Below are 1153433 nucleotides of genomic sequence, written 5' to 3'. Positions count from 1 at the left end.
TGGACAGCAAAGGGACTCAGCCATTAATATTCATATATCCATTCTCCCCCAAAATCCCCTCCCACCCAGGCTGGCACATAACACTAAGCAGAGTTCTCCGTGCTACATAGAAGGTCCTTTTCAGTTATCCATTTTAAACATAGCAGTGAGGACATGTCGATCCCAAACTCCCTAACTATCCATTACTTACCTATGCTGTATTGGTTTTGAATCTTAAATTTGTTAAGATTATGGAAAACATCAACCTTCCCTAAATGACAGGTAAGAAAGGGAAGAATTAAGCGTATTAACTGTATTCTCCTGTTAGACTGTTTCCTCCAAACATTGAGGATGGGAGGCTTCAGGGATATGGAGGAAAGCAAGAGAGTTAGTGCTGGAGCTTGGAGCCCCAGAAGAGGTGCCATGTAAGCTGAAGTAGAAGGTACCATAGACAGACAGGCAGACAGCTGCAAGAATGCTTCAGGAAGCATTTTGCTCAGTCTAATTTGGTCTTTTTATTAATTAGGCAGCCACCTACTTGAGCATTTATTTCATATTTCAAACATAACATGAGCTTTTCAGAAACAATCCTTTTAATCCTCTCCAAAATTCCATCAATGGGTCTTTTGTCTATATGCACCACCTGAGTCTTGGAGAGGCAAAGCAATTTACCCACTGTCACAGAACGAATGAGATACAGAGCTGAGATTTGGACTCAAACTTTTCTGACCCTGGAGTAGATATTTTTAACCACTCAGCTGCACAGTTTCCCTCTCCAAGCCTCAAGCCTGAAGCAGTTTGAAAAATAAGTTTTAGTGTTTATTAATCTAGTTAAGGAGTAGTTGTAGAATTATATGATGATCATAAAATTGTAGCAGTGCTAGGAATATAAGAAAGCACTTAATTTTGTGGTTTTCAAACTAGTTTCCAGATTGCTCAGAGGTGCTCAGTGGCTGCCCAAGGGGAGGCAGAGGTGGAGGAGATGGGAAGGCCAAGGGCCAGAGATCCAGATTTTCAGTCCCTTTTTCCAAAGACGAAAACTTCCCTCTACTTTTTTCACATTGGAGTTCTAAGCAAGATTTCCTTTAGGGGAAAAGAGAAGATTCAATACCATTCTGAAAAAAAATGAGTGACAATCACTGAGCTAGTGATTGAGACAACCTTTCATTTTACAGGTGAACAAACAAGAGAGCTAAACAGTCATTTAGCCAAAGCCACTCTGTTAAAATTATAGTGTCTCTGAGATGGAAGCACCCTTGAGGGTCATCAAGTCCAAATTTCCTCCACCATCAGCCTCCTCTAACCTGTGTTCACCCACACTGGGCCCCAAATCCTCTGTTTCTGGGAGCTCATAGTCTACAGAATCTCCCCTATCTTCCTGGTCCTTAGAAAACATGTCCTCATAATAAGCAAACATCTGCCCTTCTATAGTTGTGGGAGCCAAATAGAAGAATTAAAGTCATTCTTCCCACCTGACAACACTTCAGATATTTGAAGACACCTAACATGTCCCATGAATTGTGGTGTTGGAGAAGACTCTTGAGAGTCCCTTGGACTGCAAGGAGATCCAACCAGTCCATCCTAAAGGAGATCAGTCCTGGGTGTTTGTTGGAAGGACTGATGTTGAAGCTGAAACTCCAATACTTTGGCCACCTCATGCGAAGAGTTGACTCATTGGAAAAGACCCTGATGCTGGGAGGGATTGGGGGCAGGAGGAGAAGGGGACGACAGAGGATGAGATGGCTGGATGGCATCACCAACTTGATGGACATGAGTTTGAGTAAACTCCGGGAGTTGGTGATGGACAGGGAAGCCTGGCGTGCTGCGAGTCATGGGGTCGCAAAGAGGCGGACACGACTGAGCGACTGAACTGAACTGAACATGTCCCAGGGCTTCCCTGTGTGACAAGGGGAAAAAGTGATAAAGGACCCTTCTGACAATGCAGGAGACACAGGTTTGATCCCTGGGTTGGGAAGATCGTCTGGAAAAGGAAATGGCAACCCATTCCAGGATTCTTGCTGGGAAGTCCCATGGACAGAGGAGCTTGATGGGCTAGAGTCCATGGGGTCGCAAAGAGTTGGGCTTGACTGAGCAACTAAACAACAAACGCATGTCCCCACTGGATCTGTCATCGCCATGTACAAACTTTTGCTGTACATGGAGCCCCATTTTCACAACTATTCCTCAGACAACACAAATTCTTTCAGTCTGCTTGTCCCCTTTCAAAAAGGTGTCAGTTTGTTTATATCCCCTTTAAAGAGTCAAGTGGGGAATTGCACATGATGCTTCAATAAAATTTTAATTTGTTCATTAAGTCTTCTTTTAAGCTTCCACTCTTTACACAATATTGCCCACCCCTCCCTCAGGGTGGGCAAGTATTGATAAGCAAGAGAAATAATGTGGAGATACTATTACTTACAGGCTGTTGCTTACACTGTCTGAGCCACAGAGGATGAGATGGTTAGAGATCATCACCAACTCAATTGATATGAATCTGAGCAAACTCCAGGAGATAGTGAAGGACAGCGAAACCTGGCATGCTACAGTACTTGGGATTGCAAAGAGTCGGACACAAGTTAGCGACTGAACAAAAATCGTGCACACAGACAAAAATGCATGCCCACCCTTTCTTTCTCTCCATTTCTTTTCTTTATTTTTTATTTTTGGCATTTTTGGAGATACTGAAGAGATTCACATGAACCTGTAAAAAATAATGCAGGGGACAATTCATGTGCCTATTACCAATTTCTCCCAATGACAGCATCTTTCAGAACTATAGTACAGCATCACAACCACAATATTGACATTGATACAGTCAAGGCACAGAGCAGATTCATCACCAAAGATCCCTCATGTTGCCCTTTGACAGCCGCACTCACATTTCTCTTCGTTCAGTTCACTCCTTAACATCTGACAACCACTGATGTGTTATCCATTTCTGTAATTTTGTTATTTCAAAAATAACATATAAATAGAATCATGCTGTGTGTAACCTTTAAAATTTTTCTTTTATTGGAGTTTAGTTGATTTATAGTGCTATGTTAGTTTCAGGTGTACTCCCCTCTGTTTCTTAAAAGGAATTCCCGACAGCAAAGTCACGCCAATGGCTTTGTGTGTTCCTTCCTACGGCAAGACTTCACTCTTTGCCATTAGCTATATGCAGAAGGCTTTACACATTCGAAACAAATAATCAGCTGACTCAGGGCTATGTTGAGTCAGCTTTAGATTACTCTGCTCAAGCCACGTCCACAAAGGCAGCAGTCCTATCTATGCAATGGATACCAAGATCAAGCCACGGTAGGTTCATTCAAGAGCATGAATCAGTTTTAAGTATCTTGGCAGAATACCCTTGCAAGTAAGATGATAAAGGAGAAAATAATTATAATACATGAAAAACATGTTCTAAATTTATAAAAGGCATTATAATTGGCCCTCACATAGCTTTCCTAATGGAGGAAACATATATAAATAGTCTCAAATGGCAAGCAAAATGCCATTAAACCCTCGTTCTGGACTGCATTGGAATTTACATTTTCAAGGCAATAGCAAATTATCTTTCTAATAATAGATGGTTTTATTAAATATTAAAAGTGGCTAGCGTTTCCTTGAGTTCATCCTGACTAGTCCTGATACATCCTGAGTAGCAGGGGAGTCAACCTGAAATGGAACATTTGCTAAAAATAATCTTCCAAACAAATAATAATCCATATATGCTTCATCCAGAGATGATTATATTCTACAGTTACTGCTATTTTTGAGCAGCTCTAAGTGGTTTACTGTTCATTGCTTTTCATTCAAGGAATTAAATGTGCTTTATGTGTATCATCTTGTTTACTGTCACCACTGCCCTGGTAAATATAATTAGCTCTGCTTTGCATTTGAGGAAATTGAAGGTTTAGGATTGTTATATTTCAGGAGAGGAAAAAGGCAAACCTCACAGAGAATATTCAGCAAGGTTTAGAATTCTTGAGTATTTCAGTTGCAGAAGAATGTAAGGATCAGCTACTCAACCCAGTCATTTTACAGATGAAGACAAGGAATTCCTGGATGGTCCAGTGGTTAGGATTATGTGCCTTTACTGATGAGAACATGTGCTCAATCCCTGGTTGAGAAACTAAGATCTTACTACCTGTGCAGTTTGGCAAAAATATATATATATACATATATATATAAATGAGGGTAGGGCTGGTAGAATGATTTCAGTGTTCTATGCAATGAACTTCAATACTTCTCAGTATCATTTCCATCTTCTGAGTTTGAAATAAGAATACTTATATTAGTTATTTTTCCTAATAATAGAATTGTCATAATCACTAATGGCACTGTGCCAAGATGAATGGAAATGTGTGTCTATCTGACATCTCATTAATGGGCAGTGTAGCCCCCAAAATGTTGGGCTGAGGGTAGGAACCAAGGCCCCACACCATCTATGACACCCTGCTTTCAGTAAATAGCTCTCAGACATGCATCTTCATCTCTAAAATTAGGAGTTGGACTAAATCTTTTAAATGTTCTTAGAGTTCTAATGCACCACGGTTCTCACTTTCTTTATATAATTTTTTTGAATGCATAATATATACATTTGTCAAAAGAGATGTAAAATCAGACACTATAAAGAGAGGAGGGAAACAGAAATTAAAAATAGAAGATTACATTCTATTTGACTATATTTCAAAACTAAGTGATCTCTAAAGAGAAAGATGTTGATTTGATATTTTTTAATGTTGTACTTGCTAGTAGACAATAAATTCTGAAGCGACTGGTTCCACTTAAGGTATGTTTATTTTCTGTTCTCTTCATCAGGTTTTGGGAGTCTGTGTTTCAAATAGGCATCAAATTCTCTTAGTTTAATATGTTGTGGCTCTCCTTGTTCACGAGAGTGTCTCAACAAATCAACTCTTGCAAGTCAGGGAAGAAAAGGGCGGGGGAGAATCTCTCCGGATGAGTCTCTTTTGGTTTGCTTAGAGCCTGTCTGTAGCTGTAATTCTTGGCTGGCAGTAGCACCTCATTCCTCTCGTAACTGATTATGTCATCACAAACAGAGATTTATGAGCCCCGACTCTAAAGAAACAGAAGGCAGGATGAATTATGAGAAGTTCCAGGTCTGCAAACAGTTTCTTCAATAATTAGCCTAAGGTGGGGAGGAGGGAGAAATTAACCTCACTAAACTCCCATTTTCCACAAACCAAATAACACACTGCTAGCATCTGACTGAGCACAGAAATTCATCTTGAGGTGATCCAGTTTAAAACCCATTTGTAAATTCAGTGTGAAAGGCTTAGAGTGAAAAGGATGAAGGTCTGGAAAATGGACAGTGGGGACCAGTCAGCCCCTCCGCAGGACAGCCTGGATGGCTTAATAGGGCATCTCCAGCCCTGATGGATGGATCTCTGAGATGGCCCACAGGTAAACGGGAAATGGTTTTGTGTTCCAAGAGGGAAAGAGTGAGTTCATCATCATGAACACAAGCTTTTGCATTTTCCTCATGCAAACAGGGAAACCAATATGGAGAGGAAGTGGTGTCCTCTTAAGCCCCAGCTATGGCATTGTGACTTTGTAGGTTACCAAAGGCAAGGACTACATCCTTCACTTACTGTGCTATTACTCAGGGACATTCCATTAGCTATAAAGAGGCAACCTAATATTCAACCCATGCTATATTTGTCTCCTCTCATAGAGAAGAGGGTATCTTGGGGGCAAGGTGATAGGGATCCATTAATCTACCAATGAATATTTATTTGGTATCCATCACATGAGAGAGATAACTATGAGACCTGGTAAGAAATAATAACTAAAAAATACATAAAATAGGTCTAGCTCTCAAGAAACTTACAGTTTTTCATGGAAGTAGAATAAACAATCCTAAATTTTGTTTGGTACCATAAAAGACCTTAAACAGCCAAAGCAATCTTCAGAAAGAAGAACAAAGCTAGCATCATCATGCTTCTTGATTCCAAATGATGTTACAAAGCCATAGTAATCAAAACAGTATAGTGTTGGCATAGAAATAGACAGTAGATTAATGGAACAGAGTGGAGAGCTCAGAAATAAGCCCATACATGTGTGGTCAATTAATTTATGACAAAGCAGCCTAGAACATACAATGGGAAAAGGACATTTTCTTCAATAAATGGTGCTGGGAAAACTGAACAGCTACCTGCAAAAGAAACTGGACCACAGTCTTACACCACACAGAAAAACTCACTCAAAATAAAGACTTGAATAGAAGACCTGAAACCACAAAACTCTTAGATGAAAACAGGCAGTAAATGGCTTGACATTGGTTCAGGGGTGATTTTTTGGATTTGATATCAAAACAAAAGCAAAGAAAGCAAAAATAAATAAGTGGTACTATGTCAAACTAAGAAGCTTTTTCACAGCAAAGGAAATCATCAACAAAATGAAAAGGCAACCTACTGAAAGATGGAGAAAATACTTGCAAATCATATATTTGATGAGGAGTTAATATCCAAAATATGCAACTCAGTAACAACTGACCAAACAATTCTATTAAAAATGGGTAGAGTATCTAACATACCATGTGCTTTTCCAAAAGAGACATACTGATGGCTAGCTGATCTGTGAAAATATGCTCAGCATCACTAATCATCAGGAAAATGCAACTCAAAGTCCCATAAAGTATTACCTCACACCCATCAGAATGGCTATTATCAAAAAGACAAGAAATAACTAGTGTTTGTGAAGATGTGGAGAAAAGGGCAGCTTCATTTACTGTTGGAAGGAATTGGTGCAGCCACTATGGAGAACATTATGGTGTTTCCTCAACAAAACAAACAAACAAAACAGAACCACTGCATAATCTAGTAATTACACTCCTGGGTATTTGCTCAAAGAAAATGAAAGCACTAACTCCAAATATATATATATATATATATATATATATACACCCCATGGTTTTGTCTGCATAGACTTTTTCTGTTGTCCTGAGGAACTTCCGGCCACTGGAGCAAAAAGAACTGCAAAATTTCCTCTGTAGCCCAGGGTGATTCTCCACTCCACTTGTCAAGTGCATGATTTTGGGGGAGATATCTGGATTCTATGGAGACAGAAACCTAAAAATTCCAGGAATGTAAGCTGCTCAAGGCTCTTATTCTCATGGCCCTGAGTTGGAGCACTCAAGTCTCTGAAAAAGGTGCATCAAAATATTGAGACTAATCAATCACGATGAAGGATGAATCCATAATTTATCCTCTAAATGCCTTAAATTGCTGGACCAAAGAAAGTGGAGACCACAGTTCTTCACCTGGCAGGGGCTCAGGTCTATATTTACTTCCTCGTCTCTCTCTAGTAGCTTTGAAAGTTGGGTGATAATGGCTGAGTTTGCAGTAAGGTGGAAATATTCACCAGGATCCTCCTGAATATAACAAACTCTTTGAGGATATGACCTCGATTCATCAGTGTGAATATATCCAGGAAATGCCCTGGTGCAAATTTCTTTCTCTTCTTTTTTTTCTCTTTTTCCTTAATGGGCATTTGCTTTGTCAGACTTGCATTTCAGTGGAGTTATATATATAGAAATGAAATATTGATGACTTGTTTCAACTCATGTACAACTTGTGCGATATCACACACTGTAGAACTGTGGAAACTGAGGGGATGGGGGTTTGCCAGGGCTTTCAGGAACTGAACTCTCTTGAATGGCTCATTGGTTGAAATTCATTTTCAAAAAGCACTTTTTTGGTAGACTATTTCAAGAACCAGAAGTAAGGCTTAGGATAGACATTTTTCCCATGAAAATTAGGGCCTTGTCGTCTTGCGAATCTTTTCCTTCCCACCCACAGAGCTGGTCAACCTCCATTCATTTGGGTACCACAGGCATGCACAATAATGGTGGTTGCCCAGACGGTGGCTGGGAGAGGCCCACTGCCACCCAGGCATTGACACAGCTCTCAGCCCGGAATAGCAAGCAAGCAGCAAAAGAATAACTCAGGCTTGTTTTGATTCCAGGCAGAATGCAAATAATGCATTCCCTAGATGTTAGGTCAAAACAATCACCAACCTAAACTAAGCAAGAGAAAGAAGTTTTGCAAGAGTAAGCAGCTTGATTTCCCTAAACTTATTCTTGGGCAGAGGCTCTATTAGTTTTGCATGGGTAAGCCTGGTGGATGCAACTATAATTGAGTTATCAAAAAAAAAAAAAATTGAAAAAACTGACATTAAGAGCTTCCTGATATGGTTCCTTGAGAAGGACAGAACATTACTTTTGTAGTATTCCTGCCAAGAATTCACAAGCAGAATCCAGGCATGAGGAAATATCAGTAAACCCATATTGGAGGATGTTCAAAATAATGTACTTGCCTTGTTCAAATGGTGATGGTCAAGGGCAACAAAGAAAGGATCAAGGAGCTATTACCAATGAAAGATATTAAAGAGACACAAAAAAATACATGAAATGCATAATCTTGAATCAAAGATTTGAATATGGACTGGAATAGACAATGACATTATGTCAGTATTAAATTACTTGACTTTGATAATTGTACTACGGTTATATAGAATGGTCTCCATTTGTAGGAAACATAATGAAGTAGTTATAAAACAAACATGATGTTAACTTAGTTTTTAATGATTCCGGAAAGAAAGCTATCTACCTAGAGAGTGAGAAGAAAAGAGAGAAAATAATATAGCAGATGGGACAAAATGTAAACAAATTAGGAAGTTTGGGGCCTTCCCTGGTGGTCCAGTGGTTAAAACTCTGCACTTCCAGTGCAGGGGGTGAGGTTTTGATTCCTGGTCAGGGAACAAAGATTCCACATGCCATGTGGAATGTGGCAGGATGCGCAGAGCAGCTGTTTGCAGACTCTAAAAAGTCAATTTGTTGTTGTTTAGTTGCTAAGTTGCGTCCAATTCTTTGCAACCCCATGGACCACAGCCCACCAGGCTCCTCTGTCCATTGGATTTCCCAGGCAAGAATACAGGAACGGGTTGCCATTTAGTAGCTGACAGATTGGAGAACACATCTAAAATTGAAGTACCGCCGAACTAGTGGAGTGTTCACTATTTTGTCCATCCTTTTTCGTGTTCTCTGACCTAAACCCAATGCAGCCTGAAATCTAGAAGTGGGCCTCATGACCAGACACAGAGAGCTCCTGAAAAAGACCTCCAGTTCTGTCTCTAGGAGCCGGAAAGGGAGTGCTACGCTCTCTCTGAGGGTGGGGGAATCATGCATCATGGTTCAGAATACGGACCCTCACACGTTTGGAGTCAGAGACCTGTTCATTGTCTCCGAGATGACTGGATGCAGATGGTGTAGTGAAGATCCTTCACAGTCTCTTTGTACACTTATAATTGTGAGCTGACCCCCTTTCTTAGAACCATCCAACTCTTTTTTGCTGGATTTATGCTCAACAAGCAGTCTTCTGGTAGTTAGCTCATTTATTCGTTCATTCACTATACATTTCTTGAGCACCATCACTGTGACAAACATCACACTTGGTGCTGGGCATCCGAAGATAAATAATGCATATGCAGTGCTCCGAGCAGCTCACAGATTTTGCTGCAGGGTAGAGACTGTGATGGCCAGCTGACAGGTATTCCAGACCCTGTGGCAATGATTTTCCATGCTGTGATTTAACAAGATAAGGTTAGGTGCAGTCAGTCATTCTCTTGTGAATTTGCTTGACAAAAATGATTTTCCTTGAATTTTACTACACCAAGAAAAAAAAATTACAAAACCTCAAGATGGGAGCCTGAACTGACTATTCCAATGAGGAATTGCCTACGTGTGAGATTTCAACCTATGTCACAACGCTAATGATCCACCTTAGAACCTAAAGTTACTTTCATACCCAACCCACACTCAGCAATTTTACTCCAACTCCTAATTCTTCTTGTTTACTACCTTATACCATCTGTCAGACAACACACCATCCTCACCAGGCTGCAAAGTGAGGGTAGGAACTGAGTTTCCGTCATGCTGACATTCTATCGCTCCACCTCATCCTCAGCAGCTAGTTCAGTGCTTTGAAAATGATACTGCAAATGAATTGCAATTTATGTTTATGTGAAAGAGGAGAGTGAGAGAGGAAGAAAGAGAGAGAGACAGAACGGGAAGAGAGAGAGGCTTAAGCCACTTGGAATTTGAAGTTTAAGTGCTGCTTAAGCAAAGCATATTTTTAATAGACACGTACAAAAAATACATTTTTCAATGGGAAAAAAATGGGCTCTAATTTTGCTGCCACTCGTTAGCTATGTTATCTTTATAAGGTAATTATCATCTCCAGCCTTCGTTTTCTCAACCATAAAATGAAATGATTGGGCTAAAGGATTTCTAAATTATTGCAGTACCCGCTGATTCCAGTATTTCTAAAAACAAAATCCTCTCTTCAGATCCTTATCTGTTTTTGTTTCATAATTTGTTTCACCATTTCTGCTTGACACTTAAAAGGACTTTGTGAAAATGACAAGTTTTCCTAGTAGATTTCCAATAAACATCATATCATATATGTTTCCTATTAGGGCTTCTGACATTCCACATGTTTTTCAAAGGTAATTGGAAATACTGGAGACAATTTAAGGGTCATTATTGGGTTAGCCAAGAAAATAGCTAATGATGACTTTAGCTACCGGACTATTCAGCTGATCATAGAACCCATTAGCTCAATTAAGTAAATCAAATAGGAAAAAACATTTAGACTTAAAAAGCCACCCACCATTACCTACTATTTGCCTCTGAGCTACTATTTTATGGTGAATTCACATTGTTCCTTCTATGAAAAAGACCAGATCATCTGATTTAGCAGATTCAAGATCACTCAGCAATACAATTATAAACCAAAAATTACACCACATAGCAGTTTTAAGAAAGCAGGTAAGACTAGACCTTCTGTGTAAACAGGGCGAGAACCTGTCTTGAGAGGCTTATTTCCCCGTACCGGGGCAGGTGTGTGTGGGAAGCAGTTTGTGGTCTTTCCTTCCCTTAAGGAACTTGTTTCAATTCTGGCACAGTCTGTAGGTTCAGATTTTCAGGAAGGCAGGGGACTAGCTTTGAGATGAAGATTTATGATTGTAAACATCCTAATTCTAGCAGTTTATAGCATTTAGAAACTGAGTAGGCATGTAAGCTTTTAAAGACCAAGACGTCCAGATAATGCTGACTTGAACTTGTAGCTTTTTACGATGCAAGTGGTAAGGTCACCGGATGCTCAAAGTGACTCACAGGGAGAAAAGAATACGATGGCTCATATTATTTAATATTTATTAAGTGTGGTAATTATATTCAGGCTATTATGCTGTTGCTGGAGAGAGTTGGTCTATCGAGTGAATGTTTGAAATTGATGTAGCACATATTTTATCCAATTATAGATTCAGCAACTGATGTAACCAGTGATGCGCTGGCAAGTGCTTGACAACCGGCTTCTCAGCATGGATGTCATGGTGTAGACCCTGGTGAAGACCCTCCCCCCAGGGTGGGCGGATATCAAGCTTCTGATATGACATCATCTGACTTGCACAGCTGCTGGAAATTCAGCAATCTGCTCTAGCGAGTAGGAACAAACAGATTCAGCACACTTCCGGATGCGACCTAAGCTAAGGAATAAGCAAAAGGGTGGTCTACATATATCGGGACTCCAAGACAATTATTTCTTAAATGACACAACTAAATGCTTACATTTTTGCCAAACTTAATCCCAAATTGGCAGGGGGTGTTGAGTCACTTAGTTCAGAAGACCCTTGTGAAGGAGCCTTTTGGAAAAAAAGCCTAGTCTGTGAGAAATCTGCATTCTAAATATTAGCTATTCCTCATCTGCTCTGTGAACATGGGCAAGTTATCCCATTTCCCCAGGTGTCATATTTACGATAAACAGATTGCATATCAAGAAGGCTTAAGTTCTCTTCCATTTCTGCTGCTCTGTATGCAGATCAGTCCAAACTCAAGTCTAGTGCAGATCATCAAAATGGATGTAAACAGTCAAGTAGGTCCTGAACCATGAATGGTCACTATCCACTCCAGGTACGAGCTGGGAAGTCTCTAGTGCTTCCCCAAGGACCTCCTGGGGCCTTCCTCTCTCCCTGAGATGGGCCATTTAATGACCTCACAAACAGATAGCAGCAAGTCTACTTTCTCCAAGGCTGTGTCTTTCCTTCTGCCAACGATCGCTCGTCATCTCAGCCTACCCAGTACCGTGCTTCATCCCACTTAGGTGCTATGGGCTAAGAAACGTGACCTTTCTTTCCTATTCCCATTTCACCTTTCGCCCCTATGTCATCAGATAGTGATGCATGACATTATTTCTTATTCATGCTGAAATACTCGTCATTGAAAGCAAGGAAAAGATCAAATCTGCAAAACCAAGACGTGATTTCAGCCCTTAAGTACAATATGGTAATATAATAAAACTCGTCATTTATTGCTGCCTATTCAACTGTACTTTAATATTCATTATTTCTATTGAGACCTATCTATTTAAACATCAGCTCTGCACAGTCAAGCCTGTAAGTAGCTGTTGAATGTGTGAATGAATGTCTGATATTCCGTCTGAACTGGTAAGGTAGCCGCGGGTTCCGTTTTCAGGTTTTCTGGTCTATGATATACTTTTCCTATATCGATATTCTTTAGGTGCTGTGTTCATTTCTAAAGAATGGCAAAGAGCTTCATGCACTGCGGGAGGTGAATTTTGGCGAATTTCATTTCTGGGTGAATTTCCTTCTCTTTACCTGTCAGCTAACTTCCAGAAATGCATGAACAGGGAAACGGGGAGAGGAGAAAACACACCACACGATCGCTGACAGTTGGTGGAGCAGCAAGTGCCCCAGAGTGGGTGGCAGTAGCCCCTGCTTGCAGGCTCTGATCTGAAGCTTGTACAACAGATGTACTGGGGGTTGGAGAACATGGTGCTCATTTGCGGAGGTGAAAGAGCGGGGGAAACGCGCCGGCCACGATGGCTGGGGAGGGTGGGGGAGCCGAGACAGTGCCGCGGGCTGGCGACCCCGCTGCTTCTGCTGGGTGTTTTTCCTTCAGAAATATTTTTAACCATTTGCAAGGCTGGACGCTACAGAAAACATTGCTAATTTACCCTTTCTTTCAAAGGCCAGAGCAGTGGGACTGGATTGCATGGAGCTTCTTGTTTATTTCATGTTTATTTCTGAGTAGGATTTAATCTCCCACTTGACAAACATAACATCCCAGAAGGCTTTTATGTAGCTGCTGTTAATCACAAAATATTGCATGAGTGTAATATAATTCTGGTGTAAAAAACTGAGGTTTTTTTTTTCCCCTGTAATTAACCGGGAGTCTTTTTTATACTTGAGTACTGAATACTTATTAGCCCTGTTTTTATTTTTAATCTCTTCTTTTATTTTTCTTTTGGTCCTCTTGTCTCTCACATAAGCCCACAATTTACATTCTCATTTCCATATTTCTCCAAGTAAAAGAAGATTCCTAGGAAGTTGGAGCAATAACCTATCTATTTGACATGCCAAATACATTCTTCCTATGATCTAATGGTATATTTCCACAATAAAGATGGTTTGGAAAAAAAAAAGTCTCTGACAAAGGGGCAGTTAACTCACAGTTATCATTTCAGAGTTAATCCGTAACTTCATATTTTAATTAATATATATATTTTACTAAATGGCTTTTCTGTCTTTGACCAAAAAAAAGTTGAAATTGCATAAATTTTTCTGCTCCTCAGAATGTAAAAAATGGGAAGCTATAGAAGATGCAGAACATTCTGACTTTTGAAAAAGCTGGTAGAGGGAGAGACCATGTCTGCTCCTAATTACACAAACTAGTTAAGGAAAAGAATTTTAAGCCAGCCAATATTTTTCCTTTCATTATTTATGATTTAAACCAGCTCATCTTTTTCCTTTCATTATTTTCATGACATCTAATAACTGGTCTGATTGAACTGGAACATTTGCAATGGGTTTGTGTATGTTAGAACCAGAGTCTAAAAGAGTCACATATTTCACTAACAGTTTTATACTTTTCATGAAATACAGAACTGAAAAAGGTTATTTCTCTATTCCCTCCATTCTGATCCTCTGCAATGCAAATTAGGTCATTAGTTATTAACAATACTGTCAATTAAGAGAGTAAAATCAGTATCAACCACACATGCCTGACCTCCAATTTTGTATTTCATTTTAGAGGAACGTTGCATCAGTGACAAACCCAATATTTCTGCTCATCACTTCGATTCTAAAGCCACTGAAAGGATCATGGTATAGAATCTTTGTGAAAGTGAAAGTGTTAGCCTCTCAGTCTGTCTGACTCTTTTCGACCCTATGGACTGTAGCCCTCCAGGCTCCTCTGTCCATGGAATTTTCCAGGCAACAATATTGGAGTTGGTTACCATTCCCTTCTTCAGGGGATCTTCCTGACTCAGGGATTAAACCCAGGTGTCCTGCATTGCAGGCGGATTCTTTACTGTCTGAGCTACCATGGAAAAGAACTTTTAAAAAATTGTCATCATCATACCTAATATCTGCTGTAGCTTAAATGGTCTCAGGCCCTAGCACTGCAGTGAGTGGAGATGGAATCATGAAAGACATTGACTGCCCTTGTACCTGCAAGCAGTCCATGCCCCCTTCACACAGTGAGTTCCCTTAGAAGAGAATAATGAGATAGAGTTGTTAGAAAATGCTTCATGATCATGAAACTGAGAAGAAATTAGCCTGGTAACAATCAGAAACAGCTTTTGTGCGTTTGGCCTAAGAACCTGGCCTTCTCTCTCATCTGCACACAAATTTATTAACTGCAGAGGTAGGGGGCTGGGGTTTCCTCTACCTTGCATTCCTCTGTAGCCATGAATTAATTCCCAAATGCCAATGTGAGTCTGTTTTCCTTTTCATGCATCATATGTGGGGAGGCAGCTGGAAATACTACTCTGAGCCCCCTGCACCCACTCATCTCAGCCTCTCTTGTTCACACAGCGGGGTAAAGCAGTTAAAAGAAATTATTCATCCTTTTCCTTATCTCCATGTGTGCACAATAATTGTCTCAAAATTGGTACAGCTTACTTTGTTAATGAAAACATCCAAAAAATGGACAGAAAATAATAAAGTGTGTGTCTGTTAAAAAAAAAAAAGCCCTAACTTTTATATTCCATCAGTCGACAATCATAGAATTTTAAAGCAAAAAGAATTTTATAGATCTTGAAAAAAGCACAAGAGTAAAGATGAGTTTCCTTGGTCTGAAGAGAAAACAACAACAATACTGAATTTGGAATCAGAAAATCCAGGGAGGTCAAATGGTGTATGAACAAGGGAAGTTTCACTGTAGCTTATATGACTTTTATTTTTATGATTTATTTTATATTGGAGTATAGCCAATGAAATGACAGAAAGTGAAGAGGAACTAAAGAGGGCATCAAAAGATGAGAGAGCTGGACCTCATCACCGATGCAATGAACATGAACTTGGGCAATCTCCAGGAGATGATGAGGGACAGAGAGGCCTGGAGAGCTGTGGTCCATGGGGTCACAAAGAGTTGAACATGACTGGGTGACTGGAAACAATGAAATAGCCAATGAACAATGTTGTGGTAGTTTCAGATGAACAGTGAGGGGACTCAGCCATACATATACGTGTATCCATTCTCCCTCAGTCTCCCCTCTCATCCAGCCTGCCACATAACGCTGAGCAAGAGTTCCCTGTGCTATGTAGCAGGTCCTTGTTGGTTATCCATTTAAAATGTAGCAGACTTTTCTATGTCATTCTTATGAATGTCAACATGATACCTTTTAAGGAGTTTGCAACAGAGACCAAGCACAGAGAATACAGCATGCTTCTTTTCAAAAGACATCAGATAAGAAGACAGTGGTCTGGCCAGTTTAGTACTGAAGGAGACTTTCAACCCAGAATTCTATATCCAGAGAAAATAACCTTCAGAATAAACTCAAAAAAACAAAAAAACTTTTTCAAACAAACGAAAACTGAGGGATTGAATGCACTGGTAGCTGAGCTTCTTCAGATCAGAGACTTAGATCTACGCAGAGAAATGAAGAGCATTAGAGATGGGGTGAACAGCAGTAAAATACATTTTTTCACATTAATTGCTTTAAAAACTAGCTGTTTAAAGCATAAATAGTGCAAATGTCTTAAATGTTTACAGAATGTGCAGAAGTAAAGTTTATGACAATACTGCAAAGAATTGGAATGAGGAATTGGACATACACCATAACAAGGTGCTTCTCCAACAAGAAGCAATGAAATTTATTTGAACTTGAACACAAATTATAGAAAAATTATATTGCAAATCTTAAGACAACCACTAGCAATTATCTTAAAAAAGTTAAACAGTTCAATAGAGGAGATGAAATTGAATTATAATTGCTTAATTAAACCTAGACAAGTCAAAAAAAGAAGAAGAATAAACAAAGAACAAATGGAATAAATAGAAATCAGACAGCAATATAGTTGATTTCAACCCAACCATTTCAAAAAATCACTAACTGTGAAGGGAGGAACTGGATGTTCAGGCCAGATTCGTGCTTCAAATCTTCAGGTAAAATTTTTTAGAGTTACCTATTTTATTCCCCAAGCTCACCTTTCCAGAAAAGAACTGGATCCATATGTGAAGCTGGGGTCCCTGTGTGCCATCTCCTGGGAAACACTGCCAAGTTCAGTGAGAGTTACCAGACTCTTGTGGGCCAGTGCTCAGTGGTGCAGTGAAGATTATATCAGAGGCCTCTTGAACAGGAAGAGAGCTGCCTGTAGAACAGAAGAGTCCAAGAGGGTTTTGCAGAGCAGCAGGACTTGAGTTGGGCCTTCCCCAGTGGCTCAGAGGTAAAGAATCTGCCTGCAATGCAGGAGACTTGGGTTTGATCCCTGGTCCAGTAAGATCCCCTAGAGAAAGAAATGGCAACCCATTCCAGTATTCTTGCCTGAAGAATCCCATGGACAAAGGAGCCTGGCAGGCTACAGTCCATGAGATCACAAAGAGTTGGACATGACTTATCAACTAAACAACAATAGGACTTAAGTTGCACCCAGAAGTTGCTCAGTGGCAAACAGCTTGGAATGAAGGGAAGATTGCAGGGTGTTGGAATGGGGCCCAGAGGTATTTGATTTTGCCTAAGATTTCTGCTCTACTAAATATTTCAGTGGTTGCTGACCTGAAAAGTGTCTGTCAGCTTTGCAGACTTCTTATTTGCTGCTTCAGAGGTAGAATCTGAATATAGCTATTAAAACATCTTCAGTGGCTGTTTGATCTCTTGTCTGAAGCCTTTGAAATGATTTTCCATCAATTTCATTCGTGGTGATTTTGGAGGGAGGTAGGGCCTTTGAGTTACGCTCATTTTTACCTGAAGGTACAGCCTATCCTTTTGTTAAATGTATTTTACTGGTATTTATGGAACAATTTATGCTGTCTAATCAAACAAATTAGAACACTTATTTTTGCTTTCCTCAATTCAGTCAATTGTTAATAATCATGTTGTCATTTTTTCTCAGACTTGGCACCGAAACTTTATTCATTTTCCTTAGAAATTCTGTCACCAACCTACTATAAAAACTGTCATTATCTCTCAAAGTCACAGTCCTGACATCTGTTAAGTAAAGGTTTATTTTACACTTCAAAAGTCAATCTGCACAGCTGACTAAACTCCTTCAGAATTTTACAGCTTGCTCTTGTCAAATATTTGGGAAAATAAAATTTGCTTGTAGAAAAATATTTGGTTTTCATAGAAAAGAAAATACTCTTTGTTTATCAAAATATTCTTTTGTTTCTTCCCCCCCGCCAAAAGAAAAGAGCTTTGCTTATCAATTGGTTTTTAGAAAAAGAAATAAGAAAGTTGAATTAATGTCTGTGTGTTTTATTTCAAGTGACACACCGATTTCTTTCTTTTAACATCCCTGAAGGTTGAATAGGTCGTCTAAATTCCACAGAACTTATTAGAAAGCAAAGCGCAACAACCTTCTCCGGTTGGCCTGGAGAAGGAGGGGAGAGACTGCTTGCTGTCCCTCTGGCTGCCCCTCCAGTCTCACCCCGATACACTTGGATTTGACCATGGCTCTCTGTGCTAATGAGCCTCTGTGACTCATTGTATCAATCCAGGGCTAACCTCTGGGCCTCGGACTGGTATCTCCCATCAGATCAGCAGCAGCATTAGATTAGAAATAAAGTGCATGACAAATGTAATGCATTTGAATTGTCCTAAAACTACCCCCCCTACCCCAAGTCCACAAAAAAACTGTCTTCCACAAAACTGGTCCCTGGAGCCAAAAAGTTGGGGACCGCTGTTCTGGGGACAAATTCCTACTAGTCCTCTAATGTCTCTGGAAGCAAAGGAAGGTAATGAAGATCTAATAGAGTATTTTCTCTATATTGAACTTTATGCTAAGAATATTCCACAGGCTACTTTGTTTAATCCTTGCAACAGTCCTACAAGATAGGTATTGTCTCCATGTCTCAAGTCAAAGCTTATGATTGAAGTCTCGATCTTTGCTGCTTCCCATCAGCCTCCCTGATACCCTGCTTGATCCTTTTACTAATATACCTTTTGTTGTTTTTTGGCATCTTGTGATTCCAAGCTTCCAATTTTTCTTTAGTGAGAGTGCGTGACTTGGTAGCTACACAAAATTGTGAGCCTGTAAATTCTTACCTGTCCTTTTGTGCTTTAGAATTATTTACAGACTCTGTTCTTGGACTGCTACCTACTTTCTCATGTGAATTTAGTATCTAATATAAATAGTGATGGGGATGAGCATGGAGTGTACGAGTTTCTATAGGTGAGTTTAGGTACCAAGCTTAAATGATTCACTACTGCTTCTGACGTGGAAGCCATGAAACAGAAGATGCAATGTACCAGAAGTCAGAAGACCTGATCTCTGACATTTGTTCTGTAATTAACAGTTTCACTTTGGATTTTTCCAACGACATTATTATTTTGATGCCAAATGGAGAGATGATAGTAACTATCTCTGGTTTCTGTAAAAACCAAGTAAGTCATGTGGAGGTAGTTTGAAAACTAAAGGACTTTCAGAGATGTTCATAATCAACTTCATTCTTGTTACACCTTCAATGGAGTCTTTTAAGGCTTCTGTTGTCCTTAAGTTAGAAACCAACCTCCTGATCACTGTTCACGGATCAAGGTTCTAGGTTCTGATGGACTTAGACAGACAGGGAGGTTTTGTGAAGATGGTAGCAGTCTCACAGAATCCCTGTTTGGCTTGGGAAATGAGAAGAATGGAGGGGACTCTAGAGGCCAGATGGAAGGACCAGCCCCTGGATAGATCTGCTGCTACTGCTGGATGCCACAGGCACCAGTGCCATGAATAAATGTCACATCCTTCCCTCGACTTTGCAACTCCTGCCCAGATCCAGAGACCAGGGTGATCCAGGGTGTGTGAGTGGACAAACACAGGTCCTGTGACTATGCCTTGGATGCCAGGAGATGGGAGGTGAAGGGTCTCTCTGCCTCATTCTCCATAGCAGGAGACTATAGCTGTGGATACAGCTGATGTCATGGAGAGTGGGAGATGCCCGCCAACAAAAGAGTGGGTGCATGCTAGATGGTGAAACTGAAACAAAAACAGTTCAAACCTCCTGTGTGACCTAGCCGTACTTCACTCATCAGCTCCATCTGGCACCAACACCCTCACACCCATGCTCTACTGACTAATGTTATTTCATTTCCTCTTTTGTGCCAAGCTCTTTATCACCTCCAAGCCACCCAACTGGGACGTTTCACCATTTCATACTTTCTCCTTTGGTGAACCCTTCCTCAGCCTTTAAGTTTCAGTTTCGGTGAAACGTCTATGGGAAATACTTTTTGGACCGCTACTACTTTGGGCCAAATTGAGGTTAGCCCCTTCCCCACACACCCATTGTATACTTCCACATAAACTCACGCTTCTTTCTCATTGCATTTACAATTAAACAATCATTGGTATTAGTTTGTAAATGTCTCATTCACTAGACTATGAGCTTCATGAGTATAATGTATCTACCTTATTCACATGTATATCTCAGTTTCCAGTAAAGATTCAATAAATATTTATTGGGCGAATAACTGAGTTAATAGACAAGGATGTGAGGATATGTTTACCAGCAACCTGAGACCCTCAGGTAGTCCCACGTTCCTAAATATTAGCGGCCATGGCCCTCTTTTCCTGCCTATGGTGCTGTGAGGTCCTGAAGGACACGCCCACATGATTGTTCCTTTTTGTACCCCACTCGTTGGTATAATTTTAGGAATATGGAATAAATGGATTACCAGATGAATGGATGGAGAGATGCATGCATGAAGCATCTGGAGTTGCGATGAAAAAGGTCTTCCTCTGAGCTTTTTCTTCCTCCCCTTCTTCGTCTGGGCTCAGAAGGGCTCTGAGCCCCTCCAGTATGTCTTAGATTAAATTTCTTTTGTTACTTCAAACTGGGAGAAAAAAATGAGCACGAGCATCTTCTTTTATCAGTTGATCGATATGTACTAGATGTTCTGTTAGGTACAACAGGGGTTAAAAATAATTTTAAAACTTCATTTTCCCCTCTCTAGGAGCTTATCAACAGGCAGGGAGACAGGTCAATAATACATGAGGAAGTAAACAATAAAGGTTGAAGCCAATAACACAAGACAGTAGTAAGAGAGACGTAACAGAATGGTGTATCATTAATTGCCAATAGAGTGCAGACCAAAGGCTATTCATTCTGAGGAGAGTGAGGTTTTAGCTTTTAGATTGGCCCTGCTTTCTACACCTGACTACCGTTCATTCACAAGGTGGATATGCAAATTCTTCCCAAAGGAATTGCATCGTCTAAAAAACATGTTCTCCACTCTCCCATGGTGTCCCCTCCCTGGCCTCTCCACTTTCCCAAGCACCCTTTGAATTGTGCATCCTGGAAACAAGTACCATCCTGAGCTCTAGGCTTGGGGCAGCTGTAATTCTGTGTCTTTCCCAAGAAACTCCAAATGTGAACCCTTGTCAGCCCAGAGGCACCATAGGAACTGTTCCACAGAAGATCATCATGAAGGAGAAGATTGGTTAGGAGTTGCCCATTATCTGTTTTGGCTAGACAACACATTCATAACAAATTCTAGAAGTTGCCATGTTTCATCTAGTTTTGTTAACTGGAAATGTGTCTGTCCTTAAGAATCTTGGATTTTCTCTGTGTCAATTGGACACTCAGCTTGTTCAGGAGTTTGGGCCAAGTCTGAAACCAGACTAATGAGTTTGAATTCTGGCCCTGCCACTTTCCATGTGTCTTTAACCTCTTTAAGCCTCAGCTTTCTCATCTGTAAAATGGGCACCATAAAAGACCTGATGTGAAGAGCTGACTCATTTGAAAAGACCCTGATGCTGGGAAAGATTGAGGGCAGGAGGAGAAGGGGACGACACAGGGTGAGATGGTTGGCTGGCATCACTGACTCGATGGACATGGGTTTGGGTAGACTCTGGGAATTGATGATGGACAGGGAGGCCTGGCGTGCTGCTGTTCATGGAGTTGCAAAGAATCGGACATGACTGAGCGACTGAACTGAACTGAACTGATAAGATTTAGTATGAATGTTAAAAAAGAGCATGCAAATGAAGACAGTACAGTCCCTGCTACAGAAGTAGCGCCTGGTCAACTTTACCATCATCCTGGTGTGTGTATGCTCAGTTATTCATTTGTGTCTGACTCTTTGCTACCCCATAGACTGTAGCCTGCCAGGTTCCTCTGTCCAAGAGATTTCCCAGTCAAGAATATTGTGTTGTCATTTCCTTCTTCAGGGGATCTTCCTGACCCAGGGATCAAACCTGTGTCTCTTGCATCCCTTGCATTGCAAGCAATTCTTAACCCACTGTGCTATCCAGGAAGGCCACCTCCAACTGTCATTCTTAGGTAGCCAAAACCTCTTGGTCTGCCTTCTCTTTTTCCTCTGTGGATTTATTTTCCCCAGTTCCTTTATGTTCTTTCACTCTTTCCCAGAACTGGTTTCATAGGGAATTTTTCTGATTGGACAGAAGAGTGCTGTGAACTTGCCCCTTTGCATGGAAGTCTCAGGGGAACAAGCCAATGTGAGTCCTTCACAGCCAACAGCAGTGTGACTCCCTCCTGGAAAGTGTGTGCTCTTAGGAGTGATCTTGGGGACAGGAACCACACTAGGAGTCAGAGTAAGAAGTGTGAATATTGTGGCGTGAACACCAGGCAGGAGCAAACAGCTTCAAGATTGCTGCTGGGGCCCTTACAGCCAGATGACAGAAAGCGGGCCTCCCTAACCCGGCCCGGGCTCATCTCCGGGTCTCTGGGTAGGGAGATGCCTTTCCATCTCATCAGGGCTCTTGCCAATCCAGGGTCAGAGCAATTGCCAGGACCGATTGATTGCTCTGGTGTGTCAGTAATCTGCAGCCTAAATTGTGCTCATCTCTGTGAGATTAGAAAAAAAATTCCCAACTGCACGCTGGACCTTGCAGAGTCTGTCCAAGCACGCTAATCAGAAAAACAATTTCCACCTGGGCAACTCTGCATCCAGGACAACAAACACGATGTCATTTTCGGGCAATTAGAGATGGTGTCTTCCCTCTCACCAAGGACGTTAAATTGTGTGCATACATCGTAAAGCAGAAACACTGCACAGAAAGGGGAGAAAGAGACCTGTGATCACACTTTCAATTAGCTTCTTCTCTGACATTAGTCAGTTCTCCCTCTGTCCACCCGTCCTAGGTCCTGTAATCATCTCTTACCACGGGCAATGAACATATGTCCCTCCTGTTCTAACAGGTACCTGTCTGCACAAGGAAGCAGACCAAGGCCCGCCCCTCCCTCCCTGCCGATGGAGATGTTTAAGCTTTCAATTTCATTCCAGGCCCCTGGGTCCGAGGCCCAATTTTGAACAAGTTGGCATGGGGTGGGTTCTGGTGGTGTACTTTTTAATTGCATTATCCTGAGTGATGAAAATCCTTTCATTCTTCACGCATAAAAGCTCAGGCTGCACGGGGTACACGCTCCCCACCGTGACTTTGAGCTAGGGCCCAGTTCCCTCCCAGGGCCACTTTGTCAGCTGTTCCAAGATCTTTTGTCATCTCGGTGCTATTAATTGCCCTTGAGCAGCACCAGGCTTTTTAATTCAGATTTTCCTAGAACAGCAGGAGGGAAAATGGAATGATTGTAAACGGGAGTTAATGATAATTGCTAATGTAGGTAGAGGTTTTTGTTGTTGTTTAAGATGGTCCTTTAAATTTTGTAATCTTGAAATAAAGAAGCAGAGATTGGGTAAAGAATCGCAGTGCAAGGACCTTCTTGATAAGCTGGAGGAGAGGGAATGAATATGCTTTCTTTTCTGTCCTTGTTTTATGGAATCAAATTGTCCTACAACCAGAGCATCCAAAAGATCTTGCTCAAGTCAGAAACACAGGAGATTCCTGTGAGGGCTACCAGGGTATGTCCTAATTTCAGAGACTTGAAGGGGAAAAGAAAGAAACGTTCAACCTGAGAAATATAAAGGAAAATGTACATAGACATCTTAGGAGACTTTAAACACCATCCATATTGGGATTTCCCTGGGGGTCCAGGGGTTAAGAATCTGCCTTCCAATGCAGGGAACTTGGGTTCAATCCCTGGTCAGGGAACTAAGATCCCACATGCTGTGGGGCAGTTAAGCCCATGTTCCATATCGACTGAGCCCGTGTGACACAATGAAGATTCTGAGCGATGCAGCTAAGACCAGACACAGCCAATACACACACACACACACACACCAACTACAGTTCTGATGGCAGGTGAAATAATAAAGTCTTAAAGAAAAGCTCCCAGGGCTTCCCTGGTGGCTCAGTTTGTAAAGAATCCATCTGCAATGCTAGGAGACCTAGTTTCGATCCCTGGGTCTGGAGGATCCCCTGGAGAAGGAAATGGCAACCCACTCTAGTATTCTTGCCTGGAGAATCCCACAGACAGAGGAGACTGGCAGACTACAACCAGTGGAGTCGCAAAGAGTTGGACACGACTAAGTGACTAATCCATCACCACCACCAAAGAAAATCTCCTAACCTTTGAGGAGTTTGGAATAAATACTTGAAGGATCAGGCCCTTGACATAGACTTTAAAAGAATCCAGAGAGATTTTTAGCATTAACAGGTAAGTTAACCCACCATCTTGATACCACGTAAAGGAAGCTGTCTTTTTTTTTTTTAGACAGAATTATTAACCATTTCCATGGCAACCCCTTCCAGTATTCTTGCCTGGAGAATCCCATGGACAGAGGAGCCTGGTGTGCTACAATCTATGGGGTCACAAAGAGTTGGACGTGACTAAGTGACTAAACAGCAATAGCCATTAAAATTGTGTTTTAATTCTGCTCAAAATGTATCCTTACATAATTTCTTGGTATAAAACATCAATTATTGTATTGTGATAGATGAATATTCCTCTTTCCTTAAATAGTAGTCATCAAAAATCCAAAGAAGTGTGTCTTTTTGTCCTCACTGAGCTCCCATTCCAGTCTCTTCTGGGTCAGTCCTTCCCCTGCCTCATGCACCAGATGGGAAGACCCAGCCCCTCAAAACCCAGTGGCTTCTTGCCAGCATTTTGGAGGCCACAGTAGTTTTCTTGAGAAACCACTCACGATCTCTACCCTGGATCTGCTGTAAGCTCTGTGGAAGGTCAGTCTCCCTGCATGGAGACCTTGAAAATGATGAACCATCTCCCTGCCCTTGGGCTTTGAAGCCTTTCAGGATGGTTTCAAATGGTGAAAAAGGCAAGTTGATTTCAAGGCCACTCTGGGTTTTTTGCTTCAGCCTCTCTGAGTTTGCTCACATCTAAATTCCAGGAAGGGAATGCACACCTCCCAAGTGGCAGCGACTCCTTTGGGGCAGATGCAGACTTATGTTTACAAACCTGGGTTGAAAGAGCCAACATCTCACAGAGGACAAAGGGCTGTAAGATGGAATCCTCTAAGTGAAGGGTTTCTGATGCGGGTGAAAGCACCCCACACACCAACCTCTATTGGCAACAAATATCCTCACTGAGGTCAGATTCAATGGCTAACACTTAATCAAAAATATTGCCATCTTCAAGTCTTGTTATCTTCTTCCAGGATGTGATTAAAGACCCATTTACATGATAGTTGCTTAGAACTGGCAAGAACTGGGCACCCCAAAGTGCTGTTAGTATTATTTTACAATTCTCTGGTCCTGTTAAAAACTCACTCTTCGTCACACACATTGGGTCCCTACTCTGCAAAGGCACAGTTCTGTGGCACTATGAGAAATAAGAGTCTATAAGTACAGGTATCACTTGATACCTTTCCCATTCAGAGTTGGAGAAATTTGCACTTTGTTATCCAGCCCAGCATCGCACTTGAAGGCAAGTGATTTCTGCTTATTGTATTCCCTTTTCAAACTAGGCAGGAAGATAGACCTTAAGGTTCATCTTATGCCTGAAAACCCTGGGAAACTTGTTTCTGGGAGTCAGCCAACAACCTGAGAAGGACAGTGGACTCGGATTCTGTCTTGTACTTAAGAACCCTGTGAAGAGCTGTAACAGGCCCCAGACCCAGGCGGCCCCTCGGGGTGGAGCTGCGTTGGGGTTCGGACAGTGCCACTTCCCCTCTGGGTGGCTCTAGGCCAGTGATAGAGTCACTCTGAGCCCGTGTCCTCAGCCGCGTCCTGGGGAGAAGGACACCTGGGTAGAAGGGCTCATGGGGATACTAAAGAACAATCAGAGCCCTGAGCAGACGTAGAGAAAGGACATCTGGACAGGGGGAGGAAGGGGAGGGTGGGACAGATTGGGAGGGTAGCATTGACGTGCATACACTGCCCTGTTGGCTCAGAGAGTAAAGAAGCCGCCTGCAATGTGGGAGACCCGGCTTTGGTCCCTGGGTCGGGAATGCTCCCTGGAGAAGGAACTGGCAACCCACTCCAGTTTTCTCGCCTGGAGAATCCCATGGACAGAGGAGCCTGGCAGGCTACAGTCCACAGGGTCACAAAGAGTCAGACACGATGGAGTGACTAACACACATACACACGCACGTGTGTAAATAGATAGCTAGTGAGAAGCTGCTCTATGGCACAGCGAGCTTGTATAGCTTGGTGCTCTGTGATGACCTAGAGGGGTGCGGGGGCGGAGATGGGATGGAGGCTAGTGAGGGAGGGGATACATGTGTACATATAGTTGATTCACTCTGTGGTACAGCGGAAACCGACATGACGTTGTAAAACAAGTATACTCCAATAGTAAAAGTTTTTTTTTTTTAAAGAGTATTTAGAATTACGCCTGGCACATGACAAGTACTGGGTAAATGTCAGCCTGCACTGTGTCCTTGGGCACCTGGGTTACATCGTAGGCACACACCTAAGATGAGAGGGACACTTGGGAGGAGTGTTGTTTATAATCACACTAGGATGAAAGCAGGAGCTAGGACAGCCCCAGACTTAGGTCATCCTCAAGAAAATCATGTCCTACTTCCCCAGCAGAGGTTTTGCCTAAAGCTTTTGGTAGTTCCTGCCTTTGCTTTACTTCCAGCGTGGCATCCCCTCTCCTGGCTCAGATGTGCCTGATGGAGATCCAGCCACTCTTTATCCCTCTCCCCTGGACCCCAGCCTAAGCAAGCCCAGACACTCTGGAGAGTGGGCAGGCCCCAAGCTCTAATGCCACCAGGCTTTGTAGCTAATGCAAAGTGCAAAGCCCCTTCGCAGTGTCTGGCCGCTGGCTCCTTTCATCAAGATAAGGCCCTCTCCAGCAGGGAATTCTAGCCCTCATCTCACTTCTGGCCGCCCAAACACACCAGCCCCACTCCATCAGCCTGCAGCCGCTGCAGCACTTAGAGCTACAAATGACAAAGACACTTCGCAGAGGGGATCGATGGCGGTGTGAGCAGAGCCACTTGAGCGTGGGCAGGAGCAAAGATGCTCGGGTGCTCAGGCACTGCCCTGCCCTCCGGGGAAACGTGAGTCAACATTTTGTTCTCAGAAGTTGCCACTCCTGCACACCTGCCTATCCTGAACACACGTCCTTTTTTTTTTTGAAGATGATCTCTACTGGAAAAATAAAAACCCAGCCATTTGATTTAGCTCTTCTTTGTTCTCACGGGTAGCCATACCAAATTTGCTGTTTGTAAAGTGAAGATTGAAAGGAGAAACACCTCTTTCTGACTATTCTCCCAGAGGAACTCTTAGAGACTTAGAAGAAGTAAAATGAAATCAAACCATATTATTTAAACTTGAAATTGTTGTATGAGAAAAGAGTTTGTAAAATCTACCATTTTATTTCCTTTCTTCCGGAACAGTAAGCAGCCACAGCTTTTCTGAGTCCGTGAACTGCATATTCTTCCTCTTCCTCTGTGTTCCGTCAACTCAAAAATGTGAGTTAATAATGCCTGCCTCCCAGCCTCTTGAGATTTTCTGTGTGGATTGATGATAGTAAAATAACAGGAATAATCTGTGTTTATATGGTGCTGTACAGTTTATAGAGAAAGCAGTTTCACTTAATCCTCACAACGACCCAGTGAGGTGGGTAATATGAGATTCTACACATAACTGGGGGTTAAAAGCATCACGCTACAGAAAGCTGGGCATTGTGCTTATTGATGGTGTAACTTAACAAATGATGACAAATTGTGTCCATGTGCTTGGCTGTTTCTGGAGGAGGGTTGGAGCCCCCTTCAGCAGCCAGAGTAAATCTCAGCCTCAGTTATTTTGGCTTCCCAAGCAGCTGGGTGAGCCGAGAACCAGGGTGGGGTTGGTGGAAGAAGGGCTAGGACTAGGTCTCCCCTGCTCATGGCCACCGTCTCCCCGGGATGCCCTTTCTGGATCATGACTCCCATAGAGAGCCCGTGAATGGTCTAGTATCATCTTCCCCTTCTCAACTCCAGTTTGGCCTCACTCTTGCCCCTTGTCCTGCTCACTGCCTCCCACAGAAAACCTACTTGCCAGGTGTGCTCAACATCAATGGCACAGTAGAGAAACCTACTTCCACATCAGCCCAGAAAGCCAACAGGGATGCAGTCTCTTTTTTCCAGGAGGACCAGCACCATCATTTGGGTGGCACAAACATCATCTCTTCCATCCCTGACTAAACTTCAGAGATTAGACTTCTGGAAGTAAATGGATTTTGCAAACAGTCGCTTGAAATTATTAAATTTCCAATCTGGATTTCTGCTCCATAACAGCCCCTCCACCCTGGAATATTTTTCTCTTTGGTCTTGGATGTCACTTCTTGGACACTTCTGTGTCCTTCTCCAGGTTGGTTGTTCTTCCTGGGTCTCCCCTGGTTTCCTTAGGGGTCACCCTACTGAAAGTGTAAGACTTTATGTTCCCTTTTCCTTCTCCCAGGAGACTATGAGTTACTTGAAGGCAAGGACTGTAATCCCTTATCTTTCTACTTCAGGCATCTAGTACCTGGATGAAAAATAATTTTCAAGTGAGTCAGTGAGTCTAACGCATTCATCAAAGCAGCCTAGAGAGGAGAGGAAGGTGAACTCAGCACATTCCTGGATTGCACGTCATGAGTGACTCATCGGTGCCCATTGGATGACCATATTCGCCAGAATCAAAGTGGCTCAAATGAATCTCTCACCCTCAAGGTTATCCCCACTTTGCCCTATTTTTAGACTACAAACCCATCATCCTTCAACCAACAAGCTCAAAAGATTATTACAATACGGAGTTGGGGGGGTACATGTGAATTTTTTTTCTAAAATGCTTAAAAAGAAAAAGGTTAAAATGATTAATAAAAAAGATGAACTAACTTTGTCTAAGGCTCACTACCCTGATTTCTTTGGGCTCATGAGCAGAGAAACGACTCACCATCTTTGCTGGCTAAATCTTCCAGCTCACACGGACAAATGGTCCGCTCAAGCTAATGTGGCTGTTGAAGAGCGTAAGTGGACACCATGCTGTCAGGAAACAGTGCAGGGGCTCTGGGGATGACCCCCTATCAATCTGGGCCAAATATTAGTGGGTAATCTCCTGGCTTGATAGCCAGTGTCTGCTGCTGTGCATTCTTAGCACTCATCTTCTATCGCACTTCAGTTATTTTAGACAAGTACCACTCTGGGTGATTGATCATTATTTTTACTTTCTTGAGGTTTAGGTGGCTGGGAAGAAAACCACAGCAAAAAGAGCATGGCAGGAAGTTTCTCTGCAAAAGATTCACGTATTACTCCTGGGTTATGGCTTCTTAAAACCCAAATTCTTAAGTGTTCTGAGGTTAAAAGCTTCCTATTTGCCACAAAGTTGAAAGATGATGATTTAGCTGGTATTATTTTACAAGCACAATTTTACATTCAGCCATCTCTAGATGAATGAGTCTTTAATTTTGACTTGGGAAGGTCATTATTAGAGAAGGAGATTCTGGATCCCGACAGAGCTCATCGGGGAAATGAAATGAAGGGGTTACACTTACAGTGTACAGCCTACTTCTTCCCTGGAAATGTTTTTGGCTACGAGTAGGAAGGAGACTGGCTGAGTCATCCAGATATGGAAGTTGTATTAGGCTGCTTCTCAATTACTTGAGAAAAATGGAGGGAAAAGTAAAGAGTATGGTCACAACTTGTAAACTTTCCCCTTTATCTCATGTTTCTCTCTTGATACATAGATTGACTAGAAAGGAGCACTCAATTCAATGAATCTATTCACAATATAGTATTAATTTTATAATTATAGCTACCATTGACTGGAACATAATAGGTGTAATCCAGTGAGCTGAGTACTGTCACTATCTCTGAATTTCTGATGAGGAAACTACAACTCTGAAATGGGGAAAGTTACCTCCTTAGGGTCACACTGCTGTAAACATGCAGAGCCAGGATGAACACAGAGGTCTGTCAGATGCCACAGGCCAGGCTGTGCACTCCTCCTCTCCGATTCCTCTCTTCCTTAGAGCACGAGACGAGGATCTCTGCAGGTACTGAAGGACTCGGTCTGCGTCTCACCATATTACTGGCACCGCTGTGATGACAGCAAAGGTCTCAGACCCGAGGCTCTCATTTTGTCATAGCTCTGCAGCCCTATGTCCTGCCATGGCAACCATACAGACATGTGCCTGCCATACCCTGAGAAATGTCCAATTGCCTATAATTTCTTGCTTTCTAATAAGAATTCTTTTTGTTTTAACAACGTGTTTTGGTGGATTTCTCTTTGTTCTACCAATAAATTTACAGCTAAGAAGTCCTTTTTCTTCGCTCATGTATCTTAATTTCTGACGGGAAAGCATGACCACTCTGAAGAGCTGCCCTTTACGTATAGGTTTGGAACAAAAAGTGCGCGTGAGGGATGACTCAGCTACCCTAAGGCTGGTCTGAGTAGGCGGCACTGAGGAAGCAAGTGGGAGCTGAGGGGTTCTGAAAAGACTGACCTGATGTATTTGGACCCATCCACCCACTGTCCTCCTGAGAGTCTCAAATTCCTGGTATTGCAGTCCCTGCTTTGGATTAAGGTCTCACGTCACCAATTAAAGCAGGTCCACGCTGTTCTTTATTGTCTCTAGAATCTTACTGCATTGCATTGAACCAGACAGCTGGCTGACTGGGAACACGTAGGTTGATGGGATAGGATACAGAGGAGTTAGATTTCAGTGTAAGAAGCAGATTCAGGAAAGAATTGAGGCAGGGGAATGCACCATCTGGTCAGGGTCAGTCAGATAGATCAATGCTCACTAGGGCACTTTGAGTTGAGGCAGGTAAATACTGAAGAAACAGTTTGCCAGGGAGTAAAAGTAATGATGCTCGTGTTGGCTAAGAGGCTTTTAGGAAATATTGATGAATAGTTTGTGTAGCTGGTGGATGACACAGCACCAAGAGTTAAAGGTGGAGAAGCTGAGGAAGGAGAGAGGGTGTAAATGGGCAACAAGGGGCTGAAGAAGGTAAGTCTATGAAATCCTGATGGACCCAGTGTCAGGGCTCCTAACTGAGAGGCCCCAGAAGAATTCAGACCACGTGGCTTCTGGTGTGAGAACAGCAAGGAGCCATTGAGACCCGTTGAGTCTGTAGAGGACACTCAGCTCTGGGGGTCCCAGCTTGCTCCCTTATCTGCAAAGCAGGAGCAGCCGCCTCAGCCTCCTGCAGCCCTGAGTCCACTGCGAATCCTCGCATTGCCGCCCGGGTGGTTCCCTGTTTCCCCCTGAGGTCTGGCGGGCACTCACTCCATGGACACCCCTGAACGCCAGCGTCTCTCTCTGCCACCACCGCATCCATCCTGCACCCGAGACTTAACCAGCCCCGCAACAACTAAACCCCCGCATTCCCATCAGGTCAGTCTTCATTTATTCTAAGACGCGGATGAACATGATGCAAACCAGAAATTAGGCCCCAAGAGTGCCTTGCTGCTAAATTGGCTGGATAAGTGGCAAGTGTGGCGGATGAGCCCTTAGCGAATTTAGAATTTGAGAATCTTGATGATTATCCCTGGATGGGAGAGGAGGCGGTGGGGAGTCGGGTATCCCATCCCTGACCTCCCGTTGTCGAGTAATCAAAGCCAATCATAGTCTCGGGCTGAGAGGAGAGGGCTCTGCCAATCATGTGCGCAGAAAATGCTATTTAGGCAAAGGAAAGCCTCTTGAGCACGCATCTTGCCTATTGTGCAGGTTCGCTGAGGAAATTATGTAAAGAGAGGTGTGCTCACAGGAAGTGAAGTGCAGCCTCCAGGGGGCGGCCCCTCCCTCTCGGATTCCCAGGACCAGCCTCCCTTTTCCTAGCTCTACTCAGGGAACTGGACCCCTTCTGCCATCAGTGACTAGCTAGCCCGCCCCCCGGCCTTCTGGCGTTGGCGTTTGCCCCTTGGCAACCATCTAGGTCGATTGCTCCTATTTCATCTGGTAGAAGTTTATTCTGAAGCGTTCTCCTGAGCCCTGGCTTCACTGTCAATCCAGAGGCTCTCTCTAAGGTTCAGAGGGCACGTGCCTCTCTTGAGAGTCAAACAGAGAACGTGGTTGGCTTAGTCAACAGGTGCCAGCGAAACACACCGCTCCTCATTCCCTGGGAAGGACTCAACCCAGAGGGTGGCAGATCCTAGGGAGCCTCTTCTCCCAACACGCGGTTCACTCCGGTGGTCCTCCTCCGCACAGACTCAGGAAATCTCAACCATGTTTAACAGCAGCTTGAGTTCAGCAAAGATGGTTCCAGAAGCATTTTTCCTTGTCCTATTTGTTTTTGGGTTTTTCGTTTTTTTTTTTTTTGTTTTGTTAAAGAGAATCGCAATAAAACTAAACATATATACAATGGCATTTTGAAGTCAGGCATCTTAGGAAAGTAATACCATCGTTGTTTTTCAGGCAGCCTAGGCTGTGGTCACATGATTTCATTTCTTTATTTAACACATAATTATTAAACACATGCTACATGCTGAGAATTGTGCTGGGCACTCAGGATATGACTGAGCTTGGGAGAGATGACAGGTTTTTTTTTTTGTCCAGGGGAAAGAAACACTGGCTGTCTAGAGAGACCATCAGAATAAAGAGATCTTTAAATAAGATCCTCTCCTGTGCTGGGTAAGATAGTGTCTCCTGCTTAGATATGCACCTTAATAGCTCAACGTTTCTATAGCTCTACCTCCCTGATAAAACTGTTTTTATTCCTTAGAATAAGGAATTAAAAAAACCCTTTATTTCTTAGAATAACTGGTGATTCCTTAGTGATTCCTTAGAATCACTGGTTTGAAGCTATTATTAATGACCTCTTTTTTCTGCCCTAGGATGAAATCTGGACTCTAGCTCAATCAAGTATTGGCCTGAATATTTGTTTAGTAATGTCTGTGAGTCAAAAACATCATTACAAAGCCATTCCTCGAGGTAATGGAAGAAACAGGTAGATTATGAAGACTTTATCACTGTGCAGGTTTTCTAGCCCCCATTATAAAACTGATGGACCCAGCACATAGTAGAAATTACAAATATGTCACTCTGATAATTGGTACAAGAGGAAATGCAAATAAGAAACACAGGGAAATAATTTATATTTTCACAAGTATAACCAAAGAAGTGCATACCAAAGCAAGTTTGGGGAATTGTTTTCTTCTGAATTAGCAAAAAAACCCTTCTATCCAAACTTTATGAAAAGAATGATCTTATACATTTACTGCAGTTTGTTTACTGTTGGCATTGTTCAGTTCAGTTCAGTTGCTCAGTCGTGTCTGGCTGTTAGCAACCCCATGAACTGCAGCATGCCAGGCTTCCCTGTCCATCAACAACTCCCAGAGCTTGCTCAAACTCATGTCCCTCAAGTTGGTGATGCCATCCAACCATCTCATCCTCTGTCATCCCCTTCTCCTCCTGCCTTCAGACTTTCCCAGCGTTAGGGTCTTTTCCAAGGAGTCAGTTCTTCACATCAGGTGGCCAAAGTATTGGCGTTTCAGCTTCAATATCAGTCCTACCAATGAACACTCAGGACTGATCTCCTTTAGGATGGACTTGTTGGATCTCCTTGCAGTCCAAGGGACTCTCAAGAGTCTTCTCCAACACCACAGTTCAAAAGCATCAATTCTTCGGCGCTCAGCTTTCTTTATGGTCCAGCTCTCACATCCATACATGACCACTGGAAAGACCATAGCTTTGACTAGATGCACATTTGTCAGTAAAGTAATGTCTCTGCTTTTTAATATGCTGTTTAGGTTGGTCATAATTTTCTTTCCAAGGAGCGATTGTCTTTTAATTTCATTGCAGCAGTCACCATCTTCAGTGATTTTGGAGTACCCCAAAATAAAGTCTGTCACTGTTTCCCCATCTATTTGCCGTGAAGTGATGGGACGGGATGCCATGATCTTCATTTTATGAATGTTGAGCTTTAAGCCAACTTTTCCTCTTTCACTTTCATCAAGAGGCTTTTTAGTTCTTCTTCACTTTCTTCCATAAGGATGGTGTCATCTGCATATCTGAGGTTACTGATATTTCTCCCAGAAATCTTGATTCCAGCTTGTGCTTCACCTAGCCCAGCATTTTTTATGGTGCACTCTGCATATAAGTTAAATAAACAGGTGACAATATACAGCCTTGATGCACTCCTTTTCCTATTTGGAACTAGTCTGTTGTTCTGTGCTGGGTTCTAACTGTTGCTTCTTGACCTGCATACAGATTTCTCAGGAGGCAGGTCAGGTGGTCTGGTATTCCCATCTCTTTAAGAATGTAACACAGTTTGTTATGATCCACACAGTCAAAGCCTTTGTTGTAGTCAATAAAGCAGAAGTAGATGTTTTTCTGAAACTCTCCTGCTTTTTCAGTGATCCAGTGGATGCTGGCAATTTGATCTCTGTTTCCTCTGCCTTTTCTAAATCCAGCTTGAACACCTGAAAGTTCACAGTTCACATACTGCTGAAGCCTGGCTTGGAGAATTTTGAGTATTACTTTTCTCGCGTGTGAGATGAGTGCAATTGTGCAGTAGTTTGAACATTCTTTGTCATTGCCTTTCTTTGGGATTGGAATGAAAACTGACCTTTTCCAGTCCTGTGGCCACTGCTGAGTTTTTCAGATATGCTGGCATATTAGTGCAGCACTTTCACGGCATCATCTTTTAGGATTTGAAATAGCTCAACTGGAATTCCATCACCTTCACTAGCTTTGTAGTGATGCTTCCTAAGGCCCCCTTGACTTCGTATTCTAGGATGTCTGTCTCTAGGTGAGTGATCGTACCATCATGGTTATCTGGGTCGTGAAGATCTTTTTTGTACAGTTCTTCTGTGTATTCTTGCCACCTCTTCTTAATATCTTCTGCTTCTATTAAGGCCACATTATTTCTGTCCTTTATTGTGCCTACCTTTGCATAAAATGTTCACTTGGTAGCTCTAATTTTCTTGAAGAGATCTCTAGTCTTTCTGATTCTATTATTTCTTTGCATTGATTACTGAGGCAGGCTTTCTTATCTCTCCTTGCTATTCTTTGGAACTCTGCATTCAGATGAATATATCTTTCATTTTCTCCTTTGCCTTTAGCTTCTCTTCTCAGCTATTTGTAAGGCCTCCTCAGAAACCATTTTGCCTTTTTGCATTTATTTTTCTTTGGGATGGTCTTGATCACTGCCTCATGTACAATTTCACGAATCTCCATCCATAGTTTTCCAAGCACTATATCAGATCTAATCCCTTGAATCTATTTGTAACTTCCACTGTATAATCATAAGGGATTTGATTTAAGTCATACCTGAATGGTCTAGTGGTTTTCCCTACTTTCTTCAATTTAAGTCTGAATTTTGCAGTAAGGAGTTCATGGTCTGAGCCACAGTCAGCTCCTGGTCTTTTTTTGCTGACTGTATAGAGCTTCTCCATCTTTGGCTGCATAGAGTATAATCAATCTGATTTCAGTATTGACCATCTGGTGATGTCCATGTGTAGAGTCTTCTCTTGTGTTGTTGGAAGAGAGTGTTTGCTATGACCAGTGCATTCTCTTGGCAAAATTCTGTTAGCCTTTGCCCTGCTTCATTTTGTACTTCAAAGACAAATTTGCCTGTTATTCCAGGATTCTCTTGACTTCCTACTTTTGCATTCCAGTTTCCTATGATGAAAAGAAGATCTTTTGGAGGTGTTAGTTCTAGAAGGTCTTCACAGAACTGTTCAACTTCAGCTTCTTCAGCATCACTGGTTGGGGCATAGACTTGGATTACCGTGATATTGAATGGTTTGCCTTGGAAACAAACAGAGATCATTCTGTCGTTTTTGAGATTGGACCCAAGTACTGCATTTTGGATTCTTTTGTTGACTATGATAGCTACTGCATTTCTTCTAAGGGATTCTTGTCCACAGTAGTAGATATAATGGTCATCTGAACTAAATTCGCCCATTCCAGTCCATTTTAGTTCAGTGATTCCTAAAATGTTGATGTTCACTCTTGCCATCTCCTGTTTGACCACTTCCAATTTACCTTGATTCATGAACCTAACATTCCAGGTTGCTGTGCAGTATTGTTTTTTACAGCATTGGACTTTACTTCCATCACCAGTCACATCCACAACTGAGTGTTGTTTTTGCTTTGGCTCTGGCTCTTCATTCTTTCTGGAGTTTTTTCTCCACTCTTCTCCAGTAGTATATTAGGCACCTACTGACCTGGGGAGTTCATCTTTCAGTGTCATATCTTTTTGCCTTTTCGTACTGTTCATGGGGTTCTCAAGGCAAGAATACTGAAGTGGTTTGCCATTCCCTTCTCCAGTGGACCACGTTTTGTCAGAACTCTCTACCAAGATTCGTCCGTTTGGGGTGGCCCTACATGGCATGGCTCATAGTTTCATTGAGTTAGACAAGGCTGTTATCCATGTGATCAGTTTGATTAGTTTTATGTGATTGTGGTTTTCATTCTGTTTGCCCTCTGATAGATAAGGATAAGAGTTGGCATTGTAAATTGGTATAAACTTTTGGGGGAAAGTAATTTGACACAGAATAGGGCAACAATGAAGTTTGTCATAAAGTTTGACTTAGTAATTTCTTTCCTAAGACTTTATCTTAAGAAAATAATTTAGTAGAAGCAAAAGCTCTATAAAGAGTATTCTCTAAAACATTATGAACATGAAGGGGATAGGACAAACTCTAAATGTCCAACCATAGGGTCATATGGGTACAGTATACAATGAATTAACATGCAGTCACCAAGAGAAATAGCTTGAGAAGAATATATGAACACTGTGAAAAATGTGATGAAACATTATTTAAAAAATATTAAGACCCTACTATATAGCGTGGGGAACTCTACTCAATACTCTCTAATGGCCTATAAGGGAAAAGAATGTAAAAAAAGAGTGGATATATGTATATGTGTAACTGACTCACTTTGCTGTATACCTGAAACTAACAACATTGTAAATCAACTACACGCCAATAAAGTTATTTTTAAAATCAGAATTAAAAATGATACTATGATTGCCACTATGTAAAATATGCACAATAAGGAAATGGTGGCCATTGTGTTCAGATGACATTTTTCAATACCTTTCTCACATTTTTATGACTCATTTTTAATGAAAAAGTATTCACAAATGAAATCTAAGGCCTCTGTCAAATACATGATCATCATGCACCATCTCATAACAGTCTCATGAGTTACAATTGCACTTTGGGGACTGGGAAATGACTTTTAACCAAGATCTATCCCAAGGATGCTGGGGCTTCCCAGGTGGCTCAGTGGTAAAGAACCTGCCTGCCAGTGCAAGAGATGCAGGTTCGATCCCTGGGTCAGGAAGATCCCCTGGAGAAGGAAATGGCAACCCACTCCGGTATTCTTGTCTGGGAAATCCCATGGACAGAGCAGCCTGGTGGGCTACAGTGCATGGGATTGCTAAGAGTTGGACATGACTGAGTGACTAAACAACAAGAACAAGGCTGCTGAGTGGTGTGAGGTGTGTTGGAGTAGCAGCAGCAAGGAGAAGATGGTCATACTGGTTCTGGCACCAAATATCCAGCTCCTATTGCAGCGCACATTGGACTCACTGGCAGGCTTCCCAGAACTTCAGCATCCTGTTGGAAATACCCTCCAGAAAGCATGGAAAAGCAAACCCATGGAGCTAAGCTGAAAGGTTTTTAATTAGATAAGAAGGACTGACTGTGGCCTAGGTTTCACATGGCACATATATTTTTTTCATCTATTTTCTCAGGCAAATACTATTGTTGTTAGTGTCTCTAGGATACAGTCAGCCTAGATTTAATATAATATTATTTGGTTACCTTTTTAGATATATGATAAAATTCTGACTCTTCATAAGTCTTATAGATTCTTTTCTGGACCTTTGAAAAGGAGTCTGTCCTTCACCTAAGTGTACTCTCCAAAAAGTCCCCATCTTTTTATTCAAGTAAAGAAAGACAAAGACTTGAGAGCTGCCAGGAAGCTGGGCTGCCCTTTTGTCTGCACTTAGCACTTTTGATCCAAGACTTCCTGAGAGGAGAGACAGCACAAACCACCCATGCAGGGGGCCAGAGGGCAGCAAGTTTTATATTGCTCTCATTTCCTCTGGAGGACCCCCTGGGTGTGACCTCTTGGCTTTCCACAAGAAACATGGGGACCCTGACGCCACCTATTTTAATAAATAGATGGTACCCAAAGCTGTCTGATGACACTTTATAAACCCCCCTCCATGAGAGGACCTCTGAGCCTCCAGGCCCCAGGTGACTTCTGAGCCCAGGGTCACCCAGCTTCACCTCCTGCAAAGACTTGGTCCCCTCAGGAGGACTTGTGAGCAGAGAAGAAACACAGTTGCTTCCTTTGAGCTGTAACTCATTATTCAAAAGGAATAGCTCCCTCTCTAAGAGCGTTTCTCTGCTTCTTTGTTACTAAATAATAAGCACAGAATATAATGAAGTTATCACTGTTGATGTATTAATGAGGACATTGAAATTTGACTAAAAATTCATAACCACTGAACTTACATCATCTTCTATATTTTGCCTTCTGACAGTCATGTGAAAATCCCAAGAATGTCAGATTTTATGCCTCTATTATTGGCCCGGGCATGATTCTTTCTGTGGAATCACACCCTACTTTGAAGAGGGGTGCCAGTAAAACAGTTTCAAAGCTGCTTAGCAAGATGCAAAGGGAAAGACTGTATCAAACCTATTTGCTATAAAACAAGCATCACGTGGGGTGAGCAAGTCTTGAGTTTTGGAATCCGGCCAATGTTGCTCTCATGGAGAAAAATTCAGAAACTTAGAAAACCATCACCCTCTTCAGGGCAATTTCTAGAGCAAATTCCATCAGTATATATTTCCACTCTGTTCCTTATAAATTAGCACCATCTGTTTCCCCAACAATTTTAAAAATGTAAACTATCTAGTAAGCTATTGTAAAATTTCAATTTAATTCATATACATCAGAATAAAAGTGCTGGAAGTTTTTAAGGGGCATGAGGTTGTATGTACATGTGCTTAGTCATGTCCAACTCTTTGCAACCCCATGGATGATAGCCCATCAGGCTCCTCTGTTCATGGGATTTCCCAGGTGAGAATGCTGGAGTGGGTTGCCATTTCCACTTCCAGAGGATCTTCCTGACTCAAGGATGAACCCACATCTCTTATGTCTCTTGCATTGGCAGGTGGATTCTTTAATGCTCAGCCGTTGGGGAAGCCCAGCATAAGGTTGATAGGTATGATGACAAGGATGAAAAGTTAGCATCCTAGTCCTTTCTGTACAGTACTACTTAGACTGGCTTGTAAGTGCCTCCCTTGGAGCCTGGATTACTAAGTTAGCCCCAAGACGGTATCATACAGAGCATCCTGAGAAACTTTGCTCTTTACAAAGCATTTCCTTCTCAAATTTCCAGCTACAGGACTTCCCTAGCAGTCCAGTGCTTAAGACTCCAGGATCCCAATGCAGGGTTCAATCCCTGGTCAGGGATCTAGATCCTGCATGTTTCAACTAAGACACGGCACTGTCAAATAAATTAAAAAAAAAAAATCACAGCTACTTATCCACAGCTACTATCCCTTGGTGACTGAGCAGAGTTTTTACCACTTGAGCTGTTTTGTATCAAAACCAAATAAAATGAACGAGTACAGCATTTTCAGCCTGAGTCCCTTGTGATTATTTTATTGTGATCCTACTTCATGACTTCATGACTACATTCAGAAAGAAGTTCTTATACAGTCCTCAGTAGCATTCTGAATCTGTAAGAGAAGTAATCATAAGGCTGTTATATTATCCGTGTGCCAGACAACCGACAGAGCAGTGGGAGTCTTTCTTCTCTCCTCCATCTGTGGACCCAGAATTTCAAAAGTAACAGTGGTGGTTGGCAAGGGATTTTATTGGGTATGATTTCACCATCAAAGTTCAAATACAACTTTTCACATTTCCTATGCATTTACGTCCTTCTCTAAACATAAAACCCCACAATTTTCTCTCCACATCCTTTATTGTCTCCTAAGGAATTGATAAGCCACTCTCTTCCAGCTTCATCTCTAAGGTCTCTCTCCTAGTTTCAGTCTCTTTAGATGTTCAACAAAGCAGAATCAACAGAATTCTCTAAGGAGACACGTTAGAGTTACTGTGAGAATGGAGGGCAGCCTTTCTCCTAGCGTTGTTTGCTTTTATGACTGCATACATTAAAATACTCAACACTGTAACTCTGAGTAAAATAGGATTTTGAGAAAAGTCAGTTCTCTGGTGGGAGGGGAGTGAAGAAGGGGAGGAGGGAGGAAACGTCTCATCAGAACTTACAGATGTTGGGGAGGAAAACCTTCCCCTTCTTCTAGGTTCTTTGGCTGCTCTCATAATTAAATTGACACAAGACAGATTAACCAGAGAAAAACAAATTTAATTGTGTACACTAGGGCACCTATAAAATGTGATTCTCCAATGTGGCCCAAGCAGGAAACCTTAATATCTTTTGGACAAGGAAACAGTACATTTGTGAAGAATTGACAAAGCGGAAGGGTTGATCTTGGGGTAGTAAATTTGTGAAGAAAATAACAAAGTTTGTTTATGCAGCCTTCCTGGCACTGAATTCCCTATTTCTGGTGATAAGGATGCCTTTTATCCTCATGGTATAGGGAGCAGACCTCTGCATGTGAAACTTATTTCCTGCTTTAAAAGGGACAAAATGTCCTTCTTGCACTTGTACTTTTGGGGTGGCTTATTTTGCTCCTTTTCAGCTCTGCCTTTGAAACTGAGTCCATAGATTGCTCTATTGAACTAGTCTCCCAGTCTGGGAAGTAAGTCAGTTTAGTTAAACAACTGTGTCTCATTTAGGAGGTGTGGTAGGGGGGAATCCCAAAGTTAGTCCTACATGGTGTGAGTATTTCCACCAGGTTTAAAAAAATTAATGAATCTATTTACTTGGCCATACCAGGTCTTAGTTGCAGCACCCTAGATCTTTAGTGGCATGAGAACACTTACTTTTGGCATGTGGGATCTAATTCCCCAACCAGGAATTGAACCTGGGCCCCCTGCATTGGGAGCACAGAGTCTTAGCCTCTGGACCACCAGGGAGGTCTGTCCATCAGGTATTTAATAAGAGACAGTTCTGTGAAAACAAAAGAAAAGCAATGGTTAATGGTCAGAGCAAACCATAATCCCAGTTTCTGAGTTTTGAAGGCAGTCAGTCCAGATGATGATCTCTATGTCAGTCTGGAAGTATCTTCAGATGGCTTAAGACCAGCAGTGGCAGTTTGACAAATTTTCCTGGTTTGTGGACTGAAGGTCTTGTCTGTCTTTCCCAGTGGCCGTACAGCAAGAGGCATGAAGGTTGTCCATATGTGGGCTACTGTAGTGATCTCTTCAAAACTGATATCAAGTTGTCCAATGTTACCTTATGTGGCTTTGAGAAAAAAAACCACTTTAGTTCTCAATGATTCTGAGTCAGAAGAGTGAGAGAAAAACTGGAAACTTCAGTTCGGAGAGTTGCTGCCAAATATTGGAGGAGTTGAGAACAATTCAGTTTCTTGTTCAGTTTACAGATAGAAAACAACCTCAAAAAAAAAAAAAAAAAAGCTAACAACTAGAATCTAATATCCGCAAGTGTGTATTATAGTTTCTACTAAACTACAATTTTTCTTCCTACACAGAAGATGCTATAACTGGAAACTCAGGCTAGAAATAGGGAACAGGGAGCAGTCCAACAAGATGATCAAACTTCCAACTAAATGCGAAGTCTTCTGCTAGTTATGACAAGAAAAATGCATGTGCTGTGCCCCAGGGAAGACACAACCGCTATTAAAACCGCATTATTAAGGGGGAAGAAGCCACATCTTGATGAATAGAATCAGGCTCCCATGCTCTCAGAAACTGGTAAAGCAGTACAGCTTCTCGAAAATTCTAACGTAATTATTCATAAGAGAAGATGGTAAATATTGTACCTGTCAAAGGTCCTTGGGGGTAGCACCTGAAATTACCTTCTATAAACCAGAAATTTTTTTATAATTTCTTATTTTCACTTTAAAAAGTTATGTAAATTGTGTTTTCTACCCCTTCACATACTAGTGTTGATTTTAATATAAAAATAAAGTTTTAAATTGTCATTTATGTGTGCCTGGCACACTACAGGGTGTACATGCTTCAATTTAATAAGCACCCAAGTGGAGGTGCTTGTGACCTGCAAGATGCATTTGGAAACCTTATTGAGATTCAGATTCCATACATCCAGGATGGGATCCCAGATACTGCATCTCTAAAGAACACCCAGGTTGTCCCTTATGCAGATGGTCCAAGAGCTACATTTTAAATGTCAAGACTGTGGACCAACAGATTGCACAGAGTAGTCTCTGACAAGCAGCTTTAGCATCTTTTGGGAACTTAATACTGACGCAGACTCTTGGCTGCCTGTTAAGATCTACTGAATCCAAAACTCTGGCGGGGTGGGGGGGGTGGTGGTGCAGAAACCTGTGATTTTTTTAAAGAAGCCCCCCGTGAGGGCTTCTGATTTAGACTACTTAACCAGGTCAGTAAGCGTTAGATCAGCCAAGAGTACAGGTTATGGAGGAAACCTGTGATATATGGATGGCTTGAAGATCCATGCAGACAACTTCTAACTAAGAAAAGGAATTTCCTGGACCTGATTCAGGAGTCAAGAATCAGAGCTGAACTCATTGTGACCAGGCAACCTAAACAGTTTGCACATAAAGATCCATAGGAGATCACCTGGAGGTAAAGCTACAGAGGAGATTAGGTGGAAGGTTCCAAGAGGAAACAAAAGTCCAGTAGGACCACGTTATCCTCTTGAGGTTTGGACTTTAGATACCTGACGTCAGCATTCGAGCCTGATGAGTGGGCAGAGGGGGTTGGGAAAGGGATGGGGACTATTCCTGCATAGCCAATGTGCCATCCGATTGTAATGAACCTGGTATGTGGAACATTGATTTCTCCATGATAACAGTTACTCTTTTGGGAAACTTTGTTTTAGGTATTTTAGAGTCTTCATCAGTTTCCTAAGGGAAGTTCCCAGCTATGTTCTTTATTGTCTTCTATAGAATCTGTATAAACTTTTGCTTCTAATGGAGAGAGAAATATGTCCAAATCCATATAGAATTAACTATAGAAAGAGTACAAGGGGTCACGTCTGGGATTACTGCAGCCCCAAGGAAGGTAGTAGGAGCTTCTGGTGAAATGATCAAGCCTCTCAGCTTCCCTGGTGGCCCAGGTGGTAAAGAATCTGCCTGCAATGCAAGAGACCCAGGTTTTACCTCTGGGTTGGAAAGATCCCCTGGAGAAGGAAACAGCACCCTACTCCAGCATTCTTGCCTGGAAAACCCCATGGACAGAGGAGCCTGGAGGGCTGCAGTCCATGGGGTCCCAAAGAGTTGGACATGACTGAGCAACTAACACACATCCTTTGGCTGCCCAAAGGTGCTCTCACTATGTCACCAGGTTGCTAAAGCTGGACTGCCTCATTGCAAAAAACCCTGGCATTTCCTTCAATTTGGACTGAAGCCAAGACTGCAGTCCCCAAATATTTGATATTAGTTCTCAGAAATGAGGTGTTTAGAGATATGAAGTGCAGCTTGTGATTTTATCATCATGTTTCTACCAAAGAGTAAGTGGCAGAGTCATAGCTTCAGCAAAGGATGTCATTTTGCTCTGTTCGCTTTGGGTGTTTTATTTCCTAAACTTTTAGAGCCAGCCTTTAGTTCATAAGCAGTCTTGGTACAGCAGGAGCCTTGATGAGTCCCTGGGCTGCCAGCTTTCCCCAAGGTCCCCCAGTGGCCTGCTGCAACTCTGACCCTTCCTCTGGCCTGTCTGGAGGTTATCCTCACCTCTCCTCCGGGTGATGGAGGCCAGGCCTGGTGGACCAGCAGGTCCAGAGGATGTGATACCTTGTGTGAACAGCCCTGGCCTTAGGTGGGGTTCTTGAGTGGGTCAGGATATAGGAACCAGGTCATGGGCTGACACAGACTCCCATAAACTGTAAGAATCTGTCCTGGTGGTCAATTGGTTAAGAATCTGCCTGTAAATGCAGGGGACGTGGGTTCGATTGCTGGTCTGGGAATATTCCACATGCTGTGGAGTAACTAAGCCTGGGTACCACAACTACTGATGCCCACACACTCAAGAGCCTCTACCCTGGGACAGAGAAGCCTCCCCAGTGAGAGGCCTTGCACTGCATCTATAGAGCAACTCCCCTTCACCTTAACTAGAGACAGGCACGCACAGCAACACAGATCTAGCACAGACAAAAATAAATAAAATAAATAAATCTACAATAGCATTCATGAAACAATAAGATGTTCACTTTAAAAAAAAATATGAGGCTTTCTTCTTGTCCTGGCCCCATTTATTCTCTTCATCCTCTATCTAATGCCTTTGATCTTTTTCACCAACTTTCCCTGCACCCTATAATGAATAATTTAGGAAAAAGAAAGGTAATGGTCTGGATGGTTGCTCTGAGAGAATTTGGACAAAATACATTTATATAGAAGCCTACATATAAACAGATTGTGTGATCACCCTGCCCCATGAAATGCTGCATTCAAAGAACATAAAGATTTAAGTCAAAGATGTTAACCCTAAGACCTAACAGGATATTCAGAACAAGAACATTAAATAATTAAACATAGCTATCAAATTGTTAGCAGGCGCTAGGTACTATAATCTATAAGGAGACAAGCAGCCTGTGTGCCCAGTCAGTTCCTAAACAGCTGTTTTTAGTTATGCTGTTTTTCTACATTGTATCCACTTGGTTTTCAGAGAGACAAGGTTTACAGTCTGAATGAAGATCCTGAAGCATAAATCAGACACCCAAACACAGATATTATGAAGATAAAAATTGAACTATACCATTTGTTTTATTGTATTTTCAAAAGAAAACTTCATTAACCAGCATAGAATATATCTTCTTCATAATCACAGTGTGATGCCCAACATTTACTGAACAATTACTAAGGGGAAGTGATATGCTAGTTACTATAGCTACTGAACATGATTTAATCCTTACCAGATCCAACACTGGGGTTTCCCAGTTTGCTTTAGTGGTAAAGAACCCACCTGCCAATGCAGGAGACCTGGGTTTGATCCCTGGGTCAGGAAGATCCCCTGGAGTAGGACACGGCTACCCCCTCCAGTATTCTTGCCTGGAGAATCCCATGGACAGAGGAGCCTGGTGGGCTACAGGCCATAGAGTCACAAACAGTTGGACACGACAGAAGTGACTTAGCAGCAGCAGATCCTACATGGCAGAGGTGGAAAGAGGACAGGAATTACTTGAATGTCAGTCAGTTTCACTGGAATGGATGAACTGAAACCAGTTAATCTTCAGTTTTGCATCGTCACCCCATTGAATCACCAGGATAAGTTTGTAGTTAGCTGAGCCCAGGATATGTGCCTGGTCTTTGGTTCTGCTGTGATGGGTGAAGAAGGAGTTGGAAGAAGGAGTCTCCAGGGACACAGATGTCTTCTTGACTGGAAGGCATGCTCCTGATCTGTGCCACCAAGGTTGTGCCCCACGGAAAGAGGAAAGTCTCCCCAAAAAAAAAAAAAAAAAAAATCAGAGCGTTGTTAAAAAGGCTAAATGTTGGGTAATCAGAAAAGGGAGAAATTCTACTTCAGAAACACCGAAGTATACTCAATATAAGTTTTACTTTAAAAAACTAACAAACTTTCTTCCAACAATGTTATACTATCCAGAATGACATCTGTGAATAAAACTTACTAATAAATCTATTGAAATTCTGTGTCCACTGATGCTATGTCCTAAGGCCTAGTCTCTAAGGTCTTACGTATCAAGAATTAGTTTTCAATTTAATTCCTGGGAACTAAGAATTTACTAATGTTGTTGACTTTCCAGTTTCCTCTCTACCCCAAAGGGAGCATTAGAAATGTTCTCCAATTTGGAGAACAACAAAAGCTGTCCTTCCTATCGTTAATGTGTCCTCAGAGCCTGGCTCTAAGACCTGAGGCTGAAAAATGAGGAGCAGAAGGAGGAGAAATAAAATGGAGGAAAGGTGGGGAAATGGGCCAAATTTGAAGGAAAGAAAATAGATAACAAAGTGTGGTGGGATGAATGTGTGTGTGTGTTTGATTGAAATCAGAACAAATTGGAGGAGGATTATGGAAACAAGGATGGAAGAAGGAGATGATAAGATGAGCAATGAAAGGAGAGAGGGCAGAGGAAGAGACCTGAGACATTTCTGAGCCATGTGTTGAAATCTCAAATCTGCTGTCCTGCTGATCTCACCATGCAGAACACCTGTCTTGATCTGCTTCTTCAGGTTTGGAAAGCACAGTCCTGGCTGAAGAACTCCAAACTAGTCAATGTTAAATAATTTGCATATTAAAAATGTTCATGGAAAAAATAAAGCCATGTAAGTCTTTGATAAAACTTTTCTCCCCTCATGAAAAGGTAAGGGTGGTATAAAGGGATGTGACAGCAAAAATTTGGCCACATGCAGCATTTTTATGGCTTCATAGAACTCCAGGATTAGGAAGAGACCTTAAAATTTGTGCAGCCTTACCCCAAAGTTGAATCATAAATTCCTCTTTCATAACCTCCAAACGGAAGAATCATGGTGGAGAAACAGTACAAGTGGCCAGCTGGATAAATTCACACATCCGTGATAGGACCTTGATTAACTGTAACCACTACCTCTTTCTCTAACACAATGTGAAGCTGATTTTTCCATGAAATTTTGCCATAGGGTAGAACAAATCTGACTCCATATTGGATCTGTCTCTTTAACCTTTGTATTCTATTGCTTTTGCTTCAATTACTATTGTCTAATTCTATTGCTATTGCCTATCACCTCAAATGGACAGGATAGCCCATTCTCAAGGCTCTGACCTTTAAAGGTATAACACTTTTCCCTTCCTATAAAGATAAAAAGTTGAAGAACAGAGAATAACACTTGTCCTGTTGGAGGTTTACAGGAACATCATGACATGACCTCCATAGACAGCTGCACAGTGAAGGATTCCAATACCAAGAAGTCTGCGACAACCAACCACACCCTCTCCCTCACCTTGCCTTTAAAAATGCTTTGCTGAAAGTCTTCAAGGAGTTCAAGGTTTTGAAGGGTATGGATCACCCATTCTTTTTCATGGCCCTGCAATAAATCTCTGCTCCCAACGTTGATATGTCGGTGTTGTATGGACTCAGTGTAGGTCAGGTACATGAACTTCTATTTGGTAACAGTTGGAGAGACCATGTTCTTCTATGACGTCCACACATGCAGAGTGAATAGCTGCATTCTGTACTTTAAGGGTTGTAAATATTTTTGCTTTTAGGAAACTTCATGTCATAATTATTGATAAATAAGCATCCCATTGGCCAACCCAGGAAAGCTGATACTCTTTTAGAAGTAAATTTACAAAAAATGGCCTTCCTTCAGCCAATATCCTTGCCTGCCTCCTGCCCTCCCTTTCATCATGTTTATTCCCAGTTTCCAAACTGTGGTCACAGAAAACTGATGGGGTGAGGAGGCAGACTCTTATCTTTATTTTTGTTCTCCTTTTCTCAACTTAGAAATTCTGTTCAAAATGGATGTTTTCTGCATGCATCTAACAAAAAAAAAAAAAAATGCTGAAAAATCCACTGTATACATGGCTGTCTGTGAGAGGTATCTGCTTTTGTTTAAAGTTTTAAATCATTAGTTTTAAATTAAAATTAACATTTGATGCCAAAGGATAGGCATTCATGGCAAAAAGTTAACATCTTGGGGGAAAAATTAACTGGTGAGATAAATACACACATACTATGGGGTATGTCCTGTACACTACTTATAGTACATCTCATGCATGTTTCCTGGGAATTGTACATACATGGTTAAAAGCAATAGTTTTTCCATAAACTATCTTGCGCCAATGACTTGCTTCGTACAGATGTAAAAGGTGTACATGGATGAATGCTATCTTTGAATGTAAACCTCCTGGACTCATACATTTTGCTGGTCACAGCAGTAGATTCAGGAAATATTCGGTTGGTTGGACCTTTCTAGTAGTTTCCTTTTTTTAAAATCAAAAGCAAAAATCAAAGCTATTTTCAGTGCAAAACCAAACTCTAAACAACACCCACCAGAATTAGCCAAGCAACATTTCACCTGAAAATCACCTCTGGAATTTAGAAGGCAATTTAGAATTAGTAATTGGTGTGTTAAATGGATATATTGAGAAAATGCTGTGGCGATGAGTCAACATTTCGGAAAGAAACTTCATTTCAGGATTTCCTGAGTGAGGGCTCCAAATTTTAACCCTACCTACACATTAGCACATGGGTGAGAGAAGTCAGTTCACCCAGACATTGGGCGTATGTGTAACTTCGAAAAGAATAAATACTACTTTGGAAATTGCTCTGGTTCATTCTGCCAAAAGGAACACCCTTTCTGGGCACATAGCCACTAGATAGTTGCCCTGCTTTCTTTGTGACTATGGAACCCTGAAACACTGTTTGCAATTTTATGAAAGGATTCACTGACTCAGGGTAATCAGGGAGAACTATTGGTGATTAAAACATAAAAAGGCGGGCCTGAGGTTCCTTCAAAGAAATTTAGCCTTTATCTTAATACACTGTTGACCTTTTAGGTATTTATTTAAACTTGAATCCTGTCATCTATCTCTATTGCCACACAACCAACATTTCTTATCAACTCCTTTTAAAATTATTTAAATGTATTTTTTGACGTATAGTTGATTTACAATATTGTCTTAGTTTTAGGTGTATAGCAAAGTGATTCAATTTATATATATGTAACTTTTTCAGATTCTTTTCCATTAAAGGGTTATTACAAGATACTAATAGAGTTCCCTCTGCTATATAGTAGGTCTTAGTTGGTTATCTATTTTATATATAGTCATGTATATCTGCTAATTCCAAATGCCTAATTTATCCTTCTCCCCCACCACTTTCCCTTTTGATAGCCATAAGTTTGTTTTCTATATATGTGAGTCTATCTCTGTTTTGTAAATAAATACAGCAGGAGGTCTATAAGACACATTTTCAGGTCTGCCACATGGGTCCCCTATAATTTCAATCAAAATTCCTTTGGTATTTTTTCCCCACAAGGTGATGAGCTAGTTCTAAAGGAACATGGAAGTGTAAAGGAATACCTAAAATAATTTGGAAAAAAAATAGCAAAATTTGAAAACACACATCACCTAATTTCAAGACTAACTATAAAGCTGCACAGCCACACATACATCTAAATCAATGAAACAGCATAGAATCTAGAAGTAAATGCATGCATATATGGTCTGTTGGGTTTTTTTAAAATACAAAGATAATGAAGAAATGATATTCTTTCAATAAATGATGCTGGAAAAATTGAATATTGACATGCAAAAAAATGAACTTGGACTCTCACCTCACACCGCATATCAAAATTAACTTGAAATAGCTCATAGATGTAAATGTAAAACCAAAACCCAAAACCTCTAGAAGAAAATATACTAAGATAATATTTATAATTCTTATTTAGGCAGACATTTCTTAGGACATGAAAATCAAGAACTATAAAATAAAAAATTTATAAATTAGAATTTATCATAATTAAAACTTTTGCTTTTGAAAATACATCATTAAGAAAATAAAAAGCAAGAAACAGACTGGAAGAAAATGTTTTCAAAAATATACAGATGGCTGCCAACTTACAATGGTTCGATTTACAATATTTTCAAATTACAATGGGTTTATTGGGAGATAACCTCATGATAAGTTAAGGAAGATCTGTATCCAGAATATATAAGCAGAGCATGTAAAGAGCTCTTACAACCCAGAAATAAGAGAAACAACTCAATTTTAAAAAGATAGGAGAGTCAAAACTTTTGACCAGCTGACCAGACAAAAGAAGATATATATATATTTATATCTATATATACATGACAAATAACATAAAGATATGTCTAATATAAAAAACTGTTGGAAAAATGCAAATTAAAGCCACAATAATATACCCCTACATATGCACTAGAATATATAAGATGAAAAAGACTGACAATGCCATGCGTTGCTAAGGATATGCAAACACTGGAATGCTCGCATATTGCTTGTAAAATGGAAATGGTACAACCAATTTGGACACCACTTTGGCAGTTTGTTATACAGTTAAACAGGCACTTAACATATGATCCAATAACTCCATGTTTTTGTATTAATATTTACCCAAGATAATGAAAAATATATGTCTACACAAATACTTGTAAATTAAAGTTCATTGCAGCTTTATTTATAATAGCCCCAAATTGGAATCAATCTGTATCTTAGAATATCCATATATTCACGTAATGAAATTACTATTTAGCAATAGAAAGGAATGCTCTGCTGGTACACACAACAACATAGATAAATCTCAAAAGGACCATGCTAAGTGGAAAAGGCCAGATATAAAAAGCTGAATGATTCTATTTATATGAAACTCTAGAAAAGGCAAAACTATAGTGGCTTCTATAGTTTCAAAAAGATCAGTGGCTTCTAAAACCTGGAGATGGTAAGTGGAGACTGATGGAAAATGAGCACTAGGGAACATTATTTGGGTGATGAGGTTGTTCTTTATACCATCAGCATAGTGGTCGTTACAGAACTCTGCATGTTTGTCAACATTCATGGACTTTTACACTTAACATTGGCGAATTTCACTGCACATAAATCATAGCTCAATAAGGTTGATTTTAAAATTTAAGAGAAAACAAACATAAAGTGCAGGGACATAAAGTACAGCTGGAATAAGATTAAGAAAAATGACGCTTATTCATTAAAGGACCATGGATTCGGTTCTAAGATTTCTCACTGCCATCCTGAAAATGGTAATCTAATTATTTACAAAAGTCACTGTTCTTGGATTTAAGTCCAGATAGAAATTCCCCTATTATAAAGCAGACACCATTTGAAATCAGAACAATATTATTATAATATAATCAGCAGTGAATTTCACTGTACTGTTTCTCACATTGACCCCATTTTACAGGCAGCGCAGTGAAGCAGTTGGGGAGATAGTCCTTAAAATATTTTAAATAAACAGTTCTTTACTGAGTTGTCTTAATTCATGGTGAGATTTCAGAGCATCTGAGGGTATTCTGAACTCTGTAATCTTCAATTCTTTTTTCTGAAACGTTATTTCTTTCAACAGAACATCTAACAAACATTGGCAATGAGCTCAAGGTTGCATTTCTTGGCACGAGCAGAGGTATAAGCTATTCTGTGGTGCCACCAACACCCATCCCAAACATTCTACTCTGGGTAGAAGTCAAGAGTTCTAACAAGAAAGGACTGTGTTAGCTTAACCCTTTGAGCAATATTCTTTTTTTGTACTTTTGCATGAGAAATACACAGGGGTTAATGCCTTTTAGCTATTAACCTTCTCTAAAGCTTCTCAGAGATTAAGAAATTCAAGCCAATTGTATGTTTTTATGAGGTTCAAGTTTATTAAAAATGAAGATATGCCAAAACAAGCCCCTAAATATTATAATAAAAACAATGCTAAGAATTAATAACTTAGTATGAATTAATAGTAGTTCATAAACCTTGTCAGTGTATCTGTATGACTGCATGTTTACCTTTATTTGGAGATAATGTCAAAAATTTACATTGAAGCCCTCAGAAGTCTGCATTCTTATTCATCACATTATAAGGCTGAGCTGTACAAAGATGCCAATTGTTCATCATTTGCTACCTACAAAATTAGCAATTTCATGTGGTTCCACTTAATAGAATGCTGAAGTTGACTCCAGCCGTGTTCATATGAGTCTGCATATATGGGACACGCTGGTTTACTGCCACTCAAGAATACACATCCACCTTTTATCTGACTTTGGCAAATGCAGTATTTATATGAGTGCTTTTTTGCTCCGGGGCAAAGACATTTTAAAATTCATGTCTCCTTTGTGAAGAGATGGGAAGCATAGAAAAGTTGATGAGGGCTTAACCAAAAGAAAAGCTTCCTAATGATTAGAGCTGTCAAAGGTGGGCTGAAGGCCACTGTGGACCATGGTGGGGGCCTCTTGCCTGAAAGGCATCCTCGGAGGTGGGACCTGCTATTATCCAAAGCGTTTATTAAGGTTCATTCTCTCAAGGTGACTCACCTGGGGCAGGAGGTGGGCACTCATCTGCTTGCCCACGGAGTGGTAAGCTTGCTCTGCTGCCCCCTCTACTGTGGCTGCTCTGATTTTTATGCTAGATGCCAACATTTAGAAATCAAAAGCAGGGGCTTCCCTGGTAGTCCAATGGTTAAGGAGCCTGCCTTGCAATGCAGGGGTCACAGGTTTGATCCCTGGTCGGGAAGCTGAGATTCCACATGCTGAGAAGCAATTAAGCCTTTGCTCCACAGCTACCGAGGCCACGAGCCACAGCTAGAGAGTCTGTGTGCCGCAAGATCGACACAAACTAATAAATAAACATTTTTAAGATTATTAAAAAAAAATCAAAAGCAAGGAAATTCTACTGAAAAATAGGAAACATTCCTTTTGTTTCAGCTGAACTCTGCTGACAAACATGCAGAGTTCTTTTGTAATTTACAAAAGATTTAGAGAGAAATAATGCTGTGTCTTTAAGAAGTCAAAGTTGAGAGTCCTAAAACTGTATAGTTAATTCTCCTAAAGATAAATTCCTTTCCTGCCTCTAACAGCTTACTAAACCATCCATTCTTTCTTTTGGACGGATCCCACAGGGCTCTTTAGATATTCAGCACTGGGATTTAATAGCATTGAATTGGCTATAAATTGACTCTGAAGAGTAATTTGATCATGGCCACTGCCCTCATCTTCATTTTATTGGTATATGATGCTTACCTGTGTTCACCTTGATAACAGAACCACTCAGAGACCTGCTCTAAACAGTGGCCAGATCCCTAGGTCCTGACTAGAGCTGGAAACCAAAAACTGCAGCTCACATTCCACCAACCAGCTCCTCCTGACCAGCAGGACCACCAATGCAAACAACATCCAATAAACAAAATCCAGGTGTCCTTGAGGCTGCACAGAACTAGATGGAACATTTCTGCAGGCTAGAATGTTTCTTTTTCCTTCCACACCATGTCCACACAGGGCTCACCTGAGCTAGAGGAGGACAAGCAGAGTCCTATTATCTGTGAAGTGTGGTTTCCCTGATTACAGATGGTCATGATCATTGGGCTCAGTTAATTCAATCTTTATTTTCCCAAAAGGCATTTTACATGGAGACTAATGTTTGTCTCTCGATCATCCTCATCAGCTGAGCGTTCAGTGGTAAGGATCAGATTAGAAATCATTTCTTTGATTTTCCTCTGATGTCTCCAAAGGGAAGAGGGGCTCTACCTCCCCTTGAGTGTTCTCTGATGGTGCAGAGAGCCCTGGGACAGTTGGGATGGGAGTGTCCTGTTTGTGACTCCTAGTCACTCATTGTCACTGGCCAGTCTTTTGACATGTGACTCAGCCATGAGACAAGTGGTTTACCCCTCAAGACCACATCCTGTTTTGCAGCTGTTCTTGGATCCCTGGAGCCAAGAGCAGGGTGAGATACCCATCACTGCCTCCCTGCTTCTATCAGAGGCTGATTCAAGCTTCACTTTCTGCTCATTAGTTTTCCCTGGCTTATAGATCTTCACTGTTGGCACAAGTGGTAAAGAATCCACCTGCAATGCAGGAGACACAGGAGACGTGGGTTTGATCTCCAGGTCAGAAAGATCCCCTGGAGGAGGAAATGGCAACCCACTCCAGTATTCTTGCCTGGAATATTTGATGACAGAGGAGCCTGGGGGGCTACAGTCCATAGCGTTGCAAAGAGTCGGACACGACTGAGCACACATGAACTTGTAGATCTTAAACAAAATCAGCAGCCAAGAGTCTCCTACCCAGCAAAAGTGACCAAGAGCAGGACAGCTGCGCCATGCCCCCAGGGTCTCCTCTCCCTGGAGGTCTGTGCTGTTTCATGCTGGCCTTGTCTCTTTCCCCACTCCCTATGCCTGCCAGACAGCCCCCAGGCATATGCAAAGTGCCTCCATTTTCCTGTATCACTTTACTCCTCTGCTCCCAGGCCTTGGAATAATAAATTCTAGTTCCCTGGATTGGTTCCCCTTTACATTATATTATTCAATCCTTTCTCCTCCAAGTTTTCGCTTAACATAGTGCATGCTCAAGGCTGCTGTCTGGGTCTTTATCAGAGGAGAATTTTAAGGTTTTGGCAATTAAGAGAAAGAACCATGGAAAATTCCTTCCACTGCTCCCAGCCAGGTCAAACAGAGGAGAGGAGAAGACAGCAAATATTAAACTAAAGCCAGCCATCATCTTCGAATAAAGGCCAGGAAGCAGAAATTATTGCTCTGTGTCAGTGCACATGTGTGTTTTAGTCAGCAAAAGAAACTGCTGTGGACCCAACACCCCACTCTTGTGTGTAGGTGGCTGGCCCAGACTGGAGGATGGATCTGATATTACATTCTGTGATGTCGCACCAGTGACTTCAATAACCACATTTTCTTTTCACATCCAGATCACATTAGGAACCCATTTGCTTTACTCAAAAAAAGTGTAAGCTGTTTAGTCCTGAGTCCTGGGTTATTGTTGGCATTTGTACATGACTGAGCACAGTGACTAAAGCCTCTGCTCTTGTCACCAAACATTCAGAAACATTTAGAACTGTGATTTTTATGTTTTAACCTTGGGCTCTTCAGTCTTCCTAAAGGAAGAAATCCAGATGATAACATCAGACGTTATGCTATCAGATTAGCTATTAAAAAAAAAAAAAAAGAAAACAATAGGGAGCAAGAATAAATGAAATGACACCAGTCAGGTGAGATAATTAAACCCATCTTCAGCTCTTCACACTGAGAGAGGAATGTCAGCCCATTCCTTCTTTTTTTTAACTGTGTAAGCTTTAGCTCTTATTTCATTTCAAACAGCTCTCCACATCACTGCTTGTTTTACAGATATGAATTGGCAGAATGAATTAAGTTTTGCTCACATTAGTTTAGTGATAATCTGCTTCTCAGAGGAGGGAAAACGTATTGGGAAAAAATTAGCAAAGTGCATCCACCCTACAATGCCAGGTCTACAAAGAGATCTAAAGAGACTGAGAGAAAAGCACTGTCTAACCAAAGCAGGAGTATTACAGCCAGGTTTTGACATTATTACTGAACCCTACTGGAAAAATCACTGTCAAGACTCATCTGAAGTGTAAATGTGAAATGAAAGTTATTCTTTAATGTGGATGAGGAGTGGAAGGATAAAGGGCAGTCATTAAGGGAGGCCAGTAGGTCATGTCCCCAAAGAGGGTGAGATCCCGGTCACAGAGCACTGTGGAAAGAAGCCACAAAGCTCAGAAGCCCAGGTGGACAAGAGTTAGTTTCTCTGTAGCAGTCCTGTGGTATTGTGGAAGGAGCAGCCAAAAGGAGAATATATCTGCTTGAGCCTGGGCTCTACCACCTTGGGGCAGTCTGTTTGATGCAGGCAAGCAACGATGACTTTTCATTGTCTGGACCATCTTTTTTGGCACACTCTTTTAAGAGCAAAAACTTAGAGGGTAGTAGAAGGATATGAAAAGAAAAAAAAAACTTTTTTTTTGGCTCCCACCAATTTTAGAACACTTTGATAGATTTGTTTGTTTTTACTTTTCAAATGCAAAGTTCATAGAAAAACAGCCATTTTTAAGAGGCTATTTGACTACATTATTCCTCTGTTTAAAATCTCATGGTGGTTTCTCCAGGAGAAAATTCAAATTTCTCAGAATGGCATGCCTGGCATAAAGTGGATATTCTATTTCATTTAAGTGAATAAGTGAAAAACTAGTATCATTGACCACTAATCTGTGGTGACAACAATAATAAGTATGAAAAATGGAGTATTGATAATACTTTGATAACACTAAGCCCAGAGTCTAAGAAAACTTTCTTGGCTTCAGTGGAAGATTCACACAGGTGACAAAGGTGTTAAGAACTTTCCAGAACTAAAATGAGAAATTATCTTTAATTAAAAAGATTGAAAGAGAATTAAAGAGACCAGCTTCCACTCAGTGGCTCAACATTGTCTTATACAAAATCACTGGAAAACCATTGGATGCCTGTACTACAGATCTCTCCCTTGATCTGAGAAACATCATCCTACATCATCCCTTTAAGTTCTTACTGTTTTTGTACAAAAGTTGACCATCTCTGAGTTCCAGCCTATTAGGAGACTAAAACTAATTTGATAAACTGGCTTAAATGGAGGCATTCATGGATGATAATGGCTAAATTGGTGGGTAAATCCCAAAGGGGATCATCCCTGTGTGTATGAATCAAGTCTCAGGGCACAAAACAAAAAATAGCCCAGAGGCACCTTGACAGCCAAGAAGGAAGGAATTGGCACGATTTTCTTCTTTAGGTTGGGATGAAGGAAAGATTCTGGGTGGCCCACCCTCAGAAGTACAAGCCCAGCCCTATCATTTATGTAGTATAATTTACATCCGTGTGTTGTTAATCCACAAATACTATTGTCGTTCTTCATTCTTCCTACAGTTTTGTGCTTCCTTCTGGAATCATTTTCCTTCAGCTTGAAGAAATTTCTTCAATGTTTCTAAGAGAATTCCGAGAGAAAATTTTTCTCAACTTTTGCTTGTCTGAAAATGCCTTTGTTTTTGCCTTCAGTTTTGATCTCCATTTTGCTGCCCTTTTCTCATAGAATTTTCGCTTTTTTTCTTTTACTTTAGCATTTTACAGGTGTCATTCTATTGTCTTCTGGCTTTCATGATTCCTGTTGAAATGTCAGCCATCAATTTTACTGTCCCTTATTTAAATGTAATGTGCTTTTTCCTCAGGCTAAAGATGTTTTCCTTTGTTTTTGGTTTATAGAAGTTTGACTCTGATATACATAGGGGTAGTTTCTCTGAATTTATTCTACTTAAGGCTCACTGAATTTTGTGAATCTATTGGTTTGTGTCTTCAATCAGTTTGAAAACCTCAGCAATTATCACTTCAAATATTTCTTTGAACCTCTTCTCTATCTCCTCCTGGGATTCCATTCACACATATGTTAGACCTTTTATTGAGCCCCACATTTCTCTTGTGCTTTATCTGTTTCCTCCATTCTCTCACACTCCCCTGAAATGTGTGTTTCACTTTGTTTCTTATTGATCCATCTTTGAGTTCATTAATCTGGGTTTTATTGTCTTAGTTTTAACATCCAAAGAGAACTTAATTTTGAATACTGTATTTTCCATTCTTAAACCATCCATTTGATTCTTTTCTCTGTATTACGATCCCCTTTGATATTCTTCATTGTCATCCTTTTTTGTACATCTTTTGCTGTATTTTCTTTAACATATTAATAATGACTTTAAAACCCTTATCTCTATGTTTGAGTCAGGAGGTAGATGGGACCCCTGGGTAAAACAATTGGAGATTCACTCTCTATTGACCAAAACTCCAAGACAAGAATAGCAGGGCAATTAAGGGAGAGGGCTGGATCCTGCACAAATCACATATTTCTTGTTCCTGAAGTCAGGAGACCTCCTTGACCACACATGTGCAGAGAAGGCTCTTGGGAAGCCAAAGGGGCATCATGTCAAGGGAAGTTCTACCCATAGGCCTTTGCAGTAGAATCCATCTTGGCTAAGAGATGCATGTGCACACATGGGAGGATCCTAAGATGTACCAAATATGGACTGTGAACCAGACAACTCAAAATGATTGCCCAAAGGAAACCCAGAAGAAATGCCCCATAAAAGTACTTCAAACTACATTGAGGGCATGACTCAGCAATCCAGGAACTCTCCCTCTGAGTCTGCCTGTGTATCTATCTACACTTCAGTTCAGTTCAGTTCAGTTCAGTCGCTCAGTCATGCCTGACTCTTTGCGACCCTATGTGCCGCAGCACGCCAGGCCTCCCTGTCCATCACCAACTCCCGGAGTCTACCCAAACCCATGCCCATCGAGCCGGTGATGCCATCCAGCCATCTCATCCTCTGTTGTCCCCTTCTCCTCCTGCCCCCAATCCCTCCCAGCATCAGGGTCTTTTCCAATGAGTCAACTCTTCGCATGAGGTTGCCAAAGTATTGGAGTTTCAGCTTCAGCATCAGTCCTTCCAATGAACACCTAGGACTGATCTCCTTTAGGATGGACTGGTTGGATCTCCTTGCAGTCCAAGGGACTCTCAAGAGTCTTCTCCAACACCACAGTTCAAAAGCATCAATTCTTCAGTGCTCAGCTTTCTTCACAGTCCAACTCTCACATCCATACATGACCACTGGAAAAACCATAGCCTTGACCAGACGGACCTTTGTTGGCAGAATAATGCCTCTGTTTTTAATATGCTACCTAGGTTGGTCATAACTTTCCTTCCAAGGAGTAAGCGTCTTTTAATTTCATGGCTGCAATAGCCATCTGCAGTGATTTTGGAGCCCCCAAAAATAAAGTCTGACACTGTTTCCACTGTCTCCCCATCTATTTCCCATGAGGTGATGGGACCAGATCCCATGATCTTAGTTTTCTGAATATTAAGCTTTAAGCCAACTTTTTCACTCTCCTCTTTCACTTTCATCAAGAGGCTTTTTAGCTCCTCTTCAGTTTCTGCCATAAGGGTGGTGTCATCTGCATATCTGAGGTTATTGGTATTTCTCCTGGCAATCTTGATTCCAGCTTGTGCTTCATCCAGCCCAGCATTTCTCATGATGTACTCTGCATATAAGTTGAACAATCTGGGTGACAATCTACAGCCTTGATGTACTCCTTTTCCTATTTGGAACCAGTCTGTTGTTCCATGTTCAGTTCTAACTGTTGCTTCCTGACCTGCATACAGGTTTCTCAAGAGGCAGGTCAGGGGGTCTGGTATGCCCATCTCTTTCAGAATTTCCCATAGTTTATTGTGATCTACACAGTTGAAGGCTTTGGCATAGTCAATAAAGCAGAAATAGATGTTTTTCTGGAACTCTCTTGCTTTTTCAATGATCCAGCAGATGTTGGCAATTTGATCTCTGGTTCCTCTGCCTTTTCTAAAACCACCTTGAACATCTGGAAGTTCACAGTTCACGTATTGCTGAAGCCTGGCTTGGAGAATTTTGAGCATTACTTTGCTAGCGTGGGAGATGAGTGCAATTATGCGGTAGTTTGAGCATTCTTTGGGATTGCCTTTCTTAGGGACTGGAATGAAAACTGACCTTTTCCAGCCCTGTGGCCACTGCTGAGTTTTCCAAATTTGCTGGCATATTGAGTGTAGAACTTTCACAGCATCATCTTTCGGGATTTGAAATAGCTCAACTGGAATTCCATCACCTCCACTAGCCTTGTTCGTAGTGATGCTTTCTAAGGCCCACTTGACTTCACATTCCAGGGTGTCTGGCTCTAGGTGAGTGATCACACCATTGTGATTATCTGGGTCGTGAAGATCTTATTTGTACAGTTCTTCTGTGTATTCTTGCCACCTCTTCTTAATATCTTCTGCTTCTGTTAGGTCCATACCATTTCTGTCCTTTATAGAACCCATCTTTGCCTGAAATATTCCCTTGGTATCTCTAATTTTCTTGAAGAGATCTCTAGTCTTTCCCATTCTGTTGTTTTCCTCTATTTCTTTGCATTGATCACTGAGGAAGGCTTTCTTATCTCTCCTGGCTATTCTTTGGAACTCTGCATTCAAATGGGAATTTTTTTCCTTTGCTTTTCACTTCTCTTCTTTTCACAGCTATTTGTAAGGCCTCCTCAGACAACCATTTTGCCTTTTTGCATTTCTTTTCCATGGGGATGGTCTTGATCCCTGTCTCCTGTACAATGTCACAAACCTCTGTCCGTAGTTCATCAGGCTCTCTGTCTATCAGATCTAGTCCCTTAAATCTATTTCTCACTTCCACTGTATAGTCATAAGGGATTTGATTTAGGTCATACCTGAATGGTCTAGTGGTTTTCCCTACTTTCTTCAGTTTAAGTCTGGATTTGGCAATAAGGAGTTCATGATCTGAGCCACAGTCAGCTCTTGGTCTTGTTTTTGCTGACTGTATAGAGCTTCTCCATCTTTGGCTGCAAAGAATATAATCAATCTGATTTCAGTATTGACCATCTGGTGATGTCCATGTGTAGAGTCTTCTCTTGTGTTGTTGGAAGAGGGTGTTAGCTATGACCAGTGCATTCTCTTGGTGAAACTCTACTCTTTTTCATCCTAATAAATACTTTACTTGCTACGCTACTTTCTGTCTTTGTGGAATTTCTTTTCTACAAAGCTGAAGGGCCAGGGCCCTTGTCACTGACCACTAGTCTAGTGTCTAGGATCTGGTGTTTTCACCACTGTGACCCAGTCCAATTTCTGGCTGGGAACCTAAACCCCACTTCAAGCCATTGTAGGCTGAGGCCATCTGAGATCATGTTCATATCTATGGGTCTCCTATTGCCTCTTATTTTCTCCTGAGTATAGGTGACATACCTACAAAGGTCCATATAGTCAAAACGATGGTTTTTCCAGTAGTCATGTATGGATGTGAGAGCTGGACAATAAAAAAGGCTGAGCGCCGAAGAATTGATGATTTTGAACTGTGGTGCTGGAGAAAACTCTTGAGAGTCCCTTGGGCTTCAAAGCGATAAAGCCAGTCAATTCTAAAGGAAATCAGTCTTGAGTATTCATTGGAAGGACTGATGCTGAAGCTCCAATACTTTGGCACCTGATGTGGAGAGCCAACTCATTGGAAAAGACCCTGATGCTGGGAAAGATTGAAGGCAGGAGGAGAAGGGGATGACAGAGGATGAGATGGTTGGATGGCATCACCAACTCAATGGACATGAGTCTGAACAAACTCAAAAAGAGTGAAAGACAGGGAAGCCTGGTGTGATGCAATCTATAGTGTCTCAAAGAGTTAGACATGATTGAGTGGCTGAACAACAATAGGTCACATATTTTTGCTCTTCACTAGTCTAGTAAGTTTTTATAACATTCTGGACAGTATCCATTTAAAAAGTCATGAAAACTCCAGAAGACATCTTTCACCAATAAGTATTTACTCTGTTTTCCTGTCAGGTAGCTAAGGTAATGGAGTAATCACTGTGATCCACTTACAGATTGAGCTCACACAGGAGTGGTTAGTAGTTTTAGTGTGACTAACTTCATTTTTTATCCAGCTTTTTTTTGAGGAAGAAGAGGGGAATGGCCCTTCTGAGATTTCTGATTAAGAGCCTGATGGATATCTGTCTACTCAGTCCTGGAAGACTGCAGGGAATTAAATTTTGTATTTCAAAAGTATTAGACTTGGTTATTATATTACTTATTTTCCTCTCCAGCACCCTTCAACTCTTCTCCAACTCTTCCCAATGGCTCTGAAAACTTGTACATCGGTACGTATCTTGAGATGGGAACAATCAGGGTGTCTGAGGCAGGCCATCTCTCTCTAGTAGAATTTTCTTCTGTAAACCTCCTAAGACTGTGGAAAATTTCACTGTGTTTTTGAGAAGCACTTGGCATTGTTTTCAAACCATCTATCTCATTCCATTTATCTACTGCTGCTTTGCAAACCAGTCCCAAAGGTAGTTGCTTAAAAGAGCAACAATCATTTCTTTTGATCATGAGTAAGTCCTGATAGGAACACCTCAACTCTGTTTCATAGGGCATCTGCTGGTGTGCCTCACCTGGAATGATTTGATCCTGTGTTTTAAAGGATCTGGTTCCATGATAACTTAACATACGTCTGGCTATTTGGTGATATCTGTCAGCTGGGAGCTTATCTGGAGCTATTGGCTGAGATTCCTTTCCACATGGACCTCTCCATGGAGCTGTTTGGATAGTCTCACAGCATGGAGTCTAGGTTCTAACAGGCAGGAAATGGAAACTGCAAATCTCTTAAAACCTGGACTTAGGATTTGTTACAGCATCACTTCTGCAGCATTTCGCTTGTCAAAGCAGTCACTTAGCTTGCCCAGATTCAAGAGTAGGGGACATAGAGCCTGTGATCAATTGCAGAAATGTCTAAGAAGCTGTAAGTCACCTTACTCATGCCTTCCCATCACTAAATAAATGTCCTATGAGACAAACAGACCTCAATTTTAGACCCCCTAAGTTTCTAATATATCATTTCAGCCTTTCATAATCACCAAAAGCCTCCTTAGTTTCTCTTTCCTTTAGGAGAGTGCCTCTGAGTGGGTCACTCAAAGTATAGCCCTCTGTCTGGGCCCAGAGTCTAAGAATGTTCTCAGAGCTGAAATTACTCACCTCTGAATGGCATCCCCTGGCTAGGATTCAAGTCCATCTTTGCTATTTCCAAAGTTCTTCAGCACTTGAAACCATGGTTGTTGTTGAGACTGCCTTGTACAATATATTAAAGTAAGAAGAGAAGAGGGCCCAAGAGAGAATCCCAAGAACCTCCAAATTTAAAGAAATAGAAGTTAGATTCGACTGAGAAGTACCAGCCAGAGAAGTAGGAAGGAAACCAGGAGAGAGCAGACCACAGAAATGGTCTCATGCCACAGACGGATCATTAAGGATTGAAGACTGCCTTAGATCTAGGGACAAAGAGACAGGTGCAAGCAGTGTTCTGGTACAAGGATGGGTGTAGAAGTCCGAAGTACATGGGTTAAGGAGTAAATGGGAGGTAATTGATCAAGTGAAGACACAGTGAGTACACAGTTCTTCCAATTGATCTAGTTGTAAAGAGGAGGAGAAAGATAGGGTGAAAGCTAAAAAGGAACATGAGATTGAGTCGAAGATTTTTTAAATTTAAATATAGGATTAACTTGAATGTGCTTGAATGCTAATGGAAGGAGGCCAATAGGAAGAAAGGTGTTGAGACTTTTGAAGACAAGGGGGTAACAGACAAACATCAACATCTCTTGAGAGGCAGCGAGAGGGCTGATCCAGGGCAGACGTGGAGAAATCAGCCCTAGGCTAGGATTTGCATGGTGTGACTGAGGAGGAACTGGGTAAACTCTTCTCTTCTATTAAATCAGGAAACAAAAAGGAAAGAATGGGATGCCTGAGCAGTTCAGTTTTAGGTAGGGTAGCAGAAAATGGTAGGGGTTTCTAGAAAATTATTCCATTTTCTGAGTGAAATAGGACCATCAGTTCAGTTCAGTTCAGTCGCTCAGCTGTGTCCAACTCTTTGCGACCCCATGAATAGTAGCACGCCAGGCCTCCCTGTCCATCACCAACTCCCGGAGTTTACTCAAACTCGTGTCCATCGAGTCGGTGACACCATCCAGCCATGTCATCCTCTGTCGTCCCCTTCTCCTCCTGCCTTCAAACTTTCCCAGCGTCAAAGTCTTTTCCAAGGAGTCAGTTCTTCGCATTAGGTGGCCAAAGTATTGGAGTTTCAGCTTCAGCATCAGTCCTTCCAATGAACACCCAGAGCTGATCTCCTTTAGGATGGACTGGTTGGATCTCCTTGTGGTCCAAGGGACTCTCAAGAGTCTTCTCCAACACCACAGTTCAAAAGCATCCATTTTTTGGTACTCAGCTTTCTTCACAGTCCAACTCTCACATCCATACATGACCACTGGAAAAACCATAGCTCTGACTAGAAAGACCTTTGTTGGCAAAGTAATGTCTCTGCTTTTTAATATGCTGTCTAAGTTGGTCATAACTTTCCTTCTAAGGAGTAAGCGTCTTTTAATTTCATGGCTGCAATCGCCATCTGCAATGATTTTGGAGCCTCCAAAAATAAAGTCTGACACTGTCTCCACTGTTTCCCCATCTATTTGCCATGAAGTGATGGGACCAGATGCCATGATCTTAGTTTTCTGAGTGTTGAGCTTTAAGCCAACTTTTTCACTCTCCTCTTTCGCTTTCATCAAGAGGCTTTTTAGTTCCTCTTCACTTTCTGCCATAGCTCCCTTCTAAAAGTATGAGAAGACATGCAGGGGTAGAAGATTTGAGAAGAGATTAGCTTTGAAATAAGCACTGTGGGGAATAAGAAAGATAGATAAAGATTACTGGGCACCTTTAAGCCTAATTGAGGTTATAAATCAGCATTACCAGTCTGAGAGGTTTTTGATACAAGGAAACATAGGAGTCAAACAGTTAAGCTAACTTGGTGTTGGAATTTTATGGAGCATGTGTCTCTGAAGAATAATAGATCAAGGAAACTGAGAATTTTGGCAACCAAGTGCTTAAAGCAATGGTCCAAGTAGTGTAGGCTGGAAGGATGGAAAGATAAGATAAAGCATTAGAACAAATAAATTAAAGCATTCAGAGATGTGTGCTTGTGGTCAAGGATCGGGGTGAGAGTGAAGGTAAAAGTTTACAACTAGAGAGTACGATATAGAAAGTTAAACTTTCAGAGGCAAGAGAGTTCTGAGCCATGGCAAAGCAAGCAGCAGACACCTGAGCAGTTGGCTAAAGTGAGGGAATGATAAAAGACCATTGATGCTGAGGGAGTCTGACAGCTTCAAGGCCTGGTTGCTGAAATAATAAAAATTGCTGACTGGATTAGAGGTGTTGATGGGGATTCTGAAGTATGTGACTGAGTGACTCAGCCCCAAGGCGTGGGTAAGTGTTGAGTGTTGAGTGTGGGCATAGAGGAGGCAGAGGAGAGGACCCAAGCTGTAGAGGGGAGGACCAGTGCAGAGTCGGCAGTGGTACTGGGCTTCCAGAAGGATGAGAATTCCATCTTCCAAGACTGTGGATCATGGAGTTACCAAGGGTCAGTGGGCATCATTCTTTTACGGGGACCATAGGCACTAATGGTCTTCAGGGGTAACCCAGGGGTCATCTGCAGCAGAGAAGCTACTCTGGTAGTGCCATCTGCCTTCTGCTGTCACGGGGAACAGACGGGGCTCCACCAATACAACGGGCTGTTTTCAGTTGTGTCCTTGGGACTGCTGCCCTGACCAAGAGGGAGCAAGTCTGCCACCAGTCCCTCCAAACCCCTCACCCTTCTGAAGATACCAAGGAGCCCCCAGAACCCAAAGCTCTCAGCATGTTCACTCAGGCAGGGCTACCTTCCCAGGGAGTTGTCCTTGGCCTGGGCAACCAACAGAGTCTCCCTCCCCTGATCTCATTCTCTGCTGGAGCATCATGATATTAACTGTCACGGGTCATCACAGGAGGAACAGAGGCAGATGTCATACATAAATAGACACTCACTTCATGAAAGACCAATGACTCAGAGTGCCAACAAATTAAAAATTCACTTTGATTCCAGTGCAGGAAAGCGAGGCAAGGACTGTGTCATCACATGCTCCCTTTGTAGCTTTGGATGCATGAGCAGAACATGGCAGTTGTGCTTCCGACTGAGACATAGCTGATGTGGTTTCTGCAGAACAAGATCAGTCATCACTTTGAATTAAAGCTGACCATTGGGATGTCACTGACTTTATAGGTTTGCTTCTATTTTGTTTGTAGATTTTTTTTTTCAAAGCAAAGTGTTTTACTATTTAAGTAACATTATAAAAGAACACTGAAATCTACAGATTATTTTTCTGGAAAGAGGGTCTCTCTGTACATGATTGTGAGAAACAAGTGACGAAAACCCGAAAGTTCAAGAGTACAGAAGTCTCACCTGAAGTCCAATAACAAACAGTTACGCTGGGCCAAGCCTTGTAGGTCCTCCATGTTTGCCTGGGAAGCTTGAGGATGAGATCGATGAGATCGGAGGTTTTCAGTCTTCACTGCAAGTCCCTGGGAAAGAAGAACTCAGTTTTGCAAACACTGTCTTGTTCACGCTCTGCTTTCATTTACTGAAGACGGGATGGGAGGAGAGAGAGAAGAGATCCTTTCATCTATGTCTGGGGGTACCCTGGGGAACATGTGTATAGAATTACACTGCCTCTTACAAGCACTTTTCATTTGCTATGCCGGCAATTCAAGGATGGCAGAATGTAAGATACCCTAGACTGTCAAGATGGCCTCCACTCAAAGTGCTTGGAAATGCCACTTGTAATCTTAAAACAAAACCCACCTTCCCTCTCCAAGAATAGTCAGCAGTTTAATTATGCTAAGTACTTTTCACCCCAGGAGGCTTCAGGTTGCTGTATTAAGCAACAGAGAAGCATTCTTTTAAGGCTTAAGGCTATACATTTAGAAAGCTAGTAAGTGTCTCACATCAGAAAGCCTAAAGTCTTTTAGGTAATTTCCAAGGATCGTATTTTACAAATGCACTTTGCAGTTCATGCAAAGAGAAGCCCTATTACCCCTAGCTCTTTACAAAGCCTCCTTGGCCTTGCTAAGCTTTCTTAGATAAATATGGATGGAGACTTTTACCAACAAAGACAAAAACATTTGGTTGAACATGTAAATGCAATTGTTCAAGCTGTAAATTAAATTCAATTACATACAGAGAGTAGTATCTTAAGCCTCGTGCTAATTATACTGGTGAGTTTCAACTCATTAAACTTGGATAATGCTCAGAAAGAAGAAATCTGGCGGCAGCCAGCCATGCATCTGACCGGCCCGTTCCCTTTTGTCACTGGAGTTCTATGTGTTGGCAAAACCATCTGACATTCAAAGAGTCTAAGGAAAGTAGAGAGAGATATCTAGGGTGTGACGATGGAAAGTGTAGACAAGAGTAGGGTTGATGTGCACCCCATGAGGGTATCGAAGAAAAAGAAAGCTGCTTCAAGATACAAAGAAGCAGAGGAGGCCTTTTGAGGGAATGTACTAGAAGGTGATGGATCTGTCCTTGCATCCAACCACCCTGCCCCCAGGGCAACAGTCCAAAGCCAGGCAGATTCCATCGCTCCTCTGTTTGGAGGAGCCATTCCACTCTTGGCTGGGAGTCTCCCCAGGAAGCATAGCTGACTCATCACTCTGTTGGTCGCTGGAGACTTGTCCCCTCTTTCAGCATTGCCCCTCCTTTTTGCTGTTTACTTTCACTCCGACTTTGACCCCTTGGTGACCAAGTTATCTGATAAGTGCATTCCAGGGAAGGAGATGACAGTATAGCTAACCAAGCCAGAAATGTTTATTCGTAAAAAGGCCTCATGGGGAGTACAACTTCAGCCCAATTGCTGAGGTTGAGATTTCAAGCATTCATCAAGGAGATGTGTCGAGAGGGGCCACCCCCATCCCTGCAACCCCGCAATGCTTCAAATCACACTCTGGGTCATTCCTGCTGCTAGGCTGGACTGACTCCCAGGCATTGGATTTGTTCAGAAGATGCTGATCCTAAAATCCAGGCATTGCCCTGGGCTCCTGTTCTGGAGAAGATCTTATTGAAAGAGAAAGAGAAGAGGTGAGTACCTGTTGAAGAACACAGATCTGAGAGTCCAAATTCACTTTTAGCCAAAAGATGTTGTCATATCCAATACATCCAAGATAATCTCAGATATCTTTCACAATGTTTGAAAGACTTGACACTGCACCCTTGTGTCAGTTTTCTACCGCCATGTGACAAACTGCCCCCAAACACAGTGGCTTGAATAACAAGTCAGCCCTTAATTAGCTCAGTGTTCTGCTGAGCCGTTCCTGCCTGGCCCTGGTGGTCTCTGCTAGGCTGTGTCTCATGTCTGTGCTGGTTCATTCCACTAGCCCCATCCACTAGCCCCAACAACTAGCAGTTGGCTGGACATGGACAATGGTGAACATTAGGCCATGTGCCTCTGATCATCCATCAGGCTAGCCTAGGCACCTTAACCTGGAAGAGGCAGGGCCCCAACGGTAGCTACAGGGCAAGTCCAATGTGCAAGCACTTTTCCACTGGTTGTGTGTGTCAGCTTCATTGCTGTTCCACCAGGACAAGCAAATCACACAGCCCAGCCCAACCCATTGTCAGAAGGGGCTACCCAGAGTTGTAGATCCTGTTGACTTCTACTTACTGGACTCAGATAATACTCAGAAAGAAGGAATCTGGCAGCAGCAAGAGGGACCATTACTGGAAAAATCAACCCAAGCTACATATGATATACACATGATTTCAAACAAAGAAGCAAAATTCAGGAGTCCTGCCCTCTAAAGCAGGGCTTCCCAGGCTTTTGAGTTTCACAGACAAATAAAATTTAGTTATTTGACGTGGGAGTAAAGCATAGGATTGTTGAGACTCTTATTTTGTGGAAAAAGAATATTAAATAACACGCAGGTAGTTACCATCGACCATCCGGATTATTTTGATAAAAGAAAGGACATTTCAATACCAGAGTAGGAACGAGGCATCATTTTAGAATATGCTAGTCCTCTAAACAGAATAAATTTGATTTTATGAAAAGCTATCTATGTTGTCTTCATTTTTCTCATTTCACTGAAGATCAATGGAAACCTCAATTAGAGTGGCCCCAGAGAGGTGACTGACATCTCGGAGTCATTGAGCTAGAGAAAGATAATAGGATAAGGCAGCCTTTGCTGATGAGTAGTCATTAGTGTGTATTGAGTGTGCATGAGAGCACCATCTCTGTGCTCGAAGGAGTGAGAGGAAGGGAAGACAGCAATTTTCCTCAAGACATTTATAGTCTCGACTAGAAGTAAATACTAGGCATTCGTATGTGTATGTGTGCTTAGTTGCTCAGTCGTGTCTGGCTATTTGTGACCCCATGGATTGTAGCCTGCCAGGCTCCTCTGTCTATGGGATTCTCCAGATAAGAGTACTGAAATGGGTAGCCATTCCTTTCTCCAGGTGATCTTTCCAACCCAGGGATTGAACCTGGGTCTCCTACATTTTTGCTTCTTTGTTTAAAACCATGTGTATATCATATGTAGCTTGGGTTGATTTTTCCAGTAATGGTCCCTCTTGCTGCTGCCAGATTCCTTCTTTCTGAGTATTATCTGAGTCCAGTAAGTAGAAGTCAACAGGATCTACAACTCTGGGTAGCCCCTTCTGACAATGGGTTGGGCTGGGCTGTGTGATTTGCTTGTCCTGGTGGAACAGCAATGAAGCCGACACACACAACCAGTGGAAAAGTGCTTGCACATTGGGCTTGCCCTGTAGCTACCGTTGGGGCCCTGCCTCTTCCAGGTTAAGGTGCCTAGGCTAGCCTGATGGCTGCTAAGAGACAAGTGGCCTACTCTTTACTGCAACGTAGGATCGAACCTGGGTCTCCTACATTACATTACTCCTACTCTTTTCTATCTGAGCCTACCAGGGAAGCCCTGGCATTCATATAAATGGTCAAAAATCTGCAAAACAAAAATTCCAAGTGCAGAAAAGAATTGCAAAATTAATAGAGATGAACCTGGCATATGGCTGTAGTACCAGCTCAAAGGCAAGAGAGAAGAATCATGTTGTTAATTAATTTTCCATTTAGTTCATTAATCCCAGCTTACATAGAAGCTTCCAAGAAGGACCTTGAGACTGATTTTCTTACTTATCTCCAGTGTTCTGACTTGTCAGCTTAGATTCCAGCTCTGCTGGGCAAGAATGCGTCTACACCTAAGCTGTGAGCATCAGTAGACTGACTGAGCTGTACTGGTTGCATTCACTCTGCAGTCCTCCAAACAGGTATCATTTTTACCAATCTGCCTGAGCTGATTACACTGAGATGAAGAATGAGAAAATAGAATTTCCGAGTCCATTGTTTTTTAAGATTCTTGGAATCTTTTTGCAGAAGAAATTCCTGTTGAGACAGCATATGCCTGCAAGGATGACAGTCATTCTTTCTCTTTCTGAGAACCTGTCCACATTTTCTCTAGTGACATAGAAAGCACCATTTGGGTGCACCCAGAATGGTTTTGCTTGACTTGGGAGGTTTTTCCTAATTTCTTGTCTGTATTCCTTCTACTCAGCACAGCAGATGGGGGAGATTCTCACTTGAAGATTAGCCCACCAGAAGCTGAAGAGGAACCACTGCCAAAATCTCGCCACTTCATTCTTATTCAATGTGATCCTCCATTCAGAGAAGATGCCTTCTGTAGGAAACCACCTTTGGGGAGAAACCTAATTTTAGAATGGCTATAATACAAACATACTGAATGCAGAAGTAAAACCTCAGATCCCGTTATTTTGTACATTTTCATAAATAGCATTCCCTTTCATGGCTTGTCTCTTCGCCAAAAGAATGGCACAGCAGCTAACCTCCTCCGCTATTTCTAAGCAAATGGTTCTTTGCTATTTAGCATGCTTTTGAAGGTGTGGTGAAAGATCTTACAAGTTCCAAATCATGCCGCCTTCATTCACATCACTGAGAGAAACATATGCCCATTTGCACTGGAATGATCTAGTCCAATTTTTCCCTTTTCAGATTAGGAAACTGAGATCCTAGTATCGAATACAAGGTTTAGAATCTAGGTCTTTGAGATGTCGATGCTTTATTCTCTGAAATCTCCCCACTAAACTAGGTTCTGCCTGAGGAAAAAGCCCTGGCAGAAATGACGTGATGTGTTACCACTTGTTCTGAAAGGCTCAGAAAACACTACCCCTAGAACAGAGCTGCCTTCCTCCAGAAACAACTTCTTTTTGTTCATTTCTTCTAGTCCATTCACACAGAAGCAAGATTTTTTTTTTTTCCACTGCAATCACAGTTTATCATAGCCTGACTCCTGGGAGCATTATTTCCATTCATAAACTCAGGTTTCTATAAGGAAGAGAGTCAGAATTTAACTAAGAGGTGACCTCAGTAATTTGAAAACCTAATCAAAGGGACTTTCCTTCCAGTTCCAGCTTTACTCTAAGTCATTCTCCTTTAACATAAGGCATCTGTCACTCCTATGTGCAAAGTCACTCACCTGTGCAGCTCTTTTAAATCACCACCAGATACCATTTTCAGATAAGCACAGAATCGCGCTGCGCGGGGCTTGAATTAAACATCAAAAGCTCACTTCGTCCCCGCCAGCCTTTAGCAGAAACACAGTAAACGCTAACAGATGGCCTCTGCGGCTCTCCAGAAATGACTCACTTTTTGCGGAGGTCACCAGGATCAGAGGGTACAGGAGTGGTCTCCCCTCCCGCAGTTACTAACTTTCACCCACCACTGAGCTCCTGTGGTTCTCAGCTTCAGTTTTCATGCTTAGAAAAATTATTCAAAATTCATTCTTTGCATGAACACTTTTTTTTTCATGTGGATGTAGGATCCGAATCCAAATTTCTCATTATGCACAATCTTCAGAATGGTGACCAAGCAAAAATGTTACTCTCCATTCTGGACCATGTCCAGTTTTCCCACTTTTCTATCATGATTGCACCAAGACATGAGTGTGTAGAAAACCATGTCTAGATCAGCGGGACTCAGGGGCAACCTAAGGAGTCGTTGTGTGTTAAAAGAGAGTGAGAGAGTGGTAATGTGGGTTGTCTTTCTAACACTTGTAAGAAACATTCATCTCAGTTCAGTTCAGTCTCTCAGTCAAACAACCCCATGGACTGCAGCACTTCAGGCTTCACTGTCCATCGCCAACTCCTGGAGCTTGCTCAAACTCATGTCCATCAAGTCGGTGATGCCATCCAAGGTGATGTTGTCCCCTTCTCCTCCTGCCTTCAATCTTTCCCAGCATCAGGGTCTTTTTCAATGAGTCAGTTCTTCGCATCAGGTGGACAAAGTATTGGAGCTTCAGCTTCAGCATCAATCCCTCCAACGAATATTCAGGACTGACCTCCTTTAGGATTGACTAGTTGGATCTCCTTGCAGTCCAAGGGACTCTCAACCATACAAGACTACTGGAAAAACCATAGTTCTGACTATATGGACCTTTGTCAGTAAAGTAATGTCTCTGATTTTTAGTATGCTGTCTAGGTTTGTCATAGCTTTTCTTCCAAGGAACAAGTGTCTTTTAATTTCATGTTCAAGTGTGGAGGGTACTATGAGCTCTTTGCTGTGATCGCCCACGTGGGGAATGCTGACTACGGTCACTACTGTGCCTACATCCGGAGTTCTGCAGATGGAGAATGGTTCTACTTCAACGATTCCGATGTTTGTTGGGTGTCCTGGGAAGACGTCCAGTGTACCTATGGGAATCGCAGCTCCCGTGGGGGGAGACTGCCTATCTCCTGTTTTACATGAAGACTGAGTCCTAATGGATGTTCCCTAAACCTTCAGAGACCTACAGAGTATCATCTTCCTCTTCTGTTCCTGTCTCTGCAGACTCTTGTAAGAGATTCTGCAGTGAGGAGAGGCACCATTTTCAAACTGTTTACATTTTATTTATAGTCAGTGGTGATTATTAGAATATTTAGCAGTGACACTACACAGGTCTGGATCGGTCAGAATGGGTGCCACTGGTGGACTCATGGCTGGGTCAGGTCTGGATTGCTTCTGCTGCACACGGTGATCCTTTAGCTGGGAGCTGCAAGGTCCGGGTGCTCCCAGGGGAGGAGAGACCAGGCCAGTGCTGGTAGCAGGAGGCAGTTGGGTAACAAAGGGCTGTGGTCAGGAATTATTTCAATATTCTACAGCTAATGTGACTGTACTGGTAGGTACTGACTTTATATCATTTCTGTTTATAATTTTTTTTTTTAATATTTATTTATTTTATTTATTTATTTGGCTGTTCCCAGCCTTAGCTGCAGCATGTGGGATCAAGTTCCCTGACCAGGGATTGAACCCTGGCCCCCTGCATTGGGAGCACAGAGTCTTAGCCTCTAGACCACCAGGGAAGTCCCATCATTTCTGTTTATAATTTTAAAAACTTTTAGGGCTTCTCTAGTGGCTCAGTGGTAAAGAATCCACCTGCCAATGCAGGAGACATGGGTTTGATCCTTGATCTGGGAAGATCCCACATGCCGTGGAGCAGCTAAGCCTGTGCACCACGACTACTGATCCTATGTTCTAGAGCCCAGGAGCCACAAGGACAGAGCTCACATGCTTTAGAGCCTGTGCTCCGAAACAAGAGAAGCCACTGCAATGAGAAGCCTGTGCACCACAACTAGATAGTAACCCCCGCTAGCCACAACAAGAAAAAAGCTCTCGCAGCAACAAAGACCCAGCACACCCAAAAATTAAAAAAAAGAAAGAAATTTTAAAATGCGTATCAATTACGTGAAACTCAAGTGCTTTGTAATTGTTATTCATTTATTTGATAAATATGTGTTGATCACCTACTCTGTGAAATGGTATGCCAGACACAATAATGAATACAATTCTTTCTCTCAAAAAGAACTTTTTAATTTAATGAAGGTTGATTAAAATACATACAATAAAAAAAAAAAAAAAAGAAAAGGCAGAGGAACCAGAGATCGAATTACCAACAACCATTGGATCATAGAAAAAGCAAGAGATTTCCAGAAAAACATCTGCCTCATTGACTACACTAAAGCCTTTGACTGTATGGATCACAACAAACTGTGTGGAATTCTTAAAGGGATGGGAATACCAGATCACCTTACCTGCCACTTGAGAAATCTGTATGCAGGTCAAGAGGCAATAGTTAGAACCAGACATGGAACAAAGGACTGGTTTCAAATTGGGAAAGGAGTGAATCAAGGCTGTGTATTGCTACCTTGCTTATTTAACTTACATGCAGAGTACATCATGCAAAATGCCATACTGGATGAAGCACAAACTGGAATCAAGATTGCCAGGAGAAATATCAATAACCTCGGATATACAGATGACACCACCCTTATGGCAGAAAGTGAAGATGAACTAAAGAGCCTTTTGATAAAAGTGAAAGAGGAGAGTGAAAAAGCTGGCTTAAAATTCAACATTCAAAAAACTAAGATCATGGCATCTGGTCCCATCATTTCTTGGCAAGTAAATGGGGGAAACAATGGAGTCATTGTGTGTTGAAAGAGAGTGATATTGTGTGTTGAAAGAGAGTGATAATGTGTGTTGTCTTTCTAATACTTGTAAGAAACTTTTGTTTCAGCTTCCCACAAAGCCATCACCACTCTCTAGCTTGTGTCACATTTGGCAGTAGTTCAAGGGAATTTCAAGTTTCCACTTGATTTGCCTATCAGTTTAAAACTCAGAACAATCTAAAGATTCTCCTTTAAAAGCTAATCCAGGCTCCTCTGTCCATGGAATTTTCCAGGTAAGAATACTGGAGTGGGTTGCCATTTCCTCCTCCAGGGGATCTTCCCAACCCAGGGATCAAACCTGCATCCCCAGCATCTACTACTTGGGCAGGCAGTTTCTTTACCACTAGTGCCACCTGGGAAGCCCATTATCCTTCAATTTAAAAATAAATAAATTTAAAATGAAAAAAAAGTAAAAACAAAACAAAATTACCATGTATAAAACAAGCTACAAAGATATATTGTACAGCACAGGAAATACAGCCAATATTTCATAATAAATAGAAAAATACTTTCCTTAGTGCCATCTTAGGCAATAATGTCCTTTAAAAAATATAAAAGCTAGTCCAAGTTCATTGTATTCTGAAGTAGAGTAACTCATGGAACAAAATTGCACAGTTGCAGAGTTCCTGGTCTCTTTGTTAGGGGGGTGACTTTCAGTGGCACTGGTGAATCTTCTATGTGATCAGGGAAGATGGAGGGAGGAGAATAATTTCTCCCCTGCAGTTATTCTTAAAACCTTGTAGTTCCTTTGTATTTTGTTGCCCAAGGAGACGTTTGTCCAGGTGCAAGCATTGCAGCAAAGCGTCCTGTGTCCCAGTCTGTGTCAGTATGGATCCGAGGAAAAACTTTCCAAAGAAGGGAATTCCTATTGGGTTAAGTAATACGAATAGAAACTTGGTCTTGAAAGAGGTGCTGTTTGCAATTCTACGTTTCTTATGCTTTGTTAGTAGAAAAAGAATTTATTGAATAAGTAAAAATTAGGCAAACACATTTTTGTCAGCAAAAAAATACATGTCTCAGTCAGCAAGACACACAGAGACACGGGAATAGTAAAGAGGAAGAAACTCTTCAGTTTGGGCATTTTTCGAAGAGGAACTAGAGTGGGGTTTGGCAGATTTGTGCAGTGGGCATGTAGTGATGATAAATGGATGGGTGTCAACAGTGGACCTCAGGCCTCACTGAGCCTGTGTGCTTGGAGACACTTTGACTAGATACCTCTTCAGGGGTCCTTGAGGGCCTGCTGGTCATTTCTACAAATAAACCAAATCTTTGAAGATACTCGATGACTCCATTATCTGTCTGATGCTCACTGAATGAGGGACAGCAAAGCTCATTTCCAGGAGGCCTCCAGAGTTGGCTGGAGATGCTGAAGAGCCAGAGAAGGCAGCCTTTAATCTGGCTAATTGTTTTTCCTCCCCATAGAGATCTTCCCAGGTGGCTCAGATGGTAAAGAACCTGCCTGCAATGCAGGAGACGCCAGGTTTGGTCCATGGGTTGGAAAGATCCCCTGGAGAAAGCATGGCAATCCACTCCAATATTCTTGCCTGGAGAATTTCATGGACAGAGGGACCTTATGGGCTATAGTCCATGGGGTTGCAAAGGGTGACTAATGACTGAGCAACTAACCACTTTCCTCCACAGAGGCTTGGAGCTTGCCTTGCATGAGACGGCATCAGCAACAGGAATCATCCTTATTTAAAAAAAAAAAATTATTGAAGTATGGTTGATGTACAATATTATATGTGACTGGTGTAAAACACAGTGAGTCACAATATTTAAAAATTATACTTTATTTATAGTTACTATGGGCTTCCCTGGTGGCTCAGTGGTAAAGAATCCACCTACAATATAGAAGACATGGGTCTGATACCTGGGTTGGGAAGATTCCCTGGAGAAGGAAATTGCAACCCACTCCAGCATTCTTGCTTTGGAAATCCCATGGACAGGGGAGACAGGTGGGCTACATTTCATGGGGTTTCAAAAGAGTTAGGCATGACTTAGTGACTAAGCAACAGCAACAACATAGTTACTATAAAAACATAGCTATATTCCCTGTGTTGTAAGTATATCCTTATAGCTTATTTATTTTATACATAGTAGTTTATAGCTTTTAGTCCCCTGCCCCATCTTGGTTTTTGAACCAAGACTCTTTGCTCTATCAACCTATCTCTCTTAATCTAACCAAGTAAGGAAATAAAATAGCAAACCCAGCTGCGCCAGAGAATAAAGACCTTATAAGTGATTTAACTCTCAGATGTATTTTCTCACAGATTGTGAGAGCCTCTTTATACATTGGCCATGTTCTTGGCTAGTGAGGGATCTGTCTTTGAGGCAATACTTGGAGCAACAGAATTTTCAGGCACCTGTAATTGCTAAGCCTGGAGATGAAAAGGGTACCTGGTCCCACATCTCATGTGTCGCATGACCAATTATGGCTCCACCTCTGTCGTTTGCAGTGATCACATCTTTACTTTACGAAAATTCTCTCCTCCTCTGGAATGTGAATCTTCAAGCTAATGTCTTTCTCCCTTTTTGTTTCTCTTATGGCAACACCTACCTTAAGTATGGTGGAATAAAAGGGCTCAAGATGGAACTTTCCAGAGCTTAGAATCATTGCATGGAACATTATCTCCTCAAGTCCTGCACCAATGCCTGCCATACCTCAGTTAGAGTCACTCACTGAGCAGGCACTTTCCTTCAGACGATGCTTCCAGGGCAAACTCATCAGTCAGGAGGGATAAAACCTGATCCACTCACACCTATTATCTTGTGTTAGTTTCTCACATTAGCTGGCCAGGCTATGTTTCGGGTATTTCTTAGTTTCCATATATTTTCATAAACATTATTTGAGCTGATCTTCCCAACAACCCAAGAGATAAGTGTATGTGATTTCCCCATTGCAGGTGAAAAATGTCATAAGCAAAGGGTATTCAAGTTAGAATGTGGCAGCCAGGGTTAGCACCGGGTCTTATACACCCTTCCATGTGTGTTACATACAGCTAAGTGTAGACAAATGTAGAAGGAAAGAGGAAGAAGTGAAAGGATCTGTTGGGGAGGGGAAACTCCTAGCCAGGATGCTGAGAGAGTGGTGTGGGGTAGGCGGGAGGATACATAGGTCTGAGCCTGCAGGTGGGGGATGTGGAGGGAGGACAAGAGAAGCTGAGCCAGGGATGGGAAGGAACAGTGGTCAACATTAGGAGCCCCATGAAAGGACCGCTATGGACCACTGTGTGAGTCACCAAGAGAACTGGGGAGAAACCTGTGGTATTTGGAGCTTGGAGGGAGGCAGCATCAGAAAGAGGGCGCTGGACTGAGCATAAAAGAACTCCCACTGGCCGGGTTCTGCCAGAAACAAGCACAGGTGATTTAACCACCTGTGTCCTCAAGTATGAAACAAAGGACTTAACTCAGATCCCCTCCAATGTCCTGGTAGGTCTTGAGCAGTTGAGACCTGGATGCATGAATGAGGTGAGAAGGAGGGAGGTGGGGGCTGAGAGCAGTGGAGGGTGACATGGGCCCCAGGTCCGTCTACACCAACTCCTCATTTCCTATTTCCTGGCCTATCTTGAAGCAGCCTGGTCAGAACTAGATGCTGGTCTTTGCCACCTGTGGACAGGATCCCAGTGACAGCGCTTGAGTGGTATCTCTGATGAGAAAGGACACTTTGATCAAATGGGACTAAATTTAAACCATTTTCTCAAAGTGGAGTATCTTTATTGGCCACTTCCAGATGCCTTCAGGAGCAGGACAAGGATTAAGAGAATTCTAAGCCCATAAATTAGGAGCAGCCCTGAAGCCCTGGGGAATTTGTCTGTCTGGGGCTGTGCCTTGGGGCCAAGACACTTCAACATCCATCCAGCCTTCCATCAGCCACCTTTGACCAACACTAAAAGCCCGTTACCAAGCAGGGAGTGAGAATAATTTTCCTTCTATTATCCTCCCTTCTCCCCAAATGTGGCACTAGCCACTGGGACTTGTAATTGCAGACATCACCCAAGGACTATGGATATAAATTTCACAAAGGGCAAGACATTCCATTATGAGTGGGAAGATAGCTTTAATTAAAAAAAAAAAATCAATATATTGTTTCCAATCATTAGAATCCCGTGTCAGTGGCAAAAATCAATCCTTTTCATATGAAAATGCTTACATTCACACTCGGATGTTATATTACATGTGAGTCATTGAGGCGGGTGGCAAGTGGGTCAACCCGGAGGCCTAGCATGGCCTTTGCAGAGAGTCAGGGGGGTTTGGGGGACCACTGGGAACGAAGAGATTCTACATGACACCTCTGAGATCTGAAATTCTGTGAGTTGGAAAGGGCATCTATCTCACCTTGATAGATTCTCTCCTCACTCTTCCAAATCCTCAAATGAAAGCAAAAAGAAAAAGAAAAGTTGAAATCCCATTTTAAAGAGTGAGAGGGGGATTCTCTGGTGGCTCAGTGGTAGAGAATCCTGCCAATTCAGGAGACATGGGTTTGATCCTTGGTCCAGGAAGATCCCACATGCCTCGGGGCAGCTAAGCCGATGTGCCACAACTACTGAGCCGGTGAGCTGCAACTACTGAAACCCACACATGCTAGAGCCCCTGCTCTGCAACAAGAGAAGCCATGGCAACGAGACACCCACGCAACTCCAATCAGAGGGTAGCTCCCGCTCTCCACAAAGAGAGGAAAAAGCCCACGAACCAACAAAGACCCAACATGGACAAAAACAAATAAATACATAAAATTATTTTTTTCAAACAGAGTGGGAGGTTTTTTGTTTTGGGAGTGATGTCTTTCCCTCCACCGTGATGGCCGATTTTGACCACTGGGTTCAACCAACAAGCACCAGGAGATTCTAATGTTCAAAAAGGGCTCCATTTTTTTTAAAAGATAATTTATCTGTTCATGCAAGAAGATGCCTTTGATTTTAATCATCGGCAGGATTGGATGATCTCCTCTGATTTCCTGCGACATAGCTGCAAACCGAGACAGGGTGAACTGACTGGAGAGCATCACATGTTACCGAAATAGACTCTTGACAGCATCCAATTCCCAGAGGGGCTATTCCATTTCCCATACAACATAATAGTAATGATCTTATGAAGAAATTTTGTTTTTATGGAAACTGTTTATTTCTGAGAACATTCGAATGTCAGGCTAAGTGTAGAACTTCCCTAATAAAGAAGTAAGAAGAAAACAAGGGTTCTAATTAAAAACATTGTTTAAGGAGACACTTGTGAGATAAAAGAAAATCTCACTTTACAAGGAAAACTTAATCATGTATATTGCTGAAATGCACTGCAGATTATTCAAGCCGATTTCCCCAGACTCCGCGCCTTGTCATTATTTATGCTCTTCTAGCCCAATTCTTCTGGGTTCGGTTTTGCTTCACTCCAGTTCAGCAGTTGCTTCCTTTGAAGTCAGTGTGAACCCAATGCCCAGAGGGGAGAGGGATGCCTGAAGAATATCTAGTCTATTTGCTGCTTCTTCACATTTCGCTGGCTTAGAAAATGATGGAACGGTCTTGCTATCTGTCAAGGGCTGCCCAGTTTGGTTTCCCGCCTGTGTGGACCAAGCAGACATGCCTGGCTAAGCCTGAGTGCTCATCAGTTAGGGCCAGGATAATGTTTTCATTAGCATTTGAGGACATCATGGGATTGATTTCAAAAGCTCGTCTATTTACCACTTCTTGATTTTTTTCCTCCCTCTGCAAACTAGATGCTACCCAAGTTATTCCTTGTTGCTGATATGAACGTGGACTCAGCCTGGCTGGATCCGAAAGCCCTTGTTTTCCCATTCTGTAACTGTGGGAAGAGACTTCACCTTCCTGTGCTTCATTGCTTCTTATACCACTTGGGGATAATTCTAGTACCCATATGATAAGGGCTTTTTTGTATTAGGTCATTGAATTTATACAAAAAGCCCTTCTCAGCTCAGTACTAATATTATCCCCATGTTACAGAGAAGGAAATCGTAACTAGGGGAGCTGAGTTGCCCATTGCAGAGCCTTTGGGAGGGTCTGTGAATCTGATGACATCAAGTATAGCACCATCTATATAGGGAGGGCACAGTGCATGTTAACATGCCTTATAATAGTTTACATCATCCCTAGTGATATTTAAAAATATTGAACAGTGGGAACTTCCCTGGCATTCCAATGGTTAGGACTCCCCACTTTCACTGCCAAGGGTCCCTGGTTAGGGAACTAAGATCCTGCAAGTTGCATGGACTGGCAAATATAAAATAAAACAAAGTAAAATACAATGGATACAGATAGGACTCTGGGGAACACCAAGAATCAGGGAGCAGGTCATAAAAGAGAGAAGACAGTTTTCGGTCATAAGGGCTCAAGGAGCAGTACCTAGGGTCTGACTGTGCCCCCAAGCGCTGTGCTAAGGTTTCGCCTGTTTTGACCCATTGCATCTTGATAACAACACTTGGAGGCAGGAAAGCATTGTACCCATCATCCATTGATGAAAAGACTGAGGCATGAAAGTTTGGGAAATTTCCCAAGGGAACCCATTTCCTTAAGTATCGCACTCTGTGGTCCGAAGGGGACTAATCAGAAGAGCTAGAGATTGAGGGGAGAACAAGAGACAGCCTAAGAACAGCTTAAGGCCACATTGATTCCTGCCTCCTTCTACTAACTTTGGGTTCTGTTTGCTCTCCTTTTATATGATACTTCTTATATGTAGAATCTAAAAACATGGCACAAATGACCTTGTTTACAAAACAGAAATAGAGTCACAGATGTAGAACATAGACAGTCTATAGAACACAGACTAGGGGAAGAAGGAAAGGGATGGATAAATTGGGAGATTGGTATTAACATATATACACTACAATATATAAAATCAGTCCTGAATATTCATTGGAAGGACTGATGCTAAATCTGAAGCTCCAATACTTTGGCTACCTGATGCAAAGAGCTGACTTATTGGAAAAGACCCTGGTGCTGGCAAAGACTGAAGGCAAAAGAAGAAGAGGGTGGCAGAGAATGAGATGGTTAAATAGCATCACCAACTTAATGGACATGAACTTGACCGAACTCTGGGAGATAGTGGAGCACAGAGGAGCCTGGTATGCTGCAGTCCATGGGATTGCAGAGTCAGACATGACTCCGCACAGCAACAGCAAATACATAAAATATAACTAATAAGGACCTACTGTATAGCACAGGGAACTCTACTCAATACTCTGTAATGGCCTATACGGGAAAAGAATCTAAAAGAGACTGGAGATATGTCTATAGATAACATTCTCTTTGCTGTGCAGAAGAAACTAACACAATGTTATAAATCAACTATACTCAAACAATTAAAAAAAAGACCACAGAGAGAGGGACCCAGTGATTGCAGGACCTGAGCATTTTAGGAAGCTGTTCAACAACTTCAATCTGAAAAATTAAAAGACTTATAAAAGACTTTTGCATGATACTAGGATAGGATTTGACCCTCTTTCAACTCTGAGCTCACCAAGGGGAATTTATTTCAGAATATTTGGACGTCACCCCTTATTTTAAACTCTCCTTTTCTTTTGAGGGGTTGGTGGATAGGGAGAGTAATCAAAACATTTCTTTAATTAGAAGAAGTCTAAAATGAAGGAGGGGATCAAGATTTCATTGCTTTCTTCTTTTTTTTTTTTTGGTTTTGCAAGAAGTGTACCCAATTAAATGCTGTCAGGCAGTTCTGGGAAGAAGTTAATAAACGGAGTGGAGGAGATGCGGACACAGAGGGAAGAGAGTGTTCCCAAGTTGAGGTTTTGTTTGCCAAGTTTCATCACAGAGCAAAACTTAGCTCTGAAGGAGAACCTCTTGGGAGACAGAGTTTAGAATAGCAATGCAAAGAGAAACCCCAAACAGGAGAGCTGGGGAGATGTTTCTCAAAGGCAGCTCATCCTCAACAGGTGCTGGCAACATCTGTAACAAGACTATCCATGATAAAAAGCTTCTCATACCTTAATCCATGTTATATTACATTCACAAACACACCGCTGTCCTCCTTCCCCTGAGAAGCAGGAATAAATAATGTACTCTTAAACTCACATCTCTGCTTTCTGCCTAAGAACATTCAAAGTAAAAAGAAAAAAAAAAGTAGTTCCCACCACTACCTTTTCCCCAGGAGAATGCAGATTGTAAACATGAAGATACATCTGGGGTGAGCCAATAGAAGAATCCCTGGTATAAACAATCCATCTATTAAAAAACCTGAACATGATGCACTCAGTTGACTCTAAGAAAGAAGCAAATAATGGCGAGATCTTAATTTAATTCTAATGCTGTTACTATGATATAAGTGCTCATGTCTGGAAAGTAGAATCAAGTTCCTCCTGACAGATGCATGATAACATCAGGGTCTTCATCCATTCATGCATGTATCTTTGCATCCATCCATGCATCCATCCATTCATCCACTCATTTGTTCTCTGACAAATACACGTTAACTATTTACAATATGCAAGACCCAGAAGTACAGAAATCCAAAGTCTAGAAAAAACTCAAGGAAGCACTGCGTATCACTTAGGTTTTGTGGTGTGTGGCAAAGTTAGCTGGTAATTGGATATATTCCCAGTATTCTTGCCACCCACTCCGGTATTCTTGCCTGGAAAATCCTATGGACAGAGAAGCCTGACGGGCTACAGTCCATGGAGTCGCAAGAGTCAGACACGACTTAGCGACTAAACCACCACCACCTGTCTTCCCACCTCAGTTACCCACCTTTAAAATGGGTCTGCTGTAAAATTCAGTTAACCCAGTTCACCATGTAGCTGAAGGTAGAGCTTGGTAACTTGGTACATAGCCACTCTTCATAGAAATAACATGAGACGATTGGATTTCATGGTGCTGCTCCTTTTGGACTGTAGAAGACAAGCATAGCTTTGGCTTCCTCATCCATACCTCACTTTTGACTCACTCATTCCTGCATCCATCAGGACTCTCGCACTGAGCCTGAATGACAAGCAGCCCTGTGGGATGAGAAAGAAGAAAGCTGTCATAGGTGAAGGGAGTGGTGGGAACCATGGCATAGATTGGTGAAGGCACATTTCCCTGGCATGCTTGGGAAACGCTGTTCGGTCAAAGCCTGATGCAGAGGTCCAGAGTGGGTGGAGGAGGACTGGAGAAGTGTAAGGAGAAGATCCACTGGCTGGTAGCCCTGGGGTTGCTTCCTGCTCCACAGAAGTTTTTCTCTTCTATGACAGCTAGAGAATCCTTTACCTATGACATAATTCAAGCCTACCTTTCTTGAGGATTTTTAAAAAACTAATACAGACTGAGAAAGAAATACAGAGGACCTGAGAGGTAAATCCGGGAGTTGGTGATGGACAGGGAGGTCTGGCGTGCTGTGGTTTATGGGGTCTCAAAGAGTTGGACACGACTGAGTGACTGAACTGAACTGAACTGAGAGGTAAATCTGAGAATGCTAAAGTGATTCTATAGTTTATTGACTGAATACATGGGAACATGTCAAGAAATTGCTAAAAATAAAAAGCCTATAATTTCAAAATAGCTGACTATAGCAGTTTTATTCTACAAAAGAGAGCTTATTGTAATTTACCAAATCAACATGGATTTTTTTTTAAAATTAGGGAATGATTACCCTGCAACAAGCCATATAGAAAATACTTCTTGAACTTTGAAATAAAGAATATCAGTAAATGCCCACAGAAGAATAAACAGAGCAATATAAACCTCACGAACTCTGTGAGAGAGTGTACTGTGTATATACACATATTCACTTGTCTATTTTTATCTTCACTGGTATCCTTTTAAGATTAATAATACCACTGAAACTGACAAAACAAATAGGTTATATAATTCAATGCCAATTTACAGAAAAAATATCTTGGATCAAACAGGAGTCAGTAAAGTTTTGTTATGTGTTATACACAGAGCACTTGAAGTCCCATCCCCGATACACACACACACACAGACACATGTACACACACATGTATGCACACACATATATATACATATACAAGATGCACATGTACATACAGAGACTTGTAAATGCATACACAATGTACACACACAGATACACATAGTTACATACACATAAACACATACACATACAGTATACACACATACATGCAGACTCACATACACACACATAAAGAGACATGTACACACAATGTACACACATATACACACAGAGATACACATACACACATGACATGCATACAAATACATGCATACACAGAGATACACACACACGTTCAATGATGTGATGCACCAAGCATCAACTTGTGTGTTTTCATATTCAAATGGACTTGAACCATCTAATCTGGGTCTATCCCATAAATAAACATTCACAAGAGGGCTGTGAAAAGAAATTCAGATTTGATTGGCCATCTTGTTTTTTACTTTGCTTCATACATGAGTCTCTGCCAAGCAAGGGGCAGAAGGGGCCTTTTGGACACAGGTCACCAGATTTTGTGGGACGTACACTTTCTTGCATCTCCATTCCTTAAATGCCCCCTTTGTCTTTTAAACAAAGAGGAGAGTGAAAAAGTTGGCTTAAAGCTCAACATTCAGAAAACTAAGATCATGGCATCTGGTTCCATCATTTCATGGCAAATAGATGGGGAAACAGTGGAAACAGTGGCTGACTTTATTTTTCTGGGCTCCAAAATCACTGCAGATGGTGATTGTAGCCATGAAATTAAAAGACGCTTACTCCTTGGAAGGAAAGTTATGACCAACCTAGGTAGCATATTAAAAACAGAGGCATTATTCTGCCAGCAAAGGTCCATCTAGTCAAGGCTATGGTTTTTCCAGTGGTCATGTGTGGATGTGATAGTTGGACTTAAAGAAAGCTGAGTGTCGAAGAATTGATGCTTTTGAACTGTGGTGTTGGAGAAGACTCTTGAGAGTCCCTTGGACCACAAGGAGATCCAACCAGTCCGTCTTAAAGGAGATCAGTCCTGGGTGTTCACTGGAAGGACTAATGTTGAAGCTGAAACTCCAATACTTTGGCCACCTGATGCAAAGAGCTGACTCACTGGAAAAGACCCTGATGCTGGGAAAGATTGAAGGCAGGAGTAGAAGGGGTCGACAGAGGATGAGATGGTTGGATGGCATCATCGACTCGATGGGCATGAGTTTGGGTGAACTCGGGGAGTTGGTGATGGACAGGGAGGCCTGGCGTGCTGCGATACATAGGGTCGCAAAGAGTCAGACACGACTGAGCGACTGAACTGAACTGAAACTGAAATTGCTGCTGATGGCAGACCTTTTCCAAAGCACTGGACAGCATCTTCCAGAGGATCAGCTTAGGGGACAAAACGGGACATTTTGATCAACCTCAGACCTACCACAGATGAAAACTCTGGCTCTTCATCACAAAGGTGAAAGGTCAGAGATACCAGCTTAAAACTTCAAAGTGACAATCACATTTGCTTACTTTCGGGGTCACTTGTATTAGGCTTATCAGGGTGTTTGTTTTTAAAAAAAATGCAACATCCCAGGCTCAAGCCTCAACTCCCCAAATATTCTCTCTAAAGGCAGAGGTCCAGAATATGGATATATAGAACGTTTCCAGGTTTATTCATTCACTGAAGTTTGAGGACAACTATTTATGCCTCATGGCCTCAAGAGAATGCTGTTCTAGACAGAAGGACAGATCTATTTTGGAGAGAATGGCATCCTCAGAGAAGCATCCACTTTTCCCAGATAGTCACCATCAATCTTGTAGATCACAAAGTTGAACTTTTCCATCCTCTGACCATTTTGAAAATGCATTCCATTGTTTCTCTCTCATCCAAATGATCTTTCCTCAACTTTCCAGTGCATGTCCAAGGAGCCTCTTAATGAAAGTAAAAGAGGAGAGTGAAAAAGCTGGCTTAAAACTCACCATTCAGAAAACTAAGAACATGGCATCCGGTCCCATTACTTCACAACAAATAGATGGGGAAACAACGGAAACAGTGACAGACTTTATTTTCTTGGGCTCCAAAATCACTGCAGATGCTGACTGCAGCCATGAAATTAAAAGACTCTTGCTCCTTGGAAGAAAAGCTATGACCAACGGAATCGGGTGGAGAGGGAGGTGGGAGGGGGGATCGGGATTGGGAATACATGTAAATCCATGGCTGATTCATATCAATGTATGACAAAACCCACTGGAAAAAAAAAAAAACAACAAGTCAAAAAAAAAAAAAAACTATAGTCCACCTAGAGGGATGGGATGGGGGAGGGGGAAGCTTCAGAGGCTTGGGATATATGTAGACATGTCTGATATATGTTGTACAGCTGAACTTAACATTGTAAAGCAATTATACTCCAATAAAAAAAATACTTAAAAAAAAAAAAAAATAAAAAGTAGAGACATTACTTTGTGAACAAAGGTACATCTAGTCAAAGCTATGGTTTTTCTAGTAGTCATGAATGGATGTGAGAGTTGGACCATAAAGAAAGCTGAGTGCCAAAAAATTGATGTTTTGAAATGTGGTGTTGAAGAAGACTCTTGAGAGTCCCTTGGATTGCAGGGAGATCAAAGCAGTCAATCCTAAAGGAAATCAGTCCTGATTATTCATTGGAAAGACTGATGCTGAAGCTCCAATACTTTGGCCACCTGATGCAAAGAACTGACTCATTGGAAAAGACTCTGATGCTGGGAAAGAGTGAAGGTGGGAGGAGAAGGGGACGACAGAGGATGAGATGATTGGATGGCATCACTGACTCAATGGACATGAGTTTGAGCAAGCTCCAGGAGTTGGTGATGGACAGGGAAGCCTGGCATGCTGTAGTCAATAGAGTCGCAAAGAGTCAGACATGATTGAGTGACTGAACTGAACTGAACTGAACTTCCAAGGTGACAAGATGTTTGTGAGGTTTAATTCATTAAGGCTTGGAGAGTGACTGAGTTTTGTATCAGCATCAATATTATTATATATTTGTCATGTAGTTTGAGAATTTTCTCTCCATCATGGGCAAAAATGACAAACATCCATTTCATTCCTCAGGGTATTTGAGTAAAAACCTGGCTATTGGAAAGCAGGAAATTAGCCCAGTCTTTGCTATAATAACCACCAGTGTGGAGATGAAATAAGAATCTATTAGCTGCAGGTGGAAGGTTATCTGAAGCCCCTAAACGGGGCTGCTGCTGATACACTCAGAGCTGGTATAAGCAGAGAATCAGACATCCCAGTCCCTCTCCTGTTTCCCTTTAAGAGGTCAGCAGAAAAGCCCAGAAACACCCAGTGTGTGAAGATGTCAGTGACAATAAATATTTTTTTTTCAGTTAATGGACTTCATGGATATGGAGATTTTTAAGTTAAGGCAATTATCTAATTTCAACTCACCACTTGCTAATTTACTAATTCATTAACTCGAGGAAACAGCCATGCTGTGAGATGCTGGCCTCCCGACAACGGAGCTGGGTCTTGGCGGGGATTTATTTCCAACAACGCCAGGGACAAAAAGCATGAGATATTTTTGAAGAATAATAAAAAATGGATTAAAGGGAATAGAAATAATTTATCATGTGCAGATGTGCAGAAACAAAAGATGGCGGCTCTGCAGTCTGGTTTTATAAAAACAAAATTACAGTGAAGGCATATCACCCAATCACCCGTTTGTGAACACAGGGCTCTGGGCATCTGATGAACTATCAGGTGTATTAGCTTTCATAAAAATTACATCATCAAAGGAACAGTCAGTAAATTTCCCCTCTTCTGACTAACCCACCCCAGATCTTGCAACCTTGATGAGAAGAGAAATAAAAAATATATATATATATAGCAGATTCTCTGTTGAACTCCAAAGACTGTGTGCATGTCAGTGCCTCTCTAAGGAGGTATACAGCTGCCGAAGGACTTGAAAGTCCTCTGCCATTCTGCTCTGTAAGAAAAGATGAAAGAGATAAATAGAAGAAAGGAAGAAAACATAGATTGAGGTATGATTTGCAGCTTCTAGAATCTTCCAAGGAGGAAAGCACTTCCAGAAAATACTTAGGGAAATCTTAGAAGTATATGAATTATGAAAGAATCCTACTTTCATAGAGGGCTGAAATATTTTATCCAGGACATTTACTTTAAAAAACACAAGAAAAACTGTCATGGTTTCCAGAAAGATTAACAACCAAAATACTTACAATTTTTTCCTATTTTTTGTGCTTTTCACACTCCTAAATGTGCCCTTTGATGAGTAATTTATTAATCCTTTTCTTTCAAATTAGTGCTTTTCCTGTATTATTCAAAAAATAATTTCATACCTTAAGATCATAAAAGTATACTTCCATATAACCTCTGAAGATAGCATCTGAAAATTCTACTGTTCTGGCTTTTACACTTTTGTCGAGACTCCATGTGGGACTGATTTTTTTCCAATAGAGATATTTGTTTCAGAGTATTTTAATTAAGAAGACTACCTTTTCTCCAGAGATCAAATTGCCAACATCTGTTGGATCATTGAAAAAGCAAGAAAGTTTCAGGAAAACATCTACTTCTGCTTTATTGACTATGCCAAAGCCTTTTATATGGATCACAACAAGCTGTGGAAAATTCTGAAAGAGATGGGAATACCAGATCACCTGACCTGTCTCCTGAGAAATCTGTAGGCAGGTCAAGAAGCAATAGTTAGAACTGGACAAGGAACAACAGACTGGTTCCAAATTGGGAAAGGAGTACATCAAGGCTGTATATTGTCACCCTGCTTACTTAACTTATATGCAGAGTACATCATGAGAAACACTGGGATGGATGAAGCACAAGCTGGAATCAAGATTTCCAGGAGATATATCAATAGCCTTACATATATTGATGATTTCACTCTTATGGCAGAAAGCGAAGAAGAGCTAAAGAGCCTTTTGAAAGTGAGAGAGGAGAGTGAAAAAGTTGGCTTAAAACTCATCTTTCAGAAAAACTAAGATCATGGCATCCGGTCCCATCACTTCATGGCAAATAGATGGGGAAACAATGGAAACATTGGCTGACTTTATTTTTCTGGGCTCAAAATCACTGCAGATGGTGACTGCAGCCATGAAATTAAAAGACGCTTGCTCCTTGGAAGAAATGTTATGACCAACCTAGGCAGCATATTAAATAGCAGAGACATTACTTTACCAACAAAGGTCCATCTAGTCAAAGTTATGGTTTTTCCAGTAGCCATGTATGGATGTGAGAGCTGGACTATAAAGAAAGCTGAGCACTGAAGAATTGATGTTTTTGAACTGTAGTGTCGGAGAAGACTCTTGAGAGTTCCTTGGACCGAAAGGAGATCCAGCCAGTCCATCCTAAAGGAAATCAGTCCTGAATATTCATTGGAAGGACTGATGCTGAAGCTGAAACTCCAGTACTTGACCACCTGATGCAAAGAACTGACTCATTGGAAAAGACTCTGATGCTGGGAAAGATTGAAGGCAGGAGGAGAAGGGGATGACAGAGGATGAGGTGGTTGGATGGCATCACCAACTCAATGGACATGAGTTTGAATAAACTTTGGGTGTTGTTGATGGACAGAGAGGCCTGGCGTGCTGCAGTCTATGGGGTCACAAAAAGTTGGACATGACTGAGCGACTGAACTGAACTGAACTGAACCCTTACTCCATGACTGTGCAGGGTCACCTCTGCTATACAGCAAGTCTCTCTGTGTATAAGGGGCTATCTCTGGATTTTCTTTTCTATTCCACTAATCTACATTCTTATCTTTGCACCAATACCATGATGCCCTGAGCTTGAGTTTCCAAGGAGCCTTGATACAGCAAGTCCTCTTTCTCCTCCTCCTTCATCATCATCTTCCTCAAGAATACCTTGACTATACCTGCTTGCCTTTGCTTTTCTACATAAATTCCACAAAAAAAGAGGAAAAAAAAACTATTGATATTTCAACTAGAGTTATATTTACACTATAGAACAATTTTGGAAAGAATTTAAGTCTGTAATATTTATCTTTTAATACATTACTTCTTTGTGTCTACTTATTTAGGCTTTCTCTAATTACTGACAAAAAATTAGATTTTCACAATTTAATTTTAAAAGCTTAGAAAATCACACACTCACACAGACATCGTACCTGATTCTTTAAAGTTTGTGGATTGTATCTGTAGGCGTGTAATGCAATGTGGACGTGGTGTGCTGGTGCATATGTATTTAAAACCTTCAGTTGCTAGTTTACCAATTCAATAACTTGAATAACCTTTATTATATAAGCCTGTTGATCAAAATGCTCAGCTCTGAAGAAATTTGTTTTCAGCACTGTATTATATATATCAACATGTATTTAATTATAAATATATGCCCACAAAAATATTTAGGGATTCATACTTTTTGCACGAAGCTTAGTAAATAGGTACTTTTGATAATGAGCCTTTCTCCTGGGAGAAAGCATGAGTCCAATTATATTCTACTTTGCATTTTCTGTTGGGTACTCATCTGGTTTTTGAATTTATAAACATTTAGATGATATGAGTATAATTTCCCATAAAGCTGTTGAATTATTTTTATATGGCTTAGGAACCACCAGAAATAATTTCATTTCCTCATTGGCTAACATGAGACTTCTTATGACCTTCATAAATAACGAAAAATGATTAAACAGAGTGGTTCTCTATTAGAAAGACATGATGCTACTCGAATACAGAACATTTATTTGACCCATTTATAGTGTGTGGGAACCACCCTGTATATACCCTCACATACCTCTTGTAATGTGTCACAGAAGCAATTACATGAGGAGTTATTTTAAATAATGATAGATCACTGACTGGTTCTCTAGTAGATTCTCAGTAACCAATAGTTGAAGAAAAGAAGGGAGAACTAAGAAGAAAGAGATAAAGAAGGAAAGAAAGGTACAAGGGCAGGAGAGTAAAATAAACTTTAAAACAAAGTTACAGTCTAAAGAATCAATGCATGAAGCACTAGATGAATAAATGGATTAAAAAATTAATGAATGGATGAAAATGAATAGAGGAATAAAATTGCGATGCTTTCAAATCAATGGATGAATGAGTAAATAATTAAAGAAATATATAAGAAGAGGAGAAGGAAATGAATGAAAAAAAATGGGTGGATGGATTAATAAAAGTGAGTGAATGACAGAAACAGTAGATGGATAGATGAAGGAAGAATAAAAATGAGTGAATGAAAGAAGACATGACTGTGTGAATGAAAAATGAGTGAATAACCGAATTTGTGAAAGAATGAGAACCAAAGCGATTAGTCTGAAGCCTTCATTTTACAGACATGGAAACAAGAGCTCCATGGGATTAAGGGACTTTCTTGTGATAGTGATGGAGCAGCTAGACCCTAGGTCTGCTGAATATGAATGAGTCTTGTACATTTTTCACAGTGTGATTCAGCTTGATTCTCTTGAGAGCAGAGCCTAAGACAAGGACTTTGTCCAGACAGATTATTTTGGAGGTTATCAAGGAGCAAGAGGAAAGCTACAGAAGTAGGGAGTGGAAAAAAAAAAGTGCACACGCTACAAGTTGAGAATTATGTTTTATTTAGTGGATTTTCTGAGAACTCAAGACTGCTCTGAGGGACTGCTCTGAAGAGGTAAGGGAGGAATCAGGATATATAGGAGTTTTTGCAACAAAAACCAGTGAACACCATGGACTGTAGCCTGCCAGGCTCCTCTGTCCATGGAATTCTCCAGGCAAGAATACTGGAATGAGTTGCCATTTCCTTCTCCAGGGGATCTTCCCAAACCAGGGATGGAATGTGGGGCTCCTGCATTGCAGACAGATTCTTACCATCTGAGCCACCAGGGAAGCCCCCAATCAAAAGATTACTGTTAATTAAAAAAAAATAGAAATCTCAATACTGTTAGCACTTTTCTGTATATAGGAAGATGCAAGAGTCTGGGCTCATTGAAATCATTCCTTTGATAGACACCTTAGCTATCTAAGTTCAGCATCCTGCTTTTTTCCATCCTGAGTCCCCTCAGGATGCATAGTCAGGGGTGGCTACAGCATCTGATGACTTGATGACCACAACAGTTTTTGTTTACTGATATGGTAGGCAATATTTTTCATCCACTTCTGCAGTGGTGTTGAATCCTTGAGAACTCATCTCCCAGAACTGTCCACTCAAAGGGCCAGTGGAGTGAAGTGAAAGTGGCTCAGTCCTGTCCAACTTTTTGCAGCCCCATGGACTATACAGTCCATGGAATTCTCCAGGCCAGAATACTGGAGTGGGTAGCCTATCCCTTCTCTGTTGGATCTTCCCAACCCAGGAATTGAACTGGGGTCTCCTGCATTGCAGGGGATTCTTTACCAACTGAGCTATCAGGGAAGTGCCAAAGGTCCGGAGGCAGCAGCATACATCTGTCACTGCCCACTCACCTCTGGTTGAGGATGAGGGCAGGGTATGTGAACCCCAGGCTATAGGTGTGTACCAGCAGAGACTCCCAGCAGGCATTGGAGGAGCCCAGGGGACAGAAAGGAGGAAGGAAGCTTATGCTTGAAGTGAAGTTTGCTGGCAGGAAGTGAGTGAAAGCCTTACTGCCTGTCCATCCAGGTGGCTAAAATCAGAGGTGAACTTGTGAGCATGTGAGTCATAGAGCCAGAAGAACCAGGAGCACTCGAGCAAATGGATTTGTTCTAGAAAAGTTCTAGAAGATACTAGAAAAATGTTATAGAGAAAAGAAGATGAGTAAGCATTCATGATTTAGTGGTGTGGCTAATTATTATCTACTCAGCCACAAAAATCAACTCAGGTTTAAGTTTCTGTTTTCTTCAGGTTCCAGACATTTTATAATCCTGTGATAAATCATAGTACTACTAATAAATTGTTAGAATCTTGAGTTACTTTTGTTTTTCTCTCAACTCAAAGCAAATTATTAAATTTGAAATAAAAAAAGAGAAGGCTTTTTACAAACTCAACTGATAGAAACATGAAGAAAATCGGGTATTTCTCCTGTTGAAATGCCCTTTGCATTTGTGCTCAGTCTCTTCAGTCACGTCCAAGTCGTTGTGACCCTGTGGACTATAGGCCACTAGGTCCCCCTGTCCATGGGAGTCTCCAGCAAGAATACTGGAGTGGGTGGCCATGCCCTCCTCCAGGGGATCTTCCCGACCCAGGGGTCGAACCTCATCTCTTACGTCTCCTTCACTGACAGAAGGGTTCTTTACCACAGTGTTCTTTAGCTCAACAATGTGTAGATCTTATAAGTGTAGGGGAGGGCAAAAACTTTTCCTTCATCCTCTTACATTTAGTGCCTAGGGCCCACAAATTAAACTTACAAAAGATAGAGTCACAGGAGAAAAGGCATAAAAATTTGATGTTAATATTTTAATGTCACATGCATGGAAACCATCATAAAACAGAAGTGAAGCTCCTAAGAAGGAGTTAGACATAGGGGCTTATATGTCATTTTCACAGAGGGCAATAAATTCGTGGAGAAGTGACAGGGGAAAGGAAAAGGGGATTGGATTCTAGGAGCAGTAAATTGCGGGAAAGTAAATATATGGGAAGCTAAAGGAAGATAAGGATTTTGTTAATGCGGTTCTTTGGTGTAGACCCATCTATGTGCTGACTTTATGATAGTGAAGCATTCTTGTGATAGAGGTAGTCTTTCCTCCTTCTAGGGTAGGGTGGGGGATTGGAGGGAAGGAGACCTTCTCAAAGAGAAATTTATGTCCCACTTTTAGGCAGAGGTCAGAGAGCAGAGTGCTTGCTACTTCTTCAGGTCAAAACCATCCTTGCATCAGAGTGGTAGATTTACGGGTGACGTATTCTCGCGCTCTTCATAGGGGAAGCCCACTCTCCATGCATTGCTTCTTGCTTTTCCTCTTATCACAAGTTAGGGCAACTTTGTCAGAGAACACTTTAAACTGTGAGAGTGGCTATTTTTTAAATCTCTGCGCCGATAACGCCCAGCTCAGGGCCCTGTCCTCTTCCATAGGCTGAGCAGGAGAGAAATAAAGCATTCACTGTTTAGGGAATGCTTTCCTTCAAGCTCGTGCTTGGCAGGTTCTCCCAGCCAGGCCTCTCTAATACCCCCTCAGCCTCCTGATGTGTTCTTACCTGCCTTCACCAGCAAGACCCATGACCTCTGGATATCACCCGCCTTCCTTCCAGTGCCAAGGGTTCCAATGCCAGAGGGCCAAGCTGATAACCTAGTTCAAACTAACTCATTTAAGGTTGGTCATGGCAAAGCAGGTCTCCTTCCAAAGGAGTGTTTCTATTTTAACCTGAATGTTGGTGGTGTAATCCCTCAGAAGAAATAATACAGAAATTGCTGGAACTGTGGCAGGGTCCAAAGAGAGAGATTGTGAAGGTCCTGAAAGACTGTCTCCACTGCTCAACCCTGCGATTAGCCTTCCCTAGGCCAGGAGTTTGCCTCCCAAACCTCCCTCCCAACTGGGAACCTTACTGTCCTTCTTTAATCTTCATCTCAGCAACGATCATCATCGCCAATCCAGTTCTCAGTCCAGGAACCTGGACGTCAATCTCCACTCATCTCCTGCTCTAAATCTTCCCCATGCCAATCCTGCCAGCTCTCCTGCCTAATCACCTGGCCCAGTCATATTTTTCTCTCTTTCAACTGCTCGAATTCAGGCTTCCGGAGAGGTCTTCAGGTAACATGAACTCGATCAGGACGCCGTCTGCTTACAATCCTTCAGTGCCCCTTGTTGCCCTTAAAGTCTGTGTTCCCTTTCACATGACCCTCTGCCTGGCCATGCCATCTTTGCCCACCCTCTCCTCACCTTGGAGGTTACATCATGCTCTCAGTTTCAGAATTTCACACAATGTGTTTTTTTTAAAAAAAAGGATAGGAACAGATTTACATTTTCTTCTCATCAAAGTGAGACTTCTCAACAAAAAGATCCCCGCACAAACCTCCCCTCCCCTCACCTACCAGCAGCCATCACATCGTCTCCTTTCACTCTCAGACCCCAAAGACTTCCTCTAACTGCTCCTTTGTTGTTGTTTAGTCACTGAGTCGTGTCCGACTCTTTGTGACCTCATGAACTGTAGCCCGCCAGGCTCCTCTGTCCATGGGATTTCCCAGGCAAGAACACTGGAGTGGATGGCCATTTCCTTCTCCAGCATATCTTCCTGACCCAGGAATTGAACCTGTGTGTCCCGTGTCTCCTGCATTGGCAGACCAATTCTTTACCACTCAACCTTCCTTCTCCCCAAATTCCAGGCAGTCCCTGGTTAAACCGACACTGTTTAAAAGCCAGGTTCTCTGTGGGCAAGGAAAACCTAGCCCTTCCTCTCAACTTAACTCTTAAGACATGGACACACAACAAGGAAATTGGATGATAAATGCAGTGCACAGAGTTATCACTTCTTCATGCCTGTACTCCTGAACACCAATCTTAAATCATTCTTTTATTTCCATCCAAACAAAAGCATTTATTTCTGGAGAGCAGGACGAGCCGGGAGAGACAAATCTAGTTGAATGGGGAGAAAGATCAGAGTGGCCCAGCAAAAAAGGCAGGGCTATGTTTGTCCTTGGAATTGCAGACCTAAGGACTCTCTCCAACGCAAACTACTGCATAATCCCCTGTGGGGCTAATGTCTGCAAAGTGCCATTGGCATTTTATGAATTGTATTAATTACACTCTTAAGCCCCATGCAAATTGCAAAATCATTTTTTCCAATTGAGTTAATAAAGCCAGTTTAGTACAGGCATGCTGCCTTTCAGCAGAAAATTAGCCCTGTGCACTGTTTGCAGACAACCAAAATTTGGTCGAGGGTGTTTCTGGGTTATGAGTGCAGTACATGCCAGGGTGTCTGCTCTGTGATTTTTTTCTTCTGTGTGAGTGTGATCCATTTCCCTCTGACAGAGTTGGACGAGCAGGGCACGGTCACACTTTCTGATGGTGTTTTATCCATCACTGGGGAGCTGCAAATTCATTCTCGAAGTCTCAATCCTGAGAGATGCTTATTATCACTTGGAGACTTTCAGAGAAAGCAAGATGATTTTTGAAAGTGGCTGTCTGATCTCACCTCTGACAACCTTAGTATCCTTTCCTCAAGAAATCCAGGCAGCAAAAGATAAAGAATTTTCTCTCCTAATCCTGACTGTCTGCAGAGGGACCCTGGAAGAAGCAGAATTCCTCCAAGTTTTCTTATCTTGCAGTCAAAGCAGCTGGTCTGAGCCATTCAATAGAGCCCATGACCATCTTGCTTCATGACTATTATCAAGCTCGTAGGATGCCTTTGGGAGGTTTAGAAAAAGATGTCACCTCCAGGCAGAGCTTTTACAATTAGCTGCCCCTCTGGGAAGTACCCTATTTTATGTATTATGGTCCCTGGTAGGCAGCCATTTCCTGTCTACTGATGGCTTGTGTGGGACACGCCTGTTCCCGGTGGCCTTTCCCATAAGACAAGTCATGAGATGTAAACAGGTGGTTTGTCATCAGTGTTTTGTAAGCTCCCTATCCTTTATTTTGGCTTCCCCAATGGCCCAGTGGTAAAGAATCTGCCTGCAATGCAGGAGACATGGGTTCAGTCTCCCCTGGGTAGGGGACATCTCCTGGAGAAAGAAATGGTAACCCACTCCGGTATTCTCACCTGGGAAATCCCACGGACAGAGGAGCCTGGCAGGCTATAGTCCATGGGGTCGCAAAAGAGTCAGACATGGCTGAAGTGACTAAGCAATAACATCCTTTCTTTCATATTCTCACGGGTATAGCCATGGCAGAAATGAACCCAATGAAGTAAAATCAGAAAAAAGCAAGAATGGCTATTAATAGTTTAATGTGCTCTCTCCCAGGAGATTTATCTTTAATTCAATGTTTTCTGACAAAAAAAGAAGACTAAAAATGTTGAAATATTCCATATGAGGGTCAAGCAGTGCTGGAATTGTATTTGGGTGAGGAGAGTTCAGCTCAGGCCTCCCAGGCAAGACGGCCCTGGACCCTCCAGTCAAAGCAGGAAGCTGTCGGTTGCCTCCGATCACCAGGGGACGGGATTTGAAACTGGTTTTGCTGTGGTACAGTCCTGGGCACCAGGATGAGTCACTATCTAGTTTCCCTGTTTCCCTGCTTTCTGCCACGTTGGGCCCTCCTCTTCCCTTGCCTGGAGTAAGGAACCTCCATCAGAATTGCTCACTTCACTTTGGTTTAATGCTGGGCCTCGTCCTGACTCTGAAGGTGGAGTTCTTAGCTCTCAACACGGGGCTCCTCTGGGAGGGAGTGGTTCTGCTCCCATCCAGACACTGACCCACTGAGAATGACCTGTGTTCGTGGAGCATGAGACTGACTTCTCTGGGGGGTCCAGCCTGCATCTGGGCTGACTTTCCAGCCCTGGCTCTGTGTACTCATATTTATTCCTGCCCCACATAGGTGGTCCCTGGAGGTCCCAGCATATCATCCCAAATTAATATCAAACAAGGTCTTTCTATATGGTTCCTCAGATCCAATATCGTTGGTCCCTGGACTTTTGTGTAATTCCAATTATTGCACAAAAATTTATGATTACCATCTCATTTTACCCTGGCAATGATTTGAGTGAGGTAGATAAATTAGGCATGACTATTCCAGGTTAAGAAACAGGGAGAGATGAGCAAACAGAGGTTCAACAGTGAACAATTCAGATTCACACGGCAAACCCACAATGGAGCATTTGCCCCAGTGTTTCAGCTCCACCTCTTGTCACAATGCCAGGCTTTCCTCACTGTCAATCAAGGTCGATTTTAATCTAGAGATAGTTCCCATGGGAGAACATGGTGTGCTGAAGTCCAAACTCCACCAGCTAAAGAACACTTTAAACTTCAGTTCTTCCAATTTTTCAAAATGGAACAGTTCTCTAGGCTGCAAGTGAAGGCAGCAGTTTTCGGGAAACGCAAGAGGTGCCCTGCTGGGAGGTAATTGAGATTTGGGAAACAGAAATAGGAAAGACTTCATGATTCTACCTCCAGCAGAGAACCCACAGGGTTCCATGTTCTTGGTTCCCGGTGACCCGTCCCACCCACACTGGGGTCCAGCAGGCTGTGTACCCTCTTCAATCTGCACGGATGACTCCGGGGTTCTAAGGGAAGTGAAACGATGAATGTGGGCTGGCTCATGCAGGCATGTTGAATACGAATTTTAAAAGGGGAACAGCTGTCCCACAATTGTGGGCAGAATTCTGAATGTGGTGGAGACACAGTTTTTAAACTCCATTTCTTTTCCAAGTCCCAAAATAAAAGTGATTTATTTACTTTTTATTTTTGTGGTTGACCTTGATCTTATTTTACCCAGTGCAATTTAGCCCAGGTGTCAGCAAATGTTTTTCCTAAAGGATCTGTTAGTAAATATTTTTAGTCTTTGAGGGCATTATTTATGTAACTGAAGGGTGTGGCTGTGTTCCGATAAAACTTTATTTACAGAAACAAGTGGTGGGGACACAGTGTGCCAAGCCCAGGTTTAGACTGATGTTGTCTGTGTGTTTCTGAAACTTAAAAAAAAGTTACAACAGTCATTATCAGCAAGTGGCATTCCTATAAACTCCTTCCATACTTACTCAAAAACATTATTCCAAGCATAAGGGTCTCACTAGAAATCAAAATCCACTGAGACTCAGTAAGAAAATCTTGTTATTGAATTCAGGAGTAAATTCTGTTTACCATTCCATATCCAAAGTCAACTTACTGCTTGTGTAAGATTTGTTGTTCAGTCACTAAGTTGTGTCGGACTTTTTTGTCACCCCATGGACTGCAGCATTCCAGGCTTCCCTGTCCTTCACTGTCTCCCAGAGTTTGCTCAGACTCATGTCTATTGAGTCGGTGATGCCATCTAACCATCTCATCCTCTGTTGTCCCCTTCACCTCTTGCCCTCAATCTTTCCAGCATCAGGGTCTTTTCTAATGAGTCGGCTCTTTGTATCAGGTGGCCAAAGTATTGGAGCTTCAGCTTCAGCATCAGTCCTTAGTACACCTCTATTAACCATGGGATTAATAGAGACAGTTTGCATTATATAAGAATTTTGGAGTGTGAGACATTTCACCTTTTACAGGAAAGATTAGGTGATTTTCATTCTTTGACAGAGGTAGATGCTTTATCTAAACAACCTGGTAGGTAAAGCCAACCATTACAAAAAAAAAAAGCGCAAACAATAAAGTATGAATAATTCTGAATGTTATGGAAATATATATGTCAATATATAAGGATATATAATGTTCCTTTAACACTCAGATTTATTCATATTTTATTTATGACAGCATATTTGTGATATAGAAGGAATTTCAGCTAATATTTATAACATGAATTAAAAGTATGTCTGTTATACATTATCATAGAGTATGTGTAATTAGGATATTCTATCTCTCTAATCTCTTTAGATCTCTGTGGAAATGTTGCTTACAGGACAATATTTAGTTGATTAGAGTTTGAGCATCTGAACAGTCCTCTGCATCTTCATCTCCAGGCTGGCAGGGCCCTGGCTCCTAACCTCTTTGTCATCCTGCCTCCCAGAAGTGAGAGATGCTATTAGTGGGAATTTGCTGTTCGGGTAAATGGTGTTAGACATGAAAAAAACCTCATTAGAGCTTCTACACTAAGGCAATCAACTTCTGTGCATCGTGATAATGGGTTGACTTTCCAGGGGCTTCGGTTTCTTCCAAAGGCTCAGCGTCAGCACCATCAGGTCCAGTGGCTCTCTTGTCACACCACAGTCCTAGCGGCCATGTCTTCATGCACATGATGTGAAAGAACACATTAAAGCAGCACAAGGACCACGCTCGATGCCCTCTCCAGTGTCAGACTCCAGTAAAGATGCTGAAGCAAGATACACCAAGGCTGAAGGTCCATAATGTACAAGATTTTACGAAGCACCTGGTGAACCTGGTGAACCCTAAAGAAAATGAAAAGGGGCTGGATGTGAGGAGACCCAAAGGGACATCTCTACCATTCCTTAAGCTCATCATCACAGAGGAAACAGAATTCAGAATCCAGAGGGGGCAAATTCTTCAGCCTTCACTCTGGAGGGGCATCCGTCGAGCATCCTTACCCCTGACCACCTTACTAAATCTATACATGGACCTGAAGGTAAGCTCTTCCCAAGATCAGATTTAATCTAAACCCCAGTTCAGTGTCTTTAATGAAATAGTTCTGTAAAAATCTGAAGCTCCTAAATGGGTTGCATACACTTGGCACTTTCTGCCAATGTATGAAATGCATACTTTAAGCATAGAATGGCCCCTTCAAGGTTTCAGCTGGTCATCCAAGCAAGTTCGTTAAGTAAATACACATCCTGAAGCATGAGGAAAAAGGCCAGCCTCTCCAATTCCTTTAGAGGCTTTTCAGCCACCCTCATTGAAATAAATGTACTGGAAACAGCAGAAGTAGAAAATAGCACAAAGACGATAACGTTTGCATAAAGAAGCCATTAGGAAGGTGTGCCGATGGAACGGTTGTGTGATGTCGCATAACAAATGCACGCTATCGTTTAGTTATCTTAAAGATTTCGTTTATCTAGTAGTTTTTAGCAGTTAAAGAGCATGATGCTGAATGATTCTGCTGAGATGCCAGCAGTTCTTGAAAAAGCATTCACAGAATGATTAAAAACCTAATAAAAGAGTAAATCCCAATGTAATATTTATCCAGCCTGAATTTTCGGCTTAATACATCCAAACTCATCCCATCCCCCCATCTGTGCAATCACAGCTTAATAAAGGACATATTTTAAAATGTAGGCTGTTAGAAAACAGTGAGAGGAGCCAGAAACAGAACCACAAAACTCTTCCAAATGCTTCCAACATGGAGACTTACACACACTCAAAACCGGATGGAGATTTCTGGGTGCTGTCTTGAAGTCCCTGTCAAAGGCAGGAGGTGATACGTTCCGGATAGCCCAGCAGGAGTAGTCCTGCAGGAAGGTGAAGTTCAAGAAAGCTAAATGTAGATGCTCAAAAGGAATACAGAAAAGGCGGCCTCACAAGTTATGCAGATTAAAAGAAGAAATATTTTCTCATCTATCAAATTAGCACCAAGTAGGTTGGGTTTCCCAGGTGGTGCCAGTGGTAAAGAACCCAGATGCCAATGTGGGTTCCTGCCAACGCAGGAGATGTAAGAGACGTGGGTTTGATCCCTAGGTGGTGGAAGATCCCCTGGAGGAAGGCATGGCAACCCACTCCAGGATTCTTGCCTGGAGAATCCCATGGACAGAGGAGCCTGGAGGGCTACAGTCCATAGGTTTGCAAAAAGTCAGGCACGACTAAAGAGACTTAGCACACACGTACAGGTGATGCCTTAACTGGGGGCCCTTTAGTCTCATCTAAGATACATCTAGCAGGATAGGCTGAGTGAGCCTCACCAGCCTGGAGTCTCTCCCCTGCTTAGAAATTTCCAGGCTCCCTTCCCACTAGGAACAGCAGTCTATCACCTGCTGCCCACCATCTGCAATCCCAAGCACACACTGCCCCCAACCCCTCTCACCGCCCTGCTCACACCAGCCACCTCACCAGCCCTCAAAATGATGGGGGGCAAGGCCAACCTCAGGGCCCCTGTGCCTGGTCCCCTGCTGCCTGGATGTGGTTCCCTTGCATCTTCACAAGGCTTCTTTTCACCCTGTTCCAGGCTCAGGTGTCATTTCCTATCTAAGCTAGATAGATAGATCCAGTCCAAAGTAACGTCAGCCTGGGACTTCCCTGGCAGGCCAGTGGTTAAGAATCCGCACTTCCATTGTTGGGAGCGCAGGTTTAATCCCTGGTCAGGGAACTAAGATCCCACATGCCTTGTGATGCAGACAAAAAATAAATAAAAATAAAATTTTTAAATAGCATCAGCCAGCAAGCCCTTAGCCTGCTTTACTTTCTTCATAGGGTTAATGGTTTCACCAACAATATACTGTGAATGTATTTATTTATTTTTGCCCATCTTCCCACAGGATCTGAGTGCCTTGAAGACAGGAAACTCTGTTGTTGTTCATGGCTATTATCTCAAGGGCCCAGAAGCATACCCAACACACAGTAAACAAGTGCTGATGGAATGGACTTAAATGGCATGACATGGGATCATCAAGGTTGTTCCACCTGCATTCCTATTCCAGGACAGCGGGGAAAGGTGTGGGTACAATCAGGGTGGGAAATCATCTGACACATGTTATCAAACACCTCTGAAAAGTTTCTATCCTTTGACTTCATTTACTGCCTTTAGAAATTTACACTAGAGAGATAATCAGAGATCCAGACAGGAGTTTACATATGAAGACATTCACTGCAGGGTTATTTATAACAAAGGAAAAGGGAAATGATTGGAATACATAGTAATACTGGTAATAAAACAGAATGGCTACACTGATTGAGGGCAGTTATTAAGTGTCGAGTAAGGTGCTAAGTGATTTAAATGTTCTGTAAACAAGCTGCCTCGAATTTGCAGATGAGGACACAGAGGTAACTAGTCCAGAGCATTATTCAGAGGCTTTGGGGAAAATTGGGACTCAATTTCTTGCTGCCCAGCCTGAGCTAAGAAATTATAGACTGTGCCTGAATTACAAAGCGATGCTAAGCATCATCTAATATTGGGGAGAGGCTGACTAGGAGAAGGGAGGATCAGGGGTGTACAGGGGAGGCCGGAATCTAGGGGTCCTTTCAGCTCTGAGCATTCCCAGCTCCCCCTTGTTCTCTGAAGTTCCTTGTATGCAAAGGACTTTGCAAATATTTCTCAGTGACCTTTAGTAGATCAACATTCAGCAAACAAACTTTTCCTCTACCCCCACCCTCCCGTCTTCCTATTGTTGCCAGGGTCCATGGCTTCCTCTCAAATCCCTGAACTATCCTCCATGGAGTCTCACTCATTTCCTGTCCAGGGAGTCTTGGCATCCAATCTGTGGGTCGGAAGCAGACTGAGGAGCCAGCAACCCCAGGGCCGGTGTCTCCTCATTGTCCTTGGGCAACCTACAGCCTGTTCTGCTGACCTCCCAGCCCTGGGTGCTGCCACCTGCAGAAGGTCACTGGCCTGGCCCCCAGACCTGTGGACGGGTCCCCTTCCAGCCCTGCACCCCCTCCCCTAGAAGGACACTTAGCATCCCAGACGCTTGCAGCTCCATTGACTTCCTCTTCAGCTCCAGATGGTCTGGATTCACTTTTCCAAATGGCTCTGCCTCTATTTCCTGTGCTCATTTTAAGATTGTGTCCCATCCATGTTTTCTCCTGCTACGTTTGAAATTGTTTTAAAGTTGATGCTGCTCAGCGAACTAATCAAATTTCTGCCAGCCACACCACCCTCCATGGGCATTTCAGTGTATGTGAGTGCATGTGTGAGTGTGTGTGTATAAAGGGAAAATTCCTTTCACATGGCCTCTTGTCTCCAGAAATCTGAAAGTGTCTTTGTCTTGGCAGTTGTCCCAGCAACACCACCCTCTGCCCTTTCTTTGGCTTATTCTTAGGGTATTTTGAGAAAAGCCCAAGGGTTTTGCAACAGCTACAAGTAACAAGACCAGTTTAACCCAGTTAGGGAAATCCAAATTTACCCAACAGAGGATTTGCTGGAGCCGAACTGTGACTGTTCGCCTTGGACCTTGGACCCCTTTCCTGGCTCCCTTTGGCACATCCTCTCCCCGTGCCCCTGATTTCAGTCAGCAGAGGAACCCTAACTACAAGCAGAGGTTCCAGACCATTTCTCTTTTACCTGCCTTGTGTCAATTCCGTGGGGACTTTCTGGGGCAAATAAAGACCTGGTGTGATCAGTTCATTAAACAGGCATTCAGAGTCGATGGACAATGGTAACCTCAGATGGTAACTCAACCATTTAACATTTTCCTGTAGTATCAACAACATCTGAATCCAGAGGGGTCCTTCCTGTGGGAACTTCAACCCCACAGAGTGGACAAATACTCTCAGTCACCCCATTTCTCAAGTTGCTGTGTTTTTGGCCTCTTTCCTTTCACTCTAGACCGCTAGGCCATGCCTCTCCATAAGAGCAGCTCTGACCTCAGCCCTGAGAGGGGTGTATTCTTGGAGGCAAAGCCCTGAAGCTACTCAGGGCTCCTCCGCTCACCGTGGACCTTACCCTGGGAACATGAATGTTCAAAGCAACAGAGCCCATGAGAATCCGAGTATGGATTGGATTTCTAGCAGTGAGAATCAAAAGTGAACTTCCTTCCTCTTTGACTTACACTTGGTTTTTCGCTTCTCTTTGCTTTTCTCGAAGCAGGATGAAGCAGGATAGGGGAGGAACTGGCCAGAGGACAGGGCCTTCTTTCTAATACTGTTTTTATTGATGAATAGCCATCTCACCCCATTTCCTGGCGCTCTCCACGGCTGCAGTGCAGTCAATTATACTCTCAGGGTTGTCTGCTACAGAGATCATTCTGCCTTATTCTTTTAGAAATTGGTTGGAATTTCAAACAAAGAGGAATGTGTTTTTAAGGAGGAAGAAGAGAGGGGGAAGACTGCTCTGTCTTTCTGGCTGCAGACAGATGACTGTTTGGTGAGCCTGCAAAATCTACCAGGCTGATGCCTTTGTGCCTGGGTTCACTTCTCCAGTTCCAAAGGACGCCCCGAGTCTCTGCCAAAAGGCCCTACCCCAAGGTATGGCACCCCCAGTCACTGGAAATACGGAGGCTGCATGTGGACCAGTGTGCAGGGCAGACCAGGCCTCCCTGGATCTTCTACACCAGAACGACCAGTCAACTCAGACAGAAAAAAAACATCAAACCAATCCACCTGTGTCAACAGGCAAGAAGTAAGTTGATTGAAGTCATCTTCCAGTGGTAGAATGGGTCAGTGGTCAAGAGAGCTACGTGTGATTTTTAGCTCTGCCACTCCGCCAACTGTAGGTCACGAAACACGCCTTTCGCACCCCTCCAGGTCCTAGTCTGCCACTCGGTGGGAAAAAGCTCGGAACGTTGGAGCTATAGGGAGGATAAGACAAAATGTCATTGGTGAAATATGCATCTTAGCTGTGAGTGTTAAGGATACATAAAGGGAATTCCCTGGTGGTTCAGTGGTAAAGAATCTGCCTGACAATGCAGGAGATGCAAGAGATGTGGGTTTGAACCCTGGGTCAGGAATATCCCCAGAAGGAGGGCCTGACAGCCCACTCCAGTTTTCTTGCCATGGACAAGGAACTGTCCATGGACAGAGGAACCTGGTGGGTTACAGTCCTTGGGGTCGCAAAGAGTCAGACACAACTGAACATGACGACAATGACAAGGATACATAGCCTGTTGATCTGTGTAACGGGAAGTAGTTTGGTCTCAAGAGAGTGTCTACCATGCCCATCCCATAAAAGGGAAGGCACCCTGTCTGGCCCCCACTCTGAAGCGGAAGAGAAGATCATGCAGGAAACTGGATTGCTCAGAGGAGTGTGTGGCCCTTTCTAGGACTAAAGGAAACTATGCACTTCCTGTATAGTTTTGTAGACCCTGCAGAGTCACGGTGGGGTCCATCCTGAGTTGGAGATGCTGTCTCTCTTTCTCAAGGATGCAGCATTTCTGCAAAGGACCAGCTCTCTTACTCATACATAGCTGCCCACAGGGCCTCCGTACATGGGCCCCATCAGGCCACTCCTTTCTGGTGAAGAGGAAGGAGATGCATGATTTATGGTAACGTGGGGGCATGATTCACTTGCTGGTGTATCAGCCTCTGCAAAAGAGTATTAGCTGTGATAACTACCAGCTAAGCATTTCTCAACTAAACTTCACAGGCCTGTGAACCTGAGGGATTAGCTCCCAGCACAAGGCTGAGCGGCCGCATCCAAAATTAGTTACAAAGACATACCTTGGAGATTTCCAGTGGCAGTTTCTTAAATTTTAAAAGAAAGCCCTGGTTTTCTGTAGTTGAGTCCTTTTATGTTTTCTTGTTCCTAAATGCTCCTTTGAAACCAAAGGTATTGATATATTCTACCCTGCAGGGAAATCAATAAAAACTTTAATCACAAAATTAAATAAAAACCAAAGCTACTGACATTACACGGTAATACTCACTGAAGCAACAACTTGAAGTTTTATGGTTCTCCTGCGGCTGGACTTATTATTTGCAGGAAAATCAATATCATCTTTAGAGTAATTTGCGACACATCTTGTCGTCACAGAAAACAAGTTCCTAGTAGGCTTTACTAAAAAAAGGTACAGATGAGGTATCAGAATGTGTCTGCCCATCCAGAAATGGATTATTCCTTGACTGCAGGAAAAAAAATACGAGTGGCCCCAGATGTCGTGGCCAACTGTGTGCCAACGCTCGTCAGCATCCAGGGCTCTGGGCCGCTTTCTACAAGCAGACTCTGCTGCTCTTGTCAATGGGTCACAGGCCTTTCCTGGAATGATGAAAAGCTGGAGGGAGTACATGAGTTAAAACGTCCCCGGAAATGCTGCCCACGCTTCAGAGAACTTGCAGTAATAGCACCCATTTGTCTTATGACCTTAGTGTTGTTAGGTAATGAAAGGTCCTATTTCATGTTTCGGGGGAGGGAAAAAACGGCTTTTGCAAGTCACGGTATCATGGAATCAGATGTAACCTTAAGAGGCCTTAAGCTCAGTTAAGGCTAGTCTCTCTGGAGCACGGGGAGCAGCCATAGCTACCCCGAGGGATGTGATTCCTCTGAACTGTCCTATTTCCGGCCTCATCATTCAGCAGCGATGCAAATCCAGAAACATGTGTCTGTGTACAAACTTTTATCTTCATGAGCCACACACTTTCCAGTTCTAATGAATTATTAGGCTGCAAGCTTGTTCTTCTCCCCATAACACTGTCTGTGTGGTAAGCCGCAGAGCGTAAAGTGAAACCACTGGCAGTCTGTACCATCCGGAGTCTCCCAGACAGGGATATGGTAACACACTTTCAGTGAACTTTTGGAGAACCCTGAGTTGCTACAAAGGTTTATTGGAGTCTAACTCAATATGCTCAGTACGCTTCAGTCCCCCGTGCTCTTGTGTTAGAACTTCAAAACACCGGGTTTTCAGGATCTGAGCCTGCTCGCTCAGAATCAAAAGCAGACCAGAGAAGGCGGCCTGCTTCATAAATGGCAGGAGCCCAGTGGAGCAGGAGTGGACATTTTGAAATTCAGGAAATGAAAACCAAGAAATTTTGCAAGGGTGAGAACAATCAGAAACCCAGCCAAGGTCAGTACTCATGGGCCTGGAGTCGCCAACCTTGAATCAGCGGAGCTGGGCTTAGAATCCAGACATTGAGCTTGAGGACTGTTTCCCAAGGCAAGAGTCAGAAATCCTTGGCTGGATGACACCATCCTTGGGAAGCAGGAGGTCTCTACATATGAGATGACTGTGAATCAGTAGGATGCTCAAGGTCTAATACCAGGGTATCATCTTTTACAGGGATTACTGGTCAGGAAGCCCACTCTAGGGACTGTGGTGGGAGGCAGGCAGATAGAAGGTGTGGGACTTTCTGGGTCAGTAAAAGCAAAGAAATCAAGGGTCATTCAGATACTTGCTGGCTTCTATGTCAGTTACCTAGGTCATAGCCCTTCAATTCTAATATGCTCTTTTGGAACAATTCCCCTGATTAAACAAATAATTGGCTCATCAAGATAATTTCCTAAAGGTAGTCTGTTCCAGAAAGTTCTTCTCACGTGCACAGTCCACACCTTCCTCTTTTGTGACCAGGGCTCCCCAGCAAATGCACCGAGTCACCTCTGCCCCTTCTCCAATCCATGCTCCCTCAGCTGAACAGCCCTTTCTTAAGTTAAATGCAAACAACAAACAACGACCACGCATGTTTCTATCACTGGGCAACAAATTGCATCTGAAAGGTTACACCATATGAAATGGTCAACAGCCATCATTTTGGACATAAAAATGGGCATTTCATACGGTTCAAATGATCCATTCTCCCTCTCTGTGTCCGTATCCTCAGCCAGACCATGAGGAAAGGCTTTGTTTGGTTTTCTGCTTGTATAATCAGACTTTAATATGTCCTGGCACACCACTGGTCTTGGTCAACAGCCGATGGATGAGTGATGGAGTTGATCCTGGGCTTTGGGAGCCAGGCCATCTTCTTGGGGAGACTGTTGGGGCTGAGGATCTTCTGATAATAAAGAAGTTATGTGACCTAGAAACAACCCTTCCATCTGACAGAACTATAAACAGTACACTTTTCTCTGGATAATCTATTTCCTCAATAAAACCATGACCACACTGACAGATAAACACACTATTTTATGCCCTGGCCCAGTGGTTTTTCTCTCAGGTTAGCATGTCCTCAGCACCTCATGGGATGGGAGCCAGGGCCTGGGTCTTACTTTTCTTTTTCCTGCTATTTACATGTGGTAGGCTGACAGCAAAGGTCGAGCCACATTGGCTGAAGACACTGTCTTTAAACATTTCTGTGCAGCATCACGCAGGGCCAGTCTAGTTCCTGGTTAGGTGCTGACACCCACAGAGTGTTCATTGCCTTCTCTAAAGTGTTGGCTGTTGTGAACTCACGACCCTGCTGTTTCTTATGCCATATCTGCTTCAAGGAGCCGTGACTAATTTGCCAATTTGTGATCAGGCTGCCTTAATCACTAATTTGTGAAATTTCTGAGAGATCTTGCAGAAGCGTCTTTAAATCAAGATATTTTCTTCATGATTATCTTTGGACTTTTCCCAAAATCAAATGAAGACATCCTTCCAACTAAACATAGGATAATTTCTAGCATAAAAACTTCTTGAGAGCTAAGTGACATCACTTAAAGACCAGGAACTTCTAGGAAAAAGATGGAGGAGGACAAGGAAAAACATTCTGCTAAGAAACATTTGAAGAAGATTTTGGCTAAAAACGATGCTCATTTCAAAATACATATGTCACTGGCTTTAACAACTCTTCAATGAATCTCTGGGTAAAATTAGCACATTTGTTTTTTTGTTCTGCTTTCACCATTTATTTTCTCTTTTTGGTGGGTGTTGTTGGGGGCAGGTTGAAAATTTCAGTGACTTCAGAAAAATAAAGTTTTTGATCTTAACATTGAAATTTCATTCCTAAAGTCAGTGGAGCAATTGCTCTAATGAGTAGGCTTCTTTAAGATCTTCTCAGAGTTTAAGAGTCAGATACTGTTCAGAGGGAGGGTCAAGGCAACCGACCATGTGTGGGGAGGGGATGCTGCTGAGCTGGGGTGGTCATCGACATTTCAGATTGAATTTCAGTGTCCACACTGCTTTGGCTCATGAGGTGAAAGACAGAAGCTGTTGGAGAGATCAATCCACAGGGTTGTAAAGGCATGTTTTACACCAGTGAGTTGATCTGCACTTGACCTTCTGATGTCAGCACCTATCCAGGAGGAATCAAATCAGATTAGCAGTTTCTTGGTCCTGAGAGTGGTGGGTGGGTTGAGTGATAAACTATAAAGCCCACTTTAAAGTTTCAAGCAGACAGTGAAAAGCAGAGTTATGCTTATGGATGGTGGAATTTTGTTTCCCACTGCCCCTCTGGGTTTGGCTGATTTAGGGGATCAAGAGGAACAGGTGGCGAGATCTGCCATAATGTAACGTGTAGCTGAAGTCAAACGTGTTCTATTTCTGTTTGAATTTAGATGACGTGGTACAACATCTGACTCTTGGTTTCCCAGACTCTGTCTGCCAGGGATCATCCAGGGCTTAGGTGACAGTCGCAGTGGTGTTTAGTGCTGGGGTCCCACACTGCTTCATCGCTGAATTCCACATCTCTCGACCAAGGGGCGCAGGAGGCCGAGGCGGCTTTGTCCTCCCAGGCGGTGGTCACTGTACCCCGTTCACCTGGCAGGGGCCGCTGCCACATCTGGCATCATGCTGGATCAGCCCCGAAAGTTTCCCCGCCTGTCACCTGCTGATGAACAGGGGACACTCCAATCTCTGTGCAGAACACACGCTCAGCTTTCTGAGGACTTAGTCCAGTTGGACCTTCTGTACTTCTCTCTTTGTTCCAGAGTCTTCAGAGTCTTTTTTTTTAAATAGCATAGTTGATTTATAATGTGTTAATTACCGCTGTATGGTAAAGTGATTCGGTTACACACACACACACACACACACATATGTGCTCAGTCGTGTCTGACTCTTCGCAATGCCGTGGACTGTAGCCCACCAGGTTCCTCTATCCATGGGATTTCCCAGGCAAGAATACTAGAGTGGGTTGCCATTTCCCACTCCAGGGGATCTTCTTGACAGAAGGATTGATTGAAACTGTGTCTCCTGCATTGGCAGGCAGATTCTTTATCACTCAGCCACCTGGGAAGCCCATACATATATACACACACACACATTTTTTTAAAATATTCTTTTCCCCTGTGGTTCATCATAGGATATTGAATATAGTTCTCTGTGCTATGCAGTAGGACATTATTGTGTATCTATTTATGTAAAAGTTTAGATTTGCTAATGCCAACCTCCTACTCCTTCCCTCTCCCAACCCCCTCTGCCTTGGCAGCCACCAGTCTGTTCTCTGTGTCTTTGAGTCTGTTTCTGTGTCATGGTGGTTTAGTTGCTAAGTCATGTCTGACTCATGCAATCCCATGGATTGTAGCCTGCCAGGCTCCACTGTCCATGGGCTTCTCCAGGCAAGAATTCTGGAGTGGGTTGCTATTTCCCTTTCCAGAGGATCTTCCTGACCCAGGAATCGAACCCTGGTCTCCTGCACTGCAGGCAGATTCTGAGCTCATACCAACTGAGCTATGAGGGACACCCCTTTCTGTTTGATAGGTAGGTTCATCTGTGCCATATTTTAGCTTCCACATATAAGTGATGTTGCTGTTGTTCAGTCACTAAGTTGTGTCCGACTCTTTACGACCCCACGGACTGCAGCACACCAGGTCTCCCTGTCCTTCACCATCTCCCGGAGCTTGCTCAAACTCATGTCCATTGAGTCAGTGATGCCATCCAACCATCTCATCCTCTGTCACCCCTTTCTCCTCCTCCTGCCCTCAATCTTTCCACCACATATAAGTGATATCACACGGTATTTGTCTTTCTCTTTCTGGAGACTCTTTAATTGTCTTCATTGTGTGTCCTTAGGACTTGATTATTGTTGTTTACTTGCTAAGTCATGCCTGACTCTTTTGTGACCCCATGGGCTGTAGCCGGCCAGACCCCCTGTCCATGGGATTTCCCAGGCAAGAATGTTGGAGTGGGTTGCCATTTTCTTCTCCAGGGGATCTTCCTGACCCAGGGGTCAAACCCACCTCTCCTGCATTGGCAGGTGGATTTTTCACCACTGGCCCACCAGTGAGGACCTGATTAGCAGTCCCCAAATTCCTTTCACTATTTCACTGCAGGATGCATGGAGAGCATAGGATTTTATGCATTAAAAAAATCTGCACTGATACACCAGAGTTCTCAAATAAAGATTACATTCCCCTATCCACATTTCAGGCATGACCCTCAAAATAATCACAGATCTTCAAGCAGCTAGTAGAAACCTCCTAGGAATAAAGTTTAACAGCTCTGAAAAGTAAATGGAAAAGTAAATGGGAAAAAAGTGGTCATCATTTAAATAGTGAACAATTTGTAGGGACTGGTCATTCATAGAACTGGTCCACTTAGAAAAGAAGGCAGTGAGTTACTTGTCATTGGCCTGACACAGAGCTGCCTGGTGGGACAGAGACCTCTTCCAGAATTGAACAATAACACCTGTGATGGAAGAAAAGACAAGATTCTCACGTACTTTCTCCAAGGAAAAATGGTATTTCCTTTAAAAGAAGTTCTAATTTTTTCTTTTAAATGGAAAAAAAAAATGACTGGTCAATAGGCAACTAAGCTTTAAAACATCCACTTGGATGTGTTTTCATATGGTTTTTAGTAGATACATCCCCTCGGGCTAAAATAACATTTAAAAGAAAATCTTTGGACAATGTGTAAATGTTCAGTAGGTCATATAAATGCATGGATTTTTTATGTATTTGACTTCTCAGCATGTGAAATGTTAGGGTTGCTGACTGTATTTCACGATATCCCAGAACTACTTTGCCTGGGCTTGAATTTTAATTTTGGAAAGCTTTCTCACAGAAGTGGGGAGATTTATGCAGAAGTGAGAACCATACTTGATCAGAGGTGATAAAGCTCCTCTCCAGAGAACATACAGATGTTTCAGGCAAGCACTCAGGATTTTAAAGGACTTGCGAGGAACCAGAAGAAGCCTTACAGAAGGGATTGGCCTGGGGCTTCAGCCTTGAGAGAGCAAAACCCCAGGAGTTTAGAAATCACATCCCAGAGACAATGAAGCTAAACCAGCATTTTGGAGCCAAGACTGGCCCTCAGCATAATTACAAGTTTGTTCTGCACTTGATCTTAACCAAAAGGCCGAGAAGTGATACAAGTTTGTTCTGAATACTTCTTTTCCTCATCTTCCCCATCCACCTGACACCATTATGCTCTTGAGATTTACATCTGAGAATGAAGGCCCCGAGGTTCAGACTTTCCCTCCACCACATTGTTCTCTGTCTGAGCCCCCGGCCCTGAACCCTGCCTGCCTTGATGTTCGTGAACCCATCCAGGCTCATGGATTGCCCTCCACTTGGAAAAGATGTTCATTTAAACAGGGGCACCTTGAAAAAGCTATTTGCCTTCATCCAAATGAATTCAATCATAGAAATGTTAAATGCCAGAGACTCAAGTGGGGACCTATTCGGGGGGCAAGAGGGGCCCCTTAAATTACATCATGTAAATGGCTCTTCTGTCACATGTAAGTGTGACATGCTCTTACACTCCGAGGAGGTCCTTTCTACATCCCCCAGACATCAGAGATCAATGTCAGCATTATCACTAAGAGCTGTTCTCGCTCCAAGAGCAAGCGGAAACCTTTCTCCCTCAGACTGTCAAAAAGGACAATCTGAATTAGCAGAGGGTGAACTGTGGAATGTGTTCCTTTTTTCAAATGTATACAATTTATAGATCTCAATTTTTTTAAAAGTTTAGCAGAGGTCCTTGGGGAGCTTGCTTTAATGAACTGATAAGAATGATTTGTAATTCAGGCATTAATTGCTTATATGTAAATAGCTACTTCTGAGATGTTGAAGGTTCTGTTTGAAACCAGTTGTTCTCTTTAAACTTTGGCCTGCCATTTAATTTGCATTTGCAGTTTACTCCCAGACACTTTATTTTATAGCTCATGCAAAGGTAAATTTCAGCAAACTAATCCACATATGAGTCCAAATTTCTGTGGCTTTTACCAGAGTTGCTGATTTTTGAAACCTGGGGTATCTGATGTTTTATTATGATGGATGCTCAGTTTTAAGGCACATTTAAAACATGCAGGTTTGCTCTCTTTGCTTTGTGATGCTAATTTTAGCCAAGGCTGCAGTTATAAAAAAAATCTACATAAATAAATACATAAATAAATAAAATCTACAAGGCTTCCTGGAACTACCCCTTTCCTGAAACAATAGTTTCCAGAAATGATTCTAATTAGTGAGCATTCCATTGGCTCCAGTGGGCAGCTTTATAGATGGTTTCCATTTGCAGGAACTTGTTCACAGCACACATCTCCTTTCATAAACACACACAATACATATGTGCGTTTTCTGTTAGTTTGTTGGCTTCGATTATGTACCATCCACAGTTCAAATCATCCTGCAGCTAAATATTAAACATGGACGTGTAGGGTTCAGCTGACACTCTGAGCACATAGCATGATGGAAATAACACAGAGCTCTCGTTCGGAGATCTGGTTGCTGATAAATCTGTAATCCCTTTTCTAACATTTCTGTACATTGAAAAATAGGGATTCGAGATCCCAGAAATACACACAATGGAAATCCCAATGGCAACGAAAGGGATATTGTGCAGGTGGCCCCCTTCAGTCTTGGGAAAGAGTTGACTTCCCATGTAGCTCTTCCAAACAGCTGGAGAAATCCAACCCCAGTGTCAATCAGATTCCAGCGAGTGGGGGTCAGCGCTCACATCTGGCTAGCCCAGTTTCCTGCAGCATATCCTCACACCCTGCTCCTTCCCGCACGTGTTCACTCTTCAGGAAATATTTTATTTATTCCACCATCTGCAAAACAAGATGGCCTCTGGAGCATAGACGAGCATTGGACCTCTTCTTCCAATTCGTCTTAGGTCAGGGAACAACTGTGCAGCAGAAAGGAATCTTTCCACACTGACAGAGTGATTAACAGTGCTCACCTCTCTTTTGGGGGAGCTGGAGCTTTTATTACGTCTCCTATGAGCAGAGATGAAGCCATGAACTTATAGCGATTTTCTTTTACAGGGTGAGAGAACGACAGCATCATATCAATTAGTGTTGGCAGAAGAGAAGTGAAACTCAATAGTTTTCTATGTCCAAGCCCCAGGAAAGCACTTGCTGTCAGAGTTACCCACGAGGCTTGTGACAAGTCGCAGCCTCACCAAAGGCCCACACCCCTGACTTTCCTCTTCTGATCCAGGGGGAGGGGCTGCCAGGGCACCGCGGGCAGTGGACTGGCTCCAGACTTGGGGACTCTAAAGATGTAAATTTCTGTTTGTGTTGGAGGAGCACCTTCAAAATGTTGGCGGACCATGTAAGGGATTTTTCCTTTGTTTTGGAACTTGCTTGAATGGAACCAAGCTCTGCTGGAATTCTCGTCAGAACAGGCTCTCTCATGGTTTCTACTATTTCCTGTCTCTGGCCAGCTTGTAGCGATCCCAACAAAGCTTCTCATGGTATTTTATCCTGTTTGAACTCAGTTCCAGTACAAACCTAAGATTAAGTTGAGGCAATGGAAAATGGAAGAGAAACATTGTTGAGGAAAAGCTTGGCCTGGCCCCTCCATCCCAGCTAAAAGACCGTGAAAGTTTATTATTGTTGTTTATTTTAGTGGCAGGTCGGTGGAGAGGAAAGTTCACCATATTAAAGCCAAGGACCTGAGCTCCACCTCTTATTCTGCTGCTGCCTAAGATTGAATTTTCAAAGATATTTGGCCTGATCTATAAAGGAGACTGGAATTTCTGTAAAAGTTCATCCAGCTTTCTCAGAGCCTACGCATATTCCGGGGGCTAATGCATTTCATTCTGAAAAGGCTTCAACACTTGGAAAGGATATTTTTCTGACTGAGTTCTTGACAACTTAGGTCACAGCACTGATCATCCGTGGAGAGTCTATAACTCGGCATTTTTACTTCACCACTGATAGTAACATTTCAAGCAGGTACTCCGGGAATTAGTCACAAACACCTTAACTCTAGTTGACGGTTTTGCTGATCCAGGAAAATGCAAAGCTTTTTGTCCTTTTGAAAATGGGAACATCTGGACTTCCCTGGTAGTCCAGTCATTAAGAACCCGTCTATCAGTGCGGGGGACATGGGTTCGATAGCTGGTCTGGGAAGATTCTGCATGCCGCGGGACAGCCAAGCCCATGTGCTTACTGAGCACTGGCTCTAGAGCCCACGCTCTCCAACAAGAGAAGCCCCTGCAGTGAGAAGCCACGCACTGCAGCTGGGTTAGCCCCTGATCTCTGCAAGGAGACAGAGCCCTCACGCAGCAACGAAGACCCAGCATATCCAAACATAAATAAAAATTAAAAGAAAAATTTTAATGGGAATATCTGATGTCATTTCTTCCTCCCAATCTTTCCCTATATAACAAGAGAAAAGGAGAGAAGGGGTCCCCTTCCCAAGCTTACCCAGGGCCTCCCTGTCCAGCTTCTCAGGTCATGCATTGGGCAACACCAGAAGGCTCTATTCCCCTGGGAGATGGTGAACAAACACCGCTGGAATCACGCAGAGTGGTGGCCTCGCCCGTCACACCTTCCTGCTCTAAACGCAATGGATGAACTGCCTTTTCTGCAACAAGTCAGACACGGTCCTGCTTCTTCTATCTTTGTTCACAGATTCCCCTGCTGGAGACCTCCACTACTGCATTAAAAGTATTGCTTTTGGTCTATTTCCTCAAACACAATAAAATCCCCAAAGGGGGGCACGCTGCACCGTGCCTCCCTGCACAGGTAAACAGAAGTTCTTCAGAAAGCAGCCCGCCTTGCTGTGTTTTGCCTAGTTTACATTTTCCAGAAAGACAACTATTAAGAAGAGGGAGTGATCACACGTTACATTTTAAGTGACACACAATTAAAAATGCCTCGTGGGAATCTATGCAAACCAATTTTAACCTGTCTTCTCTTGCACCTGACTGAACACCCCCCACTCACTCAGGGTCTGTCTCCCTTCATCGTTATTCTCTGTTCTGGCTTGTCCTTGAGGCCCCCAGTGTTCAGAACATTCGAGAGCGGCAATAACAAGCTTCCATATTTCTTTGAGTTTGATCTTTCTTCCGTTATTCTGCTTACTGCCATTTTTAACTGCATTATAATACCAAAAGAAAAAAACATAAATGAAGGCCCACAGAACATTAAAATTCAGGAAACTGGGATAAGATATACCATGTAAAGGGGTCAGCAAATATAAATGCATAGATGGAACTGTAATGTTAGCGGAGTCCTCACAGGGATGCAGCACAGGGCAGCAGTTAGGAGCCCTGGACCCTGACCCTGCAGGCTGAATCAGAGCCCTAACTCCGGCTTACCTTCTCTGTGCCTCAGAGTTCTCGCCTTTGAAATGGAAATAATAGCGTCGTCCTAGGACTAAACACATTAACATACAGCTGAACCGTATTATCTTCAGTTATATGCAGTATTTATGTTCTGTAAAGTTGTCAAGAACTCTAAATTAGTGAATACTGAACCATGATTCTAGAAGAAACATGGGCTTAGCTTCCCTGAGTCTCTGGTCCCAACATTTTTGTCAAATGACCAATATATTACCTTACTTTGTGTGTGTGTGCGTGTTTATGAGACTTTTTAACTGAAGTAGAGCTGATTTACAATTCTGCGTTAGTTTCAGAAGTACAGCAAGGTGCGTTGGTTATATACATTCTCTTTCAGATTCTTTTCCATTGAAGGTTATTGCGCTGCAGCTGCTAAGTCGCTTCAGTTGTGTCTGACTCTGTGCGACCCCAGAAATGGCAGCCCACCAGACTCCCCTGTCCCTGGGATTCTCCAGACAAGAACACTGGATTGGGTTGCCATTTCCTTCTTCAATGCATGAAAGGGAAAAGTGAAAGTCAAGTCGCTCAGTCGTGTCTGACTCTTAGCGACCCCATGGACAGCAGCCTACCAGGCTCCTCCATCCATGGGAGTTTTCAGGCAAGAGTACTGGAGTGGGTTATTGAAGGTTATTAGAAGATACTAAATATATAATTCTCTGAATTATAAAGCAGATCCTCATTGTTAATCTATTTTATATATAGTAGTGTGTATCTGTTAATCCCAGACTCCTTATTTGTCTACCACCCCCTTTCCCTTTGGTAACCACAAGTTTGTTTTCTGTGGCTATTAGTCTATTTATGATTTGTAAATAATTTCATTTGTATCACTTCCTTTAGATTTGCACATCTAAAGCAATATCATATGATATTTGTCTTTCTCTATATGGCTTCCTTCACTTAGTGTGAAAATCTCTAGGTTTATCCGTGTTGCTGCAAATGGCTTTATTTCATTCTTTTCTATGACTGAGAGATAGTCCATTTGTGTGTGTGTGTGTGTGTGTATGTGCGTGTGTGTGCTACATCTTTTTTCATTCATCTGTCAATGGACATTTAGGTTGCTTCCACGCCTTGGCTGTTGTAAATAGTGTTGTTGTGAACACTGGGGTGCATGTAACTTTCCAAGTTAGAGTTTCCCTCTTTTCTGGATAAATGCCCAGTTATATGTGTTTCTTTAAATCCACTTTATTTACTATACATTGTTGACTCATTGGCACTGTATAGCCCATGACTGAACGAAGCTCATCTGACACCCATATTTTCTTCGTAAAGCACCTCTCAGCCTTCTTGGGCTTAGGACATTGGACAGCATTTCAGCACATGTCAGGGAGCCACTTTAAACAGCAAAGCCACCACCAAAACACACAAAGATGCAAAGCCACGGCACTCAATAGACAGCAGAAAGGACGTTTACAGTCGGAGCTGAAACAAGCAGGCAGAATGTTGCTCTGCTCAGCCTCAGACGGAAATATGCATGTGTAGTGACAACAATCTTTCATCCGTGTCTACGAAGGACAGTGAAGTGACCATATTAATTTATTTGGAGATTATAAATAGTTTTTAGTGTGTAGATGAATTTACATATACAGAATCCACAAATGATGAGGATCAATCATTTAAGAACTAAGGATTTTTTCTGGCACACGGTAAGTCCTGTATACAGTGTTTGTTATTATCACACAAGATATTATTATACCAGGTTTTATATCCATGTGATGGCTCATTTCTTTGCTGTGGTGGTTAATTTTATGTGCCAACTAGGTTACACAGGTATTTAACAAAATAGTCCAAATGCTGCTGTGAAGATACTTCGTTGACGTGATTAACATCTACAATTAGTTGAATAAGTAAGGGAGATTACCCTCAACAATGTGGGTGGGCCTCACCCAATTAGGTGAAGTCTCCAAGAGCAAATATGGAGGTTTCCTGGGGAAAAAAAAATTCTGCCTCAATCTGGCAGCATCAACTCTTATCTATTCAGCCGGTTAGCTTGTTACTCCCCACAGTCACATGAGCAAATTCCTTAAAGTAAATCTCTCTCTCATACACACAAACACACACGCACACCCCTCCTATTGGTTCCTATGGAGAGACCTAATTGATAAATTCACTTTTGATGCTTTTCTCTCTTGTGATGACAGTCAAGTGGGAGGGGTGCTGGATTGAAAATCAGGAAGACCAGATCTTGTCTCATGTGCAGTTCCCCATCCTGTGTCTAGATTGGCCATTCTCTGTGGTTTTTCCCAGCTCCCAGATTCCCCAGATGGTGGAAATACCTGAGCACAGGCCTTCCCCTCCCCACCCCGCCCCCCTTAGGATTCTTTCCATAGAATCATGGAGTGTGAGAGTTGGATAGAACCTTGGAGATTATATCATCCAGGCTCTTTGTTTCTTTCTTTCTTCAAGTACAAATGTCTTACACTCCCTTTCTCCTTCCTGATACGGGGCATCAACTCTCGTAAGACCTACTTGGTGTGCTGCCAGATTCTCTGAACCTTAGGGAAGTCCTGCCAAGTGCGGCCCCAATGACAGAAAATTAGGAGAAATTAGTGGTGGGGGTGGAAGGGGTAGGCGAGATGGGATTCTTTGAAAGCCCTGAAATGCTAGCAGAAAATTGATCAAAGCCGAGATGAATTTCGCCCATCTCTCCTAACGAGCTGCTAATATTGGAGTGGCAGTCCCTGTCAGGATAATTTGTCACACTTGTCCCCGTGTGGGCTGGAGCCCCTTCAGAGTCATCTTCCCAACCCACTGCCACAGGCAACTTGTCTGAAACAAAGCTCAAAGACATAATGGAAAGGGAAATGTGGGCGGTGGAGGGAGAGGGATGGCCACCCACTCCCCAGGTCTCCCAGCCTCCAGCATCCACCAACATTAGTCTGGAAGAACCTGATGGGACTTCCACTACATTTGCGCTCCTGCCAAGGCTGCAATGTCCACTGCTGCAAATATGCTGTCCAGAAAAGAACACCACCTCCTGAAAAATAACACAGTGTCAACACTAGTTAGCAGACCCATTAAGCTCTGTGATAAGCGAGACTCCTCGCCGAGGCAGGCTGGCAGGAATTTCTCTGCCAGGGCAAAGTTCTCTTGGGCAGAATGACTGCCTGTGACCCCAGAGGGGCCAGGGTCCGAGCACCCGCTGTGGGATGCTGCTTACACAGCTTGTCCATCCATCAGAGGGGACCCTGGAACTTGCCTAAGTGGCTCTCAGGCAAACCATCAATTGTAGACTCTGTTGTCACCACTGAGCCTTACAAAGGTCCCATTCTTTCTCTCTGCTTTAACATACAAACAGCAACAAAACATCTGTTGTGGGTTGACCAGAGAACAAAAAGATGGAACAGAATTCAAGGTGCAGTGGGTATTGGGGTTAAAAATAATGCCGATGTCGGAGGCCAGTTTATAGACAGTCTCTTCTGGACTGAGCTGTTCAGTGTGGAGAAAAGAAGGTGAAATCTCCCTTTATTTTTCCTTAGCTTTAACAATATGCCAAATATTTTAAAAACTGTATTGTGTTTCTTCAAGGAAGACTTCTGAATTATCTCTATGTTTATAGACCTATTTACACATACCCTGCTCCAAGTAAGGGCTTCCCTGGTGGCTCAGATGGTAAAGAATTTGCCTGCAATGTGGGAGGCACAGGTTTGATTCCTGGGTAGGGAAGATGTCCTAGAGAAGGGAAAGGCTACACACATCAGTATTCTTGCCTGGAGAATCCCACGGACAGAGGAGCCTGGCAAGCTATAGTCCAAGCAAAGAGTCAGACATGACTGAGAGATTAACACTTTCACTTTCACTTCTCCAACCAAAGTAGGTTTGAGGGTGCATCATTTCTGAAACAACGTTAATTGCATAATCTCTTTATATGGAAGCTACTTGACTAAGTCATGTTAAAGAAAGACCTGTCACAAGTATCCAAGGATGCTGTAGCCTGAGGCATCTTCCACACCGCCCAGCCAGGCCAAATCCATCGTTTATCAGAAAAGTGTTTTGTCCAGATTAGTGAAGTGACTTTTCAAAACTCATATTAACACATATGTGTGGAATCTAGAAAAATGGTACTTGTTTGCTGGGCAGGAATAGAGATGCAGACACATGTGGACACTGGGTGCAAGGGGTTAATTGGGAGGTTGGGACTTACACATACATACTACCTTGTGTAAAATAGTGGGAAGCTGCTGTATAATACTGGAATCTCAACTTGGTGCTCTGTGATGACCTAGAGGGATGGAATGAGGGATGGAAGAGAGGTCCAAGAGGGAGGGGCTACATGTATACATACACCAGATGCACTTCACTGTACAGCAAAAATTAACACAAAAGTGTGAACAACTATAGCCTAATAAATTTTTTAAAAAGCCACTCATAAGGAAGAATGTTTCAAACCTAGATGTCCTCAAAACCCAATGCTTCTCCTATGTGTTAGCGGTATGTTGCTCAGCCGTGTCCAACTCCTTGTGACCCACTGGACTGTAGCCCACCTGGCTCCTCTGTCCATGGGATTCCCCAGGCAAGAATACTGGAGTGGGTTGCCATTTCCTTCTCCAGGGGATCTTCCTGACCCAGGGATTGAACCCAGTCTCCCGTATTGTGGGCAGATTCTTTACCATCTGAACTACCCCACCATGTTAATTTTATAGGCGTGAGAAAAGAGTGAAAGTCTAGGAGAGCTCTCTGTGGACAGAGAGGAGCATCTCAAATCCAAATCATCAATCAGGGCTCAAAATTCAAGCCATCTGGACTGGACAGGCAGCTAGAAAGTCAGGCTTAATGCCAGACAGCAAGGAAAGAGTATCCTAGCTGGGGAAGGACATGAGAATGCAGGCAACCAGGAGATAAGACCAACTTGAATAGCTGAGCAGAGAAAGAGTTAGGTTAATATAGCATAGACTTGAAAATCTTAGGAAAAAATTACTCTGACTATGAAACCATTAAATCCAACTTAAATTTTACACTAGGAAAAGTAGAGTCTATAACCTTGTTGCAAGACTCTTCTGAGTAATGTACAGGATCACTTACCCATCAATCAAGGAGTTCCTTAGCATGCAGATGTGAAATTGCCAACATTGTTGATGACTGGCAACCTAGGTAATGTCGAGTTAGAGAACACAGCATAGGTACGTCCCCACACTCCATCCAAAGGTGGGCGATGACAGTGTAGGGGAAGAAAGGGAAGCAAAGTTCTGATAAAGTTTTAATTAATCTTCCAGGAGGAACAGCAAAGGAGTATCATGCTATAGAAATAGCAAAGGAGAGTGAACAAATGTCTTCTTGTACCTTTACTCTGCTCTCTGCCTTTTCCTCTGCTGTATTTCATGCCTTTTTTCCATTTCGGTTTTATATAGAAGGATAAATATAGCAAGTTAATTTGGTAGGCATTTTGGGGGGGGCATAAGTCCAGAAAGAAATATTCCTCTAGCTTAATGTTAGAACTCAACTTTACTCCTCTTTGTTCTGTTGTTCTTGTTTGCCCATGTTCTTCTTCCCCAGTCAGCCAAAGTCAACAGAATCTAGATGTTAATGATCTCCATGAGGCAGAGTTTTAAAAAGACCCATTTATCATCCAGCATAAAAGCAAATGGGAAGCAGAGAAGTAAAAGGGCTCCAATACATGACCCCAGCAACTGGGAGTCTCCATGTCTGACAACTTTTCCCAACAAATTGTTGCAGTTTCTCCTCCTTGCTTAAATCTGTTGCTGAATTGTTGAATTCACCTGCCTCATCCTTTGACAGATGAATGATCCAAATCCTCAACTGCAAAGCCCAGAGAGGCTCCAAACAGGTGAAAAAGACAATGTTTGTACAGCACAGAGCAAAGAGTCTGGCATGTATGAGCATGTTGTAGCCACTCTCGTCATACATTCTATCCTATGCCTCCTCTTCTCTTGCCCCTTCTCCTCATCATCTCTATCGTCACCTCCAAGCACTGATCTGACTGATAGGTCACATTTTGTTTTCTGAGTTTGCTAACAAGGATGAATGAATGCGAAATATTATTATAGCCTTTCAGATATCTCTAGGGTCTTTGATGGGTAAGTATACAGAGTTGGGAGAGTAGCTCAGGGTTTAGCAAATACAGAGTTTTCTTCTCTTTCTCTCTCTCCCTCCCTCTTTTTCTCTTCCATTCTCCCTCTCTCGTTTCCATCAGTATCTCTCCTTAACTTATTTCCTGGGAAGATAGAATGTATTAAATATTTTGAACCAATATAAGACTGTATGAGATCACATGATTTTGAATTGTAAAATTTCACTCTCATGGTATATATAATTGAAAAATCATTTAAAGGTTTAGTGATCAAGTTTGACAAGTAAAACTATGAATCACCTGGCATTTAATATCACTTTGTACTATTATAACTTTTTTAACATTATGTAAGTAATGCAACTGCTTTCTCCATTGCGTCTCATTATTTCCCTGAAAAAAAAAATTTTTTTTATTGTAGTCTGTCTTTAAATGATAGTTTAGATAGGTAGAGAGGACTAGCTTCTATAAGTTAGGAATTGCATCCAGCTGCATGAATAGGCATGTGATCAATGAGGCTGGTTTGGGAGACTTGTCAAAATGGAGATCTTTTTAATGTAGTAAGAAGTTGGAGATTGGAAGTCTTTTGCTTTTGCAATTGCTCAGAGAAGTCATCAAAAGCTTCTTCTACTTTACAAATCTGCAACCCTCACCATGTGGTTTTAGTCCTCAGTGTCATAAATAGTTCACATATCTTAATCAATAAACTTTAAGTCTATGTTCCAGGCAGAAAAAAGGATAAGGAAAACATGTACAAGGTAATTTTGTCCTTTTTATTGGGAAAATAACTTATTTCCAGGAACCATAGCCCAAATAACTTTCTGCTTCTATTTCTGTGTCACATGGCCAATCCTCATCCTGAGGGAGTTTGGAGAAGTGAGTATTTTTAAGTGCATATGTTGCTGTTCTAAGTAATGCTAGAATTTTATTAGTCAGCAAGAGATGAGACTAAAATAGATACTATGTAGAAAACCAACAGTGTTGGCCACACAGATTTATAATTATTTCTTTTCCATACAAGAAATTGCTCAATATTTGTTTTAATCTAGTCGGTGGGAAACCTGATGCTAGTCTGTTTTTTAAGTCCTCTTCTAATTATTCCATTGTTTCTGTAGTCTTCATGTAAGTTCTTCCATTTGTTGATGGCATTGCGTCTCTTTCATTCTGTTGAATTTCATCAAATATTAGAGCATCCCCAGGCACCTGTTTCTGAAGTTGAGATTCTAGGTTAGTCCACTGGCTGCCTTTATTGTTCTGTTGCTTGACTTGACCTGCCAGGGTAATTTGGGGTAATGATGTGGGGGACAACTGGAGCATAGGATATCTCAGCATCTATTTCTCCATATGGTACAACTCCGTACTTTCTGGGAGCTGCAAGCCAGCCCAGATTCTGCCAGTTCTCTCTTTCATAAGATCTGACAGTCACTCTTTTTTTGTGAGTCAGATGCATCTACAACTGTTGCTCGTAGGGTGGGGAGAGCAAAGTTCAGGGGTAAACCCACCTGACCGCTCCCTTTGAGGTATCACAACGAATCACCCTCCTGGTTGCTTTCTTGCCTCCAGCTCCCACCACCCCCAGGCAGGAAGTTCATTTAGTGCTTCTCCCATCTGTATGTTATAGCTTCCTCCTAGGCCTGTCCTGGTCTCCAGTCTTGTTCCTTGGCTGATGGTCCCTCTGCAGATTTTCATTTACATTCTTTTAAGATTTCTCATAGTTCCTGTTCTCTCTTTTTTCCAAGTAAGACAGTGCATACGCATTCATTTCCATGGTTATGATGGATTTGATGTGAGAAAAGGAAGTCTGCAGTCAATGTTTTTCTCCAACTAAAAAATTAAAGCCTTCTTCAAATATATTGTGAAACACATTTATATCCTTTCTTTCATGAGATTATCTCTGTTGCCCAATAAAGTAGCTTGCGTGGTTATTATGACACACAATTCGCAGATGAGGAAATAGAGAGTAGGGTTAATCATGCTTATCTCCTACATCTAAGAAATACCTTACTCTTTGTACAGTATTGTTTTTATAGTTTCTTTTGTTATATGTCCTTCTGCTTATGTTTTCATTTCTGAAAGCTTCTTATTGCACCACTGGGGAAATTTGAAAGACAAAACTTAACTCTTTCTTTTCTGAGTGATAAAGCTCCGATTCCAAAACAGAGCCCTAACCCACATGGCATCCCAGATCACAGCTCTCTCCTACCTTCTCTTGGGCCTGATGTTCTTGCTTCCACAGGGAGGTTTCTGCTTGATCTCTCCAGTGCCTTCTAAAACTTCTGAATCTTTCTCTTTTTGTGTCTTCAGCTCCTTACCCGCTAACCTAGAAAGAAGCCAGTAAAGTAACTGACCCCAAGCTTTGGTGCTTAGCTTAAAATTCACGTCCCAAAAATCCAAGGTAGGGAGAGTCCAAAAGGAATCTAATTGTGTCCTTTACAGAGTTAAAAGGAAGAAACTCAGGGAAATGAATAACTGTTGTTAATCTCAAGAGATAAATGTGGCATTAGGATCAGAGCCAAAGAGTAACAAATACAGAAGAATAAGAAATAACAAAGAGGAACAATATAAGAAGGAAGAGAAAGAGAAGAGGAGGAAGAACAGGAGGAAGAGGAGGAGAAGGAAGCAAGGGAGAGGAGGAGGCGGGGAAGAAGAGAAGCAAAAGAACAATAATTACCACTACTATCACCATCACTGTGGAGTAAGGGCCTTAAGCAATTTTCTCAAATTGAATTATGGTACATGAGGCTCAGTGTTCTAGCTCCCGGTAATCTGGTCCATTGGTGGGTATTGTTGGTGTAAACACATAGGGCTGGAGTCAGCATCCCTCATCTTTTCTCTCAGGCCCTGTCTCTCCATCAGACAAATTAGCTGTTCTGATGAATTTAAGAGAAGACTAATATGTTATTTTCTTCTATGTAGTATATTTAGAACTAATTTCAGGTCCTATAAACATCTCTTTAATTTACTAATGAGATTTTGGGGCTTCATAAGAATACTAGAGTGGGTCATTTGGGAGATGTGATCATCTATATTCTGTGGAAATTTGGAATTATCTTATTGTCCAATAAGGCAAGCCTTCCCAAGAACAACAGTAATTATTTTCAGCTACTCTAAATGGTCCGCAACTGAGTGAAGATGAGGTGTGTTTATGCCTATCGTATATTAATGGAAGATACACCCATTTTGCTATCAATACCTCTTTTAAGTTAGAGCAACCAATAACAGATTTGATAATGATTAGTAGAAAGAGAAATATTAGCTTTGGAAAGCTTTGATACACTCACAAAGTAGATATTAACGGGCAAAGTATGTTTGCCCAGTTTCAATTTAGAGCTCTTTCCCCTTGACTGTTACAGACAAAAGCCTAATGAAACCGATGGGTAGAAGATAACAGAGCATGCTGTATTTCTAGCATATTCTCTACGAATGATGCCTCCTTATAGATTTTGCCATCTTTCCTGGTACACATGACTCCTTTTCTTTCTACCAGATCTAGCAAGAAAGCTGGCCTCCTGAGAGTTTGTTTTTGTAACTTCCAGAATCTTGATATTCCTGTGGCATCCTGAGCTGCAGAGCAAGCAAGAAGAATGCAAGGTGACAAAAACAAACTGCAAAGTACAAAGCTTAGTTCTCAGATCCCTGCAAAACCTTGCAGCTGTGATCCGGAGAGATGCCCGTTTGCATATTTCTCCACTAAACTCTCTCAGGTGTACCCTCACACCACCAGCTTTGTTATGAAATAACCCCATTCTTCCTGTGGGTTCTGGAGGAAAGAGCCTGGAATGACCCGAGGGATAGACTAATGGTCCCAGAAAGAATGTTTAACGGGGATGAAGGTTGCTCCAAGCTTACTTAAATTTCATTTCCTTCATAAAAATTTATCTGACTACCCAACTGAGGATGCTTTTCCAGTTCTCTGAATTCCTAAAACTCCCAGAATATATCACAGAAATAGTAACACGAGGCGATAGATAAGTTTATTAATTTGATAGTGGTAACATTCCACACAGTACACTTATGTCAACCAAGGTACACTTTAAATACACACAATTGTGTTTGTGAATAATACCTCAGTAAAGTTGATAAATAAATAGATACCTACTTACGTAAATGCACAAATATATACATAAAATAGGGCTTCCCTGGTGGTTTGGTGATAAAGAATCTGCAATACAGGAGATGCAGTTTCAATCACTGGGTCAGGGAAATCTCCTGGAGAAGGGAATGGCTCCCCACTCCAGTATTCTTGCCTGGGAAATCCCATGGACAGAGGAGCCTGGTGGGATACAGTCCATGGGGTTGCAAAAGAGCTGGACGTGATTTAGTGACTAAACAGCAACATACATACATACATTTTTAAAATAAACTCCTTTCCACATTGAATTACCTTGACACCTCTTTCAAAATTAGCGAGCCACGTAAGAGCAAGGGTATTTCTGGAGTCTCTATTTTCCATTGACATACGTATTATTTTTATGCCAGTATTCAACTTTCCTGATTACTATATCTTTATAGTAATGTTTGAAATCTTGTAACGTAGGTTTTTCAGCTTTATTCTAGTTCTCTTCTCTTTTTCTCAAAACTGCTTTGCTTTTTTTGAAGCCCCTTGCTCTTACATCAACAGAACCCACTTGCTTACCGGGATTTGTATTGTGATAGCACTGATTCTATTGACCAACATAGGGAGAACTCTCACTTTAATAATATTAAATCTGCCAATTCGTGAAAATAATATTTTTCTCCATTTGTTTACAGTTTGCTTCCTTTCTCTCAGATTTGTCATATGCTATTTAGTCTACAGGCATTAAGTATATTTTGTTAAATTTGTCTCTAAGTATTATACATTTTGGTTACTAATAACAGTATTCTTTTATTTAGATTTTCAGGTTTTCAATCATCTCCCTTCCTATTGAGGTGGCCTGCACATGGTGAAGCTAGGGTTCCACTCCTGCTTCTCGTACCAGCTCTCACAATTCTTCACATGAGCTCTGGGTGTCTATAACTTGGCTGTGAGAACAAGATGCTAAATAAAGATGTGTCTTCAGACACTCAGCTGCCTGACCATCCTCCCCTTTGAACTTTGGTCCACAGGCTTCTTCCTCTGCCTAAGGTTTTCAATTGTTCAGAAAATTAAGACGATATTTATTAAAGAGGTCTGCAGTGTCTAGATTCCAGTTGTTGTTTTCTAAACAGTGGCTACTAGGAACTGTGCTTGCTGGATTCTGATTGCTACACACACTTCCTATTCTGTTCATTAAGGGCTGAATCATGTGTTTATTAGTTGAAGCACACCCCCTCTGAAGAGTGCTCATATTATTAGTCCCATCTGAGAGCAAAGGAAACAATTTCAGTAAAAGCACATCATAAAAACGCCTCCTCCTCGCACATCACGCTATACCTTCACTTGCATGAGCTCATCTGCTTTTCAGAGAGACCCTCCTGGCTGGGCGAGTTACTTGTTATGACCTCTGTTGCAGCCGATAAAGAGACAAGAATGGTTTGGGGCTAAGTATTGGGCCCAAGGTCCCATGGAAGGTCGGCGGTGGAGCATAAAACAGAACATTGGCCTCCTGCTTCCTTGGCTCAACTCTCTCTCCACCCCCACATCCTCTTAAATTATAGTGACTCAGTGGGATGGCAGGATGGGGTTTGGACAGAAGACAAGGCGGCACTGACATCAGTTAACTGAAAGGAAGCCAAGTCAAGGACATGTCCTAATTGCCCAGAAGAGGATGAGGACTCTGGTGAAGGTCCTTGCTGACTGAAGGCACTTCTTTCACTGCTTGGGCACAGCTCCCAGCCCCGAGGCTCCTCCAGCCTAGAGAGATCAGGGACTAGAGCCTTGAGCTCAAGGTCTCCACACACTACTAGCTTAGAAGCTTCTCCTGCATCACTTCTGCTTCTCCACTTCTTCCAGCCTATTGGAGCTCATCAGGAGACGCTCTCACCAGAATGCAAGATGACTTCAGAGGGGAGGTACCCCCAGGAAAAAGGATGCTCTCCTCTTGCCTTGGTACTGACCAGGGTTTTCACTGCGGCTGATGTCCTTTGCTCAAGAGAAGGGAGCTGGATTTTTCTTTTTTCCTAATGCATTTTCAAGCACTTAGAGAGGACTATTTCTCTAGAGAGGAAAAGGGTAATTATTAGTAGGAAGAAAGAGGTGACAGAGGAGCAAGTCCAAACAAGTTCTGCAGGAAAGTGGTTCAGTATTTCCCTTTATTTGCTCTAGTGAAAAGAAAATGCCAAAGGTGACTCCAAGGTCAGCAACGGACAGCCTCTTCTCCTCTACTTTGAATGAGATTTTTGCAGCAATTCTACTTGTTTTTGGATCAGAGGTAGAAAAAGGAACTACATTTAGAACTGACATGGGAAGAATAATATTTGGGGAGAAGCCCACTGAATATTACAGTTTCAGGGTTAAGATACAAACAACAAGGTAATCCCAAAGGTAACTGCAATATTTGTAGGGATAATTATTATTAAAGTAGCCACTATGTACTGGGTATACTAGCATATCTCTTTATCTATGTATATGCATGTGTATATGCATACAACTCGTTAAGTAGGCATGACTATTCCTATTGTATAAATTAAAACAGAAAAACAGAAACAATTGCTCAAGCTCATCAAGGCCAAATGATTTTCCCAAGGCCTGAAGTTTGTAAATAGTGTAAATAGAGTTTGGAATTAATTCTGTTTGGGTCCCCAGACCACAATCTTTGGTAAATGTTTACATGTTTAGTGCTGTGATAGAAATGCTTATTTCTCTAAAATTGGCAATATCAGGGACTGGTGTCCCAGACTGAGGCCATTGCACCTCAGTGGGGTTACCGTATATGTCAAACGTTAAGGGTTCAGAAACTCAGCTATATGCATCCATCCAATGGTGGCAAACATTAATGAATTGATTGGATTGAAGGCAAAAGGAGAAAGGGATGGCAGAGGATGAAATGGTTAGATAGCATCATTGACTTAATGAACATGAATTTGAGCAAACTCTAGGAGATAATGAAGAATAGGAAAGCATGGTGTGCTGCAGTGCATGGGGTCACAAAGAGACACAACTTACTCACTCAACAACAACAAATAAAGCTAACTTTATAAAAGTGTGTTTTTCATATCAGTAAAATTGTCCACTTTTAGCAGAGTGACTTTTCCTTTTTGAGCATATTTAGTCAATTCCTTATAAAGATTAATCTAGCACTTAGAGGTAGATAGAATTGGATCAAATCAAAGAGGAAGATGGAGAGAGCAGTTTGAATAAAAGTAATAAGTAGGATAATGGAACTGGAAATAGACAAAGAGATATTGAAACTAGACACCTCCAGACTTGGCAGATGCCTGAACTTAGGTGGAGAGAGGGAGAGGTATTAAAGATGTTTCTGGTTTTTCCTTCATGATGAACAGACAGGGGATCCCATCTTAGGGAGGTAATTGATTACAACATGAGATGCCTTTAAACTTGAACATGGGGACTTTAAAGTTCAAGTAAGTTCAACAGAAGATGCCAATTTAGCACCTAACATTGCAGGATCAATTAGGATAAAACAAAGCTTTGGGGTTTTCAGGGAGCACTGCAGCTACAGAGGATACCTAGATTGAAATTTTATTGGGGGCAGGAATTATGACTATTTATTATTTGCATCCCCTGTAACACATCCCATCTACCATCCAGCCACAATGCCAACCCCTTTCTCAGCACCCTAGATTCTTCTATAACATCGTGTCGTGGGCTATGAACAAGCTTTGGTTCCTTGATGGAGTAAAGGATATATACTGGGATGCCTTTGTTTTCAGCACTAGAGAAGCACTACCGGCTTTCAGGAAGGTGGCTTATTCTGGGGAGGATGTTTCCCTACTCAGTTTAGATCCTGAGTATTTCTATAGGGCCACCTATAGGCTTTTCCCTTCCCCACCTGTGGAGAAAAGAAATCCTAGGAGAGGAGGATGTAGCCAGCTAATGTATTTGGTGGGTATCCCAGGGCCTATCACTTTAGGCACAGCTGGAAGACGGAAAGAGTTTTAAATACTGTGGGAAGGAGAACTGACTCCTTTCCCACATGGAGCCTCCAAACGACCTGGAAATGTCCGCGGACCAGGCATCTTGCCATAGACGGTATGAGTCAGGTTCCCTGAGGCTCTCAGACGTGTCCAAAAGCCTCATTTGGCTCCTTCTCCTCTCTGAGACACTCAAGACTCAGAGCAAAATCTCACCATAGTGGAGAACAGCAAGGGCTGAGTAGAAGCATCCAGCCAGAGGGTAACTAGGAAGTCTTCCTTGTGACCATCATTTGTGAAAGAAAAAAAAAATTGCTTAGTCAGAAATGCTCCCAGAACCCCCCAAACTATTATTCTTTCTCCTTGTAAAAAGCTATTGTAATAATAAAATAATTGTATCTATATATTATAATATGTATTATGTATTAGATAATATTAGCTCAGTTGGTAAAGAATCAGCCTGCAATGCAGGAGACCCTGGTTTGACTCCTGGGTTGGGAAGATCCGCTGGAGAAGGGATGGGCTACCCACTCCAGTATTCTTGGGCTTCCCTTGTGGCTCAGCTGATAAAGAATTTATCTGCAATGTGGGAGACCTGGGTTCAATCCTGGGTTGGGAAGATCCTTTGGAGAAGGGAAAGGCTACCCACTTCAGTATTCTAGCCTAGAAAATTCCATGGACTGTATAGTCCACGGGATCACGAAGCGTCGGACACGACTGAACGACTTTCACTTCACTTCAACATATCATGTATATTAATATAATTAGCATTTATATAGTAATATATAATATACATAATATATAATTATAGAATATAGAATATATTTGTTGTAGTTGTTTAGTCACTAGTTGTGTCTGACTCTTTGCAACCCCATGGACTGCAACATGCCAGGCTTCTCTGTCCTTCACTATCTCCTGGAGTTTGCTCAAACTCTTGTCCATTGAGTTGGTGATACTATGTAACCATCTCATCCTCTGTTGCCCCTTTATCCTCCTGCCCTCAATCTTTTCCAGCCTCAGGGTCTTTTCCAATAAGTCGGCTCTTCACATCAGGTGGCCAAAATATTGGAGCTTCAGCATTAGTCCTTCCAATGAATATTCAGGTGTTGATTTCCTTTAGAACTGACTGGTTGATTTACTTGCAGAACAAGGGACTCTCAAGAGTCTTCTTCAGCACCACAGTTCAAAAGCATCAGTTCTTTAGTGCGCAGCCTTCTTTATGGCCCAACCATCACATCTCTACATGACTACTGGAAAAACCATAGCTTTGACTATACAAGCCTTTGTTGACAAAGTGATATCTCTGCTTTTCAATATGCTGTCTAGGTTTGCCATAGGTTTCCTTCCAAGGAGCAGGCGTCTTTTAATTTCATGGCTTCCGTCTTTAGACTATATTAACAGAATGGCTTTATCTTATCTGATTTCCCTGTTGGCTCAGTTGGTACAGAGTCTGCCTGTAATACGAGAGACCTAGGTTCGATCCCTGGGTTGGGAAAAGTCCCTGGAGAAAGAAATGGCAACCCACTCAAGTATTCTTGCCTGGAGAATTCCATGGACAGAGAAGCCTAGTGGGCTACAGTCCATAGGGTCACAAAGAGTCAGAGTCAGTCACGACTGAGTGACTAATTTTCACTTTATCTTATTAATAATCATCTAACAATAGCAATAGTTCACACTTATTTTGTGTCAAGCATTGTATGATGCACTTCACACTCATCAAATTTAATCCTGTCAGCAATTTTGTAAACTTTTTTCTGTTGAGTAATTTTTAATCCCTATTTTGTTACCTATTTTTGTAATCCTAGACTCTCAGAAGGAAGAGCTTTTTCAAGACCATGCAGGCTAGACTGAGTCATGGACCTGGCAGTGCCTGTTATCTAAGAATAAGCTTATCTGATTCCCACTTGTTTTAGGCTTCTTGAACCAACCCACCAGTTATATCTTGGATTCTATATCTCTTGGAGTGTTTGCCTCAGTTTTCATCCCCCTGACTACCAATGGACACCTAATCCTGATTCCTTAAGCCCACAAGACTCTGAGAGGTTCTTTTGTCCATGTAAAAATACTAAATTCATTTATTCCCATTAATCTCACCCAGTATGTGGCAGAAACCACTTCTTTACTCTGAAGTTATAGGAAGCATCTGTGAATGAATGACATGCCCTGTGCAAAGCAAGTGAGGAGCCCTGCTCTGCAGTTCTGCGGTGACCTTAAATGGCTTATGGCAGAAACCCTGTCAGGGATTTATACCGACCTGCCAAAGGACTTCCCTGGTGGCTTAGATGGTAAAGTGTCTGCCTACAATGTGGGAGACCCAGGTTCAATCCCTGGGTCAGGAAGATCTCCTGGAGAAGGAAATGGCAACCTGCTCCAGTGTTCTTGCCTGGAAAATCCCATGGACGGAGGAGTCTGGTAGGCTGCAGTCCATGGGGTAGCAAAGAGTCAGACACTACTGAGCGACTTCACTTTCTTTCGATGTGAAGCACTGATGATTCTTCTAGATTGTTTTAAATCAAAAATAACCTTGTATACTCATAGGAGCACCCTTTTCTCCCCTACCTGCATGTCAATATTGAGTTATTTGTTGTTCAGTTGCTCAGTCGCGTCCGACTCTTTGCAACCCCATGGACTGCGGCACACCAGGCTTCGCAGCCCTTCACCATCTCCCAGAGTTTGCCCAAACTCATGTCATTAAGTCAGTGATGCCATTAAACTATCTCATCCTCTGTCATACCCTTCTCCTCCTCCCTTCACTCTTTTCCAGCATCAGGTCTTTTTCAATGAGTTGGCTCTTTGCATCAGGTGGACAAAGTATTGGGGCTTCCATTTCAGCAATAATCCTTCCAATGAATATTGAGGATTGATTAATTTTAGGATTGACTGGTTTGATCTCCTTTCTGTAAAAGGAACCGTCCAAACAACTCTCAAGTCTTCTCCAACACCAGTTTGAAGACATCATTTCTTCAGGTCTCAGCTGTTTTTTATTGTCCAGCTCTCACATCCATACATGACTATTAGAAAACCATATCTTTGACTATAAGAACCTTTGTCGGCAAAGTAATATCTCTGCTTTTTAATGTGCTGTCTAGATTTGCTATTTCTTTCCTTCTAAGGAGAAAGCGTCTTTTAATTTCATGGCTGCAGTCACTGTCCACAGTAATTTTGGAGTCCAAGAAAATAAAGTCAGTCACTGTTTCCATTGCTTCCCCATCTATTTGCCATGAAGCGATGGCACCTGATTCCATGATCTTCATTTTTTGAATGCTGAGATTTAAATCAGTTTTTTCACTCTTCTCTTTCACTTTCATCAAGAGACTCTTTAGTTTCTCTTTGCTTTCTGCCATAAGGGTGGTGTCATCTGCATATCTGAGGTTATTGATATCTCTCCTGACAATCTTGATTCCAGCTTGTGCTTCATCCAGCCTGGCGTTTCTTATGATGTACTCAGCATATAAGTTAAATAAGCAGAGTGACAATACACAGCCTTGATGTACTCCTTTCCCGATTTGGAACCAGTCTGTTGTTCCATGTCTAGTTCTGACTGCTGCTTCTTGATCTGCATACAGGTTTCTCAGGAGGCAGATAAGATGGTCTGGTATTCCCATCTCTTGAAGAATTTCCCACAGTTTGTTGTGATCCACACAGTCAAAGGCTTTAGCATAGTCATAATGTAGAAGTGAATGTTTGCCTGAAATTCTCTAGTTTTTTCTATGATACAACTGATGTTGGCAATTGGATGTGGGCAAATTGAGTTATTGGGAAGTGCTTATTCAACTCCATCAATCTCTACTTTAACAAAGTCACTAACAATCTAGCCACTCACCAAACAGCAAATGATGGCTTTGAAAAATGCCCCGGGACTTCCCTGGTGACATATTGCATAAGAATCAGCCTACCAGTGCAGAGGACATGACTACCATCCCTGGCCTGGGAAGATCCCATATGCCACAGAGCAACTAAGCCCATGGGCCACAACTACTGAGGCCTGAATTCCTAGAGCCTGTGTTCCACAACAAGAGAAACCACTGCAATGAGAAACCCATGAACCACAACAGGAGAGTAGCCGCCGCTCGCCACAACTGGGGAAAAGCCCAGGCACAGCCAAAAATAAATAAATAAAAGAAAAAATATGTATATTTAATAAAATATTATGAAGAAAATAATTTTTTAAAAAAGCATACCCATGAAAAAACTCCAAATCTTGACTCAGAATCGCCTCTAGGGACTACCCTGATGGTTTAGGGGTTAAGAATCTGCCTGCCACACGCTGTGGCGCAGCTAAGTCCACACGCTGCAACCAGTGAAGCTGTGTGCTCTAGAGCCCATGTGCCACAACTAGGACCTGACCCAGCCAAATAAAATAAATAAATATTTTTAAAGAATCATCTGCCCTAGACGGTTAAGTCATCCACTAAATAATATAAGACAAAAGAATTTGAAATTTCACATCACAAATGTTTGCTTAGAACAGATTGGTGAGTCTGTTAACACACATGGAGTGGCCCATCCGAGAATGTGAATTTGACGTCATCCAGATGGACTTTGACCCACCAACGCCTTGCCTATAGGGAGCTGGGTCTTGGCTGATGTAAAGTGAGTTGGTAACCTGTGTGGAGGATCTAGTTGGCAGGGGGCATAAGCACCCCCCCCCCACAGTGGGCACCGTTGTAGGAATTCTCCAGATGGAATGCACAGGGCAAATCAACAGGAGCATGAGTTAAGTGGCCTCCCTCGCTGGTCAACACAGGGAGGCTGCTGAGTCATGATTCACGTGTTAGCAGTGCACCTGTGCTGAGTGGATCAAGAACAGCCAATACCACAGTCTCAGTGAATTCCCACTTCTAGAACACTAGAGCTCAAAAGAATCTGATAGGCATTTCTTTTATCTCCCAAATTCCTTGCCAACATAGGTCCACTGAGCCAGATCATTCTGTTCAGTCTTTTTTCTACAAAGATAGCAGGGACTTGGAATGACAGACAGATGAAGACAGCTGAAGAGTGCCAGGACTGGTTTCCTGTTGGTTCAGGTATATTTTAATTGAAGAAACACTTTGTTCCACTGCAGATTTGATCTTCTGTGCTTCAAAATCAGAATGGGGTGCCCTAATATGCAAACAGTGATGGCTAACTTTGTGTCCTGGCACCTTATGGCCTGCAGGAAGAATGGCCAGCTCCCCAGGCCGGATTTACTAGGAGACATTAACTCTACGGCATCACATACCCAAGGGTTGGGAGCAACACGGAGTGTGTCCAGCTTTCTGCGAAAAACTAGTCCTTGTCTTGAAACCAGATCCACTCGTGCTTAGCTTAATTGCATCTGAATTTTATTTTTCCAAGAATCCCAAATTAAACCACTTTTAAGGGCATGATTCAAATATTTTTCAATCTATGGTGGTTTCTGTGTTTTTCATCTCCATTTTGCGCATTTCTTTTTTTCTGCTGCAAAACAAAGGCAGACTTGAAGGGAGACAGATGGGGCAAACATGTGTAAGGTGGGGCTGCTTTAAATGACAGCTCTGGGGAAGGACAGAAATGGGCTCTCCTCATTATGTTCATGGAACACTAAATATAAAGGAATCAAGCTGCTTTAGGACTCAAACGCTTATGGTAGCTCATATTGCATTGGGAGAAAATGTTAACATTAATAAGTTATGTAAAAATAGTCTCCAAGATCAACACATTCAAGGCCAGTATAAACACCAGCATATACATTCAGATATGCAACTCCACCAGCTTCATGAACTCACAGGAAAAGAAAATTCCAGTTTGCGTGGCTGTGAGGTTTCTTTCAGCTGCCAGCAATTTCAAGGGTCTATTGGAATTTTTCAAATTAACTGAGGACGTTTTTACTCAATTTTATCCCTGTGCCTTTGTGTCACTTTTTCTTCAAGCTTTGTGCATTCTACTGATTGAAGTGCTCATAAGTTGATTCCTTGCAAAGGAACAGATCATCATTATGAGATTTTTTTTTTTTTTTAAAGAAGAGTGTCAGAACTTTCTAAAATTCCCTTCTGTGTCTTCTCTCCATTTCGTTGCTGTTGTTCGGTTGCTAAGTCTTGTCTGACTCTTTGCAACCCCATGAACTGCAGTACGCCAAGCTCCTCTGTCCTCCACTATCTCCTGGAGTTTGCTCAAATTCATGCCCATTGAATTGGTGATGCTATCTAACCATCTCATCCTCTGCCGCCCTTTTCTCCTTTTGCCTTCAATCTTTCCCAGTATCAGAGTCTTTTCTCTCCATTTACTTTCCCTCTTTCTAACTCTTCCCTCTATCTCCATCACTTCGCCGTAAGTCATTTCCTATTGCTTCTCCGAGAAGCTTTTGCAACATCTGGCCTTTAAAAAGGATCCTTTCTTAATCCTAAAGCATTCTGTGAAGAATCAGCTTCCAAAAGTCAGAAGAAGATCCCCTGTGCCTGCCTGCATCTGGGACAGGGTACAGGAGACCTGGAAATGCTGGTGTATTAATATAATCTTAAATTTCAAATGCTGCTCACTGGAGCCCTACTATCTGAGCTCGCTGTAAATGGTAAATAAACCCAGCTTGTAACTTAATGATCCTTGTGTTTGTGTGTCTGTGAATACATTAAGGGCTCTCAAAGCAAAAATTGTGTCATCATAAATAAAAGATAGAAGTGAATCACAGGCAGTCACATAGAAACAGGTCTCAACCCTCCCGCTCTGTCAGTGGGGTTATGAATACAGGATTCTTTCCCTGTTCAGCTCACAATGGCAGCTTGAATCCCACTCTGGGATGCAGTGGCTTGGGCCGTGAGGTTTGAGGGTCTTCATTTCATATCATCTGTACTGCAAAAATCATCCACTTTACTTGGAATTGATTTCAAAACCAGATTCATGTGGTGCCTGCTATACCACAATAAACAAATAAATTAGCTGCTGAGATACGGAAATTTACATGATTCAGTGTACTTAAAAACTGTTAACTGTGAACTTATTAATTGAAAAACCGCAGGACAATAATCAGCATGTCCTTCAGTGGGGAAATAAAAAACAAATCTCTTGTTTAAAGTGAATTTGTAAGGCAATAAAGATGTATTTCTTCCAACAAACCTATGCCTCCAGCCACTTGATGTGATATTTTTAACTTTATCTTTGGACACCCATGCTTTGTTTGTGGACTCCATATTGATTTCCTTCTGAAAATATGTAGTAGAACTCTACCTCTCCACATGGGCTTTTTTTCCCCACTGCTCCATGCAGGTTATATTCATTTCAGTCAATCTTGTTTTTCTGCCTCCTGTCTAGAGAACTTTAATTAAAATGATCTGTTAAAGCTTGAATCTCTTAAAGGGAGCACTTGGAATCTTAAGTGACGTTTTCATCACGGAACTCTTCAGGAACATACGCCTTCCCCCTCAAACATATGCTCCAAGGGGAATGTTTGTCTAGAAGCTACTAGGTGGCCCTGTGGATCGATATATAACAAACTGTAGGGGGAAAATGACAATAATTTTTACATCCAGGCATTCAAGCAGGCACATTTCTGAGGTCTGGCTGGTCGAGCTGGCCAACGCACAGCTCATCATGATCCTCATTCAATCTCAAAGAGGAGGTCAGTAGAAGATGAGGCTGTCTGTTCACTGTCCCAACAGGCAGATCCTGTGGCCTCTGGGACGTTGTCTTCTAAAACCGACCAGCTGTTGCTGATATTCACAAACTCCCTTGAGAAGGTTCTTGAATGGTACTTTCATGTAATGATTAAAAACATAAAATCTGGTGGTGGTGGTGGTGGTTTAGTAGCTAAGTCAGCTAAATGCCTGACTCTTGTGACCCCATGGACTGTAGCCCACCAGGTTCCTCTGGGATTTTTCCAGGCAAGAATACTGGAGTGGGTTGCCATATCCTTTTCCAGGGGATCTTACAGACCCAGGGATTGAACCTGTGCCTGCTGCATTGTAAGCATATTTTTTTACCATTTGAGCTACCAGGGAAGCCCTTATGTAATGATTCAAAAAAAAAAAAAAAAATGAAACCTGGTTTAGACCATTTAGGTTAAAATATAGTTTAAATTTGTTTCCAATGTCTTTATCATGTTACTTTACCAATGCTACTGTTCCCTCTAATAATTGTATGGAAACCATCCCCTTCACTCTTCATCTTTTTCCCTTGTATTTTCCTTTTCTGGTTGACTTATCATGAGCTACTTGTGAAGTGGAAAAAACACAACAAAGCAAAACACCTGTTGCTCTTGAGCGTTTCCTTCCCACAGAATTGAATTCTGAGGGTTGAGAGAGTTTCAGGAAGGGCTGGTGCCATGAGCCGTCAGCTCTCCTGGGGCAGACAGGACACCCCCACCTGCGGTGAGCGGGAGTTCCTGGCTTCGACAGCAGCTTGGCACCAGTGGCCATGTTTAGGATTGAGCATCAGGCCACTTATGAAGATGGCATTGATGAACTGCGGAAATTACATGCATAGTTCATTAGAACCTTGACTATCACACGTCACTGTAATGTACTCAACCCACCAAGTGTCTGTTAGTCATTCAGTCATGTCTCTTTGTGACCCCATGGACTATAGCCTGTCAGGCTCCTCTGTCCATGGAGTTCTCCAGACAAGAATACTTGAGTGGGTTGCCTTTCCCTTCTCCAGGGGATCTTCCTGACTCAGGGATAGAACCCAGGTCTCCAGCATTGCAGGCAGACTTTTTTACCTTCTGAACCACCAGCAAATGCAATGCTTTTAAGTATTCTACTGATCTTTAGACATGTCTCCAAAGCTGACACGTGAAAACAAACAGAAGCTCCATATGAGTCAAGCATTACAAATGCATAGCCTTTTTATGGGCTCATCCTTCCTTTCTCTCTCTGAAGAAAGCCTTAACAAAAATGTATTCTCATTTTATAAGACCTGATAGATTTGGCAAGTTGTTAATCAGATGCCAGTTAGATGTGGTTTTTTAAAATATGACTTCAACTTCTTTGACATTATTCCACTGATAGATGGGGCCTCTTTCCTTACATCTGGACAGGCTGGTAACTGCTTCAACCAACACAGTGAAAGATGCTTTGTGACATGTGAGACTAGGTCAGTGAAGACTAGGCAGCTTCTCCTCTGGTTCTCTCGGAGCGCTCTCTCCAGATGCTTCTTCTTGGACCCAGTCCCGTGCTGTGAGAAGCCTGAGCCACGTGGACATGCCACATGTCACTGCTCACGGGACGGCCCCAGCTTAGCCCATGTGCCTGGCGTGTGAGTGAAGAAGCCTCCAGATGATTCTGGCTCCCAGCTTTTTGAGTCACTGGCGGCCATTCACATCTTCCCAGCTGAGACTCCAAACATCACAGAGCGGAGACAAGGCACCCTGCTGTGCCCTGTCCAAATTCCTGAGCCATCATCTGCAAACATCTATAAAGCGGTGATTGTTTCAGGTCACTACATCTACAAATAACTGGGACATACAAAATAACAGCTGGCAAGGAAGGTAAGTACAGAATAAAAATAAAGATGCCTTCATATATTCCAGCCAAATGCTTTTAAAGGGGAAAAGAGATTCAAAAGCCACTGTCATGTCCTTTGTGGTAGACTTAGATGAAGTCATGGAAGGTGGGTTTATTTGCTTTGCGGCTCACACAAGGTTTAGAGGGATAGGAAAAAAGTTGGATTATGGAACCAGCTCAATAAGTGCTTGTCAGAATGATATAATAAATCAAATCTCACAAGATGAAATATAACAGAGATACATGCAAAATGCTCCATCTGTGTTAAAAAATGAATAACCCTGAACAATATGGTATGAAGAAGATGTGACTTAACTAACCAGGAACAGGATAAAAGGCTTAGATGTTGAGAGTGAGCTTTACATAAACCAAGAGCCCATGGAAGTTGCCTTGAGAAAGAACGTGGTCTGAGGTCACATTAAGAGAAAGGAAGTAGCCAGAATAAAAGTTAGATGGTGTGTTGGAGGTCCCCCTCTGCTCTCTGGTATCTGGGAGTTCGTTCTGGCCATTTCTCTTCAAAACCAACTCAAGTATCCCACATGGTCTAGACCAGTGGTCCCCAAGATTTTTGGCACCAGGGACCAGTTTTGTGGAAGATAATTTTTTCATGAATCAGGGCAGGGGATTGTTTGGGGATGATTAAAATGTATTAGTGTACTTTATTTCTGTTATTATTACATCAGCTGCACCTCAGATCATCAGGCATTAGATCAGGCATTAGCTAAAAGATCTTGAAGGTTTGGGGACCCCTGGCCTAGAGGGTATTTGTGAAAGATCTCTTATGGGGAATGGATGGAGAACCTGGGATATTTACTCGGAAAATGGAAGCATATGGGTTTCACAAAAACTGCTTTCAATTATATGGAAGGAAGTAAAGTTACAGTGGATGGGAATTCTCAAGCACAGATCCAAGGATGGGGCCATGAACATTCTGAGTGAAAACTCAAGGGAGCCACAGGCGTGCATGCATGCTAAGTGGCTTCAGTTGTGTCCAACTCTTTGTGACGCTATGGACTGTAGCCCACCAGGCTCCTCTGTCCATGGGGATTCTCCAGGCAAGAACATTAGAGTGGGTTGCCTCACCCTCCTCCAGGGGCTCTTTCTAACCCAAGGATCAAACCCACATCTTCTGAGGCTCCTGCATTGCAGGTGGATTCTTTACCACTGGAGAAACCCCAGGGAACCACATAGAACCAACATAAAGAAGAGTTTAACACAAAGTCATCCATTCCAACAAAAGCTGGAAATTAAGTGCCAACAGTGGCAGTGAGTATCTCAAAAGAAAAGTGTTTGGTAGAGATGGTGCAGAGGGGATTAAAGAAACAAAATCTTTAACATTTAGCCACTGAGTTTCTCTAATTCTTTTGGAGATCGCTTATAGTTCAATTTGTTTGAATAAAATGTCATTTATCCACTCTTTTGTCCGTGTATTCAACAAATAATTAAGTGCCTATGAGCTAGGTACTCTGCCAGGCCATGTAGGGGATAGAAAAATAAGTAAAAATTCATCCTTACCCTCTAGGATCTCTCGTTATGGTCAATGACTTGAGGTGAATAACAGAGTTACAAGTGTAAAAGAAAAACCTGTAAAGAAGAAGAGTCAAAATGATTTTTTTAAGAAACTTTTTTATTTTATATTGGAGTATAGCCAATAAACAATAGTGATAATTTTAGGTGAGCAGAGAAGGAACTAGCCATACATACATATGTATCCATCCTCCCCAAACTGCCCTCGCATCAGGCTGCCACATAACATTGAGCAGAGTTCCCTGTGCTAAACAGTAGGACCTTGGTTATCCATTTTACATAGAGCAGTGTGTGCATGTCCATCCCAGACTCCCAGCTATCTCTTAGTTACATGGAGAGTGCAGTGCAATGATCCTGAAATGTTTCACTGTTGCCTTTTAATGGTATGCTGAAATAGACTCTGATCCATGGTACCAGTAAGAATCTCACATCACTACTTTATTTGCATCAGATCAGCTTCAGGCTCAATGTTGGACCTCTGTGTGAGCAATCTATGAAATCAATATTGACATTTTGTTCTAGAAACACTCATTCAGAGCTCCCCAGTTCCCAAATTTTCTGATTTTGGTCACCTAAAAAAAAAAAAAAACACTTTAGCAATAGGAGATAGTGATGAATGAGGAAGGTTATTTGTGTGTGTGTGTGTGTGGTTAAAGAGAAATAAATAGAAGAGTAGGATATCCCCTGGGTGTTCAAACCAAACACAAAGATAACAATATTCATCACTATGCTAATGATGTACCATTCGTCGTAAGTATCACCTTAACGGTAATTATATCAGCTTGCCCAGGAGAACTCTCAGTATCAAATAGATTTAAGGGACTCACTTCAGTTCGGTTTAGTGTCGAACATGTTGTCTGCTCTCTTATTGCTGCAATGAAATCTCATTCCCTCCCCATGCTCTCAAGCATAGACTACTGGGTGCTTTGACAGTTGACATCAGGGCTCTTCGTTGGCCAGCTGTCAGGGGTGTCTCTCCCCGAGGGGTGGCATGCCTTACGGAAGGGACACATGCGTGCTGCTCCTCCCAGCCCGGCAGCCAAGGCAGGCAGAGCTTCAGGCCGGCAGTCCTGGCTTCTGAGTACCTGCTGTTGCTGCACATGGAGCACCTCAGTTCTCCATCGGGAAGCAGGACAAAGAGCCAGAGAGGGGCCTACAGCCATCTTGGCTTTGGGTTTGAGAAGTTTTGGGGTCCATCCTAAAGGAAATCAACCCTGAATGTTCATTGGAAGGACTGATGCTGAAGCTGAAGCTCCAATACTTTGACCACCTGATGCGAAGTGCTGTCTCACTGGAAAAGACCCTGATGCTGGGAAAGATTGATGGCAGGAGGAGAAGGGGATGACAGAGGATGAGATGGTTGGATGGCATCACCGACTCAATGGATGAGTTTGAGTAAGCTCCAGGAAATAGCGAAGGACAGGGAAGCCTGATGTGCTGCAGTCCATGTGGTCACAAAGAGTTGGACCCAACTAAGTGACTAAACAACAACATCATCTATTAAATATCATTGAAAGATGGCTGTTCTGAGTAGTGGGAGATCACTACCTTGGGGCGATCACTCATTCTTTCCATCTTTAAAGTCTTTTATTGAATCTGTTAAAATATTGCTTTTGTTGTTTATGTTTTGGTTTTTTAGCCACGAGGCATGTGGGATCTTAACTCCCCAACCAGGGATTGAATCTGCCCCTGCTGCATTGGAAGGCGAAGTCTTAACCACTGGATCAGCAGGGAAGTCCCTCCTCATCCTTTTATAAGTTCTCTCTGTATTGAAATAAGACTGGAATCCCTCTGATAGCTGATGTGGCCATCATGATCCTGCCCTCCTCCATCTTTAGAACATATAGAAAGTAGCATATGTCCATGGCCAACCTCCAATCTTCTCCATCCAGACTAAACAAACCTCATCCCTCTTATCATTTCTTCTGTGACCCGATTTCTTTCCTCTCATCTTCACTGTTACCTACTTGGACACTTTCTAGTTTACTCCTTGCTATGTGGTTTCCAGGCTTTGATTTAATACTGCAGCTGAATTAACCTCTGCAGAGAACCATGTAGCTACCACTTCCTTAAATTGGGCACATCCTTCCTAGATTTGACATATTTATATTCTGTGTCTTCATTTCATGTCCGTTCCAAGGCCAAGACCAGGCCATACAGAGCTCAGACAGAAACCCTCATAAAGACCTTTCTCCATGTAAATATAGATCCATTGTTCAAACTGCACAAGTCCACCTTACTTCGGAATCCAAATCACTGTTTCTTTCTCTTCCTGAGGATCTTGTTCATGTTTTAATTCACCAAGATTAATTGAGCACCTATTCTGTGCTAAGTGCCATACTAACGTTGTTAAGTTCTTTGCTGAAATAAATTTATGTTAAAATTAAGACTGTTTCACATTTCCCCCTCCAAGGGGGAGGGAGATGGGTTTGATGTGGTGAAACCATGCTGTTTCCCAGCTGTTGTTTAATCTCTCTGTTGTGTCCGATTCTTTGTGACCTCCTAGACTGTAATCCACCAGGCTCCTCTGTCCATGATATTTCCTAGGCAAAAAATACTGGAGTGGGTTGCCATTTCCTTCTCCAGGGGATCTTCTCCAGCCCATATCTCCTGTATTGCAGGTGGATTCTTTACCACTTTGCCACCAGGAAAACCCACTATTTCCCAGACATTCCTCTTATTTTCAAAGTACTTGCAAGCCTTCACATAAATCATCTATTTCAGGGGTTCCTGTGGATCTCTATTAAGCTTATCAGACTGGGGTTGCCATCACCTCCTTTTCTCAGCTTTTTGAAAATCAGAACGTCAGCCCATCTTTAGGATACTGATTCTCAATCTATACATTCTCAGAAGCCCTGGGGTAAACTTCACTGAAGCCTGGAGGTCTGGACCCATTTTAAAGGTTAGATGATCTCCTCGCCCAGCTCGATGTCCATCCTTTCCAATTCTTGAAGAAGAACAAGAAAGCAAAGCGGGACTAGGAGGCTCTCTTTCCTCTGATAGCCGTGAACTTCACACTGTTGTTCTGGTCAGGATCTGGTTCCTTTCTGCCTCTCCTCTCAACAGAAGGAGAGGTTGTTTCTGTTGCCTCAGGTTCCAGCTTTTCCTGACACGTGAAGCTCCTTGATAATTTCATGAAGTATATGCCATATCTTGAACATACCCTTTTATAAGAGAACACTGTGAGCAGCAGTAAAGTTTCCTCTGGCCTCTGCGTTGCTTTTTCTTCCTCAATGTAATCATGAATGATTGTGCTGTTAGGGTTTGCTTTTCCCTTAGATCCTTCCCTCTTTAATGAACCACATTCGCATTTATGGTCTATAACCAGGAGGCTATAACATATTTCCTTTGAAGTCTTTGAAATCTGCTTTGCTAAAATCCCATGTTTATGCCTAACTGCTGCATATTTAATTTCCTTGCTCATCTGGACTCCTGGGTGAGATTTTCACGTCATTCCAACATCTCCATTCTATCTTCATCCTTAGGAAGATCAGGACAAGTCTTAAGTAGACTGTATCTTCTGGACCAGAGAGTTATCAGCTAGGAAAAGCAAACTTTTACGAGCCCGTGCATTGCAGTAAAAACAGTGGTTAGGTAACTTCATTCTAGCAGCCACCTGAGGCTGCTCATATAATTATTCTCCTTTACCAATGGGGACATGGAAGTTGGCAAGGATAAGCTCCTCGTGTGAACTTGGGCAGGTGGCTTCTTTCTGGGACTGAACACGCTTCCCAGCTTCCCTTGAAGTTCAAGCCAGTGGAACGTGAGTGGAAGCAATTCACTCCATTCTAGTCCAACTCATTTAAAAATAAATCCCATTTACCCAATGCACGCACTTTCTTCTTCCACTGGTGCAATGCAGATGCAGGCAGGTCCTGGAAGCCAAATGTGGAATGTGGCAGAGCTAAAAAGATAAAGGAAACTGGGTTGCTGAAACTGTGCTTAAGAAAAGTCTCCCATTAATCAGGAACACCCTTCTGAACATAAGAATGAATTTTTCATAAACCATTGAGAGTTGAGATTTTACCCACTACTGCCACCAATGTTACCCTCATTAAAACAGCAGAGCAATTAAAGGTACCTGGAATGAAAGTCTACATTTAATTTTAACCTTCCATCTTCAAGTTTCTCCCTTATAAAAGAGGGATGGTAACCGTACTATCTCACTGCTTGCTGTGGGTGTTGTGTGAAATAACACTGGTCAAATACTTGGTGATAAGCAGTATGCCGAACAGTTAGGATCTGCTCAGCAAAAAGTCTGAGGTGACTTAGTGACTAAACCACCACCACCAGAGCAAACGCATGGCAGGACTAATGTTATCACTATGTTGCACTTCCATGGAGCCATATCTGCCTCTAGAGCTACTGGGTAATCTCTTTACAGAGACTTTATCTGTGTCATTTCCTTGACTGTGCTGTCTGGTATATCAGAATACCAGCATATTTGTTCTAATTAGCCTTCCTTTGCATATACATGCATGTTTTTCTCTGTGATTCCATCCTTAGGTTAGTGCAATCCTACATAGAAGAATGAAAACCTTTTTTTATTGATTATTATGTGTGTGATCCATTTATTGCAGATTAACTATACCTTTTCTCTTTTGTCATCATAAAGCTCATGTTGTCAACTATCTTTCGGTATTCATGGGCGATTCGTGGATACCAAAATCCAGGGATGCTCAAGTCTCATAAAAAATGGCATGTGTGTGTGCATACGTGCATGGGCGCTGTCACTTCAGTCACGTCTGACTCTTGAGACCCTATGGAGTCCCTAGCCCTCCAGGCTACGCTGGCCATGTGATTCTCCAGGCAAGAATACCAGAGTGGGTTCCCACATCCTCTTCCAGGGGATCTTCTAGACCCAGGGATTGAACCACATCTCTTACATCTCCTGCATTGTCAGGTGAGATATTTACCACTAGCACCACCTAGGAAGCCCATAAAATGGCATAGTATTTCCATACAACCAATGTACATACTATAATACACTTTAAACCATCTCTAGATGACTTATAATACCTAATAAAATGTAAGTGCTATGTAAATAGTTGCCAGCATGTGGCAAATTCAAGTTTTGCTTTCTGGAACTTTCTGGAATTAATTTTTCTGAATATTTTCAGAAAATATTCTATCAGTATTTTCTATCTGTGGTGGTTTGAATATCCAGATTCAGAACCCACAGATATGGAGGACCAATTGAATTACCTTGGAGATAAAATCTGACTGCTTGGCTAAAAGTTTCAAGTGACTTTATTCCAACTTCTGAAACAATTATCCCATTGAAGGTCTAATATAGTCTTTTAGAGCCGTGCATCACAAACTTTAATTTGTAGACAAATGACCTGGAGATCTTAGTAGAATACAGAATCTGATTCGGTGGCGCTGGGGCGGAGACAGATTTTGCAGAATCAATCAGCCTGGAGCAACAAGACTCTAGAGTTTTATAAAAAAAAAAATTCATCAACCACCAATTTGGTTGCATTTCATTTAATTCATGCCAGATGATAAACTTATTCTTTGCCAAAGCCCAATAAAGAGGAAACTAAGCCATTCAATAAAGAAGAGAAATTAATAGGTCCTTTACAGCCAAAATAAGAAAAACCCATGTAGAAAATAGAATTCTATTTTCAAAAGATTTAGAAAAACAATCTCATAGTCTTTTAGTGTGTTATATAAGAAAGTAGAGAAATACATTAAGAATCAGAAGGGTAAGAGAAAATGTTGTCTTTTATTAGCAAGAATTCTTCAATTCTCAGATTTAGCACACATCAGAATCACCTTAAGGCTGTTCAAAACTTGGACTGGACTTGCCTGGTGCTCCTGTGTTAAGACTCCGAAGGGCATGGGTTTGATCCCTGGGTCAGGAAGATCCCTGGAGAAGAAAATGGGAACCCACTCCTGGAGAATCCCATGGACAGAGAAATCTGGTGGGATATAGTCTGATGGGGTTGCCAAGAGTTTGACACAATTTAGCAATTAAACCACCACCACTGGGAACTAAGATTCCACATGCCCGCTACATGGTGCAGCCAAAAAAGGACTAAAGCATGAACTGATTATTCTGTGGTCAGATTGCCTGATACTTTGCATTTCTTCCAAGTGCCCACATAATGCAGATGCTGCTGGTCAGAGGACCATGCACTAAGAACCTCTGGATGAAAGGATGGGGAAAATTGCTGGCAAATTTCCCCAAAGTCAAGCTATTCTATTTTAGTCTAGACACAGAGAAACCTGGGGATAGAAGAAAGAAAAATGTAGCAAAGTAAGAGAAACAGTTAAAATCCATTGCAGTCCCTGACAGCTTGAACTACAAACACTTAAGAACATGCCCAGAGTAATTTCAGCATCATTAGCTATCCTTTTAAAGACTTTTTTTTCTTTTGACCAAGGCAAGGATGGAGCAATTCAGATTCCTCTTCAAAATGGCGAAAGAAAATGACCCCGAAAAAGCCTGGACTTCTAACTTCTCTATGTAGGAAGTTAGAGAAAAAGACAGAAAAAATAATCACAAAATCTATCTGTCAAGCACCTTGAAAAGAACAGGGCAATGAGTAATAACAAGGATTGCTTTCCAAAGAAAGTGTTCTTTCACATGGTTTTATATTTGGAAAGGACCTTAAAATCACATGGCTCCAGCAACTTATTTTAAAGATAAGAAAACTGATGTACAAAGACACTTTTGGCACCCAGGTTCATGCAGCAGATAGAGGTAAGGGTCTTAGTCTCCTGGGTCATTCCTAAAGCAGTTTCGAGTTCTGCTGCTGTCAACTGGAAAGCTCAACTATACCTAGAACTTGAGCCAGTCTGATGATGGAAGACATCTATTGGGAGCCCCAGCGTGCATCATGGTCAAGTTCAACCCATGTGCAGCATCCTGGGTTCTATTCCCAAGCCCTCTCCTGTTATGTTTCATGGCCACTCAGACTCTTCCAGTCATATAGGGCGGGGGAGGCAGACAGTGAGCAGGCTGGGTGTCCGGGGGAAGCCTTGCATCACACTGTCCTATGACAAGACCTCTAATTTCATGTGTGAAATAGACTCATCAATACCCCGAATAAGACTAAAGTTCACAGTCATTCATCTGGCACTAATAAGTGCCTGCAACACACAGGGAAGCGTCGCTCCACTCCCAGGAGTATGAAAGGAGCAAAGGTTTCCTTATCCTTAAGTGCTTACTGAGTCCACAGCTGTATCATCAAAGGTCCATCATCTCCACATTCATGCATAGTACCATCTTTAGCACAAAGTGTGCAATGTGAGGTGGGTTAGAACTCTTAAAGTCCGACACCTCCAGATTACAGTGCCCACAGGCGAGGCTTGGTGCATCAGGTCATGATTCTTTGGTGAAAAACATGGACTGAGGGCCCTCCATGCCCTTCCCCCGAGTGTCATTTCCCTTTAGGGATCTCTTTTACTAACATCACCACCACCATCACCATCACCATCAGCTTGTGATTGTTGTCATTTTGTTGCTAAGTCATGTCTGACTCTGTGACACCATGGACTGTAGCCGGCCAGGCTCCTCTGTCCATGAAATTCTCCAGGCAAGAATACTGGAGTGGGTTGCCATTCCCTTCTCCAGGGGCTCTTCCCCTGGAGAATCAGGTCTCCTGCTTGGCAGGCAGATTCTTTACCACTGAGCCACCTGGGAAGCCCTATCACCATCAGCATCACCTCTAAATGTTGGATCAGCTGTTCCCCCACAGCCTTTTCCTTGGCTCCTGTTGTGCGGTTGATAAAGGCTCTAACATCAGTCACTTTGCCCAGAACAAGAGGACAGAAGCAGAAACAGAGCATGGGATAGACATAGGCTGCTTTCCAAAGCACAGCTTCTGGAGTCCACCTGAGCCAGCTAGCCCTCTGAGACTTATACATGCCTTGCCATTCCAGTCATAAGTCCAGTAAATAGGGCCCCTTTCAGGGAAGAGTCCTCACAGCCCCCTTTTAATGCTTGGCCTCTTTTTCCCAATTGAGATCAGGTCCTGTGTGGCTCTCCAAAAGTGGCTTCTATGACAAGAAGAACATTCTGCACGGCCCTGTCCAATGCAGCAGGCCCCAGTCAACAGCCAATGAGCCACTGAGCATTCCAAAGGTGGCTTGTGTAACCGATGAAATGAATTCTTGCTGTATTTAATTTTAATCACTTTAAGTTTAAATTGTGATATGTGGTCAGTGGTACTACACAATAATGCCATTTAAGGCGTATTCTATTTTGCATAAGAGTTGGACCTTAAAGAAGGCTGAGTGCCGATGAATTGATGCCTTTGGATTGTGGTACTGGAGAAGACTCTTGAGAGTCCCTTAGACTGCAAGGAGATCAAACCTGTCAATCCTAATCAACCTTGAATATTCATTGCAAGGGCTGATGCTGAAACTGAAGCTCCAATAATTTGGCCACCTGATGTGAAGAGCTGACTCATTGGAAAAGACCCTGATGTCTGGAAAGATTGAGGGCAAGAGGAGAAGAGGGCGGCAGAGGATGAGATGATTGGAAGGCATCATTGACTCAATGGGCATGAGCTTGAGCAAACTCCGGGAGATAGTGAAAGACAGAGGAGCCTGACGTGCTGCAGTCCCTGGGGTCACAAAGAGTGAGACATGACTGAGTGAAAACCAGCAAAATTCTGCAATATCTTGCAGCCTCACTCAAGTAAAAGTGAGTTCTTAGTTCTGAAAGGAAAAAATAAGTAAATAAATAGTGCTCTTTTGTGGAGTTGCTTCAGAAAGAAGGGCAGTGAAATATAGTCCATGACCTCAACATGAGCTGGACGACTCTGCCATTCAGCTGAGCCACAGCCTGGGTAAAAATTAAATGAACCACTAGCTTCATCATTACAAAAACCTCTAACACACCAACACTTGATTTGGACTGGGGGAAAAAGTCAAGATGAAATGTTGCAACAGCCACCTTTTTTCAAGTTTCCAGCACTTCCTGATTTCTTTGGTATCAAATGACTCTGCCTGTCACATTCCTGTGACATTAGCACTTCCTGGTTCCATAAATACTGGACACCGACATTTTGGGATCCCCAAACCAAACAAAGCAAAGCACCAAGGTTTTTGTTTTTAGTAACTTAACCTTTTGAACCTCCTTGTTGTTCATTCCAGTGGGTAACAAGGGCTGGACTTAGATCCCCAGATAATCTGAAAAGCAAGGAAGCAACATTTAATTCTGAGAGTTAGAAAGTAAACGATTGGTTAAGATCTGTAATTAACATCTGAGCTCTTTAAACCCTTAGTGGTTCAGATAGTTAAGAATCTGCCTGCAACGCAGGAGACCCGGGTTTGTTTCCTGGGTCAGGAAGATCCCTTGGAGTAGGGCATGGGAACCCACTCCAGTATTCTTTGCCTGGAGAATTCAGATCACGGAGCATTGAAAAACGGAAAAGGGAAGAGAGTAGGCCAGCGCCTCGTGGATCTCTGGAAGCAATCCAGACCTTCACAAGTAGGGGCCACTGCATGGAGGCAGGAGATGGGACAGGACAGCCTGTGCATTCACCCCAGCCCCTCCAAGCCCCAGGTTCATTGGCATAGACATGACTGAGTGACTAACATTTTCACTTTCCTTACACCCTTAATAAGACTTCCCTGGTGGCTCAGACGGTAAAGCGTCTGCTTACAATGTGGGAGACCAGGGTTCAATCTTTGGGTCGGGAAGATCTCCTGGAGAAGGAAATGGCAACCCACTCCAGTATTCTTGGCCTGGAAAATCCCATGGACAGAGGAGCCTGGTAGGCTACAGTCCATGGGGTCACAAAAAGTCGGACTCGACTGAGCGACTTCACTTTCACTTTACACCCTTAACAGTGGTCTTGACCTGAATTGACTTGCCCCTCCCACCCTCTCCCTTCCCTGTGTCTGGCCCCTTGAGCTCCATGCACAAATGTTTAAGAGCTGGTCTTTGGACTCAGACTGCCTGGAGTTGAAAATTCACCTGAGTAGCTAGGTGACCTTGGGCCAGCTACTTAATACTCTGGCTATATTCTCCTCACATGCTAAATGGGGATGATAACAGCCTCATTCACAGAGTTAAGAAATAGATGAGTTAATGTTCATAAAACACTTAGAAGAAGGTCTAGTGCCTTTGCTATTGTTTACTCGCTAAGTCGTGTCTGACTCTTGCGACTCATTTCTTAACACACTTAAGCAGTCATGATTAGTGACATGAAATTTTTGCTCTGCAGCCCACAGGTTATGAAAACTTCATCTATGTGCTTCCCTTCTAGGACCTTCTGTTTGTTTTCTTTGAAAAAGAACAATACACTCACCCTAAGAGGGCTGTCATGAAGAGTGCAGGAGAGGGTGCTTGTGGAAGTGACATCAGACAGGAAGCTGGTGGACGTTCTCAAAGGTTCAAGGATAATGGCAGCTGGGCTCCCCCCCAGAGCCTCGGGAGTGTCCACCTCCACATCCAAGTCCACTTTGCAGACTGGAAATCTGATGGGCAGCTTGAGAGGCAGACATCCCGCAGCAGCAAGGTAGAGTGGGGTACTGACCACAGCCACGCCATCATGCCCTCCAGAAAAGGCATTTCCTGGGTGGAGGAGGTACGTCCCAGGTACGTCCCTCTCTGCAACAGGCTGAGGGTCCACATTGGGTCAGGCTGGTTCCTTCCTCTGGCCTGAGCACTCTCTCCCAATGCTGAAATAAGCATTGCCAAAATCTTGCCTCCCAGGCCCACCCACACGGATTGCTGACCAGCACATTGCTTCATAGATGCACACGGGCTCACTGGTTATTTCCTGGTCCTGCAGACCAGGAAGTCCTCTGGTCCTTTTTTACCTTTAGATGTCGATATCATCATTTGATGCTCACAGGGTAATCTTTTTCCTTCCTTTTCTCAGGGACTGCCTCCCAAGTAGCCTATAACAAAGAAGCTAAAACAAATATGTGATTGTTTCCGTGCAGCTAATGATGAAAGGTTGTAGTTACCTTCTGAAAGCGTCTGAAGCCATTTTGTCCTTAGGGCGTGTTTATTTGTTTTCTTTGTATGCCATGCCTTCTCTTTGATCTTCCAGATCTACACTATGTCTTCTCCACCCTCCTTCCTGCCCCAGAAGGCTGGTGGATATGGATTCCATCAATGGACTCCCTGACTCCAGGCTTGGTGGAAGGCAGAGAGGGCAGGGAGGAGCTCGGGTTATTTACTATCCTTGGCCCCTTTCTGAGATATTCCCGTGGCCTATTTGCATTGCTCCAGCAAACGTCCCTGCCCCTCTCCAGAAGGTCTCCTCTTTTAGTGGCTTAAGAATTCCAGACACCACTGGCCCCCTCCCTCCCGTTGTCTCCCCAGTCCTAGTCATGGTGACTTCTCTGCTGCTATTAACCCCAGGTTACTACCATATTCCTTTGTGCTTCCCCCCATTTTCATAAAGGGCCTCTTTGTGAGCCAACCTTTGAAATGTCCTAATCCCAGTGAGCCATCTGTTCCTTGTTGCTGTCCTGAATGATGCACTTTGTTTCAGGTCTTAGTGTTCACAATTTTCCACGTAGATGTATGGAATGTTAACATGTTAAGTAGTGAGCAAATGACCTCACGGCAGAAATACTTCAATGGTGTGGGAGGCAAGGACGCTGGATTCCCGGGCTCAGACCCTGATGGCATCATCCACCCGCCAAAATCGCCACCCACAGCCTCATGCCCCGAGCCACAGCTGCTGGGACACAGGAAATGAATGTCTCACGAGTGCACACGGCCCCTCCAACATCCAAAAGGATCAATCACAGCCACGAACAGCAGCAGTAGGAAAATTCACATTCAGTGTATTTTTATTAATTACAGACTCAAAAAGTTTAGTGGTAAAGAGCCTGCCTGCCAATGCAGGAGACATAAGAGACTCGGGTTCAATCCTTAGGTCAGGAAGATCCCCTGGAGGAGGGCGTGGCAACCCACTCCAGTATTCTTGCTTGGAGAATCCCATGGACAGAGGAGCTTAGTGGGCTACAAGTCCATGGGGTCACAAAGAGTCAGACACAGCTGAAGCGACTTAGCACACATACACACAAAAGTTTTAGAGCTAGAAATTTCATTAAAGACCCCCACCTTTCATTTCCCATGTAAAGAAACAAGCCCAGTCCTACCAAGCCATTGAGCCTAGATGTTTCACAGAACCTGGTCAGGGACCCAGCTTCTATATTTCCAGCCCAGTAACTTCTAAAAGAAGACAGCTACTCCTTAAAATTTAAGAAGCCAGTCTTCCATCAGAGGTTTTTAAACATTTAAGACATTTCATTTGCTTAATACAGAAATTGTACCAACTTGCTTTCAATTTAGAGTTCCACTAAAACTCATCAAAAAGAAAAAAAATAAAGCATGGGAATAAAAAGATATTTTTTCAGATATATCTATTCTATTAGCACAAATGTGTGTGAAGGTATGTGTATGCCCACATGTGTGTATGTGCCTATGTGCTAACTCGTGTGTATATTTCCTTTTCAGCCTGATCTTGGCTGTCATTAGTTTAGCTTGCTGTAGCCCTAGGCATGTGCCGCTCTTTATGGCTGGTTTAGCATTCACACTTGGGAATCGTGACAGGCTTTTCCAAACCATGAGGAGCAAGTTGGATATTGGATAGAAAAATTACCCATCAAATCACATTTTCTTGATGTGAGTTAACTTACAAAAAAATTAAGAAGAGCCTTTTCTTAAACATGCTCTCTGAAGGTAAAAAGGAACTTAAGGCAATGCCAGAATATTGAAATGTAGGCAAAATGGGGAGGATTGGGTTCACTAAAGGCTTGTCTTAAGTACTTTGACTTTTTATTCAAGTTTTGATTTAGGTGATTTTTAGGAATTGGAAGTTTCATTTTGTCGCTTGAGAATGCCAAAAGCAAACATTTTCCATTTTGATGTAATTTTCTTGTTTGGACAAAATCAAGAAAATTTTTAAAAGCCAGATGGCATCTACAAAATAGATGGCATATATTGTACTTCGAGGAGAAGGCAATGGCACCCCACTCCAGCACTCTTGCCTGGAAAATCCCATGGATGGAGGAGCCTGGTAGGCTGCGGTCCATGGGGTCGCTAAGAGTCGGACACAACTGAGAGACTCCACTTTCACTTTTCACTTTCATGCATTGGAGAAGGAAATGGCAACTCACTCCAGTGTTCTTGCCTGGAGAATCCCAGGGACGGCGGAGCCTGGTGGGCTGCCGTCTATGGGGTCGCACAGAGTCGGACACAACTGAAGTGACTTAGCAGCAGCAGCAGCATTGTACTTCGAAACCTAGGACTTTAGCTAAGCCCGAACTCTGGAGGCACAAACCCCAAGAATCAAGGAGTGAGATTTCCTTCTGGGCTGTGTCTTGACTCTGGTGACCTGGAAGACACAGTACCACATGGACAAAAAGACTGACTCTATGTTCTGCAACAGAAAAAGTGACTCTTAAGAAGAAAAGCCAGGAGGAGATCCAGTTGAAGGGTCTGGAGGCCCCTGTGCAATTTTTCAACTTCCCTCTCAGAGCAGCAGCTGCTGGACTGGGGTCCCAAGGCCTGGGGGAGTCAGTGGGTAGATGTCAGGGTTGAGCCAGAGACAGCATCCAGGAGGAAGCTGTGCCCCAAAGCCCACCGGACTGTCCAGAAGGGCTCTGCAGCGGCTGTTCAAGGCAAGTCCAGGTGCGAAGCTGCGGGACCCAAGGCAGGAGTGAAAGTGGTCATCATGGGGACAGAGTGGCATCTGGATGAAACGCCTGAGTCACAGGAGCACAGAAACCCGGAGCCTTTACCAGGACCTCAGAGGGGCTGTTGGGACGCCTCGCTGCCCCAGAGACAGAGGGCCTCGCTTGGCAAAGCAGTTTTCCTTTGTCTGACAACTTGTATTTGAAAATGGATCTACTTAGAAAGCCACACTAAAAGAAACTAAGGCACAAAGGCAAAGTCTAACGCTTTCTTTTATGTTGGTTTGCAAATGTCTGGGCGGCATCTGAGAGGCAGGAGTGGAACATACTCTGGGGATGTGCCCCAGCCTTCACTCTTCAGCTCAGCCTTGTGGAAGATTCCATGATCTTCTCCTCTTGGGTCAGGGCAGCCCACCTGGGTGCAGTGGTTTTGCAGCATTAGAAAGAGTTCACATGGTCTGTAACCCTTAAAAGTCTGAGGGACCCTTCAGTGCAAGAAGCATAGATGCCTATGGAAGTCTCATCAAATAGACATTCCTGCCATCACATACCACAGGGAGCCATGTGGCACTCACTGAGGAAGACCCACCCTGCAGGGACTCTGGGGCATAAGAATGGATGAAAGTGCAGCTGTTGTTGGTTTCATTCCTGCCTTCACGACTCCCTTGCCTTTATCTACCCTCTAGTCACATCCGCAAATGAAGCATTTAAACATCTGCTGATGCCAAGACCCCGGTGAGCCTCACACACGTAAACATGGCTATAATCAGACATCTAGTCCTCAGTGCTGACCACAGCCTGCCATCTGCTATTTTTCCACTTTCCTTGTTTATGTATATTTACTATGCAGCCACCATATTATCTCACTTAAAACATAGATTTAAAAGGTCTGGTGGGCTTGAGATTTTTTCCCTCCAAAATTATTGATTTGGGGAGAGGACAAATGACAGGAGAAACTGTCAAGTTGAGCTCCTCAAGGGACAAGGCTCTGATATGTTAAAACAGCCCAAGGTGCCTGCCTCCCACTCTCAGATGCTGGTTTTGAAAGCCAGCCAACTGGTTTTGTGTCTTGTCTCCACCATGGACTGGCTGTGAGAACATCTTCCACAAGCTATTAGACGTTACCCAGCCTCGGCTTCCTCCTCCAGCCACTGGGGATAATGAGAAGGTCTAGCTGAGTTTGTTGGGAAGGTTAAACGTGTTTGCATCTGTAGACGTGCAGAATGGAGTGGGGCTCAGAGTAAGCACTGGGTGTGGGTGTGGGTGTTGGTGGTGACTGCACCCTGTATTGGTGTGGGAAATTTCCTGGGTTCCAGGAGCTGAGTTACAAAACCAAACAGGCCTGGAATAAAGGGAACATTTTCCCTAACACTGGGAAAGCCCTGTGACGCATATTTAGCTTGAAAACTTGTGCCCCAGCAGTAATGCATGCAGACATAAAGAAGAGACTTGGGGACACAGTGGGGGAAGGAGAGGGTGGGGTGCACTTAGAGAGTAGCATTGAAACATATCTATTACCATATGTAAAATAGAGAGCCAGTGAGAATTTGCCGTATGATTCAGGGAGTTCAAACCTGGTGTTCTGTGACAACCTAGAGGGGTGGGATGGTCCCCTCTAGGAAGGTCCAAGAGAGGGGGGGCATATGTATCCCTATGGCTGATTCATGTTGACGTATGGCAGAAGCCAACGCAATATTGCAAATAAGTTATCCTCCAATTAAAAATAAGTAAATTAAAAAAAAATACTGATAGTTTTCAGGGCTCTGCAAGTGACTGTTAAACAACCCTCTCCACTTCCCAGTGTCATTGTCAAGTATCAGTGCCTTGTCCTCACTTGCGTGCTGACATTTTTCCTTGAGATGTTGAGCCCTCTCTCTAAATAGATCGGCAATTAATCACCAAGGATTCTTTCAGAAATCTGTGTTTATTAATGTGCTTTCATCTTCTGATCCAAATGTTCTTAATCTTGTAAATTAGTAACCAATGAAGGTGACCACTGCTGATTTTAAGTACTTCATGTTGTTTTTAATGGGTTTTACAGAGCTGGGGTTTGATGAGCATACACGTAATAAAAATACATCCTCCTTTTTTTTTTTTTTCCTTAAACACATTTTCCTCATACGATTTGGCAAAAAGGCAGATACTTATAGAGTAAGTTCTTTTGCTGTTTATATTTCTCCTGGCAGAGGTCCAAAGAGCATTTAGCAGTGTATCAATCAGCCAGAATGGGAGCGCAACAGACCACTGCATTTTCCCTACTGCACCTGAGAACTCCAGCTGAATACTCAGCACTCTTGTTGAGCCAAAAATATCTTTTCAGGGTGTATTGAATTCATGGATTGCCTATTCTCACCTTTCCCTTCCAGGTGAAGGCAGAGATTGCTAGCGGGACCTCCTAGCCCTGGGATTGTGGCAAATGGGAACCATTCACTCCTCTAGACGTCGGGAGAAAAATGGTGGCTTGGCTCTTACTCACGTTACAACTTGGACATGTTCAGCCGAATTGCCAATAAGGGTGTAAGATGAACATAGCCATGAAAATGGAACAGAGTGATTAGTTTATCCTCTCCTTCGTGATGAATTTGAACAGGGGTGGCAGGAGCAAGCTAGACTTGAATGAAACTCAGCTGTTAGGTTTTAAGTTAAAATGGAATAAAAGGATGAAATGGATTTTTGATATTTTAGTACAAGAAAATCCAAAAAGTCAATTTATCTTCCTTTATTAGATTTGTGCAAATCTAGGAAATATCATACATTTCAAGTAATAATAGCAGCTTTTCTCTCTGCAAAGATGCTGTGCTTCTAGGTCTTCCCAGGCAAGAACTGCTTCTTGCCTTGTCAGTTCTTCTTGGAGACTCTTTATATAATAAGCTAAAAGTGTGAATTGCCAGCTCTCAATTACACAAGAGAAAGGAACGCTGATCTCAGAGGCATTGAGAACTGGAGTAATTGCCTCAAGGAAGATGAAGTCAACAGTGTGCCCAACGCTGGCAGAAATAGTCTAGAAGGAATAACCACCTTTTGACAGTGTTGACATATCAGCAAAATTAAACCTCTGGACATGAGCATTTTTTAAATCGGCCTCATTGCCTCTGCTTGTGAAGAGCGTGTGGGTGTGTGGGTGTGTGCCTGGATGTGGGTGTGGGTGTGGGTGGGCGGGTGTGTAATGACATTTGCATGCAAAGCTATGCTGTGAAAACATAGCTTGGCTTACAAACTACCCCTAAACAAACTTCTGAGCATAGTATTTCTTTAAAGGTATATCTTGCATACAAGGAAGGCTCCCATATTTGTATATTTTCTCTGACTTTGTTTTATTCTCGGAAATCTGAGGAGTCGATTCCCTGGAGCCTGTTTATAACGATGCTTCAAGTTCAGCTGCGTGTCCCCTCTGGCTTTCCTCCTAGAGCGGAGACGCATTTGTACAGAGCATACCAGGTGTTACTTTCATATTCTCAGACAAACTAGAATACATCAACACAAACACTAAATCAAAACATAGCGAAATTAATGATCATTGCCGGGATACCGAGACCAAACTCCTTATTACCGCGCAGGATCTGTGTGCTTTGCATCTCGGTTCTCATTTGATACTGAGATTGGACAATTTGACACTGATACTAATCAGTATTTTTAACTGTAAGTGGATGTTCACATAAATTACAGACCAGAATTCATCATCTCTTTCAGTCAGCATCATGTCATCCAGTTCCTTTGGCTTGTTAGATAATGACATATCCAAAGCCTGGGTTCTTGGGGTTTCATTTTGCTGGCCTGGACCCAAAGAAAACTCACCCTGCTGGCTTGAGCCCCAATTTCATGCCTGGGAGCTAAAGCACATGACAACCGTTCGTCATCCCCGTTTCTTTATTTTTCCCCCTACTATTTGGAAACCAGTTCACCAAAGGAAACTAGTAAAAAGTCTCTTGTAAAACATTAAAGAAACTGAAGCATGTGGGTGTAGCTTTCCTAAAGATGCTAAAGGGCTCAGAGATCCTGGACATTCCTTAGAGCTTTCTGATTGTATCCATGCCAGGCAGCTGTATATGTTCCTCGTCCTTTCAGAGATAAACCATATCCTATTAGCTCCTGGTGGTTCAGACTGTAAAGAATTTTCCTGCAATGAAGAAGACCTGGGTTTGATCCCCTGGTCAGGAAGATCCCCTGGAGAAGGGAATGACTACCCACTCCAGTATTCTTGCCTGGAGAATTCCATGGACAGAGGAACCTGGGGGGCTATAGTCCATGCGGTCGCAAAGAGTCGGACATGACTGAACAACTAACACTTCTACTTTCTTTCATTCAGTTAAAGCAAAAGCATAATTATCTGTCACGTCCTCTATTATCTGCACATTCTTTTATTAAGCACTAATACAAATGTTTCTATATAAAATATCATCTTATTGTATTTCTAATTATACTTTTAGCCATAGTAACCCAGAAAAAGGAAATGTAGACTTTTCTCAAAACCTATAGGTTAGGAAAATAAAATTACTATCAGGTACGTCTATTCTTCCAGCTTACAAAAATTGCAGAAGAGAACAGAATCGGTTGCCATGAAGAAAAGAATGAAAACAAATACTTCTCATTCAAATTTCTCAGTCACTGGGTGTTTCCCATTTCCCACAAAGGAATGACCAATTTTCTGCTTACAGTAGTAATGGAGGATTGAGGAGGATTCTGTTGATCCACTGGGAAAAATACCAGGGAAGGATCTGATTCAGAGGATCCCTCAGAGACCACGTTTCCAGACTCTAGGTCCATCTTTCTGTCCCAGATAAATCTGAATGACAGTCCTGAGAAAGTTCCTAAAAGGCCAGGAATGTGTATTGAATAATAGGTGACCAAAGGAGATAACAGAATTCCCTGAAGAAAGCAGAAAAAGATTTACTCATCAACAAGGCAGGTAGATATTGCTAAAATTATTGAGTCAAAACTTTGCCCTTTTGTTCACAGAGGAAGCTGGGGAGAGCTCACAGAAGCAGATGGTAATTTCCAAGTTGTGGATGGAGGAAACCCTATGTAAAAGAATAACAAATATTCTGGTCTTCCAATGAGTCGAGGATTCAGAATTTTCAGGAGCTTGTGCAATTTCATTGCCCCATAAATCTGCCACTAATTTCTGAGGATGAAATGAAAAGAATTAACCCGTCTAAGACTCCACGAGTAACTGTAAATTAGAGGAACTATTTTAAAACTGAGTGAGGACAAAGAATGAGAGAGTGACAGGGCAGGGGGTTATTTTAGGGTCCATCCGTGGTGATTCTCTGTACCTGCTTCCTCAACCTCCCCAATTTTCTCTCTGTTCAATATCTACTCCTAGGCACTAACCGGCAAAGGAGTTAATGTTTGATGCATTTTCTGAGTTCCCAGGATCCTGACAAAAAGAAGACGCCTACAACAAACCTGTTTGCCTCAGAAATTGCTGCAGGTGTTTCTTCCTACTCTTTTTTTTTTTTTTTTCAGTTTGATTTACTTCAGTTCGAACCAAAAAGTGACTGGTATGCACTTACTGTGTGCTAAGTTCTGTGCTGGACCCAGTGATACAAAGATGTGCAAGACCAAATCCTGACCACGAGATGCTCAGAATGTAGTGGGAGGGGCAGATGGAGAAACCAGCCAGAGACAGTGCTGGGTGTGAAGCGGTGATGAGGAGGAGGAAGTACAGAGGAAAAGATGACTCTAACTCTGCACCAGGGGATCTGGGAAGGCTTCCCAGAGGACATCAGAGACATGTCTTAAAAAAGGAGGTGCAAGGTGCAGAGAGGCAAGGTGAAGAGGCATCCAGAGACGAGAGCGTGGGGAAGGGTGCTAAGGAGGTGCCAGGAACGTGCGGGCTGTAGAAGCTACCAGGAGTTGGATGCGGGTAGATTTTTGTCTGTGGGAGATGAAAGGGAGAGAAGAGGCTGGAGAGGAGGGCAGAGTCCAGAGCCTCACCTCACATGACAGACCAAGGAGCTCACAGCGGTCTGGAGAGGACACGGTGCCACTAAAGGACTGTAAGCAGGAAGAAGTGACACCATCAGCTCTGGGGACCAGCGTAGGGTACGAGCTGGAATCAGGCAAAACTAGAGAGTTAGGGTGCTGTTAATTTAGTCACTGGGTTGTATTCGACTCTTTCGCAAAGCCATGAACTATAGCCTGCCAGGCTCCTCTGTCCACGCCCACGCAGGAGACAAGGGTTTGATTCCTCAGTGGGGAAGATCCCCTGGAGAAGGAAATGGCCACCCATTCCAGTATTCTTGCCTGGGAAATCCCATGGAAAGAGGAGAATGGCAGACTACAGTCCATAGGGTGACAAAAGAGTCAGACGTGACTTAACAACTACACAACAACAACAAAAAGATAGTCCAGTAGACATGAGGTCCCTGCAGTATTCCAGGTGAGGAGGAAGAACATCCAACTGACCAGTCACCAAAAGTCCTTCTGCTGAGCGGAACAGGCTGAAGCAAAGGCTCTGCCTTCTATCTGGTCCTGCTTTCCTTCTTGGAGCAGTGCTGTGATCCTCTAAGCTCCCACAGATTATGCAGGCAGGAAAGGAATCTCCGACGGTATGGAAAGAATAAAAATGGGCTGATTCTCTGGGCTGCAAGTGCTCCCAAAGGTACATGATGGAATATGTCCACAGGAATGGGACTTGCCACAGAGTTCCATGCGTGGTGACCCTGGAGGCGACCAGGGGAGCAGCCCCCGTCACAAAATGGCACTCGAGTCCACATCCCACCTCAAGACAAGCCAGAGTACACTCACCTTCCTGGGTCACCTTAGCAAGTGGACTGTTTTGCACACTGGCCAATTTAAATCTATAATTTAACTAAAAAGTGAAAATAAAAAGTTTTTTTTTTTAATTTTCTCTTAATATGATTTTCCCAAGGTTTAGAATCTCTTCATCCACCAACCTCACCAGCAAAGCCAAGACCTGAAGCAACATAAAAAGATGCTTTCCTGATTGCTTTAATAATATTTTATTATACCAGAATTTTCTGCCTCTACTGGTCAACATTTAGAGCTTTAATTCACCAATATGACATGGATTAAGGCAGGTTTCATCTGTCAGCAAGTGAACAAACATTTATGGCATGCCTCTTGGGTCTGGATGTTTTCAGTTATGGAAGATCAAGACCTAGTCAGGAGCGGCTTAAGCAACCACAGATATGCCTTATCTCACATAAGAAGTCTGAATGTGGGCTGGTTCCAACTTTGGTTAATTGGTAGTAGCTTGACAATGTTGTTCAAGTCCCAGAGTCTCTCTCCTTCCCACTCCGCCACCAGTGGATCTTAGCTTGTGTTCTCGAGTTGGGTCCCCTCATAATGCCAAGATGGTTGCCACAGATCAAGGCACCACATTGCCCTTTTCAAGGGCAAGGATAACAGTCACAAAAGCATAGAACAGGTCCATTTCTAAACCAACCACTAGCAACAAGAATAGGAAAACCTAAAATTGACTTAAAATGATTAAAGCGCACCCTCTGGGCCAGGCTGAGGACTAGCTTTTCTGAAGCAGTGAAAATTAAGGATTGTGTTGGCAAGGAAGGAAGTGTAGCGGCTGATAGATAATCAATGAACAATGTTGTTTAGTTGCCAAGTTCTGCCCGACCCTTTTATGACCCCAAGGACTGTAGTCTACCATGCTCCTCTGTCCATGGGATTCTCCAGGCAAGAATGTAGTGGGTTGCCTTTTCTTGTCCAGGGGATCTACCTCACCCAGGGATTGAACTCACATTTCCTGAATTGGCAGGTGGATTCCTTACCACTGAGTCACTTGGGAAGCCCAGTCAATTAAAAAGAGTTGCTCCTTTATTCTTAGTACAGGAGACCCATTAGCACACAAGCCCCAGGAGATTCTGGCTGTCAAGAAGCTTGCCTTCTAGTTGAGGGGTGAGGATGCTAGTGGCCAACTTAGAAGAAGGGGGGACCTTAACTGTAGAGCTACCATCCCCAAGAAGTGAAGGACATGAGGCATCTATCTCTCAGTGGATGGGTTTTAGTTTATCAAGTGTATACTAAACGTATTAAGTATATTTAACAGACACTTAAGCAAGACGTCCCCAGCTCCTACCCAATGCTTAGCCTGCTTATGCTTGCCAGACCGGCTCCCCTTGGTGGCCGCCCCAGGCTTGTCTTTCGGCATCAAGGTTGCCAGTTCCTGCAGCTCCCAGCTTGTCGTGTGTCTCATAAAAAGGCCCCCACTGGGTTCCCTCACAGCTACTCCCCAGCTACTCCACGGCTGGGAACTGGGGCCCTTGGCCATCCTACAGATGTTGAAAACTACGAAACAAAAGAACTGAAATTGTCCCCAGCCTAGCAGAGGTCCCTCGGCCTTGCCCACTTGGAGATTACCTGCATGGTAAGAATACTGAATCAGGCTGCAGCAAGCCTGGAGCACCAACTCTCAGGGCAATTTCAGACACATTACATAAATTGCACAGCCTGTTTAATACCTCAGTTTCACCAGCTATAGAACAGCAATAAAACACTCTGATGCCTGCAAAGGATCATAAAGGTATTATGAGACCCAAATGAAACGTCATGCATGAAAGCCGTCTGAGAGGGACGAGTCAGAGGACAATAGCATGGGGTTATGCTTCCTTTAGTCCTGCGGCCACAAGCCTGTCATGAGGAGGTGCACACCCTTGTCAGGGGGCCCAGCCTACCCCCGCCCCCACCCATCCATCACCACATGAGCAGCAAGGCTTGAGGGTCCCTTTCAAGACACCATAGCATGGAGGCTTACACAGTACAGACCTACTTTCTCAAGGCTCTGAACACTTGGAGTTCAAGGTCAAGGTGTCAGCAGGGTTGGGGTCTGATGAGACCTCTCCTCCTGACTTGAGGGCGACTGCCCTGTCCACCCACACAGCTTGTGTGCAAACAGGAGAATGATCTCTGGCATCTCTTCCTCTCCTCATGAGGACACCAATCCTATTCGATCAGGGCCCCACCCTTACGACTTCACAGAGCCTTAATTATCCCCTCAATGGGCCCATCTCTGAGGACAGTCACATTAGGGGTTGGGTCTTCAAACCTGGATTTTAGGGGAGCCCAAGTCTTCCCTGGTGGCTCAGATGGTAAAGAATCTGCCTGCAATGCAGGGGACCTGGGTTTGATGCCTGGGTAGGGAAGACCCCCTAGGTAAAGAAATGGTAACCCACTCCAGTATTTTTGCCTGGAGAATTCCACGGACAGAGGAGCCTGGCGGGCTACAGTTCATGGCGTCACATAGAGCCGGACATGACTGAGTCACTAACACTAATGCTTTCAGTTCAGTTCATAACAGATGCCCAGAGAAAGGACCAGGCTGATTGAGTCTTTTTAAGGAGCCAGGTGATCTCTGCCCTGTGCTGTGGGTGTTGTCTGTTACAGAGTCCTAGTCAAGCCCGTGGGGCTTCTATTTTGACTGATTCTAGAACAGGAGGACTGCTGACCAGTGAGTATCCATGAACGTAAGTCAACCATCAGGAGGGTGCTGTGTTTTTAAATGGAAGGAGAGATGTTTTGTTAATGTCGTTGCTGTTTTATTAATTTGAATAGAACCACCTGAGAACATGGAGCAGGAAATGGCAACCCACTCCAGTATTCTTGCCTGGAGAATTTCATGGACAGAGGAGATTGGCAGCCTACAGTCCACGGGGTCGCATAGAGTTGGTCATGACTGAGTGACTAAACAAGAACCTGAGAACAGGGCGGTTAATTCCACCCCAAGGCACAATTCACAGGGCTGGGGAAGGGGGGGTGGTGCAGGGCTTGGAGTCCTCTGCAGGGAAGTTAGTGACAGAAGCTGAAGGGAGCTTAGAGCCCATCATTCCTGGTATGAGGTAGATCTAAAAAGTGGCAGCCTAGGACATCACAACTCTTCAGTCAGGCTCCTGCCAGCAGGACTGGATGGACAGGTGCAGAGGGAGAGTCAGGTGAGGGAGGTGGAAGAGAGATTGGTTTCACAAAGAGGAGGGCAAGAATATTTAAATACCACATTTCCATTTCTTCTTTGTCTTTACAAGCTGGTAAGGCCTGGGGCATTTGGGTTAGATGATCACGGTGCTGGATTTCAAGACCCAGATTGAGGCAAGGGACAAGAAAAAGCAGAGAGGAGGAATTTCTGAAGATGACTGAGTCTTACCTCTCCAGTATAGGTGAAGATCAGTCTTTCAGATATTGACGCAGAGAGATTTGAGGTGAACTCTACTGGCCCCACGTCTCTTGGGAAAGGACACTTATGGTGTCTAATCAAAGCATAAGGGATTAACGAGATCAACCAGTTCAAGGATTGTGGCCAAATAAAGGATACAAGGGGCAAGGCTCTCTTCTCCCCTGGAGCAAGGTCAGCAGACTCAGAAGACCCCCCTCTAATCTTGACCTTGTTTGTCTGACCAGGGAGGATAACCAGTACCTATCAGAGCAAAGATTTAGCAGCTGTATCGACACCCCAATAGAGGTCAGGTGTGGGGACCTTAAACTTTACTGGTGCTTTAACGAGGGTGACAGTTTCCTTGGATGGCTCACCTGCTCATGTGAACACCATCTGAAAAAGCCCGTGGGCTCACAGCAAGGGCAGGATGCCAGGAGCAGAGCAGCCCGGTGCCAGGGATGGGGTCTCAGGAACACACTGCCATAGGCTCAGAAATCTCCCTAGGCATGGCTCTGTCACCAGAGGAGACAGCCGGAGTGTGCGATGACTTAATCAGAATCGGGCACTCCAGCCAACAGGGCAGGTGGGACGATGTTTGGAAGTTGATCTTGGAAAAGCCAGAGAGAATAAGCATCCGCCTCTAGTTCGCTGGAGGATCTTCAGCAAGCAGGCAGGGAGGCTGGACTCTGAATAAAGCTCACGATTTCGAAAGAAAGAAAAAAAAAAATCTCCATTAAGATCTCCTGCTCACAATCTCTGAATGAGTTCCGATTTATTTCAAGAACACATTTCCCCCCTCCCCCAGCCCTGAAATAAGTGTGAACCGAACTGTGAAAAACAGACCGTGACCATATTGTTGTCACTAGCAATTCACAGCAACAATCTTCAGTTTCGAATTCTCACCCTCTTTTTCTTTTTTGCATGGAAGGATTTGGAGATCCAAAGAAATCTCCAGCCAAGATGACTCAAAAGATTTCCATGTTGGAAATCGTGATCCTTCTCCCAGCCTGCAGCTCTGCAGAGTATCACACAGGGGTGCTCCCTGCAACATGCCTTGGGAGCAGAGGCCTTCCTTGCCCTGGCCTCTGGAGAGGTCCCTCCAACATAACTGAGTCCTTCTCTGCAAAGAGAGGGAACTCCCCAGGGAAGTCAGACCTCAGCAAACCTGCACAAACCAAGCCTGTTCTTTTCCATCACGTCCTCAGCCCATCTGAATGCATTACAAACCACAGAGCTGCAAATTGTACTTGATTATTTATAACCATGAAATAAATGGAATAATGTAGGTCTTCTGAATCTTTTTTTCAATGACAGATAAGACAAGGAATAGAAAACCCCCTGGTGGGGCTAAATGATTAATGCATGATGAATTCATAGCCTTCTTGCCTTTGACGACCTTTCTGGAACGAGTGGGAACCAGTTTCCAGGATGCAAAGCCTATATGTAGTTTCCACAACTTTCAGATTTCCTAGCCCTGAGTTCTTTCATAAAACACTGGGGTTCAGAGAAATACATAAATTTTGAAGAAGAACACATATTCTGCTCCTGCCACCCACCTCCCCCAACCAGAGGCAGCTCATCTTCTTGTGGCAAAGGCCACAAAATAGCATCCTCTCACCTGATTCTAATTTGGGATAAAGGCAAAAATAATATGCCTAGATATTTACTTCCGAAATCATGCTAGAAGAATACTCTGAGATGAAAGGAAGCCTTGTGAGTTGCTATCTGTCATTGGTTTTCCATGATTAAAGGTAGGGTACCTATACAACCTGGACAAGCCACATCAAAGCCTTCATTAGGCCAACAGGTACAGTCCCTAGCATCTGACTACAGTGAGGCTCAAAGCTAATATGCTTTCATTTGATAAAAGTCCAGATTCCTGACGAAACAGCAATATGGAGACAGTGATGCTGCCCCTCTGCACTCCTTTCTTTGGATGGACAAAGAGCTTCCTTGGTGAAGCTCTGGGTACCTGGATCACAAAATTCCCATTGTTGGTGGTGGTGTTAGTTTGATGAGAGCCAACATTTGTTGACTCACACACTCAGCATTGTGTCAAATACTCCAGCCATGTTAGCTCACGTCATCTTCCCACTGAGAGTGTGAGATGGGTTTTATAGGTAAGGAAGGTGTCTAATATCTCACAGCAAGGAAGGTGCACTGCCAGAGCTCCCAGGCGTCCCCACTTACCTAGACTGCTTCCCCATTTCAACTTCCTACTTTCCACAAGGGGAGAGGAAAGGAAAAACCTGGAGCAGATTGGCCTGTGAATTTATTCAGGGTTCTCGCAAAGGGCCCCTAATCAGTGAGGAGTTGTGGAAAAGGCAGGTGAGCCTGACTGGAGGCCACTCTATTTTGGAGCCAAGGCTAGGGGAAAAAAATCACCCATTTGATTCTATCTGTTTCTAAACCTCATAATCTCTGCAAAGAAATCCAATGAGCTCAAGAACTACTCTGCCTCCCTAAAGCATTCATAATCTCACATGCTGTGTTGTGCTCTGTTCAGTCGCTTCAGTCATGTCCAACTCTTTGCAACCCCATGGACTGTAGCCCACCAGGCGCCTCTGTCCATGGGATTCTCCAGGCAAGAATACTGGACTGGGTAGTCATGCCCTCCTCCAGGGGATCTCTCTGACCCAGGGATCGAACCTGGGTCTCCTGTATTGCTGGAGGAGTTTTACCCACTGAGCCACCGGGGAAGCCCTCGTAATCCTATCCTGGTCCCCAAAGGGTTACTATGGGCTTCCCTGCTGGCTCAGTGGTAAAGAATCTGTCTGCCAATTCAGCAGATGCAGGTTTGATCCTTGGGTTGAAGAGATGCCCTGGAGAAGGAAATGGCAGCCCACTCCAGTATTCTTGCCTGGGAAATCCCATGGACAGAAGAGCCTGGTGGGCCATGGGGTCACAAAAGAGTCAGACACGACTTAGCGACTGAGCACGCAAAGGTTACAGCAGGGAAAATCTTATGTTCCAGCAGAGGGAAAGGGAGAAGCAGTAAATACAAGAAGCTTCCACTCCCACAGCGCAAGAACCCTCTTTGAGAACACCTGCTTTCCATGGGCAGACATGCAAGCTGAAAGCAATCACCTATAAAGTGGACATCAAGGCTGTGAGCCCTGCCAACGCTCCCGTCCAACGTGAGCTGACTGGTTACACATACAATGCATGGACCTACCCACTGGGAGAACTTGGTCTCCTGAGCCGTGCAAGTACAGCTGGCACAGCTCCCCTGAGTGTGTGTGTGTGTGTGTGTGTGTGTGTGTGTGTGTGTGTGTGTGTTTAGTCGCTCAGTCATGTCCAGCTCTTTGCAATCCCATGGATTGTAGCCACCTGGCTCCTCTGTCCATGGGATTTTCCAGGCAAGAACACTCGAGTGGGTTCCCATTTCCTTCTCCAGGGGACCTTCCTGACCCGGGGATGGAACTTGAGTCTCCTGCACTGGCAGGTGGATTCTTGACCAGGCTTCATGGTGAAAACCACTCCCACCTCGAAAAGAGACTGTGCTAGAAATTTGGCACCTCTTCTACACCTAGGTGTAGGGACAGAGTATCCACCAGGCCTCTGCAAACAGCTGTGAAGTCTAAACCCATACAGTAAATTGATGCTGCTGCTGAAACAAGCACGCTTAGCACAGGTAACCACTGTGCTTATGACACTCTTTTTTTAAGCTATTTAAAGCTATAATATAATTGCTTTGCATCGTTGTGTCAGCTTCTGCCTGACAACATTGTGAATCAGCCATATGTATACATATATCCCCTCCCTCTAGAACCCCCCTCCCAGCCTCCCACCCCACCTGTCTTGGTCATCACAGAGCTCCGAGCTGAGCTCCCTGGGTTATGCAGCAGCTTCCCACTTGCTATCTAATTTTACACACAGAAGTGTATCTAAGTCAATGGTACTCTCTCAATTCACCCCCCTTCTCCCCTCATTGTGTCCACAAGTCCCTTCTCTAAGTCAGTGCCTCTATTCCTGCCCTGCAAATAGGTTCATCGGTACCATTTTTCTAGATTCCATTTATATGCGTTGCTCTTAAGTGGTAACAAATTCCATGGCTGCACAATTGGACACGCATCATCTGTACACATCGACACCATCGAGCTTCCTGGCATTCCCAAAAGTTCATCTAGAGAAAAACGGTCCACATCTTAATATCTTTCCATACATTTTATTTTCCAGAATCAGGGAAAGATAAAGAAATGTTTGCTAATACAGAATTAAATTGTCAGGTGCCAAAATGCTCCAGTGCTTTCCTCGGCCTGACACTTTGCGAGGTGGGAAGACAGAAAGGTCCACAGGAAGCAGCCAGCACTGCAAGGATGCGGATGTCTCTGAAATCTGGACTTTTTTTCCCTGTCTTTTATGGCTAACTTTCAGAAGTAATTAGGGCACTCATTTCTAAGCTAATGCCTTCTAATGGTCACTTAATTCTGGACAAACTGCAGAGTAGAATGCTTTTGAAACTAGAATTAATTGTTTAAAAGACATTATTGGGATTAGTCTGGTAAATGTAGAGAGAGAGAAAAAAGATGTTTTACTGAGACATTAAAAATAATGAAGTCCCCTCCAGTCCCAGACCTCATACGTTTTGTGGGTTTCTTTCTTTCTCTCTCTCTCTGAAAGTAATCAGCCCAGAGAATGAGGCAATACCAGAGACCTTTACACCTGTTTATGAGAGTTCAATGATGTCTCCTATCATTGCATCAAATCAGTCAGGCTAAGAAAGGGAACATACAGAGCAGGAATGGGCTTTGCTGCAATTATTTTTCTCTCCTCTCTCATTTCAAAACATCCATCTAATCACTGCTGTGTTCAGAGTCTCAGAAAAGCCAGTATAAAGCACAAAGGGAATAAGTTGCAATCTTCTACAGCTGCAGGCTACTGAGGGACTAAGGCGTGGAAACAGCAAAGAACATTGAGGCAAAGGCTACAACCAAAGTGAAGGGAGAATTCTGTAACAGTGGATAAAGTGAGAGAATTTTGAGTGGGAAAAAACTGGGCAGGTTTCAAAGCCTTGACATGTATGTGGAGAAGGAAAAGAAGGAAATGCTGGCTTCACGGAACAGCTGGAGCAGAGATCCCCAGGTAGGAAAATCGACAAGGAGCTTAGGCATATCTGACTGTCCTGGGGGTAAGGTAAGAGGGTGGCCACAATGGGGGAATCACCAAATGCTACAGAAAGAGTCAGGACATTGGTGTAGGAGAAACCATGAACCATGAATGGTTTTTGAGTAGAAAACTACATTAATCAAGGTTGTAAGTTCAAGTTGTCATGGTGGGTTTCTTTTCTCCCCATAGGAAAGATGAAACAGCTATAATTGAAAGGGAAAGGAAAAAAGAGGGAGACTTCCTTGGTGGTCCAGTGGTAAAGAATCCACCTTTCAGCGCAGGGGACCTGGGTTCAATCCCTGATTGGGGAACTAAGATTCTGTATATCTCGGGGCAACTAAGACCGAGTGCCATAACTAAAGAAATCCACACACCACAACTAGAGAGCCTGCGTGCCACAACTATTAAGCCCTTACCTACACAACACAACTAGAGAGAAGCCCACACACTGCAATTAGAGATGCTTGTACACTGTAATGAAGACCCAGCAGAGCCCATAAAATAAAATAAAAACAAATTTGAAAAAAGAAAGAAACTTGATTTTAAAAAAGAAAAAAAAATGACGAAGAATCATGGGGGAAAAGGTAGAAAACAGGACTGGGAGCCTCAGTGATACATATTTCTACTTTGTCATGCTGTTTGGGGAAAACATTCATTTTCTTTATCTACCTTTGCATTTCCTGTTTGTTGTTAAGTGTTGACAGTCTTCTCTCTTTAACTTCTTTGTAATATTTAAATATCACTTCAAAAACTACATCACTGTACTGGACTTCCACCCTGAGCTTTTGTCCCAAATTTTCAAATGCAAACTTGGCATATGAAGATAAATACACCATTGATCTTCAAATGCAAGTTTGGCATATGAAGATAGATATGCAATTGATCTTCAGACTGGACAGAGCCAAATTTCTCTTCCAAAAGCTCCCTGATTTATTCTGTCTTCCCATCACTTGACATCACCTCCATCCTCCAAATCACCCAGACAGGAACTACAGAAGTTATTTTAGGCTATGCTTCCTTTCAACCCATCAACATAAAACATCTGGTCAAATCCTGTAACAAATCCTCTCTTAATATCTCTGCATCCACCTCATTCACTTAATCCTCTCTGCTGTGGGCCTGTTTCGAGTCCACTAGCTTCTTATCACCCCTGGACCATCAGATGAAGCTCCTGATTGGTGTCCTTGTCTCCAGTCTCTTCCCTCACTAATCTGTCCTTCAGTGTGTGGCCAAAGTCACAGGTCAGAAGGTGTTAGACCTTTTTCTCACAAACCTTTGTTGATCTCTCCACACTGCTACACAGTAAAGGCCACCACCTGAATATGGCATCCAGCATCTTGAAGGGATCCACCCAAACCTCCATTAAGCCCTCTGTGATTTCTGGATCCCTAGTTCTCCAAGCCTGGACCTTTTCCTCCAGATTTACCTGTTGAACTCCTGAGGATTTTTCAAATCCTAGCTCATAGGTTGTTCTTGTTTTTTAGATGCTAAGTTGTATCTGACTCTTTTGCAACCCCATGGATTATAGCCTTCCAGACTCCTCTGTCCATGGATTTCCCAGGCAAGAATATTGGAGTGGGTTGCCATTTCCTTGTCCAAGGGATCTCTCTGAACCAGGGATTGAACCTGCGTCTCCTGCATTGGCAGGCGGATTCTTTACCACCGGCCCACTGGGGAAGCCCAGCTCTTAGGTTACTGCTGCCACAAAACCTTTCTGATTTCCCCAGCATAGCTGAATAAATGGCTACTTCCTCTTCATGTGCATACACGCATGCATGCACTCACACACACATGCAAACACACACACACATATACAAACACACACACAGAGTTCCTCAAGTGTCCTACTTCTGTCCGTTATTTATTATTTTCTGTGTTTTCCCAATTTTAAACTCCTTGAGTATAGGGTCACGTTACATCCATCAGTATGTTCCCTACGATCTAGCATAATGGCTTGCAAGTAATGGACTCTCAGAGAATGAATGTAGATTTGATTTATCCTTGAATTTCTTCCCAAGCATTTAAAATTTCTATAATTATAAGATTCCTGACCAGGAACCAAATCAGCCAATTAAAATGGAAATTGTATCCTTACCTGTTTATTAAGTAATTTGGGCCTTAAGTTCTTAATGGTTAATCAAATATGCCTTGGGTCTTAACTATGCATTCTAATAAATAATTTATTCATATACTAATTAAACAAATATTATTAAACATTGGCTTTGCTCCTAAGACTGTTCTAGGTGCTACAGATATTGTAATGAACAAATGAACTAGTTCAATTGCGTATAGTTTAATTTCTAATGGGAAACTGATGTTTAAAACTGGGTAGAAATACATTGGGGGATAAAGATAAAACAGAAGAATAAGATACTTGGGTATCTTACTGGGTAGTCAGTTACTTGGGTAGTCAGTGAAGTCTCTCCAAGGAGATGACATTTCATCCTACAAACCCAGATGCCTGCAGCAATAAGGGTACATATTGGAGACTGCAAGGAACACCAGGCTTTTATTTTGTATATAGGTGAATTCCTGGACCAGAAGCAACACTGTGTATTAGACCTTAATGATACTTTCCTTTCCAAGATGGAAAGTCTGCCACTGGATTACTACTGTCTACCTATACCCTCACCCTAAAGAATATACTATATCAGGGTTTCAAGGCTACTTACTGATGCTAAGTCTCTTAGGGAAGGCAGTATCAGATCAACTCTACTGACAAAATGTCCAAGTTGTCGAAGCTATGCTGAGTCTCACCTCTGCCACCACGGTCACTTTGGTCATACACCCATGGAGGAGTCTAAAATAGCTGGACAATGAGGTTGGCGAATATCCACAAGGATTGTTGTTGTTTAGTCGCTCAGTTGCATCTGACTCTTCATGAACCCAGGGACTGTAGCCCATCAGGCTCCTCTGTTTATGGGATTTTCCAGACAAGAATGCTGGAGTTGGTTGCCATTTTCCTCTCCAGGGGATCTTCCCGACCCAGAGATCAAACCCACATCTCCTGCTGTAGCAGGCAGGTTCTCTACCATTGAGCCCGCTGGGAAGCCCCCATCCACAGAGATAACTCATCTTGAAAATCTAACAGCCAAGACATATTTCTGTCATGGAATCCTTTTGGTGAGCATTTGTGTGAATCAAGAATATCTCAGTCTGGACCCATTCCAGTAGGTCCATCCACATGACACCTTCCCTTCCTCATCATCCGGCGAGTCCTTCAACCCCTTTCCTCCATGTACCCAACTATAGAGCCACATCATTAACTATCCCCAGAGCATAAGCTGGTATAGATTCTGATCTCAGGCTCTCTCTCCTTTCTGACAGTGTGGGGCTCTGAGATATTTCTATTCAGTTATTTGTGCTGGAAAAATCTCCTTCCTCCCCTCCCCTCAGGACCACCTGTGATAAAAGCAGCTGTAACAACACAGCAGTCCCTTCCCAGTGGGACCAGCACACTTGCACTTAGCAGAGCCATCTGGAAACTGGGCTTAAAAACGATGCCTCCGTAGCCACCTTTTCACAGGACCTCGTAGGAGGCTGCAGGGCAGATTCAGGAGGGTGTGGCAGATGAGAGGGGCAGTCACCCTGGGAATGTGAGCTGCATGCTTATGAAACTGACTCGTACCCTCACAACCTGCTGATTCCTGCCTCATAGACATTGCTTCCATGTGATGAAGGCCCGCTGGGGATGTCTGATTTTCTGGCAACAGGAATCAGATAATCCTTACTCCATCATGGGCAACGTGAGTCACATGGTGCCTTGGAGCTTGTGATACCAAAGCTGGATATAGAAAAGCTTTCTTTCAAAAGAAGAGTATGTTCTCCAAAATATGTTTTGCTCCAAAATTCTGGTGACATCCCATTAGATGCTTTCGTGTTTCATTCATTGTTTCATGTGGGCATTTTGTATTTTTTAAGATGCTTAAAGCACCAGAATTCTGCTAGGCCAGGAGAATTGAATAAATGGCTCATCCTCAGCTTGCACTGACCAGAGACCAATATTTTTCTGTAGCTTCCCCCCAATCTTTTAATTCATGTTGTATTAATAAATGGATCAAAGTGGGGCATGCACACCTTGTATATATTACCTCTCAAACCCAAAGAGGCTCCCACTTAGTGATACGAAGTCCAAGTATGGTTTTTCTGGAGCACCTAGAAGTTAGCATTCACCATGTCACCAAAGTGGTTGTGCCTATATTTTCAAGAGATTTACCTTAGATCTTCTGGTTTGCACATGTCTTACAGGAACATCATGACCTGACCTGCAGTGGACAGCTGCAGAAAGAAAGGATTCTGACCCCACCTGGCTGTGTAAGTTCAGACTTAGAGGTGGAGAAATGACAGGCACCATGTTGGAACAGGAAATGAGCCAGCATAGCCCACAGCAAAGAGTAGTGCTAAGGAAGCTTAGTGGAATTAAGACATTAAATGAATCCACGATTCGGCCATTGGAGGGTTCATCTTTAGGTGTATTTGAATAATCTTAACTCCACAGAGTCCGACAGGAACGGGAAATGTTAGTAGGCCTTCTAGTCGCCCCAATTCCCTAGTAACTCATTATCAAATACTAGCTCATCCAAACTCCAGGAGCAGAGGGACCATAAACATCTTTTATGAGAAGCTTTTTCTTTGATCCGTTCAGGTGAGACAGATGAATCTTCGAGTCCTTGTTCCAAGAAAGCTCTCTAACTGCTGAGACTAGACTTAGTTTCATCAATAAATGAGCTGTTAAAATCGATTTCTCCTCATTGAAAGGCACTTCATTCACAAACATCCTCTGCCACACGGAGACCGTTTTAGTCCACAATCTGGGCTGTTCCACATGGAACTCTTTCATGACAAGCATGCCTTTCAGAACTCTTATTGGTGGTGTCAGTGTGTAAAATCCTATTTTTCCACAGATTCACAGTACCTCCAACTTGAATGTCAGTCAGAGTTTCAGCGCTCTTTCATCCTTAGAAACAAAACTTGTGAGTATAGAAACACTTTTATTCCTATTGCAGCCCTCACCAGTGAACTATTTGGGAAAGATGTGTGTGTGTGTCGGGGGGGTGGGTGTAGGGGTGTGTGTGTAGGGTAGTTGCTCAGTTGTGTTTGACTCTTTGCTACCCTATAAAGTACAGCCTGGTAAGCTCCTCGGTCCATGGGATTCTCCAGGCCTGAATACTGGAGTGAGTTGCCATTCCCTTCTCCAGGGGATTTTCTCAACCCAGGGATCAAACTCAGATCTCCCACATTGCAGGCGGACACCTTACTGTCTGAGCTACAGAGAAGACCTCTATTTGGGAAGGATTAATAGAAATGGACATGGAACAACAGACTGGTTCCAAATAGGAAAAGGAGTACATCAAGGCTGTAGATTGTCACCCTGCTTACTTGACTTCTATGCAGAGTACGTCATGAGAAATGCTGGGCTGGAAGAAGCACAAGCTGGAATCAAGATTGCCAGGAGAAATATCAATAACCTCAGATATGCAGATGACACCACCTTTATGGCAGAAAGTGAAGAGGAACTAAAAAGCCTCTTGATGAAAGTGAAAGAGGAGAGTGAAAAAGTTGGCTTAAAGCTCAACATTCAGAAAACTAAGATCATGGCATCTGGTCCCATCACTTTATGGGAAATAGATGGGGAAACAGTGGAAACAGTGTCAGACTTTATTTTTGGGGGCTCCAAAATCATTGCAGATGGTGACTGCAGCTATGAAATTAGAAGATGCTTACTCCTTGGAAGGAAAGTTATGACCAACCTAGATAGCATATTAAAAAGCAGAGACATTACTTTGCCAACAAAGGTCCGTCTGGTCAAGGCTATGGTTTTTCCAGTGGTCATGTATGGATGTGAGAGTTGGACTGTGTAGAAAGCTGAGCACCGAAAAATTGATGCTTTTGAACTATGGTGTTGGAGAAGACTCTTGAGAGTCCCTTGGACCACAAGGAGATCCAACCAGTCCATCCTAAAGGAGATCAGTCCTGGGTGTTCATTGGAATGACTGGTGCTGAAGCTGAAACTCCAATACTCTGGCCACCTCATGCGAAGAGTTGACTCATTGGAAAAGACCCTGATGCTGGGAGGGATTGGGGGCAGGAGGAGAAGGGGACGACAGAGGATGAGATGGCTGGATGGCATCACCAGCTCGATGGGCATGAGTTTGAGTAAATTCCGCGAGTTTGTGATGGACAGGGAGGCCTGGCATGCTGTGATTCATGGGGTTGCAAAGAGTCGGACACGACTGAGCGACTGAACTGAACTGAACTGAATATCACTTAAGGAAAGATGACTTGTGATTGTCTTCTCGGTATCTTATGATAGCATGATTCAGTGTAGCACATGAGTGAGAGAACATTTACTCTGTTATCGCCATTCTCGGGGAGTAAAACACCTCTGCCAGAATAACATTGGTCATATTTTTGGAAATCAGGGAAATGTATAAAAATACAGCTTTAAAAAATGTGTGGGCTGTCAAATACCATCTCCATTCTTTTGACAGACAGGCAAGAGCAAGAAATTAACAAGCTGGCACAGGGTTAGGAGACCTCTTCAGGGGGAACTGCCGATGGACACCGTCTCCCTGTCCCAATTTTGCTGCCTGTCTCTTTTGTTTCACTCTGAAATGCAAAGAGGGAACCTATAACAACGTGCAAATTCAATGGTGAGCACATTTGAAAAGATGTCTGGGATCAACCTATTGTGAAATAAATATAACTATGGATAGCGTCCTAAAAGTGCTTGACAAGAAATGTTTAAATTTCCAAGATGGTTAATACTGTTCAGACTCAGCAAGCTCCTTGCTGAACTCCTAGTCCACTATCCCCCTCCTCCATAGTCCAGGGTGGATGCTCCCTCTTCTCTACTCCACACCCCCAAAGCGTTCTGTATTTGTCTGTGCCTAGTTCTATACGTTTCTTGTGACATCTGCAGGTATTTCCATTTAAAATAAGATCATTGTAATTTCCAACCATGTCTCTTCTCATTTGGAGATGTGAGCCATTTTACAGTGCCTTATCCACAAAGGCTAGGATTTGTTTGGCTTCCATGTGAAACATCTTGGTTTAGGAAAATGCCTCTTGGTTTTTTTTTTTTGCAGAAATACTTGAAAACAGTCCAGGGTAGGGAGCTCAGCACTGGGGTAGGCATGGGACAGTGAGGCATTCTTATTTACTTCACCTTTTGCTTTTTCTCAAACTGTTTACAATAAGAAAGGGAGGGAAGGTTTTGTTCCTTAGAAACTGAGAAGGAAAGAAGAAAAATGATTATCCTCTACAGATAATGGGTGGTCAGCAATTATATAAAAATGGAACAAACATTCGGAAGGGCCAAGCTATTCTATCAGCACAGCTGCACAATGACAACCATATGCTCTGGCCTGAGGGGTTAAGTATTACACTGAAACTGATTAGGGTAGTTTATCTTCATGGAAAACAGCTCCATCTGAACAGATCATTACCCGCAATAGGTAAACATCAATGGGTTAAGAGCTTGCTTTATGTACCTCCAACTATGCTCAGAATATTATCCAGGTTACAAGAACTGATTATCCAATCAGACTTGAATTCACACACTAATGTTAAGGAAATGTTTTAATAACATGAGGTTCTAAACAGCTGAAAGGATTAGAAAAAAGGCAGTAGACTGTCCAATAAAGATTCCCATTTTGTTGAAACCCCATGTTAGAGAGATAGAGCCCTAAAAATGTTAGACAGTGGTTCTCAGTGAATGGGAGAGATGGACAGAGCTTTTTCAGTCTGTCCACCAACCTCACACTTGCTCTTTTCAATTCTGTTGTGTTTCCATAACATTAAGCTAGTGTATGTGAGTGTGTGTGTGTGTGTGTGCACATGTGTTCACAGGCCAGTCTTCTTTCCACTGTCTTTACTCTTTATCCAGAATTAGAAAATACCATGTGTGGATTCAGATGGAAAGTGGCTTCTTTTCTCCTGCATTGATTAACTGATTCATCCATTCATTCAATGACATTTATTGAGATATTGTCTTAGGTGTTGGGATATATTGGTAAATGAGACATAGAAAGGCACTAAATAAATAGTATATATAAATGTAAACTCATCTCAAACCTAAACTAGGATGTAAAGAAGGACAGAGACAATCCCTAAAGTAATCTGCATGATGAGAAAGTGGTAAAGATGATGATTATGCTCATTATTAATACTAGCATGATGCTTATGCACCAATTTTATATGCATAGTATTTCAATTGTTTAAAACTATTATCATGTGGTATGCCATCTGTCTACATTATATATATATCAGTTTATAATGACTTATGAGACTAATTATTTTACACATATATATATGTGATCTTCCTGAGTAGGTTGTAAATTCCACAAAGGCAGGTCTTGTGCTTTTCATTTATTTATTAGCTGATTTTTTAAATTTATTTTTTAATTGGAGGAAAATTGCTTTACAATGTTGTGTTGGCCTCTGCCTTACAGCAATGCAAATCAGCTATAATTATCCATATATCACCTCCCTCTCATCCTCCCAACCCAGCCCTTTAGGTCATCACAGAGCGTCAAGCTGGGCCCACTGTTTTATGTAGTAACTTTTTTCCAACTATCTATTTTACACATGGTAGTGTATATATGTTGATGCTACTTTCTCCATTCATTCCACTCTTTCCTTTCCCCACTGTGTCCACAAGTCTGTTCTCTGTATCTGCGTCTCTGTTCCTTCCTACAACTAGGTTCATCAATACCAATTTCTAGATTCCATATATATCCATTAATGTAGGATATTTGTTTTTCTCATTCTGATTTTCTTCACTCTGTATAACAGGCTCAAAGTTCATCCACCTCTTTTCATTTCTTGATCTTTCCTAATGACTATCAATGTGCTGGGGTTAAAGTATGTAGTAAAATATTGCCTCCCATTTATACAAATCTTAATAGTTTTCAAATACTTTTATAGATTATCTCATTTGATTTTTATAATATCTTGTTAGTGAATTCCAATGATGAGAAACAAGAGGTTCGATGAGAATACATTATTTATTTATTCAAGATCACATAATTAGTTAGAAGCAAAGTCCTTTGTCTTGTGGCTTTCTCTTTCGTTTAATGCCTTTTTTTTTTTTTCCATTGTACCATGTGGCTTCTCATGTGGCTGTGTATATCGGATTTTTCAGGCACATGTCAGATATATATCAAATATCTATTTATATACTGTGAGGAATGAACTCATTTTGGGAAATTAGGGATGCAAGCAGAGAAGATTAGATTGCCTGATAACTCAAATCAAGCTGCTTATCTTCGGGTAGCCAAGATGGTCTGAGAATTATGTGAGCAAAGGCAGAGATGTGAGTGCACCACAGCTGTGGTTCGGGGGGACTGATGAGCTGAGGCCATTCACAGAATAAGTCATGAACACCCAGAGTCAAATGGAGATGAGTCTCTGTCATTAAAGAACGCACTTGAGGGCGTGGCAGGAAACAAAGGGATATGGAAATGATAACAGGGCCAAAGTGAAGGAGTTACCCAGCTTGCATCCCAGCCTTACTCTTCATGCCTTCTCCCTGATTTTCTGAAAAATGAATGTCAATGCCATTCCAAGGCTTTCTTCATTCATACTGGAATCCCCCAGGTCTTAACATAGACTATATTAGTCTGTCCACAGAAATATGTAGTTTATGTCTGACATCAAGCAAAAGATATAAAAACAATTAAAGCCACCACCAGCCCTAGAACTCGATGGGGGTACGGGACACAAACTGTGTTTTTACTGTTTCTGAACATCACACGGTTCCAGCCAGACTCAGCCTCGTTTGTTGCAAATGAATGTCCAGAAAAATCAATCAGGGATTCATGTTCTGCTTTTCTACAATTTAGCAGCAAGCATCAAACAGCAGCAATGTCAGCCATGAGACATAGCTTTTATACTAGTTTCAGCTATGTCCTATAAAGTTTTTTTTTTCTCTCAAATCCATAAGGTCACAAAGACCTTCTCCTTCAATATCATAACTTAGATGTACAAATTAAAATTCCATTTCCTGCATCCTTTCCATTCATAAGATGCAATTAAAATAGAGGATCTAATATACTCTGTGATGTTGGCAAGGACCTTAATCTTTATTTGCCTCAATGGGTGCTGCCAAAATACCTCTTTCATTTATTAAAACCATTTGTGATCACTACCAACTTTGAGCTGAATGGCATCCCAAGGCCAATATGTTCATTCATCCACTTGTTTCAAGAAGCAAAAACCACTAGGTAAGCCACCTACTGATTGCATGCTAAGTCACTTTAGTCGTGTCTGACTCTTTGTGAACTCATTGACTGCAGCCCACCAGGCTCCTCTTTCCAAAGGGATTCTTCAGGCAAGAGTATTGGAGTGGGTTGCCCTGCCCTCCTCCAGGGGATCTTCCTAACCAGGGATCGAACCCTCATCTCTTACATCTCCTACATTGACAGGCGGGTTCTTCACCACTAGCACCACATGGGAAGCCTGTGCCAGTTTTTTATATTAGCATCTTTATCTCCATATTGGAACAAAATACACAATAATGAAAACTTTTCTTTTTTGGCAGGAAACTGCCCTCAGCCAGAAACCCCTTTTCTTGTCAGTTCAGCAAAGGTACGTTGTAACTAACTTTTAAATAAGGCACCCCCAAGCTCTGGCCCTAGCACATTTTTCTAATCTTTGATCGCACAATACCTTGCCTAACATGTTGGCTCTTTCTGTAGATCAAAGAAGTAGAAATGAAGAATAAGTGTTTAACAGAGGACCAGATCTCTTCCGTAGCTTCCTCTTCAGTCATCTCATGAACAAACTGTGTGAACTGTGTGAACAAGATAACATCTGAAGATAGATCACAAGAAGCCGACAAGCTTGCACGCAGCGGGAGGATGCTGACGGTGCTGACCCCCTATCTCAATGAGTAACTGTGGGTACATCCCTGTTTCTCTTTAACAACTGTCATGGGTGAGCAGAATCTTCAGAGCTGGTTTTGAGGGACATGAGTCCACCTCCTCCCCATATTGCCAGCTTTCTGATCAAAAGCAACTTTCCTTGCTACAAACACTTGCCTCTCTATGTTGATTTTTGAGCAGCGAGAAGCCGGACCTGAGTTTAGTAACAGTAAGCCTCTATGGAACATGCAAAACTGCCAGCAGTGACAGGGAGATTGTTCTGCAGTTTGAGCCTTTTGTTTGGGATAGTCAGAGTTTGACTACCTGTGGCAATACACCCTCAGAAATCAAACTGGACTTGATTTACTCTTGGGAGTAGCAGAAGCCCACCTGGCCACCCCGCCTTGGACTGCTGGTCATTGCAGGCTAGGAATCACAGAAGGCAGTTACTGTGGTAGGAAGCAGGCCCAGGGAAGAAAGCTCATGGTTTCACTTTGTGGGAGGTGAGAAAATGCACATTGATTTTCCTCTATTTGTCAGGCCCCTCCACACAAACTGGGCTTCCCTTGTGGCTCAGACAGTAAAGAATCCGCCTGCAATGCTGGAGACCTGGGTTCAATCCCTGGGTTGGGAAGATCCCCTGGAGAAGGGAACAGCTACCCACTCCAGTATTCTGGACTGGAGAATTCCATGGGGTCGCAAAGAGTTGGACGTGACTGAGCAACTTTCACTTGCACGCAAATTATCTCATTTATTTCCCACAAGCATGTGAACTAGTGTGAACTTGTTTCCCACTGTGTAGATGAAACAACCAAGGATCCGAAAATAGCTTGACCCAAGTTCAGAGAGCTACTAAGCTATGAAACCAGGCTTTCCACCCAAGTCTGGCTTACTCTGGAGTCTCTTTCTGCTTCAACAGTTTTCATGTAAACTCAGTAAGATCTCTGAGTCATAGAAGTGCACTTATATACATAATACAGAAGCAGCATAACAACTCTCAAATAGCCTGAATAAGTACAGTGTGAAAATACAAATAACAAAGTGGAGAAATACACAGTCTTCCAACCATATCTTAGATCGTTAGAGGGGGAAAAAAAACCGTTTTGTGATTATTTTATATATAGGCTTCCCAGGTGGAACTAATGGTAAAGAACCTACCTGCCAATGCAGGTTAGATGAAAGAGACCTGGATTTGATCCCTGGGTAGGGAAGGTCCCAGGAGGAAGGCATGGCAACCTGCGCCAGTATTCTTGCCTGAAGAGCCCCATCGTGTCTGACTCTTGGCGATCCTGTGGACTGTAGCCTGCCAGACTTCTCAGTCCTTGGGATTCTCCAGGCAAGAGTACCAGAGGGGTTGCCATTCCCTTCTCCAGAGGATCTTCCTAACCCAGAAATCGAACCTGGTTCTCCTGAATTGCAGGCAGATCCTTTACCATCTGAGCCGTTAGGGAAGCACATAGATAGATAGACAGATACATAGATAGAGATAAACATATCTATAGATATAGATACAGGCTCCGAATGGCAGGTTTGGTGAATGATAACAAAAATACTATGTTAAGGGTGGAAGCTGGAAAAAACAGTCCATTGGAATCCCATCCTTGATGGCAAAATCCTTGCCTTGATGGCAATTCCACATTTGCCTAAAGTGGAACCCACGTGATAACCCAAGTAGAAACGGCCCAGCTTCTGTGTATGTGCATGTGTGCTCAGTTGTGTCTGACTTTTTGTGACCCCATGGGCTGTAGCCCACCAGGCTCCTCTCCCATGGGATTTTCCCAGGCAGGTATACTGGAGTGGCTTGCCATTTCCTTCTCCAGGAGAGTTTCCTGATTCAAGAACTGAACCCACATCTCCTGTGTCTCCTGCATTGGCAGGCAGCTTCTTTACCACTAAGCTACCTGGGGAGACCTGCCCAGCTTCTGAGAACCCTCCAAATGGGTCTGTTAATGATTTGTTTAAAGTATTTGTTAAAAAAAATAAATAAATAAATAAAGTATTTGTTGATTCAATTCCCTCCTAAAAATTAATCATACAGAAAATCTATTAGATTCTGTCTTAACAACAGAGGTCATGTCTAATTTATCTTTATTTTTTATTTACTTTTTAAAAAAATTTGTGGGAAAAGTCACATAATATAAAATATACTCTTTGAGCCATTTTTGACTGTATATTTCAGTGTCACTAAGTACATTCACATTGTTGTGAAACTCTCACCATCATCCATCTCCTGAATTCTTCACTTTCCTAAAAGGGAACTCTGTGCCCATTAAACACTAAGTCCTCATTCCTCCTCCCTTCCCCTCCTTCCACTCCCCCGCCCCCCAACCCTGAAGGTATCTTGGTATGGTGACTGTTTATTAAGTGTCAGGTTTAGAAAGGAACATCAGCCATGTGAAACCTACCCTTCAAGAATTGGCATCATGTTAGCTGACTTGGCCAGTCAGGCCTTCACTGGGAGCTCGCCAGTTGATTGGGACGAGAGCAAGGACACAGCCCATTTCCAGAACCAAGGGCTTAACTGTCTGGCTCAGGGAAAATAACATATTTTTTAAAATGTATACTACACAGAAGCCCCAGTGGCTCAGGGGTAAGGAATCTGCCTGCCAATGCAGGAGATTCGGGTTCAATCCCTGGGTCAGGAAGATCTCCTAGAGAAGGAAATGGCAACCCACTCTAGTATTTTTGTCTGGAAAATCCCATGAATAGAGGAACCTGGCAGGCTACAGTCCACAGGGTCGCAAAGAGTCGGACATGAATGAGCACTCACACACACAGTGATACTATACTGTGATACCAAAAAAGTGTGACTGAGATCTCACTCTACTGAGAACTTATTATGCTTGGGACATCTTCTTAGTTCACAAGGATTCCTCTTTCTGATGTCCAGATCTTTCTCCAGAGAAAGTAGATATGTCTCTACAAAACACCCGTCCTCTTGGCTCTAAGCCTTTCATGCAGGACTGGACCATTGGGCAACCAAAGCTGAACTGGCTCTATCAGATTCTTCTCTGTGGGAAGTCAGAATTTCCCATCAAATGTCTCCTGGGTAGGAGTCCTTGCAGCTGAATACTGTTGGTATTGATACTTAAGAGCGGAAGTTTATGCTGTTTGGTCCCTGAAGTCACTAGCGCTGCCCTTCTTTCTTCCCTTCTGAAGTTTTATTTGTTCATTTTTTCCTGGAATTCTATTATATCTTTTCAATGAATTCCTTCTCTTGATTTTCTCAGAGGTGGTTTCTACTAAGTGCAACCAAAAGAAATTTCAACACTTCAGAAGGGCAGCTAGATGACTCTAAGAATCAGTGTAGCCAGAACTAAGTGAGCTGAAACTGGAAAGAAAGCAAATATGCAAAGTTGGATATAGAAAGAAACATTTTTTGTAGTACAATAGAGTGAAACAAAGAGACTCAAAGTGAAGGAGTGGACTAAATGACATGGAAAACATAGCATGGAGTCAATTGGGAGACTGCAAGTGAGGAGGAGAGTTCTGTTGCCAGGGGAACCATGGGCTCCATGCCAACAGTCAAGAGGAGATAATTGTGATGGAGGAGGCTGGCCAGATACCTAGGTAAAATTTAAGGGTTTCTTTTTTTATTGTTGTTCCTTTGATCTGGGACTTTATGAAGTAACATTCCATCTTACAGGTGCATGTCACAGTAACTTTGTGTGGTGGCTCGGCATATCATAATACTGATGGTTTTGCTATATGAAAGGACATTTAACAAGGAACATCTTAAATAGAACTTCAAATCTGATGGATTTCGAGGGATGAGTGACCCTAGTGGCTGTCACAGGACAGCTAAACCCCACCTGCAACATGGGATTACCTGGGGCTTGGCCAAGGTCTTCCATGCCATGGTGGCTAGACCTGCCAGAGGACTGGTTGAGGCAGTCATGATCAAATGCAACATCTCATTGGCAGGAGAGATCTCCTGGAGCCATACACTGACAAAATTGGGGAAGATTACTTGATTTGAGTCTTTTATTTTGGAAGATGCAGACCAAGCTCTTTGCTGGCCCTTGGGGGTGGGTGGGTCCAGCCCATCTCAGTGTCAGCATGAGGAAGAGGTCCACGCAGGAACAGCAATTGTGACTTCACAGCCCATCCTGAGTCTGGTTTCCTCAGAGCCTTATCCACTGCTGCAGCTTTTGGACTCAGTTCCCTAGCCCTGTCAGCCCAGAGAAGCGTGTGAGGCTTTTATTAATTTTACTTATTTAACATAGTGAAAGCAAAGTTAGGTATATTTTGCTTTAAAATTTTAGTTCCAAGGTCCAGTTTTCCTGAACCAAGTTCATACATATCAAAAGCCCAAGAAATCAGAATGCCATGTGTTTTGTTGGCTAAATCTGTTTCTGTCACATCTTCTATTCAATGTCTTCCAATATGTCCTCTGAACCCTTCCAGTAAATTTTCTTAGCGTGAGGTATCAGAGACTAAAAGGTACTTTTGAGAGGGATGACTGAATGTATTTGACCAATTAGATCTTCTTCAATTAAAAGTTAAGGCTGATGTAGTAAATCAGTACAGTTTACTGCGGAGAACAGTGTAGAGGGCAGTATGGAGGTTACTTAAAAAACTAAGAATGGAGTTACCATATGACCCAGCAACACCACTCCTGGCTAAAAATCCAGAGAAAGCATAATTAAGAAAGACACATGCACCCCAATGCTCATTGTAGCTATATTTATAATAGCCAGGGCAGAGAAACAACCTAAATGTTCATCAACAGAGGAACGGATAAAGATGTGGTACATATATACAATTAGCTATTACTCAGTCATAAAAAGGAATGAAATAGTGCCTTTAACAGAGATGTGGATAGAGCTAGAGACTGTCACATAGGGTGAAATAAGTCAGAAAGAGAAAAACAAATATTAATATCATATAAAATTGCTTAAATGGAGAACTTAGAAAATGGTACAAATGAATTTACTTGTGAAGCAGAGATAGAAACACAGATGTAGAGAACAAATGTATGAATACCAAGGGGGTAAGGAGTGTGGGATGAATTGGGAGATTGGGATTGACATATATCTACCACTATATATAAAACAGATAACTAATGAGAACCGACTGTATATAGCACAGGGAACTCTACGCAATGCTCTGTGGTGATCTAAATGGGAAGGAAGTCCAAAGAAGAGGGATATATGTATACATACAGCTGATCCAATTTGCCGTGCAGCAAAAACTAACATAACATTGTAAAGCAACTATAGTTCAATGAAAATTTCTTTAAAAGCCCATGACCTCCCAAATTTTACCATATGAGAACAAATTATGCCTCCAAAAAACTTGACATTGGCTATCAAAATCTAATAGTATTAGTAATTTGCTTCAGGGCTCACTGACCCAGTAAGTAAATGCTTTCCTTAAAAAATCATTTCTCACCATGCTAAAAGCATTTAGAGAAATGGTTAATTCTTAAAATGATAAGCAACTATTTTCATTTCAGTAGGTTTCTATAATTATAATTTTCACTGAGGACTATGATTTAGTTCTAAAAATTTAAGTGCTAAATAAACAGCATACCTGAAAGTTCAGTCCAGACTCTGTCCTGGTCCAAAGGAAACTGATGAACAATTTTTCATTTGCACAACTTTTTCTTTTTGTCAGAGTCCTAAGTGAAGCACAGAAATATCCCCAGAAAATCCATCCTCTTGGTATTTGCAATGAGGCAGGAAGTTCTGAAAGTCTTCTGAGAGCAGGTTAGGGAAGTTCTATGACATTTCCTGCCTACCGTAGGATATTTATCCCAACCCAAACCTTGTTTTTTAAAAAGATTCATTTATTCCTAGTTTTGGGTTTCACACTGGGCTTTTCCACTGACCACAGAAATGCAGCAACAATCTTTGCTTGAGCCTCTGCAGAAAATATTAGACATCTGAAGCAGAATCTTGAATTATAACAGCTCTTAAGTAACCAGTTCATCTTAATAACAAATCTCCCCCACAAACTTTCTAAAACCATTCCAAGGCATTTGGAACCTGTCTTTTCACATTGTTGCTTTGAGAACAAAATGAGTTTCTCTTGCAAGATTAATTAAAATGGACATGTTGTGGAAGCACAAACAAAACTAGAATTTCTTCACTATAAATGCTTATCATGACATCATTTGCTATAATGTCAGTCTGACATCTTGCTTTATTTCTTTAAATATGAAGAAACAAATAAGGGAGGAAGACTTGCAGTAAAAGGAAGAAAAAATTATGTCAACCCCATTCCTTATCACAAACATAAACGAATGAAGGTTTAAGAGTTCTCACTTCTCTCCAGCTGGATAAAAGTTGCACTAGAAAAAAACAAAGAGACAAATTTGGCATTAATAAGAAGATTATTAGCAATAATTAATACAGAGAGAAATGCTTTCTGAAGACCAGTGTTTGGCAAATTTGTTATTTTTCAGTTGTTAAGCCTTGTCTGACTCTTTGCAACCCCATGGTTACATCACGACAGACTTCCCTGTCCCTCACTATCTCCTGGAGTTTGCTCAAACTCATGTCAATTGAGTTGGTAATGCTATCTAAACATCTCATCCTCTGCTGCTCTCTTCCCCTTTTGCCTTCTATCTTTCCCAGCATCAGGGTCTTTTTCAGTGAATTAACTCTTCACATCAAGGAGCCAAGTATTGGAGCTTCAGCTTTAGCATCAGTCCTTCCAATGAATATTCAGGGTTGATTTCCTTTAGGATTGACTGGTTTGATCTCCTTACTGTCCAAGGGACTCTCAAGAGTCTTCTTCAACACTATGATTCAAAATCATCAGTTCTTCAGCCCTCAGCCTGTTTTACAGTCCAACTTTCACATCCATACATGACTACTGGAAAAACCATAGCTTTGCCTATAGTGACATTTGTTGGCAAAGTGATGTCTTTGCTTTTTAATATGCCATCTAGGTTTGTCATAGCTCTCCTTCCAAGAAGCAGGCATCATCTAATTTTATGGCTGCAGTCACCACCTGCAGTGATTTTGCAGAGACGAAAATCTGTCACTGCTTCTACTTTTTCCCCTTCTATTATGCTGTCAAGTGATGGGACCTGATGCCATGATCTTAGCTTTTTTAATGTTGAGTTTTATGCCAGCTTATTCACTCTCCTCTTTCACCCCCATCAAGAGACTCTTCAGTTCCTCTTCACTTCTGCCATAAGGGTGGTATCATCAGCGTATCTGAGACTCCAACCTGTGACTCATCCAGCCTGGCATTTTGCATGATGTACTCTGCATTTAAGGTAAATAAACAGGGTGACAATATACAGCCTTATCATACTCATTTGGCAAATAATCACAAACAGTACAAAATAAGTGCATGTATAACTAAAACACATTGTTGTACACCTGAAATTAACACAACATTGTTAATCAACTAGACTCCAATGTAGAATAAAAATTTAAAAGTAAGTCCTTCTAATAACTTACCTGCAGAGTAAGAGATAAGAATATGAGGCACTTTATAAAAGAAATAAGGTGTAAGTTCTTTATGAAAATGGACTTGATTTTTGAGGTTAGGATGATTGAAAAAGACTTAGGGAAGGAAAGAAGAAAGTCTTCAAATTTGAGTATTATATGCAAAGTCAAGGAGAAACTGACTTGAGGAGGAAGATGATACGTTCCTTGGGAATGGAAATGTTGCGAGGGGTTCAGCCTCTCCCCCATGCAGAGTCTGATAGAGATGGAGACATGGAACTGGAAACTCAGGGGGCCTTCTGGGCTGACAATGGAGGCAGCAGAGGTCAGGGTGGGGGCATTAAAGGAAGTCGTGGTCAGAGTTGAGCCCATTCAGGTAACTGAAGGATGGGCTTGCTATAGACATGTAACTGCAATATTGCAGAGTGGAACAGGGGAAGCATTTCATGAAAAACATAAAGAAAAGAAGAAAGAAAAACAAGGAGAGAGTGGTATCGTGAAAGACAAAAGAAGGACCTATGTACAATGAGAGTGTAGACAGCAGTGACAAATGTTCTGGGGGAGTAAGGATCTGAGTGTGTGGGGTGTTCGGACCCTGTGGCCTTATGCCTGCAGTGCTCTTATAAGGCAGAGAAGGCAATGGCACCCACTCCAGTACTCTTGCCTGGAAAATCCCATGGGAGGAGGAGCCTGGTAGGCTGCTGCAGTCCATGGGGTCTCTAGGAGTCGGACACGACTGAGTGACTTCACTTTCATGTTTCACTTTCATGCATTGGAGAAGGAAATGGTAACCCATTCCAGTATTCTTGCCTGGAGAGTCCCAGGGATGGGGGAGTCTGGTGGGCTGCCGTCTATGGGGTCGCACAAAGTCAGACACGACCGAAGCGATTTAGCAGCAGCACCAGCAGCTTTTTTTTTTTTTTCCATTTATTTTTATTAGTTGGAGGCTAATTACTTTACAATATTGTAGTGGTTTTTGTCATACATTGACATGAATCATCCATGGATTTACATGTATTTCCCATCTCGATCCCCCCTCCCACCTCCCTCTCCACCCAATTCCTCTGGGTCTTCCCAGTGCACCAGGCCTGAGCACTTGTCTCATGCATCCAGCCTGGGCTGGTGATCTGTTTCACCCTAGATAATATACATGTTTCGATGCTGTTCTCTCGAAACATCCCACCCTCGCCTTCTCCCACAGCGTCCAAAATTCTGTTCTGTACATCTGTGTCTTTTTTTCTGTTTTGCATATAGGGTTATCATTGCCATATTTCTAAATTCCATATCTATGCGTTAGTATCTCTATCTTTCTGGCTTACTTCACTCTGTATAATGGGCTCCAGTTTCATCCATCTCATTAGAACTGATTCAAATGAATTCTTCTTAATGGCTGAGTAATATTCCATTGTGTATATGTACCACAGCTTCCTTATCCATTTGTCTGCTGATGGGCATCTAGGTTGCTTCCATGTCCTGGCTATTATAAACAGTGCTGTGGTGAACATTGGGGTGCACGTGTCTCTTTCAGATCTGGTTTCTTTGGTGTGTATGCCCAGAAGTGGGATTGCTGGGTCATATGGCAGTTCTAATTCCAGTTTTTTAAGAAATCTCCACACTGTTCTCCATAGCAGCTGTATTAGTTTTCATTTCCACCAACAGTGTAAGAGGATTCCCTTTTCTCCACACCCTCTCCAGCATTAATTGCTTGTAGACTTTTGGATAGCAGCCATCCTGACTGGCGTGTAATGGTACCTCATTGTGGTTTTGATTTGCATTTCTCTGAATTTCTTTGGCCCATTTTTTGATTGGGTCATTTATTTTTCTGGAATTGAGCTTCAGGAGTTGCTTGTATATTTTTGAGATTAATTCTTTGTCAGTTGCTTCATTTGCTATTATTTTCTCCTAATCTGAGAGCTGTCTTTTCACCTTGCTTATAGTTTCCTTTGCTGTGCAAAAGCTTTTAAGTTTAATTAGATCACATTTGTTTATTTTTGCTTTTATTTCCAATATTCTGGGAGGTGGGTCATAGAGGATCCTGCTGTGATTTATGTTGGAGAGTGTTTTGCCTATGTTCTCCTCTAGGAGTTTTATAGTTTCTGGTCTTACATTTAGATCCTTAATCCATTTTGAGTTTATTTTTGTGTATGGTGTTAGAAAGTGTTCTAGTTTCATTCTTTTACAAGTAGTTGACCAGTTTTCCCAGCACCACTTGTTAAAGAGGTTGTCTTTTTTCCATTGTATATTCTTGCCTCCTTTGTCAAAGATAAAGTGTTCATAGATGTGTGGATTTATCTCTGGGCTTTCTATTCTGTTCCACTGATCTATATTTCTGTCTTTGTGCCAGTACCATACTGTCTTGATGACTGTGGCTTTGTAGTAGAGCCTGAAGTCAGGCAGGTTGATTCCTCCAGTTCCATTCTTCTTTCTCAAGATTACATTGGCTATTTGAGCTTTTTTGTATTTCCATACAAATTGTGAAATTATTTGTTCTAGTTCTGTGAAAAATACCGTTGGTAGCTTGATAGGAATTGCATTGAATCTATAGATTGCTTTGGGTAGTATAGCAATTTTGACAATATTGATTCTTCTAATCCATGAACACGGTATATTTCTCCATCTGTTTGTGTCCTCTTTGATTTCTTTCATCAGTGTTTTATAGTTTTCTATGTATAGGTCTTTTGTTTCTTTAGGTAGCTATACTCCTAAGTATTTTGTTCTTTTTGTTGCAATGGTGAAAGGTATTGTTTCCTTAATTTCTCTTTCTGTTTTCTCATTGTTAGTATATAGGAATGCAAGGGATTTCTGTGTGTTAATTTTATATCCTGCAACTTTACTATATTCGTTGATTAGCACCAGCAGCTCTTATAAGGAAACAAACACCAAGGAAAATTAAAGCACTTGTTAATCATACAGCCAGTTAGGAGGGAGCCAAGACCAGAACTTAGATCCTGGACTTCTTGCTATGCGTCTCTGCTCTGTCAGCCTGCACCTTGGGTTAATGGAACCCAGTTTTGCCAAAGGAAAAATGTAGGAGATCGGGTTTAGCAAGATAAGTCCAGGTGATGCTGAAAAGATACTAAAGTAGGGGTTTTAAATGTTATTCTAAGGAATGAGGATTCACTAAAGAACTTTGAGCAGGAGAGTCTTCCTAACTAAAGAGGTATTGGGGAAATATTTATGTGGTAGTTTTCAGATGAACTGTCAATATTTTGCTCAGATCAGTCTTAGATTAAATAATTATGAATTAATTGCTTCCCCAAATGATTGTGTTTACTGAATAAAATGCCTTAATTTTATCAGAAATTAATAATGATAAAAAGGGAAAATCTCAGTTATAAATAAAGTCATCTATTGCTTAGCTCTATCATACCACCTAAGAAATATCTAGAAATAAAACGAAAGGTCCAGTGATATTTGGAATCACCTCAGTCTTTAGGTAGAAGCCTGATTTGGCCTGAGTCCACTATAGCCCACCCCTATATACATCCATAACTCTCTTAAAACTAATGATTAGTGCCATATGGTGATAGCTTATTTTACACGATCCCTCCCTCTTTCTTCTGTACATGTGCATCCATTAGAAAGAAGAATAAAAGCATTCTTCTAGCTTCGGAAGAATGCCTTAGGAAAAACGCCCTGCACGCATGGCAGACTTTGTCTAAAGGAGCTGCCCTCCATGAGTGGGTTGCTCTGGTTCCAGCCAAAGCCCTGGATGAGCTCTGCTGAGTCCTCCTCTCTCCACTCAAATATTTACAGCTTTGAGATTCTCCAAAGTCAAGATAATGGTCTGCCTCATTGAGGGGCAATGCACTGATGGGTAGAAATTGACCTGACACTAAGAAAACCCCAAGGTCCCATGGTTACCGAAGTCTGATTAGCTGGTTCATTGCAAGACGCACATCAAGCACTGGAACACAGGGAAAAAATGCCACAAATAGTGCTTCAAATTGATTTTAGGGTCACGGCCATCTGCACTTTTGACCCTGACTTTGACCCTCCTCACATCTCATTTTCCATCTCTGCTGCTATCCTGACTATACACGCTCTGAGCAGAGAGGACGCCCGCTTTACATGTGCTTGGACTGAACACCGCCGTGGGATTGTTGCCGGGCAACAGCAGCCAGAACAATTTGTTTGGGGAGCATTTTGAGAATGATTGCACTTGCGGGTTGGGGTGGGTTGGTAGTGTGTCGTCGTTCTTTTTTTTTCTTCCTGTGGTACCTATTCCTGGATGTTGTAAATATTCATCTGAATTTTGCATATATGAGGGGAAAACGTTATTTAAATGAGCTTGGGAGGGTAATTTGCTCGGGTGCATCACCACACTCTTTTATGTTTTGCAGGCAGTCTGCTGCAGAAGGAGGAAAAGCCATTTTGTGACCGTTATTGACACAGATGACAATGCTATGCTGGCTTGTTTCAGTTCCGTAGAACAATGGGAGCAGAAGAAGATGCAGTTTAATGAAGGCATTTAGCAAATTGTTGGTAAATGGTGGGGATACAACGGCCCCAGCGAAGTCATCAGGCACATTTCCTCTCTAATGTGGCTGCAGTTACTCTCCTGGCCTCGCCGCTCCTCCTCTCTGAGAGGCAGACTTCCTCTTCCTCTCCGTTCCACGCTGGGTTACAGCTCTTGGCTAAACCCAGGAGAGCTGATTTGAAAGGTAGTGGGAGGAAGCAGTTCCTTTCCAAAGGAATCTGCAGGCTTAAAGGTCTGCAGCGCGCCGATTTCAGATGAATCCGGGGTGGAGGAATCACAAATAACTTAGAAAATCATCAGTGTCAATATTGCCCACACCCCTGGAATATTAATATGTACACACACCCACGCACCCCCCTGGAGATGCGTTTATTTCACAATTCACAAACGGTGAAGAAACCTTTCCTGAAATTTTTTTCCTTAGGGACTTGAGAAGCCAGGAGTAAAATTGTGATTCTTCCAAATGCTTCCCCATATGACTGAAATACTCCCATTAAAGTGAATTTCCTTGGTCTACACACATTCTGTGGGTCTTAGTGACCACCTTCCCGACTCATGAAAGAGAAACTCTCCTTGAGGCTGCTCTGTCCCCTCCCTCGGCTGTGACTTAGTCAGGAGCCTCTGACCCTATGTGACAGAATTCGAGGTTGGAACACCAGCCAAACACAACAGTTGTGTTTAGGGCTCAGTCAGTTACAAACTCCATCTCTCCATCCCCAGGGACATGTCTGTGGATGTAACACATGCCTCTGGGCCTTCTGACCATGTGAGCCCCCAAGCTGTGGGCTTCTGGTCCAAATTGTGTTCAAGTAGATATTCCTTCTAAAGGAGTTCCATCCCAGGGCTATAATCCCAGATCTTTGAGCTTATTTTTTAAGCTCTCTTGTATAGGAGGCAGCTTTTGGCCAAGAATTCAGTAAAACTCTTTCTGGTTCATGGTTACCTCAAGAACAAGTCAAAGATGAAGTTTCATTTTGGGTAAGAGCACTCAAATAACCAGGATTCAAATTGGAGTGGAAGGAGCCTCCACATGCTCTCCATAGAGTTACCGTATGGTGTTCAGTTGTTCAGTCATGTCTGACTCTTTATGAGCCCATGGACTGCCATATGGTCCAGTAATCCAACTCGAGGCATATATCCAGAGAAAACTCTAATTCAAGAAGATACACGCATCCCAATGTTCATAACAGCACTGTTTACAATAGCCAAGACATGGAAGCAACCTAAGTGTTCATTGACAGATGAATAGATAAAGAAGATGTGGTAAATATATATACAATGGAATATTACCCAGCCATCAAAAAAGAATGAAATAATACCATTTGCAGCTACCTGGATGGACCTAGAGATTATCATACTAAGTGAAGTAAGTCAGACTGAGAAAGACAAATATCATATGATATTGCTTATATGTGGAATCTGCAAAAAAAGATACAAATGAGCTCATTTATAAAACAGAAATAGACACACAGACATAGAAAGCAAACTCATGGTTAGCAAAGGAGAAAGGTGGAGTGGGATATAAATTGGGGGGATTAACATACACACTACTAAATATAAAATAAATATCAAGTACCTACTGTATTCAGTTTAGTTCAGTTGCTCAGTCGTGTCTGACTCTTTGCAACCCCAGGAATTGCAGCACGCCAGGCCACAAAGAATTATACTCAAATTTAGTAATAACCTATAAGGGAAAAGAATCTGAAAAAGAATACATATATTCTTATATAAATATATATGGCTGAAATGTATATAAATAAATATATGTATATATATGACTGAATCACTTTGGTGTACCCCTTGAAACTAACACGATATATAAATCAACTATATTTCAATTTAAAAGAAACACAAACTGGGGTGAAAGGTCAACAGTAAAGAGGATAGAGATGTAGGGGGAAATGAATTCAAAAGTGAATACATTGTTTACCGTTCATCAAGGCATCCAGTGCTGGATTAGAATACCAGGTCCCTCAAAAGTTTCCACCTGGACACTGGCTTCAAGACCGCCTTGAAAGCCCACAACTTCCATGGAAGTGAAAGTGAATGTCGCTCAGTCCTATCCGACTCTGACTCTGCACAACCCCATGGACTATAGAGTCCATGGAATTTTCCAGGGCTGAATACTGGAGTGAGTAAGTAGCCTTTCCCTTCTCCAGTGGATCTTCCCAACTCAGGAATTGAACCAGGGTCTCCTGCATTGCAGGTGGATTCTTTACCAACTGAGCTATCAGGCAAGCCCCTGCAGCTTCCATATTTCCACTAAACCTTCTGTTTGTTGAGCACGTGTTACGTTCAAGCCATGTTCATAGGTCTTGCATAGGTTATTTGACAGTAAAATGCAGACTCTCCCCTCAAGATTGCAGGCACAGGCTTTCTCTTGGCTTTAGCGGGAGAGATTCAGCCTCAGGCAACAGCACCTGCATCAATCCAGCACTGCGATACAGCATCCAGCCCCTCAGAGAGGACGTCTGACTCCAACGATGACCCACAGCCCCCTTTGCTTCTACTTCCCTTTGAAAAATATCCTTTATCTCCTGATTCAAAGTTTACCTCCAGGAACAACCCTTCTCTTTTGCTCACACCTCTAGGTGAAGAGCATATGTCACAAATGCCACAGCCATATTTAGACGTGTCTGTTGTTCAGCTCCACTGAGCCCGCCCCCAAGTTACCTTCTCCATGGCAATTACTCATGAAATCTGAACACGCCTGCAAATTAGTGTTAGGTTGCTTTCATTTCCCAATTAAATGCCCACCTGCTAGTATACGATTCTGGTTTGGTGTTGTCTGCCTTTTCCCCTTCAGCTTTTAGGAAGAATGAAAAAGGTACCTACCTTCTTTACACAGAGAATAATTACTGTGCAGAGCTGTCCACCTAAGGCAACAATGCAACATGCACTGTGAGTGTATTTGAAGAAGAGCTGGACAAGGATGAAGAAAGTTCCATGGTATAAACATTAGACAGACAGGTGGATGGGTTTGGATAGACCATATGGCCCCCTTCTGCCTTGAAACACACAGAATTATATTTTGCGAAAATCCCTTCAAGAACTATGTCGAAACAGTAAATTATGGCAAAGAAAATTCTCATAATGCCTTAGCCGTGTCCATTATTATGATGTTGATCTTGTAATCCTGGGGAATTGTTTTCAAGATAGAGCTAACACACTTGTCGTAGCAAAAATGAGGTGGCGGAGGGTAAGGGAGAGAGACAGGGAAGAGGCATTCAGTCTTGTTTTCTCAAGAGAAATGGATATATACTTGACTAACTCGTAGCCGAGGAAAACGCTGGTACCCCAGCACAGCCCCTGGGAGCAACCACTGTGATGCGAATCCAACGTTCCGAGCTGAACGACAGACCCAAAATGCACCAGGTAATGAGAAACAGTGTCATTTCTGGAAAACATTAGAGAATATTTTTCTCCCCCTCAGGAAGGCAGAGCATATGATTCCCATTCTCACATTATGACAGAAACGCTGCATGCACGCTATGTGGAGGATGCCGCCTGAAATTCCGAGAGCCCATACTTGATGAGGAGCTTCAAACATGCTTCTTCAAGCCCAGTTTAATTGACACCCTGGTTGACAAGATAACACAGTTTTGACAGCAACTCTGCACTAAAAGCATTTCTCTTCTGATTTTCAAGAAGTTCTTCTTGCCCAGAGGTTGGGATATGAGAAATCCGTAGCCTTTCCGAGCAACTTAGTCTGAGCCAGTGGCCAGTGTGTGGTGAGACCACTCCAGCCTAAAAACAGCAGTAAGGTCCTTTGCATTGCAACAAAATGGTACTTCTCTGTCTGTCTCACCTCTGGCCACACATGGGCAGAATGGCCTGCCCCTCTAATCCTCATGCTTCCTCCCAGGAGACTCTGGAGGTTACTCCTTTGTGCCTGAGGCCTCTCAGGTACCCGGTGGCCCCTTCCATGGTCCTTTGATCTGGCTTCTTGCTGAGATGCCTCCAGTTGCTACTGACTCTCAACTTGTCACAGTGATGCTAGCGGCCTGATCCTTCCACTAGCACCTTAAGTGTCCAGGGCCACCGTGGTCCTTCTGAGGAGGTACCAGAGCCTGCACTGCTTATGGAAATGCACCAACCCGGAAGTACCTGTGTGGCTAGTGGGGCAAAGGTCCTTGCTGGAGCTGTGTCACGGCCCAGCAACAAGCTGGAAGGGAGAGCATTCCCTCCATCCACACTGGCGCTGTGCTCTCATGCTGGCCAGGATGCTGCGGTTCCTCGCATGTGATACAGGGCTCCCAGGGAAACAGCGCTTGTCTGTGACATTGAGGTCTTTATTATTACTTCCTCTTCCTAGGGTTGCCGTTTGAATCCTTGGGGGTTTGGGTGAAAGATATTAGAGACACAGATGTTACAGTGCCCTTAATCATGTTCTTCCACGCGCCTCAATACATACTCAGGCCGAGACCTTCCCCAGGAGGATTCCCTGGCGTCATGCAACTAGACATCTAGCAGAGTGACATCAGCACCCTCAGGACACTGTCACCAAACTGGGCCCCATGTCACAGTGCTAAGAATTGAACAGAACAGCATTTCTATATACCCTTGAATTTCACTTTTATATAAACCAATACCAAATCTCCAGCGAGAAAGTCTAGCAGGTGTTAGATGATTCTACTGCAAGTAAAAAGAGAATCCATGAATCTGTAAAGAGGAATAATTTCACTTTTCCCTCTGTTCTCTTGTCATGGATGAGACTATGGGAGAGTGTCAGGAGGTAGCTCGTCCCTCCGAAGTTTTGAGAGAATCACATTGTCTACAACAAAGAGAAGAGCAAGTAAAATATAGTAATACTAAACATCCAAAAAGCGAAGGAGCTAATCAGATAGTCTTTTCAATCTTTTGTCTACTCTGCCTCCAAAACTAATTTAGGTGATAACTACAAGACATCATACTAACCTATTGGCCAACAAAAAATAATTAGGCATTTAACCAACCCTTTTAGCTATATAGGGCCAAGTAATTGGTTTGATTCACTTTTCCCCACCAACATGACTGATTCATAGATTGCCTTGGTTGGTTGGCATTTGATAAACACACCAACAGAAGACTCCAGAAGGAAGTCATCACCAGCCTCCATTTTAAAATATCCTTTCATTTTTAATGCATCAAATACAGTAAAAGTAATTTTGTAGGCAATGTTATATGTTTTCTCAGTTCGTTTAATCATGCAATCCATATGGCTTAAGAAATAAGGAACATGTTTATAACCTTTAAAGGAATGTGATATCCTTCTAAACTTCTTAAAAACTTCTTCTAAGCTTCTTTCTAAAAGTTCAAGTCTGGGTAAAAGATAATGCTTTTCAACTATTTCTCATTATGAAAATGCCAACAGTACAAACCTCCTTGTTATATTTTATAGCTTAGACTTACTGAAGCTACGCAAGATGACTGCAATCGATACAAAGTGAGAAATCCATCTTTCAGACCCTGGAAACTGAAAAAGGGTCCTGTGGCCCTTTCCATAAACAACCTAAAATGCTACCCATCAGAGTTCATCCTGAGGTTAGAAATCTGCCAGTTTCAGAGGGAGATAAGCATCTTCTTCAAGAATTTACATCCTTGTATCACTTAAAAAAGCAAATACAGTCAGCCGATACACCCCCGAGAAGGGTATCAGTGTATTGCCTTTGCAGTTTCTTGTGAATTTGAAGCTGTCAAAGACATAATTAAAACACGTCCACAAAAATAAAAAAGCCCAACCTGAGACAGCTTCAGTCCACAATCCCTGTCTCTTCAGAACCTGTAATTACTCCATGTACTCAGTACACAAAATAAGGTTTGCTTATAATTTGGGGACCATGCTTTCTCTTATATGTATAAAGAAACACTTGTGTCAAATGATACCCCATTTTACAGAATGGCAGCTCTTGGTGGCTCAGTGGTAAAGAATCTGCCCGCCATGCAGGAGACACAGGAGACGCGGGTTCAACTCCTGGGTCGGGAAGGTCCCCTGGAGAAGGAAATGGCAGACCACTCCAGCATTCTTGCCTGGAGAATCCCATGGACGGAGGAGCCTGGCGGGCTAGAGTCTGTGGGATCACAAAGAGTTGGACACGGCTGAGAGACAAGACAACAACAAAGGTCTTGCTCTAAAAGGTGACAGCACTTGGCTACCTTGATGTGGTCCTGGGATGGGACGATTATAGTGAATGTAACAGAAACTCACACCCTTTTATAAACTACCTCAAGAGATAACAATAATTTTAATTTCCCTGACACCCTAGCTCATGGGTCTAAAATATACGCTTTTAGAAGATAAGGACAGCAGAACCCCAGTGACAAAGTGTGGTAGTTATCCAAAGGTTGGGAATTCCCCGGATAACTCATCTATCAGAAAAGGAGCATCAAGACTTTCCTAGCAGTCCAGTGGTTAAGACTTTGCCTTCCAAGGCCGGGGCTGTGGGGTGGATCCCTGGTTGGGGAACTAAAATCCCACGTGCCTCAACAGCCAGTAAACCAAAACCTAAAACAGAAGCAATACTGTAACAAATTCAATAAAGACTTTTAAAATGGTACATATAAAAAAATTTTTTTTAATAAGGATCATCATTTGTATTTGGGAAATCTGCACCAAACAATGACTTCTCAGATTTCTCACCATTTCCAATTTACCCTGAATTATGGGCTATACTTTAGGGTCAGGGGAGGTAGTAGTTCACTTGTCTCTGAGGGGGTCTGGTGAAGCACAGAGGTGGAGAGGATGGATTTCTTGTAAAGATCCCTCTGTGTATATCCTGATAGAGTGAAGGGGTTGAAGAAGGAGGGAAAAAAAAAACACAAGCATTTGTGCTCCTCCACTCCCCTTAAGACATACAAAGCACCAACCAGAGCGCTCGTTTTGTGCTAAATACTGTGATAGATGCTTGAGACGAGAAGCCTTCAAATGCGCTTTACAACCAGGGGCTGGCACACATCCATCATTGGTTGAATCTCTCATTTCTCAGCTACTCTCTGATGCCTAAGTGTGAAAAAGTCAGTATGCCTGAATTGAATTTTTAGATCGCTTTCCGTCAATACACATTTGTTTGTTTTCTAAATCAACAACAAATGCAACAGTAAATACTGGGGCTGCTCAGTTGTGCGGCCTTGCCTGCTGCCTGGTGCTGAAACGGGGTTCAGCTTGTTCCGTTCTGGATTAAGCCTCATTCCACGAAGGGGAGAAAATGATTTCCTTATAGAAAACCAGCGTGGTGGTTTGTGCACACCTCTGTGTGTGTGTCTGTGCGTGTGACATATGCGCATGCATGTACACACGCTGGCAGTTGTTTCCACATAGTTCAGAAATAGCTCAGGAACAGTCTTAAAGAGGTGGATGCAAAGGCAGTGTACTCAGTTTTGTCTGGGGCTGACAGAGCCCATTGGAACCCGATATTTAGTTCTAATTTTAAAGTGAAGTTGCAGTTTGCACTGCCCACAAGCTGGAGAAAGCTCTACTCCCTCTGAAGAAGCAAGCATGTGGGGAAAGGCTGACTGGATTAAATATCAGAAATTTTGTTTCCAATTAGTCCCACAAATCCCATGGATATAGCCTTGAGTTTAAAAAAAAAATGCAAATGTGAAAAAAAATCCGTAATTTAATAAAGGCAAACCCTTCATGATTTCTGAAAAGAATTTCTGCCTCACCAAGCAGGGGAAGATGGACCAGCTGTTCTTGCTGAGTGAGGGAGCAATGCTGTTCCTCTCAGATCCCAGAGGGCATGCCCACTCTCTAGGGAAGCACCACCCGCCCGAGCATCTTCTCTCCTGCTCTTTCACCCTGCAAAAGAAACCAGATTGAGAAGCTTCAGCATGGTAATTTAGGGTTTGAAAGACTTCTGTTCACTTATTCATTCATTCAGTTCTATATTAGCTCTTTCCATCTAAGTCAGTAGATGCCTCCTTGCTACCAAGTTCAAGCTTATACTGCTTATCTCATGACAGGTTGATAAATCAAGAGATCGGGTGTTGAGGGAAGGAATAGTACAACTATTTGGAAAGTCAGCAGACAGAGAAGATGGTGGACTAGTGTCCCAGAGAACAATCTTACCAGAGTTAGAATTCAGACTTCTTTTATACTAAAAGGGAGGGGTTGTGGCTGGTTATTGCAAACTTCTTGATGCAGGAATCCTGCAACAAAACAATTGCTATTCTCTGTTCTGCAACTTTTTATGTCTATGCGAATGGGAAAATGTTACCCTTTAAAGGGCAGAGCCTTGAGAATGGGCTCTACTATGTATTTCAGGGTATAGGCAACATTCTTTTACAAAAGGTACAGAACCAGCATGGCAAAGCTCAGACAACAGAGCACAGGGTTAGAGATAAAGGAATGCATTCAATATGCAAGTCTGTTCTTCTCTCAGATTTCTTCTTCTCTCTTACATCCTCAGTGCCACTTGCACTACAAAGGTGATGGGGGGAAAAGACTTAAACTTCACAGATGTCCTTGAACTGAAGTCAGAGAAAGTATCTATGGATAAGGAGAGCAAAAGCAAGAAACTAAAAGAAATGGAAATGTATTCACATCTCCTATAGTTCCCCTGCAGCTAGTAGAGTCTGACCTTCAAGATTAAAGCCATGTTTGACCATGGACTTGGTCTGGTGCACACAACAGAGCTATGAGCAGTTTATCTACTGTGAGGGTTTCCTCCAGCTGGGGTATCAGTGAGTCCACTCCTAGGTAACCTGATCAGGGATAGGCTTCCTCTGAGGATGTCTTTCCTCTGGGGCTCCCGGTCTTATTACACGCATACCCTCTGATTCCCCTGCATTCATTCATAGGGAAGGAGGTGAGGTGATGCATTAGTTTCCTAGGGCTGCTTTAAGAAATTACTACAAACTGGGTGATGTAAAACAACAGGAATGTACTGTTTTGTGGTTCTGGAAATCAGAAGTCCAAATCAACGTGCTGACAGGACTGGCTCTTCTGGAGGCTCTGAGGAAAAGTCTGATCCATGCTCCTGTCTTAGCTCTGCCAGCTCCCCTTGCCTTGTGCTTGTATCACCTGTCTCTGTAGTTACATGGCTTTCCTCTGTCTGCATGAATGTCCCTGTCTTTTTTTCCCTCTTCGTACGAGTCATGTTCGATTAGAGACCCACCCTACTATCCAGGATGACCTCAGTCAGTTCAGTTCAGTTCAGTCACTCAGTCGTGTCTGACTCTGCAACCCCATGGACTGCAGCACGCCAGGTTTCTCTGTCCATCACCAACTCCGAGAGCTTAATCAAAACTCACGTTCACCAAATCGGTGATGCCATCTGACCATCTTATCCTCTGTTTTCCCCTTCTCCTGCCTTCAATCTTTCCCAGCATCAGGGTCTTTTCCAGTGAGTCAGTTCTTCGCATCAGATGGCCAAAGTATTGGAGCTTCAGCTTCAGTATCAGTCCTTCCAATGAATATTCAGGACTGATTTCCTTTAAGATGGACTGGTTGGATCTCCTTGCAGTCCAAGAGACTCTCAAGAGTCTTCTCCAACACCAGAGTTCAAAAGCATTAATTTTTCAGCATTCAGTTTTCTTTTTGGTCCACCTCTCACATCCATACATGACCACTGGAAAAAACACAGCTTTGACTAGACAGACCTTTGTCGGTGGCTTCATTTGAACTAATCGTATCTGCAAAGACCCTGTTTCCAAAAAGAGTCACATTCGCAGGTATCAAAAATAGGATTTGAATCTCACCGTGGGACACAGTTCAGCCCACAATAGATGGCAAGGCATGTCGTACTCAAGGGCCTCTCTATACTAAAATCAAGTATAATGCTTTTTCATTAGAGTATAGTTACTTTACACTACTGGTGTTGATTTCTGCTGTACAGTGAAGTGAATCAGCTGTATGTATTACTCAGGTATTAAAAGAAATGGAATCGGGTCATTTGTAGAGACATGGATGGACCGAGACTGTCATACAGAATGAAATGTCAGAAAGAGAAAAACAAATATCATATATTAACATATATATGTAGAATCCAGGAAAATGAGCAGGTGAACATATTTGCAGGGCAGGAATAGAGATGCAGACAGAGAGAGCAGAAACGTGGATGTGGCAAGGGTGGGGGATAAAATGAACTGGATATTTACATACAGTTTTCATATTGTTCGGTAGGCAGCACAAGGGAATGGAGGAAAGACTTGGGAGATATAACAAGAGAGGATAATCCTAGAGACCTAGACAGAGGCCATTGCGGCAGCTCAGACAGCGGAAGTGTGGCAGGAGCAGTGGTCCAGCATGAAGAGGGGAGGAGAAGCCACAAACCCCTTCTGTCTGCCTGCTCTGCGAACAGGACATCCCACACACAGCCAAGGTCCAGGGCTTGGACCTAACAGACTGTTTCTGCCGCATCAAATCTACACTTGGCTGCATGTTTATAGTGCAGTATCTTGAAAGACACAGGCAAAATTACAGGGATATTTCCAACTGATAGGGGGAGGAATTTACTTGTAAGTAACTCTACAACCCTGAAAAACTCACAGGCAGAAGGAGTCCTTCAGTGTTCTGATGACCCTGACTTGGGAAGAGGTGGGCATGTGTCTTCTCAAGACTCCCTTGGGATGGAGGAAAGCATGCAAATGAAAGTGAAAGTCACTCAGCCGTGTCCGACTCTTTGCAACTCCATGGACTATACAGTCCATGGAATTCTCCAGTCCAAAATACCGGAGTGGATAGCTGTTTCCTTCTCCAGGGGATCTTCCCAACCCAGGGGTTGAACCCAGGTCTCCTGCATGGCAGGCAGATTCTTTACCAGCTGAGCCAGCAGGCATGAGAGAGAAGGAGCCGATTCCATTTAGGAATCCCTCTGTCGGGACCTGAAAGGGAAGGAATGATGCAGATCCCAGGCTGCAGGTGGCTCTTCTCTCACTATACCCAGCCACCCACTCAGGGGGTAGAGCGCCCATGGGGACTCAGGAGGCTGGTAGATGGGCCGATGGGCTAGAAGTCCATCCAGAATTTCAGAGGCAGGAGCACCAAATGATTGATGCTTTGTTCACAAGATCTGCATTCTCTGACGCTGTGTTCTGTTCAGCATATGCTTTTCATCAATTTGTGTGGATGGAAACCACCTATGAAAGACATTTTTTAAAAATATTCAGAAACTACTGAAGAAGGGAAAGCTTCTAGAACTTGTCAGTGCTGGCTTTCACTTTAACATCACGCTGGGGTTCAGTTGGCAAGGATGGGGTGAGACCAACATCATTATTTGATGTGAGAAATCTAATAGGTCCTAGGAGTGAAATTAAAGACTGGGGCACACCACCTTCTCTGTGAATGGTTGTACCATTTCCCATAGATTCAATCTGCTGCCCCTGACCTCTTGCCACCAACCAAAGATGGAATTTTCTATTTGTCTCTCATCATAAAGCCCATCACTTAAAAAAAAGAAAATTGTGTTAAATTTGACTCAGGTAATAGAATTCTACAGGTTGCTGACTTGTGAGGAAAGTAAGACAGCTGTTTTCATGTGTTAAGAAGAACTTGAATCGACAGTTCACATAATCTTCTGTGAACATTTTTCCCACTGTGTGTAGATAACTATGTTTGGCTTGAGTTGTTAAATCTCTGAATTTGCACATATGTATTGATATGCGACGAGCCGCAGAGAACTAATCGTCCACAGCATAGTCTGACAGCTCATGTTCCAAACGAGCACTCTTTCCTGGAGTCAATCACCTTCAAAAAGAAAAATAAATCTTAACATTTTCCTCTCAACCAACAGGGACCTTTCCTGCGTGCCGTTGGCAAGACGTGGACAGACCTGGTCCAAGAGTCCCGAGGCTAAGACTGCACGGGTGTCCATGCTCGTGTTCAAGCAAGCAGAGTCAGTGAGAAGAGCAGCTGTCCAGCAGCCCCGAGAGTGGGGCTGAGAACTGCCCCCTCAAGGGAGAAGGGGAAGCTGGCTTAGTTGAAGGCAGGCCAGTTGGAGGCCTTGCAACAGGCGGAAAGCGCTGACTGCATTCTCTGAATTTTCAAAATGCCCAACAGGAAGGGAAACCCAGAAAAATAAGCATCAGCTCAATCAAAAAGGGGAAGACCTCAACTTACCAGAAGGAAGAAGGTCTGTGCTGCAGGATATGAGATGCTTAAATACCACATTTGGCTATCTCTAGGACAACATGGGGCTTCCCAGGTGATGCTAGTGGTAAAGAATTCACCTGCCAATGCAGGAAACTTTAGAGATGCAGCTTCAATCCCTGGGTCAGGAAGATCGCCTGGAGAAGAGCATGGCAACCCACTCCAGTATTCTTGCCTAAAGAATCCCCACAGAGAGAGAGGCCTAGCAGGCTACCCTGGCTTGTCCGTAGGGTATCAAAGAGTCGTACACGACTCAAGTGACTTAGCAAGGATGCATGTGTGACCACCATCTATCTTGCTCTCAGGAGATTTTCCCCTACTTTTTTAAAAATAAGGGGTAGGAATGGGCGGGAAGTGGGAGGGGGATTTAAGAAGGAGGGGATTTGTGTCCATCTGTGGTTAATTCATTTTAACATATGACAGAAATCAAATCAATATTGTAAAGCAATCATCAACCAATTAAAAATAAAGAAAACAATACTTAATAAAGAAATGTATAATATGTAAATCCTACAATGAAGCAATAGTGTAATATCAAGAGTAAAATAATAAATACATGAATAAAGTACATAAGTAATAAACACTAGTTATGCAAATTATAAACATTGCAAATAAAGCTGAGCTTCCCCCGGACCATGCTCTTCCCCAGACCTGATTTCTGTCTCAAAATACATGTTATGCAATAGGCAATCTTCTCTGTCCTTTTCCAGATCTTTTTCTTACATGCACGCACATGCACATACCCAGTACATATTCTTGTATGGAGTATTCTATTTACACATGATAGATACTGTCCTACTACACATGTTATTCCATATTTTTCATTTCAAAAATATTCATTTTTCTTATCTTTCCATGCCAGTATACACTGAGCCACCTTTTGCAAAGTATTCCATGATATGGATCTAAAGAGTTTATTCCCTTATTATAGATTTTAAGCTATTCTTAATTTTTTTTGCAGACAATGGTGAAAGTATCAACTTACAGGCACCAATGTATAGAGAACACATTTCCTCCCGCAGTTGCCAACACTTGGTATCATTATGAGGTCCTTTAAAAAGAAAGTGTAAGCCTGGTCTGTCCTGGGTGACTTGGTCATTTCACTTACTGAAAGACGGAAAGTCAGAGAGAAGATCCCTCAAGGTCCACAGCAACTCCTTGATTCAATGATGAGTAGGATTCTGTGTGATGTTCTACAGGAAGATTACCTGGAATGGGCATATTTTTTTAAAGGTTTTGTGTGTGTGTACCCCAAATTAATATTCCTTCATTGTATGCCACTTAAGAGTTTCTAATTTTTAGTTATTATAAAGGGTTACCTCAATGGACAATTGCATATGTGTTTGTGTGTAGATAGCTGGATAAATAGATCATTTTCTTAGAATAAGGCCTAATAGAAGATTGACTAGGTCAAAGATGATGAGCATTTCTGCAATCCAAGTTTGGATCCCAGGTCAGCTTTTCAAAGTCATCTGTGCCAGGAGCTGCTGACTTGGGGCCAGTTTCCTTTGGCGAGGGGTGGACCATCCTAAAGGACAGTCTTAATTTATCATGGGTATCATCCCAGTTGGCAGACTCAAGCCTCTGTGAGCTTGGCAGCAATGGGTTCCATCCAAGGCTGATTGTTACCTCCACCTGCCCAGAGTTCATTATGGACCCTGGAGGAAGGCCCATCCATCCACAATGAGCTCCTCATGGGCAGAGAGAACAATGGTGGCCATTGAGATGCTGGCAGGAGATGTCAACTTTGTGCAGACAGCTGCATCTCCCCTTCAGCTCACCAGCCGCCTCTGGAGAGCTAAGTGAACTGCTCCCCCTGCAAACGTCCTTCCTCTCTGTATGAGGGAGAAGGATAACGAATGTCTACTACATGAAGCAATTAATCTTTAGAAAAAATAAGAACTAACGTGGGAAGAGCATCTGTAGAAGACGCTGTATTCTATTTTCGGCAAAACGTGAGCATCTATAGATAAATTGCTCTGTCTACAGCACATTCAGATTTTACCACCTGTGAATTTAATTGAGTCAGTACCTAAGTACTGGTTTAAGTAATATGCTCACTTATAAAGTTGGTGCCTGTGATGTATCCTTGCAACAAAGAGGAGTCGGTTTTCTTTGGATTTTCAAAGTTAAAAACATGGTTATCTTACCTTAGGTTAGCTTAAAGTTTAAAGGAGGGCAGTGAGCCGGGGTCATCGGTCACTTTGTGCAAACATCTGTTTTCCTCTGGGTCACAAAGACACATAGCCTCCCTGTTTTCAATTATTGTATCATTCTCAGGGCTTCAGGGAGTCCCCGTCCAGCCACTGTGGGTTCCCCAGGCTGCCCTCAAACAGCAGCTCTGAAATGGCAGCCAGCGCAGAATCCAGGTTTATTGGCAACACATGGACTAGGAAAAGGATGTGTTTGGGAGTGAAGCAGTTGATGCATCTGTATAAAGAATGTGCGGGTGTTTGATAATTATGATCAACCTCGGATTGCTCCCGGGAGGCCCCTACACTGTGCAGGCAGCGCAGCTTTGCCTCAGCAAGTCAGTCTCTCTGTGGTTTGAACTGGAAGCTGATGGATTCTGGATGTGCATTCTTTGCAAGGAGAGGTGGCCGGAGTGTCCTCCATGTCCATTTCCAAAGCCCAGCACTTGACTGAGCGCAGACTGTGGCCGGAAATGGGCCTTAATGTAACAGACGCTTCTCATGGCATCCGGATTCGTTCTAGGGATAAACCTGGCAAGAGAGGTCTCCACTGATCCCGCGGCCAATACTGTTCCCTCCAGTGAGTTTATATGTATGTATTGTTCCTTTGTGTGCATAGGTGTGTATCTCCCTGCCAGACTCCCAAAGTATTTAAATGTGGTAGGATTATGAGTAGTTCTATGGAAAGGCTCTTTATAGTCTTCTGCATTTCCCATTTCTACCATAAACATTTATTAGTTAGAAAATAAGTATGTATTTAAAATTCTTAGGTTTGCAGCTAAAATTTGTCTTTATCATTCAGAATCTCCTGAAGACATTTGCTGGATTCATAACTGTGTTGTTTTAAGACGTGCTAACCCCATTGTCTCAAACCACCCCAAGTCTTTCTAGATACTTCTAGACCTATGGACTTTGAAATTCCAGTCTATTAATCCCTTGATACTGTCTTTGAGATATTTAGCAGTTTCAAATATTCCTCTACTGGAAGGAGGTGGGTGGGGGCTAAAGGGAAAATTTTTTTAAAAAATGAAGAGTAGATATTTAAGGGATTTCCCTGGCTGTCCAGTGATTAATACTTTCTTCCAGTACAAGGGCTACAGGTTCAATCCCTGGTTGGGGAACTAAGATCCCACATGCCTCAGGGCCAAAAAATTAAAACATGAAACAGAAGCAATATTGTAAGAAATTCAATAAAGACTAAAAATGGTCCAAATATTAAAAAGAGAGAGAGAGAGAAGATGTTTAACATCTCGTATGTTCTCAGTTACAGATCTTTAAATAAGCTTTCTGGTTGTTGGAACCTAAAAAGATGCTAGAGGTACTGACAACCCTGAATTTTATTCACCTACTAGGTACAACCAGGATCCTCCAATGGTTTTATTCCATTCCCTTCTCACTTGGACCTTCCAGAAGCAAAGGAGTTAGGCATCGGGCAAATGCACTGAGAAAACTCTTCTCTGGATTGGCTTGATTCTCTGGGAACCCCTCGACTCAAGCCCTGCATCCCGGAGCCACGACTGATGGTCTCATGTCCGACAAGCACTTTACTCTGGGGTTAACACAGCATTTGTAGCAACTCAGGACATTTACCATGGGCTGGAGGCCTTCGTGTAAAGCACCTTGTCATTTTTATTGCCTTTCTTTGAAGAAATATTTGCCCAAGAATTTTTTTTTATTAATAGATATATTTTTCTTGTAGCAAGAAGGGATTATTTGCAGACACTAAAGTATTTATTTTTCCCATAACCTTTCAAAGTATTGGCCTCGGGTTTGGAATTCACTTTCCCTATCAGGAGACTAGGATAGAAAGAATTCCTCAAACGTGACCCGTGAAGATAAACAGGCCAGTTGAGGAGCCTGCTTTCAGCAACGCCAGTCATGCGAACATCTTTGTCTTGCCAGAGCAGAAAGGGCATGTTCTGACCTTCTCCCTACCATGTTCCCTTCTGAAGGAGCCCAGGGACTCAGCTGTGAAAAAGAATGAAATAATACCTTTTGCAGCAACACAGATGGACCTAGAGATTATCTCACTAACTGAAGTAAAGCAGAGAGAAAAAGACAAATATCATACGATGTCACTTGTATGTGAAATTTTTAAAAAATGATGCAAATGAACTTACAAAACAGAAACAGACTCACAGACATAGACAAGAAACTTATAGCTACCAAAGTGGAAAGGGGGTCAGAGGGATAAGTTAGGATTTGGGGGTTAACATGTGTGCATGCATGATAAGTGGCTTCAGTCATGTCCGACTCCTTGTGGCCCACTGGACTGCAGCCCTCCAGGCTCCTCTGTCTATGGGGATTCTCCAGGCAAGAATACTAGAGTGAGTTGCCATGTTCTGCTCCAGGGGATCTTCCTGACCCAGGGATTGAACCTGCATCTCCTGAATTGGCAGGCAGGTTCTTTACCACCAGCACCACCTGGAAGCCACTGGGGAGTTAACAGATACACACTGCTATATATAAAATAGATAAGCAACAATGACCTACTGTATAGCACAGGGAACTACACTTAATATTTTATAGTAACCTATAAGGGAAAAGATTCTGAAAAAGAATAAATTTATGTGTGTATGTATATATGAAGAATTTTATGCATATATATATATATATATATATATATATATATATATAATTGAATCACTTTTCTGTACACCTGAAGCTAACATAACATTGTAAATCAGCTATACTTCAATTTTATAAAATCTTAAAAAAAAAAAAAATGAATGAAGGAGCCCAGGGCACTCACACACCCTGAGAGTCAAAAAGGTTCCAAAAAGACTGTAGCTGAAAAATCTCCTAAGTGCATGAAAAAAGATAAGGCAAATCAAAAGGAATCAAAACGCCAAGTATGTTACTGTTAAATTAGACTTTTAAATATGCCACTGATATCAGAGGGGTTTGAGTGCAATTGTCTCCTTAAATTTGGCAGGGAAATCATTAATCATTTGATGTTAAAATTATACAGATTGTTGAATAAATGAGTGGCAGTAGGCCCACATGGTGGTGAACCAAAAGGAAGAAAAAAAAAAGAAAAGAGGGAGAAATAAAAAATTTCCTCTTTGCAGGTAACTGAAAAAGCAAACCCAATCTTCATGGTCATTTCAAGCCCCAGTCTTTGGACACTTGCCTTCCTAAATGGCAAGTTGTTTTAAAAGTTTGGAAAAGCTTCCCAGGTCCAAAGATAGAGCTTACTCTAGTATCAGGCAGCTTTTAATAGATGTGAACTCAGCACAGATCCGAGTGTTGCATAACTTCGGGGCTTATGGCGTCCACTCGCTTGTCATCTGATGAGCTGCCAGGGCTCCTGTCATCACTGGGCACCAACATGTACAGTCCAGATGCTGAACAGCGTTCAGGGGACAAAACGCTTCTGCTTTAATGGGGCCTCGTGAGTGTGACTTTACAACTTTCAATCCATGTGGCTCCCAGATGACACAGGGTCCCCCCTGCCTCCTAACACAGCTGTAACAAACCAGGTTTAGGGACCCTGAGTTCTACTTTTGCTGTTTGCCTAACAGAGTGGTGAGGGAAAGCCCGCGACCTAACACATACAGATGGCAGATCGAGGAAGCCAGAGAATTAAAATTTACCAGATTTCTGGAACAAGCTCTTTTAGCGTATCTTCTACTAACTGGACATCTTATCCAGTGAAAATTGTCAGTTGTGTAAACTTCAGTAGAACAGTCATCCTGGACTTGCTTTGTCTTGTGACTGTATTATTCAAAGCTTCACAGATCACTCAGTCAGTTATCCATCAGAGTTTTTAATTGAACATCTATGCACTCAGGTCATAACTCTGAATAAACACTACAGAGATCATGGGAATGGAGATGAGGTCCCTGCCATCAAAGACCATGTTTGTACCAAGCTTGCTATCTGTTTCCTAGCAGGAATTCCCAAATCACCTCCCCTTCCAGTCAAAGACATTTATTATTTTCTTGAACAACTTGAGACTCTGAGTCATCTCATTCGGTGAGAATATTTGCCATCGCCAACCTTCTGTATCCACCCTCCACCCATCAGATGTGTTTCCCACACCCCAGGTCATGGTTCCCAGCCTACCTGGCCTCACTGGTGATGGTCTTCTCCTATGTCTCCAGACCTCAGGATCTGCCAATCACCCTGCACAGGTGAACGGATTCATTTTGAAAAAATTCCAGTTCCATTATATCACCTTCCTGAAGAACCCACTGAAGCTCCCCACCAAGACCCAATCTGGATTCCTCCCTGGGTACTCAGGACAGAACCCCATTATGGCACCGATTCAAGATTAGGAGATGTGCTAAGCTGCTCAGTCATTTCTGACTCTTTACAACTTTATGGACTCTAGCCCAGCAGGCTCTTCAGTCCATGGGATTCTCTAGGCAAGAATACTGGAGTGGGTTGCCATTTCCTCATCTAACAGATCTTCCTGATCCAGGGATTGAACCTGAGTTTCCTGCATTAGCAGGCAGATTTTTTACCTCTGAGCCACCGGGGAAGTCCAGTAGGAGATGTGGCAAAACTAAAATAATCTAGCCAGTGGTGTTCCCTGCCCACTCTGAATACATTAAGTGAGAATCACATTTGAATTGGCCTTACCTGTGGTATTTTGGGCTGCATTAATTTTTGTGAGTGGCACCCACCTTTATGCATATCAATTGGGTAATTATACTAGTAAATTGGAACTTTTGCATTTAGAATCAGCACCTGTAAATAACAGGAGGCGAGAGAAAGAAGGCCAATTGAAACTTTGGCCCTTAATATTTGAAAGCAGCACTTTGTAGACAGCTTGAAGACTGAAAGGTTTTGAAGAGACCTCACAGAAAAAGAGAGGAAACAAAAAAAGAGTACCTAACCATTTTGTTTGTACATTATTTTCAATTTAAAGATAATAAGGTGGTAGAGAAAAGTTGAAACACGAAAATTATATATTTGGTCATCTCATCTCAATCCCCGCAGAGTAACAGTTGTCACAAAATTACCATACTTGTGTTGGACATAATTTGTTACAACTTGATGGCCTGAAAGCTCACATCTACCCTGATACTGTGAATCCTGCTCTCTCCTCTCTGCCTTTCCAGAAAAAGCAGGGATGATAAATGGAGTTTGTTGAGGATTAACTTTGTCAATTGGCCATCATTGATAATATTCTGTCAGTGCTGATCTGGAGTAAATCTGTATTAAATCAAAGCCTCATTTCTGCCACAAGGAAATTGACCATTCGGGAAGTGAAATTAGCATTGTAGGTAAGCCTGCAATGTATCCGGCCATTTACCTGTGTTATGTCAACTCATCTCAGTGACACTGTGAATTAGGTAGTATTGTCCCTGTCTTATAAATTTAGGAAACTAAGAAAGGTTCAGTAACCTATCCAAACTCGCTCGGCTGGTGAGTGGCAGAACTAGGACTCAACACTGTCTGGTTTAGGTGTGGGTCAGTTCTTAACCAGAGATGGAGAAGCTGGCAGAAGACCCAGTATCTTTTCAAGCTACTCCCCTAGCAAGATGCCCCAGGGTTCTGAGGGGCAAGAGAGCTCAGTCACTGTGGCCACTAGAATCTTCTTCAGTAATGTTAACATACAAAGCTTTCAAAACTCTACCACTGTGTGTCTCCCTGACATCTTAAAGTCCTCTTCCAACAATAAACATTAAAAATTTTAAATCACTAGTCGTGAAGCATCAGGACCTTTGGATTTGGCCTCTGTATCATTTTATCTCTAATATTATTTTCAAAGCCAACATAATATTCAGGCTACTCACAGCAGGACCTGAGAGACAGAGGAATCGACTTTCTTGGACAACCTTCCCTACTGGTCCAGACTCCGTGCCCCTTCCCAGGACTCTTGTTTTTGGCGTTAGTGCATCACCAGTGTTTGCTAAAATTTAAACTGAATCTGGGTGTTTAACAAGCTCAACCACTAACATCTTTTGCAAGCCTGCGCTTGTGCTTCTATGCATACACACACACACACCCATACATGGACACACCCACACACACACAGACACAGAGAAAAAGACACACGCACGCACACACACACACACATACACACTTGTGCTCAGGCAGTTCATGGCAACTAGATCGAGTTTATCAGGTTATTCTTAGCCAAGTGCAGAGTCCTAAGAAGGGGGGCAAGAAAGGAAATCTATTTAGATGGAAAAGGAGATCAGAGCAGATGCAGAGCCTGGGCACTTGCTGGGTGGCCATCAGGCGGGGCACCGGGCAGCGCGGAGAGCCGAAGGAGCTGATCCAGGGCCCTGGGAGGCCAAAGCAAGCCCTCGGCTTTCCAGACGCTCCCAGAGCTGCCTCCAGGGTGCTCCTGTCCCCAGCACCCTGACTTGACTGTGCTGACTTTCAGGACCTGGGCTGTCATAATCCACTCTACATAAAGCTGTTTCGTGGCCGAGAAAGAATGGACCGAGGTTCCCACAGTGCCTGCATGAGGCCTGAGACGGGAGGACACAGATGCTCTCCCAGGGGCTGCTCTAGAAAGTTTACGTGGACGCTCTTGCAGCACTCAGAAGCCATCTTTACATACGAGTGGGGCCAAGTGTGTTTATGCAAATATCCACTTTCTGACTTAGCCAGGGTTTATCTGTGAAATCCTCATTCATGATACTGAAGAGCAAAGTTTGGCCTGGATGGGGGAACTGTAATTGTTTGTTGAAACAGTTGATGCTACGTATTAAACAAGCAGCTGTTTTTAGGCTCTGAAGTTCTCTTTTATTTCCACAGCAGCACTTACATTCTGCACAACACACACTCCCAAGGAAAATAAAAAGACCCATAGCCCAAAAAGGTGCTCAGAGCTCCAGAAAGCTACAAGAAGAGATGCCATAAATAGGAAAGTTAAGTGAGACACTAATTTACTTAAAATGATGGCAGTGATAGCAGCCATCTCCGACCTCTATATTGGTGCACTTGTTAACCCATGAACTCTCCCAACAACAACCACAGGAGGTGGATACTCATATTACCCCTGTTTTATGGATAGAGACACCGAGGTACAGGAAGACTAAGTTGTCCAGGGTCATTGAGATATAAACCCAGGCAGCTGCGTCCTTACCTTCTTGAGATCTGAGGGACACACTTGGACCAAGTCATCCTGGAGGTCTTATAGCCCTGCCTTTCTGCAGAAGAGCATCTATCCCAGTCGGGGCGGGGACAGAGGTGTAAAATCAGAAGTTAATGCGAATGACCCACATCTGTGCTGTATCATATGCCAAGTCAAAGTGTGGAAAACTGGAAGTTTTCACTTTCTTGGAAAACTCCAAGTTTTCACTTTTCTTCCACTCTGGCGTTTCGAGGTGATAGAATCTCTGTTTGTCATAAACAGACTAAAACAACAACAGTAGCAACAAAAGGGACCAAAAACACAGAAAAACTTAGGAACAGCTTCAAGGTTCCTCTCTGGGAACTAAATACATGCAGGATTTCTGTTATCTCTGGCATATTTTTGCAATAATCAGCAAAAGATTTTCTCCCCAGGGAGAAAATGAGGCCTGAAAATACCAGCTGTATTAGGCGATGTTGTTTTCTTTCTTTTTTCTATTTTTTAACCTATGGATCTATTTTCCTAGAAAAAATGAGCTACGTCACCTCAAACAAGAAGCTTTGCCCCTGAGTGTCTTTGACAGGCCTTCTGAGATAAGTCAAACATGTAGTCCCTTTAGACAGGTCTCAGCATCTGTTGTTTGGGTAGAATTGTAGGTAGGACAGAAGCTAGGAAGGCTGAAAGGAAGCTGTTTAAAAAGAGAAGCCTAAACAATATCTAAAAACAAATTTAGAATGATGGAAATGCTATCTTCTTTTCTCATCAGGCAGCACTTTTTTCTAACGAGGTTTGGGGATAATGATCTGGCCTTTGAATGTAGGTAAAGTTTATGGTCAAAAACAACTACAGCATTTAGTTACTGTGTTACTGCAGAACTGAACCCAATTTTGACCACAGCCGATACTAGCAACTTGGCCTTCCTGTAACCGATCAGCTCTGCCCTAGGCTTCTGTGGCCTAAGAGGCATCATTTGTTCTTTTAAGTACTTGCACTCGGCCATCTTTTCTCTCACACATTCCACGTTCCCATGTCTGTCTGGTGATAGGCTTTCCACTTTTCTCTCCTTACTCCACGAACGTGCCCTGTCCTATGGCAGGGTTTTTTTAATTGACTCTGAAATGATCTTGAAGGTAGCTCATAAAATCAGAATCTCAGGCTCTCCTCATGGCTGCCAGCTCTGTGTGATCTTTTAAACATTTTTGAAGAAAGGTGTCTGTGTGTACTAATCCTAGCAGCCCCCAGGGACCCTTTAGTCCCCAGACCCCAGTGGCCTCAGGCTGCATTTCCCATTAAGGATTTATTTTCTGCTAAGAAGTGATGTTTCTGCCCCCTTGCAAGAGGTTCTATCCCCCTTTAGTGCCTGTTAGAAGCTCCCTGAGACTGAATTGAGCAGGCGGTCTCAGTGTACAGGTTTCCGTGCACATTATTCATACAGAAAATAAAATCAGGGCTGAGAAAGCCCAGTTTTGCAATAGGTGGGAGGGAGGCAAGCCGTCATTCTTGCTTGATCCTGGGCGATGCGCTGAGCCTGTGTCTTCACCCCTCCGGAGATCAGAGGGAACCAAACTAGTTCCCCTCCACACTTTGTGAGAGCCTCGTGTGGGCAGTGACATGATGCTTTTGGAGTTCTTCGGTGTCCTTGCCTGGGGGCTGGAAGAATGATGGATACTACACTTACCAATGGTCCCATGTGAGATGGGCATTGTTTGGCTGACACGCCATCAGAATGGATCTGAATTGTTTTCGATGCACCAAAGCACAGCCTGTTGATAAATAGGAATCCAGGACTCACACGCGGGCTGGCCTCAGGTAAACCACAGCTCATGCTCTATTTTTAGTTAATAGAGCTGTGCTGAGATATGGCCCTGAGTACAAGCCTCCTCATCCGTGGTTCGTCTGGGTCCCATGTAATAGCTGAATAGAGTAAGGAGGTCACGCTGAGCCCTGTTAAGGTATACAATAAAAACCGAACCTGGTGTGGGGTCAGTGGCCATACACAGCCCAGTGTCACCGTCTCCCTCTAGGCAGTGACCTTCATGCCGTGCCCCACTGTTCTCCCCAGGAGCCTGGCCAGGGGCTCAGAGCTCACCCTGCTTTCTGCTGAGCACCCCACGCCCCCACCGCGGGTGTCCATTCGGATTGAGACAATTATGACTGTCTCACTTTCTGCAGCAAATTGTCTCCACTCAGTGGTTTCATCCCTCCCGCCACAGCCAAGCCCCTGCCTGTTGACTCTGATGCATCTTTCACAGAATCTCATTTTCATCCCTGTCACCCTAGTCCAAATGCCAACGTCCTGATTATTCTCGCTGTGACAAATACACTATCTCTTCAGCAGTCTCTTCAGATCTCGGTCTCCTGGGAAAACAATTCCCTCCTCTCTGAGCCTTCTCATAATACCACACCCTCAGATCACCACCATCCTCCTGCCCCCCGAATCCTTCACAAACTCATCTTGCCCATTTTTCATGTCTATTCTGAGATGGCATCTTTGCCCAAGTTCCGCTTCACCTGCTTCCTGCCTGTCAGTGTGGCTTTGGGCAGCTCCTTGGTCCACGAGACATATCCTGCTGCCCCTGTAGGTAGCTGCCAGGCTTAATTTTAGCACTCCACCAATTACAGTAAGTCCTGTCATCAGATCAAAGCATCTGCTTGCCAGCCAGAATGGGGATAATTCTTCAGACACAGCAAACAACCTCGAGAATTTCTTCTGAGTCAGCTGTGGGGTGCTCAGGCATGCAAAATCACAGGGCAAGTTCACACGTTCAAACCTAATGATGGGGAGGATCATTTGCTATGAAAGTCAGTCTCCAAAAAAAAAAAAAGAAAGTCAGACTCCTATGCTAGCTGCCCCATAGGCCAGGCTGAAGGACGTGCTTCTGTGGAAATGGTTCTTTGGAGTTTAGAATGTCTCAAAATACCCCCACTCAGGCAAATGTGTCCTAGGAGTAAATTTGATGTCCTTTCAATGAAGAAGCCCAGAATGCCCAGTCAGTCCCTCCCATCTGTGACCACAGAGAGGTCTTCCTTAAGCTTTAGGATTGAAAAACAGTGGAATGACTGTTTCTATAAATATTTTACAATGTTGATAAGTTATCAGTAAAAATTATCAAATGAATTATCAACCTTGCTTCTTTCTGTTTTATATATACCCACTAAACTTTTCAGCAAGGAAACCACCATTCAGTTTCACAAATAGCAGGTCAAGGACATTCAGATCATTACTCATCTGGTCCACCAAGAATATCCAGGTCAGTAGACAAGGCTCAATATGCCCATGAGGAGAGGTGGAACTGAGATTATAAAACCAGATACTGCCTACCATTGCCTCAGCTCTAGAACCGCCCCCCTCCTCCTGCGTGTTCTCAGCAAATGCCTCCCTACATAGAAATGATGTGTTCCAAAGAATCTCTCTCCTGATCAGGGGTTCCAGGTTTGTAGAATCTTTTTATTAGCCTATTTTGCTATTAAAAAAACAGTTGAGAAGACCTCTCCTCGGCTCTTACCAGTGGTGTTGGGGAGAATGGTGTGTGCCCACAGCCGACTCCGGACTGTTCTCTCTGAGTATCTCTGGTATCCCAGGAATTCAAACCTTAGGGATGTTGACAGGAGGGCTGACATTTCCCATCTGAAGTCTGGAAGGAGATCAGTCCTGTGAAACAGATAGGCTGCTCTTGAAATAAAGTTCATTGGAGTATGATTAAGGGAAAATCTCAGAAGCCAAGGATTATCAGGTAACAGAGGTGACTGCAAGGGCTACTGCGAGCAGTTAAAAAATCAGAGAAGTTGTTATATATGTGAAATGTATTTTGTTTCAGAAAATGAGTAAAATTTTAAAGATAAATCAGGGAAGTGGGTTTTTGTTCTTTTGTCCACATTCCCTTCCTTCGTCATATAAAAACATGGAGAAAACAGATCATTTGCTCTTCTTCTTCCACCCTACTTGCTACATATTTTTATTGTCTTCCTATATATTAATATACTACAAAACATTTAATCACCAAGTTAAATTAAAAATTGATTCAAGTCATATAAATGAAGAAATACACAATATTAGAAGATCCTAGAAGGCTGAGTTCCAGCACTTTTCGCAATGCCCAGCACATATAAGAACTCACTAAACACTTCAATTAATGGATGAATGAAGGAATTTAAGAAATTTACTTTACAGGCATGGGTTAAGAATTAAATGAGAAGACTGTTCCTAGTAGAGAGTAGATATTCTTTTCCTTCCACCACAAAATAGAGAAATTTATTTCAGACAGAAATTTATTTTCAGATTGAAAATTTATTTCAATCAGTATTCACAAACAGCAGGTCAAGGACATTCAGGTCTTTACTTGACTGGTCCACCAAGACTATCCAGATCAACAGGAAAAGGCCAATATGTCCATGAGGAGAGGTAGAACTCAGATTATAAACTCAAATACTACTCTATATTGTCTGAGTGCTAGAATCCCCTGGATGGTCTCAGCAAATGCCTCCCTATAGAAGAGATGTATTTCAGAGAATCTTTTCCCCATCAGTGAGTTGCCAAGGCCGAGTCCAGCTCTGTTTCCCTGCCCGCGGCTGCCCTTGGCCAGAGAGAAGTTTGAAGAAGGAATCCAGTTCTTCGTTACTTGGTCAGCAACAAGAGCTGAGCAGCAAAGGGATGGTGAGTAATTCTAGATTGCCCCACACTTTTTATTTTAGGGATAAGCTGGGATCTTCCTCAGATGATTTGAGTATAATCCTTACCTAAAATATGGCAACAAGCTTCAGACCTCTTGAGTGCTTTCCATCCCTAGAAATCTTGGAATGATTTAAAATACTCACATATTAAGCTAAAAGAAAAAAATCTTGTATGGAAGGGCCCCCTTCATTCCTCCACTGGGAAACTCCATCAGGTGGTGGGACACACATTATTACCTAAGCATGCATGAGTACAATCTGGCCAAAGGAAACCACAGTTGAATAAACTTAAACATCAAACTCCTTGGAACAATTCCTTCCAACTCATCATTTTTCTCAAATAAAATGGCAATACCAACTGTACATTTTGTTTAAGTTAATGTTTGAAAAGTCATTATAAAGTAACCATGGAAGATCAGAATGTTTTTATTATAACCTTAGATCACTATTTGCACTAAAGAATTAAAGAGAAATGGAACCATTATGCAACAATTTTATTTTTTTCATGTAAAGTTTCAATCCTGTTTGGTGTCAATTTCATTTTAAAATTGTAAAATGTAAATTTTACATTCGGTAATTAAGACTCCTGGGAAACAACAAGTAGAGACCTGGCAGCCATCTCCATGACCAAGCAACCCAAGTTAACATCACCAAGCATGGGATACATGTCTCCCCGTGTGATGCACTAAGAAGGATATGGCTTCATTTTTGTAGTATTACCAAAAATTCATAACTTGAATCTATTCACAAGGAAACATCACATAAACACACACTGAGAGTGGTTTACAAAATAAACCGGTACTTTCCAAAAATGGCAAGGTGTGGATGACTTAACACTGAAAGGAAGTTTCATAATCATTTCCTCTTCTACTTGTCCTCCTATGCTCTCCTCCCCTCTTCATCTCCTGGTGTCTTGGATAGGGTGAATTCATGCCTACTTATTCAATCGACAGCCAGTGGCAAGAATTGGAATTTAGCTTTGACCTCTGATGAGTCTGGGAAGCACAACAATCCAGGTTTCAGTTTGGCCAGAATCATAAGCAAAGATCAGCAAATTCTGGCACAGATAAGAGGGAAATTTGATTAACGATCATTTGATGGAATGGACAGAAGGTGAGTCTTGACTGTTTTGGTTGCAGGAATTTTCACACACTACATGTGAACACCACCTGCTATCTTTCCTTGTACCTAAACAGAGACACTGGAAATGAACTGAGATATCAGAATAATTCTTGATGTATAAGGTTTAATGTACAAAAATCTGACCCATAGAAAAATGTTGCATTAGTTCTATCAAGTTTAGATAGGAGATTCCAAGTGGATTCCTGTAATATATAGTTTACAAATCCTCTCTAATCCTCACACTTCCTCTCTTTTAGAGACCACAGAGAAGCAATAAATGTCAGTGATGTATCCAAAGAGCCCTTGTTCATTCTAAGAGCTTGAGGTGGGGGGTGGTCCACACATTTTTCAACAGTATGTGAGACCATTAGAAATCATGGCGCCACTGCATGTTTTTTTTCACACCCCTATAGATAGTGCTGACCAACTGAAATAGATTACTTCAAAAAACATAAAAGAAGTAGACGTAGCACCTTTATTTTGTCAAGATGGATGAAATCAGACTCCTTGCATTTGGTACTATCATGACAAAAGGAACAATTTCAGCTTCACTGTACAGTAGAAAGATTTATGGCTGGAAAACATTCTTCCCTCCCTTGGGCAGGAACATTTGGAATTATTAACAAAAATGCTGTGACTATTTCTTGGCTGGACTTTTTTATACTACTGGTGTGGTCCAATCAACTGGAGAAAAAACTTGGTTTACATTTATATATATATAGACATAGTGAGAGAGAGGGGAGAAAATATTTTTATAATTTAATTCATGAGTTTGGGGCTTTTCATGTACAGGACTATGCTTTTAGCCATCATATTCTTAGAGTAGTTAAAAATGACAGTTTCTCAATGTAAATATTTGCAAAATTCCAGTTTAGTTCAAGGCACTTGAAAAATAGTGTATTTACAATCCTCCAATAAAGACCTCTAAAATTACTATGGGCAGTGGGACTCTGTTTATTTGTAGTTTATTTGTAGTTGGGATGACCAAGAAAATTGAGGTGAGATATTAATCACAGGACAAGTTTACTTATAATGTATTCAAACATTCAAGAGATGAAACCGGCTAGTTGTAGGCCTAAATATGTTCTTTATCATGGGCAGCTTCAAAAGATACTCATGATCTGCACTTGGAACTGCCTCTTTTACTGCCCTGACTTAATTTTCCTCTGTATGAAGCCAAATGGAAAAGGGAGATGAAGGAAGTTAAGAACATTAATCCACTTTAGAGGTCCTGTGAGCAATGGATGAAATTATTCAGCAAAAAGCAAAGTCTTTGGGGGCACATCAGAGGTGCTACTTAGATATATAATATGGCTAAGAACTCGGGCCTCTGGTTTACATCCCCATCTAAACCCCCATGCAGATCCCCAGCTTCCTGTTGCCTTCAGGTTTGGACCACCTGGTTCCCATGTGACAGCTTAGATACCTCACCATCCCACCCAACACGAGGTCCCCTCCCTCCTCACATTCAAAGTTTGATGAATCCTTCTCATTATTCTGGACATTAACCATTGATTTATTTTGACCAAACTTCATCTCTGATTTAAGAGTCTCCCTTTTTCGTTTTTCTCACCAATTAATGCTTGGCCTTTTCAAAACCCTGTATAAAAAGACGTATCACCTCCGATACTTGAACTTTCTTAGTTCACTCTCCTGCAACGAACTTCACAGTTCTTTTGTTGTCTTTTTTGCTCAGCTTCAGCTATAATTATTTACTTGTCGGTGTTTCCCTTCTCTGTTACCTATTTTCCATTAAAAAAAATTTTTTTTACTGGAGTATAGTTGATTTCCAGTGTTGAGTAACTTTCAGATGTACAACAGAGCAAATCAGTCATACATATGGTGGCTCAGATAGAAAAGAATCTGCCTGAAATGCAGGAGACCTGAGTTTAACCCATGGGTCTGGAAGACCCCTGGAGAAGAGAATGGCTACCCACTCCAGTATTCTTGCCTGAAAAATTCCATGGACAGAGGAGCATAGCTATGGTCCATGGGGTTGCAAAGTGTTGGACATGACTGAGAAACTAACCCTCTCACTTTCACATACATATATCCATTCTTTTTCAGAGTCTTTCCCATGTAGGTGAATACTGAATAGGGTTCCCTGTGCTATAAGTGGGTCTTTATTAGTTATCTATTCTATACATATAGTATAGAGCGTCTCCATCTTTGACTGCAAAGAATATAATCAATCTGATTTCATTATTGACCATATGGTAATGTCCACCTGTAGAGTCTTCTCTTATGTTGTTGGAAGAGAGTGTTTGCTATGATCAGTGTATTCTCTTGGAAAAACTCTATTAGCCTTTGCCCTGCTTCATTCTGTACTCCAAGGCCAAATTTGCCTGTTATTCCAGGATTCTCTTGACTTCCTACTTTTGCATTCCAGTCCCCTATAGTGAAAATGGCATCTTTTTTGTGTGTTAGTTCTAGAAGGTCTTGTAAGTCTTCATAGAACCATTCAACTTCAGCTTCTTCAGCATTACTGGTCAGGGCATAGACTTGGATTACTGTGATATTGAATGGTTTGCCTTGGAAACAAACAGAGATCATTCTGTCATTTTTGAGATTGCATCCAAGTACTGCATTTTGGACTCTTTCGTTGACTATGATGGCTACTTCATTTCTTCTAAGGGATTCTTGCCCACAGTAGTAGATATAATGATCATCTGAGTTAAACTCACCCATTCCAGTCCATTTTAGTTTGTTGATTCTTAAAATGCCAAAACTTTTGATTGTGTGGATCACCACAAACTGTGGAAAATTCTTCAAGAGATGGGAATACCAGGCTACCTGCCCTGCCTTTTGAGAAATCTGTATGCAGGTCAGGAAGCAACAGTTAGAACTGGACATGGAACAACAGACTGGTTCCAAATCAGGAAAGGAATACATCAGGCTGTATATTGTCACCCTGCTTATTTAACTTATTTTTTATTTTCTTTTTATTTAACTTATAAACAGAGAACATCATGAGAAATGCTGGGTTGGATGAAGCACAAGCTGGAATCAAGATTTCTGGGAGAAATATCAATAACCTCAGATATGTAGATGACACCACCCTTATGGCAGAAAGTGAAGAAGAACTAAAGAGCCTCTTGATGAAAGTGAAAGAGGAGAGTGAAAAAGTTGGCTTAAAACTCACCATTCAGAAAACTAAGATCATGGCATCTGGTCCCATCACTTCATGGCAAATAGATGGGGAAACAGTGGAAATAGTGACATTATTTTTCTGGGCTCCAAAACCACTGCAGATGGTGACTGCAGCCATTAAATTAAAAGGCGCTTGCTCCTTGGAAGGAAAGTTATGACCAACCTAGACAGCATATTAAAAAACAGAGATATTACTTTGCAACAAAGGTTCATCTAGTCAAAGTGATGGTTTTTCCAGTAGTCACATATGGATGTGAGAGCTGGACTATAAAGAAAGCTGAGCACCGAAGAATTGATGTTTTTGAACTGTGGTGTTGGAGAAGACTCTTGAGAGTCCTTCGGACAGCAAGGAGATACAACCAGTCCATCCTAAAGGAAATCAATCCTGAATATTCATTGGAAGGACTGAAGCTGAAGCTGAAACTCCAATACTTTGGCTACCTGATGTGAATAACTGACTCATTTGAAAAGACCTTGATGTTGGGAATGATTGAAGGCAGGAGGAGAAGGAGATGACAGAGGTTGAGATGGTGGGATGGCATCACTGACTCAATGGACATGGGTTTGAGTAAACTCCAGGAGTTGGTGATGGACAGGGAAGCCTGGCGTGCTGCAGTCCATGGGGTCACAGAGTCGGATGCGACTGAGTGACTGAACTGAACTGGACTGAATAGATATAGTAGTGCATATTTTCCATGTTTTTTCTCATCTGCTGGGATCTTTAACTCTAGAACTACATTGAAAACCATGATGCACTTGGATACAGGTTGTGTGAAGAGAATTGTTTCAAAGAAAATTGCCCAACTGTGTGGCAAAGGCTTCAACCTCCAGGCTTGCTCTTCCCAAAGGATTGTTTTGAAAAGAATCTGGTTTCTACTATTTTACCTGATTTCATTAGTTTATTCTCAGTCCCAAACCACAAAGTTGGTTAGACATCCACTTAAGAGAAAATTTTAAGTTACTAGAATGAAAAAAATTCACAATTTTTTTGTGTTTTTTAAAACAACATAGTGAAAGATATAAGTAAGAACATAATAAACCATTAACTGAAGACCATTGACAAGGGATCCTTCTAATCTGGCAAATTGTTTAGTATTTATTCCTGTTAAAATAACTTTTTAGGTCCCTACTTGAACCGTATTCCATGAGCCAGAAAGATGGAGAAGAACGTTTTCTTTCCCCTCTCAAGCTGAGAGCAGCAAGAATGCATTTTGTTAGTTGAACTTGTTGTAAATCATTGCCAAAGGGAGAAACTTTTTTGGAAGTCTGTCACGGTAAATCAATGTATTTGTCATGGGTTAAAGAATGGCAGAAGATACATGAAAACCTGATGCTGATCGCTTGGTTACAAATGACTTGCAGATGTTAAAATGTGTTTCCCAATAAAAAGGGGAAAAAAGACAAAATGCCAGGCTGCCTGGCAAGAAGGGGCCAGACACCTGCCTAAAAAAAATGAGAATCAAAATAAGCGGCAACCACTGAGATAGTCTGGAAACTTCCTTTCTAAAAGCTAAGAATAGCCCCTTCCATATTCTTTTTTTCATGTGAACCACAGATTTCTAGACTAAATACATACCAAGTGCATCATGATCATTTCTTTCTCAGCACAAATGAGACTTACTTACTTTTGCAACTTTGGTGACATTGTGATTTAGCAAGGGTCTGGTTCTAATCCCCTCATTGCTCTATCTAGTGATAGTAAAACACTCCTTCAGATATTCTGGCAAAGTTCAGCATTGGGCTCTAAGGTAATACCACCTGCCTGCTTGCTCATCATGTTCATCATAGAAGTTCAAGGAAATGTTTATACCGTGACAAGCACCATTGCAATAAACCCTCTGATTCTCTTACCAGTATGAGATAGAGATCAACTCTTAAGTTGGATCATTTCTCAAAAACAGGTCAATCAAATTCCTGGAAGGCATTCTAGCCTGAGACGAAGGAGCTACAGGTCACCCATCACCAAAAGCAAGTGTGTTTCTCAGGTCAAGAGGCAAATACCCAATTATCTTCTAGAATAATCAGACCTCACTGAGACCCAACTTTCACATTTATAGGCAAGTCTGATGAGTGGATTAAAGGATTTGCAGGCTCAGGAAGCACATACAGAAAACGGATTATGATAGTCCTCAAGGATTAATCAAACATTCTGAACTTCTTATTTTACTGTAAACATTCTGAACTTCTTATTTTACTTATTTTACTGTTATCATTTACATTATCATTGTGATATCGTTGAAGATACACTGCAGTTAGACTCTGTGACTATAAAATTTTGATTCAAAGACCAAACAAAGAATCCTTTTCAAAGTCCTTTTAAAATAAATTTAGGAAAACATAAAATCAGTAAGCTCTCCAGATAAGACAGTAGGCATCACTTTTGAAAGAAATCGCTTTCTCTCCATAAATAGTAGAAAATGTTATCTCTTTATTCACACACAAGGGCTCTTCCTTAATGGCTCAGTGGGTAAATAAGCCGCCTGCCAAAGCAGGAGGTGCAATGGATGCGGGTTTGATCCCTGGGTCAGGAAAATCCCCTGGAGGAGGAAATGGCAACCCACTCCAATATTCTTGCCTGAAACATTCCATGGACAAAGGAGCCTGGTGGGCTACAGTCCATGGGGTTGCAAAGAGTCAGGCGCGACTGAGTGACTAAGCAAACAAGCATTTTATTTGTGCTTTGGGAGGATTTTCATTTCCAGTAGGAATTGGTATGGGGACTTTCAGAGTTTGAGTTAATGTTTATTCTTTAAATATTTGTTTTGGTCAAATGTGAGCTAACTGCATCTAAACCTATTTAAAAGGTATAATTAAAAATAGGATGTTGAGGCCAAACATTTTTAGAGTCTATTGCTGTGGCAGTTTAATTTTATGCAAACACCCCCCCACCCCCCGCAAAACAATGAAGCCCACTTAAATGAACACCTGCTCAAAGAATAGCCTTGTGGAAAAGATCATTTCTGAAATCAAACAAATATAAATTTTAAAAAGCCGCACTATAAAATGATACATCATTACGCTTGGTAAGCCTATAATGAAATAATGAACATTTATACAATACAATGATGAAACAGAATATAGACAACCACGTAGTCATTTTTCACTTCCAGTCTCAATTAATCACAATCATTCTTGGTAAAGCAATTCTCAGGTGAAAATATAAACAGATATAAAAGCTATTAAAATGAAGATATTCATAAATTTATTCATAGTTTTGCATGGCACACAATGCATGATAAAAGTACACATGCAAATATCAAACCAGCAGCTGAAAAATGTCCAGAGATCTGCCCTATTAAAGTAATCTTCATTTCTAACATTTCTATAGTTTAATTAAAGGATAAGTTATCTATTTTTGATATATCATTCCTATGGAATTTTGTAAATGTCATTTACTTTTATAAATTCAAAAACTCAGAAAAGACATGGCTTATCTTAGATATTACTTAGATATTGTCCCTCCAATTCCATCCTCTAATAGCTATTCAGAAAATTTGTACTCTAAGATTATTGTATTTTACATTATTTTTACATAAGATAAGGCTATAAATTACATTTAGGGCCCTGAGATAAGATTTCAGCTTCTCCTTAAGCATAATGAGCAGATCGTGCTTCAAACATTTCTCCAAACAGTGTCAAAATCCTTTGGACAGAATCCATGCAAGAAAAGTAATATTTATTTCATTACAGAATTTTTTTTTTCTGATGTAGAACATGTAAGCAAGATCACTGTTTGTAGTACTTGACTCATTCTGTATTTAATTAGTCATAGAAGATTCCTGAGTCTGCCTCTGAGATGGCAGCCACCTCACATGAAAACTCTAAAAACTTTCTGACCAGCATTTCAGGAGTCCTATCTGGTGGGATTTCTACAGAGTAACACTTTCGGGGAGCTGGCATGACTCCTGAGGTGGTTTAGAGTTCGTATCCCAAACTTACAGAAGAGGAAGTCTTGATAAGATATTGATATTAGGGGAATAAGGAGCAAAACAGGCTTTTCCTGTGATTAGCCCAATGGAAACATATGACCATTCTATTTTTATTTACCCCATGTTATTAGCAGAGATTTTGTACACTCTAATTCCCCCAGAAAAAGTAGGAGATTGTTAAGAATTTCCATTAAGTTTTGTAAATGCTGAAATGGAGTGAAGTCCATTTAGGTCTAGGGGATCCAGTCATGTTTAAGAGATTCCCATGAATAGAACTGCAGCCCCTGATATGTGCACAAACCCTGGGAGCCACATTGTCACAGGAACACACCAAGCAGAAGGAAGGGCAGCTTGAGAGCCAGAGGCAATGGCTTCTCATGTAATCTGTGCAATTACTTGCTGCCTTGAAGGATGCAAATTGGCCTAGAGAAGGAGCTGGCTCCTGCAAAGTGGAGGAAAATAATAGAGGAAACCCATAAACAGCAAAGAGCAATGTCTTTCTTAGCTCCTCATCCCCACTCCTGGTTCCATGATGCATCTTCTTCCTAGTTACTCAAGACTAATCCTGGCCAAGGTGCCAACCAAGGTTCAAGCACTGATCTCTCTTCAACTTTGGCCTTTATGGACCAAATTGTCATCATAATTCAAGGCAATGAATTAATAACAACAGTATCAATATGGAGTGTCTACCATGGGTCAGGGGCTTCACACATGCTGTTGCTTAAACTTCATAATAACCCTACTGAAGAGGAATTATTCTCAGATGTTCCAAATGAAGGCTTGGAGAGGTAAGGAATTTGTCCAATGGCAATCTCTCATCAGTGGCAATTCCAGGATTTGGAATCAGGTAGGTTGAATGCCAAATCCAGTGCTCATGCCACTTTACCACACTGCTTAGGTATGAACATTCAGAGTTTGTGACAAAAGATAAGGGAGAGACTGTTTTATAAAGGCGCCCTTCTAGTCCACCTGGCTAACTTCAAGACCATATTTCTTCAAAGTGTTGCTCAGTCTATTTTATATTGCTTTACCAAATCCAAGTACAGTCTCTTAACACATGACTCTTAACTACATGACTTAGTATCCTGGATAAAAACTTTATAAATCATCACTAGATTAGAGTGAGAGTTTAGGTTAATTGAGTGGCCCCAAATAGGGGATTTATTTCATGTTGGGGATAATTTGGTAATGCAGGGAACTGCTGCATCAAGACCGCCTCTGAATCCTCTGGCCTGGATTGGCTAAGACAAGGGAAGCCTGTTAAGGCTCCTCCCACCCCTGCTCCACACTGTAGAGTGTAACTGCCCAAGGGAGATGAACTTTGTCTCATCTTCCAGTTTCTTGCTTTCAATGCACTGCACGAGCCTCTGTTCCCCTATCTGTTCTGTCCTTCCCCGCCACAGCCTTCATCTGGTGTATCAAACTTCCTGGGTCTGTAATACTCCTATGTGTTCACTGATTCATTAATAAATATTTATTTTCTACTATGTGTTCAGCATCATGAACACAGACAGTGAGGAAGACATAGACTTCCCAAGGGTTCTTATCTCTTACTCCTGATTGCCTTGGTTGGTACAGATCAGACATAGAGCATGTTACCCAGAACTAGCTCAATAGGTCTCTGCTAGTCATAGTGCAACAGAGAAGAGCAAACCTGACTCCATATTGGATGTATTCCTTTAGCTCTAACTCTGTGCTCTGTTGCCTGAGCTTAGCCATGCTGGCTCTGCACCTTTCCTAAAAGAATGTTGCCTACAACCAGGAAAGACATGAGAGACATGATTGTGATAAGGCTGAGGCTGACTTTGGAATCAATGATGTTAATTTTAGAGCTAGGCATGATTGCAGACATAGATCATCTAGTCTTTTCAAACTCTACTTCTCAAGGTTCTGGCCTTTAAAGGTACAACACTTCTCCATTCATATAGAAAATAAAAAATTGTAGAACAGAGAATAACTATTGCTTTCTTGGAGGTTTACAGAAACATGTGACCAGATCTATCTGGACAGGTGCAAGAACAACGGATTCTATCATTGAGAAGTTTGCGAGAACCAGTCACAGGCCCTCCCCTTTGACTATAAAAGAAGCCCGAATTCTAGCTCAGGTAAAATAGTAATTTGTGGTGCTAGTCCACCATTTTCTATGTCTGCTGGCTTTTCAAATAAAGTCACTATTCCTTGCCCAAACTTCTCATCTGTCAATTTATCAGCCTGTTGTGTGGCAATCACTATGGGCTTGGACTAGGTAACAGTAAGCATGGATGAAGTTGATAAAGAGTTAGTGGTCATTTCCAGAGCTGCAAAGAGTGCTACAGAAAGTACTGCTTCCTCTGTTGCCAGAAAGGCTGGTGTTTCTTGAAGAGTGTGGATTCTTCTAAGCATCTGGATTTGGATGATTAAAGAACATTCCTAATCTTGATAAATTGTCCCTTGGTCTTTGTTATTTTATATGCAGGTTTGATAACATCTTTTTATCTGGCAGCAGAGGGGCTTCTGAACCAGAATGGGTGGATGATTTTCTCTGGAAAATGGAGAAAGGTGATCTGGTTGGTTTCCTTTGATGTTTTTGAACAAGACAGATGATTATCCTGGGTCCAGTGATTCGCATGTGTGGGAGACCCTCCTTTGTAGTAGGGAGTTTCTTTCTTCCCAGACCTTCCCTAAATGAAGTTTTATCTTACAGACCCATCTCTAATTTGAAATTCCTTGTGAATGACGTGAATAAACCTTTGGCTCTTGAACTGTATGATCCTCTTGGCTTCTTCAATATTGAAATGAATTCTTGAGCAAGATCTGTAGGAGGACAATTTGCATTAATTATGATCACATCTGAAATTCTTGTCTTGACCGTTCACTAATCTAATTATTCTCATTTTTGTCGTCAACCTAAAACAGAAGGAAATGATAGAGTAGTTAGAAGGATTTGTCTGGGAGGTATTTAGGTCAGATAACTGATTTTAAAATCGCATCCTCTTTTTTTTTTTTTTTTTTTGCAGTAGTGTGCTTTCTTCCAACAGTATTATAAATTCATATATAAAAAGATAAAAGAATTGTTCTTATTGAAGCAGAGTACAGAACCTTCTTCCATCTTGCCCCTGCTTTCCTTTCCTCTGTCTACACTCTTTCCCATCATGTGGGACTTTGGGAAGGGTCTATGTGAACATCTAGAAGTAGAGTTTGAAAAGACAAGATTATCTATGTCTGCAATCATGCCTAGCTCTAAAATTAACATCGTTGATTCCAAGGTCAGCCTCAGCCTTATCACGATCATGTCTCTCCAACATGACTGTTTCAGGGTATCTGGAATCTGAACTTTGGTGCAGATTATAGTTACTGTTCCCGTCACAATGTTAGCTGTTCTTTCACTGTATCATATAAGGTGTCCATTCCCTGAGTTGCCCTAGTAAAACTGTATCTTCCGTAGCACCAGGTGTAGAAAGAGATACATTATATGTTTTTCAGTTTATAGATATTTGGCCCCCTACAGATCAAATGTTCTTTTAAAATGTCCATTGCTTTATGGAATTCTCTTAACAAGCCCAAGAATTAAAAACACTATGCGGGACAAGGTCTATGAGGGCAGGAGCCATGTCTTCCTCACCTTTGCAGTGCCAACGGCACAGAGCAGGTGATCAATAAATGCTCGTTGAATGAATGACACTAATTAATTTTCATTAATCTACTAAATGTTCATTTTATCTTGCTTTTCTAATTTATATCACTCTATGCTTCTGTATTTTCAGCTGCAAAACAGTATCTGGCCCATAGGGGCTGTTGAAGAAATTAAATGCATTTAGTAGGCTGAAACTCCAGTACTTTGGCCACCTCATGCGAAGAGTTGACTCATTGGAAAAGACCCTGATGCTGGGAGGGATTGGGGGCAGGAGGAGAAGGGGACGACAGAGGATGAGATGGCTGGATGGCATCACCGACTTGATGGGCATGAGTTTGAGTGAACTCCGGGAGTTTGTGATGGACAGGGAGGCCTGGCATGCTGCAATTCATGGGGTCACAAAGAGTCAGACACGACTGAGCGACTGAACTAAGTCCAAAGTAGGCACTTAGTTAATATTTGTTAATTATTAACAATAATTAACAGAGGAGAATGCTGCCTTTTTAACATAAGCCAAGTGTTTGAATTCACTGAATTAATCATTTGGTTTATTATCTTACTTAGGTAGGATTGTTTTGCTTTTTTTAACCTGGAAATCAGACTGACCAACAAATAGTAATAAATCTGCCTTTTATATAACTCTTAGAGTGTTATGAGGATTTCTGTTCAGATAACTTTCTTTGTTGAGTTTTGCAGAGATTATAAAACAAAGTATGTTACAATGGAAACAGCCATTTTGATTTAATTCACCAATAACTCAGAAGCAGCTGCAGGCAATCTTTCTCTTATGTTTCAAAAAGAAAAAAAAAAAAAAAAAATGGCCAGAAAAAAGAAGCAAGGAAGAATTTAACCCCAAAGGATAATGTTTTGGAAAGTTTCAATGGACTGAAACTTGGGGTTACAATAGAAATTTCTTACAAACCTAACTACAGCTTCCACTAGAGTGAAGAGCATAATGCATATTGTGGTACCCAACTTAATTTACTCTGTAATTGTACCAGACGGCAAACAGGACACAAACAAAGAGAACAGCAACGCCTTGTAAAATGAATAGCTGGTCAGAGAATATTGACAAAGGGTATTTGTCAGCAAAAAAAAAAAAAAAAACAGAAATGGGGCCTATATGGACATAGTTCTTCCCTCTATTCCTTGACAAGGTATTCATTTAAAAGGAATTCGCTATTCTCTCATGTAGTTTACTTGTCAGATGGTACAATTACAGTTATTTTGCAGAGTCAATTTTCTGTTATATAATCACACAGACTTGTGTCTAATGCAACAGAAAATTGCCTGGGTGGAATAACTTTCAGGTGTTGGTTTGACTCTTGGGGGTTTCCGTTTGCTTTTTGGTCCCAAAGTTTCCTTTCTGTTCAAATCCATCCCAGAGAAATCTGAGTCCCAACCCCACTCAGAAGAAGTACTGTGTGTAGCTGTTAAGGGAATGAGTGTTCAAATCAGACAACACCAGTGTGAAATTCTGGTCCTGCCGCCTATCTGCCATTTATTTGTGAGTCTATCCAGTTGCCAACACATCTTATGAGACAAAGATGAGTTTAGTACTTACTGCCTTGATGGACAGTACCACCTTCAAACAGTTCTGGAAGCATCTTGGGAAGAAAAAGAGAAGATTGGATCCTACTGAGGATTTGAAGTTTAGTTCAAAGGTAAGTTTTTCAAAAGGTGAACCCTGATTCAAATCGAGTTAGGATCACAGTATGACAGTCCAAATGAACGAAAAGAGTGAGGTGAGGGTTTTCAGACAAAGGATTCAAAGAATGTTAGGACATCAACCATCCGTTGATACTTTCCATTGAAGGGGGTGATGGATCTTGCAGTTAAAATCTGACATGAACATTCCAACCATTTGGCTGGCAGCTCACTTCCCGGAACAATAAAGCAAGGCTAATTCTACCCGGTGACAAACTTCTTGAAAATAAGTATCATACCTCTATGTTGTCTGTGCCATGGAACCAAATACATGGCCTGAACTCAAGAAACAGCTGCTGATCAGAACAGTCTCCCCACTCCATGCCCCCCTTACCCCCCAACCCCTTTAATCCCAGACAGAGGGTTAGCGTCCTGGGCTCAGAAGATACCGTGTTTCCAAGGTCACAATGGAGCTGTATCTGCTTGACAGTTTAACAGTGTAGTCAAATTCAATCTAAAAATCAAAGCACTCCAGATGTCTTTAATGGGGGAGACAATGCCTGAGGCTTTGGGAAACATGCTTCAAGACTTACTGTCTTCCCTTTAGTCTACTGGAGTCGTTGGGAGAGGGAGCATTAGAGGTTGCAAACAGAAGCTGAGGTTTTCGTGCTCAGGAGCAGACCTTCCTGTGGATCTTGGGACTCAGCAGCATGGAAGGCTTGCCTATGCAACTTCTTCGCGGAAGATTTCCTGCCATTGCACGTTCTCCCTGGCAGTTGTGTTCCTGACCGAACTGTGCTGTGAGCCGGATGGACTTGTTTTCCTCATTAGAATCTCAAATGTCCCAGAGGAAGAAAAGGACCATTGTGTCTGGCCCACCTTGGCTCTATCTGGTCTCAGTTCAGTTCTACCTATTTATTTCTCATGCTTGCTCTTTCTCTGAAGCCCTTTGGTATTATTCCAGCTCTTAATAGCCTATGTTCTGATGTTTTTTCCCAAACAAAGCATCCTTGTGTCAGCTGTCAAACACTTACATTCGACTTTGCTTTTTTTGGACCAATAGGAGGAGAAATGTTTTAGTTCTCTTCATTACTCTAAAACAGCAATTAAGACACTGACCAGAACTCTCTTGCGCCCTATTGGAAACAAAGCCATCCCACTCAGCCTTCCCTAGAATTGAATTATGGAAGCTTGATGTCATTTTGGTTTCCATGCAGTACAACCCCTTAAGAGCAATTTCATCCTTTCTTAGGCCTGATAACCAGTCCGAGTGCCAATTCTCTGAGGTACCGGGGATCGAATCTTACACCACCATAATTTCATTTTCCTTATCTGTATTATATCATTTCTTGCCACATAACGGCTCTTAACATTGTTTGTATTGCCTTTATTATATCTGTGAATGAAGTTAATAAAACTTAGGCCGTTTAAAATACATGGAAGATTTTAAAATCATTTTGGTAAAATAATTTTAGCATGCCTGGTGGAGCTGGCTTGCCTCTTCCAAATGATACTGCAATCACACCATTCCAACACATCATAATAATTTTTTAATATTTTTCTTACAAATTAAAGTCTTCTGATCAATTTTGTTATATACTTTATACATTTCTGCTCAGTTTAAGACTATCAGTGACCAAGTTCTTTACATGTGTTTTGTACCAACCCCTTGTAATAGGCTTCAGAGTTGAAAGATCAGTCTCTTTTCTTATAGGTAACCAATTTTCATTTTAATGGAAAAATAATAATTATTTTAGTTGTACTATTTCTTTAATGGAAATAACAATCAATGACTCTGGAACTAGTCTAACCATCTTGCCTGCACTTTGAAATAACAGTCTTATTATTTCAGGAAAGAACTGAATTTGAACTATCATTTTAACTTAATCTAAAAAAACAGAGAAATGTTCTACAAATTATTGTGATGGAATTGAGGATTATATTACCTTGTGACTAGTTTCCAGGAAACCAAGATGCCCATCTCTTCCTAAGGCTTGTTCCCTACCTTTTGCTAAAATCCCTTGAGTCCCTTGGAAGAGGACAGGGCAGGATCCCCTAAATATGCGTGGGCTGCCTCTGTCATCTGCTACTGTATTAGCATCTCAGGAGCCAGGGAAGTGACCTGGTGAGCTATGGCAAACTATTTAATAAACTCTGCTGTAGCCATGGCTTCCCTGGAAGCTCAGTTGGTAAAGAATCCACCTGCAAAGCAGGCCACCCCATTTGATTCCTGGGTCAGGAAGACCTGCTGGAGAAGGGATAAGCTACCCACTCGAGTATTCTTGGGCTTCCCTTGTGGTTCAGCTGGTAAAGAATCCACCTGCAATGCAGGAGACCTGGGTTTGATCCCTGGGTTGGGAAGATCCCCTGGAGAAGGGAAAGGCTATTCACTCCAGTATTCTGGCCTGGAGAATTCCATGGACTGTGTAGTCCGTGGGGTCGCAAAGAATCAAACACGACTGTAGCCATGAGTGTTTTATGAATTCAGTTCTGATCCAAGTTTGTGAGGGATAAGCTATACTAAGTTTTCAAATGAATTGTCTACTAGCAGAATTATTATCTCACAGAACATTTAAAGTCCTGCAAATCAAAACACAGCACTCCATCTCTATTTGGCATCTAATGAAAATTCTAGTCCTTTCTGCTAATACACAAGTGATCATTTCTGAGACAAATTCATTTCAAATATTTTAAGACTTGTCTCCTGACAGAAAGGAATACTCCAGACCCCATGTGTGGGTGTTTTCCCCACATCAGGCATCTCTGAGACACCAGCAGCGTGTCCTAGAATTTGATTCAATGTGTGCTCAATGCTTATTTGTGTCCGACTCTCTGCACCCCATGGACTGCAACCTGCCAGGCTCCTCTGTCTGTGGGGTTCTCCAGGCAAGAATATTGGAGTGGAACGCCATTTCCTCCTCCAGGAGATCTTCCCGACCCAGGGATCCAACCCTCATCTCCTGTGTCTCCTGCATTGGCAGGTGGATTCTTTACAATTTAACTCAATTCTACCACTATTTACCTGGAGGTAGCACCACATCTCACAGGTTAAGGGCTCAGTCCCACTTGGGATGCCAGTCACAAAGAGTAGGTCCCCAGATTACCTGTAGCTTCCATCTGATTTGGCTATAATTCAGAGGTTCCCACAATGTCCTCCTCTGGTTCTATTAACTTGCCAGAGTGGGTCACAGAACTCAGGGAAACAGAACTTATATTCACAGTTTATTAAAGGATAGAGTGGGCTTCCCTGCTGGCTCAGTGGTAAAGAATCCTCCTGCCAATGCAGGAAATGCGAGTTCGATCCCTGGAGTGGGAAGATCCCCTGGAGAAGGAAATTACAACCCACTTCAGCATTCTTGCCTGGGAAATCCCATCAAGAGGGGAAGCTGGTGGACTACAACCCATGGGGTCACAGAGTTGGACACGACTTAGTAACTAAACAACAACAACAAAAAGGATAGCGTAAAGGATGCAGAAGAATAGCCAGATGAGCAGATTCACGGGGCAGCTCTGGGAGGGTCCTGAGCGCAGGCTCCTCTGCTCCGTGGAGTTGGGGTGTGTCACCTCCCCATCCGTGGATGTGTTCATCAACCTAGAGACTCCCAGAATTCCATACCATTGGGATTTTGTGGAGGTTTCATCACATACAGATCAATATGCTCTCCCTCTCCAGCTTCTCTCCCCTCTGGCGGACAGGGGTAGGGCTAAAAATTCCAAGCCTCTCATCATGATTTGGTCTTTTTGGTGACTGCCCCCTGAGTCAGAAGTCTACCTAGAATAGCCTCAGTGGAACAAAAAACACTCCTATCACCCAGGAAATCTCCAGGGATTTAGGAACTTAGTGTCAGGAACTGGTGTCAAGGACCAAACGTTAGAACAAAGGGTGATCCTGGTGCTCTTATCACTTAGGAAATTACAAGGGTTTTAAAACCTCTGTCCCAGGAATCAGGGGCTGAAGCCAAACTAAAAAATGTATTTTCTATGATAAGACACAATATCTTCATAGTGAAAAACAGAAGCTCAGATCCTCTCAGAGAACTAAGCTGGAGTTAACATTGGTGCAAGCAGGGTTGCTGTGTACATTTGTACATGTTCTACACTGCACAACAAATTGAGTGGTGTTCCCTGGAGCTGTACGGAGATCCTGTTGTCCTTCAAGTGACATGGTATAGATGCTTCCATTTAGCCGTAGACTCACCACAAAAGGAACACACATTTTGCTTTCCTAGCAGGGCTGTTAGATGCCAACTCACTGATCTCCATTCCGTTCGTCACTGTGAAATTTGGCTGCCTGGCTCCGTCAACATCTTCTGTATGCAGTGCTCATGTGAAGAAGAGACTTTTATGTTATATTAATTTTTTCTCATAGTTTCATTGATACACTTCACACATCAGTTTTAAGCCAATGTGTCTCAAGACTTGTGAATTATGAGTAGATAAGGATGAGGTCTCTGAGTTCTCGAGAGGGTGATCAGAATTCTTTGTGGGATGGGGAATTATGTGTCATTGCAAAAAGCTATAAAATAGCCTTTTATATTAGGGAGAAACAATTTTTAGCAACATGGTCTGAAGAAAGCAAAAGTTGACAAGATCTTCCCTGGGCTGATAGTCAGGTGACTTTCAGGCAGGTGAGATGTTCTCATTCAGGGAACATATTGGGACCCTTATGGGAGGGGGAGTAAGGGGACAGTGGTTTCATTTTTCAAAGCAACACGAAGCATGGGTTATAAAAGGAACACCCCACAAGCTACCACACGTAGATTAACCTCTAGTTTGACTAAAGGTCATATGTGCAAATGTGTTGAGATTCTATCAGAAAACAGCAGTAAAAGCAGACTTGCAACCAGACAGACCCTTGGCTCTACCATCTTCTAGCTCTGTGATCTTGAACAAAGTATTTAACCTCTCTGAGCCTCAGTTTTATTATCATAAATTGGGGTTACTTACTAGTCATTATCTCTTAGGAAAAACCATATGAAAAAATAATGCACACAAAAAGCAAGTTGCAGAAAACCCTCACTAGATGATTTAAATTTAAATTTAGACCATCTTTTGATTTCATAACCATTACCCAAACTCTCCCTTTTCTTAAAGCAATCAGAGATCCCGAATCTATTTGTGTGTATTTAGAAGTTTTAGTGTGAAATGCAAGTGACATTTGCCTCTATCCACTGTCAGAGAAAGTCACCAGAGGCTTAGCTTACCACCAAACCAGTCACAAGAGACAAGGGAGAATGTCTGTGCCTCCAGGAAGTTCTCCTGTCTTTGGAGGCAAAAGAGTCAATTTCCGGGAGAGAGAATTTCCTGTGAGCCCTGGAGCAGAGAAAAATTACCAGGCAGAAGAACACATCGGGGTGCAGTTACTTCCGTAGTCAAGGGTGCTACTTGCTTGCAGGACACAGCTCTGGACAATTTTCCAAATCCAGATAAAACAGAGAGATATTGAACCACCTCAGGCTCTCTCTCTTTGACTCTCCACTCCCACCCATATTCAAAGACAGTAAAAAAATCTGGCTGTGTAGATAAAATACTCATTTTTAACTTGAATATTTCATATTTTTATTTGGATGTTTGACAGCATGTATTTATGTGCTTATGTATGCCCTACATACCACCCCCGAGGGTTCGAGATGGCAACATCACAAAGACAGCCTTAGGTTATAATTTGCTCTAAAAACCCTCCAACACATGCCTTACAAAAACAGTGTTTGAAGAGGAGTTCTAGGCCTACATAAACATAATACCACTAATTTTGGTAGTAAATGAAATTAATAAACAATGTATTAGGCATAAAATCAAATCCACAAATGTATCTTAAAATGCCAGCATGTATGCAATCATTTTAACCAGATGAGAATACTCATCATTATTATAAAATTAATCTGCAAACCCATTTATATTTATCTTCCTATCTGACACTAACACACAATTTAAAAAGCAAACTTCCTAAAGCTAACGTTATTCCCATACCACTCTGGTCAAATGTGACCAGAGCACAGATTCAGTGGGTCCTTAAATGAAAAAGGAAAGAACATATTAGGGAATTCCCTGGTGGCCCAGTGGAATTGAGACTCTGCTTTCTGTGCCAGGGCCCAGGTTCAATCCCTGGCAGGGGACTTGAGATCTCATAAGCTGGTAGTGCGTAGTGCGGCCAAAAAAAAAAAGAGAAAGAACACACATTATATCACACCAGGATAAGGGCTTCATTTCTTCACATCCATCACATAATACAGCCAGTAAAGGAACTCATCAAATAATAAATAGTGACCGCAAGAGTGACAGCCACCATCTCTAGCTGAGAGTTACATTTTGCTTTAAATACACAAAATATACTGGTGCTGAATGAAAGCCTGCCCCTAGTTTGGGTTGGGTACTTCGCATCACTAGATCTTCATTGTCATCATTATATTTTATTAATAACAAATTAAAAATAAGGAAAGGGGTTAGTTTATAAATGGTACAAACATTCAGTTCTGGCCTATAGAAGTCCAGCAGCATTTGGTAAAGGATGCGTTTTTTTCAGGCCAGTAGATAGAAACATTCCCCCGAGTGTGAAACTGCGCCCATGGCTGCCTCACCAAGATCCCATCAGGCTCCATCCAGGCTCACTTATTTGTAGCTGTCTTCAGAGCGCACATCTCTCTACACGCCAGACACAAGATGACCTCCTTGGGCTTCACATAAGTCCATGAGAAAGGTGTGTGTTAGTGTGCTTGCCTTACCGTAGAAGGAACAGAAGCCCAGAGACCTCAGACCACAAGTAGGACAACAGGGTCCTGTCTGCTGGGTCCCAACGGCCCTGCCTAGAAGCTCCACACTGTCTACCCTGCCCCCAGACTCTTGTTGGTAATGTTATTGTTCAGTCACTAAGCTGTGTCCCACTCTTTTGTGACCCCATGGACTGTAGCCTGCCAGGCTCCTCTGTCCATGGGATCTCCCAGGCAAGAGTACTGGAGTGGGTGGCCATTTCCTTCTCCACAGGATCTTCTCAACCCGGGGGTTGAATTCATGTCCCCTGCATCGGCAGGAGGATTATTTACCACCATGCCTCAAGGAAGCCCGTTCCCATAGTCTTACCTCATGTTTAATTCTTACTGTTACTTCACATGGCTTCTCATCCCCAGTACCAAGAGTATGCGTGAAATGAAGCTCATGGTCAGATTTCTATCATTTTCTTTATTTGTCTGTGAGTAAAATCACAACACTAAAATTATGGGCTTTGGGGACTTTTCTGGTGGCCCAGTGGTTAAGACTTTGCCTTCCAAGGCAGGGGGTGTGGGTTTGATCCCTGGCTGGGGAGTAAAGATCTCACATGCCTCATGGCCAAAAAACCAAAACATAAAACAGAAGCAATATTGTAACAAATTCAATAAAGACTTTAAAAATGGTCCACGTTAAAAAAAAAATCCTTCTAAGAAATTAAAAAGATAAAATAAAATTATGGGCTTACAGTTCAAGGCCCTGGCATATAGACCTTGGCGTATGGCCACACCTGAAGGTCAATCGAGTCAACGACAAAGGAGGATAATCCGATGACCATCATGCTGACTCTGGGTGACCAAAGTATAAACTTCTCTTTCACTCACAGCATGGGTCTCAGTTTGCTGCCCAGAGAGACTGTCAGTTAATTGAGAACAAGGACAAAACCTTACACGGTAACTCTCCTCATGGAGGTTAAAACATGCAGCATAGTCCTATGCTTTGATATAGTGAGTGTATATTTTTATGTGATGTGTTCAGTAAATATAACTTGCTTGCATCAAGATGGTGAGCTCAGGTTCCCAGCCTGCCTCTCCACCCCTCGCCGCTCCAGCCCTCTGGAAATGCTGAGCAGATGACAACAGATATAAGCCTCACGGGTACTTGAACTTAACCTCCATGACACTTTAGAAGCTCACAGTCATCACCTAAAACCCAGGCTTTTTAATAACCACAAAGAAAAGCTCAGTGCTAAACCACCTCCTAATCTTACTGTTGTCTCTCTAAATTCCTCCGTATTAATCTAGTCAATCATTCAGCAAAACCTTAAGGATCTAATTCGGAGCAGAAGGAAAGAGAGATGAAAGACGACTGTGCCCACCTTCAGGGATCACACCATCCAGTGGAGAAAAGATGAGAAAAACATCCATTGCAATCCAATGAGGTTTGGGCAGGTGCCTTGGGGCCACCGTGAGGGAGTGCTTTCCTGAAAAAGTCAGTGTGGACCCTCCCCAGCCCTCTACCTGGCCAAGCTGTCAGTCCAAGCATCCTTCTCCTCCCCTCTCCATCCTGCATGTTCTTAGCAAAACCAAGGGGAGCGGGGCCCCCACACTTAGAGCATCTGCAACCCCATCTGCCCCCTCACCCTTAGCTCTTGGCTCAGCCCTGTCAATGACAGAGGAGTCTAGCCACCAGACAAAAATCCCTGAACATCTGACATCCTGCAAATGTGTTTATCACAGTGCATACTCTTTTCCTGGGTGCATGCATGGAGCTTTGGGCTGGCACTCTCTCCTGCCTCCTCAGGGTGCTGGTTGCCTTAACGACACCTCATCCAGTTGCCCCAGCCATAAACCAGCCCATCAAGATCCTCACTTGCACAGCCTCCCATTGAATCAATTATAGTGTTTGGCTACATCAGTGTCTTTCAAAAGATTTCTCCTGAATTACCTCTCGAAAGTGCCCCTTCATCTCCAAAGCAGTAGTAAGGTGAGCAGTGCAAGTCAGGTCACGTGACTCCTGTTGCTTTTCCGGGGCATTCAAAGCCTTTCATCATTTCACTCTTGCTTACTTCCCAGGATTCAAGTATTTCAAGGCGGACCACTTTCATTCAAGGCTTTTTGATCATGTGATCCAGCCTTCTTTCTCACCAAATGCTGAGTTCCAGAAACCCGGAAGCTACTTATGCTTCCTTGGAAATGCTATGCTTTTTCACATCCTTGAGGCTTTCTTAAAGTTTGCATCTGAATTACCCTGGACCCCTTCTTTTCCTTCACTGTCATGTCCCCATGGTCACTCTGTCTAGCTACTTCTACCTCTTCAATGGCTGTTTAACATGGCATTTCTATATCCGACTAAGTCTTGTTTGCCAGCAAAATTTCCCTTCAAGGAAAATTCCTCCTGCTCCTCCAGGAACTCTTCCCTGGGACCTTTCCTCCAAAGGCTGCCTCAGGTGCTTCTTCCCATCCTTGTTTCACTAGGGATAATATAGCCTGGCTTTCTGGCTTGTATGTGGGTGATGGGCCCCTTGGGGTTAAGGGCGACCTTGCTTCTCTGTAATCTCAGTGCTTGCTAGGATGGCCAGGACATATCGAATATTCAAATTGTTGCAGAATGCATGAGTATGGTAGAATTAGGAGAAAAAATTAGAATGAAATGGGAGATTTGGTCCTTCTTTCTATCCACGGCTGTCTAAGCTTTGGGTTCTTAATGCCTGTTCTCATGTAAAAAGTATAAACGGCCAATATTTGCCCCCGTTTCAGCCAACCCCTCCCTGACCATTGAAATACTACTCAACTCAAAGATAAGAATCGGGGGAGGGAGACAAACTGCAGATGGTGGAGAGAAATTGACACGGTTTTATGGTTTCGTTATGAGAAGGCCAGTTTACATAGCTAAGACACGCTCTTCCCTGGTGGTCCAGCGGCTAGCTCGCCTCACTCCCAGTGCTGGGGACCCGTGTTCTATCCCTAGTAGGGGAGATGGATCCCACACGCTGCAATTCAGAGTCCACATGGCTCAGGGAAGATTGGGGATCCTAGAGTGCCAGAACTAAGACCTGGCACACCAGATAAATAAATCCAATAGAGTCCTTCTTTCTCTCATCTTCCATCAGCCAGCCCACCCTTTAAAGCTGAGGGTAAGAGGTGAGCCAGGGTCTCCTACAAACGAGGGGGCCAGGCAGTTGGTTCCACTCACACAGGCTGATGTGTGCTATTACATATGGTGACATTGCTTGCTTTCCATTCAGGGAACACGGACTTCTTTCAAGCATTTGTCTTTCTCTGTGGATTTTTCTTTGAGAATCTTGAAAAGACAATACAAAGCTGCTGTTAAACTGTGGGAACATGTAGATCACCCAGTACAAATATGTGCCACTTCCTTCCTGACATTTTCTCCCCCTTCTAAAGAATAGCAGGGTTTTTCACTGGTGTTTTTGAACATGATCAAAAGGGCTACCTTGCAGCACCGTTGATGGAGGCCTCCCAGCCGAAAGCTTGTAGTAACCACCATTCTTGCAAGCCATATCCTGCCATTGATTTTTACATAGAACTCCCCATTGATTGCAATAGGGAGTTTTTCCCCTAGATCGATGGCAGGATATAGCTAGTGACATTAAGCATAGATAAAGGATCCTGGCGTTAACTGTCAACAGAAGGAAAATTTAGATGTAAACTCATTTAACAAAAATTGACTTTCAAAGGGTCATCAGAAAAGAAGGCATTTCAAAATGCCTCCCCTCTGCTCCTTAATTTCAATGTAAATAAGATTTCTTATTCCCAAATCATGATTTCCTTAGATATGTCTTCTTGCTTTTTATGTTTATCAAAATCCAATCTTCATTGGTACTTCCAATAGCTTTAAAGATTTTTATTTAAAGAAATGAAGATTTTGCCCTCAAATAACAATAATATCTAGAGGGGAAGAGAGATGGGTGCAGGTATAACTCTAGTACAAAATGGGAGGGAAAAAGAAAGCAAACAAAGAAGGAGAGGGTGTTTCAAATTCTGGAGTGTTAAAAAAGATGTGTGTGGAGTATTTATATGGGTTCTCAAGTACTAGAAGAAAAAAATTAAAAGATTTAACCATCCAAATTTTTCATTTTATATGATGTACACATTTATCAATCCTAATAGAACACCAATAGGTATACCTATATTCCAAACCAAAAAAGGGAAATTACCTGTAGGCAGAATGGGAAGGAAAGCTATGACAAACTTAGATAGCATATTAAAAAGCAGAGACATCACTTTGTCAACAAAGGTCCACATATTCAAAGCTGTGGTTTTTCCAGTAGTCATGTATGAATAAGAGAGTTGGACCATAAAGAAGGCTGAGCACTGAAGGGTTGATGCTTTCAAATTGTGGTGCTAAAGAAGGCTCTTGAGAGTCCCCTGGACTGCAAGGAGATCAAACCAGGCAATCCTAAAGGAAATCAACCTTGAATATTCTTTGGAAGGACTGATGCTGAAGCTGAAGCTCCAATACTTTGGCCACCTGATGCAAAGAACCACCTCATTGGAAAAGACCCTAATGCTGGGAAAGATTGGGGGCATGAGGAGAAAGGGGCAACAGAGGATGAGATGGTTGGATGGCATCACTGACTGAACGGACATGAGTCTGAGCAAACTCTGGGAGATAGTGGAGAATAGGGGAACCTGGCGTGCTGCAGTCCACGAGGTCACAAAGAGTAGGACATGACTTAGCAACTGAACAAGAACAAGAAGAACGGGCTGTTAATAGGATCACCTTACCTCCCAGGATTTCCAGGAAGTCCCAGTTGCCCTGATGTAATAATTGATTATTAAGAGTGCCGCTTATACCCTCAAAGGTAACTCAGCTAAGCTGATAAGACTCCACGCCCACACTGTTAGCAATGCTGATATCACAATCTTAGTTGTGGGAAGTGGATAAATGAGAATAGAATAGAGGGCTGTCGAGAACAATGATGTGCCAGTTGGGAGTTCAGAGTCCAGGGGCCTGAGTGCTAAGTCGGTGAGGCTGGAGGGTGGGGGCGCTGCTGAGAGTGTTGCCCCCAAGCCACCTGCGGCAGTGGAGATGGGAACCTTGCTGTGATACTAGATTCTTCTCCATCTTGTCTCTCCTTTTCCTCTTTTTTTCATTTTGTCCATTGTTCTCTCTCCTTTCCCCATTCTCTGCTTTCCCTTGCCTCCTAGAGTCACCAGTTGGTTTGGTTGGTTTAGTCACTAAGTCATGTCCGACTCTTGTTACCCCATGGACTGTAGCCTGCCAGGCTCCTCTATCCATAAGATTTTCCAGGCAAGAACACTGGAGTGGGTTCCCATTTCCTTCTCCAGACTCACCAGTTGCTGGATGGCTGTTCCCAACATCACCTGCTCCTCTGGCCAGAATCTCTTGTTGGGAAGCCATCCTTTCTGATCTGCCAGCTGGTCTGTCAACAAACGTTGACTCGACAACTGTTTGACGCTGGGCAGAGTGTACTATGGATCTCATGGGGGAAAAGTCATCAAGAGCTGTGATTGTTTATAGATGTGGATTTTAACATGGGTCCACCTTGCAGGATTGGCTTCCCTGGTGGCTCAGCGGTAAAGAATCTGCCTGGAATGCAGACACGGGAGACACAGGAGAAGCAGGTTCAATCTCTAAGTCAGGAAGATCCCATGGAGGAGGGCACAACAACCCACTCCAATATTCTTGCCTGAGAAATCCCATGGCCAGAGGAGACTGGCAGGCTACAGTCCATGAGGTCGCAAAGGGTTGGACAAGACTGAATCGACTGAGTACGCAAGTATGTACCATGCAAGACAGGCATATAAACATGATTTCAAATTTGTAGACAAATTTGTGGTTTCCAGTCTAGCAGATAAAGAGCTTAGAAGTCATCGCCCCATCTTAACAGCAAGTAAAACCTTAACAAACTGAAAGTCAACAACAGTCCTTTGAGCCAGCCTAGAGGTGAGGTCCAGAGAAGGCAATGGCAACCCACTCCAGTAATCTTGCCTGGAAAATCCCATGGAAGGAGGAGCCTGGTGGGCTGCAGTCCACGGGGTAGCCAAGAGTCAGACATGACTGGGCGACTTCACTTTCACTTTTCACTTTCCTGCATTGGAGAAGGAAATGGCAACCCACTCCAGTGTTCTTGCCTGGAGAGTCCCAGGAATGGGGGAGCCTGGTGGGCTGCCGTCTATGGGGTCGCACGGGGTCAGACACGACTGAAGCGACTTAGCAGCAGCAGCAGAGGTGAGGTCACAGGACAGACTGCTGCTTCCCAAATTGGAGACACTGAGGCGAATACAGAAAATCATGACTTACTGGAGCAGAAACCCACAAGCCACAACCCTCCTGGGAACGAGTGCCGGGGCAGGGAAACCTCAACTGTCATGGACCGAAACTGAACTGAATTCCTGGAGCCTCAGTGTGGACAAGTCTAAGAGTTAGGAACTCCAGGGAGGCCCAGTCATGGAGAGGATGAGGGAGGGCGTTCCTAGCCTTGGGTGAGTTTTTGCCTTCTGGAGATCTACCTGGTTCTCATAGGGAAGAGCAGAGCAAACTCTCTGAGTGCTTCAGTCTGGGAGGGAAAAGCAACCATTGTGAAATATTCCAGACACTCCGTCCATTAACCAGGGCTGCCCTCAGGAGAGACTAGCTAACCTCAGCCTCACCTGCTGGGGTTTCATCAGACCCTGCTTACCAGCAGGGGGAAATACCCAGCTCCAGCCCACTATCCTGTGCCATCTAACGGACAGACTGTGGAGCCAAGAAGCACGTTTGAAGTTCACCGTCCAGAGTCACAGGATCACCAAGGCTGAGACCTCTTCCTAGGACCCCAGCACACTCCTCACCAACCACCACCCAACCTCACCATCACAGCCCTAAAGACCTCCTTACAACAGTGCCTTCTACCCAGCTCAGCAAGTCCACTACCAAGAAAAAATTCCGAATTTGCTGATAAATTTGTGAACATAACCATATAAAATTGTCTTGAAGGTTTCATCAGTCTGGACAACTTAAGTTAGAGCCAGGAACTCTGAAACATTTTTCTAATTAGTGGGGGAATCAGATGAGGTTGATTCATGTATATTTGAAATTGACATTCATCTCATTCAAACATGTTTAATGAATAATCATTAAAATTTGATACAAGTAGACTTCACAAATTATTCCATTTATAACAGGAATTGTGTGGGTAAAATGAAGCACAGTAGAGCTTTGCTCTCTGGACATAACACCATCTGACCGGCAGATTAAAAAGATTCTGTAAGGCTCATGTGTCAAAAAATACTTTTATATTTTTAGGTGCTTTCTTTCTTTTCCCACCTGTTCATACAGGTGATGTATGATCTCAGTAATGAATCTGAGATTTTACACAAAATAAGCTGCTTATGTTGACATCCCGCAAGTGAAATCTTAAATTTGAGGAAATGGCTATGAACCCTGACAAACTTACAGTTTGTACATCTTAGACATTTGGCTTCCAGAAATTTCAGTTCACAAAGGGAAGTTTATATAGCTCTTGAAATTATTTTACAGGAAGCTGAATTGTGTGGCTCTCCCATCCCAGGAGACCTGCCTTCTTTGTCCACTGATTACCCCCTCATTGCACCCAGCAATTCAGAATGGGCTTGGATCTGGATATTCATATGTGAGTGTGGCATTTGGATTTAGCCTGATTTGTAAATAGCATGATTCCCAAAAACCCATGTGAGTAACAAAAGAAAGAGGACCGGGTGGTGGGAAACTGTAATTAACATGAACCCGAGGATTCGAAAGCTGTCCACTTCTTCCAGGCTGCATGGGAGGCAGCAGCTCCCGTGTTGACCTGGATTCCAGAAGAGTTTGCCACATCCATAAAGCACTAATCATGCAAAAGATAGGTTAGAGCCGAGAAGATGGATCAAAAGAGATCACCCTCTTCTTAAGGCTTACCCTCTGGGTGAAGAGGGAAGAAAAGATGTGCATGACCCCCAATTTCTTCTGTGACAGATAAAATCATTACACAAAATTAGAAACCCAGAGGGTGGGAATTGCTTCCCTACCAGAAAAACCTTTCTTTTTTTCTCCAAACCACCAGGCTTTCTGCTGGTGTCCTGAGCGGACGGCCGGCTTTCGGCCTCTTGTTTGAGACAGTTCAATTCCTCTCTCCTCTCCGGGGCAGAGATGCTCTTCAACCATACTCAGCTATCCCAGCTTGTTTCTAGCTCAGCAGACAGGGTTTTTTTTTTATTATTATTAATAATTTTTACTGGAATATAATTGCTTTACAAAGTCGTGTTAGTTTCTACTCTACAGCAAAGTGAATTAGGTATCCATAAACGTGTATTCTCTCTTTTTTGGATTTCCTTCTCATTTAGGTCACCACGGAGCGTTGAGTGGAGTTCCCTGAGCTATACAGTAGGTTTTCATTAGTTATCTATTTTATACATAGTAGCAATAGTGTATATATATTGATCACAATCTTCAATTTCCTCCCACCTCCTCCCTTTCCCCCTTGGTGTCCATGCGTTTGTTCTATACATCTGTGTCTCTATCTCTGCCTTGCAAATAAAATCATCTATACCATTTTTCCACACATATGCATTTGTATACAATATTTTTCTCTTTCTTACTTACTTCACCCTGCAAAAAGTCTCTAGGTCCACCCATGTCTCTACAAGTGACCTAATTTCGTTTATTTTTATGACCGAGTAATATTCCATTGTACATGTGTGCACCATATCTTCTTTATCCATTCCTCTGTCAATGGACATTTAGGTGGCTTCTGTGTCCTGGCTACTGTAGACAGGGGTTCCTAGAGCATAAATGAAGCAGTTCTATTGTAGTTAAACACCTGGATGCAGAAGAGATTGACGGGGGCTGGGGCTAGGGCGAGCATGATTTGTATTTCTATAAGGTTGTTTATAGTCAGTCTTAGTTCTTCACTTTTGCATGTATACACACACGCATGCACACACACACTCACTGGAAGTTAGGAAGGGTTCTCTGGAGTTTTGCATCCCCCAGCCGGCTATCTGGGGTTGGCTCGAATGCAGTGTGCGGTGTTTACAGCTGTGAACATCATCAGAGCTGTCCAGAACATCTTCCTGGACTTTCTTCTGAGCACATAGTAGGATTGCAATTCCTTGCCCTCCTAGACAAGTATGGGCCTGTGATCAGCTCTGGCAAGAAAAGGAATAGGAGTGACACATTCCCTTCCAGGGCAAGCTTGAAAAGCCTGCATATGACTCGCGTTCTTCTTCCTCTCTGTTGAGTTGACTGGCAGTTTTTTAGCTGATATTCTATCAGACTAGATCCCAGAGATGGGACAAGGCACAAAATGGACAAGTGCACAGACAGAAAGTATACCCTGTTTTTTCACACTGCTGAGATTTAGAAGTTGCTTGTCACTCCAGTTTAACCTTGAAAATTTCCTGGACTTCTGAGAAATTCTTGTGTTTACACAGCCTGTCTTAGAGCAGAGTCTCAGAGACCAACACTTTCTCTGTGTGCTGTCTTTGAACCCCGATGGAAGCCCGTCCTGCCAAGGCCAGCACAGACGCCTGCTGGTTTCCATATCAGCCAAGTACTTCATAAAACCTCCCCAAAGCTCTTGACATCAGATTCAGGCTGTGTACCTCTTCAAAGAAGAAAGGTTCACTTTAAGAGTCTGGGCCTTTAGTTGTTGAAACGAGCTCTTGGTCTTTATTCCTTTCCTACCTGAACTCACTCTCTCATAAAATTCTAACAAAGACAACTAGTCCATTAGACAATAATAAAGACATAGGGCCGCCAATCCATTTTGGGAAATACACACTGAGTCATCCATTTCTCCACCTAACTATCCATCTGCCCCCACTTCCAGGAATTATTTCTGTCGAGAACAGCAGTTATTCATTCTCCAGTCCCCAGTCTTCCTTGGCTCAGCCATCTCTCAACCCATAATAGGGCAATTTGAAACACAAACCAACTCGGGAAGCGGTCTGTCTCTGAGCACGTGTGTTGCTGTCTCGGTCTCCTCCAGGAGCCCCTCTGCTGGGGTTGCCCTGTCAGCAGCCTGTAAGATTAGCCGCTGCTCTAAGATTCTCACCTTCCATCAGCTCACAAATAATGACAGACTCTCCGCATGCAGCTCTCGCCAAACTCTAGATTCATTAGCCTGCATTTTAAAAAAATCAATTGATAATATCAGAACCTACTCACTCCCACAGATCTGAAAGGAAAGAAACTTAGGTGGAAAAAAACACAGTGATGCTGGAATATTCAAATATGGGATTTACATGATAATGGAGGAATAGATTCCATTCTTCACCTCCAAATGATCACAGCTCCCTTGGCACAGCAAAAGCAGATCGTTAGATTAAACCTGGAAGTTCAAAAGATTGATGGACATCTTTTGCTCATTTCCAAAACAAAGGCAGCAAGAGACTCCTGACCATACCCTGGATAACTGGTCTTTCTTTCCAATCTACATAACTGAGCTTTTTATCTCATGTCAAAATCCTCTCTGCTGAGACGATCTGTAAAGTGGATTCCATTATGCCACGTTGTTCCAAAGTCATTTCTGTTTCTGGAAAGTGAGGCCTCTCTCTGGGCTGGGTGCCCCTTCTCTATGCTGCCCCAGTGGCCCTGGCACCCTGCTTGTGTGTGCTATTCACGCTGATGGGAAACTAACTCCCTTATGTGACTGCATTCCTTCAGGGAGGGACCACATCTGATTTCATTGCTGCATCCTTGGCAGTGAGCATCATGCCTGGCACAGAGCAGACACTTGATAAATACTGAATGTTGAGGGCTTTCAATGATGCCACTTTTGAGTATCCCAGACTCTCCTGCTGCCAGGATGGCAGTCAGGGGAGAGCCGGGGTCCTCCTTACCAGCTCTCTTCCCAGGAGACTCCAAGGAGCTCTCCTTACCAAGAGGATGGCTCAGTTGCCAGGAGCATTGTGGATCTGCTGAGAAATCAGATTCAGCAGAGGGCATGACGTCTGTGATTACCAAATGGGAGTGAATTCCCCTCCTGAGCCGACTGACAGCTTGATTTGGGCTCAGAGGTTACTGAAGAAGGATGTGCCATCTCTTTCCACGCATGATTCATACAACAGGAAAAGCTTAAGAGAAGTGCGTTTCTTTTGGCTCAATACCGCACTCTCCCAAAATAAAACACATTTCCACATGAAGTCACAGGTGCCTAATTTTTGCAAATATACAAGCAGCAACCACCTAGAATACTATAAAATGAATTTCTGCAAAATTGTGCAAAATTGAGCACTCTCTCGTGCTCCTTCCAACTCTAAAAATTGTATAACTTTGGAGATTTATTTCACTCGCAGAAGATTTCAAATATGCAGATATTTCTAGTTCAGTGAAAGAGAGATCAGAAAAGAATAACATTATAAATGATACAGAAGGAATTTAATCATGGCCACAGCACACATAAAGAGCAGCCGAGACTCCACTTTGAAGCAAATGTCTCAGAAAATCAGGAATGGTGGTTTCATCTTCAGAGGCCGATTTGTCCAAACAGGAAGGACCAGGGCCATGGAGCCATTTCAGAGGGTGGCCGTAGGACAGGCGATCAGAGAAATCAAGTCGTCCTCCTGAAACAGTCTTAAGTAGCTAATCTTTCTTCAAGAATTTAGGACTTCCCTGGTGGCTCTGATGGTAAAGAATCTGCCTGCAATGCAGGAGACCCAGGTTCAATTTCTGGGTTTGGAAGATCCCCTGGAGGAGGGCATGGTAACCCACTCTATTATTCTTGCCTGGAGAATCTCATGGACAGAGGAGCCTGGCAGGCTACAGTCACTGGGGTCACAAACAGTCGGACACCCTTCAAGAATTTCTTTTTGTAGCACTGGTTCTAAAATTGAGGGAGAGGGTAGGGCAGAGACACCATATTAGAATTAACCCAGGAGTCTTTCTGAATTACATGTCCTTTCATCAGTTCAGTTCACTCAGTCGTGTCTGACTCTTTGCGACCCCATGAATTACAGCACGCCAGGCCTCCCTGTCCATCAGCAACTCCCGGAGTTTACTCAAACTCACGTCCATCGAGTTGGTGACGCCATCCAGCCATCTCATCCTCTGTCATCCCCTTCTCCTCCTGCCCCCAAACAGCTGACTAAAAAAAGTTTACTTTCAATTAGTAATCAAAGAAAATAAAATAATTAGACTACGGGGAAATATTTTCTTCCTTCTCAAAATTTTCGAGGATTGTTGAAAAAAGAATACTTGCAATATAAATTGATGCATACTATTTTGAACTCCAATTGGGCAATATATCAAGAGCTTTGAAACTTTCTTTAACCAAATGATTCCATTTCATGGAGTTTGTTTCAACAAAATAGTTTGAAATATGCACCCTGGTTTAGCTATTCAACTTATCATTACTTGTAATCATGATAATTATATACTCCATATCCCAAATAAATAGAGAAACCTGGAAAAAAATAAAATAAAAATTAAGAAATAAAAATGTCCTTGTGGAGAGGCTGAGAGAGTGGGTGGGGGAGGGGTGATAAGGCAAGAGTGTGTTTGAAAGGTTCCTCAGGTGATTCTCTGCTTCAGAATCATTTCACAGAAAATAGAATAAAAAGAATTTTCCTTCCTTTCCATCTATTTTGTTAACCATTTTTCTTCCAAAGTTGGCTTCACTTCTCACATGGCCTAACTTTCCTTCTGCTGGGTAGGCTGTTAAGGAAATGACTATAACAATTTATTCAATAAAACTGTCTTAGCCAAGTCTAAAAGGTTCTCTTTTTTTTCTCTCAATTTCAAAAACCCTATTAATTTGTGGTGATAAAAATCTTTCTCATCTTGAGAGTTCAGCGAAAAAAATTCGAAAAATACGTGATTGCCAAAAGCTGTGGTAAATTCCCTTTTGTGTTGCTGCACAAGTAAAAATTTACCCCAACCAGACCTCCCATGTTTAGGGACCTTCCTCAAACCCCTTGACTTTTTAAGATTATGAAACATACTCTTGGTCCAAGCCTCTCTGAGTCCACACCCTCCCACTCCAGGAGGAGATGGAACATCTGTTCCTCAGCTCTGTGGGAAAGTATATTAAATTATTGGATGCTTTCCTTTTCAAAATGGTGCTGGCTTTTTTCTTTCCTTTTTTCCCCCCAAAGTCTCCAGGGCACAAACAAAATAAAATAATCCCTTCGAAGTTTAAATCAGATAACGGCATCCGCATGGACAAAAATAACAGTTAATAGCACAAAATCAGGTCTTCTAGACCTGCAAAGAATCAAGAGTCAAGATCAGGCATTGCTCTTCTCAGCATCTAAGAAATAAATTTACCTCAGGAGAGTTATGGACTTCCTTGGTGGCTCAGACTATAAAGAATACGCCTACAATGCAGGATACCCGGGTTTGATCCCTGATTTGGGAAGTTCCCCTGGAGGAGGCATGGCAACCCACTCCAGTATTCTTGCCTGGAGAATCCCATGGACAGTGGAGTCTGGTGAACTACTATCCACGGGGTTGCAATGGACCGGACTAAGGGACTAACAGTATTAGGAGACTTGTAGATGCGTGGGTGTGCTGAAAACTGGACAGTGGGGGAGCAGGGGAAGATGATAGAATTCTGCAAATTTAAGAATCCCACAAGATTCAACTTGTGTGTTTCAATCCTGGCAGGAGCTATGGAGAACTGTGTAGCTGCATGTGCATGAAAGAGAGAGAGAGAAGGGATACATTGGAGGAGGATGGAAACAAAGTACATAAGTTTTCTTCCTGAGAAAACATGATATCTTCCACATCATGTTATGAAAGACTGAAAAAAATCAGAAAAGGGATTCAAGCTTAAATGGAGTCAAGCTTAAAAAAAATATATTAAAAAGTTTAAGTAAGTGTGAGCCTGGCATTATTCACATTTAAACACCAACCAAGGGCCAGTATCACCAGCCTTTGTAAGACCTTTGTTGTTGCAGATTTGTAATGTGTGGACCCTCTTCTTTTGTAAGTCATGCTTTTCTAAAAAAACAACAAAACCTGCCAAAAAGAACTTTGCTTTTGTTTTAGCAAGAGCAGAGAGGAATAAAGGAATCACACCCCAGTTTTGATTCAGTTCGTTGGTTATTTTTGAACACTTCTAAGCCTGAGTCCCTGCTCTCATGAAGTGGATGTTTATCATAGACACACAATCAAAGACACTGTAGTTCAGCTTGGAAAGAAAGGTTCCCAGAGAAGTGTGTCCACACTTGGCTCCCAAACTTCCAGAATTTCCAGGGGGAGCCTTTGAGACTGCTCAAGCCTGGATGTCTCTCTCTGGATCTTTGGAATCAGAATCTCAAGGAAAGGATTGTCTGTTCAAACTTCCCCGGGAGAAGTGGAAGCAGTGGTCCAACCCTGGGTTCTGGGAGGAGGAAAACGATAAAAGATGTCTAGGAGGCTGCAGGTGAGACAAGCTTATTGGGGGGAGAGCTGAGAACTGGATGGGAGTGCCTGGCTCTTGGAAGCAGCTCAAGCTTAGCTGAGTGATCAAACTGGAGAAGTGAAGTGGACAGATCAGAAAGGGCTTTGTGTGTACTGTCAAGCTGGTTGGACTTCACCCCGGGACAGTACAGTGGGATGAATGGAAGGTGACAACCTAACAGGAGCAGCGGAAGTGCTGGGGGCTGCGGGGGAAAAAAGCTGAGAGGTGTCAGGAGCCACTCCAGATCCACACTCCTCCCCACTCCATGAGTTAGTGCACTGTTTATCCCTCCACCCTTCCCCTTCTGTCTACACTCTACACAATTCACCGTCAGGGAAAAAAGACGAGGTGGAAACATCCACGTTGTTTAGGATGGACTGGTCCAGCTCCCCCTTCTCACATGAACTAATAGAAATGCACACAGCTTCACCCAGAGAGAAAAGACACAGCCCTCCATCCTTTGTACCAAACCTCTCCAGCCTGCCTGGTATGCCTTCTTGTTCTACCTAAGGCTACTTCAGATGCTCGTTTTAGCAGATCTCACTCGAAAATAAATGGTTGATTTCAGTCTCTCTCTGACGCTGGTGCTCACCCACTATAGGATGACACACATCCTGTCGTCCTGGTCACATGACCATGGCCTTGGAGTGTGGATCTCCTCTCTGGCTTCATTAGAGAGTCTTGATGTGCTAAGCATCTGAGTGCACGCAGCAGGGAGGGGCGGATCTATCACAGAGGAAAGGCTGAGGTTTGTCTTCAGGTGTATTGATGCAGCTCAACCAGCGAAACCAGAAAATGGGGACAGACATTGGTGGGAAGATTTAATGAAAACATCTTGTGGTAACAACAGGTCAAGAGGTGGATCTTTGAAAACCACACATTTCTCTTCTGTTTAAGTAAATACACTTGTACTAATAAGAAGTGAGGTTTCCCTACATAGAGGAAGTGAGAGATAAGTGAGAGGAAAAGAACCCCTAGATAACAGAGGTTTTTTATCTTTGGCAGTAACCACATAGAAAACAAACTGTATTGGGGAGGATTTAAAGTCATCACATACTGCTATATTTTAAATGGCTAATCAACAAGGACCTACTGTATATCATAGGGAACTTTGCTCAATGTTGGGTGGCAGCCTGGAAGGGAGAGGGACTTTGGGGGAGAAATGGATACATGCATATGTGTGGCTAGTCCCTTTGCGGTTCACTGAAACTATCACAACATTGTTTGCTAGTATGCAATACTCCAACACAGAATAAAATATTTTTTTGAAAAATAAAAGCAGCCCTCCTTCATCAAGAAGGTTTGTAAACAGTGCTGTTGTTGAAAGCATCAACCCTTGTGGAGAATCCCGGTTTAACGTAACTGCAGACATTTTCTAACAGGCCATTACCTTCTCCCCGCAGCTGCCAGTGGCTGGGTTTCAATGTTCTCAACTTTACTACACCTTCATACGTTGCTGTGGGGAAAGCAAGGGGCCAAGATGAAGAGGATTTATCAAAGAATGATTGACCCAAAACTTTGTCTTCTATGCTATCTGACCCAAACAAACAATTTGAACCCTTATTCAAAAGAAAACTCAGAAATCTCCATCTTCCTCACTCAGAAAATTTTTCTCTTAAAGCTCTGTTAGTACATTGGAAAGAATATTTGGAGGTTGAAACTAATAAAAGCCCTTATGAAGATCTAGAAATTAATTTGGGTGAAAGGAAGCTTTAACCAACACATGATTTTATGGCATAGGGAGAAGTGTCTTTGCATTAGATTCTTGTTTGGTAAAAAAAAAAAAAAAAACCTAAATGTGAATTGAGTTACTATTCAAATGCTATGTTTTAATTCATTTGTTGAATGAAGCCAAGATACAGATTAAAAGAAAAGCAATTTAAAATACAAATCTAAAAGATGAGCTCATAAGCTAACTCTTGAAAAAAAAAGAGAGAAAATCTTTCACAACAGAAGCATCCCAGTTTTGAGCTATTCTCTCTTCCCAGAAGAAAAGAGAAATGAAGTAATAAGCAGAAACATAAAGACACAGGGGGAGAGGGAAGCCAGAATATTCTGTTTTCCATGGGTAGGTAACTTGTCTGCGTCTCATACCCCATGAGTGTGCATGCCTGCTAAGTCACTTCCATCGTGACCGACTCTTTGCGACTCTGTGGGCTGTAGCCCACCAGGATCCTCCGTCAATGGGATTCTTCAGGCAAGAATACTGGAGTGGGTTGCCATTCCCTCCGAGGGATGCTCCCAGCCCAGGGATTGAACCCACATCTCCTATGGCTCCAGCATTACAGGCGAATTCTTTACTGTTGAGCCATCAGGGAAGGCCATCTCACACCCCACCTGAACCCACATGCTGAATGTATAAGTAAGACAGAATAATAACCCTTTTAGCAGGCGTTTGACATAGTCTAATAAAACTTTTGACTAGTTTCAGAAACATCTGTCTCCTGCATCCATCATTTGTCTTTGGTCTGCCTTAGACTACAGTCTTGGGTGGAAATAATAGCTTAATTCTGCAAGCTCATGCCTCCAGGAGAAGGAGGTGAGGACACAGAAATATTAGGTCACCATCAGAGAAACGACTTGAAAGCCAGCAGCTGACAGCGTTTAGTTTCATCGACTTAACACGGACTATGTAGCTTTTAAAAGTGAATTATGAAAGCAGTCAGGGGCTTGCTTAAGGCAAATGTTGGCAGGTATCACAATCAGACTGCTTGTGGCTACTTCTTAAGCTTCCAGCGGACAGGAGTTTGTGGTCAAGATGGCACAGAGGAGTCTTCACGACCTGGAGTTCAGCTTTTCTTAGTCTGATGCCAGACCCAAGAAGGGCATGAAAACCGATTTTTATAGAGTCCAAGGCTCCGACAGTATATAAAGTTTTATAATCTGATTTCTACAACATGATCCTTGCGGTGTAAATTCTCATCCTGCTGAGAAGGCAGAATGGAAGACATGGGTTGTGAGGGGCAAGTCTAGACCTGCTCAAAGCCCAGGGGTTAAAAAGTTGATACCGGTAATTGCTTAGGCGGTAAGCCTGAAAAATTCAATATCGAAATCAGGGTTGGTTCGACAGAGATAACCCTGGGCGCTGGGAGGGTGGACAGAGAGACGGGTGTGTGGCAACTGCCTGGCCTCCAACACTTTGGAGCTGTGGGATCTTGTTAAGTTTTCTTATGAAATCAAAGGCAAGGCAAATTTCTTCGTGCAGCCCCTTCACGCTGTCCTGACAGCAAACAGTATGCTATATCAAGGCAACTGTCTTCCTTTTTGGCTTAAAAAACAGATTAAGTACATGCGACTGAAATTTAAAAATTTAGCCTCACTAATGGCCATTCCCCCCACCCCAAAAAAGATCTGTGATATAAGCAAGTAAACAAGGTATTAATTCTAGACCTGCACAAGTGATCAACCCCCCTCTAGATGTATCTGCTGATATCAATAAATCAGGTATTCATTCTGACTCTGCACTGAAGACATGCTCAGCATTAGCACTCTGCTTTTCACTTATTGTATTCATAATTATTCAAAATCATCCACTGAGGCATAGAATGATTTCTACGGCAATTTCATGGTCCTGACTTCAAAGAAGTCACATTATTTTCTGAGATTCACCCAACAGTCTGAATGACAAAATCGGAGAAGTGCTTATTTCTAGCTTTCTGCTTGGCAGGTGACCCAGATGGGTGATGGTGTGACATAGGCAAACACTTCGTTTCGGGTCCTGGGACCTGGTTCGGGGCCCCAGCTCCAGCCCATCCTGGCCCAGTGGTGTCAGACAAATCTTCAGTGAGGTGTCTTTCTGACTCGCTTTATTTCTGTTTCCTTTAAAACCATGGAGCACTGACATATATACACTACCGTGTGTAAAATAGCTAGTGGGGAGCTGCTTCGTAGCATAGGGAGCTCAGCTGGGTGCTCTATGATGATCTAGAGAGGTGGGATGGGGGTGGGGTGAGAGAGAGGTTCAAGAGGAAAGGGACATGCATACACTTAGAGCGGATTCGCATTATTATACACAGAAATCAACACAATATTGTAAAGCAGTTATCCTCCAGTTTAAAAAGAGAGAGAAAATATGGGGGGAAGGAGAAGGAGGGGGAGCCATGTTCCCATTGTTTCCCTCCCTTCTGAAATTCTTCAGGCTTGCCATTAAGCATTTTTACTATGCTCACTAGAATCATGCTTTTATGAAACATTGATATGCTAAAGAATACAATTTCAAGCTACCTAACCACTGCATAAATACAGCCTGGAAGGAGATACCATTGTGACTCACACAATGTTAATGAAAAAGAACGACTAATGCATAGCAGAGTGTTAGATGGTCTGTTTTTATGAAATCAATATTTGTGCATAATTTACAGAGTAAAATGTACTACAAAGTTTATCATGGATAACTAGAGTCACTCCCTTCCCCATACCTCTTTCCACCAAAGTCCTGCTGCCCGGTGGCAAGAGATTCAGCTTTTTAGCTGACTCTTTCAATGTTTGCTTTCATGTTGCTAAATATTGTAATTAAATTCAGACCAGATATATCAATTCTCTGTTGAAATAGGGGAGGATTTAACTCTCTTATACCAATAAATACACACACACACACACACACACACACATACACACACACAGAGGTCTCTGTTACCCATTATCCTCCCGTAACATTATATAACAAATTTGTTACCCTGTGCAATTATTGTTTCCAGCTGAATCACAGAGTGAACTGTGACAACATTTCCTTCTTCATATAATTTTTTTTTCAGTTCACAATTGCCTCAGTTTGGTTGGATGATTTGATTGGTTTTATATGCCCCATCACTCAATCATTCTTTGATAGAGATGAGGCCTCCTAATATGCCCACATGCGTCATAAATCCTGACCCTTTTTTTGATTCATGTTTCTGGAGCCTTCTGTCTCTTGCTCTAATCTGTTCTGTTTCCAGTGAATGACTGCAGTTCTATGCCTTCTCTTCACCATCAACCCAGGAACATTTTTTTTCCTCCCTTTTGTACCAAATCCAGTTTCCTGGTCTCCTATCTTTCTCTTTACTCCTTTGTCTTCCTAGAGCAATGTTCTAGTGGCTTCCATAAACAAGACCTAGGGATGCTCACTGTTTTGAGATTTTAATATGCCTTTGAAAAATCTTCACTTTGATTTGCTAATTTGATTTGCTCAAGAATTTCAAGTTGGAAACCAATTTTAATGGCATTGTAATACTGCTTTTCCAGCTTCCACTGTTGTTACTAAATCTGGTATAATTCTAAAACTCAATCCTTTGTGTATGTGTGTGTGTGCCTGTGTGTGTGTATGTATGTGTTTGGTTTGTATTTTTTTTTTAATCTGTAGAAACTTCTCAGGTTTTTTCTTTATTTTTGTTGCTCTGGAATTTCATATTAATGAGTCTTGGGTGCTTTTCTTTGTATTTTTCTGTTTTTAGCATTTTGGAATCAGTGTAGAAATGCAGGTCCTTCAGTTTTGAAATTTTTTCTTGGATTATATCTTTGATAATTTTCTCCCTTCTTTTTTCTCTGTTTGTCTTTCTGGAATTCCTATTAATTAGATATTTTACTTACTGGATTGTAAGTAAAATACTTATGTATTACTTACTGTACTTTTTTTCTTTTTCTCCTTTGATGAGGATAAAAGTCATCTTCATTTTTCTACTTTTTGAACAATTTTTAATTTTTCCCCTCTATTAAATATTTTTTACTCTTATTAATTTCTAAAAGCTCTTTCTAGTTTTCCCATTGCATATTGTTCTTATTGAACTATATGTGTTCAGTCCACCTCGATGTTGAATAAGGACAATTTTACTATTGTCATTATTATCAATGATAATAAGGTTATCCATTAATATTTTTATTACTAACAATTGCTCATGTCCTCTGGCCACTGTGAATAAGAGGTAGTTTAAAAAAGAAGTGCTATTGGTGAGAACTCAGAACCTGGAAATTTCACGTGTTTTCTGCCCGACTCTGAATAACTCTTTCTTTTCCCTCTCAACTTGATTGCACCTCTTCATTGGCTTTCCCCAAACTTTCTGGGCTCCTTTCCTCCAGTCCCTTTCTAATCAGCCCCTGACTACACCATGACCTCACTGTGAACCCTCTGGCTCCTGGCAAGTCTTTCTCTCACAAACCCATCTTCGTGTTTCCACATTTCCTTCACCTCTTCCTGGTTCCAATTGCCCTGGTTGGCTTTCTCCTTGTCAGGTCATCAGCAGGATCTCGATAATTTGGCTCACAGATCACTGACCCAGCAAGGCATAATTGAACTTCAAATTAAGTCCTTTAATTGTGGCATGTGGCCCTGAGCTCCTCAGAGAAAAGGCTTCGTGTGGAGCGGAAAATAATCAAGGAAATAAGAACAAACAATGGCTTCTCAGAACACATCCCACAACTCCACACACAAGCAGTGAAGGGAAGCTGCGTATATCCAAGTCAGAGGGGTGTATTCTCTGACCTAAGCTCTTACAGAAAACACAGGAAGGAGGCTGCTCCGAGGTCTGCGAAGACTTCACCTCTGCCCCGGATGACACAGATGGAGAAATATTGGGGTATTTTTCCCCTTTCTTAACCTGGAGTTGTTCACTGAGACAAGCCAAAATCCTTTCTTTGCCTGGAATATGAATTATTGCAACCCTTCCCCATTGACCTTTCAATACAGCGACTCAGATTTCTGAAGAAAGTGTCCGTTTCCATTCCTGGGTCTTTCTGTCTTTCTCCCTAAGTACCGCATCATCTTCCTGCAGAGAATTGGAATTGTGGTTGCAAATGAGATCTCTGCTCTTTTGAATATTTCTCATGCCCTTGGGATTCTCCAGCTTACTTATTTATGTATATACATAACAGAGATGGGAGTGCCCCAAAAAAGACCTTTATGCACTGAAACTTCTTGGTTTTTACAAGAGCTTTCAACTCTGGAGTGAAAGGGCAGAGGGGAAAAAAATGTGAGGAAATATCAAAGGCACAACAGCAAGACTAACAGCATCTGCAGGTAACATGAGCGAAGGGTAATTGTTCGCCAACTTTCTACTTGAGATCACAGTGCAGAGCAACCTAGGAAAAGATACACAGTGATGCAAGCATGTGAGTATGGTTTAATAACAATACTGTTGTCTGGCTGAAAGCTCCTGCATTGTCAACTTGTTAATACAAAGAAATGCTGGCAATACCTCAAGTTAGACACCCCTGGTTGAGTTAACTGCCACTTCCACCCTCCCTCAGTAAACCTCCCAGTGAGTTCAGGAGGTTTGCCAGTCCCACAAAATATTTTGGTTTAGAATAGAAGATTGTTTGTCTTGGCTGCTAAAATTTCACATGTCATCTCCGACCTTTTCTTGGGTTGAAAAATACTGAATTCGCAGAAGAGATAAGAAACCTCACCCTTCAGAATAAAATAAAGAAAATACGTTTTGATTCATCGAATACTTCATAGGAAGATTAAGTCATGCATGTTCTTTAAATGATCCCCCACCCTCTGTTGCCTTCCCAGACTATACTCCCTGCAGACAGACATTAGTAAGGCTGAAAAGGGGGACTTTATACCAGCCTCAGACCATAATAAAGCCCAAATTTTAAAATTTTGCCCAATCACAACAGTAGGTAATTAGTTCTCACCATCAATATCCAATTGTGAATAAAGTAATAAAAATAACACTGTAATTTATCCCAGAAGTGACTTTCAAATAATTCTTTCACTGACATTGTTTTCCTGGTAAATATGGGATCTTTGTAATTTCCGTAGGAAAATTGAAGTAATTTATGTAAAAGAAAGTTTGGGTGCTTTTTAATCAATTGAGAGAACTATAGCCAGTGGAACAAAATGGAAGACAAAAGTGATAATTTGGGGGGAGGGGAAGTATTTCACTAACCAGCCCTTAAAAATACCAATATGGCTAAAGTTTCTTTATCTTCCCCAAAGCAGGGACTTTAAGATTAATATTATAAAGCCTGCCCTGTGAAAGCAAGGATGCAGCTGCTGGCCTGTTTTTCTTGGCAGGCACTGGGACCCTTTGTGGGTACTGAATAAATCCAACATTTGGGGCTGAGCAACTCTAGAACGAGGTTGCTGGATGGTTCTCCTGAGAGTTCAAACACTTGAGTGAAAAGATATGTATAAAACTCACGTCTCGTTGGGATGCCAGGAAATATGGACACTTAACCAGGTGTGAAAACATGGCTGAGCTTCTGTAAGCGTGGAGTCGGATGTCACCGGTCTCAGGAGGGGATGGGAAATGCGCCTTCTCATGCTGCAGACTCTTGGTAAAAAAAACCCCTCAGCTCCCCAACCTGCACCAAGAAGTGACCATCTATGCTTTGTGGACCATCTCTACTTTGCAGTTTCCTTGAGGCTTTCAATTATGAAAACATTCCTTTTCTCTTTTGACTATTTTCAAGTTTGGTCCAGGTCAGTAAGCACCTGAAGTTTTTCTCTTTTATTTTGGACAGCAAATAACAAGCTTCATCAACTTCCTGATGAGAGAAAATGCTTTTGGAGTCTCAGCACTCGAGCCTTTGGCATTTTCCTATGCTAGCTAAGGCTAGATAATATCTTAGATCAAATGCACTTGATGAGGTTTGAAGTTCCCCAAAGCTTACTCCATTTTTTTTTTAAAGAGAACTTAGTCCAATTACACTCATATAAAAGTGGACCACTTAGTTTCCTCACCAGAAAGATACCATTTTTAAATATGTTTTTTTTTTTTTTTGGAGCCAGTATCTAAATACATCAAGAAATTTTTACAGCAAATGAGTTGCCCCTGGGATGCTAAGAAGCCCAGGAAGAGAATGCTGCCACTTGGAAGACAGCCGAAAAACACAATCTTAACATCTATAGAAGTTACTGAAGTATTTCATTTAAGGAGGGCTGAGAGAAATTGAAAGAATAGTTTTATAGAAATAAATAATCCTTAAGGAAATCCTGGTGGCTCTTGCACAAGCACAGCAACTGTGACTTTCCTTTGGGCAATTTACTTAGTTCAAGTTACTATTCAAAACCAAAAGAAGACATTCACCATTTTATTTTTACCTTTTGTTGCTAGGATTAAATCCATAATTCTTGGATATTCTTCTTGATCTGTGTAAATCATTGGATGACCAAGACACTCCGTACATTTCTTCACGCAGCTCGCTTACAGAAGACGATCACTGTTCCTGATGACCAGAGCATCTTTCAGAGCAGCTGAATCAGTCCCTTCAAGATGTATTTTACCTCATTACTCATGATTAACTGATAGGCGGAAACACACACACTGCAATTACACTCCTCGTTAAAGAGCCGAGAGTCTCCTTTTTCTAGATGTGGGCTCTAAGCCCCTGGATGGAACTGGAAGGGAAGATCTGAGTCATCCCATTAAGAGGGAGACTTGTCTCAGTCAACATATCCACAAAGCTCATCTGCCCAGAAGACATCTATCCAGTGGTACCTGACTTGTGCGGTCCCTGTCTGGCTCTCCCTTTTCACTTCTACTTAAAGTCTCCCAGACACAGCTTCCTCCTGATTCTGCCTCCTCTGGCTCACCCCAACCCCCTCCTTCCCTGCCGAGCCCCAAGGTCTCCTCTGCACAGGAGGCTCCCGGCAGTGTACCAGGCAATGGTCGCCTCATCCCCGCTTCATAATGTCAGAGAAAGCACGTTGCCATGGTGTTGTGGGTAATCATGACAAAGCGAACACCATCTCTGTGACCCAGTGGAGGAAGCTAAAGGATGACACCTGTCCTGGTCGAAATCAGCCTGTGAAGAGAGATGGGATGGAAATGAGAAGTGAAGCTTGTATTTTAGACAAAGCTAGGGCACATTGGTTTGAAAACAATACCATGTTACTAGATCTCCAGCAAATAATAATGTTTCAAATAGATTCAGCTTATTGCATATGCTGGATTACAAGATAGTTGAGAAGAGCTGTACAAAGAAGCAAGCCTTGAGCAAGATTTTGAAGAAGAGGCAGAATAAGGACTCATCATGCAGAGGCACCTGACTTGTGTGGTCCCTTGTCTTCTTACAAGAAGAAATAGTAGCAGCAAAGGCGGGAAGGCAACAGGGGAGGGGGGAGGTAAGACACTGGGAAGGCAGCTAGAAGGTCTCTGGTTGGCTGGTCTGATTTCCACATGGAAGTAGGTAGACTTTTCTGCAGACAAAGGGGAGCCCCTCATGGCTTCTGAGCAGAAGATTGTCATAATCAGAGCGGTATTCTCAAGGAAGATGAATCTGACCATTCAAGTGGGTTGGAGGCAGAAGAGAAAAGCAGACAGTACCTGGGAGGCTGGGGCACTCATCTTCAAGGGAGATGAAGGTCTGAGTCACTGGTGAAAGTGGGGCTGGAAGTAGGGGACAGAGGATGCATCAAAGACTTGGATATGAGTTGGACCCGAGGAGTGAGAAAGGAACTGCAGTTACTCTGAGGTTCACAGCCCAAGTGACCTGGAAGGCTGTGTCACCAAAGAGGGACCCAAGGAACCCATCCTAGATGTTTCAGTGAGGGGACAACCAGATGTCCAAGTCCAGCCTTGAAAACACAGTCCTGCAGGAAAGAAATGAGAGAAGAGCCAGAAATGGGGATGGGTGTGTGGTGTGGGGGGAAGGGATGGGGTCTGCATAATGTAACATCCCAGGGTGACTGGTAAGGTGCTACTCAACTCCTAAGTATCAGTTTCTAAAATGAATGAGAAAGGGAGAAAAATATGAATATATATTCATTAGCTGCCCCCCACCCTACTTACAGCAAAAATGGAATCAATGAAATTCAGATACAGATAAATGCTGGAAAGTACAAAAGACCCAAGGAAGCAAGTGCTCTGAAAAAACTTAGTTAAATTGAAACCATTCCTGCCATCTAGAAATTACTTAATAGAATAGGCATAACATGATGTAATTATATCACAGAGCATAACTTGCACTAATGAACGATAACAACCACTCACAAAATCCAAGAATATTTCTTAAAGTACCAAGAGTACTGCTCTGTTCAATAAATCACGTAATCAAATAGACCTACGGCATTCTTCTGAAACAGTAGGTATTTCTAGATTTGAGAATCTGAGCATCCTGCTTGCCAAAAGTGGCTTATTACATGGGATGTCCAATCTTTGGAATCTCTCACTGAGAACAATGTTTCAGGTCATCAACTGTTGTAAATAATTTACTTTGTTTGTTTATTCCCTCCTGAAACTAGCAACATGTTTAGCAGTGAAGTTACAGACAATAGTTATTCCTTTAAACAATTGTTTTCTCATTTCTTGAGAAGTTGGTTGTTAGCGGAAAATCTGAGTGTACTTGTCCAAAAAATTGTCAGGGGCAGAGAAGAAATGGGGACATGTAATAATATTAACAATTTGTATTTCCACAGCATCCTCACTTGAAACAGTTGAGGATGGTTTTAGAGCTATTTTGTAACACCAGTGTAGATGGAAAATGTGATGGTCTTCATGCTAGTGATTTTTTAACTTGGTCAATAAAATTTTCTGTACTGTGTGTGTGATCAGTCACTGAATCACGTTAGACTCTTTGAGACCCCATGGACTGTGGCCCGTCAGGCTTCTCTGTCCTTGGGATTTCCCAGGCAAGAATACTGGAGTGGGTTGCCATTTTCTCCTCCAGGGGATCCTCTCAACCCAGGGATAGAATCCACATCTCCAGCATCACCTGCGCTGCAGGCGGATTTTTTTACCACTGAGACATGGGGAGGCCTTTCTGTACTCCACCAATAGAGTGTTATTAAGATGTCAATTCTTAGATTTGAGTCCTCTTTGAATCAAAGGTCAGTCCTTTCTAAACCTTCATGGTGAATATCTCATCTGAAATGACTTGCACTAAAGTTCCCCTAGCTGTAGGACTAAGAAGAATTAATAATGGGAAGAATCATAGCCTTTCATTTTGAAAGAAATAACTTTTTCATTTTTTCATTTTGAAAGAAATAACTTTGCTACAGGAGTGATAGTGGGGGATAGAGGTCAAAAGGAGGGCCTTTGCTGGGAGATGGGAGTTGTATAGGGAAGCCACCATATGCAAAACTTAACTTCTATCAATATGTAAATAAATAAATAGGCAGATGGACATTCCAACTCTGTTAGTGAAGTCCAGGATGTCTGTCTCCACATTTTCTCAACCCAGCTGCCAAAGATAAGGTAAAATGTATTCCAGCTATTGGAATTCATAAATAATTTGTACAAAGTCCAGGCATCTTTCAACTTTCACATCCTTTTGTGTGGTTCTCAAACAAGTTGGCAGCTAAGGGATCTAAAATTGCTCTCAGCCACCATCCTTCCCCCACTGCGACGAACCCTCAAAGGAGGAGAGGATGAAGTCCTCACGATTCTGCCTTCCTGGCCCATCAGGTGGTTTCCCTGAGGACAGAGGGGAGCAGAGGAATGATCTTTTCCAGTTATGAGAGAATTAGCAAAGGTGTAGAAGCCCAGCCCAGACACCCTTGCACCGAGTCCACAGACACTCATGGAGAGCCAGTCTCGTGAGGGATTCCAACTCCTGCCCTTGGGGCTTCCCAGGTGGCACTAGTGGTAAAGAACCCACCTGCCAACGCATGAGACTTAAGAGATGAGGGTTTGATCCCTGGGTTGGGAAGATCCCCTGGAGGACTGCACGGCAATCCACTCCAGGCTGGAGAATCCCATGAACGAAGGAGCTTGACAGGTTACAGTCCATGGGGTAGCAGAGTCAGACACGACTGAAGTGACTGAGCACGCATGTGGGCATGCACTTGCCCTTAAAAAATGTATCAGCGGGGAAACTATGAAGCTCCCCATTTGCTGTCACTGTTGGAGATGGCTGGGCCCAGGGGCCCTTGCTCGAGGGCCCCCTTGGGCTGTGTGTATTCCTCCCACCACCGCCTCTTCTCAGCCCAGGGAATGGAGAGGGCAAAAGTGTGAATTGCTTCCTTTGTCTTGGCCCCCACTCTTTTCTCTCTGTCACCATGCTGCATCCCGTCTCCCTCACCAGCTATCTCAGAAACACCAGCCTCCAGCTCCCACCTCCCTCCTGTCTCTCAGGAAAGGGTCTGAGGTCCGTGGTTGAAGAAGAAATGCCAGCCTTAAGATCTCAGGCTTTCAGGGAGCAGTGTCAGGACAAAGCCAATTGGTTGGGAGTAACCCAAGTTACTTTTTTGTCTTCAGGCTGGATGAGAAGACTGCATTGAAACAGATAAACAGGGCTGAGCCTGTTTCAAAGCTTACAAGGAAAGGGAAGTAAAACTGGCTTCTAAGCTGCTCTGTGACGCCACCAAGACCACAGTTTTCATTGTACTTGGCGGATGAGCTAATTGTGGTCAGAGAAAGTGCTGGGGCTTGCAATAAACTGACACACTTTTGTTTTTTCCTAGGAAACACAGCACACAGGTGACATCCTCATGCAATTCAAGTGTTTCTTCAAGGGTTTGGAATGATATTTAAACCAAAAGAGTTCAAGATAAAGGGGAAGGGGCAGAAAAGAGGATCTGTGTGTGATTGTGAAGGTTGAGTGGTGAGCAGGAAGAGAAGTTCAAAAGAGATAGAATAATGGCTCACAAAAGAGTGATACGTGGGAAGGAGCAATTAATTGAATCAGTCTGTTAAGGCTCAAAACAGTCTGATAGAGAGACGACGTAATATCCTGATTCCCAAGCTAGGAGCCCAAGTCTTCCATATGATTAGTAATTAAAGCCAGCTCTGGGGAAATGCATTCTTTAATTTGTATATTCAAAAAGGGCAATGCAGTTAGCTCTCTGACCTCAGTCCAAACTTTCTTTTTGGGAAGGTAAATTCTTCAAGATCCTTGAAAAAAAAAAAAAAGTTTGGAAGCATTCTATGTAACCATGACGAACTTGAGGTCCTAATGAAAGAACCAGGAAACAGCCTTCACTTCCTAATGTGCAGCCAACCACATCCTACCCCAAACCCCAAAGTCTGCCTTTGAAGACTCAACCACTAGCCTTCATGAACTTGAAGGAATCTTACTGGCAATGATATCGCTAGCTTTTCTATTTCTTCCTCCATCTTGTTAGCTGACACGCATACTCTCTGAACCCAATGCGTGCTAATTTGCGTCTGACTCTTTGCGACTTTATGGATTGCAGTCCGCCAGGTTTCTCTGTCCCTGGGATTCTCCAAATAAGAATACTGGAGTGGATTGCCATGCCCTCCTCCAGGGAATCTTCCATGACCCAGGGATCAAATCCGTGTCCCTGCATCTCCTGCATTGGCAGGCGGGTTCTTTACCACTAGTGACATCTGGGAAGCCCCAGGTACCCATATCCATTCGCTAAAGTCACCAGGACCCCACGGCCAATCTGACCACAAATAGAATCATATCAGCCCTGGCTTGGGTAGAGCCATGGGTACCATAGGAATGGTGCTCCTGATCTCTGTCAAACAAGTCACTAGCACAGTCAAGCTGAGTGTGGAAGAATATTTGATTTTCTTATGCTGTTTTCAAACTGGATAAGGCTCCTCCTCCAACTCTGGGAAGGTGAGTTATTCAAGCTTTATGACCTAGATCACGATAAGCACGAGAAAGCCACTTAAGTGCATGGTATTGGAGAGAAAGATATAAAAAGGAACAATTTATTTTCTTGCAGGGGGATTTTATTCTCTGTTTCCACGAATAGACAAGGGTTCTCTCCACACAATAGGGAGAAGCTAAGCATAAAGTGGCTGCAGGGTTAGGAAGAAACAACGGGGGATGCACTGCACTGTCCTGTTGGTGGGCCAGTGGGGCTGCGGGATACACCAGCAGGGAGGAAGCAGTCGAAGAGTGTGCCAGGGAGTCTCTGAATGAAGGTCCCATGTTGAGGATGGCTGAGAGCAGGGCCAACACCAAGGCTTAAAGAGCCCAGGGAGCAGAAGGTACCTCTGATCAGAGTTCAGCATCCACAGAATCACCTGTCATCATGCCGGGAGGGAGGGGGAAGGAGGGGTAGGGCCTCCAACCCCAGAGATTCTGGTTTGGCAGGTCTGGGATGGGGCCAAAACATTTGCATGTCTGACAAACTCACAGGTGGTGCCAGGACTGCTGGCACTGTTGATAGATACATTTCTGCAAGGGAGCTTGGTTACCATGCAGGACTATGACAGGAAACGAGGTGTCCACGTGCCTTTAATGGGCAGTGTGACAGTCTGTTCTAGCTCATCCCTGAGATGTATGAGTGTCCAGTGGGGCCCGCACTCTCAGGAACCAGAGACAGGGCTCATCGCTAAGTGTCATTTCTCTGCCTCAGGCAAAAGTTTGGTTCAAATATATACACAGCTTTTCGAGCCCTTCTCTAAACTAATGGAAAGTCTCAGTATTCCGTGGTTCCACTTCTTTTGTGTTCTCTGTTTCAAGACAACTCAAGAAATCCATATATTTTAGGCTAGGATGTTTTTTTCTCTCTTTCTTCAGAAGCAATGGTTTGTATCCAGGCCTATTTAAAGTCCTTGGAGATGTATGAACACCTGTTCAGAAAACTGAGAATCACAGTAGCTCTGGAAAAAGCTAATATGGCTCAATATGGCTCAACACATTGGCTGTTTGGTGTTGAGTCGCTCTCCATGGGAAATTACGGTAATACACACCACACTTTTAACTGAAAAAGTCAGTGACTCCCAGACAGATATATTCCATTTGGCCATCCAGAAATTGTGTCCCCAGGTGATCAGAGTGGGACAGTCACTTTAATTCTTGGTTCAAAAGCCTCGCTTCCACTGTAAAACCATTTCAGCCCTTGTTCATTGAATTTAAAACATCAAAGAGGATTTGCAAATCTGGAAAACATTTATGAAAAATTTAAATGGGGTGTCACTTTGGCAGTGTAAGTGGCACAACTGTTTGATTTTCAACTATTTACAGATGTATCTGACTCTGGGATTAATGCCTATATTTTTCCTGGAGAAATGGTGTTGGCAAAATTTTGACCAAATTGGCCTGAAAGAAAATTGGTCTAAATATATGGAAGGTGGAACGATTCTCCTGGCTACAGTCTGTCTCTTTGTGTACGAGAAAAGAGAAGCATCTTTTTTCAAATTCATGTTGTTTTATAGCTCTTGATACCAGAAATTCTGCATCAGAAAATTGAAGGACTTCATGTCCTATCCTCATTTTTGTTTGGAAATCCTGAGTCCCAAAGTTGCCAAATCCTTTCTTTCCTAATTCATATTTATGTCTGAGAACTTTCTTTAAATAACTATTTGGGAACTGGTCACATAAGATAGCGCCAAAAGACAATATGAATTGGGAACATGTCTGGCCGTCCACAAGTCTAGAAGTTTTCTCTGATATTGTTTTTCTACTGTAGATTCCAGGAAATGAATGATGCTATGACTCATAGCTTCAACCCTTAGGGATAAAGAAGAGAAAGTTCAAGTCTTAGCCTAGAATATATTTGAAAGATTAAACATTTTCTGTAACTCATATTTTAGTTATTATTTATGTCACTTCTTACTCTTAAAATGATTTGCTGTGACTTACGTAAGCACATACAATACTTTTAAAAGCAAGCCAAGGAAACAAGGAAAAAAAGATATAATAATCGCTATAAGTACACTTCACTAAAAGTCTGCTGTATATTGGGATCTGCAATTTCTAGCAGCCAGAGCAAAGAAGGAAACACTCTTTTTGAAACTATTAGGAAAGAAAGCAATTGCTCAAGAGAAATATAATTGGTTTTGGTTCCAAGACCCAAGTGAAGAGTTTAACCTGGGTCAGTTTAGAAAGAATTCTCTGTATTCTCAACAGCTTTCCTACTTGATATAATAATGATTTTTAAAAGACTTGGATTCTATACATCCCTGAATGCATGCCAGTGGTTCAACCCCAGAGGAGAGCTCAATCAGAGAATGCCATGATGTGGTCCAGAGAATTTCATAACATTCCAGAGAATCCGCTGTACCCTGGTCTGGCTTAATCCAAGACAGTGTGGTCTATTTAGAAAAAAATGGATGGACTGCACATCTTTAAGGCAATTGTCCCTTTCAATTATCTTGAAAACAAGCCTTTGAACAATATTAAGCACTAACTCATAACCCACCTCCTGCATTTCACTTGTGGAGCTTTAAAAATGCAGTCATCTTCATAGTCTTCCTGAAATCTCCTCTCTGCTCCTGCCCTAGGTCTGGTCACTGCACCTTCCCTGGAATTACTGAACTCAAAGATCCTCCAGTCTCCACACTTTGGGAAGAGTTAGAATAGTTCAGATGAAATTATTAATAAGTTTTAGATTTCTAAAGTACACTTCTGATTTTAGAAGTCTTATTTTCTTTTACTTACAAAATTAGCTATATCATCTTTGGATCTCATCCTGTCTTTCCAAGCATTTTTATCCCACACAGATTCTGCCCTTCCATCTCTTTGCCAATGCTCACATTGTTTCTTCCAGGGGAAATACCTCTCTGATCCCAGCAGAAATGAAACCCTATACCCATCCGGCACTCAAAGTCTGTTAGCTGTGTATCCCACAGATCAAACAGAACAATGTCTTTCCCAAGTTTGGTGTCCAATTAATATTGAATGAGTAAGTAAATGCATGAATGTTTACCTCAGAAGTTTCTCTTGGCTGTGTTAGGCAGTAAAGTCAGAATTCTCCCACTCTTGAAATGGCAACCCACTCCAGTACTCTTGCCTGGAGAATCCCATAGACGGAGGAGCCTGGTAGGCCACAGTCCATGGGGTCGCAAAGAGTCGGACACGACTGAGCGACTTCACTTTCTTACTTTATTTAACACAATCCTTTTGGGAGAAAATAGTCATTGGGGCCTGCTTTGGCATTTCTTAAAAACCAAAGAGAAAAGCTTTCGTATGTGTTCCCTTCAAGAATCCCTTCAAGCAAGCCACGTGTGGTACCCTCTTAAGGAGACCTTGTTTCATGCTATGAGTCAGAGCCTTTGTGAGTGGTGAGTCCAGGCATGGCACAGGGAAACAAACCCACAGGATGGGAATTTGCTCAAGACCTTGACACTGGGCGCCTCTGCTGCTGAGCAATGGCTCAGTTAGGAAACAAGCGTGGAGGTTTGCTCCTCACCTGCCTGCCATTACAGGTGCTGGGACACTAAGGACACTGTGATTTAGCAAAAGAAAATTGCCTGGTATTAGGAACAGAACCTCATTAAGATGAAACAGTGTCTGATATCCTCGAGTCAGACAAAAGAGAATATGAAATCGATGTGGTCAGCATTATTGCCAAGCTGCATTTGAGAAGAATCAAACCAAGTGCAGTTGACAGCTCTTGAGGAAGAAAATACCCACAAATGAAACAGAAGCATGCTGAATGTAAACCTCGAGTCTTAACTGCAGTAAAATATGACTTTGTGTTTGATTTCTGTCCACAGTGAGATCATTCAGAGCAAATCTGAAAAAGGAACAAGGTGTGTACATGCAGCAAAGCCCTCCAGCAGAGGGTGGTGGGAGGGTTAATTTAATTACCCAACTCTCATAATCTTGGAATAAGTGTGGGCTTGTTTCTCAGGCTGGAAAGACCAAAAGTGCTCAGGAAAAAGGTGGCAGAGAATAACTGGTCTTGCTGGGTGACGCCTGATTTGGAGGGTCCTGCTGTCATCGGCCACCACCCTCAAAAGACCCTTCACCATGAGATGAAGGCCATGTCAGTGACCTGATCTTGTTTCCAGCCACCTCCCAAAATTTGTAGGTGGCATGGAGACATTTGTCTATAGTGCCCTTTGCTTGTGAGCCCTACAGTATCTATGTATGAACAGCCTTCATTCACAGGAAGGGAAGGTTGTCGTCACACTTCTATCCGAGAAAAAGTGACAATTAGTGGCAGCCTTTGTGTCTAGCTTGATGATATTGTTGTTGCTTAGTGTTATTTATTATTAATATAAGAAAACTTGGTGATCCTTTTTTTCCCAACAGAAGTACTGTTATGCATGATTTTCATACAAATTCTCCCAAGATATGACCCCTTCTCTCCCACCAAGGAGACCATGCTGTTGCTGCTGCTTATTCGCTCAGGTGTGTCTGACTCTGTGCAGCCTCACGGACTGTAGCCCGTCAGGCTCCCATGTCCATGGGATTCTTAGGCAAGAATACTGGAGTGAGCTGCCATGCTCTCCTCCAGAGGAGCTTCCCAACCCAGGGATCAAACTGGAGTCTCCTGCATTGCAGGCAGATCCTTTACCCCTGAGTAACAGGGAAGCCCACAAGGGAACAATGTCCAACCTTTTATCCCCAGCCTTTGATGTCCCTCCCATCCTGAACACATTTCCAATACAGACAAAGAGCAACAGCAGGCAAAAGAAAGGTGAGTCAAACATCTTTTAGAAACCCAACCTTGAGGGCGGCTCAAGGAATGAGTAGATTCCACTGCTCCCTCCTGGCTAAGACCCCTCTTCTTCCTTCTGTTTATTCTTTTCCAAGTGAAAAAATTATTATTTTTGAAATAATGTGAAGCCATATTTTACAAAGCATGGACACTTAACATAGTTTGCTCTTTTTATGTTTATTTATTTATTTTTGGCTGCATCAGAGCTGCTTCTCTCTAGATGTGGTGCAAGGGCTCAGTAGTTGTGGTCCCAGGGGCTTAATTTGCCCTGAGGCATGTGCAGAATCTTAATTCCCTGACCAGGGATCAAACCTGAGACCCCTGTATTGGAAGGTGGATTCTTAACCACTGGACTAGTAGGGAAATTCCTATAGCCTACTTCTTAATTTTAAACACTTCAATGAAAATGCACTTATATCTGGTCAATATTACAGTTTTAAAGAATAAATGTCCTGTTGTTAAACTGTTTCTCTAGAACAGAATGTTTGCAGAGAATAAACCTGCAGAAAACATCATCTTACCGGACACACAAACCTTTTCAGCCAGCTGTGATGGCAATAATCAGTCAATTCTGTTCAGTTGCTCAATCGTGTCCAACTCTTTGCGACCCCATGGACTGCAGCACGCCAGGTCTCCCTGACCATCACCAACTCCCAGAGTTTACTCAAATTCATGTCCATTGAGTTGGTGATGTCATTCAACCATCTCATCCTCTGTCATCCCCTTCTCCTCCCACCTTCAGTCTTTCCCAGCATCAGGGTCTTTTCCAATGAATCAGTTCTTCACATCAGGTGGCCAAAGTATTGGAGTTTCAGCTTCAGCATCAGTCCTTCCAATGAATATTCAGGACTGATTTCCTTTAGGATGGACTGGTTGGATCTCCTTGCAGTCCAAGGGACTCTCAAGAGTCTTCTCCAACACCACCATTCAAAAGCATCAATTCTTCAGTGCTCAGCTTTCTTTATAGTCAAACTCTCACATCTGTACATAACTACTGGAAAAACCATAACTTTGACTAGATGGACTTTTGCTGGCAATGTAATGTCTCTGCTTTTTAATATGCTGTTTAGGTTGGTCACAACTTTTCTTCCAAGGAGCAAGAGTCTTTTAATTTCATGGCTGTAGTCACCATCTGCAGTGATTAAATGGAGCCCCCCAAAATAAAGTATGTCACTGTTTCCATTGTTTCCCCATCTATTTGCCATGAAGTGATGGGACCAGATGCCATGATCTTAGTTTTCTGAATGTTGAACTTTAAGCCAACATTTTCACTCTCCTCCTTCACATTTATCAAGAGGCTCTTTAGTACCTCTTCACTTTCTGCCATAAGGGTGGTGTCATCTGCATATCTGAGGTTAGTGATATTTCTCCCAGCAATCTTGATTCCAGCTTGTGCTTCATCTAGCCCAGCATTTCACGTGATGTACTCTACATATAAGTTAAATAAGCGAGGTGACAATATACAGCCTTGACGTACTCCTTTTAACTGTTGACTCCTGACCTGCATACAGATTTCTCAGGAGGCAGATCAGGTGATCCAGTATTCCCATCTCTTGAAGAACTTTCCGCAGTTTGTTGTGATCCACACAGTCAAAGACTTTGGCATAGTCAATAAAGTAGAGATAGATGTCTTTCTGGAATTCTCCTGCTTTTTTGATGATCCAGCAGATGTTGGCAATTTGATCTCTGGTTCCTCTGCCTTTTCTTAACTCAGCTCAAACATCTGGAAGTTCATGGTTCATGTATTGGTGAAGGCTGGCTTGGAGAATTTTGAGCATTACTTTGCTCGCATATGAGATGAGTGCAATTGTGCGGTAGTTTGAGCATTCTTTGGCATTTCCTTTCTCTGGGATTGGAATGAAAACTGACCTTTTCCAGTCCTGTGGCCACTGCTGAGTTTTCCAAATGTGCTGGCATATTGAGTGCAGCACTTTCACAACATCATCTTTTAGGATTTGAAATAGGTCAGCTGCAATTCCATCACCTCCACTAGTTCTTGTATAATTTTTGTGTAGTTTTTCTATAGACGGCAATAATAAAGGGTGGGAAAAGGCAGAATAAACAAAAAAAGTGCAATATTTGCCTTACAGGGATTTACCTGGAAATGTGACCCATAATAATTGCAAAAGAGAGAAACACTTTCCCGTCATTTTTTAGAAACCCACCTCATCTGAACAAGTTGATCTAAAATGAGGGAACAATGGACTTTGCTCAGTTCAATCTCATTTCCTAAAGTAAATAAAAGGGCAAAGAGACAATGTGGTGACAGACAAAGCAATGGCCTGGCAATGCCGAGTTTCAGCTCTGCCTCTGGGTGACAAGGACCCCAGGAGTCAATTACTGAAATTGATCCAACTTTCTCCACTTGTGAGGTGAGATTCAATAACTGACTTCTCATAGATTGAAAAGCTGTCTTAATAATAATAATAATTAATAAATAAGATGGAGGAGAAGAAAGCTGCTTTTGAAAAATTCTGAACTTCATGAATCAAATCACAGTATTTACATTATTCAAGACATTTTCTTAAAAGACTCACCTTCTAGCTTTGACTTTCCTGGAAGATTTTTTTCCTAAGGAGCATTGCAATGAGAAACAGAGTTTAATTTTTTTTCTACTACAAGATAAAGATGGTGCATGTTATCCATGGATGGATGAGAGGGAAGGTGAGAAACTTCATGATGACTTGCCCCAGGAACCTGTGCCAACAACCCTACGAAGTCATTTTGCCAGTTAAGGGGAGATGGCAGAGCCCACTCCAAAAGTGATGCTGGGGTCAGAAAACAAGCAAGCACTACAAAAAAATTATAACCCTTTAATTCTTACTGTGAAATGTGAACATTTTATTTTCTCTGCGTTTATCATACAGCAAAGACTTATTTGTTAATGAGTTCTGTGTTTAGGAAGGAGTTTTTGTGATTTAGGAAAAAAAAAAGTGAAAACCCCAGAAATAGAAGAGCCATCATTTCAACATTAATATAATTCCTTTTCCCACCCATTTCTCACAATCATGTATACTCTTGATATATTTAATCTTTTGCAATGGTTCCCATAGCAACTCCTCCTGGTAGTGGCAGAGCTGAAGGCTACTAGAATCTTGAAACTCAGCCTGCCCTGGGCAGGTCTCTCTCTCTCTCTCTCTCTTTCTCCATTTACTTGTTTATATGAAATCTTGGGTATTTTAGAACTCCCTTGTATTTGCCTTCAAAATCCTGCCAGAGATGAGAACATGAGAGCATGAGATCCTTTTAAGGACAAAAAGATGTATTATTTTTGTTTTGTTTCATTTGGGGGTTTCCAAGCAGAGGTCCTGACTCATTTAAATCTGAACTCTCCATCACCATTTACATATTCCTTAACAGCACTTAACCGACAGGAGGAGGTACTACTTAAGTGATAGGTAGTCATTAGAATTTGTCCCTAAAGAGTAAAATCATCACCTCTGCTCTGCCTCAGTTCTGGGGTGACCAGGAAATCAAGGTGCTGAAAATCTGTAAAAATTCCTGGGTGACACAGGCAGGGTTTGCAAAGGCAGCTTTGGGACCATGTAATGCTTATACATTCAAATGGTAGAACATTCTTCTCATTTCCTTCCTGCAATTTGTTTCTCTGCCTCCAGATAATACCAGCTCTGAGGAGTGGGCTTGGGGACCAGAAAATCAAATATTATTATTAATCACTGTAATTACTTTTCTTGGCCAAACTGTAGAGCTGGGAAGCAAATCAAATTCTCTTGAGTTCAGTCTTAACTAAAACACGTTACTGAGCCACGATTACTTCATCCTTAGTCATCTTAAACTAGGACTATTACTGCAAAAATATGGTTTCTAAAATATAATCGATCTTGTTTATTTACATATATTCAACTCATAAATGACAGGGTTTAGAGCACTTCTTCCTAAAGATGGAGAAGGGTCTTGTCTAATTCCCAAACGTCCTGAAAACTTCAAGAGAAACAATATTAGTTTAAAAGTTACTTACAAATACTGGTATGAGAATACACTTCTGTTTACTAGTTGTGGAAGATTAAAATTTCAGAGTTAATAATACTTAAATGTATTGGTTGAAATTATAGCAGTTATATTTCTAACAAATTTGTGGTACATTCTCTTTTTAAAAAACTTTATTTTTATTTATTTTATTCTTATTCCTTTTTGCACCATGCCACATGGCTTGTGCAATCTTAGCTTCCCAACCAAGGATTGAACTTGTGCCTCTCACAATGGGAGCATAACTCCCACTCTCTCTTGCAGTCTTAACCGCTGGACCACCAGGGAAGTCCTTGCATTCCCTTTTTCTGATAAAAATACATCTAGGGCCTCCGTTGTTGCCAGACTCTATAGAGTGCCATTCACATTGAAAAAAAGTCATAGGTTTATGTATTTATTACAACAATTCTCCAGCAAATGAGATTAAACTCCTTTGATCTTAAACAAACTGAGAAGAGCATATTGTGACAATTTTCTGAGAGCAGAAAGCAAAACTACCCTGAGGAAAGTATACCTTTTTCTAATTTGCACAGAAGCAAATACTAAATATATTAAATGCATTCCATTTAAAGCCACTGATATGGTCTATAGAATATACCAAAATATTTTGATTGGGATTTATGGTTAGATGAAACTCGTGGATATTTTGTGCTACATTCAACAATGATTCAAAAGATTGCTTGAATGTTTCAGACAGTAGATTTCACCATCAGGAAGTCAGGTTTGAGACTACATGAGTATGACATTCTAGCCATTTGTTAAAATGTCACAGTGACTTAGCTTTATTGGTGACAGGAAACCAAAACTTTCATTTCTGTGAGCTAGTTTAGACACACTGCATTGTTATGTGATTCAGGGCACATCAATTTACCCCATCCAGGCTAGCTTCTTCACCTAAAAAAATATCAATGCTGAAACCCTAAAGTCTTTTGATTGTATATTTTATAAGATTATAAATTTGATCCATAACCTTCAGAAATTCACAACTGCATTGTAGTCGAAGAGATATAGCCTTAAAAAAAAAAAAGCTGGTTTTTCATAGGTCAAATGGCAGCATGAGACATTCAAATAGGTCAGCTTCTATTTCCTTTTTGAAAAACATATATTGAGCTAAAAATGATATATAATAAACTGTACATAATTAAAGAATGCAATTTGATAAGTTTTGATTCATGCATGTACCCATCATCACCACAATCAGGATAATGACCATCTCCATCACCCAGACAAATTCCTTATGTTCCCCTGTAATCCCCCTTTCCTGTCCCTCCCTTCCCCTCAACCCCATTCCAATCCCCAGGCAACCACAGATCTGCTTCATTCACTACAGATTAGGGTTTTTTTTTGGAATTTTATATAAAATTTTTACATTTAAAAATACACAGTAGGAATTATTTTTTGGTTTGACTTCTTTCACTCAGCGTAATTATTTTGAGATTCATTTCTATTCTTGCAAATATTGATAATCTATTCCTCTTTATTGTTTAGCAGTATTCGATTGTATGGAGATACCAGAATTTATTCATTCATTAACCAGTTAATGGACATTACAGTTGTTTCCAGTTTGGGATTATTACACATAAAGCTGCTAAGAACATTTGTGCATAAATCTTTGGACATGTATTTTTATTTCTAAGAACAGAGTGGCTGGATCATATAGTAAGTGTATCTTTAACTTCTTAAGAAGCGGACACACTGTTTCGACAGGGATTATGTGCATATACATTCCCACCTGCAGAATATGAGAGTTCCAGTTTCTCCACATCCTTGCCAAATTTGGTATCATCAGTGTTTCTAATTTTACACATTCTAATCGGTGTGCATCAAGATGTAACCGAGTCTTTAATTTGCATTTTCCAGTGTTCATCATGGGCTTCCCTGGTGGCTCAGCTGGTAAAGAATCCACCTGCAATGAAGGAGACCTGGGTTCGATCCCTGGGTTGGGAAGGTCCCCTGGAGAAGGGAATGGCAACCCACTCCAGGTTTCTTGCCCAAAGAATCCCCATGGACAGAGGAGCCTGGTGGGCCACAGTCCGTGGGGTTGCAGAGTCAGGCGCAACTGAGCGACTAAGCACAGCATAGCATGTTCAGCATTTTTCCATGAGTTTATTTGCCACCCGTATGTCTTCTCTGATGAAATATCTGTTCAAATAATTTTCTCATTTTGGTTTTGGCTGTTTATCTTATTTGTGGTTATTCAGTCACTCAGTTGTGTCCAACTCTTTGCAACCCCACGGACTGCAGCATGCCTGGCCTTGCCAGGCCTTATTACTGAGTCTTAAAACTTCTTTCTGTATTTTGAATTCTAAGTTCCTTAGCTGACATGTGATTTGCAAATATTTTGTTCCCATTAGTGGCTGAGTTTCTGCCTTTTAATTGAAGTGTTAGGCCATTGTGATTTAATGTAATTATAGAAATGATAGGGTTATATCCACCATTGTGTTTATTTTTTTTTGTCCCATCTATTTCTTGTTAAATGGTTGAATTATATATATCTTTTCACTATTTTCTTCCAAGGAGTAAGCGTCTTTTAATTTCATGGCTGCAGTCACCATCTGCAGTGGTTTTGGAGCCCAGAAAAATAAAGTCAGCCACTGTTTCCCCATCTATTTGCCATGAAGTGATGGGACCGGATGCCATGATCTTAGTTTTCTGAATGTTGAGCTTTAAGCCAACTTTTTCACTCTCCTCTTTCACTTTCATCAAGAGGCTCTTTAGTTCTTCTTCACTTTCTGCCATAAGGGTGGTATCGTCTGCATATCTGAGGTTATTGATATTTCTCCCAGCAATCTTGATTCCAGCTTGTGCTTCTTCCAGTCCAGCGTTTCTCATGATGTACTCTGCATATAAGTTAAATAAACAGGGTGACAATATACAGCCTTGACATAATCTTTTTCCTATTTGGAACCAGTCTGTTTTTCCAGGTCCAGTTCTAACTGTTGCTTCCTGACCTGCATACAGGGTTTTCAAGAGGCAGGTCAGGTGGATTGGTATTCCCAGCTCTTTCAGAATTTTCCATAGTTTGTGGTGATCCACACAGTCAAAGGCTTTGGCATAGTCAATAAAGCAGAAATAGGTGTTTCTCTGGAACTCTCTTGCTTTTTCGATGATCCAACAGATGTTGGCAATTTGATCTCTGGTTCCTCTGCCTTTTCTAAAACCAGCTTGAACATCTGGAAGTTCACGGTTCACATATTGATGAAGCCTGGCTTGGAGAATTTTGAGCATTCCTTTACTAGCATGTGAGATGAGTGCAATTGTGCGGTAGTTTGAGCATTCTTTGGCATTTCCTTTCTCTGGGATTGGAATGAAAACTGACCTTTTCCAGTCCTGTGGCCACTGCTGAGTTTTCCAAATGTGCTGGCATATTGAGTGCAGCACTTTCACAGCATCATCTTTTAGGGTTTGAAATAGCTCAGCTGGAATTCCATAACCTCCACTAGATTTGTTGAGGGCCGGAGAAGAAGGGGACGACAGAGGATGAGATGGTTGAATGGCATCACCGACTCAATGGACATGGGTTTGGGTGGACTCTGGGTGTTAGCGATGGACAGGGAGGCCTGGTGTGAGGCGGTTCATGGGGTTGCAAAGAGTCGGACACGACTGAGCAACTGAATTGATTGATTGATGATTGATTTTCACTATTTATTTGTATTTGTCCTGTCTATTTCTCCCTCTCTGTTTTCTTCTTTCTCTGCTTTCCTCTGGATACATTGTTGTTATGTGTGTGCGCTCAGTCACTCAGTCAAGTCCAACTCTATGCAACTCCATGGACTGTAGCCTTCCAGCCTCCTCTGTCCATGGTATTTTCCAGGCAAGAATACTGGAGTGGGTGGCCATTTCCTTCTCCAGGGGATCTTCCCTACCCAGGGATGCAACCGTGTTTCTTGCATTGGCAGGTGGATTCTTTTTCACTGTGCCACTTGGGAAGCGACTTTAAGATACAGTATCCCTGGTGGCTCAGACAGTGAAGAATCCACTTGCAATACGGGAAACCTGGGTTCAATCCCTGGGTTGGGAAGATCCCCTGGAGGAGGGCATGGCAACTCACTCCAGTATTCTTGCCTGGAAAATCCCATGGACAGAGGAGTCTGGTGGGCTACATCACATGGTGTCACAAAGAGTCGGACACAACTGAGTGACTAAGCACAGCAAAATTTTTAAATTGCTTATTTATTTCAGAGCTATTCATTTTCATCTACTTGATGACAGGCATTATTCCAGACACTGGAAATACAATAGTGAGTAAAGCAGACAAGATCTCTGTTACTCCCTAAAGATGTAACCTCTAGCTGGGGAGAGAGAAGGGGACCAGAATGACTGGAGCAGGGTATGCAAGGAGAAGATGGGAGGAAGCTGAAGTAAGAGGTTCAGCTGGGACTCAGATCACATAAGATCTTGTAGATCATGTGAGGGTGTTTGCCTTTTATTCTCGGTGTCATGAGAAGCTACTGACAGGTTTTGAGCATGAAAGACACATAATCTGGTTTACATTTTAAAAGAATGACTCTGGTTACCGCATGGCAAACCTAGAAGCAGAAAGTGCAATTAGGAGGCTGTTGCATTTTTCCAAGGGCGAGAGGGTGGTGGTGTAGAGTAGAATGAAGCAGTTCAGATGTTAAATGGTTGGATTCTAGCTATATTTTTAAGGCAGGATGGACAGAACCTACTAATTGGTCAGATTTGGGGGAGGAAAAAAAGAGAAATCAGGGATGATTCCAAGGCTTTTATCTGAGCAGCTACATGAAAGCTAGTGCCATTTGCTGTGGAAGATTAGGTTTTGCTTCGGACATATGAAACTTGATGCGTTTATTAGATATTCAAATGGAGACGTCAATTAGAATGATGGACAGGAGTCTCAAAGATGAGGGGAAAGGTCATGTTGTAGCAAAATATTTCAGAGTCACCAGGGGGCTGTGTAAACTTTTAAGAAAATATTTCAATTGGTACATCCCAGGAGGAGAAGCACTTATTTTCTTGTGAAGTATATATGCTATGTTTCTCTCCACTCCAAGTCCAATGCACAGCCTATACTTAGTGTATTAGTGGAGGTTCTTTCGATCACATACAACAGAAGCTAATTCTGGATAACTAAAGCAAAAAAAAAAAAAAGGGAAGAGATTAGCTGAAAGGAATTTTCCAATACAGTCACAGAATTGAAGGAATATTAGAAACCGTGACACAGGAAGGGCAGCATGAAGGGCCAGCTCAGAGACCTCTGTGATAAGAGTTTGAGGAAATGCTATGAATAAAACTCAGGTCATTGGTGCTAAGTCCTCCGTAGTCATTGCAATGCTCTAAAAAGCCAGGAGAAGGACCACCTATCCCTCATCTGTTAGAGAAAGAGATTGAAAGAAATCCTTGCTATTAAAGTGTAGTCTTCTGCCAAATGTTGCAGCCAGTATTTACTTGAATACTCTTTCAGTCCCACTTTCTTTCTCTTCCTCTGAGAATGTTAGGTCTCCTGATATTGTCCCTTAGGTCCCCGTCATTCTTTTTATTTTTTCTATTTCCTTCTGTTTTTCAGATTATATAAATTCTATCGATCTGTCCTCAATTTCACTGCTGCTATTCTCTGCTATACTCACTCTACTATTGAGCCATCCACCTAGATTTTGTTTCTTTTATTTATTTAGTTGTATAATTTCCATTTGGATCTTTCTTAAATCACTTTAATTTCTTTGCTGAGATTTTCTATTTTTTTTTCATTTGTTTCAAGAGAATTTGTAATACCTTGGTGAGGCATTTTTATGATCACTTTTATTTTTTTTTTAATTTTTTAAAATTTATATTTGGTTGTGATGGGTCTTCATTGCTGCATGCAGGCTTTCTCTAATTGCAAGAAGGGGCTACTCTTCATGGGGGTGCACGTGCTTCTCATTGCAGGGACTTCTCTTGTTGTGGAGGAGCACAGGCCTCTGGGCGCACAGACTTCAGTAGTTGCAACTCAGTACTTGTGGCATACTGGCTTAGTTGCTCCACAGTAAGTGGAATCTTCCTAAACCAGGGATTGAACCCATGTCCCTTGCACAGGCAGTCAGATTCTTATCCACTGTACCACCAGGGAACTCCTGATCAGTGCTTTAAAATTCTGGGTTTTGGTGTACAGATGGCTTTTTAAAATTATTTCCTGGACTTTTTTTTTTCCTTAGCAGACTCTAGGTCCTATTTACTAAAGGCTCTTTTATAATACCAGGCAGTCACCACATTTGGGTTTAGCCCACAGGTCCTTGCTTAATTTTGAGACCATGGTTCCAGTGCAACTTAGTTTTTAGGGCCATGTGATATTATTTTGTCTGTTTTCTTTGGTGCCACTGGGGCTCCCGCTGGTCCCTGATGGTACTTCTTGGGGTGATGGGATGTAGTTTTCTCGAAGTATCTGGTGCCTTTAGGTGGAGGAAGGGGTTCTCTGCCCAAGAGGACCAAGAGCCAACCTGGACCAGGTTCTCATTGTGGTGGGTTCCCTTCACTTGTGCCACCCAGCCATGCTGGGTAGAGGATGCGAATCTCAGGCCTGGAGGGAATTAGAGCACTTCCCTGGCCAGGTGCTGTTTTGCAGTGGGATCACCCTTGACGGTGCCTCCCGGTGAGGAGAGAGAGTTCTTCTCCTGGTCGTTCACCATGACAGGGCTCTCAGTCAGACCCCCTGCTGGTGCCCTGAGCTTCTTGTGTTGCTGGCAGGACTCTCGTTCAATCGAGCGGAAGTTCAGCTTCTCCAGCCAGCATCATGACCTGGAAACCTTCTCCACGTCTCACCCTGGGTCATTCATGGGACTCAGCCCGGCTTGTTTCCTTGCCTCATGTCTCTGTCTTTTATTACCTGGTGGCCTGATGTCCAATGACTTGAGGACTTCTGTTTCACCTATTTTTCCTAGTCTTTTAGCTTTTCGAGTGAAAGGGTAAGTCTGGTCCATTTTAATTTGTCTTGGCTTACAATACAAATATTACCCTTATGCCCTTCTATGTAGAAAAGTGACTTAGAATTAACGAGTCAATGTGGGATTTCATTTAGGAGGCTGTGTCCAGTAAGCCTAAAGAGGGAGAGAAGTGGATGGGTTTGAGAGGTATTAGGAGGACTCAATAGTATTTGGTGACTGACGGGCAGAGGAGGGAGGAGAAGATGCTAATATGGCATGGATGCACGGTGACGCTGCTCGCTGACACAGGGAACTCTTGAGGAGGAGCTGGTATGGAGTGGCATAAGTTTGGTTTGGAATACGTCCAGTTTGACTTGGATAAGCAGGATGTTTATGGAGTGGGGGGTGAAAACTCATTAAAAGGTAAGGTTACGGGATGAAATAGAAAGAAAGTAGATTATAAAGAATAGAAATAGAAGAAGATGAGAATTGTGACCATGGGACTTCCTTGCTGTTGCAGTGATTAAGACTTTGCACTTCCACTGCATGGGATGTGGGTTCAATCCCTGGCTGGGAAACTTAGATCCTGCATTCTGCATGATATGGTCAAAAAAAAAAAAAAAAAGAATTGCAATCATGCCTTTTTGTAGTATTTTATGGATCACTGCTACTCTCCTTTGTGAGAGGCATTTATTTAACACTTAGAAACAGACATTTCACTGATGAATAGTGGCCACTTTCAACACATCAATAAAAAGTAAAGTTGGCTTCAGCTTCTGATTTTAGAATTAGCAAAGTTAAAGCTTTATATAATGGAATAGGTATTTCATAACGAATTCCTTGCTAGTTGCTTTACTTTTACAAGAGTGAAAAGGCTGTTGTTATAAGCTTACATCCTATTAAGAAAACACTGATCCCAAATGTAGATGGCAGGCTGATGTCCAGAGATATCAGGGCATTGAGCTGAATTGACAAAGCAAGGTATGAGGATTCACACAAGGTAATGGGTTTGGTTGTAACACATCACAGAGAAAAAAAGGAACCTCCTGCTGTCAACTAAGAATTTCCAAAAATGAAAAAATAATTACTTACAAGAAATTTTCATTATAAAATATTTATTCCAGCAGTAATAATAGTAAAACTAACAGTCCTAATTCTAAAGTTGAAGGTGGAAACTATTTCTATTTTTATTGACATGTGAAAAGCAGAATTGTTTCAGGCTGACTCTGAACGATCTGATTATGAGCCAACATCAAATGTGCAGACAGTTTTCAGCAAGGAGAGCAAACACCTGCTGATCTTCCCATCATGGTTAATACTGTGCTGAATTTTGAGATATAAGATCAGAGTTTAAATACTTGTCTAACAAAACAGCATCTGGATGAAGACATTGATCTTTATTTGTCTAAAACACACAGAACACTCTCTCTCCTGTCAGTGAGCATCGCTGTCAAATGCTCTGGGTGCAGCCATGAATGCTGGCGGGATTGCAAGTTGAGGTGTGGATGCTAAGCATGCGTTTAATCAGCTGCAGAAGGTGAGATGGAGCATCACACCGACTAATTTCAGTAGTAACTGTAATGGGCTCTTAATTACATGTAGTGTCTGCTAGATTCATTTAGTTGCTGATTGCAAGATATAGTGGCAAATATTGAGCAGGTTATAGATGGTACACATTTTAAAAAGAAACCCATATTCTTAAGCCACGTTATTGTGAATCTAAATTGGGGGAACGTCTTTGGAGAGCAATTTGACAACACCTATGGAAACTGAAATGTTCTTCTATTCCCTTCAACCAAATAATGTGGATATAAACTCCACCCTACAGATAGTTTTATAAGTGTGCACAAAGACGTATGGACAAGGATGGTTATTGCAGAGTGAAGGGTAATAGCAAAATATTGGAAACAACTTAGGTGTTCATCAGTATGGAATTGGTTGAATAAATTATGGTATCTCCACACACGGGAATAAAGTGCAGCGAGGTGGCTCAGTGGTAAAGAATCTGCCTGCCAATGAAGGAGACACGGGTTCAGTCTCTTGGTTGGGAAGATCCCCTGGAGAAGGAAACGGCAACCTGCCTCAGTATTCCTGCCTGGGAAATCCCATGGACAGAAGAGCCTGGCAGGTTGCAGTCTATGGGGTTGCAAAAGAGTTGGACACAACTTAGTGACTAAATAACAGCAATAAAAATAATGAGATGGTATTTCAATAAATATCAATTTGGAACATTTTCTGAGATATGTAGATATGTGAGGAAAACAACATTCAGAACAGTGTGTAATATACTCCCTATTTGTCCAAAGAAGGAGGGGCAAGTATAAATACTCTACATACGTAAGTGTATGTTTGGAAGATACATAAGAAATGAGTAATCTAGCCTGTTCCTGAAAAATAGGGAACTGCAGGCAGGGAATGTGGAAAGGTTTACTTTTCATATATAACCTTTATAGGCTTTGAATATTTTACTATGTCATATATAAGCTATTCAAATATTAAAAATTAAAAATCCATCAAATGTTTAAAATTATATCAAATTCCATTATGAATTTTGACATGGCTTCATGAAAAAATACTTGCTAAGAGATGGAGTAGAGGTATTTAAGAATGTACCAAATCCTGTTAAAACTGCATATTTCAAGGAAATGAGAAGTTTCTGATAAAACAGATGATGATTAACACAGTCGGAAATATAGAAACAAAAGATTTCCGGTGTTTTCCTTGCTGGGCACATTAGCTTCACAAGCTGAGGAAAAAAAATTGTGACAGCCTTTCTGAACAGAATATACTTAGTTCTTCACCATCCCTCCTCTTCCTCTCAGAAGCTCAGACTCAGGAGTTGCATAGCATTCATTGGGCTTCTATTAATATATAGGTTGGCCTGACCAACAAGGGAATCAGGAAAGTAAGAAAAGAAAACATTTGAAATTGTACACACATGAACAAGCATGTTTACTGGGATAAAACATTTTACTGGAATAAAAATACTAGGATAAAAATATGTATCAGATTTCTAGGTAATGAACTGTAACTATCAAAATGACCTTTATTTGCATGACTTGACCTCCAAGTTTGTAGAAGAATACAGGCCAGAAACAAATGCACATGATAAAACAGGATAAGGGTCAGCTCCTGAACAGCCAGATAGCCCAGAGAAAGAACATCCAGGCAATGGTGAGTGAAAGTGAAAGTCGCTCAGTCGTGTCTGACTCTTTGAGACCATGGACTACACAGTCCATGGAATTCTCCAGGCCAGAATACTGGAGTGGGTAACCTTTCCCTTCTCCAGGGGATCTTCCCAACCCAGGGGTCGAATCCAGATCTTCCGCATTGCAGGCAGATTCTTTACCAGTTGAGCTGCAAGGGAAGCCCAAGATTACTGGAATGAATATCCTATCCTTCCCAACCCAGGAATCGAACCAGGGTCTCCTGCATTGCAGGCGGATTCTTTACCAACTGAGCCACCAGGAAAGTTCAAGAATACTGGAGTGGTGAGTACTTCTTGGCAAATTTTGCTTGGAGATATAAACTCTAAACTTAAAGTCATTATTTTGCATTTATAAATATTAGAAGATTTGTTAACTCCTTACTTTCATATTGAAAAGAATTTTCTTTGAATGGACATGGTTCAAGACCTTAATGCATTAAGGGAGTTTTTTTAATTAGACATTTTTTAAAAAGGTGTTTTGTTTTCTCTTTTTGGCCAGTTTTAACAATTATAAACTGATGTTAAGGACAGTAGCCACCAGTTAGAGAAGCGTGTCACCAGGTGGAGGACGTGCTTCAAAAATCCAATTGGCCTGGTCATGAACTGTCAGTGAGAAAAGTCACTTTTTAGCTTAAGAATTGCCCTCATCACTCATGAGAGATGCTCATCACTAATCCTCAGGGAAATGCAAATCAAAACAGCAATGAGTTATCACCCCACACCTGTCAGAACTGCTGTCATCAAAAGAGAACACAAATAACAAATGTTGATGAGGATCTGGAGAAGAGGGAACCCTCATACACTGTTGGTAGGAATGTGAATTGGTGCAGCCACTGTAGATAATGGTCCAAAAACTTCTCAAAAACTAAAAATAGAACTATCATATGACCCAGCAATTTCTCTCCTGGGTATATATCTTAAAAAAAAAAAAAAGAAACCAAAACACTAATTCAAAAAGATACATGCACTGCTGTGTTTATAGCAGTATTATTTATGGTTTGCCAAGATACAGAAGCAACCTAAGTATCCATCCTAAGTAGATGGATGGATAAAAAAAGATATGGTGTATATATACAATGGAATACCACTCAGCCATAAAGAACAAAATTTGCCATTTGCCTGGATGGACTTGGAGGACATTATGCTAAGTGAAATAAGTCAAAGAAAAAGACTGCATGACATCACTTACATGTGGAATCTAAAAAAATACAAGAAACCAGTGAATATAACAAAAAAGCAGCAGACTCACAGATACAGAGAACAAACTAGTGGTTACCAATGGGACAAGGGAAGAAGGGAGGGGCAATTTTGTAGGACTAGGGGATAAGAGGTACAGGCTATTAGGTTTAAAATAAGCTACAAGGATATATTGTACAACACAGGAAACTCAACCAATATTTTATAATAGCTATAAATGGAATATAACCTTTAAAAATTCTGAATCACTGTATCATACACCTATAATTGATATCATAATCATCAACTATACTTCAATCTAAAAATAAAAGAATTGTCTTTATCAAAGTTTAATCACATTCCACAAGTTGTTGGACGTTTTCTTGGGCATAGTCCACGCTGGTAGAACTTAACCAACTCTAAAGGCAACTTAGCAGAAGATGAAAAGCATATGCTCCCCAGCACACACAGGTGGCTGCATTTTAAAGAACTGAACTGTTGCCAGAGACAGACAGCAATTTCTACGGGAGAAACACAAGGAGAGAAGAAAAGGAAAAGCAAGAGATAATGAAAAAAGGATACATCAGAGGATAAAAAAAAATTAATTTCCTCTAGAGAAGCCATCTCCTCCCCTTCCTTCCTGCCTCATAGCTCCTCCAGACACCAGACTCAAGTCTCACCTCCATTCACCTAATAAAAACCATTTCCACCCCCTCCTCTCCACTTGAATCTGTCTCAGGCGTTCTACCCTAAACTTGAATGGTTCTTCTCCCTTCTCTACCTTGCAGACGTTCACTGAACGTCTCTTCACACATGGGTTGCAAGATGGCAGATGAGTAACTCATGATTCATCATCAAGCTCACAGCTGAGTAAGTGTTTCATGGCCCTTGACTCTGAAGCTGAACTCAAAATAAAACAGAACAGACTTCAACATGATCTATCGTGACACAAAGGTCCTACCTGTTGTACTGACTAGAACTTAGGCTAATGGCTGAACGGAAGTATCTCCTCCCACTTTGGTTATTATTATTTCTGTTCACGGATTTTCTGCAGCTCCAAACACTACATATTTGGTATTTGCATTGCTTCCTGTGATTCAACTAAAACATGTGTCATCTATAACACGGAGGGTTAGAAATGGTCTTATAAATTCCCTCATGCCTCCAGTTTTATCAATCTATGATTCTGTACATGGGATAACACAAAATCAGAGTAGCTTGAGTAAGTTAATCATTCATTGATTCTATAACATATTTATTGAATGTTTAGTATGTGTCAGATGCTATATAAGGCCCTTAGGATAAAAAATGTGAACAAGACATAGATCTTGCTTTAAAATTGCAAGACACTGACCATGGGTGCTGAACTGAAGGAAGGGCTGGAGAAAGCAGGTCACAGAAGGAAACAACTGGTCAAAATAAGGGTGATCCTTGCTATGGCAGAAACATACCTTCCATGGTGGAAGAGCACAAAGGAAGGAAACTTAAGACTCAGGGTCAGAGAAGATCTCTGGGAGCAAGAGGGTTGTAAGAGAAATCACTAAGTTGTAAATGCTGTCTATCAGAGAAGGGTGAGCAAGTAACAGAGCATCCAGAAGGGATGAGCCTGCTCTGGAGAGAACTGACCAGCGGGACCCATTTGTCCGCTGATTTTCTCCAGGTGTTTTTTTTGTTTTGTTTGTTTTTTGCCACAATGTGCAGCATGCATGGGTCTTAGTTCCACAACCAGGGATGGAACCTGTGCCTCCTGCAGTGAAGCCCAGGTTCTTAACCACTGGACTGCCGGGGAAGCCCTTGCCCCAGCTCTAACACAGACCTGCTTTACCACATGCCATCAGTGGATGCTTGTTGAATGAATAAATGTTGATGACTAATGTTGTTGTTCTACACATCTGTAACATAAAGTGGGGGGTGGGGGAGAGGAATGTTAAAGAACAAGGTTTTAGGAGTAATACGGTCATAAAGAGATATATGCCTTCTGGAAAGGAGTCTGCAGTTTATTCTACAGGTGGCTTTCCCAGGTGGCACAGTGGTAGAGAATCTGCCTGCCAATGCAGGAGATGCAAGAGACATCGGCTCAACCCCTGGGTCAGGAAAATCCCCAGAGTAGGAAATAGCAACACGCTCCAGGACTCTTGCCTGGAACATTCCATAGTGAAGCCTGGAGGGCTACAATTCCTAAGGTCGCAAAGAGTCGGACATGGCACACACACTACAGGTAACACAAAGCAGAGAAGAATTATCCCCAGAAACAGACTTGGAAACATTCATCATTTTTCCCAAGAGTGAAATGCTATGTGTCTGTGCTCGTCCTGCCTCAGTCCCCAAGAGCACCTGTGACAGTACCTGGAAGCATCCTTTGAGCACAGCTCTGCTGGTACATCCTTCTTTGATGGAATCTTTCTGTAAGGAAGTTCAGAAGGATGAGGAGCAGACTGTGTGGGTTGGTACAAAATACGGCCATATCCTTGATATAATCCTAACACCTTGGGGAAGGGGAGGGTCTGTCATCTTTATCAAAGTGAAAATCCTTGGAGGCTCTATCATACTGAGTGAAGTAAGTCAGACAGAGACAAGTATCATGCACCACTTACATATGGAATCTAAACAAATGATACAAATGAACTTATTTACAAAACAGACCCATAGACTTCAGAAACAAATTTATCATTACCAAAAGGGAAATATGGGGGAAGGGATAAATTAGGATTTTGGAATTAGCATGTATGCACTACCGTAAAAAAATACTCAACAAGGACATACTGTACAGCACAGGAAACTTTATGAAGCAATGTATATGGGAAAGAAGCTAAAAAAGAATGGATACATGTATGTGCATAACTGAATTACTACCGTACACTTAAAACTAACACAACATTGTAAATCAACTATACTCTAGTATAAAATAAAAACTAAATTTAAAAAATGTAAATTAATAAGTAAAACTGAAAAAAAAAGAAAATAGTTGGAGATTAATTTCAAGGAATCTATTGAGTCTACCTTTCCAACAAGGACGTGCCTGGGCCAGCACCATGACCAGCCTGTTGCTGTGGCTCAGCTGCTAAGCCGTGTCTGACGCTCTGTGACCTCATGGACTGTAGCCCGTGAGTGGGGTCTGGCCCGAGTCTCTGGGCTGCTCATGAGGGGAGTCCCAGGCGGGGTGGATCTACCACTGTGAGTCAGGAGGCATTCCGCAAATGACTGTCCGTGGAGTCACCTAGGCTGGTATCCAGATTAACTCTCAGTAAATGGGGTTGGTCAAGGCAGGAAAGTGGTGGCTAGGTGCTTCCGAAGAAGAGGGGTAAAGTGGGGGTGTCATCAGAGCTGCTCTGGGACAAGAGTGAGACGGTGAAAGATGTACCTTGTGAGGGTTGGGAATCTGAGTGCGTACTCTAGGGCAGCCTTGCAAGGGTTGAGCTGCTCTCCTCCCGGCGTGGGTTCCTGAAAACCAGAAACACCAGACCTGGCAAAATAGAAAGACCCCGAATAGGAGCACACTCAAAGAACAGAGAACCCTAGGGAGACAGAGTTCTAAAAGACTGAGACCACTTGCCAAGCCTCTTAGTTCCCGTACCCAATTCCCAGATGCATCATGCCATACATCTTTGTTTCATAAAACTCTGTACCACTGTATGGAGGGGGATGTACAAGGTTTGTGCCCTGGAGGGGGATGACTGACACTGTCCACACACCTAAAGTACTTACAGAGGCTATGGTCAGAGACAAGGACATGATTCTAACCAAAGATGCTCTAGAAGGAAGCGTGTAAATACCAAATGCACACGAGTACACATTCAGGCATTGAGACACATGAAAGGCAAAAGTGACATGTGTATCTACTGACATCCAATCCTTCCAAGTTTCTAGAAAGAACGTCCTCATCTTGGGTTAAATCTCCATGCTTGCCTGTCATTTCTTCACCACCACCCTCCAAACCTCAAGATGATTTCTTGTCTGGATGTTTCGTTCAATCAGCTTTATGGTTCTCTGATACCTTAGAGACAACATTCAACCTGAAATCTACCTATTACGGTGAACAAAGCTAGAGAGTGAAGTCATAAAGATCTTTGGAGAAATTTTTAGTTGATATTTCCTTTCTTTTTTACATCTTATAACATGAGAAATAACTTAGGTTCTTAGTTTCAAGTATTCCAAACCAAAATAGCAGATAAGTATCTCTTCTCACCTTTATTTTGAGATGTTGCCATTTGTGGATAATATTTTAAGGTTAAGAATCAGGAAATTATATAATTAACACCCTAGAAAAGCTCATTTATGGTTGAGAGGAGTTTCCATGTAGGTTATAGCACATTCTCAACAGCTCCATTTTCACATGCATATGTCAATGAAAAAAAAAAACAAAAAACCAACAATGACTGGGTAACAGACCAGAGGACAGCTCAAGGGCAAATCATAAACAGTATCAGGGGCAAAGGAATTTACAACCAGGGCATGTCGCTTTATTATTAGTCATACATGTTGCTGCCTACTGTAGTATCTGCTTAAAAGACTTTATTCCAGATTCCAAATTATAATTATCCAATTATATATCACCTGGTTGAAGGATTATAGGTAAAGAGACTTTGGATAATTAAATAATGCCTAAGACGCTTGTCTTAAAATTTGACTCTTTTGTTTAAAAAGGGAGAAAACCCCTTATTTTTGAAGGGGAGAAAACCCAGAAGATGTTAATAACAGTAGCATTCAAGTTGAATCACTTTATTTGGTGTCACGTGCTACGTTCATTTCAGTTTTCCTACAGAAGAGGAAGGCTCACTGAAGGTCGATCTGATATTTCCTTTCTCAGGGCTGTGGGCTCTTTTCTTTGCCATGTCTCTCTGACAAATAGATGTACACTGTTACTTTCTGAGCATGCTCGGAGGCAGCAGCTTCAGCAGAAGTTTCCTTTTCTGAACTCCACAGATTGAACCAGGGGCCCATTAGAGAAGACAGCTTTGGCATGGGATTCAGGAGCTGGGCTGCTGGTCCTGGCTCCTCCGCCAGCTTCCACGTGAGCTTGAAGATGCCATCACCACTCTGGGGCCTGAGTCTTCATATCAGATTGAGAGGTGGCTGCACGGGATGATCTCAAGGATCCCCCCGTCACCACCCCTCATATCATCATCTCTGGTTATGGAAAAGAACAGTCATGGAGAGAACAGAGAACAAAGGTAAGAGACAGTGGTCTGGAAGAAAATTAGTTCAAGCTGAAAATCAGGCCAGCAATGTAATCCAAAAAAAATGGCAGGTGGTGGAATTGCAAGAGCCTGTTTTTCAGTTTCGCAGTTTCCATCTCAGATCTTGGAACGCCAGCATCTCCAGTCTTTTCTCCATATTGGCATCTCTGACTCCAAGTTAGCCCTGAGCCCAACCATTGGCTCCCAAAGTCCCTAGCAAGGGCCGCTCCTGGTCCCCGCGCATCTCTCTTCCCACGCTCCCTTTCTCTCACACCGACTCATCAACAGTACACGGAGTGAAAGGGCTGAGAAAAAATGAAGGGAATGTGCAGACACGCAGCAATGACACAGTGAAGGGGGGAGGAAAGCTTACGTCGCAAAGGAATCCACAGCAAACAGAGAGGAGCAAACGGATGACTACGAATTGGAGGTCGGAGACAACCCTCATCTCCCTTGGTGGGTAAATATCAGAAAATACCCAGAGGAGGAGGAAGAGGAGGAAGGAAGCCCTAAAGAGAGTCAGCTTCCCAGGAACGATTGAAAAAACTCAAGAAATGGGGAAAAAAAATTTGAATCCAGAAGAAAATACATTATCCATTCCCAAGGGAAGACACTGACGACCCACTCTTGGCATCACTCAAATCCAAGCAAGTCCAGGCATCAGAGAGACACACCAGAGGGATCAGGTGATAGGGCTGCGTGACCTAACAAGTCTTTCCTCGCGCGTCTATGCTGGTCCCTGGGTGGGAGCCGCAGCAAGGGCCCGAGGGCTCCTCAAATAAGAACAAAACCGTAGCAATCAATTGGACCTTGGCTGATGGGGCAGGGTATTAAATTGCTAGTCTGGGCCAAGGGTATAGCAATATACAAGTATGTTTTCTCTGCGAGTTCTCCATCGCCATAAAAGCAAACTGCTTCTTGACAATAAACATCCACGGTTCTTAGGAACATTTGGGTCCTTATGGGATTTTCAGGTGGCTGATGGGGTATGTTTGGGGAAGGGAGGCATTTTACATTTCATCCATCTAATTAAACATAAGGATGTAAACACATATTTTTCTGACCTAGATAATGTCAGGAGAAGATTCTGACAAAGACCCACACAGCACTTCAGCCCAAATGGAAGTGGTGACTGTCTGCAGACAGTGTAGCCCGTGTCCCCTTCGCCACAAACAGCTCCTGTGAGTGCCCTGCTAAAAAAAATGAGACGGGTGGCCTCATCTGTGATATCAAAGAACAGCCAGGCGTGCTGGAGCCCATCCAAATGTATTCCTGTTCCTCCCAGAGGACGGTACCCCGTGACAGGACAGTCTCTGTTTTTAGAGACAGGGAACTCCCAGGGCGAGATAAAACAGGTTTGCGAGTGACTTCTGCTCTGACATGGAAGCAACAAAGAAACTAGCTACCGAAGCAAAACAGCTCAGGCAGCAACCCAGAGCCCAGGTCCCCGGCTCCCCACTCCCTGGGATGGGTTCTTCTGTTGCTGTTGTGGAGCAGGTCAGTTCCCAGTTAATAAGTATTCCAGGTTCATTTTCCTTGCAGGTTCTAACCAAGCTCCACCTGACTGACGAGTTCTTAGATGGTGTGTCTTTCTGCAAGAATGGTGTGTCTTCCAGGATGAAACCTGACCACCTTCTTAAATAGCTTGGATCCTAATGAAAGGCTATAAGAGACAATACAAGAAGTTTCCTCCCTAAAAATCCAAATTTAGGGCCCGATAATTTACTCCAAAGAAATCAGACCAACTCAAAGCTATCCCTGGGTTCATTAGAGCTTCAGTATCATACCTACTGCTGAGCTGATGACAGGCGGGGATTTTACAGAAAATCAGTGAATCCAATTAGCTCCAGGGGTCCCCAAGTCAAGTGCTCCCAGGCTACAAATTATTGGTGAACTTTCTAGACACAGATTGACAGCTGGTGCCAGGACAGCCTTCTCCTCACCTTCAGAACATGATTAGGGAGCACGTACCCTAGCCAACTTTTCTAATCTACAATAGAAAAAAAAGTGCATCCTAGGAATTTTGTCACCTCACGGACTCATGCTCAGGGGACTGGCATATGCTTACACTAATGAACCCCAAACAAACTTGTCAGAGATGTTCACATTATGCACTTGTAGGAACATACATATCCAGGCGCCCAGATTGTATAAAAATCATTATCGTGGTACAAGTATATTGTTATTGGTTGATGATGGAGTCACTTGGAGATTCTCTCCCTGGAAAATTTCAGGCACCAGTCTTGCAATAAAGGACTTAAGGGTTCACTTGTGTTTTAGACTATTCATTCTCAAACCGTTTCCTTAAAATAACAGGGCTCCAGAAGGTGGGCCAAAATATTCCACAAATAGTGTCCAACAACGTCAGGCAGAGACAATTGCTAGGAAAAAGATGGAGTTATGATTGTCAAGTGGGTCTCCTCACACATATCTTTCCTAAATCCTTGATGCTTGTTCCCCACAAGGCCGTTACAATACACTGGCAGATGACAACGTGGGTGAACAAATAGCAAATAGCCAAGGAAACTCAGTAACAGAGGACCCTGCTGATTCAACAGCTTGTTTCTCTTTCCCTGTAGGTATCTGCTCATGGTGGTGGTTTTATATCACTAACATGTCACACACCTGTGTTCAGTTTTTCAAGTTTCAGAGGAGGGGCAGTGTCTCTACCCCCAGCTCGACTGACTTTAAAAATATCTGTCTTGGGACTTCCCTGGTGGTCCAGTGGTTAAGACTCCATGCTGCCACTGCAGGGGGTGCAGACTCGGTCCCCAGCTGGGGAACGAAGATCCCACACGCTGCATGGTGCAGCCAAGAAAAATAATAAAAAAAACTTTAAAAAAGTCTATCCTACCTTAATAGGAGGAAAAAGAGCACACACACACACCCGCTACCTACTCATCAGGGACTTCTACTTCATTCCTTGTCTTTCTCGGTAAGAAAAACAAGATGGAAGGAGATTCAGTCCGTCCCCTTCTGCATAATCTGAAGCAGGGGTAAGCTTTCTCTGTAAAGGCCCAGCTAGTAAATATTTCAGACTTTGTGAGCAGCATGTTCTGTTCCAAATATGTAACTGCTGTTGTAGTACAAACGCAGGCATAAAAAATATGTGACTGAGAATTACGTGTTCTGATAAGGTTTTAATTATTGATACTGTAATTGGAATTTTATATAATTTTCATGCCATAAAATATTTTTTGCAACCACTCCTAAATACAAAAAAAAAATCATATTTGACCCACAGTCTATAATTTACTACCTTACCCTAAGGTCTAGCTGCTTTCAAATGCATCCTTGATCACTGGAGAACAGTGTGTCTGACTCTCTGATTTTGGTCCTTGACTAGATTACATCCACTGAATTGGCTTTGCTGCAGTTCCATCAAACTATTAATACACAAAGAAAACTGTAGAAATGGTAGATGAACTTCCTTCTTGAAGGAAATGTTAGATAGAAGCCCAGTAATGCATCCGACACAACAAGGAGTTGATTTGAGTGAAGTGGAACTGTTAGGGGAAGCACACTGATTGAAACCGCCCACCCTGGCCAGGCACCATAGTAACCATTTGCATGAGTTGTTTTATGACAGGAGATCCTGATAAGGAATACAGAATTAATAAGCCACCACCAACTGGAAGAGCTCGGGAAAGGTCAAAAGGGGACACCGCGTGTCCGTCCACTTCCCAGAATCCCTCTTGCTGGCATCCATCTTGGCTGAGCAATGCATGCGCCACCAGGAAAGACTCTGAATTAGAATGATTGGCCAGAAACTAATCCCATCACCATAAAACCCGAGACTGTGAGCCAGTCTCCTGGCAGAGCAGTTCTCCTGGGTTCCCTTACCCTACGGCTCTCCACCCGGGTGCCCTTTCCCAATAAAATCTCTTGCTTTGTCAGCACGTGTCTCCTTGGACAATTCTTTTCCAAGTGTTAGACAAGAGCCCGCTCTTGGGGCCCTGTAGGGGGCCTCCCCCTTCCTACAACAGAACCACGGGCCCAGGGAAAGAGGGTATGGGGTCACCTTACGGACAGTCACTGGGAGTGCTTATTAGAATGACAGTTTTTCAGGCTTCACTTAGAACCTCTGGATCTTCTTCTTTCAGGCGTGGAGAATGGTCATCTGAGTTTTAAATGAGATCCTTGGACAACTCTTTGAAACAGTAAAAGTTGAATAACATCACCCAAAGAGCTCTGCTAAGGATAATTGGAAAAACATTATTCCAGGTTATAACACCAACTACTGAAGAATTTGGAGAGAATGGGCCTAGAGAGAGGGAGCCACCTGGAAAACAGGGCAGGTTCTTGGCATACATGATGATGAGATCAGCCCCAAGACTCATCTGTCTGTGTTCAGATCATGGCTCTGCAGGTTACTAGATGGGTAACCTTGGGCAAGTCACTTAACCTCTCGGTAAGCACCTCCATTCTAACTGATATCACCCATTGTAGAGGGAGGATGTTGATAAGCAAACATTTGCTGGGAAGATTCTGTGAGTGCCTGTGAGCTTTTAGAATAACTCCCACTTTCCATAATCCTTCCCTGTCCAATCAGACACTTTCTAATGCCTTTCCCAATGTCTCCTCCTGTAGTTGTTCTTTCTTTTCCTCTCCTAGTCTGCTATTTTACCCTCTTGGAAATCAAAACACGACATTATAGAACCAAAGTGGAGAAAGCGAAGCTGTTCCTAGCTGAAGGTGTCAGGGTCAGATTGAAGAGATTGGGAGGAGGCTTGGAGGGAGATAAACTTTGTTACCTTGAAGCCACAAATGGTGAAAACCCCACAATATAATACGAAGTGTCCTGACCAGGTGTGGCTGAAGGCACTTTCGCTGCCTTAATGGACTGGGCTGAATTCTGATGACACACCTGTAGACCAAGACCAGTTTTTGGATGTCCAGCTTGAGTCCGGCTGAGTCCTCACTGCTTATGGCCCAGCAGCAGCAGTGTCGACATTAACCAAGAGGATGTGTACACTCAATGAGTATCATCTTTTACTACAAGTATACATTAAGTGTAATAAGTACTTTTCAAAGGACTTCCCTGGTAGTCCAGTTGCTAAGACTCTGCACTCCCAAAGCAGGGAACTGGGGTTCGATCCCTGGTCAAGGAACTAGAGCCCACATGTCACAACTAAGAGTTCTCGAGCTACAACCAAAGATCCCGCAAGCTGAAACTGAAACCCAGTGTAGCCAAATGACTAATAAGTACTTTTCAATCAGTAGCAATCATTTCAGTAGGTTTTTGGCATATACAATGCCTTAAGGAAACAAAATGTAAGAGTGACTTGATAGAAGTATTGTGTGTATATTTCAGTATATGTAGGGAGTGGGAATACTGCTCCAAGGTGATAACATCCATTCTTTGGAGGCAAAAGAATCTCACATTATACAATAGTTTATGGTCATCTGGGGGCTCAGGGGTAAAGAATCCACTTGCAATGCTGGAGACCCAAGTTCAACCCCAGGGTAAGGAAGATCCCCTGGAGGAGGAAAGAGCAACCCACTCCAGTATTCATGCCTGGGAAATCTCATGGACAGAAGAGACTGGCAGGCTACAGTCAGTCCATGGGGTCACAAAACAGTCAGACACAACTTAGCGCCTAAACAACAATGGTCATCTGGAGGGCCACAGCACATTGACAGGCATAAAGTATATTTGAAGCACTAAAATGTCATGGGGAAAAGAAGCAATTGAGAAAAAAGGTGTCTAAAAATCTTGGCAGGGTGGTGTAGGAAAAGATTAATGAAAAAAGGTTGAGAAATACTATTTCAGTGAATGAGGCTGATGCAAATTTGGTGGCAGAAAAAACTCAGGATGCTCAGATAAAAGAACCACTAAAATAAACCCGATGCCTGCTGAAGATTCCAAGGGGGGCCTCAGAGTTTCTGGAAGACATCGTCATTGGCAAAAGTTTTAAGACAGGCCATGATGGGGTGAAATTAAAGCAATGCATCGTAAAGTACATTCCATTGTGTTGTCAGTTAGCTCTGAGACTGATTCTAAAGAGCCTTATCGCTGGAAACTGAGAAATCATTTTTTTTTTTCCAAGAGAAAAATCCACTCTGTATTCTTGAATTAAAAATTATGCCCCATGAATTCTGAACGATAACAATAGCTACAATAAAATGATTGAGATGCCCAAATTCATCTAATCACACATTCTGTCTGGCCTATTCAAGCACAAAAGAATGAGACCCAGCCTTTCTTCTCACTGCTATCTGTAAATAGGAAAGAATGTATGAAAGATTGTGATCAAGTTCTGTCGGAAACGCTCATATTTCCACAAAATGTCGCTTGCCTTCTAGAGAAGAAATCGGCTGAAAATTTAGTTTATTAAACCAGGATACGAACACAGGGGTTTAAAAGAGCAGTATTAATATTCTGTTCGAATCATCTCCTGATTTCTATTTTGAAGGGCACCCTCCGACAGCTTGATTTTTATTACAGTGAAGAAAAGAAAAACGGCTCCTTGCCATTAATCAAAAGAACCAAAAAAAAAAAAAAAAAAATAGGTCTCACTAAAAGCTGACTCTGACAAGTCCAAATGGAAAGTTTGATTTTTGTGAAGAGGTAAAGAATATCTTTCGAAATATTGCAATCAATTCTGAAAAACTTAATTTTTTTTTTCTCCATAGATTTGCAGCTATGGGGATGGTCCATCCCGAAGGCTTCCCTGAGTGATATCCTTCTGTCTCATGGCAGAAAATGAACTATTTAGCTCCACACATAATGGCAAACTCCATTTCAGCACAGCATTAGGCCCAGACTCGCTCAGACCCGGATCGATACATTTGGTTATGAAGCATCAGTCCTTCCCGCAGTGGAGATGCTCACTGGAGATAAAGACCGGACAGCATCCCTGATTTATGCCCTCTCAGCAGCACACTGACAGGCCAGGCCCCAGGAAGCAGAGTGGGAAACCAGATGAGGGTGACCAAAGGGTCCTTGGGGAAAATGCTGACCAGCAGGGACCCAGGATCACACCTCAAGATGAACAGAACACAGCCCTGTTGCAGCACAACCTGCCCCGTGGAAAACCTGGACTCTACATCTGGCTGAAGCAGGTCTGTGATCCCCAGGGCTCTCCTGAAGCAGCTGAGGAGCCTGTCCCCGAGGCGGGCTCACGGGTCCCTCATCAGGGGGCGCTGCTCTTACCCCTCTGTGCTCACTCCTTACAGCCTGCTTTGACCAACAGCTAGGATCGAAGCATCATTGCAGCTACAGCGCCCCAGGTGTTGGGGCTCAGCCTAAGACACCCCGCAGATCAAACACCTTGCGGGTCCAGTGGCAACAGAGAATTATTGATAGAGTCCTGGTCACAGGCAGCACCCCCATGTTGAGCAGCCCCTTCTGTTTGAGGATGCGGTACACCTCGGTCGGAATCTGAGGTCCTTGCAGTTTCTGCCCATTCAGCATCTCCTTCTCCAGTTCTCTATCAGTTTTCCAGTCCTGGCGAAGGCCTGGTTAAGACTTAGATTTATTTCACAGGACAGGTCTGTAAAAAGGCATAAACTGTTCCCTCTTCTGAATGGCACAGAGAGAAAACTTTGCAAATATTGTGCAGTTTTGCTGGAGAACTCTGAAACTCTTTGAACGTTTTGAGGGTAGCAGTGCTAGATCAACGTGTTTTCGTAAAGACCAAAGAGTAAGAGAAAAGTAGCCATCAGGAACATTCTAGCAGCCAAGCACGGATGACCCACCGAGGTCCATAGAGAGAAGGTATATATGTTCCTGGATTTATGCTTTCATATCTTCTCATGTAAAAGTAAGTGTTAGTCACTCAGTTGTGTCCAGCTCTTTGCAATCCCATGGACTGTAGCCCACTAGGCTCTTCTGCCCATGGGATTCTCCAGGCAAGAACACTGGAGTGGATTGCCATGCCCTGCTCTAGGGGATATTACCCACCCAGGGATTGAAACTCTATCTATTATGTCTCCTGTATTGACAGGCAGGTTCTTTACCACTAATCCACCTGGGAAGCCTGTAAGACAAACCACAAATAGCTTTTTGCTGCTGTTGTTTAATCTGCATGTATGTGTAATACTTCATAGAGATGATTGGAACGAAAGAGTCAAACATCCAAAACCTTTAAATTCATGCTTGGCTGTTAAACAGAAAGAAAATAATTAAGGGGCAAAACAGGTTCCTAGAAAAAAGTGACATCAAAAACCGACATTGAAGTTCAAAAGGATCCATTTGGACAAACTCACACATCGAGCACAGGAGATGAAATGATTACTCAACTCCCTCTAAGGCATCTGCCCATCAGCTGTTAATACAAGCACAGAGGATCCATATTTTCTGTCAGCAGTTTCAGACAGTATGAATGCTCTGAGGAAAATCATTGTCTAAATCAGATAACCCACGTGAGGGGTCCTGCACACAGTAGGCAACTGATGGAGGCTAGGCTCCTTCCCATGACTTGATAAGTTATTGTTGTTCAGTCGCTAAGTGGTGTTCGACTCTTTGTGACCCCAAGGACTGCAGCACACCAGGCTTCCCTGCCCTTCACCATCTCCCGGAGTTTGTTCAAACTCACTTCCATTGAGTCGGTGATGCCATCCAACTATCTCATCCTCTGTCGTCCCCTTCTCCTCCTGCCTTCAATCTTTCCCAGCCTCAGAGTCTTTTCCAATGAGTCAGCTCTTTGCATCAGGTGGCCAAGTTCTGGAGTTTCAGCTTCAGAATCAGTCCTTCTAATGAACATTCAGGGTTGATTTCCTTTAGAATTAACTGCTTTGATCTCCTTGCTGTCCAAGGGACTCTCCAGAGTATTCTCCAACACCACAGTTTGAAAGCATCAATTCTTGGGCGCTCAGGCTTCTTTGATAGGTTAGCTTGCTATTTTAGAGGATATCCACCTACACAGGGAAAAGACCAATAACAAAATCCCCCTACGCACTCCCAGAAGACCTGTATTTATTCCAACACAGTGGCCCAAACATTCCTCTTCTGGTTTCGAGGTGAATTCTGATGAGAAATATCATTTGTGGCTGTTTCAGGTAATCCATTTGAGACAATATTTTGCCAAGTCTCTCTTTTCCTTTTCTTATTTTGGTTTGGGTTTTCATAACAACAGCTGGGCTCTGAATCAGCTTCTTTTTGTTCCTTCTAAAGTGGCTGGAATCTGAGGGGGCTTTGAAAGATGCTTCTCCATACCATTGATCAAAGATTCTTTTCTCTGAGAACGGGTTCCCTCCCTATCTGTACATTCATCAAATCCTCCCCTTTTTCTCAAGCTCCAAGAGTGTTTTCTTTCCCTCCCTCTAGCCTGAAGTCCGAGTCCATATTAGGAAAGTTGATGAAGCGATTCTGTTGTGAGGGAGACCCCGAGGGGCTTTCATCTCCAAGACCACAGATTCCATCTCCCGGTTAGCAAACTCGTCAGGCTGTGCCTTATCTGTCCCCTCGGAGCCCCTCCATTGCGGGGTCAGGGTCCACACCTGAGAACTAGCAGCGACCAATCTGGCATGTTTGTGAAGCGATGACCTACAAGGGACAGCTCCCCCCTCCCCAGGGGGGACTTGACCCTTGAACACACATCCGGGATCCTTTTCCAAATGACGATTTCTCACTTTCTTTGCTGTCAGCCACTCAGCCATTTGTCTTCCATGAGTCATTTTATCTTTTGTAATAAATTTTTATTGGGCAACTATAATTCTCTGAGACTTGAAGTTCTAATTAGGAATCATCTTAGTCATGTAAAACTTTGGTTTTTCCGTCAGAATAGCATTAGGTAGCCACTCTTTCACTCCACAGAGCAAATGCTTTATTTATTCCATACACAGTGTTGCCTTCCTAATCGTATTCTAATTGCCTGCATTTGGACTCTTTCTGGCTTAGCCAGTCTTGTTCTGAGACTAGCCCCTCTAATTCACAATGAAGAAGTAAATAAATGGCTAGTATTTACAGAACTAAAGCATTGCACCCGTCCTTTAAGAAAGGAAGAGAACTCAGCTTGGGAATCTGTTGCCTAGCAACATGGCACTAACTTTTCTCTCCATTTCCCAAACCAGTTGATAGCCTCCTGTTGGTTTGTCAGCATTCCAATGCAAAACTTTCCCCCTCACCACCACCTTTTTAAAATTAGGAATGAATGTTTGGTTTTTTAGTTTCAGAAAATTGACTTAAACTGTCACTTTTTTTTTTTTTCCTGAATTTCAAAGTCCTCTTGATTCCCTCATTCTCACTAGGCCCCAGTTTGTTTTCCTTCCCTGATAAAAACTGCTCTTATCCTCCAATTAAGTACTACATCTAAGAACAATTTGCATATTTCTCAGAAAAGGACATCAGCCTCAAATAGAAGTTGAATAGATTTTAATTAATAATAATAACACCAGGCAATTAGATGGCAATTTATACTTTGCAAAATCCTTTCATGTCCACTCATTCATTGAATTCAACTTTTAGAAGCTCATCCAAGCTTCTTTCTTGGCTTATGACACCATGCTGAAACATTTCTGAACTTTGGTAAAGAGGTTGGTGGTACTGTTTTTGGTGATTTTGCTCTAAGTTAGGAGACGCTGTCCAGAGGCTAGGCTTTCGCATGGTAATGTTGGGATTCCCATCCTCAGCCTGGTCAGAAAACCAGAGGAAAATCACAATCTTTCCTCTGCTCCTTTTTTTCTTCCTCCCACATGAAGCTTGATTTTATAGGTGGTGAGCCAGGGAAAAGCCCCATTTTTCTTGCTTCTTCCATTTCCAGCCCCTCTGGGTCTTTGATGGAAAGCAGTGTCACTGAGCACCCGGGACAATGGCTGAACTGAGAAGGCTCCCAGGCTCACCCTTATCTTGATGCCTTTTTCTGACTATTCAAGGCCTTTGAAATATTCTCCAGACAGAAAGTAAAGAGATGCTCTGACAAAGCACCTCCTTATATCTTATAGCGCATTTGCTGTCAATGCCACTGTGAACCACATTAGCTGTATTCAGTGGTTCATGAGCTTTCATTTTGACTCTGGTCCTTCTCAGCAGTTCGCTTCAAGTGGGCTTCCACTTGACTCCCAAATCCTGGGCTAGTGTAAGGGGCTACAAAGCACAGTGATTCCTAGTCTTCATTCATTCAGCCAGGAGCAGTTTCCTGGGAGGCTGGGCCCAGGTTCAGCACAAAGAATAGACGAGTTTATGAAAACCACCCGTGTCTCCTCTGCTCAGTGAAAATACTCCGAGAGGTTTTGGTGTTTGCTTTCAGAGGTTGGAAACAAAACTTCAGCACAACTGGTCTCAAAACCGCTCAGGGAGTCAATGTAAAGATGTGAATAAATTTAACTAGATGAGGGAATTTTCACTTCGAAGGCCTGTGTTTAGACATCAACAAAATGCAAGAGAAATAAACGTGTCCTAAAATATCGAAATCCTTTGGCAGCTGTATTATTTGGTTTGTGTTTTATTATTTGTGAATATGTATATTTTAAGGCTCCAAATATATAATGTTAAAAAAAAAGAGAGAGAGACAATATACTTAAATATTCACCCTGACATCACACAATGCTTCCACTGACCAAGTAAACCTTAGTAGAAATTATGCCTCTTTCATTCCTTTTTTTTTTTTCTTTAATTCTTTCACACCAGGAAAAGGATCTCCGGAGAGTCTTTCTCATCGTTCTCCGTCATTTCCCCACATCCGGCAGCTTATCTAGTCATCGCCTGGAAGGGGCGCATCTTAGAATGTGGAGTAACAGTGCGCATGCGTGCCTGAAGGACCGGGCCAAGCACCGAGGAAGCATCCTTTACCAGGACGTAACGTTGGAGAAGGAAATGGCACCCCACTCCAGTATTCTTGCCTAGAGAATCCCGTGGACAGAGGAGCCTGGTGGGCTGCCGTCCATAGGGTCGCACAGAGTCGGACAGGACTGAAGCAACTTAGCATGCATGCATGCATTGGAGAAGGAAATGGCAGCCCCCTCCAGTATCCTTGCCTGGAGAATCCCAGGGACAGGGGAGCCTGGTGGGCTGCCGTCTATATGGGGTCGCACAGAGTCGGACACGACTGAAGCGTCTTAGCAGCAGCAGCAGCAATGTCCTGGTGAAGGATGAGATCCGAACCCAAGTGAAACATCAACCCCTATTTCAAAAATGATTAAGGATTTCCAGGTGGCAATAGTGGACCATGAAATCAAGTCCAGCCTCTCTCTTAGCTCTAGTCCCACTCACCAGACGCTCACCTCCCTCTCAGAGAGTAAGCCCTCTCAAACGGGGCTAGAACTAGCGCCCAGGAGAGGTCTCAGAGGGAACAGGAGACAGAAGAGTGAGGCCGCTGTTCTCCCTTCATCTCACATCCTGCTGGGGTAGTAGGAAAGTAGTTTGGGTCCAGAGGACAAGAAGAGCATCCATCAGTGTCACGCATGACACCAGACAGTTGTATTTAATACCTGCTTTTACAGGGAACACCAGTAAAAGCGTTTTGAGGAAGGTATGTCAGTTTAATCGATGAAAAGAAACTCAAAGAATGGAGCACCCTTCTCAGCTTTTACAACTTAAAAATGTTGGAGACTGGATTTTGAATCTCGATCTGGCTTCTCAAAACTTGCCCCCACTGTTGTGTTCTGTAGGTTCAGAAACGCCTACTCATAGTGACCCTTCTTTTCTGTTCAATTTTTTTTTCATTGTGATAAAAACACATAATATAAAACATACTACGTTACCATATTAACTATACAGCTCCGTGCCACTAAGTACGTTCACGTTGTTTTGCAACTTTCATCATTTCCCAAATTTTTCACCTTCCTAAACTGAAAGTCTCTTCCCATTAAACATGAACTCTCCCTCTCCCCTTTCTCCCCCTCTCCCCACTCTCCGCTCCCTCTTTGCAATCTCCCTCCATCTACCAGTATATTTTCTGACTCTATGAATTTGACTATTCTAGGTACCTCCTATAAGTGGAATCAGTATTGGTATCTAATGTATTAATATATTGGAATGGATTTTTAATACTGGAGACAAGTCTATTCAGTTGAGTGAAAGAAGAAAACTAGCGTAGATGAGTATGTTGGTTTAAATAACACACTTGGTGCCTCCCTAATAACCCCGCCTGTGCCCTCCTCTCTTTGGGGTTCACCCTCTTTCCAGGAGCCCCGTGTGCTCACTGTCCTCTGGTCCCCCACTGTCACTTTGATGCTTACAGCATGCCTTCCACACAACATCCCAAACCCTAGATCTTTCCAAACTTTCTTTCCATCAAATGTCCCCAATCTATACGTCACCCCAGCCCCGAGGTGGGGGTGAGCAGGGAATGTTCTCTGCCAAGATAGCTAATCAGATCAACTTATTCAGAAGCCAATACCTTAACTTAACCCCACAAAAATGTGAATAATGTGTGAATCTCAAGGCTATCTAGTGAGGTCATTTAGGTAAACTTTTTCACTTTCTGAACCCCTTAAATCATACCTCCTAGTCAAATTCAGTCTGTGGTTCAACAGCATCTTTATCCATATAAAACAAATGATTTAGCCATGGTTATCAGGTTTACAGATCAGTTAGAGACTGCAGAAAATAGCCTTAAGTACCAGCAAACTTTCCTAGGGAACAGTGATAAAACACTTTACATCTGATCTGTAATATCCTGTACCCTGGGAGCGCTAGCCCTGCAGTGAACAAAATTGCCATTTCTGCCAGATTTCATGGTCAGTGATTCTATGATATGGAGAAATGGCCAGTATGAATTAAAATGAAATCATCAACAGCCCCACACTGACAACCTATGACAGACTTGAACCATCTCTCCCAAAAGTGCGTTCATAACTCACCCCACTTCACCATGGAGCCCACTAAAACAATATCAAGTATATGGGGAAGTGTCCATATAAAAACATAACATAGGACACTCAAATGCTCCATATTATTCTTACTGGATACACTGTGCTATCTCAGGATTCCTTGAGTTCAATAGTCAAAAGTCCATCTTTGACCAAAAAAGAAGCTATACTATGTGTTCCAATACAACACACTAGAAAAACATACAACTCAAGGCCTGCTGCCTCTCCTTGGTTCCCACTCAGCTCCTTTGTATTCAGAGACGGTGCTGGCCTCCACAATGTCCCTGGGTCAATGGAGTCTTCCTCCCAGCTCTGATTCCACAAATTCACTTCCACTCTCCCCAAAAGCCCCCAATCTCCATCTCTCACTTACTACCCTAAACTTCTTACATATTACTGTCATTGTTGTTCAGCCACTAAGTGACCACTTTGTGACCTCATGGACTGCAGCCCGCCAGACTCCCATGGGATTCTCCAGGCAAGAATACTGGAGTGGGTTGCCATTCCCTTTTCCGGGGGATCTTTCCAACCCAGGGATTGAACCCGCATCTCCTGCATGGGCAGGTAGATTCTTTATCACTGAGCCACTAGGGAAGCCCTCTTGCATATTTAACCAGACTCAAATTCTGTTCTCATTAGACAAAAAATAACGTCTCCTATTGTACTTGGGAGTCTCATAGTCCCCCTTAGGTTCATTTTCACTCACCATCTCACCAGACTGTTTATCTCATTTTAAGATCTGCAACCACCTTCCAGTCTCCTGAAATCCTTACCCATTTCACACCCTGGTACCAAATGAATCATCACAGGATATCAATTTGTTTGTGTTAATTTCCTACTCAGAGGTGCTCAGTGAATGATTTCTCTTTACCCGTTGAACAGAGTCCAATCTTAAGCCTCATGGTTAAATCTCTCCCAAATGTCTTCAACTATACTTCCCCATCAAATCTTTCACCTACTCGTCATGGTCCCTGATGACCAGTATATTTCGCTCATTCTAACTCTCCACCATCCATTTCCATCTAGGGTTGAGGACCTCCTGCTACTTCTAGCTATCAAAATTCTATGCATTCTTAAAGACCCAACCAACTATATCTTTATTGACTAAGCTTCTCCCCCAATTTCAGTCAGAAATATGTAGTCTCTTCCTTTTCACATGTTTATTCTCTGATTATATGTCAAGTAGGTGATGGTGTCTCATGTCCAGAGTATTATAAAATCCATATTTGTGTTTAATTTTTTCACATAGCCCAGCTTTTCCACATAGTTCACCTCTTGGATGTCTAATACTTCTGTATAAATATCACAATATTAAATATGATGTCTCTCATGCAATAGACATTTGAAAAGTTTTCATCAGCCAACTAAATGAATGAATGAATAAGTCATCCTTGGCAACACCTTTGCTAATAATAGACTGTTCTTTCTTAAACAGTTAAATTTTGCTCTCTCAATATTTTTTGTGGGAGGCAAGTAGTTTGGCTTCAAAAAATGTCTATACAAAAAAAAATTGAGTTGAGAAGTGAACGAGGCTATAATTAATTAGTTACTATCAATGATGCATGCACAAGTTTTTGTTTTTCTAAGTATAGTACTTAGCATGGGTGAAAGCAGAGTTTTCCTCAGATAAATTAATCCACAATTATCAAGCATCACTAGGGGTACGTGTGGCTACTCCTATTCCATTATAGCTAGATGCAATTGGCCAACTTCCCTGGAACAAAATTAGTATATGACCACTAAGTTTAAAATGCCAACTTAAGTCCAGATAAAACAATAGATACAAAAACTCATAAAATATAAATGAGACAAGACCTCCACAGTCAATTATAATAAACGTTCATGTAAGATTTACAGCACTCTCAAAATATTTCCTCTTTTTGCTCTAGCATACTGATAAAGGGAGGTCATTGCTAGTAGAAATGACTAGTTTCCTGTTTCAAAAGCATGGACGTCTATCCATGGTGAGAATATCCACTTGAAAGGAGATTTTTTGAGATGCTGCTTGTGCTCTATGAGTGAAGAACCATCTGTCTGGCATCAGAGTTGCTATGCTCAAATTACCAGTATGTTTCATACATTTAAAACCCAAAAGGATGTGGAGACCAATGACATGATTTGAGTTTTTAAAACAACCATGAGGGTAATGCCTCTCCAGCAGTGTTCAGCAAAGTCTGCACACTTCTAGTGTCTATAGCTTTGACACTAGTTATTCATCCAAGCAGTTGACAACTGTCAGGTGCTGCGTTAAGTTTCAGGGATAAAAAGATGGACAAGACATGACTCTCAAGGAACTCTGAGCCTAGGCTGAGAAACTGACAGGTAACTAGCATTTAGCATGAGGTGAGAGCTTTACAGGGGCCTCCCAAGTGGTGCTAATGGTAAAGAACCCATCTGCCGATGCAGGAGATGTAAGAGATGTGGGTTTGATCCCTGAGTTGGGAAGATCCCCTGGAGGAGATCATGGTAACCCATCCAGGATTCTTGCCTGGAGAATCCCATGGATAGAGGAGCCTGGCGGACTTCAGTCCGTGGGGTCGTAAAGAGTTGCAGACAACTGAAGCGACTGAACACAGTGCAGCTCAGGAGTTTACCAGAGGCATGGTCCACGTGATGGAGAGACACAAAGAAGTAGCCCCCAAATCTGCTAGGAAAATAGAGAGAGAGAGATTCTTATAATACCTAATACAATGTAAATGCCATGCAAATTGCTGCTGCCCTGTGGCAAATTCAAGTTTAATAGCATTTTGGAACTTTTTGGACTCTTTTTCCTGAATACTTTTCAATTTACCATTGCTTGAATCCATGGATATGGAACCTGCAGACACAGGGGGCTGACTGCATACCAAACTAACAAGCTTTTCTCTGGGCAGTAACATAAAATATAATGTTCTATTGTATTTACATAAATATTTTTCCTATTTCCTACAATTGGCATCTAAAGAATTTTTAAACAAAAACACTTTAAATTTAGCTAACAACAGTCACAATTTTCAGCATCTTTCTCTGTGAACCCACAGGCATATTAAAAGAAATCATAATTTAGAGAAGAAAACTAGATGATAATTAGAACAAGTCCTACAGAGGCTGTGTTTTCTTTGTTCGAAACTATATCATATCTGAATGAAATATCATATCTCACTCTTCTGTATGCCTCAGTCAGATCAAATCTCACGAATCATTTTGAGGAGACACAATTCATAGTGTTCATCTAACACTTTCTAAACATTCCTCTTGATCTTTTTTATTTTCTGCAATTCAACTCCTCCCAACTGTGAGTCGGAAAGTACACTACGGCCCTTCTCTTTCAAACCCCAGTTCAGTATTTATTAAGAGATTTGGATCTCAACTCAAGGCAGGGAAATCTGCATCTCAGCCTTGATGATGAAATTGGTTGATTACTGTGATAAGCAAGGCTAGATCTCTCTGCATTTTGCTGGTATTCATCGAACTTACACCATTTTGGAAAGCAGGAAAACTTGGAATGGCACTTACTTATTTGTTTACTTACTTAATTTCATTATTTATTATACTAAAAACAAGTCAGTTAAGTTTCAATCATATTGTTGGCCAGCAAGTGAGAATCAAAAAATCAAAAAGAGTAAGTGCAGGTGGGAGGGGGTTCAGGATGGGGAACACATATACACCCATGGCTGATTCATGTCAATGCATGGCAAAAACCACTACAATATTGTAAAGTAATTAGCCCCCAACTAAAATAAATTAATTAATTTATTAAAAAAAAAAGTAAATGCAGACACGTTGTGCATAGTTTCTTCACACCTTGTAAGCAGCCACTGTGAGGAAGTATAGTATCCATCACTTGTAACCCTTTTCCTTGGCCCCTTCCACATCTTCAGATAATAACTTCATCACAATATCCATATTCTTGGGTTCTTGAGAACAGACTGGTTGAGAGGGTGGGCTGTACTGTAAAGTACGATTTGCCTGAAAAGGAGATTGCCATCTCACTCATTAATTTTACATTACCATACTGTGCTTCTATTGATGTTTATCACAATGCTTTTTACAGCTACTTACAACGATGGCAAAAATACACAGATTGCTCTGTCGTTAAGCAGAGTAAACAATTTTTTTTTGAGTGATGCAAGGAAAAGAAAAACTTATATGATCATTTTCTATGACTCTAGCAAACTATTCTACAATCACAAGTGTGTGTTTGTGTGTAAACAGTTGTGGGCAACATACATCGATGTGATAGAATTACTTCATTCCCCTTGGACTGTTGAACTGTTGGAGATCTTTGGCTCTTCTGCAGAATGTTGGGTTAATGGCACATAAACAAAAGAGGCTATTGACATTGTTATAAAGATGTGACTCAATCTCAATTTTCTCTTTTATTCCTACATCATTGGAAAATGGATGAGACGCAATAGTCATAGAACTTCTAGCCTAGTTGTTTGCTTAAGATTTAGTGTATCTGTGCATGTCAATTCCTCTCCTCCCAAAAGATAAAACCATCATAGAAAACACTTTGGAAGCAAAAATAGTAATTTTATGTAGAGAAAGCACTGGACTGGGAATCAGAAAAAGGATTTCAGATGCCCATTGGTCACTTAAGCACATTCATTTGTCAAGAGTCTGGAACTGATAAATGAGACAGACCTCGGTTTACATTGAAACTCTACCACATATATCTGTGTGACCTTCAGCAAATTACTGCCTGAGCCTCAGTTTTCTGCATCTATAAAAGGGACACAATAATGGTAACCAACTCATGAAGCTGTTGTAAACATTGCGTGCAGTAAAGCATATGAAGCATTTAGCAGAGCATCTGGTACATAAATAACATACAATAAATAATGTGTATCATTATTACTCCTAAGACATTATTTCTAGGCCACAAATTCTTCAGCCCTATAACACAACTTAGTAACTAAACAACAATAATGTAAATGTTCATATCTGAGGGTTCATCCAGTTGTAAGAGACTATGTTTGAACTAGACGATGATTACATTTTACAAAAGAATTCTTCACAAAACAATTTAAATGACAAAAATAGCAAGTCAACTCATTCACAGAAATATGAACTGCTATTTTATTATAGAAATCTTATATGAGGTAAAGATCTGATATAAATGATAGTGTGAGGGAATTAAGACTGTGTTTCTCTGTATTTGCTTATCTTTCCCAATAGACTATAAACTTTTTGAGGCAGGGATTATGTCTTATTCACATATATCCCAATATAAATGAATGAATCACTTAATGATAGGAGCAAGCAACCTAACATCACTGATTTTGTGAAGAATATAGTCAAGCGATAGACACATTAAAAAAAGTATGCACTAGTATACTGTATTGGTATTTTTCTTTCTGGCTTACTTCACTCTGTATAATAGGCTCCAGTTTCATCCACCTCATTAGAACTGATTCAAATGAATTCTTTTTAACGGCTGAGTAATATTCCATGGTGTATATGTACCACAGCTTTCTTATCCATTCATCTGCTGATGGGCCTCTAGGTTGCTTACATGTTCTGGCTATTATAAATAGTGCTGTGATGAACATTGGGGTGCATGTGTCTCTTTCAATTCTGGTTTCCTTGGTGTGTATGCCCAGCAGTGGGATTACTGGGTCATATGGCAGTTCTATCTCCAGTTTTTTAAGGAATCTCCACACTGTTCTCCATAGTGGCTGTACTAGTTTGATTCCCACCAACAGTGTAAGAGGGTTCCCTTTTCTCCACCCCCTCTCCAGCATTTATTGCTTGTAGACTTTTGGATAGCAGCCATTCTGACTGGCGTGAAATGGTACCTCATTGTGGTTTTGATTTGCATTTCTCTGATAATGAGTGATGTTGAGCATCTTTTCATGTGTTTATTAGCCATCTGTATGTCTTCTTTGGAGAAATGTCTGTTTAGATCTTTGGCCCACTTTTTGATTGGGTCATTTACTTTTCTGGAATTGAGCTTCAGGAGTTGCTTGCATATTTTTGAGATTAATTCTTTGTCAGTTGCTTCATTTGCTATTATTTTCTCCCATTCTGAAGGTTGTCTTTTCACCTTGCTCATAGTTTCCTTTGTTGTGCAAAAGCTTTTAATTTTAATTAGGTCCCATTTGTTTATTTTTGCTTTTATTTCAATATTCTGGGAGGTGGGTCATAGAGGATCCTGCTGTGATTTATGTCAGAGAGTGTTTTGCCTATGTTTTCCTCTAGGAGTTTTATAAATTCTAGTCTTATGTTTAGATCTTTAATCCATTTTGAGTTTATTTTTGTGTATGGTGTTAGAAAGTGTTTAAGTGGTTGACCAGTTTTCCCAGCACCACTTGTTAAAGAGATTGTCTTTTCTCCATTGTATATTCTTGCCTCCTTTGTTGAAAATAAGGTGTCCTTAAACACCAATACAGTATACTAATGCATATATATGGAATTTAGAAAGATGGTAATGATAACCCTGTATCAATTCAGTTCAGTTCAGTCACTCAGTCGTGTCCAACTCTTTGCAACCACATGAATCGTAGCATGCCAGGCCTCCCTGTCCATCACCAACTCCCGGAGTTTACTCAAACTCAAGTCCATCGAGTCGATGATGCTATCCAGCCATCTCATCCTCTGTCGTCCCCTTCTCCTCCTGCCCCCAATCCCTCCCAGGATCAGGGTCTTTTCCAGTGAGTCAACTCTTCGCATAGGTGGCCAAAATATTGGAGTTCAGCTTCAGCATCACTCCTTCCAATGAACACCCAGGACTGATCTCCTTTAGGATGGACTGTATACGAGGCAGCAAAAGAGACACAGATGTATAGAACAGTCTTTTGGACTCTATGGGAGAGGGCAAGGGTGGGATGATTTGGGAGAATGGCATTGAAGCATGTATATTATCACATGTGAAATGAATCACTGGTCCAGGTTCGATGCATGATACAGCATGCTCGAGGCTGGTGCACTGGGATGACCCAGAGGGATGGGATGGAGAGGGAGGTGGGAGGGGGGTTCAGGATGGGGAGCACATGTACACCCATGGCGGATTCATGTCAATGTATGGCAAAACCAATACAATATTGTAAAGTACTTAGCAACCAATTAAAATAAATTTTTTTTAAAAATGAAGGAAATCAAGACCAAAAAAAAGTATGCACAACATTGCTAATTATTAGAGAAATGCAAGTCAAAATTACAATGGGGTATCACCTCACACTGGTCACAATGGTCATCATCAAAAAGTCTACAAATAATAAATACTGAAGAGCATGTGAAAGAAACGGAACCATCCTACACTGTTGGCAGGAGTAAAAATTGGTGCAGCCACTATGGAGAACAGTATGGCGGTCTCTTAAACATCTAAAAACAGAGCTACCAGATGATCTAGCAATCCCACTCCTGGGCATATATCCAGAAACTATGAAAATAAATTTAAAAAGACACGTGCACCCCTATGTTCATAGCAGCTCTACTTAAAGTAGCCAAGACATGGAAGCAATCTAAATGTCCACTGACAGATGAATGGATAAAGAAGATATGGTGTATACATCTATATCTATATATATAGTATAAATGCATATATATTATATAAATATATATATAAATGTATGTGTGTGCTTGTACGTCAGGTAAAATAATGACCAAGAACTGACCACTGGGATTAGCAACATGAAGGTCGTCTATGGCCTTGAAGATGGAGGTTTGGAGAGGTGGTGAGGCAGAAGTACAATGGAGAGGATGCAAGAGAGAATGACTAGAGGGAAATTACAGAGAACGTATGTAAGAAACTTTCAGTTTTTATAAAAAGATGAACAGAGTAGTAGCAATAGGGCAAGTGCACTCTAGAAAGATTTTTTGTTTGTTGCATTTTTTCTAAAATGAGAAATAATTGCATATTCATGTGCTGATGGGAATAATCCACTGGAAATGGAGAATGAAGGCGTAGGAGAGAAAAAAACTGTTAGAACAATGTCCTAGTTTGAGACAGGATAAGATCTAGTGGACCAAGGGAGCAGTTGGCTTAAGCTAAAGATCAAGGATGGCTCTGTCGCAATCCGCAGCAGTGAAGGTGAAGGAGAAGTGAGCCGGTTTAATCATGTGGTTCTTTATATTCATTCTGTTCTAATGATGAAAATAGATTGGCTTCTTTCTTAAATTCACATGTGATTAGTAGAACAGCCCTGGAGTTATTATTCCAAATTGCAGATGTTATGGAAATAATTTTAATTCAGCAAATAACAGTTTCACCTGGCTTTTCAGGAATGCATCTATTGCCTGAAGCAAACTACCACCTGACAATATAGCTCACTTCTGGAACCAGCCACGGAACAGTGATTTTTTTGAGAATAGACATTTAAATTTAGATTTACTACATAGCTTATTATCTCAGTATAACAGCAATCTGCAATAATATTTCATATCTGAATTATCATTCTGTATTATGAAGCAATAGTCTTTAAAGTTCTTTTTGATTACTCTCCATCTGCTCAGAATGCTCAAAGTCCTTATCAGATATGTCATTTATTTAACATTTTATCAGCTGGAACATTGTGCACTTTATTTCCTGGATGTGAGATACATGTGTGTTCACACATGTCAATAAGCATAATATAACTAATTGGAGAATATGGGCCACATTTTCTTGTATTTCTGTATTACTGATGATGACTGAAGTGCTGACCGAAAAACAAGCAAAACCAGGAAATCTCTGGAAAAACATCCATTGTCATATAGCCATAAAAACAGAGGTAGAAAATAAATTTAGCCATGAGTCCATGGAGAAATTATTCTGGACTACCAGAAATAAATGGCAAGCTTATATGTATTCTTCAAAGAAGAAGGCAAATTACCAAAATGAAGATCCAATCATTTTTAAAAACAGTATCTTTCTTTTAAAAATTGGAGAAAAAGTTTCCTGAGAGAGTACCTGAAAATAGAGTTGCTAGAATTAAAGATCTTTCATATAGACCTCCCATAGAGAAGTTGGCTGCTCATATATACAGATAATGAAAGGTAAAATATAATCCCACATTGGGAGTTGGCATTCTGAAGGTCTCCAATGGTATGCTATCAAGTGAAACTTGTATGCTTCTTCTTTCCTGTCTGAGGTTGATCCCCTTCTGTGTGGTAGACCATATCTACGTGCTGTGTGTTTCTCAAGGGAATATCTTATACCATCCTATGTCATGGTATTAAGTACATAAAAGCACTTGACATATACCTGTTAAATTTAATTTTCACAGAGAAATCTTCGAGGGATGACAAATATTTCTGTAGACCACAGTTTCTAATTAGTGGAGAGTACATGTCAAAGGAAAATTCAGACTTAAATTGAAGAAAGTAGGGAAAACCACTAGCCCATTCAGGTGTGACCTAAATCAAATCCATTAAAATTATATGGTGGAAATGACAAATAGATTTAAGGAACTAGATCTGATTGACAGAATGTCTGAAGAACTATGAACAGAGGTTCATAACATCATACAGGAGGTGGTGAACAAAACCAACTCCAGGAGAAAGAAATGCAAAAAGGCAAAATGATTGTCTGAGGAGGCCTTACAGATAGTTGAGAAAAGAGAAGCAAAAGGCAAAGGAGAAAAGGGAAGATAGTTCCATCTGACTGCAGAGTTCCAAAGAATAGCAAGGAAGATAAGAAAGCGTTCCTAAGTTGATCAATGCAAAGAAATAGAGGGAAAAAATAGAAAGGGAAAGACTAGAGATCTCTTCAAGAAAATTAGAGATACCAAGGGAACATTTCAGGCAAAGATGGGTCAATAAAGGACAGAAATGGTATGGACCTAACAGAAACAGAAGATATGAAGAAGAGGTGTCAAGAATACACTGAAGAACAATACAAAAAAATCTTCATGACCCAGATAATCACGATGGTGTGATCACTCACCTACAGCCAGATATCCTAGAATGTGAAGTGAAGTGGACCTTAGGAAGCATCACTATGAACAAAGCTAGTGGAGGTGATGGAATTCCAGCTGAGCTATTTCAGATCCTAAAAGATGATGCTGTGAAAGTGCTGCACTCAATATGCCAGCAAATTTGGAAAACTCAGGAGTGGCCACAGGACTGGAAAAGGTCAGTTTTCATTCCAATCCCAAAGAAAGTCAATGCCAAAGAATGTTCCAACTACCCCACAATTGCACTCATCTCACATGCTAGCAAAGTAATGCTCAAAATTCTCCAAGCCAGGCTACAACAGTACATGAACCAAGAACTTCCAGATGTTCAAGCTGGATTTTAAAAGGCAGAGGAACCAGAGATCAAATTTCCAACATCTATCTGTTGGATCATCGAAAAAGCAAGAGAATTCCAGAAGAACATCTACTTCTGCTTTATTGACTACACCAAAGCCTTTAACTGTGTGGATCACAACAAACTGTGGAAAATTCTTCAAGAGATGGGAATACCAGACCACCTTACATGTCTCCTGAGAAATCTGTTTGCAGGTCAAGAAACAACCTTTAGAACGGGACATGGGACAACGGACTGGTTTCAAATTGGGAAAAGAGTATGTCAAGGCTGTCTATCGTCACCTTGCTTATTTAACTTATATGCAGTGTACATCAAAATGTACATCAAATTGTACACCACAGAATGGTGGGTTGGATGAAGCACAAGCTGAAATCAAGATTTCAGGGAAAAATGTCAATAACTTCAGATATGCAGATGATACCACCCTTATGGCAGAAAGTGAAGAGGTACTAAAGAGCCTCTTGATAAATGTGAAAGAGGAGAGTGAAAAAGCTTGCTTAAAAAGATCATGGCATCTGTTCCCATCACTTCATGGCAAATAGATGGGAAAACAATGGAAACAGTGACAGACTTATTTTCTTGGGCTCCAAAATCACTGCAGGGGGTGACTGCAGCCATGGAATTAAAAGATGCTTGCTCCTTGGAAGAAAAGCCATGGCAAAACTAGACAACATATTAAAAAACAGAGACATTACTTTTCTGAGAAAGGTCATCTAGTCATAGCTATGGTTTTTCCAGTAGTCATGTATGGATGTGAGAGTTGGACTATAAAGAAAGCTGAGCACTGAAGAATTGATGCTTTTGAACTATGATGTTGGAGAAGACTCTTGAGAGTCCCTTGGACTGCAAGGAGATCCAACCAGTCCATCCTGAATATTCATTGGAAGAACTGATGCTGAGGCTGAAACTCCAATACTTTGGCCACCTGATGTGAAGAACTGACTCATTTGAAAAGACCTTGATGCTGGGAAAGATTGAAGGTGGGAGGAGAGGGGGACGACAGACGGTGAGATGGTTGGATGGCATCACTGACTCAATGGACATGAGTTTGAGCAAATTCCAGAAGTTGGTTATGAACAGGGAACCTGGGGTGCTGCAGTCCATGGGGTCACAAGGAGTCAGACATGACTGAGCGACTGAACTGAACATGTCAAATCAAAATTCTGGTGCTTATTATTTGTATTAATAAACTATAAAGTGCAAATTACTGTGTTAATCAATAGCTTCCTAAAAGGTGATTAAAGTGATATATTTTGTTAACATTTATTAATTAGGCTTTGTTAGAAAATGATACAATTCATTATAGAACAATTAGGAAATATGGAAATACACAAGGAAAAAGAAAAGTACAAAGAAGTAATTTTATATTATCATTCCAAAACCATGTCCCAAATTCACTAATGTTTTGCTATATCTTCCCAGTAAATATTTTTCTAGCTAGTTGGCATTTTATGATACCTGTTTATAACATGGCTTTCTTTGACATAATTAATAATATCAATATAACATAAATGATCTTCCATGTCATTAGTAGTTTTCTAGAATACCATTTCTACTGGCTGTATCAGTTTACAAATGCACTATACCATAATTTATTTAACAAATTTTCTGTCATTGGTCATTAATGTTTTTTCCTAATTTTTCATTATTATAAAAGAAGCTAAAATAAATATTTCTATTAATGAATCTCCAAAATCTGAGGCTATTTCCTTAGGTTAAATTCATCAAAGTGGAATTACTTAGTTAAAAGTTGTAAGTATTATTGAGACTAAATATGTACTGCCAAATGACCCTGTAGAGAAACTGAGTAATTTACATTCACCACAAAGTTAAGAGAAAAATAGTTTTCTCTGCAACATGATATTAGTTTGGGGTAATTTCTCCATTCTTTAAAATGAAAGGGTAGTGTCTATTTTGAAAATTCTGACATGAAAAATATCTCATTAAAAAAATTTTTCATTTTATTGAATGCTGGTGACTTGAAATTTTTAATAAATTTCCTGGCTGTTTACTCTTCATATTTTGGAAATTTTTGCTTATGTCTTTTGCATTGGGATAATCTTCTACTGATGTCATCTTCTTTTGCTTTTCATTTGTGCATTTATATATTTAAGATAGTAGCCTTTTGCTCTCACATGTTACAAATATTTTTTGTTCATTTTCCTTTAATTGCATTAAAAGGTGTTTTCGATGGACTGAACTTTTTAGTGGGGAAATCTACTAGCTTTTTGGTACTAAATGTTTGTATGCTGGCTTCCCAGTATCCATATCTTCCTTAGTCAAAGTGTTAGTTGCTCAGTCACATCTGCTTATTTGCAACCTCATGGACTGTAGCCTGCCAGGCTCCTCTGTCCATGGAATTCTCCAGGCAAGAATATTGGAGTGGGTAGCCATTCCCTTCTCCAGGGCATCTTCTCAACCCAGGGATTGAACCTTGGGTCTCCTGCATTGCAAGCAGATTCTTCACCTTCCGAACCATCAAGGATATCCTCCTTAACAGCACTCCCTTTGGATATCCTCTAGAGCAGTGGTCCCCAACCTTCTTGGCCCCAGAGACTGGTTTCATTGAAGACAATATTTTCACTGACCAGGGTGGGGGGAATTGTTTCAGGATGATTCAAGAGCATTACTTTTATTGTGCACTTTATTTCTATTATTATTACATTAGCTCCATCTCAGATTGTCAGGCATTAGATCCTGGAGGTTGAGGACTCCTGCTCTAGGGGGACTGTAATTAGAAGCTTCACGTCTCTTAGCCAGAGCATGGATACATGATAAAAATTAGTCCTTTAGTGCATGCTGTCTTTGAAATTTAAAGTTTTGGCTGGGAAACAAAAGATACTGAAAAAGATTTGAGTTACTCCAACTCCAGTTGAAATGCCCTGTTTCCTGCTACAAAATCATTCTTAGGATTTTAATTTCCTAGTCTCCAAAGCTCTTAGGATAACTGCCTGCGTGCTCAGGCACTAAGTCATGTCTGACACCTTTGCAACCCATGAACTGTAGCCCATCAGGCTCCTCTGTCCATGGGATTTCCCAGGCAAGAATACTGGAGTGGGTTGCCATTTCCTTCCCGCCCAGAAGTGGCATACCATTGTTTCTGCTTACTCTTCTTTGATCAGAGTAGGTCATGTGACCAAGCCAGATATTACAGAGGCAGAAAGGTATAACTTTTACCCAGTGAGCAAATGTGAGTATTTGGAAGCAATATTAGTATAATATTGACTATGCTTAATTCATCAGAGAGGTTTCCGGCTGCTTAGAACCAAAAATCTTTTATAATACAGTTTTTCTTTTGGAGATCTACCTTCAGTACTATGTCTAGAAAGTCCTTCCAAACACCAAAATTATGAAATTGTTTCTTGGAACTTCCCTCTAGGGTTTTTTTTTTTTTTTTAATCCAAATTTCCCAAATTGGTACTATACTTTGAAAATAAAAATAGTTCTACATAATCATACCAAGTGCTGCAGTCTAATGCAGCTCCTGAATTCACAATGCACATTAACTTCATTTTTAGAGTTTTTTGCTGTAAAGAAACCAGCTTAATTTAGTTTAATTTGGCACTTCCCAAACTTATGCATCCATAGAACTAGTTTTCATGTTAATTCTATTAACAGCCTACAAGTTAATGTTCCTCTGAACACGTTTAGAAATTGCTATTTTCTCTCCTACTTGGGATTTATGCTGTTATTCAGGAGGTAGAGTTCTGTATCTGTAATCCAAAGAGCTAGCGAATTGTTCTAGCACCATATGTTAAATAGGTTTTAGTTTATGCAGTAATCCCATGGACTTTGGTATCCACTGGGGGTCCTAGAACCAATCTCCCACAGATACCTAGAGATGATTGTTTCCTATTTCAATGATCTTTCTTTTAGTTCTGGTACAAGCAATACTTGTTTTAAACACTACGGCTTTGCTGTTATCCATTACTACAGGTCCTCTGCTACTCTTTTAATATTTTCCTTCCTGGTTTCCATTCAATATTCCACAAAACTGCTAACACCGGGAATTGTGACCGGCAAAAGAATACACAGGTGAATAATATATAAGAGGGTCTGCAGACATGAGACTTATATTCTTGCAGGATATGCAACCATTAAGCAGTTAATTACACAAACTATTCTTTAGAATTTTCATGCACGTGAGGAAGTATGGGCTACAGTGAAACGAGGGGATGAACTGAAGTCTGCCTTGAAATACATGATGTTGAACTGGTTCTTAGAGGACAAGGAAGACACAACCAGGGAAGAGGAAGAGAAAGAGAGTCAAACAGAAGGAATAGTAAAGACCTTGGGGTGCAAATATACTAGCAATTTGTAGACTAAAGTTACATGCCCAGAGCATCCATGTGTCAGACCAGAAAGCCAAGATGCAGTGAGTGAGGTCAGAGGGGGCTGTGTGATGCAGGACTCTGTGGACCACAGTGGGACAGAGCTTGTCTTTGAACAGCAATAAGAAGCTATGAATGCAGAAGACCCCAGTTTGATTCCTGGGTCGGGGAGATCCCCTGGAGAAGGGATAGACTACCCACTCCAGTATTCTTGGGCTTCCCTGGTGGCTCAGATGGTAAAGAATGCTACAGCAATGTGGGAGACATGGGTTTGATCCCAGAGTTGGGAAGATCCCCTGGAGAAGGGCATGGGAACCTACTCCAGTATTCTTGCTGGGAGAATCCCCATGGACAGAGGAGCCTGGTGAGTTATAGTCCATGGGATTGCAAAGAGTCCAACACACCTAGTGACTAAGCACAGCACAGCAAGAAGCTATGGAAGGATTTGAAGCAGTGGGGTTATAAGATCAAACACGTTCCTTATCATTACTGTTTAAGAAAAAATAAAGAATGGAGGTTGCCAAGGGCAATGATTGAAAAGGAAGACTACTTAGGAGGCAATCCAAGAAATGATAGCTGCCTGGATGGTAGGAGAGATGACATGATGTGGAGAAATGGAAAATATTTAGGGGATTTGATAATCTATGAGATTTTTGCAGATCAGTTCAGAATCTAAAACCCACTGTGATTTAATTAAGATTAAGTTCAATCTATGGATAGCTTTGTGGACAGTGGATGGTTTTGTACCATATTTATCCTCTAACCAGGAACATAGTTTGCTCTTCCATTTATTCACATCCTCCTTTATCCCCCTTTGGCAATATTTCCTTCTCTTCTTCATGTAAATCACATGTACTTCTTGCAAGGCCCACTTTAAGAAGGTGTGTTTTCTTGTTATGAATTAGAATCCTTTTTCCAAATGTATTTTTCACCTGATTGCCACTTTATCTGATATACAAGAAATCTTCCAGCTTTGGTAATGATTTTGTGACTCATTACTTTACAATAGTATTCACAATTACATCTAATTGGAGAAGGAAGTGGCAACCCACTCCAGTATTCTTGCCTGGAAAATTCCATGGACAGAGGAACCTGGCAGGCTCCAGTCCATGGGGTCGCAAAGAGTCGGCCACGACTGAGCACATCAACACATTACATCTAATTTTTTTCCAATTGATTATCTTGGGGTTTCTATAGATTACAGCTACTTAATTTCTCCTTTCCAGTGGCTATACTTCTCTGCCAAACCTCTTCTCCAACTTACTACGTTGCCAAAAGTTCTAGAGATGATATCAAATATTCTTGTCTTGCTCCTGACTTTACAGGAGATACAAGGTACAGTACTTTTTAAAGAACATTCCATAGGATTCTGATACATGGTTATACAAATAAGAGATTGCTGGGTCAAATAAGCTTGGAAAACACCATCTTGAGCAAAGTAAAACTGATTTCTTGATTGCATTTGATTCTCAGAAAACTTACATGTTAACGTTCTTTTTTCTTTTTTTTTTGGTTGCATTCATTTTGAACATCAAAAAAGAACCTGGCATAGAGTATTTCCCAAATTTACATGAACATACATACCCCTTTCCTTTTCTCTTCTCTGCAGTATCTCTTAGGCTTCATGAAACACAAATTTGGAAAATGTTGCCTGACTATTTCACCACTCTTTTTCTCTATATCGCCTCAGTTGTAGGCAAGGGCTTCTCAAAGTAACTAGCTTTCGGCCCCAAACTTCTGAGATGGGGACTTTGTTGATCCCCAGCTACGGCCAGGGAATCACTTCACCTCCAGGCCTGGGACAAGTCCTGCACCCATGTCCCCTGGGGCCAGTCCAAGACTGAGAAGGGACAATTCTCAATTCTCCAAGTTCTGTGAAGTCAGGCTAATGGGAAAATCATCTGTGTCCTCCCACTGTGGATACAGGAGGATTACTCAAGAAAAATCCCCTGTGGATTTCCTGATGCATCCCTGGTTGGCACCAAACCACTAGACTCACTTAAAAATGAAGGACTGAGTCATTTACCCTCCGTCCATTTTATTCAGTGATCTAGGATTCTAACATTATCTAACTACTTGATATCTGTCTATGAAGGCATGAAGACTGCATAAGTGCTGATAATAAATATTAGTCTTTTTAGACTAATATTTTAGTGATGGCATAATTCCATGGTGATCCTTGTCCACAGCTTCCCAAAATTCAACCTACTTAAAAAAAAAATTTATTATATGGACCATTTTTCATCTTTATTGAGTTTGTTGCAATATTGCTTCTGTTAAATGTTTTGGTTTTGTGACAGCAATGCCTGTGGGATCTTAGGTCCCCAACCAGGGATTAACTCACATCCTCTGTTTTGGAAGGCGAAGTCTTAGCCATTGGACCACAAGGTAAGTCCCAACTCTTTATTTTAGAATTAAAAACACTCTATCGCCCTTCACTTAACATTGCTTCTTTTTTTTTAATCTCATATCAAACCAATCCATTCATAGTACAAACTGTAACACAAGTTGAATGGATGTGTTAGAAGAAAAAAAGTCACCTCTGTTGCTGCCTGATGAGGGAACCTAACAGGTGAGTTGTCTGGACTGGCACTGCGGTGCCTCAAAGATGCAACCTTTCTATACAAACACATTAACCATCTGCAGCAATGTTATAGCACTGGCTGTTCTCTTTGCCCAGCAACTCCCCCACAGCGCATGTACCCACAGTTACACTCAGAGCTCAAATTGTTTCATACCCAGAAAGCCCCAAAATATGAATGTGTAGCTATACTACACACATAACCAAAGACGCCACTTGAATAAAGATATTTTTATTGCCACTCATTAAATTGCTATGTTTGAAATGTCTCAAACAAATGCTGTGGAACAGCATCATGCCAAACTACCCACACAAACAGAAAGGCAACTCAGCTTAAAAAAACGAAGTGCTAACAGCCACTGCGTTCTGATTGGAGCCAGATGGGACCCTGGGCTGCCACGTGCTGCTTTTTCCACCCAAATTCCCTGGGAACATTCCCTCCCGAGGGCCCCCCTCTCCCATTTCCTCCTCACTCCCTGGTTTAGAGCACATTGCATGAAAATTGAATGCTCTTTATCTTTTACCGAAGGAGAGAGGACAACGCAAATTGATTATGATCAAATAAAGAGACCTGTTTATTTTGATCCATGAGCCACTGAGACTCCATTTTATGTGTTTCAAGAAGGACTCACCCAAGTACCAGCCATAAGCAGGATGCAGTTCATTTTCAGGAGGACTGTTGGCCCACCTGAGGTGTAGCCCGTGATGTGAATGTTCCCGGCTGCGTTCTCAATGGAGACACTGCCTGCTTACAGCACAGGCCAGGCCCCCAGGGGAGAAAAGATGAGACGATGAAAACACCATTTACTGAGGAAGAAACAGAGATGTGAAGTTTCCTTCACTTGTCCAAGATCCCCAAACTCCTCACAGATAGAAGAAGGACAGAGATTGAGGGTAACCGACACCGAAGCCCCAGATGTGTCTGCCCTGTGGTTTGGACTCTGGAGGTCAGCTTGCAGCAAGGTTTCCCTTTTACCTAAGGAAACAATGGTGGTGATGGTTTAGTCACTAAGTCGTGTCCAACTATAGCCTGCCAGGCTCCCTTGTCCATGGGATTTCCCAGACAAGAATACTGGACTGGGTTGCCATTTCCTTCTCCAGGGGATCTTCCTGACCCAGGGATCGAACTGTGGACTGGCATCTCCTGCATTGCAGGCAAATTCTTTCCCCACTGAGCCACCAGGGAAGCCTCAGCCTAACAAAATAGCATATTTTAATCATGAAAGAGTCAGACATTTATTTCATTGAATATTCAATTTGCCATATTTAGGACTATTGAAAAGCAGAGTTTTACTTTTAAAAAAAAACCAACTTTTCTTTTGCCTTGACTTGAGCAAAGCAACCGAATCTGTTTCTTTACTGCAGGGTCTCCTAAGTGCCACTATGTGGACTATCACGACAGCACTGTAGGGTATTTCCCCACATAATGGATGGAAGAAGTGTCTCAGGATAAGCACAACATCCAGTTGAATGCCCTGTGTTTTGCCAGTACTTGATGCAGATGGGCGTTCTGCAAACACGGTACCCTCCCCTGCAGCTCATGAGGGCAGATTCCAAAGCCTCACACCTGCTCAGGTGCACTAAGTCAGCACATCCTCGGAGCACTGTCAGGAGCAGGCTCAGCACTTGCACCTATGCTCCCTGTCCCTTGGCCTCCTATAAATGCCTGGACCTTTCCTGCACTTCAAGGAAAGTTAGAAGCCACTCATTTGTTGTAAAAGAGAAGTTGGGGAGAGCTCCTCCAAGCCAAGAAGACATATGGTCTAACTTCCTGGAAGAAAGAATGGAAGGAAAGGATTCTAAAAGAGTTCTATTTTTAGAGGGAAAAGGTATTGAACAAGGTAGTGCATTGGCAAGATTATTTTCAAGAATAATTTTGAAAGACAGATGCATTGGACCAGGTGTGATGTTTCCTGAAACCAGATCATCTTTAAAAAAAAAAAAAACTAAAAAGGAAGTGCAGGTCAATGTTTCACTCCCTGGACACTAGAAGTGATAAGGTTAACCATCCATGCCACCACCTCCTTGCCACCAGCAGCCTCAGTTCCTAGCTCGACAACCAGGCAGGATGGAGACAAAGGTCTACAAAGTGACCGTCTCTCCCCACGAGTAGAACTCTTTCCACTCTGACCTAGCCAGGAACTTAATTATCCACCCAAAAGAATGAGATTTCCAACTCCTCCCGTTACTAAAATCACAACACAAAAACACCACAGCCCCGGGCAAAAACCTAGAAAACACCCAGAAGGAGAAACCTGCAGGACCATGCAGGTAGAGAAAAGGTCATTTGTAGACATCACTGTGACACAGGATTGATGAGTGCAGGGGAGAAGCAAAGCCCCCTAGTATATGTTTGTTAAATTTTCGTCCTCTTGGTGAAGCCAGAACACAAGCAGAGGGTGAGGTTCTCTTCCAGCTGGTTCTGGGGACCCTGATACAAGAAGCTCTCATACTAGGGCTAAAGGCAGAATTCAGAGAGCCCCACTGAGAAGCAAATCTGATGGGTTCAAAGCAAGAGAAATACTGCCCGATTCTAAAAGCTTTCTCATCCCCAAATGAGACTCAGCATTCTCACCAGTTGAAACTAGGAAGAAATTGGATTTTTTCCTCCAAATCCTGATAAACAGTGGGACCAGGATTCAAGTACAGACCAGGTCACTTGTTGCATAGTGATGCTTTATTAACCACATAGAAACCACACAGAAAGCTCGTCCCATTCCTGAGTTCACTTGTTTGTTGATTATTGTTGCTGTGTTACTGTTGTCTGGAGCGAGATGTTGTCTGGACCTCCTCTTCCTTAGGAGGGTTGGCTGGGTGAGTCTCTCCTTCAAGGGTCTTGGGTCCCTGTGGGGAGACCAGGTGAGTAAGCTGTGCTGATGAGTAGCCCAAGCTGACTTCAGTCTGCATGGACTACGCCTGACAGAGAGAAAGGGGAACTAGGCATATAGTGAGATGAGGTGGTCCAGTACTTTAAGAGCCTGCACTTCCAATGCAGAGGGCACAGGTTTGATCCCTGGTCAGGGAACTAAGATCCCACATGCCGTGCAGTATGGCCAAAAAATTTAAAAAATAATTAATTAAAAATAATGAGATGACATATTTACTGCATTCTTCAAACACAGTCTCAGATCATGTCTTTCTGCCTCAGTGTCACCCCACAATGGCCTGAGGCCCTACACGATGACCATCACCTTCCAAGAAGTGTCCTCAGAGACTTCTCTGGAGGGCAGGGAGCTTGGCTTGTTCATCTTTGTAGTTTGTACCCTGTGTTCTGTCACGCCCACAATTCTCAGAACAGCAGCTCCCATACCATCAGAGCTCAATAAATATTTATTGGAGTCAATCTGCTGCAACCTTCTTCATGCTAGCACTTTGACGATGCTATACATCTTAGCCAGTCAACTTGAGAATAACAAAACTGTTTTTCTAAGGAGGAAGCATATTTCCAAATGACACGTGTGAGCTTTTTCTGATTACAAAAGTAATACATATTCATGGTAGAAATTTGGGAAATTCAGAAAAGCATAAATAAAAAGTAAAATAATTAATATTCCCATCATTTACAAAAGAACCACTGTGAACATGCTTATTCTTCCAGGTTTCTTCCTATGCCTCTATTCACATATCTTACAAAACTGGGATCATAGCGATTACTATTTTTAATCTTTTTAACATAACTTATGAGCTCTATCATGCATGTCCTTAAATATTCTTGAAGAACATGATTTCTAATGGTTGCAATGTGTTCTACCATATGGATGTTTCAGCATTCTGTAATTTAACCAATTTCCTTTGTTGGGTATTTTGGTTGTTTTTAATTTCCCACTATTATAAATAAAGTTTCAGTGAACATCCTAGCACATAAATCTTTGCACCCATTTTAATTATTTCCATATGTGAAGTTCATAGAAATGGAATGGCTCAAGTACTAAAAAGCAAGAGTATATTGAAGATGAAAAATGATACACAGGCCAGAGTCTAACTTCATCCATTTAGGGCGGTGAGGATGAAGTAACCATCTCTCGGCCTCAAGACACAACCCTGAATTTTTTGGTTCATCTTCCACTCCACGAGTAGACTATTCTGTTGAGCGTTGGTGCCACTTGACAAAAGGAAGCTGTGGAGCCAGACAGACCTGTGTTCTAATCCTGACACCTCCACTTGTCAGCCGTGTGACCTTGGGTAATGCCCTGAGCCCTACTTTCTCCAAAGACACAGTGAAGATAAGAGAAAGAAGCGTCCAAAAATGCTAGCTTGTTCTCCTCTCTTTCTTACTATCAGAACCCTGTTTCTCATTTGAGGAAACATTGTACTGAGTGAAGTTATGACTAAGTCAGGTTCCCTGGACAGTTAAATGTGGCTAGAGGTGGCCTTAAGTATTAAAACTTAACCCTAAGATGTAGGGTGAAATTGTGGAACTCCTAGAAAGACTTTTTTCCTAGCTTTTTCTAAGATTGGAATATAATTGCTTTATAGTGTCGTGTTAGTTCCTGCTATACAACAATATGAATTATACATACAGACATATGTACATACATAGCCCCCATTTTTGAGCTTCCCTCCCACCTCCCACAACACCACCGTCCCCACCACCCAGGTCATCACAGGGCACAGAGCTGAGATCCCTGTGCTATATAGCAGCTTCCCACTAGCTCTCTGTTTTATACATGGTAGTGTATGCATGTCAATGCTACTCTCTCAACTTCTCCCACCTCCTCCGAACCCCACTGTGTCCCCAAGTCCATTCTCTATATCTGTGTCTCTATCCCTGCCCTGCAAATAGGTTCATCAGTACCATTTTTCTACACTCCACATCTATGTGTTCAGTTCAGTTCAGTTCAGTCGCTCAGTCGTGTCCCAACTCTTTGCGACCCCATGGACTACAGCACGCCAGGCCTCCCTGTCCATCACCAACTCCTGGAGCTTACTCAAACTCATTGAGTCGGTGATGCCATCCAACCATCTCATCCTGTGTTGTTCCCTTCTCCTCCTGCCTTCATTCTTTCCCAGCATCAGCGTCTTTTCCAGTGAGTCAGTTCTTCACATCAGGTGGCTGAAGCATTGAAGTTTCAGCTGCAACATCAGTCCTTCCAATGAATACTCAGGACTGATCTTCTTTAGGATGGACTGGTTGAATCTCCTTGCAGTCCACAGGACTCTCAAGAGTCTTCTCCAACACCAAAGTTCAAAAGCATCAATTCTTCTGCGCTCAACTTTCTTGATAGTCCAACTCTCATATCCATACATGACTACTGGAAAAACCATAGCCTTGACTAGACAGAACTTTGTCAACAAAGCAATGTCTCTGCTTTTTAATATGCTGTCTAGGTTGGTCAAAACCTTCCTTGCAGGGAGCAAACGTCTTTTAATTTCATGGCTGCAGTCACCATCTGCAGTGATTTTGGAGCCCAAAAAAATAAAGTCAGACACTGTTTCCACTGTTTCCCCATCTATTTGCCATAAAGTGATGGGATGAGATGCCACGATCTTAGTTTTCTGAATGTTGAGCTTTAAGCCAACTTTTTCACTCTCCTTTTTCACTTTCATCAAGAGGCTCTTTAGTTCCTTTTCACTTTCTGCCATAAGGGTTGTGTCATCTGCATATCTGAGGTTACTGATATTTCTCCCGGCAATCTTGATTCCAGCTTGAGATTCCTCCAGCCCAGTGCTTCTCATGATGTACTCTGCATACAAGTTAAGTAAGCAGGGTAACAATATAGATGGCTGGATGGCATCATCGACTCGATGGATATGAGTTTGAGTAAACTCCGGGAGTTGGTGATGGACAGGGAGGCCTGGCGTGCTGCGATTCATGGGGTCACAAAGAGTCGGACACGACTGAGCAACTGAACTGAACTGAACTGAACAATATACAGCCTTGACGTACTCCTTTTCCTATTTGGAACCAGTCTGCTGTTCCATGTCCAGTTCTAACTGTTGCTTCCTGACCTGCATACAGGTTTCTCAAGAGGCAGGTCAGGTGGTCTGGTATTCCCATCTCTTTCAGAATTTTCCACAGTTTGTGGTGATCCACACAGTCAAAGGATTTGGCATAGTCAATAAAGCAGAAATAGGTGTTTCTCTGGAACTCTCTTGCTTTTTCGATGATCCATGGGATGTTGGCAATTTAATCTCTGGTTCCTCTGCCTTTTCGAAAACCACCTTGAACATCTGGAAGTTCATGGTTCATGTATTGCTGAAGCCTGGCTTGGAGAATTTTGAGCATTACTTTACTAGCGTGTGAGATGAGTGCAATTGTACGGTAGTTTGAGCATTTTTTGGCATTGCCTTTCTTTGGGATTGGAATGAAAACTGACTTTTTCCAGTCCTGTGGCCACTGCTGAGTTTTCCAAATGTGCTGGCATATTGAGTGCAGCACTTTCACAGCATCATCTTTTAGGATTTGAAATAGCTCAGCTGGAATTCCATAACCTCCACTAGATTTGTTCATAGTGATGCTTCCTAAGGCCTACTTCACTTCACATTCCTGGATGACTGGCTGTAGGTGAGTGATCACACCATCGTGATTATCTGGGTCCTTAAGATCTGTTTTGTACAGTTCTTCTGTGTAGTCTTGCCATCTCTTCTTCATATCTTCTGTTTCTGTTAGGTCCACACCATTTCTGTCCTTTATTGAGCCCATCTTTGCATGAAATGTCACCTTGGTATCTCTAATTTTCTTTTTTTAAAATTTATTTATTTTAATTGGAGGCTAATTACCTTACAATATTGTGATGGTTTTGCCATACATCAGCCATAGGTATACATGTGTTCCCCATCCTGAACTCCCCTCCCACCTCCCTCCCCATCCCATCCCTCTGGGTAATCCCAGGGCACCAACCCTGAACACCCTGTCTCATGCATTGAACCTAGACTATCTCTAATTTTTTTGAGGAGATCTCTAATCTTTCCATTCTATTGTTTTCCTCTATTTCTTTGCACTGATCCCTGAGGAAGGCTTTCTTATCTCTCCTTACTATTTTTTGGAACTCTGCATTCAAATGGATATATCTTTCCTTTTCTCTTTTGCTTTTCACTTCTCTTCTTTTCACAGCTATTTGTAAGGCCTCCTCAGACAGCTATTTTGCTTTTTTGCATTTCTTTTTCCTGGGAATTGTCTTGATCCCTGTCTCCTATACAATGTCACAAACCGTCCATAGTTCATCAGGCACTCTGTCTATCAGATCTAGTCCCTTAAATCTATTTCTCACTTCCACTGTATAATTGTAAGGGATTTGATTTAGGTCATACCTGAATGGTCTAGTGGTTTTCTCCACTTTCTTCAATTTAAGTCTGAATTTGACAATAAGGAGTTCATGATCTGAGCCACAGTCCGCTCCAGGTCTTGTTTTTGCTGACTATATAGAGCTTCTCCATCTTTGGCTGCAGAGAATATAATCAATCTGATTTCTCAGTGTTGACCATCTGATGATGTCCATGTGTAGAATCTTCTCTTGTGTTGTTGGAAGAGGGTGTTTGCTATGACCAGTGCGTTCTCTTGGCAAAACTCTATCAGCCTTTGCCCTGCTTCATTCCGTACTCCAAGACCAAATTTGCCTGTTACTCCAGGTGTTTCTTGACTTCCTGCTTTTGCATTCCAGTCCCCTGTAATGAAAAGGACATCTTTTTGGGGTGTTAGTTCTAGGAGGTCTTGTAGGTCTTCATAGAACTGTTCAACTTCAGTTTCCTCAGCATTACTGGTTGGGGCATGTGTTAATATACTATATTTCTTTTTCTCTTTCTGACTTCACTCTGTGTGACAAACTGTAGGGTCATACACTTTACACAAATGAGTCAGTTGTGTTCCTTTTTATGGCTGAGTAATATTCCATTGTGTGCATATATGTATTGTGCTGTGCTGTGCTTAGTCTCTCAGCTGTGTCTGACTCTTTGTGACCCCATGGACTATAGCCCGCCAGGCTCCCCTGTCCATGGGGATTCTCCAGGCAAGAATACTGGAGTGGGTTGCCATACCCAGGGAATCTTCCCAACCCAGGGATCAAACCCAGGTCTCCCACATTGCAGGCGGATTCTTCACTGACTGAGCCACCAGCGTAGCCCATATATATACTGCCTAGACACAATTGTCTTACAACAGTATGTAAGTTTAAGGTGTACAACATGATGATGTAATACACATATGTATTGCAAAATGATCACCTCATTAAGATTGGTTAACACACCCATCACCTCATGTACTTCTCTTGTTTTGTATGTGTGGTGAGAACATTTAAGATCTACCCTCTTAGAAACTTTCAAGTATAAGATACAATCTTATTAACTGTAGTCACCATGCCGTACACGATTTTCCAGGACTCATTCATCCTCTGACTCAAGTTTGTACTTTTGACCAATATCCATTTCCCCCTCACCCCTGTAAACAACCAATCTGTTCCCTAGTTCTATGAGTTTTTTTTTTTCAGATTCCACATATAAGTGAGATCCTATAGCATCCATCATCCTCTGACTTATTTCACTTAGCATAAGACCTTTAAGGTCCATTCATGTTGTTGCAAACAGCAGGATTTCCTTCTTTTTAATGACTAAACAACATTTCTGCATATATGTGTATATGGCGTTTGTAACATTTGTATAATGTGTAATATAAAAATATAATATAAACATCATTTTCTTTATCCATTCCTCTGCGGATATACACTTGAGCTGTTTTCATGTCTTGGATGTTGTAATGCTGCAATGAACCTGGGCGAAAAGCTATCTCTTTTTTACTTCTTTCTTTTTTTATTAAGGCATAATTGACATACAATATTGTGTCAGTTTCAGGTATACGGCATATAATGATTCAATATTCCTATACACTATGAGATGATCAGCACAATAAGCCTAGTTAACATCTGTCACAATATATAGCACTCTTTTCTTGAAATAAGAACTTATAAGACTTACTCTCCCAGCAACTTTAAAATATGCAATACAGTATTATTAACTATAGTTGCATGCTGGAAATTATATTTCCAAGACTTGTTTATTTCATAACTGGATGTTTGCACATTTTGACTCCCTTCACCCACTTTGCCCACTCCCCACCTCTAGATAGCTGTTTGAGATAATGATTTATTTCCTTCAGATATATATCCAGAAGTGGGATTGTTGGATCATGGTAGTTCTACTTTTATTTTTTAAAAAACATCTACACTGTTTTCGATAGTGGCTGGCCATATTTACATTTGGGGAAGACATCTTAAAAGCAGGACTACTTGAGAAAAAACTCTTTCACATTCCCTCCTTCCTGATGCTTGGAACTCAGATGTGATGGCTGGAGCTCTAGCAGTCATCTTGTGATCTTAATGAAGCCATTCTTTAAGACTATTAGAAAAGAAAAGCTAGTGTCCAAGTCCCTTGGGATACCATGGAGCTGTCACTTTTGCCCTGAACTGACTCATTCACTATCTTATAACTGCACCAAGAAACGCTGTTTGATTAAGCCAGCCTTGTTTAGAATGTTCTCTTATCAGCAGCCAAATCTAATTCTAGCTGATGATAATACCTCTATTATATAATCATTGTGAGGATAAAATAGAGTAATTTGTTAATATGCCTGGCATAGAGCTGGCTCTCAGTGAAGGTTTAGTCCTTTGCTGTTCTAATTGTATCCAGTTTTTATTCCCAGCACATGCTAACCTCCTCCTGACCCTCTCCCCTTTCCCCTTTTTCCTCCCAATATGAAACCACAAAAAGACCTACTCCTCCAACTTCCAGTGGAGACTTTCTTTCTGTAGTCTTAGCAGTCTACCTGCTGACACAAATTTTTCCATTTTTCACCATTTTCTGCTTCTTCCCTTGAAGCCTAGGTTTGCACTGATTTGCTGGAATTTCTGGACTTATATACCTCTCTTAGGGATTCAGAACCATTTCTGATTTTCCAACAATTAACCCAGAAATTCACTTTCTATTTCTCATCAAGACGTAGTCATTAACCACTCCAAATAGTTTCAAACAGCTATCACACACTCAGACATATTTGTGCCTGAAGTTCTAACTTACAGTTTAGATTACCTCACAGATCAGATCTGACAAATTCCCTGGTCAGAAGAAACTCAGAATACTTTATTCTCAATTTAGAAACCAGAAAAATACCTAACTATTCATCTAAAGTACTGAGCATGCTCTACCTATCTATCTTCTACATTCTCTTGGTGGGCTGGGGATCTGAAATGATAACCAGGGCAGGGCCAACTTCTTGAATGGTGGGAATAAAATGAGCTTAACCAGTCAACAAAGTGACATTATGAAATTTGACCACAGTTGTTAAAAGGCAAAACCATTGTTTGAACTGAAAGTTGTCTTCACTTTTGGTTGGAAATATACACAGAATTAAAGAGACTAAATGATATTTACTACAGGTTTAATATTGAAAAATTGGAAACACCTGAAATGTAGCAAGAGATTCACAAATATGTTATAACCATAGATATAATCATCAGTTACAAAAGTATAACTGTACATAAAGTAGATTGCAACAAGGAAAACATTTGTAGTATTAGGAAAATGAACTACACAGATGGCATAAACAACAAGGCCATTCTGTCCGTCTTAGTCACTGTTAGCTGCTGATTTTTCAGTTTCTCCCACACATTCATGGAGCATTTTGGCACCTGCTACACAATGTTGCTCTCTACCCTAGTTTTATTCAACCCTCCTGATGGCATGGTTATCTGATATAATATACATCCACCAACCTGGGGTATGGCTCTTCAGTATCTGGAATTTCAGTGTTCCACTGTCCTAAGGTTCATGGCTTTATTTATTTGGAGCTAATTTTTGTATATGGTGTGAGATGGGAGTCGATCTTGATGCTCTCAGTCCTTGAAATTCTCTCTCTTCTTGACCTTCAATCTGGCTTCCCTCCAGTTTTCACCCAATCTCACTTCACTTTCATTCTGGTTTTATAAAAAGTGTTGTTTTCTTTTCTACAGGTCTCCATTGTCATTGTTGATTTAATTTTGACTCCTTTTCTTGACTGCAAGTTTGTGAACAGAAACTTCCATATTTGATTTTATATTCACCAAAGCCTCTGATAAAGCCTGGAACTCTGTGGGTATTAATCCATGTTTATGTAAAAAACAAAGATGATGTCAGGAAAAAGGTTTCAAAGTAAAATACAGAATATATATGTTTGTGTGTTTTATGTGTGTGTGTGTGTGTACATACACACAGACAGATATAGATCTTGCCTTTTTCTTGTATTTTTTATGGTAAAGAAACATGGAAATAACAGGAAAACATCTGTATTTAAGGAGGAGGGGGAGAAGAACTAAAATTCTGACAAACAGGAAAAATAACTTACTATGCTGACAACCTCATGTGGTTGTAAGATCAAATGAAACCATGTAATTGAAAGCAACCTTTATTCGTAGCTCTCTACAAACACAACGTAAAGCTCTAACTAAACAAGCCTCAGATGTTTATGCCCTTGTCATCATCCAGTAAAGTCTGAATTCCTTTAGGGAAAGACCCATTTCATGTGGCTCTCCTGCACCCCGCACTATGTCTGGCATGGAGAAATCCAAATTCTTTTGCTTATTCAACTAATATGTCTTGAGTAGCTACCACGTGCCAGACTATGCATTGTTCTGGAGACTGTAAACATCTGCCATCGTGACCTACTGTGCAGCTGAAACAGAGAATAGGTTTATATGAACAAAATCAAATCTGCTGGTGTTCTTGACATGCTGTCTTTTCATAATCTCAGTGATGATGACTATGCAACATATTTCAAATGATTTTTAAGAAAGTGGGATTTCCCTGGTAGTACAATGGTTGAGAAACTGCCAGAGCAGGGGACACAGGTTTGATCCCTGGTCTGGGAAGTTTCCATGTGCCACAGAGCAACGAACCCCGTGTGCACAACTATGAAGCCTGTGCCCTAGAGCCCTTGCTCTGCGACAAGAGAAGCCACAGCAGTGAGAAGCCCACACACCGCACCTAGAGAGTAGCCCCCACTCGCCACAACCAGGGAAAGACAATGAGCAGCAAGGGGACTCAGTGCAGCCAAAAATCAAAAGTTGCCAATTACTTTAAAGAAAGAAAGAAAGGTGAAGAGCAACTAATACTAGCAAAACCAAAACCTCTTAGGCATTTCTGGAGTACCTGTTTTGGGTAAATTGCCCTAGAATCTGTGAGGATTAAGGGGATATCTGAGACTTGCCTCCTGCCTAGGAAAGTGCAAAGACCAGTGGAGAGAAGAGTAGAAGGGTAGGCTCTGAGGCATGCTGGAAAGGAGGCTTGAACAAAATGCCAAGACCGTTCAGGGTAGGACAGGATGACAAGGAGAACATCATGTTATCTTAGGCACATTTCTGCTCATGCCTACCTGTTGGGCCACTTAAGCGGGCTAGCTTTACAAAGAGATTGGGGTATCTGTGTGGTCATCTCCCTGCCCACACTGATGGGAAGATGGCTTCTGCAAGAGTCATCACTGATCACTGGGCTCCCGTGAATGTACTGGTGGGCTTTCCATTTCTTCCAGAACAAGTAAGTGGGCAGGACGGGAAGCTGGGGACCATCTAATCCAATCTCCCACTCTGCACTTCATTAATTGTTTGTTTTTTCTATCTTTGAGTCTGTGACCTCACTCAAGGATGAATGTCTTTCAACCCCACCTTTCAGGAGACCCTTGGATTTTTTTGATGGTGCCCATTTCTAAAGCAAAAGTTGGAGAAATGAGCATTCAATTAAATATAACTCAGACAATCTGTTTTATCAAGGCAGATTGATCATAAATCAGAAGAAGAGGTGCATTCTGAATCACACATACGAAACAGGAACTTGGCTACGGCCCCATCCCGGAGTGCCATCCTCCCTGGCCTACACAAGGTCAATATGGTAATTCATTTCCAGAAATTACTTAATTCTAGTGTCTGTAACCGAGTGGTGATTTATCTTCAAGTACAGAAGCATGTCATGTCAGGTAAAACTGTTCCTTGAAAATCCAAGTTTACATCCAGGTGAATTGTTACCATATCATAAAACTGACTCTTTCATAGAAGGACCATTCCTTAAACACGCTAAGATTGGACTCCACTGACAAAAACTAAAAGTCATCTCTCACTATCTTTCCTGGAACACAGTGCCTACCCAGAGCTGGGCATATCTCTACAGAAACCTTCCGCCGTGGTCAGCAGATAATGTCTGTGCTCGGGCAAGTTCCAAAAGTCTGAGTGGTAAAAGTCTTTATGCTGCCAAGCCAGGCTGCTGGAGGTCAGTTGTAACTTCCTTTCAAATTATAGTAATTAATAACAGATTTTCTTCCTGTTATTGACCCAGGCATAAATGCAGGCTTGAAAAATAGCCAAGACAGATTTCCATGATGCCCTACAAGAAAGTTTCCCTCTATGGCACCAACATAAGCCTTACTCCAGATTTCTGGCAGAGCGCATCTCCGTCGCCTTGCTCCAACAAAGTGGGCCTACGCACACTGCAAAATAAACTCGGAGAATGCTCAGCAATCTGCTGGCGGAGGTGCTTGCTAAGTGAGCAGCTCTCCCCTCCGCCAGCCAAAGCATGATCATTTCTCTGTTCACCTCGTTTGCATTATCTAGTGAAAAATGCACAACCTTGGACCATATTTGAAGCCAGGAATTTACTAGAACTTGACAATGAGAAGTCAAACCCAGTATGGAGGACTTCTCTGAATGCCTGTTCGATGACACAGGACAGCAGACACACTTTATGATGATGTGGGTAACATGCTTTATCTATCTGTAAAAGTTTCATGCATTTATTTAATAAACATTTAACAAACATTAAGAAGACAAGGTAAGAACCTTACCCTTTGGTAAAAAGAGATAAACTTGGGGTAGGTTGGAGGGCTGGCTGGACGTGACACAGTCTGAGAGAAATGGATGGACTCTCTGGAGACAGGTTGATTCTATCTTGGGCTGGAGAATGGTTGGACTCTTTGTACATTTAATGTGAAATTTGGGGAGATAATCTACTCTGGTGACCCTATAAACATCCTGCCTTCCTTGTGCAAATATGAAAGCTTTCAAATGATGATCTCCTTAGCAGAGCTACAAATCTGTTGTTGCTGTCTTTTCTTAGACTTGAAAGTGTGTTTGGAAGAATCCAGGCGATGAGTTACAATGAAAACTCTCGGTTTTCTTTTTTTTCCCCAAAAAAGAAAAGGCAATCTTCTTTTGTGCAGATGTAGGACATTTCACAGCCTTTCTTACTCTACCGAGTGTTCACTTTCCTACTGGAAGTTCGGGGCTGCACGTGAGCTGATGATACCCTACTTTCCCCTCTACCCTTTAAAGGAAGGAAATGACAGCCGAACCCGGCACAAGGCATTGCCATCTGTAGGCATTAGAAAAAACCAATTTAATTTTTAGGACTTTCCAAGCCTTCGAAGCTAAAGGCAAAGAAGGGTGGCGGGGGTGGGGGGGGACCAGCATAGATTTGCTGGGATTCTGGAAGTGATTTTTCTCTCTTATGTAGACTATTAAGATGATGGAAACTGACATCATTGTATTTACTCCATAAGATCCTGTTTTGTAATTGCATTTGAATATATTAATACATTACAGCAAAGGGAATAAGGAAAAGTAAGATGGGATGCTCTGTCAGTGTGGGAGCTGAGAGACACATCCCCAGCAACCTGGACTTCTGTGTGGGGAGTTGTGGATGTCAGAACATATCAGGGAATCAGAAGCCATCAGCAAATCCAACATGTTGTCAATGTACAAAGTTGTTCTGTGCTCCCTACAGAAAGGCACAAGTAGAATCAATCAAACATGTTTAATGAGGACACAAGTCAATCATTAGAATGAGCCAGGGCTAATTCTAGCACTGTCCAAAACCAAAACCAAAAAAAAAAAAAAGAATTCAATATATTGTCTTCTGGTCCTCCTCTAAAATGGAAGTATCTGCTTAATTAGAAAAAGACTTCAACCATCCAAGACAAATGAGGAGACTCATCGCTGATGTGAGGAGGGGTAAGAATTTCTATAACTCCCAAGAACATGTTTACAGAATTACACAGCCTCTGATGAAATTCTCATTGCATCCCACTTGTGGAGGTAGAGGGAAGGGAGTTATCCTCATCTTTAAATGCCAAGAATATCCCACCCAATAGCCTCTCTCCACAGGGCAAGGAAATGTGTAATTTTGGGGACTGAATGCACATTTAGCTTCCTCTTTCTGTGTTGATTATATTTCTCAAATTCATTTTTATTGAACTGGCCCAGCTTAAAATGTAATTGGCTTCAGAGAAGACAAAAATAGGTCTCCTAACAGTTGTACTGAATTTTTAAAATGTAAAATAGAGAAATTAAATGATGCGAGCACATTGATTCAAGGATGCCAGTTCCAGCCCACATTATATCTCACACATGTGCGGTTCCATCCAGATGGTATATCTTTCCTTTTAAGATGCCCAGAAAATGATTACATGTGTAACCATATTAAGCAATTTATCATTTGGCTTGGAGGGAGCAATTTTACCTACATTACAGTTCTGCATTTTGTTTTTTTTTAATTTTTATTGAAATATAGTTGATTTACAATGTTGTGTTAGTCTTAGGTGTACAGCAAAGTAATGCAGTTATACAAAAAATGTTCTTTTTTACATCCTCTTCCTTTGTAAGTTATTACAAGATATTGAAATAGTTCCCTGTGCTTTAGAGCAGGTCCTTGTTGGTTATCTATTTTGGGTATAGTACTGTGTATATGTTTATCCTTAACTCCTAATTTATCCCTCTTCTCCACTTTAACGTAAGGAAAGCCAATACATGTAGTTGCACATTTAGCAAGAGTTCCTACCAGGGAACATCTATTAAGAATTCACTTGCAGGTATGGCTGTAGTGAGTGTTCAGTAGAGCTCACATGTGTCTGAGAAAGCCAAAATGCCTTCCCGTAAATCACGTATGAAACATCTTATTTTGTCCTCAGGATTCAGTTTTCAGGTACAGACTAAATTTTTAATGATGATCTCTTTATGTTTCCCCACCAAAATATCATTCCCAGAATATTCTTAAGAGGCAAAAAGGCATATAGTTATTTAGACTCATCCATTTTTTTTTTCAGTTCAACTTGCATTTTTATATTAAGATCATAGTGTTTTATATTAATAAAATGACTCTGTGTGCAGTGATGGCTCTAGTTACCTGATGGGCTGTAAAAGCTCTTGTGTTTCTTCATTCAGATTTTTTTTTCCTCATTTGAAAGCAAGTCAGGGCAGTTGGTATGAATCAAGTCCCCAACCCAGAAAAGAGCCCCACAGGTAAAAGGTCATGGGAATGACTCAATTGCAACACAAAGGAAAATGATCAAAATGGTCCACTCAAAATATTTCTCCTTACCCTTTCCTAATCTCCTTTGTAGAATGCAGCCCACATCCTTGAGATGCTTGGAAGGGAAAATACCTTCTCTCCAATATTTCTGTGGAAGATTGTTACAGGGCCACAAACCACTTGCCCTTGTAGGAACTCCTGGCAGAGAACTGAGTGTAGACAGGCTTCTCCAAAGAGAAGGAGGAAAAATTGTTCATCGTTCTCTGTTCCTTGTCTCCAAGCCTCTTTCTGCTCTAAGCGCCTCTCTCTCTTTTTTTTTTTTTAACCTCTAACACACACTTCAAATACCTTTCCCCAGTGTGGTCTAAACTCCCCTTTCTTTAATCTTGGAGAAGGAAATGGCAATCCACTCCAGTATTCTTAACCTGGAGAATTCCACGGACAGAGGAGCCTGGCAGGCTACAGTCCATGGGGTTGCAATAAGTCGGACATGACTGAGCGACTACACTTTCTTTAATCTAGAATGTGATTCAACTATTCTGTCCAGTCTTCCTTACTTCTTCCATAGTAAGCTTCTAGAGGATCCCTCACCTCTTTCACTTCCATTTGCTCCTTTGACAAAAGCACCATAATTCCTGGGTTCTCTGCACATCCAAGCTGAATTGGATGGTGTTGAGATGTCCATGGAGCCACCAGCAGTCCCTGCCCTCCGAGACTGCCCAGCGGGGACCTCCCACAGCATCAGGGCTCAGCTTTGTGACATGAATAGCCCTCTCCAACAGCATCCAAGGTAGAGAACCAAGCAGAATGGGGATTTGGGCTAGACATGCAAGGAATGGTCAGTTGATATCATAAGAATGGAACAAAAAGAAAGACACGTCATGACAAAAGATTGTGCTAATCTTAAGGGAGCACCTGTGCTGTGCTTAGCTGCTCAGTCGTGTCCGACTTTTGCGACCCCAAGGACTGTAGTTCATGGGGATTCTCCAGGCAAGAATACTGAAGTAGGTTGCCATCCCTCCTCCAGTAGATTTTCCCAACCCAGGGATCGAACTCAGGTCTCCCACATGGTAGGCGGATTCTTTACCGTCTGACTACCAGGGAAGTCCAAGAGAGCACCTGACCTATCTCTATTTCCATGGCTTCATACTAGCCCACATCTATCTTGAGTGAGTGTTGCTTAAGATAGAAAATGCCTAATTAAATATGTACTAGGCCATCCATTTTCTCTTGACACTCAACCTCCTTCTCCCCTCCTCCTACATCCAGGAATCCCAATACTGTTGCTGATTGTTCTAGAACTTTCTTTCCACCCCTTAACCCTTGCTCCATCAGCAATGCATCTCCACTCACCAACCATGGAGGTTGTTAGACACAGCTAAAGGGCACAGACAGACACAGCTAAAGGGCACACTCCTATTCCATCTCTTGAATTCACAAGAATGTCCTAAAGACACTTTAGTTAAATCCACTGGCTAGCTGAGTGCATATGAGAACAGCTGGGAAAGACATGTATGAAATATAGAAGGCAAGCAGTTTTTGGAGCTGGTATTTAGGATCTGGTGGAGGTCAGAACAAGTAAACATGTAATAGCTTAACTAGTTCCAGAAGGCAGTTTAAGCAAATGAGGAAGATTGGGGGTCAGAACCAGTGATTAAAATATGGTTCAGAGTAGTGTGGAGTGATAATTCGTGGACCATTTGGGAAATGCAATAGGTGCCTGAAAGAAGGTGGTTTTGCATGATGACCATTTTCATCTCCTGGAGTTTAATTGGCAGTAGTCTTTTCCCTGGAAATTTTGTTTTTGATGTTTATTTCTGGTTCCTGATATTGAATTAAAAGCAAAGAAATCAACCCATCTTAAATTGTACTAAGTAGTGTTGAGCCCTCTGCTAGTCTGCAATTTATTATCTGGGCCATCGTTACCACACCAGTGATGGCTTGCTTTGCAATAATGTTGCAGTTTAATGCATTTTGATAAAAGGTAGATAGAGTCTATTCAGAAGGAATGAAATTTGTGTTTCTACAATAAAAAAAAATGTCATTTTATCTTTTAAAGCCAAAGAGACTCTCTCCTCCAACCCCTTTAATTTGATTCCACTCTGAAAAACTATCTCCTTTCCTTTGCTTCACTGGAAGATGATATTTTTATGTAAAAGCTGATGTAGACACTTTTATTTCTTAACCCAAATTTTTGTGTCCTGTGTCCCAGCAAGCGATCAAGTCTACTTACAATGGTTGTCAGCATCTCAAGTGACCCACTGCCCCCTCTTTCCAAACAACTCATTGTCAACAAAACTCATGGACACCAGGGAGATCCCATAGATTAAAATTTCATTCGCTATAGAATGCAAGTACTTGAACTAACGGAAAGCAGTCAAAGTTAATTTGGCCTTAAAATCCCCATTGAGGAGAAAAACCTATCTTTGATATTTACTTTGTGGCAGAAAATATTCCTTCAATCAATCAAAAACAACAAGGAAACTTCTTGGAGATGCATGAAGTAAAACATCATTGGCTCTACTCAAACTTTGTAATTATCTGTAATTCCTCTGGACAAAATTAATTTTAGTTTAGGTATGTATGTGAGCAGGCTTCCCAGGTGGCGCTAGTGGTAAGAACCCACCTGACAATACAGGAGACATAAGAGACGTGGGTTTGATCCCTGGGTTGAGAAGAGCCCTGGAGGATAGCATGGCCACCCGCTCCAGTACTCTTGCCTGGAGGATCCCACAGATGGAGAAGCCTGGTGGGCTACAGTCCATGGAGTCACAAACAGTCAGACACAACTAAAGTGACCTAGCATGCACGCACCCACATGAGTGTGAGCACGTACACACAACCATTGGTTTCACAAAGCACCTGCAGAAAAAAACAGGGACTTGAAGAGCGAGGTGAAGCCAACAATATTAGAAACAAACAAAAATCAGGAATTACTGGACTAGAAAATGTACACAGATTTTTGTCCTTTGTCTTGGACTGCAAGGAGGTCAAACCAGTCCATCCTATTGGAAATCAGTTCTGAATAATCATTGGAAGGATTGATGCTCAAGCTGAAGTTCCAATACTTCGGCCACCTGATACAAAGAACTGCCTTATTGGAAAAGACTGGGATGCTGGGAAAGATTGAAGGCAGGAGGATAAGGGGGTGACAGAGGATGAGATGGTTGGATGGTATCACCGACTAAATGGACATGAGTTTGAGCAAACTCCAGGAACTGGTGATGGACAGGGAAGCCTGGTGTGCTGCAATTCATGGGGTCGCAAGGAGTCGGATACGACTGAGCGACTGAACTGATACCTTTCAACATGCCATTGGAACTGCGTGATGACTGGTTCTCTTCTTTCTCTGCTTCTCACATGATCTCTGTCTGCTTAGCAGAGCACAACTTCAATACTAAATAGAACAAAACAAGATGCAGATCATCCTGGCCCTGGGTCATGGCTGTAAGCCCAGGACTTCAGGTCAATGCCTGGCTAAGAGGGAGCGGTCTTGTCAGACCCAGACATCAGGCCACAGGGGGCCGGCGGCCCTGCTGCCTCCTTGCCTCTGAAATAGAGTTATCCTGGAGAGTGACAGATGACCAACCCTGGAGGCAACAGTCCGTTGCTGCCTCCAACAGACAGAGAGCCTGCAGAGGGAAGGAGAGCCACATCACCTATTTCAACTGGGTCTGTAGCTGGTCTTTGTTTTCAAAACTGCCCTCAGGCTACCAGGGTTTTACTCCTCCAGGCTCTTGGCTGAGCTTTTTGGAAAACCAACCACGCCCATTTCCTACAAACTGGCTTAAAGCAGCAGACAATTTCCAACCATCTCAGCTCACGTGAGATGAATAACTCTTTCTCTGATAAAAGACTTGTGCCTTCCCACTCCAGACCAGGAGTCGTGTTCCATTTAGAATGTTATCTCTTTGGGTTTCCCTGGTGGCTCAGAGGTTAAAGCATCTTCCTCCAATGCGGAAGACCAGGGTGAGATCCCTGGGTTGGGAAGATCTCCTGGAGAAGGAAATGGTAACCCACTCCAGTATTCTTGCCTGGAGAATCCCATGGATGGAGGAGCCAGGTAGGCTACAGTCCACAGGGTCGCAAAGAGTTGGACACGACTGAGCGACTTCACTTTCTTCTTTCTTTCTCTTTTAAGAAGGACACTGCCTCTTCTTGGCTTCATTTCATTTCAGTTCAGTTCAGTTCAGTTGAGTCGCTCAGTCATCTCCAACTCTTGCAACCCCATGGACTACTGTACACCAGGCTTCCCTGTCCATCACCAACTCCCGGAGCTTACTCAAACTCATGCCCATTGAGTTGGTGATGCCATCCAACCATCTCATCCTCTGTCGTCCCCTTCTCCTCCTGCCTTCAATCATTCCCACATAATAGAGAAATGTTAATAAATATTTAAAATGGGTAACCGGCAAGGACCCATTGTATAGTACAGGAAAAACTGTGCTATATCCAAGTATTTAGCGCAGGGAACTCTGCTCAATATTATTTAACAACCTAAATGGGGAAAGGATTTGGAAAAGAATAGCTACGTGTATATGTATGGATGAATCACTTTGCTCTACACCTGAAACTAACAACATGTAGTTAATCAACTCTACTCCCATATAAAACAAAAAGTAAAAGCAAAGGAAGAGATGTTATCCTTCTCCGCTCATGTTTTTGGGTCCCTTAAGTATGAAATGTTCTGATATCTGAGAGATTATAATGATGATTCACAGGGAGAACAGAAGCTGGCTCTTGGGTGCAAATGGCACATACAAAATTAGTTGACTTTATCAGCTATTTGCATCTAGAATCAACAGCTCTCCCGGTTGGTGCCTCCCAACCTGTTGGCCTGTTGATTTACAAACACTCTCAGCATCCCCTTGCTAACATCTTGCCTTCAACACATGAAGTGAGACAAGGTGGCCTCGTCTAATTCTCACTGCTTTAAGGCAATCTGTGCACTCACGTCTTTGCTAAAATGTCTCCCGAAAGGTCCATCTAAAGAATCTACTCCCCACTTACATTCTATTAAATTAAAAAAAAAATCAAATCTTTGCATGCAATATTTACCTGAGCTTCTATGTTGAATCACTGAGACATAACACCATATACTGATCATCTATTACCCAAAACTTGGGAAGGGTCTGCATGACAAAGACATGTACACAACAAAGACAAATTGTTAGCGTTATTTGGAAGAAAAAAAAAGTGATACTCTACCTAAATGTTTAGGACATAAAAAGTACTTCACAAAATGTTCCTCTGTGTTATGATTTCTGTCCTGATTTTTCCAGGTAAAGTTGATTTATTGAATAAAGGACAGAGTAGGCTGCCACTTTCCTCCCCGACATGGTACACTAGCCTAGAGACAATTGTTCTATGGTTTTCAAGTTTTGTATATTTTGGCAAATGGATCAGAGAAGAACCTTACTCATGCCATTTCACAGTTCTCTCATCGGTTTTCTATATGGAATGAAGATTGATGTGTTGCTTTGTAACCTACATTGAGTAGCAAAATGATACTAAATTTTTCCCTCCTGATTTTAATAGATGTACCTTTAAAAAAAAAACAACCTTGAGAATTTATCACATGTTGGACTTTTAAGAATTCAATTATCAGATTAATTATTCATTTAGAAAATGTTAAGGACCTACCACCTACTAGACCCCAAAAAAGTAAAAAGAAAAGCTATGGTCTTTGTTCCACAAAATTCCCATACTACAATTGCCTAAAACTAACCTTTCTTTTTCCATTATCTGGTTAGGTAATGCTGAGTCCTTTTAGCAAAGGAAATGTTGAGAGAGAAGTCATAGAAAATGGGCCCCAGAAGGCTATTGGTCATCTATCTGTTAAACTGCACTGCACTTGAACTTTAGAAAAAGGAGAAAAAGCATACCTTTGAATGAAGTAAGCTACTTGCAATATGTCAGACAAACATAATGCGTTTTGTTCACACCTTTTCTTATAACAGGTTTCTTTCAAAGGTAAGGTATATTTTTACACTAGCAATTCTTTTTAAGATCAGTAAATGCTGAGTTAAAAAAAAAAAATCTGCAAAGTGCCTAATTCACATATGGACATTTTAGGAGGGAAAGAGTTGGTTAGATTCAAGAAGATGTTCAGCATTTTCTAACTGCATACTAGTTCATCACTTTCCTCAGGAGGAAAGGTGAAGGCTGGCTTGCATTTTTCCCTTGCTGGAAACATCGGTGTATTCATTTTCTGAACATAAAATAATAATGATTTATAATAGCATCCCCTCCTAGGGTAGAATCTATTGGGTAGAATCATATTACTAATGGAATTTAAGCTATTTTCACTTATTATTCATAGTTAGACTGAGGTTCAGCTCTAGGCAAAATTGTTAAATAGGCAAAACTTATCGCTGGTGCTGTCCCCTTTGGTAGAAATTTCCCCTGCTGGGGAAATCTAGACCCATACTTACTAAGGTGTTTATAGCAAATGTAGCAAAACATTCAAATTACCTCTTCCAGGGATATTGTGCACCAACAAGGAATTGTTAACATTCCAGAAAAAGGTAACACTTAATTTGAGATTTCAGGTCCTTATGGTCAGCCAGAGAAGAACTATTTGGTTCAGAATTGCTCCAAGGAGTGCCCTTCACGGTCTTCCATGCTTCTCTGTCTATGTCAAGCCTTACTTTTATTAAAAAAGAAAGAAAGAGAGAAAAAAACAGCAAATGGTTCCATTTTAAGCATAAATCTTGCTATTACTCACAAGTATGTATTAGATGAGGTATTTCAATTTGACATTACAGAATAGCACTTTGCAAAATGTTGCACAATCTGATTATACATGTAGCATTCCTATTCTCCATGCTTTTTCAAAATACTGAAGGCAAGACACTCAACACATTTTCTTTGTTTATCTGAAGGAAATTTCCCTGAACTGAGGAAGAGGAGAAATTGTAGAATACAGACAACATCAGTGGTCTCCTTATCTACAGATATCTTATGCATGAGAAAGAACAACAGAATTTCCGTTGACCTGATAGCCGAATCAACTCTTCATTTTTAGTCACTCCCAGAGGAAGAAGCGAGTAGAATGAAATGAATTTTGGACTAAGAACCAAAGTTATAAGTTCAAATCATGGACTTCCTGCTGTGAGATCTTGAACAAACCATATCTTCCTGGGTTAGGATCTAAAATTCTCACCCAGATGGAGAGCTTGATTTCAAAAATCCCCACCAGCAATAAAGCTTCTTGAATTTTGGAACACAATATTAGACAAAAATGAGTAACAGTCCAATAAAAAACCTCAACGTGGAATGACAAAGTATGGCTTTAAATCTTTGAACTACTTGGAATAATGAATGGAATCCTTTCCCAAGTTCACATTCACACCTCTTATAGCCTTCCAATTTATGATTCATTAAAGGAAAAAAAAACCTTTCTTCCTGATTTAGTGAAAAGCTCATTTTAAATGCAATTCAGGTCAAAGTTTCCTTTTCTATGTCGGGTGAAATTACATAACTAACTCCAGAAACAGGATTACAGAATGGGTAGGATAATAGCATTTCCAATAATTAATGAGTCTGGTTGTCTTGGTAGACGCAGTGAACATTTCAAGCAGATCTGTATTTATTCTGTAGTCAAATATAGGCCAAAATGAGACAGATAGCATTTGCTTTGTACATCATAGTGGGGGGAAAGCCTTGCCCATTGCCTTGCTCCTTTCTGTGAATTGCTTAATATCACTTAAGTGGCTTTCGAGAAATTGGATTTCCCCCACTTTTCCTCAGGCAGGAACCAGAAACAGGAAAAGCTCTAAATACAGTTAACGGTACCCTTTCCTCCAGACTATTTCCTGAAGCTGAATACAGATCAGAGCCCAGATTGGTCCCTTTATTTTCATTTAACATCATCTTCAGAGGAACACTTTTAAACAATAATAAACTACTCTTTCTCTGATTTAAGTAGTGACTATTGATTGGCTGGTTAGAACTTCCGTGCTTTATGAATTGTTCTCTGGAGGTGATGAAATGAGGAAATCAATGCTCCTATGTGCGTTTATAGTCAGTCTAGAGAGTGAATTGGATTTTCAAACACCAGAGACAAAAGGATATTTTAGAATGCCATTACTTAAGGAATACAGCTTTAAAAGGGCTAAGCACATCAAGGCCAATATTGCTCAAAATATCCCTAAATGTTCTGAAATGAGTCGTTAATGTGGAGAGTCCATCCTCAACCACTTTCTATAAAAGAGAAATTGTCATATGCGTCTTTGTTCCCTGGCTGTTTAATCTGTGCAAAGCAACATCGTCAGATGACTCAGAGCATGACTTGGAGTCACATGGACCCGGGTTGGTCCCAGCTATGGGGCCTTAAGCACGTGGCTTAGCTCATCTAAGCGTTCATGCCTTATCTATCAAAGGGAATCATAATAGCCCTTCCTCCAAGGACTGCAAGGAGGATTAAATAATGTGAACTGTTTGTAACAAGTCTATGGGAGGTAACATCACAGATGGTGACTACGTGCTTAGTCGTGTCCAACTCTTTGCGACCCTTTGGATTGTAACCCACCAGGCTCCTCTGTCCATGGGGTTTTCCAGGCAAGATTACTGGAGGGGGTTGTCATTTCCTGCTCCAGGGGATCTTCCTGACCCAGGGATCGAGCCTGTGTCTCCTATGTCTCCTGCATTGCAGGCAGATTCTTACCCCCTGAGCCATCGGGGAAGCCCGATGGCAGCTGTCATATTACTATTATCGTTACTACATAGTAAGTAGATATTCAGTAACTGTTGATGGAGGGACCTTTGGGAAAAAGTTTTCAGAGGTCTATGCTCCCTGGTCTGCCCCAGTGTCTCTCCCATGATCCACCCTCAAGCCCACTGACTTAGGGTATCTATTTAGAATTTGGTGGTCCAAAACAAGACCTCTGTCTCTTCCGTTTGGACCTTTGGGTGGGTGTTCATTAACTGTACACACTCCTCCAACCATACTCAACCTGCTGAGCCCACCTCCATACTCATCCCGTAAAACTAACCCTTCACAGCTGGCCTTGTTTCGGTAGTCCCCAACCATGGAGCACTAGATTTAAATCCTCCTTTGATGTGGGATTTGGTGCTTGAATCCGAGTTGCGCTCCATCTTTTCCCCTGCAGGGTGGAAAAGGCTGGATTTCCCCGAGGAAGGGAAATGGGTACTGGGGAGAAAAGCAATAACTGTCCACCAGTTTACTTGTCCAGAAAAAAGCAATCGGAACCATGTATGTCAGATATTAACCAGACTTAGCGTGGTGGTGATGTGCAATATATGCAAATATCGAACCAGTAGGCAGTACATCTGAAACTATTATCAGTATAATTGATATATATGTCAGTAAAAATAACCCAGCTCAAATCTTGCTTCTTTAATGTAAATTCAATTCATCTCCATTGACAGTAATTCATCTCTCCTCTAAACTCCAATCAGGGTTTGTGCCTACCTTTCTCTCTCTCCCTGTGGTTTCGTTTTTGGCTGTGCTGCAAAACTTGTGGGATCTTAATTCCCAGACCAGGAATTGAACCTGTACCCTCAGGAGTGAAAGCATGGAGTCCTAACTACTGGACCACCAGGGAATTCCCCCTGTCTACCTTTCTGATATCAATTGATCACATTGTGACTAATAGACCATCATTTCTGCAAACTCCAAGGCCTGAGTCACACTACATGATTCTTTGTAGTTGCTATCCAGTGCCCCACTATAAATAGTGTTTTATAAATGTTTATCAAAGGAATAAATTAATAAACTCCTTAATGGAAGTTTTACAATCAATAATAATTTTCATTATAATAACTGGTTATTACATTTTCTTCCCTATCATTTTTACCGGTTATTCAATCTTTCTATCAACCCGCTTTCTCTAGGGAAAGGATAACTTTAAATAATCACTTGTAAAAGCTTGAATGGTTATACTAAAGTGCAGGTGAGATTTATAATACTCTCACTTAAGGGTATATATCAAACAAGAGGTTGTTTTCTTTCTCTCTCTCATTGTATTCTCCAAAGGAAAATGGAGTCATTTGAATGTGTTTATTATTAAGTAAAGGGAGGTGTCTATAGGTTTACAAATAACAGGAACTGCAACTACACTCCTAAAAATGCTCTAGGTCGGTACTTCCCCGGTGGTCCAGTGGGTAAAACTTCGCGCTCCCAAGGCAGGGGGCCTGGATTCAATCCCTGGTCAGGGAAGTAGATCCCACGTTCCGCAACTAAGTGTTTACATACCACAGCTAAGACCCGGTGCAGCCTAATTAATTAATTAATTTAAAAAATTCTCCAGGTCACCTCATCTTAGCGGAAATTGAAAAAGAAATTGTCTGTATAGTGCTTCTAGGAGACAAAATTTTTTCCTGGGAACGAGACTCTCTCCCACACTCAAAGTTCACTGACTATTGGACAGAGCAAGGAGACAAGTGACCACAGATGGATGGAGGCAAAGACTAGCAGAGCACCCAGGACTGAAGCTAGATGTACTGTCCCCTAAATGGGCTACTATCCTCCCCCATCATGAACAGAAATGGTTGGGACAGTGAGAACTAATGTGGGAAAAAACGCAGGATATGCGAAGGAGAGAAGTCCAAAGGAAACACGTTTGTGCAACTAAAGGTTATCTTCCTTAATTATCATTATAATTAAAGGTATAAAACACGCCAAACTTAACCATTAAATGTCCAAAAGATCTAGGAAGTCATTTGTCTATCTCCCTACCCAGTGCTGAAAACATCAATGAACCTTTATTTTTCCCTTTAAAATAAACATCATCAACTGGATCTTTTAAAGGCCTTGAGGTTAGCATTTAATCACATAGGTGTAATTTCCAACCCATCTCGCCTTACAATAATTTGAGCAGAGTCCCAGCCCCCCAAAAATGTGTTTGAATGGACGCACTTGAGAATTTGCACACTCTAATGTATTTCCTGAGTTGCACTGCAAATCGTTACAAACAGTTTAAATGACTTTTCTGCGCAGCTGAAAACTCTGTATATTTTACAGGTTCTTCCCTTACTCTGATAGCCTGGGAGCTTGCGGTAAACTCTGTGAGCAACAAATGTTGTTGTTGTTTAGTTGCTAAGTCACGTTTTACTCTTTTGAGACCCCATGGACTGTAGCAGGCCAGGCTTCTCTGCCCATGGGATGTTCCCGGCAAGAATCCTGGAGTGGGTTGCCATTTCCTTCTCCAGGGGATCTTCCTGACCCAGAGGTTGCACCCACATCACCTTCATTGGCAGGCAGATTCTTTACCTCTGAGCCACCTAGAAAGCCTGAGTGATAAATAGATAAATCAAATTCTAGAAAAGTGACTGTTTCTGAATCATCACAGCAACACCTGTTAATGTAGGTTACTTCTGGATCCAGATCTTTCAGATCTCTGGAATGATACTTTTTATTCTTTATATTACTGGGAGTATAAGATACATTCTATAAATATTCTCAGTGTTACCTATTTCAGTATCGTAAATGTTATCAGTTTAATTGATGCCATAAATTCCAGGGTGGAGAAGAGAGAATGAGAATTTTATGGGAAGTTTTGTGTTGTTATTCTTTTTAAATTATTTACAAGGCTAGTAAGATATATGTCCAGTGTTTTGATTTCACTCAGAAACAGAAGTTTCCTTTCGTCGCTGCTTGTCAGTATTTCTTAGTGCAGTCAGCTTTACAGAATTTCATTCCATTTAAAATTATCTTATCTTACAAGTAAAAGTGACAGTTCTGAGTGAAATAAAGATATTTTCTTGAGTAGAAGCAGTAATTATTTCCATTTTTCATTAAGGTAACCCATTCAGTAGTGAAGATTAGAGAAAATTTAAATTATGAAATAAAATTGCCATGAAAGCAGAAATGAGCTAATGGAAGAAAACACATAAACAAGATATTAAAATATGAATATGTTTGAAAATTAAAAATGCAAGTAATGATAAACATTAACAGCAAATACCTTGCATTTCCAAAATACCTTATATCTAAAAATGTAAGGCAAATGAGCAAACAACTGCAGTGCAAAAGAAGAAAGGTGAAAGAAGACAGGATCCTCTTTCATCTTTAGCAAAAAGAAATAGAAGTCAAAAGAAAAACAAAGATTTAAGGAATTTTTTTTCTGCCTCACTCTTCATCTTTTAACATTCTTCTGAGAAATGAATTTTCTGTGAAGATATTTGTCTCTCCATGGGTTTTCTATACTCCATAGGTCCACTGGATCATAGAGTGAGACGGTGTTGGTGTACAGGGCCAAGATGGTAATGTGTGTGTATTTTGGAAGGAATACATTCCTTTCTTGCCTTACCTCATTTTTTCTCTTTGGTGTTTCTGAGTGGAGGGCAAAGACAGAATGCAAAGGTGGGAACTAAAAATCCCTCCACTCCAGCTCTGAGGCTTCTGGAAACTTCCTGCAGGTAACGTAAACCCATGCCCAGCTCATCAGAAAATGGACCCAAGATCTGGAAACTACAGCATTTGCTGGTTGTACCAAGTGGCAGCTCTAATACCTCAGTCTTCGGTGGCATTTTCTCTGCCATGCAAAGCCATACCATTATTACTAGAATAAACTGTGGCTATGCTTTTCTCCACCAACTAGAAATTCCAGAAACATCTTAATCCCAGCTTAATTAAGAAAAGAAAAAACAGGCATCTGTTTTTTTTTAATCTCAAAATTCTCATCAAGATTATAGAAATTTTATCCATTCTTCCGGGTATAGTCAAGGGAAAGAAAAATATGTTAAAAGAAACAGTTCTCAGGACAAAGAGCAATGCTGTTTTGGAGCACTCTATCACCTATTACACCCACCCAGCAGCCATCACAAAGCACGCCCAGCATCTGGTTCTGTTCTCTGGTCCCCCAAACCCACGGTGACAGAGACCTGCTCAGAGGCACTGTGACAGGCCCTGTGTCCGACATGAGTCGGATTTCTCACATTCAGGTTTGGGTAAGTCACTTAATTTCTTTAGGCTTAAATTCTTTCATCTAATAAGATGGAAACGATATTAGATGGAGGGGGAGGTGGTTTCCCTTGTGGCTCAGCTGGTAAAGAATCTGCCTGCAATGCAGGAGACCTGGGTTTGATCCCTGGGTTGGGAAGATCCCCTGGAGAAGGGAACGGCTACCCATTCCAGTATTCTGGCCTGGAGAAGTCCATGGACTATATAGTCCATGGGGTCACAAAGAGTTGGACACGACTGACCAATTTTCAGTTCAGTGTGACCTGGCATTGCTAGCGCTCAGCAACTATTCCATATTTCTTATTAATTCTAGTCAGTGATCATTAAGAAAGAGTCAAGTCTGCTTTAGAAATATATTTTTAGCAGTTGATATCCCTGAGCTCAAAAGGGAACTAAACATAACCATTCTACTGCAGAATTGGGTAGGAGGTGACTTGAGAATATAGACAGATCAGGACTTGAACTCATTGTGAATTTTCCCTACGTTCTCAAAAACCTCTAAGTCTTCCACACAGCAAAAGAAACAGCCAACAGACGAAAAGGCAACCTGTGGAGTGGGAAAAACATACTTGCAAATCACAAAACTGATAAGGGGTTAATATCAGAAACATGTAAAGAACTTACAGCTCAATAGCAAACGAACAATCCAACTAAGATATGGGCAGCAAATATTTTTCTAAAGAAGACACACAAATGGCCAACAGGTACATGAAAAGATGCTCAATATGATTAATCATCAGAGAAATGCAAATCAAAACCACAGTGAGATAACAGCTCACAGCTGTTAGAATGTCTGTTGTCAGAAAGACACGAGATATTAAGTGTTGATGAGGATGTGGAGTAAAGGGAACCCTTGTGCACTGTTGGTGAGAATGTAAAATGGTGTAGCCACTACGGAAGAGCTTGGATATGCCTCAAAAAATTAGAAATAGAACTACGATATGACCCAGCAATCTCACCTTTGGGTACATATCCAAAGAAAATGAAAACAGGATGTCAAAGAGATACTGTATTCCCATATTCATTGCAGCATTATTCACAATAACCCAAATATGGAAACAGCCTAAGTGTCTATCAATAGATGGATGGATAAAAAGATGTGGTATTTTTATACAATGGAATATTATTCAGTCATTAGAAAGAGGGAAATACTCTCATTTGAGATAACATATGGGCCTTAAAGGCACTATGTTAAGTGAAAGAAGTTGGGCAGAAAAAAACAAATGTTGTATGATATACGGAATCTGAAAAAGCCAAACTTATAGAAACAGAGTAGAATGGTGGTTAACCAGGGGCTGGGGAGAGGAGGGAGGGGAATAAGAAGACAGTAGTCAAAGGGTAGACTCATTTCCAGTTAGAAAATGAGTAAGTTCTGGGACTGTAATGTAGAGTATGGTGATTATAGTTGATAAAACTGTATTATTCACTTGAAAGAGGCTAAGACAGTAGATCTTAAATGTTCCCACCAGAAAAAGAAATTATAATCATGAGATGCAATGTGGGTGTTAGCTAAGCTATGGTGGTAACCATTTTGTAATATAAAAGTGTATCAAATCAACTCGTACAACTTAAATTTAATAAATGTAGTGGGGGGGATGGGGGAAACCTAGGTATCATTCCTCCGATGCCTGTGGAAGGCGGCACTTAGAAGTGACATTGTATCTTTTAGATGCAGTGGGTACCATGAGAGATACTCTATGAGAAAAGTGTAAGGATTACCTGCATTCAGCTCCTCTCCCCTCTCACATCTATGCAACCTTGGGCAGGTCACTTAATCTTTTTAAGCAAGTGCCTGCACATCTGTAAAATGGTGGATTTACCAGAATCTCCTCCATTGGTGGTTTTCAAGAATCAAGTAAGTTCAAATGCTTGGCAAGTGGTAGGCTTAAAATAAAGATTGGCTGTTATTTATTAATATGATTCTCTTCTAAATTAACAAGGTGAGGTAGACTGAGAAAATAAGCCCATAACAAGGTCAGTTCGAGGATGCTGCCCTCGACCCTGGGAGCAACCACGGCAGCGCTAAGGTCCACACAGCAATGTTCTCAAATGAGAGCGATGAAATGCCTGCTCTGAAATCTGAACAAGCAGTGAGCTCTTGGCTTTTGGTTATAAAACCAGCACTCACCCCATCCATTCTAGTCCTATGCTGACCTCTCCCTTTCTTGCTCAGACAGCGACTAGGGTGTCCCACTGGCCTGTATAGGCGGAGCCACCAATACTTCAAAGTGATGGGGGAGGTCTTGCAGCCAGCTGCCATGTTATCTTTGGGCAGGTGACCAGCGTCCAGAGGTGATCGTCATTTCCAACCAGCTAGGAGAGGAAGGAGGAGAGAACTATAATAATGTTAGTCAGGTAGCCACTTCTACCTTATCAGCTCCAGCAGATGCAAACACACACAAATACGATACCAGAGGGTAGGATAAAAGTGGAATTAGAAAATAGCTACCTTCAGGAGATCCTGAGCTTCCGAACTTGATATGCAATTGTCATATAGATAACATGGAAAAACAGATAATAAACACAACTTTTAATTCAAACATGACCTTCAAAGAGCTTTTCCCTTAGAAACACAAATGAAAGGCCCCCAGACATTTGAAAGAGCAGTTTCAAAGAGTAAGCCTCACCCCAGGGGTTCCCCACACCCCAAGCACAGGGCACACCCCAGACAGCTCTTCCCAAGAACAGCATTGGACCATACTTTTTAATCACATTTTATCACAAATTCTAAAGTTCCTTATCACATGGGAAAGCTTCCTCTACCACGTTTTTATCTCATTCCAAATGTATCTTATCAATATTCACTGGGCGAGTGCGTGAGTATTTCTAAGGGACAGCACAGAACAGTGTATGATAAACGGAACATTGCTGCCATTCTGATCGGTGGGAGAGATCAAGAGAAAGTGGCCAGCTGGAAAAATCAGCTGGGCTCGGCTGAAGTGCCAGGATCATCTATAATGTGGCAGGAGTGATGCATCGCTGAGCCCAGGGACCTTTCCGAAGAGGCAGGGGACCAAGAAACCCAAATTCGGAGTGGCCCGGGATTTCCTGCAGAAGTGGCTTCTAATTCCAGCCAAGTGGAAGCCACTTAGTGTCCTTGAGAGGCAAGCAAGGCTCTGCATTAAAACTGTCCTCTCCTCAAGCCATATTTTATGGGTGCCAGAGCAGAGCATTTTAAAATGAGCTGTACTATGCATGCAATCCTCTTAAGGATCAGGCAGGCCCTTCCCACCGTGACATTGAACCAGAGACTGTTCCCGCTCCTTAGCAGCTTGTAAATCACACAGGAAATTCTGAAAGGACCAAGTCCCCGCCCACATCCTTGTTGTCTGCCTTTGTTCTCGCCCATCTCTTTGGTTTCCATTCTGAAATGGATGGTTAGTGTCTAGTGTAGAAAACTTTCCAGAGGATAGAATGGGTAAACACACAGCTTGCTCTCTCAAAACAAGCATTCAAAATGCTTTACTTCTTCCCAAGAGAACTGTAAAATATGATTTTCTTAACGAGCTTGTATGAATGGTCTGGTTAAGAAAGATGATTACACAACGGAATTAAATTCCACCAAATATAACAAGACACACACATACTTGATCTTGATATGAAGACCTAGAAGCATTCTCGGGTGAATCAAATAAAAAGGCACAAAGTTGATCTGTAAGAAGTAAGAGGAATTTGATCCTAATAATGAATATATTGTTGGATCAAAAAGTAGATGAAGTGATACCTTTCAGAAAACTTCCTAACTCTTATCAGTCCAGCCCCTGGACACCAGGTGCAAAGCCAAGCCTGAAAGTTGTCATTTACAGATGACCTAGGAGGCAAGTCAGTGACCCCGATAGACACCAGGGCCCTTTTACTGGACAGAGGAGCTGCAATTCACAAGCAATTGAGCGGAAATGATTTCCTCTCTGGGGCAGTTGAGCTGGCATAACAAAGTCACCAAAGCCGTGACTGGGTTAGCTGAGTTCTTTCAAAAACAATGCTAACGGTGTCAGGGTGGCAGGGTCAAACCCCATATGGGCTCATTGTCCTTGGAGAGGGAGAAGTGATAAACACAGTCAGGGAGGCTTCACGAGCAAACATCTCAGGCCACATGGGGACCCAGTACCAAGACTTCACCAAACCCCATCAGTACTTTTGGAAAAGCGATCCAAAGAGCAAACTCTCTAGCTAATTTTGCCCAATATGTGTGACCCTTTGAAAGGAAGACATGAGGTTATGATAGCATTGTGTCAGCCAAGAATTCTGGACAAGGCAATGACCCGATTTCATCGGATGTTGTCAAGGAGATCAGAGGAAAGAAAACTGGGAATCAGGGCCAGAAGTATGATGGTTTTAAGAATAGAGAGTGGTGTCTCCCAAATAAAATCTAATAGGACAATCATAAACAACCCCACAGGGGAGAACAAAATGAATGATCTTAAAAGGTACAAGGAGCCCCAAAGAAAGACTCCCTATGGCTATTCTTAACAGTCAACAAAACTCTCACTTCAGGGGGCCCCTCCCCAACCCCAAAACCTAACACAGCCTCCCTGCTCCATCATTGAACCACACTGCTGCTTTACAGGGTAAAACAGTCTTAAGACACATGGCTCTTTCTTTTTTGATCTGTGTTCTCAGTGTGAAGTAAAATTGCTATTCAACATGTCAGTGGATACTTGTGAATAAACACCACATTCTCAAGTAACTTGGATTTTTCCCAGTTTAAGTTTTGCACCATTATGAATTAAAGATAAACTACCACCTCTAAATAGAAATTTGGTGACTCAGCTCCTGGAAAACAAATTATTTCAACAGCTTCAGCATCAAAGAGCTGACAGGTAAGCATCACCACCAGTTCAGAATTCAGCCCTGTTCTATAAATATGTTTAGATCCTGCCTTCCAGCCAGGCTGTTGTATGTGCCAAACATAAGCCTCAACTCCGTTTGAAAACTGAGAAGATAGAAAGGGACCATCTTTTTTAATGATTGGCTGACCAATCATTCAGAAAGTTAGACTGGATCCTGATGCTAAGCATTTCCCCAATAAACACTTACAGGAAGAAGACCATTCTTAAGAATGTAAGGGACAACTCACCAGTGGCAAGGTTAGAAAACAAGCAGAGGCTGAAGGACTCAGGATTGAGATCTGACAGCTGAGCACGAGAGATGTGTTAATTATGACTTTGAGAAGGTCAGTATTCCACATCTCAGTTTCTCAGAAGGATTATCCCCTCTTCAGCCCTACCAATAAACTCCTTGATGTTTTTCATAGCTTCTACAATGAAGATTGCAACCAACAAAATTACATCTCTTCATCCTGGGCCATTTAATGTTACCACTCTCAGGCTGGGCTTCCAAATTCCACAGACCTTTGTTTTTTTTTATTATTAATTTCTATTAGAGCACAGTTGCTTTACAATGGTGTGTTAGTTTCTGCCATACAGAAAAATGACTCACCTATATGTTTACATATATCCCCTCTTTTTTGGGCTTCCTTTTCATTTAGGTCACCACAGAGCACTGTGCTATACACAGGTTCTCATTAGATATCTCTTTTATACATAGTATCAACAGTGTATATGGGTCAATCTCAGTATCCCAGTTCTTCCCACCCCTTTTCCCCCCTCAGTTTCCATATGCTTGCTCTGTATTGCAGATAAGATCTTCTACACCAGTTTTCTAGATTCCACATATATGTGTTAATATACAGTGTTTGTTTTTCTCTTTCTGATTTACTTCACTCTGTATGACAGGATCTAGGTCCATCCGTGTCTCTCCACCGATCTTTAGGACGAAGTCTCAGAGATCCACACTGACAGAAAAGTCTAGATATGGACACCTCTATCATTTTTACATTATTGTTGAAGTATAGTTGATTTAGAATCTTGTGTTAGTTTCAGGGGTACAGCAAAGTGACTTAGTTACATTTCTTTTGCAGATTGTTTTCCATTATAAGTCATTACAAGATGTTGAACGTAATGCTCCATGCCATGCAGTAGGTCCTTGTTGTTTATGTATACCAGTTTGTATCTGTTAATCCCATCAGTTTCGGTTCAGTCACTAAGTCATGTCCGACTCTGTGCAACCCCATGGACTGCAGCATGCCACGTTTCCCTGTCCATCACCAACTCCTAGAGCTTTCTCAGACTCATGTCCATTCAGTCGGTGATGCCATCCAACCATCTCATCCTCTGTCGTCCCCTTCTCCTCCTGCCTTATTAATATGCCTAATTTATCCCTCCTCTCTCTCCCTCTCCTCTTTGGTTATTTTCTCCCTAAGTTTGTTTTCTATGTCTGTGACAGACACATACACTTATAAGTGGAATCTATGATTTGATGAATTTGCTGCAAACCATTTTCCTTGAGAACATATTTCTAGCTCTCATTGAAGAGGAGAAAGTAGGAGAGAAAAGGTCAACAGCCAAAGAGATAATGCTGACATGTTAGATGATCCAAATCATCAACTTAAGAAAAAGAAAAAACTTGAGTAATAAGGAAAATGAGAAATGTAATTAAGCTCTGCCGGTTCTATTATAAACAGAAGAATGATTTACTGTCTCAGCATCCTAATGATTGCTGCTCACACACCTTAACAGAGTGAAGCTTTCCACAAAGGATTCAGCCTGGGGAATTTCATTGTTCACACTGAACCATCTCGTTTGTCAGGCCCTCGCCCTGGACTCAAGATGTCATATCTAAATTCTCCCTCAGCGTGACTGCAGTCCCTCCTGGGAACATGGGATTGTCTCCTTGATGTTCAGGGAAAACAGACAAGGAGCAGAAGGATTGACTGTGCTTGGTGATGACCTAAATGGAAAGGAGATCCAAAAGAGAGGGGATACGTGTATATGCACAGATAATTCACTTTGCTGTGTAGCAGAAACTAACACAATATTCTAAAGCAACTATACACCAACAAAAACTACTTTAAAAAAATAAGAAGGGTCGACACTGGGATTGACATCCTCTACAATGATGTCTTGTATTTTCAGGCCTTTTCCTGACCAGCCCAGCCCAAAGTCCCTGTCTCTCTCTTCCTCTCCACAAGCTCTTATCTTGAACATTCACTAGGTACTTGCCCTAACTGGTAGAGTCAGTTGTCTGTTTATGTAAACTTATGCTGTCAGAGTAGCCGGTAAACTAATTGACACAGAAGCCATTGGAAATGAGATAATCTGATAAGGTCATATATTTTTATAACTCTCCCCAACTTCACTTAACACAATAGCTTGTATAGTAAATAATTAATAAATCTGTTAATTAAACATATGTATGTAAAGCATTTTGTTGGAGGGCCAAAACTTCATTACTCAACAACCCAGTCAGGCATTTAACTTAGATGATCTTTAAATTCCTTCTAAGCTTTAATAGTCTGTGGTTCTTATTCATTAATTTGCAATCAAGTGTTATACTAAGGTTTATCTTTGCTCGGTATAACAGTATAATGAAAAAAAAAAGATGTTTGCTGAAAAACTAATAGAGTCTGACATACAAGACTCAGGGAAAATGAGCAAAAGCTTTCTTTTCTCTCTCTCTCTCTTTTTCCCCCCTGCACTTCAAGTATACCTATTTTTTTTCAAACTGATTATATAATTATACATCCTTATTCATTTTGATAACAGTTTCATTTGGTGCTCTAAATCAAATTATATTAAATATATACGTACATATAATCTGTGATTCTGTGCCTGGATCACTGAAATGGATTTCACTCCAGCTAATTAGTGGCAAATTCAGGCTTCAGTCACTGATCTATTTCCCCAAGACCCACAACCTTTTGAAAATCTTGCAAAGTGGAAAACATCCAAATCATCTTATTGAATTGGCTATTCAAGTCACCATCTATCCTTTCTCTGCCACATCTATTAATAACAGCTCATTCACAGCCAATTCAATAAATATTTACTAAGGGGCTATTATATTTCAGGCAATGTACTCCCCACTAGAGTCAAGAAAAACATATAAACTAGGTTACAGCTCAGGAGAGGTAGGCAGAATTATACAAGCAGCCATTACTCTGCAGTCACATGATAGAGAAGAGCTGCAGACTCTCCTGGCTTCAGGAGTGGTTCCCAAAGGAAGAGCTTCTTCCCAAAGGAAGAGATCCCAGCTGAAATCTGAGGGCTTAGTAGCATCCGGCAAGATGTGATAGTTCTGTCAAGGGATACTCTGTAGTCATGAATACCCTTTGGAAGGACTGATGCTCCAATACTTTGATCATCTGATGTGAAGACCTGACTCATTGGAAAAGACCCAGATGCTGGGAAAGACTGAAGGCAAAGGGAGAAGAGGACAGCAGAGGATGAGGTGCTTGGATAGCATCATCAAGTCTATGGGCATGAACTTGGGCAAACTCCAGGAGATGGTGAGGGACAGGGAGGAGGCCTGGAGTGCTGCAGTCCATGGGGTCACAAAGAGCTGGGCGTGACTTAGCAATTGAAAAACAACAGCAACAAACTGTCTAGTCAGGAGGAACTGTTCATATGGAAGAGAGGAGGTGAGAAAGAGCATGTTGTTAGGGGAGCAATTTTAAGCTGGACTGGAGCTCAAGGGTGTAGAGGTGGAAGGAAGGAAGGGAGGGAGGGAAGAAGGAGGGCAGGAGGAAGCGAGGAAAGGGGAAACCAGAAAAACAAGTGTGAGCAGTGGTAAGATCAGCCAGGATCTTGTGTGCCATATTAAGAAGTTTGGACTTTATCTTCTGGATGATGGCAAAGCCCACTGAAGTGGCCTAAAATACGGGGATAGTGACTTCCCAGGCGGCTCCGTGGTGAAGAATCCACCTACAAAAGATGAGACACAGGGGATACGGGCTCCATCCCTGGGTCGGGAAGATCCCCTGGAGGAGGACACAGCAACCCACTCCAGTATCCTTGCCTGAAGAATCCCATGGAGAGAGAAGCCTCATGGGCTACAGTACATTGGGTCGCAAAGAGTCAGACCCAACTGAAGCTACAGAGCACACACACATGCAAGATAGAGGAATAAGATGATACAATGATATGAAACTGTAGTGTAGATAATTAATGAAAGATGGTCAAGATGTGCCCGAGGAGAGCAGTTAGGAGAAGGTGGTGTGACCTAGGTCAGGGCAGTTGCTATGGAGACAGAGAGAAGTGGTTGGTCTTTTCAGATGTCAAGGTAACATCTAGAGGAGTCAGTGATTGGTTGAATTTGGGATGAGCAGATGGAGAAGTCAAGGATGAGACCATGGGTTCTGCCTTGGGTACCTGGGCAAATCGCATCATTCACTGCGACAGAGAACACAGGATGGGGAATGGGGACTGCAAGGAGACAGTAAGTGGAGTTTCTGTGGTACTGAGTTTGAGGTACTAGTTGGAAACACCCAGTTGGAAGTGACTGGTTGGCAACTGACTGTGTGAGTCTGCAGACCAGACAAAGGCTCCGTCTTGGATCAGATGAGCTCTGACTTGGAGATGGGATCTGGGAATCATTAACATACAAATGGCAACAGAAGTCATTAGTGGCAGAAAGAGGGAATTAAGAGGAGAAAAGAACAGGGACAAAAACCTAATTAGCAGTAACATTAACAAGGTTTGGGAAAGAAAAAGTGAAAAAGCTGAGTGGGAAGACCTGGAGAAGTAGAAGGAAAACTAAGTGAGTATGTTCTTATAAACACGAAGAAAGAGGTGAGTTCGAGAAGGAAAAAGAGACAGTGCTGAGTGCTACCGAAAGATGAAGGTCAAATCGCAGCCATTGAGTTCAAGGGCAAAGAGGTCACTGGAGGCCTTGTTGAGAACAATTTAGTAAAGGGATGATTAAAAGTCCAGTTGTAAAGCTCACCTAGCAGACCTCTCAGCAGGACTAGCAACAGCCACCCCCTGTCTCTCCCACAAGTTTTCACTGGCATCTGGGTTTCAGCTTCTCTTCCATCCCAGACGGTTCATTTCCTGGATCCTTTTCCTCCTGCCCAAGCCCACTGGGCACAGGCACTCCCCAAGGTCCAGGCCGGAGACTTTCCTGCTCCCTCCTTGCTCTTGCCTGCCCTCCCTAACCCTCATTCTCTATCTTCATCACTTCCATGGCCAAAACATACCTCCTACAGCTGTTCATCCAAGCCTTTTGCTCCCTCTGTCTCTGTCCGTCTCTTCCTCCCCATCCTTCCCTCTCCAGCTCTGACAGAAATTCCTGTGACTCCCACCACAACCACATTAAGACCTGTGTACTTTGCTTCCATAACTTCATCAACAGAAAACACCTTAAACTCAAGACAATCCACCTGAACTCTGCACTGACACTCCATCCTTCCACCTCCCAACTCCTCTGTTCCTTCATTTCCCTATTTCTCACTTGACTTTGGGTCCTGGCATCCAGTCTGTGGAGAGATCCCATCTACCTCATGCCTAAAGTTTTGCTCACCTCCTCACCTCCTTCCCTGCCTTCCATTACACACCCACCATTCTGGTTTAGGCCATTCTTCCTCTTTGCCAACAGATCTTTCATTGGCTGTCTTAACATTCTGTCTCTTCAGCAGGCTGTACATTTTGGTGGAAGGTCCAGCTCCACTCATGTTTCTGCTGCTTAGGAGTTTTCATGTCTCCCCATTGCCTGTTGAATTAAGTAAAGCTTCTCCTATAGGCCTTCAGAGCCCTCCATAACTTGACACTTCATAGCCCACCTTTCTGGTTTACTGTTCCTCTGCCTGCTCTCTGAATCCTAAGCAAGTGAGACTGTTAACCTTTCAACAAATTAAATCCACATTTCTCACCTTGTTTCCTCTCTGGAAGTCCTTCTACTCCATGAGGATCATCTCCAACATCATATCCACCATCAACTCCTCTCCATCAACATGTCCCTTCCAAGTCCCTCAAAAATTCCTCATAACATTTCTATTGTACTTCTGTTGTGACACTCACTTTTTTTTCTTAATTATAATCATTTGTGTCTTGGAATTAATCACCCTCTGCTGCAGTCCAAGATTTCTCTAGGCCAAATCCATGTCTGTTAACCCAGGAGCTTTGGGTGGGTAGTAATTGTCTGTTGGCCTGAATTAATGAGATTCCATTGCACATGTGTAAGCATTTGTTAATAAGAGTTAATTTTTTTCTTTTCTAGTGGCATCTAGAACAGAGGTCCAAAATTGGCAGTTAGAAGCTGAATCTGGCCCACAGATGTGTTTTGTTGAATCCACAGTTATTTTTTTAATTGAGTCAACATTTTTCAATGGAATATTTTATGTAAAATGCCAGATTTTCAGCTTCTCTAAAAGTAGAGTGTTCTGGCAACAGCGAGCCCATATTCATTTCCGAGAGAAAACGACTAAAGTAGGAGCCAGCCTGCTCCCTTTGGATGGAGCATGTACACCTCACTTCACCCTACTCCCCATTCCTCCCTGGCCCACTGCCTCCTTGCTGTAACCTATGCCTCCACTGTGGGCATTAGAGTTTGCAACCCCTGCTCTCAAGCCCTTGCAAGGGCAATCCATAGAACCTACATTGACCGATGTTGCTAGCCCAGGACTGTCCTTCAAATCAAATTTAAGGGGTACATGAATTGGACGGTGGTGTTCCTTTCCCTCATGCCCTCCACAACATCTCCCCTACAATGCCAAAAGTTCTCTGAGGAAAGAGCTACAGTCTTTGCTCCTCAAAACGCACCTGCCTTCTAATGCAAGTTAGATGATTAATATATGTTCAATGTTAATGAATTAATAATGATAATATTTCCTGCATGGGTATAGTATAAGTATGATAAATCTGTGTCAAGAACAATGTAACACACACACACACATGAACACACATAGACACCATGGCTGACATCAGAAATAAACCACAGGTCTCTTTCCAGCTAGGTCCTCAGAAATCATCTCTATACAGCCCTTCAGGAAGCCACCACCAATGGCTCGGAGCTGGATGAGGCAGGCACCCCGCATCCTTCATGTACATCACCTCTTTATTCACACAGCAGGGAGCTGGGTGGACAGAACAGGCAACATTATCATCATTTTGGTGAGAAAACTGATTCCAAACAAAATCTGCCACTTGTTCCACATTAAGGAAGATAAAGATATCTGAGATAAATTTTAAATCCTACCCTCAGGGTCAAAAATCCATTCCCCTATAGGAAGGGGGGAGGAGTGACTTAACTATTCAACAGGAAAAGATTTAGAAGCTCTGGTTGATTTTAACTGAAAAGAAATGAAAATATGATGTGGCTCACCCACAGTTAATGTGAACAGAGGCGCTCCCTGCTCCAGGCTTCCTAGGGCACCTATGACCTCTGATGAGTGTCTGATACCCCAGTGGCTTCCATTTAACAGAAATAAGCTCAGATGGGCAGTCCAGCATGAGAACAAAGGCTGACTCTGCTGGAAGAGGGACGAGGTGGCGATTACCTGCACCACACGAGAAAACTGCCCTGGACTCGAGAAAGAGGAGATGCCAGTGCATAATGTTGCTCACTTTGTGACCCACCCATGTCACTGGAAACGAGGAGGAGGTTTTAGGAGGATTTTTTCACACACTGGGTGGGGAGAATCACTTCATGTCTTCCAGACGCCTTCTGTGATTAATATTCTGTGCTTCCACACAAAGCCCACTTAGCTAGGAAGGGTGGAAGTCCAACTTTGCTGATGCCCACTCTGGCAGGCTTTCTTTCAGATAGTATATGTGCATTTTAACAGAGGACATCGATGCCTTAGATAACATGATACATCCATACAACACAATGTACTGGAGATACACAGTTCCTCTATGTCTATGCAGGAGACAAAGGTTTGATCCCTGGGTCAGGAAGATCCCCTGGAGAAGGAAATGGAAACCCACTCCAGTGTTCTTGCCTGAGAAATCCCATGGACCCCAGTCCATGGGGTCGCAAAGAATCAGACACAACTTATCAATTCAACAACAAAAAATCCTATCTTGTATGTTATCTTGTATCCTGAAACTTTACTGAATTTGTTCATTAGTTCTAACAGTTTTTGATGGAATATTTGGGGGTTTCTCTATGTAATATAATGTCATCCGCAAATACAGAAATTTTACTTTTTCCTTTCCTTCCCAATTTAGATGTTTTTTTCTGTTCTTTTCCTTGCCTGATTGTTCTGGCTACAACTTCCAGGACTATGTGGAAGAAAAATGATGATGGTGGGCATCCTTGTCTTGTCCTGATCCTAGAAGAAAAGATTTTTTTATACGATATTAGCTGTGGGACTTGTTATATATGGCCATTATTGCATTGAGGTATGTTAATTCAATACTCTTAGTTGAGCATTTTTATCATGAAAGGATGTTGAATTTTTTCGAGTGGTTTTTCTGCATCTATTGAGATAAATGTATGATTTTATCCTTCATATTGTTAATGTGGTACATCACCTTGATTTGTAGGTGTTGTTCAACACCCTTGTGTCCCTTAAATAAATCCCACTTGATCATGGTGTATAATCCTTGTAACGTATTATTGAATTCAGTTTGCTAATATTTTGCTGAGGATTTTTGCATGTGTGTCCATCAGGGATATGACAAGTCATTTGAGTTGCCCCTGACAGTCCATCCCTGTCCTTGTATTGCTTAGTCCTTCCTCATAGCCAACATATTTACATGATGGGATGTAAATGATGAAACTGGGGACTTGGGAGGCTCAGGAGGCCGGAAAGATGGATTATCACTCAGCCTAGAGTGATACTCCAAGAAATCAAGACCCTAAATAATGGGATGTGCCACTCAGGAAGTTTTCATAGCAAAAGATACTCCAAAAAAACAATGTTAACTGTAGTACAAGAGGGAGCATAACCGGGGCAGGAGAGAAAGGATGTCTCATCGCAGCATGGCAGTCAAAAAGGCAACACTGTGTATTACAGCCTTTCTGTGAATGTTGGGAGGAAGTGAGGAGATGGTCCAGAGCACAGAGTTTTCTGAGTTTAAGAGATGGCCGTTAGTGAGTGAAGTAAGTCAGAAAGAGACAACAAATATTGTATGTTCATGTACACATATATATAGTGTAGAAAAATGGTACTGATGAACCTACTTGCAGGGCAGGAATAGAGACACAGACGTAAAGAACAGACGTGTGGCCACAGCAGGGGGAAGAGACAAATTGAGAGAGTAGTGCTGGAACAGATACATCACCATATGGAAAATAGCTGGCTAATGGGCAGTGGCTGCATAACATGGGGAGCTCAGCCTGGTGCTCTGTGACAAGCTAGAGGGGTGGGATGCAAGAGGGAGGGGACATAGGTACCCGTAGCTAAATCATGTTGTTGTATGGCGGAAACAACCCAACATCGTAAAGCAATTATCCTCCAATTAAACGTTTTTAAAAAGGACACAACCGTGAGCCTGGGCAGTAGACAGCCCTGACAATCACTCTCAGACACCAACAGCCAGAGGATGCTGGATCCGCTTGTGGAAGCAGAGCTCTGGGTCAGCCAGGAGCTTCAGGGAGGCTTCCCCTGAGGTCAGGACCTGAACCCACGGCAACTACAGCCCAAAGTGTAAACGGGCAGTGAGAGAGTGTGCTGCCGAGAAAGGAAACAACGTGACCGCTCAAGGGCTATTCGAGCCCATTGTACCGAAGCCATCTCTCAGACTCAGGGACCTGCTTTACAGATTCCTCTTCATACCACGTGTTGACTAAGATCTCCAGAAGTAGTGTAGAAGAATGACTGTTACTTTCTACCTTTCCAGAGCCCAGAATCAGTAAGTACACCACTGCTAGTATATGTTTATATGGTCCTGTAGGTCTCTGTACATGCACGCATGTGTACGTGCACACACACATACACACACACATTTTTACATACACACATTTTACTTCCTCATGTTCTGAGCCAAAATATAGCTCATCTACATAGCTTGACAAGAACACAAGTGGAGTGAAATAGAAACAGTATTCCAGCACGTCATGATCTGGCAACACTCATCTTACTGCAGTCTACTCCCCAGTGGGGTACAACCTCTGGATTTTCTGCTGGATTTTCAAAAGTGGTAAAACCAGGCGTACATTCCCAGAGAGCAAATATTCCTCTGCTTCCTATGTGGCCGTGTCCTAGACAGCACTGCACACAGCTGGCTGCCGAGTGAATGCCTTTTCGTGATTCTGGTGGGACACCAAAACTCATAGGATCAACGTGGAATTTTCTAGCAGTCCCCAACCTTTTTGGTCCCAGGGACCCATTTCATGGACGATAATCTTTCCATGGATCAGGGTCGAGGAGGGGTGGTTTCAGGATGATTCAAGTGCATTATGTGTATTTCTATTATTATTACATCAGCTCCACCTCAGATCATCAGGCATGAGATCCTGGAGATGGGGACCCCTGTTTTAGACTGTGTAGCTACAGTGGGTTGAATTCCTTGAACACTCTAGGCCAATTCCATGGGGAAGAAAGCGTTAAAAGCATCAAGTCTCACTTAAACAGTTGACTGAATAGCTCTGTTGGATGGCAAACTAAAACTAAAAAATAACAGAAAAAAATTTGCTTGTTAAAAAAATTCCCAAAATAGTGATTAATGGATATACTTAACAGGGTATTGCTTACATTCATCTCTGTCATAAGTTGCCTTGATAGCTTTTGGAGACCTTTATCTGTGTTAATTTTGAAAGAGATTATCATGAAAAGTATGTTCCGAGATGTCATCTTTCATTTCTTAGGACTGGGTGGTAGGCTCGCCAGGGGTACAGCCTGGAGCTTAATGACGAGGCCACTTCTATGCCACCACAGTACAAGGGACTAGAGAACACTGCCCACTCTTCTCTGAACAGAAAATACTACTGGTTTCTTCCTGGGCCACGTTCAGGGGTAGAATCAATATCTATTTCTCAGAGTCAGGCTTGGGTGATAACTCAATATTAAATGCTTGACTGAATGGGGTTCCTTCTAATCAGCTAGAGGAGATAATCTAAACCCACTTTCTGGGCACACAGAGGCAGAGAAAAGGGGCTGCAAACTATCTACATACTGCATAAAGAAGGATGCGAGGTCTGCTGTGAATGAGGGAGTTGGATTAGCTCAGCAGGAACCTGGGACCCTGTGACTCTAATGAAACTCTGTTGCGATTTGTGGAAACAGCTAGCCGGTGATTGAGGGACTATTAGTTCCAGAAGCTGGAAAGTCTAATCTAGAAAAACAGTGCTGATGACCCTATTTGCAGGGTAGAAATAGAGACACAGAAAAAGAGAATGGACTTGTGGACACAGAGGAAGAAGGAGAGGGTGAGACGAATGGAGAGAGTAGCCTTGACATAGATACACTATGATTTGTAAGATATTAGTAGATAACTAGTAGGAAGCTGCTATAAAAGCACAGGGAACTCAGCTGGGTGCTCTGTGATGACCTGAGGGGTGGGATGGGGGGAGTGGGAGGGAAGCTCAGAAGGGAGGGGATATATGTGTGCACATAGATGATTCACTTGTTGTACCACAGAAACAAACACAATATTGTAAAGCAATTATAGCCCAATAAAAAGAAAAAGAAAGTTGAAATATTTGGTCTTCTTTCTGAATGTCTCCTAAAGTAATGGAGACTTTTATAAACACCCATATTCACTCAACCTCTCTTATAGAAGCAATCTAAACGAATAAAGTGTTCACTCGAGATCCATTGGCCTATTTGCAACCCATAAGGAAGTTATAGGAAACAAGATACAACTTGAAAGAAAGAACTCAAGAGAAAAGGAGAGGCCAAGCGTGGCCAACCCCTTCCCGAGGCTTGGCCTCACCGTCCATCTGCTTCTGCTGGGCTCCGTGGCTCGTGGCAAACCCCCAGGAGGCCTGTCCACACTTTCCTGTGGTCACCACACAGATGTCACCATGCCACGCAACCCCGAGTCCTGGGTCATAGCCTCAGGCTGGCTTCGTAGACACAGGACACAGACTCTTTCAGTGAATGGGACACATAGGGAATCGTGGCATTTCCATCCATACAGCTAGTGGCTATGGTACAAATTTTGATATAATATGGACAAATCACAGTGCTCTTTTCACTGCAGATTTGGGTCTGCATTGAAGGTGACACAGAAGATGAGACGGTTGGATGGCATCACCGGCTCAATGGACATGAATGTGAGCAAACTCCAAGAGACGATGAAGGACAGGGAAGCCTGAAGTGCTGCAGTCCATGGGGTCATAAAGAGTCAGACACAACTTAGCGACTGAAAATCAACAAATAACATTTCATCAATGATTGAGCCAGTCCCCTGATGGAGAGGCACGGTTGTAGTGCTCACCACATGCAAAGGATACCTGTGAGCCTGGTGGCAATGCTACGGTTGCTGTGACTTTACCTGTGAAAGAAATCGGGCTCACGGACGTTGAGGAGCTCCCCCAGCGCCCAGGGCGAGAAAGTGGCTGAGCTGGAATTCAAACTCGGGTCTGCACGGTTGCAAAGGTCTCTCTGCACGTGATCCTTGTCATCTCTCACTGATTCCCTTGAACTTGGTGTCTCTGAGGGGGGAAAGGGCTGGGGAAAGAGCACAGAAAGGGGAACCAAACAGTGATGTGCTCTGAGACCCCATGAGTCAACAGTGCTCAAGAGGGCAGCTCAGAAAGTCAGGGCAAGGCAAGAAACCCAGAGTCCAAGCAAAGAGCGTCCTCAATGGCAGCCCAGAGCAGGGACGGTGCTAGAGAAACAGACCAAGGGTCCACATGCTGGGACCGGGCCCCAGGATGCTCTGGGACCCGGGCACCAGCAGATGGGGGAGACAGAGCCTGCTGCTCAGACAGCGGACGCCCCCACAACCATTTGTTCTTCCTCTGTCTCTGCTGGCCTGGCCCTGAGGGTCCTCAGACAGTCTGGCCTCGAGCCCCACAGGTGAGGAGAATGAGAAGCAGCTGCCGGGCGGCGTGCCGGGGGAACGGGAAGCAGACCCTCTTCTCTGGCAAAGGCGGTCCCCGGACAGGTGGCGGGAGGAGAAGCTGTTCCCACTCACACGGAGTTGGATGGAGGAAGTGAAGATGAAAACCAAACGCGATGCCATCCCTCGGGAAGCTCCACATGCCCAGGGAAGCGGCTGCTGGCTGGACCCTGGTCGGGGAGGAGGAAGCCTCCTGGCCGAGAACTGCCACCCAGACGAGGGTCAGCAGAGACCCCCACCCAGATGAGGTCCTGACTCACGGGAACAGTCGTGATCCGAGTAGCAGCAGCACTCACTGAAAACTCTTTATGACCTAACATGTGTACGCCTTTCCCTGTGTGATCACCCCAACCATCCTGGGGCGTCCCATTTCACAGGCAAGGAGCCGGTGGTCCCCAGGGGCTGAGGGACTCGCCCACGGCGAGGAGAAACACACTGCTGTAGAAGAATGTGCCACAGTCTGCAAAGGATGTCGGCTCCTGCTGCAGCCCATGGACATGTTCTGCCCCCAGCAAGCAGCTCAGCCTGGAATTCACCGGGAAGAAACTCACACAGACACACACTGGAACAGACACGTACAGATACATAGACACACAAACATTCAAACACACATAGACACAGGTACACTAACGTACACACAGACACACACACACACACACAGAGACACTGAAACAGACACACAGATTCTCAGACACACACAGACACACAAACACACGCAGATACACACACACGCTCCCTGTATCACATCTGGCAGGATTCAAAGTAATCCCCAATCTTTTGATTTTTGAAATTAGCATACACATCCCTTTTTCTCCCAGAAGACATATCTTAAAATATATTTAAATGGAAACATACATTTTAAACAGGAATATAAAATCCTTTCTTCACATCCCTCTTAAGAGCAATTTACTTGTTAATCTTTTCCCCCAATTTAACTTTTTTCAGAACGGTAATCATATTTCTCCATTTAAAAAAATTAGAAAACATTATTTTAACTTCCTAGATCCAATTTCTTTCATCCAATATTTCTTAATTATTCCAGTTGAATTCGATAATAGTTAAGGGACTTGGATAAAATTCTCGGAACTATTCCCAGCTAGCCTATTAAATTCCCTTCTTTTAGGCCAGGAGTTATGGGATCTACAAGTCAAAATATAAGTACCCTCCACATGAGAAGCCATTTTAAATGACATTTTTCCCATACCATTCACTAAAATGTGTATTTAGCACTTTGGGCCTATCAAGATGACAAGAATGAGAAAGCTTCACCGGAAAAAATAAGTGTATTTCACTCGTTCATAGCAAGCTCTGTTTTTAATTTTAAACACATTGTGTCTTTAGAAAATCAGTTTTGTGGAAGCTGGTTTAAGGGCACGTAGACATTAATAGTGGGTTGTTCTTATCTGTCGTTTTACTAACAAGAGCAGCAAGCCCCTTCAAAGGAACTTCCCAGGACTGTTGTGCGTCTAAGGGGTTCCTTTACTCAGTCCCACTGTCCTTCTTCCCAAAAGGACTCTTCCTAACAAGCACAGAAGCTGCAAACAACCCCGGAAAAAAATATCCTGGAAAATGGTAAGCAGCCTTCTAATGGATTACAGATGGGCTGGGAACCTTCCTGCTATTTTTTATTGTTTGCTAGCTTCCTTTCTTCTGTCTGCTGTTTTATTGTTTGCTTTCCTTGTTAGCCTCCTGGACGCTTGAATCAACCCACTGAATCTTTCCATTCCAGAGAGGAGGATTGGCTGTGGGAGGCAGAGGCAGCGTGGACAGTGCTTGGCCGTGACCACATCCAGGATGGATGGAGCGGGTCCTTAGGCTGTGGACTGTGTTTCCACAGAAGGTGCTCAGGTGCGTCAGACCCAGCAAGGAGGCTGTAAAGTGTATTCCCGTAAAGACATTAAACTGACTTTAACAAAAAAATTCTTTTTGTTTTACTCTTCACAGGGAGAAGCATGTCCTTGGAGACCAGGAAGCTTATCCAGGTCAGCTTTATTAGGTCGAATATCAATCAGTAAAGCTCAGGCTGCCGGAGGACGATTATGTTAGAAGAGTAAGTTGCCATGTTAATGGTTCTGCCTGTTTGCAGCATTAACTGGTTCGCAAGACTGAGAAGGATTATGTCCTGACACTTGTGTATCCTTGCTGAATGTGGAATGTGACGGTTCAGACGCAGCCAACATCAGCTGTGTTCAATACACGGAAATAACAATCCACAGAGCCAGACAACAGAAGCTAAGGAGAAACTCGGGAAGTGCCCTGGATGACGAATCAGAAAACTCGAATCCAGTTCTCAGGGGCCACCTCAGGTCTATGAAGGCACCTCCAAGGTGGTTGCCTACTTCCTCCTCCACTGTTTCTTCTGGGAGATGGTCTCCCTCCCAGACATCAAGTGCCTCTTCTAATGGGGATGTGGGTCAGGGCGCTTCCTGAATGAGACCTGAGCTGCCCTGGGAATTTCTGACCTTTAGCTAAGAGAGGGTGGTGCCCTGTGCTCTGCGGGGGAACTGGGAGCCACCAGTGACCACTGGTCTTCAAGCCCATATCCTAGCACCCTGTCACCTTCTTGCAAATTTCCTTCCTCTCTGGGGCTGATTGGGTCCTGCCACGAAGGGAGGAGACTCTTAATGCCATTTCCCCACCTTCCTTCTATGGCCATGCAGAGCCCATCACATAGCTGATCGATCAATCCATAAATAGATAGATAGATGTCATATATCACTGACACCTACCTAACCACTCTCGGGACTGTGGTGAGGATTGTAGTTTGAAGCTCTGGATTCAGGACACCTGGGTGCAAACCGTACTTCCATCAAAGTCTTGGGCAAGTTATCCTTTCTAAGTTCAGCAGCTTAATCTTCAAAATAAAGAGGATAATATTTACCTCATGGTTTAGTTATGAGTTGGATGGTACATAATAAGTAGTAGATAAAGTGTAGCTGATCTGTGCCACTAAACCTGAGCTTCCTACCCGCTTGGCCATCGCTCCGGGGCCATTAGCATCGGCCGCCACGGCTCAGACGTTCTCCCCTCCGTCCAGTCCCGGCTTCGTCCTTGTTCACCTGTCACTGTTGCTGACTCGCTGCTGCGTGTGCTCTGTCCCACACAAAGCAGGACACCTCCTTGGTGGTAGACCCTCAGGAGGCATTTACAGAATCAGTGAGAAAATGAGCTCGGGAATTAAATATGGTGCCAGCACCCACTGTTCTCTAAATACCAGTCATCTACTCGAAGCAAAATCCTGTTCAGTTGCTGTGTCGACAAGCATGGTGGCCTTCCCCGTGGGATCCATCCTCTGTCCTTCAGTGTTGCTGTCAGATAGGAGCCAGTTGACACACCATGCCTTCATCTCCTAGGACTTACAGGGAGAGAACTACCATGTAGGAAGTTCATACTTGCTTCTGCTGCTGCTGCTAAGTCACTTCAGTCGTGTCCGACTCTGTGCAACCCCATCGATGGCAGCCCACCAGGCTCCTCTGTCCCTGGGATTCTCCAGGCAAGGATACTGGAGTGCGTTGCCATTTCCTTCTCCAATGCATGCATGCATGCTAAGTCGCTTCAGTTGTGTCCGACTTTGTGCGACCCCCATAGATGGCAGCCCACCAGGTTCCGCTGTCCACAGGATTCTCTAGGCAAGAATACCAGAATGGGTTGCCATTTCCTTCTCCAGCTTGGTTCTGAGTTCCTGGGATTTACCCAGCTCTAACACTCTGGTGGCCTCCGTGTAGACCTGAGTCAGTCAACACAATCTGTGCTCTGATTCCTGTGGTGGGCCTGCCCCGCTGTGAGGGTTAGTCATCAGGGGCCGAGGGAGGTAACAAGGCTGTGAATGCCACCCAGAGCTCCCCACTGGGAATGAATTCTCAGGCGCTGGCACCGTAGCTGGGAGCAGCTGCTCCTGCCCTGGGAATTGCACTGGCCTCTGATAGAGAGAAGAGTAAAAAAAAGGTCACAAAGGGAAAACTTCCCTATTCAGCTTACAGATACCTGTTCCATGAACTCAGGTTCCCTCTGTCACCCCAGAGCATCACCCCTGAGCAAGACCCTAGGGTTTAGAGCCAAGAGCAATGTCCACGTGGCTTTGCTCCACTGATCATCTCAACCTTGTAGATGGCAGGACCCATCTACATAGACTAAAAATACATCTCTTTTCCTCTCGTTCTCTATTCTCAAGTGTATCAGGCCCTGGAAAAATTTAGAAAGCAGTAGGAAGCAAAATGGTGTTAGGAAGAGCTAGAGTAACAAAGGAGAAGAAGGAGGCAATTTGATGAAAAGAGCATGAAGATCAAGACAGATGGAAGAAAGGTGAGAATGAATCCTGAAGAATCAGTCGGGGGTTTTACATAACCAGGAACACACGGGCCAAGGAAGCTCTGCCTGGCTTATGCCTGCAGGAACCCATCCACCTGCAGACCTGCAAGAGACACCGGTGATTGAACTCGGAGTCTGAGTGCATCACGGCCAAGTGAGAAACATCATTAAAATACTTCACAACCTTTTCCCCTTTGCAGTCCGTCCTGTCACATCAGTGTCATAAGCCCAGGCAGTGTCCCCAGAGAGGTTCCGCCCTCAAGAGGCATGTGGCTGCTAAGCTGCAGGCTTGGCCATGGACACCTTCTCCCCACTTCCCTCTCTCATGGCTTCCATCCACTGGGCATTGCTCCAGGACCATGTCCAGCAACGTGGCCCTGGAGGGCAGGCATGGCTGCGGGGCTGGTGGGACATTAGCTGTCACTAAGGAATCAGGACTCCCCGGGGCTCTGCACATCTTAGGGCCAGCCCTGCAGTTCAGGGTACAGGTTTCCCCTACTGTCCGCAAAGAGAGCTCCTTGTGAAGCCTTTCATAAGTGGAGATGGCATACAGTGAAGAAGAAATGACCTCTTTTACCATAAAAGTGAAAATCCTCTTTAGATTTGTTTTGACTGGTGAAAACAGAGGCTCGTGTAAGTTTTTCATCAAAGTAAAGTGGTGGAAAGGGAGCTTTCAAAAACTGGGGGATACCTGTATCCTGCAAGCCGAAGGGAGAGCTATTTATTTTGGCACTTGACTTGATTCACTGTCATGGCTGATTAATGGCTGGTACACGTCAGCCTTTTCTGCTGCATCGGTTACATAGGCTCTTTAAGGATGAGGACGGTATCCAGGGGGAGTGACTTCCCACACGGTGTAGAGCTGGGGGCCAACTATGTCCTGGAACAGAGTATGTGAAGGTGGACACGTGGAAGTCGGGACTGGGCGCTTCAGCCTTGTTTCCTGTCCTGACTGTCCTCTACGTATGGAAATATGACTTCCATCTGTGGCAAAGGAGCGTGGGAGTTTGCCAAAATTCTCCCCGCCGCCGAGCTTTTCTCCCGCCAAAGATGACTCATCCGGGTTTTAAGCGAAAGACCTGGAAGGCCTGTCATTTGCCGGGGCCACGTGCCAAGCGCGGGATGGAAGAGCTCACGTCTTTCTCTCTGCCCACGTCCCACTCTGCACAGCATCAATCTCCCCTCCAGCCTCAGTTGACCTTTCTTTTGGGAGCACAAAGGCACCAGCCCGCTCCAGGCACAGCTTTGCCAGCAGTCACAGATTTCTGCACCGTGGTGTCTCCCCTCTTTCCCTGGAGAGCATCCCAAACCTCCTCTCACCTTGGAACATGTGGGGCAGTGGGGGCCGGTGGGAATGGCAGCGTGAGGGATGAAAGCAGCTGACTTTCCCCATTCCCTTCTCTACTCCAGCCTTCCCTTCTCTCAGTGGAAGTAGAGAAAGGGGGGTAATTGTTAATAGCACATAGAAGACACTCTATAAATGGTGTTGAAATATTTGGGCCCCAAACACAAACTGTGATAGATTCTCAAACATCACTAAAAAGACTGATCCTTACAGGATTCGTCCTGGGATCGTTAGAGAACTCTTGAACCATGGGAAAGAATACAGTATCTGGTATGTAACGTGTGTCCATATCCCTGCATGTGTGTGTGCATGCGTGCTTAGTCGCTTCAGCTGTGTCTGACTCTTTGCAACTCTGTGGGCCGTAGCCTGCCAGGCTCCCCTGTCCATGGGATTCTCCAGGCAAGGGTGCTGGAGTGGGTTGCCATTTCCTCCTCCAGGGGATCTTTCCGATCCAGGGATGGAACCCGGGTCTCTTATGTCTCCTGCATTGGCAGGCGGGTTCTTTACCACTGGGAAGACCCCACATCATTGGGTAATCAACAGAGAATTATTTCCCTATCATTTCTTTTAAACTCAGCAAACGTTAAGTGACTGGTCTCTGCAAACCTCTGTGCCACATTCCAGACCAGAATGAGAAGGACGCAATGTCTGTTTTCAGGCAGCACAACTGTATCGGGAGAAGGAAGGGTTCACAATTCATAGAGATGTGTTGAGACCCAAGTATGGTGACACTCACTAGCGTGAGTCTTCCTTGAGGTGGGGCTGGTGGATGGAGGCCAGGAGAGGTTGATTTACAAAGCAATGTTTCACTGGGCTCTGAGGAAGGGCTAAGAGTTTCCTAAATATTGACATTGAGTGTTGCATGATGTGCTTGGGTGGGGCTGAGAGTGAGGATGGACCAGGGTTCCTGGAAAAGAAAAGTCACAAGCAAAGGCAGGGAAGAGTGAAGACACACCGGTTCTTGGGGAGCCTGGCTGATCCGATGCGCCTTCAGTTGAGGGTGTACAGAGATGTGGAGAGCCACAGGGTCTGACTGTAAGTGCCATTGCCCTCTGTGCTTGAGAGACATCCTGGAGGCCCCCATACAATCTTCTCCAGGAAAGCACCTGATTACATCTGCATTTTATAAAATGGATTACTTTCACCTGTTAAGGAACCACAAGACCCTCCCTCACCTCCATTACCAATGTATTGATACAAAAATGGCACCCTGACAAGGAAAATTAAAGTGCCACTGGTGTGCTATGTAAAGAGGTGTGTATCACATCGTCCTGGCTCCAGGTGGCTCCTGAGTCCACCTGCATACCGAGAGAGGCGTGTCCTTTTCCTTTCGATTGTACTGCTGGGTGTTCAGAGTCCCACATCTTTTTTTTATTTTGAACATTTTTATGTGGACCATTTTTAAAGTCTTTATATGGAATCTATTACAATATGGCTTCTGTTTTATGTTTTGGTTTTTGGCCTCAAGGCATATGGGATTTTAACTCCCCAACCAGGGATGGAACCTGCACCCCCTGCGTTGGAAGGCAGAGTCTTAAACGCTGGACCACCAGGGAGGTCCCCTCCATAGCTTTCTCTTGAACATTTTCAAGGATATTTTCAGGGAGCTCCCCGCCCACAGTTAATCAGACTGGAAAGGTGTTGGTGAGGACCCACACAATCCTCACCAGCTGAGCAGCTGGGCGGGATGCTGGCTCAGCCTCCCCCCAGGGAGGAAAGGCAACCTGCACCCCAGTTCTCTCCTGTCTCTCCAATCTCTTCCCATGGCCTCCATCCTCTTGCTCCATCTGCTCCCACTCCTGGGCCTGGACATCCATCCTGGTGCAGGGGCAGAGGGAGGAGGATCAGGTAGGAGCCTTGTTTTTACTCATGAGGTTTTCTTCTCCCTAATTTTGTCGAGGTTGAGTCCTTGCCTTTTCCATTAAAAGGAAAAATGATCCAGGAAGACCTTTCTTTTTTTCTGGTTTCTACTCTCATTTCCCCTTTAAGAGTCAAGAGTTACAGACCAGTCCAGATCTTGAATGGGAAACAGGAAAAAAATAAAAAAGGAAATATTGAGGCACAGGAAATATTGCCAATATTTTGTAATAGCTATAAGTGGAGTATAAACTTAAAAAGTTGTGAATCATTGTATTGTACACCTGTAACTTATATAATATTGTACGTCAACTATACTTCAATAAAAAAAAATCTGATATTTTTCCCACAAAAAGGAAAGAAAGACTGGGGGACAGATGATTCATATCTCAAAAATATTCTACAGCAAAGAGATTCTTTTAAGTTTACTGGGTTTTATTAATATACATATTATATACATAAAATGCATAAAATGCAAAATTCTTGAAATTGATCAAATACTTCCCTACAGGCATTTAAACATATTCAAGTCACCAGAGTACAGGTATTCATAGACCAGCAAATACTAGTAAATCCATCTGGATGCTAATTAATATAGTTATATTTCCACAAAGATAAAACTTGAATGCTTATTACAATCATTCAACCAGCTGGCTGGTTCCACCCCAACGACATCACTACTCTGAGTGATTGTGCATAAGAAATATCTCAGCAAATCACTTTTTGTATGAAAAAGGAATTCAGAGATAATTCATTCCATCCCTCATCTGTAAATCCTAATCCAGTCTAAGTATATTCATATCTCTCAAATAGTCTCCTTAGGCTCCTTAAGCTTTTGAGTCTCTTTCCAAAAATTGCTCAGTTCTGAAAAATGTCTCTTACCTGGTTCCGTGAAGTCTGCTCTGGACTCTAACCAGCTTTGGAGACCCTGCCTCTGAGGTCCCAACTCTGTTGGTAAAGTCTCCTGGTGCTGTAATACTGTTCTCATGTCATATTTCACCCTTTGGAAAAGTGCCAGAAGGTTTTCTTTCTGTTCTGGTAGATGACATGGCCCAAAACGTTTGAGTGAGATCACCCTCAATGTGGTCCACCCAGGAATGTCCCAGTGACCCCAAGGCTGTTGTATTTCAAGATGTACCCACACCCAAGATCCTTAGATAGGTCATGTTAGATAGATTCTGGATCTTTGTTAAGCCTAGAGGAAGCTCTTCCAAGAGTAAGTGGGAGCCACTGATGCAGTCTATTGAAGATTCTTGCCCTTGCCTCTTAAACTCTTCCTTCTGTCTGGTCATCCAATCCAGACATTTTTCTGATGGCTAGGAAAGTATGGTCTGGGAAAGCTGCCCTTGACTTGGGTTCTTTATATTCTGCTTTACATTAACTGAAATTAAAGGAAGTCATAGTTCTGATTATTTTTAGGGTGCTTAATTTTCATCTGACATTGCTCTTTCCAAAATTATATGTAAGTGGGATTACTATTCACATGGTGTGGTGACAGGTAGGAAAACCCTTCATCACTTCTAAACATTATCTTTGCACCAGTGAGTGAGTGCCTGTGCATGTGTGTGTGTGTGTGTGTGTGTGTGTGAGCAATTTTTGCCTAGAAGCCCATCATTAGGGAATCACTCACTTGGAATTAAAAAAATGTATATGCTTGACCATGCAGGAATTTTTGAAGTGTATCTCTAACAAGCCTAACTTATTAAGTCATTATTTCTTCAAGTATGAGAGTCCACAGGAATGTCCTTTGAAGCTACAACTTTCTAGGTCCTACTCCCATGAAGTCAGGATCTTTGGTGGGAGAGGCTAAGCATCTGTGCTTTTAATGTTATATGAGCTTTAAAAATTTTTTATTTATTCATTTTTTTCGGTTGCTCAGAGTGTCTGACCCTTAGAGATCCCATGGATTGCAGCACACCAGGCTTCCCCATCCATCACCAACTCTCAGAACTTGCTCAAACTCATGACCGTCGAGTTGGTGATACCATCCAACCATCTCATCCTCTGTCGTCCCCTTCTCATCCTGTCTTTAATCTTTCCCAGAATCAGGGGCTTTTCTAAGGAGTCAGTTCTTCACATCAGGTGGCCAAAGTAATGGAGTTTCAGCTTCAGCATCAGTCCTTTCAACAAATATTCAGGATTGATTTCCTTTAGGATTGACTGGTTTGATCTCCTTGCAGTCCAAGGGATTCTCGAGTCTTCTCCAACGCCACAGTTCTAAAGCACCAATTCTTCGGCACTCACCTTTCTTTATAGTTCAACTCTCACATCCATACATGACTACTGGAAAAACCATCACCTTGACTAGATGGACCTTTGTTGGCAAAGTAATATCTCTGCTTTTTAATACATTCTAATTCATTTTTTTGGCTGTACTCAATTTCAGCACATGGGCTCTTCATTGCCACATGCTGAAGCTGAAACTCCAATACTCTAGCCACCTGATGCAAAGGGCTGACTCATTTGAAAAGACCCTGATGCTGGGAAAGACTGAGGGCAGGAGGAGAAGGACAGAGGATGAGATGGCTGGATGGCATCACTGGCTCAACGGACATGACTTTGAGGAAACTCTGGGACATAGCTTTTTTTCCTGTTGCAACATGCTGGATCCTTAGTTCTGGCATGCAAACTCTTAGTTGCAGCATGTGGGATCTAGTTTCCTGACCAGGGGTTGCACTCAGGTGCCCGGGGTTGGAAGAGTGGAATCTTAGCCACTGGAATACCAGGGAAGTCCTTCTAAGAGTTTCTTAAGGAACAGAAAGTCTGGAACCATCAACAAAACGAAAGGAAAATCTACCGTACAAGAAATATTTGCAAATGAAATGACAAATATGGGGTTAATATACAAGATATATAAATGCTCATACAACTTAATTTCAAAAAACCCAATTGAAAAATGGGCAGAAGACCAGGATAGGTGTTTTTCCAAAGAAAATATACAGATGGCTAACAGGCACTTGAAAAGATGTTCAACATCACTAATCACCAGAGAAAGGCAAATCAAACTACAAGGAGACATTATCTCACACGTGTCAAAAAGACTATTATCAAAACATCTACAAATAACAAACTTCAGGGAGGATGAAGAGAAAAGGGACCCCTTGTACACTGTTAGTGGGAATGCAAATGGGTGCAGCCACTACAGAAAACAGTGTGGAAGTTCTTCAAAAAATTAAAGAGAACTACCACGGTTGTCATTCAGTTGCTAAGTCGTGTCGAACTCTTTGAGACTCCACGGACTCCGCAGGCACGCCAGGCCCCCCTGTCCTTCACTCTCTCCCTGAGTTTGTTCAAACTCAAGTCCGTTGAGTCAGTGATGCCATCCAACCATTTCTTCCTCCGTTGAGTCAGTGATGCCATCCAACCATTTCTTCCTCCGTCATCCCCTTCTCCTCCTGCCCTCAATCTTTCTCAGCATCAGGGTCTTTTCCAATGAGTTGGCTCTTCACATCAGGTGGCCAGAGTATTGGAGCTTTAGTTTCAACATCAGTCCTTCCAATGAATATCCAGGGTTGATTTCCTTTTGGATTGACTGGTTTGATCTCCTTGCTGTCCAAGGGACTCTCAAGAGCCTTCTTCAGCACCATAATTCGAAACCACCAATCCTTCAGCACTCTGATCCAGAAATTCTACTCCTTGATAAATATCTAAGTAAAACAAAAACACTAATTTGAAAATATATGTTCAATGCAGCATTATTTACAATAGCCAAGATACGGAAGCAAACTAAATATCCATCAACAGATGAATAAGTAAGAAAAATGTGGTATGTATATATATGTGCATATATATATATATATATATATACACACACACACATACAATGGAATATTACTCAGGCACAAAAAAGAATGAAATTCTGCCATTTGAAGCAACATGAATGGACTTCTCGGGTATTATGATTATACTTACTGAAAGAAGTCAGATAGAGAAAGACAATTACTGTATTTTAACACTTACATGTGGAATAGAAAAAAATAAAACAAATGAACAATTATAACAAAACAGAAACAAACTCACAGATATAGAAAACAAACTAGTGGTTTGTGTTTCCCTCTCCAGTGGGGAGATGGAAGGGCAGAGGGTAAGATAGGGGTAGGGGGTTAAGAGACACAAACTACTATGAGTAAAATAAGTAAGCTGCAAGCATATACTGTACAGCCCAGGGAGATATAGCCATTATTTTATAATAACACTTTATAGTATTGTGTATAAAAATATTGAATTATGTTGTACACCTGAAACTAGTATAATACTGTAAAACAACTATACTTCAATTTTAAAAAGAAAATAAATTAGCTGAAATTAAGAATTTGATAGCTGAGTTATGTCTCAGATTAGGCAGAGGAGGAGAATGAATTTTTCTCCTCACCCAAAAGAGAGGAAAAAGCAAAAAGCTTTAAGTCTGAGAACCACTAGATCAAATACTGGCTTATACCACACACTGGAGAGATACATGTGGTTGAGCCAAACCAGGGTCCTTCCTCAAGGAAGTTCTAGTCCAGGGCTTCTGGATGAGAACAGAAAGACACTCATGGTGTCAAGCAAGTGGAGAGCTAAGGAGGGGGGCGGGATGCGGAGCGAGGCACCACGGCCAGTTCAGAGGCAGATGGAAGGCTTCAGCGAGGTTCCCCAAAGAGGGCTGTGATTTACACGGGCCCTGGAGATGGGCAGGGCTGTGACAGATGGCAGAGGGGCAGGAACAGCTGGGACCTGCTCACATAAGGGCCAGAAGCCCGCCGTGGGTGGCGCTCAATGGACACGCTTACATCCATTCACTCCAAATGCAAAGGCCGTTCCTCAGCCAGGAGGCTCTGCTTGCTCCTTTAGGGTCAGTACAAGGTACAGAGAAGGGCAGAGTGTTTAAACCAAGGCCCAGCACTGCTTCCGCCCGAGAAAGAGAAGGCGACTAGTCCCTTTGGAGCTAATCTTCACTCTCACGAGAGGAGTCACTTGGGTTGCTTTACTTAGTTAAAGGCTTGCAGAGCCAGCAGGTGCCACAAGCCTAAGGGAAACCCAGAGAGACACTCAAGGCTGGAGGAATGCATCCCCCGGAGCCCTTGGTGGAAGGTTCTGCAGAGAGGGCATGGCCAATGGCCAGAATTGCTTCTGGATTCTGAAAATCGATCAGGCCAGCCAATATGGCTGGGGACTCTGGCTGTGGACTGTGGCAGAAAAGAAGCCCAGGAGCCCAAATAGGAAGTTCCTGAGGGAAGTGGGTCTGCGTTGGTGACCTGAGCTCAGCCAAGGGTGAAGTCATAGGATGGACTAGTCTAGGCCCCTGCAGACCCACGAGGCTAGGGCAGTGCAGTGTTCTGGAACACACGCCTGGGGACGTGAACAGGAGCTAAAGAGACCATAATACTGGAGCCTAATCAGTGTGGGTTGTGGAGTTTCCCTGGTGACTCAGGGGTAAAGAACCCACCTCCCAAATCAGGAGAGGTGGGTTCAGTTCCTGGGTCAGGAAGATGCCCTGGAGAAGGAAATGCCCACCCACTCCAGCATTGTTGCCTGGGAAATCCCATGAACAGAGGAGCCTGGTGGGCTACAGCAGTCATGGAGTCGCAGAGTCAGACACGACTTAGTGACTAAGCAACAACAACGACAATCGCTAGGGGATCAACCATTGAGCATAATCTGCAATCCAAGCTGGGGAGCCCCTCCTCCCCCTATCCCTTCCCAACAGAGAAGCACCCCCCAGACAGCGCAGGACCTCTCCTCCAGGTAACAACTACCTCATTCTCAGCATAGAAACAGCTGTGCTGGGCAACTTGGAGAAAGAGAAGAGTGTTTATCACCTTAGTACCAGCTGGCCAGAAAACTCCCGCCATTTCCACACTGTTTTGTTCACTGTTCAACATGGATTTTGGTGTATGCCAATATTGATATGCACACCGGTATCCATGCCATCACTTCCACGCGGTGAATTCCTAGCTGAGACTGTGGCTATGTAACATGAAGTTTCATCCCAGAGAGGGGAGGCACCCAGACCACAGAATGATTTTTGATGAGGACATTGATGAACAAGTACTTGTTAAACATCTTAAAAATCTTTTCTGTAGCAGGTTACATGTAGATTATATTAAATTCATGAGTACAAGCCTTGTCAATTTGTCTCATTTATATTCAATCCTAGATAAAAGTCCCTTTTCTCCATGGTTTCCTGTCACCTATTATTTTTTAATCAGATAATTTAACATCAAACTACACTGGTGTGGAAGAAAGCAGAAGAATGGAAGGGACGCCGGGTCATTTTGACTGATCCTCTTAGGTTTAAATCAAGGTGCTGGACAGAGCAACTGGTTACATTCTTGGGAGTCTCAAATTCACCGAGATCAATAACTATACTTGCTCACTAGCTCGCCTTATCTCCTATCTATCTCTCCAACTGCACCATTTTATGTGATCACACAGTGAAGGACGGCTCCCCGGACCCTCAGGGGACAGTCCTTGTGGGACTTGTACCTTGAACGTGCTGTCAGAAGGAACTGCGGGGGAGCAGTGACAATGGCTCGGGGCTGCTGACCTGGGGACCCTGTCTCTGGTTTCACCAGAGACACAGGGACAGACAGCTGCTGCAGGCATGTTTGTGTATATGTAAATATCCATATACTCCCTCTGAACCCTGAGAGCAGTCTGGCCATCTGCCACAAATTCAGTGTATGTCTCATCCATACAGCAGCATCACAGATGGAGCTGGGGTACCCACTGGGCATCGCTGCCCCAGTCTCAAGCATGCAGACCATCCCAGAGCTGCAGTTCTCAGCCTTTGAGAGCTTCCCATCCTATGATTATGAAAAATAGAGAGGACAATTCAAATGAAATGTTGTCCTATTGTTCCACTCTTCCTAACGGGGCGGGAAAACGCCAAAGCGTTATTAACAAGACAAGGTTGAAAACGATCAGACAATAGGACATCCATACCCCCTTCCTTCTTGTTCAAAGCTGTTCTCGAAATACCACCAATAACTCTCTCTCTCTCAGATCCAAGTCAGCAGTGCATTGAGAAAGTTCCTTATTTCAGATCTCAGACAAAAGTGAACAGCTGAGCAGAATCCCCAGTAAATTCTATCGTGCCTCGTCCCGCCCTCCCCTCGCCCCCACCCCAGGCTTCGCTGCCTCAGCTCTTTCTTTCCCCAGATTCTCACCACTGCTGCCTTGTTTCCATAGAGCCACAGAAGCCAAAGCTAAAAAAGATTTTGCGTGATTTTCCGCTTCACACAAACCCCAAGGGCAAAATGTTACCAAACTCCAACACTTAGAGCCAATGCAGATTTTCCTGTGGGGCGTCGGGTCTGAGCAGAGTCACACGTGATCAGTCCTGTCATCCGCTCGGAGAACAACACTGGGCTTGGCAGGTCTAAGACGGCTACGGGAACACTCTCTCCTTCCAAAAGTGCTTTCATCCGTCACCTCAGTTCTCATTTCCTGCTCAGGATTCGATGCCTCGAGTTCATGTGTATTTCTAAAGCACTCTCATGGCAAAATCTACCCATCACTAATGCACAGTGTGTACCCCAAGCCAAGAAACACTCAGGGAGATGGGTGGAGCAGGAGACGGGGGTGGGGGGGGGGGGGCAGGTCAACTCCACAAAGCTTTCTCCAGTCTGTTGCCACAGGGTGACCTAGGGAGCTGCCCAGCCCACAGCAGGCCAGCAGGAAGCCAACTGTTCCAGAGATGGCGATATTTTATAACATCTGTCTTGGAGGCTGGTTTCCTGTGACCCACTTATACGCCTTCCCTTCCTTCCCCCAGACCAAAAACTGTCTCCCGTACTGTCGTTCTGGGGCCCGCCTTGTCTGGCTTTGGGCTCAGACAGTAAAGCGTCTGCCTGCAATGCAAGAGACCCAGGTTCCGTGCCCGGATCTGGAGAAGGGACTGGCCACTCACTCCAGTATTCTTGCCTGGGAAATCCCACGGACACAGGAGCCTGGCAGGCTACATACAGTCCGTGGGGTCACAAAGCATTGCACGTGACTGAGCAACTGACACTTTCACTTTTGACTGACTTCAAGGGATCAGCAAAGTATCAAGATTGGTCACATGACCTAGGTAGTACCTTCACTATCTTAACACTGAAAGTATTGTCTAATGACAGAAAGGTCGAGTTTTGAGAGCTGGCCAGAACCCAAATTAGTGATGGTAGATGGCCATCAGCTGTTTGGTGGGTTTCTGTGTTTATTCTTAAGCAATAGAACAGAATACATGAAGTTGATTTTCCAGTCTTCCCATTACATGATCTTTCCATCATAGATAAGTCTCCAGGTGGTGCATCAAATATTCAGACCATAAGGACAAGAAAACATCCCCGGATTTTCAAGTCTATAAGTCTGGCAATGTGGGCATGTGCCATGGCCCAGGGCAAGTCCTTCCTGCTGGACCAGCTCACTCGGGCACCTGTGCCCACTGACCAACCCTGTCCATCTGTGGAGAGCTAGTTCACAAGCAGCACAAACGCTTGATCATGAGCTGTCCAACTTCACAACTGTCAGGGTCTGCTCTCCACACCAGTCTGAAAATCAGCTCTGTTAAGAATCTTCATCAGACCTTATCAGCCACTTCTCTCAGCATCTCTTTGAGGGACTCTCTAGATACATTTGACTGAGCTGGATTTAATTTAAACACTTGGCTATCTATAGATCCTATCAGGTTAGCTTTGTGAAAATTATGACATGAAGGTCCCAGCTTCTCTAAGGGAGCCTTGAGTCCCAGTGTTCTCAGTGTCTTGCGTTTCCCCAGCTTGAGAAAGGATTTGGGTACATCTGCTCCTCTTTTCCACATGAACTCTGAGCTACCATCACCTGCTTCATCTCACCATACCTTCTTGTCCCCTAATCCCCTAGATTTCTCTCTCTGATGAGCAATGATTTCAGAGCAGTCTCTCTCCCGAGACCACATGCCCACCACTCTCAACATTCCACTCCACTCCAAGAAGCAACTTTCCTGCCCATGTAGAAAAATAAAGCAATGTGAAGGAGCCACATCCCCTTCCTACTGTGTTTTTTAAAAAATCATCTTTGACACCTCTGGAGAAGGTTGTCCTAGCCAGCGTCCGCTGGCCTGATTCTTTGATTCGTTGACAGTGGGGCAGAGTGGGAATTATGGGTGCGCAGAGGAGATGGATTTTTCAACCCCTTCATTTTCTCGAAAATATTTCCTCTGATCGTGTGAATGGAATTTTAAAAATGATATCTAAAGCACAGCAGGAAAATAATGTAAATCTAGTGCTAGGAAATTCTTCCCTCCAGGCATCATTCAAAAGACAAACTCATCTGAGAGAAGGTGCAGGGGTTCAGAACAGTTGAGAGGGCACTTGCTTTGCATGGCCCAATTACATCAAAGAAAGAGAGGCCGGTACGGAGGGGATGAGCTTGGAGACCCTGGGAGCTGGGAGCATGGAGCCGTGAGTCAGCCCCGGAGGCACCCACCGAAGTCAGGCATTCAGACTTGTCGAGATGATCATCTGGAGGCGTGTGTAGGTGGAGCTCCTGTTGCAGATGCTTTCAGAGTATTTTGTCATGTCATTTGTTCCATTAAGATTTGTTTAAAAGAAGAAAAATAATTGCAGGAAGCTAATGTCAACAGCTAAGAGGATTTTTTTTTTTAATACCATCCCTCCCACTTCAAGTGGCATTGCCTACATCAACACTTAGCCATACATCAGGAAAGCTTTTGAAAGGAATTATGTGAAAACAGCAGTCAAAAGTTCCTATTATTTCAGGAAGCTTTTCCCAAAACACCTACTTTGATTTCACACTTCCGAACACGAGTAGCCAAGGCTATCCTTTTAAGTGGAAGCCTGTTCTGAAATGGATGAGTGGTGTTGCCATGAAACAGGAAGCTGGCAAACAGCAAAACACAGGTGTGACCTGGGGCAGTGGCGGCCCTAGTAAGCAGCCCTCGCTCTAGTCAAGCGTGAGGTGGGGCTAGCCTCGGTGAAATCCATCCCCAAGGGATGAAGATCTGAATGGTAATGGGTGCTGCAAGTCTCCTCCCAGTGGGATGGTTGCAGTAAGACACCAAAATCACCAGAGATGAAAGTGAGGTTGAGTGAATTCCTAGTCTTTGGGGTAACACTTGGATTGTAAAGGACTTATGTTTTGCTCTGTATGTTTTTTTTTATTTTCATTTTCTCACCTAAGACCATAATCTTGTAAACTTTTCCCACTGCATCAGTGGAAGGCATCAGTGGTTGTGAACGTTGTGTTTGTTTGCTGGATTTGGGAAGCATATGCCAAGAACTGAGAACAGTAACAAGAGGAGTAGAAATACAACTGGCAAACAGTGTGAGGCTGGGGATGGAAACCTTGGCTCCCAGTGATCTTATCAGAGAACATGGAGAGAGGATCGCCTGCTAGTACTAGACGAGAACATCCTACCTTAGCTGCGGGGTTTCTGTCCCATCCCAGGGAGGGGTCTGACACCAGCCCAAGTTTCAGGGTGATTTGATCTAACTAGGACGGTCTTTCAAACTAAGGAAAGATTTATATTCCAAATCATAAAAACCTGGTGTGGTCCTTTCTATTCCGACCATTTTCTGAACTGCCCAGTCTTAGAGCTGTTAGGTGAGGCAGAGCAAGGGCTGGATGGAGGGGGCCACAGTGGACCAGAGTGCGCTGAAGATGCCACAGAGGATAAGGAGGATATTTGCATAGAAGGGTCAGCGACTAGGGCTGGGAACCCTAGCTGGGTGAGGGGGTATCTATGTAGAGTTGGCTTCACTGGGGACTGAACTCACAGACAAACCTAGACTGAGTGATGCTCTACATTGCTACTAGGCTGTAATCTTTAAAAATGTCAACATCCTGATCATCAAGCAGAAACTGAGAAAATTTCCAGACTGAGACTAAAACGGCATGGTAACTAAATGCAGGGCATGTTATTGGACTGGATCCCTTTGCTATACAGGATTGGGACAATGGGTGAAACTGGAAGGAAGTCAGAGGATTAGATTATAGAAATGTGCTGCTGCTGCTGCTCCTAAGTCACTTCAGTCATGCCCGGCTCTTAGATGGCAGCCCCCCAGGCTCCCCTGTCCCTGGGATTCTCCAGGCAAGAACACTGGGGTGGGTTGCCATTTCCTTCCCCAATGCATGAAAGTGAAAAGTGAAAGGGAAGTTGCTCAGTCGTGTCTGACTCTTAGCGACCCCATGGACTGCAGCCTACCAGGCTCCTCCGTCCATGGGATTTTCCAGGCAAGAGTACTGGAGTGGGGTGCCATTGCCTTCTCCATTATAGAAATGTACCCTTTTCAATATCCTAATTTTGATAGTTGCTCTGTGCTTAGACAGAGAAATGTTCTTGCTTACAAGAAATATACACTGAAGTATTCAGAAATGATGAACTATCAGGTTGCCCTTGATCTCAAGCAGTTCCATTAAAAATAATTGATGTATTTTTAACTTGAAAACTGAATTTTTTCAAAAAAATGTTTTCAAAGAATCTCATAAGATAGGTAAATTCTGCAAGGATTTTGCATAAGTTAATACAGCAGTGCAGCTTTCTGAATAGTGATTCTAAGCCAACAAGCATAACAGAAATGCTTCAAAAATTTTCAAAATACACACACACCTACACACACACACACACACACACATACAGAAGTATCCAAATTTAGCTGCTAATACAAGCAGAGTGAGCTTTAGAAAGGAGATGCTGATACTAAACCACAGAATTGGCCTGTGGTTATGTGCACCTATTAATATAACACAAGTGAAGTTCAAAAGAAAAGTGAGCTAGTGCAAAGAAGCATTTGTTATCTCTCCTCTTAATGATATGGTACCCAGATTATCACACAAGACTGATAACTCCTTCTGTAATCTGTATGATTAATTCTCAAAGTTTAGGTCAGAATAATAGCAGGTACTCAATAAATGGCAGCGAGTATCATTACTGTATGCCAGCAAGGCATTTATCAAGGGAAATATAATTACCCCCTAAGTGGTAAGTTGTTGTTGTTGAGTCGCTCAGCCACGTCCGACTCTTTGTGACCCCACAGATGGTAGCCCGCCAGGCTCCCTGGTCATGAGATTTCCTAGGCAAGAATACTGGAGTGAGTGGTCATCCCCTTCTCCAGAGGATCTTCCTGACCCAGGGGCCGAACCCAGGTCTCCTGCATTGGCAGGCAGATTCTTTACCACTGAGCAACCAGGAGTGGCTGCTGCGGGGCACAGGAGGGCTAAGAGGAGCTACTCCACGTTCAAGGTCAGGAGGGGCGGCCGTGAGAAGATACCCCTCGTCCAAGGTAAGGAGCAGCGGCTGTGCTTTGCTGGAGCAGCCGTGAAGAGATGCCCCACGTCCAAGGTAAGAGAAACCCAAGTAAGACGGTAGGTGTTGCGAGAGGGCATCAGAGGGCAGACACACTAAAACCATAATCACAGAAAACTAGCCAATCTGACCACAGGACCACAGTCTTGTCTAACTCAATGAAACTAAGCCATGCTGTGTGGGGCCACCCAAGGCGGTCGGGTCATGGTGGAGAGTTCTGACAGAATGTGGTCCACTGGAGAAGGGAATGGCAAGCCACTCAGTATTCTTGCCTTGAGAACCCCATGAACAATATGAGAAGGCAAAATGATAGGATACTGAAAGAGAAACTCCCCAGGTCAGTAGGTGCCCCAATATGCTACTGGAGATCAGTGGAGAAATAACTCCAGAAAGAATGAAGGGATGGAGCCAAAGCAAAAACAATACCCAGTTGTGGATGGGACTGGTGATAGAAGCAAGGTCCGATGTTGTAAAGAGCAATATTGCATAGGAACCTGGAATGTTAGGTCCATGAATCAAGGCAAATTGGAAGTGGTCAAACAGGAGATGGCAAGAGTGAATGTCGACATTCTAGGAATCAGCAAACTAAAATGGATTGGAATGGGTGAGTTTAACTCAGATGACCATTATATCTACTACTGTGGGCAGGAATCCCTTAGAAGAAATGGAATAGCCTTCATGGTCAACAAAAGAGTCTGAAATGCAGTACTTGGATGCAATCTCAAAAATGACAGAATGGTCTTTGTTCATTTCCAAGGCAAACCATTCAACATCATGGTAATCCAAGCCTATGCCCCAACCAGTAATGCTGAAGAAGCCAAAGTTGAACGGTTCTATGAAGACCTACAAGACCTTTTAGAACTAACACCCAAAAAAGATGTCCTTTTCATTATAGGGGACTGGAATGCAAAAGTAGGAAGTCAAGAAACACCTGGAGTAACAGGCAAATTTGGCCTTGGAGTATGGAATGAAGCAAGGCAAAGGCTAATAGAGTTTTGCCAAGAGAACGCACTGGTCATGGCAAACACCCTCTTCCAACAACACAAGAGAAGACTCTACACATGGACATAACCCGATGGCCAACACCAAAATCAGATTGATTATATTCTTTGCAGCCAAAGATGGAGAAGTTCTATACAGTCAGCAAAAACAAGACCTGGAGCTGACTGTGGCTCAGATCATGAACTCTTTATTGCCAAATTCAGACCTAAACTGAAGAGAGTAGGGATAAGCACTTGACCATTCAGGCAACAGTTAGAACTGGACATGGAACAAGAGACTGGTTCCAAACAGGAAAAGGAGTACGTCAAGGCTGTATATTGTCACCCTGCTTATTTAACTTGTATGCAGAGTACATCATGAGAAACGCTGGACTGGAAGAAGCACAAGCTGGAATTAAGATTGCCAGGAGAAATACCAATAACCTCAGATATGCAGATGACACCACCCTTATGGCAGAAAGTGAAGACGAACTAAAAACCCTCTTGATGAAAGTGAAAGAGGAGAGTGAAAAAGTTGGCTTAAAGCTCAACATTCAGAAAACTAAGATCATGGCATCTGGTCCCATCACCTCATGGGAAATAGATGGGGAGACAGTGGAAACAGTGTCAGACTTTATTTCTTTGGGCTCCAAAATCACTGCAGATGGTGACTGCAGTCATGAAATTAAAAGACGCTTACTCCTTAGAAGGAAAGTTATGACCAACCTAGATAGCATATTAAAAAGCAGAGACATTACTTTGCCAACAAAGGTCCATCTGGTCAAGGCTATGGTTTTTCCAGTGGTCATGTATGGATGTGAGAGTTGGACTGTGAAGAAAGCTGAGTGCCAAAAAATTGATGCTTTTGAACTGTGGTGTTGGAGAAGACTCTTGAGAGTCCCTTGGACTGCAAGGAGATCCAACCAGTCCATCCTAAAGGAGATCAGTCCTGGGTGTCCATTGGAAGGACTATGCTGAAGCTGAAACTCCAGTACTTTGGCCACCTCATGCGAAGAGTTGACTCATTGGAAAAGACCCTGATGCTTGGAGGGATTGAGGGCAGGAGGAGAAGGGGACAACAGAGGATGAGATGGCTGGATGGCATCACCAACTCGATGGGCATGAGTTTGAGTAAACTCCAGGAGTTGGTGATGGACAGGGAGGCCTGGCGTGCTGCGATTCATGGGGTAGCAAAGATTTGGACACGACTGAGCGACTGAACTGAACTGACCGAAATGGTAAGTGGCTTCTCTGGTGGCTCAGACAGTAAAGAATCTGCCTGCAATGCAGGAGATTTGGGTTCGATCCCTGGATCAGGAAGATCCCCTGGAGAAGGGAATGGCAACCAGTATTCTTGCCTGGAGAATCCCCATGGACAGAGAAGCCTGGGAGGCTACATTCCATGGGGTCGAAAAGAGTCGGACACAGCTAAGTGACTAGCACACACAAGTGGTAATAACCTGTCTACCTGAGGCTCAGAGAGACTCAAGTTCTTGCTCAAGTTCACACAGCTCGAAATGTCGTTAGTACTTTCTCTTCCTGACCCTGGGCGGAGGCCAGATAGCCCAGCCTCCAAGGTACGCTTCACTCAGTTGGACGAGCCCCACATCCTTGGTAGGAAAGACCTAGAAGAAAAATATGTAGGGGCTTTGGAAAAGCAACACTTTCTCCTGTCAGAGCACCTTGGAATTGAGCAAAGTCACTTTGCTGTCAAGACATACCATCACATCCCACCTGGGGAGGAGACGGAGGCCGCAGCTCTGCCCTTCCCCTCTGATGGAATCACCGCAGCACCCGGTGGGAGACTGAGTCCTCCCCGCCTGCCAGCCTACTGCTCCGGAGGAGACAGGCTTGTCCCCACTGCCCATGCTGGATGGTGCTACCGCCTCCCTGACTCCCGAAGTCAGCCCTCTCACTGCCTCAGCTTCAAAGAAAATGTTATGGGACAGAATCTGGAGGTCTTGCCCTCACACGGCTTATCTATCCAAGCCATTCTAAAGCCTAAACACAACAGGTCTTTATATGATGCCTGAGCAGGGCCCACTAGCTAGGGAAATGGCAATTTGGTGAGACGTACTTAGATCTGACATTAAGATCTACTCACACCTCACATCATCTCTTGTGAACTTCCAAAAGGAAATACCTACAGATGTTGTTTTTAAGAAGTCTGTAAACTGGATACTGGATTTCAGGCCCTATCTTCATGTCCCACATTGATAAACAGGCAGTTTGCATTAGCCGCAGCCATAGTTTTTGGATCAGCTCAGGTATTGGAGGACCCCCAACAAGGAAGCGAGAGAAATAAGTATGGGGACCCTGAAGGCAGTGAGAAATGGGCAGAAATGCATACGATTAAGTGATACAGAAATGGACCCAGTTTCAAGAGTTACCTTCCAGAGGTGAATGGTCCAATCCATTCACACATTCAACAAAGATTTATCGAGAGTCTGCTGCTTATCAGGCACTGTTCTCGCCTCTGAGAATACAGAGATGAGCACAACAAATAAAATCTCTGTCCCTGTGGAGAATCAATTGCTCAGTCATTCTCTCCACACCTGCTTATTTGCTCATACAATATTCAAAGCCCTGGGCTGGCATGGCTGGTGCCTTTCTGGCTCTTCCAGCCCCAGCTTCATCCAGTTACTTAGCTTGACGGCTGCGTTGGCCACCCATGATCCTCCCCCTCCAGTCTATGAAGAAAAGAATATGGAACGCTTCCTTTCTTTCAACTAACCATACAGAAGTCAGGAGTTGACAATCGTTATTTCTTTTCTTTTTCTAAAAATATTTACTTCTTTGGCTACATAAGGTCTTGGTTGCAGCATGTAGGATCCAGTTCTTTGAGCAGGGATCAAATCCAGGCCCCCTACATTGGGAGTGTGGAGTCTTAGCCACTGAGCCACCAGGGAAATCCCAGACAATACAAAGATTTCTGTCTCAAAGATGAGGACAGTGATACCAGCTATCAGCTGAGTAAATTTTTTTTAAGAAGAACAGCTACAGAGGAGTTCTACAGGGTCATTAATGAAAATCAGGCACTTCGTACTCTACCTGGATACTAGTATCATCTAACTGCAAAGCTTTCAATACTCCAGAAAGCAAAGCTAAAAGAGGGGCCTCCCCTCTGCAGTCTGATCAGAGTGAAACCCACAGCCAGCCTGTTCCCAGCGACAATTAGCCAGCCAGCCCGTATCCTGTCTGGGTGATGTGAGATAGCTTTCAATGAATTCCACTATTTTTATGGCAAAGACAAACTCCTCAAGTTGTCTGGGATTTATTTCAGGCCCTCCTTATGATGGGAAAGAAAAGCCTCCCTATTTGTACAAGCCGCTGCGTGTTTACAGAGGGATGCTAAACATACTGCCAACTGGATGGCATGGAGCTGGCCTAGTTTTGACAAGAATCTTAATTAGTAACACCAGCAAAAAAAAAATCCCATTTGGACCAAAATTCCATGTACCAAAACTTTTCATCTCAACTCCCCTAAGGCTTACAGATGATTATTTCTGGAACAGTCTAGAGAAGAGAGAGTAAGATAAACCAACACCATATATTTATCTCATTATATCAAAGCAAAAACCTCAGGTGACTCCAAACTCACAAGTTGGAGCATGAGAATGAGCCCACACGAACACCGATGATCCAGAACCTTGGGTTCGGTTGAAAGGTCCTTCTGTCTCAGAAGTTTACCGAGAGGCCCCATCTCCTTTCCCCGCCAGGCCACAGGGTCAGTTCCCCAAACTTGGTTAAGGAAGGGCATTTTCAGTTAAAACAATGTATCTGTTTTCTAAATTGGCATTTCTCAATCATTAATAGCTATGTGAAACTACCAGGGGATCTTGTTAAAAATCAGGGTTTGATTCAGGAGGTCTGGGGTGAGACCTGAAAACCCACATTCCTCAGAAGCCCCCATAGCATGCTGATGCCACTGGTCCCTGGATCACAGCTTTGAGGGGCAAGGTTCTAGGCGATGACCAGGTGTGAGAAGTCGGTGCCACCTTATGCAGAAGTGGCCCCCAACAAGTTGGAGGAGGGAAGTGGTGCTGCAGAGAAGAGCCTAGAGGAGGAATGGTCACTGGTTCTTGGACCACTTAACCCAGCCATCCTCAATATTTTTGGCACCAGGTACCCATTTTGTGAAAGAAAATTTTTCTACAAAGAGTCCAGGGAGGGGATGGCTCAGGCGGTAACACCAGTGATGGAGAACACTGGGGAGCAGCAGATGAAGCTTCACTCGCTTGCCCGCCACATACCTCCTGCTCTGCAGCCTGGTTCCTAACAGCCCATGGAAAAAGTACCGGGTCCACAGCCTGGGGGTTCGGGATCCCTGGTAACCCATGTATATCCCAGTCCAACCTCTCATGAGAGAGGTTCCCCAATAACAAACCACTTAATGCCCAGCAAAATACTTTCAATGCTTTTCCACACACCCATCCAGGGATGTGCAAATCTTTTGCTACTGGAAAAAGGAGAATTCCACTGGTGATTTAGCTTTACCATTTAGGGTCTTACTTTGGGAACTTTGTTCATTAGTATAAACTGACTGACTGCCATCCTCCCCATCTGAGCGGGTCTTTGAAGACCTTTGGTTTATTCCTTGCTCAACAAGTCAAGCACATTGGTCCTCCCTTGGATATGCAGCAAGGCTAGATCACTATACAAGTTTTAGATTCTCACTTTTCTGTACTCTGTGGTGGTAACTGACAGTTTGAAGACTGGCAGTCTTTCTGGGGACCACACTTCCAGTAGCACAGTTTTAAAGAATGCACTTTAGGCAGAAGGAAAGTGATCCCATATGGGTTGTCTGCGATATAAGAAAGAAGACAGAGCCAAGAAAGTGACTGATCTTGTTGAGGACACACTGGTAAGGAATCTGAATGTCAAGTTTTACATGGGAGCAATTTCACATTTCTTTTTAAATTAAGTGAAGCTGAGTTCTCTGTGGTGGCTCATTAAAGCAGTTTTGCAACCCGGCTTTTGGTACGTGGCAGGAAAGAGTGAATCTCACTGCAGACAGAGAGAGACTTATCCTCCTCTTTACAAAATCAAATACATTGTATACTGATGCACAGTCTTTTAGGGATTATCACCTCTCCCTGATGATATAGGTAATTGTGAAAAACCACTTGAGAAAATTGCCCCAGAAAAATCGACTAAAACAAATTTTTAAATCAACTATATTTTCTCTCTCATAGTATCACAAATAACAAGCTAAAACAAACTGTGGCTGGGTGATTTAAGTTATGGAGTTCTCAGGTAGAGCGCTGGTTGGGACCCAGCAGTATCAAAAGTGTTTCTCTTTTGATTGGCTTAATAAATAATAATGTCACAGCATAAAAGAAACATTTACAACCCAAGTCTAGTATTCTTCAAAATAATGAGAGCTTAACAATAAGATTCCGATTGCTGACTACTGAGGAGTTTATTCTACCAACTAAATCAGAAACTGGCATTCCACTATTTTATGTCTTTTATATGAGCACCCAAAATATATATTTGGATCTCATCTTTATCCTTCCCCGCTTCAACTAATCAATTAATTAATTCCCTTTGTCTTCACATACCACTTCTTTGTTGTTCAGTTGTTAAACTGTGTCCAACTCTTTGCGACCCATGGACTGCAGCAACCAGGCTTCCCTGTCCTTCACTATCTCCCGGAGTTTGCTCAGACTCGTATCTATTGAGTCGGTGGTGCCATCCATCCATCTTGTCCTCTGTCATCCCCTTCTGCTTTTGCCCTCATCACCACTTCTGCTCCCCACTAAATGTGATTCAATTGTGTTTAATGTGTATGTAATCTTACAAAATAAATATTCTTCTAAAATGCATATTGTTTATCATACGGGTATCTTTATTACATGCAAATACATGCAGATAGTGTTGTCTTATATTTTGTAACAATCTGGATGGCTTCTTATTTCATTGACTCATAGATTCACAGAAGTTAAATTGACCTTTGAAGTCAAATTCATCTTTCCTCCCAAGATCATCCCGAGGGGATGGATGTCCAGGTTGGCTCAAATACTCTCAGTAATGGTAGCCTCAGCCTTTGTCAGGGGGCCAATTTCATGGTGGGTCAAATTCCTTCTCCTCACTACCTCCCAACCCTAAATGCCACCCTTTAGGACACACAGGACCCACAGTGGCATCATCATGACATAGTGGATGCCTCACCAAGTACCACTCTACCATCTCACTTCCCAGGCTCAGACTTAGGAACTGGGTTTTTTTAAGACCTACTCTCTGACTTCTAATAACTTTGCTTCCCTCAGGTCATTCCCCTATTTAGAATCCTTCCTCCTTCCCTCTGTTTCTACCACACCACGATGCCAGGGCTCTCCCAGCCCCTTACACACCAGTCTGTCCCTCCCTGGTGCCTCCCTTGCACACCTGCGTTACAACAGGCACCCATCCCTGGCTCCCATGTTCACTTTGCTGGTTCCTGCCCCCATGGATTTGTTCAACACTCTTTTCTCCTGACACCTTTTCCGTGCTCTCTTCCAAGACCCAGGGTAATGTCCACTTCCTCACCAAGAGTTGGAGTCCCTCCTACATTGGAATTTTGGAGCTGTCCCTTAGAGCAATTGAACAAATTACTCTCTCCTGACATTTGAATCTCAAAGTAATAAAAATACAGGAAATGGTAGAAGCCACTGTGTTCTGATTTCAGTGTCCTTTACGTACCCTCTTCTGGACCCCTGGCTGTTCAAATGGTTCTTTAAGATATATTTGCCACTCAATATCATTTTAATAAACTCCTTTTCAGATGAAGGTCAGCAGCACTGCTGTTGCTTGCACTTAAAGAACGCTGGCTGTCACAGATGGAATACCACCTGCTAGTAGGGGAGCAGGAAGGGGGAATGATTTCTTGAAAAAAAAAAAAAACTCTAATTCTATCCACTAAGAGATGTTTAAAAACCAACTCTTGAACTACTTTGATGTTATTCAGGCCACGTTTTAAACACTGAAACAACTCTCAGCCCATTGCGGTGAGCAGCAGAGCATCTACTCAAGTCCTCATACTCATCAGCACCCTTAACCCCATCAGTACTTGTATCTGATTTCTTAGCAAACAGATATGAACCCACCTTGGGCCTACGGTATCCGTGTGCTAGGAAAGTGCCCGGAGAAGAGTGTATGACCGTCCTCTGGCTCTAAAGTCAAAGAACACATTGATTTTATCAGGGCTTTCAGAGCTAGGGGTATTCATCTGCTTCTCTCACCTCCCCCTAGAGATTCAGCCAAACACTGTCTCTCAGCTGTGAAAAACAAAACAGAAAGCAATTACTATTAGGAATATTAAACTTTAATCTTTGCTTTTTTCAGTGACACTAAAGACCTTTTGCCAAAGGGATCTTCTCTCAGGTTCCTATTCTTCACTACAGAAGAAATCGAGACCTCCATGAAGCAAGGATTATGAGATCAGGTCCACAGGAGACAGCCAGCCCGATGCAGGTAAAGGTATTTCATTGCCCTGCATCACGTGCGTACACCATTATAGTGATCTGATCATTAGGAGAGTGGTTCAGTCAGACTAATAGCCTGCAAGATGTTGTTTGTTGTTTGGTCACTAAGTTGTGTCCGACTCTGCAGTCCCACAGACTGCAGCCCGCTGGGCTCCTCCATCCATGGCATTTCCCAGGCCAGAATCCTGGAGTGGGTTACCATTTCCTTCTTCAAGCCTGCAAAATATCATCAGCCTATAAAACCAAGCTGAGTTGGGTTCTAGGCACAGATCACTCAATGATGGACCATGCCTTAGAACTAGGCAGGGACTCCTGCGTTTGCAATCACAAATGAGCACCTTGGCACCTGGTGAGGAAAACCTGGGAAGACACTCGTATGGTATGACACATCTGTCCCAAGAAATGGTCCACTGTCACCTGGGCACCATGCTGTTCTCCCAACTTCTGCACAGCGCATCACCGTACTGAACCATTCAGCCCCTTGTTCAATTAAAAGAAGGTTTCTTAGCAACCAAAACAATATTATTTTGCAGCCAGAAGAAAAGCATCTAATTAGCACAAAACTCCAATTCCAAGTTCTGAATCGGGGCTTCTCCCCAAACACAGGGTCCGCCCTGGATGCAAAGAGGTGTCCAAGGTGAGCACCCCAAATGGGGCTCTCCTTCCCATCCATGGTCTGGCTGGCACCCCTCGGGGGCTGGAGACCAGGTGGGACAGCAGCCCCAGTGCTGGAAAAGGGCGGTGGGGGTGCTGGGGTGGCTCAGGAGGCCCCGTCCCAGAAGGACCTGAGGACAGATGCTCTGTGACAGATTGTTCCCACACAGTCCCAGGCCTCCTTGTACTTTGTTCCTGGAGCCACCTCCCTCTTGGGCCTCCTGACACCATTTTAGTGGGTGTAACACAATGTCCTTGGAGCTCGGCTCTTCCCACGGCTTGAATCCCTCCCCTGGGGACCTGGGAGCCATCCTTCTCCTGACGTGAACTCGGGAGTGTCTGGGAGGAGAGACAGAGCAGACTAGGGTTCTGGGTGTGGCCAAAGACTGCAAAGACTGTTTCTTGAGAAAAAAGGAAGAATTGAGTGAAAATTTGAGCAATGTTTAGGAACCAAAAAGAAGCTAGCCAACAGATTAAAACATTAGATTTTACCAGCCACAATGGATACATCCAAGCTCTGATTGGTCCCCCTGTCCAGAAGTGACCAGATCATTTGTTTGCAAACATGTTGGGCATTTTGTAAATCTGGAGAAGACATTGTATGTACTGTCCTGCCGTCCCGTGCACAGGATGGGGCTGGAGTTACTGTTCCCAAACCTGGCCCATCCGTAGCACCTTGTGAGCGCATGCTAAGTCACTTCAGTCGTGTCCGACTCTTTGTGACACTGTGGACTCTACATAGCCCACCAGGCTCCTTTCTCCATGCAATTTTCCAGGCAAGAATCCTGGAGTGGGTTGTCATGCTCTCCTCCAGGGGATCTTCCTGACCCAGGGATCTAACCCACGTCTCTTACGTCTCCTGCGTTGGCTGGTGGGTTCTTTACCACTAATGCCACCTGGGAAGCCCCCACCTTTGACAATCTCATTGAAGGCAACACAGCCCCTCTTCACAAACAGATCATATTGGATCACTGACAGACAGATGACCCATAGGCAAGCCAGTGTTTCTACTGGTCAGTGATATTGTCCTCAAAAAATTTGGGACATGCTTATCAGAAATCTGAACTGTGAAACCAAATCAAGCCAACAGCAAGAACAGTACCTGAAAAGATGGAAAGAGAACGTTCCCAGAACAGCAGGAGCTCCACATGTTTACGGATAAGATAGAGGAGCTGGGAGGTGGAGTTGGGGTCTTGGCAAGCCAAGTGCTGAAGAAGCAGACACTGAGAGATACAGGACTGGTGGACAACACGGCGGCTGCTTTTCAAAGTCAGCTCAGAACATCAGACTTTCACGAAGACGCTGTTGAATCTTCAGAGCTTCACTTTAGGGCTGTGTGCTCTGTTGGGAAGCCCTCAGCATGTCATGATTTTTTTTTTTTTTTTTTGGATGGTGGATTTGCTCTTACCTCAGAGTGCATTTTGGCCCCATCTTAAACACACAGTTTGACCACCAACCAGCTTGAGAGAATCACTGAGCCTCTCCCTGGGCTTCAGTTGATGAGGAATTTTGATGAGGGTCACCAAGGTCTTTTCCAGTGCTAACATTTTCAGCACAGCTAATGTTTTGTCAGCATGATTTTCACCAATGCCCTCTCCTCCTCACTGCATCTAGACATGAAAAAATACTGGTACATTATTGAGGAGGGTGAGGATCCCTTGAATTGGCAGATTTGGTGGAATTTGACCCCCCAAAATCCACAAAATTTAGAAACACACAGCTGCTGCAGGCAATATCAGCCAATTTGGTCACTTGGCTTCCCTGTGTCTCCCCTGACCATCTGCTCTTGAGCCAGGATCGCAGATCTCCCTTCTCTCAGGTCCCAGGCTCGCTTCCAGGCAGGGGATGGTTGGAGTCACTTTTACCAACATCTCCAACTTCAGCTGCAGGACCTACATACAATTTCCAAAGGCTACGTCACCAAGGGAATATGTGATTGCAAACATCGACTTTCAATTTTCTGATTTCCTCTGTTAGCATAATTCCATAAATGTAATCCCCGGAGACCCTGGGGTACAAACACAGAAACACACATTGAGTCCAAGTTCCCAGGAAGAAGGAAGCCAGGGGACTGTGGACAGGAGGCCAAAGACAGTGATGCGCGCTGCCTCAGGCAGTTGTAAAAAGAGGAAGAATACTGCTCCCGGCTCTGGGCTCGGAAAACTCATGCCCACGCATTTGGCAGATCAGACCGCCACATTTCCTGGACACATACACATCCGGCCTTCCAGCGTTTGCTTCTTAATCTTCTTAGCTGTTTGCTGCCCAGAAGGTTCAGGTCCAAGGCAGAAGGTGGAGATTAGATGTAATAACGCCCCCTACTCAGGAGCATGTTATGGAGCACATGTTTGCTCTTTCAGTCACTGCATTTTCAAAGGCCTGTTGGAAATGTCAGGAAAAATTAGCTTAAAAGGGTTTCTGAAGTAAAGGCTGGTCAAAGGGACCTAGCAGGAGTCCTTTATGTGCCTGTCCACCCTGCGGGGCCTGGAGCAGAGATTATGCAGCAGCTTCAGGACAAAGCGAGGTGGGTGGCGGAGCAGTGCCTGCCCCAGGAACGATGCTGTGGGAAGTCATGGAGCTGTTTTCCCTAATCCTCCTCGCATCCATTTGGGAAGGATTTGGGTCCTGAGAGGTAGATAGCATTGAAACCTCTCATGAGGAAAAAACCACAACGGACCAGTGTCTGGAGTTCACCAGCTTTACTAGGAAGGGCTGTTTAACAAAAGCGCCAGCCTGGACTTGACTTTGTGTGACTGCGTCACCAGCAGTGCCCTCAGCCAGGAGTCCAGCACGGCCACAAGGCTGCTCTTATTCCAGACTGAGCCCAGAGCAAAGTCAGGCAGCGCCCTGATGGGCCAGCAGCCGAGGATGCGCCAGGCCTTCTGTGACTGACAGCCCCAGCACTCAGGCCTGGAAGCCTCAAGACCCTTTGCACTCAGTGACAGACAACACACTTTTTGCATGCGTTCGTGCTCGGTCACGTCCGACTCTTTGTAACGTCCTGGACTGTAGCCCACCAGGTCCCTCTGTCCATGGAATTCACCAGGCATGGATACTGGAGTGGGTTGCCATTTCCTTCTCCAGGGGATCTTCCCGACCCAGGGATCGAACCTGCACCTCTTGCATCTCCGGCAATGGCAGGCAGATTCTTTACCACTGAGCCACCAGGGAAGCCCATATATGTCTTTTATGAGGGTGCAAAACACCCCACACTGTTGGTGGGGGGTGTAAAATGGTACAAATTACTACATAATTTCACTTATTTAAAAGTCTAGGAAATTCGTACTAATCTGTATTGACAGCTTCAGTGGTTTCCTATGGATGAAGTGGCCAGCAGGAAGAGGTCACAGAATGGCACGAGAAAATTTGGGGCTAATGAGTATATTCCTTATCTTCACTGTGATGGTGATTTTGCAGGTGTAAACACAGAACAAAGTTTATCAATTACATCCTTTCAACGTGTGTAGTTTATTGTATGGTAATTAGGCCTCATTAAAGCTGTTTGAAAACACCCATGTCTTTTAGTCTTCTGCCTTTCCTTATCCTTTGAGCATTGAGCACCTTCTCTAGGAAGGTTTCTTGGCCACCACCCCTCCCCATTTCTGCCCCACGGCCTCTGTTTAGGCCCACACCATGCCCCCCTTCCATCCCTCTATGATAACACTCTTTAGGGTATTTTGTAAGGATTGATCGTCCTGTGTGGTACTGAAAGTTGGGCTCCAGCTTTCATTTTTTCATCTTTGGCACCTACTGTGGCACCAGGAATGTTACGTTCAGTGAATGTTTGTTGAATGAATGACTAAATGAAAGAATTTTAAATATTTACTTTGCATCTTCTAAAACACTAGATACCAAAGAATGAAGATAATATATGCTTAATATTCAACAAAAGATGGATGGAAGGCTAGATGGATGTATGGATGGATGAGTGGATGGGTAGACGGGTGGAAGGATGGATGGGTACATGGGTAGATGAACTGGTGGATGTGTGGATGGACGGATAGGTGGATGGATGAATGGATGGATGGATGGACAGGTGGATTGATGGACGGACAGTTAGATGGATGGGTGGATGGATGAATGGGTGATTGGATGGATGGATGGATGCCCCCCACATCCCATGTATTAGCATGCAGGAGGCACAATAATAACCTACCCTTGCAGCTGATGTAAGCTTCCAAGTTACACACAAAATGGCCTCATTCACATCTGATCCTGCAGCATTTGAGGTTATAATTCCTCACGACTTGGAGTAAGCTTCTGAACTCTCCCTTTGAAACTTTACCAATAGCCACAGTGCCCCCAGGCCAGCAGCTCAGACCCCATGCTCCCTACATGCCAGGCATCATGAGATTCAGTCCAACCCAGAGCCCTGTTGTGATGTCAAGAATTTTTTTAGGCCTTTCCAAATCAAACTGGAAATGTTCTATTTTGTCATGGCATTGAGTGGGGAAAAATAGAATAAATTGTTCCAGTCCAATACCTTCTTTTTTTCTAATAAACCCCAATTTCCCAAATTATAATTAAAAGAAAAATATTAGAGCACAAACAGCATTATAATTTTGAATTGCTATGTTCGGTGGAGTTTCCTCTCTAAATCCACATCAATAGGTAATTTAACAAAAGACGAAATCGCAATGGGACTTCAACAGATGAAATTAACACAGCACACAGCTCTGGACTAAAATATTTCTTTGCCCATGTAATTGCTTGCAGCCACCCTTGTGTAAAAGCCCCCATCAGATTACAGGATTTGTTGTATGTAAATTGAAGACTAAATGGTTGGTAGCACCTTTCAGCTCTGCGATGCTGGAAATGAGTTTTTTAATAGGAAATTAGATTAGTAATATTTTAGTCAACAAAAATGTGGAAAAATTCTGCATAAAGATGAGAAAATCATTCATGCAAAGAGACTTCAGACTCAAGAACGAACAATTGTTGAAATTTGTGAATGGTTATTCACAAAAGAATTTCTCCACATTTCTCCTGGCCAAAGTCCAAGGCAGAAAAAATGATTTTCTTTATACCTTTATCACAAGAGTCCACCACAATGAGTATTCTAGATAACAATAGTGGAGTCCCTTCCTCCAACTCCCAGTGTTTTGTGTGTAACCTGAAGCTTAAATCAGCTGCAAGGTTAGGTAATTACTGTGCCTCCTGCAGGCTAATACACGTGATATGGGCTGCATCCTAAGAACATTAGCTCATGGTCCCTGGAAGGCTGGAGATGGGAACTCATTGAGAGGGGGAGGGCATCAGGGGGAGGGAGGTGAAATCTGGTGTCTGGTTCTTCGATCCAGCAAATGGATCTGGCTGGGTTCTAGGAACCAGGGTCAGGCACCTGTTGTTCTAGGCTAGAAGAAAAAGGAACTCTGATAACTAGGTCTCACTCTAAACCCAGGAAACTTGGAAGCCAGGACAGAGACCAAGACAGAGAGAACCGTCCTTAGGAGCTGGTCCCTGAGCGCTGGAGAGGCAGATTGAGGGTGAGCTGATGCTGGCAGCATCCCTTCCTCACATGCTGGACTGAGGGGGCCCTCGGTTCCTGGCCACATGGGCCCCTCTGGACCGCAACTTGTCTTATCACAGGGAACAGGAGAGGGAAGTCAGAGAGAGAAAGTGCCAGCAGGACTAAGGTCACCGTCTGTTACAACCCAGTCATGGAAAAGCCCACCACTTTTGCTGTAATTGACATGCTAGAAACATGTCACCAGGGGCAGCCCGCATACGTGCGGGGCTGGGGGCGCGCTTCATGCAGGGGGAGAACAGCAGGAGGTAGGGATCATGGGGAGCCATTGTAGAGGTGGCTGAGAATGGGTTTCTTCCCTAAATTGAACAATTCCTCCCTTCTGAACTGCATCTGAGAAGAGAGAGCAGGTCCTAAAGAAGGGGTGCTGCTCCAGCGAGGGCGTTCCCTCCCTCGACTCCGCCCCTCCCTTAGGACGGAGTGGGCGGAGCCACACTGGTCATTGGGCAGCCGGTTCTGCCTCTGTGTTGGGCAAGTTACTCAGCCTCTTGCAGTGATTCTTCTCGTGTGATCGGAATGTAAGGAGAGCCTTGCAGGGACTCGGGGAATAAATGAGTTGGCATCTACATAATGCCTGCTGCGTAAGGAGCACTCAGTCACTTTCTTTTCCTCACTCCGTGTTTTGAGCTATTTGTTGTCCCTCTGACCAAAAGCATCCCCCATCCTGTCTTCTCCCCTGAAACTTCTGATTCTTCTCTGGAGCCCCCTGAGGTCTCCTCTCGGCTCCCCCACATCTTGGAACCCACACCTCTTACTGCTTGTCCTACAACATATGGACTTGGGAATTTGATCAATTTAAAACTTGAATGGATATGACCTCTTACTTTGGGGCAAGCATTTCCTAATTTCATATTGGAAATGATGTCTCCTAAACAGCGAGCTGTTTGAAGGGAGAAGCTGTGCCCAATATATCATCTCGTATATTCTTTTTCAGATTCTTTTAGGTTATTACAAGATATTGAGTGAGTTTCCTGTGCTGTACAGTAGGTTCTTGCTGGTTATCTCGTTTACATATTGTAGTGTCTATATGTTAATCCCAAACTCTTAATTTATTCCTTCTCCTCCTTTCCCCTTTAGTAACCACAAATTTGTTTTCTGTGTCTGCAAGTTTATTTCTATTCTGTAAATAAGTTCCTTTGTATAATTTTTTTTTTGATTCCACATATAAATGGTATCACGTGATAGTTGTCTTTCTCTGTCTGGCTTACTACACTTAGCATGATAATCTCTAGGCCCATCCGTGTTGCTGCAAATGACCTTTCATCCTTTATTTTACACACACACACACACAAACACACACACACACACACACACACACATGCTCAGCCAATGTATATTCTTTTAAAAAAAATATCTGGGGCTTCCCTCATGGTCCAGTGGCCAAGATCCTCCCTCCCCCTGCAGTGGGCACAGGTTTTATCCCTGGTTGCAGACGATTTTACATGCCGTGTGGCACAGCCAAAAAAAGAAAAAAATATCTGGCACAGGGTGCAGCCCACAGCACCCGCTGGACTGATTTGAACTAGTTCTCCTTCCTAAATCAGAGTGAAATGGATTCCATCATACTGCCTTTCTGCACTGCTGTTAGGCAGGGATTATAGGATTGACGAGCTGACAGTTTCCCAAAGAGTCTGGACTTGCTTTAAGTTAATCAATGAATCCAAAACGTGGCAGGGCTGCTTCCAGGAGAGAAGGCCCACTGAGAAAACACAGAAACACAGAACACGGGCTTTGCCCCAGGGAAGCTAACAGACCAGGGAGACCAGTAAGACGTGAGCACAAAGAAGCATGACCAGCAATGAGATGCCAAGCAGGAGGGGGGCTCGGTGGGTGGTGTATGCAGTCTAAGAGCTGGATGTGGAGGGGAATCACAGAGCAGCTGGGCAGAGCTTTAAAGGAAGGAGACAGGAATCGAGTTGGATGTTGAAAGGTGAGCAGGATCCAGGCGGGCAGGATGGTTGGTGGCAAGGGCAGGGCTGAGGGAGATCTTTCAGTCCAGGGAATGTCATGGACCCAAATCAGATAGGAAGGTGGGATGCAGTTTGACAGGAGGGAAAGTTAGAGATGCAACCTAGAGGAAAAAGGGTCAGAAAGGCACATCTGGGTCACAGAAAGCCTTGAAGTCAAGCTAAGAAAGTTGGACATCGTGTCACAGACCATGAGGTTCCACGGATCCCTTAAGCTGCAGAGTGACTTGATAATGTTGATTAAGGAAGGTTGGTCTTGCCTCAGGATCTAGCCCCAACCAGAAGCTCCCAGTGCAGATGGCACTGAATAATCTAGCAAGTCATCCTCTGGCCGTGGGACAGCCTGGTCCTGACCACCAGGAACTATTCCCTGCGCCCCTCACCCTGGTGTGTCCGCCTGCGCTGGGCGCTCCTTGCTCACTGTTGAGTGTTCCTTCTACAGGCTTCTATGTTCTCAGAGGGGCCATTCTTACTGCAAGAGAAACAAAACCAAATCAAAAGCAAGAGGGAGCCGTTTGAGAATCATTGCAACAGCTGTGCAAGCTGAGTAATGGACAAATATTCTCTCACCTGGTACTGAGCAGAATTAGGGAAAAGAATGAATAGACTTAACGGATTTTTTTAGTGCGTCCCTTCCCAAGACAATATCCAAGTGTTCCCTGCAGTAGAAAATTGCTCTAAAACACAACTACCTCCAGAGAAAGCAGATCATCATAATCATTTAAGGAACTTAAGCAGAATAACAAGCTTCAAAAACAAATTATGGAGTTACTTAAACGACTACCCTATCAACATGTTAGGAAATTCCCTCTGAAGCATAACAGACCCCAAAAAGGAGTTAAATATCCTGATGATGCCCCCAGCCCTCAGGAAGCAAGGGTCTGTCACTTGCCAGCAGGCTGGGCAAGTGAGCTGGCTCTTTTGGGGACAGGAGTGGGGTGGCCTCTGCTCCTGGGGTTACTGTTGAATCCTTAATGCTGGGAAGATTGTTGAGGGTTCCAGCACAAGCTCTGAGCATGTGATGAATCAGAGCCTGAAGCTTCCAACAGTCAATTTCTATAAAACGCATCTGCTGGAGGGGAGGAGGGAACAGGAGAGGGATCAGTGGGTAGAGGATGAAGAGCTCAGTGACTGTCTAAGGTCCAGTTTTCTGAACGTCCCTGAAAACTCCCTTCTGAGCTGCGTGGATAAAAGGGGACTGCCAGGAAAAACTGAAGGAGACACCCTTATAAAGAGATCTGTGAAGAAAAACAGCATTTGGTGGGGGCGGGGAGCATTTAGGTTTTAAGCGCGGGACTAAGCAGTTGCATTATTGATGACTCCTTTTAACAGCTCTGTGAGGTAGGTACTGAAATGGGGTACTGTCCCCATTTCACAGATGGGAACACTGAGGCTTCCAGAGGTAAAAATGCAAGATTATTCAGTTAAGTGGCAAAGCTAGGATCCAAACTCAGGCCAGTTGACTCAAGCCTCTGCTATGTAATATTGCACAAAATTGTGTCACAAGCAAGGCTGGGGACAATACTACGCAGAACAGGAGGCAATCGGGGGAACAATGAGCCCCAGTGATGGGTGGAGGGTCCCCAGAGACCAGGGCCTCAGGCCCAGGCACTGTTGAGTCATAGAGGGCACCACCATCAGAGGGAGTGGCTCCTTCGGGTTGCAGACAGGAGCAAAGCAGAGTGAAGACCATGGGCAAGATGGGGGTCCCAGGGACATGGTGGCTGGGTGTCCTCTGTGTGTGTATAGCAGTGGAAGGGGTGAGCAAGAAGGGGACAAAGAAGAGAAGAGAAAAGAGCTCAGTACAAATCCCAGAGGAATAGCAACATTTCAGGGATGAAGAGCGGGGTCACTATTCCAATATTCCAATTGCCCCACTGCATATGGAATCTTCCCAACCCAGGGAGCAAACCTGAGTCTCCAGCACTGGCAGGCAGACTCTTTACCACTGAGTGACCAGTGAGCCCCTCGGTAGGAATAACTCCCTAACAGTCACTCAAGAGTCTAGGGGTATTTGCCTTCTTTAAGTTTTTCCACTTCAACTGTATTTACATCTTTTTCCTTTTTTTTTAATAAAGTATTTTTTATGTGGAGCATTTTTAAAGTCTTTGTTGATCTTGTTATAATATTGCTTTTGTTGTTTATGTGCTGGTCTGTAGGCTGTGAAGCCTGTGGGAGCTCAGTTCCCCAACCAGCAATCAAACCTGCACCCCCTGCATTGGAAGGTGATGTCTTAACCACTGGACCACCAGGAAAGTCTCTACATCTCTTTTCTCGAACCTTGCTCTGCCTCTTTCTGTCTCTCTCTCTTACTGTTTATAGAAACACTACACACTTGCTGTAAGTGCAAAGAAAGAAATCAAAAGGATGCTGCCACCAAAACTTAAAGTCCTTTAAATAAAGTTTCAGGCAAAGCATTCACTCAACAAACATTTATTGAGTGTCTACTACAGAAAAAGAAGCCAGGAGAAGCCAGGTTAATTTCATGGTCAATTAATTTCACCAAGTTAACCTCTCAGAGGTGATGGATGCAGTGTCCCGGGTGCCATCTGGGGACAGCAAACGTGGTCCAAGGCTGGAGCATGTTTGAAGAGATGCAGCTGAGCAGCTTGGTCAAATGAAAGGACAGTGAAGGCTGAGCCCCGAAAGAAGGACTTGCACAGGGGAGATGTGAACCAAAGCCAGAAATAAGCCTGAAATACAGCACTGGGATTAAACAAGTCCTTGAGGTTATGGGGTGAAAAGATCATTTGGAGATTTAATCATCAGTATCAGTTTTCAGGGACTTCCCTGGTTGCTCAGTTGGTAAAGAATCTGCCTGCAGTGCAGGAGACTCGGGTTCTGTCCCTTGGGTTGGGAAGATCCTCTGGAGGAGGGCATGGCCAGCCTCTCCAGTATTCTTGCCTGGAGAAACCCATGGACAGAGGAGCCTGTCGGGCTACAGTCCATAGAGTCACAAAGAGTCAGACACAACTGAAGTGACTTAGCATGCACACATGCATCGGGGCCTCAGAGCTTACCTGAAATGCAGGATTCAGGTGCACCTCTGGGGTCTCCAAGGGCTTCAGCTGTTTCTAAAACAATGAACCAAAGTCTCATCTGGATTTGAATGGACCCAAGGCCTGCAACCTGCAGATGGATCACTTTGCATGGTGTGGTGATATCTTACCTTCATATTCACCAAAATGGGATTGAACATGCATGTCCCTAAAAATCTTAGCATTCATGGGTTTTTTTTTTTTAATCCAACTGATGGTCATATTTTCACAGGAAAAACCATAGATCTTCACAAAGAAAGGTTTATAAAGAAAATGGATAGAGCTTGCCTGGTGGCTCAGTGGTAAACAATGCATCTGCCATTGCAGGAGACACAGGTTCAATCCCTGATCCAGGAAAATCCCACAGGCCATGGAGCAACTAAGTCTGTGCAGCACAACTATTGAGCCTGTGCTCTAGAGCCTGGGAACCACGGCTACTGAGCCTGCATGCCCAGGAGTCTGTGCTCTGCAACAAGAGAAGCCACCTAAACAAGAAGACCATGTCCTGTAACTAGAGAACAAGCCCCTCTTGCTGCAACTAGAGAAAGCCTGTATAACAGCAACAAAGACCCAGAGCAGCCAAAAAGAAAATAAATAAATTAAATTAAAAATTTTAAAAGAATATGGGTAAAGAGAAGATGCACGATGATTGAGTCAGAAAGACACAGCCTCTGAGAGGGAAAAGGAAGACTGTCAGATCCATTAAAATTACATGGTGGCAACAATTGGGATGGACACTCTGGCAGCAGACACTCCTTAATGTAGAGATTTCTTTAATGTAGGCTATTAACCATGCTGACCACCTTAGGCTTGTGCTTGTCTTGGTAAGAAACTTTTAATCAGAGAGAGAGTAGCATTTCCTGCCCTGCAAGGGTGATCAATACTCCCACTCATGCCAAGAGCCCATCTGCCAAAGCCAGCATTTTTGCCAGTCTCTCCAAGTTTCAAAAGGAAAGTTGGCACTCCTGAGCAGAGCATGAATCTTTGACAGTCTCCTAATGGCCAACATTATTAAATAGTAATCAGACGGCTCTAGACTCCTCTGCATCTTGTCATCTCAGGATTTGAAGGCCTGCCTATGTGCCAAGCACCTGCTCCTCATCCCAGCTCCTTCATCTCCCCAAGGATGAGCTGGAAAACTTGCACCTCAACTTTCCAGTATGTTACCTGACTTCTCTGTGTCTCTGGCTCACCCTGAGTTTGAGTTCTAGCAAAAAAAAAAAAATTGTCATTGCTTGAACTCATTCTGGAAAAACAGTGATTTGGGTCATAAATGAGAGGAGGGAGGTCCTAGGGAGGCCCTCACCCTCTAGAGAATGTCCAGTGCTCTTCCCCCCCTAGAATTGGACTCTCCATCCGGAAGATCAACCTGTAGCTAAGTGACAGCTCTTACTTCTAGCATTTATAAAAGCAAAGCTTTTAAACAATGCTTTTTTCTTACTAAACTTTAAAATCTTTTGATAAAGGTCAGTCAGAAAAGACCAGGCCAAGAGTTCATCATGGTAAGCGATGTAAACTTGTTCCAGGTACTGAACCGATGATTAAGAAAACAGGCAAATGGCGTGTAAGGCTTTTGCTGCTGAACCAAACTGAGGGTTTAGAAAACTTCTCAGGCTCCTCTTTACTGCACCCAGCTTTTTTTTTTTTTTTAAGGAAAAAATAAAACTCTTCCAAAGCCCTGAACCAACTCATCAGAAAAGACCCTGATGCTGGGATAGATTGAGAGCAGGAGGAGAAGGGGACGACAGAGGATGAGGTGGTCGGGTGGCATCACCAACTCAATGGACATGGGTTTGAGCAAACTCTGGGAGACGGTGAAGGACTGGGAAGCCTGGCATGCTGCAGTTCTTTGGGTCTCAAAGAGTTAACCATGACTCAGTGACTGAACAACAACAAACCTCTCTCACATGTGCTCAATGGAAAATAGTCCCTCTTAATTTTTTTAGCTGAAGTCACTGGTTAATACCAATGAATTCCCATAGAGCAAGCAGATTTGAAGAGAAGTCAAAATAATTTTGATCAATGTCAATTACCCAGAGAACATGGGATGGGTACTAGTTAAGAAGTTGAGGCAAGAGAAATTGGAACATTTCAAGGACTTTAGATTTAAATAACTTGAGGACTTGTGAGGGGAGCTGTTTCAGGTACAGTGGCCATAAGACTCCACTATCCTCAGTCCATAAATAAGAAAACTCAAAGTTTCGTCAAAAGTCACCCAGTTCAAGACCTCTTTCTGTGGGCTTCTTGTAACATAATATGGAACAGACTTTGGCCACCTCATGCGAAGAGTTGACTCACTGGAAAAGACCCTGATGCTGGGACGGATTGGGGCCAGGAGGAGAAGGGGACGAGAGAGGATGAGATGGTTGGACGGCATCACCCACTCGATGGACATGGAATTCAGTAAACTCCGGGAGCTGGTGATGGACAGGGAGGCCTGGCATGCTGCGATTCATGGGGTTGCAAAGAGTCGGACACGACTGAGCGACTGAATTGAATTGAACTGAAGAACCTTAGGGAAAGGAAAGGAACTGATTATAAACTGTGGCATATTTGTATTATTGCACATCAACAATATTTCTGATTTTGGTTATTACTCTTCATACTAAGTGATGTAGTAAAATATATCAGCAATCTTCACATGTTAAAGCTTTCATGATCTGCATGGAGTCTTCCTGAGTAAAAGTTAACCTCCTACACATACATGCTACATTTAAAGCTCATTTATTGAACTTTTGAGGGCTTCCCTGATAGCTCAGTTGGTAAAGAATCTACCTGCAATGCAGGAGACCCCGGTTCAATTCCTGGGCCTGGAAGGTCCACCGGGGAACAGATAGACTACCCATTCCAGTATTCTTGGGCTTCCTTTGTGGCTCAGCTGGTAGAGAATCCACCTGCAATGTGGGAGACCTGGGTTTGATCCCTGGGTTGGGAAGATCCCCTGGAGAAGGGAAAGGCTACCCACTCCAGTATTCTGGCCTGGAGAATTTCATGCACTATATAGTCCAGGGGGTCACAAAGAGTCGGACATGACTAAGCGACTTTCATTATTGGACTTTTGAGATCTTATTGTACCTCTGCGCAGTTGCAATCCCCATCTGCTCCCCCTGAAAGAGCAGACCCCTGGCTTCCCTTGCTTCTCTATTTGCTAATCTTCCTTCATTTTCCTCATGCCAGCATCACCCTCTGACTATTATCAGAGATTCCTCCTTAGAATAAGACCTGTGTTAGTCACTGGAGTGTTTCTAGTATTTAACCCAACACTCAAGGCACAACAGCAGCTACAAACAAATGAGTGACTGAGTGAGTGAAGGAACGAATAAATGATTTTTCCTAAACTGACTCCACATTACACATTGTGCATTTCAGGCCCTATACAGTGGCACCTTCTTTAAAAATCAATATTGGCCTCTTCATGGGCTTACAATTACCTTGAATAGATCACACATACAGGATATCCGTGACTTTCAATTAATCCAGAGGGAACCCTAAAAGGACTTAAGATGAGCAGCAGAAGATACTCGTAGAGTGTATGAAGTAGCCAATCAGAAATTAGAAATCCCTGGTGAGCCATCCCCTAACGAACAGAGAGAGCATTTCCTGGCTTACGGGAAGGAGAGCGGAGCCCAGGGAAGTGCCTCATACAGCTGGATTAGTTATTGGAAACTCGTTTCCTTGGGCCAGCCAGTCCTTCCAGACGCTGAGTCTGTGGCTGTCTGCGTCTCTCCTTCAGGGGCACAGATCAGGGGAACGGAGCGGGCCCTGTAGCATCAGCTGCTGGCTTCTGCCTCACAACCCCACAGTCCATTTAAAGGCGCAGACGGGGGGTGTGTGGTGAAGCAGCAGACAAGCCCCAGAGAGCCTCCTGGAAGAGGTGTCCCATCCGAACCACCCAGCCCTGCTCATCGCCTGGAAAGACACCCAGTAACCGCCTGCGTTTCTCTCCAGATGCTGTGACTGTGTTTGATTAGGATCTTGAGTGAAATAAGCTGGGAATGTCTTCAGAGCTAAAAGTTCCTTTCTATGCATAATTAATATTCCACCTCTTTGGAGATAAATTTTATCTATCCAACTCTGTAAATGGATCGTTTCCCCTTGGCTATTAGTATGTCGTCTCTTTACCAAAAATACAATAAAACACAAAGAAAAATGATAGGTAAAGAAGAACGCCTCGCTAAAAATGATTTACATTTTTCTTCCAACGTGAAACGCTTAAGAATGTTTTTAATGCCTGTCCAGCTTGAAACCCGCCACAAATGTCTTACAACATTTTGTTACAGGCTTTACCCATCTGTGCTGAAAACAGCTGATGATTTAATGCAAATTGTTATTGTGTTTTTGCACAATCTCCCGGCGATCTTTTCTATTTTGTATTAGCATTTGGGGGTCTCCTTTGCATCTGCTTCAGAAACTTGCCTGCTAGGGTTGGCTTTCTGTTGAGGCCACTCTCTTCGAATGCACACTGCCTTCCCCATGGTGCAGACCCTACTCTTTTTTTTTTTTTTTAATTTCACTGTCTCTAATCTCATAGGACTCTTTCTTTTCTCAGCATTAAAACCTGGCTGAGAAATGCATACTTTCAGGTCTAAGAGGTTTAAATAGTGAAGTGATGGATCCAAAGCATGGAACAGTGGTTTCCAACAAGGGACCCAGTGGGGTCTGCAGGTCCACACAGAGGCTTGGCTGGTTGTCTATTTCAAAAGGCAATCTGGGGGCTAAAGTAAACCGTTATAGAACCATTATATTTATCTCACACAATGTGTGTAATATATGTACATATGTAATTTTCAAGTGTATGCAAATAGTATTATGATTAATAAAATTTATTTTGAGGGTATTGTTAATTCTCTCTTACTGCATACCTTTGTGTTTGTTTTGCCAATCGATGAATTACCATCAAGTAAGGAATTTTAAATTGGTTCGAAACAAAAACCTTTTCTTTTGCTAAAACCCTCATAACACCACAGGCTCAGGACAATGGGTTCCACCTTCCAATCGGGCTGTTCGCCAACCGGCAAGTCACAAACTCTCCCGGTTTCCTCATGCGTAAAATTGGACTCTCGTTGCTCTAACGTGCTTCACAGGGTTTGGGATACAAAAAGAAGCGAACGCCGTACAAATTGTAAAGCCCTGCACGCTTAAGTCCACCCAGGAATATGGGAGCCAGGGGCCTCTCTGCACTCTTGACAGCGGCTTCAGATTTTGTGTTAATACTTTGGTTGCTTGGACCAGAGGATGAGTGCCTTAGGCTCCGAGGGGAGGCCAGTCACACAGAAAACATTAAAAGAGGCTAGGAAATGGAGTTGCAAGTCAAGGGCACGTGCAGAACAAACTTACGTGGAGGCCCTGCAAGCCAAGTTCAGAGGTTTACATTATTCCAAAATACCTGGCCTCCGGGGTGAGTCCTCCTTCCAGCCCTCTCTGGGTTGTCAGGCTGGTGTTTGCTCCCATTTCCTCCCAAGGTAAACAACCCTGGTAAGTTTGCTGCCGCTGACAGCAAGAGATAGGAACTGAATGAACCCTGAAGCCAGATGGGTCACCAAGGTCACGACTGATTTAGACATGTGGGGCCGTTTCCTTCCTGTCACTTGCCAGCAATTTATGGCACGTCCCCCTTCTAGTTTGCAGTCGGCTGGGCCCGGAGCCACATGAGACTGTTTTTAATGGCAAAATCTTCAAAGTTGTACTTAAAATATTTGCATCATAAAATCCCACATGGAAGCCAAACTTGAGCTTCAGGAGTCTCCTAGCAAGTACAACTCGCCTTCAGAGAGGGGAGAAGGATTCCTCCTGGGCGCCGCCTTCCAGAACTGACGGCGCCCCAGGAGGAGATGCAGCTCCACGGGAGACACGGTAGAGATGGGAACAAACTCCACACGGCTCTCCTAAGCCAACAACGGAGCGAGGCCACTCAGCAGTCAGCTGAGCAACTCAAAAAAAAGCGTGTTTTTCACACATTTAATTGAGCCTGCGAGGAAATAAGTGTTAAGGATGAAGGATGAGTAATTGTTCAAACTCACGGTGGGAAACCTTACTCCCGGTTTCTTGCACTTTTCTCCCAAGTCCAGAGTAAAATAGACACACCTGGGGAGTGACAGGCTGATGCACAGGTAACTCGCTTTAAAAAATTAAAAATGAAGAAATAAAAATTGATCAGTGGGATTTAAACTCAGAAAGGAAAAGAAAACTCATGAAGGAACATGATTATCCTCTTTAGCAAAAACATTTGATCTTATCCGGCTCATAGTGGAATCTTTTATAAAAATGAAATTCACCACTATAGGTTTTCCTCTAAAACTAAATTATGGACAAAGGACACCCATTGATTTTTCCTTTGCTGAATATGAAAGCTGAGGGAAAAGAAAAAAGCGGCAGAGGAAGATGTGTGCTGACTGGGGAGATGATGAATTTTGGAGGGAACAACAAGCCTCTAACAGGAAAATAAGTTCCTTCCACGGGGAGTGTAATGATAACCCCACCTTTTCTCCATGAAATCTGAAGTCAAATGTCAGTTTCTTGTTTAAAAAAAAAAAAAAAGCTTATGCTCAGAATTACAACCTTCATCCTCCACGCATTAAAAAAACAGAAGTCAATTTAATTCAACCAGCTTCGTGATCTAATCATTAGTCAGAGATGAAGGTGGTTTTCCATTAAAGTGTCTCCATCACTCTCACTTTCTGACCTGCAAACGTTCTTATTAGCTGCCTTATTAAGATGATATCCTGTCTCTGAAGTAAGAAAAGAAGATTATCTCTTTACCTGACATGTCATTGTCGAAGTAATCTTTGTTAAAAAAAAAAAAGAGAGAGAACCGTTAAATAGACATTTAAATTTATAGCCCTTGGTGTCATAGGAGGACATTTATGATGGGATGAACGTGATGGAACCTCAGTCACTTCCTCCACTAGGATCAGCAAAGCAAGCTAGAAACAAATTGCTGTCTGCTTAAGCTTAGGTTGGTATTAACTGGAGTCAAGACTTTTTTGTTTCCTGATTCAACAACTTTAGTATGTTTTTAAGTTAGTGTTCCACTGCTTTTATAGTGACCCCTTTATGCTTTAAAATTTAGTAAAACAAAATATATCCTGTGTTGTGAGTCAGCAATCATTGTGTTAAAACAAAACTCTGGCATTCTTGTTATTATACCAGAGGAACTGCTGTCTTCATTGGTTGGGGACTTTAACTAACTGAGGCTATTTTTTTTTCTTTTTTGAAATAGCAGTTTATTTCACTTCTGTTGGCTAAATAGCTAGTGGGCTTCCATGGTGGCTCAGATGGTAAAGAATCTGCCTGCAATGCAGGAGCTACAGGAGATGCAGGTTCAATCCCTGGTTCGGGCAGATCCCCTGGAGAAGGGCTTGGTAACCCACTCCAGTATTCTTGCCTGGAGAATCCCATGGACATAGGAGCCTGGTGGGCTACAGTCCATGGGGTCACAAAGAGCTGGACACAACTGAAGCGACTAAGCACGCATGCACTGCCTGCAATGCAGGAGACCCAGGTTCAATCCCTGAGTCGGGAAGATTCCCCTGGAGATGAAAATGGCAAACCACTCCAGTATTCTTGTCTTGGAGAATCCCATGGACAGAGGACCCTATAGGCCATGGGTTCACAAGAGTCGGACACGACTGAGCGACTAAACCTAACCTAAACTAACCTAACCTAAATAGCTAGAAATGGGATTTCTGGATCGTATGGTAGTTCTATTCCTTTTAACTTTTTATTTTATATTAAAGTATAGTTGATGAAGACTGGGTTTTAAGGACATAAGCGACACATGAAAATAAGCAGTTAAATATAGAATTCCGTATGCATTTCACACTTACTGCATGTACCTCTCATGTGTATACGCAAACACTCTACTTCCTAACGGCAGCTCTAGGAGGAGGGAAGCAGCCCAGGAGATGCAAGCCTTTTGGGATAAGTCACAGCCTCTGGGGCCTGGCCTCTTCTTCCCTCTGGCCTCTTGTTCAGACTTATGCTGGTGACTCATGGTTCAGACAAGTGGTGGTCAGCAAGCTTTGCTTATTTTCTGCTCATTTTCAGAAAGGGTTTGCAGTAGAACCAAAGGCTCTCACTCAACAAACAAAATTCATTTGGCTTACTGACTCAGAATTGATAGATTAAAAAAAGAATTGATAGATCTGACTTCCTTGACAGAAAACCTGAGAAGCCTGGGTTGATATCTCTTTCCTTTTAGTGAGGCAGCCTGACAGTAATGGGGTGCATGCACCCCTGAGCTGTTGTTGGTCTACCTGACCCCAGGGAGAGGAGGTAGGTATGATGACTAGGTTATATAGACTATCCATACATTACATAATGTTGTTTTTATAATGGATAATTACACATACATATTTATAGACTTTCTATAGACTTAATGGGCTTAGATAGGTGGTAACATTGGGACCATCTTTTTTGAAGAACTGTTGAGTGACTGCACCTTGATCTTCAGCTTTGTGGGTGCCTTGAGGTTGACACTCACCCCCATTCAAGACTCAGGACTTCTTGTGAACATGTTCTTCCACTGGTCCCAGCAAGTCCTTGTGGGATGGCCTGGAGTAGAGGCCAGTTCATTTTTAGACAAGATGGCATCATAGGCATATTCTCATTTCTGTGCTGACCCATATCCATTCCTCCTCCTCTTCTCCATGCAGCTCCAATTGTCAGTGCTAATCTACAAATCTTCTGTGATTTGGGCCCCCGTAACATTCACTAGTGCCTCTCCTGTTCTGCTTCTCACTGTCAGTTGAGATAAATAACCTGCGAGTTTTGGCATTTGCAGCGGGCCTCCTGGTCAGTGAGAAAATTAACAAATCTGTCCATCTTTCTCTCTCCTCCTTTCCCACACCTTGTAGGCATATAAGAACCAAAGACGTGTTATCTATCACCTTGGCTTGCTATACACCTCTCGTCACTAATCCTGAGGTGACAGAATTTGGATTTAGTGTCAAGATGAGGGTAGCTATGACAACCAGCTGATGCTTGGCCCTCCATGGGAGGGTATTTTGAACAGGTCTTTGCAAAGCCTGCCTTTTGAACAGGGACCCACTCAGGGCTCTAGTACCCTTCGTGCCTTCAAAGCACCATACAAATATTAACTAGTGTCCTTCTGGAAGAAAGAGCAAAGTCTCATTGTGTAATTTGGGAAATAAGAACTGGATCAGTTGAAAGTGGGCTTGAATTTGGACTTCTCTCTGAGCTCCACGTATACATGGCTAGGACTCAGTCAGAACATTCAGCCTGTCTAAATGGTCCATAGAGCAAAGGCCAGTGGTGGAACTCTTACTAACACATTGCTCTCTACAATTATTCTTTTATTTATTCTAGTGTATCATCAGCTCCTTCCATTCAGAATTTCCCAGCTACTCTGGGCAGCCCAGGCCTTCCAGTGGACTCATTAATTATGTCCTTCTCTCTTCCCGGTCCCCTCTCTCCTCAGGTGTTCAAATAAACAATCAATCATCCATTTCCATGTTTGCACAGATAGAGACGAGGAAACTTTCAACTTTCTCTAAATATAGGGGGAAAAAAATCACAACTGCTAATAGACTTTTAAAAAACCCAGCTAGGAGAATTTTCACAGGAATACTAAAGAAACACAGAGAACAGGAAGAAATATGCCTTTTATTAGAAGTCTCGTATGTACAGGAAAGCTGTTCCTCACAGCACAGGGGAGGCTGTGAGGAAGAGCCGCTGTCATCAGAGGTCACCACGCTTGCACCGGTCACATCATTTCATCATCGCCACGCTCCGTGAACAAACAGAACCATTACACAGAGATGCAAAAAAGAGACGCAGGTACAGGGACGGACCCCTCACATATTTTCTAAAAACAAGTGGACACAAAAATACAATGTGCCAGTAAAAAAAAAATAGGCATATCAGTACGTCTTTTTTTTTTTCTTTTTGTTAACACACGATATGCTGAGCTTTCATCTCAAGCTTTTTTCACGTCGGGATTCGCAGGCACTTTAGCAATCCAGCCATGGTTTACAACAGGATGTTCAGACCAACAGATGAGAAGATGGAAAGACGGGAGCAACCCAGGTCCTCATGACCCACACGTATGTTAATGTAGTGACACAAGGGCGATCTTTCGTTGTCACTGTTTGGGGACACCAGAACGTCCTGGGGGATGTGGGACGACTCTCCTCTTATTTGCCTTTTCTGTTTCATGGTAGAACTCTCTAGAAGCCTGATGGCATCACCAGGCAGGGGGAGAGCAGGTGGATGAAGAGACAAACATCGATTCCAATCGACTTTAAAAGCCGGAGATAGCAGGTGAGATTTTGGAATCCCAAAATGAGTGTCTGCCTGATCTTTGTCCCATGCTATGCCCTTCTTGCCAACTCATCAAATAAAAACTAATTAAAAGGATGACTGGAAGGTACTGGGCCAGACGCTCATCCTGGGAGAATTCTTCCTCCAGCTATCGCCCCTCCACGTCGTGACACACACCGGGCCGGTAGGCGAGCGGCCCCCTGCCCCACCGGGGCTGATGCCCGTCTCCCGTGTTCTCCCCGCAGAGCTGTGATGACTCAACACATGCATGAGGGAACAGGACTGACTACACGAGGGTATTTATAAATGCAGACAGAATGATCACATCACTGGTAACACTGAGTTATAAGGCCGTTACAAAAGGACCCCCCTGATAACCAGACAGTGTTGGAATATGGCTTAGCTTCTTTTAGATGAAGGAAATTCCTGTTACAAGGAGCTGAGAAAGAAAAGGGAAACCATACTGGTCACAAAGGGTTAAAAATGACTGTGCGGGGAAGTACCACAGAGCCCCGATTTCTGGTGTATGTCACCCACTTTCATCCACCAGAGGTGGAGATGTCACCTCATCTGAGAAGCTCAAAGGGGAAAAAAAAAAGAGGGATCAGCATCACCTGTGACTTCAGGATGATCTGTTGCCACAAGCTGCACAGGGCGGTAACACAAAGCCACGGGGTCTCCAAGGCTGGGCCAGGTTCCCAGCGCCCAAGAGATGAGGAGCGTAGGATGCCTTGAACAGGTGATTGTCACATGGCGGGAAATTCTTCCATGAAATAGACAAGTGAGACACAGTGGCAAAGACATTAAGGCCTTCCATCAAACTGCCCACACTGCTTAAAGGCACTGATACCAGCAACAGAAATACTCCATAGTACCACCAGGGTGTTAAAAAAAAAAACTCCCGAATACAAGTCTTCGTAGGAAAGTGTCCTTTATTGCATGACACGAAGCGTCCGCTCTGCTCCTGCTCAGGAATAGAAGGGCCTCCCTTTCTCGGGGGTCTGGAGTCTGTTCAGCCTGGCGACCTGAGACGGCGAGGGGGGCACGTCCTGCCGGAATGGCCCCTTGGCGGGGATGTGACTGGGGTCCTGGACTTTCTTATATGAATCATAGTTGTTGAGCCCCTCGGGGGCCGGAGGTTGCTTCTTCATCTGCTGCTCCTTTCGCCTCTGCTCCTGGCGGAGCAGCTCCTGGGTCTCCAGCATGACCCTGGCGTTGAAGCCGTGCCCGCCCAGATAGCCGTTTCGGGAACCTTGGTAGCTCGAGTACCTGGGGTTCTCCTTGGCACTCTGGAAGCCTTCCCCGGGAGGGTAGTTCTGTTCCCAAGAATCCTGGGAGACAGAGCTGGCGTTCTTCCTGCTTTGCCTAGGAAGCAAAGCCCAAGGTGAGTGTGAGTGTTGGGAAAAGGGGAGGGAGGGAGACGAAGGGGAAGAATGAGGGGGTGGTGGTGTGGGAGCCAGAATAGCATTGCTACATCTCAACAAACATCACAGTGAGTCCTCTATATATGAACCCTAAGTCATGAACTTTCAGACATGCAAGCGCGCATTCGTGGGTCCAATCACGTAAGTTAGTTCCCATGTTCCGCGTACATTGTCATGCGCTTGCGCCCTCTGTAAGTGGTTGCGCTTTTATGCACTTTACTGAGCAGTACTGTAGCGAGTACGGTAGTGCAGTATCTTTACTCCGAGTCCAGGACGTACGCAGACACCACTGGATCATTTTGTCAAGAGAGTAGATAGAACTGAATGGAGCAAGGAACCAGAGCCTGTGCCGTCAATGTCAGGCATGAGTGAAACTGCAGCTGGCCCTCCGTCTCCTGTTGCCGATGACCCTTCAGCTCCACCATCTCCCACCTCGTCTCCCTCCCAGTCACTAACTCTTCTTGCTTGTTCATTCCATGCCAGCCCCTGTATGCCAGCTGTCGTACTGGACTAATATAGTTTTCAAGGTACTGCACTCTTAAGAGTAAAAATGTTTTCTTTATTTTCTGTGTTTGTTGTTTATGTATTATTTGTATGAAAAGTATTATAAACTTATTCCAGTATGGTACTATATAGCCAATTGTGTTAGTCAGGTACCTGGGCTAACTTTGTTGGACTTACGAACAAACGGGACTTTCAAATGCACTCTTAGAATGGAACTCATTCATGTGTTCCCAGTAAGGGGACTTACTGTATTTGGCTTCAGCTGATTCTCAGACATTGTGATAGGAGCTGAAGGATGAAAACGTGACTGACTCCGGCAAGCTCGAGTCTGAGACAAGTCTGCGTGGACAATGGCTGCACAAGAGAGACAGCAAACAGAGTCCACAGCTACTCAGAAACAGGGTCTTCCTTCTGTGTCTGGGCGGGTGTGATCTGTTCTGCTTAGGGTAACAACATATCCTGCAATTTAGACTCATTGGCAGGATGCTCTATAGGGGTATTAGAGATTTGGCAGCTTCTGTACCAGCAATAATTGCTCGCTTTACAACATTACAATTCAATTCTAAACAAGCCAAACAAATATTTTACACAGCTGCCACCCTCATGCCAGAGATGCTAGCTAATATGAAGTACATGGAATGGATTACAATATGACTTCAGTTATGAAAGATTTAAGTCTAGACTTCTCTATGATTAAAAATGCAACAGGCAGTCCCTTAAAGCCCCGGCTTTCGAGTTATATATGTCAGCAACTGACAACCTCTGGAATACACGCTCATCAAGATTGCAGAACCTGGGTGTGTGAGGAGTAAGCACTATTTTCTGCCCACAGTATCCTCATCCAAGACCAGGGTAACTCACTCATATTCTGTCACCCCGAGATGGGGAAATAAATCAGAGACCTATAGAAATTTCAACTTCTTATACTTTCTGCAATAAAGTTGCACATCATTTTCAGGAAACATTATTGTTTTGAAACATCTTTAATTTACTATCAGGTCTCTAGATGCTTTTATGAATTTACAATAAGATTGGCTATGATAAAGTAAAACAATTTTGTGCCAGAAAGACAGACATGCCCTAATTTTTTTGCCTTGAAAATGGAAGAGAGGGAGTGAGAATTGAGTCATAAAACAAAATATATTGCTCCATTTATCAATAAAAAAATGATTCGGTGACAGTATGTATTGTTCAGCCTTTCACATCAACACACACTACATGACAGAGTGTTCAAAAAGACTCGGGTAGGGGAAAAGTAAGGCCTATGCAGCATTGGGTCCCCCATAGGAATGAAGCCATTTGCATTTCTGAACATTCAGACGTGCTATCAATATGGTTTGGGATGAAATCTGCCCATTTTCCATATGACCTAAAATGTAGTCAAGGGTATTCCCAATAAGGAAGATGAACTACTGTTCAGACTCATCTCTGGCAATGACTGTTTAATGATGAATTAAACAGTCTAAAGTATATTCATCCTTGTAATGGGAATCAGGCCATGGGTACAATCAGCTCAGGCAAGAATCCTTAGATTTGATGGAATAGTTTATTTGCCTAAAGCACTGATTATCTCCACTTAAAGAGTCATAAATTAATCTGCTCAGAGCCGTGAATGATGGAAAGTGCCAGCATGAAACCAAGGGATTTGATATTAATCATGAAACTTTAATTAAAACAACAAACTTGTTACTGATGTTACAGCAACAACATGGGATTCTTTCATGGGTTAGCTATCAATTTAAGGATAACTGGAGATAAGCTTCTTCAACCTTGGTCCACGGGGATCCACTAGCCCTGTTCATCCTGGTCCCCAGCTGCACGAAGCCTGAGGCTTTGCTCCACATGGTCATGGACCAGAAGTTGAATCAGTCCAGGAAGGCAGAGTTTTTTTGTACTAGGACACATTGAAAATTCATTAACAGTTTGTTTGGGATGGAAATTATGAACGTGGGAAAAAGAATTTCTTGTAGCTAAAATTTTCTTCAGATTAAGCAGTTTGGAGAGAAGGAAGAAAACCTCCCAGAGGTTTGAAGTAAGACATGTGGGGAAAGTTCATACACACAGATGTGTACGTGTGGACACATGTACATACATACACACACTACCTTGGAAAGGAAGCTAATGTATCAGCAAGCTCCTGATTAAAGAACAGGACAAGAAATGAGCAGGTTGTAGAGAAACACGAGAAAGCAGCAGACAGTAAGTTTCCTCCACGTACTGGAAGATGAGGCACGAGGCACCGTGGGAGACCGGCTGGGTGCCCCAAGGGCATAGATCCAGCCCTGGGTCTGCACGTGCAGCTATGAGCCTGGGAGGGTTCTCAGGTTCTCTAAGAACCTCAGGGTTCTCAGGGTCTCAGGCGGGCTACTCTGGGCTCAGGTGGCTTCATCAATGCAACAGGCAGAATCTCTAATCTCATAGGATTATGGGGAGAAATAAAAAAAAATCACATCTGTAAAATGCTCACAAAAGTGTAGCATATGCAGGTCATGGGTGATCAATCAGTGACTTTGCCTCCAATGATTAGGCTCTGAGTTTTGGGGGAGCATCTTTCTGACCAAGGAAAAAAAATAAACAAAAAGATTACCATTTTGTCCTTTGGGATGGAAGGGTTGGTAGAGATAAAGGAACAAAGAAAGGCACCAAAGACAAACTGAAGAACGTTCACTCGGAGAAGCAACTCACAAACACGTCCCAGAGTGAGAATCAGAAGCAAGCCTTCCACTGTCCCAGGGTTGCTCAAAGGCTACCAATAACACGGGAGCAACAAAGCATCATTCCTCCCAGTGAATCTCTTTACAACCAATACACAGGTTTGTTGGGTCCTGGAATGAGCTCGCTGGAGATGCCTGAGGCCACCCAAAGCCCACACCCTGGTTTGGCAATAATTGCCTCTTAGTGATTATGTCTGAAGACCACCCTCACTTAAAGGACACCCAGAAAAGCTCCTGCACCTGAGGAAAGCTGTCAGGCATCACGTTGAGGAGGACACAGAAGGATGAAGACAGACAGACCTGGGCTGGCAAGGTGACAAACAGTGGAGGCACGTAATAAATGGGCCTGGTGGGAGATTGAGTCAGGGCGTGGAGACATAACCAGGAAGCAAGGTGGATGATCAAGAAGCCACCAATGGCAGGAGGAAACATGGAGAGGAAACAGACGGTGGGACAAAGGAATAAAGTAACACATCCCCAAAGGGTCTTGAACACACTTTTTTATCAGTGACTATGACCCAACCTACTTCTACTGCTCAGATTTAGAACTGCCTTTTGGATACTAGAACTTCTATGGTAGCTCAGACTGTAAAGAACCTGCCTGCAATGCAGGAGACCTGGGTTCAATCCTTGGGTTAGGAAGATCCCCTGGAGAAGGAAATGGCAATCCCCTCCAGTATTCTCAACCTGGAGAATTTCATGGACAGAGGAGCCTGGTGGCCTATAGTACAGGGGGTTGCATAGAGTCGGACATGACTGAGCGACTAACACTTTATAACACTTTAGATACTAAGGAATAAAGCTAGAAATTTTAAAAAGGATTTGTAAAAAGAGAGTAAAACAGAAAAAACAAAACTAATTTAGGAATTAAAAAAAAAAAATCCGCTTCCAGTTAAGAATTGAGTGTTGGGCCGCTCAGGTCTCCTTTCCCCACTGATCTCACGTTACCACCTGGCTAGCGTCTCACTGACATTTCACAGCGGAACCTGAATTCAGCCTATAGGTTTCCCTAATCACGGCAAGACTTTACAAACCCCTCTGGTGCGTATATAGCCCTCTAATTCAAACCACCTCATCTAGCGTGCCTGATCCCAAGTCCTGACCATTTGTTTTCTTTTATGCTCCACTTTGCAACTGAACTCTGTGTGTGTGTGAAATCTTTTTGGTATCAAATGCCACGGCGACTTGTTTAGACCAAACTCTGTCAATTGTCCATATCCAAAGAGCAGAGGTCAAGTGTCTTTGAAAAATATCACATGTCAGAAACTGGGATTTGCTTCTAGTTCATGAAGGTCACAGCCCCCCTCAACCTCCCTCCAGCCTCTAGCTGAGTGAGGTGGCTCTGTAAGGAACCAAGCTGCCTGCAAGACCCCGAGTTTCTAATTTCCTCAATCAGAGGTGCACATGGAGGAGTTACGGTTGACCTTTGAACTGTGTGTGTTCGACTGCATTAGTCCACTTATACGTGGATATTTTCCAATAATGGATACCTAAGGACAACATGTCTGTGGTTGGTTGAATCTGAGGATACAGAGTAGCCACGGATGGAACCATGGATATGGAGGGCCGACTACAGTAAGTCCCCTACATACAAACGGGTTCCGTTCTGAGAGCGTGTTCACAAGTCTGATTTGTTCATAAGTCCAACAAAGTAAGCCTAGGTACTCAGCTAACACAATTGGCCCTATAGTGCTGTACTGGAATAGGTTTATATTACTTTTCACATAAATAATATATAAAAAACCAACACACAAAATAAAGAAATCATTTTAAATCTTACGGTACAGTACCTTGAAAAGTGCAGTAGCTTAGTACAACAGCTGGTACACAGGGGCTGGCATGGAGTGAACAGGCAAGAAGTTATTGACGGGAGGAGGGAGAGGAGGTGGGAGATGGTAGAGCTGAAGGGTCATCAGCAACAGGAGACGGAGGGCAAGCTGCAGTTTCACTCAAGCCTATCGTTGATGGAACACATGTTTGCATCTTTGCACAACTTGAAGATTTGTATGTAGAGGACTTACTGTAAAAGTTATATGCAAATTACCACCCCCACCCCCACACACCTGTACTCTCTAAAAGGAGTGAAGCGGGTGTAGAAGTTGACCAGCCCCTCACACCTAAACTCACAGCATTCTTTCTTTTTAAGGTGTCTACTTTTCTCCTATCCGCACAGAGTAAAATGGCTAAACAGAAGGGAGCTGCAGTTCATCAAAGGGCAAGTTCTGGCTCTTAGGGGATCGTTCACTGACGGCAGTGGTCCCGCGGCAGCAAGCCTCAGGGCTATGGAATCACAGGTGCTTCAGAGGAGACATGGGAGGGAGGCAAGGGGTGGGGTGCAGGAGAGGGTTAGCAGCGGACATGCAGAGGGGTGCACCAGCACAAAAGGATCGGTTTGGAGGACCGAACAGCTTTGGGAGGTGAGCAGGAGAAACCCGGTGGATGTACTTGCTTCTCTCTTGTCCTCTTCCCAAGGACGGAGCCCCAGGTCTCCTCCCATCTTCCCGCCAGGCCCTCCCACCCCCGTCCCTCCTCCTACCCTTCCCGAGTCCTCTGGACATTTCTCTTCTCACTTCTTCTCACACACTTTATGAGAGCTCTCCCCCATCCCTTAAAAAATAATCTCAAACACAACTAAAATACAGGAAGCCAAACATTTGGCCAAGAAGACCACAGCCCCTTGAGCTTTTATGCTAGTTACACCTGTCCTTTTGGAGAACTCTAGATTTACGGGGTCCATTTATGCTAGTTACCCCTGAGCCGTGCAAAGTAAAAGTTCTCTTTCCGTTTCTCAGCGGAGGAATCTGTCTCCGGCCCCACGGGAGGTCGCAGAACAAACACCAGATCCCAGGTCTGACCCCCTAAGCCCCGTCCTTGCGGGGAGCAGGTCACTTCACTTCCCAGGAGGGAGCTGTCAGCTGGGGATGCTGGCATCTCCTGAAACACCTTCCTGCCTGGTCCCCCGGCCAGGTAAGCCACGGTTCCCACCATTGAAGAGCGGCTCCTCGGAGGTGGAAGCGGGGAGTTCCCAGGGGACAGGGACGGGGCGTGGGGGCCGGGGTGGGGCGCGTACCGGGGCAGCGAGCTGTACTGGCGCTGGGCCTGCTGGAAGCTCTCGCGCTCCTCCTGCCGCTGCCGCTGCATCTGCACCTCCACCGACACCGAGTGCCGCCCGCTCTGCGCTGCCGGCCTGGAGTTGGGCTGCGGGAGGGAACACAGCACAGGTCACGGGAAAGGAGCTCCGAGCAGCACGGACTCGGTGACTGTTTCAGTTCTCAGAGACTGACGTGGAAGCAACATGTGACTTCCGTGAGTTTTTTAAAAATCAGCTGCAGCTTTCTCAAGAGGCACCTTTTTTTGGTCTTGTGAGCCCCAAATACCCCATCACCCTAAATTTTAATTACGGCCTTAGGATGGTTTAAAATCGAGAGATCCACCTTTCTAGTCTGCCTAGTGAGGCTTGGTAAATACAGACATTAGACACTAGTTTACATCCCTTGCATAGACAGCAAACACAGGGGAGCAACCCTGCTCGGAAGACTAGGATAGTTTGTGGGAAGCTGCCGTACCGCACAAGGGGCACAGCTCGATGCCCTGTGATGACCTGGAGGGGCAGGATGAGGCGGGGAAGGGAGCCAGGAGGGAGGGGACATATGTATACACATGGCTGACTCACTGCCTGTACCACAGAAACTAATACAGCACTGTAGAGCAACTATAGCCCGATTTTAAAGGAGCCAAAAATATAAACATTTGCTTCAATAACTCACAACAGTGGGAAAGTCCCTGGCTGTACCCTGGAAGGTTGGCCATGCTGGTGAAGCTTTCAGTAGTTAGGCATCTTAGTCTAGCAGTAGGATGCACTGTGGCTGATTTTCCTTTTGTTAAAGAACGACAGTTAAATTTTGAACAGAGATTAGCTGAAACTAGGCACAGTTCACCATATACAGGTCTTCTAATCCACCGTGGTAGCCACATGTGAACAGAATAGCTTGTCCAAAGAATAAACCTGCAAGCTAATAGCTCCTGGGATTGGTTGTGAAATAATACACTTTGCCTTAGTTATTAAGAAATGGCATTGTTACCCAGGTTAATTATATGCTACAGAGAAACAGTCAATCCTTCTGGCTAAACACTTCATGCAGCAGGTCGTCTGCTGATAGCTGCCGCTGACTGGAACCAGATACTGGGGGAGTGTATGGTGCTGGGCCATTGCACATGCTTTAGCTTCTAACCAATGGCTCTGAGCTCACCTTTACGATCTAGCATTTTGAAAGCAGCTCCACTCACAATAGGCAACGATGCCTCTAGCTTTACAAACACCCGACAAAGGTTGATCATAGCCATCAATGGCACACACTCTTAAGTAACCCTTTTTGGCACTCACCAACCTCAGTTCCCTTTGAGTTATGCAACATTGTGCAACAGGCTTATTCCAAACAAAGAATTTCTGTGATAAACAAGTTATTGATTTTTTTTTTTTTTTTTTTTTAGAGCTGAAAGCCAATAGCAGACTTGGACTCGATAATCACTTTCTAAAATAATATGAGTCTCAGCACTCATTTGGAGCCTAGAAAGATAACACGTAGGCTTGTTCCTTAAAGAGTGGTTCCTCTGGTGGCTTTTGTGCAAAGAGAAAGGCAGTAACCTCTATTGTCCCCTTTCTGCCTGGCCAGCATATCCCATTTGTTGGTAACCAATAATGAAGCAATATGCAGGACAAAATTTCAAAGCATATGGGCACCGTCAGCGAGCATATTAAAAATATCCCGATACAAAAATAATATGTGAAGAGATTAGACTTTACGATACCCCAGTCTCTCCTAGTGGATGTTTATAACCACACACATTGGAACAAATGTGTGTTCAGAGACCCACTCCATAACACGGTTCAAATAACATCCGTGGTGCCTTCAGTAAAGAAAACATGTTGCTGAATGAGTTCTGCTTATGCAAACAAAGCATGAAGCAATTGTTCGTCAACAACATTAAGGAGACAAACAGTTCCTTCCATGACCCTGGACAAGGCTGGCCCAGAACAGTGCTGGGGTGATCTGTTGTTGGTAGGGAGCCCGGGAAAGCGCCAATGGACAGGAAAAGTGAAGCAAGAAAATATGCCTTCAAAAAGAACCCCATTTTCGTTTCCTTTACACTCAGTCTAAGCTACACACAAGTGTCAAATAGTCTTGAAAGACCTGGCATTCTGCTGCAAGATTTACTAACCAGCTTTTCAAGCTCATGCTGTTCCGTGACATGCTGCTTGTGGAGTTGTGAAAAGAAAATGCAAGGTCTTGTAGAAATTTCAGGTGTATTTTTAAGTTGCTTCTCCCAGAGGCCTGAAAATTTGATACTGATGGAGGGAAGAAAAAAAGTTGAAGGGCTTTGTGTTTTCTGGAAAACACTCTGTGTTTTCTGGGACTGTTCACCTCCAACCTTATCAGTGGCATATCTCAGTGCATCTGGATGAATCCCAGTAATGAAATTATCATCGGGTGGGACCTGAAAACTTAGAATGAGGGAAGGAGTCTGGAATCAGCAAACTGACAGATTTCATTGTTTGCTTCACTCTGATGAAATACACACCCCAGCCTTGCTATTAATATTTTACTCTCTCTCTTCAGGTTATTAGAAAGAATCACCCTTATCTTTAGGATGAAAGTTGACTGGGCCACAGATTTCCAGGGAGATTGTGTGCATGATGGACCCAGAGCAACAGCGAAAGAAGTTCGTCCTGGCCAGTTCTCTACTTGGGCTGCATCAAAAATAATTGGATTCATGATTTCAATGAAGATCTCATAAAAATGTGAATTGTGGAAACGGATTACCACCAGGAACCCTGACTTTAAGACACTGGAGTTTTGTGGTTTCCATCCCAATGGCAGAAATAGAATGAAACAGCAGAAATAGAAATATCTAGAGTCCAAAATCACAAAAATAAAGACAGAAATGAAGGAAGAGATCATGTGTAACCCCAGCGAGAAGGGCATGTTTTCAGATAAAACAGTAACAGCGACTACAATGACAAAGCAGCGTCTGTATGGGGAAACATACAGGCAAAGCATAATTGTGATGATTCTAGAGATTCACCAGATAACAAGACAGCAGCTCTGTTTTAAGACAGCAAATTATAAATAACCCTGGCCTTGTTTGTTATGAAACTGGTGACAAGCAATGACCTTTTAAGGAAAAAAATAGCCAAGGTTGCCACAGCCATAATAATGATAGAGGTTGTAAGACAGAAGTAAATACATGATTATCTCTTACACAATACGGTGGAGAACCACAGATACGTGACTCTCTTCATGTTTAAAAACCACCAGTCAAGACTATGCAGGTTGCTTTTGTAAATGAGCTGTAAAGTACTGGTGTTTATCAGGATTATGAAGAGATACTATTTATATTACATTAAAAAATTACATAAAACTTTGAAAGCTGCACAATTTCGGTATTACTTACTAGCGTAGAACAGAATGTGAAAGTCTCTTCTGTGTACTATTTCAGTAAATTAAGAAATGCTTCAGCAGTTCTCTCCATTAAGTAAAACCATCCTTATTTTTCCAAATTAAAAAAGACAATACAGAAAAATAAAAATACAAAGCCCAAACTGTTAATATACTAAAGAAAGAACAAAAATAAATATACACCTTACAAGTTTCAGAACTGATCAGAACTAGGTGATATCATAAGACTTTTAGAGCTTCATGTAAAAAATGTGCCTCATGAATAAAATTCATTAGTTCTATTAACATGTACATAAAGCTTTTAATAATTTTTAAATACACTAATTTTTCTTCTTATAGATAAGAAAAAGCATGTAAGGATATGTGCATGTGCTTTTGTATGTGTTCATGCATACACATAAATGTAATAGTCTTATAAGTGATTATTTGGGGGAGGGTTTTCTACTTAAATTATGAATAACAAAAATTTTCAGTTCTGTAGTGACCTAGAAGGGATAGCTGTGGGGAGTGGGAGAGGGTATGTGTGTACATAGAGCTGATTTATGTTGTTGTATGGCAGAAACTAACACAATATTGTAAAGCAGTTATTAAAAAACTTTTTTTTTTTCAAATTTTCACATATGTCCAGGGCATGGAGAGAAAGCAAAAATAAAATACAAAAAGTCTGTGTGCTTTGGATGAAAACCTGTGATGAAGATGATGAGGACAATGAAGATGACAATGATAACACAAAGAACAATGATATCCCTTGAGATTTAAAGTTCTCATTTTAGCATTCAAATATACTGTGATCCTAGTATGAATTCCATGTTCTGATAACAAAAGGTTACCGAATCATGTTAAGGGTGTAAGTTTTTGACTCTGTTTAAAAGTGGCCATTGCTAACATTGGTAAATGATTTTCTATTGTGGACTTAATTGCCAACTTCTAATCCAAACAAAGTTAACTTTTGTCTCTGGATCCTATCTTCCCAGCCCTCCTCCCCTCTACCCATCACACACTGTACTGACACAGCTATCGATTGAACTCTGTGGGTTCTGAATGTTGAAAAGCTTAATTGCTACTAATGATGTGAGTAATGGCTGAAAAATGGCAGTGCATACCAATTTCCCTCATCAAGATTTTATAAATATGTGTTTTGGTCTTAACACACTATTTGTCTTCTTCTCATCTTTCCCAACCAGGGCTGGGGGTCTGGTTTCCCGTCTGAATCAGCAGATAGGTTGAAAATAAAGGAGCAGCCCTCCAGCGTTGCTGATGGGAGGCAGGCAGCCTCACGCACTTCTCCACCAGAGGGCTCTTTGGGTATTACAGCCCTTGGGTCATGGGACTCCAAGAAAGAGGGCTGCTCTGCAGCAGCGCAGGGACACCCTTCCACGGCTCCAGGGCACCCCTTTGCTGCAAGAATGGCTCCCTCCAGGTGGATTTCCAAGGGAGGTGATGTGAACTGGAGTCAAACTCCACACAGTAAGACTGTCAACTAAGAAGGAATTTCCTGAGTCCAGGCGTGGAGGCCCACTAGAAGGGGATGACAGCAGACGCCTTTAAAGTCTTAAGAAAGAGGAAGACAAAAAAGAACCATCATTTCCTCAAACTCCTCTGGTCCAGGGAAGGCAGTCTAGGGGTGTAGGATGGCTGTGCAGTCTGACCAGCCCTCTAATTAAAGCAGGTGAGACACTAAAATGTTAAGAGGAGCCAATAAAAGTCCAAGGTAGGGACTGCCCTGATGGTCTGGTGACTAAAACTCTGTGCACCCAATACAGGGGTCCTGGATTGAATCTCTGGTCAGGGAACTAGATCCCACAGGCCGCAACTAATGACCCTGCATGCTGCAACAAAGATGGAAGATCCCAAGTGCTGCAACTAAGACCCGGCACGGCCAAATGAATAAATAAACACTTAAAATAGAAGTTTCTTTAAAATCAAAAGTCCAAAGTAGGAAAATGAAGAAAGGAGCAGCTTTTGTTTTATTTAAGGACAGACAGCTAGGAAGAAAGCTTGGGGGAGAAGAGGATTTTCACATTGTGGAGGATCAATTTTCTATCTGAAGGACTAAACTACTTTCAGCCCCTACCCACCCAGGATGGAAAGGATTTAGCAATAGAGCTATTAAAGGCTCCATTATCCCATCCATCACCCGTCTCAGTCAGTGAGTCTGCTTGTGGGCAACAGTCAGGTATCTGCAAAGTTTTAACAGCATACTGTACTTAGGTCTGCAGCCTGCAATTTAATTCTTTTAAAAGCAACACACTAAGTCCTGTCCATATCTGAGCTCTGTGATAATAACCCTAACCTCAGCTATTGTTCCATTATCTTAAGAAAGATTTAAAGCAACTTGCTGCTTTATTTATGCTGCACCTGGCACTACGTGGGGAAGAAGTTGCTTTTCCTGCTTCTTCTTCTTTTACTCAACTTGGGAGATAACTCACTTCAATTATGGAGCTAAGGAAATTTTCTAGGCCTCTGCTCATCTAAAGACCTTTTGTGCCAAAAATCAGTGCCCTCCAGCCCAAATGTTATTTTGAACAAAAGCCCGGGAACAGGTGCACTCTGTGCTGCTAGAGTCAAGAGAACATTTTGAAAAATGGAAGAGTTAAAAAGGACCACTTGGAGGAATTTTCTGTAGCATCTCTCTCTGTATGTGAAGTCTTTGGCTTGGGTATTTTTTCTGTATGATACATCTGACTGCACTGCACGTGTGGGCATTTCCAACAAGCAGAACAATTTCAGCTAATATGGTCTAAGTTGTACCCACAGTTTGAAGATGTGCTTATGGTTCCTTAACACTAAAATGATTACAAACAGTTCCAATAGGTGAGATCATGGTTTCATCTTTTCCAAATACAGTGATCTTTCAAGGTCGGAATATATATGAGAAGAGAATAAACAGTCCAAAATACTCAAAACTCTTTTTGTAAAACAGATAATAAACACCATAGACCAAGCTACATTCTGAACAACTGAGCAGCTCTTCCTAAGGCAACAACGAGAATTGGTATGAAAATTAACACACTACATAGAATTACAGTCACTTCAAGCTCATTTACCTGATCTATAGAATGGGGAATACCCAGCAAGATCCCAACTGTTTGAAAATGAAAAATAAATAAATAAATAAAAAGTCAACTTTTGACCCACAATTTAGGAAATTATTCCATTCCCAAGGTAATCAGCCTGTCATCCAAATAATTCCCTGCTCAATAGGAAAAGACCCTATTGAGCCAAGCCAAGTGGTCCATCTGAAGTTGCTATGGCACTTTTGATACACAATAATTTGGTCTATGAACTTCAGTAGTTGAGTTTCCTAATGTATAAGATAGTCTCAGATTTCTAACATGATTGCTTATATTCAATAGGCAACATAGAAATATATGCCAAAATGTTCATGTCCTACATTAAAAAGAAAACTTACAAAGATATCAAATGGGTACCAAATTGTTGCCACATCTCTCAGTACAAAACTTCTAGAGCTAAGGAGTAGGAAATGCTTATTTCGCTTCCAACAAACATGTAGAGCTTGCATGTGGACATGATGTTACTATCCAGAAATAATTCCAATTAATTTTAGGTCCCAAAGATGGGCTCCTCTGTTTCTCAAAGTTATATATTTGAAATATCTTCCAACTTCAAAGATGTGTTCCTTCAAGCTTTTTGTGCACAGCCACAACTAATTTGGGTGTGGTTTCCTTGTGTTCAAATGTCCCTGCTTTTCCCTACCAAGACTGCATGCAGCATTCCTTTTTTTGTATCAACTCGATTCTAGGAGTCTAAGGGCTTTCTTTCTTTGTTTTCCTGAGCCAAACATGATAATAAACAGAACATAATGAACACTCAAGAAATTTGATGAGTTAAATAATTAATTTTAGAATAAAACATGCTGCTTGGAAATTCACATGCCCAGGTAAAGTAAAATGGCTCAACGCTGCCCCTGCTGGGCTACAGCTCTATAGAGCTGGGGGTGTGAGAACCATTTCCACATGCCTATCCCTTCAGGTTGCACTGGCCTCATTCTTCCTTTCAGCACATTTGTGAAAACATACATAGTTAAGGATGTTTATCCCACAACACAAAGAGGTCTGCTTTAAGAAGCCTAACAGGACTAGGTTGAGTCATTAAGCCCAACAATAGAAGTAAATGAACATAATTCCATCCTGTTGCTACATGGGAATGACTCATTTTACTCACCATCTAGGAAAATAAACTACATATTATTAATAGTGATATTGTTGCAGAGGACAATTAGATTTTCATAGGTATTTACATGTTTTATAACCTCTTATATCAGCTACCATTGATTTCTTCCAGGATGCAGTTCACATATTGTCTCTTCTAAGGCCCTCATCTTCCTCACCTGTACCAAGGTAAGGTCCTTCAAACTGGGATGACTTCTCCAATTTTCCCTTCTTTCATGTACAAAACGAACCATCTACAAACTCCAACTTGATCACCAAATTCCAGATCATAATGTCTAGGGTTTCTGGGTTTCTGGCTTTGTGTGGAGTGTACTAACCATGCTGGATTTTAGGTCCAAAGAGGACCTCAGCAATGATCTAAACTCTGGAGCAGTGCTTCTCACAGATGGTCCATGGATCACACTTGGAGAAGCTCTGAACCATGGCTGCAGTCACCTGGGTCCATGGAGACCTCTGTATGCAACCTGAGGAGCTCTACTGATATCTGCTTTACACACCCAGCTTCCTTTTAAATGTTTATTCTAACAAAAGGTTTAGTAAGTGACACTCAATCAGCTACTCTAATCCCCTTGGTTTACAAATAAGAAAACTGATGCCTGGAGAAAAACATTAAAATTATTTTCTGACCTGGCTAGTGGGCCAGCGTTCTGTTCGATACCATCCACGTTCAGACTTTCCAACTAGCGTGGAAAGCTCCTACCATCTTCCCTCTTCATCTCTCCTTCCCTACGATGTGACCACACTCAGCTCTATGCCAGCCTTTTCTCATTCTCCCAAATATTGAGTGTAATCATATTCCCGACAGTGAACTGAACTCATTCACTTTTGGGACCCTAATCACTGCTGTGCTTTAGGAGTTTACATGCATGGATGGGACACCTTTGATCCCAACACCCTCCAGATGTTCCAAGACTCCAAAAACACACTCTTTGGACCACAGCCTCCTAGGCTTCATAATCCTAGACTACTGATACCCCACCCCAACTCCAGAATCCTCCCGGGCTATCAGGGTAACACCTCCCTGAGCTTCACTGACCACCTGTCCAGATGGGGCAGCGCTTCACCAGCATCCTCCCCAGGCTCGCCTTCCTTGACTTTCTGCCATGTCTGTCTTGCCATTCCTCATCATGGAATTAATCTAAAAAATTATTTTTCTAAATAACAAGGTCCTACTACATTGAACTCTATTCAATATCCTGTGATAAGCCATAATGGAAAAGAACGTTAAAAGAATGTATAACTGAATAATTTGCTGTAGAGCAGAAATGAACATAACACTGTAAATCAACTCTACTTCAATAAAATAAATTAAAAATAATTATTTTCCTATTCCCAGCCCTTTAAGGGTTGTTGGCTATGATCCCACCACCATGTGGACTAGACTTAACTAATACGTTACTTCAGCTAGATTTTCCTGCCTCCAGCAGCCTATTTACTCATTTCTAATTGATTCTCTCCCTCAAGTTTTCAAGGAGTCTTCACAATTCCCATCAACCTTGAACCCCCAAATCTGCTTCAACACCTCCCATCTGCACATGGGCTATCATCTCTAAGACAAAACACAAGATCAGAGCTCAAGTCTGGGGCTGGATTGGGGAGGATTAATTAGCCTGCCACACTGTGGAATCTGGACTTATCTTGGGGGCATTGAGAAGCCCATTCAAAAACTTTGCTGTAGAAAGACCACTCTGGAGGCTTTGGGAAGAAGAAATGGAATTGAGCTACAGGCAGATACACAGTGGGGGTTCAACAAATACACATAGGGGATGGGGGCGAATCAACAATCTCTAAATACTGTACTTTGTGCAGAGTAGATACACCATAGATACAGAGAACTAATTTATTTAGGCTCTGATTCTCAGAAAAATGTATACAGAAAATATTTAGTAAACTTTAAAAAAGGCATAGTTGCGAGTCAGAATATTCCTGCTGTCTTGTCATCAGGCAAAAGAAACCCATTATGCAATGGACAGATGGTGCAACAAGATATAAAATGAAATTAGCAATGATGAAACCCAGAAGGAAATGAGGAAAAAGGTCAATATGCTAAAGGTCAAAGGAATTTGGCTCCATCTCGTCTCGTTTTGTAAAGGTCTCAGGTCACAGCTATTAATGGCTTTTACCGCAGGGAAGTTGTAGGACTTCCTACAACTGTGTAGAGGCACCAGACACTCACCCAGGGTTGTTCAAAGCTATAGGTACGTCGCCGATCCTCCACGTCTTCATCCTGTTTCGCTTGCTGAAATTCTTGCCGGAGACGCTGTATCCGATCATGGTTGCTAGGAGTTGATCTGTTGCTGAAAGACAAAATGGGCAACAATGAACACTCTTCAGAAATACAATCTGTGGATGGCAGTTACTAGGGGAAAAATGGCAGCTTGCTGTGAAATGGTGCTGTTTGGGAGGAAGTGAAATTTTAAGACCATATCTAGGCATTTCAAATATGTGTGTTCATTTTGTTCTTATGATTAAGACTTATGGAGGTGATTTCAGGCAGATATTCAAGACGGTGAGCAGTATTTTTAGACATTCCTTTTTTACGCAGCTCTTTAAAAGCCTCATTTCCTCTTTGTAATCTGGTAAGGTGTTGGCAACAACAATAGTTTAGAAAGGACACTGCGTGAAAAATCATAAATACCAAGGTCCTCTGCCTTCTTGGAATAAGACACAGTGCCTCTGGGCTGTGGCTTCTGTGTTTACAGAAAGTGCACATAAGAATTCCTTCTGCTCCAAATATCACAGTTGTAACAATCAAGTGAGACAATCCCATACCTTATAGCCTCACAAACATACAGTATTATTTACATAATGCCATTATATGACATTCTTATTTATGAGTTATCAGAGGTCTAAACACAAAAGCTCACACTCACAGCATAAACAAAAGACAGTTTAAAAACGTCAGGTGGTAGTTGAACTGAATCAATAAGTTAATAATGTTGTTGCCTTCATTTTGATAACTTTGAATTCTGTTTTATCCTCACAGAATGCTTATAAGATAGGTGCAGAAGGTAGTATTACACACACACATGCACACACACACACACAGATATAAACTGCCATTCAGAGAAGATAAGTAACTTGTTTCCAGTCTTTCCCTGGCCAGTAGGGAAAGCTGAGACTAGAATTCAGAATTTCCTAGCCCTCTCAGACAGTGAAGAGTCTGCCTGCAGTGCAGGAGAACCAGGTTCGATCCCTAGGTCAGGAAGATCCCCTGGAGCGGAGCATGACAACCCACTCCAGCATTCTTGCCTGGAGAATCCCTCGGACAGTGGAGCCTGTCGGGGACCCTACAGTCCATTCAGTTCACTTGCTCAGTCGTGTCCGACTCTTTGCGACCCCATGAACTGCATCACGCCAGGCCTCCCTGTCCATCACCAACTCCCAGAGTCCACCCAAACCCATGTCCATTGAGTCAGTGATGCCATCCAACCATCTCATCCTCTGTCGTCCCCTTCTCCTCCTGCCCCCAATCTTTCCCAGCATCAGGGTCTTTTCCAATGAGTCAGCTCTTCGCATCAGGTGGCCAAATTATTGGAGTTCAGGGTTGCAAAAAATTGAACATGGCTGAAGTGACTGAGTATGCACAAATCAATCTTAAATCTCACTGTGCTTTTGGTCGATTCCATTCCCTTAGCACAAAATCACATCCAATCCGAACTGCTACTCAAGCACATTTGGTACACAGTTTTCCAATGAAACTTTAGATTTCTTGAGGACAAGAACCAAGTCTTATATTTATCACATATACCCTCCAAGTTGCTGGCAGAATGGGAAGCTGTCGGCCAACAGAAGGATGGGTCCCTTCATGGAACACACATTGCCCTGGTTACTTAGAGCAGATCTGACTTCTCTTGGCCACACAGCTCCTGGGTAATGGCATTTGTGAGGGGTGGCCTGGAAAGAGAACGTGTCAGAGAAGAGACTACAAAATTCTCAAACTAACATATGTCTTTGTATTATTTCACAAATTTTGAGGGACTCTAAAGGTTTGAAAATCTCAAACTGAAATGATCACATTGAGGACCATAACATGAACACCTTCTAAGAAGACAGGATTGTCTCTCTTCACTTCATCTCCTGGGTGGGTTCCTACCACCTTCACGTTTCTATTAATTTCATGAGAGTTTTTGAAATAGCCGGTTGACACATTCAATTTGATGATTTTCCCATCAATGAAAACTCATTTTCCCTTTGTTTCTCTTCTGACAAATCTTTGGGATTGATCAGCTGGAGGACATAGAAAGTTAATGCATCTGTAGGATGTACGACTTGACACATGAGGCATCCTTCCACTGCTTCAGACTTCCCCTCCACACTCTTGAGCCTGGCAGCCTGGCAGGCTTTTAAGTCACATATACAGCATCTTATCTTGTCCCAGCAGACACATTTTCGCAGTGTAATGCCCCAACCACAGAGCTCCTCACTCTCCATGGGAAACAGTGATGGTATAGGCATGTGTGTACATTCCTCAGACAACGGCTAGGAGAGTCAACATTCATTCATCTCACTCCCTCTTTCCAGCTGTGACTCTCTTTTGTTCCTGGCTAACTTTACAGCTTTTTTTTTTTTTTTTTTTTTGACCAGGTAGCTCAGTTTGTAGAATCTTCGTTCCCCAAACAGGGATCGAACACAGTTCCCCTGCCATGGAAAGGGGGAGTCCTAACTACTGGACTGCCAGAGAATTCCCTAAGTGTTCCTCTAATGTCCTTTCTTTTTTTTTTTTTTTTTTCATTTATTTTTATTAGTTGGAGGCTAATTACTTCACAACATTTCAGTGGGTTTTGCCATACATTGACATGAATCAGCCATGGAGTTACATGTATTCCCCATCCCGATCCCCCCTCCCACCTCCCTCTCCACCCGATTCCCCTGGGTCTTCCCAGTGCACCAGGCCCGAGCACTTGTCTCATGCATCCCACCCGGGCTGGTGACCTGTTTCACCATAGATAGTATACATGCTGCTCTCTCATGTCCTTTCGTTCTTTCTTTTTGACTGTACTGGGTCTTCAATGCTGTGCACGGGCTTTCTTTAGTTGCGGTTAGTGGGGGCTACTCTTTGTTGTGGGTGTGCAGGCTTTTCTCTTGTTGTGGAGCAGAGGCTCGAGGCACATGGGCTTCAGTAATTGCAGCACAGGGCCTCAGTAGTTGCGGTTCGCAGTCCCTAGTGTGGGCTTAGAAGTTCCGGCACATGGGCTTAAGTGGCCTGCAGGATGTGGAATCTTCCTGGATTAGCGATCAAACCCATGTCCCCTTTATTGGCTGGTGGATTCCCATCCACTGTACTGTCAGAGAAGTCCAACTTCACAGTTTTTAGTAGAGGGATTTAGGAGGCTTGACTGATGAAGTACTTTACAAGTCCAAGTAGAAATATTTTCCTATTATTTATTTTCATGTAGCACAGTTTTAACCTCATAATTATTAGGTCCATGAAGTCCAAGCCATTGGTGAAAACAGACCTCTTCTTACTATTTGTGATTACTTGAACATACAGTCTCCCAACAAGGGAAGTGGACCCAGGGTCCTTAATGTTCAATTCTAGTGACCTCCATGTTTCTCGTAGGATAAGACAAGTCCTGGAAGTCATTTCCAACCTTATTTCCAAATCTGAGCTGCTGGCGAGACCACTGTTTCACTCTCTTTTCCTCGCTTCCTTTCTTCTTATGCTCTAGAAGAAGTGGACTGACCTGTCCGAGACTAGCAAAGCACCTGAGGGTTGAAGGCTGCCGCAGTTTCCTGATGGATGGAGGTTCTCAAAGACTGGGAGCCCATTAAGCAGCCTTGGGCGATAGCAGCAGGCAACCTGCAGGTGAGACCCTGGCTTCCAGAGATGTAACACCGCAACTGCTCAGCTCTGCCTCTTGGGGCAGTTATAAGCGTCAATAGCTCACATCTGGATTTCTAAAGTTTTTGGTTACCTCTTCTGCCAAGAAGGCCAAAGGAAATTTGAAATGCTTATTAGCATTAGTGATGAGTTCCTGAAGACCCCAATCAACTTACATTTGGGTTCATTGCCAACTTAAAGTTGCTCATTATTATTACTTTTTGGTGAGGAATATAATAAAGATATCACCTAAGTCAATCAGGTGGGTGAGTATAACAATAAAACTCTTTATGAGGAGTCAATCAGTCAATCAATTATAATTGATTCCCCCTCATAAGGAGAGGAATCAAAGATGCTTTTTGTGCAAAAAAATCCACATAGTTTACATTCAACACTAGCATTTAGCATGTTGGTGTTTATACACGTGCACACACACGTGTGTGTGTGTGTGTGTGTGTGTGTGTGTGTGTGTGTGTGAGGGAATGGGCATGTGTATCTTAAACTAAATGAAGATTCTAACAGAATCAAGAAAGCGTACATTGGATCAGACACTATAGAGATTCCTAAACCACATGTACAACCTAACCTTGACTTAGACGTAACTCAGATCTTTCCCATTCAATTACCATGGGGATGTACCCTTTCCTATCAGAGGTAGATCACAGAGTGCTAAGCCTTAAAACCTTCAGATTGGACTCCTGCAATGTGCTTCACAAATGAAAGTAGCTGAAAACACCAATCCATGCCAAATGCAGCCACAATCCCATTTGGAGATAAGCATCAGAGCCCATCCTCCACCCATGCCGCACAGGCGTGTGTACTCCAGCCGTCTTCTTACGTGCCCTGAATGAGGAAAAAACTTCATAACCGTGGCTCTCACCACTACACATGTCTTGTATATGAATCTCATCATCCAGAATGCTTGTTTAAAAATGCTGATTAAGACTCACCTTGAGATATTCTGAGCCAATCAATCCATCCACTGCAGGCCCAGGAATCTGCATACATTTGAAAGCACTGCAAGTGCTTTGAAGACTATGCCTGCAGGCTTCATTTGTTGTTGTTCAGTTACTAAGTTGTGTCCGATTCTGTGACCCCATGGACAGCAGCATGCCAGGCTTCCCCGTCCTTCTGTATCTCCCGGAGTTTGCTTAAACTCAAGTCCGTTGAGTCGATGATGTTATCCAACCATGTCATCCTCTACCACTCTCTTCTCCTTTTGCCTTCAATTTTCCCAGCATCAGGGTCTTCTCATGTCAGATGACCAAAGTTTTGGAGCTTCAGCTTCAGCGTCAGTCATTCCAATGAATATTCAGGGTTGACTTCCTTTAGGATGGACTGGTTTGATCTCCTTGCTGTCCAAGGGACTCTGAAGAGTCTTCTCCAGCACCACAGTTCGAAAGCATCAATTCTTCAGCACTCAGCCTTTTGGTCCAACTCTCATATCTGTATATGACTACTAGAAAAGTCATAGCTTTGACTATATGGACCTTTGTCAGCAAAGCGATGTCTTTGCTTTTTAATATGCTAAAGGAGGAAATGGCTACCCACTCCAGGATTGTTGTCTCAAGAAGCCCATGAACAGTATGAAAAGGCAGGCCTCATAGTTGGGACAAATTCCAGTGCCTGCAGGGCAATTAACTAAAGAGTGAAGGAGACCCACGGTGCTGTGACAATTGGGGGAAATATGCTTGGTCTACAAAGGGAGGCCCTTACTTGGTTCCAGTAGATTATTGTCCTGAAAGAGTACAGGTCTGATGTTGCCTTCTAAGATTTTTTTGAGAGAGAAGTCAGAGTTACAGTCTTCCCACCTCCTAATTTTAAATATTGGCTTGTTTTATTTTTTCAGTCCTAGGTGAGACAAAAAATGTTTGTTGCCTGCTAGCTTGTAATCTCTACTTTATATTCTGCAGCTGCTGCTTATCTTGTATGTTGCCTTTCTAGTCTATTTCCTTTCACTGCACTGGATAAGGCTACTGGATCCCTAGTAAGAGGCCCAAGAAACAAATATTAAAACAAAAACAAAAACAAAAAAGACCACTGAGCATTGTCCATGGAGCCTTGCCTCTGCTCCTGAGTTGTCTAACCCATGGCACACTGGCCTTCAAGCTTGAGTTCTGACCTGTCTTTTCAGATCAGCATTTGCTGAGATAGAAGCGTTTGTGACGTAACTGATGAATTCTTTATGGACTAAAAATACTTTACCATTTCCATGTTTAATTATGCAGAGGAAATCCAGAAAGCTGGAATAGAGGGCAAGGGAGAAAAACCACTCATGGTTCTGGACAAGGAGGTACCTCCTTGGGAAACACTTCCCTTTCTATGGAAGGAAGGAGAGCGTGAAAGGAAAGAGAGGAGCTAGACAGAGGGAGGGCATGGATCCAGGGGCTCAGGAAGGGGAGAAGATTCTAGTTTCTAAGAGAAGAGAGGCTCCCAAGGAAGAGAGGAGATAAATTTGCTCATATCTTTCTTTCTTAGATAACCTCTCCTTTTCTTTCCATCTTTCCATTTCTACTAGGAAGTCGAAGAATTAAAATTCCACCTCCTTGAAGCCTTTCTTTATATTGCAACCCCTGTTCATTTTTTTCCTTTCAACTCCTCAATAATCCTTGTTCTCTGGCTTGTATATATTTTGTAAGTCACATCCCCATGGCGGGTAAATTGTTAGCAAATATTTACAATAGATAGACTTTTCAGGTGTCCCATAATCCCTGTTTCTGGGATTTACAACTTTGTGAGTAAGTCACACTCAAACAATTGAGTGTGGGCAGGGCCCATGACTTGCTGCTATCCATAGAAGCATGGCAAAGGTTATGAAATAGATATGATTATATGTATGTGGTTATGTAAGAATGCATGGTCCATCTTGCTGGTCCACCTCTCTCCTTTCTGGCACTGAAGAAGAAAGCCACCACGAATCCTACAGCTTCCAAGAACTGAATGCTGCCGACGACTCTAAAAGCGGGAAGTGGCGCTTCCCTAGAAGAGGAGCCTCTGGGTGAGAACACAGGCTGGCTGACATCTTGGTTGCACCAGGATGAGGCCCTGAGCAGGGGATTCTGCTAAGCTGTTGTCACACCCCAGACCCAGGAAAACTGATACAGTGTGTTGTTTGAAGCTGCTGAGTCTGTGTTAACTTGTTCTCCAGCAAGAAAACAAATACCCATTAATGATGGCCTTGGCCATGTGTCTGGATCTGGCCAGGAGGATGTTAGAGGATGTGACGCAAACAGGGATTTGCAATGCGATTGCATGGTGGGTCTCCCCCTGGTGACCACAAAAGATAACACATAAATTCCCTACACCTTCCTGTCTTCCACACAAACACATATCCCCACCACCATCACCACCACATCACCCTTTGACAATGTGAAGGGGATGTACACACTAACTAAATATCAAGCAGCCTAGTTGCGCACACAGAACTATGCCTTGCTGACACTTGCAACCTAATAAATATTGCCTTTTGCAAAGCCTGTTTGATAAAAGAGGAAGAGAGAGGAAACTTACTTGATGAATGAGTTTCACCGCTACCATTTATAGAGTTAGTCACTCCAAAGTTTTGGTCTTTGAGAAAAATTGCCCAAAGTAAATATAATTGCACAAGATGTCAGTGAAAGATGGTAACTGCCAGATCTTAATGCATGCAACCAACAGAGCATGCTTTCCTCTCGATACCAGTTACAGCCAAAATGCCCCATGGAAGTCTATCCAATGGCTTAGGATGACTCCTCTTGTCAAACTCCCCACCACTTCACCAAAACACCCCACTCTGACTCTGTGCTCGCAATCAGCCCTCATAAGGTCAAAGCAGCATTGCGAGGGTTTTCCCAGAGTGTAGTGAGAACAGACCCCTCAACCAGGTTGTCTGGTAAAACTAAACTCAAGGACTCATTCTAGTTTTCTCTTTCTGGCAGAGACTGGTAACCAGCTAGGATATGGGTCACACACAACCCACAAGGAGATATTCCTGGTTAAAATGGGTTTTACTTAGTTTGCCAAGGATTCAGTTCATAACAAGTGGTGCAGTGGTAAAGAATCCACCTGCCAATGCAGGAGATGTAGGAGATGTGGATTTGATCCCTGGGTTGCGAAGATCCCCTGGAGAAGGGAATGGCAGCCCACTCCAGTATTTATGCCTAGGAAATCCCATGAACAGAGGAGCCTGGGGTCACAAAGAGATGGACACGACTGAGCAACCGAGCATGCATGTACTACGTAACAGATTTCCTTCAAATCCCCAATTTACAAAAGAATAGGCACATAGTAAAAAATTTTGGTTAACCATATCAGCTCATACCTTCAGCTTCTTCATTTTTGTTATATACTTCTCAGCTCTACCCATTTACTTTTTTGGCCTAAGTACAAAATTCTATTCTAAATGCTAGTAAATTTCACACCTGTACTTGGCATTGGGATGCAAGAGGATATTATTCTTTTTCTCAATTAAAAAAAATGCAAAAGCCAATTTCCAAATTATATCTGAGATGGTGGAAATAACACAGCTTCACACTGAAAGCATTTTCCTGGTGTATATCTATCCCTCCCCGCAGGTATTCCATGGGCACACCAGAGGGGAAAACTGCCCACTTTTCTGCTGAAGGTACTCTTTCTCCTCCACCTGCTGGGACTTCAAAGACCTATCCTCTCCAGATCCTAGGATTCCGCAGTTAAGATGCTGAACCCTCATTATGGTCTGCGTCACAGCACATAGAAAGGAGAGAGTAAATTAAAGCTCCCAGGACTCCATTCATGTACACTCAGATCCTGTTCTGCTGACGTCTGTCTTCTCCAAGACTTGGCAGTGTCTTCAGGTAACAACTCAGCCTTCATGTGAGGTTCCTCGGTTTTAGTCGGCCTATTTAAGGGCGGTGTATCTTTTTATTGATTTCCTCAGTATTTACACAGATGGAAAGACTAATGGGAACAACCCATCCTGCAAGATTACTTGTTATTTTTGGAAACATTTTCACTGAAGAAAAATTAAAGCCTATTTCCCTCCCTTGTTCCGTTAATTCTTCTAACATCCTAGGAAAGGGAAATCTTTTAGTCCCTTTATTCATACCAATGGCAAGTCTAAAATTCAACTATTTCTAGGATGTCACTTAAATCAGACACCAGGACTGGAGCAGGCCAAAACTGGCACTGGGAACAACATATGTAGGGCAGACCTGTCACATAGCTACGGAAACAGGCAGCCAGCGATGACCACAAGCGTCTCAGATCATTAAGCAACGTCTGACTGTGATGTCACGCGTGGATGTACAGAGTTGTAATCCTTTCAAAACAGACAGATTGTCAGCATGATGAAGTGGATATAAACACGTTCTTGAGCAGGGATGACTAAAGTGTTGGGGGTGGGGATGTTACTGAACTAATAACGGATGCTGGCTCGGGGACCAGGAACCAACGCTGTTCAGAGGCTGCAGATAAACTGCACTATTCTCACTCAGATATTTTTCCATACTGATTAGCAACTCCATCAAATATTCCTGATCTTGTAATCGCCAGACAAGTAGTTATAATCTACAGATGTCAGATCTGAGTTCTTAATTGCTGTAAATTAGTGAGCAAACACAGGTTTCTCATTAAACCCATTACACCCCGTATGGTAAAACGGAGCACGTGTCACGCGTTCTCTTTCCTGGCATCCTCTGTGAAATCCTGGGGGCAGACAGAGCAGCAGAGAGAGATGGTAGGGTACGTGTGGCAGGTTCCTATCCCTGAAGGTAAGTTTATTCTAGGGGGTTAAAAAAAAAACCTCTAAGTGGCAATGAATGTGTTGCCTATATTTTAACAACGAGCATCCCATCCTTGCTTCTTTAAGGCACAGTGGTGTCACCCCTCTGTAAACTTCCGTTCTCTCAGAGCGGTGGTCCCCACCCCAACCTTTTCGGCACCAGGGATCAGTTTTGTGAAGACAATTTTTCCACAGACCCGGATAGGGTATGGTTTGGGGATGATTCAAGCACATTACATGGAGAAGACAACGGCACCCCACTCCAGTACTCTTGCCTGGGAAATCCCATGGACGGAGGAGCCTGGTGGGCTGCAGTCCATGGGGTCGCGAAGAGTCGGACATGACTGAGCGACTTCACTTTCACTTTTCACTTTCACACATTGGAGAAGGAAAAGGCAACCCACTCCAGTGTTCTTGCCTTGAGAATCCCAGGGACGAGGGAGCCTGGTGGGCTGCCGTCTACGGGGTTGCACAGAGTCGGACACGACTGAAGCGACTTAGCAGCAAGCACATGACATTTATTGTGTACTTCCTTTCTTTCTGTTTTAAATTTATTTTTAGTTGGAGGATAATTGCTTTACAATATTGTGTTGGCTTCTGCCATACAACAACATGAGTCAACCATAAGTAATCATACATCCTCTGCCTCTTGAACTCCCTCCTATTCCATCCTATCCCTCTAGATTGTCACAAAGCACCAGGTTGACCTCCCAGTGTTATATAGAAACTTCCCTTTAGCTATCTATTTTACATATGGTAATGTACATGTTTATTTCTATTATTATTACGTCAGCTGCACCTCAGATCATCAGGCATTAGATCCCAGAGTTTGGGGACCCTGTATTAGAGGAACCTGGAGACACTTCTTTCCAAGGCCCTGTCTCCGGTCCCCTGTGTAGGCGAAGAAGCATAAATTGCTAAATTAAAAGGGAAGGAAGGAACAGGCTAAAATGCCATGACAAAACCAACTCTGAACTTTAGCTTAGCTACATGCCTTAGCGCAACCTGGCTGAGAAAACTAGCTTTCTGCTGTGGCTTTACCTCTCAGACTGGAAGATTTATGAGGAATGGGGGAAAGGGTGGGAGGGTTAAACCAAGAAATGTATCAATTACCAAACTACAAATAAAAATAGCTCCTCTGCACAAGCTTCATTAAGTTTTATCAGCAAGTATCTTGGGGTTTTACACTCAAACCACAGGTCATAAATTCACAGTAAATTCTCCATATGTTCACCAAACACCTGAATTCAATTTCTCTTCTGGTTGTGAAGTAGGAATGTGGTGCTCAAATTAATTATGCATGCAAAGTTAGTTTCTAACAAGGGCATTTTTTTGTGTGATGCTGAAAGGTATTTATAACATCTGAAATTTGAGGATAGGTCTTTCTTCAGTCTTAGTATTTTCATACTGGCATAAATTCTCTCTTCCAAGTTTGTATAGTGAAAAAACAAAGTTGGTGAATACCTTGTTATAATGTTCGCATTTTTCTGTAGATAATCCCAGATATTTATGAGATGTAACAGTCTTAAGGTTTACTCTAAGGATTTTAGACAAATATTTCTATGAGTAGGTACAAATCACCTTGAATTACAGGGAAAGTCTACAGTGAGACTAAATGGCTATATTTATATATGTCTGTGTGTACATGTGAAATTAGCTACCTGGGAAATATCGTGTCATTTTTGGTTTATTTTCACAGTTTTACTCATCATCTGTAATATGAAAAGAATTATGAGAAACTTATGCAAATCCCAAAGGCACTTACTTTCCTCAGCTGATAAAATTCATTTTCAGATTCTGACAGCCATGATTTGTTGTCCATTTCACACCAATTTCAGTGTAATAAATCATAACAAATTAAAAACATACAGCTCTGTTCTCTGGGTTGAAAAGGTGGTCACCAAAGCTGTTAATACTGCATCTGCTTCTGATGTGATGCATCAGAGGGAGGGTCACCTCTCCATCAGAAAGACCTGGGACTGGGGCTCTAGTCCGAGTTCCTCTGTGGTCATTCGGTAAAAGGGCTATCATTTTATCAGCAGCAGAATCTCAGGAATGTACCCCTCGCCCCCTTTTATTACTATCATCATTCTTCCTTATTAGCCTGTCAGTGGGTTCAGGCAGGAGAGAGAAAAATTTAGCTTTACTTTTTTCGAGGGGAATTCCTCCAGTTGCAAAGAATACACACACGCATAAACATACATAATTTCAGGACCCCACAATAAATACACGAAAAAAGATGTTCGACGTGAGCCTGACGTGGCTCCTCCTAACTAGTAAATTTCACAGAAATAATCCAAGTTGGTTGCTACCCAAAAGGGTTGCTCAGTCTTCTAGTTACACCTCCAGCGAGGCAAATGGTAAAACTCCATATCAAAAGTAATATTATTTAGCAAGCTTTAAAAAATTATCAATGTAAAATTATCAGAGATCATATTCTAATAAATCTTGCTAAACAGTCTTTGAATATTGTGAGGGTGAATGTTAGAATCTAAAACCCCAGGGATGGTGGAGAAATTCCTACTGAACCTACACAAGCCCCTCTGAGAGAAGAGCGCTGAGCCGTAGACGGAAGCAGAATCCTGCAGGCGTGAGTCTTCCTAGCAGGCAACTCTGTGTGGCTTTAAACGAATAAATGATGGGAGAGAAAATGTTTTCCAGGTACACCGATGAATTTAAATGCACTCTTGAAAATAAAATGTTACTGCCTATAAGAAACCACATATGTCATTTTTCTTTGCACAATGCAAGAAGCAGTTATAATTTGGGGTTAATGCCCAAAGTGCATTTACTTTTCATAAATCGTGTGATTTTCTTGAACTGTCTATTAAATGGCAAGGACATGTAAGGTTATTCTAATGGGTTACAGAGTTGAGGAAAGTTTATAGATTATACTATTCATTCAATAAAACCACTGAGAATACAAAGGTTAGTGAGTTGTGACCTACAGTTAAAGTCTATGCTTCAAACTAAAATATACATTTGAGTGTCTGAATAAAGAGTGAATGGACTTTTAAAATTACAGGTGAAAACCTTGAAGAACTAAAAGAAGAGTGAAAATGAGGAATACATTATGGAAATTTGAAATAAAAAAGCAATGGAGATTAAATTACAAAACCTGATGGGTTTTGATGACAAAATAAAACAATTATCATGTTCTTTTTCACATTACAGAGGTTTTATCATACAAGCATAGAAACTAATTATAGAACCATTATTGTAATTATTTAATCATGAAATGATTACATAGAATTTAAGACTAACATTGTCTTTGTTTTTGCATTCTCCGTCTTTAATGACAGCATAAATGCAAAATACTATAAAAAACTAAGATTTTTTTAAAGATAAAAATTCTAATGCAATGCAGTGCTCAATGCTCATAATTCTAAATAATGGTTAAATTCTATATGGCTTTTCTGAAATGACTCAAAGTGGAAAATAACATAACAGAAGATGTAATGCCTGTAGGTTTCATGAGTGCCTAACTCTAAAAGGTTTTGCTATCTAAAATAAAAGTAGAAACATAAATTTATTCATTTTCTAAAAAACAGAACACTGGATGGACCCAAATAGCGAGTCTTCATCTATTATTTTCAAACATTTTAAAGAGTATCAGAATATTTTTTTGACTGGTAATTATTTTTTTTTTTTTACTTCTTTTTGTGCTCTGAACTAAATTCATAGTTATTAGTTAACAAATTACTCTTCTTCTATTCATGATTTGACCATGACCTAATTTACGAATTATTTATCTGGAAATAAATGAGACAAAAATGTCAATCTATTGAACTTCTCATTCCATGCTTAGCTGAATTATTGTGAGAAAGCACAAAATGTGTGACCATATTGATTTGGAATTAATGGTGAACATCATTAATGATGCTTTTATGTTTTAAGCTTATATTTTTATTTGTGTTATACATGTTTCAATCCTTATGTTCAAAAATCCTTACAGAAAGCACTAAAGTCTCTTTCATCTTTGAAAGAAGGAAAAATGAATATCATTTAACTTTTTAAAAAGTTTTAAGATTCTCATGGCCTTTAGTTCTGATTACTGACTACTCTAAGTAGAAAAAGGGGAAGAAATTGAGCTGAATCTTACTCTATTGACTATAGGTATTACCCCCAAGCCCTTTCACCTTTCTAACTTTTTTCTTCTTTTTTAAACAAACTCCCCATAATGGCACTTCTTATGCACATACTTCTTTCTCCTAAAAAGGGCAATTTGCATGCTCATTGGCTAATTGTGAATCTGCTTAATTGGCTTCTAGTTACTGGAAACTCCGTTGTATCATTTTGCTTAAATATTTATACATTTTAGAATTATACTGTAGCTGAATGAGAAAAAAATATTTCTTTTGTTGCCATAGTATTCATAGAAGTTTCTTTTCTTTCATTTGATTTTTTCTTTCTCAACTTCAGGGGTTTTTTAAATTACAAAAAAAAAAAAAAAATCAATAATATTGAATTCCAGACAAATCATTTAAAATGTGGAAAAGAACGTTTTGACCTATATCAGTTCAGTTCAGTTCAGTTCAGTTGCTCAGTCATGTCCGACTCTTTGTGACCCCATGGACTGCAGCACGCCAGGCCTCCCTGTCCATCACCAACCCCAGAGTTTACTCAAAAGTGAAAATGAAGTCACTCAGTCGTGTCCGACTCTTTGCGACCGCATGGACTGTAGCCCACCAGGCTTCTCCGTCCATGGGATTCTCCAGGCAAGAACACTAGAGTGGGTTGCCAGTTCCTTCTCCAGGGGATCTTCCGATCCAGGGATCAAACCCAGGTCTCCCGCATTGCAGGCAGACGCTTTAACCTCTGAGCCACCATTGAGTCGGTGATGCCATCCAACTATCTCATCCTCTGTCGTCCCCTTCTCTTCCCGCCTTCAGTCTTTCCAAGCATCAGGGTCTTTTCAAATGAGTCAGCTCTTCGCATCAGGTGGCCAAAGTACTGGAGTTTCAGCTTCAATATCAGTTCTTCCAACGAATATTCAGGATGATTTCCTTTAGGATGGACTGGTTGGATATCCTTGCAGTCCAAGGGACTCTCAAGAGTCTTCTCCAACACCACAGTTCAAAAGCATCAATTTTTCGGTGCTCAGCTTTCTTTATGGTCCAACTCTCACATCCATACATGATTACTGGAAAAACCATAGCCTTCATTAGATGGACCTTTGTTCTCAAAGTAATGTCTCTGCTTTTTAATATGCTGTCTAGGTGGGTCGTAACTTTCCTTCCAAGGAGTAAACGTCTTTTAATTTCATGGCTGCAGTTACCATCTGCAATGATTTTGGAGCCCAGAAGAATAAAGTCTGCCACTGTTTCCACTGTTTCCCCATCTATTTGCCATGAAGTGATGGGATTGGATGCCATGATCTTAGTTTTCTGAATGTTGAGTTTTAAGCCAACTTTTTCCCGCTCCTCTTTCACTTTCATCAAGAGGCCTTTAAGTCTTTTTCACTTTCGGCCATAAGGGTGGTATCATCTGCATATCTGAGGTTACTGATATTTCTCCCGGCAATCTTGATTCCAGCTTGTGCTTCTTCCAGCCCAGTGTTTCTCATGATGTACTCTGCATACAAGTTAAATAAGCAGAGTGACAATATACAGCCTTGACGTACTCCTTTTCCTATTTGGAACCAGTCTCTTGTTCCATGTCCAATTCTAACTGTTGCTTCCTGACCTGCATACAGGTTTCTTAAGAGGCAGATCAGGTGGTCTAGTATTCCCATCTCTTTCAGAATTTTCCACAGTTTATTGTGATCCACACAGTCAAAGGCATTGGCATAGTTAATAAAGCAGATATAGATGTTTCTCTTGCTCTTTCAATGATCCAGCAGATGTTGGCAATTTGATCTCTGGTTCCGCTGCCTTTTCTAAAACCAGCTTGAACATCTGGAAGTTCTCAGTTCACGTATTGCTGAAGCCTGGCTTGGAGAATTTTGAGCATTACTTTACTAGCGTGTGAGATGAGTGTAATTGTGCGGTAGTTTGGGCATTCTTTGGGATTGCCTTTTTGGAACTGGAATGAAAACTGACCTTTTCCAGTCCTGTGGCCACTGCTGAGTGTTCCAAATTTGCAGGCATATTGAGTGCAACACTTTCACAGCATCATCTTTTAGGGTTTGAAATAGCTCAACTGGAATTCCATCACCTCCACTAGCTTTGTTTGTAGTGATGCTTCCTAAGGCCCACTTGACTTCACATTCCAGGATATTTGGCTCTAGGTGAGTGATCACACCATCATGATTATCTGGGTCATGAAGATTTTTTTTGTACAGTTCTTCTGTGTATTCTTGCCACCTCTTCTTAATATCTTCTGCTTCTGTAAGGTCCATACCATTTCTGTCCTTTATTGAGCCCCCTCTTTGCATGAAATGTTCCCTTGGTATCTCTAATTTTCTTGAAGAGATCTCTAGTCTTTCCCATTCTGTTGTTTTCCTCTATTTCTTTGCATTGATCACTGAGGAAGGCTTTCTTAGCTCTCCTTGCTATTCTTCGGAACTCTGCATTCAAATGGATATATCTTTCCTTTTCTCCTTTGCTTTTTGCTTCTCTTCTTTTCACAGCTATTTGTAAGGCCTCCTCAGACAGCCATTTTGCCTTTTTGTATTTTTTTTCCTTGGGGATGGTCTTGATCCCTGTCTCCTGTACAGTGTCATGAACCTTTCGTCCATAGTTCATTAGGCACTCTATTAGGTCTAGCCTCTTAAATCTATTTCTCACTTCCAGTGTATAATTGTAAGGGATTTGATTTAGGTCATACCTGAATGGTCTAGTGGTTTTCCCTACTTTCTTCAATTTAAGTCTGAATTTGACAACAAGGAGTTAATGATCTGACCCACAGTCAGCTCTTGGTCTTGTTTTTGCTGACTATATAGAGCTTCTCCATCTTTGGCTGCAAAGAATATGATCAATCTGATTTTGGTGTTGACCATCTGGTGATGTCCATGTGTAGAGTCTTCTCTTGTGTTGTTGGAAGAGGGTGTTTGCCATGACCAGTACATTCTCTTGGCAAAACTCTATTAGCCTTTGCCTTGCTTTATTCTGTACTCCAAGGCCAAATTTGCCTGTTACTCCAGGTGTTTCTTGACTTCCTACTTTTGTATTCTATTCCCCTATAATGAAAAGGACATCTTTTTTGGGTGTTAGTTCTAGAAGGTCTTGTAGGTCTTCAAAGAACTGTTCAACTTCAGCTTCTTCAGCATTACTGGTTGGGGCACAGACTTGGATTACCGTGATATTGAACAGTTTGCCTTGGAAATGAACAGAGATCATTCTGTCGTTTTTGAGATTGCACCCAAGTACTGCATTTTGGACTCTTTTGTTGACTATGATGGCCACTCCATTTCTTCTAAGGGATTCCTGCCCACAGTAGTAGATATAATGGTCATCTGAGTTAAATTCACCCATTCCAGTCCATTTTAGTTCACTGATTCCTAAAATGTCAATCTTTATAAGGTGATTTATGTGGTGAAATTTTCACTTCTCTATGTCTAATATGGTATTCAAAGAATTTAAACTGACAGTATACTCATTTAAATAACTTTCTTTAGGGGAAAAAACCCTAATTTAACAAGATTACAGATTTTAATAAAGATTTGTTTTACTGCCATAAACACAGAATTTTTTTAATCTTTCAATTAATATTGAAGAGCTGGAAAACAGAATAACTACCCAGCCAAGGTGCTATTGAACCATGAGTGGGAGAGGCAAAGGTCATGAGAATTCAGGTATACATTTCAAAACCAGCCTTGATGCCTGAAGGCTCCTCAAGGCAGCAGTACTGCCAGTTACACCTGAGGACAGAGGAGAAAGAAATGGGACAAAGCAGCTGCTAAAGCCCAGTATGGTCCCTTACAAGCAGATTGTAACACCGCCTGTCCCATATTTTTATGTTCAACTGATGTCCAAGTACTGGTGTGCAGAGAAGCTAAGCCAAGACCAAACAGAACTAATTATGTGTATAGTAGAACAGAAGGCCAGAATGAACGTAGACATAGACTCTGACATAGATTTAGATGTAAACATGAGCAATTTTCTAACACAGTCATTTATACTGAAGAACTAGTTTGGGATATTTTCTTGAGTGGCAAAAGAAGGATTTAAAAAATATATACCAAAATATTACCCATGTTTGTCAGAAACCACTTAACCTGACATGAAGCTTCATTGAGTCTCAGGAGTCACAGATCTCAACGATATTGTTTTGTCTTTTCTCATATTGTAATGTCTCTACAGACTGGCACTGATATTGTTTCATTTTGATATCACAATAGTGTCTCCATGGATTTTGGCTGACATTTTGTTTTGACATTATGCTACAATAGACCTCTACTGACATTTCATTTTGTCACTGCGACATTGTTTCTATAGGTTTCTGTTACATTATTTTGTTTTGACATCAAAATGTCATCTCCATGGTCTTGGCAGGACATTATCTACAGAACTTTGTGAAGATGTATGGAGTCCTTGGAACAGATAGGTAAACTGCAGAACATTTAATAAATTTGAAGGTGCTTTTTGATAAACACAAATTTATATGAAACTTACTGCAAATTTTGCAAAATTGTTTCTATCAAGTCACTAGAGTTTATTACAACATGGATTCAGTTAAGGAGTTGATTTTCTATCTTTCCAATAACATGTCAAAAACTTGGAGAAGTAATCCACTACTCTTCTGTTGCCAGAATCTAGATTTTTTTTTCTTTTAATCAATATAGTCTGTTTTTCTGTGTGCTGCAAACTGAATTAAAATGTAAGAGGTATGCATGAAGTATACAATTATAACTATATTTTGCTGAATTTAAGACATCATTAAATTGCCATTTGTAGCAACATGGATGGACCTGGAGATTATCATACTAAGCAAAGCAAGTCAGAAAGAGAAAGACAAATATTATATGATATCACTTATATGTGGAATCTAAAATATGACACAAACGAACTTATTTAGAAGACAGAAACAGACTCAGAGATATACAAAACAAATTTATGGTTAGCAAAGGGTAAAGGAGGTGGGGGATGGATAAATTAAGAGTTTGGAATTAGTAGATACAAACTACTGTTTATAATATAGATAAACAACAAGGCCCTACTGTATAGCACAGGGAAGTGTATTCAACTTCCTATAAAAAACCACAATGAAAAAGAATATGTATATATATGTGTGGGCTTCCCAGGTGGCTCAGTGGTAAAGAATCTGCCTGCCTGTATTTATAAACCCTATACAAACATAATCCAATTCGTCATACAATTTTAATTTTAGAAAGTATATATGTGAGAAATTACTCCTAATAGATAACACTGGAGAAGGTATTCCTATATATGACCTCATATCTTTCCATTTATTGCACAATTGATCATAATAAAAACATTAATAAATCTCATACAACCCTTGCATTGAAAATAGTCATTTTGTTATGCAATTTCCTTTTTACAAGTATGTATGTTAAAAATGACTCCTGGAACTTAGTGCTAATGAGAGCATTTCTCCAAATAAACTCATACATTTCCTTTTGTCATAGAGGATGGTTTTCATGTTGTCCTGTTTGCCTTAGCTACCAATAAACTCTGAGATATATTTAACGTCCAATTAAAATTACTCACTGAATTTTCTAATATACCTTTTACTTTTGGGAGTCCTTTTAAACTTCATCTTAATAACCATTTTGAAGAACTGCTTCCAATAATTTTTAGAAATTTGGTGGTCAATTCTCCTATAAGAATAAATTTTGTTTTGCTAATGACAGTGAGTAGAGGTCCACAATGACCACTCTATTGAGTATGGACTATAAAGCCTAGAATTTCTTTCCCTAGTTTGAGTAGTTATTTATTCCAACTCTTCTAATAGACATAACACTTGGCTAATAATAAGTGTATGCAAATAATGTGAGATGATGTCTAAGAAAGCCTGTAACCCAGGCACTTGATAAACACTGAAAACAGTGACTTCTGAGATGGGAAGGAAGTAGGTTATACATCTGGTCCTGTAGCTCAGGAAAGAAGTGATTTCGAAGGGAATATCAGCTGCCATCAACACATGCCATGCATATTTAAGCCATGACAGTGGATTGGATGCAGAAAGAACATGTTGAAAGAGAAGAGGGATGAATATATATGATAAATCCAACAAATATTGTTAGGAAAGGAGTAAGTTTACTTTCTGCAGCAATAGAGAAGCAAAAAGGAAGGCTGGATTGTGCTTATGAAGGGGGGGATCTCATGGTATAAAAATGTGCCCAGTCTGAGCAGCACCTTAAGTAACCTGGCAGGCTCTGCTGCTAAAGGCTCGTTGCAGGGAATCCCCACGGGTGGAAACACTAGCCTCTCTGCTCCCTTCAGGCTGGGCCTCGGGCTTGTGATACGTGGACTGCTGGCCGGTGGTATCTGCTGCTGCGCTGGTGACGAAGTAGAGTGTCCTCAGGGGTTGTCAATCTCCTTCCTTTCATGAGAGCTAAGCTTTCACTAATTGAAAGAAATGTTAGAGTAACTTAAAATTTTGTTTGAATGAACTAAACATGACAACTCTGATAGACTGTTGTCTTGAGTATCCTAAGTCCAAATCTCTAACCTTCTCATTTCCTTGATGTTAGGTGAATATCTGCTATCAAGTATGTTCCACCAAGAGTTTGGTTAATGCTTCTCAAGGAAAGAGTATAAGAAAGAGTCTAGTATGTGTGCTCTCCCAATGAAGGCTACCATTCACTATATTCTCAGTATTTCTTTAGAGATGAGTTACTCAGTTTGTGTAACTTCCAAGTCCCAAGGGATATTATTATGAAGGAGACTTAAAAAAGACCCCCCAAACTTAATTAGCTTTATGTTTTGTCCTTTTAATCTTGCAACTAAGATCTCAGGATTTTAGAAGCAATTAAAATATCATTTTAAAGATTTTTACCAATAATGTAAGTCTAATTAATGAACAAAAGGAGCACAAAAGGACAGCAAGGTTTTGAATTTTTAAGAGAAAAGCCAGGATTTATCAGTAACGATGACCATAATCTGTGTATGGAAGATCAAGATGGTTAGCATTCCAGAAATCTTTTATTTGATAACATTTTAAGTAAAACTCTCATTCAAAACATGGGTGTATATGGACTATAGCCGCCTAGGCTCCTCTGTCCATGTAATTTTTCAGGCAAGACTACTGGAGTGGGTTGCCATTTCCTCTTCTAGGGGATCTTCCTGACCCAGGGATTAAACCCATAACTCTTGAGTCTCCTGCATTGGCAGGTAGATTCTTTACCACTGAGTCACCTGGGAAAACCAAACTTTCCAACTAAAGCTTAAGTTTGACATATGCATTTGTTACCCCTTTTGTATCCATTTGTTGGGGGTGTGCTCTGAGACTTTAGTCAAATTCAACCCATGAATAACCTCCAACCCTAGGCATATCACATCTTGCCAAGTTGTAACTGATGGTATAAAGGATTGAAAAGCTCATATTTTTAAAAAGGCAGGCATTCTCAACTTTTTGCCACAGTGTGTTTCTAAAAACCACATCGTAAAGTGAATCACATTTTCCCATAGGAGCAATCTTATAATTGGAGGTTATGTTTCTGACCAAGGAGTTGGCGCCAGACAAGGCCATGATACAGTAACAACGGCTCATATAAGCAAAGATATAATAATTCTAAATCTTTATAGTTAGCTTAATAGTAAAAGTAGGCTGCAAATACTGTAAAATGAGTTTAACTGTGATCTATGTATTACTTATACAAGAAAACACAAGATTCTAGAGAATATATATATATAGGTATCTATATCTATATCTATATACACACATATATATAGGTATCTATATAGATACATCTATCTATAGGCTTTCCTTGTGACTCGGATGGTAAAGTGTCTGCCTGCAATGCAGGCGACCCAGGTTCAATCCCTGGGTTGGGAAGATCCTCTGGAGAAGGAAATGACAACCCACTCCAGTAGTCTTGCCTGGAGAGTCCCATGGACAGAGGAGTCTGGTGGGTTACAGTCCATGGGGTCACAAAGAGTTGGACATGACTGAGCGACTTCACTATCTATAGTACTAAGAAATTTTTAGAAATTTGGCACCAAATGAATATGCCAACTAAATATCGTAATCGGTTTTTTTTTTTTTAACCGAAAATGGCTTTACAGAGGATCAAGATCAGATTTTGTTTTGGAAGATGAAGAAAGATATCTAGTTAAATCCTTTAATTTTACCCTGTAGACCCAACATGCTTTTTATGTGATTTTTTACAGGATCATTCAGTTACTTTGAAAAAATTTCCCTGTAGTTAACAGAGACTTTGGAATAAAATAAAGTCATCAACTTCAGAACTCTTCCAAAATGCTAGAGCCAGGACAACACAGATTGTCCAATTAAGTGTTTGGGTGTGTGTTGATCTCCATCATGGCATTTAACATTTATTCAAATGCCATTCAAAAAACAAACCCAGCTTTAAAAAAAGCAATATTCAATCATTTCCTAGATAATTGGTAGAACTGGCATAGAACAACATCCAGGCTGTCCTTGGACTGTCTGGCTTTCCTGTCTTCTAGCTCAGACACCGGCTGGGAAGGTTAAGGCAAAGAAAAGGAAACCGTAAGTGTTTCTTACACAGTGTGGAATGAACAGCCGACACTCAAATAAATTTTATACTGCAGACTCTAGTCTACCATCACAGGACCACTTTAAAAGAAGAACTGAAGAACACTCAAATCATAAGGTAGCTTTGAGATCCTTCTCTTTATCAAAGAAGAAATTGAGGCCCAGAGATAAAATGGCCTGCCAAAGTTATTAACAAACTAGGAGACAGCGGATTCAAGACGATGCAAATATACAGATTCTTAGCCCAGGGCCATGCCAGGTTGGCCCATGTCTTAACATTCTGTTGTTGCTGTTGTCTTCCTGATGCATAGAAATTGGAGAAAAAGCTTTCTCATCTGTGCCAGACTCAAAGGGGATCTCTCTCTCTCACACACACAGACACACATGTATATATAATAAACTTTCAGATCATAATATGAATTTAAAGCAAACATATGTATCCGCAGGGCTCTCACCCTTCAGGCATTGAGACCTCCACACACCACCCACCATCGACTGTGGCAGAAGCAGCCCTCAGTGTGATCTGGAAACAATCTGTCAGATCCAGGGAAAAGGGGGCTTTTTAGAGGTGAGTGTAGCCTAGGGTTTGAAAGCAGAGAGCCGGGTTCCATCAGGGTTCCTCTACCTCTGATTAGTCGTGTAAATTGAATCAGATGACAAACTGTCTAAACCTCTTCTGTGAAGTGGGAATCTCCTTGCAGGTTCACTGTGGGGATTAAATAAAGAAAAATAGAAAGAACAGCCCAACCTTGGTAAACCCTGCCTTAACAGCTTCTCCCCTCTGCAGAAATCCATCCTAAAGAGGTTGGGATTAGCAAATACACACTGCTATATATAAATTAAACAACAAGGACCTACTGTATATCAGGGAACTCTACTCAATATTCTGTAATAATAAAATAATAAAAAAATAATATTCTTTTCCTACAGGGAAAAGGACTCTGAAAAAGAATATATATATATATATATATATATAACTGAATCAGTTTACTGTACATATGAAACTAATATATTGTAAATCAACTATATTTCAATTTAAGAAAAGCCACTGTAAAGAGTTGAATTTAAAAAATAAATAAACATAAAACTACTTCTTATTTATTCCACATGGGATCAACCAAGTAAAGTCTTTAATGTATATTATTCCTAAAAGAGCACCATATTTGAGGTATAACAAACACAAAAATAAGAAGAACACCAGCCTCTGGCCATTTTAATGTGAATCCTCTGAAAGTCAGTCAAATTTATAGGAGTCCTTTGTCTAAGCTCTTTTATTAGTAGTCGGTTGGATTCAAAGTCTGGTAGAAAAGATGAATTAAATATTAATCAAAGTCCAGTGAATTTTAAGCATCTATCCCATTATCTTAAATGCAACTGCAGACAAACCACCAAAGCAAATCTCTTTCCTTCCCCCTAACCCTTCAACATAAATAAGCCTTTTAGTCTTTTCCCTGATGGTGTAACTCATACCAAATGATGACACTATTTACAGTATCTGCTTTAAAAGGGCATAGCTTCCATTCCTATTTCAATTAAAGCCATTGTGCAATTATGCTTTCAAGAAACAATTAACAGAGGAAAAAACCATTTCCCTGGCTCCAGCCTTTTTAGAGCTGGGTAGTGCGGGCCCTTTCTTACCACGAGTGGCATTGAAGTAATTATTTAATGTTAAGGTTCACTTCCTCGGGTGTAAATTTTGGTTTTAGTTGACACTAAAAAGAAACATCAATTTATTAGGAGATAAAACTTGTTCTGCAGTAATGGAGCAGCTGTGTACATAAATTTATCGTAGTTTAATGTTCTCACACATAAAGCAATTAGAGTTTTCTGACAAACAGACTTGCCACTGACATGACAGCGTGTCTGGTGGTGGGGATGGTGGCGGGACAGGAAGGAGAGTATGAGGCTTCAGCGGAAAGCTCTCCAAGGAAACATAAAATGATAATAATATGTGTTGGGCAAATACCAGTGAAGCTCTCTCTTCAGTGAGTGTGAATGCAAAGAATACTGCAAATTTTACAGCCGTGGGTGAATCCTCTCAGCACCCACAGCTTTCCTGGCAATGGCTTGACTTCAGAATGCCTGGAACTGAGCCCGCCTGAATTCTGAGCAAAGGACGACACAGACAGTCCCAGTCAGGCATCACCTGATTCTCTCCATCAATAAGGAACGACCGCAGACAGAAGAGCAGCCGCAAAGATTTCCAATCTCTGAATGCCTGGGCCACACTCACTGGGTAGGAAAACTAAGGCACATTTCCCCAAGAGTGTGCCTCTCCCTCCACTGTCCCTGTCTTCGGCACACCACCCCTCCTTTCCAAAAAAAAATTTTTGTATTTTTAAAATTTTTTATTTTATATTGGAGTACAGTTGATGAATGATGTTATGATAGTTTCAGATGTACAGCAGAGTGATTCGGTTACACATACACATGTATCTATTCTTTTTCCAATTCTTTTCCCATTTAGGTTGTTATATAATACTGAGCAGCATAATACACAGTAGGATCTTGTTGGTTATGTATTTTAAACATAGCAGTGTGTACATGTTGATCCCAAACTCCCTAACCATCCCCTTTCTTCATCCTTACCCCCCTGGTAACCATAAGTTCATTCCTTGCCTGTGAGTCTGTTTCTGTTTTGTAAATAAGTTCATTTGTATAATGTTTTTAGATTCCACATATAAGCACTATCATACAATATTTCTTTCTCTGACTGACTTACTTCATTCAGTGTGACAATCTCAAGGTTCATTCATGTTGCGGTAAATGGCATTATTTCATTCTTTTTATGGCTGAGAAATATTCCACTGTATAAATATGTACCGCATCTTCTTCATTTGTTCCTCTATCAATGGACATGTAGGTCGTTTCTATGTCTCGGCTGTTGTAAACAGAGCTGCAATGAACACTGGGTGCATGTGTCCTTTCAGATCATGTTTTTCTCCGGATATTATGTCCAGAGAGGAGTGGGGCTGCAAGATCATATGGTATCTGTTCTTAGTTTTTAAGGAACCTCCATACTATTCCAATTGGTACAGTGGCGTACCAATTTACATTCCCACCAACAGTGTAGGAGGGTCCTCCTTTTTAATACAAGAGAGAGAAGTGGCAGGAACATGCGTTTTATTTCTTTGCACCCCCGTCCCTCTCCCAAACACCATGCCTACAGGGTCGTAGCTGTCTCACTGCTTTTGGTGGAGAATGTTTTCCCCAGTTCCTATGGGAAGATTAGCTGAGACATAAAACTGCTATAACATATTTCTGTAATTTGTAATCCATGAAAACAATCACCATTGTAATTTACTAATCATCTATTAGATGCCAGGTATCCTGCCAATTGTGGAGAATACCAAAGTGTGAAAAACGGTGGTAAAGAATCCGCCTGCCAATGCAGGAGATACAGGTTCAATCCATGCATCAGGAAGATCCCCTGGAGTAGAAAATGACAACTTGCTCCAGTATTTTTGCCTGGAAATTTCCACGGGCGTTGGAGCCTGGCGGGCCACATTCCGTGGGACCACTAAGGGTTGTATATGACTGAGTGACTAAGCACAGCACAGCACACTCAACAGTCAAGTAACCACAAAAAATGAGGGCTTAAGTCAGAAAATAAATGTGTACTTTTTCTATGACCATAAGAGGAGAAGGCAACCAACTCTTCAGGGAAGGCAGAGACCCAGCCAGGTGCATTTTCACGGGCTCCCTGGATTTGGGATGGGCTTGGAGTAAGGAACAGCAGAGAGATGGACCACAGGTGATACAGGATTGAAAAGCAAGTGGCTCAGGGGTGTCTGACTAGATGCTGAAAGTTACTAGGGAGAGGCTGTTGAGATACCAACTGAACAGGACAGGCAGCTCGGCTCTCTTCCAAAACTCCTCTAGAATAACAACAGAGGAATAAAAAGTCTTAAAACCAAAAGGATAAAAAGATTGACAATAGAGGAAAGTGAAGTGGAAGTTGCTCAGCCATGTCCAACTCTTTGTGATCCCAAGGACTGTAGCCCACCAGGCTCCTCTGTCCATGGAATTCTCCAGGCCAGAATACTAGAGTGGGTAACTGTTCCCTTCTCCAGAGGATCTTCTCCCACGTTGCAGGCAAATTCTTTACTGTCTGCACCACCAGGGAAGCCCAACAATAGAGGAGACTGAAATAAATAAATAAAAGATAAGATATTAGAAGCTGGAAGGCTAAGGGATGGGACTTAGCACATCTGAGAAGGTGAAAAGCTGAGCCTTCATGGAAGAAAAACCAAGAGGCAAAGTGTCAGTTCTGCAGGACCCCAAAGGGACTTGAGAATTGAAGCCCAGGAACCTCTGAAGATCAGCCAGGGATTTACACAGTTTCCCCCTTTCTCCATCCTCAGAAACCACAAGCACTTAAAAGATACGTGTGTGAGTACACATGTGTGTACATGGTATGTACACAAACGTGTGTATTTATATCAACATTTTCGGTTCCCATGGCAGCAGCAGTGGTGCCGGTGAAAGGAAGCTCAGTGGAGAAGTGTGGCCACTGGTGGACAGACAGTTCCTCTGGGAATGGGGCATCTGTGTGGGGACCATCTGCACGGACCATCTCGCTCAGAGGTAGGAGGTGGAAGCAACACCACCTGTGTACAGCTTGAGGCTCTACCCCAGCAGGGCAACACTCAGCACAGTCCAAAGGTCACCCCCGTGACCCTGTGACCCGGGCAGCTGCCCCCTCTGATGACAGTCCTTGAGCAAGAAGAGGGGAAGGAGACATAGCCACGTGGTCCGCAGGCAGGGGGTCAGTATTACACCACACAGTTCAACTTCCTATTTTTATAGAGCAGCTACAAGTCCTAGGTATTGTTGGAAAGCCACAATTTCAAATACTCTGTCCACAAACAGAATGCTCAGCGTCAAACTGCATGCCCTGATTTTTCAGTTGGTCCTAGCTGGTCAGCCTGGCCTAAGGCAAGTGCTCCCTCAAGAGAATTCAGGAGGGACAGGTGAGTTGCACTCAAGGTTCTGCATGAGGAGGTCTTGCTTCCTCGAAGCCCGGAATTGAGCATAGCTGCTCAATTCCACTTCTGGAGGGAGCAGCACCCCCGGAGCTGCGGGGGTTGAGCTCAGCTGCTCCAAGTCTCCAGGCTGCCGGGGGATGCTCTTCTCATTAGACCAAACCACCGCCCAGGCACTCATGAAACTCCTCGTCTCTTTGGTTTACATGAATGGGAAGAACAGCTTCGGCACATTTAATCTTCTTACTATAAATACCTCGGTGAAGAAAAACGGCGACAATGAAGGCTCATCCACTCAATTTATTCTTGTTAGCATTCTTTCAGTGGAAAAAAGGAGGGGGAAAAAAAACCCAGCCCTTGAGTATGAATGCAACATGAAAAAACCCTCTGCTGAATCACAAGCGTGATTATGATATGAAAAGATTCAAGCTGAATTTTAAAAATCTCATTTATAGCTACTTATAAATCCTTGGAATGGCTGTGCATGGAACCCAGTGAACTTCACACTCTAGTGAAGGGCGGATATTCTCAAACTCGGGATGATGAAGGTGACATGGGGCAGGAGATCCTACTTGCACCAGGCAAGGCCCCAGGGATGATGATAACACCCTTTCACGCCTCCAGCCCCCACGCTCAGCTGTCTTAGTGTTTTGGCTCTCCCTGGAAACAGGCAGCAAGCTTTCTGAGTGGAGGGGCCTTGCCATTTTCATGTTTGTTCCTGTAGCCCTGATCCCTATGCCAGGGAAATGCATGCTCCCTGAATTTGCTGAATGAATGAGAACCTGTGATCTATGCTTTCCGGGGATATGCTCCCTTCTCTCCCATTTTCTTTGATAAGTAGTTATATTCCATGCCCATACCTCCCAATATAGAATATCATGAGTACATTACAGTGTTTCCCCCGTGAAAACAAACAGAAAGCATCCCCTCTACTCAAATCTGCAAATTTCACAACAAAACTCTCTTCATCCTATATTTCCAAGATTTCCAAACTTGTGACTTATGTGTTTTGAGATCTCAGACCATCATGTGCTTCCTGGACAGGGTCCCCCACTCCAACCACACACCCCCAGAATGAGGCACTTATTTTTCATGGTTGTGATACCCAGAAATAGATGACATAAACCTCGACAGAGCAGATCTAACACTATTACAGACATGGACAATGGAAAATGAGAAAAAGAATCCTATCTATTGCATTAACTACGATTCTAACTCAGGATTATTCAGACTTTGACCACAACCCACAATAAAAAGCACGTTTTACATAGCAACTGGTACAGTGTGTATACATAAATCTATAACTGAAATAGAAATTATGAAACAAAACAAAATGTTTTCTACTCTATTCCTGCTCTTTCTCTTTAAAAACCCTTGATGCTAACCTACTAAAATGATTTTATGAACTGACAATGGGAAGTGACCCATGGCTTAAAATCTAAGAGTTTTCTATCTCTTATTTCATCTCAAGAGAGAAGTTCTGATATGAATCAAAGGACATAGGGTAATCTGAATAAAAATTTCCCAGTTTACAATCTACACTATCAGCCAGTGCCCAAAGCTGAAATGCAGCTGGCCAAAATCAGTTCTCTGCGCTATGTGTGTGCTCAGTTGCTCAGCTGTGTCTGACACTTTGCGACCCCATGGACTGTAGCCCACCAGGCTCCATGCTCTGTCATTCATGAGTGTATCCACAGCAAAAGCAGCTAACATAGCCATGCAACTCTTTCCACGTGGGAGGCCTGTCCTAGGCATCCAATTTCCAAAGTTCTAGGAAGTGAGAACAATTATGCACATTCAACGGATGAGACACCGAGGAAAGAAGTGGAAAAATTAAGTAACTTGTCCAAGATCAACAGCTAACTGAAAGCAGAACAGGGATTAAAATGTAGGGTGCACACTTTTAATCATTATACAAACCTCCCTTTATATGAGAAGTGGGTTTTTTTTTTTTACAGAGTATAGGCATCTTAACATATTCACCCAGGAACTCGTATTTAAAATAAGATAGTAACTGAAAAGCATCAAGGGCACAATAGCAGAAGTGAGAAATGGTAGATGACTCTGGAAGAAGTCTTATAAAAGCAGACTAAAATATTTCAACAATCTGCAGTGATTTAATATAGGAGCCATCAGTTCTTTATATCTTAGGAACCCAATAATTAACGCAAATAGATAACCTAGAATCATTAAGTAAGGTTCAATTATTATTTGAATAACTGCTGGGGCAAGTTAGGGAGTCACCACATTTACTGAAAGAGAATTTTCATTCAGTACTGCAGATAATACAGGAAACTGTTTTAGTTTTGAAAAGCAGTAAGTCTTAGTAAATTCAAAGATTCACTATACATATGAAACCCAGGAACACATGAAATAGCTATGCAGAACTAATAGGACTTCAATAAACAAAATGGACTGGGGGGCCTCCCTGGTGGTCCAGTGGCTACGACTCCAAGCGCCCAAAGCAGGGGCTTGGGTCCCTGGTCAGTTTGATCCCTGGTCGACCCCAGATCCCACATGCTGCAACTAAGGCCCAGCACAGCTAGATAAATAAATAAGTATTTAAAACAAACAAACAAAATCAAAATGGACTGGATTCAGTGTCCTCTAAGTGCTTACGTTCAAAAGAGAGTCTATAGTCCGTGGCGATCAGTAGGCACAACAGCCTTCAAGAGACTTGCAGCGTCAACACTGCTATTGGGTACATTGAAAAAATGTGCTAAAATATTGGGCCAAGGAGGCATTCTGAAATTAGATCTAACAAGGGGAGTAACTGCTGTGCTAGTCACACTCCATCTTGCCGGCTGTGTTCTCACACTGAGTGAGGTGCAGAGATTGTCTTTCAAAGGCATCATCTTCCGTCATCGTACTTCAGTGTTCCACACCCTTGTTTGCCGGTGGAGGAAGAAAGCAAGAGAACAGTGGTGTGCATTCCCCAGATGGCAGATACGGACGCTCTGGCCTTTCAGCGTGAAGTGACTGGTCAGCTGGAGAGAAGGACTGCAACGCTCCTGGGTAAAGAAATGCTGTGCCTTTGGGACCTGTACATACAGAAGGCTTATCACCCCACATGACGTTCCTCTTTAGGCCCATGCAAACTAGGGAGAGGCATCATAAAAGAAAATAAAGGTAGTATGACTTGGGGTGTGGTACTCACCAGAAATTCAATGCCGAGAGGCTAACAAATGGATTCTTTCCCACATTTCTCTGGTGTATGGTGAGTGAAAGGCACAGTGTTATACCCATAGGGAATAAAAAGATGAATAAGACACAGTCTCAAGAGCAGGAAAGATACGCACCTGGGTGTGTGGACCTATTCGTGTCATTCCATGCCTCTCGGCAGAGTCCACTGTGCTACGTGCTGGGCACAAGTGATGCCTAGAATAGGTAAGTGTCCTGTCCTTTTAGAGTGACTGCACCCATAAAAATTTTTAACTAGGATTGTGTTATGTGTCAGGAAGGAGAAAAACAAGGCACACCTGGACTGAATCCACCCGAATTCTGACTTCATGAAATGGGTTGAAATGAGTAAATGTTGACCTGATAGGCTAGGAGGACCCACAGTGATGAAAGTGCCTTCAGATGAGTATCTAAAGCCCAGTCACACACTTGTGACAGGACTGTGAGAATTCAGACTCGTCCCCTTAGCCCTGGGGTGAGCTGCTATGATGGAGGTCACCCCCTTGTGGGAATTTGAAACCCCGTAATTTCAGAGCTGGAAATGCTTTCTGAAACTGACAAGTTGAGTTTTAAGGGGATAAGGGCATATATAGCTAAAAGCCAGCTAAGACTCCATCAGAGTGGAAACAAGCCCAGGTTCTTACTGATGCCCATGAAGGGTAGCTTTTCATATCACTATAAACTAATTTAAATGCTTCTGTGATTGTCAGGTGATCAAATCTGCTACTTTTGACTTTAGAAACAAGTGACTGTCACCCACTAGACTATGGATGATGGGGATGTAAGCCCAGCACTCAGGCTGGGACTCTCAGCAGCCACACCCGGGGAGGGCTGAGCCCTTATCTTAGAAGTTAAGTCTGGGGGAGACACCTGAGCTCCTGGACACTCTGTGGGCTGGGTTAGGATGTACCATAAGGTGCCACACAGACAGATCGAAAGTGGAGTAATCCTTGCTGGTACAATCAAAGAAGACTTCTTAGGTGAGGTAGCATGTATGTTGGATCTTAGAAGTAGAAATTGAAAAGACTAGGAAAACATAATGTAGGCATGACGATGTGGTTGGATTTTTTTAAAAAAAGGAATGTTAGTCAAAAATAAGGCTGAGACACATGATACTCAACTGGTGAGAGAGGAAAGTGAAAGATAGAAGTGGGAAGACACAGGGGACAGATCGTTTACAGTGGGATTGAGAATTCCTAGCAAAGTTTTTCTATAAAGGGCCATATAGCAAATATTTTTTGCCAAACAGTTTGTTTTAACCACTCAGCTCTGCCCTTGCAGGAGACAAAGTACCATAGACAAATAGACGATATCTCCAAAGATGGCTCGTGGGACATTTGGTCTGATCCTGTGTTAGAAGACTTCAGAAAGAGAAGATCTGCTCAAGAACAGCTGTGGGGGTCCATTGGCACAGCAGAGGGCAAATCAGGGGTGTCCTGCAGGAGGACCCGGATGAGAGGGGGTCCAGTGAGCAATGCCAACACTCGGAAGTAAGGATTCTTGCTATTCATACCATGTGGTTCCCCAAGCAATACACACCAAACACAAAGAGGTAATAAGGAGCAAAGGAACCCAACTGGGGTATTACTCCATGTTGTACTTTCCCTAGTTATTACAGTCTTAATATATAAAGAGTAAACACAGACCCAAAAATGGTTACATGAAATACCACGCACCTTGACTGACTTGTGGAAAGCAGTGAACAAAAACCACTAAGATAGACTTTCCCTAAAGCAGAGAAGAAGCTTGTGAAAGGCTTTGTATTTCCAACAAAGGGCTACCAAACAATGAAGAAAATGAGACAGCCATAAAAACCATTTCTTCTCTTTTTGACTAACTTGTGAGAGATGAGTGGAAAGGTTTCTGTTTATCTCAGATGGGCAGTTTTTCCACTGAGCCATTCAGATTGGGGAACACGCTGAAGCACGATCATGGTTTACTGCTGCCGTTACTGAGTGCAAACAGCTTCTGTGTGAACTGCCATAATGTTTGCAATTTCCAAGAATTAACCCAAAAGAGATACCTTCAGGTTATTCAATACCTTAAGACTACTGTCCTGCAGTTGCTAAGTCATGCCCAACTCTTTGTGACCCCATGGACTGCAGCATGCCAGATTCCTCTATCCTCCACTATCTCCTGGAGTTTGCTCAAATTCATGTCCATAGTGTCAGTGAGGTTACCTAACCATCTCATCCTCTGCCGCCCCCTTTTCCTTTTGCCTTTCCTAGCATCAGAGTCTTTTCCAATGAGTTGGCTCTTTGCATCAGGTTGCCAAAGTATTGGAGCTTCAGCATCGGTCCTTTCAATGACTATTCAGGGTTGCTTTCCTCTAGAATTGACTGGTTTGATCTCCTGGCTGTCCAAGGGACTCTCAACAATCTTCTAGAGCACCACAATTCTAAAGCATCAATTCTTCAGCACTCAACCTTCTTCATGGACCAACTCTCACATACATACATGATTACTGGAAAAGTCATGGACTACACTTATCATAAATATATTCTGTAGTATATCGGAATGCTCTAAAAAGGAATATGCCAAAGCTTTCAATGAGGAATAGCAGCTGTTGAATTATTCTTGCCAAAATACAGGACAATGCAAGACAAAGAATCCCAGTCTGAAGCAGAGAGAACAGACCAGTCCTTTTTCTTTTAACTTTGAGAAACATTTAAGTAAATTTCAACAACAAGTTTTGCAGACGTTTTACAGTCACTGCTGAACACATCTTGTAGCTTTACTATGAGCAAACAATCAAAAGCTGACTTACATATAAAGAAATTGTTCTTTTCCCACCTGGATGGGAGGGGAGTTTAGGGAAGAATGGGCACATGTATATGTATAACTGAGTTTCTTTACTGCCTACCAGAAACTATCACTGCATTGTTAATCAGCTATACTCCAATATAGAATAATAAAAAGGTTTTTTTTAAAAAAGAAACTGTTCTTTTTTAAAATTTACAAAGTAATACTTCTAGTTTCTCTCCTCATTGGATAGACACACACAGTACTTCAATTTCATAGTCCTTTGTTTTTTAAAGGCACATGGTAGCGTTTCTGAAACAAACTGGCTGAAAACATCCACAGACGTTATCAAGTCATTAAATGGAAAGTTTTCAAGAAATCACCTGGCTTTGACCCTTGACTTCAGTCAATCAAGTATCAGTTATTTAAAACAGATAAGTCTTTCTTTTTCCTTACAAAAGAGGGGGCTTTTCTCTACAGACCCTGATAGAATCTAACCCTACCATTTCCTCAAATTCTAAGACACAGACAAAAAGAAAATCTTTAAACTCATGTCACCCTTATTTTAGCTTTCAGAAGAGTAGGAAAATACTGGTCAGATTCAGCCTCATAACACCTCTTGAGAATAAGAACTAGGTCTCCATCCAGTTTTCTCTTTCATAAGCTGAGTAAATCTCAGTTCTCTAGCTTTGACATGAAGCCTCCCCTCCATCCCTTCAGTCCCGTCCGTGAAGCCCGCCAGGTCCTCCGCGGCCGTTTTGATAAGCAGACATCAAATTTCACTCTGGCCTTCCATCACATCTCCAGCACACTAGAACCTTCTTCTATTAAAAATCAGGAAAATAAGAAATGTAAGAAGCCAGAGTCTGTGTTTCCTGAAACCGTACTGAGTATCTAGCATGTTCTGAGGCTCTGTCTTGGGGACAAACTTCATCATGGCTCAAAAGGAAAAAAGGTCCATGTTATTTTTCCCAAGGCTAACTTGAGCTTTTGTGTCTCTATTTTATACTCTCCTCCACCCACCTGCCAGCACACCGCCCTCTCTACCCCTGCTCATTCTGGATGAGTAACTAGGACGTCCCTACCTGAGTTATTTTTCTCTTACATCATCAGTGCCTCTTTCATCACTGGTTGATTTAATTCAGCTTCATAACATTTCCTTGACCTTCCTTCCTCTTCAGTTGAGTTATAGATGCTCAGTTCCATCTCTGCCTTCCGTGTCCAATGCTGCCTGAGAACCACTGTATCCCCAATGCCCACACTTCACACTGTCTTCTCAGCACCCAGCAGGTGGGCACCAACTCCACCCACTGCACCCTCACAGGACATTCTGACAGCTACATCAGTGGATGACCTCTTTAGGGGCTCATTTCCAGGGCAAATTGACGCTGCTGCCTCCCTTCCCTTGGCAAAAGCATGAATCCCCCATATTTGTTAAAGAGTACCCCAGATTACAACACATCTCTTATCTTTGCTGCAGCCCTAGGCTGGCACATTCCTTTTACTGCAACTCTGACTTCTCTCCTAAAACCCACATCCATTATTCTAATGGCCTGCCTGCCTGCTGGGTATCTCACCTGCATATGCTGATGACATCTCTAACCTGGTATACACAGTTGGCCCTCTGCATCTGCGAGTTCTCCATCTCTGAACTCAACAAACTAAGCATAAAAGAAAAAAATTGGAAAAAAAAAATTCCAGAAAGGTCCAAAAAACAAAACTTGAATTTGTCACGCACAGGCAACTATTGACATAGTATCAGTGCTGTCTTAGGCATTGTAAGCCATCTGTGCTGGGCCGTGCTTACTCGCTCAATCATGTCTGGCTCTTTGCGCCCCCGTGCACTGTTACCCGCCAGGTTCCTCTGTCCATGGGGTTCTCCAGGCAAGAATATTGGAGAGGGTTGCCATACCCTTCTCCAGGGGATCTTCCCAACCCAGGGATCAAGCCCAGTCATCTAGAGATGATCTAAAGTACGTGGGGATTGTGTGCAGGTTCTATGCAAACACTATGCCATTTTACAGTAGTGGATTTTGGTATCTGTAAGTCGGGGGTCCTGGAACCAACCCCCCATGAATACAGAGGGACAACCAAACAAAAATGAAGTTTTTCTACCTAGAGCGTCCCCTCTTTCTCTCATCCCTATATCAGTTAATATGACCATCATTTTGTCTTTAAAATCAGCCACTTCTTTCTCCCTAATTTTCCTCTCAAACTCAATGAGCTGGACTCGAAGATATAAAGAAGGAATAAGGGATTTTACTTTAATGCTGATAAAACAATAAACTATGTAAAATAGTTCTGTTCTATAATTTAGTAATAATTTTATTACTAAAATTAAATTTAGTAATAAAGCATGGTGTGTTCCAAAGTATGGATGATACTCTTTCTTAAGAAGTACTGGTGGATGTTAATTCTCCTCCTGAGTCTCAAAGAAAATTCTATTTTGACTTTGACAAATGGAAACCAGAAATTTCACTTGCATTAAAAAGAGCTCAGAAAAATCTCAAAGACTCTGAACCCCCGTATGGCTGTCTGAGGCCCTTTCACCCCTCTAGAAGAGAGAACGGTCACAAAACACTGGGTAAACACCCTCCACAACACACACACACAACATCTAATCTATAATCCTGAAACACTTCTTTTAATTTTTTCCCCAGATTTATTGAGAAACGATTGACATACGTCACTGTATAAGTCTAAGGCACACAGCATGATGGTTTGATTTATATTTATTAAGAAATGATAGATTTCTTAATAGTAGTAGATTAAGATAGTAGATTCGGCAAACATCCATCTCCTCTTATAGACATAATGAAAAGAAAGAAAGAACAAAAAAAGATTTTTCCTTGTAATGAGAACTCTTAGGATTTACTCCCTAAAGAACTTTTCTACAGATCATATTGTACATTACCTCCCAAGTACTTATTTTTCTCATAACTGGAAGTTTAAAAATAAACTAAACCTTGCCCCTCTTTGTGACTTATGTTTTGCTCCATTTCTAGTTAAGGATGGACAGCTGCTATTATTCGGTATCCACATTCTGAATACTCCATCTGAAACAATGCACTGTGTTGGGGCCACTATTTGAGAAAAATCAAAAAATAAAACTATGGCGCCAACTAAGAGAGTGATTTGTGAGAACAAATAAAGCATGGCCAATTTGTCTGGGCAGTAACGATACAAACCTGGCGCACCACGGAAGATTCACACCTGCTGTGGCGTCAGCTCAAGCTCTGCACTGCCTTCCCCTTGGCTGCTGGCATGCTGCGTCTGTGTGTCTGTCTGAGGCAGTGACCTCAGGCAGGGGAGTAGCTGAGTTTGGCTACCGAAATCTCCCACTTATCCACAGCAGCATATTAAATATTGTTGACTAACAATTATTCATCCAGATCTTACTTCCCCAAAGATATCCAGTATCCTTACTTCCCCTATGACTGAGTATCCTTAGCCCAAATTATACTGAGCACCTGAGGGTCACTGAGACGGTCCACCATCACTGTCAGCTTCCTCCAGCATTTGCGTGTTGGTGTGATGGGCTTGTAGCGCCTGAAGGCGTGCCTTGCCAGGCACAGTTAGGCTCCCAGGAAAGCCTTTTCATTACACATTCCACACTACAAACAGTACTGAGTGTGTTTCAAGAAAGGGTGCTCCATAAGTGACAAGAGTTCTTCATTCTCTAAAGAAAAAGAAAAAACAACAACAACAACAAAAAAAACCCTCTCAAGTCAAGAAATTACTCCTCTGTTTAGTAGGAGAAAATTGAAAAAAGCAATATTCAGGTAAATGGAAAAAAGAACATCTTCTGAAATGAAAAAAAGAAAGCACACAAAGGAGCAGAACTGAGGAAAATAGAAAAATGTCTTCCTTAAGGGTAATTTATCTGTGATATAGTCTAAACTTATTCTACCAATTTCAAACAGAATAACATGTTTATGCTTGGACGTGTCTCTACTGTAGTAATGGAAGATAGTTTTATAAGACATGAATTTCTCATTTGTTTTCTAATGTAATTATTTTCATAGCTACACATGTGTGTCCTTGGGAACAATAATAGACTCTTGGTGCTAACTGAAGCACACACTGACCCTGTCCTAAAATCTTGTACCACCATCAACAGAAAGGGCCACCCTCTGGCCTTCACTGATCCCAGGGGTGCAAGGGTATTATGTTGAAACATGGATCTTTTGGAGCAAAGGTCATGTCACTAGTAATGGTTTCAGGTTCAGTTCTTCTTTTCTCCTTAATCAAAAGGCTGAATATTTGACAGAACTGTAACATGTGAGCTATCCTCATTTTATAGCTTTAGTATCAGTTGCTGAAATAGAGTTCTGAGACCCTTAGCTTAAATATTTCATGAAAAATGTCTCCTCCAACAGAAATGTTAATAATTTACTACATGATGGGCTATACTCTATGATTCAGAAGTATTTAGTAACAGTTTTGTATTTGGTAGGAAAGCTTAGTAGATAATTCTTTTGATGTACACTTTTATCTGAAATGGTGAGTTTTTTCTGCAAAACTATGTTAGCATAAAAAGGTGTATGAATGAATACTCATTTTAAAATGAGTTTCTAATTTTTTATTTTTTTTTTCTTTAATCCAGAGAACCGAGAGCATGTTTTTGGGCTATGCCAACATGTCTTGCCAAAGCCTGGTTTTGATGTTAAATGTTCAAAGCCCACACATTGCTATGTGGTTCCATTTAGCCAAGAACTTTCCTGAGACATCGAGGGAAATCTGGACAGGCATGGGAATGGTAAGTCGTCAGGAGGGTGATGTGCTTTGCTTTGATTGTCCTGGCGGGATCTCCCTGTGCAGGGTTTACTGGCTCCGAGGTAGTCACTAAAGAGGGCATCTATAATCAACAGATGTGCCCTGATGTTTTGCCAATCTGAGCTCATAAAACATGGCATTGGTAACATATTTTAAACATGGTTTGCCTTTGTCTTTTCAACACCAAAACTCCCACTTCTGCATTTTCTTTCATCCAAGGCTTTCTAATAGTTTAAGGGCATTAATTATGCCACACAAAACCCTTCCAGAGTAATTATTGGTGTTACTGTTATCCTAATTATCCATAATACCAACAAATCCACTTTCTATATTGGATTACATCATAGAAATACCTTCATGGAATATGCTCTAATGTTACCTAGAAACGCCTGCTGCCTTGTTGACAAAGAATTCTGAAGTGCACACCACAGACTCTTCCCTGTTTCACATTGTGCTTTCCACGTTACATTTTGGTGCTCAACTTCTTTTTCTAAAATGCCTCTTCCCTACACAGACATTTCCCTGTGAGTGGGAATTAAGTTCACCAGCTTAATTCACCAGGAATTAAGTTCACCAGTTCGTAATTAATTTCAGACAGGCTGATGCTATGCACATCAAAGAAAGAAACAGCTGCTGAAAACCCAACTTTGACTTACTACCCATTGCAGGAAATACAAACAGGAGTGCAATCTTTCTAGAAGCTTCCAACTGGAGGCGCAGATCAGAAGCAGAACAGAGCACCGGAGTAAGTCTGGTGTCCCATGATGGTGACAAAAGGAGATGGGAAAACAGTCTGGGAGGAAGACACGTAGGGGAGCTGGAGATGACAAAGCAAGCTGGATATTCTGGTGATAAACTTGAAGCTGAAAGTTCAAGTTTGTTTTTATAAATATAATGAGAAACTTTTGGAAACCCTAAGGAGATGATAACGTGATCCAAGGGGTGGCCAAGGAAGACCCCTTGGAGGTGGCCAGCTGTTTCCCCCCCTCTCCTGGAGACTGAATGGAGGAAAACGGGCATTGAGGGATTTAGATTACAGCAAAAGAATACATTCCCAACAGTGAGACTTTATTAAACAAATAATGGAAGAGGTTAGAGAAGGAAACTGTGAAATGTCATCTGTGCAAGTCTTTAAAATTGGGATATATTTTCAACAACCTAAAGAATGGAGCAGGCTCCCCAGGTGCCTCAGTGGGAAAGAATCTGCCTGCCAGTGCAGGAGATGCGGGTTCGATCCCTGAGTCGCTAAGATCCCCTGGAGAAGGAAATGGCAACCCGCTCCAGCGTTCTTGCCTAGGAAATCCCATGGACAGAGAAGCCTGATGGGCTACAGTCCATGGGGTCACAAAGAGTCGGACACGACTGAGTGACTCAACAACAGCAACAACAGAACGGAGCAGTGAGGCGTGGAGTGTACCGAGTCGCAACCACAACCGTTAACCTCCAGGGATTAACAAAGGCTCCTTGTCTCCCTCTGCTGGATTCCTCCTCCAGCTTTGATGGTCCTTCACATAGCAACCCCTGACCCAGAGAGAGCGTCTGCAAGGTAACCAGCACAGCGGAGCCCGGGTCGGAATCAAGATTCAGCCGCTATATGACATGAACCCACAGCATTAGATTCGTTTGCAGAATCCTTCACAAACTCAGTCCACCCACTCAGATTTTAAGTCTGGCGTCCTCAGATGTTTAGCCTTTGGTTTAAGATACTATTGAAGTCACAGGTTTATCCATCCAACAACTCAGATGCTTACTGTGTGTGTAGGTGGTAGACACAGGATAACAGAGAGTCACCACCACCCTGGGAAAGACAGGCATGTAAACAGTTAATTATGCACCAGAGTGACCCATGTTAGGACAGAGGGAAGCTCAGAATGTGGGGGAAGCACAGATGGCAGACATTGACCCTAGACAGAGGGCAGAGGGACACAGGAGGACACAGAGTGATCCTGGGAGAAAGAGTCAGGCAGCTGACCACAGAGCAGAAAAGGTTTCTTCCCAGATAAAGGGCAAGGCATGTTGGAAGGCATTAGGTGCCATCACAAAAGAGGATGGTGAGAAAGCCTGTGGCACGGGGAAATCTGGCAAAATCACCATTACAATCTCAACTGGCATTCCCTCTGCCTTCCAGAGATGACGGTGCTTTTTACAATATTTAAGTAAGACCTTCAGCCTTGATTAGAGCATCTGTCATATGAATATGTATTTGCTGGCTCCTAAGAAGAATGTGTTAGACATGGAATTCGAATGCCCTTTTGTTTATCAATGGCCACTAAGAACTGTAATCAAGCCAAGTCCTCTTATCTAAACAAAACTCACTAAATGTAAGGGTAGATGTCTAAACAGAAAACATGATTTACTGATCACTGATTTCTCCCCCGGTAAACATTCACTCTTCATTCGTGACATATATTCTCATATGTGGACATATGTGTTTATGCATAATATCCATCAATCAGGGGGGAAAAAAGGGTGTCACATGGAATATATGATTTGGCAAGCTAGAACTCAAGCTTTACCAAGAGGCAAAAAGAAGCTTTAATGCATTTTTTAAGTTTTTCCAGTTATATATCAGCTCAAACTATAAAACTCAAGAGTAAAGATAACTGAAGTTGTGTTTGTAGGCTCATCACCCACTGGGGCTTCTTCCCAGCCTTTGTCCACTTCGTCAGCATGGCTAAGAGGTCGCTAATAGGAAATATGGATAAGGTCTCTGCTGGGGGTCAAATCATAGAAATCTCACAAAGGGATATAAATTCAATTTGTACAAGAAAAGGGAGAGGATTGTCAATGTATGATTAGTAGAAATATGGGTTTGGGCTAGGCTGCCTGACCTACACACGTCCTGTTTCTTTTCAGCACGTAAACCTGTACCATTCTCCAACCCCACCCCCATCAAAGGTGTGTAAAACAGAAACTGTCCACACGAGGAGGCTGCGCAAATCTGCCTCCAGGTTCAGAAGCAGGAACCCGAACCCCAATTTCTCTGGGGTCTTTCCAGTGATTTCCCCCCATTTCCTCCTCCCCATCTCTTTGCCCTTATGAAGGATTTACTCAAAGACTGAGATTTTTTTGGACAGGCAATTGCTGTTGTAACACAACCTTCTCAAGGGTTAAGTGTAAATGAATCAGAAACATGTGGCTTAAATTTCCCACAAAAATTGAATTCATATGGACTCAGATATGAAAGGGAAAACAGTGTTTTCCAAAGAATGGTTTGAGTTTTGAAAAACTTCAAGTGCTGGGAAAATGGTTTAGGTATTCACTTTGACTTTTAACTATGGCCAGAAATCAGTCATCCATAAAACTCCACACCTTCTTTCTCTTCCATAATGCGTCATGCTCAGGGAAAGCTACATATATAGTGATTATCTATACTGATATATAGACAAGCACCCATCTTCAAAATTTTGTAAAGACCTCCCACAGAATCAGATGAGAATGAAACCAAGAAAAGTGCATGTGTATTGTCTGGGAATCATGAAAATTCACTCTGATTCGGCAAGTCTCAGGTGGGGCCTGAAATTCTGTACTGACAGCAAGCTCCCAGGTAATGCTGATGCCGATGGTCCATGGACCCCACCAGGGCAGCAAGTCCTGACGCTGAGCGTCATGTAAGTCATTTAACACCTTGTTTACAGATCTCTGGGCTGCCTGAGATTCCTATTTGTTTGATGACAAAAAAAAAAAAAAAATCCAAGCAAAATTACATAAATGAAAATTAAAATATCCTGCTAAAAAGGTATAGATAATTGCTCTGAAATTTACATGACAATATTCACTGATTAGTAGTAATGAGTAATGTATTCATTATGACACATGAACAATGAGAAAACAAATAAGAAACAGTAAATATTCATCATTACCAGCTCTGCTACCACTTTACATCCTCATCCAACAGGGAATTCTCTCACAAAATCTTCCAAATCATTCCGGACATCAGAGAGACAGCCCATTTTGAATTCAAGCACTTTGTGTTTACCACATGACTGATTAGTAAGACATCTGCTAGTCTTTTGCACGCATGGGCTTTGCACATACAGATGTCTTATTTTCACAACTAGATTTTAACCTCTGTGAGGGTGGGGACTGCCTTCTTCCTTCCTGAATTCCCCAGAACCCGCAGTGTGCTTTCTCAGTTGACTATGAAACCACCCGCAGGGCCTGTATAACCATACAGGGTCCTGGTAAACCTCAGATGGCGATTTTTCATGGCTGTCCAACAGCCATAGCCTTTTCTACAATGTCAGAATTCATGCTGCTCAGCACGCAATAAAGCGGGTTCTATTTGTCACCTGGAGGGAGGGGATGAGGGCAGGGGCTGAAGCTGGAGCTGGATAAGGAAATACGCATGCTCTGAGAAAACATTCACTCTTTACCCACAAGGCTTGTTGAAAAATGTGTGCCTTCTTTCCTCCCTGAGGGGTTGAATGGGCCCATTTTTCATACGTGAAGCTTTAGAGGAACCTTGTTAAGATGAAGAATGCTACCTTTCTCCTGCTGGGTAAATGAAATCAGAGAAGCAGCATTCCTAGCATCCCACCACAGTGGCAACATGAGCAAAGAGATGAGCAAGCCCCTCAACTTCCAAACCATGACCTCTGACTGCATCTCCAAGAGCAAAGTAATCCCAGCTTCTGAAAACCCACGCGCAAACCTGCCACTGAAAGAGCCACTGGATACTTCCCTTCCTTTTCCACACAAGAGCACCCGGGCTGCGCGAACACAAGATCCTCCCAGGAACTGAAGCAGGGCAACCAGCCAGTGTGGCCCCAGAATTCGAGCTGTGGGTTCCCATCCCTACTCTGGGTTTTTCTGCAGCTGAGACCCCAAGGCCACAACCCCTATCACCAAGGCAGCCACACAGTCTGCTGCCACCCTCAAGCAGAAACAGGAAACATTTCCACCTTGCAGCATGTTACATGGCTGGCCACATGGTCATGGATGTGATGTCCTATGTGCTGGTTGGCTGGTTGAGCCAAGCATGGGTCACGAAACCTAATGATGCGCTCCAGGAAAATGTACCCCAATGTACACAGGGCCAAACCGAAATAATAGTGCTATCTATTTGAGTCGGACTGTTCAAAATGGACTTTTCAAAGAAACGATGTCAAATTCACCCTTCAAGTGTTAGTTGAACAGCTACAATATGCAGAGCATGATGCTAGACTGAGGTTTTGAACAATGCTGACTTTTCTTCTTATCTTTTAACTGCAGGGGGTTGCCTTCTAGGTGGGAAGACAAGAGACACACAGGTAAGCAGCTAAGCTGTGTTACAGAGCCAAGGATGTTCGTGTCATGAAATGGTAAGAACTACAAGGAAGAAAGAGGGTCCTGAGCTATGTCTTCAAAGTCAGGAAAAATGAGGGAAGAAGGAGAAAGGGAAAGCATTCCAGATTGAAGGTGTACAGCCCTGAAACCCTGAGGCTCACCTGTCTGACTGGTGCAACAGGGGCAAATCAGGTAGGAATTTAGGTTGTGGTGAAAGTAAGAGAACCATCAAATCAAAGTCTGGATGCCAGCCAGAGTGTGGACACTTTCCAAATAATGCCTCAGAATTCTAAGATGCCTCACAGACGACTCAAAATTCTCAAGGACTTGTATTAAAGTATATAAATGTAATACATTAAACCTTAAAAATAAGTTCATACTAATAAAATAAGGCTGTTTTGATTAGTTCTATGTACTGAGTTTCTACATAGCTTCATTGCAAAAAAGAATAAATGGTAAGGGAGAGCTATTTTTTTTAGTTACTACAGGGAGGAATAGCATTAGTTAATTTCAAGCATTTTTCTTTTCATTACAATACAAATTTGCGTCAAGACTAACTTAAAATTCATTATACTTTAAAAATAATACAAATGCTTCATTTGACACTTGGAGGTCCTAGTACCTATGATGGCAAAGTTATTACAGCATCATATTATTAATTATATCAATCTGGCCACATCACATGACATGATGAGAACTAATTAAGTCGGAACATGTACTGTTGTGGGATTTAACTGCACATGGTCAAAAAGAACTGCCTCCTGCTTCCTTAAATATACAACATCCACATTAACTTCACGGTGAGTTAAGCATCAGGCAGGGCTGGCCGATGATGGGCTTTTGTCCTTGATGACTAAAGAAAGATATTAATTTCAGTTTTGCAACTCATTCAGAAAATTGCCTTGATAACTTGGAAAAGCCCTGTTTATGCTTTCTGCCTGTGTGTGTGTGTGTGTGTGTGTGTGTGTGTGTGTATGTGCAAACACATGTGAGTAAATGTGCTTGTGTCTGAACCCAAAGAAACCATGCCAGCCGTAAAGGAAATTAAAAATAAACTTAAATATGCTTCCATATGCCAGTGCAGGGGCCCCAGAGACTCAATCATAAACTCGCACATTTAAATTGTCTCCATGAATTTTTGATTCAAAAAGTGTACCAAGCAATTTCATCATCACCATCACATAAAACAAAATATATTTCCACTTGGGGAAAAATGTTCCTCGGGCAAGCAATGGGATATTTTATTTAGACGTTCAAGTATCAGACAATTTATAGTAAATGAACATTCTGGATTTTAAAAAGCCTAATAAAGCTACTACTTTGTCTTGTATTAGAAGGTAATATAGAGTGACGAATATAGGAGATATAAGAAAGGGAATTTAAAACAATCAAATTTATGGGATGATTGAGAGTTTTAAAGTAAAATTATATTAACAATTTAAGTGTTAAATCCCCATGTGTCAGCTCATTCCAATCCCCTTATATTGCTAAACAGAAAACAGGTGCTTAATCTTACACTACATTTTTCATACTTCCACCACTGTTTTCCGCTAGCTGTATCAAGGTAATTTTCAAATAGTGACTTTAGTTACTGAGCATCTGTCATACAAGGATGACTGAAAACAACCCATCAGTAGAGAAAGAGGTAATTCTCTTAGTCAAATGTCCAACAAACACATCCCTCTAAAATTTTATTTCAGATTTTTGGATTAAAAGTTATCTCTTTGACATGATTTTTAAAATAAGAGGTTATTATAAAACTGGAGGGTGTCACCATGCTCCTACAATGACTGGCACTTGTCTGCATGTGGACTGCTGGCACTTGATTTATTAGATTTAAGAAAATAAAAAAAGAATGGAATCAATTTAATTTTAATTCCAATTAAAAAAATGTGTCTGGCAATTAAATGACAGTCACAGACTTTTAAGCCATGAGGATGCAAAAATAGGGACAGTGAGTCTCACTAATGTGTAACGTTATTAAGAAAAATTTCAGCAAGCATCAATTAAATGGGGGAAAGGCAACAGAGTGTTGGCGATTAAATTCGTAAAACTGCTTGTTAGCAGAAAATCCACTTGTTTATTGAGACACAGCCTCAATTAGCTGATGGTGGAAGTAGATAATTTGTTTATTGTTTCCACTTTGAGGAAAGGTTTTCTTACGTATTTCCAACCAAAATAATGGCCCCAGTGGTGTTGTATTTTGTCTCTGGGGCAGCTCCTGCCACCTGTACCAGCCGCCTTGGTCCCCATCCCCACCTCCCCCCTAGGCTTGCCAATCACTCTCTACACCATCACACACCTTGGAAGAGGCCTGGATTTCTTGGGTTAAGGGACTTAGGTGTTGCCAAGGCTGGTGCAATCAGATCCGAAAATGACTACAATTAAATAAAAAAAAAAAAGTTTGCAAGGGGTAAGCCCCGCCATAGGGATGAAAGAGAGCCAAGGATAAAACCTTAAATAACAAAAGCGCCTGAAGTCTCAGTGCTTCCATTGGTACAAGATTGTCAGTGGGAAGTGATTTGCAGTTATGCACAATGAAGGTTTTTTTTTCTTTAAAAATCCTTCCTAGGGTCTTCCCTGGGGATCCAGTGGTTAAGACCCTGGGTTTCCACTGCAGTGGGCATGGGTTTGATCCCTAGTCAAGGAACTAAGATCCCGCACGCCATGCAGCATGGATGAAAAAATAAAATTTAAAAAACAAATTAAAATAACATTAAAAAATGCTTCCTAAGAGGAATGCAGTTGGAGGAATCTGTGCCATTATTTGTTTTTATTATAAATGTCTTGATCTTCGAATCTAAGGCTAGTATGGATATACATATACAGAGACATTATGTGTATTCATATGTATAAAAAGACACAACATATATATAGACATTATATACATGCATATGGAAGGCAAGAAAGTAGTGAAAGGACATGCAGTCTTCTAAAAATATACCAAATATTGAACACTGCACTCAGGCACAGCAAATGCTAAAAATGGGAGCAGAAAATAACCAAGAGCTGGGCACTGCTCTGACCAGTGCTCTGCCCACTGCCCTCCCCACCCCCTACACAGCTCCTGGGCTGCTATTCTTGTGGACACATCTTGGTCTATACCTCTTTTAGAGATGAGATTTGCATTCCTGAGTTGATGGAAGAAGATAAAAGATAAGACAAAGACCTCCCAAATCAATTTGACAAATATTCATCAAGCAGATCTCAAAATGTTTGAGAAAGAAAACCTCTATCTTAGACAAAATAAAGTTTAAAAAAATGTCATCCTTTCTTCTCTCCAATTTGGTCTGCTCACTGAGCTGCCAGCTTTCAAGCCTGACCCTTCCTTGATATCCACTTATTGTCGCCAAACCTCAACCCACTGGGCAATTAGAACACAAGAACTGCTCTCCAGCCGCCGCGGTTTAGTCGAATGCCTGATCAAGGAGTTCCCTTGAAAGGGCAGGAAGCCTGCGCCAGGCTGGGGGAACATCACAGCCGCTTTCAAGATGCTGCGACGTCCGCCCTCACAGTTAACAGAACGACACCAGGAAGAGGGAGTCCTTGCTTCCCTGGCTCTCGCCTCTTCATCTGCTGCGGCAGCTCTGCCCTGATAGGGACTCGCAGCCCTTGGCCACTCTGATTTCTTCAAGTGCTTCCGACCTTATAAAGCTGTTTACGCAAATTACTGTCACTGGGCCTGAGAATGTACTGCAATAGCACATAACCTAAAGCAGTGGTCCCCAACCTTCTCGGCACCAGGGACCAGGTTCATGGAAGACAATTTTTCCATGGACCAGAGGTTTTGGAATGATTCAAGCACATCACATTTATTGTGCACTTTATTTCTGTTATTATTGTATCAGCTCCACTTCAGATCATCAGGCATCAGATCTGAGGTTGGGGACCCCTGATCTTAAGGATACAGAAAAATACTTCTGCAGAAGTATCTTCTAATGTCTTTGCTATAAAAACTAACATATATAAAATTTTTACATTTGATCAAAGTGGTTTCATTAGAACAATATATTTTGGGTTGCAGATCTCGTAAATTGTACATTTATAGAGACAAGGAGGATAAAAGATGTATCGTGAATAGACTGAGATTTTTCTAACAAAATAACCAATCAACTTTCCTCTAACATAATTACCTGCAGCAAAGTTGGTTTCTTTTATTCATACATCCAAGTACAGAAAATGGAAAAACCTAAGATTTCAGCAGCAAAAGGGAAGATTATGAAAGTTGAGGCATCCCAGCGATGGGTTAACGCACAGCCCACTTTCCACCAGACCACAGAGACGCACGTGCATGTGTGCTAAGTTGATTCAGTCTTATCCGACTCTTTGTGACCCTATGGACTGTAGCCCACCAGGTTCCTCTGTCCATGGGATTCTCCAGGCAAGAATACTGGAGTAGGTTGCCCGTTTCCTCCTCCAGGGGATCTTCCTTACCCAGGGATTGAACCCACGTCTCATGTCTCCTGCATTGGCAGGCAGGTTCTTTACCACTAGCACCACCTGGGAAGCCCCACAGAGATGTGGGTGCAAACATAATTTTTTTCTTTTTAAGACAAGACAATGAGTTTTCATGTTTCTGTGAAAAAAAAAAAGAAACCCATGAGCGAGAATGCTTCACAAACACTGACCTTTAATGTAAGAATTTCTCCTAAGGAAAATCAGGGATAAGAAAGTAATCCTCATGGATCCTCCTTACTGAGTGGTTTCTATGGAATCATCTGCAATCACCATGAGGAAATGGACAGAACTGCCTCCATCTAAACGCTCCCCTGGTGGCTCAGAGGGTAAAGCGTCTGCCTGCAATGCAGGAGAAATGCTGGACCTTGACGCATAGGGGTTGGCGTTTCTAGAGGGATGAACACAACTCCAAAGAAGAATGCTTTGGGATAGAAGGAATGGAAAAAACAATTTGGTGATCACAGATATATATGATCATTTTCACTTCTCATAGTCTGCATGGCGTGCTGCAGTCCATGGGGTCTCAAAGAGTCAGACAAGACTGAGCAACTGAACTGAACTGAGTCTACGGTGGTTAGCTAACACAGTGCTTTCATAATTTTTAGATGATTATAACTGTTTCACTAATGGTGCAGTTGAGGTTCAAAGAGGATACATGATTTGGTTAGAATGTGATATGAAAGAAGCACTGGAATGAAGACTGGATACCAGGGTCCTGGAGCTGTCAGTGACTGGTGGCCTCTGCCAGGTCACCCAGCCAGCCAGGAAGAACACTGCCGCCGCCCCTAAGCCCCCCTCCCATGGGAAGTGAGGGAGAGGAAAGCCAGGAATACACCAGGGTGGGGGGAAGAAAAGATACCGATATTTTTCTCTGCCCTTCTAACACAGATATAACACACAGGTGATTCATTTAGAGCACCCGCACATACACACCAAGTTAGAGAGTGTATTTTTAAATTTACTGCAGGTCACAGAGGCCCTGTGTGGAGGCATCTATAAATAGCATGGGGATTGGAAGGGTAGCCCTCTGGTGGAACATTTCAGCTGTGTGACTGCTGCTGCTTGGAACAATCCTCGAGGACACATGGCATCCTTCAGCTGGAGGCAGCCTGTGAGTGTGGCAGGCATGGAACCGAGAGGTGGTTTCTATCACTTGGTAACACGAGAAACCTGGGTGTTTCCGTGGAGGAAAAGCAAAGCTTCACATAAATCAACTCAAAATGTAAACATACCACTTAAAGATTAATCAAGGTGATTACAGAAAAATAGTGCAGAAAATCTCTGGAACAATCCAAGATAAATAAATGTCCCCAGACTCAAAAGAAATTCAGAACTCATTTGTTCATAACGTGACTTGACTTTCTTCACATAACTCATGCTGAATACCACATGTCTGACTACATCTGTCCTAAATGAAATTACCTTCCAGTTACTATCTGATTCTCATCCAGCAAACCTACACAAAGCACATATGCAGGTTTATGAATGAGGAAAACGAAGTCCAGGGTAAAAAACAAACAAACAAAAATCAACAAAGATAATCACAATATCCATCAAAGAGAACCATGCTATATTTTTAATAAAGCAAGTTTCTCAACTGCTTCCTTTGGGAAGATGTGAAAAACAAGAATGAGCATGTATGCAGGGGGCAGGCATACTTAGGTCAGCCTGTGGCTAAAACTCCTTACTAGGATAGAACGCCAGTAACCTAGGCAGGCAGAGAAATAGGAGAGGCCAGTTCTTAGCATCCACCAGGAAAGCAATCTCTAGAGGGGTCTGAGTTGTAGTTTTGTTGTGGCAGTGGGGTTCGATGGACTCCCCAAGAAGGAGAAAACCACATCTATGGTACATGGTGATCTGGGGAAACAGGGTTGCAGACAGAAGAAACAGCAAGTGCAAAGGCCCTGGGGCAACAAAAAAATTGTACTTTTGAACAAGAAAAGCCTCATTAGCAGGGGTACGAGTGCTCAGCTCAGGGCGCAATACTCACCATGCATGCTCGAGAGTGTTACGTTCCTTTTCATCCTCTGAGCTCTTTCAAATCGGAGAAGGGGCTAGGTTAAGTAATCCAAGATGATTACCTAAGCTGCAACATAGCTTTGGTCACCAGGGAGGCAACTGACACAGGAACTTACTAGCTGGATGACCTGGGGCCAGCTGCTTCACCTCTCTGAGCCTCAGTGTAAAATGAGGATAATTACTACCATCTTGATGTGATTATCATGAAGATACATGCCTGGCACACAATAGGTGTGCTAAACTACTGTTGACATAAGTACTCCTGGCTTGACCAGTCTCTTTTAAGAAGGTTCTCTTGTGGATTTTCTTTTAACAAGTCATTAACTTCTCGAGACACTTCAAGCTAATGCCCCAAGACCAATGACAAGAGCAGACCGATTATAAACATGGATCCGTCAGCTCTGAAGCCTTAACGCGGTGGGAAGCCACGATCCAATTAAGCAATGTTCGGTTTGGGGATTGCTGTTCAAAAATACCAATCTGTACAATGTCCACTTTGCAAGTTAAAACATATTCACAGGCCAAAATTCAGACACAGATTTACAGGAAGCTTCAGTTTCAACATCTCCGGACCACTTCTGTAAAGTGATGAAGAAGAAAAGATCCACCAAACCAGAAAGGATGCTTTCAGAAGGTAAATGCAACCAAGAGTACCATCACCATAATTTGTAGTTGTTTATCAGTATGTGTCTAGTAGATACATACAAACCTCTCCAGTTTACAAGTTCGGTTTTTTTTTCCCTCACAAATCAGTTCACACCAGAAGTCTTAATGGCCACAGGCAACAAGCCATCTTTCTGGAACCTGCTGACATCTGCTTACATGGGATTGCTCTGCAGCTTCATAATTCAGGAGGTCCCTACAGGAAACATTGTGTTTGACCTCTATGCAAATAACATGGGTACTTTCAGACATGGCTGCTGGTGCTGCATTTGAAAATGTTAAAATCTAGACTCTTCCAAAGGCAAGGGAAGGATAGAACAGTCACACAGCTGGAAACAGGATTCATCCCCAGAAATTGCCCCAACTTATCATATCAGGGTCAACTAAATGTGTCAGATAAGAATTCGGTGAATTTACTTTGGCCAGTGCAGCTCTCCTTCTGAGTACACACGGCTGGTGAAAAGCCAGATGTTTTCAATCTGCAAAGCTTAACACCACCACACAGCAAAACCAGCTGGCAACAGCCTGAAAGCAAGCGTGTGTCTTGCTGGGAGGAGTCCCAGCCCCGGCGTGTTTGATCTTTTACACGCACCAAACAGAGCTCCCCTCTTCCTGAAGCCCATGCCTGTGTCGCTGTCCTGGCAGCCGGCTCAGCAAGGACTTTGGAAGCAATAGCATCACCTCATTTTTTTTTTGTCCTAGAGCTCAAAAGTACTTGAAAAAATACACATCCCCCCACAAGTAGATCTCTCCTTATATACTAGTTAACCTGAAAGTAACATAAAAATGATTTAACTCCCCCCTCTGATAATTTAACTGCTTCATCTGGTTTGCCATAGGACAGACATACATGTGCATGAATACAGGATAAATCTCAGCAAGTCATATTCCGTTTATTCTTATAACTTCAGAAAAGCCAGATTGAAGTTGTCTTGTGCACTTGTGCACTATGAAGGGTTGTTGTGTAATTACTTGTAATTTTAAAAAATCTAACACAATGGGGGAATCTATCATAGCAAACAACTGCTATAACCAGCTCTCCAGCACTTCGAAATTACCCATCCATCCAGGTGATACAAGGGCCCAGGTTCAATCCCTGGTCAGGAAATGAAGATCCCACAAGCCACGCAGTGTGGCAATAGATAAATAAAACATCTAGGGAAATACTGACTTCCTGTATGGTCCAGCTGCTGCCCGTCCTCCTATACTGAGCCAAGGTGAGCTGAGCCCAGATCCCTGCTCTTAGGTTTTAAACCAAGTACAAGCAGAGCTTGGATAACGAAGAAGGAACAGCAAGAGGTGAAACAATCACACAGCACACTTCCTGACAAATGCCTGGAATCACAGGAGAGAAGTTGAATTGTTAGTGGACAGGCCTTCACTCAACCCAGTCATAAAATCCAGGTTTATTCCCCACTCAGGCTGACCCACATTCTACCTTTGTGGTTCTTTCTCCTAAAAATTCCACACAACCTCCCTGGGTCCCATGCCCGCAGAGCTGGACTGACCTGGATCTTGACTCTGGCGCGAATCTCTGGCCCCCCTTCGTGATAGGTTACTGAAGGCACCCTCTGGCTCATAGGGGCTTTAGAGGATTAATTAATGTTTGCAAAGTGCTTGTAGATCCACAAGCCGAGGGGTATTATATAAATGCAAATTACTAGCATTATTCTGTTTTCTACAGGGGCAGATTGCCCAGAGCACTCATTCACGCCTTAGAAGAAAACCAAGTCTCCCTATCTAGGTCTTCCTCTGTGAAGTGGGTTGTGGATTTACAACCCAGATCACCAACTTCTGCACATCACCCTGAGCAGGTCTTTGTGGAGTTTTAATTTTTTTTTTTTCCCCTTGGGGACCTATTTTGGGACTCTTGGTTCTCAGGCTTGAAGCCTGCAAAAAAGATCAGAACTCATCATGGAGAGCAAATCCCACCTCCAGAAAGGAATTTCAGCTCTCCCCTTCTCTTCAATGGGAGGAGATAAGATGGAGGTCTTGGTTTTCTGGAAAGTTCGCAGTGTCCCCTGGTTGACTCGGGAGGCCCTGGCCGAATTCCACTTTGAGTGATTACGTTCTGCTCACCTCAAGGTCTCCAGCCACTCCAACCGCGGGAAGTATTTATTGCCACTTTCTGCCCTTGAATGTTTTGCAGTCTCTCTCAGTTCTGTTTAAACAAGTGCTGCTTGTACCTGCCGCAGCCCATCCCCTGGAATAAGGGGAGCAGGCTACCACCACCACGGCATTGCTTTTAGGGTCTAGACCTCTGGTTTATTTTGCTATGTAGATTGGAGGAGCCATTCATATATCGTGTTTACACATGTACTCTCTGCTTTATCTCTGCTATTTTCACTTTAGACCTAGGAAAACAGTTGGGAGGTTATGTAAGCATTACCCTGGGTCTCGATCCTCAAATACCTTTGGCAACTTTTATTGGTCTCTGAGAATTCCATTCCTTAGTATACTGAAATACACTCCTTTCTATCATGTCATTTTAATACAACTTTAGGGCATGCTGCGTAGAGGTCTCCAAACATGCTAGAGGACGGAGAAAAGGATTTACATGAGTCTATTTGTATGTTAAAAAACAGAAACAGGAACAAAGGGAAAGAAAGGAATCACTGTAAGGAATGCTTCATTTGCAGGATATTTATTGAACTCTCCTATGGAACTCAGCCATGGAAGAAGGTGACAGGGCAAGCAGGGGCCACAACACCCACTCAGGGCTTCATCTCAGAACCAGAACAGCTCATGGGAACATCGACAGGTTCCAGAGTAGGTAAGGAGGGACAGTTAAGATTGAAAAAGTAAAATAACTCCTTACCTAGCATACTACATCCACACGTGTGTACATATCATATATTCTATGGTTTTGAAAGTGCTTAACGATGTGCTCATTTAACTCTCACAACAAACCCACAAGGACCACACCCACTCAACAGATAGGGAAACTCTGCCTCCAAGGAGTGGGTGACATGCCTAAGAGCACAGAGCTGGTCAAGGTGCATGTCCCAAACTTGGACCCGGGAGCTTATTCTCTAGGGAGCAGTAGAGAGGGGTCAGCCTCTCACACTCTTAACTCCACTGATGTGGAGGAAGAGGACACAGGAGAGAAGAAATGCAGGTGGAGCGGGTCAGGGATGTTCACGGAAACGGGTGACAGCTTTCTCAGACACCAGCTTCTCACCAGCACTTCTGTCAGAAAGACTTTCCCACATGGGTCTGCTTATCCAAGTTGGGATATGAGGTCTGACCCTCAGTCACAGCTCAGTGTGGTCCCCTGGCCTCCACTGGCGAGTCTGAGAGGCTTTCTGGAAGAAGTCATCCAAGAGACCGCGGCTGGCCCCAGATTTTATGCCTCGGCTTCCCTCTGATCAGCCTAGAGTGAGTTACTATCCCCAGGGAACGCTGAGTGGGACTGCTGGGCAGGGAGTGGGGAAGGGGAAACACATAAGCAATGTCCACCTCAAAGGCCACGTGACTCACTGCCTCTCCTTCGCTGGGTGTTGGGGGTTCAGCCATCTGCCTCCCCACCAGCCTTGCCCTTCTGGGGTCAGCTCCTGTCTCCTGTGTCCTTCACGTTTGATGTCTCCCCTCTCTGCTCCAACCCTTCCCAACAGGACTGTGACTTCCTGCAGCCAGAAGCAGGTCATTGTTTTTCTTGGTATTCCACGTAATACTAACTCCAAGCCAGACATTCCAAAGCTGTCTACTGAATTAGCTCCTGAAAAATCCCGAGTCCTTTCAGAACCCAGCTTTGCTCTCTCCCACTGTTCAGTTGATAGTATGGACTCTGTTCAATGTGTAAGAACATTTCCTTCTGGAGATAGGACCCTGTGCCAGCTGCTACCAATAGGTTGGATTTCAGATTATTGGTGTGTGGGGTCTTGGTTCCGGGAGGTCATGAGGGGTGGGAGTGGAGACTTCAAGGACTGGCCCTGAAGACTGCTGGACACCTTCACAGCCGGCCGTTTACAGCCACCATGGCAGCAGCAAGAGGCACGGTACTGAGCGAGAACTGTAACAGAACATCTCGATGCTTCTATTAATACAAGGATAATGACAGAATTGTGGTTGAAAATTCCCATCTGTTAGAATCACGTCTGAAAGCTCCTGGCCGAGGCCCAGACACTCCCGGACCCTCCACTAGAACAACCCCAACAGGTGCTTGGAAGCTCTTCCCAGGGACGAAGGCAGGCTCGACCCTGGTGCGGATCATTCGCTTCTGCATCTCACCTCACGGAAAAAAGTAGCAAACCGCAACCTTCATCAGGACATTGTCTGAAAGGGCAAAGCAATGAATTCCAGATTGGAAAGTCTCAGCATAAGGAAGTCACAAAGCATCTTCAGTGACAGCAGCCATGTGGGGGGTTATATAAACCCAGCCCCAAATGCTTTCCACCTGAATCTCCTTCTGTGACCCCAGGATCCCCGTGTTTTCAGGATAAACTAACATGACATTTATTAATATACCCACAATATTAAACTGCTTTCCAACTGGAAGGAAATTAGCAATATGTTCCTTCTTTTTCTAGGGCAGTGTTAACTATGCTCTTGAAAGTGAAGCCACCAGGCTTTGTTTCTAAGGCATTTAACTAAATCACTTTAATCAACCTAGTCAATCAAAAGTGAGCTATATATTCTCTCTCATGGCAATGAAAACCTTCCTGTCACCCTTGCCAGGGCTGGACAGCAAACCACGAGGTGGGTAAGGCTGGAAAAGGAGGATGGAGCAGCAGATAATTAAAGTGCCCAGGACCACTTGCCCATTGATTTTCCTCTTGTAAAGGTAGCTCAATTGAAATGTTCAGAATAAATCATGTGTTCAAATTATCTTCTGAAGTAACAGCTGAGAGCATATTGATTAATAATTATTTGCACTAACAGACTCAACTAAGGCAATATCATCAATTACCTTAAAAATTGTCTCAGATCAATCACAATGGAATCAGCCAAGTTTGTAGATTCATTGTCTTCTGCTTAGTATCTTTACAGAGATCCACAGAGAAGCTGGGCTTAAGAATGGAATCCTAGACAAGCACTGCTGGCCCGGGCGGATGACGCGATCACTTCTGCACATACATTGACTTGGACCTTTTAACTGAGGAATGAGTCTCCCACAGTTCCCGTGAGTGGGAGGTCTCCATGGTAAACAAATATTTTCCACATACGATACAGGATAAATGTGTATCGTCCAAGGAATGTACTGCTGATGATAAAGCACAAAGTAACAGGCTGGGAGGCCAACCAGTTAACGGTGCCCAAACATCCACGCTTACACACATGGATACATGTGTATATGCCTAGGATTCATCCACCAAGTAACACCCTCGTAGTACATACGAGAACACCCAGAAGTACCTCCAATCTAATTTATCTGTGCAACTGAATATGACTTGAGTGGACACCACTCCAAAGTTTTGAAAAATGAAGACCATACTCCACTTGTACATCCACTTGGCCACTCAAAAAAACATGGCTAATTTTGGCAGTGATGCCCAGTGCCAATTTCCCAAGTCCCCAGAAGATGTTCCACCTGCAGCCACCACATTCCCTCTAAAGTACAAATCTGACCATGTGGCTCCTCCGGTCCTGTCCTTCCCGGCACAGCACTGACTAACTCTGCACCCCGGCCAAGGACCTCATCCTGACCCTCTGGTCCGATGGTACTCAAAGTGTAATCTGTGCACTCCTGGGTCTCCAAGACCCTTTCCAAGGGTCCAGAACTATTTCATAACAATACCAAGGCACTGTTTGCCTTCTGTGCTGGATTAACATTTGCCGTGATGGTGCAAAAAAGTGCACCAGGGAGCTGGTGAAACAGCTGGTGATTTGGCAGAAATCAATCATCAGTATTCGGCACCAAACAATGGTGGTGGTTGTTTTGCTCTTCAGCTCCAAGCACTTGAAGGAAAATGAGTGCCATTTTCACTCAGGCACAAACTTGATGAAGTGGTAAATATTAACGTTAGCAAATTTGACTCCAAGTATACCTCTTTTTAATCTTCTCTCCTGAGAAAGCACGCATGCATAAAGCCGCTGTGTTACATACAGACTGTAGTATGATGTTTGTCTCAAGAAAAAGCACTTGTGGGATTGAGTTGCAAGCTGAACTAGCCTTGCCCCTCTCCCCACAAAACACCATTTTTAATTAAAAAGAACAAGTAACAAAAATCTGCTATTCAGACAACTATTTAAAAGGAACTTTCTTGAAAATAAACAAAGTGCATAATTGTCCCTTTGAGGAAAATTAACTGGCAATATTTGTGCCAATGATAAAATCTGGGCTTTTTAGTAATAATTCAAACTTTGGAAAATTCACCATGAGTTTGATAACTCACTAATACTTTCAGCTTTCTGTTCTGTTTTCTCTTACTGTATAAAACACAAATTTGGAAGATCTTTAGAATTTAGTGGACACATATTTTCCAAGTGACCAATGCCTAGTGTAAGTAAATCATTCAGGGCTCAACAAAACAAAACAAAACAAAAAACGGGTTTTGAGAGCAGGAGAGATCAATAGTTTCAAGGTAACAGAGAAAAGTTCATCCCTGTGGTTTCAGGTTTCACATTAGAATTGAATGAAAGAAATTACCTCAAGTCAGCTTTGGTGTAGAAAACTACCCACAATCAGGTGAACTGTTTTCATAAACTTTAAACAAAACCACCCACTGAACCAGATTGAATGTAGAGGCAGTTATGAGAATCCAGCTGTCTTCTCTTAATAAGCCAGACATTCTAAAAACACGAAGAGCTTTGAAAAAATATAAAACAATGTCCATCTTCTTAGTACATTTTATTTTGAAGAATAGCTATCTTAAATAAAAATGTACTTTATAATACCACATAATGAATTATTGTTGATTTTAAAGGAATGAATAAATAAATGTCTCAGTTTAAATTTCAAATATGGCAAATATCAATCTGTTTACCACACAATAAACTAAAGGTTCTTTGAAGGCCTCAGTAGCACTATGCAATGAGCGTGTGACCAGAGGCCCAGCATGCAACAGAAGAGAACGCAAAAAAGAATGAAATAATGTCACACACACCAACATGGATGGACCTAGAGATTATCATACTAACTGAACTAAGTCAGACAAAGACAAACATCATATGATACCACTTATACATGAAATCTTAAAAAAAAAAAAAAGATACAAATGAACTTATTTGCAAAACAGAAATAGACTCACAAACATAGAAAGCAAACTTACCAAAGGGGAAAGGGGGATAAATTAGGAGGTTAGGATTAAAATATACATACTGCTGCTGCTGCTGCTAAGTTGCTTCAGTTGTGTCCAACTCTGTGCAACCCCATAGATGGCAGCCCACCAGGCTCCCCCGTCCCTGGGATTCTCCAGGCAAAATATACACACTACTACATATAAAACAGATAATCAACAAGGACCTACTGTATAGCACAGGGAACTATACTCAATATCTTGTAATAACCTATAATGGAAAAGAACTTGAAAAAAAAATAGATACTACATATATATGTAGTATACTACATGTTTACATATACATATATATATAACTGATTCTCTTTGCTGTATATCTAAAACTAACACAACATTGTAAATCAACTGTACTTCAATAAAAATATTTTTACTTAAAAAAATTTAAAAAAAAGAAAAGAAAGCACAACATGCCCAGCCCAGGCGGGTGACAGAAGGACCACAAAGAGGAGTAGCAGGTTCCCAGGCAGATTATGGAAGATGCTGCTGGGGAAGGAGCATTTTAGGCAGAGAAAACAGCATATGCAAAGGCTTAAAAATATGAATGACATGGCATTTTACAAGTCCCAATTTGCAACAGTGAGGTGGAGCACAGAATGTGGGGAAGAACAGAGAGAGAGGACAGGTTGAATTCCAAGCCCAAAAGGTGAGAACGGGTACCAGAAAGTCTTTCATCGGGGATGTGACAGATGATTTGTGTTTTAAGATAAATCTGTTTGGTCAGTAGCGTGAAAAGAACAAAGGGGCATCGGATGAGAGTGGGAGAGAGCAGTTAGGAGGCTATAGCAGTAAATTTAGGTAAGAAATAAAGCAGCCTAGGTAGTGGCATGGACAATTTGGAGGGAGAGGAGAGCAAATGGAGCATCATTATTCAGAGGGACGGGTAGGGAAGAGGCCAGTTTGGAGCAAAGTTACCAAGTTGAATTGGGATAGGTTGATTGTGTTGAATGTGGGACCTGCAGGAAAGGGACTCCAGGTGGGCAGCTAGATGGGCTCTGGGCTATGACTGTAGCAATCACTAAAACCAACTAACCGATGGAGAGGCAGTCACTGAAAGTACTAAGGAATCGGAGTGAAAGAAAGAGGAAGGTAAACAGACAGGAAAGCACACTCTCAGCTCCATATCACAAACATCCCCTGGTCCAAGGAGGGAACATCAACAACCATGACCCTTCTGATCAGACCTAAATCGACTTGTTGGATCAAAAGTGGATATCACCAACCAGATGTTCTCCAATTCACAATCCCAAAGGCTTGGTATAGTAGGAGCTTCAGCCCCGGGGGTGGGTGGGGGTGAGGATGGGTCTAGGGAAGAAGAGGGAGGAAGGATCAAGGAGGCTGGCATTGAGTCAGAAGGGTTTCTGTGACTGCTGAAAAGAGGGAACAGAGTCAACGCCCCAAATGGACAACGACAGTATCACCATCACCCTTTAATTCCTCATGACAGACATGGAGGTATTCCAGAGGAGGGAACCCAAGTCCAAGAGAGTTTTGTACATGACATGTGATCAAAACTGTTTCAAAACAAGGAACTATTTTCGTCTCTGAGTCCAGGAATTAGATTCTCTGGGCTAACACATGGGCTCCATTTCAATCAGAGGACTTGGTCTGAATACATAATCTGGTAGAAAGGCAGAACTTCACCATGGGAAGTGGAACTTTGTGGAATGCTTCAAAATCAAGCATCAACCACTCTCCTGCCTACTTCTCGGGTGGATGTGTCTGAGGAGGAAGCAGCATCAATCTTAGAAGACAGTTCATAACTTCTCAACACAAATCTTACATTTTTCGATTATTTGCTTGTTTCATGTGTTGCAAATAAGTCTGTCACTTATTTAAAAAGCTTCCAAGTGGAGATCAGTTTCTTCTCCTTTTCTTCTGGCCCTGGCAAGGTTGGAAGATGCCTGTGAATGGATGGCTTAGGCTACCGTCCTTCCTGTTTTGCTTAAAAAAAAAAACCTTCTTAGGATCTAGGGTGGTGGCTGGCTGTGGTCTGTGTTTCAAGGCTTTTCTTGAACTCAGAGCACAAAAGTGTCATGGGAGCTTCATGTGAAATGGGTAGAAACAGTGATAACCAAACCTCCACCCTCACTCTCCTGTCTGTTAGGGGGAAAGGCATGAAAAGCAGAATACATTTTGATGGCATTCTCACTCTTAGGTTAAACTCAATTTAAAAGTTTGGCTGAGCCAGTGACATCTCCTAAAACTGATTTTTGAAGGAAATGGGAAGACTGCTAAGAAGTCTTCCCTGAATTATACATCCTTTGAATTAAACAAGTAATTCTTCCCACTGAAGTATCTAATTTGAATTTAAACATTTCTTTACATGCTACCTTAATTAGATGCACGTTTCTCTCAGCATCTTAATTTTATGCATTTTACACTTCTAAGCAGCTTGCGAGTGAGGATTGCTTATTTGCATTCATTTACATACAATTTGCAAAAAATGTTGAAAAACCTAGAAAGGGAGAGATTGTAAATTCGTGGATTTTTTTTTCCCCCTAAATAAAAATGTCAACTCTATGAGGAAACAAACAGTGCATTTCTTCCTTGCTTGTCTATAGTACTTTCAAGACTACTTTTAATATTTGTACACACAAAGAGATTCATTTAATGACTACTGCAGTAAGAAGATTTTCCCCTGCAAGTTAATCAGAACGATGAAAAAGTCTCCAAACTTCTAATCGCCTTCTTAATAAGAACATGAAACATCCTCAAGCAGATAATGTCTCCTCAAAAATATTATTTGCCAAGTGCATCCTCTCAGACAATAAGGACATAGTTTATCAATTCTCCTCTAAAGATTCATCCAATTTAAAAACTATTTCTACTAGCTCAGGGTGTTTATTCTATATGACTTTCACTCCAGTTAATTGGATTTTTCTCCACATCCCTCTCTCCTCTTGAGCTTAAATTTATCTTCACAATAACTGCGCCATCCTTACGTGAAGCTGGGGAAACAGCTCTGGCCACTCTTTACACAAGAAAATTCAAGTTGGTTATTTTGCAGAGATGGAAGCTGTTGATACTTCCCTGGTTTTCAAGGCCTTGCATTTCCACTGACATTATAAATATGGGGTGCCCCTCTCCCTGTGACCTTGAGCATGGGGTCTGATGGGGCGCTGGGATGAGATTTCCTGAGGCAGCCATTTCTGCAAGGCTGCAGAGGGAGCAAAATGGCAGCACACACTTAAAATATAAGTGCCTTCCACATTAAAATTTTATCTCTCTAATTTCACTGGAACATGGCAGGGAGTGCTCCCACCCAAGCTTCATAAATAACCACTGCACTTCCAGAAGGCGCTCCCCTCTCCATATTGGGAGTAATTCTGGGTTACTGGTCTGAGCTTCGGGAAAGAAAGCTGCCTGTCCTAAAGAAGACGTACCTAAGCAGAATGAGAGTTTTGACAATCTTCTGGATGTAAAATAATGTTAACTGGCAGATGGAGTTTGAAAGACAGTGGAAAAGGCAGGGTGGAAGCTGCCTTCACAGAGCAGTCGGGGGGGGTGGGGGGGCTGGGGCCCCCAGGGGCTGGAGGAGGCTCCAGCAGCTTCCTGTGTGGGCTCCGAGGGTCATGTGATTCCACTGCCTCAGTCCCCCTAATGTAAAACCAAGATCTCGCAGAGAAAGCAAAAACAGATGCTGCACTTGAGATGATCTCTCTAAAGTAAACAAATTAGGGAATTTATACGTCAGCTGTGGTCTCTGGAAATGAGCGAGAACTGAGTTTCCTAAAATAATTCAAGAAATCACTATGAATATCCTGCAACATGCCAAAGCCATGTTGTTGTTGTTCTTTTTTTTTTTTTTTTAATGCTTTTCTCCCTCCATTCTCAAGGAGAATGGGACGTTAGGTGGATGATGGGAGACAGATTGTGAATGAAAGGTCTAAGGTCTCACCCTAGCCCCTGAGGGGTACCACGAAAAAAAAACCACCATTTTTATCTTAGGGCTTTAAGAAAACTTTGTAAACTTAAATTATACGGCAGGTGTGATTACATACATTAAAGAAAGTAAAATCTGATGAACCTAATCCATTAAGTTAAAATGTCAGCATATGCTTGTTTATAAAACAGATTTGCTACTTTCGAACTAGAAGAATAATTCCTAGTACTGATTTTGCAACTTCCTGAATTGTCTTCAAATACTTCAAGATGCTCCAAAAGTGACTTCTCTATGCTCAGTAAATGGGAGAATCCAAGTTGTTTTATTTTACAAATAAATAATGTCAAACGATGTCTAAGGAAAAGCATATTGATAATCAAATAGAATAAGCTGCAAAATTGAACACAACCCAATGTTTGTGGCTTCTTCCTTCAATTTTCATCTTATCTAATCCCAACCTTAAAATAAAATTTATTTTTTATGTCATTTTCAGACTTAGACAAATAATAGGATCCTTAGTGCTGACAGTGAACTTTCTTCACCACGCCGAGCAAGGTGTCTGCTCCTTTCTGAGCTGTTCTAGCAATGACTGGCACTTAGAACAGACATTCTGTGAATATAATGTATAATATGCATGTTTGCAGAAAGCCTGCTATGAATACACACACACACACACGCAGTTCGAAGTACTAAAATGTATATTAACTGATGGTACACACTAGGTGCCTGTCAGAGGAAATTTCTTTAAAAGAGACAGATCATAAGTTTACACATCATAAACAAACATTTATGGAGTGTTTATGTACTGGGGCAGGAGACACATTTACCATCCTCAAGAAACCAGTTCCAGTTTGGAAGACAAGCTCTATTTATACAACTAACAATATAAGGCATCATATGTTACATGCGAAAGAGAAGGGACAGAAGGTGCCAGAAGCAGCAACGCTTAGAAATGTATTTAGAGTCATATATATGGGCACAAATATCCCAAACAGAATCTTAGGAAGAGGTGTGTGATGTCAGCAAACAGAACAGGACAAGCTCTATGTGTATACACAAACACATCCTCACACCCTCACAAACAGAAAAGCTTGCCACTCTCCGGCTATGAAAACTTGGGCAAGCTCATAGCCATCTCTCTAAATCTTAGTTTCCCGATCCAGTCACCGTGGATCATAGCAGTCACGCACAGAGCTGTTGTGAAAGCAAAATGTACAAATGCCACCTGAATCCATGCAAAGCACTTATATGGTGCCTGGTACACGGATCACGCTTTCAAGAAATATTAGCTTTAATGGAACTGATTGACGTTAAACTTACCTCACCTCTCTTAGCCCAATTATTCATTCTCGTGTCATTTGATTTGCTCTCATCATCAGCCTTGCAGCTGGCCTGGGAGCCTCTTTTCTACACTTTCTAGAAATAAGTGACCCAAGTAGAGTTTGGTGTTGGTTACACAGGATGACTGAGCTGAGTGACACGCAGCTTGTAGACAAAGGGCATGGATGCAATCACACCCACCCATCTGTGATCAAATCTCATGAAAGAACACCCTAAGGCAAGAGTCTTTTTTTTTTCTTTTTAAATCACGTTACTCTTAAGATCTCTGCATGTCTTTGCATCGTGGACTGGTTCCTGTGTCTGTGATTATTTTTGACACACTATAGGGATGATCCTCACTCCCATTATAAGTGGAACAATGTGTGAAATAAACAGGGGGAGTGGATTTCCCTGGTGGTCCAGTGGTTAAAAATTCACCTGCCAATGCAGAGGACAGGGGTTTGATCCCTGGTCTGGAAAGATCCCACATGCCGAGGAGCAACAAAGCCCATGCCCCAGAACTACGGAGCCCACGCTCTCGAGCCGGGGAGCCACAACAGGAGAAACCACCACACTGAGAAGCCCACACACTGAAAGGATGAGGAGACCCGTCACTGCACCTAGGAAGACCTCTGGGAGCAACAAAGACCCAGTGCAGCCAAAAATAATAATAAATAAATAATTTTAAATAAAGAAACAAGGGAAGCCTGGAACTCATTCTGTCACATAGATTTTCACGACAGTGGCATTTTGTGTTACTTATTTTTGACCTGTATTACCTTCTAAGTCACAAATACTTCGTACACTTTCTGCCGATTACTACAGGCTTTAAGCGGAAGGCCAGAACTAAAACCGGTATTTGTGGGGCATCCCCTGAGGGCCCCCCTCAGCTCCTTCTTTTGTTCCTGATGTAACTTGGCAGAGCAAGCGTGTGTGTCCTTCTCAGGAAATGGCTGGTTGTGCCTGGACACAGGTAGCCATCATCCTTCATCATCCTTTCCCACCTGTACTCAACAGATGAGAAGTGTGTGTACACACTTACACACACACACAGATGCACAAACATCTAGCACACCATCTTGAACAACTCCTTGCAGTGACCAAACACCACGCATGTATTCTTAGGAAAACACTTGCTTTGAGGATCCAGTTGGCTTCTGAGTACACACAGATGGTCTTCATGTTTTAATTATTCAGTCTGAGGAATTGATTGGACCAGAACTGGAATGAAACCTTCAACCTCCTGTTTTGTGTCCCATTGGCACTCTGTTCAGACAACTCTTAGGACGATATATTGTTTTCCTCTAAGAAAAAATGCAGACCACCTGCCCACCTCTAACAAATTTAAAACAAAAAAACAAACATAAAAAACACCCCACCACCAACTGCCAAGTTCCTGGCATGGATTCCTTCAACAATGTAAATATAGTTAGTTTTTGTTTAATTCCTTTGGGACAAAAAAAAAAAAAAAAAAAAATTGCTCAGTTCTACTCTCCTGCTTAGACCAGGTGCATACAGAACTAGCAAATTTAGGACTCCAGGTTAACACATAAGAGATTTTTTCTTTTCTTATACGTAAATTAACTAGTTATTAGCTTGAATTCTCCACTATTGTTTACTGTACAAACCTTAGTTCCTACTACAGAACAATGTAAATCTGTTATTATTTTATGAAAAGAATGAGAAATTCTTAGACCCTGATGTTCACAATATAATTTTTAACACCAATGATAGCAGCAAGATTTTAGAAGATAGTGCAGTAATTAAAATTGTGGGGGGAAAAATCTAGAAGCCAAGCATAAGCAAAATTTCTAGCCAACTTACATTTAAAATTATGTTTTGATTATCAAAGAACCACAATAAATTCAGATAATACAGCCATATAAAAAAGAAGAAATCATTTGTTATCTCAGCAATTATGAGTTTAATGTTTTGGTCTTTTTTCCTTCTACAGACAGACCTCATTTTATTGCACTTACAAATAACTGCGGTTTTTTTCCTTTTTTTACAAACTGAATATGTGCAGCAACCCTTCGTGGAGCAAGTGTATTGGCACCCATTTTCCACAGCGTTTGCTCACTTTATGTCTCTGTGTCACATTTTGGTAATTTTCATACTCTTTCAAACTTTTACATTACAATTTTATTTGTTTGATGATCTCTGATCAGGGATCTCTGATGTTACTGCTACCATTGCTGAAGGTTCCAATCATGGTTAGCAATTTTTAGCAACAGTATTAATATTTTTAATCAAGGTATGCACATTTTTAGACACAGTGCTACTGCACACTTAATAGACTACAATATAGTGTAAACATAACTTTCATAGACACTGGGGAACCAAAAAATTCTGGCGTGTCGCTTTATTGCAATATTCGTTGTATTGCTGTGGTCCAGAACCCAACCCACACTTTCTCCAAGGAATGCCCACAGTCAACATTCAATTAGTGACCCAATGAAGATTTATCATATTTCAATACATTCCACCTGGGTATTGATTTTAACTAAAATTAATTTAGAATCTAGAAGAATGCTCATTTGAAATCATTGATTGGCATGTGTACACACATAAAGAGACTTCTGGAAGGATAATCCTAGAAGGATGTTGATAGGATATGGGATCACCTTAATTTTTTTCTTTATGCTTTTCTGCATTTTAAAATTTTTATAATGAATAATATCTTTTATTTTTAAAAATTATTCCATTTGTTGGGAAGTTTTCACTGTCATTTTGTTTTAAGATTGTCCACTGAACACCAGAAGCTCCCCGATATCCCTTTACAGCCGACAAAATTGTCATAAGCAGTTAATTTCTTCAAAAGGTGTCACCAAATAGGCAAACACAAAGGGAAAGACAAATTGCTAGGTTGAACCCCAGACCCTGAATGTACTGGGGCAATCCTTGAGGCTGTGGGTTTGAGTGATGCCCTGCTCCCCAAGGGGGGCTGTTTAAAGAGAGTACCAGCCCCAGCCTGGAGAAACCACAGGCATAGAGGCTGGCTCCATGGAGCTGTAGACATACCACACGTAGCCTTGAGGGAGGACCTTCCCAGAAGCACGGATGTGAGGACCACGAGATAACCATGAGTGCTCCCGGTGGCTGGTTAACACAGTCAGAGCCCAGAGTTAATCAGGCCACAGTCACAGCTTCAAGCTGATGACCAAGGAGCCTGCTAGGCTGACAGCCATTGATGTGCACATGTGTGCTCAGTCATGTCCAATTCTTTGCAACTCCATAGATTGTGGCCCGTCAGGCTCGTCTGTCCATGGAATTTTCCAGGAGTGGGTTGTCATTTCCTCCTCCTGGGGATCTTCTTGACCCAGGGATCTAATCTTTGTCTCCAACCACTGAGGATGCCCCCAACTCCAGTTACCTGTGAGCAAAGGTGCCTGTCGTGTTGAGGAAGCTCAAATAAGGACAGGAGAATAAAGCACTCAGGGTACTAAAAATTCACCTTCCTAAGAGGTTCTTTCTATTGTGAGCAGATTCTTCTGATTACAGAACAGGAGACTCAGTAGATGGTCAAAAGGAAGGTGTGAGTTCTTAGTTACAGCCCAGTTCTTTTTCCCTGGCATTCTCCTAGGTTCTTTAACCACAAAGACCAACCTTCAAATATTAGTAGCAACACTGGAGCCCAACAGAAAGCTGAATATTACACCCATGAAAAATGGGCTAGTGATTCCTGAACCTCATGCATATATCCTGCATTTCACTGAGGCAAGGAAATCATCAAGATAGCCATGAAATGGGATTTGGAAGTAAAGACCTGCTCAAAAAAGTGCAATTTTATAAAAGAACTATCTTTGAGACTATGATCATGTGGATCTTTGTCACAAATAGCGAAAACAGTGAAAATTCACTGACCTCTGGCTATGCTAAACAGTTATACATTGTCTCACTTAATCTCCAAGTCAACCTCAGGAGACGGGAGAACCATGATTCTTCTTTCATGGAGTACAGCTTAAGACAGGCTGAGTCACTGGTCTCATGTCACCTATCAAAGTTAGGGTCAGGAAGAGTGAGCTCCCAAGAGTATTGACTCTCAAACCTCTTAACAACAGGAAAAGGAAACCATAGATTTCCTGTGGACAGTTAACTTACTGAGGGATGTGTGATATTTTCACAGGTTGGGAGGGGAGGTTAAAAGAACATGTCTGCTGAACATGGACGGACTCAGAGATTATCACACTAAATGAAGTAAGAAAGAGAAAGACAAATACCATATGATATTGCTTATATGTGGAATCTAAAATATGAGACAAAAGGACTCATCTACGAAATAGACCTACAGACATAGAGAACAGACTTGTAGTTGCTAGGGGGAGGAAGGTTGGGGAGGGCCGGACTGGGAGTTTGAGATTAGCAGATGCAAACTACTATATAGAGAGTGGATCAGTTCCTACTGAGAGCACAGGGAACTATATTCAATATTCTGTGATAAACCACAATGGAAAAGAATATGAAAAAGAATATATATATATACGTATAACTGAATTACTGTGCTGTATAGTAGATTTACACATCATTGTAAATCAACTACACTTCAATAAAATAAATCAGAAAAAAACAGCTGCAGCTCTGTAGAAATTTGCCCAAAATGGAGGGAGTTAAAACCTCACTTTAGAGAAGAAACACATCAGGAAAGGAATTTGTGTCAGTACATGGGACCTATCTGCTATTTGCTCATCTCTAGTTGAGGAGTCTCAGCCTGTCTGAGGAAAAAAGGAAACCGTTAGCTGCCTTCCATTCATCCATCATATGACTTGCTACCAACCGAATTCCAATAAGGCATCAATAGCTCATTGGGGTTGGTCCAACCGCTCAGCTAGATATGCAATAAAGAACGGGCTTGCTGGGGGACTGAGCATCAGTAGACCCCAAGCAGCGACAACAGGAAGGCAGAGACAAAGCATCAGTTATTAGGCCACTGCCTCTGTCCGACCCGGGGCTCCTGCTGCCCTATGGAACCACAGCCCCGGACCACCAGCAGGGCTACGACAGCAAGTGATTTTCAGCGGCTGTGAGGCCCACCCAGGCACCTGGACCAGTGTGGCCGACTTGGCATCAGTCTTCGCTATTTCATGAACAGGGCAGATGTCAAACAAACTCTTTGGCAGCTTCTTGGCAAACCTCCGCTTTTCTCTCTGCAATAGATGTGTAAGTGCCTGTGTGCTCAACTGACACATGCACCGGCCAAGTTATCTAATCCCTGTGTCTGCTCGTGAGGAGGCAGCCTGGGACAGGAAAGGTGTGGGCTTGGAGACAGAGGGAGAACTGGGTTCCAGTCCGGTCTCTGTCCCCAGAGAAGATTATGCTTTACACCTCCCACCTGTCAATGAAGGATGTGCTCACCTACTTGCAAGGAGCTCTGAGGATGAAGTCAAGTCCAATGTGCACAGTATACTCAGTGAACGCGACTCACTAAAGCTATTGTTAGGAGCCACTGTGCAGGAAATGCTGATAAATCACATTGTATTTCCACTGTGAGAAACTTCTGGGAAGAAAACAGGTAGTCTCTCATTGTTTAAAAACAATATTTTATATAACAAAGGAAGATCTTTATCTCAGCATAAGTAAAATGTTAAATAAATTATTAGAAAACCAAAGGGAAATATAAACTTAAAATTAGAAAGAAACAAAAAGCCACAGATATTAAGAAGGCTGACATATTTTGGAGAGAGAAATTCCAACTGCTGGTTCATCTCTTCAGAGTGCTGACAGTGACTCTTTCACGAGGGGAGATTTTGTTTTTTAAATTTTAAATCAACATAGAGTAAAATTGACTTTTTGTGGTTCTCTGCATTAAAGTCCATAGAGTTGTACACCAAAAATGTTAACTCACTCTCAGAAAATTAATTTTTTACACATCAAGAGGTTAAATAAAAATAAAATTTAAAAAGGAAACAAAGGATAAAATATATTTTAAATTAATTTTAAAATATTATTCATTAAAATAATTTTTAAAATAAAATGTCTTTTTGTACACCAAAAATATATTTAAAATAAAATGGATCCATTTTCAAAGTAAAATGAATTCATTTTGAAACTGAGCTTTACCCATTAGGACACTTGTGTAAGTACTCTACAGTCAGGCTCCAAAGTCCATCACCCTAAAAATCTAAAGAGGAGAAGTAAGGTCTGTTTAGCAGACACCCCCCCAAATGCTCACTCATGCTGAGTATGCCAGGTACTCACTAGAGAGGTGAAGCTGAAGGACAGCGATCCCCACCCTAGAGCATTGCTGCTGTGGGTGCGAATGACTAGAAGGCTTCCAAAGTAGTTTAAAGACTTTTCAAGCATATTCAATACACATTCCTTTACCATTGTACAGATGAGATGTGAGAAAGCATCATCTCTGTCTAAACATCACATTGTATAAATGAAGAATAAAACAGAGGTTCAGAGAAACTAAGTGACTTCATACAGTGGACGGAGAACCAGGGCCCCGGCAAGAAACTAAAACTCCTTCCAGTTTATCTGAAAACTCAGTAAGACAAACTTTCTCTTCCTTTTATTTCAAAGAATGTTTTTGCATATGGTGGCATTCCTTATATGTGTCAATATAATTGTATTGACAATTATATTCCTTTTATATAATCATTCCTTTTATGAGTTTATCTCCAATTTGTGAGTTTATGAGTTTATCTCCAATTGTATTGACAATTATATTCCTTTTATATAATCATTCCTTTTATGAGTTTATCTCCAATTTAATGATAGAAGAAAAGAAGGAAAATAGGTCTAAATATGTGTTTAATACGTTACTTTCCTGGCAACATCTAAGCCACAAAACGTGAATCGATTTCTCTTATTGTGATACATACACAAAGACAAGTGGCTCAGATCCAGAAAAAATAAAAAGGTCCTCTCAGTGACAGTGGCCATCCTGACCCGGCTGTAACAGCATGTCTGAGGGGCCAGAGCCGGAATGCACCCAGGTCTGCACTTGAAGACAACCATGCCAGGGATTGCTCACATCGCCTTCCCCACTGCCCTGGCCCTTCCACCATCTGCAAACCCACGGGACACATCTTCATTTCTCCTGTGCCAAGACATCAGGACAGTTTAAATTTGAAGGTCACTGGGGGGTGGTTGCAGTGTAAAAAGGAGCTCTGTCCGCTTCGGACTCTACCAAGAGACAGAAGAGTAAAAGCCTTCGGTGTATGAGCTGAGCACCTGAAGAACGAAGACAGAAGGGACTAATCGCCAACATCTCCTCCAGACTCTCCACTCAGATCAAATGAATGGCGGTCCTGAGGCTGGTACAACTCCCCCAGACTCCTAGCCTAGCAAAGCTTCTGAAGTTAACCCCCCGAATAACATCAGAGTCATCACCACCTGGAATCCACAAATCTGAGTTCTGTTGATCTACCAAAGACTAGTTTTGCTACAGTAGAAAATATACTCAAGTTATGAAATAGGAATGATGTGAAAATGTTTTGTTCATAGGCAAGAGAATTTGGGGAGACGTCAAATCTATTTTGAAGAATGTTCTGAATGAGTCAGAGATACTTCTCATGTTATGATTAAAAATCAGTGGCAGCTAGATTGTAATTAGAATATTCAGTTAGAGTTCTATGCCTTGATTAAAGGTTTCTGAATAGTAAATGTATTGACTAAGCCTAGATCTTAAGTAGAAAGTAGAAGGAGTATGGAAAGTAAAATTTAGTATATCAACATTTATTGATGGTATTGATTTCAATGATGATAATATGTTACCTTTTCAATGAAAAGTTATATGGATTAGTTTTCAAATTATCTTTCTTGATGTGAATTTAGCCAGCATAAAATAAGCCAACTCATGCCACCTATATTTCTGGCATATAGTCAGAAATACATAACTTAATACATAGAACAATTGCTTGTTTGGCAAATTTTGGATCTGCTTCTCTTATATCTAGGTACAAGTTTGTTAATTTTTACAATCATATTAAAGAACTCCAATAAAACTTTCAATGACTCAAGGGAAAGGCAGTTTTAGACACTCATCCATAATTAAGCATAATGATTGTACCAGCTTTATTAAGGCAAATGTAAGGCATAATTTGAGTCTGGGGACAATCATCTTCAAAAAAATTGGAAAACAACATACTGTAAACCTTTGCATCATAAGCACATTTCGTCAACAGCAGCCTCAGGGCTCCAGTGAAATCAATTAGGTGTGTTACATATTTAACAATGGAAAAAAACTTTGATTTTGTATTTCTCAACTAAGACACATCTGATGCTGAAGTCATTGGAACTTTCAGGTGAATATCAGCAGGAGCCGAGAACTTTAACACCTTTGTGTTGAACTTGCCTAATCTGACTATATTTATTCTGTTATATTGATATCTGAACTCAAGTTTAAAATATTCCTATGCTGGCCTAAATTCTCTTGAATTGCTTCATAGGCCAGGTGTAAATGAGGAAAAACTTTTCAATGTATTAGAAAACAGTTAATAGTGCATTCAAATCTTTCTGTAGTTTTTTTTTTTAAGGAAAAAAACTCTTCCAGCTCTATTCCCTAGATCAGTTTTCAGAAGCCAGTTCATGAACATTCATCACGTAGGCCTCTGGTGAAGTGTCACATGCAAGGGTCTGGATTTTGGAGAAGGATGCCAAGTCCTAAGGAAGCAAGGGGACAGGCAGGGAAAGAGGGTACCAGACAGAGAAGGCAAAGTCAAGGTAAAGCCATAAAGGAAGCAGAGACTGGGTCCTGGAGAAATGCAAGGACTCACCTCCTGATACTGTTCTTCCAGGCTCCCTACTTTTTAAACCTCATCTGGGGTCCAGGAAAAGCAGCAGATCGCAAGGACTCCCTGCCTGGTTTCTGCTGTGGCTGCCTGGACTGGAAGGAGGCAGCACCCTGGGGCACTTGCTCTGGATAGAGTTCCCCACCCCTTGGGCTGGGTGAGCTGCTGTCATCAAAGCCCAGGGGGCGGTGGCTGAGGACTGATGCTGAGCGTGGGAGGAAGAGCAGTCGTGGTGGAGGATGGGGTGATAGGGAGGGCAAGATGATGGAGAGACGCGTGCACGGATGCACAACTTGACCTTCAACCCCGCGCAGCATCTCACCGGACACTTATTTCAGTCTCATGGGAGAGAGAAGTAGGGGGTGGTCCACAAGCAAGTGTGAGAGGTGGCTGTACCTGAGAAGGTCCAGGTGTACCTGAGGCGTGCCTACCTGACGGCCCAGAGACAGCGAGGGAATTGCAGGCTGGCTGGTCAAGCGCTCTAGCGCCCCCTGGCTGCAACTCGCAGACCTTTAGTATATAGAAGTGAAGTGAAAGGCGCTCAGTCCTGGCCGCCTCTTTGCGACCCCATGGACTGGTCCGTGGAATTCTCCAGGCCCGAATACTGGAGTGGGTAGCTATTCCCTTCTCCAAGGGATCTTGCCAACCCAGGGATCGAACCCAGGTCTCCTGTATTGCAGGCGGATTCTTTACCAGCTGAGCCACAAGGGAAGTCCTTAGTACATGGGGCGTGAAACTAGTCTAGCGCTTGCAATTGGCAAGATCCTGACAGATTAGCAGATACAGCAGTGTCAGAAAGCAGAAGACAGGTGACATTTTCCTTGAGTGAGACCCTAATGCCCTGGTTATGCCTCTCCCTCTGCTACTGAGAAGCTGTTGAGGTCCAGGCCTGTCCCATTTGTATGATACTGGAGGAAGTTCCCCTGAGATCAGAGAAAACTTGAGATATCTCTGTGTAATTCAGGAGCAGCAATGCAGGAGGCTACGCAGATTAACCAACCAACAGGCATCAGCCCTCCCTCGCCCTGCACCCAGTCTGAAGCCACCATCTGCTGTGGTGTATGAGTGCCCGCAGGTGTGCTTGCTGGTCTGTGTGCCGGAGACTTTGGGCAGGTAGGTTCCCTCTGTTTACAATTTAACTGGAGGAACAAGACTGATGAAGCGCACATCAGCAATTTGCTCCTGTATATTCCCCCTTTATCTTATAGAGGGATTTATACTTCATTAAGATTCAGTCTTCTGATTATTTCTCATTCAGATGGCTGTTTGTTTTGCAATTCTTGGGCAAAAAAAAAAAAAAAAGTAATAAAATAAATAAAAATAAGCAGAGCAGTGAGTGTTTTCAGTAAGTAATCTTCACACTAACTGCTGAGCAGTGGAGCCCATTTTCTGCAAGCTAATTTAATGTAAACAAGTCAGGACATAGAAAAAGTGAAATCCCAACCATACTGAGTGGGTGGAGAGCACCCCCCCCCCGACCCGCCCCCACCCCCATCCTCAGAGGGAGACAGTGTCAGAGGCCATGTCAGGCTGGGACACCATGGATTGAGTTTCACTCTCAGGACAAAGCTGGTTACATAAATAAAGCCAGAGGCACCAAAGGGTTAAATGCATGTTCCACCTTTTCTTTTACCAAGAAAAGATGATTCTTCCCCCCTTTTATACAAATCCCCCAAAGCATACTCTATTAGAGATACACAGTAAACCTTACGGGAATTCCCAATTGATATTTATCAAAAGGGTTTCATTTCAGATTTCTCAATTCCAACTTTAAATAAAAATAGCCAGTATGATCTTAGTTTTTAAGATGATATCAATTCCCTTCAGAGTGGACACTGAGGATTTAGGAGAAAAGTTCAAATATCTGATTTTTTTAAAAAAACTCCTTTTTCCAGAAAATAGATATTTGATGTCAAAAGAGGCAGTGATCTAACTTTTTAAAAAGGAAAAAAGTAATGAGCTCTCTCTGGACAAATTATGCCTGGGATTCTCATGCAAAGAATGTACTACTCTGATTTTTCAAAGCTTGAATATTCTCTATGGTGTAAAATAGTTGTAAGTACCTTTGCTAATTAATAAACTGCTTTTAGCTGTAAATCAGCAGAATTGCATCTTTTTTTTAGAAACACATAGCCATGAATGTAAGATTTACTTTTTTTTTTCCTTCTCTGTATGTGTCGTTTTTTAAAAATTCGATCTTTGTCACGGACACAAGTCAAATCAGGACTAATGAGCCATTCTCTAAAATGCAAGTAATAGCGTTCATTAAAGAAGTATTTTAGCAAAAAGTAACTGACAATAAGGATGACGTGTAAGTGAAGATTGCCTGCAGGTGGCCTGAATGTGAGATGCTGAACCGAATTACAGAGGTTTTACATGACTATTTATTCAATTGTTCAAGATGAGAAGAGTAATATTTCTGAGTTCTCTTCTAACATTACTAACAATATTCCTTTTGTCTTCCATCTTCAGAATCCTTGCCAACACCACCAGGGGATGCCAGGCCTTTCAGTACATCTTTAACAAGGCATTTTACTAATATATCACACCTCATGGCATAGGTTCACCTATGGCTGATTTCTTGTGTCTCATTTTATACCAAGTTACCCCTTGAAAGGAAAGCTATGACAAACCTAGACAGCATATTAAAAAGCAGAGACATCACTTTGCTGACAAAGGTCTGTATAGTCAAACCTATGGTTTTTCCAGAGTCATGTATGGACATGAGTCAGTCCATAAAGAAGGCTGAGTGCTGAAGAATTGATGCTTTCAAACTGTGGTGCTGGAGAGGACGCTTAGAGTCCCTTGGACATTAAGGAGACCAAACCAGTCAATCCTAAAGGAAATCAACCTTGAATGTTCTTTGGAAGGACTAATACTGAAGCTGAAGTTCAAGTACTTTGGCCACCCGCTTCAAAGAGCCCACTCACTGGAAAAGACCCTGATGCTGGGAAAGATTGAAGGCAAAAGGAGAAGGGGACGACAGAGGATGAGATGGTTAGATACCATCACTGACTCAATGGACATGAATTCGAGTAAACTCTGGGAGATAGTGGAAGACAGAGGAGCCTGGCGTGCTGCAGCCCATGGGATTACAAAGAGTCAGACATGACTTAGTGACTGAACAACAACAGATAACAGACAAAGCAGAAAAGATCCAGCAAAGATGGCAGGATGTGATGGCTCCCAGGTACCCCTCTCAGGACAGTTTGGTAGTGAGCAGGAGCTGTGTACTCAGCAATCAGTCCTTTACCTGTTGTATTCCAGAAATATACTTGTTTGATACATTTGAATATTTTTACTAAAGGGGAAAAGTAATATTTGAGGACAACCATTTTAATGCAAACTAGATGTTCACATATGATATTTTGACACTCCCCACCCCCAGAAAAAGAGAGGTGAAACAAAGCAAACTCATCCTGTCATTTAAAATTAACTAGAAGGGGGTGGAAAATGACTTAAGATTTTCTTTCTACTTTGGTAACCTAAGAATCCCTGATTCCTTTAAATTCTATTTCTTGGGTCAAGAGAGGAAGAATATATGAATGCACTGGTTGTTTTAATGAGAAACAAACTTCATTTTGCAGGAAACATCTTCTCATCAAAAGTCTAGCAGAATATTTAGTTGGAGGATTATTTGGTTATCAGGAGCCCAAAGGATCCAATCTTACTTAGCTGCTTTTAATATTAAGTAGTCTAGAGGTGAAGGAGGGGTGGAATTTACATGGAGATGTTGTTGGTACAAAGAGTAGAGTCTGGACCTGGGAGACAAGTGTTTTGAGAAGCAAAGCTTGGCTGATTCTTTTCTTTGTGAGATAACTGATATTAATGTTTAACATTAATGTACTGGGGAAGACCCACCATGGGAGTAAACATCTAGCATCTTTTATAAATAGGAAAAAGAGTTCTTAACTCAGTTTTCTTAACCAAGAGCAAAGAAACCTGGGTCAGAGAGACCCGGGTTCAAATGCTGCCTCAACTGTTTAGTGGTGGCTGGAACTTGGCTGAGTCACCCCACTAAGTCTTCTGTGTACTGTTAAATGGCTTTAAAAAGTGCCCACCTCACAGAGGTGGTGCAGAAAACAAAATGGGAAAATGCATGCAAATTCTTGCATGAGAAAGCACTTAATAAATGTTAGCTATTATTAGTTATCATTAACATCCTTATTTTTATCACAAAGTTGTGGTAATGATGAAACTATATTAGGTGAGATATTCATGGACAGAAATCCAAAATAGGTACCGGGTTTGATTATCATACACATGTAACCTTCATCCTCAGTTACCAAAAATCCTCCTTAGTGGCGATGAGATTCACTGAAGTTTTAATATGTTGCTTTTTAAAATTATGCACATATTATAAGGATAGAAAGATTTTATAGGATTCACACCAAACTGTGAACCTTTGCATGATACTTTATCTGTGATGTTGTCAGTACAAGACCAGGACTAAGGATTTCCCAACATGTAACATAAGAAAATATCTCACACATCACTTCTGTTACCATGATAAATGTAAAGATGGGTTGTGTGTGTGAGTTCACATGTGTTGTGTGTGTGTGTGTTTGGAGGTGGTGGAAAGGAGAGAAACTGGAACAATATTAAATGTATTTATTTGGTTTTTCCTTCTTTACTCTGTTAGGAGTGTTGTTTAATTCCTCGGTGACAAGTTAATAGAAATCTAAACTGCTCTTTCACGGGTGGATTGCCCCCACATGTCTCGCTTGTGAATGTTGGAGGAGGCGTTTGATGAGACCAGAGGAGACAGAAAGTATTTCAGGTAGGTACCACCTACCAGAAAGGGAGTCCAGGGGTCAGCAGCAACTGAAACAGCTCAACTTGTTATGGCTCCTCCATATACAACAAGGAAAGATCTAGCCAGTGGTACAACATGGAAATAGTCTATCCTTGTCTTGTGACTGAAGGAATAAATATTAATTATCACAAACTTGCAACCTGAGACGACGTCATGACTGTGAAGCAGGAGTGACTCACCTCTGCCACAGCAGCCACATTCTGGCCTCCTTTCCCAGGGCCTGTGATGGTCTGGGAGGACCCCCACCCCCTGATTCCCAAGAAAGCTAGAATTCAGCGCACAATGGCCATTCACAAGCTGACAATTTCCTCTTGACTGAGATTTGCAACACAGGAAGGGAGTGAGGGGTCGTGCCAGACCCGCCATGATCCCCTCCCCCCAATACCAGGAGAAGGTGTCCTGCTTCCTACTTTCTGTGTCATGGTGGTCACATGAACGCCTGCTCCATGGGGCTGTCAGGAGGATTGAGAATGCATGCACACACATCCCTACGTTCATTCCCGCACTATTCACAACAGCCAAGACATGGAAACAATCTAAATGTCCATCAGCAGGTGAATGAATAAACAAGATGTGGTGTGCAAACACACACACACAGAAAACAGAATATTACTCAGCCATAAAAAGGATGCGACAATGCCGTCTGCAGCAACACAAATACAACCAGAGATTATCCTACTAAGTGATGTAAGAAAGAGGAAGAGGAAGACAAATATATAATATCACTTATATGTGGAATCTAAAATGTGATACAAGTGAACCCTCTGTGGAACAGAAACAAATTCATGGACAAAGAAAGCAAACCTGTGGTTGCCAAGGGGGAGGGAGCTGGGGAAGGGATGGAGGGGAAGGCTGGGGTTAGCAGATGTAAATCACTGTATATGGAATGGGTAAACAACAAGGTCCTACTGTGTAGCACAGGGAACTATATTTAAATTATATGATAAGCCATAATGGAAAAGAATATTTTTAAAAAGAATATATGTGAATCATACACATTAATGAATCACTTTGCTCTACAGCAGAAATTAACACAGCATTGTAAATCAACTCTACAGCAATTAATAAAAAGAGACAGAGAACATATGTATAGCCCTTTGGCCTCCACCTAGCACATTATAAGCACTAGTAAACATTCCTTCTCTGCCCTTGACCCTTAATGCGTACCCTTCTATAACATCAGTGTAATCACCCCCCAACCCAGAGATTCAGAAACATGCCTCAAGTCCTCAAGACAGGAAGTCACTGAGTAAGGATTTATGCCCAGTTTTGGCCCATCTGACCCCAAAGTCTGGGCAGACCCTTTCCTCTCTGAAAAGTCACCTCCTCAAGTATATGCTTCCTCTTTAAGATCAGAGCCCTGACATTGGGAAATGACTACACACTTAGAAATGCTTAGAATCTGGTGGGGGCAGGGGCGTGAAGAAAAAGACAAAGCAAGAGGAGGTGGAGGGAGAAAGAAGGACGAGGAGCAGGAAACAAAGTTCCAGTTGGAAAACTGAGTAGAGATGTGGGTTTCTTTCCCACAAGTCCCCCTGGTCAAAGAGCATCCCCCCCCCCACCACTTACCCTAAAGCCCCTTCCCTACCCCTGCTGTCAGGAATCTGGGAGACTGTATTTCCTCCTTTCCATCACTACAAAAGGTGACTTTTTGGTGTTCCATGTAAGATGTTCTTCCTTTAGAATCTGTCAGTGCCCTGGACCAGGGACCCCCAACATCCGGGATCTCATGCCTGATGATCTGAGGTGGAGCTGATGTAATAATAAAGTGAAATAAAATGCACAATAATTGTAATGCACTTGAATCTTCCCCCAGACCACCCCCCACACTTAGTCTATGGAAAAATTGTCTTCCATGAAACCAGTTCCTGGTGCCAAAAAGGTTGGGGACAGTTGCCCTAGACCACTTTTTTTTGGCCGAGGGGCAGGGGGAGTGGGGAGGGCTTCAGTGTAGATTTCTGCCCACTGTTCCCATTTTCATGTCTCCCTATTGCAGTGTGCTCAAATCACCCTCGTGCCAGCTGAGTTTAGGACACTATTAGATGAGCCAGGTTGGGGAATCCAATGCTCATAATTATTATTCTCCCCCCATGTTTTTATTTCCCTAGATTCCCACAACTTGGCCAACATATACTTTGAAAACTTCTTTAATGAACTCATGTCAGAATGTGAAGTCCTGCTATCTAGGCCCATTCCTCTGGACCTTGTGGCTGCTTTCCTATGAGACCCTGCATCTTCCACATTGTTCTAGCCTGACACTTAACAGCAATCTCCTCTAGCCCAAATTAGCTTCATTATTTTGTCCTCTGCCTTCTGTTTTCCAAGCTTTTTGTTTCCATCATTAAAAGTCGGAATATTCTTCTAGGCAGTGAGAGCTAGAAAGTTATTCGGAAAAGGACCTCAATTAGGCAGGGAAATAACTCCCAAGGTGAAACCATAAAATGTTGAATATGAGGGAGACAAGAAATAGGTGAGGGAGATTAAGAGGTAAAAACTCCCAGTTGCCAAAGAAAGGAGTCACAGGTATAGAATGTATGCTGTGGGGAATATAGTCAATAATTATGTAGTATCTTTGTATGGTGACAGATGGTAACTAAACTTACTGCGGTGATCATTTTGAAATGTATAGAAATTTTGAATCAGTATGTTGTGAAAGAGGAACTATCAGTGTTGCAGGTCAATTATACTTCCAAAATAAACAAACTCATAGAAAAAGAGATAATATTTATGGTTACCAGAGGCAGGGGTTGAGGGCGGGGAAATTGGATGAGCTAGTCAAAAGGTAAAAACTCCTAGTTATAAATAAGCATTAGGGATGCAATGTGTATGTGGGCTTAGTTGCTCAGTCATATTGGACTCTTTTGTGACCCTGTGGACTATAGCCTTCCAGGCTCCTCTTTCCATGGGAATTTCCAGCCACGAATATTGGAGTGTGTTGCCATTTCCTTCTCCAGGGGATCTTCCTAACCCAGGGATCAAACCCGCGTCTCCTGTATTGGCAGGCAGGTTCTTTACCAATGAGCCACTGGGGAGCCTCAGGGATGCAACATGATAAATACAATTAAACGCTGCTGCATGTTATGTATTAGGGAGGAAATCCTCAGAGTTCTCATTGCAAGGAAATTTTTTTTCCTATTTCTTTTATTTTATATCCATATGAGATGAGGGATGTTCACTGAACTTATTGTAATAATCATCTCATGATGTATGTAAGTCATATCATTATGCTGTACATCTTAAACTCATACAGTGCTGTATGTCATTTATATCTCAGTAAATCTGGAAGAAAAAAAATTATATATATACACGTATACATATATAAGGGAAACAAGACCAAGACATATCTTATATGTCTTCAGCCCTCGTGGAGAAGGGAACAATGGGAAGGTGGGTGGAAGATTCACAGGGGAGGCAGGGTATGACCATGGGAGAAGAGGACGATGGATGGGCCTCAGTTCATTGTAAGATGCTGAGATGCCTGGATATGACCCTTTAGCTAATGCAGGGCATGGGGTGGGGGAGGAGGAGAGAGGGAGGAGCAGTGAGAAAGGCTATTCATGAATCAGCAAACCTATATTCAGGATTGATTTGGAGAGACCAGAAACTCATGAATAAATCAGATAGGTAGCACTTGCTAGAGTCCAGGAAAGAGATATACCCCCATCAACACTTGTTCCAGCCCTCAGGCTCATCAGACCCACTGGGACATTTTTCTTGAAAGCCCTTTCATCTCCAATGTTCCTCTTCTATCCTGCTCCTAAAATCATCTTAAATCAACCTAAAATTTTCCTGCTTCTCCTTGTTCTTCACACGATCTCAGGCCTTTAGAAAACTCCCCCAGGTCTTTTATCAGATGAAGCCAACTATAATTTTATCCCCACTTCTTGTGCTCCATCCAGATGGAGAAAACCTATTGGCCTAACTTGATTCAAGTCAATGACCAAGTAAGTGTTTACTGAGGATGCTGAGCGCAGACCTGCTGCTCATCTGGTTGTGGGGGGACGTCAGGAGAGGCTCTCTGAGACTCACAGCCAGAGGTGGAGATTGGATGTAAACAACTGGAGGAGGGCAAAGTACAACCCAGCAGCTCAGAGGACGGGAGGGGAAGCAGTCACTGCTGCTCCACACCCCAGAACCTTCCATTCGATGATGACTAACGGCTGACTTTTTCTGTGACACATTTTTTTAACTTTTTGAGATTTCTTATGCAGTAACTTCTCATCATGGTTTCTGTACGTGGAGTCTTTTGATTAAGTAGAGTGCTTTCATTTATAGCTTTCTTCAGGGTCTGCAAATTGGGAGCAGGGTGGGTGTTTGTGATTTCAGAAGCCATAGAGAAGCCACTGGCATTATTAATATGGCCACACGTGCAATTTGCATGAAAGAATTCGGCAATTCTCCCTTCCCCACTGTCAGTGACAAGTTAAACTGACCACAAACGACCCTAAGGTTTCAAGCACAGTGGGGTGGGGTGGGGGTGCCTGGTCTGTACACACACGAGACCAGCCCATGGGTCTCCCACCAGCCCTCCTTCTCATTGCCACCACCATTACACAAACAGGAAGAAACTGTGGTTCTCATGGCAAAAACCACTACAATATTGTAAAGTAATTAGCCTACAATTAAAATAAATAAATTAAGTTAAAAAAACCAAAAAGAAACTGTGGTTCTCTTCATTGTGTCTCATGTAATGAATGCCTGCAAATAGAATATATGAAGGGGCCTTGAATAACTCTTCCTCAGGAGAAATCTAATATCAGAAAATGACATTCTGAAGATAATTAAAAACTTGACAAAGTCAGGACTTTGCAGGAAGGGAAAACTACAAGATGAACTTTCAGCAAGTCAAAGAGTCTATGCTCCTTTTTGAAAAATCTAAAGTCATCAGGCTTGGGTTCCCTTAGTGACCAGCCCTGTCAGGAAGTTAACACATAAGCTTTGCTGAGGGACATCATATTAGCATTAATGGCCCATTGACTTATTGGGTCCCCCTTGCCTATCGGCATTCCAGGCACCTTGCATAAATCCTGCAATAAAACCAATTAAAAACTCATTAAAAGATAAAACCTAAAACTATGCCAATAAATGCTAAACACACTTGAAGTACATTCATTTGCATCATTCTTAGAGGGCATAAAATGGAAAAGAATAGCGTGAATGTTGCAAAGCCTTCTTGCGGACAGTGCCGGACTCAGGAGATCAAAACAGAAAATGCAATTAAGTTAGTAAAATGTGTCCAGACTTGTTAGATTTCCAGGTCTGGTTTTCATCAGCACCATATTTAAGGGATTTCCTAAGTTTTATATGAAACCGTTTCTACCTGTAACAAAGTAAGGGAGCTATTTCTGAGATAAATGTATATTGAAAAATACAGAAAATGTCACAATAAGCAAACTGAAATGTCACTTACAAAAAATTTATCCTTTTATCCAAATGATAGCACATATGTCTTACCAGAAAGCATGGAATTTGCTCTGTGAGCATCTCTTACAGGAACAAGGAGTTGCATTTTAAGCATGAAACTTAACAACTTGTGTGAACAGACTCAAAGAGCTGACCCATAGAGAATTTTTTTGAAGAGTCCCAACCTCATGGATTATAAAAATGCCTTTCTGTCACTTTCTACAGAAGTATATAAACATACGTTTGACAGCTCTCCTTCCCAAAATGTTTGAAGCAAGAAAAGCCACATTTCCTTTATTCCAGAAAAGAAAAAAAGAAAGAAAATGAAACAAATTATATGCACAATTAAATGAGTATTTAGTGAAGAAACGAAATGTCTGCATGTGTGTGTACAAGTGAGCAGGAGGCAGGGGAAGTGGGAGAGAGATGTGTCCAAAAATAATGCCTGAAAGTCTCTATCCACAGCCACAAAACAATTATCACTGGAGGTGACGTTTGTGTTTTTCACTGTGCTTTTCTGTATTCTTCATGCTTTTGGCCTTAAAGATATAGTGTTTGGGAAAATAAGTGCTCTCTGAAAATACATGAGTAGGTAGTAGAAATACAAAGAAGGTAGTTGATTCAATCTACTCAACTGGCCCCCTAAAAAGCGGGGGGAAAAATGCACATCAAATTGCTGACACTTATTTTTGGCACTGCCTGCATTCTCTCAGGTGGGCACAGCCGTGGTCCAAGATGGGGCCACCATGCCCTGGCCCTGCCACCCAATTCAACCTCTTTATGCAAATATATAAGAAACATGCCTGAAACTGAGTAAGTGGGTTACACTGCTTTAACAATAACCATTCATAATGCTCTTTGTACCACTACCTGCAGAGAATAACACTGGATCATCTCTTTGGAAATGTTATAAATGGAACACTGTCAAATTTATAAGCAACATTTTACACAGCAAATATGTGGCTTGGATTTTAGCAGTCTTAAACACTGCAAGCAGCTTACCCTTATCTCCCAGTGCCACTGCCTTCCTGGAGTAATTGATGCTTGGTGTCCCCAATTTCACATAAACCAGGCCACTGTGTTATTGTATATAGCAATCTGACTGCTGGCAGGGACAGGAAACTGCGCTGAACCCAGATCAATAGACTTGTCAACAGTAAGCGGCTTAATCTAATTCAGCCTATCTCATCTCAGGGCGCAGAGTTTGCAATTTTGCTGTTGGGTCCCTCTGGCAGGAAATGGTTTAGAAAGTTTAGTCTTAAGAAGTTTAAGTGATATGCTTATCCTTCAGGCTCTTGAATGTTTATTCAGTAGAATGGCTGTTTTAAATGTTTTATAAATGGCAATAATGTAAACAAGGCATGTCTGACTTCCCTCTCCTGTGAAAACTATAATGGTGATTTCCTTGACCACGGACATCAGAATTAATAGCACAGTCAGTCACACTTTAGAGGAAATTGCTCTGGTTCATATGTTCTGAGCTCTCGTCATGTTTAAACTCCATCCCCACACCCCAGCCAATGGCATTCTTTAGAGAAAACTCTTCATTTTAAATACAGATTTGTTTCTTCTCTAACTCTATTTTGGACAAATGACTTCTTTAGTTATGAAACCTTCAGTGATTACCCATCAAAGCATCACTCTTCCTCAGAAGAGTATGGGAGATAAAGAGTCGCGTTGGGGGAAGGGAACATTCCTGGCAAGGAGGATGAGAGCCTGAAATCACGGATTCTAGCTCTGCCTGAGACCTCACCCTCTCGGGATGGGATGGCCACCTGCCTGCCCTCCTGTCACTGAGCGCTTTCCACACTCTCCCCATCGTCACTTGGGAGACGGTGGCGAGTGTAAGGACCTGATAGCACTCGCGGTGCTGGTGCAAGCTGTCCTTCAACTGTCCAAACAGGAAGGGCACGGACCACTTCTCACATGTGTTAAAAAGGTTCCACTTGTACAAATCTCCATACTTTTTTGTAAGCCTCTGGAGATGACAATTCATTATCACAATTACCCTTAAAATGACCTTCAACAGAAGTAAAACAGGTGATGAGATACCATCTTATGGGTGGAGAGGGCATGGAGGATGAGGAGCAAGATGCCTGGAGAATGGGGAAGAGGGGCCATGAGGATGGGAAGATGGGGGCAAGGAGGATTACGGACGCAGAAGAAGACAGAGAAAGGAGAAGGGCAAAATACTGATTCATTCTGTGATCAGTGGTATCTGAGAATGGCAGAGTGTGAGAATATTTTAAGATAAGGTCTATGTTTAAAAATTGAGTAAGGGCTCCTCTATGTCACTTAAACCAGCCCAATACTTTCTACGGCAAGACAGTGAGGCAGCCGTGCCAAGTGCCGGCTGGAAGGGAAGCTCACATAAGAGCTGAAGCATCCAAGAAAGATCCAGGTGAAAGAGCTGAGAGTCCAGCTGGAAGAGACCATGTCAAGGCTGGTGCCCAGGACTAAGAGCCCAGGAAAAAGTAATGAAGGGGAATGTGGAGAGCTTCAGCAATGCGAACTGAGGGCCAAAGGGCAGGGGCGGAGCTGCAGATACAGCATTCACAGGCCGAGAAGAAGGAAAAGATTGCTTCAGACGTTCACATTAAAAATCAAAATTCATGGTAGGACCCAGATTTTAATCAATTAATAATTGAGAATTGTTAATTCCCCCTCTCAGTTGGGTCTGTCCATTTAACACACTAAAATCAAAATGGAAGTCTAGTAACCTTTCTTCTGGATTTCTAAATAATCTCAACCTTTTTCTTCAAGGTGAATCATACAAACACGATGCTTCTTAAGAAACTGAGAAACAAAGTACGGACAAACCAGGGATAAAAGAAGAATCCTAGGAAGAACTGGTTCCATTTATTATGGTAAGTATCTTTAATTAAAGATGAGGAAAAGCCCCAAAGAAATATGCCATTAGCTCTTTCATGGTAGCTGGACTATGCATCTCCCCCTAATTATGAAACAAGGTACACCTTTATGCACCTGATGATTTTCTACGTAATGCGTAGTACTGTGTGCAACGGGGATTGTTTTAATAGGCCTGGTAATGAGATCTGGGTGAAAAATCTCTCTGCTAATTTAGCAGTCCTCCTGAGATGTTAAAATTCTAGTTGGCAAGTGTTTTAAACTTCCTTGTCAATCCTGGCCCCAGCCCGCCCCAAGTTTTGACAGTAGATTCTAAATATCACCTGTAAACTTCAATCTGCCCTCAGCAACCATCACTTCTGCTCCCTTCCGGCCTCTCTACCACTGTGAGTCTCTTTTGATTTGCCCGGTACTAACTAAAATGCTATTGAATGAATAATTTGACACTCTAATGATCCATACATTTTTAAAGCAAATCGCAACAGACTTTAAACCCTAAGATCTTTCCTATCAAAGGTAAAGCATCCTCAAACAGTCAGAATTGAAACAAGCAGCTGTGGTCACTTCTCTACCTTTTTGTTTAAGAAATACATCAGTCCCTATAAGCAAACTTAAATCAATGACTTGCAAATTAAAAGAAACATTTCTCTGATTCACTGCAGCAGCTTGTTTTTTGGGATACAAGGTTAAAAGTGAACAGTAAACCTTTTAAGGTTATTGAAACTAAATTATTAACGCTGTGTTTCACCTTCCTTTTGTCCTCTGTGTGGCATTCTTCCTGATTACTCACTGCAACTCCACTCCTACAAGTTGTAAATCAAATGAAAAATCTTTAAAGCACAAAAACAGCTGATTAAAATGTTCAACCACAGGGGAACTACAGAGATGATGGGCAGTGGCACGCTGCATTTTTTTTTTTTAATGAAGCTTTTCATATAGCCATTGAAAAAAATATGTTGTAAAAATTGTACACTTTCATCTTCAGAAGGAAGTGAAAGGGACAGTCCCACTTTTGAAATCCATTTGCAACCTTCAAACTAATGAGTGCTTTTCTCCACTTGGATCCCACCTAGTGCCTCACACCTACAGTGCATTTTACCTGTAGGTTTTTATGCTCAAACACTGCTTAAAGGGGACTGGTGACTTAGCCAGGGCTAAGAAGGAAGCTTTCTTTCAGCCCTCACATTAAGGGGTTATTGACAAAGCTCTGAAATCAGAATATGTGGATCTGTACTTAAATGAGGAATGTCAAAGCCATGTTACCTGCCTGGGGCCTCAATTTCCTTGTCTGTAAAATGGGCTGATGATATTTTCTTCTTAGGTCATAGTTGCGAGTATGCACTTCCCAGCATACATTTAATAAAATAGTCATTGGAAAACCCATGCTGTACACATCTTAGAAAACTGTGGTTCTCTGATTCACAGATAGTTTGAATTAATTAAATGTATTCTGATTAATAAAGCACATCCAGGCCCATCTCTTAGAGCTGCCACTTGACATCTGGAATTCCAGGGAAAGAGCTATTGAAGTGAGGAAGGCGATAAAGTGGTGGCAGGGTCAGACTTCAAGAGACTGATTTCAAGACTCTGCATGGTCTGATTTAATTAAGGAACTTCCAAGAGTAGTGTGGTTCCCCTCCTGCAATGATGTGTAAGATACCTACCAGGGACAGGGTCAGCTCCATGGGTGTGTGACCTGGTGGACACTCAGGGCCTGTGTTGTGAAAGGGCTCTGCTTCAACTGTCTTGGTCATTTATCTTTGTTGTTGTTGTGTTTTTAAGTCTTTATTGAATTTGTTACAATTTTGCTTCTGGCTTATCTTTTGGTTTTTTGGCCCCAAGGCATGTGGGATCTTAGCTCCCCAGCTAGGGATTGAACCCTCACCCCCTGCATTGGAAGGCAAAGTCTTAACCACTGGACCTCCAGAGAAGTCCCTTGATCATTTGTCTTTGAACTTGTGTTGGGGAAGTGAAGTCTCATGGGACAATGGAGTGTGTGTGTGTGTGTGTGTGTGTGTGTGTGTGAAGTCAGGAGATCCTAGCAATATCAGGTCCAGTGAGGGTCCTCCTCACCCCATTTCCATGTCCTGTTCTGGATGCTTCCAGAGCACAGGAGCTGATGATCTGGAGAAACCACACTTGCCATTCAAACTAGAACTTATTTCAAACGCAGAAAGGAGGTAACAGTGTTCTGTAAAATAGGAATGTTCAGGGAGCCCTACTTATCCTTTCTTGTGTGTATGCTAGTTGCTTCAGTTGTGTTCGGCTGCTTTGTGACCTGAAGGACTGTAGCCCACCAGGCTTCTCTGTTCGTGGGATTCTGTCCAGGAGCGGGTCGCCTTGCCCTCCTCCAGGGGATCTTCCCGACCCAAGGATCAAACCCGTGCCCCTTATGTCTCCTGCATTGTCAGACAGATTCTTGACCACTAGCACCACCTGGGAAGCCCTGTATCCTTTCTTCTGTTAATTCCTGAACTGATGAAATACAATATAAAAGAGGCAGAGGCAAGGGAAGGAAAAGATAGGGCAACCATAGTTCCTTTTCCTTTTAATTCTTCCTTACTCCCTCAGTAAGTCAAAGGCAGGGAGTGTGGGTACAACACACATTCATCCAGTGGTTAAGATGTCGCCTTCCTATTGGGGGGTTGTGGGTTCCCTCCCTGGTAGGGGAGCTAAGATCCCACATGCCTCGCAGTCAAAAACCAAAATGTAAAACAGAAGCAGTATTGTAACAAATTCCATAAAGACTTTAAAAACGGTCCATATTTTATAAAAATCTTGGAAAAAAATGGAACATACAAACAGCTGATTAGTTTCGGGCAGTATTTCATTGCTCTATTGACAATGCAATCCATGTGCATGCATGCTTTATGAAAAACAAATTATATAATTTCAGTGATTCTGTGCATGAGTTAAATGCTCTTCTATTTGCATTTAAAACTGGCATTGATCACTACAATGTGGATGTACTTAGCACTGCTGAGCTGAACACTTTAAAATGGTTAAGATGGTAAATTTTATGTTATGTGGTTTTGACCACAATAAAAAGAATGGCATTGTGCAAGATAAAGATGAATGGTAAAAGTCATGCTAAGAAGCTAAAATGTCAATGTTTCTTTATTTGGAACAACATCCAATAACAAATCAAAAACATCATGACAAGTCAGAAAACAGAAAATAGAAGAAAGGAACTTTGAATTTTCATGCCTTTTACAGCATTTTTTTCCCCCTTGCATTTCAGATAAGGGGCCCCATTTTGCACTAGGCCTTACCATGCACACAGCTGGCCCTGACCTCTAGCCAGGTGTCTAAGCACAAGTCTTTGTCCTCAGCGTGACCTGGAAAAAACTGAGGCTTGCCCCAAGGATGGGGAGCTGCCTGCCCACAGGAAACAGACTGCAGAGCCCCTCCCATGAGGGACTGCCAGCTCCGGAATGCAAGTGGAGAGACACCTTAAAGATTCAGGAACCCTTCATAGACCCTACTGCTCTGGCAATAAATGCAATAACAGAAGCAGCAGAAAAGCAGCAGCTTTCTGGCACAACCAGATAATAACTCACGGAGAGAAGGAGGGATCCACCTGGTGGTGGTGAAGGGAGAAGATGCACTTCTTACCTGCAGGCTATGCTGGGTCTGCCAGCATCCCTGGGGTAAGAAAGGGCCTCCTAGGGAACCAGGGCTGGACCAGAAGTTTGGCTCTGGGAACAGAAGGCACCAGCAATGCCTTCTCTAACTTCCACCCTTAATAAAGGGCGCTTTTCTGCCCTCACAGCCCTTTGGAATTGTTGCCTCAGTCTCTTGCTCTAACACTGCAGCTGTCCGGCTCCTTCTGGACACCAAATCCCAGCACAATAGATCCAAATCCCACATTTGAGATGCGAAGCCGGCTCTGAGAGATGGGGTGGTACCTGTGACGTCACGGAGAGCAGCGAGAGGCAGCTGAGTTTGCAGCCGCGCTTCCCATCAGCGCCCCGGGCTCCTGGGCCACGAGGAAAGCACAGGCTCAGGGGAACTCGGGGCGTTACACAAGACCACCAGCTGGGCTGCATAAACGGCACCGTCAGAACAGACACGAAAAGGGGACGCGTGGGGGAGCGCGTACCAGACGGGGAGAACCTGAGAAAGTGTGCCAGCAAATGTACTACACGAAACTGAACTGATTCTGGATCAAACAACTATACCGACTGGGGGGACGTGAATGTGGATTACCCGTTAGACACTATGGAGTCAATATTAATATATGGAGGATGAGTTTTAAAGAATGGGCTAGAGGACAAATATCAATTTCAGAACATCGCTCACGTGTTTATGAGGGGAGGTGAACAGAATGGCAGGTGCATTGGACCATATCTGTAATACATGATTTCTTTCATAAGAAATCTAGAGCATTAAAAAAGAGAATCAAAGCAAGGGACACTATGTGAGGCACAGAATGCTATGCTGAGATCATATGGGTATAACAATCAAATTTGAGGCAGCATAGAAATTGTCAAAAATATTAATAATGACAGTCATTTAATAAGAGCTTATTATGTGCCAGGCTTAGGTCCACACGCCTTTGCGTATTCCTCAGTCAGTCTTTACAGCCTCTCAAGGTCTGAACACCATTGCTACCAAACAAGAAACAGAGACCTCGGGTCACATACTCAAGGACACACAGCCTCAAGATTCCAACCCAGATCTCCGTGGCTCCAAATCCCAGCCTGATCATTATTCCACATGGCATGTTTTAAACTAATGCAAAGGTGAGGACATAAAGGTGGATCTTTTAAGCTCCTTCTTAAACTGTGAAAATGTATTTGATACCTACTGTTTGATATGTTCAGCTACCAGAGCAGGTCAGCCTCTGGAGGGAGAATTCTAGGATCATAGCTGCCCTTACCTTCCCGTCTCAAAATAACAAACCTTAAGAGATTGACCTAAAACCTTTTCCTAAGACATAGTTAAGAAGATCAATATCCAGAATACACTGCTCAAGGAATCCTGCTTACACTGACAATATGGAAAGATTATTTCTCAGTCGGATTTGGGAAAATCTCACCAGATTTTGCAGGGGCACATAGGGGAATTGCAGCCTTACTTCTTCTTTTTTCATCAACGTTCTAAACATATTGAAAACCCCCCATGGGGGAAGGGCCAGGTCTCAAGTGCATGTGTGTGCGTGCATATGTGTGTGTATCTGCCATAGGGCATAGAGCTTAATACATGCTAAATCCTCAGTAAGTATCTGTGGAGAAAATGAGCTAGATTCTGTCTCACCTGATCACAATGAAATATACACAAACCTTTATTGCAGCAAATTTAAAATAAATCCCTAAGGCATTGGTTGTTGTCTCACCTTGTGGAGTAGAAAAACGATGTGTCAGGAGCCACAGTGGGAAGCGTACAGGCCAGGGAGATGGAAAAATGTGCATCTCAGGATCACCAGGGATGAGGAGGGCCCTCAGTGGAACTCAGCACAGCAGGACCACGAGTAAATAATAATAGAGCTGGAGCTGGTCACACGACTGCTGCCGTCCTAGGGCTTCCAGGCTTTCTCAGATATACTCTTTCATTAGGTCTGTAGCAGTTATCCATCACCCTATTCAAGTCCCATCAAATCACCGTCCCTTTTTATACGTCTGTCTCACAAAGCTACAAAGCAGCTCTGTAGAAACCTGGGTCCTGTCAGCTAGAATGATTTATTCCTTCTCCTGAACAAGCTGGTTCCCTGGATTATTTTCATTGTTGCTGGAGGTTCAAATGCTAGCATGTTTCAAATTTTAAAAGAGAAAAAGAGGGAAAGAGATGTGCAAGTCTCAGGGAGGTTGATATTTAATCAAATTCAACCCCAAATACTTCAGGTCCTACTAGGTTTTCAGCACTGAGGCTCTGGAGATGAAGAGCGGGAGAGACAACATAAACATATTATGATCACATGGAGTTCACATTCAGCAGTAGGCAAATGTACAAAGACACAGAGAAGAAGCAAGCTTCTATTTAAGTGGAGAAGAGAGGACATTGACTACATCAAAAAGAACTTAACTATCCAACTGTGTTCTCAAGGATGAATAAACAAATGAATGAATGGGTTTGCCAGGCAGACTTTTGTCTATCTTGAGTTGATTGTTGGTTAGGATATCCACATGTAAATAAAATTACTTTAGTTCTTAATGTCACATTACACACAAAAATCATCCGGACCACAGACTTGAATGTAGGAGTTAATTTGTAAAATTCTGGAAGAAAATGTAAGAGAAACTCTTCCAGGTCTTGGGTTAGTGAAACAGTTCTTAGCTATGACCCCAAAAGTATGATCAAGAAAAGGAAAACAGTGACAAATTGGATTAATCAAACAACATCATTAAGAAAACTGACAAGCTACAAACTGTGAGAAATATTGGTAAATAATTTATCTGTTCAAGTACTTATATCCAAAACATATAAAGGAATCTTACAACCCAATAATGAGATAACAAGCCTTATTAAAACATAGGCAAAAGATATGAATAGTTTACCAGAAAAAAGACATACAAATGGTTAATAAACAGATGAAAAGATGTTCCATGTCATTAGTCATTAGGAAAATGCAAATTAAAATCATAATACTATTTCACACCCATGAGGATGGCCATAATCAAAAAACCAGACAATAACAAGGGTTGACAAGGATTTAAATAATTGAAACTCTCATACATTGCTGGTAGGAATGTAAAATAATACAGCCACTTTGAGAAAACAGTGTGGCAGGTTTTTTAAAACATTAAACATAAACCAATGATATAACCCAGCAACCCCACTCCTTAATCCCTCTCCTGGAGTAGGATTAAAGAGAAATAAAATGTGTGTCCACAGAAAAGTTTGTATGCAAAAGTTCATTGCAGCATTATTCATAATACCCTCACACTGAAAAAAAATCCATCTACTGGTGAACGAACAAATAAAATGTAGAATATGCACACACTGGAATATTATGAGGCAATAAAAAGGAAGGAACTATTAATATATGCTACCATATAGATGGGGCTTCCCTGGTGGCTCAGATGGTAAAGAATCACATAGATCATACAGATCTTAATTTCTCTTTCTGCTTTCTCATTGTTAGTGTATAGGAGTGCAAGGGATTTCTGTGTGTTAATTTTATATCCTGCAACTTTACTATATTCATTGATTAGCTCTAGTAATTTTCTGGTAGAGTCTTTAGGGTTTTCTATGTAGAGGATCATGTCATCTGCAAACAGTGAGAGTTTCACTTCTTCTTTTCCTATCTGGATTCCTTTTATTTCTTTTTCTGCTCTGATTGCTGTGGCTAAAACTTCCAAAACTATGTTAAATAGTAGTGGTGAGAGTGGGCACCCTTGTCTTGTTCCTGATTTTAGGGGAAATAGATGAACGTGAAAAAAATAAGCAAAGCTAAAGACACCAAATGTAAAAAAATATAATGTATTATTCCACTTAGATGAAATGTGAACTTTTCAGAAAAGGCAAATCTATAAAGACAGAAAGCAGGTAAGTGGTTGCCTAGGGTTGGGGATGAGCAGAGAGATTACTTTCCAACAGGCACGGAGGACTTTTGGGGATGATGGAAAATGTTCTAAAACTAGATTATGACAATGGTTACACAATTCTATACATTTATTTTAAATAATTGAATTGTACACTTAAAACAGGTGAATTTTATGGTTTGTAAATTATACCTCAATAAAGTTATTAAAATTATTGGTTAGGGTGAAAAATAGGGAAGCAAATATTTGGGGGCAGCATGACCATTGATTAGCCTGGAGTGTGATAAAAAATTTTAAACAAATGAATAGAAGAATAAAAGAATGAACATCATGTCCCCAACATAATGTTGATAAATAGCCCCCATCATATGGAGACTCTCTCACCTTCTCCTTTGTGGAAAACATGTGCTTTTGTGACTGGAGGGTAACTCTGGGACTATTCTGAAGTCTCTCTCTGCTTTCATTTCTGCAGTCACCTTACTTTGCCTGCGACTGTGCTTTCTTCCTTTTATATCCCAATTACCCAAGTCCCAGAGTTACCAGCAGTGTCTCTTTATCACCTTCCTCAGCCTCAAAACCTCCAGCAACTGGTACCCTGTTCCTTTTGGCCTAAGCCTCAGCCACACAGTCAGCTCCACGTCACAGCCCCTGGGCTGCAGCTCCCAAGCCCAGCTTCTCAGCATCAGTCCAGGACTCTTCCTATGTGGAGTGTCTCCTCTTCTCCCCTGGTGCAGTTCATGTCTGCTCCTCCAAAGGTGGCTTAGCACTTTTCTTTCTAAACGCATCCCACGACTGTTAAGCTTACATAAGTCTCTTTAATGGTATTATTTTCTTCTTATTCATATGTCATTTTGTCATTCCTCTGTAGTTGGAGGAGTGTATGTGTGTGTAACCGGATTGAAATCTCAAGATCACAAACCCTGTTCTATCCTGTTTCTGATGCTTTAAACACGCCTAATCCATCTTTATTATTTCTGTTATTGGGCAATCCAAGAGCAAACGGCCAAAGGAATGAATGGATGAAGGCAGATGCACTAAAGAAAACATTGCTTTCATTCTAAATGATTCATTCAATTTGCCCATCTGAATACTTTGGGTCACATAAGAAAAGTCTTAAGTGCAAACTCTTTATCCTCTAATACTTATCATGTGGCTCTCATATTAATTCCTATTTACATTTGGGTGATTTGAAAACACCATAGCTTTAGTTCATAATTATGCATTTGGTCAGCTATGGGGTGAGAGAGAAAAGTTAAATACATTCATGTCAAAAATGGATTACCTTTCTTCTCCCAGCTTCAGAAGACCCTGAGCATAGAAAACATTTTGACACTTGGGCTCTGTTTAGTACATGGAACAACTACTAATCAAAGAATGCAACCAATAAAGAAACACACACAACAGAACATAAACCACCCTGGTCACAGGAACCAGAAGAACCTCAACCTGCCGATTCCCTGGATGGAGACAAATACCCCCAGCTTAGCCCAGTCCAGGCCACAGCACCAGCTGGTACCAGAAGCACGCCAGCCCCATTCCATTCTCACCCGAGCTCTACCCAAGCCTGCTCTACGAAGACAGACTTCTTTCTAGATTCACACTGGTAAAGCTAAGCATTTTGTTTATATTTGTCAAAAAGCAATAGTAAAAAGGCACTTGGATATAGCCAATATCTATGTTTGCTTAGGGAAGACAGAGATTATGTAATAACCTCTATGAGGAAAGAATCTGAAAAAGAATGTATGCATGAATATCTTTAAATGATTCACTTTGCTGTATACTGGAAGTTATGTTTCTGTTAATCCACTCAGGACCAGGCTGTCTTGCCCTTTTTTGAACTTTAACTGCTCAAGCCAGCCACCTGCAAAACAAAAACTCCTTTTCCTAGTCTCCCTAAAATGATAACAGGTTGAGAAAGCAGAGGAGAAAATGTACAAGTAATAACTTTAAAAGACATAAGTCTTCTCTAACACTGGTTTCCTTTCTTAGATTCCTCCACCTGCATGCAAAGGAGAGGCTCTTCCTAGCCACGAAAACCTGCCAGTTTGTCAAGTTAGATTTAGACATCCCCACATCCTTACGTACACATGAAATTATCATCTCTACCCTTCACAGGAAAAAGTGTATGTAACATGAGATTTTTCCCTGCTTTATCTGCCACAAGGTTTAGTGCTAAAATCTTAAAAGACAAATACAGAACTTATTCATGAACTGTTTGGTTACTGAACTTCATTATTTTCAGAAATCACACTAGCTGGAAATATATGAGTTACCTCTGAAGGTCATAAAATTTTGATCAGTTTTAGAATGTCAGGGCTGTCTGTGGCATGGTCTGAAAGTCAACATTCAAAGTGGCAGCTGTGACTTAACGGTGATCATCTTTCACATTCATCACTGCTTAAACACGGTTTTCACAAGGCGGAGACACATGGTAAACTTGTCTGAGGCCAGGGTGGCCTCCGGACAGTCTCCAGCACTCTCCACAAACAGCCACCTGCCGTTCTCCGACATGGACAGACTTTTGCTTTAAATCTTCATCTTTTTTCGCCTGTTAATGCCCTGACCTTGGCATCTGTGCTTGAACGCCAGCTAACGTGATCTGCTCCAACAATGCCAGCTATTGGCAGGGAACACAAGCAAGCTCGGTGATGTCACTGAACTCATTAGGGATATATTTGACATTTGGCCCAAGAGAACACACTTACTAAACACCACCTGAGTGAACAGCAGTGTGGCCTGCTGATAAGTGAAGTAAAACAATGCATGTTTTGTCCTCCTATAAAAGCAGCACTTTGACCAAGAAGCAGGATTTCTGCTCTTATTCCCCTAGTTATGGCAGCAAAGCAAATGGAAAGATAACTTCTTCTGTAAGATAAGAGTCTAAACTCTCAAGGTTATGTCAGGCATTTTAAAGACATCCATATTAATTGATCATTTAGCGAACAATCCCTTTCCCAATCCAGGTCCAAGAGAACAGGCAGGTGTTACTACAGAAAACATCTTATATGTACACAAGTGCATTACTGCGTATACTCAGTCGTGTCCGACTCTTTGTGACCCATGGACTAGCCTGTGAGGCTCCTTTATCCATGGGATTTCCCAGGCAAGAATACAGGAGTGGGTTGTCACTTCCTCCTCCAGGGGATCTTCCCAACCCAGGGATCAAACCCACATCTCTTCCATCTCCTGCACTAGCAGGCAGATTCTTTACCACTGAGCCACCTGGGAAACCCAGAGGAACATCTAAATTATGCTTTTGGTCTAGATGGGATATCTGGAACCTGAGAAAGCTGACAAAATGTCAGTTTCCAAAGACCCCATCAATGGCAGTTTTATCCCCCTGATCATTCGGTAAAGCTGGCTTCACCTGGCTGTGACTGGCAGGCAGCAAAGCTTGAAAAGGTTATGGTGACACTGCTCTCTGGCATCCCAGAGCAGACCTACAAGTTCAGAAAATCTGTTAAAATGCAGCTTCACTTTGGCACTTGGGATAGGCAAGTTTTAATTAGCCCTTAAGTCCCAACAACATCTTTTCTGATTTTCCCAAACAAGGATTTTTCACGTGTGAATGGAGTTCTCCTCATTTATTGAGAAGTATGACTGAATGAAGTTGGTCATAAAAAGCACCAAGTTAACGGGTCTGTGAAATGTACACACTGGGGACTCAGTCAAATCATACAGGGGAGAAAGCAGCTTAGAAGCCTAGGTGGGATCTTCATCTCACGGCAGGTAGAGAATAAATGCAAGGAGACCATCAGGACTCCCAAACATCAGTGCCAACCAGGAATAACCTTTGTGTATACGTGCCTAGCTCTGCATGGGCCCCTGAGCTGGAGAAAGTGTGGCTTCTCCGTACCCTCAGGACACTTTGTGTCAGAATGGAGTGAGTGTCCTAGCCTTCTATGATGTTGTCCATCGCTCACCCTATCAAGCGTGTCGTCAACTGTCTTCATGTGGCTACACCCATGGCCATCCTTCTGTCTGCATCTCATTCCACACACTCAGCACCATTACAAACGAGGGACCGCTGCCTCCCTCTGATTTTGGTTTCTATAGAAACACCCTGTCTTGATTTCCCTCCCACTGTTCTTGCCATCCTCATTCTTCACTCTCTCCAACTCCTGTGCTAACCTCTCACAACAGGGGAATCCCAGGGCTCAGAACTCACCCTTCCCTCTCTCCATCCTTTCCCTAGATCAGGGATTCACAGCTTCTGGGATTTAATGCCTGACTGTCTGAGGAGAAGCTGACCTCATAATAATAATAATAGAAATAAAGTGCACAATAAATGCAATGTGCTTGAATCATCCTGAAACCATCCTCCACATCCCACCCCATGAAAAAACTGTCTTCCAAAAACCTGGTCCCTGGTGCCAAAATGGTGGGAGACTGCTGCTCTAGATGACATAGTGCATTTCTAGCTTTTAAATATTATCTGAAAATCAATGATTCCCATATTTGTCTCACCTCTGACGACCTCACTCATGAACCCAACAGTTTACTTGACATCCCAACTTGACAAGGAAATCAACCCTGAATATTCATTGAAAGGACTGAGGCTGAAGCTCCAATACTTTGGCCAGTTGATGCAAAGAGCCGACTCATTGGAAAAGACCCTGATGCTGGGAAAGACTGAAGGCAGGAAGAGAAAGCGATGGCAGAGGATGAGATGGTTGGATGGCATCACCAACTCAATGGACATGAGTTTGAGCAAGCTCTGGGAGATGCTGAAGGACAGGGAAGCCTGGCATGCTGTGGTCTATGGGGTCACAAGGAGTCGGACACGACTGAGTGACTGAATAACTTGACATGTTCAAAATCAATCCTTACATCCCTCGGCACACCTGCCCCTCTTGGCTTCCCAACCTCCATCCATCAGTCTGAAGCTTGGGAGTGGCTCTTAACTTCCTTCTCAGTGAATCCACACCATCACAGCAGGTTCTACTGGTTCCAACTCCAAAATCTCACTCAAATCAACTAACTCCCTTCCCATCCCACAGACTAGTCCAAACCCCACTGCTTCGCCTTCAGGACCAGGCAGCTCTCCTGCAGCTGCTGCTGGGTATTTATCTTCCTCTGCTCCAAAGCTACCTTATACTCTGTGCTGTGAGGGCTGTTCCTGCCCTCAGGGCTGTTTCTGTTATCTCCAGAAACTTCTGTGTTGTCTTTTTCCTCTGTACCCTCTGTGTCATCAGGCCCCCTTATTGTTTGAAAAGTCTAGTATGGTTTCTGTTTTCCTGATGGATATACTCACCTTATAATCTACTTTGCACAGAGCAGCCATTGGTGTATTTAAAAATTATAAACCAGATTGTGCTCACAAGGTAAAAATACTAGGCAATTCCTTGGAGTTCCAGTGTTTAGGACTTGGCACTCTCACTGTTGAGGGCCTCAGTTCAATCCCTGGTCTGGGAACTAAGATCCCACAAATTGTGTGGCATGACCAATAGATACATAAGTAAGTTAAAATAATTTAAAACTCTATAATAACTCCCTCATGACACTGAATAAAGCTCATCTCGCAAGCCTTGCCTGGATAGATTCAACTTCCACACACCTTTCCAACTTCATCCCAGACCACCTTGGCGTCCTTCTAGTTTTTGGAACACACTGGCCATTTCCCTGCCTCTCACCAGCTCATGAAGCTGCCTCTGCCCAGATTGTTCTGTTCTCCACATCTGACCTCTCTCTACCCTTCGGGATTCGGCCCAAATGGCATCATCTCAAAGAAATCTCTTTCTTCCTAAAGTATTTCTGCACTCTGATTACATCCTTAGCGTAATTGGTAACTACATATTTATTCATTGAAACTTACTTTCTTAACTCCAACCCACAGGATGTAGAAAGCGGGGGCTACGTTGAACTCGCCACTGGGTCCCCAGCACAATGACCTCCATGTGTGTTTGCTCAGTGAGTGAATGCAAGAACGAATAAGTAAATGAAGGCCTTCTAAATACCACAAATAATTTAAAAATCAGGACTATCTCTCTTCTGTCTCATAGAGAATCATTTTTTTGCAAGGCAAATTCATAACATGCATATACTTCAGGGAGCAAAACCATTTAAAAATCCTAGTCCATGGTGGATTCTTTAGAAATATTACTTTATTTACCCACTGATGTGCTATTTGTAAATTTTTCTTAGCTACTTACCAAAGCAATTTCTCCAAGGAACTCCATGAATCTGAAAGTAATTAAATTACTATTAAATTTTTTTAAGATTCTATAATTCAGGCCACTAACTTGGTTAGGTCTTTCTCCTACTTAATGTGAATTTATTAAGTTTTGCTGTGCTTTCTGCATTCATTTTTTTTCAAAGTAAGATTATTTTGTTATAGAAGTATAAACATCCTTTTAATTCCAAAGGTTGGAATGTCACAAAAAGTTATCCTGAAAATATAATACTGAAACAGGGAAGAGGCAGAGAAGAGATTTACAAAGTCAGTCCCAAGGCTGGAGATGACGTCAAGGGCTGGGAAGGTTCTAGGCCCTCTTCCAGTCACCCAGTTGGGCTTTTTTGTCTACTGTCATTCAATTAGTGGCCTTTTTTCTGTTTTTTCTTATTCATAGGTATTTTTGCAATGGACATGACATCGTTTACAGATGGTCACTCTTCGTGAATAATTTACTTTTTTCTGATTCATTTATGTGTTTATAAGATGCCACATTACCTACCACTGCCGTTTAGCTACTGCTGTCTAATGACTGACATAAACAAGCAAACCTGTGCATGTGTGCATGTGACTGGCATGAAACCAGATCTCACCAAGTTCTCACTAAGGATATTCACTGGTGGTCTCACTGATCTAAATGCAGTGCAAGTTTATACGAGTGAAGGTCACCATCATTGCTTTGGCATTTGCATGTCTTTTATATCTGACACAGTATTAAATGATTTTTATTTGTACTAAGAAAATGTCTGACAATATCCATGTCAATGCATTTTCCAGCTGAAACCTTTCCCCTCTAAAAGAATCCAACTGTATAAAAACATTCATACATTTTAAAATGTCTTTACATTGGAGACAGAAGTTATCAAGAAAATCCTATACAACCACCAGGTTCTAGTAGGATAGTGTCATCTGTTCCAGAGTTGGTGAAATCCTAAATGCTAGAAACAGAGTTCTTAAAGTAGGAAATGGCAACCCACTCCAGCTTCTTGCCTGGAAAATTCCATGGACAAAGGAGTCTGGCGGGCTACAGTCCATAGGACTGCAAAGAGTTGCATACGACTGAGCGCGCGTGCGTACACACACAGAACTGGAGTCACAAAAGACCTTGACGATTACACCTGATTCAATCCTACTAAAGGACAAGGCCCGTGTTGAGGTCTTGTGATCAGCTATCAGAGGAGTCATCTACGGTTTAGGATGCTGGAGGACAGGCAGAGAGTCCACAGTCTGCACAGCCTGTTGTCCAGTGACACAATGTCAAACAAAGAAAACCATATGAAGTAACAGACAGTATCTGCCAGCTCTCAGATGCTGAAATGTACCTTTATTCCCCATCCTCTGTTTACAGGCTTGCTTGATAGGTATAGTTGTTATTAATTTTTTTTTAAGATTTTTTTTTAATGTGGACCATTTTTAAAGTCTTTATTGAACTTGTTGTTACAGCATTGCTTCTGCTTTATGTTTTGGTTTGTTGGCCAAGAGCCATGGGGGATCTCAGCTCCCCAACCAGGGATGGAACCCACACCCCCTGCATCGGAAGGCGAAGTCTCAACCACTGCACTGCCAGGGGAGTGCCACTACAGTTCTAATACCACACTTGCTCAAGTTTCCCCACAATTCTAATAAACAAAAGGTAATTTATTTAATTGTGTCAAATGAAAGAATAAAAATAATAGCATTTTCCTATAAGGAGTATATAATAGCCATTAAAAGCTTTAATTTATGAAAAATGTTCTTCCACCCTAGTAAACAGAAGCCTTTCCGTTGTTGTTTTCCCGTTTATAGTACATACAAATCATCTTGCAACTTGACTGTCATGCAAGCCTAGCTCATGGGAAGGAAGGGTCTTAAACCCATTGAGATGCTGAAGTTCAGAAAATGTGAACAGATGCCCAAATTTCTGAGCCAAGGTAAAACTTTCAAAAGTTTTAGTGGGATTCAAGAAAGAATAATGTGGGATCACAGTTTTCACAAAGCTCTTGGCACCAATCAAGCCTGTTCTCCAGTCAGCCTGAGTGACTTCCATTATGCAAATATGTTATTGGCAAGGGGGGGAGGGATGGCTGAAAATTACACGTTTGGAAACTTTAAGAATAACTGAACTCCTGGAAAAATATTATTGCCAATCTTTATAACAGTGGATGCTAAAATAACGTAGACTGAGATGCCCCACAAAGAGAAGTGCAGAATTCCTACTAAGAGCAGAGAAGCTGTAAGTGACAGATGCTGAGGTCAAACCAGGCAGCCTTTTACAGCTAATATGAGACAGCGCTCTGTACAGAGCGCCGGGTTGTCAGAAAGAGCCTGTGTCTTTAAACTCTTAACCACAGATTAGAGGCTTGCTTCCTGAGGGTTTTTAGTTTCTTTTAAACAGATGGTCCAAAGTGAGGATGAAGGAAGCTGTTTTGATCCATTGTGTAGGTACAGAATGTTATCTTTGTTTTGTTTAAGCATTACACTGCCTAGAGTTAAATAACTGGGTGAAAATTCTCAGCTTTGCTTTGAAGCCAGAGCACAGGGAAAAGAAGTGTTTGATAATTTCTCTTAGTGTATTTGCATAAATGTTTACTCTTCTGCAAATATGAATATAAATACAACTATTCTTAGCGATTACACATTTATTTAAGGGATAGGCACACTTCTATATATATTGTTTATCTATTTCCTTAAGCAACTGTAATCATCTTTTGTAGAAACAGGAGAAATGCTGGCATTGAACAAAGTTCAACTAAAGATAGGAGGATAAAGCCTCAAACAGCCCTCAAAAGGTGGAAAGTCTATCTTCCTGACACTTCTTTTGATTTTACAAGCTATGGACACACACATGTGAATTTAAAGTTTTGATTTACTTATGAGCATTTGTTTATGACATTATTCTGATATACGTTCTGATCTGAAATTACATTGTGAAAATAACAGGACTCAAAGTAGTATTTCACACACACAGAGTTGAGAATAAAGAACACTGTCTTTTTAAGCTTAGTATTTGAATGCCTTTTTTTACATGCCCCTCCTGGCTTGGCTTCACACTGGTTAATGGTGTTTCATCAAGCCCAAATGATTGGGAAGATGGTTCATGAATTTACTTTATGAATATTGACACATTTCAACCCACAAATTGGGATGTAACACTGCATTAAATTGGAGCTAAAAGAAAAAAGACTAGAGCAGCCAATAGGAAATCTAGATGAACTGAACAAAGGCACTTAATTTAATAATGAAAACCACTCCAAGCTACAATATACTGTACCATACCTCTAGCTATTCAATTATTAAAATAAATGCATATTCAGATGTTTCCCAAAGATGCATGCCTTCTCTTTCAGATTCAAAAGAACGCCTTTCTAATCCAATACAATTCTTTTCACTCTGCATTTCAGCAGCTGCCTTTCCTGATTTCTAATCAAAGCTGATGATAACTGGCTTTGGCAACAGCCTGTAGTATCCCAAATGAGTAATTAAAGCTATAAATGGGCTCACTTCTTCCTCAAAACCCAGGGTGCATTTCAGAGTCTAACAGATTCAGGCTCAACAAGGCTCTCCCGGTTTTGAAATGTGGTCAGGATCTCTCAAATGCGCCGGTAAAGGAATGGTGGAGGCTTTGTGGTAGCATTTCTCAATGGCGGGTCCCACTTCCACAATGCAGGTGTCAGGAGGGTGACAAACTCTCTCGGTCTCAAATACCTCCCCCACATGTGGGCCCAGAACAAAGGCGCTGGCAGCCAACATTTGGTTTAGACTAAGAAAGGGAAATACGGGGTTTGAGGGGGGTGGGGGAAGAAGATGTGTAATTTCTAGAGAAAACATAAAAAAAAATAATGGGTTGGCCAAAAAGTTTGTTTCAGTTTCCATGAAAAACCCAAACTAACTTTTTGGCCAAAGTAATATTTTCAAAATCAGAAAAAAAAAGGTCTTTTAAAAGACGATGCTGGGGCAAACGCTTTAAATTTTCTCTATTTGGGATACAGGAGTCCAGGCAAGACATGTTCACTCTCCACCCCCTATACAAAAGATCAATTCATGAAATGGAGGAACAAAAATAACAGATATACTGTGTCAACCTAAATAAAGCCTAAACAGGACTTTCTTTCCAATTCTAAAGACTGCATTATATGACCATGAATACAGATTTTTTAATACACAAAGCTTCAGAATAGAAATTTATTTTTGACATATTTTAAAAGGGGACTACATCTTCCTTAGAATTAGAAATGAGTATTTTTTTAAATCCAAAATAGTAAAAATAGCCCAACATTAATAAATTTTTTACTTCCATGCTTCACCTAATGAGAGAAAAGAACATCTAAATTAAATCAAACAACTTTTTATTTAAAGTCACGTGCACTCTGAAAGATTACTGGTGAGTTCCTCAACTCTGATAGATAATTTCTTTGACCTAATACCACTCTGAGGCTAGCAGCCCAATTAGCCCTGGAGAGAAGAAATAAAGACCAGGAGCGGAGTTGTCCAGACCCAACGCAGAGGCTCCAGCATGTCGTTCTGGAACAGCCTAGGGGATCATTGACCTGTAGCACAAGGTCCAGTGAAAGACGCCACAGAGGCCCAGAGGCCGAGGATGAAACAGCCTGAGGGAAGGGGGAGGAACTTCTACTTTCAGAAGGAAATCTGTAGGGCAAATCCCAAAGTGTCTTAAATTCAGGATTTGCCTTCAGTAGAAATGTCCTACCATCTTTTGATAATACTATTTGAAAATGAAGAACACGTATATTTTTAGAGTTCAAAAACATTTGATGAATGAAATGCAAGTACATACTTAAATTTGCAAGAAATTGTAGACGACAGACCATAAGACATGTTAAGCTGTTGAAAGACAGTAGGAAATGGATAACTATAAACTTTGAGTTTATAAAGTTTGAGCAGACTCTAGGACTATAAAGTTTGAGCAGACTCTGGGAATTGGTGATGGACAGGGAAGCCTGGCATGCTGCAGTCCATGGGGTCACAAAGAGTTGGACACGACTGAGCGACTGAACTGAACTGAATAATCAATTGAGTACTTTCTGTGACAGGCATTATTCTCAGTACTTCCTGTGTGTTATCTCATTTAATTCCCTGAGACTGTTTAAGGCAATATTATTGTCCCTTTTTACACATGAGAAGATTGAAGTTTGGGCAGTTCATCAATTTGAGCAAGATAAATCCATGAAATGAAATATTGCTGCAATTTTACAAAATGTTTTCTAAGAGACTATTTCCTGGCATGGAAAGATGTTTTTGACATAGTAGGGAAAAGGCAGATTCCTAAAGAGGTATGTATATAACTCTATTTTTAGTTTTGCATAAGTATACATATGCAGATATCAGTCTATGTGTTTAAGAATATACTTAAAAGGTTATTATTGGCTTGGGGTGAGGTCTTTAATTTTTCTGTATTTTCTAAGTTTTATACAAAAAAGTTCTACTTTAATAGTAAGATAACTTTTAAGTTTAGTGAAAGGAATTAAATCCTTACTGTGTGTTATTCCATGTTAACAGCTTCTAGAAGCTCTCCATGACATATTATTGAAGTGGGATTTTTAGAAGGCATGCAAGAACGGTTAAAAGCAAAATCTTTGATAAATAGCCTTTTACCTATAGCTGCCTGGAGATAACGTAGGATTTTTAGATTTGGTGAAAAGGAGATGCTTTGAAAATCAGAAACAGGAAGCATCATAAAGAGAGAGAGGGCTTAAGGGACTTCCCTGCTGGTCCAGTGGTTAAGACTCCACGCTCCCAGTGCAACAGGCACAGGTTTAATACCTGGTCAGGGAACTAAGATCCCACATGCTGCATGGCCAGAAAATAAGATAAAATAATTTTTTTTAAAAAGAGAAGGTTGCTCTCTTCCTGGTGGGGATGATCTTCTCAGAGGCACAGCCAGTAGTCAGTCAACCCCCACTCCCATCCAGCAGGATTTTCTGAAAGTAGGTGAGAGTGCTTACCAGGCAAGAGGCGGGGAGCCCACACCCCACAGACAGACAGACAGACATATAAACATACATACAAACAGACATACATGCAAACACATTCACAATACACACATCAATAAACACACATGCAAGCATGCACAGAGAAACCCATAAAAACACATTATAAACATGCATAAAACTTACCATGTACATGCATACATACATGAAACACATGCACACGCATACAGCCATTAAACAAATAACCAGCACCTGCTTCTTGCCAGCCAGTGTGTGAGGACTTACAGACACACAGGTGGTTGCAACAGGTGGGGTCTCTGCTCCGGCAGAATGAGGAGTGATAAGACACATGGGTAAGGGGGGCATCTGGGAGAGAGGAATACATGTACGCAAGGAATTACAGGAGAGGGACCGGCCAGAGAGGGCCTGTGGGGAGGGCGCCTGGGCAGGGAGAAAGGAATAAAAGAACCAAACTGAAGAGGAGGAAGCACCCTGAGGTGAGTAAAGGATGGAGGGACCAGGGGGCAGGGGGAGCACGTGATACAAAATGGTTCATGCGCCTCGGCCCACATGCAGTGAAGGGACACCCAGATGCTGAGTGGGAACCTGCAACAGACTGTAAACGACCCCGGACAGAGTCAAAGGAACCACGACCTCCCTGGCCAGTGGGAGCAGCAAGGATGACAAGGTGAGATTTAGTGGAAATGGACTTGGATGTCACAGGCCAGAGCATTTTATCAGGTTCTCAATAAAAGAGATGATAAACATGCACATCACACGCGCACTGTTTACTCACAGACACACAGCTGTGTCTGCTGCATTTAACTTTGAAGGAAATCTGGTTATGATTCTCAAGATGGTGCATTTTGAGTTCTCTTTAAAAAAAAATCTCATGTGAAGTCCAATTAGACTCTTACTTGGTTATTACTTATAAAAATGTATTTATATCTAAATCTAGGAGTATTCCAATGAACCGCTGGCATGGTGAGATGTACTCAACTTCTCAAAGTTGCTTTCATATCTGTCTTTGAATTAATTCACCCACTCAACATAATTCTATAGGTCACGGAAGAGGTCAAGAGGCAGGCAAAATTATAACAGTGTGCTACAACACAGGTAGATATTTGTGTTTGTAAGTGTGCTTTCACAAATATACTTTATTTGATGAATATTTATTTCTTCTGTAAGTGGCAAACCAGGAATGATTATCCCTGTTTTATAAATCTGTAAAAAGGCCGCGTGTGATCAGGATTTCACCCACGGCAGCACCGCTACTTAAAGACAGTGCCCCCCACCCCACCTCAGCCTGCAGGTTTCCTGATCCCCATCAGGTATTCCTGCCATGGTACCAAGACTTTCTTAACTGGAAAGATGGGGATAAGAAACAGTCACCTTCTTCCACACCCCCACCCCTCTGTCCCCACTTTTGTAAAACAGAAAGCTTTTAAATCAAGTTTCTTCACGCTCTAAAATGGTAGAAATCTATGACTCTAAATAAGGGCTTTAAACATAAAATTTAATGAAAACCAATATTTCATCACCCACAAAAGCAACAGTATGGCTGTCAAACCATCACTACCCCTCGACGCTGGAAACTGAAAAATGATTACCACTTTAAGAACCTTGTTAAAAAGTGTGCACATTAAAAATAATTTACAGAACCAATTCTCTGTTTGCAGCCACAGTTTAAGAAACAGGAAAATGTATTTGCATTTCTATCTTGTTAATTCTCATGTTACGCTGGTGTTACTAATAACATAAAATATTTAAAATTTGTGTTACACACAGAGCCAATTATAATTATCTAGTGAGAAAACAATTTTACATGGGAATCTAAAAATAATCTATTTTATCACTGCAACAGATCACACACATTATGAAATAAATTCCATTGCCAATTAATATTACAGTGGTTCATCTACGACCATCCAGGTTTGAAAAACTCTCATCTCAGCTGATGCCGACGTTTTAACACCATATGCAGGACACACTAGAGAAATACAGAATTGTTATCACGTACATGTGACATTGATTGGCTTTCCCGGTAGCTCAGACAGTAAAGAATCTGCCTGCAATTCAGGAGACCTGGGTTTGATCCCTGGGTCAGGAAGATCCCCTGGGGACGAGAATGGCTACCCACTTCCAGCATTCTTGCCGGGAGAACTCCACAGAGGAGCCTGGCGGGCTACAGTCCATGGGGTCACAAAGAGTAGGACACAACTGACATTATGTGACATACTGTAAGTGAACTGCCCACTATGTCACATTCAAGGCTTATCTCACTTCATTCCATAGTTAGGCTAGCAGTTAATACAGATTAAATTCCATTTAAAAATAAGTCCAAGAAGTTGCCCCAAATTTTATATGTTAAAACAGAATGCTTATTCAAGGGACTGTGCTCCTCACTGAATTTTCAAGATCTACTTAGAAGACTTTTTAATCATAATATAGTTTTTAAAAATTTTATGAAAGTATAGTTGATTTACAATAGTGTGTTAATCTCTGCTGTATGGTAAAGTGATTCAGCTACACAAATACATACCCTTTTTCATATTCTTTTCCATTATGGTTTAGCACAGGATACTGAATATAGTTCCCTGTGTTATACAGTAGGACCTTGTTATTTTTTTTTTTTTTAGGACCTTGTTATTTATCCATCCTATATGTAATAGTTTGCATCTCATAACAGAGTCTGACATGAAATTTGACCTCTACCACCATTAAATATATGTATTTATAATACTGCCAGCAGTTACTATACCAAATAATTTACTTGTATTATCTCATTTATCCCACACAACCCTACAAGAGAGTGATTATTATTTATTTAAAACTATTATTTGTATATAGTTATTTCATCTTACAAAAGAGGAGAGAAGTATTGTTTCCCAAAGTCACATAATGTTGAAGTTTGAGAGAAAAAAAATCCCTTTACATCAGTATATAGTCCTTCAATGTAGTTGATCAATGAAATTGATGAAAGTGCTAACAAGCTTAATGTTTCTACTGTACCTCAATTTCAATGCTGCAGTACAGTCTCGGGATGTTCCTTCAGACAATGTTTAATTACCAGGACTTTTGCTTAGAATTTGAAACTAATTGGAATAGCACTGTGTTTAGTGTAAACAGACATCTCAAAAGAAGCTGATTAAGGGATTATATGATTCTTACTCAGGAAACACTTAGAGGAAATCAGCAAAATGTTGTGCCTAGTTAAACAGTGCCCAGTAGTGTTTGAGTAACTAGCTGCACAGGAAGAAAACAGACAGGATAGAGATACCAAAGGGTCCGAAAATAACCTCAGCTCTTTGTTGCTCAGTCTTGAATCCAGCATTATCGGTAGAAGAATTACCATTATGGCTGGCTTAAGAAATGTACAAAGAAAAAACATATGTGCAACTTTATTAACACCGAATTATAATTATTTTGGGGGGAAAAGTCCTAGCCAAAAAAAAAAAAAATAGTATAATAATAGATTTGTAAAGCAATCTATTCTGTTCCATGTCATTGATAGGGTACTGAAAAGTTACAGGTACTTAACATTTATGAATTGAATTATCCTTACATGTTGAAGTTGCATGTTAGGTAAATGACTCTTCTCAATTAAATCGAATCACTAAACTACTTGAAGTCAAATTTTTTTTCATTCATTCATCCTACACACCCACTTTAAAATTCTCCTAACATAAACAAAAGCATTTGGAAGGTTTGGGTTTAATCATTAAGTCATGTCCGACCCCATGGACTATAGCCTGCTAGGCTCCTCTGTCCATGGGATTCTCCAGGCAAGAATACTGGAGTGGGTTGCCATTTCCTTCTCCAGGGGATCTTCCCAACCCAGGACTCGAACCCACGTCTCCTACATTGCAGGCAGATTCTTTACCAACTGAGTTATGAGGGAAGGTATGAAGCTAAATAAAGCATGATCCTTATCTTTACCTCCTTATAGATAAGTCCTCATTTCCTAACAGGAGAAGTAACCTGTATATACATGTATAACAGAGTGATCACAACCCTATGTCTGAGATAACTTGATAGCAGCAGTCAGGTCCTAACCACAGTACTTGGGAATGACTTAACAATGATTTCCCACCATCGCTAAAGACAATGTACAAAAAAATGTAGAGAAAAAAAAAATCATGCAAAAAGTAGAGGGGAGACAGATAGTTTCCACCTATGCTGTCCAAGCACTTAAGGAAATCATTTATAGACATACAAACTGTTTTGAATCCAAGGAAAAGGACAGACTCATTCCAGCTAGTTACACTATACTGCAGAAAGATGGCATTTGGAGAACTGAGATGTTAACAACAGAGATAAAGAGAGCTGCATGCATCAATTCCAGACTGACCAAAAATAAACAAATAAAAGTACATGCAGTGGGAACTGAGGTAGAAAAATACTTGATGTATTCTAGGATGGTAAACAGCCTGGAGTGACTAGAGTTTTGAAGAGGATGATACAGAAGGTTAAGACCTTGAGGGTTCTCTGGGAGGTGACTGCCACACTAAGAAGTCTAGACTTGATTCTGCAGTCAGGTTTTTTGGGCAGAACTGATGCCATCCAAACTAAACTTTAGGGAGGTAATTCTGACTGGACAGAACAAAATACAATCCTCTACATCCTAAATTTCAAAATATCTGACAACTGATGAAAAAATTATTAGATATAAGAAAAAGGAGTGGGGCTTACCTAGTGGTTCAGTGGTAAAGAATCCCCCTGCCAAAGCAGGAGACATGGGCTTGATCCCTGATCTGGGAAGATCCCACATGCGGCAGAGCAACCAAGCCCATGTGCCACAATTACGTAGCTTGTGCTCTAGAGCCCGGGAGCTGCAACTTTGAGCCCACGTGCTGCAACTACTGAAGGCCTGGTGCCCGAGAGCCCGTGCTCCACGAGAGAAGCCACCACAGTGGGAAGTCCGTACACGGCAACTAGAGAGTAGCCGCTGCTCGCTGCAATTAGAGAAAAACCTGCATAGCAACAAAGACCTAGCACGGCCAAAAATAAACAAATTCAAAAAAAGAAAAAGGAGGAAAATGTGACCCAGAACCAGGAAAAAAATCAGTCCATGGAGACAGATCCTGAAAGGGCTGTGAGGATGGAAGAGGCAAAAGGACTTTTTAGAAGCTAATTTAAATGTGATGTATATGCTGAAGGATGTAAAGGAAGACACAAACATGAGGAGGAGAGAAAATGAAAGATACAAATAGTCTGATGGTACGAGGAAGCTAGAAATGCCATGAACCATTGAGCGATTAGAGGACAAACTAATCCCGTTACATCATTACATTGCTATACACAGGAATTAGTGGTTATTATTCAGAAGAATTTGCACATTGAGCCCTTTTTATAAAAAGTTGTCATAAATGAGGGAAGCACAAAGTTATTCTATTTTAAATCCTATCTCAAAAAAATATGTTATTGCAAAGTATTACTAAACACGTTTTTATATTCTTCTTATGTAACAACATCATTCAAAAGAACATAACCTGTACTGTGTACCCACAATCAGCTGATTTAGGGTAGTTTTATAACATTTTTCAGGCATCCCTAACCATATTATGTACCTTCCACTCCAGGTCATCTCATAAACAGGTGGTCTATGGTCCTTTGGTGCAACAAATTTTCAGTGACTAATGTTTGGTAATCTACGCTTTATCTTTTTAGATGGTGTTTATTTCACCAAGAGCTTGGAAAATGGATCAATTCACAATAAAACATTTTGCTAACAACTTTCATGGTTCACTGGCGGAGAAAAGAAGGCTTATTAGCTTGGCACTCTGGATATGGCTTTGGCCATATGGTAAAAAACATACCAGATTTTTAAAAAGTCAATCAAACCATTCTGGTCTAGCTATTAGAATAAACAGCATGGTCCATAAAACCGGTTGTGTTATTTAAATCCGTCTGTTGTTCTCCCAAAAGACTAGAAGAGCATTACTATCAGAGGCTAGACCTGTATTTCTCTTTTACCCCCAACAGTCACTAACACAGATCATGACGAACAGTTATAAAGAATGTATTTTCTAAATATAAAAATCAGGACACAGCTGACATATGGTCCAACAATGGGACAAAAAATTTTAAATACAGATGAGTTTAACGAGGCTCACAGAGGTTAAATAACTTGCCAGCCATTCAAGTAAATGGCAGAGCCAAGATATAAATCTAAAACCACCTCAGTGGACAATGTAACCTACTGTGCTTCCTCAGACCTGTATTCAAGGGCAGAAGGAACAAAGACTGTTAAGCAGGACAGGCAGGTTGAGAAGGTCACAGAGGTAAAGGAGAAGTCCAGCAAAGAGACCTTGTCCACTCTACCTCCACACTTGCTCCCAGAATCGTGAAGAGCATCTTATGCCAAGAATAGGATAACTGAAATCTACATACTCTCCCAAAGCAAGTCATGTTAACTCTAATAGATCTATTTTATGGAAAGGGTTTCCAACAAACATTCTGAAGCAAGATGTAAAGAGTAGCTCTGGGAAAACAATGACTTTTAATTTTTAGTGGTGGCTAATATCTCCTACCTAGATAGCATATTAAAAAGCAGAGACATTACTTTGCCAACAAAAGTCCTTCTAGTCAAGGCTATGGTTTTTCCAGTGGTCATGTATGGATGTGAGAGTTGGACTGTGAAGAAAGCTGAGCACCAAAGAATTGATGCTTTTGAACTGTGGTGTTGGAGAAGACTCTTGAGAGTCACTTTGACTCCAAGGAGCTCCAACCAGTCCATCCTGAAGGAGATCAGTCTTGGGTGTTCACTGGAAGGACTGATGCTGAAGCTGAAACTCCAATACTTTCGCCACCTCATGCAAAGAGTTGACTCATCAGAAAAGACCCTGATGCTGGGAAAGATTGGGGGCAGGAGGAGAAGGGGACAACAGAGGATGAGATGGCTGGATGGCATCACCAACTCAATGGACATGTGTTTGAATAAACTCCGGGAGTTTGTGATGAACAGGGAGGCCTGGTGTGCTGCGATTCATGGGGTTGCAAAGAGTTGGACACAACTGAGTGGCTGAACTGAACTGAACTGAACTGAATATCTCCAAATGCATAAGTGTTCTTTAAATTCTCCATAAGCAGATATCTATATATCTCTTGGTGGTTCATTCATTTTTTTCAGACATATTTCTGTAACAGAAAACTTTGACATAAGGAAATTCAGCACTGCTTTTTCTAGGAAATATTTAAAAGGTAAGAAAGCTTCCTGTCCAATGAAAATATTTATAATTCTATATATATTTACCAAATTTTGAAGCACACAAGTTTTTATTTCTTTGCATGAAGTAATTTTTACTCAGCCTCAAAATTGCTACAGTTAGTGAATGTTAATAATATGTAATTTATACAAATTGTTTAATATGGATATAGGAGAGAGACATAGAGTATTTATAGTTAATCTGGAAAAGTAAAAAATATCTATTTATTAACGTATCTTTTTTTTTTCATTGCTAGCATCAGCTTGTCAGAATCTCAGTCTGTGTTAGGGATCTAACCTGTTTCCATGTTTTAGATGAATGATTTCTTAAAAAATGAGGACTTTCTACACATTTAAGAAGAGGTGATTGAAATTTGGGGTTTTAAGAGGTTCCAATCAGATCCCTACCTCTTGCATGGACTGTCTGTGGCTAAGATCAAGCACATAGTCAATGGACAATATAAGAGAAATGGCTGTCTTCCGCACATGCACCATATTAATGGGAGGATCATCTCTGAGCCTCCTTGCGTCCATGCAGCACCCCCAAAGGGGCATCACAGAAGCCGGGGATGATGCCAGTACCTGAGGACACAAAGGTATACAGAGATGAAGTGCGGGTCTGCATCTAAAGCAACCAGAGAACGGTTGTGAAGACAAGGTATATGCATAGAGTATAGTCTCATCTGCTGAGTGTGCCACATACAAGATGTTTTCAGATTAATGGCACAGTCTAAGACTGCACCCAAACTATTTACTTCCTGGCTTCTGCATATGAGAAATCAGCCCTTACTCTCAGAACACAGGAAACAGAAAATTTGCACATTATTACCAGATATTCAAGTGATGAAAGAAAACTGACTTTGCGCACACACACACACACACACACACACAGCTTTCCATAGCCTAGAACCCTCAGCTTTAAGTACAGTTTAAAGAAGAAAAAAAAAGTTGGATCAATTAGCAGCCCCATGAATGTTGGAAACATCTTAACAGTGTCTCACAGATGAAAGAGTACAATACAGAATGGGAAAAAGAGGAAAAGTTAAATTATGTCTGCAGTCATAATGAATCAAAGCCCAGAAGGAGGTCTGCAAATCAGCAGGTTCTAATGAAATATTAAGGTAAGTGATTATTGATGAAAAATGAATAAGCCTTTTTGATTTCGGCAACCTTTAAATCACACCTAGCTAATTAAAACAACTCAAACGCATTCATTGACTCCTTGATGGGCATTTAGCTATCCTTGGGTGCAGTCAGACTTGATTTTGTGAGGCACGTATGTAGCTGATGCCAATTACGTGGACGTGTGTGCCAGAAAAAGACACACCATTAAAGAAAAACATCTAGTTCCTTTTCATATTTGATGTATCATTTCTAAACTGGAAATAAAAAAAGAATCACCAGGGACATTTTCTGTGTACCATAAATAAAACATCCATAATACTCTACTACATATTAACACTGAACCTTATTTTAATTAATTATCATATAATGAATACCAGGCATTTATAATACCAATATTATGCAATTAAGTGGTCATTTTCATTTAAATATATCACAGAGCTATTGAAAATGCTCTTGAAAAAATTCCAACCACACCTCCAGAGGGAAGCCAAACAGTGTCTCCAAAGGTGAGCTTGTCTACACGTCACGTCACAGGCTGCGGGAGGGTCTGACCACAGCCCCAGGCCCTCACCGTCTTCGTTTGTGTCTCAAAGATCATAACCCTTGTCCCCTAGTCCCTTGGTTTAGAAATGAACCTGTGACTATTCAAGCTTAAGTCCTGTACCAAATTTCTGCAGGTAAAGTTGCTTCTTAATTACAAAAATCAATCAAATGTCCTCAGCCAGGCACATTTGAGCATCCGTATAGAATGTAAAAAGCCACAGGCATCAACTGTAGCATCAAAATTAAAAGTCAAGGAAACTAAAAGTTTCACACACAAAAGATGCTTTTAAAAAAACAGAGAATTCTCCAATATCATGCGCATGCAAAAACAACTTGTTTTTTTTTTAGGCAGAAAACTGCATAATTTGTTTTTTAGGCCAAAAACTGCATAATTCCTCCACAGGCCTGAAACTCCAGCAAGGCCCCAGAATCCACTTGAAATGGCAACCAGTTTGGTGTCACCCAACCTGCCTTCCCCTCCCTACTATTCAGTATACTGATACTATTCATACCACTCTGTGTATAACAGGGCATGGTCTGCCACATGGCACCAAGTTGAGAGGAAACGGGGAGGGGAATCTCTTATTTATTTCTGTATCCAGACCCCTCCCACATCCTTGTACATTGTAGCTGCCAAATAAGTGTTGGGGAGGGGGAGGGACAGAGGCTAGGAGAAGAACCATATCAGAATCCAGGGCTTGTTCAAAGAGTTTAAGCCCTTGACTGCTTCGCAAAGCTTGAATAGCCACATGAAAGGAAAGAAAGAAAGAGAAGGATAAGAGAATAATTTGAATTAAGTATTTACCCTCAGCTTTAGTTTCTGTCACAAAGCAGGTGATTTTTTTTTAAGCTACACCAACACAGCATGTAAAACCAAAACTGAAATTGGAACTCTCCTGCATCAGAATTAGAATTTTATAGAATCAAAGTCATTCCTAGGTCTTCCTTTCCTTCATAGGACACATGGAGACTCTGAAATTTAGAGAAAACCCTCATGCCTCAGACACGGGCTGCCAGAATTCACTGTCCTTGTCCGAGTCCACAACAGCCGGCAGCTCCACGGAACTCCTGGGAGTCATGCTGTCTGTGACTTGTTCCACGGATACCCCATGTTCTCCAGTAAGCCCCAGTTCCTTCTGCATCCTGCCCATCTCTGCTCCCAACCTTCTTTAAGAATTCTAAGTGTCATCAGAAAAAAGCTAAGCTGAAGGAGCCACCCACCCACTCCACCATCCTACCCAAGGGAACCACCCTGGAGATGCTTATCTGGCCCCAAGGTATTTAATTTCAAAGACAAATATTTTGAAAACTCTGTATTTCTAAGGATTCAGCAATATAACCCTGTGTAGTTTATTCGCTAGAACTAATTATGAAAGGTATAAAGTAAGAAAATTGTTTTAAAAATATTTTTTGAGTTTCATAGAAATGTATATAATAATATTTATTCATTCATTCTACAAAGATTTATTTAGCCCCTTTTATGCAATTTTAAGTGTATATTAAGTAATTACTACAGAGCCACAGAATATATGAATTATCTAATCATTTTCTGTTCTGTGACAATACAGAAGGTTTGTAATTTTCACACTCCTATCTCCACATCTATTTTAGTGGAAGAATCTAAGGACTAAGGATTGGAAAAGAAAACAAACACATTACTAATCAACTACTTAGGTTACACAAAATCAACCAATGGGGCACTAAAGGAAGTAGAAAGGAAAAAGCATCGAACAGAGAATAATCAAACAGTTATCCACGGTGAGGGCTGGAAGTGTCCAAGGAAAAGCTCTAGAATATCTGAGAAGTTAATTTAAAAATGGATTTTGAATTCAGATCTTGATAAGTCTCCCAAGAAGTTGAAAATGCATCTCACAATAGGGCTCCACAGAAATCCTCATGAATTTATATTAAGAACTGATTGATATTCCATCTTGGTGCAGAAGCAAGAAGGAAGAAATCACCAACCTAAAACCACTAAATACCAATAAGATTGGTACTTGAATCCACAGGTTTGGACTGTCTAAAGGACAGAAGAACCAGGTGGTTGGGTCAAAATAAAAAGAAGAGTTGTTATGATGAGTTGCATGTAAAGCAGGATTTTAGAGTTCCTGTGTGAAGGCTAAAATCAAATGAAATACCAAGCAGCTAAAGGGAATTTCCAAAAATGTGGCCAGCTCATCATCAAAGATCCCAAAGTTCAGTGCCTTGCAAAAGGAAAGACATTAAAACAAAACGAACACACTCTGCTGGAGGACTGTTTGCCAAATAAGTACCAAGGTCTAAAATAGTTTCCATTTATCCTCATATTTCTGCAGAATATTCAAACTTTCTCTAAGGCTAAAATAAATATATAAATAAACAACCCCCATTACACATTAGTTCTCCAAACAAATTATGGTTTCAGGCAATGTTAATCAACAAAAAGAATTAAACAAGAAGTCTTTAAAATTAGCCATGACCTTATTTATGGCTTCATTACTTTCAAGATTTCATTTGTTGGGTTGTTTATGTCACCTCAGCCTTTAATTTAATTGCTGCATCTCTAACTATATTAGAATAGCTTAATGAATGGTGATGGCTTGTTTTTACTCACCAAAATGTAACATTTGCAGAACATATAACACCAAAGAGCCACTTAATTCATCCATGAATTAGAAGAAGTTGGATTTATACTTTGAGGCTGATCCTCTATTAGGAAAAGTATGATGTGAGCCAATATGACATAATTAAGGATGAAGCTAAAACGAGAGATTCCGGGGCCCACAGACATTGTGCTGAGGGCTCGGACTGCATCTTGGAGACAATGAGCAGCTGAAGAACAAATTTAAGCAAGAGAATGAAGTGTCAGATTTTAATTTTAGATAGAGAACTCCAGGTATTGTGGGAATTTGAAGAGAACAAGGCTGGAGGCTGGGAGAAGAGCTACGAGATGACTGCCGACATCCGTGTGTAAGAACAGGAGAGAAGGAGTTTGGAATTACTCGGAGCGTAAAATGGGTAGGCCTTGGTCTCTGACTGATGCCTGGTGAGGGAGGCTGGCTGCAGAAGAAAACGGTGTCTAGAGTCAATGTGTGGGTGCTGACAGCATTCTCTGAGGCTAGGCTGACGATAGTAGAGGAGGTCTGGCCCGCGAAACAATGAACTTGGTTTTGGATGGGGTGTAGGTGCCTGGGAGACACAGAAAGCACATGTGGTAGTTAGCTCCAAGAATCGAGGGTTTATGGAGGACTGAGTTAGTGCAGAACACGCACCACCAGTGCTTCAGAGCAGTTAAAGCTATAACCAAAAGGAACACATAGGAATTATCAGTGGTCAGAGTTTTTTTCCTCAGGCAATCCCAAATTAGGAGACAAAGAAAAGAGAATCTCTAAAGAGACAGTGAAAGAAGAGTCAGAAACGAAGCAAGAGATAGCAGTACTGGACATAAAAACTAAAAGAACAGAGCTGCAGGGAGGCCAGAGTGACCCAGAGGGAAAGAACAGAAGCGTTCGCTGAACCAGGAGTCCAGGACTGGGAAGCTGACACACCATGGCTGCGGTAACCCAATGCCCACAAACCTACCGCCTTAAGATAACTCCAGTTTATCACATTTGAGGGCTGGAGGTCAGAAGTCTGAAATGAGTTTTGCTGGACTTTACACCAAGGGGTTAACAGAGCTGGTTCCTCTGGAGTCTTTCAAGGAGTACCTGCTTCCTGGCTTTTAGCAGCTTCTAGAATCCACTGCCCTCCTGGGCTCATGGCTCCTTCCTGCCTTTATGGCAGCAGTCTGCATCTTCAAGTCCCTCTCTGACCTTGATTCTCTGGCCTCCTTCACCTATGATCCACTGGGCCCAGTGGAGAATCCAGGGAAACATCCCCACTTTAAGACAACGCAATCATATCTGCAGCATCCTTTTGGATGCATGAAGGAGCCTATTTACAGGTTCCAGGGACTAGGGTGGGGCATCTTTGCAGGGGCCATTATTCTGCCTACCACATGGAGAGAACAAGATGCAGGAAAGAAGAAACAGCAGTCTCTATCAATCCTAGATTAATCTTTGAAGTCTGGATTAGAAGTGAAGAGGGAAAATAGGGCAGAGAAAAGCCAGAGGGTAAAAAGGATTTTTTTTTTTTTTAAGCAACATGATCAAGACATCAGCAAGCTCACCAGCTATGAGGAAGTGGCAGCAGAGACACACAGGCTAAGAAGGGACAAAAAGGGGGACCAAGGAGCAGGCTCCTTGCAGGGGTAAGACTGGGATCTAGAATAGTGTTCACAGGGCTGGCCAGGAAGAAGAAAAGTGGATCCTCAGGAGGCAGGGAGAGAGAGGTGGTCCAGGCAGATGGAGGAGGTAGATGGAGCTGGCCAAGGTCAGAGATAGGGAGTAGGAACACTGAGATGGGGTCAGCGTAGAGCTCATTCACCAGCAAGGGCATCAACTTGGAAAACACACATTACAATGAGACGGACTCCATTTGAAATATCTTCCTCACATCTCAAGGAAAGCAGAGATTAAAAAAAATACTAAGTAAATGTAAGTAAATAAAATGGTCTTTGACTTTTTGAATAGCAAATACAACTTTGTTATATGACCCAACCTTTTAAAAAGAGCACATGTTTAATAATGGCCCATAGCTAAGAAAATCAGTTTGCTCTATGTTTGGCAGACTTCCTTTTGACACAACTGGATTCCAGTTTTTAATGGGGGAGAAAACAAGTTCACAGAGGTCTTTTCTTTTAAAATCGGCATTTTCTCTTTAGTCGTAAAATGCATGCAAAAAGCTTGTGATTATGGTATTTATGTTTCCATTAAAGTGTCCTCAGCAAGCTGGGGGAGTCTAGCCTACTATTTTCCTGCTATTTAGATTTATAGCAGCACAGTAACTATTTTATTTCAATTATATTTGAGGACAGTGCTCTCTTGGTGGCAAATGATTGCATGGTGACAGTTGGCAAATGTCCATTAGAACTGTCTTTCTGTGGAGTTTTTGACTACAGATTCTGGGATCTTACTATAAAAATGTGAATTGTTGGTGCCCTCAAATAAATAAAAAACATTACTGACTGTCATTCCATCAATATATATATTTTTTAAAGAATTCGAAGCACACAAAACTTTTGGATTTAAATTGTATAATTTACAAAAAGAAACTTTTTGCTGAGTGTCAAGAAACACTGAATAAAGTTTATGAATAACACACCTGCAGGCTGACATTTTGAATAAAATAATGATTCGGTCATAGGTAAACAATGGGCATTTATGAATGCCCAGATAAAGTCGTACCCAATATGGAAATTATATATTATTTTACAGCTTTACTGTAAATAGACCTTACTAAACAAACTGATATTAGAGTTCTGATTTGATCAGCTGCATCACACTCTGAAGACACAGCAATCAAATAGGATATACACTCCACCAAAGAGATATAGGATTAGGAATCATTGACAATAGAATCTGGTTACAAGCAGGATAAAAGTTAAATACACTAAAACTTTTGTGAGTTTGAGCTTTGTTATTCATAGAAAATAGAAGAATAGGTCTGGCTTCTCTGGCATCCACCCAATATGAAACACAGAATGTTATTAAGAGCATTAATAAATGGTAATAACAATGACGCTATGGCCAAAGGGTACGGTCAGACAATAGTACACATGTTAAGTCAATTAAACAGGCATGGACATATTGCCGGACAGAGTATGAAGCTATTCTAGAAAAAATATTTTATAAATAATACGTGGAAATGGAGGAAGTGTCCCATTCTGACAACAAATTCACAGCACTTAATAAATGATCCCTGGTTATTTCCATGTGGGGCTACCAGATCCACATTTCCATCAGATCAATCAAAATAATAAGCAGTGAAATTCAGAATACGGCTTTCTTACTGAATAATAAAAACACCAGAACAGATTCAGGCTACACTTCACACTGTCAATGGACTGGCGATACTCCCATGAAATCCAAAAATTTGAATAGTAAAGTTCATCTGACACCAACAGCAAACTTGGGTGAAATTTAGTTAGTTGATGGGAGATTCTTTACTGGGTATAAACTCTCTCTGAGGAGTCTCGAGTTTTATGTTTCCATTATTTAACTTTTTAGAAAGTTTAATAGAACCATATTCTAGGTCATCTTGTATGTCATTTCCCTGTCTGAATTTAAGTTTATACATACAGAGGCATCAAGAAGTGCTACTTTCAGTGATGTCTTGAGTTAATGATAGAGAAACAGGTTGGACTTCACGCCTTAGGATACGTCGATAGGGTGCACAGGTCAAAGATCGCTGGCTACAGACATGCAAAAGAACCACAGAATCTAACTGAGAAGAGAGATGGCTGAACTGAGTCAGCCCTTACTTGTGAGGCAAACTGAAATGAATCTGCCATGGAGCATCCACCACCATGTTCATGATTTGTGCGAGACTAGATTTAAAAAAAAAAAAACATTATTGGCCACATTAAAGTAATGTTGTTCATTTGCATGTAATGGTTTTGCTGTTTTGTTTGTATTTAATTTGTAAAGATGTTTGGTTTTATAGTTATATAATGGCTATAAACAGAAGGAGTTCAGCCCTATTTTATTTTTATACATATTTAAATAACATTATAATCAAAACAATTTAATTCTATACGGCAGTATCAAGAGATTGTTTTTTGAAGAGTCTCTACACTACTCTAGTCTGAGAAACACTTTTTAACAGCTTTCATTCTGACAGAAAAAGGCAATGGGGGTGAAGCCATTATTTCCAAGCCAAATTCATATTCAGGTATAGGTTGATGAAGAAATACTTCACAGGTACCATAATTACCAACTTTTTGGATTAGCAATATCATTGTTCAATGGACAGCTTATCTCTGAAAAAAATAATTACAAAACACAAAATTTAAATTTCTGTGATTTCTCCAGAATTTTGATTCTGGAAAAGGGTTAATCCATCTGTGTTTTAAGAAGCCCTCCAGGTATCTGATGCATGCTAAAGAACCACTGGTTTGAAGGGAAACCTTCCTACTTTTAATGTTCAAAGCATAGCTCCACTGTTGAGCAATGATTATAAGACACTATTATAAGATGGGATGGAGTGAGTGTATTAATTATGACAATAGCATGCAAGTGTTTCAAATAAAAAGAAATGAGTACTATTTTCTTCATGAACTAAATTTTACATGGTGCCTGAATATATAAATGGAGGGATGGAAAAAGATGTTTCTAAATTGTTTCAGATAAAATTTGAAATAAATATATAACCATCAACATAGGGTCAGCATTGCACTTCTTTGTGCTATACCAATGTACATAATCAGACCTGTGGTTTGTTAACAAGCAGTTTGAAGACTGGCTATACTATATATCTCATTCACTAATTCTTTCATGACATGAAAATCATGTTACAAAAAAAAAAAAAGGCCCAAATAAACCATAATTAAATCGTGTTATTGCTCATCTATTTAACTATCATAAATAGAGGCTCACCTCACAATAAAAAAAAAAAAAAAAAAAAGCCTTAAATTGAAGAACCACAATTTCAACTTTTTCTTATCTGAGTTTTAAACTACAGGTCTCCCATCTGAAACCATTTTAAGAACAAGATGAAATACTCTGGGATCATGAGACAAGCTATCAAAATCTCTACTGTTCCTTCCATTAGACTTTGATTTGTGTAAACTCGATGCTCTTAGACACAACAGCTTTTTAAAGGCTGTTAATAAAAGGCAGTTCTTGCTTGAGAATTGATGAACAATCTACTTCCTTGTCACAAACTATATAATAGCTAATTTGGAAGCAATACTCTGATTGCTTCTGGAGCCTACCTGTCTGCAGGTAAAGGTTTGGAATTCCGCGGCTTCTTCACTTGGGCATACAAAGCATCCATCATATGCCCTTCTCTTGGGCTCTGAGGTCTGGTGCTGAGAGCCATGGAACCTTCATAGGAAGAAATTCCCCCGTACAACAGCTCATCATCACAGCCAAATGTCCGATGAAAATCTTGGATTTCAGCATAGTCACGTTCCCGAGCCTGTCGCTCCCTAAATTCTCGAGTTTTGGCTTGAATCCTGTAAAATTAAAATAAGTTGGAGCAGGAAAAACTATGCCTTTCCTAAGAACTGGATATAGAACATTCATCAAAATACATTGCAAAATACATATTCTTTCATGCAGTTCTAAGAAGCTAGATAGGATAAACAATGTTATATTCATTTTAGATTATCAAGGTAATGTAATGGATTCTCAAAAATTATAATTTCAGATAGCTTTGTTCATGTCAATAAGACATACTCATAATTTACATCTTATTTTAAATTATCACTTATTAACTAACTCTAAAAACCCACTAGGAATAGTTTTAGGCATCCACTTGCATTTTATTCATGAAACTTTTTGAGGCAAAAAGTCACTTTTTAAAAAGTTATACACACATATACTGTATTTGCATACATTTATGTATGGATATACATGTACAATCTTCTCATTATAGCGATACCATACACATTCAACATACTCTGAAGCTTAAGTATGAATCCACACTATTATTCTTTATTAGTGGCGAAAGATCTCAGTTTAATGATACTGACTTTTACTTTTTGTGATGTATACAGAGCTGGCAAAATCCCGAGATTAAGGACAAGAAGGCATGTACTCAACCAAATTCTGAAATCAATCTATTGATATTGTGCTAAGTTGGTCTTAGTTAGCTGAAGATAATTCAACAACCCTTGATAGAATTTTGAAAACTTTTAATGGGAAAAAATATTTCTATTACATACTTATGAATTTAAATGTTTACTTAAAAGTGAAGTCTTATTTATAAAAGCAATACTTTGGGCTGTGTTTAACATTTTATTGCAAGGTTATTTACTTTTTTATATTCAAAGTAGACCACTGCTAGAATAAATGATACTTAAATGTATTTAAAAGAATACAGAAAAGATAAAAAATCTGATGAACATAGCCCATTAATAAAAGAGAAAACTACAGGTCAGTATTTCTCATGAATATAGAAACCAAATTCCTTACCAAAATATTAGCAAATAGAATTTGGTAATATAGAAAAAGAATTATATACCATGACAAAGTGATGTTTATTGCCTGAATGCAAGGCTGGTTCAATATTTTAAACATCAAACAATGCAAAACATCATATTACGAGATAAAGAAGAAAAATTACAAGATTATATCAACTGATGCAGAAAATGCATCTGACAAAATTCAGTAGTCATCATGAGAGAATTCCTCAAAAAACTAAATAGAGCAGAACTAACTTCCTAAACTTGATAAAAAGCATCTATAAAAAACCCATTGATAACATAATGGAGAAAGACTGACTGCTTTCTCTTAAGATCAGGAAAAAGGAAAGGATATCTGCTCCCAACACCATAATTCAACATAGTGAAATTCTAGACAATGAAGTCAGCTTAGGAAAGGAAATAACTGGCATACAGATTGGAAAGGAAGAAATAAAACCATTCTTATTTGTAGACAACATGATGGTCTTTGTAAAAAATCCCAAGGAATCTACAAAAAATCTCCTATAACTAAAAGGAAAGTTCAGTAAGGTAACAGAATAGTAATACAATATTAATAAGCAAAAATCCATTGTATTTCTATATGTTGGCAGTGAACACAGATGCCAAAATTAAACTACAATGTCATTTACAACCACTAAAAGAATGAAATACACTGATTAGAAAGGTTTGTTTATAGATATGTATAAAATACATAGGTGTAAACCTAACACAACATATACAGGACTTATATGCTGAAAGTTATACAATGACGATGAAAGAAATCAGGAAGATCTAAAAACTGGAGAGACATATGATTTTCATGAATGAAAGACTCAACAAAGTAAAGTCAGTTCTCCCCAAGTTGATAAACAGCTTAATGTAATTCCTATAAAACTCCAGCAAGACTCTAGCAGATACAAACAAGATTATTTTTAAATTTATATGAAAAGGCAAAGGATAAACTAGCTAAACAATTGGGGTAAGAACAAAAAAAGTGGGAGGAATCATACTTGATGGTGTGTTTTCTATGAGATCAGTTGAACAGGATAAAAAACTCAGAAAAAGCTTACAAGTATGGCCAATCGATTTCTCATAATTGTACAAAAGCAATTCAATGAAATAAGTCTTTTCAACAAATAGTGCTGGAGCAATTAGACAACTGTAGGCAAAAACAAAAACAAAACCAAACAGAGCAAAACCCACATTGAATTTAAACTTCATCCCCGATACAAAAATTAACTAAAAATGGATCACAAATTTAAATGTAAAACTACAGTTTACCTGTGGCCACCAACAGTGGGATAGGACTCAAAGAACTGACAAATCTCGTTATTACCCTGAACCAATGTGCATTTTAATGTTCATCCTAGAAATAGATGCTAACAAAGCTTGCTGCACCAATGGCACTAAAAGTGGAGCTTTAGGACGAGGAATGCAGTGTGATTTTGGTGCACTTTAGTGACAATTCGGCCAAGAAAAGTCACACAGTGATTTTATTTTATTCTTTTACATTTGAATGTCTTGCTTGTTATAAAGTGAGAAAAGAGACCGCAACACAACCAAAAGTTACATATTCATCTCATATATTTTCATGCTTATTTTCATTGTCATGTTTTTCTCATTTCAGAAAAAAAAATTTTTTGGTTCAGGAGAGAAAATGGTTTGTTTAAGGAAAATCACATAGTTTAAGGAAACTTTTCAAAAAGAGGGTGTCTTGCAGTGTAGCCCTTAACAGCTCCAGATGGTCAGTGCTATAAAAGGACACCCCCTCTGCTGTTTTACGGTGACCCTAAGGTCACAAATTATCTCTAGGATGTAAGACTCATCCGTTTTTCTGAACAGTCGGGTTGTTGTTTAGCAGTATCCATCTAATTTATCTCGGGCCAAATCTCAGCAATGACAAAAGTAACTGATGAGCAGAAAACTTAGCCAAAGAAATAAATGTCTATTGATTTAAGCAGCCCAGAAAGTCGTCCTGAGCCATAAACAAGAGAACCATTCTGAGGTTTAAATGATGGCAGACAGCTGTTCTGACATGGATGGGCAACATATTCACGCACTATTTCCCAATTCTCTGAATGTTAAGGAAAAAATGTGAAAACAACTACTAAAACTTTTTATTAAGACCTTTAAAAATGTTAATAAAGAATTTATCATTTCAATTTGGTATGTTCAAACATAAATATTCACAACTTTCTTTTTTGTTGGAAAAAAAAAGTATTTTCCATTATGATAATGAAATTGCCTTGAACCTGCATAGAAAATAATACACAAAATAATGCAATATACTAAATAAAGTAATAAGGTTAATTTCTTTCCTGCTGTCACTAAATTCATGCTAACAGTCTCTCTTCAGCTTGACATCAATTAATGATTTTCATTCCAGACTCTTGTCACTGTGTTCACCACCCTTTTCTCTAATTAAAATGGATGATGCATGATGAAGATAAAACACACAAGACTTCTGTTCTTGTAACATTTCTATTCATTAGAATTTTTGCTTTTACAATAAATGGCTTTTAACACTAATTGCAGGAGAGTAAAACGAAAATAACTTTTTTATGACTATGAAGTATAGTCCTTACATATCCAGAAAAGACACAAGGCTTAAGAAGCACTACTATTAAGGAACCAACTTCTCAAGACAGAAAAATCAATGGTTCCTTAAATTACTCTACTGTATTCAAAATACTTCTACCTCCAACATTATGAAGGCTCAATACATGGAATGTTCTGAATAATAAGTTTTTAAAACCTCCAAGAAGCAGAAATTGACCTTTAATGTTTTTAATTTAAAAAAAAAAATCACTTTTAACATCTACAAAAGATAGGATATACTAATATTACTTTAACATACAAATTAAAATAAATTTTAGATTGCTACATATTAGATAAGTGTAAACTATCTTCAAAACAATGTTCAAGAGCTTGAAATCAACTCTTTTGGGTAACATTTTGTCCCCCAAGTTATTGTACTATCACATGGCAGCCTGATTCTGGGAACAAAGTTCCTGGATCTTTTCCCAACAATATTTCCTCTCTAAAAATCAGTATTAGAGAAATTCATCAAATAAAATCCTACTTTCATGGCAGAATGAAACGTAAGCAACAAGGCAACTGAAAAAAACAGTTTGACCAAAGAGAGGTTTGTGGTCAACTGACTGAATCCTGACTTGCCCCTCAAAACAGCTGAGTAAATGGCAGACATCAGAAATACTTAATCTTCACCTTACCCTGCTGGGCAAATCAAACAACTGCCATCTACCTAGACGTAAGTTGCCAATGAAGTATCTATGCTGAATTCCCAAAAGAAGGAAAATATCCCACTAAATATGAAGAGTTGTCATTTTAAGTAGGATTTTAATATGTCTACAGTATTGGGGCAAAAGTTGACTGGAAAAGCCTTCCATGTTCTGAATGGGTTCTTTAAAAAAAATTCTTGAATAGGAACAATTGTTTTAAAGATATATTTCCAATTCAAGGGAAGAAGGCAGCTGTTGAAAACTGCAGTGGTTATAGTAGGTTAGGGATGGGAGAGTCAAACTTCACCCCTCAAAACTACTATATTTATAATATAAAATGATTAAAAGCTGAAAAAAGATGAAAGAAAAGCATTCACAGAGACAATACTATCCACTAACACAACCACAATTTTTCCAGAATCTACACAGTTACAAGAATGTACACTCTCAGCAGCCCTTTTTCTAAGCATGGGTATAGAATTACTCACTTTGCTAAATGCTGAGTTCTTGAGAACTAGATCTAGACCCCAATTATCATCTCTGTATAGTGTTCCTTATTAACTCCAGCCCCACCAGCCTCTCCCCCTCCCAAAGCTCTGTGGCCATCAACTTTCACAATTGATTATAATGTCTTATGCTGATTTTTTAATGTTAGGAGGTTTAAATCTTTTCTCCATCTTAACAAAGGTAAAAAATTCTTGACAGAGGAACAATTATAATAAGAATAAAAGTTTTATACCATCATTTTATTAATTTAATATATTGTGAGCAAGAAAAATTTCTCTTTTACACTAATAAAACACTAGAATGATATTTGACTAACAAAAACACACACACACTCACTACTCTCTCTCACAGATACTTGCTCATTCACTCACATTATGTTCCGGCTTTCACAAAAGTCAAAGCACCTTCAATTACTTCCAACTCAAAGAGATGCTATAATGCCAAATCTAAGAAAGCTCTAATCAAAAATAAAACTGACTTTCCTACTCCAGTTACAGACTGCCAATAAAATCTGTTTCAATTTACCCAAGTATTGGTCTATTTTGGACTTCCATGAAGTTAATAGATTCTTTAAAAATTTGTTCACCTGCACAATAAGTTCTTAAAATAAGTCTGATAAACTAATCTCATTGATTAGAACTGACTTTTCTGAAGGATTTAAGGGGACAGAGAAAATATGAAGAATCCTGCTAAATTATAGAAAAATATATTTTTCCATTAAAAGGATAAACTTTAAAAATTGAGTTGTATTTGAATGACAATATGTGACCTGCATGCAAAAATTATCCAGAATATCTGGGTTCTGATGTCAGAATTCAGGGAATCTGAATCCTAAGTTTCAAGCCAAAAAGGAATGAAAATTGTTTATTCTTTTAGATACACAGGGAATACACCTATTGTTGCTATATAGTTTATTCCTTCTGTAATTTCACTAATTCTTATTCACGCACTTTAAAGAAACCTTACTACTACATTCTGATACATATTTTTTAAATGATAATCCTGCAAAAACTAACAAATAAACACATGCCATCTCTGAAAAGGATCTTATCAACTAAGAAAGACCACAAAAATGTTTCTATCAAAATTTCAAGAACTTACTCAAAGCAGATATTGGAAACGGTTGGTAAAACTGAAAAGAGAAATGCCAGTGATTGGAAACTGGAGGCAAAAAGGCCAGAAATTTTTATTTCTTGAATGTTGTATCTATATAAGATGATGAATGTTCACTAAACTTATTGTGGTCATCATAAGGAAAAAAAAAACAAAACTCAATTCTGATTTCTATAGCCAGCGAGATGAATGAGCTGGACATGGCTAAACTAGGAGCCAATGGTCTTTACTTGTCATCAGTATTTCCCAAATGACTCTTAATTCTGAGAGATATTAGTATTTTGTGGGAAAAAGTAGTGAAGAAGGGTAATATGAGTAAATAAGTTAGGAAATGATGATTCTCTAGTCTGTGGGCTTTTCCCAGGTGGCGCTAGTGGTAAAGAACCTACCTGCTGATGGATGAGATGTATGAGATGTGGATTCAACCCCTGGGTCGGGAAGATTCCCTGGAGGAGGGCATGGCAACCCACTCCAGTATTGCCTGGAGAATCCCATGGACAGAGGAGCCTGGCGGGCTATAGTCCATAGGGTCACACAGACTTGGACATGACTGAAGCAACTTAGCACGAACATGCCCACAAACATTTTGGTGACTCACAATGTACATGAACAGAATTAGGCTGTTGAGAAATAATAGAGTACAGAAATATGCATAAGCTGCTTTCAACCAAGTGTTTCTCAAACATATTTGCATGTGGAGCCCTTTCTCTGCTGATGAATGCTATTTGGGAAACCCCACACCACAATATTTATATACCATTAAAATATAAATGAAGCTATCAACAGAGCAAGAATATAGTAGAAAGCCTCCCCACCAAAAAAAAAAAAAAAAGAAAGCCAAAGATTACTTCTGACACTGAGTTAACAGAAAAATCCATTGATGTGCTTTATACTTGAAGCTCAGTGGGCCCAGAGTTACAGAGACCATGTAATTGAATCTGTGTTATTTGGGAATCAGAGCCCCATCCTTTTGTGAGGTGGAATGAGCTAATGTGCATGCATGCATGCTCCGTTGCTCAGTCATGTCCAACTCTTTGTGACCACATGGACTGTAGCCCACCAGGCTTCTCTGTGCATGGGATTCTCCAGGCCAGAATACTGGAATGGGTGGCCATGCCCTTCTCCAGGGAATCTTCCTGATCCAGGGATTGAACCTGCGTCTCTTGCATCTCCTGCATTGCAGTTACTGGGGGAAGTCCCTAAATGTACTTAGTCACTCAGTTGTGTCTGACCCTTTGCAACCCCATGGACTGTAGCCTGCCAGGCACCTCCATCCATGCAGATTCTCCAGACTAGAATACTGGAGTGGGTTGCCATGCCCTCCTCCAGGGGATCTTCCCAACCCAGGGATTGAACTGGGGTCTCCTGCATTGCAGGCAGATTCTTTACCAGCTGAGCTACCAAGGAAGCCCAAATGAGCTAACAGGGGCTACCAAATGTGGTCAACAGCATCACCGAACAGGTACGGTACCAAGCTTAGCGATCAAAGCTGGAAATCAAAATAGCACATCTCAGGATCAGCTAACTTCACCCTTGCTGTTTTACTTCTGAAGAGGAGAGCTTAGGCACAGAGGCTTTGGTTCAGAGAGAACTGGTGAAGCCCAAAGACAGACCCACACCAGGATCCTTCTCCTCTTTTCTCCAAGTAGACAGCATGTATCTGAGACCCAGTGACGGCGGCGAGTGGAAGGAAAGGCAGTGAAGTGAGCAAGAATGAAGGCAAATTCCATCTCAGACCCCTGCTCTGAAGAATCTAACTTACTTTCACTATCTAAATAGATATTAACATGGTAGGAAAAACCATTTTCAACTATATTTATTGTCCTTTCGATTTTTCAATATTCTATCGAGTCATATTCAGGCATCGTGGATTTGTACTGACAAAAGAAAAATTTTGGTATGTGGACCTGACATAACTAATAACTAAGGAATATCAGGTTTTCTATTTTTAGATAGAATCAGCCGAAATTATTTTTGGAACTCAAATAGCTACAGTAGTAAATAATATTACAGATGTTTCTCTGCCCATCCGCAGTGAAGGAAAAGCTGTCATGAGAATACAGGCAGTGGCTTACTTAGTTTTTTCTATTACCTCCAGTCAGGTTCTTCCCAAAGAAGCTGCAGTTTTCATTCTCAAAAGGACCAATGTCAATGCCAATAGACAGAATAGGAAAGAGGTTTTACAAAAGCAGAATTGCTTTATCAAAATAACACACACTAAACAAGAACCACTTATGCAAATCAATGAGTCTCATATATTCCCCTGCTCAGTTACAGGATCCATGAGTTTAAATAAAACATACTTGTAAAAACTGTTATTGAAACATGCAGTCAAACAGTTTTCTTAAATTATGAGGCTAATTGATTTTTTTTAATGGACCATTCACTTGTTCCCTGACCCTAAAAGATTCTTTATTCTAGGCCTCTTGTACGTTGTAAATTCATTAGGACCAACCTAGTTCCCAGAAGTATTGCATCATTAGAGGTACAGAGATGCAGATTAAAAGCAAAGTGGAGAGGTGAACTGTGCCTTAGGCAAATTAATAATACAAGTGAAGCCATTATGTAAAACCATTGTTTGGCTGTAAAAATTTGACTATGCATTATAAAGGATTTTGGAAAACGTTGATAGAATTCCGCATTGAAACAGAGCAGTTCATCTTAAACTGCAAAAAAGGGAACATTTAGAATATGAAAAATGGTGCAGGATTAATGACACTCTTCCCCTAAGCTGGCATCAAGATAGGGAGAAGTACAATGTTTCTTCCTACCCATCAAATTATTCTCTAACTAAATCACATATTTGCCTGTGGATATATCTGAGTTCATACATTTACCTGGTATATACTCTTCCTTAAGGGATAAGAAAGTCTTTTAAGGTAGATGTTTATACTACTGAACACTTAAATGCCATACTCAAACACTGAGAACACTGCATGTCCTGTTCTAAAAATAGTGAGTTTATTAAGTTTGGGGATGTCTAAACTGGTGAGGATTAGAGAGAGTCAGAAAAGCAAGAAAGGTGGAATGACTTTTTTTTTAATTGGAGAAGAAGTGGAAGAATAGACTCAATTTTGTAAAATAGATTAAAAGTGCATATTTTCCCCCACTTACTTCTTTTATAAACTGCAAAGCTAGAAATAGAGAATCACACCATTCCAGAAAAACACAAAAACATAACCCTCAGGGGTATAAGAAAGATGAATGAAAAATATCCAAACATGAATCACTTCTGACAGAAAAGCCTGTCTTTCTTTGTGTCCTTGTTAAGAATGAGATCAAAGGTGCCACAACTCTAGAATTATAGTAAGAATAGCCGACTTAGCTTTAGAGATGCTGGGTTACAACCCTAGCTATGGATAATATTTAGCTTTATAACCTTGATCAAAGTAACTTTTCATCCATTTCATTGGTCTGTGGGTTCCCACCATGAAATGATTCAACAGTAGATAACAATCTTTCAGGAAGAGATGGAGAAACATTTAAGTAAAAAATGTCACACAAAATATGATAGCAAAACAGGAGGAAAAAGAAATAGATGTCTGACTTCATAGGAAAACAACATAGTAAAAAATCAATAGCGTCCTCAATTCTTATTAAAAATCAAAATATTTTAAATGAGATATAAAAACTCAAATAATTTTATTTCCAGATGAATATTTCTTTAAAATTATTACAGTATACTACATACTCATAGGTGAATGAGACAGAATATTACATATTTTTGCCATTTTCAGTGATCACTAATGCTGATTTATTTTCTGTTAATATCCATGCTCATATGCCCTACCTTTGCATAGAAGATTATGCAAAGATCTTAACCAAAACCAATAAAATTCATTTCATGCCACAAAGTAAAATAAGGTTTTTTTCCTTTTAATTGTTTTTACATTGTATTCATCCAACCATCAGTATTTGGACTGACACAGAAAGATAAAATAAAAATAAATGCATAAAATACAAATTTCATAAATAAATTTCTTTATATTAAAAAAAGAAAGAGTAGAAAAGAACACAAGCGCCTCCCTTGAATGAGGTCCACCCAAATAACTGGCATCTACCTTTCCCGCTCCTGCTTCATCCGTACTCTCTCCTCTTCTGACGTAAGGGAGTCCTGTATTTTTATTTTACCCGTTTTCTCAATCTTGTCATCTTTTCGATGTTTGCCAAACCTGTTGATAACAAAAAATTCTAACTTGTCAATGTATACAAAATGCATTGTCATTCTCCTGGGGTAAGACCTATGCACTCAACGAAGTGTGAGCATCTTCAAAATGAGGCCCCAATGCCTCCTGCCCAGTATTAATATTTTCAGACAGATTACTTTAACCCACTTTAAGGGCAACTTTCCAGAGAAAAACCATCTTTGGAAATGGCCTCCATAGCTGTTTTTCTTTAGCCAACAGAAAAATAACAAAATCCTTATGGTTCATCCTTATTAAACACACAATCCATAAACGCACAGAACTGAGTGCCGGAGGATAAAAATCTGCATCAGAGTGGGTTTCTCTTAGGACTACAGAACGAAAATCCACAAACATCATTTTAATGATATCTTCACAAACAACTGTTCTTTATTTTCATAGTCAGGTTTATTGGCAACATGTGTCATACTTTAAATGCTGACAAACAAGGTTATATTTGCAAGGTTCGAAGCAAAAAGGGATAATTTACACTCTGACCATACTTTGGGCTTATTAAACTGAAAGCTTTAAGGCAGTCTCAACAAATACTGTTCCTAAACCTGATGAAACGCTATTGCTGAATGTGGCATCTCTGACTTGGAAATCTGTATCCGATCAAAAACAAACATGAGGAACAAACACGTGATTCAGAAACAGTCCACACACATTTCCACAGATGGGCACTGAATTCTAGGCTTTCCAAGAAAACACTAACATGATTCCCTTCTGTGTCCGAAATGCCTCAGAAACCCCAGACTCGGTATCCATTCTTTTTCTGCTCTGCTGCTTTTTTCTACTGTTCTCCAGACCAGACCATGTTGCCTGGAAGGCATGTGCTCTGTCCCCAGAAATAACATTCATCTGGAGTGGTTTGGTCACCACATGTTTCAAAAAGCAACTCTTTTATAGACAGTTAGTCAACTACACATTCACAAGTATACAAAGTATATTGAGAATTCTCAATTGAGCACAAAGTAGGAATTTGACTTATGGTGATAATCATACTGAAAAGAGAGGAGTAAAAGGGTAGCATCAAAGTTGATATAAAAGAGAGAGGAAAAAAAAAGTGACTTTGCTGGCAGTCCAGTGGCTAGGACTTTGACTTCCAATGCAGTGGGCATGGTTTCGATCCCTGGTCAGGGAGCTAAGACCCCACATGCCTCAGGGTCAAAACACCAAAGCATAAAACAGAAGCAATATTGTAACAAATTCAATAAAGGCTTTTAAAAAACTGGTTAACTTAAAAAAAAATCTTAAAAAAAAACAAAGAGACAGAAATCTCAATTACTAGAATGGTTGGGAGCATACATCTTTCTTTTTTGATATAAATGTGATCGCAAATATGCAGCATTTGAGTACACGGGAATACTTCTTGTGTTCACGAAAGTATGTTATAAATATATGTTATAAATAAGTAAGGGAAAGCATTCTGAAAAGGTTAAAACTGAAAATAGTTAAAGCATCACTACCACTATTCCTTTAAAATTATCTGTATCATTAAATGGCAATGAAAACTGCCTGTGAAATTAACTTTCACAAAGCAAACATATCCCTAAATTTTAATGTTATTTAGAAATTAGATCATTTCTGTTGCAAAAAGAAAAGAAAAACTCCCTAGAAACCTAAACCCAGAAACTAATGACTTCTTACAAGGGAGAAAATATGTAGCATGCTTTTAAAACTAATAAATACAAAGCTTTAAAAATAAAAAATTTTCTCTTTCCTTTGTTCTTGTCAATATATCAATAATGCCTAGGAGGTAAACATAATGAGTATCTTTGTGGTTGTTGTTTGGTCGCTAAGTCGTATCCAACTGTGAACCCATGGACTGCAGCGTGCCAGGCCTCCCTGTCCTTTACTAACTCCCAGAGCTTGCTCAAACTCACGTCCACTGAGTCAGTAAAGCCATTCAACCATCTCATCCTCTGTTGTCCCCTTCTCCTCCTGCCCTCAATCTTTCCCAGCACCAGGGTCTTTTCCAAGGAGTCAGTTCTCTGCATCAGGTGGCCAAAATATTGGAGCTTCAGCTTCAACATCAGTCCTTCCAATGAATATTCAGGCTTGATTTCCTCTAGGACTGACTGGTTTGATCTCCTTACTGTCCAAGGGACTCTCAAGAGTCTTCTCCAGCACCACCATTTGAAAGCATTAATTCTGCGGTGCTCAACCTTCCTTATAGTCCAGCTCACATCCATACATGACTACTGGAAAAACCATAGCTTTGACTGTGCAGACCTTTGTCAGCAAAGTGATGTCTCTGCTTTTTAATATGCTGCTAGGTTTGTCATAGCTTTTCTTCCAAGGAGCAAGAGTCTTTTATTTTCATAATGACTCTCTTTATAGAATGAATTAACAAAAGAGCAAACCAAAACAACTGACACATCTCAGGAGGAGCCATCATCTAACACATGATGTTCATTCACTTGACAGAAATTTACTGAGCATCTACAAGGGGTTCAGGGAACAGTGCAGGGCTGGACAAATTAATTTGTGTGTCGTCAGCATGTAGATGTTATTTAAAGCCCATGTAAATGCCATTGTGAAAATTCTGCAACACTAAGGCACCTGGAAATATAAAAGCCATTAAATTCTAACTTTAAGAAAAATGTCAAGTTCACATCTTAATGCATGACATTTACGTATAACAGGGATTCCTAAGGTAAATCATTTAACCATTTAGTTTCTCAGTTCATAAATACCCTTCAAACATTCCATTGTCACCATATTGACCTGCTTCTTTTGTGGTACTGGTTCTCATTCGGGATTATATACGTTCAACCCTGTATCATATTTGAGAAACATTACCATGGCACCAGCAATATCATCTATCTGAACCAAAGTGAAAGTGAAAGTTGCTCAGTTGTGTCCAACTCTTTGCAACCCCATACAGTACATGGAATTCTCCAGGCCACAATACTGGAGTGGGTAGCTTTTCCCTTCTCTAGGGGATCTTCCCAACCCAGGGATCGAACCCACGTCTCTCACAGTGCAGGCAAATTCTTTACCAGCTGAGCCACAAGGGAAGCCGAAGAATACTGGAGTGGGTGGTACAGCTTAATCTTACAAGGATCTGCCCTTTGAGCTAATAATCCAGGGGAAAACTGAGGTGGTTGACTTTTCCATGTTTTAAAGCAGTTTAGCTATTTGCAGCCCCAATCTAACACTGAGTTTAATTAGCTATTGTTAAGATTTTTTTTTCAAATGGTCTTTGTCCTATTTTGTTAAGAAAGTTTCAGTTTTCTAACTCAGTCTACCAACTGTTAGTTTTTTTTTTTTTTATCTAAAATACACAATCAAAAAAAAAAAAAAAAAAAAAAACCCTGTGAATCCCAACTCATATTTAAGAACTGAATTTTTCTTTAATTGTATTTGTTGTCAAAATATTAGTTTCCTAGGCTGCCAGCTGGGGCTTCTCAGATGGCTCAGTGGTAAAGAATCGCCTGCTAATCAGGAGACAAAGGTTCAACTCCTGGGTTGGGAAGATCCCCTGGAGAAGGAAATGGCTACCCACTCAAGTATTCCTGCCTGGAAAAATCCCATGGACAGAGAATGCCAGTGGGTTACAGTCCATGGGGTCTCAAATAGTCAGACACAACTTAGCGACAGACTATTTTTTTACTTTTCAGGCTGCTGCCAATCATCAGAATATACTATTATTTGTAAATTTATTATCAAATTGCTATACTTTCCTTTTTAAAATTACACATTCAAATTAATATAGAAAGAAAGTGAATGAACCACAGATAAAATGTGTATAGGTTAGCTTTTGGACATTTCCCTTCATGCCTGCTTTAGTTAATAAATTATGTGATTTCTTTAAGGCATACTATAAAAGCATAGCACATTACTTGATAATTGGGGTAAAAATGGATCCCTCAGCTGTAATTTTTGACAGAATGAAATAAAGACTGTAAATGAAAAACAAAAAATACACCAACCATTCTACAGTATAAAAAGAAAGAAAAAAAAACAGGTAGCTATATCCTCATCACTTTAATTGCCAATCTATTCTAGTGTTCATCTTAATTTACAGTTGCTTAATTCTTCCTGAAAGAGGGACAGGGGAGGTCATCGAGAAATTCCAGCCACACTTATACTCACACAGTCAGTTTCAGAGCTGAAATCAGTAATCAACATATGAAGACAATCATTTAATAGCAAGATGCTTAGAAACTTGGAGGACATCAATTACATATATTGTATTACCTTTGAAAAGCCACCAATGAATTTCAACTAGGTCATTTTCCAAGGAACAGAATAACTGAGAAAATATAATGTTAATAATATGTCCAGGAAGCGAACCCATTCCCAGGAAGGAATCCGTCTCATGAACTGCCTTCTGACTACCCCATACACATGTTCAAAGAGAAGTCACCACCACTTCTGGAAGAATTTGTTGGTTAAATCTTATGATATGTTAATACAGTAGAATGACCTTTATTTGTTTTTTAATAGGGACAAAAAGACAAATAGCTTGAGAAAAAAATTGATAGGGAAATTGGTATTGCCCTATAGAGATAAAAGGTACAATGGAAAAAATGCCAACAAGCCACTGAAGACTCCTTCACAGAAGGATACAGTGGATGAGCCTGTCTTATCAGAGTGAAATTGATTGCTTAAACATATGGCTTTCTTCATAAAGGATACAGCAATGCTTTCATTCAGCTAAAGTAATCTCCACGTAATCTGCTAAATGGGTTCCACCGTGACGCACTACAAATGAGATCACGGCTGTCTGCCAGATCAGCCATATATATTATTACTGAGAAGAGTGATGGGCAAGATGTGCACTTGCTGATGAATGGAGGAGGAAAAAAAAACAAAACCCACAAACCAACAGTCATAATGGCTTGCAACCAAATTCTGTTGTCTTTTTACAGAAAGAGCTGTTGTGGGAAATTAACTACTGTAAGAGGTTTGTGCTTTTCAACCAACATTTTGGTTTTTAGGAAATTAACCTCATTCTCGCTGTGGTATGAATAACACTGAACTCTTCCTATATTTTATACTGCTACTAAAATCAGAGTTTTTTTTTTTTAATTGGACGATAATTGCTCCGCAATACTGTGTTGGTTTCTGCCATACATCAACATGAATCAGCCACAAGTTTCCATACGTCCCATCCCTTCTAAACCCCTCCCATCTCCCTCGCCATCCCACCACTCAAGGTTGTCAGAGCACTGGGTTGAGTTCCCTCACACAGCCACTTCCCCTTTGCTCTCTATTTTGCGTACGGTAATGTACATGTTTCCGCACTATGCTCAGTCTGCCGCCCTCCTCCTTCCCCTACTGTGTCCCCGAGTCTGCTCTCTCTGTCTGCATCTGCATTGCTCCCCTGCAAATAGGGTCATCAGCACCATCTCTCTAGACCCCATAGGCATGTGCTAATATACAATATTTGTCTTTCTCTTGCTGAACTACTTCACTTAGTACAATAGGTTCTAGTTTCATCCACCTCAAAATCTTTGATCTTTAGGAGGGACTAGACTGAACGATAACACACAATAGGATGCTATAAAGGGAATAAAACTAGTTTTGTAATGAAAGGGTTCTTCCTAATATCATACTTGAAAACACAAGAGGAAAAAGAAAGTCTTAAATCTGCTGCCATATTTAAAAATCAACACACAGACTAACTAGAACCAATTAACTTGTACGTTTTGAGGAATAATTTTTAAAATAAGATTCTCTTGTAAAAAAACTCACTGAAATGTCACCTAGAAATCTGGTATTTCTCACTGCTAATTACCGAGGTCTTCATGTCTAAGGAGGGCTTTGCTATAAAGGCTTGTCTTACTATTTACCCTAAGAAATGTATAGGTTAAATGACGCTACTTGACTGAGGAGAGAAGTGAAAATGGCAGACATTCAGTATCAGCTACCAGAAGCCTTGTGTCCCCACACCCCACGCGACCCTGTCCCCAGCCAATGGCAACTCCTGCACTGGTGCGGGCAGCATGTCATCTGACTCCATCTCCTGCCCTTCATTTTTGCATATGTTTTGCCCTTCATTTCTGCATACTTGCACCCTTATGTGCTTTAATCACTTCCTTTCTCTAGGAACTCAGTATCTCTTTCTGGAAATTTCCAGTTTCTGGCAGACACCTGTGTGGTACAGCCATTGTGCTATACTGTCTTTGAATACTGCTTGCTATAACAGTGTGCCAGGGCCCTAACGATCCCTGGGCGATGCCAGCCACCCAGTGGGCCAATTTCAAGAACCTGTAGAGCAAAACTGAAGACGTTGTCCTGCATTCCTGCATCACCATGAGAAACCTGCATGCCTTGGGCAGGGCACATGTTCACACAAGCAAAATCACCTCACCAGTTTTTAACCTCATTCCTCTGTAGTCCTTTGAGTCATGTGAAAAAAGTGAAAGTGTTACTCGCTCAGTTATGTCCAACTCTTTGCAACTCCTTGGACTGTAGCCCGCCAGGCTCCTCTGTCCAAGGAATTCTCCGAGCAAGAACATGGAGTGGGTAGCCATTCTCTTCTCCAGGGGATCTTCCCAACCCAGGGATTGAACCTGGGCCTCCTGCATTGTAGGTGGATTCTTTAGTGTCTGAAACACCAGGGAAGCCCCCTTTGAGTCATACTTTTCATAAATGGTTTTAGATCCAAGTTTCTCTAGAGGGTCTTTTTCGATTGATTCTGGTACAATCTTTCCCCACATTCTTGGTATGAGCAATGACTTCCCTCAGTTCAACTTGCCTTAAAGTCCTAAATATCAACTGCTCTAAACTTTAGCTGAAGAAAATAAACATCTAGCCACGTGTCTCTGCAGACTGTTCTAGTGCATTCCTGTCCCAGGGCACTGAAGCTCTATGTGCATATCTATTTGAAGACAGAAGCCTGGAGACGAGTCCACCTTGTCTGATGTCTTTTTCTGACAGTCAAGGAAGTTGACGCCCAAGAGGTCTGCACTCAGAGCTGTCCAAAGTCACCTTTCAAGGGAGGAACAGAGTTCAAGTTACCTCACTGAGTTTAAGAGACCTTGGTGGCTCTGAACTTGGGCCCTCTAGAGAAAATGAAATCCCCAGACCAGTGAAGTTCACTCTGTAAATCCTATGTGAGATGTATAATTGAGCACCTGTTGAAGGCTTTTTTGCTCATTTAATTACACTTAACTAGAATTTATTGAATTCTTCTTTATGTACTTGATCTTATTGATCCCCACAACCAGCATATTAGATAGGTATTCTCGCCTTCCTGTTTAGGGAAAACCTCAGGAAGCAGAAGGAGATTTAGTGATTTAACAGGTCATCTAGCAACTAAGAGCCAGGCCCTGGTGGCCCAGTGGTAGAGACTCCACCTGCCAGGGCAAGGGATGCAGAAGATTGGGTTCGATCCCTGGGTCGGGAAGATCCCCAGAAGGAAGAAATGGTGAGCCACTCCAGTGTTCTTGCCTGGGAAATCGCATGGACAGAGGAGCCTGGCGGGCTACAGTCCGTGGGGTCACAAAGAGTCGAGCACAGCTCAGTGACTGAGCACACACAGAAGACAGAAAATCTGGGGCTTGCCGGGTAGCGCTAGTGGTCAAGAACCTGCCTGCCAATGCAGGATATATAAGAGATGTGGGTTTGATCCCTGGGTTGGGAAGATCCCCAGAGAAGGAAATGTCAACCCACTCAGTATTCTTGCCTGGCAAATTCCATGGACAGAGGAGCCTGGCAGGCTACATAGTCCACAGGTTCGCAAAGAGTTGGACACGACTGAGCACACATGCTGTCTAGCCACTAAGCAGCAAAGCCAGGATTCCAGCCTAAGGCTTTTTTTATAACCACATCCAGCCACCTCCAAAGCTTTAGGAACCAAAGACAGCTAGCCACTCTATGCCTTTATACTGAAAGCAGTTGATTCAAACATCTTGGTTGAAATTACTGAGATAAATCTTGCTTTGCCAGCAGCAAGGAGGTCCAGGAGACATTGTTCCCGAATGAACTTTTCTATGGAGGCCGGGAATCCAGACTCAAGGTCAAGAACTGATCCTTGAGTTTGGGGGAGAATGGATACGCCTCTGTGTAAGGCTGAATCCCTTTGCTGTCCACATGAAACTATTACTACACTGTAAATCGGCTATGCTCCAACACAAAATTAAAAGTTTATAAAAAGGAGGGGGGGGGGTCTGATCCTAACCATTGGAAAGGGTCACACAAATGGCCACATCCCCATTTCTAGGTCATTGCCAATATTCCTAAGTGCAATGACATTCCAGAAGTGAAAGAGGTCTGCTTGACACATGCAAATCCTGCCAGGCAACAGCAGAAGTGGGTCAAATCACCCAAACCCAATCAGAGGGTAAGACAGCAAGAAGTCACTGGGTGTACTTCTCTGTATAATAATGGACTCATGGTTTCTGGCCCTATTTTTTTTTTTTTTTTTGCCTCAGCCTCCATTTTATCAATGAGGAAAAAATAAAAATCCTTTCCAACTTTCCAAAGTATCCTGATACAGAATCTTTCATATTTTAGTGACATTTAAAGAAACTGCTACCATGATCATGTACTGATTTGCTCAGCAGTGGTTTGTGGTGATGCTAGATGAATCAGGGAAGAGAGATCTGATTAGGAAAAGCAGAAAAAGCTCCCATTTAGGCAAAAAACATCTTGGCAATCAACCATGATGAGCAGCAGCCCTGGAAAGCGTACATGACAACTTGATAGTGCTTTTGTCAAATAGGATGCTGTTTTAAGCCAGCGCAGTGTAGCGGGGGTTCTCTTTAAAAGGAAATTCACAAACTTGAGGATCATTATTTGATTGTGTACGGTTTTCATCAGCGCTAGTCTGATTAGATTTAATAAATGAAATTTGTGTTGCTTGGCATCCAGGAAAAAAATAGGTGACTTCTATTTATTTATTTTTTTTTTAAGAAAACACAGCTTTTACTCAACCAAGCTAAAACAGCCTTCAGATCTGAGATGGTCCCTTAATGGACAATGTGCCCTTCTTAGGACTCCCATTAAGTGTCCTCACAAGTGCATGTTTCCCCTGCGGAGCTTGTGTTATCAAATCAAGGATGCCCAGATATGCCTAGTAACCCGACACTGCAGGAGTCCTGGAAGGATACAGACAAGGAAATATTAAAGCAATTAAGAAACTGAACCTAGCACATCATCAATTTTGACTTTACCAGAATCATCATAAACTCCAAAGATTTTAAAAACCAAACCAAACATATACACACACACACACACACACACACACCAGAAAGCATGGGATCCAGACATAAAGATTTAAGGGGGGAAAAAAAGCAAACACAGTAATCTTTCAAAGTACAAGATGACTACATAAATAACCTGAAATAATATTCATAATCTATATGTGGAGGCATTCAAGTCAAATGACAGGAGATGGGTGAAAGTATATCTTAATTATGATGTTATAGCTTCCCTGACATCAGCTAGTTCATGGACCACATGATATATTTTCTGTGGTAAATAAACTCCCTCTTTGTAAAAAGGGGTCAATCAGTAATGACTGCTCCATACAGGATTTTTATAAGGTTTGATATACTTCATTTTTTTTTTCAAAACATACCCACATAGGCAATCAAACCACATTAACCCAAAACACCAAAAATGCAAATGCAAAGTAATTTGTTTCCCCTTCTAGCTACTACATTTTATAATGAATTATATATATATATACATACACACACACACACGCACACTTAAATAAGGTAAAAACAAGACACAATTCTGATTTTTCTAAATGCTTAATTTGGCACTGAAATCAGCCATGTCCACTTTACACGATTTTGAGAGTCTTTCACCCAACTACTTCTCTGAATCCTTTCCTTACCACTATGCTCTTAATTCTTGCACGGTTCATTTTAATGCATTATTGTTTCATAATACAATACTACAAATTGCAAATTACATTTGGCTCAAGGAGTGATTATGAAAAACACTATCACTGCTGCCTTTGCCCGAATAACTCTGATAATAATGAGAGATTGATTGAGCAGTAAGCAGTCCAAGTGATGAGAAGGGTCAATTTGAATATTTCTATTAAGCTTCTTTTGTTAAACCCAACACTTTGCCAGGTTAGAGGCAAATAATCATACCCTACATCTGGTTACCATGGTTTTCCTTTTCCTAAAGCATCAGAACAATTTAGTAAGTGGTACTGCCCCAAAGGCAATTCCTCAAATGCTAATGAGACCTAAGTCAAAAAACACATCTATGTAACAGGGCACTTGAGAGAAGAAAAGGTAAGACAGAATGATACTTTACTGCACACTTTTTTTTTTTTTTCCTATTAGGACAAAGAATCCAGAGTATTTAGTAACAAAGATAGATAATCCCAATAATTTCTGTTACCCTCTGCCTATCTGATACTCACCCTGGTATCCAGGTTATATATGCTTAGAAAAGAATGCAAACACACACATACAGCTTCAGGGTATCTTTTTTGAGTCAGAAATACTCACCATCAATTAAATATGTATTGCAATTCAAATCCAATGCTTTGACACTTGATAAGAGATACCTAATGAAAGGGCCAGCTTAACCACCCTCCAATATATCCTGATGCTTACTGAGCCAAGGAGAGAAGCAAAGACAGAGAGATAATGTGGTCACTGGAGTTTGGGTCGGGGGTAGGGGGAGGAAGGAAACAGATTTTTGGATAGCTCCCGGAAACTTTGAAAGATGAAAACTTCCCCAAAGAGCTCATTATCCGTAAAGTGAAGGTGTCAGTCAGCACTTTTTTCTGTCAATGATAGGAAACAGTTTCTGTTGATTCACATTTCTGAGAATGCCCTCTGCAGAATAAATTAGGACACAGAGCTTTTCATTTTTTATCTTTCAGTGGATTTGCATATTCAAATTTAACATTAAGGAGCTGACATGTCCTTTTAAGACCCAATAGGGCTGTGCAGGCAAATTACCAGGAGCTGGCGGTGATGGTTTAGTCGCTAAGTTGTGTCTGACTCTTGCAACCCCATGGACTGTAGCCTGCCAGGCTCCTCTGTCCATGGATCTCCCAGGCATGAATACTGGAGTGGGTGGCATTTCCTTCTCCAGGGGATCTTTCTGATCCCGGAATCAAACCCGAGTCTCCTGCATTACAGGCAGATTCTTTACCGACTGAGCTATGAGGGAATCCCCACCAGGAGCTGGAGACCACACCTAATTCTTAGGCAGACACACGGCATAAAAGTGGGGCTCCGTCAGAACACGTGTGTGTGTCCAACCAACGCTTCTGGAACTGAAGCCAACACCACTCACATCGGTTTAAATTGCCAAGTTGCCCCAGTTACAGCTGCTGTTACAGGATATCATCATGTTGCTTTTCCTGGGTTGAAGTTCGATCTGTCTGGTCTAAACTAGTATAATCATGGTACATTAGTAAACCTCATTTCATTGAGGTCAACACAAATATACACTCCTCCTTGGAAGGGTAGCTCCAATTTGGTAGGGAAAGGAAATACCCCCAGTTGAGATAAAACTATTTTCCCCAGCTTCTTTCAAAAAGAAGAGAAGACATTAGTTAACAGCGTGACACAGGAGCCAGATTCCTGGGTCAGAATCCCAGCTTTGCCTGTCACTAGCTATGTGACTCCCGACGCTTGGCCAAGTTGCTGAATCTCTTGGCTAAAAAGCAACCACCCTCACAGCTTCATTTTATGAAGTGAATTATACATTCACTGTGTGTTGGCACAAAAAAGCACTCAGTACATATTAACTATTTTATTATCATTGTTAGTCTTTATTTCTGGCTTACAAAAATTGACGGCACTTCCAGGGAGCACCTTTAAAAAGGGGGCTGCCTCCACTAGCAGCTGCCTCTTCCCCTTCTTGCTTCTTTCTGCTTAGAATTCTCATAAGACACCCAGAGTTGTCACCACGAAGTGACAGTGAGGACAGAAATACATGTCAGGATATTCGTGTTCTCAGCAGCACTGTTCACAACAGCCAAAAGGTAGATGCAAGCGAAGTGTCTGTGGATGAGGAAAATGGGGTCTATACACACAATGGAATATTATTCAACCTTAAAAAGGATGGACCTTCTGACATGTGTTACAACATGTTTGAAACTTAAGGACATTATGCTAAGTGAAGTCAGCCAGTCACAAAAAGATAGCACTGTATGATTCTACTTACATGAAATATCTCAAGTAGCAAAGTTCAGAAAGACAGAAAGGTAGAATGGTGGTTGCTAGGGATGAGGAATGGAGAAAGGGAAATTACTGTTTAAAGAGGACACAGTTTGCATTTTACAAGATCAAAAGTCTATGTCAATGTATGGCAAAAACCACTACAATATTGTAAAATAATTAGCCTCCAACTAATAAAAATAAATGGAAAAAAAAAAGAAGTCTATGGAGATGGATGGTGGTGATGGTTGCCCAACAATGTGAAGACGGTTGAGATGGAGCCAAGATATGTAAGCAACCTAAATGCCCATGGGCAGATAAATGAATAAAGATGTGGGGTGTGTGTGTGTATGTGCGGGTGTGCATGCACAATAGAATATTATTCATCCATAAAAAGAATGAAATACTGCCAACTGTAGCAAAATGGATGAACCTAGAGGTTAGCACATTAAGTCAGACAAAGACAAACACCATATGATATATCTGCAATCTAAAATAAGTGATACAAATGTACAAATGAACTGATCAGAAATAGACTCACAGACATAGAAAACAAGCATATGGTCACCAAAGGGGGTGAGGAGAGGGGAGGTATATTGGGAGGTGTATTATAACTGAATCACTTTGCTGTACACTTGAAACTAATGCAACCTTGTACCCTAGCTATACTTCAATGAAAAATGTTTTAAATGGTTAAGAGGGTAAATGTTATAGGTACTTTGCCACAATTTAAGAAATAAAGAAATATACATTAAGGATGGCTGAATGAAAAAGAAGGTACTGACAGTGCTGACACTCTGGGGCCACCATACAAGTCTTGGATGGTCAATCTTCAGACTTCTTTTAGAGAAAAAGAAGTTGTATCTTGTTTCAGCCATAGTTACTTGGGTCTGTGCTACAACCAGAACAATTTCTCCCAGAAAAAAAATCATGGAGGTGAGCAGGAAAGAAAAAAAGTTTCCTTTCAGGGATTTGGCTTCTCCAACAGAGGACCTTTATAAAAGACCCCATCTTCACATCAATACCTCAGCTGGTTTGGTCCTGCAGTTCCCAGGCTTTCTCCAGACGTCTCCCCCACAGTCAGTCCACAGTGGCCAGGGAACAGCAGGGTGCAGACAACAGCCTTCCAAAGGGGAAATGAGCAGAACTACCTGAGAACCAAAAACCCACAACTGGAGCCTCTTCGATTCAGGCCAACACTGCCATTCCCGCTGACAAAGACTTCTCAGTAGATAAACAAGAAGAAAACAACATTCCCTGAGTCATAAATGATTTCATTTCCCTTCATTGTTCCTGAGGCTATGTGGGCATTTCTCCAGTTGGGGTGCAAAAACGCCTTCACACACTTCTTTTTATTTGGCTGTTAATAGACTTTCTCTCCAATCAGACGGCTACCTCTCAGCTGTGTGTATTAAGGACAGTGGAGGATACTTCTAGAAGAAAATATCCTTTTCCATTACAGACCCAGAATACTAGGAAATAATAGGAAAATTTTATAACTCCTACCTCACAAGAATAATAATGTTCAAAGGAGTTTTGCCAGACTAAATAGACAAGCAGGGGTCAACTCTTAAGAGAAAAAGCATAAAACTTTGACAGTGAAGATAATAAAACCCATATGGATAAAACTATATTTAAATATGGGACCTTTCAAAAAAAAAAAAAAAGAGTTCCATAGGAAAAATGTTACATATTTTTCTATTTGTTCATTAAAGTTGAGAAGACAGATCCACAAGCTTTGAAAAAGCCTTTTAAAGCATCGCAATGGTTTCTAACTATGACCAAACAGGAGCTAACTAGTTACATTTTCTGCTCCTTAAAAATTAGTTTATAATATCTTATTACTGAAATTATAAAAGAAGGCAAAATTGTGTCACAGCAGGAAATACACACATAATTCTACACTTTCCTGTGAAATATATTTCCAGAAAGAAATCTAGATGCAGTATTTTTGAATGCACAATGGCTATAAAGTACCGAATATACAGGTTGATTTGTAATATTAAAAGATGCATGTAAAAAATAACATAAAGGTTCTTAACAAACGATGCACATATGCAGAACACAGCCAGGAACCCTTCAGGGAAGGTCTACAAACTAAATAAAATCACAGGCACTGTTCTATATACCAATTCAATGGTCTATAAAAGCCATTAATAGCTTGAACATATCCAAAACTTCATACCCTCTTGAATGGAACATGAAACATGAGCTGTGTGGCCTTGAAAAGCAAAGATATCTGCAAATCACAGTTTATTAAATTTTCTTTGAAGCCACGGGAAAGGCAGAACTCATAAATATTGGGGAAATCAGTCCTGGGAAGACACAGTCTGAAAATGTATGCATTGTAAAGAGAGGACTCCTGATATACATGTCGTAATGGTTAAATATCACAATATTAAAAAAAAAAAAACACCTCTCACACAAGGTAATTTTAGAGCTGGTGTTTTGATGAAGCAAGCAATTTTTCCAACCCCAGGCCGTGTTTTGCAAGCGTGAGAGAAAGCTGGAGGCGTCTGAGTCACCGGGGCCCACCCTCTCTGGTCCTGTGCACGGCATCCCCACTGCTGCCAACAGGAGGGGACAGGCAGAGACAGAGATGAAGGAAGAAGAGATCCCACAGTCAAAAACATCATCCCATCACTCTGCTCCTCTTTCCTCCAATTACATTTTGGTAAAACTTACTTTAAGAAAAACTTAATTTCTCGTATCCTAATTTCTGTGAAAGTCACTCAGTCGTGTCCGACTCTTTGCCAACCCCATGGGCTATACAGTCCATGGAATTCTCCAGGCCAGAATACTGGGGTGGGTACCCTTTCCCTTCTCCAGGGGATCTTTCCACCCCAGGGATTGAAACCTTTGTAAAAATCTGCAGTTGGGATTAACATGCCATTTAAAACATCAATTCTATTGCTCAAAAACACAGACTTCTGGCACAGGTTTCTGTACTTGGGTAAAGAGTGGGGACAGGGTGGAGAAGAACTTTGCTTCTTGAAATGGGAGTTAATACATGATATCCTTGGAACAAGCTTTAGTGTCAGGAGATTGTGCTGGCATCACCCAGAGACACTGAGCAACGAAACAACGGTAACCACTCAACACGCATCCAGGGACATCTGTCGTCAGCAGCTCCCATGCAGCCAAGGCCATGAGCACCTGTAGCTCCTCAGTGGAAGCACTGCTGTGCAAGTCCTTCTAGTGAATAAGAAACACACTCCTAGCCTGCTGTACGCTTTTGATTCCACATGTAAGTGACATCACACAGTATTTGTCTTTCTGTGATTTATTTCACTTGGCACAATAATGCCCTCCAAGTCCATCCACGCTGTTGCAAATGGCAAAATTTCACTTTTTTAAAGAAGCAGACTCACAGGCAAAGAGAACTAGTGGTTACTAGGGGGAAAGAGGGAAGGATGGGAGAAGCAATTTAGGGTTTAGGGGTGCGGGATGAAGAGGTACAGACTATTGGGTGTAAGACAGGCTACAAGGATCTATTATACAACATAGGGAATATAGCCAATGGTTTATAATAACTATAAATGGAGCAGAATGTTTAAAAAATTGTGAATCACTATATTGACATCCTGCAACTTATAGAAAACTACACAGCACATATACTGTAATTTAAAAAAAATAATAATAATTTAAAAAGAGAAACGCAGCCCTGCCCTGGCTTTGACGACCACACTTCTGTTTTCCTCCTCTCTCTGCACTGGCCTCTCCTGGGTCCCCAGCATCTCCTTCTGCCAACTGAGTCCCCACACTGAGCCCTCGGGCATCTGAAGGGTCCTCGGAGCTCGGCCTCTGCCCTCCTGACCAGCACATGCTTCCTGGGCAGCCGCTCGGTTGACTCTGCCCCAAACTCTGAGTCACCTTTTCCATCCTCAGCTCCCAAACCTCCACGTCACCAGGCCTCCCCATGTGCCCCCAGCGCCTCTACTTTTACCTGCAGACAAGTAAACACCAGTTTCAACATGTCATGTCTCCCCAGCTATGATCCGCTGGAGTTTACCTGTCGGCACCTGACTATCCACCCAGCTGATTGGGCTGAAGCACAGAATTTTTGCTCACTGCCCTTTCTCTCTCATTTTTCATATCTAACCAAGGATTCAGGTCCCCTAGATTCCGCCCGAGAAATACATATTGCATCTCTGTCCCCTCGACCACCACCACCTCTGGTGATGATTTTTACAAGAGCAGCCTAGCAGAGTGTTTAAAGTTAAAAATTACAAGTTTCTTTAAAACTGTAAATTTTTTCAAGCCATTCTCCTTTTTCTTAAAGAGACACATGTAAAATTTGATCTATAGAAAATTAGGGGAAAAAAAAAGACAATTTAAACATTAACCAACCGAAATCTATTTTAACCATATCAAAAGAGGAAAATATAAAAGTATATAAGGTAAAAATTAATTTTAAAAAAATAAAAGAAAAGAGAGGACATGTGATTCTCTGTGCTGACTCTGCAGTGAAAATGAGGCACTGAGCAAGGTTTCCCTGTTTATGTCACAAACATTTACTGAGTATTTTCTGTGTGCCAGAAACTGTGACAGCAATGGGAACTGGGGGGGAAATGGCAATGATCAGGTCCTGAAGCAAAGTTAAATGACAAAAACAAACCAGTAGAATAAAGAGCAAAAGATATGAATTAGTAGTTCACAGAAAAGGAGTATGAAAGTGTCCAACCGCACTCAACAGAGAAATGTGTATTAAAATATTTTCCACTTGTGAGATGGTCAAGCCACTCTGTTGAACAGCTTCATAGTGTCCTCAGGATAATGTCCTAACTGTATCATGAGCCCTTGACGACAGGCCACTCTGCCTCCCAAATGCCTCCAGGCTTCTCCTTCTACTCCTTTGCAAACCTAGAGGACTTCTACCATCTAAACAGCATCTTTCAAATTGTGTGTTGTAATCCATTAAAGACGTAAAATTGATTTGGTGGGACTCACCTAGCATTATTTTTAACGAATTACAGAGTAATAATAATGGCTACAACTTATAGCATTTACAAAGTGCATTCTTTGTGCCAGGAGGGGTTCTAAAGTGCTTAGTACACATTAACTCACTTGAGCTTCCAGGCACCTCTGTGAAGCAACCACTGTTACGATCCATACTTTACAGCTGAGAAAAGTTAAGCTCGAGGGTGTTTGTGAACTTGCCCCAAACACAAGGCTGCTGAGGGTACAGCTGGAATTTGGACCTGAGCCATCTATCTTCAAAGTCCAGGTCCTCGACCTCTATACCCCACTGCCTCTCAACATCAGAGCCCATCGTGAGGAGGAAGGGCAAGGATCACACTGCTTAAATGTTTACTGGAGTTACTGATGCATATATGGCTTCCCCCGTGGCTCAGACGGTAAAGAATCTGCCTGCAATGCAGAAGACTCGGGTTGATCCCTGGATCAGAAAGATCCCCTGGAGGAGGAAATGGCAACCCACTTCAGAATTCTTGCCGGGAGAATCCCTTGGACCGAAGAGCCTGGTGGGCTACCGTCCACGGGGTCGCAAGAGTCAGACACGACTGAACCAACTGAGCACGCACGCACGTGTTCCAGGTGGAATGTGTTTCTTGCGGAAGATCATATCAAAAGAGTTTGAATCCCTTTGATGCAAAAGGCTACTCGCCCCCAGAAGCCCCATCAGATACAGAGCTCACAACCTCTCTAGGTCCTCGGTTTTGCGGTCATCTTCTGGAGGGAGGCTGACTCTGCCTGCAGGGCTGGCCCACTTGCTCTGATCCCCCACCTCCACAAGCCTTCTCCCACTGGCTGCCTGCCTCCTGCTCTTCTTACTCCCACCGCTTCATCCCCCACACCTGATGTGGAGCCTCCCCTGGAGTAAGCCTCCAGTATTTGTGGAATGTGCAGATTAAAGCTTTTATCCCTGTTACTGAAAATCATACACACTCCATAAACAGACTTGAAAAAAATCCATCCCCTCATGCTCAGAAACAAATCTTTTCAGGTGAGCAGTGAAAATTCTCAGAATTCATTCATTCCAGGTGACGTTTGTGGGTGGTGCATGGCTGCACATGCCTACTGCACATGCGTCTGAGTCATGTGATGTGACCGCTGACAGAGGGACGCAGAGACGGGACTAGATACGGTAGGAGAAGGAGGCAGTTCCCTTCAGAAGTCATCAGTGGAAAAGAATATTTTTAAAATGTCTGTATGTGCATAACTGAGTCATTTTACTGTACGGCAGTTTGGCACAACACTGTAAAACAACTATACTTCAATTAAAAAAATTTTTAATTAAAAAAAAAAAAGAAACCAAAAGAAAAAAAGCAACCAGGAGCAGAGACCCCTGGCCACCCCACACCAGGCAACTGCCTTTCCTGCCCAAAGCACCATCTGGGGAGCACACTACACTTCACGGCACTGTTTTGGCTTCAGATCCGCAGCCCTCTGCTGCCAGTTTGCAAAGGAGCCCCGAAAGTTAATCTTTAATAGAATTACTCATCATTACGACGGCCCATCAGGAGGTTTCCTGCTCATTTATACTTACCTGAACATGGAGACACATCAAACCAAATTTATTGTCAGGGAATCACCTTTCCCCTGCGTGCTGAGGACAACTCGGGTGTGCAGTAGAGAGTGCCCAACACAGATGGTTATCAGCGCTTTGACACTGCCAGGCGACTGCCGCCAGGCTCCTAGACACACTCCAAAGGAAAACCACCTCCTGTGACAGTGGTTTCACTTTCTTAAAACTGTTCCAGAATCAACCTATCCTGAGATAAAGTAAGTAGATGCTCTCATTTTCTCTGTTAAAAATGTTTTTATCTTCTAAAGGAAGACAAAATTCAAAAGGAAAGAAAAGAAACCTGAAACTCTCAGAATTCAAAAGTGCAGATGAGATGGTTTTCCTAAGGACTAAAATCAGTTACAAATGCAGGAATTAGGTCAATGAGTTCCCCGCAAGCAGCAGTGGGAATCTGCCAAGGCCAGGGGTGAGGCTCCCAGGAAGCTGGATGTGGGACCAGCCTCCCAGAGTGGGGACCCAGGGCTGGGCACTTCCAAGCTCCAGGCAGGTGCTGGCAGGGACGAGGGAGGGGGAAGGAAACACCAGGGGATTAGGAGAGGAAGAAGAGCTGAGAGCTTATTCTCAGGAAAGGAACTGTCTCGAAATTATTTTAATAGAAATAATAAAACAGCAGTGATGGAGCCAGCAGGAAGGTGTGTAGAAAGAGAAGGGGAATGAGGTGTGAGAACAGAATGGAAGTTAAGAGCCTCCCCAGGACTCTGGGGCCATCCTGAGACAGAGGAGCAGGAGGAGAGATGGCCTTTTTATCATCATCATCGCCATTCAGGTCACCACAGAGCACTGAGTGGTCCCCTGAGCTGCACCCATTAGTATATGCCCATCAGTCATCTATTTAATACATAGTATCAATAGTGTATATGTGAAAAGCACCCAACATTGATAACGTACATGTGAAGCTAGCACAAACGTTGTAAAGCAACTATGCTCCAATAAAAATTAATTAAAAAAAATAAAATCACCATCACTAGCATTCTAGACACAGAATAGACAAGTTTGAGGGTCCATTGTGAACAAGGGGATGTGGATGTTCATTTTTAATTCACAGTTAAATTCTTGAGTCCTTAAGAATTAATTTGGAGAGAGTTGTAATGACCAGCCCATCACCCCCAAGATCAGAAACATGGGCCAAGAAGTGGTCCAGGATGGCCAGTCCTCTAAATTAACTGGAAGAGCAGAAATGGAGAGAGCTTAGTACAGAAAGTGGGGATGTTTTCCAGTTAGTTTGTGTCAGTTCAGTTCAAGGTCCCTGTTCCTTCGTGTGGACAGAGAATGTAAAGTTTCTTTTTTTAGGGACCGGGATTGTTACATAAAGCAATAGGTCATGAGAAACAAAGATGATGTTTTCCATACAGGTGGAAGGTAAACACATTACAGATGCTGTGTCAGGAGAGACAAATGAGCATCATTCCCCGTCCTGGTCAAGCCACACCTCAATGGTCAGGACCATTCCAGACCCTTCGGGGCTGGGAGGGAAAAGGGGAAAGCTCCAGAGTGCCACGTAGGGGTGGGGCTGTCTGTAAGCTAACCTGGTGGGAGTGGGCCCCAGAAAGGGAAAAGCTAGCCACCAGGTCATTCTCTCTGGGTAAAACCCAGAGAGCTGTTTGGCATAGCTTGTGAAGAGTAAAACCGAGGTTCTGACGTCTTTTAGGAACAAGATCTTACACCATCTCCTGGAGCCTGACATTTGAGCCTTAGGAAGACAGTCATATGCAATCTTAACACTTACTCCTTATTTGAATCTATGACCCCCTCAACCAGACAACCCCCAGCCTGAAACTTGGGGTCTGCCCGAGAGGAACCTAACTGAAATCCTATCATCTTTTTTCTTGCAAGTCTGATGTAATAGAAAATTCTTAAATCATTTATGGCTCCTCAGAGCAGAGAAAATGGTCACCTCCAGAGCAAACGAAAGAACTTGATGTAGCTCCTTGAGCATGAAAAGGCTTGCTCCCTGAGGACCATCTCCTGAGTCACAGGCCAACTCGGGAAGTGACTTCAGCTCCCAAAGGCAGGAACAAGCACAGCCCTGCCCTGGCGCAGCCACTGCTCATCACCTGCAAACCACTCCAGGCAGAAATTCCTCACGGGCACTGTCAGCACTTATTCTAGCAATTTCATGGACTCATTTATCTGTTCACACAGCAAACACATTACCTTAGTCTGGGTTTTGCCAGAAGCAGATCCTGAGTCAGGGTTTGGGGCTGTGGTCTAATGGAAGCTGAAGAATTTGGGTCAGGAAGTGGCAATGGGACAGAAGGAAGGAGAGGCAGATGGGCAGGGCGGTTCCCAAGCCTGGAAGCAGGGAGGTTGATGCACAGACAAACTCTGGAAGATGGAGGAGGGAAGGCCTCTCTACCCTGGGCTCCCCAGGGCAGATGAGCGCAGATTCTGACGTCAGTAGGTAAGGGTGGGGCCTGGGGTTTCTGCTAGCTGCGTTTCTGATAGGCTCCCAGGTCCCGCCATGCACATTCATGGCTAAGGGCACAGACTTGACACCTTAGCGTGCTAACCCTAAGGCCACTCTGGGTCATCGGGCTTTCTCGGGTCATTGGACGAGGCTGCCCTGAGCAGGCATTGTTGCGGGCACTGCCGGCAGTTCTGCGCAGCAGGGCTGGGGCCTCCGGACAAGCCAGCATCTGGTACGTTCAGCGTTTACTCTGCGAGACTTGGAAGGCTGCTGGGGTCTGAGAGGAGGGAGGGACATGCCAGGACTTCTAGCTGCAAGGTTCAGACTGTGCGGCAGAGGAGCAAGGGCGGGAGTGCAGCTGGGAGACTACCGCCCAGATCCAGGAAGGGACGAAGATGCCGCAAAGTACGAGGATTACAGAGATGTGCTGAAAACAGATCTAACAGACCTTTGCTTTCGTATGTTATAGATTAAATGTGGAGTGTAAGGGGGAAAGGAATCAAGGAGTACTCCAAGCTTTCAGACCTAAGCAACTGAAAGAACCAAGCTGCCATTACACAAGAAAGGAAGATGCGCAGGAACAGTCCAGAGAAACACCTGAGCCGCGTGGGGAACACACATTAGGTTTCAGATGCCTGCTCGGCATCCAAGCGATTGCGTGAAGAAGAGGTAGCACCTTGCCCATCCAGAGGTCAAAAGAAGCTGCCCAAGTGAGAGATGTGAAGTTGGGAATCATCTGCCCGCAGCCTGTCTTTAAGTTCTAAGGCCTTGTTTCCTAAGAACACAAACATTCTGTGTCACAGAAAATAGGCAGAGACAGAGACCGAGGCCTGAGCTTTGGGCACCACGATATCTGGAGGACGGGGCGGGACCCGAACTGGCAGAGGAGAAGGCAACGGGGTGAGCAGCGAGGAAGGAGGCCCCAGCAGCGTGATCTCAGAGAAGAGCAAGAACTGACGTGCTGAATGCGCCCGCAGACCAAGGAAAGGGTGCAAATACAGCTGGAAGGTGCAGCGGGAGAGGCCGCTGGTAGCCAGATGAGAACAGGCCTTATGGAGCCACGGGGTGCAAGGGCTTCATTAAAGGGGGTTTAAGAGATAACAGGAAGATGGAGGCAGCAGACAGAAGCTGATCCCATGGTTTACTGTAAGGGATAAAAGAGAAAATGAGGCAGTAGCTGGAAGGGGAAGTGGGGTAAGACAGATTTTCTCTAGGTGGAGGAGAAGACAGAGCGGATGCTCCAGGAGGGAAGGGCCAGAATCAGGGTGAAGGAGAGAGGAAGCAAGCATTGCTGGAGCAACGTCCTGACATAAGGAAGCTTAAAGCGTGGGTCCTAGGGAAAAAAATGTAAGTAGAAAGTTTAACAGGAGACCATAGGTTATCTCAGTATGATAGGAAATCTAAGCAAATTTTACTCTTTTGCTTCTAAATTGAGTATGATTAAACATAGGTCATAAAAAAAGACTCCAACATTCAACTATGTAAGAGGTCACTTCCCCAGTGACTCCTTTAAAAGGCAGTTGGAAAGGATCAAACAGTTTCTTTCGTATAATACACTGTGGCTTGACAAAAATCCATTTAGGAATAACATGTACTTGATCCAGTATATTTAATGTAAAAGATTCAAAGAGTCTCTCTGATGGTAACAAATAAAAACATTCAGAATGAATATTTCCTGTCTTTGCGGTGGTAAATGTCATTAGCCAAGTTTGTCTTCTAGTGCATTTTTCGATGGTGTGTGGTATTTATTTATCCCATGTTAGTAAGGAGTGAATAGTCACTGGCTTTCAATTTTCACATCAATCGCAGAAAAAAGATTCTATATTCTACACAGTCTGGTATTGAAATTGACTTAGCATCTCAGAACTGTCAAAAATTTCTTTTACGAAAAGGTTTGCTTTACAGAGACTATATAGCAGGTGTCATCCTTGACACTTGCATTCTGTATTCAGGCCGCTGTTCTCTGGAAAAGCGGCGTTAAAGAACATCAGAAAAGGTCTTAGCGAGGCCGGGCCGTCACGCTCGGCGCCCCTCGGCTCCCTCTGCAGTCAGTTTCCGAGCTGGAGATGTCAGAGGCTCTGTGCTTCAGCTTCTAACGAGGACGAGAAGGATGCTATCAGCTGCCCAAGCACTCATCTTTGCTAACAGGTCAGCCTGTCACTTACTTTCCACTGTTAAAAATGGGAACCTCTGTTTCCATTCAAATTAGAAGAAGTATATATCAAGTAGGGGATTAAGGAATTCAGAACTTATTCCAAGGAAACCTCCCAACAGGTGTACTTATATAAAGGACCTGTTCTCTGCCCAGATGACAAACAGAAAAACAAATAAATGTATGTGAAATTGCTCTCTTCCAGCTCTTTCTTTCCCATGACTGCCCCTGTGTTTTGTTAAGTGGGCCTAATTTTCTCCACATTTATTTTAACTGTGCCCCCTGAATCACCAGCAGGCTGCAAGGGATGTCATTCAATTTTACCAATGAGAAACCGCTAACCTTAATCCACAGAGCAACTGGGCCTGAGGTAAAAAATCCACAAGTCCAGGTGTTTCTGACAGGAGCAAATGGACACTGTTGCATGTGCCTCCATCCTGAAACAAAGAGGGCTTGCTCAGCTGGAGAGGGGGCAAGGGGATGAGGGGAGGGCTGCAAATTGCTGCCCGGTCAGAGCAGAAGTGACTCCTTCTCACAGGCACCCACCCCAATACCTTAAGACCACTTAGGACACGGTTTTCCTCTTCATCATCTCACTTCTCTCTGAGTAGGATGCAGTTCTACACATCTCAGGAAACAGAGCTAACTCAGCAGTCTTTCTGAAAACCCAAGGGGCCATGAAGCATGAAGGGGCTGTGGAAGAATGCTTTGCCCTAAAGCAGGGATGCCCAAACTCCAGGATCTAATGCCTGATGATCTGACATGGAGCTCATGTAATAGAAATAAGGTGCACAATAAATGTAATGCACTTGAATCATCCCAAAACCATCCCCACCACACCCCTACTCCGTGGAAAAATTGTCTTCCATGAAACCAGTCCTTGGTGCAAAAAGGTTGGGGACTGCTACTCTAAAGGAAGGACAGTCTGAGATCCACCTGCAAGAGCTTTCACACCTGTGATGACAACACCTGGGCTGGCAGCTCTGTCCAGAAAAGTTTTTTATAAAAGAACATGTCCCCTCACCCTTGGGGTCCCCACAAACCTCGGTGTCACTATTTGCCAATGTCTCTCTACTTTTTCACACTGGAAGAATGTCCTGGTTCAGCCATCCCTGACCAAAGATATTTATTTGTTCAGAAGCTTCCCCCACCCCAATTTTTTTTGGTCTAAACTGTATAATCTATCAAGGGATGAACTTTTGCCAAAAATTGCCTTTCAAACTGGCCCGTTTGTCCATCAATGGATGGGTGACTATCCCAACCAACACACCTCTTCACCCACAGACTGTTCCTCTGCCTGCCTATGTCCCCAGCCATCATGTCACTCAATGAAACCAAACCAGTACATCACCTCCTCCCAAAGCACCCATCCTCACAACTGATGGGTCTAGTTGGGTGAGCTCTGAATACACCAGCAACGAGGACGATGGTTTTCCACTATGAAAAGAGGCCAAGAAAAGAGGGGATAAAAATACTTCTCTGCCAAGCAGTAAACCCCCAAGCTTGACATCAAGAACAAAAAGTTCCAGGGGACTTCCCTGGTGGTCCAGTGGCTAAGACTCTGAGCTCCCAATGCAGGGCACCTGGGTTCAAACTCTGGTTGGGGAACTAGATCCCACATGCCTCAGCTGAGACCCGGCTCAGCCAAATAAATAAATAATAAATGTTAAAAAATAAAAAGTTCCAAAGCAATTAATACAAACATGAAACCATCAAAACTGCTGATGTCGTAAACAAAATTTATCAACAGCCACTAAGAATTCATTAAAAGTAAATTTATTGTTTGTTTAAAAAAAAAAACAAAAACAACTGTGCAATATGTGCTTCTCAAGACATTTGGACTCTGGCTTGTTGCTCATCTCTTCTCAGGCTTCAGTTTGGCCAGGCTAAACGAGAAACACGGTACAGACACACGGTTAGTGAGCACAGGTAAGAGAGACAACCACGACGCGTGTTTGCTATTCTCTCAAAAGCCTACAACGTGTGATCCAAACTACAACATCGAGTTTTAAGATCTGATCGTGTTCATTGTGTTCTGAAGACAATTACATACTGAAAAGGGAACGACAGCCATATATCTGATTTCAACCAAACAAGGTTTCAAATGAAATTATCCTTTACCTCGTACAGAACAGGATGAAACCATGCTGGAGGGACCCAGGGAATCATTGTCAACGTAATTGGGGGATTCAATTTTAATGGTGACAAAGCACCATGGCTTTTGCGTTCATGGTCCAGGGGGTGACAGGCCCTCAGCCGTCATGTGTCACAACAGCAAACGAAGCACCTTATAAGGCGCGAGCGGGGTCACGTCCAGGAAGCTTCAATTTCAGACGGCAGACAATGCTAGGACATTGAGAACGATTCTAATTTTTCAGGCAGAGTAGCATCAAATTACACTTATTCCAGGGTGAAAAGGGGGGAAAATACATAATTTTAAGTGCTGATTATACAGTCCCAAATAAGCAAGTTTATTATCTTTTTGATTATTTCATTCTGGAGATGGAAACTCACCAAAAAACACATTGCTTAATGATGCTGTTGCTTTCTTTGAAAAGCAGACACATTTAAAACATTAAACAAAAAAAAAAAAAACAACAAAAAAAAAACACACACAAAAAAAAAACATTAAACAGCAGATCTCTCTCCTTCTAAAGAACAGACTAAGTTCCCTCTTCGGCGGCAATTTCAGACAATTGCAGAATTCTAGTAAACATTTTATGGTATTAAATTTGAATAGCCAAGCATTCGAGAACCAGACATATCCAAAGGAATCTGTGATATATCAGAGGGCACACAATTCCATGATATTCGAAAAAGAACGAAGGCTCTAAATCAGACCCTCCCTCTGCCCTGCACTTTCACAAAGAATGATCACATCAACAAAGTCACGTTGATCTGTTTCGTAGAGAAACTCAGGTTTCTCAGATCCAAAGCCATTTTAATTAAGGCTGTGGGAGTGCATCAGGGGCAAGAGAAGGTGTCCTACAAGGAGAAGTCATTCAAACAAGGGACACGTTACATTTGTCATTCGATTCCTTACGGATTTACATTTGTGACTTAGAACTTGCATTAAGGCAGCTTTCGCATTTCATATACTCCATAATTTATAAGCAGACATATAAATATGACTCCCAATATTCTTTCCTAGAGCTGTTTATCAATAATTAAACCATTTTTTATGACTATTCAATACTCAAAGTAGAAAACCATGTCATCTGTATAGACCAGCGAATAAAAATACCTATTTAAGGTGCCATGGATTCCCGCAGTACAGTCTTACATATATATATATATAAAAGCACGTGTAAAACAGAGAGCTAGCGGGAAGCTGCTGCCTCGCACAGGGCCCCGCGCTCTGTGATGACTGAGAGGGGCAGGATGGGAGGGAAGCTCAAGAGGGAGGGGACACATGGATACAGAGGGCTGATTCAGTTGTACAGTGGAAACACAACACTGTAAGGCAATCATACACTCCAATAATAAAATTTTTTAAAAATATGGTATATCTATTTGGCCCTCATCAAATGTAACCAAAACTCACAGACAACTTACAGGGGAAGGGAGAGATTGTGTGTGTTTTGGGAGCAGGGGAGGGGGATGGTGGGGAGCAGAGCCTGTGATCCTAATTTGAAGAAAAGCATATCATTATTCCCTCAAGAGACTAAAAAGTTCACCTGCCTAAAAAGTTAGATATGTAACATCTAATGCTCCTTTCCCTTACTCTTTGCTTTGCTTACTCTTTGCTTATGAAACAAATCATAACATCCCCCACCACACCCCCCCCCACATCTCCTTACAGTATTCTAAGAAATTAAATGCACATACACTTTGATTAAGGTATTTTAAAGCAACAGCACTAAGGGAATCTCATCCTGTTTCCCTCTAAAGAACAAAAAGGAAGAAAGAGATTCATTTTAAATCTTACTATCTTCCCCTCTGTTGTTACAAAAAAAAGGAAACATAAAAGAATCAACCCAAAAGTCTATTTAGTCTCAAATAATTAGATTCAGTAGGTACGGAGGCAGTATAAAAAATGTTTTGAAAAATCTAACAATGCTTTATGAGTCTTCTCAAATGCTAAGAACATATCATAATGGTATGAAGGAGTGCCAAGAGACAACCAAAGAAAAAGTGTATTTTATTCTAATAAAGGGTCCTCAACTCATTTTCAAGGAGGAGTATTCGCCAAGCTTCAACCATTTCCCTAAAGGAAACCAGAGGCAAGAGGGCCATGTTCCAGGGAACTAGACAAGATACTGCAACCTGTTAGGATATATCTGCATTCTCCATGTGGTGGTGTGTGGCTCTCCTGGGAGGAAAAAAGAACAACTCTGTTTTGTGGAATTCATGCACTTCCTGGGGTAAAAGTACTCCTGACACAGCTAATTTGAAGCTACCTGCATGTAGCATCAGCGCTCTGCCGATACAGTGGGCATAAATCACCTCAAAAGCAGAGATCATAGTGAAATATAATAAAAGGATTAGGAAGTGACGAGTTTTGAGTATTCGTTATCTTTGTCATAGAAGCCATCTAATTTTTAATAATGGCTGGGTTTAACAGTCAGTTGGCAAAATTTCCAAAAATTGAACAACTCTCACAAGTCAGCATGGGCTTACTCCAGCATACCTGTCCCAGAAAAGGGTGAATGTCCATGCGTTTCTCAGTAGCCATTCTTAAACATTGGGAGGCTATGAACTTAGTTTTTAGGAAAAAACCTTCAGCCCCTGCACATAAACAAAAAAATGTGATTTTCAAGGACACTCAGGCCTTTGAGGTTACAGATCAGTCGCCATTGTCACAGAGCTGGCTTTCGCTACAGGTTAGAGGTATAATCTACAGCATTTCATCTAGTGTATGTGTCTCAGTCGCTAAGTCGTGTCCGAGTCTTTGCAACCCTGTGGACTGTAGTCCACCAGGCTCCTCAGTGCATGGGATTTCCCAGGCAAAAATACTGGAGTGGGTTGCCATTTCTTTCTGCAGGGGATCTTCCTGACCCAGGAATTGAACCCAGTCTCCTGCATTGGCAGGCAGATTCTCTACCACTGAGCCACCAAGGAAGCCCAGAATCTGATCTAGGGAAAACATCATATGTTTTATAGAACTTTTAGCTCAAAAAAATTGCGTAGGGTTGCATTCAGGGTCCCTTTGAAAGAAAATAAATTTGCCAAGTGCCCCCACACTCACCATTCCTCTGGCCCCAAAAAGAAAACTGTACCATAAAGCCTCTCTTATTCTAGAGTTGCACGTTATAGAAAAAAATAATGTCTAATTAAAATAATGTATAAATTTCTAAAATAATTTATAAACAAACTAGAATTTTGCTTATTTCGTATTCCATGAGGAGACCAGAGTACTGAATCCATCAGATAATGGTTGGCTGATGAAGGAAACCTACAGGCCTTCAGGAAGACTTCACTCAGGAGGAGGTTATAGAAGCAGGACTGGTCTCCAGGCCAGATGTGTACATTTTAGGGGAGGTTTCCTCTTATTTCATAGTTTCTGATTCAAAGAAGACAGGGGTGCAAACTCCCTCAATGTTAATTGATGGGCAACAGCCTAATCTCTGTGTGTTATATAGATGCCTGATTATGAGCTGAGAAGTCTTCTGCCTAACACCAAAATGGAAATAAAGTAGCAGTTAGAGCAATTCTATCCGTCAGTGTTCCTGGACATGAAAATATAATGATGAAAGATGATCTACCTGAAAATGCATTCAGGAGGAGTGGTATATCAACAAGAAAAACTCCCGTATAAAAGGATGCTAATTCTAGTGTTCTGAAGCACTGAATATGGAAATGTGATCGTATTTAATTTAAAGCTGATACTGCTCATGGGCCAGGCTCCGTGTTCTCTACGCCTATAGTTTACTTCCTCCATGCACGTGACTTAGCTCTGGCTGAGTCCATCCACAGGACACATCTGGTGTGAGTGCAGCCTGCAGGTTGGGCTTGAGTCCTCAACTTCGTGGTCTTGACTTATCTATAACTCCCTGAGTTATTGAGGTCAACCTCAGGACCATAAATCAGGAAATTCTATGAAAACAAAAACTCTTGTACACATTTTACAATTAAAAAAAGCTAAAAGGAAGGGATTCATAATGCAGGATAACTACTTTTTGAAGAGTTAAGTGGTGATACCATCTGTTTTCAATTTTAAACCATCATCTTGATATGTTTAGGGTTTTAATTTATGGAACAATCAAGCAATCTTTATATTTAACATTAAATACCTGAATATTATAAATCACCTCCAATGAACATTTATGGGAGAGTTTCAGAGCAACTTCTGAACAACTTGTCACTTTTATTGTGTAGCCATGATTTGTAAAAAAATGATATGCTAAGTAATCCTAGAGTATAATTTAGGGGCACAAAAACAACTGTCAGGAAACAGGCAGAGACTGCATTTAATGAAATCTTTACCGACTGAAGTAATAAGTATTAAATTAATCAACACAGCTTAATTGAAGCTCTATTTGTAACATTTTTTTAGACGTTATTAATGAGCCTTTATGCACTACCACTAACTTGAGCTCCATGTTCAGTGTCAACAATGAACCATTGTTCACACACACAAAAGAATAAACAGGGGCTGTGAGGGCCCTTTGTCTCTGTCCCTCCTTCCTCTCAACAGTTATTTACATGGTTGGCAAGACAGCATCTTTCAGGCACTTTAAAAGGGTCTGAAATAGCTCCAGTGAAATCCTTCAGTAAAACACACAGCAGTGAAACCTGGGAGTTAGAGAGGACTGTCAGCAGATCTCAAAGACAAAGTCCTAAAACCTGGCGCTGGCCTGGCACTCACAGTGGGGACGGGCCAGCCCCGCCTGGTAGCACCTACCTGAACATGTCTCCCAAGCCCCTCAGCTTCCCCTTCTTGGCTTTCATCTTCTCCTTCTCCTTGTCTCTGTCTTTCTTCTTTTCTTTGCCTATTTTCTCTTTCCTCCGATCGGGCTTCTCGCCTCTGTCTTGGTTTCCATTCATCTGTCTCTCCAGAGAGTGGGAAGGCTGGTCGCTGGCTGTGGATACAGATTCCCTTCCTGATCTCGAACTTTCTTCCGTGTCTTCTTCCACTTAGAAGGAAACAAACACACAAAAAAGATAAGGAACATGGGGAACCAAAGGGATAAAAATAAGGAGGCTGAAGTGGTGTGAGGGTTTCTCTCCCAAATTTCCAATGAGGCTTGCAAACGTTGTTTATTCTGAGTAGAATTAGAATGGAACATGTGATGTGGATGACTACCATGCATGTGTGTACTCCTGCGTGAAGATAATGGGCCAACGGTAAGGGTAATAGTTACAGTAATAGCAATGGTAATAGTATAGCATTAGTAATAGCAACAGGATATTATTAGTAACAGTATAGTATTAGTGTGGTAATAGTAATCTGAGTCCCAGACCAGATGGATTCCCTCATGTTGATATGGAGTCTGTACTGCTGTGGGGATAAGCAAGCCCTCATCACACAGCTGACCCCAAAGGTCCTCAGTTCCACATTTGTGAAATGAAAACAAGCAGCCTCTCACCAACAGCTTCCTTTCCTCTTGGGTAAGGGGGATGAAGCTCCACCCCAGCCCCTCAAGAATTTGTTCAATTGCACCACTCACTTAAGCACACCAATGTCAACACAGGACTTCTTTCCTTAGCCTCCCAAATATGTCCGTTTGTGATTTCTGCATAGAGAAGACTGGATGTTCACAGCCTAACTTTTTCCTTATATTGTCACTACATTGTCCTTGTGAGGCCAACTTTACAAGCCAATGTTACTGTATGTTCTAATCTGAAATAATGTTGTGCTTTGGTTGACACAATGGCAGGTGAACAGAGGTGGATGGAGTCATGAAGGCATAAATCCACAGCCTCACAGTCCTCTGAACTTTGCAGATAAAAGCTATACTTAGAGATAACAATATTCCATCCTTTGAAGCAACACTTAGTCAGCATATGGTCCAAGGGTGTACCCCCAACTTTTTGCATTTGAAAGAATGGCAAGTTTCCACCTCCAAAAGAACTTCAGGAATTTCTATTTTAGGAAGCAATAGATGCACACATGCACAGCCATCCTCATAAATCCTTTACCAGATTAGTTGCCTAGGGTTTTTCCAAATATAGTCTAAGAATTATTGGGGCTCCAGGGTACCTCTTGAAATCTGAGGTCATTTCTGCCCCCCTGCATCAAGAAAAAAAAAGTAGGAATCAGTGTTTTTGAGCTTCTTTTAACACAGAACCATATAAGACAGAAATCTTTCACAAAGAACTGACCTCTAGATCAAGTGAATATACCTTCAAGTGAAATTCAGTCTTGCCTCTCCACCAAAACTTGAGTTAGCAAGACACAAAATTACGAGTATAATAAAACTAGTCTCAGTATCATCTTACTTATAAGACAGAAACACTCACAGCCTTGGAAAACAAAACTTAGGATTACAAAAGGGGAAGAGTGGGGGAGGGATAAATTAGGAGTTTGTAAAATATACATGCTATTATACATAAAATCTATAACCAACAAGGACCCATTGTATAGCAAAGGGAATTCTACCCAATATTCTATAATAACCTACATGGGAAAAAAATCTGAAAAGTATGGATATATGTATATACACCATTGAATCTTTGCTGTACACTGCAAACTAGCACAACATTGCAAATCAACTATGTTCTAACGTGAAATAAAAATCAAATGAAAAAAACGACATGTTAGTATCTTAGTGTTCCGCTATTAAACTCTCACAGATCTTAGAAGATACGAACAAATGATGGTACAACCTTAACCAAGTTAAAAAGAATTTTTAATGCTAATTATTTAGCTAATACCCAAAGAAAGTGTAGAATTCTTTTGTTTTCACACTTGATTAAAAACATAAGGCAACCTATTTCCCATCCCATCCCAGGCTACAGTCAAATGGTAAAATTACCACTGTGTCTAAATCCAGAAGGTACTTTGGAAGTCACTTAGACCAACGTCTTCCATGTCTTGCTAAGGAAACAGAGGTTTGGGGCCGGCACACTGCCAGTGTGGGGCTCTCTGCACTGTATTCTGGCACAGCTGTACCTCAGCCAGACCTTCACGTGTTTCTCTGATCAGCTCTGTTTGTGATTGCTCAGTTCCATGCTTCATATAGCATGGATGCAGGTCATCTATCATGCAGTCACTCCACTCTCTGCCCAGAAGATCATTCCAGCAGCTGGCACCAGATCTCAAGAAACCCACTGCCAGTCTTGTGTGGTCGGCCAGCGCTGTGACTAGTGGCTGCTACTGATGAAATCACTCCCGTAGTTCAAACCAATACACACAGGGACTCAAGGACGGGCTTCCAACCAAAGAGATGAGCAGGAAGGCTGGCTTCCCTCTGCACTGGGGTAACTAGCTGGGAGCCACTCTCCTCCTCCAAGGGACAAACAAGCATTTTCAAAAGCTGATCATTTTTGTCTCTGTCAATTCCGATGGAAATAGGAATGGAGCGGGTTTGTTAGAGAAAGCCAGTTCCAACTTTGAGATGGGTGTTGCTAGAGAAAATCCACAGCCTGACAAATAAATGCTGAGTCACGGCTGTGGTGGCTGTGCTGCACACGCAAGGCAGGAGAGAGAAACGGACCTGGCCCAGGGAGGTCTCGCTGCGTGGCCCTTCCAATGGGTGCTCTCCAAGAGAATGGAAAACATAGCTTCAGCGGGGTTGCAGCCTCTTGTCTGAAAACACAAACCACCGCTTCCACACTTTGGGGGAAATGAGTGTGGTCTCGACTTGGAGGCAGTGGACCAAATCATGATGAAAACAGCTCTCAAAAGTATTCAGGAGCTGCAAAACCTATTGGTATATATACTTAAGTTAGATAAAGGGATGCTAGTCAATATTCTACAAGTCCTGCAGGCAAAACTCATTTTACCTACCTGTCCAAAGTGCTTTCTACAAACTTTTATTGTTGTACTTCTTGTGTGATACAGTCACAGGTCTGTCTGCCACTCTCTAAGCTTCTAAAATGAGAAGACCACTGGACAGACAGAAGCTGCGTATGAATGACTTTAACAGGAAGATTAGTGGTAAACTCGACTCATGGCTTTTTCCAACCAGACAAACTTTTACCCAATCTCCACATATCACTGTCCTCCGACTTCAAAACGATGCCTATGTTCCTCTAATTAAGCCTGACAACACCAGCCACACCCCAGTGACAGGAACCACAGGGAGGTCGTTGTTCTTGGTCAAGCTCTCATCGGTTTCTGGTAGGGCTTTATACTATTCTTGTTAATGCTGCACATACCGTCTAATGGATTGTATGACCCTCTACAATGTCTGAAACTATAAACAAAAAAACGAGCTCAATAAACATAAATGATTTCGTCTTCCACAGCGACCATTATCATAAATCATGAATGGAAGATCAGGAGCGATTCTGCTAGTTTTCTGCCTAATAGTTTTGGCAGAAGCACACGGGGCATATGTCTGCTCTTGGCTCTGACACAGAAAAAAGGCAGCGCCTTCATAACTAACTATATGCTGAAGTCACATTTGTTGCCAATTCCTTTCATATTCCCAATAATTTCCTGGTGTATGTAATACAACTTATCTTCAGAAGTGGGTGAAGCAGAGAAAATTAGTATTAAATCATTTATTAACTCCAGGTTTTATAACCTCACTTTGTAAAATCAAAACTCCTAGCTCAGCTTCCTGCTCAAAGCAAGTGGACTGTTTCACAATCAGACTTGCGCATTTGAGAATTCTTTATGCTTGTTCTGAACATTCTGATTTAGATGATACACTATCACAGAAACTCTTCTGGGGGTGTATGGATGTAACTAATCCTTTCGAATGCCAACTAATTAAAAATATTTAGCAATATGTGGCTTCCTATGTATAAACATAAGATGTTCTTTTAGAGTATTACATTATATATGCTTCAAACACTAAAATTATTTGATCAAGAAAAATAAGAATCTCACTTTACCCCATTCCTAGGCAGAATTACTTTGGTTTTTAAAAGCTTATGTCAATTGGTTACACAAGCTTAATTTTTTAAAAAATGTATATATTCAAGGTCATTGATAGACTAATCAAATTATTTTCAGTTTTAAAACCAATCTTTGTATAATTAATACCAGCTTTATAATAAGGTAAACAAAATATTTTATTCCCTTAAGAAAACACAAAAGATATTCAGATAAACAATTTTCAAGGAAGAAAAGCACTGGTGATATATAATGCACAAATGACTTGATCTATTGTGTTCATACAGTAAATTACAATGAAAGAACTAATCATAAACCTACATTTAGGTAATTTACTATTTTAAATGCTATATAAATTTACATTTTTTTCTCTTTAATTTTACTCTTTACATGTTGTTTGCTTTCTTTTTGCAGATAGTCTGCCCAAAGAAAGATGATTACCTCGTTCCACACAGACGGAAATTTCTATTTTTAACTAACATTTCTGCCTATTTCAACCCACTCTGTGCACTATACTATCAGCTGCTTTCCCATGTGATTATCCGTAAAGACAGATATTCTAAAGTTTCTCTTTTTAAAGAAGGTGTAACATGAAGCTGCTTATTTCTCTTCCAGGCAGCACATTCTGCAATTAAGACATACATAATTACCATGTTTTCAACAGATGCAAATACAGCGCAATTAAAATTCCACTCCATGTGACAAATTCAGCTACTCAGTTCTGCAAGTTATCCTATTAGGACTGGGTCAAGAAATTTGGAAAAGATTAAGCCCTTAGATAGTAAAAAGTCATTGGGAAAATGACCTTAGGTGTCCACTGAACCTCAAAGTTCTGTAACTTCTGCCATAAATAAACACTTTGTTCAATCTGGTCATCACACACAATTCACTGTCAAGAGTTGACTCTAAACCACATGGTCATTCACCATTTTTTTCCATTGAGAAGCAATACAACATTGGGGACTGTAATGATCTCTGTTGCCTGTTTATCCCAAATCTATTTCTCCCTTTCTCCTTTCTAATGGAACTCTGAGTGTGTTCAGGAATATGATCCAGCTTCGAGGGATGAATCCATTACTAGGTTTACACTGGCTTATGGGTCCATGCCCCTGTCTACTCTTATTAGTCCAAGAATGGCCCCAACACCTTGAAAGGACATATTCTATGCTTGGGGAGATGACTCACTCCCTTCACTTGGATGTGATCAAGAAAGCACTAGGATTTTGAGCCCTGCAGTTACCTTCTGGATAAACTGACTTGTGGATGGTGTGGCAGAAAGATCAGATAGATAGCAGAGCTTTGATAACACCTTAGGCTGTTATCTCTGAAGCTGCCCAACTATAGAACCAGGTAGGACAGTGTATTCCCTCAAGGTTTGAATTGGTCTGAACTGATTTTTCTACTAAATGCAGCTGAAAGCATCTTAATAGGTACATTACATAAATCAAACTTCAGAGCAGCTGTGGAATATCCACTGCACTATTTATCACAAGTGTAAGATTTAGCAGTTAATATCACTCTAGGTAGCTTTGACAATTTTACTAAAATTAAGTGATTTTCTCAGACTTATTACTAGTGTGAAATGAGTTGGTACAAACATTTAGAGAAATATAAAACAGAGAAACACAAAATTAAAATGACAACATTACTTCTTACTCATCAGTGAACAAGTACTCTCCTTTGAGGGCATAGCTCAAAAGAGTGTTATTAAATATTTGCTGAATAAATTGAACAAATAGCCCATCATATGAAAAACATCCTTTATTGCTCCCTGTTTAGAAAGAGCTACTCTAGTAATAGCAATATCGAATAATAGAAACACATACTCTTGAGTAATTTACAATTTACTTTGCAAGACAAAGTATTAAAGGTAATAATTGGACACAAGAGTATGCAGTCTTCAGAATCTACCTGCTTAAAATTTAAAATGAATGAGTTAAAATGAGGCATTAATAGCTGGAAAATTTCACTAGATTTAGTAAATCCACTGACCACTACCAATTTCTACTGACTAATGCTAGTTAAAATACAGTGTAACAAAAATAAATGAGGACTGAACTCCCAGGTACTGCAAAGTCCTGTATAGTATTTAAGAAGTTTTTATTATTAATAAATATATGTTATTTTTGTTTCTTATTTTAGTGGAATATTGACTTTGGAAAAGGAATAAAAGATGTAGGAAATGAACAGCTAGTGACACAGATGGTGTCGAATAATAGGATCTGCTTTTCTAGACCCTGACTTTTAACATTAGAATGATGAGCTCTTGGCAATGGAAAAACTTAGCTTTTTCAGAACATTTGAAAAACACACAGACACACACACACAAAGCTGGCAAGAAACATGAAGAATTAAACAGCTTTTATACTAAAATGTGGGGTGAGAATAATAACTGATATCATGAGGAACAGAGAGACTACTGAAAGGAGAAAAAGGCACAAAGGAAGTGGATGACATTTATCAGTGGTCTTAGAGAAGGGGTTTCTGTGACTGGAGGAATGTTCAAATACTTGATTCCTAAAACCCAGTGTTCTAAAATTAGATTTATTTCATTAAAAAAAAAATAACCACTTAGTTTACATTATGGTAAGGAGTAGAGAGAACAAAAACAAAAAATCACACTTCCAAAGAGATTAAGACTTATTACCAAAAACCATTCTTCATTTCTACTTTATATTCTAAAGTTTTCTTTAATGCCTCCCTTCAAACGGGCAGAATGTTCCTGAAGATCTTGGTAGAATGTCACCTCCTCTATCGCTCCCTGTCCAAGAGAATGCAGTAGAACAAATATAAGGGTGGTTGGACCCTCCAGTTTCTGAACCTTTGTAAATTTGCTTTCAGTGTATAATTAAATTTCACATTCAAATAATGATCTATAATGGGTACTGTTTCCTGTACACAGAGAACAACAAAGAAAGAAGCTGAAGGCTTTCCTTTCAGCAGACCCAATGGACTGACTACACAATGAACACAGTAGCACTTATAACCCCACTGTCGGAATTGCCACTAAGAATTTTATTTTTATCATGGATTGAACTGGTGTCAAATGTATATTTTAACATATACAAAAAATTTATGGTGTCAAGGAAGGAGAGTCCAGGTCACTGCTCTGACTCTATTAAGTGGAAAAACAAGAGCAAAAATAAAGAATAACATAAGAATGTGCAAAAGTGATGGAACAGTGAAGGGTGAGCATCACTATTTAATGAGAAGTCAAAATGACTGTCCCCGAAAAGTCAGTGTTCTCAACTCCCATGCCATGCAACCCTTATTGAGAGAGTCACAAAAATGTCTCAATTTTATAAAAATACTAAGAAGGCTCATACACATCTGTATACAGATTTTCCTTGACTTCTAGTGGGGTTATGGCACAATAAACTCCAACATAATACTGAAGTCAAAAATGTACAGACTACACCTAACCTACCAAACATCACAGCTTAGGCTCATCTACCTTAAAAGTGTTCAGAACACTGACATTAGCCCACAGCTGGGCTCAGTCATCTAACACAGGGCCTAAGTTATAACCAAGTGTCAAATGTCTCATGTAATTTAGTGACTACAGTCCTGAAAGTGAAAACCAGAATGGTTTTGGGCTGTTTCCTTTTTGATCACATGGCTGACTGGGAGCTGAGGCTGCTACCACTGCCCATCATCTCTAGAGAAGATCTGCATTATCACCAACCAGGAAAAGATCCAAGGTAAAAGTCAGATGTATAATTTCTACCAAAGGCACGTCACTTTCAAACCACTGTAAAGTCAAGAAATCCTAAGTTGAACCATCGTTAAGTCGGGGAACGTCCATACTCAGAGCTTTAGGAAGTCGAGGGGAAACTAGCTAGGTTAGGGGAAAGCGTCTTGAAGAAGAAAGACAACAGTCCCATGTACAGGAGAGGGTAGGGGACAGTCAGGGCAGGGAGAAGACAGACCTCAGGGATGGTACATGGTCTGGATGAGAACGCGCACGGGAGCATGAGGACAGTGCGATTCCAGAGCTTACTCAGCAAATGAAGAGACAGCCGGACCAGTTATGAGGTCCTAATAGTAACTTCAGATATTAAATAATGAGAATTGGGGCTGGATTGGGTAGAAGGAGCAAAATTATGAGATTTCATGTGGAAAAATTAAGAAAACTTGGTAATGGAGTGATTACACAGTGAAATGATAATTCTAAGTTTCTGTGCCTGGAGGTACTAATGAGAAAAACCTCGTCACTATCATCCATCCATATGTATGAGATGCTAAGCATGTAAATGCAGTTTCTTCCTTTCCTCTGACTTTGCCAAGCATCATTACTCACCTGGAATATTGCATTACTGTCCTAGAACCAATCTTGCCACCAACACTGCTATTTACCGGCCCATCCCCAATAACCTACCCTTGATTCTACAGCCCCAACACTCATATTCTTTCACTTGAAATTCTTCAAATGCTCTTTAAGGTCCTTAGTATGAACAAAAAATTATTTAAGCAAGGCTGTCTGCACACATCAACCTCAATAGGATAATGGTGGTCCAGAGATGGTCCCCCCTCCCTAAGCTCCTGACACACCCCGATGAAGACCACTCAAGCAGGATTACTCAACTCATACCTCTTGTGAGAAGCTTCTCCCCCTCCGTTCCCCCATCCACTCGGGCTGAGTGGGCGCCCCATGCTTTGGTGCGATGCTAACCTGTGCATTACAGTGGCCCTTAACCATTAACCACACTGCTTCCCTTGAGTTGGTTTGCCCAGTGAGCTGAAGCCATCCTTAGCCCCTCTGGAACTTACAGCCTAAATATCAGATTTTAGGTCCCATGACTCATTAATACCTTATTGCAGTTTTAGTGTAACGGATTTTCCCATTAGGAAGTTTGTTTAATATTCTAAAAAACTCGCAGGACTGCAAATCACAAGGAATGCATTCTGATTTAATTCCTAAGTACTATCTTAGTCAAATATTTACATACTTTTTCTTATCAGAAAATGTTTCAAATGAGGAATCTATAATTCAGACACTTCAGATGTGACTTTTCATCATACTTTTAGCTTAACTTACTTTTCACCTAAAAAAAGAAATATAAGGAATTGACAGCTTTGGCTGTGTCACACGGTTATACTTCTATTGCATTCAGAAATGTCCTAAAATTACCCAAAGCTCCTTTTCTTAAACTGCAAGTGACACTGAAGTATACAAATTGTCATAAGAGGATTAGACAGGTTATCCTTATTCCCAGCACTTCAGAATAAATATTTTTAATAGATCAACATCCAATTATCCAAAAAGATAGATTAACCAAATGGTAAATCCTTTACAAAGTACTTCGACTCTGAAAACCATATACTGAATTCTTCCACTATGGATTTATGGTAATCTGATGGAGTTTCTTAAGATAACTATCTAATTTACATAATTTTTGCTCAAATAGGTAGTGACAAAAGATGGCTAGAAATGTAGAGGATGCTAAGAGTAGAAAAATCTGAGATACTCATGTAATCTGCTATTTTGAAGCTGACAAAATAAATGAAAATTAACCTTGAAGCTCTCAGATTAGCTAACTTCCTAACATAAATTGTTTCTTCAAATCTCATACTGCTAACCTAAGTTGTGTATACTTTAGAGCAATGGCTTTTTTTTTTTTCTTATCTCCTGTTAAGAGTACTATAAGAAAGCAGGCAAGCTCCTCAAATGCAATCTGTCTCTATGTTTTCAAGGAATAATGTTCTCACATTTAAAATTGTAAACTGGGTAGATCTTAAAATCAAGAGTACAATGAATAGGACAGTCTTTGGTTTTGTTGTGTATCACCTCCTCGATCCCGATAAAAACCTGTTCCTGAATTGATAGCAAGGCTGATGACTTGACGATTTTTAACAAAGGGTAAAAAGGAAGTGGGGGGTGTACTCTATATTTTCAAAAATAAAACAAGTCAATGTTATGTAGCATCCATGTTCTTGGTTTCAACAGAAGCTGATTTATGACGGGGGCTGTAGGAGCCTCTCGCTGAGAGCCAGGCGGGAAGTATGATTTGCATAGAAGAGGGAGCAGATTGTAGATGCCCTGACCTGTCAAACACAGGTAGGGCCTTGGAGATAATGGGTCCCAGAATACAAAGCTCCATCTTGATCCAGACAGACACAGACAACGTGGAGAGGCCAGATGGATTAAATGAGAGACAAAAACGCCGACTTCTGCCATCTCCACAGGAAGCACATAAGTGTTACAGAAGATGACAGATACCAGATACCACAAGGATCCCGCCCGGGTCTCTTGGCCCCCATTGTTGTGTGCATGCCACGACTGCAGCGCTGCTGAGAAGAGGCAAGCCTGCTCCAAGCCTGAAAGAGCATCACCGGGGAGGAGCTTGACCCGGCTGACAAGAACAATCAAGTTCGCCCTCCACGTGTGTGACTTCCATCTGTAAGGAAGGAAAGGACTGCATGGGACAGACATAGGCTGAGCGGGACAGGTTATGCCTGTCCCACCCCCAACCCCGTGCTTCCAGGGTGAACGGACGGCATCCTCACAGGACGGCCGTCTAACAGAGACCGTCGGCTCGGACAGGGTCCTCTTTCAGAGCACTGCACAACAGTGACATGGTGGCCATAACTGAGGCCCCTGAGTCCCACCTCCATACAAGAAAGGACCTCAGCCACAGGGTCCCACGAAGCACGAGGCCGTCAGGGCTCAGACATGCGACCGGGGACAGCGCCCGCCCAGCAAGGAGGCAGGGCGAGGCTGCCCAGCGACGGAGGCGCAGTGAGGGCACGAGCACAGACACGAATGCAGACAGAGAAAGAGAGTGTGCAGAACGCGCCTTGAGAATCCACTCTGAAAAGGGTGGGCTTTAGGAAACGAGAGGAGCGAACCAGACAGACTCCTTTCTCACAACGGTACCCAGTCATAAGGGAAGGCAACAGTCTCATAAGCCCCAGCAGGAACAGCAGCCTTGACAGGCCTTTTCTTGCGCAGAGGTCTCGGACACCCAGGTCCAGAGTGGGACGCAAGCGGGAGGAGTGAAACGCCAATGCCACGCGTGTGCTGCTGCTGAGGCTCGCTGTGTCTGGGGGTGTGTCTCTCACACACGCAGCGCTGCTAGTCAAGCAGGAGCCCGTACACTGATGTGACAAGCAGTCACTGACTCCGACACTTGGCCAAGCTCTGAACCTGGTTACGCAGGAATCAGACGTGGTGGCATCTTTCCTCGGAGATTTTACAGATGGTGAGAGAAGCAGGAAGGCAGGACTGAGGTTGGTAGGTAAGTAAAGGAGGACACAGAGTCATGGAAAGTTAAAACTGGAAAGGAACTCAGAAACAGAACCATCTAAACCAGAGCTTTTCCAACTTTCTCTGGCAAACTGTGAACTTCCCTTTTTTAAACTTACAGTTGACAAAGAATCACAAACTATGAAGAGTGATTTAAAAACCCCACAACTAGGAGTTCCCTGGTGGTCCAGTGATTAGGACTTGGTGTTTTCACTGCCAAGCGCCCGGGTTCAACCCCTGCTGGAGAAGTAAGAGCCCACAAGTCTCATGGGAATAAATAAATCCCCAAGACAGTTGCAGTGACAGTGGGTGTGCAGGGAGCTGGTGGCCCTGATAGAGACCACCGCTCAGCCTCCCACAAGTTTCCCAGCGCCCACTAACCACCGAGCCTCCCCTACTCAATAGACACTGAGACAGTCTGAGCATTCATGGCCTCGGCGTCCAAAGCTTCAGTTTCACAACTGAAGGAATTAAAGGAAAAGAATTTTAAGCAACTTGACCCAAATTCCAAGTGGGTGAGAAGAATGTGGAGGACCCCAAGCCAGTGCTCAGATCACTTCAGTTGTATAGTTTTGACAACCCGTGCTGCAGACATTTGAAACATACAACAGTTGCCTTTCTCTGGCCATATCCAGAGTTCCCCAGACTGGTCTGGGAGAAAACACCATCAAGTCAGGACTCTGAAAACCCAGCACTCTGTGGTTGCAGGCGCACGCGTCAGGGTGTCTGCCCCAGTTCTTGTCTAGAACTTCCCCTCTGGTTCACACATTGTAGTTCATCTGCTTACTTGGTTTTGTCTTGATGATAGTTGAGTAAAAAACTTTAATATGAAATACTTAAATCGGTTATTTCCAGTTAAAACCGGAAGCTAAGTTTATGTCAGGGACAAATTTAGACGTTCACACGATGGGAAGCTCTGGAGGCTACAGAATTAAGAACATGCCTGGTACTGATCGCTATTCCATCCCCTGCTGCATTTGAAATACGTGGTATATGTGAGAAAATTGCATTCTATGAAGGAATTTAAATAACATGTGAACCAGGACAAGAAAAAAGCTCAGGAGCAAAAACTGTATTTGTTAAAAAAACAAATACTGAGGTGCCGGAGCACTGGATCTCTTATTAAATGTGCACCCAGGACAGAGGCAAGGTCTCTAAGTGATAGAGGGTCCCCACCCTAGAAAGGCAACACAAGTAACACTGGGTGAGACTGGCAAGGCGCCCCTGAGATGCCAGGAAAAACCCAAGAGGGTTGGAAGCTCATATGACTCAGGAGCTTGGAGACCAGGCTTGGCAGCAAAAATAGGAAATATGTTCTTCATCTGGCAAGAATGGGCTGCATATATTTGAAATCACTGGCTGGATGGAGTGAAAAGCTGTCCAGATTTAAACTAAGAATTAGGTGGGGGGTGGGGGAGAAAGCAGCGCTTCTCGACTAAGCTTTGCTTTGCATGTTACATTATAGCAGAAATATTCATTTTCCCAAACACATTATATGTGACAGGCAAAGATTATATAATTTTGCTTTAAATCTCCTCAGAATGTGATTTCCATTTGAAATTCTCCTTCCCCACCACAATCTTCCTTAGGCATGTGTAATGGAAGTGGTCCCCCAAAAGTTAAACTGTCATCATTTACAATCCACCTAAATGATCTCTGCTTTAACTTTGGGTAGGGGTATCCTCTGCTGTTCTTTATCCTTTCTTTCTTCTTCTATCTTTTCCCAACAGTGTTTCTTACAATGGTTAGCCAGGTAGAGTTACTTTAAGTTAAAAAACTAAAATATGAATCAGTAGTTACAAACAATATAAGCTAATTGTTTTCTATTAGAACTCAAGTCCATTCTCTTCTAAATAAATACAATGCTGAGTTTCCTTCTTATGTTTAAACTGATTTATAAATGCTTAACTTCAACAACTGATTTATAAATGTTTAACCTCAACAACTCCCTGAAGCATACGTTTATATGTATTTTTAAACGTTACTTTTTTCTCAATATATCAATACTATGGAAAACACATTGCTCATTCACAGTAAACTTTAACTTTCAATAATCTTGGCTTAAAATATTTGGCAATTTGGAAATACACATACATAAACATATCTTGCTAGCCTAGTTCAAGGAAAGAGTAATTCATAAAAATAAAACAAAAATATGTTATCAAAATCACAGACGATTACACATATTCATTTGATATATATTACAGATATACTGTACAGCAGTGGTTTTCAAATATTTTGGTCTCAGGATACCTTTATACTCCTAAAATTTATTATGGGCTTAAAATTTTTCTGTGGATTCTATCTATCAATATTTACTGAACTAAAACTGAGAAAGTTTAAAAATACAAATTACTTCTTAAAAAATAATAGATTTCAAGTTAGCAGAAATTACATTTAAAAAAAAAAAGAAGAAGAAACCTGTATTTTCCAAAAACAATTATTAAGAAGAATGGAAAGTTTCTTTAATATCTATTTGAAAAGATTCTTCTATCTGCTCTGCATTTAGTCTCTTGCAATATCACATGACATGGTGCCTCTAGAAAAACCAACTGTACATTTGTGAGAAAATAAGAGTAAAAATGGTAAATAACATCTTCTTCATATTATGAAAATAGTTTAGACCTCCTAGATCCCTCTGAAGGGATGCTGAGGTCCCCGAGGGTTCCCTGAAGCACACTTTAAGAACTTCTTCACTATAGAGATGCTTGTCATGGCTATTCCTTCAGACATTGTACACTTACATGTCTCCATGCCTTCGTCGTCATCATCCACTGCAGGTTTATCATAGGACTTGTCAATGGCAGCTCTGAAGCTCTCATTGCATCCCCTGCCTCGGATTATCCGTGGCCTAGGGCGATGGAAAGGAATGTCCCCATTCAAAGTCACCTCGGCAACTGCTGTCTGCAGACTCTCTAAAGAGCTCGACTTCTTCAGACCCAGGGAAGGCCCCACATCTCTGCTGGGGGAACCTTGGAAGTTGGCAAAAACAAAATGTTAGAATGAGTGGTGAAAATTACATGAATGGTGAAAATCACTGAATATCTATGAATTGTAGAAAATATCAGGGACAAATTATTTGCTCAGTGTCAATTTCTGGAACGTGGGTGGCAAGATATAAAAAGTAAAGTGACAGTAACTAATTTTAACTTTTCCCAAATGTGTATTAAATTTGGTCTATTTTCTCTATTCTCATTAGGAGACATTTTAAGCTATTAGTTTCCATTTTTAGCTCAACAGATAAAATCTTTGTCAAATCATTTGCTTCAAGTTATGTTAATAATCTGAAAAACCAAAATAACCCAGAAAATCATTCTGCAAAGCAGGATAATGAAAAGGCTAAGGGAAGCAACCAAGAGTACACTTTGTAACTTAGCTGAAAACATTTTTTATCAGTTTACAGTTATTTACAATGGAAGTGAAACTTTTATCTCACTAAGTTTCATCAAGTCATCCTCATATGGGACAGGTTCAGGCAACTCAGCAAGTGAGAAAAGCACAAGACACCACATGTCACCAACTGGGCACCCTAGCACCAGGTAGAAACCTATTTCTGGAAAATGGTGGTTCTCTTGTATTGAATAGCAATACAAGATGTGAATAGAAATAAACTATATAAGTACTATCAAGAGAGAGAGAAGTAATGGAGGAAAGATGCCAGAACTGCATGTGAGGACTTATGCCTCCAGGTAAGCAAAGAGAAACAGGTGATGAACAGAAGGAAGAAGACATCACAATTACCAAGAAATTTTCAGTAGAGAAAAATTCAGAGCACTAAAACTGTGGCTTGGTGACTTGAGGATCTAGGAAGACTTAAGATTTGTAACCAAGCTTTAGAAGGCAATCTAAATGGATTTCTTTAACCAGGTAAGACAACTTCATTGATGATTGCTTGACCTGGCACTCAAATAGATGAGTTTAACTTCGAGATCACTGAAATACCTGCAACCACCAGCTGGGCAATCCAGGTTACAGAACTAGTTCTTCACTTACACTGTTAACAAGACAGGTACAAAGAAAAAAAAGGCAGGGGATAGGAGAGGCAAGATTGGATATCTTATCTCTACATGGGGCCATCAGCCCATATGTGGATCAGTAATTAAGGAGTAACTTTGATATGTTTTCACATAGAAGACAAATAGTTCTGACATGGTCGTTCCATGGCTCAGAGTATAAAACAGAATAAAAATTAAATTGGGAGAGTCAAAACAAGAATTATCTTTTTAAGATTCATTTACATGACATCTTTCACATAATCTTCACAATGGGGTAGCAGTTTTAAGTTAGAACAAGTATGTTAAAAAGGTAACATAGGCAGGAAGGCAGACAGATGATTCTAATGAAGAAAAAATATTCCATAAATTAGAGTGCTTGAGAGAAAAAGATGATTTATTTAACTTTCTCCATGCAGGTTTGTCTATATTTGATTATTTCATGACAAAAATTCACAAGGAATATTTCTTGCCAGGACGATCAATCTTACTTTTTCTCTTGATAGCACTATAATGTTTGACAAGTTCATGTTTTAAATATCCATAAAAGTCATGTCACAGGAAGGAAAATGATTTTTTTCAAAAGAGCTAAAGAAAAAGTAAGAGATTAAAGAATCAAAGAGAATGAAAAAGATGATTTCTGGGCAGGGACATTTACCTTCACATTTTCAAGAATTAGCATTGGGAAGATCTTTTCCTGAATAAGTCATGCCTATTAATTTTCATAACTTACTAGCTACATTTAGGTCCTAACAACATTTATATGCCAAACATTTGGTGTTTCCTTAGATTCATAAAGGACATATGTATGTATGTGTGTGTAATTATGTGTGCATTTATATATATACACACATATATCTATATATATATCTCCAATAAAGATATGTATGTATATATGCTCCCAGTAAAGATTAGCATTAAAACATAATTTATATATAAAAAGTTAGCTGAGACTTGATTTAATATACTCAGCACCCTAAAAACTTTAACAGTTAATTTCAGAAATGGCATGAGTATTCAAATAAATGTACATATACATATTACATACATATAAATATTGATACATATATATCTGTATATATGTATTTATGATGAAACATAAACACAAAGCAAATCTAAGATTAAAAAAAAGTGAAATTGTAACAAAATAAGCGATAGATTATATTGTAGAAATCACTGGAAGCTTACCTAACTACTCTTTTCTCTAGTTCTTAACACCATAGTATAACATTTTGGCAAAATGTTGATAATTAAATATGGTGAGTATTGGGTATAAGGGAGGTTAATAAACTACAGTCTATTTATACACAGTTGAAACTTTTCATAACATCTATTATTTGTGTATCTATAACAGGGATCAGCAAACTCTGGGTCAGATCTGGACATTTTACTAGCGCACAGTCCTGGGTCCGTTTGTCTCCATATTCTCCATGGCTGCCTTCACACCACAACAGAATTAAGCAATTGTTCCAGAGGCTGTCTGGTTTGAAAGATCTATAATATTTACTCCCTGGTTCTTTACAGAAAGAGCTTGCTGACTCCTGATCTAAAACATAGGTTTCACTCATGTAAGGTGGTATACTCATCAAAGACACTTCAACAAAAGAGTTCGTTAATATATTAGTAAGATTGCTAAATGAGGGTCACTGGGATTTACAACATCATAAACTTATCATAAAAGTTGAAAATGTCTTTCCCTATACAAGGTATAGGCAAAAGATTAATTTTATTTACACACACACAAAATCAATGTCTTTAATTTTTAAATAATATTTTGAAGCTCTTTATGTAAATCTATTAAGTCATTAGGATGCTTCATTTATTTTTATATTCAAAGATTAAATTGCTAGAAACCCAATTCTCTTATTCCCATTCTCTCTTTTCCTGTAGAAAATAAATTTACTTCCAAACTATCATACAGGACTCCTAAATCCAAGAATAAAAGAGGAAATCATAATGATACTATTTTCTTTAGGTCTCTTTTTCTACTCTTATCTACTAATACCTCTCTTGCCAGAAAAAAAGAAGAGGATGTCTTTTGCAAGGGCAAAGGGAAATGGAATTCAATTTTCATTATGAAAGGCTTATGGCTAGACAGACAATCTACACTAAAATGCCACTGTGACTCTACTAAAAACCTTTGGACTAAACTGTAAAATCATGATAATCTTAGCAATTCAAGTGAAGTGAAGAAAGGAAAATAATAAAATCTGTTCACTGTCTAATACTGGCGGGTGGGAAGAATCCAGTGGAGATATTTTATTCATTGTAGATTTAAAATCAATAGACCAGCAGATACTTCTACCTTTATGTCATAATTTTGGTCCTAAGTTTTTCCAGTTTAATTCAGTAAAACAGAGTGCACATAATATTTTTAAAATGCTCTTTTTATCTAGGAGCTAACTAACATTTTAAACACTATAAAAGCAGATGATTCAATTAGATGATAAAATCTGCCTACTCACCATAAAAGGTATTTAATGTTTTCAGTTGACATCTGGATATTATTATTATTTCTTAATCACAATAAATTGTTCTTTTCCTGTTAGTAACAGTGATTTGGTTAAATTAAATATTTTCTTCACTTAACCAATTGGCATATTATATAAAATCATGTTCTTTTAACCTGAGCAGCTCAATTTGGTTTTTATAAACATTAAATTGGACAAGGGTTACTTCTTGAAAAGCACTGAATACTATTAACTCCAAAAACTAATTACTAATTTACATATGTAAACTATCAAATAATGTTTTTCTTTAGTCCTGCTCCAGAATTCCAATGAATTTTATGTTTGATAAAAGAAATAACTACTTAATAAGGGCTGAGGCTATTGTTAATTGCCTTGCGCTACAGTTAATCCAGTGATTTATTGGATGCACTTTTTACAATCTATCTTTACAGAATGTGATAACTCCAGGCATGTCCACAGTTATCTTTACATATGTATATGGGATACACACTTTTCAAGAAGCCTAAAACTAATTACTATTGCAGGTTAAAAAGGTGAATTGAAGCTAATTAGCGCTAAGTGGTATAACTACATCATACTGGATCTACAATAATTAAAACTCTATTCCAAACCTATAATAATAAATCAAAATGCTCAACTGTACAAAGCACATGACTTTAATTACACATAAAGATTTTTCCTCTGATTACTGTTGTAAGATAACATATAAAGTAAAACCTATGATGTAAAACCCAGGTCAACATAATCCATTATTTCTACAGAAGGATTTAGGTAGCATTTTAGCAGCAAGTCCTAAATAGTTAAAAACAAAACAAAAAGCTTTTCAAGCATGTTCACAAAGTTAAGATACAGAAGCAACATATAGCCTAATTCAATGCTATGTAGCAAGGAACTAAAGCCGGCATTACCAAAAGAACTAAGGTTTTCTGAGTGACTAATGAGAGCTATATTGAACGCTGTCCTTCAGTGAAAATATTTATGTATGCACTGTTATCCTCCTAACCAAAATCACCTTTTGACAATCATTTTTTGGATGTTAAGCTAAGCATCAGATAGATGACTTTGAAACTTAAAGAATCAACCCTAAGAGATCATGCTTTCAGGATTTTGATTTTTTCTTAACTGTGACAAAACATTCCTACACAAATATAATTAAGAGAATCTGGGCTGTGTTAGCATTTCTGAAGCACTAAATTATATTTCCACTTAGTATATACTACATTGATAAATTTCTGCTCAAAGAAAATTTTCCTTTCCTTGTACAATTTGATTTCCTAAAATGAAAACATCCATGGCAGCCTGGAATATTTATGTTTACAGCCATATGATTGGCAGCTCTATAATTATGATAAACTCCTTGGACCACAGTTTCTATGGAAACAGTCTTAGTGTCCATTCTTACCTGCTTTCTGGTCATCCACTGTATTGAGTTTAGTCTCGTCAGCTACTGTTAAAAGGTAAATGTATAATGGTTAGCCCAGTTAGTCCCACAGCCCAACATGCTTCAACCATTCCCAGATCTTTCCAGTTAGGTGATAATTCTTAAATAATATTTCATGCAAATAATATGAAACATCAAGCAAACATAATCAAAAAAGGGGGGAAAGCCGTGTCTCCATGCAATGCCAGTCATCTCATTTCATGACATGTGTGTTACTGATATGTTAGCATATCATCATTAGCCAGGCAAGTCATCGCCCAATTTTCGTTTATGCATGGGATAAATTAATGCTTTTAGTCTCAAAGTAAAAACAGCCACCAGACAACAGCGTAAATACGTTACAGTTGATTAAGAAAGTGTTTTCTAATCATTCAATCAGTGCATGGATATAATTAATTAATTAATTAATTAATTTTTTTGTTTGTTTTGGTTTTTGGTGGATTTGGATTTAAAACGAGACACTACCTGATTGGTATGTGATTGAACAACTAGGATTATTTTCCTTCTCTCATTTGCTTCCAAATACTTTCTACAATAAATATGCTCTCAAATTATGATTCCAATTAAAGGCCTTAATTATCAACACAGAAGAGTTTTCATTAAATAAACTTTAAAGGACAGTGATGGAAGGAAAATATCATGAAGTAACCAAACTCTAGACATGGATTGAGATAATGGTTTCTCTCCAAAACTTTTTCTTCTACTTCAAGAATCCCAACAACCAACCAAATCGTAAGACCAATGAAATTGGTTTTAAACAGCTAACGCATTAAAACATTTCATTTTTTCAAATAAATATACATGAACAGAGCATGATATGCACATGTGTTTGTTTCTTTTCTCATCAGAAAACATATATATTAACATATTGCACATGATGTAAACATGCCACTTAGGAGAAATGTAGTTATCTCAAACTTCAAGAAAAACTAATTTTTGCCAAATTGCCTCATTTCACATTTATTTTCTTTATTGCTCACAGTAAACAGACATGTGTTTGGGAGCATCAGTTTTCATCCGAAAGCATTTAAACCTTATTTAGATAAAGATTCATGGAGATTGTACTCACTACCTAAATCCATGCTTTTTGATTTTCGCGTTTTAACGAAATCCAATTGACTGGCATCTGAAAATTGCTTTGTGCGTTTTTCTGACATACTCTGACGTCCAAATCCTTCTCGTTGAAAAGCAAGAACTGGATCGACGTCTGGACTCAAAGAGCTGGTGTGAAGAGGAAAGAGAAACAAAAACATTTACTGAAAATAGGAGACATGTCAGTCAGCAAAGTTCATCTACACCTGTGTGTATGAACGTGTGAATGTGCATGTTCCTCAGAAATATTTAAAGAGTACAAATATAGTCCATCAAAAAAACTGTGGTTGTGTAGGAGGCAATGGAAAAACATGATATTAATTTACGCTTAGAGCAATTCCTTCTCCATGTGAGAAAGACTGAATATTTGAGGAAAACCTTCATATATTAATACAAATACTGGCAGCAAATAAGTGACTACATGTACTGCAACGCAATAGAAGTGTTAAAAAGGGTATGTTCTGCAGATTTGTGGTTGCCAAGGGGGAGAGGAGATGGAGGAAGGGTAGACTGGGAGTTTGGGATTAGCAGACACAAAATATTAATGATAGACTGGGTAAACAACCAGGTCCTACTGTAGAGCACAGAGTATGGCATGTTGTTTTATGAGGACGTGGTTTCACTGCAACACTTAATCAACTGAGAAGAAATCAACTCAACAAATCATAATTAGAACCTATTCAGATGGAGACATTGTGCTGGATACCAAAGTCAAGGTAATAAATAAGAAAAGATCTCTATTCCCTAAGAAAAATACCACAGCAGAAGCAGAAAGCAGACTCTGGGGATGGGTAGGAGAGAGAGTGAACGGTATTCCAGGATTAAGGCTGGATGGCATTGGATTCCTGTGACACCAGCACAGTAGCTCCAGCAGAGAAGATGAAGCACAGGGCAGATCAGCGGTGACAGGATACAGTATCAGGTGTCTTTGTGATGTAAGCGGCAGGGGAATCGGTCCTCCTAGTAGAACCCTGGGGACAGTGTCAGAAGCACCACCAGGTGTTGTGAGCCAAGCTGCCAGAATGAACTGGTTTTTGTCTATGCTGAGCACATTGAATAAATAGAGAGCTCTCCCATCTGAGGGTGGAGCCCCTTGCATATGTGGTCAGGTAGAAGAACGTCCCTCCACAGCTCACTGGACCCCGTAGACTGTGGTGGTGGCCACCATGTCACCTTTCACTATACAAGCCCTCCTTATGCCTCCGTGGAAACCAGCTTCTCTAATCCCATATTGGCCCTATGAGAAAGACTATGCATATTAATAAAACGGTAGTGATTTGGTTTGGATACGCAGCAGAAATTTAGCTGCAATTCACGGTGCATGAAATGACCTAAACCAAAAATTATGACAAGAAAGACATCAAGGTAGTGATTCCCATCAAATGACGTGGCTTGAATGCTTTGGGTCCCTATGTCTTCATTGGCTCCAGGAAGAGAAGAATGGCCCCACTCATCAGTAAGGCCCAGTCAGGGCCACTAACAGAATTCAAGGACCCAAGGGGAAAGCACTCAGTCAACTGCAAACCGCTATACAAGATGAGTTTTTATCACCCAACAAATACTTGCCAACTCAAATGATCGATGCAATGCAAATTATGATAACAGAAATAGGGTCTTTAAAAACCAACCAAAGCCTTAAAAAGGAACTGAAAAGTCCTTCTTCATCTTTTCCACCACACAGAGAGCCGGGTCCAAGGAGGAGGCAAGACAGATGCCTGGAACTCAGGATATAAGGCAGTTCTAATCTCAGGGTCCAGCAAGTTTAGGGGCCATATCCGAGTGAGACCTTACATCAGTACTACCCTGGGCACCTAGCTTGTCCACCCTTCTTCTAACCCAGAAGCCAAGCAAAGAGCATCCCACAGTGACTAGGTGTTCAGTCCAAAGCAAAAACAACTTCTGTTATATCCTAATTCATGTTATTTTTTTGCATCCTATATAAAATCTTTTCATTTTTAATGTGCCATATTTCTCCTATAAAACTTTGAGTAAATTTGATGTTCCAGGAAGAAGCAGCATCATGTTCATCTTGAAACCTCAGGTGTCCCTTCACATCCTACTCTGCTTGGACATATGTGTGTATATACATATATATACCCATATGTATGCACAGCTCTAGCATATATTATTCATATAAATATAGACTGCTTTTATATAAATATATACTGCATATATTATTTATGTATTATTTCTATAGTAGTATCTATAAGTAGTATCTAAGCTTACCATACTATGCTTATAATTTTCAGGGTACATACACCCCAATTCGGAAACACAGCCCTAGAAGTGAAAATTTAAAACCCATATCATAAAAACTATGATCTAATTTTGCAACAGCAAACAAAGAGTAATTCTTTTAAATACTGGAAGTTGATCTCTCTAACCATTTTGCATATGCTCATCAACCCTTTTCCATATCACGTGAAATACACTAAACCTGAATTCCAAGTAGGCATCAAACTTGCGGACAGAGCAAATGTGCAATATATTTTTAATAGAAATTATTGGTTAATGGTTTTTCAAAGGTGTGTAAATTATTGTTGCTGAAAACCACATATTGCTGTATTTTTCAAACTAATTTTCTGTTCTCTGAAATTACATTGTCACTAAGATTAGAATATGCTGTTTTTTTAAAAAAAAAAAAAGAGTAGAATATGCTGTTTTTACCTTTTTACCTTACAAACATTGTCTGTTATGTTTCCTAAATCAATTCATGGATTGAATAAAAGTATATTATGTCAGTGAAGAAATGCAAAGTTTAGCCATTTGACATATTTAACCTTCCATAATTGTGCAGCGAACTGTAAACACACACAATTGAAAATGTCAAATGAGTCTGTGAGTTAATAAGCATCTTAAAATAACTAAATATTCTTTAACCATAATTAATTCTGCCCTATCAATATACCTAGTAAACTAATTTCAGACTCAAGAAACAATACACTAGCATACTTAGCAACTTAGTCTGCAGGACTGACAGCTGATTCTTTAAAGAATGTAACCATATCCTGGTCCCCCCCCCCAAAGTTATTAAAATTCCAGTTATTAATCCTGCCTTATTGCCCTTTTGTTTTCATAACATTTTCATCAAGGATTAGGGAGATACTGTCAGGCTGGAAAAGCTTACCTTTTCTGCTGTGATTCAGAGCAGCTGCCTTTCTTGTTTGGATAACCCTTCATTCATGTTCTTTTCCAACCCCTGCACATTCCCCACAGCAAAATGTCCTCACCATTTTATGAATCCCCTTAGGGATACTAATGCCACACTCCAGCCCTGTTCGTTATTCATTTATTTTCACCAATACAGAGCTTCTTAAGGCCCCAAACAGATCCATTCCTATGGCTGCCTTCATAATTCCTCATCACAGTGTCGACTTAAAGGCTTTGGTACCTATGATGAATATTGCAAATATCTAATCCTTACTTTGTCATCACTTTCACATTCAGTAAAAGACATAAAATGCAGCAGTAAATGAGATAGCATCTGAGGATTTCAAGCAGTGGGTTTCTTCTTTATATGACGGTTCTTTCTCTATGCTGAACCAAAAAACTCATTCAAAGATAAGCTATTATCACGCGGACTTGAGTGTAGCTCAAAGCCACAACAATGAGATATCATTTTGCTGATAGATTCATAAAAGACACCATAGAAAGGGCAGTAAGAAAATTCAGGTATAATGCTTCACATGGTTTGTGTTAATTATCACTACAGCCTTCCACGGTCATCCCTAGGAGGGATGATCCTTTTGCTTATTGATGTATATAAATTACTAGGCACATCCTCATTTCTGTGCTACCCACTGACTCAATAATATCAAAGATTTTCTTCTATTTTAAAAAAGGAGAAAAAATAGGATTCTACTGCCCCAGAAGTCATGATGTTAGACAAGTATAGGGATTTCCCTAGTGGTCCAGTGGATGCAGGAGGCGAAGGTTTGATCCTTGGCCAAGGAACTAAGATCCCACATGCAGCACCACGAGGCCAAAATAATAATAATAATAATAATAAAAGAAGTAAGTACAAAGACTAGAACAGTCACAACACTCTAAAAAGAAAACCTATAAAAGCCTCTTCTCCACTCCCAAAACATAACAACTATTCATTTGGCCAAAGTCATCTAACTGTTACAAATTCTCAGTCACCATTAGGGATTTGCTTAGAATTTATTTATCGAATAGAAAAACAATTCATCAAATTAACACAGATCTAAAATAATTAAAGGGCTTCCCAGGAGGTGCTAGTGGTATAGAAGTTGACTGCCAATGCAGGAGACATAGAGACACAGGTTCAATCCCTGCATTGAGAAGATCCCCTGGAGGAGGGCATGGCAACCCACTCCTGTATTCTTTCCTGGAGAATCCCATCGACACAGGAGCCTTGCTGCCTATGGTTCATTGGGTCACACAGAGTCGGACACGACTGAAGTGACGTAGCACAAAATGCTTAAAAATGAAACTTAACAAATGCGTAGGATTTCAGAGTTAGTGAGAGTTTTCTTGTTGGTTTGGTTCAATTCCTAACCATAGACCTGGAAAGGCTAACACATTTGGGCAGGTTTATGAGGTTGAGGGAAAACTTTTGTTCAGAGTGATAATCATGAGTATTAAAATCATGAAAACAGAACTTAGCTGTAAAATACACCCATTTCACTGAGCTCAATGACAGAATATTTAAACATAAAATCAAGTGTGATTGCAATTACCCAATGTTTTCCAGCCCTGGAGTGTTCTTACCAGTCTGCAGAGTCGCTGATGCCAACCTTGGCCCATGTGCCAGCATCTGTCGTCACAAATCCTACATCATCATGGGAGCTGGAAGATGACTGGTCAGAGAGATGTGGTGGAAGCACTGGCAACCTGTCATCCTCAATAATGACAGTGTCATCCTGGGGCATATTCACCGTGGGGGACAGCTGGTATTTACCTGTCCAATGGAAAAACAAAAGAGACATTCTAGACATCCATCTAAGGGTGAGATGCATTAATGTTAATACTTTGCTACATCAGAAAAAGTCTGAATTTCCAAAATGTCTCAACCTGGTAGAACAAAATAGAATTAAGAAAATTTATTTTTTATAAATAGATGTCCATTGGAGACCTCTGGTCTAATCCTTCCTCTGATGCTATGGAGCTCTGGGTGTGGTATTCCATGTCTCCAGTTTTATGCTTCCTAAGGCCAGAGTTGATCTCTAGAATGACTTCTAACATGAAAATGCCACGTGGATTCTAAGTCGTTAAAGTTGTTTTGAAAATTTTTACCAGGAAATTTGGAGGGAAGCCCTGCAGACTTACATCACTCACTCACTCATTCACTCACTGGGCACCTACCACCTAGCAGATCTGTAAGAAAGACAATCTCTGTCTCTCAATGGCTCACAGCCTGCAGAAGGAGACAGACCAGATACAGTGGTAATTGACTGGTGCTGTGAGAGATGTCCCGCAAGTGCCCTGCCATTCACCAGTGCTGGTAGCTGAAGGCTGAGGATGCTGGAAATCACAGCAAAAGTCAACACCTGAGAGGGGTTTTGAACAGTGACTATGATTTATTCTGCTAGAAGAAATGATGACATTCATTACAGACATCAGCAACAGCATCTCTAAATGCACGATGGAGAAAAGTCCACAGTACACTCCAGTGACACTTCAGAGGCAAGTGCACGCAGAATCGGGACCTTGTGGGGACACAGCAGGAGTGATCTTAAAGAGAAAAGATTAGGATCTCACTGCCGGGAGGTCTTTCAGGCCAAGACACAGGAGCTTGTGAATTCTGATTTATTCAATTAGAATATGGTGTTCTTGGTAAGAAAAGACCCAGAACTGTCCACATTGATCACTTTCTTTCAGGAAAATATGCCCAAGATCACCGATCAGCTTGGGAGGTGTTTATCTTTCTTAGGATAAAATTATGATTCAAGGGCCTGAATCCTTATAGATAAAGCTGGGGTCCAAATGCTGCCATCTTCCAGCCCCAAGACACCTACAGCTCTCCTGGCTTCCTTCTCAAACCTTGTGCCGTATTTCCTCTGAGCAAGAACTCATGGGCGAGGCTTCAGTTCACGTGAATATCTTGAGAAAGGCTGTCCTCAGAGACACATTCATCACAGTGTGATGTGGTCACGCTGGTCTGGCTCTTCCAACAGAGCAAGGAAAATGGACACACTGCCTGTCACCTTACAGGAGAATGGAAACATCCTCCTTGTAAGTCCAACATCCACTCTGTGAAATCAGCTCTCCTGGTTCCCAGGCAAATAAACAGGACTGCTGCCCTTTCCAAATCCTATCACTGTTTTAAAAGGGTGTCCTTGTCCTCTGTGATAAATTACTTTTAAAACCAGCACAACAGCAATGTGAAGACAGTTCATAACACTTTAATATCTGTCTTAAGATCTCATTTTTAAACACTCATAAGAGTGTGTACATAATAATTTTTGTCTTAACACCATTTTGGAAATTAGAGGATGGCATACATATAGACTTGAAGGATTTAAATATATATTATTGTTCTAGACATTTAAACAAAGGCACAAACACGAAGTTGATAGAGAGTTTTTCAGGACAACCCAAATCACAATTGCTAGAAATTTCCAATGAATTCATTACTTAGCACCAAGACTATTACAGAAATACTATATGTTCACTGGAATCTCTCCTCAGCAAATTATCAAGAAAAATACTCAATTCTGATTTGAAACACATCCATTTTGACAAACTGTGAAAACTAGCAACTTTTTATGAATGTTCGTAATAAAAATGGGAGTCGAATTTAATACTTCACTGTTTCCTTTTCCTGAATTCAAATGACTCACTTATGCCCACTCCAGTTTTAGGATATTAGTACAGAAAGACAGAAATCTATTCAATGAAATATCATTCATAAAAAAGGTTGGATATCGCAGCACTATTACCCAAAGAAATATTTCCTACTCAAGACATACTCCCCCCACAAAAAAAATGTAGACAGTGAAAAAACACAAGTTATCCCTAATAGCACACCACTGCCAGGTCACAGCTTTAAATGTCATGTCCTCACATAGGCAAAATTTATTGGAAGAAACCATTATGGTGTAAGGATAGCGAACTAATTTCTAAACATAAAAATGAGAACTTGTATGCAATATATTCTGAGAGGCAGTCTAGCAAGCAATATGAAGTACAGAATGGTTCTGCATGTGACAATCCTTTTTCATGCTGTTTAGAGTAGAAATATTGTTCCTTAAGTGATCCAAAACTTTATACCTAAATAAACAGGATAAAATGTCCCTATTAACAGGAAAACAAGGACTCAGCTTTTTTTCTCTCACCCGTGATTCTGGAGGTTAGTATTTCAAAAGACTTGAGAATACATATTTTTCCATCAATTTTCCACTTTGCAACAATAACAAACTTGTCAGAATATTGTTTTGGGATCCAACTTCAGGAATATATTGGGGGTAATAAATAAGTTATCAAACTACATATTCTACCAAACTCTACCTAGTTTGCAGGTACGTGGCACATCCTGAGTGTGAACCCTTGGAGGGCTGACTTTAGAAGCCTTTGATCTGGTTTTCAGTGAATGAACTTTCCTCTTTCCACAACTAGTTAAAAAACAAGCTAAGATTTAAACTGTAGCAGAGTGAAACAATGCGATACAGAATGACTTTACCAAACATTTATTCATTGGTACATTTACATAGAAGGCAGCACCATGCATGACACTAGAAACCAATGAAAACTTTGCCAGTGATTTGACTCACAATAGAAAACAACATTAATGTTCCATTTCTCTGTTTAATTTCTAACAAGTTCATACTACTCTAAACAAAGTTACTTTTTAAACTCACCACAAGTATATGAATATAAAAACTACTGAATTACATTTGAAAATGGAGTCAACAGATTTCAGTTGTGCTTTAGACAGAAAAATTCTTCAGATAAAAAATGTTGGAAAACATGTTAAGGCTCCATGCTCCCAAATGTCAGCGTGTGATGGTGTCCTATGAAGTGCACATGTTGGTGAAATTAGCTGCACCTATTACTGCTATTGTTATTAGTAGTAGTAGTTAAGACAGTCCAGGACTTGTAAAATACTTTTAAGGCTTTTAAAAGGAAGAAATCCTACGTAGACTCCATACAGATTTCTCTTTGATGAGTGTGCAAGATCACTCCTTGAAAATCCATGATAGTGAAGAGTCAGCCAATACAAAAGATACCTGGAGAACTCTTGCCTTTGTTTGCAAGTCTGGCTGACCTCACCAAAAGCTGAGGAGATGACTCAGGTTCCAAACACGGGATTCATGACTCAGAAAAATATACATCATAACTCTGGTTCAGAAAACCCAGAATTCTGGGGCTTCCGACCTGTCACTTAATTTCTTTAGTCCAAAGTTACCCTAAAGAGATGTTAAGTAGGCTGGGCACAGGGTTTGTAAGACGGTTTCTTCTGAAACAACTTCTTTGATTTAAATCATAGTGTTGGCCAGAATGGAAGAATCTGTAGACTGTGTAATGCCAGTTGCTTGAAAATGTGGATACTTCAAAATGGATGTTAATATAGGTTAAATGTCACTAACACTTAATACGTGATCCCACTAATCCCCAGAGAGGGCTATTTTTAGAAAGAGGAAACAGCCAAGAACAAAATAAAACTAAAACCATCATGGGATCTTGGGGCTTAGCTCTTTCATTTGTTAAGTGGGAAAGTGTGACTGGTGACATCTGACATGTTCCCAACTCTAGAATTGCTCCCTTTTTTGGTCTATTTTTTGGAAGCTTCTCTCCTGGGTTATGTTCCCATAGAAATGAGTCAGCTTCAAAGCTCCTTTTGGACCTAGAGTTCCACAGGAGGAATATTCTATGTGAAAATTTACCCTGTCCACATGAAATTTATCATTTCTTAATGTAGTCATCTGGAATTTCAATACAAAGTTCTATCTGAATCATAGCAGATCATGAAGCAGATACCATCACCTCCACTGGTGTCCAAACAGGGGTTGCCAAAAGGCAACCACCAACCAAACAAGATCTGTCTGAGAAATTTTCATGCACCCAGATGCTGCGCCCATTAGTAAATGATGGGGCTACTGGTTTAGCTTAACTGAAATTCAGTGCTTTAATTTCTTATATTTGGTACCTTGCTTTGGTATCTTTTTGAAAGACACTATTTTTTGCAAGATTTCTAACTCTAAGTGGGAAGTGACATTATGAATACTGTTTGTTTCTTAGGGTCAATGATGCTCAAATAGGGACTGACAAAGACTGAAGAATTGTCAAATTTTTAAAACTCAAGATAAAAAAATCAAATTCAGCACATACATTTCTCAGAGTAAAATATATGAGACTCCTAGTTTCCAGTACAACTTGTTAAAAAATATCTTAAAATACCCAAATCATACAATATCAGTTTGGTCTACCATAAAAGGAGTCTGTCACCCCCAGCCCAAAACAGAACCCACAATACATTACAAAGCACAGAGCTGAAAGGGAGGTTACTACCCCAGCAGAACCATCTGGAATTTTAAAGTCCATTACATCTCCAGCAGAGGGAAAGGAAAACAATGCCAACTCTAAAGGAAACTTAGGACTAATGAGGACATTACTAACAAAATCAGGGCACAAGACCAAAGAAAAAGAAGGAATCCTCAACCCATATATACAGCATTTCCAAAAGTCACTAGGTGAATATGGGGCTTTTGGTTTGTTTTTTAGTTTTAGTTTTTCGCCTTCCTCTGAAGCATCAGGGATTGGAGGCAGGATGCAGGTTACAGGAACTGGTGGACCAATGGTCTGATTCAGTATGGCAAGTCCTATGTTCCTATAATAAAGGGGAAATTACAGCGAATCACTTTGTATGCATACAGATCCAGGGACACATATATTCTCTTTCTCTCTTAAGAGGTCTGAATTTTCAACAATAAAAAAAGTGTTTAATGAAGATCAAGTGACACACCAAAACTGGGAAAGTAGGGAAAACCTCACAGCAGTGAGGAGAGTGATTTTTAATAAATGAAGGCTAATCTAACACACCATGTGCAATGCTTGTTGTCTGACAGGTATGCAATACCTTTGGCATTCTTCCCCTGCTCACACTACACCAAGAAGATCAAACAAAAATGTTGACAAAATTAAACCAGAGAGCTGGCATGTCTTTATTCTACATGTAATAAAATAAGAAATGGGGAATTTAGCAGTATATCCAAATAAGAAAGCTGGAAGGATTAGAGGAAGAATAACAGAAAATTCTACTAGTCATGTTCACTTATTTTTCTGATCATGCCTGGTAGAAAGTTCTTTGAAGGCAGACTGTTTCTCACTCCTCTTTGCATCTACAGCAAAAGTAAATACGGTGTCTTGCCAACAGCAGGCTTTCCATAAACACACACTGATGAAGGAAACAAATTCCTGTCCCAGTGAAGCTTCCTAGTGGAGACATGGACTGTATTCAATCTCCATTAAATGTGCTGCGAATGGAGTAAAATTTAGGCTCGTACTTTGTATTAGAGGCTTGCAAAACACACCAGCAATCAAAGCATTTTAAGTCACGTGCTATTTTAATCAAAACAGCTTCTTACATTTTAAATTTGACAACTCTCACAAGCTAATCCCAAGATGAGCAACTCAGTAAATCCAACCACTCTGGTGGCAGAGCAAGTCTTTATTAACCGGATCTGTTAGCAGAGAGCTGAAAGGCTGCAGAGCAAGTGCTAATAACCTCATTACCCACTGGGGGCCACGCAGACAGAATGGTGCTGAATGCAAACAAAGGACGCAAAACACTAGTTTCAGGATTTTCAAATGAAGCCTTTGAAAAAGTCGAGATGTAATTAAAACAGGGTAACACTTTAGTCCATAACAACCACAAAATGTGAATACTTCATATACACATATCTACGTATTTTTTCCTCTCCCTGTAAACAGTGCTATTATAAAAATATGACTTTGAAATCTTGCCATAAACCTCTAAATTTTGATTAAAAAAAAACAAAAACAAAAACACAGCTTCATTTAACATCTCAGACACACTAAGAATATCTTGATCACTGGAAAGCACTTCTGTGTGATCCCCTTCTTTTTCTCCTTTCCCACGTGTTATAGGATCTAAACCTCACTTAACAAAATCAATGTATTGATTGCCTCTCTTGGCATTAACACTTCCTGAATGATTATAACGAACCTGCTCCTTTTCCTCTTGAAAACACGGGACTCCTTTACATTAATATTACATTAATAACCTCTCCGTGAACCAGTAAAAGCATAAAAATAAGATGGGACCAACAGGGTTGTACCTGACTCACCCATTATCCTACTGAGCGCAGCATTTCTTGTGGGTGATTCATCAAGACCCTCGAGCCCGCTGTAGAGGGAGTGGGAAATCCTTCGCTCTCTCTCATCCAGCACCGTTTCAATGGGCAGCTCGGGTCCAGAGGGGCTCCCAGGTGACTTGAGCTGCAGAGGAAGATGGAGAAAGGCAAAGTCAGAAGCAGAGGCCCAGGAGCAGCATGGGGGGATTATAACAACTTGCCCAAGGCCTGCGTCCAACTGAGTACCAAATGAACTAGAACTTTTCACCCTGTACCAAAATAATTTGTGATGACAGCTCTGCCTAATGACCAACTTTCTGTGCCACTTTACACTGTGCCTCCCATGAAGTTCTGTCAGATTTCAAGCACTAGAGGAAAAATATGTATATTAAAGGCTTTTTTCCAAACTTATTTGTTGCTTATTTTTTCAGTTTGACAGTTAAGTATCTGTTGAAGTCAATTTAAGTTATGGTTTAATTCAGACTTCTTTATGACATGCTGCCCTGTGCAACACATGCTTTATCATTACCAGAATGGAAGCTGAAATTTAACTCTGCTTTTTACACTTAGAGTGTGTAAACACAGCTAACCATTAGCACACCATGATGCGTGTGCAGGGGAGAATGACCACCTACACTCTAAGACCTAAAGGCCACTTGTTAGCTCAGGTGTCTTCAACAACACACTGAGCCTCCATTTTTTCTGCTGAAATTAGAAACAAACATCCTATTCTCTCATTGTGATCCTAAGTATGAGAGAAAATAAACCATATAGGATAGGGACCTCCCTGGTGGCCCAGTGGTTAAGATTCTGCCTTCCAATGCAGGGGGTTTGGGTTCAATCCCTGGTTGGGGAACTAAGATCTCACATGCCTCATGGCCAAAAAAATCCAAAACATAAAACAGAAGTAATACTGTCACAAATTCAATAAAGGCTTAAAAACAACAATAACAAAAAGCTATATAGGATATTGACAATACAGAAGTAAAGATCAAGTATTCTAATGAAGCAGGCAAAGATGCCTATTTCACAAACATACAATCTGCTAGATAAGTGGAGAATATAGGTTGATTCCCATCACCAAGAATTAAAAAAGTGAGTGGCATAACAGCTGTGCCTTATAAGTTATGAACTTCATAAAATAATAGGAGAGAGAAATGTATGCTAGTAAGGCCATGAAACAATAGGGAACAGAACATATAAATACAAATCCTTCCAATGGGGGCTCCAAGGTTAACCCCACCTGATGCTCCGGCAAAGGCCCACAGCCAGAGGCAGGGAGACTTAGGTAGCGGGGGTAGCGGGGAGGCAGGGGCTTCAGCACAGCAGAGCAAACACGGCACATTCCAAACACGGAGGAAACCACAACTGTGGCTTCTCCATTGGAACAAATTCTTATTTCTGTTAGAAGCTATCATCTGTTTAATATAAATGAGATATTTAATGAAGTTCCAAATTGTAGACTTATCTCGCCCAGTTTGATAAGCACTGGGGAGATTTAATGCATTGAGGGGTCAACACAATTACAACTGGAGGCACGTCAAACTGCAGGAGAATAATAAACGTGCAGTGCTGGTGAATTAGACTCAATAAGGTTTAAATTGTGAAATGAGGATTTGTTTTATTAGTTTTTTTTTTTAATTGCAGATTACAACCGACAGCTTTACTGAAAAGAAAATTAAATACTCAAGGTCTCGGATATAAAAAAATAAAAGAATATTTTCTGAAAGGACACGATGCCATAATTCCAAGGGACTCTGGGGGGTAAAAACAAAAATAAACACAGCGAATATCTGATGTCTTTAAAAATAGACATGCATGAGTATTTTTAATGAGCACATATGTTAAAGAGACTCACTATACAAGTCTCAACATGGAAAACCTGTATCCACACAATAATTAATTTTATCATAAGACAGACAACACATCCTTGAGTTTGCTTAACAAATACATTTAATTGAACTACATAACTGCAATTTTTTAGAGGATAAACTCTTTATAAAGCACCTTTATGAGAAACCCCTAAATATCCCAAGAGGCTCTTTAAGAATTTTATAAAGTCAAATAAAAATTCCATTTAAAGAATAGTATATTCAGGCTTTCCAGAAAAAAACAATAAGATGCCTCTTCATTAGGAAAGTCATACTTGAGCACTTTCCTGGGAAAGCATCTGCACCTCCCCACCTCCTAACTGTGTCTAATTTGCATCTCAAAAGACAGATTTAAATGAAGACATCAATGGCCTCCTACATAAATATTTAACAGAAGATACAATGCCTTTTAATTTCTTTAAAAAAAATGATTGGAGTACAGAGCTTTGTTTTAAATCTTTTGATGATTCTTTTTGTTGTTGCAAGCAAAAGAGTTTAAGAAAGAAGAATGTATCACATTGGAGTGTGGGAGTGGCCACTCCAAGCAAGGTGGTCTTGGAAGAGTGAGTGGCCTTCCTGCAGTATGCTCTGCTCCCAGGCAGACCATTTATCTTCCTTATATGAAAACCTGATCAAATTACGTTTAATTCGAAGAGGACACCAAAATAAAAGGACTGAAATTTTCACTTTGTCTTTTCAGCTGCAAAAAAAATGTTCTTCTATGCAACAGAATTCAGTCCCAAGCAGGAGCAGAAGTTTGGGACCCCATCAAGTCCAGTGCTAGGAAAATAGGAACGCCTTTTCACCCATTAAAGAGAATTCAGCCCTAGGCTGCAACAAGAAAACCTATACTGGAGATCAGCATGAAGTGATACAGTCTTTTCCCAAAGGAATGTGCAAGTGCACGTCATGGGCCAAGAAATATCCTATACTCTTTGACCACTCCATTTATTTCATTTTCCAGTTGCTATCCTCACAAAGTAAGAAGCTAAGTGAATAACAAAGATTCATGCCAATCAATATTTATCAGAACTTCATTTACGAAGGCATAAACGTTGGGAATTACTCCATACCTAAAAACAATGGAAATACAGCATTCTCTTAAAAAAGATATTCAAATGATCATATGTGGCTTTTATAATCAGAAAATAATAAGTTATATTTAATAACAAAAAGCTGGATATTGTCCAATGAATATGCTTTATATTATACACTTGGCCTACTCTTCCTGGGAAAAGGTAAAAGATTGGTTTCTTTTTAAAAACGAGTACAAAATCTATACGGCTTTGTAAAATCTCATGTTGTTGTAAGTGTGTATTAGCAGGTCAAATCATGTCTTTCCCATAAAGAGAATGTATCCCACCATCTCAACTATAAACAGTGAAAAGCTGGCACAGATACTGCCCTAATCCCCTTCAGCAAGCCTAAAACTGGGTCCGAGTTAGTAATTGGCACGATCTCATTATCTGATATTTCAGTCTTTATAAGCTTATTCTATTTTATCCCCAGTTCCTGGCACAGAGCAGGCACTGGGTGAATAATTGGATGAATAAATTCATTTCTGAGTGACTGACTCAAGAGTTTCCTTAAAATGGTTTAGAGATATCATATATATAGGCCATGTGGAAGCAGGCCCTTAAAGCTGAGGACGCAGCATAACACTAGAAGTAAAAGAAAGTTGATCAAGATTAAAAATCACACACTGTAGAAAGTACTGGTTTGGTCAAAAAGTTCATTCAGGTTTTCCATACCACCTAAAAGAAACACCCAAACAAACTTCTTGGCCAACTCAATACTACTATCCAAAGGACAAGTTAACACAAAACTGTGGATTAAAAGACGGGGTTTAACTTTGGAAAAGAGTGACCAGAGTTTCAGGGCACAGTTCCGGGTTCTGCTTTTACGAAGAACCATTGCTAATGTCCTTCACGTCTCCATGTGGTCGAGAGCAAGGACCAGAGGGTAAAGTAAGCCTGGACGTGGCAGACGCAGAACAGAGGGCCTACCTGACTCAGGGTTACTGTCCACATTTCCCAACACAGCCAGAGTATCAACTGCCCAAACAAGGCACACGGCATCAGACCCTCTCACGTGCCTAACGGATGGACACCTTGCTTCTCAATTTCTTAAATCACTTGCCGGCATTAAGCACATCATTTGACCTCCCTGTGTTTATTTCTTCACACATAAAGAGAATCATAAATGATACCTTTGGCTCCTTTCTGTTCTAATATGGCTTTCTAATTCTAAGAGGATTAAACTGAGAGAGAGAATTCATTTTAAAGTAGTCCTTGGTCAGTTCAGTGAGTTTTGACAAATAGATAAATCCATGTAACATACACCTCTCTTTGGATAAAGGGCGTTCCCATTACCTTATTAAATTCCTCCCTATTATTTCCCACTCAGTCCCAACTTGCTCAAAAGCAACCAATGATATTTTCATCCTAGTTTTCCCAGTTCTAGATTTTCATATAAATTAAATAATGTTAATAATATTAGTAACAGTATAAAAAATTAATAATCCCAATTGATATCAGCTCATTCATAGCTATAAAAATGCTTACTTGGATGATTAATAAGAGCTTATTAAATCTATAGGCCAATTTGAGAAAACTGATACTTCAATGATACTGAATCATCTAATCATGTCCACTCTACTAATTTCGACCTAACTTAATTCTTCAGCAATGTTTTATAGAATTACGAGTACAGAGACTACCTGCATTGTTCAATTCACCCCAAAGTATTTTACAGTTTTTGATATATAGAACAGGATCAGCTAGCTGTGAGGGAAGACGGGCTTTACTGCAGTGTACACAAAACAGGTAGAGGGGGAAATCCTCCAGGGAGCTGCAACACAGAGCCCTGCTAGGTGACAGGGCAACTACAGGGGATGCAGGAGAGTGGGGAGGAGAGATTCCAGAGGAGGAGGTGACAGAGACAAGAAAGGCAGCTGAGAGGTCAGAGTCACCCCAGATTTCCAGTTTCTACAATTGAAGAACCAGTGCAGCTATTTCTTCGAGGAAGGACAAAGGTCAATGAAGAACTCGAAGAGGAACTCAAGGAGAGAAAAGCATAGGTGCCTCAGAGACACACCAGTAGACGTCTCCACTGAAGAGGGGGATCTGGAACTAGAGTAGGGCCCTGAGATGGTAACATGATCACAGGATTCATCACAACGAACGCAGTACCCGAACACCAGGGAGCAAAGGTCTCCCAGGGAGCATGTGCAGAAGACACAGCCTAGGAAATGCCGTGAAGAATACTAACCAATAAAGGAACAGGCAGGAGAGAGCAACCTTAGAGGAGACAGAAGGGCCAGACTGAAGTAGGAGAAAAACGGAGAGAACTGACAGGAAAGGATTCAAGAACAAGGCAGCATTCACAGACTCCTGAGAAGTCAAGAGGAAGAGACTGAGAAACATCTTCTAGAAAATGTCTCGAATGTGCTGTATGGACACAAAGAACACAGAACTGCAGGGGAAGATGTACCTAGTGCAAAGAGTTGCCAATTTTTTTTTTTTTTTTGGCCATACCACACAGAATGTGGGATCTTAGTTCCCTGACCAGAGATCAAACCTGCACCGCCTGCTTTGGAAGCCCTGAATCTTAATCACAAGACTCCTAGGAAATTCCCCAGAGTTGCTAATTTTTAAAGAAAACATATTGAGATAACATACAGCACTTCCCACATATAAGAGAGGGCAGGGAAAGATGTGACAAAGCACAAAAGACAAGCTTTTGGCAAATTTTCATCTTCTTTAGCTTGAAATTAAGTATGCAAACCCTTGATTTAAAGATAAGTCAGTGAAATAAAGTTCTGTGATACTGTCCACGGCTGGACTACACAGCTGACGGATAGACCCAGAAGGAGGGAACTTAGCACATTATTCTGGTTTGAGGTTCATGCATGACAAGACAAGCTCTGGTTACATCAATATTTACGGTAACATAATTTACACATACCCTCTCGGTAATTCAGGGAGATGTTTCTCCAAAGGTAATATATAATATAAGTACAACAGCAGCAAAATCATGTCTTAAGACTTATGGGAAGCTGAAATGAGCTCTCTGTCTTCATATAATTCTTTAGTTAAATCCTGACAGTACAAAAGGCTTTTCACTGGTATTACAAAGACAGCACAGCACTTGTGATAAGATTTTTTTTTATCTAATTGCTTTATAAGCTTACTCTATCCTAAGAAATAGTAATAACCAGCAATGTGTGAAAGTGATACCATAAAGAATATTGAATATTAAAGTCTATTACTGCCTACTGCCGTTGTTCCTTTATTTAAATCATTTTCATTCACATAAATTCATATGCAGAAGTGAATGAGACAAAAAGATATTGTGGTGGGATTTCAATTCCATGCATCTCATAGGGCGATAGGGGATCAAATGAGTGCCTTTATCAAAGCATTTTCAGGCTAGCACAGGTTTGTTTGGGGAACAAGAGGGAATCACCTGAACCAAATAAAAGCATGGCTAGATTCAGGACGCTGACCTTGGGTCTGTTTCCTACAGTCTAAGTGCCCATATAATATTTCAATGCTTTTCTCTAAGGAAACTTTGAGAAGATGATAAGATTATGATATATTGTCCAGGAGAACATCCAGGGATGGAACCCCCACCTGTTCTTTTTGTTTGTTTTTTATTTGCACCGGGTCTTGGTTGCAGCATGTGGGATCTAGTTCCCTGACCAGGAATCGAACCCAGACCCCCTGCACTGGGAGATTGGAGTCTCAGTGACTGGACCACCAGGGAAGTCCCCCAATGTTTTTACTCACCGCTATACCCCCAGGATCTAACACATTTTCTCAATGACCATCTGTCTAATGAATACAGTCTTAGGGAAAATGAAATTCTTCCATTTTTGAAAAAGACCTAATAAAGAACAATGTGTCTTGTGAACTAACTGTGGAGATAGCGTTACAGGACTTACATTTAAAACATCAGTGAATGATTTGGAAACGAATAAAAATTATCATTCAAGAAAATCAATCCAGTAGCCTAGTCTGAGGGACTAGCATTTATATTTATCATAAGAAAGCAAATGTTTTACTTTTCACAGTTTTCCACTCTGAGGTTTCTAGTTAAGGTGACACTCTTCTCTTGCTGTTGTGGAAATTAATTTGTTAATTAGCATTAAGTCATTCTTCATTTGGAAAATAAAAATGTAAAACTGAGTCTATAGTCAATACTTTTTCAAAAATCGGTCACCTCTCCACTGACTACCCCCTGAGCTCAAAGGTATGTTGCAAAATCCAGTTATATTAATGGATTGGATGAGCCATCATCATGACCTGAAAAACTTTCTTTATATATTTAACACATAAATATATATTTATATTTCTTAATTTTAAAATTAAGAAAAACACCTAAGCAGGTTAGGTATACTTTCCAGTTTGTGCAATTTGCTAAACATTTTCTCTTAGTTGATTTAAAAGTGTGGGGAGTTGAACATCAATAAAAAGAAAAACAACAAACAATACTTTCAGCAAGCAGGTCCTACCTTTTTCCTATAGATGGCACATACTTCATAAAATGTCTTTTAAAAAATGTTGGTTTTTTTTTTCAGGTTCTAATATTCATTAACAAATCTATATTTAATTCCCTTTAAATTTCCAAATGCTCTGCTAATGAAACATAAGTAGTATGTTTCTACTTGGTATGTTTTTGCTATTTGGGAAAACAAAAGCTCATGTCCTTCAGGAAAGAAAACCTTCCCACTCACACCTGGTTAGACACAGCACAGGTGCAGAACCCACCATGGTTTCATGCAGCAGATATCCCTGAAAAGCAGGCTCTTCAGAGGAAAATGCCCAGCCCTACAGTAAAGGATGAAGCGGGTCAGGAGTGGGAAGGGAGGCTTCCATTTCTGACCACATGACAAGAGAAATGGACTCTCCCCCTTGAGGGACTTTGCAAGGCACCCAGACTAGATAAGCAAGGGATCAAGCAATTGTTGCATCGACGATTTTCCCTCCTGGTTCAACACTGATGAACAGAAGAGAAACTGGACTCTGAGCAGGAATGTGTGGCTTTGTTTCCAAGGTGTGAACCCAGCTAAATAAAGGTGCCTTCCAAATCCTGGCATTAACTGTTGAGGTGGCATTAGAAATATTACTGCATGCTTAGGAATATTTTGATCACAGAATTAAGAAAATAAATCACAATCTAATGACAATGAAATAAACTCTAGCCACCAGAAATAACTGAGAATCTTTTGAGGTAAAGCCCAGGGACCTGTAATTCTTTGTTCAATGTTAGGACAGAACTTGGTACTAGGGCCACTTCAGATGCCTTCTGTCTTTCTCATTCTTTACCTCAGTGCATTTGCTTATTCTCCTCGCCACAATGAGCTGGATCATTCCTCGCTTGTTCCCTTCAGTGGACATGGACCTCCGGAGGGTTTCCATGGCATCCTGGTTTGTCTTGCCCAACAGGGATTCTCCATTCACTGCTATCAGTTGATCATTCACCCGAAGCCTCCCATCCTGGGAAGGAAGCAGGTAAAAATAAATGCCATTAAATAATCTGTGATAAAAGAAGCTGCTTTCCCCTTCGTTAAAAAAATAAAATGAAAACAAAGCAAAAAAGCAAAAAAAAGGGGGGGGGACACTTTAATACTAATGGATTATGCCCAATTGAACACTAGCATAATAATGTGTAAGCAGCCCTTGCAGCCTGTGTCTACTTCAATCATTTATACATTTGTAAATCAAGTCATTATCATAATCTATTTACCAAAATAGCATACTAATTCAAAGGACACAAAGTGATTACTTTCCTGCTTCCACAGACACCCAGAGAGGTTATTTACAACCCAAGACGTGCAAAAGCTCCAGGCTATTAGACAATTGCAGAGAAGAGTAGCACCCCCTCAGCAGACAGCCAGGACATTTTCTCTCCTCTGGGAAACAGAAGTGACCCATGAGAGGGGAGGGGAGAGAAGAGGGAGGGATTAACCTTTCCTGTCAGGCAGGTCTGTGCCAGAACCTGAGCTAAGTCTCTGCAAAGATAATCTTCATTTCACTAGCATGAATATGGGCTGTGAACTCGGAGATCAAAAATGAGGAGCTGAAGATAAGACTTGCATCCCCAAAGGAAACATCACTGAGATTTCACTAGTTGTTTGATCCTGTTTGGGGTATTAGACAAAAAGCCAGAAAATATTTAAGTGTTACAGGGGATCAGAATACACCATCCCAAAACACGCCACTTTGACATAGGGATTATTCTCAGTGGAAGGCAAGTGAGAAATGTCAGACACGGAGAGAACGCTGCGTCCTCCCTGCCTCTGGCTGAACCCAGGGTAGAAGGTCCTCCTTGTGAAGGTGCCGGTTCTCTTCTCTCTAACCTGCAAGTGGAGAACGACCCTCACACCAGAGACAGAGACTTACTGAGATGCGTCTTCAGAAACAAACCTTATAAAAGGAGACTTTTCTTCCATGGGTTTCCTTCAGAGGTTTACCATCCCACAATTGACTGCCCCTGGAAGCCCAAACTGTCTTTCTTTGTCTAATCCCTACTCTACAATTTATCACCATTTGCTAAAATGGTACACAAGCTTCTAAATCTAACTGCTTCCTTAGGTTTTAGGTTTTCACTTCTTCCTGGGGAGCCCCCATACACATAAAATTGGAAATTTTATCATCAGTAAAATTTGTAAACTTTTTCTCCTATTAATCTGTTTTCTGTCGGTTTACTTCACAGGCCACAGAAACGAACATACATAAGGAAGAGGAATGATTTCACCCCAACCATTTAAATGTTTCCAAGGAATGGGGCTATAAATTAAACATTTGTGAGCGCGCACAAGCTTGATAAGACTGACATTGGCTTACCTTCGATGCTGCTCCTCCATTAATAATGGACTTGACGAAGATTCCCAAATCTGCGTGGTTCTCTTTCGACCGGTTACCTTTGACACTGACGCCAAGACCGGCAGATCCTGAATCATTCAGCGGAACTTCAAACGTCAGAAATTCCCGGGTGCCGTCGGGTGTGAGAACGGTATCCTCATCTTCTGCTTTCTAACAGGAAACAAAATTGCACAGCTATATTCCAGTGTTTCTGCTATTTTGAAGGACTGCTAATGAGCAGTTCTTTAATTATAACAGGCACAGTATTTCCACAGAAGTTCCACAACAGGATCCATGATAACAGCGCATACTGTACCCCTTCCAGATGATTCCTGGAGCCAGCTGCTAATATTTTTATGTGACACTTGTTTCAATATTGAAACAAACCTAACTCAGAGTCTGAGAAATTTAGTAGAAAAAATGTAGCAGAAGGACTAAAGACATGTAGACCCTTAGAGTTTTGGTTTGTTTTTGTTTTTCGTGGCGGGTTTTCATCTGTTTATATGTTCTAAACCACAGGAGAAAAACAGAAACAGCAGGAAATCAAAATAAATAAATTTAACTCATTTGTCCCTTTGTTTTTCACTAGGAATTTTCAATGTTATTAATAGCTTAATGTTCATTAGGGTGTATCATTTTATTCTCAAACAACAACAAATACTGATGATACAAAGTCAGCAGAAAAAGGGGTTCATTTTCAGAGAGTTGCTAGAGAGTTTTAACCTTCAACATTTGTGAGACAAAGTAGAGATAAATAACTTTGGAGAAATTTCTTTTTCCACAGTACTGTATGACACACACTACAGCTGGTGGATATTATTCAAGCAATATTGTTTAATTAAGAGTTGTATATGCCGACCTTGATTTCATAATAGTAGACATCCAGTGCATAAGGAGACTGCGACAGAACCCAACACATTTGAGATGCACAAACTTTTGCCCAGCTCCTCCCAAAAAGCAAGGAGCAAGTGAATGCTTCAGATATAACCTGATGAGACGCAGTGTGATGACATGTAAGTATATTGGACACCGGAAGAGGACGTCCTCTGCCTTCTGTAATCCTTGGTAGTGTTCCCAACTCTATGCTGGCCATCTCCAAACAGATGAGGCCCGAATTTTTTATCAAGTTCAGCATTTCCAATCACAAAATAGACATGGGGCACAAGTTCTTTAAATCACAACTAAATGCCTCATCTAGTCTTACAGGTTTTCTTCCTTCTCTTTTCGTACTTTTGGAATATTTCTCCAGCATTATCAAAATACACTTGAAGAATGGTTAAACATCTAACGGTACTTAATGAGATTGGACTATAAGGCATGCTTTGAAGATTGCACTCTTAAGAAATGTTCAGTTACACATGTGTAAGCCCACTGCAGAGCACTGAAACTGTGGGTAGACTTCAGCTTTTTTCTTTGCATCTCAACAGATTTTTTAAAATTTTCTAATAATTATCAAAATTAACATAATAATATAAAATAATTTTTTAAAGGCATTTAGAAAGTTAACATCCAATCTGAGATATCTCAATCAGATGAAATAATTTTTGGAAGTACAGAGTTTATCAGTAAGAGTCTTTTTTTTTAGATTATCATAATATAAGAGGTACGTTATCCAAATCCACAATAATGTGGTTTTTTGTTGTTTCTAACTTACATTCTCTGTGCCATCTGAAAAGATAGCCTCAAAGTCATCAGGACAAGGTATGCTTTAAAAAAAAAACTCTAATATATTAAAAATAGGAAAATCATATAATAATGAATATTTTTAAAAGAACTTGAAAAGATACAGAGGAATAGTATGTTAACTATACAAAGTACCAGAATCAAAATAAAAACTATACCTGTGCATTATAAAAGCCTTCTTACATTTAAAATATTCCCAGCGAATAATTACAGCTCAAATAAAATCAATGGATTGGGGAAAAATAAACATTAAACACTCTATTAAAATACTGACATCATATTTACTATGCGAAAGTATCTTTATATATTTGTTTTGCTCTATAAATTTTATTTTCATCCATATGGTTCAAAACGATTGGAGAGCATAAATAAAAACCTTGCATGAATGAACATAGCTACCTTAATATAAAATGTTTCTGAAGTCTGAAATACAAAATAGTATCAGAACACAATACAGCCCCTCTACTTTAAATTCAGAGGAAACTGAAAGATAAAATTCACTTTGTGAATCAGAACCAGTACTTATATTCCTGGGAAAATTGCATTTGAAAAACCAATACAATGTTGTAAAGTAAAATAAATTAATTAATTAAAAAAAAAAAGACACAGAAACCAAAGACAGTCCCTTACAAGGGCATTTTTAAGTCTCATCATTCAGTACCTTTATCTGCCTCAAATCTGGAAGGTTCTTAATTGTCACTTACTGATATGTAGCTTCAGCTTGACTTCTTAATGTTTACTTCTATTGACATTTCCATAATGTTCTACTAAGACTTAAAATTTTCATTTTTCTTCTACTCGAAAAATCAAGATAAGGAGCTGACTGAATATGTGAACAGAAATTTTAATCAAGTTCAAATCACTTCCTGACATGTTGCCCTGCTCTGAACCTGTTTTAAAGGAGACTGTATTCTCCATGGAAAAGTTTCATTTCTTATGAAAACTGCAGGATGGAAGTAATACTCTTTTCCAGCTTTCTTATCGAGTCTTAAGTCATTATTGTCATTAAAAACATTTAAGTGAGAGATTGTACTTTTCATTTGATACAGTATTATTAATCCATTTCGCTCTTGACATAAGACTGAAATTAACGCCAGCTTTGAGAACTTAATTCTCCGGCAGCAAAATGTTTTTAAAAAATTTGCTCTTCAAAAACTATTTCAAAGTCTACTTTATGGAGAATTTTTCCAAAAATCTTACTAGTATGGGGATCTCTTCATTCTGATACAAGGAGAAGCTAATTTTCTATCATCTTCAATTGTTACTCCATCCAGATTCTGTACTGTATCAACTGTTTCTTGAGTCAAGTTTTTCCTAAAGAAACACAATAAATATTTTGCTTCCCTTTAATTTGCTCCTTAAGCCATTTGGACATGCATGTCACTCAAATACACATCATGTCCCTCAAATACACATCATGTCCCTCATATGCATACATGTGATTTTTTTCCATCCATACAATCTGGCATATTTTCCCTTAGCCATTACTCCATAGGCATTTTTGCCTTCAAATGTCCAAAAAAAAAGAGCATTTTTGCTAAGCATATTAGAAACAGAAAACTTAAAGCATAGGCAGTATGAAGACTATTTATTTTCCCACTAATCCTCAGATGGCAGAAAAGATGCACACATATGTGCAGCGAGACAGAAAAAGAGCCACAAGTGATCTGCACTAAAGCCTACTGCCCCAAACAACAGTCCCAATAGCTGAGGGGACAGAGCTGGCCCACAGGCCACTCTGAGCCTGCAGTTAATCTGCAAACTTGGTAGCAAGGAAGTAGAAGTTGATTATATTATGTGGCCAAAACATGATCATTGGGCAGGGATTAGCAATGGGATGGGGAAGATAGGTAGGGCTGAAAACTTTATGATGGATCTTACAAAATAAGTACAGCATCATATTCTCATGCCTAACTTGAGTTTTCATTCAAGTTAAAGACAGAATACACTAACACAACATCTAGAGTTTAAATAATATGCAAGTATAGCAGACAAATAATAATAACCATTTACAGTTTTAATCAAGAGCAGGATTTTTTTAAGTAAGAGATGGTACTGTGTTTATATTTTTTGCATAAAGGAATAACCCTACAGTTTAAGCTATAGATTTTATTTTATCCCATATGCAAGATGAATGTTTATGCATGATATTTGTGCTGATATTTTAAGGTTAATTACTCTTATTAGCAAAGTTAAAATGTCACATCTGGTTTTATGTGCTCTTTTCTAATTCAAACAGTAGATCTAAAATAAATAACATTTAAAAAATTTTTTAATGTTTTGCTTGATGCTACAAATACTGAGGAGGGGGAAAAAAAGGTTTTTTTTTTTTTACAGTTGTTACATTACAGTTGTTAATCTGTAATGTGAAGCAAGAAAAATCATTTCTCAAACAAATCCCACAAACCCAAATTGAGGGACATTTTCAAAGTAATTTGCTCTTCAAAAATGAAAACCAAAGATAAACGGAAGAAATGCTCTGGATTAAGAAAGACTAAAGAGACATGACAACTAGATGCCAGGGGTGATTGGACAGTGGAAACTGGACCAGAATTTGATGCATATGTATTCATTCGTTTGTTCACATCTGCACACCATGAAGAACACTAACTGAGACAACAGGATACAACCCTGTTAAGTCAATGTTGACTTCATGGCTTTGATGACTATAACCTGGTTACATGCGAAAATGTCACTCTTTAGGATACACACACTGAAAGGTTTACAGATGAAGGGGAATTATGTCTACAATTTATCTCAATTCTGAAAAAAATCATATAGTGGAAAGGAAAGATGGAGATATTAGAGGGAGAGAGAGGGAAGAATGGAATAAAATTACATGTCAAATGTGGTTAAATATTAACAAAAAGACAAATATACTGGAGCTCCTCAGGCTATTCTCGAAACTTTTCTGAAAGAATGATGTTTCAGAATAAAAATTACACATAGTAATTAATACAGAATAGTATTGCTATATCTAAAACAGTCCTTATTTTTAATACAGACATTACTATCAATATAATCTTTAAAATGACATGAGTTCAATAGCAAAAACAAAACACAGAATAAATTTTAAAAATAATTTTTATCACTCTACCATTAAAGGATGACAATAAAAAATAACTAAGATATATTTCCCAAGGGAAAATACACCAAACATTAGGAAACCTTTAACTTACTTTAGTGAAAGTAAGGAATTTCAAATGAATCCCCTAAAAATGGATACAGATTTATTACACAAAATCATTACTATTTTTGTAAGATCATGAAAATATCATTCTATCCCAATCTTGGAATGAGATTGTTTTAAAGTAAGTTTGAATCATTTGAATTGAAAAATTTTTCACTGAATCATGACTTTAAGCTTGAGTACTTAAAGCACTAGAAATACCACATATTTTACAAAATTCTTTGTGATAACAGCAGCATTTGATGGTTAAAGCCAAACTATAATGATTAGTTTAACATATGATTACTTTAACATATGATTAGGTTAACATATGATTAATGTGTGATAGCAGAGATCTTCAACAAAAACTCAAATTAGAGAATTTTGTATTCTTCCATCAGTGTTAGCCAGGAGAGCCCATGTTTGATGATCAGAAATGTTTGATGATCAGTTTATCCCAAAGAATTTATACAAGGCTTTGAATGAAGAAGTACCAACCCATAATTCAACCCCCCATTAGGTTCGCTATGTGTTTTGTCTTACTTTGGACTATTTTCTCCCCAGCTTTCTTGAGATATATTTGACATATAACACTGTGTAAGTTTAGGATGTACAAAATGTTCATTAGGTACATTTATATATTGCAAAACAATCAACACTATAGTTTAGCTAACACACCTCCATCACCTCACAAAACTACATTTTTTTGTGGTGAGAACATTTAAGATCTACTGTCTTAGCAATTTTTGAGTATACAACACAGTATTATTAGCTATAATCACCATGCTCTACATTAGACCTCCAGAATTTACTCATCCGATAACTAGTAGAAGTTTATACTCTTTGACCATTATCTCCTTTCCCTCACTCTCCTGATCCTCCAGTCCACCATTCTTATCTCTGTCAGTGTGCAGGTCTTTCATCCCCTTGGTTAAATTTATTCCTAAGTATTTTCGGGGGGCGGGGGGGGGGGGGGCGGGGGGGGGTATCCTATTATAAATGGGATCGTTTTCTTACTTTACATGGTAGGCTCTACTTGATCTACCACAACCATTACATTAATAAGCCTAGGGCCAGACTTAGACTGATTAGCTCATTAATTTTCCAGATCAAGATTATAAACTATCAGTTAGTTTATCCCCAAATTTCCTCAGTGTATCCTTGCAGCTTCTACAGGGAGATTCCCCTGGCTCTGCCAGGGATCCCAAGTGGAGATTCCATGCATGTTAAATTTTTGACCTTTAAGCATGTTTCATATCTTATCTATATGCTCTAGCATCATCTCTAAAAACTATTATTTTCTAAAGCCCTACTTAAATCCAGTAGCTCTGAATTTGTTTTACATACAATGATATTCTTACATGGATCTTAGAAAGAGCTCTTGGGGCCTTCCTAAGCAGTTTTGCACTGTCCTTTGAAGCCCAAGGAAGAAATTGGCACTTTGGTAAATTAAGGCCTGATAACCTGTAGGTAACCTCACTACTTCATTGTGATGCTTAATTTTGTATCCACTTGGAAGGTGTTTTGTGATAAGATTAACATTTAAATTTATGAATCTGAATAAAACAGATTACCGTCCATATCATCCAATCAGTCAAAGAAGAACAGAAAGACGGGCCTGCCTGAGTAAGGGGGATTCTCAAGCAGACTGTCTCTGGACTTCATCCATGCTGTGGACTCTCCTAGCTCTCTGCTGGCCCACACTGCAGACTCAGGCTTCCCAGCCTTCATAATCACACAAACCAATTCCTTATAATGAGTCTCTCTGTAACTATCTACACATCCCGCTGGTCCTGTTTCTCTGGATGTATATGTATTATCTTGTCCAACCTGGATGAGCACAAAAATAAACTATCAAGTGAATAAACTTTCCAAAGGCAAGGAGTTTGTTCAAGTCATGGAATAAGTGACCTTGAGCCTATTCTAAATAATTGAGCTTTTCGTCCAATTTTGAATGGATAACCTAAAACTCAGTAGGGTTTCTAGCTACACACTCTTGCTAATTAAAACAAAATTTAGAAGATGTACAAGAAACCCAAGTCTCAGGTATTTAAAAGGTCAATCAGCCATTGGTACAGCTTGGCTCATCTACCTAAATGACCTTTTTTACAATTTCTAAGACTTAATCAGTTCTGGGAGTCATTGTGATCAACTAATTGGGCTTTAGGGCATTCCATTCTCAAGGTGCTTACAATCACCTGAAAGTTTAACAAATATAATGTCAGAGAACTTCACTATGTGAATGAATTTAAGACTTGCCACCAAAAGGTAGAGAGAGACCCTGAAAGCCAATTTTTAAACTGAAATTTTAACATAAAACCTTTAACAGCCCAAAATGGTTTTGCCTGTCAAAAGTAGAAAGAGAGACCCAGGTGTGAGACAACCAAACAAAGAACAATAAACTGAAAAGAAAACATTTAGACCAAAAAGAAAAAAACAAATTTACCTTTTTTTACCTAGCTTGGAAAACCCTTGTCAGAAACAATCTCCATTTGCAATCTCAAGTCAGATTCACATACACACATACCATCTCTTGTTCAGGTGCCTGAATTGGCATTTGCTCTGGCATGCTATCATGACCACAAAAGAGGCACAGAATAGAGGGCACCTGGACATTCTCCATGGAATACCACCTTTAAAGCCAAAGCTGCTTCTTCCCAGTGGTGATCAAAAACTTCAGAGCTAATCCTCAATTTCCTCACCAGGACTGATTACATGTTTCTAAAGAACACGCTTATCTTTACTGCTTATGGCATCATTCTCCATCTCAGATCATCTTAGGCATTAACAGATATAGTTTATTTGTGATGCCATTCACTTTTCCAAGAAAGTTCTATGACATTAAGATTCCAAACACCAAACAGTGGTTCTTCACCTAAGAAACACACTGCAAAATACTTCCCACTTTTAATATCTATCTTGCAACTCTTTCATGGTGCAGTTACTGCTATACAAGTTTTTTAATACATATAAACAAACCCATCAATCTGCTCTTTTAGGACATTTTGACTTTGTCATGCCAGGACAACCATTCACTAGCCAAATTTAACACAGAAATTTTTCACATATTTCCTCAATTCTTTTTGGTATGTTTTTAGATTTAATTTCATAATCAATTGAGATTTATTTTTTTATAGTGAATAAAAAGGTGACTTTTTTAAGTGAATAAAAAAAGTGACTTTTTTAAGTCAATGGCTAATTGTTCTAAATACTAAATAAACCACTCTTTACCACTATTTTGAAATGCCTCCTTTAACAAACATGTGCACACATGTAAACACTGGGACCGCTTCCATCATCAATGTGTTTAAATTATCTACTTGTCTGTTCCTACAACAACATCATGCTATTTCAAGTGCTTAGCTTTATAGTACATTTTGCTAGCATTGTTGTTTGTTAAAATAGGAAATAAAAAAGACATTCTTAAGCCCTACTTGATTCTTTAGAATTAATCTGTGTCTGATTTTCCCTCAAACTACCCCAGCCACAACCACACACACACACACACACACACACACACACACACACACCCCACTGTGATTTCGATTAACTATCACAGACCTATTGATTTAATGGATAAAAAATGGAGCCTATGAATTTCCTACAACCTATACTTATAAACATGTGATATTCTCCAGGTTGTTTCCTGACTTTTCTCTAAGGTCTGATTATTCATACATTTTTTGTAACGATGGAATATTTGAAAATGATATTTTGCTTGTTTATTAGGTTCAAAGCTGTCTGGCTATGAATGTGTCAATGAAAATTAAATTATGTTATACTATATTTTAATATTGTTAATATGTCATTCAGATTCATCATATTCTTATATTATTTGTCTAACATGCCAAATTTGGAAAAATACATACTAGCATTACCCACTGTAGACATGGTTTTGCAAATTTCCATTTTCTTCACAAGGGTTTGAGAATGACATGTTTTTGTGCTGTGATGTTTAATGTATAAAATATCCTGTCTGTTAGATTTTCTACTGGATGATATCATGTGTCAACATAAAATACCCTCTCTCTTTTTCCCCATGTAGTGCATCCACATACACAAAAAGATAAGCTTAGAAACTATTTTGGCAATTCGTTCTCTTTCATTATGTTAGTACTGCCTGCTTATTCTTTTATTTTCAGCCTGTATTAAGATTTGTCTTCTAAACACCTATTTTTGCATTTTAATCAAAGCTGTGAAAACTTACTTCTGTTAGGGGAATTTTTAGTCCCATATAAAATGTCATAATAACTGATAATAAATTTAAAAAATTATTAAATATGTTATTATGACAATATGTTTAGTCTAACTGCTGACATATTTTAGTTTTCCTATTTATGACACATTTTTATGCCTTATAGTCCTCCCTATTTTTTTTACTTGGGCTTTCTTTTTTCTTTTTTTCATTTTTGTAGCCAGTTATAATATAGCACTTCACAACTCATAAAATACTTTCCATATATAGATGTATGTGTCATATATATGTGTGTGTGGGTGTGTGTATATGAAATTATAAAACTCAGCAATTTTAGTCTCTCTTATTACGCAGGTGAATAAGAGAGTCTTTAACGTCTGTATTTTAGCCCTGTCTGATCAAAAATAATCATGAAATAGTCTTCATTTGGGGTAGTAGCAATAAGTCACTTAAGGCAAGACCAGTTTAGGATTTAATAAATTTATGTAGGATCTATTATGAGCCAGGAAAAGAGAGGACAAGTAACTTCATAATTAATTAGTAAGAAGTTAGTTCAATTTATCTTTCCAACATCTCTGCATCCTGCAAAAGACAAAGCTCTTACCGTTTCTTTTGGAATCTGCATCTGGCTTGGCTCTGCATTCTAGAAGAATTGAAGAAAAACATAAATACAGACTGACCAAAGCCACCTTCAACACACAGGGAGACAAAGCTTTACTTTCAAGGCAAAATTGTTTTTTCTTAAAATCAACAAAATATATAGAGGGTGATCAATTATGGTTGATATATTACTCTGCCTTGCAAAGTTTCATTGATATGGTTATGTTATCTTGTGTGTGTGTGCGCACGCTGCAGGGAGTGGTTCTTTAAAAATTTTTCTCTAGATGTAAATTTTTAGTTGCTCATTTGGAGTACAACATGAATTTATTACTGGGAGGAAAACAAATCCCACAAAACTGCTTCTCTATTCCTGGCACTGTTTCTAATTTTGTTTTCTAATTTTCCTAACTAAGTCTAAATTATAAAGTATATTGTAATTTGATAGCTAGGCCAAATAATAACAGTCTGAACCACAGTCTGAACCACAAGCATTATACTTTATAATATTACACAGGTTATAAATGTGATATGGTTTTCATGTACTATAGAGTTGCTTTAATTAATATAGTTATATGGTTAACTTACTAAAAAGGTACCTATTGATAAATTTTGCTTTAGTCATAGAATTTAAATATAAACACCCCAAAGAAAGGAAAAGTGTTCTGTTAACTGGATTGAAAGATCATTTTAAACACCACCCCCCACCTTTAAGTTTTCAGAATTTTCTTTTTTAAATCTTGTATAGCAGCTGCAATGTGAATAATAAACTGACGGCCTACTGGCTCACTCCTTAATGAAAAGCTCACAAGCAATAAATTAAATAACCAAGAGAAAAAAAGAAGGCAGCAGAAGGGGAAAACAGAAGCCTGGAAGATCAAACTTGGGCCAGGAGAACCTGATTAACCTTAAGCTGGTCTATGCTGGCAGGAACTCAGGAAAGGCGGTAAGAGCAGCAGTTAAGCTTTGGCAACCTAATAATGCCAACTATCACCCAGGCTCAGATACACTGAGGAAGGACTAAAGCTTCATTGCATAGAAAGTTCAGTCTTTTTTTTTTTTTTAAGTGCTCATTTACAATTTAATAGAGACAACTCCAGATTTAGGATCAGGTGGCATTTCAAGCACAAAATTGGATAACAGTGGGGGGAAATGGAAAACTGAATTTAAATTGAGAAATAATGCATTAAACATTTTTAAACAGAAATAAAGAAGTTTTTGTCATTTCTTAACATCTATTTAAAACACAAGTGTTCAGTTTTTAGCCCTATCACAATCTGAAATTTCCATGAAATCACAGTAAATTGTCAATGTGTGTGTCACCAAGGGATGAGATATTCCCATGACTAAAATTTATTTGTTTTATAATAAAGGAGAATTTTTACTAACCATGACACATCTATATTTGAAGGATTAGCCTAAGAGAATTAGGGTAATCAGAAGAATTTTGAAACTGCATCCCTAAAACCTACCCACTCTAGTATATATGGATTAATTATTATTTAGATAAAGTTAAAAGCTATCTGAAAGACAGGTCAAATGTCCTAAAATGACCCAAGAGGAATATCTTTTGAAATATATCAAATACCACTTGTTTTTGAAGTAAACTGATTTTCCTACTACATCAAAACAAAAAAATGAAGGTGATTACTTATATTACCAAGAACCATGTCAATTTAATATACATATTTCACTCACACCAATACTACATAAATACCAGTATCTAATATTTAGATACACTGACATATGTATAAAAAGTGAAATAAATAGTTTGCAAACAAATCCCTTTTCATTTATGTCATTCCAAATAATGTCTATATCAGGAATTAATGGCCCCAGGGCTTCTTGCATCTTAGGTCTTTTTACTTTCAGTAAGACTATTTAATTAAGGCCCTCTTTTTCATACAGCAGTAAGCAAGCATCTTTATTTGGCTTAGCTACATGTACCATGAAAACTTGAAATATGAAAATTTGTCATATGTAGTGGAGAATATGGCAAGCTTTCAACAACAGCCTTTGAAGTGACAGTTATGGAATAATCGACATCTCTGTATTCAATCAGTCCATCTAAAAGTGTTCAGTAATAAACATTTGCTGTCCTAGAAAATATTCCTGCAATTTGATTTTCAAATATTCCTGCATGCAACATTGTGGATATTTATTTCCAAAACGGAGGAAATGTGAGGAAAGAAAGCTTATATTATGTTAAGGCTGAAAGATATATAAAATATAGAAATGGCTTGGAAAATGTTTTAATAAACATTGGCTAGCAGGTAGCTAGCCCAGATCACTGACTCATGTGTGTCAGAAACCATTCATCTGCTCTGAAGTTACACACCAGTTCCCTTGGGTGGAAGGCATCTTCTTGGCGAAAGACCAGAAGGCTCACAGTCCCTTCCATCTTGGTGCTTCTCAACAAGGAAACAACTTCCTCCTGGGATTTGCCTGCTAGATCGACTCCATTAACCTAAAACAAACAAAAAGTTTTCAGCGACGATACCATGCAAACAGATTAACAGGAGATGTGAGACACATTCTAGAACTGATCATGTCTGCCATGGAACAAGACTCATTGCACGGTACATTCTGCCCTGATCTGGTTAACCACCAGGCTGCTAGGGCTAATAATGAAAGGCATACCAGTTATCTTGAAGCAAGGCAGGAAACAGTCACTCTTTCAGATCTCATCAATAAATCAAAAGCACAGCCACCAGCACATTAACAAGTAACCAGAGACACAAATATATCTACAATGCCACATTGGCACAAAACTTCCTATTTTTGAACTGAGATTCCATGATGCCCTTGTTCATCACAGATTTTCTTATATCAAAATTTAAAAGTGCCACCCTTACAGGGGTAGTAAAACACACTAAAAATATTTTGGTAAAAGCATCTTAGCTTTCATTGAAATGTTACTGAAAATTATGACAATAACTTTTTATCACTAAATAGCAAACACAGAAGAAGAATCTCTATAAAATAATATTTTTGGAGGGCCAGCAGTATTTCATTTCAAGATTTTTCAATGTTTTAAGAGAATTCTACCAGGAAAAAAAAAGACAGAGATAGACTTTAAACAACCACATCCTGGGGAATCTCATCATTGTTGTAGAAAGTATAATAACATTATCAGCAACATGACATAGCTAACAGAAATGAGAATGGAAATTTCTTTTAAAAAGTCCTATAATACTCTCTTTAGACAGAAATAACATTGAGTTAAGGCAATTAAGTGTATCACTTAAATAGTAACATCAAAACTTTCCTGTAGTTAAAATATGTTTTGGAACCTTTTGGTAGTAACAGGTTTAAAGCAAGCAAAAATTTTCTAGATCATTTTAAAAAATTAATCACATGATACTTGTTTTAAATGTACAGGCTTGAAAATATCGATACTCAGAAAACTTTTTGCCCACGGACATGCTGATATTCTGTAGATATAACTATGGATACTAGATAATTAAGTTAAAATATGCTTGACAGCTAGAGAAAAGAAAGCGCAATTCTGAAGAGGTACAGGTCGCAGGCCCTTCCATTCCTCAAAAGGTAGAGCAAAAGCCTCCATAATGTGTCACAAGTAAACCGATTACATGATGAAAGGGAGACACAAAAATAAAGTGATTACCTTCAGCAAGGAAGAAGGCGGGGGGCCATGCAGGGAGAGGCAGGGAAGAGGGAGACAGGGACACAGACTGTTTTTTTTTATTTAGGGGCAAAAAATAATCAGGCTCATGTCCCAGATGAGACACTTCCTAAATGACACAAGCTACAACTACAAATGGGGACTAATACCCACCCTCACTCACAGCCTGAGGACGAGAGCCTCTTTCAGGAAACAATACCAGAAACACAATTTTTACTCAAACCTTTCTTTTCATTGGGCTTCTATCTGTATCCCTTTAAAATGTAGTGTCATGCTAACAGACAAAGAGGAAAGAGGAAGATTGAAGGAATCTAGGCCTAAAATGTATATGCGGGAAAAAATCTGGAAACTATTCCTTGGTTTCATACTTTTCAAAAAATCTTTAGGAGGAGAGCTAGAGCTGGAGAGATTCAAGTTACATATGAGACTACAAGTTAAGAAAAAAGGACAACATCATAAACATTTACCTTAATATTAGTATATTTTTAAAGTACAGTTGATTTATAGCATTGTATTAATTTCTGATATACAGCAAAGTGAGTTAGTTATACACATATATATATTCTTTTTTAAAATAACCTTTTCCAACTCCATGGTCCCCATGCAGAAGGCACAGGTTCAATCCCTGGTTGGGGAACTAAGATCCCACATGTGCACAGTGCAGCCAAGAAAAGAAAATACTCTTTTCCAAAGAAGGCATATATGGATATGTACAGTTGATTCACTTTGCTATACCGTGGATATTAACATAACACTGTAAAGCAACTATACTTCAATGAAAAAATTTTTTAAAGAATAAAATAAATACTCTTTTCCATTATTGTTTATCATGAGATATTGAATATAGTTCTCTGTGTTGTACACTAGGACCTTGTTGTTTACCCCTTCCATATATTTAACATTAGTATTTGAATGCACTTACCACTAAAAATACAGACTGTTTCCTAAGGAAAACACTAAGAAAAACCACTAATAAGGTACCCTCTTTCTCAATCATTTTCACCTTAATTTCTACATGCACAAAACTCATGCAAACAGAAATTAGCCATCCTATGTATGTCAAAGATAGCCTCAAAGACCAATGAACCGAAACCCATGAGGTACAGAAAGGAAACTTTTTGAAAAACTATCTTTTTTTTCCCCCCTGACATTTGATTTTTATGTCTCAATTCATTCTCCACGCTGACATTTCCAAATTTCCTTGTTCTTCTCATCAAGACACACTGTTTTCATTTACTTCATTTGTCTCTGCTCTGGTTCCAGAGGAGATAACATTTCTATACTGCCAGACATAAATTTAAAGTCATCCAGAAATATAACCTAACAGACACTGTACTTACATAATGACAAATGTTATGTTATCTCATAAACCAAATGTCCAAGTAACTAAAAATTTATGAGTGAACTAAATGAAAGACATTTCTCATCAAATAACAAGGAGAAATGTAAAACTGAAGCGGAAATACATTGTTTTAGGATGCATACTACTTCTAAAATATATAATTTAATTTCAAATTTTATGAAGATGTTAGGAAAACCTTGACCCTTAAAAAGAGAGCTTTTCTAGAATTATGGAACTTGGGATGCAGAGAAGCCACTCACCTCTATGAGTCTATCACCAGCCTTCAGCCGGCCATCTTGGATGGCAGCACCCCTTGGGAGGATGTTTTTCACATAAATTGGTGCTGAGCCACCTATTGTTACATCCCTGGAAGTGATGCTGAATCCCAAACCTTCTGTACCTGAATGTATAACAGGCAAAAAAAAAAAAAAAGTGAGATTTCACAGGTAAATATGCATAAAGATTTTGCTATTATTCTCTACTTCATCTTGACATTTTGTAATTTTCACACAGGTATCCATTTCTTTTAATACTTTAAAATTTTTAATAGATTTTCAAAATCTACTAAATTGTGGCAGGTTTAAATGGTACATATATGAAGATTCATTAGTCTAAGAAGAAATGGGAACATACTCAGACAGGTGAAAATAATATACAAATATGCCTGCTGAATGTTTTTAAATCATTGATTATGGAAATAAACAATTTCTACACACACACACACACACAAAACAAACCCTTCTGTTAAAATTCATAGTATCTCAAATATCAAGGGTTATTGTGAAATAATGGTATTTAGATTTGAAGGGTAGGCAGTAAAGAAAAGGAAGAGAACAAGTCCAGGGAGACGGAAAAGACACAGTGAAATGTTTCTAGATATGGATAACAGGACCTCCCCAAACTGACAGGATAAACCATATTATCTTTGCCTCAATCTTTGCTAATTCACCTAAATCTTACCATGTATATTTCTTTAAAACAAAAAAAGCAAATTGCCCATCTGAGATCATAGTTACCAAGTCTGAGGATCACCATCTAATGCTTAAAGATACTGAAACCAATGAGACAATTACCCATCACTGTGCTGGTTTGTATAATTTCAATTCCAGGCTCTTTGGCAGCTTTCTCAACAGGCACCCTTATAAGTTCAATACAGTGAAAAGTTCAATGCAATAAGTTCAATATCAATGAAACCAACAATGCAGCGAGTCAGAATAACTCAGGATAAAGTGTGGAGATAATGACAAATTTCTATTGATTCACAGAATTTTTATCTCTTCCAATGAGGATTAATTTCTACCAGAGTTTCTTAAAGAGTTACTTTTTAATTCCAGTTAAAATGACATGAGGACAAATACTTGTTCATAAAGGAAAAATAAAGATATTTGTAAAGGGGTGAAAAATCTTTATAGAAGAATTCATTAATTGAATGTAGCACTCAGTAAAAAATGGTAAGTAAGGGTTTGAATCTCTAGATAAACAAACATCCATGGGAAAATAAATATGAATAAAAATGTGCGTTAAAGAAGAAACAAAGTAGAAATGAAAGAGACACAGAAGTACAGAACAGACTTTTGAACTCTGTGGGAGAAGGCGAGGGTGGGATGTTTCGAAAGAACAGCATGTATATTATCTATGGTGAAACAGATCACCAGCCCAGGTGGGATGCATGAGACAAGTGCTCCGGCCTGGTGCACTGGGAAGACCCAGAGGAATCGGGTGGAGAGGGAGGTGAGAGGGGGGATAGGGATGGGGAATGCGTGTAACTCTATGGCTGATTCATATCAATGTATGACAAAACCCACTGAAATGTTGTGAAGTAATTAGCCTCCAACTAATAAAAAAAATAAAAATAAAACAAATAAATAAATAAAGAAGAAACAAAGTAGAAATGAAAAAAAAAATGGTACTTATAACAAAACCTACTGTAAATATTCTCAAATTCAAACAAAACATTCATTTATTTCAAGTCTGAAATCACTTTAATGTGCCTGGGCTGTTAATTTCTTAAGTCTTCTGTGAAGAGTTGAATGGCATATTGTCTATATGAAATTTTCCTAATTATTCTGCTGGGACTTTTCCATATGTCTCTGTGCTTTCATGAAACTCTAATGACTTGCAATAACATTTATTAAGAAAGAATTCTAAATGATTCTCCTTCTGTAATATTAATTTCTATGAACTACAAAGACTGATTGTTATATGAACCTCAATACTATTAAAATATCAGCAATAACCCCTAAATCTGTAAGCCAAAAGTTCAGACAATGACCTTTCAAGGAAAGATAAATAGATATCAATTTTCATTTAGCAAAGCCAACAAAACATTTTGCACTGACTGAAATACATCACTGACCTTCTCCTCTGACTTTATTAAAAAGCTAATTTCTACAAAAGAGCAGGGTACTTGAGAATGCCAAAATGACAATAAATATTAAGAAATCATAATTATGGAAGGAAGTACATAGGAGCTATTCTCTTTTGACATGTTATATGACATAGTTCCAAAATTATGCCAAAGAATCATTATAACGATTGACCTCAGTTTATAAAGAGCTTCTGTCATTCAAATTGTATCAGTTAACTCTGAATTGAATTTAAAGTTTAACACTGACAAACACTATGTTTTTGATGTACTTCCCTAAATATGTTAAGTGCAACAATAATAATTAGAAAAAAATAGTATCTATTAACTAGAATGAAAGCCTGTTCAACTTCAATCACTAAAGCATCTATATTTAGTACTAATCAAAGACAATGAGCATTCTTTGCCACTGTTGTTTAGAGTGAACATAGTTTTTTTTTTTTACAAAATATTTGTAAGTACTGGCAGAATGCACAGGCAGTTTCTGCCTTTTGCCATACATTCTCATATTTAATAAGCTAAAATCAAGCCAGATCTATGATGCTCCATATCAATTATATAACTCAAGGTCAGAAAAATGTTTAAAAGAAAACCATTATTTCTATTTTATGTTGATCGAGCATAATCTTTCTAAATTAGCTTCTGTAACATAGGCAATTAGCTTCTGTAATACATATAATCAGATATTTTTAAATATTATCAAAATAAACTATTCATTTCTGTATTCAAAAGAGTGATTCTTTTAATGGAAAATAAAATTTCACTTCATTTAAAAAGCTCATACTAGATCATAAGGTGGTAATATAATAATTGTATGGGAAACTGTAATTAAACAATGAATATGCCTATATCAGAGTAAAAAGGTAGAAATACTTAAGAACTAACATCTCTATAACAATTGAAAATATTCTTCCTCTGTTGAGAGACCCCCAAGCAGAATTTTATGTTGTATACAACTCTATTTGTGTTCCTTGATATGCTTGTGCTTAAAAACCAAGTCCTGTCATTTACCTGATATTCCTGTATTAACAGGAGAAGAGTTTAAGCTGATATGATTCTGTATTTGTAAGGGGCTTCAAAAGTGGAGTGAGGCTGTCAATTCCTGATCAGGTCAACCAAGTATTTGGAGGTTAAAAAAGCCAGTCACCAGAAAGAAGGCTTTTGTGGTTCACATAAAGTCCAGTGAAAGAGTATGATTTAGGAAGGAAATAGGAATCTCAGAGTTTACAGCATCGGAAACCCTACACCAGATGAAAAGAAGAATGGTCTCAGTGTCAGGATAGGGAAAAGGTTCTAGTAAGAATCTGCCACCAATGGCCACGTGACTTGCAGCAATCGCTCAACCTCTCTTGGGTTCCTTTCCAACTAACCGTGAGAGATGGTTGACCTCATAAAAGGAGAAACATTCTTTATAATGACACCATTTTGAGGGACATGATTTAAAAACACATAAAAATGCTCAGCTAGAAGGGATGATTAATGGCAGCATCTGGAGGGGACAGTGACAGGGAGTCAGAAAAGAGCCTAGCAGTTTGCTTGCTCTGAGTCATGGGGAAGGTCAGAGCAGACACACACGTCCCCTAGCACGCAGGGATTCCTCATCTGCAGGTGGAGATCCTTACAAAACACAATGATGTAAGGCATGGGTGAAGTATTAGCCAGGGCCACTCCGATTCTCCTTGGCACATTAAGAAAGGGAAGCAACAGGATATTCCAGAAGAGCAGGAGACAAGGGACCAGGGGCCTCGCTTCTCAGCATTCCACCAGGAATCACCCACAGCTTCAAAGGTATCAATCCCTTCCCATCACCAAAAGACAGACCCAAAGTGGAGGAAGGGCCTCTGGTTCTCTTGGACATCAAATGGGGCACTCAAAATAGTCAAAGCCTCCCTGTTGCTTTGGGCTTGATGGTAACATCCTGAATCCCATTTCCTTCACTGTCAACAACTGTACTGCAGTCATAACCACTACCCCTTTCCTAGAAACATCTGGTTTATAGCCTTATCCTCTGAACTTGTACGTGTAAATTTTTATACAGCAAAGGGAATCTGAAAAGCATGAAAAAACACAACTTGAAATACTTTCTTTAAAAGTCATGTCAGTTGTAATAATGAGATAAGACTTAAGGTGCTTGGGGTTAGTTGACAGAAAGCTGACTTGACGGGAAGATCAGTTGTACCTTTCTTGAGCTGGATGTTAAGCTTCTTGCCTATTTTTTTGGTGTTGTAACCACTGCTGGGACTGAACACATGGTGTGCTGCAAGGGCGGGAGCGGCAGGCGGCTTTCCCGAGGGCTGCGCGCTCTGAGGTAGGAGTCGGGGGTGAGGGTCCGCGTGCTCAGGTGGGGGGTTCAGCCGGGACGCCCTGGGCAGAGCCTGCGGCCCCGCGCTGGTCACACCCCTGTGATCCACATGCTGGCTGTCCGGGCTGAAGCGGCTCGAGTAGTAATTGTTCCTCTCGCTTTGGGACAGTTGTTCATACTGCTCTTTATTGGCTGCGGGAACCACATGGAACCAAATGATGGATGTCCGCATGGCTTGGCGAAACATGTGTTGTGCTCTGGGTTTGAGGAAGAATGGAAAGTTAGCAAAAAAAGACTGGCAGACTCGAAGGTACTGTGAACTTAATTAAGTATATGCATTAAGCAACAAGAATGGACACACTTTGTTGAAACTAAAAACAACCCCAATATAAATTTTAATTCTCAAATTAAAAATGACAAAACTATCTACAACTACAGTTGAAATGCTGGGTCTTGCACTGTCAATCATTCGGTTATACTGTAGCTTTAAGCATAAGAGGTATTATCATTTCAATATTAAGAGAAATTAAATATAACCTCTCTACAATATTATCCAATAGGACTTTTGAAAATCATTATTAAGTATTTCCTTGCAAGGAGACCAATCGAGTTTTTAAGGAAACATACTTAAAAATACACTTAGAAAACTATATAAAGTGACTATCCATTATTTATCAGAAAAAGTAATCCAAGTCTCTACATGCAAAAAACCCCTCAAAAATGCCAACGCAGCTTCAGAGACCCAAGAGCAGTTGGTTGCAGTGCAATTCCCAGACCAGTATAAGAAGCTCCTCCATTTCATCTGGATCCCTAGTCAGGTCTTAAACCGGATCCTCACGATTCCTGTTCATTCTTGCCTTATTTGATAGGAACTAGAGAATTTGTAGCTTTTTAATTGAGTAAGGGCTTGAATCAAGATAAGGAAAATCTGCCTGCTTGTCAAGTTATGTGTGACAAAGTTGGTAGTGTGAGCTAAAAGTATAATAAAAACTAGCAACCTGGTGAATTTTCCACAAGGTGAGGAAGTTGCCAAATTGTAAAGCCTAAACTGGGCCCATAACATCTGAAGGAGTGCCGTTAGACTATAGTCGAATGGTAGTGATTACCTGAGGTTTGATGAAATTTTTAAAAGCTAGAGAATGGCAGAAAATTCCCCTCTCCAGCATGAAGGCACAGAGCACAGACACATGGTCCGAGGCACTCCCATCACCTGCACTCTGTCATGCCTGATGCAGAAAAGAGCAGCAATGAGGCAGCCCACACTTACTGTTCAAATCTTCTATTTCGAAGGTCACCATCATTAATCCTGACAATGCAATCATTCTCATGAAAAAGGTTTTCTTGTTCAGCTTTACCACCTTTCTCCAGTCGTTTTACTAATAACCCCAGGGTTCTGGAACATTAAGAATGCAAATCGTTACACATGTAATATTGCTACTGTGCACAATACCCTACTGCTTTAATGTTGGTATTATATTTACAAAGGCTGCCTAATAAAGGGGTGTATTAAATCACTATTCAGACATTTTATAATAACACCAACACAAAAAACATGATGGTATAAATGGTGCATAAAAAGGGATCTTTTCAATAAATATGAGCAATTGTTTCTGGAGTGTCAGAGTCATGCTTCTGAAATACAGTGTACACCTCTCTCTATGCTTACAAACGCTCCCAACACAGCCGGCCTAAAGACTCAGTGGCTGAGGCAGCGGGCAGAGTGAATGAGCATGGATTAGTGAGCGGTCTGGCAGTCTTCTGTTTCAAGCCAGCTGGTACAGTGCTGATGGCAACCCCATCTTTCCATGAAAGGAAAGGTAAGGAGGAGAAGCTCACCCGGGCGCATTGCACATTTGAGAAGGAGAATTGGGAAGATTTCAAAAATAGAAGAGTTTCCATTCCTGGCATCTGAATTTGATATTGCCTCATGTTCTGATATTCAAAACTTGTTAAGTCTTCCAGAAGTACGTAATTTGTTGCCATTATTCCCTTCGGAAGAAAATAGGAAGCCAGGGACAAATTCCAATCTTGGCAGTCACCATTCAGCTCTCAGTGTTAAGTCAAACTTCAAGTAGAAAGAAAAGCCCAAGTGAACTTTTAGAGACCAAGATGAAGGGGGGAAAAAGATTACTGCAAATGTACTTGGTCTGGAGCACCAACTCCTTGACTGACAGGATGGACATTCTATATACCCCATAGAAACAGCAAACACTATATATGATCACAGCTTCATAAGTAACAGGAATCCTCACCTTAGTCCTGATGCTCTGATTTACTGTGAAGATTAGCATCTATTCTGTATCATGATCATGTTAAAATTTTTATGAATTTATTTTCGGCTTGTCCCAAGCTTAGATTTTCTTTCATAATCCTAATATTTAGAGACACAAGAAATGCCCATATGGAGACTAGCATTAAGAATCCTGCATAAATTAAAGTTGAAGACACCAAATTTCCAATCACCTATCTGTATTTTCCAACGGAGTACAAATCTGAAGTATGTACTGTCCAATAGAAAGATGCTCCAATAGATAGCATCCTTCTTTTAAACCTTTGAGGTAACTGTTGCTGCTGATCTCATTGCCCTGTCACTGTTACTTATACACACATCTTATCTCTATTGTTGCCCTATCAGCTCCTGGAAAGTGGGGAACATGGGCCTGAGCTTGTCGTAAGGTCTTGACAAATGAAAACTGAATGAATGGGTGCTTAGGTTTATCTGAGGCAAACAAGTCTCCTAACAAGGTTTTGCAAAATAGAGTAAGTGAAATAAAATGCAGAATCAGATCCTCTTTTTCATGATGGTATCATTTATACCAAATACAGGACTGAGCTGAAATTCACTGAGATGAAGGCCCTTTTGTTTTTTGGTTGTCATTCTACAGTTTAACCCTGTTTCTTTGATGAATATTTACTGAGTCACTTTTAATGTCATTCTAAACTTTATTATTAAATATAGTGAAGAGGCACAGTGTCTTACTATGGTTAAGTATACCTACTGCAAGAATAAGAGGAGATGACATTTAAATTGCCTTTGGGTCATGTTAATAATCGGGGATTAACATCTACTAGTGTAAGAGACTAAGAAGCTTGGTGACTAGTGAAAAATATGACGTGTGTCATTGTTAGTTACTTGCCATCATATATTGGAACTAAATCAATATAAAAATCCTCTAAGCTCAAAGGTAAGAAAAAGTACACTGAGCCAGCAGCATGAGACCAGAGCCGTCAGAGTCCCTGCTTGGCAGGAAGTGAGAACTTACTGTGCATCACCAAAGTGCACGGTAAATGTAAAGTGACTCCTAAAATGTAAGCAAGCCCACAGTCTACCTTCCCAAGCTTCCCTATGATTTGTCTGTGTCTATGGGCTTCCCACGTGGCTCAGTGGTAAAGAATCCACCTGCCAATGCAGGGGACACAGGTTTGATCCCTTAGTTGGGAAGATCCCCTGGAGAAGGAAATGGCAACCCACTCCAGTATTCTTGCCAGGGTAATCCCATGGACAGAGGAGCCTGGTGAGATACAGTCCACGAGGCCGCAGAGTCGGATGGGGAAGAGTGACGGAGCACACACACACGCATGGGCAACCGAACAAAGTGTTCTATCCAGAGGCATCACATCATTAAGATATGCCCATGTCTCTGCTGAGTGTTCAGGACAAAATAAGAAGAGAAATCAAACTGAATCACAGTTATTGGCAATAGTGGAACCAGGAGAAGACGTGGGGCCACTCTGCCATCCAAGCATCAACGTGAGAGCACAGCAGAAAAAGAGGCCGCCCACAGGCAATCCTAACAGAACCACAACTTGGTATCACTTCTGGTGCTAAAAGCTGCCTCAAAGGACCAACAACAGTTCTGTCAAGTTCATGTGTTCAGCCCCTGAGTAAAAGTACGCCCTACCAAGAGTCACTCCAGTTAATTAATTTTTAATCAGTGAGATCATGAGCAATGTCTCAATACAGTTACAACATTGCTGTGATCTCGTGTCTAAAAATAATTATGTTTTTATATATTCTGAAATATTTTGTGTATTCTGAAATAGAATATTTTTAGGGAAATGGAGAAAGTCAGACCAAGTTTAATGGAAATTACTTAGCAGGTAGCTAGTATCAGTCATTTGTTTAAATTTATAAATTTATCTCCAATAAAACCTTTCAGTATCTATAACAGTTTAAATAATCTAACTTGGAAATCTGTAATTTAATTCTACAAGTGGCATTAATATTCTTCAGATGAATAGGTCCATGGATTTATATTCATCTAGATAATCATTTTTCTTTTCTTAAATCTACTTTTCCCCCCATGGGAATCATTCCAGGATAATAATATACAGTAAAAAGGCCTGACATGCTTCATTCATAGAATGGCTTGTCTTTCTATACAAGCCCTCTTATACAACCAAATGCATGAGTAATCCTCACGTACAGTAAAAATGCTACAAATCAAAAACAAGTATGCTATCACATTTACATGAAATATTGCCAAAGTTTATTAAACGAGGTTTTAGAATCCAACATTATTCAAGTAGTCGCAGAAACCTCAGAATCCTTTTCTCAGCACTAGAGACTAGACAGTTGATGGGGTGGTTGAGGGTGGTGGGTAGAGGAGCAGAAAGGGAAAAATTTCACCCTGAGTGACAACAGCAAGAGATCAGCGAAGCAACAGAACAGACTGAATTAAGGAGATGTTAGTAGCCTGCTGATTTCTAAGTACTTGACCACACTATTAGAATCATTCTCATCAAAAGAATGGATTAATTGAAAAGGAAAATGGTACAATCTGCAAAATTATCCCATTTGCTTCACTAGGTGAAAATGATTACAAAAGGAATGGGAATGAACGATCAAAAAAAGTTCACAGGAAAATTGAACCGATAACATAACAGCCAAAATGAGAATGAAGAGGACCCTCTGAAGGGAAATCAATGGGAAGTAATAACAGAGATTTTCATCTTCCTGGAATGTTGTGTCTGCCAGCAGAGATATCTCCACCCCCCCCTCCCCCCCCCCCCCACCCCACTGCCCATGAAAAGGCAGCTCAGATAGTATTTATAATTAGAAACAAATTTTAGGAGTCTATTTTGCAAATTCAACCAGCAACTAGAATTCCCTCTAAAGGAATAAAGAAGTGAGTGCCGATGCTGTTGTGATTCCCTTAACACCCTTATTAGAGAGAATAATTAAAGGTCGTGAAGGTCAGAGCATTTTGGCATGACTCTATGCCAGGGTAGAGAGTAGTTTTCCTTCTTGGCAGTCAGTACCGGAATTCCTCATTAGGGGCAACCACTTTTCATCGGAAGGAACCACTTTGCGAAAGACAGAAGAGCAAGGAGAGGGAGAAGAAGAGTGGGGAGGGCAGTGGGGAGGGGAGGTCGCCTGGGGAGAGGACCAGGGGCCGAGCACCAGCCTGACTGTGCAGGAGGACGAGCAGGTCATTATTAACAGAGCAGGGAGGTCAGTCAGGGAATCCACAGCATCAGGGCTCGGGGTTATATGGGGCAGCACCTCTTCACCTCCTGCATGAATCTAATGTGAACCTGACTTGGCAAGATGCTTTCTGGGCAAGTGGATTTCTTCTGGTAAATTGAAAACACCCCCAAAACTACCTCTTTTCCCTGGTTCCTCTATCTTTTTAAAAATTTAGGGGAAAACACACTATGTACGTTATGTACAAATCCCACTTCTGAATGAATTTCCTACATTAAAATATATGTAAATATACACATATTTCTTTGAAGTCCTTCACCATGGCTTTTGTACAATGTTTCTTACCCCCAAAAGGGGGCAAAGAAGGAGAATACAGCCCCAGAGAGCCAGCCTTGGAAAGGCAGCATCTCTGTACATGATTTTGGATGCATAATTAGAAATTTAACTGCTTAGATTATATTAAGGATTGCACCACTACATTTTTACAAGGTTCATTAGCCTAATTATACACTTAATTAAAACAAACTCAGTCACACATGTTAACATTTTCAATCCTAAGTATAAATTACAGCCAATGATAAAACTGAAAATAAGTAACAAATGTTTTATTGACATCTAAATTGGCTGAGCAAGTCTGAGTTTTGCTTTGATAACGTAAACTCCACAACTGCCACCCAGCTGTATGGAAATGATCATAATTCATCTTAATAAAAGCTGACACAGTGTAAACACCACAACTACAGCAAAAGCAGAGAAGGCGTGAGCAGAACGAGCTCCCAGCAGCAGGACCCTCTCTCCTCACTGAGCCAGGGACAGTGGGCTGGAAATGACCTACATGCAATCCCTCAGAACCACAGTCAGGACTCCAAGTTAATAGAAAACATCTTGATTTTTTCTTTTTAATCTTTAGTGGAGGAGATAAAGTGGACCAAAACATGGTAAAGTGAAAATAGAGAATTCCTTAAAATTAGGGCAGAAATGATAGTCATCATATTACTACATTTAAAGAAACAAGTTGTATCTAAATGTAAAATACAACTTTTCTCTCTAAAACAAATGCACTTAATATGTCCCCTTGATTCAAACAAAATGAATCTGCAGCTGAGAATGAACAACTGAAATCTTCCAGACAACAGGATACAGATACAGTAAATAAATTGTGTTTGGGGGGAAATGAATTGAAATAGAGTACTCAAAGTGCAAGAGGACATTTATTCTTTTAAAAGTGAATATTCAACTTAAAAACTCTAAAGTGAACGGAAATATACAAGCCTCAAATAAAGCTCTTCTTAACACCTGAGCTGTTTCCATGAAATTCAAATTGGCTGTAATTCTTCATTAACAAATACACCCAACTACCTAAATAAGTCTGTACTGAAATTCTCAAATTTATGATGTAACAGTAAATTTTCATCTCACATTCATGATAGAAGAGATCATTTTGAGATCATATTCCACTATTATACAGTCTCATTAGCACTTGCGTAGACAACCAGAACACCCAGCATTTGGAGGTAATCTTAAAGTGCATCACAGGTAGGTAAGTAAAAGGTGAAATGTCAACACCATTCTTATTATATTAGCTGCCACTGCCAAATACCTCACTAAAGGAATTTTACACGCACTTTGTAAGCTCCTGTATTTTCTTATTGAAACCATACAAAGTCACAGGAGCGTACCAGCCTTCAGATGTGAAGACTGAGGCTAAGTGAAGGAAACCTGCTCAGGCCACACTTACTTGAAGGACAGAGCCAGGAACTGTCCCAAGTATCTTTGGTCTCAAAAAAGTTGCCATCAAGATGCATCTCTTAGCCTGGACTGTTCCTAACAAGCCCTTGGCCAATAACACGAAGACTCAGCATGTGGTTACGGCCATCACTGACTGCCACAAAGAGGGAACACAGCACAGGTAACTGGGAATTCTGGAAAGAAGATGAGCGTTCTGTTTTTGATGTCTTATACAGCAAAAAGTAATATAATAAAGGTTCAGTGACCTAAGAGTTAAAACTAACACTATTTATAACTCACGGATGTATTAAAGGAGTCAAGTTCATAGAATTTCACTGAACTATTAAGTAGATGAGTATTTTTCTTAAGACCTTCCAAATATGTCTACCTACTACTCTTTTATACAGAATAGTTAAAACTTAATAAACACTTGGGTTTTATTTGAGACAAAAATTATTCAATTATGTCCATTACAGAAAAGAGAGAAGCAGGCTGCACTTTATTAAAAATAATATGCTTTAAAAAATAAAATAAAGAATAAAATTTAATTTAAAAAAGAATAATATGCTTTAGCCATATGTGTTTCCATAGGGGAGAAGATTAAGAATGTCTTCTATAAGTTAGACTGGGACCAAATAGAAGAATAATAGCTAACCTAAAAAATAATACAATGCAATTTCTCGAAAACCTCCAACAATTTCTCTATTATTTACGGAATCAAGTCTCACAGGCCATTCATAAAGTGCTTTCTAAGAGCCATTTCCAATACACTCTGTTTCAAATCATTATTTCTCAGCAAATCACACACATTTGTATGGAACATCTTCCTTTCGTATGTCCTCTTCCTGGAAAGAAGATCTTCTCAGACATCACTAGCATTGAGTCATATATTTCCTTTAAAGAACAGATCAAGTTCCATTGCCTCACAGCTCCACTTCCTCTAAATCCTACCACACACATGCATCAAGTTCTTTGGACACATAGTATAGATCTCTTTATATAATACACATTTCTCAATTAGACTTTTAAGTCCCTTAAAACTACAAAATCTTACTATTTCATAAGCCCAGCCCCGATTTCAGAATATACATTTTATCTTGCTTTCTAAATATTTAATATTACAGCATAATCATATTCCTAAGTAATTGGAAAAGCTCGGGAAAACTTATTAACATCAAGCCAGGATACATCCTTATTGTTTCATTTCTAATGTACATCAGATATTTATTTTTATATGTATTTTATTTCAATAGCAATGCAGAGTTAGTAGGGATAGTCACAGTAAGCTTCGCTGAGCAATATTGTTGGGCTAGGTCCTAGAAATATAAAAAATTTTAACATGAAACATGATTTTTCTGCCAAAGGAAATGACAATCACTTGGCAGAGCCATCCTGAAAGTAGTAGCACTTGTGATTTAAATAAGGAGGTTATGTTTGACATTTAAATCAAGAGGAAATGAAATTATATGTGTGAAGTGAAAATTGATTTCAAGGTAGTGAAACTGTGAATAAAGAACTCTGGGTGGGGATCAGCTAATTTTGTATTTTTGAATAAAATACAGGATGATAACTAGAGAAAAACAGAGCACCAAGGGGTATCAACACAGACCCCCCGTGCAGCCATTTCTGTCCGCTTTTGCTTTTAGTGCCCAAGGCAGTGGCTGGGGGAAGGGCAGCCACAAGCCAGTTGTCACTAAAGAACATTCAACCCACTCTAGAAAATGACCTTTTAAAACTGATCCAGCAGAATCTTTATTCAAAAATCTTCATTATACCGCAGGCCAAAATAATACCAAATACATAAGCAGCTTTAAAAATTTCTCTAACATTGACTTCACGTTTTTTCCAATCTCCCTGAATTATGTTTGATATTTGAGATGTTTCGCATCGAGTTTCTTCTCTTTAGGATATATAATTCCCATTCTGTACTGTTCCTTAAAACTTTTTGACTTTGAAATTGAAATCAGAAAGCAATACTGACATGTATATGTCACTTTTAGAAAAATAAGTATTCACTAAGTGTTATTCAATTAATTACATCTCCAAAACTGAGAGGGGCCCAAGTACGACTGCAATTTTGCACAAAGAAACTTATTCTCAGAAATTTCAACTTACATCCCACAAATATATATTCTCATATTCCCACTGGATAATATATGCAATTTCTTCACGACTTCCACTTAATTTCCTCCTTTATGCTATACTGCATTGCTTAATTTGCCCTCACAGTCACCATGGAGCTGATGTAGCTTCCTTCATAAGGTGTCATCTCAATTAAAATCATCTTCTACAACAAGCCAGCTTCAGTTACCTAATTCAGACAACCCCTCCTCTATCAACTCACAATGTCGGCATTTATCACATAATTATAATAGTGTGAGTTCCTGGCTATCACTCCATCTTGACTGCAAATCCCTGGAGATAGACCATGTCCCATTCATCCTTGTTTCCCAACACCTAACACAGTAAATGCTTGGGAAGGTTTCTGACAGACTGGGAAAGAATTTACTTGTCAGCATTTCTGAGAACAAGGGAGATGGGTGTCTCTGGCTCCTGAAGATTGGCGTCTAGAATTCTGGATGAGCCCCCCTGTTGTTCTCTGCATTTTCGGCCTCACTCCAGAGAACCAGGAATGTCAAGACAATGAGGAAGCTCAAAGACACATTACAGGTGTTAGGGGGAAAGAATTCTGCTCCGTTTCCCAGTATGAAAATTGCTGATGCCTAGAAAGGGTTTATAAAGAATCTCATTGTCTTAATCTCTTTGTCCCTTGTACAAGAATGCTGTACAGGATTTTCTTCATTACACTGCCAAATCAACAGGGATTAAAAATGACACCTGCTAGTTCTGCAAAGGGATCCTTGTCTAGTTGAATGAGTTCTGTATATCAAAATGAAATGCCATGGTAACCAGTATAAATACCTTCCACTGAATTAATCTGCAGTAGATTTATTTTTCTATCTTACAGTTTTTTTTGCTTTAGGCTTTTTACCTATCTATTTTATCCCAATATCCTTTCACAATGTAGAAAATGTGTAATAAATGGCAGAAAATAATATGTTTGAAATACTGGTTCAAAGCTGGTCCATACACAATTAAGTCTCAGTTGTGGTGAGTTCTATTCCACAAGCAGTTAAAGGCACACTGGTACTGGGAAGCTATCATCCATGCATTTTACCCTCTTAGCTTATTTTTCTACTCATGAAATAAATGGAAAAGGGATTTAACTTCTGAGGTCATTTAAAATTATAATTTTTAAAGGAGATAAAGGCAAGGGCCATTTTGAAAACAACTGAGCTCATTTAAATAAAAGTTCTTTGACGAAAGTTCAGTGTTTCTCTAGAGTTTTAAAAAAAGAAGAAGAAAAGAAGGGAAAAAAGTAAAAGTGGTCATAAGTCTGTGAGTTTAACACCCTGCTCTCAATTCCAGGAGAATTTCACATCATGTTAGATAATGCTCACTTTCAAGCCTCCTACTCCAGCAGAGTTCTAGGTAAATCAATGTATCAGCTTCCAGACCTTCCATAAGGCATGTGCTTTACCAGAAACATGAAGTCTGGACACAGCACTGTCAGGAACATATACTAGGAAGGAAGTGCAATTGTTCAAACACTTATTTTAAAAAATTAAACAGATAATTCAGTCACATGCCTGTAATTGACATTCCAATGTCTCTTACAACATACTAGATGCTTATAATTCCTTTGCAAGAGTTGAAAGAATGTCCTATGTTCTCACTCACTGGCCTAAGGTGACTTTCAAGCTCCCTGTTTTCTTCTCCCAGCACAAAGGAAGTTTAAAAATAAATAGATAAAGGGATAACAATAAAAGAAAGAAGTTCAAACTAAAAACACAAATAGATCATAAATATGTTTCAGTGGGTAATAAGTAGATGGGTAAATAAGAGAGGATGAGATTAAAACTCAAAGGTTAATGCCTCTCCCCATGCCCCACCATGCCCCACCATGCCCCAGGAGGAGGCAGATGATGAAAGACTCATCAAACATTTGATTAGTTGATGTGATTAGCTGCAAAATCAGTTCTTAGTATTTGAATATATATAAAGCAAACAATAATTCTTTCATTGAAAACAAGCAGTAGGGTAAAAGAAACTCATGTAACATTTGACATTTTTAAGGATACATCTTCTATGAAGTAATGAAGTCATACTAACAAACGGTGCAAAATTGTGCCATTTGGGTGGACAGATTGAAGAGGAGACACAGATCCCATGGGAGGAAATAAATCTATAGCTTCTCTAACTTAAAAATTTTAGAACACAATTATAAAAATCATACAAAATTAAAGAACTAAACAAACATATAAACAAATTTTCAATGAATCATTTTCTATGTTATCCAGATAGCTTATACTGGATACATGTTTCCCAGAAAAATGCTTGAAGAACTTCCTTACCTTTGCACATTCAGCTGGAGTTCTGGCAATAAAGGCTATCATCAATTTGCAGCGTGGTAAAATGTTTGCATGGATGTGATGAACAATAAAATTATTAGAATAATTTAAATGCCCGATTTCTTCATCAGCCTAAGTGCTTTCTGTGATTATGATGCATATGTGTGAAGGAAGGCAAAGTGGCTCCCAAATGAAAAGGCTTCTATTAAGCATATGCTAAGTCAACACTACTCTACATCTGAGCAAAAATGAAGATAAAACACTGTACATTATGATTCAATTAAAAACCTGCAAGATACGTTACCTGCCGCCTCGAGCACTGAAAGGCACTACATGGATTCCCAGGGGCCCTCCATCGTTGGGGACTTGTACGAGCTTTACCATATCACTGTGAGACAATGATGAATGAGGGAGCATGAACATGTACTGTCACAAACCAAAACCAAACCAAACCAAACACAAGCCTGCAACGGCAGGACGCACAGTAAACAACAAGAGGACAAGACAAAAATTCCAAGGGGCACACACGCATATACACTCACATTCTGGAATAGAAGCATGGTGATGAAAGCACATTCAACACTACATACCTGCACGCTAGTCTGATGGCATGGGAGGGGAGCAATCATCAGAAATAACTACATTAAAAATCACCCAGCACATTGCTCTCGGACCACACTCTTCTGTATGGTCCAAGTTCACATTTTGTAATCAGATCTCTAGACTTGCACTGAAAATTTCCCATCCTAATATCTAATCAAGGATTATGAAGACTAATGGGCTAAAGATGTTTCCATTGCACAGCACTTTATAATTTACAAAGCGCTCCTGCACAGGTCACTTCGTTGATCCTTCCAATAGTCCAGTAAGGGCACAGCTCTGCCCTGGAGGTAGCCGTCCAGATAGGATGCCACCACCCTTGCTCCTAACATCCCGCCTGCTGTAAGCTCACTGCATATACAGGTGACACAAGCCCAGGGGATACCCATGAAAAATCAAACAATTACCTTAAGAGTGTTTGTAATTGAACGCTCAAGTCTTTACACTGTTTATATGAAGTTACATGACTTCATTTGTAGACTTCTACTACATAACTACAGTACCTTAATATTAATATCATAAGCCCAAATTTACTGCAAATTGGTGTAATCTAGAGAATGTAAATTTACTAAACCATTTCAATGAGATTTCACTTTGTTTGTAGGTATTTCTGTGGGTACAAGCATGGCACAGAAATCTAAACAGTACTGATCCAATGAGCAGTATTTGGAAATACTATTTCAACTAGATATTAGGTATCTAGTTTAAGGAAACCTGGACAAACATAAGTAACTACCAATGGACTTGATCAGGATCCCAGTACAGTTCTTATGCACTGGAAAATGCCAATACTTAAACTGTATGTCTTAAATGAAAACCTGAGGTAATCCTATATATTATAAGTACCCTAGTTATGTAATACAAAGACTCAAGAAAATTAAAGATAGGAATATCAAACAAATCAAAATTGAAAATATGTATATAGATTTAATCATTTATACTACTTAGGACATTAGTTAATATCCTAATTAGCTAAATTAAAATTGTCATATTGCAAAATATTTACTAAAGTAATACTATTTACATGGATATTTAAGTTTTTAATGTTTTCATAGAATGTCCTAAAATCCTATTTCAGATATCATTAATAGCATTTGAACATCTATTTAATGTCTGCTTGTCAACTAAGGATAGTATGGTATTTTTTATACATTTATTTATTTCATAGTCTTTCTCAAAAGAACTATGACAGTACAAGTATTTCTTAAATGTAATTACTTGGAGAGCACTGGGTGCTGAATATCCAAACATAATCTGACTCAGGACCCTGTTTAATTTCACTGAGAAAATTCTTACAGCCCTTTCTTGGAAAGCCAAGAAAAGACAAAATTAAGAGTCTAATAATTAATATCTCCACCCCAACTTTTACCCAAAGTCAAAGAAAAAATTTAGAATGACTACTCTAAGGTAACTCAAAGTCTTAAAAACATTTTCCATTCAAACATGACATTATTTAAGATAACTGCAAAGTTGTGACAATATATGAAAGTTTTTCTTTGACCTTTTATACTTAAAATCATGTTCAAGGTCCCTAACCTCATATAAGGTCCCCGTCAAATATCTTGAGAGATTCTATTTCTTCAAATCAATAAAAACATATACTAAAATGACTGATGCTTACCTGATCCAACTAGTTTTTCAAGTAAAGTATGTCTATCTTTTCTAATTTGGCAAAGTTGAAGGACAAACAAAATACTGACATACAAAAGCAACCTGAGAACAGTGACTGTGCCATGAACATGACAAACATTTTCAATCACATACTACTTTAGACTACCATTTAATAGTATTTGCCAAGGCATGAAACTCAGAGCAGGTACACGTGAATTTCCATGCTACAGTCCTAACATTAGATCATTAACTCAGTAGCTGAAAGATGCTCTTTGGAAAACAAACCAGTGCAAAGCATGTTTTAAATAAGCACAGACATTCCGCATGCCATACGATTTCAGAATACTTGCTGCCATCAGTGAAGCTACATGGATGTTACAAACTTAGCTGAAACTGTCAGTAACTTACTCCAGAGAGAAGTTGGGGATGTTCTCCACACCGGTGTCGGCATGGCCCACGGGTTCCACGCGGCTGCTGTCTTCCTCTGCGACGTCCTCATCCTAAACAAAGAGAAGCACACCCTGGGTCAGGCTTATTCTTAGAAAGTGAATGAAAAGAAACTGGATAAAACTGGTCTAACAGGCATTATGACCACATTAACTACTTCTCTCGTCTAGTGAGGATGACCTTGAATGATAACATGGGTTTGAACATATGAAAAGTTGCATTTTAAAGCAGTAAGTCCCCCGAGTTAGTATACCCCAGGGGGTGAACAAGATGCCTCTGCAATAAGGAAAGGAAACATTAAGACTTATACCTATGTTAACTCCTTATCACTTTTACTTCACCTTTTGGTATATTTAATATGTAAAAATCAAACCCAAGATGGCGGAGCAGAAGGACATGCACTCATCTTCTCCTGCAAGAATACCAAAATTGTAACTAGCTACTGAACAACCATTGACAGGAGAATGTTGGAACCCACCAAAAAAAGATAGCCCCCAATCAAGGGCAAATGAGAAGCTGCAACAAGATGGTAAGAGGGACCCAATCACATGTAAAATCAAACCTCATACCTGCCAGAGATGGTTGGAGGGCACAAACAAAACCTTGTGTGCACCAAGACCAAAGGAAAGGAGCAGGGACCCCCACAAGAGCCTAAGGCAGACCTGCCTTTGAGTGTCTGAGGGTCTCCTGCAAAGACATGAGTCAGCAGTGGCCTGCCGCAGGGACAGAGATTCTAGCAACAGCAGTCCTGGGAGTCGCAGCGTGTGGCAATAAGTCCTCCTGAAGGAGGTGACCATTAGCTACACTCACTGCTGGGAAAGTTCTGGACCTCACAATTGACTTCTCTCACACCCATACATGACTACTGGAAAAACCGTACCTTTGACTATATGGACCTTTGTCGACAAAGTGATGCCTCTGCTTTTTAATATACTGTCTAGGTTTGTCATAGCTTTTTTATCCAAGGAGCAAGCGTCTTTTAATTTTGTGGCTACAGTCACTGTCCACAGTGATTTTGGAGCCCAAGAAAATAAAGTCTGTCACTGTTTCCCTTTTTTCCCCATCTATTTCTCATGAAGTGATGGGACTGGATCCCATGATCTTTGTTTTTGGAATGTTGAGTTTTAAGCCAGCTTTTCTACTCTCCTCTTTCACCTTCATCAAGAGGCTCTTTAGTTCCTCTTCACTTTCTGCCATTCAAGTGGTATCATCTGCAAATCTGAGGTTGTTGATATATATTGGGTGTCCCTGATGGCTCAGCGGGTAAGGAATCTGCTTGCAATGCAGGAGACACAGATTTGATCTCTGGGTCAGGAAGATCCTCTGGAGGAGGAAATGACAATCCATTCCAGTATTCTTGCCTAAAAAATTCCATGGACAGAGAAGCCTAGCAGGCTACAATCCAAAGGGTTGCAAAGAGTTGGACGTGACTGAGCGACTAAGCATACATGCATGCATGCCTACTACTGCTCTGAATATATTACTACGATGTTATAATATTCAAATAAAGGTACATTACATTGGGGACAGATATTTTACATTTTAGTAATCCAAACAGTTGAGACCATTATAAATCTTAAAGATTAGCAAAATCTTCAGTCTTACTGTCAGTTCCCTAGTTCCTATTAACACAGGTCGTCAAAATGAACATGAAGTTAGTCCAATCCTAGACTTAAACACTTCATCCTGTGAAATGTCACATAAGGTTATCCTAAGCCCACTGACTGATCATTTAGAGGTAAAGGCAGTAAGATCTTAGCCATGAAGAGCCACTTCTGTTTACTTCTGCTGCAAAGGACCAGGTGCAGGGAAAGGGACAAAGAGTAAGCAAACCACCTCCCAGCATTGCACTCTTCCTTTCAGAAAGGCAATAGTTTGTCAAAAAAATATATTATATTCCAACATGCTGTAGAAATTGAGTAAATATGCCGGTGCTTCAAAAGGTGCATGCGGAATAAATGTGATGGTTCATAAAAGTAAATGAAATATCACCCAAGAATATACCTCTCTTTGTCATCTTGTCCACTGTCTTTTCACTAAGCTGTTCACTAACACTGATGTTGGCTTTGCAGGATCATCTGAATAAGGATAAACATGTCTGATGACATCAACGGTTTTATTATCCAAATTAGAATACTTAGAAAAGACTCAGAATCTCCAAACACAGTGACTAAGAGGCTCACGTGGGCTTTACTTTGGCTCCACAGTGTCTTATACCCAGCAGGTAGTATGCAAGTATTTGCTAATGAAAACAAAATCATCCTCAGGAATCTCTGGGGTAACATGCTTCCAAATACAACTCAATACAATTTATTTAATTTACATCTTGGAGGTTTATGTGTATAATTTACATACCCATAATTTGTTAGGTTTATCTTTTTCTACCATATAAACTTGATAACAGTGAGTTTATATATGAACTTATTAAACCACCTAATGAGAGTCTACCATTACAGAAAAGTTGTGTATTTTTAACTCATAGTATAAATGTATAAGCCATTAACAGAGACATCAATCAACAAAATGATAAGCAATGGCTCTAAGTTCAAGATAGAGCATCAAATGATATTTCAAGTCACTAAGGCAATATGAAGGCAAGGTAGTTGGTATTGCCCAATTGACATTTCCTCTGAGAATCCAGCAAAATAAGAAGCTGGATGTGCCGAGTTCTTCTATGAGTTTAGATAAACTCCATGCATCCTAGATGGTGGAGCACTGCATGAGGCCAAACTACTTGAAGACTGATGATCCTGTGCTTCGAAGGGCTCTGCCTATGTCCTTCTTAGTCATTTATCTCTTTTAAGCACCAGTACATGATATATTTCAAAGGTGAACCAATATCTGAACCTGCCTAAGAGCCACACTTACAATGTAAACAATAAATTCCCCAAATTAAGCTTTTCCATTGGGAGTTGGGATAGACAGGAGAGAAACACAGTAGTATATAAATCAGATGGAAAACATACAAATAGTTTATGGGTTAAAGACATTTAGTTTCAGGATTCATTAATAATTTAAGCACTGCTGAAACACCACCACAATATACAGCTGGCAGAAACACCTATGCAGCACTGGGAAAGAGCCACATAAATGAAATGCCCCAAACTATGGTGATGAAACAGCAACTGATAATTGACACACTCACTGTTCCCACAGTGGCCATTATCAGGGCCCCAAGAGCATGGAAAATATTATTTCATGTCGCTGCATATGGTGTTTAGTTATTTTGCAAAATTCACTGCCCTGAGGCTGGGCTGCAATTGCTGTGGGAACTACAGTCTCAGAATGTGTACATAGCAACTCCTGTACTGCTTTATTTTGTTGTTTTATACTCTTAAGAGCTGCGACTGAACACGGTCACTTTTAGCAGGAGTTACACACTGAATTCCATTGTAACCATAGTAAATGAAGCTCAGTTATGAAATGTGTCAAATCAAGATGGAAGGCCTAGAGTATTAATTTAAACTATGCAGTGTGAAGAAAATTTTTCAGGTGAGTCAATGTACTTTTTGTCCTATCCCGTCTATTTTACAGTAGAGAATAGTGGTTGAGAGTTCAGTTTTGAAAATTAAACAGACCTGGATGTGAACAATGAGTGTGCCATCTGCCAATTTTACATTCTTAAACAAGTTATATACCCTTTCTGTATTTCTATCCCTTCTTCTGTAAACTAGGAACAATAAAACCATCTAATTCTCCTTAAGATTACTGAGAGGAAAAAGTAAGATAAACCCACGTCACAAATTATAACATAGTACCTGACACATGGTAATTGACAATAAATGTTAGCTGTTATTGAAAAGAGAAACAATAAATACATGACATATAAAACATAACTCAGTAATTGTTTTAGGGTAATGTTATACAACTATAAGATATTTTAAGAGTATATATTCACCCTTTCATACTTTATGTCTTGCAGTAAAATTTAATACCAAACATATTAGCTACTCAATTAAATACAGAATGTATCATATGTATTTTAGAAAGTTACATAAAACCCATAATTTCTTGCACTTTGCTTTATACAAAGTACTTTCATAATAAAAGGGTTTCAGAATGAGAAAACATATCAAAAATGATAAACAACTAAATGCTGCATTGCTGTTGTTGTTCATTCACTAAGTCATGCTCAACTCCTTGTGACCCCATGGACCATCAGCACACCAGGCTCCTCTGCCCTCTACTACCTCCTGCAGTTCGCTCAAATTTTTGTCCACTGAGTCAGTGATGCTCTCTAACCACCTCATCCGCTGCCCCCTTCTCCTGCTGCCTTCAATCTTTCCCAGCACGGGGGTCTTTTCTAATGACTTGGCTCTTCACATCAGGTGGCCAAAATATTAGAGCTTCAGCTTCAACAACACTCCTTCCAATGAATATTCTACAATCCAGTAAATGGCAGGGAAAAGAAAACACCATGGGTTGCTGGTTGAGGAAATTTTCAGAGAGAAAACAGATGTGAAGACCTGTGACGGGGCTTTGATTTCATCCTGCTTGAAAGCTCTAAGTTCGCCTGCCACATAGCTTCATGGGTGTCAAAGAGGACACCTTGGTTCAGAGACAAAGGACAGTTCATTACAGCAATGGCATTAGCCAGAGTATCATCCATTTGTGTACTGATTCCTAAGCTAAAATTCTCAAAGGTGATAAGAAGAGGGCCAGGGGACATTGGTCTACATAGGAGAAACTGGGCCCAGGGAACTGGAACCCTTTACACAAACATGCCTGCTCACTCCTCTGGAGGGAGACTCCGTGTCTGTCTTCCAAGGTTGTTTGCTGTACACACATCATTGAAAGAAGAGTGCGGCACAAAGGCCTTCATTCTCAAGATGTACAGAAATGCAAAAGAACCATGGAAAATTATCTCCCAATAACAGAATTTAATCTGAGCATTGCCAAGTGGTAGCATCTGTAGGCCCCTGCGGGATGGCATGGCAACCCTCTCCAGTATTCTTGCCTGGAGAATTCTACGGACACAGGAGCCTGGCGGGCTATGGTCCATGGAGTTGCAAAGAGTCGGACATGACTAAAGCAATTGAGTACACACACACACAGGACATACACACATTTGTATGATAGCTAGCAAACTAAAACTGGAAACATGATTAACACATGCTCTATGATAAGAATGTCTTTTGAACAGTAAAACATTAAATTCTACTACATGAAAAGAGTTATACCTTCTATATCAAGGGAAAAACATATTTTTCAATGTAGAACAATATGCCCAACCAAAGAAAAACAAAAGTCAAGTGTGAAAAAAAAAAAACACAACACCAATCAGACAAGCAAAGTCTTTACTTCCCCTGGTTCCTTTCCTATAAAATTATTTTTGGATGTCTTCCAGTAAAACCCAGAAAACTCAATGAGACAGTGGACAGAATGCAAGGTAAGTCCAGAATATGGTGACAGTCCAGCAGGACACAGAGGTCTGGGAAGTCCGTCTCCATGAGAAAAATCATAATAATAATTACTCTGATGTTTTTTAGTATTTGGGAAATATTTTCAGAGACCTGATAGAGAATGATGGGGGGGACACAGATTAAAGTATAGACAGAGAAAACAAACCAAATTGTCAAAATGCCAAAGCAATTAGCTCCAAGAACGGCGAAGGAAAATGCGTAGGAAAGGAAACGTAATCAGAGAATCCACTCAGCTAAGCCGTGAGCGGTTCTCACATCACCATATAATGTGACACTGGGTATTGATTCCACTTGGAATTTTCATGTAACAAGACTTAGAGGAGGGGAATCAGGAAGGTAAATGTGGCATTAAAGGGAAAACCCCATCTTCCATAATGACAAATCAAAAGATGTCAATAGCTAGTAACCACAAAACAACAACATAAATATTTTATTCCGAAACATGGAAGTAAATACCGGAACCAACCAACATCTGCATAAATTGGGAGTTGCTGCCTCTAGTGAGAGGGGCTGGGGGAACGCAGAGAGTGCTAGTTTTTTTCATTAAATGCCTTCCAGTATGCTGTATTTAATTTTAATTTAAATCTGGCACCAGGTTTACTTCAAACAATAAAAGACAGGAAACCCAACTTGCCAGGAAGACAGTATCGTGCTCGGGTCCCTGGCAGGCGCCTTCCTGGAAGCTGCCCACAACCTTCTCCTGTGGGTCCCCCAGATGACAGTTGAGGGGCACAGGAAGACACTGATGGGGCGGGATGCAAAGTGCGACCCTGGCTCAGCAGACTCCTGCCTCAGAGAAGCCAGGATGTCTCATGACATCACCAAAGGGACAGCTGCTTGTCAGATATCTAGTTTTTCCAGTCCAGATACAATTTACCAATCAAAATAATTTAATTATCATACAAAGATTGTTCACGGAAACCTGTATCAGGTTTCCAGGAAAAGGGAACAAAACAAAACCAAAAACCTCACCGAAGTTTATACTCTCGTGCAGAGGGGGAAATAATTTTTGTTAACCCTTTATCTGTGATATAATACTGGCCTAAGCAACGTTTTTAAGATGGAAGAGTCAAGTAGTAAGAGGAGAGGGAAAAAATGAAATTAGGCTAAATCCATAATTATCTTTTTAATTTCAAAAATTATCTAGTTGTATTTTTTCCTTCTTGGGCACTAAATATTTTCTCTATATTCACAGATTTTTGTTAATGATATCCAAAAACTTAAGTGGATGCTATTGCAAAATAGTACAGAATTGGTAGTTAGAACACTTAAAATCTGAATCCTGCTTCCATCATTCATACAAGAGAATAAACTTGGTAATCGGTTTGTTTACAAAACAAGGAAAATTGTCTGTTTTATGGAACACAATAAAAATTCACCCAGAAAGCAATCACCTGCATCTCTGCATTCATACTCTTGAGTTCTGAGGATATAAATATTTTGAAGAGCTATTACTTTAAAGAAAAGCCTACAATTTCAAGAAAAAATTTAAATACTGTTTAAATGTGTTTTAAAAACTTAAGTTATACTTGCTTACTTAAATTTCCAGCATACCAATCTTTGATTTTTATGTTTAGGAAGCAAGAAAGGAAAAGAAAGTTCTGATGATATCTTGCTAAACAAATTTATAATATTCTTCCTCAAATGTTGTTGTTATTATTTTTCATGTAAAATAATTTAACCAGTTCAATTACGCTGCTACACAAATGCTCAACTAAATGATCTTTTTCACCTTTTTGGAGTTTTGGAATTCCAAAATTTTCCAAACTTAATGAGAGATACATTAACTCTGAGTGAGCCACAGCTTCCTACATCACTTGAATGTTGACAGTATGAATCAAACCACTTCAGGGGATCACATTTGATGGAAAATAAATTCTGAGGGGAATCTGTTTCCAAGTCCCCTGAGTATCACAAATTGGATTCCAGAAGGCTTTTGTGTTAAGGTTGCCACTATTTGATTAATTAGCCTAATCCCCAGGGAAAAATAATTTTCCATCATATGTGGAAAACAATTGAAAACATTTGGCGGCGGGGGCGGGGGGGGGGGGATTTCACTGTTGAAAATGATAAACCTATAAGCAAACTTCTGAAGAAATAAAATCAGGAAATATGTAATACAATTTTATTTAAAGATCATTGTATTCTACTAGAGCAAAAGCACTTTACAAAAAAGAATTAAAATGCTCTTAAGAAAAGACAGTACTAGATAATAAGCAAGACTTTTAAAAATAAAACGGTCTTCTTGTATTATAGAGGGAAAATAATAGCTCTTATACCTTTAAAGGCAGTGCAGTTCATCTTAATATAAACTTGCTCCACAGAACTCCAGAGTTCAATGTCAGATAACTTTGGATTAAATGAAGAATAATTCAGTACCTGTGATGTTGAATATTATATGTGAGTTGCCCACCCTCAAGAGGATGCCTAACACCCTCATCTCAAGTTAATACTGATCAAACGGAATGGCAAACACAGTCCTGAACATAGTCCATGAAATTTCCATTTCCCACAGAAATGAAACATTTCCTGTCTTGAAACATACACAACATGACTCCGCACAACCCAAGGCAAGAGAAGAGTCTTTCAGAAGAAGAACAGATGGTGCTGATTTATGAAGCTATCTAACCACAGAGAACAACAAATAGTATGTATCTTTGCACCTGTTACATGCACAGTGGAATCCTGAAATTAAGTTTCAAAATCTAAGCTTGCTTCTTATAGATTATTAGGTTTCAGGGAGTGGAGGAATCCTATCAGGCATACTTAGTCTAACATCCAGTCATATGCAGGAATCTTCCTCCACCGGATTCCTGTACTCCAAGACACACAAAGGAAGCCTTACTAAGTATCACTGAGTTCAATAACTAACTCCAGCATCCCTCCTGGCATCCTCTGCCTGACTCCTAGCATATTTATCCCAAAGACTTGATCACTATCACCACTTCAACAATATGGAAGCCATTTATTTTGCAGGAAGTGGCTCTCACTGCTCAGGTTCCCTACCACACACCAAAGGCTAAATGTACCCATTAGGTGACATGATTTTAACCAGCGTAATCGATCTGGTTCAAGTGTGGCTTCCTTATCAGACTAATACCCATTGGTTTCTTTTGAACATTCCTGAAAAAAACACTCTAATTTATGGATTGTAGAAACAAACTGATTTTGTGATCTGACCAATTTTGCTGTTCTAAGTAACATTTAATCCTTACAGAGGTGACATTTTTAAATACTTTATCTTCAGGGTAAAATAAGTGCAATACATGAGTAAGTAAATATCTAGATTTATATTTAAAAAAACAATTTATAACTATTTTCTCTCAAAAAATCAATTTCTCCTTGGCTTAAAAATTATTACAAAATTAATCATCAATTTGTTAATGTAGAAACTTCTTGTTCAGTTGCTCAGTCATGTCAGACTCCTTGCGACCCCATGGACTGTAGCACACCAGGCTTTCCCACCCTTCAATAACACCTGGAGTTTGCTCAAAGTCATGTTCATTGAGCTGATGATGCCATCCAACCATCCCTTCTCCTCCTGCCATCAATCTTTACAGCATCAGGGCTTTTCCATTCATCATCAATCTTCCCATTCATTAAAAGGCTCTTTAGTTTAAGTAAACTTTTACTTAAATCAGTAAAAAATAAAAAGTCTAAACAAATATTTCTTGCTACACATAAGGACAAATCACTTCTTCGAAAGGCAGGGCACTCATGAATTTAAAATTTTATAAATTTTAATTAACAAAAAGTGATAATTGCTAGCATATACTGAGGACTTCCGATGTGCCAATTACTAAAGAACACACTTCTCTATTCCTCAATGCAACCTCAATTTAGTCAACAATACAACCCTTATATATATTTCAGTAAACAAAACAGATGGGATCTTTTTTGTGAATTAAGTTTCTGCAAGTCTTTTTTCAATTATAACTGAGCAATGTAACCATGTGATAAATTCACAAATCTTTGAGCACAACGTAACTTGAATAACAGAGCTGTGTTGCTGACATGCAAAGTATTCTTTAATAAAGTTTACTGAATGCTCTACATGAAATTATAACTAGACATGTAATGGATCCACCCAGTACATTAATCCAAATTAAAGAAATACAACATTCTCCGTCTCAAGAGCTTGCTGGAGTAGATTCATGGCTATCACTACATGCAAAGCATCCTACCTATTAAAGCAAAATTTTTAGGGGAAAGAGAAAGAACTAATTTTATGAAACATCTATAACACACAACAAACTGCCTACACAATCTTTCATTTAATCCTCACAACAAGGCAGGAATTTTTATTATGAAGAAATTAGGCCTAAAAAAGATTACAGATTTCTCTGCAGCAGCAGCCCTGTGATTTTGAGAACAGTCTTATGGCCTATGCTTCTTCAGTTTCGCTCTTTATAACCCAGAGAAGAGGAGCCAAGCACAATTCAGTACTGGATGTGACCCTCGCCAACTAGTAAGTCAGGGCCAGGGTCTGTGAGAAAATATAATAATCATGTTGTAACAAATATTAAACTCTGAACATATAATAAATGTACTTTCATATAGACTGAGAATTACTGCTAAAATATTTTTGTCTATGAATTTTCATTTTAGGCTGTTGTTCAGTAGCTCAGTTATGTCCAACTCCCTCTGACCCCATGGACTGCAACATGCCAGGCTTCCCTGCTCTTCACTATCTCCTGGAGTTTGTTCAAACTCCTGTCCTTTGAGTCAATGATGCCATCCAACCATCTCATCATTTTAGGAGAAACATGTAAATAATGGTTTCCCAGGTGGTGCAGCGTTAAAGAATCTGACTTTACAGGATACAGGATACCTGGGTTTAATCCCTGGGTTAGGAAGATCCCCTGGAGAAGGAAATGGCAACCTACTCCAGTATTCTTGCCTGGGAAATTCCATGGACAAAGGAGCCTGGTGGGTGGGATTCTATAGTCCACGGGGTCACAGTCAGTCAGACACAACTGAGCAAACAGCACATACATATACATATAAACAATGAGCATCAGGAAATCTTACCAGTTATTACAACTGAATGGCAGTGATTTTTACTGTCTTTATAACATTAAGTACTTTTACAATGAACATAAAATCTTTTAGAAACCAAAGGTATTTTTAGTTTTGAAAAACGTTACAAAACTTTCATAAACTGCTTTTTATTATGTGATATTGCTACTTTATAACTCCTTTGAAAAGTGACTCTACAAAGAATTAAGGATCTAGAAAGAAAATTAGAATATTATTGGGAAGTAAAAAGATGGAACTGGGCATTGACACTGAATGTATATCGTATTGAATCAGTTCCAGCAGACAGTTGTTTTTTTCTTAATCATTTTGGTGTAGTATCTGAATGGTAGAAAAGTTTAAAAAAAGAAGATTGGTAAGATGCCATATCAAATAAATTAGAAGAAATTTCAGTTTAAAAAAGAAATCCAAAAAAGAGTAAAGAGTAAAGAGTCCCTACAAGACAAGTTCATCACTGCGCTTTGTGGTCCATAAAAACCTCATATTGCTTCCAATGGGGACTAACATGTATTTATTTAATCCTTTTTCCTTGATGATAAATACATATTTCACCATTATTAATTTTTAAGGGCTTATTAAAAAATTTGTGTAGTCCTCAAAGTTCTACACCTCATTATTTTAAATTGTTAAGAAAAAAGTAAAGAACAACACATGGGTCCCATAACAAAATCCACTCAATCTATTTGTACTGGTTTATTACTTTCCAATGCAGTCTTATAATTCACATATGAAACACAGTCATTAACTTACTTGAAATGGCTTAGAGAAAGTAGCTTCCCAAAACAAAAAATTCCTCAATTTCCTAGTTAAAGTCAGTGACGCAAAAGCTAGCTTTCCTGGGGATCAAGAAATCGTATTCTCAAACAAAACAAAACCTATTATATGTTTAACACAAGATGCATGGTCTGAATGCTCAATTTTAGATCATGGTTCAAAAGTTTATAATAAATGCAGAGGTTAACATTAATAAAGCTAATTAGCTGTGCATTGCTACATTGCCCTAATGCTTGGAATGGGATGCAAATACCAAACAAAAATTAAGATGTTAAACAAATACGTTAATTTAAACTATTAAACTATTTAATTTAATTTATTTAATTTAAACTATTATGTTCGTTTTGGCACCTTAGTGAAAGTGAAAGTCACTCAGTCGTGTCTGACTTTTTGCAACCCCATGACCTATACAGTCCATGGAATTCTCCAGGCCAGAATACTGCGGTGGGTAGCCTTCCCTTCTTCAGGGGGTCTTCCCGACCCAGGAATCAAACTGGGGTCTTCTGCATTGCAGGCGGATTCTTTACCAGCTGAGTACATTAGCCTTGTGGTTAAAAATGGAATCTCCATGCAGAATGGTTTTGACAAATGATGTAACTTCTCTGATTTATTTGACTCATTTTATAAACTGAGAAGAATAATATAATACTATCTACTGGTAATCTATGAGGATAAGTTAACATAAAATGCTTGGAATACTGCCTTCTACATAAATAAAATAGGACTAAACCTTCATGTATAGCATGTGACTTCATATATAGAATAGACTCTCTGTTCTAAGGTTTAACCTTCAGAAATATTTCAACCAAAAACAGTCTGGAGAAAAGGACTATTCAGGAAGAGTACCTGCTCAGAATACCCTTTTCAACACACTTATTACTAAAATTTCTGGAATCAGAGAAATGAATTAAATGCTGGGAAATCATTTCATTAGGATTAATAACCACATCATTTGCTTTTGATTACACAATTTGATCCAATTATGTCAGTTCTTTTGGTTTCCTCAGGTTGTTCCCTTGAGATATAATTAAAACCAGAATTTGTGATTTGCACATGGTCTAAAAAACTTGAGCTCATTTTATATCAAAGACTGTCTTATCAATATTTACCAGAAAGAGGCCTTCAGAGCAAGAGGCTCATTTTATACAATTTTCAGTAAAAAATGATTGCAGCAGTGATAGCACAAATTAAAATATTAATAGGAAACATAACAGACACCTAGTTACTTTCAGTTACAAAAATAAAAGTCTTGAAATATTTAAGATTTTAGGTCATTCATGGGGATAGAAACTGTTTGACTCTTGAAATATTTACTCCCAAATGTTGAGATAAAAGAAGATAGAGTTGTCTGCTACTTGTTCCCCAGAAGACAGACAGGTTGAATTAGGCTGCTAAAAAAGTTAGCCTCCTCTCTTAAAAAGTTTTACCCAGCAAGTACTGTGATTCAGTAGAAAATAGACTTTGTAACTGATAACAAACTGAAACAAAATTTAAGGTATTAGACAATCCATGTATTTTTAAAAACCTCAACAGCTATCTTTAGTATCACGACCCAGAGTAAGGACTTATTCCACCCTTGTGAACAACTTGTGAACAACAGTATCTTCAGATAGAGACAATACAAGGGAAACACCTTCAGAAACCTTTCACACTTTCCCTGTAAAGTCAGCTCAGCCTTTGTGATTCAGATTACCTTTAAATCTAGAATACCAAATACTATTTCCTATTCAAAACCCTGAATCTGTCATTCTGCAATTTCTAAAATAAGTCTCACAGCCCTTTCATCCTGATTCTTGCCTCTCTGTGAGCCCTAGTGGCCAGATCCCTCCTTCCTGAAGTGTCTTTCCCTTCTCCCTTGGGCATTAAATGTGAAACCCAGCCTCCTCAGGCCACACTGGTCTTAGTCTCTATTCTCCATCATTCTGAAAATCATCTCCACATGAGAATTCCTGGTCAAAACAGAATTGCAGGTGGTTTTTGTGCCTGTACATATTCTTGAGGGTAGCAATCAGATATTAATAAAATTCCAACTTCTTAAAAGAATCATTAAACAGACACTATTACTAGTGAAGATATGAAAGTTATATAGTTGAGTCAAACACTCTTGAGGAAGTCAAAGAGACCTGCAATCACAGAACTCACTTCTAACAGTCTAAAGAGATACCATCAACGTACAAATGTATGTTAAAAATAGAAACACATATACTGTCCTGCACACATCTAAGGAGCAGGTGTCTTCTCAAGGCACTTAATCCTTGACACCCTAAAGAATACTTGGCACCCTGCCTGGCTTTTCTGATAGGTCTGCAAGTTTGAAAGGGTCAGTTTCACATCGCATCCTCATGGGCTTCCCTGATAGCTCAGCTGGTAAAGGATCCACCAGTATTACAGAAGACCCCAGTTTGATTCCTGGGTCAGAGAGATCCACCAGAGAAGGATAGGCTACCCACTCCAGTATTCTTGGGCTTCCCTTGTGGCTCAGCTGGTGAAGAATCCACCCTCAATACAGGAGACCTGGGTTGGGAAGATCCCCTGAAGGAGGGAAAGGCTACCTACTCCAGTATTCTGGCCTGGAGAATTCCATGGACTGTATAGGCCATGGGGTTGCAAAGAGTCAGACGTGACTGAGCGACTTTCACTCTCCTCAGGTCAGTCCTGGGGTTTCCATCACAGCAAGGTCACTAAGAAAGCACAGGGAGATGGACCTGAACCATCCTAAGCTCAGCTCTTTGCAGGGCTTCAGCAGAGAAGGTGCGGGCAGACACTGATGCGCAGAAACTCATTTGGGCTAAAGAGAAGTCTGATCATCCAGGTTACAGAAAAGTTCGATACAATGACGGGCTCTCAAAGCAGAGAGAGTTCCAAAAAGTTAGAAAGTGCCATGAAGACGTGACATGACTAGGAGTGTGCTAGAGCAGGCTCTCCAAAAAAAAAACAATTGTTAAACAGGAAAAAGATATTACTTGTAATGTTTGCCAATACAAATACTTCCCCCATGGCAGATTGCAAACCACCAATATCATGTCACTGAACAGTTTGGAAGACATATGACCTTCGGGTAAGAGCCAGCTATGATTACCCAGGTGGGCCTGGGATGAGTGAAAATAAGAGGTCTTAGCAGATTAATAACAGATATTAATAATATACAAATGCCAGCATCATGTTTAACACCTAATCATACTTGGCCAGATTACTGCTTAGTTTCATATCCTAACAGGGCTATTCATCTATCAGATGTTTATCATTTGAACCAACTAACAGATGAATTATAGATCTCCTATGATGGAGTTAGGTCCCAACAAACCCATAGTGAGTCAAAAATATTGTTAAGTCCAAAATGCATCTAACACTCCTAACCTACTGACTATCACAGCTTAGCCGAGCCTGATCTACAGGTGCTCCAAACACATTAGCCGACAGTTAGGCAAAATTATCTAACACAGAGCCTATTTTATAATAAAGTGTTGGCTATCTCATGTAATTTATTGAACACTGTATTGAAAGGGAAGAACAGATGTTTGTTGGTGTACTGATTGTTTACCCTCCTGATCACACACTGACTGGGAGCTGTGAATCACTGCCACCACCCAGCATCACAAGAAAGAATATGATGGTACATGACTAGATCCAAATTCAAAATTCGAAATAAGTTTCTGATGAATGCAAACCAAACATTCCTAAGTCAGGAACCATGTGGATGATCAGCCAATGAATTTCTAACAACTACCACCACCACTCTGACAGCAAAGGGCAATTCTTATCTGAAATGGTAATTTGATTTCCTAAAAATCCAGTTAGAAAGAGATTCGACACCAAAGTGCATCTGGTACCTCTGTGGCATCTAAGTTAGCCTAGAGAAAGGAATCACCTTGGAGGGTCTGACTTGGGGTACAAAACACAAGTTATAGTTCACCCCAATTCTTCCCTTCAGCAAAGTAACTAAAAAGTTGTGGCCTTGAGCACAACATTACTTTTAGGGTTTAATAATTATACCTATTAAATGCACACATTTTGAACAAAACATTTATTTTATCTTATAGATATTTTAGAGAAACACTGAAAAGACCTTTATATATAGAGTACTTCCCTCAGAGGATAAAGATGGGTAGGAAGAGAGAAAACACTTTATTGAGAGTTGTGATAATATTCAACATCTCCACAAATGTGCCGGACCCTATACACACACTGTTTCTGTTCTACAGAGAATTGCAGCTCAGAGTGATTAAGTAACCCATCCTTCCTTATATAGCCATCAGTCCACATGGTAATCTCCCAGACTCAAAGGCAAGCTCCTACAGAGCAAGACAGGTGACCTGTACAGGGCCCAAACCCAGGTTCCCAGCACCTCAGGGTGAAATGCAAAGAGACCCTACAGGCAGGGAAGGAAGGAACACCCACAATCACCCCTACTTGCTATTCACCAGTCAGCTACTGCTGAGCCAGGTCAGAGGGCCTCAGGGGCATCTTTGCAAACTAGCACCATCCAACTCAGCTCCTGTCTCCAGGGTCCTACCCGCGAGCCCAGTCCTGGACCACTCTGGATTGCTAAAGTGACAACCTAGGGACTTCCCTGGTCTAGTGGTTAAGACCTGGCTTTCCAACGCAGGGAGTGTGGGTCTGATCCCTTGTTGAGGAGCTAAGATTGCACATGCCTTGCAGCCAAAACCACAAAACATTTAAAAAAAGAAAGAAAGAAAACAGCATATTGTAACAAATCCAATAAAGTCCTCAAAAAAAAAGGTAACAAACTAAGTGCACCATGAGAATGAAAACATAGCCTGACCCAGTCTACCAACATCCACCTCCTCATCCATTGTTGAGGACAATGAGGACAGGGAAATTATAAACAGAGGCGGCTGCAGATGAAATGGAACCTGAGTTCTGTGATCCAACATTTCTTAAATCAAGGCCTTAGTCTGAGGCTGAAATACTTTTCACTTCCTGAGCCGCAAGGACCACATTCAGATAGGAATGAGTTGACTGTTATTTTAAAGAAAATGCAAAAAATTTGGATTACAGGTAACTTGCTTTCCCCCCAAATACTGGGGGGAAATGTCCAACCTACAGAAAATTGAATAAATACACTCAACAGACTCTTCACCTAAATTCACTAATTGCAAACATTTGTTGTCTATCTTATATATGTTTTCTTTTTAAACCTGGAAGGTGACTTGAGGATAATAAATTGCTTTCAAAAATAGAAAATGGAGTGCAATTGGCTAGGTTTAGTTTTAATTTGGAGAAATTTTTCTAAGAAAATGGCAAGAGTATACATCATAATGCTTTTCAATTACCAAATGCATGGACTTCTGCTCACCTTTGCTGATATTTTAAACTCTCTCCCTCAAAAAACAAAAAAAAAAAAAGTAAAAAGAAAGAGAGAGAGGTTAAGCTTAAATTACAAAAGATTAGAAATTTAGTCAAAGATTTCACAGGTGCTTTCCCCAACAGTACAACTAAAAATACCCTTGTTTTAACAGATTGTAATGTGATTTTATAAAAGTTTTCATAGAGGGAAATGACCCATGACCAAACTAGAAAAGACAAGGTTTGGTTTCAGAGAATGTGGATGGAAAGTAGTTAGGCAAGTCTAAAATAAAATTTTAAAGAATAAATCCAATTTCTCTTTATTAAAAGCATGTTTATAAAGGTTGTTCTTAAGCCTATAAAGTAAATTCATTTCATAATTGCATATTTTCAAAGATTTGAATGTACTAATTCCAAAAAACATAATTCTACAAGCTAGATGGTGGGTGATAATTTTTGAGATTTAAAAAGTAAATTTTTAGAAGTTTATAATGAAACTCTTCAAGACAGTAATTATGGTTGGTGATTATCCATTCTTTATTTTGGACACTCTCCACATTCCTGATGGAAATAGGAAGTGACTGCTATTATATCAGACTTAATCTTGTGCTTCATAAATGAGAGCAAATAAATTCATGGTCCATTTAAAAATACATGATTACAATTCTTCAGAAAATTAATCTGATTAGAAATCTTTAATCTACTAGTGTTTATTGTACAAAAAAGAACTATACAAAAAAGATCTTCACAACCCAGATAATCACGATGGTGTGATCACTCACCTACAGCCAGACAACCTGGAACGTGAAGTTAACTGGGACTTAGGAAGCATCACTAGAAACAAAGCTAGTGATGGAATTCCACTTGAGGTATTTCAAATCCTAAAAGATGATGCTGTGAAAGTGCTGCACTCAATATGCCTGCAAATTTTTAAAACTCAGCAATGGCCACAGGACTGGAAAAGGTCAGTTTTCACTACAATCCCTAAGAAAGGCAGTGCCAAAGAATGCTCAAACTACCACACAGTTGCACTCATCTCACACGCTAGCAAAGTAATGCTCAAAATTCTCCAAGCCAGTCTTCAACAGTACGTGAACTGAGAACTTCCAGATGTTCAAGCTGGATTTAGAAAAGGCAGAGGAACCAGAGATCAAATTGCCAACATCCACTGGATCATCGAAAAAGCAAGAGAATTCCAGAAAAACATCTACTTCTGTTTTATTGACTATGCCAAAGCCTTTGACTATGTGGATCACAATAAACTGCGGAAAATTCTGAAGGAGATGGGAATACCAGACTACCTGATCTGCCTCCTGAGAAATCTGTATGCAGGTCAGGAAGCAACAGTTAGAACTGGACATGGAACAACAGACCGGTTCCAAATAGGAAAAGGAGTACATCAAGGCTGTATATTGTCACCCTGCTTATTTAACTTATATGCAGAGTACACCATAAGAAACACTGGGCTGGAGGAAGCACAAGCTGGAATCAAGATTGCTGGGAGAAATATCAATAATCTCAGATATGCAGATGACACCACCCTTATGGCAGAGAGTGAAGAGGAACTGAAAAGCCTCTTGATGAAAGTGAAAGATGAGAGCGAAAAAGCTGGCTTAAAGCTCAATATTCAGAAAACTAAGATCATGGCATTCAGTCCCATCACTTCATAGCAAATAGATGGGGAAACAATGGAAGCGGTGGCAGACTTTATTTTTGGGTCTCCAAAATCACTGCAGATGGTGACTGCAGCCATGAAATTAAAAGAAATTTGTTCTTTGGAAGGAAAGTTATTACCAACCTACACAACTTATTAAAAAGCACAGACATTACTTTGCCAACAAAGGTTCATCTAGTCAAAGCTGTGGTTTTTCCAGTAGTCATGTATGGATGTGAGAGTTGGACTATAAAGAAAGCTGAGCGCCGAAGAATTGATGCTTTTGAACTGTGGTGTTGGAGAAGACTCTTAAGAGTCCCTTGAACTGCAAGGAGATCCAACCAGTCCATCCTAAAGGAGATCAGTCCTGGGTGTTCACTGGAAGGACTGATGCTGAGGCTGAAACTCCAGTACTTTGGCCACCTGATGCGAAGAACTGATTCATTGGAAAAGACCCTGTTGCTGGGAAAGATTGAAGGTGGGAGGAGAAGGGAATGACAGAGGATGAGATAGTTGGATGGCATCACCAACTCTATGGACATGAGTTTAAACAAGCTCCGGGAGTTGGTGATGGACAGGGAGGCCTGGCGTGCTGCGATTCATGGGGTCGCAAAGAGTCAGACACGACTGAGCGACTGAACTGAACTGAACTGAGCCTTCACATTAGGGCACAAATCACGAGGACATATATCCAGTCATGTGCCACTTTTCACAGGGCAAGTGACTCTAATCTTGCATTAAACTTTTTAATGAAAGACATTACACATTTATAAAATTGAATATAAAAAACAATAGAATAATTTTAAATATTAATTTAAAACAGATCATAAAGTAAATGTTAAAGAAGATGTTGGATGTTGAGGGAAGAATAGAAGTAATACAAAGAAACATCAGAAGCAGGGGAAACCAACCCACCTCAGTGTTGGAAGTATGTCTCCTTAGTAATTTCTTTTAATGTTATAGGGAGTATTTCCCCATCATCAAATCATCTCATAAAAGATTAGCTGGTGCTAAAGTATAGAGAATAAAACATGGAGGTCCCATGTCATCACTACACTCCTAGTCCAAGTTTTCTCTTTAGAATGATTCACAACTGCAATTTAGAATCACACCTGCAATTTGGAAAATATCTCTCCAATTTCCTCTCTATACTTAACATATGCATGAGATGCCCATATACTCAGGTATAATTTTTATGTGAAGTGAAACATATAATATATACCCTGTGAAACTTGTTCTTTTCATTTAAAGACACATTTGGGAAATCTTTCAATACTTTTACCTCAATTCTTTTAATGGCTTTTAAGAGTATCCCTCAGTACAAATATAAAATAATTGATATAGATACTCCTCCATAAATGGACAACAGTAGATTGTTTCTAGCACTTTTCACTAGTGTAACAAGTAACATACTTATCCAACAGCAAACATTTCTCTGTAAACAGTACTCACATTAGTAAAATATTGAAATCAAAGACAGGCATTGCCAGATTCACTCATCAATTACATTCCAATCTATATATTACATATTACATCAATTACATTCCAACTTGTGTATACAAGTTTGCCTTTAGGGCCACTGCCTTATAATCACTTGGTTACTAAAATTTTTTTGCTAAATGTTTTTGCTAAACTACAGTAAAAAAAAAAAAAATCAATATTTTAATTTGTACACATTAGCCTCTTACCTAACAGAAAAACAATATAAGAAAGAAGCTATAAATTTTGATGATAAACAGTTCCATCATCTCATTACGTAGAGCAAAGCATGCAGAGGGTAAACAAGAAAAAACAAAATCACCAGTCATATCATATTTTCTACCAAACAAAAAGTTCCTTAGCATGAACAGAAATTTTAAGAGTCAGAATCCCTTGAGATAAGAATCAAGCCCAGTGTTATTTAATATTTCCATAGCAATCTGTTGGAAGAAATAGACAACAAGATAAATTCCAGTAACACAAAACCATTCAGGTTAGGAGAAACCAGAGGGCCTTTGGAAGACTCCAGGAGGAACTAATCAAATATGAAGCCTGATGAAAGCTGGCTTATTAATGCAAGGTAATCAAGGTTCTCTTTAAATTTTGAGTGCACAGCTCTATCCCAATGAGCAATGACTTCTTCATACCAACAGGCAACTAGGCAACCACTCCCCCCATCATTGAAAAAAACAAAATGCCTTCCTCTTTTTCTCTTGTTTTTCATGTTTTATACCCCCTACTACTCCTCGTGCAGGCGTGCCAAGTCACTTCAGTTGTGTCCGACTCTTTGCAACCCTCTGGACTGTAGCCCACCATGCTCCTCTGTCCATGGGATTCTCCAGGCAAGAATACTGGAGTGGGTTGCCGTGCCCTCCCTCTAAGGGATCTTCCTGACCCAGGGATCAAACTTGTGTCTCCTATGTCTCCTGCATTGGCAGACGGGCTCTTTACCACTGGCACCACCTGGGAAGACCCACTATTCCCAACCCCCTAGAAATCTGGTGCCTGACCCTTTGTTCTACTGAAATTACTGTCAGCAATTTTTAATATCTGAACCAGAGAAAATGACACCTTGATCATTACCAAGACCAAAAGATTCTTCCTCCTGGTACCTGTCAAATTTATTCTTTTTTATCTCCGCTGCAACAGCATGGATTTAAGACATTATTTCTTATCTCTTAATAGAGCTTTCTCATCGCAAATCCATTTTCGGTGGACTTTAATGGTTAAAGAAATTTGTTGTCTGAACCAATGTGACAGATTTGATCCCCTTTCTCCATCACCAGTGTTGCCTTTGCATAATATATATTTGAATACCTGTGCAAATCTGGACCCAACTTAACTTCTAATATCCATCTTGTCCACACATGTCACTAAAACCCAGCATATCAGATGATTACCAACAAAACTCCCCTATGTTCATGTTTCTGTAACCTGGCTTTACCAGGGGTACCACTGTCATCTTTCAAGTCCCAAAGAGAACACCATCCACTATTTTACAAATAAGACAATTTTTAAGAGTCAAAGAGTCAAATCAAAGTGACCATGGTTTTTCAGGGTTTAGGAGCATAAGCTGTTAACCACTATGAGGAGGTCATGAAAGCTTCTGAAAAACTGTGTTAGTTAAAAAAAAAAGGGGGGGTATTAATAATTTCCCTAATTGCCCAGAGAAGGAAAGAGCAGCTCATAGCGGTCAGGCTAGTAAGTCCCTCAAAGCGGAAGTCAAGTCTGAGCCTTTGGCTATGAGCACATGACATCACCTCCTCTTAAGGGGCACCAGATCATCTTTGACTCAAAAGCAATGAAAATAACACCTGATGGCATGAGATAAAAACTGACTGGGGCCTTGTGGAAAGATCATTAACTGAAATCAATGATTTGGAGTTCCTCAAAATTTTACCAGACTCCTTGTTCTCCAGAGAGGCTTTGGAATGTTGGTTTTCCTTAAGTGACAATTTCCATCCAGGTTACGCCCAACCCTCCGGGAAGCTAGAGATTAAGCAGCTTATTTAGGATCCCAGGTAAGAAGCATGAACTAGGACCCAATCTGGACTTCTTCCCTGTTCTAACCACTCTGTTCTCAAGCAGGATGATGTCTCAGAGTGAACATTCAAAACATATGTGACTTCCCTGGCAGTCCAGTGGTTAAGTCCAGTGGCACTTTCACAGTTGAGGGTCTGGGTTCAATCCCTGGCCGGAGAACTAAGATTTTGCAAATGGTGCAGCACAGCCAAAAACAAAACCCACCAGAGACTGGATTAAGTAATTAATGATACAATGCTGACTCTAAAGGAGGGGGGACACTGGAGGCAGAAGAAAGAATATTCATTGAAAAGAAAGGCACAGAAGTCCAACAGAGCATAGGATATCCATGAGGTCAGGTAGGAGATAAAGTCTAAAAAAGTTTAACTAGAATTCTGGATTGCAGAATTCTCAGAACACCCAGCTAATGTAGTTAATTTTAAATCAGTGCAGGAGAGAGTTTTTTAATGCCTTTACACTTGGAGGTGATACAATACAAACGGTGGTTTGAAAGATGAAGCAAACAGGAAGATGCAGGGTTGACTAAGGAAAGGACAGATGGTGGAGAGAGACAAATGTTACATGAGTCCAGTCGAAGGGAGTGAGGCTGAAGTGTGAACAGGTGCAAAAAAAGTAGAAAGGCACAGATACACACCAGACTAAAGGTATAATATGTAGCACCTGGCAACAGATAAAACAAGAAGCAGTAGAAAGAAGAGAAAAAGCAAAATTAGTTTGAAACCTGGGAGACCCATGGCAAAATGACAAAAAATAAGAAAGTCACTGACAATCATAGAATTTTCTAGCTCTAGGAAACATTCGGAATTAACTGCAGACCATTTCACAGGGAGTGAGGTCATTCTGGCATCCAGAGGCTCTGATGGACTGCACAACTGGATGTGGATGGTGGATCACGTCCAGAACTAGGGGCTTTAACCTCACACTGCCCTTCAGACTAGGGACCACTTCCCCTCTGCTTGGGAGAAAGTGTAAAAATGGCTAAAAGACATCTAGAAAGAAGTAGTTGGCTAGTTTTTGTGGGTAACATAAGGCTGGAGGGATGGGAAGAAAAACTAAAAGGTCATGCCAAAGAAGAGCACATAAAATTCCATTTAGAAAAATGACCTGTGCACACTCAGGCAGAGCAAAAGAAAGGGATCTCTGCAAATAAAACAGTGAGTGAGCTTACAGACAGAATGGCAGAGAAGCCAAGAGAAAGACTTCCTAGGGATGCAGTAGATCCAAAATGCTAGTCCAGCCACTTACAGAAGGAAAAATGCACACACATCTTAAAGAAGACATGTTCACCATCATTAAAATCCACTGCATATTTTATGGTTTCCAATATATTGAAGGAAATAAGATGTGGGATTTATCTTTTTATAAAAATCTACAAAATAAATAACAAAAGTTAATTAAATAATTATGTATACCCTAATTCAACTTAACTCCTACTCAAGAGCAAAACTGTAAAAACTCAAATAGTCATTATATTGAGCCACAGAAAGTATATCAAATTGCTGCCTAAGTCATGTCCAATATTAGACAACTAAATTAGCAAAAGTTTAACACATAACTCAGTGGAAAAATCTTTTTAAAATAACAAACATTATTTTTATTTGAATTGAGACCTATTTTTCTTGGCCAATCCACAGAAATATGTTTCTCTTTCTATGAGTTCAGGACATTAATGCCAAACTCTCAGCCAAAGGTCTATGAAAGTTATTACTGAATCAGGTCTGTTTATGATTAAAATACAAAGTTCTCAGGAAAATTAGTTCCTCCAGGGACTTAAAATAGGAGTAAGTCCAAAAGCCTAGATTTCTGCTGATATAATCTAACTTTCCTTGCCCTCCCTTCAAATTTTCCCCAACTTAATCTAGAAGAGATTCGTGAAAACTTAAACATTCAATGTAAGGAAAGATATACTATCTAAGGAATAGTATATTTTTTATTGAAATGTTTGCTACAAAAATGTTTCACGAGAAGAACAGTTTAGATACAAAAATTACAAATAGGTAGCCCTTTACAACTACAAGTGCATTCAATGAAAGTAAAGTTGTGTTTAGATGCAAAGGTTGTGAAAGAGATTTCATGCCACCAGAAGTTAAGGCATGCCTCCCTCAAAAACAGAAACCCAGAGCAACAAATACAGGCATGCCCTCATTAAAAGAAAAAGACACATTTAAAATGAAGCCTGATGCTATGCTATGCTAAACATAATTGTTATGTTGGGAAGAAAGGGAATCAGCAGTTGCTGGGTGCACCATCTTTTGGTTTGGCCAAAGGCAAGGGGATAGGATAATGAGCCACAGGAGGCAGGTAGGTGTCAGGACCTCTCCAGAGGTGGAGCTCTCCTAGTTCTGACCAGAGGAGAGGAGTTAGAAGAGGGGAAGGGACAGTCAACACGCATGTTCAAAAAGCCAGTGATGGAAGCGACATGAATCTGGAGACCAAAGACGGTCCAGGCAGCTGGCAGTGCCCGAGAAAGGGGAAAAGCACTGGGATGTGGGTGAAAGAGCAGCAGAAGACCCACGCACAACAGGAACACTAGCATCAAAACTGATACCATTGGGACTCCCTGGCAGTCCAGTAGTTAAGACTCCATGCTCCCAATGCAGGTGGTGTTGGTCTGATCCCTGCTTGGGGAACTAAGATCCCACATGCCACATGCCATGGCCAAAAAACAAATAAAATAGAATGGAAAGAATTAAAGAAAAAATACTAATACTACTGTGTCTTTTGTCTCTGAAGGAATAACAAGAACCTCCACCCCTACCCCTAAGGCTTCCTTTTCCTTCCAGGAAGACAGGGATTGAGTGACATGCTCTCCTGAAGAGGAAAGGAAGTCCATTCTCAGCTCACGTGCTGCCAACTGAGTCTACACTCTTCTGTTCTAGAGAGCGTGGAAAGGGAGAAATTGTAAAGGCACATCTTGTCAGCTGAACAGATTTCACAGAGCCTCATGTTGTAAGGCAACATGACAGAGTGCACAGGGTCTCCTGGGCATTGCTGATGGGAGTATAAGCTGGACCAATATCTACTGAGGTCAGTCTGGAAACATCCATCAAAGTTACGTATGTATATACTCTCATACAAACCCACAAATGTACAATTTCAATTTTAGGTATCTATCCACGAGACAGTCAATGCCAAGTAGCTTAAGGACAAAGGTTATTCATTGGGGTGCAAAGCCCAATGAACGGCAGAGTGCTCATCAGCAGACAATGTCCCATCTGTACAAAGGAAAATTATTAAACTGTTTCATAAACAGACACTACTTATGTTTCAGTATAAAAAGACTGATCAGCCATTCTCAGCAGAGAAGTCAAAGCTCAGAAGATAATGGATAGTATTTATGCAAAAATGTGAAAAAAGAATATATTTTCATGTTAGCTTAGAAAAGAATGGTACTATGTGAAAGGATCCATAAGAACGCAGTAACAGTGACTGCATAAAGGGAGGAGAGCCGGACGCTGGAAGGCAGTATTTTGTAATATCCGTGTATAATGTTTGATTTGTGGACTATGAATATATCACCTTTGCCAAACTTAAATAACATATCCTAGCTTTTTTATTTAAAAAAAGAAATATTATCAAATTAACCCCCATATAGTCCAACGAGTATACTATTTTTCAGGATAACAGAGAAGACCCCATAATTCTCATCACTCATCTCACTAGATGTCCAATGAGCCCAGAGTATGATAGGAATAAACAGGGACACTTATTAGTATTAATTTCTTTTTAAAAATTCTCTACAGACTGTGTGGGTTATCTTTCTATAAGAATCAGTTTATTTTACTAAAAAACTTTTTGTGCAGTTCCATAAGAAATAAAGGACATCATATCTCTTTTTGAAAATAATTTCAATTTTATATGAAATATCCATGTATAAAAAGAGAAATGTTACTCAGAATTGGATGAAGAAAATAATATCAAAAATCTATATACTAGATCTAAAATGCTAATGGTAGCTCCGAATTTATAATATCCACATGTTATACACTGAACATGTAAATATGAAACTCCAGTGTTCCCAGAATAAGAAAATTTATCCCTAAAAGAAAATAAAATTTTTGCTAGCCTGGGGTCCAAGAGTAATAATTATAATTCATATTCATTTTAATGACAATACAAACCTCAGAACTCTCTGAAAAACAGTTTTTAAACAGCAAGAAAACAGGTCTGAAACAAACAAAATATATGACATATTCAGAAGAGAATATATTACATTCAACTCACTTGCTTATAAAATATTAAATATAATCAAACAACTTGTTCAAATATTGTTTTCCAATTAAATGGAAAATTAATCTGTCGCTTTAGCTACAACCACAGAGTAATTTCACATTTTCTGATAATTAAATATTTTAAATATTCAAGTAATTAAAAACTTTAGAGCTAATAGAATCGATGACTATGTAGGAACGTGAGCAACATTTTAGAGGGCTTTTTTTTATGTCCCACTAATGCCTGCCTTAAGTAAGTCCCAGCAGCTTGCACCTTCTACAATCATGATGTTCTCTAGAAAGCTTTAAAAGCCTGAAAAGGCTCAGGTGTCTTTCCCAGGGCAACTGTGACCTGTGATCCAGGTAAATTATAAGGATGCTGAGACACTGCTGGTAACAGACTGCTCGGGGTCACCTTTTAACACCATGTTCAGTTACAAGACACTCTCAGGGAAAGTGATTAAAAAAATAAATAAAATAAATAATAAATAATAAATTAAATAAATAAATAAATTAAATAAAATAATAAATAAATAAAGAAGTGATTAGATAAATCTGTAAATGACGAAGACCAAGCTATCCATCAGACCAGGATTTTGGTGTAAAACTTGCAGCCCTTGCAAAACAAGCAAGGATGTAGCCAAACATTGATGACTCAGAAGTATGACCATGGGCATGCATAAGGCTGACTTACGTACATGTCTTAATATTTAACAGGTTTTCTTTGCTTTACCTATAATCTGCAGTTTTTAGCTGGTGACTAATAAAAATCACAGGATCATATCATATGACATAAAAACAGCCAATCTAGTCCACCCAGCAAAGAAGCAACCTGCAATACATGGTATCAGGAAAAGTAAAATCATTATGGACTTTCTCCTTCAAATTTCTCAAGACATTTATTCACTCAAAAACACATGGGGGTTGAGTCAGAGCTACAAACAAATAGTAACCAGGATGATGCCTGTGCCATTTTAGTGCATGGAAACAGACATAAACAAAGATAAACTCAAATTCATAAGTGTAATAAAGAAAAGGCTGATGAAAGAAGAGACAATAGCCTGAGGCTGCAGGAATGTGCCCCCTCCTTCAGCACGAGGATTAGGGAGGGACAGGGTGTGGGGGAGGCGGGGGTAGGAAGGAGGCAAGGGGCTGGATACAGGAAAGATAAAGAACATAAAGAACAAACCTGTGGACACCAAGGAGGGCGGCGTGGGATGGGTTGGGAGATTGGGATTGATGCATGTACACTATTATGTATGAGGGCCTACTGTATAACATGACCAGAGCGGGGGTGGGGGGGTGCAGGGGAGAGAAGGTGCAATCTGATTGTAGGATGTATGTTAAGGTAACCTTAAAAAAAATGCATTCCAATATACAGAAGGGGCAGATGAATACTGTTTGATTCCACTTATACGGGGTACCTAGAATAGTCAAATTCATGATCAGAAGGTACATCAGGAGATGCCAGGGGCCAGGTGGTGGGGGTGGGGCTGTGGGGAGAGGGACTTACTGTTTAAGGAGGACAGAGCTTCAGTTTAGGAAGGTGAAAACTTCAGGAGATGGATGATGGTGAGAGTTGCAAAACAATGTGAATGGACTCAGTGCTACTGAACTGCACGATTAAATATGATTAAAATAGTATGTTTTATATTATGTGACTTTTACCACAGTTAAAAAAAAAAAGGAAGGAACTGAGTCTGTGAATTGGCAGGGCAACCAGGAGACACGAGCTTGTAGGACAGCGTCAGTGTGAATGAAGCCTATGTGCTGTGTTTAGTCGCTCAGTCGTGTCTGACTTTTTGTGACCCCAGGGACTGTAGCCTGCCAGTCTCCTCTGTTCGTGGGATTCTCCAAACAAGAACACTGGAGTGGGTTGCCATGCTCTCCTCCAGGGAATCTTCCCAACCCAGGAATCAAACCCAGGTCTCCTGCCTGGCAGGCGGATTCTTTTCTGTCTGAGCCACCAGGGAAGGCCAAGAATACCACAGTGGGCAGCCTACAGCTGCTGACTAGAAGACCTAGTGCAAAGACACACACATACACACACTCAGGGCTGCGTAGGGAAGAAATAAACACAAAGGCAAAGTCCTGTGACTGAGGAGGCACAGCAGACAAAGCAGAGGGGAGGGCTGCTGACCTTAGGGAAATTTCCTCCAGGTCTGAGGAGGGCGGCAGCACACGCCAAGGTAGGTGTGTAAACACAGTGCTGGGAACAGAAGGAACCAGAGAACTCAAGCATGACTTCAGAGAAGTGAAGGAATACAGCAGGCAGGAAGAAACACTCTGCTTCTCAAAAGTTTTCACTTGATTCTGATAAATATCCACATTGCCATTTTATCTTATAATTTGGTAATTACAGTATTTGCTTAATAAAGAGAAAGAGAAAAAACATTACTCCATCTTTCAATCTTATGAAGCTTGATTTGCTAAAAATAAAAATGTTACAGGTAATAAGTTCTTATTGCAAAGGAGTATGTATTTCTACAAAAACATGAAGTAAAACCCAAAAGCCCACTCCAAACCCCTCTCCCCTGCAATGCTATTGCGGTTATATTATGGAAATGCGTGTGTTAGTCTCTCAGTCATATCTGACAATTTGCAACGCCACAGACTGTAGCCTGACAGGTTCCTCTGTCCGTGGGATTCTCCAGGCAAGAATACTGGAGTGACTTGCCACTCCCTTCTCCGGAAGACCTTCCTAACCCAGGGATCGAACCCTGGTCTCCTGCATGGCAGGCAGGTTCTTTACCATTTGAGCTACAGGGAAGTCCTTTATATTGGAAACTACATGTTTATTTTCAGTATTTTCTTCTTTAAAATCTTTTCAGATGTTTAAGAAAGCTGATCAACAACCTCCTTCAGCCATAACGCAGAAAAAGAAAGAAAGGAAGGAAAAACTGAAGGAAAAAATAGCTCACAGATACACAGACCCAATGAAAATACTATAGGGCACATATACCCAGGCCTCAGTGAGAGAAAAGAACATACAACCATTGAGCAAAATGCTTTAGTGTTTAAAAATAGCCATTTTTTTCAGGACCACCCAGAATCCTGTTGAAGGTAGCTAGAAAAAGCCTGTATGAGACTGACTTTGAAAAACTACACCTACCTAGATCACAAAACCCCCAAATATAAAATGGCTTATGAGGGATTCACTTGCTCTGGGCAGGCTGCAGGACACGGGCAGGGAAGACAACATATTGTAAGCTAAAAATTTTAATGCAATTTCTTCACCAAATTTCTTTAAAAGAGAGCAGTTCACTGCTCAGTGAATGTAGAAGAGAGAGGAGAAAACCTGTATTCTTTTCATAGTCGTATTTAATCGTGCAGCTCACAACAAAAATCTTGAAGACTGCCTGCAATGAATATATGAAAAGGCACCTGAGGGTCATAGCTAAAAAAGAAAATGTGCCTTTATCCACAGCACAAGCTCTAAACATCGAGTTATAGCAGCTGTATTCACGGGCAAGAAAATCATCAGCTACTAACAGACACCCCGTGAAGGTTAATCCACACACCACCAAAGATTTTTCACTCAGTAGAATTTCAGACGCACTTCCCTGCTGCTCCCAGGCTTTTAGCTCCATAGGCCAAAGAAGCAATAAAAGGGGCCAGTCATAAAGGAACAGGAGAATTGACTAGTTCCCATTAAACTGCACTACCCCCAACCCAACACTCCAAAAACCAATGAGCAGCACTATGCCTCCGGAGCGTCTTCCATTCACAAAGGGACCCAGATGCTTAGAAAGTGGCAGAGCAGAAGCCCCCATAAGACACTTAGCATTCTTAAATGGTATCCTTAGGTCTAATCGTATCAAAACCACATGTGTTTGCCAAAAACAGAAGGGAATATAAAACATGGACACAGACACAGAGATTAACACTAATGTCATTCTTATGTCAGACTAGGTTCTTCAGAGAAGAACCAGAGATGATTTAAAATGATTAACTTTTATTCTAATTCTGATAAGATGCCATGGAAGCAAGAATCCAATTCTGGAAGGATGATGAGGGCATTAGAAATACACCAGGGATGAAAACGAACCAGCCCAGCACACCAAGTGGTACGTCTAATATGCTAGGAGAAAATAACATTTCAGTGACTCAAAACTAGAGAGAGTTAAGTGAGAGGTAACCATTGAGCCCATTCTCCCCCAAAATTAAGACAAGAAAGCAGCACCGAGCAAGTGCCCACGATGCACCAAAATCTGGATCTGAGTTTTGGTATGTGTTCCCTCACCTCACCTGCACACACGCCAACAGTGGGCATTATTTTCCCCATCTTGTCTGTAGTGAAAAAGAAGTTTGCAGGGTTTACACAACCCAGTCAAGGCCACGTCAGTGAATTATGAGTTTAGATAAGGGTAAAATGCAGCTTATCACTCTCTCGAAAGTGGCCCTGCATGTGTTTTGGCAAGGCTTCCCGGGAAACTCATGTGCCCTTCTTGGAAAAATGTCCACCAGCCCCTTGCCTTCCAGTCCTGATTTTGTATTTGATGCTATGAGTCCACAGTTCTTTGATAATACAAGTAGAAAATGTGTAGGGTTTACGAGAAATAATATGTGTCGTGTACACAGAAGTCACATGAATCATGTTTTAAACCTCAGCTAATATAAAGACACGTCTTATTATGGTAGGCACCCCGTTATCAAAGTCCAAGACAGTCTGCTCTTGGCATATCCAAGAGACATGATACCTCACTTCAGAGGTTGTTTGGGTTTTACTTTTGGTGTTATTGTGAACATGACAGGTTTCTGCTATGAAGAAACTCTCTGGCATTTTATAATGAAAACTAAATTTAATTTTAAAACGATCAATGTTTCTTGTTTCTACATTTGCTGTTGCTAGAGGGGAACGCAATTATACTTGCTTCGGCACAAGTTCTGCCAAACTTTGCCAACTAGGAAATAATATTAATAGATCCCCTACCTTTTAATAGAAAACTGAAGAATTTGAGAACTGGGAGGCAAGGACCTTTGATTATTTTTAACCAGATAATCTAGTCTTTTGGTTCCTCAGTGTCTATGTGCTACAGAAATAACAAACAAAACACATTCTAATTACTATCTGGCACCACCAGACCCTAACCTCCCGTTCCGTTAATGTCAGCAGGGACCATGAAGCCCGGCCAGTTCCCCGGTCAGAATTTCCATCGTGATTCCTGGTTCTAACTGGATGACCCTGCAGTCATTTCAGTGATGGGTTTGCAGCTGTTGTAATCAGGTTTCTGAGGAAGCCACCTCCTAATTTTGTCATTAAGAAAGTATGATCAGTTCATATTCTGGAAAACAACTTATTTATTATGTCATCTGGATGGTTCTAAGTGTCATTAAAAGGAGATTTTTTTTTCTTCTCTATTTAGAAAAGGGTTTTAAGCACTTGGGAAAGAATGAGGATCTGCCCCTGTGCAGGTAGACAAAAGAAAAATCAGCCTCAAAGAGAGGTGTGCAGACAGGGCCCATGGTGTGACCCTTGGCCTCTGTCATTCATCACACCAGGGCGAAACAGGCAAGACCTAGGACCGTGAGGAATTACTGACCGACTTACTCATTTTTTAAACTAACCCGAATAAATACCTGGATAAGATTAAAAGTTTCTCTCTTTTTTTAAATAAAACTGTTTATTTTATTTTGTATTTGTAGCTGATTAACAATGTTGTAGCAGTTTCAGATGAACAGTGAAGGGACCCAGCCATACCTATACACATATCCATTCTAAAAATATTTCTTCACACACTGCTTATTCACATCCAAAACAGACTCTAACTTTTATTTTTCAGTACTTATTTTTAATTATTTATTCATTTATTTATTTGGCCGCACTGGGTCTTAACTGCAGCATTAGAACTCTTAGATGCAGTATGTGAGATCTAGTTCCCTGATCAGGAATGGAAGCCAGGCCCCCTGCACTGGGAGTGTGGAGTCTTTTTTTTTTTTTGGGGGGGGGGGGGGGGCGGGGAGTGTGGAGTCTTAAGACACTGGACCACCAGGGAAGTCCCCAGGCTCTAATTTTTAAAATTTACTTCTGCCCCAGATCTTCAAAAATTTGGCCTTAAATAAATTATAATGAAAAATAAAAATGAAACCCTTTCATAGTAACTTACCTTTTCTATGATTTGTGAATATACTCACTGTGTAGCATGAGAGTAGTAGTCATAATGCATAAATATTTTCAAAACTTTAAAAAGCATCAGGATAAGCAGACAATGTTGGACTCTTTTCTTTCTTTTTGCAAATAAGACCAATGATAAACTTTCATTCTCTAGCATTATTTTATTACATCTGTTTTCTATTTAACAGTCAATTATTTTCTCATTATAATCTCCACGACTCAACAAACACAGGCTGACATAAAAACAAACCTATCCCTCCCTGGATTAGCCACCTTCATTTCATAAGGAAGAAGTGATCATAAGTCAGAAATGTCCTGTCGACATGAAAAAGTCTGGAGCAAAAGCATCACGTCTGGAGACAGTGACAGAAGTACACAAAATAAGAAGGAAAACGGCAGGTCAGTGCTTCTAAAACTCACAGCCTCATAGGCTCCAGCGGGGAGGGGGCAGCACATTCAATGTCAAGCCGGAATCACACCATCACCACACATTTAAGGCTTTCCCTGAGTCTGCCTCCCTCAGTATAACCTGCCAATTAGATGAAGTTTTTGCTTGATGGAAAAAACCTTAAAGCATGGACTTTTCTCTAAAGGTCAGGGCAGTCGTCCCCTGTAACACAGTGTAAGTGGTGGCTGGAATGTGCCTTCCACCTCACCACTCTTTCTGTTAATTGGCTTCAGGCCTGTTCACCCAGACAAGGTAGTGAAAATGGCAGGCTCCCAATTAGCTTAAATTTCCCTTAAGGTCCCTCTACAGTTCTGGTCCCAAATTCTCCCAATCACATATTGTAAAGATCCTGCCTCCTCTTTTGCAGAATTTATTAGCTGCAATAAACCATGGGGATATAAGAACAAAGGCAGCTTATGATCTATCATCTGCCAATATTATAGTCCATGCAGAGTCAGGGAAGTGGTAATCATAAAAAGAAATTCAGATTTCCTAAACATAGCCACACATCATGCGTTTTTTGTTACTTAGATTTTAGAATCAAAATTTTTAAAGCAGGAGAACTTTTTTTTTTTTACATTTTATTTATTTAAGACCTAATTTTATTATTTTTATAAAACTTGTTGGCTGCATGGCATGTGGGATCTTAGTGCCCCCACCAGGGTTCCAACTAATGCCCCCTGCTCAGTTGGAAACTGAGTTGGGAAACCTCAGAGTCCTAGCTACTGGACCACCAGGGAAGTCCCAGGAGAACTTTTTAAAAGCAACACAAGAAAAACTGATTTAGTCTTCAAATCCTCTGTGCTTCCTCTGAGTGCTCTCAGAAGAAGGAAGTCAAATGACTGAAATAAGAAAAGGTTGCCTTTGAAGGATGCTCACTCCTACCTTCTAAGATGATCTTGATGTAGGATGTAGATACAAGCTATTCTGAGCAGAGTGAGTCAGTCATGATTCCATAATCATGTTAAGTTTGACTCCAAGTGCTTCCTGGGTCAGAGTTCAGTATATCACCTACCTCTGGTGACAGAGGTGTAACTTAGCAACACTCAGAGGGAAGGAAGATTAAGTGGCTCTCTTATGTAGGGTCCTTGCACAAGGGAAAGCACCTCAGCTTCCAGAGGTACTAGCTCAGCACTCACACCCTCCTTTGTCCTTTTCATCCCTACTGTTTATTCCCACTGGCGCGGCTGATGTGGGCATAATTGCCTTCAAAAAACAGAGATAATGAGAGGCAAGCACTCTAGTAGGAAATAGAGCAAAAACAAAACCACTGCAGGCATATAAAATCTGGAACTCTCTTGACCTCTTTAGGACAGATGGCGTAACTAAGAGAAGATATCAGTTCCACCCTTGTGATCTCAAATCCTAAAGGCAAGGGCTGACTTTTTTTTTAAACCGCATGAAACATTCTTTTATCTACCTGATGCCACTCCTTTACTTTATTTTTAATGGCAAAAATTAAGGCGGGGAAAAAAAAAGCCACAAACGAGGCATCAGGTCAGATGACTCGTGGGAACAGTTAAATGAATAAATCCACAATTAAATGAGAATGGCTGGATATCCAGCATAACTTATTTGTCCTCTTCTGTGCAAACAACTGTGCTTACTTTAAGCCAAAGTTTTAATATGAGTTTTGTTTTTGCTCTTCCTGTCTAGTTAAGATTTCAGGTTGGTTAATTATCCAGCTGATGGTAAACCACTAAATTTAATGAATGAATCATCATTTCTTAAGCTAAGGAGAAAGATGTTGTGGGCTCAGGAATCAATTAGCAATTAGCTAATGTCGTCTACAGTGGACTACATAGACTAAAAAAGCACTTTTTTAAAAAACTTTTTTTATCATAGAACAAATACTTTAGATAACTTCAATAGAAGCAAAGCAAGGCTTATTTGGGGTGGGGGGGGGGTGTTTGTGTGGCTTCTCAATGAATCCCTTTTGCTTAAAAAGAAACTCCAAAATTACAAAGAAAAACTATTTTACTTTCTTTACAGGCCTACAATCACAATAGTAAGACAAAGTTATATTTTTGGAAATAATTAAATGTATCATATTTTAGGAACTCTGGGCTGCCAATTTTTTTCTCTGAATCTTGCAAAAAAAAACTATCCGATTCAGCAACTTTTGCCTGAACAGAGCCCTGATTTTGAGTGTGTATGTGGGGTTGTGTTTAGTGAAGAGCAAATGTGTTTCAGCAAAGGTGAACCCCCATTTCCACCCCCAGTTCCAGGAGGTCAAGTTTGATTAGTCTAAACCAACACAGGTATTTTACTGCCTTTGATTTAGAAATGGGCAGGCAAGTCATGTGATTCTGAACAACAAAACAGGGAGGGCATCTGGTGGGTGAGGAAAGAGGCAAGCTGGCAGGAAAAGCTTATCTGCTTTCAAGTGAGCCACAGTGAAGAGAAGGGCATGGCCCCCTTCCTCCACAAGGATATGATGGTCTGAATCAGGCAGGAAAAGACTAGTGGAGGCCTCGGGAGACTCCCGGTAAAGCTGGGAACCCCAGGCCTTGAAGGAGGCCACCAGGCCAAAAATGAAGCCCCCTTTGCCCTTCCCCCAGACTTCTTGCTACAGGAGCAAGGAGTGCTTCCTTATGACGCAATCCAGATGTTCTGTATTCACACCCAATGTCTTTCCAACAAATACACTAAGACACAGTGAGTCTTTCTGGGTACCAGGCATGACTGTAAACCCCCAGCAGGTATTACATCACTGACGAGGCAGGTTTGATGATAAACTCATCTGCTATATGAATACACTGAGGGGTAGACAAGGCGCGCAAGCGCCCAAATACCGTACAAGGTGAACAGCAGGTAGCTGCCGGTCTGATCCCAGGCCCAGCTAAACCATCTTCATTTTAAAAAGTTACTTCAGTGAGAGCTGACTGTATAGCACAGGGAACTCTACCCAACACAGTGTGGTGACCTACGTGAGAAGGAAATCCACAAAAAGAGGGGATGTATACATACATAGAGCTGATTCACTTTGCTGTCCAGCAGAAACTAACACTGTAAAGCAACTACACCCCAACAAAAATTTCTTTCATAAATCTATACATCAAAACCCCTGGAGAAGGAAATGGCAACCCACTCCAGGTGGGCTATGGTCCATGAGGTCACAAACAGTAGGACATGACTGAGCGACTAACACACATACATCAAAACAATGCAAGTAAAAACTGGTAGAAAGCAAACAGTAGCTTAGTTAGTGGTGCTGTTCCAGCTTTTTGATAATGTGGTTATTTGTGTTAGCTGATATCACTAAGCCATGTGAAGTGTGCATCAGAACTCTTTGTGCGCTGTCTCTGTAATTTATTGTACTACTTTTTTTTTCAAATAAGAAGTAAACAGTAAAAAAACTTTACTTCAAAGTGATAATCTTCTCAAAACAATATGGACTTCAATCTAATCGGTATTACTATTTCATTACCACTGGTTTTTCACTTGTTTTTATCACTTGTTCTTCCAACTAGAACTTCAATGGCTTTTAAATTATTTAAAAATTTTTCCATCACACACAGTTTCATGCTCCTTACTATAGGGTAAAAAGCATATACCATTGCAGGTATCAAAGGCAAACTGTCATTTTTTATTGTTCAAACACCCCACATACATAGAACTATTTTAGGAGATTATACTGAAAAAAGAAACTGAGATGAATTCAGCAGAATAGGGTTTCCTTCCACTGATATCATTAATCTAAATCGAAAAACAGCTTATTCCAGTATCTAGGCAACCACATTATCAATAATTTTAGAAATTACTGAAACAAATACACAACAAAGCATTCTGTCACTGAGTACTCACCTAGTTTGTGATCCATACGAACTTTATAAAGAAAATAAGTGGTGAGGGAACCAAATACACAGATTTTTAATATCAATACTATTAAAACTACAGAGAAAACACGGGTTCCAACTATAGAGAAAACACTGTGACTAACAATAAGCAATTAACACTTTTTTAAACACAATGACACTGCAAGAATTTTTTTATACATCAAAACTTAGCAGATAACCTCTTAGTTTTCACACAAACTGCAAACAGTCCCCTTCCTAAGATAGGAAGCCATTATGTATGCTGAGTGGTGAACAATTTTTAATTTTACGAATTGGAGGTGGCTAGCCTGCAGAGTGAACTAAGCAATTGGGATAACACAGATGCCTACAACAGGTCCTGGTCTTTTGTGAAAGGACAAGTCCCCAGACCTGACAATTGTTGAAACAACACTAGAATGTCCATCTCTCCCATAAAGTGAAGTCAGGGATAACAGAAATTTTTATTTCGTCCCTTCAGATCTTTCAACTGTATTGCCTCTCAATTGAGAGGGGAACCCATGGGTGATTTTTTTTTAAGTGCCCCCCCCTTTTTATATAGACCATTTTTAATGTTTTTATTAAGTTTGTTACAATATTGCTTCTGTTTTTTTATGTTTCGGTTTTTCGTCTGTGAGGCATGTGGGATCTCAGCTCCCCAACCAGGGGTCGAACCCACACCCCCTACATTAGAGGGTGAAGTCTTAACCACTGGACTGCCAGGGAAGTCCCCATGGGTGGCCTTGAAAGTCTACTTGTAAACTGCATTATTCATACCAAATATCTGTGCCTCACAACCTAAAAAGCTCTATGGTGGTAATACTTGAGAATCTACAGCAACTGCTTAGGAGAAATCTTTCATCAGGGACCACCACCAAAACAGTCTACGTTTATGTTAAACACACTCGGATACAGAGCCTGGTATTTAACTACAGTTGGGCAGAACCACTTCTCTCCAAGCATCACTGTGATGGAGGGAAACGCCTAGGGGGTGGGCCAGGAAGTTATACCACCGATGAGTGTAGAAGGATGCGTTTATGTTACCTGTTCTTGCTTCTCCAGCCACTTGTCCACCATTGGGTGACTGGCACTCAGAGATGAGCGAGCATTGTCTCTCTGAAATTGGTTAGACCAGTTACTAGTGTCCCGTGGGAGGCTTCTGTAGTTTTCATCTTTCTATTCAAAAAGAAACAAAAAGGTATCTTGTAAAAAACCAGCCCTTGCAAATTAATGATGCACCCGGTTTTTCTAAAGTAGCAGAAAAAAAAAATGATTCTACACATTTAAAATGTTTTCCCCGAGTCTATACCAAAGAGCTGACCGAGGTCATTTCCTGCAGGTTAGACCTCAGAAATGCAGTCGCCTGCCTGGGAAAGGGAGTCTGATGGCTCTGGCCACACAGGTAGACACACCGCACAGTAGACAGAACAGCACACTCTGCCCTCCTCTGGGGTCAACCTCTGCAGGAAAATACTTTTATACCAGACTTTTATCATCACTCAATCATGGCATTTCTCTTTTCTTCTTCTTTCCAATCTTAGAATAATGTTGTGAGATGTTTTCTATAATTTACCAAAAACATTTAAAACAGAGAAGATGAATGAATTTGCTCTTTATTTAGATCCTCATAGTTTCATGACTTTGGGCAAGAGATTGAAGACTCTGGGCTCTTCAGTTACCTCCTTCACAAGCTAGTTGTAAACATTAATTCAAATAGTAAGAGAAGAAAAAAATTAGCCTATCCCAACACATGGTACATAATAGACACATAATTGTTCACCCCAACATGCTTGAGATGAGATGTCTTTGATCAATATTTATTTAATATACCCCAGAGCAGCCAAGGTATTTCTTTCAAATAATAATTTATAACAACTTGCTTTGGCTTAATCTCAATGTTCTGAAAAGAAATGAGAAGGCTAGGATAAGGTAGTAAAATTGAGCATTTCAGTTCAATAGCTAAATCTAAGTATCTTCTAAAAGAACAAATTTAAAATGTTAGCCTCACTTCAGCTAACTTGCATCAGTGTCCCACGTTAAATACCCAAATATTTTCCTTAAAAACTTTGTTGGGGGTAGTCTGGCTGTAAAAATCTTCATACACATGTTTGATTCTTATTCTTCATTACTTAAACCACATTAGCAGCAAACACACACATAGAAACAAAAAGTGTAATATAATAAGATTGATTGTATAGACCTTAGAATAGACCAGGATACTGTTTTCTGTTCCATCAGATGATAAAACTTAAAAAAATGAACTGGTTATCCTGAACCCATGCCAATATTGTGACTTCTGAAAAAAAATTTAATCTATAAATATTCACCAGTATAAAGTGTAGCATGAAACTTTGTAACTTTTTAAAACCAAATTATAGAAAGTGAACATTAAAAACACAATAGTAGAATTAACCATTAGCAGCAACTACTTTTTACTAGAAAAACTCTGTATCCTCCTGGTTACTATGGGTCAAAGTTATGAGGAGGCACAACCACAAGTACAAGGAAAATGCTGGTGAGATTAGACTGCTGCTCCAGGCCCACGATGAAGTACTGACCTTGCTTATAAGAATGTGGAAAGGGTAAAGTAAAGTAGAGGACACAAAGTCTAAAGAAAGGAATCAAGCAAATGAAGACAGTAAAGTTCACTGTATCTCAAAACATTGAGAGCCCTTCCTTGAGCATAATAACTTCAGAACAAAGCAAATCTATGCTTCACGTGGTAGTCCCTAAACTTACTGACCAGAAATTCAAATAAGTCATAACAGGCAGATAAACTTATTAATGACAGAAACTAAAAGATCCATGAAGAGAGGAAAGGTGGAAGGGTGGAGAAACAGAAGCACAATTTTTACATCAAGGATCTTGGGCTCCTACCATTGACTAGGGAACTGGTTTTGCTATTCATTTCCCACCATTAGAAATTATTATTATACCAACTCTCTACTTTGAAAATGAACAATCAAACAGAGAGCATTAAAAAATATATATATCCTGCTTTTTCTGTAGGAACGGTATTTCAAAGTAACCAGTAGTCAAGGAGGAAAGCTTGTCCTTTCAGAAACATGCAGAGTAATGGACATAATAATAGAATAATTAATAGAATTAGAAAAATCACCATTTTCAACTCCTAATGAAATCATTCATTCAAGCAAAGATAATTAATGGATGCTAAAACCATTAGGTGAAAAGTTGATAATGAACAGGGTGTATGCAACATGATGAAATACCACTTGCAAAGGGGAAAATACGTCTTTAAAATGATGAGACAAGATGCTACAAAACACTCTTCTTGATGTCTAGAATCCAAGAAGCTGCTGGTACTTTTGATTCCTTTTGAATTTCCATAATGATGGAGATTCCTCATCTTTTAAATGGCCCCTGTGGGCTCTTACTATGGACCACTCACCACCATCTCCCTGAACAAGCCCAAAAGTATACAGTTTCAAAATCTGCACACATACTAAGTCACTTCAGTCGTATCTAATTCTTTGCAAACCCATGGACCTCAGCCCGCTAGGCTCCTCTGTCCATGGGATTCTCCAGGCAAGATTATTGGAGTGGGTTGCCATGCCCTCCTGCAGGGGATCTTCTCCACCCAGGGATGGTCCTAAGTCTCCTGCATTGGCAGGCATGTTCTTTTCCACTGGCGCCACCTGGGAAGCCCTTCAAAACCTAACCCATGAAAATATCTACATACAAGTCACCAACACTAAATATTTTTTCTGAATTCATGATCTAAATTTCCAACAGGATGTCCCAAAGATATCTCCAAGTCAGTAGATCAAAATGAAACCCAACTCCTCTACCAATTCTGGCACCCTTCTGAAAAACAGCATCACCTGTTTCACCTCTTTCCATCCCGCCTAATCCCCACAGTTGCTAGGTCTTGTGAATCCAGAGTTCATGGCCAAGATCTTACATTTTGGACATCACCCTCGTACAGAATCAATGTGCCTCTCATCTGAATGATTACAGCAGCCCTTAAATTGGAGGCTTGCTCAATCCTCATCCTCTCCAACAATGTGCCACAGAGGATTCTTCTACAATGCCCTCTAGGTCACGTCACACCTGGAACAAACACGAGGCTGAGCTGGGGAACTTTAGTGCCACAGGCCTCCCATCTCCATCAGGATCTTCCTGAGTCTAGACTCCCAGTAATGCTTCTCCTGTAAAAACACTCACCACTCTTCAACACCCAGTTCCCAAGATGCTTTCTGTAAGAGGCATCCCCTGGTTCTCACCAGAACTAATAATGCCATGCATTTTGTTACCACTATATTCCAATTTTACTTCTAATTATAGTTCTAACTTATAATTTAGTTAATTCTCAAAATGGCTATTTTCATGATCACAGTGACGCCTGGGCAGAAGATCACCAGGCACCTTTAAACTCTGGCACTTAGCTCAGTGGCCTACACCTACATGGATGGCTTTTTCTGGAATACTTATTATGTTTCCTATTTCACAAGGTTTCAGAATCCCATAATTTTAAAGGAACATTTCTATCAGTTGTTTTAAAAATCAAATTGAGGGACTTCCCTGGAAGTCCAGGGGTTAGGGCTGCATGCTTCCACTGCAGGGGGCGCAGGTTCTATCTTTGGTAGGGGAACTAGGATCCCACATGGCACAGCGGGGCAAATAATCATAAGAAGAAATTAATAAAATAATCTTGAAAAACACAGAAACAACTCAAGAAATAAAAATGAAAAAAATTTTTTTTAATAAAAATCAAATTGATAATGGAATGCTTTAATAAAGGTACCATGACAAAATTTAGTGGAAATGCACTTTCACTGAAATACAAAGACTCTACTTTTAAATTTATACTAAAAGACGTATTGCTGTCATCAGCCGCTAAGTCGTGTTCAACTCTGAGACCCCATGGACTGCAGCATACTACTGTTAGACGCCTATTTCAATTTTATGTCACACCTACAGTACTACAGTACACAATGTCTGAGGAAAATGTGATTATTTCTAATTGCATCTAAAAAGTAGTGTGGCATTTCTCCATTTATGTCAATTATGACATGTAATTCATGCAGCAGGCTACCACAAAGTAATCGTATTAAGGCAGATAAGGGTTTAAAAAAAAAAATCAAAAGATCTATCAGTAGAATCAGCTTTGAGCATTTAAATGGTAAGAAAAATAAAATATTATATCCCTCATAAAAAGATTTTCCTAATTCAATGTTGATATGGTAAAGTCAGTAATAAACTCATATATTAATGTGTTTACGAAAAGCCCAGTTACAGTCAGTCACCTTAGTCAACACCAGGTAAGTGAAGAATTTCTAAAGTATGTCACCAATTGTTACCCTACAGTATCTGCTATTTTGTCGACTGCACCATCTCATGCTACTGGCATTTCAGCAATGTTCTTCCTCAAAATCCTGCCTGAAGTCTGGATCAAGTACAAACACTTTATAGTTCTATTAGTCTGTGATTCATACTCAATGATGTAAGCACATACTTAAACCTAATAGCACAGTATGTGTTTCTACTTGTATTTTCTACAATATATGCATGAACAGTCACTGTTTTCAAATGAAATATATACAGCGTGTTCTATTTTCAATTTGAAAATATTTATTCCAGTGTAAATGATTTTAAAATTATGGTACTCTTAACTATGTCTGCAAGACTACATTTTCCATGGACCAAACTATAGCTAACTACATAAAAGTCAAAAATATTTTTTGAATGAATTTGCAAAATTTATATACTATAACCTAAAGAAAAAAATAAACCAACCAAAATGTTAGTCATTGATATTTTCACACTGAATTTATAATAAATTGGAGAATGGGCTTTTAAATCTATTTTATTCTATGATCAAATTAATGTCTCAATTCTGTATATTGATAAACTTAAAGCAAAACATGAAATCTTTTTCTTGAGACTTATAAAAATCTAGCAGTAGGACCAATATATTAGTAGAAATAGACCAACAGACCAATAGAAAGCCCTAATAAGTACTAAATTTGCAAACAGCAAAAAATTATTAAAGCCACAACTTTATATCTAAAAGATTATATAAGGAAAATACCATAAGGAATTACTCTTCTTTTAAATTAGAAGAAACTGGACCAAACAGCCACTGAAGCTTCTGCACAAGGTGGGAAACTTGCCCTCTTGCCAGAAAAACCCAGATGTTCCTGCTGTGATCAGGGATTTTCCTTATCATCTAAATGTACCGCCACATCATCAGGTGTCAAAAAGCCACCCAGGCTGAGAAATGCATATTAATTTGCTGCTCCCTGGTAACAGTACCCTGAGTATGGAGTAAATCTCTTCCAGGGTAAGCAAAGTAGCTTTTCCCTCTCCCCTCTTCCTGAGCCAATTACAATTCAATAAAAAGAAATCACACAGAACCCACCCAATGCCTTGGGACAGAGGCTTATTCCTGGCATAATAAGCTGCAGCTTCAAGGCTTTATCTCTCAGAAACAGCTATTTAGCTGATGGTCAGATTTCCTGGCAGACCTACATCCCTACTGCAGAAATAAAGGAAAATTTCATGAGCGTTATAGAAGTAATGGATATTTCTAAGTTAGCACAGGAAACTCAATTCTATTTCTACTTTATCTCAAAACAAAAATTCCAAACGTCTTTTAAAAAATCATTAGGAATTGTGCCATGTTTTGAAACACTAAACACCCAAAGCATATAGATTTTATTTTTACACCCTCTATGAATCCTATGGTTTTGAATATTCCTGTGTTGTTTTAATATTTTAAATTTACAATATTTTTCAACTCTGCAATTGTGGTCCAAGAGAATTCAATTTTCCATTTTATCATTTCCCCAAGAAAAGACAGACAGAAAACAAAGGAAACTCTTTTCAGGATGTCTAATCTGAGATTATGAGGCTGAAGTGAAATGAGTAGTTATAGCTTAGACCATTTTTTTTTTTAACTGCAGCAAGCTTGCTAAAATCTTCAATAGTCATATTGTCAAGTCAATGTGGTAGATCCAGTCCCCTTCTGGGTCAGAGTTTATCTTTTGTGCCTCTTGATAGCTACACCAGAGCACGACCTTGGAAGCAACGCCAAAGCTAAAGTTTAAAGATAACCATAAAATGGTCTGTAAACAGGATTGTTGTCAATGTACTGTTCTGACCTTCATACCACTTCACAGATATAAATAGGAGTTGAGAGGGTTGGTCAGGAGGAGAGAGAGGGTGAGGATAAATAAAATGACTCACACACACACAAAAACACAGGTTCAACAACCAACTTGTAAATGAAGTCAGAAAGTTTGGCAGCCCCTATCAGTTTAAACCAACTGCATGCCTATTAAGGCACTTTTTGAGGGCTTCCCAGGTGGCTCAACAGTAAACAATCTGCCTGCCAATGCAGGAGACACAAGTTCAAACCCTGGTTCAGGAAGATCCCCTGGCAAAGGGAATGGCAAACCATTCCAGTATTTTGCCTGGAGAATCCCATGGACAGAGGAGCCTGGCAGGCTACGGTCCATAGAGTTGCAAAGAACTGGACGTGACTGAAGCGACTTAGCACACACACACATATTAGGCACATATCTATTTTCAAGCGGAATGAACTGAAAAGCATTATTTGAAACTCTGGTAGGTCAAGAAATCCTTTCCGTATTAGTAGTAATTCCCATCTCTAAATGAGCATAAATACTGGTACATGTATGTATACGTCTTCCTTTCCATTTTGATAATTGCCATCTTTCACAGTCTTAATCATTATTAATAAGAGGGGTAGAGGAGACAAAGAAAAGGATATGTGTTTTAAAATCTGTTCCTACTTCTGAACAAATTCAAAATTCATATTATTTTTGTCAAAACAAAATTTTGTCTAGTAGTAGACTATATATGTATTTATAAATGATATAGTCTACTAAAATGTGGTAGAATTTGCAACGAGACACTAATTACACTTTACACTGTAACTTGTTTAAAATTTTAAAGAGTCAAAATCCAAAAAAAAAACAAAATCCAAAGATTTTGAATGCCAAAACTGTATTACAGCATGTCTTTAGCTCAAATTTCATAACTATTGTTAACTATTTTAATTTTCTTGATAAACTGAGTTTAAGTATTAAACAGGAGTTAGTAAAAAAAAAATTGAAAATATTAATTGATTCAAGCCAATTTTAAAATTAAGGTATAAAGTAATATCTACTAGCAGGCACATCATATTTCATCAGTTTTTCTTTTTTTTCCTTGTAATGTTAAAAGTACTATAAACAGTTCTCCAAACTCATTCTGGCCTTTAATTTTGAACTATAACTCATATCTTTTCTAGCCTTATGATATATATGCAATAGTTTATAGGTTGTAAAATTACATCTGGATCAATGGCACACTGAGGAATGTTAAACAAAAAAAAAAAAAAAATCACATTGGAACTCTCCAGTATGGAAGAACACATCTGAGAATTAAAATTAATTTTGCAGATAAGTTTCCTATCACACAGCAAATCTTTCAGGTTGGTATATTCACAAAACCAGAAGCTTGATGCTATAGTTTTATCTCACAACTTACAACTAGGCTTGGTAACAGTTTTGATATCCGTTAAGAAAAGTAATCCCTGGAACACAGATGTGCATCAGGCTATGAACATAAAGGATCTGACCTTAAAGGGGGTGTTCAAATTTCTCATGGAGGTACATCTACTTATGAACGCCATAATGCTTCCAGAGATGACCATCAGAACACAGGGTTCTCTGAAGCAGCCAGATATGCTTGTGGAGCAGACCAGGAAATCCAAGAAAAGCAAGAGATCAGTGAAACTCAGTCTCAGTCAGGCTTCTTCTTCGAACCAATGTCCCCAGCTGTTCCTAACCCACCTCAACAGTTTGAATGCTATGAAAAACTTTAGAAACAGAATTTTAAAAGCTGGAAGAAAAAAGGTAGAGAACATCCAACTGAACTGCTCACTGTCTAAAGGAAGAAACAGGGATTCAGGGAAGTTATGACAAATACTGTTTGGAGATTAAGATGATTAACCAGCTCCCAAGGTTCTACCTCCCCACTTCAGTGCCCAGTTTCTGCATGATGACATTTCCAAGCTCTTGCTCTCAAGAGCAGGAATTGTGGTTTACCTGAGTAATGATATAATTCTGATATCCAGCCATTCTTACACAATGACCCTTTCTCATGGGAAAGTACCACCCAAGTTCTTGAATCACAAAATATATTTAACCTTAGAGACGGCTGGTTCATTGATAAATACTACATAGTCTTGGGAATAATCATGAGCAATAAAATGCTTGCTCTAAAACTGTTTTAAATACAATGATCTCTTGTCTGATACAGCTGGGATTAGCTCCTTTATCCTATGAAAATATGCATCAGGGAGTGAGGAGAAGGTAGAGGCAGAGGAAAATGTAATATTTTCTCCAGTTTCAAAGATGCTGTCTCCATCTGGATTCTGAGCAACAAAGGAAAAGAGCTAGCAGGGAAGCAGCAGCTACAGCAGCTCCCGTTTCGTTTCTTTCACAGTATTTCATAAAAATCAACATGGTCACCTAGTTGGCCTACAGCCACGTGCACCCCATAGTCAGTAAGGTCGGGTTGACCACTTCTGACCATCCTCCTTTCACCAAGAACAAGTGTATAAGAAAAAGCAGGATGCAAATGCTGTGAGTCAGATCACATTGCGGAGCCTGGCTCATTTTCCAAACAATTAATACAATAAAGATGACAAGCAGCACTTGTTTGACTCTGCAAAACAAATTTGAATCTGAAACAATTTTCAAACATTTTAGAAAGTGCTACTTGTTTCTTATTTTGAAGATACAAAATACCCATCTACATTTCATTTTCTTTCAAAAACACATAACTCCAAATGTTCATATCTCAAACTAAAATTGCAAGTAACAATCGCATTTTGCATCAGGAGCAAACTGTGAGGGAGGAAGGGAACAGATGCAAGGAGGTGAGGGAGAGAGAGAAAAACATTTAGAGTGGCCATCTGAATCCAAAATATCTGCCATGTTACATTTCACCTAAATGTGTAATGTGAATCACTTAGGTTTACCTATCTAAATATTTTACCTTGATTTTAAAGCATATATTATAGTAAAAGAGGGTGCTAAAATCTGAAAATATTTTACCTTAATTTTAAAGCAATGTATATCCAAAGAACTTACTAAAATAGGCACCATATACAATTGATGTGACAATGGAAATATCTGCAGCTCCTTCTTACATTTTTCTATTTATAATCATAAGTTCAATGGACTGAGTGGTTTAGCAGAACAACTGAGTCATTTTTGTGAAAAGTTCTCAGGGACCATCTATTAATACAATTTAGTCCTGGTAAAGTTTTCCCCTTAATTGTGCAATTATTTCCTTGGGTAAAGCATCTCCACAGATACAGTTTTGAAAAATATAGAACATCATTTTTATCTCCTCTAAAGCTTTCTGTTAAGCAATAAAAAGGAATATAAGAACTGTCAGCACTAATCAGCAATAAGTAATAAAGTTTATTAATTATAAAGGGCTTCCTCATAGTTCAGTCGGTAAAGAATCTGCCTGCAGTTCAGGAGACCTGAGTTTGATTCCTGGGTCAGGAAGATCCCCTGGAGAGGGAAATGGCAACCCACTCTGGTATTCTTGCCTGGAGAATCCCATGGACAGAGGACCTGGCAGGCTACAGTCCATGGGGTCGCAAGAGTTGGACATGACTTAGTGACTAAACCACCACCACCACTGTGATAAAAGTCACATAATACAAAACACACTATTTTAACTATATTTAACTGTACAGCTCAGTGGTACTCACCAAAAGGATTAGTGACACTAATGAAGCTAGTTTATTTTTACTCAAGACTAAGATGCTAACATATAATATAGACTTGGTAAGGTTTTAAAAATTATGCCAGTTTTTTAATAACAAATGCTGATTATTCTTATATATCTATTTTAATTGCCTAACAGAAAGTTTTAGAGGTGACAGAAATGAGGTTGTTATGAAATATTTTGCAGTTGAAAATATACAACTAAATGAACATTGGGCAATATGTAAAGTCTGTAAGCATGTAGGAAAGTGGGTAGTAAAATCAAGAGCACAGAATATGAAACTGGCTAATAGAGATTAATAACTTTATTGTTTAGCAGTTGGTTTAACTCTAAGGTGAATTATTTAAACTCTTTCAGACTCTACCTCTTCATCAATGAAGTGTAACAATACTTAGACTTCAGAGAGTGAATAGATGAGATACAACACGTAACATACCCTGCAAGTACTCAGATCAACCTGGCTATCACTACACAAAAACACCAAAACCTCAAAAACAGTACACTTGGGAGATGGGAGAGATGGAAACCACTTCTACCTCGACTCTGTAAAAAATGTTGACTGGAATACATCTCCCCACAGAAGCCCACATGATGGCACCCAGAACACATGCAAGCTATTAATAAGATAGAGCTGGAGGGCAAACACCAGGGAGCCCAGTCCCAGCAGCCAACCAAGGCTCTTCTCTTTAGTGACAGGCCATGACTTTATGACCCGAATTGGTAGGTTTAGAAGCTAAACTATTAAATATTAAAAATAGAAACCACTTAGAAAGATGAAATGAGGCCAAAATACTTTCACATGTCTAAAGAATACCTGAATTTTTCTTCAATGTAAGTTAATGAGTTCCTGGTCTCCTCCCTCAAATTAAGAAAACAGGTTTAGTATCTTCATTTCCATCTGTAGGATGTGTAACTTTGAGGGCACTAAACAAGAATCCTGACATTGCTTTGGATTTATATTCCTGGAATGGTTTGTGAGCTCTAAAAATATCACATCCAGGCTTAACCATTTTCTCAGTAGCACCTTAGGATTTCATAACTATGAACACAAATTATAATATTTAAAGCATGTGAAGGGAGATTACATTCCTAAATGTGGCACAGAAGTAGAAGATGAGTCTAGGCGATTAAAAACTCAGGCTAGTAGAGCTTGGCACTTGAGGTTAGCCTATTGCAGAAATGACTAGATTCATTAAGTACTGAAAGGACAAAAATGCAGTGCATTCAAATTAAGATCTTTTAATATGCAAAATAGAAAGGTGATATTTATAGTTTTAGTGGCCTTTTGCAGAAAGTACAAGTGTTGTACCAGGTTAGTCATAGACCTAGGTCTCAGCTGGATTTCCCTCAAAGCTAATCAGATAGAGAAAAACTGGAAACAGTGACGTATTTTATTTTCTTGGGCTCCAAAATCACTGCAGACAGTGACTGTAGCCACAAAATTAAAAAATGCTTGCTCCTTGGAAGAAAAGCTATGACAAACTGAGACAGTGTATTAAAAAGCAGAAACATCACTTTGCCAACAAAAGTCCGTATAGTTAAAGCTATGGTTTTTCCACGAGTCATGTATGGATGTGAAAGCTGTATCATAAAGAAGGCTGAGCAATGAAGTATTGATGCTTTTGAACTGTGGTACTGAATAAGTCTCTTAAGAGTCCCTTGGACAGCAAGGAGATAGAGCCAGTGAATCCTAAAGGAAATCAATCCTGAATATTCATTAGAAAGACTGATGTGAAGCCCCAATATTGTGGCCACCTAATGCAAAGAGCAGACTTGTTGAAAAGACCCTGAAGATGGAAAAGATTGAGGGAAAGAGGAGAAGGAGATGACAGAGGATGAGATGGTTGGATGGCATCACTGACTCAATGGACATGAATTTGAGCAAACTCCAGGAGATGGTGAAGGACAGGGAAGCCTGGTGTGCTGCAGTTCATGGAGTCACAAAGAGCCTGACACAACTTAGCAACTTAACAACAATCTCGCAGAAAATTAAGCACAGCTATACACAGAGAAAACATGGTTTTAAAAAACTTCTTAGCCCATCCTTTGAGGTTTTAGATGGTTATTTTAACTAGATGGCATGAACAACTTTTTTATAATAGCCTCCTGCTAAAATGGACTAGTATTTTCAAATTTACCAATATGACTGGTCTTCTATATTAGAAAGAAAAATGAGAAGAAGCAGACTAAGGAGCCAAAGGTTTGAGAAGAGGAGGAGGAAGCAAAAAAGAGCTAAATATAGAATACCATTTTACAATGAATGAACAAATGAATGAATAACTGAGCCAGCAAGCAGCTACTTTATAATCACATGAAATAGGATTCAAAGATTATTGCTATTTTATTGTCTGCATATCAACTGTAAAAGTTTTCTTACCCCCGCTCTCAATAAAACAGGTAGCAGGAGTTTTCTGGAGGCTTCTTGTGTCTGATTAGTATTGGTGACCCTAATGCTAGGTATCTGATGTCCCAGAAAATGACCTTATGTATTCAAATGCACTTTCAACTAAGATTAGGGGGCAGGATGGATTCACAAATTACCAATAAACAAAAACACTGCTTTTATCATAGCTTCTATCTAGAAAAATATTTCCTATTCTAGCTTTGTATTGATAAGATATGATCTACTATCTCAATGGGGTGTTCTTATACTTTTTAAAAAGACTCAATAATAGATTTTCATTTAAAAATGATAAATGTGGCTGAGTGTGAAATGAAGTGAAATGACACAAAATCAAATACATTAAATGTTTCAGATTCTATTCTAAGACAGAAAATCTAGCCTAAAAAGAAAACATCTCAAAATCAGAATTATACTTTTCTTTGCCTTCTCTTGACAGGCAAAGATATCATCCCTTTTGAACTGGACCCAGGTTCTTTTAAAAAAGACCCTCCTGGAATCAACAGAAGAGCTTTAAATAAACACACACAAATGTCCTAAAACAGATGAATGAATCTATTGGTATCAATGTGCTTTATCTTTTAAAAGTCCATATGTAATTCTGATGCACAGTCAAATGGAACCATTAAGCTATTCAATAGAACAGTAAGTACTGGAATTCAGAAGGAGTACCAGGTGCTTCTTGGTGCTCTTCAGTCTACCTCTCACTTCCCAGCCCAGCCCTCTAGGAATTATCATAAATCTCTTTATATAACATAAGTACTTTTTACTTTATCATTTATGAATTTATGGGAAATAACTATCAATAGCCTTAAAAATGTTTGTTTCCTTGGTCAAATAAGTCTACTTAAGGAATCTATTCTAAGAAAATAATCAGAGATGTCAACATCTGATTGGTATATTAGGATATCCTCTGGAGGATACTTCTAAAGATTATTTATAAGAGCAAAAAAAAAGGAAAATGTATAAATATGTTAAATAACAACAATAAGAAACACCAAAGTTAATAAACAAGTCCAAAAAATCATTACATAACAGAATATTGGGCAAGCTATCAATATTTACAAGACACAGAAAAATGCTCTCAATATATCACAAATTAGCAAAAAAGGCAGGAAATTAAACTATATTTATTGAATAGAGATACCAAGGGAACATCTCATGCAAAGATGAGCACAATAAAGGACAAAAATGGCATAGACCTAACAGAAGCAGAAAATATTAAGAAGAGGTGGCAGAATACACAGAAAGACTATACAAAAAAGATCTTCATGACCCAGACAAATCACAATGGTGTGATCATTCACCTAGAGCCAGACATCCTGGAATGCAAAGTCAAGTGGGCCTTAGGAAGCATCACAATGAACAAAGCTAGTGGAGGTGATGGAATTCCAGATGAGCTATTTCAAATCCTGAAAGATGATACTGTGAAAGTGCTGCACTCGATATGCCAGCAAATGTGGAAAATTCAGCAGTGGCCACAGGAATGGAAAAGGTCAGTTTTCATCCCAATCCCAAAGAAAGGCAATGCCAAAGAATGTTCAAACTGCCACACAATTGCACTCATCTCACACACTAGCAAAGTAATGCTCAAAATTCTCCAAGCCAGGCTTCAGCAGTATGTGAACCGAGAACTTCCAGATGTTCAAGCTGGTTTTAGAAAAGACAGAGGAACCAGAGATCAAATTTCCAACATCCACTGGATCATCAAAAAAGCAAGAGAGCTCCAGAAAAACATCTACTTCTACCTTAAAAAAGCAACACCTCTTATTACTTATCAGAAAGAAACTACAGCTTATAACCACTGCCCAATGAACAGAACAGAGACCTTGTCCCTGAAATCTCATGGCAGGCTGGCTGTGATAAGTGCCTCATTACAGTGAATTGAGTCAAACTATGTCCACATCCTAGGTGGCCACTTCATTCATAGGGATGTGGACCTAACAAGGATGGCGGAACAGGGGGCAAGACAACTTAAATATTCACACTTACTGATATATCTTGACTCTTTCCCAAGATGAAATATTTAATTTGCACACACAAAATCTCAAAGGACAATACATCTTCAAGCAAGATACTTGCTCACACAGTGTGAGCAAATTGGTCTCAAAGAGGTGGAAAGGGCAGTCAGCCACAAAATTTTGAGAAACAGGAATGAGCCAATGTTCCAGAGAACTCAGAAAAAAAAAGCCAAGATTCTCTCCCCCTCTATGCCTCACTGCCAGGTAAAACTGACAAAATTTAAGAAATTCAGAATTTGTAGCACTCTTGGTTTCTGAGTTCTCATCTGGCTTAGTAGCATCAAAGTCTGTGCACTGTGCCCTCTAAACTTGACAGCACAGTATCCCTCTTTAACCTGGTTAGATCCCATCTCTCATCTGTGGTTTTGAACCACAAGGGATAATTCACTGTGACTGTCTTGTTCAGAAAGAAGAGGCTTTAGCTGATTGGTTACTCCAAAACCATTTTGTTTATTTAACTTGGAAAAATAGAAAACTACTTACATATGCATATGAGTTATACAAGAACAGATGATTTATACAAGCACAGAGATCAATGAATCACAGGACCGTGAACCCTTAACTAATTTATTTCCATGTTTTTATACAGAAAACCTAAATCTCTACACACTGATAAGAATTTATAACATCTTGAAATTTCCCAGCATGAGTGAGCTCTCGTGGATGCAACACAAATAAATAAAATTTCATACCAATAAGCAAGTATGCTTTCCTTCAAGCATTCTTCCTTAATACTGTAAACATCACAAGTCATTTACAGAAAATAAGACAGCATTACTAGACATACACATGTTAAAAAAAAAAAAAAAACTCCTCAGACTAAACTACAAACAACTTAAAATCTAGACCAGGAAACTTAGTAAATAGGTATTGAAAAGTAAAGCCAAAGACAATTCAAAAGACAAATTCCCTACACACTACCTTTTACATGTGCCATAGGTGAATACGAAGTCATCTAGAGATATGTGCGTGAATCAAGGACTTTGCTAAGGAATAGTGCGGCTATCTGGCTACATTAAATGCCACTCCCAATAGGAAAAAAGTTTATTGGGTAAAGTAACCATTTTTAAAACCAATAAAATTATATTCAAGTTTATCTCATAGCACTGATATTTATAATGTGAAAAAATAGTATAAATGTCCAACAATGAGAGAATGATGACGTATACTCTACACTGGAATATTTTGCATTCATCAAAAATATTTCTAACAAAATTCACACCAGGGGAAATCCCCAGGAAATGGAAAGAAATGTAGAAATCATCAGGATGCAACTATGTAGACAGAGAATGACTCCAACTTTGTGTGTGTGATCATTAACATCTGTATTAAGCTGAGTTTCGAAATAGGCTATTATAGTTTTGTTCTATGCTACTAGTTGCCCACATTTTTACAATGATAGATACATGTTATTTTAAAAAGAACTGGCCAGAAGGATCCCTATCTGCTCTGGGTAGCCTCTGTGGGCTCTGGAGGCTGGAACACTGAAGTTCATTTTCCAGGAAAAAAACACCCCTGTAGACAAGTATCTGGAGCAAACTTCATTCTGCTCATTTGGATTCAAGAGCCTGTGATGTTAATGATAATTGTGAAATAGAGATTTTCTTGGGCTATCGTTAGTGGCAAGCAGTGGAAATGGTGGTGTTTTCTGGGGTATTCCTGGGTTCAGGTCAGGTACACAGGCGACAGGAGGCAAGGTGAGCACATGAGGAGATGGTGCTAATGTCTAGTGAGCGGATGCAGGCATGGGGACATTAGGTCTTGTACCCACTCCTCAGACCAGCCAGACTGTCCAGAAAGCCCTGGGGGCCCAGACTATGGCCTGCTCTGCCAGCCCTTCCAGTGATTTTCTGAAACACAAATTCTCAATATTAAGTCCTTTTATGTCTAAAATAGCTCTGTGGTTCTCTTCGCTACAAGTGAAGCTGACTCATACAGACAAGATGTTGAATGAGGTAGAAAGAAAACCTTCATTTCTTCAGTGAGTTCTGACGCACTATCCTACAACTAAGCAAAAACCTTTCTAAAAGGAATAAATTTTTTAAACTACCAACTTGACTTGTTATATATTTGTGAAGTGAAGTGAAGGGGCTCCGTCGTGTCCAATTCTTTGCAACCCCATGGACTGTAGCCTACCAGGCTCCTCCATTCATAGGATTCTCCAGGCAAGAATACGGGAGTGGGTTGCCATTGCCTTCTCCGGAGGATCTTCCCAACCCAGGGATCGAATCCAGGTCTCCCACATTGCAGGCAGACGCTTTACCAACTGAGTCACCAGGGAAGCCATATATTTGTGAATATCCAAGTAAATCAGGTCTATTCCGAACATAAATGAAAGGTCGTGAGGCCTATTCAGAAACCAGATTCTTTGAACAGTTTGTTGTGTGATAGAAAATTCTAAATTTTCAGGCTAATCTCAATAAGATACTCATCACATATCTAATAAAATAGGTCAGAAGAATGAGCCTAACAGTTAAACCTCTCATCCAAAATAAGCAGAGACTACAGTACATTGCTTTTCTTAATAGAGCCTTCTCAGTTTAATCTTATATATTCCGTCTTTTTTCTTTACACAAACTAGTACAAAAAGGAGTTTGTTGAAATGTGAAACTAAGTTAAAAGAAATTTAAAAGGTTATTTTAACACAGATGCAAAGGCTAAATCAAGCAAATACCAAGCTACATTTCAGTGTTCTTGCCTAGAGGATCCCAGGGACAGGAGAGTCTGGCGGGCTGCCATCTATGGGCTCACAGAGTCAGACATGACTGAAGTGATTTTACTATTAATGTGTGATTAATATGTTTCTGTACTTCTCAATACATACAGTGCTCAGTTACAGGCCGAACTGAAAAACTGTCATTAATTCACTCAATAGATGTTTGCTGAGAATCTACTTTATAAATTCAGCAGTGAAATGACAAGCACAGCTTAAAGCTCATTGGGTAACAGGTTAGAGATCTAACAGAATGGGATGATAAGGAATATATGACAAAGACTGTTAATACAAAGTGGAAAAAAGTAGGCTAAATAGACTAAAATAACATATGTTTATTTAGACTAAATAAATTAGGTCATGGACAAAATTAAATCAGGTCAAAGAAGAGAATATTATTAAGACTAGACAGTGCACTTTCATTTCGTATGAAGATAAAATTAACAATTGCATAGTGAGAGCAAATGACCATGGACAACGTCCACTTTCATCCTTAACAGTCCATATGCTGTGATTTCTTTAGTGTACCTCAGGGGCCAATGTAGATATACACTTACACATTGATTACCCCTTTAAGGACACACAAAAAGCTCCTAAGAGGGTTGCTGAAGAGGACAGAGACAAGGGTAACCAAGAGACAAGTTTGAGAGCGACCTTATGTGTATGTATTTCATGTTGAAAGTTGTCATGTTTAATCACATGAACATGTTATCAATTCAAAAAAATGAAAAAATAACACAGATTTTTATCAGAAAATTCAAGGGCAATACAAAATAAGGAAGCTCTTGGAACTTTGGCGTGAAGGTCACAGAGGACACGGTGGGGATGCTGTGGACACAAAAGTCCCGGCCCACGGGTGCCAGCCCTCGCTGGCGTGAAGGAGACACGAACGAGGGGCGCTCACCTTCCTGTCACAGGCTGCAGGACTGCCAGCACTGTTTTGCTTGAGGAAGCCAGCGGTTGTCGACCAGCGTGTGGGGTTTTTCCTTGAAGGCTCTTCGGAGAAGTTATTATCACTGACAGACGTGGAAAGGCCAATTAACGCTGGGTCACTGCTCCGTCGGACGTGAAGAGGCATATCTGTAACACAAAAAAAGCATTGTGTTTTTAAAAGATAACCTAACACCTGAAAACTGTGTGTGAGAATAAAGATAGTTAAGTCCCAAAGATTAAAGAGTAGAGTAACACTTTAAGGTGACAGTGGGCGAGCATCCTAAGTAGAAATTCCACTCGTTTCTTTAAAAGACTTCACTGTGAAAGAAACAGGATGTCTACAGGATGAAAGAATACTTATCCACAGGATCACCTGCTCTGGAGTAAGACGGCCAGGTGTATCTGCATTTCACACCTGTTACCTGTGTGGCTCTAGGCAAGCGGCTTCACTGTCCTCTCCCCGGTCCCTTCCTACACAGACAGCAATAAAACATCACTTCTCACCTAAGGGGACTGCAAGGACTAAATGAGATAGACTGCCTAAAACAGATCCTGATACATGGTGTGCACTCAACAGAGAGTGACAAAAATAACCATTGTTGCTATTATCATCCTGACATTGGTTTGGCTTTGCTAGTAAAGAAATCTGTTGAATAAAATATTTCTTTTGCTCAACAAAGTATTATCAGAAAGTGTAAAGCACAATCATATTTCTTATCCTTTAGATAATGAAATCTTAAAAGTAGAACACCAATATGCAACTGTGCATGCTGTCAATCAGTCCGACTCTTGTAATCCCATGGACTATAGCCCACCAGGCTCCTCTGTCCATGGAATTTTCCAGGCAAGAATACTGGAGTGGGTTGCCATGCCTTCTACAGGGGATCTGCCCAACCCAAGAAGTAAATTCTTGTCTCTTGCATCTCCTGCATTGGCAGGCAGGTTCTTGACCACTGCGCCACGTGGTAGTATACTCAGGTAGTACCTGCCATATACTCACATACACAATTACATAAAAGGTGGTGTTCTATCAGCTGTATTCTGTTTGTAATTACTCTAACAAAAATGAATAACAACTCAGGTCAGCCTTCGTATGGTAGCACTGGGTACATGCTAGCAGACGTGATGACTGTGACAATGGAAAAGAAACACTAGAAAACCAGGTAGAAGAACACAGGCATATGCGTCTGTAAAACTGAGAATCAGAACCAAAAGCCCCACACGTCAACTGAGGGGAAAGAATAATAAACATACGACAAAATTTTAGATTAAATTAATGTTTAGAGCAATTTGTTTACAAAACCTAGGATGCAGGGTAAATATTTATTAAAAGCCTCGAACAAAACAGCTTTAATGGAGAAGGAGTAAACTCATCATTTATTCTATGAGAAACAATTTTGGAATATTGATGCATCTGGTCAATGTGTGGCTATGGAGATCCTTGAGGATGTGAAACTAAGGACAGATGATTTATATATGTTAACAGTTACATTTAAACCATTGTCAATCCAATAGTCTCAAATATGTTAAAGCAAATTAGAAATGATCAGAGAAAACATATGATCAGAGAAGCATATGAATCATAATAAAATGTTGCCTTTAACATTTACTTCCACATCATGAGGATTTGATAACCAATAAAAAGTCTAAGTAACATAACCAGAGAAAAAAATACATTGAACATTTAATTTAATACTATTGGTGTTTATCTTAATTTGCTAAGAGAAATACATACAGGAAAATTACAGGAAAGAATAATTTCCAGTTTTTAAGTATATGTAAAAACGTGTGACAGTCCTTATTGCTTACAATTTATACCCAAAAAATAGAAACAAAACAAAACAAAGAACTATACAGTCACTCTCAAAAACAAGTTCACAAAAATATACCTCTAAGGATCTAGGTGTGTTAATAGTACTATGCTCTTACCATAAAAAGTCCCCTCCCAATTAAAAAAATTGTTCTCAGATTCAAACATCAAAAATGTAAGCAGAAAAGCAACAAAATGGGGAGGAGGGAGAATAAAATACTTCTGGGAAATTAAAATACTGCTCCTTAGATATGGGTTCTGTTGCCTCCAGTTACAGGGTTGCTGATTGCTTGGTTGTTAACGAACTGTGTATACCTATATTTGTGTGTGTGTGTGTGTGTGTGTGTGTGTGTGTGTGAAGACTAAAAGAAGCACTGTTAGTTCACAAAAGGCCTTAAAAATGGTCCAGAAGTAATGACTAAAAGCAGTCCCGACAGTGATAAAATAAAAAAGTACATGAAAGTACATTTCACCCCCAAATAAATTCAGGGACTATAAACTTCAATGAATTCAACTGAACACAATAAAACAGCTTATTCAACTTGTTTCTGAAATTCTCCCCAAGAGAAATACACTGCAGACCCGATTCAGATTAGATAAATAATTAGGATCATCATCTTCTGAAAAGTCATGATCACTGTGTTAATCTGTTAGTCTGAAACAGACACAAATAATTAGCACTTTGTACCTCTTTGCATCTGTAACCCTCAAAATTAGAGATGCAGGGGAAGAAAGTGGATTCAAGAAGAGGTGGAGTTATAGCAGGACTGCAGACCTTTCGGTTGCCCCTTCTGGGGAGATGCCAGGGCACAGACTGCAGGCAGCATTGACACAGACCCCACAGTGAAGGATGCCACAGGAGATCAAAACTCATTTTGAAAAGTAAACAATATGCTCTCAGCAAAGGAATGCCAAGTGACAGCATGATGATCTTGAAGTCAGGTTTTCTTGCAGTTGATGAGCTGTAAGAACAAAGTCATCAAAGAGCACACGGGCAGCAATGTGAAGACACCGTAACATATCGCATGTCCACACTCAGGCTGGCTGCGATTTAGACAGTGTCTCACACTGATAGTGACAATTTACATTTTTATTGGTTCATAATTTCTTTGTTTTATGGCTGTGTGAAAATTATGTCATTTTCATCCAGTTTATACTCACGCATGCACATATTAAATAACATTAAGAAGTCAATGACTTGAAAGGATCTGAATCTTTATTTTAAGCATTAACCCTAGTGGCGAAGGGGGCTTCCCTGGTGGCTTAGTGGTAAAGAATCCACCTGCAATGCAGGAGCTGCAGGAGCTGCAGGTTAGATCTCTGGGACAGGAAGATCCCCTGGAGGAGGGAATGGCAACCCACTCCAGTCAGTATTCTTGCCTGGAGAATCCCATAGACAGAGGATCCTGGTGGGCTTCAGTCCGTAGGGTCGCAGAGTTGGACATAACTGAAGCGACTTCGCATGCATGCAGGCCCAGTGGAGAAACATGTGACTCACTTCAGAGACCAGTAAGTGGAGCCTGAGAGGTGACAGGAGCATGGGGAGACTATTCTGGCCAGAACTTGAGGCTCCTTGGTCAGTGCGCCATCACCACCCAAATCTTGAAATTAATTCTGTTATTCGCCCATTCATTGAAAAATAAACTCCACTCCTAGCTACTTGCAGATATAAATATCAGTCTCAATTTTGTAAAGGGGAAGAATTTTCCAGTGTTTGCAAAGTAAAATTACATACACTGAGAAATCAAACATGGATTTTAATAGCATCATTAGATTTGGGAGAGTTGAAGAACTATTACATAAGCTATACATATAAACTGAAACAAGAGGAATCCCAATTCCAAAAATGTTAAAAGGAGAGGGGAAAAGAAAATGAAGGAAAAAAATAAAAAATCTCTACTCGTTCAATAAAGGAAGTATGATGCATAATGACGAAGCATGCCCCAAGGGACAGATACCTATACCGGTATTTCTCAACTTTGACCTCAGGACCCTTTCTCACCCTAAAAGTTACTGAAGAACCCAAAAAACTTCTGTTTATGTGGGGTATAGCTAGGCATATACCATGCTAGAAGTGAAAATGAAAAAAAAGTTTTTTAATATTTATTCATTCATTTTTAAGTTAACAATAATAAACCTATTATATGTTAACATAAACAACAGAATTTTATGAAAATGATTTTACAAAACAAAGCACATGAAGCTGAAGAGGGGCACTGTCTCACAGGTTGCTTAGCAGCAGACATCTGGATTCTCATTTCTGCTTCTTCATTAACCTGCTGCAACATGACCAAGTATACAAAGAAAAAAAGAACTCCACAAACACTTAGCTGCGACAGGAAATAGAATTTTAATAATCTTCTCAGATGGACTTCCCTGGTGGCCCGGTGGCTAAGATGCCACACTCCCAATGCAAGGGGCCCAGCGATCCCTGGTCAAGGAACTAGATACCACACGCAGCAACTAAAATCCCATGTGTCATAACTAAGTGGCTCAACTGGAAAAGAATCTGCCTGCAATGTGGGAGACCTGGGTTCAATCACTGGGTTGGGAGGATGCCCTGGAGAAGGGAGACTATCCACTCCAGTATTCTGGCCTAGAGAACTAAGACTCAGTGCAGTCAAATAAATAAAATAAAAATTAATCTCCTCAGATAACTATAAATCTTTGATACCACATCAAAACTTGACTCGAAGGTTAGCTGCAATATAGAATGCAAACGTCTTGTTCTCTTGTTACATCTTACTCTTCGAATGGATCTTCTACCCATGAAAAATTTTGCAACAATTACTTGGAACATTATTAGTAATTAGGTTAAACCAACCCTCCAAATGTTGACATATTTCTTTATAGCAGAAAATCACATATGTGAATATTACTACCAATTCCATCAGAAAAATCATTAAGTATTGGGATGTTATCATGCTCACAATGAGATATAAGTTTTCCAAAATCTAATTCTACTAGAATTTAAAGCTCAAATGTTATCTTTGGCAATGAACACTGTAAGTTGTTTTCCATGTAATGACAGGCTCAGTTCATCCATTTTCTAGAAACCCTGCCAGATAACTAAAGTCTGAATAAACACAGCTTTTTCATTCTTCTTTCAAATAAAAGCACTGCTCCATTAAAAATGGTTATCTTAGCTTACAACTCAAATCATCATATACAAGTTTTTCTCAATATGTGGTTTCCCTGGCGGCTCAGATGAGACAGTTCACCTGAAATGCACGAGACCAGGGTTGGATCCCTGGGCCAGGAAGATCCCTTGCAGAAGGAAAGGGCAACCCACTCCAGTGTTCTCGCCTGGGAAATCGTTTGGATAGATGAGCTGTGCCTGGAGGGCTATATTCCATGGGGTAACAAAACGTTGGACATGACTGAGAGAGTAACACTTTCACTACTCTCAATATGTACAAGTACTTTATGCCTGCCTCCTATGTTGTTACACAAAATATTAAATTGCATGTTCAACGGTCAGGGTTTTTTAAAAGTTATCATTTTGCTGCCTCATCAAGAATAGTAGATAAAATAGCTTTTTTCTTTAAACTGCAGCTGTGCTGAGTGAGGAATACATTTGGGGCTACCATCTTTATTTTGTGCCAAGGGGCTTCATCTTACCCATTAGTGTCTGGGCACCTTTGGTTCAATATCAACTCAGTGAACAACACAAAATATGTTTCTGGATCACTATGAATAGAGTTTTGCCTAACAGTCTCCCTGAGATGTTCTTCGTGATGCAAAGGATCCAAATCTCCATTAAAATTAATAGATGTTCATTAAATGACACCATTAGAAAGATAAAAAATTGAATATAGATTAGGAGAAGCTATGACATGGAGTATTATAGTACTGACCATGTACTTGAACATGAACTTCCAGATGTTCAAAGTGGATTTAGAAAAGGCAGAGGAATCAGAGATCAAATTGCCAACATCCACTGAAAAAGCAAGAGAGTTCCAGAAAAACACCTACTTCTGCTTTATTGACTACACCAAAGCCTTTTACTGTGTGGATCAAAACAAACTGTGGAAAATTCTTCAAGAGAATGGGATTACCAGACCTCCTGAGAAATCTGTATGCAGGTCAGGAAGCAACAGTTAGAACTGGACTTGGAACAACAGACTGGTTCCAAATCAGGAAAGGAGTACCTCAAGCCTGTATATTGTCACCATGCTTATTTAACTTACATGCAGAGTACATCATGAGAAATGCTGGGCTGGAGGAAGCACAAACTGGAATCAAGATTGCCGGGAGAAATATCAATAACCTCAGATACACAGATGATATCACCGTTACAGCAGAAAGCAAAGAACTAAAGAGCCTCTCGATGAAAGTGAAGGAGGAGAGTGAAAAAGTTGGCTTAAAACTCAACATTCAGAAAACTAAGATTATGGCATACAATCCCATCACTTCACAGCAAATAGATGGGGAAGCAATGGAACAGTGAGAGACTTTCTTTTCTTGGGCTCCAAAATCACTGCGGATGGTGACTGCAGCCATGAAATTAAAAGACACTTGCTCCTTGGAAGAAAAGTTATGACCAACCTAGATAGCTTATTAAAAAGCAGAGACATTACTTTGCCAGCAAAGGTCCATCTAGTCAAAGTGATGGTTTTTCCAGTAGTCATGTATGGATGTGAGAATTGGACTATATAAAGAAAGCTGAGCACCGAAGAATTGATGCTTTTGAACTGTGGTGTTGGAGAAGACTCTTGAGAGTCCCATGGACTGCAAGGAGATCCAACCAGTCCATCCTAAAGGAAATTAGTCTTGAATATTCATTGAAAGGACTGATGTTGAAGCTGAAACTCCAATACTTTGGCCACCTGATGTGAAGAACTGACTCACTGGAAAAGATGCGGGGAGATTGAAGGCAGGAGGAAAAGGGGACGACAGAGGATGAGATGGTTGGGTGGCATCACCGACTCGATGGACATGAGTTTGAAAAAGCTCCAGGAGGTGGTGATGGACAGGGGAGCCCAGCATATGCTGTAGTCTACAGGGTCGCAAAGAGTCAGACACAACTGAGCAACTGAACTGAACTGAACTGACCATGTACTTGGATGAGGAATTATAAAAAGCTATAATTTTTATGACTTTAGTTAACATTCACTTCAGCCTTTGCCTTTAGTTTTTGTATTCCTAGTGTGTTTCTGCTTTATTTTACAAAAACGGGCTCATACTGTGCGTGTTGGTTTGTACCTTTTCCCTCCTAGTAGTCTAGGGACTACTAGGTGAAGGACAAGGAAGCCTGGCTTGATGCAGTCCATGAGGTCGCAAGAGTCACACACGACTTATCGACTGACCAACAACAGCCTATCAAGTAAGCAGATTTTAGAACTGTAAGTCACAAATAAAACTGCTCAGTCTACCGAAAAGGAAAAAAGAACCACCACCTGCCTAGATGTGCAATCCCAACATGTCAGTCCACCTCACTGGACCTCAGTGTCCCCATCTATAAAATCAGAGATTTAGCATTAAAACTAAAAACTGTTTGATTCCATACGGGATCATATACTCCTATACTGATAATCATCCACCAAACCTCATCCTAAACAGAACTTAAAATCATTTATGAAGAGGCACTAGAAAAAAATATAAAAGCATCTCAAAGTAGTGTCATTAAGAGTTGCCTCAGAGAAGAATGAAAAATGTACAAGAGTTGTCAGTTACAATGCAGAAGTAGCCACAACTGCCTTCAGGTCTTTGGATGACTTGAACATGATTCTAAGGAAAGAGACTACTCCAGAGGTCTGACCTTATCAACAAAATGAAGCATGAAACACAACTGCCTGATTCATTTGACAAGCTCCCCACCTCTCACTGTCCTGATAAAGCAAAATATTGCATAAAAGAACCCAATTTTGTCTTGGCCTCAGAGAAATAAAATACAAATACAGCCTTTTTGCCTATAATTTGCTTCATGTTTCTAGGGCTCACAATTTTTCAGCATTACTAATAATCCTGTGCAATTTGCATTCTTGCAAGCAATTAGAAATAATGGGAGCTTCTCATTTAAGGTAATTTGGTCATTATTATCATCATTCCTTACCCTCCATTTTAGGAAAATCAATACTTCTCAAAACACAATAATAAAACTTTCTCTCCTGGTAATCTCTGATTTATTTAATATATAGATTTTCAAAGTATGGCTCTGAAATATTAAAGAAAATTCAAAGATGAGGATCTTCAATAATTAAGCTACTGGATGAAGCGCCCAGGGGTGGGGACGATGTCACCAGGTCCTGGGTGGCGGTGGAGGCTGTTTGATGTGTGCCTTCCTTTGAAGAGTGGATAAACCTTCAAATTCTCTGTGGCACTAATGCACTGTAAATATTGATTTGCCTCTCTAGATAAGGTGCCTTTTAAATAAGTGAAAAAAAATGGAACATCTAATAATGAATTAGAGCAATACTTAAAAGGTCAGATATATACATTTTTAACGGTTATACATCATACCCCTACTCCTAATCAGTTTTCCCAATGTTTCTCTTCTTTTATTCTTCCAGTGATATTTAAATCATTTAACCACCCAAGGCAATGAAGAAGCCTTTTCCAAGAAGACAGACACCAGCCATCAAGGTATTTAATCAAATCTAAAAATAATATGCAGTTGACACACATATTAGAACTTATGATGCAAACAGCAAAATTATGCTTCATGCAAAATGAGACCGTCTCCGCCATCTTTGGCAATAACACATTTCTTAAAGACACATATCACAGTGAGGAGAGAAGTTATTAATACAAGCCATGGGGAGAAAAACATGACAACAGAATTGCCACCTTCCAATATAAGAGTGCCCCTTTTTATAAAGGTATTTATTTGTATTTCACTTACTGAGATAAAATCCTTGGAAAAAATCTGAGGAAAGGCAAGACAGGAAATAAGCTTGAAAAAACAGCAGATGACTCAGAGAGAAGGACAAAAGATGAATTTTATTACCCTGTTATCATATATATATATATATATTATATATACATACACACACACCCCTACAAAATTTACAAGCTATAAATAAAGAACACTATAGTTGGAAGGTGGTCTGAGAGAGAAACTGAAATATCACATTTACAGATGAGTGACCTGAGACCAGAAAGAGAGTATAGGGCTGGGTCAAAGGTTACACTACTCCTCTGAGCCTAGATGTCCCTGGAGTGCTTGTCAATAGACTCCCCATCCCGTGTCATTTGACCACACTGCTATCCAGGAAGAATTAAGACGTGTCAAAGCCACCACAGTATGCTTACCCTTCACTAGAAATAACAGGAGATTTCTTGGGAAGACTGAGTTTAAAACCCATTTCTATAGATAAGAGGATGAGTTCAAAGGTCCCACTGAATCTTAGATACATATGAGGAAGGAAGAGAGAGTCAAGAGGGAAATAAATATTCAGTGTTCTAATGTCATGTGAAAATATTTACAAAGAAAAACTCAAGAATTTCTCTGAGGCATATGAAATTGGAATCATTAGGATTCCCATTCTGGAAAAAAATAATACATCCACCCTCATCATGAACCTCCCAAATATTCATATGAGTACAAGTAAACGGAGATAAGTGAATAAGATCAGTGGGTTGTCTCAGTGCTGTTAGGATCTAAAACTTCAGTGTTTCAAAATCTTACCAGTGAGGGAAACAGACAAGGAATCTCTAGATATTATTTCTTACAGCTGCATGTGATTCTCAGTTCTCTCAATTTAAAATATTAAATAAAAGCCCCCCTCCAAAAAAACAGCCACAGGTGAGAGGTCTAGGCCTGTAGCCACCAGGACTGAAAACATCTTTCTAACCCCATCTTCTAGAACAGTCTCCTCACCTCTGCACACAGCCACATGCCTTGCTGACTGTCCACACCAATGGTTCCCCACAATGTGCTCCCAGCTCAGAAACTTTCATGTCTCCCCTCCTGGGTGGCCTCTGGTGTCCACCCACCCCGGTCCTCACTGCCCAGGGACCCCCGCGGCTGCTCCTCAAACCCGTCTGATCCAGCAGCAGATTCAGAAAGAGGCAATTAAAGAGAAGTTTAAAGGAAGGACAAATATACAGCAGGACTGAGGAAAAGCAGCGGGGGGAGAAAGCAGCAGCAGAGAGAGAAAGAAAGTTGAGAGGACAGGAAAAAGTGTATGCTGCAGCCGGGAGGAATTTGTGTTACCGTGAGAGGCAATGCTTCCCCCACAGATGAGCACTGGGCCCTGCACACGCCCTCTATTTCCAGGGACAGTCGCCTGCTGGCAGGGAGGGCTCGGGGGTGAAGTCCAGCTCTGGCTATCCTCGCTGCCTGATCCCAGGGCCCAGAGCGGCCCCCAGGAGGGAAAGTCCGATTCCTGCTGCTCGCGGCAGCCACACTGTGAGGCCGCTGCCCACCCTCCCCGAACTCAGAACGCTGAGGCCTTGGTCCGGGAGGGGCCACGGGTGAGGTCGGAGCCTCTGCACGGCCATGTTTTCTGTGAGTTTCTGTTTAAAGACTCTTCATCACATTGATATGGTTGATTCATGAACGCTAAACTCACAACCAACGGGACTAAATCTCATGCCTGGCTGAAGCTGAAAATAACATGTATTTTCTCCGTGAGGTACATCTGACTTGCTGGATTTAGGACCACAAAACTGCATTTTACATTTGGGGGTTCATTTTGAACAGCAAGATAACCAACCAAAAGCACAAAAATGTGAAAAACGTGGCACCCAATAGACCATGAAAGGGACCTTGTTTACAGTATAAGCGCTGAAAAAGAGGCAGGGTCCTTGCTGGAGATACATGCATTGGGATTCAAAAATATTTGTGGGAACCTCCATAGAGAGTGAGGTCCAACTGTACCTTCTTCCCTTAATTTTGTCGATTGAATAATCAACTCAGAAATCTTAAGAACCGATCCCACTTCCTCCAATTCCTCTCCAGATGCTGCTCTCTTGTGTTCTTTCCGTGATAAGCAACTTTGGAGCAAGAAGGCTGCTTGACCCTCACTTTTCCTTTAACCCACCCTCATGTGGGTTATAGCCTTCTCCCACCAGCCCCCAGCACAGAACCATAAACCGCCCTCTCTTCCTCAATGGATGCTTTTGACCACCAGTCCCCGGAGCTCAGTGTGCGGCACACTCACGGCTCTGCCCCGTGGAGGCTGTCGTGCCATGGAGAAGGCAGACTAATCACCCAGCCCTGCGCAGGGTGACACGGTGCCAAAGGAGAAATACTGAGGGCCTCCGCAGGGGTCGGGGCGGGGCACTTTCTCAGAGCATCCTTGAAGCCTTCAGACAGAAGGGACAGCTCAATCTTTCCCTGCTGTCCTTTCTCACTCGAGGTCTCCTCTCTCAGGAAGCTATTGAACACATCTTCAGTGGCAAGGTGCTCCTTTAATGGCCTGACCCCACCAGAGTACCTGCCATGCTGTTACCCTGAGTTTGGGGGTCTGCCTCCCCTAAGCACACAGCTCCTAGGATATAACACTACACTTGTTACTGTCACACCTCCCCAAAGGGTGCTGAACCAGCAAAGAAGTGAATAAGTCATCAGAACTGAAGGTTTAGGTTTGTCTGTTTGGGGTTTTGTTTCATCGTGGAGATGGTGGTGTTTGGCCAGTGGGACAGTGAGAGAGGAAGAAAACACATAGACAGAGAAAACTGCAGGGACAGAGGGCAGACGCTTAATTCTACACAATTAAAACGACTGCAAGAAATTTGTGCAGCTAAAATGTAGCATTAAAGAAGCGATGGAGAAAGTGAACACCAGGGAGGGAGCCCTGGACGAGTCAACCAGGGTCATTTAAGTCAGAAATTCCCCAACTTTAATGTGCGTACAACACACCAAGGGATCTTGTTAAGATGATTCCACAGATCTTTGGGTCATGGAAGATGAAATTCTGTATTTCTAGTGTAACTGTGACATCCAGGCTGCTGCTCCCGCCATTGCACTTGAAGACTCCGCAGGGCTGCGTGTGTGCTCAGTCGCTCAGTCAGGTCCAACTCTTTGCAATCCAATTGGCTATACCCGGGCTTCTGGGTTGATGAGATTTTCCCGGCAAGAATACCAGAATGGGTTGCCATTTCCTTCTCCAGGAGATCTTCCCAACCCAGGGATTGAACCCTCGTCTCTCGCATCTCCTGCATTGGCAAGGCGGGTTCTTTACCACTATGCCACATTAAAACTTTCTTTAGCTGTGCTACAACATTTTGATGGGCTCTCATCAGCTAGTGTGTTCCTTGCCTCCAGCCCAGACCTCTGAATGCGTGAATGCATCCTCTGCGTATCACTCACAACACCTTTACTAAAGTACCTGTCAGACGGCACAACTCAGAGAGGTTGATCGGTGGGGTCACAAGACGTCAGATTAAGCCCTGGCACCTCTCCACCCAATGCTGAGATCCAGTTGGAGTGCTCTGAAGTGACCAGAGGCCACAGACCCCTCCATCCCTTCTTGTCCACTGTCTTGACCACTCTAAGAGCCTGGAGGGCACCTCCTTCCCTAAGGAGTCCCTAGGTTCTGAAAGCATAGTGAATCCACGCCTTGTGTCAATTTCACTGATTAGAACCAGTGCTCTCTTAGCCATCTCCCTTGTTAATCTCAGAGGTTCCCCCCTCAGATCCCAGCCCAGCAAATGTTAGCTAAAATGTTGTTGTATGAATGAATGTGACTACCCGTCTATCTCCATCCTTTCATATTGACTGTCTTAAGTATTATAAGGGCAACCTTTTTAGCAAAGAAAAAACAATTACAGATATAAGATGGCCAGAGAAGACCAAAAATAAAAAAGCGGGGGTGGTTTCTGTTAGAAGCAGCTCAAAGAATTACAAACTGATACATTAGTGATAAACTCTCTCATCAAGAATCTCAGCAACATTCTACTATTTATTATTAACTTTGTACTATTGTTCTTCACTCAGTGTTTGCTCTCCTCTGAAAATATTTGAGCTCAAGTAAATCTAAATTCTTCATATATAATTTTATATGTATATCTATCAAATCCCTTATATGACTTCCACTGTACCAATTTAGTTCAACCACCATGTAAATTAAATTTTGAAATTATCAGCTTCACCTGACAAGTCATCTGTCTTTCAAAATTGATGTTACCTATTGATGGTTTCGGAGATACTCTCTAAATGCGCAGTGCCCTTTCTCCTTTGACATTTGTCTTCTATTATTTTATTAAAGATTCAAGTAACTCAGTAACTGTCAAGTTAACTTTCAATTAGCATTATTCTCCCATTCCTTTATTATTTTAACCTTTATTTCATAATACTCTACAAAAGTGTAATATTTTTCTCCTAACCAGGGACCAGCTTTTCACCTATTTCATGAGCCAACTTTCTATTCTTTAAGAAAGTACATTCTTTAAGGATGTAATCCTTTCTATTATTTAAGGAAAGTACAACTTTCTGTTATATAAGGAAGGTCCTCTATGTAAGTAGACTTTATAATTATTTCATGAGCATATTAACCGTCATCAGCTACTTCACAATGGCAAGGAACTCCTTTTTTAAGTTTTTTTTTTTTTTAATGTGGACTATTTCAAAAATCTTTATTGAATTTGTTACAATTTTGCTTCTCTTTTATGTTTTTGTTTCTTGGCCACAAGGCATGTAGGATCTTAGCTGTCCAACAAGGGATCAAACCCACACCCCCTACATTGGAAGGCAAAGTCTTAACCACTGGACCGACAGGGAATTTCTTAGCTGGAAGGGCCAGCTAAGAAGCAAAGCCCTTCTTAGCATTCAGGTGGTAAACTTCCACCAGAGTCGCTATGCATCATTATGCTCATATATAGATTCTTCATCTTGAACTTGAATCTTCATGGTACTAAAAGCTATACAAGAAGGTATCAAAAGTCATTAATTCAATACAAATATCTGACAAGCACCTTCTGTGTGCTAGGCACACTTCTAGTTGCTGCCCGTAAGTGACCCCTCAAGGACTACACACTCTGGTGATACAAATCACCAGAGAGATCCCTTGTCCATTTCCTTTACTAGTGATGAGAAGGACAATGGATAAACAAGGACAGATAATGTCACGAGGTGATCAGTGCTGTAAAGTGAAGCTGAGGAAGGAATCAGGGGCTGGGGAAGGTGGAGGAATGCTAGTTCATCTGGGGGAGCAGGACAGCAGCACTAAGAAAGCATTCAAACAGTTCATTATCCACTCTCCTGTCCTGAGTGTTCCAGTTTCAAATTAATTCCTTGCTAAGAGCCTTATACATCCTGACTATTCATAAAGCCATTTGGCCCTGGTTGCTGCAAGGCGGCAATAAGACTGGATATTTCTGAAACATATGGCCTTGTGTCTGTTTGTGTTACCTTCAAAGTGCAGAGATCTTTCAGAGCTAATCTAATCCATCCCTCCTTTTTGTTGAGGAAAGAATCATGTAAAAGTAAATACATCCTAATCATTTGTAACAAGCCAATTAAGTCTGTAATCACTAACACTCATTGAACATTTACTATGGGGTCATGTGTGTGCCAAGAATCTTACTGCATTAATTGATAACCTCCTCAGAACATGGCTAAATACAGGTTACATTATTACTACCACTTAATAAGTAGGGAAACTGGTGAAGCTAACCTACCACTAACTGGTGGAGACAAATCCAAGCCATGATAGTCAAGCCGTGTAGAGCACACCCCTTTCCAGGAAGCATGGAGCCCTGCAACACCAAGGACTGAATGAAAGATCAGGGCTCTGACGTCCCCGCCAACCTGGAAGAAGAGCAGCAAAGGCATGTGGGTTTGCTCAGAGCTGCAGGAACACCACTGTCACGAAGCTAGCGGCTCCCCTGATGCTGGAATCTTTGCAATTCTTTCCACGGGTGAAAAGAAAGGTCATGAAAGAACTTCAGAATGAGACATTTCCCTTCAGCTAAGACTGGCAGACAAATGAGACTTTTAACTTCATCACAATTTATTTTATTCTTAGGGGATTTGTGGGGAGAAATGGGCAGTGGTACACACTGAAGTGGGGTGACATCATGGAGTGTGTGTGTGTGTGTGTGTCTGTAAAACTAAATGCTTCATGCTTCATATCCATATAGGAAACACTGATGGGGATTAACAGGTTCAATCTGTATATTCACACAGTATGTCACTACAGCCTTGTGATGTAGGCTATATATTTGCCGAAAGACCCTTTTCAGTCAAATATGTAGTCTGTTTTGGACAATAATGCCTGGAATATACTAAGTACTCAACAAGGACTAATTCTCTCATCTGCAGCCTTGCTATACCTGACCTTAATAAAAGGTCAGAAATGCAGGTCAGTACTACGGTCTTCCCATCCCCACCGTGCTCTTGTTTGTAACTCTTTGAGTTAGACCCATGGGTGCAAATAATCACTAGTCATTAAAAATGATCTGGGATTATCCTGTAAAATGTGGGTTCCTGGTCCCCCAACAAAGAAATCCTGAAACTTGGGTCTAGGGTCTAGGACAAAGTCCAGACATTACTTTTACAAGCTCTCCAGGAAATTCTATTTGCAGCCAAGACAGCGAATCACTGCTCTCAACCAGAGAGCACTGCACATCTAACCTGGGAGATCTTGTTAAAAATACAGGTGCTGATTCGGTAGGTTCTGGGCAGGGCTGAGAGACTGCAATTCTAATAAGGCCCCAAATGGTGCCTTGGACTAGCAAGACCCTTATCTGTGCTGCCAGGTAGGTAGCCACTAGCCAGAGTGTGCAAAACATGTCATTGCAAGATTTTATATTAAATAATTCTGTCAGATACTGAATTTAGCTAAACAAAAATATAATTCAATAATCAGTAATTTTATACTCTCTGTTTTATTAACTAATCACTAAGAAAGAATAAGATGTGAAACGGCCCTCCTGCATCTTTTTAATTTGAAAATGTTATAAAGAGAAAACAATCTTTCAACTTGTTAGATATAGGGCAAATAACTTGCATTTTCTAAAATCTCATTGGACTTTTTTATGTAATATTTTTATGCTTATATTTGCATATTTCGATAACCATAATACATGACCATGACTCCCCAAAGAAACAAATATTTACAGAAGAATTTTTTTATTAAACTGCTATATTTGGAATGAGCCTATGTGACAATTCAAATCCTACTGCAAATCTGTATACAACATAGAAAATTCCAATAATAATGGGAGGTGGGGAGGAATCCTCTATTTATTATATTAAGAAAACCAAACAACTGCTAGTCTGCTTTTTAATTGAGGAGATAAAGCACTTTAATATAGATAAAACATTTCTAATATTTAGGAAGTACTTTTCCAACTATAAAGTCACGAACTTTACCCATAACTCTGACAGCCTGACAAGCAAGCAAACAGAATTCAACCCAAGTGTAGTTTCCTAGGCAACAAGCACAGATACGACCAATGGAAAAAATGAAAAGGAGAAAAAGCATTGCAGCATTTCCAGTGGGCTTGAGAAATACATTTTAATTGTCAAAATGCCACAAAGACAACAATATTGAAAATCATTTCACTGAAAACGATTCAAAGCAAAAAGCCATTTTCATTACAGCAAACGAGGTGTGGAAAAATAGAAAAATTAGGTTCCCTTCCTTTGCTCTGAATTAAGTAGGGACGGTGATCAATCTTGGTTGATTTTACAAAATTTATCTACATTAGTACAGATTTTTAATATGCCTCCTTAGTTTTCTCGACAAATAGGACCGTACATTAATTCAATGGACAAAAGAAGAGAGTCACCCAGAAAGACAAGGCAGTACAGGATACAGGGTGCGTCTGAGCATCTTCTTTACAAAGACATGCTCATACCTGCTTAGGTCTTAATTCAAATAGGAAACCACTCACTTCACAACACAGTTTAAAAAGCACTGGGCTGTCCATATTCTCACCTGGCTTCTGTTTCGTCATCTGTAACAAGAAGGGCTTGGATTCCATCGCAAAACCCTTTCTGGCTCTAACAGCTTTTGATTTTTAGAAATACAGTACAGAAGGGCCATTTTGTCTAAAAACACTAAGAACAAAACACAGGCTAGATTCTAAGCCATTTTAAAACTTTTTCTTCACAGGATGTAAACTTTGACAGCTAACCTTTAGAAAATATTATTGGAAATGTTCTACTACACAGCTATTTAAATGTCTACGTCTTACATCAGCTTTTGTGATGGCATTTGCTCTTATATTTAGGTCAGGAACATTTACTTGGATTAACTAAAATGTGTTGGATGCTCATAATCTATATTTTCACACAATGTGTCACTACAAGCTTGTGAAATAGTCTAGTTTCACCAAGAGTCTTTTCAGCCAAACGTTCAGTCAATTTAGGAACTCAGGTTGAATTGATCAAGTAATTCAGGCAAAACTACCAATTTAGTAGCTGCAGGCAAATGTCACTGAAATGTTTTTCTGATAATTCACCTTTCAATGATTGATGAATTAAGGGAATGAATAGCAAACTGGTGCTTCCAAACAAGAATATGTTCACAGTTTTTCTTTTTCTCTCTTGTCTACCCAACAAAGTCAGATTAATACATTATAATTCATTCTCCAAAGCCAATCACCTACCCTTGAACTTCATTAGATCCCGTTAATTTCTTCAGGAATCAGGTGCTTCCCTGAAATCAACTTGGGTATCTGGGTGCACTGACATGCCTCCCTCTTTTTTTATATATACACACTTGCTCTCATATAAAAGTTACTACAATGAAAGAAATGTAAGTTACAACAGAAAAAGTTAATAATTCAAAAGCTGAGACACACGCATTCCGTGAAATATCAGCACATATGTTGGTAAGTGGGGGTGTCCCTGGTAGCTCAGCTGGTAAAGACCTCCCCGCAATGCAGGAGATCCTGGTTCAATTCCCAGGTTGGGAAGATTCCTGGGAGAAGAGATAGGCTACCCATTCCAGTATTCTTGGGCTTCCCTGGTGACTCAGATGGTAAAGAATCCACCTGCAATGCAGGAGACCTCGGTTCGATTCCTGGGTGGGGGAGATCCCCTGGGGGAGGGCATGGCAACCCACTCCAGTATTCTTGCCTGGAGAATCCCCATGGACAGAGGATCCTAGCAGGCTACAGTTCATGGTGTAACAAAGAGTCAGACAAGACTGAGTAACTAAACACAGCACAGCACAGCATATTGGTAAGTACATCCTCATAAATTAATTTCAGTTCACTTATAATTACCTTTCTTTTTGCTTTTTCTCTTACTATCTAGATTCTTCAACTGTCTCCTCTTCAGAACACTGAACATCATTAAGCGTCTGTAGAAATAAGCTCTTTCATACATTATACATATAAGATCAGCTAAAAGAAAATTTAAGCAATTTGGCCATTAAAATAAAAATGAGAAGAGTAAATCCTAAAAGAATCTCATGAGTAGACAGACTGAAATTATATGTATGTCTGCGAGGAGTCTGACAAAGCCTAAACTTGATTAGGAAGGAAATGTTAAAAGATTTCTTTCTCTTTTCATGTGAGCTGCCAGGAAGCAAACCCAAAGATTTGCAGATTTAACTACTATGTGTGATAGGTAGTATAGATATAGATAGATTACATACAGATAAAATTTTCTTTGTCTTGGTTTCCAACTTACATTTTCCTTTTTCACAATTCTCTACTTTTATTTTCTAATTATTATTTTAGTGTTATTTTTAGAAATTCAACATAAATCCACATGTGCTAGATAATCAGAGAACATATCTAACATTATTGAGTCTGTACAGTATCAACATTATAATTATACAAAGGAAGATAAGCTTTAAAGTATCAAAATTAACAGGATATATACAACTTATTTATTCTAACATATCTAGAACTTAATATGCTCAAAAAGTATATGTTGAAGAAATCAGTTAATTGCCATTGAGTTATTCCAAGCAACAATATTCCAATTAAGCATCACACATTTCACAAGAGACCTGGGACTGAATACAGGTCTTCCTTTATGGGGGAAAAAAAAAAAAGGTAACAGCAAATCTTTGAATCCTCAAATTTCAAAAACTCTCATATGCTCTAAAGCAAATTATGGGGAAAAAATGATCATGACCTAAGTGTAAGATCTTTACAAGGGATTAAACACTGACTTGACAAGCCACAAACTTTAAGTGCTTGCATTTCTAAAAAGAGAAATTCTTATTGAAAAAAAAATAGTATTCAATATCTTTCTGAATTAATCATAAGATGCATTCAGAATAAATTGGCTATTAGAGAGCTGACTCCATGTCAAAACCCTACTGAATTAAAATATCAAAAATAAAAATCAACTACATTTCTAGGATAGCTAAGTCGCTGGAAAACAGCAAGCAGGAAAAAGAACCCTACCTCTGCTTCTCATCAGGATAAGCTGGAGCAGGCTGAAGTGTACCACTAGGAGTGTGTTGTTAGCTATGCTATGCATACCCAAGAATGCGTAATCATCACACAGGGTTCAAAAATATGGTATGAAAATAAATGCCAAGGATGACAGGAAAATAAACATTCATGGGGGAAGGAGATTATGTACATTTTTAGTACAAACATGGCCAAAAATCTGAACATTATCTTTCCCTTCTTTCCCCCGATCCAGTGCAGTGTCCAAATGTTGCTAATCTATATATCGATCTACCTGAAACACTCTCTCTTCCTCCTCTACAGACTTGTCCCAAAATTGCTCCAGGCCCCTCACAATTGGAACTATCTGCAGTAAATACCTATCATACTTGCCTTATCCCACTGTTTTTAATCAAAATCAAAATGTGTTACTTGTCTGTGCTTCCACAGGGGATGTCTAGAGTTGGTTCAAATCATCTTACGAGAAAAAATAAAGATTTAAGAAATTTTTGAGAGTTGGTCATTGAACAGAACTATTATTCAAATTCAAATTATATAAACTTATTAAATAGGGGTTTCCCAGGCGGGGTTAGTGGTAAAGAACCCACCTGCCAATGCAGGAGACCTAAGAGATATGGGTTTGATCCCTCAGTTGGGAATGATCCCCTGGAGGAGGGCATGGCAACCCACTCCAGTATTCTTGCCTAGAGAATCCCATGGACAGAGGAGCCTGGTGGGCTATAGTCCATAGCATTGCAAAGAGCTGGACACAACTGAACAACTAAGCAGGCATGCATATATGATCACAGAGGAATCCTCACCTAGTCCTGATGCTCTGACTTACCTGATGGTTAGCATCTATTCTGTATCATGATCATGTCAAAAATTTTATGAATTTATTTTTGGCTTTTCGAAAGCTTGCATTTTCTTTCATAATCCTAATATTTAGAGACCAAAAAATGCCCATACAGAGACTAGGATTTAGCATCCTGCATAAATTAAAACTGAAGACACCTAACTTCCATTCGTCTATTTGTATTTCCCAACAGAGGACAATTTGCAGTACCCTGTATTTGTTTTCCAGTAGAAAGATACTCCAATTGATAGCATCCTTCTTCTTTTGAATCTTTGTTGTTGAATCCACAGGGTCACAAAGAGTCGGACACAACTAAAGCAACTTAGCACACACACATGCATGCATAATTAAATAGATTATATTAAAACACTCCAGTGTTCTTAGGCTTTTGGGTGGCTCAGCTGGTAAAGATTCCGTCTGCAATGTGGGAGACCTCAGTTGGATCCCTCGGTTGGGAAGATCCCCTGGGGAAGAGAAAGGCTACCCACTCCAGTATTCTGGTCTGGAGAATTCCATGGACTGTATAGTCCTTGGGGTCGCAAAGAGCCGGACATGACTGCGTGACTTTCACTTTCACTTCAAAACACATCACTTTCCAAGTCCTTTACAAGTTGTCATTATGTATGCTTGTGGTACATCGATTGCATCTGTGTGGTGGAAACACCATAGAGTACTGCATCTCTCACCAATTCTGTGCTCAGGGACATGGCGCTGGGAACATAAAACTGGCCAGTGAGAATGTTTACACCATGGAAATGGGCAAATGCCACAGGCCAGGCCTTCTTTGGTTTTCAGAGACACAGCTGTTAAAAGGTTACCAGTGTACCAGTGGATCTGCAGAACCAGACAAATCCTCTTCTCCTGGAGTCAAGAAAAGCACAAGACACCACAAGACTGCACTGCGAGTCTGTGCAATCAGGGAAGACCACAGGAGAAACTGTGGCTTTGAGCAGAGTCCTGAGAGGTAAGTCAAGGTGAGGCAGGTGAGCAGCGAGGACAGAGAAGCGGCTTCACCACACTTGTGAGGAAGCAGGGAGCTTAGGGCCCCGGAGGCCTGAGACCCATCCAAGAAACTCAAGCAAGGGGACTTGTTACAGAGTAAAAAAGACAGACACAAGACAGTTCTTGCAAACTTTACCAAAACTTACTGATGTTCAGTTCAGTTCAGTCACTCAGTCGTGTCCGACTCTTTGCGACCCCATGAACCGTAGCACGCCAGGCCTCCCTGTCCATCACCAACTCCCAGAGTCCACCCAAACCAATGTCCACTGAGTCAGTGATGCCATCCAACCATCACATCCTCTGTCGTCCCCTTCTCCTCCTGCCCTCAATCTTTTCCAGCAACAAGGTCTTTTCAAATGAGTCAGCTCTTTGCATCAGGTGGCCAAAGTATTGGAGTTTCAGCTTCAACATCAGTCCTTCCAATGAACACCCAGGACCTATCTCCTTCAGGATTGACTGATTGGATCTCCTTGCAGTCCAAGGGACTCTCAAGAGTCTTTTCCAACACCACAGTTCAAAAGCATCAATTCTTGGGTGCTCAGCATTCTTTATAGTCCAACTCTCACATCCATACGTGACTACTAGAAAAACCATAGCCTTGACTAGACGACCTTTGCTGACAAAGTGATGTCTCTGCTTTTTAATATGCTATCTAGGTTGGTCATAACTTTCCTTCCAAGGAGTAAGCGTCTTTTAATTTCATGGCTGCAATCACCATCTGCAGTGATTTTGGAGCCCAGAAAAGTAGTCAGTCACTGTTTCCACTATTTCCCCATCTATTTGCCATGAAGTGATGTTACTGATGTTAACTGTATTTAAAAATATTAGGAAGCCACGGAAGGTTTTGAGGCACTGGGGTGAAAGGAGGAGATGTGGGGGTTACAAGAATCACTCCTGCTACTGCAAAATGGACTGCAGAGCTGCCCTACAGAGGACTAGGAGAGAACAGCCAGAGATGGGCCCGGGAGCTCTGCTTTCCTGACGATAGAGCACTAACAGCAAAATCTTGAGCATGCAGGTTTTTGTTTATTTATTATTTAAATGCATGCTCAACTAACAGAGGCACTATTAACCACATACAAGAAATGGTAAATTCTTGAATACAAGAAAGTAAACAATAAACTAATGCAAAGTTCTAGTATTCTGTTTCCCTACGTCCCCAGTCATGACCCCACTGCAGAGACCACCAGCAACACCATCCTTGGAAGCTCAAAGGCAGGTCGTGAAGTCACAGGGCCTGGTGAGGCTGTGAGAGCTGGGGACAGAACCACCCTCGGTGACAATTACAACAGACCTCTGCAGACTCCAGCATCCCTGGCCAGCGCCATATTCCCCTAGAGTGCCCACCAGAGATGGCACAGTGATCTGGAGCCATCCTCTGGCCACTCAGTTTCACAAGGGGCACATATAGTGCCAAACTCACTAACTGAGAGGCCATTTCTTCTTCACAACTTGAACAACAACCAAAAAAAACAAAAACACTGGTTGCCGGTCATGATACAAACACCCTGGGTTCCTTTTGAGGGACTCCCTGCAAATTCCAGCATGCTGGCAGCTCTGTGTTCTGGCATCTACTGACAGCCAAGCAGAACGTCCACCAATGCTTCTGACACCTGCTAAGGACGACCTCATCATACTCATGGTCATAGTGCCCAGGGAAACATGCAGAGTCCTTTTGTTTTTTTCCCAGCTGTGCCTCACAGCTTGCAGGATCTCAGTTCCCCAATCAGGGACTGAACCTGGGTCCTGCCAGTGAAAGCATGTAGTCCTAACCACTGGACCACCAGGAAACTCACAACACCAGTCTTATTAGTTACCATAAAATTTCACCACCCAAATAAAGGAAACCTGGAATTGGCATGAACAACCTGTGCTGACTAGTATCACTAGAAAGACTCACTCTCAAATAATCACATCATCATGCACTCTGAGGCACCACTTTGAAAACTGAAATCAGACCAGGATGCTCTTAATTTTAACTCACTTTTAGGCTTAGCAAAATAAAACCAATGTACCCACACAGCAGTCTCTGAATACCTTTCCCCATTCAAAGGACAAGGCTGCTTCAGGAAGTGACTGATTGCGGATGTGGGGCAGAAAATATATAAGATGAACATGGAACACATTTCATGGCAGAAAGCAAGGATGCTGCCATAAAAGGGCTCTCAGGAGCCAGTTTAGAGAGGTCACATCACTATAAATATGGATGATCTGAACAATAACAGAGCAGACAGAAACAAGAACTATACTAGAGCTTATGAGTTCTTGTGACTTTTTTAAAGAAGGAAACAGGAAAAAATGAAACCAGGAGAATGCCAGCCGAAAAAAAAAAAAAAAAAAAAAAAACAACCATGTTATTGTGAAAACTAATACAGACAGAGACAGAATTAGGCATTTGGTCTGTTCTTCTTGGACATAGGGTATCTCAGAGTAACAAACCAGTTGACAAAAAGATGAACTTTATAGAAATAATGTGGCCAATAAGTGGAAGAACTGGAATATCAACATGCTACAAACATTAAAAAAAATTATAATAATGGATCTAGGCAATAATTACCAATGCTGCTAATATCACAAAACGAGAAACAATAACCAGGCCGTTTGTGTCTCCTGAGTGAACCATAACATACAACAGCAGCCAGAGACACCTGTCAGAGAACCAAACCAGAAACAAGACACCGCATCTAATAACTGCCAGGTTTCAAGCAGCACAGGGTACATGAGGATACAGCAGATGCCACAGATACGCTGCCGTTCCTTGTTGTTCAGTCACTCCGTTGGGTCCGACTCTTTGCAGCCCCATGGACTGCAGCACAGCAGGCTTCCCTGTCCATCACCATCTCCCAGAGCTTGGTCAAACTCATGTGCATTGAGTCCGTGATGCCATCCAACCATCTCATCCTCTGTCGTCCCCTTCTCCTCCCGTCTTCTATCTTTCCCAGCATCAGGGTCTTTTCTAATAATGGGCTTGGCAGAGGAAAACCACAGGAAAAACAGTCCAAAGAATAAATGTGTGTGTGTGTGTGTGTGTGTGTGTATACTCATACCCATGTATAGATAAATGCAGACACACACACAGAAAGAGGAACTCATAGACCAAAAGAAACATATCAATCAGATGTAGTACATGGATTTTCCCAAGATGCTGATTTAAACAAGCCAAATAGAAAAACTACATTTACAAAATAGAGTAATGTTAATACTAATATCACATTACATAGCACTAAGAAAGTATTATATAAGGTTACATATTTACAGTTTTACTTTTTAGAAATAAACACAGTACTGAAATATTTTCAGAAGAAATTATATAAGATCTAGAACTTACTTTGAAATAATGCTATTTGGGGGAGTACAGATGAAACAAGACTAGCCACCAACTGATAATGGTTAGAACTGAGAGTGGGGCATGGCATTTCCTTACACTGTTCTCTCTAATCATGTATGTGCTTGAAATTTTCTATGATGAAAAACTGAACAGAAGACAAGTAACCTTGCAATATTGAAAATTAAAAAGACAAGTGAAAATAAGCAATGTAATGATACTGAGTAATCGTCTTTTTTTCTCAACTAGGATTAAATTTTTTAAAAAGCTATGCAAAGTTGCATATTGATCATGACAGTTTCTTTAATATCTTGTGTACTACAATTGAATGAATCTCCTCTGAACAGACTGTGTGGACTTTATGCATTTATTCAGAAGATGCTCAGTTTCCCCAAAAAGATTTGCCAAGTCAAGCTTCTTAAAATGCTGCTTCTCACAAATTACAGGGCTAAGAAGCAGCAAGAAGTTTAACAACATGATTAGTGGGTCCAGGTGTGGCCCCTGAACCCCATTTATTCAGCTGTGCCTTGATTTTGAAAAGGTAAGGAGCAAGTGCTACTGTAGTCTGATTTCTCCCATTTTTCAGAAAAATGAAGCACATTTGATCAAAATCAAGGCACAGATATAAAGCAGTTGCATTTTCCCACCACACACCTAGTAGATCTTTTCAAGCAGCAATGGATTGACAGACAATAAGTAATGGTAGAGAAGTGAAAAATATTCTTACATTATTTTGATGTCTTAAAGTTTATTATGAGAAAATGCTCAAAAATGTAATAGTTACCAATATAGTTAGCAGATGAGTAGACAGGAAAAAAATCTAAATTTTCAAATATGAGTAGCATAAAATCTTAAAGCTTGGAATAGAAATTGAAAGCAAATTATAAAAACCAGTCACATGAAGATAGTCTTCACTGTTTATTAGCTTCATCTGATTAATAACTTCCTCAAAAGTCTGATGTGTATTTATTTCAAGGGCAGAGTTTATGAGAGTAAATGAAGAAAAAAATCTAGACAGACATTTCATTTATTTCGAAATGTAACATATTCATCATACAGAAAAAAAAAAAAAAACTGTCCCATTAGTTTTATGAGAAATATCTTCACATTACATAATTTTCTTTAATATTGCTATGGACATTTGAAGTTAAAAAGCCCATATTAAAATTCAGTTTCCTGTCAGTCAAAAAGCACAATACTTGTGAAAAGACAAAAACAAAGACTCACTGCAAATCACACATATACACACACACCTTCTCCAGACATGGTTAGTACACCGCTGTCATGACAGTACTGACTCTTGCATATGAAAGTAGCTTCCACACACCAACATTTGTGTTACCCATGACAGTGAAGCACCACTGCTGTAAATAAATAAACGGGAATCAAAGTCTACAATAGCCAAGTTCCAGAGAATAAAACTATGCCACTAGTAGTTACTCTATCTGTAGCTCAAATGTTTTTTCCCCTAAGTATATACTCTGTCTTTAAAATTGGTAAGGTATAATAACCACAACTACGAAACCATCTATAGCTAAACCAAACTTCTCCTCTGAAACAATTAAGTCTTATAGTAAGATGTAACACAAATGCAGTGATTCAGTATGTCTTGATAATAAAGGAAGTGAAGGAAGATGGATGATGTAACCATTAAACAGAGAACCGTCATTTTATATGTGTTTTCAGCAGATATTTTTTCTAATTAAGGGTCTCAATTTTCTACACTGATAGAGGATTGCGTCAAGCATATCCAATTGAGGATATAAATGTAGAAAAGTGAAAGTGTTAGTCACTCAGTCATGTCTGACTCTTTGCAACCCCTGGGCTGTAGCCTGCCAGGCTCCCATGTCCATGGAATTCTCCAGGCAAGAATACTGAAGTGAGTTGCCATTCCCTTCTCTGGGGGATATTCCCCACCCAGAAATCAAACCCGAGTCTCATGCATTGCAGGCAGATTCTCGACCAACTTTTACCAACTGAGTCACCTGGGAAGCCCCAAAGATGACTGTTTGCAAAGTTTTCATATAAATTTACAGTTTTTGAGAACATAGGAATATTGAAATATATATAATATTGTGTTCAGTTTCAAATGTTATCAAACATTTCTTCAGTGTTAAAAAAAAAAAAAATCCTATTAAAGGAATGTTAGCATCCCTGTAAATAAAATTAAGAGATCAAATACACATTTGAACTTGGATCAGTTGAAATTTTATGTTCAAAGTTATAAAGAGTCTTTTTATCACATTTAATTATGCAGCAACTGAACTGCCAGAGAGGTACATAAGCAGTTACAACATAAAGCAGCATATCAGGAAACCCAGAAACAGGAAAGAGCACTGTGTTTTAGAAAACGGAATAAAATTTAGTAAATGCCTAACAATCCACTTCTTTACAAGCAAACAAATAAAGAAGGTGCAGTAACACAAAATAAAAGGTCTTTAGATGAATAAGCCCATGAAGGCTTGTTAGAAGTGGTCTTCAGTCACTTCAACACCTCTGTTCAAAGCAGAATTATTAGAAACTCCTAGGAGAGCTCAAGAATGTGAACTGGAGGTGAGGTGATACAGAGGTTCAAGAATGAAAATTACATCTAATACTCACAAGTTCCATCAATTTATGTAATCATCCTAAGGCCCATGCAGATCTTAGTTCCTTAACCAGGGATTGAACCTGTGCCTTCAACAGTGGACGCATGGACTCCTAACCACTGGACCACCAGGGAAGTCCCAGGGACTCATCACTGACCTTGCTTCTGCCTCCCATTCCCAACTTCCTGACTCTGGTTACAAAAGGAAGAATTATTATCCAGCATTAGTAGACAGTTCTACACTACTTATGCAAACTGATCACCAGCTGGTTTTTGTTGTTCTAAATCATAAATCTTTAGGCTGTAACATCTCTGCCAAGCAAGAGAATATTCTTTTCCAATGCATTAACACAAATTCTGTATTTAAAATAAATACTTCTCAAGCTGATCTAAATAACAAATTAACCAGTAGATGAGCTATGGTACAAATTGACATTTTAATTAAATGTGATGATGGGTTGACTAATCTAGTAGTAGTCTGAAATGCCCTTTGGCTCCTGCCCTTTCCATATTACGATTAGTCCTAGATGGATCCAGTTGCAATCTTCCATCTTTGAACACCTGAATTATCTCTACAAAAATGATTATTTTCCTGAAGGTACATGCTACTCCTATACTCCTTCCTCATATAACCTCACTAAGTATCAGCTATATATGTGTGTATATGTATTGGGTGGGCCAAAAAAGTTCATTCGAGTTTTTCCAAAAGATTGTATGGAAAAACCCAACAAACATTTTGGCCAACCCTAACCATACAAACACTTATTAGTACGGTACCGCTATAAAGACAAGAAAACAACCCTTACATAAGACTGTCGAAACAGAACTGCAACCCAGGCAACAAGCTGTCATTGCCGTATTTACCCTTGACTCTGTAAGAAAGAGCTGGAAAATAACATATCGAGATTGCTTAATCCTCAGAACAGATAGAAAACATAGGCTGATATAGAAAAATGTAGAGATAGAAAGCTTTCTACAAATTTTAGAGAGAACACAAATGGAAAGGCATTCCACTGAGGAACAAGCAGGGTGACAGTATCTGAGAATAAGCCAGGTCCATGGTCTGGATCATTTTGGAGACCAAGAGAGAGAAACGGGAGGGTTTGGTAAATAGATGCACAGTCCCCTTTTTGCTGTTATGAAAATTCTGGATTCATCTAAGTCCTGTCAGATGCCAACAGGAGGGAACTACGAAACAGAAGCATCAACTCTAAGCCACAGAAAGTGCTGGACAGATATGATCTCCTCTTTCATGTGTGTCTGGGACCACAAACACTCATGCCACTATGCCCACTCGCTACAGCGCCCAGGCTCTTTGTTAAGGAGAAAGATAATTTGCTGAAATGTAGGCAATGAAGTGGTAAATAATAATTAAATTAACTTAAATGTCAATGTAAATGAAATTTGTAAATGCAAAATAACTTAATGAATTCATACAGTGATTCAGACATGTTAGTTTTTCTTCAAAACATGGCCACCACAGGGATCACTAGCTGTCCATTTCAGGGAAAAGGCAGAAGAGGTGACAACCTCAGGGGTGCCTTTAAAAATCACCCTACCTCTGGGTCCCTCCCCATTTGGGACTCACACAAGGATTCTGAGAGATGAAGTCAGTCTCTAGCTGCAGACAGTAGCAAACAGGATGAGGAACACAGGCTGTTTCTGACATTAAAAGCAATGAAAGAATAAATAAGCAAACAGTTTCAAGAAGAGCTATACAAGAGATCTATATCAAGTGCAACAAAAAGAGAAGAAAAGATGTTATCTGCCAGGCTTTCATGCTGACAAAATAATCCACATATGGGTCTCTCTGTGACATCCGCTAATAGAAAAAAAGAATCTAGATACCTGGTTAGAATGGAGGATGAAAATGAAAAAGAAAGCTTGTTTACAATCCAATCGTGTCTGCTCAAACATTTTCATAGAATTTTTTCTCTCTGTAATGCACTTCTTATTGCGATGTGAAAATGGGCTTTCTTGCTTGGATTTAAATTGTACTTTCTTAACATATTCATAGCTATATCACTTTTACAAATTTTCAAGTGTCAGTAACTGTTTCTCTACCTGATAAACAGATAAACAGTGGGCACTTAACGTATATTCCCATACAAAGACAAGAGTACAAGGCAAGACTTCAGGATCAAGTAAAACATACTAGCCAAGGACAAAAAGAAGTGAAGAATACAGCGGTGATTGGACATGGGGAAATCTTGGGCTTGGGGGTAGGGAGAGGCGGGAAATCTGTAAAACTGCTCTTCCCTGGATTTCAGCAGGTGCGACAGACACAGAGAGCTCCATGCGCAGGTGTCCAGTTCTCTAAGATTCAGGGTGCGGAGACCACACACAGGCGGTGCTGTGAATCCTACAGGAAACCTCGTCACTGACCAAGGACCAGCTGCTACCTACAGTCCAAACCACCTGACCACATGAGGCAGACAGTTTCTAAAATATACTCCTCCTCCCCATGGTCCACAGTCGTCATTATTAAGAGTAAAATATTGTATACATGTGATGTGTGGAGGGTTTTTTTTTTTTTAATTAAGTATTTCACAGAAATTCAATTAAGCAATGTCGGAAACCAGTGGTTATTCTGCTGAAAGATAATTGGGAAATACTGGTGTCAGACAGGAAGCGCGACAGCGCTCTGACTCCAAGTCTGGTATCTCGAAATGTCACAAGGGGACTTTGGTGTACAGTAAGTATCGATGCATTTTCAGCAATAACTCCACTTGTCTTGAACGTGAAGACGTGCACTATGGTTGCACCATAAGCACAGCCTCTGTTAGTTCACTCCGCTGAGCCTCAGGTGCCTGATGTAAAGTAGGGGAGAGGGACCTGGTGGTTTCCCAAGGGACTGCCTGCTACTACAAGGATATGGAAACCCATCCCAGCGTCCCTTTTACAATACACTGACAGCCTCGGTGGGGAGAAGTCAGCCATATGCCTAGACTTTCATGTGCTGCATGGAAGGAAAGGATTCTTGGGTTAAAGAAGCAGATATAAATGACACAGTTCGCTGAAAAGACTACACTGTTTCTTTGTCAAGTGTTAAGTTCCAACTTAAAGACCACAGACAAAATGCTTCAGCCCAAGGAATCACGGATGGCTTACATTTTATCAGCATTTTAAAACCTAACATTTCTTGTGTTCTGGTGTGGGGGGAACATATATTGGCCTTTTCTTCTTTTTTTTAATGGATGAACCGTATGAAAAGGCAAGTTTAAAAATAATTTTGCAACCAAAATTGCCATATGTTGATGTCTGGTTACTTCACTGGAAAATCGACGGATGAAATAAACATATTTGCCACACCAGATACCAACCAAAAAAGCTTTCTTTATGGTATTGAAATGCTGTCTGTGGAACAAGCATCTTGGTCTGCAGACAGTACGCCTGCTGCTGAACTGCTGTCGCCTGACAGCCCGTCTTATCTGCCAAATTGCTCATTAGGCCTGGCAATTTTCACCTGCGCCTCCAGTTTATACTCCAGCAGGGAATAAACATCAGTCTGCTTGCACCATCCTAGGTAGTGAGCTTCCAACACCCCCCTCAGTAACCCAGCCCCCACCCACCAGGAACTCTCCAAACACACTCACCTTGTGTACACACCATTATTTTTAAAATGTCAATTCGGCTTCCAGCTCTTAGAAGCTGGTTTAGTTTAAATGAAGCAAAAGACACACAAAAAAGAGATGATATGCAAAATAAGCCATATATTACAATGCAAAATGGGCTGACCAATAATTTATTTAATTATTCATGCCAAAAAAGAACATAAACAATGTGAATGGAGGGAAGAATGTTCATTTTGGGGGGCATTTCTGAGTGCACAGGTGACAACAGAGCAGAGCGGAGGAGCCCTCTCCCAATTGGATATGACCCACTCAGCCTTGATTGTAAGTCTGAAAGGAGAGTGCTCCAATTTATAAATAAACAATAGAGGTACCGTGGCAACCAGAACAAAGAGGCAGTGAGCCTACTCCAGGCTCTCTGCCTTTGCTGCTTCCACTGATGCCTGCCAATGAGCACTCTGACATCCAAAGGCGCACTGATACACAAAAAATAGATACAAAAGAGGTACTTTGTGGGCAAAAAGCACCAAAGATATGAAACAAAATGTCTGAAACCCCATAGAACAACTTTTGATGGAATACTGTTTTTCATTTTGCAGAAGTAAAATATTCACCACCAACCCTGCAATTAGCTAGAAAATTACAATAATTATAGCAATTTTGTATCCCATCTCCAATCCAATTAATAGATATATGACCTTGTCAACATGTAATAATCAGACTGCATCTACAACAAAACTGGATGAGTTTTATAGGCTGAATAGAACTTGCACAGTAAGAAGGTAATTATTTGAAATACTGAGAATGCCATTTGTATGCCATGCTCCACTTCACAAGTTAAAAGGAAATACAATAGGAATATTATTTCTATTTTCAATATATATTTAAATTAAATCTGGAAAATAGTATTCTAATACCAGTTAAAAGGATAGATCTCTAAACCAAAGATCTTAGATCTCCTAGCAAGAGAAAACCAATCTGTATATTCTTGAGTATGAAAAAAATTTAGAGCTCAAAAAAGAGGCAGGGGGGCTAACTTCATAACACAAGCTTGTATAGCAATTGTTGATGTCTCTGTAAGTTCTAAAAGCCAGGGAGCCAGTAAAATCTTACCAACTAAAGAGCACCACTTCAGCAACATTTTGCCAGAAATGGTATAAATTCACTATAAAATTAAAATAGCTCAGAAAAGTTAAAATGTTAAAAGACAGCCTAATCAGATACTTTGTTTCTCAGAACTTCTACAGCAATTTTATTTCTAGGACTTTTTCCATCACTAGGGCAAATGCCACTGCCAAGGTATCTTGAATCTTTAGTCTGGCTCTTCCAAAGGAAACACTAATTCAGCATTCTGGGGTGAAAAGGAATCCTGCCAGCGTTCTAAAGCTAGAGTACCCTCAGAATGTCTGGCCCTATAAACAGCCTTTAGAAAAATTTTTTAAAAAGAAAAAAAATCATTGAGAAAAATAAGACTTGGCCTTAATGATCTGCTCCAGAAATTGTGCCCCTGAGCACAATAAGTCTCTCTAAATCTGGATTTGTGAACATTAAACACAGAGGAAGCTAAGTTATCTATAACAGAACTGTGAGGTTAGGAGAACACAGTTCCAATTTCACTCTATACGAGAGTACTCCACCCCACCCCACCCAAGAAAGGTAATGTGTTCTATCCAGGAAGACACATTCTATATACTTGGGCTCTGTAACTCCTCAAACCTTTAAAACATCCATAAGAACTGGGTCTGCACTCAAGAGATGTCATTATCACCATCCCCTTTCTACAATTTCCCATTAGTCTAGAGTTCATCATGTGTCAGACACTATCAAGAGTTCAAGCATCTCATTTACTCTTCACGGTCCTAGGCCAGCTACCTTGAGATGCAGGAACTGAGGCCGAGCAAGGCCACAGACTGTACTTGATGTGGTTTTGCCTTACTTTTTCTGAACCATGAATACTCTAAACCATGTTCTAGAAGGAGTGTCTGCAGAGTAAGCTCATGTTAAAAGTGTAAAGTACAATAGACTCTCAAACTTACCAAAAGTCTGTTTTCTTAAAAAAAAGAACAGGTTATCAGCATCTGGTTATCATTAAATCAAAGTATACCTATCTATGACTGAAGGATGCAGAAACCTGCCAAGAGATGCCAGAACAACAGTTTGAAGTGTTTGCTGTCAAATCATCACCTTCCTCATTTGCCATTCCTTAAAATGGCTCTATTGGCCTGAAAACCTCTGGATTTCTCCACTGTGACAGAGGAGATCCAATGACCAGGGCCCACAGCACTTCTGGATGCCCAAATGTCCTGATTTTTTTTAATCAGAAGAGGAAAAGTAAACTTTGGGAGAAAAAGAAAACATTTTCATCTTTTTTCTCACATCACAAGACAATGATACTTCTAGAGTTTTCTTAGCTTCCATCAGCTCCTTATAGAATAAAAGAGATGAGTGAATTAATTCATAGAAAAATCATCACTTTATTTCTTCAAGATAAGTATTGAGGCTTACTTATCTGAAATCCTATATTAACTATGCCTCTAACTGCAGTTGATTATTGCATGACTGAACAGATCTCTACATATTGTTGGTTCCTTTCCTTTCAAACCTGAAAATGAGGAAGATCACTGAACATAAACTCCTTGATAGCAAAGACTTACTAACTCAATTCTAGACTCTGATCACCTAGCACAAAGTCTGGCCAGCACTGACTGACCCTTGTTTTATTTCTGAATGAATAGTATTAATACTATAGAAAATGACTCATATGTATGGAGTAACTTTTACATAGTCACCAAACCTTGTATTTAGTACATGTTTTTAACATGCATTTACCCAATGCCTGCCAAGGACATAAAATCTAAATAACCTTAGCAAATAAAAGTCAGAGCTTCTTGTTCTTAATATTTGTGTATTTTCCCACTGGTGGCTACAAGACAACATATATGCTTCAAATATAGCTTCCTTTTCTCAATAGAAGCAAGGTAAAAGAGATGTTTGGGGTTGAAACAGAGCCAGCCAAATGTGGGTGGTGGTGGTGGTGTAGAAATCTTGTTGAATCAGTGAAGTCAAAAGATACAAACGGATGGGCAGCAAGCCATTCAAATTCTTCCTAACTTAAAGACAGGACTGGCCTTTCTTCCAGCACATATCTAAATTTAAGGTGCATCTTACTATATAAAACACATGAATAAAAAAACTACAACAATAACACAACAAAAAACTCTGTACTTCATTATATATATTGGTGTAATTACTCACATAAAGACACTGCTTTCCAAACATCAGGTATCTATGAATACTTACACTATTATTTAATTAAAATTTTCTTTAAATTGAAACTAGGCAATCCATTTTTTAAACACATTTGCTCCAAGCAGATAATCATTAAAGCATGGACTTATTGAGTCAGTATATAATAAAAGAAAATGACCTGTGCACACTCTACATATTACTTCATATACCATACATGGTACACATATCACATTTTGGATCATCAGATGTGTTAACTATTAAATTGATGTCCTTTCCTTATTCTCCATAGATAGATAGATAGAAATATGGAGATATTATATAGTAATATTTATATATATATATATGTGTGTGTGTGTGTGTGTGTATACCTATGTATCTCCAAGGGACAGTGGAAGCAGAAATAGTTTATAAACATCTAGAAGCAAATTACCAAGATGCTGTAGACTGCTACCAATACAAAAAGTGGGGACAAAGATACATTTTGCAAGAAAAACTGCATATTTTCAAAATTATCTAACTATATTCTATATATTACTCTTATACATTATTCCATATCTCTATGTGAAGATCCACTGAAGATGACCAATAACATCACACAAGATTAAATTTTCTACTTGAAAACTGAAATGTTTCTAAATTAGGTGTGCCTAAAAGATAAGTGATTTCTAATATAAAGTTCTTGAAATAGGTCTTCTTTCTCTTACCAACTGCTCAATAAGATTATACACTTACAAACACTAAATATTATATTTAGCAGACATTCTTCACATTTGTGAGTAAAAGAAGTGAAGGAATGTCAGGAGTGGCTATAGAATTCTTCAACCTAGTGTACTGGAACTTGGACACTCTGCATCCTAGGATTTCTCCTATAAACCCACTAAGTCTGATATTTTCTTTCCTTGAGGTGGTATCTCATATCAGCTCTTCCAGATCCCTGAAGCTAACGCTGGCCCCCTCCAGATAAAGATCCAGAAATGATTATAACCAAGTTGACTATCAACCAAACACGCTCTGCTTTGTTTCAACGGAAGGCTTTTGATTACTTCCATTTGTTCTAGCGTTCAAACAAAACACATAGGAAGAAAAATTCAAGTAATATAACTTTAAATTATCCTTATTGATCTTTAGTGAGCTATTAAAAGTTTACCAGTCCAAAATAATCTAAGCTCAATCCAAAAATGTAAAGAATCTTACTTATCTCTCTTGCAAAAGACATTTGCCCAGATTCCAAACTTAATCAATTTTAAACAGATAATGAATTCCACTCACAGGAGCATGCCTGAATAACAAAAGTTGGCATCCCTGTAAATGAAGATGAAATATGCACTTACTCGCACGAAGGACTGAAGGGGTGACCTCGATCTCACTTGTTGCTTGGTAAGGCTGGAAGGCTGAGGCATTGTTGGTGCCGAGCTCACTGCCGAATATCTCTGGGCTCTGGGTGCCTGTGGAGCTGGCACTGGTGCCATCACCTCCATGATGGGGGTCTTGCTCATCAAACACGGCTACCAGCTAGAAATGACAGGTGAGTTTGCAGTTATATACAAAGGCATTTGAAAGGACAACCCCAAACTTACACCATCTTTGGTGTAAATAGTGATATTTACACACCCAGGAATGTTATATTTTAGGAAGAGGAACTTCAGAGAAATAGGCCTGCCCTGGGTTTTGATACTTTTACATTTCTAAGTTGTACGTGTCATATCCAAAATTCTACAGGTGGAAAATAATACAATGGTTTTGTATCTCAGAATGCTAAAGGGGATAGAGTGGATTTAAATCTTTTTGTAGATAGTATATCAAGCGGAAAAGAAAATGCATATACCTATACATAAATACATATACATATATATGACATATAGTATACACAGCATAGGGTAATAAGGGGCCCCTCATGTGGGAAGAAGGGGATATGAACTGTCATAAAGCATCTGCTCATGGTGCATAAGAAACACAGGAAGGATAAAAGAAATTAATGAGGCTGGTAGCCTACAGGGAGTTAGAGGGAACAAGGCTGAAAGAAAGAGAATGGGAGCAGGTAATGAGGGTAATGGGTGGTGACACTTTCCTGAACATATTTTTCTGTAACTCCGACTCTTAGAGCCATCAAAATAATTAAAATATTTAAAACAAATAAATAATTGAAATCAACCAAGAGGCAAGGTGGAGGTCTGGAGGCTGGATAATCTAAAATGGAACACAAACAAATAAACCTGTTACAAATGAAAAACACAACCACACAGAAAAGGGTGGGGAAGAAAAGAACTAAGTTACTCTGGAAAATTATTTTCACTGTTTAAAGCACGTCTAAAGGAAAAAGGACAGGAACAGAAATATTGTATTCAATTAGTAAGTTTGTTTCTCACAAGCATATGATTTGGAAATCCATGCTACTTCTACTACTATTACTACTATTATTACTATCCCTTCTCCTCCTCCTACTACTATACACACACCTCAAGAAAGAATGAAAGAGAAAAGTATTTTGGATAAGAGCCAAAGTTCTTACAAAGTTCAAAATCAGAAGTGACAAAAAAAGAAATTAACTGTAGTATTAGATTTGAATTGGAGGCATCGATATGAACTCAAGGTTTTCATAAGTAGGTAGGTAGGCAGGTACAGATGGATGTGAATCCATGTGTGGTATACAGACCACACATGTATGTCCTAGTTCTGTCCACTGAGAGATCCTTGAAGCAATGACATTGCTTCAATGTCAAGTTACTGATTCAAGAACCAATGGATATGAAAGACCAGATCTTAGTTTCTAATACCATTTTCCAATAAATGAACTAGAAGTTCATAGAAAAACAGTTAACTACAGGGGCAGGGTAAGAAAAATACATGATGAGCCTGGAACACCTTATGATGTTAAAGAGAACATCTAAGGGAATCAGGGGCCAACCTAAAGGAGCTCTGAATCACCAAAGCCATCTGGGACACTTGTAAACAAATAATGATAGCATTAGATTATAACCCAAGATAAAACTAAACCTCCTTGAGTCCATAATGATATAATCAAATAATCAAAGAAATAAATGATGGAGAATGGACAGCTCTTCCTTACTGGAGCATCCAAATTAATAAACATGGAAAAAATAAAGAGAAATCATCACTAGGCAATCTCCACAGTCAGAACTGTCGCAGGCAAGATCTAACAGTGGATGCTAACATTAATGGTAAGAATATGATCAGAGGTGGACATATCTCAGAGTATCTCCCTGTAAGATGCTTTTTAATTAAAAAGAGAAAATAGTATCTTGCAGGGCAGAAACTTGGCAGACAGCATTTCGCTAAGTAATAAGACGTGTTGACAGCATGTACTCTCTGAAAAATACACCAAGAAGTATACGACGTTACTTCCATGGTACTCCTGCCCAAAACACATAACTTTGGTCTAATTGCAAGGAAACATCAGACAAATCCAAACTAAGGAACATTCCATAAAATAACTCCTATTCTTTAAAAATATCAAGACCGGGAAAGTAAAGGGCTGACCAAACTGCACCTTGGAGGAGACTGGGGAGAAATACAAACCACATGCAGTGTGAGGTCTTCGCCTAGATCCTGGACTAGGAAACAGGCACTAGTGGAGAAGAGGCAAAATTCAGATGAGGGCTATAGATTAGTTAGTATGTACTCAGTACTGTTCGTTTCCTAACTTTGATAACTATACTATGGTTATGTAAGATGTTAACATTAGGGATAGGTGAAGAGTATATGAAAACACTCTGTACTACTTTTGTAACTTTTCTGAAAATTGAAAATTTTTGTAATACAGTATTACCAAGTACTGTATAAATTCACTCTATTTAAACTCACTCTATTTCTTCTTACAACTAAACAGTGGCAGCACTACTTTAAAATCTCAAAGAGGAAAAAAGTTCTATGGCACAGAACACCTTGGCCGTTCACCCTCCAATCCCATGCCTAGAAAACTCAGCTTAGCCTTCCAAGGAAAGAAGAGACAGGACCACACCCCAAAAGAACCAAGCCTTCAGCTTCCAACCTAAGTCTCTTCAACTACTTTTAGTTAACAGACTGAAAGAAGAATTCACAGAAGATGAAAAGTTTTTATAATTACAGTTTGAATTAATTCTATTTACATCTATCAATTCATAAGACAAAAACGAAAACCACCATAAGGTCATAGAGATATGTAGACAAACAGGAAGCTCAGAATCCTGCTGTGGCATCTTATATAATTAGCTGATTAAACAATCTGAAGGAAGGCTAAGTGGTAAGAAGAAATTAAAGTCAGATGAGGAGTTGGGCCACTCAACCTTATAATTAGCAACATCAGTGGGAAAAGAAATCCTTAGCAATTGTAAAAAATGGAAAGGTATTTGTATGTATACACTAGTTTTCACAAATGGTATATATATGTATACATTATCAACCTGTTTATCTCACAAGAATCTCCTCTGATTGATAATAGACATTCTACAGATCAGGGTCAGCAAACATTTTTCTAAAAATGTACAGAGACTATTTTTGGAGCCATGCAAGTCATATAGTCTCTGTCACACTATTCTACTTTGCATTGTATCATGAAAATAGCCATTCACAATATGTAAATAAATGACAGTGACTATGTTTAAATAAAACTTTACTTACAAAGCAGATAATCAGCCAAACTTAACCCATGGGCCATAAATTGATGATCCTGCACGAGACTGCTCATCCCTCTAGTAACATCCAATTTAAAAATTTCCGTGTGAGAAATAAAACTAAAAGTCAAGGTTCCTTGGTAACCCTGCTAAGCTAAGAATATTCATTTCAAGCTCTTCATCAGGATTTTGAATTTCTGTACTTTATTTTAATTTTATCAGACTTCTTACAAGGTGTGTGGCTTCATATGCATTTTAAAGATATTAAGTTTTGACATTTTGGCACTTAATTGGAAGCAAATGAAATTCAAGTTTTGTTATTAACTTTTCACAATGATGTGTTCTCCTAAGAATAAAGTCCTTTTTGCAAACGGAAAATGGAGATTGAAAATTACAAAGAACGAGTCTTTAAATGCCACACATGATGGAAGAACTTATACACATATATTAGTTTCAATAATTATCTCCAGCATTTTTAGAAAACACAAGTATTATGAAATCTGGACTGTGTCATGAACAAATGCTGTTTGAATTTCAATGGCAGAATCACAGTTGGTGATTTGCAATATGCCAAAAACATACAATTCTACAGCTTTCTTTTAAACTGAAATTTAAGTGCCAGGTGCAGATATAAAGCAATTTTGTGTTAAATTGGGAAGGATATATAATTTTAGAAAATCTACTCTACAAGAATACACAGTAGCACAGCAAAAGAAGCAAGACCTTCACAGAACATCACATATTAAAAAACTCTATCGTGCCCTTCAAAAAATAAAGGAGACGTCTTGCTCTTCAATTTGTGAAACGTGACTCAAACCCATATTTTAACAGATGGAATCTTCACTGCTGCCCATGAAGTAGACTGTTTTTGAAAGTTCATTTTTAATTTCGACAGTTATTATTTCATCACTCTTGTGATCCATTCACCCAAAAAGTATCCACAAGAAAAGACAGGCAGAATTTAGGATAACAGCCATACTGAAAGTGAAAGTGGCAGTTGCTCGATCATGTCCGACTCCTTGCGACCCTGTGGACTGTAGCCCAATGGGCTCCTCTGTCCATGGAAACACCTAAGATGACCCACCTGTAAATAAAATTCCAAACTTGGCCACACATTTCCACCTCCCTTGGAACAAGTCATTTCAGCTGCCTGAGACACCAGAACATTCCAGCAGAAAACCCATTTCGTAAATATCACATGCAAATGCATACGTAAACCACTAGAGGATCGAGGGTGGCCTTTTATGAATAAAAAACTGCACGGAACAAAGTGGCTAAGGACATAGAGTCACAATCAAAGAGAACTACAATCAAAACCAGCTCTAACCTTACTTCTGAGATGGGTGTTGCCCCGATCCACTGGCCTCTCTGCCATCCCTAAGCCTTACACCTCCTCATCTCAAAAGAGGATGGTGGTGAGGTTGGCAGAATAATGCTCACGACTGTCCACCCAAGTCCTCAGAATCTGTGGGAACTGCGCTTCCACAGCAAATGGGACTTGAAGATGTGATTCAGATTAACGACCTTCAAACAGGGAGACTGTCCAGCGGGCCCCATCTAATCACACAAGTCTGGATAAGTGGAGACTCTTTCCCAGCTGTGGTCAGAGAGAAATGTGTCTACATAGCACACTGCTGGCTTTAAGGAAGGCGGGGGTCTCCGGAAGGTAAGGAGGTGAATTCTCCCCTTGGGCCTGCAGGAGAGAATGAAGCTCTGCTCACACCTTAGTTCTACCTATGTCAGACTCCTACCCTACAGAACTGTCAACTTAAAAATGTGCGATGCAGCTGGAAAGCCTGTGTGCCACCACTACTGAGCAAACGCCACAGCTAGAGAGTCTGAGCGCCACAACGAAGACTCAATGCAGCCAAATAAATGCTATTCAAAAACGATGATAGATATTAATAAATGTGTGGTGCTTTAAACTACTGGTCTATGGGAATTTGCTGTGGCAGCAACAGGAAACTACTTGAAGCCCTGGCCTCTCCTCCTGGACTTGGGACACATAAGAGAGAAGGCACATCAGCTTCCAGAACACAAGCGCACCCTCACTGTTACGTAAAATTAAAGCGATCGTGGGGGTTGATAAACACAGACTTCTGGAATTTTGAGGATCAGTTCCAAGAGTAACTGGAGGCTGAGGCAGAGTTCTTGGACACCAATAATAAGAGGGGAAAACAACAGGAAAAGGAAAGGAGAAGGCTTGCTGGAAAAATTCAGCATCGCAATAACAACAGAGTGAAGTTCTTCTGCAGATGCTCTGCAACCTGCCTAAACCCTTCACAGAAACACGGAGCAGCTTTTTACATTTGTTTCAGGGAAAAAAAAAACTGAGGCTCAGAAAGATTCATATGACTAGAGTTTAGCTGGTAGTATACAATGAATCTGAAATTGGAAGTTCAAATCTATCTAACTTCAAAGATACTATTTTCTCCCCACCTCGCCACCCTGGAGCATCTAAAAAATCAACAGCATGGCCTGCAGGGAATCTCCAGGCTATGAGCACCTGCAAGTCTTGGAATTGAATTCTGTTCATTCAGGATAAATCACAGATAATATTCCACCTTACCAAGTTCACATTATTTTGATACTACTATGTGAAAGTTTCTGAACATACTTGAGGGTAACCGTGCTAAAGATATCGTCACTCAGTTTTAATCAGAAAAGCCTTTTATTTATTTGGGAGTTGGGGGTGGCATGTGGGATCCTAGTTCCCCAACCCAGGGATCAAACCTATGCCCCCTGCATTAGAAGCACAGAGTCTTCATCACTGGAGCCCCAGGGAAGTCCCAGAAGAATTTTTTTTTTTTAAAAGAATCAAAAGATCTTGTGGATTCCATCTTCATACAGGAAATGGCAGGGGACTTAAGCAGCTGTCTAAGTAAAGTCACCAAGACTCTAGGCCTAGGTTCCACACACCCTCCAAAGCTGTTTTACTGCCCTAGCCTTTAAGTAACTCACCTGTCTCTGTTGATTTCTTCATGTACAGTCTGCATATATCCAGAAAAAGTTGATTATTATGGGTTTCATGAATGCCTTTAGCATGTTCAACATTAATGTATTGAATTGTTTGACTCTGAAATAAAGACCTATAACTCTTTAGAAAGGCATCATATTTCTGGCCCTGGAAAAAGTCCAAAGCATGTGGAAAAATACTAAAAATGACAAGGAACCTGAAGATGCCTTCAAGACCCTTTCTTCACCTAAGAAATATGAGTAAGCCAGATTTCACTGAATCACTTGGTCTACAGTATCAAAACAAAATCACCAATCACCAAAAAAGAGTGACTGTGCTTCTGGTGGGGAACTTTGTTTGACACATTTTTCAATATTCTTCCTAACAGGAGACCATGGTGATGATGCTTTTGAAACCCAAAGTAATGATGACATCATGTAAAATAACATCTCTCTGAACAATGTCAGGGAGGTTTCATGGGTAAATGTGCCTATAAAGAACAAATGCAACAGAGAGAAGATGCATTACAAAGGCGGGAGCTGTAGCACAGTGTAGCATTTCCAAAAAATAACAATGAAAATCAAGTAGTTGGAGATACATGTATTTCATGACAAAAGTGAGGCTGTTCTGTAACATACTAAACTACCACTATTCCAAAAATTACTTTTCCTTCCCCTAGGCCCATTTGAGTTTCTATAGCTAAGATCACATGTATCAATACCTTTACTTTTTTTTCCCCCCTTGTCTTTTGACTCAAGGCGGCACTTTTAAAAACAAGGTTAAGTAGATCAAGTATTTAGGTTCCTGGATTTTGCTTTATCCATTACTTAAAAAAAAAAAAAAAAAAATTCCACATACAGTTGTTTCCCATAAAGCACACTTGATAACTGGTGGCACACAAATAAAAGAAAAGAAAAACTAGAGAAGTCCCTGGTGGCCCAGTGGTTAGGACTCCGTGCTTTTCACTGCCACGGGCCCAGGTTCAATACCTGGTTCAACAACTAAAATCCTGTAAGCCATGCAGCACAGCCAAAAGCCAAATGAAAGCTAAGAGACACTAGCAGATTATGTTATCTACTCACAAAAAGAGAAACTAATGAGAAAAATATTTAACAGTGCCATTTCAAACAATATACCACATTGTGGGGTAAGATATTCCCCTTGCTACCTGAGCAACCAAGGAGACCAACATGATCAGACGTTCCCACCTGTCGATGATCGAAGTCACTGTCCCACAAGAGCTAACTAACAGCATCCTTTAAGAAGGTACCATTTCTTGGTCACAGATGCCTAATAAATACATTATGCTTCAGCTGGAAGTCACAGTGAAATATATATTCACCTATGACACTCCCCAGCTTACATTTTAGAACTGGGGTTTAATTCTGCTGTCCCTCAGGGTGACACACTCCGTCACCCACTGAGCCTTCAGACTAACTAGATTCCCAATCTGAGTTATGCTCAACTAACAGCCTTGAGTTTGTCAACCGCAAACCACAATGAACATATGCAAATGCTGTAGCCACGAGCTGGCTGACCCACGTGTCAGACAAGGCAAACTTCTCCCCCACCCATGCCCATCCCCAAGAGCCACTGTTCTATTTGTACCTATCCATGAGGTTACAACTACATTACACTATTGTTGAAGTGTTAATAAAAAGCAAGACTGCACAGTAAGACAGAACAAAGTAATCCTGAAACTGGCTAATCAAACGTATATAGGTTGACTCCAAATTGGAGGAGGTGGCATTTGTTGTGACTTTACAACACATGCAGGTTTCCCTTGAAGAGATGATGGTAAAATTGGGAAAGAATCATATGAACCTCAGATCAAATGTAATGATGTAATAACAAATTATTACATAGACATGACAAAAACAAAAACAAAAACACCCATTAAATCAATTCATAAGCTTTCTAATGACCGAATTCCTTTTAAAGACAGGGGCAACACTAAATCCTTAGCCATTCTCTGAACCTTACTTGCTCTCATGGTTCATTAAAAACTCATTTAAATAAAGCTACTGTTTTTACTGGTCGAGTAAGCAAAACATTAGTAAAAGAATATATTTGCACCAATGGTGTTTTATAACAGTAGTAATGCTGATAAAAGCTGACTAATAGCAAACAGAGAATCTCAAGTTTGCCACTGAAAAACTTTAAATGTTATGTATGCAAGATTAATTCTCTGCTTCATCAGCATTTCAAGAATTAAGTGTATCTTGTCTGATGCAAAAAAAAAAAAAAAAAAAGACACCAACAACAAAAAATGAATGACCAAAACAAAAAAGCCCAAAGCTTAGAAAAGAACTCTAAATGCCATAAGCACACTGAAGGCTTAGCAATTTTTCCTCCTGGCTAAGCTAGGAACAGCAAAGAGTGGGAGTCCTTGACCTCAATCTGTCTTCACCTCCAGCTCCAGAGCTTACGATTTGAGAGACAGCAGGTCCTCATCCATGGGTACTCCCCTGCCACCTTGCCGCTCTTCCAACCTTCTCACATACATCTCTCCAAAAATCAGCAAGGTATGGAGACAGGATTCAACCACAAGTTGTTTTAATCTGTACACAATTTAGCTTGACAATCAATAAGGGTTACATATTGACTCAGGAACAGCTACATCAACAAATCACAAATTAGAGATTCCACCAAGATTGACACCTTCCTGAATGCCATGGTCTGGGGGTTAGGGATCTAAATTTTAAAATATATATGTTATTAACCAAAAGCCCAACATCACACAGGAAACAGACAGACACAATGGCAAGCCAAAATCATATGCACACATAGAAAAGACACACAGCGAGAGCCTTTCCATCAATACCTTACTCTGAACTGTGACTTAAAGGTTCACTACCAAAACCCACAGTCCCAACCATGCCACCTGAGCTTTGAGGAGTAAGTATGCATGAGCGACACCTCTCTTCTTTGTCCCACAAAGATGCGTCATTTCTGGGGCGCCAGACTCAACTCTCCCCAAACCCCAACACACGGACCTAAAGGATGACAGCTGCAATGGGACTGCTCGGCTCAGAAACACAGCACCACAGTCACCACCAGGCAGGACCTCTGGGTCGTGAGAGGCAAGAGCTCGTCCTGCCAGCCTGCACTTCTGAACTTCCGCCTCCACTTGGAGAGTCTACAGAAGCCGAGTTGAGGCCTCCGTCAGGAAGGCCCTCTAGTCTTTTTACCTCCTCAGCTAGCCAGGTAAATTCAGCCAGTGCCTCTTCCACTGGCCTGAAAGCCTTGTCTCCAAATGCCCTCACCACCCCTGCACCTAGCATGAGAAACATCTACATAAGAGGGAAGCAGGAGTGCATTTAAGCTTCAAGTCACAAGCGCAGCCTCCCACCAACCTGTGCCCTGACTCTGTGCTCGATGGAGTGCAGATCAGGTGATTCCAGGCTTCCAGGAGAAACCCACCCGATTCATCAAAATAACCACCTAACAGAACAATGCATTCACATCCTCTCCCTAATCACCCATCGCTGATCCCACTGTTGAATATATGACTCATCACTAAAATTCCTTGCCAGTCAAATCCAGGGAGCCATAGTACTTTCATTTTTTTTGGCAATCAGCAAAGGAAAATTTCCTATCCTAAAATAGAAATTTAAAGTATCGCTTCCTTAGTTCTAAATTTTGCAGATTATGTTTAAAATTAAAAGCACGAGAAATGAAAACTTGGCTCTGGCTCCAGCAAGGCATCAGCACTGAGAAGGAGTCAAGCAGAAAGCCTCTCAGTACGCTAGTCCTAGAGGTGGTGCAATAAAGGTAAAAGCCATCATCCCCAGCATTTACAGACGAGATCACACTTCCAACTAAAGGAACCAGCCTGTTTCCAAGGCAACTTGCCATTTGTATAGGGGACTTACTCAGGGTTAGTAATCCCTTAACTGCTGACTTCACAATTTGAACCAGACTCCCACTGATAGCTTAGCTTCCAACTGAAAAGCATCATCAGAAATAAAGAGAGTTTAACTGCTTTAACAGACAGAAATTCGGAAGATTCTCCGGCACTGACTTTGAGGAGCAGCAGGGGACACAGGAGAAAAAAGGTGACTCAGAAAAGCACAGTAGAAGAACTGGGAGTCACTGCTTCTTGGTGATTTCTTTCCCACTGAAAACACATCAAACCCATCACTTCTGCTCCCTCCTAGCTCTGAATGAAAGTTGGGTTTATGCTGATACATAACAGAGTCAGTCTTCATTCTGACAACCACAAGCCAATATTAGCAAAAGATCAGAGTTCAACAAATTTGTTTTGTAAAATATAACTCTAATGTTACATTACAAAATGCCTTTCAGATTAATTTGCATGCAAAAAGACAAAGTGTGATTTTTAAATATCCAGCCAGAGGCAGAGATGAAAAACTTCAAACATGTTCTGACTCCTTTTTGCTACACTCATTATCTCACCACCTTCCACAAAGAAGAGAGAACGTGTCCTTGACATTATCCCAAATTATCTTCAGTATGCAACACAATACTGATTAAATTAGGCTCATTTTAATCAGCTGGCAGGTTTATTCAAAAAGTAACTAAATAATAAAATTCTTTATAACAACTCTTCATTAGTATAACTTGCCTAATACTGTTTTTTTTTAAAAATGAACACAGAATAAATACTAATTGTGTGTCAATCCTTTCTGCCCCATATTTGACAGATGAAAAGAAATACCTTTGAAGTTAAACATATCCCCCAATCCGCAAATCGCTTTAATACTAAAACTGCACAAAAATCTTTTGAAATCCAGTGCCACCTAATGGATTTAGACAAGCACAAAGAGTTTGGAAAGCTTAACTTTCAGGAGAATGTATTCTAAAGATAGCCAAACTTTCTGCTTCCATTTACGTCTCACAAAAAACTTGCCCACAGCGGACCTTGGACAGGGACTCGAGTCAAGGTCACCCCATCATGTGCAGTGTCCTCCACTCATTTCAATAGGGCGAGATTGCCTGTCTTGGATGGGTTTCCCGTGATGGGTGAGGCTCACAGAGATGACCCCCAGCTGGAGGACCCAGACAGCTCCTCACTCTTGTCTCTGCACTGCACAGGACTGTCTCGTGTGTTATTTAATTCTGACCAACTGCTCGGAAGTTCCTGCAGGTTACAAGTACTCAATAAATGTCAGCTACCCTGATGATTTGAGAGAGAGAATATCAAGAGATTGAGGCAATCAAGGGAGGGAGATGAAGGGCTGCCACAAGGCAATCCTGAATGCACAGCGGTGTGATCTACAGGTTTGGAGGAGTTTGGAGAAAGGACTGGAAGGGTAAACACACACAGCTCATTAGCCCAATAATGAAGAAGTCAGGAGAGGTTAGACTCATGGGAAAGCAGTGGCATGAAAAGATAATTAAATAATTATGAAAATACAGAATTGAGACTTAGTTAAAAGGCTTTGGTACTTGGTAGATGGGCGCCACTGTGGAGGACAGGATTGAACCTGAGATGTCTAGGTTTGTGCCTTGGGTGGCTGGTCAGGGGGCAAGGACAAGGACAAAGATGTTTGAGGCAAAAGATGATGCCTTCAGTTGAGGTACCCCCTGGATTCAGTTCCCAGTAGACACCTGGAGATGGGGTTTCAGGATGGGAAGGGGAGTTCAAGGTTAAAGGTATGGAACTGGCGATGTCATCAGTGGGTGGTGGGTGAAGGTCCCAATCTGGATGTGGACACGTAGGGAACTCCAAACCAAACCGCACAGAGCTGAGAGGGCAGGCTTCTCTTCTCTTCCTCCAATTTCACTTCGGAAGAAATTTAAGAATTGACTAGGGAATAGAAGTAAACTCAAGGAAACATGGTTTTGCAGAAGCCAGAAAGAGAAGAGTAGCATGGAGTCATGATCAATATTACTGAAATACCACGAGGAAGCACATTAACACTTTCTCGAGGAAGGTGACATCAATATATATTTTCAACAAGTGGGACCTAAAGTTACTGTAACACTCGTGCTAAAATAATTTTACTGATAGGGGATGAATAATAGAAGAATAGGAAAAAGCTAAATTTTTAGTCCACTGATAGACGCTCAGATATTTGTTCAAATAACACTAAGTAGGTAATTCATCTTCATAATATGCTTGTCTCAACAAATGAGGATTCTATAAACAGCTCTTGGTTTTTTGTGAAAGGGTCTATTTCTTTAACCTCTGTGTCCCACCCTGCTCCTGTCTGAAAGATGCTGCAATAAATACATGATGAATTAATGTCACGTTGCATGATTTTGCAACCCCTTTAAGAAGTGTAGGCAAGCTAATGCCAGCAGCTGAGTCATTGCAAGTCCTCTGGGCCCCATGCCCTGACCTCACCCCTCTGCTCACATAACCAGAAAACCACAGCCTGCAAGAGGAGAGAAGTGAGCAGCGCGGCATGTACCTCAGTCCAAGGAATCAGACCAATTGCCCACGTTACCGTCCTACTTTTCAACACCCTAACATCCAGATCTCATCATTCTCAGAAGCCAGAAGTATGTTTTAACTAGACTGAGTCTAGAATCCCAGGAAACAGTAGACTAATGCAAAACAAGGGGTCTTGCATGTTCCTGGAGCCCCTGACCCTCCAGCTGTTATTTCTGCCTTTCCTATAAGAAGGATCACAATGCATTGCTGATTACACAATGCTATCCCAGATCATAAGGCTGAAGCTCATCACATGCTTCACTTTATTTATTCTTTTACTCACACCACACACCTACTATGTGCCAAGCAATGAATGAATGAACCTTCTCCACAGAACAAAACTGCACAGACACATTGCATTCTGGATGTAATTTCAGCAGGTTCACAGATCGCCCCTCTAAGACAATGAAGACAGAATTTAAAACACGTTTTCTAACATTCAATTAAATATCAATTCATATTTCTTAAGTTCCATCACATAACTCTGATAACCACAGTTATATAGTAGCTGAGTGTACATCTCTTCTCAATATCCTCAAATTCTTTTTTTATTTCCTTGAAGCACGTCCCTGCTACTTTTTCTGCTTCATCTTCTCATTTTACTCTATAAATATTCAATGTTAAAACCTAGAAATACGGTTTCACTTTACATGGATTAGAATAAAAGTAGGAGAATCAGAAACAAAATTCCTAACTATTTAAAAAATGTGATTATAGTAACAGCAATAACAACCAAGTTATACTAAATGACAGGGGCTGACCCTTCTTAGCCTCGAAATACAAAGAGCATCCACTCAATGCTGGCAGGGACATCCCTGGTGGTCCAGTGGTTAAGACTTCGCTTTCTAACACAAGGGGTGCAGGATCGATCCCTGGTCAGGGAATTAAAATCCCATATGTCTCACAGCCAAAAGACCAAAACATAAAACAAAAGCCATATTGTAACAAATTCAATAAAGACTTTAAAAATGGTCCACATTAAAAAAACAAACAAACAGTGAAAGGGAAACCTATAGGGTTGCATTAACTGGCTTTGATCCAGCACTGCTTATATGTAGCAGAACTGCCCACGCGCATTTAAGACCAGTGGTTTGGCTTCAAACCCTGCAGGATACTGTTCAGGACACACCCTCCATCATGGCCAACAAGCAGAGGGGATAAGGGCAGCAACAGATATCCAAGAAGAGCAATGTTAAAGCAAAACAGTTTAAAAAAACTGGCATCTGATTTGCAATGATCTTGAAAACACACTTAGGCTGTAAAAAGTCAAATCTGAATACACTGAACTCCAAAGCTTACATTTTTGTTGGTATTGGCACTAAATCTACAGGACAATTACCCAAACCAGTTTTTGTAAAGGAATTAAGTTAGTGTTGTCAGTGTTTTTCCTTTAAATGTTAGCATAAAAGTATAGTGTCCTGTGGTCAGAAGTATGAGGAAATATTCCAAACACAATCCATCCCAAGTGCTTAGCACTGATCCACTTTGGGATCTAGTACACCAGTCACCTCAGCCTCCAGTTACTATCTGTGTTTCCACAAACCAGAACCAATGTGTAGGGTTTCAGTATAGTGTAATAACATTTTAAATATTCTAATTGTTTATCCTCCCTCAAACATAAAAGCACGTATATTAAAGATATTTAAATCATTGAGTGCTATTATGCTTTCAAATCAAAAAGTGACATAAATTTACCAAACATAAGAAAATGTGGAGAAGAGCTAAGGCTATATTAACAATCACCCCTACCGTCTATCTACAAAAGGAGAAATGGGCTGTGGTCCTTCCCAAAACCAATATGTCTCCAATGACATAAAGATGTCAAGGACACAATCAGAACCAAAACTAAGCTCTTTATAGCCTCAACCATTCGGTTTTCTACAGATACTAATACTATACCAAGGCATTACAAGGAGACATAGCTCAGAACCATTACCCCCCACAGGTTCCTTTTAGAAGGATCTCACACTTTTTTAGAAGACAGCACCCACCCCAGAAAACCAACCACCTGGCTTGGTGGGGTCCTGAACCCTGAATTCGGCGGTCCTGGGTGGAACCTTTGTGCTGACACTTCCCCCCATCCGGAAGGGCACATCGTCTCAGCACATCGCCCTGCTCTCCTCTGAGGAAGTGAGCATACTCAACACATCGGATGTAAGCAATTTAAAACAGCAGTCCGAACGACCCAAGGACCGAAAGGAAAGGTGAGAGAGAATGTAAAAGAAAGTAACAACAGGAAGCCACCCACAAGCTGAGGAGACTTTGGTGTTTTTGGATCCAGTAGCAGACCAACCACAGTGGATGCTGTGGAGCCCACGTGCCTCATCAACAGTTTTATCTCTGAAGCCACAGAAAATGCTGAAAATGTCTTAATGACCCAGAAGCTGGAAACTGCTCAGACAATAAAATCGCCAAACATACAAGAGACTCCACAGAGCACAGGGTCTGCCTACACAGGTGTGAGAGCAAACTCAGAAAAGGCCATGGCTCGGATATGTAAACACAGTCCCTATGCTTGCAAAATAGCTGAAAAGGTAGGAAAACACAAACTTCCCAACTGGCCAGATCCGTGTTTATTGTACAACACAAATCTGATGAGACAATTAGCATCAAAATTGCCAGAAATAAACACAAATTTCATGTAAACAAACCATTAATAGGCTGCTGCTTTTTCTTTGGAAGAAGCACATTATTTATAAATTGCTGCCACCTTAAAACTTGCCTGATTCAATCCTGTCAGACAGTGAAACACACTTAAGTAAGTGGTAAATTAAGAGGGAGAAAAGTCACTTCACAAATTGTGGCATTGCTAAGTGTAATAAATGAATAAAATAGACTATTATGCAAGATTGTGAAATCTTAATATATAATGTTTTCACCAAGAAAGGTTGAATTAAACTTCCACATAAAGTGACTGAAACATAAGTTCAGTTCAATTATTAGTTTGCCCACAGAAAATAATACTAACGAAGGGAATTCACTGGCAGTCCAGTGGTTAAGACTCTGCTTCTAAGGCAAGAGGTGCAGGTTCAATCCCTGGTTGGGTAACTAAGACCCTACATGCCTGCCATGCAGTGCAACCAATAAATAAATAGTAAATAAAATAAATACTAATGGAAAACCTCTGAAATTAGTGATTCAGAGTTCCTATTCTCAAACATCCCCAGCAGAACCTTAAAAACCACAAGAGAGTCAGGAAAGCTGAATGCCACCATGCACGGGCGCTCCAGAAGACTGGCCGCTCTTCCCTAACGCAGTCACCTTCATGGATGCCACCACAGATAATGTCCCTTGGATATATGCTCCTTGTAAACAAGTGTGCAAGGAAACGGGTCTGATTGATGAGAATCTCACTGAAGCTATCTCCGGAGTTGAAAGGAAAGAAGCTTTGTTAAGACACAACTCCAAGCAATTGGAATGAACTGCCCCTGGGAATCAGATCTTCAGAGGGAGCTGTCCACTCCAATCCACTTCCTGGAGGATGAGCTCGGGGGCTGGACCCCAGATGCCGTGGCCTCTGCAGCATCAGCGCTCAGCTGGACACTGCAAACACTGGGTGAGGAGAGCAGTGGCAGGCTGTGCAGATCAGTGGTCCCCAAACTTTTTGGCACCAAGGACCAGTTTCGTGGAAGATACCGCTTTCTGATTACATGACTGCATTTCACTGCTTTGTGTCATCTGAGGATAAGTATATCTACCTCATCCATGCATCTGTGCTCAGTTGAGTCTAAGTCTTTGTAGCCCGTCAGGCTCCTCTGTCTATGGGAGTCTCCAGGCAAGAATACTGGAGTGGGTTGCCGTGCTCTCCTCCAGGGGATCTTCCTGACCCAGGAATCGAACACTTGTCTCCTCTGGCTCCTGCATTGGTAGGCAGATGCTTTACCACTGAGCCACCTGGGAAGCACATCTACCTCATCCAAAGGGTAGAAATACTACAAAATGGTATGTACGGTGTGATTCCAAGACCACACTCACTGACATCACACTGGTTCTTGAAACTGGCTGCAGTAAAGCATTCACACCACAGAAACCAACAAATACTACAAATAGGTTGGATGTTAGACATCCACATCAGTGCTTTAGGCTCTCTTGACACTGTGAAGACAAAGATGAACGAAGATGACGTCAGGATGGCAGAGCTCAGGAATGGCTCCCGTGGGTAACAGACAGACTAGAAGGGAAATTTGGGAGGCAGGTTGATGGAGCAGAGGCTTCAGGAACCCCAGCGCCCCTTTTCCAGGGTTCTATTAGGCATTGGAGGACAAGGCCTCAAGGCAGCCTCCTTCCTGGCCTCCTACCTCATTCCCAGGGCATGAAATTAGAGGTGAGCTCCCAACTGCCAGTAGGCATTGGGGAACGACTAGCACCATTTTATTTGATGCTGGGTCTCAACCAGTGCCTTGCAAATAGTAGGGACACAGTAAATATTTACTACAGGAATGAATAAATCCTCCAAAGCCCCTTGTGGTTCAATATACCCTATATTTCAAATCCTGTAAAGTTAGAAAAGGGGCTTCCCTGGTGGCTCAGAGGCAAAGAATCCTCCTGCCAATGCAGGACATGTGGGTTCGATCCCAGGGTTGGGAAGATCCCCTGGAGAAGGAAATGGCAACCCACTCCAGAATTCTTACCTGGGAAATCCCAGGGACAGAAGAGCCTGGCAGGCTACAGTCCATGGAGTTGCAAAGAGTCAGACATGGCTGACTGACTAAACAACAACAAGGTAAGAAAAAGTGCAAAACAAATAAACCATCTGCTAAACTTCTTCTCATTGAAGAACTCATGAGGGAAAAAATGAGTATATGAAATCTCCTTTACTTTCTGGTTTAAGTAAGTTTTTTGCTTGAGTCTAAAACCTAACTATTACTTTCAATATTGTTTCTGTGAAAAAAGTAACAGTTCCAAATAACTGATTTTAAAATGAGGTTTTAGACTGCCAATCCATTCCTAAATTTGAGAAAAAAGCCTAAATATATAATCACCATAGCAACTTTTTCACAAGCTCTCATAGCTTTAATCTGAGATACAGGTAAAATTTTAAAAGAAAAAAAAAATCATCCAAAAAAATTACATAATTGAAACATTCCACAAAGATACATTCAAAAGAATGTTGAAAATGCAGGAGCTGATTTTTCAGGAGATAAAGTTAATGCTTCTTTTTGAATCTTAACACCTTATTTTTAGGGCAGTCGGAAGGTTTCTTATTTGTGGCCAGGAGGATCATCACTTGTGCATAACTGATATTTCACACATAGTATTTGCATTAGAAAAACAAATGCAAAGAGACGGGAAGAACTTCCAACACACACACACACGTAACATAAATGCTTCCTTTAGAGAAATGAAACTAAATGTTGTGGTATGAGACAGAAAGCCTTCTACCCCAAGATCTAATCTAAGTCCCTAAAGGAATAACAACATTCTCTTGTCCTATGGACGCTCTACAGATGAAAAGCTGACTCACTGGAAAAGACCCTGATGCTGGGAAAGATTGAGGGCAGGAGGAGGAGGAGGTGACAGAGGATGAGATGGTTGGATGGAATCATCGATTCAACGGACATGAGTTTGAGCAAACTCGGGGAGACAGTGAAGGACAGGGAAGCCTGGTGTGCTGCAGTCCATGGAGTCTTAAAGAGTCAGACATGACCGAGCAACTGAACAACAGATGAATTCTAGCCTCATAGGCATCTTCCATTGTGAACCGTGTGCAAAATCCCTGAAGCCCAAAACAACACACCTTCTCCTGCTGACAGCATAAACTGTGTCTCCTAAGCCAAAGCAGCCACAATTCCAGACCAGAACAATCCCTCTTGTGTGGTGTGTGCTGGACCACAGGCTGGAGGGCCCTGGGCAGTTCTGCCGCCTCACCTGGCGCTGCTTTTCAGAACCATCTCTGCACACAGCAGCTACTGGGAGCCCAGGAAAAGCATGTTCTTCAGCCTGGTTGTTGTTGTCGCTAAGTCGCTTCAGTCGTGTCCGACTCTGTGTGACCCAATAGACGGCAGCCCACCAGGCTCCCCCGTCCCTGGGATTCTCAAGGCAAGAACACTGGAGTGGGTTGCCATTTCCCACCCTTAGTAAACCATTATCCCACATACAGTTTCAAGTGCCAACTAAGTGCCATAGGGACCTACTAGAAAAATATGCTTACAAGAATTTTTAAATAAAATGGTATGAGACTAATGAAATGGAATAGGAAAGAATAGAAAATATCAACATACATCTTATGCAGGGAGGCTGTTTACAAGTTTACGTTTTTCTTCACAGGGCTGCCAAGCCAAGTGCACCTTTGACTACAGGGGATTTGTTGAGGGGACGTTGGCAGCGTCTGGAGACACTTTCAGCTGTCACAACTCTGGGAAGGTGCTATCGACATCTAGGTGGTACAGGTCAGGGGAAACCACGAAACCTCCTAAAACACACAGACCACAGAGCCAAGAACAATCTAGCTGCAAATGTCACCACTGCCAACCCTGGAGGCAGTCACAAGTTTCAAGGCCACTAACTGAGTTGTATTTCACACCATCTGAGGGACATTCCTATAGGGCACATATGTGCACCACTGTAAGCAGAGTCTGCTAATACTTAAGAAATGAATGTAACAACAGCTTCTCAATGGACACAGTTAAAACTTAGCTCCAATTTTTTCCCTAATAATAAAAATTATGATGCTCCCTTCAGAGAGGTGGGAAACTAAGAGAATACAGGATTTTGTGACAAACACAAAAAGATAAAGCAAGGCAGGACAGTTTCACAATCCGTAAATCCTTACTCGGAAAGTAAAAAATCTCTGCACTCTACACATTATGAAGACGCCAACGGTTTCAGATTTCCACCCCGTTTTTTTTTTTTTTTTGACTTGACAGTCCTTCCATCATCAGAATCACCAGAGTAAGTTATTAGAGTTGACTAAAAAATCCTAAAACAGAAGGTAGTAAGTGACAAAGAGAGGACCAGAAAGAGAAATAAAGCAGGGGTGAAAAAAAAACCAAGCCGGGAAAACACAAGCAGAAACCAACTTCCTATTCACCACTCATGCTTTTCAAAATACAGTGTGAGCTGGAGGTTTTCTGGTTTGAAATTGCTAAACTTCATAACTGCAGACACAGGCTCTACCTTGGAAAAGCACAGCCTGATGAAGGACTGAACACAGACAAGCTCCTCTTTGCTTTTCGAACTGCTGAGAAAGAGACAAGGCAACAGAACCACAAACTACACAGTTGCAAGTTAAGTCTTTTTTAACCACAGTCCGGTCTAATACATTTTAATCATTATATTTAAAAGAAACCTAATCACATTCAAAAGAAGATATGTTTTCTGTCACTAATGAGATCTCAGGGCATGCAAATTTTTCAGAAGCAGCAGCTAGTATCCAAGGGTGCATTTTTTTCATCATTTGCATCAAGCAGAAATTTTACCAGAAGGCCAATTAATAGTCAGTGTAATAGTTTTGTGGAAGGAGTACTAAATTAAGTGTACCAACACCACACACTCATGCCTGCCCCTGTCTTGCACTCATCAAGAAAATTACAAGTGAAGCTTTGTTCTCACGATGATGGCCAATCACTGGCAACTCATGACAATACTCTAGATGATTCCAGTTGCTTTAAACATCTGGCAGAAATAATGCCGTCAGAGGAGCCTAGTCCCTGCAGATCTTTCACAAGGAAGCAAAGAAAAAAAAAGAAAAATCAAGGCTCACAGTCTAACATTATTTTAAATTCTGCATCTATTTTAAAACTATTAGAAAATATCTCATGTTCAAATGTTCTAGATCCACCAGAAATATATACAGAGTTCATATCAAAGGAAAATGACTTTTATTAAACCATTTTCTTTAAAAATTAAGCCAATATTGGTGGCTCACATGGTAAAAAATCCACCTGCAATGCAGGAGACCTGGGTTCAATCCCTGGGTTGGGAAGAGCCCCTGGAGAAGGGACCAGCCAGCCATTCCAGTATTCTTGCTAGAGAATTTCATGAACAGAGGAGCCTGGCAGGCTATAGTCCATGGGGCCACAGAGAGTCAGACACAACTGGGTGAGTAAGCACATTGTATACTCATATAATATTACATACTCATATATTATGTATATACTTAAAGGCTATCAAAATCCTCAAAATTCTAGATTTTATTTAAATTCTAAAATTTAAAATAACTATGTAATTCTAGCTTTAAATTTCTACAATAATCCAAAACAATTCAGATCTGACCACTTACAAAAAATGGGACTAGATGATAAGTTGGAAGTGATTTAAATGTTATCTATGCAGGTGGCCAAAAAGAAAGAGTTCAATCATATACTGGTTCAAAATACTACCTGCCCTTACAATGCCCTATAGTTCTCAAAGTGTGGTCTCTGGCCAGGAGCATCAGCACCATGTGGGAACTCATGAGAAACGTAAATGCTTAGGCCTCAGCCCAGACCTACTGAGTAAGAAACTTGGGGCTGGAAGTCTGTTTTTCTGAACCCTCCAGCAACTGTAATCTAAAGTCAAGTTGGAGAAGCACTATCCTAACCTGCAAGTAAGTGCTAAGACTTCCTGTGCTAAGCAACATCCACAACTTAGCCCATTTCACCCTTATGATAGTTTCATGATGTAGGAACCCGTATTCTCATGACTCTGGAGCAGCTCTGCTGCTGAGTCACTTCAGTTGTGTCCGACTCTGTGCGACCCCATAGACGGCAGCCCACCAGGCTTCCCCGTCCATGGGATTCTCTAAGCAAGAGCACTGGAGTGGGGTGCCATTGCCTTCTCCCTGGAGCAGCTCTAGCTCAGTCATATTAAACACTAAGCTGAGGCTCTAAGAAGTAGTGTGAAACCAAAGTCTACTGTTAACCACTATTGTCCATCACACACGGGGAGTGTCCCTCCCTTCCTGCTTTCACAGAACCAGGCTCATCCACTCGGTAACTTACACAAGCTCTGTGCAAATAAGTAGCTTTCCTGAGGATGTAATTTCAGTTTCTATAACACGTAGAAAGTTCCACACTCATTGATGCTACGCCCTCCTCAAAAAATAGGCAGGGTGTGGATTTCAGATAGCCATTGGAGTCCTCTTCCATTAGTTCAAATTTTTATTCAATTGCTTGACTAAAGAGTAACTTATGTGCAGCCCATCCTGCCATCTTTACAAGGTGATCACCCATTCCTAAATCAAGGCCAAGTTTCCACAACTCGCTCATCTCTAACCAAAATCCCAACTGCTTCAATTTAAGGGGCAAGTTGAGAGAGACAGAAGTAACAGACACTCTGGGAGTAGAGCTTTCAAAGTAGCCTGAGGCCCCTAAAGATCTAGGAAATGAGAGATGTGAGGAACCAAATATCACATTGCTGGAAAGCACTTGTCAACAGAGATAGATATGTGGAAGAGACTTTCGTCAGAATCTAGCCACATGGATGTTGACAGGGAAAACACTGAGAAGAATTCTGTCACAAATTCATAACCACACAGGAGGAGATGTTTTAAATAAATCACTGAAAAAATAAATAAGTCACTGAACCTCCACAGTATTTTAAACCAATATAGCTATTAAAATATACATCCACAGACATTGAAAAGAGAACAAATGATACACTCCAAAATATTAACAGTTTTTAAAATAATTTTTATTATGTTTTGGCTGCCCCACTGAGACATGAGGGATCTTCATTCCCAAAGAGGGATGGAACCTGAACCCCCTGCAGTGGAAGTGCAGTCTTAACCACTAGATTGCTACGGAAGTCCCCAAAATACTAACATATTGTAGTCAACATCTGATATTGTAGAATTAAAGGAGATTTATTTTGCAGCTTTTACTCCTTTGTTTTTCAATATCTTATACTCCTGCGTTGCAGGTGGATTCTTTACCATCTGAGCCACAAGCGAAGCCCATCTTATGCTACAAGTATGTTCTAATGTATAACGTATATTTACGATAAAATAAAATTAGAAAAAAATACCATATGTAAATTACATGTTCTATAGTTCTAGAACCTAGTAAATATTCAACATATAGAGTGATGTCAACGTAATAAAAAATTGTTTAAAATTCTGCAGTTAATACTTTATATTATTCACTAAAACACTGAATATACTAGATGAATACATTTTTGTACAAAGAAGAAAAACAGTACTTTGCAGATCACAGCAATTAGCAGTATTCATTTTATTAACAAGATTCAGGGTTTCACTGAAAATGAATATATAGCTTTTGTTTTCACTGATTAACTAAGTAGCATATCTCTCCTTTTATACTGTTTTAGACATTTAATGTATTCTCCTGGTTCAGTACAATGAATAAGCACATTAGAATTTAAGGCCACTTATTATTGCCAGAACACAAATGAAATTATCTGAAAAGGCAAGAAATTATTAGTCTGCTGTCTAGTTTTCAAACACACAAAGCAAGAAATATTTTTAAATTGCTTAGCTTACTACAAGAGTTATTTTTATAAAATTTACTTTTTCAATATTTGATAAGATTGCAGAAATTTTCCTAGTATCCAGTGGCGAATGAAACTTTCAAATCTTCATGCAAATTTATGCAAGGGGTGACATTATTGAACTATCCATCAAAAAGTTAAGGGGACACTCCCACTGTCAGCCAGTTTCCACCAGCCAGTCAATTCAATGAATGTTCGCCATTTATACTAATTGACAAGAGGAAATAGGGAGAAACAAGATTACTCTGCTTAGTTTATTTTCATACAACTGTTTAAAAATAGAACAGTAGGGGTGTTTCAAAGACAGATACATAGAATTTTTACCAAATATTTGAAGGATAAACAATATAAATAAATCTGCCAGAATTACACATCATTTTTCCCTGGGGAGATAAATGTTACATATACCATGTGTATTAAATAATTATGGCTGGAGATAATCACAGTACACATAAAACATATGCATCACTGCCAAGAATTCACCTAGAGATTTATGATACTGAGACATACAGCTTCTAAGCTCTGTTAGGAAATTGCACGTTTAGGTCTTAATAATACCTAGAAATACTCATCAAGACGGAGGAAGAATACCAGGGGGGAAAGTAGCAGGGAGATTGGGATTGACAGATACACACTACTATATATAAAACAGATAACTAGTAGGGACTTACTGTCTAGCACAGGGAAATCTACTCAATACTCTGTAATGGCCTAAATGGGAAAAAAAAAATCTAAAAAAGAGAGGATACATGTACATGTGTAACTAAGTCACTGTGCCGTATAGCAGAAACTAATACAACATGTAAGTCAACCATACTCCAATAAATTTTTTTTTAAAAAGAAAAAAGATTGGCGAAGCAATGCTAAGTTTGCAATCAGATGGATTAAATACTGAGAGTTTTCTTCTTCTCCTTAAATAACCTGACATCTATTGCTCAAGTAGCAACTCAAATTAAAATACTGCTTAATGATGAGAGAAAAAATATGCTGTGTAACAGAAAAACATATTTCAGGCAATGACTATGTTTAAAGTGGCTAATTAAACAGCAAACTCTGACCATCACTTCTAGTAACTACTGAAAAATTAGCTGACATTAAACATAAACAATCCCCCATGACTTCATATACGTATGTGGTTGTGCTTCTCTGGGCTCTAAAAGCTAAGATGGTGACAAACAAGTTATACAATGGGGGCCTCAGTCTCTACTGATCAAGCCCACCAACTCCCCATTTGATGTTTTGGATTTTATCAGTTAGCCAGCCAGTTCTTTAAAAATTTATTCAAAAGGAGTAACATTGATTTACCCTGGAAACCCAGTTTTCTATAATTCAGAACAATCTCTTTCTCTCTTCCTTTCATTTTAAAATATCATTTCCCACAGAAGTTTCTCCACTGTTTAAAACAGGATGAAGCTCACTTCCCAAACAGCATTAAAATCTGACCTTAAGCATACTAGTTTACAAACAATCCTCTTCAACACACCAGCCTTCTGAATAAGAAGAGTGTTCTTCTCTTTTATTTGAAGACCAACGCAAAGAACTAAAGAAAAGTGGTAGTAGAGTCTCCTTTGCTTGACTTTACTTTCTAAACACTTTGAACAGGATTGCCCCCTACAAGTTCTTGTTTAGTCTCTATCACACCCCAAATCCTCTTGCCTGTTCATCACTCTCAGAAGTTAGGTCATCTGTAGTGGTCAGCTTTCAATAGACTAGGGAGCAGAATGATTCAGGAATATCCACCACTGGATCTTCTTTCTGCTGAATCAGACCAACCAAACTACCCAAACATCTATAAAGAAGAGGAGCAGGAGCTGGAAAACCAAACTGCAACAATCAGATAGTTCTCATCTCAACAGTCACACTTTTCACTGTTTTTAGCTGGTATCTTTCAACAATGGAAACTTCAAGCCACTATGTCTTTCCATATATTAACTGTGATATCTTTTAAAATCCAGTATCTTGGAAACTGCTCACAAATAATGCTGATTCTCCCATAAAAAACTCTGGATTACAAGCCCTGCTGGGATACGCTATGGGTTTATCTCAGCAGAACTCGGATGGTTCCCTTTGATTTGGAGCACTTGACCACAAAGCTTTATTTAAATAATACACAACAAAGGCAACCTTCAATAATTTCCTCCTCTGATGGTCTTAGATTTTATGATGCACCTTTTATCTAAAGTTGAAAATACAATATAGCCCCACACCTTCACTTTACAGAGGTGAGAATCTCCTGTTTGTATTGAATCCACAATAGTAAGACCAAAATATGATGGGCTTCCTGTTGGCTCAGTAGTAAAGAACCCGCCTGCCAATGCAGAAGACTCAAGAGACCAAGTTCTATCCCTGGGTCAGGAAGATACCCTAGAGAATGAAATGGCAAACTCACTCCAGTATTCTTGCCTGGAAAATTCCATGGACAGAGGATCGTAGCAGGCTACAGTCCATGGGGTCACAAAGAGTCAAACATTACTGAGCAGGCACACATGTATGCATGCAATATGTGATGGGATGTTTTGTTGCTGTTGTTGCACTTAGCTCTAGGAATTGATCAGCAGCCAGGTATTTAGAGCTGGGAAATGACTCACTGTGTGAGTAACCTCATTTCCCAGGTCAAAACCAGTGCAGGCATGGTTGACAGAAGAACCCCAGGCCTCCTCTCTGGTCCCCCGAACCTGAGTCCCCAGGGCAGGCCCCAGGAGATACACAAGAAAACAGCCTGGAGCTAGGGGTTCCTAGTCAGGTTCTACATTCGGAGGAGAAAAGGCCTTTGTACATCTCTGAACAGTAACAAAATAATTGCAAAAATGATGTATTGAATAAACTGCAAATTCTCAGGGAAACTACAGAGAGGTAAAGTGGGATGAACAGATGAGGCGGACAAGATGCCTGGCTCAGTGGAACATGACCCATCTGAAGGATGCATGTTTTTATGAAACATACAAATGACATTGGGAAGAAATGTGGGAAGAATAACAAGCATGAAGCAAAAAGCAAGAGTAAAAAACAAAAGATGTCATTAATCACATATTTGGGTTTTAGAAGGTGGGTTTTTGTTTTTATAGAGTCCATTGGGCCAAATAAGCTGTAACACATAAACAGGCAATATTTCTGTTTAAAAAAAAAAAAAAAATCAGAGCTTCACCATAACATTTACAATTCTACAAAAGAATCCATCAAATTCTGCCGAGGCAGACCCCGTAGCTGGCATCCAAGGCCCTGGAAAGGTAAAAGCTGAAACTGCACACTACATTTTATGCATTTTACTGCTAGGCCAGGATGCATTTAATGCACAAATGCCAGCAATTCCAGGGCAGGATACAAAAATTTATTATGGATGTGCTTAAGTTAATGTTTACTATCCATCAGCTATTCTAGTGCCAATTAGCACCTTTAAAATCATGTGTAAATATTTGAAAAACATGTTAGCAATTAAAGAGAGGAACTATTCCACATTAAAATCAGGAAGAGACTTTAGGTTAAATGCTAAAAGGTAACTATATTCTTAGAACATCAAGCTTCATGGCATAACACAAAATGCTATATGTGCTCTAAGCCAAAAATACAATGTGTAGATCCTATTTAAAATTCAGTAAATGCCAATTATTATTTACTGCTTTCAAAGCTAACAGGTCCTCTAATTGAATATAAGAGGTTTTAAACTTAGTGCATCATTAACTTATACTCCATGTTAGTGATGAAATGTTGACAAATGCTTTCAGTGAACTAAGAAGGTGAAAAATTTTGAAGAAAGGTAGCTTAGGTTCTTTCTTTGTACTAACCTTTTAATGCTTGCCTTTTTTAAATAATAGAAAAAGTTAGAGTGCCTAGCACATGGCTTAATGTCAAGCTTCCTTCTTATGCAATCTAACAAGAAAATAAATTCTTCATCATTTAAAGAGTTTATTTTCTAAGAAGAGTAATTCCCATAGTTAAAAAAAGAAATGTAATATAAATCGAAAGAAACTTAACATGCCAAGTTAACCAACTTAAAATTAACGCCAATGACAACTCAACAGCCTTTATTAGGAATCAGGATACCACAGAATGGGGGCCATTTTTCAAGTATTGAGCTTTAAGACTGGGACAAAAAACTTTTAATAGTAGGAACCGATATAGTTTTATTAAACCACACCAACACTTTCACAATGAGAAAAATAGCCAACATCATTCACTCAAGGGGAAAAATCTAGAATACTAATAGTAAGATATTTTGATGGCAGTGAATAAAATATTTGAGGATCAATAAATTGATTGAAAATGGATAGATTTGTCATTTAAGAATAGTAACTGTAATGTTAACTTTCAAGACATGGACTGTGGTCCCAATCCATTCAAACAGAATGATGCTGTCACTATTCTACTTGAAGAAAACGTTGGGAAGTTATACTTCCATTTTAAAAATTCCATTAGAAAACAAAATCTTGTCTATTGCATACGGCAAAATGATCTAGAAAAAAATTTAAACCAAAATAACCAAGAAACAAAACAAAGTTATCAGATCAAAGAAGAATGAATACTTCAAGTTTTGCTTCAACTACTACAAAGTCTTTTTCCAAAGAGGTAGATCATGAAACTTTCACAACTGAATACATACCTTCCATTATTATTTTATTATCTTTATTATTTTCTAATGTCCTCAAGATGTTTCAGGTTTTTTTAATAATCATGGGACCACTGTGCCCAAGTTCAGTGCCATCTCTCATTGTCTGAGAAACACCTCCACTTAACTGCACACCCACCAGCCTACCACCCATCCGGGGGTGTGTGTCAGGTGTTCTGAGTGGGTCTACTTCATCTCCACAGACACTGTCTTCACCCACACCCTCCCCTTCCAGCAACACTGATGACATCAGAGGTGGACCTTTGATCTAAACTAGACCAACTGAAGACTTACAAGGAAACTTACATGTGAGACTGACAGACTGAAAGGGGCTGAGACTAATACAAGGCACAGGTGGGGATGTTGAGACAGACAAATAATAACGTGGAAACAGGAGCAAAGAAAGCTGCTCTTAGGGAAGAAAAATAAAGAAGAATTCCAGAAGCAAGCAAGAAATCACAACATAAAAAAGAGGGACTTTTGGTTTTCCTAAGGCCTTTACAGTCTCTGTTCCTATCAACTGCTTGCACTACTGAGGTCATGAAGAACCCCTCTGGTACTGTCCCAATTCCATTTTTCTTATGCTAATCTGATTTGGCTGTTGTTATGTGGAATATCAAGAAACTCAACTGAATATGCCCTAACATCCTATGTGCAACAAATATTTAATATATGCAACATGCTACCACTCTTCAATCCCGTGGCTTAAGATCTTTTAGATGGACAACATTATTACCATTGGGTTTTTTATGTCCAGGTCTGTTTCGATTATGAATCTCAAGGGTGATAACTAACCCTCCCCAGCACACTCGTTCCCCTCCCACGGCCCCTCCCCGGCCCACTGCCCTTCACTTTTCTAAGTTCCACCCAAAATACCTATACAAGGATATTTCTGATTCACAGACAGTGTATATTTCATTCAAAATCTTTCTGAACGCATACACATATATGACCCCCACCAGCAGGGACGAGTGATAAAAACAGGTATAATAGTCAGTTTAACTTTTTCTCACAGCCGGTAGCACAGCAATGCTTAAAGGACCCAGAGGTTCACACAGGACAGAGGGGTGTCCAAACAACATCCATTCCAAAGGAGGTCATTGTTATCACTATAAGGTGTTTTTATCCTGAGTGGTTTGGGCATGAAAATAGATGAGGATTACTAAGCTACTTGAAAAGTAAGAACTTTATTCAATATTTGTTCAAAAAAATAAATTCAACTTTATTCAATAAAGTTCAAATTTATTCAAAATTGCTTTATTCAATTTTGTATCCTTGGTACCCAATACATCTTGTAGAATATAGTACATGCACAGAAAATAATTACCAATCAAAATAACTAGCAAATACAAAAAGCATGATATAATTATGATGATGATGTTGATGAGGCCAGGACTGTTTCTCAATCAAAGATGCAGACAACTGTTGTACTCCTGTTGTTGTTGTTGTTTAGCAGCTCCATCACGTCCGACTCTCTGCGACCCCACGGACTGTAGCCCGCCAGGCTCCTCTGTCCATGGGACCTCCCAGGCAAGAGTACAGGAGTGGGTTGCCATTTCCTCCTCCAGGGGATCTTCCCAATCCAGGGACTGAACCCAGGTCTCTTGCATTGCAGGCGAATTCTTTACCACTTAGCCACATGGGAAGCCCAAATTTTTTGACTGTGGCACACAGCATGATTATAGTTCCCCAACCATAGATCAAACCTGTACCACCTACAGTGAAGACACAGAATCTTAACTGCTGGACCACTTGTCCATAGATAATAGCTATGGGTAAAGAAAGACCTTCCAAAACATACTTCTCTGTAGAAGATGCCAAATATTTCTCAGCCCCTACTTACTCGTGCATGTGGCTGACAATGTCTTTGCTCAGAAGTATTGAATGAGTCATTATACCCTTCTCTGTTACAGCCCAAATGATCTAGCACAGGCATGTCAGAGGTGCATTTGTGACTTGAGTGTTCCAAAAACACTTGGAGTGGATGCCGTTACAAAATTGTAGTTCTTAACAGAAATATTGCTTCGTTTTATCACCTATGAGTATGGAATTAGAGAAAAGAAGCACGTTGTAAACTATCATCATTGCCTTCATCTTTAGGACCGATAAAATTCTTACCATTCCTACTAATTCCCTTCCTCAAACATGTTAAGTCCTAAGTAATCTGAGAACAAGTTCTATTTCCTTTCTGATGGTCCCCTTGACTCTAATATGCAAGAGTGTGAAGGTGCCTACTGCAAACCCAGCGTCTGTGCCTCGGCTTCCATGATGTCCCCTCCCCCTAATTGTGTACACTGAGCTTTTATTCCAATTACAGGGAACCAGACATCAATTAGATGCTCACTTCCAAACCCACACATTTGCTATTTCTTCTCCCTGAGATAAACAGCTCATCTAGAATTAAAAGACTTTTTTTCCCAAAGTTTTAAGTTTTCTGGAGCCTCTATCCCAACACACTCCCTCATGGCATTCTTCTGCCCTTGGTCCTCACACCCTGTTAATCCTGGCCCCACACTCTGCCTTCTACTCCAGCTCATTGTGCACATCTTACAAGAGATCGATCTGCCTGAATTGATTTTATTGGCAAAGTAGTATTTTTCATGGATCTAAGATAAAGGCTTATAGGCTAATTGTGCAAATTTGTTATGATTTTCTATAACCCATGGCTGAGGTGTCTTGCTCTCCTATTTGTAACTGCTAAGTACCTGTGCATTTTTAGGCAAGGGTCATAAAATCTAGTGGAGAAGGAAATGGCAACCCATGTCAGTATTCTTGCCTGGAGAATTCCATGGATAGAGGAGCCTGGCACATGACAGTCCATGGGGTCACAAAGAGTCGGACACGACTGAGCGACTAACATTCACTCACTCATAAAGTCTAGAGAATTAGACAGAAATGGTTTTTAAGCCCAATTTTATTGTAAACTGCCAGCATCTAGAGCTTTTATAACACTAAAAGAAAAATAAAACATTGAGTTGTAAATTCTACCTGAGTCACAATAGTTACCAGTCAGAACAGACACACACCAATGAAAGTAAAAAACAATATTACTGCCTTTTTAACATCTCAGCAAGTCAAGGTTCCTTAAGTTCCTAATTATTTCATAGTTTAATAAAGAGTTACTCATCGAACAGAAAGACACCCAATACCTGGTAAAAAGGATGACTCCCAGGACAGCAATATAATCTGACCTTACTTACTCAATGAGAACAGAAATGATTATAACAACAAAAACACACTTGAGAGGCTTCTACCACTTGTCAAACTGAAGAAGATTGGGTGCACTTATGAAGAAATGGATGTATTTGTTTTAGGATTATCCTGGAAGCTGAACAAAGATCCTTCACGTTGTAAAGAAATGGGCATTTAAAAAAAAAAAAAGAAAGAAAGAAATGGGCATTTAAAATGAGTCTGTGAAGAGAGTTTTCTTTTTCAACAAAATATTGTTTACAAAGTAAAAAAAATTGTAAACTTGAATTAGAAGCTGACATAGGTCATATGCTTTAATTATGTGCAACATAAACACTAGTATATTCTACTGAGTAACTCAAAATAGTGGTAAATGTTTGGCTTTCCAGGCAAAAAAAAGAAGTGCTTAACTTCTAAGAATTATACATGAGGAACCGTAACTAACCAAGATTCCTGAAGAAGGAATCAGAGTCCAAAGCAGCATTTTGGGGATCCTTTTCCTAACCTTTTGAAGGCTGACTTTACCATACCCTGAATATTTTTTCTAGTATGTTCTGTACTGGCATATTGGCACGTAATATCACTACTTCTCAAACCCAGAACAATTGTTTTTCAAAACTAGGCCGTGCAGAAAAAGTTAATGATACCAAATATCAAAAGCAAATACTTTTATATATGTTAATTCTAATTCTTAATCTAATGCTTAAAGAGTTTAAGGGGTTGTTACATGTGTAGGGCTTGATAATGAAAAAAGGACACAAGCCTGGTAAATGTCACAGAAAACTAAAACAATCTGCTAAATGAAAATACATTCATTTTTTGGTTTCCTCCATGTAATGCATTTTTTAAATTTATCTTTTTAATTCATGAACCAGTGAGGACAATATTTTAATATTTATGGGTACAAAGCAATCCTCTCCAAGGTATACCAGGGTATACTTAAGGCTGTAACATCATTAACTACAGTAAAGGTACTTTACTAGGCAGTGTATCAAAGTAGGATTAACTAAAGATATATTTCAATTAGAAAATGCTTTAAAGTAACAAAGTCAATGAAAATTTAAATCTGTTCTGTCAACTATAAACGTTTGTCACTGTATGTGTGTAAATTATACTGTCAGTCTCAACACAGGCATGTGCTTTGTAAGGCGCAAAGAAATTAATAAGCAAGTCTCTAAAGGGTACACCAAAAACTTCAGCATACACCAGATATCTGGTCATAGATAACAGGATTTTTAAAAAAATTTTTGATACATGGTTATAGTATTAAAAAAAATTTCCTATGTTTGAAAGTTAATGTCAACAGATGCAAGAAATTTATGTTTAAAACTCCAGCGAGACAAAGCCTTGAAAGAATGGGGCCAGTACCCTGTCATCTAGTTTGAGGTTGGGGGAGTGACTGGGAACAGCAGAAGGCACGCAGGTCCAGGGAGCTCTTTTATGCCTTTTTAAAACAATAGTATTAAATTTTGAACACGTTTTCATGAGTTCCAAAGGATAGCAAGGGGAATAAAGTGTCAGCTCTCCTTTTGATCTGAGGCATTTGGAACTAACTCAGCATTTTTATGCAAAAATGACAGAATCTAAGGTCAAATTAGTCTCTATCCTTTCCTTCTGGGAATATACTCAGATGAGGGCTCTCTCAAACCACTGTTTAGTGTAAAGTTTTAGAGCAAAAACAAACAAAAAGTTTAAAAATTAATTAATTAAACAAATAGCATCATTTAAACAAATTAAACACTACTATTGGTAAAAACAGGTGACACAGCTAGTCAACATTAAGAATGCCAACAGCTGAGTTTCTGATCCTGAGAAGGGGTCAGGGACCAGAAATACTCTTGATTACTTCAATTACTGATGCAGATTACACCCTGTCTCCAATCTTGGGGGCAGTGAGGTAAGAAGAGGATTGATAACAAGAACTCCCCTTTACCACTATCAAACATTTTGTGTTGCAGGAATTAAAATTATTCCAACCTCAGTGTTCATCATGGCAATAGCAAAGGTGAAATGACGGGAATCTTCTCTTGCTAAAAGTTGACCAACTGCTTTGCCTTTTTCCTCTAATTTCAAACCAGTATCTGATTTGTCACTTCCAATTTCCATTTATCCTTGTCCAAAATCAAATTCAGTAAAACCAAGTACAGGGTAGAAGCCATGTTGAAATCATGTAGCTCCAAGTAACCGGAGGCACACTTAGGACCATCAGTGGAAGTCACCACACTCTCCGCCAAGGACAGGCACACAGATCTCTTGCTCGCTCTACTCGTCCATTTCAGTTTTTCAGCTTCCAAGCTTCTTACAGGAACTTTCACAGGAGGGAATAACCACTTAAAGTTTTTTTAAGTCTATCATTTATATAACTATTAAAACCATTCTTTAAACCAATCAGAACATAAATAGTTTAGACCAAATGAATCATCATCTTCTGGTAGGAAAATGAGAGGCATAAAGAAAAACATGGTCTTTTTAACTTACACATCCTGGAATGTGAAGTCAGGCGGGCCTCAGGAAGCATCACTACAAACAAAGCTAGTGGAGGTGATGGAATTCCACTTGAGGTATTTCAAATCCTAAAAGATGATGCCGTGAAAGTGCTGCACTCAATATGCCAACAAATTTGGAAAACTCAGCAGTGGCCACAGGACTGGAAAAGGTCAGTTATCATTTCAATCCCAAAGAAAGGCGATGCCAAAGAATGTTCAAACTACCACACAGTTGCACTCATCTCACACGCCAGTAAAGTAATGCTCAAAATTCTCCAAGCCAGGCTTCAGCAATATGTGAACCATGAACTTCCAGATGTTCAAGCTGGTTTTAGAAAAGGCAGAGGAACCAGAGATCAAATTGCCAACATCCGCTGGATCACTGAAAAAGCAAGAGAGTTTTAGAAAAGTATCTATTTCTGCTTTATTGACTACACCAAAGCCTTTGACTGTGTGAATCACAATAAACTGTGGAAAATTCTGAAAGAAACGGGAATACCATACCACCTGTCCTGCCTCTTGAGAAATCTGTATGCAGGTCAGGATGCAACATTTAGAACTGGACATGAAATAATAGACTGGTTTCAAATAGGAAAAGAAATATGTCAAGGCTGTATATTGTCACCCTGCTTATTTAACTTATATGCAGAGCACATCATGAGAAATGCTGGGCTGGATGAAGCATAAACTGAAATCAAGATTGCCAGGAGAAGTATCAATAACCTCAGATCTGCAGATGACACCACCCTTATGGCAGAAAGCGAAGAAGAACTAAAGAGCCTCTTGATGAAAGTGAAAGAGGAGAGTGAAAAAGTTGGCTTAAAGCTCAACATTCAGAAAACTAAGATCATGGCATCTGGCCCCGTCACTTCATGGCAAATAGATGGGGAAACAGTGGAAACAATGGCAGACTTTATTTTGGGGGGCTCCAAAATCACTGTAGAATGTGATTGCAGCCATGAAATTAAAAGACATTTGCTCCTTGGAAGGAAAGTTATTACCAACATAGACAGCTTATTAAAAAGCAGAGACATTACTTTTCCAACAAAGGTCCATCTAATCAAGGCTATGGTTTTTCCAGTAGTCATATATGGATGTGAGAGCTAGAAAGCTGAGTGCCGAAAAATTGATGCTTTTGAACTGTGGTGTTGGAGAAGACTCTTGAGAGTCCCTTGGACTGCAAGGAGATCCAATCAGTCCACCCTAAAGGAAATCAGTCCTGATTTACCATAAAGTAAAATTAAGAGCATCAGTTAATATTCTGATGTCCAAAAGGAATAAGAAACTGCATTTTATAATAGAAAGAGCTTCAACTTCAGAGAACCACATTTCTTTCAGCAGATCCTGATCCCACCACCTTGGACTGCTTGACCCTGTCTATCCACGAAATGGAGTTAATAGTTTCTACCTCATGGGGATTTTATAAGGAGAAATTATATAATAATTAATTCATCCTCTGGTTGGTAGGCTCCACATACCCAAATATTAGCTTTCGTTCACATATAAATAAATACTATTTATCTATGTCTTTATAATGCATCAGACTATGGATCAAAAGATTCCAGGTTCGTCTCCTGGCTGGTTCAGTGGGACAAGTGTTCTTTGGGTTTACCAAGTAGCACTAGTGGTAAAGAACCCACTGCCATTGGAGGACCCACAGGAGATGCATGTTCGAGTCCTTGGTTGGGAATGATCCCCTGGAGGAGGCCATGGCAATCCACTTCTGTATTCTTGGCTGAAGAGTCCCATGGACAGAGGAGTCCAGCAGCCTACAGTCCATAGGGTTGCAAAGAGTCGGACACAACTGAAGCAACTTAGCACACACACACATACATTTATGTATCAGTAAAATATAAAAACAAATGCTAGAACAATGCTACTCAATATCCTTTCCAAACTTTTGTGTCACTAACTGAACCCCAATTTTTCAGTATCTATTTGTCTCTGATTGGCTCTATGACTTCTTATAATTTCCTTTCATTTTCAAGGTCTGCTCAGAGAAGAATAAGGGATTCAATTCGAGCACACAGGTCAGCAGGTGAAGCCTTCCTAGGGCTTTGGAGATGGGCTTCAAACTCATATTGCTGGAATGTGTGAGATGGAGCCACTACAGTTCTTTTGTGATCCTGGGAAGAACCAGCCTAGATGCTGAGGATGACAGAAAAGAAAAAATTGGGTCCCTCTAATTGAACATTATTGAATTACATAATTAATGAAATAATCTCAGTCTATAGTTATGTCATTAATATGATAATTTTTCATTTACTGATAAAATAAAAACAACCAACACTTCTCAAATGTCCACTGTAATTCATGTATTTCTTACTATAAAGTTATGCGGTAAGTATATCTCTTATCCCTACTTTAGCGACAGGTCAGCTGAAGTCCAAAAAAGCCAAGTAACTTGTCCAGATGCACAGAAGTATTAACTTGATGAGTAAAGATTAAGTTCAGGAAACTGGCTCTAAAGTCCACTCATTATTGTTAACCAATACTGTCTGTGAAAGGAATAGTATTAAAACAAATTCAGACCATCAGTGATATTAATTGCTGGCCAGAAACCCAAGATAACTTATTGTTCAATTATACTCAATTATGAGAGCTAGTTTAATTATATAAAGACAGTGCTTCATCTGGTCACTACTGAAAACCATATGGCCAGATAGAAGATATAACATTGAAAGATTTAATATCATTTTTCTTGTCTCAATAAACTCAAGAAAACACAGAGTTATTTGTGGCAACTCTGTACTGCAAATTATTTATTCCTAATTCTTAAAATCTGGCTTTTCAGAAAGTGATTTTGATGCATAGTACCCCTGGGAACCTGCGCCTTGGGTTCTTATGGATGATGACCCTCACTTTTCAAATGGGAAAGGGCAGTGGTGCTTTCCTTTAAGAGTGTGTGTAGAGCACCAGAGTTGGTGCAAGGAAGACAACCTTCAAAAAAACGTAGAATTCAAATTATCGTGATTATTGGCTTTTCCTAATTCGGCCCATTTCCTAGATGGCAAAAAAACAAAAATGAAAGTCAGGATTCAACTATCATTCCATGCTATCAAAAGGAAAATACCAGTCAATGATTAAACAAAATCCAATGAACTGACCCTTTAAAGTCCAACTGAACACATCCCATTGATCCTAGGGTCGCCCCAAGGAAAAAGCAGGAAGGGAGGCTCTTCTAGTGTGGAGGGGATTTCAAGGTTCAGTCAACAACTCCCTGCAGTGTGGGGGAGGGAGCAATGGCCAGGCCTGGCAACACTATGGCCCAGGATGGAAATTTCTACTCTGCAGAAAGTTTTGAACTATTTTTTTTTTCAGAGGTTGACAGATAGAGCTGTGCATTCTTGAAAATGATGTGAAAACAACATGAAGCACCCCTTGAGGGACATTTCTCTAACAGTCATTATAAGTATATGCAAAGAGGTGTAATCTTACAGAAAACCACAGATAGTTTACTAATTCCAAATACAGATTTTAAAATCCTTAAAAACCAAGTCAGGTCATGACTTGACCCTTTGACAGGCAAGCGCAAAAACTTCCTGGGGGAAACAAGGAAACAAGGTGGAGAGTCAGGGGTATGAGGAGTAAAATGTATGGTAAATACATTACTCAGGAAATGCAGTGAGAATGTCTAACCAAAAGTGGTAAAGAGAGTTGTGCAAAATGGATCACAGTGCAAAATTTACCTTTGTAATGTCAAAACAAAGAAGAAAAGTAAGTTTTGAACATGAGTTATGTGTTTTCTTCATATACTGCTATTGCTTTTGCAATGGAAAATATCACATAGAAGTCCCATGGTAGCTCATCTGGATACTAATTAAACAAATTAATCAAAGAGTTTTTGCAGTTGGCACACCCACCCCACATCAGGCCAGACAACACACATGATGCTGATCAGATGGCTATAAAGGCAATATTGCTTTAAGACAACATGTCTTTAAATGTTTTCTGAATGTACTATATTAAGGGATAAACTTTTTTAAAAATAAAATTCTGTAACTGTTCAGATACTTTCCGGATTTTTTTTTTTTAATGTATTTTAGGATAAAATTTAACTTCTCTATTTATAGTTACTTCCTCTATAAAGACTTGGAAATAAAGAGCACTATAGACTAGTTAAGAAAGATTGCTACACAGGAAACTAATAACAGGAAATGCAATTTATAGCTGCTAGCACAGTGCCCCACACAAAGAAAACAAGAGGTTAATGAGATCTTGTTGCGCCAACCTTCCCTGAAAACAGGGTTGCTAGTTAATGTGCGACAGAGAAAAAAGATATTCAACCGAATGTCAATATCAACCTTTGGAGCATAGTCCTATTACACCATGAACTGATTCAGTATATGTTCTGAAAACAAACTCTGAACCTACTAAAAAAAATTAAAAAACAATGTCAATATAGACAAGCACTCATGTCAAAAATAGTGATAAGAACTGAGACCATTTTAAATTAAAATAGTAACTAAATATGTGTGTGGGCATACATATGAGTGTTTGCTTGGGTGAAACATGTATTATAAAAATTTAAATCCCTAAGACATTTCCAAAACAGTTTTAAACCTTAAGAAGTCTGAGTCCTTTGATAACATTTTCTTTTTACCCTGATTTGACTTCACATTAAACAACTGGCCTAGATAGAATTTCAAACATTCAGAGGCTAAACTCATCCTTAGAGTACTACCTCAAATCATTCATTAACACAAATACAGAGAGAAGCAAACATCACTTATGTGCTTTGACAATTTAATCTAATTTAAAAATTTCCAGTGGCTTTTAAAGTAGTAAGAGCATTATTCATTTAAATAATAAGATAAACATAGGAAGAGCAGAAACCAGCAGTTACAGCTGGACACTAAGTTATCAATATCTTAGCTAGAAGCCTTGCACAACAGACTTAACTTGACATTTACAGATTTATGCTCCAGCCATCTGTCCTCAGATGGTAAGGTGTGTGTCATTGTTGGAGGAGCTAGCTAGCAAGCAGGAGTAGTTGACTCCCCAGTATAGTAGGTTCTGCCTGACGAAGAACTGATAGGTGGGCTAAAAGAGAATGAAACCAACTATCTTCCATTCACTATCCATTTCTCTTTCTGTGGGACCATCAAATAGACATTGCACCTCACCCTCCCTTCCAGAGTCCATCAGTCACCATCAGTTCCAACCTTCCATCCTGCTGGCTACACTTCCTACTGAAGAGAGGAGGAGTTTCAGGAACTGCCTTCCCAAAAAACTGCATTTTATCTAGGCTGGGACTATCATTGGACAGAAGAGTGAAATCAAAATTCACCCAACTGAAGTTAGTATTACAGATGTGAATGACCTCCACCACAATGATCACACTTTGACAATCAACCAGTGCTGTAAGAATCGTGCCATTATTGGCAAAAGAGACACCCTATGAAGAAGCTTGAATTCATTATGATTTTAAATACTTTTGTTATGAATTAAAACCTTGCTCAATCTGAAAGTGTCTATACAATAAAAAAGAAAATGTATCTCTTTGCCAATTACACCAGGAAACATAAATCGTTATCTTTAAATTTTTAAAGAAATAATAAAAGGGGGAATATTTTATTTTTAAAAAACCTTGGAGATTATTTTCATAAATGATACAATTCTGAGGTCTAAGGATAAGAATAACAACATGACAATTAATAATAAACTAACACAGTCACACAGCTAAGAGGTGGCAGAACGGGGGTGACCCACTCTGTTCTTCTCAGATGCAGCAATTTGCAAGTTAAAGAACAGAGACACTGGAGTCAGACTCTGAAGTTCTGTGCTAGAACTTGCTCACTGTTTTACTTCGGGCAATTAACCTCTCTGAACTTCAATTCCCTGAGCTGTAGGAAGGATGTACTCAAATGTCAATTGCCCAATGCCCTTCTTAACTTTTATTTCTAATAGTATTGAGTATGAAATACTTCAACTGACACAAGCAATTACAATTACAGTGTGTATTATTATCTCCAAATAAAAATGTTAATAAAACCTTCCAAAAACAAAAAACCACTCCTTAGAATGCTTAACAGGTATTAATATTCAAAGCTAAACTCATCATACTACTTTTCATACCACCTAAAAATGTACAGAAACTTTTTAAATGCCAGATAAACAGCCAGAGCCCTTCAGAACAAGAAAAGACAGTAACACAACATTAGCCAAGTGCAAAATAAGAAAAGTTTTACTGCATTAACATTTAAACATCAGCATATGGAAACTATAGAGAAATGGAAAAATAATCATACAGAAGAATGAGGGCAGGGGACAGGCTGATCTTACTACCACAAGAAAATTTAGATAGACATGCTTTTGATTTTTAAATTATGACGGAGAAAATGATTCAAAATAAATATGCAATGCTATGTAATCCTGTGTTATAAGTGACAGTAATTTTTTAAAAAGTCAGTACAAGTCACCATCACTAAATGTTATCAGAATGTGAGGAAAAATTGTAGTATCAGAAAAAATGATGAAACTAAGTTCTTCCCCACCCAAATGAGTGAGGACTAGCTGACCACTGGTTAAGCAAGCCTTTCCTTTCTACTCAGACAACTAGAAACAATAGACTACATGTAAATATTTTCCATACTACTACTAAAGATTTCATATGGAAATCTTGCTAAAATAAAAGCAGGAGTAAGTGATTCTAATGCCACCAATACATATTTTTACTTTCCTAAAACAGGGACAAATAATAGGCTCAGATGAAGTTTTCTAAAAGTTGACAAATTAAACACACATGTATCTAATCATATAAAAATTTTCAGTCTTAAACTCCCAAAGTTGCTTCCTCACTTAGTTTTAGCCAAAACACTTAAAATATTTTCAAAGCTTTACCTGTTGTTTCAGTTCTTTCATAAAAGAAAACACAGTAAGCTATGTTAGTTTACAACAGGGCTGAGCAATGCTTTCCTTCTCAGTGGTGAAGATGGGCTACAAAGGACTACTCAGGAAAAATTAAGAAGCGATGGACTGTTTTTGTCTCCACTCAAAACCCCAATAGGTTATGAAGTTCCAGTCATTTACTCTGAAAGCTAGATGAATGTGAATTAGAATCAGCACCCCTCTTCACACAGTAAAAATTTAAATCCTGGGATTCTATGAAAAGTTACAGAGAAGTGGGTTTTTAATTTTTAATCCTCACGTCTCAGGGAGCAAATGGAGGTACAAAGCTTGGCTGCAACCTGGGACCAAGGAGTTGCTGCCTTATACCTCACCTGTTTTGATCAAAGTTAGATGCTTCAGGAATATTTCTGCTCTAAGAAGTTAGTGGAAACTCCGCAGAGATTTTGTATATATGTGGTATGTCGTTTAGTCACTAAATAATGTCCAACCTTTTGAGAGCCCATGGAATGTAGCTTGCCAAGTTCCTCTCTCCATAGGATTCTCTAGGCAAGAATACTGCAGTGGGTTGCCATTTCCTTCTCCAGGGGATCTTCCCGACCCAAGGATTGAACCCACATCTCCTGCACTGTAGGTAGGCTCTTTACTATTGAGCTACTGGGGGAGCCCTACACGGGGTATACCTGTCAACATTACCCATTTCAGAAATTAACATTTAGATGTTGTCAGATCACACTGAGAAACCACAGAACTAAATCAAGTGTCTTGTGGATTCATCAACCATAGAAAAATCACCCTCTGCCAAGAAGACAGCACAGGAGCAGAAGTAAATACATCAGGCACTTATAGTCCTATGAATAGGAAAGTTTTTTAAAGTGTTTAATTGATTATAAGCTTGGCAAAGACATACTTAGAAGACTAAATTCCCTCCTCTGGAGAAGTTAAAGGGATAATATGGATTAATATTAACATATTAACAGATATTAACAGATTAACCATGATAATGGTGTAATTATGATGGTGCTGTGATAATGTCAACAGCTAACATTAATGTACACATTTAATATGGGCTAAGCATTGCTCCAAGTCTTTTATGCATATAATTCATTTGGTCTTTATAACCCTGTGAGGTAGCACCAAGCAGTGTACATCTTACTATGAAACATAAACAGGGACTTCCCTGGTGGTCCAGTGGTTAACAATCCATGCTTCCATTGCAGGGGGCACGGGGTTCCATTCCGTGGTCAGGGAACTAAGATCCCTCATGCCGTTTGGCAAAAAAATAAATAAATAAATGCATAAAAAATAAATAAATAAACACACACAATCACAAGACTTCCTCTTCAGCATGAGGTTGTAAAACTGAGCTGTGACTGAGTTAATCTTAGAATATCCAACATTATGTTCATAGCTTTGTTGCTCTGCTCATCATCTCGAACACAAGATCTGATAAAATGATTTTTTTCTGGGAAAAAAAAAAGATTAATAAAATACTAGATGTCACAGTAAAAATAAATGATAGTGAAGCTGTCAAATCTAATGACGCAATGTGATATAAAATTCATTTTGGTAGTAGAAATTTTTAACAATGATTTATTTTATTTCTATACTAAAGGAGGTATCTAATGTTTTCTGCCTTATGTAACATATTTTGTGGGGTTCATTATATTATACACTGGTATTATAATTTTTGGAGATTTAAAATAGTCTCTGTAATATATACACTGGAAATTTCAAGGATCCATTATAGCTGTGGTTTAGAAGGAAATCAAAGTGTCAGCTTCAATGCAGTTTCTGGATTGAATTGCTTTCATGCATCCCCTTTTCATGAAACACTATCAAGAAGTATAACCTTACTGGGAAGACCCAGAGGAATCAGGTGGAGAGGGAGGGGGGAGGGGGGATCGGGATGGGGAATACTTGTAACTCCATGGCTGATTCATGTCAATGTATGACAAAACCCACTGCAATGTTGTGAAGTAATTAGCCTCCAACTAATAAAAATAAATGAAGAAAAAAAAAAACAAACAAAACAAAAAAAAAGAAGGGCAACCTTAACAGGGAGCTTGTCAAGAGGTCTTTTGATACTGTGAAGCCATTTGTTTTCTAGTTAGATAAGGCTTGAACATTTCCATTTGGGATTAATATTTTTATTTTAAGTAACATCCTTTGTATCTGCAATCTTATTATGATAGGTCACTAATTAGCATATAATATAATCCACCATATATACGTTAACATTATAGACTAATAAGTCCTATAAGAATTTAGAAAATTTTTCTTTTCTACTAAATCAGAATCTGCCAAGAGCAAGACAAGGAATAAGCACTGATTTTTCAAGCTCTACAGGCAATTCTTATGTGTTGTCTTGAAGAAAGAAGAATTGGTTTTAAATGTGCTTGGAAGTTCCCTGGTCGCCTAGTGGTTAGGATTCCAGGCTTTCGCTGCCTTGACCTGCGTTCAATACCTGGTCAGGAAACTGAGATCCCAGAGGCCACACAGTGTGTGTTAAACATCTTTGTAATCTTTAATAAATATCTTATATATATACATATATAAGATATTAGGGCCTCCGCAAAGTTCAATACATTCATTTCAATGGGAGTCCTTGGTAGAACACATTTAGGACCAAAGGCACTACTCTTTCAACACACAAGCTGGCTTAGGCACAACACAGGAAAGGGCTACAGACCCAAGACAAATTCATCCTGTTGGCCTGTCTCTAGCCCCTCTTCCTACCCCAGGTCAACCCATTCTAACTTCAGAGAGGTGGCAGCTTGTTTACCTAACTTTCTCTCATCTGCTCTGTTCCTCTTCCAGCTTTCAAGAGCTCATAATAGTCAAAATCAGAAAAATCTTTAAAGAGGAGTTCAAGTCCAATAAAATCAACCACAGAAACACATTGTATTCCTAACTTTACCTTTTAGGGCAAGACATTTTTGAAGATGACGATCTGACCAGAAGGGGCGGAGAAGAGAAAAAAGTGACAAAAGAATTTTGGGGCCATAAAAATTAGAGGTGATCAGCTGGGGGCTGGTTTTCATCTCAGCCCTCTCCCCCACCCCAGTTTCACCTGTCACTCCCTGACTGTGCCAATCAGAACTCTATTGAAGGAGACGGCTGTGTGAATTTATTGGAAACCAAAGAAATCACTACAGAAACAGTCTCCAAAACCAAAGAGGATTCTGTAAGCTGACCAGTGTCAAGATCTGAATACTAACACGTACAAATCCAAATTCAGACGCCGCTACGATCGTTTCAGTTTCAGTGCAACGAGTCACCGTATAGTTTCTCCACATCCAACACATAGAAAGGAAAGGGAATCCGGTTTTCAACATCACACAGCATCGAAAACAACTTGCAATCAATTAACATTGTCAGCAGCAAAACTCAATTTTCTCCCCCGTGTGCAGAGGTGAACGCACAGGACAGATTGATAATTCCCGTGGAGAGTGTGGCTAAGTGTTTCTAAGCAACCTTGCTCCATCATCTTCCCTGACAAAAACAAGGGAAAAGAGTCTGAGCTGTGGGCTGATGAATACTAATGATCAGGCAAAGAGGGGAGCTGCCTCACCGACTTTGGGGAGAGACACATAGGAGCAGCTTCTAGTTGTGAGCTGTGCAGCTCCTACTACAGAACCCAAGCCTACCGATAAGGTTCCGTGCGACTGTCCACCCACATAACCCGGGCTCGTTCATGTACCTGTATGTTTAGCTTAGCAAATGATTCCTGTGTGTTTTCTGGAAATTAACTTGGGGGGGGGGGGGCACTTCTAAACACATCCATTTATTTGCTGTGGAATTTGTTTAATCCTCTCAGGGAAATTTAGATTGGTAACATTCTTAAATTAGTATCTTTGCCCAAGAGACAGTTCCAGTCACAAGCACTGAACTATATGACAACACAGGAGCAAAATTTAAAACATTTCAGAAAGCTAGCCATGCTGGAAAGCCACACAGCACAGCAGAAATGAATCCAATTTGAATGAGAATCAGGGATGCCTGCCTCCTCACACCCTTTTCCTTCTCTGCAAATCCGTCACTCTCACTGCTCTTCTAAGTATCATTTTATGACTCATCTTCCCTGCCTGTAAAATGTGAATAAGTTTTTCCAATAAAAAGAGCCCCCAAAACATTTTATTTTATTTAAATATATATGTTTAAAACTATATATATGTATGTGTGTGTGTGTATACATATATATGAAACAGTTTTATACTGTTCAGGGATATGAATCATTCATTTAATGTGTCAATTGATACTAGAATAAATTTAAAACTGTAACACTTCCTCAATACTTCAACTACTACTGAATAAAAATATCACAGAAAATTTTTTGAAAATGTTTGAAAATTTTAAAGGAAACTAATTTTTAACTGAATCATATTCAAGGCTCACTGGGGGGAAAAAACCTATTTAGGGGACTTCTACAGAGTCTTTAAGTAACATAAAAAATACATCCAATATTACTTAATTAGTAATTACTTAATTAGCAAGTCTTCGTTTCTTATTTTTAAAATTCTTAACACATGTTATTTTTCTTGACTCAAATGAGAAGGCATTCCCACGCCAATGAACAATAAACTTACCCCAGAAGACATTATAAAAGAGCAACAGCAACTCAAATACTGCCAAGCACTATGCTTGTGGTTCAGACATATCATTCCCTTTAACCTGACAGCCCTGAGGTAAGTTTAACATATGTGGAAACTGAGGCTCTTAAGTGGTCATACGTCAAGTACTTGGTGGAGCTAGGATTCAAACCCAGGGTCTCTGTCTACACAGCCTGAGCCTTTCATTCACACTGATATTTGCAACTCTCCAGATGCACTCCATCCCTGAGGTAACGTACATGCCTTACATTTCTAAGAGTATTAGGATGCACACAAGTACATGTACTGGGCTTTCCAAGTGGCACTAGTAATAAAGAACCCGCCTGCCAATGCAGGAGATATTAAGAGACAAGGGTTCAATCCCTGGATAGGGAAGATCCCCTGGAGGAGGGCAAGGCAACCCACTCCAGTCTTCTTGCCTGGAGAATCCCATGGACAGGGAAGCTTGATGGGCTATAGCCGCAAAGGGCTATAGGGTCGCAAAGAGTCGTACACGACTAAAGAGACTTAGCGCAGTATAGCACAATTTATGTGGGCAAATTTTTTTTTTTCTGAATCAGTTCAGGCTGAATCCCTATTACTTAGAAGTTCTAAGGTAGAGGAAGAGGAAGATATACCAGTTATATGAAATTTCAAGAGATCTGCTTATTCAGGAAAGCAAAATATTAAATAAACCACTTTAGCAACATCCTTCTCAATAAATACTAGTGTCTAAGTACTCTCAGATAAGGGTTAGCAGCCCTCAACTCTGCCTTCCTGTCACTCACTCTGGATGACCTCAGTTTCCCCACCTGTGAAATAGGTGTGAACCCTCTGGAGATATTAAATGAAAAAAAAAAAATGTGAAAAGGCTAGTTCATTGCCAGACAGTAGATACTAAGTAAATAATACCTACCATTTTCACTAAAAATAATTTTAAATCTCCCAATTAAACAGATAGAATCTCAAAAAACACTTCAACCCATTTGCTAAAAATTGCAAAATTAAATTTCTTTTTTTAAAGGCAGTATCTAGTCCCCCATCGTTTTCACTAATCCTGGCTGTTATCCTTAAAATCTATTCTAAAACCCTGTACTCTCCCATATTTAAATTCTTTAAGTTTGAAATCGTACTCACACACATAAAGCACATGAAGATTTACAGAGACAACAGACACATTGTACTCAGGACAGGGACCAAGCTTCAGAACAATGGCAGCTGCTGATCCAACGAGACTTGCTGTTTGAATACAAATAAAACCGAATGTCATCAAGGAGACTGACAGACTGTTCAGCTTTTGAGATGGTTTCTCCTTATCTGACTTCAGTAATTCAACACATTTATCATTAAATTTCTAACAGAAAATGCAGAATATGATTAGGGTTTGAAAGTAACATTTTCATTGCAACTTTTTTCCCCCCACAAAATATAGGTGTCATAAAAATTAAGCTCACCTACTTGAACTCATAATCACAAATATTCAAACTTTTTTTACTTTAATTCATTTTAAAAAGCAAATAATTTAATAACTTAAATGTAGCATCTTTAAATATAAATTAACATGTTTGGGATTATTGGAAAAACATGTTCTAGAAAATTTTTTTGCTAATTTTTAAAGAAACCATTGCACTGAGTTTCAGATTTTTGTAAGTGGAAGAGAATAATACTGTAACTCAAGTTATTGTTTTAAATGTGGGAATACTGAGGCCTCAAAACACACATCAATTTGCCTTAATTTATACCTTGTCCTTCAACAGCAAATCTAAAACTAAGATCCAGGTCTTTGAGAAGCTAGGACTTGCTCTACTGGTTTACAGCTGAACCTGATGAAAATAGATTGTGAGAAAGAACCAGAAGGCTGGGAGCCTGGACGAGCAGTGGTGGAAAGGAAGGATTTCACTTGGTTATGGATGAGAAAGAGAATCTCACAATTATGACATTACAGGCAATCCCCCAAGTGCCTAAAAACTACTACTTAATATGTTTGACACAGAAACGCACGTGAATTGATTCATAGTCTTACTAAAAGGCATTCTTTGTAACACAGCAAGCTTTCTTCCCATTAGCTCTACAAAGAAAGGAATGAAAGAATGGAAAGCTGATATTAACTATTTAAAAATTTACACCAAGCACTAAGGAACTCCCCAGTAGAAATATAAAGACTTGCTGGAAGTTTCATTATGTGAATTTATTGCCAATTCAGTTGTCTTAAAAGATGTGCTATAAAACATATTGTCCTTTGCTGTTCCAAATCACATTTAAGAGAAAATAATAACTTTCTTAAGAGTGTTTCTGGAATTTTCTTCTATGCTCCACAGCCAAATCTCAGACCTTAAAGACACAGTGGCTGGCATTTTGCCCATTGTTCTCTATGCACTTTATTGTTCCTTTAAAGAAAAAGGAGAGGAAATCACATAGAAAACTATTCTAGCATCAAGCTGCTCGCATTTTCCCCTGAAGCCTTAGGAAATAAGGTAAAAATTAGAAACAGTACAGAAATCTAGCCTTACTCAGTGACTTCTGAGAACAAATACACTCTCCTTTTACAGGCACGAGTTTAAATGAATCAGGTGATTATTCTAATATATGTGCACATCTACATGAAGAGCAGTAAGTCACAGCTCCTTACCAGTTAAACCGATCAGTGCAGCCAAACAATGGACAGACTGCAGAGGCACCCTCACTGCTCATCGATGGTGTCCTACATTACATGTGCAAGATGGGAGGTCCTTGCACCAGCACTCACTCTCCTCTCCCCCTCAGTAAGGAACTCCGGTCTTGAGCTGAGCTTATCTGGCAGCAAGTTGTTCGTCATCGGCCCTCTAACTAGAGCAGGAATAAAAACAGGAAAGCTGTTTGGTATATCAAAAAACCATCCTAAAAGGGAAATCAGGCACCCTTCTTCCCTCCTGATGTCTAGAACGTGGACCTGATGGTTGACACTCAAGCAATCCCTCTGGACCACAAGGTAGACAGTCTGAAGATAACACTGAAGTGAGTCAGGCATCTGGTTCTCTGCCTCTGGAGCTATCACACAAATCAGTTCTGGGTTGCAGACTGCTTGACTTCTTTATATAAGAGGGAAATAAACTTTTAGCATGTTTAAGATCCTGCTGTTATTTGGGGAATCAGGGGTTGTATAGTGCCATGCTTAATCCTAACTAACAAAGTCAGAGAGCCACAAAAAAGTCTTTACCAAATATTTAGCAAATATAATTATGAAAAGAATGATACAGAGGTCTCAATTTTTGTTTTAATGAGATGAAATGTAAATCCAGTATATGCATATGCCAGTAAAACAAGACACTGAGGAGAAAAAAACAAAGTTGACTTTGCAGGATAGACAGCCAAAGCGAACTCCTCCCCAAGGCACAGCTGGAAGGCCCTGCTGCACTGCCAAGTTCAGAGACACACGTGCTCCCTGTCTTTAGGTTGTATTCCATTTTCAGCCTTTGGAAAAAGAAGTGAGATGGCTGGTGAAATCATTTCAGGGGTGGTTTCTATCGTCTAGAATCTCTAGCTCTTCCCTTCCTCTGCCTCCTTGAATATCCCATCATACAGTTAATCCGTCCAGCCTTCGAAATTGAGGAAATGGAGTTCAATCAATCTGCTTTTAGACAGAGTTAAGAAATAGACAGTAAAAAACATAATTAGGAAATCTTGTCTTCCAGAGGTCGTTGCACAGATGAAATATGAGAATATATGCGAATCCACTTGGTAAACACTAAAGTACAATACAAACAATATTAGTATTGATTCTGTGCTAAACTCATCAGGAGAGGGGAAAAAAGAACATTTTCTACCAGAAGGAGAGTGTGCTTTACAGTTTTCTATCACTTTAATTCTTCAAAAGTTTCCATAAAATTGATGTATTCTTTAAAAAATCAATGCAAATTAGGGACTAATTTTCATTCTAGCATCTCCACCAGTTTAACATATATCAATAATGCTACTATTCTGGGGTATTTTATTTATTACAGCCTTTGGTATACACAAGTTATGCACTATGATAAATTCTTAGGATCGCTCAGGTTAGAAAACCTATGCTTGATCCACAAATTTGATGACACAAAAATGACTGGCATGTCCTCCTGACTTTTCAAGCTATTAAATTTCAAACTATTGTTTCTTCCTGGTCCCAAGCAGACATGAATTTGTTGCTGTGAGACGCTGTAAGTCAAAAGGGCAACCCATCATGACTGCCTTAGAGACTGAAATCTTATCCTCTTCCTTGTCTATGCAGACATAATACCCCTACTGCTCGCTAACATGAAGAATGATTACTGATGTTACCTCATGAAATCCAGTGCAAAGACTCTCTAGTAAGCAGGAGACAATTATATGCTTAAACACCCATAGACTGTCTATTAACACACTTCATAAGATGCTGCAACTTCTCTAAGCTAAAGCCCAACCATGTAAAACAAGGGACAACATCTACGACAAAGGGCATTCAGAGGCCAGCTCCTTGGTCCCACTGCACTTTCTCAAGTGATCGTGTGCAGTTCCTTTAGGAAGACAGCAACGTGGTACCCAACTCATGCTAATAATTCACAATAAAACAAATGTCATCTGCCTCAACGAGTTTTCACGTGTCTCTACAATGTATGTCCACTTTATTTTCTCAGTTGAAAGACACTTCTTCATAGAAAATTTTCCTTTATTATAGTACAACCTCTTGCTTTTGCAGTCAAGATGCCATCTAATGATGGGATGGTAATGGGACTGACAAATATGTATAATATCATTCCTAGATTAGCACTTGATATTTGTTCATTATATGGACTAAAAATCTTTAGGTTAATTGTACATCAAGATCTTATCAAATTCACATAATAATTAACTGCTATTATACTGCCATCTCCTGAAATGGTCATCTGGTCACTATGTCTTTCCTTCCCTTGACCCATTGACTTGACGATTTCTCTCAAATACAATAGTTTTTTGAAAATAAGTCTGTTTCATCTTTTGCTGTTATACTAAACATGCATTTTGACTCCTATGCTTCATTCTCACTAATACAAAAAAAGAGGCACCCTCCCATCCACCATTATCTGTATATGTCATTAATACACTGCTTAGCTAATTCTTCCAGATCATTAAAAAATATATACACATTACCCTGTGGGTCTCTTCAATTTGATATGTTTTCAGTAATCATTATCTCTTTGGATAGCTCATTATACATTTACCATTTCTTATCCAATTCAGTTAATTTGGTACATAAGATTTCAAAAAACACTGTTTTCTTAAAATCATGATATTTAACATATATAGCCTTTTTTAATCAAGTAATTGTATAAAGCTATCAAGGAAAGCAATCAGGTTTTTGTGTGATGATTACTGCTTTAAAGTCTTTGGTTCTGTTTCCATTATCTTATAGATGTTTACACATTCTTGTTAATGTTATTTCATCAGTCTATTAGGAACTGAAATTAAACTAACTGGATGATAATTTTTCTTTTTAAAAACAATCTACTAAATTTCCCCTGGTAATTCTTTATTATTTCTAATACAAAAGCCCACCACTTTTTCTAATATTCCTTTTTTTGGGCAAAACTCTGAAAGCCCAGGAATAGCACCAACTCTAAGAGCAGTAAGAAAAGGTGACTGTGGCAGCAGGTGGGATCTTTGGCTACTGAGCACACACTTCTCACCCCTCAAATCTTCCACCTCCATTGCTTACAGTCCTGAAGGTTATTACCTTTCACAAAATCCTGTATTATAGTTTAGATAATTTTTTAAATGTGCAAAACCATGAAAATAGTTTGCTAGTGTAAAATGAGGGAAGGGTGGGTGCATTTGCTCATGTAAGCCTAAACTTACTTTAGAGGACACACACGCCTTTTGAATTTTGAGCTGTATGGACAAACACAGACAGCATATTAAAAAGCAGAGACATCACTTTGCCAACAAAGGTCCATACAGTCAAAACTATAGTTTTTCCAGTAGTCATGTACAGATGTGAGCTGGACCATAAAGATGGCTGAGCACTAAAGAATTGATGCTTTCGAACTACGGTGCCAGAGAAGATTCCTGAGAGTCCTTGGACAGAAAGAAGATCAAACCAGTCAATCCCAAAGAAAATCAACCCTGAATATTCATTGGAAGGACTGATGCTAAAGCTGAAGCTCCAATACTTTGGCCACCTAATGCAAAGAACTGACTCATTGGAAAAGACCTTGATGCTGGGAAAGATTGAAGGCAAAAAGAGAAGGGGGTGGCAGAGAAGAAGATTGTTAGATAGAGTTACCAACTCAATAGACATGAATTTGAGCAAACTCCAGGAGATACTGGAGGACAGGGGACCCTAGGTGCTGTAGCCCATGGGGTCGCGCAAAGAGTAAGACACAGCTTGGTGACTGAACAACAACAACAAATGGAACTAGCACTTATTCAAAAATTTCAGGTTACCATTCCAGACCAAGACAATCACAATCCTCCACAAGATGTTTACCAGAATTTTTTTAAGAAACTATTTTCCCTTAAATCGCATAATTCAGGGACTTCCCTGGTGGTCCAGTGGTTAAGAATCCATGCTTCCATTGCAGGGAGTACTGATTTGATCCCTGGTCACAAGGAAGATCCCAGGTGGTAAACAGCATGATCAAAAAAATTAATTTACAAAAATTCCATAATTCATACAGAAATAAGACACCTGGAGATAAAGATATGGGAAAGAAGTATTAAAAAACACAACTATAAAGGAAGTAATCACTCCATAGAAACCTGACCGTTGTCTTTGCAATAATTGCTTGATTACAGGAACTCAGTACCAAGGACTTGGAAAAGTACCAAGAAATCTAGTAGGATGAAAGAGTAGGAAGAGGCCTCAGACCACTCTCATCAAACTCGGGGTTCTCCTTGGGCTGATCCTAAATGAAAAGCATCTCCTCGGCTTCTGGAATTATCTACCTATACAGTTCTCTTAATGAAGAAGAGAGGAGGGGAGAAGGAAGCAGGAAAATGGGGAGGTAACTCTAAGATGTATGACTCAGTACACGGGTGGTTGTGTTCCCTGCACAGAAAACTGATAAATCCATGTATATGAGTAACCCAAGTTTTTAAGATTTTATATTATGATAACGATCATCTCAAAAAAAAAAAAAAATGCAATGGATTTTGCTCCTGGTGTTAAACTCAGCTAAAAAAGAAGGCTTAGTGCTATCTCAAGGACAAAAAAGAAGAATCATCATTTTTGCCAAGGAATTCACATGTCATGGCCTAGATGCCTTTGAACCTTTCCAAATGAAGGATGAGTTGTGTATCATAGTCACAGGGATATGCAGAGTGTCAGGGCAACTCTATTTATACCTCCCCACGTGTTCATGCTTCCCCACATCTTCAGTTTTGTGCAAACATTATGTAAAGCCACGAGTGGTTAGCAATACAAAGGTTTTATATGGGTCAGTAAGGGTAATCATTTCGCAGATCAGTGTGAGTAAGTGACCTGAGATCATTCCCACTAGCGCTCTGACAGCAGCTCAGGCTGGCTCGTGGGCATTTCAGTGCTGTCACAGCACGGGGTTCCATGCACTTAGTTTAATGCTCTGCTGGTACAGTTTCTAATTTATGAATCATTTTTGAAAACGAGGAAGCACACTCTGATTCTGATTGCGACCTGTCACCTGTGAAGCCAGTCCTGCCTGCTTCTCAAGGCGCGGTGTCAGCGGCATCAGTATCATCCGGAGTACAGACGAGATGCAGCATCTCAGCCTCTAAGAAAGACCTGGCAAATTGACACCTGCACGTGAACAAGATCCCCCAACAGAACCATGCGCGTTAAAGTCTGAGGCGTACTGCTCTGTCAGAAGTAATTCTACATGAAAATACAAAGTACCTTCAATATCCTGTGCTGTGGAAGATACATGACAAATGGGTCAGTTCCTCTGAGCTTAATGTGATTAATCAAGCATTCTGTTTTACAGAAATCAATATAAGAAGTTTGGTTAAGCAAAGCTGGTCTATCCTTCCCTTTGCCAAGAAAAGTCAATTCATTTAACAAGAGCTTCAAATCACATTTTTAAAGTGTTGCACTGTTAGAAGACTACCTATATTCCCCACCCCGCCCTGCCCAAATTCATATGTCAAAATCCTAACTTCTAGTACCTCAGAATGTGACTGTATTTGAAGAGTCTTTAAAGAGGTAATTAAAATAGGTCATATGGATGGGTCCTAACGCAGTATGACTGGCGTCCTTATAAGATGAGGACACTCACACATAGGGACACCTAGGACAGAACATTCAAATAGAGCCAACTATGAAAGCCTACTACATTCTAGGCAACACGTAAGGAATTTCACTTACATAATCTTATTAACCCTCAATCCAGTGACATGGGTATAATAATGCATATTGCTCAAATAAAGAACCAAATAGAGGAAACAACTGGTCCAAAGTGATGCAAAAGGGGCAGAATCATAGAATGAACCTTCCCCAGGACCCTGGACATTGCCCTGGTTTCTTCACAGTCCACATTCATTCAACACTGAATACCTTCGTTCAATGGTGAATACCTACACTGGGCCAGAAACTGCTCAGATCCTACAGGTGCCAAAGTGAACAAAATGAAATTGCATCATACTGTAACCTTTTGAAAGAAGCAAGTAGTGAGAAAGACACAAGTATGTTATTAACGTGGTTTTAGGCAAAAATGTTATGGATTAGAGAGTATCGGGAGGTGGGAGGAAAATAAAAGCTATAAATGAGGGAAATGATGGATTATGGAAAACTAATGTTTGCACGATAGCAGTTCATAGTATAATCAAATAAGAATAAATCCTGAACTTTCTTGAAAATAAATCACTAAACATAGATATCAATATTGACAAATATATAGACAGATATTCATGTCCACATCTGCATATGAACATCCATAGTTAAAGGTTTTATAAAAATTCAACAAATAGTTCTTAATGGAGCACTACTTCGTATTGGGTATATAACATAATCAATGTTACACTGACAGGCACAAATAAACCATACTAACAGTCACCATAAGGTTAATACATATTTTTATAGTATAGAATGTGTATCATTTGTAACCATCTATTTAGATTAACTACTGCACACAAACACACACAGAAATACACACACCTTCCAGCATCGAAACCTATAAATCACTGAATACCTCAGAGCTATTAGAAAACATTAATTCAATTCCTCGAGCTAAATTACATTTCACCATTTCCATCAATGGACTTGAATAGAACCTTGAGATGATTAATGTTTCATCAGTGATTATCCAGACAGCAGAACAGAGAGAATGCCATCTCGAATTTAGAATGTTAGCTCAGCGCCACTGAGGAAGTGCTGGCCTGAGCTATCATCTGTAAGGAGCATTACTATTATTCAAATTTAGTAAAAATTTTTAAAAAGTTCAACTTATTTAGGATCATTTCTGCCATTTAAGACTTGATATTTGTTTTCTTGCAGAAAGCCAAGAGACTGGAGATTATAAGAAGCCTTCAAAATCTCATGGCTTAAAAAAAAGATGAATAATTCTTCTGTGATCTGGGCCCCAGAAAGGAGGATTGCGGCATGGTTTTACAAGCTTCTGCTATTCAGCTGTTTGAAGCTGAACCATTTCTTATGGATTTACATTTATTACAGCCTACAATTATGACTTACGCCTTTTCCCAAACAGACTACAGCCTCCCTTTCAGCTCTCAGACAGCAAAGAGAAGGTTTATTACTTCAACAGTCAATCGCATGCCCTGAGAACAATCCCAAGCACTGGGAACGTGTGCGGCTGGTAAAGACTGCTCAGTCTGAGACTGCTACATGAGAGACCTAGCATGTGTGTCATCAATTTGTAAAAACCATGTCTTTGAAATGACCCACAATATACACTTAATGGCTATTACATTTCAACTCCGATTTCCAACTCGCACTGGAAAGCTTCAACAGAATAGTATACAGGCAGTTCTGTCATAAGAAAGTGGACTTGGGTGGATTCTGAGGCTCATTTACACAAACACATCACTGAAGCCTGGGTAAAAAGCTCTTCAACTCTCCTCTCACACAACTTTGCTAGAAAACTGAAAAACCCAAGAACGAGCAGTAAGTGATGCCAACAGTTAGACAGAGAGGGCCATGAAGTCTCTGAAGGCAGATGGGGACAGTGAAAGGACACGGCCCTAAAATAAGTCAGATTTGGGCTTTTATCTTAACACTGGCCTTTTGAATGCAGGGCATCTTGGCCCAGCAACTCTTGAAAGTTTAGTTTCTTCAGATGAGCACCATGGAGTTATTTGCCTGTTGAATAAACAGCAACATTTAAAACACCTAGGGCAGAGCCAAGCGAATAGCAAACACAGAGTAAAGGACAATAGTAAAGGACACTGTCATCACCATCACTATTATTCAGTTCTTTATCCAAAACTCTACACTTGAGGTTGTAGTCCTGTGGTCCAGGAATATACAAGAACTACTTAAGGCTTCAAAATCAAAATATCCCTTAAAATGACTCAGGCCATCACTGGGGAAATTCTGTCTCCACTCCTCTTTCTAATTTTCAAGTCAAATCAGCCTTGATTAAATTTTTTAAAGTCATTCTTGTCAGATGAGGGAGAGGGAAAGAGATTTATTTTCTCTCAGCATAGCAAAGATTAATCAACTGAACACACGAAATACTATACTACAATAGAAATTTCTACTGCAAAATATTGGCCTAAGTATTCACAGAATATTCAGAGCCTTAAAGAAATCAATCCTTCATAAATTTAGAAATAAAAGATTTTTTCACTTCCAACTACAACTTCTGAAATCTACTAAAAAGTACTACAAAACATGGCTACATTCCATAAGGCACCCTACAAGGTATGATGTCTTCAAGTTGGTTAAATTTCAAGTTGAGAGGGATGCGGGAGGGGGGATCGGGATGGGGAACACATGTGAATCCATGGCCGATTCATGTCAATGTATGGCAAAAACCACTACAATATTGTAAAGTAACTAGCCTCCAACGAATAAAAATAAATGGGAAAAAGAAAAAAAAAATTTCAAGTTGATTTCATGACATTTTCTCCTTTATCCTCATGCATGCTGCTAAGTCGCTTCAGTCGTGTCTGACCCCATGCGACCCCATAGACAGAAGCCCACCAGGCTTCTCTGTCCCTGGGATTCTCCAGGCAAGAACACTGGAGTGGGTTGCCATTTCCTTCTCCAGTGCATGAAAGTGAAAAGTGAAAGGGAAATCTCTCAGTCGTGTCCGAAGTCGTGTCCGACTCTCAACAACCCCATGGACTGCAGCCTACCAGGTTCCTCCATCCATGGGATTTTCCAGGCAAGAGTACTGGAGTGGGGTGCCATTGCCTTCTCTGATCCTCATGCGTTCCCAATGGCATTTCAAATACCAACTATGGTGTTTGTGTTGGTGGTGGTGGTCAGAATTACCCATCTAAAATATTTCAAGGAAGGAGGGTGTGTATCACCATGACTAAGTCACTTTTTTTAATAAAAAGTAAAGTTAGTGTAATGAGTTTTTCCATTGAAAGAGACACAAAGTAAAATTTTATTTTTCACTTTGTTACCTCAAATAGAGCTCATTATTTAGGTCAAAAAATATTCCGCCTTGGTTTTTGCATTAGAATTACTGCAGTTTTCTTTTTCCTCTTCTTGCTCAAATATCAAATAAATGAGGATAAAAACTTAATTTTATCCTTAATTTTTTTTCCATGAAAAAGAAAAAAAACCAGTGACTGTTCCCGTCATTGTTTTTGTTCCTGAGCCCTAATTCCAGTTAAACCCTATACAGTCACGATGGATCCAGTGAGATTTGGCATGTCTGTGCAGATAACCTTGGGAGCATTCAAGTTTGCAAGCAATATTCATCCAACTCTAATTTTTACCTCTCTTTGGAATATGTGCTTGTTTAAACATAACTGCATCAGACTTTCCTTCCATTACATACACACACATTTTTCAAAGCCTTGTAGGAAATGTGAACACACACCAAAGGTGCCTAACCGAGTTCGAGAGTGGAGAAGATGACAAAGTGGTGGGAGGTGGGGGTGGAGGGTGTCTCTTAATAAAGCAACCTCAAAAAGCAGCAGACACATGCCCCAGCAGTGTTTCAATGCATTATCTCCATCTTAAATAAATCTAGAGAGAGATTGCAAAAGAGAGAAGGGATTTGACTAGCTTTAGGCACATAAATAAGAAATCGCTCCCAGCTGTAGAGTTTAAATGGAAAGAGGGTAGACTTTGCACTACCAGTGCTAAAGACATTTCAAGAATCTGCCTAATCAAAGAAACACCGAAAAGTCCCAAAGTCTCTAGGTTCCTAACAGAATGGTCAAGGAAATAGTCCTGGAGGGCTAAACTGGAACAAGGAATGAGTTAGTAGCTTATGACAGGCTTGCAAGATAACACTGGGATAAGAGCTGGGAAGACTGTGGTGTTCTCAACTTCACCGTGGTGCCGGCAGAAACAGGGCTGCGGAGGCTGCTAAGAGAAGCTGGATGAATGACTGTACCTCCTAGCTTATGTTTATAATTTGTTGCTGATTTGTTGGTTTTGCTTATATAATATTATTATATATTCTATAATGTAATATATGTTATATATGTATGTATTTCTTGCTTACCATTATCCCCAGGTTTTACTGGGACAATTTGTTTAGAAAAATACTTTTCGGGAATTCCCTTGTGGCCCAGTGGTTAGGACTCAGCCCTTTCACTCCCAGAACTGGAGTTCAATCCCTCGTCAGGAAACTAAGATATATACATACTTCAAAGTTTAAAGGTCTTTTCTACTGTCCATATAATGCCCACAATGAACAGAAAGAGAAACTGAGGTTCAGAACAGTGTAAAATATGTATCCAACATCACGAGGACTTAAAATTGTTATAGTTTAAAATAGCCACAAATAGTAATGTTGTTTCCTTCCATGTGATTGTTTGGTAGAAAGAGATGAATGGAAAGAAGAAAATGCCATTGAATACTAGAGCAGCAAATGGCTATCAAAATTAAGCACTGTATGTAGGACCTGAGAGAGTGTATCCAAAAATTTTTGTTGTGCTTTGAAAATTACTCTTTGCTGGCAGCTTGTCAAGGTGTCCCAGAGTGAAGCAATGGCACCTGGGTGGGCTGCAAGTTTTTAAATTAGAAGGGACCCCCTGCCTGGTGCTTTGCAGTTCCAGTGCTAATAAAGTTGCATCCTTGTTACCCTGAAGAGTTCATCTTTGTCCTTGATGGCATCTTGCCCTTGGCAGAAAAGACCTGACATATTCCAAGAACCCCAGGGGTTAATACTCTTTGCCCAGTGACAACATTAACTTGCCTGGGTTTAATCTGCAAAGACTGTCCCTTCTGCCTAGTTCCCTCCAAAATCATGCAGAAAAGGAAGGCAAGGGTAAGGCAACATACTGAAAAGTGGATATGCAGTCCAGGGTGGGGCTCCTAAGTCAATCAGAGTTCAAAACTCAGAAGGAATCTCAGTTATCTAAGCCATCCATTAGCAAAGGGAACTCGGACAACTCACTTTTTTTTTTTTTCTTTCCATTTTTTATTTATTTTTATTGGTGTACACTCACTTCTTTGCCAAAGACTTCATAACCAGAAACATTTAACAGGATGGGAGGTTATCATATCCACCCAGCACACCAGACAGGGAGTAGAAGGAGCCGGGGAGAGAAAGTGAGGAAGGAACGGAAATAGGAAAAACATACCTGAAAACGTATGTGTAGCAGTCATAGGGAAAAGAAAAAGGTGCGAAGATGCTAAGCTGGTGTAGACCACCACTCAGGGTTCAGAGAAAGACAATTAACACGTAGAAATCCATCTGACATGCCACCAATCCCTTTACACCCAAATCCTGGAGGAATAAGGTGACTGAAGATGCCTTCAGTCCCAGATACTTTCAAGAACAAGAAAATCAAAAAACCTCATTTTCGCCCACCCCCACCAAAAATGGCTACCCTGAATTTTAACAAGGAAGCTGATTCCCTCATTTCACAAAAGGGCCCCCAAAGCAAAGGACACACACCCAAACACACTTTATGAGAGTTATAAAACTGTGCCCAGCCAACCAGCAAATGCAAGTGATTTTTTGTTAGTCTTGCTGGTTTTCATAGGAGAAATTACATCTGTTCATGCTCACAGGTATAGGGGAGAGGGGGACACATGTGGGAGCCTGGGTCCCTCAAACCAAGAGAGCAACCAGGAGAAAGGGGAGGTGGAGACAGATGAGCTGGAAGTGGGAAAGCACACCTGACCCAATCCCCTCCATCAAGTCCACACGCTGTGCAGCATGCATTTCCAGGATTTCTCGCTTTTGGTGGTTTCTTGGTTCTTCATGGGTCTAGCGGGGCAGAGAAGTTAACAGTATCCAGGAGACAGCCCTAACACAGCTGGGACATGGAAGAAGTGGCCCAGATCCACAGATAGATGTGTTGTTTTTGTGGTGCGAGGAGAACTTGAGAAATGTGCTTTGGCATAAATCTTCATCTTTGGGGGCCCATCTAAGTGCCTCAAAAGGCAAAACCAAGCTTTCTGCATTTTACAGACTTCAAAACTGTCAAAGTTTCACCTCATCCCACCCACAAAGTCATTACTCCAGGTACATTAAAACCATAAAAATATTCCATCATTTTACAAATAAATTCACAACACATGTGATCTGTGTTTGCAAACAACCCTCCAGGGTACATACAAATGTGCTAAAAACCACATTTCATGGTCATATCAGAAATAATAAGGATGAGTGCATTCCCAAGATGAGGCTTAAGTGATGGGTTTTGTGCCAACAATAGGAATTCTTAATGTGTAACAGCTAGAAGCACAGTTAAATAATTAAGTAACTTCCTGGGATTCTTGGGAGGGAAAACAGTATGAATGGAAAATGAATAGATTAAAAGAAAGGGATCCTCCGTGTTTTATACAAACTCTACTAATTATACAAATTCTGAATGGCAGTTATCCGAGGTGATGTCTGTTTTTATGATCCTTTTTCTGTTCCAAGTGTGTTGAGAAAAGGAAGGAAAGGTAAATTCCTCTTTTGGCACCTCTCAGACATTTCTGCTTGTGTGCCTGGCACCTCTCAGAGCTCATTCTGTAGCTGGGGGAAGACTGGAGGTGAATTGGCAGGGAAAACTCGATTCCATGATCTGGAGTAGGGCTTCCCTGATGTCTCAGATGGGAAAGAATTTCTCTGTGATGCAGGAGATATGGTTTCGAACCCTGGGTCAGAAAGATGCCCTGGCAGAGGGAATGACTACCCGCTCCAGTATTCTTGCCTGGAGAATCCCATGGACAGAGGAGCCTGGCATCCGTGGGGATGCAAAGAGTTGGACATGACTGAGCGACTAACACTTAACTCTGCTCAGGCCTCTAGCATTAGAATTGAGAAAGCTTTGTGAGAAATATGTATGTGTTCTTCATTTGTTTGAGAGGAAGAGCAGGGCAGGCTTCAGGGGTACAACCACCCAGGCCTCAGCACAGAGCCCCACACTGTGTTTACATTCTGTTGCTGACATCATGAATGGCAACTTTTTGAATCAAGTACCGGGCACTTTGAATCACTCTGCACGAGGCATCCCAGCAAATTACTCAGTCGGTCCTGAGTGAGGGTCTGGTGCTCACTAGTCTCTGGCTGCTCCTCAGTCTTCTACATGTGAACATGTGAACATGCTAGGATGTGTCCCTGTTCAAAATTACAGAAAAGAGCAACACTCATCAAAACCCAGTGGGCACTGTGCAACCAGGACATTCTTCAAAGCAAGAAATCTTGATGCAGACAGTCTCAGCAGAGACCAGCCTTCCAGGACAGCTTGCAAATACACCCCAAAATGTTACCTGTAGACTTGTGTCAATCACAGGAAAAGAGGCAGGTATGTGCAGAGAAGTCGTAAGAGGAAAATTCGAAGGAACCAATAGGATCAGGGTTGAACTAGATTCATGTTCCAAAGAACACTTATGGAGCTCCTACAATACACTGCTAGGAGGTTTTTTTTAATGATAGGAAGGAGGCATTTTGTTTTGTTTCATGTCATGATTGTCATTGACTATAAAATGAAATTGCTGAATGTTGTATATGATTAACTCTAGGTTTTATAGAGTGTGGTACCAAATGGAACAACTAGAAAATAGCCATAGATTTTGATTATTTAAAATTTAACATAAGGATTATTTATATTTGCAGATGCAGTAGACAAGGCTGTGTGTGTGTGTGCTGACAGCAAACTTGAAAATTTTCAACTCTTCCATGACTTTAAAAAGTAAGCAGCACCAAGGGAAATATATTCATACAAAAGGGGGGAAAATGGATGGTTTTCTTTTCTGTGTAAAGTGTTGCAGAAAACATCCTAGTCCCTAAACAATTTAGGAGATAAATCAGCCTATTGCCACAATGCCTGCCAAACTCAGCACTAAAAATGGAAGAAACCCATGAATCTACGATTAGGCAGAATAAGGACCAATTTATTTTTACATTCATTGTTCAATGCTTACATAAAAGTAAAAATCGGTGATGGCCAAGAAGTTTAATTATAGTTTTCAGAGGTATTCTGTGTTTACTAGTTACTTGTAAAACACAAAGTCATACAAACATGAATATTTTTCCATCCCAATTTTGTACCATTTTAGGAACATAACCTTGCCTAACAACTAAGTCAGTTTACTGTTAAACAACTGTAGTCCTCAACCTAAAAATGGAGACAAGGTAAGCTAACCAAAATGTGAAATTATTTTAACTTTTTCTAGAAATTCAAGACAACAAGACCTTTAGAGATGCATTATCTAACCAACCAAGCATTATCTGGACAAAACTGGAAGACAGAAGAAATTAAAAACCAAACTATTAAAAGGCACAGGAGTACTCATATATCGAGGAAGGCAAGGAAAAGAAGCATAAGGGAGTTATTTTAGATTTTCCTAATGCCTTTTCAAATTTCAGATATGGCCAGAAAAATTAACTTGGCAAATTAAAAAATATCATTTTTAGAATTACTTTCCTATGAACTTCTAATAGGACAAGTTAGAGTGAAAGTATAAGAGGTCCAGGGAAAAATTTAGATCTTGGACCAACCACAAGAATTCCACCCTCGAGGCCCCAATTGTGCATAATGAAATCAGGGCGAGGCAGCTAAAAACTGTTAAATTTATCTTAATCCATGCACACAAAAGTGGGAAATAAACTTAATGTCTGACATTTAGAATAAAGTAGTTCAAATATAGTGTGTGTCCAGTCGCTCAGTCGTGTCTGACTCTTTGCAACCCCACAGACTGTGGCCCGCCAGGCTCCTCTGTCCATGGAATTCTCCAGGCAAGAATACTGGAGTGGGTTGTCATTTCCTACTCCAGGGGATCTTCCTGACCCAGGGATCGAACCCACATCTCTTACGTCTCCTGCATTGGCAGGCAGATTCTTTACCACTGTGCCACCTGGGAAGTCCTCCATATATATAGTACACAACTATAAACACAGTGTGTAAGATATAAACATAGACAGAAGAAATATGTATAAATAATTGTATGCATACACCAAAGTGTTCTAAAGCTATGTTTAAAATGCATTAAAAATATAAAATTTAAACAAATATAAAATCCTTTTGCAAATATACCCCCAAATCCTTAAACATACAGACTTTTGCCCTATCAGTGAGAAATTATCCCTTAGGAAGAGGAAAACCACGATTTTTGAAAAGGCAAAAAAAATGCCCAAGACAATGTCATATTTAAAAAATTAGTTTTCACTCTTTACACACTTTTCTCCAGGGGTCACTGTGGATCTATAACAACCACAACAACGTGAGAGGATGGTGCTGGGCGCTCTACGTGCACTGTCCCAACACAGCATCTTAGGAGCTGTGTGCAACCCTGGGCAAGCGTGGGAAACCTGCATGGTTCATTTCCCTAGTGGGAAAACTAGGGCAACAATTTCTACCCAAAAGTGCAGTAGCAAGGTTTAATGACAGAATAGATGCAGAAAGCCTCTTAATTCTGATGCACAGGACCGGACCCAGTGAGTGGAATCTAATATTGCTACTGGCTACAGAAACACAGCAAGGTGAGTCTCCTTATTCTCTTTATGGGAAAAATGACAACCCAGGACACTAAGCTAGTTGCAGAGTGACTGGGCAACCTTGGGCTGGACAGGAGCTGAAGGGGAGATGATAAAGTTCTCTGACAGCCAATCAAGCCAACAATAGTAATTAATCTTAAATGAAAATTAAATGTAATTAATCTTTCAAGTTAATGTACATAATTCTCCAAGCAGCTATAAAACCTAAACCCATATAGGTGACCATAATTCAACCAAAGCTACTTAAAGTACAAATACTAATAAGTATTTAAACTTAAAAGTCCATTACACAAAATAACTTCATTTCTGAATTCAAAAGCGAGCTCAGAACAAATCCACAAAGGCTGAATTGTTTCAAGTATTTTAAGTCATTCATAAAAACTTACTCTTGCACTGTTATGAAAATATGTAAAAACATATAAAGATATGTAAAAAATGACTTAAAAAATAAGTCACTCACAAAAACTTACTTTTGCACTTTTATAAAAATATGTAAACAACACACAAATCAGGCCAACATGCATCCTGATTAAAGTGCATCACATGTGTGCTACTGGCCACCTGCTTTCTTTTCCATTCACCTCTCAGTTTTCACCTTTCTGAGGTCTAATCTGTGAAACACAAAGATACATGAAACCTTATTTTCATTAGAAAACAGTCCCAGAATATTTTTATGGCTTGAAATTTGAGCTCAATGACATCTGTGCGATTACAAAGTATATCTTATATGAACAATAGAGCTATGTATCATAAATACGTACCAGTAGCCCAATGTTAAAATCATTAAGTTTTATTTAATTACAACCCACTCTCAGAAATGCACATGGTCTAGCTCACAATTAATCATAATTATTCAACCCCACAGCATAGCACCACACAGCATCAAGAGGATTAGCAAATGTGTGGCCTTCTTACTCTTTCTGCCCATTATGAGTACAGAATAGAAATTCAGACAATATGGCACCACAGGAAAAGAGCAAACACATTCATTTCCTGTAGAATAAAAAAAGGCTTAAAAAATGGTTTTCTGCCCAATATTCTCTAGGGACCAGCTTCCAAGTTTCTAAATTTATGGAGGAAACCCTTTAGGGTCAAAAATGCCAAAAATATTTTGCAAACGAAAATAAATAAATTTTAAAAATTTTAATTAAAAAAAGTTTTAAATAAGTCCCATGTAGTTCTAAAACAAAACACATACACACACACATTTTGCATCTTTTTCTAAAACCATTGTCACTTATTTTAATTTGCTTTTTGACATTATGATGCATCACAAGCTACAGATGTATAATGCTCTATTGATCAGCAGACCCTCCCTTTCATGAATCAACTTATACAAATTACTAAAATTAAAGCAATCACTAAGAATATACTCCAAGGCCATACTAAAGGGAGGAGTTTATAAACACTGAAATGTGTTAACAAACATACTCATATACACATATTTTTTCATATGTTTGCTTTGCTGGATCCAGCTTTCAAAGGCAAAGAGCTAAATTTGGAGAGGGGGAAAAAATGTTTTTTCTCCTTTAAAGTTTTGTTTCTTCTGGGAAAAAGTGTTCATGACATTTGAAGTCAGCCAACATCCGTCATTCAAATGCACAAACCCCCTCCTTCTGCTCCTCTGCGTGGGGCGGCAGGAGGACCACAGGTCTCCGAGGAAGAGACAGAATCCTCTGGGAAATTATTTCAGAGCTGCCTATGAAGAAGAGCTAATAAGAGCTGAAGCTCTGGAGACGACAAATTTGCATATATCAGGAAGTTCTCTGACAGAAAATTGAGAGAAAAGGAATAAAAAGTTCAAGGAACATTAGAGTGAGACCAAAAAAGTATGCTGTTCAAGGATAAGAAAACTAATGAATAATGACATTTATTAACAAATAATCTAAAGGTACCCAGATCACTTCTTTAAGTCATATTCTAAATGTCTAGCGTGTACTTTTAAAGCACTGTTAATACTAATAAACATTTTTACCTAACTTTTTCAAAAAGAAAGTTATTTTAAGTACACGTCAATGGGTAATCTGGCCCACAGAACTGTATCAGCTTACTGCCGCACAGACTGAAGCAGAGTTCACATAGTAGTGGACAGTTTTTTCACAGGACTGGTCTTGGACGCTTAGATTCACAAAGGGACAGCCACCCTCAGAGAGTACGGGCTAGTCTCCAGGACTCAGAGCTTAGAGAGATCAAACTTAGAGCTTTAAATTTTTTAACTCTTTAACTTCTTAGTTTCGGTAAAAACCGTGAGAAGTAAAAGTCAAATGCAATTCAGCTTGAAAAAGAATTTTAAAGAAAAAGGTTTGAAAGTATTAGCTATGGCTTCTCTAAAAATATTGATACTCAACTGTATCGTCTGGTGCAAAATTACAGTATAACAACAGAGGATCCTCAAAACCATGGCCTTTTTAAGCCAGAGCACTAGATGGGTAGGGGGAAGGAGGAGGAAGGAGAAGAAGGTAGGAAAGGCACAATTCCTCTATCACTTCCTCTAAAATTCAGGCTTCCTCATCTTTATTTTAAAACATTAGGTTCACACTTGATTCTATTTGTTTATATAAACGTCCAATGATGTTCCACCAATAATGCCCTAGAAACAAAGGACCAGAATAAAATCCAAAGCCTTTTAACAAGACCTCCCGAGAACGCACAGGCGACCAAGCTCCTTAAAAATTCTCAGCTTTGTTCGAAAACTCAGGGGCTCCTTTAAAACCTGAAATACATTTCCTTTCCCACCCCACTTAAAATAGCTTTTCTCAGCTCCTGGTGACATCAAGTGACATCTTACACCAGTGAAACCAGCATGTGAGAATACTTCCATAACGGTGACAGCCAGTCACAATTAGTACAGAAATGAGAAAGTGATAAATGCCAATGAATTCACTTGAAAGGAAAATGGACCCAAAAAAGAACAGACCTCAAATGCACTACATGTACATTTAAACTGGCAAACAGATGAGCCACTAACAAAACGTAAGATGTCTTTTTAGCTATGATACGGCCCTGACAGACTCTGTACAACTGGCTCTCCATGTCGTTTTTGCCTAGTCCTCCTTCCTCTCTGGTGGGGGTAAAAACTTCTCCAAATGCACTTGAACCACACACACCTCTCCCTCCACACTGGATCACAGGGTCAACTCAGTGCCTGAGTGACACCTGAGGTCAACCACGATGTGACTCCAGCTTCCTGCCTGGTTTCCCTGCATTATTTCCTAAGCAAGGTTTCCTCACTGTTGGAGGCACCTCCTCACCCCCGCACCAGCTTTCCGCACTTCCCACTCCCCACCACTGATGCTCTTCTGTAATTTCTTCACAGTTAGCCCAACCCCATTCCCTCTCAGAAGATTTTGCTGTTCTCTGCAACTACAAACACGACCCCTGTATCTACAATGTCTATGGGCATCCAAATTTTTATTGAATGAATGGTTTAAATATCTTGAATTTCATCGTATCTATTTATAATTTGTTATTCACTAAGTTTTATTTTTAAATTTTTATCTTACTATCAAGATGCAGTTGGGAATACCCAAGCCAAGGTAGACATCTCGTTGCACACACTGTAGGATCTCTCCCTGGTGACTCACACATTGTTATGGAAACAGGAGATGCTCAAATATTTAATGGAGTCTCAGAATATAAATAGCACTTTAGAATCATCTGGCTTAACTGCCCATTAAAACTCTTTGAGTGCCCTCTGCTCTATTTCTACCACTCACCCTCTGCTTGCAGTCCCTCCCTCCCCAGGCAGCTCACAGCAATCTCGGGGAGCTCTGAACAGAAGATTTTCCTAACACAGGACTGTGCATTTCCCCCGGCACTGAGCCGAGCAAGCCTGGGTCTGTGTCTGCATGATAGCAGAACCTACTTCTAGGTGTATGCCTTCATTTATTTATTCATCAAATGCTTCCTGAGGACCTACTATGAGCTCCCTCCCCTATGCCAGGCACCGGGAATGTAATGAATACTCCCACCAGCTCTGCAGCAAGACCCATGGGCCCTGCCCTTGTGAAGTGAAAACAAGTGGAAAAACAGGCATTGTTCAGACAACCACACACAAGAGGTGTCCCCAGGTCATCAGTCACTTGTGCATGATGTCATCTTGCCTCGCTTTGGCTTCTCGTTCTCAAAAGCCACCAACTTATTACCAAAAAGAGAAAAAAGGCAACAAAACGCATCCTGCATCCCTAACAACCAAGAGGTGACTCACCATCCACAGCTCAGAGCGGCTGAACCCACACCAAGTCCGTGCCCTCCAGACTTCATCCGCACCTGTTCCTGCCCTGTTTCCAGATGCACTTGCTCCAAACTCTGTCACTGGAGAGCAAGAGGTCTGGGGGTGTGGAGGGCACTCCTCTCTCTGAATCACTGTACAATAAACACCTTGCACAGGGTCCTCATACACAGACAAGCGAAAATCTAGACTTACATAAATTTACCTTTTCATTTGGAATGTGTATCATTTCTTATGAAAAAGACAATGGAAGAAAACAATGCTGCTATTTGATGAGCACAACAGAAAAGTCAAAATGGGTTGAGCATTTCATCTACCGCAGAATCCTGTTTCTGCATGTCTGTTCTGCTTCCAAGATACCAGCTTAAAAGTCTCACGGATAAACAGACAGAAGGTCACCCTGCAATTTCAGGGCACTTTTTAATTAAACTAATTCCAAAGCTTGAAAGAGAAGTGGAAAACTTCTGATTCCAAGTTAAATCACTAATGATGAACCAGCTCTCATGCTTCATGAAAGCAACAGGAGATGAGAAGCACTTCAGTCTTAGAACAGGACAGCAGGGCCACGTGCATGCCCAGGCACCTCACTGAGCAGGCCTGCAAGTGCCCTCAGGCCCACAGGTGGTCCCCTTTCCCCCAAGTGGGCTGGCATGGCCTCTTCCTTTGTTGTGATCCAATGAAGAGAAACCTCTGAACAGAGACGGAAGGAAAATCCCACTCTATTCTAGGTTTGCACACAAAAAAAATATCGAATCAGGCAGGGCCCATTAAAGAATTCATAGCTCCAACACTGAACAACAGAACATGGCTTACCTGCACATTCCTAGCTGCTCAAGAACACCCTTGAAAACTGTTAAGACAGAATCCAGATGCCAGACTCACACCATGACCTGAAATAAACAGCACCTCTGCCTTCTCACCTCCTTAAAATGATCACGTTAATTCTTTCATGTAAATATAAGCCTTCTAAAGAAGCATGTATAGTATGTTTCTATGCTCTAGAAGTTGCCAGGGCAGGCTATACCAATAAGGACAAATACAGTCATATGATGCACAGATTTCTTTTTTTTTTTTCCAGTGTCAGACTTTTGTCTTTTTAAATCTACTTTGCAGTACCTAAACTGAAAAAAAAGATTGTATACCTAAATATAATTTCATTTAAAATATATGTGGATGAAATAAGTATCAAAACCCTGGTGCTCATGTTTATATAACATTCTGTGCCAGCTGAGGGAGAAAGAGTTCTCAAGCAACACATGAATCCCAATCATTTATTTAATCATTATTCAATTTTCACACCTTTCCTAAAATTTAGTAGAAGAACTAGGTACTTCTACAGGTGGCCATTTCCGCACTTGTTTTCAATTAGAGATTTTTACTTATTAACCCAAGTCACACTCATGTCAGACCACATTGCTTGCTAAAAACAAAGAACAGAATTCCTTTAGGCAGGGCAACATTATCAATCTATTAGAAACATACAGAAAGAAAGATACATTTTCAGAACTTAATTTGGAAAATACTCTAGTGACAGAAATTCAAGATCATCATTTATTCTGAAGAACATTTTTTTCTGACTTACACATTTTGCATAAATTTCATAGAAATATCAACTTTGGATTTGCAGGCCAATGCTGCTTTAAATTAAAACTCAAAGTCTCAAGATATCATGAATTAACATAGAAAAGAGATATCAAATAAGATAATTATATGTGAGAAAGGAAATTATGTTTCCTTTATTGAAGCTTCTGAAAATAATTCTATACTATAACTTTCACCTAAAATGTCAGCCATTTCAATTCTTAGAAAAAGATGACAGATAATATTTGTCAGAAGAGGTTTTTTCCCCCCTTTCTATGGGGACAGGGAGGAGCCACTGCAGAGATAAAGATGAGCTTGTATCTGTAAGCAAGATAACAATTACAATTAGTCCCAGTGGGCTACATACAAACACTGAATAAATTAGGGTTGAGAGACTATATTGAATAAACTTTAGTCAGCTGCTTTTAGTGTCTTTTATAAAAACAAGAAGCTCCGGGGAAAAACAAGAAGATTCTGCAAAAACCAAATGCATGACAGGACAATACTGCCTGGGATGCGGTTAGGTTTTAGTGCCCAGGGCATGCATAGTCCATATTAATAGTATTTCTCATAATCCTCCTGAGAAAATCACTGGAGAAGAGTGGGAACTAAGCTTTGGGGGGAGCTTTTTCACTTATTTCTTTTTTTCCTGACACACAGACTGTTTTCTTTCTCCTGGCCCTTCAGTGCCGTGTCAGAAGCTTGAGAGTTTGCAGGTCACATGTGAAATGTCGGTGTTTCTGGCTCCCGAAGGCAGAGTAAGAAAAGTGATGAAATAGCAAAAATCCACCCCAAAGTGCTCTACAAAGACACACAAAAGCAGATGGGAATGTACGTTGGGCTTCAGCAACCCAGAAGTGAAAACCGACACCTCACAGGGCTGTGTCTGCAGCACGTGGGGCGGGAGCCACGGCACAGCCCCCACGGCTGTTCCCACACATAAGGAACAGCACCACACCCTGTCTGACGGCACCTATCTATAGCAGACATGCCTACTCCAGGCACACCATTATTTATGCACATTAAATATGCGTTATTTAACAGTGCAACTAAACCAAAATGGGGATTTTCTAGGCATCTTTTAATAGGCTATCAAACTTTCTTCCCCTATATAATTATGTTCAGTTTTAAATAACTTCAATCTTCGACTTTAATCGGGAACAAGGCATTTGAAATGAAAACCTCTAGGACAACAGTGTTTTATCATCTGAACAAAAGTGTCTAACAAAGGGCATGTGGGGGGGTGGGGGTTGGTGTGGGGGGTGTCTGTGTAAACAGCGGAATTCATTCAGTGCAACAGATGTTGGCATTGGGCGGCCAGAAGGAGCTGGGATGGAGGGAAGAACAGGCTTCACTGGATGCTCATTCTCAATCTATCCACTGAGTTGGAAGGGCAGGTCCACAGGCAATCCTTCTGGAATCACTCTCCCTCTGTGTGTGCTTCCTTGCTCTCTCCTCTCTGTGTGGGGAAAGGTATTCTCTTTCTCACTCTTACTCTCATCCTCTCTCTCTCCAAGAATAAAACTTGTCTTTTCTAATCTCTTTCTTTCTAGAGAGGACAGGGGAAGGAAATTGAACAAAAAGAACAATATCGTTGGACATGATTATGTGGTTAACTCATAGTTCTACATTTGGCAGTACAGAGTCTCTGAAAGCACTCACAGAATATGTGTTATGGCTAAGATGTAAAATCAAGAAGAAAATTCTGACTGGTTTGAGGGGTGAAACTCACATTTGGATACAAATATCTGAAAATTGGCCAAGAACACGACAAAACACATGAGAAGAACGTGGTTACAATCCTGACATCTAACATACTTGTGTACACTGTAATTTCAGGGCAAACTTTCAAAAACAGTTCCCTTCTATCCGTATCCAAACATATGAATGTGCATATCCAGAAAGAGATGTGTGACCAATACAATCAACACATGAGCCCATTTATGAAGCCTAAGCAATCATATCCAACACTGTCTTAGCTCAGAGAATGACATGTTACCTTTTCTTGGCCATGTTTCTGTACGACTTCACTTTTGAGGCCAAACATCCTTTTGAATTATACTGATCTGAGATACCTATCTATTGAATTGTGTCCCCTTGAAATGATATGTGAAAGTCCTGAGCCCCAGGACCTCAGAAGGTGACCTTATTTGGAGATAGGGTCTTCAAAGAAGCAATTAAGTTCAAATGAATTCACTACAGCAGGCCCTAGGGAAACACGACTGGTGTCCTTATAAATCGGGGAAATTTGAACACAGAGACAGACAGACATCGAGGTAAGACAGCGTGAACACACACAGGACTGGAATGATGTGTCCTCAAGCCAAGGAGCACGTGCAGCACCACAAGCGAGGCAGCACTCCTTCTCCTGAGGCTTCAGAGGAAAGACAGCCCTGCCGACACCTTGACCAGATACCTCGTCTCAGGAACTGAGAGATAACACATTTCTGTTAACCCACCCAGCTCTGGGTCCTTCAGAGCATCCCTCCAAAACTAACAGAGCATCCATAAGCACTCTGATTAAAACAGTTTTTCAAGTTTCATGTGGGAAATAAGATCAACGATTTTAGCAGGACGTGAAGTACACACAGAAGTTGCCCTGTCGGTTTCTTGAAAGGTCTGAAGCTATTGGTACACATGTTCACCAGCTCAATCTATGGGCGGGGCCTGTCTTTCCATCTGAAGGCAGGCAGATGGCAAGCATCTCACTGGTTCCGACCTCACCTGCCTGACTCTCTGGGGACCTGCACCACCAAGATGAAGGGACTGATTCTCAATGCATGTGGGATGCCAATCCACGCTACCTGGGAATATTTTCCAGTCCAGAAACTTACTTCCCCACATCTTCCCTTTTCCTCTGAGAGGTGCCGCGCAGAAGCTTACACAATGTTCACACTCCACAGTGGCGTGACAGGATGAGACACACCTGTGTGGACTCAAGCACATGCTATGATGGATCTTCGCAACAGGTGCACCAGGAACCCAGGGCCCGGGACCCGGGACCAGCAGTTTTGTTTCTATACTAAGTAAAACCTGATTGGGAAGTCTTTCATACACCGATTCATTCAGCAGCTAGTAAATACCTACTATGATTTAGATCAGAGGTCAGCAACCTTTTCTTGAGAAGGGCCTGACAGTAGGTGTCGCAGGCGCTGAGGCAACTTCTCAACAATGCCCAGTGCCGCACAGTGCTGGCAGCCATGGACAGTGCATGGGGACAGCAGCCAGGTCCAGCAACCTGGCGGGTTTGGCACGTGGGCTGTAGGTTGTCACCCCGACTTTGATGATGGAGACTAGCAATGTGTCCCCAACAACAGTGGCCTAACCTGTACTCCAAACATGTGACATGGGCAAGAAAACTGGAAGTCAACAAAAAGAGGGAAAAAAGTATAAAAAGGAGAGGAAAAAAAAAAAAAGATGAAGCAAAATGCTCAACAGATGGGAGGGGGTCACAAGACACCATTCAGTGTCACAGGTGACACTAATATGATGTGTCTACATACTTCAGATATGATTTTTTAAATCCCAGTGAAAAGCCAAATGATCTAAGACTAGGTCCATAAACCCTCCCCCAGGAGGGGGAGACAAGGTGTTAAATCCCCCTTCACCGCGGTCTCCAGCAGCCGTTCAATATCGCAGAGTTACAAGGTGACTGCAATGTGCTGGTCGGGGCAGTAATGAGGGTCCCGGGAGGGACCTGAGCGCCCACCCCCGAGGATGCTGATTTAACAAGCCCAATGGGTAATTTACTGCCTCGACTCTCATATTAAACATTTTCAATATCTTTCAGCAGTTTGATAAAACCTGTTAAAATTAAATTCTAACCACAACGCACTCATCCACACCTTAAGGAGCAAAGGTTATACTAATATGATCTCTCTTTATAGCCCTTGCCAAAAAAAGAGGAAGTCTTCCAGTCTCCATTACAAAAACAGTAATCCCAAAGCACAGGGGTAGAGGATTCTCTTAACTTACACACACACACACACACACACACACACACACACACAAGCAAGGACAGTGTGGTGCTATGGTCTCCTGCTCAGAAAATCTACTGACTGAAACCCCAGAGAGAAAACAACCTCCAGTCTGCGAGCAGAAAGCCTCACAGAGAGGGCCTCAGCTAAGCATATTTCATTCATCAAAATTAATATCGCATTGCATTATCTGGAAGCCAAGGAAAAGAGACCACCCAGTCGCTCAAATGCTTCAGATAAAACACTCATCCAGTTGTCATAACCTCTGTTTAGTGACCTGATTAAAATAACAAGCACCAAAATACTCAGCTTTCATTAGTTTTTTAAGACTATTTTTTTAATAATTTGTCATTTTCCTGAGGTCAACAGTACACAGCATTTAGTTATTCACTAAGCAACATTATAGATCTTTAGATACTGAATATATACAGGATACAGACATTTAGATAAATATCTAATGCCTGGGATAAAATATGCCTGGGAAAACACGTAGCTGTCCCCAGTGTGCTAGGTGAATGTGGCTTGTATCCCCTCCATAATGAGCAGCCCTGCAGAAGTCACCTGACCGTAGAGACCATCACTTGAGAAGAGGACAGGGAGCCAGTGGTGGGACAGGAGATCTACCAGGAGACACAGCAACCCAGGGCTTTGGGATTAACATTTCAACTTCCTGTGGGCCTGGGGCTGGTCCCCAGGTCACCAAAACTGGAAAAACAGATTCCCTCTGCGTCCGCTGCCAGGCCACATTTGGTGTGACGGAGATTTAATCCATGGCCACAGCCCCTGCCCAGACCTGGCAGGCACAGAGAGAAGCCACCTCCCACCTGTCCAGGTTCCCAACCTCCAAAGACACTACCAGGATCCCAGGCTGGCCCCTCACTCAGCCTCTCTCTTTTCAGGACCCACTGGAAGGAGCAAACACACAGGGTGACTTCTGTGAACAAAGATCTTTGTTTTCCAACATTCCCATCCTGGCTGAGAGACCACAGAGGCAAAGCACCCATGTGGCCAACTTGCCAAAAGCACCCGCCTGGCCTCGCCCTTCTGCCCTCCATGCACCGGCCAGCTGTTTCCTTCTGATTATGGCATGAAACCACAGTCATGCGTGGCCCAGGAAGGTAAAGATGGAAAGGCAAGTGGACTGGTGAGGATAATGTGAGAAGCAGGGAGCTGTGCAGAGAGAATATTCTCCAGGCCAAGCAGTCAGCCCGCACACCTCAGCAGGGTCAGGGACTACAAGGGATCCAGGAGCCTCGTTTTGCTATTTCTGTTCCAGTGAGGACCTGACCCCACTTTCCCATCAGCTGCTGCTCCAATAACTGGCATCCACAGCATCACAGGAACTGCAAACAAATCCTGCTGCTCTGACATAAGGCATATAGAGCTGGATTAGGCTTGGAATAACTGGGTGTGCTTTTATGTGCTGAGTCGCTTCAGGTGTGTCCGACTCTTCACGACCCTATGAACCATAGCCTGCCATGTTCCTCTGTCCATGGGATTTGCCAGGCAAGAATACTGGAGTGGGTTGCCACACTCTCCTCTAGGGGATCTTCCTGACCCAGGAATCAAATCCGTGTCTCTTACATCTCCTGCATTGGCAGGCAGGATCTTTACCACCTGGGAAGCCCCCGAATGACTGGGCACCTACACTCAAACATCACTAGGAGAGACCTAGAAATTCACAGTGCTGTCAGTTATGAAAAAAGAAAGAAAAACCTCAGCTATTGCAACCACACTGATTGGCTCTTCGCAGGCTTTACCTGTTCCACTTTCCGGGTCTCCTCCTGGCCCCATCACCCAAACCCAGAATCCAACTCAAAATCCACACCAAGGGGACACCACAACCTCCATGTCACTTCATAGTCAAAAGAGGCTGCCTTTCCCCCAAGTGCTTCAGACAGACTTAGAATAAAGGAGTTAATGTTGATTTTAAGAGCCTGATGCAAAACATACAGAAAACAAAAGTCAATAAGAGGGTCTGAATAGTTTGACACAGATGATCATAGATAAAGGTACTCACACTAGTTCTATGGCATTTATACCAGGTAGCTAACACTCAGAAATGTTGCTTTTAAAGAGAAATTAGAAAAAGGATTAGCTAAAAGTGCATATTTTGAAAGCAAGAATCTTAAGCAGTTGAAAGCTAATTATACTGATTATATACAAATACAAATTCTCAGTCACATACAGTTCTAGAAAATGAACCTAGTAAGCTATAGTCGTAGAAACACTGATAATATTTACACTGGTTCAAATAAAAGGAGTCAATTATATTTTTAATTGTGATTTTTTTTTTTCTAATGCACTCTTTGACTGCCTTTTTATGTCCCACTGAATTCAAATGGTGAATGGAGCCCCGTGACCAAAGACAACTCAGGAAAGAACAAAGAGGGTGAGACCTAAAGGGGAACCCAGGCCACTGGTCAAATAACTGGGCAGAGCTTTCATCTCCAGAAGTTCTCCTGAGTTGGAGGCTCCAGTTTTTAACATTGTGCATAATAGGTCATTGCTCCGTCTTGATCCCCAATTCCCTGTCCAGCTGCATTTGCCTCTGGTGGCCAACTTAAATTCTGAGACCCATACTTTTCTTATTATGAATGTAATTGGTAACACACCTAAGTAATTGAAAGCCACAAGAAGTTGAGTGGGTGACATTAGTAGATGAAACTCTCCCTAAAGGAAGCAGGGCTGGGAGAGCACTGAACACAGGAAGTGGTACAAGGAGAACATGGGAATGGATCCAGAGCATCTTGCTTTGGAACCAAAAAAATAGGAGAGTTGTAAGAAATTATCCCCTAATTACTAAGGAGCTGCTAACAGATGAAGTCAATCTATATTTGCTGATGTGGAAACACATCCAAGATATACTGGCAGAACAGTATGTAGGAAACCATTTGTGTGTGGGGGTGTGTTTAAAATGCTCATATATGTGCAGAAATTTCTGGAAGAATGCTGCCAAAAAAGAAAAAAGATGATTGTGTTTTCCCTCCAAGGGAGGGTAGGGGTGTGGTATGCAGGGCATTTTTTGTTATTTTCCATTTTATACACTTTTCTTTTCCATCAGTATTAGAATTTAGAGGGAAGAAAAAAAAATAAAAAACCCTCAGACTTTAAAGGAACAGAGAGATTCTGAGAGTAGGGTTTTTAAGAGATGTTCTGTTGAATAAGAAGAAAAGAAAGAACACCATGGCTCAGAGTCCCCTCACAGGCACCAGGAGTAACAGACAACAAAAACACCTCCAGTGAAACAGGGGGATGGCTTTGTTTTTCTGCAGAGATCCTACAGGTGGTGTTTCCGAATACTCTGAATACTCCCGTATTGAGTGAAAGGCACAAAATTCCACTCCCACATTTGGGAGTCTTTTCAATTGGTTGGGTGATTTCTAGTTAAGTTGAAGCTGTGGTGCTTAGAACAAAAGGATCAAGAAACAAAGCGGAGACAGCCTGATGTGAAGGAGGTGGAGGCAGGCAAGGGCCAGCGCGGGCACCCGCCCGGCTCTCTACCCTAGATCTTCACGGAACACACAGCTCCAAAGGGAGGAGGACCCAGGATGCCCTTCTGGCCTCCGCACAGGTTCCTCCCGCATGGCAGCCGCAAGTGCCTGAGCTCTGACCATATTTCAGGAAAGGGCCCACTGGTGCAGGATTTAGAGTGGCGGGAGCAGGACACATGCGTTCAGCCTGCTTTTGCGAGGTCAGCTCCGGGCTACCTCTGTGTGTGTATGTGGGGGGGGGGGGGGTTGGCCCTGGGGCCACACAGGGGACATCTGAGCCCCCACCCCCTTCTCTCCAAGAAAGGTTTCCTGGGCTTCCTGACTGTCCAGTGACCTCAGGGGTGAATGGAGGGTACTAACTTGATGCGGGTGGTTAAAAGGACTCAGGGAGGTAAGAAAGCACTCAGATCCTGGTACCAGGTCACACATCAGTCAAGTCTCCTGAACTGTTCATTCCTTGAGATCAGACAACTAGCACATAGGAAGTAATGTATTTGTTTTGATGCTTATTTTTTCCATTAATTCAGCTGTAAAGGATGATGGAGAGAGAGAACATGTGAGCGCGTGCTGGGTTTTTACAAACACGGTGTGACATCGTCCCACAAGCTGTGTGGGCAGAGAGCACACCCACCAGTGGACAAAACTGGGGAAGGATCGGGTCACAGAGGTGATGGTGAAGAGCAAACCGAACCCTCAAGCCCACACGCCCCCAGAACAGCACCATGGGGTTTGGTCCAATGAGGTTGAGGATACTGTCTAAACGCATTGTTCTTCTTTAAAAAAGCAAAACCCAAAAACTCTATACTCTATACTCGTCTTTCTTACTCTGCCCGAAGGTTATATGCAAGCTTTGTTTTAGCCAAACCAACAGTCAGCCGCAGGTACCGGGACACCCAAATTGAAGAGCGGCCCTCCCCAAGCCGAGCCCAGCAGCTCCGCTCTCAGCCAGGTCTCAGCCACCCAGGCCATCCACGTGGCCGCAGGAGCCCACCTTCTCCACCAGGCCCGAGGCAAGCACCTTGTCGGGCTACGAGGCGGTACCGGCCTCTGACACCGGTTCACCACTGGCATGTCGCCGATCTTACACCGGGTGAGAGGTTTTGCAAACCTTGGACAAATAGCTGAGCCGCAACTGAGCCGGTGACTGCACAAGCGCTTCTGCAGGGCTGGAGGAAGACAAAGCCACACGGAAACTCAAGTCATCTCACCCAGAGTCAAAGCAACAGTGATGCTGAAGATAAGCCGCAGTTCCTGTCAGCCTGTTGTCAACCAGTCAGTAGGATAAACTGATGTACTTCACGATGCTCTACGTCCCCGCATTAATACGCCTGTGGGACCATCAAGGAGTCAGTGGGCGTGGCACGCGGCCCGTGATGGACAGGCAGGAAGACCCAGATGCACAGAGAGAGGGAAAAGTATGTTAACAGGGAAACTGAGCCTGGGGGCGGACGGTGCACTTGTTCATATAAAAGCCTATCAAACAAATGTTGGCTATGACTTACATTCAGAACTCTATGTTAGGCACTAAGATCGTTGGGGGAAAAAAGAAAAACATGAAACCTAAAGAAGCAACTTAAAATCAAGATGATAGTCCAAGACACGAGTTACACAAGTTAACACAGAAACACATCTGATACTGTAATTATACCTCTTTGCAAAGATTTACTAGTTAAATGGCCCAGCTTCCAGAAATCAACAAGTAAAATAAGTCTGTCAGCAAGGACTCCATCAGGTGCTGGAGTGTAGTTTCCTGCAAGACGGGTAAAGTGATCCATATGCCTTTATTTGCGAGTATTTTCCATTCCTTTCATAAACAGGGATGAATCCAGATAACAAGCCTCCTCCCAACTAGCTCTTATTTCTGTACCTCATAAGTATTCAAGGGATAAGAGGAGCTGGCTCCGCGGGCCTGCCACAGCTTTCCAAAGCCCCACAATGAGCCGCCCGGTAACGTCGGCGCTCACCCCATCCACAAGTGTGAGCTCTAATTACAAGTGATCAGTGTCTCAGGCTCGCCCTAGAGACCAGTCCCGGGGACCCTGAGAATTTTCCCGGATCGTGTATTTGAATTCACGACAATGCTCTGTCGCTGGGGGTTTCTGTGTTCGGTAATAATGCGCTTTGTTCTCACAAGTGCCCCTCGCACCTGCCAACTGAAAAGAAAGCTCCTAGACTTTCCCAGGCAGTGTGCAGCCGTGCTGCCCTCCAGCGGACCATGCCAGCCCCGCACCTATAACGGAGAAGGGCAGACAGGCAGGGAAAGCCTGTGAACTGGATCAAGGAGAAAAAAAAACCCAGAAACACAAGCTAACCCCAGAAAATATAAAGAGGTCTCTCCTAAAAATTCGACATTTGATGGACATCAAATAATCAAGTTTTACAGGCATGAAGGATACTCAAACCTCAGAAATGTATGGACATGCCAACACATCACTTAAAATTTTTCACACTAAAGAACTTAAGCCAAAATGTATCTGCATCCATATGCGAACGTATAGACAAAACACACATATACACAGACATCTACTTCACCCACCATCCTTGTGACTGTGTGGGTCTGGCAGACAAAGTACAGGAGAGAAAAGGTGGACACTGTGGGGGGAGGCGGGGGAGTGAACGTAACAAAGCCATGGAAGTCTCCACTGAGATGCAATCACCAGGACCCAGAGCTGGTAAAGAAATACTTGAAATTTAAGAACAATTAAAAATCAACAGGAAATCACAAAGCCACCAGTAAGGAATTGTTATATGTTCTTTTTCGCTACATATTAAATATTACCCCCCAAATTGTATGCATCCCCTGAATTCAAATTAGTAAGATTTCCTTTATAAAACCCAAATCAAGCTGGGGGCGGGGGAGGGAGCAGGCTAAGTAGAGATTCAAGCCATAGTCAGTAACAACCCCTTTTGTTGTTGTTCAGCTGCTAAGCAGTGTCCAACTCTTTGCGACACCATGAATTGCAGCACACCAGGCTTCCCTGTCCTTCACTATCTCCTGGAGCTTGCTCAAACTCATGTCCATTGAGTTGGTGATGCCATCCAACCAATTTTATGTCAAACCTCACTGGGTAGCTAATTGCAAAATGTTCAGTACATTCAGGTAACAAGCAACAGTCCCATCTCCTGAGATACCTTACAAATGCTATTATGACACCTATAATAATTTTCATGATAACATCCTAAAATAAAATCTAAGTATCTGCACATCACACTCAGATCCCTTTCTTCTGGGAAGCACCACATACAGGAGACAGGCTCCCTGAACTGCCAACAGTAAAACTCAATGACAGACTGGCAGTGCCGTCTGCTGGAAGGTCCGGAAATCACACCCTGAAAACGGAGACGGTACTGACTTTCATTTGTGGGTATTCTGAAATAAAAATATCACCAAACAGCACAACTACTTAGTCTTATAATAGCCCCTTCAACCGGGTGTCACAAAGCACTTGAAAAGCTTAGCTTCTAAGTGGGTTTGCTTTGATTTGAAAATCAGTTATGAATTGAGTTCTGTCGTCCACAAACATCTCTGTTAGTATTTATGTGATTTATAGTTCTCCCTCCAGGAAAAATAAAATTAAATTCCTTTCCAATTCTTAGAAGAGAATATATAAAATATGAAATACGCCTGTGAGAGTTCATTTCAAAGAATATTTCTTACTAGGCCTAAGGTCCTCGTGCCATTGGCTTAATATCTAAGATTTTCTCTGGCTTCAAAATCATTCTAATCTACAAAACAAGATCTGATGAGACATGAAGGTGGATACATAAAGATGACAAAAAACCTCTTCTTGAAAAAGTGTGCACAGGAAAACACAACATATATTATGACCACTACTCTTTTTTAAAATGCACAGGAGGGGCTTCCCTGGCAGTCCAATGGTTAAGACACCACACTTGCACTGCAGGGGACACAGGTTTGATCCCTGCGGGGGAGTTAAGATCCCACAAGTCCTTGCAGTAGAGACAAAAAAAAGAAAAAAAGAAATAATTTTTAAAAATAAAAATAAATAAAATGTGTAGGAAAACACAGGGGGAAATAAAACACATGCTTATAAACCAACAGGACTGGAGCAGCTCTCTCATCTGCATGGGGGAGGGCACAGCGTTAGGGACCAGCTCACAGGTGAATGGCCAGAGCCCTACTTCCTCCGCTAAAACCCGGGAACCAGCAGCCACTGAGCAGAGCTGCTGTGAGAATCCATGTATGCACCTCACCAGCACACATCCACACTTAACAGGAGACCTTTGTGCACACGCGCGTGCACACACATACACACACACACAGAAAACAGAGCTCCCCCCTACTCCCCACGAAGTCTTCCCAGGTTCCCTGTTCAGGGCAGAGGTCCGCCCAGACAGAGGTCCTCCGAGACCTGCTCGGCCCTCCCCTGAGACGGTCTAGGGAGCAGAAGGGCTTCTGCTGCAGGAGGCAGAAATGATGCGGCTTCGAGCTGCTTCCTCACGCTCTCCTGTGATGGATGACCTTCTTATCATGAGCACACTGTGTTATATAATTAAAACAACTCCCATCTTGAATTCTTGCTTGGGCTAAAACACATCCAAGGCCGGCAAGGAAACCACAGAGGCCAAAACTGCAAAGCAATTAAATGGAGCTGCCTTCCTGCCGGCACCTGGGGCAGCCCGTCTGTGGGGGAGGACGGGCCCATCTCTGCTCCTTCTGCGCAAAATCTCCATCCTCCCTTGGCCAACTCCTGCACAGGTGGAAGCTGAGAGCATCCAAGCTCTACCTTCCCATCCAAACTCCTCCCAGACTGTGGCCTTGGCTGGCAGATTGTGCGATTCTAACTCGCACCAGCTGAGAGTTTCGGGGCCCTAGGGTGATCCATCCTCAGAGCACACACCCCAGAGACAGGGAGGCGCGGAGGAAACAGCAGGAGGCTGCTAGCAGAGCTCGCCCCAGCGCCACATCCCGGTGCTCCGAGGGCCACCAGAAGTGCTGGGCATGCCGGGATGCAGCTCCTCATCTCTAAGTCGGTCCCCTGGTCTGTAAAGTGGGGAGGCTGGGAGGGAGGTGTCATAGGGCAGCACTCAGCAGGTAACTGCTGAGATCCTTAATCCCGTGTTGTGTATTATTAAGTGTAGGACGCAATGCGCTGAGAGCAAAAGGTGGGCAAGAGGCATTGGTGATGTGCTTCAGGGGACCAGAAGATGCACCGAGGTCCCCCTACCAGGTGGCAGGCATCTCCCCAGCAAATTCCCACAGGACTGGGAGGACTCGGTGGCAGGTGGGCACCAGCTGCAAATGCATGCCTGCACCCGAGGGGCGGCGCCGGGTCTCCTGCGTCTCGTGCACGCAGCCGTCCGGCCTCCTCAGGGCCCTGGACTACCCACCGACTCTGCCCCTCTGCCCCCAGCTCCTCCGCTCCCCCACCAGTCCCTCCAGCTGCCTGTGAATGTGCTGTTGTCACCAACCCTTCACTTCCCACTCCCTCCCAGCCTCCTTGCCACCCCCCGCCTCAGCCACAGCCCAGCTGCTTCCCTCAGCCCTCAACTCCCTCCCCACTATGGTTCCCCCAGCCTGTGGACCCAGGCCTACTCAGCAGGCATCCCTCCCCCACCGCCCTCCCCGGTCCCCAGGGTTGCCACTGAAGTGTGGGGCTCATCCTCGCTGGAGGCCCCAAGGCTCAGCCTGGGACCTCATTGCTTCCACTGACCTAGGCTCGCCCATCCTCAGCCACACCCAAGTTCCCCACCCTGACCTAGACCTGTCCTCATAGCCCCAAATCTGATCACCTGCTCACTAGAGCAATTTGAACACTACAAAGCACATGCCAAAATGTCCCTCACGGTCACCAGCACCCCCCAATTTTGACCTGGTTTCTGCTGCACTGGCCAGAAACTGTGGCCCGTCACTCCCCTCCTAACTAGCCGCTCAGATCCGCCCACTCTCCCCTCTTTCCTTGGCCAGAGCCGCCCTCCCTCCACCTCCTAGACTCTGCAAGAGTCTAACTGCTTTATGGTCTGCAGAGGAGCCAGACCACCTTTATAAAGACACATTTTGTCACTCCCCAGAGCCTGCTCCATGCTTCCTGCACTCTTATTACGGATCCAGAAACTCTAATACGCCTTCAATGGCCTCTGCTGACATGTGGCCCCATCAGAGAAAATGGACTCAGGCAGCCTATCAGACCAGCACCCACCTCTGGTCACTCTGTCTCCCTGGTTTACGGGTGTTGTCAGTTCTCAGGCCTCCTGACGCCCTCCATGTCATTTCTGCAACTGCCCGTGCCTGCCCCCAGAACATGAAGACCACAGTTTCCCTGAATCTCCAATCACACTGGCCCTTGCAGTCACTCAGATGTCTGCGGAGGCACAGGGTGGCCCTGCTGCCCTAACCGTCCACCTGAGCGCTCCCACTCAGCTGGGGAGCCCTCCAACACTGCTGGCTTCCCACCAGGAAGGAAAGACCCATCCTCCCCCTCCGAGCTTCCCTTCCCCCAGGATCCATCACCTGCTGACTCCTTCCCAAGCCTTTGGTTTAAAAGCAGGCATCTCAGGGGCCGCTTTCCTGACAATCCCCCGGGATGAAGTCATGGAGCACGTGAGTGCCCTAACGGCACAACCTCAGCTCCTAAACAGTCAGAGTCTGCCATGCAGGGGCACCTCGTGGGCCGCACACAGCAGGGCCTGCGTGTCCCCTGCCTGGAGTCGGCCTGCTGCCCCCAAACAGCTCACACACAGACAGCGTTCAAGGCAATTAAGCAAGAAAAAGAAATTAAAGGCATCCAAATTGAAAAGGAAAAAGGAAAATTGTCTCTATTTGCAGATGACATGATATTATACACAGAAAACCCTAAAGATTCCACCAAAAGAAAAAACAAAAACAAAACTGAGAGCTAGTAAACAAATTCAGTAAGATTACAGGATACAAACCAATATACAAATATCCATTGCATTTCAATAAAATACCTAGGAATAAACTTAACCAAGGAGGTGAAAGATAATAGTGAAAAAATTAAAGGAGACACATACATTGGAAGAATTAATGTTACTGAAATACCTACACTACCTAAAGCTATCTGTAGATGGAAAATAGTATGGAGGTTGCTAAACAAAAAAATTAAAATAAAACTACTATATGATCCAGCAAACCCACTGCTGGGTATACATCCAGAGGAAATGAAATCACTGTCTTGAAGAGATATCTGAATCCCTATGTTCTTTGCATCATTATTCACAGTAGCTGAGATGGAAAAACAACGTGCCTGTCAATGGATAAAGGGATAAAGGAAATATTCTATGAATGTGCAATGGAATATTATTCAGCCATGAGAAAGAAGAAAGTCCTGCCATTTGTGACAACGTGGATGAAACTTAAGGATGTTGTGCTAAGTGAAAAATAAGTCAGAGAGAGAAAGACCAATACTGTATGATCTCACTCATAAGTGGAAACTGAAAAAACTGAACAGATCAAAATAGGGTTGACTGGTAGCTACCAGAGACTGGGGGCTAGGGGGAAGAGAGGAGATGTTAGCCAAAAGGCAAAAACTTCCAGCTTTAGGATGAATAAATAAATTCTGGAGATGTAGTGTACTGTCTTGTATACATGGAGGTTGCACAGACAGATCTTGATCTCGTCTCACACACACACACACACAGTAACTCTGTGAAGTGATAGGTGTATTAACCAACCTTAGTGTGATATCATTACACAGCATGTTAGTACATTGTACACCTTAAACTTACAGTGTTGTATGTCAATTACATCTCAATAAAGGTGGAGAAGAAGAAATAGCTCAGGGAACATCTATGCAGTGAGTAAACAGGAGATTCTGTGTACATTTTAGTTCTACATTGACTCAATATATTAAAATGTCCTTTACTGACAGAAATATAAAATAAACAAGTCAAAGGAGCACAAAGACCTTTTCTAATTCTGTTACTTTCTGCTTTCACACTTACAAATACAACAACACTGAATTTCCTTCTCCACATTTTAAAATAATATATTTCCTCATGTAAATCTAACAGAGAATTAAAAAAAAATAAATAAAATGAAAAAGAAGTATAACCTGTACAAAAGATCCCTTAGTGGCAAGATATGTATGTTGTGTCTGTGTGTCAGATTTTTTTTTTTTTTAATTTACTGCCTGCATGATATTTTTAGGCTGCAAAACCTGGCAAAGCTGTCCACAGTGACTGGGTATTGAACTCTGAGACAGACACGCCAAATTCAGAACCATCTCCCTGTGCCTTTGGTGGCTTCCAGAGTCAAACCTGCCAGTTCCACATCCCAGGGCCCGAGCCAGGGCGGGAGGGAGTATCTGCCCTGCAGCAGGAAACCAATAAAACAGGCGAGACCCAAAGGACACCAAGTCTTTATCCAGCTCAGCAGGAGCTTTCCAAGCTTAATATATTAAAACTGCTTCACAGAGGTAGCAGCTGGGTCCCCAGGGCCCATCTGACCACTGAGATGCAAGTGTGACTGGTGCTGACGGACGCGGCCAAGGGTGGCTGCAGGGGGGAGCCGGTTCCAAGGGTCCAGACACCCTGGCGCTGCATGCATCGCTGTGCACCCACAGCCCTGGGATTCTTCCTGGCAGCTCATTCCAGGCACCCCTTTACGGAATAAGGATAAAGCATGCACCCCATTTCCAGGATGCCGTTTACAGGGCACACAACAGCTCTGCAGTCTTTACACTAAATACCCCCCTGACCATCAGGACTGGGCACCCATTTGGCCTGAGGGTCTCTGCGGGGGCCACAGCATTCTCAGTGATAAGGAAACTGGCCTTCAGTGTCTTAAGCCATTTATGAATTTTAAGAAATTTATTTGCCAAATAAGTGAGGGTAAAAATACATATTTTATACAAGTAAAAGAAAGCCTGTGTATTTCACAAGGTTTCTTCATGGTGCTGGGATGCTCACCAAATTTTCCAAGGGAAGAGGGGATGTCTGTCATGATCAGAGCAGCAGACAGTACATACAGTTTAAAGAAAATGACAATAAAGATACTGATTAATATAATAATTAAGATAAATCCCAACCAAGATAATGGGGTTCCAGACTCAACATTGCTACTAAAAGCAGTCAAGAATTTTTTGCAGGCATGTGTTTCCACCAGCACATTAAGAAACCGAGTTTTTCATACGCACAGACATACAGAACAGACTTATAGATGCCAGGGGTAGAGATGGGGGATGGAGAGGGATGGACTGGAGTTAGGGGCTAGTGGATGTAAACTATCATAGATAGAAGGTCCTACCTATCATATAGCACAGGGAACCATACTCAACCTCCTACGATAAACCATAATAGAAAAGAATATGAAAAAAGGATGTGTGTATGTATATAACCAAGTCACTTTGCTGTACCGCAGAAATTAGCACAACATTGTTAACCAACTATACTTCAGTTTAAACAAAGCAAGAAAGAAACCAAGTTTTTAAAATTAGAAATAGCAATCTGGCAATGAGCCGGCCTGGGGCTCCTGGTCTCAGTCCCTAGAGCCAGGGGGTTCAAGGAGACTCTGCCCAGCCCCTCAGGGTTACCATCTCCCTCATCTTGGGGAGAGCAGAGACGGGGCGCCACACAGCTTCCTTGGCCTCTGCAAGGCACTCAGGGTGGGGGACAGAGCGACCTCCCCCCCCCCCCCGCCATTATCCCAGAGGGCCTGATGCCAGGGCAGGTCCAGCTTGGCCCCTGCTTCATGGTTGGAAGGTGACCCAGTGAGGGGGGAGGAGAAGGCTGGCAGGGGGGCAGCTGCCTCAATGCGAGCACTGCCAGACCCTCTTGGCTCCTTTAAATATTAGATCAATGAGCAAATAAAAGCCTTCCTAAGAAATAACAGGGGAAAAAGAAGAAATTCAGGTAAGCAGAGATTACCTATTAACAGAATTTTAGAGCAACCTATTAGAGTGTGTTACTATATTTGACATGTTCTAATTCTTCCTGTTACATAGTTATAGAATATTTGACTACTAAGAGTAAAACTTCAGGCTAAAATCTGAAATGGAAAAGAAAATCTCTTTAACTGATTAGGTCTCTGGAGAATCACTAGGACAAGACTGAAGCTTGATAAAAGTATATATGATAGTAAGTAGGACATAATTTCCCCCAACACAGTAAGAGTGCAGAAATATGACTTTTCACAAAAGAAGCAAGATAAAAATACTAAGGACGTGATTATAATATCTAAGGGCTTACAGTCAAATGATTAATTTTGTTTTCTCTAAATAACTACATTAATAACTTTTTTGTTTTTGGATTAGTACAGATGAGTGACTACAATTAACCAAACTATTTTGGGGGGGGGGTGGGGAGGAGTAATCATAATTAAGTCCAGGTACATGAAAAAAACAGACTCAGACTCTCATGAATAGTTCAGAAAACAACACACTTTTACTGAAATTTTGCCCTGAAGCTTTCTCTCCTGTCCAAATAATTTCCGAACTGCATTTCAAATTAAACTCCTAAGTTTTCATCTCTCCCCCCTAGGGTGTTCTTCCACATTACAACATATTTTAATATGTGTAAATGATAGCAATGCTATAAAGTGTTATTTCTCATTGCAAATGATCATTAATATCACTTCATACCTTAGAGAGCGTAATAGTCATTTGGCAATAAAATGAAGTGTGAGCATCATCCACTAATAACCTGAGAGGGGGCCCTGCTAGGACTTTATGTCTCTCACAGAATATTCTTCACATAAAGCACATTCTGGTCATTACTTAGATGGGAACACGTCCCCATCATGTTGCTAATGTAGTAACTGCAGGATCTTTTATGAGATTATGGTCCCTCTCCAAATTTCCATTCACCTCTCATGGTCCTCTCTAGCATCACAGCCATACACCTTATATTTAGTACTGCTTTTTTGGGAAATGTGGAAGTATCCACTCTTATTTAAGAGAGCTTTACTAATTACTTTTCCACCTTGATTGCCAATACATGCATTAAGAGGAAAGAGAGGAGGGTAAGTTGCTTTAAACATAACCAGACAGCTGCTCACACGTGAAACTTCATTCTGTCTGCACGGAGTGGACCCTCATCATGAGCTGCACCCACAACACCTCCCTCCCCAAACCATGCGCACAGCTGGCGTGCGGGCTCTCAGGGCAGGGCTCTGTCCCCTGGCTGCCACGCCCCTCGTCTGGAGGACACATTACAAGATTTGCAAATGGCGGTCTGGCAGGCAACTTCAGAATGTCTGCTGGGTGAAGCTTTCACAAAACCAGCAGTCCTACCAATACAACCCCACCGACTTATAGCTATTCTATATTCTAAGATATAACCAGTACCCAGGGCTGACAATGGAATCTTTAAAGGCTTCCCTTCAAGCACCCAGGAGGAGATCTACACCAGACATAAAAATCCAGAAAAAATCTGAAAAGCCCTCTTTTCGTGTTGGAACCAGGCTGACATGCACCCTTAATTTCCTTGTGATTTTTGAGCTAAAATGCCAGCAAGCACAACATACCTTCACTCTTTGTCTTCTAATCAATATGAGCAGCTGCTAAGACCTATGTGAGAGAAATTCTAGGACATGTCAGTTTTTGAAAATATTCAATCAAGAAATGATAAACATATTTGGAAACCAAGTTTTGTACTGTTTGAAACTGCAGTTGGGAGTGAGAGCATCTAAGCGTTGTTTCTACTAAAACCTTCAAGAATAGGGTCCAAGGTGTATGTGTGTGGCGGAAGGGGGGGGTGGGAATCATTACTATTACTATTCTCTGTAGAGATGCTCCTAGATAGATGTGCAATCTGCAAATCACACCTAAAATCCTCACCAGCATATTTGTTTATAAATAGAAACACATTCTTCAGCCTGATACTGCCATGTGGCATGCACATGGGTTTGAAGACTGCATTTGGTTTTTATAAACAGACTGAAACTGCATATAATGCTATATCATCTTAAAACACATATGGGAACCCAAGATTAAAAACCTATAAAGCAGAGTTGAACTGCACAGTGACTGTAATAAATGCTACAATGTTAACTCAGCTTCAAAGCACTTCTTAAAAGGACTCCAAAAACTTTCATGACTGTTTTATGCTTTATTTTTCATACTGATGCATTTCATCTGAAAACAAATGCCAAGAGCTGTGGGAAAGCTCCTCTTTTCATGTCGGCCACGCACTGAGAAGTCCGTGATAAGACCCCAAGACACGTGGAGATCTAAGGAGCCCCACGCCAACTGCAAGCACCTTCCCCCAGCACATGGCACTTCTACAGGAGCTGGGACATCAGCTCACACTTTCCGGGGCGCTGCCCTTGGGGAGCAGCTGGGATGAACTTATCACAGTCACTATCCAATGACACCTCCAAAATGGGAAGCCGTGTCCTCGGTTTTATGCATGGCAGCGGAGCCATGCATCTTCCGAGTTAAACAGACTGAGTCAGAAGATTCCTGAACTTCTGGGACTCCCAGTTAACCTCCCTTGCCCCACGCCAGTGCAGCCAGAGAAGTGCATCACCGGGTACTTGCATCCCCGTGAGTGGCCATGAAGCCCAGAGACCAAATAAGTCTCGAATGATGAATTCAAGCACAGTGGAGCCTCTGGCTGGGTAGTGGGGCAACCCCGATGATGGAAGGACACATTCTTTAAGGTGCTTAAATACTGGAGGCGGCCTCGGAAAACTGAGCACCTTTAGGGTGAGCCCAGAAACTATCTTCACCATCAACTCACTCAGCAATGCAGCTGCTACCAGCACTGGAGTCAGAAAACACAGGAACAGGGAGGGAGAACTGAGACGCCTGAACCCAGGACCATGATCACACTCTAGGGGTCTGACCGTGGTGTTCCTGCTGTGACAGCTGAGGAAGGGCGTCCCCAACACCCCGCCCGTACTCAGGGACCATAGCTCACTCGCTCCCGCCATCACTGACACAAAAGAGATTTTTTTTTTTTTTTTTTGCTCCAAAAGGCAAAAATCAACATAGCCAAAGACTTCCCACGTGCTTTTCCACTGGTCTGAGCAGAGAACGACACACTCCCTGAAGAGGAGACTCTTGCCCTCACATGCCTCCTACGGGGGCGTGCGACCCCCACTTCTCTCAGGAATTCCTCCCACAGAACAGCCCACCAGCCTCCCCGGGCAGCTGCACAGGGAGGGACAGTGCCCCCTCTCGCCTCCCCGCCGCCATACAGAGAAGGCTCACCCCCGCCGAGAGGGTCCCTGCAGAGAAGTCCCCACGAGCCTGACGTTCACTCCGGGGCCAGACCCGGGGCAGCACCTTCAGGCCCCGGGACCCTGGGAGCTGGTCTGCAGAGCCGACTCAGGAAGGCCTCCCAGACTGGAGCCGCGCAGCACTGAGGCCACCCTCTGGCCAGAGGTGCCAAGTGACGGATGATGCGGCAGTGCCAGCTGCGTCCTCTGGAACCAAGCTGCCCTCGGTGAGCAGGACCAGGACTCAGCTGCTGAGCCACGAAGGCACACCGCGCAGGAGGCTGAGCTCCCTGAGCAATGCTACTACTGTGACAGACACGGGCAGGCTTTAGGAAATGCTCAGCAGATTCATTACTTTAGGGTCTCTTCCGTTTCAGATAACAAGAGTTCGGGGTTTTTTTTTTTTTTTCCAGAACAAAATGAGCCAATCGGTCCCCTGTCTCCTACTCCCACTGTAGACCTCAGCACACACTACCAACCCTCCTCACAGACGTCACACTCAGCACGCAGTCCCGTGGTTGGTTGCTGGCCCCCAAGGAGAAGCAAGTCCCAAGGAGAAGACACGGCCCTCATTCGTGCTGGACAAACAGCCCCTCACCTCCGGCATCTCCCTCCCAGGTCTCCCACAGCCGCCAGCCTGCCGGCTCTGACTGTGCAGACACGCCCAGTCTGTGCACAACTTCAAGGCACAGGGCCACTCACAATCCACTGTCGGCCACAGAGAGACAGGTCAGCGTACGCGGTGGTCTGGGCTGAAGACGAACAAGGTGATGGCCCAGGAAGCTTTCATGCCTTTTTTTCCTTTTCCTTTTTTTTGTTAAAAATCTACATTTTACTCCTAAAGAGTTCAAAAGTAAATACATCATTTTCAACAGGGAAGCTACCTGGTTTGAGATGTTCTACAAATAATCAACCACATGGATGCTGAGGACAGCTCAGAAATGCTAAGACTCCGAAACAGCCAACATCCTCCAATAACAGACACGAGCACAGGTGCGGCGGGATCTCGGGGGCTGACTGGGGTGCGTGCTGTTTGTGGTATGGGTGCTGTCTCGGCTGGCAGGGCAGCTCTGAGCTTGCAGAGTCACCAGAAGATCCCGAGGGGAAATACAGACTCAGATTCTAGAGAATGAAGCGCACTCATATCCAGGCTCGCTGCAACCATATGCAACAAATATGCAAACTCCTCAGCTGTAACAAGGAGTCTATATGGAAAGCAATAAACTGTATAAGTAGGTCAAACTTTGGCTTGTTACTTAGAGATTTGCATTTCAAATAAAAAGTTGGTCACTAAGGCAAAGGGAATGAAGAGCTACAGCATGTTAAACCAAAAGTGCTCATTTAAATGACAAGCCCTAGAGCTCTGAGGCTGGTAAGGGACCAGAAATAAATAAAAAAGAGACAAATCACATGCTTGAGAGGGGAACATGTGTTAGCTTAGATCCTCCCTTTTAGGGAAAAGAAAGATCTGGAGGGTCTTACATAATGAAAAATAATCAAAAAAATAATATTTGGGGTCAGTCACGAGGACTACGTTCTTTAGGAGTGAACAAATTATTCTCACACTTTAAAAAGGAGACAATATTTGGGGACAGAACCACCTGAGAAGCAGAGCCTCAAGGTCAGACACTTAAACTGGAAGCAGACGTCTTTCCTTGTGATCTGTGGTCAGCCTGCCCCTCACATGTCCCCTAATACACGTCATCGTCAGTCCCCACAGAGATCTGCTCACTGTGTTTAAGGACTGAAAAAATCATACCTACTCATCTTTTTCCCAGTTTTGACAAACCATCTCCTCTGAAAAGAAAATGCTCCCACAACAAACATAACAATAGCACGGTGTGCCCGTGGAGGGGCATTTGGAAGGGAGAGATGAAGGACTCAGATGCATGGAACAGCTCTACAAAGATGCTCACAGAGACCAAACCCAAGGCCTGGGCAAGCCCTGGGGACCCTGGCACAGCTCGTGGGGTGGACATGGGGCATCCAGCTGTGAAGGAAGAGTCCGTTCCCTGTGACCTGTTACCCGGAGATGTGATTACAGAGCGGAAAGAAATCTGCAAAAGGCATGTCTGTACCCATGTACACACACATGTACACACACTCACTCAATGATGGTAGAATCTTTAAATATGCTTAACACAGAGGCATGAGCTAACAGAATAATTCACACCTTGTCTTTATTAATTGCTCTAATAGTAAACTGACAACCTTTATAAAAATATGAATATGATTACATGGTTCTAATAGGGACTGGGTGAAAATAAACACATTTGGTGCCAGTAAAATTGTGAAAAACAGTTCAGAAGTATCATAAAGATGATGCCACTGTTGGTTTCTGGGGAAGGCTATGCAAATACAAAAAGAATGAAATAATAACAGCTAACATATATAAAGGAGCTTTCCTAAACAGTTCAGTTCAGTTCAGTTGCTCAGTCGTGTTCGACTCTTTGCAACCCCATGGACTGCAGCACGCCAGGCCTCCCTGTCCATCACCAATTCCCAGAGTCCACCCAAACTCATATCCATTGAGTCGGTGATGCCATCCTACCATCTCATCCTCTGTCATCCCTTTCTTCTCCCACCTTCAGTCTTTCCCAACATCAGGGTCTTTTCAAATGAGTCAGCTCTTCGCATCAGGTGGCCAAAGTATTGGAACTTCAGTTTCAACATCAGTCTTTTCAATGAACACTCAGGACTGATCTCCTTTAGGATGGACTGGTTGGATCTCCTTGCAGTCCAGGATTCTCAAGAGTCTTCTAGGCTTCCCTAACACCTCAGCAGCAAAGATTCCAACTGCAATACAGGAGATACAGGTTCAACCCCTGGGTCAGAAAGACCCCTGGAGGAGGAAATGGCAACTCACTCCAGTATTCTTGTTGGTAAAATCCCATGGACAGAGGAGCCTGGCGGACTACAGTCCACAGGGTCGCAAGAGTCGGACATGACTTAGCGACTAAATCACCACCAACGTGTATAAGGCGACACTACGGACACATACTGTTTTCACCCTCACAACCACCCCCTTGCAAACAGAACTACTATAATCACTGCCTTTTTTGCAGATGGGCGGAAAGTTTTGGTAACCTGCCCAAAGTCACAAAGCCAGATATCTGGGCTGAATTTGAACCCGAGCCATCTGAATCCAGACTCTGTGCTCTAGAATCCCAGATGCACTCCCAGCCTTGCTATGGAAAAATATCTGTGACTCTCAGTAGAAAGGCTGAGGAAAAACAAAACCAGAGCACCATGGTGGCTGTACTGCTAAATTCGATCAAGCCGAGCACCAAATCCAATCACAAAATCTGTTTCCTTCTGTCTCTCCGTCCTTTTCCTTAAGAGCACCTGGCACTTTTTCCGAAACTCAGCTCTGACGTCTGCCTTTCAAGATCTTCCATTTGGGCTCTTCTCCAGCTGCCTCCTATGAACACAGCCCACCGCGACGCGGACACACAGTGAGTATTTCCATAGCTGCACTCCCCTAATGCTGGTGCCCACAACGTTTGTGACCCCTGTGCCTCTATTTTCTAAAATCACAGTCCATTCCAGATTGCTCACCCCCTTCCACCTGCCAACTGTCTAATAACAGAACCATAAAATTTTAAAAATCGCTAGTCTTTCCTATGAGGAAAATAGAAGAGCACAAGACAAATGCTTTTCGGAGCCCAAAACTCTGCCCAAGATTCACGAAGCACAGCTTGGGACAATGTCTGCCCTTCAAACCCCTGTTACAAAAATAGCCATTCCCCTTAGGTAATCAAGTGATTCTTCTGTGCTTACCTGTGTGACACTGTTCAAAAGAGAAGTGAGCTTAGCTTCCTATCAAACCATTGCAAACTCCTAAAAAGTGGAGCTTGAACTACTTAACACAAAGACTTGATGAGGAGGTCTCTTCTAGGTCACCTGGTTAGCGTCTGCACACTGCACAATGTTTGCCTATAAATCTTTTCAGCATATTAGTTCTCAGTGATTTATTTGTATGTTTTCTCTGTAAAAGACAACAGGAATGGCTCTAGTCTGTGTTTCTCCTGATCACAGGATGCAGTAAGGGGTGTCATGTGCATGATATTACTACAAAATGTGTGAAATAGGGCAGAATGCTGGGAAGAGTCAATAAGGAAATGAGAACTCGGAAGGATATGGTCATTTGCACTTGGGCCTTTTACGAAGAGCCTTGGGAATGACAATACAGAGGTTGCCCACAAGGTGGAGCCAGTGGGTCCATCTTAAAAGTAACTGGACACTAGGAAATTTGGTTTAAAAACCAAAACTTTACCTTAATATTAAACTTTAAATTCCACTAAGACAAACCACAAGAGGAAATGAAAAAATACTAATAGTAACAAGAGAAGCAGTGAAAGAAATCAGTAAAGAATAACATACAGGAATTCCCTATGTTCCTCAGAACTGAATTCAAAAAAGAAAAGGACTTTTTAGAGTAAGCTTCAGTGTGAGCTCAAAAACAAACATTTCAGAAGGATGGCTTGGCAACAGACCTTTCACATAGTAGTTAAAAGTAAAAATTTTTTATGACATACAAACTTGAGATTGAAGAAAGTCAAATAAACAAGCATTTTCTTCAAAATTTCCTTCCTTTGACAAGTTTCATTACTAGGACCACCCTCACATGCCACCAAAAAAATTAAAAATTATAATGTTAACAGAATGGTTGTAAATGCATTCTAACAGATTTCTCTCGACCTCTCCTATTTCACATTTTATTTTTAACCTTCAAAATTAAAAACAAGTATCTGGAACACATTCCACTCTAATATTTTCTTGAGGTTCCAGGCAACTGACCTTAATTCTAGGAAATATTATCTGATAAATATATTGTCAGTAAAGATTTAAATATTGCTACTAAATATGTAATTATAGATGTTCAAGTTTTCATACTATTGAAGCACATTAATTAAAACTTGGCACAGCTGAAGAAAATCAGGAAACAAATGAAAAGGAAGATGGCGTGCATTTCACATCGAGTGTAGCATAATTATTACCTCTTTTTGATAAAGATATTCAGAGGAAGGCTCCAGCATTGTGCCTGTAATCACTTTAATCATCGTTCAACACAGAAGAACCAATCCGTCAAAATCCAAAGGGATTTGCTTATTGTTATGCTTTTAGAAAGCCCACCAGGTATTTCCAAATGCTTTCTAATGACAATAATTAAACATCTGGTAATGGTGACCTACTTGTGGCTGCTAAACTTCCTGGGATAGTCTCTTCCATTAATTATGTACACGCTGGGGACCGGGAGAGAGTTTACGTTATGAATAATAACTCAAGACACAGGAGGAGTCAGAAGCCGACAGGGGCAGCTCCCTGCTGTCTTGACTGCTATCTGTATTAAGGTCTTGTTAGCGCCCTTGGATTGGGGAACAGATGCTACATAAAAATTGCAAAAGCACCAAGCTAAGGCATGCATGCAATGTCGATGGAAACTCGGTGTGAAGAAACAGCCTTTTATTAAACATTCCAAACTATGCCTAAGGGGGAAGAACCAAGCTGTCACAGTTCTACTTTTTTACTCCACAAGGAATTATGTTCAGATGCAAACTTGGACCCTAAATTTTTGCTACAGTGACTGGGTCTTTTAGAGTCTTGGCAAAGGCGCAAATAAGAAAAGCCAGAACAAGCACACACACACTTTCAAGCACTGTTTCATGCTTCCTTAAATTGAGGATGATGAGAAATGAATTTAGACATAGAGGTTTGCGATCAAAAATCACGAAATTTGAAATTCATCTGATGAAATCATTTTCTTTAGGTCCAACTGGAGTTCATTAAAATCAACTGATATTTGTTTATTCTAACTGGATCAGCAGCTTTCCCAAAAGCCACAGTTTTTCACTAATCAATAATTGAGAACCATCTCCTACTTTCTTCCAGCCTCATTTTAACTTTTTTGGAGCTCAGTAAAGGAATCATTCCATTTTTTTAAAAAAGATGGTTTGGGTTTTATATCCTTTGGCAAATATTTGAAAACAAATACTAGTACTAATTCATAATTAGATACTGGTTTAAATTACAGTATATCTTAGGATAAATTCACCAAAATTATTTTATTAGCTAATATGCTTAATCCTGAATATTATTTAATATATGCCAAAAGAGCAATCAGGGCCCAGTAAGGAAAGCAGAAGTCACAACAGAAAGTATAAGGAAGGGTAAACAGGTGAGCTTGGAGTTGGGAATGCCAGAGGAGGAGGGAGACGGGGGTTTGCAGAACCAAGAGCCTTGGAGGAAGGTCCTGGGCAGCTGGTACCCGGGCCAGAGCAGAGGGTGCTGCCTGCTGGGGCTGGGATGTAGGGCCCTTAGTGGAGGGATTTCGTGGAACAAGGACACAGCAGGATGGGCTGGCCCCTAGGAGCTCGGAGGAAGCTCACAGCAGAGCACGTGCTGGGGCATCTGAGAGGGAAACCTGGCTGCTGCCTCCTGGGATGGTTCTGGGGCTTCCAGAAAAAGAGCTGAAAACTAGAATCAGTTACCACTGAATCGCCCTGGCTGGGCAACGCTGACAGGAAGGGCAAACAAGAAAAACCAGGTGCCTCCTCTCCGTCCTTCCTTCTAGACCTCCTCCAGCACCCAGGAGACAGGGGGCAGCAAACAAGCCAGACATTCACTGCAGAGCTCAGTGCCCTGGTCGGGGCTGGTAAATAACAGCTTATCCTGGCACATGTCACAGAGAAGACACCAGAACCCACTCACAGACGGTGTGCATCATGCTTGTTAAAAAGTCCTTATAGTTATGCCTGGCACAGGATAAGTGTTAAATTTATACATGACATTATTTTATTTTCAAAGTGTTTGTTATTTAATGTGTATGACTTTCTTGGTCAGAATTCACACACAAAATCCACTTTAATAGAAAACTCCCATGCAAAGCAAAAGCACACATAGCTTGGGTGTGGACTATACCCTCAGGAAGCAAACTCTAAAAAGGAGGTGGGTTTTAAGGAGTGAGGACCCAGGAGACCCTGGCCTGAGGTAAGTCCTGCCTCCAGCACACCACCTGGGCCTGTGGTTCTTTGTCCCCAAAGGAGGAAGCCTGATAAACATTTATTTCTAAACTTCCTTCCAGGGTTTGAAATTTTTATAATTATAAAAATCCCTTTAATTTCAAATTTGAAACTATTTTCTAAGTCTTTTGTTTTAATGAAGGCATCTCCCATCCAAGTACTAACCAGGCCCGACCCTGCTTAGCTTCCGAGATCAGACGAGATCGGGCGCGTTCAGGGTGGTATGGCCGTAGACTAATGAAGGCATCTCATAGGACAGAAGTATGGTTGAATCACATACAGTATCAACATAAATGCCTGCACTGCACATTTCTTTTTCTGAAGAGACAGACCATTTAAAACTTAGATTAAAATTTTAGAACATAAAGGACATCTTAAGTGTGGCAGTATTTTCTGAGGAGCATCCGCTGAGGAGTACATGACCATGCACAAGGCTGCCGCGCACACGGGGTGCTTCCCCCCAACCCTGCCGAGGGGGAGCTGTACGGGGTGGGCGCCGAGTGCAGAGCCACTGAAAGTCACAGCTGAAGCGGGCACAGTGAAGACACCCGCGGGGATGAGGACTGTCATTCTCTCACTGACCCCAGTGTGCAGCAGCGAACGCATGGATGGACAGCCTCGGGTTTCCACATGTGGGTGCAGCAACCATTAGGCTTCCTGTGGCTGAACCAGCCCGACCAGACTCTGGTGAGCCCCAGTGAGTACCCAGGACAGTGTCTCTGGCAGCAAGAACTTAGGAACTGAACCACCCAACACAGCCATCCTCAGACTGGAAAATTATTATAAAACACAACACAGAAGCATGGTGCTCTAGTTCAATATTCTAAGCCATTTTTGCAGTGGCAGATGCTATAACCCAATCTGCCCCTCGTATTCCATGCTGGTGTATAAGAATGGACCTGCTGACCCTGTCAACAAGGAACTAAGAGACATTCTTTCACACATTAAATTATCTACCAAAAGCCCCTTCTTACATGTGGCAGAAGGGCTAGGATGATAACTAACTGGACTGACAGAAATAATGTGAAGATTTGGTCGAACAAATATGCATTCATCTTTACACATAATACAGCCCTTCAGGTCATACTGGACACCTCAAGTCAAAAAGTACTTCTTAACTGAAGCTGCAATTATTCTCCCTGAGAAACAAGAGACAGAAAAGATGCATCTCCTTTACCAAACATGCTGACAAAGCTAGTTCTTTTGTAACTAATAGAGCAACTGCTTCTTAGGAAATAAAACTTACTTGCAAACATCCTAAAGCGAACGAATAAAGGAACCTGGGACATCCATTCAGCAAAAATACAAACTTTTTCCTTCCCCCTGAACTGGCCTGATGAAGGACCTGTGGTTTTTCCCAAACTGCTCACATCTAGTCAAAGGAGGGCTTGAGGGTCATGGCAGAGAAATTGAGACAAACCCCTTTCTATGGAGGTCAGGAAAGTAGGTGACAACAATTAAGCATCATTTTTGCCTAAAATAAAGGGGAAAGAAAAAACAATGGACAGGATCTATTTATTCATCTGTAGCCAAAACTGGGCCTGGGTTGTGGTCCACAGGCCTTCATCCAAGTTCAGTGACACAGAGGAAAGAACCACAGAAGGAGGGTTGTTATCACCATGGCTTTGCACAGAGCCCAGGGCAGTGGAAAGAGAGACACGGGCAAGAGCCCCTGACCTTCAGGTAAGCCCTTCAGGGGAGGGAGGGGTTGGCTTCGTCAGTGACGCACTAGGGTTCCCCATCACCGAGGGAGTGGTGTACAGAGAGGGGCACACCTCCTGAGAATATCGCACACCCTTAGGAAGAGGGACAGATCTCGCTCCTCTGCAGAGAGCCATGCCCCCACCTTCCTGGAGGTACACATGTCACGGGACCAGTGATCAAATTCTCTAACGCAGGCTAAAGCTGACACCTGAGGTCGACTGAAAGTGTGGGCCCTTCTCTCTCCATGATCAGCTTTTGTTGTTGTTCAGTCACTCGATCATGTCCGACTCTCTGTGACCCCATGGACTGCAGCACACCAGGCTTCTCTGTCCTTCACCAACTCCCGGAGTTTGCTCAAACATATGTTCATTGAGTCAGTGATGCCATCCAACCATCTCATTCTCTGTTGCCCTCTTCTCTTCCCGCCCTCAATCTTTCCCAGCATCAGGGTCTTTTCTAGCGAGTTGGCTCTTTGCATCAGGTGGCCAAAGGATTGGAGTTTCAGCTTCAGGATCAGTCCTTCCAATGCATATTTTGGGGTCGATTTCCTTTAGGATTGCCTGGTTTGATCTCCTTGCAGTCCAAGGGACTCTCAAGAGTCTTCTCCAACATCACAGTTCAAAAGCATCAGTTCTTCAGTGCTCAGCCTTCTTTATGATCCAACTCTCACATCCATATTTGACTACTGGAAAAACCATAGCTTTGACTATTCAGACCTTTTTCAGCAAAGTGATGTCTCTGCTTTTTAATATGCTGTATAGGTTGGTCATACCTTTGTCAAAACTTGGTCCACTGGCGAAGAGAATGGCAAATCACTTCAGCATTCTTGCCTTGAGAACCCCAAGAACAGTATGATCAGTTTTCCTCAGTCTCAAAACTCTCCCTCTCTCTACTTCCAGACACTTGATTATAGACAGATACTGATGTGACAAGCAGGCACACTTAACACAGAGGTGGGCTCTTGTGTGTTACCCACCTGCCCTGGGAGGCGCCAGGCATGGCAAATGTTTTAAAGACATTGTGTCATCCTATTCATCCACAAAACGCTCCACTTTTTACTTTTTTTCCCAAAAAGAGTGCTTTTAATATATTTATGTCAATGTCAGTATCAACAGCAAGTGCAATCAGAACCTGTTTGTTAATCAAATTAGTGGCCACTGCTTCCATCATCCTAGACAAGGCTATTAAGAGGCTCATCCTAAGCAAGTCTTTCTGTGCAAAATATTAAATACTGCTTTCTAAAGACTTCTGGGTTCTCAAGCACACTCTGTCCTACTCTCTGTAACAGCTTACACAGAATCTGCAGAGTTCAGAAATGCTTCATAAAGTACATATGTGTTTACATGTGTCTTACATGTCCTTAGATAGAAGGATAGATAGCCCAAAAGATAGAATGAGCACCTTTCTACAAAGGCATCCCATTAAATAGGGACACGACATAAGTAAAACCACAACTACCAGGAAAAGCATATCTTTTAAGTAAAAAGAAAACTTGCCTGGAGAAGTTCTCTGTTTTAATACAATTTGTGCAAATTATTAATAATAAAGATTTCTAGATTGTCTTTATCGAAACAGGTATAGCAATTCAAATAAGCTAGAGGATAATGACACTATAGTAGAGATTCTCATGAATTACCTAATTTACTTCTAAATAAAAGTCAATCCTCCAAAAGCCACAGTTTAAATATAGGAAATATATTACTGAGGCAAAAATTATTTTTTAAACCATAGCATATGTATTCATGAAATATATATTGGCTAATTATGTGGCTAATCGAGGAGCAAGAAATTGCTGCTGACTTGCTGTTTTTGGTTCCCAACACAATACAAAGTATCTAAGAATCTGCACCTCTCTTTCTGTCAAAGTCAGGGAAAGCCTGGTGCTGGCTGAACAGGAGCTAGTGCAGTATCACTCTCAGACTCTAGATGGCACTATAGGAGTCACTCAACAAGACTAGACTTCAGATACTCAGGTTTGTCCTGTTCACCCTCTACCCTCTGTCCAGCGAGGGCTCCTCATATCTTGTTCTGCTCCTGGGCTTGATTACCTACTCCTCATCCTTAAAGGCAGGAAGAGTGGGAGTAAGACATGTACACATCATACAGGATTGGGAGTTCCAGAAACTAAAGACGGAGGTTTTGAACAAGACCTTGTTTGGACCTAATTTGATACCTGACCTTGATATGCATATCCAACAATCAAAATATCTGCTCCAGGTCGTTCAGAAACATGCTAAGGAAAATTATAACATAATTATTGACACACAGGTTGAGAAGTTGGTTTGGAAATTCAAGGAAACAAATCCAAAACACTAAAATAAACCACTCAACAAGGGCCAATCAGATGGAAGAAGCAAACTTTCTGTTCACACAATGTCAGAAATTAGAACTTGATGTCTAAGGAAAGAATGGGTAGTATTCCAAGCGTCATTCCATAGATCCTCAAGACATACGGATCGACATCCAGAGCAAGCAGCAGTGCTGAGACCTCCGGCAGCACGACAGTCTGGGGCCACAGTGTTGTCACCTGACTCACCCCTGAGGCAAAAGAACACCGTGCAAAGAGGTATTTCTATCAGCCAGCCTTTAGCCCCTAAAAATGCACGATGATTTTAAATGGCTTTGTATCTAGCATATTTGAGAAATGTTTGCAGTAGAGAATTCTAAGCATCAAAGTGCTCACACATGGGTGTCGTGGGACAAAGCCAGAGCGCTCCCCTTTCGAGCCCAGTCCAGCTGGAGTCACCCGATGATGGACAGATGAATGCCCAGCCGAGGTAGACTTGGTCTTGGTAAGTTAAGCCAAATGTAAATAGGAGCCACCGTAGCTAATGTTTATTTTTAAAATTCCACAGGAAATGTTTATTACACTGTGATGACTTTGTTAAAAGTAATTATAATGAGCTTTATTATCGTAAGTTCCATTCTCATTTGTAAGGCCTGAAGGAGAAACTACCTGCTGCTTTACTGTTCTAAGATCATAACAGAAAGAAGTGAGATGGATGGATTTTCCAAAAACCAACGGAGGAAGGAGATACCACACAGCCATGTGGCACATCTCTCCTTGGTCCTTTACCTTCCTGGATGAGCTGATGATGGACATGGGTTTTTACCAGTAGCCTGCAGTGATTATGATAGACTGTGGGTGGAAGAGTAACCACTACCTGTTTACAGCCTAACCTACAAAGACAAGTGAAAACAACAAAGACCAGGACAGGCCCAGACAAGCCACAACTCGGGTCAATTTCTTGGCCGTAATAAAAAAAAGTCCATTTCCACCAGCATAAAAACTTGACTTACTGTAAATGCACACAATATAAATGTCTCCAGAGTCTTCTTTGTAGTTATATTTGAAGCCAATGGCAAATATTTAATTAGATAAGCAAAAGAAAAAGAAAAAAACATATTCATACGATCAGGCCTTCTCAAAGCAAAGATACTTTGGGCAATATCTCTATTCCGATTCATTCAACAAATACTTGAGCACTTCCTATGTGCCAGGCATTGTTCTAGGTTGAGGATACAAGAGATGAAAATATGGGAGACAGAAAAGGGGGGAGGGGAATTCCTGTAATACTGGGATAACTATTAGGAGTTGAGTTCATTGAAATACCTTAAATGTGACAGAAACCACATATCCATGAGCCAGAGTAGATTTGGGGCAGGTAAGTAGTAAACAAGGGCTTCCCCCATGACTCAGTGGTAAAGAATTCACCTGCAGTGCAGGAGCTGCAGGAGACACAGGTTCGATCCCTGGGTCAGGAAGATTCCCTGGAGGAGGGCATGGCAACCCACTCCAGTATTCTTGCCTGGAGAATCCCATGGACAGAGGAGCCTGGCAGGCTATAATCCATAGGGTCGCAAAGAGTCAGACACAACTAAAGCGACTTAGCACGCACATACAGTAGTAAACAATGGTGATTTTACTCATTTTTACTCTCTGGAAAGAGAGAGAACACAATCCCAGAAGGTGCAACCAGGTGTATACGGTTAAGAATCACTTTCACTGCAACAAGAAGAGTCTTGTACACAGAACGGGTGCTTGAGGTGTTGGGAGAAAAAAAATGGAAGCTGGTAAACTTTGTGTTTTTCCTCAAGGCTGGCTTAAGTATAAAATTGCTTATTTTAAACACTTGAAATGTTAAAGGATTTGTTTTATTTATCAAATAATATATTTACTAATATAACTATCATTGTAAGAAAAGGAGGGATAGTTTAGAAGGAATGAAAAGAAACAGGGTCCTTTGACAAAAATGCCAGTTTTCCCACATTTTGGTGATTTGAGTGTTCCCAAGATCAGCATCATGTTATTAAAAAAAAAAACACATTTTACTTAAGGTATCTAGACTCCTCAGATGGTCTTCAATTTAAAGGAGCTAAGAATCTTATTTCTGTTAAAATCACGGCTCCAGTGAAAGGGTAAGTTGCATGATAAGGCCAGACCACTGCTTTTGCATTTAAGAAATAGTTTTAAATCAAGGAAAACCCAAATGTATCAGCAGGTATTCAAATTGTGTAGAAATGCCAATTTCAGTAAGGAAAAATAAAGTGATATCCCACAAATCAAACTTTAAAAAAGGGTGAATTAGAATTTCAAACCAATTTCCTCAAATAATGCATTAATCACTCCATAAAGTTCAAAAAACTAAAAACAAACAAAAAAAACCTTGAAAGTTTGCTTGGCTCTTGATATTTAGAACATAGTCCTAAAGACATTTAAAAATTGTTTTACTCTTTGCATCATGGTAATATGTATTTCAAACTTCATGTGAAGATTAAATTCAAAAAAATTTTAAAACTAAGAACCAATGTTAACATGGCTGCAAGAGACACTAAAACATCAGGGTTAGGAGAAACTGGAATGGGAAAATGCCAAAATATGATTATATGTGTTTCCAAGTCAGAGAGAACTGATTGTTTGAAAATCAATGTCAGTCATTCCAGCTGTTACAAAGAGCCACACAAGCTGCAAGGGCTTAAGAACTCAGGAGCAGAGTTCCTAAGGGACAGGGGAACAGGTTGCAAATTTCAAAATCAACTTGTTTTGTGGTTTTAAAGACAGAGCTTGAAAATCGATATACCACTTTAAAAAAAGTTGAGTTTATTTACCTATGACTCTGATTCAAAAGGTTAACCACTCTCCCTTTCCCCAGGAACACTGTTATTCATGCTCACTTCATCTTTCTTACCCGCCCTTATGATCAAGTACAAAATTAAAGACTTTTAAAAAGCACAAATTAACATAAATTACAGTACATTTAGTTCACAGCCCAAAAAGGTAAACAAGGAATTCACCACCAACCGAGCACCCAGTCACTCTCACCAGGCAACTGCAGGTCCCACGTGGCAGGAACAACCATTCGTTCTAATCCAACAGAGAGGACTTCTTGGGAACATGTATAACCAACAGTACATAAAATATAAATCATATCCACCACATGGATGGGCTGCATCGCTTCTACCCTGCAGAAAACACTCCCTAAGCAAGAGCTGCTGCCTTTCAAAAAACATACATCCTCCAACTAAATGGTCTTAATTTTTTACTCAAAATGAACCACATTCCATGCTGGTCCTTCTTTCTTGGTCACCAAGGCCCGCCTGCGCTGGTATTATGATGTGGTGAGGACTTCCCTGGTGGTTCAGAGGGTAAAGACTCTACCTGTAATGCAGAAGATCTGGGTTCTATCCCTGGGTCAGGAAAATCCCTTGGAGAAGGGAATGGCAACCCACTCTAGTATTCTTGCCTAGAGAATTCCATGGACAGAGGAGCCTGGCGGGCTGCAGTCCATGGGGTCACAGAGAATCGGACAGGACTGAGTGACTAACACATATGACGTGGTGAGATGCTAACTCCAGTAAGGGGTATAGAATAGGAGAAGTTAAAGACCCTGGCCCCATTTGATTCTTTCTTAAACACTGTTCAACAGTCTTCCTTTGCTCACCTCAAGGATGATACATTTCATCATTAACACCTACATACATTTCACTTCCCCTTATGTATTAAAAGCTCTGGATTAATCTATTCTTAAATTCAAAATTATCTCAGCCTACTTTAACTTGGCTGCTATTTCAGATCAAACTACCTAATCAAGAAATGTCAAAGGATAACTAGGGAGTACAATTAATGCTGGAACAAACCCCTCAAAAAATAACTAAAGAGAACTCACTTCAATACAAATCAGAACTCTCTCAATCTGGGGACAGCGTGCTTTTGAAAGAAAATGTATTTGCCCTAGAATAATGTGAGGGTCTTAAATACTAAAGGTTTGTATTTTTTAAACTGATACTTCGTGTAATACCATCTGCACATTTTCACCTAATTACACAGGGTAAAGCTAAACTTAATATTAAAAAATGTATAAGCTATTCTTGAAAACATGAATTGCATTTAAGTTTAAGAGCTTCTCATTAATTGAGGTTGTGAGAAAAGCAAGAATATACAACTTTTGCAACACAAGAGTGAAAGAGAATAGAACCTGATGACATTTTATTATGTACACAGCAAAGCTATGTCACAAAACTCATCAAGAGCACACTTCTTCCCGTCTGGGTGACACCAGCAGCACTATATTTTCTGCTATGATTAGAAAACTATTCTGGTAACAAAAAAAACGAAAGATTCTCCCAAGTTATCCACACATATACATTCTATTTATAAATCATTCCCTCTTTTAAAAAAAAAATGTGGCTACATTTTATGAAATAAGAGAACTGTTACATATTCCTAGCTTGTTAAATATTCTCAAGGTAGTTTTCTAAAAAAGCACTGAACAAGGACATATGTTTTACAATAAACAGTGCTATACGTCAAATTACTCTGGGCATAACTGCAATCTCTCACTGGTGAGTAGTGGCACTATCTATCGTTAAGGAATGATTGGTATAAGAAAACAACTTCATTCAACCAGAGGTACACTTTGACCAAATGTGATCCTTCTACATGTCACTCTTAACAGAACATGGAGAAAGACTTAGCATGTTGTCCTCACACACACACTATAGATAATACAATTTTCTACTTTGTTTGAATACAAAATCCACGCAATTTCCTTTGCTTTGTACCTGAAGATAATCAACAAACGAATCCAAAATAATTACCTTCAGGCCCTAAAAGGCCAAGACAACTTTATTCTAAGGTCTTTGCCTTCTACTTAAAAACGAAGGCTCTTTAGCAGATAAAATACATGTCTATATAACTCAAGGCTCTTAAGGTTCCTTTTTGTTGAATTAAAAAACCATCTAACTTTCTGAGTTAGCTTCCTTGTTCTTCCATCATTAAGCAACTTTGTCAGAATGTGTCATTCTGCTGACTTCTGAGTCTACATTCTGATTTTCTATATAATCAGGATGTAGAAGTAAGTCAGCATAGAAACAGACACACACAGATGAATGATCACAATGACGGCGTCACAGTAAATGAGTGAAATCCACACGCTGGACCACACACAGATCCTGGATGCACAAATTCTGACCGTTTACTCCAAAAGCCTTGGTTGTGTTTTTGCTGAGACAGATTTTTCAACCACACACTCTCTAAACTGCTTTGCCTTGTAAGCCCAGCAAACTGTCCAATATACAACATTTCTGCTTTTCTTAGTTTTTTCCACTTAATATGAGATCTTAATTCCCTTAACAGGTCTCAGAGGTATTGAGACTCTTGTCCTAACCATAACCCCACCGCAACCCAAAGTATACAAAACCCTGATTTTGAAACCTAGGGAAACCTTTCCTAAAGCAAAACAATGCAGGAATCTGAAATTATATGGCTGCTGACATTTCACACACGGGCTTCAAGGAGAAAAACAAGGCTCTGAGGAGGCAATGCCTCTTCCTTGTGGGGAGGGCAAGTGCCTTTTTTGGTCAGAAATGTCACCCACTGTTCATACAAGATGACCCAAGAACCCTGCATAGGAATCTGAGCTCATCACCAACACAGCCGGCATCCCCGTGCGTCCTCCAAAAAAATCAAGTCTTTTTCATCTTTAACATGAAAAAGTAATCTCATCTTCCCCGACAGGTTGGAATGTAATCACTTAAACACATGTTTACCAGAGCAGAAAGCCATCACTATTATTACCACCGCTGGAACTACAAGCAATTAGAATGCGTTTCAGACAGGAAGTTAGAAATGCTCAGCAGAATTTAATTAGACAAATTGGATTTTGGCGGAGAACTGGAGGTGAACACCCTACTTCTGTAAACAATGCCCTGGAATCGTTAATGACAAGACAGGGTGCTCCTGTTGAAATTCTCAAGCACGGAATGCCAACACACAGGTCCCACCCTCAAGTTCAAGCAGTTTGCAACTTGGTACTTCCTCAAGGGGTAGAGAAAAGATTCTGACAACTGAATCAGTCCCTTTGACCTCCTCATTAATTTCTCATCTTTTCTGTACACACTACATCGAAGTAGATTTTAATTTCTTAAAATCAGGTTTTAATCTGTGTCCGCAATTCAAATTACACTGATCTGTGCATAAATAACTGGAAAAAAAAAATCAGGATTGTTGAGAATCCCTAATCCACAAACATCTACTACGGCTGTGACTTTTGCTGGAGGAAATAGGTTAGTGATTTGGAATGTCTTGGACTTGATTTGTATCTGATATGTCAGCATTCTCTATGGTAAAAAGGAAAAGAAGGGGGAAAAGAAGAAATTAAAATTACTCAATATTAGCAGTCAGGTCCAAAATAAGGATCGAAGTGATGGTACATATTAACATGAGTTTTCACTGTCCACTCCTATAAACCACTGAGAGATGTTCCGAAACACACATCCTTCAGAAAGTATCCAAATAAATATCACACATTTGAGCTGGGTCTGAATTACATGAAGGAAGTTGTTCTGAAGAACTTCTCTGTAATGTTGAAAGCACAATTCTTTCCCTAGTAATGGTGTGGATATTACGACTGCTTCTTAATGGAGCTCAAAAATAACCATTCTACAGAAGACCACTGGGGGGCACACATAACCCATGGCCCTTGTCCAAAAATAAACGATGAAGTAAAAAGAAAATCACATTCTATGTGAGATGTTAGTTGACTTTTTACCAATTATTACTGTTCTTTGGTAACTGAAAAGGAGCTCCAAAAATATTAACATTAAGAAGAGAAATCTTTTCAACTGTAATAGACAATACTATTTTAAAAAATTCTATGTACTATTTTGGGCTTCCCTGGTGTCTCAGACGGTAAAGAATCCACTGGCAATGCAGGAGACCTGGGTTCGATCCCTGGATTGGGAATATCCCCTATAGGAGGGCATGGCAACCCACTCCAGTATTCTTGCCTGGAGAATCCCCATGGACAGAGGGGCTTGGCCGACCACAGTTCATGGGGTCACAAAGGGTTGGACACGACTGAGCGACTAAGCGCAGCACAGCATACAGCACATGTACTATTTCAACAGCCATTAAGTTACATACTCAACACACAGATGGTAAAACTAAACAAGAAAGCCCACAGCCAGAATCGCGTCCTATCATTTTTTTAATATTCCCAAGGAGTAGCCTCCAATTATTTTTTTTAATCAGTTTAATTCCACATAGTCCTATGGAACAATATTCCTATGAAAGTATATAAACACTAATTTGCATTTACTGTAATATTTTGTTTATGCACAAAAGTCAACTAATCCTTTCAGTGAGATGTTTTGGTACTATGAGAGTCTTCACTGAAACAAACTTTTAGGAGAAGAATTCATATTAGGAATCAGAATCTTCTGATACTATGACAACTTTGTGTTGTAACAGTGAATAATTTAAACCCAGGTAATAAATGAACAAACATACATACAAATAATAAACATCCATTAACTGACAGATGGCACAGAAAATAGCAATGTTTTTGAAACCTTAAAATAATTTTCAAATTAAATTTTCAAATCAAATTTTCAAAGCTTTTCTCAAAAGTTTCAACTACTTTCAATTCCAAAGGAAATTGAAGGGATCAGAAATTTCTGTACCAACCTGCCTTTTGCTGATTTCTGAAGTGGCTCTTTTAAGGTTCAATGACCTTGAAAACCTCAGGGCCTTCACTGAATCTTTCCGAGAGATTCCAGAAAAGGAGTAATATCTCTTCTCAGGTTTCCTTGTCAATCTGTCTGCCATCTCAGTCCATCAGAAGGCAAAATCCACAGTGACTCAGGTTCCAAAACTAACTACAGAGAAAAAAAAAACAATCCCCCAAACCCAGATACAAGACCTGTGTTTTGCTCAGTCCTCTAGAAAGGGCAACAAATGAGAAACAGGTGGGAAACACAGGAAAGAACCCTTTCCATATACATAACCCCCAGGAAGACGAGAGCTTTGCACAGGGCAGGGAGACCAAGGACACGGCTTCCTCTGCACCATAGGAAAACACCCTCCACCAGTTAAACAGGCCAGAGGTAGCTGTCAGGAGTGACACAGGGTGTAACAACACACCTAGGAGTCAGCAGGGTGTGCGTAAACACAGCAGGTTCAAAGCAGTCTCTTTAACTCATTCCTTGCCAAAAGACAGCTGGTTCCAGGACAGGATGGAGCCCCAACCCCTAACTTCAAAGTCAGAGCCCTCTTACTTAGCAAACACTGTTTTCTAAACTCCTTGAACAATCTCTTCTTCCAATAAATGAGAACTGAAGCAATCCGATGCTCAAATACTTTTACCCAGAAAAGTACAGGACAAAAGAGTCACAAGAAAAATGAATAGGAGCCTGGAATACCTGTCCTCTGCCCCAGAAAGGAGAAGAGGGTGTTTTACATCCTTTCCAAAGGCAGCATCATACCTTCAGTTTGTCTCAAGTCCAAGTGAATGAAGCTTGAGTGGGAGGAGGGGGCAGGAAAATGAAAGACGAAAAATCAGAGAACTCAATGAATGCTCCTGGCACGGTTAATACTAGAGTCTCCCACAAAACTCCATGCTTTGGGACACACACAGCCTAACCCAAGGACTGAAAGGAAGTACAGTCAAGGTAACATTTTTAAATTTAGCTCATAATCCTAAGAGTTCATTTTTGTAACAAGTGGTGTAACATTATTGTTTTTAAAAACACACATATACCAATCATTAAAGAAACTATACTACTGTAAAAACTACATAACCGAACATTAGATTATACCAGAATATATATGATAAATCATACAAGTACAAGAACTTTAATGGGGACAATACTAAACAAAGCAATCATCTGCTATGTCAAATGAAGGTAGAATTATCTTTACTTAAGACTGCCGCTCTGTAAGAGGGAAAGTCAGAAATGGCACACAGGATTAGAAAGAAGCACTCTCATCTTCCTGTTTTACGATGGATGGTGAAAAGTAAGGGCCTTTGTCTATTCCCTTCAATATCTCAAGTTCTGCCTGGAATGGAACGGGTGTTCAAAAAACACATCTGAGCTAAATTAAAGAAAATGATGCTGTTATTAAAAAAAGAAAATGTAAGCGCAGCTAGGTTTCAGTCTCAAGTTCCTAGAACTGAGAAATCTCTGCTGACACTACACACTACTACTAATAACAAAATGCCTGAGAACAGTCAGCATTTGACTATCCCCTTAAAAAGAAGTGATGCTTAATATTTTATAAGAAATTAAGCAATCTATTGGGCATTCCAGTGGAGGGACTATCAAAATTCTGAAATACAGGATACAGATTATAGGATCCCACTATTCCAGGTGAGTTTCTGATTTTAACTATGTGCTCTTATTGTATTGAATAAGCTCTTTCCTAGGAGGCAATCACATCCAGGCCATCTAAGATCAAATGGTTACAGCATTCACACATTTCTGTGCATGTCTTAGAAATAATACGACCACTGTTTTGTGTCTGAGGCGTCATCTCCCTGAGCTGTTTCTTTATAGCCTTTCACACTCAGTTGTTTTCCTCAGTATCTAAACCTCAAGTTATTTTAATTCAAATGTTTTGACTCAGAAGAATTTAAGGAGTTTCTTTTCCACATTTTAATACTAATTTCTAATTAAAATGTTACTAGTATTTTCCATCACAGTAAAAGCAAGCAATAAGATGAGGGTGTACACTCTTGGAGGAACCAATAAAGGTGACCAGGTTAGAATGATTGCAAACTTTGCCACATGGAAACACTATTTGTCACACGCCTTTAAATACCATCTATTCTATGTAGTAGTTATTTCCAAATTCATATCTCCAACTACAATCTTCCCCTTGAGCTTCAGAATTATATGTCCAATGACCTACCTGACATCTCTGTCTGGATGTCTCACAGGCATTGCAAAATCAGTTCAATGTCTCAACAGGAAGAAGACTTGACTGTCCCCAACCCTGAATCCTTATTCCACTTGTGACATCTTCCATGTATATGAAATGGAACTTCTGTATACCCACCTTGCTCCAGTTAAGACTCTAAAATCATTCTCCATATATCTTCTTTGCCCTCATTCCTCACTCACACCTAGAATGCATTCTTCCCAAATCCACCTTGTAAAATTATACCTCTGTGTCACCTCTCAGTTTGACAGTTTAATGGCTTTCTATTGAATTTAATAGCTTAATATAGTTCTCAATACCCGCCTTCCTCTCCAACCCCACCATTTCCCCACTCCCAGCTGCTCACTGCATCCCAGCCACACTCATCCCCTTCAGATCCTGCAACCTTTTTCCCATTTCAGGTTGCTGCTCCCTCTGCGTCTGGTTTTTCCCAGATCTGCTCCTTCTCATTCACTGAAATCAGCACACCTGTTTCCTGAGAGCTGGCCTTCCCTCCTATGCTCCACTACAGCCCAGATTCACTGCTTCAGAGTCTCTTTTTCTCACTGCAAGGAGAGCTTTGTGAGATAAGAGGACATCACACCACAAATACGCCCTCAGCACCTCCATCTGTTTCTCCAGTGTATTAGCGACTGAAAAGCATTTGTCAGAAGGATGCAATTAATGAAGAAATGAGTGAATCTGTAAGATCTGCTTAATCTTTGTTCAAACCGATGCTGTAATTTTAGTCTTACATAGGAACATGGGGCATCAATAATTGTGATAATAATCAAGCATTGTGATAATAATCATTGTGATACAATTATACACGACAAAACTCTTGGCATTTGAATATTCATATAAGAAGATTACATACAAGTAGTCTGACAAAATTAATATAGTAGTTAAAATCAATATATTTTTACCAGCTAAACTAGCCTCTTTCTCCAACCCCAACCAGCAATTAAACTGCTTGTTATCTGAGACCAGGCAGGATTCCAAAGAAGTGAAAGAGATCTGCAGGTTTAGAAAATATATTTGGTTCTCCCACTTCTCAAACCGAAGACACTACCATACCCAACTCCCAGGACTGATACAAAGTTACATCTCTATCCTGCTACAGTATGTAGCACATGAGGATTCAGTTTTAACAGTTGACTTATTTTGGAATTATAAGAGGGTCAAAGGATCCACACTTTTCCTATTTTCCTCCTTTTTTACTACACAATCCAGGAAGGGGAAAAAAATGCTACTTTCTACATGATTTCTATCCTTTATTAATAGTTGCATGAGTGAATGGGATGATCGTGTTTATCATTTATAATTACTTCTCCGAAATTATTCAGAAAATATCAGGAAGAAGCCAACAGTCATCTACCTTCTTCCTCTTTTTTCCTTTTTGTGATGTATACATGAAAAGTTGAATTTTATACATTGCACTTGAGATATGAGAGAAAGGAAAACCTATGCAAAACATTTTAAGATGAAAGTTGTTATAAAATACCTTTTCACAGCATTTATTCAGGAGCACTTGTTTTGAGATGTGCTGTTTTTTCTGGAGAACTGTCAGTGTTGGCCAAGTAATATTTTAAAACCATAAACAAGGCCTTCCTTCCCATCCTTCCCCAGCTTGATATGTAACTGACATATAACATTATGTAAGTTTAAGGTGTACAAAGTGTTGATTTGATGCACTGATTATACTGAAAAACAATTACCACTGGAGTATTAGCAACAGTTGCATCACAGCACATAATTACCATATCTTTCTTGGGTGAGAACACTTAAAATCTACGTCGTAGCAACTTTCAAGCATGCAATACAATATTACTAACCCTAGTCATTATGTTGTTCTTGTTCATCTCAATTGTGTACCCTTTAACCAACATCACCCCTTTTCTCCCACCTTTCAGCCCCTAGTAACCACCATTCTTTTAATCTCTGCTTCTGCGGGTTTGGCTTTTTTTGGATTCTATACACAAATGAGATCATACAATACATATTTGTCTTTCTCTGACTTATTTCACTTAGCATAAATTCCCTAAGGTCCACCCACATTGTCACAAATGATGGGATTTTCTTCTTCCTTATGGCTGAATAATATTCCTTTGTGTGTGTGTGTGTGTGTGTGTATCCATTCATCCATGGATGACACTTGGGTTGTTTCTGTATCTTCGCAACTGAATAATATAGTTCAATGAACATGGGAGGGCAGATATCATTTCAAGGCAGTGTTTTCATTTGATTTACATAAATACCAAGAGGAAGGATTGCTGGATCCTTTGGTAATTTTAGTTTTGATTTTTTGAGAATTTTACATACAATTTTTCATTGCAACTACACTGATTTACATTCCCATCAACAGTAAACAAAGCCTCGGTCTCCCTTCCCCCACATCCCCACCAAAACCTGCTGTCTCCTGTTTTCTGATACCAGCCACTCTGACAGGTTTTGAGTTGTTTCCCTGATGATCAGTCATGTTGAGCACATGTCTGCATTCCTGGTGGTAATTCTGCATGTCTTCTTTGGAAAAATATCTATTCATTTCCTCAGTCCATTACTTGACCCAGTTGGGTTTTGGTTTTGGTGTTCTTTTTTTAGTTATTTGAGTTATTAGATATATGGTTTCCAAATATTTTTTTCCCATTCTGTAGGTTGCATTTTCCTAATATTGGTAGTTTCCTTTGCTGAGCAGAAACTTTTTAATTTGATATATTCCTACTCATTTATTTTTGCTTGTTGTTGCCTTTGCTTTTGATGTCAAAACTTTTGGTTTGGTTTGTTAGAAAATAATCTATTTCCCCCCTCAACTATCCCTGAGCATCTATTTCATATCAAGTTCTCTTCAAATTGATAGAAATACTAAAATAAGCAAATGAAAATGAATATCTATAGAAATTCTTTCTATAAAACAAATACCTAAGATAGTCCAGCTTATATGTTCGTTTTTGAATCGTTAGAAGGTGGTATTTAAGAATGAATAGTTTCCCTAATTCAAAGATGGTGGCAGCAACAGTGATCAAGGTTGATCAAATTACCATTTCCTGGGGTCTTATTTTTGCCAAGCACAATGCTGAAACCTTAACACAAATTCTCAGGTTTAAACTTAATACAAACTTACAAGGTAATACAATTACTATTCACCATTTAGAGATGGGAAAACCGAGGTTACAGAGATTAAATACTTTGCCAAAGGTCATAAAGAAGTCAGGATTTGCCATGGGTCATTAAGAAGTCAGGCCAGGATTCAGACAGGGGCACTGTAGCCTCTTAGCCACCCCCCAGCAGCCACCCCCAAGATGCCCCTTGCTGATGAAGCATAGAAAAGCAGCACGCAGCAGACCAGGGGACCCAGCCCCAGCCTACCACTGACAATGGTAACTGACCCCCACTCCCCCTGACTCACTGGGTGGCCCCAGCCAAGCTAAGTCCTCCAGGCCTCCCCCAGGAAGGCTGCCCAGCCAAGACCCACCGGCAAAGGTCCTACTGCTTCCATCCCCCTCAGCTAACTCCCCCCACCCACCACCACCTCGGATACACCTGGCCCTGTGCTCCCCGACCCACCAACCCACAAACTAATGAGCAGTGGGTGAACCAGTACTCACGAAATAATTAAATGTTGGCAAATAATCCCTTCGAGTTAATTAATTAGCCATTTAGTGCTCTGTTGGCATTTAATTTAAATATTTTCTTGTTTAGAACCTAACTCAAATAAATCCATTTAGGAGGAAATTAATCAAATCATCTAGTTAAATGAAGTCTATTTATACAAATTATTTCAGGTTAGCAAACTTTAAATCATCACTATGCCAATTCACACTAAAGTTTTTTTTTTGTTTTTTGTTTTTAAAGAAAAAAAAAAAGGATGTTTCTATTATAACCTAAATTTAGAACTCATGTTCTCTTCATATTGGAATTAGGCAGAAGGAGAACTATGGAGAAATTTTAAAAAAGAAAGTAACAAAATCTCCACTTATTCACCTATACCACCCTCAGAGATAACTATTTCAATTGGGCCCTTAAAACCTTTCCAAAGGTGTATAATTATTTTCATTAAAACTAGGCTATATTTTGAATGCTGTTTTAATCTGATTTTTTAACAATTTCATATCAGATTCACACATTTATCTGTGCTTTGGTTCCAAATATTCACCTGCCAAACTGATCCTCCAGGGTACTTCAACCAGCTAAAGCCAGGACTAAATCCTGATCCCCCACCAGGGTCCCCCCCAACACTCCTGACCTTGGGTAATAATTCCACCATTAAATTTACCTATTAAACCACCTCAGATCTGCCTACCTACCTACTTCCCACTTCACCACCAGATCCAACCTCCATCCATCTCCCATCCCCCACAAAGCCCACCAACTGGCCCCCTGGGTCCACTATGCCTCCTGCTCATTCATTCCTTTTTCAATTTTTTGACAAACCACCCAGTTTGTAGGATCTTAGCTCCCCGCCCAGGGATGGAATCCATAACTCGCTGCTTTGGAAGCGCAGAATTTTAACCAATGGACCATCAGGGAAGTTCGCCCATTCATTCTTGACACATTCAGCTGGGGATATTTCTCAAAGGCACATCTGAATACCTAACACTTCCTTGTTCTCACCTGGCTGTCCTTCAAATTCCAGCTCGCTCACATTTTTTTTAAGTTTTGTTTCCCACTGAGCATGGTCAGGGGACTTTGTCACGTATTTCACAGGATCGGTCCTTTTCCTCAAAATCATTATCTATCAGTAAGTCTGACTCTCATAATAGATCCTAAGCCCCAAGAAAGCAGGAACTATATCTACTTGTGTGTTCAACAATGTACTGTGGCACTAACCACAATGTCTAACATATAATAGGTGCTCAGTCAATAAGTAGGTTAAATTAACCAAAAATAATTTTTAAAACTATATATCAAAAGCCTTATCTTTCAAAGGAAATTATTACATGTGTTGTCTTTTCATTATTATTATTATTCAGCATCCTGGCTTGAAAACTTCTCCACTTAACCCTTCTTCAACAGCAGGGGGGCACTTGGCTTTGGTTCAACAATGCAATTTTAACTTGTCTATTCCACGAATGCCTCTGTGCTCGCTTTCACCGACAAGTGGAAACGGTTGTTTGTCCACAATGCCAATACATTTTAGAAGTTTCTTTTTCTCAATATTCTTCTACTTGCGGACACTGGCCAGCCAGACTGTCCCCCAGAGAATCCTGGCTTCTTTCCAACAAGCAGCAGACAGCTGTCTCCACAGCAACCAACCCTTTGACAACCTGGACCCCATTCTAAACATACAAACTCTTCAAAGAGTTGAAGTTGCTAACCCATCTAACCCTTCCTACAAAGAGCAAGATATGGATAAGTGAAAGATATTTCCCAAGGCCATCACCAAGATAGAACCACATGACATCATCCTTGGTCAAAACAAAACTACATCCCAGTATGACAGAGGAAATACCACATCTTAAATCACCTTCAACACCAAAGACTTAAGAGAAGACAATGCTGTGAGTGAGAAAAAGACTCTCTTCCTGCTGACTGCTCCCCACAAAGCATCCTTCTCCGACTCTTAAGTGCTGATCGCTTCCACCTGAAACGTCCATTTCCACCCTTCAGTCAATGTAAGGTGCCAGCTTTCAGGGAGAAGCAAGTGACCAGCATTCTCACCCAGACATCTATGTGCCCAGTTTACTGTAGTGTACAGAGGGAAAGACAGGAGGGACAGAGAACTAAGAGAAGCTCAGAGATAGTAAATAATAAATAATGGAGAGCAAATCAGGAAGAAATTCAGACAAAACATAGTGCATCATTCAGGAAGGCTCGAGTTACAGCTGCTGTCAACCGTGCTAGAGAATGCGTGAAAGCCACTTTGGTTTTTCACAGTTTGGCAGGATGTCAATGAGAAGACGGAGAATCAGATTCTGAGAGTAAACAGACCATCGTAACAGCACGTGCAGGCTGACTCTGCACCCTGCCCGGAAGAACCGATGTCCAGAAGAGATGAACACACAGGGCACATACTCATGCCCAACGCAACTTTGGAATATTCTGTGTCTTAGGAAATCAAACCTACTCCAAGAACCCAAGACAACCCACACACACACCATTTTGAATACATTTGGGTAAGCCCTGGAATTAGAATCATATAGGCACTAAATGAAAACTTCTCAGTGCTATGCATTGAACTTTAATAACTAAAGGACAGTGACCAAAATACAGCGAAATAGATACTTCAATTTTCTTCTGTGATCATTTGAATTATTTCCTCTTAATCCTGTTAAAACTATTTTTTCATAATTTTACAAATTCAATGACCAGGTAAAAATTTGTACCTCTGAGTTTGCCCTTTCACAGAGACTGCCAAGCAGACAAGCCAATGAAGTCTTCTCTTCACAGTTTGGGAGCAAAAACAGCACCTGGGGCACTCGAGGAGTTGTTGCTCAGTCAGAGTTGTGTCCATCTCTTTGTAACCCTGAACTGCAGCACACCAGGCTTCCCTGTCCTTCACTATCTCCCAGTTTGCTCAAACTCATGCAGACTGAGTCAGTGATGCCATCCAACCATCTCATCCTCCATCACCCTCTTCTCCTCCTGCCCTCAAACTTTCCCAGCATCAGGGTCTTTCCAATGAGTTGGCTCACTTGAGGGGTGGAGGGTATAAAATGCAGGAGCCCAGAGGAGTTCCAAAAAACAGGACTTTTTTTTTTTAAAGAGGGATTGTATTATTTATTTAGAAGATTGCTTTTCTAACCTAAAAGCAAAATAGGTGTCAAGATTCTTAGTCAGAGAACCTGCCAAAAAAAAGTTGAAAACACTCCAAGGTAATTATACAGAATCAAATTTCAGAACCATGGAAAACAGCCATGCAGCTGACTACACACAATCCCTCACTTTGAATAACTTTATCACTTCAAATAATACACTTTTCTTTGAATTAAAAATAATACACAAAATAATATAGCAATCAACTAACAACACTCATGTGGTGCTGAGATTCTGGATTAGTTATATTTTTTTAGTTACAACTTAAAGTGGGTCCATGAAGATGCTCTTTCAAAAACTTAAATTAATTATACACATAAACATATTTGGGCTTCTCTATGGCTCAGATGGTAAAGAATTTGCCTGCAGTGCAGAAGACCTGGGTTCAATCCCTGGGGTGGGAAGATCCCCTGGAGAAGGCAATAGCTACCTGCTCCAGTATTCTTGTCTGGAGAATCCCATGGACAGAGGAGCCTGGTGGGCTACAATCCATGGGGTCACAAAGATTTGGACACAACTGAGTGACTAACACACATGCACACACACACAGTTAAATATTTCTGAACAAATAAAACGGATTCAAAAACTATTTTAGTCAGTGGTATTTTTCCCTTTGAAAACTAAATTTAATCTATATGATATAAAGTTGTCTGAAAACTTATTTCTCTTACTAATATTTTAAGTATTTCTTTCTTAGGTTAAAAATATATTTTTTGACCTATAAAGGATATATAAAAAAAGATTCCAGAAAATGTAGATTCAGCATCATCAAATTTACATAAGAATATAAAATCTAAAACACAGTTTATTAAGTACCCTATGATTTTAATATGCAACTCTTTCAGATTACAGTTGGCCTTATTCTCTCTCTCCCTCTTTTTTCTTTTTTCTTCCTCTCCCCCTGCCCCACTTTCTCTCTCTCCTATCTCTCCCTCTCTCCAAAAAGACCATACACTGGGCCGTAAAATAAGTCTCAGTATCCCGATGGCTGAACGCCTACGTCTCAACGCCGACTCAGAATGTGAACTGTGTCTGGAGCGTGATGCTGATGGGGGTGCTTCATGAACCCGCCAGGTGCCATATCATCCGGCTCCTGTGGCACCCGCGGTCCCACAACACATCAGGGCGAGACACAGCACGGAGGCAATCTCAGAGCCAATTCTTACTCCTTCTCTTTACTTGGATATAAAGTAAAAATGCAGAGTGAAAAGGCACCAACCTGGGGGAAACCTACATCTGTGCTCAACCCAGAAAAGAAATAGTTTTCAATATCCTGTAATAACCAATAATGGAAAAGAATATATGCACAAGTGTAACTGAATCAGTCTGCTATACACCTGAAACTAACACAAGATTGTAAATTAACTAGACTTAAATTGAAAGGAAACAGGTGGAGAAACAGGCATGCTCATCACTGCCGCTGGGGGCAGGGACACACCGGGACAAAGGGCCTCCTCCACAGAAATCCAAGAATCCAAACCAGGAGGAATGAACCAGCACAAAACTCCCTAAAACAGAACACTGTGCAGCTCTGTCAGCAAAGTCACCGTCAATGGACAGGAAATATATTTATAAACAACTCCAGTACAGTAGGCTACTACTCACTCACTCCTATTTAAGAGAAAAAGTGTGTGTGTATCTGAAGGAAAAGAGTGTCAGGAAAAATAAATCCCACTCAAGCAGCAGCAGTAATGAGCTTCGGGCAGCAATGGGGTCACAGGTAGCTATGTCCTTGCCAGTATTTTTCTCTTTCTGCACAAGAAGCCATATTATCCTACAGAAGAAAAACAACCGAAAAAAGAAAAGAAGGAAGAGGAAGGGAGAAGAAAAAATATTAAAAGATCAATACAACATTAGCTCATCTCTTTGCAGCATTATGACTGGGAAAGGACACCTGTTTAAATTCTTCATAAATCTCTGTAGTTGTCTAAGCTCTGGAGCTGAGCTGCACAATAAAATGACTGTAATTTGAGTCTCGAGAGGGGCCTCTTCATGTGGATTTCAGCAAAAGGACTTGAGAGCCTCTTGCTCCTGGAGCCTCATGAGAAGACCTGACACCTGGAGAAACAGCAGCAAATCACATATGGGCAGGAAAGTTCTGTATTTTCAACACAATGTGCTCCCAGCCCACGGGAGCTGCAGGGGACAAACCCCACTGTGGCAGGTGCTAGTGAATCAAATATCCTTGACGTTACACAAAACCTGGTACCTGGAAATTTTCCTTTTCCTTACGATTTCAAGAAAACACATAAGACATCAGCCAGTTCCAAACCAGGCACTATGCTACCTGTCGGGAATGCAGGTGTAAAGATGATGCAGCAGCCTACAGCCCAGGAGGCAAGGGGCCAGTGGATGGAGTGATCACCTCCATCCACTGGAGGAATAGGAGTGACTGCTGGGAGATTCACCTTCCTTGATCCCATGACATAACATCACTGTGGAGCCCACCCTGAGTATCACAGGCCTTGGTGAACAGGTGAGGATGCGGCGGCTAGTCCTCCCCATCATTTCACTGCCAAACATGAGGGGGCGTGGCCACAGCCTGCTCAAGTCAGCACCTCATCCAATCAAGAATTGGCACTACTTCAGTTGTATCACATGCAATCTCTTAATCAAGCCTATTTTTAAACTCTGGTAGAGTATCATATTATACATATTGCCAGCTGCAGAATTGGTATTGCTTATCTCAGCAAAAGAGATTGTTTGCCTGGAAAGATCAATGGTACTCATTAACTTTATAATACTTCACACTTTCTGAAATGTTTAGTTTTTATGTGATTATATTTAAAACTTTAGTAAATACTAAAATAAAATCATATTAACCAGCTGCCTAAAAAAGGCTGGGGGCGGGGGTAGGATTGAGAGGGGTGGAATCTGTTAATTCCCAGCAGCCCGTCACACTCCTAACACATTCTGAATCATTCCTCTGGCCCCTCCCTCAGTGGATCCAGGCCATGGCTTAAGTGCTGACAGTGAAGATGGTGTTTCAGTATGACGGTACTCAAAGAGGAGCTACAGAGGAAAGGGTGGCTTCCTGGAAGCCAAGCCCACTGGGAGGATGCTGGAATGCAGCCAGGGAATGCCAGCCACTGGGATCAAAACAGAAATGGTGATCATAATGACAGGCCTGAGTTGTCAAGAAAGATGTTATGTTCAGTGAAAATAAGAGGGGAATGGCATGGAAACCTCTTAAAATGTTTCCATTTAAAACGCTGCAATTTTAAAATTCCCAAAACCTAGTTTTGAGTCCCCAGGGTTCAGGAAAACAAAAGATTCATGATACTTACAATAAAACAAACAAACCAGCATGAGTGGCCCCAATGCTCTTTAAAGTACGTGAGTCTGAAACAGAAAGGAAAGTGCTCCCCTCCACCCACACCCTCCCCAGTCTTCACAAAATGCACCGGAGCCGCTTCCCTGGACTTGAACTCACTCTGTCTTTGTCATCTGCCACATCACAGAGGATGTCGTCGAGATCCAGAATTCCTCCATCTCCATGTTCCAGTCGATGCACTTGTATCCAGTAGTTTGGATCCTGTATGAGAGTATACAGCAAATTAGCACCACCAAAAGGGAACGCAACAATTTAAACTGGGATAAACTCCTGCCATGAAAAGGAATTGACCTCATCAACAACACTGCACTTGATGGAAAATTCAGGTGACCCCCTATATTTGGTTGAGTCCATTTTGCTTTTTTTATGGTGGAGTCACTCAGGCATGTACATCCCTTTGGCTCAGACACCCATATACTATTGTGATAGGAGCTGCAGAAACCAGCACAACTCATGGCACACAAAATAGTAATTCCTCTGAAGTACGCTGAGTTTCCCATGGTCCAATATGAAATACTTAATAATCTCCCCAATCCTATCTATTGAGGCATTCTAATAAGCAAGCAACACATACTGTGTGTCTGAAAAGCTCATGTTGCAGCCTATCTGAAGAAAAGGAGGCTGTCTGCCTTAGTGGCTCCAAGTAATCACTACAAACAGGTCTAAAACTTACTGACACAGAAGAATGTTAAGACCACAAGTGAACAAAGCAAGCTCAGAACAGCATGTGTGCTTGAGTCCGTTTTATAAAGACAATGATATACACTCATATGTGTGCATAGAAAAATGTCCCCAGATAAACACACCAACATTTTAATATTTATCCCTGAGGGGTGGGGCTGGGGAAGAAGGAAGACAAAGGACTTCATTTTAAGTGTCACACACTTCTACCTGGGTGTGTGTGCACACTTATGCATACACACATATACACATGCACACACACACATACACACACAACATACATATCACAGAATATAACATCAAATCAAGCTGTAAAATGACGTGAGGAAAAAACATAGCTGTTTTTCAATTTCTAAAATCACTCTCATTTGTATATTCAAAAATGAAAATATACTCAACTATAACCTTTGCCATTAGCTACTGAATCATCCATAGTGCAGAATTACTAATAAAAAGTTCAATTCACACTAACACTCTATTTTACCAATTTAAACAGTGATGTCAGGTACAGCTCCTTCTGAGAGGAAAGGCTGGGGGTGGAGGAGGCACAAGATTAATGACAGTTATTAATAAAAACACAGACTATGGACCCTACCCCATATCTACTGACTCAGACCTTCCAAGGGTGAAGCCAGGGAATCCAAAGCCCTCCAAGGGAATCATTAAATGGAACATGTATTATCAATCCCTGTCACTTTTTAACCAGCACAGAAAACAGTTCAGGTTCCAGTTCTCAAAGTTATTAAACATGACCATAGAAACCACTATGCCAACACTCCACAGTTGCTCTGCATGCACGCTCATTTATCTGGACTTCTTTAAAAGGAAATTCAGGGAATTCCCTGGAGGTGCAGAGGTTAAGACTCAGCACTTTCAGCTGGGGAACTAAGATGCCACAAGGCCAAAAAATTTAAAAAGAGAAAGAGATTCAGTACTGAAATCAACTGTTCATCCAGAACACAGACAGTAAGCTTGTAGAACACACACGCACGCACACACACACACCCACACACACACACCCCTCTCTTGGCATCCCCTTAATACATGGGCCTTACTCGGCTAATTCCCTGGTTATATTAATAACATCACCTAGAGAGTTCTTAGGAAACCCGCTGCTGTTAGTCCAGCCAGGCTCCAGAATTTTTCATTTCTAGATTTGTTGAGCTGTTAAAGAACAAAGTCCTGAAACAAACTGTACTACTACTCTTCCTCCCCAAGTGGTATTCACTCTGCAAGAGAAATGGGGAAGAATGAATAACCCGTGGGGTGAATAAAGAGAAGGTGGTCCTTCACCATCATATCCAGCCATTTATCACCCTGTCCTCCGCTTCCCCCAAGCAGGATGACCTAACCAGCTTACATATCCACTTTCGTTTCTGAAACACATTTATGCACACAAAAGCAGCATGTGTGTGTGCTCAGTTGTGCCCAATTGTTTGCAACCCCATGGAGCCCACCAGGCTCCTCTGTCCATGGAATTTCCCAGGCAAGAATATTGGAGTGGGTTGTCATTTCCTGCTCCAACACAGAAGCAGACAGACCTCTAAAATGTAGCTTATAATACACGGTCTTAAAGCCTCTTAACCCTCCTCACTCTTTCCACATGAGATCATAATCTACTGCCTTTCTATAACATTTGAAGGTACTCCCTGGAAATAAATTCCCTCCTAAAGATTTTCCAGTCTCTTAAACTGATACTGGAGAACCTACCACAGTCCAGCCTCCTTCACACCCCTTCCCCTCTCAGGGCCCGCAATGTATCCTGTATAAATGCACCCCTCCCCACCGTGCCCAAGGTTTGGAGCTCCACTTACCCCCCAGGCTGATCATTTCCATCCCTCAAGACTCCTCGGCCATCCTCTTCCCCAAGAGCTTCTCCTGACTGGAACATCCCAAGAAAGGTTAAAAGTCTATCCCCAGCCTTACTGTGAAAGTTTCTAAAAACTGTTAACAGTATGATCTAAACTAGCATATATCAGATGGATAAACAGCAAGGTCCCTTTACATAGCACAGGGAATGATAGTCAATGTACCTGTGATAAACCATAATGGAAAAGAGCATTTTTTAAAAAGAATGTATATATGTGTACGACTGAATCACTTGTACAGTAGAAATTAACACAACAGTGTAAATCAACTATACTTCAATAAAACTAATTTTTTAAAATCCATAACAGCATGGAAAACAGCACTCAGATGTCAACTCAGAGTCTTCAAAAGTTAATACTGTATTTTTGCAGATGCTAAAATAATTGTATGAAATCTTCTATGGACCCTACTTTTGTCCTTGAGCTACCACACTTAGATCCTCTTGACAGCAACATTTCTTAAAGATCTGTCATCTCAGATTCTTCTTCTCCTATAGCCCCATTCCAGTCAGGCTTCCTCCCCACCACAAGTGCCAAAACTGTCTATCAAGGTCACCAACAGCCTCCATGTTGCTAGTGAGTTCTCAAGACCCATCTTCCTTGGTCTATCAACAGAATCTGACACTGCTGGCCACTCCCTCCTCCTCGAAATATTCTCCACACTTGGCTTATCATCTTTCAACTGTCTGATCAGGGTGTGTCTAATTCTGAGATCCAGTTGTTGATTCCTGCCTCCAGAGAAGTCCTGATTCAGCGGTCAGCTATGCCAAGTAGCCACGACAACACCATGTCAAGGCTTTCATCAGGCTGGTACTTATTAATGTCACTCTGACCATGTGCTGAATGGAGACAACCACTTGGAGAGAAGCACAGAATGAGAATCATCAGTAATCCTAACAGAGCAAAGGACACTAAAAAAACAGTCAGATCTGAGCAGCACACATGAAAATTACCTCCCCCCACAAGAGTATAAAAACCAGGATGTTTTTGCCACTGAGAAATACATCTTGGAAGGGTTGTCTCTCAGGAGATGTTAAATGACAGCCTTCGTCCACACAATTCTCTCTAAATACCCAGAGGACTGGCTGTATTTTCAAGGAACAGTCAAGCACCCAGGAGAAAAACTTGTTTTCTAAACAAGTTGGAACATACTCATTGATTCCACCTCACAGTGGTTTTCACTAAGAAGTTTGAAATTATAGCAGAAATCATTGCTGTCCTGGCTATAGAAACTTATACATACAACTGAACAGAAAGCAGTGATAAGCCACTTTTAAAAATGCCAAAAACATTAATTCTACAATCAGTAGACTTGTCATTGGATTAAAAAACAAACGTGACATATACTCAATTTTTTAAAAAGGTTTCACTTATAGTATGTACATATAAAATAACCAAAGATTTGAACAGTAACAATAACTTTACATTATGATGAACAAAAATCCAGAAATGAAAGACAAGATTCTCAATAAGTGGCTGGATAGAGAACTCTCAAGAAGCAAATGTCCCCGCCAAGCAACACGCCCCAAGATGGATCCGAGCCCAGAGTAGAAACCAGGAGACAAATGCACACACAGAATCACTGCTTCTCACCCAAGAAGACTGGGGAAAAGATGGAGGGGATGTTTCTATGATCAGCTAGAAAGAAAGCGCAGAGATGTGGTAAGATGCAAACTGCAAAGAATGCCGCAAAGAAAGCTCTATTCCAGGACACAGGAAGAGAAATAGAGGAGGGAAAGTCATAATGAAATAATGATTCCTATCCCAATTTCAAGAAATCTCTCACCACCCCACAAAGAGCATCACCACACTGTTCAGTTCAGTTCAGTTCAGTCACTCAGTCATGTCCGACTCTTTTAGACTCCATGGACTGCATGCAGCACGTCAGGCCTCCCTGTCCATCACCAATTCCCCGAGCTTACTCAAACTCATGTCCACCAAGTTGGTGATGCCACCCAACCGTCTCATCCTCTGTCGTCCCCTTTTCCTCCCGCCTTAAAAACAGACAGATCATGGGTCATAAGAAAATGAAACATAAAAATGATTTGTGAAGGTTAAAGAGGGAAAGGAAACTTGTATACCTACAGGTGACTCATGTTGATGTATGGCAGAGGCTTCACAATACTGTGAAGCAATTTTCCTCCACTTAAAAATAAGTAAGTTAAAAAAATGCTTTGTGAGTTCTGAAGAGAAAAAGATTACATTCAGTGAGAAGATTTGGGAAAGGTTGGTGGTGAGGTTTTAGGAGAATCAGATCCCAGAAGAGGGAGGGATGGAATGAAGAAAGGAAGGAACTTCCAGAAAGTAAAATGCAAGTCACCACAGCAAAGGGAAAAGGAATCAGAAATCAGAATGGGTTGGACTTTATTAACAGCAACACAAAAATATATGATAACAGCACACTGACTTCAAAACTCCTAAGAGAAATGTTTCACAACACAGAATTCTAGACCTCACTCACCAACTATCAGTAAAGCATGGGTGCGGGTAGAAAACAACATTTTCAGAAATGAAGTGTCACCAAAAAGTTACCCTCTGTCTTTCTCAGGTGAGTACTAGAAGATGTGTGCCAACAGAGACCTAACCACGAATGAGGACACCATGGCATGTGAAGCAGGGGACAAACCCATGAGAGAACTCACTGGATACTTACCAGGGGTGAGAAGGGCAGGTCATGGTGGGAGCTGTCGTCGAGACGAGGCCGGGAGAGGGCCCCATCTCAACACAATGAGATGTTACTTAACAGCTGGCCAAGCTGGGATGGAATTAGCTCCAAGTTCATAGAAAACCAACCAAAGTGGGGGGTGGGGGGGGGTGTGGGGGGAGGGTGTGGTAGAATAGTTCATTCCAGAGAAAGCACAAAAGTTGTCAAAGAATGAGTAATCAAGGTATCTTACGTGGTTCAGCTCTGAGCAGTTTTAAAAGATAATAATGTGACATCAAGCATCACATTTGTGTGAGAGAGAGAGAGAGAGAAATCCACGAAGTGGCTTCGAGAGAGGGAGGCAAAGCCCACAAGGGCAGTGAAACGGGGTTAAATCTTCCACACTGAGTCAAAAGACAGACAGAAGAAGTAACATAACTGTTCACACAGAAACATGGAGGAGAAGATGGAAAGGACCAGGCACAAAGTTGGAAAAGACAACCTCTCTAGGAGGGGCCGCTCTTTTTCATGAGAATCCTGGTAGAACCACTTGACTCTGCACATCTATAATGTTCAGAAACCAAAAGACAAGAAATTGTTTGAAGACATCCTTAAAATAAGGGGCATGGTGGCACAGGGCTTCAAGGTTAGCATCTGTCCATCCTATGAGCCAAGGAAAATTATGTTGCAGAGACAAACGAAGTCACTGGCAATGACATCACAAACAGAAAGCATATTCTCTTTAAAGTCAGTAGAAGAGCAATAGAAAGTCAGTAGGATTGATGCCTCATGCTAGACTACCTTGGTAAGTATCTTTCCAACCTACTTAAGCCAAAAGCAAGAAACTTTAAGTATGTTCTAAAGTTCTTTTCTTTTTTTTTTTAATGAACATTGGTAGTTCAAGATAGACATGATATAGTCCTCCCTCAGTATGGGGTTCCAACACTTACAGGGACATCAAAATCCACAGATGCTCAATCCATGGTACAAAATGATGTAGTATTTGTATATAACCTACCACTTCCTCCTGAATACTTTAGATGATGCATAATACCTAAAACAATGCCAGAACTGTGTAAATAGTCATCTGTGTGGATGGCGAATTCAAGTTATGCTTTTGGAACTTTCTGGGATTTTTAAAAATATTTTCAATTGAAATCTATAGATCAATTGATCAATCTCTGCTGCCCCCCTTTTCCACCCCAAACCACACCCAACATTCATGACACCACCTCACCACCACAACACAACAGAGCAAACCACAAACCTGCTGCCTCCCTTGAAGGGTGGATGGCTTCATTTAATATGTCGATCAAAAAAGAAAAACGCAGCCTGAAACCAAAGGTGAATTCCAACCTCAAGGAAATAACTGTCTGGCATTCTGCTTTATTAGAACCAGCACATAATCACTCTACAGTCGCACATTAGCCTAGAAATATGGGAAATCAGCCCATGATTGACCTCTGTGCCTGTGACATTACTTTCATAACAGCAAAGACATCACCCGAGCCACGGATGCTCCCCAATTCCTGCTCTACTCCATAGAAATCATCTAACAAAGATCACAGAGTTGGCTTGGGACAGAGCCAAGGCAAGAATGAGAAGGTAGTAACCCCCAGTTAGGTTTGCATTACATTCGTGTGCATTATCTAATGTGATGGGAGGGTTTATAACCCCTACTTTCAGATGAGAAAACTGAGACTCAAAGAGCATAAATTGCTGCCAAGAAGTCACAACTAATAAATGCTGTCAACCAAGACTAGGCCCCAGGTCTGCCGATGATTCCTCGCCCTTTCTCAGACCCACATGGGTGGTTTCCGACAGCAGCATCACAGCTGTTTGTCTTCCTACGGGCCTTCCTACCAATCTCTTCACAATAGCATCATTTTTTTAATGTTTTGCATAGTGAGTAGGTCTGTAAAATATTTATTTTAATAAAAAAGTTTTGATTGTTTAAAAAAATCAAGTTTGAAAAACCACTCACCTAAGAATTATATTACAGTTTGAACCTCATCCTAGTTGAAGCAGTGGTTCTCTAAGTAGGATTCCAGCCCAGATCACCATCACCTGACTACTAGTCAGAAGTTCCAAATCTCAGCTCTACTGAATCAGAACTTCTCAAGGCTGAAACGCTTTCTATTTCTTCTAGGTACTATTATTATTATGTTTTAGCTCATAAATTCATGGGCTAATGCTTTCATGAACACTTCTTTCCCACACCATGTGGCATGCAGGATCTTACTCTGACCAGGTGGCAAATCCATGCCCCCTGCAGTGGAAGCGCAGTGTCCTAACTACTGGACTGCCGGGGAAGCCCCACGAACATTTCTTAAAATTAAACAGATATTTGTTACTACATCTTAAAAAACATCACCATGAATACATACATATACATTTCACATTCCTGTGATGATCACATAGATGGTTATAAATGTATTCACAGTCACTGTCAGATACAAATTCTTTCTCAGAGTCATTTCACCTCAAAGCTCTCCCGACACTCAAACATCAACCTCTCTCACTACACGTGACTTTGGGAGGTGTCTGAGTTCCCCAGGGAGCTTGTTTTGATTACTTGCCAGGAAATTTTAATGCAATGAATAAAAGGATGTCCATTTGGGAATAAGTGATAACTGAACAATATTTTTATCAAGTCCTATTTTAATTCTAATTTATGAAGCTTATATCCCTTGTCTTCCCCCTAAAATCAACTTTTTGTCTTCGTTCCTACTGACAATACCATCCTCCTCTGACTTAACCTAATCAAGCCATAAACCTCACCTCCCCACAGGAAATACAGGGGACAGAAAATCAAGTCAAATGACACCACAAGGAAACAACCAGACAAGTCCAGAATATGAGGCCTTAATAACACAACTGCACTGATTTCTTTCTTTAAAAATGCACCTTGTCTAATATCTAGATGCAATGTATGAAACTAGAGTAGATCCTGCATCTGGAGAGAAATTTTATTAAAAAAAAAAAAAAAAAAGCTGGGACAATTGAAGAATCTGTCATATCATGACAGAATCAATAAATGGAAAATTTCCTGAAGTGATCAGTAGGTGACCCAGGAATTTAAAATGTGTGTCTACATGGTCAAGATGTATATAGGAAATCAGATGTTTTAATAAACAGTAGTACAAAATAGGAGACCAGCTACACACCCAACAGTTAGAAACTGAGGACATATAATCCACGAAACACCGCACAGTGATTTAAATGCTGTGCGCAGAGCAGCATAAAAGCTATCATCTCATTTTCAGTCTGAAGAGAGTGGAATCTGCAGCCACAGACAAGAGGGAAGAACTGCTGAACACAACTGGCCACCCTTCTGATTTTCCAAAACAAACATACATGTGTAATTTTATAATTTTATCACCTTAAAGTTCACCTAACAAGTTTTATCACCTAAAGTTCACCTAACAAGTGAACACATCCCTTCCTCTCCCCTTCCTTCTTCTCTTGTTCTCAATAATGGAATCACCTTCTAACTCATCTCACTGCTTCCAGGCTCCTCTTTTAATCCTCTCCACATCCTTAGACTGCATTCATCTTCACAAAACACCTATTTCATCGTGTCCCTGCCCTGTGATGAGTCACTTCCAGTGACTCACTACATCCTAAACACTAAAACCAAGCACTCAACACTCTCTCCAAGCCTGCTTTTCCCGGCTCTCTGTGGATCCTACCCCAGGCACCCAGAGCCAGGCCCGAGACAGAGCAGGTGCTCAGCAAACACTGGTTCCTTGCCCTCCACACAGCGGACAGCACTCACCCCATGATTCCAGTGACCCAGGCTGTCCGTGACTCTCTCAACCGAGATCACAACCACCTCGCCTGTGAAATGCCCTCCAGCCTCAAGGTGTTCATCTAGACCACAGATGTGTCACAAAACAGCCTATTTCCTTGCACATGCATGGTGATATTTTTTATCTCTAGATAAGTTCCCCAAATGCAGGGACCATCTTCTTCTCTTTAGCACAAAACAATAAACAAAACACCACGTTGTTGCACAAATAATGTATAAAATATGTATAATAGCCCAATTGGACAAAAAAGAAATTTCAACAAGACTTTCTTGGAAAACTAGAATCCACAAATAGACTTATACGCCCCTAACCACCAAAAGAAACCCCATGGACACAGGCACCTTGTTGGGATCAACGCCCCCTTCATCCTGTATCCTCTGAATTCAGAGCTCACTCAAAAACCTCAGTGTGACTATCTTGGCTGACACTCCAGATGGCCTGAGCTGTGGGGAAAGAAGCCTTCCAGGTACTCTATCTTTCCAATGTAAAGGAACCCAATTTCCTGCAGAAACACCTTCACGCTCACTCGCAGAGCTGCGTCCCCAGCACCACTGGCCTGGAAGACCAGGCAGAAGTGAGTTGATGCTGGTCACACCTGCTTACAACCTAGGAAAAGGAGAGCCAGACAACAGCTTACTGGGGCCAGCCACGTTCTCCCCGATTACGTCCTGGTGAGGGTCAGGACGCCCAGGGCAGAGGGTGGGCGGTACTGTCACCTGAGGGGCCAGAGGCGCAGGAAGGGGCATGAGACCGGAAATGAGGCTGAGACGCGGAAAACAATGTGGACCTACAGGAGTGTTCTCCCCAACCCCAAGCCTCTCCTTCCAGGCCTGGGGGCCACCGGAGATCTGAAGGGGGGCGCCCTGCCCTGCGCCTCCTAACCCTCCCCTGACTCCACAAGGGGCCAGCCGTGGGGCCACTCAGGCACAGCGATGGTTTTCAGGACACTCATTCGAGGTCAACGCTTCCGGCTCCATGTGCAGGTGTGAGGCCAGGGGAGCAGGAAACGCAGCTTGTCTGAGATCACCGAAGAGGAAAGGGAGTTTCAGCTCAGATGTCACTCTGACTTCTCAATGACTGCTGTGCCCTTTTGGACGCACTGCTTCTTGCAGGAGGATCAAACGGATTTGTCAGGAGGACACATGAGGAAGGGAAAAACTGATCAGGACAGAGTCCTTTCTTTTCTTTCTTTCATTTTTTTTTTTTTTCCACTTAGAATGGAAAAAAAAATAATGAAAAATATATAACCTAAGTCTACATGTATAAACTGACTTGACTAACTTCAGTATAAGGAAGTAATGTTTTACCCCCATGTTACCTATAAAGACATAGATTTGAGAAGCATGTCATGCCAGCCATGCACCTGGAAGTGCTGGATTCCAAGCTGCAGGAAAAAAAGCAAAAAACCCATAACCATAAAGGGCTTCCCAGGTGGCACTAGTGGTAAAGAATCTGCCTGCCAATGCAAGAGACATAAGAGACCCCTGGGTCAGGAAGATCCCCTGGAGAAGGACAGGGCAACCCACTCCAGTATTCTTGCCTGGAGAATCCTATGGACAGAAGAGCCTGACAAGCTACAGTCGATAAGTTTGCGAAGAGTCAGACTCAACTGAAGTGACTTAGCACACACATACAACCATTAAAACCAGGCCTCAGACCCCTCAGGGCAGAGACCCACCCTGGGGCATCAGCAGCCCACAGCACCCATGCAGATCAGGCAAAAACCAAGATCTTCTAAAGTGAACTAAGATGCTGAATGATTTTCTTCTGTTTATAAAAAAATAACCAACCTAAGAGATTCTCAAGGTTCTCACCCAGCTTCACAAAAGAAAAATCTCCCCTCTCCTATTTACTCTCCAAGCAGCCAACAAGAGAGGCTGACTCAGACCAAAAGGAATTTCTCCGACGGAAAGAAAGCCTCCCTGAAACATGATAAACTCTAATAGCGCAGAATTCTAAAACAAACCAAGCAAATCTGACCCCAAAGCAGCTCTCCACTCCCCGATCCTATGACTTAATCCAAAAACCACCTCCCAGTTTTTCTTTAAAGATGTTATCTCAAGTTGCTTAAAAATCCGCAATTAATTCCTTACATCTGGCAGTACCCAACCGGACTGAATGAGATGACTCTTGAACTAACAGAGGAGACTGTGAGGAAACGGTGGGTTTTGACAGATAACTTGCACCTACCTGGGGTCTCCTTTTTAGAAGCCTGGGCACACAGCCACCCAGCTGCACTCCGTGGCCCCTACACTCAAACGCGGCATAGCCCTCGCTGCGCGGGGTCCGGCGGGGAAGGCCACAGCACCACCACATCACAGGGGTGGCCCCAAGGCGGGGGACAGCAGATGCTGGTGCTCAGAACGCGGCTCCAACTGCAGGCACTCGGGAGGGTGGAGGGGCCTGTCCCAGTGTTTCCTGGGACCGCTGATGCCAGAGGTGGAGCACCCTCCTCCTCCCAGGACACTCCCAGCATGGGTCCAGGGCGGGAGCTATGATGGTATCTTCAAAAGATGTGCCAGAGACCAGAGTCCTCTCGGAGTCTCATTACCATGGACATATTTGCAGGTGAGGAACACGCATCAGCTTTTAAGATGATTTTCAGGAGAGAAGAGAGTGACAGACAGACAAAGCGCACATCGTCACCACAAACACTGAGATCCAGGCCAGTGAATCCACGGGATCTCCTTGTCACTCAGACTTGCTATAGCTTGTTCGTACCCTCCTGGAAAGCCACCCCAACCTTTTCCCCCATGGAAAGCTTACCCAAATGTCAGTTCCTGCTAACATCTACCTCTGCACCTCATTTTGTCTCCTGCCCTATCTCTCCATAGCACTCACAACAGTGTCTTGAAGAAGTGCATGTTTTACAATATCACCCTAATCGAGCCTCAGGATCTGATTCACACACTCACGGGGCATCTATTCAACGGCAGGCACTGAACAGACACAGGGTTACAGCAGCGAATGGTCCCTAGTACCAAGTCGCTTAAACACAGCCCCACACCCCAAAACTCCTCGGTACATGTTACTGGTGATCCCATACCAAAGATCAATTTGTATTCCTTTACTAACTCATCTGTTTCCAAGTGTGTTGGCACTTAAAATTTTTCCTTGAAAATCCCTAGTGTGACTCACAAAGTTATCTGGCTTCATCTGGTCAATTTCAAATTCATTTGAAATGGGGGAATTTGAAAGAAAGGGCTTCAAGATACCTTATGAAATATGTGAGGAGATTATAGAGGTTAATGCCATATCATTGCTTAATCCCTTAGATACACAGTTTGCTGTCCTTGTAAAGTTTTCCTTTATGAGATATTTGAAATTTAGTTAACTGTGCCTTCAATGTATTACTTCTAAGGAAATATGGTGCACAGTGTTTCCAAAGAAACAAAACAAAATGCTAAGCAGTGCAATCGAAGCACTGAAACAGAAAATACAGCAGGCACAGACCCAGCATATTCTGCATCATACCTAAAGTCTCCGATAAAAATCCTGCATGGAAGCAAAGAAACAAATTAGCTGTTTGGGAACTCAGGCAAAACCTAATTATACAACTAGTAATTAAAGCATGAAATGGTCTATCTCAAACAACAACAAAACGTGTCACTATAAACTTATCAGACAGGGTGGGAAGACAGCAAAACAGAAGCAAAGCTGGTTTGTGAAGCACTGAAGATGCCCAGATACAGTGGACCGGGCACAAAGGCAGAGCTTTAATGACATAGGCACCCAGTGGGCATGTAGCCTGTCTACCAAGAGCCACCAAGAAAAGGCCCCATGGACTCAGCGGCCCGATGATGCACAGTCATTTCCTACCTGCAGACACTCGAGGCCGCGTGCGTAGCAATGAAGGAGGTAAGTTATCACTGAGGGTCACACGTTGTTCAAGCAGACACAAAAGTCGAACACACTCCAGATAGCTCTCCTTTTCAAAGTGGAAGGAAGGTAAGCATTTTCACAACCACCATAATCTGATCTTGAAAACAACTCGTCATACAGAATTAAAACTACCTAACCTCCCCTACCTACAACATCCTCTGCTGAGCACATATTTACAGACGTATGTCTTGGCAGTAGCAGAGTTCTGAGCTGTTGATCCATCCACCTTTCCAAACACAGGGAGCCTCCTGATGGCAGCAGAACCACGCTCTGCACCATCCAGAGTAGGAAGCAGGAAGCAAGGCCACAGACCCATCCAAGCTTCTGGAAGACTCCTGCCAGCAGGAACAGTCGAGGGTATGCAAGAACATCCATGCAGCGGCTCCTCATGACTGAAAACACTGTACTCTTATTCCCCAGTTTAACAGCTGCAGGCGACAGGATGGCACGTGACACGCCACCAGCCAATGAAAAGCTTAACGCTCAGTCTCAAAGTCAAGCTTGTGTTTTAGGACAAAGGGGTCCAGCCAGGTCTATGGAGGCCCCTGCCTTCCAAGACTTCAAATCAACTTTGGGAGGCCAACCACAGGTGTGTGGCAAGTTCACTAACAATTCTTAGGTATCAAGATTAAATGCCAACCAAGTGGTACAGGAATTACAAAAACAAATAGCAGAGACAAAGCACACGTCACAAAGGAATTCTGTCCCCTCAAGTGGGGGCCATCTTCAGACAAAGGTAAGAAGGCCAAGATGTACCTGGCATGTTTGGACAGCGGGGAGTAAAGCCCAGACACCTCACACACACACACACCCTCAGCGCCTGCCTTGTACTTGACGCCTCTCTTCACAGGACCGGGATGTGGGGAGCTGAGCCGCACACACAGGAACTCTGGGGGCCAGGCTGCAGAAGAGCTCTCTAAACCCGAGTAGGAACCACTGACACTTAAGCCCCCAACCCAAACATCATCTCCAGCTTCCTGTTTGCCCTAAACAACTATTTAAGCAAGATGTCACCCACAGAAGCTGCACGTGTGAATCCACAGTTTGAGATCCGACAAGCATTTTGAAAGACCCCAAATCACACTGGTTAAAATTCCAAAATTGTAAGGATTGTGGGACTATCTTGGGTTACATTCTCCAACCCCTCATCTCTCCTCTTTTTAAAATGAAATCCTGTATGGGTTTAACAGTAAAAGTCCTTCAGACACCCCCTCTCAGCCCTGCAGCAGCACTTCTTGTTTATCAAAAGACTAAAGTGAAAAGCAGGTCAACAAGACTCCACAAGGAAGACAGAAAACCCGTCTGACATGTGCTGGGTGAGCCAGAGAAGCACCCCCACCTTTCAGTCACCGGCCCCACATACCGGCGGCATCAGGCGTGCCCAGCCCAGCCCTCTGACCGCCTCCCACCACCAAGGCAGGGCTCTGTTCACATCCCAGCAGAGCCTGGACTAGCACACAGGAGACTGAAGTAGCATAACATCAACGTATCCAAGCCTCTGGACACCAGAGCCCATTCCTAACTGAAAATCTCCCACGAACAAGAGGCAAAGTCCATTTGGACCAGGTGAGTGTTTGTTTTGACACAAAGCCTCTCTGGGGCCCATCTCACAGTCACATGACATTCCTGCAAAAACCTGTCTCCATTCTGGATGGAACACCACACCAGGGTACTGGCACCAAAATTTCAGTTTATGCTGCTTATGTGGGAAACAATTGCTCCCACGGGTAAATGTAAATAAAGTGTAGACTACTGACACTCATTTTTCGTTTTTTCCCCTTACTCTTGGGGGAAAAAAAAAAAGTGCCTTGGAATTAATGCCATTTTGTACCTTGTCAAGAATTCTTCTCAACGCACCTAAAATAATACCTATCGATACACATATAAAGGCCACTAGAGTCCTAAAAATGTGCCCAGTTATTTAGGAAAGCAAAATCCATCGTAATTTAAACAAGATAATTTGCGTAAGGACTGTCGCTGTCATTTAACGAGAAGTCACAATGTTATGAACTAAGAAAGAACTTTTCAGACTGATGTGAGGGCACTTGACACAACTCTGAGCCCCATCACAGCAGAAAGGCAATGGAAGCACCTTGAGAAGGGCGAGGCATTAATTCCGAATCTACAGCAAATATTCAAGCCCCCTTGACAAAGTTTATGCAAAGTAATACGCTATTGAAGCAAACTTGACTAGGTTATATGTAAATCCTAAGCAAGGTCCACTCTTCACAAAGACCAGTGGCAATCAAGTGAAATCAATTCCAGGGCTGAGGAGACTGCATGCTGAAAGTAACAGAATTCTAAACTTCAAATTAGGTTTCTTTCTGCCCTCTATCTCCATGCTGTCTTTGAAAACAGTCAAACAACTGTGGAAAGAATATAGTGTAAATTAAACCATGTGAAAAGAAGGAAGTGATGAAGGCTAACGCTGCAGGGATGTTTGACTGGCACCTGGGTTTAGCAAGACAGCAAGCAGGAGGACACGGAAGAACGGACCCCTTTCCTCCAAAGGCAGGGTGAGCATGCTGAGTCAGATGAGGCGGGGCAGGATTGGGGCTGAGAGGTTGGGGGAGGGGGGGTCCCTCTCCCTGTGAGTGTCCAGTGTACACAAGGGATGAGCAAATGACCAGGGAACTCAATCCCCACAAGGTCAACAGGCCAGCAAGGCACTGAGGGTCCACTGCTCAAGCCACAGAGGCTGCTGGAGCATCATCTCCCGGAGCTGTGAGAAGCCACGCTTTCACCATCAGGACAAGACTGAAGAAGAATGTGAGAGATCTAACAAGTAGGTGGATTCAGTAACTGCCGGAAGATACAAACAAAGCATTAAGTATCACTTGCAACCTGCGTTAGATGAAAAAAAAATGTGTACTGGGGTTATACCAATACCTCGAAGCATATATTAAACTGCAATCATATAAGCTATAACACTAGAAAAACATTGGCTTTGTTCTTTTCTAAACAGTAATAAGTAAGATTTCACCCACTACCACCCTTTCCTTCACCCTTGTACCTCCAGGGGAAGTCACCTACAGAGAAAACAAGTTATAGTTTATCAATTGCACGTTTTAAGAGTCAGTTGGTTCAGTGCAAGGGGCCCCTGCCAACCACAATCACAAGAAGCATCCATGGAGGCATCTTGACTGACAGGAACAGCGGGAAAGACTTGGCTGCTCCATCTCCAGTGTGGGCAGGGCCACTCACACTTCCTCCTCATGTCAGGACACATGCTCAAGGCCTCCATCTCAAAAACTTTTAACTTCAAATTGTTTGCTCCTGCATCTGGCATATCACAGAGTTTGTTTAAAATCCCCTTCCAAAATAGAATCATCTTTACAAAGCACAGCCAAGAGCAGGGTGTTCTTAGTTCACTGCTCTTGTTTGCCAAATACATATACTGACTTGAAGGGTAGAGGCTGCCCTTGATTCACATGTTCTCAATAAAACCATAAGAGGAAAAGTAGTCAGTGACAGCTGAAACACACACAGCAGCAGCAGCAAAGTCATCATGCCTATTATGACTTTCTGGAGTTTTTTCCCCCTTAAACAAACACAGTGCCTTACTAACTCCCCAGATTTTCTCTGTTAGAGATCGTCTTTCAACTTCTTTCAGCTCAGATCACTGTATAATTCTAGCAATCTCTTGAAAAACAAAATGTATTAAGTATCAATCAGATCAGAGTAATTAATCTTGGCTTTATTATGTCAAGAAAACTTTGAAACTTCTCCCTTTCGCTAGTTCGATGCTTTGGAGGTGGCGGGAAAAACCCAATTACCTCATAAATTTTGCATTATCTTGGTACATTGTGTTTTAAAATACACTCAAGTATTGACCACAATGATGCAGCAGAGGCACTGAAGGCGCCCGCTGCCCTGAACTTGGCAACTCAACAGGGATGCAGGATGGGGATGGGGTTACAGGACGGGCATGGGGAGGCAGGACAGGGATAGGGAGGCAGGACGGGGATGCGGATACAGGACGGGGATGGGGATGCAGGACGGGGATGGGGAGGCAGGACGGGGATGAGGATGCAGAACAGGGATGGTGAGACAGGACGGGGATGGGGAGACAGGACGGGGATGGGGAGACAGGACGGGGATGGGGAGGCAAGACGGGGATGGGGAGGCAAGACGGGGATGGGGAGACAGGACAGGGATGGGGAGACAGGACAGGGATGGGGAGGCAGGACTGGGATGGGGAGGCAGGACCAGAAAGGGGCTGCTTCGTCCCTCCTGAGGGGCTGCCTTATACTCTAGGCCCCAGGGTAGCGGGATGCTGCTGCTGGGAGTGGGTGCTAAAGTGCCTTTGACTCTCAAGACCACATTCCTTCTATTACTTAGAGGATGCTCGCTTTGTGACTACTACTAAAACCCAGAGCCACCAGCAGAGTGCACTCTGCAAGCAGAAGTTCCTTTCCTCTGCAGAGGGAAACAGTTCTTCACGCCAATCAAGGCAAAATGCATTCTTACCTGATACTTCATATTCAGCATGGGAGCAATTTAATCAGAAATTAGAATAAACTCGTGTTCATGAGAAAATAAACAGGCAATTTGAGGACACTACAAAATAAATCCTATACTGTTTAAAACATTTTACTATATAAAACACTTATTAAGGGTGGGGGAAACCCAGAACAGTGCATCTGGAAGCTGCATTGTGGTCTATGGCTTTCTCCATGCAATTAAAATGTCCTTCCAAATCATGCCCACATTGAAAGATTTGTATGACCAACGACCATCCACTCTCTCATGATGGTAGAGAAAAAGCTGTTTATTTCCCTTCAGTTCCCTACATGACTAGGTTTTTGGTTTGTTTTTTTTTTTTTTTTTTTCATTTATTTTTATTAGTTGGAGGCTAATTACTTTACAATATTGTAGTGGTTTTTGTCATACATTGACATGAATCAGCCAAGGATTTACATGTATTCCCCATCCCGATCCCCCTTCCCACCTCCCTCTCCACCCGATTCCTCTGGGTCTTCCCAGTGCACCAGGCCCGAGCACTTGTCTCATGTATCCAGCCTGGGCTGACTCATACATTTCTATATTTGTTAGTAAAATGTTTCTAAATTTATTAGTACTTTTCTAAACTTGCTTGTAAAAAAACTAAATTATATGTAATAATTCTCTCTGTTCCTAATCTCAACATACTATTTAAATAACTTGATTATTAGGACTTCCCTGGTGATCCAGTGGCTAAGACTCCAGGTTCCCAATGCAGGGGGCCCGGGTTTGATTTCTGTCCAGGGAACTAGATCCCACATGCTTCAACTAAAAAGAGATCTCATGTGCCACAACTAAGACCAGGTACAGCCAAATAAATATTTGTTTAAAAAAAAAACAATTTTAATAACAGTAGACATAGCACAGAAAGCCACAGGAAATGCCACGGTGAACATATATATACCCATATATACGTATACACACACACGTGGCGCAGAACAACTCCGGGATAAGCCCTCCCTGCAGCCAGTGTTTCCAGAACTCTTGCACATCACAGAGAGTTCTGGCCTCCATGGTCTAAGACGTGCTGTGGAGCAAGTGCCCAAGCAGTAGAAATGCCAATGCTTTGAATCAGCCTCATGGGCCGAGGGGCTTCTGTGGATCGTTGATATGAAGGGAGGGTTAGCTGCTTCCGCACAAGCAACAGAGCCAGGAGTCAGTGTCCAGGCTCTGGGCCTCACTGAACCAACTACTGACCCTCTTCTCACAGCACTCTCCTCGGCTGAGAAATGAGAGTAACAGAGAGTTCCCAACACACATAGTGGTTAAAACAATTACAGGAGTCTAAACTTTTAAAGCAGTTAAAATAGTTCATGGGATTGAGTCACTGCTCAGTAAGTTTAGTTACTATTATTATAGCCAAGGTTCCTTCCTCAACCGTGGATAGGTATTGTAGATTGCAAACCCTACCCTTTTGGGGGCGCAGATATCTAGGGCCAATCTACTTCAAAAGGGAGTGAAGTTGTACACAGGATTTCTCATTCCTGACTATCCGAAACACCCAAAGAGCTTTATTAATTAGCTACCCAACACCCCAACCCAGACCATCTGGTCTAGGAATGAGCATGGGGAGCTCCCCACCCCCCAACCCATAAGGGTTATAACTGAATAAAATGGTTCTGTGCAACCCAGAATATGATTTCTTTGGTGTGCACTGACTCTGCTGTCCTGGGTAAGTGCACTCCTGGTTTATAAAGAAATCCCCTGTTCCCCTATTCTCAGCCCTGCAACAGCTACATGCACTATCTAAGCATAAATTTCTCTAGACTGAGATCTGATCCAAGCTTAAAGGGTCAGTACAGATCATCAATTAGCTCCTCATGGATTTTGGCCTAAATTTAACCATCAACAGCCGACCGTCTCTGAGCCAGGTGTAATATGACATTCCTAAAGCTCTTAGTGATAACTACGTTTATCCTTAGAAGTTGGCGGTGTCCTAAAACAAAAGCTGATTTCTCTTAGACGTAGGGGACTGGCCAACATTCCATCTGTCCAGCATCTTCCGTGAGCCCAGCCCTGGAAGGGGCTCCCTTACGGCCCCAGTATCCCTGAGCCCCAATGGCTGGCAGCTTTCCACAAGATTCTGCGGACTGGAGTCAGCTCTCGTCCCTGCTTTGCCAATAACTAGCTGTGTGCACTCAGGCAATTAAAAGCTCTGGCCATTTCCCCATCTGTAATCACAGAGGAGCAGCACAAGATCTAAGGGCCCCACTACCCCTAACATATATCATCCTGAAAACCACAAAAACTAGACCACCCATTCCCCTTCACAGTAGGCTGGGCCAGCCCATCGTTGGAAGAAGTCAAGCTTAAACACTCTGGCGCAAGAGTCCCAAGAGCACATGACTACAAGAACCGAGAAAGCAAATGACGGGGGCAGGATGAGGATTCCAACAGCCTGGAGAGGAAAATCAGGCGTGTGCGGTGGGCTTGCTCCTGCTTCGATGCCCCTGGTCTCAGGAGAAGCTGTGCGTTTTGATGGCCATGGGGGAATCTTCTCACCTGCTCAGGTGGCCGTGACAGATGCCATCAAAGCTCTGCTGTCCAGACGGCCTCCATCTGCAGGCAGGGCAAGTCCCACTGGATCCCAAGCAGGCCTGTCCTTCCAGGCTTAAGCCTGAAAGCTCAAAGAATTCCCACCTGGTATTTTGGAAAAAGGTCAAAATTCATTTCACTGGAACAAGTCTGAGTGCAGCCACCAGAGAGATCACTGAGTTTTTCTCTTCATCAATGATTTATGGGCAGCTCAAACCCTTTTTGATTTTCTTTCTGTATCTGGTCACTTCTTCCTCCATCCCAGATCCTTTAACGGTGCCAAAATAAAACTCTTCTGGCCTTCTTGTTAAACACTGTCTTTGACAACTATAAGTGAGTTTCCTATTGGAAATGATGGAAGTATTAACCCCACCCCACCACTACATGCCCCTCCATCACCACTGTGTACTGGGCATATCTGACATGGGACCTTAACACCAGATACCTGCAGGCATTCTGGTTTAAAGACCATATTTATTTCATCTATTTGATTAGATTTCACCAATTTGAGGCTCAGTAGTGTGTTGTGTATGATAGATCATAGGTAAGGATCATGTGGAGGAAAAGCCCTTCATTCTGTCTTCCTCAATTTCTCATCATTAATAAAGCACAGTTTTTAGAAAAAGTTCCCATGTTTTGGCTGTCAAATACTTAATAAAGGTATACAGTGCTTCAAATACATACAAATAGCCTTTGGGAAACCTGTAGATTGAAACACAACAAATAAAACTTATAACAGACTCCGATAATGAGTGTCATTAGTAAACATCTTCACAGATTAGAAAAAGCCAGGTTAGTAGCCAGCGAGTCACAATCTTAAATATTTCTACTGACTGCAACAAAATAGGGCACTTAAGAAACTGAAGCAGCAAAATTCTCTTCAACCCCCAAACATCTCCTAAAAGATGAATATAAGAGAAAGGAACATACACACCTAAAAGTGCCTTTCCACTTTAAAAAGATTCATTTCCAATAAGCTACTACCCAGTTTGGGGGAAGGAAATGGCAACCCACTCCAGTATTCCTGCCTGGAGAACCCCATGGACAGAGAAGTCTGGCGGGCTACAGTCCCTGGGGTTGCAGACAGTCGGACATGACTGAGCAACTTAGCATGCACGCACTACCCAGTTTACAGTAAATGTGTCACACTCGTGCTTATTTTTAAATGCTCCCCAATCCTCGATGTCACTGCAGGCTGCAATAAAATGTTTCTGTTTTCCAATAGAACACAACCATTTCAATACTTAACTATTTTTTTCTCATTACCTAGAAGCAGCAAACAAAGATTCCACATTTTAGGAAGCCCATTTATGTTAAAACAGTTTGTCCTGTGTGTGTGCTACATCACTTCGATCACGTCCAACTCTATGTGACCCGATGGGCTATAGCCCACCAGGTTCCTCTGTCCGTGGGATTCTCCGGGCAAGAATATTGGAGTGGGTTTCCATGCCCTCCTCCAGGGGATCTTCCCGACCCAGGGAATCAAACCGGTATCTCTTACATCTCTGTCTCCTGCTTCGGCAGGTGGGTTTTTTTTACCACTAGCGCTACCATATGTAGCACAATATTCCGAATCCTCACATTAGACAAAATTATCGAATTATCCTCAAATGTAAAACCCTTCAAATGCTGAAAGTAGTCTACTCTTTTAAAAAAGATAATGCTCTGAATAAAAATCTCTTGTAAGAATTTGAAATATTCTGCATGTGAAATATACGCTAAACATCTTCAGATAGTGTGACTTGACTTAATATAGAAAGTTTACTATAAGCCAATCTGACCAGAAGCTCAGTTGGTAAAGAATCTGCCTGCAATGCAGGAGACTCGGGTTCTTTTCCTGGGTTGGGAAGATCCACTGGAGAAGGAAATGGCAACCCACTCCAGTACTCTTGCCTGGAGAATTCCACGGACAGAGGAGGCTAGCAGGCTACAGTCCATGGGGTCACGAGAGTTGGACATGACTTAGCGACTAAATCACCACCAATCTGACCAGTACATGCTCACAAAAACCCCACTTGATTAAAAATACACTAAGGAAGTTACAACAAACTAACTCATTATGCAATGAACAGCCTTCTACAGGAGCCAGAAAGTAATCTGACAGCAGCCCAACAGCTCTCTGGGCTCACTCTGGCGGTTGTGCACTCATCTGTGATCTATCCCCAGGGAGAGATTCAATTTAAAAGAATGAGAAAAGAAGGGAGGATCCTTCTTAGAAAAAACACTTCCAACATCCCCCTTGCCTCACTTTTGCAAAATCATGGGCTTTTCAATATGTGTTACAGAATTTTAATAGGTCTTATCATCTGAACCAGAATTAAAGAGCATTTCATAAAGAATTTCTGTGTGTTTCTTAAAATGTTCAAGAAAATAATTTCTCAGGGCTCTATCCTGACCCAAGATAGGTGTTATCAGCCCCGAAGCATCTCACAGCACAGAGAAATACCAAAGTTTGGCTTTTGAAATGAGAGATACTTCTGATGCCTGTATCAGATCTAATCTTCAGGCTCATCTTTTAGAAATTATGCCCTTCTGGACAAACAAATATACAGATGTGGGAATGCCAGACTGTTGAGAGTGAGACTCTGGGCCTGAAAAACACATCAAGAGGCAATGAAAATTTAATGTTACCAAGGTTTCCAAAAAATATAGTTAATATTTCAAAACTTTCAATTAGGTAATAAACCTACAAGTGGTTGAAAGCAGACTTTTACACCAGTGCCTCCTTTGCCCTTAATTCACCCTAATGGGAGCTGAACACTACATTAGCATTATTAGTATTGAGATAGAAACTTTGGTTGCAATTGTGATTTGCCATGAATTTAAAATTGTCACAATTCAGTATGAGCAAAATGCTTTTTAAAAAATTCACTGTCTAGGGATTAGTGAAATTCAGTTAAGTCAGTCTCCCTAGAAAACAAAATGTATGTTGCTGTATTTATCTGACAGAGTCCGTTATCCATCTAAGTTCTATGAGAGGAGGTGATGATCATTTCTGTCTTGACTATCCTAGGGAACTTATTCTACCTGCCTCACTCTAGCTACAGAATGCTAAGTTAAGACAGAAAAGGCTCAAGGTATCAAATTTTAGTATTTATTTTAATAGGAAATGCATAGTGAATAAATTGTCATTTCACAACAAAATAGTCTGAGTCATCCACCTCTATGAAATTATCATCCTTAGCACAGGTATATTAAGCTTTCTGTACCCCCAGGTTCTGCATCCAAGGATTCAAGCAACTATATGGATCAAAAATATTAAGGAAAAAAATTTTTTCTAGAAAGATCTACAAGCAAAACTTGAATTTGTCACGTTTCAATATATTTGCATAGCATTTACATTGTATTAGTAATCTAATAAATAATCTAGAGATGATTTAAAGTATACAGGAGGATGTGCTTAGGTTACACACAAATATCACGCCATTAAGGACTTGAGCATCCACAGATCTTGGTGTCCAAAGGGCTCTTGGAACTAAGTGCCATGGATACTGAGGGACAGCTGTATGTATAATATTACATGAAAGCCCTCCTGCTAAAAAATGGAATTTCAGTAAGATGAATTATTCCTATCATTTCTTGAGTTGCCCACAGAATGAGCATATTTGCAATTTGAGGAAGGAACCAATTAAGCAATCTTCCCTCTATAGACTACAATTGCCTCCTGTTTCATTTTTACAGTTTTGCGGTCAATCATACAGCGAGGGGACCCCATATTCCCTCCCACATAAAATACACCAAGAAAGTCATTGTGAACAGAGCTGCCTGCATCACTCCCACACCTCAGCCCGGAGAAAGATGTTGTTTTGTTCTCAGTCCAACTTGTCTTTCCTTTTCTGGCTAAAATAAGAAGTGAAAACGGCTTCAAGTGCACATGGAACGTTCACCCAGATTCAACCACAGGCTGAATTATAAAACAAGTCTCAGTAAATTTCAAAGGACTGAAATAATACAGCGTATGCTCTCTAGTCACAGAGTTAAATTATAAATCAAGGATAAAGATATTTGGAAAATCTCCAAATGTTTGGATATTTGAAGGTTAAGGGACATACTTCTAAATAACCCAAGGCTAAAAGACATCACAAGGGAAATTAAAAAGATTTTGAACCAAATAATAATAAAACTTCAACATATCACAATTTGTGGACTGGAGTTAAAGCTTGATGGTGAATGTATAGGTCTATGTGCTTATTTTAAAAAGAGAAAAAAAGGTAGAGGGCAAGATAGAGAGAAGTGGGTATTTGCCGTGTGACACGGGCAGCTCAGTCCAGTCATCGGTGACGACCTGGAGGGACAGGATGGGGCGGGAGGGGAGGGGGATTCAGGGGCGAGGGGATGTGCATACACACCTGTGGCTGATTCGTGTTGATATGTGGCAGAGGCCAACACAATATTGTAAAGCAATTATCCTCCAATTAAAAAAGAAGAAAAAAGGCCTAAAAACAATCATCTATGGTTCTAGCTTTTAAGAAGCTTGAAAAACAGACAAGCAAATTAAACCAAAGTAAGCAGAAAGGAAATACTAAAGTTAAGTGAGAAATCAATAAAATGGAAAGTGGACAAATACAGAATATAAACCAAAGGTTGGGTTCTTGAAAATTAATAAAAGTGATAAACCCCTAGCTATACTAATCAAAGAAAAAGTGAAATCACAGATTATATCTATGAATGCAAAAGGGACATCACTACAAATCCTAAATATTAAACAGTTAATAATAGAATATTATGAGCAGCTTTATGCTGATAAATTTGACAACTTGGAAGAAATGACCAATTCCTTGAAAGACACAAATTACCAAAACTGATGCCAAAAGATATAGAAAATTTGAGTAACCCTGTTAAACATAGATTCATAATTTTAAACTTTCCCGCAAAGAAAACTACAAATTCAGATGGTTTCACTGCTGAATTCTCTCATAAACATTTAACGGAGAATTAATGTCAATTTTACATAAATTCTCTATGTAAATATGAGGGAAAACTTTTCAACTCATGTTGAAAGGTCAGCATAACCTGATACCAAAATCAGACAAAGATATTAAAATATATGTTATCTCCCTCATGAACATAGGCACCAAAATCCTTAACAAAATATTAGCAAAGTAAAGCCAGCATCATATAAAAGCAGTCAGATATAAAGTGATTTCATCCACAACCACAACTCTTAAAGACTCTCTCCCTCTCCAAAATCCAAACCTCTTTTTTTTCTAAAGGATAGATTAACTATGTGTGGAAATCACTGAGCCTGCATTTTAGATTGTATTATACAGCTACAAACTTGCATAATGCAGGATTTTTTAATAATCCAAAATCAAGAGTAGAGAAATTAACTTTGGAAAACTACAATGAAACCAAAGGTACTGACCTCCATGCAGTCTTCAGACTGGCGTAGGGGGAAATCCAGCAGCCTGGCCTGGGAGGGGATCCCTCACTAGTACACACAAGAGGCAAACCAGCACGGTGTGTGCCACCAGGAGGAAGTTCGCCTTGCAGATTCTCAAGATGAATGTGGCGTGAGACACAGTAAACTCGTCCTCAAAACCATTCTTTAATAAACCTAACAATGAGTTTCATGTGTGTGTTTATTTTACAGTCTCCCAATTAAAAGGATATGACCTATTGCAATGGGGGAGGGACAGGAGTCCAAAATTTGATCTGGCTACACATCTCCACCACTGTAAGTTATCCAACTTTGTACCCCAAAGTTAAGAATTTTACAGCTACAAATTGCCATCAGCAAGGTTTCTGTATCAAAAGGTATCTGTATCTGTGTGAATGTATACATTTATAAACATCTGTAAAATACGCTTTGAGCTATTTCTTTAAACTATTTTCTCTGTGCCTATCATTTTTCTCTGATTCCGAAAACTGTCAGAATACGAAATGATGACTGATCATCTTCTTTCAAGAACCTCTTATAGAGCAGGTCTGAGTTTGAGGCTGTATGCAAAGAAAATGTACTCTAGCATGAGATCTTCGGTTCCCCTATAAATTCCACTCAACTCTTATTTGGCGAGGGGTTATTTTACACAAGATCCCCTGGAGAAGGAAATGGTAACCCACTCCACTATTATTGCCTGGACACGACTAAGCAACTTCACTATCACTTTCACTTTCTTTTACACAAGTCCTTTACACTAATTGCTGACACTGCTGCCTGAACTATTGTACCAAGATTTTTTAGAAGCAGCGCAAAAAAACCCTTTATGTCCTATAAATTAGGGTTCTTCCTAAAATAACATTTTTTAGGCCATAAAAGAATATAAAACAAATTTTATTTGCCATTAAAACCACTAAGATTTAATCAAACACAAAGAATTTGTAGGTCGTGAATAACAACTGAGAAAGTCAAGGCTCAAAATTAAATGTTAACTCGAGAGCAAGATCTAAAAACTTCCAACTCCCAAATACTATGCCAATAATTCTCCAGCATGCCACACATTTTGCCAAAATCTTTAAAAAAAAAAAAAAAAAAAACTTAAACCACAGGGAAAGTAAATACTGTAATGAATTTGCAAATATTTATAAGAGGAGAGCAAAGAATTAAGTCAACTAAATTTTAAGGAGACAGACATAATAAGAAATAAGCCCTAGGTTCAGGGGTCCCTGCTTCTCAGAATTGACAGGGTAAAAACAAAAGGAAAAGGAATAATCTTGCAAGGCAAAATGTTGAAAAGAACAGTTTTTTCAAGATTAATCACAGCTATTGGCACAGGAGTGGCAGCTGCTACAGAATTGATGCTTTTGAACTGTGTGTTGGACTCTTGAGAGTCCCGTGGACTGCAAGGAGATCCAACCAGTCCATCCTAAAGGAGATCCGTCCTGGGTGTTCATTGGAAGGACTGATGCTGAAGCTGAAACTCCAATACTTTGGTCACCTGATGCAAAGAGCAGACTCATTGGAAAAGACCCTGATGCTGGGAAAGATTGAGGGCAGGAGGAGAAGGGGACGGCAGAGGATGAGATGGTTGAATGGCATCATCGACTCGATGGACATGGGTTTGGGTGGAGTCTGGGAGTTGGTGATGGACAGGGAGGCCTGGCATGCTGCGGCTCATGGGGTCACCAAGAGTCGGACATGACTGAGCAACTGAACTGAACTGATTGTCTATGTTCAATAAAAAGTGACAACTAGAGAGAAGAAACTTGAAAAACGATCTTGAAATGTTGGAAACAGGTTACTTTAAACATTCCAGAACGTGGGAAGTCTCATGTCTCCATCCCCTTCTATAGCTGAGACTTTCCACAGTCTCAACTGAGAACCACAGTATCCAAATCCAGGCTCAGAAACATGAACGCCCAGAGCCAGAGGGACAGAGGGAGAAGCGGAACAGTGTGCGGTGCGGATCTGGTCCCTGGGACTCGCTCTGAGCTGTGTACTTAGCTGGCTGAGCTAACAGTCGAGAGGTCAAAGGTATCTCACTCGTACAACTTTGCCTTTCATTTTTTTAACAGAAGCCAAAGTTTATTCTGTGATTATGCAGTCAGGCAAGGAGGATTTCCTATTTCGGCAGTCACAATAGGCAAAAGCAGAAAGCCCTTCTAGGTACTTGGCTACATTCACCTTCAAGGACAGGTGAAGTCATGCCCTTAATCTTGGCCCAAACAAGGAACGGAAAAGAGGTCTGCCACAAACATCCCAGAGCAGCACTTCTCCCGATGCCAGAGAGACAAAAGGCCGATCCCCTTCCTCAACACGCTTATATTACTGTGGAGGCAAAACCACAGCAAGGCAGTCTGATGCACATTTAAGAAAACAGGGACATGCGCATGCCGGGTGATGCCCGGAAGCCTGGGACAGAGGACGCACCCTGGGCTACGAGCAAGGAGGAAGGCAAGGCCAGGTGTGGGGGGTCTCACTGGGTAAGTGAAGACTCTGAATTTTTCCTAAAGGCTATGGGTCTTACTACACACAATGTCCTTAACTATTTTCTTTTCATTTTTTTTAAGAAATGCCAGTTTTAACCTACTAAGAAACAAACTCCCCTCCCTCTCCCATATGAAGTATCCTACATGATACCTGCATCTATAATTTTAAGGAAAATATCTTTATTAGCTAGCTGGATGAAATGATCACACTTTTACAAGTACCACTGGTCCTGGAAAAGCTGGTACTAGACTCATCCATCATACAAAGAGAATCCTGGATTTTTTCTTAAGTATAGTTGATTTACAATGTTGTGTAAGTTTCAGATGTTCAGCACAATGATTCAGTTATTTTATACATATATATATATTCTTTTTCAGGTTCTTCTGCCTTATAAATTATTACAAAATATTGATAAAATCCCACTTTTAATCAGCTCCATGGCACACAAAACTACTGTGTATTCAAACCTCATTAAAATGCAGGGAAGTATGTTGCCACTTCATACAAAATATTGCTAATTTTACTTGTAAATATAAAGTGTTTAAAGAACACACTACTACAAAACATAAACCAGAGCGAAAACAAAAGAGGGTGTTCAGCGAAAGGCTATGGATAATGTATCTGAACAAAATACCAACCAGTGGAAGTGAGGAAAGATGACACCCAGGAGAAGGTAACTAACTCTCCGTATCACCATCCCCTTAAGTAAAATAACTAAGCACTGAAACATAAGTTTTCATTAATAAACAGTCAACAACTAACTAAAATGGAACAGAAAGGGGACATTAATGGAAAAACTAGTGAAAACCAAATAAAATCTGGAGTTAAGTAACACAAGCCACGGTAAGCAGTGGAAGTGGGGGCCCAGACAACCAGCCGCTAGGGTTCACCTCGCACAGGCTCACAGGAGACAAAGCCGAGCGGGGAGGATGTCAGAGACTTTTTAGCTCAAGAGAGAAAACACAAAGAGAGCAGCTGGTGGGAGCCAGGCCCCCCACCCACCCCCAAAGGAGGAGGGAAGGAAATATGAAACCAGTGCAAGCAGGCGGGGGCGGGGGTTGGGGGGGGGGGTTGGGGTCCTTTCCAGATGACGACCAGCACAGCAAGAGCTGAGTGGCAAACACATCGTCCTGGAAATATCTCCAAGTTGAGTGGCAGGAGATGTATGTCCCTAACAGCTCTCCTAGATGCGGAGATAGTAGTTAATTCAAGCAGACACAGATGTTCTGAACGCAAAATGATGAAAAAGTGTATCAGCGGATCTGTCTCCCGGGAAATACATGTGCCATTAGGGTTCAGCCTCTTTCACGACCTCAAAGTCACCAGCCTTTTGAATCGGTGGCAGCGGCTCTAGACAACTTTCTCTGCCAATCGCCTTTGCAGTTACGATAAAACAGAGGGTTACCATGAGTTCCTGGCAGGACTGTAAGAAGAATGCTCTTTTGGCTCCGCCCCGTCTCACACTCCCACTCCTCCCACCTGCCACCCCTGGATCTCCTCCTCCTTCATGTCATCTATTCTGAAGCATCACGTGTCCCCTGCCAGCCTCTTCTGTATTTTATGAACAACAAACTCTGTTTCCTTCCCTCTCCTCCTGAGGGCTCGGAGACGAATTTTTATTCTGAGCCAAAAAAAAAAAAAATTTAATTGGCATGTATCTTTTTTTACTTCAATAGTGATCTTAAATGTTTAAAATGTGAAATAACTCCACAAGTCTATTTATGAAGAAACATCACTACATCAATAATCTACTGGGCACACAACACTGGAGGGGTCTCAAATCACTGGCTTTTTTTTTGCTGCACCACCCAACTTGTGAGATCTTAGCTCCCGAACTAGGGATCCAACCTGCATCCCATGGATTGGGAGCACAGAGTCTTAACCACTGGACCACCAAGGAAGTTCCTCAAATCGCTGACTCTTGAGTTCAACTTTGAACAGTCTCAGGCTCCATTTACTGCCAAGGGTCCTCCTCGTATGATGTGAAGATAGCACCTAGTCCATGGGTTACAAATCTGAGTTACAAAGGTCCAGGAGAGTGCCCTGGACTTAGATGACATCCAATTAAAGTGTATTATCATCTTCTCATTATTCTCCACTACATCTTTCTCCCAAACAGGAAACTTCTAGGCATGTCTGGGTCCCAGGGCATGTACACAAAAAGAACCAGAAGCCAAGCAAAACCCCACACCCAGGCCTCAGCACTTGTCTGCCCCTGTCTTCATGTGTGTGTGTGTGTGTGTGTGTGTGTGTGTGTGTGTGTTTAGTCGGTCCTGTCCAACTCTTTGTGACCCTTTGGACTGTAGCCAACCAGGCTCCTCTGTCCATGGGATTTTCCAGGCAAGAATACCAGAGTGGGTTGCCATTTCCTCCCACAGGAGATCTTCCTGACCCATGGATCAAACCGGAGTTTCCTGTGTCTCCTACACTGCAGGCGGATTCTTTACCATCAAAGCAGTTTCCTAAGGAACCAGAGCCACAGGTCTGGTCAGTAACTTCAGTCCTCTCATCTGCACAGCTCAGAGTCAAAGACCCAACAGAGCTGCCTCAGCTCAGGACAGAAGCCTGAGACCAGCTTCTGTGATAGATCTGATAAATAGCTGGATTTAGGATAAATCAACCCTGATAAGACCCCACTTGATCAGTACCTGACATACTGAGAGCTGTCCCTCTCACTTGTCTTTCAAAATGAATTGAAATCACCTCTAAATTTCAGACCCTTAAAACTTCTGCCAATTAATGCAGCACACAGAGCCAAAGGCAAGCAGCCAAGTTCTCCTTGACCTAAAACCTACGTCCTCTGAACACCAGACCATCCTCACCAGCTGCGACGGATTTTTACATGCAGCACTGAATGGCTATTGGAAGCTGAAGTGATGGCTGCAGGTAACATGAAGACTGATCCTGAATAGCAGCTGCCAACAGTCAACGCCACCGTCAGGGGACTTCCCTGGCAGTCCAGGGTTAAACTTCGCCTTCCAATGAAGGGGTTCGGGTTCGGTCCCTGGTCAGGGAGCTGAGATTCCACACGCCTCCTGGCCAAAAAACCAAAGCATAGAACAGAGGCAGTGTTGTAATAAATTCAGCATAGACTTTTAAAATGGTCCACGTTTTTAAAAAACAACAAAGTCAGTGCCACAGTCAGAGGAGGGAAGAGGAAAACAAGAGCTGGCCCGAGGGCTGGCAAGCCACAGGACTGCCCCTGCATGGCTCTGCGTCCCTGGCTGGCCCTCCCACCGCGGCCCGTCCCTGCCTTATACAGCAGCGCTGGGCGCCCGGCACAGACACCGTCGGCACTCAGGGCCGCCTGCAAGACTGCTCCAAGGAGAAGCGTGTCTCTGCTCGTCCAAGAGATTCCCAGATGCAACTGAGCCCGTGCAAGCAGCAGCAAACAGCCAGCCCGGGCGCTCCTGGTGACAGACAGCACAGCGCCCCCAGGGCCCAGACAGCCACCGCCAGCCCCACTCCTGCAGCTCCTTCTGCTCCGTGGACCCTCCGTGGTATCACTCAGAAATGATCATAAATAGCACAACAGCTCAATTTTACAGTTAAAGGCAACAAACCAGATGGCTATGTTTCCCTTAACATCACTCATGTTGGAGGAAGATTTGCATTATCCATATAAATCTAGAAATATTTGCCATAAGAAATTCCAGTTTAAAAAAAAAAAGTGTTCACTGCGAAAAGGAATTCAGTAGCAAGAACATTATATTTCCCATCTCAAAAGTAATAACATTTTTAAGTTAGTCCAATATTTGGCCGTATACCTTCCAGGATTGAAAGACTGAAAGGTTTCCTTTCACGGCTAATGGGAGAGACTGCCGCCCTGACCACTGCCCACCTCACTGCTCTGTCTTCACTTCAGGGTTTTGCAACTGCTATTGCCTGGCCACTAAGTCAGCATAAACAGGCATCTGTTTACCAGCGTATCAGTGAAATCTCTTGTCTACACCTCCAAATTACCTGGCTTTGATAACCACTCTTTATGACAAACAACAAAGAATTATAGTCTTTACAAGCCCATGACTGCAGCAGGGCCAGGACTGGGTTGAGACAAGGGGGGCCTGTCTAGGAGACAAAATTTAAGTGGGGTGGGAGGCAGAATCTCAGTAGTGATAAACACTTTTAATGAAAAGTTTGAAAAAAAAATCAAAATTAATGTCAAAATCCACGATGAATAAAATGTCAAAATCTCAAATAAAAACAGGACCATTTAAGGAGAATTTAGAAAACTTCCCTCCAAATGTTCATTGTAATCACAGGCCACACTGCTCCCCCCAGGGATCAGAAGAGGGTCAGCTGGTACCACTATGCTTTTCGAGGCACTGTACTGTGAGATTAAAAACATTTTAATTTTTGTTTTTTAATATATTATTTACAAACCTATTACAATACAGTCCTATATAGCCTATTGTGTTAGTTGAGTACTTAGGCTAACTTGGTTGGCTTAAGAAACGTGCTCTCGGAATAAATCTCATTTGCACGTAGGGACTTACTGTATGTAATCGCATGACAGTAATTAACCTTGAAGTTTTTCTATGCAAAAAAGCTCTCCTCATTTGTCCTCTTCAATTACAACTCTTCAAAGATCAAATCTAGAGCAGTAACTAAATAATACTCTCTAATATACTAGAACTTCCAACAGAATTATTTGCCTCGTTCCAGCAGGAACAGACTTGGAAATGCATACGTGCAACTTTTAAATTTTTAACTTCTTTCAAACATTTCTAATATTTTAACCTACTAGTAGTCCTGTTTCATGGCCATTTCATATGACACTTTTGGCTAAAAAACTAAAGAACTCAAGCTTTGCAGCTTTTAAAAAAAGCAGATTACAGTTTTGTAATAATGCCAGCAAAACGTCCAACACTTTGCAACTGTCAGGTATTTATCATCAACAGCAACAAGTATTTTCTCTGTCCCAATATAACCGTCAGGTGACCAACACACTTTTCTTCAAGTGCCAAAGTTTTTCCCTTTTGTTTCCCATTATAAGAAATAATGGGAAATGCATCATTAGGTTTTATTTTTTAAAATCACTTTGGAGTTAGCAGATATTCCCATTTTACAAAGATCTGCAAGTTGCAGCACAAAAGTCTCCTGAAGTTGCTTTTTATAGTGCACGCTGAGTGGTCATGTGTGGTCCACAATTCCTCTGAGAAGCTCCCATAGATGTCAGTTTTAGTATACAGCATCTCATCTAGGGGAACAGGCAACAGAACCTTGAGTTCTCAGATCAGGGAGAAATCCCAGGCTCCCTCTCCCTCTTGAGGTTAGCCCCCACTACTGCAGTGTGTGCTTTGTAGCTAAGTGGTCACATTACCTCACAGCCCGAGACCTGACCTCCTCCACCCCAGCTAGGAACTCCAGTCAGACATTCCTGGGTTCCAATCCTGCCTGTCTCACCCACAGGCTCTGAGAGACGGTGCCAATTACTTAACCACACCAAGCTTCAATTTCGTCTCCTATCAAAATGGGGATAACATCACCCACATCATAGGATCAGTGTGAGGACTTAATCAAAAAACATACACAAAACCCCTAGACTGTGATATATCCTGGCAATCAACACCACTGACACCCCCAGAACACTGGAATCCCAAATGCCTTGCAGCACAGCCAAAAAATTAAAAAAAAACAAAAAACAAAAAAAAAAACAAAAAAAAAACCCAGTTCCTAATACTGTTGTCAGAATATTGAAAACATTATTTTTAAATCATGGAAGTCAAACATTTCATCCTTAAACAACATAAAAGTAAACACTGGGTGCTGACTTTATATAGCACTAACTTCTCTGCCACCCTCATCGGTGCTCATCCAAAATTGAGTATTACCACGTTACAACTCTACAGAAGTTTGCTGATATTCTTCCTGAGCTTCCGGCAGCATCCTCGAGACCTGGCCCAACACCCTCAAACTTCCCAGACAGATGGTCTCATCTCTTCCCTTCCCTCTACCCCAAACTCAAAGCAGTCTTTTCGTGGTATGTTCATCTGACTGGGCTCTCTCACCTCACAGTTCATTTAATCAAAGGACCCATGACTAACAGTGACTGAAAGTCACTCGTGAAAACGAGGCTGAGACATGTTCACGACAGTCAGAGGATGGCTCACCTCCGCTCTTACCTCCTGGCTCTGTGGGTAGACCTGCGAACGCCTTGCTCTCCGTCCACTCTGACACCCTGTGCCCTTGCTGGCTTCCCTGAGGTGGACAGAGAGGCTCAAGCCTTGTCCCCACTGCTCTCTGACCCAGGAGACCCCACACCAGCTGTCCAAAGATAGAGTGTAGGCGCAGGGTTTGGGCAGCACTTGGACCATCCTCTTTCCTGTCTTCACAGCATGAAACACAGAGAAAATGTGGGTGCGGGAGCCAAAGGCAGCCAGCCCCTCCACCCTCACCCTGAGGGCTCCAACCCGATCTCAGCCACCAGGAGCCCTCCACCTGCCCCCAATCCACCTGCCCCTGCAAAGCCCCACAAGGCAAACAGGACCCCAGTCCAGACCCCATCTGGAACAGTTCCCCTGCATCCAGCTCTCCACCTCTGAGCAGCAGCCCCTCCCTCTCCTCCCACCTTCCTTTCCCTTCATTTACCGAGCCCTGCTCTGTCGCAGGCACTTCATGAAAGGATGCCATCTTCAGAGCATCCAACCAAAACGGAACCTGATGCACAGCTGGTTTCAGAATCCAGACTGACTCAGCAGGTGGACACACAGCCTCCGGTGCAACCTTTCTGCCTGGACTGCCCTTACTTTTCTTCCATTAGATTTTCTCGTTATTTCTCGTTATTTACTCCTCAAATTCTAGTCCTGCCCCCTGTACTATCATTTCAATTTACTTTCTCTTTATCCATTTTCACAATTAGAAATTTAACAGTTACACGTTTTTATGGTAGACCTTGATATCCTTTATACCAAAACCATTATTATGTGTCTGACATATAGTCGACTGGACGCTCATTAACACCACTCTCACTTTGCATTATCCTGAAAGTGCTAGCCAGGCAATAAACAGAGAAGTAAATATTTGCTAAGAATACAGAAAAGGAAACAAAATTATCATTATTTGCATATGATAAAATTACATACCTGGAAAACCAAAAAGAATAACTTGAATTATTATAAAACTAAAATAATAAATTTTATAAAAATTAACTGCTTAATACATTAACTGCTTCCCTATATATAAATTATAGCCACTTTGAAAATATGATGAGGGGAAAAAAATAAAAACATTATGAGAAAAGTTGACAATAGCAATCAAAAGGGTTTAAGTACCTAGGAAATAATAAATGTATTAGACGCTATTCAGAATTCTAAGAAGTGACCAAAAAAGACTTAAATAAAAGGGAAATTATACATATTCTTGGAATTTTCTTTTGTTTCTTTTCTTTTTTTCTTTTTTTGGGGGGGTTAGAGTTAACTATTTTAAAGACGTCATGACTTCACTAGCAGTGCAATGGTTAAGACTCCGAGATTCCACTGCAGGGGGAGCAGGTTCCAACCCTGGCTGGGGAACTAAGATCTCGCAAAGTTGGAGGTTTGAGCAAATAAATAAAATAAAGATCTTAACTCCTTCCCTGAAGTAACTGATCATTGCAATGCATTCTCAATTACAATATTAATAAATTTCCATTCGTTTCTGTGGAATGGGTCAGCTTTGGCAAAATGAGTCTAAAGTTATAGCCTTAAAAAGGAAAGATGAAAAATTTAGAAAAATTATGAAAACAAAAAGTAACATGAGATGCTTAGACAGAATTAAAAATAGTCTGGGACTGAAGGGTGGAAAGGAGAAAAAATAAACAGAATAGATACAGAATACAGAAAAAGAATCAAACGTATCTTAATTTGTGGAAGATACATTTCAAGCAAAGGCAAAAATGAGAGACTATGAAAAGAAAGATAGCCAAGCAATTCCACTTCTAGAAAGCAGCAGAGCCACTTGTAGTATTACCAAAACTGGGTAATCCTCCCCCTCTCCTCTGACACACAGGCACATGCACACACACCCCTGCCTAAAAGTCTAAAGGCCGCAAGGCTACGCAGAAGCCACAATTAATGCGTTTACATTTGGAGGCGAGGAGCTACAGCAGGAGCCTTTATTTCTTGTTTGTACTGATTAAGCTGTCTAAATGTTTATACGCTAAGTCCATTTGGATTATTCTTGGAGGTGATATAAGAAACATTTTTCTTTTCTTATTTATAACTCTTTCGCACTGTAAATTCGGAGTGGGAGGCACATAAAGAAGCACAGGCATTGACATCAGACAAAACCAGGCTCAAAATCCCTCTCTTCCAGGCACCGCTGACAGGAGCCTCGGGCAGTTGCTGAGGCAACTTCATCTGCAAGACAAAGACAAAGCCCTCACTTAGAGTTGCTCTAAGGGTTAAACACAAAAATACTCAGCCTAGTACCTGGCACATAATTACCCAATAGAAGGAGACAGCGGCTGTGCTGATGAGGCCTATGGTTAAAACAGCAAGAGCAGGGGAACTTCCCTGGTGGTCCAGTGGCTAAGACTCCAAGCTCCCAATGCACAGGGCTGGGGCTTGACCCTGTTTCAGGGAACCAGATCCCACACACCACAACTAAAGATCCTGCACGCTGCAACAAAGATCGAAGATCCTACATGCTGCAACCAGGACCCGGCACATCAAAAAAAAAAAAAAAAAATTAACTTTTTAATTAAAAAAAAAAAAAAACCACAAGAGCACCTCAACCCTGCGTCGTAAGTACTGTACATTTGTAAGACAGGGAGATCAAATTGGTTACATATCTGAAATATGTAGTTCTCCTAATTTGTTAAGCTAGTGCTTATCCCAATAAACTAAAATTTAGTTTTATTTTCTTAGAGAATAATTTATTTTTGTGGGATATTTTTCTGTGGGACAACAAAAACCCAGTTTCTCAGGTGACCGTGAACTAGAAATACTAGTGGGGACAAGCTTAACCAGGAGAGAGCAGCCCATCTGCTAATCACAGACGTCTGCAAGAAAGGCGTCTCCTGCTTGCCCCAGTTCAAACTCAGTGAGACAACCTGAAAATAACGTATTCACAACAGCCTATTATTGTGCAGATAGCATTTCTGACCTGGCAGCTCCACCAACTTAAGGCAGCTTTTTGTATTATTTAAGGGATAGGTTTTTACAAAGTCATTTAAATGCCCCAAAACCAGAGCAAAAGCTAAGAAAGTATTGAAAAAAATATATATATATATATTTATAGTATTTATACTTTAAGGTACTTACACTGACGTCGGAGATGATGGATATGAAGACCATTTTAGAGTATCTGATGGGGTCAAACATAATCACTGACCTCAAATACTTCTGTCTCTCAATTCAATGGAATCTCTTTACAAAATATCCAAACAAAATTCAAGAGGCAGATCCAACTCATGACACCTGTCCTTAACCAGCAGGAGGAAGCTGTCACCTGTCACACCTCTAAACCTGAAAAGACTGTATTTGCCAACCCCGGGGGACAGTGTTTGAAGGGTGGCCGTTCTCCCCAAGTGCATGGCCAGGGGCTGTCTGAGAATACCTCAGCCAAAAGTTTTTATTCCAGGGAAGCCTATACTTACTAATGTGATTACTGACAGGGACTGGTTTCCAATTCAGAGTGGAAACGATTCTTCTACCACAACCAACTTTTCCAAATGTCCCATCATGAGATGTCCTAATGGAAGAAAGGAACCAGAGCAGCAGGTGAACCCGTCCTGATGCACTCGGCGGCCTCGGCCTTGTGGTCTTGGACTCAGGACAGGCCTCAGAACCCAACCCAGCTACATGTGAGCACCCAGGAAGCCTCTCCTCTGCACCCACAATGCTGAGGAGCAGACCTGGATGACACACCAGCCGTGACCCAAGGGCACTGGGACTGCCAAACGGGAAAACAAACCAAGAGCACGAGGCACCCTGGAGAAGCCGGCAGCCAAGCTCCGGGCAGACCCGAAGAACAGATGTGACGTGCCAGTCGCGAGCCAGGGCTGCCACTCTTGCCTGACACACCATAGATTTTACCTCCACAGCCCCCACCGCGTGAGACCAGACCACTGTAAGTCAAGTCCTGGATGCAGTCATTCAAAATGCCAAAGGCACAAATATTCCCGAGACCTTATCACGTGGTATGGAAAGTAACATAGAAAAGAACTCAAGCTCTGGCTGATTAATGCAATTGTATAGTTTGCTGCTGCCTATCTACCAAAATGCCAGTTGGGATACAGGTAGGTATTTAGCTTCTTACAACAGTTGTAACAGGACACCAGTTAGAGCCTGCACAAATTTTAGCAGAGGACTGGAAGCAAAGTTTTTACCAAAACTGAAAAGGTAAAAGGAAATGTTTTAATTCTCATTGATTTAGCAATGCTTTCTTCTCCTCCCCACTCTCTTCAATCCTAACCCACCAAATGAAGTATACAAGACAGTGACTTCACACCACAAAATGCAAGCTCTACTGTACAACAGTTAAAGCCTTCATTTAAAGCATGTGGGCATTTTGTTTCTAAGCTAAACAATCCTCAACTGATCTGGGCTGAATCTTTTGGTAGGAGAGTCACCAAAAACAAGATTATTTAACCCTCCTTCCTCTGTGCCCCCATGTGTTTTCCAGGGCTAGTTTCTCAGCATGGATTCTGAGACTTCATAACTGAACATCAGTATGAACTAAAAATAAATAAGTAAGTAAAGTTTGCCTTCTTATACAACAGTATCTGGTGAAGGAAATTCACAGAAGCTGTGAGCTCAGGGACCTACCTGCCCCTCACCTCCTGTCTCCTTATCCACTCACTGAGACTCTGAAACAATCTGTTTTCTTAAAGAGTGCATCCTGAAAACCACTGCAAATTCCCCTGAACAATCTAAAACCATGCCCAAGTTTCTGGTCCCCTCTTGCCCTTGTAATGGGACACATTTTTTCTCACAACTATTGTAAAATACCCAACATGTGATGCCTCATTTTTCCCTTACACCTGGGATGGATTCACTGTTGGTGCTTCACAGAGATGTTCTAAAAATCTCTCTTTTAAGGCAAAGATGCCTTTTTACACATGAAGTTTGGGGGCATGAAATCTACTTTTCTAAACTAACTCCTTACTGTCAACTCAGTGATGAGCCCATCTTGCTATTTACTTCTAAATCACATCTGTTCCTGACCCGCTATACCTGCTCGGTGTTTCTCTGTTATTCACTAGCTGCCTAGACCATGCTGGACATGTTACCATCATCATGGACAGGTGCCACTTTAACAAAACCTCACACAACCCAGGTCGTAGCATTGACACAAAAGGAATCAACTGAATAAAGAGAGAGTGTGGCTGCTGCTGCTGCTAAGTCACTTCAGTCGTGTCCAACTCTGTGCGACCCCATAGATGGCAGACCACCAGGCTCCTCTGTCCCTGGGATTCTCCAGGCAAGAACACTGGAGTGGGTTGCCATTTCCTTCTCCAATGCATGCTAAGTCACTTCAGTCATGACCGACTCTGTGCAACCCCATGGACAGCAGCCCACCAGGCTCCTCCATCCACAGGATCCTCCAGGCAAGAATACTGGAGTGGGGTGCCATTTCCTTCTCTGGAGAGAGTGTGAAATACCCACCAATTACCACCCACTGTGCTAGATGTTATTTCACACATTCTTATAGAATCTCCAGCCAACCTCTCAAGGAAACTGGCATTCTCCCCATTTTACAGATGAGCAAATCCAGGTCCAGAGACATTAAGTAATTTTTCCAAGCACTGTGGCTGCAAAGTGGTAGGTAATTCCAAAACCTCCCCACCACACTGAGGTCCATCTGACGCTCAAGTAAAGCAGAGAAGTTTCAAAATGAAGGACTTTGGAGAAGCCGAGTGAATTTCAGAGTCACTGTTTCACCAGCAGTTTCCTTTTTGCTCTATCACATCATGATGAATCATTTTCTCATTGGGGCAGCTAAGTACTATGGACCTTTGACTTACAGTGTAATACGCAAATGTGTTTTCATTTCAGCACTGAGCTTGGATTAATTTCACTGTTACTCATTCACAGAAAAAACAATCCCTAAGATGAGCTCCCACCTAAAATGTAAGACCTGGAGAGCTCTGGCCCTGCCCTCTGAAAGGCACACCTTGGACCCCAGGGACAAGGAGGGCTTAACAGCACTGGAAATCCCCCATTGTATAAAGGGTGTGACCGAAACAGCTAAACCAAGTCTTGACAGAAGGCTGTGTCAGACAAATAGGTTATGCAAACACAGGATTCACTGGGGATGCTTTTAGATACTGCTGCCCAAGAAGAGCAGAAAGGGGAAAGAGAAGAGAAAAGCTATGGAAGCACAGGCACTGAAGGTAAGTGAGGACCGAAATAAACAAAGAGGAAATACTATGGCTTCCATTAGTCAACACTCAATACTAAGAGCAGAAATAGGAAACCACAGAAATATACTGCATAGAAGAGAATACAAAGAGATCTGACAGAGGATTTTAGCCACAATGTCAAATCTCTAAACTTAGGACCTAACTATCACCTTCAAAGAAAAACTAAAGTATAAATGTAACCAATAAATACTGTATCTGCACTTAATAGACTTCATAGTAGATACAATGTACTCTTGAGACCTGTTTCACAAGGGGCCCTGCTTAAGAAAAACACCTCATCCTTGGTTAGAATCCTCCAGATTATCTCCCAGGAGACTTGTAGTCTATTCAGCACCGCAGCAAAGAGAAAATAAGCTTCTAGAAATTTCTGCCTCAAACATTTCATTTAAGGATGACATACTTAGCAATCAAATATTCCAAATTAAAGCAAGTGAAAAGAGGCTAAAGAAAAAGTATCAATCTAAAAAAGAATTGAGAGAACTGATTTCGGGCAGCCAATTCATCACTCTGTACCCAAAATCAAGGCAAAATTCTTTGACGCAGACAACATGTTAAGTGCTCGGATTTCAGCCCACATAATAATGCCAAGATAAAAACTAATATTAGAGAAGATGACTGAATGAAAGCTCACCTCAAGTGGTGATTCATTAAGTCAGTTCACATATGAAATACAAGTCTTACAGTGTAATATTTTAATATAGTGAGAAGCTCTGCATATACCACTACATTTTCTGTTCCCCCTTTACTTACAAGATCGCTCTGAACATTTATGAATTTTAAAAATCCTTCATTTTCCTTGGAGATTTGTTAATTTTCAAAAACATAACTTTATCCATCAAAATCTTTCACGTTGCCATGAGGTATTCACTTCTCAACCAGCTCACTATAATTCCAAGATCTAGCAAACTGTACATTATATAAGTAAATGTAATATGGGAGACAGCCTCTAAAACACCCCCATGATCTTCATCTCTTGTTTATGCCCCTGTGTGATCCCTTCTCCTCGGTCTACCTGTAATGAACAGAATATAAAAGGAGGAACAGGCTGTCGCTTCCAAATTGGTTATAAAAAGCAGGTGGCCTCTGTTTTAGGTGCTCACTGATTGCAGTGAGGAACCAAGGCCTCCAGCTGACGGCCACATGAGGGGAGCTCCCAGGTTCCCCAGGCCCACTCTCACCTTCAGTCTCCTGAGGGATGAGCCAAAGCCCCCAGCCCAGCCACGCTTCAAGTCCTGCCCCCCAGAAACAAGTTAATAAGCACCTGGCATTTTAAGCCATTACATTTTGGGATAATCTTTATTCCACAATAGATAAATTAGATAATTAATATACTTTTTTATACAGAGCACATCATAGAAGATAAAACATTATTTGGGCATAAAGTTCAACCAATCTTTTTGTTTGTTTAAAGCACAAATATATTCAAGTATCTGGCCCTATTGAAAACAAAAAGAATCCTAATTTGGACTTATTATTTTTCAAACATTAAAAAAAAAAGGTTACACACATATTTTATTAGCTAAGGTAGTTTAAAACTAAGCAATGAGGATTTATTCTTTAACTCTAAGAAAATGATCAATGAAATATTTTAGAAGTATAGCCAAATTATAGTATTCCTAGATTTTCAGAGGCAAATGATGGCACATTTCTTCTACCAAGTCACATAAATGATACTAGCATTCCTCCCATGACATTTAAATGAGTAGATTTCCCTGGAGAATCAACGTTAAGCAAAGACATATGCCTTCCTTCTGTGATATCTTTGTAGTATTTTACGCTCTTCTCCCCCTAAAAATGTCTATTTTCTATTTAAGAATAGGATATCTCAAAGAAACAAAGTGCTATGACAGAGGAAATGATGGATGTCATGATAAAGGAAAGAGGCAGGAAGAGGGCTCAAGGATGGAGCTTGAAAAACTGCTTCCACATGCATAGGCAGCTTTACACACAGTGCATGAGAGCCCATGAGATATATCAACATAACACATGCATGTATATATACGAACACCACCCACAAAAGAGAATTCAATTTCACTTAACAGTGCTATCTCGATGCGCTAGTTTACACTCAGAATTTTAACGGCACAAGCAAGTTCATCTCAACCACAAGTCTGTTCTCTATGTCTGTGACTCTCGAAAATCTATACTTTCAAACAAAAACTGTCCACAGACATTACACATCCCAGGGAACAGCTGGCACAATCAGCACCTTAGAAAGTGAAATAAAGCCAAGCTGGGCAGACCACACACAGGTCTCAGCTGGACACCCCTTATTCAGATCTGGCCCTTAGTCCAGTCTCTGCACTGTGCACACGGGCAGTGAGAGCTCCAGCTTCTCAGATGAGGATGGCAATGATGATACATCGATGACGTTAGTGACAGAGCTAACATTTCTGCAATGACTATGAGCCATTAAGCATTCTTGACACGTTCCATTCATGAGCTCATGTAACCCCTACTTAGTTCGAAAAGCAATATTATTACTGCTCAAACCATTTTACAGATGAGGAAACTGAAGCACAGCATTGCAAGGTCATGCCTAAATCTACATTGGTCTTATGACACAGCAAACTTTCTAAAGCAGGCAACCCACCAACAGCCTGAGTTCAACAGATAATCTGAAGAGTCAAACTATATTTAAGTGAAATGACTTTTTCAGGGTTATGATCAGTAGTTCATGTTAACAGTGTGTTAATCAACAAATTACCACTTACCCAGTCAATCAAGACATTGGACTTGCACTCAGATAAGCACGTGGATTAACCAATACTAACTTACTTATGTTCTATTCATACTTTATCAGACTTCTTTGTAAGGATCTATATAGCCCCTCAACAGGGAAAATCACCCAAAACTGAAACAAGTAGGTCAGAAGTGAGTATTTGCCAAGGGAAACACCTCAAGGTACAAGAGCAGATTAAAACGCTCTGATTCAACACAGACATCTGTTCTGTCATAAGCAACCATCTGCTTCATATCCCAGACAGCAAAACATTTCAATAGGAAGTGTCAAATCTGACTCCTAATCAGGAAACAATTATCTACATTTGCTACCAGGCCCAAAGCTGATCCGAAACTCCTGGGGCAAAGCTTAATGGAAAAACCACAGTACAGGTACGTATTCTAATGAGGCTAGATACTGGCCAAGATTCCCACCGGCTGTAATATTTTAACTATTTCACGAACCAAAAAATATACAACTGAAGAAGTAAAATGAGAAACAAACTGAGAAATTTGGGGGGGGCGGGGCGGCGGTGGGGAGACAGTTTGAGAAACAAAGACTTTTGAATGAAAAGTCCAGTGGGCCTTTAGCTGCCTGAGCCCCAAGCACTGCTGGGCCAGGAACTTGGGTGAGCAGGGAGTCCCCACTCTAGAGGCACAAAGACATAACCATACACAGTTAAGAAGTCACTTTTAAGTCAACAGGATGCCTGCCTTTCCGGGATGCAGAGAAGCAAGATGAGAGCCAGTTAGGATGTGAGGGAAGGTTTTCTCAGGGATATCAGCAAAACACTGAGTTGAACGCTAAACACTCAACAAGTCTTCAGCCAGGCCCCATGTGAACCGGTGCGTCAGAGACAGGATGCCCCCGGGCAGCAGGGTAGCCAGGCAGGCACACATGTGGATGTCATTCAGGGCAGCGTCATTCAGGAAGATGCTCTGGGAAAGCCGCTGAGGCAAACTGAAGATGGGGTGACAGGCTACACTTGTCTCCACAGGCAACAGGGAGCCTCCTTCAGCACCGCTTACAGGCCAGATTCTAGGGAGGCAGCACAAGCCAGAAAAACCAAGTGCCTGTTATAATAGAGCCTGGATTCTGCGGAGACAAGACTGAATCAAAGACGTAAATGATTGTAGTTGGAAGACGGGCACTTAAAAATTAGACGGGAAAAGGAGACAGAGGGGCAGGAGGAGCCCAGCAGCTGACCAGTGCGGCACCTCGCTCCTCTAAGGCGCAGGGAAGCAAGAAACAAACGCAGCTCTGGGGTCCTGAGGGACGGACAGGCCCCCGTGAAGTGCTCCTGCACTCTGAGCATCCCAAGAAAGTCAACCGACTCCATGTCTTTTTAATTCAACCTCAATTAACTGAACTAATTCGAGGCGACCAATAATGACTTCTTGCTACTACAAACAGAAGCATCTTGAAAAGTGGCCTCCCGTTCTCTCTGGGGTTTTAGTTGACCAACATGTCCACTCCTGCTACTGTTGCAATCCAAACACTGCTGGACATAAGTGTAGCAGGGGACACTTTCCCTCAGTAAAGTTACAGGAGACCTAGGACAACAGCAGATTTTTTTTAAATATTTATTTATATATTTATTAGGCTGGGCCGGGCCTTGGTTGCCACGTGTGGGATGTTTAGTTGGAGCATGTGGATCTTATAGTTGCAGCATGTGGGATCTAGTTTCCTAATCAAGGACAAACCCATGCCCCCTGCACTGGGAGCCCAGTCTTAACCCCTGGACCACCAGGACAGCAGACTTTTTAATTATGATTTCTGAATAAATTTAGCAAAAAAATTTAAATGATATAATCCAGTCAGTAGAGAAAGGTGAAATGAAGAATTACCTTCATAAATGTTGGTATGCTGGTGAGGCTATATAATTACAGCCCTTCTAAAAAGAACATGGCAATATATGCAGTTTGTTTCTTTAGATTAATTCCTCTTTTAGAATCTAAAGACTATATTGGACATTTAGGTAAGTATTTACATACAAACAAGCTCAATGCAAAGTTATTTATAAAAACAATTTAAATGTCTCAGAAGAAAAGTAAATAGTATATCCATACAAAGAAACATGTAAGCCATTGAGAGGGTTTAAAATAATATTAAAAGAAGAAAAAATACATTTTTAAAGTAGTAAATAAATTAGTAAATAAAATCATCTTTGTGTGACCTCCAAACTCCTAAGAATATGAGAGAAATAAAAGGTCAAAGTACAAAATGTTAGGTGATGAGATTCCAACCTATCTGAAAGAAGCATGAGTTTGTCTTTTAAAATGACACGCACAGCTGTTTTGTCTCCTTATGCTGTCTGTTCCATTACTTCACTGGACTTCAGCGCTCAAAGGATCTTCCAAGGTCCAAGTTTACCATATACAGCCCTGAAAGTACTGCTCAGAGTGTCACCACAGAGGGACAAGGGAAAAGAGCCCTGACTTGGCCCCTGTCCACCTTTATCCTCAAACAACTTGGCCGCAGGCTCCCAGCCCCGGCTGCAGCCCCGCACACACGCCACCCTTGTGAGCAGAGTCGGGGTGTGGCTCCAGCCCGGCACAGACAGAGCTCCAATAGGGGTGACTCCCTTAGGCCTAAACAGGTAGATACCCAGTTCTCAGCGCTGAGCCGAGTTCACCGTCAAACGCTGTGCTCAGCCCTCACAGCTCACCAACCAGAGAACACGCATGCACGTCACCTCCCCTTCCTAGGCTTCCATCAGTGAATTCAATAACTCCTCTGATGTCAGCCTCCTGTCAAAGCCGAAAGATGTCCATCATCCCCTCCAATCTCAACCTCAAACTGATGTCACTGCCAACAAAGCCAGGGTCTCCATAGAACCACACTGGCCCACGTTCTGCTCTGAGGCAGGCTCTGCAGCTGTCCAGCAGGGGTGAGGACATGGCTGACCCTCAGAACACTGCAGACTCGGCCACGGTGCTGAGACTCCCACCCGGACCAACTCTATCACCGCCTACTGACCCACCTCTACAACCAAGTTCTCACTTAAAAGACTACCTTCAATGGATTTAATTGAAAGTCTCTGAACACAAAATTCAGCATCACTGTAGAATGCAGCCAGCCCTGAATTCATTGTGAGCCCCCTTCTACCATACTCACATTTACATCCCCGTTCAAAAGGTGCCAGTCTTCATTAAACTGGTGAACAAGAGCTAGCCCAACTTTTGCCCACTGTCCAAAATGTCTCCAGTGCCTCTTCAATTAGACTGTCCCTGGACCACAGACACACGCTCATAAATGTCATGGGCTCTACATTTGTATGTTACACTGCCATTTCAGTGACAGCCCTTCCAGGATCAAGGGCATGACTAATCTTTTTCGTGTACCCTCCACTGCTTTGCAGAGCACTGTGAACCCTATGAGTGCCCTAAAATAATCTATCTGAAGGCTTTTCACAAGCATTAAGATACAAAAATGAAGAGGTCATCAGTGCCTTTTCTGTATCCTCTGATATTCTCTGGGTGACCTATAAGCCTCACTCTTCTGATTTAAAGTAAGGGAGGGAATGCTCAACAGTACCTACCTTCCTCATATACTGAAGTGTTTGCATATATTACAGCAATTACAAGAGCTCTCATTTTACTCCCAAAAGCCCACTCAAGTTTCACTGTAAGTGCACATTGGTTCCTCAGTTTATTTGACATCCACCAAGCACGTACACAGCAGGGTGGAAGATGAACAGGATCTGTGCTCTCATGGAGACCATGGCCTGAGGGGAATACAAGTGGATGAGAGCATGTATAACAACATATTACATACCATAAAAGTACACCAGAAACTCGAAGGCATCACTAAGAACAACAGGCTTGGGTGAGGCAGGGTGAGAAAAGGACTGAGTAGTGTGTTTAAGGAGTTAGCGGGAGGGGGCACATTTAGGGAAGGTGAGTTTGGTGAAAAAAGACTTCTTAACCAAACATTGATGGAGATTCACTGAGGAAAATCACAACAGAACACAGAATCCCTCTCTTCTCCATCAAACTACTTCAGCTTTAAAAGGATTATACAAATGAAAAGGGCTCAAGATTTCTCAAGTTCTTTCATTCGAAGAATAGAACAATACTTTTAGCACTTTACATATCATGAAAAAACAACCAAAACACTCCAAATAACTCAAAGGTCTTTTTTAAAAAATAGGTTATACATCAGCACAGTCATTAGCCCTGACAGACTGATCACTGAGACTTTTAGAGAGTGACATGAGACAAAAATCTGTCCATTTTTTCTTTGTTTAAAACCATACCTAGTGTTCTTCAATTATACATCCATCCACATCACACACAACACGCCACAACCATGCCACACTCCCAAGAATGACAACTGACCACATCATGCCTTCTAATTAACACTCGCTGCAGTAGCACAATTGCTGCCATTTACTTTCAAAAAGCTCGGTCCAGCATATCCTCCTTCTCAACTGACAACATCCATTTGTGTCTGAAATTGGGTGCGAGGCCTAAGTGCCTCTAAGGCCTAAACTCTCAGCTGCTGAGTCTCCGTGGCTCTTTCCCTAAATGACATTAACTCAGAATGAGGCGGAGGGGTCCTCTGTTCTGATCTGCCCTTACCACCTAAGCCAGCTTTGTCTTACTAAAATATAGCCCCGATTACTTAAATCCCCTGCTCAAAAGTCTTCAGTGGCTCCCAATAACTTCCTAAATTAGATTTCAGCTGATGGCCCTACATTCAAGACCGTCTATTACAGATGCCGTTTTTCCATCTTGTCTGCCACGCGCAGCTACATTATCCAGTCGAATATTCCCTGCACCTCAGATACAAGCCATTCTGCCACCTCTGTGGCTCACCACGCTGTCTCAGCCAACATGCCCACTTACCTGTTCTTCTATTAAGATCTTACTATTAAGATCTCTATTAAGTTCTTACTATTAAGATCTCCCCTCCAACATCTTTCCTCATTATTCAGCCAATGATCATCTCTCCAGCATGTGAGCTGCAAAAGCATTTCCTCCCTCTGTTTAAAATCATCCCTTTTGCCTGGTATTCTCAATATTCCTGAACTCAGCTTATACCTCTAGCCCTGAGCTTGCCTGTAAACTCCTTGAAGACAGAGCTTTAGGCTCTGATCATCCCATCACTCCTGCTAAGCACCCCGAACAAAATGGCTTACCTGGACTTGATAAAGCATCCTTCACCCAACTTTTCATGTCGGGTGGCCATTTTTGAGCAGGTGCATCATGGGATTGGAGCTCACTCGCGAGCAGCAGGGTGGCCTACTAGAGCGGAAGGCACGACCAGGAGTCCGGACTCGCCGGCCACTTCCCAGGTATGTAACTGCGGACAGATGACTCACCCCGCGGACCACAGGAACCTGACCCAGAATGTCTGCTCTGAGAGTAAATTAGAGGGGACGAATAAACTGCTTGTCAAGTTCCAGTTTCAATGTCCCGGTGGTGGCGTCTGCGATGACTGAGGTTACGTGGGGACTCCAGACAGAGAGCATGCGGCCAGTTCTCAGAAACCACCGGATTTGAAAGGGGCAGCAAGAAGAGGCCATGGATTTGGCCATGACCTTCAAGGTCTAAAGTCACCGGATTTGGGGAGGTTTTGCGATGTTCCTCTGGGAACTCAAGCCCTAAAAAGTCTCTGAGGTTGCTCTGGAATGAACAACCAAACAACAATCAAATGCTCTTCTGGCTGATGAGGAGGAGGGGGCGAGGGAGGAAGACCTGGTATTAAAATCTGTCATTTTAGGGACTTCCCTGAAGGCCCAGTGATTAAGACTCCAGTCTTGCACTGCAGGAAGTATGGGTTCAATCCTGGTTGGGGAGTTAAGATCCCACAGGCCTCATGGCCAAAAAAACCAAAACATAAAACAAGCAATATTTTAACAAATTCAATAAATTTTTTTTTAATGGTCCACATAAAAAAAAATCTTTAAAACAAAATAGAATCTGTCATTTTAAAATATGCAAGCATTCACGATTTTCTTCAAGAAACTACACAAAATTCATAGCAGTTTTTAAGTTTGTACTCCTTTGATTTTAAGTGTTCTGGCCTCTGAAAGCAAATGTGGACAAAGCACAGCAGTAATGAAGCCATTCACCAGGATGGATACCCTGCAAAGGCAGGGGTGCAGCTCTGCCCATCCCAGCTGTTAGACTCAGCTTCCCTCAGCATCCCAGGTTCATTTTCTGAGAACAACAGTAATCATTGCACCTGCCAGATGGGAGACACTGAAGGAGTCTCCCTGTGTGAAGCACTGTGCCTGGCACATGGGCATAAGCAATAGACATTTGCTGCTCCTATCACCACCACTGTCAAGATCACTACCGTGCAATTAGCAGGGCACATCAGTCCGTATGTTGTTAGTGCAAAACAATTTTCTAAAGCCAAAAATACTTAGCACAGAACTAAGAAAGAAAAGTAACATCGACCAGTCCCACCCATGTAAGTCTTACAATAACTTGCTACTTTTTTTTTTTTTTTTTTTGGTATCTGCTTTTAATGCCAGCTGAGGAACAGTTTTCCCTGCCTCTTCCAATTCTGTGGTATATCTTATGAAGCAATAAGTGTTTAAGCAAAGATACACACATGCCCAGGCTGGTATATTTAAAGGAACTGATCTGATAGAAATGAACGCCCTGTCCTTTTAGGCAGAAACAAAGGAGTTTTTCCATGGGGTGAGCTCAGACCTTGTTTAATGGAGCTTCACAGAAATAGAGCAAATTAAAATGACAGTATTTCCCAAGAGCTCACAGGATAAGCCAACAAAGACAGGTCATGCCTGGAAACAAGCTCAGGTCAGCCCTTGACAGTGGGAAGAAGTCATGGATCCAAATACCAAGGAAGTTTTTCAACCTGGAAGGCAGAACTGCCTATGCTCATCCCAACTAGCAAAGGGTTCTGCTTTTTCCAACAACTCTGTAATGCCTCAGTCCACTCTCCAGCAGAAATATACCCATCAGATTACAATACCTGCTAAAACACTCAGTCCCATGTGAACTGAATGAATAAACCAAATGAACAGAGTTGGATATAAACAGGATTCAAAGATAAAAAACAGATTTTGCACAGTATACATTATCAGGTTTGAAGCCCACCCTCTCAAGGCAGCTAATCTCTCTGAAATCCTCTGGTGTTAGAGCAAAATTTCCCACATTTGCTATGGAAGCAGCAGCTAAAGTAGTTGGCAGGCAGGCTGGTCCGTCAGCAGCAGCCAGAGCTAACAGAACTGGGGCAGGAGCAATGTCTGCCCCACATTATACATGTGTATACATGTTGTTTTCTTGTTGCCACTATAGGGGGATGACACCCAGAACTTGAGCCAGGAACTCTTTAAAACAGCCAGGGCAAATGTAACTATACTAGAATTTGAACAAACGGAATTACACTAAAGTTGGCAAAAGTCAAGTTGTTCCCTGAGAGATTCAATTATATTAAAAATGTGAATGGGAAATCATCCAAGTGACTTTATTACCAGACTGTCAAAATGTTGTATTTCCTATTCAGAAGTGGATCTACAACTCAATACATCAAGGATGTTGTTCAAGTTTTTATACACACATCCTTAAGAATTCTTAATACAATAAAAAGTAGGTATCAGTTTAATAAAGTGACCCCTTTTAAGGCTGATTACCAATACATGATGGAGAAGGCAATGGCACCCCATTACAGTATTCTTGCCCGGAAAATCCCATAGACAGAGGAGCCTGGTGGGCTGCAGTCCATGGGGTCGCTAAGAGTCGGACACGACTGAGCAACTTGACTTTCACTTCTCACTTTCATGCATTGGAGAAGGAAATGGCAACCCACTCCAGTGTTCTTGCCTGGAGAATCCCAGGGACAGAGGAGCCTGGTGGGCTGCCATCTATGGGGTCACACAGAGTCGGACACGACTGAAGCGACTTAGCAGCAGCAGCAGCACCAATACATGAAATATATATGTATAGGTGTGTATGTAATTTCCTGGCAGTCCAGTGGTTAGCACTTTGTGCATCCACTGCAAGGGGAGTGTGTTCAATTCCTGGTTGGAGAATTCCACCAGACAAGTGGCATGACCAAAAAAGTAAAATAATAAAAGTTTTTAATATATAAATATAAAGTATCTTAAGTACCTAAATGTTAGCAATTAAACAATAAACAGATTAAATTTTTCCAAAATGCCAGGTAATTTAAAAATAGATGCTAGAAATTGAACAAGTTTAATACTTTCTTAACATGTTTCTTTTCTTTTCTTTAATTGGAGGATAATTGTTTTACAATATTGCATTGGCCTCTGCCATACGTCAACATGAATCAGACACAGGTATACATATGTCACCTCCCTCCTGAACCCCCAACTTGTTTTTTAAAATTGATTTCTCTGTATTTCATTTTTTTAAAAATGCCTATTTATAGATATTTCTCTTTAAAAAAGATAATAAAGAGCTAACCTCCCAAAGAAAGAAAAATTTCATTCTGTACCATGATTACCTTCTTAAACAGCTAAACTTACTTTCACTTCAGATCATTTTTCACCAAAATATGAGAGATACACAATGATGTTGAAAATTTCACTAACCTAATTCCAAAATTTTTCACGGGACATCATTGATTCCACTGTCATGATTCAAAATAAAAGGAAGCCATTTTGCTTGAAACTATTAAAATAAACCCTGCTCATTTTTCTTGTGTCTATTCTGAACTGAGGGTTGCATAAAGTCATTTGGAAACTAGTGGAAGTGAGAACTAGATTTAAGGGACTAGATCTGATAGACAGAGAGCCTGATGAACTATGGACGGAGGGTCCTGACATTGTACAGGAGACAGGGATCAAGACCATCCCCATGGAAAAGAAATGCAAAAAGGCAAAATGGCTGTCTGAGGAGGCCTTACAAATAGCTGTGAAAGAAGAGAAGCAAAAAGCAAAGGAGAAAAAGAAAGATATTCCCATTTGAATGCAGAGTTCCAAAGAATAGCAAGGAGAGATAAGAAAGCCTTCCACAGTGATCAAGGCAAAGAAATAGAGGAAAACAACAGAATGGGAAAAACTAGAGATCTCTTCAAGAAAATCAGAGATACCAAGGGAACATTTCATGCAAAGATGGGCTCAATAAAGGACAGAAATGGTATGGACCTAACAGAAGTAGAAGATATTAAGAACAGGTGGCAAGAATACACAGAAGAACTGTACAAAAAAGATCTTCACGACCCAGATAATCACGATGGTGTGATCACTCAACTAGAGCCAAACATCCTGGAATGAGAAGTCAAGTGGGCCTTAGGAAGCATCACTACAAACAAAGCTAGTGGAGGTGATGCAATTCTAGTTGAGCTATTTCAAATCCTGAAAGATGATGCTGTGAAAAGTGCTGCACTCAATATGCCAGCAAATTTGGAAAACTCAGCAGTGGCCACAAGACTGGAAAAGGTCACTTTTCTTTCCAATCCCAAAGAAAGGCAATGCCAAAGAATGCTCAAACTACCACACAATTGCACTCACATGCTAGTAAAATAATGCTCAAAATTCTCCAAGCCAGGCTTCAACAATACATGAACCGTGAACTTCCAGATTTCAAGCTGGTTTTAGAAAAGGCAGAGGAACCAGAGATCAAATTGCCAACATCCGATGGATCATCGAAAACACAAGAGAGTTCCAGAAAAACATCTATTTCTGCTTATTGACTACGCCAAAGCCTTTCACTGTGTGGATCACAATAAACTGTGGAAAATTCTGAAAGAGATGGGAATACCAGACCACCTGACCTGCCTCTTGCGAAACCTATAGGCAGGTCAGTAAGCAACAGTTAGAACTGGACATGTAACAACAGACTGGTTCCAAATAGGAAAAGGAGTATGTCAAGGCTGTATATTGTCACCCTGCTTATTTAACTTATATGCAGAGTACATCATGAGAAACGCTGGGCTGAAAGAAGCACAAGCTGGAATCAAGATTGCCGGGAGAAATATCAATAACCTCAGATATGCAGATGACACCACCCTTATGGCAGAAAGTGAAGAAGAACAAAAGAGCCTCTTGATGAAAGTGAAAGAGGAGAGTGAAAAAGTTGGCTTTAAGCTCAACATTCAGAAAACTAAGATCATGGCATCTGGTCCCATCACTTCATAGCAAATAGATGGGCAAACAGTGGAAACAGTGTCAGACTTTATTTTCTTGGGCTCCAAAATCACTGCAGATGGTGACTGCAGCCATGAAATTAAAAGATGCTTGCTCCTTGGAAGGAATGTTATGACCAACCTAGACAGCATATTAAAAAGCAGAGACATTACTATGCCAACAAAGGTCTATCTAGTCAAGCCTATGGTTTTTCCAGTGGTCATGTATGGATGTGAGAGTTGGACTGTGAAGAAAGCTGAGCACCAAAAAATTGATGCTTTTGAACTGTGGTGTTGAAAAAGACTCTTGGGAGTCCCTCGGACAGCAAGGAGATCCAATCAGTCCATCCTAAAGGAGATCAGTCCTGAGTGTTCACTGGAAGGACTGATGCTGAAGCTAAAACTCCAATACTTTGGCCACCTCATGCGAAGAGTTGATTCATTTGAAAAGACCCTGATGCTGGGAGGGATTGGGGGCAGGAGGAGAAGGGGACGACAGAGGATGAGATGGTTGGATGGCATCACCAACTCGATGGGCATGAGTCTAAGTAAACTCTGGGAGTTGGTGATGGACAGGGAGGCCTGGCGTGCTGTGATTCATGGGGTCGCAGAGTTGGACACGACTGAGCGACTGAACTGAACTGAACTGATACACATACTGAAGCTACTATTAAGCATCTTAGGTTCCGTCAATGGTAGAAAGTATCACTATTCAAACCTCAAGTTTATTTTAATAGGTAAAACTTCTTCTAAATATTAACATTTCTATAATGCAAGTTCTAGAAGGGAGATAGTAGGGATTCTTTTTGATATTTCAATAATATGGAAATCAGATTGCAAATGAAATCCGCCTTCACAGCAACGTTCAAATAACACTAAAAGCCTGAAGCAATAGAGTTCCTTCCCATCATCAAAAAGTAATCTTCAAAGCATGCAGTTTCAGTAGAAGCATCCTGCAGAGCCTTGCTGCGCCTGACCATCAAAGGTCCAGCATCACCTGCACCACCTGGGATCCTGTCTGAAGTGGAGACTCTTGGTCCACCTTGGACCTGCTGAATCAGAATCTGCACTTTCACAAGATCCCCAGTGTGCAGGTGAGCTGAAGAAGCGCTGCTCTAGAGGAGTATGGCATTTTGAAAACACAGGAAACTCTGAAACAAGAGAAGCCACCACAATGACAATGCCTTGTACTGCGGCTAGAGAAAGCCCACGAGAGACAACAAAGATCCAGCACAGCCAACAATAAATAAAACTTTCTTTAAAATTAAAAAAAAAAAAAAATTAAACCCATAGGGGAAAAAATGTAATAAAATATCAGCAGCAAAACAGTATAACTCATCAAACAGGATCACTCCCACATGTGGCAACGATGAAATCCCAACAGTCTTCCTATAATGTCCCACCGACAAAATGTGTACACCAAAAATCAGGGGTCAGAAATTATCCTCAATCACAACCTAGGACTGTCCTCAGAAAATAGAAGTGTGATTACATAAAAGTAGATAATCATTGCACTTCCAAATTTAAGGGAAACTTCAGGTTAATTTTGTAGTCTCTAAGTGAGAAAATTGATATACAGGGTTACAAAAATGATTGCTGACCTGGAATTGAGTTATGATTGAATAATTCTCTATCCCTGTCTCTCAGTCCAAATTCCAAGTGGCATCTTTGCCTCCCTCCTCTCATGTCATATCAAAAGCATCCATTTCTCTTGCATTAGCCCTTTCTAGTCCCACTGATATCTTAGTTAGATGCTCATCGCTCACTGCCTAATACGATATACTTCCCCCGGGTCCTCTGGCTAATCCCTGTAACTGAGATCACCCAACAGGGCCCTGCCCACAGTCTTGCTCAGATAGCATCAGGAATCCCATCTGCCCCAAACTTCACAAGATCCCATTTCTTAGGGAATAAGGGAGAAAAGGCCAAAACTACACATGCAGCCTGCCACACAGGTAGGTCTCTCCCACCTCAACTTCCAGGACACCAACTGCCCATTCTGTGCACTGGGCCACCTGTCATACGTAGATCACAATACCCTGCAGATTCCTCATTGCTCAGACTTGTCTCCTGACCTGTAACATTTTCTCTATAAATCCACTTTAAGTTTCCACAGTAAGGAAAATACATACAAATAAAAAACACAGCTGGGAGGTCACCAACATACAGTGTGCATGCATGCTCAGCCATGTCCAACTTCCTGGACTGTAGCCCCCGGGACTCCTCTGTCCATGAGCTTTTCCAGGCAAGAATAGTGGAAGGGGTTGCTATTTCCTCCTGCAGGGGATCTTCCCAACCAAGGGATTGAACCCACATCTCCAGTTGGCAGATGGACTTTTTTTACCACTGAGCCACTTTGGCTAAGACCCACTTACACTGTATGAATAAGCATTTATGCACATTTCAACCTTCATCCAAAAACGTGTGATCTTAACTACCTAGTAAGGACTGAGTATCTCTGAGAAACTTGTATAAAGAAAAATGTAGTAACTACTTCACCAAAAAGCATGTCATTAATCTATCAATTACATCTCAAAGGTAGGACAGAACTTCTACAAACAGGATAATAGAAATGATCCAAAATGAGGAGTAAAAGAGAGTCAAAGTATTTGATGACTCAAAGATTTACTCTAAAACACTTAAGAAAAAAAACATCTATTCCTATATGGTTCTCTGGTTTGCATACTCATTAGAGCAAAGGAAGACACAATAAATACCTTTAGCAAAAACAAACGTTTAGCAGATGGAATTTGAACTTTAAAATATGGCCTCAAAAAAAAAAAAAAAAATGGCCTCAACATGTTCATTTAGCTACCAAAATTACTTCTCATTCATACCCGGGTAGTAGGAAAGTGAAATCCACCTAGACAGCAAATGAACTGCTGGCAGAACCAGGCAGCACACCAAACAAGCTGATACATTCCCTTGGATTCAAAATATAGTCATCCCAGCATCTCATTTTCATCCTACCATAGCCTTATCTAATTCTTTAATTTTCTCTTTACTTTGAAGAAGCTCTTAATTATAAACAAACAAAAAAATCTATTAACTCTCCACCCTTCGACAAATAACATTTGGGTTTTACCTTAGCATGTTTAACATTTTTCTAACTGTAGGGTACACTTTAATTTTGTACCTTTTTTCACTTAACCTAGCATAACCTTTTTTCACTTTGCTATAAAGCCTTCATATCCATTTAAAGGCTACATACTACTTCTTCTAATGGATAAACTGTGGCTTACATAATAATTTTCCTGATGTCAGACCTTTGAAGTCATGCTGAGGATTTCAGAATTTAAATAATGCTGGCTGAATATCCTCACCCATGATTTTAATTTCCTAGGGATAAACAATATCTCAGAGGACAATATTCCAGGAACTGAATGAAAGAGTAGGAACGTTTTTGCAGATCTTCATAATCTTGCCAAATTGCTTTTCGAAGGAAATATACAGTTGCACAAAAGCACCAGCAATGACATGACAATCCAAACACACAGGGTCACCGTGACTTTGGCGCATTGAATATGTCATGCAGTTTTTGTTTTACCAATTTAATAAGATAAATAATAATTTAATTTTTGAGCCTGTGAATAGTAGGTTTATTCAATGTTTTTCCATGGTTTTTCACTAGTTGATTCTCTCCTTTTAAAGCCCATTTGAGTCCTTTGGCCAACCATCCACTGGGCTCTTAATATTCTTCTCTTTAATTTGATGGCATGAAAGTGCCCGATAAGCACCTTGCAGTTTCAATGAGAAGCTTTCATGTTAGACAAAGAATAATAGGGACTTAATTCTACCACTGAAGTTGGATGAATGTTCAGAAGTAAACAACACATCACTGCTCCCAGGGACTCCCAGCTCTTTGCTTTAAACCAGTGGCTCTCCAGTTTACTTAACACAGCCCACATTTCTCAGCCATTACTACTTCTCAACAGAAAACAAGCTCCATGACAAAAATGCACTGTCACTGTGTGAACAAACTGAGGGTGAAAATATATAGCTATTTAGATAGGTCATGGATGGTTCACACTTGAACAGCAAAGCATACCTAGCTTAAATTCTCTATATTAAAAAATTACAACCCTTCAATGCTGTTGATAACAAAGCACACCACTACACCCTGTAGATCTGGCCAAAGAACTCACAGCAAACCTTTCATGCAGAGCTTCTAAGACCAAGGCTAAGGTTTCAGACAAAATTATCCCTGAGAATTACTGGACTAGACCACACAATACAGCATGCACGCGTTTGAGTACTGCATTCTCTCTCACAAGGCAGGTTTGCCAGTGCTGCCAGTTTTCCTGTGGTGTTGCAAGAGACTGCACTTTCTTTGGTTGACTACAAGAAGTATGGTAAATACAAGTCTGGCTTGTTTAAGAGAATGTTGCATGGACAATATATATATACTATTAATTATGACACCACCCTTATGGCAGAAAGTGAAGAGGAACTAAAAAGCCTCTTGATAAAAGTGAAAAAGGAGAGTGAAAAAGTTGGCTTAAAGCTTAACATTCAGAAAACTAAGATCATGACATCTGGTCCCATCACCTCATGGGAAATAGATGAGGAAACAGTGGAAACAGTGTCAGACTTTACTTTTGGGGGGTCCAAAATCACTGCAGATGGTGACTGCAGCCATGAAATTAAAAGACGCTTACTCCTTGGAAGGAAAGTTATGACCAACCTGGATAGCATATTAAAAAGCAGAGACATTACTTTGCCAACAAAGGTCCGTCTGGTCAAGGCTATGGTTTTTCCCCAGTGGTCATGTATGGATGTGAGAGTTGGACTGTGAAGAAAGCTGAGCACCAAAAAATTGATGCTTTTGAACTATGGTGTTGGAGAAGACTCGAGAGTCCCTTGGACTGCAAGGAGATCCAACCAGTCCATCCAAAGGAGATCAGTCCTGAGTGTTCATTGGAAGGACTGATGCTGAAGCTGAAACTCCAGGACTTTGGTCACCTCATGCGAAGAGTTGATTCATTGGAAAAGACCCTGATGCTGGGAGGGGTTGGGGGCAGGAGGAGAAGGGGACAAAAGAGGATGAGATGACTGGATGGCATCACTAACTCGATGGGCATGAGTTTGACTAAACTCTGGGAGTTGGTGATGGACAGGGAGGCCTGGCGTGCTGCAATTCATGGGGTTGCAAAGAGTCGGACACGACTGAGCGACTGAACTGAAATGAATTATTTTTAAGCAAACATTTACAATTAAATTAGCACAAGTTAAATACATATGACCCAATGACACTGTAAATGGATAATGATGACGCCAAATGAATTAATTTGTCATTTAAAAGGTGACATTGAAAACCACAACCAACTCAAAGACCACACTGATCTTACGCTGGTAAAACAATTTTACCTGAATTAAAATCACCTGCATGTACATACCTGTCGCTGTTTTGCAATCCTGCCAAATATAATACTGACATCCAGACATTAAAATACTGAACTCAAATCACACAGATATCATTTACAGATACCAAATTTTAGTAATTCAAATGTTTACTTTAAAAAAAAAAAAGTGAAAGTATATGAAATGGAAAAACCCAAGACATACTCTGCATCAGCATTTCATGCTTGTCAAAAGTTACACTTTGAAGATAAGTACCAACCAGATAAAGGAAACATACTTTGAGGAAAAAGAGAAGCAATTTTAACTCCCAAATCCCTTTCCTCTGGAGACTGGTACAACAGAAAGAAGTAGCATAGTACCCAGTTGTTCAAGGTTATGCGACAGAGAACTTGCTCAAAATACAGCAATACTCTAACCCTTTATGTGCTGTTAGATAAAGACTGATGAGCAAAAAAAGAACAAATTCTTTATAGGATCAAGACTGGACAGACAATGGAACACAAGGCTGCCAGCTAAAGGTAACCCTTTGTTCAGAAATGTATCATAAGGGGAAATATTGGATGTACTTGTGGGAGCATGAAGAAATTTGGGTGCAAATAAGAAGGAAACAAAATAGACAAAGCCCTGCTAAGAGCATTTGCCACTTACTGTCCAGAGAAAACAAAGATAGATAGATAGATAAATATACAAAAAAGATCTTCATGACCCAGATAATCATGATGGTGTGATCACTCACCTAGAGCCAGACATCCTGGAATGTGAAGTCAAATGGGCCTTAGGAAGCATCACTACAAACAAAGCTAGTGGAGGTGATGGAATTCTAGTTGAGTTATTTCAAATCCTAAAACATGATGCTGTGAAAAATGCTGCACTCAATATACCAGCAAATTTGGAAAACTCAGCAGTGGCCACAAGACTGGAAAAGGTCACTTTTCATTCCAATCCCAAAGAAAGGCAATGCCAAAGAATGCTCAAACTACCACACAATTGCACTCATCTCACACACTAGCAAAGTAATGCTCAAAATTCTCCAAGCCAGGCTTCAACAGTATATGAACCATGAACTTCCAGATGTTCAAGCTGGATTTAGAAAAGGCAGAGGAACCAGAGATCAAATTGCCAACATCCGTTGAACCATCAAAAAACCAAGAGAGTTCCAGAAAAACATCTAGTTCTGCTTTATTGACTATGCCAAAGCCTTTGACTGTGTGGAAAATTGTGCAAGAGATGGGAAATACCAGAACACCTTACCTGCCTCCTGAGAAATCTGTATGCAGGTCAGGAAGTAACAGTTAGAACTGGACATGGAACAACAGACTGGTCCCAAATTGGGAAAGGAGTACGTCAAGGCTGTACATTGTCACGTTGCTTATTTAACATATATGCAGAGTATATAATGAGAAATGCCGGGCTGGATGAAGCATAAGCTGAAATCAAGATTGCCTGGAGAAGTATCAATAACCTCAGATATGCAGATGACACCACCCTTATGGCAGAAAGTGAAGAGAAACTAAAGAGCCTCTTGATGAAAGTGAAAGAGGAGAGTGAAAAAGTTGGCTTAAAACTCAACATTCAGAAAACTAAGATCATGGCATCTGGTCCCATCACTTTATGGCAAATAGATGGGGAAACAGTGGAAACAATGACAGAGTTTATTTTGGGGGCTCCAAAATCACTGCAGATGGTGACTGCAGCCATGAAATTAAAAGATGCTTGCTCCTTGGAAGAAAAGCTATGACCAACCTAGACAGCATATTAAAAAGCAGAGACATTACTTTACCAACAAACGTCCATCTAGTCAAAGCTATGGTTTTTCCAGTAGTCATGTATGGATGTGAGAGTTGGACTATAAAGAAAGCTGAGCACCAAAGAATCAATGCTTTTGAACTGTGGTGTTGGAGAAGACTCTTGAGAGTCCCTTTGGCAGCAAGGAGATCCAACCAGTCCATCCTAAAGGAAATCAGTCCTGAATATTCATTGGAAGGACTGATGTTGAAGCTGAAACTCCAATACTCTGGTCACCTGATGCAAAGAACTTAACTCACTTGAAAAGACCCTGATGCTGGGAGGGATTGGGGGCAGGAGGAGAAGGGGACGACAGAGGATGAGATGGTTGGATGGCATCACCAACTCAATGGACATGAGTTTGAGTAATATGTATATATATATATGTCAACCTCTCTTATTTTTAACCATAAATTTGCACAGAATCAAGACATAAGGGACCCTCCAGGTATGACCCTAGGATTCTAAGAGCATGTCATAAGAACTCTTGACTTGCCTTTGAAGCAGCAGTAAGAAAAGCTATCATTCTGTTTCATTCTTTGTAATTAATAGCATTTTGTTCTTTAACAAAATTAATGTAGCTCATTGAAGAAATATTGGAAACGTATGAAGAAAATCAAATTCACCCATAATTTGGACCAAACAGGAACTCATCAGTCAGACCGTCAAGACCCCTGGAAGAAAGTGAGAATCCAGTTGTGGAACTAGTAATAACAATACAAGGGACTAAGCAGACACCATCTCTAGACTTAAATTTGAAAAGTCCAAGAAAAAACACATTACACACCTGAAAGAGATCACTGTTTTTGCAGCACTCAAGACACTAAAGCATGACAATCTGAGAAAGATGAATCAGCATTATCCAAAGCAATTAATCTGACTAACTGGTAGTTCCATTTTTACAACAGTTTATCTAAAAACTGGAGGGGCAGGCCCATGGCCAAGAAGGAAACAAAAATGTGGTATGAACCACAAAGAACTCTGTCAGAAAGATAAACCCCAGAATTAGCTGAAGTACAGGAACAATTTTTTTTTAAGAAACTAAAGGAGGAAAGTAAGATTCTAAGCTATATTTGGAGCTTGAAAGAGGCAGGCTACAATGTGGAGAGTGTAGGCTACTACTAACCAATTTTCTTCCTGGTCTTTTATAACAGAAGAATTTCAAGCTAAAAAAAGGAACAAGAAAATCAGTAGACTCTCTCTCACTCCAAAATAATAAAAACAATAAACTAAGAACATTTCCAAAGCATTTTCAGTAATTTTGTGCTATATCCCCTACTTTAGAACCTTCACCTGCTTCGAGGCAGGTAAAAATTCCTCTGCTGGACAATAAGCCCCTTCCCTCCAAGGTCAGTCCCTCTTCCCCTGAAGGACTCACCCATATCTACCTCCAACGTCATCTTCTCTGGATGGGCTCTTACTTGCCATCAGACTGGGAAGAACAAAGGTGACCTTCCCTGGGTCCCACGACACATGGGGCCTGGGTCTCTACCCCATTTCCCACTCTTGCTGATGCTGTTTCCCACCGGACTAGGGGTCTGAGTGGACATCTTCATATCACTAACACCATGAACTCAGTAAGAGATGTTCATTTGTTGATCAATCAACTAATGACTGATTCCCTGAAGAATGGTCATGAGACCAGGAAAAAGATCAGAAAATGAAGATGAGCAGTACTGCCTCCCCAAGGACATGGAAACCAGTTAGGCTCTGAGTTAGAGCTTTATTCTTCCAACATCCTGCCCTTCAAAAAAAGAAAAAGCTGCAACTCAGTGGCTGAGTAACTTGTCTGAGCTAAGAAATGGTTCCAAACGTCATGTCCACATGTGTCTAAAGCTTCTCCCATCTCCCTTAGATTCCAGTGAACTCTGAACATCCGAAAGGGGCAGGGACGCCGTGACCTACCCTGGGACCACTCAGGCCAGGTACATGAAACTAACATTGTTTTTTCCTACTATGGCTGTCAAATGTCAACAAGGTATTTTTAAAATTTCCCAAATTACTATTATTACATTAAACAGTGAAACCGTGAACAAACAGTAAATGTCCTTGAGTGTTGAACCTGGTCAAAACCACACTCAGAAACAAGAGCTAGCAACCTCCAACACAGAGATCAAAGTACGTATTCACTATTGAACCCAGACCTAAAACAAATTCACCGAGCTCACAGCCAATATGTGTGGCTTTGGACAGTACATATAAGCTTGTGGGGTCCCCTGGTGTCCCCCATAAGTGGGCAGGGAGGGATGGAGGGAGGGAGCACCAGGTGACCTTCAGGTCTGACTCACAGTCTGTTTGATTCTACACCCCTTGGCCAAGGACATATATAAGACAGCAGCTGGTTCGGAGTCACTTGTCTGGCAAACAGCAATATCTCTGTGCTGACTGATTCTCATACTGGGTTCTTAGCTTCCAGATCTGGGTGTCACGGACGGAGGTGAAGAGACTTGTCTGTCTTGCTGAATGGTAAGCAATATAAATTGCCAAAGATGAAAATGAAGCAGGTATCTGGCCAACAGAACTTTTCCAGTGAGAGTTTTTAACCCTTTGAACTGGCTGCTGTGAGCAGTGGTGAATGTATCACTACAGATGTGATCCCTAGGCAAACATTTGGTGAAGAAAGTATGTCTGCAGTGCTCAGAAGGCCTACATACTTAGAAGCCATCTCAGGATCCACAGTTACCCCACATTCTATTCTATCAGTTACACAGGTAATCGCATGTATGCTGAACTGATATAAATGACAAATCATATTTTCAATGAAGAACTTACTGTTTAAACGACCTAGTGTGGTTTTTTCCCTCAGTGCATTTTGTTTAAAAAGGCATCTCCTTTCCCTTAAAAATGCATCTCCATTCCCTTAAAATGAGGCAGATAAACCAGGATTTTTGCTCACAAGGGATGGTTAATTGTCAATAATAGTTAATTGTCAAAAGTGACAGACTCTTAGAATAACCTAGCAACCTACAGCATATACAGCATATGTAATCAATCAAGATTAATATGGATAAAGTTACAATCACCAACCATATAATATAAAGCAACTGTGTGTAAATCATTCTCTTCTGAATTTGCTATAAAAACCCATGGAATTCACTTCTATGAAGCGACATGTAGACAGTGAAAGCAAGAGGAGATACTCACTGTAACATTTCAATCACGTCATGCAAAACTGCAAATACTATCCAGAAGAGATTCACACCTGAAAAAACCCAACACAGCTCTCTCAGTTGGCACTTTCAGGAAGATGTGCTTATTTCAGAGAAGTTCCTATATGGGGCAAATTCCTCCATGGTCTTCTGGGTCCTTGTCTTCTTTGACCACTTGTAACTGAGGATCCAGATGCTCAGAAATGAATGAATGATGACACTGATGCCACCAAGTGACACATGTAATCCAACACTTGCCATCACACTCTGTGTCTTCTCCGCATCAATTTCTTTGAACAGGAGATGCCTTATTGGCTATCCCCATGGAAACACCATGAAGCTTGCTTTGAATCTACATCTTTTATATGAATGGTTTTAAAGTTGCTGACACATTTATTTTGCCCTTGACCTAACCTAATCTCAAAAGCCAATCACCAAATAAGTCCCTGGTTTCCCACTTCTTCCCAAAAAGTTGAACAGCATCCAACAAGGGAGTGTGGGCACAACTTGTTAGGCGCTTGGTGGACATGATGGATACTGTCTATAAGTCCAAGTACTGCGCTATGGGAGAACTCTTGGTCAACAGCCTTCTCAGTATGTTTTTTGAAATGATGGAGACTGTAAGATAACAATTTACATGATAAGGTACACAAGCATTTCCCTTGTACTACTAATAAAATTTTATGGTATTTTTTTTTCTGGAGATAAACATCTAATTATTACAACCTGTAATCAGAAAGAGGTCATATGAGTACTTTCCTAAAGAATTGTTATCTTGGAGGTCATCAAGAATCATAATAGGAGGAAATCCTGCTCCGCCGTTAAAACTCTACTGGGATTCATTAATAAAACCATTGCTAAGTGGAAACGGAGTCGCCTTTGGTCCCCTGCCTGGTCTATCCCCAGGAACAACAGAACACCCCTTCTTTTCTCCTGCCGCATATTTTACAGAAGTGGTATCTTTTAAAAATAAAAATGGAGAGAGCTGCAATTCAAAATTGCTGTTATTTTTCTGTTCTCTTTCTCTGGGTAAAACAGGACTTCTAAACTAACAAAGAACAATCATCCATGCAGGTGAGAAATACAATACACTGTAATAAGGATATACTGAAAATCAACCCCTAGGATGCCACACGGTAAAAAGAGCTGAAGTTCAATGTTACGGCTAAATTGCAAGATATTATTTCACACAGCTGTGAGGGGAAACATAAAAGTGACTGGGGATTTCCTGTATTTGAAGGGAAGTACTTCCGTTTACTCTGTACTTTTCTTGAACTTTGGGGTGGGGGGGCGGGCAGATGCCTCTCCCATCCCAGGCTTCCCAGTCCCAGCACAGCATCCAAGTGAAGTTCTGCTCCTCCGGGGACCTGGGGCACCCCTCTCCGCAGCTCCCTGAGTGCCTGCATCTGCAGAGGCTCACAGGAGCATCAGTCTAGGAACCCGGGCGACACCGGGAGGCTGCCCGGCTGCAGGCGCCGAGGACTGGGGCAGCACGCCCCCTGCAGAGGCAGCTGTGCTACTCCCTCCCCCTCACCTCGGGCTCGGGATGGGCTGCGGTGCTCCGCTAGGGAAACTGGTATTTCCTGTCTGCTCTCCAGTCACTTCCCACTCTTTTTATTGGTTTCTGGTGGTTTCCACATTGGGCGGGGGTGAGGGGGGGGGGGGGGGGGGGGCGGGGAGGGAAAATAAAGAGGCCCACCAGATTTTGGCTTTCTTTCGCAGCTAGTACTTGATGCAAAAGGAAAACTGGTAGGTGAAGACCTCTAAAACCAAGAGGTTTTAAACAACAGAATGTTTAAACAAAGTTAGATCTGAGTCTCTAAATTCACCGTGCCTTTTCCTATAAGACATTTAACTTCAGTTCTTTGAATAAACAAGGCTTTCTGGGAGTAAAAGTAGGACAGAAATTAATGATTTCTCAGCACAGTCCATACTCAGTGTATAAAAGACACAGAGCTCCTGGCCTGGAGCTCATGGTTCTGTGGAGGAAAGAGGGCTCCTGAGCCCGGGGGAGCACACGAACCACACTGAACACCTAGAACCGAACTACACGGTCCCAGCAAGACAGCAGTAGGGATGTTTTTTAACTTATTAGAAAAACAGAACTTTATGATTAATGGAATTCTCTCTTCACAGTGCTTAAGCACTCTAAAAGGTGATACCTAAATCTGGCACCTATGAGAAATTGTGAAATGCCTGCCATACTTTTTAGATATTTTTAACTTGTAAAATGCAGAGTAAGGGAATGCACTTTAACTCCACTATTTACCACATAATTGTCCTTCAAATATCATCCTAACTTGCTTCTGGACCCAACTGCATCCTAGCAGGAGTCTCCTACAAATTGCAGAGGCCTGATTTAAGGTCAAGGTGTAACCCAAGCCCACTCTGATCAAGCAGCTTGAGAAGACCTGCCCATCTGAAGATCCTGAGAGGCCCTAGGTGAGGAGAGGCAGCACCCAGCCTCCTTCACTGGGTGCTGGAGATAAGTTTTAGAAGGCTGCGATGGAGACTGGAATCCCCAGTGCCCTCCGAGGTACTCAACCAACACTGGGGCACACAGTAAGGTCTTCTCTGAGGAGCTCCATCTTCCATAATCTCCAGTGTTGAGATGAGCTCTACATCTGTTCTTTATAACTAACTGCAATTCTCACAATGATATCCACACACCTAAGAGCTGGCCACTCCACTTCCAGATACTCAGATCTTCAGTACAAGCGATTATGCCCCCAACACATCAGTCCTGCCACTTTTACCCAATGACTTACATACAAAGGTTTCCTCCTACATGCCAACTATATTCCAAGAAGGACTTACAGTAAGCATTTTTTTTAACTTTTATTTTATATTGGAGGCTAGATGATTAACAGTGTTGTGTTAGTTTCAGGTGTGTGGCAAAGTGATTCTGTTATACATATGTGTGCATGCTCAGTCACTTCAGTTGTGCTCTTTGCAACCCTATGGACTGTAGCCCACCATGCTCCTCTGTCCACTGGAGTCTCCAGGCAAGAATACTAGAAAAGGTAGCTATGCCCTCCTCCAGGGGTTCTTCCCAACACAGGGATTGAACCCCCAACTCCTGCATTGAAGGTGGATTCTTTACCACTGAGCCACCAGGGAAGCCCTCAGTTATACATATATGTTTCAAATTTTTTTTACTAGGTTTTACTAGGTTTTAGATTATTACAGAGTACTGAGCAGAGTTTCCTGTGTTATACAGTAGGTCCTTGTTGGTTATCTATTTTAAATATAGAAGCTTGTACATTTAAACTTTAGCTAAAACATTTTAAAAATACCATTTTTATCAGTGTGCTAAAACTGAAACCTTGATTGGGTCAAGTTGAATTTATTTTCATCCAAGGGACAATAGTTAAAAAGCATGAATTGGGACTGATGTAACTCCCATCTAGAAATTTTGGTTTCTAAATATTTTCTGTAAGGTACATTTATTTGAACTTTCAGATGTTTGATTTCAGTTTTAATGTGGAATAATTGCCTCAGGGTGTATACTATTTGAGACTATAATAAGTCCTCTAGCACATTTAAAATAAAAACAAGAAAGTATACAGTTTTCATTTATCACAAACATATAACCACATTATAAAAATTTTAGAATAAAAAAAGGGAAAACCACCCTATTTCATCACTCTAAAACAAATACTGCTGTTGGTCTAGTATGTTTCCAAATCATCTAACGCCTTCCTTTAACTACTTGCAAGCAAACTCTGTATAAAATGTGCATCTTATAAGTGGTTTTTGAAACAGCTACAGTTTTTATAACCATCATTCTAATATTTAAAGTAGGCAATAAATAAATAAAAATTAAATAAAATGCTAGTTCCCAGCCAGATGGCAGGAGAAAACGACTCAAGTGTTTTAGGATGTTTCGCTTTGTCCTAAGAAGATCTGAATAACAAAAGAGCAGGTGTAAGTGGAGATGAGCATTCTCCTGGTATTTTCAATTTTTTTTTTTTTTTTTAAGATTTTCTTCCCTTTTCTTTTCCTATGTCTCTATCTAATCTTGTGGAACTAGAAATGTATCTTGAACTTCCCCACACATGAACATAACTCTTCATGGGCACTGAAACCCTCTTAATAAATGCAGTTCAGTAGTAATAATTCCTAGTATTTATTCTTCTCAATCTTCACCTCAATGTCCTCTTTGAAAAACTGGTGCCAGAAATCCAATCACCAACTAACCTTCCTTACTGCCCTAAAATTGTTGGAAATGGTTTAAGTGGATATTGGAGTTTATTTAAGTTCATTTATGGGAATATTAAAGTGCTTCATACTAGAAAATAATGGCTACAGCTTCATACAAATGCACTAATCAAGCTACCTGGGACATTAGGTGACATTTTTACTTAAATACACAAAAGAGAAACGATCTCATGCTTCTAAAAATGAATGGTTTTAGCGGATATATGAATACTTGTAACTGATTCACGGTTTTGTACAGCAGAAACACAACATTGTAAAGCAATTATCCTCCAACCAAAAAAAAGTTTAAAAAATGTTTTTTCTAATCTCAAATGACCTCAATCTCCCAAACTAGCAGAAATATCACAAAGTCATATTTTGGAACCCAGACATCTAAATCTATGATTTTAACAGTTTTCTTCTTATTTCCTTAACGTTGCACTTTGAAATTCATTCTCCAGTTGCAGCTTGGGATGAGACTTCCCCAGTGGTTCAGTGGTAAAGAATCCACCTGCAATGCAGGAGTCAGAGGAGGTGCAGATTCAACCTTTGGGTCAGGAAAATCCCGTGGAGGAGGAAATGGCAACCCACTGCAGTATTCCTGCCTGGAGAATCCCCATGGACAGAGGAAACCAGCGGACTACAGTCCTCAGAGTTGCAAAGAGTCAGACACGACTGAAGCGACTTAGCATGCATGGACGCGGCAGCTTGGGATAACCCAACCGACTCTTTCTGGCAACCATTCTTTAATTCTGGCCAAAGTTTTGACCCATAATCACTGACTGAAAGCGGCCAAGCGATGCTAGAGCACTGTCTGCTGGGAGAGCCCAAGCCAACACACAGCACCCCGACGGCCTGAGTGATGTGAGTCTCACGAGGGAAGGGCAAGTGGGCTCGACCATCTGAAAGGCACTAGAACCACCACCACCTGGGAGGACTGGCCAGCAGTTTTATGAATGGCAGTTGGAAGTAACTAGAGTCAGAGGCATCCTGTTACCTCTGGCGATTAGAAAGGAATAGAGGCGCCTGCCAGTGTCTAATGGTTTAGGAGAGCCACACACAGATTCTTATCCCATTCAAGTAACAAGCCCAAAAGTCCACTTAAAATCTACCCATTTCTGACACTCACTGCCTCATTAGAAACTTAAAAATGGGCTTTAGGATTCTATGTCTATTTCTTTTCCAATATGTACATATAGATTTGCTTTCAGAAGTCCAAAGATGTCATGCAGACTTCAGTGAAAATGTGACTGCTGTGCATCACTGTATCAGAAGAATCAAACACCCGAAAGTGGGACACACACCTTCAAGGCTTGTAAAGAGTTCTCCAAAGCAATTAGTCTAAAAACCACATCCAGTTCAGAGGCAAGTAACTGAAAAACTACTGGGTGTTTGCCAACTTTTCTCAGTCCTAGGAAATTTAACAAAAATCCTCAAAGATCTATTACGCACCTCAAGAATACAAAGATAAAACCCAGTTCATATGGACACTACTAAGGTAGTACAGACTGATCCAAACACAGTAGATAACAAGGACACACCCTTTACACATCAGGGGGAGATGGGACACCACTTCAAAGAATGAAACAAGTATGATTCCAACAGTAGAATCTGAACAAAAGATGGAATGTTGATGACATAAGACCTGAGTGAGGTGAGTGGGCTTAGAGCTGTCATGGAAATGCTAAGACCAGATGTGCTTTACAATTCACTAAGGTCTGGGAGCATGTAAGCTGGACAAACAATGGTGAAGATATGGAGTGTTTCTGTATCTCAGGCAAGATGGAAGGAATCCTAGAAAACCATAATGGCAAAGGAAATGTTTTAAGTCTTAAAGTGGAAAACAGATACTGTACAGTCATAACCCAGTCAGACTAGCAGGTTGTGGAAAATGTCATTCCACACCCAAAGCACAGGGCAGAGGGGCACCGTAGTGCACTGATGAAGCACTGAGGGGTCTGTAAAATGCAGGGGGTCCATATGGACAGGTGGGAGATGCTCTAGACATGGGGACACCTTTGCATTTCATGCACAGAGCATCCTCAGGAAAAAAAGCTATTTTGTTCTGTTTTTTAATATTAAACTTTGGTTGTCAAACTGTTTTACACAGAATCCCAGTTCAGAAAAGCACTTGTGCCTCTTCCTGAAAGACAAGTTGATACAGTTACCATTCATCTCTGAAGTCACTGCCTTGCTCCAGTAACAGGGAAGAATCTAAATCCTGCACATTAGATAAGTCATCTTCTCCACAACAACCAAACACCAGATGCCTGCACTGGACAAGCTCAAGGTCACACCCTCTACATAAGTGTCTCTCTTTAACCTTCAAAGAGAAGGTGCAGATGTATTACAGCCCAGCTAACAGATGATTAAAATGAGGCTGCAGACTTCATTCCTGGGCCCAGGGGCTCACAGCTGTGAGTATGGTGTACTACCTACTAAGCCATGAGGTCTCCCCAGAGGAGGCAGGAAGAAGCTCCCAGGCCAGCCAAGCACACACTGGTGCAACTTCTGGAAAGCAAACTGGCAAAATGCATAAACTGAGAGCCTTAAAAAAAGTCATGACTTCCTCAACCAAAAAGAATTATACACCTAATTTAAATAAATAATCCAAACCACTGACCAAATTTTATGCACTAGGATGGTTACAATATTTTTAAATGGTGAAAAATGGGGCAACAAATTTCCAACAATAGGCAAATATGTATATATTCACACAGTGAAATACTATATAGCCTTTAAATTTTGTTATGACAATTTTTAAAAGACATGAGAAGGACTGGAGGGGACCATGTTCAGCCCCTAGTCAGGGAACTAAGATCCTGCATGCCACACAAGGCAGCCAAAAACAAAAAAGAAAAAGACACAGGAAAACATGAACATATCAGGTAAACAAAGTCGAACAATCATACATCATGACTTCAACTTATTTTTAAAAAGCATCTGTATTTATAAACACACAAACATACAGAAATTCAGATGGAAAATACTCAAATTTTAGATTATTCTAAATTTAGATTATTCTAAATGGTGAGACTGTAGATGAGGTAATATGCTCTACAAAAACATCTGTACATTGCAAACTTCCTATAATAAGTATTTATGTTCGTGTAAATAATTAATGCAAACAAACATTTTTCAAGAAAGCATTCATCACACCTCTCAAACCAGCATCTCTGAGGAAAAATTCAGCGTTCACAGACGCTTCAGAGAGATTTCATCTGCACCGGCAGACTGTCTCAAATCTTCTGCATGCAGCTTTGGATTGGGATAAAACTTCTCATATTCCTGGTTAATTATTGATGAATGTGGAAACTGCCTCATTTATTAAAGACTTATGTGCTTCCAAAGGCAAAGCAACACACTCTGAGGCTTGTAATCTGATGTGAGCAAGCAGTTTCTAGTCTGTAATAGGATTACTTGTGGCATTCTCATTCAAAGGACAAAATCCAATAAAATAAATTGTAGAGTGTGTTTGTTTAAGTAAAACACTTGTGCATTGTCTTCCACTTCCTCTGCCAGCTCTAATTTACCAATCAGTCAGATCCCCAAAGAGGCAGGCACAACAATGATGCTGATGCATAAACGAGGGGGGGAAAGATGCTGAAATGACTTCACAGGTGCACCGAGCACCCACGCAGATGAGAGGCAGAGGGGGCCTCAGAGGCTCTGCCCTATGTGGAACGGGCATTCATGCAACACAGCACTTGTAAGTAAATGAGAAGTTTGTAAATGAAGCAGGGAAAATCAAGTTACAGCTGAGCTAATACAAACTTGGGGGGGAAAAAATGAAGCTTTTTGTGAATTGTTTTCTAAATATTACAGCAATATACCCCAGTATAAATGGATTTTTAAAAGATTTAATGAGCCATACAAAAACTGACTGTATTTCTTTAATCCATGGAATTACATGAGAGGTATTTATTCCCTGGAAGAACAAAAAAAAAGCCCGTCTATGACTGTGAAATAAATCCCAAGTCATTGACCAAAGAACTCACACAGTGCAATAACCACCTTCCACCCCAGCCTCTCACACAGACACACATACATGATGCTCCCACAGTCTGGTTGATAGTTTAAGAACATCACAAAATAGACAGTCACCCCACTGGGAGAAAAAGAAACCAAACTGAAGGCCTAGAAAGATTGAAGGCAGGAAGAGAAGGGAATGACAGAGGATGAGATGGTTGGATAGCATCACCGACTCGATGGACCTGAGTTTGAGCAAGCTCTGGGAGTTGGCGAAGGACAGGGAAGCCTAGCGTGCTGCAGTCCATGGGGTTGCAAAGAGTCGGACACGACTGAGCAATTGAACTGAACTGAACTCTCCTATACAACGTTTCATCATCTAACTGCTCCAACCCATCATTTCACTGCCCCTGACCCACTGATACCAAAATACCAGTCCATGGGCCCAACGCACAGCGAGGCCAAACACCACCAAATCGTCAGAGTTTGGAGCAGAGAAAGGTTTACTTCAGGGTCATGCAAGGAGATGAGTGACTCATGCCCTCAAAAACCCCAAACTCCCCAAGAACTCTCAGCAAAGCCCTTTCCTAGAGAGGGCTTTGGAAAGGGAGGGGCGAGTGAGTTGTTGCAAACGCCTTGGTGGCAGAGCCTGCGTTCCTGAGGTCAGGTCACACACAGTAAAGGAATGACGCTCCTGTAAACCTCCACCAACTGAACGTTATTCTCTGTTCTGACAAGAAAGGACACAGTCCCCAGGCACAACCATCACCTCCGAGGTACAGTCCTGGCTGAGAGGGGCAGATCTCAGCTGACAGCTCCCTGAGGGCCAGGTCCCCAGATCCTCTCCAGCTGTCATCACTGAGCGAGCCAGGGCACAGGATCCAACCAGCCCTCAGGCTCTTCAGGCCACCCACACAACGGTGGGAGGAAGAGCAGGTCCCACAGATGGTCACCCATACCATGAGGTTGCAGACGTAGGAATGGGGGAGAGGGTCATCACCACCTCAAGGCCTAGGCACACCGAGTGGCCTTAGTGAGGGCTCTGGAGCCTGCAGGACATGGCCCCCAGCCTGTTCCCTGGGCCCCCAGCTCACCTGTTGGTTTGAGGTTAAGTGAGCTGGAGGGCCCCGGGGAGAAGGCCAAGATCTGCCTCTTCTCTCGCTGCCTGATGACCACCACTCTACAGGAAGTTGACTGAATGCCTCACTAATGGGCCCTCACTGACAGTTGGTTGCTTGTGGGCGGGGCCTAACACCAACCAATGGCTGAGCAAGACCATTAACGGTCCCTCACTGACAGTTGGTTGCTTGTGGGTGGGGTCTAGCACCAACCAATGGCTGAGCAAGACCACTAACGGTCCCTCACTGACAGTTGGTTGCTTGTGGGTGGGGTCTAGCACCAACCAATGGCTGAGGGGGACCTCTATCGGTCACTCATTGACAGTTGGTTGCTTGGGGGAGGGGCCCACAGCTGTGCCAATCAATGGCTGAGCCGGACCACTAACAGTCATGCAGTAATGGGGTGCAGGTTAATGGCAGCACAGAAAAGGCCAGTGCTAAGGTCTGTGCCCAGCCATGCTCTACTACACCATCACCTAACGGCCCCTGATCCATCATCTAACTGCTCCGATCCATCGGGATGCCGTCACAGCAATGTGGAAGGTGCCTTTGCACCACTCACTCTGCATGGACCTCCTGCTCTGCCCAACCCTGGGGCCAAGGAGATGGGTGATAACAGAACAGAGTCCAAAGGGTCTTGCCAGTTCTCTGAGGTAAGAAGAGATGAACACTTCAAATACAGGGCTCAGGCTACCAGTTCACTTTCCTCCCTCAATTCAAAAATGGTCATTAATCAAGCAGCACCTGTTCTCCCTCTCTTGACGCTTCACAGACTCCACTCCTCAGCACAGCAAATGCAAAAAATAAAAACTTAACATTCATTCAGGTTTAACGCTGTGCTGTGTTTAGTCGCTCAGTCAAGTCCGACTCTTTGCTGTCCCATGGACTGTAGCCTGCCAGGCTCCGCTGTCCATGAGATTCTCCAGGCAAGAATACTGGAGTGGGTAACCTATCCCTTCTCCAGGGGATCTTCCCTGGAATCAAACTGGGGTCTCCTGCATTGCAGGCAGATTCTTTACCAGCTGAGCTACCAGAGAAGCCCCGATAAAAGACACAGACACATGAAAAAGTGGCTCCTCACCGCCAGAGGAGTATTTCTTAATCAATTCCAGCATTAGTCATAGCTGCGGTGCAGTTTCCAAGGACACTGTTTTTCCACTAAGGACATACCTCCCCCTCTTTTAGCCACTTTATGGAAAAGTCATCCACCCCCTGGAACGTGCATATCCACCCACAATCTTTATAGCAACATCTGAGCACAATAAATCCAACATGTTAAGCCACAGTTGTCAGCAGGGGAAGGTGGACAGCACCAAGGATTCCCAGTGGAGACTGCTAGAACCAGCACCATGCTGCAGAAGAAACATTCAAAAGGTCCTTCTTGATGCTATCAACACACTGTCTCTTAAACATTTGTTCATGCATGCTCAGTCACTCAATCGTGTCTCTTTGCAACCCATGGACTGTAGCCCACTAGGTTCCTCTGTTCCCAGGTAAGAATACTGGAGTGGGTTGCCACTTCCTTTTCCAGGGGATCATCCGGACCCAGAGATTGAACCCACATCTCCTGTGTCTCCTGCACTGGCAGGCAGATTCTTATCACCGAGTCACCTGGGAAGCCCCTTAAAAGTTCATCCTCTTCTAATTATTGACAAGTAATAAAACACATAATAACACAGTCGAAATTATAAATTATAAAGTGACACTTTATATCCCTATAACCAGATGTGTCTATTTTTGGATCTCTCTGGTTTGTGGGTGGGAAGAGCAGAGGGTACCTTTTGGGCCACACCTGGGTCTGTGGCATAGGTGACCCTGAGTGGTCCAGGCAATGGAACATGGTGCCAAGCAAGGAGAGACAGAGACTGGGGCAGAGTCTTGAATCCTCCCTGGGAGGGTGGGAGGAAGATTGTCTTGGGGGCAACAGGGAAGCCCTGAATCTATCTGAACACAAAGGCACAGCTCTGTCAACATCACAGAGGAAAGAATGGGAGAACCCAAGTGAGAAGAGAAATGAGGGCAAGAGGATTCCAGGCTAGGGAACCAGGAAACAGCACAATTTGGGGGAAATATGAGTCCATTCTATTAAGATGGGCAGGTGAAGAGAGGTGGTAGGAGTCAGGGGGAAAGGTAGGCAGGGGCCGTTTTCAGGCTGATACAGGTTGTTTTTGCCTGGAAGGCCCTGCCAAGCCTCATGGACTTCTCTGAGTTGGAGAGTGTTGTGATGAAAGCTGTTCTTGGGGAATTTCCCTGCTGGGAACATGTAAAGTGGGTCACTGCACACGTTGGGGGGCGGTGAGGGGGTCATGAACCAGGAAATGCCCTTAACAAGTAGTGACTGGAGAACTTTATTCCCAAAGCCTGATACCTATCAATTACATGTAAAGCGTTTCATTTTAAGTAAAACCGAATGAACGTAACCAGCACCACATTTACAGCGTTACAGTGGAGCAGCATATTACCCAAAAGTAAGGCACTAAATAGCATGGTGAGCTTAACATATGGTTAAACTACCCTCTGAAAACTCCACTGAATCACCCATAAGCACCAGGGGATGCTCCCACAATGAGAGGACTTGGGAATGGACAGCACACAGGGAAAATGTTCTCCCACTTCCAAAGCCACCTTGCGTCCACAGCACACACTCATGAGAGAGGGGCTGCCTTCACCAGGCCTACTGTCTGCCTATCTCTGCTGAGCCCACAGAATTTAACTCATTATAGTGAAACACCCCAGTGATGCAATATCCATTAGCTTCCACCCTCCCCCCCAGAAAAAATCCACATTAGAAAAATAACTAACTCTTCTTTAAACTTGACACTGGTTTTGGCGGGAGACATATAATTCAAAATACTACCAGATGTTCAAAAGTCCATCTCCACCATCTTCCAGAATCCCCTCTAAAAAAGGTAAACTCATACTCCAGTTCTAAGTAGTACATGGAACATTGGAAGAGCTGCCTTCTGAACACTGTTGCTTAGCAGACTGATGGAATTACTTTATTTCCTCATCAGTACATGAACTTGAAGATACATGACTAATTTACCTCACGAGACATTCCAATAAAGGAATCCTGAGCGGCGCAGCCACTTTGAACCTCTCAGAGGAGATGCCATGTAAACCCAAGGTGTTATTATTTTTCTCTCTTTCTGCTGTACAGTCTGGGAAAGCTGACAAATCTCTGGACTCATGAATTAGGAGCTCCAATGACTTCTTAGATTTGTCAGCATTGACAGTTCAGGATATACACTTTATTACTGTGCCCAGACTAAGAAAAGGAGAACTTTACAACATGACACAGAACAGTTAAAAGACTGCATGTTTGATGTTATCTGTAATACATACACACACACACACCCCTCTATAGTGACAGAAAAATAAAGATGGTCACAAGTTCCTGGACTCTCCTGGCTTTGAGAAGTGCAGCCAGCATCCCCTGCCCTGGAATCTCTGCTGTTTAGTGACTGGTTTGGCACAGAGAATATAAGGTTAGTGATTCTGTGCTGGCTTCCATATTAGGGTCTTTATAGAGTGACAGCTTCTTCGTCTGACTCATAGGACACCCTCTCCAGGAGCCCTGAGCCCTCCATGCTGGAGATGCAAAAACTAGGTGTGCTGGTCAACAGTGCCAGTGAACCCCAAGCTTCTACCAACCCCACCAGCACCAAACATGTGAATGAATGCAGCCATCTAGGACCTTCCAGACCAGGTCTGGATAGGTCTGGAAGACCTGCCAGCTGAATATCCCCAAGTAACTGCAAATGAAGCAGAAAAATCACCCAGCTGAGTGAGCCCTGACCAAATCCTGACCCACTACATCATGAGATATAATTAGTTATTGATTTAAGTCATGAAGTTCTGGGTAGTTTGTTAAGCAGCAATACCTAAACATACATAAATTTTCAAACAACATTTTTACTAATCAACTCATGGTTAAGTGCTATTTGAAACTGCCAAATAAGAAAAAATTCTCACAAGGGCAATGATCCCAAACATGTTACACCTTTAACTGAAGTAATTTCTAACAGGTCTATAAGTAAGTTCTCATAGCTGCAGTACCTTTGAAGACACAGTTTTAAATATTGCACTTTGCATCTCTGAAATCTCCCTTGAGGAAAGCATGTCCTGTCTTTATCATCTCTGGCTGGTGAGCCCTGTACTGGGTCCTCCTGGCACTATGACTGGGGTCAGGGGGCAGAGGGGGGAGTGGCAGGAAGCCCCATCCCCTGTGCCAACTTTCCAAATGAAGGTCGGTTGGCAAATCCATGTGAAGAATGACAGCTGGTCATCTGTCCTCTTTTTCCTACTTCAAGTAACAAAGGAAATGTATAAAAATGTAGGGATAGCATACGGAGCTACAATGCCAGGAAAAGCAAAGACTGCAATGCCATTTGCTGTTGTCTTTGTTGTTGTGCAGTCACTCAGTCATGTCCGACTCTGCGACCCTGTCGACTACAGTATGTCATGTTCCTCTGTCCTTTACTATCTCCTGGAGTCTGCTCAGATTCATGTCCACTGAGTCAGTGATGATATCTAACCATCTTATTCTCTGTCACTCTCTTCTCCTTTGCCTTCAATCTTTCCCAACATTGGGGTCTTTTCTAATCAGTCAGCTCTCTGCATCGGGTAGCCAAAGTGTTGGAGTTTCAGCTTCAGCATCTGTCCTTCCAATGAATATTCAGAGTTGATTTTCTATAAGATCGACTGGTTTGATCTCCTTACTGTCCAAGGGATTCTCAAGAGTCTTCTCCAACACCACAGTTTGAAGGCATCAATTCTTCATTGCTCAGCCTTCTTAATGGTTCAACTCTCACATTCATACACGACTACTGGAAAAACCATAGCTTTGACTATATGCACCTTTGTTGGCAAAGTGATGTACTTTACTTTTTAAATACACTGTCTAGGTTTGTCATAGCTTTCCTTCCAAGGAGCAAACGTCTTTTAATTTCACGCCCAAGTTAATAAAATGGCCCCGGGGTGGGGGGGGGGGGGTGCGGTGCAGGCACATTCTCTGACCCACGTTCAGGTCCCCGAGGCCTCAGGCCAGAGGCGCCTGTTGCCCTTGCTCCCTGGGGTGGGGGTGGGGACTGTCTGACTGGAATATTCCAACAAGCTGAGCATGGATGTGTGTGATAGGAATGCCCTTTGGCCTGGTGAGGGTGTGCCTTCTCCTACACAGGCAGGCACAGCCACAAACAAGCCTGAAGAGAAGCTCCAGCAAAAGGAGTGCTCAGTCCACTGCTCACAAGCCTGCTTTACCCAGAACCAAAAGTCTTAGCTGTCCTGTCTCTACACATCACAAACACCAAGGGGACATCACATGACTTGCACCAAATCTCACGTGTTTGACTCAATATGACCTTTCCTTTCCCCCCTTATTTCTATCTCTTGGACTGTCAATTTTACTGCTCCTCCTGGACCTTTTAAGTCATTTCTGTCACGAAACTCAGACTAGATGTCCTTAAGAGTTAACGGCTGAAACCTCAGGAATACCTAGTAGCAATGCTGTCAACTGCATCCACAAATAAAACTCAAAATTAATTAACAGGCAGGAGAAGAGAGTGATTTCATTTTGAAAAAGAATAGATTCTTGTATATTTATACCTCGAATCACTTTTGCTGTACATTAGAAACTAACACAACACTGTCAATCAACTCTGAGTTCAGTTCAGTCGCTCAGTCGTGTCCGACTCTTTGCAAGCCCATGGATTTCAGCAAGTCAGGCTTCCCTGTCCATCACCAACTCCCGGAGCTTGCTCAAACTCAGGCCTATCGAGTCGGTGATGCCATCCAACCATCTCATCCTCTGTCATCCCCTTCTCCTCCTGCCTTCAATCCTTCCCAGCATCAGGGTCTTTTCAAACGAGTCAATTCTTCACATCAGGTCAATCAACTATACTCCAATAGAAAATAGAAAATTTTTAAGGTGGGGATTGACTTCAAGAGTCAGAAATGAAAATGTACAGATAGAGCCATTGTCACTTAAGTAACGAGCCTGTGAGCACCCTGGCTGATCCTCTCAACTTATGTTCTGGAAATTTCCATGTATAGCTACAAGGCGGCAGGTCCCAGGTCACATAACACAACAACCCCTAAGGGCCTGGAGGCTGCTCTAAACCAGCGGTTCTCCACCCTGGAAGCACAGAGAAACCCCCAAGGAGCTTCAGAGCAATACCAGTATCCACTGCAACCCAGAGATCTGATTCCCTTGGTTCGTGGGGAGCCTGAGCATCCAGTTCTTAAAACCCTTTCAGATGTTCCTGCCTGCAGCCAGAGTTGAGAGCAACTGTTCTGAATCATCTGTTGTTGTTTTAGTCAATAAGTTGTGTCCAACTCTTTGCGAGCCCGTGTATTATAGACGGCCAGGCTCCTCTTTCTATGGGATTCTCCAGGCAAGAACAGCAGAGTGGGTTGCCATTTCCTCCTCCAGGGGATCTTCCCGACCCAGGGATCAAACTCGAGTCTCCTTCATTGGTAGGCAGGTTCTTTACTACTGAGCCACCAGGGAAGCCCCTGGAATCATCTGAGTGAGTGAAAGTCTCTCAGTCATGTCCGACCCTTTGTGACCCCATGGACTGTAGCCTGCCAGGCTCCCTGTTCATGGAATTTTCCAGGCCACAATACTACAGTGGGTAGCCATTTGGATTCTTTACCAGCTGAGCTACCAAGGAAGCTCAGAATCATCTGAGGATCTGGCTAAAATGCAGATTTTGAGAGCATCTGTCTGGGATGGGGTCCATGATTCTCCATTCCTAACAATTTTCCAAGCAAAGCCAGCGCTGCTGATCCATAGACCACACCTGAGCAGCAAGGGGCTTCGACGTCTAGCCTCCTTGACCCAGCTGGCTCCATCATCCCAAATGTGCACTTCTTCCCCTTCATTCATGAGCCACTAGATGAAACCTAGATCAGAAAAGAACTTGTCTTCTCCAATGGACTCTGTTCATTCTTTCCTGTAGAACAGTACAGGCTCTTCAGCCAGAGGGGTCACATCAGATGTACAGCTGTTTGCCACCTTCTTAATCTTCTTTAGCCCAAGTGTCCTCACCCATAAACTCAGAGTTGCCTCACTACCACTCCATGGGTTTAATGAGCATAAGCCCAGACTTAGGGCCTGATGTTACAAAATGCCCCCAGAGTGCTAACCATGCCTGTTGATAATAAGCATTATCACTGCTACTCTTACCTGATCCAACTATGTGCTGGTTCCCCTCCTACCTGTCAGAAACTCCTCAACAAATTGGGACTGAGATGTGATAGGTATCACTGTTAAAGGTATTTTCTCAACAGCTCCCCAATGTGACAGGCAGATACATAATGCCCTTGATACAGCACCTCTTGTGCAAGAGCTTTCGATCATCCACCCTGACATAAAAAGGTTATTGACACCAAAAGAATGACCTGAAAATACTACTACCGTGAATCTATTAAGGAGGTGGTTTCCCTCCTCATAGGTGGAAAAACAGCCCAGGACCAAAAACTCTTCTGCTTTAGACTAAAACTCCACCCCAATCACCCATCAGAACAGATCTGTCTAAAATGCTCCCAAGTCAAACAGTACAACTTAAATGTTCTCAGAAAACATAAAGAAATACTCAAGGTGAGGTGAATGTGTTAATTAACTCAACAGGAGGAAGTCTGCACAATGTACAGGTGTATCAAATAACGGTGCACACTTAAATATCTTACAATTTTATTTGTCAATTACACCTCAATAAAGCTGGGGAGAAAAAAAAACTCCCCCAGAGTTATTTCTCTACAGTTTTGTTATAAAATGCTGGGATATTCTGGAAAGGTTCTGAAAGCACTATTTATCACTTTCATTACAAAGCACAAAAACACAGGAAATTGTAAATGGAAAAGATATGTATAAATTCCAATCAACCACGTTGCTGTATCTCTTTTTAGGCCTTGTGTGAATCAAAAGCCTTGGATTTCAAATGCACTCACCTGACACAATGTTTGTAAACAAATACTGGAAGGAAACAAAGTCAAAATATGAATGCTGCACAACTAGATAAGCTTTATTGTTTTAATCACTACCCAGCAACTTCCCTATACACATAAGCAGAGAGGGAGGAAGCTTGAATTAATAAGATGTTTAAAGTCCTCAAAGACAGGAAGATAATTCTCAATACTGTGAAAGGGAAAATGTAAGTAAAAAGAGGTGGTCCTCTTGGGCATGAACTCAGTTGAGTTTTGATGAGTTGGCAAGTCTGGCATTTTAGCACAGCCCCACCCAGAACCCTGAGGAAGCCTGCCAGGCACCACTCCTGGTTCAGAATGATAAATAGGTCAATTCTTGGGCGAAGTCTTCAGGTGATTGGCATTGGGTGCCTTTAGCTGAACTAAAGTATTAAAAGTTGTATCAATCTGTCAACCCTTACAACTACCTACCCAAGCAAAAGATGTTCTGTGTTCATTTACTGCTGATCTGGCTGCCCCAAATCACCATCTTAAAGATACAGAAAAGAGTAAAGAAGTATTATGGGCATGTGAATTATAGAGGCCTATAGAATACAGGATTAGAGGGGTCACAAAACTGTCAACCTTACCACTTTTTTTATAACTCAGATTATCTCTTTGAGCTCCAGGATACCCTCAGAACTACTAGTTAATAATTGCTAAAGGTCTTTAAAACAGCTATCTTAAAGATCTTTAGGATTTTTTAAATATCAGTAGCATTTACAATTTCTAGTTTTACTCTTTCCAACTTTCAAAAGATTTCTTTAATGGAAAAATGTGTAACCAGTGCCTTTTAAAATATTGTAGATATAGCAAAGAAAGGTTCCATAATCTCCATTCATCTAGCAGTGTGGCAGCTGCAATTATTTTAGAAAATTAGAAGGGCTAATAGGACTTCCCTGATGGTCCAGTGGTTAAGAACCTGCATGCCAATGCAGGGGACAGGAGTTCAATTCCTGGCCCAGGTAGATCCCATATGCTACAGAGCAACTAAGCTCCAGCGCAACCACCGAAACCCACTCACCCTAGAGCCTGAGCTCTGCAACAAGAGAAGTCACCACAATGAGAAGCCCGAGTGCCACAACAAGGAGTAGCCCCAGTCTGCCACAACTCAAGAAAGTCCACGGGCAGCAACGAAGATCCAGCACAGCCAAAAGTAAATAAATAAAGTTTAAAAAAAAAAAAAAAAAGGCTAATAACAGAAAAAGCTACAGAGTTAGGATAAACACACTTCTTGATCTGTAAAAGAATCAGCTACTGGGTTATCAGAACATTCTTTTTCCCTATTTCTAGCTGATTTAGTAAAAGTACCAAAACTGGAATACTAAATACTGGAATTTCTATATTACTTTTAAGAAGAAAGTGGTAACTCTTTGACAAACCATCTTGAAAAATGACAACTGGAATTATAAATCAAATAAAAATCAAGTTGATTTTATGTGTCTAATTTCTGTGTGAAACTTGAGGGAAAGGAAAAGATCTAAAATTGACTAAGAGTCTATAACATGGCAGGGGAATTATCTACATTAAATCCCTTGATCTTCATGACTGCTGACTAAAGAAAATATTCCCAAATTACAGATGAGAAAACTGAGGCTCAGACAGATGGTGAGACTTATCAAAGTTCAAAACTACCACGGCCAAAACTAAAAACGAGAAAAGATATTCCTCTACGGACATCCTTGAAGCATCTATAACAGTGTCACTGGGATTTTATCTCTCAAACAGCAGAATGCTTTCAAGACTTTTAAAGGGAGAACTCTTTTTTTCCCCCTAAATATTCAATATTCCACATCTAGAGCAATTCTAAGGAAGATGAGAAGAAACAATTTAGAAGCATTTATTCAAGTGAGCCTTAATCACTTGCGACCATTCTTAGCAAAAGCGAAAGAACAGTACAGCTCTCAATCTCTCTGTTTTACTTCCTACAATGCCTTTTTATAATATTCTCTCTTTACACCTTCACAACAGTCCTATGAAGGACATGTATCCTGGGCTGACAGAGGTTACCGTTCTTGCTTTCAGATACACATATGGTGTAATCTGTTCTTCTGAATCCTGGCCCAGACTGTGTCATACTGAAGTGCTTGCCTCCTAGAAGGAAAAAAACAAAAAACATCCACCACCAAACTTTCCACCTCCAGCTAATTGTGTTTTTAAAAAGTGGGTCGTGAAATACAAAAGATAAAACTGACTCCACTATAAAAACTTCAGGGTTTTATTAGCTTTCCAGGTTTCCTTGAAAAAAAATATTCCCAATAGTATGTGCCTTCATAAGTTAAAATATGACTCATTTCATATTCCTCAGGCAGTACAAATGCAGAAATGCCACCATCTTCCGGATGCAGTTGTTCAGGTAGTTATCAATCCAAATGAGGCACTTTCATGTAGAGATCCCCTTCATTTGTCTGAAAGGTTTTTTCCCAGATCTCTAACAAAGCGATAAAAATACCAAATCCCACATTCAGCCTTCATGGACTTAGTGATTAGTCATATCCTGTATGGTGGTTCACCAGGAACCAATAACCTGCACATCTCCCCTCCTTCTTCTGCAGGTGCTGCTGGCTGGAATGAGAGAATCTCAGGTTAGACTATACCCCTGTTGGGCAGGAACCTGGCTAAGTATTATTCACATATGACTTTGCACAACAGCTTTCAGAATTACAAATGGTACATCTTAAAAGCCTTTCTGTGTTCCCTTGGAAATGGATTGTTTTTTAATTCTGGATTCAATATTAGATTTAGAAAAAAATAAATCATGAACATGAAAAAATATTTCCCAGTTTTTATTGTATACTGCAAAGAACTAGAACAAAATAGCCCATTCTCATCTCAACCACTTACACAGAAGCAGCCTGTGTTTTTCATCTGTTAATACCACATATTTTTAGTATTTAGGAAGCTTAGGTTTTTTTATATATAGTGAGTTATCTTCTAAAATAAACAGAGAAGGAAACATTGCTTTGTATCATAGAATATCTCAAAGAGGCCTTTTCAGATACATAAACCCTATCGTACAGGGATGCAGTACAAAAACAAGAAAAACTACACACCAGGAAAAAATAAACCTGAGTTCCAAAAACTTGCCTTATCATTTCTGAATACTAAAGAACATTAAAAGTAGGGACCAGTCATCTCTAAAACCCCTTAAATTGGTATCACCATAAAAATACCAAATTCATGAATACATTGGTATGTGTATGTGTACACACATGCCATACATTTGGAAGCATGCAGAATCACACCTTTAGTTACACTTCACAAAGGACACAGTCTTATTAAGTTACTTCTGAGCATGTAATTTATTTTAAAAGATATTTATCTTGGGACAGTAAGGAATTCTGAGGGACAGTCCAGGCAAAATACATCCTAACTTTCAAAACAGCGTATGTTTGACCTGCAGGTCAAGCCCATCATTTCAAAGTAACGGAAGCAAAACATTCTCACAGGGAGGCTTGGGGGAATTGAGATCTACTCTGTTCACGCCTCTGAAAAAGCCTCTCATGCCTGATGGTCCCATGGGCACAACCACCAACCACGCAGACTCAGGGTGGCTGTTGCCCAGGGGGACAGGAAGCAGAAGCCCAGCCCAGAACTTCTGAGTATGGGGAGATGAAGATGGGAAAACTGATGCACACAGGGCTTGTGAGACCTGCCAAAGCTCAAAACCAAAAACTGGAAAAGTTCTTCCATGATGGACATCTCAGGTCATCTGAATCAACTGCCAGGGCAGCTGGTGGACTGGGCTGAGGGAGAGCAAGGCAGAATAAGTGAATGGTTAGTTGGCGAAGCCTTTACAGGGGGCACTAGGGAAAGCAGACTCTCAGCAGTCAAGGGCTTAGCAGACAGCACCAGGAGAGAGCAGACAACCTCGAGAAAGCAGGTTCACACATTGTATGGAAAACTCCTAAAAATAGCCAGTCTTCATTTGAGCATCTCTGACACAGAAAAACATGTTTTATGGGACTCTCAGAACTATAAAATACCTTAAAAATGGAGCTCTGTCCATAGTGGCTTATGCAGTCTTTTTTTTTTCTTAGTATCTTTATTGAGACATAACAATATATTACAAAATTCACCCATTTAAAGTGCACAATTCAGTGATGTTTACAGCATACTTACAGAGGCATACAACCATCACCACTATCTAAATTGAGAACATTTTCATCATCCCAAAGATCAACCCCATCCCCATAAACAGTCACCTACCATTCTTCAACCCCCGGGCCCTGGCAACCACTACTATACTTTCTGTATCTACAAATTTGCCTATTCTGCTCATTTTGTAAATTTGGACTCATATAGCATGTGGGCCTTTATGACTGGCTTCCTTTATGTAGCATACTGTTTGCAAGGTCCAGCTCTAGTGAGGCATGCATCACAGCTTCACTCATCTTTACAGCTTAATAATATTCTAATGTATAGATATACCACATTTTTTTCAGTTGATGAACATTTGACTTGTTCTATTTTTTGGCTGTTAGGAATCATGTCATAAACATTCACATACATATTTTTTCTATAGATGTATTTTCAATTTCTTGTGTGTGTATAAGCTATTATTGAGAGAGAAAAAACTAAATAATTCACATATCAAGTCATTTGGAAAGAAGCTGGAAATTGTATTTCTAAGTTCCAATATTAGTTGATGGAGGAGAAAAGAATAAACAAACGTAATATTTTATGGCATGAACATATAAAGATGGAAGGTCAGATACAGGAAGACAGAGCCATGAAGGAAAAGCATTTTTACATAATCCTTCCAAATGGAAAAAAATTTTTTTCAGTGGGATAATATAATGACTATAAAACAAAAAACAATCACCTTCCTGCTATGATCATAGAGCTTTGCATTTCTTATTAAGATTTTTCTCTTTTCCATGTAAAACAGAAAAGATACCAAAAATCAGTAAAATGCATAAATTTTCTGAGCCCTGTTCTACTGCTGTTGACCTTGGTAGCACCTGGACTGCTGCGTGAGTGGCCAAGTGGGAGAAAAGTCGCCTGTGTGGGCTGCCCACCTCTACCCCATGGAAAAGTACCTCCACTTGGGGTAAGCACTTTCCATCCTTGAAAAAGGGCAGAGGGCTTGGGTCATCTTTCAAGTGTTCACCACCACCCACCTGCATCCAACTCTAGGCTTGAACAAAGCTTCCAGCACAGATGGAGATTCGTGCACATGGCGCTTTGATGTGCACAGGTTACCTCCCGTGCCCAATTCACCACATTCGCCACAAGCCAAGAAGCACCTCCCGTCGCCAGATTCTCCCTGTGAATCTCAGATCCTAAACATTTCTGTTTACTCCTGGCACTTACCCACAGATCCCAACTGACAGAATTAGAAGCGCCAGACCCAGCACAGGTGTGTCTTGGGGCCAGATTCCTGCACTGCCCTGGCCACCAGCCTTGAAACAGGCCCAAAGCAAACCCCAGGATGATTCCTCTGCTCTGGCTGAAAAACAGACCAAACTCCTTGAAAACAAATGACACAGAAGAATGACTTCCAGGTACCCCGAAACCACACTAAATCAATCTTTGTCCCAATACGCCAAATGTACCAAACTTTAAAGTCTTCAAAATCATACAGTCTTCCAAGCAAAAGTGCACTTTTTGTGTGAGAATACATGCCACGTATTTATCCTCAATTTTGCACCTACTCAGCTTGTAAGATGACTATGTGGCATCTTACTAAGACCATCACTTTCAAGCACCTCACCCAGGAGAAGGGGCTCAGTTCGGTTCCAAAACAAACACCCCAAAGCACCCACAACAAAGCACATTCCTCCAGGTCAGTACGGGAGCTGTGGGAAGCGGGGAGAACCTCAAGCAGCCTTGGGTGCGGGGCCAGCCTGAGCTAAGCTGAGGCTCAAGAGAGGAGCAGATGTGAAGCAAGCAAGTCATCTAGGCGGGAGAAACTGAAAATGCCAGGGCAAAGGCAGGAAAGTGCAAGCAAGGCCAAATGGGTAAGGATGAAGTGGGAGGGCCTGGGGTGGAAGAGGCAGGAGGAGCCCTGCAAGGGACAGGCCCTGCTGAGGTGGCAGGACCTGGCCTCTGGGGAAAGCTGGTATGGGGGTCCTTAAGCAGAAGAGTACACGGAGATGTGCATTTTAGAAAGATCAACCTTCCAGACACGTTTCTTCTTTTTTTCTTTTTGAAGAGGAAGATGAGAAAATGTTAACAAAATAATAAAATGTATCTCACTTCACTATTCAAAAATACAGTCATTCAAACTCTGCAACAGTCTGTTTTCCTAAAAGTTTCAATAAACTTGTGAATGTGTAACAACATGCAGTCATCCATCTGTCCACAAGAAATCACACACCAAACACAAGATTCTTCATATAAACCATGACTTACATGGTTATGGTAATCAACAGTCCTCCCCGCCCCCAAAAAAGGAAAGTATATTTTCAAAAGTTACTGCCCATAAATTTACGTTTGTGTTTTTTTTATATACCAACAAACTGAAAGTGAAAGTTGTACAGTCATGTCCGACTCTTTTCTCCAGGCCAGAATACTGGAGTGGATAGCCTTTCCCTTCTCCAGGGAATCTTCCCAACCCAGGGATTGAACCCAGGTCTCCCGCATTGCATTCTTTACCAGCTAAGCCACAAATAAATTGCTATTAAATAACTCTTAAGGTTTCCATGCTCAAGGAACAGAAGCAGTGCCTGCCTCACAAATAAAAATGGTACCCAGAAGTCAACCCAGAGTAAAGCTGTAACATCCGCGATTTTTACATTCTCTACACATACACACACACACAATGTGCTCTTCTGATTGTGATGTTGCTTAGGCAAATATTAACATTCCTACCTATTCTTTAATTAAATTACACACTGTCTTCCTGAGCAAAGAGGAAAAGCCCAAACAGGACTAGCAGACTACTCGGGAAAGTCTCACAGGCAGTAAAACCATTTGGTGAGTAAAACCAATTAGGCATCCAGATGCAGAGCTGAGGAGCTGCCCATTCATCACCCCTCAGTACTCACAGGGACCCTGCAGGGGAGGAACCTGTTCAAGAGAAGAGGAAATGAGGCTCCGTAGGGCTGGTCTGCCCAAGGTTAAATGGTGAAAAAACCCAGGTCTCCAAACTCAATCCAAAGCTCCCCCTCAAACCCTAAAAGAGGTCTGGGGATGGGACGGAGGGGAGCTAAGAGGTTCCAGTCACTCCCCTCGCTCACTTCTGTCTTCCCTTCATTAGTCTTCAGCGATCAGCAGTGTTTCTGTGGACTGAAGGTGATCCTGGTCCTCTGCCCAGAAGAGAACTAGTCCTGCCCAAACACCTTAGTCCACCCAGACCATTAGACTGTACAAAGCCTCGGGGTCTCATCCTGGCATTCCCGGCCCTCCTCAGCTTGGTCCTGCCCCGCCATCTGACAGGACGGCAGCACAGGAGCCAAACTAGCCCTGATGCTCACCTGCAATGCCCTCTCTTTCACCTCTCAGCATGGCAGTCAACATACTCCAGATGCACACGCCTGGACCCACTGAACACCTATCAAACCAGGACACCTGGGTCAGGTAGGTGGTTTTGGGGGTCACCCCACTACCCAGTTAGGAAGTGCTGTCCTAAATCCAGGCCAGCCTTCCCACTGACTAAGCCTAGTACATGCAAACCCTGGTGATTCCAGAAGATTGCCACCCCCAGGCTATAATGCCCACTTCCATCTCTGAAATCCAGAAGCAACTACTCTTTGTATGTACCACCCTGTTGCTAATTAACGTTATTGCCTACTGTTATTTATAGTTTAATATATTCACCCTGTTTCCCAGATTACATTCTTCTTGAGAGCAAAAATTCAGCCTTACATTTCTTCATAGAGCATGACATTTTGCACACAGTAGCCCTTCAACAAATTAACAATTAAAAAAAAAAAGAATGGAGATTTTTTTTTTCTGCTAACCAGAGTTGAGGTGCACAGCAGGAAAAAATGAGAAGTCTCAGGCCAGCCCTGATCCACTGAGAATAAAGAAAAAGCAGGCAAAGAAGCCAAGTCACCACCACATTACAGAGTCCGGGCAGTTGGTGCTCTGCACCCTGCGTCCATCGGGGACCATGGATGAGTCAGGCCACAGGTAGGAGTAGGACAGTCCACATGGCACGGTCCTCCATGTCTAGCAGGGCACCCTCCTCAGAGATGGTCTGCATGAGGATGGGTGGATGGGGAAGAACAGCCAACCCATTTTCACCCATCAGGGATCGTAAACAGAAAAACAGTTTTTAACTGGAGGGAAAAAAAAAAAAGTGCTATGAATAACTGTAAGCCTTCAAATATCTGCTTATTGAGGACATTTCTAGTATTAAGTCACACCACTCCACTGCCCAGAAAAACGTATTTGTTTAACCTGAAAAAAGCTTAAATATAATGCCAAAAATTAGCCCCACCACACCACAAAATGCTCACTGCAGAGAAAAGTCTCAGTGGCTTGGGATCATTCTTTCTCTTTCCTTTTTCTTTTCTTAATTTCTTTCTTTTTCCAGCTTAGCTGGTTTTTATACAAAGCCATAAACATGATCTTCCCCTATTTTTCCCCACCAGATGGGAGTTCGGCATGGCACATGTCACCTAGCAACCAAACACCACTCTGCAGCTACCCAGTTACCCAGTTCTTCATACAAAATTTATCTTGTTCTATTCAACAGTAAGGGGTAAGGAAGAGATAAGAGAATAAAAGTTAAAACAAGTGTTAATAATTGTTTGCTTCATAACCATTTTAAAGGAGGTGGGCAAAATGGAAAGAACCACTAAAGTTTCATCTTAGCCATTACCTAATCATTTAAGAGGAAAAAAATACAAATGGACCTGGAAGAAACTCCAGCTCTTGCAACATTGGAGAGTCAACAGTCTTGTGATCCGATGACTGAACTTTGTAAACCACAAAGCCCATTTTAAAATTTACCTGCTGAACTGTGAATTGCACTTAAAGAGAATTTAAACAATTTTGGAAGCTCTTGAATCATCTCTGAGTCATTTATATCCAACTCCAATAACACCATCACTCTCTGAGCATGACCCTTCCTTCCTTCCTTCCATCTCCACCAGGAAAAGTAATCAGTCTCATGCCTACCCTTCAAAACTCAGCTCTGATGCCCCTTCTCTTGGGTGCCTTCCCAGGTGCCCTGCAGAAACTTATGCTTCCTTCTTCATGCTCCCCAGTCATTGCAAAACCACCACCACTGATACCTAAAGACAAAGTCCAGCTCTCTCACTGAGGCCTCTCAACTCCATCTACTCAAAACCCCAGAGGCCTGTCTTCTCCCCACTGCACTGTAACTCGAAGTCCAAAGGCTGGCTACCCTAAGCGCAGGACTAAGGCAGGACCATGTAGCCTCTCTCCTTGAGTCTCACAGTCCAATTTCCATAAGCAGCCAGTGGATCTCACAGATGTCCAGCACCCAGAACAATGCCTCAGTCACAGTAAATGCTTAAGAATTTCTGTGGAGCATACAAATGACCCAAACAACTACATTTGTATCTCCCAAACAAGCTGTTCCACCCACATGCATCTTGTGCATAATGAAATATGACTAATGTTAAGCATGTTAATGTTTAAGCATGTAAATGACTAATGTTAATCAGGTCCATTTTAAGCATGTAAGCCAAGAAACATCCATCACTCCTCTGTGATGGACCTGAGCACACTGCAAAGTATATATTATTCTCTTTCCTCTCACGGTTTATTTTGTTGGTTTCTCGAGTACATGTACAATCTGATTATTGGTACCGAACATTTAGATCACAAACTGTCATCCATAAACAATCCTTTAAAATGCTCAAGGTAGGTTCAGAGGTTGACAGTGGTTTAAGATAAGCAGGTGCCCAATTTCCACTAATTTTATTTGATTTTCAATAAAAGTTCAACCAACTGTAAGGAACATTTTAGAGCCGTGAAGTAAAGTCAACATCTTCCATCACTGTGTCAGGTTCTTAAACATCCCCAAGATTATCTTTAAAAGGCCAAACGTGTGCTAATTTTCCTCTCTGCTCAAAACAGGAGTGTAAAAAAATTTTTTCCTCTGTGGCCCCCAGACCCACAAGGGCTCAAACTACTCCAAGATCGGGGACAAAACGGGATTTCTGAAAGTGACTGTGCATTCCAACCAACGTTCCTCTGGCGCAAAGGAAATATCCTCAGGTGCTTGAGAGAAACTTGGGAGGCGTGGGCCGTTGTCAAACAGACACAGACGATAAAACAATTTAACAAAAAGCCTTTTCACTTCTGACACATTGTAGAGGAATGCAGGGAAGTGGAGACAATGTTATCACTCCACGGGGAAAAGGGAAATCCACTCCACTCCAGGCCCGGGCGCGGCCCGGGCTCCGCAGGGAGCTCTGTGCAGACGGGTCCACGGCGAGGTGCCGGCAGGAACACTCGGAATTCGGTGACCCATCTCGAGGCTGTGCTCCCGGGCCTCTCGGTCTCCCAAGTGCTGGGCTCCAGCGACGATCGCGAGCCAGCTGGAGCTGGTCGCTCCCGGCGACGCGCCCCCACCCGCCCCGGGACCCCCGCCTGGTTGGGCACGCAGGAGGGGCTCCCCCCACCGGGGGCGGGGGGCGCAGAGGCACCAGCGAGCCACTCTCCCCGCGCGCGGGCCGAACTCCGCTCCAGCAGGAAAAGTTCCCTCGCCCGGCCTCCGCCCGCGGCCCAGGGCGGGGAGCCGGGGCCGCAGCCCGCGGCCGGGAGCAGGCTCCGCACGCCCCGCCGCGGCTCGGGCTCGGCTCCCCGGAGGCTCGGGGCGCCGGCGGCCGGGCCCCGAAGGAACAGCGGGGGCCGGGGCGCGGGGGCCGGGCGCGGGGAAGTTTGCGGGCCGCAGCCCGGGCGGGGGGCGCAGGCCGGGCCGGCCGCCGCGCGCTCCCTCTCCCCGCCTCCGCCGCCGCCTCCCCTTCCAGGAAGCGCCATATTGATCCCGGCGCCTTCCCTCCTCCCGCTCCTCCGCCCCTCCTCCGCCCCCTCGGCCGCCCGCCCGCCCCCGCCCGCGCCCCCGGCCCCTCACCTTGGCGATGGCCTTCCGGTAGCGGGTCACCGCTTGCTGGATGAGGCTGAAAACTTTCATGTGGCCGTCCCCGCACGGCACGACCACCCGGGTCCTGCCGAAGCACACGGTCACTTTCATGCCGCCGCCGCCGCCGCCGCCGCGGGCCGGCCCGCGCCCCTCGGTGACCGCGGCCGGAGGGCCCGGAGCGCCCTGGGCCGAGGCGGCTGCACGCGGGGCGCGCGGCGCGGGGCGCGGGGCGCGAGGCTAGGGGCCGCGGCCGGGCGCCCGATCGGCTCGCATGCCCGGCCTGCCGCCCTCGCCGCGCCTAGCCGGGCCTGGCCCCGGGCTCGCCCGCCTGTGCCCGCGCGGCGCCGCAGCCTCCGGCCACCTGTTCGGTGTGTGTCGTCGCGCTCGGCGGCCGGGCCGTGTGGCGCTGGCGCGGCGCTCGCTCCGGGCCGCGGGGGAGGGGACGGCGGCGCGGGGAGGGACGGGGAGGAGGCGAGGGGAGGGGAGAGGAGGGGAGGGACGAGGAGGGAGGGGAAGGGAGCAGGCGGGAGGGAGGGGAGGGGAGGGGCGCGGCCGGCCCACAACACACTGCACACGCGGAGACCTGGCGAGGGGCGCGGGGCGGCCTCCCTCCGCCGCCGCCCCCCAAGCCTGGGCGCCGCAGCCCCCGGCCCCCGCCTCCCGCACCCCCCTTCCTTTGTCGCTGTGGATCCCCCTCCTGGCGCTGGAGGGGCCCAGGCGGAATCGCGGCTGCCTCCACAATACCCCAGAGGTCCGGTGGGGGGGGGCTCCCGCCCGATCCCCCCAACTCCCGACCCCTCCTACCCCGCCCCCGGAGGCCAGGACTGAGGGGGCTTCTCTGCGGGGAGGCCTTTCTCCCCAGGCCACCACTTACCTTGAAGCTCCTGTGACCCCTTGGTGACCCACCCGCTTCGTCGTGTGCACCTCCGACATCAGCAATTCGCATCGTTTTATTTCTTAGAATTCTGCAACCCAAGCAATCCGAACGCAAAGTTAGGAACACTGCACTAGGAAGGCCACCACAGCCCTGGGGAAGAAAGCAGGGCCGCATGGACTCACCTGTGCGGGGACCCGCGACAGTTAATAGAGGAACCTACACCACGTCAAGAAAAGTAACTGAGGCTCCTCTCTGTTATGACAGGAATCTCAGTGTTCCTGGCAACTGTGTGTCTCTCTGTTCAGAGACTGCAAGTGTCAACAAAGAGTCATGACCGGCCCAGGTCTGTCCCAAGCGATAGTGGATTCATTTTTGCCAGCGTCTCTAGGACTTGTGAAAGTGATCAACAGCTCCGTGGGCTCCAGGAGAACTTCAGCAGATATAGTTGGTGACCATCCACCTCCCTTTTTAAACTAAGGAAACAAGACAGGTTACTCTGCTTTTCGGATCCCTGCACTTTCCACTGCCCCAGGTATAGTGCTGTTTTGCCATACACGAGGTACTTCCACACCTCTGCAGCCCTTGACCAGTACAATCAATTATCCTGGCACAGCAGTGCAATAAGTAGGCACCATGTGTCAGCATCCCATCTTACCCCAGGATGCTAGGGAGTGTTGAAATCACTAGCCCAAGGCCACCCAGAGAAAGCTAGAGAATGACCTAGAAAGAGAGCCCAAGTTTCCCGCCATGCATTCATGGGAAAGGCTCTCTTACTCCTCTTCTGTTTAGAGGCAACCTTCAACATTTCTACCCAATAATTAAGTTTGTAACAGCGACGACAACAAATCTTGTGGAGGTCTCCTTGCTTCTGTATTAATACTTGGATCCACAACAACAATTACTGATAATTATAGATGTTGTCTCTGTTTTAATGCTTTGGGAAGAGAGGAGTATACAAGTTTAGAGTGGGGCTTTCTCAAAATAGTTCTGGTTGAAAGGCAAGTTCAGGAGTAGCCAGAGGACATCAGACAATGCTGGGAGGTAGGTAGAAATAGTAATTGTACCATTTACTTGTGCCTTTTTTTTTTTTTTTTAAACAGTTCACATTTATTATTGGTAATAATAAAAAAGTCTTTTAAAGACTATCAGTATTGTATTACCAAGAGTGAAGTAATATGTTTACAAAACATTTACAGAATTGGATACGTAAATAATGAAATTAGGAAAGAAGGTGAATTAAGACACTAGTAACAGAGGGGAAACCAGAAGGACCGTCAGTGCTGGAAAAAGGTGGAATGACAGCAGCATCTGACATGCCACTCACTCTCTCTCCAGCCTCAGTTTTATTCACTGAAAAGTGGGCTGATGATCTCCATAAATTATGAGATAAACTATTAAGATTAAAATAATGTGTTAAGATACTTAGTGCATGCTGCCACCTGGGAGTGTGTAGTTTAGTAGAGTCCAGTTACTGTAATGTAGGGCTTCCCAGGTGGCTCAGTGGTAAAGAATCCACCTGCCAGTGCTGGAGACAGGTTTGATCCCTGTGTCTGGAAGATCCCCTGGAGAAGGGAATGGCAACTGGCTTCAGTATTCGTGCCTGGAAAATTCCCTGGACAGAAGAGCCTGGCAGGCTACAGTTCATGGGGTCACAAAGAGTCGGACATGACCAAGGGGCTGAGCACACACACATACATCATGATATGGGTGAAGGGTAACAAAGTCAGGACCAGATAGCAAAGGAGGATGCTGAGGGGGAGGGATAGCCTGGGAGAGGAGTCCAGGGCTCAGAGAAATTGCTGGATTGGTGATACAGCTGTTTAGTGTCTGGACCAGGACTCATGACCTTCAATCAAGCCTGTACTCACTTCCCTTAATTTGATCCCACAAGCAGTTAGAGAACTTCCATGTGGAAAGCAGATTTTTTTTTAAGTGAGTAAGAAAAATATAGATTTTAAAATAAGATAGCTACTCCAATAACTGTAATTCAAGACATTACAAATTCAAGCCAACAAAGTGTTTACAGTTGAACTGGGGAGGAAGGCCTGAATTCAGAAAAGAGACAACATCCAAGTACTTCTGTACCATTTTATGTACATCAGTTCCTTTCACTATTAAATCATTAATAAGTTTAGACAGCTTTTCAAAAATATGATCATAAGATTAATAATTACAGTGTGACTTAACTAAGCAGATAAAACCTGAAGTCTTTATTTAAATCTACCTAGTTTATCTAGATACAGTGATTCCCTCTATGTTAATAACTGATGAAAAACTAATGCTCTGTTAATTTTAGATACCAGACACTTTGGTGTCTTGACTCTAATTCATAAAATTTTCTCACAAATAATGAATCTGTTTTCACTAATATACTTACCTCACGTCTAACCATAAAGATGCATTAGGGCCAGGCTGAGTTCACATCTACAAAATGTTCAGTTTGACCATATTGCTTCTGACTTGAGATAAGCATAAAAGCAAAGCCCTGAGAAGCAAATTTATCAAAGTTAAGGGTCAAACGTTAAGTAAATATTTTCTAGTGTGTTTACTGTCCTAAATTCTGCTTATTTTGGTTAAAAAAATTATGACCCTTACCTAACTTATACTTCTCTTTTATAATTGATTGATTTAAATTGGTTTTGAAAACATCAGAGAATTCTGAAAATTGATTAGAATCTAGCTGGGTTTTGTGCATATTTTGTAAATGGGCAGGTGTGACCACGTGGACCATAAATTCAACTCTATCCAGCAGCATTCATGTACACTGTGAAATAAATACACACCCCATGTGTGTAGGAACAGTATTGAATTACCTAACATCATGCCCTTAAAAGTTTTAATAATTAGGAATAAAATATTTCCAGAAATTTTTTAAATTCATATGTGTTTTAGGAATTATCTCTGAAATGTTTCCCACACATACTGAACGCCTATGCAGTATTATACTCAAGACCACATTAACAATCGTAAATGCCTTGCCTCACACAAGTTTAGTCTAATAGGAGCAACTGATCAGTATTCACCACTTAATTATTGTCTATTTTATAACAAGCACAGCACTGTGGGCTGGGTATGCAAGTTCCTTCTTCAAGAGGTTCTGACACTGGAAACAGTTTCAGACATGAATAGGCAGCCACTAGGGTACGAGAAGGAGAAGGCAATGGCAGCCCACTCCAGTACTCTTGCCTGGAAAATCCCATGGATGGAGGAGCCTGGTAGGCTACAGTCCACGGGGTCGCAAAGAGTCGGACACTACTGAACTATTTAGCAGCAGCAGCAGCAGGGTATGAGAGGTGCTACATATGGAGATGAGGATGGTACACAGAGGAAATGTTCCTTCCTGGGAGAGAAGAAAGAGAAGGGGGTGGAAGCAGGCCATCTAGAGTGAAACTGTCCAAGAGGAACATCAAGCAAACCATATTCCTAACTTTAAATCTTCTGGTAGCCACAGATGAAATTAATTTCAATAATATATTTTATTCAACCCAGTATATCCTAGTATCATTTCAACATATAATCAACTTTTAAAAAATACTAATGAATATTTTCCTTTCAGGACACTTGGTCCTGTCCAAAACATCATGAGGGCTTCCCAGGTGGCACTAATGGTAAAGAACCTGCCTGCCAATGCAGGAGACATAAGAGACTCAGGTTCAATCCCAGGTCAGGAAGATCCCCTGGAGGAAGGCATGGCAACCCACTCCAGTATTCTTGCCTGGAGAATCCCATGGACAGAGGAACCTGATAGGCTCCAGTCGATAGGGATGCAAAGAGTCAGACAGGACTGAATCATGTAGCACGCACGCACACAAAACATCATGGGCATATTTGATCCATGCCAGATGGTTTGGGACAGGGCCAAATATCAAGGACCTTTTAACATGGACCAAATGTCTCCATGGATGTATTGGACAGGGCCGAAAGTGACCAAATATCGAGAACCTTTTGGTGTAGACCAAATGTCCTGTGAAAGTTTTGGACAGAACCAAATGTCTACTAACCACTATTTTTCATACTTTTTTTTTTACCTACTAATTCTTCGTGACCCTGTGCATCGTTTAAACATACAGCGCATCTTCCTTTGAACCAGTCCTCCATATTCATTCACTCATGCACTCACTCATCCGTCAAAGACTGAGTAACCAGCACGCATCTGACCTGTGAGAGCTCAGTGGCTGCATATGGCTGGTGGCCGCCGTATTGGACAGCAAAGCTCTACAGGATGGAACTGCTAATGGCTGGAAGCCACGTGCACTGTTGAGGAACTTACAAGTGCTCTCTCTGAGGGCAGAGGTGGTAGTATTCACAGCACTTCCCCAGAGTTGTTCTCCCAAGGCTATCTGCACACTAGTTTCTAAGTGTGATGAATGAGTGAATGAATACAGAGGGATAGGGGAAAGATGGCTTCTTAACGTACGTACAAATATTGTAATAGTAAAGCTGTTTAGGATAGAATGCAAAGATTGAGGGAAATTAGAATCGCACATAAGGGACTTCCCTGGTGGTCCTCTGATTAAGACTCCACGCTTCCACTGCAGGGAACCTGGGTTCAATCCCTGGTCGGCAAACTAAGATCCAAGGCCGAGTCACAGCCGGAAAAAAAAAAAAAAAGAATGGCACTTAGACTTCACAGATCTTCTCTGTTGTGCAACATTAAACCAAAGTCTAAAAACAGTGGTTTTTCTAATGAAGCTTGAGCTCATATGAATTGTATGGGTGACAGTAATAAGTCAATGAAAGAAAGGAAAAGAAGAGACAAGAGGAGCCTTAATGATCCCCCATCATCTGAGATGAAAAGTACACAGATTGACCTGGTTCCGACCAGAAGAAAATCTCATGGGATGAGGTGGGCCCATCTCCTTTTCCCTTGCATCCGACACTCTGTCTTTACCCTAGAGGCTGGTGTAATCCAAAAGGCACCTGACTCACCAGCTTGTGATTTCCGATGGGGTGGTGTTGACTTTCATACCCAACCATGGGCTTCCACGTCCTCTCTTCAAAATAGTCCAGATTGCCCTCAACCAGTCCATCAGTAGTCACCAGAGTATCTACCATATTCTTGCTGTCCTATGCCAGTCCCCAGAAATGCCCAGAAGCTGTGTCAGACCCACTGCCTTGCTTGGGAAACCACTTCTAGATGCCCCCATGTCACCCAACCTCAGTGTGCAGGAAGAGATCCAAGTTCCTTACAGAAGGCCATCCCCTGCATCCCTCTATCCATCCATCCAGCATCGTGATCCACCACTCAAGAGCCATGGTTCCCTCATCAAATGCCTCTCTGCTTCCCATGCTCCAAAGCCTAAGAACGAGGGAACTTGTCAATCAAGTCCTCAAAGGCCAGCCCAGCAGCACATGGAGCAGAGTTAAGGTGGCACCACTGGTGATATTAAAACCCAGATATTGGAGACAGATCTGTAAGAAAGTGAAAGTTGCTCAGGCATGTCCGACTCTTTGTGAACCCATGGACTGTGTAGTCCATGAAATTCTCCACGCCAGAATACTGGAGTGGGTAGCCTTTCCCTTCTCCAGGGGATCTTCCCAACCCAGGAATCGAACCCAGGTCTCCAGCATTGCAGGTGGATTTTTTTTTACCAGCTGAGCCACAAGGGAAGCCCAAGAATACTGGAGTGGACAGCCTATCCCTTCTCCAGCAGATCTTCCCAACCCAGGAATTGAACCAGGGTCTCCTGCATTGAAGGTGGATTCTTTACCAACTGAACTATTGGAGACAGATCTGCCAGAGAGTCAAACAAAGCAGTCTGAGCTGCCTACTTCCCAGTGGCCACTTGACCCGAGGCAGATGGGAGCAGCCAGTAGTGTGGAGAGGTGTCTCCACCTCAGGTTCCTTCAGCTGAATCTTTGAGAGCAAAGTCCTGAGTCAAGTTCTCCAGCAAGGCCTAGAGTGCTGGCCTTCTAAGCTGGAGGAATCCAGAGGCATAGGAAGTGAGACGCCGAGTCTGAATCAAAATTCCCAGCTGGGATGACCACTATGCCTTCTCTCCAAGGTGGGCGTGGATCTCCTAGAAGCACAAAGTACTGAAGTCATTGTTTTTTATTTTTACTCCAAGACTTTGAGAAAATGAGGTGGGAAGGGGAACAGATCAAGGAAATGATTGTAGTCATTTCTCAAGAAGAGAAATTCTTCTCGCCCAGAAGATACTTAACCTTTGATGATTAAAAGGAAAAGGATGGAATGAGTTCACATAAAGCCTCGCACCAATGCTTAGATAAATCTCAGCTCTAAAGGACTTCGGGTCATGGGATATGAATCAGCTTTTAAAGACTGTTTTTTTAGCAAATGTGGCTGAGCAGCTTCATTCAGTAAAGAAGGGGAAAAATGCATTGTGGTTGATCATTGGAACAATATACTTTTTCTTGATCTTGTCAAGATTAAATGTCTGAAATTCTCAAATCTTGAAACAGTGAATGAGGCTGGGTGACAGGGAAGCTTTAATTGCAGTCACTGTGGTGGAATTAACCATGCGGCAGAACTTCCCCAGTGGTCCAGTGGTTAAGAATCCACCTTGCAATGCAGGGGACGTGGGTTTGATCTCTGGTTAGGGAACTAAGATCCCACATGTCCAGGGGCAACTAAGCCCACAGGCCACAACTAAGACCCGATGTGGCCAAATTAATCAACATTAAAAAAACAACCAACCATGCGGGACCTTCGCCAGGGCCTCTGGGCAGTGGGCCAACCTGGATTACCCCTCCTGAGACACACCCAAAGTCCCCCATCTCCACCCCCACCCAGAGTCCCCCACCTCCACCCCCACCCAAAGTTCTCCATTTCCACCCCCACGTTCACCCAGCTGATGAAGTCTTCCTTCCATAAAGCCAGACCTGCTCATGTCAGAAGAAGCCACGTGGCAGCGAGGCTGCTCTGTGATAAAATCCAGCACCCAGGTGCTGGTGTTCTAGGCCATAATGCGAGTGTGCTGGACCAGTGCACACCCAGCCCAGCTGCTTCTCTGCCCCTGACATGAGATGGCTGAGTCATCCTCCCCCCTCTGTCAGGTTAATATGCTGCTAAGCTAGGAGTTCAATTTCAAAAGCTCTCGCTATCTGTGCTTTGGAATGTCATCTGCTCAGCATCTCACCAGTGGCTACCAGCTTGTTCCAGATGGGGAAGTTCATCGAGGCAAGCCACCCTTTGTGGCCCTGGGTCTCTGCTCAGCTCAGAGATAGCATGGAGACATTCCTGCCAGCATCCTGAGGGTGGCTCCCAGGAACTTCAGGAAGGGAGTCCCACTGAGCAAGAAGCAGGTTGATCCAGGTTTTGGGCGAAGCAGTGATGAGCAGATGGGCCTTATGGAAGTGGAGGATTCTTGGAAGTGAGTGGCTGGAAGTAAAGGGTGAAAATGTGTGTTAGGGGCCTTTTATACCAAAATCTCTCTTTTAGGACTTCCCTTGTAGTCCAGTGGTTAAGAGGCTGCCTGCCAATGCAGGAGACATGGGTTCAGTCCCTGGACTGGAAAGATCCCACATGCGGTGGTACAACTTGGCCGTCTCTCTCCCTCTGAAACCCAGCACTCTTTTTCCCACTTATGACACCCAGAGTTTATGTGCTTCAAAGATGTCCCTTTGTAAAAAATTTACTCATTCAACTTTTATTGGGAAATTAGTATTTTGCCAAGCACTATGCTAAATAGTGATAAAAGGTAAGATGTAATCACTGTCCTCAAGGATGTCCTTCTTCTTAGAATGGAGACAGCCAGAGATCAATGTGAACAGACCATTATAACACAGAGTGTAGTTTACCATGGAAACACAAAGGCTGAAGCCTCAGTGGCCAGACAAAGCTTCCAGAAAAGGGCAATTTTAAAAATGGACAATTGGCAGCAAGCCACATAGAAAATTAAACGTCTGAACCAAGGGGGGATGTCCAATCCATGGAAATGGATTATGAACAGATCTACATTCCTCTAGAAGAGAAGCTAAAAGACTTAAAAATGACCAACTTTGCAATAAAATGAGGTGGAGAAATCAAAGCAAACTGAACTTTGAGGCTGTGATACTAGAAAAATGATGGAGTCATTGACAGCCAAGGCATCCAGCAAGAAGTTTGAAGGTGGGAGGGAACACATAGAGGACCTCTTGAAAGAGGAAACTGGAATATAATTCAGAAAAATATTGTCAATGCAGGCCATGCTAACATGGCTTTATTGTGTCATGTGCACCAGGGGACCACGTACCCTCCACAGGGTGTGGGCTGGGCGAATACTTCCTGACAATTAAATGTTCTTTCAGGGCAGCACTTGATGTTATGCAATTGGAGGAATATGGGACTCACAGTCAGAGACTTAAATTTGAGCCTTCTCATTACTAGCAGTGTTGTTGGCCAAGCAAAGTAACCAACAATTATGACTGTTTCTGTTTCTACATCTGCACAATGTGAATAATTCAAATGCATATCTCCAGGGTTGCTGAAACAATCAAATGAGATCATTAAGATGAAAATCTTTTGGAAAATGGAATGGCCTCTACAAATGTTAGCTACAATGATTGCTATTTTGTTTTTCAACTTGCTCTCTTTCTCGCCATTTTTTTTTTTTTTTTCACTCACAGAGATGACTTTCCCCCCTAGTATTTTAGACAGGCATATTCGTCATCACGGCTTTTCTGATTACAAAATACAAAAGTCCCCGTGCCCTGCTTCCATAATTTAAACACAGTGGAAACAGATAAGAGAAAAAGAGGACAACTTCCTGTCCCCACCCTGCTGGAGATAACCAGAGCTGGTGGGTCCTCTTCTGGGACCTCTTACCTTGTTTATGAAACCAGTCTTTCCATGAAGCACAATGAAGAGGTGTGAGAATAACACTGCTGTATTTTTGTTTCCAAGGCCCCTTAAAGTTGATCCAGTGGGGAAATTTTCCCCTGCCACTAGCTAAATGCTGGGCAGTCTCCTCAATTTTCTTGCCCAGTTTTTAGGAACTAGACTGTCACGCAATCTCAAAACACAGTAGTAAATCAGAAACTAGATATCCAGTCCAAGATTTGGTTCATCAATTCAGCCTTTGTTCAAAGAAGATACTTCCTTTCCTGCAAATGGTGCATCTGGTTCTCTCTTTTTTTTTTTTTCTCCTTATGGTGGCTCAGATGGTAAAGTGTCTGTCTGTCAGCAATGCGGGAGACCTGGGGCCAATCCCTGGTTCGGGAAGATCCCCTGGAGAAGGAAATTCCATGGATGGAGGAGCCTGGTAGGCTACAGTCCATGGGCTCGCAAAGAGTCGGACACGAGTGAGCGACTTCACTTTTCTTCTTTCATCCCTACTCGCTGGCTTGGCCAAGTCGAGGGTGGGGAACACAAGTAATGAGAGATTTGGACCTCCCCACTTGGCTGCTGGCTACTACATTGGGCAGAAAAAATGCTTCGAGTCAATACCTCCTTCCCAGGGTGTTCCGGGGTCATCTTGTGGGTCCCCTGCTAGGCCCTCAGGCCTAAACGATGCCTCTTCTTCAACTGGATCCGCCCAGTTCAGCCGTCAAGTCTCAGGATCCACTCCTGGCTCAGACTCTCTGTGATGGAGGCCCTGGCCCTTCCCAGCCCTCCTTTTGGACGTTAATGGACTTTAAGTGACAGTAGACTGGCTCTCTCACCAGGATCTGCAAGAAAACAGCCACGCATTACATCTCCATACACACAGATCCACGGGAGCATGGTCACTTTGTGCAAACAGCCCTCTGCTCTCTGCCCTGCCACAAGCTGCTTTTGCTTTGTCAGGCATGAATCAGGCACCAATCCATGAGGTCCACCAGCTCTGAGGGACACAAACCAAGCTCTGCAAGCGTCTGGAGGAGCCTGTCCTCGAGGGGCTCCAGCACTTTTCCTTTCCTGGCCTCAGTAGCAGAACTCTTCATATTCACTTCCTCCCAAAGCCCTCCATCTCCACTCTCTTATATTCTCAAAATGGGTGCCAGGATTCAAGGGAATCAGAACTAGTTTTCTGTATTTACTTTGAAGATTCCTCCAGGGTGACCTATGTCACACTCTGCGTGGTATCTGACATCTATCCTACCTACAGTGTTGATGTCATTGAATCTTCCGTTTTAATGTCCAGTTCCACGAACTAATATATAAAGTCAATACCAATATTTTAGCAAAATGTTCTATTATAGATAGTTTTGCACATTTTTGTACACTTAATATATCTCAGGCAGCTTTTCACATTAGTACAAGTAGATTCATCTCATTAACGGAGATTGTTGTACTCTGGATAGGATGTAACCTACAGACATAAGGCAGTGGTTTAAGACAGTGCTTCTGGAAAGGATGGCCATCTAACATGGGTTTAGACCTTGGCAGAGCATTGGAGGTGGTGGCTCTGGGCCTGGGCTGGGCAGCAGTGACTCGGTGGGTGGGGTGGTGGAGAGGGAGGTTGGAGGGAGCATGACGGCATTCCCTGAAGGGCTGTAATTAGAGCAGCTGCTGCAGGGAGCTACGCCTTGGTCCCTGGGGTGTGCTGAGAATTTAAATTATGGGATGGGGACTAAAGGTGCAATCCACCTACCTTTTCTCAGGGCCTAAATCCATGTCCTCATTGTTTAAGGGGCCCAGTGTCTCTTGGAGAAGCACTTTTATCCTCCAAGCCCTTCTAGGCTCTCTCCCCCAGTGCTTGGGGATGGGGAAAAGAGTGGGTGGTAGGAAACATTAGTAACTGTGGCTAATAGACTTGGGGTTGAAACAGGGGGAAGGATGTTATTCCAGAGAAATATGGAACATTGAGAGAGGTGAATGGGAGGAAGTGAGAAAGGCAGTTAAGAGCGAATTCTCTTCTGTTTGTGTGTGCAGTCAGTCAGTCATGTCTGGCTCTTTGCGACCCCATGGACTGTAGCCCGCCAGGTTCCTCTCCCATGGGACTTCCCAAGCAAGAATACTGGAGTGGGCTGCATTTTTTCCTTCTCCAGGGGATCTTCCCAAGCCAGGGATCGAACCTGCATCTCTTGTATCTCCTGCATTGGCAAGCGAATTCTTTACCACTTGCGCCACCTGGGAAGCCTAATTTTTTCTTTCTGTCCCCCTTTCCCTCCATCCCACCACTTCAAGTTGGGATGGGCAAATATTTTTATCTTAACTCCAAACTCACATAACTTAGAGAAACAACAATGAAAACGGGCCACTAATGGAGCTCCATGCACAGCCACGATGATGTCTCTTTCTGCTCCATGCCCACGTCTCCATTGCCGTCTAGGTCACCAAGGTCATAAGTAAGTCATTAAGGATCTGATGGTCTGAGGTTATAAATATCTGGTTTAGATGTGCACAGAGCAAAACTGTAATCTCATAAAATAGCTGGGTTTTCGTGGAAACAATATGGACAACCATCCTCATCCCAGGCAGCGCTGTGGACCAGGTAAGGTCCACCCAGGTTGAAGACGGAAGAGAGTCCACAAGAGTAATGAAGATGGGGCTTCAGAAAAGAATGATTTGAATATCAAAGGATTAAGAAAGGCCCTTGGGAAAACTGATGAAACTAGGGCACATTTTTGTAGAAACAGTTCTTTTCATGGTCAGAGTGTAAAATCAGCAGAGGATTATACGATTGTGTCAGAAAAGTTCTCTGTCTCCTAAGATTAAATAATTTCCTTAGAGTTTATTCTGAGACTTAGTTCAGAACTTCCCTGGTGGCTCAGTGGTAAAGAATCTGCCTGCCAATGCAGGAGACACAGGTTCGATCCCTGATCCAGGAAGATCCCACATGCCATGGAGCAAATAAGCCCGTGCACCTGTGCTCCAGAACCTGGGAGCCACAACTACTGAAGCCCTTGCACGCTAAAGCCCATGCTCCACAAGAGAAGCCACTGCAATGAGAAGCCCAGACACTGCAATTAAAGCATAGCCCTGGCCCACCAAATGTAGAGAAAGCGCAAGCAGCAACGAAAACCCAACACAGACAAAAGTAGATAACTAAATAACATTATTTTTTAAAAAGACATAGTCCATATTATAATGTGACCTAATCTAAACCTTCTTAATATACATTTTTAAAAATTTAGTTTTTATGCTGTCTAGTTTCATTTTTCTAGATAAACCCCAATAATCAAAAAAAACTAAAAAATTTAATTCATATAAGGCCTATGTGTGAAAAGAATATAAATAAGAGTAGATATAACACATCCATTTTGCTGTACACCTCCAACTAATACAACATTGTAAATCTACTAACCCCAATAATTTTTTTTAATTTAACTAATATGAAAATTTTGTTCCACATTGGAAGTGGATTCCATTTTATTAGTTTTTTATGCTAAGATAATGAGGGCTTCTTCTATGGCATATGTGAACCAAAAAAAAAAAAAAGATTTTCAAAGTTTAGCAATCAATCCATCATTCCCCAGATTGATGTTAAAAATTGTTCAATCAAGGGTCCAATCCAATAAGGTTCTCATTCCCTGGAGCTCTTCATGACCTAGGCAGGAGGAAACTCACTAAGAGTCTGAGATTTCCGCACACACTTGCCATCAACCAGACAGCAGCTCCACTTTGAACACCTCTTCAGAATGCCAAGCCCTTAGAGAATGATAAAGGAAATATAAAAACAGTGAAAAACACAATTCCTGATCTCCAGAAGATTGCCATACAAAGATGTACATTTATCTATGAGCTTGAAATAAGGAGCCTTTGGAAAGTACAAAGAACCTTAAACACAACTTGCTAGAACTTGTCCTGAACAGGTCATATTTATTCTCACGGGACTTTTTGTTTTCAGGCAATAGCTGGTATGTGAAAATAGCTCTTGCATTAACAGTGGTAAACATTTCAGTCATGGGAGAGATAACATAACCATTTCAAATGGGAAAAAATGTTCTAAACAGAACAGTGAGACAGGTTCCCAACTGTGATACATCTTGCTCTATCTGGGCTCTCAACAGCCCAGGGCCTAAGGGGTTTGCAGAAGCACAGAGCGGAGGGAGAGGGGGTGCTTGCCAGACCCAGATCTGAACATCACTGGGCAGTCAGAGCACCTGGGCATTAACTAAGGGTCTGGATTTTGATCCTAGACCAGCCATCTATTCATCACCTGTCTGTCACTTATTCACTGCCAGCCCATGAAATGCTCTGAGTCTCAACTTCTTCATTTGTAAACATTTCAAAAAATAAGTACATATACTTGGGGACTTCCCTGGTGGTCCAGTGGTTAAGACTTCACCTTCCAATGTAGGGGGTGTGGGTTTGACCCCTGATTGGGGTGCTAAGATCCCGCATGCCTCATGACCAAAACATAAAACAGAAGCAAAAAAAAATAATAATAATAACAAAAGCAATATCATAACAAATTCAATAAATACTTTTTAAAAATGGTCCACATCAAGAAAAATCTTAATAAATTTTTCATCTGTGTGTCGTCAGAGTAATACAGTGACTAAAGCAGCAGAGTCCCTGACTTACAGAAGGTACTTGATAACCATGGTTCTTACCTCACATTGTCATTACTGTTATTATTAATATTTATTTCATAGTATATTTTATACAGTTATGGAGAAAGATTTTTTTCAAAATACATTTTTAGTAACTCGCATGCTGACAATAATCTGAATTCCATATTCCTTAAATAATCCTCTTGCCTTGAGAACATTGGTCCCCAAATTTTTTATCAGAATTTCCCTCTGTTGTTAAATCATTCCCATTAGCATACAAACAAGTTCCAGAAACTCATATCTTGAACAAAAAACAAAAACCCCTACACCTTCCTTTGTCCCCCCATCTCCTAGAAAGGACTTCTGTTTCTCTGCTGCTTTATAGAGCATGACTTTGTAAAGGACTGACTTGGTTCAGCCACCCACACTATCACTCCCATTTCCTCTTAAATCTTCTTGAATCATGTTCCTGTCTCCACAATTCCACTGAGATCCCTCAAGGTCACAGACACCTTCCTTGTTTCCGCATCCAACGGTCTTTTCTTACTTGACCCTTGTACTTGGCACTGTCCCTTCCTCTGGAAGCACTTCTTTCAGGAGCTTCCAGGATATCACACACTTTGATCTTTTTCCTGCCATTCTGGCCACTCCTTTTCCATGACCTTGGCTGGATATCTCAAGTCTAAAGAATCATTAAATGGTGGAGAACAGCAAGCTTCAGTCCCAATATCTTCTCCATCTCTCTTGTCTACCTAGATATCCCATCCAGTCCACAGGGTTAAATAGCATTCATGATCTTGATTCTGATGGCGAGATAGACAGATGGGAGGATAGAAGGATGGCCATAGGAATCCAGCCCCCACCTCTCCTCTGATTCCCAGACTCCTTTTTCCATCTGCTCATAAGATATTACCGCCTGGATGCAGAAAAGGCATCTGCAATCTAAAAAGAACCCTGGATACCACTGGAAGCCACTCTTCTAGGCTTCCGAATCTCAGTAAGTGGCACTGCCCTCTGCCCAGGTGCTCCAGCCATAAACCTGAAAATCACCCAGAGTTCTCCCTCCCCTGCCTTCCCCTCCATAGGCACAGCTACCCTGAATTTGCCCAGTTTGCTCTAGATTCTTTGTGAGCTCTACCTAGGATATGTTTCTCAGGAGTAGGGCTTCTTGGTTGTAGGTCCTACACATGTTGGCTTCACTAGTCACTGCCGAATTTGTTTCCCAAGTGGAAATTTCCATGTCTCTACATCTTTTCCAGGGTGTAGGATTGTTAGACTTTTTAACTTGGGGGTGAGTGTGAAATCATATCTAATTGGTGCCTTTAATATTCCTTACCTTGATTGCTATATGAGATTGTGCACCTTTTCATGTATTTATGGACTACTCATGTTGCCTTTTCTATGAGGTACATTTTCATGCCTTTGCCTGTTTCCCTATTGGGTGGTCTGTCTTATTTTTGTACCTACTTCTTTTATTAATTTGTATATTGATCCTTTGTCAGTGCTACATATTGCAAATGTCCTACCCCAGTTTGTTACTTTCTTTTTAACTCTCATAAGTTGTCTTATAAGGAGCAAACATTTTTATTTTTAACATAGTTCAACTTATCTTTATTTTCCTTCACAGTTTGTTTTTTGCAACTTATTTTAAGAATCTGTACCTACTTCAATATATTCTCCTAATTGTCTTTTAAATTTTTTATTATTTTTCCTTTTGATTTTGTCTTTAAATTCACATAGAATGGATTTTTAATGTGAGAGGAAGCAATCCAACTTAATATTTTTCTGCATGTTTAGCCAATTGTTTGGATCAATAGCATTTGCTGAATTGTTCACTCTGTTTTTCACGAATCTTTGATGCCTCTCCAGTCATAAATAGAGCTTCCATATTTGCATTAGTCTGTCCATTTGCTGTCTAGCTTGGTGCCAATACCAACAGTCATTGTTGCCATATGATGTGTCTTATGTAACTAGTCAAGACACATTTTCAGGAGTCTCTTAACAGTTCTTCAGGCTTTGCCCTTCTTCATTCATTTTTGAATCATTTTGTCAAGTTTCCATTAGGGAGGGATGGGGCAGAACCTTCGGGACCTTGATTTAAAATGACCATTATAGGAACACTTGATATTGACTCTTTCCATCTACGAATATAATACATCTTTCCACTTACTTCGCCCTTCTTTACTGTCAGTCCGCAAAGTTCTAAAATGTTTTCCTAAAGAGCTCACTAATTTTGCAAGATTTCTCCCTTGTTCCTTCATACTTTTGCTGCTGCTGTAATTGTTTTTTTGTTTTTCAAAAGTATACTTTCTACTTTCACTGGTATATAGAAAGGCAATTGGCATTAGTGTGTTGATTTTGTATTCAACAGCCTAGCCAAACTCTTATTGATTTTCATAATTTTTCTTTATATTCTTTTGGGTTTTCTATGCAGACAAGCATGTCATCAATAAATAATAAGAGGTTTATTTCTTCCTTTCTACTCTTCACGTGGCAGACAAAGACAAAAAATACTTGGTAGTTATAATCAGAAAGCCCTGAGATTTGTTGGATTGAAAGGGTTAGAAAAAAGGGAAGAATGAGAATATTTCCCTATCCATATTCTTTAGATTCTATTTGGTGGCAGATGGTGTCTCTATCTGAAGGCTACAATGGAAAAAAACACCTTAAATTAATTAAAAACAAGCAGTATACACAGACAGGTAAATGAAACTTGCTTTAACCTATATAATGGAACCATATCCTTAGCTTTTATTACCACCAACTTTTCCAAGTGATGTCGATGCAGTCAGGGCTATATTATGTGATTGCAAAGTACAACATCCTTCAAGTGTAACCATGTAGATTCATTTTCCAAGGAATTTTGGAAAATAAATGAGCAATATTTTTGTCACCTCATTACCATGGTCCCCTTTTAAAACTTAACTGTGTCATTTCAATGTAAATATTGTACATTATGGTGTTATTATATAAACTCTATTGAGGTAATACATCTTTGAAGGTATTTCTTTTCAATGATCAAAAAGATCCCTAAGAAAAGCTGAAAGGGGAGAGGAGGAGATGAGTCTTAGGCCAGTGAATATATGCTTTTGGGAAGCGGTGGGGTGGCCCTTGGGAGGACCCTGAGGATGTGGAGGAGAAGAGATCTCAGCAGATATTTGGAAATGGTCTTTGGAGGAGGGCATGATCTATTAAATTAATTGGGGAAATGCAGAAAAGGAACATGGTTTTCCCAGTAAAAACTAAAAATGTAGAGATCTGGATTAGAAACTTTGAGGTCTACATCCACTTAAATATCTTCAGACCCAATCAAAGGAGTATAAAATAAATCAAAGACAAAAATCTAATGTTTTTAACAAGGAAACTTGACAAAACTAGTCTTATGAAAATTATCTGGTAAGAAAAAGGTTTGTGTTTTTCCAAAGTGTCTACATTTACAAAGAAAGAATTTTCTACAATTACAAAAAGAGAAAACTGCTGAATAGTCTCATAACGTGAGACATAAATATTCAACCAGATTTCCTGATATTTGTTAGAAAAATAAAAGTAGGAGATGAACTGCTTTATCGTGGAAGAGATTCTTCTAATTTAGTGTGTAGGGGAGCAATGGGCTTTGGGATCTGACAGTTTCGTGGTGTATTTTTCTACACATTCAAATATGACTCAGACGTCACATTTGTATTATCTCAGAAGTCTAGTCAATCGGAGAGGTTTAAAATAGAAGTGAGTGAATTGAAGACCAGCAGTATGGAGAAAGGAGAAGGCAGTGGCACCCCATCCAGTACTCTTGCCTGGAGAGTCCCGTGGACGGAGGAGCCTGGTAGGCTGCAGTCCATGGGGTCGCTGAGAGTCGGACACGACTGAGCGACTTCACTTTCACTTTTCACTTTCATGCACTGGAGAAAGAAATGGCAACCCACTCCAGTGTTCTTGCCTGGAGAATCCCAGGGACGGGGGAGCCTGGTGGGCTGCCGTCTGTGGGGTCGCACAGAGTCGGACACGACTGAAGCGACTTAGCAGCAGCGGCAGCAGCAGTGTGGAGAAGGGAACTCTGGGGTGGGACTTCCTGAGTCCGATTCTGCCTCTGTCCCTGTAGCCATGTGACCTTGGACAATCTTAAGTCACCTCTCTGGAACCCGGTTAGCTCATCTGTAAAATAGAAAGAATCACAAATATCTTCTGAATAGAATGGTGACGAAGTTTAAATGAACCAGTGAAGTCCTTAGACTACTACCTGCCGACGTGCAACAGGTGTTTGTTTATCCATCCATTCAGTCTCCAAACATCTAACAAGCATCTACCGTGTACCCAGCACTATTCCAGGAACTGTAGTCACTTCAGTGAACAGATCCAGTAGACACCTCTGCCCTCACCAAGTTTACATTCACGTGAGGACAGAAAGGCTCTGACACTTGTTGTGGTTTTTTTTGTTTATTTTTTTGGCTGAATCCAAATGAACTTTTCCTTTTTTGTTTTTTGTCCATGCCACATGGCATGTGGAATCTTGGTTCCCTGACCAGGGATCCAACAACCCGAGTCCCCTGCACTGGAAGTTCAGAGTCCTTACCACTGGACCACCGGGAAAGTCTCTCTGATCTTTGTTGAAGGTAGAAAGCTCAGTAAGTGTTACTTAGTTTTATTTTGTTATTGTTATTATTAGAGAAAAAGACCACAAAATCCATGAAATAACCATTAAAGAGATTTGGACGGTTGAGTTCATGATGATTATGAAAGCTGCGAATCTAACCGAAGAAACATTCCGTTCCCTGTCCCCTCGGGGAACTAAATACACGTTAGGAACAGCTGAAGGCAGTCCAGGTACCAAACGCAGGGCATCCTGCTTTCAGACCACGTGCTCTCAACCCCTCAGGCTCTCTGCTCCTCGTCTTTCCTTCACCCCGAGCTTCTTCCCCGAGATTGCTTCAGGTTGCATCCGGCCTCTTGACTGTGTCTTTGTGTTTGGTTGTTTTCTGCTGCTTCCTGAATTTCTGTCAGCAATCCAGTTTCACAAATTGCTTGGCTGAGATCTGTGTTTGTCGTCTTCCTTTGAAACTGTGATTCACAGTGTACACCCTTTACACAGAATCCTCGCAGCCGAGAGACTGAAAAGCTTGTTTTCAAAACAAATTGCAGAACAGGCCAGCTACCCGGGGTTTCCACGCAGCTGCTCAAATGGTCAAATGTAATTAAGGGAGCACGTTCGAGATCTCTATTTTTTTTTAACTTAGCCGAAATGTTTTTAGATGCTGATCAGATGGTGATGTCACTTCGCCCACAACCTAGTCAGCTGAGAAAACAAACTTGAAGAAGAAAAAGAGAACACTTGGGCTTGCGGATTTGTGTAAGATGCATACAGACTGGACTTTTTTGGTTTTTAATTTTTATTATTTTAGGACTTTTGATGTGGACCATTTTTAAAAGTCTATTGAATTCATTACAATATTGCTTCTGTTGTATGTTTTAGGGGGTTTTTTGGCCCCAAGGCATGTGGGTTCTTAGGTCCCCGACCAGGGATCAAACCCACACCCTCTGCACTGGAAGCTCAGAGTCCTAACCACTGGACTGCCAGGGAAGTCCTGAGACTGGGCTTTTTAATTGAGTAAGAAAAGGGTGATGATCACAGTAAGCTTGTAGGAGCCTTGGTTCCTAACCTTTTAACTTAGGACAGACACAGGAATAGCTCGTGTTCCATTCCATCATGAGTAGGATGGGAAGTAATGGCACTAACTTCTGCGTATTATTTTGGGGTTAAGTAAGACTGTGCATGTAAACAGTGCTACGCCTGGGGCAGGCAAATGTTGCACAGGTGTTGCTGTCATTGTTATTATTTATTGCATGGACTGAGCTGTGTGTACTTGCCCGAGGGGGAAATAGGGTCACGGTAACAAAGCGTATGTCCATGACCTTGTCCACTGGCAGAATTTAAGAACCAGCTTCTGGTGGACAGAAGTCCCAGTGGTTCACGGAAGCCCTAGGAGTGTCCCAGGTCTGTTTGAGAATTGAACCCTCTTGGCTGCTACAAAGGAGACCTCGTTTTCCTCCGCCTGGTCCCTGAAGCCATCTCTGGTGAATCCTGCATCTTCAAATGCCCTGACAAGGGCTGTTCAACCCACATATCCTCCCTGAGCCTCGGGCATCCAGTCCTCCCAAGGTGGCCAGTGCGTTCTGCTCCCCACCCCCTGCTCCACAGCCCCCTAAGCAGCCCTCCTGGAAATAGACCTTTCATTTTGACCACCTGCTTGATTCAGTGCTCCTGTACCATCCCCCTGGGACAGCGTTGGCTGGATGCTCACACCCCCTCCTTTCCTGGCCTGTTTCTGTCCCCCAGATGGGGGGATCAGCCCACCCTGTTCTCCAAAATGCTGGAACTCTTTAGACTTTCAGACTGAGGTTACATCTCCTACTTCTGGAAAGACAGCAAACATACATGGTGACAAAGAGAGGAGATGGGCAGACGTGGGTGCCGGATGCAGCTCGGCCTCCTGGTAAGTGTGGGCAGCCACCCCACCCTTCTGCATCCCGGTCCCCCTCTCTCCTGGGGATCCTCCCCCACCAGGGGCAGCTGTAAGTGCCAATGGCACAAACCCACTGAAGGGTCATCTCAGCTCTGCTGAGAGAGCACTCACACCCAGACCCCTGCGACCACAGGACTCTGACTTGAGCATCATCCTCCTTCCTTGCTTCATCCAGCTTCGCAACATCCTGCCATTTCTAGTCCAGAAACAGCCCCAGGTTCTGCTGACCCCTCCTGTCACCACCAGCACCATCTTCCTTCAGACCTTAGGGCTCCCCAGAAGCACTGCTCCAGCCTCCTAACTAAACATCAACTCCTGTCTTGGCTCCTTTCCTTCCGGAATGTTCTCCACACTGCAGAGGTGTGAAGACAGTCTACCAGTTCACCCTCACCTGCAGGGAAAGGCAGAATGCAACACCTCAGAAAAGTCATCAAAGGCACTTCGTGAGCCCTGAGCTTGCACGTCTCAGCCCCCGAAGTGCCTGTGCTGCCCTGAGCTGGCTTCTGCAAACCAGTCCCCTCAAGCTCACCCTCCCCTCCAGCTGTCAGGGTTTAAACCATGACGTCCACTCAAGTGAGTCATTTCACAAGTTTCTGGGGCCTCATAAGCTTGGTGGTCCCTCCTGGAAATGAGTTAGTGCCCTGCTCCCGGTCTGAACATCAGTTACGGGTGACTGCTGCTCTCATCTTTTGCTGAGCCCTGAGCAGTGTGGCTGGTGGGGCTACCTGCTCAGCAGAGAGAGAAAGATACCGTGTCCTGGTCACCGCAGACTTCTCACTCGTCTGATCAGTAATCCGGGGTCTTGGCTGACTGTTAAGCTTTTGCACATGCTATACAGCATCTTTCTAGAGTGGCCTTTTCTCCCATTTTCATCTTGATGAACTCCTACTTATCCTCCAAGTAATAATATCACCCGCTCATATCACCTTGTTCTTATATTCATACCTGGGATTTCCCAGGTGGCAGAGTGGTAAAGAATCTGTCTGCAACGCAGGAGACTAAGGTTGATCTCTGGGTCAGGAAGATCCCCTGGAGTAGGAAATGGCAACCCATTCGAGTGTTCTTACCTGGAATATTCCATGGAGAGGGGAGCCTGGTGGGCCACAGTCCCAGGGGTGTCAAAGAGTTGGACACAACTGAGCCAGTGAGCATGCTTCCATCACGAACTTTAAGTTCCTCAAAGTTAAGGAACTTGTTCATCTTTGGATATTCAACCCCTGGCAAACAACACAATAATTTCTCAACAAATGTGTGTTATTGTTCAGTGTCTAAGGCATGTCTGACTCTTTGCGACCCCATGGACTGCACATGCCAGGCTTCCCTATCCTTCACCGTCTCTGGGAGTTTGCCCAAACTCATGTCCGTTGAATCAGTGATGCCATCTAACCTGAAAGCTGGAGTTTTTGCTTTTCTTTTCTTTACGGATAAGTCACAGTTCCAAGACTTTGTGTTCTGGGCAAGTAGAAAATAGTTCTTTACAAAAGGCAGGTTCCCAGGGCTTTGAAACAAGTTCCCAGATAAATCTCACTTACCTGACCTATCTGAAAGCTACCTTCATTCTCTGCTTGGCTTTGTGTTGGGGGAGCAGGTCCTTGGGCATCTGACAAGGGCCACCTACATTAGAATCTTGGAAGGCTGTCCTACACTGTGAATCTAGACCTCTGGGCTAACTCAATAAATTGCAAAAGTTCCTGCTATTTTAGAGTTTTAGAGAAATAAACATGGGGTCTTGAAAACAAATCTCTAGAGAAATGTGGAATGCTTTCTAGCTGTGGCCTGACCTGCACAGTGTGTTCCAAGACCTGCAGGCAAAGAGGGCTTAAACCTCATGACAAGTGAATGAAAGTAATAATAATAGATCAATGTTAAAGTGCATCTGAGCCTGACTGTGAGAGAAGCATGTTAAGTGCTTTAAAGATTCATTAACTCAGCTCTTGCAGTCATCATGACAGCCCCGTTTACAGACAAGTAAACTGAACAAACCCCCACTCTGATCCCCAGTTAGGGCCCTGGACCTTAACCTTGTACCTCCCCCACTCCCAAAAAAGGGAAAGAACTCAAAAATTCTCTATTGAGAGCTACGTTTACACTCTTCATGTTGTCTCTCACTGCATTGCTTTTTTAAAAAGGAAACTCCGATTAGTGTGAGATCTACACTCAAATTCCAAAGCCTGACAAGGCTGCTGCCCACAAATCCATGGCAAGACGGGCAGTCCCCCAATCGAGGGTGCCCTCCCACCACCATATCCATACAGCCGTTTGTCCGTGGGGCAGAGGGAAAGCACAGCCAGCCTCTCTGGGTGTGTCCAGCTGCCCTGGAGCCCCACTTCCTATTCCATGATTCCTATTCTGGTCAGACAGGGCATCGAGGGCCCACTATCCAAAAAGCTCTCAACATGGACCTCAATGCATTCACACGAGGCTCTCTTTCTGTTCAGCTCCCTTGGAGAACAGAGCTCGCTACCTGCTTCTTCCATCCGTACCTACCGAACCTCACAAAAAAAGAAATATGGGACTCAAAACTGAAAAAAAAAAAGAGAGAGAGAAAGAGAAAGAAAACCTTCCTTCCTTCTGATTCAGGTCAGGAGACTGGGTTTGGGCTTTCCCCATTCTCCCAGCCAGAATGAAGACAGAATGTCAGCGGCCTCTACAGCGAGAGGAGCTGAAGATACTGCCAGGTACAGAAGCTGAAATAACAGCAATAACAATGGCCAAATCTACTAATTTATGTTAAATGGTATATTATCACTGTGTGCTGTGCTAAGTCGCTCAGTTGTGTCTGACTCTTTGCAACTCCCATGGACTGTAGCCCACCAGGCTCCTCTGTCCATGGGGATTCTCCAGGCAAGAATACTGGAGTGGGTTGCCATGCCCTTCTCCAGGGGATCTTCCCAACCCAGGGATTGAACTCAGGTCTCCCACACTGCAGGTGGATTCTTTACCATCTGAGCCACCAGAGAAGCCCATATTTATCACTACTAAATAGTATATAATAGTATAGTATATTCAGAAAACTAAGACTGTGGCATCCAGTCCCATCACTCCATGGCAAATGGGAAACAGTGGAAACAGTGGCTGATTTATTTTGGGGGGCTCCAAAATCACTGCAGATGGTGACTGCAGCCATGAAATTAAAAGACGCTTACTCCTTGGAAGGAAAGTTATGATCAACCTAGACAGCATATTAAAAAGCAGAGACATTACTTTGCTAAAAAAGACCCATCTAGTCAAGGTGATGGTTTTTCCAGTGGTCATGTTCGGATGTGAGAGTCAGACTGTAAAGAAAGCTGAGCACTGAAGAATTGATGCTTTTGAACTGTGGTGTTGGAGAAGACTCTTGAGAGTCCCTTGGACTGCAAGGAGATCCAACCAGTCCATCCTAAAGGAAATCAGTCCTGGGTGTTCATTGGTAGGACTGATGTTGAAGCTGAAACTCCAATACTTTGGCCACCTGATGTGAAGAGCTGACTCATTTTAAAAGACTCTGATGCTGGGAAAGATTGAGGCAGGAGGAGAAGGGGACGACAGAGGATGAGATGGTTAGATGGCATCACCAACTCAATAGACATGGGTTTGGGTGGGCTCTGGGAGTTGGTGATAGACAGGGAGGCCTAGCGTGCTGCAGTTCTTGGGGTCGCAGAGTCGGACACGCCTGAGTGAGTGAAATAGTATATGTTTAGGGGCCCAGAAAATCCAGTGTTCTATCAGATAAAAACCAAATAGGACATAATCACATGAAAGACTTCAGAAGGAGACCCCCATCCTATTTTCCAAAGTGACAAATACCACACTTGACTCAGTTTCAGTAAATAGGACTCTTGGAACTGCCTCTGAAAGCAGCTGCCTTCTCAGGGGTGTGGCCCTGTCTTCTGTACTTACATGCCCCAAGAGACATCAGCCTGCTCCCTGAAATCCAAAGCACACAGTGTCAACGCATGGCTTCCATGCAAATATTTGCTGTAGGGAAAAAGAAAGTCTTAAATGCCTGTTCACCCAATTTTCTAGCAGGCGGCATAATGAAAAGGAGAATTCATGCGTGCATTGAGAGATTTCTTATCTGAGTCCTATCAACTCCGCGCTGCCTTCATCACCGCACACTAAATGGCTTTTTCCTTCCTCCCTCCCCTCTCCCTCCCACCTGGGTCTTCTATTAATAATAAAAAGCATGCTGTCTTTAGCTCCGTTGGCAAGGAGAATTAAATTGCTATTTGCCACCTGGTGTTGTCTTACTTAACGTATTTCCAAATTGTTCTTAAATATCCCTTTGGAATTCTGAGTATAAATACTAGAAAGAAGGAAAGGGAGTAAGAAGAAAGAAAAACAATAGTACAGCAGAAAATAACACAACACAAGCAAATATACTCCAATAAAAATCACTTAATTAAAAGAAAGAAATGGACAGATAAAAAAATAAAAAATAAAATGACTCAGCTATAGTAATTCCTCCATAATTATTTGCTCTTGTAATATTAAAAATATCCAGGCAAGAATACTGGAGTGGGTTGCCATGCCCTCCTCCAGGGGATCTTCCCAACCCAGGGATCAAACCCAGGTCTCCTGCATTGCAGGTGGATTCTTCACCATCTGAGCTACCAGGGAAGCCCATATTTATCACTACTAAGTAGTATATGTTTGATCAGACATCTGATCTCAAGTTTGAAGAATAAAGGTGAGAGTTTTATCTCTGAAAAAAAAAGAAAAGAAAAACAGAAATGTGAGCGAACTTGCTTCATTTCTGTTTGTTTTCCTTTTACCAGACTCATCTGTTTTTCTTCTTTGCCTTTATTTTCTGTTCACCTCATTCAACTTCTCCTGGCATTCATCTTTTTTTTCACCCTTTTTCTTTCTCTAAAATTTAATTCAAAAAAAGAAACACATGTTTTCCCCATTACAAAAATCATACTTATACTCACGGTCTGAATGTTTTTAATTGAATTTCATTCCAAGAGCTGAGATCTTACATCATGACTGTTTTTAAATTTTCAGGGCTCCATTTCATTCATTTATTCAGCAAACATTTGTTGAGAATCTATTCTTGCCTGGCACTGTGCTCTCTTCTTTTTCCTCTGTTTTCTGACTTATTTCCTTTCCCATTCAATTATCAACTACAAGGAATGAGTAAAGTAATAAATTTAAAGAACTCACGTGAAAAAATTCCATTCTTAGCAACTGTAAGACACTCATCTTTTTACAGCTTTTCATAATAAAATGAGGCATTATAATTAGCACAAAGTTCTAGAAGACTTATCAAATGACACTTAATTTCTACTAAAATGTGTTACTTTCAAGGGGTAAAACTGAGTCATTCTCCATGACCCATTTAAAGTTATGTTTGGGGGGCTTCCCCAGTGGTTAAGACTCTACCTTTCAACACAGGAGGCATGGGTTCATCCCCTGGTGGGACTAAGGTCCCACATGCTGTGACATGCAACCAAAAATAAAAAAATTAATAAAGGGATGTTTTCATTCTAAGTGCGGTTTCTATGTGTTCTCAGAGGCCCATTGGAAGCTGCATTTCATTTATTATAGTGGCAATTTTCTGAAGCTTACACCGGAAATGAAGGGGGAAAAAGATCAGTTGACAAACCAATAGCAATCACAGAATCAATGTTAGGCCCCTTAGGGAATTTAAAATCAGAGGGAAAAGATGATAGGGCCCAAGGATGAAAGCAAACCATGATAAAGCACCAGCCTTCACCTATGGATGGCCCAGTAGTGGGAACAAACCCAGCCAGGGTTACACAGCATTGAGAGAAACCATAGCTTTCAAACAAACTGGACAGACCTGGGATGGGAAGGAGCCTCTCTGACATGTTTGGACTCATCCTGTTAACGAGATGTTTAAGATGTTTAGAATTAGGATTATTTTGTTCAACTCAAAGAGAGAAGGTCTGCCTTAGTGGGACTTCAGTGAAGATAGATGAAGTATCAAGTCTGTATTTCTGCCTGGAGGGCATATCCATGTCCCTCTAACTAGGGCTGATGAGGAGAAGAGTCTGAGTTGGGCTGCTCTGAAAAACCAGAAGCAAGGCTTGGGTGTTGAGAACCTCATAGCTGCTTGGGGGCATTCGAGGCTTCTAGCAAGGAGCAGGGAGATGTTAAGGAGGTAATTAACATCTGTATTCTAAATAGCAGTGAGTACAGGTTGGAACAGATTGGCTCAGAAACCATAAAAATAGCCTGGGATAGTCTGTAGGTAGAAGAAAGCGCTTAATACGTGTGAGCATGTGAGTGACAAGATACTACAGGAAATGGTTCATTAGGGTGTCTTTTCTCTGAACACTTGCTTTTACTGTGTAGTTTGGCCATTAAAGAGAAAGTGTCTCTTGTATTATCATCTAAATGAATAACTCCTCTGAAAAAAGTACCCGTAAATGTTAATAAGTGTGTATATTTGCATCTCTCTTCTCTGCATCTGGAAGTCAATTCAATCTCTGTCAGGAATTATCCATAAAACAGCAGAAACTGTTAGTCCAAGAGCCATATATACATACAGTATCTTGTAGGAGTCTCATTCTAAGCGCAGTCCTTCACCATGAAAAGTTTACCTTCCGGTAAAAGGTGCTGGGTAAAATCTAGAGAAGGTGAGCAGGTTCATATGTGAAAGTCAATCGAAAATGTGTCAAAAATGATACAAGAAAAGTCTCATGCAGTTAAGTAAAACCTAGTAGAAGCACTTGCTTTCAAAAGGTTAAATCCTAAATAGCAAAGAATTCACTGATTTTGTGGACGTTAAAAAAAAAACCTAAATGTTATATGCTTCAGAAGCACCTTGAATCAACTTACATACACTCCTATATAAACATAATAGATAATCAATAGGAACCTACTGTAGAGCACGGGGAACTATACTCAATATTTGGTAATGACCTATAATGGAAAAGAATCTGAAAAAGAATATATACATATGAAAATGAATGCATATTTACATAAATAACTGAATCACTTGGCTGTGCACCTAAACTAACACAGCATTGTAAATCCACTATACATCAATTTAAAAAAAAGAAAAAAAAAGGAAGCACCTTGAATTTTGAAGAGCTCAGAATAGAGAAAGTGTAGGTGCTCAGAAGAAAGCATTAATTCACGTCTGGTCTTGTTTTTCTGCTTAATGAGGTACTTCACAGGAGGACTTTGAGTTTACAGTAAGACAAAATGACATTTAAAAGTAAAACAAAACATTTCATTACCATTGAACACAATTATTTGTGTGCTTCACCCTCATTTAAGTTGAATGCTTCAAGCTGATTCTTTTTCTATAGAAGCATGTCTTGTTCCAAATGCTCTCCCTTACCATATTCTTTATTTACAGACAATTAAACGTATAAATGTTGCTGAATGCTGAAGTTGAAGCTCCAGTATTTTGGTCATCTGATGCGAACAGACGACTCATTGGAAAAGTCCCTGATGCTGGGAAAGATTGAGGAAGAAGAGGGTATCAGAGGATGAGATGGCTGGATGGCATCACTGATGCAATGAACATGAACTTGGGCAAATTCCAGGAGATGGTGAGGCACAGGGAGGCCTGGTGTGCTGCAGTCCATGGAGTCGCAGAGTCAGACACAACTGGGTGACTGAACAACAACAACAAATGTATAAATACAGCCACTAATAAGACATGGATTGACGAATTTGAAAACAGGAAGTATTTATTCTTTTTTTTTTTTGGTCTAGAACGTTGCTCAGGATCATAGTAACTAAAGTGCCATGAAGAAGAGTAAATCCAAGCTAAATATTGCCACCTACAAGGATTTGACCAATTTTCTACCTTGCTAAAAACACTTGACAATGTACTATTTATCTCTATGTTTGGTTACTCTACAGGTTGTTAAATTAGATTTGCAGTGTGATCATGATAGCAGAAAGGCATGTTCATTTGGTGTTTGCTAGAAATAAAAATTTCAACAGTAATTAGTATGCAGTAATTACCAAGTAATACTTGGAATTCTGTAAGTTTGTATTGAAAACTGAATCCCAGAGGCTGGAACACAGGAAGGAGGACCATTTGGAAGCAGGCTTCAAAAATGAGAACACATCTCACTGGCAATGGGTCCGTGGACTTACGAAGGCGAGCCAATGGGATGCGTGGAGGAGAGAATGACTTGGTTGAAGTAGAGGGGTGGAATTTGGGATGAAGTATCAGAGGAAAGGATCTACACCAGCCTCCTTGGTCCTCCTTCTTGTAAAAGGAATTGTTTAAACTACCTATGTCGTATGACATTTCCCGTGTAGATCACTGACAATTTTTTAACAGTGGCAAAGGGCTCTGCTTCACCTATTTCCAGAATTTGAGCCTTTCTCACCTCCTCTGCGGTCCCCTCCCTGGTCCAAGCCACCTGTTCTTCTCACCTGAATGGTCATCATAGCCCCCTGCCCGGTTACCTTGCGTGCATGCTTGCCTCCATCACACTAAGGTGATATGAAAATACACAAGAACACACGCCAGGCCCCAGTGCCTCCTGGCTGAAGAACAGCTCTGCTTCAGACAGTTGCCAAAAGAGCAGCTGGGGTAACCCTGCTATAGGAGACGTCTGATTGGGCCATTTCTCTCACCAGAAGCCTCCATGGCTGCCAGTGAATCTTGACAATGGCCCTGAGGCCCTGCTCTGACTGTGACCCCGCATCTTATTGCTTATTCTCCTTCATCCTGCTCCCGGGTTCATTCTCTGCCTCAGGACCTTTGCACCTACCACCCCTGCTTCCTGCACTGGGGCTCTGCACAATATTAGAACAGTCCCCTGAATCCTTCAAGTCTTTACAGAATGTCACCTCCTCAGGTGCTGAATTGAAACCCCAGACAATTCCGTCTTCTATCCTCCTCCCTGCTTTAGCGTCTTCCACAGCTCACCACTTCAAATCTGTCCATATTATTGTGTTCCTCCTACCATAGTAGACACTTTATTTGTGGAATGAATAAATGATTGACTGAATGAAAAAATAATGGTGAGTAAGAAGAATACATCCCTAAGACTTATAACACGATTATGCTGCAGAGATTAGGGAGAGGATTACAGGGGTAAAAATGAGCCAAAGTTATATATATATATATATATTTATAATCAGAGCAAACTGGACAAAGAAATGACACTAATAAAAATGAGTGTAATGAAAAACTAGGCATTTTTTAAAAGCAGATATCATTCCCTAAAGGAATTATAATATCTTAATATAATATAGAATAACTTTATAGAAAAGTGCATTTGGTCTGCTAAAAACCCAAGTTAAAATAGGTTAAAATAATTTAAAATAAATTCAGGTGTAAACTGAGTCTTTTGAGCAGAGATTAGATGCGGCGTCTCAGTGTTAAAGAATCTGCCAGTGCTGGAGACACAGGAAACTCATGTTCGATCCCTGGGTCGGGAACCGCTGGAGCAGGAAATGGCAACCCACTCCAGTATTCTTGCCTGGAAAATTCCATAGACAGAGGAGCCTGGCAGGCTACAGACCATAGGGTTTCCAAGAGCACAGCAGCAGACAAGATAATTAGCAGTGTTTCTACTTGGACACACCCTCTTCCCACTTACTCTCTTTACCTCCCTGTGTCTCCCCTGCCCCCTCAGCCTTCCCCTCCTTTCCCTCCACATCCTCTCTTTTTATCCCTTCACACTGTTCACTCTTCACTTACCTTCTCTCACAAGACTCCTTGTGGCCACACCCAAAATAAGTCCAAGTCCTGCAACTAGCAAGATCTGTCAGCGTTGCTCGTCACAGCACACAAGCTCAGGCCTTCAAGTCTGAACTCTTGAGACGCAGCAGCTGATTGGCCCGGGTGTGTGGGGCTTCCACCTGGTTTAGTCACTTGTGGTCGGAGGAGGAGGGGCAAGATCACACCTGTGTTGGTCTGTGGCTTCTAGGGCTGTGGAAGTTTCTTTAAATTAGGACAATGGTACCTCTGGTGGAAGGAGAAGTGAGGAGAGGTACCCAAGTTGTCTGCAACTACTTTAGTTTGGGTTTATTTCTTAAATTCTGTGTTGGGTTCCCTGGTGTTTGTTATATTCTTTTTCACACCATTTTGAATGTCTGAAATCCTTCTTGAAAGTTTCCAAATGAAAAGAAAATTGCACTTCTTGAAATTAAAAGGAAGAAAACGTGAATAAAATTGCATGTATATGGACACTGATATTTCTACCCATGATCAGTTTTTTTTAATGTTTTCAAAGTTTACTTATGTATCTACTTGCATTTCCTGTTCTCTTTATTATAAATTTTTTGATGGCATTTTGTTGTTATTTTATTTTTATTCATTTATTTATCTTTAGGCTGTGCCACATGTGCTATCTTAGTTTCCCGAGCAAGGGGATCAAACCCCTGCCCCCTGCTTTGGGAGCTCAGAGTCATTACCACTGGGCCACCAGGGAAATCCCTGATCAGCAGCATTTAACAGGGTTATTAGATCATTCTGCACCCATCTTTTGGTTCTCAAACCCTAGTTAACTGATAAGCACGAATTTTTTCAGGAATTGGTGATACAATCATTCAGCAAGAACTGATTGTCTGCCCACCACTTGCCATTAATGGGTTCACAGATGAAGCTGAGGTTCTGAGGCTTAAACTGGAGACAGCCATGCAGTATGATGGAGTCTTCTTTTTTTTTAACCTAAAATGAGCTTCCATTTAAAAGTTTCTCACAGTCTCTATCTAGGAAAACCCTCAGTTAATCAGGGATAAATCATCTTCGTGTTGGAAGGGCTCACTTGAGTGGCCCTTCTTGGTCACAGGAGGTGAGCGACACCTTTACTCTAGAGCAAGGGGACGGAAGGCCCATGTCTGTGTGCCTGACTGCAGCTGCTCTCCTCCTCCTCCTCCTCCTCCTCCAGGCAGGCGGGCGAGGGCAACTCAGACTGGGGCCAGGCCTTCCTGGGATGAAGGGGCAGGAGAGCTTGATAGTGGGTGAAGAGTGTACGGCCTGGAGGATGAGATGGTTCCAGCCATCAGCCAGCAGAGAAAATCTCAAGGGTGCTGATGGGAGCTCATCTTGGGGAAGGGGGTCTCAAGTCCTCTCCTGCAGCCACGGACCCTGAGGTGAAAGCATTATCAGTACATGTTTCCAGGGTGTGGCTTGTGTGTGGGAGGCAGGACCACAGAGAGACAAAGAGGGAGGAAAAGTAGCTGGATCCCACAAGGGACGTTGGAGTGTAAGCTGTCTACATTGCAGCCAGCCGGAGTCCTCAGGGATCTCCCCTGAACCCATTCTCCAATGTCTTGAAGCAGCTGTGCCAGTTGTAGGGCCTGTTGTAGAACCAGGACACCCATGGCCACTGGGCAGGGGTGGGACGCTGGGGCTGAGCCCCAGAGTCACACCAGACACCCCCTCATGAGGTGCACCCCAAAGTGTGAGCTCAGCCAATGAAGGTGGACCAGCAGCAGTGGACACTGACCCCTCAAGGTGCATGGGGTCAGCTCTCAACAAGGAGCACAGCCCTTTCAAACCACCAGGACTTCCCCAGTGGTCCAGTGGTTAAGAATCTGCCTTGCAATGCAGGGGACATGGGTTCAATCCCTTACTGGGGAACTAACTTTCCACAAGCTGCCCGAGAAGCAATTAAGCCTGCACACCACAACTACTGAACCTGCTGAAACCTGCATGCCTCAACTAAATAATTTATATTAAATAGTTATTTGTTTTTAAATAAGTAAATATTTTAAAAAAATTTTTTAAATAAGGGAGCCAACTACTGAACTCATCAGAGGCTCCAACTGACTCTTTTTCTTTTTCTTTTTAATTTTTAGTGGAGCATAGCAGCTTTACAATGTGTGTTAGTTTCTACCGTACAGCGAATTGAATCCACTATATGTTTGTATATATTCACTCTTTTTTGGATTTCCTTCCCTTTTGGCTCACCACCAAGCACTGAATAGAGTTCCCTGTGCTATACAGCAGGTTCTCCTTAGTCATCTACTTTATACATGGTACTCTTGACGAGATGTTTGGGGTCAGGACTGGCCCCTTTGAAGCGAGTAAACCCCTGAAGTTATTGGACAATTTGATGGGAAAAGAACCTCCCCTAGCCTCAGGAAGGGCGTAAGCTTCCTGGAAAACTGGCTCATGGAACCAGAGCCAGTTCTGACTTGAAGATTTAAGCACTGTGACTTAATTTTCACCCCAAGCTGGTGAAGCAGGTCATACCAGTTACGCACAGGAAGGGAAAATAATTTCAAATTGTGATAAGTGCCATGGCTGTAAAACATAGGTTAAAAAGAGACAGGATAATAGGGAGATACCATTGGATAAGGGGCTTAGGGGGCCTCTCTAAAAATGTGGTATTTCAACACAGCCTGAAAAACCAGTAGTGGGGGGAGAGCCTTGTGTTAAAGAACACTGCTTGTGCAAAGGTCCTGAGGCAGGAAATCATTTGATGTGCCTGACAAAAGAGGCCCCGGAAGAGTAACTGAGGAGAAAATGGCTCCCGCAAGACTGAAAAGAATGTGGCAGGGTGTTATGAACCATATCAAGCATTTTCTACTTTCTAAATAAGTCCACTGTCTCTAGACTTCAGAATCACCAGCATAGGGATGCATATATGCAATTTCTATGTAATGTTCTAGGTCTCTTGAGGGAATATGATACATATTTCTTCCAATAATGTTTTTTTTTTTTTTTTTCAATAATGTTTTTTTAAACCTTGAACTGCATTGCCAATATCTTGGGCACAAAATATGAATTGATATGACTCTGAAGATCTTATTTCAATAGACCACAAGATAGGCCAGTAGGGGCAAGTAAACATTTAGCTGTGATAAAGATAATGAAATCAAGAATGACGTGCTCTTTCATGGCCATGCGACACCACATGAAGCTGAGAACTACATTCCTGTGCATCACGGACAGCCAGCGGGCTCCCATTAAGTTTCATGGGTCCTGGACCAATTAGACTAATTTTTTTTTAAAGAAAGTTTGTTAGCTGATAATTCTGGGAAGACTGGGATACAACTAGCTGCAGACCAAGCTGAGTCCAGATACTCAGAGGATATTATCAGGGTCATCTCTACCTCTTGGCTCTGTTTCTGCTTGCTTGGCTGGTGAAAGTCGGTCAGTCATGTGCGACTCTTTGCGACCCCCACGGACTATACAGTCCACGGAATTCTCCAGGCCAGAATACTGGGGGAGGTAACCTTTCCCTTCTCCAGGGTATCTTCCCAACCCAAGGATCAAAGCCAGGTCTCCCACACTGCAGGTAGATTCTCTACCAGCTGAGCTACAAGGGAAGCCCTGCTCTGCTAGTGGTGACTAAGAAATCCAGCCTTAAGTCCTTTAAGGGAAAAGAATAGCTCCATTGAAGTCCCAGAAGGAAATAAATGGCACACTCCAAGTTAGGTGACGTGAGGGTTATCTAATGAAGGGGCTGTTCATGGTGGTGAGTGCAAGTTTTAAGGACAGCTAGTGCTGTCCTTGGTGCTATAAACCGCAGAAACTATTATTAATATAATGTTATTCCCAGACCTGAGGACTCTGGGGAAAGAAGCAATTTGGAGCAGCTGGAGTGGGGAGAGGTGTGGAGAGGGTTTACTGGCAGGAGCCATGGCATTTTGGGGGAGCGCAGCGAACCCAGGCTATCTGGCCTTTACTTGCTCTCTCACTGGTTTCCAGGGAGTGCCCCACAGGTTCAGTCCGGTGGGAGGCTGATAGATCAGGGAGCCTCTCCGGACAGTAAGCAGGCAAACATAGGACCAGAACATGTCTGGACAGGCAACAGAAGATAGGCAGCACAGAGGGGTTCCCCCCCTCAGATCTGTTATTAATATTAACCACACTGGCCTTGCTTGAGCTCCCATGACTATCTTTGTGGTCAGACAGAGGACACCATGATTGACCAGCCCCGCAAATGAGAGGGAGGTGATTCTCCTAAGAAGTGCTTTCAGACAAATACCACGTGGTCCCTCCAGACCCACACCCACAACCTCAGTCTCAACGAAAACAAAGTCCATTGCTTGAATGGATAGAGAAGTCTGCTAGAACTTTCTTCTTTCTATCCCTTTCTTTATAAATATATTTGTTCTTGTTCATTGTATCACTCCATAACAAAAGTAGGGACTCAGTAGGGAGCTACCCAGCCAAACGGTCAATCATTTGTGAAGGGGAATCATGACATTTTTAGATATGTGAAGTCTCCAAAAAATTTGCCTTCTATGCACATTACTTTGCTGACAAAGGTCCATCTAGTCAAAGCTATGGTTTCTCCAGTAGTCATGAATGGATATGAGAGTTGGGCCATAAAGAAAGATGACCACCAAAGAATTGATGCTTTTGATGCTGTTGTGGTGTTGGAAAAGACTCTGGAGAGTCCCTTGGACTGCAAGGAGATCAATCCAGTCAATCCTAAAGGAAATCAGTCCTGAATATTCATTGGAAGGACTGATGCTGAAGCTGAAACTCCAATACTTTGGCAACCTAATTGGAAGAACTGACTCATTGGAAAAGACCCTGATGCTGGGAAAGGTTGCAGACGGGAGTAGAAGGGGATGACGGAGGATGAGATGGTTGGATGGCATCACAGACTCAATGGACATGAGTTTGAGCAAGCTCCAGGTGTTGGTGATGGACAGAGAAGCCTGGCATGTTGCAGTCCATGGGGTCAGAAAGAGTTGGACACGATTGAGTGACTGAACTGATGCACTTTCTTAGGAATATCCTACACGATATGCTTCATCCAATGAGGGAATAAACCAAAAGAGAAGACCTGAGACTCAGGACACAAGAAGTCGAGGATAGGAGGGAAAGAAAGTAATTTCTAGAAGTGCTGTCACAGGATGACAACTGTGGGGAGAGCAGCTAAAAGGGAGGCTGAGGATTTCAGAAGACATGTCCTCAAGAGGAGAAAACAAACATAAAGCAAGTAGATTACTTAATGATTCTGAACGTATCTGAGATTTATTGTGGAAGTTAGGAGGTGAATCAGCATCAGGTAAATGCAAAATAAAGTGGACAAAAACTCAGAAGAACCAAGGAACAAAATCCAAGTCAATTACTATCACTAGGGGAAATTAATACAAGAAAGAAAATGTATTCCTAGTAGAACCAGCGACTCTGTGGTGAATAATATCACACATGATCACAAAATATAAACTGAATTTGAATTTAATAAAAATTGTGATATAACCCTACAGATAAGATGAGGGTGTCATGTGTACCCCAATGTTCATCGCAGCACTGTTTATAATAGCCAGGACATGGAAGCAACCTAGATGCCCATCAGCAGATGAATGGATAAGGAAGCTGTGGTACATATACACTATGGAATATTACTCAGCCATTAAATAGAATTCATTTGAATCAGTTCTAATGAGGTGGATGAAACTGGAGCCCATTATACAGAGTGAAGTAAGCCAGAAAGATAAAGACCAATACAGTATATGGAATTTAAAAAGATGGTAACAATAACCCTATATGCAAAACAGAAAAAGAGACACAGATGTACAGAACAGACTTTTAGACTCTGTGGGAGAAGGCAAGGGTGGGATGTTCAGAGAGAACAGCATTGAAACAAGTATACTATCAAGGGTGAAACAGATCACCAGCCCAGGTTGGATGCATGAGACAAGTGCTCAGGGCTGGCGCACTGGGATGACCCAGAGGGATGGTATGGAGAGGGAGGTGGGAGGGGGGATAGGGATGGGGAACACATGTAAATCCATGGCTGATTCATGTCAATGTATGGCAAAAACCACTACAATATTGTAAAGTAATTAGCCTCCAACTAATAAAAATAAATGGAAAAAAAAAAAAAAGATGAGGGTGTCAATAGGAAGTGATAATGTGTGTGGAGTAGAAAATAATTAAATCCTTTCTTCCACTTGCAGCCAATGTATTGAATGAATTAGCACAGAGAAATTTTATTGTTATCAAACCACTGCCCTTTTTTCAAATACACTCCAGCTGAATTATTTTTTGCTATCCAAGACAAGTTCACACAGATCTCACTGTTTACTTTCAGTTAGTAACCGGAAGTCTCTTTATTGGATATTAAAGGTCTAATCATGTCTATTCTGATAGCAAAACTGCAATCAAAATTCTGCTTTCCTTCCTTCCTCCCCTCGCTCCTTCCTTCCCTCCTTTCTTTCTCTCGTTCTTTCTTTCTTTCTCGCTCTCTCACATCAGACCCCTCAAGCCATATGGCATTCAGGGGTCCTCTCTCCCTCTGGTCATTACCAGGCTCCCGTGAGTTCCTCAGTGACCCGCGTGGAGGAAATGCAGCTGCTCCCTCCAGTCCTCTCAGCCGTCTGTAGCTATTTCTGTAGCAAAATCTCATTAGAATTTCTTCTTCCCTTTAAAAAAAAAAAAAGACTCTATCTCTAGATTTAATGGACTAAAACGCAATCAGACAAGCCCTCCCTCACCCACCCTCCCCGTAGGAAACCTGAACATAAAACAAGAAGTACTGGAGCCCGATTTTGACAGTCTGGGGGTGTGGGGAGGGGTACATGTTTATTGGGGGAGGGGAGGGGAGGGCCATGTAAGTAAGTTCCCATCTCTGGCGTTTTGCCAGGGGCTAAGGCTGGTCCGCGTATCCTCACAGCAGCACAGTGGCAAACAAGGAAAACCCCACGGGTTTTCTATCCTAAGAAACAAGAAAAATAAAGACAGGAAGCTGGAAAAATGAAGGCAAGAAACCATGAATGGTGAAGAGAGGGACAGGGGAGTCCCAGGAGGGAAAAACTCAGAGGTGGGATCCTCCAGTGGTCTCTGACAGACTCTGAGCCATGTGTATGTGAAACAAGTTTAAGTCAGCCTAGCTAAGGAAACAAGATCTAGACCAAGACCAGTATTCACATTGAAAAACTGAATTTTCCCGTAAAATGCTCCTGTGAACATATGAAACACACTCATTGAAGAACAAGAGCAGAATCCAGAATCTCTACAACCTAACATTCATAATGTTTAGGCATTATGTCAGTCCAAAATGACCAGTCATCTGAAAAATCAAGCAAATGGAATTTGTTCTCAAGAGGAAGGAGAAGCAACGAAGCCATATCTCAATATGAATCCAAGATGGAACCCACAGGCAAGACTTTGAAGTGAATATTAACTATTGTTTGTGAAATGAAAGAAATATGTTTTAAATAAATCAAAAACAAGACATTTTATCACAGATACTGACACAATTTTTTTTAAAAACTAAATGGAAATTCTAGAACCGAAACCCCCCAAAAATTCTGAAATAAAAATTTCATAGGAATAGACTTATTCTGGAATAGACACACCAGAGTAAAGACTAAATGAAATAAATGCAAGATAGGTCAATTAAAATGATTCAAAATAAAGAATACAGAGGAGAGAAAATTCTGAAAAATTTGAACAGAAATTCAAGGACCACTTAAATGATATCAAGTGGTCTAATACTTGAGTCATTGGAACACTAAAGGGAGAGAAGAGAGAATGGGCAGAAAAAAAATTTTTGAAGAAATAAAGGCCAAAATTTCCCCAAATTGGACGAAGTCTAGAATTTTGTAGACGCAAAATGATAAACAAACACCAAACAGGATAAACATACACCAAACAGGATAAACATAAAGAAGCTTCTGAGTTACATCCAAGTCAAACTGTTAGAAACTAAGAGTAAAGAGTAATATTTGGATATTTCAGTTCATCCACAGCAACCAGTAGACAAAGGACACCATTTAAAGCCCTGCAGTCTTTGGCCTGCTTGTTCTCAGGCACAATCCTTGCTCTTTGGCTCCTCTGGCCAATATCACAAGAAGGCTGATCCCAGCAAGTGGTGTGGCTGCATCCAGGGCCTGATGTCTGTGGCTGGGTTGCTAGAAGGAGCCTGTGGGAGGCTGGAGGGTGGGGGCAGGGAAGCCTTGGGCAACAGCAGCTGCTTCTCTCCTGGGGCAGCACCTCAAGGTACATCTGGTCCCTGACTCAGTAGCACCACCTCCTCCCAGCCCCGAGGGGAAGTAGCAACTTATCACTTTTACTAATCTGCAGAGTCTTACTGGGGCTTCTTAGCATTTTTGCCACCTGTGTACCCACTTCCTTGGTTTACAGTCATGTATGCTCAGTCATTCAGTTGTGTCCAACTCTTTGTGACCCTATGGACTGTAACCTACCAGGCTCCTCTGTCCATGGGATTTTCCAGACAAGAATACTGAAGTGGGCTGCCATTTTCTCCTTCAGGGGTTCTTCCTGATCCAGTCACTTAAGGACTTTATCATGGTTTCTGTTTTCCTAGGCCCTGACTGACATAAGAGCTGACAACTCAAGTAAAAAAACTAGAAACTTGTTTAAAGAACAAAGATGGATTGTAACAAATATTAAATTATTATTGAAAATGAGCTGGTAGTAGAATGATGAGGAAGAGGAAACATACTAATTTTGCCATTGTTTGTAGTGGGGAACGGAGAAGGCAGTGGCACCCCATCCAGTACTCTTGCCTGGAAAATCCCATGGATGGAGGAGCCTGGTGGGCTGCAGTCCATGGGGTCGCTAAGAGTTGGACACAACTGAGGTACTTCACTTTCACTTTTCACTTTCATGCACTGGAGAAGGAAACGGCAACCCACTCCAGTGTTCTTGCCTGGAGAATGCCAGGGATGGGGGAGCCTGGTGGGCCGCCGTCTATGGGGTCACATAGAGTCGGACACGACTGACGTGACTTAGCAGCAGCAGTAGTAGGGAAATAACCAGTTCAGTTCAGTTCAGTCGCTCAGTCATGTGCGACTCTCTGTGACCCCATGGACTGCAGCACGCCAGGCCTCCCTGTCCATCACCAACTCCCGGAGCTTGCTCAAACTCATGTCCATCGAGTCGGCAATGCCGTCCAACTCTCTCATCCTCTATTGTCTCCTTCTCCTGCCTTCAATCTTTCTCAGCATCAGGGTCTTTTCCAATAAGTCAGTTCTTTTTCAATCATGTGGCCAAAGTATTGAAGCTTCAGCTTAAGCATCAGTCCTTCCAATGAAGATTCAGGACTGATTTCCTTTAGGATTGACTGGTTTGATTTCCTTGCAGTCCAAGGGACTCTCAAGAGTCTTCTCCAACACCACAGTTCAAAAGCATCAATTCTTCAGCACTCAGCTTTCTCTATAGTCCAACTCTCACATCCATACATGACTGTTGGAAAAACCATAGCTTTGACTAGATGGACCTTTGTTGCCAAAGTAATGTCTCTGCTTTTTAACATGCTGTCTAGAAGAGATTAGTAACAGTGATTAGTTGCTTAGGGAATTAATAGATACTTTCTATACAAATATTGGGTTTGCTTGTTCAAGTTTTTCTGTCACATCAGATGGAAAAACCCAGATGAACTTTTGGCCAACTCAGTAGAAAGTTAACATTATTATTATAAAGATATCTACTAGAAAATATATTAATTTCCTAAATATCACAAAGATTATACTAAAAAACAAAGGCAAACAAACAGACCAACAAATAAAATGGAATTATGTTGACTTATAAAGAAACTCTAAAAGCAAATCATAATATGAAATAATGTAACAGAACTAAGAATAAACATACGCTAGTTTCATCAGTAAACAAATACAAACAGGGTTTATGCTCAAAGAGAAAGAATATTTTCAGATTTGATTATAAAGCAGAGCAGAATTCTATATACCTGGGACACAACTAAAACAAATCAGAATATTGAAAGTAAAAGGCTAAGTAAAGGTAGTTTAGTGGAAAATACCCCCAAAGTCTTCCCTAGTGGCTCAGATGGTAAAGAATCCCCCTGCAATGTGGGAAACCTGGGTTCAGTCCCTGGGTTGGAAAGATCCCCTGGGGAGGGCATGGCAACCCACTCTAGTATTCTCGCCTGGAGAATCCCCATGGACAGAAGAGCCTGGCGGGTTACAGTCCATGGGGTCCCAAAGAGTTGGACACGACTAGGTGATGAAGCACACACAGCACACCCACAGGAAGCAGAGGTCCTGGATTTTCAGGCAAGCTGGAATTCAGGCCAAAAAAGTGATTAAGCAAGACCAATAAAAGCACCTTATAAAGCTAAAGGGCGTGATTCACAGTGAAGATAAAATAGCTATAAACTTATAACTATTAGTCTACATAAATATAAATAGATAAAATAGTTATAAAGCACCAAATAACCAAGCAATAGCTCCCATAAACTTGAAATTATAGGAGAGGAAAGGAGAAATAAAGAGAAACATGCTGGCCTCCTCCCTTGTCTCTATGGTTTATAAGTCAAGTGGGTAAAATGAAATCAATAATGTAGAACTTTTGTATAACATATAGTACATATGATAGCTCTGATTAATACATGTATCAAACTCTCTTCTCTACACATAGAGTATTCTTATCTTCTTTCTATTGAGGGGGAGTGATTACATTTTTATTGAGTATCATCAGGTTGATGTTGTTTGCTTGCTAAGTCATGTTCTACTCTTTGTAACCCCAGGGACTGCAGCATGCCAGGCTCCTATGTCCTCCACTATCTCCCAGAGTTTGCTCAAATTCATGTCCATTGAGTCAGTGATACTATCTAACCACATCATCCTCTGTCACCCCCTTCTGATTTTGGCTTCAGTCTTTCCCAGCATCAGGGTCTTTTTCAAGAAGCTGGCTCTTCGCATCAGGTGGCCAAAGTATTGGAGCTTCAGCTTCAGTATCAGTCCTTCCTGTGAATATTCAGGGTTGATTTCCTTTCGGATTGACTGGTTTGATTTCCTTTCGGATTGACTGGTTTGATTTCCTTGCTGTTCAGGGGCTCACAAGAATCTTCTCCAGCACAATTCAAAAGCATCAATTCTTCAGCACTCAGCCATCTTTATGGTCCAACTCAGTGGTAAAGAATCTACCTGCCCATGTAGGACACACAGGAGACACAGGTTCGGTCCCTGGGTTGGGAAGATCCCCTGGAGTAGGAAATGGCAACCCGCAACAGTATTCTTGCCTGGAGAATTCCATGGACATGGACAGAAGAGCCTGGCAGACTGTAGTCCAGGGTATTACAATGAGTCAGACATGACTGAGCGACTGAACACACACATATGTATCAGGGTTCAGATGATAAACACAGGTGGATTTCCTTGACTCTTTGGTTGAATAAGTGATTTCAGCACTAGCAACACTGCGGCTTGTTAAGAAGAATCTCGAGGCCTGTAGGTACCTGGTGGTAGGGGACACATGTATCCCTATGGCTGATTCATGTTGAGGTGTGGCGAAAAACCATCACAACATTGTTAAGTAATTATCCTCTAATTAAAACAAACAAATTAACTTAAAAAATTGAGAAGTCTACAGCTCATGGTTAAATGCAATCATTTAGCCACATACATGCATCTCCTTTCCTTTCAAAATAAAAAATATACAAAGCCAAGAGGGCAAAGATTTTGGTGGAGGAGATACCAGAGGATGAAAGATCTGAACACATTTCTGAGAGCTACAGGTGGAAGGCTGGCCAATTTGCAGAGTAAAGGAAGACAAACTGGATCAATGGTCCAGTTTGCAGGTTGACTCAGAGCCCTTTCCCTGTCCTGCACCTGGATGGAGGGCATCCAGTAGGCTGGAAAGGGACTGGCAGACAGACTCAGCAGTCCCCACCCTTTAGAAGAAGCCCCTGAAAGCTGTTCTCTGTTTCAGGCTGGACTTGCTTGGCCAGATGGGATCTGGCTTCAGGGAAGGGCCGTAGATACCCCAGAGTTTCAGCCCTCTGCCAGGCCTGCCTGTCCCAGCACCCGCCACCAATGCATATTTGCTGACTTGCTTTTTCGTTTCTTCAGTCCACCCTTCCTCTGCCCTGGAGCTGTGGTCTGTTTATGCAGCCCCAGGCACAGAGTGACTTGTGTTAGAAGCAAGTGGAAGGGGAAGGACACAAGGAGATTTTCAGGGAAAAAAGGACTTCAGGTTTATAGACACAAACATTTGCAGCCCTATGGTCTTCCAAACAGACCATCACCTCCTCTTGGGCCTCAGCTTTACAAGGATTTTAGAGCAGGAGGCAGACTCTTGGCCACATCAGCTGGGCACAGGGAGAAATCCAGCCTGCCCGGGCCCTTTCCTGGGATGGTGCAGCAGTCTCTGCCACTGTGGGCAGAAGAAGGAAGACTTGCAAATTAGAAAAACAGGAGTCTGTGGTAGAAGATCAGCTTTCAAAATCTGGGCTCTGGGCATAATAAGCTGGAGACACAATCCCATCAGAACACCTAGGGCGGGACAAAGGGAAATTCCATTTTAAAACCACAGGAGCCTCCAACTAATAAAAATAAATGAAAAAAATAAAAAATAAATAAATAAATAACACAATATTAAAAAAAAATAAAACCACAGGAGTTGCTTGAACTTTGATGGTTCCAACTGCCTTCACAAAGAAATCCAAAGACACCTTAGGATGGGTGGGTAAGCCCTGCCTTCTGCATCATATCAGCAGACTTGAGATAAATGATCACCTGAGTTTAAGCCATAAGAACAAATGTGACTAAAAATGGTTTTATTCCACTGGAAGGTGCCAAGTCCAATTCACCAATATGGGGGACCGAGTGGGTTTAAAATAAACCTGGTCGGCACGAGACACATCTATGAAGAATCTTGGTGGGGTGGGGCGGGGGACTCCACCCTCTCATGGGCGCGGGAGCCTGGCCTGTGATGCAGGTGTGCTAAGCTAGTCGCTCAGTCGTGTCCAAATGTTTGCGACCCCATGGACTGCAGTCCACCAGGCTCCACTGTCCTTGGGATCTTTCAGGCAAGAATACTAGAGTGGGTTTCCATTTCCTCCTCCAGGGGATCTTCCCAACCTAGGGATCGAACCCGCATCTCCTGCATTGCAAGCGGATTCTTTACCATTTGAGCCATTTGGGACACATGAGTGGAGTGAAAGTTCCAGACCACAAGCCAGTCAGGGCACACAAAATGTGGCAAAGAGGAGGAGGCTGATGTCTGACCACACAGCACTGCCCGGGCCAGAGGGAGCCTGCAAGGCAGCTCTCTCACTCCTGAGATGGAACCAGAGGCTCTGCATGTGCCTCAGGAGACTTGGGAAGTAGCAAGATTTGAGGTGTTCAGTCTCTCTGAGGAAGGGGAGCAATTCAAGTCCATTGACATCATCCTAATAAGAGCAGATGTGCTCCCTGAGCAAACTGGAGAAATATCAGCCAGGGTAATGCACAGCATCTTGGCCACCAGCACCACTCCCCATTTCATCTTTGCAAATAGAACCCTACCCTTTTTATTTTCTTTTCTTGATCACAAGGCTTGTAGGATCTCAGTTGCCTGACCAGGGATCAAACCCAGGCTCCCTGCGGTAGAAGCACAGAGTCTTAACCACTGGACCACCGAGGAATTCTCAAGAGAGCCCTACTTCTGTGCCACAGTGTCTGGGCTTCTCTGTGACTCATGGATAAGTCAGTCCTAATGGCTCCATCCCCTGGACAGTGATTTATCTAGGGATGGTCCTGTGCCCATTTCTGGTCACATGTTATAAGGGGAGGTCTTCTGGAGGATGAGGGAATTCTAAGAAACACTTTCTTGTTTATGAGAAGTGTCACAAGGGAAGGAATGATCATTTTTCTTCAACCCACATGGCCGTATCTGGATGTGAGGCTTGGGTCTACCATCACGATCTTATGAACAGGGGGTGAGTAGCCAGAGTTTTTGCTGAGGCTTCAAGGGAGGAAAAGATGGAGACCCCTGCTGACAATGATTAAATGAACCAGCTCCAAAGTTCTCAGAAAATATTGTGATCGCAAAAACATTATATTGATACATAGGACTACAATAAGCCAAATATATGGAAATGTATATATTAAAATATTTAAGGGGAGTTCCCTAGTCACTTAGTGGTTAGGACTCAGCATTTTCACTGTTGTGGTCCAGGTTCAATTCCTGATCAGGGAACTGAGATCCTGCAAGTCAAGTAGCATGGTCAAAAAAAAAAAATTAAGTTGTTACCTCATGCTTCTATTAAAAAAATAAGACCGACAGGTCTGATGAGTACCATAATTTCCAGTGATCATAATTTCCAAATCATAATTAGAGGTATCCACAACCACTGTTTTGTGATATGAAAACATCAGTGATTTCTGTCGGTAATGAAGTTACGAATATTTCCATTACTTAACCCTGTGGTTTTCTGCAGCATTCATCATTGGATTTCAACTAGAAGTTATTGCAAATACAGATATGAAAAAAAATGATATGATATTTCTCCCATCCAACTTCACACACATTCTAACCACAGACTCCCCCCACTACCACCATTCCATGGATCCCAAGTTTAGAAAGTGTGAGGCAAAAGATTTTTCTCTGCCTTTCTGATGTATCATCTTTGCCCAAAGTCATGAATGTGGCTGACCAACTTAGGGAAGGTCTAAAAGATGAAAGGACGTTTCCAGAAACAGAGTTTCATCCTGCCTCAGTTGGGAGAATAACCCATCCAGTTCGGCCGGGTGCTGAGTGGACACTGGACAGGTCACCACCCGGAAGTGTAGGAACCCTCAGCTCTGTCCCTCCTGTCACCCGTGCCAGTGAAATTCAGCAAAATTGATGTGTCTAAGGCTCCTGGTGAAATGTGATCAATTCACCACATATGTGCATCTCCTTTCCCTTTAAAATAAAAAGTATACAAAGCCACAAGGACAAAGATTTTGGTAGAGGGAATATCAGAAGATGAAAGATGTGAACACATTTCTGAAAGCTACAGGTGGAGATTTGAACACATTTCTGAAAGCTACAGGCAGTTAACATGCAGAGTGAAAGAACAGAGATCACTGGAATAGTGATCAGTACTGGGTCAATACTTTGCAGTGAAGTGTTAGTTGCTCAGTCGTGGCTGACTCTTTGCAATCCCAGGGACTGTAGCCCTCCAGGCTCCTCTGTGTTTGGAATTTTCCAGGCAATAATAATGGAGTGGGTTGCTGTTCCCTTCTCCACGGCATTTTCCTGAGCCAGGGATTGAACCCTGGGCTCCCACATTGTAAGCAGATTCTTCACCGTCTGAGCCACCAGGGAAGCCCATATACTTTGCAGAGGGGACACTTAAAAAAAGCATCAATTTTTTCCATGGGATTCAGGAAGGCTAAGAACTGAAGACAGGGAGGTGGGAGTTCATTCCCCCAGCCCTGCCCAGAAATCAGGAGCCTGCCCACCCCACCCCACCCCCACCCATGCACCCTCCTTACCACCCCAAATGCCAAGAGACCAGAAGTAGATAGAGAGAAAGCAGGATGAGCCTGGGGCTTGAACACATGGTTATTAAGTGAAATTCTTCTAGTTGACTCCCTTCATTCCTAATCTGCTTCCAGAATCCCAGCAGGATGCCCTCTGGCCCCTTGGAAAATGGAGGGCAGGAGCAGTTGGGATTGTAGGGATCTTCTCCTAACACCCTGAAAATGCTGACTTAGGGGCCAACAAAGAGGCCACACAATTATTCAATGCACAAGTTCCTGAGCTGACAAGCTCCATCTGCACAGAGAGCTTCCAAAGAATATCCCAAGGACCTCCCTCTCAAATACAGATGGACAGGCAAAGAGCAAAGAGCACCTGAGAAAAGTCTCCAATACGAGTTTTGCACAGACCTAAATTTACCTACCATACATTCTTCTACAAGAATGAAGCACTTCTCCCGGCAAATCAAGAACATTAATGAAGAAGAAAAGCAACCCAGGAAGCGGGATTCAGTACAGACAGCAGTAAGTAGTAAAGGTCTTTTCTATGAGGACAGCTTTGTCCAGGCCAGTACAGAGGGGAACACGTTATAAAAAAGCAAAACAAACAAACAAACCAAAAAACCATAACAACAAAACACTGATCATTTATTCCAGGAAAAAGGGAAATGTTGTATGAGAAAGGAAACAGCACACTCCATGGGTCAGCAGTGAACAGTAATTAAAAGTGCCTAACAATGCTGACACTATTAACACAGCCTTCTCTTTTTTAAAAATTTATTTTATTGAACTATAGTTGACTTCAATGTTGTGTTAATTTTGACTGTATAGCAAAATGACTCAGTTATACACGTATATACATTATTTTTCATATTCTTTGCCATTATCGTTTGACACAGGATATTGAACATAGTTCCCTGTGCAATACAACAGGACCTTGTTGTTTATCTACCCTATACATACTAGTTTGCATCAATGCAATTCTCTCAAGATACAACAACTGGATGGATGAGGGAGGAAGAAGGCTGTGTTATAGAGAATGCTCGGCTGTTACAAGTCCACAGAAAATGGCTGGATGTGATGAAATGAAAAACAGCAGAGAAAGTGAGAAATATGAAGGTAAAGACTGGAAGAAAGAGCCACAAGAAACTAAAGTGTTTGCCCCAGGGAGTGCACAACTGGGGGCTCCTTACTGGACCGAGCCTCCAGGAAGAGGCAACATGAGAGAAAGCAGAGTTGGTGATGGACAGGGAAGCCTGGCATGCAGCAGTCCATGGGGTCACAAAGAGGCAGACACAACTGAGCCACTGAACTGAACTGATCAGGCAGATGCTGTGAGACAGAGCCTGGACTCTGAAGCAGACCCTCCCCAGATCCCAGTGTGGGATGGCTGCCCCCACTCTGCTTAGGTTAGCTCTTAGCTGACTTCTTACCAAATGAATCAGAGTTTCAGATGAAGCTCCTATAAAACCATGGGCCGCTTGGAGACTGCAAATTGCTAACAGATGTCTTTTGGGTTACAGTACAGTCACATTCCTGCCAATGATAAAAATGAGGGGTTAGAGAACAGATCATTTTATTATCACACAAAGAAAACCGGCCAATTGTGCATTTGTGTTTTTCAGGTATATGTGGAGTGAATTTTGAAATCTCCTGAAAAGGACCATATTTTCAAAGTTAAAGAAGGCCTTGGCTATTAGAGGTGCCCTGTGTATCTAAATTTTATTAATTCAAAAACAGAGTAAAATTGAGTGTGTGTGTCTGCATTGCTTATATATTGGGATGGGGGGTTCTTTTAAACTTTATTTATGCTCTGCTACCACAAACCATTCCAACATATTTTATTGATAAAATTTCATCAGTGCCTAAACCATTTCCGTATTTGTTCCTATTCTATAATCATATGCAATAAATTATAGGATTTCAGCTAAAAGAAGATATATGTATGTACATGTATAGGCTATAATTTCTCCCTTTGTGGCTAATGGGTGAGGTGTCCATTGCATATTTTTACTTATCCAGCTTACAGTGTGGTTATCATATGATTGCTATTTTAAGAGCACTTATTAGCCTGGTTAAACACTCCTAAAATGTCCATTGTCAAAAACCTTTAAAATTAATCAGCTGAGCTTGATTAGGGCAAGCTCAATTTAGCAATTAGTCTGACCAAATTGTCTTCTACTGTCTAAGAAGAGTTTACAATAATGAACATTCCTCTGTATAATTATTTTTGCCAGGCACAGTTATTCCAAAAATCAAAACCCATACATGTATGGAGTCAGCTCCAAGCAAAGAGATGCCAGCTAAAAATGTCACTGGCTTATAATGAAATTCAGATCCTCTGTGTTCCAGGTTAAACCTAAAGACAAAGATAAACATTGCAGTGTCAAAATTACCAGGGGAGTTAGACTTTCCCTGTGCTGTTTGAATGTACACAGTCACCAGCTCCCTTGTAGCAGGAGTTAGGAAGTTCAGAGGGGGGAATTTTGACCATATTTCTGATTAGTTCATTCTGCCGGAAGCCAGCAGGCCTCTAGTACTTATTTTTGTTTGGTTGCAGAGAACCCTGAGCCAGAGAAGAGAGCAAAGCCTGGGCCTACCACAGGTACAATCTCTTCCCCTGCCCCCCACCCCACCTCCACCAAAGCTTGTTAGTCCTGAGGCTTTGAGCACTTTGATGCCCCTCTGGATTTAATCATGCAAATGTGAGTCTTGGAGCTGGGTGGTTTGGAGGAAGAGGTCTCTGAGGCTAAGCTGGGTGCAGCCCATCCCTCAAAAGCACGTTGTCCATCACCCCGTCCCTGCGGGGATGCACTGCTGTGACCTAAGCAAAAAGCAGGGAGCTCCAATCAATCAACCAATTAGTCACCCACTCACTCAATCAATTGATCGCTCGCTCTGTTTACTAAGCATCTGCCAACTGCCCAGCTCTTTGCACTCTGCACACCGTGCCTGGAGGTGAAGGTGAGAGAGTGGAAAAGAGGGGCCGCTGTATCACCAGGAAACAAAAGCAGTATTTGCCGACTCAGTGCCAACAGCCTAATTCAGAAATAACACCAAACAGTGTAATGTGAGGAAGACGTTCTGGGGAAGGCAGAAGTTCAGAGGAGAATGACAGTGAGGGAGCATGGTGTGTCTGGAGCAGCCGCTCCCCAGAGTTAGCAGGGTGGGGGGTGACAGCTCCAAGCTCGGTAGCCACCAGCCCCTCACTCCAGGCGGGTCCCAGCCAGAAGGGACTCAGGGACTCTGTCCTATGTTTCCAAGTAGTAGGATCCACATCATACCCATATATGAACCCTGGTGAACAGACATCACAAATATGAGCTTTCAGGAAAGGCAACCGCCGAGACGACCATCTAGGTGGATTAACTTCCAAGTTTCATTCCAGCCACCAACTGAGGCAGTTTGGCTGAGAATTAATTCACTTCTCCGAGTGGACTCATAGAAACAGTGACAGGCATTGTCATCATGAATCACAGGCTGGAATCTGGACCTTTCCTCTCCGATGGCTGAGCACCTGTCCTCATACATGAGGGACTGGCTTGTGGGATGCTTGGGAGGAAGGAAAGGGCCATGCATGTCTCATTTTGATTAAAAATGATCATCCCTTAGCTTCATCTTAATGTATTTTCAGACTAGCCTCCATCTGTCCAATTACACTAGCATAATAGAGAAATGCACATGGAAAACAACACCTGGCCCCTTAAACGATCAATTTTGTTGACCATTTTGAGTAGTGAAAAATAGTGAAAGTGCTAGTTGCTTAGTACTGTCCGACTCTTTGTGACCCCATGGACTGTAGCCCGCCAGGCTCCTCTGTCCATGGAATTCTCCAGGCAAGAATACTGGAGTGGGTAGCCATTTCCTTCTCCAAGAGATCTTTGCAACCCAGGGACTGAACCCCGGTCTCCTGCATTGCAGGCAGATTCTTTACCATTTGAGCCACCAGGAAAGCCCATTTTGAGGAGAAGATCAAGCAATTCCAGTGGTAACTGTTCCCTTGAGCATCTCTGAAGCGGAGTCACAGAGAAATACGACTCATTTTCAGAAAAGTCACCTTAATGATGTTTACTTGCTTCTTTTTATGGCAGACTGAAAACTTGTTTTAGTTTTCTAAAACTAAAAGTACCAGGAGAGTACTAGGGAGTCTCCTTTGGGTGCTAATATTCTCACCCTGCCTGCTGTGAACCCTTTGAAGTGCAAATCTGTGCCAGAAGGCCAATCCCACTGACAACATGCACTTTTTGAAGAAGTCAAAAGATGGTGAGTTATTTCTACCCATTCTTTTCCATTCTAAAACTAGTTATCCAGGGAAACAGGATTGCACTGGTCCTTACGGAAGCACTAAACCTGCCAGCATGGAAAACCGTCCAATATAATGTGGATAATAATGGAAGCAAAAGTTAAACCCCAAGTAATTATAAAACTAGAAAAAGCCCTCAGAATTTTGGGGGGTCTTCTTTTGTCTGAGGCTTCCCTGGTGGCTCAGCAGTAAAGAATCTGCCTGCATCGCAGGAGACTCGGGTTCATCCCGGGGTGGGTAAGATCCCCTGGAGGAGGAAATGGCAACCCATTCCAGTGTTCTTGTCTGGAGAATCCCATGGACTGGTGGGCTACATACAGTCCATAGGGTCGCAGAGTCGGACATGACTGAGCAGGCACACTTTTGTCTGCTCTAAGCAAAAAAGCAAGGGTGGGTCCTGAATGGTAAGTTTATTTCTACAAATGTGTGACCACCTCACAAGGGGAGAAGGATCCAGAAGATGTACCCCTTAAAGAAAATTGAAGTCCGCAGGATAAAAAAATTAGTTTCCACTACTCTCATTGAAGACCAGGATTCCTACACAGACCACGAAAGAGCTTTAACTCAACAGACTTACTCCTGTGTACATCCTCTCAGATTCTTCCAGACAGAACTTAGAAACTTCAGCTTATAAGCCTTCTAGCTACTTTTTCCCTTCTGCAGTCCAAGTAGAAGTTGTCCCTGATGGCAAGTAGAGATGCCACCTGGAAATTCCCCTATCTACATAAAAAATGGTATTTTCCGTTTTTCTTTCAATCCGAGTTCCTTTAGGCTTGGCTCAGTTTTGTTCAGGCCCTGAAACAGTGAGTCAAAATCAATTTGTTGAGCAGACCTACATGTTCTGAGTTTCGATAGTGTTATGCAAGAAAGAAACCAAGGACAGAAGGACTATTTCAGCATCTGAATTTATTAGTTCCACGTGACATGCGTCTGAGAACGGCCTCTGAGTGACGTAGTGTTGATGTTTCTGCATGTGTTGGATTTCATGATTTCACTAACAGCTTGACTTTTTAAAAAACTGCTTCTGCCTCAGGAACAGGTGGTGCCTGACATGAACCCACACACCATTTGCTCACAAATATGTTGAAGATCTCATTCACTAAGAGCCTTGTCCTGAAAACCCCGGGCCCAAACTACCAGGAAACTATTCCAGTAACTCTAATGTCTAGCAGCCCCCTCACCTCTCAGCTCCTTGTTCGGAGGTGCTGTGTTAACATGGGGTTCTCCCTTACAGACACAGGTACAGTTTGGCAAGATGCTGTGTTGGTCTGGTGAACTCTGAGTTGACGTTAGGGATTTTTTTTTTTTCCTGAGTATTGAAGATATACCGATACCATCTGTATATCTTTGGTGAGATGTCTGTTCAGGTCCTTTGCCCACCTTTTAATAACACAGTCTTTTGAAAATCCAGTTCTTATCTGAGTAGATTGGGCTTTCCAGGTGGCTCAGGGGTAAAGAATTTGCCTGCTAATGCAGGAGACATGGGTTCGATCCCTGGGTCGTGAAGATCTCCTAGAGGAGGAAATGGCAACCCACTCCAGTCTTCTTGCCTGGGAAATCTCATGGACAGAGGAGCCTGGAAGGGCTATAAGTCCATGAGGCTGTGAAAGAGTCGGGGGCAGTTTAGCAACTAAAACAACAACAATAATAAAATCAGAGTAACTGTAGGCCTCAGAGAGAAGCCAGGTGCAGGGAGATTACAAGTGCAGGCTCTGGAGGCAGACTGTATGGATTTGAAACTCATATCTGCCCCTTTCTAGCTGTGTGTCTTTGAGCAAGTTCCTCACCTCTCTGAGCCTCCATTTCCTTATCTCTAAAATGGGAATAAAAATAATAGTATCTACCTTGGAGGGTTGTTGTTATGAGAGTTCCACACGTTAATACATGTCAATCACTTTGATCAGCCCTGGGCATTTGGGGTGCACTTAGCATTCAGCAGGCCTTCCAAACAAAGGATACCCACCTAAGATCTGCTCTGTTACCAACTTATCATCAAAGCTCACCCGTAAACGCCCATCAATTAGTAAGAGCATTCTTCCAGGTCATGAATTTTAATCTTGAATTTGGTTTTATTACCTCCATTTGATAACTGAGGGAGACAGTGACCCACATTGAACTGCCAGGGGGTAGCATCAGCATTTCAACTCAGGCCTCTCTGACTCCTCAAACTGAATTCCTAATCACTAATTCCTAATCACTGGTCCCTTAGGCTATTAGTTAAAATAATTTATCTGTTTCTTTCCATCTGGCATCTATTAGGTGAACTCTATGAGACTGCTGATTTTTGACCACTGCTGCCCTCAATTTTGTATGGATCATCCTAGCAGTGAAAAGCTACTTTATTTAGAACGTGATCCACAAGGGGTCTGGAGAAAGATGGCTGTGCTGAGCTTCCCAGGGAAGAAAATGCTTGTTCCAGATAGCCGTGGGGGTTCCTGTGAGCAGCGGGCACTCACTCCTGGCGGGGAGGTTCCTGAGAGCTGGACCTGGGTGGGAAAGACCAGGACTATCCACTTCCCCACTTAGCCAAGGGCAGCCCCTGTGGGTCCACCCAGCTGGAAACAGCAGCATGGGCGGGCTCAGCCATTCAAAAATCAGGGGAAAATTTTCTTTAATATCTAAAAAACTATGATTATTGTGCTTTCAAAACTGACTCTGAGAGCAAGAACCATCTTATTAGATACCCTATAAATAGTATTTGGCTCATTTGAAAGCTTAATAGATATTTTAGAATTAGAAGAAAAGTCATAATAAGTCCTTTGTTTCTGGAAACACAAGAGCTCTCTGGTTTCTGCCGGCTCACCTCCCCAACCCCAAGGGGGCTCTGAGATGCCCAGATGCAGATGGTGGGTTGGACTGGTTGAGGCCATGAAGGACCATCTTCCCTCAGCTCCCCGTCCCTACATCTTCCGTCTGGGGTTCTCCTCCACTTCTGTCCAGGGAATGATGGTCCCACCATCTTATCAAAGGCAGTCACTTTAATTCCAACTTGGGTTAGGCTAACAGGACACCCTGAAAAACTATTATATACTGTCAACATCACCTGTTCTATCTTGTGACCAAAAAAAGCAGGTGCTCAGGGGTTCCTTAGATCTCCCCACTGGCTACTTCCACCAGACAAACAGACGGAGCATTTTCTGCCCTTGGGGTTAAGACTCTGCTCAGGCAGACTGACCCATGTGGCAGGCAGTTAAAGACACACTCTCACTCCTGAGTGTGAAATTCGGAGGAAATCAGCGACACCCTACCTGGGGGACAATTACAGCTAAAACTCAGGGAGAGTTGGATCTGAAAGGTGATGAGGAAACGGGAGACCAAGATAACAGCGGGAAGGTGTGGAGGTGGCAGGAAGATGACTGGGGAAAGCGGGGTCTGTGTGGGGGGCCGGGGGCGGAGAGAGGGGCGGGGGCGGAGCTTGGGCAGGAGCAGGGGTTCCCGGAAGCCCCGAGTCCCCAGCAGGAGGGCTGCCCGACAGTTGGCACCGCCCACTACAGTGGGCAGATCGTCCACTTCGCTCACTGCTCTCATTCGACCCCAAATGACCATCTGAAACCTGTCCAGTCCCCGTTTGCAGGTGGGGACACTGGGCCCAGGGGACACGACCACGGCCACACAGTTTGCAAGAGGCAGAACCTACACAACCCAGGTTCAACCCCAAATGCTCTTGTGTTCTTTGCACGGAGACCCATTGCTCACAGAAGGAACAGTCATTCCTAGCCAGGCCCTTTCTAACCTGTGGTCCAGTAATAACCACCGTGCCTCACATGTGTGACTCTTCACCCAGCTCTTCACTCTGATCACAGGTCTTTTACTGACACCCAACTGACGCATCATAGATTTTCTCTTCTCTTTTCACATAACCAATAATTATGGGGAAATGACACTAAAATCTTAATGTTCCAACAGCCGTTTCTGAAAAAATAAACCGTCAGTCTGGGTACCAGGTAGCATTCATGGAAAGGCAGTTGGGCCAGGAGCTGAAGGAACATCCGTGAGGATGTGGTGATAACCAGGGCAAGGATGCTGCCTGTGCTCCAAGACTTGAGCCATGCCTCAATTAGCAGTTTTTACAGGAGCCACAGGAGTGGATTAACCTCATGACCTGAGGACTTGCTCAGAAGTGGGCTCTTTTTCCACTCTCCCTGCCTCTGTGGACGGCTGGCTTCATCCCTTAATACCCAACGTGAAATGAAATATGTGAAACAGTAACCAAATCACTGACACCAGATGTGACGCCAAATGTTCGGAATTATCCAAAACAGCTGAATCGGGGTCGCTGTCCTCACTTCCCCAGCTTCCGGCCTGGAGGATGGCCCGGTGGGGTCCACTGGGGCTGCGGCCTCAGCTGTCATCTGACAGCTCGACCCCAGATCCCTGCCTTCCTGGCCAGCCAGGTTGGGGGCGCTCTCTGGGACGGTGACCCCCCACCCCGGAGGCTCCCTGCAGCTGCTCTCCTTTTGTGTGATCAGTAGTTCACCCCCTGGTAGGACTTCACAGCTGCTGCAGGAAAGAGCCACCTCCCACACCCAAGCGCTTTGTTCTCATTGCATTTTCCTGAGAAGTCAGAACTTGCACAGTCTTATCGAGACTAACGTATTTAAGAGGCAAAGACGTCCCCTTAGACGTCGCTCAATGCCCACCGCTGGGAGCACAGCGGTGTTTTCCACGCCTCCCTTGCATGTCCCGCCGGCGCTGGACATCTGATGGACGTGTGGAAGCTTTGTCCCGTCTATGCCGCTGCCGCCGCGTACCACACATCAAAGGAGGGGCCTTTCCACCCACATCCCCTGGCGCTCTGCGTGCGGCATTTGAGGGAGTTTTAAAGAATTGTCTGAGTAAGTGCTTGCGCTTAATAAGATTCATCCTTCATTTGTCACCAGTCGCTGTAAGATGGTTTTGCATTAACAAAATTATAAGGCCATAACGCTCCATTTTAATTATGGCCAGCGACAGCTGGCACCCCAGTTCATGTTAATGACATGCAGCTCGCAGACACTGATTCCTACTCAAAGTTGGGAGCACTCTGTCAAGTGGCGGACCCGAGACTGGAAGGGCTAACCTGCTCGTCACAAGCCAGGCTGGACAAATGGTTACATTCAAGCAAATAACCACCCTGGCTGCGGTGCTAGATGAAACCCATGCTTCCCTCCCCTTCAGTAAACCTTCATTCCTTCTTCGTACTCACACCTTTCTGCTTCCTTTCCTCAGTTATTGTTTGTCTTCTCACTAAAATGTAAGCTCCAAGAGGCAGGAACATTCTTGTTCTATCTGTGGTGCCTAGAGAGTGCCCAGCCCTCAACAACAGACAGCAGACACTGGATAACTGTCCCATGAATGAGTGAAACTTCCACTTAGGAATTCAATGCTCCTGCTCATGAGCACACTCCGCTGGGGCACAAGGCCTGTGTCCATACACGCTGATGAGAGAGAACCGGCCACAGGAGCCACCCCTCAGGGCCCTGTCCAGCCCTTGAAAGCCCAGATGAGGGCCACCGGAGACGGTGCTGAACTCGGTGGGCCCCAGGGCATCACCCTCCAGAAGAAGATGGGCACTTTCATTGCAAAACTCCTTTTAAAAGTATTTTTGAAGAAAAGGTCCTGGAATTTTTCTGATCAGTCACTGTCCTTTGGGCATCATGCATCAAAGCCAAGATTCTACTTGTTTTCACGTGTGTGGTTTCAGATCAGCAGATCAAGATTAATATCGTCAAATTGGCCAGAACAGTTGTGTCTATTTCCTTGCTATTAGCCCCACTGAGCATATACCTTGCTAATGTAAAAAAGGCAAATGACATTGACACTACTTGTTTCTACACTTGGAGGAATCCAACAGCTAGACAGGATGGTGACCCACCTTTGAAAATATGCTGAACACCATGTAATTAAACTTTACATGAAAATTCGGAAGAAAATAAAGATGTTTCATTTCTAATTTCGTTATAGGAGACGAAATGGAAAACCAACATCTTCTTATAGAAGCTGAGAATAACCCATGGGTTTTATTAGGCCAAGAGTCACAATGCCCTTGGACTTGAGCCAAGACAGTTGTACGTGAACCTTTCCAGTTTATCTACGTTTAGTACCCAGAATTTACTTCCTTCAAGCTGAAGAACATCAGGACAGAGATGACACTGTTAACTGCGAGTAGGTGTGAGGTTGGGTCCTATCCAACAGAACTAGACTCAATAGGATCTTTTAAGCAGTAAACCATATTACATTTTAGGAGTCTGCCAGCCCCCTGGTGTAGGGTTTAGAGACCTTAGGCATTGTGAAGTTAGAGTTTTATCTCTGGGAAGACCCACCACCATCACGAGGTCTTTCTGCGTATCTTCTCCCCAACATTTTATTTGTCTCCTCTTGCCACTCTTCACATGGGAACATACATGCCTAAGCTTTCCCGGTTCCTGCTCCTTCCTCTGCGTCTCCAGAATTTATATTAACAAAGAGATTGTGTTTACTGTGACCCTCCTCTGGCCACCTATTGGTGTTTTTAAGGCACCTGCTCAGAAGTCTCTTAGAAACCCCAGAGAAACATCTCTAATGCTGAGGCCCTCTGTCAGTGGGGAGAGAAATAATCCACAAGGTTGACTGGACTCTAATTAGATTTGTGATCTACGGGGACACTTTGAAAGATTTTGCCTTGTGCTGTTATTCATTTTCAGGGCTTTGGAAATGCACTCAGAATTTTATAGAAAGCAGACAAGACTCCAGGCCACGAGAGAGACCGCACAAGGAGTGCAGTCCTCACGGCCTCACCAGAGCTTCAGGGCTCATCCCGGACAACACGTGAAGCCTGACATTTCTCATCATTCATACCCTGGAGCCATCACTAAAATGTAGTCAAGAGTAATTTTCCATTGAATGTAGATCATATTTGTTTGAGTAATAAACACTTTGTTAAGAGATAGGTATTAGAGTGGGCTTCCCAGATGGTCAGGGATAAAGAATCCATCTGCCAGTTCAGGAGATGCAAGAGATGTTCCCTAGGTTGGGAAGATTCCCCTGGAGAAGGGCATGGCAACCCACTCCAGTATTCTTGCCTGAGAAATTCCATGGACAGAGGAGCCTGGTGGGCTGCAGTCCATGGGGTCTCAAAGAGTCAGAGATGATGGAGTGACCAAGCATGCATGCATGCATTAGAGCAGGTACCAATAACAATGTCAAGAAATGCAGACAACCTTCCTCAGAAGCCTGAGTTGATGTGTGCTTATTCAGGCCATGGGTGGTGGGGATCCTGGGAGAGATGGAGACCTAGACATGAGGAACTCTTGTTATAACTGCTAATAACAGTTGTAATAATATGCTATGATTTAATAATTGCTTCTCTCCACAAAAAGTTTAATTAAGATCATTCTAAAGATTGTATGGTATTTAATACATGTCTATGTCAGTGTGTATATGTATTGTATATGGATAGATAGATGATAGATGGATAGATAAGTAGATACATAATCAGTTCAATCACTCAGTCGTGTCCAGCTCTTTGCGACACCATGGACTGCAGCATGCCAGGCTTCCCTGTCCTTCACCAACTCCCAGAGCTTGTTTAAACTCATGTCCATAGAGTTGGTGATGCCATCCAACCATCTCATCCTCTGTCATTCCCTTCTCCTCCCACCTTCAATCTCTCCCAGCAACAGGGTCTTTTCCAATGAGTCGGTTCTTCACATCAGGTGGCCAAAGTATTGGGGTTTCAGCTTCAGCATCAGTCTTTCCAATGAATATTCGGGCTGATTTTGTTTAGGATGGACTGGTTGGGTCTCCTTGCAGTCCAAGGGGCTCTCAAGAGTCTTCTCCAACACCACAGTTCAAAAGCATCAATTCTTCAGCACTCAGCTTTCTTTATAGTCCAACTCTCACATCCATACATGACTATTAGAAAAACCATAGCTTTGACTAGATGGACCTTTGTTGGTAAAGTGATGTCTCTGCTTTTTAATATGCTGTCTAGGTTGGCCATAGCTTTTCTTCCAAGGAGCAAGCATCTTTTAATTTCATGGCTGCAGTCACCATCTGCAGTGATTTTGAAGATAAGAGTCAATCTGGTTTTTAAAAAAGTAATCTCTCACTTACTGGTTGGTTGGTTTATAACAAATGGATTAAGGAAATTTTCCTTTGAGAGGAAAATGTAAATTCTATATTCACAGAAAAGAACATAAAACTATTCATGGTAGACAAGATTTTTTTTCAAATATGCCTCTATTAACAGAGGGTGCCTTTGGGGATGAGTATGGGGAGGAAGCTTCATGTTTTTCTTTTTATGTTTTTTATATACTTCTATGGTTTGATTTTTTTGGTCCCAAGCATTTGAAAATGGCATTGTCTATTTTGAAATAAAAATTATATTTTGACAATAATATTGTATATTTCCCTTTCAATCATGGTCATATAACGTAGGAGTGAAAGACAGAAAAAGTGAAGACAACTGAGAGAAAAAGAAAATCTAAACTAAAAATAAGGTTGATAGCAGTTTGAGCAACTTTAGAGAATAACCTTTCAAGCATTCTAAAACAGTTTGGAAATATTCAGTTACTAATTGCCCTCAGCAGTGATTTAATTTCTGCAGAGCCACTTCTGGGCTACTTTTGTTTCAGGTCATTTTGTACAGATATCTAAAAAGTTTATAATTCATATTGTTCTTTTCTTAATGGAACTGAAAAGTACAACTGGGGTGTGCAGAATTCCAGCCTCACTGCACCATAGTCTAGAGTTCTTCAGGAAAGTGTGGGGTGAGCGATGTGGAGCCATCTGCTGCCTTCAGGGTTTAAGGAAGGTGAGCACATGGCTTCATCACCTGTTGACATCACTTGAGACTAGGAATCAGCTCAGGATGGATATTTCCATTATATAAGTTAATTACCACAAATAGATCAACCTATCTTCAAAGCAGAAATAAAGACACAGACATAGAGAACAAGCATATGGACACCAAGACCAGGAAGGAGGGTAGGATGAATTGGAAGATTGGGATTGATATATACACTATTATGAATAAAATGGATAACTAATGAGATCCTACTGCATAGCACAGGAAATTCTACTCAATGCTCTGCAGTGACAGAGGGGATCTATGTGTACGTAAAGCTGATTCACTTAGCTACATAGCAGAAACTAACACAATATTGTAAAGCAACTTCAATTAAAAAAAATAAAAAATTTTAAACATAAGCCAGTTACTACCACTAGCCTTTTTTGTGTGCACTTAAATTGTTTGGTTATCCTATGACCAAAAAAAAGAAAGCCTTCATTGCTAACTTCAAGATGAATAGTCTAGTGTTATTTTGTATTGCATTCATGGTGTTCCATGTAAAGTTCAATGTACAGTCCTCCTCCATCAAGGAGGGACCTCGTGTTACCCTCTTGCTCACTCTCTCTCTCCAAGCAAAACACCTCTAACTTCTCAGGCCCTCTGACCTCCCCACTCTCTCTCTTCTTGGACACAAACACAAGCACAAACTTGAGTTTCCCACACTTCCTTCTTTATACTCAAGTCGCCCCTACCTGTGCCTACAGCAGATATTCCTAATACATCGCAGCTTTCTTCTCCACTGAACCTGAAAAATCTTAATTTAGTGCTCCAAGAAGCCATTCAGAATTAATCACAGATAACGTGGGAACAAAAATGGATTGTCTGTCCTCTTGAATTAGATTCCCACTGCGTGGGACCCCAGACACTCAGCCCTCCATCCTGTGCTTCACTTTTTGGGACGGGACCTGAGGTCTCAGCAGCATCACTCACTACATTTGCCAGCTCTGACCTTCCATTTCTCAATGGGAGTCTTCTGGGCTGGATTTCTGGAATGTGCCATTGTTGCCCACCACTGGCCCTGGGAAGTCTTATTCTTAGTCTTATTCTTATTCTCCAGTGGGATAGGGCCCACTGCAGCCCTATCCCTCAGAGGAACAATACTGGCAGGGCTGTGAGGTGTGACTGGGGATCTGCTCACTGTTTGTGCTCCAATCTCATCCTAATGTGCCTCCTGTCCTGGGACCTAGGACAGGAAAGGATGCTTCACAAGCTCCTGAGCAGCCAGGGCTCTACATGAGATTCAGCTGCTGCTAATTGGAGGCACTCACACAAGACTTGAATTTAGAAGGGAATTATATGCTGGAGAGGCGAGGCACAGAGCCCCCAGCCTGCTGGTCTGCACTGGAGCCGAATCCCGTAGATCTGGGGCCAGTCGCTGCAGGGGAGGTCTCCCAGGTCTGCAGGCAGCTTCCGCATGCGGCCGGGCCCTAGGCTCCCCAGTGCCCGCTCCTTTCAGCCAGTCAATCAGTTCAGTTCAGTTCAGCTCAGTCTCTCAGTCGTGTCCGACTCTTTGCGACCCCATGAATCGCAGCATGCCCGGCCTCCCTGTCCACCACCAACTCTTCAATACCCTGTATTAAATCCCTTCTGCTTCAACCACAACTGCACAGTGTGGGATGCAGTCTTGAGATACTTCCTAAACATCTTCCTATTGCTTCTTTGATCTGACCTGGCTCCACTCTCAGAAATTGTTGGGCTGCGAAGAAGGAGAGTGCAGGACCCCACCAGGTAATCTAGTCACCAACACCATAGATAAGAAAGGAAACGTGGTAAGTTTTTGGCAGAAGATACATTGCCAGTTTTGACCAGAAGATACATTGAATATAGGAGAACACAGAAGGTTCTTGATTGATTACTACAGAGAATGAATTGTTTCTTTTTAAAACTGGAGAACTTATTTGCAGCACAGGGAGAAAATGATAATGATAATTGTAACCTCAATGAATCACAGGACACCTCCCACACTTGTTCAATATTTATGTTGAGAACTCTTTTTCCACTGTGCTCCTTCCAAAATACGACCATTACTTTCACATTACACACAGGTTTTAGCAGCTGAGATACCTGTATTTTCTCTGGTATCATTTCTGTTCATACACACGCAACAGAAACTGGAATGATCTTATAAAAGTTTTCTTATTTATGAACACCTTTTAAAAACCTGGCCAAGAAATTAATGCCGACACTAAAATGAGGTCCATGCAGGTATTACAGTTCCTCATGTGGAACCCATACACACATTCTGGGATCTCCATCTTATTAGACAATCATAAAATATCAGAATTTGTATCAACTCTCTCTCTCTCCAACTCACTTAGGCTCACACTGGCTGAGATGAAGACACATAACTTTAAATGCTTACAGTATTGCCCATCAGGAAATTTTAAAGTATGCTGTTATTTATAGCCCACCTGAGAAAGGCAAAATATCTTGAAAGTTAAAAAGTCCAGTTGGTAAAATTACTATTAGAGTAGAGAGAGAGCTGGAATTCTTTCCAGAAACTCTAAAAGCACATCTGAAAACAAGATCCGTCTGCAGGTGTTGGCCCAATCTTGCCTAAAACAGGATGGACCAGAGTGAAGACATGAACATCTCCTAGGAGCAGGCAAGGGGGTGGTGCCCTGCTGCCTACTTAATCTCAAGAGAACACAGCCTGCTTGCTGGGCGTGTAGGTTCACCATTCCCCAAGAAGGGCAAGGCGGGTCCCCTACACCTTAGGAAACAGGCTTGCAGAGAGGAAGGAAGGAAGTTAACAGAACCCAACAGCTCTTAAGGAGCAAAGACAAGAACCAAACCCAGGTCCACCTGGGTCCACTGAGAACAGATCCCGCTTCATTGGCACTTCACCATTTGCTGAGAAGAATTTCTGCATCTGGTTAAAAAGGACTTCTGTCAAAGGCTTTGGGAAATCTTTTCACTTCCATTTTACTTTAATTTTATTTTTTCAGCTTTTGCAAGATGAGGTCAAAAGGCCCTGGCAGCTGCACAGAAGACTGTATTTCCACCTTCACCAGTTATCCTGTCCTAAACTCAGGCTCCGAAGAAGATCCTGGGGGCTGAGCTGCGGAGTCTTTCTCCCTGCCTTCATTGCGAGGCAGCCAGCAAGACTAGTCAGTAATTACCTCCCAGGTGATTGTACAACGTCTGCGGGTGCCTTGCAAAGCTGGTTGGGAGCCATGTAGATACGTGCAGGATGAGAAGTCTCTGCATGACGGGATCTGCTGCTGCCTGCACGCCTCTTGCCACCCCCAAGGGGATGATAAGGAGATAACTGGATGGGCCAGGCCAGAGTTTTGTTTGGTGATCACACACAGGGGACCCAGCCCTCAGAGAGTTAGACCCTAAAGACCTGAAACATCCTTGACATTTACATAGCAAACACCAGTGTTTGAAACATTTGGAATAAATCTACAGATGGAGCACCAGATTTCATTGTGTTTCTAATGGCAAATGCGGATGTGAACTGAGATTGCGTAAAACTAAAAGTCCCCTGACAGGACTTCCCTGGTGGTGTAAGAACAGTTCTTTTCATGGCCAGACTGTAAAGTCAGCAAAGGATTCTATATTATACGATTGTATCAGAAAAGTGTGCCCCCTCCCCAAATAAATACTAAGAGTTTACTCTAAGACTTAGTTCAGGGCTTCCCTGGTGGCTCAGTAGTAAAGAATCTGCCTGCCAATGCAGGAGCCACAGGTTCGATCCCTGATCCAGGAAGATTCCACATGCCACGGAGCAATTCAGCCCATGCTCCACAACTATTGAGCCTGTGCTCTAGAGCCTGTGAGCTGCAATTACTGAAGCCCTCTAGACCTAGGGCCTGTGCCCGACAGCAAGAGAGCAGCCCCCACTTGCCACAACTAGAGAAAAGCCTACCCAGCAACAGACCCAGGACAGCCAAAAATAAATGAAATTATAAAAAAGATTTAAAGAAGTAAAGCCCCCTGACAAAAGCAGAGATGGGGAGGGGAGAGACAGCGGGAGCAAAACCTCTGGTCCTTCATGAAGCCTTTGCACTGTTGGAACTTTTAAACCAGATGCATGTACCACTGTGACCATGTTAAGTAACTTATTAAAGACGAGAAACAAATCATTTATGTCCAGCCAGCAGCCCATGGCAAGGGACAGAAGGCCACCTGGGCCTTCGGAGTCTGGGGACCGCATTTCAAGACATCCCTGATGTGAAATACTCGGTGTTTCTTGCAGGTGGAGGCTATACGAATACCCATGATGTTTTTCTCTCACTCCGTTTCATTTCACATTGAAGTCACCGGTTCTTTACTGTTTGTTTCAGGAAGTTTTAAGGAATGAGCACAGACATCAGCTACCTGATGCAAAGAACTGACTTGTTGGAAAATGAGATGCTCAGATAAGATTGAAGGCAGGAGGAGAAGGGGCAACAGAGAATGAGATGGCTGGATGGCATCACTGACTCAATGGACATGAGTTTGAACAAACTCCGGGAGCTGGTGATGGACAGGGAGGCCTGGTGTGCTGCAGTGCATGGGGTCGCAAAGAGTTGGACACGACTGAGCAACTGAACAACAATAACAACAATGATGCTTTTCTCTTACCCAATCCCATTTCACGTCGAAGTAACGGGTTCTTTACTGCTTGCTTCAGGAAGTTTTAAGGAATGAGCACAGGCCTTCAACCAGAGAAGTGCTCAGAAGGCATTCAGCCCTCATAATCCAAGCTGGCAGGAGCCTAACTCCAAGACCCTCGGCCTCCCCATAACCAACCCCGACCAGGAATGTGGGAGGCCGCGAGCTTAGCACACTGCGTGCTCTGGGCTTTCTGGTCTTTGAGGATTAATTACTGCAAGTAGCTGCAGGCAGGCCAGGCTGACCCTTTGCCAAAGGTCAGGCAGCCCGTGGCTCCTCCTGCCTCGTTGTCAGAAAGAATATTTTTTATGACTTGATATGATTTTAAATCTGCTCTGTAGAAGGCTTTCCCTAGAAGAGGAGATTCTGACATTCTGAAAAACCTGTCAGCAGTCTCTGCAAAGTCATCAGAACATGGGGTGCCAATAGCAGTTCTTGGCTGCATCGCAAGTGACAGGCTCCCTCCTGGGGCCGGAGAGGGTTTGGTGGAGGATGAAGGGCCAGGTTAGGCTGCCTATGACCTGCATCCTGGGCAGGGGCTATTAGTGGACCCACGTGGACCCTGACGGGACATTGGAACCACTGTTGTTCCAGATAATTTTCCTTTTTTTCCTGCCAGTAAGTCCCAAGGAGTCCACATACTGTTTCTCCAAGGATCAACCCCACCCTGGAAGAATGGAAACTCCCCATGTCCCCAAGGATGATGGCCTTTCTGGTGCCAGATGGATGGTAGAAAGAATGAGTCTCTTCTCAATGAACCAAGCACCCCGATTAATTTGCCTTTAAAAGTATCCTTAAAAATTCCCAACCTTTACTTTTTAAAGAATACCGCTAGAATGTTATTTTTCCTTCAGGTTTACAAACACAGCCTTCAAGACATTTCTTTTTCTTTACAGGACTTTTCCTGCAATTAAGAGTCCGTGGCTGCAAGGTGGCCCTGTGGCTCTGGCTGCCTGGGTTCACCCAGCTCATGAACTGTGCAGTTAATTACTCTCTAAAGAGCAAAAATCTAAAAAAAAAAAATAAAAAAAAAAAGTAAAAAAAAGAGCAAAAATCTTTCCTTAAAGGTGGTTATGTAAACCAAAGTTAAAGACTGCTTTATTTCAAAAGATTGAATTTTCTGGGAAAAAAGGTAAAGAAATAGATATTCATTCATCAGGGCAGCTATTCAACAAATCTTTCTGGAGTGGGTGCCACTCTACAGCAGGCCTGGTCTCAGTCTGGGGCCACAGTGATGAACAACAGAGAAAACAATTCCTACTCTCCCGGGACACAGCCTAGGGGCAGAAGGCTGACAATACACAAGCAAACTATATGTAGTGTTAGATGGCGACAGTGCTATGGGGAAATCAGAGCCGGCAAATGGAGGAGGACTGTGGGGGGAAGCGGGTGTGCAACCCCAGTAGGGTGGTCAGGGAAGGCCTCCTGCAAGAGAGGAGAACACAGGTGCGTGAGGAACAGCTGGAAAGCAGGCTGACTAGAAGGAAGGAAGCTGACCTCAGAAAGGCCATGGTGGACGGGGATATAGATGTAAAGGCTTGGAGGCCATTCTTCTGTTCTTTTTCTTTTTTCTTACAAAATGTGTTTTTTTTTTATTTATTTTTAATTGAATGATAATTGCTTTACAATATTGTGTTGGTTTCTGCCAACCAACATCAACGTCAATCAGTCATAGGTTCTTTTTTTTTTTTTAAATCAACCATTTTTAAAGTCTTTCTTGGATTTGTTACACTATTGTTTCTGTTGTTTATGTTATGGTTTTTTGGCTCCAAGGCATGTGGGATCCTAGCTCCCTACCCCTCAGAGGTTGAACACACACCCCTCACATTAGAAGATGAAGTTCTAACCACCGGACTGCCAGGGAAGTCCCCCTGGAGGCCATTCTTAAAGATGAAGGCTTTTCTCTGAACAAGAGGAGAAGCCCATGCAAGGTGCTCAAGCCCAGAAAGGACACACTCTGTTTCAGCGATAACAGTATTGCTCTGGCAATAATGCCACTTGCAGAAATATGGATGGACCTAGAGGTGATCGTTCTAAGTGAAGTAAATCAGAAAGACAAAGACATACAACATCATTCAGATGTGGAATCTAAAAACATGATATAAACAAACTTATTTACAAAACAGAAACAGACTCATAGACATAGAAAGCAAACATGGTTACTAAAGGTGAGGGGAGGTGGGGATAAATTGAAAGTTTGGAATTAACACATACACAATACTACACATGGCTTCCCAGGTCTCCATGGTAAAGAATCCACCTGCCAATGCAGGAGACACAGGAGATGCCAGTTCAATCCCTGGGTCAGGAAGATCCCCCGTAGGAGGAAATGGCAACCCACTCCAGGATTTTCCCTGGAAAACCCCATGAACAGAGGAGCCTGACAGACTACAGTCCACAGGATTGTAAAGAGTTGGACATGACTGAGCATGCAGGCATGCACCACTATATATAAAACATAAACAAGGACCAGAACTGTACAGTACAGGGAACTAGATTCAATATCTTATAATAATCTGTAATAGGAAAGAATCTGAAAAATAGTCTCACTTCACCGTACACGAGAAACTAACACATTGCAAATCAACTATTTGTTGTCCAGTCACTATGTCATGTATAACTCTTTGCAACCCCATGAACTGTAGTCCGCCAGGCTCTTGTATCCATGGGATTCTCCAGGAAGGAATACTGGAGTGGGTTGCAATTTCTTCCTCCAGGGAATCTTCCCAGACTAGGGATTGAATCCAGTCTCCTCAATTGGCAGGCAAATTCTTTACCACTGAGCCTTCAGGGAAGCCTAAATCAACTATACTTCAATAAAAAATAAATATATAAGTATATAAAATAAAAGCATTACTCTGGCTGTTTTGTTTTGTTTTGTTTTTGTTTGTTTATTTTGATAAGAGAACAGACTGGGGTGTGGATGTGACAAATCCAGCACAGAAAGATGAGCTAAGAGGTTATGGCAGTCACCCAATAGTCTGAACACTGTCAGTGATTCAGTTCAGCTCAGTTCAGTCACTCAGTTGTGTCCGACTCTTTGCGACCCCATGAAGGAGGCACGCCAGGCCTCCCTGTCCATCACCAACTCCCAGAGTTTACTCAAACTCATGTCTATCAAGTCAGTGATGCCATCCAGCCATCTCAGCCATCTCATCCTCTGTCGTGATTAGTGGCAGGTAAAGTCTGAATGTAGTTTGAAGACAAATTTGTTGACAGGTCTCTCTGTGTCTCCTTCTCTTCTTGAAAGGACGCTGATTCTATGGGATCAGAGCTACCTTTATGACCTCATTTAACCTAACTTACTGTAAAGTTTTCTCTCCAGTACACTCACATGGGGGCTTAGGCTTCAACATGTGAATTTGGGGGACATAATTCAGTCCAAAGCAGCAACTGAAAGCATGAAATTGTCACTTGCTAAAATGAGAAGCAGCAAGATTTGGGGGAAGGAGAAAAACCTGGAGGCGTGATTCTGAGACTGACCTTTCTATTTTTAAAATGTCAGCACATCCTTTGTTTTGTGAAATGAAGGTGATTTTAAATAGTCAGGTCTTTTTTTTTTCTTTTAACATCCTTCCTGGATGAAATCAGTTGGTATTCCTAAATTAAAAAAAAAATGAAGAGTTGGAGGCTTGAGATGACTATTCACCTAGGGTTTCGCCAATGAACTTGGAAATAAGGGGGCAGGTCTGGGCCAGAGATATGAACGTGGAAGACATCACACTACTGCTGGCCGGGAAACTAGTGAGATCCCCGGAAGGAAGAGGACTCGTCACTATGCCCGAGCACCCCAATGGGCAGCATTTGGGAGTGCACTTGAGACTCCAAAGCAGCAGTGAGGGACAGAGGAGAAAACCAAGGGAGCGTGGTGTTCCCCAAGCCAGCTGAAGACAATCATGTCATGAGGAGGAACTGGTAGAATGTGGCAGGAGCCACAAATCAGTCAAGAAAGAGGAAGACTGAGATTTGTGGGTTGATGGAACCCCACGAAAGTCACTGGGGACTCTGTCATTGGTAGCCTTCACAGAGTAAAGGCTAATGGAGCAGGCAGGAGAGAGATCAAGACAAAGCAGAGGAGGATGGTGCAAGAGGCAGCCCTCACCTGGAGTCCTGCTGTGGACGTAGGAGAGAAGGAAGGACCCTTCCGGGAGCCGGGAGCAGACAGAGGAGAGAGGATGCAGTAACTGAAGGGGCATGTGGGCCGAAGAGGGATCCCTTTCTGGGCAACGTCATTTACATCACATGTGCATGTTGAGAAGATGGAGGAATGATGATGAAAAACTACAGTTTTTTCTCTTCTCACTAGGTGATTGCTGATTAAACCTCTTCTTGATTGAACCATAGAAGCTGTTCTACCCTCACCTGCCATGTTTGGGCTTGTTCAAAACCAAGCTTTGCCTCTTAGGTTCACCCCATCCTGTGCCTGGTTTCTCTACCGCTTGCTTCTGCACGATGCTGAACTTCATGAATCCGAAGGGCCAGGATCTACAGATCCCCACTAATTTAATCTTCAATATGGTCATTTATAGGGCTCCCAGATGACATTTGTGGTAAAGAACCCACCTGCCAATGCAGAAGACATAAGAGATACAGGTTTGATCCCTGGGTTGGGAAGATCCCCTGGAGGAGGGCGTGGCAACTCATTCCCGTATTTGTGCCTGGGGAATCTTCATGGACAGGGTAGCCTGGCAGGTTACAGTCCATAGGCTGGCAGAGAGTCGAACATGACTGAAATGACTGGCAGGCACGCAGATACACATGGTCATTCGTGGGCTTCCTGGTGGCTCAGTGGTAAAGAACCCATCTGCCAATGCAGGAGATGTAGGTTCAATCCCTAAATTGGGAAGATCCCCTGGAGAAGGAAATGACAACCCACTCCAGTATTCTTGCTTGGAAAACACTATGGATAGAAGAACCTGGCGGGCTATAATCCATGGGATGGCAGAGAGTCAGATACAACTTAGTGACTCAACAACAACAACATGGTCCTTTATATATGGGACAGTGAGAGAGAACCATCGAATGTCTATCACATGACATCATCTCAAGGGTTTTGTCCGTATTTTCTTGGTTTTCACCGAAGCTTATTTCCATCTTGCACAGGAGAAGCTGAAGCTCAGAAGTTAGGTTAAGAAGGTCAAGATCCCACATTAGTGAGCGGAGAAGCTGAGAACGGGAGCTCATTCCTCTCATTCTGAGTCTGAGTGGGCTCCCTATGTGACACTGGCTCCTGAATCCAAACTCACCCTGGACTGGCTCATGGCACTGCCGAGTTAACACACTCACTCCCAAGGGAGACGCGCATTGTGACCGGACGTGTTTTAACCAGTCATCAGCCCTGCCTCTCCCCAGAAAGAAAATGCACGTGGAAATGCAAAGGAACCAAGAAAGTTACTTACTGGATGTAAATACAGGTCAAAGGAGACCCAATATCCTTCAGTGATCCCCTTATCAGGTCTCCTTTTGGCCGTGGCTGTCCTGCTGCAACTGAAGGTTGAGGTCAGCCTGCTGCGGCAGCCGCTTCTGACACATTCCTGGGGTCGCCCGGAAAACCCTTATCCCAACTTCTCCTTGTGACCATTTTCTCACCTGTGATTCATTCTCCCTTGCCCAGCTACAGCTGAAACATGTCACAACTCATGGCTTGTTTGGCATCGGGTACATTTTAGGTTGCCTGCCTCTTACTGGGATCTGGGGAGCCTCTTTGCCCCTCTCCAGACAATAGCTAGGAGGCATTGTCTCCAGGAAATGGTGAGCTCTTTAAATCTCATCTACAGGGCTTTCCTGGTGGCTCAGAGGTAAAGAATACACCTGCTGATGCAGGAGAGACATGTTCGATCCCTGATGTGGGAAGATTCCACTTGCCAAGGAAAGACTAAGCCTGTGTGCCACAATGATTGAGCCTGTGCTCTGGAGCCCAGGAGCCACAAACACTGAAGCCCTTTGGCTCTAAAACCCATGCTCTGCAACAAGAAAAGCTGCCGAAATGAGAGGCCTGAGCACCACAACTAGAGAGCAGTCCCCACTTGCCACAACTACAGAAAAGTCCACGCACAGTGAAGACCCAGCACAGTCAAAAGTAAATAAATAAAATTATATATAAAAAAAACTCATCTACAGTAAGTGCAACCAAGTAAATCTCACTGACTTTGGACCCTGCTTGGATGGCTCCCAGAGCCAGTGAAAATTCCAATTTCCTTCGGTCTGTAGAAGCCAGTGTTTACCAGGCACAGCCATTGTTTTTGGGTTTTTGGTTTATTTTTAATGACAGCATGTGCGCATATTAAATTTAACAGTATAAAAGGACATTTTGTGCAAAGAAACTCTCCTGCCCGCTGACCTCCTGACCTCTGATCCCCAGTTGACTCTTCCCAGAGGCAATGGGTCTTTCCCACTGTTGGGGCATATTTACATTTAGTTTTTAAAATCAGAAGAACAGTGTGGGGGCTTCCCAGATGGTCCAGTGGTTAAGAATCCACCTTCCGTGAAATAGATAGCCAGTGGGAATTTTCTGTGTGACGCAGGGAACTCAAACCAGGGCTCTGTGACAACCCAGAGGGGTGGGATGGGGTGGGAGGTGGGAGGGAGGTTTAAGAGGGAGGGGACAAGTGTATCCCTGTGGCTGGTTCCCGTTGATGTCTGGCAGAAACCAACTCAACATTGCAAAGCAATTATTCTTCAATTAAAATTAAAAAATTTTTTTAAAAAAGAAAAATTTTCCTTCCGACGTAGAGGTTGAAGGGTTGATCCCTAGTCGAGGAACTAAGATCCCACTAAGAACTTAGTCGGGGCAACTAAGCCCAAGCACCACAGTTACTGAAGCCTGCGTGCCTAGAGCCTGTGGTCCGCAACAAGAGTAGCCACTGCAATGAGAAGCCCGCACCCCACAAGTAGAGAGTAGCCCCCATTCACCACAACTAGAGAAAGACCTCGCACATCAACGAAGACCCAGCACAACCAAAAATAATAAATAAATAGCTTTTTTTTAAGTAGCAGTGTGTGTTTCAAAGAATAGTCACGTGTGTCCAGATTACATAGACATGTCATAAATGTTAACTCCGTTTCTGACCTAAGCCCTGGCTCTGCCTCTGGCAGCCAGCTCCTCTCCTTCGTACCGTTTGTGCAAGCCCCGGCTGACCTGGACAACAGAACTAAGATCCATTTGGCACCCCGACAGTAGATCAATCTAGCAATGGACTTAGTACACGAAGAAGTTGAATTCAGGAACTTTCCTGGCTGTCCCGTGATTAGGACTCCACGCTTCAAATGGAGGGGCCTGGGTTCCATTCCTGGTCAGGGAACTAGATACCGCATGCTGAAATGAAGACTCAGCACAGCCAACTATATAAATAAATAAATATTTTAAAAATAAAGAATGATTCTGAAGATTTGGCCTCAGCAAGTAAAAATGTTCAGTTGCTGTCCATTTAGGCTAGAAATTATTTATGCAGCATTGTCTATATATTGTAATAAAGGATGCAATCCTCCTAAAAAGACACTTAAACCCTGAATCTGTCTGAATCATCATAAAATAGAATATAAAGCATGATCCAATATCACTGACATGTAGCAAACTGCCAGGACTTAAGTAGAAAAGTTGAAATCTGGAGACCATGCCTGACTCTTTAAAGTGTATAGTAAGAACATGTGATATGTGGTTTTTCTGTGAGGTGAATTTCCAGAAACTTCCTTGCACCCAAATCTAATCATAGAACCTACTAAATGAATGGGAGATAAAACATTAGGAACATTCTCTGTGGGTTTAAAGTACGTATAAACAGTGTCAACTATCTGCATCTTTTAATCTGATTTTTATCATGTATCTCATTTCCCAAGTGAAAATAGACATTTGCTTTTTATGGCAACTGCAGAAAATAAATTAGATCCCAGATTATCCGTTTCCTAATTGTCTGTGTCGATGTGAATACAGAAGACAGTCATTCTCTATCATGTATATTATACCCTGGGGAATGGTATAATTCTTTTTTCACTTAGATCTAACTATCCACAGTAAAAATCCTAAAATAAGTTAAATAGCGTATAGCCAGATATGGGCAATTTAAAAAGGAAGTAAAGATTCTTCTGAAATGTATTTTTCTACCCTAAAGTTTTTTTTTTTAATTTTATTTTTTCAGAGTGAAATATAAAATAACACGTCAGTTCCTGGATTGATAAAGTGAACCTGAACATATTTTTGCAGCTTTAGTTATGACTCCCTAAAATACAAATAAGCTGTGCCAAATTCCAGGAGTGTGTGGGTTTATGTGTTCAATATGTGCAGCTAATACGATTGCCAAAATCATTGATTTACCACACTGTCTCACATATAGATTGAAAAATTGTATTAAGTACAGTTGTACATCGTGTGTGTGAATGTCATTCACAACACAAATCAACTGTTGGTATGACATGCATTTTTATGTCCCTAACATTAGTTCATTCTTTAAACACCCAGTGTACCTGTTGGATGAGATTTCTGGAGACAGATACCCAAATCCTACTAATTACACCCCCACTAACTCTTTCTGGATGGTCTCATTGGCCTTTTGAGCCATTTCTCTGCCTTTTTCCATTTTCTCAATGAGTTGTCCCTCTCCCATGAGGGACCCTGAGCCGTTCTGCCCAAAAGACATCAAAACCACAAGTAGACAGCATGTCAGCCCTTCTGGGTGGAGTGAATGGGTGGGCCAGCCCTGAGCAGGGTACGATTTCTTGATTCAGCAGAAGGCCTCCTGAACCTCTTCAGACTGTGTTTTCATGAGACATAAGTTTTTGTCTCATATCTCATATTTCTTTTCTTCTTAGATTTTTTTTTATGTGTACCATTTTTAAAGTCTTCATTGAATTTGTTACCCTATTGTTTCTGATTTATGTTTTGGTTTCTCGGCCCCAAGGCAGGTGGGATCTTAGCTCCCTGACCAGGGATCAAACCCAGACCCTCTGGATTGGAAGGTGAAATCACAACCACTGGACTGCCAGGAAAGTTCCCATATTTATTTTCTTTAAAACCAAGTTTTTTCTTCATTCTTCAATTTCCATGGTGCTGCTTTAAATTAAACATCAGCCTGTTAGGATGCAGGCAGGCCCACATAAGGAGACCCTTGTCTCTCAAACGCAGCTCAGTTCTAGGAATTCAACGGAGAGGCAGCTCCCCAGGCTGGCAGGGGTGTGAGCTCCAGAAGAAATGGTCCCAGATTTCAGTCTGGGCCTTGCTGCTCACAAGGTCATTGCTATATTGGCCAGCTGCTCAGGGTGCTTCCCCAGAACTCCCAGCCAAGTGCAGCACAGAGGGACAGCCAGCCTGGAACTGCCCTCTCCTCCCTTCTCTGGCCGTGACCTAAGGCCCTGCATCGGTCACCCTTTCTGCCTGGCCCAAACAATGTCACTGCTGCCCAGGCCTGGGCCACAAGCTTCTTTTCAAACAGCACCTCCACCAGCTGTTGACAAACTGGAACTTCACAGATGAGCTAGAGTAGCTTCCTGCCAGAGGAAGGGCCCGTCTCCACATCTACCTCTAGTGCAACGTGGAGGCTAGAACAGTCATCTTTTGTCTTAATTCACAGGTTTAGTCACTAACCCAGGAAAGTGCTCTCAAAGCCGCAGAGCGTTACTCAAATACCAAGTGGTGTTTTGATTGCCGTCACCGGCCTGCTTGAATCTGGCTGCTGTTGGATTTCACAATCCCCTTCCCTCTGAAAGTGTGCGCTTGTAAAGACTGCAAGGTGTGAGCTTATTTGAAAGTGCAGGGACTTAAAATCGTTTTAGTTTTAGAATTTCACAATCGCCCTTGGAATTAAGACACCCGGGGGTGTCCTAAAATCGTGCTGGTATTCATTGACTTTAACCACTTGGAAAGTCATATAAACAGGGTTGGGTGCCCAGGCAGACCTGAAAATCGAGTTTACGTTTTTTCCACAGCTCTCTGTCAGCTGGCCACTGTTGTCACTCCTGTGTTGTTTTTTGCTTTGGGGTCTGGGAAGGTAGAGGTGAGTAGGAAGAAACAGGGAGAGGAGGCAGGGCGTTGGATACATGCAACTCTCCGCTTTCGTCAGGGTCTCTGGGCAGCTTCCCAAGGAGGACCCTGCTGACTCCTTTCCTGTGAGCACCCAGAGGCACCCATGGGCACAATGATTATTCTTCTAAATGCTCAGAACTGTGGTTGCCCAGCTCTCCAGAGCAAAGCCTGACCCCACAGCCCAGCCACAGTATGTGCAAGATGCAGGGAACGAGGCTCACGTCTGCTCACTCCCAGGTCTTCTGTTAGTATGCTTCTTCCTGGCTCTCACTCTCTTGAAAAAAACACCTCTTTTTAGAGTTCACGTGTGGGTCCCCCCCAGGCGCTCCTCGATCAGGCCTCCTCCTCCTTGCATGTTTTCCTCTTTGGCCCTGTCCTCTCCCCAGGGCAGCATATCAGGGGCTCCCTGGCTTCATGCCCTGGATGACTAACCCTGGTGGGCGGTACCACGGAGCTGGCATCATGTGTCAGCGAGTCCAGGCCTGCACCGGGACTCCCAAGGTCTGTTCTGCATCCGCATCCCTCATGGGGACTTGCTCTGCAGTGGGTCCCCCTAGGGTGGGCACAGGTCCTCCTCCTGTCTTCCTGGTAGCTTTTTTCTCCCTTCAGAAAGTGGTTTTTGTGATTTGCAACGGTGTCTTCACCACAAAAGCAGTTTTCTCTAATGTCCTCCCCCCCCCCACCCCCACCCCCACCCCCCACCCCCCCCCCCACCCCCGCCTCTCTCTCTCTCTCTCTCTCTCTCTCTCTCTCTCTCTCTCTCTCTCTCTCTCTCTCGGGAAGTTCATTTCAATAGATACAATACAATGTACATCAGTGACAAACTTGCCAATAAGTTTTATTATGAATAAAGAGTAACAGTGGGGACTTCGATGGCAGTCCAGTGGTTAAGATTTTGCCTTCCAATGCAGGGGTGCAGGTTCGATCCCTGTTTGGGGAGATAAGATCCCACATGCCTCGCAGCCAAAAACTCAAAACATAAAACAGAAGCAGTATTGTAACAAACTCGGTAAAGACTTTAAAAATGGTCCACAATTTAAAAAAAAAAACTTAAAAAAAAGTAAGTGTGGGTGGTGATGGGTGTTAATGAAACATCACCATGATCATTCCTCAATACGTATCTATACATATATCAAGTCTTTATGCTGTACACCTAAAACTAAGATGATGTCATATGTTCATTATCTCTCAGTAAAGCTCAGGGGTAAACACCATGATGACATGTGAAGCTCTTCGGAAAGTCCTCCCCTGCACTGCAGATTCCATAAACATGTCCTGCAACTCCCCTCGATGTTCCACCATCTGAGCTCCAACTGGCGAGGATGTGGGCAGAGACTCAGGCTGCCGGTGGCTGGTCACCTCCGGTGGTCCAACCTCCAGGCTGCCCATCTCTTCCGGCTTTCTGAGGCAAGGGGCCTTCCTCCCTACCCCACGCAGACCCCAGCACCTCAGGCCTCACTCATCACACAGTGAGGTCCCCACACCATCTCAACAGGCCCAGGCTTTGGGACCAGGCTGCTTGTATTTCTAACTCCAGCTGCTATAAATATACACCTTGGTGGATCCACTTGCTCCCTCTTTCCCAGACACCTGTCCTGGCATGCCTCAATCAGCCATCTGCCCTGACACAGTGTGGTTTAAGAAGACTGCTTTAGGATAATCAGGTCTCAAATGTCAATCTTGAGGGGCCTGGGGAAGGAGGGTCTGGAATAAAACCGAAGAGAAGGCACTGGCTTTGCAAACACTTTTCTTTCCAACGTAAGGACTAGACTCATGAATGCAGTTGCTCTTGAATGCAGCCAGCATGAGGGCTACACACATCCTTCAAGAGGAAGTGAGCTAAAAACCCATCTTCAAATAACTTTCCGCCAACCACGTGAAAACGCCAACTCATCCTATTAAGAGTACTTGATGAGCCTAGAAGCTGGCTCTACTGCCAGCTCACAAAGCCCTTTTCTTTTTTTATTCATTTTCATCAAAGTAACATGTACGCTTGGCTTCAAAAAATAAAATCCATTTGAACAGTTCCACATCATGAAAACCTGCCTTCCCAGCAGTGTTTAAGACTTGATGCTTCTCAGCATGGCTCTGGACTGTGGGAGGTGGGTTCTGCCCGTCCCTTGACCTCCCACACCTTTGACTTGGAGCCTGGCAAGGGGGACCTGCGTTTTGTGGCCCAGGTTGAAGCGAGAAGGCTGCTGTTGACAGCAGGGCAGTGGGCGTCCAGGCAGTGGCCATTTCTGCAGCCCAGCATGGGACCCAGCAAACAAACCCAGCCTCTTCACATCTCCCTGAGATTTTTGGAGCTCCAGCTAGTCCTTAAACTCCTGTCTGCTTAAGAAAAAAGCGAGAGTAGATTGTTATCTCAACTAAGAACCCTGACAGTCAAGGATTATGGGTTTATAATGAAAAACAGCAGCCCCACCCTAAGCCCCACTCGGATTGGGAACACAGAAAACGTTTTAGCTTCTGGTACATATTAGCTTTAGCTCCAATGTTTTCACACAACTACCTACTTCTACTTCTCCTCTTTCATTCTCCAAATATATTTATATGTTAACAATCTATTTTATATTAATTATGTAAATATTTACTGTTGAGCTAAGCAATATGTTTCCCGTCTTGTGAGATATTTATGTCTTAACTGTTTTCCAGCTTAAATTTTCTAAGCAAAATAAAAAGATCTATTGCTCTTATTTCCAAATATTTTAAAAGATCCAGGATAAGAATATTTACACATTTTGCCCAAGATGCCTCAGAGAACAAAGGCTAAAAGTTGCAATGAGAACATGGTTTGTGTTCTGAAGTGGCTTGCCATTCTCAGGTACCCATATTTATGAAAGACACCCGAAAAAGCCATAATGTCAGCAGTAATACACAGGAGACGAAATCCAGAGCTGAGTTCTATTTCAACAAGATGAGGGTGGCCAAGGCAACACCACAGATTCTCCACGTCTATTGATTTACAGCTATTCACAAAAGATTATAAAAGTCAATGATGTGGCATAATGCAGTTTTGCTGAGCCTCATTTCTTTCATTTTCTCTTAGGCTTCAAATATTTATTTGTATGGATTAATTGATTGATTTTAATATTGCATTGCCTCCTAAGAATTATCAAGGTAATAAATGGCTCTGGATCAAAGTTGACTGGCTTTCCAGGTGGCCCTAGTGATAAAGAACCCCACCTGCCAATATGGGAGACGTAAGAGATGCAGGTTCGATCTCTGGGACGGGAAGGTCCCCTGGAGGAGGACATGGCAGCCCACTCCAGTATTCTTGCCTGGAGAATCCCATGGACAGTATAGTCCATAGGGTCACAAAGATTCAGACATGACTTAGCAATTGAACAACATTAAAAAAATTAAGAAAGTGATGGTCCTCAACCAGGAAAATCAAAACTGGGGGTAAACTAAGGGGTAGGTTTTAGCTATGTTGTTGCCTTAGAACAAGGACATGGACAAATGCCACCTTGCTCTGCTCTATAAACAGAAAAATGAACGAGGACAGTATCTGTGGAACTCTCCTCAGCAGGGGCTCTCAGGGGAGCAGAATCAAGCAGGTGAGAAATATTCCTGAAAATCCAAGCTCTGATTGCCCTTGCAGAGGACAGTCCTGGAAACCACGAGAAACCAGATGGAAAGAGGTATGACCAGCAGTCACAACAAACACCTTCTTAGCCAAAACATGGACAGATGATAAAAATCTCCAATGTATCCCCTGAAAATCCTTTTCTGGTACCCGAGGAAATTGCCAGAGAAGGAGGGGGATTTGCAAGGCTGGACTCAGGGTGGTGCAGAGACTGAGCAGTGAGGCATTGCTCTGAGTGTTGGTATCACTGCTGGGGCTGCATGGGGAAGGTCTGAGGTCCACTCTTCATGAGGAGCACCCACCAGGTGCTCAGGGGCTCAGTTTCCTCCATCCCGTCCCAGAAGGAGATGTCCGCTCTTACCTCCGGCCTCAAGTGCCCCGAGCCCATGCCCCTCACCTTTCCCTATGTATCTCAGAAAAGAATATGATGAATTCATTTACACTCGTGAGGGCTATAGAGGATTCATCCGTGCCCTTCAAAGGCAAGGTTGCCAGAGAGAATACAACCTTAACCGAAGTAAGGTTAAATCTGAATTTCAGATCAACAATGAATAATTTTTAGCTTAAGTATGAAAATATTACATGGGACATCCTAAGACTAAAATGATGAATAATATTTAATGTATATGTGCCCCAATTATTGCATGGGACATACTAAAAAAAAAAAAAATTGGTTGTTTATCTGAAATTATGATTTAACCAGTGCCCTGTATTTTTATCTGCCAAATCTGGCAGCTCTATCTCAGTCAACAAAGAAAGTACTTCTCATCAACACTCAATAAATATCCACGTACAGGAGAAAGAAATCCACGGGGCTGCAGAGAAAAGTAGGAATATCTAAACAGGCAGCAACATGGCAAATTAAGCTCCTCTTCCTGCCTCAAACAGCTTGAAGGTCGTGGTGATGACAGCCCTTGAGAAACTCAACCCAAACACTCCTTTTTTCCCAGACCAAATCCTAGTAAGTTGCAGGAAATCTCAGCTTCTCTTACGATTCTACCCAAAGACACCATCTTGAATGTAGCTGGCCACGCCAGGGACGTGGTTTGGGATGGGGCCCAGCGCAGTTTTTCCCAGAGCTATTATAAGGAAGTAGTCTTGAAACAAAACGAATCTGTGTGGTTGAAAACTGCAGTGCTGACCCAAAATATTTCTAATGTGTGGAACCAGCTGGCAAGCTGAGAGCCTGAGAAAACACAAAGAGCTGTCTGGCCGCTCCGAGATGCCCAGCGCCTCCAAGGGTGGCTTTCGCTCCACGCTATTAGCTGTGTTCCAACAGGCAGCGAGCCAAGGCGGGCAACTCCGGGGGAGCTGGCAGACACAGCTCGGCCTTGACAGCTTCATTTGGAGGACAAGCAAGGGTGAGAGGGAGCAGCACTAGGGGAGCAGAGGCCCCGGCCCGCCTCCAGGTGGCGCCCTAGAGCCCACCGTGCCATCACGGACCATCTGTGACCCTGGATATGTTTCCTGCATTTCACAGACGGGCAAACGGAGGTTCCCTCGGTCATCTGCGGGTTAAAAGTCAAACTCAACTCTGCAATTGCACTCTATCTTTTGCCCACGGTTCAAAATCCAAAATGTACTTTCTTATTGTTTCTGTCACGAAGTCATATCTGACTCATTGCGACCCTATGGACTGTAGTCCTGCTAGGCTCCTCTGTCCATGGGAATTTCCCAGGCAAGAATACTGGAAAGTGAAAGCCACTCAGTCGTGTCCCACCCTTTGCGACCCCATGGACTGTAGCCCAAGGAATTCTCCAGGCCAGAATACTGGAGCAGGTAGCCTTTCCCTTCTTCAGGGAGTCTTCCCAACCCAGGGATCGAACCCAGGCTCCCGCATTACAGGCGGATTCTTTACCAGCTGAACCACAAGCGAAGCCCAAGGATACTGGGGTGGGTAGCCTATCCCTTCTCCAGCGGATCTTCCCGACCCAGGAATCAAACTGGTGTCTCCTGCCTTACAGGCAGATTCTTTACCAACTGAGCTATGAGGGAAGCCCTGAAGGCATTTCCAGGGGATCTTTCCAATCCAGGGATCAAACCTGCATCTCTTGTATTAGCAGGCAGATTCCCTACCACTGAACCATCTGGGAAGCTCCAAAACGTACTTAGGGACTTGGTGAAAAGCCTGCCTCCCCAGGCCCTGGCCTCTTAGCTCCCCTCCAAGGAAGTGATTGACATTGCCCATCTATATGTCCTTCAAGAGAGACTTTATAAATATATGTTTTTTCTGATTTTCTTTTTCTAGACAGATAACCATTTAATATACATACTATTCTGCCTGAAACTAAGCTTTTTCAGACTTTCTAACTAAAAAAGAGAAAAGAAAAAAAGAGTATTTTTCCCACTACAAAATATAGTCTATTTAAGAAATTAGAGAAAATGGAACCAATACACTATCATCCCCTGCCCCACTGCCCAGAGGCCACCGCTGTTAACCATTTGGCTTTTCACTCCAGAATTTTCACAGAGATGTTATGTGGAAATGACTTTGTGTGTTCTCTTCCTGCAGGACCATAGTCATCACTGTGGAGAGAGAGGCAAAGAAAAGAAGAGATGAAGAAACAGGAGCAAATAATTTGTCCAGAGGGCATGGAGCCTGTCGGCAGGAGAGGTCAGTCAGTCTAGGGAGGAAGTGAACACTTATTCACACATTTGAGAAATCTTTTTTTTTTTTTTTGAGTCCCAAGCACCTGTTCTATGGGAATGCAGATCCGATTATAAATCAGAGAGCAGGGGAAAATAATAAATCAACAGCCCATTTCAACACTGTGTGATAAGTGTTCAAACAACAGGAAGCCTGGGGAGGTGGGAGGCAGGGCCAGGTCCCTGGGGGGGTGGGGGGATGGCACCGGAGCTGAACTTTGACCCAGAGACCCCTGGGGTCAAGCCAGTTGATGAGTGGAGGGGGCATCCCCATGGAGAAAGGGAATGCAGAATTAGAAACTGGTTAGTAAGGTGGCAGGAATGGGAAGACACAGGAAAGTACAGGTGTGTAATATGTAAGGAATGTTGGCTTTATCCTGAGAATAACGTGAAGATTTCACAAGTCACAAGGCCGGAAAATGGACACGATTGCATCTGCACTTTGACAAAGACCCAGTGTGGCTCCTGGGGGAGGAGTACACTAGGAGTGAGCATGCCAGAGGGGCATCCGGAGACGGAGAACTGGTTAGGGCAGTGCCGTGTCCATCCAGGTGAGAGGAAGTGGCGGCTGAACGGAGGTGTGGTGACCTAACGGATGGAGGGACTTGCTCAGTTCTTAAAGCAGCTGAGGATGTAGACTTGGTGACTGGGGAAAAGAACGCCTTCCAGATTGAGTCTTGGGCATTTCTTGACTTAAAATTCTTCTCTGGCTCCTCTTTTTCTATAAAAGTTTAAGCTTCTGAACTTGACCTAAGGCCATCAATGACATCATTTCAACCTTCCTTTGATAATATCCTATCTCTATCTCCCTCTTTCTCTCTCAACTTGTACTTGAGCCATAGTGGAAAGCTAGTGACTCCCCAAGCACATCTTCCCTCTGTCCAATGTCCTGTTCCACCCTTCTGGACTTTCTGAAGCGTTCAAGCCCAGCTCAGTGCCACCTCCTCCAAGAAGCCTTCCCAGACCTGCCCTACCCTTTTCCCCCTACTCATTTGGAACTAGTCTCTCCCTCTCGGCTCCAGTAGCACTTGGCTTCTTCATCAGCTGAAATATTCACCACATCACATATTTTGATCTCCTGTGGAAGTGTCTTATTTTTACTATAAATTTAAAGGTTTCTTGAAGGCAAAGACTGAAACTCTCCTGGAATCTCAAGGAATGTTTGTTGAGTTGAAATGAGCACTCACTGGGGAAACCAAATTCAAAGTCAAGAAGGTTTGTGAAATAAAGGAGAATCAGGTATGCATGGGGGTTCAGTAGGGTGTGTGCATGCTAAAGCACTTCAGTTGTGTCCATCTCTTTGCGACCCTATGGACTGTAATCTGCTAGGCTTCTCTGTCCATGAAATTCTCCAGGCAAGAATACTGGGGTGGGTTGCCATACGCTCCTCCAGGAGATCTTCCTAACCCCAGAATCAAACCCTCATCTCTGATGTCTCCTGCATTGGCAGGTGGGTTCTTTACCACTAGCGCCACTTGGGAAGCCCTCAGTGGGGTCAGTTCAGTTGTTCAGTTGTGTTCTACTCTTTGCGACCCCATGGACTGCAACACACAGCCTTCCCTGTCCATCGCCAACTCCCGAAGCTTGCGTAAACTCATGTCTATCCAGTCAGTGATGCCATCCAACCATCTCATTCTCTGTCGTCCCCTTCTTCTACCTTCAATCTTTCCCAGCATCGGGATCTTTTCTGACGAGTCAGCTCTTCGCCATCGGGTGGCCAAAGTATTGGAGCTTCAGCTTCATCATCAGTCCTTCCAATGTATATTCAGGATTGATTTCCTTTAGGATTGACTGGTTTGATCTCTTTGTAGTCCAAGGGACTCTCAAGAGTCTTCTCCAACACCACAGTTCAAAAGCAATTGTTCAGCACTCAGCTTTCTTTATGGTCCAACTCTCATGGGGTAAATAGGGTCAAATAGGCTCAAAGCTGTGAGAAGACCCTGAAGGCAGGAATAGTTCCTATTAAGGCTGTGACCGCGGGCTCTGAAGAAAGAGCAGGATTTTGATCTGAATCGGCTCAGAGATGAAAAGGAAGGGACAGTAAGGAGGCAACAGCCACAATCAGTAAAGAGATGACAGCTGAGAGACCCTGAGAGGAGAAGCAGGAGAAAGAGAGAGAGAGACCTTGGGATGAGTCCAGCCTCTTCTGAACCGAGGCATCAAGCAACACTCAGGAGCCAGGCATGGCCTGAGGTGGAACTAGAAAAGGTCATAGAAAAGGCCTGAGGGTCAGAGGAGGGGGACTCTGGCGTGTCCAGCGCCCTTTAGGAATGTCCTACATCACATGTCCTGTGACTGGGGACTCCTGGGTTATGAAACTCTCTGCAGGTCTCGGACTCCCATCCTCCCCAAGGTCCCAGTGCATGTGAGGGCCCTCAGCCAGCTCCCCTGTCTCTGAGGCCCCCACTGGCCCAGATCCTCTCAAACCTGGTGAGGGGACAGGGCAGAGGCTGCCACCCATCCCAACTCCCAGCCCTGAACCCTGCCCTGAGCCAGCATGGTCCTCCGCTCCGGCTCCCCGGGGCCTGTTGACAGCAGCCGGCAGGGAGGTGGGGCCGCACCCAGTTCCCTAACTTCCAGGGAGGCTCAACCACCTGCTCAAGGCCTGAGCCTCAGGAAGTAGAAGCCAGCTTCAAACTGGGGAGAGAGGCAGATGCTAGGCCCGGCAGGTATTCCCTCGGGGGGCAGCCAGGTGAGTGAGTGGAGGGTGGAGACGCAGCTCACCTGTTCTAAACCTCAGCTCACTCTCCGATATAAAGGCCTCATGATAACCACCTCAGGGGGTTGATTCTAGATTTAAATTATTTTAAAATACTGGAGAGGGGGACTTCCCTGGTGCTTCCACCGCAGGGGCACGGATTCAATCCCTGATTAGGGAACTAAGATCCCACAAGCTGCTTGGCGAGGCCAAAAATCAATAAATAAAAAAATTTAAAAATACAGAGGGAAGTGCAGGAAGCAGACCCTGGCACAGAGTATAATGAAGCCAATCCACGCCCCCCCGCACCTTCCACCTCCTGTTGAGAAAGCGGCAGAGGAAGGAGGGCAGGGAGGCTGTCCCCTGTCTATCCCCTTCACAGCAACTCTGGGTCACAGGGCCCAGGGCCCAGTCCCGAGATCAGAGAGGCCACGGAGCTCCGGAGGAGAGCCATTCACAGGCAAAGGGATGGGACCCCAGAAAGGAGGAAGGACCCTGTGACCTTGTCAGTCAAGGCGGAGGTGGGACCGTGCAGCCTCAGACAGTGGTCATGGAGCCCCCGGTCCGAGGGCCCAGGCCGGCAGAGCCCCAGCCTCAGGGGCGGTCCAGGCAGCCGTGTACCTGCCCTGATGGAGGGTGCGCTCTACAGGAGGGTAACTGTAAGACAGCCCTGCTGAGATGAGGAACCTGGGGATGAAGTCCAGTATTGGGACTGCTTTTGCCTGGGAACTTCATTCCCTTGATTCCTATCTCATTCCAGACCTTGTCTCGCGTGACTCCTCCCTGTCTGGTTCTTTGAGGCTTTCAGGAAGACTGTGTTTTTCAAACACATTGTCTGGCTTTCTCCTGGCTTTAGTCAGGCGATTGGGGTATTAAGTAGTTCAGCCCAGACCTAGTAGTAGAGAGGAGTCACTATTCTTTCTTATTTATTTATTTGGCCGTGCTAGGTCTTAGTTTTGGCATGCGAGATCTTTTGTTGTGGCACGTGGTACCTAGTTCTCCACCCAGGGATTGAACCCAGGCGCCCTGCTTTGGGAGCGTGGAGTGTTAGTTCCTGGACCACCAGGGAAGTCCCCCATCATTCATTCTTTACTGAAAACAGTCTTTATTGTGTCCCGTGGGCCATCTGTAGGCTTAGTTCCTACCCTGTGGCATCATTTCCCCAGGAAGTCATCTTTGAACATGCACCTTCACCTTCCACAATACCCTGGGCATACTTAATTATCAACTTAATATAATTAGACTGTGAGTTGCTTGAGGGTAAGAACTGCTCCACTGTTTTCTCATAGCCTTAGTACTGACTATGGTAGGTTGCACGCAGGATGTATTTCAAACAGCTACCTAAGGTGAAGGTATGATTAATTACGGCTTTGTTGTGATTTCTTCAATTTTTGACATTTCCTCTGAAAAGTTGATCTTATCTTTGGGAGCAAGAGTTCAACTTGCTCTTCAAGGACTGCATCTTAAGAGACCTGAGGAATGCGCCCAGGCTTGCTCCAGATGCCTGTCCATCCTCCTCTCTCACAGAGCGAATCTCTGCTCCACGAATTACTTCCTTTTCAGGTCATCCTGTTCCAGCAAGTCAGGAGGCACATGATGAGACGTGAACGTGATGCCAATAAGAAGTCAGCCTGGGATCACACAACAGATTTTTAAAAGTCCACACACAGAGAATTTATTTATTTCAAGACGCTGTCCCAAGTATTTTGGGGCCTCAGTTGAGAGGATCAATCAAAGATGACCAGGAGCTCCTGGTGCCCTGTGACAAGGGAGAGGGGTGGGGTGGGGAAGAGTGGAAGAGAGGTTCAAGAGGGAGGGGATTCATGCATACTTATGACTGATTTGCATTGTTATACAGCAGAAACCAACACAATACTGCAAAGCAATTATCCTCCAATTAAAAATAAATTAAGATAAAAACCATAAAAAAGATGACCAGGAGCATCCCTGTGTTTGGACAAGCTGGCCTTATTCTTCATCACAGCAAAGCATGTTAGGAGGACCTAACATATTAGGAGGACAGGACTTGGTACAGGCTTTCCAGGTGGCGCTAGTGGTAAAGAACCTGCCTGCCAATGCAGGAAATCTAAGAGACGGGTTTGATCCCTGGGTTGGGAAGATCCTCTGGAGGAGGGCATGGCAACCCACTCCAGTATTCTTGCCTGGAGAATCCCATGGACAGAGGAGCCTGGAGGTTTCTGTCCTGTCTACAGGGAGGGCAGACTAGAGAAGCCATCACTCACTAGCCAGAGGGGGCATCTGGTACATTGTGGCTTTGGCGATGGTCATGTTTTGTCTGTCTTCAGACATGATTATAGGGTGGTTTTGTCTCTGCCATGATCCAGCGTGGTCACAGAGTGGCCCTGGGGTTCTGCGAGACGGCTGGGGCTCAGCAAGAGGACACCGAGCCCTTCCTGTGGGTGCTGGCCTCCCGAGAGGACCACCGGCGCCCAACCAGCGGCAGCTGCCAGTCCCTAGGTGCCAGGGCGCGTCTCCTTCTCAGAGACATTCTGTAGAACTGCCTCCTGCCTTTCATCAGCTCACAAAGGACGAAGAAATACTGAGAAATGTTTCCACGTTGAAACAGACCGAAGAGAAACGATACTGCCTGATCTGGGCTTCCATTCCAGATGAGGAAAATATGAAACGTGAATGGAGGTTGTCATTAGGGATGTTGTATAAACGCTGCCTCCTGCTTCTGATCACCCTGTGCTTACACAAGAGAACACACTCAGCTATTCTGGGGCACACGGGTGCAGGATCGGCCCCTTATTCTCAAACAGTTCAGGAAGAAGAATGTTTCCATAGATAAATAATAAGCCAAACTGAGCAAAATGTAAATAATTGGCGCATCTGAGAGGGGGCATCATAGAGTTCTTTGTGTTATGCTTACAACATTTCTGCATGCTTGAAATTACAAAAAAAAAAAAAAGAATATTCACCCCCCACCCCCACACACACCATCAAAAGGGCAAACCCTAAACAAAGAATGGATTTTCTTAATTTTCCTTTTTGCAAATGGTGACAAAAACATCACCCTGCAGCTGGGCCTCCAGGTACTTGCCTGGAATGGGTTGGACTCGGGCCCTGGTTTCTCCGGGAGGCACAGGGAAGGGAGAGGAGCTGGAAACCATGAGTCTCTGTGTCCTCTGCTGCTCTGACCTGGCAACTTCAGCCAGAAGTGGGTCCATCACCATTCCAGTCTCGGGCGTCACTTAGACTAATTTTTCTTAACCAGATGTGAAAATTCTACCATAATTTTCCATTTCACTAGTGGATACCACTCTATACCTGGTACAATGGACACCTATTTCTCTACCACTATATGTAACAACAGAAATGCAGAGCAAAATGATGTCTCTCCACCACAAAACTCCACTCCTTCATCAGTAAGAAACCTTGAGAACATTACAGCTGCCCTGCGAGCTCCCAGGCCCAGATGGGACACGCGGGCCCCCGCTCCACCAGGCAGTTTAGTGCTTTTATTTCCCGACTACTATTACGGTTTTTGCTCGTAGAATTGTTTCTATTCTAAGCTCCTTAGTTAGCACGCACGGTACACACTCCTGACCATGGTATCATTTTTACACGTATCACAACACGCACTCTGCAAAGCTCCTTGCCCATCACGCCAACCTTGAGGTCTTTTTTTTTTTCTGCTTTATTTATAGTCTGATTATAGAGTTCTCCAGTATTTTCATCAAATGGAAGTAGATGTGCGATTTATTCTCTGGATCTTTGCATAAAGAATATTCGCCTTTTACCTTAATGGTTGCACAGTAATCTTGGCTTCTTTCCTCTGAGTAGTTTTAAATGTTATTCCACCATTTCTGGCTTTCAATGTTTTGGAAGACAAATCCGGTGCAAGCTGATTCTTTCCCTTTTAGTCCAGAGATTTTTCTCTTTTTCCTTGAAATTCAGGAATTTTTACCAGGATATTCCTTAAGTGGCTGTTTTATTAATCCAGCCTTGGTAAATGTACTTACTTTGAGCACTCAAGTCTTTTTTAGCACAGAGGAATTTATTATTATTGCTTCTCCTCTGCCTGGCTCTTGTATCTTTCTGGAAATTTTAATACCCATGCAGAAGGTCTTGCCTCTCCCAGGTTCTGCTGGTTGTCTGTGATGCTCATGGCTGCATCACTCCGATCTCTGCCTCTGTCTTCACATGGCTGCCTCTCCTGTGGGTCTGTGTCCAAACTTCCCTTTCCCTATAACGACTGCCATCATTGTATCAGCACTCACACTAACCCAGCATGACCTTCCTACTAGGACCCCATCATTGTATCAGCACTCACACTAACCCAGCATGACCTCAACTTAGCTTGATTACAACTGCAAAGACGCTATTTCCAAACAAGGTCACATTCAGAGGTTCTGGGTGGACATGCAGTTTGGGGGGACACTATCCAACACAGTGCAGGAAGCAGGAACAATAAGTGGGTTTCCCTGGTGGCTCAGTGGTAAAGCATCCTGCCGGCCAATGCAGGAGATGCAGGTTCAATCCCTACGTTGGGAAGATCCCCTGGAGAAGGAAATGGCAACCCACTCCAGTATTCTTGCCTGGGGAATCCCATGGACAGAGGCGCCTGGCGAGCTACAGTCCACCAGGTCACAAAGGAGTCGGACACAACTGAGCGATTCAACAACAATCAGTATGCAACCAAAGACAGTATTAGATGAGTCTAACGAAAATGAACATACACACCCACCCACTGCAAAACAAAGCAGTTAATGAAGTAAGTCCTTCAGGCAGAAAAGGACTGACCCCAATCCTCTGAGTTCACATCACACCTTGCACCCACAGTGCTCCACCGAGTTCCCTGAGCTTCCTGGTTGGCCCCATCCTTGCCTCTTGAGAGTCACCCCTGGAAGGAGTGATGATCTGACAGGGACAAAGATGCATTAGCTAGCAGCCTGGTCCTTGAGTGCTGCTTCTGGGATCGGCAGCTTCAAGGAATTCCAATTGGTGTCAGAGCTTTTGGAGGGAGCCAGCTGGGGTTTAAGTGACTGGATCAGCAGTGAGCCTGCCTGACTTGTCCAGAGGAAGGCTGGCCTCCTGGAGGTGCCGTCTCCTCGGGAATGCAAATAGGCTCTCTCCGATTGGACCTGGGCTGATGCCAGCAGGGAAGAGGGCAGAGGCGGTGGGTTAGGCTGCGGACACCTCTTCCTCTCACCCTGCTTCATGGGGCGGTGCTGGGGGTTGGGGGGCAAGCCGGGTGGAGCAGGTGCTGTGCAATCAGGGTCTGCACGTCCTCCCACCCCACCCGTTCTGGCCCCTTCCTCTCCCACTGCACAACCAGTTTACCATTGCACCAGGGGGCTGCAGGGCTGGTATCTTTCTTGGCTGCCAACCTTGAGAGATGGGAATTGTAAAATGTACAGTCTAAACAAAGTGTCTCCCAAGTTTCCTCCATGCACAGCATAGATTTGAATTTAGTCACCTCAGCAGTATATAAACAGCTAAAACAGCCTTTCTTTTTTCCTATTCAGCATTCAACTTTTTCTCTATCAGGGCACTTCTGCTGCATGGGTGACCTCCTTGGACCACGTTAGGTTCAGTTCAGTTCAGTTCAGTCCCTCACTCGTGTCTGATTCTTTGCGACACCATGGACTGCAGCACGCCAGGCCTCCCTGTCCATCACCAACTCCCGGAGCTTGCTCAGACTCATGTCCATCGAGTTAGTGACGCCATCCAGCCATCTCATCCTCTGTTGTCCTCTTCTCCTCCTGACTTCAATCTTTCCCAGCATCAGGGTCTTTTCCAAGGAGTCAGTTCTTCGCATCAGGTGGCCAAAATTAGGTACAGTTGATGCTAAACCAGCTTATTTCTGTTGAAAGTAGACCTTTGCTTTTCAAGCTTGTCCTTTCTTCCCCAAAGCATAAACTAATAAAGCCCACCCACTCTGAGGTCAGGCTGTCAGTGCAGTGCTGAGGTAGGCAATCCTACAAAGCGAGTGATACCTCAACAGGGCGGTTACAAAAATCACAAAACATTTCCATCGTTTTCCTATAACCCAAAGTTCTTCCAAGGAAAATACCGAACTAACCACAAGGGATAAAATTAGCAACCCATTCGCTTTACCCACCCTCCCCTGGACTGTGAACCTCTGACACAGGCTGCAATTCTTCAATTATTGTAACTATAAATAGTAAGCACTGGAGAAAAAGCAAACAATAAAGAATCGAAAACTGAACAAACCCTGCCTGCCTTCCTTATTTGAGTTCTTTTCCACAAGCTAGTTCTCAAACGTTTCTTCCTTTTGCTGAAAAACTGTACCATTAATGTTGTCAGGAGAATGCAAAACACCGATATGTTCCTCCCTCCAGGTTTCCACTTAATGCTAACAAAGATTGTGAACATAAGAAATAATCATATAATGGAGTGACTTATGGCTCAATTCCTCTACTTCTACAAACATGTCCTTGCCTCCAAGTAGGGTGACAAAGACCACTCTCTGAAGTTCTAGGAAGACAGACCCTAGAACATGTGTTCAGTCAATCAGTCCTATCTCTTTGCAACCCCATGGACTGCAGCACACCAGGCTTCCCTGTCCTTTGCTATCTCCCAGAGTTTGCTCAAACTCACGTCCATTGAGTCAGTGATGGCATCCAACCATCTCATTCTCTGTCATCCCCTTCTCCTCCTGCCTGCAATCTTTCCCAGCATCAGGGTCTTTTCCAATGAGCCGGCTCTCTTCACATCAGGTGGCCAAAGTATTGGGGCCTCAGCTTCAGCATCAGTCCTTCTAATAAATGTTCAGGGTTGATTTCCTTTAGGGTGGACTGGTTGGATCTCCTTGCAGTCCAAGGGACTTCTCGAGACATGTACAAACGATCACATATTCTCATTCTTGTTGGTTCTTGGTTTCATCATGTAAGATGCTATGTACTACACTCATGTGGTAGTAAATGCCTACTACTCTGTAGTCACAGTTATCCGGGACAGTAATTCAAGAGCTGCAGAGTCAGGGGAATGAGGATGGATTCAGAAGCCTCTACGATTGGCTTCTGAGGTCCAGGATCAGAGCACCTACATCAGGAGCATCAGGCCCCTGGGGCCATCTGCCAGCTCCACTGGGCTACCTCACACACATCACGGGTGTCTGGAACCAGGCTCACCCTGCTCCTTCTCCACCTTCGCGTCTGGCCAGGTGCCCCGTCTCGCTGGATGGTATTTGCTGTAACAGCCAAGAGTCTCGGGTCCTCTTTGACTCACCTCTGCCCTCAACCCAGTCCACTGGGAAGGGTGTCGCTTTACCCACTGCCGCCACTGGAGGGCGCCACTGGCCCCCTCCTCACTGCCCAGTCCCGCCTGGGCCTCCTGAGTCCTCCGTAAACGTCTCCCGCCCGCCCTCCATTCTGCACACACACAGTGTCTCCATTTCCCACTGAAATTGCAAATACTCTGAAACGGTTCACAAACACCAAAGAAAAAATAGAAATATGTACACTATACAGCATCAGCAAAGGAAACATTCATGCACTCTCCACCTATGCTTTAAAAAACATCGTCATCCGCTTTTTTTCCGATACAAATATAACCCGCCCAAGCAAACTGTGTGAACGCCAGCCGCTCAGGCTCAGCAGGTGTTCTGGCCGCTGCAGCCCACCCTGCGCTCTCCCACCTTCATTTTCTGCCTTTAACTTCTCCTACTGGACCTCCCCCAAGCGCCCAGGAGTTCCCTTCCTCAGCACCTTCACCTGGAATGCTGTGTTCACGTCTGACCAACACAAGTCTAAATGCCCCACCTGGGCACAGATCATACCTTGGCTGCTGGTGGTCAGAGCCATGGTACCCACACAAGACCTGGCCCCCGGGGCATGGCTGTTGGGCGACAAAGGAGTGGGGGTTGCCTGAGCCCTAGAGGGAGGCATGGGAGATAAACCTTACCTTTTCCCAGGCAGCACAGTCACCAAATGTGAAAATCATTCCTGCCCACCAGTGAAGCCCACCTTTAATGAACTCCAACCAGTGGGGCTTATGTCTCACATGAGGATTTTATTGATTCGGCCTTAGATATGCCCCATGAACATGCCAATCCTCAACTAGTGAGCCTTTCCATATTCATTCCCACCCATTTAGCTATGGCCTGCATACAGCTGCCCTTACAACTACTGTTTTAAAAGCTCGTATCCTTTTTTGCTGTGAAGAGCCAAATCTGACTCCTGACTTCATGTTGGAACAGTTTCTTTGACTTGTTTTCTATTGCTTTTGTTATTATAATCATACATAATGGCCTGCCTCAGAGAAGCCCGTCCCTCTGCCTGACTGTTGAAAGTGCTTTTGTTCAGGATTCTGTCCACCTGTAGATGGAGGAGGTTTTGAGCCAACTCATTTAACCATGTATATTTACAGCTTAAATTAGTATCTTAAGAAACTAAAATAGGAAGTGTTTATTACTCACAAATTAACTGGACACAAACTTTTATTATGAAAAGTTAGGAAAAATGATCGTTCTTCACATATAAAATGAAGTTATTTCTATCTAATTCACAGGATATACTATATTAGGTCTACAGTTTTGCCTTGGCTTTAAGTTCAGGTTATGCAGTTTCTGGCAATGACTCCTGGAAAGCACTCTAGTTTCCTCATCTATGAAAAGAGAGGAATGCTGCTTATTTTTCAGGATTATCTGAAGATTGCAAACAAATAACATGTAGCATTAAGACCATAAGCTATAAGGTAAAACACAAACTCCAGAATGTCTATTCTATTGCTCATATTAGAGCGATTGTCATACAATATTGGACCAAACTCTAGAATAAATCTGCACCTACAGTAGCAATGAAAATATCTGGGTTTGAAAGGAAAAGACAAAGTGCTGACAAGAGCTATACGTTGTATGGCTCTAAACCAGATCTTCACCACCCCAGTATGCGTGATTTTTTAACTTCTCCGAGTTTTGGTCACATTCTTTTTGTTCTCTGAGGCAAAGCACTGACAGCCTTTCCCGTCCTCCCTCATTTTGCCCTTCTGTCGTTCTGACCCTTCCTGCCATGGCTCTGGGCACCCAGCACAGGGCCGTGTGCCAAGGTTTGGCTGCTGCCGTGACGCTGCCTACCTGACCCCACCCGACCCCGCAGCCTCAGGTATTCCCCAGCTCCTTGCTGCTCACCAGAAGGCACACGAAATCCATCCTCTCAGAAGGCGCCTCTGTTAAGGGAACCTGGCTCCTTCCTCGCGGATGACAACCGTGCCTTCAATATGTCTCCTTTCAGGAGAAATGGAAAAAAGATGGGACAAAAACTCCTGTCAGTCATTTCTGTTGATCTTGGCCCAAGTATTTTCTCCATTTTTCAATATGTTTTCTTGGCAATTAGATAGCAGGATAAGACTTAACATTTATAAGCATTTAAGAAAAAAGGAATCAATTTGGAAAACTTTATCAACAAGTTATCAAAACAAAGGTTTGTTTTTTGACAGTGGACGTACAACATTGTATGATTTGCCATTATTTCCTCTCTAGGGGATAAAAGGGAAAATGAGAAATACAGTAGAAGTCATTAAAAGCTCAGCATTTTTTTTTTTAAAACACTGAAGAGACAAGAGTTAGAAAAAGTACCATCAAACAAACCAACTGAAAAAGCCACTTTGGCAACAATAAGAGAAACTGGAAGACAAGCCATGTATGAGATGATATTAAGTAATTATTGTTTATTTGTTAAGTGTAGTCAAGTAACTGTGGTTGTGTTTTCTACAGGCCTTTTCTGTTAGAGATATAGACTGAAATATTGCAAGTGAAATGATCCACGAAGGATATGCTTTAAAATATCTCGGCTTTTTAAAAAAACATGTGTGTAGCGGTGGAGGAAGGATAGATGATAAATGTGGAAATAAACCGGAGTGTTCTAATACTGCTGTTGATACACATAAACAAAATAACGAACTTTCATGTCTATAAAAGCGGCACCTGGTGTAATGCACTATACAGAAAAAAAAAGTATTTAGGTCATGCATAGCTAAGAGTATCTGTGATGTAGGAGTGAATCTAGTGTTAAAATGGTAGGAGGTGGGAGAGTAACGGGCAGGCAGGGGTACGGGAGGAACGCACAGGAAGACACCGGCACCGCAGGATGACCTACGACCCCGAGGAAGGGGGCAGGGAAGGAGCAGAGGGGCGTCAGACCTCATTAGAACTGATGTACTGTGGAGGCAGAAGTAACACAACCTGGGAATGATGGCTCTTTCTAAGCCAGACGTGAGGTCACCACAGTCCCCTCGCTCACGGATCTGCGCTGCAGCAGGACACCACCAGAAACTCGAGACAGAGTGACACCCTCACTCCTCACAAGGCTTACATCCAATGTAGCTCTAATCCATAGAAAGAAAACATCATTTATGCTGAACGCATCCTTTATGCTGAAGGCATTCAGAAACAATAACTGAGACTTTTTCATGTAGGATTTAAACAGGAGCACAAGGACTCAACGGACATTTCTGAGCATTATATTGTGATACTCCATCCACATAAAAAAGGCATTCTATTTCTTTATTTTTTTATTTGACAAGCAGCAATATCATGTTTGTCATTTTAATGTAGATACAATTATTAGGTTATCTGTCATATTACAATATTTAGGTTTTTTTTAATCTTATGTCCTTTAAGATACATTAAAAAAAAAAAAAAACACATCAACTGCAAACGTGAAGGGGAGAAAAAGCATGGTACCCAGCCAGATTTCCACATTTCAGCAATACTTCACTCATCCTTTTTTTTAATAAAGTTTTAAGAAATGTCATAATGACATGAGCTTGAAATATCTCTAGGCATTTTCTCTGACGCTCATGACGTGGCACTGGTGATGTTGTAAACAGCAGAGAAACAGGGGCTGCCAAATGACCAAATTATGGAGGCACAGGCCTGCTTTCTCCCACGGGAACACACCGGATGCTGATGGCAATGACCTTCTCATACCCACGCCGGAGGAGCGCCGCGTCACGCTACGTAGCTGTACTCATCTGCGGACGCCTGGCTGCGTTCGATGTACTGTTTGTCTATCAGGACTTCAATACACTTCTTAATCATGCTGATACTAGGGTTAAACCGAGCTCTTGACTGGCTAATCACCTGTGGGAGAGAGGCGGATGGTAAAAATGCTCTTCTCGCCAGGAGCACTTTGTTCAGCTCTGATGCAATGCACAAAAATACATTTTGACGCAAACTATGGGAAAAGTCTTAACGTTGAGGCTGTGAAGGAATTTAAATGGTCAAGGGCACAGATACAGCCAAACCTAATAACATACTAAATCAAATCACAAACTAATTAACCTAACTATTCATACACGCCCTCGAGCTTCCATTTAATCCCTCCGCTTGACTTCTGGCTCTTAGCTGAAGGGACACCTGCTCAAGAAAGCTTTCCCTAACACCCCCTGAGTCAAGACCTGTATACACTCTCATTGTACCATATACCTTTTCTTTGTTGCACATTACTGTAATTTTCTACTTACTCACACATTACTTCAGTAACGCATTTCTTCCTTACGACACTGAACTCCCAAAGGGCAGAAGCCACGTCCTGAGCTGGTGTGCACCCCACGGCGACCAGCACAGCGCTCCACCAAATGGGAGACACGCGTGTATTCAAGGAGGGAGTGAGTGGTGGATACGGTTGACCTCCTTCAGTAACTGGTCACGAGGCTCAGGCCTCTAAATCTAAACGTGAATTTCATATTGGATTTATGAGCACTGTTCTCTTTCAGTAACAAAAAGCATTTCTTTATGCTATACAGGAGTCACAGGTTTCTCTATCATCTTCACAAAGAAACACTGCCTAATCCTAATACCCTCTGCCCAAGAAGTCCTCAGGACTTTCCCCTTTTACCTCTTGAATAAGGGCGTTATGCCGCAGTACTTTTCTCGCTTTCATGATACGAACTATAGCAGCCTGGAGGTACATTTTCCGGTCTTCGTCTACAGCACTTCTCGTCTGCTCCATTTCCTGTTTTATGAAGCCCATAAAAAGCAAATGAGACCCTCAGACACTTCACTTGTTTTTAACTCATTTTATTTGTGAGTTTAAATAAATCTCCAATCAATACTCAGATATCAAACTATATGATTATGTGCCCAATATAACATAACCATTACCAAAAGAATACCTATGAAGAGTTATATATAATTTCTCAAGTTAAAGTGGGAAGGCTATTTTTTTAAAAAAATGAACACTACAGTACATTGTACTCAGTGTAAATAGTCAAGAAAGTAGAACTTAAGTGACACAGACTAGTAAGTCTCAAGACCGCGGACCTATGAGTGAGTAAAGACTTATACCACAAAGCTTGCAGACTTTAGCAACGGGCTCCAAGTGGATACTGGATCAGGCTTCAAGGGCAAGAGCTGGGAAGGGCTCCATTTGACTCAAGCAGAGAAGCCAGGAAGGCTGGGCCAGAAGGGCCTCTCTCCATGGAGCTCAAGGGAAGACAGTGGTGGGAAGGCACAGAAGCAGGCAATGCCACATTAATAGGGATCTCACAGCAGCTTAACAGATAAAATACAACCTAGTACACGTTATCACCATTAGCCTACAGGAATATGAGATCGTGATCATCTTAGGGGTCAAACTGAATAGCAACTAATTAACATTTGACCTTGGCGGGGGAAGTTAAGTTCCCAGGGGAGCCTGACATATCTGATACCTTCACAACCTGCCTCAAGCCCAAGGTCAGGGTGGCACACGGGAAGCAATAAGGAAATCCGCAGTGATATAACAGGCTGCCTGAGAACAACCACCATGTCAACGGCGGGTGTTCACAGTGCACACTGGCTCATCCCAGGTCGGACTCTACTCCAGACCTATGAGTTCATCACACTTTGAGTTTTAACGTAATCTCCATGCAGTTCATTTGCACAGGGAAGTCTGAAAGCATTTTCAACAGTTTTTCTTTGAAAGAAATGTGTTAGCAAAACTTTCCCTTATTTTATGAATGAAGAATATGAGAGATTACATTATTCTTCAAGGTAGAAATTTTTGAAAAGAATACGAAATGAATCCATACATTTTAATAAAACTTAAAAGCAAATATGTTCATTGCAGCATTACTTACAATAGCAAAGATATGGAAGCAATCTAAGTGCCCATCAATAGATGAATGGATAAAAAAGATACGGTGTACACACACACACACAATGGTATATTACTCAGTCATAAAAAAAGAATAAATAAAATCTTGCCATTTGCAACAACACAGATGGACCTAGAGAGTATCACGCTAAGTGAGGTAAGTCAGACAGAGAAAGACATGTCTAAAATGGTTTCATGTATATGTAAAATCTAAAAAAAAAAAACTGAACAAACATAGCAAAACAGAGCTATAGATACAAAGAATAAACAGGTGGTTGGAAGGACGATGGGGGAAAGAGAAAAACTGGTGAAGGATATGAAGAGGTATAAACTTCCAGCGGGAAAATAAATGAGTCTTGGGTATGAAATGTGCAGTGTGGGGAAATTTATGTGGTATCTTTGTATGGCGATATATTGTAACTAGGCTTCTCATGGTGATCATTTTGAAATGTACAGAAATAAATCACTATGTTGTGTAACAGGAACTAACATAGCATCAATTATACTTCAAAAACACACACACTCATAGAAAAAGAGACCACATTTGGTGTTACCACAGGCACGGGTTGGTGGGGGAGGGGAGGAAAATTGGATGAAGGCAGTTAGAAGGTAGAGACTCCCAATTATAAAATGACTATTAGAGATGTAATGTACAACATGATAAATATAATTAATGCTGCTGTGTGTTATATATGAAAGTGGTTAAGAGAGTGAATCCTGAGTTCTCATCACAAGGAAGCTTTTTTCCTACTTCTTTAATTGTGTGTGTGTGTGTCTCTCTATATGAGATGATCAATATTCACTAAACCGACTGTGATAATCATCTCACAACGTATGTAAGTCAAGTCACTATGCTGTACATCTTAAACTTATACCGTGATGTATGGCAATTATACCTCAATAAAACTGGGAGAAAAAACAAAAGGGCAAATATGACTAAATTACGACACCTTTTCCCTAAGATTATACTACTGTTTTTAAACTTTAAAATACTGTTTGTGAGGCCAGTCAATGCAAAGAATAAACCAGAGAAGATGTATCATAATTCTGATGTGCAAATTCTGCACTGGTCTCAATGTTACTGCTTGTAAAATCCAATGCTTAAATATTTCCAAAAGAAATGACATCAAAAAGCACTTACCTGTGGTGTGTCTTTCTGCATCGATGTAGTAATTTTAAATTTTGTTCTTTTACTGCTAAAGTTCATATTTAATGAAAATGAAGATTCTGCATCGATGTCTTCCTATAATTAAAAAGAATTCATTTACACTTATAAAAATAAAATCATCAAATAACAATTGCTGCAAATAACACGCCATGAAGTAAATAATGACCAAGCAAAAAACAATGAACTCTCATAATCTCTTATATTATAAATATTATTTAAGAGAAAATAATTGTTTTTTGTCAAACTATGAAGGAGAAAACAATTCTTTCCTAATTTTACACTTGTTAGAATTTTAATCAGCTTAGATTCAGCAAAACTTTTTCTGGCCCAACTGTTTAGCAGAATTTTAACATTTTAATTTTTATTAAATACCAAGGCTCAGAATTTTTTCATTACATTTTGAAAAACCAAATAACCAAATTTTTTTTGAATGCTACAATAACAAAACACCAATTAAAAATAACCTAACGATAGAAGCTGGCTGGTTTCAATGGCACACAAGCTCACTTCCCTACCACCTAGTGCAATTCTGACATTACCCCTTAATGCACATTTTATCCACTCTGCCAGAAACCAGTGGTCTTTTCTCAAGTGGAAGTTGTTAAGCCAATCTTTAGCTCTTAAGCTTAAGAAAGCCACTTTTGTCATACACTGGAATTTCTCCACCAGCAGGACCATGGAGCACTTGGCAGATGGCACTTTCTCCGTAATAACCACAAAAAGTCTATTAAAGAAATGACAGCTTTGTATTTCACATTTAATGTGCACACAACCTATCAATATTTATTTTGTACATTACTGAGCAGCAAAAACATATAACATGCTTTAGAAAAATACTTACCTTTTTAAGCATTTTAATTAAGCTTAAAAATTTAAACTTAAATTTTAAGCTTAAAAGTGTTTACTCATAATTAATTAAAACTTTAATATTTAATATTAAGAATTCAATATTCTAAGTTTCTGAAGTCAGAAAAACTAATCGTTTCTCAAAATTAAGAAAAGCTTGATTTGAATTACAGCATGCATGCCATTCAGAGGCTACAAAAGTCATCTCTAGCAAGATGAACTGGTGTAGGCCATGAACTAAAACAAAAATACAACATCATTTGACAGTTTTTCTTCCAGGCACAATAATCTGAAACAGGAGATTGAACCCACATCTGTTGCTTTTTTAACTATTCAAATATCTATGAGATACTATAAAAACAAAAACATGTTACTAGGGGGAGAAAGTTATAAGGAAATAAAAGAAATGTACTATCAGTTTGCTAGTCCTGTGACAGATATTAAAACTATATGGGGTTGAGTTGAATCCTAGAGTTTAGGACTCTAAATTAAATGTGAGAGTGACAGCATCTGAGACGGGAGCCACACACAGTAAATATGCACAGAACAGACATTAATAAGCTGTCATTGCCCATCATAGAACCACGTAATTAAACATTAACGAGACACACAGAGGAGCCCAGAAAAATTTAGGACTACAGTCTTAAAACCTCAATTAATCAGAATCCTTCTGATGTCAACTCTTAAATAATTTTTCAGTAAACTGTCACAAGATAAACAAATAAAACTGATCGACAAAGGGCACATGAGTACCAACGGACAGAGCCTTCTCTGCGACACTGAAAGAGCCTCAAGTAACGCAGCTTTCAAGCACTGCAAAGCACAAAGGGCATTAACGATTATAACCTTACTTTTAAAACTGCCAATGTCCCATGAAGCTTTAATGTTTATAATACTTAAATTTCTTAAAGTATTACCCCATACCTTTTCTGAATCATGGTTAATCATTTTCACATCGAGTAATGATTTGATTGTTTTCGTCAGTTCCTTTTCATTCATCTGAGTGCTGTCTTGAAGCTCTTTATAGCTGACGGTTTCACTGTTGTTGAAGGCAAGAAGAACTGCCATTTGGTATGTTGTAACCATAGCTACGTATGGTTTGCCCAAATAGTTCATTTTAACTTCACCTATAATTAAGACAAAATTGGGACAATAAGCTGATCACTCAAAGAAGCATTCCAAAATTACCTGATAAATAATTATTTCCAATATTTTCTCTTGAAAGAGTGAACCAAGAACTTAATTATTGAAAAGTTATTCCTGCTAGCAATGTAGCATTTGTTTGCTGAGGGGATGCGGGAGGAGGGAGAACTGAGTGGAGGGGTATTAGTCTAGGGTATCTAGTATAATCACAGTTAAGCTATCAAATAGTTATTAGGAAAGCTAAGACCTGGGCAGAAAAAACAGTAAGAAGTGGAGGTGGAAGAGAAACGGACAAAAAGAGAACGTAACAGTCTGCTACCAGCAACTGCCTCCTGTGTGTCTATCTCGCCTACCCTAGGGAAGGTTTGTGCCTGGAGGAGGACACCTCTATTGCAGCTCTGGCTAAAGCATAATTTCTACTAAACTATAACAATGCTATTTTGTCTCATAAATTAAGTTTCCTCCCCAGTAATCATCGAGAAACAAACACAAATGTGAGGAGAGACAAACAGGCAGATTCATTATTTTGCTGAAATCAGTTCCGTTCACTCGCTCAGTCGTGTCCAACTCTTTGTGACCCCATGAATCACAGCACGCCAGGCCTCTCTGTCCATCACCAACTCCCAGAGCTTACTCAAACTCATGTCCATCGAGTCGGTGATGCCGTCCAGCCATCTCATCCTCTGTCGTCCCCTTCTCCTCCTGCCCTCAATCTTTCCCAGCATCAGGATCTTTTCCAATGAGTCAGTTCTTCGCATGAGGTGGCCAAAGTACTGGAGTTTCAGCTTCAGCATCAGTCCTTCCAATGAACACCCAGGACTGATCTCCTTTAGGATGGACTGGTTGGATCTCCTTGCAGTCCAGGGGACTCTCAAGAGTCTTCTCCAACACCACAGTTCAAAAGCATCAATTCTTCGGCGCTCAGCTTTCTTCACAGTCCAACTCTCACATCCATACATGACCACCGGAAAAACCATAGCCTTGACTAGACGATCTTTGTTGGCAAAGTAATGTCTCTGCTTTTTAATATGCTGTCTAGGTTGGTCATAGCTTTTCTTCCAAGGAGCAAGCATATTTTAATTTCATGGCTGCAGTCACCATCTGCAGTGATTTTGGAGCCCCCCAAAATAAAGTCTCTTACTGTTTCCATTCTTTCCCCATCTATTTGCCATGAAGTGATGGGACCAGAACTTTCAGATGTTCACGGTGGTTTTAGAAAAGGCAGAGGAACCAGAGATCAATGGCCAATATCCAATGGATCATCAAAAAAGCAAGAGAGTTCCAGAAAAACATCTACTTCTGCTTTACTGACTATGCCAAAGCCTTTGACTACGTGGATCACAATAAACTGTGGAAAATTCTGAAAGAGATGGGAATACCAGACCACCTGACCTGCCTCTTGAGAAACCTATATGCAGGTCAGGAAGCAACAGTTTGAACTGGACATGGAACAACAGACTGGTTCCAAATAGGAAAAGGAGTACGTCAAGGCTATATATTGTCACCCTGTTTATTTAACTTATATGCAGAGTACATCATGAGAAACGTTGGGCTGGAAGAAGCACAAGCTGGAATCAAGATTGCCGGGAGAAATATCAACCTCAGATATGCAGATGACACCACCCTTATGGCAGAAAGTGAAGAGGAACTAAGAAGCTTCTTGATGAAAAAGAGAAGAGTGAAAAAGTTGACTTAAGGCTCAGCATTCAGAAAACTAAGATCATGCCATCCGGTCCCATCACCTCATGGGAAATAGATGGGGAAACAGTGGAAACAATGGCTGACTTTATTTTTCTGGGCTCCGAAATCACTGCAGATGGTGATTGCAGCCATGAAATTAAAAGACGCTTACTCCTTGGAAGGAAAGTTATGACCAACCTAGATAGCATATTAAAAAGCAGAGACATTACTTTGCCAACAAAGGTCCGTGTAGTCAAGGCTATGGTTTTTCCAGTGGTCATGTATGGATGTGAGAGTTGGACTGTGAAGAAAGCTGAGCACCAAAGAGTTGATGCTTTTGAACTGTGGTGTTGGAGAAGACCCTTGAGAGTCCCTTGGACTGCAAGGAGATCCAACCAGTCCATCCTAAAGGAGATCAGTCCTGGGTGTTCATTGGAAGGACTGATGCTGAAGCTGAAACTGCAATACTTTGGCCAACTCATGCGAAGAGTTGACTCATTTGAAAAGACCCTGATGCTGGGAGGGATTGGGGGCAGGAGGAGAAGGGGACGACAGAGGATGAGATGGCTGGACGGCATCACCGACTCGATGGACATGAGTTTGAGTAAGCTCTGGGAGTTGGTGACGGACAGGGAGGCCTGGCGTGCTGCGATTCATGGGGTCACAAAGAGTTGGACACGACTGAGCCACTGAACTGAACTCATGGGACCAGATGCCATGATCTTAGTTTTCTGAATGTTGAGTTTTAAGTCAACTTTTTCACTCTCCTCTTTCACTTTCAACAAGAGGCTCTTTAGTTCTTATTTGCTTTCTGCCATATGGCTTCCCTTGTGTCTCAGCTGGTAAAGAATCCACCTGCAATGTGGGAGACCTGGGTTCAATCCCTGGGTTGGGAAGATCCCCTGGAGAAGGGAAAGGCTACCCACTCCAGTATTCCGGCCTGGAGAATTCCATGGACCAGAGTCCATGTGGTCACAAAGAGTCGGACACAACTGAACAAGTTTGTTGAAACAAGTGATGGAATAAAAATGTTCTAGACCCTACACTACTCTGAGAGCTATAAAAACACATCAGGCTTCGGTCAACTACAGTTCTATCCATCTGGGGGCACAGGGGGTGGTGGGTGAGGTCACTGAAGAGCTTGCAGCCAACACTGTTGTCAAACAGATATGCACTTGTAACGTAAGAAACAGTTACTACAAGTCAAAGAATCTCTTCCTAAAGCACAAGGCTGTGGTTTAGTTATTGCATTTCTCTTTCTCTAACAGGCACATACACATGCTACATTATTTGACTTTTACTGACTTATAAACTAAATCAGTATGAGATCTGGTTTTCAGGTTCTACATTTTAACTCAAGGAAGTTGAATTTTACATGAGCTTACCTCAAAGGCTCTGTTAGTGATAATTAGCAACTCTGGTCAAGATTTTGTGCTTCTTTTATTATTTAATAATATATGTTTCATTCATTATATAACTAAAGAATTTAAAGGCGGTAAGTCAATTCTCCAACTTAGTATCACCAGATAGATATGCTTATTCTAACTTGCATTTTGCCTCAACTTTTTTTTAAAAAAAACTAACACTCAGAAATGTCTTTCAAAATTATTTGAACACCTAGAGAAAAAAAAATTCTAATCTCTGAATTTCCATACAAGGTTTTAATACTTAATCGGAATATCCAATTCACATAGAGTTTAAGTATAAGAATACTACCATTAGGATTGTCCTACTAACAATTAGTATAAAGAGCATTTTAAGAGCTTCATCTCAACATTAAAGTTTAGGAAATGTGGTGACAGGCAAAAAAATAAACCACATAAATGGCATTAGACCATTTGTGCAATGACTGCTCAATCATATCCCAGAAACAAAGTATAAAGTAATGCCTCAAGCATCTAGATGATTAAGCTAGGACCATCACCCAGCTGTCAAAGATGCTGCAACATACTGCCAAGGGTCTGGAAACAGAGTGAGTCTCTGCCACAAGAACCCAGAGAGCATCAGGAGACAATGCAATTAAAGGCTGAAAGTATCATTCACTGATATCAAATCCACTCTGCAACCCTTAGAGAAAAAAATGAAAACTTGTTAGTTTTCTTGCTATTTTCCAAGACATTATTATTATCAGGGGTACATGGACCTCTTCTCACTTTTTCCAGCACCATTCTCTTATTGCTCCGCTCAGAGCTGAAAAGACTGGGGAAAGGGTGAGGAGTATGTGGGGTAGGGAAGAAAACCCGAAATCTGGATGATTCACTTAATTACTGCTGGGTAAACAGGAAAGGAGAATGACAAAGAGGTCATTTAACCTTTAGAATACTCTAAGAGACTCCCAACTAGAATAAAACATTCTGATACATACATACTTGAAAAATTAGCCAACCATAATTCAAGTGGTATTAGCAGCTGCCAGAAATAAAGAGTAGGCAGAACTCTGAAAACAGTTTCATCTGAGTTTCTCCCTCCTTACCTATCAGCAACCCAGTCTTTAGCGGAGAGTTTTTCGTTACGAGTAACGTCAGCTGCTAAACTGCTGAGTGCACGACAATGTCACCGATCCGCAGCCAGGAGTAAGATACCCGATTCAAGCCGTGAGCACCAGCGGATGCTCCAGCCACGAGTGATCAAGACCCCCGAAGAGATATTCTCACCAGTATCTTAATACAACTAGTTTCCACACACCAAAAAGTTAAGTCCCTCATTAAAGCTACTTGAAGAGATGGACTGATTACTGCTGAGGTAACTGCAAAGAGCGTTTAAACTCCCCAAGATAGATATTTAGGGAAAGTAAAAGTAACTTTAATTCAAGTACATTAAAACACTGGTCCAGCAAATGTATTGTGTCTTAAAACCAATTTACTAAATGAGAGTATAAAAATTCAGAACAGGTATAAAACTAAAAACCAACTACTAAGTGACCACATACTATCAGCAAACATCTCTTTATTTCACGAAAAATTAAAATGCTCAACTTGTTCATTAAAGATACACTTGTATAAATATGTATTACTATGTACTAATTATTATGTACTAATATGCATTACCAACATAATGAGACATCGTATTTCAAATATAAAGTAATCAAATAAATGGTACTTATGTTTCTCTTTCCAACCCAGGGATCAATCTGCATATCCTGCATTGGCAGGTAGATTCTTTACCACTGAGTCACCAGAAATTTCTCGAGTCAATTTCCTGATAAAGGCATGGCAACTAATCAGGTTTTCCTGTATCATTTCTAAGAGACATTAACATACATGGATATCCTTTCCTTCTTATACAAACTGAAAGTTGATTCAATGCACTTTTCAAAGCATAGCTTAAGAAAAGTAGACAAAATTCTTAGTGTTTGCTTTGGCTCACATCTTCAGGCAGCTCAGAGCAATTACATACAAGCTCTCACTACCCAAAATATTAATCCTACTTTCCAATAAGTTGACCCCACTGTTCCAGGAAGAAGCTACGGATTAGCTGCTTCTTCCAGGAAGAAGCTATGATTAGATTTTGATTAAACTTTTCTAAAACTGGGAAGTACTGGAAGTTAATTGGAAAAAGCATTTTCTATAGCAGTTCACTACAGTACCACAAATAAAAATCAAATGGTTAGGTCTCCTTGTGGTGCCGTAATAATTAATGAACTTTCTGAGGATATCTGGCATATCTAGAAAGAACAGGTTTTTTTAAGAGTATCTGACTCATCAAGTCTGGGTTTCTAAATAAAATTCCAAGTATCTATCAAAAGTGGTTTGTTACAGAAATGTAGGAAACTATTATAAAATTCAGAAATTCTTTATCAGCAGCACACTATTAAAAGTGCTGCATGTGAACTTCTTTATTGTTGCTTTAAGGATAACCAGAAAGGTAGATGAAGAAGGAAAGGTTAAAAACTATAATTAGAAAAGGAAAAAAAAAAAAAAGACAACTATAATTAGGCTCTAAGAAATCTCTGTCCAAAATTTTAACGTAATCATTATCATGTAAATTTCATTAAACCAGATATAATTAAATGCATTTTACCTGTACAAAGATAATGTAACCATGTAAGTTTCCTTCCACTGAAATGTTGGCTGTAAAATAATTCAAACTGTAAAAAAGAAAAAAGGAACCAAATTATTTTCAGCTACGACAACCTAACTTACTTGGCTATCACTACACTAAAAAAGCAAAAAGAAAATTCATGTTAGAAAAAGACATCAGAGCCCACAGAGCGTATTTACTCGTGTTTACAGATGAGAAAACACAAGACACATGAAAGCTCCTAATAAAGATCATGCAAACGTCAGACCAGCCCTTCTCACTTACAACTCCGTCTGTGGTTTTCACTGCCAAACCACAGTCCTGCAAATCTGACTTTTTGTATAAATTCAGAAACTACTGTTTTGAGTGATATCAATTTGAACTTTATAAATACAAGTGAAAGTTGCTCAGTCATGTCAGACTCCTTGTGACCCCATGGGCTGTAGCCTGCCGGCCCCTCCCCCTACCCACAGAGTTCTCCAGGCCAGAATACTGGAGTGGGTAGCTGCTCCCTTTTCCAGGGGATCTTCCCAACCCAGGGATTGAACCCAGGTCTCCCGCATTGCGGGCAGATTCTTTACCAACTGAGCCACAAGGGAAGCAAGAATACTGGAGTGGATAACCTATCCCTTCTCCAGCAGATCTTCCTGACCTAGGAATCGAACCAGGGTCTCCTGCATTGCAGGTGGATTCTTTACCAGCTGAGCTACCAGGGAAGCCTATAAAGCACTAAGCAAAAAACATTACTGTGCACATTTCAGTATGAAAATATAAATTAAAATCATACCTTCATCTCTAGTCTCCTATAACATATACCCTTGTTGAAGGGACAGGTTGACTAGTGTCAACAGTTACTCCAAAAGTGACAACCATGATTTAACTTCCACATACAGTCAAACACTAATACAAGCAAAGCATCAGAGTCTTGACTTCGTATCCTTTTGTTGATATTATTGTGGAAAATTAAACATTCTAGTAACTCAGCTTTGCCATTAAAAAAATTCCTCCCTCTGACTGAATGTGGGACATCAGTCCAAAACTAGAGAGTTCTTTTTAAAGAGCTAGTACATAACCTACAGTGAGAAAATGATACTGAAACTGGACTTACTAGGAAAAAACAAAGGACAAACTCCCTCTACTGGTACTGAGAGAAAGTTCAAATGGAGAAAACAATATTCTTGAAATCAATATTTTACAGTCAGAAAGAAACCCACCTTTTGTTTGTAAATAAGGAGACTGGAACCTGGGGGTGGCCATATGTTAATAAAAGAAGTTTAAGGGGTTTATTCCAGTATTCCAATAAGTACTGGAAAATAATTATTTCAAGGAGAAAGAAAAGAATGACAAAGTTACAAGGGAACTATTACTATTTCTGCCCCCAACTTCTCCTTTAATTTCAATTGGCAAAGTAGGCTCTTAAGAAGAAATGAGTTTTAAGACTGTTAAAGGTGAGGGGTCGGTCAGTCTTCTAAGTCTACCTTATGCATGGCATTGTAAAATATACATGACTGTTTACATTAGGCTAGCCTGCTGTCACCACTACTACCAATATTAGCATTAACTACTACTACTTCTACTATCAGCTATCGCTTATTGAGTACTTACTTTACACATCTCACTTTATCTTCATATCAGCACTCTGAGTATTAGTATCATCAGTTAACAGAAAATTAGAAAGTTATTTGCCCTGAGTCACAGAGCACAGTAAATTACAGAATTAACATGTAAAACCAGGATTTATGATTCCAAAGCTCACACTATTATTTGACTTTAACCCTTATTTTGAAAGAAACAAAAATATATGTAATTCAAAGATTCAAACGGCACATTGTGAACTTCTCTAGGAAACAGTGTAATGAAGTATCAATTTCAATTTATTTTTATTTACTTTTAACTGAAGGATAATTGCTTTACAATATTGTGTTGGTTTCTGCCGTACATCAACATGAAGCAGCCGTAAGTATAAATATGTCCCCTCACTCTGGAACCCCCATCCCCACCTCTCACCCCATCCCACTCCTCAAGGGCACTGGTCTGAGCTCCCTAAGTCATAGAGCAAATTCCCACTGGCTACCTGTTTTAGATATAGTAGTGTATATGTTTCCATGCAACCCTCCATTTTCATCTTAAATAACACATGCATACCTCACTGGTTCACAACCTCAAGTTATCGCCCAAATAAAAGACTACTAAAATATAATGAAAGCCTTTTGGATACATGTGTACGTATGACTGAGTCACCTTCACTGTTCACCTGAAACCATCACAAGACTGTTAATCGGCTGTGAAGGTGAAATTATCACAAGATTGTTAGTTGGCAGTGAAACTGAAAGTCACTCGGTCATGTCCAACTCTTTGCGACCCCAAGGACTATATAGTCCAGGGATTCTCCAGGCCAGAACACTGGAGTGGGTAGCCTTTCTCTTCTCTAGGAATCAAATGCAGGTCTCTTGCATTGCAGGCAGATTCTTTACCAGCTGAGCCACAAGGGAAGCCCAAGAATACTGGAGTGAGTAGCCGATCCCTTCTCCAGTGCATCTTCCCAACCTACAAATCGAACCAGGGTCTCCTGCATTGCAGGCGGATTCTTTAGCAGCTGAGTTACCAGGGAAGCTCTGGTTAGTCGGCTATACTCCAATATAAAATAAAACGTTAATGAAAAGGATAATAAAGATTTTGCTAGAAAAAAAAAAAAATGCTACCTAAACTTCCATCCTATCAAGAAATAAGAAGCCTTGTTTGGTGAGTTAGAGAATCAAAAAGGGTCAGTTGGAAGAGAAATGGAAACATGTCCATCCATTCAAAAACTTATACATGAATGTTCAGAGTAGCATGACTTATACACCAAAAAGATCAAAACAGCTCAAACGTCCATCAACTGATATTGGATGACTAAATAAAACGCGGTGACTCCATAGAATGGAACATTATTTGGCAGTATTTGGCATAGGCTAAAACATGGATGAACCGTGACATTCTGCAAAGTGAATGAAGGCAGTCACAAAAGACCACATATGACAGAGCACCATGACAGATGTCCAGAATGGGTAAATCTATAGCGAAAGCAAGCAGATTGCCTAGGGTTGGGGAGGGGGTAGGGAGTCGGTGAAGGTGAAGAGTGACTACTAATGGGTAGGGGTTTCTTTCAGGGTAATTAAACAATTAAAATGTTCTAAAAGTAATGGTGCTAACGAACATACTGTGACTATACTGAAAACCACTGAAAGTGTACACGTTAAATGAACTGTGTAGTGCTGTGGCCTGAATGTTTGTGTCTCCCCAAATTCGTATGTTGAAATCCTGATGCCCAACGTGATGGTTTTATTAGGTGGTGCCTTGGGAGGTGCTTGGATCACCTCATCTAAGGCATTAAATCCTACAGAGCTCCCCAGCTCCTGCTACCACATGAGGACACAGCCTGTCACCTTAGAGGGCCTTCGCCCCACCATGCTGTCATCCTGGCCTTGGACCTCCAGCCTCCAGAACCATGAGAAATCAATCTCTGTGTTTTTAAGCCACACAGGCTGTGGTATTCTGTTACAGCAGCCTGATAAAATGACTACACAACTATATGACTAAGCCATATGGTACATGAATTATAGCTCGACAGCTGCTAACAATGGAGTCTCCATAGTCCCTGAAAACGCAGAATTCTAAGGTTTCTATTCAGTCACATTTTAACACCATGTTTACCTGTATTTTCCATCTTCAATTCATTTTTTTTTCTAGAATATTTCCCATTCTCTATATATTTACCCAAATTGTAGCCCAGAAACAAAAATAACTATTATAAAGGATAAATGAATTATAAAAATGGCTCCACATTCAAGTGAAAAATGAAAAGATGACTCCTTTAAGTCCTGGATTCTAAAACTTTCTTCTAATATCAAAATTTTTGTAATTTAGAATTACTTATGACAGATAATCGATTTACTACGAGACACGTTCTGACAACTGACACCACTAAGTGTTTTAGTTTAGTGTTAATTAGAAACTATTATCATTTACATTCTTCCTACAAGGCAGAATAATCATAACTTGTAAATATGTTTTTATATCACATAAGCCCTTAAGACTTTGAAGAAATATTTAAAGTGATATAACATGAAGACAATTATTAAAATTCCTTAGGTCTTCCAATATATCTTCCGTCCACTTACCATCTGTACACTTTTTTCCAATTCCTGGGGAATTGCAAATGTAGATGAAGGAGCCTGAGTAAGAGGCCATGCACCAGCCTAAAAGGAGAAGAGTAAAACTGTTAAATAGATACATTTCTCACTTGAATGTTTATAAAATGATGCAAGTGACTACAATGGGAACCCCTGGTGACTCAGCAGTAAAGAATCTGCCTGCAATGCAGGAGACTCGGGTTTGATCTCTGGGTCGGAAAGATCCCCTGGAGAAGGACATGGCAACTCACTCCAGTATTCCTGCCTGGGAAATCCCTTGGACATCGGTAGACTACAGTCCATGGGCTCTTAAGAGCTGGTCACGACTTACCAACTAACCCCACCACCACAAGCAACTAAAACAACTTTTTCTCCTTCCTCCAAATGCTGATTAAACCCATCGGCATGACTATCAGGGCACAGTTCATTCCAAATCAATGTAACTTCAGAAGCTATAACCCTCTGACTGAAAGGAAGGTAATCGGGCATCCATCTATTAATCAGTCCTCTGTATCAGAAATGATTAGTAAATGCCCACAATAGAACACATACCTGTAGAACATATATTTGAAAACTAATCCCCAAATCTATTACTGTGTCCTGATTTTTGATAAAATTGTTGAACTTATTGTTGAGATCTGCACTGACACTCATATCTGTATACATCCGATGTAGCTTGCTGGTAAATTCATAACCACAGGCTTGCTGTAGAAGAAAGTTTTAAAGATTTAAAAACAAAAATAATAAACCATACTGATTATTAAGAATGCTGTGCTACTGCTCTGCCTCTGGTCAAAGAGCCGGCCTGTACACTCACACCGAAGGCCTGTGTTATTCATCATGCAAAGCAGTTATTCAAAACATTTCAAAAATTCCTTTCTTCTTCTTTTTTTAACACAGATTAAGTAAGTGAATGAAAACAAGTATTTATGAAGTAACAAATTTCCATTTAAAACAAGAACTTTTCTATAAATCTGTATGTCATTTCAACACTAAAAACTGCTTCATTACTGTAAGATACCTTATAAGGTTTACAGATAGTACTGAATACACATGACAGACAACTGGGAGTATTTGAGCCAGTAGTTAACGTTGTAAGGAGGACACTGAGGCAGATTTTTAATACTATCAACTGGATAATGAAGAAATCTATTTCTTTGCAATTATTCCAAACTCTGTGATCATAAGGTCAAAAAATCTGGATCTCTAATCTTGGGATGTAAAAAGCTTTGTTAACATTATTTTTAAAAATTAAAAGCTATTTTTGGCATCTTTGGAAAGGACCACATATTCAATGTCTGCTACGCAGGAAAACTATCAACTATTGAATAACTCAGGGTAAATATGAATCAGCAAGTGCTTATCTCATCAGTGTAAGCTAAAATCACATAAAAGTGAACTGATATTCAAATGTCCTCCACAAAACTTGTACTTGAAGGAATAGTTTAAGTATGTTTGTTTCTAAGTAATACAAATCTTATCTTGTAGATGATTCTATATCAACATAGAGATTCTGTCCTTTAACACAGCATTTGCATGCGCTAACATGAAACTACACTTAACATTTAACCAGTCAACTGCTAATGAATTATTTCCTATTACTCATATTGTGAAAATGACCATCTCTGTGTGCTAGTGAAATAACTTCTAAGACATCATATCAAAGTCCTACAGTACCTTTAATTTATTGATCATGGCTTCTTCAGAATCCATAGACATAGATAACCCATGAATTAAACGCTTCGCCAACATTCTTGCGTAGAACTACATTAAAAAAGATTAAAAGATTATTTTCTTTCTGATTTAAAATTCAAAGATTAATCAAAGTTGACACACAAAACTTTCAGACGCAAAAATTACCTTTTGAAAAACATCTTTATCGTCGATATATTTGAAGACGGTGATAAAGCTCGTGAGCTTGTCCTCTACTTCATTCTCTGTCATCCCCTTTGCTGATTTCTTCAGCAAGTTGTCACAGTACTTAGCAAGCTCAAATAGAAATTGACAGTAACTCTTACAAAGGATGCTTCTCAAAGGAGGCACCATGGTAACAACGCAAAATAAGATCATGGGTTTTTGTCATCCTCGAGCTTATGTTTTGAAATTATGCACTAAAACTTAAAATACATGTCACTGGGTAAATTTTTTAAAAAACTATAAACAAGTAAAATCTAATCAACACTGAATGATCCAATGGAGCACTGATATAAGTAACTAGGTTTTGATGCAACACCTAGGTGAGTTTTGAGCAGTACTATCATTTCTGACACTAAAAAATACCTAATAAAAATCTTACAACAACCTTATAAGCAAGTTTCCTTTAAAGGTTTTCATTTGTCATCAAATTCCCCCTTTAGAGTTCAGATAAAATTAAACCTCTATGAAATGCAATGCAAATTATTTTATTTATTTTTTTTAATGCAAATTATTTTAAAGGAGTCATACTTTCCAACCCAAACTTTGTAAGATGGAATATTTTCTCCTTCAAATATTTTTTAAGAAAAGGCTACGGAGATGACCTACTGCATCCGTTATACAGATGCCAACATTATATACAATGTTGATCAGTTTTTATTTTCAATAATTAATTTCATTGATTTTTTTTAAAAAAATGCTATAAAAACAAATCTGACATTCATCTCAGCTTGCATCCTCTAATGCCAATTTTTCATAAGATTACATTTATGTAACCATCAAACTTACCAATTCAGGTGCTTTGCAAACAGACTTGGGTTCTCTGTAATTTACAACTGATGTAAGGGCCTAAATAGAAGACAGAACAGGAATTAGTCGCCAGCAATAGGGTAAAAGACCTTTTAGAACTAACACCCATAAAAGATGTCCTTTTCATTATAGGGGACTAGAATGCAAAACTAGGAAGTCAAGAAACACCTGAAGTAACAGGCAAATTTGGCCTTGGGAGTACAGAATGAAGCAGGGCAAAGGCTAATAAGAGTTTTGCTAAGAGAAGGCACTGGTCATAGCAAACACCCTCTTCCAACAACACAAGAGAAGACTCTACACATGGACATCACTAGATGGCCAACACCAAAATCAGATTGATTATATTCTTTGCAGCCAAAGATGGAGAAGCTCTATACAGTCAGCAAAAAGAAGACTGGGAGCTCACTGTAGCTCAGATCATGAACTTCTTATTGCCAAATTCAGACTTAAATTGAAGAAAGTGGGGAAAACCGATAGACCATTCAGGTATGACTTAAATCAAATCCCTTATGATTATACAGTGGAAGTGTGAAAAAGATTTAAGAGACTAGATCTGATAGACAGAGTGCCTGATGAACTATGGACGGAGGTTCGTGACATTGTACTGGAGACAGGGATCAAGATGATCCCCAAGAAAAAGAAATGCAAAAAAGCAAAATGGCTGCCTGAGGAGGCCTTACAAATAGCTGTGAAAAGAAGAGAAGCGAAAAGCAAAGGAGAAAATTAAAGATACACCCATTTGATGCAGAGTTGCAAAGAATAGCAAGGAGATAAGAAAGCCTTCCTCAGCGATCAATGCAAAGAAATAGAAGAAAACAATAGAACTGGAAAGACTAGAGATCTCTTCAAGAAAATTAGAGATACCAAGGGAACATTTCATGCAAAGATGGGCTCAATAAAGGACAGAGATGGTATGGACCTAACAGAAGCAGAAGATATTAAGAAGAGCTAGAAAGGACACACAGAAGAACTATACAAAAAAGATCTTCATGACCAGACATGTCAGAGCCAGACATCCTGGAATGTCTACTCAAGTGGGCCTTAGGAAGAAAGCTAGTGGAGGTGATGGAATTTCAGTTGAGCTATTTCAAATCCTGAAAGATGATGCTATGGAAGTGCTGCACTCAATATGCCAACAAGTTTGGAAAACTCAGCAGTGGCCACAGGACTGGAAAAGGTCAATTTTCATTCCAATCACAAAGAAAGGCAATGCCAAAGAATGCTCAGACTACCGCACAATTACACTCATCTCACATGCTAGTAAAGTAATGCTCAAAATTCTCCAAGCCAGGCTTCAGCAATACATGAACCGTGAACTTCCAGGTGTTCAAGCTGGTTTTAGAAAAGGCAGAGGAACCAGAGATCAAATTGCCAACATCCGCTGGATCACTGAAAGAGCAAGGGAGTTTCAGAAAATCATCTATTTCTACTTTATTGACTACACCAAAGCCTTTGACTGTGTGGATCACAATAAACTGTGGAAAATTCTGAAAGAGATGGGAATACCAGACCACCTGACCTGCCTCTTGAAAAATCTGTATGCAGGTCAGGAAGCAACAGTTAGAACTGGACATGGAACAGACTGGTTCCAAATAGGAAAAGGAGTACATCGAGGCTATATATTGTCACCCTGCTTATTTAACTTATATGCAGAGTACATCATGAGATGCACTGGGCTGGATGAAGAACAAGCTGGAATCAAGATTGCCGGGAGAAATATCAATAACCTCAGATATGCAGATGACACCACCCTTATGGCAGAAAGTGAAGAAGAGCTAAAGAGCCTCCTGATGAAAGTGAAAGAGGAGAGTGAAAAAGCTGGCTTAAAGCTCAACATTCAGAAAACTAAGATCATGGCATCCAGCCCCATCACTTCATGGCAAATAGATGGGGAAACGGTGGAAACAGTGGCTGACTTTACTTTTTTGGGCTCCAAAATCACTGCAGATGGTGATTGCGGCCATGAAATTAAAAGATGCTTGCTTCTTGGAAGGAAAGTTATGATCAACCTAGACAGCTTATTAAAAAGCAGAGACATTACTTTGCCAACAAAGGTCCGTCTAGTCAAAGCTATGGTTTTTCCAGTAGTCATGTATGGATGTGAGAGTTGGACTAAAAAGAAAGCTGAGCACCAAAGAATTGATGCTTTTGAACTGTGGTGTTGGAGAAGACTCTTGAGAGTCCCTTGGACTGCAAGGACATCCAACCAGTCCATCCTAAAGGAGATGAGTCCTTAATGTTCATCGGAAGGACTGATGTTGAAGCTGAAATTCCAATACTTTGGCCACTTGACTCATGTGAAAGGACCCTGATGCTGGGAAATATTGAGGACAGGAGGAGAAGGGGACGACAGAGGATGAGATGGTTGGATGGCATCACCAACTCAATGGACATGAATCTGGGTAAACTCTAGGAGTTGGTGATGGTCAGGGAGGCCTGGTGTGCTGCAGTTCATGGGGTCGCAAAAAGTCAGACACGACTAAGCAACTGAACTGAACTGAACTGAACAGGGTTAAAAATACAGTTGGCTTAATATATGCTATAATCGGTACCTCCAGAAATTACTACCTCAAACAAAACATGGCATTTTGGTGGTAGTTTATTAATATTCTTTTCATATATAATACAGAGTAAATGCTTATCCTTGTATCCCTCATGACAATTATATAATGATTATATATATCCTGTTCCTACTGAAAGATGCTCTTTATAACTCATTTCTAATATCTGAACACAGAATAAAACTATATTGTAAAAAATCTTACAACAAACATGTAAGCAAATTTAAATTCAAGTTTGTAAAATATATTTATTTTTCTTTCAAGTATTATTCAATATAGCCTAAGTATTATACTCAAAGGAAAAAAAGAGCACTAAATAATACTAAAATTATACATTTAATTCTCAGAATGTACTAGTGTATTAACAAGTCTCCTTTTACAGCAAAATCAAGGGAAATTCAATTCCCATATAATCCAAGCATTCAATTTAATAATTCAGTTATTTACTTAAAAGTTATAAGTTACATACTTCTGATTTTCACTATGAAGTTGGTTGGTTAAGGTTAATCTTCATGTACAGATTAGAAATCTCATAATTCGTAGCCCTATTTCTGAAACTACTTAAAGAATAATGATTAAATTAGGAGAATTATATATAAAGATACATGTATTGAAAAGTTACCTTATCCAACGCACTCATAAAGTGCTGATCACCATTCAAAACAGTGTTGATAAGTTGAACAAATTTACCATGTACTTCTAAAACTGACTCCACAAATAGTGTTGGCATCTAAAAATAAGAAATACAAAATCATATTTTAAGAAGTTCAGGGATATAACAATCAGGCTTAGTAACGACTACTTAAGAGTAAAGTTTTCCCCCAGCAAGCAATGTTACACACAACACACATCCTCAAAAAATGTTTTTAGCTAAAACAGTCAAAATCTAAAACTTCAATGTTGAAATTAGCTGTCCTTCAATACCAGAAATGGAGGACGGTGGTTCCTCTCCCAAAAGAACCCATGGAAAACACACTTCTCTCTGGTGCTGGGATTCTGTATCATAAAGGTAACAAGATACAACCTCAGAACTACCAGGCCTATCAATTTCTTGGGGGATTATGTAAACAAAAATGGTCTTCAAAGCCACTAAAGGCTGAGAGAGGAGAGAAGTTAAAAACATATTATCTGTGAAAACTGAGACTCTCAAGAGTACAGAAGTACAGTTCCCCGCATCTCACAGGAAAGAAATTCCTACCTAGTAGTGCAAAAGTGAATTTTCACTATTAATGGAGATAACTATGAAGTTAGACCTAAGACTTCTAAGTCAGCTAAATTTTCTGAGTGTCCTATGAACACATTCTCTTGTACTTGCATCTCCCAGGCCGTGACATTAAACTCTATGCCTCTGTGACCAATGTCATTCCACACCCTGAATCTGTAAAACTAACATAAACTAAGAAAACTAGTAAATAATACAGGCTATTATATCTAAACAATATAAACCAACAGTTTAAAAAAAATAGAAAAGTTTACACATTACTGTGACAGGACATGACATCTAAGAATTATCTGCCAAAGACAATTCTACAGCTAAGGAGAACAGCATTTCATAAATGTTCCCGATCAATAAGGTCTTCCTTATAGGGCTTCCCTAATAGCTCAGTTGGTAAAGAATCCCTCTGCAATGCAAGAGACCCAGGTTCAGTTCCTGGGTCGGAAAGATCTGCTGGAGAAGGGACAGGCTACCCACTCCAGTATTCTTGGACTTCCCTTGTTGCTCAGCTGGTAAAGAAAATCCACCTGCAATGCTGGAGACCTGGGTCTGACCCCTGGGTTGGGAAGACTCCCTGGAGAAGAGAAAGCTACCCCCTTCAGTATTCTGGCCTGGAGAATTCCATGGACTATATAGTCCATGGGGTTGCAAAGAGTCAGACACGACTGAGTGGCATCTCTTTTCTTTTTTTTAAATAAGGTCTATACACAGATCACTCCTCACAGAGGCGCAAACAGCTCTACTTAGGGAAGACAAGTGACATATGTCATGTCTACCTTAGTTGTCATCCATTACTAGTAAAACCAAGGAAGGTGGTCCAACAAAATTTGACAACAGGAGCATACTTTGATAAGAAAGACACCTTGTAGTAAACTGTCATTTAAATGGCAGGAATTGGAGACATGAGGGTTACTGTTGAGTATTTTGGGTAGTAAGCATATATTTCGGGAAGATAGTTTTAATCCAAATTTGCTTCCTTGGCTATCATACCCAGGACATGTAAAAGGAAACCAAATTGTAAGTTGTCTATATGATCAGTGATTAACACCATTACCACTACAATTAACTAAACATAGATGCTAGTTATGTAGAAACAACTATTTTGAAATCGCAAACATACTTTTCTGTGAGAAATTAACTAAGAATTGCTAAATGAACACAGTAGTGTGTAAGAAGTCTTACTCACTGATTTCCTAATTACTGATAATTCTAAAACATGTCCAACAAAATCTAGGTTTGAACATTTTAATAAAGACGTCTCATTTATTGGCATGGTAGGACTTTTCCTTCATGCTTTAAACAGTAAAGTCAAAAGAAAAACTCCATGATGGTCTGATTAAGAGAAGAATCTTCCCGTTCCTTATGTCACTCACATTTTCCTGAGTAAGATTACTGGTTGCTCTAAGGCCCTCATCATGGATATGATTTTGCAGCTCCTGAATCATATGAGGTAAACCAGTGGACACAGCACGGAGTAAGACATACATATTTGCCATGTCTGAGGGGAGAGAGAAATTTATTATGAAATTTACAAACAGTTTAAAAAATATTTTTAATACAACAGGTAATACATGGTTCAAAATGCAGAATTACAGAAGCATACGCAAACAAGTCCCCCACACCTTTCTCCTAATCCCCAGTCCTCCTCTCCTGGGAAAGCAACGCGGTGGCTGTGTAGTATCTTCTCAGAGCTGTTTCCTACCCAGTCAAGCACTATTCTTCCCTCTGCCCACCTTTTTTAATAAACAGTGAAGCGTGTTTCATTTACTATTTGCGACTGCAGAACACAACATTTTAACTTGAAGATCTTTTCATATCAGTACACAAAGCATTTCCTCATATTTTACAACTGCTTAACATTCCATTTCACAGCTATATGACAATTATTTAACAACTCATGGGAATTTGGCTGTTTCTAATCTTTTGATATTTACATTGTTACAATTAATAATCCTGCATATGGCCAAGAGTATCCATAGTATGAATTCCCAGAAGTGGGACTACTATGCCAAAGTTGTCTTACAGAAGGACCTTGCAGACAGCCCCCAGCAGCTGGGTGCTCTGTCAACAAATGCTTTGATCTTCACACGGAGAGGTGCAAAATGACATCTCAGTGTTGTGGTTTTTATTTTAAACTTTTTATTGAAGTATAACACACATATGGAAGAGTATACAATCCATAAGTGTATAGCTCAATGAATTACCACAAGGGACCCCTCTCCCCAGCCAGGTTCTCACCACCCACAGTAAGAAATGGACACCACCTCCTCCCGGAAGCCCCCTGCCTTCACTACTCCTCCTGCTCTTCCACAACGGTAATCACAGTCATGACGACACTATTCAACTAAACCACAGATTAGATCTACCTGATCTAACTATCTATAAGAACAAAATCATCCGATTCTTTCATGTTTGGTTTCTTTGGTTCAATATGAAAGGTTCATCTGAGTTGTACACAGCTATCAGGTGTTCCTTTCCACTCTTCTTTAATCTTCCACCGTATCACTGTTGGTACTTTATTCATTCTACAGTTACAGGACATCGGTACTGTTTACAGTTTGGGGCTATTACAAACAACGCTGTTGTGAGCATGCTTGCACATATTCTTCTGCGCATGTGTGCATGCATTTTGGTGGGGGAGTTAACACCTAGGAGAACAACAGCTGATCGTAAGATATATGGTTATTCAGTGTTAGTGGCTACTCACAGTCAAGAGCTTCAAGGTGGGTGCATCAATTTATACTCTACGTCCAATGTATAACAAGTTCCTGCTACTCTATACACTTTCACTTATTATTTTCAGTCTTTTTCACTTTATATCAAAATGTGATTAATTACTGATACCTTAGTGTGATTTTAATTTGTATTTCCCTGTTTTAGTGAGATTGAGAGACTTTTTTATATGTTTATTGGCCATCTAGATATCTTCTATTCTGCAGTGCTTGTTTGTGTTTATTTTCATCCACTCATCTATTGACAGACACTTAAGTTGTTTCCTTATTTTGGCTCTTGTAAATAATGCTGCAATGAACACTGGGATGCCTATATCTTTTTTTTAGCATTTTTTTTTCTTTTTCTTTTTAGATAAATACCCAGAGGTAGAATTGCTAGATCACATGAAAGTTTTACTTTTTAATTTCTGAGAAACCTCCATACTATTCTTCATAGTAGCTCCACCAATTTTCATTCACACCAACAGTACACGAGAGCTCCCTTTTCTTTATATCCTAGTTATTTCTAGTTATTTCTAGTCTTTTGGATAATGGCCATGCTAACAGGTGCTAGGGGATACCTCACTGTGGTTTGGATGTTTATTTCCCCGATGATTAATGATGGTGAGCACCTTTTCATGTACCTGTTGGCCATTTGGAGGTCTTCTTTAGAAAAATGCCTATTCAGGTCTTCTGCTCATTTTTCAATTTTTTTTTGCTATTGAGTTGTATGAGTCCTTTATCAGATATGTGATTTTTTTCCCATTCAGTAGGTCACTTTTTCATTTTGTTAATGGCTCCCTTTGCTGGGCAGACGCTTTTTAGTTTGATGAAGAACCACGTGTTTATTTTCGCTTCCCTTGTGGCTCAGCTGGTAAAGAATCTGCCTGCAATGCGGGACACCTGGGTCCAATCCCTGGGTTGGGAAGATCCCCTGGAGAAGGTAAACGCTACCCACTCCAGTGTTCTGGCCTGGAGAATCCATGGATAGTCCACAGGGTCACCAAGAGTAGAACACAACTGGGCGGTTCTCACTTTCACTTTAGCGTCAGATTCAAAATACCATCACCACGACAAGTATCAAGAAGTTTATCACCTTTGCTTTCTTCTAGGAGTTTTATGGCTTCAGGTCTCAAGTTAAAGTGTTTAATTCATTTTGAGTTAATTTTTGTATATGGTATTAAGTCGGGTCATCCAGTTTCTTCAAAAACATTTATTAAAGAGACTGTCCTTTCCACGTTGTATGTTTTTGGCTCCTTTGTCCTATGACTGTCATTGTGATGCTCTTTTGATGATCCAAAGGTCTTATGGTTTTGTATTTATTTTAAACTTTTAATGATAAAGTAATAAACCTGATCATCTTTCCCTGTGGTTAGTGCTTTCTGTGTCTCATTTAAAACATCTTTCTCTACCCCCAAGTCCTGAAGTTATTGCCTATGTTATCTTCTGGAAGTGTTACTGGTTTACACTGAGATCAAAAGCCCAAAGTGTTGACTGATTCTGTATACAGTGTTTGAAGTAGTGATCAAATTTCACTTTTTCCCCAACTGGTTATCCAATGGACTTGGCACTGTGTGTTCAAAAGGCTATCTTTCACCCACTGTTCTGCTGGCCGCCATGGTCTTAAATGAAGTATCTTCGTATGCATGAGTTATTTCCTGGCTTTTTATTTTATTCCACTGGTCACTTTGACTACCCTCGTGCCACTTCTTTTCTTAATTACTATAATTTTTAGAAGTCTTGCTATCCTGCAAAGGTTTCTCACTGTGCTCTTCAAAACTGTCTTGACCGTTCAGGCTAACAGTGTAACTTTCAGAGTTAAAAAAAATAATCTTGGGTTTTGCGAAGCTTGTCCTGGATCTATCAGTGCCGCTTTCAATGATGTTTAGTTTTCTGTGCGCGTCTGGCACCTGTCTTGTTACATTTACTCCCTATGCTTGAAAAATTCTCATTGCTTTTTTCTAAAAAAATTCCATTTTTTCACTGCTTTTTGTTAACACCTCTTATCTTCACTTTGTACTTCTATTTTGACTAAGGCCGAGCATCTTCAGATATATAAAATCTACTTTTATTTCCCTTTCATGTTCTTTGTTTTTTCTCCTTCTAGAAACTCTTAATGTATTAAAGAAATTAGTCCCTGTGATTTTTTAAAATGTGCAAACACACTTTCCCAGTTTTTCTTTTGACTTTAGAAAATAGTTTAAAAATATACTTTTCCAAACAGTCTTTTAAAATAGATAATTAATAATCTGTAAAAAGGCATATTAAAAAATGTATCGATTATCACTTAAATATGCTTGAAATCAAAGGTAGTTTGGAAGATGATATAAAAAGTGGGTTTATAATTTCACTCCTATTCATATTGATGTTTGGTATCACTTACCATTTTTTTTTTCTTGTCGGATGATATTATGACATTCTGCGTGTAAGAACTGTAAGTGGTCTGCTACCATTCGTTGCTGACATTCGTGAATCACTTTAGTATATGAACTTGGATGTAAGTATTTTCGACACCGAATTTCTTCATCTTTTAATCTACCTAGAACCTTTAGAAATAGATGCTTATAGTCATGAACTACTATGAGAAAACACCCGAAATATCAGTAACTTACATGGCAAATTAACAAATAGAATTATTTATATAATTCTATTCACAATTCAAAGTCACATTCCATAAATCATTTCAAAATCTTATTTAAGCTACACTTCAGCACTGCCTTATGAAAAAGAACAAAAGTTAACTGGTCTGCATTTTTTCCCTTATTTATTGACTCCAATTATCCTATATATACAATTGAATGATTTTTGGTATATTATTGGTGTTTCTGAATTGTGGTCAACTACGTGTAACATAAAATTTGCCACTTTAACCATTTTTAAGTATATAATCTAGTAGCATTAACTGCATTTACAATGTTGCACAACTGTCTATTCCCAAAACTTTTTCATTACACCCAACAGAAGCTCAGAAACCATTAAGCTATAACTCCCTGTTCTCCCCTCCCCCAAAATTTTAATCTACTTTCTGCCTCTCTGACTGTCTATTCTAGACATTTTACAGAAGTTAAACCATAAGATATTTGTTCTTTTGTGTCTGGCTTCTTTAATTCAGCATAATGTCTTCAAAGTTAATCCCAGCTGCAGCAGGTGTCAGAACTTTATTGTTTTCTAAGTCTGAATAATAGTTCATTGTATGTACATACATTTTGCCTGTTTTTTCAATTCTTGAAAGATATTTGGGTTGTTTTCAGTGTTTGCCAACAGCCTGTTTTGAGAGTCAGATATAATGATGCGAGTTTATATATCACTGATACTCTGTGTGTACCTTTCAAGACTGGATCTAGAACCTTGAGCAAGAGTCTAAGATGTAAAAAGGGCTAAAAGCTAAGACCCACTGACTTAGTGTAACCTGGACTTAATGGAGAAAAATGTCCTAGATAACTTACTCAAGGTCCCAGAGCTAATCACTGGCAAAGCAAAAGAGAATTAAGCAACTCCTGGACCTGGGTTTGTGGGACAGACACCAGTGTATCACATCAGTTAGTACTGATATTTCCTGATCTATGTCCTATGGAGGCTTCACTTCAGCTTTTCCACTTCAAACATTTCTTAAAGGTGAACAAACTAACAAAAATCATCTGATAATAAAATGCCTGAGATCCAACACTGTGGAAGAAAAAAACTAGTTAAAATGTCTAACATATCTGATGACTCAATTTACAATCTGATTATTCTTTGACTAAGAAAACATACATAGCCATTTTAAATATGGTTATCAATGTGTTGGTTTAATGATTAAAATTTCTCATGCAAGTTTTTCTCAGTCTCCACACTTAACAGACCAAAAGACCAAGTATCAAGAATTATTACATTTTTACTATTTTTTTTTCCTTCTATTTTAGAGGAAGAAAGATAAAAACTCCCAATACCTAGCTTTTATATTTAGCCTATTCTCTTATCTACTAAGCATAAAATATAGCTTATTATTTTGTTAAGAATATGAAATATATTAGTTTTAGATTAATCAGGATTATCAGAAAGCACTGATCACAATGAAACTGGGACAGCATTTTTTCTCATGGAAAATGTCAAGCAAGAGCAATGACTGATCAAGAAAAATGGAACCTTTTCTACCAAAAAAAAATATTCACTAAGATAACTAATATTAAGTAAGCCACACCTGATCTCTAACAGATGACAAGAGTTAACTAAGATAACTAATATTAAGTAAGCCACACCTGATCTCTAACAGATGACAACAGTTACCGTCACGCTTTCCTACCTTCTCCATATACTGTGAGCAGTTTGATTCCTGTAGTAAATTTGAAGCTTCTTGTTTGTAATACTCTCCTGTTTCAGTCAGAAAGGGAGACTCAAAGATTTCCTGATAAAACTAAATAAATCAATGAAATCATATTTTAAAAATCAGAATAAGCAACCTAAGAAATTAATAATAATTTATGTTTTAAAGGAATAATTTATGTTTTTAAAGGAAGCTTTGTTACCTTTAAAGGGAATTTTTTCTTATACTGTTCAACATGAACAAAGGAGTTAATAACCCCATGGATTACTTTCTGGTTTGGGTCTTCTCCACCACGATCACTAAAACAAGGTAAAACAAAAAACATTCTTGAGAATACAAGTATCCATGGAAATATACCAAAGTGTGCCAAAATATGGCTACTTAAAAAAAAAAAAAATGGCTACTTATTCTATTGGTCTAATCACTTTACTTATGAAGTATTTTAAAGGTCAATGCATGCATGATACTTAAAATGCAATTTTTAATATTGCAGCTGAATTAATATTTATGACAGTTAATGGAATGTGAAGTCAAGTGGGCCTTAGGAAGCATCACTACGAACAAAGCTAGTGGAGGTGATGGAATTCCAGTTGAGCTATTTCAAATCCTGAAAGATTATGCTGTGAAAGTGCTGCACTCAGTATGTCAGCAAATTTGGAAAACTCAGCAGTGGCCAAAGGACTGGAAAAGATCAGTTTTCATTCCAATCCCAAAGAAAGGCAATGCCAAAGAATGCTCAGACTACTGCACAATTGCACTCATCTCACACGCTAGTAAAGTAATGCTCAAAATTCTCCAAGCCAGGCTTCAGCAAATCGTGAACTGTGAACTTCCAGATGTTCAAGCTGGTTTTAGAAAAGGCAGAGGAACCAGAGATCAAATTGCCAACATCCACTGGATCATCGAAAAAGCAAGAGAGTTCCAGAAAAACATCTACTTCTGCTTTATTGACTATGCCAAAGCCTTTGACTACGTGGATCACAATAAACTGTGGAAAATTCTGAAACAGATGGGAATACCAGACCACCCGACCTGCCTCCTGAGAAACCTATATGCAGGTCAGGAAGCAACAGTTTGAACTGGACATGGAACAACAGACTGGTTCCAAACAGGAAAAGGAGTATGTCAAGGCTATATATTGTCACCCTGCTTATTTAACTTATATGCAGAGTACACCATAAGAAACGCTGGGCTGAAGGAAGCACAAGCTGGAATTAAGATTGCTGGGAGAAATATCAATAACCTCAGATATGCAGATGACACCACCCTTATGGCAGAAAGTGAAGAAGAGCTAAAGAGCCTCCTGATGAAAGTGAAAGAGGAGAGTGAAAAAGTTGGCTTACAGCTCAACATCCAGAAAACTAAGATCATGGCATCTGGCCCCATCACTTCATGGGAAATAGATGGGGAGACAGTGGAAACAATGGCTGACTTTATTTTTCTGGGCTCCAAAATCACTGCAGATGGTGATTGCAGCCATGAAATTAAAAGACGCTTACTCCTTGGAAGGAAAGTTATGATCAACCTAGACAGCTTATTAAAAAGCAAAGACATTACTTTGCCAACAAAGGTCTGTCTAGTCAAAGCTATGGTTTTTCCAGTGGTCATGTATGGTTGTGAGAGTTGGATTATAAAGAAAGCTGAGTGCCGAAGAATTGATGCTTTTGAACTGTGGTGTTGGAGAAGACTCTTGAGAGTCCCTTGGACAGCAAGGAGATCAAACCAGTCCATCCTAAAGGAGATCAGTCCTGGGTGTTCATTGGAAGGACTGATGTTGAAGCTGAAACTCCAATACTTCAGCCACCTGATGTGAAGAGCTGACTCATTTGAAAAGACCCTGATGCTGGGAAAGACTGAGGGCAGGAGGAGAAGGGGATGACAGAGGATGAGATGGTTGGATGGCATCACCGACTTGACGGACATGGGTTTGGGTAGACTCTGGGAGTTGGTGATGGACAGGGAGGCCTCGTGTGCTGCGGTTCATGGGGTGGCAAAGAGTTGGACACGACTGAGCGACTGAACTCAATTGACTGAATGTACCCATTAGATGTCATTTCAATAAACAACAGAAAAGCGTAACTGTAAAATTAAAAATACTATGTTGATACTAAGATACTTCTTCAATTTTAACAGAGTAGCTATGAGCCCATCAATTCAAGACTGCAATACCAGTGGTTAAGAATATTTGAATTTCACTCACCACAAACTCTGTTACTAGAGGATTTGGTCTGAGAATCCAGTTTTTAAACCATCACAACTATGCCTGCAGTAATCTGACGGGACTTATTCCTCAAAAGTACACTCTATACAGTATTTTGCTCACTGAAACAACTAATAACTATTGTTCTCTAAGATATCTGCTAGAGCCACTGAGTTGCTTTCATCTAAGCACAAAGGTAATTCTCTACTTAGAATTTACTGAGATATGCTTTAATAATATTTCTATATTCTTTTACAGTTACAAAGGGATCTAAAATCATCTCAATTATTCATGTGACTTTTGATAAGCTCCTACTCAGTCAAGGGCACTACGGGGATGCAAGTCTTAATCACAATAAGAATTGTAGGTGAATTTTTTATTTTTCTACTTATAGAAATAGGGGAAAAAAAAAAAGGTTTGCCTAAAGCCACAGTAAAACAGCCTGGCTCTATGTTGGAAGGCTCTGAATCCAGTAATAATACCTAAATCAAACCATGATACAGTCAAAGGTTTACCTTTCTATTGGTAATCTTCCACCTCACTTTAAAATATTTTCTTTCTTTGAATGAATAATTATTTTACAAAAAAAGCAACAGAAAACTGTAAGTGAGTCTCCTTCCTTGTCTCCACCTCCCTCTAAGCCTCTTTCCTTCTTCCTTTAATTATCTGGATATTCTGGGAAAAGTTTTTTGTGATTGAATTAATATGGCCACAGTCCTTCTGACAGTCATAAAATCTTGGTTACAAAGTCTACATTTTGTTATCACTAATAAGAACAATAAATACACACAAGGTGATACTAGGTGAGCTCATGTCTTCTGCTCACCTTCCCTTTTTTTTTTTTTTTCCACCTTCCCTCTTAAGCCCAAATTAAATCTGGTGGAAAAATGATATGACTTAATTTATCAATTTGAAACGCATAGCTCTTTGCCTTTTAACTCTGTCTGGGACAAAGTGAGAAATATTTGAATCAGGTTACCTAAAGTTATTTTCATGACCAAATCCTATTGTCCCTGCTCAGCATCCAGAAAACACCCACTCCTACTCCTGCCCTTTGTTTCTGACCGCAAAAGGCCCAGAGAAGCAGGAATCTGGTAAGGTGTTCCCTAAAAAGAATATCAATATTCCTAGTGCTTAATGACTAAGTTGTCTTCTACTGTAAGAATAACATCTGAACCTTTAGGTATAATTATTCAATCTTTAAGATCACTGCATACTTTTATAACTGCACAAAATGTACAACAAAATCACTGTAATTTATTTCTATTAAGATGACAGATAATGAAATTAAACTGAAGTGATGCTAAGGTAGTACTATATAAAAGCAATGACTAAGCTGGTTATGTGAATAAGCTCTGGATTTATCTAAGAACAGTGATCCCAAGAGATGAGCCCTGAGAAAAGAATATAAAGAATTTTTATTACGTGGTTCATTATTGGATCTTGACAGAACTAAGTGGAAAATGCCTACAACAACCATAATGAAATCACTCGGCTGGGAGCTTATAGGAATTGTTTATTGTAGTTCTTAAGACCCGGATTTTGGAGTCAGACTGCCTAGGCTCAAGTTCTGGGTGCATTAATATGTCACCATGTGCAGGTGCTTAACCTTTAGTACTCAGAGATTTCTCCTTCTGTAACGTGGGGATAAGAAATGCACCTACTCTCAAGAGGACATGGTAAAGATTAAGCATAATCCAAGTAAGTATGCAGCACAGTGCCTAGTAAAAGAGTGAAGCATCACTAAGCTAGCATTTTAAGCACAGACTGAGCAAAATGGAAGCAGAAGAAAGCTAAGAGACCAAAAAAAAAGCACTGAGTGTGATTTTAAAACCAAAGCATTTAAGAGGGCAGACTAGCTTTGTGATGGTCATTAAAAGTTAGGCTGAGGGACTTCCCTGGTGTAACAGTGGTTAATAAGAGTCTGCCTGCCAATGCAGGGGCCATGGGTGTAATTCCTGGTTCGGGAAGATCCCATATGCCCAAGGAGGCAACTAAGCCTGTGCATCACAACTACTGAGCCTGTGTTCTAGAGCCTGTGCTCCGCAACAAGAGAAGCCACCGCGATGAGAAGCCCACGCATCACAACTAGAGAGTAGCCCCCACTAGCCACAACTGGAGAAAGCCCTCATGCAGCAATGAAGACCCAGTGCAGCCAAAAATTAACAACAACAACAAAAAAAAGGCTGAAACTCTCATAAGTCCTGATTCTGCTATGTGACAATGGGCAAATTAATCTCTTGGTGAAACCTTCATTTGCCCCCTGTGGTTAAGATGAGAAGATTAAATTAAATGCAGTCTCCTGCCTCAAGCCAAACCTGTGAAGTGATAGGAAGGATACTTTTTAATATACCATTGTTGGCAGTAGCCCTTGAACCTGTAGAAATTGAAAACAAGATGGAATGAAGACTAGATAGCACAGAAAAACAAAAATGCAGAAGAGAAAGGACGGCTACAAGAAGGGGGTGGAAGACGTGAGGAGGATGGGCAAGGAGTGGCATTACAGAAAGAGGGCCGGCGCAAAACCAGTGAGCTCACAGGCACACTAGCTGCTCAGTGCGTCCCTGCAGGAGCAGTGAGCGTAGTCCCAGGAGGAAGGAAACTGCCTGCACCCAGACTCTGCGGTATCCACTCGAGGGCACCTCCAGTGGTACCAGGAAATCAAGGACTAGCAAGATTTAGTAGGATCAAGGCTTGAAGAGTGGTAGAGAAATGGGTTCCCATACTCTGCCTTTGGAAGAACAGGTGCTTTATAGAGGGCAAAATTCTAAATGCATATACTCTAAAAAGCTGCACATGTGCATAACAGAACTTGGAGCTGGACCAATGGAAAGACTGGGAACAACCTAATACACATCACTAGGAGAAGAGTTCACTAAAATGAGGTAGAGGCATACTAGATACAGAGTTTAGGAAGAAGGAGGAAGGTGAGATCTCTGTGTACAAACACAGAAAAATTATCACGATAGATAAATCAGTATGTCATAAATGATTTTTAAAAGTTAGGAAAAAATGAAAAAATTATACACTTGGAAAAAGAAAACAAAATTATTCTGTATTGTATTTATTTCTGTACATAGATATAAAAATTCATAGGAAAAAGTTTGAAAAGACAGTTAACCAAATAATAAACAGGGATTACCTCCATGGACAGGAAAAGATCTGGAGCATTAAATGTTTTTCAAGAATGCATTTACATATCATTTGTGTGTTTGGAACTAAGTTTTTCACTGAGCAGCTGGTGCCAGGTCTGAGGAAGAAAATGTACAAGATGAGCCTGCAGCATCCTGACATATGAGATAGCAAGAAAGTGATCAAGGATGACAATAGTCCTAGCAAAAAGACTCTGGCACCAACTAACCCAACAGAGGCTATTCAATCTTAAATAAAATCGAGACAATAGAAACAAATCAAATATATTTAAGTCTTTAAGTTTCATCACGACATATTGGGTGGAAAAAGCTAACTGGCCACTTTCTGAAGATGACAGCAAACCAATTCATTATCCTGACAAATGGGTAAAGAAAAGGAAAAAAAGCAGTTATTTCATCTTTCATATATGATAACCAAATAATAGACAAGGGTAAGTATATTTTTATAAAATTTTTCAAGTTAAAAAATGAAAATCAAACAATAGGATTAAAGTGGCACCATTTTACAAACCTCAATAAACTAAAAGATGCCAGCATTTAGCCTCAGTGGCTGCTTAAATTTTAAAAAAGAGTAAAAAATCATACATTATGAAAGAACAAAATATCCTGGTTTGCCAGCGAGAACTGACCTGAGTCTGAGTAGGCCACTTAACTGCCAATTTACAGGAAACACACAGGACGAAGGAACACATATAAATGGGCCTCCTGCACTCAACTGGCAAAATCTAGACAGTGGGCAAGCGTGAGGATCGAATGGCCGGGATTCATGAACAAATGTATTACAAGTGGAAAAAAAATAAAGGATGGAGGAGAAATCTGTTGATTAAAATGTTTTTTAGGATGAACAGGACTAAACTATGGCATCTAGGAATGCACACATGGGTGTAAAAACCATAAAGAAACAGAGGAAAGTGACTGCACCAAAGTCAGGACAGCTGTTTCTCTGGGAGAAAGGCAGGGGCTGGGGCACACAGGGTTTCAGGGGAGGCTGGCACGGCTCCAGTTCTTAACCTGGGTGGCAGTCAGCAGCACATCTGCCTCTCAACAATTCATTCAGCTATACATTTGTGTTGTATGGTCTCCTCTATCTATATTTAATTTTACACTAAGAAGGTTAAATGATACACACATACACACACACACACAACAAAATCCCCAAAAATCCAAGGAAACTGTTATAACAATATTAACATATGACAGAACAGGGAAAAAGAGCACAAGATAAAGTTAGTACGTAACAGTAAAACCCATGAAGAGAATAATCCTCATATTTATTCAACTAACAACAGAGGCCCAAAATTCATAAAGCAAAAATAGCCACTCCAAGGATGAAAATCAATAAATCTAAACTGAGTTGGGAAATTTAAACCTCTCTTAGAAACTTAGATATGAAAGAATTAAGCCTACTACATTAAATTTTAAGAGACCCTGATGGCTTAAACGGTAAAGAATCTGCCTGCAACGCAGGAGACCTGGGTTTGATCCCTGGGTCAGGAAGATCCCCTGGAGAAAGGAATGGCAACCCACTCCAGAATTCTTGCCTAGAGAATTCCATAGACAGAGGAGTCTGACTGGCTATAATCCATGGTGTTGCAAAGAGTCAGACACAACTGAGTGACTAATACACATGCATTAAATTTTATTTTTATCCAAGATTGTATTTTTCTTCAATGAAATCTACATTTTTCCTCAATGAAATCTTAACAGTTTAGAAACAGAATAAAAAGCCTATGAACATGTCAGAGAAAACACAAATCAGTCACAGCAACCTATGTTATAAATTGCTCCTAATTCACAGGTGAACAAAGAATTTTACTTAAAGTTTTTATTTTTGCTCAAAGACTATCTGACACTAGAAAGTTAACTGCAGAGTCACTGGGAAAAAGGAAAGCAATTTTGAATCCATTTAACAGTAAAGAGTTTGTGTTTTCAGTAGTATCCTTAAGTATCTAAACAATTCCTTTTACTTGCATTAAAAAACTGATCTGCTTTCTTCTCTCCAATTTCATATTCTTACACTGTAACATTTAGATCCATGAAATTACAGCATTTATTAAAATTATCAATGTTAGGTTGTTACTACACTGAAAGTCCCAGTTGGCATTCTATTATTTTACTACAAAAGACAAGTTATTATATGAATAGAATTACTTCTATCTTTCCTTAGTAAAGCAGACACTATGAAAATATGCTGACGCATAATCTATGACTCCATCACTTGTTTCTTTCTTCCTTATATAGAATGAGCAGCTTTACTTTTGGATTATCAATTAAATTTTGTGTGTACAGATTTAATGATACCACAAAAAACAAAAATTAAACTAAGAGTTGTTTCATTGACTCTCTTGAGCAAACAAAAAAATTCTGTAATCTACATTCTGCTTTTGAAAAAATCCTCCATTAGCCTGACAGATAACTTTACCTCAAGGCTGAGATCGCCCTCAACATTCTGAAATCTTCAAAGAAGATTAACACATTATAAATGGAAAATCATACCAGTCTCCTAGGGTGGCTAGGATTAAATGGGATTAGCATGCAAAACTTCAATAGCTGCTTGGCATACAGTTTCCATATTTTATTGTTATTATTAAGCCTTAGTACCCCTCGCTAGAAAATGTAAAGTAATACTGACTTAATAAAACAGACATAAAAAAATAAACGAGATATTAGTAAAGCATGTCAAATAATACTGTGAAGGGAACTGATTATAACAACAAAACTAAAATGAGTTGGCCTAATGTCTCTGACCACAGTCTCTACGTCTTCTCCAGAATTAGTATCCTACAGTTGTGACTGTTTTTCTTACACAGTCATGCTTTCCTTAATTTTTCATTAAATTCACTTTTAACAAGCTAATAATCACACTTAAAAATTTACTAGGTTAGATCAAAATTGTTATAAAAGAGACACTCATTAAAAGTGCATTTAGAAAATTTATAACAATATTTCCATTATACTTGTAAAATAGCTGAATTTCAAGAATAAAGTTGATATTTTTAGCAAAGGAGATTACATTAGCACCTAAAACCCTTGTTGGGAGGGCCCTTTTGGTCATTCACAGTTCAGCAGAGAAAAGAGAAGGAAGAAACAGCTCCACCCTGCCAATCCACAGCCTCCTCTCTCTCATCCCCTCTGGAGACAACGGAATTATTAAAGTGTGAGTGACCGTTTTTAAAAACCAAGTTATTAATTCCTACCACATACTTCCTATTTGGTATTAACTATTAAAATAGTGTCTTATCCTCTTTTGTGAACTTTTTTTCATAACCTCTTATTTCCTATTAGGAGTCCCATAGTAAGAACAATGCTTTCCTTTTTTTCCTCACATAAAAAAACTCCCTATTTGGGTCTTCTTAAAGAAAGCAGTTTCAGAGGGAGTGGCCACTCACATGTGGCAATTCACTGGTCTAGGGAATTCCCTTCACAGCAGTTCCAGTCACCTAAGGTCTAATAAGAATCTTCTAGGCCACACCTGAGCCAAGGACGCCCCGCTCTGGACTCCACAGGAAAACTTACACTGTGCCACAATCCATTCACACAGCAGCTTAGACAAGCCATCCTCTCTGGGCCACAAGCAGAATCAACCATTCTAGAGCCTTTTTCTCATAAATTTGCCTCATGGGTTAACTGGTTATAAAGGTAACCAACTAACTAGAAGAATCTCTTTTCCTGAGCAGGTTATCGTCATCAGGGTTTCAACTGAAAATATGTTCAAACAACTCAGCAGCACTGCCTACAGGATCCAAGAGGTTTCAGGACTACAGAAGTCACTTCCTTCGGGGACTTACTTATTTACTAAGCATATGATGTCATAGTAAAATCTTGTTGGTTTTGCCCCCCAAAACCGAAGGATTATAAAACCACTTTAAAATATTGGCTTTATTAAAATGGAAAAAGAGGGTCATTACAGTAAAATGGGGCCTATGTGCAGTGGACAGCCAGGCCAGTGTTCACTATTTTAAACCATTTCAATCAGCAAATCAGAACCAACTCAAGAAGATCAATGTCAACACTCACTTTTTGATTTCTCGGAGCAACATTCGGATAAGGATGGTCTGAAGTGGTTCAACCATCAATTTCCTCCACATGTCCAATGCTAGCTGCCAGGAAAAATGAAAATCATCAAGGCTGAATTACTCAGTGTTTTCTTTAAACATTTGTAAAAGTAAATACCCATCAGAAGAAGTATTTATAACTTTATTTCAAAACTCAAATAAAAACTGAATATACATAAGGAAAATAAATGTCTTAATTTAAAATGATACTGACTCTCATGTCAGACATTCTGAATAAGGAACAGAATTAAGGTTTTATCATTAACTGAAAATCTTACAGAAATAAATGATTTTTATAAAACCTTAGTTAAAAGAAGTTTGCTGCATCCACAGATTTCTCTTTTAAGTCCATGTCCTTCACATTTTTTTTTTTAAACTATAAGAGTCTCAACATTTTCTAAATACATTTTATGAGCTTCTTCATACGGCAAACTATCAACCTTCTGCCACTATCCACCATTAACTTAATTATTAAAATAATACTCATCCCACATCTTTTCTGTTCTTCTCATCTATGTGAAAGTCTTAGTAAATCATAACAGTATTTCATTTATTTAACATTTAGGATGTTTCAAATCTTGACAATTTTAAGACAGTCAACTCAGTGTTCTTAAGAAGACAGTGAATCACATTACCTCAGTATATAAAAACATATTTATGTTTTCCAGTCTTTTAAAGAATTTCCTACCTCTCCTATTTCCATAAGTGGTTCATTCATATCTACACCACCATACCCATACTGAAGATCAGCTTCTGTCAGTTTATTCTTTTTAATAAACTGTGTGTTGAGATACCTGAAAAACAAATGTAGTATCAAGATGCTATGTCAAAATAAGTAGGAAAGAAATAACTTGTAATTTTAGAACAATAACTTTAGGGTTATAATCAACTACAGAATAGTTCAGTAATACACCCCAAAGAAATTAGAAATACAATATTTAAAAAAGATAAAAATTATCAGCCAAACTCTCTTTGCAAGGCCCTGAGAGACAAAAAGTAAGACCTCTAGGGTAGAAAAAAAAAATCCTATTACCACAGTCCCACTTAAAAAACTCAAGGGTTTTGCTCCCCAAATTTCCAATACTCTTAGAGCTCAACAGCTGCTATCCAAGGGTCAGACCCTCTAAAAGTTAACTTGCTCATTTTCAGATTCTCCTTAAATAAGCCGAGTTCACTCTGCAAAGAATTAAACAGAAAATGCTTAAAAAGATCAAATTCAAGTAAGTTCTCTAATTTATATTTTATCACCATTAAATGTGTAACTTTTCATTTTTGAACTAAAAACAAAATCACAATTACTAGGTAAGAAAATGGAACAGAATGTTGCAGACAGGTGGAAGGTCACTGTGTCAACCAGAGGGAAACAGCTTTATAAAGAAAGACCAACTGTGACGAACTCTTAGAATCACTGAGATGAACAGAGTTCTAAGATTAAAGGAAATGTGTGCAAAGAGTGCGCAATATTCAAGTACCACTTGCCACCATCCCAGATTTCACAAGGCCCTTCATGCTCACCTCCTATAACTATTCATTGGACAGGTTCTGCCAAGGTGAAAATGGCTATTAATGATACAAGTATTTAGGCAACAACCACGAAATCTCTGTATTAAAACACACATGTTTGCTGCATCGAAATCAAAGGTCTACTCAGTGTTCACAGACAACTGAAACTGAAAGCAAAGACAACAAAAATCTCAACGGCGTAACTCCTCTGCCAATTCTAGGAAACGATGGGAAATAATAAAGCACAAGGCCACAATCGTTTACACACACTCCCTCCCACCTTCACTCAATTCAAGCTCTGGCCTCCAGGGCTTACACCGTGGAGCTTCTTCATTCAACATTTTAGTCTCTTCTGTCCACTGCTTACAAAGTCATTTCCTTCCAAGTACCAATGAACCTTCCCTTCCATTCTCACTATAACCCTCGTAATTTCCTGCTGGGTTTCCAACCATGCTTCCAGCTGAGGAAAGGGGAACAGAAGAGAGAGAGGAAGCCTCAGCTCGAGAGAAAACACCTGCTTCACCTGAAACCAGACTCTCGGGCAGGGAGGCACCTCTGGCCTAGGTCACTCTGGTCTTGGCTCACACACCTCTCAGGCCTGACCTGACCCCCAAGCCAAACCAGCCTTCACTCCCCACCCCCCAGTGAAGTTAGTATCTGATACAAAACTGTTTCCTTTTCCTCACAGTACTTGCCACTGTGTGAAATAATCCTGTTCTCTCTTTGTCTGCACATATGCTCTAGAACGTGAGGGCTGCCAGACGGTGTCCAGAACTGTGGCAGGCAGACAGGCAGTCCTTGAAAAATACTTCTTCGAATTAACGAAATGAATAAACGGGTAACTTTCCAGCAAGCATGGATGGTAAAAACTACCAGTAGAACACAAGTCTGGAAAAGCAGCCTGGAGCCAGATCATAAAAGTCATGAATGCCAGGAAATAAAAACAGTCACTAATATTTATGGAGTGCCTATTATGCATCAGAGACAGCCCTAAGCATTGCAGCTGGCTGAATAATAGGAGGTAGGTATTTGTGGTACCATTAGGATCCCCATTTTATGTGTAAGAAAACTGCAGTTTAGAGAGTTTAAAGAATTCGGCAGAGGTCCATCCACTACTAAGTGGCAGAGCTGACTCAGAAAATTCACGAGGGCCCCCTCTCTCACTCAGCAAGTGCTGACCAAATGCATACTACACGCCAGGTACAACAAGGCAATGGGACAGAAAAAAAAGAAAAACAAAAATGTAATTTCTGCCCAGTGAGCTTACCCACCTGGCAGAACATAACAGGAAGAAATGTAACATTTCTGAGTAGGAGGAACCTAACTGTCATATCTGCACCATTACATGTGCCTTTCTGTAAGAGCCTCTGCTCTAAACCACTCCTTTTCTCTGCAGTGTACCACGGCCATCAGGAATCCTACGAGAACATTAGCACCACTTACCTCACGCTCCATTTTATCTCCTTTTCATCAGCTGGTCCTCCTGTTCTAAACTATTCATCACCTCCTCCCATTATTTTCTTTTTTTCACTTCCAATGCATTTGTTGACTCTTCGTTTGGATCAAGTGCAACATTTTCATGACTGGTCTCTGTTTCCCATTTCTGGCATCTCTCATTCATCTGAAAACTCTATTTTCAGGATACCAACTTCCTATCCAGAAGCCTACAGCAGCCCCCTTATTCCTATATTAAATGTAAACTTCTTAGCACTGCTGACTTGGAAGAGAAGCTGCGAGATCTGCAGCAGTCTGGATTCACTGATCCCTTCCCAAGGTCTGTGTGTAAACCTCAGAGCCAGCACCCTGTGTCAGGGAGCTTCATACACTGTGTTATTTCGGAGGACCAGTCACTATTCTCTTTCCCTCATGGGATAAATTTTAAACTAACTTTTATTATCTAGATCCTTCTCATTCCAGATATTCTACTCTTGACAGCTTAAGCTTGATAGAGAAGCTTTTAAAATAATTTATAGATATAACTGAAAGAAGTAGGGTAGTTTTTCATTTTGATTCAGACATGATTCTTAATTTCTAAGTCACTGTAGCACTTTACAATAGAATTTATGAACCACACATTTGTTTTTAAACGAACATATATATACTGTGAGATCGTAAAATAGCTTCCAATAAATTCTTTAAATACTCTTTACTCTTTTGCACAGGTAATACCTCACGGCTCAGGTGCAACTTGTGCAGTAGTACACATTTTTATAATTCATCCTGGCTCAAAATGGTTAATAATTATCCTTTGCTCTTCTGGAGTACTAGAAGTAACCCAATAGCATTAACTAACAAGAACTAAGAGCCTAAAGGTAAATTTGAAGCCTCTAAGAAATCAGGCATTTCAATCTATCTTAGGAGAATTGCATTATGAGAACTGCTCTCATGCTAATACCTACTGGATTTCAGGAGTTGTTAGTTCTCAAGCTACTTGCTCCAGTGCATGAGGTCGCAAAGAGTCGGACACAACTTAGGATTAAACAAATAACCTTATGTCCCAGCAGTTCCATCAAGGGCCAGCAGGGCCTAAACAGGTATGGAGTAGCAGGAAAAGTTGAACATTATTATTTTCCTTTAAGATCAGAATCCTTAAGTCACCTATGCTAAGGCACATCCATCTTATAAATCAACCAGAGTAAAGAAGAGGCTAGAAATTACTTCGAAATAATATTGAAAAATACTTTTGAAACAAAACTGATTTTTTTTCCTTTACGTTTCTTTACACAGATTTCCTTATAGACTGAGATCGCTAACAAGATAGCCTGGATAACCTACTATCCAACAAGTACCAAACACTTTTCATCTAATCACTGCCAAATGTACCTCCATGAGATCTCATGATTCAGTCTACCAGTATAATTAACCAATGATGATCATCACACGAAGCCAACCACATGGAGGTCAAACAAAACACTCTAAGTGAATCCCGTGAGCCACTGACTCTAAGCCTTTGCTACAGACAGTGAAAGCTACTAAATGATCAAATCTGCACTTAAGAAATTTACTAAATAGAATAAATTAGAAAACAAAAGCTGGGAAACTGGTTACATTATCATTAATATAAAGCTGAGAAATGAGAAAAAGGTTGAACTACCATACTATAATAGCAATGCAAAGGAAATAATAAATTTAAGAGACATTTGGAGGATTTGACCAAGAGGCGTCAGGCAGAAGATAACCACAGGTGAAGGACAACCGACTTCTGGCACATACATCTGGGTGTCCAGTACTCCCATTAACTGAGATGAGCATTACTGGGGGCAGTATGTGCAAAAAAAGATAACAAAGTGTGAACATCTGCAGCAGTAGGATGTACCCACAGAACACCTTGGAGGTACAGGCTATCAGGTAAGAATACTCTGAAACTGAGGCTGCCTGCAATAAACGTCTATTTTGGTAGTAATCAATATACAGGTTGTAGTTAAAACCAGGAGTAACTGAGATCATCCTAGAAAGAATAAGGAGTGTGGCTAAGAAATGAGAATAGAACCTACATGACTGCAGTCTCTATCTAGAATGAGACTAGGCAGAATGAAGGCATTGAATGGACTTACTCAGGATGATCTGCATTTAAATTCCCCCCTTGTCATTTTTCCAGCTCAGGGACCTTGAGCAAAGACATTTAACCTCTCTGACCCATAGTTTTCCTCCACTGTAAAAAATCACCTCATATGGCTTTATTTGTATGCACATATATATATATGTGTGCATCATATATGTTATAAAACTTAATAAAAGTTCTTTAATAGTACTAATTTGAGGAACACCAAATTGATTTTGGTCAAGAGAGATGCAGAAGGACCAAGAGAATGCTGTCTCAGAAAACTACGAAAGAACAGAAAAATAACTTGGATCTTTGCTGAAGCATCTCAGCTAATGAGGGGTCCCACTGCCCACACACAGGTGAAGCGCTTTCTTCTGTCATCTGTACACCAGCGGCCCCAGCTTCTCAGCAGGTGCAAAGGCACACAGGTGCCCCCACTCTGATCCTTAAACCTCCCTGTGCTCTCCCTCATAGTTCAGCTAAGGAATTCTCACAGTTCTATTTATGACTGGGTCACTTTGGTGGATGAGGTAGGGAAAAAAATCAAATGGTGAGGACGTTTAATGGATGGCAGACACCATTTTATAAAAGGCAAAGCCACGGTAAGCCATGCCTTTGTTAGCCATGGCTGGTTTTATTACATTTTGCTCTTCTAAGAAACAGAGCTACTGGCCACTTAGAATTAAGCTCCAGTTTCTAACATAAGCAACCTACATCTAGTAAAGTCCAACTGACATAAAAGCAAACAAAAAACCCATAAAGCAAAGAAGGACAAACACAAGGAGGTGACCATACCTTGGCCCCGGTGTGGCTTCCTGCAAAGCACTGTGTAAATGTGCAAGTCAATGCAGAGAGGGCGCAGTTCTCACTGCAGCCATCATAGGCCACTGGGGCCAGCATCATTCCTTTATTTATCCACGACCCTTCAATCAACGGGATTCTGCCTGTGTGCCCCAGTACCTATTTCCAGCGTTGGCGTGAATGAGTCAGAGAGGACCAGGCCAGAGTGCCGCGGACACACGTAGGAGGGGGAAGTTAAGACAGGAGATCTAAGCAGGAGACCGAGGCAAGAAGTTCAGGGCAGGGAATGGGGATTAGTCACTCAGGGAGAGGAAGAAAAGCAATCCAGACAGATGGACAGAATGGCGTGAGGAAAGGCAGGATGAGATGAGGCTGGGTACCTCCATGAGACATACGATACTGAATCCTGGAGTCAAACAGGAACATGCTGGAGGAGGGTGCTGGCTTAGATCCACTAGAAGTTTCATCCAAGCGGAAGTTTCACTTCAGAGCTGTCAAGCTTTAATGCGTGCTACCCAGCCCCAGACAACTGAAGAAACAGGGCTATGCCATCAAATACAGCTGCAGTTTTCACAGACTAAGTTTCCACACATGGCCTGGCTCCCAAGTATCCACATGACCCTCACCTCAGACCTTTCCCCTTAGCAGAGAAAAGTCCATACATCATGAAACACTTCAGTTCTGTGCATTTTAATAGGTCATAAAAGCAAAAACTCCTTCAACTACCGAATACCAGCGTCTGTCAGGGGAGTGAAAGTGCGCTTACCTGTACAAGCAGTCCATGTAGTCTGCACCCTTGCTATACTCCTCCCAATACCTATGATACATAACAAGCACTTGCTCTTCAGACTCCAGAACTCTCTAGATAAAGAAAAAAAACACTTTTTACTCACAAAGCAGTGATCATTTTCATTTGTAAGCAATGAAATTTATCAAAAATTAATGTTCTTACATAAGTGACATAATTTGAGAATAATATATTATATTTACAGATTACATTCTAATTTAACTACCTTCAGTAACAATGAAAGAGCTAGGAAAAAAAAAACGTGAATCTTAGAGATGAAAATGAAACATCCACATTACAGAGTAAATGCTTCATTTCCTAAGATAAAAAAATAAAATGTAATGGTTTGATGCTGTTCCTTGTCAGATTAAAACAGAATGTAATTCTATTGCCATGTATCTCTTTTTCCTCATGTCCATCAATTTTGATCAGACTGCTAGTTGTACGTCATCACCTCACATTATTCACTTCTGTGAATAAGACTATGAAAATTGACAATTTTTCCACATTCTCCAAATAAGTTATTGTATATTTACTTAATAAAATAAAAATAAAAGCCTACTATCTTTTGAAAAATGAAAATTAAGCTGAAATCTGAGAGCTGGTATTTAAAAAGTTAATTTTAATGGAAATTCAGTAAAACAACAAAAATTCACTGGCTAGGACGGACATTCCCAAAGTCACCGCTTCTTGTACCTCAACTGTCCTTCCATCAACTGTCCATGTGACCTTGGGCAAGTCCTGAGCTCAATGCTCATCTAATAACTCTGATGAAATGCTATGCTTTTAAACTTGGGATTTTAACAATTAAAGCTCACAATGATAGGAACAGCTGACAAATAGTACTTTTTTTGCCTACCATGTGGTAAATAAAAACACCAACCACTATTAATAATGCAACACTTCCCAGGTGGCTTAGTGTGGTACAGAACCCACCTGCCAACGCAGGAGACACAGGTTCAATCTCTGGGTCGGGAAGACCCCCTAGAGTAGGAAAGGGCAACCCAACTCCAGTATTCTTGTCTCGGAAATTCCACGGACAGAGGAGCCTGGCAGGCTATGGTCCATGGCATTGCAGAGACGGACACGACTGAGAGACTGACGTGGCACGGCATTAACAATGCTAGGCAACAGGGCCCCCTTAGGGACTTCTGCGGCTGGGGGATAAAATGTAAATCTAGAAACAATTTCTTACTGCAGTCATTCCTGAGTATCAGCAGGGACCGTTTGTAGGATGCCCCATGGATACCAAATCCTACAGAGGCTCAACTCCCCTACAGTCAGGCCTCCACATCCACCAATATGGAAGACATAGACATGGAAGACCAACTGCATTAAGTCAAAAAAATAAAAAATGTTCATGACTTAAGACCTAGTAATTCTAAGTCTAGGGACTTACCCTATTTAGAAATAATAATAAAATAGATAAAACATGCTCTGAAAGAGCTTTTCTTCAAAGGTTATAAGGGAAATATCACAGGATCAATTGTGCTCTACTTATAGGTTATTACCCTTTGAAAAAGGCCTCATCCTAGCCATGTGCAGGGTTAGACACACTACACAGTTTATGTTACTTTATCTCTATTTTATAGATAAAAGAACTTAAAGTTCAATCCACGAGGTAGGTTAAGTGAGTTGCCCAGGGTCACAGGGCTAATAAAAGGTGGTCAAGTTTCTAGCTCAAATAATAAACGATCTCATCCAGTTCCTGATAAGATCACCAATCTTAGCCAAATACTGCAAATTCGTTCACTGTGTATACGCAGATCATCAAGTCTGTGATGTTTCCCTCATGTGCAAGGCACACTGACCGAAATAACTGGTCACGGGGAGTTCCTGTCATACTTCTTCATTTACCATTCTCCTTTTTAATCCTAGGATTTTCAAGATAGGATATTAAGAGGCAGCTAAAAGGTTGATTACAAAGACAGAGATTCACCAAGAGGTGGGGAAGGGACAGTAAAAACAAAAAAACAAACACCATCCGAAGAACATGTGAGGACTTGATTTCAAGTTGAACAAATCTTGATTTGAAACTCTCCTCACTTACTAGTAGCATGACCTTGAGCAACTAAACTGATTTCCCTTGGAGAAACTAACCACACAGTGCTTGACTCATAGCTCTTAAATGCATTTTAGAAAAATGCTATTTAGGAAACAAATAACCTTAACTTGATACAAGTTCTGCACTGGAAAACAGTGAACTAGTCAAATAACTATGTAGCCATACACACACTTACATCATGCATACAGCTGACCTTACCTTGTGCAAATGCCGTACATGATTTTCCAAAAAAATCTTAGTTTCTGTATAAAGTCTTTCTCCAAGGGGTTCAGGATAGGCCACACATAAAGCATAGATATCTCTAGTTAAATTGTTAAGGTTTTCATATTCACTGGAGACATTACTTTAAAACAAATGAGATTTAACTTAAGTTTGAACTCAAGTTAAAAAATGAAAAACCTTTATTTCACTCTTATAGTTTAGGATTATATAGATACATACAGAATGAAGACACCGACCCAACATGTGAGAGGACAGGATCACATAAGGTAAGTCACACACCCCAAAAAATGCTTTGTAAAAAATTAAGTGCTAACATATGATGGTGCACAATTTTCAGAGGAGGGTGGCGGGCTGTTTTTTTTTTTCAGTTTCAAAATATGCAAGATTTACCACTGCTAAAATTTCTACCTAAAATATCTGAGTATCAGAAGTCAACCTTATGTTCTTGGGCAAAATAACAGGAAAAGGAGAGAAACTGGCTGTAGAACAATTAGGAACACAGTTCTTTATTTTTTTTCAAAATAAAATTTTAAAACTGAGATTCCAAGTTTGCTGTTTGCGCAGACATTTTTTTATTTCAGGGGAGGAGCAGAAAACTCACGATCAGGTGAAGAGTAATTGGACCATCTTAGACGGATCAGACAATAAACATCGTAGAAATACCAATAACTGAAGGCACTTCTCAAGGAAGCTAGCTATCTCAAAACCATTTACAAACCAACAAGTAACTATATATTCTGTAGAATAAGAACACATTTAATTATTCCATTTTCTTTAACTTTTGCTCATTTTCTTGTCATCTTCTATGACCAACTCCTTCTCTTCTCTTTTTACTCATTATTTTAGTTAAAATAGCCTTAAAAGTACCTAAGTACTTGCCTAGCCCAACCTCATTCATGCACAAGTAACTTTTAACACTTTTTAAAGTTTTTACTAAGATTCCGATCAGAAACAGTTCATGATGTTCCACACACACACCACACACACCAAAAAAACTTAAGAGACTAGTTCAATAATAAGCTCTTCAAAGGCAAAATCCATTATCAATTATCATCTAAATACAATGGAAAGTACAAGAAATCAGGTGTTAGATTTCCAAGGTCTTGCAAAGTCTGTGCTCCATCAACTGCCAGCAGAGCCCGGGTGAGTCCCTTCACCAGGTGAGTACGAGTTTCCACATCTATTATATCTGCCCCACTGATCTGATAGGTGTGTTTGGGACACCAAATAACACTAAAAGTGTAAAAGATCTCGGCAAACTATGAAGCCTTGTAGAAAAGTTACCATCATTTTCTGTATCTGCAGTGACTAGAACACAGCCTATCAAATGTTTCTTACTGACAACTGCAACAAGAATTCAAAGAACTTCACTGTTCCTGCACCAACATTAGGTTTAATATTAACAACTGGGTTAGGCATTGACAAGTTGAATCACTCTTATGAAATCCCAGCCTTTCTAGAGAACACACACCTTGTTCAGTGAGGCAGCCATCCTTCAGCACCAGGGCACTGCTGGAGAGGGCAGTGAGCAGGAGACGACAGGAACCTACACCCACACTCTGGTAATAATACCTTCACGTCTCATCTTCCCTTTAGATGGAAGGAGTCTCTGGTTCCTGCAGGGACTACTCAGTCCGTAAAGCCTTCTACAGGGCCCTTCAAACCAGAGACCAGGCCTCAACCCTACTCCCTTCCTCCATGCGGAATGTCCCTGTGGTAGAAGGTGAAGGCAGGTCAGCAGCCTGCCAGGGCTGCCCCCAGGCCCTACCAGCCACAGCGCCTGGCAGACACTGGGCAGAGCTGGTGAGACAACCACCCCTCTCCCCAGCTACCTGCGGCTGAGGGTTCCTAGAGACTGCTTTAACCTCCTCAAGTACTGGAATGCTGTGGGTTTTTCCCAGAGTATATATCCTGGGTGCTGGAGGTCACACTATGTTTTTACCTATATAATGATATTATTAATGTTATAATATACATATAATATACATGTCTGCGCTCTTAGCACAGGAGGCAGCATGTCAGTCTCATAATCTGAAGGTCCTAGAGTTTGAACCTCAGAAAAGGCAGATCACTCCTTTAGGGCTTCCCTGATAGCTCAGTTGGTAAAGAATCCACCTGCAATGCAGGAGACCCCAGCTCGATTCCTGGGTTGGAAAGATCTGCTGGAGAAGCTACCCACTTCAGTATTCCTGGGCTTCCCTTGTGACTCAGTGGGTAAAGACTCCATCTACAGTGTGGGAGACCTGGGTTCAATCCCTGGGTTGGGAAGATCCCCTGGAGAAGGGAAAGGCTACCCACTCCAGTATTCTGGCCTGGAGAATTCCATGGACTGTACAGGCCAAGGGGTCGCAAAGAGTCGGACATGACTGAGCGACTTTCAGTTTCATAAACACACATTATATTCAGTTCAGTTCAGTCGCTCAGTTGTGTCCGACTCTTTGCAACTCCATGGACTGCAGCACGCCAGGCCTCCACGTCCATCACCAACTCCCGAAGCTTACTCAAACTCGTGTCCATCACGTTGGTGATGCCATCCAACCATCTCATCCTCTGTCGTCCCCTTCTCCTCCCGCCTTCAATCTTTCCCAGCATCAGGGTCTTTTCCAATGAGTCAGTTCTTCAAATCAGATGGCCAAAGTATTGGAGTTTCAAGCTTCAGCATCATTCCTTCCAATGAACACCCAGGACTGATCTCCTTTAGGATGGACTGGTTGGATCTCCTTGCAGTCCAAGGGGCTCTCAAGAGTCTTCTCCAACGCCACAGTTCAAAAGCATTAATTCTTCAGCCCCCAGCATTCTTTATAGTCCAACTCTCACATTTATATATGACTACTGGAAAAACCATAGCTTTGACTAGACGGACCTTTGTTGGCAAAGTAATGTCTCCACTTTTTAATATGCTATCTAGGTTGGTCATAGCTTTTCCTCCAAGGAGCAAGCATATTTTAATCTCATGGCTGCAGTCACCAACTGCAGTTATTTTAGAGCCCCAAAAAATAAAGTCTGTCACTGTTCCCATTGTTTCCCCATCTATTTACCATGAAGTGACGGGACCAGATGTCATGATCTTAGTTTTCTGAATGTTGGGTTTTAAGCCAACTTTTTCACTCTGTTCTTTCATTTTCATCAAGAGGCTCTTTAGTTCTTTCTCACTTTCTGCCATAAGCGTGGTATCATCTGCATATCTGAGGTTATTGATATTTCTCCCAGCAGTCTTGATTCCAACTTGTGCTTCATCCAGACCAGCATTTCTCATGAAGTACTCTGCATATAAGTTAAATAAGCAGGGTGACAATATACAGCCTTGACATACTCCTTTCTCAATTTGGAATCAGTCTGTTGTTCCATGTTCAGTTCTAACTGTTGCTTCCTGACCTGCATACAGATTTCTCAAGAGGCAGGACAGGTGGTCTGATATTCCCATTTTTAGGAATTTTCCACAGTTTATTGTGATCCACACAGTCAAAGGCTTTGGCATAGTCAATAAAGCAGAAATAGATGTTTTTCTGGAACTCTCTTGCTTTTTCAATGATCTAACGGATGTTGGCAATTTGATCTCTGGTTCCTCTGCCTTTTCTAAAACCAGCTTGAACATCTGGAAGGTCACAGTTCACGTACTGTTGAAGCCTGGCTTGGAGAATTTTGAGCATTACTTTACTAGCGTGTGAGATGAGTGCAATTGTGTGGTAGTTTGAGCATTCTTTGGCATTGCCTTTCTTTGGGATTGGAATGAAAATTGACCTTTTCCAGTCCTGTGGCCACTGCTGAGTTTTCCAAATTTGCTGGCATATTGAGTGCAGCACTTTCACAGCATCATCTTTTAGGATTTGAAATAGCTCAACTGGAATTCCATCACCTCCACTAGCTTCGTTTGTAGTGATGCTTCCTAAGGCCCAGTTCTAGGTGAGTGATCACACCATCATGATTATCTGGGTCATGAAGATCTTTTTTGTATAGTTCTTCTGTGTATTCCTGCCAACTCTTCTTAATATCTTCTGCTTCTGTGAGGTCCATACCATTTCTGTCCTTTATTGAGCCCATCTTTGCATGAAATGTTCCCTTGGTATCTCTAATTTTCTTGAAGAGATCTCTGGTCTTTCGCCTTCTATTGTTTTCCTCTATTTCTCTGCACTGATCACTGAGTAAGGCTTTTTTATCTCTCCTTGCTATTCTGCTATTCTTTGGAACTCTGCATTCAAATGGGTATATCTTTTCTTTTTGCCTTTGCCTTTTGCGTCTCTTCTTTTCACAGCTATTTGCAAGGCCTCCTCAGACAACCATTTTGCCTTTTTGCATTTTTTTCTTGGGGATGGTCTTGATCACTGCCTCCTGTACAATGTCACGAACCTCCATCCATAGTTCATCAGGTACTCTATCAGATCTAATCCCTTGAACCCAATCCCTTGAATCTATCTGTCACTCCCACTGTATAATCACAAGGGATATGATTTAGGTCATACATGAATGGTCTAGTTGTTTTCTCTACCTTCTTCAATTTATATCTGAGTCTGGCAATAAGGAGTTCATGATCTGAGCCAGTCAGTTCCTGGTCTTGTTTTTGCTGACTGTATAGAGCTTCTCCGTATTAGGTATAGTATATATTATGTATGTTATACAAATTTTTTAAAATAAGATTGCTGTCATGTAGGAATGCAGAGCAGCAGGTTTTAGACCACAGGGAAACCACCAATCTGTTTTCATATACAACCCCTAACTCACAAATGTAGACAACCCAGTTAAGAACTGCTTCAGCCTCACAGCCGCTGAATGTGCTATGCGCCCTCTGCCTGGCACGCTGCCCCTAGGTCGGTGTGTGACCTGCTCCCTCCCTTTGTCCTAGTCTTTGCTCAAGTTTTATCACCATCCGCAGAGAGACCTTCCCTGACCACTATCTGCAGAGTCATACACACACTCCAGCCACACTCAGACCCTTGACCTGCTTCAGTCCTCCCCAGCCCACTGCCCCGATATTTAACCTGTTATGATGAATAGAGGCACTGGCATTAGGTTTGCTTTACATCTACTTAATGCCTATCCCTTCAGTAGAATGAAGGGAAAGTGGCTTGTTTTGTTCACAGCTGTACTCCCAAAGCCTGAAGCGGTGTCTGACATACGCTAAATCTCAGTAAAGTATTTGTTGAACAAAAGGTTATGGAAGATTGTTGACTGCCACATACGGGCAATAAACTTGGAACTGTGAACAATAATACATTTGAAAACAGTCATACTGGAAAGTTCTTCCACTTAGGAAAGCTTAAACCTATTTTCAACAAGCTTATGAACCCAGCGCGCTGACAGGCGCAGGCGTAGGTGCCACCAAAGGATACGAGAAGCGGTCGTTCCACGTTGCTCTCTCCACATACTCCAACATCACCACAGCTTTGATTGTCGTGAGGAGTTTGTTCCAGGTTTCATCAAAATCCACTACTCTTGGTTTCAAAGACATTGTGCAAGTTTAGTGTTGAAATCTGTTAATTAAAGACAGTGCTAACATTAGCATGAATTCCACAGGGTCAGTCACTTGTCTCTGTAACAATCGCATCATTAGACAGCAGGATGCAGGAAGGGGTGAGAACAGAGCCTGGCACTTGGTGAGAACAATCAACACTGGCTGCCATCTTTTCATGAGTGTCCCGACAAGGAATTCCTCAGAATGTTTGTATTCACTACAAACTCTAAGAAATAGAGAGCTTTTAACACAGATTATTTATAATTCAGGGTGGTCCAAAGAATAAGAAGCTTCACATGCTGAGAGAAAGAAACTGGGGCTCAATGAGCCAAAAAGTTATGAGAAATGCATAGCAGATACTCGGTCAAGACAAAAAGGCTTCAGCCCCAAATCCTCGTGGTTTGCACTCCTTAAACTGGAGACCAAGCCCATGTATGAGGAAACGCAAAACCATTAAAGGGTTTCTTTTCTTAAAGCATCAGTTTAGCTGGATTCCAAACCCTTCTCCATAACACACCAGAAGAACAGAATCAAAAGAAAAACCTCTTAAAGCCATATTTAATTGCACAAGGGAGCATTTTTCCAGCACAAGCCTTCACATCCTCCCTGAAGTTTTCCCTCATTACCAGGACTGTGAAGTCCCAAGTTAGTCAGCAGCCGGGGTCAAACAAGGAGGAAACGTTCTTCCTCTTTGTGTCCCACTGTGGGGAAAAGGAGGTAAAGAGACAGCAGGGGGAAGGCAGGATGCACAGAGAGAAGGGAAACAAGACAAGAGACCAGCTGCATGGTCCACGAACTGGAGGCGGCCCTGGGCCCTTCTTCCATGGTGAAGAAAAGAATTCCAGAGGAGTCCAGGGAACAGACTTCAAGGAAGAGAAGAAAAGGAATCAGAGAGGTCAAACAAAAGCCCAAAGAGGGTGTGCCACACCAAATCAACTCTCTCTCTGATCAACAGACCAGAGACTACCTCCAGGCCTTAAACTTCCTCTAACTAGCAGTAATCCATGTGTGTGTATGCATGTATTAGGGGAAGAGGGGAACCTAAAGCTCCAGTTTTAAATCAGAAAATTAACCTTAACTCCTCACGCTTTTCACACATCCTATCTGTGTGGGATTTTCTTAAATCCTTCCATTCTCGTGCAACCCCATGAAAGCTCTGGGGTCAGGCCCTCAACAGCTCCAGTTTGCATTAATCTTTTATTTATCAAAGAAGTACTAATAACTGTTAATATTTATACAGTACTTACTATGAAAGTGAAAGTCGCTCAGTCATGTCTGACTCTTTGCGATCCCATGGACTATACAGTCCATGGAATTTATTCTCCAGGACAGAATACTGGAGTGGGTAGCCTTTCCCTCCTCCAGGGGATCTTCCCAACCCAGGGATCAAACCCAGGTATCCCACATTGCATATGGATTCTTTACCAGCTGAACCACAAGGGAAGCCCAAGAATACTGGAGCGGGTAGCCTATCCCTTTTCCAGCGGATCTTCCTGACCCAGGGATTGAACCAGGGTCTCCTGCATTGCAGGCAGATTCTTTACCAACTGAGCTGTCAGGGAAGCCCATACTTACTATGACCCAAACACAAATCTAAGGGCTTTATATAAAGTCACTTAATCCTCCCAACAATCTGATGAAGTAGGGCCCACTGTTCCCTCCATTTTCTGGATAAGAAAACTAATCACATGGTGATTAACAAACTTGCTTAAGGTCACAGAGCTATTTACTGATGGCATCAGGAGGATTCAGACCTGCCCTGGAACCCCTGCCCTCAATTGCCGTATACAACTATATGCTGTGTGCTCAGTGATGGCCGACTCCTTGCGACCCCATGAACTGTAGCCCACCAGGTTTCTCTGTCCATGGGATTGCCCAGGCAAGAATAGTGGGAGTGGGTCACCATGTCCTACTCCAGCCGACTTAGTAACATCCTTAGTGAGCACTTAGATACATGCCAGGAATAGTACTGGTGAGGGTCACAGTGGTCAACAAACAGAGTTCTTGACTTGTAAGAAAGTTAGACTCTTGGATCTGGCATTCAGCAACAAAAATAACATACCTAAACCACAGAGCTGACCGTGTCACTCTGGTACTTAAAGCAGCGTGAGATTTTCCACTATGGATAGCATCTGGTTTAAGCTCATTGGCAACATGGCTCATCAAGCGTCCATGATGTGACCTTGGACTGAAGCCCCTCCTCACCCTGCTCTTCTCATGGAACTCCGTTCCTTGGCATCATAATCTGAAAACTTCTTTGCTTAGAGGTCACTGAACACAACATGCTGATTCACACACACTGAGTGTTACCCTGATTGCTTTCTGTACTTAAAATTCTTCTCTTCTCCATGCCTCCTCCTTTCAATCCATTCACCTAACTCCTACTGATATTTTAGCCTTGGCCCAGAATATTAGCTTTTAAGAAATGTTCTGGGCCCATTTAAGCTAGGTAAGGTGTCCTCTTCTGTATGACTTCAGAACTCTCTTTAACCACTATTAGAGGATTAAACTACCCTCAGCCAATTCGATGGACATGAATTCGAGCAAGCTCCAGGAGTTGGTGATAGACAGGGAAGCCTGGCATATTGCAGTCCACGGAGTCACAAAGAGTCAGACATGAGCAACTGAATTGAACTGAGCCATGATTATCTGAGTGTTTCCTCAGGGTAGGGAGACTACTGTGTAACTGTGTACCAAAAAGCTATCACTGTTTGCTTCACATTCCATTCCTCCCCCTGTAAGAATGGGATTATACCACACACCCTGCTCATACATTATTTTAATGGTTGCATTACCTTTTAGCTTTATTCAAGTTTTAGCAGAATCAGACTGGCATTGATTTCTCTGTTGAGATCAACAGAGAGAATGGGTTTATATACAGTGATAATCCACTCTTGGATGGAAAATGTGACCACCACAGTGGGAGAAGCATCAGCCCAGGGAAATACATGAAAAACTAACAAACCAGTAACAGGAAGTATGCTAAAACAGTCAGTTGGCTTCTATGCCTGCCCAGTAGAAAGCTCCTTTATTTAAGCTCCTTAAATAAAATGTATGCTCCTTCATCTTATTTAAATTGTTTAAACGATCATTTACTCATGGAGAATTTATATAAGGACGTAAAAGAGAGAGGGCAAAGAAAGAAATGTTATGACAATAACATTTATGAAATTTCCATTACATTTGAAAATGATTCATAGATTAGATTTTCTCACTGAGAGCATCATTTCTAAGTATCGTATGGCTGTTAATAATAATTACAAAAGTGAATTATATAAACATAGAGCTACCACATGACTCAGTAATTCACTCCTATGCAAGAGAAAACATGTCCACACAAAAACTTGGACATGGGGCTTTCCTGGTGGCTCAGGGGTAAATAACCCACCTGGCAATGCAAGAGACTCTGGTTCGATCCCTGATCCAGGAAGACCCCACATGCCACGGAGCAACTAAAGCCCAGGAGCCACAACTACCGACCCCACTTGCCACAACTACTGAAGCTCAAGTGCCCGAGAGCCTTGCTCTGCAACACAAAGAAGCCACTGCAGTGGGAAGCCCAAGCACCACAACTAGAGAAAAGCCCACACGGCAACAAGGACCTGGCCCAGCCAAAAATAAATAAAATAAAATAAAATAAAAAACGGAAAAATTTGGACACAAATGTTCATAGCAGCATTTATTCATAAAGGCCAAAAAAGAGGCAACCATTCAAATGTCTATCAAGGAAAAAATGAATAAATAAAATGCAGTACATCCATACAATGATTATTCTGTAACACAAAGGAATGGAGTACTGACAGATGCTACAATATAGATAAACCTCAAAAACATACTCTGTGAATAAAGTTGGTCATAAAAGACCGCCTATTACAGGGTTCCATTTACATGAGGTATCCAGAAAAGACAGATCAGTAGACACAGGAAGTATTTCAGTGTTTGCACAGGGTTAGAGGACCTGGAGAAAAATGGAAAGTGACTGCTAATTAGGTGATGAAAATGTTTTAAAACTGATTGTCATCATGTTTGCACAACCCTCAAATGTGCTAAAAACCACTGAACCATACAGTTCCAATGAGTACACTGAATGGTATGTGAAGGATAACTCAATAAAGCTGTTAAGACACTAAAGGTGAAATAACCGTACCAAAAATTTTGGAGCAATTTAATGTGGAGGGGAATGTAGGGGAGAACAGGTACATTTATATGATTGCAAATTCTGAAATCTCAGTCTCCCTCTCACTCCCATGCTAGAGTTACCAGGTCCCATCACTAGAGGAATCTATTATATGTGTCTGGGAGTATTTTATGCATAAATGTCATTATTCCCCCTTTTTACATAATTGAATATAGAGATGGTTTTTCTTCATCTGTTTTATATAAATGGCATCACACCACTTACTTAACAATATAGTCACTTAACAGTACATTTGGAAAAGCATTCTATATTAATACACAAGGATTTCTTTAATCCTAATAGCATTTTTTGGAGAAGGACATGGCAACCCACTCCAGCATTCTTGCCTGGAGAATCCCATGGACTGAGCTTCAGGTCTATGACATGGCTACAGTCCATGGGGTCGCAAAGAGTTAGACACAACCGAGTGACTAGGCAAATAGCATTTCACTGCTTGGCTGTACTTGGATTCATTCTATTATGTTTGATATATGTGATGAGTCCTCCAAAATTAAAGTACCTAGTTTAATATCAGTATTTTTGAGTTAAAATAGTTTTTTAAATGAATTAGTAAGTTCTTTTCACATTGACAGCAACAAAGTTTTCTTCTAAAGATACTGTTAACACAAGTTACAATTGCTACAAATACTTATTAATAAGAAAATTACAATTTATCATTATCCTTACTGTTCATTAAATACCTTCTGAATTCCTCTCGTGTGATACATATTATACATACAAACATTACTAACCATCAACCTGCAAGTCAGCAAAATCCAGACTACAGGAAACTACTGGATAATCAGATTTCTCCAATAAATTATGCACTCACATAAGATAGAGAAAAGAAAACGAGAGTGAGAGACATTTATGGATGAGAAATTAAACTAAAATAGACTGAAAAGGCATATTACTCTACCATAGTATGATTGTTCCTATTTGGATCTAGATTTACACTCTTTTTTTTTAATTTATATTTATGATAACCCTGGAAATCTGAAAACACTGAGACCTTATGACTTCATGACCTTAAAAATATTTTTTATAACAATAATGAGAGCTTTAAAAATGAGAGTTCTTATCTGTCAAAGACACATCCCAAAATACTTATGAATGTACTAAATGCTGTCTGAGACCTACCTCAAAATTAAATGGCTTCTTTATGAACTGATTGATAATTGTTGAGCATGAGTGACAAGTACAGTAGGCATTATTAAACTATTCTTTCTCTTTATATGTTTGCAATTTATCAAAGTAAAAGGGTTTAAAAAAAATCTTTACCATCATCATCATTAACAGTTCCATAAATATGAGGAAGAGTGGGGAACACATAAAAGAAATCAGAATCAGAAAGTTTTTTTTAAAAGTGTTATAAATCCAAAATATCTAACAATCAATTAATATGCATTCTAGAAAATCAGAATAAGAGGTAATTATCAAAGAAAAAATACTGCAGAACTAATGAACATTAGTTTTCCAACTTAGAAGGGCATACTGAGTACCCAGAATATTTGATTTTAAAAATAACAAGGCACCACTTTCTGGCATACTAAACCACTGAGGATAATGAAAGGAGTTCATAATTTTTCAGAAAAGAAAAAAGTCACAACAGACTATAAATTATATCTAGCTTTACAATTGCAACACTGGATGCTGGAAGGTAATATAAAGCAACGCCTTCAAAATGCTCAGGGGAAAATGACTAATCACCTAGAATTCTCTATCCAGAGTGGTATCAAATAATTTACATGAAATCATTTTACTCAGGAATCTATTGGAAGATATCCTCTATAAGGAGGAAATTAATGAACCAAGACAGACTTGGGATCCCAGGAACAGAGGAATCTAACACAGGAGAGGAACAGGAATTTTTCAGGACAGAAGCTTGACAGATTTTAAAAACAACCCATCTATATAGACACAGAACAAAGGGCTCCAGGAGGGTTCTCTCCAAGAAAAAAAAGAGGGAAGGATACTTCCAAACTCATGTTACAAGGCCAGCATTACCATGATTACCAAAGGACACCACAAAAAAAGAAAATCTAGATACATATGAAGGGCTGAGTCCCTTCGATGTTCACCTGAAACTTTTATATTTGTTATCAGCTATACCTCAATACAAAATAAAAAGTTTAAAATAAATAAATAAACAAAATGGATATCAACATAAAAAATACATACACAGTTGATCATGGTGTATCAATCCTTTTAATGTGTTGTTGAATTTGGCTTACTAATTTTTTTTTTTTTGCAGATTTTCATCAACTGTGATATATTCCAGGGATACAAGGTTCAACATCCACAGATCAATCAACGACATTAATAAAATGAAGAATGAAAATCACATGATGATCTCAACAGATGCAGAAAAAGCACCTGACAAAATTCAACATTCACTTATGACAAAAACTCTCAACAAAGTGGGCGTAGAGGGGATGTACCTCAACATAATAAAGGTCAAGACAAGACCACAGCTAACATACTAAACAGTGACAAGCTGCCTAATAACCACTTAGGCAGTTTCTAGTAAAGTTAAGCATATACTTTCCATGGGATCCAGCAATTCCATTTCTGGGTATTTACACAGGAGAAATGAAGACATACATTTACAGGAAAACCTAAACACAAATTTTTAGAGCACCTTTATTAATAACTACCAAAATGCACAAACCCAAATACCCCATCAACTAGTGGATGGAAAACAAAATATGGTGAATTCACACAACAGTATACTATTCAGTATTAAAGTGGGACAAATCACTGATATGTGGACAACAACAGATGATTCTCAAAAGCATTATGCCACGTGAAAGCAGACATACTCATTAGGCTACGTATTATATGGTTGCTGAAAAAGTCAAACATACAAAAACATACATCAAATCACTGATTGTCAGAGACTCAGGACAGATTGACTAGTATTCTGACAACAAACATTTTATAATCAGTTACTAGTTCTACGAGAATAGCTAGATAACCCAAGGTAAAGACAAAAATCAAATTGATAAGTTATCTAGATTTCTGATAGCAATGTTCTAAAATTTCTTTTCCTTTTAAGTTTTTCTCTCCACACACCTACCTCACTCCCCAGAACACCAGAGAGCCCCTGGAGGAGGAAATAGCAACCTATTCCTGTAATCTTGCCTGGAGAATCCCATGGACAGAGAAGCCTGGTGGGTCCATGGACTCACAGAAGAGTTGGACATAACTGAGCAACTGATTATGCACAAACGCACTAACCTTTCCTTTCTCCCAAGAATCTTAACTTTGAAGTATAGATGTTGAAAGAGCTCCGAAACAACATGGTACTGTCCCAAAGTGTTAACACAGCCTGACAAAATTCCCACCCCAAAGATATTTTAAAGAAAACAAAGTTGCCAGCAATAGCAGAAATACAAAAGATATAATTTTGCCAATATCAGGGGGATTTTAATTTGAAGTGATACTGTTTTTCACTTAGACATTTTTCATACAAAGAAGTGACCTGGATAATTACACTTCAGCAGGTAAAGCAGTAACAGCATCTCAAAACATTTCAAGTCCAGAACTGATGCTGGTACATAATTAAATATTTTATTTGAAGCACAAACTATTTTAGCAAAATGTATAACCATGTTCAACATACTAATCAGTATGACTGCAGCTTAATTACTGATAAACATTTCAGCTGCCTTCCAAAAGTATAATTATCAACAATGTAAATGGCTAAACACTTACTGTCCTCTTTTTTTAGTAAAAAAAAAGTTAAAAATAAATAAAACCAAAAACCTATCAAATTTAACTTTTTATTTCAGTACTGATCATTCCCAGCAATAAAACTCTGGTATTCCAAAAATTACCAAAAGAATACTGGGGCCTAAATAAAGTTCAGGTAAGTCAATATACCCTATTAAGTTTTTAAAATGATATCCAGGGGGCTTATTGAGCAGGTTATAGTCTAAATACACAAAATAAGGAAAATATTTAATACCTAATCAAAGAGCGTTATTAATTCTGCAATATTTTCCATTTCTAAGACTGTCTCTGGTATACACTGACCAAAAGTTATCATGATTTCATATGAAAATAAGCTCCAAGTATGTATCTAAACACTTTCATCTTACTGCACTGAATGTGTGACCCATGAGCTATAGCCAAGAGATATCTTTGTTAGCTGCATGCTCAGGGTATAATGCTTACTGTTCCAATAAGGCCTGACACACACAGCTCCACACAACAAATGTCATTTCCAACATGTGACTTGCTTACTTAAGAATTTCTAGGGGACCTCCCTGCTAAGAGTCCATGCTCCCAATGCAGGGGGTCCAGGCTCGATTCCTGGCCAGGGAACTAGATCCCATATGCTGCAACTAACAGTTCACAGGCAACAACTAGAGATTACACATGCCGCAACTGAGATCTGGCGCAGCCAAATAAATAAATAAAAATGTTATTTAATTAAAAATAAATAAAAAGAATTTCTAGTAATGTGTTTTTTTAAAAAGGAGGACACGGGTGAAAAAAACAGTCAAGAGAAACACAGCGGTCTGTAACTCCAATTGGCAAAATGTACAGTGCAGGAAGAAACCCTTAGCAACGGGGGACAGTAGGAAGTACGGAATATATTTATAATACAACAAAGAAGTTACGGAAGAGTCTGCTTCCAAACTAAAGTCAACTTAACCAGAATTAAAGACCTTTCTCCTCAATGACTTGAGACTCTCACACATGTCTACAGACAGTATTTCTTTCCATGGCTCCTATCTGAATGAAGTGTTTTGTCTTTTTCACTTACTTTCTCACTTTTTTCCAATTTTAATAAGCCAGGCAGGAATTTAAGACTCCAACTAGCCTCAAAAAAATTCTTACATATGTTTCAAGGATGAGTTAGAGAACTTGAATTAATCTGAGTTTCTCATGAGTAGGCAAGCCCACCCACTTTGGCGCACAGGTTAGACAAAGCTGTGACCAATAAATCTTTTCACAAATAAACATTAAGACTGAATTTTCTTTCTAGTCCTGACCTTCTATCCAAATATTAAAAAGGATTACTCGAATTTACTCTAGTTACCCTTTTTAACAACTCAATGACTTACAATATGTGTTATCCTATCCTGAGAGCTAAATTAAGTCACATATATCTAAAAACCTTGGACTCACTTTGGTAACTTCAAACCATTATTATGACTATTGGGAAAGTATGCTCTATTTCTATGAGAAAACAGCAATTATAAATAAAAGGGGACAGCTAGTGTAAACGCTATAGTGTTTGACTGGAATGAGAGTTATTAGTATGGTTTTTAACACATACACAGAGATGAAAAGATATAGAAATAAACAGATGTTGTGTATGCATGGATTAGTATTCATACATATATTTCTAGCTCTGATCACTGAGAGGGCCTAGGAGCAAAGACACCCAGTGGCAATCAGCACACATAGCATCTAGATCTTGGTTTCTAAAAACCATTCTCCAAGAGAAAGAACCAGAGCTCACTGGAGAAGTGACTGGTTCCAGGGCTGCAGCAGGGACAATATAATGAGTCTGGACATGTTAAGATGTCAGAAAACAGAAAGTGCTTTCCTAAAGAGGTTGGAGGATGTTAAAAAGACAAAGAGTCAACTTGAAAGCCATAGCAGAACAATCTTGAGTGATTAAATAAAGATAAAATCAAATTATAAACCACAGAGTAAAACAAATATCTCTGACTCAACATGGACACAAATATGGAGAAGGGACAGTTCTCCCTTATAGAAGAATTCCAATTAATAAGTGTAGAAGGAAATGAGAAAAATATAAAATTGCCATCAGATGAACACTGCTGTAATTACTATTACAAGCAAGACCTACCAAAGAACGCTGCAATGAAAGGACAAAAATTTGAGAACAGGATTTCTACATAGTTTCAAAGAATCTCCCCCAAGATATCCAGTAATTATAAAGAAAAAAATAGTAACTTTTTCAAGCAGAGAAATTTAACAGACATGACCTCTCATACAACATACTGACACCCTGTATCCTGCGATGCGATATGCTGTAGACTCAGCATCACTTCTTTAGTATGCCTGCCAAAAATGTACCACCTCAATCTAACTAAGAGAAACCATCAGAGACACCCAAATTGAGTCATTCTACAAAATAAGCTGGCCATTCTTTGCAAGCACGAAGATGATGGAAGATGAGAAAAGATAATCACAGATTAGAAGAGACTAGGGAGCAGATGCTAAATGCTGTGTCCAATACTGAACTGAATCTTGGAAGGGTAAAGTACATTACAGGAAAAACTGGTGGGATTCACATAAAGGCCTGTAGTTTAACTAACGGCATGGTACCGATGTTAATTTTCCTCGTTGTGATCATTGTGCCCGGTTGTGTAAGCTGTTAGCATCAGGGAAATCCGGGGGAAGGTGTACCTGAGCTTTCTGTGCCATTTGTGCAACTTCTCTGGAGAGTCTAAAATTATTTCAACATTTAAATTTAGGGGACTTCCCTGGCAGTCCAGTGCTTGCCTGAGACTCAGCGCTTCCGCTGCAGGGGCCATGCATTTGATCCCTGGTTGGAGAACTAAAATCCCACTTGCTACGTGGTACAGTCAAATCAACAAAAAAGAAACAAAAACAAAATTTTTTTAAAATGTAAGTATCCTGTACTTTCCATCAACTGAAGTAAAGCAAAACTGAGAAATTCAAGAAATATTTACACACGGTAAATCTGACATTTCATTATCTGAAAAGCAACCAACATTAGAACAAGACTTAAGTCATTGAGTTAATAGATATTTATTAAGTATTCACAATACTCAAACCTCTACCAGGTATTAAAGATGTTGCTTTCAAGAAGCTTACAGCTGATAAGAGAAACAAAGATGATAAACTACTAACCTGACTGTATGTGTGTCAGAATTTTTCATCAGTCAGGCTATAATTCAATGATTAAATAACAACAGTAACATTTACACTGTTAAAGTATACAAGTGAAAATTCTGTGGATAACTAAAATATTCAAATAGAACATTAATATCTACATTTACAGAGTTTAAGTAAGCTTAATACACTAAACACACACATTTCATAGTATTAATAATTACTAATGCTTCAAAAAAGAAAAACTAAGTATTTTTAAGATATTTCTCCAACCTAGAAACTAAATGCTTCCTTATCTCAGATGAAAAAGAAAAAAGGGAGGTAACAATAACATAAATAAAATCAAACTGAACAAAACAGTTGATAAATCCAGAACAATCTCAAAAAAGAAAAAAAAAGAGGTAGATCAATTTACATAGAAAATGTCTGGCTAAAGACAGCTGAGTGAAAATCAAAATGTCAACCAATATAAAAAATAGTATTAAATTCATCAGAGAACACAATGAGTCTGAGTTTTTTAATTCTTCAAAAATACAAAGCTTAAAGCAACTTACAGAAAATATTCCATCCCCCCTCCTATGGGTCAATCAACAGGGGGAACTAACATTAACTGCACCCCAAAAGTTGTAGCAGATGCTAATATCATGACCTTAACTCTAGTCATCGTCTCAAAACTTTTAAGACTTAAGGGAACTTCACTGTTCCAGTATCTCCAACAGGCCTTCCCAAATACAAAGTGGTAACATAGTCTGAATCTTATATAGATCTTCAACTTAAGATCAGGTTGCTGCTGCTGCTAAGTCGCTTCAGTCGTGTCCGACTCTGTGCGACCCCATGGACGGCAGCCCACTAGGCTCCGCCGTGCCTGGGATTCTCCAGGCAAGAACACTGGAGTGGGTTGCCATTTCCCTCTCCAATGCATGAAAGTGAAAAGTGAAAGTGAAGTCGCTCAGTCGTGTCCCGACTCTTCGCGACCCCATGGACTGCAGCCCACCAGGCTCCTCTGCTCATGGGATTTTCCAGGCAAGAGTACTGGAGTTGGTTGCCACTGCCTTCTCCGTAAGATCGGGTTATGTCTCCCCAAATCCATCAAAAGTTACAAATATCGTCAAGTTGAGATGCATTTAATACACCTCACCTACCGAACATCATAGCTTAACCTAGCCTACCTTAAAAGTACTCAGGACGCTTACAAGAGCCCACGGTTGGGCAAATCATCTAACAGAAAGCCTACTTAGAAATAACATGTTGACTATCTCATGTAATTTTGTGACTACTACATTGATGAAAAACAAAATGGTTGTTCATGCGCAGGATGATTGTTAAGTGTACTGGTTGTTCCCTCTCATGACCGCTTGGCTCTCTGGGAGCTGAGGCTTTGCTGCCACTGCCCAGCATCACAAGACTGTGATACTCCATACTGCTAGACCAAGAAAAGATCAAAATTCAAAATAGGGTTCTACTGAATGCATATTGCTTTTGTACCACCATAAAGCTGAAAAATTGTTAAGGCAAATCATCGTAAATTGGGGACGTTCTGAATTCCTAAAGATGGTAACATAAGAATTATGCTAACATCTGCAACACAACAGAAACTTGACTGTTAAGATTCAAGCCCAGGCCAAGGGCCAGACGACTTTGAACAGATAGTCGGATTATTAACTGATTACGGAGAGAGAATTCAGTCATACATCTCAAGTAGCAATAACTTTTGTCTCATGAAAACATTCCAAATTTATGCTTGTTTTTCCAAGATTTAACATTAGCTAAACTCCCTCAAAACATTAAGATTCAATGCTGGTCTTTTTACCAACTTACTTAAATTTAACTGACAGTACATTCACAGAAATGCTGCTTTTGATCATAATTAAACATTTTTCTAGCACATAAAGAAAACAGGCAGATAAAAAAGGTAAAACACAAGAAACAGTACAAACTTGTGTTAAAACAAAAAAAAAGCCTCACCAAAACAGCTCTTTCAACTCAACTCCATATGTGCAGGTCCTAAACTCACAGAAGATAGGGACCAAATCAGAAAATGCTGCGGTGCCCCAGGACTGTCTCCTCTTCTTTCATACATTCTTATTTCAGACAGTCTCATACTGTTTCATAACCTTTTAAATACTATTTAATACTCTAAAAAATACAAGGTGTCAAATCAAAGCAAGTATGCTACCATTTTTGCCAAGTGGGGAGAAGAAACCTACACACATTTGTCTACATGCGCACAAAGTATATCTTTGGAAAGATGTGTTGAGAGACCGCCAAAATATTTGGCCTCAAATATGTTGGGACAAGAAATAGAGACTCTCATTCTATACTCCATCAAACATTTCAAATTCTGAATCATGGGAATATAGTTTGTATCTAAAGACAGTTATAACAAGAAGCAAAACAGAGGAGTTTTTTAAATTCTTTAAAAAATTAACAAATTATAATAACCAACAGATAAAATCAGATGACTCCCCATATCTTTCTCTGACTAGAAGTTAAATCCTTTGAAGGCATAGATTTTTGTCTGTTTTTTCACTATGATGTATCCCCATTGCCTAGTCCATAGCTGGTGCTTAAAAAATACTTGTTGAATGAATGAATGCCTCCCTAATCTCTCCACTGAACTCCAAGCTTGTATATCCAACTGCCTGCTTCTCATCTCTACATGAATACTGAATAGGTCCTACTTCAAATGTCCCATCCAACCCTACACGCATACAACAACCTGCTTCCCTCACTTCCCCATCTCAATTCACGGCATCACCACGTTCCAGATGAAGCCTCAAACCTGGGAGTCACCCCCATCCCAGCCAACTGCGTTCCCATCCCAACCAGGCCAGATCACTACTTTCAACTCCACAATATATCTCAGCATCTTTTTTCCTGGACTCTGATCACTACTCAGATCTGCCCCAGCCTTCTCACCGGTAGCCCTGCTTCTTCCCTCTTATCCAATCTCCTTCACAGTCAGATTGTAAACCAGACCATATCACTCCCAGCTTCGCAAAAAGGGAACAGCTTTCCAATGTTCCTTAAGAATAAAAGCCAAACAAACTCCTCTGGATAACAGACCTCACATGACCTGACTTGTGGCTACCACCTAACCTCTTCTTTCTCACGAGGGTCTCAGCCCAACTTCAGTGAGTTGCTTTCAGTTTGCTGAATCTAAGCTTGAAACTACCTTTGGGCATATCCATTTTCTGTTCCCTCAGACTTCCAGAGGCCATATCCTTCCCACTTTTCAGTTATCAGGTCAAAAGTCTCCTCAGACAGGTCTTTCCTGACCGCAGCATCTGAGGCAGTCTCTCCTAGTCACTACCACGGCTCCCTGTTTTACCTCTTTTATAGCACTTACGATTGGCTGAAACTCTCTATTTCTCACTTTCTGACTTTCCCTTACCTCCCAGAACTGAAGCTCCAGGAAAGCAGAAATTTCACATGTCCTGTTTATGGCTGTATCCCTAAGGCCTCAGGTAATGCTTGTCATACAAACCAGGTGCTTAATGAATAGTGAACTGACAGACAAGGCAAAACGGACTTTGAAGAAGGCCTACAACATTCCATTTAGTGACATACTGGTGAAAATGAAAAAACATGAATAAACTATCTTCCCACAGAAAACACTTAAAAATCACCAGAGGGTGGACAGTGAAGTAAAAGTATTTCAGATGCATGTGAGCATTCACACATAGAAAGGGTATTGTTCACATACTATGTACAGATGTCCTTCCAACTTATAAACAGTATCTGGGGTAGGGAAGAATAACTGAGAACACCGTGTACATCTGCTATTGCATCTCTGACTCTTTCGGAAGGGTCTTCCAATACCGTATTTGGGCAAAAGAGGCAAAATATAAACAATCTGTTCGACTGTCTGTCTTGGAGAGAATCGTGAAGTAGTAAAGAGGAGGGAGCAGTCTTTTGAGTGTTCTTAAATGCCTATTATGCAGTCGGTGGTAAGTCAGAACTAAGTGATTATTTCCCCTATCTTACTATGTATAGATCTGGGACTGGTCTAGTTCAAAGATGCTTACACTGTGAAGCCAAAGTCTGACGTGAATGTTAATAATCTTTAATCTTATTATCAAAATGTAAACTTCCACGGTTCTCCCTTACAACTAGGTATTAGTACTCCCTGGGGAAAGCAGAGGATGTAACGACAAAACAGTCTGCAACTCACAAATGTTTTCTGTACATGCACGTATTTGCAGGGTGGTAGGGAATGGTCTAGACTCCCTGGTGTGTAACTAAGTGCTCTTAAGAGTCTAAGGATCTTATTTCACCAGACCCCAAGGGTTGAGACAGGTCTAGCATGCACGCAGGGCACTCCTCCCCAGAGCTATCAATCTTCGCTGTCTGCGGAAACAAAAGTGAAGACACTCGTGCTAAGGATGTAAGAGATTGATGCCCCCCGCCCCGCCGCCCTCACACCGCAAACACAGAGAGCTGTGTAACCGCGTGAGCGCGTAAATAAAAGAGAACACGCACTCGCACCTTCCCTCCCTGGGAGCAAAATGGGGCCGAGGGAGGGGCGGCCAAGGCCGGCTGGAGGCCCGGGATGCAGTCCGGGGGCGGCCAGGCTCCGGGGCCGGCGCTCCTGGAGCCGGGGTCACCCTCAGGACACCCGGTCCCCGGCATCCCCCCATGCCTCCCCTCCCCCTCCGCGCCCCCAACTCCTCTCCCCGCCCCAGCCCCGCCACCCACTAACCGGGAGAGGAAGTTTCCCGGAGCCCGCAGCTGGCTCCGGGCCTTCAGCGGGTTACCTGATGCAGAGGCGGGACGCGGGGCAGGGAGCAGGGGAGGGAGACAGTCCGAGGGCGCGCAGGACGGTGCCCGGCGAGGAGGGTGGGCGGCGGCGGCTGTCAGCTCCGTCCCTGCTCACCGCGCTGCCATTACTGCGCGCAGGCGCCTCCCCGCCGGCCGCCACCACCGCCGATGAACGGGGGGGGGGCCGGCCCGGGGCCGGGGGCCGGGGCGCTCACCTGCCGTCGCGGGAACACGGGAGAGCTCCCGGATGGAACGGCGCGGTGGGGAGCGTGCAGGGGAGAAGGGCGGGCGAGCCACGCGAGCCGCGAAACAACCGTCCTCCGAAGCCTTGCTTTCCCGGCACACCCTCGGGGTTCCTCTTCCGCGACCACCAACACCCCCCCTGCGCCGGCGTTGGTAGAGTCCGACTACGGCGAGGGCCGAGGGCCACTCTTGTGCGGTCGCGGAAGGCCGAGGGAACCTTGCTCCAAGCCACTGCGAGCGGCCCCAGCTGCCCACGAGCGCTCGCGGTTCGCTGAGCTAGCGACTGAGGACCCTTAAGTCTGGGGGCCGCTGATAACAACGTGTTAGAAAAGTTGTTTCAACACAGGATTTTCCCCTAAAGTTCTTTTAGAACTACGTGAACATTCTGATACACCACCATTCCTTGCCACCGACTTCTATGGGCTTTTCAAAGGATTGATAGGTATTAGCAAAATTAGTTTCCTCGGACATACTCCTTTTCTAGTGGGTTTTTATCTGTAGACATTCTGAGACATAAATATGTATTTTCACTAGAGGCGGTCCCTTCACAGCCTGTGACCCCAACTCCCCGCCTCCCTGCACCTGTCAATCCAAGGGTGTCCTTCGCCTACAGTTGCTCAGGGTGATGTTGACAAAAGTTCAGACAGTACCCATCTCCTCCCTAGTACGCACAGCGCCCCAGGGAACAAAAGCCTGGCTTTATTCTTTTATCAGCCTTTGGTATCCAAAGATCTCAGAAGTCAGTCTTGTCTTCTCTGTGCGTTTTGAGCCTTTCCCATCCAACACCCTTTCTTAAAACTCTGTACCATTCGGCTTAAGTCGTATCCGACTCTTTGGGACCCCATGGACTGTAGCCCGCCAGGCTCTACTGTCCAGGGGATTTTTCCAGGCAAGAATACTGGAGTGGGTTCCATTCCTTCAAGGTCCACATAAAATCTCCCGACCTGGTAAATCCCACCGAACTTTCTCCTCTTCTAATCTGCCTCTCGCAGCACTAGAAGTCTGCAGTACTTATTTTAAGAAAGCTATCATATGTTAAAATCAATCCCACTGTATGACCTGTTTTCTCACATGGTCTCTTTCTTTTAATCCAGCAATTCTCGAAGTATGGCCCTCAGACCTCTGGAAATCTGAGATCTTTTCAGGAGTCCCAATGTTAAAAACCCGGCTGACATCTCAGGCAGAATCAAGAGGGTGGCAAGAGACATTCCCTAGCCAACCAGTGGTTAGGCCTATACACTTTTACTGCCAGGGCCTGGGTTCGATTCCTGGTGGGGAAACTAAGATGCCACAGCTGCCTGGCAAGGCCAAAAAAAAAAGAGGGTGGCACAAATCTGTCCGGTTGGTCTTTGCACTGATGCCACACACTCCCAGTTTGGCACTTTGTTCTTGTTTTGTATCGGGAATATCCTTGATGAAGTAGTAAAAAGTACTAATTTTATAAAGTTCAACCCTGAGTACAGGTCTTCTAACATTATGTGGGAAGAAATGGGAAGGACACGCCTACTCTTGCTGAATACCACAAGTAGGATTGTGGTCTTGAAGAAAAACACTTGAGTGGCTGAGTTGCCAGCTGAACTATTTTTTCATGGAGTGCCATTTTTCCTTAAAAGAGCAGTTGATAGGAATGTTAACATTACTCTGTCTTGGACATTTCTACAAAATGAGTAACATGAGCCTAACACTTCAAGCAAAACAACTGACAGTATTTGTTGCCAATGATAAAATTTCGCTTGCAAGTGAAATTTGAAAATGTGGGAAATTTGTGTCAATACTGCCAACTGAGATAATCAATAAACAATCTATAATGGGAATAGAAGAGTTTTATTCCAGCCTGAGAATGATAGCCCAAGAGACACAGATTCAGGCTCAAAAATGAGGGAGGCTTATATGGGCAAAAACACAAAGTTAACTTAAGTTGTCAGGACTTAGGTTTAGAAATAGCAAAAAGTAAGGATGCTTGTTAGGTAAGGATTGGTTGGGTATCCAAAATGGTTGCATAGTTAAAAGGGAAGACCTTGAGACCATAAGGTTGCAGCCGTCAGCTGCTAACAGATAATTGTGTTTGGGAACTGCTGTCCTTGAGTTCAGAAAATTCAAGTTCTCAGTGATGGAGTAACAAGTGTGACACTATATCCATAATGGCCACCCGGCTCCCCTTTGAATGCCTGAACCACAATTACTGCATTTTCATTTTTTAAATAATTTTTTTAAGGGTTAAAGTAGTCATACATTGTACCTTCGATAAGCCATAAGATAGGCTGTTCCAGTTAGCCTAAAGTTCAAGCCAGAATGACTTCACCATACTTCAGATGTGAAAATGTCTTCCATCACCACCATGAGCTTGACAGCTTAAAGACTTTTCTGATGCTATTAATGATTGTGATTTTTTTGATATTGTATGATAAACTATCTCAATACATGGAAGATCTACATGACACAGTGAACCAATATTTTCCAAATAACTGATGCCGGCCACTTTAAAATCACCCATGGATAAAATATTGATTCTTTCTTTCTTTTTTTTTTTTTAGTTCTACCAGTTTATTGTTACCAACCCATCTCCCTCCACCCTCTTGCATACATGCTCAGTCATGTAACCCCCGATGGACTGCAGCCCGCCAGGTTCCTCTGTCCGTGGACTTTTCCAGGCAAAAATACTGGAGTGAGTTGCCATTTCCTTCTCCATAAAATATCGATTCAAAGTGAAAGATAGATCAGAGGATAGATAGGAGTGGGAGTGTGTGTGTGTACCTACACATAAAACACAGAGTACAAAAGATTACCTGATATGGTTGCAGATTTTCATTGCAACTAACACTTAAGAAACATCCACCTGTCAAAATTCCTGTATCAGATAAGAATATCCACAATCACCCCAAAAGACAATTGAATTCTCCACCTAAGGCTTTCTATTTTCTTTCTATACTTCAATCATAGAGAATCTAGCTGTCTTTTATTAAGCCAGATATTATAGAGATACACAAAAACAGAAAGCAATGCCTTACTTCTCACTAAAAGAATGAAAACTCACAGAATCTTTTTATTTTGGAAATATGAGAGGTTGGCTTAAGATGGCAGAGTAGAAGGATGTACACTCATCTCCTCCTCTGAGAGCACCAAAATCACAACTAGCTGTTGAACAACAATCAACAGGAGGAAGCTGGAACCTACCAAAAAAAAAAATACTCCATATCCAAAAGCAAAGGAGAAGCCACAAGAAGACAGTAGGATAAAATCAAATCCCATAACTACTGGGTGGGCGACCCACAAGCTGGAGGACAGTAACACCAGAGAAGATAGCCCAAGAGATACAGATTCAGGCTCAAAAATGAGGGAGGCTTATATGGGCAAAAACCACAAAGTTAACCTAAGTTGTCAGGACTTAGGATTAGAAATAGCAAAAAGTAAGGATGCTTGTTAGGTAAGGATTGGTTGGCCATCACGATAAAATCAAATCCCATACCTACTGGGTGGGTGACCCACAAGCTGGAGAACAGTAACACCAGAGAAGTTCTCCCACTGTTGGGAAGATTCTGAGCCCCACATCAGGCTTCCCAGCCTGGGGATCCGGCAGAGGGACAGGGAATCCCCGGGGAATCTGACTTTGAAGGCCAGTGGGATTTGATTGCAGGACTTCCACAGGTCTGGGGGAAACCGAGACTCCACTCTTGGAGGGCACGGACAAATACCAAGACCCAGGGCAAAGGAGCAGTGACTCCGCAGAAGACTGAACCAGACCTACCTGCTAGTGTTGGAGGGTCTCTTGCAGAGGCGTGGGTCGACAGTGGCTCTCTGTGAGGACACGGACTCTGGCAGTAGCAGTGCCCTACACCAAGAGCCCTCTTATAGGTCATCATTAACCCTATCATAGGGTTTTTAGACTCCTGGGCTGGATCACCTCAGGCCAAACAACTAACTGGGAGGAATTGAAGCCACACCCATCAGCAGACAATGTGATTAAAGTTTTATGGAGATTTTCTGCCTACCAGAGAAAATACGATGATTTTTCATAAAGACATTTTGTTAAAATGTGTTTTTTTCTTAAAATTGCTGTTTTAAAAATATTCTCTTTTTAATTCTAATGTGGTAACTAGTGCTAGATATAACCCACATAAACACAGTTCTTTGAGTTACACAATAATATTTGAGACTATAAAGTGGTCCAGGGACTAAAAAGTTTGATAACAGTTGCCCTGAACGCAGGAAACACCTCTGCTCGCCCCACCTTCCTTGCAAACTCCAGCTGAAGGTGTGGATTAGCACAGAGAGTGTCAATCCTGAATCACTGTAACACTCATGTTTCTTTTCTATTTTTAAGATTTCTTATTATATATTTTTTTTTTGCTGTGCTGGGTCTTGCAGTGCATAGGCTTTCTCTAGTGGGTGAGCTGGACCTACTCTTGTTCCCTGCATGGGCTTCTCATTGGGGTTGCTTCTCTTGTTGCAGAGCACAGGCTCCAGAGAGTCTGAACCCAGTAGTTGTGGTACGTGAGGTTAGTTGCTCTGTGGCATAAGGGATCTTCCCAGACTGAGGATCAAACTTGTGTCCCCCTGCAATGGCAGACAAATTCTTAACCACTGGACCACCAGGGAAGCCCATCACTCTTCTATTTCCAAATTCTACAGACCTTTCTGGAATGGATACCTTCCCCAAACTGTATAATAGGGAAATTACATTTTGAAAAGTTATCACCTTCATATTAAATTGAGATTACTTCTTCCTTCCAGAAAAACAAAGTTATCCTTTCTAACCAACCCTTCAAGCCACTGCTTTAAGCCATATTTGGTCTTTACCTTCAAACCAAACCTTAAACTCTAGTTCATCTCTGAGTCCTCTTCTTGTCTTACTTCTTAGCAAAAGCTACATATATTACTTAAAAATGTGTTTTGGCTTTGTGTGATGTTTATTGAGTTCCTTTGTTTTTTTCCAATTTCAAAAGTAATAAATGTTTTTTTGTTAAAAAAAAAAAAAGCAAATTTTTTAAAAAGACCAATATTACAGAAATAGATAACCATGTTTAGGTTGATAAATATTCCTCAAGATTTTTCTATGAATATGATTAAATATGTTTACCCAACTCTGAACATATTATAGATTTGCCACTTTGTAGCCAGCTGTTTTTACTTCTGAATCTTTCTGATTTTGGTCTTTATGAGAACATTTAAGTAATTCTCAGACAGGCATAGTAATTTATAAATTTATATTTAAAGTAAATTAATGAAAAACATTTTAAATAGGATATCTTAAAATGTCATTACATAACTCAGTAAATATTCATTTTCCACTTGTGAGTATACATAGTTTTCTCTTTTCATTTCATAATCTACAAATTATACCCACCATTCAAGGATCCCAACCAGAATCGTTTTCTGTGCTTCTAAGCATCCTTTATAGACATGAAACCCAAGGAGCCCTGATTTTTCTGGGACTTATGATTTCAAATAATTTTATCTCCTTTTTATAATATTTTCTTAAACTTTTACTGGAAATTTGCATTTCATAGTTACATCATTTATTAAAACACTTTTCCATCTTTTGTTTCTGGTAAACTAAAAAAGAAAAACAGAGATTGAAGAACTGTTTCCATGTTTGGAGTAGCTGATTAAGGAGCTGTTTTATGCTTATAAAAGTGCAAGGCTCCTCTTTGGAGAAACATCTAACTGCAGGGCCAGGGCAGGAAATATACAAGATGAGTCTGGAACATCTTGTAGTGTGAGAAAGTAAGGAAGTGCTCAAAAATAAAAAACATCCACATTGATAGGAGTAGGTCAAAGGACACAGAAGCCAACTGAAAAAGCTCCCGAGTCAGAACTAGAACAATGTAAGCAAGAAAACAACAAGTCAAAGATGATAACCCAAAGTAGAAAGTAAATATCCATGAAAAGTGAAAGTGAAAGTCATTTAGTCATGTCTGACTCTTTGTGATCCCATGGACTATATAGTCCACGGAATTCTCAAGGGCAGAATACTGGAGTGGGTAGCCTTTCCCTTCTCCAGGGGATCTGCCCAACTCAGGGATAAAACCCATGTCTCCTGCATTGCAGGCAGATACTTTACCAGCTGAGCCACAAGGGAAGCCTGAAGTATCCATGGGTCCATACTAATATAAAGGAATGACTGAATAAGCCTTATATGAGGGAAAAAAAAACAATCTCAGGCAGGAGAATGCCAAATAAATTATGTAGGTATTCCACCTAAAGGAAAGGGACCGTAAGTCCCTGCTTCTTAAGTATAGGCCAGGAAAAGTGATATCCTTCCAAAGAATACAGTACAAAAAGGGAATTTAAAAGAGAAACTCTATAGTGGAGAAACATGACAAATGTCACATTAGCCAGATGATGGTCAACATTGATAATGACAACTCATTGCTGATCCTATATCCCCTTGGCGTGATGGGATGGGACTGGCCCTTTTACTGTGATCATCCTACCCCAAACTCCAAATTTCAGTCTAACCACGAGAAAAATTCTAATACAGGGAGGAGCATTCTACAAAATACTTGCCCAGTACACCTCAAAACTGTCAAGGTCATCAAAAACAAGATAAGCTGTATCTCAATAAATCTGCACAGAAGACAAAAACAGAAACAAGATAAGTCTGAGAAACTGTCACAGCCAAGTGACATTACTGCTGAATGTAACATGGGGTTTCTGGAGAGGATCCTGGGTCAGGAAAAAGACATTAGGTAAAAACTAAGGAAAATTTCAAATATATACTAATAATAATATATCAAAATACATTCACTAATTGTAACAAATGTGCCATCTCAATGTAAGGTGTTAAAGGGGAAAACCGGGGATGGGGGAAGAGAGGAGGAGGCAACTATTATCTGCTCAGCTTCTGTGTAAATCTAAAGCTATTCTAAAAAATAAAGTCTGTTAATTAGAAATAAAAATAAAAACCTCATCTAAATGTACACTTGAATAAAGAAAAAGTCTAGGGTCTCTAATCAGAAAAGCTAAGAGCACTTGAGATTTTTCCATATGGGAAAGTGGAACCAGATGCCAAGTAGATAATTCTGGTTGAAAGTTATTAAAAAAAAGAAAAGGAAAAGTATCCTCTTTTAAATTAGAAAAAAAATTACTTTAATTAAAAAAAAATTACCTCTGAATCCTTTATATTTCTTTGCAGTCACATTCAGACAGGTAATTTAACAAAATCAAAGCTGTGTCAAATGAGAGCTTATTTCAAAGAAATACACGCACAGCATTGTAAATCAACTATTCAATAAAAATTTTTTTAAACAAGAAAGAGAAATGAAATATCTATAAAGTTCACTGTCTGAGATAATGCATTTAGAAGGTGATTTCCCAGAATTGGGAACCAAGAGTGACTCTGAGTAATGGATTACAATAAATAATATGTGATATATGAAAGAGAGAGAGATGACATTTTTCTCAACTGTTATATCATATTAAAGATATGTGTGTCACTAGAGTGGAAATGAATCATGATCCACCCAGAGAAGTGTGATGAGAGAAGATGGGAAAACTTGTAACTTAATGAAAATAAGAAATGTGGTCCATCCCATTCTAGGAGAAAGGGATCAAAGAAGCAGAGCAAATCAAATGTGGCAGTCTGGAAGGAAGGAAGCTAATTTTGTGAAAGAGTAAATGACAAAGCATCACCAACTCAATGGACATGAGTTTGTGCAAACTCCAGGAGATAGTAGGGGACAGAGAAGCATGGCACGCTGCAGTCCATGGGGTCGCAAAGAGTCGGACACGACTTAGTGACTGAACAACAGCCACAACAAATGGCAAAGACACAACCCCTGAGCAAAAGAAGGAGGTCAATTCATAAAGTCAAATTGTGCAGAGTGGGTCCTAAGTGCTTCATCTGCTCAACACCAACATTGAAGATAAGAACTGTGCACCATTATGCAACTGGATTTCTAAAGCAGCATATTTATTAATAGGTAGGGCAAGTTCATGTCCACTCTTTGTGACTCCATGGACTGTGGCCCACCAGATCTTCTGTCTATGGAATTCTACAGGCAATACCCAGGCTGGAGTGGGTAGCCATTCCCTTCTCTAGGGGATCCTCCCAATCCTCCCAGGATCAAACTCTAGTCTCCCACATTGCAGGCAGATTCTTTACAGTCTGAGCCACCAGGGAACCCCATGGCAACGATAAGAGCCAGTAAATAGAGTGCAAGTCAAATAAGGAAACAAAAAAAAAGAATTTGACCCTTTTAACCTTAAAGTTTGCTTGTCTAGATCTCTATGGATGAACAAATAAGAGCAATATACTAAGAACTACATGATGGTTTAATGTTTAATAAAAATATTCATGTATCACAACAACTTATAAAAAAAAGTCAGCAACTGCTTGCTTCCCAAAAGATGTATTATGCTAGTAAAAAAAACAAAAGAGAGAGAGAGAGAAAGTGACATTCACATAGTCATACAATGTGTAAGTAGTCTTAGAAATTAGCATGTGTAGCCTCTACTATTCTTAACAAATAGCCACTTTGTAACCTGGATCCTCATCACATTTCCCTTATGACTATTTAGGAAGATAGGAAAGATGAGAAGCCTGACTCTTTGCACTGTTTTACACTTTGTTTTCATTTAATTTTAAATTATCATGCAGTAACATTGATTAGGGGAGAGATATACATTTTTTTACCAATTTGAACACTGTTTAAAGACTCTTTTGATGTGGAGCACTTCTAAAGTCTTTATTGAATTTGTTACTATATTGCATCTGTTGTCTATGTTTTTTTTTTTTTTGTTATGTTTTGATTTTTCCAAGGCATGTGAGATTTAGCTCCCCAACCAGGGATTGAGCCCGCACTCGCCTTCACTGGAAGCCAAAGTCTTAACCACTGAACCGCCAGGGAAGTCCCTAACAACACTGTTTAGATCTGTGGTGCCGCCACCACCATGGGATTCAAAAGAGCTCCATCACCCTGACAAGCTCTCTCTCACTACTCGTTTATATCACTCTACTTTCCATGTCATCCTGGGTTCTCATCCAAGTTCTTTCTCATGTACGTTTTCCTCCAATTTACCTAGTCTTTTCTGACCAATTGATCCCATAAAAGAACAGGGGAGCAGGACAATGCCTATATGCGTAAATGGGTACCTGGAGGACCCAGGAGAAGGAGGAGGAGGAGAAAATGAGAGGAGAGAAAATGAGAGGAGAGGTCTCCTGGGTGGAAGGGAAGCAGAGAGTGTATTTACAACACAATGTTCAGTCTTCCATCTGAGCAGCTCTCATAACCTTCAAGGAAGTCTCAGGTCTCTTATCCACAAAAACCAGGAGTTGGAGAAGTTAAACTTGTTTGAGAGATACAATACCTGGAAGTCAAGATAAGTGACATATAACCTTATGTGAGTTTAAAGTGTACAACCTGTCGGTTTGATACACTTACATGTTGTGAAATGGTTATCACCATAGCTTGGCTAACACCTCCATCAACTCACCAAGTTACCATTTCCTTTTTGTAGTGAGAACATTTAAGATCTACTGTCTTAGCAACTTTTGATATATAGGACAGTAGTGTTAACTATAATCACCATGCTGTGCATTAGATCTCCAGAACATATTCATCTTATAACTGGAAATATGACCCTCTGACCAATAGCTCCCCATTTCCCCACCCCATAGCCCCTGGGAACTACCACTTGACTATCAGATTTTTAAAATTCCACATGTTAAGTGAGAACACCCAATATTTCTTTCTCTATTATTTTATTTGTTTCATCCAAGTTGTCAGGAATGGCAGGATTTCCTTCTTTCTCACGGAAATGTTACCAAAAGCTCAGCATCTCTGTATAACGGTGCTGAATCAAATCCCAGGGACAGAATTTTGAGTGAAGAAGAAAAGGACAACTTCATAGCTTTGCCAGGCAAAGGAAGACACACTGGTCTTCAGCCTCAAAAAACTGCATATCCACCCTAAAGAATTTGATGAGGGTTTTAAAAACAGTGGGCCAAAGGTGGGGTCTGACAAGATCAGGATGTGAGCAGACCTCTGTTATTGTTGATTGTTCAGTCAGTTTTTGCAACCCCATGGACTTGCAGCATGCCAGGCTTCCCTGTCTTTTACCATCTCCCAGAGTTTGCTCAAACTCATGTCCATCGAATCATTGATGCCATCTAACCATCTCATCCTCTGTCATCCCCTTTTCTTCCTGCCTTCAATCTTTCCCAGCACCAGGGTCTTTTCCAACGAGTCGGCTCTTCACATCAGGTAGTCAAGGTATTGGAGTTTCAGCTTCAGCATCTGTCCTTCCAGTGAATATTCAGGGTTTATTCCTTTTAGGATTGACTAGTGTGATCTCCTTGCAGTCCAAGGGACTCTCAAGAGTCTTCAGCACCACAGTTCCAAAGTGTCTCCTTGCACTCCCTTAATCTCGTCTCAGGTGGTCCCTCTCCTAATCCTGATAAGCTTCTCTGGTCCCTTTAAGCATGCCTCAGATGATTTCATGGCTGCTCCTCCTTGATTAGCAACTGTTCCAATCCATCCTTTGGAAGTCAGGGGAGAAGTCTTGCCTACAAGAAATGGGAGACAGAAAGGCCCGAATCCTTGGGAACTCCACAGGGTCCTGCTTGGTTTCAGAGACTTGGCAATATTCTCATCTCCTCCAGGAAGTCTCCCCTTCTAGGTCTATTGAAGCTCCTCACCTTTGAGCTTTCATAGCTTTAATAATCGTGACGTGCAACACAACACAAACGTTTGTATTGGTCAGTCTTCTGAATCTGAATGATGAGCATGCTTGGGAGAATGATGGTGAATGGTCACAGACTCACCATAATGCCAGGACAATTCTGAGGTCATTAGGAAAGTGAAAGTCTCTCAGTTGTGTCCAACTGTTTGTGACCCTGTGGACTGTATAGTCCATGGAATTCTCCAGGCCAGAATACTGAAGTGGGTAGCCTTTTCCTTCTCCAGGGGATCTTCCCAACCCAGGAATTGAACTCAAGTCTCCCGCATTGCAGGTGGATTCTTTACCAACTGAGCTATCAGGGAAGCCCCATTATGGAAGTTTATAAATACTTATGGGTTAACTGCTAAGTATAATCACTTTTTGACTGAACTGTGGGGCTTGAGAGATCTTAGTTCCCCAACCAGGATAGAAGCAACACCCCCTGCAGTGGAAGCACCTTGGGCTGATGGGAAGTCACTGCAGGCAGCATCTTTTTTATTTACAAATATGTTGTTTATTCATTAATTTAACTAAACAAGTATCAAGAGAGTCTATTTTTTCTTAGATCTTATTCTAGACTCTGAGATACCAGAGAAAAGCATACAGTTACTGCACCTAGGAACCTACTATTGACTTTGTTGTTTAGTCTCAAAGTCTTGTCTGACTCTTTTGTGACCCAATAGACTGTAGCCCGCCAGGCTCCTTCATCCATGGGATTCCCCAGGCAAGAATACTGGAGGGATCTTCCCAGCCCAGGGATTGAACCCATATCTCCTGCATTGGCAGGAGAGTTCTTCACCACTGAGCCACCAGGGAAGCAAAGCAATTGACTTAAGAAATACAAATATTTCTCACTATTCAACCTCATGATAGATGGAGAAGGATGGGAGAGACATCCAAGAAGGGGATGTAGGTACACATATAGCTGATTCACTTCATGTATAGCAGAAACCAACACAAAAGCAACCTGGACTTCCCTGTTAGCACAGTGGATAGGAATCCACCTACCAATGCATATTTGTTCCCCGGTCCAGGAAGATTCCACATGCTGTGGAGCAAAGACCCGTGCTAAGTCATTTCAGTCATGTCCAACGCTTTGCCACCCGGGACTATAGCCCGCCAGGCTGCTCTGTCCATGGGGTTCTCCAGGCAAGGATCTTGGAGTGAGTAAATAAATAAATATAGCTGTGTGAACATGTCAAAAAAATTTTTTTAAAGAAATATATACAGTCCTGTGGGACTGCAGTGTAAACCCTGCTGGCCTCCAGACAACCTGATCTTGAGGTGTCCCCATGGTAAAGTTGCAAAATTTGGGGCTCCAGAGGAATGTATGTACTTCTTTCTGGGAGATATTGGTGAGCTGCAGGGAGGCCAAGGGAGCACACACAGATGACCTCTGTCCCCTGAGAGCACTGCTGGAGTCTCTAGATGTGTGGTAAACCTGAAGCCTGCCCCTCAGGCTGAAGTAAATAATAAAAGACAGGACCAGTAAATAGGCCTTTTTCATGAGAAGACTGTGGGCACTTTTCAGCCTGCTGCCTGCACCATGCCCTGGGAGTGGCAGCATGACCACCATGAGACACCCCCCGACAGGCCTTTGCCCCACTGGCAGATGATTTAAGATAAGCAAATGAATCTCCTTCTCATGGGGTCTAGATAACTTTTCACATTGCTGCTTTTGCACTGGGTCCTGAGGTGAATAAGTTTGCACTTGAGCCATTTAAGAGCGGGGCTCTCAGCTCCCTCCAGTCTTTTGGCTCTCCTGGAGGTAAGCCCCATTGGTTTTCAAAACCAGATGTTCTGGGGGCTCATCTCTTTGGTACTGGTCCCACTGGCTGTGGTGCCTGCTGTGGGGTGTGAACCCCTTGCTTCTCAGGGAGAAGCTCTGTATTTGTGAGATCCTCCTGATTGTGGGTCACCACGCTGTGGGTGGAGTATTTGTCGAGACCTTTTCTCTTCCCCACCTCAGTGTGGCCCTTTTATCCTTTGTTGTGCAGAAACTGCTCAGCTAGTTTCCAGACCTTTTTCAGAGGGAATGGTTCCACAAGCAGCTGGGGGTTTGGTGTGTCTGTGGGAGGAGGCGAGTTCAGGATCTTCCTACACCACCATGTTGAACTGCCTCTTCAATTCTATTTTTAAAAATTGAAAGCACAAATTGTTTAAAAATTTGTGGGAAGAGAAAGAGAAAATTGAAATACTAGGTCTCTGAGCCTAATGCCTTTTGCTAATTAAGATAATTATTTTTCACCTTTAGTGGTGTGTGTGGTGTCAGTCACTAAGTCATTTCCAGCTCTCTGTGACCCCAGGGACTATAGCCCACCAGGCTTCTCTGTCCTTGGAGTTTCCAGGCAAGAATACTGGAGTGGGTTGCTATTTCATTCTCCAGGGGATCTTCCCAACTCAGGGATTGAACCTGCATCTCCTGCATTGCAGGTGGATTTTTAACCACTGAGCTAGTGGTGAAGTGAAAGTTGCTCAGTCGTGTCCAACTCTTTGAGACCCCATGGACAATACAGTCCATGGAATTCTCCAGGCCAGAATACTGGAGTGGGTAGCCTTTCCCTTCTCCAGGGGATCTTCCCAACCCTGGGATTGAACCCAGGTCTCCCACATTGCAGGCAGATTCTTTAATCCAGCATACAAAGACTAGACTAGACTAGATTAGAAGAATCCTAAGTCTACTTTCATGTTCCACATTTTACAATTCTATGTATAGGCTTTACCTATCAGTGCTAGGAAAGAATATATAAATTATAAAGGTGATGATTGATAGCTGGAAAGAAAGACAACTTAAACTATAGCACTTGATCTTAAAATAAGACATTTTTCAAGCAGTTTAAAATGTGTTTGAAATATATATATACATATACATTAAAAAGATGGGAATACCAGATCACCTTACCTGCCTCCTGAGAAACCTGGATGCAGGTCAAGAAACAACCGTTAGAACTGGACATGGAGCAATGGACTGGTTCAAAACTGGGAAAGGAGTAGGACAAGGCTATATGTTGTCACCCTGCTTATTTAACTTATGTGCAGAGTACATCATGTGGGATGCCAGGTTGGATGAATCACATGCTGGAATCAAGATTGCCAGGAGAAATACCAACAGCCTCAGATATGCAGATGACACCACTCTAACAGCAGAAAGTGAAGAGGAATTACAGAGCCTCTTGATGAAGGTGGAAGAGGAGAGTGAAAAAGCTGGCTTAAAACTCAACATTCAAAAAACTAAGATTATGAAAAAAAAAAACAACACTAAGATTATGGCATCCCGTCCCACCACTTCATGGAAAAGAGAAAAGGAAATGTGGAAAGTGACAGATTATATTTTCTTGGGCTCCAAAATCACTGTGGACGGTGACTGCAGCCATGAAGCTAAAAGACACTTGCTGTGCTGAATAAAAGTGGCCAGAGTGGGCATCCTTATCTTGTTCCTGATCTTACAGGAAAGGCTTTCAGCTTTTCAACATTGAGTATAATGTTAGCTGTGGGTTTGTCATATATGGCCTTTACTATGTTGACATATGTTCCCTCTGTGCCCACTCTCTGCAGAATTTCTATCATAAATGGATGTTGAGCAGCTGCTTTTGACACTGGTAGTGAGCAGAGCTAGTGTTCAGTTTATTGCTCTAATTCTAGCACACCAAACAGAATGATCTCTAACTAGAGGGAGTAGACATAATAGAGCACACGAAACAGGAGATCTGTTTTGTAGCTGTAACATCACATTTAAAATCATGTAAATGTCTGTGCCTCGGGACTTCCCTGGTAGTCCAGTGGTTGAGCATCCACTTGCCAATGCAGGGGACACAGGTTCAATCCCTGCTTGGGGGACTATGATCCCACATGCCGTGGGGCAGCTAAGCCCGTGTGCCACAATGACCGAACCTTGTGCCCCTAGAGCCTGTGCTCCGCACGAGAAGCCACGGCAACAGGAAGCCAGAGAAGCCCGCTCACTGCACCCAGAGAAAAGCCTGCACAGCAGTGAAGACCCAGCACAGCCAAAAGCAAATAAATAAATGAATAAAATTAAGAAAAAATAAATATCTGTGCCTCCGTGATAAAATAAGAAACTTGAACTAGGTGACCTTCAACGTTATTTCCATTCCAAACTGTTGAAATTCCATAAATGCTACTTTTTAAGGGAATGAGCTAGTTATAAAATCAGTAGGGAAAGCTCTATAACTTGATATTTTCTTCATTTGAAGCCTAATCAGTTGGATTTTTGCAAATCCTCTAAGCCAAAGACCAATGAGCCTTCTAGGTAGTCCCACCCAAAATCTACTTGACTCAAAATGTGTTCATTTAGCTTCTTGGATCTAATATTGACCTCATATTCTATCCTCCATTCATCCTTCCCCCTCTATACTTAATCTAAATTTTCACAATAAAATGTAACCTCACCAGATCCAGGATTTGAGAGGTTGTCCTTAAGAAAAAGAATATAAAATTACAAATAAATATATTAGGACTCCACAGAGTGCCTTGGAAAGGAAATTAAAGCTGCATTAACTTTATGGTGAATCATTTCTGTCTCTGACATCTGGAAGAGTTCAAATACAGCTTATTAGCTGTACAAAAACAATGTTACTATGAGACACATACACACTTAACAACACACATACACACACACACACACACACACACACATACAGAAGATGGTGCAAGACATTATTTTTTACACTGAGCTTAGCATCTTGACTTTTGGTCTCTCTTTTCTCTTTTCTCTCCTGCCCTCTGCCTTCTCAGTCTTTTTGACTTCTCATTTTTCTTGATTGCTTAGAAACTTGGTGTGGTGGGAAAAAGGGACTGCTGGCCCTCTTTTCTAGTTCTTAGCTGTGTTAAAGATAGATGAAATTTTAGGAAAGCATAGTAATGTGCAAATACTAGGTGCTCAATTAATGTCAAGTTAATTCAATTTATGGGCTTTCCCAGCTAGCTCAGTGGTAAACAATCTGCCTGCTGATGCAAGGGACATGGGTTTGATCCCTGGGTCAGGAAGATCCCCTGCAGAAGGAAATAGCAACCCATTCCAATACCCTTGCCTGGGAAATCCCATGGACAGAGGAGCCTGGCGGACTACAGTCCACGGGGTCCCAGAAGAGCTGGATGTGACTTAGCGGTTAAATAACAACACTTCAATTTATAGGTCAAGGCAAAAACCACTACAATATTGCAAAGTAAAAAATTAGCCTCCATTTAAAATAAATAAATTAAAAAAAAAAAAGGAACTCACAACGAACAGAAGAAAGACATCAGAATTGTATCACCTGAGAGCCTAGATTCTTGCTAACAACCCTGTCCACTTTGTTGATCTTGCAGTGGTTCAATTTTAGCTAGAATCACTTAGGGAACCTTTTAAAAGATTCCTCCCAGATTGCAACTCAGATTAAATAAATAAAAATCTCTGGAAAAAAAGTTATAGGTCAATGCAGAATAAAGATACTTAAAGACATATTCAAGGTCCAGAAATGAAACAAATAGCATGACATTCAACAAGGGTTAAATATGATGGCCTGGATTTGGGTTCCCCCCCAAATTAAATAATTATATACAATAAAGGAGTACAGTTAATGTTAGTTACACGTTAATGAAAAGCAATGAATGTGGCTCCTGAAAGAAGCAGCCTTCTTAAATTTAAAAAAAAAAATCAATAAACACTATAAGAAAAAAAAATTTCACACACAAAATGTGACAATGTATTTTATATGTAAAATACAAAGACAGTTATGAAATATAAAGTTATAAAAATTTAAAATAAAATTTTAGCTTATAAAATATAAAGAGAATTACAAAAGATGAGAAAAAAATATATCCTCAACAATTACTGAAACAAAGAATTAATGAGAAGACTGGAGGCTAAATCAAAAAATGTGTGGGTAGGACCCTGTATACTATGATGAGAAGTTTAGAGTTCATTCTAACCATGTGGGAAATCTTTGGAGGTTTTTAAGCATGGGTTTTTAACCATGGGTTTTTTAACCACGAGGTTTTTAACCATGGGCTTCCCAGGTGGCGCTAGTGGAAAAGAATCTGCCTG

General features: G+C 41.5%; 2 protein-coding genes across 23 annotated transcripts; both read right to left on the bottom strand.

Annotated features, from left to right (window-relative positions):
• Positions 1-419066: 419066 nt before the first annotated feature.
• Positions 419067-975258, bottom strand: PARD3 (par-3 family cell polarity regulator). 20 transcript variants are annotated; one of them, XM_043885063.1, is made up of 26 exons: positions 974838-975257; positions 883451-883552; positions 763105-763285; positions 728094-728269; positions 710320-710451; positions 672931-673022; positions 670616-670699; positions 660011-660136; positions 658621-659000; positions 654337-654476; positions 651427-651555; positions 649096-649134; positions 639427-639615; positions 637906-638076; positions 629700-629850; positions 623161-623350; positions 618404-618555; positions 617296-617340; positions 612175-612402; positions 598081-598312; positions 567907-568017; positions 557790-558032; positions 556338-556403; positions 437213-437333; positions 427456-427583; positions 419067-421108 (listed from the first exon to the last, which is right to left on the bottom strand). In XM_043885063.1, the coding sequence occupies exons 1-26, from the start codon at positions 974955-974957 to the stop codon at positions 420712-420714; spliced, it is 4125 nt and encodes a 1374-aa protein (XP_043740998.1). In that variant the 5' UTR covers positions 974958-975257; the 3' UTR covers positions 419067-420711. The 20 variants fall into 20 exon arrangements, with proteins under 20 accessions (XP_043740998.1, XP_043740999.1, XP_043741005.1 ...); XM_043885064.1 differs by having other exon boundaries at positions 618407-618555; XM_043885070.1 differs by having other exon boundaries at positions 618494-618555.
• A 92528-nt stretch (positions 975259-1067786) lies between these two features.
• CUL2 (cullin 2) lies at positions 1067787-1136851 on the bottom strand. 3 transcript variants are annotated; one of them, XM_043883771.1, is made up of 21 exons: positions 1136701-1136851; positions 1120583-1120723; positions 1115232-1115334; positions 1112948-1113042; positions 1107022-1107127; positions 1106296-1106378; positions 1097129-1097225; positions 1096906-1097016; positions 1095007-1095169; positions 1091286-1091410; positions 1089319-1089426; positions 1086115-1086174; positions 1085272-1085400; positions 1085089-1085175; positions 1083964-1084116; positions 1083400-1083477; positions 1079240-1079306; positions 1073321-1073523; positions 1071524-1071625; positions 1069144-1069260; positions 1067787-1068386 (listed from the first exon to the last, which is right to left on the bottom strand). In XM_043883771.1, the coding sequence occupies exons 2-21, from the start codon at positions 1120699-1120701 to the stop codon at positions 1068255-1068257; spliced, it is 2238 nt and encodes a 745-aa protein (XP_043739706.1). In that variant the 5' UTR covers positions 1120702-1120723; positions 1136701-1136851; the 3' UTR covers positions 1067787-1068254. The 3 variants fall into 3 exon arrangements, with proteins under 3 accessions (XP_043739706.1, XP_043739705.1, XP_043739704.1); XM_043883770.1 differs by lacking the exon at positions 1136701-1136851 and adding an exon at positions 1136427-1136645; XM_043883769.1 differs by lacking the exon at positions 1136701-1136851 and adding an exon at positions 1136482-1136644.
• Positions 1136852-1153433: the final 16582 nt, after the last annotated feature.

The sequence above is a fragment of the Cervus elaphus genome, chromosome 23 (assembly GCF_910594005.1).
Source record: "Cervus elaphus chromosome 23, mCerEla1.1, whole genome shotgun sequence".
Classification (NCBI taxonomy): domain Eukaryota; kingdom Metazoa; phylum Chordata; class Mammalia; order Artiodactyla; family Cervidae; genus Cervus; species Cervus elaphus.
Note: the sequence above shows the minus strand (reverse complement) of the source record. Positions and strands in the feature narration are given on the sequence as shown.

Coding starts and splice junctions, on each gene's coding strand:
- CUL2 (XM_043883771.1), bottom strand. CDS start 1,120,701: ATGTCTTTGAAACCAAGAGTAGTGGATTTTGATGAAACCTGGAACAAA. Junction 1,085,401..1,086,114: donor TTTGCAAAGCACCTGAATTG/GTAAGTTTGATG, acceptor TTTCTATTTGAG/CTTGCTAAGTACTGTGACAA. Junction 1,079,307..1,083,399: donor TGGAAAAAAGTGTACAGATG/GTAAGTGGACGG, acceptor TCTTTTTTACAG/TTTGAATTATTTTACAGCCA.
- PARD3 (XM_043885063.1), bottom strand. CDS start 974,957: ATGAAAGTGACCGTGTGCTTCGGCAGGACCCGGGTGGTCGTGCCGTGC. Junction 629,851..637,905: donor GAATAAGCAAATGCACTGAG/GTAAAGAATGAG, acceptor CTTCCTCTGCAG/CTCAAGTCACCTGGGAGCCC. Junction 618,556..623,160: donor ATCAGCGACTCTGCAGACTG/GTAAGAACACTC, acceptor TCTTCACACCAG/CTCTTTGAGTCCAGACGTCG.